The 1,153,433-nt window shown below is 43.7% G+C and overlaps 7 protein-coding genes and 1 pseudogene across 27 annotated transcripts in view; 4 read left to right on the forward strand and 4 right to left on the reverse strand.

Annotated features, from left to right (window-relative positions):
• Positions 1-59,173: 59,173 nt before the first annotated feature.
• On the reverse strand, positions 59,174-600,641 carry SPOCK1 (SPARC (osteonectin), cwcv and kazal like domains proteoglycan 1). Its single transcript, XM_066342163.1, has 11 exons — positions 600,320-600,641; positions 599,563-599,742; positions 372,663-372,708; positions 241,365-241,479; positions 218,196-218,322; positions 172,275-172,389; positions 77,339-77,455; positions 73,401-73,622; positions 68,165-68,227; positions 62,955-63,092; positions 59,174-62,448 (listed from the first exon to the last, which is right to left on the reverse strand). The coding sequence occupies exons 1-11, from the start codon at positions 600,626-600,628 to the stop codon at positions 62,258-62,260; spliced, it is 1,623 nt and encodes a 540-aa protein (XP_066198260.1). The 5' UTR covers positions 600,629-600,641; the 3' UTR covers positions 59,174-62,257.
• A 106,786-nt stretch (positions 600,642-707,427) lies between these two features.
• KLHL3 (kelch like family member 3) lies at positions 707,428-1,066,301 on the reverse strand. 13 transcript variants are annotated; one of them, XM_066344548.1, is made up of 20 exons: positions 1,066,103-1,066,301; positions 1,040,625-1,040,688; positions 1,038,317-1,038,430; positions 985,041-985,096; positions 947,663-947,821; positions 942,031-942,108; positions 837,661-837,780; positions 809,119-809,225; positions 797,366-797,487; positions 787,454-787,616; positions 765,263-765,372; positions 750,170-750,286; positions 745,709-745,858; positions 729,686-729,803; positions 729,092-729,289; positions 727,576-727,677; positions 723,500-723,628; positions 719,895-720,035; positions 717,088-717,231; positions 707,428-711,902 (listed from the first exon to the last, which is right to left on the reverse strand). In XM_066344548.1, the coding sequence occupies exons 7-20, from the start codon at positions 837,696-837,698 to the stop codon at positions 711,874-711,876; spliced, it is 1,668 nt and encodes a 555-aa protein (XP_066200645.1). In that variant the 5' UTR covers positions 837,699-837,780; positions 942,031-942,108; positions 947,663-947,821; positions 985,041-985,096; positions 1,038,317-1,038,430; positions 1,040,625-1,040,688; positions 1,066,103-1,066,301; the 3' UTR covers positions 707,428-711,873. The 13 variants fall into 13 exon arrangements, with proteins under 13 accessions (XP_066200645.1, XP_066200646.1, XP_066200650.1 ...); XM_066344549.1 differs by lacking the exon at positions 1,040,625-1,040,688; XM_066344553.1 differs by lacking the exon at positions 947,663-947,821.
• Positions 894,269-897,034, reverse strand: HNRNPA0 (heterogeneous nuclear ribonucleoprotein A0). Its single transcript, XM_066344564.1, has one exon. The coding sequence runs from the start codon at positions 896,718-896,720 to the stop codon at positions 895,812-895,814; it is 909 nt and encodes a 302-aa protein (XP_066200661.1). The 5' UTR covers positions 896,721-897,034; the 3' UTR covers positions 894,269-895,811.
• Positions 951,682-952,854, forward strand: LOC136407655 (neuropeptide Y receptor type 6-like). The gene is given in 2 exon segments (XM_066387931.1): positions 951,682-952,700; positions 952,703-952,854. Coding segments are annotated over 2 exon segments (1,113 nt in total). The 5' UTR covers positions 951,682-951,739.
• On the forward strand, positions 1,045,228-1,064,868 carry MYOT (myotilin). Of its 3 annotated transcripts, none has more exons than XM_066344561.1 (10): positions 1,045,228-1,045,312; positions 1,048,038-1,048,601; positions 1,053,588-1,053,762; positions 1,054,604-1,054,708; positions 1,058,731-1,058,780; positions 1,059,897-1,060,029; positions 1,061,175-1,061,382; positions 1,063,305-1,063,470; positions 1,063,898-1,064,031; positions 1,064,240-1,064,868. In XM_066344561.1, exons 2-10 carry the CDS (start codon positions 1,048,246-1,048,248, stop codon positions 1,064,410-1,064,412), a joined length of 1,500 nt encoding a protein of 499 aa, XP_066200658.1. In that variant the 5' UTR covers positions 1,045,228-1,045,312; positions 1,048,038-1,048,245; the 3' UTR covers positions 1,064,413-1,064,868. The 3 variants fall into 3 exon arrangements, with proteins under 3 accessions (XP_066200658.1, XP_066200660.1, XP_066200659.1); XM_066344563.1 differs by having other exon boundaries at positions 1,058,734-1,058,780; XM_066344562.1 differs by having other exon boundaries at positions 1,045,238-1,045,312; positions 1,048,043-1,048,601.
• On the forward strand, positions 1,066,300-1,118,535 carry PKD2L2 (polycystin 2 like 2, transient receptor potential cation channel). The gene is made up of 14 exons (XM_066343694.1): positions 1,066,300-1,066,478; positions 1,067,147-1,067,248; positions 1,078,234-1,078,367; positions 1,080,105-1,080,361; positions 1,083,128-1,083,349; positions 1,083,762-1,083,990; positions 1,085,181-1,085,351; positions 1,086,183-1,086,364; positions 1,098,160-1,098,280; positions 1,099,506-1,099,607; positions 1,101,978-1,102,030; positions 1,102,629-1,102,674; positions 1,115,251-1,115,363; positions 1,115,756-1,118,535. Exons 1-14 carry the CDS (start codon positions 1,066,448-1,066,450, stop codon positions 1,115,850-1,115,852), a joined length of 1,860 nt encoding a protein of 619 aa, XP_066199791.1. The 5' UTR covers positions 1,066,300-1,066,447; the 3' UTR covers positions 1,115,853-1,118,535.
• The window catches only part of FAM13B (family with sequence similarity 13 member B), a 97,938-nt gene continuing 61,666 nt past the window's right edge, over positions 1,117,162-1,153,433 (reverse strand). For 4 of the 7 annotated variants that reach the window (XM_066344546.1, XM_066344543.1, XM_066344542.1 and 1 more), the window contains 14 exons: positions 1,144,010-1,144,074; positions 1,141,153-1,141,201; positions 1,140,155-1,140,302; positions 1,136,083-1,136,148; positions 1,134,462-1,134,672; positions 1,133,716-1,133,845; positions 1,132,980-1,133,061; positions 1,130,832-1,131,061; positions 1,128,570-1,128,653; positions 1,128,339-1,128,434; positions 1,122,557-1,122,640; positions 1,122,306-1,122,469; positions 1,121,100-1,121,201; positions 1,117,162-1,119,476 (listed from right to left, as the gene is read on the reverse strand). In XM_066344546.1, the coding sequence (XP_066200643.1) occupies positions 1,119,353-1,119,476; positions 1,121,100-1,121,201; positions 1,122,306-1,122,469; positions 1,122,557-1,122,640; positions 1,128,339-1,128,434; positions 1,128,570-1,128,653; positions 1,130,832-1,131,061; positions 1,132,980-1,133,061; positions 1,133,716-1,133,845; positions 1,134,462-1,134,672; positions 1,136,083-1,136,148; positions 1,140,155-1,140,302; positions 1,141,153-1,141,201; positions 1,144,010-1,144,074 (1,635 nt within the window). In that variant the 3' untranslated portion in view covers positions 1,117,162-1,119,352. The remainder of the gene's footprint in view (positions 1,119,477-1,121,099; positions 1,121,202-1,122,305; positions 1,122,470-1,122,556; positions 1,122,641-1,128,338; positions 1,128,435-1,128,569; positions 1,128,654-1,130,831; positions 1,131,062-1,132,979; positions 1,133,062-1,133,715; positions 1,133,846-1,134,461; positions 1,134,673-1,136,082; positions 1,136,149-1,140,154; positions 1,140,303-1,141,152; positions 1,141,202-1,144,009; positions 1,144,075-1,153,433) is intronic. The other 3 variants (XM_066344545.1, XM_066344544.1, XM_066344541.1) reach the window with 1 other exon arrangement.
• LOC136377593 (small nuclear ribonucleoprotein G pseudogene) lies at positions 1,139,472-1,139,862 on the forward strand (annotated as a pseudogene).

Raw genomic sequence — 1,153,433 nt, forward strand, 5'->3', positions numbered from 1 at the left:
TCTTCTCTCTTCCATGTTCTCCCTTCTGCTATGTTCTCCTCTCTGCTATGTTCTCCTCTCTTCCATATTCTACTCTACCTTGTTCTCCTCTCTGCCATGTTCTCCTCTCTGCCATGTTCTCTTTTCTTCCACGATGTCGCCTCTTTCAAGGTTTCTTCTCCAACCTGCCCACCTCTCTGCCATGTTCTCCTGTCTGCCATGTTCTCCTCTCTTCCATGTTCTCCTCTCTTCCATGTTCTCCTCTCTTCGATGCTTTCCTTTCTGCCATGTCCTACTCTCTTCCATTTTCTCCTCTCTGCCATGTTCTCCTCTCTGTGATGCTCTCTATCTGCCATGCTGTCCTCTCCTCCATGCACTACTCTCTGCCATGTTGTCCTATCATCCATCTTCTACTCTCTGGCATGTTCTTATCTCAGCCATGTTCTTCTCTCTGCCATGTTCTCCTCTCTGCCATCCTCTCCTCTATGACATTTATCTCCTCTCTGACATGTTCTCCTTTGTTTCCTATTCTCCTCGCTGCCATGTTCTCCTCTCTGCAATGCTCTCCTCTCTGCCTTGCTCTCCTCTGTTCCATGCTCTGCTCTATGCCATGTTCTCCTCTTTGCCATGTTCTCCTCTCATCCATGTTCTCCTCTCTTCCATGTTCTCCTCTCTGCCATGTTCTCCTCTGCCATGTTCTCCTCTCTTCTATGTTCTCCTCTGTGCCATGTCATCCTCTCTGCCATGTTCTCCTCTCTGCCATGTTCTCCTATCTGCCATGTTCTCCTGTCTGCCATGTTCTCCTCACTTCCGAGTTCTCCTTTTGCCATGTTCTACTTTCTGCAATGTTCTGCTGTCTGCCATGATCTCATCACTGCCATGTTCTCCTTTTTGCCATATCCTCCTCTCTGCCATGTTCTCCTGTCTGTCTTGTTCTCCTGTCTTTCATGTTCTACTCTCTGTGATGCTCTCCCTTCTGCCATGTTCTCCTCTCTGCCATCTTCTCCTCTCTTCCATGTTCTCCTGTTCGCCATGTTCTTCTGTCTATGATGTTGTCATCACTTCCATGTTCTTCTCTCTGCCATGTTATACTTTCTGAGATGCTCTCCTATCTTCCATGTTCTCCTGTCTGCCATGTTCTTTTGTTTGCCATGTTCTCCTCTCTGCCATGTTCTCCTCTCTGCCATGTTCTCCTCTCTTCGATGTTCTCCTCTCTTCCATGTTCTCCTGTCTGCCATGTTCTCCTCTCCTCCATGTTCTTTTCTCTTCCATGTTGTCCTCTCTGCCATGTTCTTCTTTCTGCCATGTTCTCCTCTTTTCCATGTTTTCCGCTCTGCCATGTTCTCCTCTCTACCTTGTTCTCCTCTCTGCCTTGTTCTCCTCTCTTCCATGTTCTCCTGTATGCCATGTTCTCCTGTGAGCCATGTTCTCCTCTCCGCGATGTTCTCCTCTCTTCCATGTTCTCCTATCGTCCATGGTCTACTCTCTTCCATATTCCCTTCTCTGCCATGTTCCCCTCTCTTCCATGTTCTCTTTTCTTTCATGATGTCCTCTCTTTCATGTTTTCTTCTCTGCAATGCTCTCCTCTCTGCCATGTTCTCCTCTCTTTCATGTTGTCCTCTCTGCCATGTTCTCCTGTCTGCCATGTTCTGCTCTCTTCCATGTTCTCCTTTATTCCATGTTCTCCTCTCTGCCATGTTCTCCTCTCTTCGATGCTTTCCTCTCTGCCATGTCCTCCACTCGTCCATGTTCTCCTCTCTGCCATATTCTCCTCTCTACCATGCTCTCCTCTCTGCCATGCTCTCCTCTCCTCCATGCTCTACTCTATGCCATATTGTGCTCTCATCCATGTTCTCCTCTCTGGCCTGTTCTTATCACAGCCATGTTCTTCTCTCTTCCATGTTCTCCTCTCTGCCATGCTCTCCTCTATGTCATTTTTCTCCTCTATGACATGTTCTCCTTACTTTCATTTTCTCCTCTCTGCCAAGTACTCCTCTCTGCAATGCTCTCCTCTCTGCCTTGCTCTCCTCTTTTCCATGCTCTCCTGTATGCCATGTTCTCCTATTTGCCATGTTCTCCTCTTTGCCATGTTCTCCTCTCATCCATGTTCTCCTCTCTTCTATTTTCTTTTTTTTGCCATGTTCTCCTCTTTGCCATGTTCTCCTCTCTGCCATGTTCTCCAATCTGCCAAGTTCTCCTCTCTGCCATGTTCTCCTGTCTACCATATTCTCCTCACTTCCGAGTTCTCCTCTTTGTCATGTTTTCCTTTTTGCCATGTTCTACTGTCTGCCATGATATCCTCATGCCATGTTCTCCTGTCAGTCATGTTCTCCTCTCTTCCATGTTCTCCTGTCTGCCATGTTCTTCGCTCTTCCACGTTCTCGTCTCTTCCATGTTCTCCTCTTTACCATGTTCTACTTTCTGCCATGTTTTCCTCTCTTCCATGTTCTCTGCTCTGCCATGTTCTCCTCTCTGGCATGTTCTCCTCTTTGCCATGTTCTTCTTTCTGCCATGTTCTCCTCTCTTTCATGTTCTCTGCTCTGCCATGTTCTCCTCTCTTCCATGTTCTCCTCTCTTTCATGTTCTCCTCTCTTCGATGCTTTCCTTTCTGCCATGTCCTCCTCTCTTCCATGTTTTCCTCTCTGCCATGTTCTCCTCTCTGCTATGCTCTCCTATCTGCCATGCTCTCCTCTTCTCCATGCACTACTCTCTCCCATGTTGTCCTCTCATCCATGTTCTCATCTCTGGCATGTTCTCCTGTCTAACATGTTCTCCTCAATTCTGAGTTCTCCTCTTTCCCATGTTCTCCTTTTTCTCATATTCTGCTGTCTGCTCTGATATCTTCATGCCATGTTCTCCTTTCTGCCATGTCTTCCTCTCTGCCATGTTTTTCTGTCTGCCTTGTTCTTCTCTCTTTCAAGTTCTACTCACTGTGAGGCTCACCTCTCTGCCATGTTCTCCTCTCTGCCATCTACTCCTCTCTTCCATGTTCTCCTGTCGGCCATGTTTTCCTGTCTACCATGTTCTCATCTCTTCCATGTTCTTCTCTCTGCCATGTTCTCCTTTCTGAGATGCTCTGCTCTCTTCCATGTTCTTTTGTCTGTCATGTTATTTTGTCTGCCATGTTCTCCTCTCTTCCATGTTCTCTTCTCTGCCATGTTCTCCTCTCTTCCATGTTCTCTTCTCTTCCATGTTCTCCTGTCTGCCATGTTCTCCGCTCTTCCATGTTCTTCATTCTTCCATGTTGTCCTCTCTGCCATGTTCTTCTTTCTGCCAATGTATCTTCTTTTCCATGTTCTCCGCTCTGCCATGTTCTCCTCTCTGCCATGTTCTCCTCTCTGCCATGTTCTTCTCTCGTCCATGTTCTCCTGTATTCCATGTGCTCCTGTCTGCGATGATCTACTTTCTGCAATGTCCTCATGTCTGCCATGTCTTCTTCTTTGCCATGTTCTTTTTTCTGCCATATTCTCCTCTCTTCCATGTTCTCCTCTCTGCCACGATCTCCTTTCTTCCATGCTCTCCTGTCTGCCATGTTCTCATCTCTGCCATGTTCTGGTGTCTGCCATGTTCTCCTGTCTGCCGTGTTCTCATCTCTTCCATGTTCTCCTTTTATTAATGTTCTCCTCTATGCCATGCTCTCCTCTATTCCATGTTCTCCTTTATGCCATGTTGTCCTCTCATCCATGTTCTCCTGTCTGCCATGTTCCCTTGAATGCCATGTTCTCTTCTCTGCCAAGTTCTCCTCTCTTTAATGTTCTCCTGTCTGCCATGTTATCCTATCTGCCATATTATCCTCTCTGCCATGTTCTACTCACTTCCGAGTTCTCCTCTTTGCCATGTTCTACTTTCTGCCATGTACTGCTGTCTGCCATGATCTCCTCACTGCCATGTTCTGCTGTCTGTCATGTCCTCCTCTCTGCCATGTTCTCCTTTTTGCCTTGTTCTCCTCTCTTTCATGTTTTACTCTCTGTGATGCTCTCCTCTCTGAGAAGTTCTCCTCTCTGCCATCTTCTCCTCTTTCTATATTCTCCTGTTGGCCATATTCTCCTGTCTCCCATGTTCTCATTTCTTCCATGTTCTCCTCTCTTTCATGTTCTCCTTTCTGCCATGCTGTCCTCTCTGCCATGTTCTTCTTTATGCCATGTTATCATCTCTTCCATGTTTTCCTGTCAGTCATGTTCTCCTCTCTGTCATTTTCTCCTCTCTTCCATGTTCTCCTGTCTGCCATGTTCTTCGCTCTTCCACGTTCTCCTCTCTTCCATGTTCTCCTCTTTGCCATGTTCTTCTTTCTGCCATGTTCTCCTCTCTTCCATGTTCTCCGCTCTGCCATGTTCCCCTATCTGCCATGTTCTCCTCTCTGCCATGTTCTTTTTTCATCCATGTTCTTCTGTATGCCAAGTTCTCCTGTGTGCCATGTTATCCTGTCGGTGATCCTCTCCTCTCTGCCATGTTCTCCTCTCTGCGATGTTCTCCTCTAATCCATGTTCTCGTCTTTGCCATGTTCTCCTCTCATCCATATTCTCCTTTCTGCGATGCTCTCCTCTCAGATATGCTCTCGTCTCTTTCATGCTCTCCTCTATGCCATGTTATCCTCTCTGCCAAGTTCTTCTCTCAACCATGTTTTCCTCATTTCCGTATGCTCCTCACAGCCGTGTTCTACTCTCGTCCATGTTCTCCTCTCTTCCATGTTCTCCTCTCTTCCATATTCTCCTGTCTGCAATGTTCTCCTGTCTGCCATGTTCTACTCTCTTCCATGTTCTCCTCTCTGCCATGGTCTACTCACTTCCATGTTCTATTCTTCTATGTTTTCCTCTCTGCCATGTTCTTCTCTCTTCTATGTTCTCCCTTCTGCTATGTTCTCCTCTCTGCTATGTTCTCCTCTCTTCCATATTCTACTCTTCCTTGTTCTCCTCTCTGCCATGTTCTCCTCTCTGCCATGTTCTCTTTTCTTCCATGATGTCGCCTCTTTCATGGTTTCTTCTTCAACCTGCCCTCCTCTCTGCCATGTTCTCCTGTCTGCCATGTTCTCCTCTCTTCCATGTTCTCCTCTCTTCCATGTTCTCCTCTCTTCGATGCTTTCCTTTCTGCCATGTCCTACTCTCTTCCATTTTCTCCTCTCTGCCATGTTCTCCTCTCTGTGATGCTCTCTATCTGCCATGCTCTCCTCTCCTCCATGCACTACTCTCTGCCATGTTGTCCTATCATCCATGTTCTACTCTCTGGCATGTTCTTATCTCAGCCATGTTCTTCTCTCTGCCATGTTCTCCTCTCTGCCATCCTCTCCTCTATGACATTTATCTCCTCTCTGACATGTTCTCCTTTGTTTCCTATTCTGCTTGCTGCCATGTTCTCCTCTCTGCAATGCTCTCCTCTCTGCCTTGCTCTCCTCTGTTCCATGCTCTGCTCTATGCCATGTTCTCCTCTTTGCCATGTTCTCCTCTCATCCATGTTCTCCTCTCTTCCATGTTCTCCTCTCTGCCATGTTCTCCTCTGCCATGTTCTCCTCTCTTCTATGTTCTCCTCTGTGCCATGTCATCCTCTCTGCCATGTTCTCCTCTCTGCCATGTTCTCCAATCTGCCATGTTCTACTATCTGCCATGTTCTCCTGTCTGCCATGTTCTCCTCACTTCCGAGTTCTCCTTTTGCCATGTTCTACTTTCTGCAATGTTCTGCTGTCTGCCATGATCTCATCACTGCCATGTTCTCCTTTTTGCCATATCCTCCTCTCTGCCATGTTCTCCTGTCTGTCTTGTTCTCCTGTCTTTCATGTTCTACTCTCTGTGATGCTCTTCCTTCTGCCATGTTCTCCTCTCTGCCATCTTCTCCTCTCGTCCATGTTCTCCTGTTCGCCATGTTCTTCTGTCTATGATGTTGTCATCACTTCCATGTTCTTCTCTCTGCCATGTTATACTTTCTGAGATGCTCTCCTATCTTCCATGTTCTCCTGTCTGCCATGTTCTTTTGTTTGCCATGTTCTCCTCTCTGCCATGTTCTCCTCTCTGCCATGTTCTCCTCTCTTCCATGTTCTCCTCTCTTCCATGTTCTCCTGTCTGCCATGTTCTCCTCTCCTCCATGTTCTTTTCTCTTCCATGTTGTCCTCTCTGCCATGTTCTTCTTTCTGCCATGTTCTCCTCTTTTCCATGTTCTCCGCTCTGCCATGTTCTCCTCTCTACCTTGTTCTCCTCTCTGCCTTGTTCTCCTCTCTTCCATGTTCTCCTGTATGCCATGTTCTCCTGTGAGCCATGTTCTCCTCTCCGCGATGTTCTCCTCTCTTCCATGTTCTCCTATCGTCCATGGTCTACTCTCTTCCATATTCCCTTCTCTGCCATGTTCCCCTCTCTTCCATGTTCTCTTTTCTTCATGATGTCCTCTCTTTCATGTTTTCTTCTCTGCAATGCTCTCCTCTCTGCCATGTTCTCCTCTCTTTCATGTTGTCCTCTCTGCCATGTTCTCCTGTCTGCCATGTTCTGCTCTCTTCCATGTTCTCCTTTATTCCATGTTCTCCTCTCTGCCATGTTCTCCTCTCTTCGATGCTTTCCTCTCTGCCATGTCCTCCACTCGTCCATGTTCTCCTCTCTGCCATATTCTCCTCTCTACCATGCTCTCCTCTCTGCCATGCTCTCCTCTCCTCCATGCTCTACTCTATGCCATATTGTGCTCTCATCCATGTTCTCCTCTCTGGCCTGTTCTTATCACAGCCATGTTCTTCTCTCTTCCATGTTCTCCTCTCTGCCATGCTCTCCTCTATGTCATTTTTCTCCTCTATGACATGTTCTCCTTACTTTCATTTTCTCCTCTCTGCCAAGTACTCCTCTCTGCAATGCTCTCCTCTCTGCCTTGCTCTCCTCTTTTCCATGCTCTCCTGTATGCCATGTTCTCCTATTTGCCATGTTCTCCTCTTTGCCATGTTCTCCTCTCATCCATGTTCTCCTCCCTTCCATGTTCTCCTCTTTGCCATGTTCTCCTCTCTGCCATGTTCTCCAATCTGCCAAGTTCTCCTCTCTGCCATGTTCTCCTGTCTACCATATTCTCCTCACTTCCGAGTTCTCCTCTTTGCCATGTTTTCCTTTTTGCCATGTTCTACTGTCTGCCATGATATCCTCATGCCATGTTCTCCTGTCAGTCATGTTCTCCTCTCTTCCATGTTCTCCTGTCTGCCATGTTCTTCGCTCTTCCACGTTCTCGTCTCTTCCATGTTCTCCTCTTTGCCATGTTCTTCTTTCTGCCATGTTTTCCTCTCTTCCATGTTCTCCGCTCTGCCATGTTCTCCTCTCTGGCATGTTCTCCTCTTTGCCATGTTCTTCTTTCTGCCATGTTCTCCTCTCTTTCATGTTCTCTGCTCTGCCATGTTCTCCTCTCTTCCATGTTCTCCTCTCTTTCATGTTCTCCTCTCTTCGATGCTTTCCTTTCTGCCATGTCCTCCTCTCTTCCATGTTTTCCTCTCTGCCATGTTCTCCTCTCTGCTATGCTCTCCTATCTGCCATGCTCTCCTCTTCTCCATGCACTACTCTCTCCCATGTTGTCCTCTCATCCATGTTCTCATCTCTAGCATGTTCTCCTGTCTAACATGTTCTCCTCAATTCTGAGTTCTCCTCTTTCACATGTTCTCCTTTTTCTCATATTCTGCTGTCTGCTCTGATATCTTCATGCCATGTTCTCCTTTCTGCCATGTCTTCCTCTCTGCCATGTTTTCCTGTCTGCCTTGTTCTTCTCTCTTTCAAGTTCTACTCACTGTGAGGCTCACCTCTCTGCCATGTTCTCCTCTCTGCCATCTACTCCTCTCTTCCATGTTCTCCTGTCGGCCATGTTTTCCTGTCTACCATGTTCTCATCTCTTCCATGTTCTTCTCTCTGCCATGTTCTCCTTTCTGAGATGCTCTGCTCTCTTCCATGTTCTTTTGTCTGTCATGTTATTTTGTCTGCCATGTTCTCCGCTCTTCCATTTTCTTCCTTCTTCCATGTTGTCCTCTCTGCCATGTTCTTCTTTCTGCCAATGTCTCTTCTTTTCCATGTTCTCCGCTCTGCCATGTTCTCCTCTCTGACATGTTCTCCTCTCTGCCATGTTCTTCTCTCGTCCATGTTCTCCTGTATTCCATGTGCTCCTGTCTGAGATGATCTACTTTCTGCAATGTCCTCATGTCTGTCATGTCTTCTTCTTTGCCATGTTCTTTTTTCTGCCATATTCTCCTCTCTTCCATGTTCTCCTCTCTGCCACGATCTCCTTTCTTCCATGCTCTCCTGTCTGCCATGTTCTCATCTCTGCCATGTTCTGGTGTTTGCCATGTTCTCCTGTCTGCCGGGTTCTCATCTCTTCCATGTTCTCATTTTATTAATGTTCTCCTCTATGCCATGCTCTCCTCTATTCCATGTTCTCCTTTATGCCATGTTGTCCTCTCATCCATGTTCTCCTGTCTGCCATGTTCCCTTGAATGCCATGTTCTCTTCTCTGCCAAGTTCTCCTCTCTTTAATGTTCTCCTGTCTGCCATGTTCTTCGCTCTTCCATGTTCTCCTCTCTTCAATGTTCTCCTCTCTGCAATGTTCTTCTTTATACCATGTTCTCCTGTCTTCCATGTTCTCATCTCTTCCATGTTCTCCTCTAATTCACGTTCTCCTCTCTGCCATGCTCTCCTCTCTGCCATGTTCTCCTTTTTGCCATGTTCTCCTCTCTTCCATGTTCTCCTGTCTGCCATGTTCTCCTATCTGTCATGTTCTCCTGTCTTCCATTTGCTCCTGTTTGCCATGATGTCCTTTCCGCCATGTCCTCATGTCTGCCATGTCTTCTTCTTTTCCTTGTTCTTTTGTCTGCCATGTTCTCCTCTCTTCCATGTTCTCCTCTCTGCCATGATCTCCTCTCTTCCATGCTCTCCTGTCTGCCATGTTCTCCTCTCGTCCATGCTCTGGTGTCTGCCATGTTCACCTGTCTGCCATGTTCTCATCTCTTCCATGTTCTCCTCTCTTTTTGTTCTCCTCTCTGCCATGCTCTCCTCTCTGCCATGTTCTCCTTTATGACATGTACTCGTCTCTTCCATGTTCTACTCTCTACCATGTTCTCCTGTCCGCCATGTTCTCCTATCTGCCATGTTCTACTCTCTTCCATGTTCTCCTCTCTGCCATGTTCTACTCTCTGCCATGTTCTCCTCTCTTCCATGTTTTCCTCTCTGCCATGTTCTTCTTTTTTCCATGTTCCCCTCTCTGCTATGTTCAACTCTCTGCCATTTTCTCCTCTCTTCCATGTTCTACTCTCTGCCATGTTCTACTCTCTTCCATGTTCTCCTCTCTGCCATGTTCTACTCTCTGCCATGTTCTCCTCTCTTCCATGTTTTCCTCTCTGCCATGTTCTTCTTTTTTCCATGTTCCCCTCTCTGCTATGTTCAACTCTCTGCCATTTTCTCCTCTCTTCCATGTTCTACTCTCTTCCATGTTCTCCTCTCTGCCATGTTCTCCTCTCTACCATGTTCTTTTTACTACCATGATGTCGCCTCTTTCATGGTTTCTTCTCCGCCATGCCCTCCTCTCTGCCATGTTCTCTTTTCTTCCATGATGTCCTCTCTTTCATGTTTTCTTCTCTGCCATGTTCTCCTCTCTGCGATGTTCTCCTCTGTTCTATGCTTTCCTCTCTGCCATGTGCTACTCTCTTCCATGTTATCCTCTCTGCCATGTTCTTCTCTCTGCGATGCTCTCCTCTCTGCCATGCTCTCCTCTCCTCCATGCTCTACTCTATGCCATGTTGTTCTCTCATCCATGCTCTCCTATATGCCATGTTTTTCTTTTTGTTATGTCCTCCTCTCATCCATGTTCTCCTCTCTTTCATGTTCTCCTCTCTGACATGTTGTCCTCTGCCATGTTCTTCTATCTTCCATGTTCTCCTGTGTGCCATGTTCTCCTCTCTGCCATGTTCTCCTCTCTTCCATGATCTCCTCTCTTCCATTTTTTCTTCTCTGCCATTATCTCCTCAATGCCATGCTCTTTTCTCTTTCATGTTGTCCTCTCTGACAGTTCTCCTCTCTGCAATGTTCTCCTCTCTGCCATGTTCTCCTCTCTTCCATGTTCTCCTGTATGCCATGTCTTCCTCTCTGCCATGTTCTTCTTTCTATCATATTTTCCTCTTTTCCATGTTCTCCATTCTTCCATGTTCTCCTGGCTGCCATTTTTTCCTCTCTGCCATGTTCTACTCTCTTTCCTTGTACTCCTGTCCACCATGTTCTCCTGTCTGCCATGTTCTCATCTCTTCCATGTTCTCGTCTCTGCCATGTTCTCCTGTCTGCCATGTTCTCCTCCCTGCCGTTTTCTCCTCTCTGACAAGTTCTCTCTCTTCCATGTTCTCCTGTCTTCCATTTTCTTCTGTCTGTGATGCTCTCCTCTCTGCCATTTTCTCCTCTCTGCCATGATCTACTCTATTCCATGTTCTCCTCTCTTCTATGTTCTCCTCTGTGCCATGTTCTCCTCTCTGCCATGTTCTCCTCTCTGCCATGTTCTCCAATCTGCCATGTTCTCCTCTCTGGCAAGGTCTCCTGTCAGCCATTTTCTCCTCACTTCCGAGTACTCCTCTTTTCCATGTTCTCCTTTCTGCCATGTTCTGCAGTCTGCCATGATATCCTCATGCCATGTTCTCCTTTCTGCCCTGTCCTCCTCTCTGCCATGTTCTCCTGTCTGCCTTGTTCTTCTATCTTTCATGGTCTACTCTCTGTGAGGCTCTCCTTCCTGCCATGTTATCCTCTCTGCCATCTTCTCTCTTCCATGTTCTTCTCTCTGCCATGTTCTCTTTTCTGAGATGCTCTCCTCTTTTCCATGTTCTTCTGTCTGCCATGTTTTTTTGTCTGCAATGTTCTCCTCTCTTCCATGTTCTCCTGTCTGCCATGTTCTCCTCTCTTCCATGTTCTCCTCTCTGCCATGATCTACTCTCTCCATGTTCTATTCTTCCATGATCTCCTCTCTGCCATGTTCTTCTCTCATCCATGTTCTCCTTTCTGCTATGTTCTCCTCTCTGCCATGTTATCCTCTCTGCCATGTTCTCCTCTCTGCCTTGTTATCCTCTCTTCCATGTTCTCCTGTCTGCCATGTTCTCCTCTGAGCCATGTTCTCCTCTCCGCGATGTTCTTCTCACTTCCATGATCTCCTGTCTTCCATGTGCTCCTCTCTGCCATGGTCTCCTTTCTGCCATGTCCTCATGTCTGCCATGCCTTCTTCTTTGCCATGTTCTTTTTTCTGCCATGTTCTCCTCTCATCCATGTTCTCCTCTCTGCGATGTTCTTCTTTCTGCCATGTTCTCCTCTTTTCCATGTTCTCCGCTCTGCCATGTTCTCCTTCTGCCATGTTCTCCTCTCTGCCATGTTCTCCTCTATTCCATGTTCTCGTGTCTGCCATGTTCTCCTGTGTGCCATGTTCTCTTGTCCGCGATGTTCTCCTTCCTTCCATGTTCTACTGTCTGCCATGTTCTCCTCTCTGCCATGTTCTACTGTCTTCCATATTCTCCTCTCTTCCATGTTCTCCTCACGGCCATGTTCTCCTTTCTGCCATGTCCTCCTCTCTGCCATGTTCTCCTGTCTGCCTTTCTCTCCTCTCTTTTATGTTCTACTTTCTGTGAGGCTCTCCTCTCTGCCATGATCTACTCTCTGCCATCTTCTCCTCTCTTCCATGTTCTCCTGTCTGCCATGTTCTCCTGTCTACCCTGTTCTCCTCTCTGCCATGTTCTAATCTCTGCCATGTTCTCCTCTCTTCCATGTTCATCTGTCTTCCATGTGCTCCTGTCTGCCATGATCTCCTTTCTGCCATGTCCTCATGTCTCCCATGCCTACTTCTTTCCATGTTCTTTTGTCTGCCATGTTCTCCTCTTTTCCATGTTCTCCTCTCTGCCATGATCTCCTTTCTTCCATGCAATCCTGTCTGCCATTTTCTCCTCTCTGCCATGCTCTGGTGTCTGCCATGTTCTCCTTTATGCCATGTTCTCCTCTCTTTCATGTTCTTCTCTCTGCCATGTTCTCCTCTCTGCCATGTTCTCCTTTATGCCATGTCCTCGTCTCTTCCATGTTCTATTGTCTGCCATGTTCTCCTGTCTGACATGTTCTCCTATCTGCAATGTTCTCCTCTCTGCCATGTTCTCCTCTCTTCTATGTTCTCTGTCTGCCATGTTCTTCGCTCTTCCACGTTCTCCTCTCTTCCATTTTCTCCTCTATGCCATGTTCTAATTTCTGCCATGTTTTCCTCTCTTCCATGTTCTCTACTCAGCCATGTTCTCCTCTCTGCCATGTTCTCCTCTTTGTGATGTTCTCCTCTCATCCATGTTCTCCTCTCTACCATGTTTTCCTCTCATCCATGTTCTCTTCGTGATGCTCTCCTCTCTGCCATGCTCTCCTCTTTTCATGCTCTCCTTTATGCCATGTTCTCCTCTCTGCCATGTTCTCCTCTCAAAAATTTTTTCCTCTCTGCAATATTCTACTCACAGCCATGTTCTCCTCTCGTCCATGTCCACCTCTCTTCCATGTTCTCCTCTCTCCCATGGTCTACTCTCTTCCATATTCTCTTCTCTGCCATGTTGTGTTCTCTGCCATGTTCTCTTTTCTTCCATGATGTCCTCTCTTTCATGTATTCTTCTCTGCCATGCTCTCCTCTCTTCCATGCTCTACACTCTGCCATGTTCTCCTCTCTGCCATGTTCTCCTCTCAACTATGTTTTCCTCTCTTCCATGTTCTCCTCTTTGCCATGTTCTCCTCTCTGCCATGCTCTACTCTCTGCCATGTTCTCCTTTTTGCCATGTTCTCCTCTTCCATGTTCTCCTGTCTTCCATGTTCTCCTGTCTGTCATGTTCTCCTCTCTTCCATGTTCTCCTCTCTTCCATGTTCTCCTCTCTGTGATGTTATTCTTTCTGCCATGTTCTCCTCTTTTCCATGTTCTCCGCTCTGCCATGTTCTCCTCTCTGCCATGTTCTCCTCTATTTCATGTTCTCGTGTCTGCCATGTTCTCCTGTTTGCCATGTTCTCCTCTCCGCGATGTTCTCCTTCCTTCCATTTTCTACTGTCTGCCATGTTCTCCTGTCTCCCATGTGCTCCTGTCTGCCATGTTCTACTCTCTGCCATGTTCTCCTCTGTGCCATGTTCTACTGTCTGCCATATTCTACTCTCTTCCATGTTCTCCTCTTTGCCATGTTCTCCTGTCTGCCTTATTCCTCTCTTTCATGTTCTACTCTCTGTGAGGCTCTCCTCTCTGCCATGTTCTACTCTCTGCCATCTTCTCTTCTCTTCCATGTTCTCCTGTCTGCCATGTTCTCCTGTCTACCATGTTCTCCGCTCTGCCATGTTCTCCTCTCTGCCATGTTCTCCTCTCTTCCATGTTCTCCTGTCTTCTATGTGCTCCTGTCTGCCAGGATCTACTTTCTGCCATGTCCTCATGTCTGCCATGTCTTCTTCTTTCCATGTTCTTTTGTCTGCCATGTTCTCCTCTCTTCCATGTTCTCCTCTCTGCCATGATCTCCTTTCTTCCATGCTCTCCTGTCTGCCATGTTCTCTTCTCTTCCATGCTCTAGTGTCTGCCATGTTCTCCTGTCTGCCATGTTCTCATTTCTTCCATGTTCTCCTCTCTTTCATGTTCTCCTCTCTGCCATGCTCTACTCTCTGCCATGTCCTCGTCTCTTCCATGTTTTACTGTCTTCCATGTTCTCCTGTCTACCATGTTCTCCTATCTGCCATGTTCTCCTCTCTGCCATGTTCTCCTCTATTCTATGTTCTCCTGTCTGCCTTGTTCTTCGCTCTTCCACGTTCTCCTCTCTTCCATGTTCTCCTCTATGCCATGTTCTACTTTCTCCCATGTTATCCTCTCTTTCATGTTCTCTGCTCTGCCATGTTCTCCCCTGTGCCATGTTCTCCGCTCTGCCATGTTCTCCATTTTTTCATGTTCTCCTGTCTGCCAAGTTCTCCTGTGTGCCATGTTCTCTCTCCGTGATGCTCTCCTCTCTGCCATGTTCTCCTCTCTGCGATGTTCTCCTCTCATCCATGTTCTCCTTTCTGCCATGTTCTCCTCTCATCCATGTTCTCCGCTCTGCCATATTCTCCTCACAGCCATGTTCTCCTCTCGTCAATGTCCTCCTCTCTTCCATGTTCTCCACTCTTCCATGGTCTACTCTCTTCCATATTCCCTTCTCTGCCATGTTCCCCTCTCTGCCATGTTCTCTTTTCTTCCATGATGTCCTCTCTTTCATGTTTTTTCTCTGCAATGTTCTCCTCTCGGCCATGTTCTCTTTTCTTTCATGTTTTCGTCTCTGCCATGTTCTCCTGTCTGCCATGTTCTCCTCTCTTCCATGTTCTCCTTTCTTCCATGTTCTCCTCTCTGCCATGTTCTCCTCTCTTCGATGCTTTCCTCTCTGCCATGTCCACCACTCTTCCAAGTTCTCCTCTCTGCCATGTTCTCCTCTCTGCCATGCTTTCCTCTCTGCCATGCTTTCCTCTCCTCCATGCTCTACTCTATGCCATATTGTGCTCTCATCCATGTTCTCCTCTCTGGCCTGTTCTTATCACAGCCATATTCTTCTCTCTTCCATGTTCTCCTCTCTGCCATGCTCTCCTCTATGTCATTTTTCTCCTCAATGACATGTTCTCCTTTCTTTCATTTTCTACTCTCTGCCAAGTTCTCCTCTCTGCAATGCTCTCCTCTCTGCCTTGCTCTCCTCTGTTCCATGCTCTCCTCTATGCCATGATCTCCTCTTTGCCATGTTCTCCTCATTGCCATGTTCTCCTCTCATCCATGTTCTCCTCTTTTCTATGTTCTGCTTTGTGCCATGTTCTCCTCTGTGCCATGTTCTCCTCTCTGCCATATTCTCCAATCTGCCATGTTCTCCACTGTGCCATGTTCTTCTGTCTACCATGTTCTCCTCACTTCCGAGTTCTCCTCTTTGCCATGTTCTTTTTGCCATGTTCTGCTGTCTGCCATGTTATCCTCATGCCATGTTCTCCTTTCTGCCATGTCCTCCTGTCTGCCTTGTTCTTCTCTCTTTCAAGTTCTACTCTTTGTGAGGCTCACCTCTCTGCCATGTTCTTCTCTCTGCCATCTTGTCCTCTCTTCCATGTTCTCCTGTTGGCCATATTCTCCTGTCTACCATGTTCTCATCTCTTCCATGTTCTTCTCTCTGCCTTGTTCTCCTTTCTGAGATGCTCTGCTCTCTTCCATGTTCTTCTGTCTGCAATGTTATTTTGTCTGACATGTTCTTCTCTTTTCCATGTTCTCCTCTCTGCTATGTTCTCCTCTCTGCCATGTTCTTCTCTCTTCCATGTTCTACTCTCTTCCATGTGCTCCTCTCTGCCATGTTCTCATCTCTGCCATGTTCTCTTTTCTTCCATGATGTCCTCTCTTTCATGTTTTCTTCTCTTCCATGCTCTCCTCACTGCCATATTCTCCTCTTTCATGTTTTCCTCTCTGCAATGTTCTCCTGTCTGCCATGTTATCCTGTCTGCCATGTTATCCTATCTGCCATATTATCCTCTCTGCCATGTTCTACTCACTTCCGAGTTCTCCTCTTTGCCATGTTCTACTTTCTGCCATGTACTGCTGTCTGACATGATCTCCTCACTGCCATGTTCTGCTGTCTGTCATGTCCTCCTCTCTGCCATGTTCTCCTGTTTGCCTTGTTCTCCTCTCTTTCATGTTTTACTCTCTGTGATGCTCTCCTCTCTGACAAGTTCTCCTCTCTGCCATCTTCTCCTCTTTCCATATTCTCCTGTCGGCCATATTCTCCTGTCTCCCATGTTCTCATTTCTTCCATGTTCTCCTCTCTTTCATGTTCTCCTTTCTGCCATGTTCTCCTCTTTGCCATGTTCTTCTTTCTGCCATGTTCTCCTCTCTTCCATGTTCTCCGCTCTGCCATGTTCCCCTCTCTGCCATGTTCTCCTCTCTGCCATGTTCTTTTTTCATCCATGTTCTTCTGTATGCCAAGTTCTACTGTGTGCCATGTTATCCTGTCGGTGATCCTCTCCTCTCTGCCATGTTCTCCTCTCTGCGATGTTCTCCTCTAATCCATGTTCTCCTCTTTGCCATGTTCTCCTCTCATCCATGTTCTCCTTTCTGCGATGCTCTTCTCTCAGATATGCTCTCGTCTCTTTCATGCTCTCCTCTATGCCATGTTCTCCTCTCTGCCTTTTTCTTCTCTCAACCATGTTTTCCTCATTTCCGTATTCTCCTCACAGCCGTGTTCTACTCTCGTCCATGTTCTCCTCTCTTCCATGTTCTCCTCTCTTCCATATTCTCCTTTCTGCAATGTTCTCCTGTCTGCCATGTTCTACTCTCTTCCATGTTCTCCTCTCTGCCATGATCTACTCTCTTCCATGTTCTATTCTTCAATGTTTTCCTCTCTGCCGTGTTCTTCTCTCTTCCATGTTCTCCCTTCTGCTATGTTCTCCTCTCTGCTATGTTCTTTTCTCTTCCATGTTCTACTCTTCCATGTTCTACTCTCTGCCATGTTCTCCTCTCTGCCATGTTCTCTTTTCTTCCATGATGTCGCCTCTTTCATGGTTTCTTCTCCTACATGCCCTCCTCTCTGCCATGTTCTCCTCTCTTTCATGTTGTCCTCTCTGCCATGTTCTCCTGTCTGCCATGTTCTCCTCTCTTCCATGTTCTCCTCTATTCCATGTTCTCCTCTCTTCCATGTTCTCCTCTCTTCGATGCTTTCCTTTCTGCCATGTCCTCCTCTCTTCCATGTTCTCCTCTCTGCCATGTTCTCCTCTCTGTGATGCTCTTTTATCTGCCATGCTCTCCTCTCCTCCATGCACTACTCTCTGCCAGGTTGTCCTCTCATCCATGTTCTACTCTCTGGCATGTTCTTATCTCAGCCATGTTCTTTTCTCTGCCATGTTCTCCTCTCTGCCATCCTCTCCTCTATGCCATTTATCTCCTCTCTTCCATGTTCTCCTCTCTTCGATGCTTTCCTTTCTGCCATATCCTCCTCTCTTCCATGTTCTCCTCTCTGCCATGTTCTCCTCTCTGCAATGCTCTTTTCTATGCCTTGCTCTCCTCTGTTCCATGCTCTGCTCTATGCCATGTTCTCCTCTTTGCCATGTTCTCCTCTCATCCATGTTCTCCTCTCTGCCATGTTCTCCTCTCTGCCATGTTCTCCTCTGCCATGTTCTCCTCTCTTCTATGTTCTCCTCTGTGCCATGTCATCCTCTCTGCCATGTTCTCCTCTCTGCCATGTTCTCCAATCTGCCATGTTCTCCTATCTGCCAATTTCTCCTGTCTGCCATGTTCTCCTCACTTCCGTGTTCTCCTTTTCCCATGTTCTCCTTTCTGCAATGTTCTGCTGTCTGCCATGATCTCATCACTGCCATGTTCTCCTTTTTGCCATATCCTCCTCTCGGCCATGTTCTCCTGTCTGCCTTGTTCTCCTGTCTTTCATGTTCTACTCTCTGTGATGCTCTCCCTTCTGCCATGTTCTCCTCTCTGCCATCTTCTCCTCTTTTCCATGTTCTCTTGTTCGCCATGTTCTTCTGTCTATGATGTTGTCATCACTTCCATGTTCTTCTCTCTGCCATGTTATCCTTTCTGAGATGCTCTCCTATCTTCCATGTTCTCCTGTCTGCCATGTTCTTTTGTTTGCCATGTTCTCCTCTCTGCCATGTTCTACTCTCTTCCATGTTTTCCTGTCTACCATGCTCTCCTCTGTACTATGTTCTTCTCTCTTCCATGTTCTCCTCTCTGCCATATTCTCCTCTCTCCCATGTTCTCCTCTCTGCCATATTCTCCTCTCTCCCATGTTCTCATCTCTGCCATGATCTTCTGTCTGCCATGTTCTCCTCCCTGCCATATTCTCCTCTCTTTTATGTTCTTTTCTCTCCCATGTTCTCCTCTGTTCCATATTCTCCTCTCTGCCATGTTCTCCTCTGCCATGTTCTCCTCTCTTCCATGTTCTCCTCTCTGCCATGTCCTCCTCTCTTCCATGTTCTTCTCTCTGCCTTGTTCTCCTCTCTGCCATGTTCTCCTCTCATCCATGTTCTCCTCTCTGCCATGTTCTTCTTACAGCCCTGTTCTCCTCTCTTCCATATTCTCCTGTCTGCGTGTTCTCCTGTCTTCTGTGTTCTCCTCTCTTCCTTGGTGTCCTCTCTGCCATGTTCTCCTCTCTGCCATGTTCTCCTCTATGCCATACTCTTCTTCTCTGCCATACTCTCCTCTCTGTCATGTTTTCCTCTCTGCCATGTTCTCCTGTCTGCCATGTTCTCGTCTCTGCCATGTTCTCCTCTGTGCCCTGCTCTCCTCTCTGCCATGCTTTCCTCTCTGACATGTTCTCCTCTATGCCATGCTTTCCTCTCTGCCATGCTCTCCTCTCTGTCATGTTCTACTCTATGCCATGTTATCCTCTCTGCCATGTTCTCCTCTCTGCCATGTTCTCCTCTCTTCTACATTTTCCTCTCTTCCATATTTAACTTATTTTGCTGACCAGTCTACAGAATGGACATCACACACACACATGTGGGTGCCCCACATGTTCAAGGTTATATACGTGATCTCGTCTCAGATGTCCAGAGACTTCTGGCCTATCATTTAAGTTCCATTTATGCATTGAGGCCAGCCTGTGACAGTGAGAAGGGAACTCGAGTTTACTGTGGCCGGCAGGTACTAGATGTGTTTACATGTTCTGTGGGATCCCAGCCCCTCAATAATTCTGTGAGATGAATTCCCTGTGAAAATCTGGTGCAGAATGGAGGCATAGGTCCTTCTAGATTAGCCAACAGCATGAGCAAGGCTCGGCCTTGTCAAAGAGCAGGGTTTGTATGTAGGGGAGACTCAGGTATGGGTCTCAGTGAGGCCAGAGATGCCTTCGAAAAGGTGGAATTTGTGGGAAAGACATTTAATAAGAGCACAGACTAATCAAATTTCCACCATTCATTCATTTTGTTTACTTCTTGACCCTTTGTGCTATGTCAGGCTTTGGGACGCGGCTGTAGGACGCTGGGTGAGTGAGACGCAGCTCACATTGTGAGCTGTCCAGTGAGGCACTGAGTGATGGGGACAGTGGTCACACGCTGCGGGGGCTGGCGCAGCACCTGTGGGCTCTGTTTGCCATGGCTAACAGTGAGGGCAGAGGGTTACACTCAGAATGTCATTATTTCAGGTCCCATGTGGTTCTCATTTTTAAAGGGCACATAAGGAGATTATTTTTTTCTGATTTTTATTTTTAACTTATTGTGTTTACGTGGTTTCAAGTGTCCCACTCAATATAACACTATCTACACACTGTATTAGGAGATTTTTTTAAGAGATCTAATAATCTAATAGCCAAGGCTTTAGGTATTTTGGGGTGACCATCTACCCAAAACAGCAGCATGCTGAAAACACTAATCTATAGCACCAACTTCACATAATACTCCAAAAAAGTTGATGCTATACTATTGGGTATCAACTTTGGAATGCCATTCATATAGAATAAATCTCATTTTTAATAAAAACGTATCTTTAAGATATACACAACAATTACTGTAGAAATAGATTAGATTGTCTATTATATTGATATATACGCAATCTCGGAAATTTGTCTCTAGTGCCTGGTTTACTGTACACCAACAGGATTTAGAGCTCGATAAAAATGCTTTATGGCATTCAGGCGCTGCCGTTCCTATTTCTCACGCGGAAACATCGGTAATGTGGGCAGGGCTGTCATTCATCCCTGGCACTTAAGTGTTTTTCACAAATAGTTGCTGCCTCAAGAAAGCATCACCAAATAAAATGCTTTTATTTGGTTCTTTGGTGATGTGTCAATAGACATTAAAATGAAAACCTCCTTGTCCTGACTGGGGTGCCCTGTCCCCCCTTTGGAATGTTTTCAAGGGGAGCTGGAGGGTCTCTAAGGACATGCTGTGGGCATAAGGAAGCAAAACTGGGCTTGTTACCTCTTAACAAGGTGGCTCTGTCCATTGACTGCTTCACCTGTATTGGGATGAGGGACATAATCAAATTTTATTAAGATGTACCCTCACCTGTCCAGAGGAGGATATCATGTCCCTGAACCTCCTGTCTCTGCCAGAATGGGAGAGGACCTGCAGAGCACACGTGTGCCCCCTCTTCAGACACCAGCAGTGTGCAGGTGTCCCCCTCTTCATGCAAACTCAAGCCACATCTCTACCCACCGGACATGGCAGAGGAGGAGGAGGAGGAGGAGGAGGAGGAGGAGGAGAGGAAACATTGACTTCACAAAATTATCCATCTACAATCTATGAAATAAGGAGGACTGATAGGACATTGAAAATAGACTTGCATCCATAAATTAGAGTTGCCTGTTCAATTGTATTGCCTGGAGTGGGTCACATCAATATGATAATAATAGCGTTACTAAAAATAGCAGTAGCACTCCCCTCAGCCCCTTCCTTGCTTTAGCGTTCTCCACTGCACTGCTCACCTGATGACTGTTTCCCTCCTGCACTGGAATGTAAGCCCTGAACGAATGAGGGCTGTGTTGCCCTCACCTCCTGTGTCCTCAGTAGCTGGAACGTCTCTAGCTCAAAGCACATGCTCATTAAATATTTTTTGAATGAGTGAAAAAGCTAACCTTTATTAGGTCTTGATTATATATATCCTTTATCTCATTTAATTAGTATAATAATATGACTAATCATATTTATTATCACCCATTTTAACCTAATAAAGTGATAAATGAATGTACTTTTTATATAAAGCGTTAAAATTCCACTAGAGTCTAGATTGTGGGCTTAAAATGCCTTTTTCTGGTAACATGAACAAAGGCATCCTAAAGAAATGGCTGATCCCAGACTGGGGCTGGGAGTGCACAGGTGAGACGGCAACATCTTGTTACGCAGAATGCAAGGAAGTCATCAGAGACGACGTGAGCTGCATCATTAGGTTTGAGAGGGGCCCACTTGAAGGGGCTCCCACTGGCCAAAGATGGCCTCTGTAAGTGTGAGAAGAATAGCTGCAATCGATTGAAAACCTCAGAGTCTTAAAACCCATTAGTTCATAACAGTTGTTTTTTTTTTTTAATTAATTAATTAATTTATTTTTTACAGAGACAGAGAGTGAGTCAGAGAGAGGGATAGACAGACAGTAACAGAGAGAGATGAGAAGCATCAATCATTAGTTTTTCATTGCGTGTTGCAACACCTTAGTTGTTCATTGATTGCTTTCTCACATGTGCCTTGACCGCGGGCCTTCAGCAGACCGAGTAACCCCTTGCTGGAGCCAGCGACCTTGGGTCCAAGCTGGTGAGCCTCGCTCAAACCAGATGAGCCCGCACTCAAGCTGGCAACCTCGGGGTCTCGAACCTGGGTCCTTCCACATCCCAGTCCGATGCTCTATCCACTGCGCCACCACCAGGTCAGGCCATAACAGTTGTTTTTTAAAAAGCCTGATTGGTCATCTTTGGAAGAATCTAGGGAACCAACTCTTACCCCTGCGAGTGGCGAGCGAAAGGGCAGGGTAGTGTGGAGTGGGCGAGGGAGCAGCACCGCTCCACGCTTCCAGTAGAAAAACCACAGTGAGTGACTTTCCTTGAGGTTTCAGATAACTGAGGTCACAGGGCCACTAACCTGAAATCTGGTATCAAACACAAAATACACTGGACTATTAAGGAGATGATTTATTAGGACTATTGAATAATGAGAGCACTCCCAATTCAAAGATCAGTCTCAACTAAGTGGTTTTGCCGTAGACTTCCATGGGGGGTGGGCAGACAGGCAAGGGGGGTACAGGTGGAATTGTTTTGCAATCAGGAAGTCTCAGGTGAACGAGAAAGGGTTCTGAGTCTAGCTGGTTTCAGGGGGACAAACAGTTCTAACCTCAGCTATTCACTAATGAGAGAGAACAGGAAGTTGTTTAGGGGTGGAAGGGGAAGAGTCTGTACCTGGCTTTGAAGTGGACTCAGGCAAAAGGGGAAAAGTCTGTGTTTGGCCCTGTCACAGGTAAAAACAGGAGTCCTCTTGAGTCTTAAGTCGGTTGCGACAAAGAGTAGATGGCAAATTTTATCTGAGTCACAGGGCCAATAGTAAAGCACTTCCTGGAACACAAAACGGTGGCGGGATGTGAGACCCTGCTGTTTGATGGGAGCACAGGTGCAGGTTAATTTCAGCGTGGTCACTGGAGAGAGAGCTGCCTGTGGGTGTCTAACCACCTGCAGCTGCTTCCCTGGGAGGACTGCCAGACACCAGAGAAGTCCACAGGAGATTCAGGTAGCACCTTTCCATTCCTAAAGGCTGGGTCTAGGCTATGTTAAGAGTATAAACTGCAAACTCCTACAGGTGTGTTTCTCTTAGGAACCCCACCAGAAGTTCAGATCATGCTGGCTGAGGGAGGGAAACCGAAACGCCACTGGGACCTTTGTCCCTAAAGAACAAAAGCCTCCATCTTCAGATGGTCAGTGCCAAAAACTAGCCTTAAAGGCTGAAGGCAATCTACTACAGCTGGGCTTGGAGAAAGGCAAGAACAAGCTTTACCTCCCCCACCACCAAGGGCAAGGATCACGCAGGATGGGCGGGGCAAATCCTTGTGGGAGGCCATGCCCCCAGCCCCACGTGCACAGTGATTGCCCATAGACTGAGGCTCAAGTCAGAGGGTTACAGAACATTCTCTGGCCCCGCTTGTCCCACTATACACTAGTGTCAAGAAAAATAACAGGAAGACACAGGGAGAAGCGCAGAGATTTCTCTCTGGGAAAACCAAGTGCCAAGCAAGGAGGCCCAAAGTCAAGCAGGAAGTGGCTACAGAGAAAAGCCTACAACCCTAACAAGGTAGGATTTACTCAAAACAGAAAGAGATTTGTGGTTGGTCTTTCCTAAATCAGTAGAAAATATTTTTGTTTCATCTTCTTTTTGCCTCCAATCCTACTTCTTCATAGTTTAGCAATGAGCTTTCTTGTTGCTACTTGCCTCATGGTTTTTCCTCCCTTTATTGTCAACCTCCTTGGACCCTTTTGTTCCAGGCAGCTTCTGAGAGAAGCACGTGGCTGTTTTTGTTGTGTAGGTGTTTTATGGGCCCTTTGAGCCCCTCTGGAGATGTATCCTTTGGGGGTTTAGATAGAGCTTCACCCTGGCTAAAGCAGCTTGTTTGGCTTGATGACTTGTTAGAATACTCGCTTTAGCTCTCATGTTACCGCTTTTTATGCAGGCTCAACCTTTATTCTGTTTTCAAAACTTGCTCAACCTGCAACTCATTCTTGACAGGGGTTCCAGCAGAGGTGAGAAGCCCTTATGTTTGCCAAACATCCCAAAGTCATAAGCTAGTTTCTATCAGAAAGTTTGCTCTCTGGTCTTTGGCTAGTGGACAAGCTCTAGGACGCCCAGTGAGTTCTGCCATCTGGCCCATTTACCCCAGGCAGAGGACTTTATATTCTTGAGGAGGGCTTAGATTAGCGATGGCATTTCCTACTCCAGTGGTCCCCAACCCCTGAGCTGCGGACCGGTACCAGTCCGTGGGCCATTTGGTACTGGTCCGCAGAGAAAGAATAAATAACTTACATTATTTCCATTTTATTTATATTTAAGTCTGAATGATGTTTTATTTTTTAAAAATGATCAGATTCCCTCTGTTACATCCGTCTAAGACTCACTCTTGATGCTTGTCTCGGTCATGTGATACATTTATCTGTCCCACCCTAAAGGCCGGTCCATGAAAATATCTTCTGACATTAAACCAGTCCGTCCATGGCCCAAAAAAGTTGGGGACCACTGTCCTACTCTATAACCTCCAGTTTTACTTGTGAGGTTCTCAGTAGAAGTCTCTTAAGAAATCTAAGCAAGGTCCAGAGACTTCCCTAACCAAGGTAAAATGATGATGGGGCTCCCCTCCTTCTGGGGGGCAGGAGTCAGGGTGCTGCCCAGTGAGTGGTAAGGTGAGAGGAGACCGTGATATAGTTTCAGAGGAGCATAATGGGCTGGCCGAACAGTGCTGGTGGCCTCAGTCAGGAGTAAAGTACTGCATGAGACCCACAAGGTCAGGTACAAACCTAGATCTAGCTCAAGCAGAAGTCTCCAGATTTTGAAGCGATAGCTGTTGTCCTAAGAAAAGATGGATAAGCCTGAAAGGGCGGTAGCGCTGTGGATAGAGCGTCAGACTGGGATGCCGAGGACCCAGGTTTGAGACCCCGAGGTCACTAGCTTGAGCGTGGGCTCATCTGGTTTGAGCAAAGCTCACCAGCTTGGACCCAAGGTCGCTGGCTTGAGCAAGGGATTACTCGGTCTGCTATAGCCCTCTGGTCAAGGCACATATGAGAAAACAATCAATGAACAACTAAGGTGTCACAACGAAAAACTGATGATTGATGCTTCTCATCTCTCTTTGTTCCTGTCTGTCTGTCCCTATCTATTCCTTTCTCTGGCTCTCTGGCTCTGTTAAAAAAAAAAAAAAAAGAAAGAAAGAAAAGATGGAAAAGATGGATAAGCCTTTGTAGCTCGGTCAAAGATGAGGCTGTAATCAACACTGAGTTTTGGTGATTCCTGTGAGGCTGAGTTAAAACCCGAAGGGCTTGTCCAGAGTGCTCGTGCACTGATAGGGGAAACAGCCTTTGTAGTTAGGATGCCCAGGGAAGGAGGCTACTGAAAAGCCTCCTCCAGGTTACAGGTAGCCAGTTCCGTTTGAGCTCTCAGAGCGGAGCGGCTCTTACTGGGGACTTAGTTCATAAAGAGGCTGTTGCAATATCAGAAAATATTTGACACCCATTATCTGAAATATCCTGTTAAACCAAGAAGTCCTCTCAAATTGTCATCTGTGGGAACAGCCTTCAGTCTATCCAGAGAGAGTGCTTTCCCCCTTTAAGTCGGTCATGCCCTAAATAATAAACTGCTTGGCAGCATTTAAATCTGCCCTCTGAAACTATGTCCCTTTCTGCTCAGACTGAGAGAAAGTGAACAACGATATCCTTTTGCAGGCTTCCCTGCCCTCTGAACAAAGCGGGAGATCTTATTATATCAGGGCTGATTCACCGGGGATATACAATAGATCCTCTAGGTCAGGGGTCCCCAAACTACGGCCCGTGGGCCACATGCAGCCCCCTGAGGCCATTTATCCGGCCCCCACCACACTTCCGGAAGGGGCACCTCTTTTGTTGGTGGTCAGTGAGAGGATGCATCCTGTGCTCCTGGAGTACTGTATGTGGTGCCGCTCACGTACAATACTACTTACAGTGACGCGGGATGCACGCATCACGGCTCCAGAAGCATGTCTTATCACTTGATACGGCTAGCAGAGACAAATATGGAACCAGACATTGACCATCTCGTTAGCCAAAAGCAGGCCCATAGTTCCCATTGAAATACTGGTCATTTTGTTGATTTAAATTTATTCAATACTTGTTCTTTATTTTAAATATTGTATTTGTTCCCATTTTGTTTTTTTACTTTAAAATAAGATATGTGCAGTGTGCATAAAGATTTGTTCATAGTTTTTTTTATAGTTCAGCCCTCCAACAGTCTGAGGGACAGTGAACTGGCTCCCTGTGTAAAAAGTTTGGGGACCCCTGCTCTAGGTCTTGACTGAGGACCTGGGAAATGTAAGGTGAGCTTCAGTGAACCCTGGGGCATGACTGTCCATATGTACTGTTGCACTCCCCAGGCAAAGACAAAACGGTATTGTCGTTCTTGGTGTAGAGGCAGCCTGAGAAAGGGCAGAGCACAGGCCCATAACAGTGAAGTCACTCTGTACAGGATGGTCTTCGGGTCGGCGCTGCTGGGAGCAGGGGATGATGACTCTGTAGATCAGGGGTCCCCAGACTTTTTACACAGGGGGCCAGTTCACTGTCCCTCAGACCGTTGAAGGGCTGCCACATACAGTGCTCCTCTCACTGAGCACCAATGAAAGAGGTGCCCCTTCCGTAAGTGTGGCAGGAGACCGGATGAATGGCCTCAGGGGGCCACAGTTTGGGGACACCTGCTGTAGATTGTTGTGAGGTCTCGAACGAAAGGATATCCTCATCTACTTGGTCTCTTTACGACAGGAAGGTGGTGTTGCCAGAACTTGTGGAGATACGAGAGGGTATGAGAGGAAGACCCATGGGGAAGACCTTGGAAGGCTTCCAAGTAGATGTGCTTTCTCTTTTTTGTTTTTGGCTTCAAGGAATGCTGGGGGAGTTCCAGTACTGGTATATTAGGCTCTGCCTGAGCTTTTACAGGTTTCGTTCTAATTATTTTTGCTTATGTCAGTGAAATTTTTAGCCCATAGACTGTTACGTACAGTGTCAAGGTCCTTATGTGGGGTGTGCATTAAATATGCCAGGAAGCAAAGGTATATCCAAGCAGATGCCACTTGACTGTGAGTAGAAGAGTCCTCTAAAACCTCAAGAAATAGTCACTCTGGTAAGAATTTGATGTTACAATTCTAGTTGCAAAATTTTCTATTGATTAAATTTTCATGGCTGGTATCACAGATACCAGTTAAGGGCCTAAGCAGTAGGTTACGGGCTTGGGAGAGGGAAAATCCAGGGGTTATGTGAAGCATTTCCTACCTGTGTGGTCTGCGTCTCCTGAGCAAGTGGCCGAGCCAAGGTGGCAGGGTTTAATGCAAAGCAGCACTAGGACTTGATGAAGATGGCTGTTTATGGTCAACTCACCTGGAGCGTTTTGGGTCTGTGTTAGAGTTTAGTTAAACTACAGCATAATGTGACTGCCATGTCACCCATTTTGCCATGTGACCAAGTGGTCTGAAGGGTCCTTGGAATGACATTAACTCCTGGAGTGCACGCCCTAAGTAAGAGCCTGTAGGGTCACAGATAAATGTAAGTTCCTGACGTGCCTCCCCCAACAGCCCTTGTGATGCACAGACTCCCCTGCATGCTGGGCCTTCCCCCATGAACCCCTTAGATACGACACCCGTAGGGCTTACCAAACCCCACTCATTTGGGTTTTCATTGGCTAATCTGGCCTTAGCCCAGGAACCCCAAAGCACTCCAGCATGGACCCTGACAACAGCCTGTGTCCCAGGCCCTGCTGCTCTCTCTGCCTGCATCCTGACTGGACCTTCCAGCTGCGCTCCACCGCCAGGCATGCCATATATGTCCCCAGTGCCCCAGCGCTCCACGTAAAAATGTTAATTAACATAATCCCAACACTGTGGTAGAATATCGAGCACCTTTTCCTTCCCTGGAGCGCCCTCATGGATTCCGATTATGGGATTTTTCTCTGTCTTGGTTTCTCTTTGATGAGACAGTCTTCCCTCCGGTGTTCCACTGTTAACAATGTCACTGTGTCCTTGGCATTAGGTGGTTGGTGGGCCAGGTTACTTTAGATCTCCTCCAGTGTTTGCTCTAAAGCCCTAGCACAAATGCTCTGCCAGGTGTTATAGTTTAGGTAAAGGGGATATTTGCCACTAATTTCTGTTTTCAAATTCAGTCTCTGACTTCATGGTTAACTCCACTGACAAAATGAGATACAAGGGCTGTTTCTGCATTAGCAGCTCTAACTCTGAGTGTTGTGAGAAGTTTAGTCCACTCAGTCCTGAAAAATCTATAGTTTCATCTTGTTTGTTTACATGATTTGATTATGGTTCAGTCAGTTTTTTTATTTTTTGAAAATATTTCCTGTGTGGCTTTTAGCGGACATTGACCTACTTCCCCTCCCCCCACCTCTTCCCTCTCAGGTTTGTTGTGGAGAAAGGACCCTGCATGAATCTTTCCCAGCTCAAATCCAGTTAGCTTTTGGCATCCAAGACTTTGGTATCTGAGGTTTTGCCCGTCGTGTGTACAGGCTGGTACAGGTGAGGTAATCCTATAGGATTGTAGGTCATCCATACCCAAAGAATTCTGAGTTCTTCTATTAATGTTTGCTATTCTTGTGTGGGTTTACACAAATTTTTATTCTCTCTTAATTCAACTCGAGCCCAAGGCTTGAGTTCTGCAGTGGCCTATACCCCAGGGTCAGGGGAGGGTGGGTCCTCAAAGGCAAGTGGCATTTGGGGGTTTTAGGAAAGTGGTTGGAAGAAGACAGGGGTGTGGACATGGGGAGGTGGGGAAGAGGTGTGGAAGGAGAATGGTCCAAGGACAAGGGGAGAGGAGGGAGTCCGGATATAGAAACGCAACCGAGCAGAAGAGGGAGGATTTACTAGGGAACTGAGTCTCCTTTGTTCTTGCAAGTTTGCAGTTTTCTTAGCTTTGGCCGGAGAATCTTTTAGTGAAGCGATTGTCCATTCAGAATTTCAATTGGAGGCCCTTGTGTGACAATCAAAAAACGCTGCTTATTGGGCTTGTAAAATCTTACTGCCTTTATTTTCCAAGGCACTTTGCAAATGAACAGTTTTGTTTAAATGTTCTCAAAGGTAACCTTCGAAGGCCTAGATCACTCTTGGTAAAGTTAGGCCAGTTCAAAAGATATAGACACAAAAATTGGAGTGTTAGTCAGAGGCCATCTACAAAGCAAGGTTTCCAGGTGGAGGAGGAGTTTGGACCTGGACAGCCTGCGGGAGCTGGAGGCGCTGGGCAGGAGTGGAATGCTTATGCGCCCTATGGTTCATGTCCCCGACCTGAGAGTTGTCCCTCCTAATGTGGACTCAGCAGTCAGTGCTCCTGGCAAGTGGAAAAACAAAGAAAACACTCTAGATCAAAGCCAAGTTCTCAGGACACAAAATCGAAAGAAAACCTTACCTGGCTGTGTTGGTGGTTCACAGCAAAGCTTGTCCAGTGGAGGCTGATCTGGTGAGAACTGAAAACTCTGTGAGGCCGATTCAAACCACCTTCTAAGGCCTTTGCCTGCATTCTGTCTTAGAAGTCTCTTTCTTATGACAAACAACCCTTAGACACCACAACACAAAGAGACACAAACAATACCAAAGAGATGGGAAGGAATAACGTGATTCCACCAAGAATGCCAACAAATATGAGCCAGTAACAAAATTCATGTGCCAAACTGAGAATTCATAGCCCAGGAGTTCCACACGGAGAAGGCAGGGTGTGGGCCAGGTGCTGTGTGGGGGAGGGGACAGCAGCCTTTGTGGGCACCACACCTGATCGAAGCCTGGGGTCCATGTAGTGCATGGCGCAGATGGGGCTCAGTGAAAATAACTGGAAGTCACAAGAACCAGAAACTATTGATAGAACAAGCAGAGCTCACTCATTCAGCTCTTGCTGCAGCTGGGAGGCAGCCACCAGCACTCACGTTCTGGCAGACTCAGGTGGAGAGTGGGGAGCTTCCCAGTGGAGAAAGGGAGCCCTTGTGAGCCTGCCTGCAGGCTGTCCTGTGAGGAGGCAGCTGGGGCGGGCGGACCAGTGCGAGGCATCCTGTGTGATTGTTGGAGTATATATTTTGATTTCTGGTCCTAAATTGGAACAGAGGCAAAATTAGGGAAGCTGTAAGTTATCAAGGATTAATACTGTTTGACTTCCTCTGAGTCTGACTTAGAGAAAGCTGTCTGGCTTCCAAGGAGGGTTATTCTAGATACTAGGATGATTTCCTGGGCTGTTGCAACAGATCTTGGGGCAGGCTGGCCACTGTTCATCTGCATATTCAGTCTCTCATCGCAACCTGACTTTTATCTCTGTGTGGGTATCCGCCTGCGTTTCCTAGCAGATGCTGGAGTCTAACACGTGCCTTGCTGTTATCTCGCTCAACACTCTTCTCTCTCAAACTCCACCATCTGTCTCAGTTATTGTTCCCTCCCTCACTGCTCTCTCTCCATATTGGTTCTCACCCTCTGCAGAACTTCCATTGGGAACTTGTTGGTTTCTGGATCTTTCACATTTTTTAACCTACCTTTCATCCTTTTTATCTTACTGTCCCTTTGGCTGCATTCTGAAAGAATTCCTTGACTCAGTCTTCCAGCTCACCAGTTCCTCCTCAGTGTTTATTTGGCTATTCTGTCCAGCCAGTGAGAATTTCCCCCATCAATTACACTTTTCACTCCAAGAAGTTGATAAACAGTGTGCTTGTTTTGTAAAGGTTCTCTCTGGCCATATTAATCATCTTTTTTTAAAAAGTCCTCCTGAGTGCCATATCTATTCTTTTGTTCTCAGAGAGACATTTTGCCATTGGATGAGTTTGTTGCCTCTCTTAATATTGAATGATTTTCCTGAATTGCTTCCAATATTGGATGATTTTTGAGTGTGTGTTTATCCAGTTAACTTCCCTGCTAAACTCTCCATTGTCATTACCCTGTGAGACCATAGCTGGTGGTGTGGTTTGGAATGAACTGCGTGGTTAGAGTGGGCAAGGCTGGGCCCAGTGGCAGGTGCAGTGGTCGGTATTCTGTGCGCGGGCACCCCGTTCTCCCGGTGCTGGAAGTGCTGTCTCGCCCCTTAGCTGTCAGCGCCTCATGACCAACAGGGATCCAGATCCTCATGGATCCCTGAGGGGGAGCAGGAACGATGCACAAGGACTTTTCTGCCTGGACTGCCTCAGCTTCATTGGCACCGCCTCATTGGTTTTGGGTCACCTACAGGCTCTGGCCTCCCTGGTCCTCATGCACGAGACTTTTTTTTAAGGCCATTCCAATTGTTCATGCTAGAACTCTCCTTCAGTGAGCCCTCCAACCCCTCATGCACATACACCTAGTTTTTAAATGCAACCACACATTTTTATCTAATAAAATTTTCATAATTTATTTCAATTTGGTGTAAGAAGCAGAAGATGGACATGTGTTTAGTTTGCAGTCTGGAACCTGGAAGATTTTAGTCTAGTGTTTGTTAAAGTGTGGTCCGAGGATCCCTGGGGGACCCCAAGACCCTTCAGGGGGGCCCCAATGTCCTTTCTTTTTAGCTCTTATTTGTGTAAAAGTGAATTCTCTTCATGCAAAGCAGTGCCTTGCAACAGAGTAAATGCTAAAGCAGGTACAAGAATACAGCTGTCTTCTGTTAAATGCTGAATTTAACAGGAACAATGCTGCTCTTGTTAATTATTTTGTTTTGCAATATATATTATGTGTTGTAAAATTTGGTATTAATGTGCAATAGTTTTCTTATTGTTACTTCAGTTAATACATAGGAAATATTGATAGATGTAATGATCCACATAAACAATAGATCTGTGAGGTCCTTCATAATCTTTAAGGATTTTAAAGTGGTCTTGGGAACAAAAAATGAGAACTGCTATGTTAACCCTGTTTTCTATGTGAGACTCCTTCCCCGAGGGTCTCAGCTGTACTATGGGACCCCAAGCGCACACCCACAGAGAGTGCCTGTAGAGCCCGTGAACAAGACCATGTGCATGTTAGTTTTCTGTACTACTGTCATCTTCCTGTTATCTGAAGGTGAGCTTTTTCATGTTACTGACTCTATTACAGAGAAACTAAAAGTATTCTCATGCCAAAGCAGAGTGTTTATGTGTGTGTGTCTATTACCATTTTAAAGGGAATACAGATTGTTTATTCTTCTTATTGCATTCCCATATAGGATTTTGGAATTGGAACTTGATTGTACTACTAATGCCATATTTTCATAGATCCTATAGTCTCTCTCATGCTCTCTGCCTTTCCCCAGTAGCTTTCTATCCCAGTAGGCTGTTCTGTTTTTTAAATTTAAATATTGAATACATACAAAAGAATATACTGTAAGTGTAAAGTGTAAAGAAAAACAAGCTGGATGGTGGATAAAGAAGCACTGAAGACTGTTGGTCCCAAGTCTGTTTTCTGATCTTATGTCTTGCCTCCTGCCTCCTTGATGTAACTGCATCCTGAATAGACTATCTTCTTCTTCTTGGTTGGTTGAAGTATTGTCCTGAGGCATGGAGGTTGCTGGTTGGGTCCCCAGTTGGGGCACATGGAGGAACATTTCGATGTTCCTGTCTCTCAGTCTCTCTCCCTGAGGAGAGGGGAGGCAGGGAGACAGACTCCTGCTTGCACTTGGACCAGGATCCACCCCGCAAGACACTACCGGGTGATGCTTGGCTCATCTGGGGCTGCTGCTTTGTTGCTAGGCAACTGAGCTATTTTAGCACCTGAGGCCAACTTGCTTAAATCAATCTCCCATCCAAGTACTAACCAGGCCCGACCCTGCTTAGCTTCCGAGATCAGATGAGATCAGGCGCGTTCAGGGTGGTATGGCCGTAGACCAGGGGTCCCCAAACTACGGCCCGCGGGCCGTATGCGGCTCCCTGAGGCCATTTATCCGGCCCCCGCCGCACTTCCGGAAGGGGCACCTCTTTCATTGGTGGTCAGTGAGAGGAGCATAGTTCCCATTGAAATACTGGTCAGTTTGTTGATTTAAATTTACTTGTTCTTTATTTAAAATATTGTATTTATTCCCTTTCTGTTTTTTTTACTTTAAAATAAGATATGTGCAGTGTGCATAGGGATTTGTTCATAGTTTTCTTTATAGTCCGGCCCTCCAATGGTCTGAGGAACAGTGAACTGGCTCCCTGTGTAAAAAGTTTGGGGACCCCTGCCGTAGACGCTCAAATCAATCAAGCCATGGCTGCAGTAGTGGGAAGGGGGAAGGAAGAGGGGTGGAGAAGCAGATAGTTGCTTCTTCTGTTGCCCTGACTGGGAATGGAACCCAGGACTTCCACACGCCAGGCTGACACTCCCCCACTGAGCAAAGGGCCTCCCTGTCTCTCTCTAAAAAAATAATTAAAAACTTTACCATATACGTAGGCATCCTTAACCATAATATTTCTTTACATTTTTCCTGTTTATGACCATATATGGAATCATGTGACTTCTGCAAATATCTTGTTCCCACAATTTTTTTGAGATTAACTCATGTTGATGGTCATGTATAGTTTTCTGGTACATAAATACAGGTGGGCAAAAGTTTACGGTTCTGAGTATGCAAAGCAGTTTATTCCTGTTATTTATTATGCTAGTACTATTTATATAGAAACAACTGTGAATCTACTTTAGCCCCACTTTGTATATCATGATTTATTCACCCATTCTCCTGTCAAAATAACATCTAAATTTTATTCAGGGATTTTTTATTATTATTATTAAAACAGTTTTTCTATGAACATTTTCAAATCTTTTTATTTTGAGCTTATTGTACACTCACATGCAGTTGTAAGAAATAATGCAAAGAGATCTCCATGTCCTTCTCCCAGTTTCTCCCAGTTTCTCCCAGTGGGTAACATCTAGCATGACTGTAGTACAATATCACAGCTGGGAAACTCACCCTGACATACCCATTTTCCTTATTCAGACGTCACCAGTGTTCCTACACTCGTGTGTGCACATGCATGTGTGTGCGTTTGCTTCTCTGAAACTTCATCACACCTCCAAGACACAGAGAAGTTCTGTCGCAGTACCCCCTTATGCTGTTCTTCTAGTCACAGCCACTTCCCCCTTCTCCTTCTCTCACTCCGGTGGCTCCTGATCTCTTCTCTGTCGCTATAATTTTGTCATTTCAAATCTGCTATATAAATGGATCATACAGTGTGATTCCATTTAGAGTTGGCCTTTTTTGTCACCCATCATAATTCCCTTGAGGTCTATTCAAGGTGTTGCATGCACCAATAGCTCCTTCCTTCCTGGGTAGCAGTCCGAGGCATAGACGTACTGCCATTAAACCATTCACCTGTGAAGGACATTTGGGTTGTTACCAGTTTGGGGCTAGTTCGTAAACCTACTGTGAACATTTGAGTACAGGTTTTGTGTAAACATGTTTTTATTTCTGTGGGATAAATGCCCAAGTGTGTAATAGCTTGTGTGTGGTAAGCACATGGTTTGTAGGAAACGGCCAAACTATTTTCCAGAGTGGCTGCACCATTTTATATTCCCATCTGTGAACATTTTTATATGTTCTTTGATGTAGATACACAAGAGTGCCTCCCAGGTACACATTCAGGAGTGGATTTATAGTTGCTCTGTGGAGGCTGCACACTTCACCTTGCTAGATAACACGTTTTCCCGGCGTGCATGCAACAGTGTATTCTTCACTGTGTAAGAGCTGTTTCTCCTGTTTTAAGTGACACTTGATCATGTTTAACATTCTCATTTCTCAGTTTTCAGGAAGTACGGAATGCTATCTCGCAGGATTAATTCACACTTTCTTAAGCAATTTCCCAATGTTTATTGCCACTATTTTGCCTCTTTGGTGATGTTCTGTCCGACTCTCTTGTTATGTTTCTTTTGGGCTACTTGTCCTCTGCCTCCTGATTCTTATAGCCAGGGCACTAAAACTGTGTCAGATATAAATATTTCAAACATCTCATATTTGTGGTGTCTCCCAGTGGGTAATCTTTTCACAGATGAAAATTATTAATTTTAATATAGTCAAATGTAGCAACATTTTTTATGGTTAATGTTTCTATGTCTCTTCTCCTGTATTATATTCTAAAATTTTTATAGGCTCATCTTCTCTGTTGAATCCATTTGGAATTTATTTTAAATTTTTATTTATTTTTTTATTTATTCATTTTAGAGAGGAGAGAGAGAGGCAGACAGAGAGAGAGAGAAGAGGGAGAGGAGCTGGAAGCATCGACTCCCATATATGCCTTGACCAGGCAAGCCCAGGGTTTCGAACTGGCGACCTCAGCATTTCCAGGTCAACGCTTTATCCACTGCGCCACCACAGGTCAGCATTTGGAATTTATTTTAAAGCGTGGAGTGAAGTGGGACTTCAAATTCACTTTTGTCCAAATAGATACTCAGATTTTCTAATGGTCTGTTGCCTTCCATACTCCATTCCCAGTGATTTACAGGGTCTGTTTCATCACATGTCAAGTGTCCATTTAAGTGCGACTCCGCTTCAGGGCTCTGGGTCCTGTTAGCAAGCAGCATGTTAACTAGGCGGTACCTTCCTGACTATCACTATGTAATAACTTTAATCGCTGGATGCGTAAATCTACCCTCCTGCTGTGGCTTGGTTTTTCTTTCTCGGGAGTGTTTGTCCATTCTTGGCCTTTCCATGTACACATTTTGAAATGGCTTATCAAATTATATAAAAGCATGGAATGACTGGAATTACATTGAAGCTATATAAGGAGAAATGAATCTTGATCATAGTCTTCCAACCCATGAATAATGGTATCATGCTGTTGATTAGATCTGTGAATGTCTTTCAACAGAGTTTGCTAAATACTCCAAGATTTTCTTGTACATCTTTTAGTTACTGTTACATAGGTAACATAATTGGTTACTATTATAAATAACATTATTATTTATTACATTTTCTAAGAATTTGCTAGTACTTAGGAATTAGGTTGGTAAACTCTCTGTACATGTTGCCCCAGGACTTACCTTTTTCCTACTTCCGTCTTTCTCTGTCCCTGTCATTTCCTGATAACCTTTTTATATTTTGTATGTTTTCCATTACAAGAAGGTAAGCTAAATTGGGACAGGGATTTTGTCTGTTTTGTTTGGTACCCTATCTTCAGCACTGAGAATAGTGTTCTGCGTATAGTAGGTGTTCAATAACTATGTACTGAGTGAATAGATGAACTCTTATTAATTCTAATAAATTTTTTTAGATATTTGGGGGGCATTCTATGCAATTCAGTCACATTTATATGCAACTAATGACAGTTTAATTTCTTTCAAGTAATTTTTCTTTTTTTGTATAGTAGCTCAGGTTGCTTCCCTTTATATAACGTTAAATAGAACTGGTGATGGTATCCTTACCTTGCTACATATTTTTTAAGTAAAACTTCTAGCATTTTTGTCTTACATACAGTGTGTGTGTGAGAGTGTGTGTGTACACATGTATTTTTATGAGAGGGAAATTATCTTTATCAGTTTCAGAAAGTTTATTTTTATTTCTAGTTTGCTAATTTAAAAAAAGTATTTTAAAATAACTGGATATTAAATTATTTGGTATATTTTATCTGTATCTCTTGATAAGATCATATGGTTTTTCATTTTCAATTAAGTAGAGGGGTACAATGGATTAATGGCTTCTAATATTAAACCAACTTTGCATTACTGGGATGAACTTGACTTGGTTTTACTTGGGACAAATCTGACTTTTAATACTCAGTATTATATATATATATATATATATATATATATATATATGTGTGTGTGTATATATATATATGTTTTTAATGTCATATTTTTAAAGAATTTTACATTTATGTTGATGAGTAAGATTGGCCTACAGTTTTTTTATTTCCTATAATAGCCTTCCCTGTTTTGGTGTCAAGGTTATGCTAATTTCATAAACAGATTTGGGAAGTGTTTCCTCTTTTCTATTCTTGTTAGAGTTTGTATGACATTATAATTCATTTCATGTTTCATAGAATGGTTCTATAAAACCATCTGAGCCTGGGTATGCTTACAGGGAAGTTATTGTAAATTAGCTGCTTAATTTTTTAATAGTACTACATTTTTTCTTAATCCAACTATTATAGTTTATATTTTTTTGTGTGTTTTTTTTTGTTTGTTATTTTTTTCAGAGACAGAGTCAGAGAGAGGAATAGATAGGGACAGACAGACAGGAACAGAGAGAGATGAGAAGCATCAATCATTAGTTTTTCGTTGGGACACCTTAGTTGTTCATTAATTGCTTTCTCATATGTGCCTTGACAGGGGGGCTACAGCAGACCAAGTGACCCCTTGCTCGAGCCAGAGACCTTGGGCTCAAGCTGGTGAGCTTTGCTCAAACCAGATGAGCTCGTGCTCAAGCTGGCGAGCTCGGGGTCTCGAACCTGGGTCCTCCGTGTCCCAATCGGATGCTCTATCCACTGCGTCACCGCCTGGTCAGGCAGAGTTTATATTTTTTACAAGAAGTCTTCCATTTCATCTAGATTTTGAAATTAATTAGTATAATGTTCATAACTGTTATTGCTTTTAAATCTCTACTATATCGGTGGTTATGTCTCATTTGCATTTCTAATATATGGTTGGAATATATATATATATCATTATATATATATATTTCTTCTTTGTTCTTGGATAATTTGTCAGTTCCATATCCTTTTTTTTTTTTTTTTAAATAATTTTATTTTTTTAATGGAGCGACATCAATAAATCAGGATACATATATTCAAAGATAACAAGTCCAGGTTATCTTGTCGTTCAATTATGTTGCATACCCATCACCCAAAGTCAGATTGTCCTCTGTCACCTTCTATCTAGTTTTCTTTGTGCCCCTCCCCCTCCCCCTTTCCCTCTCCCTTTCCCCCCTCCCCCCCCCCCCCCCGTAACCACCACACTCTTATCAATGTCTCTTAGTTTCACTTTTATGTCCCACCTACGTATGGAATAATGCAGTTCCTGTTTTTTTCTGATTTACTTATTTCACTTCGTATAATGTTATCAAGATCCCACCATTTGGCTGTAAATGATCCGATGTCATCATTTCTTATGGCTGAGTAGTATTCCATAGTGTATATGTGCCACATCTTCTTTATCCAATCATCTATTGACGGGCTTTTTGGTTGTTTCCATGTCCTGGCCACTGTGAAAAATGCTGTAATAAACATGGGGCTGCATGTGTCTTTACATATCAATGTTTCTGAGTTTTGGGGGTATATACCCAGTAGAGGGATTGCTGGGTCATAAGGTAGTTCTATTCTCAGTTTTTTGAGGAACCACCATACTTTCTTCCATAATGGTTGTACTACTTTACATTCCCACCAACAGTGTATGAGGGTTCCTTTTGCTCCACAGCCTCTCCAACATTTGCTATTACCTGTCTTGTTAATAATAGCTAATCTAACAGGTGTGAGGTGGTATCTCATTGCAGTTTTGATTTGCATTTCTCTAATAGCTAAAGAAGATGAGCATCTTTTCATATATCTGTTAGCCATTTGTATTTCTTCCTGGGAGAAGTGTCTGTTCATATCCTCTTCCCATTTTTTTTATTGGATTGTTTGTTTGTTTGTTGTTGAGTTTTATGAGTTCTTTGTATATTTTGGATATTAGGCCCTTATCTGAGCTGTTGTTTGAAAATATCATTTCCCATTTAGTTGGCTTTCTGTTTATTTTGTTATCAGTTTCTCTTGCTGAGCAAAAACTTCTTAGTCTGATGTAGTCCCATTCATTAATTTTTGCCTTCACTTCTCTTGCCTGTGGAGTCAAATTCATAAAATGCTCTTTAAAACCCAGGTCCATGAGTTTAGTACCTATGTCTTCTTCTATGTACTTTATTGTTTCAGGTCTTATGTTTGGATCTTTGATCCATTTTGAGTTAACTTTAGTACAGGGGGACAAACTGTAGTCCAGTTTCATTCTTTTGCATGTGGCTTTCCAGTTTTCCCAGCACCATTTATTGAAGAGGCTTTCTTTTCTCCATTGTGTGATGTTGGCCCCTTTATCAAAAATTATTTGACTCTATATATGTGGTTTTATTTCTGGACTTTCTATTCTGTTCCATTGGTCTGAGTGTCTATTTTTCTGCCAATACCATGCTGTTTTGATTGTCATGGCCCTATAATAGAGTTTGAAGTCAGGTATTGTAATGCCCCCAGCTTCATTCTTTTTCTTTAGGATTGCTTTGGCTATTCGGGGTTTTTTATAGTTCCATATAAATCTGATTATTTTTTGCTCTATTTCTTTAAAAAATGTCATTGGAATTTTGATGGGAATTGCATTAAATTTGTATATTGCTTTGGGTAATATGGCCATCTTGATTATATTTATTCTTCCTAACCAAGAACAAGGTATATTCTTCCATCTCATTATATCTTTTTCGATATCCCTTAACAATGGTTTATAGTTTTTATTATATAAGTCCTTTACATTCTTTGTTATGTTTATTCCTAAGTATTTTTATTTTTTTGTTGCAATCATGAAGGGGATTATTCTTTTGAGTTCATTCTCAATTGTTTCATTGTTGGCATATAGAGGCTATTGACTTCTGTATGTTAATTTTGCATCCTGCGACCTTACTGTATTGGTTTATTGTTTCTAGTAGTCTTTTTGTGGATTCTTTGGGGTTTTCGATGTATAGTATCATATCATCTGCAAAAAGTGATACCTTTACTTCTTCTTTTCCGATATGGATGCCTTTTATTTCTTTGTCTTGTCTGATTGCTCTGGCTAGAACCTCTAGTACCACATTAAATAAGAGTGGAGAGAGTAGACAACCCTGTCTTGTTCCTGATTTAAGGGGGAAAGCCTTCAGTTTAGTGCCATTTAATATGATGTTAGCTGATGGTTTATCATATATGGCCTTTATCATGTTGAGATATTTTCCTTCTATACCCATTTTGTTGAGAGTTTTAAACATAAAATTGTGTTGTATTTTATCGAAAGCCTTTTCTGCATCTATTGATAAGATCATGTGGTTTTTGGTTTTTGTTTTGTTGATATGGTGTATTACGTTAACCGTTTTATGTATGTTGAACCATCCTTGAGATTCTGGGATGAATCCCACTTGATCATGATGTATTATTTTTTTAATATGTTGTTGTATTCGATTTGCTAGTATTTTGTTTAGTATTTTAGCATCTGTATTCATTAGAGATATTGGTCTGTAGTTTTCTTTTTATGTGCCATCCTTGCCTGGTTTTGGTATGAGGGTTATGTTGGCCTCATAAAATGTTTTTGGAAGTATTGCTTCTTCTTCAATATTTTGGAAGACTTTCAGTAGAATAGGAATCAAGTCTTTGAATGTTTGATAAAATTCGCTGGTATAGCCGTCAGGGCCTGGACTTTTATTTTGGGGGAGGTTTTTAATGGTTTTTTCTATTTCTTCTCTACTAATAGGTCTGTTTAGGCTTTCTACTTCTTCTTGACTCAGTCTAGGAAGGTTGTATTGTTCTAGGAATTTAACCATTTCTTCTAGGTTGTTGAATTTAGTGGCATAAAGTTTTTCATAGTATTCTACAATAATTCTTTGTATGTCTACGGTGTCCGTGGTGATTTCTCCTCTTTCATTTTGGATTTTGTTAATATGAGTTCTTTGTCTTTTTTTCTTGGTAAGTCTTGCCAAGGATTTGTCAATTTTGTTGATCTTTTCAAAGAACCAGCTCCTTGTTCTATTAATTTTTTCTATAGTTTTTCTGTTCTCTATTTCATTTATTTCTGCTCTGATTTTTATTATCTCCTTTTTTCGGCTGGTTTTGGGTTGTCTTTATTCTTCTTTTTCTAGTTCCTTAAGGTATGAAGTTAAGTGGTTCACTTGGGCTCTCTCTTGTTTGTTCATATATGCCTGAAGTGATATGAACTTCCCTCTTATCACTGCTTTTGCTGCATCCCATAGATTCTGATATGTCGTATTGTCATTTTCATTTGTCTGTATATATCTTTTGATCTCTGCACATATTTCTATTTGACTCATTCATTTTTTAAAAGTATGTTGTTTAGTTTCCACATTTTTGTGGGATTTTTTTCCTCTTTTTTGCAGTTGAATCCTAGTTTCAAGGCTTTATGATCAGAAAATATGCTTGGTGCAACTTCGATTTTTCTGAATTTGTTGATGTTGTTTTTGTGGCCCAACATATGGTCAATTCTTGAGAATGATCCATGTACACTGGAGAAAAATGTATACTCAGTCACTTTGGGATGAAATGTCCTGTAGATGTCTATCATATCCAGGTGCTCTAGTGTTTTGTTTAAGGCCACTATATCTTTATTGATTCTCTGTTTGGATGACCGATCTAGAGCCATCAGCGGTATATTGAGGTCTCCAAGTATGATTGTATTTTTGTCAGTTTTTGTTTTAAGATCAATAAGTAGCTGTCTTATATATTTTGGTGCTCCTTGGTTTGGTGCATATATATTAAGAATTGTTATGTCTTCTTGATTCAGTGTCCCCTTAGCCATTATGAAATGGCCATTTTTGTCTCTGAGTACTTTTGCTGTCTTGTAGTCAGCATTATCAGATATGAGTATTGCTATGCCTGCTTTTTTTGGATGTTATTTGCTTGGAGTATTGTTTTCCAGTCTTTCACTTTGAATTTGTTTTTATCCTTGTTACTTAGATGAGTTTACTGTAGGCAGCATACAGTTGGATTTTCTTTTTTATTCCATTCTGCTACTCTGTGCCTTTTTATTGGCACAGTTTAATCCGTTTACATTTAGTGTAATTATTGACACTTGTGAGTTCCCTATTGCCATTTTATATATTGCTTTCTGTTAGTTTTGTGTCTTGTTTGATCTTTCTCTTTTGTTTTTCTATCTTTTGTTTTTATTTGCTTGTATTCCATACATCTTTCCTCTGTTGCTATCTTTTTTATCTTATGTGCTTCTGTGGTGGTTTTTTCAATGGTGGTTACCTTTAAGTAATGAAAAGGGTTCCTACCCTGTTCATTGTAGCACACTATTTTGTGAGTACTTTTGCACTCCATAGTCCTTTGCTACTGTTAATCTTCATCCTCCCCCCCCCCTTTTCTTTTGTTGTTGTCACAGTTTAAATATGAGTTTATTGTGTTCTTCTTGGAGCTTTTACTTGTGGCTTTGTGGGGTTTTTTTGTTCTTTGTATCTGATTAGAGAACCCCCTTTAGTAATTTCTGGACTGGGGGTTTTCTGATGATAAATTCCCTCATCTTTTCTGTATCTGTGAATGTTTTTATTTCTCCTTCATATTTGAAGGATGGCTTTGATGGGTATAGTATTCATGGCTGAAAGTTCCTCTCTTTCAGGACTTTAAATATTGAGGTCCACTCTCTTCTAGCTTGTAGAGTTTCTGCTGAGAAATCTGATGATAATCTAATGGGCCTTCCTTTATATGTTGTATTCTTCTTTTCCCTGGCTGCCTTGAGAATTTTTTCTTTGCCGTTGGTTTGTGCCAATTTCATTATGATGTGCCTTGGAGTAGGTTTGTTGGGGTTAAGAAAACTCGGAGTTCTGTTTGCTTCTTGGACTTGAGGTTTTAGTTCTTTCCACAAGCTTGGGAAGTTCTCATCTATTAATTGTTTGAGTATGTTCTCCATTCCATTTTCTCTCTCTTCTCCCTCTGATATACCTATTATTCTTATGTTATTCTTTTTGATGGAGTCAGATAATTCTTGTAGGGCTATCTCATTTTTTTTAATTTTTGAGTCTCTTTCTTCTTCTCTCTGTTGTTCCTCAAGTTGCTTGTCTTCTATTTCAGTAATCCTCTCTTCTATCTGGCCTGTTCTATTAGTTAAGCTTGTTACCTCGTTTTTCAGCTCGTGAATTGAATTTTTCATCTCTGTTTGATTTGTTTTTATAGTTTCAATTTCCTTGGAAATATATTCTTTGTGTTCATTGAGTTGTTTTCTGAGCTCCCTAAATTGCCTTTCTGTGTTTTCTTGTATATCTTGGAGGATTTTTAGGATTTCTATCTTGAATTCTCTGTCATTTAGCTCCAAGGTTTCCAATATATTAAATTTTTTCTCCATAGATTTTTCCTCATCTAGCTGTGTTACCTCTCTTTCTTTTGTATCCATGATATTGGATTTTCTCTTCCTTAATGGCATCTGAGGGTGGTTTTGTTGATAGTATTAATGAGATTTAATAAAGAATAACAAGTTAAAAAAATAAAAAATGAAAAAAAGTTGTGTTTTTTTAAATTAATAATGAAATAAAGAAAAATAAAATAAAATAAAAATTTTAAAAAAGGAAATTATACCCCCCTCCTTTTTTCCTCTCCTCTCCTCTCCCCTCTTTCTTGAGAAAATCTTGTGGTGAACTGTGAATTATATTGTATGAAATAGAACAAACAATGCCTGTAATGGAGGGCCTGAATTGGGGAAAAGTAATAAAGGGGCAAAAAAAAAAAAAAAGAAAGAAAAAAAAAGGGGGTATGGACCCACAAAAAGCAAATAAGGAAAAAATTTGGGTCAAGAATAAAATGATTTGCTTTTAGGTGTTGGTTGACTAAGAGTTATGATGAGAGGAATAAGAGGAAAACAGGAAAATGGGGGGACAAATTAAAAAATTACTATTGTATTTAGTGGAACAAGAACTAGATAAAATGGAGAGCCAGGGATGGCAGCACTGCTAGTGAGTTAAAAAGGTGAAGTAAAATCCCCCAAAATGCCACAAACATAAGTTTGAGTCCCAGATAAGATAATTTGTTTGTTATTGAGGTTTGAATGAGAGGAGACGTAAAGGAGAAAGGAAGAAACTAATATAGAGGGAGAATAGAAAGAGAGAGAGAGAGAAAAAAGAGGGAACCACTAAAAGAAGAAAAAAGAAAAAAGAGGAGAGAGAGAGAGAGAGTTAAGGGTTTTGGAGTGCAACCCTCATAGAGAGAAAGGAAGAGGAAAGAAAAGATAATGGGAGATGTAACACTTATGCGTAGTGTAGTTCAAGGAGAGGAGAGAGTAAGACCAGCAGAGAGTTAAACGACCAAATTGGAGGATGAAAAAAAAATATCAAGAATGAAGATAAGAGAAACAAATGAACAAATATAATAAAATGGGATAGGTTATAAAGTCTGCAGATTATTCTTGATTTTGAAAGGTTATCTTCTTGCTTTTTCATTTCTCTCCCTCTTCCTGGTCGGTGACTCTGTACCCCGGGTTCTGCCCCTTTGGCACACTCAGGTAGAGGTTTGCAGTTGATAAGTCTCTATGGCAATGTCATGTATTGTGCTTTAGTCTCGTTGGCAATCGAGCCTCATTAGCATTTATAGGCTCCGACAGTGAGAGAGTCCGTGTTCCTGGAGCCTTTCTCCTAGTCTTTCCTTCCTCAATTGTAGCCTGATAATCCAGCTATGGGGTTGCTGCTGCCTCTGCCTGGATAGTAAGAGGCTCAAAGAGCTGGCAATTCCCCACTCTATTCCCACTCAGCACAGGGCTCTGGGTAAGGCTCAGTCAGTCAGAGCTGCTAGCATAATCAGGCGGGGCTTCTGCCCACTCAAAGACCTCTGGCTCTGCCACTCTGTCCGGTAACATGGGCGGGCGCCCACTCCCAGGGCACTTGGAGGAAACTGTCGCTCACTATCTGCGTGCACAGACCAGGATATCAGGCCGGAAGTCTCACCCTCTGAGTGAAACCCCCGCTTGCACGGAAAAGTACCAGCGTTGGAACTGGCTCTTGCTCCGTCCCCGTGCATGGCTTTTTTCAAGGTGCTGGGGCGGCCCGAGATTCCGCTTTTTGCCCACACAAAGGCCCCTGGCTCTGCCCCTCTGTGGGATAACACGGGCGCACACTGCCGAGGCACTCGGAGGAATCTCTCGCTCACTATCTGCGCGCGCAAACCTGGATATCATGCCGGCCGCCTCACCCTCTGAGTGAAACCCCCGCCCACACGGAAAAGTTCCAGCGTTGGAATTAGTTCTCGCTCCCTCCTTGTGCGTGGCTTTCCCAGGGCACTGGGGAAGTCCAGAGATTCTGCTTTCTGTCCACACAAAGGCCTCTGACTCTGCCTCTCTGTGGTATAACATGGGCGCCCACTCCCAGGGCTTTGGAAGGATTCTCTCGCCCACTATCTGCACGCGCAGACCAGGGGATTGGGGAAAATGGCTGCCCCACTTGTCTTTCTTTGTCTAGGTTTGGTGCCAGTGTTAGCTTGTATTGCCCGGGTTGCCACAGGAACAGTTTTTCCTCGGCTTGGATCTCCGTGCCACAGCCTGGTTTGGCCGTTTGTGCTGCGCCTGGATCTATTCACCCCCTTTGCCTGCCTTAGTTTCTATATTCTCAGTTCCCAGTGAAAGCCGCCCTGTTTAGGTTAGAGAGGAAGGCGGAGCATTTCTTACTCCCTATTTCCTTCGGGGTTTGGTTATATATTTAGCCAATTTTTCGCTCGACCAGACCTTCGGGTGTATTGCGAAACATCTGGAGGCTCCAAGGATAGGTTTTTCTGTTTCTGGTTGAAGATCTTGTTGAGTTTTGGGGGAGATTTATCGGTATCACTTCCTACCCCGCCATTACTCTGACGTCATCAGCACTCTTCCATATCCTTTAAAGCAGTAAATATTAATTGATATTTATTCAGTTTTACCTTTTCTATTGTATTATTTTTCTTATTTTATTAGTTATTCCTAAATTCAAGAAATATGGACATTTTTATATTTCCTCTTTAGTTATTGATTTCTAAGTTTGAGTTCAAAGAATGAGGTTGTGTGATATTTATTGCTTGAGATGTATTGAGCTCTCCTGTACAGCCTGGTACGTGTATGTGTTGTTTTCTCTTCTAGTGTTTAGTTTTATAGCTGTCTGTTCCACCCACCTGTCATCATGACATTCAGGTCTTTTGTCACCATACTCTTCCCCTCCACACTGTTTGATTTATCAGAGGTGTGTTTTTAAAAATCTCCGATTTTTATGGTGGATTTGTCAATTTTGCCTTGTAGTTCATTCAGTATTTTTCTATTTAGGGTTTGAAGTATGTTATTAGAGATATACAAACTTACAATTTTAAATTCACTTTTTGTGAATTTTTCTATTTTGTTTACGACTGTATCACTGATGTCTAAAATACGTGGTTAGCACATAGTGTACTCTAAAAAGTATTAATTGAGTGAATAAATTGAAATTTTTATTAATCTTAAGAAATTCTATACATCTCTCAGTAATTTCTTTTTTATAAATTGTATTTGGTCTAAAAGTAATGTAGTTATAATAACATTTTGGTTTGTGTTTGCTAGATATACTGTACTTTATCATTTTTCTTTCAACTTTTCATCTAAGCTAAAACTTTTCATGTTTTAGCTACATCTTGTATATAGCAGGGGCCTGAATCTTAATTTTTATCCAATCTGACAGCCTGTATTTTAACTAGAAAGTTTAGTCCATCTATACTTATTACTGATATATTTGGAGTCTTTTCTGTGGTCTAATTTTTTCTTGTTATAAGTTCCTTTGGATTATATTTTTTCTTTTTATCTCATTTCATAATTTCCCTTCAACTAATTTGGTGGTTACATATTGTATTGCTGTTCTTTTAGTGAGTGCACTGTAAAATTTTAATTTATATTTCATTTTATAAGTATAAACTTAATAAATATGTACTTTTTTCCTCAAATAAAATAAGAATCTTAGAATTTTTAAATCTTCCATTCCAATCTTGTATCCTTTTGTGTTTTTTATCAATTCTGAACTAATTTTTGTAGCCCTACAGATGAAAGAGTTATGTTTTTGTTTTGCACAATTAATTGCTGTTTAAATTTACACACATTTTACCATTTTCTGTCCTTTCATATTAGACCTTTTGGGATAAATTTTCCCTCATCATATTTTAGAAGTTATTTCAGTGAAAGGGTTTTGAACAAATTTTCAGTTTTTGTTCATCCAATAATACCTTTATTTTACACTTTTTCTTGAAAGATAGTTTTCCTGGGTACTGGAAACGGAGGGGACTTGCCTAAGGAATTCCGGGAGCTAGTGAAATGCTTAATCCCTGATGGTCGATTCTCTGACCAGCCTGTCCCCTTGGCACTGAGCCCAGGCTGCCTGGATCTGTGTCTGTCCCCTGCTCTGTCATGAAAGTCAGAATTCTTGGAGGGCAAGGTCTGATTTCTTCCTCATGCAGTGTTAAGTACCTGAAAGTTGATAAAAGTGAATTGATATAAGGTCTACCGGAAAGTTCTGTCCGTTTCTATCACAACAAGTTTCGACATGTAAGCACATTTATTTGGCGCATGTGTGCCTCTCTATTTTTATCACTTAATGTATACATACTGACGTAGCAAATTAACTAAAACAAAGTTGATTCATGTTAGTCTTATGTGTGAAGCCATAGTGTACCCATGGCTACTGATAAAGTTCATTTACGCCACTGTAATTTTTACGAATTTCAACAAGGAAGAAATGCTACAGAAGCATGTAGAAATTTATTGAAAGTGTTTGGTGAAGGAATAATACCGACTATCACTTGTTTTTGTCCTTACAAAATTTTTTGAAGGGCAAAAAATTCAAAAATGAAGAAGATATCAAACAATCACTGGTTCAATTTTTTGCATCAAAAGATAAAACATTTTTCAAAAATGGAATATACAAATTGCCCTCACGCTGGCAAGAAATCATTAATAATAATGGCAATTATATTATTTAATAAAGTTTATTGATGGTAAGAAAAATTTGTATTTTGTTTTATTCCAAAAACGGACAGAACTTCCCGGTAGACCTTATATATTTCCAGACCTATAAGAAAGGTTCAGGGTGACTGGTTGTTGTCTTTGTTATTCATGTTGTGTGAACATACCTTTTATTTTAGTTACCTCTATATATATGTTATTTTTAAGTCAGGGAACACAGCCATACATCATAGTACCTAAGAACCTAGGCTTTGGAGACAGACAGCCCACCCTGGGTTCAAATCCTCACTCTGCCATTTCCTACTTGTGTGGCTTTAGACAGGATGCTTAACCTCTCTGTAAAGTAGGAAGAGCTGCGGTGAGACTTCTTTGGAATAATGGAGACAGGTAAGCAGCTGTCACCCAGCCCTGGCGTCCAGTGCCCGTGCCCATACTCCCCGCATACTGCTCCCTCTCATACCAGTTCTCCTGTGACAAGCTGGAAGGGACAGAGGTTGGACTGTGCCATTTGGGACACATTTTCTAGCTCAATGTCACAGCTTTCTTCTCAGTGGGAGAAGACTGTGAATCACAGAGCAGACTTTGTCTCATGGTTTACTTTGCGAGAATTTTGATTAGTAGTACAGCTTTTTAAAATTAAGCTTAGATTTTTATTAGTTTGAATTTATACAAAATAAGTGGGAAGAAAACACTCTTCTGTATAGTCTCTTAAGCCCTTTAAAAAAGAAAGAAAGAAAGAAAAAGGGTGAGTAGTAAAACTAGGAATAGTAGGGTAGAATAATAAAACAACAGGAATATCAGGAGAAGAGAATGGCTCTCTGATTTTGGCAGCATTAGTTATCTGAAGACACACCATTAAAAAGAATTGCAAATCATTATTTGGCACCAAGCTTGCCATGTGAAATGTAACCTTCAAACTCATGAATAATAGAACTTGTTGACATGGTGCGTTTGTCAACGATAGTCCTACACAAAGCCTGTGTGTTATAGGATTCCATTTATTATGAAGTGTTCAGAAAACGCAAATCTATGGAGACAAATTTAAAGTAGTTTAGTGGTTGCCTGGGGCTTGGGATGAGAAAGGGAAAGGACTCTAGCTTGTGCATGAGGTTTCTTGTTTAATGTTGTAAAATTAGATGTGATGTGGTTGACAACTCTATCAATTTTATAAATGTCACACTTAAGGTGGGTGGATTTCATACTAAGTAAATTATACCTCAAAGCTGTTTAAAAAATTCAACCTGTGTGAATAGATGGAAAAATTCAACCTGTGTGAAGGTATTGATCAAATGTCATCCTTTTAGTGAGGTCTCTTTAAAGGAAAAAAAAATCCACTTTCCAGGCAGAATTTATTCATCAGTCTTTCTGTGCCTGTTACCGTTTCCTTCTACCCAATATTAAACACCAGATAGTAGCTGGCATTCATGTACTTGGGCACCAAGGAATGAGAAAGGGCGGGATAGAAGGGCATCTCTTTATTTTCTTTTTTTGCAATGGGAAATATACACAGCACAGAAGTTGCTATTGTAACCATTTCTAAGGGGACACACAGTTCAGAGGGATCGGGAACCTGAACAAGCTGGGCATCCCTTACTACCGTCCCCTCCAGGACGTCTTCAGCATTCCAAACTGAAACCCTGTGCCCAACCAATACTAACTCCCCCTTTGCCCCTTGACCCCAGCCCCTGCTAACCTCTGGACCATCTTCACCCCTGTAAATTGACTATTCTAGGTGCCTCATATACTGTATTTTTCGCTCCATAAGACGCACTTTTTTCTCTCAAAAGTGGAGGGGAAAATGTTCGTGCATCTTATGGAGTGAAAAATATGGTATTTTATTAAATATTTTAACACACCATTTGGTCCAGAATATTTTTTTTCTTATTTTCCTCCTTAAAACCCTAGGTGTATTTTATGGTCAGGTGCATCTTCTGGAGCAAAAAATACGGTAAGTGCCATCATGCAATATTTGTTCTTTTGTGTTTTGCTTATTTCATTTAGTATGATGTTTGCAAAGTTCATCTAAGTGTAGCATGTGTCAGAATTTCCACATTTCCTTCACCCATTCATCCACTAATGGACATTTGGGCTGTTACCTTCTGACTGTTGTGACTAACGCTGCTGTGGACAATGTTGTACACGCATCTGGTCAAGTTCCTGTTTTAAATTCTTTGGGAATTTTTACCCAGGAGTGAAATTGCTGGGTCGTCATAAGAAGAGGTAAGATGATGCCATTTGCGACAGCATGGATGCATCTTGAGAATGTCTAGCAAAGCGAAATAAATAGACCGAAAAAGTCGAGAACCATATGATTTCACTTGTGTGGGTTATAAAAGTGAAAACAACAAATGAGCAAACAAGACAAACAGAAATTCACAGACACAGACAACAGTATGGAGGTCGCCAGAGGGAAAGGGGTGGGGAGTAGTAAAGGGGGTTAAATACATGGTGATGGAAGGAGACTTGATGTTGGGTGCTAGACACACAATGCAATATACAGATGTGTATTGTAGAATTGACACTTGAAACCTGTATCATTTTATTAACCAATGTCACCCTAATTTATATATTTAATTTTTTAAATGACTGGGTCATATAGTAATTCTAAGTTTAACTTTCTGAGGAGCTGTCATACTGTCTTCCTCAATGGTTCTGACAGTTACATTCACACAAGGGTTTCCATTTATCTGTCTTTAGCAGTGCTGTTCTTTTTGCTTGTTTATACCAGCCATGCAAATGGCATGAAGTTGCATCCCATTGTGATGTTGATTAACACTGTCCCAGAGATGAGTGAGGTTGAGCACCTTTTCAGGTGCTCAGAGGTCAGATGGAAAATATCTATTCAAGTCCTTTGCTCATTTTTAATTGGGTTGTTCTTTTGTTGTGACATGTAGGCATTTTTTATGTATTCTGGATATTAACCTCTTGTCAGATATATGATTGTAAATATTTTCTCCCATTCCATGGTTTGCCTTTCACTCTGTTAATAGTGTCCTTTGATGCACAACATTTTAAAATTTCAGTGAAGTCCATTTACCTATTTTTTCTCTTGCTGCCTGTGTTTTTGGTGTCATATATAAGAAATCAATGCTAAATCCAATGTTATAACGTTTTCCTCTTATGTTTTCTGTCAGAGTTTTATAGTTTTAGTTCCTACATTAAGGCCTTTGATCTATTTTGAGTTAATATTTGTGGATTGTCAACTCTAAGGAGAGGGTGTAACTTCATTCTTTTGCATGTATGTGCCGTTTTCCCAGCGTCATTTGTTGAAAATACTGTCCTTCCATCGTTTAATATTTGGCACCCTCATTGAGAATCAGTTGACCAGGTTTTATTTCTGAGCCCCTGTTCTATCCCATTTGTCATTATATCTGTTTTTATGCAAGCACCCCATTGTTTTGATTACCATAGCTTCATGCTGAGGTTTGAAATCTGGAAGTGTAACTCCGACTCTGTTGTCTTTTTCAAGATTGTTTTCACTATCCAGGGTCTCTTGAGATTTCACATAAATTTTGGGATGGATTTTGATATTTCTGTAATATATATTGCAGGGACGTGAATAAGGATTGTCCTGAATCTGTAGCTAATTCAGGATAATAGTGATATCTTAACAATATTGATTCTTCCAATCTATGAACACCGATGACTTTCCATTTAAATAGTGATATCATCATTAATTTCTTTCAGCAACTTTGTGGTTTCCAGTCTACAAGTCTTTCACTTCCTCAAGTGTATTCCTGAATATTTTATTCATTTTAATGTTATAAATGGATTTTTTTAAATCCCTTTGAGATGGTTCACTGTTAGTGTATAGAAACACAGTTGATTTTTGATGATCCAGAAATTTTGCAGATTTAGCTTATTCTAAGTTTTGTATAATCTTTAAGATTTTCTGCATTTAAGAACATGCATCCACAGATAATTTGATGTCTTCCTTTCCTGTTTGGATGCCTTTAGTTTCTTTTTCTTGCCTAATTGCTCTGGCTGGTACTTCCTATATTATTTTGAATAGGAGAGGTAAAAGCAGATGTCCTTGTTTTATTCATGAACATAAAAGCAAAAAAAAAAAAATCTTTTGGGCTTTTATCACTAAGGCAGATGTTAGTTGTGTGGTTTTCACATATGGACTTTATTGTTGAGGTATATAGTTTCCTTCTGTTTCTAGTTTGAGTTTTTTAAATTAGTAAATGGTCTTGAATTTTGTCAAATGCTTTTTCTGCGTCTAGATGACCATGTGGGGTTTCTCTCCTTCATTCTGTTATTGTGGTATAGTACACTGATTTATTTTTTTGTATGTTGAACTATATTGCATTCAAGGAATAGTTGGTTTGGTCATTGTTTACAAACCTTTTAATATGTTTCTCAATTTGTTTTGCTAACGTTTTGTTAAGGATTTTTGCATGCATAGTCATAACAAACATTGGTCTAGAGCAGGGGTAGTCAATCCGGTCCCTACTGCCCGCTAGTGGGCGTTCCAACTTTCATGGTGGGCGGTAGCGGAGCAACCAAAGTATAAATAAAAAGATAGATTTAACTATAGTAATTTGTTTTATAAAGATTTATTCTGCCAAACTTAGCAAAAATCCAACATAAAGTACTTGGTGAGTAATTATTATTACATGCTTTAACTTGCTGTAACTCTGCTTTATAAATTTTATAAAGTCAAGTTACTTCCCTACTTTATAAATCATCATTACTGTGGAACCGGTGGGTGGTTAGAAAATTTTACTACTAACAGAGATACAAAAGTGGGCGGTAGGTATAAAAAGGTTGACTACCCTTGGTCTAGAGTTTTCTTGTTGTTGTTTGTCTGAGTTTGATATCAGACTAAGGCTGGCCTCATAGAGTATGTGAGGTAGTATTCCTTCCTCTTCAGAATTTTGGCAAGAGTTTGGCAAGATCTAGTGTTAGTTCTTCTTTAAATGTTTGGTAGAATTCGCCAATGGAGATCTGTGTTCCTGGGATTTTCTTCTTTAGGAGAGTTTTAATTACTGATTCAATCTCCTTACTACTTATAGATCTGTTCAGGTTTTCTATTTCTAGATAACTCATCTGAGTTATCCAAGTTGTATAATTGGACATATAATTCTTTCTATTTCTATAAAATCAGTAGTAATTTGCCCCACTTCCATTTCTAATTTTAGTAAATTGAGTCTTTTTTTATTTCTTAATCAATTTAGTTAAGTTTTATTAGTATTGTTAACCTTTTCACAAAAGCAACTTTTGGTTTTATTAACATTTTCTATTCTCTATTTTATTCATTTCTGTTCCAACTTTATTTTTTCCTTTCTCCTGCTAGCTTTGGTTTATTTGGTTCTTTTTCTAGTTACTTAAGGTGTAAAGTTATGTTGTTGGTTTGGGATTTTTTTTAACGTAAGAATTTACAGTTATAAATTTTCCTCTTAGCAGTGCTATTATTGCACCCTGTAAGTTTTGGTGTGTTGTGTTTTCATTCTCATTGTCTCAAATAGTAGTGATTTCTTTTTGACCCATTGGTTGTATTAATGGAAGTATTAATACCCACATATGTGTAAGTTTTCTGGGTTTGTTTTTGATACTGGTTTCTAGTTTCATTCTATTGTGATCAGAAGATATTATGTATCATTTCAATCATTTCAAATTTATACAATTTAGCCTGACTGGGTGGTGGTACAGTGGATAAAGCATCAACCTGAGGACCCAGGTTCAAAACCCTGAGGTTGCCACCTTGAGTGCGGAGATGCCGGCTTGAGCATGGAATCGTAGACATCACCCCATAGTCGCTGGCTTGAGCCCAAAGGTTACTTGCTTGAAGCCCAAGATCACTGGCTTGAGCCCAAGGTTGCTGGCTTGAGCAAAAGATCACTGGCTCGGCTGGAACCCACTGATCAAGGCACATATGAGAAGCAATCAATGAATAACTAAAGTGACACAAGTATGAGTTAATGCTTCTCATCTCCCTCCCTGTCTGTCTAAAAAAAATATATATATATATACAATTTAAACTCTTCAAACAATAAGACTAGTTTTTTGACCTAACATATAATCTATCCTGGAAAATGTTCATGTGCATTTAAGAAAAATGTACATATTGCTGTTGTTGGGTAGAATATTCTATATATGTCTGTTAGATTCAGTTGGGTTATAGTTGTTCTGGTTTTCTTTCTTTATTGATCTTCTTTCTGGTTCTCTCTATTGAAAGTGAGCTATTGATGTCTCCAATTATTATTGTAGAGCTGTCTATTTCTCCTTTCAAATTTTTCAACATTTTCTTCATATATTTTGGAACTATGATATTTGGGCATGTGTCTGTAACTATGTCTTTTGGGTGAATGGACTTTTTCTCATTATATAATGCCATTCTTTGTGTCTTATAAGAGTTATTGACCTAAGTCAATTTTGTCTGGTACTAGTATAGCAGTCATTGCTCTTTTTGGTTACTACTTTCAGAATACCTTTTTCCAGCCTTTCAATTTCAACATATTTTTGTCTTTATATCTAAAGTGAGTCTCTTGTTAATACAATATAGTTGGACCACATTTTATTGGCTGTTTTCATGCATTTTGCTAATCTGCACCTTTTACCTGAGGAGTTAATCCATTTATACTTAACTCCTCAGAGACTTAATTTTGGCATTTTATTATTTGTTTTTTGCATATACATTTTTTTGTCCTTCATTTCCTCATTTACTGTTTTCCTTTAGGTTTAGTTGACTTTTTTTGTGGTGACACAGCTTGATTCTCTTATTTTATTTTTTGAATATTCTATATTTTATTTGTAGTTACATAAGGATTCCATATAACATCTATTTTAAATTATAAAAGACTATTTTAAATTGATATCAACTTCAATTGCATACAAAAATTCTACTCATTTATTGCTCTGTCTCTTCCTTTTATGTTATAATGTCACAAATTACATCTTTATATATTATGGACCCATTAACATGATCCATATAACATCTATCTTAAATTATAAAAGTCCATTTAAAATTGATGTCAACTTCAATTGCATACAAAAATTCTACTCATTTATTGCTCTATCCCTTTTACGTTATAATGTCACAAATTATATCCTTATATATTGTGGATCCATTGACATGAATTTGTAATGACTGTAAACATTTTCCTTTTAAATCTTTTAGAAAATAAAGTGTTACAAACAGAAGTTACAATGCTATTTTTTATATTTGCTCCTTTATCATAGAATTTTAAATCTTCATATGGTTTTGAGTTACTGTCTAGCCTCCTATCATTTCAACTGGAAGGATTTCATTTAACATTTCTTATTGATGGGATTAGTGGTAATGAATTTACTCAGCTTTTGTTTATCTGAGAGTCTTAATTTCTCCCTCATTTTTGAAGGCCACTTTTACTAGTTACAGAATTCTTGGTTGACAGTTTTTTTCTTTTAACACTTTGAATAATTTTAGTTGGCTGCTTTCTGGCCTCCAAGGTTTCTGGTGATAATCTTACTGAGGATACTTTATAATGACTAGACACTTTTCTCTGGTTCCTTGCAAGATTTTCTGTTTGGCTTAGACTTCCATAGTTTCATTATGATGTGTCTTGGTGTGTGTCTCTTTGCAATTATCCAAATTCAAGTTCATAGAGTTTCTTAGATATGTAAATTTATGTCTTGCCTCAAATTTGGAACATTTCCAGCCTTTATTTCTTCAAATAATCTCTCTACACTTTTCTTTTCCTTCTGTGATCCTCAAAATGTTTATTTTACTCGACTTTATGGAGTTCTATAAGTCCCTTGGGCTCTGTTCACTTTCCTTAATTTGTTTTTCTTTCTGCTCCTCTGATAGGTAATTTTAAATGTCCTATTTTCAACCTCACTGATATTTTTCTGCCTGCTCAAATCTGCTAATAAATGCCTCTGGTGAAATTTTACATTTAGTTATTATATATTTTAGCTCTAGAATTTGTTTGGCTCTTTTCCATAATTTCTATCTCTTTTTTTATATTCAAATTTTGTTTATATATAATTTTTCTGATTTTATTAGTTCTCCCTTAGCTCTTTAAGCATATTTATGACAGTTATTTTAAAGTCTTTTTATAGTAAATCTATTGCCTGTTACTACTGCTTCAGGAATAATTTCTATCCCCCATATTTTCTTCCTTTGAATGGGTTGTGTTTCCCGATGGTTTATGTACCTTGTGATTTCTCTGATGAACAAACAGCATTTGGGAAAAAAAAAATATACACAGCCACTTCTCTTAGTCTTTGCAGACTAGCTCTGCTCCAGGGTAGTCCTTCGCTAATTGACTAGACATGTCTGAGGCTTAGAATCCACCCAAGGTATAAATCAGGGGTCCCCAATCTATGGCCCACGGGCCACATGCAGCCCCCTGAGGACATTTATCCAGCCCCCGCCACACTTCCGGAAGGGGCACCTCTTTCATTGGTGGTCAGTGAGAGGAGCATAGTTCCCATTGAAATACTGGTCAGTTTGTTGATTTAAATTTACTTGTTCTTTATTTTAGCTATTGTATTTGTTCCCGTTTTTTTTTTTTTTTTTTTTTTTTTTTTACTTTAAAATAAGATATGTGCAGTGTGCATAGGGATTTGTTCATAGTTTTTTTTTATAGTTCGGCCCTCCAACGGTCTGAGGGACAGTGAACTGGCCCCCTGTGTAAAAAGTTTGGGGACCCCTGGTGTAAATGTATGGTTTTCTCGTGCATCTTGCTGCAACATGCATCTTTTTTTTTTTTTTTTTTTTTTTTTTTTTTTTTTTTTTTTAGAGAAGAGAGAGAGAGAGAAAGAGAGTGAGAGAAGGGGGGAGGAGCAGGAAATATCAACTCCCATATGTGCCTTGACCCGGTAAGCCCAGGGTTTTGAACTGGTGACCTCAGTGTTCCAGGTCGACGCTTTATTCACTGCGCTACCATGGGTCAGGCCTGCAGCATGCATCTTGCCTGGCCTCTGGGGGCTCTTCCTCTTCACTTTTGAATATCTTAATTTCCCACATGGTCTCCCTTCAGCTTTTCTTCAGAGCCTTAGGTGGCCTGTTGCATGCCTTTACTTATAACCTCTTGTGCCAGGCACCTGCAGGTCTATAGTTTTCCTGAGCATACCTGCTCCTTCTCCCTGCCTGAGACTTAAGTTAGGTGACAGAGACCAGTCCTTTAGGCAGACTCCGGGCAGGTAAGAATATTGCCAAAAAGGTCTCTGTTTTTTCTGGTTTACAGGATAGAATTGGGAAGTGAGGTGCCACCCTCTCCAGATCAAAGCCATGTTGCACCAGGGAGAGAGTGGTCTAGGGCAAGTAGCAACACCATGAAAATTCCTACCATTTTGAACATGGCTTTTTGTTAATTGAGTGTCCACTTGGTCACTGTAGACTTTTAACTTTTACAGAACTCCTATAAGATTATTTTAGTTGTCTAATATTTCCATGGAAAATAGGGGTTTAGAGATTCCTAGTCTGCCATTTTGTTCCATCTCTTGCTTTAGAAGGGTTTCCACTTGATGAGAAAGTTGGACATGACAGTCACCAAGCACTGAGTGCTAGAGGAAAATACACAGAACTGGGAAGGGTTCCTAGAGGAGGAGTAACTGGGCTGAGTCCTGTAGGCATTCCAGGTAAAGGAACTACCAAGAACTCGGGCAGAGGCTTGAGAAGGGTGGAGTGCTTGGGAAAAATAATTAAATCTGAGAAGGAAGGAATACAAAGGAAAAGAGAGGGAAAAGGAATAAATGAAAAAAGAAGATTGTTTGCCAACTAAATAGTTTATATCCTGTCCTGAAAGTGATGTAAAACCTTGAAGATTAAGCATGGTGGTGACCTGATCGGATCTGCCTAGAGAATACATTACTCTGGCGGCGGCAGTGCATAGGACAGAGGGTAAAGCAGGGTCACTGCAGAAAGGTGATGGTGCCCAGAACCACGACAGTGGTGGAAGGACAGAGAGGAAGAGGTGTATTCAGAAAGATGAGTTGACAGCCTACAGGTTGGGAGCTGTGGAGAAAAGCATAGATGGTGGTGTGATTCCTGAAGTCAAGGAGTGTCAGGGCATTGAAGAAGCTGATAAACTATTCTTAAAATATTAGATTTTAAACCACATAAGACATTCTGGTGCATTGCCTTTGTGATTAAAAAAAAAAGTGAAACAGATGAGGCTGATATCCCTGTTGGCCACCGGGCCCAGTCCTTCCCTGAGTTGTCACCTGCTCCCAGCATGCCATGTGTCCTTTCAAGCATGCTCTGTGCACTGCCATCCTGGCCTGGGGAAACGGAGAGCACCGCCTTTAGCTACAGAACCTGATGACTAACAGCTGTCGCTTGGTTTTTCCCCTACAACTGAGATGTGAGAAGTCCCGCCCGGTCAGTGCAGATGCCATTCCTCCACTCTCCGACCACTGCACCGCAGTCGGGGACTGGAGGAACACACTGTGCCCAGTGATGGATTTTTAATTTTTTCCCAGAATGCTGCCATGAATATACTTCAACAACTTGGTAAATTAGTGTGATTTTTTCCCCCCTCCAGGAGTAGTTACTCAGAAGTCGAATTTCTGGGTCCTAGAGTATATACTATTATTTTGATAATTACCACAACCTGCCCTCCATGGCTGTTCCGACTGTACAGTGCACACGGGTGTTCTTTATACCACACTCTCACAGCTCGATGCGTTCAGGTGTTTTCTGAGTGAAGGCTGATAGACCATTGCTTTAATGTGTGTGTCCCTGATCGTGAGTACGGGCGGGCATGGTCTGTCTGCCATGAGTCACTTGTTTTTGTCTTTTCCTCATTAGCCTGTTAGATTATATTTTTCTTAGGGATTTGTAGGAGTTCAAAAAACTTTTATACCTAATGCTTTATCTTTTTTGTTACCAATGTGTTCGTTTCTTGCTTATGTTTTAAGTTTGTAAACGATGTGATATCAATTTTGACTGAGGGAAATTTATCAGTGTTTTGCCTTATGGCTCACATTTGTTAGGACTTGTATAGGAAAAGGCTCACTGACTCAGGTTGTCACACGTGTATTCACTCCTTGCTTCAGTCTGTCGTTTTGACTTCTTAAGGCTTGAAATTGAGGTGTCAGTGGGAAACCGGTAGAACTGTGTAAATGGCAGGTATTGTTTCAGAATGGAGTGGGGGTCAAAGGCAAGCCTGAGGTACAGTGTGGGGTTTCCAGAGAGCCAGAGGTGGGGGGAACCAGTGGCATGGCTGAGGCTGGCAGGAGAGAGCACGTGACGAGAAGTGGGCGGGACACAGACCAAGGAGCTTGACATTAACAGAAGTGGGTGAACCTACAAAGGATGGTCAGAGAGGTCAGAGGAAAACCAGGCAATGGTGGGTAAAAGGAACCAAGAAAGACCAGTTGTGACAGGGCTGCAGTGACCACGGGGGTCGAGGATGACATCCATCGACCTAGTAATTTGTCACAGCCATTTATTTGTCAGTTGTCTTCAAAGAGATCCCTTTACAGAACAGGCAGTGGGTTTTATCCCCATCGCACTCCCAGTACTGAACAGGCCGCCCACAGTGGCCTTCACCCACCTAACAGATATTAACCTGCAAGTCTACAGATCCGCTGAGGTCTGTAAGAGCCTGTTGAAGGAATTTTAAATCTGCCTTTCCCTGAACCAATTTGTCAAAGCAAATTTTACAACTGAGGAGGAGTTATAAGCAGGTACCGTGGCCTTTGTGTGCACATGCTCTATCCAAAACCGGAGCACTGCCTTCAGCAGACCCAGGTGGCACCTGAAGGCGCTGCTCGAGGGAAAACGGGCTGTTTGACCTGTGCGGCCCGCCGGGCTGGGCTGGGCGGGCTGCGGAATGTGCCCACACATGCCAGCCTCTCTTTAATGTATCTGCAACCACTGCAGAGGCTGCAGACGGGCTGCCACTCCCCTGATAGCAGTCAGCTGGTGGGCTCCTGGAGCACGTCCCCTTGAACTGTCAATCTGCATTGTTGGCATAGTCCCGTCCATGGGGGGAAGGAGCTGCATTATTCATGAGACAGTCTGTACCTCAGCCCATGATGAAATTACCCCCTCAGGGTATAATTAAGTCGTAGACACACTGGCCTAACTGTGCATCAAGGTGGAGAGGCAATAGCCCCTGTTCCCATCTGGGTGCTTTGACAAGCATCTTGTATGCTAATCCAGGAACTGAGGGGAGCTCGGAGTCCCCATGAAGGAGAGAGTACTTCTTCAGGGGTCCTGGAAAATGACTGACCGGGGAGAGAAGGGATCAGCAGAACTGGAAAAGCTTACAGTTGTGAGCAGGATGATGACAGGGAACTCTGGCAGGGAAGGACTGAGCAGCAAGGCTGAACCCCAAGAGAGGTGGAAGCAGCAGAAAGAGGGCTCAGGGGTGCGGGGCCAGACTGTGTGTGCCCAGGGCACGCGTGTGCCGGGTGTGCAGAGAGGGCCGGGCTGGGCCGCCCGCAGGTCGGCCTCCCCACCCTGTACAGACGCCTTGACAAAGGGCCCTCACTGGCTGTCCCCTCTGTCTGCCCGTGCCGCTCTCCAGAGGTCATGTGCGGACAGGGCCTGGTGATGTCACGTCCGAGCTGACAACACACAAACACTCAGATGTGCAGACAAATTAAAGTTTATTGAGACAGACAGAAATGCACCTACTCAGGACTACACTGAAGCAATTACTATTAACCAAGGAGTTGTGTTCACATTCCAGAGAAGTCTACGTGGAAAAGCATTCAGCATTTACTAGGTTCTTCTACGTCACTAGTTCATCTACAGTAGGGAGAACAAACTGACATTTAGGATTTGGTGGCTCTCACTACAGTGCTACACACTGATTAGGGACAAACATCAGTGACTGAGAAAAAGTTATCAAAAGACCAAAACTGCCCACTGTGGAAAGGGCTCGTGGATGTTGCTGTACAGTGTGGCCAAGGTCAAACCAAAGGTGAATGGCATCCTGGAAAGAGCAGAGGGGCAGACCTGGACAGACACATCATCATTCACTGCTGGGCCTGGGGACACTGACACAAAACCTCAGAGTCGGTATTAAGGTATCTCCATGCCCAGGATATCTGTGGAAACCAAAGGACAGTCACATGGCAGACAACCATGGCAGCAGGAAATCCTGGGAGCTGGATGCTCAGGAAACAGTATTAAATAAGAGAAGTATTTGTGGAATAGGAATAAACCTGTTCACCAAGGAGTCTGTCTCCAAAAGTGAGTAAGGATTCAATACCTGTCTCGTAAAGGGACTAGACTATCGCAGACGTGTTCTTATGTACACCTGTTACTAGCCGAAGGGCTCCTGCCAAAGAAAGAAAACAAAAATTCTACTTCTGAGAATAAAGTAACTAAAAGATCTAACCTTTAGTGTTTTTCACACGTGAAAAGCATTAAAGACCTTGGGAAAATGGAAGGCTGTCATGCCCAAGGGAGGCTGGGAAAGGGGTGTGAATGTGGCTCCGTTTCTGGGGACTCGTGGTAGGAGGATTTAATATTTTAATGAATCAAAATATCTTCTCGAAATATCTCTGCATATGAGCATCTCATTACCTTCCCGAGAGCCAACTACTGAGCACTCTTCTCCATCATTAAGTTAATGCTAAGGGTCTTTAAGTGTCATCTTAATTTGACACTTGTCTTAAGATAATTAGTTTCTCTAAGTGAAATCAATTTGTCAATTTTAATTCGTTCTCTTGTGTGTTTTTCCAAGCTCAGAGGAGACAGTAACGGTGGTTTTCTTTGAGGGTCTAAACTGAGATTATTTTTCTAATGTCTTGATTCTTTTATATACTCTATTGTAATTTAGCTGCAATTAAGCACCTGTTTTCTATATAAGGCTCTCAAAGTTTTGTGCAAGTTAGGGAAAAAAAACAAACATTAAACCAGAGGTGATGGAGCTGAGATCACCGTACAGAGCTGGCCTGGGGGCTGCCTACCCTGCGTGCTTGTCGGGCCTGAGGGCGGTGCTACATCACGTAAGCTCATTTTCCATCTGAGATCAACTCCCGAGATAATCCCACTTGGTCCCGCCAAGGCAAGGACTAGAAAATGCTAGTTTAAGGTGGGTGGGAAAACACAAAGAAATTGGTCACTTTGGGGTGCGGGCTTGTCCAGCTGCCAATGTGATCACGGTTAGGCTAAAGGCATCCTTTGCCTGAGCTGATGTGGTCTTCCTATGGACTGGCTGGAGCTTATGGGGAAGGGAAGGGAGAACAGTGTGGCCAGAGAGCCTCACTGGGCGGCTGGCAGGCACCAGGTGGAGACCAGGTGGGCAGGAGCTGTGGGGCCAGCACTGGACTGAACGGGCCACTCTGAAGACTACTCTTTGGTACTTGTCCCTGTAGCTGGGCCAGCCTGATAGGGAGAGAACTCCTAAGGACAACCCTACCAAATTCAGACTCTAAATAACGATTTAACTTAGAGAAAAAAATGCAACTGGTGAAGGACTTTCTTCATTAGTCTCTTGACACTTACATGGACAAGGGCATGGAGACAGGACTGGCTCTTAAATCCACCCCTAGCTTCCTTGTGCAATTATTAAGTCCTCCCCGGGCCTCTGCTGGGGACTCTACTGCTTTTTTACCCTCAGCATGATTTGTGGGCAGAAAGTGGGCAAAAGCAAAAACCTTGATAAGAATCCTGAATATTCTTCTAAGGAATACCGTGGTGCTGTCTTCCCGGTGAGCAGGGATGTGCGTGCATGCCTTAGAAAAAGCCCTTGAGTAGGTAGGGAAGGGAGGACCTGCAGCAGACGGGCCGCTGTAGACCAAGGGGGCTGTGAGCTGAAACGAAAGAGATGGCTTGTGAAGTTGCCCACATGGGAGTCGCATGGCTTGTGCAGGAAAAGTGACTTAGGCAGACAGGGGCTCGTCCAGATCCTCCGCCCACAGGCTGCAGTGCCAACTGTCGGTGCAAACAAGGACGTCGACACACGTTTCTTATTCCAGAAATGTGATCCAGGTCTGGACAAGCTGACAAATTTAGAACTGTGTTTCACGTGAGTTTTTAATAGATAGCCAAACAGCTCTTTCGAGCAGTGTACCTTACACACAGTGTCTTCTGTACATATGACGTACTTACGCACGTACAGGGAGGAACATCCAGACACCATTTTCTAACAAAGAAAATTAGTTCCCCCAAAGGATCAGTGACTCAATTAAGGCTGTTGTTTGTAGGAAGCCAGATAAGTGATGTGAAGAACTGATTTTTAATAATGAACACCAGGGGTGGTGGAGAGCAGGAGATAAAGGACAGTGTGGTGTGTTTCCACAACATCTACGAGACACAAGAGAAGCACTCAGACACCATTGGGCCGGGAACCATGCTGTGACTGCCCTGATACGGGCAGTCATGAAAGGGTCTTGGGCGTTCAGAGGGTGGGCTCCCTGCACTGTCAGATCCCACGAAAACCACATGCGCGGTGTGGAAGTCTCATGGCAGGGAAGGAGGCTCTCATTCAGCCGCCATTCCCCTGTCTAAAAACAACACACAACACAACACCTTTCTTCCCACACAACCGTGTACAAAACCAGAACACTCTGGGAACAAGGCGCTGCTGTCCAGACTTTAGGCCAGGGGTGGGGAGAGCAACAATGGAGAAGAGGCTTCAGTACTGTGAGTCTTAGATACAAATGCAGGAACAGGAGTGACTTGCAATTTTGTGCCAACCTTATGTCCTCTCCTGTGTGGGGACTACCATATGTAGCCGACCTCATCCTCTTTGTCATCGTCCTCATCCTCGTCATCCTCCGTCACCGCCCGGGTGTGCATCCACAGCTTCCCCAGTCTGTCCTTTGGTCCCGGCTCCCGTTCGTCCTCCAGGTCGTCCAGCAGGACCACGGAGCCGCCACTGCCAAAATCTCCTGAGGTTTCCTGCTCCTCCTCTTAAAGGTGAAGAAGGAAGACAGGAAGGAGGTTAGTTTCTGCTTGTAGTCATGACCCCACGTCAGGGGCTCCCTCGCATGCGGCTGAACTGCAGTACAGAACCCTGCACTTGACGCTCTGGACGTGGGACACTGCTGACCGGCGGGGTTAACCACAGGGCACAGACCCCAGCTCTGCTCTGGTGGGAGCCCCTGCACTCCTGAGATGCTGCTGCCTTCTCGGGAGGTTAACAATCCTAACTGACAAGCAAAGGCAATCGAAGTCGCTTGCGGCCTACGACAGTTCCTGACTGTCACGCTGTTCTCTAGCTCCTGACCACGGGGTACCGGCCACTGGAAGAGCTAGCTATGCATAATCTCAGGCAAGGTCAGGGTTCCACAGTGCCCACTGTGAACTCCCTCCCTCCCTGCAGACCGCAGCCACCCCTGAAATTCTTTTCAGACCCTAATACAGGAGGACTCCAGGTCCTAGAGGTCGTGTGGGCTGACCCAGAGGCCCGACTCACCACAGCTCACAGCGCCCTGCTTCCGGGAGCCGGCCAGCTCGTTCCCGTATTTGTCCACGCACCAGCACTGGCCTGTGCTGCCGTGGCACTGCGTGGCCTTGTAGTATCCCTCCTCGTTACACCGGGGAATGAATGTCCCTGGGGTCAGAAGGGAGAGATGCGCAGGCTTAGTGCCCCTACGCCACAGCAGGGAGTGCACGGGTCAGACACGGGATTGGCTGCCAGGGAGAACGGCGGGGGCGGGGTCGTCTGGATGACGGGTCCTGGGTCTTGCTCAGGGACACACGGGACTCCTCCTATTCCGCCTTTGATGTGTCCATATTTTCCCCTTTAAATCGCAGCTGAATGCTACTCTGATTAACTTTCATCTCTGATATTTTTCCAGTTTCATTGAGCTACAGTATAGTACTACCTCCGCATTAAGGTGCACCGCAGGGTGACCTGGTTACTTACACTGTACATGCCAGTTCATACCCATCATTTCATAGGTGCAACCAAGGGGAAGAGTTTTCCTCGTGACGAGAACTTAGACTTGACTCTCTTAACAACCCAGATATGTCTTACAGTGTGCTAACTACAGTCATCCTGGTGTACATCTTATCTCTAATACTTATCTGAAAACTGGAAATTTGTACTTTTTGACCCTCCCACCCTTGCTTATGGTGACCAAAGATCTTCTTCTAGGAACTTCTCAATGTTTCTTTTCTTTTTTTTAAGATTCCAATATAAGTGAGATCATACAGTATTTGTCTTTTTCTATCTGACTTATTTCACTGACCATAATGCCCTCAAGGTCCATCATGCTGTCATGGGTTGCAGGGTTTTCCTTGTTTTTATGGCTGAGTAATATGGCACTGGAGATATTATATATATATATATAAATATATATATATTTAGATATTATATATATTTATTAGATATATATATATTTAGATATTATATATATATAAATATATATATATATATTTTATATATATATATCCCAACGTTCTTACCTACTCTCACCTGCCAGTGGACACTTAGGCTGTTTCCACGTCTTGGCTGCAGTGAAACATGAGGGAGCAGACATTCTTTTGAGTTGGTGTTTTTGTTTTCTTTGGCTAATCCCTGAAGTGCACTGCTTTCCATGGGGGCCGCACCAGTTCACAACCCACCAGCAGGGCACAGGGTCCCCTTTTCTCTGTCTGCATCCTCCCAGTATTTGTCATCTTTTCAATGAAAGCCATTCTAACAGGCATGAGGCGATCTCATTGTGGTTTTGATTTGCATTTCCCTAATGATTAGAGATGTTGAGCACATTGTCATGTCCCTATTGGCCAAGATAGATACCTTGTGTGAAAAAGCATCTATTCAGGTCCTTTGCCCATATTTTAATTGGAATATGATGATGATGATGAATTTTGCTATTGAGTTGTATAAGTTCCATACATATTTCGGGTATTAAACCTTAATTCGATGGTTTGAGAATACTTCCCCCTTATGTGGGCTCTCTACTTTGTGGGTCAGTTCCTTTCTGTGCAAAGGCTTCTCAGTTTGATGGAGTCCCACTTGTTTGTTCTTTTTTTGCTTGTGCTTTTGATGTCATATCCTTTAAAGTCACTGCCAAGGCCAATATCAGGGAGCTTTTTCTGTTTTTTTCTAGGAGTTTCATGGTTTCAGGTCTTACATTTAAGTCGTTAGTCCATTTTGAGTTCATTTTTGAGAGTGGTATAAGAAAGGGTCTAGCTTTATTCCTTCACATGTAAATATCTCATTTTTTTTCCTGCACCCTTGATTGAACAGACTGTCTTTTCTCCATGAAGTATACTTGGGTCCCTTGTCAACTCATAGTTGACTGTATAAACTTGGGTTTATTTTTGGGCTCTTGATTCTGTTCTGTTCCATTTATCTATGTGGTTTTTATTATGCTATATGGTTTTGATAACTATAGCTTTTTAATATAACTTGAAATCAGAAGTGTGATGCTCACTGCTTTGCTCTTCTTTCTCAGGATTGCTTTGGCTACTCAGGGTCTTCGTGGTTTCATACAAATTTGGGGATTGTTTTTATACTGCAAAAAATGCCATTGGAATCTTGATAGAGATTGCATTGAATCTATAAATAGATGGCTTTGGAGAGTATTAATTCTTGTAACCTATGAACACAAGATGTCTTTTGATTTGTTTGTGTCTCTGACTTACATTGTCTCCTGGTTTTCAGTGTAGAGCTCTTTTCCCTCCTTGACTAAATTTATTCTTAAGTGTTTTATTGATTTTAACATTATCGTAAATGGGGTAATTTTGTTCCTTTTTCAGATAATTTGTTATTAGTGTATGGAAATACTACTGATTTTTGTGTGTTGGTTTTGTATCCTGCAAATTTACTGAATTGGTTGATTAGATCTAACAGTTTTTTGGTGGAGTGTTTAGGATTTTTTAAATATAATATTATGTCATCAGCATATATAGCTTTATTTTTTACAACTCTGATATTTTGTTTGTTTTGTTGTTTTTTATGTATTTTTTGAAGTTAGAACCGGGGAGGCTGTCAGACTCCCGCTTGCGCCTGACCAGGATCCACCCAGCATGCCTACCAGGGGGTGATGCTTGGCCCATCTGGGGCATTGCTCCGCTGCAGCCAGAGCCATTCAAGTGCCTGAGGTGAGGCCATGGAGCCATCCTCAGCACCAACTTTGCTCCAATGGAGCCGTGGCTGCAGGAGGGGAAGAGAGGGAGAGAAAGGAAAGGGGGAAGGGTAGAGAAGCAGATAGGTGATCCTCCTGTGTGCCCTGGCTGGGAATCAAACCCGGGACTTCTACATGCCAGGCCAACGCTCTACTGCTGAGCCAACTGGCCAGGGCCACAACTCTGATATACTTTATTTACTTATATATTTCTTTATGTAGCCTTATACAGTGTGTCCGTAAAGTCATGGTGCAGTTTTGACCGGTCACAGGAAAGCAACAAAAGATGATAGAAATGTGAAATCTGCACCAAATAAAAGAAAAACCCTCCCAGTTTCTGTAGGATGATGTGGCAGCATGTGTGCATGTGCAGAAGATGACGTAACACCGTGTATACAGCGGAGCAGCCCACAGCCATGCCAGTCGAGATGTGGACGGTACAGAGGAAAGTTCAGTGTGTTCTGTGGCTTGCTAAATTCGAATCCATGACCAAAGTGCAACATAAATATCAGCACATTTATAACAAAGCGCCACCACATAGGAATAACATTACTCGGTGGGATAAGCAGTTGAAGGAAACCGGCAGTTTGGTGGAGAAACCCCGTTCTGGTAGGCCATCAGTCAGTGATGAGTCTGTAGAGGCTATATGGGATAGCTACCTAAGGAACCCTAAAAAAATCTGTGTGTGAGCCCACATCGAACTGCACTGAATAGTATGAAACTGGGAGAGTTTTCCTTTTATTTGGTGCAGATTTCACGTTTCTATCGTCTTTTGTTGCTTTCCTGTGACTGGTCAAAAGTGCACCATGACTTTACGGACACACTGTAGTGTGTCCTAGTAGTAGGATCGATGGGAGGGGTGAGAGTGGGCACCCTTATTAGAGGAAAAGCTTTCAACTTTTTGCCACTGAGCATATTAGCTGTGGTCCTTATGTTGAGGTATATTCCTTCTATACCTAATTGTTGTTTTTATCATGAACAAATGCTGAATTTTGTCAAATGGTTTTTCTACATCTATTGAGATGGTAATATGTATGATTTTATCCTTTACTTTGTTAATGTGATGTACCACATTGGTTGATTTGTATATACTGACCCATCCTTACGTCACAGGGATAAAACCCACTTGCTCATAGTGTGTAATTCTTTTAATGTGCTGTTGAATTTGGTTGGCTAGTATTTTACTGGAAATTTTTGCATCTATATTCATCAGGGATATCAGCATACATTTTTCTTGTAGTGTCTTTCCTGGCTTTGACTGCTGGTCTTGTGAAATGAATTTGGGAGTGTTCCCTCTTCTTTGATTTTTTTGGAAGATTAGAGAAGGATCAGTTTTAATTCTTTAAATGTTTGGTAAAATTCACTAGTGAAGCTATCGGCTCTCTGGTCCTGGGCTTTTATTCTTCAGGAGATTCTGAGTCAATCTCCTTACTAGTACTCGGTCTGTTTATATTTTCTGTTTTCCCTGATTCAGTTACTTCGTTAAAGCTTATTTATTAGAAATTAAATTTAATGGGTGACATTGGTTGTAAGATCACAGGGGTTTCAGGTGTGCATCTCCGTGTCACGTGATCTGTACATTGCATTCAGTAACTTTATAAACACTTCATAAAACCATATGGTTGTTTTATCCTTTACATACATTTATATTTACCCTTTACTTTTTTTTTTTTTTTTTTGAATTTTTCTGAAGTTGGAAATGGGGAGGCAGTCAGACAGACTCCCGCATGTGCCCGACCGGGATCCACCCAGCACGCCCACCAGGGGGCGATGCTCTGTCCATCTGGGGCGTCGCTCTGTTGCAACCAGAGCCACTCTAGCGCCTGAGGCAGAGGCCATAGAGCCATCCTCAGCGCCCAGGTAAACTTTGCTCCAATGGAGCCTTGGCTGCGGGAGGGGAAGAGAGAGACAGAGAGGGGGAGGGGTGGAGAAGCACATGGGCGCTTCTCCTGTGTGCCCTGGCCGGGAATCGAACCTGGGACTCCTGCACGCCAGGCTGACGCTCTACCACTGAGCCAACCAGCCAGGGCCTATTTATCCCACAGCCAGCATCTGTCACCATGACCTCGGCCAGACTGGCACATCAGGGAGAACACTCACACCTTCCCACTCAGAGAGGGTTCGAGTGGTCTCCCACTCTCCTCCAGGGCTCATGTACGGGAAACGAGGAATATGTGTTAGGACACTCACATCCTGACTCCTGTCTGGGGGACGTAGGAGGGAGCATGGCTTGATCTGGAAATGTAGGAGATGCTGTAATTTACAGACCTCATAATCTGAGAGCCGCAGTCAGTAACTGTGCTCAGGAGCAGGAAAAGCACAGACCGGCTGGAGCCCAAGGCCGTGCGGGGGCTCCTCTCGCTGGTGCTCAACCGACCACCGTCCCCAGAGTATCCAGCTGGCTGCGAGAGACCCGTGTGGGGGAAAGGGAGGCATTTCTTCCATGATACACGGGTCCCTAATTAAATAACCATTGCCATGCTTGATGTTACATGAGACATGATGGTTTAATTAATCGTTTAAACACGTGGCAAGAACTTGCACTTACCCAGCAGGCTCTTCCCCTTGCTCAGCTTCTGAATCCTGCTCATCTCATTCTGGCAGGGGAGACCTGAAAAAGAGTTACAGATGTCAGTTTCCAGATGGTGCGGGACAGCTCTCTCATGATGGGCTCACTCCTGACGCAACACGGAGACAGTGACACACCTGGGATGAAATCAGTCCATCTGCTGTTACCAGGCAGCAGAACAAATTCAGGCCATTAGTGTTACTAATCAGAGAAGCAAAGACACATAGCATGAGGTACTGAAAATAGTATTTGGAGGCTACTTGCATTGTACAGGGGGTTTTTCTTCACACCACCAACCCAAGCAAATCCCAGAGATCCAACAGGTGATTTGCTAACAGACTTTTTATATGAGGAAGTCCCCAGATTATGAACAAGATAGGTAAAAGTAAATACTATGTTAAAACAAACATCTAAGTTGCATTTAATAGGTACCTGTTCCAACTTACATACAAGTTCAACTTAAGATCTTACAGAATTGACTTCATTTGTAATCTGAGGACTGCCTGTAATCAACCAAGATTGCCATGAGCTGAGGAACAAAGCTTACTGTGTGGGGCGGGTTGAACTGAATCCACAGACCAGCTAACCAGAGGGAAGGTGACGAGTACTTACTCCATCCCAGGTCTTGCTGTCAGAGGGTAAGGGGATTAGAATGGACCTCATGGCTTATGGCCCAGGCAAGTGAAACACTGTCCTCAAAGGACAGTTGTGAAGATCCACAAGCCATCTACCTTCAGCCCTGCCCCCTCCTTGCTGAGCACTTTGGGCACGTCTCTCTCTCCGAGCTCAGAACTGTCAGTTCTCGGTGAGAGGCTGATACAGTTGGAGCCACAGGGCTCAGTGGGGCATGTGAAAATGCATTGTACCCTTTTACCTCCCAAGAGAACTTACTTCCACACCAAGCAAAAAGAAAGGTGACCTCACTAGTTCTTGAGACTTACCAGGACTTGCCTTAGCATGGGCTCTGTTGTTTGAACATGGTCCCCCAGGCAGGGACTGGGCACTGACGCTACCTCTGTACCTGCGAGTGTGGGGCCTGGAGAATGTGTCTGAACCCCAGTGACATTTATCACCCTGTGGGGCTCACGGTGCCACCTGACATTGGTGCTTGTTCCTCGAGAGAAACTGGCTGTAAAATATATTTTCTTTACTCTAGGTTTAAGATACCAACTGAAAACAACAAAGAAGAGGGAAAGCAAACTCCATTTGTGATAACTAAAATTGTATTTACTATGATAAGTCATGAAAATATATTGTATTGAATTCTTAGAACGTACCAGTGTCCTACAACTTTACGTCAACCATACAGGGAGGTGGCAGTCTTACTCCTAGTTGGCAGTGGCCCTGCTCGCCCAGGACTGCGGGCAGCACTGCGGGCGTGGAGGAGCCAGCCCAAAGGGAAGAGCACAATCATCCACAGAAACGGGGTCCTGGGGCGCTTTCTACGAAACAGTTTTCTCTCTCACACTGTCCTACAGTAATTTCTAAAACTCTGAAAGGTAAGAAAAAATAAATTGGACCTGCTAAACAGGGAAAAGTCATTAGCGAGGAGTTCTCCAAGTCCGGGATTCTAACCAAGAGAGGCACAGACCTGGAGTCCAGTGCTCAGGTGCAAGGGGTCAAGGATGACAAGGACCTAGTCCTAGAGGATGACTGAGCAGCTAAAGAGAGTCTGCGTGTGGAGTCCGCACACTGCTGTGCAGCATCTGAGCTCCTGAGGGGAAATGAATCTACTGGGACAGAAAGTATTTCATTCTAGAGCTCAGGTGACACAGACTGAGGGGACTAAGGCGTGGCCCAGAACTCCTGCCCTTAAAGATAAAGGATCCTTTTGGCTTCCAGGCAAAGTGAAAGGGAACACAGTTTGTCCTCCCTCTCATTCGTAGTTACGCCCGGTGCTAGGAGAGCAAAAAAGAGATCAAGAAACTGTCACTCCAAGAAGTTTATACTTGGCATCTTTCTATTTGTATAAAGAAAACAAATGTTTGTTGGGGGAGAGGGGAGTAAAAAACTCAATCTTAGCAATAAAACTAAAGAGAGTAAGATCAAAACCAGTCAACAAATAATCTAGACCACGTGGAAAGTTTTTAAGTGTCCTCTAACAATCGTTTTTGGCCAAAGAGGAACTCAGAGCTTTAATTGGAAAATTATCTACAAATTAGCCATAATAAAAATACCAGATTTCAATACCACTGGTCTACAGCTAAGGAAATGCTTCGGAAAAAAGTCTAGCCTCAAGTGCAAACCTTACACAGGAAATCCTAGTGAAATACAGAAGTCAAACAAAAATCCCAGGGATGGAGCTGGTGGGAGTCTAACAAAAAACAAAGAAACTAACTTAAGAAAATGAGGAAACTACATAAAACGAGAAACAAACAAACAAGAACTACCACCAATCCCCTGGCTCACTCCTGCTGCTGCAGGTGCAGGCCCTGATCCCGTTACTGCTGCTGAATGGGAAGCCTGCCCAGAGCCCCCCACCACCACAGTCCAGGGGGAGTGTGTCAGCACTGCGGCTCCATTCAGACTCACCGAACCCTGGCTGCAGTCACGTGACTTTACAGGAACTCAAGCCAAATCTGTTAGTAGCTTGATGCTGAAGAGCTACAAGCATTTCTAATGAAGTAAAAAAACATGGCTATTATGTAACATCAATTTGGAGATTCTAGCAGATGTGATTAGAAAAAAGAAATGAGGAATAAAAATCGAAAAGGGAGACACAAAATCATCACTGTTTTCAGACGGCATGATTGCACACCTAAAAAGCCCAAGCAAACCAACCAGAATAACTAATTAAGCCAAATGAGAAATTAGCAAGGTGGCTGGTAACAAAATGAATATTGAAACAGCCACAGGGAGGAAATGCCATGGGGAAGAATGGATTTCCTTCACAATGGCAACACCAGTAAACACAGGGAAGTATCATGTTTGTGAGAACACAGCTTGTAACTCCCCTGGTTGACAGACAGATCCTGCTCTTGGGTAAAATGATTCTGTTCCTACTAGATTAATGTAATTTTGCCTGACTCTAAAAAAGAAACCAATAAGAATTTTTAACCAAATGAACTGATTCTGAAGCTCAAAAAGTTAACATATATAAGACTAGCCAGAATAATTCTGAAAAAAAGATGAATAGCAGGGGAGGTGGGCCCCATTAGATATTAAAACATAGTGTAAAACAACTAGTTTTAACAGTTTAGATGACAGAATACCCAGGAACAGACAGATACACATAGGTGGTTTATATATGATAGAGACAGCAGTTCAGACTGGAGTAGAGAGATGGGTCAGTCAGTAAATATCAGAAGAGCAACTGGACAACCATCTCTGGGTTGGGGGAAGGAGCTAGGACCCCACTTGACCATACACCAAAAAAACCTAAAGTGATACAGGATTTCAATAAGCACACACAAAAAGAATCCCAAAAAGGCACTGAAGGAAACATGAGAAATGCTTACTGTCTTGAAGTGGGAAATAGCTTTCTAAGCTTAATAATGTAAGCTTTATGGCTTCTTAAGAGACCATAAAATATGGTGAAATCTATCTCAAAATGTAAAATTTATCCCTAGCAACAATACAGTCCAAGTTGGGAAAAACTATCTGCAATACGTATGGCTAGAACAGTCCTAATGTCCTTGGAGAAAAGTCCTATTAAAAAAAAAAAAAAAACCCATAAGAACCTAATAGAAAAACTAGACATTTCAAGGAATGGGAAACTCAGCAGTGTTTCAGACAAACAAAGATGTTCAGCCTGAGTCATAATAAAAGAAATGGAATAAAGCCTAGAAGGAAATTTAATTTCTTGTTCCTCAATTTGAAAATGATCACAAAGTTTGGCAGGACCATGGAAAAATAGGTATTTCTGTGTTTTTCATGAGAGCAAAAACTGTTACCACCTTTTGCTATTTTTTTTTTCTGAAGTTGGAAACGGGGAGGCATTCAGACAGACTCCCGCATGTGCCTGACCGGGATCCACCCAGCACGCCCACCAGGAGGCGTTGCTCTGTTGCAACCAGAGCCATTCTAGCGCCTGAGGCAGAGGCCACAGAGCCATCCTCAGCGCCCGGGCCAACTTTGCTCCAATGGAGCCTTGGCTACGGGAGGGAAGAGAGAGACAGAGAGGAAGGAAAGGAGGAGAAGCAGATGGGTGCTTCTCCTGTGTGCCCTGGCCGGGAATCGAACCCGGGACTCCTGCACGCCAGGCTCTACCACTGAGCAAACCGGCCAGGGCCTATTACCACCTTTTGGAGGGCAAATTGGAAACAGTGATCAAACTTAAAAATGCACATGCCCCCCAACCAGCAATTCTGCTTTTGGGAAAGTATATTATATCCTATAAGCATACACATGTACTTTTCACTGAGTGATGCCTCCCTGCATTCTCTGCTGTGTGTGTTGTCTGAGCACACGAGCACACACACAATGCCAATGCTCTAATGTTAGTGCCCATGTTCCTTTCCTGGGGGTGGGTTCTGACAGCCATGCTTATAGTGTGTTACCCTGGAGACCTAACCTAGGCTGGACCAGATTTTTCTGGGGCTTGGGATTAGAAGCCAGTCTCTACAGGTCCATGAGCTGTGGACCACCACACGTGGGCACACCCCCAGGAAGCTGAGACAGGGAAATAAAGCCAGACCCCAAGACCCCCCAGGGAGTCTCAGCGCTCCTGCTGGATCCCTGAGCACCGGAGCAAGCGCAGGCTCACTCTCCTAACGGTATTACTGAGACACCCACCCCGTATTCTTTCCATGTATTCCTCAAACCTTGCCTTCTTTCTTTCTTCAGTTAGGTGGAGCTTATTTATAAGCAGATATTCTGTCTCAGACACTCAGTATAAACCCTGTATCCTAGAAGCTGAAAGCCCAGAAAGCCAGGGTGTGGCTTTCTCTCAGGGGACATGGAGAATTCACGTGACAGTGAGAATTATGATACTTGATATTTGCAGTGTTTCTCACAGTGGGTAGCAAAGGTTTCTATACCCATTTTACAGCTGAAAAGGCTGAGGCACAACACAGTTAAGAGATTTTCTAAAAGGAAGATTGAAATAACGGGCTCCTCTGTGCTAAAAAATAGAGAGAGAGGAGAGCCTTTTGGCTTTCCAGCAGCAGCTCTCTGGCTGTGCCCTCCTGCCTGCGGGTCCCTGCCTGCCTCCCCAGGGCATGGGCCCATCCCACACGGCTGCCCTGGGCTCTGCACCGCCTCCCTCCCACCTTACCACCAGGCTTCTGGAAGCAGTAGCACCACTCGTTGTTAGAGAGCTTGCCATCCTTGAAGGAATCACAGGAGTTGAAGAGAGGCTTGATACAGGGCTCGTATTTATCCAGGTAGATGGCGTTGATCTCTGAGTGGTCAAGCAGGAGGTCGTAGTTCATGTCCAACTTGTTGAACATCCAGCCCAGGGAGTCCTTGCAGATTGGCAGGATGCTGGTGTCGAACCCTGCCAAGGGAAAGGCCCACGTCAGCTGCCACTAAGCCTGACTGTTCCTCTCCATGGGCACAGTCTCAGTGGCGCTCTATTGGAATATGTTGGTGGCAGGGGTTTTAAATGAAACAGTTTAAAATGTACAAAAACAGAAGTCAGCATTTAAGGAAAACAGGTTTAACGGAAACAAATCTCCAATGCTAATTTATCTATAATGTAAGTATGGGTTTTCGTTTACTAGACTTGCACAAAACAGGGTGTGCCTGGCAGGACGCACCCAAACACGCAAGGAAGGGGACTGACTGAGAACACTGCAGACTACTACTCTTTGCGATTGAGGGAGAAATACTGTTTGAAAAACCAAAACAAACTGTTATACAGAGGATGGCAGTAAACCGCAACTACGTGGCAAGGTCAGGAGCGCTGAGCACATCCCCAGGACTGTTGGAGCCCAGCAGCCTGCGGTCAGCGGGACAGAGTGGCAGGCTCCCGCCTGGTCCCCACGCACCTCTTCTGCTGGCCCCTCCTGAGGTGCAGGAGGCGGAGTCCAAATGGACTCAGCGATGTGTTTCTTATTTCCCCAGGGGAGGCGATGTAGTTTTCTTACAGAATTATTTGTTGCCACAGTGGGAACTGCATGCACTTGAATATAACGCTTTGCTCAGCACTTGGGAGATGGAGTCTGCTGTGGCCAAACCCGGAGAAGACGTGCCTCGGGTCTGGGCTGGACCTTCTCTGAGTTGAGCACCATGGATCTCAGGTAACTCCACTAGCTAGGTTTCTGGGACTGGCTTTATTTTCCCAGAGAAAATTATGATAAAGGTTCACTTTTTGTCTTACTTAAGGCACTCTTCTAAGCACTCTAAATCTCTCAGAACCCTTGTACCTATGCAATGATGCTATATCCTCATCACTGGACACATCAAAAAAAAAAAAAAAAAAAAAAAAAAGCTCAAGGCTTAAGTTCCTGCCTTGTCCTGCCCCTCCTCTCCCAGGGCTGCTCGGCCTCGCAGGGTGCTGGCCCACCCATCCTGAGGACATCCAGTTGGTTAGGGGGCCCTGTTTGGAGGTGGGTGGGGGAACACAGTGGTGGCAGAGAGGGTCCTGGTGGTCGGGCTTCTCTGTACAGCCCAGGAGCCCCTGCTCAGTCAGGTGATAGAGGATAAGGCAGAGTTCACCCACGCATTTTATTTTATTTTATTTTATTTTATTATTATTATTTTTTTTGTATTTTTCTGAAGCTGGAAACTGGGAGAGACAGTCAGACAGACTCCTGCATGCGCCCGACCGGGATCCACCCAGCACGCCCACGAGGGGTGACGCTCTGCCCACCAGGGGGCGATGCTCTGTCCCTCCGGGGCGTTGCTCTGCCGCGACCAGAGCCACTCTAGCACCTGGGGTAGAGGCCAAGGAGCCATCCCCAGCACCCAGGCCATCTTTGCTCCAATGCGGGAAGGGAAGAGAGAGACAGAGAGAAAGGGGGGGGGGGTGGAGAAGCAAATGGGCGCTTCTCCTATGTGCCCTGGCCGGGAATCGAAGCCGGGTCCCCCGCATGCCAGGCCGACGCTCTACCGCTGAGCCAACCGGCCAGGGCCACCCACGCATTTTAAAGCACTGTTTTTATTTCAATGGCGTAAGCAGATGGGTGATAATTAGACTCTAAGCTCCCAGAGGGCAGTGCAGCCTGAGCCGCTGCAGGCTCACAGCACATGCTCGATGAAAGTGTTTGCTGACTGAGTTTTCTAGCTATTGCAAAGTTTATCCCTTCAAACAGGAAAATCTATTTTTACATTTATCCCTTTGGATATCAGAACATTCCCTTGTGCAGGAAGAGAGACCACAGGACATAATGTGGCCTCTCATTTGACCGAAGGTCAGGACTGAACAAGCCCTGTGATGCCGATGGCCTCAGCGTGCTAAGTAAAAGAAGACAGTTACTCTGACACTGGAGGGCTCCACACTTTTTGTATAGAGTATTTTATGCATCAGTTTCATAGGATATTAACATTTTAGTACCTGGGAAAAAGGAGCTTACTGCTGACCGACCACCACAAAGAAGTACAGAACCGGCTGGGTGGTAGTCTAAAGGTCAAGCCCATGTCACACCTAGTTGGAAGGTTCTAGAAAAGCACCTGCATTTGATATCCTGGGTGTGGGGGGCCCAGAGCAGCCCTTCTAATTGGCCCCAGGCCTGTGGAACTCCGGAGTTGCACGCTTTCCCCTTCCAACACTCCCTGCATGCCAGCTGCTCAGGACAGCAAGCCTAAGCCTGTCGGGGACTCAGCTCACTTCTGTCCACCAGCACGTGGTCTGACGGCCCCCCAGTCGTCTGCGGTGGGGCCTCTGGGGCCGGGTCTGCGAGGAGCCACTCCTCTGGTCAGTCTGCTCTCTGGAAGGTGCCTCAGGAAGCCTGGGCCAGCTGCTCTCTGGAGGAGCCCAGGGAGGTTTCTCTGGACCACCGTGAATTGTCCACAACTCCCAGGGAAGCCCCCAGCAGGAATAAAAATAAAGCATCTTACTTCCCTTTCCCCACAGATACAACCCCACTCTTTGGACAATTGAAGAGTCTGAGAAGCAAAGTGCTCTCTGTCCCTTAAGTAGAAAGTCTGAACTAATAGAAGAATTGCCTGTCCCCACGTCAGTATTCCCTACCACTATCTATGGCTGCGAGCCTCAGAGAATAACCTAAACTTCAGGGGACAATTCTTAGTTTGGCTGGAGATTGGAAGCTGGTTGAACTCTGGATCCCAACACTCACAAAACACCATGTGCTTGAGTAGTTGCGTTGCCGACTCGTGCACTCTGTGCAAACTGGCCACAGCGGGGGGGAGCCTATCCCTAACCACCTTTGAGATGAAGGAGCAGAGACTCCATCAAAGTACAACTCTAAGGACCTATATCCAGTTTTCTCCCCAGTTTATGAAGAGCTGAGTATGGGGTGAGGGACATCTGTGTAGAGTTTGTACAGAAAATAAAACGCAGTCTGACTAATGTTCACAAAGATTGATTATCAAAGATGTTTGCTACATAGAATGTTGTTTAAAATAGCTGAACATGAGGAACCACTTCAGGGCTCCAAAACAAAGGTCTGTCTACAGCAATTGTTATACCCATAATTTGGAATTCCGTGGGGCTCTTACAAAGCAGATTACTACTCAACAACACAGAACCAGAGGGTATCGCTAAATGGTGAAAGGAGGCCAGAACACAGTCTCCAAAGCGTGGCACGTATTTCTTTCTATATGACCTGGAAAAAGAAGTGTATACCACAACATGCTTAACAGTCGTTAAAATGGTAGGTTTATAGATTTTTTTGTGTGTACATATATATATTTAATATATGTCCCAAAATGTGTGTACTAAACATATGATAATTTTTTAGCCACACTTTAAGAAATACTGTGGATGCTTGAACAATAAGGGGGGGTCAGGGGCAATGACCACCCACACAGTTGAAAGTCTGCATGTCATTTAAGTTGGTCCTCTGCATACACGATTCCTAACTGTGGACCCGAAATATGTGTAAGTTGTGGTATTGTCTTGATTCTAAGGCATTTTCCCACCCTCTATATTTTAATCTTCAGAAATTGGGGCATATTTTAAGTCACTGTTTATATTTAATGTGATTCTTTGTTCACCCCAAAATGCTATTGCTAATTCAACAGTGTCTGATAACTGAGAAAACGTGGTATTTAAATGCAAATAAACAAGCAGGAGTAAAGTGGTCTTACTGCCTTGTGCTGTTTTGGAGCTGGTGGGCTTGATGACCCTGTTGGCATCCTCGTGCAGGGCTCTGAACCAGTCTTTCAGCCGGGAGGCGAGGTTCCGCAGCTCCTTGTCGGTGCAGGCTGGAGGAGAGTGGGGGGAAGGACTGGTGAGTGCATGGGCTGCCTCCCATTAGCGCTGTGCCCTCCCCAATGGTGCCATCAACAAAGCCATGCCAAAACAGGCCTCCTTCTTCAGCCACGACGTGACTCCTGTCCCTAACTTTGATTACCCTGGCCTCCCGCATATGTGCTATGGTCACAGGTAACATGGATGACGAACAGCCTACACTCCCAGCACAGGCTGCGGTTTTTGGAACTGAGCTTGGTGGCCCCCAAGCTGGTGAAGCAAGCTGTCCCAGGCTCACCGCTGTGCTCTGGCCTCAAAGACCAGCGCACATGCCTCTTGCTAATCCCATAAGACTTGTCCTTGCAGTTCGCCAGAGAAGATGACCTAGAATACACTCAGGAGTAGCCAACACTCTGAGGGAGCATCTGCCTGGGACACTGAAAGGCCCCAGGAACAGCAGACTCGATTTTGTGTTAGCCCAAGGGCTGGGTTGGGGACTGTGGGTTATTTTTCTAGATTTCTGACAGACTGACTTCCTTTCCCCTGTGGACACATGGATGCCTTTTCCACAGGGGAGTCCATTCTGTCTGCAGCTCACCTGTTACTGTCTAGCTCATCTTTTAGGTAGGACAGAGTAATGGGGGCCAAGGAATACTCTTTCTGAGAAGAAACTCTGGACAGGTGTGTGTGTGGGGGGGGGGGGTGCAGGCTACCTGAAGGCCAGGGAGTGCTGAAATAAAGCTTGAGGGATGAAATCCCAAAGGAGGGACCACAGTGCAGAGAATGGAGCTGACGTTCCCTAGCTCCCTGATTTTGCCTGGATTCTGGGCACTGAGAATCTTGGCAAAGGGTCCAGGCAGGGAGCTGCTCTCAAGACACAGAAAAGGCAGCAGTGGATTTAATGACATTTAGCCTCTAGAGGAACAGAAATTAGGAGGCCTGAGGGGCCAAAATCCCAATAAGTAAGAAGGGACAAAGAAGTAGACCCTACAACTGTCTTCAAATTCTAAAGCTCCAGGAGATAGCTGTGAAGAAGCCATGCAAAAACAGTGTTACAGGCATGGGGCAGTGGTGAGTGAGTGCGGGTTATCACTGAACTGAGGTGCTAGCTCTTTCTTCGAAAGAAAATATCATCCAACCCTCCCCTGCCTCTTAAGATCTCAGTCCACTCCCAGGCAAGCTTGCCCTTCCTCGCTGGGGCTGGGAGAGAACAGAGCTGGCTTCCAGAGCCCAGGCCAGGAAGGTTCCCCTCCAGCTGAGGGTGGGGAGCAGACCCAGCCCGGCACGCTGCAAGCCCAGACCAGCCTTCACTCCGGCCAGGACCCAGATCCTAACTGTGCAGGTCATGGAGTGACTGAGTGGCTCCACTGTTTAGACCTGAGTTAATGACCTCAAGACACGGCCTTGCTTTTGATAACCAGGACGTGAGTGTAGCTGAGACACCGGCCAGGGAACGGCACCAACAGCAGCCCGACCGGCAGGGGTGCGGCAGCTCTGGGCCGCCTGCCCTGGACGAAGACCAGAGGGTACCCTGCACTGGCTGGAACTCAAGCAGGTAACTTTACCCCTCAGTGGCTCAGTTTCCTTACCTGTAAACTCAGGACATCATTATGTGACAAATTAGACAAGGTATGTGAATTGCTTAGCAAACAAAGCACATGGTATGTACCAGTTACTCAGCAGGTGCCAGCTGTGATTTTATCAACACGACTATTATTATTTTGTCTTAAAATTGAGGATTGTTAGGTAAGCTTAGAGCAAACATTACACCATTCAGAAAACCAGTAATAGAAATGCACCTAAACAGAACTGGCTTTGGCCACATAGGATGTGGGCAGAAAAGGCCACCTGTGCTTGCCAACACAGTGGCCATTAGCCATATGGGCTATTCACAGTTAAATTAGTTAACATGAAATAAAAACAGACATTCAGTTCCTCACCTGCACCCACCCCACTCCAAGTGCTCCACAGGCACGTTGCTGGTGACTGCGTACGGGTTCACGTCGGGGCAGAATGTTGTATTGGACAGCACTGGATAAGATCAGCTACCACTTTGGGATTCCAACTTTCCGAGGCTCCCACGATATCCTGACATCCCAGGTTGTGCCTCCACTCCTTCCCCTCCATCTTTAAAGACAGGCTGGGGAAGGGCGAGAGCCTGCTCAAGCCAGGAAGCAGCACTTCCCACTAAGCCACGCCATAAATTGGGTGGAAGGCGTTTGTCCTGGCAGCTGCAACTCATGGCTTTGCCCGGGTGCCAGGACTGGCCTCAGGAGCAACAGGCTTATTGACCCCACTCAGAACCTCTGGGGGACAGAGCCCACCCTCCTGACTTGTCAGATGCTACACGGGTCACAGTAAGAGAGGATATGGTCTAGTTTTCTGAGGAAATAGGATGCGGACTCTGCAGCCAATCTCACATTTGAAAATGAAAAATTAATAGCACCCATCTCTTCACAGTTGCCATGTACATCTATTCTAAATGTTCTCTATGCAGAGAAAATTGCCAAGTCAACTTGCAAAGGAAATGAAGCCCCATCTCTGGGCATGGAATAAATTAGCCAGTCATGTTTAGCTACAGCCTGACACATGTGCAGGTAATCTGTATCTTTAGAGACTGCTGGGGTTCCCCCCGGCTTCCCCAAGTCTGGGCTCTGGCTGGCTGATGGAGTTAGTCAGGCATGGCAGTCTTGAGAGAGCAAATCTATCACTCGGGAAGAAGTCCACACACAGGATGCCACCGGCTTGGGCAGAGTGAGATCAGAAAGCCGAATGGTGGGGCCCTGTCCACGCGTGGTCAGCAGTCTCCAGTCGGCCTGGAGCGAGACACATCCCAGAGGGGAAAACAAAGATAGCAGCCTGCAGAGAGCTCCTTGCTCAGATCTGGTATTCTAGCCACAGCACAGACTGACAGTGGGAGAGATGTGCTTGCCTTTTAAGATGCCTAGCACATCCCCCGCTGAAGTATGCCCTGGGGATTAGTGCCCTCAGAAAGGGGACCCACATAGTACATCCCACATATATCCTACACACTCAGTTTCTTCCTGGGGAAGAGGAGTTTTGAGGAGAGAAAACCTTAACCATATCCACCAGCCATGCTTGCCTTCACCCCGAGGTGGGCCAGTCCTTGTGATTTCCAGAGAGGGGTGTCTGACGGTCTCTCCACGGCTCCTGTGATTTCCAGAGAGGGGTGTCCTGCGACAGAAGCGGGACTCAGGCCAGCAGCATCAGACCTCCGGAGGACAAGACAGGGCTTCTCGCGAGGGGAGCTGGTTCGCTCACGGAGGCTAGGACTACATCACCTTCCCCCCACTGCCATTTTCCAGTGCGTTCCCGCCTGACCTCCACCCTGGCCCCACCTTTCCTTGCTCTCATCCCCACCCCCAGTCCTCTCTACCTCGTGTCTGCCTCCCTGTCTAGATCCCACGACGTAAGACATGTCTGAGTCTGGCTCAGCCCCTGGGCCCAGCATCTTCCCAGGTTGATTTCTGCCAGGAAGGATGCTCTGGATGCAGACTCATTAGCAACTGAGTATAACAACCCCCTCATTGCCTTGTGCAAACTCTAATTTGGACATCTGCAGAATGGCACAGTAAAGCTCAGCTCCTAGCACAATGGCACGGAATAGAGAACGTCAATGAAACACAGCTCACGGCTACTGCCACATAACAGGGATTCCACACACTTATGTCCCCCTTCCCACAGCTTAAACGTCTGCATAAAATGTGAGAATTGTACTGTTACCCTTTTGTTTTAAACCTAAGGAGATGCTTGTGACGTAAAGAATGCCCTCTTCCCTGTACTTATGTTGTAGATGGGACAGTAGCAGTCCAGGGACTGCAGGGTGAAATGCCAGTCTGCCCTCTCCCGAGTGGAGAAGCTTGTGAAGGGGGTGGGGGGGCTGGCTGACCCTCCCCACCTGCGTTCTCGGCACTCACCATCAGGATGGATACACAGTACTGTTCAAAATACACGTGTTGAAAGAAAAGATAAAAGAAAGAACACCCGGGTTATAAACTCCCCCTGCCCAACAGCCATCACGTGGCAAAGGCAGGCTTTGGATCGGGCGGGCATCTTGCTGGGCCATCCCTGATGCTAGAATCTCTTCTCGCATAGAGTGGGCTTGTGGGGAGCCAGTACTGAGGCAATTAATATTCTGGGTTGATTGAAAAAAATAAAAAATCAAAACATCAGGCCCCCACATCTGAAGGCAGCTGTGCCAGTGACATGGTGAGGTGGCTAGTGGAGCATTAGAGGACAGACAGACGGAGGAAGGGAGCAAGTCAGGCCCCTGCCTTCATTAGCTATGGAATGAGCACAGTGGTCCTTCCGAAGGACCGTGCATAGCCTCTCCGTCCTGCAACTCTCAGAAGCACACGTCACATGTGCAGCCACTGGGACCTCATTAGGAAAAAGCAGAGAGCCACGCACATCACTCCCAAGTGCGCAAAAGCAGCTCCCTCCCCCAGAAAAGTGCAGCGCGAGGCCAGAGGAGGGCCCGGGTAATACAGGGCTCTCCCAGTGGACGCTTCCTGTCTGTTTGGAAAATATGAACAAAATGCCATAAGCAGGTGTGCATAAGGCCCATGCAGGCACCGTGGAAGGTGTGTAGATAGCCCTGGGAAGAAAGTGTGACTGCTTTTTCCCCCTGGGGACTCTCCCCTCCCCTCCGCCCATGGACCAGAGCTTTAAGGGGCTTTAAAGCCAGACTGGACTTAAATGCAGAGGAAGAAGGATGCACTGCTGTCAGTGCTGCAGGGCCGAAAAGCTGTCATAGGGCCACCGCAGTCCTGGTGGGGTTGGGAGAGAGGAAGTGACGGCTGCTCTCACCTATTAGCTTTGCTCATGGGGAAGTTAGCCAGCCTGGGTGTCAGCTATTGATGTAGAGGGAGGCTCGCTTCTTAGCCCAGTAAGCTTAGCCTGGTTCTGCCGCCCCCAGGGCCCCCATCACCCCATTTCCCTGGTCCCACTGTCTTCCTTCAGACAAGCCTAAGCTCGTGAAGGGCTTCTGAGGTGGTCATTTGGGAAGTGGAGAGGCAAGAGCTAGGAAATTCCAGCTTCTTTTAAAAGTGCTCCCGAGGGTGATGCCTAGGGTACCAAGCTGGTCTCTGATGACTCTGAGGGATCAATGACAGTCTACAAAGCCCTCTTAGAGGACCAGACAGAATGGGAGAGACAGGGACATAGAGGAGATGATACAAAAAGTGGAGGTGGGAACAGAGGCTAGAAATTCTTTATTCAAAGCTGTACTGTTATATCTAAGAGAGAGAGAGAGAGTAGGTGTGAGTGTGTGTGTGTATGTGTGTGTTTGTTGCACATCCAAAGTGAAACCACATTTGAACATCCAATCAAGGATGTTTGAAAATGGCAAATCTGACATGCAGACATGGGAAGGTATCTGTAAACCCCTGTTCGGGAACGAATTACTGGTGTTTTCTTGTTATTCATGGAACACCAGCTAAAGAGCTCAAGGAGATGGATGTGCCACCTGTCACACGGACCTCTCTCCCTCCCCCACCCTAGCCTCAGTAATGCTGAGCTCAGGGCTTTGGCAAAAGCCAACATGAGAACAATCAGAATTTAATTTAAACTTTCATGCCTTCGAAGGTAATTAAAGAGTTGGGCCAGACTGGAATTCTCTCTGGAGAGGCCAGGAGGCGCCCCAGAGGGGGAGGCCTGGGGCTGGCCTTCCCCAGCCCTCCTCGCTGCTGTTATGCATTATTACTTAACCAGGGCAACACTGGCCCAATGAACCCAGAGTGTCTGCAGTGTGCATCTCCTGCACGAGGTCAGAGAGATTAGAAGGCAGGCAGAGCCTGGACTGGAGCCAACAAGGATGCCCTCCTGAACCACCTCGCCAAGGGTGCAACGTCTTCCTTCTTCCACCCTCATGCTGCTGGCAGCCTCTGGACACGTGTGGGCTCCTCCTCCCAGTGGGGTCCCTCATGCTGTGGAGTATCTAGCACACAGCAGGTGCCCCAGCGTTGGGAATGTTGCAAGAAGGCTGAGGAGGCGGTGCCATACTCCCTGGGATCTTGAATGAGGGGAAACGATGGAAGCATATTCCCTTGGTAACCAAAGCTCTCGTGAACTGGAACTGAGCGAGGTGAAGGTGGAGTCTGCAAAGCGCAGTTCCGGGAGCAGTGACCAGGGTGACTCCACTCTGAAAAAAGCAGAGTAACCAGGCTCTGGAGAGGACAGAGCCAAGGTCAGGTGCAGCTGTGCCACCCGGCTGGGGCTGGACATCTCCAGTGTCCTCGTCTGCAGCCCTAGCTCACAGCACTGGAAGGGGGAGGGGCTGGACAGATGGGCCTAAACCCCCGGCACTCGTCCCTATGGGCTGGGATTGCTTGCGTTGCGGACAGAGAGGACAGAGGGCGGTGCCGAGGGAAAAAGCACTTAGTGACCCACTAAGGGGAAAAGCGTGGGAATCTAGGTCAAGCACATGGTATCTTCACAGGAACAGCTGCCTGAAGCGAGTCAGTGAGGGACAACACTTCTCTTGTTTTTCAGAGGGGGTTAGATGACATTTTCAAGGTCTACAATAGTAAGTGGAAAAACTTCACCCCCTATGTGAAGTTCACTGATCTGCACGTGCGCGCGCGCGCGCACACACACACACACACACACACACACACACACACACGTGCCTCACCTGCACTCCTCCCTCATCCCTGTATGCTGGGGTGTGGGGGTCAGAACCACGCCCCCCACCCCACTCACCCCCGGGTGCTGTGTCAGAGCTCAGACTGTGGGTCGCAGCCCAGGTTTGAATGCTGCTCCCAAGGGCACACGTTTCTCACATGAACCAGTGCTCTGCTCTAAGCCTCTTGTTTTTCATCTGTAAAGTGGGGATAATGACAGTATAAACCACACAGAGTTGCAGAGAGGATTTATTGTGAAGACTAAGCTTTCAAAAACCAACAGGCCCCTTTTCCTCTGAGGGGCCTCAGGGCCTGGGAGCACGGACTCCAGAGGCTAATGGGGACTAAGCTGCAGCCCTGAGCAGTGTTACTGGCAGACACTCAGGCTTCCTGAAGGTCACTCCTGCTCGAGTTAAATTGTTCCTGTAGGTAGTTTTGGTTTTTACTTTTTCAGTCCTAAATTGTCGATACATACGTATGTTCTCTTATCCTCAGAGAATGCATCATTTTATGTAAAAACAGGTGCAAGCAAAGGCATTAGGGCCCTTTTACTCAGAACACTTCCTAATGAAGTCCCTCTTAAAAAGGAATCTTTGAATGAGCTTAAAATATTGTCATTAAACTTGGAGGAAGATGAGTTAAATCAATTAATGGTACAACCTGCAAGCGAAGATGCACACATTTCCCTAGTAGACTCATTAAGATTATTCTTAGTAACCTGATTTGAGGAGACTTTAATGGTTCCCTTGATTGTAATGATAATCCTTCATTTGGAAAAAGAAATGCATTCAGAACCAGCACAACATTTCTAAACATGCATTAGTGAAGGAACACTTATGTGTCCCTGGAATAATCTAGAGCAAGAGGTTAGCTAGATGAAGTAAGTTATTACAGCTGCTGTTGAAATCCACAGCCTTTCAACACACCAGGGTAAAAAGAATTACTGAATATGCAAAATACTGGTTAGAAATGCACTCTCCAGCCTTGTGTTTCCGGGGCAGTGGGGAGGCGGTTCCCTGCGTGGGAAGCCTGGAATCATGAGCAGAGAAAACGTCGGCTTTACTGAAGCAGCTCCTGACCAGGCAGACTCAGCAGGCCCTCAGCTAATGCAGACTGAACCGGAGGCATGACGATCACTCTTCTCACCTACAGTTAGCATTGGTAGGCGCCTCAGGACAGGTGGGGGACTGATGAAATAGTAGCTATTATTACTTCTATTTCTAGAAACACTCTATAGTTGAGAACTGAATTGACTCATTGAGAAGGCATACTCTTAGTCAGGAAAAATCAACCTAGAATGGTCCATACTAAGGTCTTTCCTAAAAACCTATCCTTTTGGACCTGATCGGTTTCATAGAAACAGAATAGATGGACAGCACAGAGCAGCCATTTTAGCAGGAAGCCCTCTGCCCTCTGTCACTGTTGATGCAGTGGAACAGAGTGCTCTTGGACTGTGACGTGTACAAAGACAGACGGCTTCCTCCCCTTTCATCCACAGGACTCCCTTTTCAATGGGTAGGCCAGTAAAGTCTAACTTCTTACAGTAATATATTTTTTTAAGATGCTGGCACTTTGATTAATATATATTTATGAAGGAAAATATTGTGTGGCAAACTTACCACAGGACGCTCAGCAGAAAAATGAAAATGGTGAAAATGTGGACCAAGGATAACAGCCTGGATTAAAATGAAACAGTTGCATTTGAAGAAAGACAATAGTAATATATAAGGACGCAGAGAGGGAATGAAGAGACACTGGAGGAGATGGCTTGTGAGCTTGCTAATCCCAAGAAAGAAGTAAAACAAAGTAAAAAAAAAAAATCATCATTAAAATGAAGGCAAATTAGGAAAGCACCCTTCAGAACAGACACTGTGGAAAGCCCGGCAAGACAGAGGATGCTAGAAATGAGATGTGTGGGCAACATGAAGGGAAATAAAGAAAGAATTACAACGGATTAGGGAGTGAGTGACAGCTCCAGAAAAGAGGCAGAGGCCATCCTGCATGAGCATAACTGAAGAAACAAAAGGAAACAACTGAATAGGACATTTATTGAAATGTAATTCACTAGACCCTTGGTCGGCAAACCGCAGCTTACGAGCCACATGCGGCTCTTTGGCCCCTTGAGTGTTTAGCAAAGGCCAGCTTAGGAGTACCCTAATTCAGTTAATAACAATGTACCTACCTATATAATTTAAGTTTAAAGAATTTGGCTCTCAAAAGAAATTTCAATCGTTGTACTGTTGATATTTAGCTCTGTTGACTAATGAGTTTGCCGACCACTGCGCTAGACCATTCCTGAAGCAAAAGAAGAGTCAAATCGACATCCTGAGGTGGCGGGCGTTAGCCAGAGATGGCCCACATGGAGACCCATCGTAATGAAGTTACTGAATCTTAAAAGTAAAGAAATACTTGACAGAGGAACAGAAAAGACATCCATGTAATTTATGAGAGAAAAAAAGTAATCAGGCTGCCCTCAGATTTCAAAATAGCAATATTCAAATCCTAGTCAGGCTATATCTGTAAGGTAGCCAAGAAAAGGAAGTTGAACCCAAATTGCTGTATCCTCCTGAGTTACCTTTGAGGGATAAATAGTACGGGAAGTGGTTTTGAACACAGGGACTCGGGGGGGATTTTTCCTGGGAGCCCTGCAGAGGAACTACGGGAGGGCTCGTTGCAGCCAGCTGTGGAGACGACTTTGAAATGCATCTGTTTATGAACAACCAGAGGCAGCGATTATGGTGGCAGGTAAGAATGCAAATACCACATGCTCTGACAAGGAAGAAACGATACAGCTACCAAAAAAAAAAACAGAAAGGAGGGGAAGGGAAGATGCAGTTAGGACAGGTCTGCCAGCTGCCTTAGGTACAGGAGTTTGAGAGTTAGGTAAAAGCATGAAAAGGTAACAAATCAAATAACAGAAGAATGACTATATTTTATAGAACAAAGGTAGACCCTGAGATGGCAATTGTATTAAGTGATAGAAGATAGGGAGGGGAAATCGAAAAAGGGGAAGAGAAAGGGGAAGGAAAAGAATCATATCCATTTTAGCACTGTTTAAAGTGATAAACTCCCGGAATATGAAGAATTTCACACATGCACACACATACCCTCCTCTCCCCCTTACAAAAAAGCAGAACACACAGTGGGGAAATAACATAAAGGAAAACAACAGAAATAATAGAGCTGATAGGACCAAGCGCAATTTTTTTTACATCAATAAATCTCAATGGGTTGAAATTCAGCTCTTAAAAGAGTCAGATTTAATTTTCAGACGGGGTCACAGAGGAAGACCTAACTCCATGTAGACTGCAAGAGACATAACAATGGCAAAGTGACTCAGAAAGACTGTTCAGTATTTTGACTCCAAAATTATAATCTACAAATACACACATACATACATTAGAAGTAACATATATAAGTCCACTATTTGAAATAACAAAAGGCTGCACTAATTCAAATGTCCATAGTTAAATCAGTTATAGTACATCTACACAATGGAAAACTCTACAGCTATTTGTATGATTTGCCAGGATCACCAAGATATATTAAGTAAAAAAAGCAAAGCGCAGAACAGTGCATATCATGTGCTATTATCTGTATTAAGGGGCAGTGGGGGACAATAGCCTGTGTTTATATTCACTTCTTTGTGCAGCAAGAACCTCTCCAAGGAGCTACAGAAAGCTGCTAAAAATGGCTTCTGTCTTGCAGGAGGTGGGAGCTGAACAGAGAGATGGTGGACAAGGATGTGAGGAAAAATGCCTATGTTCCTGTTGGCACTTTTTGGCTGTAATATGAATGTAAACCTCTTTTAAAATTTAAGTGTGCCCTTGTGTGTCTCCCCACTAAACCACATGCTCCTTGAATATAGGGACCCTGTGTCTCACTCGCTCAGGTGTCCTCGGCACTGAACTCAGGGCCCAAATCACAGGCGGCCAGTTGTTTGTTAAATGAATCAGCAAAGGAACAAATGAAGCAACAGGTGCAGGGCAGGTCCTGCGAGGCCTGCAGGCTGGAGGCCGTCCGTGCCCTGGCCTCAGGAGACCTTTTGTCCTCCAACCCATCAGTTCTAATGCTACATGCTAATGCTTCGCTTTCTAAGCCAAAGGGGAAAAATAATCCCTAAACCTGGGACTTTTTAATCAATGCAGTCTATGTGCTGTTCTCCACCCTGCCCCGTGACCTTGGACAGGTCCAAGTCCAATTCCAGCGCTGAGTCAGACACTCTGGGAATGCAGAGGTGATTGAGACACAGACAGCCCTGGCCTGCTGCTCAGACTCTTGTCTCCTTCTTAGCAAAATGAGAACACCCCCCCACACACACACACACACACAATTCTAGGTAGTAGAATTTTAACAGTGAAGACCTGAGCTGTTTGCTCTTCCAGAATGCTCTTTCCTGGAGGACCAAGGTTCGGTTCAGATGTGTTCGTCTGTGGGCTCCTCTCAACACCTGCCCAGGAAGATTGGACTACCGCCTCCGAGGGTGTCCTAGGGCCCTCTATTTGCAGTCCCACTTTTCTGTGCTATGTCACACACAACCCGTTGTCCCTCTGGACTCTGGACTGATGCAACAAGAATTCAGCAGCGGTCACATCTGCACCTGCCCCCAGTTCCTGGCAGAGTGATGGTTCAAAGTAGGCACCGATATAGGCTTGCAGAGACACAAAGAAAATAATATGAATGCTTTGAGCTAAGTAAGAATGCAGTAAGCACACCAAGAATGGACATGGCAAACAGATCATGGAAGAGAGTGACCTTTGAGGATGGTAGAGTAGTGATCACCAGCACCCAGTATTGAGACAAATAACTTCCAGCCTTAAGACCAACCTTGGGTGGGGAAGAGGCAGGGACAAACACGTGTTGCCGACTCTGAAGCTGATTGTATAGACACATACTGTCTCAGAAGGCTCCGGGCGCCTGGCAGGTGACCCTGCTTTCTGCACTTCACATATGAGAACACCTGGGCAGGTTAGGGACCTCGCCCATTCTCGCCTCCAATTTAAATGCCACCTATGACATTTAAACCCCCCTCATACCAAGTGATTCCAGTCCATGCTCCTCCTGCCACCCGCGCTAAAGTGCTTATGGGAAGGATGGCCTAATTCTGGACAGACATCATGCTGAGCACCCCCCTCCCCCTGCCCAAGGAAGGGAATTACCAGAAGGCCTGGCAGCTCTGAGTTCAGGGTTCCAGGGCTGAGACCAGGCCCGTGGGGTGTACAGGCAGGCTCTAGCCTCCCTGCTAACTCCTCAGATCTCCTCCAGCCGCCACCTGGGATGTCATTTCCTGTTCTGTGCATATTGAGTGAGGGATGCTAGAACGACTCCGCACACCTGGCTTGTCTCAGCACTGGCTTCGCTGCTGTCTGGATGGTTACCAGTAAGTAATTTAGTTTATCTCTGTTTCCGTGAGCTTATTTGGAAACCATGGGCTGCTGCTTACAGAAAATTAAGCTTCATTTTCTTTTAGCATTCAGCCAATAGTGCAAGCAGGAGATGGTGATTTAGAGGTAACTGGCTTATGCATATGTAAACATGATGCATTTAGCAAATTATGTAGGCTTCACACTTCAGAGCATTGAAGAAAACAAAGGTGCCTTACCAGGAAACTTTAGTGAATAGAGACATTCTGAAAGGAATATAGAATTATTGGTTTGTAAGAATAGTTGGAGTCGAATACGAGTGGAGAATAATGGCTTACAACATGGAGCATGGGGTGGGCTGAGCAGGATTTGAACAGGTCTAATTTTAAGTGGTATTAAGGTGTCTCTAAGGACCTCAAAGAATAACAGCCCACTATGTGCCTTAAGAGTGAATTCATGGTGTAACCTCATTTCAAACTCAGCCCCACTGTGACTCCTCAACACTTCACACAATTTCCCGGCATACGTTTCTCTGCTTCAACCTCGAGGAGGAATTCTAGGTCTACCCTGAGCTCAAAAACACTACAATAGGTACAGCATCCCTATTATATCACCTGTTCCATGCTCCACTAAGACCTGCTGCCTCAGTCCCTTTCAATATCTCATCAGTAAGAAATTGACTGAAATGTAATTGTAAGTATCCCTCTCTCTGCCAAGGGCAACTGTACACACCAGCACTGTGGATGTTAGAACTCCCGGATGGGCCAGGTAAGAGTCCTGGGCGTGAGCTGCCAGGCCTTCTGGTAATTCCCTTCCTTGGGCAGGGGGAGGGGGGGGCTCAGCAGTCTCAGTCTGCAGACTAGCAAGAGGCGGTTCATTGGTCAGCAGGCGTGGCATCCAGGGGCCTCTCTCTGTGCAGGACGGCAGCTGCAGGCTGTGAGAGATGACAGGTGGCACCAGGGCAGCTCAGCTTGTGTTGTGGTCATCAGTACTGACACCAGTAGTGATACTATGCCCACGAGCTGCCAAATAGTGAGTACCTACGATTGCCAAGAAACATGTTAGCACTCTCCCTCCATTTCATCTGGGTGGTAGCTCATTCGGAGTCATTATTATTTCTATCTTAGTATGTGGAAACTGAAGTTAGAGGGGTTATGGGACTCTTCTCTGGATGCCACTGAGTGCATGTTATATGACAGGTGCCATACAAAAGCATGGGCTCACTGAGGTGTCACCCCAGCTCTCTGGGAGGCATGAGATTCACTAATGTCCACACCCCAGTTTGTGAGCCAGGATGAAGTTACAGCTCATGTGTAGGTCAAGATAATAAATGGTAGAGCTGGGATTCACATCCAGGTCATAGCCACAGCCATGTGTATCCTGCTGTGGCCTACAGTCTCACTGCGTGGCAAGCCATCCCCAAGGCCAGAGAATTCTCCACTCGCTGGAAAATGAGGCGGAGCCGGGGAGAGAGCATCTTGGGTGTGCAGAAGTCGTGCTGGTCTCTGGACCCAATATGTTCTTTCTCCTCCCTCCCTCTCTCCGTCCCTCCCTCCCAACACCCCCCACCCCACCCCACCCCACATACAGACACACACAATTCCGAGTTATAGATTTCTCAATCCTCACAACTCTGAGGCAGGAACTATTGTTATTCACTTTTAGAGCTGTGGAGACTGAGGCTTGGAGAATTTATGTCAACTACTCAAACTCAACAAAATATTCAGCAGCAGGGTTTGCACCAAGGCTATCTGACTCCAGCCTCTAAAACAGTCCACCTGGTAATTAGGAACATGGCACTGGTGACTCAGGAGCTGGCTCCACTTAAGATTCTGTCTTGGGACGAGGGGCGCACCCTGAAAATCATGGCCCTGTAGTAGAGTTTATATGAGACGGAAGAGGATCAAGTGCAGATGGCTGCAGAGATCCAGCTGCACTATTACTACAACAACTACAATGCTTATAACACTGAAAACAAACAAACAAACTTAGAAGCAAAAGTGATAGGGATTAAATTATGGTTCATAAATATGCCAGAAAACTGAGAAGCTATTAAAAAGTATGGCAAAGATAATATGACACACAGAATGTTTACAAGTGAACAGAACAGAATAGCAGAGAATCCATGGTTTGCTCTCTGTTTGTGACATGACGTGGGCCGTGCAGACAGGTGGGGAGAGACAGAGGCAGGGGACATGCAATAAAAGGTTCATAATGGCTCTGTGATACAGGAGAATCTTTGTCATTGATTCTTCTTTGGCCTGCTGATGCTGTCTAGTTGTCCGCAATAAGCAAGTAAGCAGGACAGAGGGAAGGAGAGACCCTCCGCGGTCTGCGTTCCGTCTGGAGACGGGCCTCTGTGTCAGACGCAGGAGTCTGACACCCATAACGGGCGACGTACGTGCATGCCTCAGACTCGCCAGTCCAATTTTCTATCTTAAGCAATAAAAGTCCTGAGAAGAACAAACTCTAAGAGGGTCAGAAAACATCATCTTTCATTAATTTTCCTTCTTTAATCCTGTGAAAACCCCCGTTTCCCTGATGGTAGCTATTCTGTGCGCAGTGAGAGTCTTGCCAAGAAAGCCGGCGGGGAGGACAAGGCCAGGTTCGTTTGCAGGTGACCTCCCCGTGATGGAGGAACATGACCCCATGAAATCAGACTGGGGCTGATTCAAAAAAGTCTCTGAGTGAAAGTCAATTCTGAAAGGCTCATTTTCCCACTTTCACCAAGAGGTGCTCACGCAGCTGCGGAAGAGTCCTGGGGAAGAGAGGTGGGTCTGCTTTGTAAAGCGCACAGCAGGGACGGGATGCCAGCGTCAGTAACGCTCAGGCTCAGGCTCCCACCCAGAAGAGTGGCCCCTCCCTTCCTGAAGGAGCCTGAAGGCCTGCTGGGGACAACACGCAGGGCCCTCGGAGGCCCTGGGTCTGATACCATCGCCCCTTTGCAAGGTCTCAGTGGGGAAGGAAAATGGGGTCTGTTTAAGTTGTTTGCAGATGCAAATGTAAGAGATCACAAATTATAGAAATGATCCCTGAAAGTATAGTCTTTGTAAGAGATCACAAACTATGGAAATGATACCTGAAAGTATAGTCTTTGTAAGAGATCATAAAGGGGCAAAGTCCCATCAACTCTCCGTGCTCACACACCAAGGAACAAATGGTTCTGGGCCATGTGTGTGGTTTGCACTCTGGAGCAAGGGGGAGAATGGACACAGACACACAATGACCCTGTTTCTCATGTCACTGGAGGGGAATGAGGGGACACTTCCATATCCTGGACCCAAGATTTAGAGTCTGAAGGATACTGTTATTGAAATGGCTGCAGTTAGTCTGACTAATGTCACCGCTGAGAGGGAGAGTGGATCTGGTGAGAAGGGTTATGGGATCTGGATACAGACTTCATGCAGCAGAGCCAGTCCGCTAAGAGAACACCTGGCACACCTGTCCAGGGGCCGCTGCGGATGTGAGCATCACTCACAGGCTACGCGCTCTCCTGGTGAGCTCTGAGATGTCCCCACATGGCTACTGGCAGAGCAGTACTGCCCACAGTCATGAGGTTAAGTGATGGTCAGGCAATGCCTCACACTTGAGCTCAGCACCACTGGGTTAAGTCCAGTAGTCCTCAGATACCCACCTCACTTAGCCTTACAAGTGAAGACTGAACAGACAATACCCTCATAAGCTCAAAGTCAAACAGTATTTCCAAAACAAGCAGGCTTAGAAATTGGTGGAAAATGAATTTATACAAAAAGCAGAACCAAGGTTAGAAGAATTTGGGTAAATTAGGTCAGCTTAATACCAACTGGTGTCTACACAGTTTTGACCACAGGGGTCTGGTATGCTTTTCTAGACTTCTGGAAAGAAGCCAACCTATCAACCTCAGGGTTCAAAGTCAGGCAAAGAAAACACTGCTCAGGCACCAAATGAGGCTGCCCAGGACCCAAACCAAAGGAGGACATCAGAATCAGAACAACCAGCCCAAGGTGGCCCCACGTAGGCAATACTGTGAGACTGCCTGAGAGTCCGTGATGGAATCTAGGAGATTTAGTGTGGGCACAGGTGCTGAACCAGTCCTGTGTCCAAGCACCTCTGGGATGTGACCTGGCAGGTCCACAAGGCCCTAAACCACATGGCACAGGGAGTTTTTCTCTCCTGCTCTGAGTGCAGGGCCAGGAAGGAGGAGCTCACACCCCAGTGCCCTGTATGCGCTAGCCTGTGACCGGTGCTCTCAGGCTCCTGTGTCAGGGCCGGCCCTCGGCACCTGGGCAGGGAGGGAAACAGCATGGACCAGAGGAGGAAGCACGTGCAACTTCCGGTTCTGCGGTGTCTCTCTACTAGACCACAGAGACCCAGCAGTTACAGATAGCATTATGTTTCTGTTTCTCTTCTGATGTTGTAGGGGCTTAATACAAAGCTGCTGCTGATGACCAATTCAGAGGCTGAGGCTGCCAATCTCAGTTCTTTTCTGAGCCAAATGCCAAGGGAAGCATTTAAATGATTTAAAAAGTCAGAAAGGAAAACTTGGATCTAGATACTATTTATTATTCCAAAAACCTAGCTCTGTGTGTGTGTGTGTGCGCGCGCGCGCGCGTGTAAAAATTATCTCTAAGGAGCCTCTTCATTCTAATAATTTTTAAAAATGCATAATAAGGCTCTGGCTGGTTGGCTCAGTGGATAGAGTGTTGGCCTGGTATATGGATGTCCTAGGTTTAATTCCCAGTTAGGGCACACAGCAGAACTGACCATCTGCTTATCTCCCCCTCCTTCTTCTCCTCCTTCTCTCCCTTTTCCCCTCCTGCAGCCAGTAGCTTGGCTGGTTCGAGTGGGTCAACCTCAGGTACTAAAAATAGCTTGGTTGATTCGAGCATTGGCCCCAGACAGGGGTTGCTGGGTGGATCTGATCAGGGTGCATGCAGCAGTCTGTCTCACTATCTTTCCTCCTTCCACTTAAAAAAAAGAGAAGAAAGCCTGAAAATATTATAAAAAATTTTAGACAGAATCAAGAAACAATATATGAGTGTGTGAAAGTTACAACTTAGCTAATGTATTACAGAACATCATAATGGAACTATTCAACCAATGGCCTCATTGCTTTTTACTTAAAAAGAAATAAGAAAAAGTTAAAGTCTCACCTCACAACACACATTAATTTAAGTTTCACATGGATTAAGGGCTTAAGGTAAGAACAATTAACAGGGCCAATTATTAGAATATGAATAAAGGAGGACTCTGCATACATCAAAGCAACAAAAGAAATAAAGTGCTAATAAAAGTGAGTAAAAAAATGAAAGGTATATGTTCATTAAAAGTCCTGCATACTATTAGTAAACCAGACCCAGCAATACATTAAGAAGATCATTTACCATGATCAAGTGGGATTTATTCTGGGAATACAAGGTTTGGTATAATTTTGCAAACCCATAAATATCACGTAAACAAAATGAAGGACAAAAATCACATGATCATATCAATAGACTCAGGAAAAGCACCTAAATCCAGCACCCATTTATGATAAAAACTCTTACCAAAGTGGAAATAGAGGGAACATACCTCAACATAATAAAGGCCATATAAGACAAACCTACATCAGACTCAATGTGCAAAAACTAAAAGCAGTCCCCTTAGGATCAGGAACAATACAGATATGTCTGTTTCTACCACTCTTGTTCAACTTCATACTTAAGGTCCTAGCCATAGCAATCAGACAAAAAGAAGAAATAAAAAGCATTCAAATTGGAAAGGGAGGAGTAAAACTTATTATTTGCAGATGACATGATACTGTATATTGAGAACCCTAAACATTCCACCCAAAAACTGCTAGAACTGATAAACGAATTCAGTAAAGTAGCAGGATACAAAATAAATATCCAGAAATCAGCTGCATTTTTATACACCAATAATGAACTATCAGAAAGGGAAGCCAAGAAAACAATTCCATTTATAATTGCATCAAGAAACATAACAACAACAACAACAAACAGGAATAAATTTAACCAAGGATGTAAAAGACCTACACTTAGAAAATTATAAGACACTGAAGACAGAAACTGAAGAAGAAGATACAAATAAGTGGAAGCATATACTATATTCATGGATAGGAAGGATGAACACTATTAAAATGTCTATACTACTCAAAGCAATTTATAAATTCAATGCAATTCCTAACAAGATACCAGTGGTGTATTTCAAAGAACTAGAACAAATATTCCAAAAACTTATATGGAACCACAGAGACCTCAAATGGTCACAGCAATCTTAAGAAGAACAAAGTTGGAGAAATCATGCCTCCTTATATCAAACTATACTACAAGATGATCCAAACAGCATGGTACTGGCATAAAAACAGAAACATAGATCAATGGAACAGAATAGAAAGTCCAGAAATAATCCCACACCTTTACACTCAATTACTATTCAACAAAGGAGGCAAGAACATACAATGGGGTAAAGAAAGTTTATTCCGGTGGTTTTTAACCTTTAAACACTGGGTGACCAGTAATAGGAGAATAACTTTGGGGACTGCTACAGCAGAAATCACCCTGAACATAGGCAAATTCAACTAAAATCACTGGGTCTATAATCCTCATACAACATCAGGTGGTTAACTCTTGCAGACTAGCACAAAATTTCTGGCATCCAGGTAGTTGATAAACACTGGTATATTCAATAAATGGTGCTGGAAAAATTGGACAGATACGTGCAAAATAAAAATGAAACTAGACCACTTCTTATACCATACACAAGAATAAACTCAAAATGGGTTAAAGACTTAAATGTAACACTCAAAACCATAAAAATTGTAGAAGAAAACATAAGCAGTAAAATCTTGGATATTTCTCACAGCACTATTATTTCTGATGTATCACCTCAGGCAAGGGAAACAAAAGAAAAAAATAAACAAATGGGACTACATCAAACTAAATCATTTGTGCGCAGCAAGGGAAACCATCAACAAAATGAAAAGACAACCACTGAATGGGAGAACATACTCGCCAATGATACATCTGGTAAGAGGTTAATATCCAAAATTCATAAAGAACTTATAAAACTCAACACCAAAAACACCCTCCAAACAATCCAATTAAAAAATGGGCAATGGACCTGAATAGACATTTCTCCAAAGAGGGCATTCAGGTGGCCAACAGACATGAAAAGATGCTCAATGTCACTAATCATCAAAAATATGTAAATTAAAACCACACTGAGATATAACTTCATACCTGTCAGAATGGCTACCATCAATAAATGAAAAAATAACAAGTGGCAAGGATGCAGAGAAAAGGGAACCCCTGTTGGTGGGAATGCAGATTGGTGCAGTCACTGTGGAAAACAGTATGAAGTTTCCTCAAAACTTAAAAAATGGAACTGTTTTATGACCCTGCAATTCCACTTCTGGGAATATATCCAAACACTGATTCAAAATAATACATGCCCTCGTAAGTTTATTGCAGCATTATTTACAATAGCCAAAATATGAAACACCCAAGTGCTCATCAGTAGATGAGCGGATAAAAAATCTGTGGTACATTTACACAGTGGAATACTACTCAGACATAAAAAAGAAGGAAACATTACCCTTTGTGACAGCATGGATGGATCTGGAGAGCATTATGCTAAGTGAAATAAGCCAGCCAGAGGAAGACAGATACCATATGATTTTACTTATTTGTGAAGTCTAATGAACAAAATTAAAAAATATAATAGAAACAGACTCATAGATACAGAGAACAGACTGGCAGCTGTCCAAGGGGTGGGGATTAGAGGCTGAGTATAAAAAGTGAAGGGATTAAGCAACAGAACAAAACAAAAAACCCTCCTAAATACATGAAATAAAAATAATAAATAAATAAAGACCTGTCATAGCCCCTTACTGTAGAAGAGAGAACTGTAGTCAGCCAGCCACAATCCCATCAAAGTTTCATCAAAACAAGCTGAACCTGAAGCTTCTGCAAATCACAACTCATCTCAAGGCCCCCAAAACCAGTAAATGAAACCTCTAGCTTTCACCGCACAGTGCCAAGCTTTAGCCTAGAACAGTAGTTCCCAACTAGAGGCATTTACCCAGGGACAGTGGGAAAGCCTGCGACGCTCTGGCTGTAACATCTGCAATGGCACTCCTAGCATCTAGTGGGCAGAGGCCAGGGATGCTGCTAATATCCTGCCTTGCCCGGGATAGTTCCCACGACAAAGAACCATCTGATCCAAAATGTCGGGATTGCCAAAGTGAAGAAACTCTGCCTGGAAGAGAAAAGAGTTACCCTGTGGTATTGAGGACTGCAGGGTGAAGACTGCTCAGGTGATGTAGAGGAAGAAATGGACACAGTCCAAACCTCAGGACTACCGGAGATGCCGGAAAGCTGCCCAGGTTAATTCTCACTATGAGCTGCAGAAATGCTTACCTTGCATAGAACTGTAACTCACCTTCATCACCTCTCAAGTTCACTCCCTCTAGTATATACCTTATTGTGATCCTCAATAATCATAATCCTGAGAAAGGTATAATGATAGCCTGTCACACACATAGAATAATGTATGGATCCAGGGAGGGGCAACTGCTGAGACAAATGACCCCCATCACCTCCTGTCAGTTAAAACTCTAAAGCAGGGATAGTCAACCTTTTTATACCTACTGCCCACTTTTGTATCTCTGTTAGCAGTAAAATTTTCTAACCGCCCACCAGTTCCACAGTAATGGTGATTTATAAAGTAGGGAAGTAACTTTACTTTATAAAATTTATAAATCAGAGTTACAACAAGTTAAAGCATATAATAATAATTACTTACCAAGTACTTTATGTCGGATTTTCGCTAAGTTTGGCAGAATAAATCTTTATAAAACAACTTACTATATTTAAATCTATCTTTTTATTTATACTTTGGTTGCTCCACTGCCACCCACCATGAAAGCTGGAACGCCCACTACTGGGAGATAGGGACCAGGTTGACTACCACTGGTCTAAAGTAACTTTTTAAAAAATTCAGGTGCCTAGCCTGACCAGGCAGTGGTGCAGTGGATAGAGCATTGGACTGGGATGTGGAGGATCCAGGTTCGAGACCCTGAGGTAGCCAGCTTGAGCATGGGTTCATCTGGTTTGAGCAAGGCTCACCAGCTTGAGCCCAAGGTTGCTGGCTCAAGCAAGGGGTCACTCGGTCTGCTGTAGCCCCCTGGTCCAGGCACATATGAGAAATCAATCAATGAACAACTAAGGAGCCACAATGAAGAATTGATGTTTCTCATCTCTCTCCTTTCCTGTCTGTCTGTCCCTATCTGTCCCTCTTTCTGACTCTCTCTGTCTCTGCCACACACACAAAAAAATTAAAATTAAATTAAAAAAAGCTCAGGTGCCTATACTTGTATATAAGGATTTCTGGTACCAAGAAGAACCAATCAGATGCAACCTTATTATGTGACATGACCAATAAGATGCAACTCTATTATATGACCTATATATTTACGGTTCAAGACAGGGCATTCACACCACATGGCTATTGCTGTATTGGCTATTGTCATTTTTTCCTTCTTTTCCAAGTAAGAGGAAAGGAGATTGAGAGACTGATTCCCACATGTGCCCCAACGGGAATCCACCTGGCAACCCTTGTCTGGGACTGATGCTTTGCCCATCTGGGGCCATGCTTACAACTGAGCTATTTTTAGTGCCTGAGGTGGAGGCTCCACAGAGCCATCCTCAGCAACAGGGGCCAATGTGCACCAACAAATCTATCCATGGCTTCAGGAGGAGAAGAGAGAAAAAGAGAAGGGGAGGGGTGGCGAAGCAGATGGTTGCTCCTCCTGTGTGCCCTGACTAGGAATCAAACCTGGGACATCCACACCCTGGGCCCACGCTCTATTACTCAGTCAACCAACCAGGTGTAGCTGTTGTCATTTTTTAAATTTGAAAATATGAAGGAAAAGAGATCAGTAGCCTTGACTAAATAGACAGGTATTGCATGTTTTAAAAATTCTTGCCGCACGCCGTTGGAAAATCGCTGCCCTAGAATGTTTCTGAGCAAAGTGAGCCTGCCTCAGGGCTGGTCCTGTTAGTGCCTTCTCCATTTCCCGGCCTACCTCCTTTGCACAGCCTCTTTTTTTGTGAGGAGGGCCTTTTTGCCACCCCTTCAAAGCCTCATTGCCCTCAAGGCTGTTGTGTATGGCCAACTTGCTTTTTTTTTTTTTTAATTTATTTATTAAATTTAATGCAGTGACATTGATAAATCAGGGTACATATGTTGAGATAAAACATCTCTAGATTATTTTGATATTTGATTGTGCTGTATACCCCTCCCCCAAAGTTAAATTGTCTCTGTCACCTTCTATCTGGTTTTCTTTGTGCCCCTCCCCTCCCCCAACCCCTCTCTCCTTCTTCACCCCATCCCCCCTCCCCCCACCCCCACCCCCCACCCCTGTTGCCATCACATTCTTGTTCATGTCTCTGAGTCTCATTTTTATGTCCCTTCTATGTATGGATTCATGTAGTTCTTAGTTTTTTTTCTGATTTACTTATTTCACTCCGTATAATGTTATCAAAGTCCATCCCTGTTATTGTAAAGGATCTGATGTCATCATTTCTTATGGCTGAGTAGTATTCCATAGTATATATGTACCAAAGCTTTTTAATCCACTCGTCCTCTGATGGACACTTGGGCTGTTTCCAGATCTTCGCTACTGTGAACAATGCTGCCACAAACATGGGGGTGCATTTCTCCTTTTCGAGCCGTTCTATGGTGTCCTTGGGGTATATTCCTAAAAGTGGGATAGCTGGGTCAAAAGGCAGTTCGATTTTCAGTTTTTGAGGAATCTCCATACTGTTTTCCACAGAGGCTGCACCAGTCTGCATTCCCACCAGCAGTGCAGGAGGGTTCCCTTTTCTCCACATCCTCGCCAGCACTTATTCTGTGTTGTTTTGTTGATGAGCGCCATTCTGACTGGTGTGAGGTGATATCTCATTGTGGTTTTAATTTGCATTTCTCTAATGATTAGTGATGTTGAACATTTTTTCATATGCCTGTTGGCCATCTGTATGTCCTCTTTGGAGAAGTGTCTATACATCTCTTTTGCCCATTTTTGGATTGGATTGTTTGTCTTCCTGGCGTTGAGATTTACGAGTTCTTTATAAATTTTGGTTATTAACCCCTTATCAGACGTATTGTCAAATATGTTCTCCCATTGTGTAGTTTGTCTTTTTATTCTGTTCTTGTTGTCTTTAGCTGTGCAAAACCTTTTTAGTTTGATATAGTCCCATTTGTTTATCCTGTCTTTTATTTCACTTCCCCATGGAGATAAATCAGCAAATATATTGCTCCAAGAGATGTCGGAGAGCTTACTGCCTATGTTTTCTTCTAAGATGCTTATGGTTTCACTGCCTACATTTAAGTCTTTTATCCATTTTGAGTTTATTTTTGAGAGTGGTGTAAGCTGGGGATCTAGTTTCATTTTTTTGCAGGTAGCTGTCCAATTTTCCCAACACCATTTGTTAAAGAGACTGTCTTTACTCCATTGTATTTCCTTGCCTCCTTTGTCAAATATCAGTTGTCCATAGAACCGTGGGTTTATTTCTGGGTTCTCTGTTCTGTTCCATTGATCTATATGCCTGTTCTTATGCCAGTACCAGGCTGTTTTGAGTACAATGGCCTTGTAGTATAACTTGATATCAGGAAGTGTGATACCTCTCACTTTATTCTTCTTTTTTAAGATTGCTGAGGCTATTCGTGTTCTCTTTTGGTTCCATATAAATTTTTGGAATATGTGTTCTATATCTTTGAAGTATGTCATTGGTATTTTAATTGGTATTGCATTGAATTTATAGATTGCTTTGGGTAATATAGACATTTTAATGATGTTTATTCTTCCTAACCATGAGCATGGTATATGCTTCCACTTGTTTGTATCTTCCTTGATTTCTTTTATCAATGCTTTGTAATTTTCCAAGTACAAGTCTTTAGTCTCCTTGGTTAAGTTTATTCCTAGGTACTTTATTTTTTTGGTTGTAATTGTGAAGGGGATTGTTTCCTTAATTTCTCTTTCTGACTGTTCATTGTTGGTGTATAAAAATGCCTCTGATTTCTGAGTATTGATTTTATATCCTGCCACTTTGCTGAATTCATTTATCAGGTCCAGTAGCTTTTTGACTGAGACTTTAGGGTTTTCTATATACAATATCATATCATCTGCAAATAATGATAGTTTTTACTTCTTCTTTTCCCACTTGAATTCCTTTTATTTCTTCTTCTTGTCTGATAGCTGTGGCTAGGACTTCCAGGATCATGTTAAATAAGAGTGGTGAAAGGGGACACCCCTGCCTTGTTCCTGATCTTAAGGCTATTGCTTTTAATTTTTGCCCATTGAGTATGATGTTGGCTGTGGGTTTCTCATAGATGGCTTTTATCATGTTGAGGTATGTTCCCTGTATTCCCACTTTGCTGAGAGTTTTGATCATGAATGGGTGCTGGATTTTATCAAATGCTTTTTCTGCATCTATTGAAATTATTATATGGTTTTTCTCCTTCTTTTTGTTTATGTGATGAATCACATTGATTGATTTACGAATATTGTACCATCCTTGACTCCCCAGAATAAATCCCACTTGATCATGGTGTATGATTTTTTCCATATATTGTTGGATCCGGTTTGCTAATATTTTGTTGAGGATTTTAGCATCTATATTCATCAGAGATATTGGCCTATAATTTTCCTTCTTTGTGTTGTCTTTACCTGGTTTTGGAATCAGAATTATGCTCGCCTCATAAAAGGAGCTTGGAAGTCTTTCTTCCTCTTGAATTTTTTGAAATAGTTTGAGAAGGATAGGAGTTAGTTCTTCTTTGAATATTTCGTAGAATTCTGTTGTGAAGCCATCGGGCCCTGGACTTTTCTTTGTTGGGAGTTTTTTGATAACTGTTTCGATCTCCTTTGTTGTAATCGGTCTGTTTAGGTTTTCTGACTCTTCCAGATTGATTTTTGGAAGATTGTATGTTTCAAGGACTTTGTCCATTTCATCTAGGTTGTCTAGTTTTTTGGCATACAGTTCTTCATAGTATTTTCTTACAATATTTTGTATTTCTGTTATGTCAGTTGTTATTTCTCCTCTCTCATTTCTAATTTTATTTATTTGAGTCCTCTCTCTCTTTTTCTTGGTGAGTCTAGTTAAAGGTTCATCAATCCTGTTTACCTTTTCAAAGAACCAGCTCCTAGTTTCATTGATCTTCTGTATTGTTTCTTTAGCCTCTATGTCATTTATTTCTGCTCTGATTTTTATTATTTCCTTCCTTCTACTACATTTGGGCTTTACTTGCTGTTCTTTTTCTAATTCTTTTAGATGCAGGGTTAAGTTGTTTATTTGAGCTTTTTCTAGCTTCTGAAAGTGTGCCTGTAGTGCTATGAACTTCCCTCTCAGCACTGCTTTCGCTGTGTCCCATAAATTTTGAGTTGTATGCTCATTGTCATTCGTTTCTAGGAATTTTTTTATTTCTTCTTTGATCTCATTCTTAATCCATTCATTATTTAACACCCTGCTATTTAGTTTCCATGTGTTTGAGAATTTTTGAGCTTTTCTGCTGTGATTCATTTCTAGTTTCATGCCATTGTGATCGGAGAAAGTGCTTGATATGATTTCAGTTTTCTTAAATTTGTTGAGAGCACTTTTGTGCCCTAACATGTGGTCTATCCTAGAGAATGTACCATGAGCACTTGAAAAGAATGTATATTCTGCTGCTTTAGGGTGAAAGGTTCTGAAGATATCTATTAAATCCAGTTGATCTAGTGTTTCCAATAAGTCTGCTGTTTCTTTGTTAATTTTCTTTCTTGAGGATCTATCTAATGATGTTAGTGGGGTATTGAAATCCCCTACTATTATAGTTTTGCTGTTGATCTCGCCCTTTAAATCCATCAAAGTCTGCTTTATATATTTAGGTGCTCCTATATTAGGTGCATAGATATTTATAATAGTTATATCTTCCTGTTGGATTACTCCCTTTATCATTATGTAGTGGCCTTCTTTATCTCTTACTATATCCTTTGTTTTAAAGTCCAATTTGTCTGATATAAGTATTGCTACCCCAGCTTTTTTTCCATTTCCGTTTGCATGAAATTTTTTTTTCCATCCTTTTACCTTCAATCTATGTGTGTCTTTTGTTCTAAGGTGTGTCTCTTGTAGACAACATATGTATGGGTCCTGTTTTCTTATCCACGCAGCTACCCTATGTCTTTTGATTGGATCATTTAATCCATTTACATTTAAGGTTATTATTGATATGTAGTTGTTTATTGCCATTTTCTTCTTTAAAGGTGTATTCCTTTTTCTTCTTTTTTTTTTTTTCTGTATTCTTTTCCCACTTTGATCTGTTTACACCAGACCCCTTAATATTTCCTGCAGCATTGGTTTGGTTGTAATGAATTCCTTGAGTTGCTTTTTGTCTGGGAAGCTTTTTATTTCTCCTTCGATTTTAAATGATAGCCTTGCTGGATAAAGTAGTCTTGGTTGTAGGTTCTTGTTCTGCATTACTTTGAATATTTCTTGCCATTCCCTTCTGGCCTCAAGTGTTTCTGTTGAGAAGTCAGATGTCATCCTTATGGGGGCTCCTTTGTAGGTGATAACTTTTTTTTCTCTTGCAGCTTTTAATATTTTCTCTTTATCACTTAGCTTTGGTATTTTAATTATGATGTGTCTTGGTGTAGGTTTCTTTGGGTTTCTCTTTAATGGAGTCCTCTGTGCTTCTTGGATTTGTGAGAGTTTCTCTTGCATTAATTTAGGGAAGTTTTCAGCTATGATATGATTGAACAAAGTCTCTATCCCTTGTTCTTTTTCTTCTTCTTCAGGAACCCCTATGATGCGGATGTTATTTCTCTTCATGTTGTCACAGAGCTCTCTAAGAGTTTCCTCTGACTTTTTGAGTCTTTTTTCTCTTTTCTTCTCTGCTTTCATGCCTTCATTCCAGTTTTCCTCTAACTCACTGATTCGATCCTCTGTTCTATCTATCCTGTTTTTAATTCCTTCCATTGTGATCTTTATTTCTGATATTGTATTTGTCGTCTCCATCTGATTCTTTTTTATACTTGCTATTTCTTTATTTAGGTTTTCAAACTGCCCCTCCATTGTTGTTCTAAGATCCCTAAGCATCCTTACAATCATTATTTTGAACTCCGCATCTGGAAGTTTGATTATTTCCATATCACTCAGTTCATCTCTCGAAGGTGTCTCTTGTGGTTTCATTTGGATTGCACTCCTTTGTCTTCTCATCCTCTTTTTTTGTTTGTTTTATTTGTAGAGTTGGTTGAGTCTAGGCTTGGTGTTGTCTGCCTCCAGTTTTCAGTTGTGTTATTTCTAGGTCTTCTTGGGTTGGTATCAGCTGTTATCTGTAATCCACTTTCGGATTTGGGCAGCTTTGAAGTCTTGATTTGTTTGTTTTCTTTACAGGTGATAGTCTTGTTTACTGATCTCAGCAGGGGGCTTCCTTGAAACTGTATCCAGGAATGCGGTGGGTGTAACCTGAAACTCTGAAGGCCTCTTTAGCCAGCTAGACTCTCTGGGGGCAGGGTGTTTTCTCAGCTTCAGTAGGGGGAGGTGTATCTCAGATCTCCATGGAGACCTGAGTTACTGCCCCTCCTCCCCACTTCTTGTTTTCAGCTGTGTCTTGTTGCGCTGATTGGAGCTGGAGAGATGTCCGGAGGTCTCTGATCCGGAAGCACTTCAGCTCTGTTTTGTGAAAGTTTCAGTCCCTCCCCCAGCTATGGCCTCCTCCAGCACGATGAGTCAGCCCTTTTAGCTCCTCTCCTGCATTCCTTATCCCCTCACAGTCTGTCCCTCTCCCTGTCCTCTCCACCTGGGAGATAAGCTGGTCCTTTCAATGTACCTCGCACCTCGCTCCCTGGTCGCCAGGCAAGTGGCTGTGAGCAGTAGTTTCTGCTCCCCTCCTTCCGAGATCCTCTCTGGGCTCTCAGCCCCACCCCCCCCCTCCGTTCTGGCAAGCAGAGGAGGTTCAGGGGCTCCCTACCAGGATTTCTGTGATTTCCTCTTTGCTTCCTGGTTTTTGAGAGCTGTTCTTGCAGTTCAGAGTTGGTTTTTCATGCTGATTTTTCCTAAATTGATTTGTATTCCAGTTTGGTGGTGAGAGCTGGGCGTCTGTGCATCCGCCTACTCCGCTGCCAAATTTTTCTCCTAGCCAACTTGTTATTTAAAGGGATAATAAGGAAGTATTCTCTTCAACTTAGAAATGTCTCATTTCCACCCGTTAAGTTTCACTTTAAATGTCACCTCCTGAGAAAGGCCTTCTGGGACCAATCAGTTGAAAATGGATCCTTCCCAGTTATTATTCTCCACCAAACCTCCCTGCATATGCCTTTCCTACTATTCACTATAACCTGTAATTGCATTTACTGACAAACCCTAGAGGCAGACAACACAGGTTCTAACCCCAGCCTTATAGTTTATTAGCTAAGGGGGTTTAGGCAGTTATTTAACTTTGTTCTTTTCAAAAAAATTTTTGCATCTTTAAAATAAGGAACTTACAAGATGGTTGAGGAGTAAAGGAGCTAATCTATATAAAGGACTGAGAACAGTGCTTCACACACATTAAGTCTGTAAAAATGAAAGCTATTATTAGTAGCCCTGTTTCCAGAACATAAAGTACACAAGAACAGAGGTCTTGTCTCTCTGTCTCATTATCAGAGTCCCAGCCCAAGCACATGGCCTGGCCCAGAGGAAATGTTTTGTTACCAATAGTTAATGTGGAAACCCAAACCTTGTTTTTCTCAAGAATTTCCAAAACCCCCATAATGGGAAATTTCTCAGTGGCCACTTTCTCCTTGTTCTGCCCACTGCCTCTGTAGCCAGGCCTTTCTCTCTCCCAGAACCCCTCTCTCCAGGGGCAAACCCACATACCTTTTCACTCTGCAAGATGGCTTTAGCTTTGGACTTCACCTTACACTGCTCAAGGCCGGTCTTTGCATATCCAAAAGTAAGCCTTTCGAGATGTTTTTTAATTGAATTCACTGGGGTGACATTGGTTAATCAATTAGAAAGATTTCAAGTGTACAGTTCTGCACGTCACCTGTATACTGTACTGTGTTCACCACCCCAACTCATGTCTCCTCTGTCACCACTAATCCCCCCTTGACCCCCTTCCACCTCCCTCCAGTCCTTTCCCACTTGTAACCCCCACCCTGTTGTCTGTGTCTGTGTTTCTTTTTTCTTTGCTTAATCCAGGAGTCTCAAACTCAACTCAGCATGTGGGCCGCAGAGCAAGATCACAGCCGTTCGGCGGGCCACACTAGGTCTACAAAAGGCAACTGTTACGCAACACTTTTCAGTGTCACAAAACGACCAGAAACTGTAGTTCGTGGATTAGTCTGCGGGCCGCACAAAATTGTTCGGCGGGCCGCATGCGGCCCGCGGGCCGCGAGTTTGAGACCCCTGGCTTGATCCCTTCACCTTTCACCCAGCCCGCCAGCTCACATCTCCTGTGACAGCTGTCTGTCTAGAGCAGGGGTAGTCAACCTTTTTATACCTACCGCCCACTTCTGTATCTCTGTTAATAGTAAAATTTTCTAACCGCCCACCGGTTCCACAGTAATGGTGATTTATAAAGTAGGGAAGTAACTTTACTTTATAAAATTTATAAAGTAGAGTTACAGCAACTTAAAGCATATAATAATAATTATTTACCAAGTACTTTATGTCGGATTTTCGCTAAGTTTGGCAGAATAAATCTTTATAAAACAACTTACTATAGTTAAATCTATCTTTTTATTTACACTTTGGTTACTCTGCTACTGCCCACCATAAAAGCTGGAATGCCCACTAGTGGGCAGTAGGGACCAGGTTGACTACTACTACTAAAGGAACACTCACCTCCTCTCCTTAGGTTTTTCTGTAGCTTCTTTTTAGAGGTGTATTTATCTACTTGTTCTCGCCTTGTCATCTGAATGTATATTAGAATCTTTCTGAGTATGGTGGTTCCTCAAAAAACTGAAAATAGAACTACCTTATGACCCAGCAATCCCTCTACTGGGTATATACCCCCAAAACTCAGAAACATTGATATGTAAAGACACATGCAGCCCCATGTTCATTGCAGCATTGTTCACAGTGGCCAAGACATGGAAACAACCAAAAAGCCCTTCAATAGAAGACTGGATAAAGAATATGTGGCACATATACACTATGGAATACTACTCAGCATAAGAAATGATGACATTGGATCATTTACAACAAAATGGTGGGATCTTGATAACATTATACAGAGTGAAATAAGTAAATCAGAAAAAAACAAGAACTACATGATTCCATACATTGGTGGGACATAAAAATGAGACTCAGAGACATGGACAAGAGTGTGGTGGTTATGGGGGGTGGTGCAGGAGGGGAGGAGGGAGAGGGGGAGGGGGAGGGGCACAAAGAAAACTAGATAGAGGGTGACGGAGGACAATCTGACTTTGGGTGATGGGTATGCAACATAATTGAATGACAAGATAACCTGGGCATGTTTTCTTTGAATATATGTACCCTGATTTATTGATGTCACCCCATTAACATTAATAAAAATTTATTTATAAAAAAAAAAAGAATCTTTCTGAATGGATATTTTGTTCTATTTTCCATTATTCTCTTCCCTTTTTTAAAAAATGTATACCTGAATCAGTTTTAAAATGAAATATTACAAATAGCCAAGTTACTTATAAATGCTGTTCAAAAGACTAGTTGGGAGACAGTTTGAAAAAAGGCAGAGTCAATATTCTTCATATATACAGAGTTATTTCAAATCAATAGGAAACCATAAAGAATGTAATTAAAAATTCAGCAAAGGACATGAACAAATGCTCTATGAAAGAAGACATGTAGATGGCCAATAAACACACCCCTCTAAAAATCAGTTGACTTCAATACTAATCAAAAAAATGTAAATGAAAATAATAATGAAATACTAGAATACAAAATTGGCAAACATTAAGAAGATAACTGCTACTCATGCACTGATGGGGTGGAAGGTGAGAGAAAATGATCCAATCTCCCTAAAAATCATTTTGATTATGGGTAATTTAAAAAACAAATAACTGAGTTCTATTTATAAATGCTACACTTGCTTTTGCAGAAAGCTAATAAAATACTGAGCAGTATAGAAATGAAAGAATTACCTAGCACTTCAACACTTGAGAAGCAAAACAGTTTTAGTTTTTTCTCTATTTTCCTAATTTTATCAGCTGTTTATTTTTTTTCTTCTTTTTTTCTAAGTGAGAGGAAGGGAGATAGACAGACTGCTGCATGTGCCCAGACCAGGATCCACTGAGCAACCCTTGTCTGGGGGCGATGCTCTGTGCACCTGGGGCCATACCTTCAACTGAACTACTTTTAGTACCCGAGGCAGAGACTCTAGAGAGCCACCCTCAGCGCCCAGGGCCGATGCACTCAAACCAATCAAGCCATAGCTGCAGGAGGGGAAGAGAGTAAGAAAGAGAGACACAGAGAGAACAAGGAGGTGTGGAGAAGCAGATGGACACTTCTCCTGTGTGCCTTGACCAGTAACTGAACCTGGAACTTCCACACGCCAGGCAACGCTCTACCGCTGAGTCAATCGACCAGGGCCTTAGCAGCGGTTTATATGAATGTGTGTACTGTATTGTACATGTAGTTTGGTATGTTTCTTTTTTTACTTACTATTATGTGTGATCCTGACCCTATGCTATCTTATAATCTTTAAAAACATGGTGATTTATGACTGTGTAATATGTCATATAGGTGTAATTGTATAATAAACCAACTCGCTTCTCTTGGACATGCAGGTTTCTTACTCTTTTCATGTCTGTCATAAACAATGCTATGAAAACATCATGTGACTCCTTACTTTCTGTATCTTCAATAACTGCTATTTGCCCAGGTTGTTCTTCGAATAAAAGAAAGACACTAGGAGACAAACAAAAACCAAGACAGTTTGCCATGCCGTTGACTCTCATGACAGGAATTCCCCAAGGACAGACTTCAGACAGAAGGGAAGTAGCTCCAGACAGAACTCTGGAAGTGAAATAGGCAGATAAAACTAAACACTAACTGTATAAAACGATGACGACGCCTTGGAAGTTAAATGAATAGAGAACTCAAACACAAACCACCCGCAGTGCGTGTGTTACAGCAAAAGTGCCCTGGTTCTTCCCTGTCGGCCTGGGAGGAGGGCACAGGCGCCACTCAGGCTCAGACTCTAAGGGTCAAAGTGTGCACGCCAAAACCTCTGCGTCCGTCACTAATAGAATAGCAATAGAGGGGCGAGCTTCAAACTGATGGACAAAAAATAAAATCAGAAAAAATAATTCCAAGAAGAAACAAAGGATAGAATAAGGAACAAGACAAAGGCAAAACAAATAAAAAGAAAATATTAATAAGAGGAGTGGAATTACCATAAATATATGTGGGTTGAATGCTTTAGTTAAGATCAAGATTGTAACACAATGAAAAACTAACCCCAGGTATTTGCTATTAACAGACAACTAAACTGAAAGATAAAGGTTGAATGCAAAAAGATTTTTAAAAACAATATATCTGGATCGCTCACTAAGAAAGCTGATGTAGCTATAGTATCAGAAATATTGGAACTTTAACATCAGAATTCTTAATTATCAAAATTTAAAGCATAAGAAATACTAAAATAAAGAGTCAAGGCACAACCACAAGAGTCCACCAGGACAGCAGTCCTCAACATGTATGCCCTGGTTAACACAAAGTCCATCCAGGTGTATCCTACACTTAAGCACAGAAACGGTATAAAAAGCATTCAGAAGCAACTATCAGACTGTATTTATGACTTCAAGGTAGGAAAGGATTTTTTAAGTAAGACCCAGAAGTGCCAACAATAGAAGTGTAATAAATTGGGCAGTATTAAATTAACAATCTCTACATAGTAAAAGGCACCACAGAGAGAGTAAAATACAGCATCCCACAGCCTGGGAGGGGACAGCTGGAACACCTAATAGAACAAAGGTTGTACCCAGAATAGAAGAATAATACTCCCATAAGTGAATAAGATAAAGATACCTCAATACAAAAACCAACAAAAGACTTGAACAAAAATTTAATGACCAAGAAAACCAGAATGACCAATACATATAAGAAAAGATGTTCCTAAATCCCAAAGAAAACCGCAATAAGACACTATTTAAAGTACACTGGGTTGGTTAAAGTTTAAAAAATCCACAGAGAAGAGGTGCCAGCCAGGATGTGAAAGAAGCAGAGCATTCACATACTGACGGTACAGTGACGGTACAGTGTAAACGGAACAATCACTGTGGAACGTAACTTGGCAATTCTAATAAAGTTGAAAGCAAGCATTTATTATTCCTCAGCAATTTCATTCCTACGTATAAGCCCTGGGAAAACGTTTGCCCATGTATTTCTGGAGACCTGCATAAGAATGTTAACACAGCATTGTTGATGATTTAGAAAGTGGAAAGAAGAAATGTCCATCAAACAGTAGGATGTTATTGCTTACAGTGTTGAACACTATACCACAGTGAATTGACTGATGTCCAGCTAGCAGAGATCAATCTTGAGACCACAGCAGTGAGTGCAAGACTGTAGTATGGTTCCAGCTACAAAAATGTTCTAAAACAAGCAAAACTAAACAAAATTTCACCAAGGATGCAAATATGTGCCAAACTATAAAGGAAATTAATGTCATAACAAATGCAGGAGTCTGGATTAATGGTTACCTCAAAGTGTGAGTAGGTGACTTCAAAGTTAATGGCAATAGTCAGTTGCTGATACCCTGGTGCTCTTTGTATTGTTTCTGTTCATCCCTTTTGTGTTTCATAGATGAAAATGATTATTTTAGTTTTATTCCCTTTTCCAAGTGAGAGGAGGGGAAACAGTGAGACAGACTCCCGCATGCACCCCAACCGGGATCTACTCAATAACCCCCGTCTGGGGCCAATGATCGAATCAACCAAGCTATTTTCAGTGCCTGAGGCTGATGCACTCGGTCCAATCAAGCCATCCTCAGCACCCAGGGCCTATGCTCAAACTAATCCAGCGGGATGGGAAGAGGGTAAGAAGGGGGAGAGGGTAGGGGAGAGAAGCAGATGGTCGCTTCTCTTTGGTGCCCTGACTGGGAATTGAACCCAGGATGTCCATTTGCCAGGCTGGTCCTTTATTCACTGAGGTATAAGCCCTGGGAAAATGTTTGCTGAAAATAGTTATTTTATACTAGATAAGAATAGTTCTAAAAAAATGCTAGTTGAAAATATTTATTTATTAGGGAAGGGCTGGCTCTAACCCTATTCACCACAATATAGGAACCACGAAGGAACGATGGCCCTCTGGGAACAAGAACCTACCAGAATGGAATATGATTCTACCACAAATTATTAAGCATCCCTGGAATTGAGCTGAAGTATTTATACTTGGCTTGGGATGCAGAAGAAAATAGTTTCAATTGGTTCGTATTGCTCAAGAGGCATACTTTTTTTTTTTTTTTTTTTTTGGTAGTCTCACTGAGAAAACAGCTTATATCCACAGTGAGTTTAAAGGGAAACATCTATGCTGATCGAAATGCCTGCTTTGAAACAGAAGTTTTAGTTCTAGGAGGGGAAAACATCTTAGAGAAGGCTATTGGGGAATCATACTTCCAAAAATGGGCAAAACACATTCTTCCTTGTAATAGGACCTTGACAGAACCCAGACCTTGTAATAGGACCTTGACAGAGGGAGGTGGAGTCTCTATTTCCCCTCCGTGAACTTAGAGCTCTGCGTCAACCAATCCACTATGGAAGAAAGGATGCCCTGTGGGTCTAGGTCGTAACAAGTGACACAGCCTTTCCCGCTCTCTCTCAACATTGCTCTTGGAATGTGGCTACCAGCTCTGAGGAAGCCCGAGAGACACACGGCTGTTCCAGCCGACAGCCCCCGTGGAGGTACTGACAGCCATCATCAGTGCCAAACACATCATGCCTTCAGTATGACTCCAGCCCTGGTACCATCTCAACTACAACCACGTGAAAGGCCTGGTGCACACCACCTAGCTGAGCCCAGTCAACCCCAGCAGCCTCGACAGGCAATAGCAGTGAGTGACTTGCTGTTATTTTATGCCACCAAAACTGGGATGGTTTGTTAGGCAGCAGCAGGTACCTGGAACAAGCTCCCTTAAAGCAAGCAAAGAAAAGATGATACAGAATGCTACACAGATGCCAGAAACCCTGATTTCAAAATGCAGCTTTGCCACTAACTAACTGCGTGCCTGGTTAACTGGTTAATTGAGCCTCAATTTCCCTAGATGAAAAATCGGGAATGGATATCAACTTACTGTCTCTCAAAGGGTTTCGAGCGAAGGACATGCTCTCACCATATTGGATCCTGTACACAGGAAACAATGAAGGCTAATAGTGTCAATATCGCTGTCAGGGCTGGCACCCAGCTGGCTCCCAGCCTCTCCCAGACCCCCTCTGTCCTCTCTGAGCCCTGGGTAGACCTCTCTACAGCTCACGGCTGAGAACGCAACGGCTGTGTCTCTACCTCTCATGTCAGGGACCAATTTTTATTTCAGAGTTTGCTTTTTCTCCCATTCCTTAAAATTGGCCATGGTTCACACAGCGAAGCCTAGCAGCTAAATCAGGGAGCACAGGGTACTGCGGAGCGCACAGACCCAGGGGCCCAGCGGCAAGTTCCAAGCACGGCTCTGCCTCATACTGGCTCTGAGATCATGGACAATGCCTCAATTTCTATATCTGAAGAATGGAATGAGTAAAAGTATCTACCACACAGGGGTATTATGAGAATGAAATTAAACGAATTCACATACATAGTGCTTAGAACCCTGACCGGCATGTAGCAAGTTCTTCAGAAGCACCATGAGCACTTGCTCACCGAGTTGGAGGGAAGGGACTTATTTCTGTAATGCAAAGAGTAGCACTCGGTAAAAACAGAAGGGGTGATTTCACTCCCAACCAGCCACCACCAGAGAGTGTGCCTCTGAGGGGCAGACTTTAAAGAATCTCCAGTAGCCACTGCTCGGCAGCCCCCCTAGGGAAGGATTTGAGGGCAGGATGTGACCCACTAGCCTAGCGGTTACTGCACTTTCAAAGTCTGCCACAGACAACGTGTAGGAGAAATAATTGACGTGGAAAGTGTGACTCATACACGAGACAATGCCTAGAAGAACAGTGTAGAAAACAAGCATCGAGCGTGCCCCGGAGGAGAGAAGGTGTAATGAGGAAGGTGCCGCGCCCAGACGGGTTCAATACCCTAATTACAGCACAGGAGAAAATGCCAATGCTCTGTCATCCCAAGGGGCGTTCACCCGGTCCGCTCACCCTTTCTGCTCTCACAGAGGTGAACGACAGCAGGGCTGACTGGGCTCTTCCACGAGACTGCTGCCCCCCAAAACACCAAGTATCGTCAGCAGGAACTGCTTCCATAGCATACTGCAAATAACGGTAGTAGGAGTCACACACCCACAGCAGGCGGCATGATGAAATTGGATCTAATTAGCAAGTGTCAATACGGTATTCCTTGTTAACATTAACGTTCGCATCCTCTGCGAGTACAAAAGTCTGCAAAAGATTCCATTTGTCAGAATCCTTCCTTAGTACAGCTTACACTTCCTGTTAAGTCACTTTATATTACTAACGTAGCTTTTCTCCGAAATTCAAGCACCAGTTTCTCAAATGACACGAAACCAAACTGTGGCTTTTGAGCAGCAAAATCCAGCAGAACAGCCTCCACTACCCGATAAGGCTGGCGCCGAGTAAGGGAGTGCGGCCGAGGGTGACAGCTATAATTAAAATTATGTTCGGCTGCTGATCTGCCAGACGGATAAATTCCATAAGCACTAAACTGCATCAGTGTACTGAAAGAAAGTTATAACTGACTGCTCACTTCTTGTTAAATACACCATTGATTTAAAGCTGGGATCCTGAAACTTCACTGTGATTAATGAAATCTCATCAGGTTTTTGGACCAGACTTTGGACCAATAGAAATGTTTAAGTATTAATGTAGATTATGGAAGAAAAGGCAGACTTACTGCTATCTTACCGCACTGTGACTCTACAATTTGGACATCCTAATCATGAAAACTAATTTCCTGTTGTAGTATAGAACAGTTCTAAGAAGCAGGCTACCTACATGTAAGTGAAGTAGGAAAACCAGAAAGCTAGGCAGAGGAAAGAAAAAAATTGAGTAGCCACTGACATCATGATGTGTCAATCATCTCGACACTGCAGGTGAGAAATGGCTGGAGGCGGCACAGGTGAGATCAAGCCTGGAAAGAGGACCTTAACAGCAAACCCAACAGTAGCAGAAAGGTAAGTAAGCTACGCTTAAAGTACAGCAGGTCCTCAAATAGCATCCTCTCCTCCAACATCATTTTGTTGTAACGTTGATGAAATGCTATAGATACCTTTATATCTATTATGGTAAACTTAGTTTCATTATACATCATTTTACTTAAAGTCACAGAACCTTTTGACAACAGTGAGGACTTCCTGCATTTGCTATATAGTAATATTCCTGCCTGTATCACCCCTTTCAACTCATTCATTCAATATTTAATTAACAAATATTTCATAAGCCTCTATTATATTCTAAGACAGGAGTCGGAAAACTTTTTGGCTGAAAGAGCCATGAACGCCACATATTTTAAAACGTAATTCCGTGAGAGCCATACAACGACCTGTGTACATTATGCATTATCTAATAAAAATTTGGTGTTGTCCCGGAGGACAGCTGTGATTGGCTCCAGCCACCCGCAACCATGCACATGAGCAGTAGAAAATGAATGGATTGTAATAGATGAGAATGTTTTATATTTTTGACATTATTTTTTTTTTTATTAAAGATTTGTCTGCGAGCCAGATGCAGCCATCAAAAGAGCCACATCTGGCTCACGAGTCATAGGTTCCTGACTCCTGTTCTAAGAGGACTGTTCTATTTGCATGGTGGTAAATCAATGTAATTCCTGTCTTCAAATACAAGAAGGACAGTCAAGAGGAAGTTATAAAACTGAGTAAGAACTGCTATAGAAGGTACCATGAGACAACTACACTGCTCACAAAAATTAGGGGATATTTCAAAATGAATATGAAGCAATAAAAAAATATTTGATTTTTTATTAAACAAGAACATCAGAAAAGCAAATAAGTCAAAGAAAGTTGTTCAATTATGCAAATGAGATGCAAAACCAACTTTTATTTCATTAATGAAAATGTACTATACAAAAGGCTGAAAGTACTGGAGTAGCTGCACGTTCCCTGATCCCCTAATTTTTGTGATAAGGTAGTATCCCATTTCACAGATGAGGAAACTAAGGTTCACAGAGGTCAGAGCTAGCCAGTGATAGAACCAAGGCTGAGATCCAAATCTGTCTGACTCCAAACCTGTGATATTTCCACTCCATCATGAGCTTCTTTCTAGCTGCAGGAAGAAGAAGAAACTACTAAAGGCAGCTGGAAAGATGGCATTCCTACACAGGACTAATGGCCAAGGAAAAGTGGGCTTAGGGAGTAACCCATAAAAAATAGGTAAGGAAGCTGGCCTGAATGGCAGAACAATTGCTAACTAGTGGGAAGACATGCAGAAGAACATTTACGAGAGGTGCATCCTGTGCGCCTAGGTCACCTGATCCCCATGTGGGACAGAAGAGCGCAGGACCAGTCTGGGTAAGGAACACATAAGGGAGGATGTCCACACTTGGCATGGTGAGCACCAGGAGAGAACAGCATCCCAACTTCTCCAAACAGGTGAGACCAAACTACTATGTGGTTAACTGTGTCAACTTGGTGAGGCCATGGCACCTAGGTATTTGGTCAAACATTATTTACATGTTTCTAGAAGGTATTTTTTTTAGATGAATTAACATTTAAATCAATAGACTCGGAGTAAAGAATATTATGCTCCACAATGTGGGTGGGCCTCATCTAATTAGTTGAAGGCCTGACAAGGAAAAAGGCTGATCTGATCTCCCATAAAAAAAGAGGAGGAATTCTGCCAGAATTCCTCTGTCTTTGGACTTAAACTGAAACATCAGCTCTTCATGGGTCTGCAGCCTGTTGGCTTACCCTCCAGGATTTAGACTTCTCAGCCTCCATAACTGCATAAGCCAAGTAGTTAAAATCAGTCAGCCAGTCTCTCTATACATAAACATGCACACACACACACATATATATTAATATGTATACATACACAGACACACATACACATACCAGGATGACAAAAGTAGGTTTACAGTTGTGAGTACGTGAAAGAGACTTTATTCTTGTGTTATTTCTTAATTTATTTATTATTATTAATCCACTTCTGCTCACTCCTGTATATGTACACACACACACACACACACGATTGGTTTCATTTCTCTAGAGAATGCCAATACCACTACAGTAAACTGTAGACCTAGGAAACCAGCTCCCGTGGCCCTGAGGTCCCACCACCTATAGAACAGGATGAATCCACACTGCCTCCCAGTTGCTGGTCTGAGTGCCCCCATAGGATTCACAGGAAGCCACGAGGAAGAGCAGACTCTGTGGCTGAGTGGGCTTTTTTAAGGGTGAAAAATTGATTCATCCATTTGTTAGACATCCACTGAGTGCCTACTATGTGCCATGCCCTATGTGAGGTGCTCAAAAGTCAGGGTTCTGTTTGGCACCCAGTAGGCCTTCAATAAATACCAACTGCGTGAATAAAATCTCCACTCTAAATAAAAATTAAACTCAGTTTTATGATTGTTACATTTTCTGAAGAACTCCCATGAGTAAATCTGGAACTCAGGTCCCAATCCCCGGAGGGCAGGGGTTGGGTAGGTGACAGTGGCAGAAATTTCTAATGAGAGATCTAGGGTTCTGGGACGCTGCTTGACAAACTGCAGCTTAGCTTTCTCCTCAAGACTTCTGTCTTTGGATCTGATTCTCTCATTAGTGGGAATGTTTGTGTCACAGATATCGTGTCTTCTGAGACCAAGAAGCCTCAATCTGCACAAATAACATAGTCACCAGAAGCTCTGAGTTCACCTCTGTATACACCCAATGCGGGGCCCCGAGGTGGAGTCTTTCGTACAGCAAATGATCAGTCCCTAGGGCGGTGTTGACAGAACCTTCTGTGGTGGTGGAAAGGTTCTGTAGCCAATGTAACTACACTGGCCAAGGGTGGCACTGGTCACTTGATATGTGGCTAGTGTAACCAAGGAATCAAACTTTTAGTTTCATCTCATTTTAATTAATTTTCATAGCAATATACAGCTAGTGGGTATCATATTGGACAGCACAGCTCCAGGTTGACCAAAATGGTATGGTCAAAGTCTTAACAGGGTACGTCTGTCCAGGCATGGGGACACTTCCATCAATCCTTCTGCAGGCAGATCAGCTCATCAGAGGTCTAACTGGCTGTGGTCTCCCATCCTGCTCCAGGACCCACGACCTCTCTGTGCCCCTCACTCTCCCTTGCACACGAGCAGGCAGGAGATAAACCTCAGGGAGACCCCGAGGCTGCCCAGCTGCAGAGACTGCTGGGCAGGGACCTGGCGAGGACGATGGGGTGGACCACAGGGTGGATGACAGGGAGGGGGTGTCTGAAGATGCATGAGCAGAATAAGCTCATCACCCTCAAACTCCAGGCTCCTCCAGACTGTAGGAAGCCCACTTCCCATTTCCCTCAGAAATCTATGGCTGAGTGGAGAGGACTTCTTGCCTTGGGGTGCCCATACCTCCTTTGCCACCCTCTTTCAGCCAGGGTAACTGACACATCAGAGGGCCCAGCTGTCAGAGGAGACTTGTCCCCACATCAGAGGTGTGACACTCCTCTGTGAAAGGTGAACCGCCTCAGGGCTGGATGGGAGGCAATTAGAGTGAGAGGATGCATGCTCTCGTCCATGCGCAGCAGTAGAAAAATCACCTCAGCTAGACTCTCACTGAGCAAAATGCGGGTCCCAGAGGGAGTGTAATTCATACCACTACCACTTGTTGACTCTAAATGACAGAATAGAGGACCTCGCTGAGAATGTTCACACACCCAGCATGGCACCAGGGGCTGGTGGCCTTTAGTGTGCTCACCAACAGGTTCGCTGTCACCCCTAAGCAGTGGGAGGACTTTGAGGCTGCTGCCAGCTCCGTGGGGACACTAGGAGATAATGTATGTGTCGGTTGGGATGTCACCCCTGGGGGTGGGTTTCATATCCCACATGACAGTTTCCAGCAGGAAGTTTGCAGCTCAGTCAGCGGGTGTACATATGCACCTCTCACCCACCCGCCCACAGGAGAGCTCTCTGGAAGTGAAACTGACCTCAGAGAGGTGAACAATGGAATAAATATGCAATTAGACACATCAAAACATTCTAGAGATTCAATTCTAGAATGAAAGACTTAGTGGTAATTAACAACTGGTTTAAAGACAACAGCACAGTCAGTGATGTGTCCATCAGAACAGGAAGTATCAGTATAGAACCAAGAAGAAATGAGTTTGAGAGGCCAGCTCAGGCACTGCCCATCAAAGCTCTCCCTGAAGGAGATGGGACCGTGGTCCACGGATGGTCACATGAGACCGATCCTATGAGAAGACTAGGTCTTCAAACCATCTTAGCTGGTGTAAGGGTGAAAAGGTTGGCTTCGTAGCTTCAACTAAGTCCCCTCCCTCAACTGCCCACTCACCCAACAATTACACAATTGTAGTCCGCCTCACACAGGGCTCTCCTAGGGGAAAGAAGGGCTGGCCTACTCTGCGAGGATCCCACTCTCCATCACTGGACAACAGCACAGCTTGATAAGGTATTCCGTTTTTGGTTTACACACTCATCTCTTGAGAACTTGGTTAATGTGCCTTCATAACTAAGCCATTCTCAGTGAGAGAATCAAATCAAGTTTCAGATCTGGGAAAGCAAGTACCAGCCAGAATCAGAATGCGGTAAGCTTGCTGAAGAAAAATCCAACTTCCACGACCTTTTGTCATCACCAACTGGCTGTACTTCAGTTATTATGATCACACCTCTTACTTAGTATCTGCTCTGCACCAGATCCCTTAACCCTTTGAGTAGTGAGATTTTTTCATGCTCGCTGACCCCCAGGAGTGAGTTGTTTTTTTTTTCAAAAAATGAAATTAGTTCAAGTTACAGTTTTATTAACTTAAAATCATGTTTGATAACCAATTTATGGAAACAAGAAGAACATACATTTGCCTTTTTTTTTAAAGTTGCCTTACACATTTTTAAAAGAATCAATCTTAATCTGGATGGTCAGGAGGCACGAGGACATAAATGAACATTCGTACTATTCAAAGGATTAAATCACCATCTTGACTGACCATTAAAACAACACCGCTGAGGTAACGTTTACTCCTCCATTTTCAATACTAAGGAGCTGAGACCCAGAGGAAATGAGTAATGAGCCCAATAACTGGGCTTAGGTTGCAGGTCTCCTGGCTCCACAGTCCTTGCACACCTGCTCTAGCAGTGATTTCTAAGCTTGGTTTGGCAGAGAGGTCAGTGATCATGCTAAGGGTCCAGGTGGAAGCCAAGAAGAAACCACATTTATTAGCTCTTATTTAAAGAGTTGCTAGAGGGTATTTTGTTTTGTTTCCTACAGGCTGATTTTGACCTGTCTGGTGCTGGAAGTCCCTGCAGAGGAAGCATGCAGGGAGAGAGGGGCACGCATGCTCAGAACGAGGTGCCCTGGAAGTGCTGCCAGGCCGTGGAGTGACATGCACTTTCTGTGGGTCAGGACGTGTCAAGAGCAAGGGGGGACTTGTGTTCTGAAGGGTCTCCTTTGGTGCTCTGGCAAAGGCACTATATTGTAAACACCTCTCCTTCCGATTACAGTTCTTGAGGGCAGGAACCAGGGCCTAAGACACAGCCCGGCACACTTAAGTATACTAGCAAGAGTGAGGCTGAATGAACAGATGAAGCAATTTCCTGCCTCCCCCTGGTCTGACAGCCATTAGCACTTGGGCCTGAGACCATCAGGCAACTTCGTTATGACTCATTTAGCATTTAGTCAGCAAACACGGGCTGCTGGACAAATGGCAATTTAAAGATGGGGTCCGAGATGATTCAGTGCAGTGTGATGACCATCATGACGACAACAGGTCACTGCAGGAGCAGTGAAGACGGCTGACATGACTTCTGAACACAATGGACCTGATAGCAATTCATGAAAGAAGATTGATCGCCACATAAAAAAGAAAAAGTGTTCGACCTCACTGGTGATCAACATAATACAAACTAAAGTAAGAATTTTTTGAGGGGATGACAGAGTGAGTTGGTGCAACATTTTGGGGTACACACATTGGCCATATGGACTCAAAGACCTAATCTTTGACTTAGTAATTTCATTATAACTATTTACCTGATTGAAGATGTGTATAAAATTTATGTATAATGACCTTTACAAGTAGACTAGCAAAAAAAAAGAGAAATGATTTAAACCGAGGAACTGATAAAATACACAATGTAACAATGCTATGCAGCCATCAAAATCCATATCTCAAAACAGTGTTTCTGCACTATTATCTCTATGTGAAAAAGAAGGGTTGCAAAGCACTACCCAGAAAATCATACAAGTTTTTTTTTTAACAAAATACATTTTCTGTATTTTTACCTGTATTTTCTTTTCTCGCCACTCAATAATTAATATAAAGTTAGTGCTCACTTAATGTTGTCAGTAAGCTCTGCGACTTTGATTGAAACCATGTTTACCAAAACCAATCTTACCATAGAGAACCTAGGCTAATTTAATGCTTGAAGTTCCTAGGCATCTCATCAATATTGCAACAGAAGGACCTGCTGTGTGTGTGTGTGTGTGTGTGTGTGTGTGTGTGTGTGTGTGTGTGTGTATTATGTTATAATTTTATTTTGACAATACTATAAGTCTAACAAATTAAACCAACAATGACCTCTGATACTCATTGCCCACAGAGGCCCTGGTCCCCGCACTCTCCAAGGCCCACAGAGGCCCTGGTCCCCGCACTCTCCAAGGCCCACAGAGGCCCTGGGCCCCGCACTCTCCACGGCCCACAGAGGCCCTGGGCCCCGTACTCTCCACTGCCCACAGAGGCCCTGGTCCCCGCACTCTCCACTGCCCACAGAGGCCCTGGTCCCCGCACTCTCCACGGCCCACAGAGGCCCTGGGCCCCGCACTCTCCACTGCCCACAGAGGCCCTGGTCCCCGCACTCTCCACTGCCCACAGAGGCCCTGGTCCCCGCACTCTCCACTGCCCACAGAGGCCCTGGTCCCCGCACTCTCCACTGCCCACAGAGGCCCTGGGCCCCGCACTCTCCACGGCCCACAGAGGCCCTGGGCCCCGCACTCTCCACTGCCTACAGAGTCCCTGGGCCCCGCACTCTCCACTGCCCACAGAGGCCCTGGTCCCCGCACTCTCCACTGCCCACAGAGCCCCTGGTCCCCGCACTCTCCACGGCCCACAGAGGCCCTGGTCCCCGCACTCTCCACTGCCCAGAGGCCCTGGTCCCCGCACTCTCCACTGCCCAGAGGCCCTGGTCCCCGCACTCTCCACTGCCCACAGAGGCCCTGGTCTCCCCACACTCTCCACTGCCCACAGAGGCCCTGGTCCCCACATTCTCCACTTCCCAGAGGCCCTGGTCCCCACACTCTCCACTGCCCAGAGGCCCTGGTCCCCGCACTCTCCACTGCCCACAGAGGCCCTGGTCTCCCCACACTCTCCACTGCCCACAGAGGCCCTGGTCCCCACACTCTCCACTGCCCACAGAGGCCCTGGTCCCCGCACTCTCCACTGCCCACAGAGTCCCTGGTCCCCACACTCTCCACTGCCCAGAGCCCCTGGTCCCCGCACTCTCCACTGCCCAGAGCCCCTGGTCCCCGCACTCTCCACTGCCCAGAGCCCCTGGTCCCCGCACTCTCCACTGCCCACAGAGGCCCTGGTCCCTGCACTCTCCACTGCCCACAGAGGCCCTGGTCCCCGCACTCTCCACGGCCCACAGAGCCCCTGGTCCCCGCACTCTCCACGGCCCACAGAGGCCCTGGTCCCCGCACTCTCCACTGCCCACAGAGGCCCTGGGCCCCGCACTCTCCACTGCCCACAGAGGCCCTGGTCCCCGCACTCTCCACTGCCCACAGAGCCCCTGGTCCCCGCACTCTCCACGGCCCACAGAGGCCCTGGTCCCCGCACTCTCCACTGCCCAGAGGCCCTGGTCCCCGCACTCTCCACTGCCCAGAGGCCCTGGTCCCCGCACTCTCCACTGCCCACAGAGGCCCTGGTCCCCGCACTCTCCACTGCCCAGAGTCCCTGGTCCCCGCACTCTCCACTGCCCAGAGGCCCTGGTCCCCACATTCTCCACTTCCCAGAGGCCCTGGTCCCCACACTCTCCACTGCCCAGAGGCCCTGGTCCCCACATTCTCCACTTCCCAGAGGCCCTGGTCCCCACACTCTCCACTGCCCAGAGGCCCTGGTCCCCGCACTCTCCACTGCCCACAGAGGCCCTGGTCTCCCCACACTCTCCACTGCCCACAGAGGCCCTGGTCCCCACACTCTCCACTGCCCACAGAGGCCCTGGTCCCCGCACTCTCCACTGCCCACAGAGTCCCTGGTCCCCACACTCTCCACTGCCCACAGAGGCCCTGGTCCCCGCACTCTCCACTACCCACAGAGGCCCTGGTCCCCGCACTCTCCACTGCCCAGAGCCCCTGGTCCCCTCACTCTCCACTGCCCACAGAGCCCCTGGTCCCCGCACTCTCCACTGCCCACAGAGTCCCTGGTCCCCGCACTCTCCACTGCCCACAGAGGCCCTGGTCCCCGCACTCTCCACTGCCCACAGAGCCCCTGGTCCCCGCACTCTCCACTGCCCAGAGGCCCTGGTCCCCGCACTCTCCACTGCCCACAGAGGCCCTGGTCCCCGCACTCTCCACTGCCCACAGAGGCCCTGGTCCCCGCACTCTCCACTGCCCACAGAGGCCCTGGGCCCCGTACTCTCCACTGCCCACAGAGGCCCTGGTCCCCGCACTCTCCACTGCCCACAGAGGCCCTGGTCCCCGCACTCTCCACTGCCCAGAGGCCCTGATCCCCACACTCTCCACTGCCCACAGAGCCCCTGGTCCCCGCACTCTCCACTGCCCAGAGGCCCTGGTCCCCGCACTCTCCACGGCCCACAGAGCCCCTGGTCCCCGCACTCTCCACTGCCCACAGAGTCCCTGGTCCCCGCACTCTCCACTGCCCACAGAGCCCCTGGTCCCCGCACTCTCCACTGCCCACAGAGTCCCTGGTCCCCACACTCTCCACTGCCCACAGAGTCCCTGGTCCCCGCACTCTCCACTGCCCAGAGGCCCTGGTCCCCACACTCTCCACTGCCCACAGAGTCCCTGGTCCCCGCACTCTCCACTGCCCAGAGCCCCTGGTCCCCGCACTCTCCACTGCCCAGAGCCCCTGGTCCCCGCACTCTCCACTGCCCACAGAGCCCCTGGTCCCCGCACTCTCCACGGCCCACAGAGGCCCTGGTCCCCGCACTCTCCACTGCCCACAGAGCCCCTGGTCCCCACACTCTCCACGGCCCACAGAGGCCCTGGTCCCCGCACTCTCCACGGCCCACAGAGCCCCTGGTCCCCGCACTCTCCACTGCCCACAGAGCCCCTGGTCCCCACACTCTCCACGGCCCACAGAGGCCCTGGTCCCCGCACTCTCCACTGCTCACAGAGGCCCTGGTTCCCGCACTCTCCACTGCCCACAGAGCCCCTGGTCCCCGCACTCTCCACTGCCCACAGAGCCCCTGGTCCCCGCACTCTCCACTGCCCACAGAGCCCCTGGTCCCCACACTCTCCACGGCCCACAGAGGCCCTGGTCCCCGCACTCTCCACTGCTCACAGAGGCCCTGGTCCCCGCACTCTCCACTGCCCACAGAGGCCCTGGTCCCCGCACTCTCCACTGCCCACAGAGGCCCTGGTCCCCGCACTCTCCACTGCCCAGAGGCCCTGGTCCCCACATTCTCCACTGCCCACAGAGGCCCTGGTCCCCACACTCTCCACTGCCCACAGAGGCCCTGGTCCCCGCACTCTCCACTGCCCAGAGGCCCTGGTCCCCACATTCTCCACTTCCCAGAGGCCCTGGTCCCCACACTCTCCACTGCCCAGAGGCCCTGGTCCCCGCACTCTCCACTGCCCACAGAGGCCCTGGTCCCCACACTCTCCACTGCCCAGAGGCCCTGGTCCCCACATTCTCCACTGCCCACAGAGGCCCTGGTCCCCACACTCTCCACTGCCCACAGAGGCCCTGGTCCCCGCACTCTCCACTGCCCAGAGGCCCTGGTCCCCACATTCTCCACTGCCCACAGAGGCCCTGGTCCCCACACTCTCCACTGCCCACAGAGGCCCTGGTCCCCGCACTCTCCACTGCCCACAGAGGCCCTGGTCCCCGCACTCTCCACTGCCCAGAGGCCCTGGTCCCCACATTCTCCACTGCCCACAGAGGCCCTGGTCCCCACACTCTCCACTGCCCACAGAGGCCCTGGTCCCCGCACTCTCCACTGCCCAGAGGCCCTGGTCCCCACATTCTCCACTTCCCAGAGGCCCTGGTCCCCACACTCTCCACTGCCCAGAGGCCCTGGTCCCCGCACTCTCCACTGCCCACAGAGGCCCTGGTCCCCACACTCTCCACTGCCCACAGAGGCCCTGGTCCCCGCACTCTCCACTGCCCACAGAGGCCCTGGTCCCCGCACTCTCCACTGCCCACAGAGGCCCTGGTCCCCGCACTCTCCACTGCCCACAGAGTCCCTGGTCCCCGCACTCTCCACTGCCCACAGAGTCCCTGGTCCCTGCACTCTCCACTGCCCAGAGCCCCTGGTCCCTGCACTCTCCACTGCCCACAGAGGCCCTGGTCCCCACACTCTCCACTGCCCACAGAGGCCCTGGTCCCCGCACTCTCCACGGCCCACAGAGTCCCTGGTCCCTGCACTCTCCACTGCCCAGAGGCCCTGGTCCCTGCACTCTCCACTGCCCACAGAGGCCCTGGTCCCCACACTCTCCACTGCCCACAGAGGCCCTGGTCCCCGCACTCTCCACTGCCTAGAGGCCCTGGTCCCCGCACTCTCCACGGCCCACAGAGCCCCTGGTCCCCGCACTCTCCACGGCCCACAGAGGCCCTGGTCCCCGCACTCTCCACGGCCCACAGAGCCCCTGGTCCCCGCACTCTCCACTGCCCAGAGGCCCTGGTCCCCGCACTCTCCACGGCCCACAGAGCCCCTGGTCCCCGCACTCTCCACGGCCCACAGAGGCCCTGGTCCCCGCACTCTCCACTGCCCAGAGCCCCTGGTCCCCGCACTCTCCACGGCCCACATTGTCCCTGGTTTGGAAAGAGGAAACTCAGTGTCCAAGTCTTTCTACTACTGAGCACCAGAAGCAGGCCTCTTCTCAGCTCCCTCCCTTCCCTTACACTAAAGCTGGATTGCCCAGCTATTAACAAGTACCAATTTCCAAAATTCATCAGATCACATAGTGGACTTCTCTGAGTTTATATAACACAACTGCCTTTGAAAATAGCAAATGTAATCATGCCATTTGTCTAGATGTAAATATTCTCCAATGAGAGAACTTGACAGCTACCATATGTTTTTTAATTTTAATTCTTCTCAAAGAATTTTTAAATTTATAATATGTACAGTAATGAAGAGTTATGTTGTGTAAGCGGTTTCCCCAGAATCATGAAAGCACATCCTCCTTGTAAATTATACATGGCATGATTACAAGACGGGCCATGCTTTGGGTCTTATTTCAAAGTAATTCTGCATTCCCTTTAATAAATGTAAAACACATACTTCACTGTGAAACTATCAGGAATTAGTGGATCCTATTTTTAAAGAGTAGATATGATACTATGGGAATGTGGGGTTTAATATCAAGTTCTCAAAGCCTCACTTTATTCCAGAAAAACACTTTTTTTTTTATTATAACCATAAGATCGGGAGTTGGGGTGGTTATGAAAATGACATGGTGAGAACCAGGAATAACTGTACAGAGTACAGGCTCACTGGTGGGTGAGCGGTCGGGGAGGTTAGACTATGTCATCATTCCTCCAGGGAAGGAATGGCTTCTCTGGCGTTCACTGCATCTGTCTGTCTCTCAAACACACTAAAAATTTCTGGATGGTCGGATACATGGTGAGAGCTCTTGGTAAATGTTTGGTTGGGTAGCTGTGAATACTATTGAGAAAGACACTCTCCCCTCACCTCCCAAAAATCTTTCATCCTAGAAGAGAAACCCTGTAGGCTATGGTGACAAAGGGTAGAGAGCAGGGGTCCCCAAACTTTTTACACAGGAGGCCAGTTCACTGTCCCTCAGACCATTGGAGGGCCACCACATACAGTGCTCCTCTCACTGACCACCAATGAAAGAGGTGCCCCTTCCGGGGGGGGGGTGCGGATAAATGGCCTCAGGGGCCGCATGCGCCTATGGGCTGGGCCATAGTTTGGGGACACCTGGTAGAGAGTATTCCAAGGCTTGGGAACAGCATAAGTAAGAGGCAGACCAAGTTCGGGAGAAAGTGAGTGAATGAGCCTGGTTATGCCCAAGGGAGGGACAGCTGTTCCCCAAGTGGTGGCTTTAAAAGACTAATCTGGACATGGGGCACCACAGGAGAGCCTGTGCAGCCTCTGCAGTGTGGGCGGGGGGAGGCAAGGGCCAGGGTGACATCAGCAGCAAAGTTGGAAGAGATGTCACCAATGAATAGACGTCATGGACCTGTCAAATGTGGGAACCTGATGGCACAAGTGAGAAAAGCAAGGAGAAATCAGCACAACCAGGTGGGGAAGCCCACTAAGGAGAAGGGAGAGGACTCTGCAGTGGATGAAAGCGGTCAGCATTCCCTGTTCCCATGCAAAGGTCCTGGACTAAGAAGACTGAGGATTCAGCATGCAGGACAGTTGCTGTGGGCCTGATGACCAGGTAAGTGGGGAGAAAGGGGCAGCAGTAGTGTAGTCTACAAAATGACTAAGAAACTCAATGGATACCAGTTGTCCAAGAAAGGGGACCCTCAGGGGTGTGAGGGCACAGGAACAAGTAGAGAGGGCGGGGCAAGAGGAAGACAGATGGTCGCTAGGGATGAAGGACTTCCCCTTCCTATTCCAGAGAAAAGGGGGAGGATGGGCACCCAGAGGCTGTGAATCTCAGAGCTCAACCCTTCCAGGCTTAGTGTGGCAATGTCAGGAGGAAGCCTGCCTGCTACAGGGAGGGGCGGTGAGCGGCAGGTCCCGACGGGCCGCTCCTCCTGCACACTGACTCAATCACCTTTCCTTCAGTCCTGGGCGCACTTGGCAAGCTGTCTTAGAGCCCCTCAAATGTGCCAAGGTGTCTCCCTCTGGAAGCCTCAATGGACACCTCTCTCAGACTCATTAACATCTCTTAACGCTTCCAACCTCAGGCTGGGTTTCTGCCAACTTCCTAATGGAAGTCTTCCTTCCCTGACCATACCCAACAAGGTCAAGACAAAGACAGAGAGAGGGACAGATAGGAAGGAGAGAGATGAGAAGCGTCAATTCTTTGCTGCAGCACTTTAGTTGTTCATTGATTGCTTTCTCATATGTGCCTTGGTGGGGGGGTGGCGGGAGGGAGGCTACAGCAGAGTGAGTGATCCCTTGCTCAGGCCAGCGACCTTAGGCTCAAGCTGGTGAGCCTTGTTCAAACCAGATGAGCTGGCAACCTCTGGGTTTCGAACCTGGGTCCTCCGTGTCCCAATGTGATGCTCTATCCACTGCGCCATTACCTGGTCAGGCCCAACAAGGTCAAGTTCTTTCACTCTTCTCTGTTGTGGAACCTTGGACTTGTTCTTCTGTGCTTACCATACTTGAACCAGGCAAGGTGCTTTACAGCTGTACCCTGACGGTCCTCCCTCACTCCCAACTGTGAGACTTTCTTAGTCACCGTCACACCCTAGCTCCCAGCCAGTGGCTGGCCCCGAGAGGGCGCCCAGGCAGTCCTTGTCAAATGAACAGGTGCCTGAGCTAGACTCTGTCATATGCGGGCTCGCCCACATGGTGTCTCTCAGGCACCTGTGATTGCTCCAGCCACCACCTGGCAGGTCCCCCAAGTGCCTGCTTGCTGATGAGCTGCCTGCTGACTGGATGCGGGAGTGAAACCCCCAAGGGCCTCAGTTCTCTATTTGGTAGCAGAGCAGCTAGGGACCAAGCTCCATGTCCCGGGGCTGGCAGGGACTGTGAGAACAGAGTTCTCAGGCAGGCTGAGCACCCACTGCTAAGGGCCAGGCCCCAAAGTGGGGGCAGTGAGGCTGAAAGATGAGCAGCTTGGCCTCCAAGGAGCTCTCTGCCTCTGGAGGGACATGGGCGGAAAGAAGGCCTTTCAGTCCGGGGGGAAGGTACTGTGAGAGTATGTAGAACACCGAGGGGGACCTCTACCACCACGGAGTCCTTGCTGGGCCCCAAACTCCAAGTAAGCACATCACAAAGATGGCCTCAGGTAACCCCTTACAACGCCTGAGTAAGCCATGAGGTGGAGTCCCCCATCCCATCCCTCTGTGCCCCCCAGAAAGGGGGAGAGAGGCCACGAATCCCTGTAGGCAGCTGTGGACAATAGTAACCACCACAGGTGGCATGACCCTAAATGACATGCCCCACAGAAATCACCTCAGGCTCTGTCGTGCCCCCATGGGCTGAGTGTGATCATGTCCATATTACCGCTGAGACCTGAGGCTGGCTCAAAGGGGTTTAGATGCTTTTGTGCAGGCGCAGCTCAGACGTACCAGACAGTGACCGAAGCCCAGGTTTGCAGGACCCAGAGCGAACTATTACCTACAGTTAAGGAAACATGCAGTGGTGATGACAGGGCGGTCGTTGAGAGAGGGCACTGCAGGTCTGCACCCGGGGCTGGGCTGGCAGGGACAGTGCACTGGCTGACAGCAGCTCTTTCCCAGCTATCGCTTGGGAGAAATCAGACAGCACAGAACAGAATTGCAGGTGGCCCGGATGGTGGCTGGCTGGGGTGGGGAAAGGCAGAGCCAGCAGCTGTGGGCTCGCATGCCCGAATCCCTCCACAGCCAGGCCCCCTTCCCTGAGAGTGAGGCCATACAGCAGCTCCTCAGACCGGCCTGGCGTGCTCAGGACTGCGCAAGTTAGCACCTGAATTTAGATCAGGCCAAACCAGTGCTGTTTCTGCAAGTGTCTGTGCTGAGACTTTTCTCTCTCCCTCTGCCTGAAGGAAAGAGAGAGGCTGAGCAGTGTGGCTGCCTCAGGACCAGAGTGCTGCCCCCATCCCAGGGTTCCCCCACCCAGGGCCCTGTCAGTCAGTCTCAACCACGGAGCCCCTGGGGAAGACTCGCATCTTCACGCCCTCCAGAGAGCCGTTTCTAAGCAGAGGTGCTGCTTCTGGGGCACAGTGGCAGACTGTTCTCTGCAAGGCAGCGGCTCTCCCAGAAGGAACGGGCAGATGGGGAGACTGATGGCAACCCTGTAGCAGGCGAATGGGGGCGGGGTAGTGAGCCACGATAGGGGCAGTGCTCACCTGGGGCTCTGTTCCGGGGGCCTCTTGCTGCTGCTCCTCATGGCCAGCCTGTCCTGTTTACTGTGTGCGTTGGATGGCTTGTCAAGGACTTAATGGGAGGAAAGTAGGGTTTTGAGGCTACCACGTGCCCACAGCGTTCCTCATCCCATGAATGAATCTTAACCAGGCCCTGCTGGGACCCTGCGTAACACATGCTGGGGCCCCAAGCATGCGGCATGCGTGTGTTGCAACTCCTCACTCAACGGTGCCCAGGTGACGACCCAATTCACGGCTCTCAGCCCAGCTGAAATGGGCAGGGGATGGGGGACATTTGGAGAGGAAAGACCCAGAGCCAGGATGGGAGCAGGGCTGTGTTTTCTGTCTGGATGTCCTCTGTGTGTTGCCCGATGCGCCATGCTGGGGACGAACCAGGAACAAGAAGGTGTGGGGCTGCCCCATCAAGCTCCCGCAGGGTAAGAGTGCAAAGCTGGGCAGGGTGGGCACCATAAGAACACACAGTGGGGGGGGGGGGGGCAAGAAAGCTGGGCTGATGTAAGCAATCGTCTGTATGCCTGAAACCAATATGGCATTGAATACCAACTATTCTTTAATTAAAAAGGAAGAAAGGGAGGAAGGGAGGGAGAAAAGAAAGAAAAAAGAAAAAGAAGATTGTGTCCCTGGCAGCAGAGAAGCAGAAGCAGCTGCCCAGAGCTATTCCCTTGAAGGGAAGGGACCTCATACCTGGGATGCCAGCTCTGTCCTACAGCATCTCATTCTCTGAATACCCCTTGTCCACCAGTAACCACGAGCAGGGGCTGATCATACAGTCCAAAGTAGCTCTGCCTTGCTAAGCCATGACCACTGGTGGTGGTGGTTGTGATTATTTTGCCACAGTCAGTGGTTCTAGAGACACGGAGAAGGAGTAGATGGCAATGAAATAGCTAGAAATCTGAAGACTCCCTGTCTCCCACCAGGGAGTCCGCTCCACTGGCTGTCCCATCCCGCTGGCTGTCCCATCCCACAGGCTGTCCCATCCCGCTGGCTGTCCCATCCCACTGGCTGTCCCATCCCGCTGGCTGTCCCATCCCACTGGCTGTCCCATCCCACTGGCTGTCCCATCCCGCTGGCTGTCCCATCCCACTGGCTGTCCCATCCCGCTGCCCGGGCTCCTTCTCTGGCTCCCTCCATCATGCCACCACTCAATGACCTCTTTGTCTCCCTCCAAATGGGGAGCTCTCTGAGGGCAGGGCTGTGTGCCCAGCATGGACCGCTGTGCTTGGAAAAGGTGCTGTGGACTGAATGGCTGAATGACTGAATGCTTCTGCAACTTCTTACCCTCTGACCCTGCTACCTGCTCAGAGAGCCAGGCCACTCTGTGAGATAGGCCACAGTAGGTGGCAGTGAGGCCCTTCCTGCTCCCAGCTGCCCTGAGCAACGCCCCAGGCTGAGGCCTTGGGGAGGCTGCTTCATAAACGCTTAGCAAGACATTTATAAAGCTATTGATTTCTCACACCAAAAGGAGAGGTGAGACAGTGACAGACGCAGTGAGCAGTGAGCAACAATGGGTCTGCCCACCCCCAGCCAGGGCTTACTTCCCCGTCAGATTCCCAGCAGCAGCCTGCAGAGAGAGATGCTGCACTCACCGAGGCGGAGGCGGAGGCGGAGGTGGGGCGGCACTGGAACTGGCAGGTGTTCTGACTCTGATAGTGGCAATTAGAGGCTTTGTCCTCCTTTTATATGAGACCATTAAAAAAATCAAGCCAATTTCCAATAGTGTACTTGCTTGCAAGGCACCTTTCTCTCCTACTTAGGAAGAAGACAGGAGGCCACACCTCTCCAGGAGCCAGGATCGGTAACCTCAGGATCAATGTCAGGCAATCACGGGCAACAGTTCCAAGCACTTACTAGCTGCTGGACATGATAGCAGAAACATGGTAGCAGGTAGCAGGGAGGGACATGCAGTGCATAAAAACATAGGCCTTGTCCTCTCGTGGTCAACGTGCGTAAGGGTACAGCACACGCTGGCTAAAGGAAGCGCCCTGGAATATCAGTTCCACGACAGCAAGCCTTCCTCTCTCCTGTGGGGTGGAGCCCGTTTGGGGATGTAAGGCTTGTGTCCCCGCTGCATCATATGCTGAAGCCCTAACCCCCACTGTGATGGTGTTGGGAGGTGGGGCTTACAGAAGGCATTAAGTGTAGATGATATCCGAGAGCAGAGCCTCCACTATGGGATGAGTACCTTTGTAGGAAGAGGAAGAGCCAGTCTCTCCACCACCACGTGAACATACAGCAAGAAGGAGGCGTCTGCAAGCCAGGGAGAGAGTCCTCACCAGGAACACACTCTGTCTCAGCCCCTTGACCTCAGACTTCCCAGACTCCATCCAGAACTGTGAGAAATGTATGTCTGTTGTTTAAAACACCCAGTCTGTGGTTATTTTGTTATAACAGCCCAAGCTAACACAGGGCCCACCAGTTAGCATAATGCCTGTGTAAGGCCAGTATCTACGGCCACCATCACAGCCGCCTGGCCTGTGCAGGTTTGCATCTGATTCAGACAGACAGTAATGAAACAATGGAGCCAAGACCTAGTGACCTTTAATCCTAGCTTGCACCTGGCAGGCAAGTAAAAACACACACGGGGCTCCAAAACCCACTCATTCAGTGCTCACAAAGCTACTGACTTACCCACGTTTCCTAGAATCAAAGGTTTCTAGCTCACCACCCTTTTCACCTGTTCCCCATCTTCTCTCTGCACGAACTCTGCACTAACTGGCTTCTCCCTCAGCACTCCACCATTTTGGCTGCTTCTCCTGGCCTCCTCCACGTGGCCTTCTCTGCTCTCCTCTCTAATGCTAATCTCAGGAACCAAGAGAGCACAAGCTCCCAGTCTGCCCCACTTTATAGTGTAGGAACCAAAACCTTTAATCCAATATACAAACAAGGATGTCTCTGATACAAAGTCACTTATCTGAGGCATAATAGGATTCCTCATGAGAGTCCACCACCCCACATCTAAAAGGGTGGGAAAGGCTTAGTCCCAAAACCAAGCTCCAGGCTACAAGGATCCTGCCTGCCCACAGTCTGCCCCCAAAACACATTAATATAATCATGCCCATCCTAAGCAAGAAGGGCAACTGATGCCATCACTTGGGCAACGGGCTTCCACGTGGGCAGCGCCATCTTTAACAAAGTGAGCATAATATAGTTTATCTGCCCAACAGCCTGTCTCATAGCAGGTGTTCAGTCAACATTCTTTGAGTTTCTGTTATTAGTTAGTGTAATGGTAGCTACTATAATGGGTAATCCCTAATATATGTGATTTAATATAAAAAGTATATAACCACTCACTGTCCCTTCCAAAGACAAAGGGGAACAAGATCATCAGGCAAACACTCTCGGCCTCACCTGCAGATTCTCTGGGGTGGGCTCTGACCATAGAAGTCCTAACCTAAATAAAAAGTATCCTGACATATAAATATGGCTTAGAAATAATAAATACAGAAGTTAAGTTTCAGAAATGCCAGTCACCTGTACCCAGTGTTTGAGGCCCAAGGCCCAGCTGAGCAGCAAGAGGAGGCCGGAGCCACTGGCCTCATTCAGGCCGGTGGAGTGCTGCCAGAGGCTGCATTTATATAAGTTAATGACCACATAAATGGAGGTTTGCAGCAGAGGCTACACTAGGTTATCAGGTTTGTGGAAGAACTGAAAATGCCTTTGGGAACAGCAGATCTTTCTACCTGCCTGCAAGGTAGAGCCATATCTCTTGTGGGTCTGTGTTGGGCAGATAAAATATATTATGCTCACTTTGTTAAAGATGGCACTTCCCACGTGGAGGCCCGTTGCCCAGGTAATGATATTGGTTGCCCTTCTTGCTTGGATGGGCGTGATTATATTAATGTGTGTTGGGGGCGGGCTGTGGGCAGGCAGGATCCTTATAGCCTAAGGCTTGGTTTTAAGACTAAGCCTTTCCCACCCTTTTTTTTTTTAATATTTTATTTATTGATTTTTTTTTAGAGAGAGGAGAAGTGAGAGAGAGAGACAGAGAGAGAGAGAAGGGGGAGGAGCAGGAAGCATCAACTCCCATATGTGCCTTGACCAGGCAAGCCCAAGGTTTCAAACCGGCGACCTCAGTGTTCCAGGTCGACGCTTTATCACACTGTGCCACCACAGGTCAGGCCTCCCACCCTTTTTGATGTAGGGTGGTGCACTCTCATGAGGAATCCCATTATCTTTATTATATGTGGCTTAAGTGTCTGTTTGTGGCCGATAGCTTATTGGTTGCTTGCGTAACTGTACTAGCCAATGGGGTGAAGTTGCCACGGCATTCAAATAGTCCTGCCTTCTGGCATGCCACCTCACAAATTGAGGTTAAAGATTGGAGCAATTATTATGCTGTTAAGAAATCTTAACACCAGAAGGGGTCTTTGCAATGGTACAAGGCTAGAGGTTCTCCAATTGAAAAATAATGTCATAATAGCTAAGTCTTTGACTGGCTCCTCTAAAGGTGAAATACATGTCATTCCAAGAATTGATTTGGCTCCATCTCAAACAGGGTTGCTGTTTCAATTGAGACGTAGACAATTTCCTGTAAAACTTGCCTTTGCTATGACCATCAATAAGTCTCAGGGCCAAATGCTTAAGCGTGTTGGCATTTTTTTACCTGAGCCTGCATTTGGACACGGTCAACTTTATGTTGCCTGTTCAAGAGTTCCTGAAAGAACGGACGTAAAATTAAAAATAATTGATGGTCCTCTGCAAGGCGAGCTTAAAAATGATGGAAAGATATACACAAGAAATGTTGTGTACAAAGAGATCTTCGACATGTGAATTAACATTTTATTATTTAAATCACCTTTATTTATTGAGCTAGCAGTGGCTCTTAAGAAATGTACTGCCAGTGGTTTCCTTCATTGCACTCTACTTTAAGCAATTAAGCAAGTAGAAAGGGGAAACCCCGTGGGGCAGTAAGCAAAGGGGCATCCTCGCCGCCTGCCGTGGGTAATTCAGTTTGAATTAGCAGACACCTTTGCACAAATCATTTTAATTACAATTTATAATATATAGAACAGCGGTCATTTTGTATGACCGCCGGGCTTTCTAGTGGTTCAGATAAGTGACTTTGTATCAGAGACTTCCTTGCTTGTATATTGGATTAAAGGTTTTGAATCTACACTATAAAGTGGGGCAGACCAGGAGCTTGCTCTCTCTCGTTTCCTGAGATTAGTATTAGAGGACAGAGCAGAGAAAGGCCACGTGGAGGAGGCCAGGAGAAGCAGCCAAGATGGTGGAGTGCTGAGGGAAAAGCCAGTTAGTGCAGAGTTCGTGCAGAGAGAAGGAGATGGGGAACAGAGGTGAAAAGGCTGGTGAGCTAGAAACCTTTGATTCTAGGAAACTCGGATAAGTCAGTAGCTTTGTGAGCACTGAATGAGTGGGTTTTGGAGCCCCGTGTGTGTTTTTACTTGCCTGCCAGGTGCAAGCTAGGATTAAAGCTAATGGCCCACCAGTTATTGGCTCCAGTGTTTCATTACTGTCTGTCCGAATCTAATGTGAACCTGCATGGGCCAGGTGGCTTGATCGTGGCCGTGGATACTGGCTTTATAGTCTGCTATTAAGGGGTGGACAGAAATCCTCAGAATGGGTTGAAGAAAGAACAGCCACTGAATTCTCCTCCTCCCTCTGACTTGCAGAGGGCGAGGCAAGAAAGGTGAAACAACTACTCGAGACCCACACTGGTGGTCACCAAGCTCAAGGGCTGCTGGAAGACCTGGCAGTCTGCCTCAGGCAAGCTCTGCATCTCTGAGGCCCCTGTGGAGCGCCCCTGGACATGGGACGCTGGCACAGGGCAGGGAAGAGGCAGGTGGGTGACAGCCCAAACGCAGGCCGGGGGAGGGGTGGGATCACACTGGGCACACCACCCCTCGCCTGCTCCCCTGGCAGAATCATGAGTGCTAGGGTCTCCACTGACCGGAAGGAGGGATGGCAGTAGGGGAGGTTTCAAGGGGCAGAGAAGGAGGAAGGCAGGAAAAGAGAAAGGGAGGACCTACTTGATGCCCAGACAGAAGGACAGGGAGGAGCACAGCAGTGGCTCTGGCCTGCTCTCTGTCCCCTCAGGCTGTTTCCACTTTGCAGGGACACAGGATTTTGTGATGGAGACTAACGGTGATATGAACCAGGGAAAGGCCTTGTGGGTCAGGGCCACTTGTGAACAGAAGAATTACCATTACACTGGCTTTCCTAGCACTGAAAAAACCTCATATGGCATTGGTTATCTTTATAATTACTGACATTTAATGAATGTATGAATTTTCACTCCTAGAAGGTGTAAGTTCTGTGAGAGCAGAATTTCTGCACGTGGTAGGAACTAGGAGGGTTTTCTCACTTTGATTTAATGCAAGGTGCTGATGACAGAGAATGAGGAGGATGTTGTTCAGTGGACCCTCCTATTACTGATAATAATGCAGATGACAATGATGATGTTGATGATGATGACAACATTGGTGTTACTAACATCATTTACATGACGCCCCATTCCAAGGGCTTTACTTTGATTATTCCTTTTAAACCTCAAAGTGGCTTAATGAGAAGGTATCATATTTTTATCTCCATTCCTCCAATAAAGACACGGATTCATATGGGTTACTGTATTTGACAAAAGTCACCACGCTAACAGGTTTCTGAACCAAACACAGCGCTTGTAAGGCCAGTGGTAGCCACGCAGGTTCTCACTGGGTTCAGGCCAATGGTAAGGGATCTGTGGAGCTCTGGCTCCACAGTCATCCTGTTTATTAAAGTCTCATAATAGCAGACAAGCAAACACGCAGGAAAGACCGCTTCCCTTTCTTTGATCTAAGGAGCCCACCAGCCTCCGTGCTCCCCAGCCAAACAAGCTGGTGGAAATCAGGGATCCCAAACCCTGACTGGGACGCCAGTTCCACAACCTGGACTTATTCTCCAGACTCAACCTTGGGAATCTCTCTCTCTCTCTCTCTCTCTCTCTCTCTCTCTCTCTCTGCCCCCTCTAGCCAAATGGGCTAGGGGGAACACCTTTTCTCCAGCAAACAATAGCAAAAAATTGTCCCTCTCAAGCAGGAAGGTAATCTGCAATTTGCAGTCTGCCGCCCTGAGAGCAAGCCCCACAGCCTTTCCATAGACTAGACACACATGGCCCTGCCCCAATACAAGCAGGTAAACTTAAAAAACACTCGTTTACCCAAAAGAGCTGTCTGACCCTGGAATCAGCACTTTTTGTCACCTTCCTTTATGCCTGCCACACCTTGCCGTCTGCACCAGGGACATGCTGCTCACGTCTGGGCCCCTGGGAGGACAGGGCTAACCCTGAGGCACGTGCAGACAAAAGAAATGATGGCTCTTGATCCTGGGGACTTCAATGTTTATGTCCATGCTGATGACCTGCTAGCAACTTGAACTTCAGTTACTATTATTCCTCAATATCTATTATTCCCACATGCTGCCTTTGCAGAAGACCTGAGGGAAGGGTGCAAATTCAGATCACGAACACTCATCCTTCACCCTCTGGCTCCCCCACAAACAGCATCCAGGTATCAGGCCCCTCAACCCACTGACAGTGCCCACACCTTCAGTGGGCAGGGCTTTGGTAGTGGTGGCCCAGAGGGAGGCACAGTCTGGCATCAGGGCCCTGAGTATGACTTAGCTGTCATACCCTGTGATACCGGCAGTTTGCACTGAGCCGCCCGTTGGGCTGACCTGCAGATGAACAGAGCGGCTCACTTAAAGGACATACCAGCTGGCCTCCAGGACACCAGGCAACACTGCCCGTTCACAGGTGCACAGCGGCTGATTCACCCTCTGAGCAACAGCTTCCCCCCCACGCCAACCTTCCTTGGTTAGGTGAGATCCAAATGCCTCCACAGGTAACACATTCGTCGCTCAGCTGCTGGCTGGGTCTGCCAGGGCTGCCATCCGGGCAGCGCTCTGACGGGAAACAGGGAGCTGTCCTGTGCAGCCAGACCTGCACTGGCACTGCGTCCTTCCTCCTGAACTTGTCTCCCACTCTGGCTCTGTCCAGCAGCTGCCCAGTGCCTGCTGGGCAGTGTGCCTGCAGAGACTGGGCTCCAAGCCCGGAGCAAAAGGGTGGTCAGTATAATTGACTTCCAGCTGACATGGCCCGCCTAGCAACCCAAAGAGACAGGAGGGACACAGGAACAGCAGGTCAGCACGTCACGAGGGCAGGACAACTGTTCTAATGCGTCCTGATGAGCTCCATCTGCTACCAGTTCACAATGGGCATATGTCTCCTCGCCCCAGCTCTGCATTTTGTCTGGAAAACAGATCACAAGCCTGTGTATGACTTGCAGAGAGGAGACAGAGGCTGGAGACTGTCTCCAGGCACGAGGAAAGGCTGGTGGGGAAGAGTACACGGCTAATATGGACCCAGAAAATACACAGGGACTGGATGCTTCCTGAGGCAGCACCAGCTCCGGATCGCCAGAGCACAGAAGTGACCCGTGACAGTCTCCAAACTGGCTGTAGCCTCAGCTGAAAATGGCTTTTCTTGTGCCTGTGCGGTGTGGTCAGTGCTCTAGTTCTCATTCAGGTCTGAGCTCCCATTTATCTCAATTCTCTATTTTTAGGCTGAGAACCATCAATTCCACAACCACTTCATATCTCTTCCCACTAGCAGTCTTTTCTAGGGATCAGTTTTCTTTTGGGAACCACAAGCATTTATCACCTCACAAGAGATGCCAAAACACACAAGCCCACTGAGGTGGCCAGGCCAGACCGGCTGTGGGACTTGCACTGGCCAGGGGAGTGGAAGCAGGTGCACTTGGAGAAATGATGGATTCTATGGCTGGGATAAGGAATATGCAAGACGAGCCTGCAGTGAATCAGCAAGCTGGGAAGTAAAAAAATAAGGACATAAAATAAACCTCAGAGTGAGTATATCAAAGGGATGCAGGAGCCAATAAATCAATGATAAACAAGGGCCTACTATGAGCTTGGCCAGCATGGATTACCCAGACAAAGGACTTGTCTGAGGCAAAAAATGGCTAGGGAGCAAATAGATTTCCTTTAAAAATATATTTTATATTACAAAATGTTTAAAGAGTATTTTAATACTGAAGAAGGAAAACAACGTATTAGTACTCACACTACCAGATTTCAAGACTTACTACAAGGCTAAATAATTAAGGTCACGTGGGTGTGGGGAAAAGAGCAACAGGCAAACAGGTCAGTGGAGCGGATCGAGGGCTGTGACAGAGACCCACACCGAGGCGACTGGTTTCTAAAAAAGAGAAAGGGAAATGGACTCAACTTAATGGACAAAGGATGGTCTTTTCAATGAATGGTGCGGGACTGAGACGCTCCAACACAAAGGAGTGGACGTTAGAGACAAAGACCTTATACCTCACATAAAAATTAACTCAGAATGGATGATAAGCCTAAATGTAAACTGTAAAACCATAAAACCTCTAGAAGAAAATAAGAATAAAATTGATATGACTTTGGGTTTAGTGATAAGTCTTCGGATATCACACCAAAAGCACAACCCATGAAAGGAAAAATAGGTAAGCTGGACCTGATTAAAATTTAAAATGCCTGCTCCATGAATGACACTGTTCAGAGAACCTAAACACAAGCCACAGCCTGGGAGACAATATGTGCCAAACGCATATCTGACAAAGGACTTGTCTCCAGAATTAAACAATCAACAATCAGCAGCAGGAAAACAAACAACTCAATTTAAAAATGTACAAAGATCTGAATAAATACTTCACCAAATAAGATGGAAGACAGCCACCTGAAAAATATCCTCAACATCACTTGTCAATAAAGAAATGCAAATCAAAACAACAATGACATATCGCCACATACCTATAGGAATGTCTGAAAACAAAACACAACCGAGGACATCAATTGCTGGTGTGTATGCAGAACAACAGAAACCCTCATTACTGCTGCTGGGAATACACAATGGTGTAGCCACTTTGGAAGACACTGTGACAATTTCTTATAAAGCTAAACATCTTACCATAGATCCAGTAATAACACCCTACTGATTTGATAACTATGGCAACACAAAAAGCTACATTCAAATGTGTATATCAGTTTTATTCATAATTGTCCAAACTGAAAGCAACCAAGATGTCCTTCAATAAGAGAACAGATAAACAAATTATGAAACATCCATACCATGCAATACTATTCGGAGATAAAAAAGAATAAAACATCAAGCTACAAAAAAGCATGGAGGAATCTTAGATGAATACTAGTAAGTGAAAAATGTCAGTATAAAAGGATATGTAAGCCCTGGCCGTGTTGCTCAGTTGGCTGGAATGTCATCCCGACACACCAAGGTTGTGGGTTCAATCCCTGGTTGGGGAACATAAGGAAATTAACCAGTGCATGCATGAATGGGTGAAACAATAAGTCAATGTTTCTTTCTCTCTCTCTCTCTCTCAAATTAGTAAGTAAAACATTTTTAAAAGGGAACATAACGCATGGTTCTATTTATATGCCATTTGGAAAAGGCAAAACTATAGTGACAGTGATCAGATCAGTGATCAGATCAGTGGTTCCCAGGGGGTCGGGGTGGGGGAGGAGGACTGGATGAAAAGGGGAAGCACAGGGAATATTTCAAAGTGGGGAGACTATTCTTTATGGCACTGTAACGGTAGATACAGGACATGGTGGATTTGTCAAAACCCATAGATCACAGCACAAACAGTGAAGCTTAGTGTATGCAAATTTTAAAAAATAATTTAGGAGATTGGGAGACCCTAGGATGCAGTGCAGAAGGTGATAAAAGAACTTTACTTGATTACAGAGGTGAGGACTGGAGAGGCTTTAGAAATGAGTACAGACTAAGAGGCGAAGGCAGAGGGCCTCACATAAGCTCTGTACTCCAGTGGACAAAGGTTTTTCCTACAGAGGCAGTAGGTAGGGGTTAGCAATTTTGACATGACTGTATGTACACACTGGAAACCAAGCATTAAGAAATGGGTAGCAGGTGCTGGAGCCAGGTTTCTCCCTATTGGAGTGTAAGGCTGCAGACAAGCAAGGGAGGAGGCCACAGTGACCGTGTGGTAATGGATTAGAGCTGGGGACACCAGCATGAACTCATTTAGCTTAATATAGACACAGATGGATACCTCTGGAAGAATGTGCATATTCTATATCCAGTAGTAATGGGCACATCTAGAGCTCAGATCTTGATTTCTAACACCATTCTCCATTAGAAGGAACCAGGTGCCCTTGGAGAAATGACAGATTCTATGGCTGAGATAAGGAATATACAAAACAAGCCTGCAGTGAATCAGCATGCTGGGAAGTAAAAAATAAGGACATAAAATAAACCTCAGAGTAAGTGTATCAAAGGGATGCAAGAGCCAATAGAAAGAGCTCCCACTGTGCAAAGCTGAAACAATTTGAACAATAAAATCCTTAGACTGGATTAATCCAATAGTTCTGGATTGAAACCTCAAGTACAAAATAAATGTCTATGAGTCTATAAATACATGACTGAATAAGTGAATAAATAGGGGAGAGAGACAAATCTCTGGTGCACAGAATTGATGTAGCTACTTCACCCTCGAGGATTAGATGAAGGGATGGCAGATGCTGGAGACAGTGGGGAGCATAAACTTCCCCCTCCCTAAGTGTGGGCTGTGCATGGTGCCTCCATCGAAAGCGTCCAGTGTGACAGAGGGAGAGAAGAATAAATTCACTGTGGAGAAGTTGGCAAACATCACCTCAGTCAGGTGATCAAGGTTCACATCACCAGCCCTGGCCAGGTAGCTCAGCTGGTTAGAGTATTGACCCAGTATGCCAAGGCTGTGGGTTCGATCCCCAGTCAGGGCCCATACAAGACTCAACCAATGAGTGTATAAATAAGTGGAACCACAAGTCAATGTCTCTCTCTCTCTCTCTCTCTCTCTCTCGCTCCCTCCCTCCGTCCCATCTGTTCTCTCTCAAATCAATAAATAAGGTAAAATTTCAAAAAAAAAAAAGTTCTCACCAACAGTGCTGAGTCATGTTGATATATATGCCCTGGATATGATGTAATTAATAACACTTTATCTCTGTGGCCTTCCTTCTAAAACCCCACAACCCAGTCTAATGAGAAAAATAAGCAACAAATCAAATAGAGGAACTTTCTAGAAAATAACTGACCAGTACACCTCAGAACTAAGTCATTCAAAACAAGAAAATCTGAGAAACTGTCCCAGCCATAGGAGCCTAAATGCAGTGTGGCTTCCTGGGGGCAATCCTGCAACACAAAAAAAGATACTAAGTAAGAACTCAGAAAATCTGAATAAAATATAGACTTCAAATGATTATAATGTATCACTGTTGGTTCATTAACTGTGACAAATGTGCCCTCCAATGGAAGATGTTAATAATAGGGGAGGTGGGTGCAGGACAAATGGGAAATCTGCATGCTATCTTTGTGCTACCTCTGTACATTTAGAACTCCTAAAATAAAGTTTATATAAAAAATGAACACTGAAGTAATGACTGAGGTTGGACAGCAGTCACTGGAAACCGGATGTGCACAGTGCTCTGGGCAGGAAGAATGACCACAGGCTGAGGAAGCCGATGGAGGGGCACAAGAGGAAGTCAGCAGGCCAGGCACACAGCACAGACTGGCAAAGGCCTGCCCAAGCCTGGGATACACATGTGCATCAGCAAAACTTAAAATGACCACAACATGGGGCCCTGGCCAGCCAGCTCAGTGGTAGAGCATCAGCTTGGAGTGTGGATGTCCCGGGTTCGATTCCCAGTCAGGGCACACAGGAGAAGCTACTATCTGCTTCTCTAACCTCCCCCTCCCCCTTCTCTCTCGCTTCCTCTCCCACAACCAAGGCTCAAATAGTTTGAGTGCATTGCACCAGGCGCTGAGGATGGCTCTGTGGAGCCTCAGGGTCAGGCACTAAAAAATAGCTAGGTTGTGAACATTGGCCCCAGATGGGGGTTGCTTGGTGGATCCAGGTTGGAACACATGTGGAAGTCTGTCTATCTCCCCTCCTCTCACTTGGTAAAATAAGAAGAAAAAAAAATGACCACAATATGGCCTCCTTAGTCAAACAATATTATTATTTATGCCATTCTAGGAGTTTCAGCCATAACATTAAATCACAGAAAAAGAAATGTAATCTACATATAAGTATAAAGTGTTTTGTTTTTTCTTTACACTTAGGAGTCTGGGTTCAAATCCCGGCCATTTGCAACTCGAATTCACAAAGGTCCTTTTCCTCCTTTTCAAAATAAAAGATAACAGCCCCTCCTATCACAAGGCTTTCGAGATTAAACGGAAATATAAATATGTCCAGCACTAGTATGCAATCAATAATGGCAGCTCTTTCTTAAAATTTACATTGGAGAGAGGAAGATAAGATACCCGCTGTCTGCAGATGAGACCGAAGATCCAAAACGATAAAATAACTATCAGGATGATTTCCTACTTGAAAGAAGTAATCACTGTAGCAAAGACAGAGAACAGATGTCACTCACAGAAAGCCATCACACACATGGCCTGTCTAGCCAGAGCTGCAGTGAGGAGGGGCCGTGGGAAAGCCACAGCATGTGCTTCCTGGGGAAGTGGGGGAGGCGGCCACGCTCCAGACGACCGGCTTCACCGCCCGGTCCTCAACTCTTGTCAGCTACTGTGTAGAGCCCGTCTAAATCTCACCTCAAAGTTTTCAAAATATTTTTAACATCATATGGGGGGATAGGTAAGAAGAGACATGAAAAAGAGGATTATGTTGTTAGATAAAAAGATGAATGACAGAGCAAAAGTGATTAAGAAAACGGACTATACAGGAAAAATTCCTACAGTTCCAGATCTCTTTGTACACCCGAGAATAAGGATTGGATTGATTGGTTAGAACAGCATTTTTTTTTCAACCCCTGGCCACAATCTGCGAGTGGGTCATGGACATAACTTTCTAAGTGTGAAGGGCAGGAGCAGAGAATGGAAAACGGCCTACAGGAAAGAATGAGGACTGTGCTGAAAGCTTTGAGTACCACTCACAGTACAAGCTATTTCTTCCCGTGTGAATGCCGCTGGCCTAATGCATCAAATGTGAAAAGTCGATCCCTGAAAGAACAAAAATGAAAACAGGGAACATTTTCACCTGGTCTCAGAGTGTGGAAGGGGTTTCTAAACATACATCAAAGCCAGAAACTCCAAGAGAAAAGGATAACAGTTCTGGAGAAAAACATCAAAATCTTAGTTTGTCAGAAAATATCATTAAAGGTAAATGAACAAAGTGAGGCAAAAGGTGAAATATATTTGACGGGTTCATATCCTTAATATGTAAAAGATCACCTCATAAATTATTGAGAAAAACCCCAACACCCTGAAAGGGAGAGTATAAGGTATATGAGGCAAGTCAGAAAGAATTTAAAACAGCCAATATATATAAAAAATTTAAAAAGTAAAACCTGCAATGTAATCAAAGAAGTAAAAAATCAAACTGTGACAAAATCAGGAAATCGCCTCCCAAGATCCATTACTTTGCTTTTCTTTGGTAATAAGAACCATGATTTTTAGCTGGTTCATTGCTTTTCAACTTAAAAGTCTACATTCTCCAGCATCTAGTCAGGTATGTGCAGCTAGGCTCATAACAAATTCAGACCAAATTGGCCATTGAGAAGAGAGCAGAACTGTATACAAGTTCACAGAGGTCTCTTTAAAAGAAAATAGTATGCTCTTCTTTGCTCTTCCCCTTTCCATGTTGTCTGGACTACAGATGGAATGGCAAGAGCTCCAGCAGAGATGTTGGACCGTGAGGTCGTATGCTAAGATTCTCAGAGCAACAAGAGGAAGAGGTCTTGAGGAGTGACATGCTCCATATCAGCCCTGGATTTCCTACCACTGGACTTAATTCATATTAAAAATGATGTACCCTCTTTTGCTTACTCTACTGTTATTTTAGCACTGGAGTATCAATTATGAACCACTGAACCAAATCCCAACTAATAAAAGTACCTTTTTCCTTAACCCCTACAAGTAGAAAATACTTTTAAAAATCATAGTATCCAGCCCTGGCCGGTTGGCTCAGTGGTAGAGTGTCGGCCTGGTGTGCAGGAGTCTCGGGTTCGATTCCCGGCCAGGGCACACAGGAGAAGCGCCCATCTGCTTCTCCACCCCTCCCCCTCTCCTTCCTCTCTGTCTCTCTCTTCCCCTCCCGCAGCCAAGGCTCCATTGGAGCAAAGTTGGCCTGGGCGCTGAGGACGGCTCCATGGCCTCTGCCTCAGGCGCTAGAATGGTTCTGGTTGCAACAGAGCATCGCCCCCTGGTGGGCGTGCCGGGTGGATCCTGGTCAGGCACATGCGGGAGTCTGTCTGACTGCCTACCCGTTTTCAACTTCAGGAAAATACAAAAAAAAAAAAATCAGAGTATCCAGCTTGACTGGTGGTGGCGCAGTGGATAAAGCATCAACCCAGCATGCTGAGGTTGCCCATTCAAAGCCCTGAGGTCTATGGCTTTGAAACTGGGCTCATCAGTGCAGGGTTGCTGGCTTGAGTAGGGGATTGTCCACACAATCCCAAAGCTCACCAGCTTGAGCCCAAAGGTCACTGGCATGAAAAGCCCAAGGTCACTGGCTTGAGCAAGAGGACACTGGCATGCCCTAGTCAAGGGACGTATGAGAAGCTCAATGTACAACTAAAGTGAAAGAAAGCAACTAGGATTAGGTGCTTCTCATTCTCTCTTCTTCCTCAGAAGCAACCAATGCATAACTGAAGTGAAACAACTACAGTCTGATGCTTCTCTTCCTCCCTTCCTGGCTCTCTCTCTCTCTCAAAAAGAAAAGAAATATGTTTTAAATTACAGTGTCCAAAGTTGCTGTGTCTTCTGACTAGGCATTCTCATGTATTGCTTATGGTATACATTCTCTGGAAGAAATTATGCCAGTAAGTAGCAAGAGAGTTACAAGATGCATATCCTTTTAACTGAGAAATCCTACCACTAATAATGCATCCTATGAAAATAATTGAGATGTATGTAAAATTAATATACAGTGATGCTCATAAAAGTGGTGTTTGTAATCAAGAAATTGAGAGAGAAGCTAACTGCTCAGTAGAGGACCAGCTATAAAAATTATAGCACATTTACAGAATCAGATATCATGCAGCCATTAAAAATCAAGTTTCAAAAGAATAGTTAATGATATAGGAATATTATTAAATACCATTAAGCTAATAACAAAGATTTTAAAGTAGTATATGATTATACTCAGTTTGGGAGACTGAGCAATTGTAAATGTCCTATAACAAACGTGTAACTCCTATAGCTTTTTATTTTTTTTAATTCAAGCTACAAATTTTCATGTGTCTACTCTCTTTCACCACATACCTCTTCTCCTGCTGGGGGTTCCTTCTGCTCAACTTCATACACAGCATGTTCTCGTCCAATGTGCCCAGCTAGTCTGTACCATGGAATACCCTTTCTGCTCCCTTATTGGTGGTCCTTGCCAAGGATAAGGAGAACTGCTACACACCCATGCTCTACTACCGGTCGATCCAAACCCCTGTGAGTGCACTACAGCTCCTAAGACACTCAGAGGCCATCTTGGGTCTGCCCTTCCCTGGATACCAAGATGCCACTGTCTCCGACTCCTTAGGAGCTCCTGACTCACGTCAACACTGTGTGTCTCTAAGCAGATGAACTTGAAAAGGATGTGCTCTATGTCAATTAGAAATTTTAGTTGAAAATAAGTGTTTAGCTGGAAATAACAAAAATCTATCCAGTGGATATGCAATGCTGATATAGCAAAGGGCCCAAAATGTAACAGTATGCCCATATTTTAAGTTAATGTCCTTGTCTCAACCACATGAGATAAAGTATAGCTTTTCTGACCATGAGAAGAAAGCAACAGTAGATCAAAATGATAACAATGTACTCATAAAACCAATAAAAAGCCCTTAGAATCCCAGATTGGTAAACCCAGCTCCAAAAAATGATGGAGAACAGCCCAGTTCTAGACAACTGTTGCCTTGGGACAGACGTGAGCTCCAAGTTCAAACATGTGAACAACAGATTATTGATTGATTTGACATCCACTTTGTGAAGAGACAGCATAGGACCAGGACATTGAATAGAAATTTAATACGGAAGGAAGAAAAGAAGGAAGGAAGAAGGAAGAAATAAAGGAGAAAGGAAGTAAAGAGGGAGGGAGGGAGAGAGAGAGAGGGAGGGAGGGAAGGAGGGAGGGAGGGAGGGAGGGAGGGAGGGAGGAATAAAAAAGGGAAGGAAGGAGGGAAAGAATAAGAGAAGGAAGGAGAGAATGAAGGTGGGAAGAAGGAGGGAGGAAGGGAGAAAGGAGGGAGGGAGGAATGGAGAAAGAGGAAGGGAAGGAAGGGAAGGGAAGGAAGGGAGGGAGGGAGGGAGGGAGGAAGAAAGAAGGAAAGAAGGAAGGAAGGAAGGAAGGAAGGAAGGAAGGAAGGAAGGAAGGAAGGAAGGAAGGAAGGGAGGGAGGGAGGAAGGAAAGGAGAGAGGGAGGGAGGGAGGGAGGGAGGGAAGGAGGGAGGGAGGGAGGGAAGGAGGGAGAGAGGGAGGGAGGGAGGGAGGAGGAAAGAAAGAAGGAAGGAAGGAAGGAAGGAAGGAAGGAAGGAAGGAAGGAAGGAAGGAAGGAAGGAAGGGAGGGAAGGAAGGAAGGAAGGATTATGTGTGTATAAAGGCATATTACTCACTATCTCCAGACTCAATCACTGCCCTCAGTTTTAGAAAACAAAACAACCGCCAGTGTTGCCTGATGCTAAATAGGGCTTAGAGGCCTTCAGAAGCAAGGTACATGAAGTCACAGATCATGTTATTTAGTTCACTATATTTTTCCTAAATAGGCCAGTGTCTTTTTTTTTTTAATAATTTTGTGTTTTTTTTTATTAAATTTAATGCAGTGACATTGATAAATCAGGGTACATATGTTGAGAGAAAATATCTCTAGATTATTTTGACATTTGATTGTGCTGTATACCCCTCCCCCAAAGTTAAATTGTCTTCTGTCACCTTCTATCTGGTTTTCTTTGTGCCCCTCCCCTCCCCTAACCCCTCTCTCCTTCTTCACCCCCTCCCTCCTCCCCCAACCTCCCGCCCCTGTTGCCATCACATTCTTGTTCATGTCTCTGAGTCTCATTTTTATGTCCCTTCTATGTATGGATTCATCTTAGTTTTTTTTTTTTTTTTCTGATTTACTTATTTCACTCCGTATAATGTTGTCAAGGTCCATCCATGTTATTGTAAATGATCCGATGTCATCATTTCTTATGGCTGAGTAGTATTCCATAGTATATATGTACCAAAGCTTTTTAATCCACTCGTCCTCTGACGGACACTTGGGCTGTTTCCAGATCTTCGCTATTGTGAACAATGCTGCCACAAACATGCGGGTGCATTTCTCCTTTTCGAGCCGTTCTATGGTGTCCTTGGGGTATATTCCTAAAAGTGGGATAGCTGGGTCAAAAGGCAGTTCGATTTTCAGATTTTTGAGGAATCTCCATACTGTTTTCCACAGTGGCTGCACCAGTCTGCATTCCCACCAGCAGTGCAGGAGGGTTCCCTTTTCTCCACATCCTCGCCAGCACTTATTCTGTGTTGTTTTGTTGATAAGCGCCATTCTGACTGGTGTGAGGTGATATCTCATTGTGGTTTTAATTTGCATTTCTCTAATGATTAGTGATGTTGAGCATTTTTTCATATGCCTATTGGCCATCTGTATGTCCTCTTTGGAGAAGTGTCTATTCATCTCTTTTGCCCATTTTTGGATTGGGTTGTTTGTCTTCCTGGTGTTGAGTTTTACAAGTTCTTTATAAATTTTGGTTATTAACCCCTTATCAGACGTATTGTCAAATATGTTCTCCCACTGTGTAGTTTGTCTTTTTATTCTGTTCTTGTTGTCTTTAGCTGTGCAAAAGCTTTTTAGTTTGATATAGTCCCATTTGTTTATCCTGTCTTTTATTTCACTTCCCCATGGAGATAAATCAGCAAATATATTGCTCCGAGAGATGTCCGAGAGCTTACTGCCTATGTTTTCTTCTAAGATGCTTATGGTTTCACGGCCTAGATTTAAGTCTTTTATCCATTTTGAGTTTATTTTTGTGAGTGGTGTAAGCTGGTAATCTAGTTTCATTTTTTTGCAGGTAGCTGTCCAATTTTCCCAACACCATTTGTTAAAGAGGCTGTCTTTACTCCATTGTATTTCCTTACCTCCTTTGTCAAATATCAGTTGTCCATAGAACTGTGGGTTTATTTCTGGGTTCTCTGTTCTGTTCCATTGATCTATATGCCTGTTCTTATGCCAGTACCAGGCTGTTTTGAGTACAACGGCCTTGTAGTATAACTTGATATCAGGAAGTGTGATACCTCCCACTTTATTCTTCTTTTTTAAGATTGCTGAGGCTATTCGTGTCCTCTTTTGGTTCCATATAAATTTTTGGAATATGTGTTCTATATCTTTGAAGTATGTCATTGGTATTTTAATTGGTATTGCGTTGAATTTATAGATTGCTTTGGGTAATATAGACATTTTAATGATGTTTATTCTTCCTAACCATGAGCATGGTATATGCTTCCACTTGTTTGTATCTTCCTTGATTTCTTTTATCAATGCTTTGTAATTTTCCGAGTACAAGTCTTTAGTCTCCTTGGTTAAGTTTACTCCTAGGTACTTTATTTTTTTGGTTGTAATTGTGAAGGGGATTGTTTCCTTAATTTCTCTTTCTGACTGTTCATTGTTGGTGTATAAAAATGCTTCTGATTTCTGAGTATTGATTTTATATCCTGCCACTTTGCTGAATTTATTTATCAGGTCCAGTAGTTTTTGACTGAGACTTTAGGGTTTTCTATATACAATATCATATCATCTGCAAATAATGATAGTTTTACTTCTTCTTTTCCAACTTGAATGCCTTTTATTTCTTCTTCTTGTCTGATTGCTGTGGCTAGAACTTCCAGGAATATGTTAAATAAGAGTGGTGAAAGGGGACACCCCTGCCTTGTTCCTGATCTTAAGGGTATTGCTTTTAATTTTTGCCCATTGAGTATGATGTTGGCTGTGGGTTTCTCATAGATGGCTTTTATCATGTTGAGGTATGTTCCTTGTATTCCCACTTTGCTGAGAGTTTTGATCATGAATGGGTGCTGGATTTTATCAAATGCTTTTTCTGCATCTATTGAAATTATCATATGGTTTTTCTCCTTCTTTTTGTTTATGTGATGAATCACATTGATTGATTTACGAATATTGTACCAGCCTTGCCTCCCCAGAATAAATCCCACTTGATCATGGTGTATGATTTTTTCCATATATTGTTGGATCCGGTTTGCTAATATTTTGTTGAGGATTTTAGCATCTATATTCATCAGAGATATTGGCCTATAATTTTCTTTCTTTGTGTTGTCTTTGCCTGGTTTTGGAATCAGAATTATGCTCGCCTCATAAAAGGAGCTTGGAAGTCTTCCTTCCTCTTGAATTTTTTGAAATAGTTTGAGAAGGATAGGAGTTAGTTCTTCTTTGAATATTTGGTAGAATTCCGTTGTGAAGCCATCGGGCCCTGGACTTTTCTTTGTTGGGAGTTTTTTGATAACTGTTTTGATCTCCTTTGTGGTAATCGGTCTGTTTAGGTTTTCTGATTCTTCCAGATTGATTTTTGGAAGATTGTATGTTTCAAGGAATTTTTCCATTTCATCAAGGTTGTCTAGTTTTTTGGCATACAATTCTTCATAGTATTTTCTTACAATATTTTGTATTTCTGTTGTGTCAGTTGTTATTTCTCCTCTCTCATTTCTAATTTTATTTATTTGAGTCCTCTCTCTCTTTTTCTTGGTGAGTCTACTTAAAGGTTCATCAATCTTGTTTACCTTTTCAAAGAACCAGCTCCTAGTTTCATTGATCCTCTGTATTGTTTCTTTAGCCTCTATGTCATTTATTTCTGCTCTGATCTTTATTATTTCCTTCCTTCTACTACATTTGGGCTTTACTTGCTATTCTTTTTCTAGTTCTTTTAGATGCAGGGTTAAGTTGTTTATTTGAGCTTTTTCTAGCTTCTGAAAGTGTGCCTGTAGTGCTATGAACTTCCCTCTCAGCACTGCTTTCGCTGTGTCCCATAAATTTTGAGTTGTTGTATGCTCATTGTCATTCGTTTCTAGGAATTTTTTTATTTCTTCTTTGATCTCATTCTTAATCCATTCATTATTTAACACCCTGCTATTTAGTTTCCATGTGTTTGAGAATTTTTGAGCTTTTCTGCTGTGATTCATTTCTAGTTTCATGCCGTTGTGATTGGAGAAAGTGCTTGATATGATTTCAGTTTTCTTAAATTTGTTGAGAGCACTTTTGTGCCCTAACATGTGGTCTATCCTAGAGAATGTACCATGAGCACTTGAAAAGAATGTATATTCTGCTGCTTTAGGGTGAAAGGATCTGAAGATATCTATTAAATCCAGTTGATCTAGTGTTTCCAATAAGTCTGCTGTTTCTTTGTTAATTTTCTTTCTTGAGGACATATCTAGTGATGTTAGTGGGGTATTGAAATCCCCTACTATTATAGTATTGCTGTTGATCTCGCCCTTTAAATCCATCAAAGTCTGTTTTATATATTTGGGTTCTCCTATATTAGGTGCATAGATATTTATAATAGTTATATCTTCCTGTTGGATTACTCCCTTTATCATTATGTAGTGGCCTTCTTTATCTCTTACTATATCCTTTGTTTTAAAGTCCAATTTGTCTGATATAAGTATTGCTACCCCAGCTTCTTTTCCATTTCCGTTTGCATGAAATGTTTTTTTCCATCCTTTTACCTTCAATCTATGTGTGTCTTTTGTTCTAAGGTGTGTCTCTTGTAGACAACATATGTATGGGTCCTGTTTTCTTATCCACGCAGCTACCCTATGTCTTTTGATTGGATCATTTAATCCATTTACATTTAAGGTTATTATTGATATGTAGTTGTTTATTGCCATTTTCTTCTTTAAAGGTGTATTCCTTTTTTTGCTATATTCTTTTCCAACTTTGATCTGTTTACAACAGGCCCCTTAACATTTCTTGCAGCGTTGGTTTGGTTGTAATGAATTCCTTGAGTTGTTTTTTGTCTGGGAAGCTTTTTATTTCTCCTTCAATTTTAAACGATAGCCTTGCTGGATAAAGTAGTCTTGGTTGTAGGTTCTTGTTCTGCGTTACTTTGAATATTTCTCGCCATTCCCTTCTGGCCTCAAGTGTTTCTGTTGAGAAGTCGGATGTCATCCTTATGGGGGCTCCTTTGTAGGTGATAACTTTTTTTTCTCTTGCAGCTTTTAATATTTTCTCTTTATCACTTAGCTTTGGTATTTTAATTATGATGTGTCTTGGTGTAGGTTTCTTTGGGTTTCTCTTTAATGGAGTTCTCTGTGCTTCTTGGACTTGTGAGAGTTTCTCTTGCATTAATTTAGGGAAGTTTTCAATTATGATATGATTGAACAAAGTCTCTATCCCTTGTTCTTTTTCTTCTTCTTCAGGAACCCCTATGATGCGGATGTTATTTCTCTTCATGTTGTTACAGAGCTCTCTAAGTGTTTTCTCTGACTTTTTGAGTCTCTTTTCTCTTTTCTTTTCTGCTTTCATTCCTTCATTCCAGTTGTCCTCCAACTCGCTGATTCGATCCTCAGCTGTATCCATCCTGTTTTTAATTCCTTCCATTGTGGTCTTCATTTCTGATATTGTATTTGTCATCTCTGACTGATTCTTTTTTAATATTTCAATATCCTTTTTTATACTTGTTATTTCTTTATTTAGGTTTTCAAACTGCCCCTCCATTGTTGTTCTAAGATCCCTAAGCATCCTTACAATCATTATTTTGAACTCTGCATCTGGAAGTTTGATTATTTCCATATCACTCAGCTCATCTCTCAAAGGTGTCTCTTGTGGTTTCATTTGGTTTGCACTCCTTTGTTTTCTCATAATGGTGTTTTATTTGTAGAGTTGGTTGAGTCTAGGCTTGGTGTTGTCTGCCTCCAGTTTTCAGTTGTGTTATTTCTAGGTCTTCTTGGGTTGGTATCAGCTATTATTTGTAATCCACTTTCGGATTTGGGCAGCTTTGAAGTCTTGATTTGTTTGTTTTCTTAACAGGTGATAGTCTTGTTAACTGATCTCAGCAGGGGGCTTCCTTGAAACTGTAACCAGGAATGCTGTGGGTGTAACCTGAGACGCTGAAGGTCTCTTCCACCAACTAATCTCACTGGGGGCAGGGGTTTTTCTCAGCTTCAGTAGGGGGAGGTGTATCTCAGATCTCCATGGAGACCTGAGTTACTGCCCCTCCTCCCCACTTCTTGTTTTCAGCTGTGTCTTGTTGCGCTGATTGGAGCTGGAGAGATATCCGGAGATCTCTGATCCGGAAGCACTTCAGCTCTGTTTTGTGAAAGGTTCAGTCCCTCCCCCAGCTATGGCCGCCTCCAGCACAAATGAGTCAGCATTTTTATTTCATTTCTTGCATTCCTTAGCCCCTCACAGTCTGCCCCTCTCCTTGTCCTTTCCACTTGGGAGATAAGCTGGTCTTTTCAACCCACCTTGCTCCCTGGTCGCCAGGTAAGTGGCTGTGAGCAGTAGTTTCTGCTCTTTTTCCTCTGTGAAATCCTCTCTGGGCTCTCAGCCTCACCCCCCCCCCTTCCGTTCCTGTAAGCAGAGGAGATTCAGGCACTCTTTACCAGGATTATTGTGGTTTCCTCTTTGCTCCTTGGTTTTTGAGAGCTGTTCTTGCAGTTCAGTGTTGGTTTTTCATGCTGATTTTTCCTGAATTGATTTGTATTCCAGTTTGGTGTTGAGAGCTGGGCGTCTGTGCGTCCGCCTACTCCGCTGCCATCTTCAAAAGCCCAGGCCAGTGTCTTATTGGGCACAGAGGTAATCAGTTTTTAAGCCAGCTGTCTCACAACATAGAAATGTACAATTCCTGTACCAGGCACTCTCAACCCTGACAGAGCAAACTTGCCAGTTCCCAGATACTCCCTCCTTTACCTGGACATTCTCTGTGATCTCATGAGAGCTGAGGAAGCACTAACAGAATGTTTCGTCCCAAAGGATACTACACTTCTGTCATCGAGGCAAAAGTGCTTGTTCCCTGGGACACGGGGCACCTCCCTCCTAAGTCAGGAGCTGGGATACAGGATGAGGGAAGACCTGCCAGGGCCGGTCTGGGCGACGCCACCTGATCCCTACCCAAAGGTACCAGAGACACTCACAGCAGTTATGTTCCAGCCTGAGGTCAAACCCCAGAGTGACTGATGCCAGGAAAGCCAAGGACAGGCATCTCTGAGCCCACTCAGCCTGCCTCTGCCACCCAGAGACCCTGTTCACCTTCAGTGCCCCACCTCGGCAAGGCTGTGACTGCCACAGCTCAAGGACATGAAAGTACTCTGAAAACTGTAAGAGCCATCAATTAACTCATTCTCCGAAGGATCAAAAACAGCCTAATCTATGCTGCACACTGGCCTGTGCACACGCTGGGCATGGTGCTCACAGCCGAGAGCAGTCCGGAGGGAAAGCTGGGCCAGAGACCAGGTGGAGAGCACGGACTGGCAGGGGCCTGGCAGGTGGGAAGGAGGGTGGAGGAGGGAGGTCTGGGGAAAGTGCAGACACCAGATCCTGAAGCCTGGGGAGAGCCAGCAGTGCCCCCAACCCTGAAAGAACCGAGCTGCTGCCTGGGATCCAGACAGATCAGACCAAGGGAATAAGGGGACCTGATTCTATCCCTCTAAGTTCTGAACACTCCCTGGGGCGTTAGCCTGGCTCAGGGCAGAGTCTCCTAAGATTTAAGATCTGGGGGGAGATGACGTCAGAGTAATGGCGGGGTAGGAAGCAATACCGATAAATCTCCCCCAAAACTCAACAAGATCTTCAACCAGAAACAGAAAAACCTATACTTGGAGCTTCCAGATGCTTCGCAATACACCCAAAGGTATGATTGAGTGAAAAATTGGCTAAATATATAACCAAACCCCGAAGGAAATAGGGAGTAAGAAATGCTCCGCCTTCCTCACTAACCTAAACAGGGCGCTTTCTCTGGTAACTGTGAATATAGAAACTGAGGAGGGCAAAGGGGGTGAATACATCCAGGCCGCGACACAAACGGCCGAACCAGGCTGTGGCACGGAGATCCAAGCCGAGGAAAATCTGATCCTGTGGCAACCCGGGCAATACAAACTAACACTCGCGCCAAACCCAAACAAAGAAAGACAAGCGGCGCGGACATTTTACCCGGTCTCCTGGTTGGTGCGCAGTTAGTGGGCGAGAGATTTCTTCCTAAGCCCCGGAAGTGGGTGCCCGTGTTGCCCCACGGAGAGGCAGGGTCAGAGGCCTTTCTGTGGGCCGAGGGCAGAGTCTCTGGGCAGCCCCAGCGCCCTGGGAAAGCCACGCATGGGAGGGAGTGAGAACTAATTCCAACGGTGGAGATTTTCCATACTGGAGGGTGTTTCACTCAGAGGGAAACGCGGCCGGCCTCATATCCTGGTTTGCGCGCGCAGATAAGGAGTGAGCGATTCCTCCGAGTGCCTCGGCAGTGCGCGCCCGTGTTATCGCACAGAGGGGCAGAGTCAGGGGCCTTTGTGTGGGCCAAAGCGGAATCTCGGGCCGCCCCAGCGCCTTGCAAAAGCCGCGCACGGGGACAGAGCGAGACTCAATTCCAACGCTGCAACTTTTCCCTGCGGTTGGGGGTTTCACTCAGAGCGTGAGACTGCTGGCCGGATATCCTGGTCTGCGCGCGCAGCCAGTGAGTGAGAGTTTCCTCCAAGCGCCCCGGAAGTGGGCGTCCGCTTGTGTTACCGGACAGAGTGGCAGAGCCAGAGGTCTTTGAATGGCCGGAAAGCCCGCCTGATTATGCTAGCAGCTCTGACTGACTAAGCCTTACCCAGAGCCCTGTGCTGAGTGGAAATAGAGTGGGGAGTTTCCAGCTCTTTGAGCCTCTCACTATCCAGGCAGAGGCAGCAGCAACCCCATAGCTGGATTATCAGGCTACTAATTGAGGAAGGAAAGACTAGGAGAAAGGCTCCAGGAACACGGACTCTCTCACTGTCGGAGCCTATAAATGCTAATAGCCTCGACTGCCAACGAGACTAAAGCACAATACATGACATTGCCATAGAGACTTATCAACTGCAAACCTCCACCTGAGCGTGGCAAAGGGGCAAAACCCGGGGTACAGAGTCACCGACCAGGAAGAGGGAGAGAAAAGAAAAAGCAAGAAGATAACCTCTCAAAATCAAGAATAATCTGCAGACTTTATAACCTATCCCATTTTATTATATTTGTTCGTTTGTTTCTCTTATCTTCATTCTTGATACTTTTTTTTTCCTCCTCCAATTTGGCCGATTAACTCTCTACCGGTCTTACTCTCTCCTCTCCTTGAACTACACTACCCATAAGTGTTACATCTCCCATTATCTTTTCTCTTCTCTTCCTTTCTCTCTATGAGGGTTGCACTCCAAAACCCTTAACTCTCTCTCTCTCTCTCTCTCTCCTTTCTTTTATCTTCTTTTAGTGGTTCCCTCTTTTCTCTCTCTCTCTCTCTCTTTCTTTTCTCCCTCTATATTAGTTTCTTCCTTTCTCCTTTACATCTCCTCTCATTCAAACCTCAATAACAAACAAATTATCTTATCTGGGACTCAAATTTATGTTTGTGGCATTTTGGGGGGTTTTTACTTCACCTTTTTAACTCACTAGCAGTGCTCCCATCCCTGGCTCTCCATATTATCTAGTTCTTGTTCCACTAAATACAATAGTAATTTTTTAATTTGTCCCCCCATTTTTCCATTTTCCTCTTAATCCTCTCATCATAACTCTTAGACAACCAACACCTAAAAGCAAATCATTTTATTCTTGACCCAAATTTTTTCCTTATTTGCTTTTTGTGGGTCCATACGCTCTTTTTTTTCTTCTTCTTCTTTTTTCTTTCTTTTTTTTTTTTTTTGCCCCTTTATTACTTTTCCCCAATTCAGGCCCTCCATCACAGGCATTGTTTGTTATAATTCACAGTCCACCACAAGATTTTATCAAGAAAGAGGGGAGAGGAGAGGAGAGGAAAAAAGGAGGGGGGGAATAATTTCCTTTTTTTTTTTTTTAATTTTTATTTTATTTTATTTTTCTTTATTTCATTATTAATTTTTTTTAAAAAAAACAACTCTTTTCGATTTTTTTTTATTATTTTTTTAAACTTTTTATTCTTTATTAAATCTCATTAATACTATCAACAAAACCACCCTCAGATGCCATTAAGGAAGAGAAAATCGAATATCATGGATACAAAAGAAAGAGAGGTAACACAGCTAGATGAGGAAAAATCTATGGAGAAAAAATTTAATATATTGGAAACCTTGGAGCTAAATGACAGAGAATTCAAGATAGAAATCCTAAAAATCCTCCGAGATATACAAGAAAACACAGAAAGGCAATTTAGGGAGCTCAGAAAACAACTCAATGAACACAAAGAATATATGTCCAAGGAAATTGAAACTATAAAAACAAATCAAACAGAGATGAAAAACTCAATTCACGAGCTGAAAAACGAAGTAACAAGCTTAGCTAATAGAACAGGTCAGATAGAAGAGAGGATTAGTGAAATAGAAGACAAGCAACTTGAGGCACAACAGAGAGAAGAAGAAAGAGACTCAAAAATTAAAAAAAATGAGATAGCCCTACAAGAATTATCTGACTCCATCAAAAAGAATAACATAAGAATAATAGGTATATCAGAGGGAGAAGAGAGAGAAAATGGAATGGAGAACATACTCAAACAAATAATAGATGAGAACTTCCCAAGCCTGTGGAAAGAACTAAAGCCTCAAGTTCAAGAAGCAAACAGAACTCCAAGTTTTCTTAACCCCAACAAACCTACTCCAAGGCATATCATAATGAAATTGACACAAACCAACAGCAAAGAAAAAATTCTCAAGGCAGCCAGGGAAAAGAAGAATACAACATATAAAGGAAGGCCCATTAGATTATCATCAAATTTCTCAGCAGAAACTCTACAAGCTAGAAGAGAGTGGACCCCAATATTTAAAGTCCTGAAAGAGAGGAACTTTCAGCCACGAATACTATACCCATCAAAGCTATCCTTCAAATATGAAGGAGAAATAAAAACATTCACAGATACAGAAAAGATGAGGGAATTTATCATCAGAAAACCCCCACTCCAGGAATTACTAAAGGGGGTTCTCCAATCAGATACAAAGAACAAAAAAAAACAGAGCCACAAGTAAAAGCTCCAAGAAGAACACAATAAAACCAAATTTAAACTGTGACAACAACAAAAAGAAAGAGGGGGAGAAGATGGAGTTTAACAGTAGCAAAGGACGATGGAGTGCAAAAGTACTCACAAAATAGTTCGCTACAATGAACAGGGTAGGGACCCTTTTCATTATTCAAAGGTAACCACCATTGAAAAAACCACCACAGAAGCACATGAGATAAAAAAGATAGCAACAGAGGAAAGATGTATGGAATACAACCAAATAAAAACAAAAGATAGAAAAACAAAAGAGAAGGATCAAACAAGACACAAAACTAACAGAAAGCAAGATATAAAATGGCAATAGGGAACCCACAAGTATCAATAATTACACTAAATGTAAACGGATTAAACTCACCAATAAAAAGGCACAGAGTAGCAGAATGGATTAAAAAAGAAAATCCAACTGTATGCTGCCTACAGGAAACTCATCTAAGTAACAAGGATAAAAACAAATTCAAAGTGAAAGGCTGGAAAACAATACTCCAAGCAAATAACATCCAAAAAAAGGCAGGTGTAGCAATACTCATATCGGATAATGCTGACTACAAGACAGGAAAAGTACTCAGAGACAAAAATGGCCATTTCATAATGTCTAAGGGGACACTGAATCAAGAAGACATAACAATTCTTAATATATATGCACCAAACCAAGGAGCACCAAAATATATAAGACAGCTACTTATTGATCTTAAAACAAAAACTGACAAAAATACAATCATACTTGGAGACCTCAATACACCGCTGACGGCTCTAGATCGGTCATCCAAACAGAGAATCAACAAAGACATAGTGGCCTTAAACAAAACACTAGAGCACCTGGATATGATAGACATCTACAGGACATTTCATCCCAAAGTGACTGAGTATACATTTTTCTCCAGTGTACATGGATCATTCTCAAGAATTGACCATATGTTGGGCCACAAAAACAACATCAGCAAATTCAGAAAAATTGAAGTTGTACCAAGCATATTTTCTGATCATAAAGCCTTGAAACTAGAATTCAACTGCAAAAAAGAGGAAAAAAATCCCACAAAAATGTGGAAACTAAACAACATACTTTTAAAAAATGAAAGGGTCAAAGAAGAAATAAGTGCAGAGATCAAAAGATATATACAGACTAATGAAAATGACAATACGACATATCAGAATCTATGGGATGCAGCAAAAGCAGTGATAAGAGGGAAGTTCATATCACTTCAGGCATATATGAACAAACAAGAGAGAGCCCAAGTGAACCACTTAACTTCCCACCTTAAGGAACTAGAAAAAGAAGAACAAAGACAACCCAAAACCAGCCGAAGAAAGGAGATAATAAAAATCAGAGCAGAAATAAATGAATTAGAGAACAGAAAAACTATAGAAAAAATTAATAGAACAAGGAGCTGGTTCTTTGAAAAGATCAACAAAATTGACAAACCCTTGGCAAGACTTACCAAGGAAAAAAGAGAAAGAACTCATATAAACAAAATCCAAAATGAAAGAGGAGAAATCACCACGGACACCGTAGATATACAAAGAATTATTGTAGAATACTATGAAAAACTTTATGCCACTAAATTCAACAACCTAGAAGAAATGGATAAATTCCTAGAAAAATACAACCTTCCTAGACTGAGTCAAGAAGAAGCAGAAAGCCTAAACAGACCTATCAGTAGAGAAGAAATAGAAAAAACCATTAAAAACCTCCCCAAAAATAAAAGTCCAGGCCCTGACGGCTATACCAGCAAATTTTATCAAACATTCAAAGAAGACTTGGTTCCTATTCTACTCAAAGTCTTCCAAAAAATTGAAGAAGAAGCAATACTTCCAAACACATTTTACGAAGCCAACATAACCCTCATACCAAAACCAGGCAAGGATGGCACAAAAAAAGAAAACTACAGACCAATATCTCTAATGAATACAGATGCTAAAATACTAAACAAAATACTAGCAAATCGAATACAAGAACATATTAAAAAAATAATACATCATGATCAAGTGGGATTCATCCCAGAATCTCAAGGATGGTTCAACATACGTAAAACGATTAATGTAATACACCATATCAACAAAACAAAGAACAAAAACCACATGATCTTATCAATAGATGCAGAAAAGGCTTTCGATAAAATACAACACAATTTTATGTTTAAGACTCTCAACAAAATGGGTATAGAAGGAAAATATCTCAACATGATAAAGGCCATATATGATAAACCATCAGCTAACATCATATTAAATGGCACTAAACTGAAGGCTTTCCCCCTTAAATCAGGAACAAGACAGGGTTGTCCACTCTCTCCACTCTTATTTAATGTGGTACTAGAGGTTCTAGCCAGAGCAATCAGACAAGACAAAGAAATAAAAGGCATCCATATCAGAAAAGAAGAAGTAAAGGTATCACTTTTTGCAGATGATATGATACTATACATCGAAAACCCCAAAGAATCCACAAAAAGACTACTAGAAACAATAAGCCAATACAGTAAGGTCGCAGGATACAAAATTAACATACAGAAGTCAATAGCCTTTCTATATGCCAACAATGAAACAACTGAGAAGGAACTCAAAAGAATAATCCCCTTCACGATTGCAACAAAAAAAATAAAATACTTAGGAATAAACATAACAAAGAATGTAAAGGACTTATATAATGAAAACTATAAACCATTGTTAAGGGAAATCGAAAAAGATATAATGAGATGGAAGAATATACCTTGTTCTTGGCTAGGAAGAATAAATATAATCAAGATGGCTATATTACCCAAAGCAATATACAAATTTAATGCAATTCCCATCAAACTTCCAATGACATTTTTAAAAGAAATAGAGCAAAAAATCATCAGATTTATATGGAACTATAAAAAACCCCGAATAGCCAAAGCAATCCTAAAGAAAAAGAATGAAGCTGGGGACATTTCAATACCTGACTTCAAACTCTATTATAGGGCCACGACAATCAAAACAGCATGGTATTGGCAGAAAAATAGACACTCAGAACAATGGAACAGAATAGAAAACCCAGAAATAAAACCACATATATATATATAGTCAAATAATTTTTGATAAAGGGGCCAACAACACACAATGGAGAAAAGAAAGCCTCTTCAATAAATGGTGCTGGGAAAACTGGAAAGCCACATGCAAAAGAATGAAACTGGACTACAGTCTCTCCCCCTGTACAAAAATTAACTCAAAATGGATCAAAGATCTAAACATAAGACCTGAAACAATCAAGTACATAGAAGAAGACATAGGTACTCAACTCAGGGACCTGGGTTTTAAAGAGCATTTTATGAATTTGACTCCAATGGCAAGAGAAGTGAAGGCAAAAATTAATGAATGGGACTACATCAGACTAAGAAGTTTTTGCTCAGCAAGAGAAACTGATAACAAAATAAACAGAAAGCCAACTAAATGGGAAATGATTTTTTCAAACGACAGCTCAGATAAGGGCCTAATATCCAAAATATACAAAGAACTCATAAAACTCAACAACAAACAAACAAACAATCCAATAAAAAAATGGGAAGAGGATATGAATAGACACTTCTCCCAGGAAGAAATACAAATGGCCAACAGATATATGAAAAGATGCTCATCTTCTTTAGCTATTAGAGAAATGCAAATCAAAACGGCAATGAGATACCACCTCACACCTGTTCGATTAGCTGTAATTAGCAAGTCAGGTAACAGCAAATGTTGAAGAGGCTGTGGAGAAAAAGGAACCCTCATACACTGTTGGTGGGAATGTAAAGTAGTACAACCATTATGGAAGAAAGTATGGTGGTTCCTCAAAAAACTGAAAATAGAACTACCTTATGACCCAGCAATCCCTCTACTGGGTATATATCCCAAAAACTCAGAAACATTGATACGTAAAGACACATGCAGCCCCATGTTTATTGCAGCATTGTTCACAGTGGCCAGGACATGGAAACAACCAAAAAGCCCATCAATAGATGACTGGATAAAGAAGATGTGGCACATATACACTATGGAATACTACTCAGCCATAAGAAATGATGACATCGGAACATTTACAGCAAAATGGTGGGATCTTGATAACATGATACGAAGCGAAATAAGTAAATCAGAAAAAAACAGGAACTGTATTATTCCATACGTAGGTGGGACATAATAGTGAAACTAAGAGACATTTATAAGAGTGTGGTGGTTACGGGGGGGAGGGGGAAATGGGAGAGGGATAGGAGGTGGGGAGGGGCACAAAGAAAACAAGATAGAAGGTGACAGAGGACAATCTGACTTTGGGTGGTGGGTATGCAACATAATTGAACGACAAGATAACCTGGACTTGTTATCTTTGAATATATGTATCCTGATTTATTGATGTCACCCCATTAAAAAAATAAAATTATATATAAAAAAAAAAAAAAAAAAAAAAGATTTAAGACCTGGAAAATGTGGGAACAGAATCCAGTCCTTTTCAGCCTCCATAATACCACTCAGGATTAGTAGTCCCCCAAAAAAGGCATTTAAAAAAAAAACTTGGTTTAAAGCAATTTTTTGAAAGTCATTTTTTGAAGTATTGCTTGGTCCTCTGCATTGGTGCATAATCAGAATTCTGATCAAACCCCCATCAGCACTCATTTTCTGGTCTTTGCCATTCAGCTTCTGAATTGGCTCCATGGCAGCCATGTCCCCTCTCTAGGGGAGTTCCAATGCTGGGGCTATACTCACACCCCTTGCTAGCGTGGGACCCAGTTCCTCTGATGTTAGCCTTGCTCCTCCCCTCCCCCAACCTGTGATGTGCTAAGAGCCATTTAGGGAACTCAAAGCTCAGAACAGCACAGCCAGGCCAAGCAGGCAGAATGAACAGATACTCTCTAGGCTACAGTGGGAGGAGACAGGCCTGGGTAAGTGTTTTCTTGGGGCGCCCAGGCCGACAGGGAGCAGGAGGGCTGCGCTGGTTCTTAAACAGGTCCTTCTGCATGGTGAATTCAATCAAGTAGGAAGGACATGCCCCCAACACAACCTGCTAGCACAGCACTGGGACACCGGGGGGCTGGGATTCTCCCATTCTGCATATCTCTATGGTCCCCTCCACCTCATGTCACCAGGCTTCATCTCCTACAGCTCCCCCTAAATTGTTCTGATGCTGGTCCTCCTTTTAGCTCATCCTAAGCCTTGAAATAATGAGACTCACAGCAGAACTCTTGTGTAAGCAGGTCTGCCTTCTCTGGCCACAAAGTCCCTCTTCACAAGCAGGAGGGGCCCTGGGGCGGGGACAGGAGCACAAGGCTTCACCCTCAGGACACCAGTGTGGTGTGGAACCTGTTCTCAGACCCTCAGACTGAAGAGATCTGGCTCATCGTTCCAGTTTGTTTTGGCTGCACTCTCCACGGATCTGAGTATTCAACCAACGGCCTCTTCTGAGCTTTATCTGGTATTGTTATGAAGTCCTCAAGTTAAATAATCGAAGTGGCATTCCTGTTTCCTTCCTGTCTAATCTTCACTTTTGGTTTTTAAACAGTTTCCGTTATCATCAAGATAAAACAGCTACATTTTTTTAAACTCTAATTTTATTTCTACAGTTAAAATTGAGCTCATTTAATTATGACCCTTTGTGCCTACCCCCCACCCTACTCCCTGCCATGGGCCCAGGCCCCAACAGCAACTTCTGGATCTAGGAAGGAGGATCACCAGTATTTTACGGAGCAGCTGGCTTTGTGGGGTGGCAGTCATTTGCTTTCTTTCAATTATAATTTCAATTTATTTTTTATTGTAATGCTGTCTTTTCTTTGCAATAGATAGCAGGGCAAAGGAAGAACAATCGACTTCAGGACAGATTACAAATGAATTTTTATCTTTGAGGAGCTAGGCTGGAAATGCCTGGCTATCAGCAGAGCATAATATGGTGGTGAGCGATGAGCCCACGCCAGTGTTTTGATAAACTTCAGAGAGCTGAGCGTACTTGTGGAGAGAAAGGAGAAAATGAGCAGGGACGTCTGCTCTCTCGCTGTAGAAAAAGCCCATCAGAGAGGGCCGTGTTATCAGTGAGGAGTGCATTCTGTGAGCACTGCAAAAATGGCAAAGATTAGCTTAAAATGTGTGACTGTACGTGTGTGTGTTGTTTCTTTTTCCAAAGGAAGCCTGCCCTTTCAATGGATGCACGATTTAGGTTAAGAACACAGTAGAATGTGAGGGTAACAGTACACAGGTGTTCTGGCTCTGTCATTTATTAGCTGAGTGGCCTTAGGCCAGGCACTGAAATGCTGCAAATCTCACATTTTCTCATCAGCAATACAGATGACATTCTTCAGTTGTTAGACTCATCAAACATATAATGAAGTGCGTAGCAGGCTACGTATTCTAACCACCTTATGCATATGGTCTCGACCTAATAAATCTTTTCTTTTCTTTTCTTTTCTTTTTTTTTTTTTTTTGGCCATTTTCAATGTCATAAACTCTGGTACATCTGTATAATGGATAACCCTTTAAAAAGAATGAGGTAGATTCATTCAACTTCTGACAATTATTCAGAAGTGAGACAAAACCTCCTCATTAACTTGCATTCTAAGTGGGTGAGACAGACAATAAACCAAATAAGTAACAAGTTACCGAGTAGATTAGGAGATGATAACTGGTAAGGAGAGAAAGAAGAAGGAAAGGGGGATGGGATAGGAGTGCTGGGGGGGGGGGGGGGTTCCGAGAAGGTCACAATTTGTGCAGAGACTCCAAGAGGGAGCGAGCCGTGCAGATATCTGGGTGGGCAGTCCAGGCTGAGGGGACTTCACTGCAAAGCCCAGAGGCAGGAGCGTGACTGACACATCCGAGGGACCCCACGGAGACCTGTGTGCCTGGAGCTGAGTGGGCAAGTGCTATAATACCAAAAGCTGGAGACAGAGACATACCAGGGGACGCCTTGCAGGTCACTTAAAGGATTTTAGCTTTTCCTCTGAAAAACAGATGGAAGTCACCGGTGTGTCTTAAATAGGGGATTACACAATCTGACTCACATTTTACAGAATTAGTGCACGCTGTTCAAAAGAGAAAGAAGGGGCCAGGAGATCAATGAGGAAGCTATTAAAATAAAAGATGAGGATGTCTTGGACCACAAGGGTTGTAATAGTGGAGGCCATAAGAAGAGGATATATTTGAAAATCAATTTGAAAGTGGAGTCAACATAATTATATGTGGCAGTTGAGAAAAAGAGGGGTTTTTGTATTTGTGTTTTACTCCAGCAAATCAAAATATAGAGCTGCCATTAATTAAGATGGTAAATACTGCAGGAGGAAGCAGATTTGGGGGAAGTCTGATTTCGGACATGTTAAGCTCAATATGCCTATGGGAGTCCGAATAGAAACACTGAGTAGTCATCACATTTTTAAGTGTGGCATTCAAGATAGCAGGGTGGGTAGGTTGGCCAGGAGATAGACAGACAGACAGACATAGATCTGCTGTACTTACATGAAAACATATCTCTGATATATAAGATCTGTCGTACTTACATGAAAACATATCTCTGATATATAAAAGAAGCAGGGTACATAGCATTATATAGAAAGAATATGAGTCTGAGTTTGAATGGGTAAAGCTTAGAAAGTACGTTAGTATTGTGCATATCAAAAATAATTGAAAGCAAATGCACTAAAAAGCTAATAGAACTGGGAATATGAGACATGTTAGCCTTAATATTTGGATTTTATATAAGAATGCATAAATTTATAAATTTAAAATAACAGCACAGAGGACTGGGCAAATATCAAAGCCATTCATTTCTAGCACAAATTTTTATTCCCTTCTCTGGACTCCAGTTATAACCATGGCCACCCCTACCTCAGTTTACCCTTCTCCTTCTTTTCACCTTTCACTTTTCGCCATCAGCTGGCATCAAGTAGATCTCAGAAGGACAAGGAGAGCCTATGGTCTGTCTGCTTCTGCAGAGAAGGGCTCACCTGAGCTCACAAAAGCAGAAGAATCTGAGTTCAAAGTCAAAAGTCCTGACAAGTAAAGCTTTCTTCCTTGACGCCGCTGCCAATTTAATTCTGCAGCCCTTTTTTCTCCTAAGTAATGACATTTAGAATAACAAGGCCCTAAAAATGAAATGTTCCTTTATATGTTTAATTTCTGACCATAATGTACTCCTGAATAATAAGTGAATGAAGCTGAATGGGCCTGGAAAGATTAATAGAAATTGCTTTTAAATGGCAAGTTTGCCAGCCCCAGGCCTTCACCCCGCTTCACAATAGACATTAAAGAAAAGCTGTTCTTCCCTGGATGCAAAGATAAGCCTCCGTTTTGCTGGGAGCCTCTGCCGTAGGATTCTTTCAGCATTTCTCCATTGAGACATTACAGCTGGGAGGAACTCTCATCCTGCCTCTTTGGCACCACCTCCTGTTCCCATTTAAGTGCATTTCCCAGCTCCACTTGTGATAACTAATGGAATTAGACAACCGGCTATCAGCCCGGGACTTGTTCCCCCAGGATCCAGCCCTCAGGTTGAAATCACCATTTGAGAAAAGAAAGTCAATGCAAACCATTTTTCTACTGTTCACATAGCTCAGCTGGCAGGAAGCTGTTATTCCTGGTTGGCAGGCCCTACTGGGAAGTTACAGCACCCCTTTATCCCCAGCCTCTACCTCGCCCAAAGGCCCCACTCTGCCCTGCCCCCAAGGCTGTCCACCTGGAAAGGTTACAGTCCCACAGCCTTGTCCAGGATGTGGGACCCACAGCCTCTCTCCAAAAGCTGTTCTGTGTCAGAAGAGACAAAGATGGAGCTGTCTTTGGAAGTCATACTGTTCTCTCCACTTCCTCCTCAGATGCTACTTGAAGCACTGCTGGTGTGGGGGAACACATGACAGTCTCCGCCTGGTGACTGATACTTCAAAATACAGGGGAGTGGCATCAGACCCTGAAGAAATACATCTGAGTCCACCAAACTCAGCTACAGACCCTCTACCACCTTCAGGCTGAAGGCTGCTGACCCTGACCTCAGGTGGGACACAGTGGGACAAAGGCACAAGGCTGGCAGTCCCAGCTCCACTTTAGTTGAGGTTCCTTCTCTCAATGGGTGTCCAGTTTCCTCCTCTGGTAAAAGAGGACTGAACAAGGATCACCAGGGTCTATCTAGCTCTTTTCCTGCAGATGCAGTCTAACACAGTAAAGCAGAAACTCAGAGTCACTGGGGGATGGAAGAGCTGGAGGCCCCACCCACTCGGCCTTCCCTGGTCCTGTAGGGAAAGCTGAGGATGCTGGAAGAACACAGTGGGCCCCCAACATAGCATATAAAAAGGTAAGTGAGATCTTTCCTAATCAGCTGTTCTACAAATGCACAATTCTCACCTCGCCAACAAGGGAGCTCCTGTCCCTCCTCCAGATGGAACAAGGCCAGGTAGGGGTGGTCTGTCTCTGTGACAAGGCCGGAGGCAGAGTGGTGTGAGACTCAGGTCCAGACAGGCAGAAGCTTTGGCTAGTTTAAAAAATGTATCTTATAGACTTCAATTATAAGAGACCTCGATTTTCTTTCTTTTTTCTTTTATTAAGTGGGAGGCAGGAAGGCAGGGAGGCATTGACAGACTCCCATATGCGCCCCGACCAGGATCCACCCAAGCAAACCCCCTACAGGGTGATATTCTGTCCATTTGAAGCCTCTACTCCATTGCTTGGCAACTAAGCTATTTTAGCTCCTGAGGCGAGGCCATGGAGCCATCCTCAGCGCCTGGGACCAAATTGCTCAAACCAATCGAGCCATAGCTGCAGAAGGGGAAGAGAGGGGGAGGGGGAGGGGTGGAGAAGCAGATGGACACTTCCCCTGTGTGCCCTGACCGGGAATCGAACCCAGGACATCCACAGGCTGGGCCGATGCTCTACTGCTGAGCCAACCGGCAAGGGCCGAGACCTCAATTTCCAAGCACTGTAAAGAAATGAGGAAACGAGCTCCTCAGAGAGCTCTCACACTCTTCAGCAATGACTGGAGACAGAGCGGCAGCAACACCGAGTTCAGGTGACAGGAGGCAGAGATGACTCCCCAAAGGGCAGGCTGGCGGGAACAAGGAAACACTGAGAGAATGGGGAGGGATCTTTAGACAAAGTACAGAAACCCAGACTTTACACTAGATTTCAACTTCATCTCCCTCTTTCTAACCATTTTTTAATTCTTTTTTTTTTTTTTTTTTTTTTGGACAATCATTGCTACTCTTGAGGCTGGACTGGTATCAGAGATGAGAAATGAAGCAATTCAGTTACGTGTCCCAGGTCGTGAGGTAACTTAGAGATGTGAGAGGGACTATTCAGGCACTAAAAGATGCCCACACCCTCATGTCTTCAGGGGCTGCATCAAAGGAGAGATGCAGAAAGAACAAAGAGAAGAAAAAAAGTCAATCACTTGGTTTTGACTTCCCAAAAATACTCTTGAAACTCAAGCTGAGACTAGACACTTCCAATGTGCAAGAGCTGGGTATGTTGTAATTCAAAAGGCCCAAGTCTGGACAAAGCTGGGCACCTATAAGATTTGAAAGGCATGAGTTAGACCTGCCCTCACACACCTTGGACACTTACATGCAATGTTTACCAAAGTCAGGGCTACAAGAGGTAACATTTTGGGAAGGAGAATAGGTAGAGGCAGGTGAGCCCCCGGGAAGGGTTCTGTTTATCACAGTTGTCCCTGTCTCCAACCCAGCTGCAGGTCCCAGGCAGGAAGGAGGTGCTAGTGAAGCCCCAGACAGGGGACAACCCTAGTGTCAAAGAGGACCTGCGCTTTGCTGCCAATATGAAATCCAATGTGAGGCAAGCTTGTAAGACTGTCCTGTGCATAGAATAGCAATGACTGCCCAGCAGGTCCAAGGAGAGAGGGCTGAATGGCAACCTCATCAGTCTTTCTTGACACTAGGTCACAGGAGGGCATCCTCAAGTTTTCTATGGCCGTGAGGAGGGGCTGGGAGGGGCTGTGTGAGGACTAGTCCACCTGGAAGAGCAGGACATAGGAGGAGGAGGACTCAGCATGACCTTAGTAGACATGGCGAGCAATGCCCTGGAGGGGACCACAAACGTCCCTGCCTGGTTGCAGTGAGGAAGAACCCTAAGGGCCCACTCACTGAAGAGGGCAGGAATGCCAACAAGGTAGAAGGCAGAGACAGACAGACAGATGACACCAGGAGCCACTCCCCCCTAGCATCACAGTTCATGAGCCCCACCTTTCTAGAATTCTGACACAACCCTGAATGGACAGAGCTGACCTGAAAGTGACAATGTTAGTGCTCTCTTTACCAGGCGAAACCAAGGTTCAAAACAGAAGGCTAAAAAAAAGCATCAACAATAATAACGATGCCATATTTTGACACACCTGCATTTGTGAGACTATGAGATGTCATTTCTGCAAGAGGCACAGAAACAAGATGGCTCCTAACACAGTCCAGAGCCATGGAATGGCTCACTGCGGCGGAGACAGCCATATCACTGCCTGCCATTCGGAGGCGCAGCCGGCGGGCAGGGGAGCTGGGCTGCATGCTCACCCCCTCACCACCCTACAACTACACTACCATAAACCCTGCCTTCACTTCACCTCTGACCTCCCCCTCACACCCACCCGGGCTTTTCACCCCCTCACACCCACCCAGGCCTTTCACCCCCTCACACCCACCCAGGTCTTTCACCCCCCTCACACCCACCCGGGCCTTTCACCCCCTCACGCCCACCCAGGCCTTTCACCCCCCTCACACCCACCCGGGCCTTTCACCCCCCTCACACCCACCCGGGCCTCTTCACCCTGCATGCCATGGCCTCAGCTTAGTGCTCACTGCCTGTCACAAACTGTCACAGGAGCTGCACAGAAGACCTGTCAAGGCGAAGGAAAAGGTCAGCCTTCCCTTGATTGATTTGTCTGGGTAAAATGTTATTAATTTAATCATTTCACAAATGACCCTCAGGATTTATCAGGGCCCTCTCTGCCCATAGTATGTCTTTATCCTCTAGGGAAACACCAATCAAATCCATACTAAAAAGGTAAGCATTATAGCCTGATAGGAGATTATACTCTCCTTCATTAGGATATTGTTGCCTGTGGAACAAATTAACCACAGTCGGTCAGTTTTTTCATCAACAGGCAGTTTCTGTTCCCTGCTCATGCTTACATAAAAGCTCTGCTGTAGACCACAGCCCAGAAAGTGGGTCTTTAACTGAGAAGGCCAGCCTCCGAGCTGCGTGGAAAGAACTGTCCTGAATCTAATTGATACCCCATGTGACAGACTCATTGTCACAGGCGTTCAAGTTGATATTTCTCAGACACGTGCCAGATGGTATCAGAGACTGAGTGCAAAGTTCCAGGACTCTTTCCAGAGGCAGGTGACTTCGTTAAGAGCAAACTGATGACCCAAGAGCCAGTGGGACAAGAAAGAGTCATAAAGGACTGAAGGACCGATGAGGGAAATACAACTTTGATAATTTATTCTGGTACAGTGTTGGTTAGCATTTTTTATTGTTTGCATTTCAGATAAGGTGCATGATGAAGTCCTTTTTCTTTCTTCCTGGTCTAGCTCTCACTACTATCTCTGTAGTGTGTGCTTTTACAAACATGGTATTCTTGTTGCCCCATGAGCTCTCAGAATCCAGGAACGGCACCATTCTCTGAGTCTTTTGACTTTTAACGGCAATGTAGTTAGTTATGTAGGCTCCATAAAGATTTGCTCCCGTTTTTACAAGGACACAGTCGAACAGATTGATGTAGAATCAAGGCCGTGCCTGAGTGTCATATGTCAGAGTGACTCTCATCTCATCAGGTATGACAAGCCCGCCCTTAAGAAATAAGGGCTGTGCTTCTGTTGGAGAACCTCACAGCCCCACCGGAAGATGGGTCTGCGCCTCATCCTGGCAAGTCAGGAGACCTCAGCCATGCTGGCCGCCCTCGGGGAGAGACGCACTCACCCCATTTATAGACACTACAGGCACAGTGGTGGGAAGACGGTTCTTGGTTTGGTTTTCATGCCTCACAATAGAAGAGTGAGTAAAAGCAATACACAACATACCTGGAGTAATAGAAGCTATTGAATCTTCCTTAGAAAATTCATAACAACCCTCCAGAAAGAAGTTAATTATCAGACCTCTGTAGTTACTTAACCACACAGGGCTTCAGGTTTCCTGTTCATTGGGAGGGGTGTGCGTATTAACCAGCACTTCTTACTACAGGTGTACGAGTGAACCGGATCACGCCCAATGAGGTCAGCTTTTTGGCAGTCAAGAGTCATCTATGGAGACTATTTGTGACCACAGTGCTTTATAGTTTACACTGTCCATCCACATTCTGAGTTAAACCTTCCAAAGAGCCCTTTAACACAGTATTTCTATAGTCGCCACCAGCTATGTGCCCTGGAAAAGACAATATGACTAAAAAAGAGGCAAATGGTTTGACACACACACCCTGTTGATCCTCCTTCTGAACAAATAGGAGACACTTTCGAAGACATGTACATGCGTGTGTGTGTGTGTGCGCGCACGCATGCATGTGTGGGCACACACACACACGAACACACACAGACATTCTCCATGGAGTAGACAGTGTAACTGAGAAAGCCCTGACCCTCAGAAGGCAACCTTCTCTCTGGGGTCTCATTAAGGAATCCACAAGAAAGAGCTGAGACCAGAGGAAGAACAACATTACTTTCTCCACTGTGGAAAAATCCAAAGAAGCCCAACCCTCCTGCCCGCCTCAGCCTGGAAGAGAAAGCTGTCCGCCCCGGGGATGCGTTCTTCTTTCATGTGCCCCTGGCTCTGTGCTGTCTTCCAAGCAGCATACATTAATGCAGAAATGCTTTTAGGGTGAAATGCTCTCCACCACCATGACATCTCTGCAGTCTCTGTTTTGAAATCTGGCCTTGAGAAGTTCAAAGGATTTAGAGATCAGAGTTCAAGGAAGACCAAGATGCACCCCAGGGCAGGCTCTGGACTCAGTTGCGGAAAAACCTGCCCTTTCCGCACCACAGCCGGTTTGACCTCTCAGAGAACCCAGTGCGTGTCCTGGACTAACAGAACTCATTTCAAAGACTCCCAGCTTTCCTTTTCCACAGTAGCTGAAGGCAGTTCTGGTGCAAGTCCCAACAAGCTGCAGTCCTTGTCGAGCAAGCCCCCTCCCCGTCCTGGGCTAGAACGGCTAGGATAAACGCCAGGCTGCTGGCACCTGGGCGGAACTTGGCCAGCCCTCCCAGACCACCCGGCCCTCCTTCAGGGATTCCCCTGAGATCCCCACTCACCATTCTTTTCTGCCTTGTGTTTCAGAGGCTCAGGCTCTGGGAGACATGGGCAGGGCCCGTCACACAGGGTGGTGAGGCTCTTGCCGGTAGAACAAGCGTGGAACTCCATCTTGCACTGCAAAGGAGAGACAGGACAGGCCTCAGGGATGCGGCCAAGCAAGCCCCCACCTGGCTCCCACAGGGCACAGCCGGTGCCTCGCCCACCACAGTGAGGTCTGCAGGAGCAAAGACGGAGAACGGGGTGTCCATCTTAGTTAAAGTCTGAATTACAGCACACTATATGAGAAATGTTTTTCCAAATGCATAGTATAACATCTAAAAATACTGCAGGAGCACTAGAAGGCTTCCTTTAATAAATGGTAAATGCGACTGTAACTGTTAATAAAAGTCTGAAACAACATCTTGGAATCCCACCCCCTGCCCCCACCCCAGCATAGGCAGCTTCTGCACGTTTCCTTGTCCACCCACCATGAGCATTCCTGGTCCCTCTCAGCTGCTCCCACTCTCTTCCTGGGGAGCAGCATCTTTCTTTAATTGACTATTCAGTAACTATCTGTCTAGTCTGGATGGCATGTGTGAAGCCCTGTGCTTCCCCTGAGGAATGAGAGGATTCAGTGCTTTTCTTCCAACCATCCAAAACCTTTTCCCACCGTCTCTCCTGGCAGAGGGTCCTGTGGTCATCTAACGAGCCTATGACTGGTGGAAGCATCCACCTGATTCTCAAATTCATGATCTAAGTCCCAAAGTCATCTGCCCACTTTCTGGTCCTTTCTCAGTAACAACGGCAGTATTCTGGCCACTTCCTGCCAGCAATTTGCTCCTCAGTCTGAACTGATTCAGAACACACGCAGGAAAGAAGGATGCTACTCACAACAGTGAACAACCTTTTTATTATTCCAACATTACAGAATAAGAAACTGAGGCTCAAAGAGGTTAAATAACGAAAGATCAGCCATGGCCAGATAGCTCAATTGGTTAGGGCAGCGAATCAAGACACTCATAAGGGGTGGGGTCAGGCTTCACAGGCCGGTCTGACGCCGTCCCTGTCTCTGCCATGTGGAGGCACTCGAGAGGACAGACAGAGGCTCGGGACTCTGGTTGCTACTGGCCTGGGTCTGAGTTGTCTGAGAGCTCACCCCCTTTTTTACTGTGAAATTCTCTAGATCAAGGCCTGTGAGTAATCAGTCTTCTGCAAAGGCCCATGGGTTCAAAGCCACATTTCTATCTGGCAGAGATTCAAAAGAAGAGGAGATAGGAAAATATTACCCCCTGTGTGTGCAGCTCTTATCAAGAGCCATGAGGAATCTTTTAAGAGAGAGAAAAGAGGAGATTACCACCCTTGCCCTTGGAATGCACTAATGCATATCTTGGAGAAGGCCTGAAACGTTTGCAGAACAGCACAAAGTGCAGACAAACACTGCTCACTGTGAGAGGGTGAGCTACTCGGTCTCCATGCCGATTACACAGCGAGGCACAGAAGACTTTAACCTGGCTCGAAGTACACCTGAGTCACTCTCCCGGAACTCCACCTGTCACCATGTAGCCGCCGCCCACCCTGTGGAGAGAGAGCGACAGCCAGGCCTCCAGGGTGCTGGCTTCCTCTTCATATAACACTCCCTTCTGTACACACTTGTTAGGTGTCCTGTATGAGCCCAGGGCAGTAGTAGCAGGAGGGGTGGGGGCTGTATAGAAAGCCATGGCCCAGACCTCACACAGCAACTGACTTAATGAGGAATCAAGAAAACTGTATGCCTCTGCAGCCATGTGGATGTGACCCTGAGGCTAGGCAGGACATCTTTGTCTATGTAGGGACCCGCAGGCACAGGCACACCTGTGGACTGTCCAGATGGACAGAAGGTAAGCCAAGAGGAACGCTGGAAGGTGGCAGGTGAGTCACCACTACAAGCTTCATTTCAGGTGCCCAGGGCCAGAGTGAAGGCTGTGGACAGCCCCTCTCCCTCCCTCTTCCTGGGCCAGCGCTCTGGAATAATTTTCACTTTCAGATGAGCAGTTCTTAAACTTTCTTGTCAAGAGCATCCCTAAAGCTAATTTAGGGGAAACTATTTTTTAAATAAAAATTTATTTTATAGAGTCAAATTATATTACATTTCCTGATCATAAAGCCTATCCATACTGTTAGTGTAATTGCCTGTTTCTACCTGTGATAAGTGACAATACTTCTCCACACGTCCTCCCACCTCCCTTAAGGGGCCCTGTGCCTCACAACACAGCACTGCCCCACAGGAAAGAGAATGCCCCTCCCCGGTGATGCCATGCTGGCCAGTGGACTGTGAATAGGAGTGACATGAGCCAGGTGTGAGCTGCTGTTTTACGACCCACTGCTTGGTGTCATCGCCTCTCTTGCTCTTCTCTCTACTGTGAAAATGACATGTGCCAGACCAGGGCTGCATCTGCCTGGGGCCCAGACAGCAGGGGACATGGCCAGAGCTGAAGCTGACCTACAGCAAACACACAACACGAACAGGACTTCATGGGTGTCCTTGCCAGCCACTGGTGTTCAGGGAAATGGCTACCACAGCATAATTTAGCAAAAGCTGGCTAACAAACAACTGACTTCCTACTGGACCATGAAGTGCTTGATGGCTGGGAAAGACCTTAGTCACTGTCTCGTCCCTGGCACAATGGGACACGCATGCACCCCAGCAGACGGCTGGTGTTCAGAAGTAGGGGCTGGAGGACAGAGGCAGAGGGAGAGGCGGCACTGTTCTCATGCTCTGAATCCATTCCAGCCGCCAGGAGCTCCCACCCACTGCACAAAGAATGCAGGTGCTGGAGGTCCTGGTGAACCATCTGGAGGTCCCGGAGAACCGTCCTGGACCGACACTGCTCTCTGATCTACTTCCTCTGAGCCCTGCATCCAGCACTCTGCTTGTCAGCCTCCTGTGCACCCCAGGAGACCCCTGGAGTCAGAGTCCAATCTGTCTGCCTCCTCGATGCCCACACCACCAGTTCCCTGGGGAGCCTGCCCAGGACCCCAGTGGACTGTCACTGTGGGTGCACGGCTCCCATGGCTGGCCCAGGAAGAAGCCACCAGAGGAAATCAGACCTATTTACACAAGCGACAATCATGTTTCAAGGGCACAGATATGCATTTCATCTTCTAGGACAGCATATGGCATTTAAATGAGGCCCAAAGGACTATAACTCCTTTTTTTTTATTATTATAAAGCTCAAAACATGCTATGTAGAGATACATATGTATGTGATAAAAGCTACTTTAAGGGGTGTGACAAATGCCATTACGACAGGTTCCCTGCAGAAAGGAGGCAGGAGGGTAGCCTCGGCCCACAGCACCACTTGGGTATGGCACACCTTACAAGGTGAGTGTTGGTTCTTGGGCTTTTGTTTTGTTACGAGCCTTGGCAACTGATATAAATAATACATGTGTGTATGTATCAAACACTTTATGACAAAATATAAAACAAAGTTGACAGGCTTTTATCAAAGTAATAACCAAGCTATAACCACCCTCCAGGGACACTCGTTACAAGGAGTGAGTGAGAGCCCATGTGGGTGCCTCTGGGAGGAGAGCACGCAGCTCGGACCCTGAGTTAGCACTGGGCACAGGTATCATGAGGACCTACAACTCAGACTTTGCCTGTATGTGCCCTTCCTACAGCATGTCCCAAGTCCCACCTGCAAATCACCCACCTGATCTCCTACCCACCTGGTCGGCAAACTGTGGCTACCAAGCCACAAGCGGTTCTTTGGCCCTTTGAGTGTGGCTCTCTCACAAAATACCACGTGCAGGCACTACCTCAATAAGAAATGTACTGGCCCTGGCTGGTTGGCTCAGTGGTAGAGCGTCGGCCTGGCGTGCAGGAGTCCCAGGTTCAATTCCCGGCCAGGGCACACAGGAGAAGCGCCCATCTGCTTCTTCACCCCTCCCCCTCTCCTTCCTCTCTGTCTCTCTCTTCCCCTCCCACAGCTGATGCTCCATTGGAGCAAAAGATGGCCCGGGCACTGAGGATGGCTTCTTGGCCTCTGCCCAGGTGCTAGAGTGGCTCTGGTCACGACAGAGCGAAGCCCCGGAGGGGCAGAGCATTGCCCCCTGGTGGGCAGAGCGTCGCCCCATGGTGGGCGTGCCGGGTGGATCCCGGTCGGGCGCATGCGGGAATCTGTCTGGCTGCCTCCCCGTTTCCAGCTTCAGAAAAATACCAAAAAAAAAAAAAAAAAAAAAAAAAAGAAATGTACAAAGAAATGTACCTACCTATATAGTTTAAGTTTAAAAATTTGGCTCTCAAAAGAAATTTCAATTGTTATACTGTTGATATTTGGCTTTGTTGACTAATGAGTTTGCCGACCAAGGTCCTACCTCCTCCTATCTCCCCCAGGGTCTTGCTAGGGAAGAACAAGATATAGAAGCTGGTCACCATACCATCTTTACCCAGAGCGGCCAGATAACTCTCAGAGTACAGGGCTGCTTGCTAGACTTGCTAGATAGGCCGCTCAGTGTGACGGGGACCTTTACTCCAAATGAATGCCTCACTCCAATCCAAGTAGCACCCTCTCCAGACCTGCGGGGAACAGCTGCTGGGGAAAGTCCTGGCCACTTACCCGTGAACCACAAGGCTGGGCATTGCAAATCAGTGCCCTGGCTGTGTGCACTCAGACTCTGAAGCACAAGGTAGACAAGCTGCCCTGAGTCTAGGGCCACCAGGATAACGGGAGCTCAGAGAAAAAGAGGTGGTCATGTTCCATTCCCATGCAGGGATTCTGCTCCTCTCGTGGCTACGCCCCTGACCTGAAACACTGGGCTCCCAGCAGCAGGATGCACACAGCCTTCCTCGGAAAAGAGGCAGTGGGGAGCAGAGTGAGAAAGTGAAAAAATTCCCCTCAAGGGATGTGAGGAAGGAGAAATACGTGTCCCCCCACACCACAAGGCCATCACGGTGTCCTTCCCCATTTCAGGACTCCCACCCACACCCTTCCCCTTACAGTGTGCTCCAAGCAGGAGTAAAAAAGTTGGTTTCTTGTCATAGGACTTGCTCAGAGAGCACCTGTCTGCCTCCTCCATGTCTGCCCTGCAGGCATGAGGACCCAGGTGGTCAGAGGAGCCCCTCTAGCTCTGCTGACTTGCTTCTGTCTGCACAGTGTCTGCAGAGCTCCAAGCGGGGCGGGGGCGGGGGCGTGATGCGGGGAGTGGGGGAAGTGGTGTGTGTGTGTGTGTGTGTGTGTGTGTGTGTGTGTGTGTGTGTGTGTGTGTGTGTGTGTGTTGTGAGCCTACCTCTTACAGTCTGAGCATACCTCTTAGAGTCTGCAGTCTACAACATGACATTCTTGGGAACTAATGAGGAACATCCATAAGTCGTCACTTTAGAGAAAAAATAACTTGGGGGATGTAAAAAAGGAGGAGTAAGCAGGTATAAACGTATTTTTGGATTTGGAGTGGAGAACCAGGCATTTACTTAAAGCTCACAGTAGTCAGAGCTAAAGGCACCCTGCAGCTCCTCCACAGAAAGGGAAAAGGCGGCCCCTGGAAGGTCGGTACTGCCTGGGGCGCCCTTTGGCCAACACCAGCAGAGGGTCTGAGTGGGGAGGAATCATTCCTGCTCCATCCCCCACTCTCTCGCTAGAGGGAAGAGCTTTGCACCTTGCATTTTACATCTCATGAAAGATATTTTGAAGTCCTAACCCCTGGTATTTCAGAGTGTGGATTTAAAACTAGGGTCTTCACAGAGATAATGAAGTTTAAAAGAGCTCATTAGGATGGGTCCTAATCCAATGTGTGCCTATATAAAAAGGGCAATCTTGGACACAGAGACAGCCACAGGCAGAGAGGGAAGGTGACAGTGTGAAGGGTCACAGGGAGAATTTTCTGGCCATGCCTGAGGCCACCAGGAGCTAGAGAGAGGCAGGAACAACCCTGCCCACACCTGGAGTTCAACCTTCTACCTCCAGGCTAGGAGACAACCAATGTCTGTTGTTTAAAACCCCTGTCTGAAGTTGGTTACAACAGCCCTAGCAAACTAATACAGCTTCCATCCAGATTTTTACAGAGACATCTCTAAGAAATGGGAACACCTTGTCATACTCAGGGTTGTGGAGCACAGATCTTCGTGCCAAGCTGGCTCAGTTCTCCTGGAAAGGAAGGACCACGGAGAGCAGCCTCAGGACACAGAGCAGTTTGGACAGAAAGAAATTGTGAAATGGTATCAGCTGAGACTAGTGCCCAGAAAAGAGGAAATATGAAAAATTCAAGGCTTTGTATTAACTATATGGTAAAGAAGTTAAATGAATACTTAGCCTGAGGATTTAGAAGAGGAGAGCTGAGAAAGTGGGAAGTCAGTTAAGGACTTCTAGGTATTGCCCTGGAACCCATTTGTACAAAGCAAATATAATTATCAATACAAACCCCGCCCCCCGAAGTGCCCAGACCCCTGACCTGCTGCAAGAGAAATGCCTTTGCCAGTCCTCCCAGAGACAGAGGAGGTGGAGAGAGCCAGAGATGTCCTGAGTGGGCAGAGACGTTCACAATGCAGACCTACTTCAGAATCAATGTGCCAGCATATTTCCCAACCGATTTCCCCTTCCGTTTTTGCATAACAGGCCAACAGGACAGAATGAGCGAATGTTCACATGCAGGTGGCTAGTAAATCTTTCTCTTCTGTGATTTGTAAAGTAAAACTAATCACCTCTGTCTGGTTCGCTGCTCACACAGGTCTCCACTGAGTACACTTCTCCACCGCTCCACACTCTTCGCTTTGCCTTGTGTGCTTTGGGTATTATTTTTAACACTTTATTTAAATTGCTTTCTCCACTGATTTTCATCAACCTGTCATCTATTTTTAAACCAGACTGTTGAGAGTTTGCAGTTGACAATTGTGTTCACAGTTGATGAATTCTGATTTGTTTTTATTCCCCTAAAATCATGTCAAAGAAGGGGGGGGTGGATAATCTCACAGCTCAGCTGGTTTTGGTAATTGGGTGTGAAGTGAGTAGCTGCTGACAGCACACATGGTCCCCGTGGTCCTGTTATCCCCATGGGGGGAAGAACAGCTATCTCAGTGGTCATCTGGGAGGAGCTGTGATGAGAAAGACTTTGGTCTCATTCAGAGCTTTACTGAACATGCATATGCATGTGTATTCCGTCTTTATTTATTGAGCACCTACTATAGTCCAGGCCCTATGCTAAGGCTCTGAGCCAACAACAGGACCTGTTCTCATGAAGTTTATATGGCCAGTGCTGATGAGGGTGGGGACAAACACACAGGTATACTTATTGTATGGGTGGTCGGGGAATCTTCTAGTAAGATGACATCTGAGAGAGATGTGAGAGGATAGAATAAAGTGAATCAGGCAGCTATGTGGGGAAGGGGCACCTGACTGCATTTGGGAAAGAGCAGGAAAGCCAGTGAGGCGGGGAGACCTGAGCAGGGAGCAGAGTGGGGTTGGTCTCAACTGCACTACTGATGGCCAGCCTTCTCCGGAGGCAGTGTGACTTGGGCTTAATCTTTACTTCTCTCTCTCTCTCTCTCTCTCTCTCTCTCTCTCTCTCTCTCTCACACACACACACACACACACACACACACACACACACACACACACACACACCAGTTAAGAGTTTAAAAAAAGACAAAACCTTAAACTTTAAAAGCAAGTTGTTAAAACTGTAAAACTGTTTTTACCAAAAAAAAAAAAGTCAGCTAAATAAATTTAGAAGGAATGCTAGAACTAGAAAATCATCATTTTGCAACTCCCCACATAATAACTGAGTCAGGAAAGAATCATTTGATGCTTAGTAAAAATAGAGAGTGACAGTTTTTTTTGGGGGGGGGACAGGACATGAGCACAGTCTGAAAGGGTCAGCCACAAAATACATAGTTATTCAAAGAGGAAAATGTACATTTGCATGTATATTAATAGATATGGAAGTTACACCTTACCAGTGGGTAAGGGGCCAGCTCAGTGCCTCTGCAGTGGTCACCACCTGGCGAGTACCTTCCGACGTGCTACAAATGGAAGAGCACACTAACATGTAGGAGACAGTGATGCCCAAAGCACTTAACCTGAAATCTATTATTCATTAGGCAAAAAAAAAAAAAAATCTAAAATTTAGGACATTTTATAAGAAAACTGCCTGAACACTCAAAAAATAAAACCAGCAGGTCATTGCTCTAGATTAGAAGAAATTAAATAAATAAAACAAATGCAGTAAATGAGACTTGATTGGATCTTGAAAAATATTATAGTAATTATACAAAGCTATGAAAGACATTCTGGGAAAAACTGTTGTGATTTTCATGTGTAGAGTATGTGAATCACTGCTCTCATAGATGTAACGACACCTACTAACATGGCTGTGGAGGAGAATGCCTGTCTCCTTTTCTTAGGGCTGAAATGTCCCGATGTCTGCAAATTATTTCTAAATGATTCAGGGGAAGAGTGTGTATGTGTGTTCAGAGAGAGAGAGAAATTGCAAGCATTGAAAAATGTGACTCTGGGTGATGGGCACTGTAAGGTTGGTGGATAATGGGGGATGGTCACATGGGGAACTCAGACCCGCGAACTTTGGCTGGGAACACCCACAACCAAGCATGCCAAAAGAAACTTCCCAGGAGCCCTTTGGAAAAAAGCGACTGACTGTAAGCCAGGGAGATTTCACCATGTCATGTTAGCCTGACTTCCCTAGAGGACCCCTTTAAATATCTCCCACACGGTTTAATCCTTGCGACTTCCCTGGCCTCCATCTTTCCTCAGGGCCAGGGAACCTCGCTGGGCAGGATGAGTGCTCTGTACTCAATAAAGCCTTTTGTTATTCCACACTTTGTGGCTCCTTGGCGGGGGGAAAAATACCTTATAGGCACACAACACAATCAACAGTCCAAATGCTACGGAGATGTTCACCTGAAACCTCTGTACTCTTATTAATTAATGTCACACTGTTAAACTTAATTTTCTAAATAAAATTTTAAAAAAGAACTGCCAAATCTCAGTGAATGGTAAACATGTATACATTATACCATTCTTTTCACTCTTCTATGTGTTTAATCATTATTAAACCAATAGTTAGAAAAACTAACTGGAACTTGCTTTGCCCAGTGGTGTGAGAAAAACTCTTCCCCGAAAACACTCCTCTTTCCTCCCCAAACTGTCCCTCTACAGTGCTCTGCCACCCGACGTGCTGCAGTGACTTCCTCCTGTGCCTGCCTGCGGGAGGAGGGTCCTGTTCACTCCTGACCTGGCCTAGAATTGTAAAGAGCTGGCCTCCACCAAGCATCTGCTAGACAGGTGGCTGAGGTCTCCCGAGCACACAGTCTGTTCAGGGACGTAGGCAGAGGCTACTCGCAGGCCCTCAGAACGGCACCGCCTCAGATCCTGCCACTCACTCTTTCATGCTGCGTGTGGGGAAACTGAGGCTGGAAGAAGACAGGCATCTTATCTCAGCTTATTCTCTTCAGTAACTTCTGATCTTGTTTATCTTGTCAACAACATAGCAAATCCCTTTGCAGTGAATGAGAAGGCACATTTCAGTCCCCACCTGCTCCCCCTTGTCTTCTTCAGGCCTCTGCTCAAATGTCACCTGCTCATTGAAGGCTTCGCTCTTCTTACCCCTTTTAAAATTATAACCAGCACACTGCTTCTCTTACACTATTTTCTGTGCCTTTTTAACATAAAACCTATCATCTGACACACGGTGTAAACCTGTTTTATTTGCTGCTCTCTATATGGCTAGAATGTGAGTTCCATGAGGACAGGGACCTTTGTTTCATTTGCTGCTACATCCAAAGTGCCTGGCCCATAGTAGGTGCTCAATAAAAACATGCTGCAAAGGGAGTGAGTGAAGAGAAGCAACGGGCTGTGTGCGGAGGTGAATCTCAGACCAGCACGTCCACCCTCCCTGGTGTCTGACTATGAATAAGAGCTCAGATCCTTGACAGTGTTGCCGGTGGAAGTGGGGTCCTTTCACAGAGTCACGAGAAAAGCATTTCTGGAGACCCACACACGGGAGGTTGAGCTGTTGTGGCAAGACTTACTGGGGTTGAAATGGAAGGCTGCCCCCAGGTTCCCGAGGTCTCTACTGAATGTGTCTCACTGCGGATCAAGTCCAGCCTTGTCTTCACTGGGCCTAGAACAAAGGCCAAGTTCCAAAGATTCTGTGCTGTTCCAAAGCTTAGTCCAGATTAGCCTTTGTCCCGCCCGGCTAGTACAGTCTCTGCTTTGGGCTGCGTTCCGGCTGGCGCTGTATTGCTACACCCCGGCTCCGCTCGGAGCTGCGCTCAGAGTGGCGTGGCTGCCAGACCCAGGTGCTGTTGAGCCTGTGCAGCAGCTACAGAGAGAGAACATGAACAAACAGGGCAATTGTGCTGCCAAGTGAGAGGGAGCAAGAGCTTTGTCAGGCTTGGATTAGATCATCTTTGGCGTGGGAAGGACCAGCTACTTCTTCAGACTGACCAATCAACTTCCCAGTCCTTCATGGCGTGTGTTGGGTCTTTCCCCCAACCAACCCATTTCCTAGATCTTCTGGGGTTCTGTGGCCCTTATCCAATCTGATCCTTCTCTCAGGTTAGGCTCTGCCCCTTCATGTCGCCATTTTGGCTTCTACTATGCATGCCAGGCAGTATAAGCACCTCCACCTGTGTCATCTGGACTTCTACTGCACATGCCCGAGAAGTCTACAGCATCATCTGGTTTCTATCGCGCATGTGCCAGCAGAGGAATTCCGTGTCCCAGTGCCCCCCTTCCCCATAATCCGGTACCAGGCCAGCAGGTCCCCAGTTCCTCAGCGAGATTTTTCCTGACCTCTTTGAGGATTAAGTTCCCTCAGTGGAGACTGTGTGGTCCCCTGGAATGTATGAATGAGTCTGTAAATGGTACTGCTTCCTAGTAAATCAAGCTTAATGGAATGCTGTAACTTCCTAATGAAGCAGGCCCAGTATCTGATTCAGCTTCCCAGTTTATTAAGCTTAATATCTGATTCCACTGGCTTCCTTCCTTTATGAATACTAACTAACTACGCTAACAACAGGACCCCAAGAAAGGCAAAACTCACAAGAAGATGGAGGTAAGGTTTCCTGGGGCACTGGCACTGTGGGAAAAGGGCTCAAAGCAGAAACGGCTGATTTACATAACAATGGAGAAGCACGCCACCTCAAGGATGCCTGCTGTGACACATGGAGACGGGGACCCGCCCACCCCCCTCCCCTGCCTGGCTCACTCCCTCCAGCTGGCCTCATGGGACCCTCTCTCTCACTGTGCTCACTATGCTGCACCCGCTGCCTGTTCACATACCTGCCTCCTGAAGGAAATACGCTTCTTCTAGACCCCCGTGAAGGGACCAAAATTCTGCCACCCTGAAGCTGCTTTGGGGATACTGATTTAAAGCTGTTTATTTAAGAAACAAAAGACTCAGAAAGAACCTCTGACCCTCCGCTCTTTCCTGCCCCAAAGATTCTGACAGAGAAACCTGCTTCAGGGAGGAGAGAGTTTAGGATGCTCCCCTTTAGCCTAATTTGAATTAAACATGGTAAACAAGAGGCCTCCCAGCAAGTGCCTGTTAGCTAGATACCCCAAGTCCCACTGCATTGCTCCCCTGCCTGTGAGTCGCTCACTTCTGGGATCTAAAACCATTTCCCGCCTGACCTGTGGTGGTGCAGTGGATAAAGCGTCGACCTGATGTCGCAGGTTCGAAACCCTGCACTGTGTGATCAAGGCATGCATAGGAGTTGAATTGATGCTTCCAGCTCCCCTCTCTCTCTTTCTCTCTCTCTCTCTCTCTCTCTCTCTCTCTCTCTCTCTCTCTCCCCTTCTCTCCCTCTATCCCTCTCTCCCCCCTTGTAAAATAAATAAATAATATCTGAAAAAAAATTAAAACCATTTCCCTTTCTGCTTCCTCCCTTTCTGCTTTGTCCAGAAATGTCTTATATACCCAACATTGTCTGTCTTTGAAATTTTCATGGACTTATCATATCTAGGTGAATTCCTCATGCATGTACATTATTATACTTTCATTTTCTCCTGTTAATCTGTCTCTGTGACATTTGGTTATTAGCCCAAACAGAACTTACAAAGTGGGAGGAAAAGTATTAATTTCTTTTAGCCCACACACTAGCATTCAGCAAGCACTTAATATGGGTCCACTGGCTTACGGGACATAAGTCGTACAACAGGAGGTGAGAGCTGGTGTTGGGAGGCATTATATAGATTGAGAAGCTGACTCCGCCCTGGAGAAAGCACGTGACAGCCTCAAGGACACAAGGCTAGTAAACCGCAGGTTTCATTGTGAATGCAGATCATTCTACTTCTCCCTAGTCCACTGCTGTGGGCCCTGACTGCAGACTCCTTAGGAGCAAGGAGTCTGGCCACGCCTCTCCAGGCACCACAGGGCAGCCAGGTGAAGGCACGGAGGAGAGGAAGGGAGAACTCCAGAGCTGGGGAAGTGAAAAGGGAGGGAGGCTCCTGCTGAGGCTGCATTGCGATGCTGAGCTATGCGGGGAAATGAAGCTGGCTGGCCACCTCCTAAATTATGGCACTAGTGATAATGATCTTATTCAGCAACACTTTAAGGTATTGTAGTTAGCTAAGATCGCTTTCAGAAGTCAAGCTGATTAGCCAACAGACTGGGCCAAGAGGACGCAGGCACCTTCGCTGTGCAGCCCGGATGGTGCTGGCCTTAGCGTCTCTGGAGGCCGAAAGGCCTATAGCCAGAGGCAGATTAAGGTCGGTTGAGGCCCCAGGCGCAGAAGAAAATATTGGGCCCCTTACATTAGAAAAACAGTGGAGAGTTGAGGTTTAGCGGGGCCCTTCAGAAGTCGGGGCCAGGGCGCACACCGGATGCATCCGCCGTCAAATCCGCCTCTGCCTGCTGCTCCTCCTGGCTGAGAGTAACTGTCCAGTGTCATATGGAGCTCTCTGGAACAAAGTGTTTTCAGAAGCTTACAGTCCAGAGTGGCCCTACCAGCGCCTCAAAAAAGAGCATCAGGCATCTGAGCTTCACACCCACCTAGCGAGAAGGTCCCCAAGAGTGAGAACCAGACGCCGTCCACACTCACGCCCCACACACAGAGTGGGAGGAAGGGGTTTGCTGAAATTAATTAACTAATCATCCTCCCAGCTACTTCAGGAAGCCAGGGACTTCCACTCCCATTTCACAGATGAGGAGGGTGGAGGGAGGCAGGGAAGGACACCAGAGTGACAGAGGGGAGAGGAAGAGCAGAAAGCAGCAGAGGAGGCAGGGCGGACAGAGAGAAGGGGAGAAAAGCAGGAACTACAGGGAAGGGAATGGCGGGCATGCTGAAGCATAGGCAGAGCAGACACCCTCCAGGGGAGACTCGGGCATGAGCAGCAGGTGGGTGGGAGCAGGTCCCCGCCACCCTCACAGTCTCTCGCGGGGAGAGACTGTGTGTGGCTGCTGTGTGGGCTCAGCAGAAATGAAGAGAATGTTCCTGAAATGCTGGCACCTGCTCAAAATAAAAACGTCTCAGTCGCTATAAACACCCTTGGGATCCTGTCTCTCCAGCTGTCCCTGCCTCCTCGGAGGGCCCTCCACCCCCGAGCAGAGACCTCTCCCCAGTGTCTGTCCCCCTACATGGCTGGGCCAGTCTCTCCTGCAGACAGGAAGCACAGGGGGTAGCAGGTGAGGAGAGGTGGTACCGAATGTCCATCGCGACTCTCCCCTCCGCCGTAGTGATGAGGGAAGGAGCGAGGCTTCTGCCCAGCCCCCATCAGCCTCTCTCACTGCAATCCTGGACGTGCATCTGACACGGGGCTCCACTGCTTACTGGAGGTGAGAACTGCACACTCTGCACAACGTGCCCAAGCCCTTTCCTTATCACTAAACACAGCCGACCCCCTCCCGCAGCCATCAGGAGCACAGAAAGGATGAGGAAGAAGCCCCTAGTGCCTGGCAGCTGGTCCTGGCACACGGGAGGCAGTGCATGTCAGTTTCTCCCTCCAGTCCTCCCCGATGCAGCCTTCATCCTTCCCTTCCGCTAACCACTCTCTACACCCTGAGTGAGCTCTGTACAATGCAAATCTGTGTGTGATACTCCACCCCAGCTCACACCACGCCTTGCTCCCTTCACCTGCAAATAAAGCTCCTAAGCTAGCAGAAAAGGTCCCTAGTGATCGATGGTCCCCCGTCCCTCCACCCTTTTGCCTTTGCTCCTCTGCAAACACAGGCCTACTCTGCTCCAGAGTACAGACCCCAGCACTGACACATGCTCCACCTCGGCCCATCCTGCCTGACACTTGCTTAGCTTGAGGCACCCCGGGAGCCTGCAGTGGGTGTCCCTGAGGGCTCCCAGCCTGGGCTCACCTCAACCCTGACACCTGCCCTGTATTGCAATGACTGTTGCCTCTCCTGTGAGCTCTACAAACATAATGCCTGAATATCCTGGCTTAGTCCATGCCTAGCTAAGTATCTAAGAACAGCAGGGACTAAACAAACACTGACAGACTCACAGAGGCATGGGCAGGTGAACTGACGGACACTGTCCCACCTGTTGCACTATCTGCTGAGCAAGTCCACATTGCTGTAGGGTCCCCCTCTCCAATCACCTTGCCCAATGAAATCATCCCACCATGCGATGCTGGGCTTCAACACACCTTGGCCCCATCAGTGGCGTCCCGATGCACTGTCCCCCAGATGCAAAGCTTGGACAGCGCCTCCGACTACCCTGTGGGATTCTCCCTGCTCTGGGGGAAGTCAGACCAAAGAGGCCTGGACGCTGCCGTTCTCCTTCCTGCCCGAATTCATGCTCCAGTCCTCATTTCTGAGCCCATCGCCTCTAGTCCTGGCTGTGTTTCTCCAACAACGTCTCCCCAACCCTTCCACAGCTACTGGCCGCCCTCCTCCGAGTCCTGCTTTATTCCCATGTTCCTCTTATCTGAAAGCCTTTCACTTTCCCTACCCCAGGTGTCCCCGCTCAGGCCAGGCCCCCAGGAGGACGCTCCTGACACTGGAGGCCACCTGGCTCCCCCTGACCTGCTCAGCTCCACGCCCTCTTCTCTCGTCCTCCCATCCCTAATGCTCCTTCATCTGTACAGAGCTGATGGACTTCGGGACACATCTGTATCCTCCATGGTGCTGGGAGGAATGGCTCATAAAGTCTTAATGATATACAAAATTAATTATATATGTGATTGTTTGCTACAAGTAGTCATCATGGCACCAAGCACTGTGTTGAAAGCTTTGCCTACACTTTCTGCTTTAATTTCCACCCCAGCTGGACTCCACACCATAAGGACCGTCATAACAGCCATCTTCCCTGGGAAGAAACTCGGCCTCAGGAACCTTACTTGCCCATGAAAGCAGCTCCGAGATGCAGAGCCAGGATTCAAGCCCAGGCGGCCTGACTCTGAAGCCTGTGTTCTTAAGAGGTTAACGCTATGGTCTAATGTCAAGATGTTTACTGCATTCAGACAAATAGTCCTCCTGGAAAGAAAGGCAAGTCACACAAGCTGTGGGGGCTTCTCTGTGAACTGCACTGAGGTTGCACGGCGTTAGGGTCCCATAGTTCTGCATCTGGAAAGGTGGAGAGGTGATGTCCCTCCCAGGTGGCCAGTGGGGCTGCTGTGATGGTCGGACTGGAACAAGGGCTCCATGAGGCCAGGGGTCTTGGTTTTTCATTCACCAATGCATCTTGGGCACCTAGAGCAGTGCCTGAGCATAGTAGGCATGCTTACTTGTCCCAGGGAAGAATAAATGAATGAGATCAGAAACAAGCCCCCAGAAGCCCTACCAGACCTATCACCAAAGACAGAGTGAGTTTCTTAGAGAAACAAGGGAAGAAAACAACACACATTCCAAGTGGCTACAGCGGAGACAGCCCTGCACAGCCACCAAGGTGGGGATGGGGTGGCCATGTCACCAGAGCAAACACACATCAAGTCCATGTCCCTGCATACAGCCTAGCAAAGGCCCCCTCTGTGCTTCACACTGATGTTCTCCTGGTTCTGAACTCCTGAGAATGCAGGCTTCCCAGGGACTTAGCTACCTGGAGCTTGGACGAGGTTTGGCCACCACTCTGTGCTGCCGCCTCAGCAGGAGGGCTGGCTGCCTCCTCCCCCAGAGCGGCTCTGAGGGGCGTGTGCTGGGTCCCCATCCCCATGCTGTCTGCATTTCTCTGTCATCACTAACCCGCTGCAGGGACAGGCTCCTGACTCCTGTCTTCTGAAGCAGTGACCCGGCTGGGAGCCTGGGCACAGAATCCCTTCCTTCCCTCCACACAGAAACTGCACAGACAGGGAGGAAGAAGCCAGAGAGAGGCAGAGGGGCAGCAGCTCTCCAGAGTGACAGGATCCATGTTGGTCCCCAGCAGCCCCTGACCTTCTGAAAAAGGACAAAACAGATGCCACCTAAGCATCTCCACCAACTCTTCTCCCAAAGCGAACACCTCGCAAGGTCAGAAAAAGCCATTAACATCTCACCAAGGCCTGGCGCAAGATAACCATCGCCAGCCAGCAGCCTGGCTCTGCGTCCGCGCCCAGTCTCCTCTCACCCCTCCACTCCCTGCGGAAAACAAACCTTTCCAATAAAGCCTGCACACAGTCATAAGAACCAATGAGAATAAAGCAATAGATAAAAGTGACCAAAAATGCCAGAGCAGACTTTTGACCAAATGCAACAAGACTCAGGTGATATTTTAAAAATGAAACAGTAATTTAAACTTTGAATTACTGCCTGATATCACTGCTTAGAGATGAAAAAAAAACCTGTCGTGCTGAACAAAAAAGCCATATAATTCAGAGAGGATTTTCTTTGGTTGGCAACGTCGCTGTTAAAAACACATTTAAGTAATAAAATGCCTTTCTAAGAGTTCATTCTCTGATGGAGCTGGGTCATGAAACTGGTCAGGGCTGGACAGAGCCCATCATTTTTCCTCCCTTTTGATTACAATGTTTTTCTCAAAACAGGTCTTTTCGCATTTCTCCTAGAACCGGATGAACTGTGAGCCAACTGGACCGGGTGCCCCATGAGGCTGACCTTGCGACCATTCTGCCCTGTGAGGCCAGTACGAGCTCATGGTCCCACTGCTCTTCCCATGGTCAGAAATGTCTCGGTCTCATCACTCATGGGAACACCTTGTCCTTTCGGACTTTCTCTTGAGGCCCAAACTAAAACCCCAGTGACCCTGAAATGACCATGACTTGATGAAGCTACAAAGCTTGTGAGGTTCCGCGTCTGATGCCAGAATGCAGGTACCTGGGTAACGTCGTAGCAAGTACAGAAAAAGGCAGATCTGAAACCAGGTCAGCCCTGGGGACACGGGAGCGCTTGTACAAAGCTCAGTCTTTTAATGAGATGCCAGGTCCCCAACCAGGTGAGCAGGGCTGGTTATGTAGATAGGTCATAGGGGTAAGCATTAGCATGGGGCCAGAATAGAGGGGCAAGAACAGGGACCCAGTTATAAGGCAGACAGGCATTTGGGGACAAGAAGCCCTAGAAGTCCTTGTGAATACTGCAGAGTCTGACGAGGTTAGGCGAGGTTACAAGACAGTGATCGAGCTACCAAGGAGATGGGACATAAGAGAAAATCCTGGTGCAGGTTTTCAAAGTCAGTTAGCCATTGATTCCCGCCCTACCCCACCCTCCGGCTGTGTGTCCTTGAGCATGGACTGGGGCCAGGAAGGCCCGGAGCCTGGCTGGGCCTCAGTCTACAGAGGTCTGGTCAAAGTGGTGCCACTTCAAAGATCCAATAGTTCATTACACATTCAGTCCTCAGATCCAAGATCCAAGCTCCACACAGCCTTTCCTTCCTTGAATTCAAAGCTGGAAACTTCAAACTGGCCCCCTTCTGCCCCTACCAAGTTTCCACTTGCATATTGTGAGGTCAACCCAGAACCTGTGTTAATCAGGCCGAAATTCATTAACGGAGCCCACTGTGATCTCCAGGAGGCTCGCTGCTCTCCCTCTAATACAATATGTGTTTCCTGCATCTGAGCGAGTTTTCAAACACTGCAACGCCAAACTTGGGGGGCGCCCCATAAATGGAGCGGTATGGCTTATGTCTCACGGTGCCTGTTGCCGCGTGCATGCCCCTCCCGCGCCGGGACTTCTGCGCAGCAAAGCAATAATGAGCGCTTATGTTATGGCGCCCTCATCATGTCACTGCCACAGATAATTAAGCTCATCAATTATCTCCTCCTCTTTGCTGTGTTAGGAGGTGCTTGTGAAGCTCACAGGGAAACCGATGTATCAGCCACTCCTATCCTTGGGACTGTCCACGGAGGTCCCAGGAGAGCAGAGTAGTTAGAGCGGAAGCTCCAGCATCGTCTGACCTGGGTGCAGACCCTCCCTAGCTCTCGATGTCCTAGCTATGGGGAAATTACTTAACCCTCCAGTGCCTTAGTTTCCTAGCCTCTGAAATGGGGCGGACTGATAACACGTGCTTCAGGGGGCTGTTGCACTCCAGTTATTGAACTCACATTTGCTGAGCACCTGCTATGTGCCAGGCAGTACTCTGGGAATGAGGCATGTAGAGGACAAACCAGGCAAGGCTTATGTCCTGGGGCAGCCAACCTCGTTCCAGTGCACTTCACATAACTGTGCTCACAAATGTTGCATTGTGCACAAATTCAAGGTAAGATCTTCCACCAGCAAAAAGATGATGACTTGCTTTATTGTGATACCTGCTTTACTGCGGTGGTCGGGAACCAAACCATCAATATCATGAGGTCTGCTTGTAGTAGGAAAAAGGAAAAATGTCAATATTAAATGAAATGATGTTTATCAAGCTCTTGGAACAGGGCCAGACAAATAGCAGGGCTCTGTGTGAGCTGGGACACAGGATATATCCCTGGGATACACATTGCCCCCACGCCTGCCCACGAAGGGGATGAAGATGAAAATGACACTTCTTCAGCCTTCCTCTTGGGGCACTTGAAGCTGGGCTTCCTCCCTCCAGTGTGACAGGAGTAAACAGTGATACAATAAGAATCCTCCTACTGGGGTCAGGAGTGAGGCAATGTCACAGAGAGGGAAGGCTTTGGAGGCAGACAAACCCAGACTCAAATCTCAATTCTTCCTTGCTTGCTCTATGACCTAAAGAAAGTCCCTTCATTCTCTGAGCCTGTTTCTGCATCTGTAAAATGAGAATGATAGTACCACCTGTGTCATTGAGTTGTGACGATTAGCCAGGATGACGGTTCAGGCTCAGCCCTGTGCCCAGGACATGGCAGGTGTTCCTTCCCCTCTGCTGACCCTACCTGCACCTCCGCCCCTGCTGACTCAGGGAGCTGCAGCTGCCATGATGCCTCCACTGCACTTCTGAGACTACGCCCAGTGTCTCTGCCACCAAGATTTCAATTTAGGGCCATTCCAACCACAGCTTCGAGGCATTTGAGAGGCAAGAGCAAGAGGCTGACATTTCTTCAAGCAGAGCTCACCCCAGTGGAGTGATCCCAGTCACCATCTGTGAGGGTGTCATGCTGCTGACGGGCCTTCCTTCCTGACTTGCCCACCCAGAAGAACGGAGGAGGCTGGTGATGGGGGGGGCGGCTGGGAGGAGATGGCCTTGGAGAAAGAGAGAGGCGTCCCGGTGGAGCCTCAGCACAGTTGTGCTCTCTGTACTGGGGGATGAAGGACCTTCCCATTCAAAGGGAATGAAGAAAGGTCAAGCTAGGTGCACCACCATTTTCTTTTGAAATGGGAAACCCCACTCCTGTTCACCAATACTGCAGTGAGTGCCCAGTTACGGTGACCATGGCAGAACTGAGGAGGAGGTAACTACTGAAAGTAGGGCTTTGTATCCATCAGCTCATGTGAGCCTCACAATCAGCCTCTAAGGCAGGCATGGCCAGCATCTGGCCCGCGTAATGACTTTACCCAGCCCGCGATTAAATTTTTAATATTCTCTGCACAACGCATTGTGGAAATGAAATAAGTGGTACTTTTAAATCGTTATACATAAACTATGATATCTAACCATTATACAACAATGAAAGTTAAAATCTCAGCTACACAGAAGTGGAAGTGTCTTTGATTTTTGGAAATCGAGATATTTAAGAAGATAGTAAAATGCAGAAAAGAATTCCGCATGTGACTAATCTAGGGTTAACTTCCAATAATTGGTCAAATGCATTCGCGATACGTCTTTATTTTTTTTTTTAAAAAATCCATTATAAAGATTTACAACTTTTGTACTCATCTGTGCAATTTTTAAAAGCAATTGAATAATGGAAAATATGGAAATTAAAAAAAAACTTGTCAAGGAATATTTAGTAATCTTCAGCTCAACTTATATTTGTGAACAAATTTTTTCTTTAATGAATCTAAATAAAAGTACAAGATCAAGATTGAATGATTTACATTTGGAGGCTGGGTTAAGAATAGCTACTACAAGTATAGAGCCAGATATTAAAAAAATAATAGGCGATGCAAAGCGCCTCAACACGTCATATTAGTTTTTTTGTTAATTTGTTTTACTAAATTACTTACATTTGTTCATAAACAAATTACATAATAAATTTTATTTACTTAAATGAATCGTTTTTGTATTTAACATTTTTTCATTTTAATATTTCGTCTGGCCCGTGAAAAAAGTTTTCTTTCTAATTTGGCCCGGGGGCAAAAACTGTTGGCCACGTCTGCTCTAAGGTGCACATGCTTGGTTCTTAAAATATTTGCCAATCAGATGGATGGAAAATTGCACATCACCACTGTTTGACCCAAGGTAAAACCCCTCCCTTCCTGCTCTCACAAGGCAGTGCCATCCAGAGAGGGGCAGGGGCAGTCAGACCTCAGCTGGGCCCCAGTCTCACCGCATACTAGTTGAGTCTGGTTATAACAGCCACTTCCAGGGCTGTTAACTCTATGGCACATGAGATTACAAATACTCATCCAAGCTTGCACAGGGACCCCCCCCCCCCAGATCTCTTCCCCTTTCATTAAGGAGGGCCCCGCCTCTTCCTGCCCACTCCCTACCTTGCTAACCTGTCGCCTGACTGCTGATGACACCTGAGCCCCACTAAGGACGGAGAGAACTTCTGCCTGGACTAACGGGTTCCTTCCCTCAGCTCCTCCCCACCATCTCTCTCCCCCAACCCACACTCTACCCAACCCCGTTTTTTTTTTTGTTCGGGACAAAATAAGCCACCCCAAGGGTAATAAGATGCTATGGGCTCACCTTCCCTTACCAGCCCCACCCGGGTACAGACACTGAACAAGGACAGTCACGGTGCCTCAGCCCTCGTTAACTTCATTTGATGAAGAAACTGAGACTCAGAGAAGTCACATGATGTGTTCGAGGTCACCAGGATGATGCGCAGTAAAGCTTAGACGTGACTAATGTTTCCTGGGTCCTAACTAACCAAGTGCTCTTATTATGTAACAAGCTGTCATTTCCCCAGCTGCTGGGAAAGTCCTTGCAGATACCAGTTGAAATGAATCAATATAATAAGGAAGAACCAGGAAAAGCCTCCTAAAGAGAAGTATAAATGGAGCAGGGCACAGGCTTTTTTTTCCCCTTAAGTGACCTCCTTCTTTGCTAAAGGTGAGGGCCACATCTGCAGGCTGCATCCGGAAGGGCTGATGGCTGCAGCTCTCCTCACCCCGGCCCTCTGCTCTTCCCAAGAGGCCTCCACAGGCCTGGGTGTGTGCCCAGCACGTGAACTCAGACAGGTCACTCCTCTGGGCTTCTGTGTCTCTCTGGAAGACAGGGGTACTGCCCTGGCACCTTCGGGCTACCCTAAGTGAGATGGCAGAGGGGGAACTGTTGGCATGGTGCAGCATTTCAACAGTACCTAGTTTACATTTATTATTATCATAATCAATGTTGTTATTTATGTCATCAGGATCATCCAAGAGAGTTATTTCCTCAAGATCTCTTACTCTCAAGAATCCTCCATCCGTGGGCCTCTGTGTGGCCTGGAGGGCAGAGCACTGCTTCTGTGTGAAGCAGGAGCCCACAGCATCTCTCCTGCTGGGTGGCACAAATGTGTGCCAGGGCAGGGAAGCTGGAGCGCTGTGACTGGGAGACATAGGCAAGGCTGGAGTCAGAAGCGCAGCATCAGCTCCCGGCGGCCAGGGAGGGTTCCCCAAACCCCACGGGAGGGAGAAGACTAAGGCGTCTCAGAAGGAGGTCAGGAAGCAGGCAGAAAATAAGAAAAAAAGGAAAGCATGTGACCCAGAGGAAATGCATGGCTGGCTCTACTCAACTGGAACCTCCCACCTGAGACTTCACGGCATGGGGCTGTGACATTGCTCCCTCTAAGCTCACTGGCGCCCTGAAGCGCCTTCCACCCTCCTGTGAAAAGCTCTTGGGTAGAAGTTGGGGGGCTCAGGTTCTTGTCTCTGCAATAACTTGAATCCTCCAGTCTCAGTTTCCACATTGCTGGGGGTTAGGGAGTGGGGACCAGGACAGGCCAGACTAGTTAGGTTCTAGGCTTCCCTCCATCTCAGATGCACTGTGGCTTCCTCAGCTGACAGAAAACCCTACCTCCAGACTGATCTGGGGTCCTCTCCAGGGAGGGCCACATCCCAGAAAGGGCCACATCCCAGGGACTGTGACTCAAGCCTTGGAGCAGCGTCACAGACCCCCAAGTCACATCTTGGCCTCATTACGTAAAGTTAACTTCTGACCCCATTGATTTTATGAATGTGAGTTGGTTGTATGGTTCTTGTTTGCTCAGCAATCTCTCACATATTTGAAAGATGAGCAGGATCTGTCACCCAAGTGGGCTTGTTTCTACTTCTGGATTCAAATTACCTGATCAATTTGCTGGAGGCACAGGAAGGAAGGAAGGAAGGAAGGAAGGAAGGAAGGAAGGAAGGGAGGGAGGGAGGGAGGGAGGGAGGGAGGGAGGGAGGGAGGGAGGAAGGAAGGAAGGAAGGAAGGAAGGAAGGAAGGAAGGAAGGAAGGAAGGAAGGAAGGAAGGAAGGAAGGAGAAGAAAGAAAGAAAGAAAAAGAAAGAGAGAGAGAGAGAGAGGGAGAGAGAGAGAGAGAGAGAGAGAGAGAGAGAGAGAGAAAGAAAGAAAGAAAGAAAGAAAGAAAGAAAGAAAGAAAGAAAGAAAGAAAGAAAGAAAGAAAGAAAGAAAGAGAAAGAAAGGGCAAAATGAGTGATATCAGGATGTAAAATCTCTACCTCTTAGTGACAGTTTGCTGATCTTCCTGCTCTTTGGCCATCACCCCTCCCCCTCCGGATGTCATTAGCTTTTCATGCCAATCACCTTTGTTTTGGTGGAGACTGTAAGCAAGTCATGGTCCTTGTCTCCAAAGATTTTTCAAGTAAATTGACCAATGGATCAACTGGCACATTGCGCTGACTGGCCGCAAGTATGTGTGGGACCATGGCAAGAACCTTAGCATCGCTGGGTTTGAGAGACTGGGGGGTGGGAGGGGGGCGGGAGGGGGGGTGTCTTCCGGGCAGCCTTGCAACTTGGTGCAAGGTCCTGAGGATTTGGCAGGAATGAGTCATGGGGGAGCCCAGGAGCAAAGACAGAGATAAGAAAAGAGGCTCAGAACCCAAGTGGGAGCCTGGTCTTGCTGTAACAGGCAAGAAGCGGCTGCTGCAGCGTCTCTGGCAGAGGAGGAGCCATCTGTGTGCTGGGAGGGAGGCCAGGAAGAGCATGGACACCTTGGCCGACCTAGGCTGACCGCGTGTTCCAGGGAACAGGTGAGGGACAGAACAGAGGGAGTTCCACAGAAATGTCAGCCCACCACCTTCCTGGCTTCCCCTCCTCCTCCTTGTCCAACCCTTGAGACCAAAGTCTTTGACACTCCTTCTGAATCAAATCAGAAGAAAACAAACCCAGAAAACTTCAAAGCCACCTTGTCTCCCATCCAACTACTAACCAGGCCCAACCCTGTTTAGTTTCCAAGATCAGACCAGATCGAACACATTAAGGGTGGTGTGGCCGTAGACTAAAGCCACCCTGTCTCAATGGCACCTTCTAATGTTCTGGTTAGAGCTGCTGGAGGGGGCAAGTGCAGATGCCCTCAGGGCCCCGGCAGAGCTGTGAGAGCTCCTGTCTCATAGGGAAATACGGAATGCACTGCCCCTAGTGGCTGACATGGTAACCTCGCCCTCATCCTCCCACACAGCCACAGTGACCACAGCCGGCCTTGGTGCCTGTGACCTGGAGGGCAGTGCACACCAACTAGGTGTGCTTCACACCCAGGACCTGCAGAGCAGTGCTGCTACCCCTTGGTGCCTCCTCAGCGACCTCGCCCAGCCACACTGTCGGCAACCAGGCCGGCTTTGGGAAGCCACGTGAAGCCGATGAGGAAATACAGCAACACTCGCCAATAACTCACATGGCCACTCAACGTCAACATCCTGTGAGATCCATCCTCCAATTCTGGGGCAAAACATCAAAATCTACACCCATCTGAGTCAAATAAATAAATATATAAGTATAGAACTTGAGAGCAAGCTTTTAGAAATTCAAGTTTCCAAACACGCCTTGTGAAGCCCCGAGTTTGGGGGCTTTGTAATGACAGAAGATGGCTCCGTGGTTTGAGCTGGAACAAGGAAAAGAAGGGCACCTTCTGAGGTCTCCCAGGAGGTGAGCCAGGACTGTGACAGGCCACCAGCAGGCTAGAGAACTTCCTCCCCAAACAACCAAGCTGGGTGTGAGCACAGGACATAATGCCTGGACCAGGCGTCTCCAAACTATGGCCCGCGGGCCGCATGCAGCCCCCTGAGGCCATTTATCTGGCCCCCCGCCGCACTTCTGGAAGGGGCACCTCTTTCATTGGTGGTCAGTGAGAGGAGCACTGTATGTGGTGGCCCTCCAACGGTCTGAGGGACAGTGAACTGGCCCCCTGTGTAAAACGTTTGGGGACCCCTGGTGGACACTGGACACTCTCTGCTCTCTGACTTGGGTGGGACTCCATGGAGAAATGGAGTCAGGCTGGAGATGGCCTACCATTTTACAACAGAAATGGAAGCGATCCTTTCTCTCACACAGCATGCAAATCCCATGTGAGACGAGCTGCTCATTGTAGGGTTCTATTTCAGTGGAAATGGGTTGAGCTAGCCTCAAGAACAAACAACGTTTTTGCAAAACAGCAATTTGAAGTTCAACCTCTTGTCAACAAAATTGCTGTATAATTTCTGAGCTTCTCACACAGAAGCAATTAGCCAAAAAAAGACATCCATCATCGTGACACAATGGTAGAAGGAGAAGAATCCCTGAGCAGTTCTCCACCCCAGAGCACCCTCTTCAGGAGAGAACTGCACCATCTGGGCTCTTGGGCTCTGCCTCTGGCCCTATCCAGGCCTCCCTCCCACTGTGCATGGCAGGTACGTGCCACGCGATACAGACTGCTTCAGGACACTTGAACTCCCAGTTCAGTGCAGCTCACTGTGCAGCCGGCAGAAATAAGTGACACCTAAGACTATCAGTTCCTCGAGGGCAAGTGCCCTGTTCAGCCTGGCTCCACACTCCCCAAGCCATAGCCAAGCTCGGGACCAGAATCAGGAAGTGCTTTTGCTGGTTGGTTGAAGTTTAGGAAAGAGCAGAACCAGTCAAGTTCGATGCTATGCAGAGTTTCATCTTGAAAGCATGAAACATCTCTCAAGTGCTCCATTGTCTCCGAGCTGGGAGAGAAAAAAAGGTCATGGCGCTAATCGAATAGGCAGATTTTGTAAAAGGAAAATCCCTTTGTTCTTCTGGGCTTTTAAGCAAGGGACTTTGACAAGATGCAACTTGATTCGCCTGAGACTCTCAAGCACCTGGAGTCATGAAGCAGTTTCTCTTCGTGACAGTGCTCTCTGACTCAGGTTCAATGCCAGCCTTCCTCCCCCATCTCCTTATAAACTTACCAGTTGCAGAACTGAACTAAGACCCAGGGGAAAAGGCAACACAAGAGCAATAAGAATCAGGCCACAGGTTCCCTCCCCACCCCTCTCTGTGTCCAGTGCCAAAGAGGAGGGGAGGGACACAACGAGAAAGCAAGGTGAACATGCCCAGCTGGGTGCCAAAATGAGAAATGAGCAAGCCTTATGGGTGTGGGGACTGTGCCCTCCAACTTGGCAGCCTGTGAGTCATTTCCTCCACCTTCCCAAGGATTCATTCTTCTCTATTCCAGCCCTTCCTTCCACCAAGATTTACTGAGCACCTGTTAGCTGCAAGGCACTAGCGGGTTCTATGGATACAAAGTAACAGTCTGGCAAAGCAGCACCATGCCAGAATGAGAAGACGCTGCCACGGGTTGTACACTAAACTGAAGGGACAAAACCCTCACTGTAGCAGAAGGAGGAAACAATTGCTCCATAAAAAGCCTCAATACCAGGCAACTCAGTGCCCTGAGCTGTACTTGAAAAGGGACTGTGAACACCTCTATTGAGAGACGTGCCCGCCAGCAACCTCTCCACTCAGGTCTTGGGTTCTGAGCAGGGACACATAAAAACAACATTCTTTGGCCAGCCACATTTAATTTAACTGAGCCTCCTTCCACCTCAGCAGTCCAAGCTTCCTCACTCTTGGAAAAATGAAGTTTCTTAACCCCTTTCTTTAGGACTGAGATCTCTTTGCATATGGGAGTTCATTTGACACGAAAGATTCTTTATTATATTTGCTCACAAAGCTATCGCATCCACCAAGACAAAAAAGAATCCCCAAAGTGCTCAGTCGTGCCAGTCCCTAGAGACACCATAAACTCAGTCTCATTATTTTCTTGTCAAGTTCCTAAACAGAACATTGAGAGACCTCCCCTGCCCCATCTCTCCCATGTCCCTAACCACTTACCGTCCAATATGTAAGTGGCTATTGATTCGTCTCTCTGTGCCAGTCATTGCACAAGCTGCTCTATGAGGAACGAAAAAGGAAGCACTGATGGACACAAGGCAACCATTGAGGGGCCAAGACATGACAGCAGTGTCATGAGAGATGGTGGTGATGAAAGGTCAAGTCAGGACACAGTGCTGAGGTAAAGACAGAAAGCCTTGGCCCTGGCTGGTTGGCTCAGTGGTAGAGCATTGGCCCAGTGTATGGATGTGCCAAGTTCGATCCCCAGTCAGGGTACAGAGGAGAAGTGACCATCTGCTTTTCCACCCCTTTCCCTCTCCGTTTCTCTCTATTTCTCTCTTCTCCTCCCAGAGCCATGGCTTAATTGGAGCAAGTTGGCCCCAGGCACTGAGGATGGCTCCATGGCCTCACTTCAGGTGCTAAAATAGCTCAGTTGCCAAGCAATGGAGCAAGAGCCCCAGATGGACAGAGCATTGCCCTGGTAGGGGGCTTGTAGGGAGGATCCTGGTCGGGGTGCATGTGGGAGTCTGTCTTTCTGCCTACCAGCTTCTCACTTGTGAAAAAAAAAAAGAGAGTCTTGTTAATGGGTTGGCTGGAGGGCATGAGAGAAAGTGAGAAGTCAAAGATGACCCCGAGGTGTTGGCCTGAGTCACTGGGTAGAGAGGAGAGTCGTGGTCAATCAGGGAGGCCCTGGGTGGTGAGGACAACCAGGAGCTCTGTTTGGCCACGACAAATGTGAGACGCCAATCAGACAGCTGAGTGAACAGTCCTAGCAGGCCATTCAGAAGCTGCTCTATAAATGTACCATGCTATTAAAACAGGAAAGTTCAATACTTTTTGACAAAAAAACAAAATTGCTTGTGCTCTGCTAAATCCAGGTTTGGATCCACCTCTGCCACTTAGAAAGGTAGGATACTAGGCAAGGAACAACCCCTTGTGTGAGTGTTAGTGTCTTCATCTGTAAAAATGAGACAGAACTGCTTCACCCCAGGGTTACTGGGAGAGGAGGGTGGCCAGCAGCCCGCACCCAGGACGGCACCGGCACAGTGCGGGCATGGTCATGCGCTGATAGGCCCCATTCCCAGGAGCCCGCCGGCCAAGAGCTGGGGAGAGTCAGCCGTGGCCTCCATTCTTACCCTTAGTCATTATTCTCCCTAGGTTGATGGAAACTTCATGAAGGAACAAAGCCCGAGAAACTCCAGAGCAATGCAGTAATACTGCTATGAGTGACTGAAATCGCAGGTCAGGAAAAATGACAGCTCCAGGGATAAAAATGTGGATCTATGAAACATGCAATCAGGGAAACCTGTGAGCTGTGAAAACCAAGTAACCTCGGGAACCTTACTCCCTCCCACAGCACCGTTCCCACAGCACGGGAGAACACGGGTGGGCAGTGGGTGGGCCGGGGGGATGGGAGTGCCCTATCGAGGAGGTGCGGTCACCTAGAAGAACAGACTCTGGGAGGCTGTCAGCACTGTTGGCACCCAGGGTGCGTGACAGGAGAGCTTTGTTTATAGAATACGAGAACGGGGTGGTGTGGACAGGGGCCCGCTCCAGGGCGCCCATGCCCGCCCCACGCACAGCCCCGCCTGTCTGCAGCGCCGAAACCGCTCAGTCGCACGCCTTACTCATTTGCCATGGCTCAGCGCTCCAGTCGTTCCATGCGGCTGTGATAAAACACAAAGCGCACCCAAGGTGGAAACAAAAACAGGTTTCCACGACAACCGTTCTGAGTGAGGTACCTGGCCGGTAGCACCACACAGAGGTAGTGCCAACAGGGTCAATTGTCACTTACAGAGAGTCGAGCCTGCTGTTTCATGCCACCGACACCTAGACACCCTGATCAGGGCTCCGTGAGAGGCCATGCAGAGCTGAGACTGGCGCCATCCACTCTCCAGCTTGGGAAAGAAAGGGTCCCTGAAGGGGAGGAATTATCACGGACTTAACACTAACTTCAGGAGGAACATTTCAACCAGTCGGGGACAGGCTGCTTGTGACACCTAGACACAAACCACCAGAGCAGCACAGCTGTAGCTGAGGAATCGATGAGCTGGCCCAAGCCATTACTGGCACCTGTGTGCCAAGCAGGATTAACAGACCCTCAGACTGCAGCCGCAGTGCTTCTTGAAAGTTAAGAAAAAATTAATTCTTTAAAATTATTTATTATTAAGTTCCAATTTTCTTGCCAATTCTACCTGAATGCAGCCCCCCCACCCCACCCCTGGTTAATCTGACCAGGCAGTTCCAGGACTGACTTCAGCAGTGTTGGGATTTGGACTGTGTGAACTCTGCAAGCCGTCGGGATGTCACGGTGGAGTCTGGGTCCTCCAGGTAGAAGAGGAGCCTCTCTTCATTAACTCAGAAAGATTTAACATGAGCACCCACTTTATAGATCAGTGCAAGAATTAGGGTCTTGTCATGTGATGTGCACAGTACAGCGGGTGGCGCAAGGTAAACACTCGGTGTGGTATTGGCACTGGGGTCGGTGTGCATCACATCCAACAGCGGCCAGCAGATGGGGTGGGGTGGGGTATAATGCCCAGTTCAGGAGATATAAAATTGGCCCTGGAAGAGGGACTCTGGAGCAAATCCTGTCTCTGGCCAGGTGATTAGAGGCACTGTTTTCCTGTTATCTGCTCCCTTTTCATACCTGGCGGACTTGGTCAGGGTCATATTTCTGTCCATCCCCCCCCCAGTCCAGGAATGGCCAGGCCAGCAACCAAAGCTGCTGATCTCTCAGTCCTCCACAATGGCCTTGTCTCCATGATGTGTGAACCTAGCTGAGAAACTCCAGAAAAATTTCTCCACACTCTCAAAGGGCAGTCCACTGAGTCCATCTGCCTTTAGCAGCCTGCTCATGGACCAAGCACGTCAAAGGGGCTCACAAGCATTTGATGAATGAGTGCAGAGCGGAGTGCGGGTGAGGTGATGTCAGGGTGAGTCAGGTAGAGGAGTGAGTGCTCAAAAGCATCCCACCTGCAGTGCTATGCAGGTCTGTATCCCTGTCCTGCACCTCCTCACAATCTCTGCAAGAGTGTTCTGAGCTCAGCCCACCTTGAGTTCACTAATAGGATCTCAGCCACAGGTATGAACTGCACGTTGGTGGACTGATTGAAACGAGTACCATTCCACACCAACAGTCTGAGCATATACCAGGCTGGGCGCTGCCACGGGATCAGGAACCAGTGAGTAGAGTCTTGCACCAGCCCGTGCCGGCTACAGGCCATGACCTCAACCAAAGGTGCCTGCTGTCATCACCATTGCCACCCCCATTGTGCAGAGCATGGAGCATCCACCTGCTTGGGAGGAGGCAGAAATGACCTCAGGAAGAACATGGAAGGTGTAATGTAAAAGCTGGGCCACTGGAGCCAGAGCGCAAACTGGTTTTCTAAACAAGGACCCTCAGACTTCCTGGGGAAGAAGGCAATCAATATTTACAGGTGGCTTTTCTATGTGCCAGTTGCTGTTCTAAGAATTATATAATCACTAATATAACTTTGGCAAAAACTCTCTGAGTTATGTAACATTATCCCAATTTGTAGACAAGAAAACTGGGGCACCAAGAGGCTTCATAACGTGTTCAAAATCACCTAGCTTACAGGCTGCAGTGGGATTTGAGGCTCTTCCCCCAGCCCCACTGGACAAGCCTTTAGCCATGACACTGATGTGGCAAACTTTCCTCTGTGGTCCCCTTGTCCATGCCTCTACCACACTCCTCTCCTGGCTCTGGGAAGCTAGCTATGTTTACATGTCTGTCTTCTCCAGAATTGGGGAACAACTTTGGACAGGACCAAGGTCTGGTATAGCCCTGGCATATGGTGGGTATGTCTGATGACACCGGAGGGCCACCACGGAAGAGGGTTCCAGGGCAGACCTGTAGGTCTGAGACGGGAATCAGCAAGTAGAGCTGACACTTGCAAAGTCAACAGGTGAAGCAGCCTCTCCCAACCGCATGGACTTTAGAGGCGACATCTCCTTTGTTTCTGTCAGCTATAAGACTAACGGTTTTTTCACATCAGTCCCAAGGGCCATATCAAACACGTCACTCTTCCCTCACCTGCACGAACCACTGATTTTTGTCTCCAGGCACTTACATACTTTGCACAGTGAACCCATCCATCCTCCCACCTAAGCAGCCTCTGAAAGGCCACCAAGTGCACAGGCTCTGCAGGCTACCTCAGGAGACCCCTGCCACCCCAGCCGCTCCCTGGGTGGCTCTCTGGGTGCTGCTCAGTCACCTGAGACCTCTGCTTCTCAAAGAGGGGCAGAAGGGCAATGCTAACAAATGAAAACTGGATCCTGTGCCCAAAGGGATGTTAAAGTCCAGGACGCAATCCAAGCACAGAGAAGTCTCAAGGAAAGGGACTCCATGGTGACTCAGTGTTCACAGAAACTCGCATTGTTATGTCTTTCAATGTTTCACAGAAAAAATCTTTGAAAAGTGTCAACTCAATTTTCTGACATTACTCAGCCTAGTTGAGGCTACAAAGTGGGATCTTCCTAACTGATGGAGGATACCAGCATCCACAAAGAGAACACTGGAGACAGATGTGGGTGATCGAAGAATGTGCTAACCTCGAGACATGCTACAGAGCTGGCCTTCTTTACAATTTTCTTTTTAAGTGAGAAAGAGAACAACAGACAGACAGACAGGAAGGGAGAGAGATGAGAAGCATTAATTTTTTGTTGCAGCTCCTTAGTTGTTCATTGATTTCTTTCTCATATGTGCCTTGACCGGGGGCTCCAGTTGAGCCAGTGACCCCTTGCTCAAGCCAGTGACCTTGGGTTCAAGCCAGTGACATTTGGGCTCAAGCTGGTGACCTCAAGGTTTCAAACCTGGATCCTTAGCGCCACAGGCTGAAGCTCTATCCACTGTGCCACTGCCTAGTCAGACTAAAAAGCTTTTTAAACAGCTGTATTGAGGTATATCTAGCATACAACAAACTATACATATGTAAAGGGTATAATTTGATGACACTTTGATAAATAGAAATATCCACACATTCATAAAACCATTATGTGGTTATAATGATTCATCAAATCATTATAATCCAGATAGCTAACATACCACCATCCCCGTAAGCTTCTTCATCTCCCTTTGCAACGCTGCCCTCCTACACACCCCCAGCCCCCTGGGCAAAGCACTGATCTGCTTTCTGTCACTAGAGATTAGTTGACACTTTTCTGAAGTTTTATATCAAGGTCATCAAATAGTATGTACTATTTTGTCTGGCTTTCTAGCATAATTCTTTTAATATCATTCATGTTGTAACATGCATAAGCAGTCCATTCCTTTATATTTGGGAGAGTATTCAGTTTTATGAATATACCACAGTTGTTCATTCATTCACTTGATGGCCATGTAGGCTGTCTGCAGTGTCAACAAATCAAGTTGCTGTGAGCATCTGTGAACAACTACTGCTATGGACATGGACTTTACTCCTCTTGGGTAAGGGGCTTAGAACTAGGAAGACTTGAACACGTGGTAATTTTAAAGAAACTTCTAAACTGCTTCCAGAGTGGCTGGCCCACCTGTATTCCCCACCAGCAGTGGATGAGAGGTCTTCCACATTTTCACCAGTACTTAACGTAGTCAGTCTTTTCAAATGTAGACGTTCTGTGTAGTGGTATCTCATGGTGGTTTCAGTCTGCATTTCCTCAGTGACAAATAATGTTGAACATTCTCTCGGCTAATTTACCATCCACATATTTTCCTTGGTGAAATGTCTGCTGAGACCTTTTGCCCACTTTTATTGTGTTGTTTACTTATTATTGAATTTAGAATGTTCTTATATATTCTGGACACAAGTACTATATTAGATATATGATTTTCAAATATTTTCTCCTAAGGCTTCATTTTTCATTCTCTTAAATAGTGTCTTTTGAGGGTAGAACTGAAAAAAAAAAAAGTATCTTTTTAATTTAATTTTATCCATCATATTTTTGGTGTTGAATCTAAGAAATACTTGCCTAACCCAAGGTCACAAAGATTTTCTGTTTTGTTTTTTTTTCTGGCTGTTTTATAGTTTTAGGTTTTATATTTTAGTCTATGTAGTATATATTTTTATGGTTTTAAGTAATTATAACTTTTGTTTTTTCTACAAATATAGCTTCCTTCTTTCTTTCCATTAATATTCTTTTTATGCATTCAATTATTTTAGATAAGATTAACAGGAAACAGTTACTCTCCTCAATAAGCATACATTTTTAATTCGGGAAAAAGTTTTGAATATACGTCGAAAGTAGAGACTTTAGTACAATGAATCTCTAACCTCAATTGAACAAGATTTTGCCAGACTTGCTTAATTGAACTCTTTTCCTCTTTACTAAATTATTTTAAAGCAAATTCTCTATGCTCTTCACAATATATCTCTTTAAGAATGTTTTGTTTTGTTTTTTTATTCAACTACAATACTATCATTATATTTAACTTCTAGTCCATAATCAAGTATCCTGAAAGTCCCCAAACACCTTTTTCCTTTTAAATTTTAGTTGGCTTCCAGTTGGGTTCAACCAGTGTTCACAAAACCCTTGGTAGCAATGTCTCCACCTATTTTCATGTAGAAAATGGGGCCGTTTTCTGGCCCCCCACAAATGTTCCTTTCTGAATTTATCTGTCTGCCTCTGTGTGGCCTCCTGTGACAGTTCTCTACCCCGGCCATTCTGTAAGCGGAAATTAGAGCTGTAGGCTTGACTATATTTAGGTTTAACTCCTTTGGGCAAAACTATTTCACGTACCTATGAAGCACATGAATTTCTGTGTGTTCCTACCACATGACACCAGAGGACAAACAAGGCCTGCTGCCTACTTAAGTGATTCTAAGATTCATCAGAGGGCTCCTAGTGCAACAGCCTGAAGTCCATCAACCTTTTGTCTAATGACTTCATCCACATGAGATTGTTGCCTCCAATGTCTACATTATTAGAGGCTGGAAAATGGTGATTTCCTAATTCTATCATTACTTCTGCATTTATCAGCTATACTCCTGTTAGAAATTTTCCTGAATGAATAGGGCTTTAAAGTTACCCAGAAATAGGGGTTGAATAAACAAAATATGTGGTTAATTACTTAATTTTAATTATGATATTTAGAATTAAAAGCTGGAGCCCTGATTTCTTTCCCGTGGTGAAGGAGCATATGATGTGTGTGTTTTCTCCATTAAATTCACTGTCAATTATTATATTCCTCACTTCAGAAGTTCCAGACTGATCTGATATTTTTGATAGTGTAACATTCATTCATTGCTTAAGTTTTAAACTGCCTTTTAAATAAACATTTTGAACATTTAAATTAATTTCATGATCTGTGCCAGAAAAACCCATCTCTCAAGTTCTTGGGGGTCTAACTCTGTTGCTTATGGTTGGTGCCGCCTCTTGCTCATGGTGGCTTATTTCCCCCTATGCGTTAAGGAATTAAGAGCCATTTTATGAGAGTTTTGAGGGAAACCTATGAAGCCTGAGTTAATTGTTGGGTCCTCCAAAGAGGACTGACACTTGCTTCTTCCAGGGACTCTGCTGCTTTCCCAGCCAGTCAGTTGACCACCCTGGAGTCAGTTAACCAGCCTCGGGTTTCCTGTGCCACACAAAGAACTTAAATCGGAACCACGTCATAGCACAGATCAACAGCTGCTACCTGTTCTGACTGATTTACGGCTGTGTCATTAACTGTTGTGTACCACCCTTGATGGGAAAGAGTGCAGGTTCTCTATTAAAACCCTTTATAGGTGACCTTTTCTCTCTCTAACCAGAGTCTGACCCGAAATTGACAAGGGTTCTTTTGTCTTTCTTTACTAACTGGCTGACTTTCTTTTCAAAAAAGTTAAGCCCACCCTGTAACTCAGGGTAAACACAATGAAGGTTTTGGATTTATGTATGGGGTCTCAGCTCCAACTGCCCACTTGCAAGGACTTACGGCACTGTTTCCAGCGTGCAGGTGGCTGTCACCTCAAAGCCTGCTGGTCAGATCAGCTAACTCTCTACCGCTCCAATTGCCAGGGCCGTGGTCAGTGTCCACTCTGGTTTTCCTTCTTCCCATGCCCACCCAGGGTTCTCCCTTACATCTCGCAAGCTCAGCTATTTAAAAGGCTGCTTATTATATCCAAGAGTTTTGTATCATAGAGTTTTCAGGATTCCTAGCCCACCATGTGGCTGGATATACACACTTACCTACAGATGATCTCAAGTGGTATATAATAAATGCTTCAGCAGAACTCCACAACCTGGTGCTATTGCTGCTAAGAAGAAAGAAATGGCCTAATTGGCACAAAGAGCTCATGGAGGCTTCATTGAGATGAGCCTTAAAGTTAAGAGCCCAGGAATACAGTTAATCCTTTTTGGCAGGGGGTGAGAGGGTGGGTGTGGGTAAGAGACTCAATCCACTCTATCTAGTCACGTGCATTAGAAAGCAAACAAAGCAATGTGTTCTCTCTACTCCACCTCTATCTATGCTTTGGTGCCAGGGATGGGTTGTGTGTTGGTGTGGTATAAAGAGAGGCCACAAAGCTGGTCTAGAGAGCTTTCAGCAGGGCATGGTGGAAGAAAACATGAGTGCTGTAGCAGCTCTTGTTCAGAACCACCTTCTGGGCAGCCCTCCCTGACTAAATACCATCTTTTGGTCTCTCTACTAGGAGACGAGGAAGCAAATAAACCCTGATGAGTTCCATCTGATCAAATCTGGTCAGGCTCCCAGGTTCCTACAGCTCCTGGTCTCTGTCTGCCTGCCACCATGTAGCCTGCCTTTGGGGGTATTTGGATTCCAAAGCAGTGGTCAGTGCCTTTGGATGAGAACTTGGGGAAAGTTGCTCTTTTGGACACAGAGTCTTCCCTGTTGCTGAAGGTCTGATGTTTTGAGCAACTCAGTGGACAGAGCCCAGCATCTCAGGAAGGCCACCCTTGGACAGAGGATGAGGTATTTCTATTCTGTGTAAAGATTCCAAAATGTTTCTTCTGGTTTATAAAGAGAAAATCCCTGACAACCTGCTCTGATAAAAACGAGAGGATCATTAAAGCCATTTCTCTCAGTACACGGGGTTATGGTGCCTATTCACGGTAAATTCTAACTCCACTAACAGTCCCTTGTTCCCTCACATAACATACAGGTCTTAGGCTAAGGCTTATAAAATGAGATCAGCTTCCTTGAGCATTATCCAAATCTGGTGATGCTAGGTCCTCTTGGAAAATGTCGTGAAGAAGTCTGACTGTACCCTTTTGAGAAATATGACAACAAGAGATATTTTGTTGGTTTCTTTTAAAGAAAAACAGAAGCAACATGAGCATGAACTTAATTAAAGTTGTTTGCAATGACTTAATTAGATTTTCAGCACCATGCATATTCATTCTGGCCAGGGACCTTTCTGTCTTCTAAAGGATTGGTTGGCAGAGATCCCAGGTGCTTTGCAGTTTTACCTAATCCTTAATTTCATCTCTTGATGAGGTGAGGATTAGCATAATTGTGTTCAGGTAATTGCTTTATCAAATGGTTTAATTGTGCATTCAAGAGAACTGACAGCAAGAAGGTTATTCTTCCTAATGTGTTTTTAACAAAAGCGCTAACTAATTGCATGGCATTCTACTCGGGGCATTTGAGAAAAAGAAATGAAAACCTATTCTTCAAATCTTGGTTAAACGCGTGTTTGCATATAGAACACAGAAATAAGTGGTAAAATAATTAGTTGAATGGCTTTTGTCTGCTCTAACTTCATAACTAATTTGCATGTTGAAGTAGTCTGCGTAAATTCTGGGAATGTGGTTTCACCATGGATGATGTTTGAACATCTGTGCTTTCTGAAAATGTCACAATAACCATTTTGCCTGGAAGTTTATCCTCAGGAGCAAAAAAGACTATGTTCCAAGAAGAAATAAATGCTTAATAGAACCGAGGACAGATGTGCCCCATGATTAGAAGGAAGTAATTCAGTATCAGCCTAAATGTTTTTTTTTTAATTCTGAATTAAAATGGTGCTGAATCTACTTTATTTTAGATGAACTTTCTCTTTAACTCTGTAACTAATATGTCTGTTATAAACTTGCCTTACATGTTCCTCTATGCCTGTCATTCCAAGAAATAGCACACCTTAATACATTCTGCAGGCTTAAGCTAATGTCATTTACCTTTAATGAGACTAATATACAGTATTTAATATTTTAGGTGATTACAATACTGTACTAGTTTTTAAGTTCTACTCAGTCAAGTAAATAATCATACACTCCCTCTTATTCTGGTAAAAAATACTACCCTTGATCATAGTGAAGTATAAGAGTTAAGAGGGTCATGTGACCATGGTCTTTGATTAAAGGACAGACACATAATTCAAAACGAGCCAACTGGAATCAATTCCTGGCACTGAAATGCAGACATTAGCATCTTCCTTTGGACTTTCTAGGTTAGGAGGAAATGAACCCTGGGCTATCAGAACCCATATTCCCCGCCAAGGGGAGAACGCCTCTCTGTAGAATGAAGACAAGCAGAGACAGGCGGAAATGAAAGACAGACGGAATGGAGTGTTGTCAACACTGAATTTCCCCTTCCTTCTTGAAAGCCTACCTTCCCCACTAGGCTTTCTGGCCTCATATGCCAGTAAACCTTCACTTGTAAGCTAAGTTTTTTCTGTGTGTGTGGTTTTTTTTTTTTTTGTATTTTTCTGAAGCTGGAAACGGGGAGAGACAGTCAGACAGACTCCCGCATGCGCCCGACCGGGATCCACCCGGCATGCCCACCAGGGGTGACGCTCTGCCCACCAGGGGGCGATGCTCTGCCCCTCCGGGGCGTTGCTCTGCCGCGACCAGAGCCGCTCTAGCACCTGGGGCAGAGGCCAAGGAGCCATCCCCAGCGCCCGGGCCATCCTTGCTCCAATGGAGCCTTGGCTGCGGGAGGGGAAGAGAGAGACAGAGAGGAGGGGGGGGTGGAGAAGCAAATGGGCGCTTCTCCTATGAGCCCTGGCCGGGAATCAAACCCAGGTCCCCCGCACACCAGGCCGACGCTCTACCGCTGAGCCAACCGGCCAGGGCCGAGTAAGCTAAGTTTTGAGTTATGTTTCTGTCACTTGAAATCGAAAGCACCCTGATGATGCTACATTCTCTTCAGATGGATTTCTCTCGTGGAAGTCAAGTCTGTGATTTCAGTCCCACAGACCCGGGGTCAAATAGCCAATCGGCTGCTCATGAGCCGCACTGCCCTTGGAGAAGTTTATATTGTCAGTGTTCTCCTCTTTAATAAGGACTAATAGCAGTACCTAGCTCCTAGCTCTGTTGTGAGAATTAGATGGAATAGAGGAAAGAAAATACTCAGTCACTGAGCACTGTGTCATATCACTTAATGTGTTCAGTAATTAATTACTACTATTTTGTTGTTATTATTATCATCAAAAAGTATTATTATGATAGGGACTGCTAGAGATCCCCAATACTCACTCTATCCTTCCTTTAATAATATAACTCTCAAATTTAGCTGGGCACATAGGTTCCCAGAATAAAAACTACATTTCCCAGCCTCCCTTGCAGCTCAGTGTAGCCTTGTGATTAAGCTGTAGCCAATCAGATGTGAGCAGAAATAACCATGGTGATTTCAGGATTGTGCCCCTTCCTTGCCTCCTTCCTACTGGCTGGAGAATGACAGCCATCTTGGACCAAGAGGCAGAGCTGAACAATTCCAATTGCTGAGAATGGCAGAGCTGAAAAGGACTGAGTCATTGATAGTCTAGAGGCAGCATTTATCAACTCTGGACTGCTTATCTTTGGAGTATTTACTTAATCCTATTTAAGCCTCTGTTTCATTTGGGTTTTTGTTATAGCAAACAGAACCTGTATCCTCACAAATACACAACATTTTATATATTATTTATACTTGTTCTTTCAAAAGCCCCATGAATAAAAATGGATGATAATAAAACTAGGGTAATAACTCTGTTTAAACTAATAGTCACAGGTTTTCCTAGTATGAATACCAGCTCTCATTATCCAATGATGTTTGGCCACCCCAGACTGAGGGAAGGAGGCTGACAATGAACAAGGCTTCCAGGAAGAGGCAAAGTTGGGCCACCTGCCATGAGGGATTTGTCCCCAGTCTCAAACTGTTTAATGTATAAAACAAAATTGCTTAAAGTTGGTTAGATGCCACTATTTCCCCAAAGTCATAATGCTGCTTTTGTTGGCTTTCTCTAAGCAACAGAAAATCAAAAGAATGAAATCATCTACCTGACTCCTCCATCTATGTGCTCTGTGGACACAGGACTCTTATTCTCCACCTACGGCCTGAGAGCACAGGGATGCGGCTGGGGATGTTCCCACTCCTGGACCCTCCACATGCCCAGGTGGGAGCATCAGTGGCTCCCCTCACTGCTCTCTCCCTCTTAACCTTGGTACTGTTACCACCGCCACTGCGTTCCACTCCCCCGTGCACAAAATACACAAAGGCAAGTCTTCCCCCTTCAGTTGCCAATCATTTTATTTTCAGAAGCAAGGCCTCCACCCATGAACCATTTGCAAGTGAAGATGATTCCCACCCAGCAAGTTCTATGGAGGCAGAGCTACCCACAAATAACACTGAAAATACTAACAGCCTCTACTCTGCCAAAAACAAGCAAAGTAGCCGCACACAGAACCGTCCCCAGCCTGCCATGGCCACAGGTCCCCAGGAGTCTAGGGGGAGGTAGAAGACATACCAAGCCTGAAGCTATTGCAGGAAATCTCACAAATCCATACCCAGGATCTGCTCTAATCACCAGAGCAGCCTGTTTGTGGGCAGTGCCGGCCAACAGACTCCATTTGCCAACTTCAAACATGACCTTTATTTGGTAGCAATTGTTGGAAACTATTAAGATGACTCTGAAAATAATATAATCCATAGCGACAATATGTTGAGAGAAATGCCAGCCATGTAAAGCATGCTCTCTTTCTCTCTCTCTCCCTCACCCTCCTATGTGCACACGCTCAAGAACAGAAGCATTTTCCTCCACAGCAGCTCTTAATTCTGCATCTCTCTTCTGTGTCTAGACATAAATGAGCCATTTGCTAATTGTTTAACAGCGATTAAGGAAGTAAATGTTGTGGGGAGGGGAGAGAGAAGATGCCTATTTGCAAGTTTGTTTTCCAATTATCAACGGCCAGGCTGATGCCAGAGAACAGGGCTGGTGCTCGGGGCTCCCAGCCTCCCTCTGAGAGGCCTCTCCTCAGAGGTCAGGCTGAGCACCCAGGGCTTCCAGGCATAAAGGAGCAGTCCTGCCTGACCCCCGTCTTTGGTCAGCTGGGTGCAAATGGAGAGAAGCCAATGAGGTCCTATGGAAAGAGGACTGGCAGTGAGAGACCAGCAGGGCCAGCCTGGAGCATTGGGGACCTCCACCCCACTACCTTCTGAGCTTCCAGGACCCCAGCACCACTCCTGATCTACTCACAACTTCCAGAAAAGCTTTCTCCTCTAGACAGAAAGCTAAGGTTGCCCATCTGAAGTCTGGGCTGGCCAGGTTCTAGTCAGCCACAGCAATTTCCACTTTCTACAGGCAAAACTAGAAGCTGGCAGCCAGGACCCCATAAGCCTTCATCTGCCTATGTCGATAACAGGAGAGACAGGAAAGGTGTTCGGAGATGGCAGGGTTCACACCAAGGCCACCAAGCTGGTGGCAGGAGGATTCTAAGTCTCCCCAGGAGTAGGATGGTGAAGAAGCCCTCTGCTGAGCTCAGAGCTGGAATAACATTTTATATTTGAAATCCAGTCACCAAGATCAACTGTGATTTCCTGAGTGCCTCTTTAGATGGTTTTCAACCCGTCTCTGCAATCATGACACAAATCTAGGCCTGGCTCCTGCCAGTAGGCTCCTCACAGTTACCCAGCTTCTGGTCCTGCCCCTGACCACTGCCACCATGCAGCCAGTATGGGCACATTCAAAAACATCAATCCTTAGGAGGATTCCTGAAACTCTTAAGGTAAAATCCAACCTCCTCACATGGCTTTCACGGCCCTGAAAAAAAGTGCCCCTGATTCCTTTCCCAGCCTCGTTTCTGCAGCTAGTCAACCCCCTGTGACCCAGCCACTGTGACAGTGTCATTGGCTCCTTCAAAGGGAGCAGCCTTTCTTTCATCTCTTTAACCTCTTTTCCCCCAATGAGCGAGCTGCTTGTGCCTTCTGCCCTGCTCCTGTCTGGTTGACTCCTTCTGGCCTCAAGATCCTTGTGGAGTCATCATGTCCTCTAAGAAGACCCCTCACACCTCCATTTGGGTTGTGGTGGCCCTGCTCCATGTCCTGTAGCACCCTGAACACCCCTTGTCTGAGCACCTATTCTAGTGAAAAGAATTCGACTTGCCCGCCTTTCTTGTAAGTTCCATGGAAACGGGGGCTTCGTCTCTTTTGCCTTTTGTCAAGCCCTCATACTTAGCACAATGCATGACACAGAACACAGAACTCTACGTTTCCTGAAGGTTTGGACTACATCATTTTTCCTGGCCAGGAGGATGTAACATCAAGGGCACTTAAGTGACAAGGGTGACCTTTACTGCCTAGAAGCAATGCTGAGGGACAGATCTGTCACTCTCTCAAGCCAGCCGCAGCCCCAGCCTTCCACTTGTCTATTCCCAGCAGAGGTTTTCTGTTCCTTATCTTTTATGGGTTATACTTTATAGAGTCTGAACAGATATTTATTGCCATGTAATGTCTTACATCCCTTCATCTCAGGACTGTGCATTCTTGTTCACGTTCTCTGGTCCTGGGGGAGTCACAGAGCTCTGAGTGGTGTCCCTGGTGCCAGGCCCCTGGAAGAACCCTGCTGCAGAGAGAGGGTCCTGAATGCATCTCCCCAGTCCTAGAGGCAGAAAGAAAGCTTGTTTGATGTGACCCGAGGACAAGCACTGGCATCAAGGACAGAGTGGATGTTTGGGCTCCTTCCTCCTGCTCCTGACAGCGCTCCCACCGCCTCGGATCCACCTGAGAAAAGCTAAACGCTCATCTGGAGAACTGTGAATATTTATTATGGGAAGCTGGGTTCTGTGATGATGGAACTGGAGCTGCCATATACTTCTGCCAACACTAATTTTTGTGCATTTGACTTATAATATCAAATAGTCATGTATCATGGTCTCATTTATCCCTTGTTTTCTGACCCCACTGACATACACAAAAAGACCATACAGCATAGGATAGAAAGTTACTTGTTCATTGATAGTTAACTCACTTTTTTAATTGACCATTGACTGGCGGGCCTCAGCTTTGTCTGTGAGATTAAAATGTCCTCTTAAACCTCAATAACCAGGTGGTTATGCATTTAGGGGCAATAACTAAAACACCAATAACCAACCCAACCAGACTGAGATACTCCCTCTCGGAAGGAAGCCTCACTGAATGCCATGAGGGTTTACAACCATCCTGGGCTTCAGGGTTCCTGAGCAGTCAGTGGATGTCTTCTTGGAAGCTGCTCCCCTTTTGAAGCTTCAGGATTCCTTGCAAAGGGCTCTCTCAAATTCTGATCCTGCCTCTTAAACAAGCTATTTCACAATATCTGTAAATGGGCAACCTTCTCTAACACAGAAAGCCAATTTCCCAGCCCAGACTGCGGGGGGCCCGACCAGCGTGCCTTTCCAAAGACACTCCCTGGGCAGCTGACAGCAGTTCAGACCACGTCTGACAGGTTACCACTGCTCCTTGTAGCTCGGGGGTCGTAAGGAGCTGGAATTTTAAGCTCCTTCGGTGAACGAGAGACAGAGGCGAGCAGGCAGTGTTTTGCTGGATTTGATGTGTGACACGCCACTCGCTCAAACAGCCCTCATCACTCACTGACATTTCATGGCATGTCTCCAACCGCAGGCTTGAGGATCAGACGGTTTACTCTGGAGCTGGAGGGAATAATTTGAGCAGCACAAACTGGATCTTCACAAGGAGGGAATCATTGCAAGGAGCCTCTGACTCCCTGCCAGAGCCCCCAGCTGGGTGCTGAGCTAAGCAACCTGGTCCATGGTGGGGATGGCTTCTTTTCCTCAATCATGAAGCTCTCGCCAACCCGATCACTCAAATCCTTGTTGGGTTACACAGACCAGACTCTCTCTATTCAGCTCATGTCCCTGGTGGCCCAGTCTTGTCCATGACTTTACTGAGCACCCACTGTGTGCTGTGTCCTATGCCTGGTGAAGCACCCACTCTGCACTGTGTTCTGTGCTGGTTTGAGGTGGTAACTGACATGGTAGGACCTCACCTTCTTAAGGCAGACGTAGACAAGGAGGCACTTAGAATAACAAGCGTCCCACTAGCCTGGCATTACCAAACTCTCTGCTCACTTTCCAGCTCTTAGACTGTCCTCAATATCCTCCTTGTCACCTCGTCTCAGGTGTCTCACTGTCAGTCACACAGGCTTCCTCTCAGCTCTTCAAACATATCATCCTGCTTGCGGGCCTTGGCCATGCAATTTTCTCTCTCTGGAACATTCTACCCCCAGCTTTGAGGACATGTCCCAGCAAGGCCCTCTGCACCATGCCCCCCAGACCCAGCCTCTCCTCCCTCTCTCACTGCCATGCTCATTTCCTTCTCAATACCTACTTGCTTGTTTGGTGACACAGCTACTTGTGTCCTCCCTACCAGACATTTGTCTTGCTCCCCACCACCCCTCCACACAACTGCACCATGCCCAAGACAACTCTAAGTGTCCACTGCGCAGCTGCTGGACAAAGGAAGGGAGGATTTTTTGACAATAGTGATTATGGAGTAGAAAGGCCACAGGCTCCGGGGGCCTTGTTAGTAATGACAAAGGGTCTGCGCTTAGTTCTAGCAGCAAGAAGACAGCTATCCAAGCATTTTAAAGGAGGAGACTGATAAACACTTTTATTACAGAATTACACCCCCTTCCATCATGTGGAAATGGATTTTGGGGGCAGGAGAAAGGGCAGAGCGGAGACAGAGCTATCAGGAGGCACCTGTGAAGATTGAGTCCTCGCTAAGCATTGTATCGATAGTTCCCGGATCAGCACCATGGACATCGCCCAGAACTGGAGAGGAATATGGACTCTCAGGCCCGGTACCAGACCTGCTACACTGGAATCTGCGTTTTAACAGGATCTCCAGGAGACTGTGCACCACCTACTAGAAGCTGGGCGCTGGGTGAAAGACAATGGCGGCCTGAGCAGTCTCTGGGCTGGGGGAACAGTGTTCATCAGCGCTCCCTGTAAATCCACCATTCCAGGAGTGTTCAGTGGGTCAGAAGCAAGCCCCTTTGCATATTTTTTCTAACTGCGATTCCATCAGGGGTCAGGGAGAGCAGGGGAAGGAGGAAGCGGGAGGGGGTGGGGAGCAATGCGGGCTGGGGCTATTGAGCCAGGAGGTACTGGTTGTGACCTTCGGCAGAGAAGCTGCAATTCTCAGGGCAGACTAGGAGGTAAGGATTACTGGTTCTGGCCATGAAGAAAAGCCAACGTTTTTATTTTCACTCTAAGTTTCCACAGCATCTGGTGTACAGCCTGGCATACAAGAATGTCTCAAATGATACTTGAAGGGAGGTGTGTATCAGCACAGTGTCAGCTGCGTCTCTGGCACATCCAGCCCGCACCAGGCCCCGGGGCTGCAGGGCTATCCGTTACTCTCTCAGGGAGCTGCAGGGGCTGGTGTCTAATGTGGAGGGCAGGTATGGGGACAAGCCACTGTAATTCAAACCTGTGAAAAGAAATGGTTTCATAGCAAAGGGGACTAGGGATCAGGCCGGGGCTATTGAGCCAGGATGTACTGGTTGTGACCTTCGGCAGAGAAGCTGCAATTCTCAGGGCAGACTAGGAGGTAAGGATTACTGGTTCTGGCCATGAAGAGAAGCCAACGTTTTTATTTTCACTCTAAGTTTCCACAGCATCTGGCGTACAGCCTGGCATACAAGAATGTCTCAAATGATACTTATTAAAATGTATTCCGTTTAGTTAGAAAAAAGTGGAAATCTGAGAGGCTAAATTTCTACTTTCAGGGAATGAAGTATAAGACCTGTGCAACACAGAATCAACAGGGAAGCGCAGCTCAGCCTGGAAACGACCCGACAAGCCTCAGAGGGCTGCGGGGGGGAGGGTGCGCCCAGGTCTGCAGAGTCTCCAAAACGCTGGGGTAGGACAGCGAGGGGGTCACAGAGAACAGAAGCTGTCCGCTGTGTGTGCACTGGGGTAGGAACAGAAGGGGATCCCACAGAGTGGCCTGAGTCCCTGAGCCCAAGAACCACATGGCGGAGCGGCCAGCAGTGACCAGGGTGTTTCTTACAGCGACTCTCTTTAGTCCTAGACTCTGTTCTGGAAGGGACCCCAACACAGGCAATGGGAGGAGGGATAAAAGCAGCAAGGCTGGAGCCAGAGGAGATGGGGGGGGGGGTTCAGAGCCAACCCTGGTTATAGAAAACTCCTGAGATACCGCACACCGACTCCCTCCTGCCCAGCACAGGGTTGGGCTCCGAGGGGGCGCTGACTTATATTTGTTGAATACGAGGATGAACAAGCAAACTTATCTATTCTGTGCTTTCCTTTAAACTCATTATCTCAGTGAGACTACCCATTCCCACACACAAAGGTATAGCCTCACCCCAAGAACAGAGTGTGAAGTTCCAAGAACAAATGATCAGCTCTTCCTCCTTTCTCCAGTCTGATGACCCAGCCTTCCTGCCCATAAAGCCCATTACTAGAACCCAATGATATGCCCTCTTCTGCAAAACTTCTCCCCGGCCTTCCAATAAGAACAAATAGACCTGCTTGATCCCTAGTCCCGTTTGCTATGAAACCATTTCTTTTCACAGGTTTGAATTACAGTGGCTTGTCCCCATACCTGCCCTCCACATTAGACACCAGCCCCTGCAGCTCCCTGAGAGAGTAATGGATGGCCCTGCAGCCCCGGGGCCTGGTGCGGGCTGGATGTGCCAGAGATGCAGCTGACACTGTGCTGACACACACCTCCCTTCACCGTGCCATTGTTAGGCAGCATCCTGGGCCTCCCTCCCATCTCCGCTCCCGTCAACCAGGCTGCATGACTCGGATCTTTGGAACAGCTTGCTACCTCACCTTCTCCAGGAAGCTTCCCTGGATTAACAGTGGGATCACATGCCTCTCTCAGAATCACCCTCTCCCCTCAGTGCTTGACTCCTTGGGACACAGGAAGTACTGTTTCCATCTCACTTCTCTCTCTGGCCAGAGAGCCTGCTCTTCCGGCGGTTTCTCCAGGCCACAGCCCCAAACCTCCTGGAGATCCACACAACGTGCCAGTCTGGGCCCCGAGCCTTGTCAGAACCAGCACATGGGGAGTGTTTCTGATGACAAAGAAGACAAAGGTGACTAACCTTGGATGTATAGGTGTGGCCATCGGAGCCGCAGACCATGGGCGACTGTGCTATGGGGCAGGGCTTGCACTTGACCAGGTTCGAAGGTCCAACCCAGTGTTTGTGGGCCACGCTCCCCTTCTTTTGCCTGAGGATGGAAAAAGAGGAGATGAGTTAACTAAAGCTCTCGTCCCCAAGGGTCTCTCTTCTAGGTACCTGGATAAAGGCCAAATAAATTGAAGGGCTGTCACACAGCCGGCACCCTCCTTTGCTCCAGAGCACTGAGACTGTCCCAAAAACCCAGGTTCAATCCACCAGATGGACTGGGAAAGCAATGTGGCCATTGAAAATGTAAAACATCACTTACTGATGTGAAAAGACATTCACAGTACACTGAAAAGAACAATGAAGGCGTGTGGTCCCTCCGCTCGCCCAGCCCCTTGGGGTGCAAGGGGTGGCATTTCACGTGTGCCCAGAACAGCACCCAGAGCCTCAGGCTCCTCAGGGCTGAGCAACAGCCTCCGAGTGGGATGACCCGCAGATGACGCCGTGAGCACCGCCGATAGAAACACATCTCCGAACATGGCCCGATGACTTTATCACAGCTGCAGAAAATGATCTCTGGATACATTTTTAAGCAATTTCAGTCCAGCTTCCAATTCGCCGTTTGATAAAGGCTCTGAGCTGATGTCACTTTCAACTGCTAAAATAATCAGAATTCTGTTCTTTCATTCCAACTTCAATTCTGCTGCCCCCCCATCCTCACCTTTGTCATTATGATAAATGGTGCTATTACGATGGCTTATGTCCATGGAAGGAACCCCATCCCTTGTGACAAACCACTGACAGAAAGCCCTGCAGTTACCGCCACCCTTTCTCACGAAGTTGAAGTAGCTTCCCCACCAAACTACTGGGAGTGACTCTCGTGGCCATGGGTTTGTGTCTGGACAGAGGAAGAGTGTCTTTGGACTGCCCTTGAATCAGCCAATGATTGTGCCCTTGAAGTGGTAGTCCTGCGTGTTATTAATGCTTGGGCTCTGGAGTCAGAAAACACAAGTTCAAATCTCAGCTCAGTGAGTCTGATCTTAGCAGGATTTTGTTAACCCTGTAAACCTCAGTTTCCTCATTGCAAAACGGGGACAATAGAACCTACTTCAAGCAGATGGTACAGGATTAAGTGGGCTGAGGTATGTAAAGTACTCAGTATAATGCCTGGAAAACGGGAAGCAATAAAAATGGTAGCCATTGTCATAATTATCATTTGCCTCAGTAGATGCGGGTATGAAATTACCACTGCCATAGAAGTGTGACTTAATTCTAAGGCCCGAGGTTGGAAATGGCATTGAATTCCCTGAAGAACTTATGGGGCTGCAAGAGGGAAATCTTTTCTACTAGGTATGAAATGAATGTCCAGCTCCTCGTAAATTAGGTTTGGCATCTGAAGTAGCCTACCCTCTTCCAAATGAAGATCAGCTAAGGAAGAGCACTCATCAACTCAGTCCCACCCTTCCCTCAAACCAGAGTGATTGGGGGAGGGGTAGGAAGAGGAGGTAGGCCTGTTAGAGGAACTACCTTTGAACGTGACATCCAGATGGATGTCATGTACCCATAGCACAATCCTTGGGACCCCAGGCAGGCGGGCCATAGGGCTGAGCCTGTCTGACCAACAGACCAGAAAAGGAAGTCCTCCATGGGCCATCTGAGATCAGCCAGTCCAGCTTACTCATTTCACTAATGGGGAAGCCCAATCTGGGGAAGAGTTGTGCCCGGAGTCAGGAAGGCAACTGGGGGCTGGGCCTACAAGGACAGTCTCACGGCTTAGAGTGTCCAGGGATGAGTCTCTCCTCTCCAGCCCATGTCAGTCTCACCTAGATTGCTAGCTTGAGAATTCCCTGGGGTCACTGCATGTTTGTCACTGGGGTCCTCTCTCCAATGCCTCCCTGCTTCCGTAGCAGCTGCCCACCTTACCCTTGCCTCTCTGTCTGGAATAAAAACATCAATTATTTGCATTTCTAAATCACATGGATATGAGGTTTCCTATTATCCTTCGCCAAACACAATATAGGTTTTCAGGATTTGTCCTGGACTACTGAAAAGGGACAGGGGTGATGGGACGCCATGCGGCAGATGCGCAGGCTGTCAGCACAGGCTGAACCTTGGAGTACATAATTCCCTCCGCAGAACGCCACACATTTATCATCATTCGCACAGCAGATTGTCTGACACTGATAATGAATCAGCAAACACAGGCACAAGTTCTGCTATCTTGCAGCCTCTCTCCTGGGTTAGTCCCTAGCTGCATGCTCATGGCTGAAGCAATTCTCATTGTGAGTGCCCAGGAAGGGGCTATTCAGGCCAAAGAGCAGCTGTCGGAGCAGACAGCGCCATGTGCAGTGAGGCCCCAGAATAAAGAAACCTGAGGAGCTTAGCCAAAGGCGGGGGGGGGGGGGGGGGTAGAGGACACGGAGCCAGCAGCTTGGAGAAAAAGATAGAACCAGCTGTTAATTACCAGTTAACAACAGGTCATTCCTTCTCTGTACCTGAATGTCGCCATTAAGTTTACTAAGTGGGGGGCTGAGAGGTGAGGCTGGCCAGTGCTCACCATTGGGCTACTCAATACATCCCTGTGCACTGACCCTGTGTGGCCACTCAGCAGTGAATCACCAAATCACAGACTGTCAGAACCGGAAAATAACTTAAAACTAACCCAGCACAACAACTGCATTTTATAAATGAGGAGAAATCAGGGATATAGCTTGTGAGTGATTTGCCCAGTGTCACACCGAAATATGGCCAAGTGACCTCCTAGATAGCTGTCAGACTGAGGTTATCCTGCAGATGACTGCTTCTTGGGACTGTTTCAGCTCCCTACTCCAGCACCTGTTCTTCCACCATCAGGGCTCCATGTTATAAATCATGCCCCTGACACCCCACCCCGGCCCCACCAGCAGAGCAGCAAGCTCCCATTGCCAGCATCCAATGGTCACGGATTACGCCCAGAAGTGTCCTGTCTGACTCCAACTAGGATGCCTTGGGCACTAGAAAATAAAGGCCAGGACATTCTAAATTTGCCCAATTTTAACAAAACAAGCATACTGTTATATCAGGGCAAAGGCAGGTGTTCCTTACCTTACTAGAACACCAGTAGGGATGGCCGCCAAACCTGTGGTCTCTGTCCACAGGCCAAGCTCTATAAAGTTAAGTGCAAGTACAGGTGAGCCTGTGGAGCATGACTTCCCTGGTTACTATGTATCTATTACAATCTCCACAATTCAGTGCAAACCATAAAAAACAACCAACCCAGTTGAGGCAAGGGGCTTTCTGACTCCAAGATATTTCAAACTTCTTGAGTCAATGAAGAATGAAATCCCATAAAGGTATCTAGATGGGATTGCTATTCCCAATGTCACAGACATTCATCAGCTGGGGTGACACAAGCAATTTAGTCTGGGAGGCAGGTTCTACCATCTCCTCCACTGGCAGGAAGCCCTGTGTGCCCCCCGCCTGGCTGGTGCCGAGGCAGTCACAGCCCCTACCCTGTGAAAGTGCTGTGCAGAAAACCCAGCCACATGTGCCACGAGGGAGAGAAGACAATCAGTGGGTCACCAGCATTCTTACTCTCTTTGGCTCAGCTGCTTAGTCGCAATCTTTTTCTTTTTCTTTTTCTTTTTCTTTCTTTTTTTTTTTTTTTTGGTCTACCAAAATAACCAGCATTCATGGCTTTGAAGTAGAGTGATGATTCTTAAGTACAAATCTGGTGATGTGACTCCCACGCTCATAACCTCCCTCTTCTCCCCACCTCCTGGAGCATACTCTAAACTCCTAATTTTGGTGTTAAACTGACTGAGCCTACCTCCACCAAGCCCATCAAGGACTGTTGGTGCCTCTGCACCATCATGTGGGTTTTTCCTGGCTCTGACATATTTCCTCTCCTATCCATATTTCTCCCCTCTCGCCTCCACTCCTCTCTGCCTCATGAGTCTTTATTCAAGGCTTGGCTCAATAGCGCCCTCCCCCAGGGAGTCTCCCGGGGCCCGTCCACAGGTAATGGGGCTGCACGCCACACCACTACAGTCCTGTGACTGCACGTGGTTCCGCTTCCTAACTGGTCTCCAACATGACCAAATAGTAAGAGGCTAGTATTGTTCCAGCAGCACCTGGGGCACACCCAGGCTTAGACCCTTGGGGCCCATGGCAGATGCTGCCTTCTCCTGTGCTCACCACCCCCTTCTTCACTCCAGTATGCCACATCAGCCACCTACATCACATAAATGTGCCAAGCAAATTCAGGTCTACACAACTTGGCAAACGCTTTCAATCGGCATAGCTGATGCCTGTCCCTTGTTCAAGTTGCAGATCAGTTGCCTTCCATGAGGTCTCTCCTGATCCTGTGAGCGTTATCACAAGTAGCATTAAACATGACATTGTTCAACAGTGCACCTCGTTCAGACCCAACTGTGACAGCCACTACAGCACAAAGCAGCTCTTTTCAAGTCTATCTCCATCAAAATATTGTCAACTCCTCAAGGGGGCAGCTGCGTCTTCATCGTTCTTATACTCCTGGTGCTTAGAAACAAGACTGACCCTCGAGACACACGGGTTTGCTCAGTGAAATAAGTGAATTTATTCATTTGGACCTTTAGAACTTTCTCCTTTTATTTCTACAGATCATTAGCACTGCCTAGAAAGCAAAAACAGCATGTTTTAAGTAACAAAAATTCAGCAGGCTCTTATTTCCAGAAATCTTTCTAATTTAGACCTAAAACAACCAACAATAATTAGAAAAAGTTTCTAATGACAACTGAGGAATGGCAGAGGGAGCCCCCCTGTGCATCTGAGGTGAAGGACCCCACACTCCAGAGTCAGACTGTCTCCAAGGCTGCAGGTTCAAACTGCCAACAGATACTAATTTTTTGGATTCAAGAATGAGAAATATGAATTCCTAGGAATTCTCAAGAATTATTGAAACAGTAAGTTTTTCTGTATTCTTCACAACACTGTGTGTGTATGTGTATGTATGTTTAACAAATAGCAAATAGTATTAAGTTTAGTAGCATTTTATAAAGAAATGTAGCCTAGGGTGAAAAGTCAAACTCCAGAAATTGTTAGCAAACATTATTAGGTAGTACTCAAATAATGTGACATTTGAATTTTCTAGCAAGGTAACAGCATTGCACAGAATCACATGTTGATGCTGTCAATCTAAAGATTTACTTTGTTCTTACACTGTTCTCTGGAACACCACACAGAGGATTGCTATAAAGTGTACTATGCAAATAAATGCATTAATATTCATTTTATTTATAGGAACAACTCACCACCACAGGCAGCAGACTGAACTACACACACACTCTAATAAGAGAGCAATAGCTACAAGCAAGACTGACCAGGTCATTACTGCTCCTTCCAAGGAGTTTCTGTCCTAGTTAATGGACTTGTCAACATCAACCTTCAATCCACATATGTGTTTCCTGCTCTTCCTTTCCACTGGGCCCCAATGCTCCTCACTCAGGGACCCCTACCCTCACCAACCCAGCCAAGTCCTATATCCCACCTCTTCCAAGCAAAAGTATTTTATGACATCAATTGTGACCCATGGGCAGAGTAGAACCACAGTCAGGGCCCACAATAAAACGATGGCAGGACAGAGATCTCAAGGTAATATTTTCAGTAATAAATACATATGCAGTTGTAGATTCTCTGACAACAACCCCACAGGATTAAATTTAACAATCAGTGTCAAAAAAATGTAATGACATGGTGGGGGTGGCGCTGCAAAGAGTATATCTAGTAGAATTGCTGACTTTCTTCCTTTAGTTATTGAAGAAGGGTCTTTCATTTAATTCAATGCATTGTGCATGCTAACATGTCCGTGTCACTGTAGATAGAACAGTTCTCTGTGTATGAACAGCTGGAGAAAGAGTAAAGCGATTCCAGGTGATGAATGAAGAAGAGCAGCAGTAGCCAGGCGTTCTGTGTGACCACCACATGGCAGTCTAAGTGCCCTACTCATCTCCCTGGTTCCTCACACACAGTGCTGGAATCATCCCCTTTTACAGGAGGGAAAGCTGTGGCTGGGCCCTTCATTCTCTCATCAGATCTCTAGAGCAGACCTGTCAGCTCAGAGGCACGGAGAACCCACCCAAGAAGAACTCTTTCTTATACTCGCAGTGAGGGCTGTTGGCAGCCAGCATTTTCTGCATTTTACTTTCCTGCTAGTATCAAATGACCCATTCATAAACAAGATTGAATTTGTCTGCAGAATCAGAAGTACCTGCTCTAAATCAAGAATGGAAGACACTTAGATAGTTGACATGGTGCCTCTTTTGAACTGGAGACAAAATAATGAATGTTAACCGAAATGAAAAACATGTTAACCATTGGCACAGTAAAATGATGCTATAATTCCTCTGTTGTTAGGGCTCTTTGAGTCATTATGCTAAGTCAGACAGTTACACAGAAAGAGCATAATGGCCTCTGTCATTTACAGAATCTGCTTTGATGAGAGAGACAGGCTCATACGTGGGCCATTCTCCATGCTGGTATCTACAGAGTCATGACTCTCCTTCCTTTTCCAAATGAAGGGCCCAGACATGAGATCCTGTCCAAAGAGTACAATTTTCCTAATAAACAGATGTTTACTAGAGAACTGTACAACTGGAAAAAGAGCAATCATTCTCCATGCATTACCTAGGGGGGTCCAAAGTGCTTCTGAGCACTCAGCTGGTACAAGACACACTGTCTAGAGAAGCTTGAAATTTCAAAGGATAAATGTGTAATAATAATAATAGCAGCTAAACTTTTACTGAGAACTCAACTATTCTGCTGATACTACTATTCCTACCATCAATAATAACAAATGTGTCCTGAGCTCTTACAATGTTTTAGGCACCGTTTTTAAGCCCTTTGCACTAACTGTCTCATCTACTCTGCCGGCAGCCCCAACAGGAAGAAAAGTTATGGTGGACCATGGGAAGCTGTGCTGGGGAGTGGGGTGAGAGACTTTACAGGCACAGCAGACCTATGTGGATGGAGAACTCACACTCACAAGGTTGGTCCCAGTCATCAGGGTGGAATTTTCGCTAATGCCCTGATTCAAGGTCACAAAATCAACCATAGGAAAGCCAGCCCCTCTATGTAGCTCCATCCCATCAGACTTGACCCAGGTAAGAAGGTGAGGCTCATGATGTATTGCAGGTTAAGGCTCAAACACATCAGAAGTGACCAGTAGGCCCCTGAATAAGCAGAGAGCCATCAGGTATGCTTCTAAATTCTAACCAACCCAGATTTTTAAAGCACCTTCTAACCTACAGGATAAGTGCTTATTGTTAAAGTTTTAGAGCAAAAGAATCAGGGCCACCAAAATGAAATGTTCCTGGTATGAACACAACCCCAAAAGTATGAACATCTCTCTGGGTGTATGTGAATGTCAACTTCTAGACCAGTGTTTCCAATGATTTCAGATCCAATGATTGCAAACTCTATAATCTCATACAACATCAGGGTAGTTAACTTTTCTGTGGACCAGCACAAAATTTCTGGTGGATGGGCATCAGTCAGTGAACTAGGGGCTGAAAACCACTGATCTAGATTATGATTCAGTCCTACTCAAGCCTCTGTGACTGCCTTTCACTGGAGCTGTGTAATGGCCAAGTCATCACATCTAATCTTGACAGATGAAAAGATTCAACAGCCAATGAGAGTTCCCAGAAACACTGCAGGTGCACGTGTAAATAAGCTGAAAACAATCCAGAAGGCACACACCATACATGGAAGACACCTCAGTGAGGAGGGAATGAGGCTAGGAAAAAGGTACCTTGTGCTTTGTGACGCTGTGTGTCTCTGTCATCTGACTCCCTTACCACCGTGTATTGCTGGTCTAATCGATTCCAAATCTGAACAAAGAAATGCATGCTGCAAAACCCACAGCTGCCTGCCAGCCCCCCATTTCTTCTGCAGTGTTTAAGAAGCTAAAGTGGTTGGAACAGAAGAGAGACCTCCTAGGCAGGAAGAAGGGCTGGAGAGAAGGGAGTGCACCCTCAAAGGTTTCCATGAAGACTGAGGGTTGAGATCAGTTGATTGGAACTAAATTTCCACACAACTATATTTTGAGGGTCTATTTAAGCGAAGCTATCAAATCAAAAAGTATAAATAATCCAAATGTGGTTTGGAATCTAGAGATAATCTTTTTTTAACAAACACTTGTTAAGTACCTGTTTATGTGGCAGAAATTGGGCAAAGAATTCAAAGAGAGCCAGCACATATAGTAAATGTACTTCCTGTAATATACATCACATGTAACAATTACTCCTAAGCATAGTGATCACATTACTCTGAGTGACTGAATTTATTCAGGCTAGATGTTATCAACTATTATTATTCTTTGTTTTTTTATTGATTGATTTTAGTGAGAGAGGAAGAGAGAGAAAGAGAGATAGGAACATCGATCTATTCCTGTATGTGCCCTGACCGGGGATCAAACCAGTAACCTCTGTGCTTTGGGACGATGCTTTAATCAACTGAGCTATCGGGCCAGGGATTATTTTTATTCTTACTCACATCTTGAGACACCAGAGAGTCTCACAGACTACCCAAGTATCCAAGAAAATCCCTACATGGCAAGAAAGTTGCTGTTAATTTCAGGACTTCCTACACACTTCTACACTGAAGAGTGCCCAAAGAATTTGTGTGGTCGATGGGCAAAGGAAAAAAGAACTTGCCAGAGCACAAACCCAGACCTCTGGTGTTGCCCATGTTTCTTAACATTACTTGAATCCAGGTGTCCTTATACTTGAAATGAAATATATATGTCCAGGGACCCTAATCACACCTACTTCTAGCCTAGCTCACAAAGCCCTCTGTGCCGCCTGGCCAGATCAGGAAGACTAGCGGGCTGAGGTGACTATGTAAATTCCACTGACGGGCTGGAGACTCTGCGTCTGCAGTCACCTTCCATTAAGAGAATGACAAAGCATGGCAAGTGGCACCAAGGGGCTCCCAAAGTTCAGCTAGTTAAATGAGAATGGCCACCGGAGCTACATGCAAAATTGTGCGTGTATGCTCAAATTCACATGCGCTCACACACACATACACACAAGAATTCTGCTCTGTTAAGGAAGAGCACCAAGCCAGCAGTGTAATAGCAAGCTTTTAGGAAAATGCAAGTGAACAGTTGAGCTTTCTTTATTCCCTTAGGATAACAGGAAGCAGTGTACTCTGTTTTAAAAATCCATTTCTTCCCTAAAGGGGCCAGAAAAGGCACTGTTACTATTGCCCACTGACCTTTGGCCTACCCATTTGACTTCTTATTTCATCTTTGCTTGTTGGCCCGAGAAAGAGAAGTCACTTTGTAGCCTTGGACCTTAGAGAAAATCTTTAGCAATGGACATGCTAATTGGGGAAGAAAAAAAAGTCAATGAAAATCAAGGAAATCCAAGCCCAAGACTTTCACCTGGCCTTCCTTCCTGAGCATTCGTAATCCTGCCTCTTCACAGGAGGGACCGGTAGACAGAGCGGTTTGCTAACATAGCTTCCAGCTAATTGTGTGTAAGCCCAGGTGTGCATGTGGTGGGGGAAGGCAAGCACATGGTTTTCAGGTGGCTCTGCTGCTATAATCCTACAAAAATAAGTGCTTGAATTCCTGGAAGTCGATCAATTATTATAGGATATGTGTATAAGAGAAAAAATGCCTATATTTGTTCCCTAGTCACCAGCAGCAAAGCACCCATTCTGGGAGGGCCGAGCATGATCTACTTGAGGAAGAACAAGTTAGCAACACGAAGCAGAAGTATGTAGATGGCATCGGGGACAAAGCTGTTTTCAGGACAGGCCCAGAGACAGGTGGGAAGCTGATAGGAACATGGTTTCCAAGGAGATCCAGCTGAAAACCAACATCCACAAACCATCCACCAGAAGCAATGCAGACGGCGGGTGCTGCCACAACAGCACCGCCACTTCTCCCCTGTGCTGAAGGCTTTCTGCACACTCGGCATTGGAGGAGAGAAGCCGCTGCACCCTTGCGGCCTTTGCTGGGGAGGAATTTCCCAGACAAGGCCAAGTACCAAGGCTAACTCCACTGCCTTGCATTTTTCCAACACTTACCTTCCCTGCCAGTACCCTCCCATCCTTTCCCAAGGGCCAGCTCCAATGCCACGCCTCTCGTGTACAGGCAAGATGATCAAGAAAGTGTTGCCTCTCGTGTACAGGCAAGATGATCAAGAAAGTGTTGCCACAGGGAAGAGTACACCAGCACATCCCAGTGCTATTCCAGAGCAGAACCTGGACAGATGTGCAGAAGGGAACCACAGGAAAGCTTCTGGCTCGAGATAAGGAAGACAGCTCACACAGCATTGCAGGAGCTCTGGCCTCAGTCCCCTAGAGCAGTGGTCCCCAACCCCCGGGCCGCGGACCGGTACTGGTCCACAGAGAAAGAATAAATAACTTACATTATTTCTGTTTTATTTATATTCAAGTCTGAACAATGTTTTATTTTTAAAAAATGACCAAATTCCCTCTTTTATATCCATCTAAGACTCACTCTTGACACTTCTCTTGGTCACATGATACATTTATCCGTCCCACTCTAAAGGCCGGTCTGTGAAAATATTTTCTGACATTAAACCGGTCTGTGGCCCAAAAAAGGTTGGGGACTACTGCCCTAGAGGAAGGCGACTATTGAAGGTACTGTGATCTGTGCGAGCATTCTTCCACAGATGAACACTGAGGGGGTTGTTTCCATTTCTTTAATAGTGTATGTCAGTGGTAGTCAACCTGGTCCCTACCACCCACTAGAGGGCATTCCAGCTTTCATGGTGGGCAGTAGTGAAGCAACCAAAGTATAAATAAAAAGATAGATTTAACTATAGTAAGTTGTTTTATAAAGATTTATTCTGCCAAACTTAGCAAAAATCTGACATAAAGTACTTGGTAAGTAGTTATTATTATATGCTTTAACTTGCTGTAACTCTGCTTTATAAATTTTATAAAGTAAAGTAACTTCCCTACTTTATAAATCACCATTACTGTGGAACCACTGGGCAGTTAGAAAATTTTACTACTAACAGAGATACAAAAGTGGGCGGTAGGTATAAAAAGGTTGACTACCCCTGGTGTATGTAATCAAGTGCACTGAGCATCCTGGGATATAAGTCTTTATGTGCATCTGTATCTACTTCCATAAGACAGATTCACCAAAATGGAGTCATGGAGCCAATGAGACCGAAATGCCCACCAGAAATATTGCACCAACTTATGCTCCCATCAACAGCACCTGCAGGGAGCGTTACTCCATGCCCCAGCCCTGCACTCTGCAGACTCTCCCAGGTATTGCCACGGGAGCTGCTCTGAAGCAGTGCTTGGATCTAGCACCGAAGGTCTGGAAGTAATCAACAGAGCCATTAAGAGCAACAACCAACTTTGCCCTATAACAGAAAGTGAAAAAAAGAAAAGGCACGGAGAGAAACCGCTCAAGTTGGAGAACAGGGAGACTAGCAGGAAATCAGATATCAGCCCCAGCATGTTCTGATGAGTTTGCAGGTATACTGAGGGTCACACCTGGGAGGGGGCAGCAGCTGTGAGCCCAAATCCCTTCCCAGGGTGTGTGCTCATCACCCCGCACCTCAGCCCCAGGCTTCTCCCCAGGACAGGGCAGCTGGGCCCGTGAGAACGTTGCCTGCTGCCTTCCCAGACTTCCTCTGGCTGAGTGGTCCCGTTTTGGGCTACAGGCAGTCCTGTATGTCTCACTCTGAAGGGCAGGACATCCAGCCCCGCAGGCCAAGGGATAGAGGAGGCAGAGTTCGGAGAGGAGGGCTGTGGAGGCTGCCGGCCTCCTGGATGGAGCGGGCAGGTGGACTGGCCCATGTGAGGGGCTCAGTGGACAGCTGCTTCTGATGCCACTGCAGAGTGGGCTCCCTGCCCGGGTGCCTTCCCTTTCTCCTTCCTGAGGGCAGATTCGAAGGCATTCTGAATAACATTCTGAACAACATAGACCCTCAGCTCTGAGAGACTCAAGGGGTCGATGAAACAAATGAAAACTGTCACCACCAAGGCCAAGCCTGTGGCCCCAGACAGCTGACCTGTGGGTGTGTCCAGTCGCTTAGTACAGAGAGAGGGCAGGCACAGAGACAAGGACCCACAGAATGAGGCCACCAGGTTGGGGCAGAGTCTGGAGTATGTTACTCTCTCCTGAAAACAGGGTCACTTTCCCACCAGGCTGACAAATTACCTCCATTTTCCCTGTGACATTTCACAGGCACTTTCTGGGCAGTTTCTGAGCATCCAGAAATGTGGTAGGTTTTCCACAAAAAACAAAGGGCATCAGGATACACCTCGCCCTCATGTGAACAACGCAGCCCCCACGCAGAGCCTCGCTTTGGGACCCAGTTGACTATCAGAGCCGAGTAGACCCGCTCGGCCCTGCAGCCCGGCCCCTTTCCTGGCTGAACTGACTCATTCATCCCAGATTGAAGGGAGAACCCACACTGTGCGGAAACCCACGCTCACACTCCCGGCGGCACCTGGACACGACAAGGAAGTGGATAAGCACACCGAGGGGGCAGTCTGCGCTCTGCACAGCGAACTTACTGGTCACGACAACAGGCACCACCCAGAACACAGCAAACTGCAGGGCCGTCCACACGTGAGCCCTGTGGGCCTGAGCAACTCTGCCCTGGTGAGGGCAGCTCCCCCAACTAACTGCTCCTCTGGGAAGTAGAAGCTCAAACAGGAGGCTAACTTTATTGTGCCAGCACTACACTTATCACTCTCCTTATCACAATCCCATAACGTGGTTTTTATAGTCATCCTTTGGAAAGAAAATGGAGATTTAGTGCAGGAAAGTATCTCAAGGGCATATGACTCTTACACAGAGGTGGGCTTCAGGGGCACCTTGCTCTGCACCCCCATCTCTACCCCACATGGCTGTGTGGTATGCAGCAAGTCACAGAGTGGCATCACGTGCTTTTAAACCACCACGACTACTAGTAAACACCACTAGTTAACACTGCCCCTTCTCTACCTCCCTCCCATGCCCTGGCCCTGGCTGCAGCTGGGAATGTTTGCTCTCTTCTTGAAGCTTTATATCATGGGATTTTTTCTTTTTTAGCTTAGAGTAATATGTTTGTGTCCCTAACCTCTTTCATTAGACTGTAAGCTTCAATGAGGAGATCTCCAGGATCTTCACGTGAGCTCATGACACACACACACACACACACACACACACACCTCTAACTTCTCTCACATAGCACACGATTTGGCTTAAAGAACAATTATTCAAGAAAATTCTTCCCTGGCCAGTTAGCTTAGTCGGTTGGAGCATCGTCCTGAAATGACAAGGTTATGGGTTTGATCCCCAATCAGGGTACATACGAGAAGCAACCAATGAATGTACAACCAAGTGGAACAACAAATGAATGCTTCCCTTCTCCCTCTCTTTCTCTCTCCGTTTCTCTAAAAAATCAATCAAGCAATAAATAATTAAGCCCTGGCTAGATGGTTTGGTTGGTAGAAACATCATCCTGAAGCACAGAGGTTGCCAGTTCAATCCACAGTCAGGGCACATATGGAAGCAGCTTCATATTCTTGTCTCTCTGTCTCTCTCTTCCTGCCTCTCTCTAATAATAATAATAATAATAATAATAATAAAATAAAGACAATTCAGTCCATCCTAAGGCACATAATTCTGTCTGTATCCTGCTTAAACCACATAAGATGTCCCTTTGTGACTGGCCTGAGAGGCAAACCTGAGCTAGGACCTTCAAGGCCCTGCAGGACCTGGCCCTGCCTCCCCCCGCCCACCTCCTGCAGCCACACCCTCTCGGTCACTGAGTCCCTGCAGCACAGGCCTCACCTCACTTCCTTCAGGACAGCAGGTCCCTACCTCTGCAAGGGCCGTTCAGTCCTCTGACGACACTCCCACTCTCAGCCCAGAGGGGACCTACCACCCCCAGCTCCCCACCGAGCCTCCCCCTTCAACTAACCTAAAGTGGCCCTCTCTTACAGCACCCCACTCTTATCCTTCCTACCTCTCATCGCAATATTAGATACTTCATTCCTTTTTATCTTTTTCCAACAAACTTTCATCTCCACAAGGATAGACCACACCCATTTGTCACCAAATTCCAAACATACAGCCGTATCTGGCGAATGGAAGGCAATCAATATGTGTGAAACAAAGAAATGATCAGAGTCCAACAGAGTGGGATGTGAGCTCATGAGCTTTAACCCATCACTGCGGGTGTAGGTGAGTTGTTTCCGGAGAACGAGGCCTGCCAAAATGATGACGGGAGGGACTCAAGCCCTAAAGCTCTTCATCATCATTGCAGTGTTCACCGATGGCCACCCCTGGCTTCCGCCAAGAGTGGACTCTGGTTCCAGGCCAGAGGGGAGCCCTGCCTCTCTGCCTTCCACTTGGGAACGCCTGATAGCCAGGGGAGGTTGGAGCCGGTCTCCTCCCTCCCGTCAGGTAGATGGGAGGCTGGACCTGCACTTCAGTGGGAAGCATGTCCCACTGTGGCGGGATCAGGGATCAGGGACCAGGCAGGCCAGAAGAGGGGCCGTCCCCCCAACCCCATAATGGAGCCACATCCCTTTCAGTGTGTGCCCAGGAGAAATACCATTAAGGAGAACACCTTGGAAAGGCACCAAAGTCCCCAAACTAATCAACTTTCATCTCGGCTGTCCCTCTGTGTATGGAAGGCCGTGCCCTCAGCCCACTCTCTCCATGAGGAACATTAAAGGCTGGACATTAGCCTGTGAACATTCCATTTAAAACTAAAGTACTCTAAAGATAGCCTTGGATGCCCGTCTAAATCATCCCGAGTCCATTTTCTGGCCCCAGAACCAGCCTGGCCAGTGCCCCAATGGGCCCTACTATGGTGCCTGATACCCATAAAGTGTGTCTTTCACAGTTCATTGGTTCAACTGATCTGATGTAAAATGTCCAAACTGAAACCCTGAGCGCCGGGATCTTAATAAGCTTAGAAAGAGCTGCAAGCAGCCCACAGTAGATTTATTAATAACAAAGGCCAAGGAAAGAGGTTTTAAAAAACCAAAACAGAAGTCAGTGAAAGGGGAAATTCCATCTGATCGCTTTTATAAGAGAAGACGATGTGTTCTGTGAATGGCCACGTGGGCCTAGCTCCACTTGGATACCTGACACCGTATAGGCACCGTAATGTCTTCAGGGAGCTGCGAGAGGGATGGACATGCTAACACAATGATGCTCACCTCTGTGCTATCCAGCCAGCCCCAAGCCCTTGGTGGAAATCACACCTAGTGATTATCTCTTCAAAACTAGCATGCCCACTTCAGCCTCCTCTTTCTAATCTACGGAACTCTGAGGCCTGAAACATGCTACTCTCACATGCTTTAATGTTCAAGACAGCGATAAACGGAACAGCAGTGGCCCTGTCGCTGGGCAGAACTGCATAGCAGGCCGTGCACATCATGCTTTCCAACAGAGATCTCGGGAGGAGACCAGAGTCAGCCCCGACCCTGTAAACAACCATCCCCAGCTTCAGGATGCTGGCTCTCTAGTGTCCAGTGCCCCGGTGTCTGGGCACATGTGCATTCTGGGAATTCCACCATAAAACAGCTCAATCTCCTACAGACGGAACATGGCTCAAAAAGGACAATGACCCAGTGCTGCGGTGTCCATTGGAAGTGGGAGCTGCCCCCTCTGGTGGGGGACTTCTTCAGCAGCACAGCCTGCGGGTGGGGGGGTGAGAGCCTGGAGGAGGGTGCTAGTAGGGGTTCTGACAGGGCAGAGGCACTGGCCCTTGCCAGCCACACCCAGAAACTGCCCACCCAGGCAGAAGGCCTTTAGACTTACTGGGAGACCTTGTCTGCATTTTTTTGTTTTTGCTTTTTTGAGGGCAAACAAGGAGAGGCAAGATATGGGTCTGGCCAATTTTACTGGTAGCCACGATTCTGAATATTTTAATGCATTTGTAAAGTTTGCCCAGTGAATCTGTCTTATGATTTAAGATCTGTCTCTGACTCTGCCCTCCCTGCTCCAAGGGACTAAAAATTCCACACAATTATCCTCATCTCTGTTATGAATTGCTTTTTACTCTCTGATGCTATTGTCATCAAGATTCTCTAATCAATACCCTCAGTTTCGAGGTGGAAAAAAGGAGCAGAGAAAATAACTGGCCTGCTTGGGTTAAGAAATTTCACGAGCCGAAGGCTGCAATGGCGGCTGGGTCCTCACTGGCACAGGCAGATAGCACTTCAGTTGTTTTAAAAATATAAACCTATAGTTGAAAGTAACTAAATATCTCTATGTTTAAGTGACACGTGGTTTGAATGATTGATTTTAAAAAACCCTCAAAGGGGGAATAATGAACCCAGAGTTATTGCTACTGGCACGCAGAGGAGGAAATGGGTTTACTACACAGGCCCCCACCAACGCTCTGTAAGGAGCTGGAGTTGGGACAGAAGGGCCCAGGCCTGTGTGTAGCGGTGCCTCCGGGACCAGCAGCAGACTGGCTGGTGGGCTTCAGCCATGCAGGGAAGAGGGAACCACTAGTGGGAGCTCACACCCACAGCTCCCGGAGTGGAGGAGACTGCATGGCATTTCTCCATTCTGGTTCCGATCTGCCCCATTACTGGCCCCGTGCAATCAAGGGAGTATTTTAAAAAACCTCAATACTCTCATCTGAAAAATGGGGATCATAACATAGACCTAGCTGACTGTTGTGAGAAGTCAGCACGATTTTTTCTGCCACGTGTGCCTAACATGGTGGGTGGTCAGTAAGCGGCATCTCTTGAATCAACTACTCTCCTTTTGTTTTCCACAGTGCCCAGCAGCAGGTATTTGTAAAACAGATTATGGTGATGGTTTTTTTGTGTATAAAAGTGACTGGTTTCAAAAGTGGGCTCAAACCCACAAAGCTCAACTTCCATACCTAGCCTGGAAATAGCACCAGACCCTCACTGGCACCCTGTCCAGACCAAAAGCACAGCAAATGAAGATTCCCCAAGGTTAAAGCAGAGCACAAGGTAATACATGAGCCCCTTGGAGAAAGGCCATGAGCTACATGAATATAAAACCTTACTAGGGGATGTGGGCATGATCGCACTTAGGTAATTACCCATGTCTTCAGTTGTGAAGCACCAGAAAACAACCGGGGCCCTAGGAATCACCCACCATCCACGTGACCATGTGTCTTCCAAACCGAGACAGACACATCAACCTGCTCTGAGCCCCTATAGCAGGAGGAGTGCTCTGTTGTAAAACAAAACTGAGATAAAATAACCATCCTCCTTTCAAATACCCTCTGAGAGTTTGGTATCTGAGGCGCGTTCTGTGATGTGCTTCTCTCTGACCTCAAACACTTGGATTCTTTTTTTCAAGTTCACATAAAAGAGAGAAAGGGCCCAAATTGGTCTACTGCACCACCAGCCTCCACTGGATGTGGATTCTTTGCTGGTGTGGAGATAATTAGGAAGTGGAGACAGAAAGCCATTGCATTGGAGAGGCCTGGCCCACTGAGACTCCAGCTCCTCATTTAAAAACAGGTTAGTTCCCACCGCTCCCAAAAGGCTTTTGAGGGTACACTCAGATATTGAAAGCCCATCCTGACATCCTTTCTTCCCATTCACAAGACACTTGCAGAATTTGAGAATATAGCTTGTCTGGAAAGCTTACAACAAATGCTTCAATTTTCCATTCTCCAAATAAAAATCAATGGCAACAAAGAGGTAAAATCAATGTCTAGTGCTCGGCAGGGAGAAGTCCCCCGTCCCCATCTCTTGCTCACCCAAAACAATAAATCAGACCAGCCATTCCGATGGCAGCAAATCCCTGAGAGCAAGCCTTCTGCAGGTCATATGGCTTTCTGTCCACCCTTCTGTCCCTTATTGAGGGCATTTTCTTTAAGAAGACCTAAATATTCTCACCTGATCTGTGGTGGTGCTGTGGATAAGGCATCAACCTGGAATGCTGAGGTTGCCAGTTCAAATCCCTGGGCTGGCCCAGTCAAGGCACATATGGTAAGCAACCACTATGAGTTGATGCTTCCTGCTCCTCCCCCACCTTTTCTCTCCTTCTTTCTCTCTCCCCTCAATAAATGAGTAAAAATAAAATCTTAAAAAAAGAAGAACAACACCTAAATACTCTCAAACAAATTAATTTGCCAGTGGGGTCTCTGGCATCTAAGACCAGAGTTTGACCTGTCTCCCTAACGATCCATTTTCCATTACCAAGCCTTGGAGAATGCTCAGGCACCTTGTGGGCCTACTCCTTCAGGCTTCCTGGCACCATAGATGAGCTGCATTCTCCAGGGTTTCTTGTAAATGCAAATCATATAATAGACACTCTTTTAAAAAATTGGTCTGTCTTCTTTCACTCAGCATACTTAAGAAATTCACTCATGCTGCTGCTGCATCATGAAGATCCTATTTCTCTTATTGCTGCATAGTATTCCATGACAGTGGATAGACCACAATCTGTTTATCCATTGTCTGCTGATGGATATTTGGGTTGTCTCCAACTTTTGGCTATAGCAACTGAAGCAGCTATGAAAGTCCCTGAGTAGGTCTTTGTGTGGACCTAAGCTTTCATTGCACATTTAGATACAAATCTTTCGTTGGATCTATGTTTTGCAAATACTTTCTCCCGGTGTGGCTTGCCTTTTTATTTTAATTTTGATGATACCCAATTTGTTGATTTTCTATTTATTTTAGCATTTATAGTTCATATTTTTTGTGTGTGTCTTGGTTAAGAAATTTTTGTCAGGCCCTGGCCGGTTGGCTTGGTGGTAGAGCATCGGCCTGGCATGCGGAAGTCCCGGGTTCGATTTCCGGCCAGGGCACACAGGAGAAGTGCCCGTCTGCTTCTCCACCCCTCCCCCTCTCCTTCCTCTCTGTCTCTCTCTTCCCCTCCCGCAGCCGAGGCTCGAGGCTCCATTGGAGCAAAAGATGGCCCGGGCACTGGGGATGGCTCCTTGGCCTCTGCCCCAGGCGCTAGAGTAGCTCTGGTCACGACAGAGTGACGCCCCAGATGGGCAGAGCATCGCCCCCTGGTGGGCGTGCTGGGTGGATCCCGGTCGGGCGCATGTGGGAGTCTGTCTGCCTCCCGGTTTCCAGCTTCAGAAAAAAAAAAAGAAAAAGAAAAGAAATTTTTGTCAAATCCAAGGTTACTACTCTTATTTTCTTCCGAAAGTTTTATTGTCTTGGCTCTTATATTTAGGATCCATTTCTAACTCTTTTTTTGTTTAGTGCGCTACACGATCACTAATATATATAACAGCAGAATCATAAAAATACTCATTTCTAAATATTAACCGAAGACAGTCCAATACGAAGTATAGGCCCACCGTGATAAACAAGTTTTGACAAAAACGAACCAATGGACAAAACCTGTGACTGGCAGAATGGAAGGAAATGTGCTGGGATGTTTTCATTCCTATTTTAAGATTATATGACCATGACCAATTTCCTCTTTCTTTCTACTTGTCCATGTTTTCTGTAACAAGCATCACCTATCATTACAAAAATAAATAAATAAATTGCAATATTGTGAAAGAGTCCTCTGAGAGAAGGCTTCCCGATTCCCAGCAGCCTTCACAGTGCTCTTTAGTGCATGAATGGCCCCTCTGGAGAACCAGAACGATGAACACACTACCAAGAATTCCCCTTTTCCCAAGATTAATAGCAGGAAAAGATGAAATCAAGAACTTCCAAAGAAAATTCTCCAGAGAGGATGTGAGTTTAGATGAAGCCTCTAAAAGAAAGCAAACACAGACCCAAATGCTACCCTAACAAAGAAAAAGAATTCCAGTAGAGGGAGGGCTGGTTGCCTGGCCCCACCCCCTCCCCCGATCCGCTAGCCTTGAACTCTGCAGTCACAGACCTCTGGGGCAAACCGCTAGCTGCTCCACTCACTCCATCTCTGGGAGCAGAGAAAGCTAATGGAAGTCTCTTGCAGATGGGCTCCCTGTCCTTCTGTCCCAATGTGCTTACAGAGACAGTCTCAGCCAGCCTCCCAATCAGCCCCCGGCTCCCAGCCGCCTCTCTGTGTGTGTGCACGGCTCCCCGTCTGGAAGGCAGGATTTGCCTCTTGAGCTGCTGCAGAGGCCAGACTGGCTGATGGAATTGCCTACAGATGTTTCAGAGAGAGAAAGATTACTTCCCTGATTGATGCATATATAAAGAGTTGTCAACATGGTCCCCCTGGTCAGAGGGGACCCCTAAAGTATAATGTGGAAAGACAGATGTTTCATTTGGGAAATAGCCCAAGACCCTGAGAAAGAGGCATGCATTTGGCTGATATGGCGGGCCGAGTAATTCAGGCTCTGTGAGGACAAGAGGGGGAGGGCTGGACCCACAGCCACAGCCAACACCACTGCAGGGCCTCCCCGGCTCAGGCCACCTCCCAAATCCTAAGAGGGGAGTGGCATGCCTCCTCAATCGGCCTCTTCTTTGGGCTGTTTTTCCAATGAACGAACAGATGCTGTTATTAAAAATGTAGTCATCTTCTCAGTCATCACCTGCTGTGATCACAAAAGGGGCCACAGAAATGACACTGGAATCCTTATGCTAAAAGTCACAGGCTTTCCAGGCAGGGATGGTGACACAGGAGCAATCAGATGGGGAAGGGCTAGGCACCTGGGTGGCCTCCTTTTTCTCAGAAGCATGCAACTTCGCAGTTTTCTAGCTGACCTTCCAGAACGAATCAGACAGTAACAACTATAATCATAACTGTTTTAGTAATTGGAAGACAGCTGTCATCATGTGACACTAGTTTGTGTACTTTATATACCTTTATCTATTGAACTCTCACGCAAACTTACATAGCAATACCCTACACAAGGATTAGTAATATTTACTACCTATAAATGCTCTCTGTGAGAATGGCTAGAGCATGAATTCCAGCAAATAGAAAAAAGAGGTAAATACTTTCAGTAAACCCATTTTACAAATGAGAAAGTGCAGATTCAAAAAGGTAATTAGCCAAGGTCGCAAGGCTATGAAGCCGTCAACCTCGGAATTTTAGCCCAGATTGGTCTCATTCCCAAGTCCATGCATCAATCACAGCAGCTTTGAGGTCACCAGGAGATACGGGAGATGAGGGTTACACTTTCAACTCACACAAAAAAGTGTTGGTGCTTCCAACAGAAAAACATGGCATGCCAGAAAAACACCTCTTACACCTGGAAAAGCCTGAATACCAATGAGATTGTTGCCCCTGACTCAAACAGATTTGAGCCTAAGACTAAAAATATCATATCTGGCACTTCCAGCAAGGGCTGTATGCTAGGTGGAAACAGGCAATGGACTCTCTACATTACACACACACACACACACACACACACGCACACACACGTATACATGCACACACATACACACACGCATACATGCACACACAGATGGCTGAACAACCTAGGGCACTATCCCAAAGGCTGTTTGGGTATTTGCAGCAAAAGAGGATAAATCAAGTATGGCAAGAGAATCTAGGATCATTTTCTCAGAGTATGTATGCCTTAAAAGGAATTTCTAATATCAAAAAATTATCCTTTACATCCCATTCCACAGTGATTTTCCTTCAGGGTGGGAAGTGGGTCTCCTGTTACTGCTCTAGCCTCAGTGCCTAACGTAACCCTGGCACACAATAGGTACTCAGAGCCTTTTTGTGGAAGAACAATGAATGAATGGACAGATAAGGACAGGCTGAATAAAGAGGCCACCATGTGGTAGTGATAAAAACCATAAGCCTTGGAGGGAGACAGTCCTGGATTTGAATCATGGCTGGCACTCACTAAATAGACAAGCAAACCACTCATGCCTCTCTGCCTCGGTTCCTCTCATCTTTAGAGTTGAGCCAAAAATAACCACCACTTGATGAAATGGCTGCGAGAATTCACAGATGTGGGTGCTGAGCACAGTATGGACACATGCTGGAGTTTTGGGAGCGAGATCTAGCTTTACTTCTTGAAGTAAAACAGCAGAGCAGACTGCAGCACCTTGCATGCCAGTCTCACAGAGACGAAGGCCAACTACTCCGAGGTGCGTGTGGAAGCCAGGTCCGCTACTGCAGGCACCATGTTTGCAGAGGCAGAGGGCGGTCGGCTGTGCTCGGTGCTGTCATGCCTGCTGGACCCTGCTGCAGAGGAGCTCCTCAGGCATGGTCAGAGGACACCAAGCGGGGGATCAGGGGAAAGTAAACATACTCTAAGAGGAGCAAAAGGGACCGCACTGCTGAGACCTCAAAAACTAAGGGGTGAGAGAGGACACGTTCTGTGTGGCTCTAGGACCAGAGTGAAACAAAGGAGCGAAAGTGATCGGGAGACAGATTTCAGTGGGAATCAAGTTCCGGAAAGGTGACTTTCTTTGCCTGAGGCCATGGGGCAGTGCAGGTGAATGGCAGAGCAAGCTGCCAATCCAGAATTGGGCGTCATGACGCCAACGCCCCGTCACTGCGCCTCTCCATTGAAGGCAGTACAGGGAGGTGGCAGCACAGGTCCTGGAATCTCCTCCCCTCCACCCAACCCCATTCTTAAAGAGAGCCTGCCTTCTGTGTTCCTGTCTGTTTTCTTGCCTTGAGTGCTTTTGCAGGACTGAAGACAGAATGAGCCTAAAATCAAAGGCTCTGTCATTTGTAAAAGCATAAGCTGGGGGGTGGGGGAGCAAAAGCTTTAAGGATCCTGAAGAACAGTGGGGAGGCCTCCCCGGGCTGCAGAAGAGAGAATACCGGAGGCCGTCCCAAGGAGAGAGAGCAAGACGTGTTCTCAGAAGGAATGTGGTGCGCTGGTCCTAAGGCGCTGGCCTCCACACCAGGGCCCAGCCAGGACAGACGCAGACAGTCCCTGGGCCTCAAGGGACTTCAAAGGGTTACTGTGCTGAGGGGCAACCAGGAGGCTAAAGGTTCACCCTTTTTCTTAGCTACCAGCTTCCTGGATCCTGGGGTCATCCCAGGAGAGGGCACAATGCCAATAAGATGAAGAAAGAATTTTCTCTTCTGCTGCTCATATAAAAGCTCAGAGTCAAAGTCGATTTAAAGGAAATAAAGATATTGACATCCTTTGAAAATCTGTGTCTGAGAATCACAGCAGGAGGGAGGCACCAAATACCGTATCAAACGGTGACACAGACCCCTGCTTGCCCTCTGCCCCCCCCCGCCGCCCCCTAATCAGAGGCGGGCACACCTGGGTCCGCCCCTGGAGAGCAATGCCCGGCCTCCTGCCTTACCTGGGGAGCAGGTGCTTGCGGCTGATGCACAGGGTGGTCTGGTAGTCCTGGGTCACACACACCTTGTGAGGGCTGCATTTCACCTTCAGGCAGGGGTCTTTGGTTGGGTCCAGGGCTGAGGCAAAAAAAAAGAAGAAGAAGAAGAAAAAGAAGAACAAAAACAGGGCGGTTAGAACCTCCAGGGAAAATTTAATTTCTATTTTGACTCAAACAGATGAGTGAGAAGTAGACTATCTGTTTGCACTCCATGCTGTTTCTTTAGGCTGGAGGGTACTGGAAAGACTCCCCCCACCCTGTCGGGAGTCTGTGTCTCTGGTGCGTGTTTTCCTTCTCATCAGGACAGTGATTCCTCTGGGCCACGAGGAGCTGTAGCATCTCCATCTTTGGCAGGAATTACTTATAAAATCCTTCAGAATCTTACATGCTCCAAGGACCAGGAGCCCCCTTTCCCTCTTCGGTTAGCTGTCTACTGCTTCTCACAGCTTCATCTGTGCCTAATTTTACTTATTTCCTGTAATATAAAAAATCCTTGAGGGCAGAGGTAGGTCTTTGTGTTTTGTTTTGTTTTTTTACTTCAGTTCAATCTACATAGACGATGTGCAGAAATAAGCCTATTATAAGTTTTTGTGAAGAACTTCCAGATGCACAAGACGTTTCTGTGCCACATGAAGTTACAACACAACAGGGAGGGGGAGGAGCGTACCCATAAATATTCATTGTGCAAGTGAGAATTAGATAAGGGCCATGACAGGCGTGTAGAGTGATAACAGAGCTGGAGAGGAAAACGGAGATCAATTTCTGGGGCAAGGATTAATGAAGCATTCATATGTGAGCTGGATTTTGAAGGATGGGCAGGGTTTTGAAAAGCCAAGAGAGAAAAGCACCCCAAGCCAGTAGCCTGCACACACCAATGAAGGGAGGCTTGTCTGGGCCATCAGAAGACATTCCATCTGACTAGTGAGTCTGTCTGTGTCTGGGAGTAATGAGAGTGGAAAGGTGATTCAACCCAGTCACTAGAGAAAGGGTCTCCAGGGACAGCAGGTCATATACTGTAGTGCGCTAGAACAGAGAGAGCCGCAGGCCCTTAGCTCACCCGCGCTATATATGCAGAGGTGGCTATGCTCATGGAGGCAGAGAAGTGACTGCAGGGGATTCTTTGCAAAACAGAAGCAATCATGCAGTCCCACGGCTCCAGGGCCCAAAGGCTGTGAGGCCATAAATCTTTCACAGCTGCTCTCTACATCCAGGCAGCTGATGCTTCGCCAGGTCCACCCCACGCCGACATTTGGTTCAACATATCAGCATCCAGAGCAGGAACAGAAAAACTCCTCCGAGAAATGCCATCTCCTCTCCACTATCGGGCCCCTCACCATCACAATCGCCCCACACTTATATGAAGTCACCATTCCTCCCTGCCCTCCCAGGTCCAGAATCTCAGCACCATTTTCCTCAGACAGCTTCTGGGAACGTCTCAAGGGACCGGAACACAAACGCCCACAGGCGTCTGTGCCGCTGGCACCTCTCAGGGCGGCATCCTCTATGACAGCAGCCTCGTGCTGTAAACACAAACCAGGCACATCTTAGGCCAGGCTGGTCAGCAATGAGACCCGGTCCTGGTCATCCCAGGGGAGTCACCTGGCAGAACCTGCTCCACAAGTGACCTGCCAGAGCCCCGGGAGCAGAGGACACACTCTGACCACACTCTGACCTCATGGCTGAGGGCTGCCTCTTGTCCTCTGAGGCTGGGCATCCCAACACCTGACTGGGAACTCCCTGGCCCCAGGTGCAACTCTCCTGGTCCTGGGGACTTCCACATGAGAAGCCAGGCTACTGGTGCATCTCAGGCCAGTGATCTTCCCCTTGTGTACTGTCCTCACTCAACCCCAGCTGGCAGTCCAACCAACTTTGATTTTCTTTCCAAGACTCGTACAAACTTGCACCAACAATGAAAACTGATTACCAGTCGGCAATTAATGATGACCATGCTGGTCTTCTGCTGCCTCTTCTCACACCTCCAACCACTGCAGGGTGAAGTAAGACAGTTATAGATCTCAAAAAGCTTCGGACCAGACCACCGGCAGCCCTGTCCGCAGGGTCCAGCCGACCCTGGTAGAACCCTCAGGATGTTTGTGGAGCACAGCTCATAGATGGAGACTGAAAGGCTGCCCTCAGGACAGGCACGAGATCCACAGTATCGCATGATGAGCTTCATGGCCGAGTGTGAGCGCCCGTTTGCTTCTGCAGGCAGCTTCACAAACGTGATGTCCACTCCGCCGCCTGGGTGGCCTCAACGGCCAGTGCAGTCTCGAGGCAAGCAAGTGAGCCTTGCAGGAGCCAGCACAGCCTCTCAGCCAGGCTTCCGGCTGGGACCACTGGCTCTACCACTCACCAGCGTTCCCCACCCCCTACAGCCTCTCCTCTTAAACTACTGTGTGTGGTTGCTATGAGGATTAAATGACAGTTAATATCTGTAAGTGCTTAGAAAGAACAGCCCTCTTAGGTGTTTATTAATTTTTTGTGTGTCTGTATTTTGTTGCCAGCATGAATAATAACAAGAACAACAGCTACTACTTACCCCAGGCTTTGGACACACGGGCAGTAAACTAAGCCCTCTAACTGGGTTACCATATTTAATTCTCACAGCCACCCACGGAGGCAGCTCTGTGTTCCTGTGCCCACCTTTCAAATAAAGGTCTTAAAGAGAAGTCCTTGGGGAGAGGTGCAGAGGGTGTTTGTCACCTGGGGGGTGACTCAAGAACCCAAAATCCTCACTACCACAGGCCGCAGCAGAAGAGTCAGCTAGGATCCCCTTTTACAAGTTGATTGTGGGCCCCACCTTACAAGAGAGAATCCAGAAGCACCATGTTCCTGAGAGGCCTTCCAGGGACGATGAGTTTTAAGGGGCAGCCAGAGGGCTGGGGGCTGGGTGGGCTGAGCCACACGGGACTGCCTCAAAGTGCCACAGTCTCAGTGCTCCCCAGAAGGAGGGGTGCCCAGCCCTGGGCAAGTGTGTCCTTGGCCTACTCCCTCTGAATGCAGCCAGCCCCCAATTGAGTCAACTGACCAGTGGTCTGGGCAACTTCCTTCCTGTAACCTTGCCATCTGTCCCCCTACCATTAGGCTAATACTATAGATCACCCCTCCTCCAAGGCTCAGAGCTAACATTACTAAAACAAACAAAAAACTGCAACCAAAAACACTAATAAGTAAAAAGTGTCAGTTATTTCACTCCCTATGCATACTTCCTTAACAATTTGCATATAAAAATCAAGTCGGCTAAAAATTAATTACCGGGACTGAATTCTTCAAACATGTATGTGAATTATTTAAATGAACTTCACAGAACAACAAAACAGTAACAAATCAAGCTGTTGGCATTTATTTAATCACCAGGATTCGTCTTGTTTTTGAAAAACAGCAACATTGGAATTAAAAATGGGTGTGCATGGTAAAAGGAATGTGTCCTTTCCATTTAAACTGCAGGCTCCCAAACAAGCTTTTTCCAGAAGCCCCAGGGCTCAGGTGGCACTCCTGAAAGGTGGCCCTTAGGGAAGGCACCCAGCACCTGTTTTGGACAGGGCCCTGTGGCTCCACTATCTAAGGAGAATGATAAGACATCAAACTAGTTAAATGGCATTTAAGAGGCTCTCTAATAAGGTGTGGGGAAGTGGTGCAGGTGAGGGAAGGGGGAGAGAGCTGAGTCAGTGATAACCTTGACCAGGCTACACACTTCATGTCAAGGTGCTAATGATTCCTGGAGACTGTGCTCCAAGCATTTCTCTCTGAGCACACGTTTGGTGTTGGCAAGCAGCAATTTCCGAGAGACAGCAAAGCCTCTTCTGTCTCGATCCCTGCAGAACGAATGTGGCCTTACCCACAGTAATGTGCCTAGCACAGAGCATGGGAGGTTAATTTCAGCTTTCCTGCTCATGCCCAGAAAATCAAGTGTCAACCAGCACATGATACGTGTCCAAGTAATTTTTAAATACTTTTTACAGAAAGTTTTTTCAGAGGAAAGAAAACAAGAATGAATTAATTTAAAGAGAGATTTGCTGAGCTGGAAAACATTGAATTCAAGAGCCAATTAATTACAGGTTACATGTAATTTTTAAAATTAATTTTATTTTCTAAGCTCACTGCTTGATCTCAATTATAGTAGTGATATTTTAATTATCTTAATTGTTTCCAAACTTGTTTTCAGTTCAAGTTATTTTTTAATTAGCTACATAGCTTTTTAAATCCTGAATCAAACCTTTTTGCTTTCCTTGGGCACATCCCATAAGCTCACAGGCAAAGGATTGTAACAGCTGTAACAGCCGAGTGGGTACCGCCTCAGAGACGCTGAGAGAAGAGGATGTGCCATTTTGTGGGTTGCCCGAAGGGTCCCTGAGAGTCCCCTGGGGGGTGACACATGCTTGTGTTTACTCCATTAATACGTGCAGAGCATCCGTGTGTGCAGCTGTGTCTGCTGGCTGGAGGCCAGCACCTCTGGAGTGAACAGGACGCCATTCCTGCCCTCAGGAACTCACAGCTCAGCAGAGGAGACAGGCAGGGGGGATAAGGGAGGTACCACATCCTGCCTTCCAGGTGGTCAGGTGAGACTTCCTGGAGAGACTGACATTGATGGAAAAGTGGGTTTAACCCACATAACAGATTGAGGAAGAACCTTCCAGATAAAAAAGAAGCTTCCTTTGCAGACCTAAGAGAAATCACAACAAGTCTGGGGAACTGCAGTGGTTTACCAGGCTGGGGCAGGTGGTGAGTGCGAAGACTGGAGAGGGGGCCTTAAAACCACAGTGAGGACTCAGGGCCCTGGCTTCCAGGCTCCACAGTGACCGACCACACACAGGGCTGAGCTTGGTGGTCTCTGGCACATCCTCCCGTGCCAGGCAGCTGTGAGCAACTGCTCTGTGGTAGAAGGTGAGAGAGTCCTTTACACACACTGTATGTGGAAAGTGGAGCTCTGCTAAGAACAGACATGCTGCACACCCTCACTCCCCAAATGTGGAGGCCCCAGGGGTCAGCTCTTAGAGCTCCTTTTCATCCTTTGAGGAACCACCATGCCCCCTTTCCCTGGGGATAACAGGATGCACAGAATTCTGGAAGGCAACAGGCCTACGTGGTAAGACCGATAAGCAAAGATTTAGTCTAAACAGCCATGTCAACTTGTGGTCCGCCTCGGTGTCTCCTAGAAATGCCCTCAAACAAAAGGCCACTTGATTTGCAAAAGCATTGACAAATCAATGCCTGTCTGTTTTCTCCTTATTGCTTTTAAGATTGCTCTCTGCCCGAATCAAGCTCATCCGAAGTTCATCTGAAGAGCAAGGACACTCCCAGTGATTCATTAGGAGTGACTTAATGGATGATTGACAACAAAATTACTCCAAACTGCTAAAACCTCATCAGGCTAAGATCCCAAACCTTTATTAGGGCTTGTCTGTCCGCATGGTAACATACGCATGCATTTTGCTTTCAACGTCCCCCCCCCACACACACACACATACACACCCTCCAGAGGGTCTTGTGTACTAGCTGACTTGACAGAGCCTCACAGAATACAAAATAGGAGAATCTGCCCATAGGATTTTGCTGCAGCCAGAGAAGAATGGCAGTGTGGAAGGCCTCCATCACCTCTCAGCTTTCAAGTTGAGGTGTGGGCCAAGTTCTCTGGGGCCGAACAAAGGGGTCTATTGACCATGCATCTAACTAGGACAGCTAAGTGATATCCATGGCTGTACATGTGCCCAAGGAGTGCTGAGGAAAGGTGAGGGACATGGGACAGACAAGGACAAAGGGGCAAAGGATAAAAGTATGCACTCTGAGAAGAGACCTTTTCTTTCCCTTCAAACAAAAGATCTAAGGACTCATTTCTTTTCAAATTAAGGACATTCTCTCTCTCTCTCTCACAATATTACAGGCAGTGTCTGTGTGTTTGGTGGGGTGATATCAACAATTAATAGCCTTTTGGAAGGGCAACTTTTCAACCTGCTTTTAAATGATAACAACTGTTAAACATAGTTGAATGGGCCTATGGGAGTTAATGATATTATTCCTTCAACTTTCTGGTATACACAAAATTTTAATAACAAAAGAAGGGAGAAAGAAATACCCTATGACCTAGAAAGTGAATACGTTAGGCAAAAATGTGCACCTTAATGGACTATAACAAGGAAAAGTCATAAACAACTTGAATGCCCATCTAGATGAGTCTGTTTCGGCTGCCACAACAAAGTGCCACAAGCTGGGGGGCTTGAACAACAGAAACTGATTTTCTCACAGTTTTGGAGGCTAGAAGCTGAGATTAGAGTGTTGGCATGGTCAGTTTCTGGTGAGAGCCCTCTTTCTGGCTTGCAGAGGGCCACCTTCTTGCTTCTGCTAGCACATGGCCTTTTCTAAGTGCAGTCACAGAGCAAATGAGCTCTTTGATTTCTCTTCCTAAGAGGACACTTATGCTACCAGCTTAGAGCCCCACCCTTATGACCTCATTTAACCTTAATGACTTCCTTAGAGAACCCATCTCCAAATACAGCCACAGTGAGGGTAAAAGCTGTAACACATTCAGTCCACACACCATCTATAGGGAAATGGCTACCTTAATTGAAGACATCCATTTATGAAATATTATCCAGCTATTATAAAGGAGAAAGTAGGGCTGTATATTCTAAAATGGGCAGATGTTTATGATACATGAAAGAGCAAGTTAGATGAGAAAACTGATTTGAAATGGCAAAATAACCTCCTGACACTATGCAGCTAATAAATGTCAAAACCAGTTCTCAAAACCGGGTCTGTTTATTTCCAAAGATGGCCTTCCCCTTTGCTACTGTACCAGCTCCAGCCTCCCCCCACTCACACACCAGCATCCTCAGTTTCTCTTGTTTTTTCTCTGTCCCCTGGGGCTACCCTTGCAATGCCCTGTGACTGAATTCAAACTCCCTACCCCCCATCACCACCAATACAAGTGCTGCCTGTTGCTGACGACTAGTCTAGAAACATCAGAGTCTCCTTCTGCTTCCTGTAAAATCTTGTCTGCCGCAGGGAGAGAATGACAAGGCATGACCATCAGCAGGATCAAGAGCAAGTGCCCCGCCCTGTGAGGTTTTGGCATTTGCCTCTGATGAGTTCGGGACACCCTAGGCCTGGTGGACAGGAAGGCAGTAGCTAGGAAGAGCTCTGTCCCTCTGCTCATGTGTAAAATAAGACATTATAAGCAACCACTGAGAAGTCCAACATGGCTAATTTGTATGTCCTGATCATTAGAAAAGAATGTGCTAAGCCAGGTTTATGAGAGTAGCTATGGGAATATGCTCCATAAAATGACAGGTCACAAAATTTTATTAGCTTGGCCAGCCAATCCCCGCTTCTCAAAGTGATCATCTCACACCAACCCTGTTCCCCAGCTGAAGACGAGGAGTCTCACTCCATGTTTACATCAAGAAACAAATTTCCCTTTCAAAATGGGATGGGGAGAGGAGGGAGAAGGACAGGAGGGCAGACGAACTAAGTGGAAAAATGGGGAAGGAAGGAACATCTTATCACATAATACATTATTTAATTAGGGGCTGACCAGGAGGAGAATGACATCCATCAACCTGTAGAATATAATATACTATTCTGACTTATCAATGAGGAAACTGGTTAGTTTATTATTAATTACCAAAAAGGAAACTGACACAGAGATGTTAAGTAACTTGTCTGTGGCCACACAGCTGCTAAATCTGGATTTCAGTCAGGGTAGAAGCTGATGCTCAGAGCCAATGGCCAGTCACGAAAACAGCATTATAAGGGGGGGGGGGGGGGGTTAAAGGGAGAACTATAGTGCCAAGCAGCAGCATACTGGGCTCCTCTGTCACCTCCCCAAAGAATCACATCACCCATACAATCCCAGAAATAACTTCTTACTGTGAAGAAAACATTGCACTATCCAAAATCAAAGCCAGATGTTGGATATTCGAATAAATTTATATGACTTTTCTAAAGAATACAAAAGTCAAAATTCTCTTCAAGACAATCCTGATACTTAGTGGACCTAGGTCCCTCTGTGACTTAAGAAACAACACCAGGTAACCATGCGGTGCCTTCTGTGAAGGCTGTTATGAGGTATGCGTACGCCACATCAGTGATGGGACATACGAATGCCCAGTTTTGGGCGGGACAGAGCAGTATGACCAGCAGGACCCAGGAACAGGCTCAATTCCCAGCAGAGGAGCAAGACACCACCTACAGGTAAGTCTGAACCTTTTCACTTATCAAAATGTCCAGGATTTATTTCAATGTTATAACAGCAAAGATACTTAGGTTCTATTTCATTGTAACTGACAGAAATTATTCATGACACTTATGAATAAAGGAGAGAGAGCATTACTTAAAATACCTAAGAACCAGTTCTATGACCTAGGTCAGAGGACTTTAAAAGCACAATAAAAATAAAAATAAAATATTTCCAGGAAAGAGGTATACTGAGGAGTATTGTAGCTCAAAAAGTCCATCTTTGGTACCTGGCTTCACCTTATTGCAGTGAAAATTACTATTCAACCCTGAGCTTTCCCAAACCAGGGGCATCCAGAGAACTAACTCCTCTGGTGCCGACGGGTGTGATTCTGTCATTATTTGGCACACACGGTTGCTGACCATGTAAGAATGGAGAAGCTCAGACACTCCACAAGTTAAAAAAAAAAAAAAAGTTAAGTGTACCTAGAAGAAATGGGTCCAGGAGGTCAGGGAGATGTGGTGTGAAAGAGGGGCACTGGGCCGCTCCCCGCCAGTGTGCTCCAGAGAGATTACTCAGCTCCCCGGGACTCCAGTGCAGACAAGGAGATCTACTTCACTAGACTACTGCAAGGATCTGATCAGATCGTGCATGCACATTGCCTCGCACGGGCCTGGCTCTGGTGTGTGTTCCATCATCATCCCCATCAATCTTACCGGCTATTTTTAGCTTGCCCTCCAAGTAGAGAAAGTGGAGGTACACAAAGGGCAAGAAACTCTGGACATTTCAGAGACTCGAGAGCCTGGAGCTGGGCTGCTAGCCAGCCTTTTCAGTTTCAAGTGGTAGACTCATCTCCAAAAGAGGAAACACTAAGGTTCATCTTGAACATCAAGCTCACGGTCCACTTTCCCCAGACAGTTCTCACTGACCCACTAGACTTACACCACTGCTGGAATGATCATGTGACAACTCAGAAGTTTATACATCTCCACTAAAGCCATGCTCTGCCTTGTCTTGTCTCAGATTATAAAGTCTGGGAATGGAGAATTAAACTCCCCACCCTACCCCCAAATTCTGCACAGTAAGAGCATAGAACAAAGTGTATCTACACACAAGCCTACAAGGTCATACTCTTTTTTATTTTTTGAGAAAAGGCCTTTAGGCTTTGAAAGGCCTCCCTTGGACAGTCATGGAGTGTGAGTATTAAAGGACCCTAAGGGCCTACCTTCAGGTACCACTGGTAAAAGTCTAAGAAAAAAGAAAGAACCATTAAGAGAAGAGAATATGGGCTCAGTGGTAGAGCATTGGCCCAGTGTGTGGAAGTCCCGGGTTTGATTCCTGGTCAGGGCACACAGGAGAGATGCCCATCTGCTTCTCCACCCTTCCCCCTCTCCTCTCTCTCTCTCTTCCCCTCCTGTAGCCAAGGCTCCATTGGAGTTGGCCCAGGCACTGAGGATGGTTCCATGGCCTCCGCCTCAGGCGCTAGAATGGCTCCAGTTGCAACAGAGTAATGCCCCAGATGAGCAGAGCACCACCCCCTAGTGAGCTGTCTGGGTGGATCCCAGTTGGGCACATGCGGGAGTCTGTTTCTCTGCCTCCTCACTTCTCGCTTCAGAAAAATACAAAAAAAAAAAAAGAAAAAAAAAAAAAGAATCTGGCAAAACTGTTGAGTACTGGGGAAGCTGTAATGTGGGGTGTATGGAGGACTAACGGGCAGGCGGGGCTCTGCAAGGCAGGTTTGGTGCACAAGGTTGGTGCTTTCCAATCCTCACCAGAGCCTGTCCATCTGCTTCCTGTTCTGTCCCACATGCCTGAAAGGGGCAGGGGTTGAGTGAAACGAGAATAATGCCATCTGCAGGGAAAGTCTGCCCGGACCAGAGAGAGGGACGCTCAGTGACCTCTCAGCATCTTGATTGAGGCTGTCACTTCCATAGTGTGGCATCTGCTGGTGTGGAACCTCAGTGAAGAACTCCAGTGAAGCATCATGGTGCTCATTACTGTCCACCTCCCTGACAAGTCAAAACCCAGTGAAAACGGGGATCTAGACAGTGCCACCACCGCCAGCCAGGTCCCCTTTACCACAGTCTCCCCTCATCCTCGCCTCTCAGACTGTGGTGCGCCAAGGGGAATGCATACCTACCATGGCTCTCCCTGGAGCATCTATTTACTGGAAGGTTGATAATTTTTAACTTCTATACGTTAAAGTATTCACTGGTCTACTATAGAATAAATAGCAGAACTCATATAAACTTGTCTAAAAGAGACTTCAAAACTGTATGTGTTCATAGTGGTTTCTGCCCCCGGACCTCAGAGTGGGTGTTTGTTCTTACTTGGCCTTAGGGGTCCTTTGGTAGAAAAGCTTGAGAAGTATTGAAAGTGTTTACCAAGTTTAAAGGGCCCTAGAACAGTGATTTTCAATCTTTTTCATTCCATGGCACACAAAATATGGTTACTAAAATTCTGCAGCACACCAAACAATACATTTTTTTAGCAAATCTGACAAAAATAGGTAAAATTTTATTGATTTACCAAAAAAAAAAAAAAAAAAAAAGTAATTACCTACCCTTTTTGCTCCAAAGTGACATTTTTAAAAACCAGGTGCCTATACTTGTATATAAGGATTTCTGGTACCAAGAATTAAACAGTCAGATGCAAACTTATTATGTGATGTGACCAGTAAGATGGAACACTATTATATGACATATTTATGGTTCAGACAGGGCATTCACACTGGACATCTATTGAATGTGTTGGCTGTTGTCACTTTTTATTTGACAATTTAAGGAAAAAGAAGTCAGTGACCCTGATTAAATAGTCAAGTATTGCATGTTCTAAAAATTCTTGTGGCACACAGGTTGAAAATCGCTGCCCTAGAATGCAGTAGAGAGCTCTCCAGGGTACTGATATCTAAAATGGAAAATCTATAGCAGTAAAAGTTCATACAAAGAAACTTCAGAAGCAAATTGTTCATTCTTGCGGGACCAGAATGCAGCTCCAGTTAAAGCTGGTTAATCAAAAATGTATCCGATACCCCTGGAACAGAATCCCCAGGCCATCCGTTCCCAAGGACCTCAGTCCCGCTAGTGAAAGAGCCCAGAGTTTTTCAGAAACTGACCTTGCACACTCCAGAGCTTTTTGAGAGCCTTCCCTGTGCCGAGCATCGGCGAGGTTTACAAATGAGCTACAGAGCATGTGCAGTTCCCTAGGTAGGAATACCAAAGTTAGAGCTGTTATTTCTTTCATCCCTACCACTGTTAATTTTTTGGAAACATGTGGCTCTGGATTTATAAATGGGCAATTGGAGACTATTCACTTCCAAGTCCTTTCTTTCTCCAATTAGGGCAGGTTCATTTCTGCTTCCTTGGGATGGTTCCCAAGGTTATTAAATTCCATTCCTTCACTGATAACATTACAGCAATCATGACAAAATTTGTGCTGATTGGACCTGGGGTTTCTTGGGGTATGTTCTAGCCAATAGAAACCACCTCAAGCTGAGAGAAGAATAGTTGTTTTCCCACTGTAGGGTTCAGTAAATGCTGTATCATTTAAGTCTTTGTGTTCTTGTTGTTCCTCTGGTATTTTTGTGTCCCAAACTATTCACACATTGCTAAAATACTTTACTACATACATCCAAATAAGCTGAGCAATTCACAGTTTTAACCTTGCCCACAACCAGCTCTTCCTGCCTGTCTCTTCACCAATGTGCCACTCATTGGCCAATTACCTTCCTTATTACTTTAAGATAAGGCCTAGAGTGCTAATATACAATATCAATCAGGTCTTAACTGTGCTTGGAAGACAGAGGCAACAATAAAGAATGGGCAAACAGTGATGAGGTTTCCTAACACAAATGGAGACTAAACACAAGGAGTAAAACCTTCCGTTGTCATTCCTCAGCGGTGAATACTCAGGTCCCTGCAGGGAAGATGGAGCAGAGAGATAATCATCTTTAAATGCCATAATGGCTGCAAAACTTTTTTTTTTCACTGAAGGTGAATTGATGTTCTTGTTTTTGTTAACGTTATGGCTTCTATTTGTTTTTTTAGAGAGCTACACTACTACCTCTTCCACAATCTGGCCTCAAACTTCCCTTCCAGGAGTTAGTTCCCTTTCCCAGCCTACGTTCTCCTGCTCCTCCAAATTCTTCCCCTGCTTTGGTCACATTTGACAAATCCCAACCCGCTAACATCTGCTATGCTTCCATGCCCCTAGAGCCTAGATGGCAGTGCCCAATACAAAGAACTATTCCATCCTTATAACCCCCGTATAAGGCCAACATTATCTCCACTTGAGAAATGAGGGGAAAAAATCAAAACTTATCAAAATTATGGAACTAATAAGTGGCCAAGCTGGGATGTGACTCCAAGTCTGTTGAAACCCAATAGAAGCTTCAGGTGACCCAGGACAGTCTGTGCTCCTCTCACTGTATGCACGTCACCTAAACAATGTCTGCAATATCACGGGGCTCAACAGCAATATAATGGGGCTTAGGCACAGCTGTTGAATGCATGTGAATGGCCCCAGGTCTATGGGCTTCCTCACTGTAATACCCCTCTCTGTGAGGCCAGGGACCAAGCGTGGCTCATCACTTCTGAACACCGAGTCCCCTGACATGTGTCTGCTCCGAGGGCTATGTTCACTTAATGCAGAATAAACTGTCTGTGCAAAGAGTATCTTTGGATGAATGTTTGAAGTTGGGATTTCTAGGTCACAAAGACACAGAGCTGGAAGGGTCCCTGGAGCATCTGCATCCAGAGCAACACATTCATATTTAACACAGGAAAGAATTTAACCCATCAAGTCAGCAAACATTTGTGAAACTAATTATATGCCAAGTAGTATTATAAATGCTGGGCTTTCAAGAGATGGGTAAGACAGAAAGAAGTCCTTGCTCTTAAGGAACTGCCATTCTAGTACAGTAGAGGGGATAACAAGAGAGGAAATAAAAGAGAGGGAGGGGAGAAAGGAGGAGGGGAGGAAGGTAGGAAGGAGAGGGGAAAAAAGAAATGAATAAGACATGAATAAGAGCTAGGCAGCTAATTTTAAAAGAATGGTGCAACAGAGAGCTCCTGAGTAGTCCGATTGGATTGAGTAGTCAGGGAACACCTCTCTGAGAAGGTGACATTTAAGCCATGATCGACAAGAAGGAAGATCTTTTTTTAATTTTTTTTTTTTTTTTTTTTTACAGAGACAGAGTCAGAGAGAGGGATAGACAGACAGGAACGGAGAGATGAGAAGCATCAATCATTAGTTTTTCATTGCGCGTTGCAACACCTTAATTGTTCATTGATTGCTTTCTTATACGTTCCTTGACCGCGGGCCTTCAGCAGACTGAGTAACCCCTTGCTCGAGCCAGCAACCTTGGGCTCAAGCTTGCTCAAACCAGATGAGCCCTCGCTCAAGCTGGTGACCTCAAGGTCTCGAACCTGGGTCTTCCGCATCCCAGTCTGAGGCTCTATCCACTGCACCAATGCCTGGTCAGGCAAGAAGGAAGATCTTTTAAAGATCAGTTGAGAAAACATTTCAGGACAGGTATTGCAAAGGCCCCAAGGTGGGAGCTAACCCTGGAGTACAGATAAAGGACAGGTCTCGACACATAGCATGGTTTTCCAACACACACAGCTAGTGGAAGACCAGGCCTTCTCTCCAGAAAGACTGGTTCTCAGAGGTGTATCCTCAAAGTGATGAGTCCCCAGATGTCTGAGTAACATGTTAAGGTCTAACTGAGGTGCGTCAGCAGCTACATGCTGGCCTTGTCCAGGCCTGGACTCACCCTCATGACTATCAGCATGCCATACTGGGCCAGCGGCTCTGCTTCAACCCAGTGGGCTTGACTAGCTATGGCTCAGGTTGCAGAAGCGAAAGGTAAACAGCTGGAAAGAACCAAGACCTCAGGCTTCTGAGCATTGTCTTTGCTCATAAAAGCAAGCCACCGATATGGGTGATGTGCATTATATGGAAAGGTCAAAGGAGCGGGAACTCTGAGCTCCAGACAACTCCACATCCACAGCCGTGACCTTCTGAGCAGTAAAGGGGAGTGCTAATACCTCCCTTACGTGGTGGTTAGGATGAGACGGTGTCACATGCTGGACACTAATCTTACTAAGTACTCAGTAAAAGTTAATTTTACTCTTTCCCACATGATTCCCCTTAAACATTCTTATAGTTGCCCCAGTCTAAACGGGGCCCCTTTTCTTCTCCAGATCTCTCTCCCAGGTCAGGTCTAAGCCAAGGCACAGCCTTGAAGTCATCTTACCCCTAATCTCTCCTTCCCCGAAGACCTGCAGTGATCCATCTCTGTGGCCAGCCTGGTCCTCCTGTTCTCTGCAGCAACCCCCTCCAGGGACTGTTCCCCATCAGCCCCACCCCAGTCAGCCTGGGCACTGCCGTCACCACACCCTGCATCAGAAACCTGCTTGCTCCTCTAAGCCTTCATCATCCCCCAGGCCACCAGCGCAGGGAGAGGTGCCTGGATGGTTCACCCCTCCATTCAGTGAAATCAGGCTAGAAACCGATTCCTGGAACTCCAACACGCACAGAGCAGAATGAAAGGAGAGGAAACGCAGGGCAGGAAAGCAGAGCCCATTCCCTAGGCACTGCTGCCCCAAGCAGATGTGCAACGGCAGCTTTTGGCACCAGAGCCCACGGGCTGGGACTATAGCAGCCAGCGGCCTTTTGTGATCCTGAAAAGCTAAAGAGGAGAAGTGTTTCTGTGTGATCCAAACAGTATCCGTTTCATGCCCAACAGTTTTCTAAATGGGCAACAAATCTCCCGGGTGTGTTCCTTCCTGCAACAAACAAAAACTCTGTCTGGTCTCTCTGTGGGCCCTGTCCAATCAACAAAGCAGGGGGCGGGGGCTTGATCCTTAATGCCAATTCAAAGCACCCATCACCCAGGCGACCCACTGGGCCATCTCGCTCCCTCCTAACAGGCTGTCCCCACTAGAAGCCAAGCCTAAATATCGGATTTTGAACTGAAACTGACAAGGCAGCTCACTAGTTTTTAACTCATTTTTAAATTGCAAGTTGACTACATTTTAGATGAAGTTCACTACTGTTTTGAGCAATGGCACTGACAGATGGCATATGACAGAGCTTCATCAGATAGGCTAGAAATGCCCAGAACCACAGAGTAAGGGACCCCAGAACTATATTCATGGGGGACAGAAGTGCCTATACACCCTGAGAAACAAGGAGGGCCTGTGGTAGAACAATGGCTATGTGTTGTTGCAAAAATGAAGTGACGTGTTGGATGGGGTCTCAGGGGCTCCCCTGGCATCTGCTCCTGTGGGCTTCCAGGGTCATCGATACCATCCCCACCCATCCTTCCCTCACCAACTGTCTACACATTGTTCTCCTAGGAGATACTTCTCTGTGGGAACCCATATCCTTAGCAACCCCTCCCCTGACTTCAAAAAGGAATTCAAGTGAAGAACAGAGCTTACTCTAAAGCAGTTTGACATCCAATAATTCATCTACTTTGTAAGCACAGACCCTGCCCAAGCCCGACTGCATGCCAGGCATGCCTTGGGTGCTGAACAGAGAGGGCCTATCCTCCTGTGTGTGTGACACAGGCTGTGAGAGCTGCCAGGGACCTGCCACCTCCGATCTCGTGGATGGACGCCTGACAGCAGCCCCAGGAGGTCAGGCTTACTCTGCAACCAAGATAACAGAGGCACTTGCGAGGACAGGACAAGGCATCTGTCCCGCATGTTGAGCTGAAGGGCCCTAGCAAGAATTCAGGCAGAAGCAGAACCAGGTTACTTTGCGCCAGAGGCCACAAGGCCCAGGCCCCATCATCCCACAGGTGTGCTGTGAGCAGCCCAGATGGTGCTTTTAACATTTTGAGCAACTTGCTAGCAATTTAAAAAGAGGGAGAAAATAGCACAGAGAAATCCAGTGGACATTTCTGGACTGTTTCTAACTGGAAGACGGGCCATGTGCGGGCTGTGTCCCACCAGGCAGCCTCCCTGGCTGTGCCCCGCCCCACCGTGCACGCTGCTCCGCCTTAGTCCCTTCCCTTCCCCCTCCCCCCTTTCTGCTGCATGAGCTGCCTGCCTGGTCCTGAGGGCACTCACTGGGGTCTGCACTGCCCTCAGCGCCACAGGAACACATTTTTCCTCCCCAAAATAAACAACTGCACCATTCAGATTCTGTACTTCCTTCACTTAGCAAAGACACCCAAGATGATTGGGACGGAATGTTCCAGAAGGGTTAGTTTTCTTTTGTTTAAAAAAAGTACGTTTTCACCCATGTTTGGCAAACAACATGGTAACTAGGGGTTTTTTTTTTAGCTTCAACAGGTTAATTATTCTTCCTCTGAATCTTCACACCTGTGTAATTAATTGGCCATCCTCTGCCCCGGAGAATTTCCCCTCTGCACAGACTCCGCGCTGCGTTTGTTTTTAGCGACCTGATGACTGTGCTGGACCTCAGTCCCAGTGCTGCCAGATCCCAGAGGTGACGCTAATGACAGGGAAAACACAGGGACCTCTTCCCCGATTTTCCCAGGGTGGGGCTGTTGCCCTCATGTATCCCAAAGTGGCTGAGGACATCTTCCACGTGGCTTCCTTCTGTGCAGAGGTTTCTGGTCATCGCCGGGTCTGCAATTCTTATCCTCTCAACATCACAGCCCACGGAAGACACGTTCCCTGGGCACTAACATCTGAAACCACATGAGTGAACAGAAATCCCTGTGGATGAAAGGCTGTTAACCAGGGTAAAAGGACAGGACTCAACAGGTCCGAAACCTACACCTACATTTTCATGTGCATTTTTGAAACACGAGGAACCCAGGGTAGATGTTTACCTTCCCTCCCACTTCCTGACAGCACCCTGCTTCCCTGCACAGACTCTTCTTTCCTCACTGGGCTCAGGCTAGACAGGATGGTGGCTCTACCTGCCCACTTCCCACTAAAAGCCAGCAATGACAGTGCCAGCTGATCCGTCCTCTCCCCACCCGGTTCATTCAATCCCGCTGACCTACATATGACTTCAAAGTGAAGGAGAGGACCCAGGGCAGAGGGGACATATCAGGCATTGTTAGCCGTGGTTCCTTCCATCTAGCTGGCCCCTGGCGCCCCCTCTTCCTCCCCCATTTCTAAGCTAGGGTTCCCACTCCAGCCTCTCACAGTCTCTGAGGGAGCCTTGGATAGCCTTCCTGTGACACTTGAGTCTGGCTCAGCTGCTACCATCCAGAGAACCCTTAATCAAGACAGACCCATGGTGTCTAGAGAATGTCACAGGGGTCTATAGTAGAAACTACACTTTTAAGATATTGAACAATCCTTGCTGGTTGAGACATGGCCACACCTGGAGAGTTAATGCACTAAGTCATCGTTGCCATGAAGGCTCAGAGTAACGGGGTAAGCAGATCCTCCTCAACATCACGGTCCACAGCAAACTGCTCCCTGGAGATGAAAAATACCCTGCCTAGTACAGGAATGTAGGTAGTGAGGTATATATTGAACACTTCCTGAAGGTTTGTGGGGTGGGATGTTACTATGCCGCATAAGGGCAGGGGTCCTCCATGGAGAGAGGACAGGATGAATTCTGAGAAGACTCCTAGGCAAACCTGATCCTCCTCTGGGCAGCCCTGTGATGACGTGGTCCTCGGGGGATCAGTGACTGGAACACCCAAGATCTAACTCAGAGAAGACAGACCACCAACTTCTCAAGCACCTTCACTGGGCTTCACAAGGGAGTGACAAGTTCACAGCCTCTTGGATTAACAGTCACAGCCCCAGTCACATAAACAGACTGACACGTCTTAGTCCTAAATCCAAACTCTCAGTCTAGAATCTGGTCCAGCTGGAATCAGCTGCCCACCTGGACCCAATCAACTATGGTCTGGGGGATGAAGTGTCTCAGAGAGCAAACATGGTAACTGGGAGCCCACCCATAGAACTGCCTTCTCCTCTTGATGGAGAGACACTATTCCTAAAGAATGAGGAGTTTTGATTGGGAAGGACACCTCAAAGGATATCAACCTCAGGTGTTATTATTAGACAAGAAAATAAGGGCCTCTTCAAATGAGGCCACTTCTGCTTTGAATAGTCGAAGCCACTGGAAGAAATACCTTAGAGGTGACACTTGATGTCAAGTGTGTGTTGTCTCAGCAGTCTCCAAATAGAGCTGATTAGGATCATGACTGACTTCCTAATGGCTTAGACAGGGTGTATCCTGTATTTCTGGAGCCTCTGAACTCTCCCCAGACAAGGCTGACCTCCTGTCCCACCGTCCTGAACTCACACTTCTCTATCTTTGGCCTCCAACAGCAGTTATTGCTCATGTTGTAAAGTCGTCATTGCTTCCATTGATAAATTTAGTTATGATTTACGTTTCCACCAGTTTTTGTCTTGTCTCACCTACCAAGTTGTGCGCTCCTGTCTGATAAATGTATTTGACTTCTCTCCAAACAGCAAGTATCACACTTTTGTTGACAAAATATTATCCAAAAGTTTATAATAAACATTGTTTATAATATCCTGGCACCACTGATAATGCTGTTTTCTCCCGACTGCTTTCGTATTCAAAAATCTCTAAGATGTGCCAACAACTGAGATGTAAGCACGATAGAAAACTTTAAAAACCTATCTTTTTCATCAAGTATTCAGTGCCACAGCTACCCAATTTTCCTGATGTTAAGAATAAGCTGTCACAGGCCGGGTGAGATCTAAGAGCCGCCATCCCTATTCCCGGCCTCAGTGATATATTATACATGGAATTATCTCCGTGTAAATCCAGGGCCCGGCACAATATTTGAGCTGGCTTTATTTTTTTACTTTCAAGCTGGTGAGAAAGTTGTTTTCTTTTTCTTTTCTGTTCCTTCATCCCTAGGGGGAGAAAGCCTCTGATCAAAATTTGCTATTCCCATTTCTCTTGTCCCCTGAGAAAGCCTTCTGTCTTCTTACGCAGCCATCTGAAGTGAGACGAGGGAACATGATGTACTCAGACCAGGGATATATGCCCCCACCTTCCAGGAGACATCTGGCAATGTCTGGAGACAATCTGCTGGTCACAACTGATGTGGAAAAGGGGGCAGGATGCTACTGGCATTAGTGGGCAGAGGTCAGGGCCGGTGTTGAACATCCTACAATCTATCTATAGGACAGCCCCATGTAATAAAGAATTATCTGGCCCAAAAGGGCAATAATTCTGTGGTTGACATACCCTAGATCAGCTGTCCAGGGCATATTGGGAGGAGCTACTATTTACAACATTCTCTGAGACTGCATTCACTTCTATATGGGGATGGGGTGCCAGTGCACCTGGCTGGACCTGGAGGCACAGGAAGAGGGAGGAGCAGAGTGGGCTTTGTCCCCAAAGAACCTCCAGAGAGCAAATCTAGCCCATGTCAGCATGGGATGGGTCCCCCAGAAATGACATAAACCAATTTCCTCATGGTATTCTTGAGGAGCAGAGAGGGAAGGCGAACTTGGCTAATGCTCCTAAGCAAACTAGCCGCCGAGCTGAAACCAGAACCCTGGACTCGTACCCCAGCTCAGTATCCCATCTACTCAGGCATGCTGGCCCAAACAAACGGAGAAAAGGAAACAGAGCCTCTAAACCACTGGCCTTTAATCCATTGAGAGAGACAGGAAGTTAGAAGAGACTGTTCCAGGAGGGAACCAGACACACAATCTGAAGATTAGGAGGCAGTAGATTTACTGGACAACAAACACGTCCTTAGCACCTACCATATGCCAAGTACTGGTTTCAGTGCCGGAAATATAGCGGCAAATAGGACAGTCAACATGTCCTCTGCCATGTGACTTACTTCCCAGTGACGTGTGCACGAGTGGCAGCCATAGCCACCAGGGAAAGGCAGAAGAGCTAAGGCCAAAGAGCACAAGAAGCTGAAGGTAAGTCTGGTACCCTAATATCTCCTGCAGGACTTTAGGACCTCTAAAAGGCGAACCCCTTCAGTATCTTTACAAAGCATGTTTTAGGAGGATGTGACATTTGACTCCAGGCTCTGAAACTTTCATAGGTCACTGTTTCATTACCTAGTAATTACCTAGCAATGCATTACTGGGTGATGCAATAGTAGTAATAACGGCTAACATTGCCTGGACACGGATATATGTGCGGGACATGCTAGGCCCTTTCCAAACAACATCTCATCAAATCATCATAACAGCCCTGTGAGTAGGCGTCAGACCCCCATTATAGACACAGAAACTTGGGTTCAACACAAAACAACTACTCCAAGGTCACACAGCTATAGGAACTCACACCCAGGTCTGGCTGCCTAAAACTCTATGTTCTTACTGACTGGCCTGGATGGCAGTAGGACTTTCTAAGCTTTCAGAGCTAAGGCCCATTGGTCAGCATGGTGGCCAATCCGCCAGTGTGTGACTCAGTTTTCCTACCATGACTCAAGTCTCTCCACCACGCCCAAAGAGCATGTCTGAAGTTTGTCCATAAGGTCTATATACCAAGCAACTCTCTTCATTTATATATGTTTTTCTGTTCATTGTGGCTTCTCAGGAAGTTTAAATTGTCGACAGCCCATATATTTCAAATTCATGTATTTCATACAGACCATAAGACGACACACTGGTGTGAGGACCACCTTGTTTGAAATGTTAATGTTTGTACACCACTCAACTCTGGAAAGCAGGGAGGATACATGAAGTCTTCATTTGCACTTGTGAACACCATCAGGCAAGACAGATTGCCTACTGCCCCATCAATTTTCACCACTAGATTCAGTTTTGTTAATGGGACCAAGAACATCCACAATAACCCATTTTACTATATGACTATTGGATCTAAGTCATTACTTCTCCATCAGATCAAGTTTACCATACATTTTTTAAAATGTTTTCAATAATCTCATCAATTGACTACCTGCTCAGGCACACAGCCACCGGGTCACAAAGGCCCATAAGAGTGGTACGATCAGAGCAGCCTGGGAGCAAGGACCACAAGTTGACCAACTCTGCTGGCCCTGTGAACTCTCCAGGAGTAAACGTGTGAGCATCTCACCCAGCCAGCATCTAGAGGACACCTGCTATGTGTCAGAAAACAGGCGCTTTTACATGGGGTGTCTCATTTAAACCTCGCCAGAAGTCTGGGGAGTAAGAGTTACTCCTCTCATCTCATGATCAGAAAACAGCTGAGGCCCAGGGAGGATGGACCACTGCCTGGGGAAACGCAGCTAGAACACAACCAGGCCAAGACCCAAATATGTTCTTTGTTTTAAATCCAAGTTCTCCATTCTTTCTTTCCTTTCACTGGTATTCCCATTTCACCACTCATTTAAGAGAGACAGCCACAAATAAAACATAGTCCTGGCCTTGAGGAGCTTAATAGTTTATAGAGAAAGAGATATATCCATGCAACCTCAGAAGTTAACATTTACAGAATACTCATGACATGCCACGCCCTTGACTAGGCTCTCTGCAAACGCTGTGTCCCTCTCCAAATTGATATGTTGAAGCCCTAACACCCACTTTGATGGTATTTGGAGATGGGGCCTCTGGAAGGTAATTAGAGTTAGGTGAGGTCATGAGAGTTGGGGCCTCACGATGGGATTAGCGCCCTTGTAAGAAGAGATGCCAGAGGACTCACCCGCTCGCGCTCTCCCCTGTGCGCACAGATGGTGCCGTGTGAGGACGGGGTGGGAGGCTGGCTGTCTCTAAGCTGGCAGCAGGGCTCCCACAGAACCTGACCATGCTTGTACCTTAATCTCTGACTTCCCGCCCCCAGAACTGCGAGGAAATAAATTTCTGTTGTTCAAGCCATTGAGTCTATAGTAGTTTATTATTGTAGCCCCAGTAATAGAGGTGCTATTACTATTATTTTAAAGGTAAGAAAACTGAAGTTCAGAGAGGCTTGGCAAGTCCCCTAAGTGCACAGTGGAATTATTTTGATTCAGACGTTCCTGTGGGTGGCGACACCACCTCACCACTAACTGTACACAGGGAACCAGCCATGAGACTGTCCCTGCAGGAGGGCTATAAACACAGGTATGCCAGTGGTTCAGGGGTGGAGAGTCCTGGGGGTGAACAGAGAGCCTCCAGTGACTCAAATATGAGCAGGCACCCTCGGACCCAGGGGCACCACCACCTGGGCATCACCAGCTATGCTCCAACACCCTGCCCTGCCCCTGGACAGGCCCACCTCCAGATTAAGTCTTATTTCTGGACAGCTTCCTATGGCCCACATCAATCCGCCATGCCTAGGGAGTCACACGGTCAAATACTGACCATTCTGCAAGTCTTTCTCCAGGACTGTGCTCCTCAGGGCAGAGAACAAGTCTGCCTCCACTGTGCCCGCTCCAGAGCTCACACTCAGCAAATGTTTGCTGAACGTCACTGTGGAACAACATCTTGAAACCACCACACGAAAGGCAGGCAGCATCCTAAAGCTGTGTGACGTGGAAGGTCAGAGCCTAGCTCATGACAGAGCTCTGTAAATGTTTACTGAAGGAAGGAAAATCCACTTGTTGGTTTTAGGCACCAGAGCTGTCCACATATACATCAAGCTTTAATTTACTCTCAGACAAAAACAGTTGTCAGGAAAAAATTACAGATGAGAAAATGTAAAAAAAAATTTTTAAATTAAGACAAGAAAAGAAAACTGCAGGCTGGCACACAGTAGGCATTCAGCAGTGGTCCTGACTAGCTAAACCCACCAGTGTGCACCTCCCAGCTGGGGTCTAACTGCTCTTCCTGTCTGAGAGGCAACGTGACACCCCGCACCTTCTGATAAATGTATGTTGTCGTGTGCCTCTCGATATAATTCCATGAAGAGTACCAGAGCAGCTGCTGGTGCACGGTGCAAGTGTCACATGTTAAATCACCCAGACAATGTGCCACCTGGCCAGCAAATGGCCTGAGCACCTGGTCCCTGCAGGGCGGGGCTTTGTGCTTCACTTCTGTGTGTTTTAACACAAAGCCTACCTTCTCACGGAATTCAATGGTGATTGCATTTCAACTCTTAGCACCAGCTAACGGAGTCCTGGCCTTCAACACCCACCCATGCTATTTCTAATTTTCCGATGGGTAAAAAACCAAAATAATACCTTACCAACTTCCAAAAAGATCATCAGTGTGGCTCTCAAACTTAGCTCATAGGTAGAGCCCCAACCATAAGCTGCCTTATGTGGAAATGCCCACCTTTGGTTGTGCCCTTCCATTCATGTTGATGGCTCCATGATGGCAGGATAACTAGGAGTTCGAAAACAAGACCCAACTAGGTCCATCCCTCCATTAACAGACAGGGCTAGACAGGGAGAGAGAGAGTAATAATACCTCCAAGCTATCTCAGTTGCCATGTAGAAAAACCAATTATCCAGAGGTCCCTCCCTCCCTAAGAGGATGAGCTCTCTGTGCATCAGTATTTCATGTGCTGTCCTGTGGGCATTACTTAATAAAGCAACAGAGGGGATGAGCTTAGTTTACTCTTCAACCTTTCCACCAAAGACCCAAGTCTATAGTACCCGATGCTGGAACTCAGCTGGCAATCACAGATGCAGGTGCCGATTGAGGCCAATGGGCTGTTTCTAGTCTTTACTACATAGTCCCAATGTCTAATACACATTCCTTCCCCCAGGGACACCCAATCCTCACCTATCTCTGCTGACGGAAGTGAACTCACTTCAGAATCCCATAAACAGTGATGCATTTGATCGCCAGATCAATAGACCCTTTACTGAGTGCCACACTAGGGTCACTGCCCTCTTGGAATGTAAGGGCCTCCTGCAGAGACAAGATAAAGACACACTGGCCCTGGCCGGTTGGCTCAGTGGTAAAGCATCAGCCTGGCGTGCAGGAGTCCTAGGTTCGATTCCCGGCCAGGGCACACAGGAGAACTGCCCATCTGCTTCTCCACCCCTCCCCCTCTCCTTCCTCTCCATCTCTCTCTTCCCCTCCTGCAGCCAAGGCTCCATTGGAGCAAAGTTGGCCCGGGCGCTGAGGATGGCTCTATGGCCTCTGCCTCAGGTGCTAGAATGGTTCTGGTTGCGACAGAGCAACGCCCCAGATAGGCAGAGCATCGCCCCCTGGTGGGCATGCCGGGTGGATCCCGGTCGGGCACATGCGGGAGTCTGTCTGACTGCCTCCCCATTTCCAACTTCAGAAAAATACAAAAAAAAAAAAAGATGAAGACACACTGACAAACAGTGGAGACTGCAAACCAGCTGACTACATGACCAACTATCATGCTGGTAGGCACAGGACCTGGCAGGGGAAAGGCATGATGGGTACCTGTCCTTCTGCGCAATATCGAACTCCCTTCCCCCTAGCACCCACTCTCCCATTTGTGTGGATTGTTAGTGGGAATGAGGTTTCCACTGATGCTTGCCTCTCACCCTATGGGTGAGGGGACCAGATACTTCTTTTTCCTGAGCACAGGGGCTTTAAGGAGTGACTCAGAAAATCCAAAGATTGAACTCACCACAGCCAAAGTGACAGCACATAAACTTGACCATTTGCAGTGTAAGACTCTCCACAGGGCCCTCAGTTTCTCCCCAGTGTCCACTCCCACCCCCATCCTTCTAATGAACCATCTCTTTCTTAAACTCTCCTCAGTCAACAGATTTGACTTCTGTTTCTTACAACCGTGACGCAGCCTGATCAAGCACTCAAGAACTGTTGATGGAGAGATCAAAGAGGCAATACAGTTGCTTCTCCATCTCCTCACTGGGGCTGGGCTATCCAACCAGCAGACTGGGCATGTGTTTAAGGTAACAACATTTTTTTCAAGACTGCAATATTAATTTAAAAAAAGAACAGCTTGACACCACCATCTCTTAGGAACTTGAGAGATCCTAAAAATCTAGTCTGGCTCTGTTTATTGAACTAATATCGCCACCTTTATCAAATCTCCTTAACCAGGAGGTGAAGGCTGAGATATTGCTTGTAAATATCTAGCTACCATGTAGCAGCATCCATGTCTTAGGAAGGCACTAAGTCCTGTGTACGCCCATTACCATTTAACACTCACAACAATGCCACAAACTGTGCATCACTATTACCATTTCATAGAAAAGGGGACAGAGGCCCAGAGGAGAGAAGTCCCTGGCCCTAATTTATACAGCTAGTAAAAGATGAAGATCTAAACCTACTCTAAGACATACAAGAGCTTCTGTGTCCAACCTGACCACCGAGTTAGGCCTCCTCATCATTACTCTCAAGCACATATTATGGTGCCTTTCAAATCTGATGACTGAGTCCTGGGGACAAAAAATAATAAAGAAAATAAACTCTAATGGAATGCAAGCCAGCTCCCAGTTTCTGCCTAAGCTTTCCCTCTGGAAAGGAGAAACCTTCCCCAGCTTTGACGTGAGCGCTTCCACAACCACTCAGTGGGCAGATAACAACGCACACTCAGCCAAAATCCTTCTCTTCAAGTTTAAACAAATCTCCTTCTCCCCATAGGGAAGGGACAAGATGACCTAACTCGGTGGTGTAATTGGCCCTCATATACTTCAAGACAATTACTAGGTCTCCCTGCAGGCTTCTTTTCCTGAGGCTACAATTCCTAATTATTTTTCATACATGTCCTAATTTCCAACTCCACAGTCAAATCGGCTGCTCTTATTTGAACCATGTCCTAGCTGTCCTTTGCAGTTAGCGGTCCCAACACAAGGGCCCTGAGGCCTGGTACCTGGTTTTGTCCATCCTCTTATGCCTGTTCCAAGTGTCTGTACCAGAGGGACAGAGGTGCAAAGGTTCAACCCAGAAGGTGGGCGACACCCTCCGCTCCAGGAGCATTCGCCTCGATCAGAGATTCTGTTCCAAAGCTGGTTCAATGGCAGGTTCAAATATCAGGAGACCACAGTAGACAGGAAGGAATACCATCCCGGCTTGGCATCAGGGAAGTGCTGGCCCTTTGCCAGGCCTGTATCCTCCAGTAAAGGACAGAGACAACCAGAAAGAAAAGTGGGGCCCGGCACATGTCCAGAGAGAGGAATAAAGGGGGAGGGCTGCCACGTGCCCCATCAAGAGGGCAGCACCCAAGGAGGGACACCTTGCCGGGGACAGGGCCACCACTGCCTTCTTACAAACGCTGAGTCTGAAACATGACAGGCTTTCCTCCACATCCCAACACACACGTGCACACATGCACACACACACACACATACACACGCACTCCTATGCAGATCTCACTGCTACTCATTCTGCCACTGTCTGCCATTCGTTAGTCCCTGACCTCAAGGAGCTTATAAGATTACAAAAAGAGAGGTGTCAGATGCCACAAGAGAGAAAGAAGAATGACAAACTACTGCAGAAACGAGAGTAAGAGGCACGGAGACACCTGGCAGAAACGCAGGCAGCAGACGGGGGCTGCTGGAGGTGGGCTCTGAACAGTGGCTGGCACCAGGCATCTAGAAATTGTGGGTAGGGAAACATGTGACCAGAGGACCAGAGGCGACAAGAAAATCACTAAAGCACTAGTAGGTTGGCTAGACAGGGGAAGCCGAGGCATTTTGGCAAAACTGTGATATGACTAAGGCAGTATATGATTTACCAGTACCATTAAAGGCAACATCCTCACAGGTGCAGGCATTTGATCCTGTGATTCCCAGGTGAGCTATCAAGCAGAGATGAGTTGTGGCAGGGAAAAGGGCACCAGGAGGTGGACAATTGAGTGTTTCAGTTTGGTCTACACATTACTGGGAATTGTGGGGTTTTCTATGAAGGATTATTGTCAGTCAATATAGCAGAGTGGTTAAGAGCTCAGTCTCCAGGTTCTAATCCCAGCTTCACCATTTACTAGCTGTGTGACCTTGCACAAACCACTTAACTTTTTTTGACCTTAGTTTCTTTGTCTTTGAAATGGAAAAATAATTACCACTAACTCATAGGGCTGTCAAATAATAAAGCAGGCAATCCATATAAAGTGCTCTGTGGAGCTCCTGGCCCTCATAATAACATTAAAATGTATCTGCAATAATACTAGAGGCAGGAGGCTTGCACTGCCCACATCTAAATGTACTGTCCTGGTGCTAATTCTAATGCCACAGGAAGGGACTCCTGGACCCGGATATCAACCCCAGGGGAATGCTGAGCACATTAAATCTTTATCCAGTACTTCCTAATGACCGATCTAAATCTAAGGCAACAAGCATTAAAACTGCCAACCTATCTTGCTTCATAAGCTCATAAAATGGGAAGTGCCCCATCAATGCCACCATGATGATTTACTAGTCTTTCAGGGAGGAGAATCCTGTGCTTTCCTCACAAAAATGGCCAGTATGTCCTCAGCTGTCTCAGGCATCTACCGTCCAGGTCATCTTGAACAGCTTCAGAGTGAGGGCTCTCCTGTGGTGCCCTGCATACTGGAGGAAGGAGACTGCTCCCCCCTCGGCAGTGGACACAATGACAAGTGTGGTGTGACACGGCTTGGCACAAGCCCTAGAGGTTGGGCAGACCCTTGCATGTCCTCACAAACATTTGGAGCCTGGTAACGTGAACTTGAAACGTTGCAACTAAAAGGCTCAGAATTTGACAGGCTTCCCGGTGATCACATAAATCTCCCTCACAATACTCTGTTGTGTGTTTGTGTGCACACACAGGGCAGGGCAAAAGCAGGCTTATAGTTGTGAGTTAGTGAAACAAAGAGTTCATTCTTGCATTGTTTTTTGTTAATTATTGTATCTTTTTCCATGTGAACAACCGTAAGCCTACATTTGCCCTACCCTGTATATATATACTCATTTGCATATATAAACACTTTTTTCATCACTAACTATAATTGACTATAGGAACCCATCACCCAAGCCTTCAGAAAGATGACTCCATCAGAAAAGGCAGTAACTCAAAATGATGCTCTCATCAATACAAACCAGCGACAGCAGAGGGACTAGCTGCCAGCTGGTGTGGCTGGAAGAGAAAAATGAGGCTAATATACTGCACACACAGCACTAATTAACTATGTGGGACTCATCAAATGCAGCACTAGTCGATGCAATGCCAACAGAACCCTAAGGACTCTGTGCCCCTTCTGACGACACCCTCCTCAGGTAGGCTCCTGGAGCCGAGGTGGTGGTGGCTGGGCCAGTGGTTGGGTATGATAATGAAATAGCACAGTCCTGGTTCCTTTCGTTTCCCTTCTCTGTAGGGTCAGATCATGTCCTCTGCAAGGATTTTTCAGTGGGACCCAAAGCTTTGATCTGCCCCCTTATAAAAAGGAGTAAACCCCCAGAGACTAGAGGAATTCTTCGACAGGTGGTTGTAAACAGGGTGCCCAGAGAGGGGGGGAGGGTGAATGAATGGCCTCATAAACCCACATCTGCCCCTCCATAATCGAATGTTGCGTGTGCATTTCTCTTAGTATCTGAAGAAATTCCTCCTAGAGAAAATCCACCATAAGGAGTTAAAGACCACATTTGCTTTCTTTGAAATCAGGGCAACTTGTGTCCGCAGGCAAAGCAGGTGTCCTGTGGTACAGGTGTGCCAGGGGCCATCTCTACACTATCAAAGGCATCTTCAAAGGAGTCCGGGTGGTGGGAGTCCAGGGCCCCTTCACTGGGAAACAGCCTTTGGCGGCTACTGGGCGAGGGAGCCCAGGGCGTTCAACTCTGGGAGAGAGAGAGAGAGAGAGGATAAGGGAGCCTGATGAGCAAGGGGGTTGGGGGAGGGGGGTGTCAGGAGGGAGCCACGGAGAGGAGAGGAGAAAGACAGATAAGGAAGCACAGACTGACACACTTAGGGAATGGAGCCTTAAGGAGGTTGGGGAGGGGAGAAGGGTAAGGGTTTGAGAAGGAGAGGAGCAAAAATGGAGTGCTTGTAAGATAAAGTTTAAAACTCCATTTCACACGAACGCATCTTTCAAAAGTTTCCACAAAAGTGCTGTCGAACTTCTAGATAAGAAGATGGGGAGCCCCAAGCACTTACTTTGAAGGGTCTTTTTTTTTAATGTCTTTGGTGTCAGCCAGCAGAGGGAAATGAGAAGGTGAGGGAGGGAACGAAGGTCTCCGTGGGAGGGGGTGACGGAGGGAACCAGGGAAGGGGAGAAGCACTCCAAACGCCTTCCAAATGGGGGGTTAAGGAAGAAAGCCAGGTGAAGCCTATGTGTGAGTCCTGTGGCCTCCTGTCCTACGTGAAGCCAGACAGGTGGGAAGAGGTGTAGCCATTCCACCAAAGATGGGGAAGGATCTCAAAGAGCACAGGTTGAGAGAGAAACACGCCTGCACCTGGCTCCCTCTGGAATCACCTCCACAGCCCACCTGGCAGGTGAGCAGAGAGAGAAAGCAGCAGCCGTGGAGAGAGAAATCTCTGTGCCATTCCCCCCACCCAGCCCTCAGAATGGTCAGCCCATCTCATTGCCTAATACACAGCTGGGACGCATCCTCCAAGAAGCCCCAACCGTTCAGCTGCTTTGATTCAACTGCCCAGAAATGGGCTCATCTGTTTGTTTGATTATTCACCATTGATCTCATACTAGAACATGAGTTCCACAAGAACAGGATTTTGTTTACCTATCAATCCCCTGTACTTAGCACACTGAAAACACACTTTGTGGAACAAGCAAAAGAGTTTCTCAACTGTTCCAATTTTTAGTCATGCAAGTAGCACTGGTGGCACCATCTTTGGGGGTGAGGGGAGGAACTGTCTTGATCGTGACATCTGGGATGCACCAAGTCAACCCCTCAACATCCCCCCGGGAAAGTGTCACTGTGCACATGGCACATCTCAGGAGACAAGGCTTAGAGTGGTCAAGGGCATTGACTTTTCTGCATAACTTAACAGCAAAGCAAGAGTCTAACTGAGAAGCCCAAGGTCCTTTCTCTACAGAGTCAAGTAGCAGCTCAACCAGCTTGCCTGGATCTAAGAGAACAGAGCGGGAACCATCCTCATATGGGTTCTCTGCCCTCAAGGTCCCCCACACCCTGTGGAAGCACAGGGTTGTTTAGGACCCACAGCAAGTATCATGGGACACTAGAGCTTTTGGGAGGGGACATGGGTGATACCTTAGTGCTTTATTGGTTAGAGAAGGGAAGAAAGGTGCCCTGCCTTTTGGGATTAGATGGGCTCCTGGAGGGCAGGGCTGACCTCTCCTGAGTGACCAACCGGATGACTGGCAGCTGACCTGACATCTCCCCTTGTCCGGTAGGAGCTCACACTTAACATTCAAATATAATTTTTTTTTATTAAGAGGTAGGGAGGCAGAGACAGACTCCCACATGCACCCCAACCAGGATCTACCTGGCAAACCCCCTACCAGGTGATGCTCTGCCTGTCTGGGCCACTGCTCCGTTGCTCGGCAATGGAGCTATTTTAGCACCCGAGGAGCCATCCTCAGCACCTGGGGCCAACTTGCTCAAACCATTCGAGCCATGGCTGCAGGAAAGGAAGAGAGAGAGATGGGGGGGAAGAGAAGCAGATGGGCACCTCTCCTGTGTGCTCTGACTGGGAATCAAACCCAGGACATCCACATGCTGGACCAATGCTCTACCACTGAACCAACCAGCCAAGGCCACATAATAATCTTAATTCTGCGAAACCTATTTTTCATCCAGTCCCCTCCATTTCAGTAAATGACAGCACGACCCACTTGGCCTTGAAGCCAGACTTCTGGAAGGTCACCTTGATTCCTCTTCCCCTCACCTCCCATGACCATATCATCTGCCAGTCTCAGCAGCCCTCCTCCTAAACACATCCTACACATGACCTCTTCTCTCCATCCTTATCGCCTCTCTGGGCCCCTGTGGCAGCCTCCTAACTGGATTTCCCTTGGATCCAGTGATCTACCTACCACATGTCAGCCAAAATCATGATTTAGAAATGGGAATCCCACTACACTCCATCCTGCTGGAAATCTCTCAGGTGACTTGAAAGCCTCTACCACAGCCTATCAAATCCTATACGACTTGGGTCCTGCCCCCTTCTCTGCCCTCATCTCTGGCCAGGGGTCACTCTGGTCTGGCCACAATGACCTGCCTTTCTTCAGCCCTGTGCCCGGAAGCTGGTTCTGGTGTCAGAGCCTTCGCCAAGCCTAGAAAGCTCTCCCTGGTCACCGCATAGCTGGCTCCTTCCTGTCATTCACACTCTCCCTGCCTCCTAAGGCCCCTCTTGCACATGCCTTCTAAAGAAGCCACCTCTGGCATGTCTTGCTGGCTCTGCTTGTAGCACTCAGCACAATTTGGAGTTTTCTAGTTTGTCTTTCTAAGTAGAAGGCACACCCTGGAGAGCAGTAACCTTTCCCGTGGTGTAAACCACTATATCCCAGTGCCTGGAATGTGGCAGGAACCCGGGGTCACCTTAACAAGGGGCTAAGTGCCCCGGGGATTGGCATGAGGCCAGGCCCAGAGGAGCAAGCGTGCAAAAAATGATGACACATTGGGCAGTGAGTGGTGACTTCTGGTTCCAGGCTGACCAGGGGGTGGCTGGCGGTGGAGCAGTCCCTAAGGCCAGCCGGGCGAGTTAAACTGTGGTGTGACTTTTCCTCCAATAGTTTTTTATTTTAAAAATGAGGCTGTAGAGAAAAGGCAGAATCCATCCCCCATCTGCTAAGAATGACATCCATTATGGGTTAAAAAACATTCTAAGGGACCAGTTTTCTATTCATACCCAGTGAAAAAAATAAGGTATCTGTCCCCTTTTCCCCATTTGATCTAAAAATAAAGCCTCGACTCTGACTCCCTGTGAGAGCACCTGAGCTAAGCTCTGATTCTGTCTCAGAAAAGGCACAGCCATTTGCTCCCTTTGCTAGGGCATAATGCCGCCACTTAGTTAACATACACATTGAAGTGGGCGCGCAAGGTGCATATGGGCTCCCAGGGCGGGCAGGCCTGCAGGGGTGTCCTGCTCTCTCTGTGCCTTCTTGGGGCATCCTAGAAGCCCTGGAACCAGCCCTCTCTTTAAGGGACAAACACCTTCTCATGACACCTACATTCCTAAGCACTATACAGCCCCGGATTCCTCCGAGGGCCTCATCTGCACAGCACTGTAACAGATGGTCTGCACGCCCTGTCCCCAGCGGAGACGGACCGAAGTCCATTCCCCGGATGGGTAGCAGGAGTGCAGGGCAGCAGATCTGCTCCAAGCCCCTGTGCAGCCGCCTGACCCTGTGAGTCAGGGCGCCCTGGCTCTGCGGGGCGGAGGGATCACCGGAACTGGCTCCACCTACTCCACACCGCTTTTGTTGGGGAGGGCCTCTCCTGCTTCTGGCCATGCCTCCTTCCTCCCCAGCCTCTCATCACAGGAACGGGCTCCTTCCAGCCTCACAAGGATGCTGCAAAGTGAACGCCAGCAGCTCAACTCTACAGGAAGGAAACCGAGGCTGAGAAGGCTATATTACTGGCCCAAGCTCCCACAGCCACCGGGTACCTTAGCTCTCGCCCTCCTGCACACGGGCCCAGCACCCCCGCACCAGCACACATGAGTACTCACAGAGAGGAGCATAGCATGCTCTGCAAAGCAAGCGAGAGATGCAAGTGTAAGATGCTGCTGTTCATTAATATGACCCTTTGTAATAAGTCTGCCCCGGGCCAATTTAAATATGAGGTGTGGAGAGAGAAGAGATATTTGACTCGAAAGTACTTTACCTGAATTATCATCTTATTCCTAAACTATGCTGGGTTAGACCGTGTGACTCTCATTTTATAGGAGACAACATCAAACTCAAAGAAATCTCCAGTTTCCTACGCCACCGGCTGATGCCTCCAGCTCTGGCCAACACTCCATTGTTTGGCTAAAAGAAAACCAGGTGAGCTAGAATATTCAGGTCAGACCTGTGAGGGACCTCTCCCCTTCCTCCTGCCTTCCTTCCTCTCACACTCTGATGAACACAGTCTCAAAACAGAAAGCCCCAGAGTGCAGGCACAGGGATAATGGAAAAATACAAAAAAGGCCATGAATGTGCTGCTCACGATCCTGCTCCTCCAAACAAAACACTGAAACAACACGTGATCATGCCAGTGGCATGGTCAGGTTGGGCTTGGGACAGAATCCAATCCTATATGCATGTGAGGTTGTGGGCTGGGCATTGGGGAAAGAGATGGGGATCAAGGTGACCTCAAGTTCATAGGCTCAAGGCTCTTCAACCGTCAAGTGTCAACTTCACAAACGACTCTAATGCAAGTCCCAAAACACCAAGTAGGGAACGTGGTGCCACTTTGCAGAAATGGGAAGGCTCAGTGGAGAGTTATGTTGGGCACTACAGAACATACGAGAGTTCTAGCAAGTAGAAATGAGGCATTCTCCTTAGAAGAAGCATGCTAGCATGATTAAACATGGGGAGGAGAGAAAATTGAAGATGTGGTGTGGAATGTTCTTGTCTGGATGTGAGTGAGGGTGGTCCAGTCCGGAATGAGAACAGAAAGACTGAACACAGCGCTGCTAAGTTTGGACTGTGTTCCATTCTCAGTGAGAGCAACTGTGTGGGGATGGGAGTGACGGCAAGGGATCTAATCTGTTCTGGAGTCCTTCACTCCATCAGCCGCTGGGATTGGGGTGTCTAGAAGCACCAAGCAGTAGGGGCTGTGGTTTGGCTCACAAACTGGGGCTCTCTCAAATTCCACCTTCAGAAATGAAAATTCTGGGCTGGTTCCAGAAAATGAGAGGAGCAGTCACAGGGCAACACTGAGAAGGACCTCAATGTTCCTGGCTTCCCAAACCCGGGAGATTCCAGCTTGCCAATGGCTTTGTATCTTTCTTCTGCTGCATTTGAATAAAACATTCAACAGAGCTGGGAGAACAGTCCCCACAGAGGCTGGAAACTTTGGAGTATTAGCTGACAAACAGGCTTGCCGCTCTGCGAACTCCCAGAGCAAATGCAAAGTGTGAGCTAACCCTGCCACCGTCGCCTGTTCTGCGAGCTGAGGATAACATATGATAATCTAAAGCAAACTGGCCGGATGCCTGCCTGGGAAATCTGATTAGGATTTGCCTGATGGCTCCCATTCCTCCTCCAGGAGACCGTGGGCCATGGCAAACCAGACCTGGTCGTGAAGTTGACATGCATCCAGCATCCTAATCCTTCTACCCCCACCCCGAGCACTCACCCACCAAACTACCATTGTTGGCTAAGAGGGTCCTGAGGACAATAATCTGTAAACAGTTTTGCAGGAGTGTGGTTATGGAAAGAGACCCACAGCTTGATTAACACAGAGCTAGAGTCCAGCGCCTCTCTGCATATAGACCATCTATAAACACGGGCTTAGTTACACCACTTCTTTGCTTAACATCTTCCATTGCATGCCATCAATTCTGGAGCCAAGTTTCAAGTGCTCAGGAGGGCACATCTCTCCCGCCAGCACCATCTGTGGCTCCCGCCACCTAAAACCTTGTGCCTTGGTAGTCGATGAGTTGCCTGCATCTCCCCTAGATGCTGCATGTGCCTCTGTCTTGGCTTGTGCTGTTCTCTCCACCTGAAGCGCCCTTCTTCTCCTGCCTAAATCTCACTTGTTCTTCAAAACACAGCTCAGAACCTGCTCTGGGAAGCTTTTCCTGAACAGTGTTCCAGCTTTTAGTCACTCAACAATGATCTGTCAGTGTTTATAGTGTGCATGCAATAAGTATTATTACAATCCCTGCTGTATAATGAGGGAGACTGGAGAGGTTACCTCGCTGGGTATTGGAGACACAATCTGGGTTTCGGAGCCCTTGTCTGAATGACCTCCCTGTGCACCCTTGACCTCGGCACCAGCACTTCTCTTCTGGGTCTGTGTTTCTCAACAGGCTGTGAAGTCCCTGAGGGCAGAGATGGCCTGACCTCCCATCCCTCTGTGCTGTGCAGGGATGCCAGCCTGCTACCGGGCTCAGTCAAGAGTCCCTAAGCTGAAGGTCTCCAGATGGCGAGTACAGCTGGCCAAGGCACCACCGGACTAAGCTCCTGAATTCCAGATGTTCTCTCTAGAGTCACATGGCCTAGATCCTGGCTAACAACCTTCCAGGCCCACATGATCAATTTTCATGGAGACTTAGCAAACAGATGTGAATGGCTTAATAAAGAGCCACTTCCACGATTTCAGAAACAACTAGTATATTTATTAAGTATAAGGTACTAGTGCTTGTGTTCTTGGTGTGAATGACATGAGAACCCGAATAAAATCCTCCATAATCTTGACAAGGAAAGAACTGGTAACTCCCTATATTAGGGGTCCCCAAACTACGGCCTACATGTGGCTCCCTGAGGCCATTTATCCAGCCCCCGCTGCACTTTGGAAAGGGCACCTCTTTCATTGGTGGTCAGTGAGACGCAAAGCGTGGCATCGCTCACGTACAGTACTACTTCCGTTTTGTTTTTTTACTTTAAAATAAGATATGTGCAGTGTGCATAGGGATTTGTTCACAGTTTTTTTATAGTCCGGCCCTCTAACGATCCGAGGGACAGTGAACTGGCCCCCTGTGTAAAAAGTTTTGGGACCCGATTCCCGGCCAGGGCACACAGGAGAAGCGCCCATTTGCTTCTCCACCCCTCCCCCTCTCCTTCCTCTCTGTCTCTCTCTTCCCCTCCCGCAGCAAGGCTCCATTGGAGCAAAGATGGCCCGGGCACTGGGGATGGCTCCTTGGCCTCTGCCCCAGGCGCTAGAGTGGCTCTGGTCGCAACAGAGCAATGCCCCGGAGGGGCAGAGCATCACCCCCTGGTGGGCAGAGTGTCGCCCCCTGGTGGGCGTGCTGGGTGGATCCCGGTTGGGCACATGCGGGAGTCTGACTGTCTCCCCCGTTTCCAGCTTCAGAAAAAAAAAAAAGTTTGGCGACCCCTGCCCTATATAAACACACCCCTTAGACATCTCTCAATCCCATCAGTGTCTATGTAGTATACACCATGTGGCAGAAACCAGGTATAAAAGATGAACAGGACCCAGCACCTGCCTTCAGTGCACATCTGCCAAGGGGAGTGAGCAGGTATGAAGGCCTACGCGTGTTATGACAGTGACATGCATGGGTCTCAAATAGAAGAACCAGCAATTCTACAAAGATGAGCGTAAGGAGGAGCGACATGGAGGACATCTTGGCCTGCAAACTATTATTCACGGTGTAAGTGCCTTGGTCCATGTTCTCAAACCTGACTGAACGACCACATGTGGATTCCTAGATTTCACTTCCAGAAATCCAAATCTTGGCAGCAAGGCCAAAGGGTCTGCACTCCTCAGTTCTCCAGGGGACTCCTCTGCGTTCTGCGTAGCACTGCTCTCAGGGTGGGGCCTGGGAACCACTGCTCCAGGATGCCAGGGACCTGCAGAACACCGAGGGGCCCGCAGGTAGCTCAGGGAAGGCTGAAAGCCTCAGGCTCTAAGTCCAGAGACTTGCATTTACATCCAGTCTCCAGCTCTTGCCAGCTGTGTAGACAAAGGCAAGTCCCTTAGCCCTCAGAAACCCCCGTCTTCACCAGCAGGCAGGAAGGCACCAAGGCTGAGAGTCAAACCACATGGATAAAAATCCCAGCTCTACGATTTCCCAGCGGGGTGACAGAGCAAGTCACTCATCCCTCTGTGTGCTTTAGCTTTCTGTATTTATAACATGAGCTATGAATATTATCTACCTTGGAAGAGATAAATCCATATAATGCCCTTAGCACAGCAGCCGACCCCTGGCATTCATTGAATGCTTACGTGCTATTATGACCACCATTACCATGGGATGGCAGTGTGGCCTTACGATTTAGTCCAGTGACCACCAACAGAGGTTTCCCCAGGATGGGAACAAACCCTATCAGTTTTAAAACAGCTTTACTTTCTTCAATTACTATGTAAAGTATGCATTCTCCAGTAAGTGTTCGTGGTTTAGCTTTCTCCCACGGGTACACAGGTATGGTTAGGAAGGTAGCCGATAAGCTCGTGGGGAGATAGGATTCAGATAGCCAACGTCAAAGCCCCGGAGGCAAGCACCGGCCAGGACAGGGACATCCGAGCCACTGTCCTTGACTGAGTCGTGTAGTCACAGAAAGCCCTTCTCTTTCCTGGCCCCACAGAAGTCACACCTGACTACACATGACACCCTCCCTTCCTTCCTTCCTTCCTTTAGAACATCCCCCAGGCCCTGCAGCTGTGCCCGCATGGCACCCCTGGGAGAAGGTAAAGAGCTCCCTCTGCAGCTGCAGGCTGGAGCCCTGCAAGGTGTCTAATGAAATCAACACCCATGTCTATAACCAGCGAAACCAAACCAAACAAGAGGCCTCTTGCCCTTTGTGAGCCAGCGTAAAAAGGATTAGGGTGGCCACATCCAAACCCAGCTCAGGCAAGTACAGAAGGCCAACGCCACCGAGGCAATGGGCTGCTTGGTGAGAATTGAGAAGTGAGCTTGTTGGCACCAGCCTCTCTCCCCAACCTGCTGCACCTCTCACCATCCCCTCCCTCCTCTTTGCCTTCAGTGCTTCTTTCGGTTCCCAGAGGATTCCAAGACCTTTCCTGCTTGGAGGCCTTGAGAATGCTGTTCCCTCCATCCCTGTCCCTGTTCCTGGAGATGTTCGCATGCCTGGCTCCTTCTCATCCCCTGGGCCTCATCACAAGGGTTCCATCCCAGAGATGCCACTCCGGGCTGACCTGTCTCTTTCATTCTCCATCACGGTCAACACAGCATACAGTAGTGCCCCCTTAGCTGCAGGAGACCCGTTCCAAGACCCCCAGTGGATGACTGAAGTCGTGGATAGTACCAAACCCTCTACAGAGTGTGTTTCTTCCTACACATACATACTTCTGAGAGATTTATAAATTAGGCACAATGAGAAATTAATAACTATAACTAATAATAAAATAGATTAGAATGATATACTAGAATAAGTGATATAAATGTGGTCTCTCTCTCTCTTGTGCCCCCAAAATATCTTGTTGTACTGTACAGACAGCAAGGATATGCCAGGCACAGGGGTGAGTCACGTCCTGGGCAGGACAGAGTGGGACAGTGTGAGGGTGCATCACACCCCTCCAAACAGCACTCAATTCAAAACTTATGAGTTGTTGATTCCTGGAATTCTCCATTTAGTATTTTCACACTGCAGATGACCGTGAGTAACTGAAGTGAGACTGGATAAGGGGGCGAGGCTACTTGACTCCCATCACAGAACTCGACCATGCTTGTGATCACAGGGGGTCCTCAGATTACGACAGTCTCTATATATGATGTTTCGAGTTTACGGCACTCCCATAAAACATTTTAAAAAATTGAGACGTGAGTGTTTCATTTTACGTGTAAGTATTGCACTTACAGACTATGTGGGTGAAATACTGAATAGTTTGGTTGTGCATGGCGGAAGAATACGCAGTAACATGGCTTATGAGTGAGAGGCAAATGAGGTGGTGTCCCTCAGTACGCTTACCTACGCCATCTGGACTGTTAAAAGCACAAGTGTTCCGTTTTGTGTTAAGCTAGCAGTGGTCAGCAAACTCATTAGTCAACAGAGTACTAAGATCAACAGTACAACGATTGAAATTTCTTTTGAGAGCCAAATTTTTTAAACTTAAACTATATAAGTAGGTACATTCCTTATCGAGGTAGCACCCGCATGTAATAGTTTGTGGAAGAGCCACACTCAAGGGGCCAAAAAGCCGCATGTGGCTTGCAAGCTGCAGTTTGCCGACCACTGGGCTAGGGTATGTTTCGACTTACACCAGAATTTAGGCTACGTCACTGTCGTAGGAACAGAACTGTGCTGTAACCTGAGGACCTCCTGCATTCTGTCTGGTTCTCTGCTTTGTGTGCATCTCCAGCACCCAGCAGAGCGGATGGCACAGAGTGAATGAACGGAAGGACCCAGGAGGGGGCAGGAAAGAGGAGGAAATGAAAGGCTCAGTTAGGAGGGGGGGGGGGGGGGAGAAGCAAGAGAGGCTGAAACAACAGAACAGAAGAGGAGCTACATTTCTCGCATCTCCACGGTCAGGGATATTTTTATTTCTTGTTTTCTTTGCCTTGCAGGCCTATGAAGACCTTACATAAGTTCCCCTCCACCCACTTCAAAATGTACCTGCTGCAGGGCCCGGCTCCCTCCTTTCAAGCCCTGCCCCTGTCTGCCCTGGGTCCAGCCGCCCTGGGAGGAAAGCTGTGTGTCCCCGAGCTGTGGCCAGACCCCCAAATTCCTCAAGCAGATGGCACCGGCTCCAGCACTGAACGAGTCTCGGCAATGATTCTAATTTGTTGAGCTTCTATTTTTGACTCTGGAAATAGAAGCAGACAAACAACCTACCCTGGTATGACTCTGATACCCGACAGCTTTGTAACAGTCATTTTTCGATCCAGGGCCCTTGGAAGATCCTAAGCCTTAACGAAATAAAGAAATAAATGAAATGTGGAGAAAGGAATGAGATGAGCTCAGTGAGGGTGGGAACTAGAGTGTGATTGGGTGATTAGGTGATGGGCCCCAGTGGTGCCAGGTTGCCCCAGGGAGGACATCTCACTAAGGGGACAGAAAATAGATGTGAGCCGGGCCAGCACCTTAGAAAGGCCCCGCAGGACAGCAGAGAAATACCACTGGGAAGACACCAGCTGTGTCCCTACCAGATAAGGCCTTTCAAGGTAGCTCCCGGTAATTGAAAACAAAATGAATGTGCTATTGCAATAAGACAGGCACTCACAAAGTACACTGCTCCCTTCTGATAAGTCATGAGACACAGAGTCTTTAAAGGGGCAAGAAGCAGGGGTGGCAGCATGTGGGAGCAAATTCCCTTTGAGGTCAAAGGTACCTGCACCACAGAACAAAGGCGATTGTTGGGGATACAAAGAGTCCTGTCCTCGCAGGCGCGGTGCCTCCTGAAGTCCAGCTCTACTTCAGGGCAGCTGAACAGGCTCAAGTCACCCCGTCTGGAACAAAGCGACTCTCGGACCGCATCGCCTCCGGTTGCTCTCCTCTCCCAGCCAACCTTCCTGAAGGAGTTTGGGGAGGAGTAAAACGGATGACCACACAGGAGAGGCCTGGTAAGTCAGGCAGTATACTTTCCCAGGCCACCCTTCCCCAGGCTCCTCCTGGGGGGAGCAGCGACACAGTGACTACCTCTGCGCCTGCTCCAGTGATCGGTTTTGTATTGTACCTGTTGTCACCAGCATTGTTCTGAAAGGACTCAATTCTTCTTGAAGAAAAAATCTTCGAAGGCCTGGACCAAACTGCACAAGATAACATCAGTAACTTTACTCCAGCCCACAAGACAGTGGGAAGCAACAGAAGGCCTGGAGTTTGGGAGGGGCCAAGGTTTTTATAAACATCGTGGAGGCTCATTTGCTGGGTCAAGGGCATACCTGACACACAGGGGCTCAACCAGCTGCCCTGTCTATGAGCCGAGTATTTCTACATTTCCTGCAGTTACCTCTGAGGGCCCAGGCATCTGAACCAGGTCCTCGTCTCCATCTGGTCTAGCCCTCCTGTCCCCTGCCTAGCCCCCCCATTTGGACTCCTTCTCCATCATGTCATCCCACGGAAGTTGTTCTTACCAGGAACCAGTGACCTCCAGGCCACTAACTCCAAAGACCACACCTGAGTCCTCATCTGGCTTGGCCCTGGACTCCCATTGGCCCCAACTGTGTCCACCTTCATTCTCGTTCAGTAGTCTCCACAATACGGTGACTCTGCCTGTCCCAGCCAACCTCCCACCTCGGCGACACCTTGGCTCCCTGTGAGCACTCCTCCTGCTTCCATTCCTTCATGTGGCCATTCTTGGGGTTCTCTCCTCACTCCATCCGCTCTCCGTGAAAGGGCACAGCAACACTCCACCCATCAAATACTCCCTTCATGCTGCTGGCTCCCAAACATTCTCCAGGCCCAGTCTCTCCACTGAGCTCCAGACCCATCTGTCTATGAGCCACCAAATCACTGACTGCCTTTAAAACGGGTTATTGGAGACGGTGGGGGTGTGGAGTTATCCAGGGAAAGTGGTCTCGAAAGTCCATGAGTCTTAAAACAGAGGTGCCTGGCCCTAGATAATCCCCAGTTTGTACCTTCACAACAAACGTGCCATCTGCTTTTATGGAAGAGATACAGGAAATGGGTAATCATGACGCGAGTAGTATGAAAAACGAGCTCAGTGAGACTTTGTCCCAGGGCTGCGTCCTGTGTGGAGGGACCGAGGGGAACGAGTGTTATAGGTGAGCCCAGCATGCATGAAACCCTGGCTAGGGCGTATACACCCAGCTCTCTAGACCCAAACAAAGCCCAGGGCAACAAAGTCCAATGTCATCCATTAGTCACCAGCAGCCCCTGCCAGACAGGAATGAAGGGAGGCTCAGAGTTAGCCTAACTTAGAGGATTTCTCTGCTTCCTGCTGTTGCCTCCTCTCCAGTGTCTGCCTGCATTGGGCTGCGCAGTCACCAAGGTGGGCACAGGCAAACGAGGCCACACAGCCTGGGACAGCCTCTTGGGGTACTAGAGGGTTGTAAGCAAGGCAAACAACTGTCTCATTTATGCTTTGAAAAGATGACTCAATACCCATCAACAGCAGGCTGGACAAATAGATTGGTTACCCAATAGACTAAGCTCAGCAGCTAAAGTGAGTGAGTTAGAACTACATGAATCACCATGGATAAACCTCAAAAATACGTTGAGATTTAAAAAAAAAAAGCACAGTGTGATACCATTTATATGAGGTTTAGAACATGCAAAACAGTACATATATTTCCTTATAGGGACATACATAACAAAAACATACACACGGGCATGAAAAACTCAGTGTAGTTACACCTCTGGAGAGGAAAAAGGGAATGAGCTCTGGGAAGGGCCTCCTGGGTCCCCATTAACATACCCACGTTGTTTTGTTTCTCTGAGTAAACAATCTGAAGCCAATATGGCTATTAAAGCTGGTAGGCAGATACAGAGGAGTATTTTAAAATGTATCAGCTCTTAAGAAGAAAGTGTCATCCTGATGCAGCACATGGGCTGGAGCGGGCAGGACAGGAAGTAGGCAAACCAATCAGGAGGTTCCCACCAGAGTTCAGACAAGAGATGGGAGAGAGGGGAGGCAGTGGAGACAATGAGAAGCGGACAGACTGTGTGGGTGTTGGAGGTGACCCAACAGGCCCCGGGTGTTGGTGGATGTTTAGGGGGGCGGAAGTTGATGGATGGGAGGAGGCACTTTGACGTCCCACTTCCTGGGTAGAGTAACTGAAGTAGCAGAGGGTAGTGGAGAACCATCTGGCCAACCAATGCAGGGACATCCAGAACCAACAACCCAGCACCACTCTCTAGCAAGTGAAGCGAGACTCGAACAGTTCCCCAGCTTCAAAATGGGTCGTCTGTGTGAAATATTGCCCCTGCCTGGTGCCTGCCTTTAAAAATGAAATAACCCAGTTAAGAAAGGATAAAGCTCAGAAAGGACACAGCTGAAGCCCTAAGTAGTAATGCAGCCCACACTTAATTCTGCTCCCAAACCTTTGGGTACAACCAGCAAGAAAAAAAGAGGGAGGGGAGGTCTAGATGGTGTAAATGTATACTTGATAGCTCAATATAGCTTTGAGGGTGCAAATGACTATGAAATATGAACAGCATCTGGCTGCCCTGAGAAGTCACATTAGTGGTAATAACACAGTGGCTATAGGTGCAGGATGCTGTAAATTCATTTCCCCTTTAAGGATGCGTTAGGAAAGGCAGATTTAATAGTGTGGAAATGAGAATGGGTGAAAGATGACACCGCAGTCATGCTGATAACCTTGGGCTCCCCGGCCCAAAACAGCACTGGCTCTGCCCTCGCCCACAGGCCACCTCGAGGCCCCTGGCAGCTCCCCTCCCCCACACAGGCACACCTGGGCAGAATGGGACATGTTCAGTCATTCATGGAATGCACAGGCTGCTTAGGGGCCCGGCCTCCAGTGTATCCGGTATGCTGACGTGCAGCTCCAGACTGGCCGTGCCCAGGAGGCAGGGTAAGGCCTGAGCCTGCCGCTCCATAGTCTCACCACGGACAGAGAAGCAGACAGATTCAACAGTGACTTCCTCTCCTTCGCGTACTAGAATCGATAACCCTTTTCCCATCACCAAAGGGAGAGAAACAGCATGGAGGCCTTGATTGTTCACATCACATTACTACCTGATGAGGTAGTAAGCACTGGCTATGCCTGGCACTGTGCCTGGCCTCAAGGTACAGGGGACAGAGAGACAAGTGAGCAGGCCACAGAGCAGGTCACAGCACACAGGGAACCTCCAGGTGTCTAGGGGAGTCTACAGCACAGCCGGGAAGGCTTCCCAAGGGAAGCAGAGGCACGGAAGACTGGAGTATACTAGCAATGAAGAGAGTGGAAGGGTGTTTCAGGCAGGGGGGAACGGCACATGCAAGGGCTCAGGAATAAGAGAACATGTAGCCTGTCGGTGGGACTAACAATTTAGTTTTGTGGAAGCAGAGAGTGCCAGGTGACACAGGCAGAGGTGAGGGTAGGAGTGGGTGAGGGCACCCATCCGCTCTCTCCAGACTAGGGGCTGTGTTGCCCTGACCCGGACAGAAGAGAACACTCTGCCCCCCTGAGAACTCACAGAGCAGAGCCAGGTCTGCTTCCCTCCATGTCCACACCCCCGGGGCCCTCCTCCCCAATCCGGGCTTCTCCAGGAGGGGACCCCTTGCCTTCTACCATAGGGCCTCTGTTGACGACTGTCCCTCCAGGTCTAGGAAAAGCAGGACTCAGTGAAAAGATGCATCCCTCCTGATCCATCCACAGTGGATCGCTCCCCATTATGGGTCGGAGAGCCCTGATAAGGCAGGCTCACATGGCACAGCAGCACAAAGGACCCGGTTCCTTCTGCTCAGGGTCAGTGGGTCGAGCCACAATGGAAACAAAATGCTAAGGGCAGCCGCGCTCCCTCCGGAGCAGTGCAGACTCCCTCCAGGCCCAGCAGGGGGCGCACAGGAGACAGAGCCGCTGTCAGCGCCCAGGCCCATGGGGATGAAATCCTCGTGCAGCAAAGGGGTCATCCATCACTTCCTTTGTTTTCTCCTCACTCTAACCATGTAAAATGAGCCTCTTAAGAAACTGGAGTAAGTAAGCTGATTCGGCCTCTCCCGTTAGTCCCCTTCACAGAAAGCACACCCACCTGGGCTCAGGTCCTCTCATCTGAGTGATAACTGTATTATCTTTCCAACTTGAATGACCCCCCACCCGTTTAGGTGGTTGGGGGTCCGGGGAAGCCTCTCTCACATCATCCTGCCAACTTGCCTTGATAGAGGCGACTGGCAATTTTTAAAATGGCTTTACCTGAGTCTCACAGATATTTACGAAGGGAACTTTGCAATGCTCTAACTTTGCCTAATATCAATTTTCTTTTAAAGATGTATCAACAAAGCACACAGGTGGCCATGAAATTAGCGGAGACTCATCCCTAACATGACTGTCACCCCTACCAGGCAGGCGGTAGAGGAAGATATGGAGCCATCGATGTAGGATGGGGCCTAGACAGAGTGGCTGACATGGGGGAGGCCCACAGTCCCAGATGTGTAATCTTTGTCGGTCATCCCCCAGACTGTCCACCCTCAGGAGATGACCCCACCTGGCCGAGTTCACTGCCCCCTACGGTTGGGAAGGAGAAGAGTTATGAGTATGTTTCGGTTGGGAGCACGGGGGGCTAGTGTCCCTCCAGGAATGGCTCGTGTAGGCTCCTCCACGTCAGGGGTGCAGATGTCAGCACTCAGGGTGTGGGGGGCACGAAATATGCAGACTCCTTGGTACTCCCTGTGACATTATGGTTTATAATAAAAAATGTAGATTTGGTCTTCAACTCTATGCCTGGCACAAAGCTCCTAAAACCCTCAGGATTTCCTGCATGATGGGAATGATAGAGGTATCTTTGGCTATATTACTGAGGTGACTTTTAAAGGACACCTGAGGGTGAAGGCTGGTCACCAGGAGAACCAACCATGTGATCAGAGGGCCAGAACTCAGTCTCACCCCTGACCTCTAGAAGAGGGGGAGGAGCTAGAGGCTGAATCGCTGATGGCCAGTGATTCAGTCACCCCTGCCCATGTAATGAGGCCTCTGCAAAGCCCCAAGGGGACAGGTTCAGAAAGCTTTCAGGTCACTGAACTCCTGGAGATGCAAGAACGATGGGCCGGAGGAGGCATGGGAGCACCGTGTCTCTTCCCACACACCTTTCCCTGGGCATCTTTTCCACCTGGCTGTTCCTTTTAGGAAAAAAACGGTGCCCAGAACAATGGTAACTTCCACGGAGGGTCCTGAGCAACAGGAGCCTCTGCAATGCTCCTTCACTAGCCATTATCTTACCACCAATCAGCACCTCAGTCTGCCCTGCCTCCCCACCTTGGGCCCGCCCACGCTGATCACAGTCTGACAGTCTCCCAACTGCAGACCCACACCCTTAGCCAACTGTCCTCTGCATGGCAGCCAGTAGGAACTTCCTCAAATACAAGGCTCTCATCTGATCCTCCACACCCACCTGAAAACCTTTGACAGGCTCCCACCGCTGCTAGAGCAACGACCACACGTCTGAAGGCACTCTGCGCAGCCCTGCGTGGTCTGGTGCCCGCGGGTCCCTCTGCCTCATCTCCACGGCGGCTGGGTTTGTTTCTTCATCACTGTGCATCCACCACACACAGTGAGCTTTCCTGAGGCAAAGAATCTTAGTCTCCAGGGGTTTGCAACAGCAAGTCTAGTTTATGAGACGATCCCCATCTAGCAAGAACACTTAGAGCCAGCAATGAAAACAACAGCCACCCATAGCAGTTGGAAGAACCCTGGTGATGAGGTTGACTCAAGCTTCCCTGTGACCTAAAGAGCAAATTTTGGGCAGGATACCTATGAGGGGACCGTCACCTTAATCTTTACAGCACAATTGAGATCGTGGCCCTTTGGACTATTGTGGGAAGCTCGCTGATTCTGCGAAGCCTTGGAACCCACTTAGGCAGAACTCTGATCAACTGCTCAACGAACACCTACTCCCGACCCTGTATGGAGGGAGCTCCAGGGGCCCTGAGCACCAGAATGAGCGACTGTCCTAAGAATACTGCTGACACCTGCTTGATTTTGCTCCATTAAAAAGATGTTGCGCAGAATGCAACATGGTACTCTGAAAGAAGAGGCAGGAGGGTACCTTCCTGGAAAGGAAGCAGAATGATTTTGCATCCCAGCTCTGCTGTGCATGCGATACGTGACCATGGACAACCATGGATGAGTCACTGTGCCATGTGGGTAGGTGTTCTCCTGGAAAAGGTGAGATAAGAGTCAGAGTACCTACCTTCCAAGACTGTTGTGAAGGTAAATAGGAGACTGTTGCATGACTGGCACATAGTAGATTCTCACAGTCCAGTCTCCACTGTAAGATAAAAAGCCTGATACTATTTCTTCCCCAAAATACATAAGCTTAAGGTCAAATTTAGAAACACACTGTATGCTTTAAAAAAAAAAAACGTTAAAGATTCTTTTCTGATTATCACAGTAATACATTTTCATTGAGAGCAATTTGGAGTAGTCCATCCCAATATGGAGTAAACGGATTCAAATCTAGCACCATTTCCTAACAGCTATCTGGCCTGGGCAAGCTCCTTACCATCCTAGGGTTCAGTCCCCACTTCCACAAAATAGAGGTGGTAGTTCCCAGTTTGTAGCCTCACTGTGGAAATTAGAGTTAATCATGTGAAATTCTTGATACAGCACCGGACACATTGTGAGGACTCAGCAAACACTATTTCAGTCATCTTCATCATTGCTACAGTGGAAACTTCTTAAAATTAGAAAGATATTGGCCCTGCCAGTTTGTTCAGTGGATAGAGCACTGGCCTGGTGGTGTGTGTCATGACCCTGGTTCGATCCCTGGTCAGGCACACAAGAGAAGCAACAATCTGCTTCTCTTCCCCTCCCTCTCCCCCTTCTCTATCTCTTCCCTCTCACAGTCAGTGGCTCAACTGGTGCAAGCATGGCCTCGGGCATTGAGAATAGCTTGGTTGATTTGAGCATCAGCCTCAGATGGGGGTTGCTGGGTGAATCCTGGTTGGGGTGCATGTGGGATCTGTCTCTCTATTTCCCTTCCTTTCACTTAAGAAAAAAAAAAGAGCTTTTAAAATTAGAAAGAAACAACAATAGGGAGGGAAAAATAATTTGTAATGCTATCATCCACAAATAACCATTTAAAATATTTTAGTGTTCTTTCCTAATAATTACACCAATATTTTTCTTTTATAAAAGATCATACTATATAAACTTTGTTGTATTCTGATGTTTTTACTTTTTTATGTCATAATTACTAAGAATCTGATGTCATATTTTATTATATAGCAGCGCCAAAATTAATCCATCATAATAATTGTTTCCTTACCAATGTTAGTCTTATAAATAATGCTGCAATAAATGTATTTCTGCATATGCCTTTGCTCTCATTTGAAATTATTCTTTAGGACAGATTTCTAAAAAATGAATTATTGTTTAACATAGCATATTAATTTTTTTTTAATTCTCAGTATATAACAGATTTCTTTCCAGAGTTTAATAAGGTACCTAACACAATACGTAACAGCTGGATAAAGAGGTGTCAAGGGGAAAAAAGCAAGCATTGTCTTTAAAAATATAGAAGAGAGACTAACTTAATAGAAGAAATATTATAGCTTCTTTTATTTTACATTTCTTCAAATGCTAATGAAGTTGAACATTTTAAAATCTTAATTATTTGTCTATATTTCTTTTATGAAATTTTGTACTCACGCCTTTGTCTAGTAAAGTTTTAGTATTTTATTAATTTATAAATGCTTTTTACATATTAAGGCTAGTATCTCTTTGACTTACTTGGGGCAATATATTTCTTAATTTGCTTTGTGTTTTGTTTTACTTTTGACTGAGATAATATTTTAATTTTAGTGTAGCCAAGCCTTCTAACTTTACTTACAAGAACCACTGTTCTTAGGGGTAGATGAAAATTCAACTAGGTCTTCTTCTAACTCTTGTGTGTTCTCATTTTTTTTATGCACGACTCTTTTCAATGAATACATAACAATAAATAAATTTATTTAAGGACTTGGCACAGGATAAAGGATTCTACAAAATCTCCCAGCATCATCTCTGGAATAATCCTCTTTCTGCTGTTGCTGTAACCATGTGCTAGCTTCCTACCAATGACTACCAGGATTTACTTCTGACTCATGCATTCTAGTCCATGGTTATATCATTCACACTGAGCTGTTGGGAGGAAATTATCTCCATCCTGAGTCACTGGATACTATCATACTGTAACCCTGAGGACAAGCAACACTGTTCCCTTCCTTCAAATGACAGCTCTGGTTGTAGAAGCAGACTAAGCATTAACATGAAGACTCCAGTGCTGAAGACATGGTGCCAACCTGAGACATGCCTTTGGTCTCATTAATAAACATCACTTAGGCCCAGCCCCTCACCTCACTGATACTCTTCCAAGCTACTGTGGTAGTTTTGTTCCCTGGTCAGTAGAGAGACTGCTCAGTTGCCTGAGTCACCAGAGAGCTAATTTGATGAACAAAAAGTAGATAATTCTCAAGGATGGTCCTCAGCTCTCTGTGGCCACTACCTAAAACTTGCTCTACCAGCTACATGTAAGCCAGCTGCCCTCTCCCTCTTCCTTGAACATGTCCTTTACCTGAATCCAGAACACCACACTCTTCTGGCTTCCCTCCTTCTTTCCAGAAATTTGATCTTAACTTCTTTTTGTGCTCCCTCCCCATTTTCCAAACTTCTGAACATTGGAGCTCTGAGTCACTAGTCTTAGCAGACCTCCTTGCTTTCCTGCCTGTACTCGTGCCTAAATTGAGCTCATCTGATCTGATGGTTCCAAACACCAAGTACAAGCTGCTGATGTTCAAAACTTTTACATGTGCAACATGGGTCCCTCCCCTGATAGACCAATATATCCAACAATCAAAAGTTGAATTTCTGCCTAACCAGGTGGTGGCACAGAGCATCGAACTGGGACCGGGAGGACCCAGGTTCGAAACCCCAAGGTCACCGGCTTGAGCGTGGGCTCACCTGGCTTTAGCATGAGGTCGCTGGTTTGAGTGTTGAGTATGGAATCATAGATATGACTCCATGGTCGCTGCCTTGAGCTCAAAGGTCACTGGCTTGAACCCAAGGTTACTGGGTGAGCAAGGAGTCACTTGCCCTGCTGTAGCCCTCGGTCAAGACACATATGAGAAAGCAATCAATTAACAACTAAAGAGCCACAACAAAGAACTGATGCTTCTCATCTCTCTCCCTTCCTGTCTGTGTGTCCCTATCTGTCCCTCTCTCTGTCTCTGTCACACACACATAGATAGATAGATAGATAGATAGATAGATAGATAGATAGATAGATAGAATTTCTAACATGTCCCAGAGTGAACTCCTTTCCTTCTCCCAGCAAAACAGCTCCTCCTGCAGACTTCCCCCATCAGGGTTTATCAGCAAATCCACCAAAATCAACCAGAGTTCAACTGCATCTTACCGCCATCACCACCATCCTGGTCCAAGCCACCATCATCATTAGTCTGTGCTAGGAACAAGTCTCCTAAGTGGCCCCCCTCTGTCTTTTGATCCTCTGCATAGTAAAGTTAAAGTCCTTTCTATGTGTGCATGTCCTGACACGTCTCTGTTCTCAATTCCTAATATCTGCCCCCATGGGTCCTTTCATGTGACTCCACACTTCCACCTGGGCCTTGCCCATGTCACTTTTCTGTGAGGCTTCCCTGGCCCTATCTAAGATGTCAGTATCCCCCAAATAAAGAAAAAATAAACTCGCCATTCTATATCCCCTTTTCCCTGGCTTGTTTATTCTCTTCGGCACTTACACTAACACACTCTAGATTTTACTTAGCTTGACCGCTAACTGTCTCCCTTACCAGAAACTAGACCCATGAAGGCAGGGATGCTTGTCTGTTTACTGTCGCATCTCTAGTATGAAAGCAGAGTTTAGCTCATAATAGGTACTTAGCTACTCACTGAATGAATGGATGCATAGATGGATGGATAAACAAACAAGAAGGCAGAGGCTTAGAGTAGTTAGAAAGCCTTCCAGGTTAGAATTTGAACCTGAAACTATTGTACTTCTGTTTATAACACTGTCAATATAAACTGCAGGGTAAAGATGTGACACTGTGTATAGAAATTGAATCTATTTAGTAAGCCCCACTCCGTTTTACGACATAGTGGACAAATTAGCCACTACTGTTTCCTTGGGATTAGGGGGAAACAATGTGGTCATCAAGGCAACTGTCCTCTGGAGTTAGCCCTGGAAGGGAGAAAGGCATCAGCAAGACAATGCCCAACACTGAGCGAGAGAGCAAGCATCTGATGGACAGAAAAGGAGAGGAATTAATTCCTCAGAACAGAAGCGAGCAGAAGGGCTGGACCAGCGGAGTAACACGATGCACAGGGAGGGCCCCATGGACGGAATGCTGATTAAAAAACAAAACAGTCCTAACAGGATTATAGCTGATAATGAATTCACTACAAAACTCTGGAACAACGTAAGGATTGTAATAAGCACCCCCCAAAGAGCATTCTGTCAATTTCACAAATGCCCATTCTCATCATTGAATTCTAATGGGGGGAGGAGAACCGCTCCACCTAGCTGTTTCTACGTTAACAATGTGCTTCATTCCTGTTATGCCTCAGAAACAAAGCCACCGTAACATTTCAAGCTGTTTGGGGGATAATTTTAATATTCTCACTGATAATATAAACAGAACCGTATTAACAAAGTCCCAGAGATGCCACATTTGGGTATAATCTAAGTCCCGGTGCCAACTCCAATGTAAACAGTTGAAATACTTCATGCTCACTTTGTTGGAACAAGTCAGGCAATATAAGTCTTCCCTGAGAAAATGGAAAGAAAACAGAAGGCAATTCTGTACCCCCATGAGAATGGCTAATCCTAATTTGGACAAAGATGACAGGGGGCAATAAATACATACTGTCTCTTCTTATTATTTTCATAACAACTCTCCCTCAGCTCTCAAGAATCTGTGTTAGAAATATAGCCAGTTCCATTCCACGGAGGGAAACATAAACAAGAGAAACCCATGTGACTTCTGTATAGACTGAAACTGCATTACAGCAGGCCACAGGGCCCCCAACCCGACTGAGGCCCCAGTGTGGCTCCTATGCCTTGGCATCCTGCCCAGTAGCTCAAGTCTGTGCCTGAACACACCATCGCACAGGGACACTCGTGGCTTCCAGGCACAATACGCTGCCAGTCGTGTGAGCAGAACAAGGATCCGTATCATGATGCTATCGTTCCCAAACAAACCTGATCCCATTCCTATGACTGAGCCTCCAATGGCAGCCCAGTCTCTTGTAGCTGGAGCAAATCCTCACGACTTCCAACCTAACACAAGAAAAACACTTTAAGTAACAGCATGGTGAAAAGGAGAAAATGAAATAAAGAAACCAGTCATGGGGGAAGGTATGGTTGTCTGATTGTACATCATCCAGACAAAAGACCTGTAATGTGAATATGTTGAAAATATGTGTTTATTTTATTTATTTATTTATTTTTTGTATTCTGCTGAAGTTGGAAATGGGGAGGCAGTCATACAGACTCCCGCATGCACCTGACCGGGATCCACCCAGCATGCCCACCAGGGGGTGATGCTCTGTCCATCTGGGGCGTTGCTCTGCTGCAACCAGAGCCCCTCTAGTGCCTGAGGCAGAGGCCATAGAGCCATCCTCATCGCCCGGGCCAACTTTGTTCCAATGGAGCCTTGGCTGTGGGAGGGGAAGAGAGAGACAGAGAAGAAGGAGAGGGGAGGGGTGGAGAAGCAGATGGGCGCTTCTCCTGTGTGCCCTGGCCGGGAATCGAACCCGGGACTCCTGCACGCCAAGCCAACACTCTACCACTGAGCCAACCAGCCAGGGCTATGTGTTTAATTTTTAATAATGTTCTTCTTGTAATGGAAATAAAAGGGGGAACCAGAAGGTATTGTGCAAGATGGCAAACCAGCATAGCTAAAGCTCAGAACAAGTTGGTCTTCGGCTACACTTGAGATCTACTTGTTTAAGTCCTGACAGAGCTGTGCACAAGCATGGACATACACAAATGCACATAGCTTGTCAATTTCTTGGTGTTTCCAGCATATGTAAATGCCTCCAGGAGAAGCAATGAGGAAGAATTGTGTGGAACAGCATTTAAAGGCTTTATTCCATTTGCAAATGAGCTAGATGTTCACAGGCTGAGACGTCTCCTTCATTGGAGGGGCTCAGAGTCTGAAAAGGAAAATAATAGCAAAGCATTCTCTTCCTGGATTTAAAAATCAGGTCACAGTAAATTCAAAAATAACTCTGTAAAGGCTAAAGATGGGAGTAGAAGAGTTAGTCTATAAATAATCACTAACATTCATATTCATTGGGAGCCTTCTGAAACCTGCTGGACAAGGAGCTTCAGAAAAGGGTCCACTGAGCGGAAGGCATTGCTTGGGGAACGCCATCCATATTCACATCCTGGATGTGCTCTCATCAACAAAGCACTTGACTCATTAGATGCTGATTGCTTGTTGCACAGGGTGAGAGTCAACCATCTTAGCCACGGTTTGAGTTCTTCTTAGAAACGATGATAGCTGAGCTTTTTCAAGCCATTTTAGGCCTAATGGGTACATTACCCTCAATGAAACTTCATTTTGGTTCATGATCACCTTGGTTTAACAAATCACTGATGCCATTCTGTCTTTTCATGCCCTAAATTTGGTAGCTGACACTTCAGGACATGGCTGATAAATTCTGAACCCTTTTCTGGGCTTGGCCCTTGACAGTCAAAAGATGACTGAATGTGTCTGCCCTGTGGTGGTGGCACAGTGGATAAAGAATCCACCTGGAACACTGAGGTCGCTGTTTCAAAACCCTGGGCTTGCCAGGTCCAGGCACATATGGGAATTGATGCCTCCTGCTCCTCTCCCTCCTCCTCCTCCTCTTCTCTCTCTATCTCTCTCTCCTCTCTTTAAAATGAATAAATAAATAATTTTTTTTAAAAAAAGATGACTGATAGCCACACCCCAAAAACGGCTGCACAGCCTCATGATGGAAGGACAGTGGTGACTGATCTGGTACTTTTGACAGTAGCTTATCACTGTTTGGGATGAGAACATTTCTCAAAGTCAACGTTAGCAAAGCTAAAGGTGTGAGGCCTATTTTCTTGAGGTAAAAAGGGCATCAAATAGATTCCAGACCTGAGCATCTTATCACCACCTCTCTAGGGAAGTCCACGAGCTGCTTCTAATTACTGATGCTCAGCGTACGATTTCCTTATCGTCACTGCTATTTACCCTTTTTTCCTTAGGATGACATTACTATGTTTACCTCAAGGGAGATGCACACTTCAGCTAAATGAGAGAAATCAATCTGTCTCTCTAATCCTTAAGAATTTCACATATGATGTTGCTTAAATGAATTTAAAGTATCTCACCAATTCAGTAACAGGAATTATTCACTCTACCTGGCTCACAACTTTTTTGATTTATAAGGTGCTTTTAACGTTGCACGTGTAAACCAGAGACTGCGTAGGTCGGGAGTATGTCACTCCTGCATAACTGTCTCTCCCTCAGAAATTAATCAGGCTGATAGGAAGGAAGTTATGAAGATCCCTCTTGAGTAATGTGGATTAATGATATGCTGACAGAGTTTGGGGGGTGGAAGGGAGCATACAATTCCTCTAAAACATGGAATCCAGGTAACATGGAACAGCTCTGGCTAGTGGCTAAGAGCTTAGGCTCTGAATTCTGACAGATCTGGACTTCAGTTTCATACTGTGCATTTGTTAGGTGGCATTGGGCTGGTTAATTAATAAACTCAAGCTTTGGCTTGCTCCTCTGTAAAATGAAATCACTACTGCTCACGCTTGGTTTGTAATAAGGTATCAATTAATATCATGCCTACAAGGTCTTCAGCACTGGCTTGATATTAGAAGCAAATACTACTTTTAATTATATTCTTACTATTTTTAATAATGTCTATCCAGTTGCAAAACAGTTTTCAGAAGAGCAGAGATATTTGTAAACTTGATCAAACAAAACATGAAGACTTGTGTGCATCCCCACACTGTCTGGGAGAAAGCTCCATCCCACCAGCAGCGGCTCGGCTCTGATGGGGAAGCCAGGGAAGCCTAAGGAAGGGAACCAGAGAAACTGGTTCCCCAGAGTCACCAATAAATGGCACCACCCCGACTTCATGGTCAAGGTGATCAAGGCAGAGTGCTAGGGGACATCCTTCATTTCACCCTTTTTCTCTCATCCCATTCATTCAACCCTACTCTCTACCAGGGGTTCTACGTTTAAAACTTATCCCAAATTCCCCACTCCCCTCTGTCCGCTGCCAGCACGCCAGCCCGGGCAGTCACCTGGCCACTCACCTGCAGCCGTGCAGCCAGCACGCCAGCCCAGGCAGTCACCTGGCCACTCACCTGCAGCCGTGCTGCCAGCACGCCAGCCCGGGCAGTCACCTGGCCACTCACCTGCAGCCGTGCAGCCAGCACGCCAGCCCGGGCAGTCACCTGGCCACTCACCTGCAGCCGTGCAGCCAGCACGCCAGCCCGGGCAGTCACCTGGCCACTCACCTGCAGCCGTGCAGCCAGCACGCCAACCCGGGCAGTCACCTGGCCACTCACCTGCAGCCGTGCAGCCAGCACGCCAGCCCAGGCAGTCACCTGGCCACTCACCTGCAGCCGTGCAGTCAGCACGGCTACTAGTCTCCCCACTTCTCACCTTTTGTCGCCCTCCAGCCCACCAGCTCCAGGTTCTGTCTAACAGCCTGACACATCTGCTTAAAGCCTTTAATGGCTCCCAATTGCCTTTGGAGTAAAATACAAAAACCAAACGGGCCTCTGCCAGCCCCTAGTGGGAGGGGACATCCTACCACTGTCCCCTCACTCGGCACACCAGGAGGAGCACCACCTCTGTTCCTCAAACATGCAGTTGTTCCCAGACCTGGGCCCATGAGGCAACAGGCAAGTCCCTCTCCCTCTCTTGGCTGGCTCCCTCCTTGGCTGCAGCACTTCCTCCAGAGAGGTGAGAATTCCAACAACTCCAAAAAGATGACTTATTCCCAGCCGTACACCCCGTCTGTTTCTTTACAACAGCTTCCTCCATTCTAATGCTACGGTGGCTGGTTTGCCCACATCTCTCCACTTCTCCACAGGCTTCACACGAGCAGCGGGGCCACCCCCCCCCACCCCACCCCGTCACTGTCTGCACTGAGCACACGGCAGTCACCTGGAAAAGGATCAGTTCCTCAAGTGCTGTCACGGGGCAAGAGAGGGTTGGAATCTACATGATTCAGGGTAAAGAGAAAATCACGAGTGGAAGCTGTGAGGCAGCCAACACATCTCAGTGACAGGCAGCCACCATTGTCTCAAAAGCACTGCCTGCCCTGTGAGTAGTGAGGTTCCCATCCCTGAGAGTGAGAAAATAAAAGAGTATATATTCATAGAGTTTGGGGCAAAACATCCTCGATATAAATCTCAACTCAATAAAGCATGAGGATAAGAATCACTGAAGCAATACGACATATGAAGGTGGCAGAATCCCTGAGTGTTCAAGAAGGGACTAGTCAACCGTTCACAAGGAACGACTGGACTGCACAACCTGGCAGGTGGCTTTCACCACCGTGACGCGACAGCCCAGGCCCCAGTGGCTCTCCCTGTGGCTGAGACTGCAAGTGTTCCAGCGTCATCGGATCACAACACTGGGCTTCCCGGTTTGAGAGGAGATGCACGACCAAGTCACACCACTGCTGAACCTACTCCCTTGCAACACCTCTCTGCTGCTCAGCAAAGACAGAGCAAGAGGTCCTGTGCCAGACCGGCCGAGGCCAGCCTTGGAAAGAGAAATAGTTCATTCAGTACGATAAAAACGGAACAGCTAACTAAGCTTTTCAGATCACCGACTTGGGCCTCGCATGGTTTTAAGCATATTGCATGTGTTCACTCATCCAGGCCACAACAGAGCCCAATGAGAGAAGTGTCATCACTGCTACCAATGAGTAGATGAGAATGTTAAGATGCTAAGAGAGGTCAATGCCAAGGTCAAACATTCTACAAATGGCAAAGCCGTGATACGGTCTGAGGAAGGCAGACCTGAACACAGAACCCTAACATTATCCTGCAGCACCGGAACTGCAAAAGCAAACTCCAGGAGGCATCGCCCTTTTCAATCCTCCTAGAAGTGGGGTTCCAAACCCACTGAACATCCTGGAAAGGCTGCCAGACTGGGCTGGATTCCGAGCAGCCAAGAGGACCCCTAAGTCCGAGTACACTGGAGGTCAGGTTATTGGAAGGGCTCCCGGGGCCACAGCCACAGAGCCAGGCAGCGGCCTGAGAACTCTTGCACTGGCCTCACAGACGACCCACGATGGGTTCACCCGCATGTCCCCCAAGGGCTTCCCAATTGCCCTAGCCTGCTAAGCACACCAAGAGACAGGTAAGAGTCCCTGCTCCCTGGAAAAGCCAAACAAGGACATATTATTCTAGAGAAGTGCCGAGAGAGCCGGAGAAGCCGGGCGGGCTGCGCAGTGGGTCCCTGGCCCTGCTGCTTGTCACCCGGGGCACGTGGAGGCGGAGCGAGCGACCTCCCTGCTGGGTCTCTGCTTCCTCAGCTGTCCCACCAACTGCTTCTTTGGGCTGTTAGGATATAAGTCAATAGATGTGTTTAGGAAACGCTAATATAATCTACAAATAAAGTTCTTTTAATATATTACAACTAGCGTAATCAATATAAGCAGGAGGCACTTCACATAAATATCACCATAGCTGACATTTATTAAGCATTAACTATGTGCCAGGCAACATCTTATGGAATACACTTGGGTTGTTTTATTTAATCCTCAAATGCCCCATGATGATAGGACAATTAACCCCATTTCACAAGTGAAGAAACCGAGGACCAGAGTGTCAAGAATTTGCCAAAGGGACACAGTGACTAGTAAGTGTAGAGCCCAGACGTGAACCCAGCTAGGTGACCCCAGGAGCCATATGCTAAATCACAGCCTCACCAACCTGTCGGGAATGTGAGAGTATGGATGCTGTCCCTGGATATATATATTTTTAAAGCACAGTCCTGTCCGAGGTGACACAGACTTCCTCAAATCTAGTCTCAGGTCTCGGAATCTCCTATTGTTCTCTGGTATCCAGCTTGGGGACCCTGAGTGGCCTTCCATGTCCGTCACAGGTCAGCACAGCTGTCATTCTGCTTGGGTCACTGACATCCCACAGTCCCCATGAAGGGCACCTGCAGGCCTGCAGCTGTCCCATTAGGTGAGAGCCTTTCCAATAGGGCTCTTCTATGTCAAAACCAAAACACCAGCACCAATATTGGCTTGATTGATTAGTACAATATATGTCAGGGATGATGAACAGATGATTTACAGACACACATATATTTCCTTCATGATCTTAACTGTCAGGAAAGAGGGGCTCTCATTGGAGCACTTGACTCCAGGCTGGCCCAGGAGCACCGGATTTACTCCCAGACTACAGCAGGTCACCTGGGTCCCTCCCCGCCCCGGTGACACGGTAAGTGGGAAACCCAGTGTACTGAGTTAAGAACAGCCTGCAGGAGGAGCAGGGGCAGAGGAGGCAGTGGCTACCCTGTGTTGTGACTTAGGGACCAAGAACAGTGTCAGGAATGAGATGGCCCCAGGCTAGATGCTTCCTAGGCTGAGGCTCCAGTGAGATAATGCAGGTGAAGGCCTCAGCGCTGGGTGGGCTACGCACACACTCCGCAAACACTGACTGTAGTTCCTGTGATTCACTGCCGTGATTATTATCCTTAATTATTATCACATCTTATGCATCCCAAATCCTACAGGGTTTAAAATCAGAGCATAGTTTATTCATTTAATATAAAACAATAAAAAAAGGGAATCTCATCCTTTAATGTCTCTGAAAGGCATTTTAAAAGATAAGTATAGACAGTTCCCGGTAACACTAATCAAAACCCCTACCCTTCTCCCTCATTCCCCCACCCACCACCCTCCCAGGGGCCAGCTTTGCCACATGCACCCCAATCCCTCATCCACTCAATATTCTAAGAATCTTTGTTTTTTGCCCCTAATTTTTATTTATTTATTTATTTATTTATTTATTTGTGTATTTCTGAAGTGAGAAGCAGGGAGGCAGAGAGACAGACTCCGGCATACGCCCAACCGAGATCTGCCCAGCATGCACACTAGGGGGTGATGCTCTGCCCATCTGGGGCATTGCTCCGCTGCAACCAGAGCCATTCTGAGATGGAGGCCATGGAGCCATCTTCAGCACCCGGGCCAACTTTGCTCCAATGAAGCCTTGGCTGTGGGAGGAGAAGAAAGAGACAGAGAGAAAGGAGAGGGGGAAGGGTGGAGAAGCAGATGGGCACTTCTGTATGCCCTGGCCGGGAATCAAATCCAGGACATCCACACACCGGGCCGACACTCTACCACTGAGCCAGCTGGCCAGGGCCTGCTCTTAGTTATTTTGACTGGATTAGCCTCCTTCTTAACCAGAAAAACATTTCCCCCTATCTTCAGGCAAAAGGAGAGAAAAACTGGGATCAGCAATCACAAGACTTTCTTTGGGGGCTGTCAGAGCAGGCTGCTCTATGGACATGTCCCTTAATCATTTTGTCCTAGCCTAGTATCCCCAATGTGGATGACTGAGTGAATTGGGGTACTGTCCCCATTTTCATAGAAGCAGAGACAAAGTCTCAGAGGGACTGAGAGAAGAGGAGGGCTGGGGAGGACAGAGAGGTCAGGAGATCAAGTGCATGGTGATAGAAGGAGTCTAGACTCCGGGTGCTGAGCACGCAATAAACAGTATCATTTTATCAAGTACACCAGAAACTTCTAGTTATTAACCAATGTTAGTCCAATAAATATAATTTTGAAAAGTAAAAACAAATAAAAAAAATAGTGCCCACGCCGCACTCACAGTCGGGAGAGACTCAGCCTTCCATAACTCCATTTTGCTTCTGTGAAAGGGGAAATAAAACTTCCCAGAATCCTACCTGCAGGTCAAAAAAGGAGCCTGGGCTGTGGGCGGAGCTTCACCAGAGTGGGAGACCCAGCTACACTCCTTCCCATCAGGACATTCATCAGCAGGCTTCCTGTCCTCTCCCACCTCCATCTCCTCATTAACAAACCTATGCTGAAAACACGGTTCAAAGGGTTGCTGTGAGAATTCAAAGAGCCCTTTCAATAAACGTTATTTCCTCCTTTCAACCTGATGAGCTGGCCTAAAATAAATAAATAAAAATTCCATACATAGACTCCTCAATGTGGCAGCAATAACTTTCTCTCCCTTTCAATATCAAATCCCACGCCATGGTAAGAGTTACTCGCAAAGAGTGTTTACATTTCCAACTTCCAAAATACGTACATTTTCCATTAGGTAATTCCAAGCTATGAAGGCTGCCAAAGCCCTAAATAGCCAGGCCACAGCAGAGCCTGCATTGCATGGCCCCCACGCTCAAAATGAATGGCTTCTAAATGTAAGTAGATACGGAGATATTTTGATTTTGCTCCGATATGACTCAAACTGATAGAAACACTGTAAATATTCTTCCCAAAGTTGGAAGCAGGCAACATTACCATTGGCAGCAAATGTGAAGCCATTTTCATAATAATTTGTTGAGCCAAGAACCACCAGAGTGGTTTGTGTGACAGATGAGAAGGCGCTGGGCTTGACTGAATCAGACTAACCACATACTGCTTTGCCTCCATTATGGGCCCCCTGAGAGTTCAGTCCCAGTGTCAGTCAAATCAGATACAAAACAAGAACCCAGCCCTCCAGCCCCAGAATGGCCAGGCTACAGTAGAAGGTAGAAAATTGATTCAAATAGTCAATTAGCATATGGTTATGGGGACTGAGTTTAAAAAGATGCACATAATACAATTTGTACACAAATATAAAACCATAAGAAATGCAGGAAATAAAAACTCTTTCAAACATTAAATGTAATAAATCCACATCGTATGTTCTTGGGCAGGCATTCAGACTCAAGAACTTTTACTGCCTTCTGTGTTCCACTGTAGTCTTTTCAAACTTGTGTTTGCCAACACAACTAGATTTGATATTGATTTTTTTGTTCCAAAGCTGAGAACTGAAAGAGCATGGAACCAAATATATGACCCACAGTAGCCCATTTTTGCCAAGCATTTCCAATTCTACAGAATTTGAGAGTGACACTTTCACCCTGTTAGACATCGAACAATTAAGCAAAGGGATGGGAGACAACAGCTTTGTGAGTTTCAGTTTCATTCTATGTTCTGTGAACATCCTTTATTCTTTTACGCAGACAATAGACACACACACACACACACACACACACACACACACACACACACACATTCATACACTAGCCAAAGAAACTGGGCCACAGTTTATACAAACTCATCTCAAAGAAATACCGAAAATGGAGTGGTCTGAAGAAGCAGAGCCCCCAGCTTGTTACTGCCCAGGCCAGAACTGAGTGAACTAATCAGGGGACTTCTGCAGCAACATCCCATCTTCCACTGAGCCAGGTGTACTTGTTTCTGAAATGCTTTCTAATGATCACTTTTGTTTAAGAGTCACAGAATTATATTTTTTAGAGCCTCCTAGCAACTCTGTTTGTTAACTCAAGGAGGCATGAGAGAGAACACAGAGGCTTGCCCAGGGTTCCATGTTATAGCATTCATCTTCTAATAATCTCATTTCTCTTCCCCAACCTGTTTTATACCAGATAGGGAAGAGAGATAGCATGACCCAGAGATAGCAAGTGCCAGTTGGCTTGGCCTGCATGATGTGACTGGCGTTTTGGGCCCACTCCCAAGGCTGTTCATTCCCACTGGTAGTCCGTCCACACCAGCAAGCTGTGGTTCTCACCAGTGAGCTGAAGCAATCTGGAAGCACAGCCTCCCCCCACCCCACCCCCCGCCCGGCAGCCAGAGACGAGCGTGGGTCAGTGCTCAGCCCGTGCACACCTGACTCCCAGAGAGAGAGCAGATCGAGCATGACAGCTCTGGAAGGGACCTTCCAAGCTCCACTCCGGTGTTATTTCTCTAAAGATGAGGAAACTGAGGCCCAGAGAGGTATGGGACTACAACCCGACACGAACTCCCATGACCCTGGGTCACACTTTAGCATGAGAGTTCAGAGCAAGATCTTCAAAGTTAAACGAATCTCAGCTCTACACCTCCACAAGCCCTGAGCTGCCTGAGCTGAAGCAGGTCACTAAGCATCTGAGGTTCAGGCCCCGCAGTGTGAATGAAGGGACTGACGGCACCTACTTCAATATGGGCATTGCTAAGGATCAGTGCCGATTCCCAGGAGGTGTTAGCACTGCCTGGCACATAAGTATGCCACACGTTGTAACTAACATAATGCTGATGGTATGGTTTCTCAGCACCCCTTCGAACAACAATCCTTTTAGGATTAAATTTCCTCTTCACTCAACAACTGCATACTGAATATATACACATTGTGCCAGGCACCGTGAATTCAGCAGTGGCTGTTCAGGCATCAGGAATCTCTCATCGGCCTTGGCCTGAATCGCTTGCACAGTGCCTGGTTAACAACTTCCTCTTGGTCAGGGAAGCAGCCCGTGGTTACCTGTTGAGTCTATAGAAGACTAGGAGGCCTGGGCCGGGGGCAAGGAGTCTAATGCTGTCGGGCTACATTTCCAAAATTTCTTGAATATGGATTTTGTGTGTTGCCATATTTGCTTGTGTTTCTGAGCTTTCTCGAAGTAGGCAAGGGCCGAGGCTCAGCTCCATGTGCACAGTAACAGCTCCCAGTGATGGGTTGGTCAGGACACTGTGCTGTCCACTGAAGGAGGAAGGGGCAGGGCACCTCCCCCAGGCTCCGCCGCCGGCCTGCCAGACTCTGGCTGCTGCATCCGGAGGTGAGCGCTGAGTGGGGCTGGAGTCAAGGCAGTGAGCCCTGGTTCCCATGCAGTGCCGCAGTCTCTGCACCCCATGGAGGGGCCTTTCAGGAGTGCGGGAGCCCGCTAAGGCAGCAGCTAGAAGTCACAAAAGCGCACGAGTCTGGGCACACAGCCATGGGTTTCACTCTTGGTAAGGAGGAAAGCATGGGGAGGAGGCAGAGCACGATCATCGACATCATCCTCGTCTCGGGATAACCAGCCCTTCCTGGGCACTTGCTCCTTGCACCACATGCACTAACTAGGGCTGTCCCCTTTCACTCATGAGGACTCTGAGCCTTGGCAAAAATAAGCAACTAAACTGAAGTCACACAATGAGCTGCAGAAACAGGCTTCCCACCCAGGAGTTCTCCCAGATTCCCCATGTCACCATACTGAAGACAGCACTAACAATGGCTTATGCCCAGACTTATAAGCCAAACTTGTGCAGAGTAATGATGTTCTCTCATTTCATCTCCATCAAACCTCTGTCAAGTATTTGCTAGATCCCTTTCTACAGGTAACAAAACTTCAGCTCAACTTATGTCACTCCAGTGGGTGGAAGCTGTGTCTGCCTCCAGACCCCGAGTTCCTAAGCACCATGCTCAGATTAAGAAGCAGGAGACCAGTGTCTAGTCCCCACTTCGCCACTCACTGACCACATGACTTCCACGAGTCCGTGATCTTGATGGGCCCTGGCTCCACAGCGGTGCAGCGGATGGCCATGCCTGCTTCCTAGAATGCCGGCAAGGCTCCAAGGAGAGGGTGTGACACACATACCTGGAAGAGAGGTCATTACTGCGATGACAATGACCTTCCTCCTGACGGGCTGCAGCTGCAGGCAGCAGGGTCTCAGACCCTCGTCTTACCCTCGTGTTATCATTTTAACTCATTCTCTTCCTAATGTAAGAGCAGTATTTATGTGCAAAAAGAATGGTAAATATGTGCAAAAAGCCACATATTTAAGATAATTTCATATATTATAACACATAACGTGAATTCACGCAAGTCTGCATCCAATTTATATCAGCACCAGGAAACAGAGACCAAAGAAAAATGCTCTTTGAGGGCAAGAAGCTCTGTTGCCATGTACACACATACCCCAATACTTAGCAGGACAGCCACCCAGAAATCTATCACATAAAAGCTCAAATATTTCTAAATAAAAGTAAACAGTTTAAAAATTACTATTATTTATTGCTTTGAACCAGGCACTGTGTTATCTCAATTAATTTCCCAACCTATGAAAGAGGAATTATTTTTGTTCCTATTTCACAAAAGGATAAAACTTCAAGCTTAGGGAGGAGAAACAAGTTGGCCAAGGTCATGACAGTGGAGCCAGAATTCCAACCCCAGTCTGTCTGAACCAAGCCCAGAGCCCTTCTCCAATGCTTCTGCCCCGGGCTGTGCAGACACCGGAAGTCAGTCACTCCCAGAGGACTGAGCACGGCTGCGGAGGGGCAATGGTTTCGTTTCTCGGAAAGGAGGGGTCATGCTCTCGGGTTTGCTGCTTCCCTATAGTCTGGCATGCTTCGCTCGCTCAGCAACAACTAAACGCCCCGTGCCTGACTGAACACGCATGTCTAGTTGGCTGCACCTATACCCTCAAACCAATTAGGAGGAGTAATAAAGACAAAGGCATAGAAAGATCAACAAACACAAACCTCACACACTGAGTGCAGGTCTCAGGACACAAGAGATAAGGGCAAATGGCAGTGGAGGGAGGGATGTTTGGGGCCTGAGGAGGAAACTATACCTGAGCTGAATTTTGAAGGAAGTCAGCATCTGAGTAAAAGATGATGGGAAGCAGAATTCACAGCACATTAAATCATGATCATTATGTTGTGGAAACATCCCATTGCAATGCAAATATATGTTTTAATTAGCACGTCCTATCCCAATTAAAACACACACACACACACACACACACACACACACACACACACACACACACACACACCCAAACTCAATGTTTCCATTCCAAGGGAAAAGAAATATTTATTCCTTAATAGGTGCAGACCAAAGGAATACCATGTACTAAGCATTAGCAAGCACTGTGACTCATGCAACTGAAAGATAAAGCCTTGTGTGCTAAAGGCGCTGAATGCATATGAGCATGTGGGGGGGAGGGTGTGCATGGTCTGTACCTTCAGTGAGAGAAAACATCTTTGAACATTTATTATGTGCAGAGAACCAAGCTTCACATACACTTTTCCCTCTGGGACCTATAGAAAACAGTTCTATTCCTCCCATCAATGGTCGAGTATCTGGTTTCCTCCTGGGCAAAGAGGTGAACTGCCTTCTAAGCAGTCTCTTCCCCTTATTGACCTCACCCTCCACCAAGGTCAGGCTTTTGAGCCGTTCTCTGCAGGCCCCCTGAGATCAGACTCCCCCGCTCACCTGGAGAAGGCCACATCAAACAAGCCCTTGGGGACCAGAGAGAAAGCCAGAGTACCACCGTTTCCCAAGAGCAATAGACATTAGAGCTGCGGTGATGAGAGCACCTTCCTGGAATGTAAATTTTCATGGTGGTAATTTTACAAATTTACATACCAAAATAAACACAGACATCTGTGGGTGGAACAGAATAGAGTTTAGAATAGGAAAAGAATTCAAAATATGTATGAATTTTTCAAGATGAAACCTGAGGCTTCAAAGGAATCTCAGGTTTGTGGAAGTTTGCTTCAGGCCACACCTTCACCTCCTACCAATATGGCTCGTACCCCTCTCACAGGCAGCGTTTGTGGTGGGATGTTCTGGGTTAGTCAAACTTTGCAGCTTTGGAAACAAAGAATCTCTGGGGTGACTGCACATTTCTGATCTGACACACGAGGGTTCATTTTGGAGGTGCATCCCCAGACACTAGGCTAGCTACAAGTTCTTGGGAACACCTAACTCGCTAGTCTACAAATAGAACCACCCAGATTTAAAGAGGTCAGCAGCTGGCGCAAGGTCAAAAACTGGCCGAGCAGGAGCTAATTCAAGTTCAAATTTAAAATGGGGCCCCTCTCTTACAGGAACAAATGACCCAAGTGGCACACTGAAGTGCACAATGAAAAGATGACTCAGCACAAAATGCTCCCTATAAAGTGATTTCTGGAGTGAGTGGTGAGCACAGGGCAATGCAAGGCATGGCTGGGGGATGGGGCACTGAAGTCGACCCTAGATGACAGGGAGGACTCAGACAGGTGAGTAGAATGGGTGATACCATTTGGCAGGGGAAGACCATGTTGGATAAAGGCTGGTCATCATTTGTGACTTTCATTCCCCATAAATAAGGAGTAGGGGATCTGAAATCTCACATCCTTACTCCATCACTTACTAACTAGCAGTGCCCTGCAGAAAACTTATTATCTCTGGCCTCAGGTTTCTCTGCTCTCAAATGGGAACCCTAATTGACACAAGGATCTCCAGGTAGTGAGATGGGATATTTGTAGATGGCCCAGTGGTAGCTATTAAGAGTTCATTCAGTTAGACATTCAAACATTTATTAAATACTTACTCCAGAACAGCCACCATACAAACGGTAGTGAATAAAGAATTGTATAGTATAGCATTATTTCCTTCAAGGATCACGTAATATAATAGTTAAAAACAAACCAACAGCCTGACCAGGTAGTAGCACAGTGGATAGAGCGCTGACCAGAGACATTGAGGATCCAGGTTTGAAATTCTGAGGTCTCCGGCTTGAGCATGGGATCGCAGACATGACCCCATCCATGGTCACTGGCTGGAGCCCAAGGTCTTTGGCTTAAGCAAAGGCTCACTGGCTCATCTGGGGCCCCCCACCCCCACGCCGGTCAAGGCACATATGAGAAGCAATCAATGAGCAACTCAAGTGATGCAACTACGAGTTGATGCTTCTCATCTCTCTCCCTTCCTGTCTGTCTGTTCCTGTCTCTCTCTCTCTCTCTCTCTCTCTCTCTCTCTCTCTCTTGCTAAAAACAAACAAACAATATATATATCATATATATGAAATGAGCATAGAGAGTAGATCAGATCAAAGCCCCCCCCCCCCCAGTTCTGCCCAGAGATGCTTGAAGTAACATTTGGGCTGCCTTTGGGGATCCACAGGAAATCATAAGGAAAGGAGTGGGGAAAGGGCCTTCCAAGGGGAGAGGAAGGCATGGGCAGAGGCCCAGCACCTGGAGCATGCAGCTCGGTAGGGCTGTACTGGGGGCATGGCAAGGGGAGGGGAGGGTGCAGAAGGGCACAAGGAGCCATGTTTTCAGCGGAAGCATGATGTGCTCGGATGTGTGTTTTCAAAACAGCATCAGGCAGGAGTTTGAGGGCTTAAGGGCAGGGAGAGGAAGTTCAGATGGCAGAAGGGGGGTTAGAAGGTGAGATTCTGAGGTGTCATTCTGCAGAAGAGTTGAGACTTGACACTAGGAAGAGACAAGACAGGAGGCCTGTGGGAAGCCACAGGGAAACAAGATAAACCGACAATGAAAATAAAACTCAGTTGACTGAAGCATTTCTTTCCGGTACTAGAGGCTCTTCTCAAACATAATGAATAAATAAATATGCTTCCAGTGACTACAAAGCAGCACATGGCTTCCCTTTAAATTGTCCCCCAGAGCCAGCAATGGTAAGAGCCCTGAGTGAGCACACAGAGGTGCCTCCTCCTCTCCTGCAGGGCTACAGAGCTGGGCATCGCCAAGCAGGGTAGAGAGACAGAGGGCAAGGACGTGCTAGAGTTTGATAACAGGACCCGCTTGGCCTCCACCTCACCCTGTGAGCTAGAACAAGATCCTCCCCACTCTGGAGGGGAAAGGTCTGGTTTATGTTCCTGTCTGAAAAACATGGCCTCTGGGATCCCTTCTACCTAGCTCATGTGTTCTGTGTGAAGATGGGATTTCCTTTCCAAGGGTGGCCATGACTCCTCCATACCGCTCTGCAGTGTTGGCCACACCCGCAACATGGACAGATCCTCCACAGTTTAGAAATAAAGATTGCCTGGCAGTCTGCCACTCTCACTGGAGGAAGTACTAGCCACGTTTCTTGCATTAGTAATAACAGACCAATTGCATTTTTATTGATCACCTACTGTGCAAAGCACTTTAAAATGCCTGACTCAAACCTCACAACATCCTTTTCCTTTTGTTGATGAGGAAATTGGAGCTTAGAGCTGATAAGTACTTTATCCAAGGTACCATAGCTAGTAAGGGGTGAAAATCCAGCCACATGGCTCTAACTGCACTCCTGTCCGCTATGCTGTACTCTCTCACTCGTATAATCCCTCCCGCCCCCCTACCCCACCCCCACGCCCGCTCTGATGCTACTACCTAGGGTGAGGATGTCAGAAGTAGAAGGGGCTCTAACATTACCTGGCTCAGGGATGCCACCACTCAACCTTTCCAGTTGGGCAGCAGACATGGCTAATCAATCACAGAGTATTTCCCCTCTGACTTAGGACCACAGATCTATTTCTAACTAATCCGAGTTCACCATGAAACCTGATCCTTTGTCTTCATCTTTGCCAGGAAAACCGAATCGAATCAGAGGGATGCGATTTGTTTAAATTAAGTAAACAAAGCTTGTGAGTATGAGCAGGAACTAACACCTCAGTCTCCTGACTCCCCAGTCTAGCAGGCTGACGGTGAGGACAAGGCATTTTCTAACAGCTCAGAGATAAACCGTAGAAGAGAGATACCTCAGATGACCACATGATCAAATTCCAGAAGGAGAATGTCCCAATTCTAGCCCTAACACCTGGTTCTCAGATATTACAAGTCATCTGACCAAAGGCTCACCATAGAACAGCATTTCTGCTTACTTCTAATTGAACTGAATCATTTGTAAAGCTAAAAATTTCACTTCTCTTTCAAGCTAACAAATATTTGAGCCAGAAATCCCAGAAAACTCATGAATTAAACAAAAGAATAATAACACTACTCATTTCATTCTTTCTGGAGGGAATAGGTTTTCTCCTTTATTTTTGACAAATTAGGCAGATCAGCTACATCAAAAGGTGAGGGGGGAGCCCTCAGAACCTCATCAGCAGTGGCAGTGGGGAAGCCTAGACAGCGCCTCCAGAAGTCAGGAGCAGGCACCCAGCTGCCGGGGGCCTGGGTGGAGGCCGGCACAGAGATACCCCAGATCACCGGCAAGGAAGGAAGCAGTACCCAGGCAGCTCCAAGGGGGCAGAAATGGGGCAGTCAGGAAAGCCAGAGTCCCTCCAAGGCACTCCTTCTGCCAGCCCTAGGTGAGGGGAACATCTGGGAGGCACGTCGGAAGGAACCTATAGGACACAAGGCTTCCTTCCCTGGAAGCTCGCCTGGACTCTCGCCAAAGTAGATGGCTGCTGACAAATCGGCCTCCGGGAAATGCTATCATCACCCTATCAATCTGCCCAGTGGCCTGTTTATACAAATTCACTGTGTTCTTTGTGTGGACAGGAATAATGATGCTAAGAGTATAAGAATCACTCATCCAAAATTATTTGCAGAGCGGTAAGCAAGCAGGCTTCTGGCAAGTGGACATCTCCAAGGTCCTTTCATTAAATATTAACTCTTACTAGTGAGAGCTCTAGCTCTCACTGATTTGGGGGAGGCAGAGACTGGAAAATGAAAGAGTATCTCCAACCTTCACAGGGCCTACCCCAGGGAGAGGCATATATATCCATGGCAAAGACGAGCCTAACGAGACAGGAATTGGCATTTGTAGAGATAAGTGTTTTTGGTTTTTTCTAGAAGGGGAATTCATCATTCCAGGAATCACATTTCTAAATTCATGAAGGTAAAACTTGCATCAATTAAGAATCCTGTCTTTTTGCCTGACCAGGCGGTGGCACAGTGGATAGAGCATCGGACTGGGATGTGGAGGACCCAGGTTCGAGACCCCGAGGTCGCCAGCTTGAGCGCAGGCTCATCTGGTTTGAGCAAAAGCTCACCAGCTTAGACTCAAGGTCACTGGCTCGAGCAAGGGGTTACTTGGTCTGCTGAAGGCCCGCGGTCAAGGCACATATGAGAAAGCAATCAATGAACAACTAAGGTGTCGCTACGTGCAACGAAAAACTAATGATTGAAGCTTCTCATCTCTCCGTTCCTGTATGTCTGTCCCTGTCGATCCCTCTCTCTCTGACTATCTCTCTCTGTAAAAAAAAAAAAAAAAAAAAAGAATCCTGTCTTTTCTTCTCCAAATGAATAGAAGCTCAAAATACTGCCAAACAAAATCCCAGGTCAAATTCCATCAGAAAATATCCCTTATTACCAGAAATACACACAGATGTGAAGAAACAATAACACAGCGCCTCTACTTAACGTTCTATACCTCATCATGAAGGAATTATTCATTCATCCATTCATCCATCCAACAAATGCCTGTCAATCTGTGCTGTCAATGCTCAGCTAGGAAGCTGAGGTCTCAGCCCTGGAGAAGATCTCTATTTAGAAGGTAACCTAGTGCAGCTTTTTCCTTGAGAGACAAGATGACTTTATAGGGTACCAATCCTATCTTCAAAGTTACTTTGCCTCCTACAACTGAGCAGGTCTTGAAGAAGCCACTGGGAAGAGCAAACCTTTACAGAGGCACAGCCTTGAAGACTCTTGGTGAAGATTGTCTTCCTGGGGCAGCACAGCCAGCCTTCTGTCTGCTTCAGCAGCAGCTTCTGGGAGAGTTTGAACTCCTGGTCCTCACTGAGTGAGGTCATTTGCATCTCTTGATCCTGGAGCTTGAGGTTGAGGTTGGGGTTGGTGTTGCTGGGCAAAGCAGTAAGAGCTAGTGTTGGGGGGACACGAAGAAGATGAGGGTACAAAGACAGAGCAGTGAAAAACAAAATCAAACACCTTGAAAATCATGTCTGCACATCCCACACTGACCTCCTCATTCACTGAAAGCACTATTCTGGTAAGTCTGTGGGGAAAGACAATGTGTTCTCCATCTTTTCTCTGTGGGCATGCAGTGGACCCTTTCATTTGAGTTGCCCTACCTGGTGGCATGTCCCTGCATGTGTGGTGAGTCATTCTCTACAGCACCTGTCTGTGCACCTAGCAAAGCATCCTCATCTGGGCATTGCCAGGTGCCAGGCACTATACTCTGCATGGTTTAAATTATTTAATCCTTGAGGAACTCTGTGATGTTGGTACTACTTTTAACCCCACTTTAAAGATGAACAAACTAAGTCTCAGTGGAATAAGTCATTTGGCTGAGGTCACTTAGGGCTGACACCTAAATCTAGTCTTCTAACCACAGTGACCTCCACTGCCGCCTAGGGTAACTAACAATTGGACTACACGACAGTCTCCATTCTACTGTGAGGACACTGAAGGCCAGGACTGAGTTCATGCACCTCTGCCCTGCCAGCACCTTGCAGAGACCAGCACACAGTAGGCACTTAGCAAATGGTCACCAAGAGCACATTCAAGCAAGTGAGCGACTGAGTGAACGCTGCTGGTCTCGATGCTGACTCAACCATCCAAGTCAGTCCCAGAGCAGAAAAACGTAACATCCAAATGAGATTCAAGGGGAAAATTCTCCCAACTTTGTTTATTAGTAAGATGTTTGACTTACAACCTATATTTTCAAAGCATTTTTTCCACTTATTCCATTTTAACATGACTCACTTAATACCCCACTCCAGTAAAACAGCAGCCAAAGAGATACTTAGACAGGTATGCCTCACTTGTAGAAAAATTGGGCTGTAAGTCCCAAAATCTATGTGGAAACATATATAGGGAGAGACACTCGATTATAAAAAGGAGTCACCATAAGTTTCCTCCAAATAGCCTGTTGCCTTGGAAATTTCCATTTTAAATGTCTGATTTCAACACTTTCCAATAAACACATCTTTTTAACTTCTGTCCATCCTAAGGACTATGGCCAATCAGCTACACAGGCATAGCTTGTTTTGCTGTGCTTTGCAGATATTGTGGGGGTTTTTTTACTGATAAATACATGAATTTACCAGGAATTACAACTGCCCTTTTGCTGTTCCACTTGGCTGCCTGATCCCACCCTTAATTACCGGACAATCGCCCCTGGGACAGAGGGGTTCCAGGAAGCTGGTCAATTGCCCCAAGGAGGAGTATTCAGAAAGCCGAACATACCAGCACACCCTTGCTCGAGGCTATCCCCAACCCTATAAAATTTTGCCTCAGTCTGTGTTTGGGGCCCTTCTTTCGGAGAAGTGCCCCAGCAGGTCTTTCTCTTCTAATAAAGCCTGCACACCTGGAGTTCAAGTGCTATCTCATTCTTACATCTGGTGCCAAAACCCGGGACAGGGTAGTGGCTGCCTGGATGATCCCCTTGCTGACTGAACTTACAACCAGGGAAGCAGTGGACAACGGCAGCTCATCCAGGCTAACTCCCTCCTTTTGTTCAGCTGTGTGAGCGACTGGAAGTCCGCCCCTGTCCTGAACCCCTGCCGGATCAGGAGGTAAAGACTTTCTCCCTCCCCTTCCCCAGTTGGCCTCCAAATTTTTCTCTAAAAACACCCCTTCCTGGTTGGACGGTTTTGACTTCGGACCCCATATCTACGAGTGGTCTGCCTCTACTCCTTTATGGACTTGTACGAAAGTCTAGGCGCACCTAGCCAGGCCCCCTCCTACGTCCCAGGATCTCAGCCTTGGGGTGATGAGCTCCTGTCTGAGACTCTCTTTCTATGGAGATTTTCTCTTCTCAGAACTGTGACTGGAGGCAGGGACGCCCCCTTCTCTCACCAGTCTCCTCTACTGTGGGCTCCTCCCAGTCCAAACCGTCCACCCAGGCTCCCCTCAAAACATGGACTCCTCCCAATCTCAGGCCTCAGAGACTACTCCTCTACTCCTTCGGGACTCCTCCACTCCTTCAGGATGCTCATTCTACTCTCTGGGGTTCACAGTTTGGGAGGTTTCTACTCCGAGCGGCTGGCTTCTATGGACTTCCTCGAAAGTCTAGGCACCTAGCTAGGTTGCTTTCTACTACCATTACAATATCCTAAGAGATCTTGACAACATTTGCCACTGGACGGGGAGGGCATCAGAGATTCCTTACGTGCAGGCTTTTCTTCTCCCTTCACTCCTGTCCTTAATTTCTGTGCTGCTTGTTCTACATGCAGGCCGTTTTTGGCCAAAGAAACCTCACCTAAAACCTCTGCTCCTAATCTTTCCTTCTCCATGGACTCCCAACTCTCTCCCCCTCCTGCCTGACCCCCGGGGGCACCCCTCTCTCAGGACCCCTCTTTGGTCCCTCTGCAAATCTCTTCCATTTGAGTCTCTTCCCTTCAGAAAGCCCCCTCCCTTCGCAGGATCCTGTTTCTCATTCACCTGCAAATACCAGTCTCTCTTTCTCCTCCCCTGCTGGCCAGGGGCCCCTCCCTTCTCCACAGTGTTCTTAAACCCCTCCTCCCTCCTTACAGATGGGCGGTTCTGTCTCTTTTTCTTCTTCAACCCATCCTTCTCCCTCCTCAGAGACTGACTATGCCTTTCACTACCCCTCGTCCTCTCCCCTCTCCTCAGAGCTCCAAATCTTCTTGACTCCTCTAACCACACGGCACCACCACCAGCACTTTAACCTCCTCCTTCTCCTCCTCCTCCTGCAGATTCTGACCCTCCTTCTTTCCATCCAGCTATTCACACTGTCCATCCGTCTGCTTTCTCTCTTCCTCCCCTCTATGCTGGCAAATCCCTGCCATCTCAAAAAATTTTAAAAAGCAGAATTGTATATTAAGCTATGTGAGTAAGTAATCCATCTTGTCTCTTTGTTTGTCAGAAAATATCTCTAGTATAATTTTTTTTTTTTTTTACAGAGACAGAGAGAGAGTCAGAGAGAGGGATAGATAGGGACAGACAGATGGGAACGGAGAGAGATGAGAAGCATCAATCATCAGTTTCTCGTTGTGAGACCTTAGTTGTTCACTGATTACTTTCTCATATGTGCCTTGGCCATGGGGCTATAGCAGACCAAGTAACCCCTTGCTCGAGCCAGCGACCTTGGGTCCAAGCATCCAAGCTGGTGAGCCCTGCTCAAACCAGATGAGCCCACGCTCAAGCTGGGGTCTCGAACCTGGGTCCTCCACATGTCAGTCTGACACTCCATCCACTGCACCACTGCCTGGTCAGGCTCTCTAGTATAATTTTAATTGAAACAAGTAAAACACATTCATTTAAATTCCTTAATTCATAATTTGTATATAAAATCTTTGTTTAATGTGTAACTGTTTCTGTTTCTAAGACCTTAAGCCAATAATGAGCCACCTCTTAAATCAAGGCTTACTCATCCCCACAAACTCTCCCTGCAATACCCCCATCCTTCCTATTCAAAAACCTTCAGGGGCTTATCACCTCGTACAAGACTTACATCTAATCAATGAGGAGGTAATTCCCCTCCATCCAGTAGTCCCTAATCTCTACATTTTATTGTCACACATTCCCTCAAACACCACTCACTTCATGGTCCTAGACCTCAAAAATACCTTCTTTACCATTCCTCTACACCCTGACTCTTACTTTCTGTTTATCTTTATTTAAACTGACCCAGACACTAATGCAGCCCAGCAATTTACATGGACTGTCTTACCCCAGGGGTTCAGAAACAGCCCACACCTGTTTCGGCAGGCACTAGCTCAGGACTTAAAAGCATGCAATCTCAAAACTAGTACTCTCTTACAATATGTAGATGACCTACTCCTCTGCAGCCCCTCCCTGCCTGCCTCAAGGAGACACACCACCACCCTTCTAAACTTCCTCACTGTAAAGGGATATCGTGTCTTCTCTGCTAAGGCTCAACTTCACTCTTAGTCCATAGTCTATCTGGGCATCACCTTAACCCCCACCACCTGAATTCTCACCCTAGATCAAACTCAGACCCTCTACAGTCTCCAACCACCTACCACCACAGATCAAATCCTTTCTTTCCTTGGTCTAATAGGCTTCTTTAAACACTGTATTCCCAATTTTGTTCTCTTAGTCAAACCCCTCAGTGAAATCTTCTGAGCATGGCTTTTAAGGTCTATAATGGCCAAGGAAGTAACAGAAAAGGCAAATAAGGCCCAAAAGAAGTCAGGAAATACCAGCTTTTGGCATACGCTCTTAAAGGCTCCAGCACCCTAAAGGGCTTCATAGGATTCCATCAGAGCCCTGCTCCAGAGTGGAAAGAAAGGTCATTGAACTGAAGCCTGCCAGGCTTCCTGGCCCCGCCGGTTTACATGTCTTTGCTGTGGAATGAGGGACATGAGAAGGTTAGCTGCCCCCTTGCTCCGTGGAGGGAGGGTTCAGTCTCTTCTCGCCCTGCTCCAGCTATCTGTGACCTGACCTTCCCCAGCATGCTGGGAATTGCCACTGAAGGCCCAAGGACATCGTTCACAAGCCTAAGGTATTTCTTCCAAGTAGCAGATAAGCTGATCTCATTTCTTGTAAACACAAGGGCCATCTACTATGCCTTGAATATTTTAGTTTTATTTATCCCTCAAAGATCTCTACTGTGGGTATTGACAATCTGAATTTGTTGCTTTATTTAATGTATAATATCTCCTTTATTCCTCTTGTCTCAATGCCCCATGCCTATTGTAGGCTGGGACCTGTTGCCAATTCCAGCTAGAAGCAGTGGTCACTAGGACTTAAACTCTAACTGCAAAGTGTAGAAATGTAACCACCCTTTCTCCAAGTACTTGCAGGATTTACAGGTCACTCAGCAAACTGTTCAAAGACTGTCCAAAAGGCGCTTCCAGCATTACATCACCCAAGGACTGACTTTCATGTGGACAGGTCCACACACCGTGATCCTGACAACTCCCACTGCTGCTAAAATAGAAAAACAGCATGCCTTACTCCAATCACAAACCTGAAGCTGGTTGGTCTACATATGGCAAATATATGAAAAACTCACTAAGGACTTCTTTTTATCAAATTTTGGGAAAAGGAAAACTAGGGTAAAAAGAAAGTCAACTTAACTATCACTAAAGGTTAAAATTTTTTAAATCAAAAGTTCTGACTAGAAAGGAATTGTATGGTTTTGATAATAGAAGGTATAAGGTATGGAAATACTTTTGAAAGGAAAAGAAAAAGCAAGTTGTTATGAAGGCCAGTTATTTCTGGATAAGAAAGTTTATGAAAGTTGAAGGTTTATGTAAGTTGTAGAAGGTTTGTGCAGGTTGTAGGTGGTTTGTACCGAGAAAAAAGAATTTGAACAGTTAGAAAACTGGTTTTCAAAGAAAGTTTAATCAGTCACCCTAGCTAACAATCCTCTACTCTCCCCACTTATTGGGATGACTCTTTCCTCCACCCTGACCATCTGGAGTTCAGAAACAGAGAAACAAAACCGACCCCTTGTCCTTCTATTCTCTATTCACCTCCCAACCTGCCTCACCCAATCAAAGGCTTTCTACTTGTGTGGGACCAACACCTATATGTGTCTCCCTACAAATTGGACAGAAACCTGTACCCTAATCTATCTCTCCCCAAATATCAACCTAATCCCACCCCATGAGCCTCTTCCAGTTCCTAATACACTACCCATCAATCTAAGGACCAAACAAGCTATACAGGTAATTCCTCTTCTTGTTGCTTTAGAAATCTCTACAGAAGCAGGTCTAGGGGCAGGGGGACTGGCCACTGCCCTGTCTTATTCCCACTCTCTCTCTCTCTCTCTCTCTCTCTCTCTGAAGCCCAGAAAAATCGTAAAAAACAAACTGAGTCATAGAATCAGTGGTTTCACACAAACTGGGTGTCTTGACTATTGCCTTTCATTGGTCCACTCACTCTCCAAAAGTTTTCTAACTTTTGGACCCTGCCTCTTACGTTTGTTCATTAATTTCTTACAGAACCACATGCAGACCTTTGCCAATCAAAAAATTGAAAAAATCTACCTAACCCTACGTACCAACCCTGAAACCTACCCTTGCGAAACAGGAAAATCTAAAACCCTATAAATACACCCCTACTCCTGACCTTTCTCACGGCTAGGACTCATCAAGCAGAGCATCCAAGTTCTCAAACCTCACTTTTGTATACAACAGTTCTCATTGCTTTCTCTGTGCTTTTTAAACAAGCCTCCCATCACTGTGGTTCCTTTACCCCACCCACTCAACATCACCAAAAATCCAGACTCTTTTTCTCTTTCTGGAGTTCCTCTCTTCCAAGACCCTACCTCAACCCTCTCAATTTACTACACTAATCGGCCTACCCATTATGTAATAAGACTATCCCAATCAAAACTTCTCTAACCAGCCCTAACAGAACTCATTTCTGGTGCAATGGAACCATTCTAAAAACCTTAAACACCTCTTCCCCCCTACCTTGTATCCCGGTAATAGTTGCGCCACAACTAACATATTATGGAGAGGAAGAATTTTCAAACCAGCTGAGAACAAACAGGAATAAACAGGCTGCCTTCCTCCCGATCCTCCTTGGCCTTACCCTTGCCACCTCTATAACAGGTATAGGGATAGGTGGGGCTGGCCTGGGCCATAGTATATGGACTACTAACCAACTAAAGGCAGACCTGGAACAGGCCCTTGATAATTCAGCTGCCTCTCTAGCCTCCCTCCAGAGACAACTGACCTCTTTAGCTCAGGTCGCCCTACAAAACTGAAGAGCTTTAGATCTACTAACAGCAGAGAAGGGCAGTACTTGCCTCTTTTTACAGGAACAGTGTTGCTACTACATTAATGAGTCTGGCCTGGTCGAGGAGAATATCAACTCTCTCCAAAAACTTCAAGGACGAATCCGCAGTAGCCAGGCCGGTACTGACCCCTACTCTGAACAATGGTGGAAAAACCCCTTGCTCTCCATGCTAGCACCAATTATAGGACCAATCCTAATTCTTTGCCTAATTTTAATGCCCTGTTGGGCAGATAAAATATATTATGCTCACTTTGTTAAAGATGGCGCTGCCCACATGGAAGCCGTCGCCCAAGTGATGTTAAAGTGTGTTGGGGGCAGGCTGTGGGCAGGCAGGATCCTTGTAGCCTGGGGCTTGGTTTTAGGACTAAGCCTTTCCCACCATTTTTGATGTGGGGTGGTACCATCCCATCATGCCTCAGATAAGTGACTTTGTATTAGAGACTTCCCTATTTTGTATATTGGATTAAAGGTTTTGATTTCTACATTATAAAATGAGGGCAGAATGGGAGCTTGCTCTCTTGGTTCCTGAGATCAGCATTAGAGAGCAGAGAAAGGCCATGTGGAGGAGGCCAGGAGAAGCAGCCAAGATGGCGAACTGTTGAGTGAGAAGTCAGTTTGTGCAGAGTTTGTGCAGGGAGAAGGAAGGAGATGGAGAATAGAGGTGAATAAGTCTGGTGAGCTAGAAACCTTTGATTCTAGGAAACTCGGATAAGTCAGTAGCTTTGTGAGCACTGAATGTGAGTGGGTTTTGGAGCCCAGTGTGTGTTTTTACTTGCCCGCCAGGTGTAAGCTAGGATGGCCCGTCAGTTTTTGGCTCCGTTGTTTCTTTACCGACTGTCTGAATCCAATGCGAACCTGCATGGGCCGGGCAGCTGTGATGGTGGCCCTGGATACTGGCTTTACCTGCCCCCTTTTTTATCAAGTTCCTATAGGGCCAGATGAGATAAATCTCTAGAATTACCTACAATCAAATGCTCCTACACTCCTATTCCCCAATACCCCAAGAAGAACTTCACGAGGGAAATATCAAATAGGTAGGGATGACAGCAGGAAGAAGCTGCCCCTCAACCAAGAAGTTCCCTCCTGAATGTTCTCCAAACCTCCTTCCTTTTAAACCACACATATTCAGTCCTTCTAAAAACTTACACCAACAAGTTCCCTGTCTCTAAAAATCTCCACATGTCCTCCCATTCATGAGACCAGCACGTCTCATGAAGCTCATCCAGGAGACCATGTATCACCATGTCACTCTGTCCACTCAGCACTCGCAGCAAGCAACTAACAATTATTACTTCGCAAGATAAGTAATCTTTTTTTACTTCCTCACTCAGGTTTTCGAAGACATCTCCTGGTTCAGACCTCACAGCACAGAAATTGATGACTTCCTTAACTGGATGAGGGACTTGGTTTGGCAAGGTTCTCTTCTTGAGTTCTCTCCAGAAAAAACAATAATTTTACAATTTTTTCTCCTCTTTTTCCTTGTCACCCCTCACCATATATTATAAAATTAATTACTACCTTTCTTTTATATGTAACCACAGAGTTGAGAAATGATAGACACATGAATTTAACAGAAATTACAACTGCCTTTTTGCTGTTTTGCTTGGCTGCCTGACCCCACCCTTAATTACCAGATAATCGCCCCTGGGACAGAGGGGTTCCAGGAAGTTGGTCAATTGCTCCAAGGAAGAGTATTCAGAAAGCCGAACATACCAGCACACCCTTGCTCGAGGCTATCCCCAACCCTATAAAATTTGCCTCAGTCTGTTTTTGGGGCTCTTCTTTCAGAGAAGTGCCCCGGCAGGTCTTTTTCTTCTAATAAAGCCTGCACACCTGGAGTTCGAGTGCCGTCTCATTCTTACATTTACAAATGGAGGTCTGCAGCAACCCTGCATCCAGCAAGCAAGCCTACCTGCACCATATTTGCAACAGGCTCAGATAATGGTGCACATATTTTAGCAGTCAAGTACTTTTTAATTAAGGTTTGTACATGGTTCTTTTAGACATAATGTTATTACATACTTAACAGACTAAGTATAGTAGAAATGTAACTTTTAAATTCACTGGGAAACCCAAAACGTTCATGTGATTGATACACTCATTGCAATATTTGCTTTATTGCTGCAGTCTAGAACCAAAGCCACCATATTACCAAGAAATGCCTGTGGTTACTAAGAATGTTATAAAGTAGTATACTTTAATCCCCGGGTTACATAGAGACACCAAGGCAGGATACAGAAGAAATTTTAGAAGGAGATTTATTAATAAGCTGGCTACATATGACTTACACGGGGTATAGCTAACCCAAATTGTGCAGCCTCAATCATAGTCCTGAGGCTGGTTATATAGACATGATCACATACTGGTTGGGGGGAAAATAAGGGGGAGCATGATACAAAAGTCATTTACTGATAAGCTTACAACATTTATCTATAGGATTTATTAAAAGGAAAAACATTCCCACATATTAAATCTATAAGATAACACAGTAGTGATAAATGTTTTACATACCTGAAACGGTAGCGGTAAATGTTGTTTTACATTTCAACTCAGTAGCATAGTGGTAAATGTTTTTACATATTAAAGACATTTCCAAATTTTCTAGGGTCTACCACCTATCCCTGTTGCCACAACAGCAGGAAATGAAATGTTTAGCTTAGGATAAGGAGAGAAGCTAAATGAAATTACCTTTGCTGAAAGTGTTGGAGCTAGCTTATTAGGATAAGCTAGTCCTGCTTGCTTAGTTTACAAGTTTTATACATACAAAGAATTTCAAAGGGGATGATTATTAAAAAGCATATAAAATGTTACAGAATGCAGGTTTTTCAAGCAAGGGAAGTGGGCTCGTGATCCCTTTGTCTAGAGGTATATGTCACTCTCATGAGTCCAGGAGGAGAGGAAGAGTTAATGGAATTTTTAATTAAGTTATGTAAACATTGTCTCCTAAATATTCTTAAGGAAGGGGAAGGGGAAGAGGAAGTTTTCAGAGAAGTTCTACCTTCTTTGCTCTGTCTAGCAAGTAGTGACCTCAGCCCTTCTTATAATTATAGTTAATTATAATTTAACTACTAACATCTTATAGTTAAATTATAATTAACTACTAACTAACTAAGGGCAAACCCTTTTAATAATCTCTTTCTCTTGGTTTTTTTTCTCCTCAGAAGGGATGGGTAAGGGGGGCCTGGCTCTTCTTTTTGAAATACCAGTATCAAGAGTTTTGCAGTTCCTTGACACCTTATCGCAAGAAGAGTATGTGGCTTCGTGTTATAAAAGTCCAGGCCAGTATCAGAAACCAACAGGTGCATCTGCTATGACAGAACTCTAGAAGATGTAACAACATCTCTAATCCCTCCAAAAAAGAGAATTACAAAGCAGTTCACATCATATAACACACTCAGGTCTCATTGCAAGGATTCTGCCCCAACAAAGCAAATTAAAAATTCAAAGCCTATTCACTCTCAGTCAACGACTGAGGTGACAAGAAATCCAAAATTTAGAAACTTAACATTATTATCATATTATAGCCAAAAGGGTCAGTCAGACTATCAGAATCATTCATCATGATATCTGCTTAGATTGTAATTAAATTCATTTTGACATGAATATTCATATTTTCTGTAATTGTTGGTATAAAAGCAAATGTGAATATCAATCCTCTCCCCCAAGGAAATTAGCATCTGAAATATTTCTATGGAGAACCCAAGAGACCTAAAATGATGCCTAAATGCTCCCCTTTCTGGGAATTCTCACAACACTGATTTCTCAACCAAGGTATCCCGAGGACAGTGGCGCCCACCCCTGCATGAGGCTGCAGGCACTGGGCTGTCTGTGTGTTGGGAGAGCCTTGGTCAGCCTCCAGTCTGACAGGGTCATCCTGGGCTCCGGCAGCTTAAAGGACACACACCAACTGGCTTGCTTCTAATAGGATTCCCATCACATAGCATGAAGCCTCCAGTTTTCTTGCTTTATTTAATGCAACAGAAATTGCTGACTTTTATTACACCATATACAGAGGCCACGAGGAAGAACAGAGAAGCTGCAGATTCTCAAGTGGTCTGAGAATATGCAAGGTGCCTGGGCAAATCCAGAGCATGCTAAGATTGGTTGAAGTGCCTCTGTGTGGCTCCTTCCCCGGCTCTGGAGCACATGGGAAAACCTCTATTAGGGTAAGGCCACTGTTGGGGCCTCTGTCACCAAACAGGTCAGTTTCAGCAGCACAGCTTAAATCGCCAGTTAAGTGGACTCAGTAAATCCGTGCAATGCCTTTTTGTTTATGCACTGATCATCAAGGATAACCATCTATAGGTCTAAATAAGACCCTCAATTAAGGCTTTCCTCCTCCTGGGTGATTTAAAAAAGAACGAGGATCTGATGCAACTGTGAGAAGGACTCTCTTTACACATTTGTTTGGCCTCTGTGGGAACAACAACATCACGGACAAACAAAAAATGGTGGCATTTTAGGGACAGACACTTGGGAGCTATTGTGGTGGAGCATCTGTTATGCTCTGAGTACCCTTGTTGGCATTAGGTCTAGATGTGCTATATGTATACCTGTGCATCCTCAAGGGGGCAGCACTGCTCCTCCAAGGCTGAACACTGGTTATTGCAGGATGAAAAAAATTCTTCCTCTTCTTGTGTATAAAGCACAGGTATACATATAGCACATAAATAAACATATGGTATGTTTGTAGTATTAAAATTTCAGGGAGGGGACAATTAGGAAAAATATGTCTAAAGTGTCTCTTTCCAAGAGGGATAATGGAGGAAAAAAAGTTGAGAAAACACTGGTCTAGACAAAAATTCTTACCCTCATGGAGCTGATATTCTACTGGTAGCAACAAGCGAAATACAAAGGTTAGTGATGAAGCACTTCAGAGGAAACGGAAGCTGGGTTAGGAAGTACAGACTGGCCAGAGGGGGACAGAGGATGGAGACAGGAGGAAGCCACCATTTCCACTAATGTCTCGGTTTTCCTCCCAATTATGGCTGCTTAAGGAAATCTGTGACCAATGTGAGAAAGAATGAAATTCTGCTGCCCAATTAAAAGGGCAGCCCTGTATAACCCAGGAGAGTTATGATATAGTGGGGGCAGGGAGAGTAAAAAGTGTAATGGTTACATCTATATATTATAAGGGAAGACGGGATGTCTGATCCCAAGTATTGAAAAATATCATGAATTACTAACAACACCATTTTAAAATACCACCTTTCATAGCGTTTTTTCAGCAATTCATATGTGCCCTTTAATTTTCTCTTTCCTCACAATTGAATACCCAGTTGACCATTTTAATTCCAATGTCCACCCATTTGAGACAAATCATTTGCTAGTTGGGGCGTGCTTAATGACTCCCAATGTTACCTCCACCATTATGAGCCCTAAGCCTCAACACCATTATTATTCTTATTTTACCACACATGTTTATGAAATAATGAGCAAAATAAAATGCACTCCAAGTTCAAATAATTGCTCAGATCTGAAAGGCTGTACAAGGAAAGGTAATGATTTGACCAAAAAGATGAACTTGTGGCTGGCAGGTCCTGTCAAAGCTCAGAAGGTCTGTCTGGCAGGGAATGGGTGAACAATGATGTAAAACCAGTGTGTGTCAGGACATAAGTGGGCGTCGATTCTTACTATGCTAAAGTGAGGTTTATGCAAAAGTTGAATCTGAAAATGCCCGACCCCCATAGAGAGCACCTGCCTATTGGGTAATAAGAGAAATGTCAAGAGTTACTTCATCAGGTTTACTCCAGAGATCGTTCTCCCTTAACTAATACTGCTACACAGTTTCCAACGTCCTTAACACTCCAACAGTTTTCCAGATGTAAAAGTTATCCTCCCAGGGAGCAGCTGATGATTTGAAAGGAAGAACAGCAGAGCTCAGCACTGTTCCTAGGCGAAGTTCTGACTCCCTGTGGCTTTGCTACTGCTTTTCTGTGGGGAAATTAACAAGAAAAGCTCTCGGCTTAATATATTATTGGAACTTGGATACAAGCTAATTGGGAAAGAGAAATCACAGGGAAATGCAGTTCGCTGCTGGATGTCTCCAGTACAAACCTGGGAAATGTCTAGTCAGTGGACGGAGAACTGGGTACCATGTAGGCAGATGGATGTGGCTTACTGTGCATGGAGCCAGATTCTTCCCTGGAGTAAGTGACATGCTTTCAAGGACTAGATTGCAAAATTGTGGTCCAAGGGGAGGAAAGAGCCAAATAAAAATCCTTAGACAATGTCCTCTGGGGAAGGAGGCTGGTGTAAAATCAAAAGGCCAGTTCCTGAGTCCTAGGGGACCCACCTACCTGGAGATGTAAGAGCCAGGGAGAAAAGTGGAAAAGCCTCACTCGCTGGTCACCCTGGAGGCAGCAAGGGAAGATTTGGAAAGTGTCTCTGCTGAGCCAAATAAAACAGCAACCTCACACACATGCCCTCATAAAGCCTTCTAAATCTCAGCCCAGGGATGTTTTTCCCCCCTTAAATAAAATAAAATCGTTACTGCTGCCAGTTTAATAGCAAGAGGAAACTCCACAGAGACGTGTGCTTGTCACATGAGACCCCGTCCCTCCTGAAGGATATTGCCACAGCAAGGGAAGCAATCAGCCAGCCTGTCCCAGCAGTTTAGCTCATGTTAATGAAGCACCCACATGCCCAGCCCAATATAATAGGCACTCATCCACACACAGTGCATTTCAAATGTAAAATAGTTCACTTCATTTTCTTGGGTCTTGGGCTTCTAAAGTTTTTTTTTTATTTTTAATATTTTATTTATTGCTTTTGGCCAGGGCATAAAGTATCAACTCATAGTTGTTTCACTTTAGTTGTTCATAGCTTGTTGTATGTGCTTTGACTGGGCAAGAGCAGGGTTTGGAACCGGCGACCTCAGCCTTCCGGGTCAATACTTTATCCACTGTGTCACCACAGGCCAGGCATAAAGTTACCCTTGAAAAGGAGATAACATGCCCAAAATCCCTTCACAGAGATCTATACTGCAACACGGCAACCAAACCAGCCCAAGCACCACACAGGAAAACTGGGTGTTTCTGAAAGTGGCTGTCCCTGGGACTGCAGGGGTGTGGGCCTAGCGAGAGGTGGGTTAGACCCCTGCTGGCCAGGTGTAGGCTTCAGGGACAGCACAGATCTGTGCTGAGGTGCCCTCTGTGCTACCTACTTCGGTGATCTTGAGCGAGTCACTCACTTGTTACAAGCCTTACTTTTACTCATCATAAAATAAGGATAGGAAGAGTAACTACATCCTAGGGGTCACTGTGAGAATAAAATGAGATAACGCACAGTTCTTGGCAGAGTAACTGGTGTACAGGACTTGCTCAATTAGCTACCATCAACATCACTATTAGGTACTAATAGGTATGACGGCCCCCCCTACCCAGGTGCTCCCTGTAGTTACTGCCCTGCACAGAATCTTCCCTAAATGGTTCGGCCATGTGCACCTGCTCAGACACAAACTCGGGTCTTCCACACGCTCGCCTGCTGCTAAGGCGTGGAGCAGACGTCCAGCACACACGGACTGGAGCAGGAGTCCCCAGGTTGGCCATGCATCAGAATCATCTGGAAGGCCTGTTAATACACAGGTCTCCAGGCCCTCCTCAGAGACACTCAATCAGGGTGTCAGAGGTGGGACTAAAGAATTTTGGGGTCTGATCTGCTGGTCCAAGGACCACACTTTGAGAACCATGGTGCGAAAGGAAAGAGAAACAGGAGACAAGCTTAAGAATTTAAAACAGGATATGTAGACACAAAAGCCACCTCAGAAAAGCACAGACCCAAAGGGAATCCAGCCCTTGATGAAACCAGGACCGGCCCCAAGTGAGCTCCACGATGCTCCACAGGGCGGCCTCCCCCACTCCAGGAACCTGGACTGTGGGAATGGCCCAAGGCCACAGCTGCACAGGGATATCCACTTGGGTTTCTGGAAACAAGCTCCCCAGTGGGCTGCACACCCTCCTGCTCAGTTGCCAGCCCCTCCTCCACACTAAACCAATGCTGATCCTGGCGTCCCTTCTCTGGGAGCCTGATGGGCACGTTTCATTAATTCTTCCTGGAATCGTGAAGCCCTTATTTCCCTCATGTCGAGAAGAAAATGATGGCAGACATTTCCACGGGAAATGCCACTGCATTCTTTATAACGTCATTCAGCTGCTGCCAGAATTAAACTATTGACCAAATTAATCTGTTTACCACATGCACTGTGGCTTGAGCTTCCCTCCCTGAGCGCTGAAGTGTCGTGCTGCAGAGACATCACATTCGTTCTCAGTAACAGATGCTGGGCCGCAAAATGCCTCGCACACGGGTGGGGTCTTTAAAGCGATGGAAGCAACATGGAGGGTCCTCTCCTACGAACCCCCTACTTTGCTCTTTCCAAGGGTTCTCACCGCCCTCAGGTTACATCCAACCACTCGAACATGTGAGCCCTGTGTCATCAGGCCCTCATGGACCTCCACAGCTTTCACGCCCTCTACCCCATGCTCCAGGCACCTGGACACAAGGACTCACTACTCGCCCATCTCTTAAACCTTAACACAGGCTGTTTCCTCTGCCGGGAACCCTGCCCCCTCTTGCCTTCTCTGTACGTTTAACTCTCACTCATCCCCTGGTAGCAGTTTAAGTATCACTACTGTCTGACCTCATGATGCCTGCTGTGGATGAGGTCATAAGGATGGGGCCCCAGGATAGGATTAGTGCTGAGGAGCAGACACCAGAGCTCTGTCTCTGCCATATGAGGACAGAGTAAGCTGAGAAAAGAGCTCTGCTGGGAATCAAATCTGCCACACCCTGACCTGGGACTTCCAGCCTCTGGGCCTGAGAAGCAAGCTTCTGTTGTTAATCTGCACAGTCTGTGCTATTTTGTTGGAGTAGCCTGAGCTGACTAACACTGTGCCCCCACACCTTCCTATCAAAGCATTCATGTTTCTGATCAGTATTTGTATCCAGATGGGAAGTTTTGAGAGGACAAGTCACACGTATTGCCCAGATTGTCTCCAGAACACTGTAAAGCTCTGAAGGACTGCTCAGGAAAAACTCATCCATTAATGAAGAAGGAGGAGAGGATGAGTGAACAGCTGACCCTGGGCAACTCCCCGCCTCTGTCAGAGCCTCCCTTTCTCCATCTGCTAAATGAGGCATTTAAATGAGGATTCCTTCCAAGATTTGTGAGCAGAGAACACAGCAGGGGCTCTGGAGCAGCAGCAAGAAATGAAGTCCCGAGCAAATGCAGGGGACCTGGAGGCCCTGCCGCAGGCCGGCTCGGTCCGTGAGCTGCTCAGACTGCAGCGTCCAACGCAGATGGACTCGGACCCAGCAGCTCTCACATAGGAACCCTGGAACTCCAGAGAAGGTGCCTCAGAACCTTTCATGGAATGCAAGAGGTAGGCTACCCTTAGAAATGCTGCTTTAGTCAGTTGTACATACTGGGTTCTAGTTGAGACTTCATTTGCGAGATTGTGCTGCTTACCAAAAATTACAAAAAAGAAACCTGCAAGTCGTGGTTGTGCTTTAAAGCGTTAGTCCCATCAGCTAGCCTCGTCTCAAGGAGAAGAGCCATCTAAGGACAGAGAGTTAACTGATTTACCATATTATGTGTTAAGCCAGGTTATGTCATAGGGGTCTTGAAATCCTGGTGACCCTTGGACTCTGGTATTATCAAAATAAAATAAGAATTTGGGGAAAATTGGCATCTGTTGCCCAACTTGGTAGCAGGTGTTGAGATCCACAAAGAAGCCTCAGGGCCTTCCAGTTGGGCTTAGGAAACACACCAGCACCTGCAGCAATGTCTGTTGAGGAGAACCGGGTGACAGTCCAGCCAGTAGCTACAGAGCAGAAAGAGTGTCAATTAGTTTCCTTAACAGAGCTGATGAGACAAAAATGCAATGGAAAACCAGCCTGTTCTCTTTTCATTCTCTCCCTTTCACTTAGCGGAAAGCAATGTGGGACTTTCTGACCAGTCAGTTGATGTGAGAAGACTCAATGACTCAAAGAAGCTTCAGGACTTTGAAAACTGGCACGCAGCCAGTACAGGTGTGGAGGGGGCTCTGGCCAACACCCCTGCCGGAGGAGGGCAGCTGGAGAGCGGGCTTCCCGGCCAGCGAGCCCTCAGCGCTCCCCGCACAGAAGACCCTCTCTAAGACCCCACCCAACACTTGACAGAAACATACCAATCATCTTCAGAATACACTTGCATGTTACTCAGGTGGAACTGAAGTACAAAACTGCAAATATTTAAAAAGTCACCTGTGTGGGGACTGCAGAATGGAGTGGGGGAGTCAGGAGGGGGTTTGGGGGTGACTGGTGACAGAGAAGATCTGACTTGGGATGGAGGCCGCATACAGGTGCTGTGTGGAACTGTGCACCTGAGACCTGTATAATTTTGTTAACCAGTCTCACACTGACAAATTCAATAAAAATTTTTATAAGAAACCACCTCTATAAACACTTTAAATATGTTTTTTGCTGAAGGGCAGAAAGCATATGCAAATATGATATTTTCAGTTTAATTACTATAAAGCCGCTTTTGCCCAGATAATGGGTTTCCCTCCAAGCAATGTCAGGATTTAGGAACAATCTAAATAGACCTCTGCAATCACTCAGCAGTCTGGGTGCATAAACTTGTTAGGGTTGAGCTGGGTGATGACATCCGTCCCCGTGACAACAAGAGAAGCTCACACACAGCAAGTAAAGGCACTGGGAGCTACCCAGGTGGCCCTGCTCCTGGCCTTTTAAGTTCTGATTAAGGGGGAGACCTGATGAGACTGCTCCCCAGAAGCCCCTGATCCCTGCCAGACACACAAATGGATCCCAAGCTGATCTTGTCTAGGACACAGCAGAAAATGTCAAGAACAAAATAAAATGAGGTGCTTATTGTGCCATTCCTCCTATAGCTAAGAACAATGAGGTGTAGGGGGATAAAGGAAGAGAAGAATGCACACCGATCTCTGGGAGACTGTGAATCAGGACCTGGGAACGCCTACAAAGAAAACTTGACATAGATTAGCTAAGCCAAGGCACACTTCTTACTGGTTCAGGTAAACCAACAGCTCAAAGAGTGGCTCGTCTTGAGGGTCACTGTTACCAGGGGCTGGTGCACCGCAAAGTAGTGGAAGCATGACCTCAGGGCCCTAGCGTCACCAACTAAATCACAAGGTTACAGAGGTGGGGAGGCTCATCTCCAGGGAGAGCAGGTGGCTACTGTTCTAAGACAGAATAGCAGAGGTCCAGGACAGAGAGCTCAGGGGACAGGCATGTTAGGCTGAGAACAGCTTGTCGCTGCTGTGGAGAGGCCACCAGTGAAGACAGCTTTTGGCTTCTGAAGGAAGGGCAATACAAGATGCCCTTGTGATCCACTCCTAAGAAGCAGGAGAGAAGCCCTAGTAACGAAAAGGGGGAAGTCAAAGACAGGACTGGGTGCTCTGGACTCTAAGCATCCCGTCTCTCTTTATATGCAAACGTCTGTTGGCACCCCTGGAGTGACCCCCTAACACCAGCTCAGGGCTGCTGAGGGCATGTACAAAGCCTACTGGGTTATGTCTTATAAGCAATTAGCTTTTATAATTTTGTGCAAGAGCTTAGTCTCAAACCAACAGCATCCCTGAAGAACGATAGGCCCAGTTCAGTTGGATTCTCCTTGGAAAGACAGGTCACCCCACCACTCACTGCAAAATGAACGAGAGGAGGAGCCAGTGAGTGGTCTACTAAAACGCAAACACACACAAGTAATGTGTACTTTATTCTTTGGGCTTATTTGGAAATTCTGAGTATAATGAACCTATAGTACTTTGTAAGTAGAAAAACAAAAGTTGCTTCATTTCAAAAATATATATATTTTGTGTATGTGTGGTTTTTTTTGTTGTTTTTTTTTTTCATTTTTCCAAAGCTGGAAATGGGGAGGCAGTCAGACAGACTCCCACATGCGCCCGACTGGGATCCACCCGGCATGCCCTCCAGGGGGTGATGTTCTGCCCTTCTGGGGCGTCTCTCTGTTGCATCCAGAGCCATTCTAGCACCTGAGGCAGAGGCCACAGAGCCATCCCCAGCGCCTGGGCCATCTTTGCTCCAATGGAGCCTCGGCTGCACTGCGGGAGGGGAATAGAGACAGAGAGGAAGGAGAGGGGGAGGGGTGGAGAAGCAGATGGGCGCTTCTCCTGTGTGCCCTGGCCGGGAATCGAACCCGGGACTCCTGCATGCCAGGCTGATGTTCTACCGCTGAGCCAACCGGCCAGGGCAAAAAAATATATTTTAAAAATACTGTTGTCTGATCATTATATCAGAACAAAGTTAATACATATTAATTTCTCTTAATCTATCAAACTTGGGATAGAAATTTGAGATGGAGTATGGCTCAATCCTTTTCTATATAATTTTCTGAAATGTCATAGTAGGCTCTTGCTTTTAGTGCTTTCAAAATATATTAAACCTGATTCCAATGCATTATGTATCTTTTCTCTTTGAAATTTTTATTGAAATCATTGTAGATTCACAAGCAGTTGTAAAGAATATTCCAGAGAGATCCTGTATGCTTTACCCAGCCTCACCTAATGGAACATCTTGCAAAATGACAGCACAAAAGCACAACTACCCCTTCACCTTGAGGCAATCCACCCATCTTATTTGGATTTTGCTTATACTATGTATGTGTGTGTGTGTGTGTGTGTGTGTTTAGTCCTGTGTTACTTCATCACAAGTAGGTTCATTATCTACTGAATACACAGTGAAAACAACTCCAATAGCACAAGGACCCCTGGATTTGCCATTTTATCACCACACTCTCCTCCTTCCTGACCCCTCCTCATCCCCCTACCAATTTTAACCACTGGCAACAAATAATCTTTCCTTCATTTCTAAAATTTTGGTACTTTGAAACACTATGTAAATGGAACCATACATTATATAACCTTTGGCATTGGCTTTTTTCATTCAGCAAAATTCCCTGCAAGTTCACCCAGATCACGGCATGGGCACTAGTGCATTCCTATGGCATTGCCAAGTACTCTCCCGAGGTGTGGCTGCAGCTCACGCTCATGCTCTGAGGGACCTCTGGGCGGCCTCCAGTTTGGAGCTGTTACAGAGCTGCTGCAAACATCCGAGTGCACACCTGAAACTCACACATGTCATATGTCAATCACATCTCAATAACACTGGGGAAAAAGAGAATACGAAAAATTGACAATTTATCTGGCCTTCTGGAAGCCAGTATATTTTTATGCATGTGAGCTGTATATTTTCATTGTGCTTACAAAGTCAGTGGTTACAAATTCATTTGACTTTGATTCTATCCTACATATTCTACCTCGGTCATTCACATAAAACTATGAAGTGATTTAGTTAGCACATCAATCCTAACCCACCCTACATGCACACACACACACACGCATGCACACACACATCAGGGGACTACTAAGCACAGAAGTTTGTCACTCTGGAAACTCCTAGGACTGGACAAGATGACTGAACATAATTTCAGAGCTAGCTTCAGCAAGCCAGACTTGGTCACTGGTAAGGCCCAGCATCCTCACGGGCCCAAACTGACTCCATTCAGATCTAATTACTCTAAGGTGACAGCCAACGCAGGTCTGAGAGGCACGTTATCGAAAACCTCTTTAGCCTGCTCTAGCTCACAGCCACGTTGCCCTTTATAACGACTTTACCCAATTAGTTTGCAAGCAGTCTGCCTTGTATAAATCAGGGATGCCGGTGAAATTAATTCTGCACCCAGAGGGAAGGACAATTGCATGGAAGTCATTAATTGCCTTGAGCCTTCTAGGTTAAGCGAATTATCATGATTTCCTCAGTTTGGTGGCACTGTGCAGAGAGGAGGTCAAGTGGGCAACCACCATGGTTTCACCTTCCTCCTGGCATTCGCTCATTCAAGGAAACTAATAAAGGCCCATCTGCCTGTCTGGGAGGCAGGGAACTGAGGCTGCTGGGCCCCTGCCCTCAGAGCCTGCCCCTCACCCCCAGTGACTCCCAGGAAGGAACAGCATGCACACAGGGCAAATGTAGAAAATATGCAAATCCGTGAACTGTTCACACTCCTAAAATGAAGTCTAAGTAGTTTGCTTAACACCTCTGCCTGGACAGAGGCTGCTCTGTTGACATTTCACAAGAGTGTTTAATTTTCACAAGTTTCACAGGGAGCTCAGCTCAGCAAATACTCCCTTTTGTGAACAAGCTGTAAGATGTTAAACAAACAATTAGCCTTTATTTCCAGAGCGTAAATGGAGGACATAAAAAACGCTGGCCCTTATTCACAGAGCCAGCAAGTTAACAACTCCCAGCATTTCGACCGCAGGGGCGGAGACTAGACTGCTGGTCTAGACGGTGGTCCTCAGACTTGAGTGTGGACCTGGGGATCACCCAGAGGCCTTATCAAGGCAGAGAGCTGGGCCTCTACCCTGGAATCACTCGGTCAGGACATTTGGGGCAGCTTGGGAATGTGCACTTCTAACAGATTCCCCAGTAGTGCAGAGGCCACTGCTTTAGGAAGGGGTGTTCTTCCTTCTGATTAACCACAACAACTCAAATTTATTTACAAATAATACAAAGTGTGGACTCTGGGGAGAAACAGCTCTAGGTTAGAAGTGTGACCCCTTCCCTTACTACCATGTTTCCCCCAAAATAAGACAGTTTCTTATATTAATTTTTGCTCCTAAAGACGTACTAGGTCTTATTTTCAGGGGATGTCTTATTTTTCCATGAACAAGAATTCACATTTATTGTTGAAAAAAAAATCAACATTTATTAATATACTGTAGTCATGTCATCACAAACATCAGCATAACCAGCCAAACTCTGAATTCTATCAAGAATTTCTTGTGACTCTATTTCCATGTACAACAATCAACCCTGTTTCCCAGAAAATAAGACAGTGTCTTATATTAATTTTTGTTCCTAAAGACGCGCTAGGTCTTATTTTCAGGGGAGGCCTTATATTTCTAAGCTTGAAAAAAATTGTACTAGGTCTTATTTTGGGGGGATGCCTTATTTTGGGGAAAACAGGGTAGCTGTGCAATCTAGGGCAAGTCATGTTCACTTCCTCAAAATCAGTTTTCTGTAAGTTAAAAGCAATTCCTTACAGTACTGTACAAAGGATTAAAATGGGCTAATATACATACAGCCAGTTGATTACATATTAAACTAATTAGTTTAACTTGTAACTAATGATTGTTCTTAGTTTTTGTTAATATGAATAAAAACATTAGTAAATTATTTTGCACACTCTATCTCCCCAGAGAAAAACCCTACCTTTGTTAATAATTTATATTTGTACCCAACATATATAAACATACTCTTAAGCAGTCCTTGAAACTATGTGCTGCTTTTAAGCCACCATGCTTCCTAAAATCTTGCCCATAGTGTGAATTTAGAAAATGCTCCTTCACACAAAAGTAAATGCAATCTTTTAAAAATAAGTGCAAAACCTCACAACTATCACGCATAAAAGAAAACCCAAGACCAGTCTCATTTATAAGTATCAATGCAAAAAAAAAATAGCACAGACTCAAGAAGCACAATAAAAGAATATTGCATAATGACCAAATGAGTTTAAGCAAAGAATGCAAAGATTGCCCAATATTAGTCAATCCATCAAACTAATTTATCATATTAACAGGGCTCAAGGGTAAAGTCATGTAACCATCCCATCCTGCGCAAGTATTGAGTAGACTGCAACAACCATTCTTAACAACAACAAAAATCACTCAAACAAGAATAGATGTCTACTTCTTTGACATGATAAAATATAGCCATCTCAACAACAAAGCTGGGATCGTACTTAGTAGGGCAACACTAAGACACAAGCCAGCAAGAATCAGGACCCAGACAAGGGTGCTCACCATCACCACTGTTATTTTACATGGTGTGAGGCAGACCCAGAGAAAGCTGAAAGTATAAAAACTGCAAAGGAGTGGATAAAACTAAGACTACTAAAAGACAAGCTGATTATACATTGGAAAACCCTCCAAAAATCAAATAAAAAACTATCATAAGCCACAAGACAACTCAGATACTCAGCAAGGTATGAAATTAACTTGAGGATATCCATAGTTTCCTTCTGTACAAACCTCCACCAACCAGGAGACCTACTCCAAGAAAAAAAAAATCGGACTAAATGAGAAATGTGTAAAATCTTTAAAACAAATCCATAAAATCCTTCTGAAGGACACAAAAGACACGAAGAAGGTAGAAGATACACCTGCTCCTGGTCAGGAAGACATGCTCACAGATGTGTGTATTTTTCTCTGGGTAATTTATAAATGTAACATTCTTTTAATGAAAACGTTTTTAGTTTGTGAATTACACAAGTTGATCCCTAAGTATATTAGAAAAGTATATAGTACTATCAAAAGAAGGTAAAAAAAAAACCCTGAAAAAGAAAAATAAGAAGGAAAGTCAGCTCCATCAGAGAATATGACATATTATAAAGCTTAATTGATTAAAATGGCGTGGTATGGCACTGGAATGTGACCATAAAGACAAATAGGTCAGAGTCCAGAGTCCAGAAATCAATCCTAATACAAACGGGGTTTCAGTAACACGTATCTCAGAGCAGGGCGGGCCAAGGTGGTCTATATCCAACAAGTGATATAAGGAAACTAGATAGCATCTGAAGAAAAAGCTGGTTCTATGTCTTATAGTAAATACCAACATAAATTCCCAATGTGTAAAAGAAGTAAAAGATGAAAGAGAAACATGAGAAATTCCTTGTTAAACCTGGAGTGGAAAAGCCCTTTAGAGTCATGCCTAAAAATTCAGAAGCCATAAAAGTCAAGGTCAACAAATATGCACACATGAAAATGAAACTTTTATGTGGCAATATACCACAAGCAAAGTCAAAAGGCAAACCCCACCAATGGGGTTTTCTTTAATGTGTTCAAGTTATAGGCAAAGGGATAATCTCTCTAATACATAAGAAGCTCCTAGACCAGGCTGCCAACATACAGCCTGCAGGCTGCATCCAGCCCACGTAATGAGTTTATGCGGCCCACAACTAAATTTTTTATATTCTCCGCATGACGCACTGTGGAAATGACATAAGTGATGCTTTTAAACCTTTATACATAAACTATGATATCTAACCAGTGTACAGCAATGAAAGTTAAAATCTCAGCTACTCAGAAGCGGAAGCGTCTTTGATTATTGGAAATCGAGATATTAAAAAAGATAGTGATACATGGAAAAGAATTTCGTGTGTGACTAATCTAGGGTTAACTTCCAATAATTGGTTGAATGGATTCGCGATATTTCTTTATTTCTTAAAAAATTTTCATTATAAAGATTTATAGGGGGGAAAGGGAGAGGCAAAGGGGGAGGGGGAGGGGCACAAAGAAAACTAGATAGAAGGTGACAGAGGACAATCTGACTTTGAGTGATGGGTATGCAACCTAATTGAACAACAAGATAACCTGGACTTGTTATCTTTGAATATATGTATCCTGATTTATTGATGTCGCCCCATTAAAAAAATAAAATTATTTAAAAAAAGATTTACAACTTTTGTACTCATCTGTGCAATTTTTATAAGCAATTGAATAATGGAAAATATAAAAATTTTAAAAAACTTGCCAAGGAATATTTAGTAATCTTCAGCTCAACTTATATTTATGAACAAACTTTTTCTTTTTTTTTTTATTCATTCATTTTTTTAGAAAGGAGAGAGAGAAAGGAGAGAAAGACAGAGAGAGAGAAGGGGGGAGGAGCTGGAAGCATCAACTCCCATATGTGCCTTGACCAGGCAAGCCCAGGGTTTTGAACTGGTGACCTCAGCATTTCCAGGTCTATGCTTTATCTACTGCACCACCACAGGTCAGGCCAAACTTTTTCTTTAATGAATCTAAATAAAAGTACAACAAGATCAAGATTGAATGATTCACATTTGAAGGCTGTGTTAAGAATAGCTACTACAAGTATAGAGCCAGATATTTAAAAAATAATAGGCGATGCAAAGCGCCTCAACACATCATATTAGTTTTTTGTTAATTTGTTGTACTAAATTACTTACATTTATTCATAAGCAAATTACATAATAAAATTTTGTTTACTTAAATGAATCGTTTTTGTATTTAACATTTTTCATTTTAATATTTCGTCTGGTCTGTGAAAAAAGTTCTTTCTAATCTGGCCTGGGGGCAAAAACTGTTGGCCACACCTGTCCTAGACCTTACCAAGTGAAAGCAAGAACCTACTAGAAAAATGGGTAAAGAACTTGGATAATTATACCAACAGGTATAATTTGAAAACAGTTATTCTCAAATACTTCCCACTGTGGAGGAGGGAGCAATTGGCAATAGTCATCAAAATTGTCAATCCACAAATCATATGATCCAGTAGTTCCTCTTTGGGAAATTTAGAAACTGAGGAACTTACACATGACATGTGAAATGACATTGAAATAGGGGTAATTCATTGGAGCACTGCTTATGATTGAACAATACTGGAAACAACTCAATGCCCAGTAGGAAATGGGTTAAATTATGGTACATACACTGGAATACCCGAAGGAGGGGGAAAGGGAGAAAGAGAAGGAGAGGAAGGAGAGGAAGGAGAGGAAGGAGAGGAAGGAGAGAAAGAGGGAAAGAGGAAGGGCAGAAAGATGGAAAGAGGAACGGGGGGGGGGGGAGAAAAGGAGAACAGGGGAGGGGGGGAAGGGGGAGGAGGGGGAGGAGGGTGGGGGAGGAGGGAGAAAAAGAAAAAAGGGAAGGGAAGGGAAGGGAAGGGAAGGGAAGGGAAGGGAAGGGAAGGGAAGGGAAGGAGGAAGGCAACAATGATCTTCATTGCACATATATGTAAATATTTCCAAGATATATTGAAACTTGTAAAAAGCTGGATACAGAACATCGCTTACAATATTCTTTTATGTTTTTTAAAAAAACACACAAGCACAAACAAATAAATGCTTAAAATATCTCTGAAAGGATCTACAAGAACCTAATTAACAGTGAGAAAAATGGGCACAAGGAGACTTTTCATGGTATTCTTTCCTACTTTAGAAATGTTATCCAAAGTGAGCCCCTGACATCCCCCTTGGCGCTCCCTGAGTCCATGTTCCCATTTTCACAAGAGCTAGCCCCTGGGGGAAGCATGTGGTGGGCTCAGGATATCACATAGCTGGCACTGGTTTTAACTCTCTCAAAATTACCCAATTGTCAAAGGCAGGCTGGTGTTTTATATTTTAAATGCAGCATGAGAGCATTTCTACTTCCTTTCATTTTTAGTCTCATTTTCCTAAGACCAAAGACATCACCAAGAAGGCAATATTCCAAAATTGGAACAAAAATGAATGTTCGTATCTAAACATGGATGGCCCCATTCATATGTGCAGACCAACTAGGACAAACTGGTTTGAAGTCTCTGAAATAATGGAAGCTTCATTCAGGGAGAAAACACCCTATCTCCCAGTATTACCAAAAGACCCCAAACGAACCTGCATAAGAAATGGTTCTGGCCAAATCTATTACATTTGCACAGAAATTCTGCAGGAAAATGCCATGCTTTAATGCACAGGTGGTGCTGCTGACCCAATGGCCACACACATAGCCACTGAGTGCCTTGTTCTGAATGAACATGGGGCCTCAGGTACGAGACCTCCAGTCCTCATCACTGCAGCCACCACAACTAATGATTTGGTTAATGACTGGAAACTGATGAACTAGCGGGCCAGCCTCACCCAGCACACTGCTCCGTGGACTGTGGTAACAGCAATGGTGAGGACAGCCAGAATCTGTGGGCAGCGAATGGGAATTAAAGGATTATCTAAGAAGATAAAAGCAATGGAGATGAAACCATTTCTAATGAGGTGAAGACAGCCCTCTCACCAAATACTGGCAGCAATGTCAGAAAGTATTCCAGAGAAGAGTGTTGCAGCTTATGTTATTATTGATGAAAGATATAACTCTAATAAAAATTCAATGAGTATAAAAAATGTCAGAGATGGTTTCATTTCATGTGTAATAAAGTAAGGCATATAAAAATAATATCTTGGCTATAGAGAGACTATACACCTTATTGCATTTGATACAGGGATACAAAAGTACAAAGCAAGGGACCTAAAGAGACCTCTAGTGACATAGGCACTTGCAGAAACTGAACCCCCAATTTCAAAGCACACAAAACTCAGACTGGGAGCAGGGGAGAGCACCCCAGGAAACAGGGTCCCTTGGTAACTGCAAGCCTGTAGCTCCCACTGTGGACTTTACCAAATGAAGGGTATGAGGAGGGGCAGCACGCACTTGAAAACAAAACTCTTTAAGGTTATTTTAATGGAATCAGCATAAATTCGAGCTGATTTCTGGGCGTCTTCCCAAAGCCATGGCACCAAAATTGAAAGATAGACTTCTGAGAAACCTATAAAAATATAGGGTGAGCAGTCTCAAGTTTAAAATCAAGAGCAGGTCAATTAAGTGGGTCTTAATTGAGGAGTGCCCTGCCCAAAGACAGAGCTGTACCTGACTGTGGTCGCCAAGGTTTTGTTACCTCCTCAGTGGAAGGCACTCACCCCCAGCAGGAAGGATCTGGACTGCGGGACCTGCATTTATGACTGCACATGATTCCACCGGGCACAGCTCTGTGCAACTGCTGGCAGCTGGGCAGGCTTGTCCCCACCAGGGATTCTGCCATGCCAGCAATGTCACCTCACCCTGGTACCCTTCAACATGGGAACCAAAGGTCAAGCCCTCTACTGGATGGAGGGGTCACATTCTTTCAAACAAAGACCTTTGACAAATTATTCAATAATTTTACAACTTACCCATGTCCAGGACAAAGTTTGCCTGCATCCAATAAGAGAAAATGGCTCATAAAAAAATGGATAATAATTTTAAAGGTACAATTTTAGACTCTGAGTAATATAAAATAATCCTCTAAGAATTTAAATAAAAGATAACTACTCCACCCCCAAAAACAAAAGTTGAGGAGATATTAATGACCACTTGTCCCCCCAGAACTACAAAATCAACTTGGCATTAAGTTAACAATTGAAAACCCATTGTGTTCCAATATGATATTCCTTGATGCTAGTATTTTTAAAAAGTCAATGATCTTTACAACTTAATAGCCAATCTGAAAAGCAATTTTAAAAAATAGTTTTAGAAATGGAAAAAACACATGTATATATCTTTCCATTACTTGCTGGAGTATAATGAGACCATTCCCAGGACTCATAAGGCATTTATAAGAAATAATTATACTTCAAATGATTATTATACCAATTGTTGGTTGTAATCAATAGTTAAGGACATAAGCAGAGGAGGGAATTAATTACACATTCAATATTGTTCCTTAAAAATAAAAGCAAAATCGAGGATAATACAGGCATCAAGAACTCGTGGAAATGAGAATGAGCACAGCTCCTGTCCCAAGCAGCCCGGGACAGCGGGATCAGCCTTTGCAATGGTACCAAATGGTTATAGAATCAAAATCTCGGCATCATCCACAACCTTGGGGGTTTGTGGGCAGATGGCCCAGCCATGAACTATCTGAAGCATAAACTCTCTCACAGGCACATTTATTAAAAAATAATGAAAGGTCTTCTAAGAAGCTTTAAAACTACCCTGTACTCTTCAAGAATGAAATTCACGCCTGACCTGTGGTGGTGCAGTGGATCAAGTGTTGACCCTGAACACTGAGGTCACTGGCTCTTGGTACAGGCTCATGAGTACAAGATAGATAGCTTGAGTGGGGGAATCATCCACACAATCCCAAAACTCGCCAGCTAAAGCCCAAGGAGACCCTGGCTCAGCCCTGGGCAAGGACCAAATGAGAAGCAATCAATACACAACTGAAGTGAAAGTGACTACGAGTTGGTGCTTCCAACCCTCCCTCCCCCCCCCCCACTAAAATGGAATTCACGATTAAGAAAAAAAAACTGTAGAAGAGAAAGGTAATGAGGAAGGACAGTCTGAGGATGAAAAGGCATAAACCAGGTCAGAGAAGAACCCGTGGAGGGAAGGGGACAGGGCAGGCAGAGGCGGAGCATGGCCGAGGCTGGGACCGAGGTTCTGGTAGGGTGCCAGTGGGGAATGGTGGCTCAGGGCACGGGGACTGGAAGCTGGGTGCCCAACCTAGCACCTGGCGTGGAGCAAGCTCAGTTCTGAAATGAAGGCCTGGCGGAGCCCCTGGCGGTCTTGTATTTCCCGTGCAGCCTCATGGCACACAGGCCAGGGCTACACTTGCCTTTGGTTCAGGCGCCACCAGCCATGCAGAAATTTTGGTTCTGCCCTGGTTAGGGCCACACCATCCTTTGGGTGTGAAATTAGTGTAAATGGCATCTCTTGTTCACTGTCTCCCTTCTGCTTGATTATCTACAACAATCCAAAGTGCAGGAAACATAACAGATACATCTCCTCTGGGCCCCAACTACATAACCAGTCACCCCCACAGCAAGGGAAGGGGTGCCGGGGAAAGGCGGGCGAGGGAGATGGAAGGATAAAGCAAAAAAAGATGAAAAAATAAAACTCATGGACACGGACAACAGTATGGTGATTGCGGGGTGGGGGGGGAGAAGGTGTGGGGGCATCAATGGTGACAAATAACCTGACCTGTGGTGGCGCAGTGGAAACAGCACCGACCTGGAACGCTGAGGTTGCCGGTTAGGATCCCTGGGCGTGCCCGGTCAGGGCACGTGTGGGAATTGATCCTTCCTGATCCTCCTCCCACTTTTTTCTCTCCCTCTCTCCCTCCCCTCTTTCTAAAATGAATAAACAAAATCTAAATAAATAAAGGGTGATGGACAAAGATGTGACTTGGGGGGTGAACACACAAGATGGTGTACAGAGACGTGTTGTAGGATTGGGCACCTGAAACCTGTATAATTATGTTAACCAGTGTCACCCTAGTCAATTTAAAAATAATAAAGGTTCACAAGACACATAAAAAATGTTTGCTTACTAGAAAAAGAGGAAAGGCTTTATATTAATTCACTGATTTTTCTACACATAACTTGGAGAATAAGAATTCGCTACCAAGCAAAGTTTTAACATACTAAAAACAAAATGTACTGTTCTTCTCTTGGTTTCATTGTAGCTGAGGAAGTACAGAGAAGTACCATGACTTCACTGAGTCCTTCCACCCTTAGAAACCTAGAGCATCTTAATCTGTACTTCAAATTACTTAGTACCTGACAACATAAAGTCTTAATGTGTTCTCTAATCCTTCTATTATGTATTTGTCTAATTCATCCAGTTAACGTTGGTTGAGCTCCCGTCTGTGCTAGGGTCACAGGTGTGATGTGTCATCCTGTCTAATGCACTCCGTCAAGGAGAAAAGCCCATTGCCATCATCAGCTACGGAGGAGGAGGCAGAAGCAACACCTGCTTCTGTGGGTGCCTTCATATCTACTGACTGGCGAACCTTCCTCATGCAGTACAGGACACATCCAAAATTTTAGATGACTAGTGATAGAAAATAGTGTACCTGGTGATCAAGAACGGGAGTCTTGCAGTCAGCACTGGGTTCAAAGCCTAGCCCTACTACTTACTTTGTGACTCTGGGGCCTCTCTCAGCCTCAGTTTCTTCATCTGAATAATGGGGATGAAAACAGTTCCAGCCTTCTAGGGTCACTATGCAGTCAAGGTGGTAATTCAGATAAAAGCCTTAGTACAGAAGCTGGAACAGAGTTAATACTCAAAATTATGATGTCAATTGATATATAAACTATTAACAATCCTCTTTCAGGCTTCAAGAAAAATTCATGGAGACTAACTACAGTTTTCATAAATCACTGTTGCCTCCCACTGTTGCCTCCCATTGGGCCAGGCCCCAAGCACATTTCTTATGTCTTTTTTAAAAAGGTGACTGTTCTTTAAATGAAAGTCAAAGATCATAACGAGACCTGGAACCCCAAACCTCACTGTCACCATGTATAAATTCTCTACCAACTCTTTTGAAGATGAAACATGACCTATTTCCTCACCCAACAACAACAAAAAAAATCAAGTAACTGGAAAAATTACGGGAGGCAGGATGGAATCCATTTTCCCACCAGAAATGCTGTTCTCAGTGGACTTTATTGGCCCCAGCAAATAACTTGTTTGAAATTTCATGAAAGAAAAACATTAATGCATCAAAAAATGCTCATCTCCTTTGATGCAGTGACTTTACTTCTCTGAACTTATCCTACAGAAATACTTACAGAAAAAGCATGATGCATTTACTTACAGTAACATTCAATGAACCACCTTTGGTAATAACTGCAAAAAAAGGAAATAACTCAAATCCCAAACTGCAAACATGGTTAAAGAAATAGCAGTACCTCAGGAGTACATATACAACATAATGCACACCCCTACTGAAAATACTGTATTCACAGATGCATTGATGAGGAGAGCTCTCTAAGATGGCTTACTTAGAAAGTAAGTGTACAGATAAAATGAGTAAGTCTGCACACACTACTGTGGTCACACAGTCCACTTCCAGAGGGACGCCCAGGAAGCTGTTAGCAGTGGTTATCTATGGAAAGTGTTACCGGATAAGAAGGAAAAAGGGAGCAAAAGGACTTTAAATTTTCTGCACTTTAAAAAGTGAATTTTTTCACCATGTGCATGTTCGTTTCACTTTTTAAAACTACATTTTCAAGCTGCCAATTCAAAAGCCAAACTGCCTCCCCCAATTATAATTAATACAGAGCTAAGAAGAACCAAGTTCAGAGAAAATATTTTTTTTTCTTGAAAAAGTTGACAAACATCATAATTAAGGCACATAGTACTTTTAGTACTAGGTACAAGTTTTGATTTTTTGGGTTATATTTAGAATAAGCAAGCTAATAATCAGTTATTTCCCCTTATTCTACACAGCATAATATAGTGGAGATTAAAACCTGGTTTGGGAACTCACCAGGATTGAAACCCTGACACAGGTGACTCTAACCCACGGGGGAACCTGTGGTTAAGAGGCCAAATCCAGGACCAATCTGGCCTGCCACGGGTTTTGATATGGACTGCAAGTGAACAATAGTTTTTATATATGTAAATGGATGAGAAATAAAACTAATATTTCATAACACATCAACATTTTAGAAACTCAAATGTCAGTGTCCATGAACCAAGTTTTATTAGAATACAACTACACCAACTCATTTACGTACGCTCAATGGCTGCTTCACACTGCAAGGCAGAAGTGAGTTGTAGTGAAAAAAACCATGTGGAGACTAAAGCCTAAAATATTGACTACCTGGCCCTTTAAAGAACAAATTTGGTGTCCTGCCCTATACAGTCGACTTAACTGCACCTCAGTTTCCTTACCTATAAAATAAGTACATCGACAGTCCCCATTTTAGGGGACAGTTATATGGATTAAATGTAATACTATGTGAACAGCGCTCAGCACTTCCTGTTTCTTATATTGTTTTTCACACTTCAACAAGAAATCAGGATTCTTTAAAATAATCATCTGTTAGTTTGAATAGGTTGGGTTTTTTTAATAGTACATAAAACATCTTCATTTAAATTTTTTATTTTCTTAATTACACTTAATATTTTATAGTTTAATTACATTTAATATCAATATATGGTTTCAGGTGTATAGCATAGTGGTCAGACAATCACATACGTTACAAACTGTCCCCCCCAATATTTCCAGTATTCTCCTGGTACCATACATGATGATCACACATTACTGACTATAATCCCTATGCAAAGCTCTACACTCCTATGGATATTCTGTAACTAACAATTTGTACTTCTTAAACCCTTCAGCTTTTCACCCAATAACCCAACACCACTCCCCTCTGGCTACCATTAGTCTATTCTCTGTACCTATGAGTTTGTTTCAATAAAAACTCTCAACAAAGTGGAAATAGAAGGAACATGCTGCTACATAATAAAGGCCATTTATGACAGACCCGCAGCTAACATCATATTCAAAGGGAAAAAACTAAAAGCATTTCCCGTAAGATCAGGTACAAGACAGAAATGCCCGTTTTCACCATGTTTATTCAACATAACACTAGAAGTTCCAGCCACAGCAATCAGACACGAAGAAGAAATAAAAGGCATACACATTGAAAAGGAAAAAGGAAAACTGTCATTATTTGCAGATGACACGATACTGTATATAGAGAAATGCAAAGATTTCGCCAAAAACAACTGGAACCAATTAATGAATTCAGTTAAGTGGTAGGATACAAAGTAAATATTCAGAAATTGGTTGCATTTTATTATTTATTTATTTATTTATTTATTTTTGTGACACAGACAGACAGGACGGGAGAGAGATGAGAAGCATTAATTTTCATTGCTGTACCTTAGTTGTTCATTGATTGCTTTCTCATATGTGCCTTGACCAGGGGGAGGGTGGGGCTACAGCAGACCAAATAACCCCTTGCTCAAGCTATTGAGCTATACTCAAACCAGATGAGCCCGCACTCAAGCCAGCGACCTCAGGGTTTTGAACCTGGGTCCTCTGCATCCGAGTCTGATGCTCTATCTACTACACCACTGCCTGGTTAGGCTGTTTGCTTTTTAATACCGTAATAATAAACTATCAGGAAAAAAACCTAAGAAAACAAATTGTTTTACAGTTACTTCAAAAAAATTATCTAGGAAGAAATTTAACCAAGGAGGTAAAAGATCTGTACTTGGAAAATTTAAGAAAGAAATTGAGGAAGATCCAAGTAAATTGAAATATATACCACACTCAAGGATAGGAAGAATTAACATCATTAAAATGTCCATACTACCCAAAATAATTTACAGATTCAACAAAATTTGTGTCAAAATACCAATGGTGTATTTCACAAAACTAGAACAAATGAACCAATAATATGGAACCACAAAAGACCTCAAACAGCCACAGGAATCTTGAAAAAAAAGAACAAAGTCAGAGATATCACATTACCTGATATCAGATCATACTACAAGGTCATAGTAATCAAAACAGCATGGCACTGGAATAAAAACAGACACATGAACATCAATAGAATGGAACAGAGAACCCAGAAATAAACCACATCTATATAAGAAATTAATATTTAACAAAGAAGTCAAGAATGTACAATGGTGTAAAGATAGTCTATTCAATAAATGGCGTGGAAAAAAATGGACAGATACATACAAAAAATAAATAAAACTAGACCACCTTCTTACACCAGATATAAGAATAAACTCAAAACAGATTAAAGACTTAAATGTAAGACTCGAAATCTTAAAACTCTTAGAAGAAAACAGAGGCAATAAAATAACTGACACTTCTCATAGCAACATTTTTTCTAATATTATCTCCTCATGCAAGGGAAACAAAAGATAATCAAATGGGACTACAACAAACTAAAAAGTTTGGTACAAAAAAGGAAAAGACCATCAATAAAAGCAAAAGACACTTATCAATGACATATACAATAAGAGGTTAATATTCAAAATGTACAAAGACCTGATACAACTCAATACCAAAATATATATGCATGTATGTATAAATTCTTAAAATGAGCAGAGGACCTGAATAGACACTTTTTCAAAGAAGATACACAGATGGCCAACAGACATGTGAAAAGATGCTCAACATCGCTAATCATCAGAGAAATGCAAATTAAAACCACAATGAGAGAATGGCTATCATCAATAAATCAACAAATAAGTGTTGGCAAGGGTGTGTAGAAAAGGGAACTCTCATGTACTGCTGGTGGGAATGCAGACTGGTGCAGCCACTAAGGAAAATAGTATGGAGGGTCTTCAAAACATTAAAGAAGAAACTGCCTTATGACCCAGAGAGTTTACTTCTGGGGATATATACAAAAAACACACAAAACACTAATTTGAAAAAATACATGCACATCTATGTTCACTGCAGCATTATTTGCAATAACCAGTATATGGAAGCAACCTAAGTGACCATCAATAGGTGAGTGGATATAAAAGTGGTTGTGTGTGTGTGTGTGTGTGTGTGTGTGTGTGTGTGTGTGTACACAATAGAATAGTACTTAACCATAAAAAAGAATAAAATCTTACCTTTCGGAACAGCATGGATGGACCTAGAGGGTATTATACTAAGTGAAATAAGTCAGAGAAAGGACAAATATCACATGATTTCACTTATGTGTGTAATCTAAAGAACAAAATAAACAAAATTGAAACAGACACAGATACAGAGAACAGACTGATGGTTGCCAAAGGGCTGGGTGGTTGAGGGGCAGGGTGAAAAGGGTGAAGGGATTAAGAGGGACAAATTGGTAATTACAGAATAGTCACAGAGCTCTTCAAGTGGAACATAAAGAAGATAGTCAATAATATTATAATAACAATGTATGGTGCCAGGTGGGTAAAGCAAATATTGGGAGGAGCATTTTGTGAAGTGTGTGATTGTGTGATCACTGTGCTGTATGCCTAAAAATAATCCAAGATAACAGTGAATGTAAACTGTAATACAAAATAAAAATATTTATTCTAAAAAAGGAAATCTGAATCTGCACTTTGGAGTATTCCTTTTTTGTATATGAAGCCCCTTTCAGAAGTCATGTAACTCTTTTCCATTCTGTAGGAGAAGATACTGAAGCATTGGCCTCAGAAATACCTAGCTTTAAGCCCTATTTCCATCACTGTGTGAACTTGACACATGACTTAACTTCTCTGAGCTTGTTTCCTCAGTGAGACAACACAGATAATAACTACTAGAATTGGTATAGTAAGTCACAGCACCAAATACATCCTGGGTATTTAGAAATAATAGCTATGATAATGGCTCATTCATTCAACAATATTGAAGAATCTTCTAAGAACCCAGCACTGTTTGATACACAGAGAACACAGCCAACTTCATGGAATCCTAGTCTTTGTGGAGATTGTAACCTTTTATATTGTTGGTATTCAGGTTGAGCAGGCTGGCAGGAATAGACAGGAGTTTGTTTCAAGATCATGGGTTGGCCTGACCTGTGGTGGCACAGTGGTTAAAGAGTATCTACCTGAGCCTGACCTGTGGTGGCGCAGTGGATAAAGTGTTGACCTGGAACACTGAGGTTGCCGGTTCAAAACCCTGGGCTTGCCTGGTCAAGGCACATATGGGAGCTGATGCTTCCTGCTCTTCCCTCCCCCTTCTCTCTCTCTCTCTCTCTCTCTCTCTTTCTCTCTCTCTCTCATTCTCTCTCCTCTCTAAAAATTAATAAAAGAAAAATAAAAAACAATTAAAGAAAAAGTATCTACCTGGAATGCTGAGATTGTTGGTTCAAAACCCGGGGCTTGCCTGGTCAAGGCACCTATGAGAAGAAACTACTACAAGTTGATACTTCCTGTTCCTCCCCATACCCCTCTTGACTCTAAACTCAATAAATAAAATAAATTAAAAAAGAGGTCCTCACCAGTAGCTCAGTGGATAGAGCATCGGCCTGGCATATGGATGTCCCAAGTTCAATTCTCAGTCAGGACGCACAGAAGAAGCAACCATCTACTTCTCCCCTTCTCTGTCTCCCCCTTATCTCCCTCTTCTCCTCCTGCAGCCAGTGGCTCAATTAGTTTGAACGTTGCCCCAGACACTGAAGATAGCTCTGTTGGAGCACATCAGCCATAGGCACTAAAATTGCTCAGTACTAAAGCATCAGCCCCAGATGGGGTTACCAGGTAGATCCCAGTATGGGTGCATGTTGTAGTCTGGCTTTGCAGGAACCTTTGTCCTTAGTGAGGCTGAGGGAAGCCCAGCCAGGGAGCCTTGCTGCAAAGATCTGAGACAGTGATCCATCCTCTAGGATCCGCCTGGATGCAGTGGGTGTGGACCTGCAGTGAGGCTGCTCAGTGCTTTTACAGTCTGAGCATCCATTTCCAGACTACACAAAGGACTTCTCAGGTGACCTGGAGGAGGCCATCTAGGTAAATCTCTGTTACGTAAATGAACCATCTCTATGGAGAGAAATAATGATGAGGCTTGTTAATTTACATTTGTAACAACACTGTGAAACCCCCGATGAAAGGATTTCTGCAGAGGCACAAAGGGCGAGGCAGGGTGTGGGGTCAGGCTCTCCCCTCCTGCGGAGGCAGAGAGGGAGCAGGCAAGCCTGAGGACACTGGGGGGGGGGGGGTGTGCTCTGGCACTTTATATTCAAACCAAGGTTCTAGAAAGCTCCCTGCTGTCAGTACACCGAGGGTTTAATCACGTGTGTAAGTTATTATTCTAATAATTATTTTCCTTCAACACTTCTCTCCCAAGTCTCATCTGTAGAGGGAATCTTGGGTGGGATTAGCCTGTGAGGTTTTCACTCCACAACACTTTAGTTTGTTACTTTTTACCTCACATGTGTGATACTCAGTTCCTCAATTGTCTCTGTTGCTGAGCTGACTGAGACCCAAAAGGGGTCATTTCTTCAATTCTAGGTGGATGTTTACAAGTTACACTGAGATTGGAATAAGCTCAGGAAGGAGAAAAGAGAGAAATTCAGCAAAAGCTGCCATTCTATGAGTTAATTATACACATTTATTGAAATGGTATTAATAGTTAAGAAATAATACCAATAGAATAGATCCTTTTCTTAGCATAATGATCTCCTTCAGCAAGGTAAATAGAGATTAAAAAATAAAACATTTAATGTAAAGTTATCAAGGCAAAAGTCAAGCTTAAAAAACAAAACAGGCAATCATCTTTTTCAATATGTTACATCAATTATACACCTGTGATTGTGCCCAGATGAGCATGTAGCTTTTCTATGTTTTTTTGTTTGTTTGTTTGTTTTGTTTTTGCATTTTTCTGAAGCTGGAAACGGGGAGGCAGCCAGACAGACTCCCGCATGTGCCCTACCGGGATCCACCCGGCATGCCCACCAGGGGGCGATGTTCTGCCCATACGGGGCGTCACTCTGTCGCGACCAGAGCCACTCTAGCACCTGGGGAAGAGGCCAAGGAGCCATCCCCAGCGCCCGGGCCATCTTTTGCTCCAATGGAGCCTCGGCTGCGGGAGGGGAAGAGAGAGACAGAGAGGAAGGAGAGGGGGAGGGGTGGAGAAGCAGATGGGCGCCTCTCCTGTGTGCCCTGGCCGGGAATCGAACCTGGGACTTCCGCACGCCAGGCCGACGCTCTACCACTGAGCCAATCGGCCAGGGCCTATGTTTTTCTTGATCTGGCAATTTGCTTAGTTTGGGAGGGAGGTGGGCAATAAACAATTTCATTACTTGTTCTCAGGAGCAGGAAGGATTTGCTGGCTTTGCTGTGCCTGGCTCTTCCTGAAAGGAGACTGAGCCCTTGACCCTTTCAGTGCACCCAGACGAGTCTCGAGAGCTCTTCTTCAGATCTTGATGTTTTCCTCGCATCTCTTTGGGAGTCTCTGACTGCTTTACCTCTGAAATCTCTTCCTCCTCTGCTGCTCAGAGGCCATGCGAAGTTGAGTTCTTTCCAGGTCCGGTCCTGCATGCTGTCAGTGAGCACACACCAGCTCATCTCTGGGTGCTTCCTGGACTGTACTCAAGACTCTGGTGAGACGAATACTCCACGTGGAACCACAGGGAGGGTGCCCACATCCAGCCGTACGACTCAGGGTTTCTTCCTGTCTTCTCATACATGAACTGTGTGAACGCAGGGGGGCCAGTCCACTCATCGGCCACTGAATGCTCTAGCTCAAATTTCCCCCTTTTGCGCCAAAGTTTTCTCAGCTTTTGAACTGATTATCTTAAGAGATGCCTATCACTTCATGATGACTGGAAAGATCAATGCAAAGTCCCTAGGAATGGATTTGTAAACTGGCCCTCTGACTCATCACCTTGACAATACAGTATTGAACATTTCAGCATAACAGAAAACAGGTGACTCACTACTCTGGGCCAGGCACCCTAACAGAGACTAAGGTACCATAAACAAAATGTTGGCCCTGGCAGATTGGCTCAGTGGTAGAGCGTCAGCCTGGTGTGTGGATGTCCTGGGTTTCATTACCGGTTAGGGCACACAGGAGAAGTGGCTATCTGCTTTTCCACCCTTCCCTTCCCCCCCCTCTTCTCTTCCCAGAGCCATGACTCAATTGATTCAAATAAGTTGGCCCAGGCAATGAGGATGGATTCCTGACCTCCACCCCACGTGATTAAAAAAAAAATGATCAATTGCTGAGCAACAGAGCAACAGCCCCAGATGAGCAAAGCATTACTCCCTAGTGGGGTGGATCCCTGTCAGGGTATATGTGGGAGTCTGTCTTTCTGACTCCCCTCCTCTCACTAAAAAAAAAAAAAAGAAAAGAAAAGAAAGAAAAAAATGTTTGGAATTTCAAAATAAGAGACTTCTTGATGATGGCAGGTTTTCCCTATCTTTTGGCAGGACACCTATGTATTCTGTGTGATTGGAAACAGCCCAAGGGTCCTGAAAGAAAGCAACTCAGGGCACCATTGCCACCACCCACTCAGCCAACAGCAAATACTTATTCAGCAACCACTGAGAGCAAAGCATATTACACTATATGTGCTAAGAAAACACATCTTTCTCTTCAAGGGCAGGCACACTTTAAAGGATGAATCCAAACAAATGGAAATACTCATTTGTCACTTATGACAGACATTGTGCTTATATGAGCACAATGCAAACAGACAGGTTCAAGGTATATAAAGGGGGCTCATTACAAGCTCTACAAATAGGCACATCTTTGCAACCAGCTACTGGTTCTGTAAACTGTCTCAGGGTCCCCTACATTTAAAAATGGCATGAAAACCCTCAGGGCCTGTGGAAAAGGAAATAGGGCACACCACTCGTTCAGAAGAGCATCTCAATGAGACACGGACCAGGCAGCATCTGTGTTCACGTCCAAGCTGCTAATCTGTTGACTGCTCTCATATGATATGCTGAGCACCTTCTCCTACGGCTCACCGGAAGTTCTCAGGGAGCAGTGCGGTCTGGTGTCAGGGCAGGGTTTGAGACAGGCAGACTTGGATTTGAGTCCAGCTTCACCACTGACTTACAGTCCTCTCTCTGCAGATGAGTGACTAAATCTTGCTCCCACTTCCCTATCTCTACAATGAAAATGATAGCACTGAGTCCACATAGTTGTTCAGGGAAAATGAGATCAAATGTAGAACAACATATGTGTAGAAAGCCTGAAAGGAGTAAAAGTATTCAAGAAACACGAGCAATTTCCCTCCCCTTGAATTAAATGTATGTGTCAGTGAATGAAGGACACAAGGACTTTCAGCAATTGTGATGTCTTTCTCCTATGAGCCGTGCATATTGCACTGAAGTTCACTTTAGTTCCATGGCAACATGCATTACCTCCTGTGTTATTTAATGCTGTAATCACACTGCACATTGGTTATACCTTTACTGACACTAGACATTGTCTCCCCAACTGAATGAAAGGTCCTTGGGCACAAGACTTTAGAATCTTTTGTACATGCCTGTTTAGAGTATATTTAAAGTGTTCCATATAGATATTTCTCTAATGACTAACCTGAATAACAAACAGGACACTGATCTGCTTGTTTGCAAGAGGTTCTGAAGGCAGGCACCACAGTGCACAGGCACTGACTACAGGTCCTGAGGGTGCGGGACGCTGTCTTTCCGCAGCAGTTCTTCCTGTCTTATTGGCCACTATGTCATGACCTGATGGCATTTTAGCATTCCTTGATGTAGCACGTGTCTTCTTGCACATAAAAATATTCTATATATGCCTGATGTATAAAAGAATGAATCATGTAAATATCGGTGAAATTGAAACACTTAGGTATAGAAGTGGATGTACATGTAGTCAAGGGGAGAATATGGTTACAGGTGATCTAAACAGCTCAGGCAATGTAGGTCTTATGGAGCTCTGTCAGCTTGTTGGTGGTGATGGGGGGGGGGGCTGACAATGATGCTGCGATGTCCCAGGGGAAGCTGGTCCCACATACTGCAGCATGATGAGCTGACTTTCAAAGGTCTAACAAGAAAATATGTGTAAACCTCTGATTATTCCACAGGATAAAAAGATGCTAAACTGTTGTTGGAAATTATTTTAGGATTTGCAAACTTGAAATAAATGTTTGTCATAGTGTTCACCAGCCATAGGTATCCTCAACTGAACTGGTCCCGCCTTGTAAACAAAGAGGGATTAGCCTCATGATTCATGAACATTTATAAAATTAGCTTTTCCTTCGAGTTCTATGAAAGTGAGGCTCCTCCAGTGAGGTGGTGGGAGGAGCGTTTTAGAATAAAAACAATTCCTTGAATTTGATTGTTCAATATTGTTCTCTAGGGGACATCAGGTAAACACGCACACACACCTGCTCTCTAAGAACTTAAAACCTAGTAGAGATTCAGAGATATACAACTAATTTGGTATAAAGTGGAATAAATGAAAGCCCTCCAAAAAAAATCTGAATGACTATGATCGACATATTACTTTACAAAAAGCAAAATTTACTGCTGCACTGTTCGCCTTGCATACTCTGATTCCTCACTCCTGCCTACTCAAAAAGACTATTAAACAGAGAGGTTTTAATGTCTCACAAAACACCTTCTCAAGTTCTGTATTGATGACGTTCATCACATCTATTACCTGAGCCTCTATTTTACCTAATATGTAACCCGCAGGTGGCTCATATTTGTCACATGCAGTAGTATTAAAGTCCTCAAGTTTCTAGTAAACAATGATCTTCTCTAACAACACAATGAATGATCCCAAAACTTGCCATTTTGGTCACCAGACCTTGCAGGATGCCTTGTGGCCTTTGTAGCACTGCTCAGAGGGCACTCCTCTTCGTCATCCCCAAAGGAGTCGGGAAGACAGACTGTCACTATTAAACAAACTGCTTGGGGACTTTTTAGAGGTCTCAGCTACCAGTCTTTCCTGATACTGCCCTTCCAAACGCCGCAGAGGAAATATTGAACCTGTGAAAGTAAATTATTTTCTGTTCCCCAGAGCTGACCTAGGGATGACTCTGTCTGCTGAACGCTGAGCAGATTCACCTCCACCAGATGGGATGGTGAATTTCCTCTGAGCACCAGACTTTGCAATATCATCGATCATTTGTGTTCCTTTCAAATGAAAGAAGAAAAGAAAATAGACCCAAGGAAGTCAATTGGCCAAGGTCACAGTGTTTAGAGTAATTAAAGAGTTTCTCTAGTTTTAGACTCCAGTTAATAGGAACAGAATGTAAATGTGATGTTAGTGTCCCCACAAAGACCCACCATTGCACCTTTCCTTGTTTTGTCCAAATGATGCTGGACCTGTGTCCATAGACAATTGGTCAGTGAAGAACGGAGTGGAGTTTAAGAAAGGAGGCACGTAGATCTGAGATGCCTGCGTTCAAACCCACATAATAACAACACAATGGCCTTTTTATTCAATGAAGGTTTGACAGCATCCCATACAATTTGTGGCAGCAAAACATGGATGCAGTATTGGCCTGGGATTTACAGTGTGAGTGTCTCCGTGGGTGATTGGATATGAACCAGGAAACTGCTTCCAGCGATCTACTTCTGCCAGTATCTGGGTGACCTCAGCCAAGTCGCTTATTTCTCCAAATCTCCCTTTTATCATCTGTGAAAGAGTCCGACATTCTCTAGGAGTTACAATTGCTCAAAATCCTATGACTGGGTTAGGGTTTCCTCTTTGCTACATGTTGGAAGTTTTACGTGCCCCTCAGTTGTCTGAAACAAAATGAAGTGATTTTAGAACTGAACCCTGAGCTCTAGGTACTACATCCCCCCTCCTCCCCAAAATTTAAAGGTGATTTGGCCTCTCCACTCAATACAGTATTAGAAATTTGTCAGGGCAAGAGTCCATATAGTCAAAAGAGGAAGAAGGTCTTCTGGTTGGGCTGCCAGTTTATGTAGAATCTGAAGGAGAGTGATTCCCAGATAACGTAGCAAGTGCCAGGATGGGCATCTGCCAATCAGACTGGTTTCCTCCAGAGACAGACCCAGGCCTTGGGCACACAGGCCAGCAGACAACAGGCTGTTACCTAGGCGATGCCCAGAATGGGCTGCCCTCTTCTTCCCCAAGCCCCAGTGGGAGCCAATGTGATGGTGATTTAGTAAAAACAAAGCAGGTAACAACCTTTTTGTAAGCCCTGGGGGAAAAAAAGGAATCTTTATAGGGGAAAAAAAGGTTTTTTTAAAGTTTTAAATATAAACATGCTCCCAGGTTTCAGCAGCCTTTCATTGGGTTTTGATGTTTGTATTGTCACCCTCCACCCCGTTTGAGACATTTAATCTCTAGGGTCAAGTACCTTCTGACAGCCATGATCTCAAATTGTAATAAAAGTCACATTTTTAATAAAGGGACTGGTCTAAGTCCCTCTCCACTCAACAAGTATAACATCTTTAGAAAACTACAGAAGTGCTCAAATGGTCCTCTCTAAAAAATAAAAGATCTAGTTATTTTCTTTTTCCACAGGTCTGCAACAAATTCATTTTTGAACCCCCCCCAAATGGGAAGAGGGGTTCCAGTTAGTGAAATTATACCAAGTTGTTTCTTATATTTGAAGAAGAAATAAATATGACAAATAGGCAATCAGCTTGGGGAGCAAACTTGCATAAAGTACTTGCTTTATGCTCCTCGCAGTTTTGGGGCTCATGACGATGCAAGACCACATGCATCCCCATCATCTCTGGTGTAGCGCCCACACCACCCTCCCACTCTTATAGATGTTTGAGGACCGTCAGAATAAACAATGTTTACTGACACCCGGATTCCAACATCACATGGCGAGGAGAGAAGAGATATATGGTAATCTATCTGTAACGTATAATGACATATCACACAAATACGTGATGCTGGTAGACACGGTTCTTTCTACCTTTGAGTGGTGGGGTAGGAGGAGAAGACATCCCGACTTGGGGATAAACATGACAATGAAGGGGGTTTAACTGGGACAAGGTGAGATGACCATGGATCTTCAAACATAAGCTATCCTGAATGTAGCTGGTGATCCCTTCCCAGATGCATACATCTGACTCATAATACCCTTAACTCAAACCCTTTAATTAAGAGAATTAGAAATTGCTCCAAGTTGGTTTAAATAATAGGTCATAGAAATGACCTACTGAGTTCCTACTGGTCACTGACCAGATGAGTTCCTAATATTAGAAACACTAACTCGTAGTAAGGAAGGAAAAGAAAGATAGTGGGGGTGGGGAGAGAAAAACAAAACAAGGTGAGAAGGAAGAACCCACCTTGGACTGTGATAGCCATGCTCTACTCACTGGGTTAGAGGTAGTTAGAGATGGACGAAACTTCCATGACGCTCAGCCTCTGCCCAGACTTGCCTAACATAGCAGGGTCTGGTGTGTCTTTTCCAGAAAAATATTCTATTAAGGTTTTCTGACATGGGACTCATCTGAAATCCAAAGAACTCAGTGGAATGAGGCTTTGTGATCTGGTTGAACCCACTGAGAGAAAATCACCTATGAGACTGTAGATGCCAACTGTCACCTCCTCTGTACTAATCAAAGGTGAGCACTTTGCTCTTTGAGTTTTTCTAGGGAAGGGACATTCCATTTATTACTAATCCACTCTGAGTTTTCATGAAAAGCTCTCAGGCCACCCGTCCATCGTTTGCACCTACGAAAAAGGACACACTGAAAATGAATATGGCAGGTTAGAATGTTTGTTGATTTTTCTGGAAAAGCAGAAAAGAAAAAAATCGAGATGAACTCTGATTTGCCATTCGGCAGCCCTCTCCTTCCTGCTGTTTAGCAGATGGGATGGGTGCAGCCCCTGGTCACCCACATAAATGAACAGTTGGATTTACAAGGTGATTAATGGGGTGGTGGTCTCTCTTATATTTTACAAATAATTAATGATACCATTTCTCTAAAGAAAAACCTGTCTTTTGCTTAAAACATTCAATGTACATAAACTAATGTACATCCCAACTCTCCAGGAACAGATTCATGGCACACACTATACTGACACATCACAAACCACCAGCTGCCAATGGCTTGTCTGTATATGCAGACAGCACCTGCACACACCACTTTATACAGACTGTCACCTCCAGCCAGATGTTAACTGCATAAAATGGTCAGGAAATGTGAAGAAAAACCAAATCTTTGGGGTCTGGAGAAGAGGCTTAATATGTCACTTTTTATGGCTATCTTACTCAAAATTTATTGCCATGCCCATTTTAATTCTAAAACAACATTGAAACTGTCCTTTGCTTCTGCTACTTGCAAATCAACTACTTAGTTCATTAATATTAATAATAACTACCATTTATTTAGTGTTTTGGCAGGCTCTCAGCTAATAATGAACACGTAATATCTAATAATGCTCACAGTAAGCCTGTGGTGTTGGTTATATTGTTACACATGAGGGCACTGAGGCAGAGAGACATTGTGTAATTTGCCCAGTGACATGCAGCAGTGAACAGTGAGCCTGGGAGTTTGGCTCCAGAACTCCCGTTTTAAACCGTCTTTTACTACCTGCCCACACCTGTTGATTTAATCACATTCCTCACTTTATCACTCAAAACTCTTCAAGCTTCACCTTAATTGACCTTTCTGGATTTATCTCTTATATTTCAAGACTTCTCTACACAGATCCCAGACTCTGGACACAAGGGGACTGGCCATTTCCCCACACATCCTGAGCTCTCTCCATTTCACAATTTTATTAACAGTATTTCCTCGATGTAAAATGCAGTCACTCCTTAAGAGCAAAGGGAGAAGTGAAAGCATTTAAAAATATATAGATACAATATATAATAATTATAAAGGCTAACATTTATTGATCAATTACTATGTGCCAGAAACTGTGTTAATCTATTTACATAATTACATTATGAATGCAATTATGTGTAACAATACATATAGGTATTGTTATCCTGATGTTACCAATGAGAAAATCAAAGTATCTTGTCTAAAACAACTAATAAGCAACAGAGTCACAATCTAAACTCCAACTGTCTGACTCCTAGGAGCAAGCTGTTAACCATACATTCTAGGCTACATCTGTCTCAAATTCTGTTAGCATTATATGTAGTTGTTGGAGAATAAGTTTTATATCTCCCTACTAAACTGTACCCTTCTTGGAACAAAGGTTAGATTTGGCATCTCTGAACATCACCCCACCCCTGCAACACACACACAGTTTTGTGTACAATGTGTGTGGAAATGACGTGCATAAAGGCAAGGAATTCTAAAGTAAAATGTCAATGTCAAGGCCTCTGGGAAGCCTTGAATCCCGGGGAGGAGCCCCATCCCCCGCTCCCTTGAAGCTCTGCCTACGGTACATGTACACTGTTGCTGCCCAGGGTAGACTTACAGGGAGCAGCCTTCAGAACGGGCCAGCGTGGCAGGTCCCCTCCTGCCGGCTCCGCCAGACCCCAGGTGGAAACGGCTCACAGCCCCTCACCTTGCTCTGAATGCTGTGTGGAAAGTGGGGTGGTCTGAAAGTCCCCAGGGACTAGAAAAATTAGGTAAAAATTTTAAAGGAGCATATTCCCTGGAAATTTTCTTGTATTCCCAGTTACACTGTCAGTAGTCAGTGAGAAATATGTACTTAAATTAGAGAAAGTTATTTAAACATACCAGAGCCAGAAGATATTGATAAATCTGATTTTGGTTCTAAGAATGCACCAAGATTCGAGTCAGCAAAATTTGAAACCACTCCTGATTTTATCTGACCCATTTGCTTACATGCTGCTTCTCAAGACACCACCAGTGCCTGTGGAGCCACAGAGGACTGCCCCCATGCAGGATGGGAAGAACACCAGATTCCAAGTCAGAGACACGATTCAAGGTCAGGACAGACCGTCATTTAAAAGCAGAGTAAGCGCAAGGGAGTTATCTGATCCCTACGAGCCTAATTTTCATGTGTAAAATGGAGATGGTCTGACCTATTGATTTTGTACTGTTAATACACAATCCCACATGAAATACTTTCCAATTTGTAAGGTCTGCAACAAAGAATGCGCTCATCAATGGAGAAAAATTGTAGCCACACATTTGATTGTAAGAGAGAACAGGGTTTTCTCTCTCCACTTCATCCTTTTCTTCCTACCTCTACTCAACCATTTAACAAATATTTACTAGGTGCCCAACATGTGCCAGACCCTGTATTAGGTGCTGAGACTACACTGGCACACTAGTCAGATTAGACCCCTTGTGGGGGAGGAAGAGGGAGATAATGGCTGTGGAAGTAAATGAAGGAACAATTTTATAGGAAGAGAAGGACTGCGAAGATAATGACCATGATTACAAAAGAACTTCTGAGGAGATAACAGGAAGGCTGCCGCCTGAATGGTCACCCAGGGTCTCTGGCACAGAACAGTGGGAACAGCACTGCAGAGAGACAACAGCAATAGCAAGTCCCTAAGACCAAAATGACCTGGATACATCCAAGACACAGAAATAAGGCCGCTGTAGAAGTAGCATAATGAACGAAGAGGAGGGGTTACAGGTGAGGTGGCAGGTAGGACGTATAGGAGGGCCTTGGAGATCGTGGTGAGCAATTTAGATTTTACTCTAAATTCCGTGGAAAGCCCTTGGATAGTTTTAAGTAGGAGAGTGACTAATCTAACTGCACCGTCAGAATCTTTGATAAGACCAAGTAAAGAAGCAGAGTCTTTGTGAACATTGTAACGTTGTCTTTTTCTTCTTAAGAGAGATAGGCAATATTTCGCTTTAAGAATGTTTCCACAGCGGAAACTGACAGAAGTCTCAGACTCAATATGGTCACAATTGAGATTTCTCTCCAGTATTCTTCCCTCTTTCTGAAATGGTCATTATAGGCTTCCAGCTCTCAGAACAAAACCCTGAAGGCATTTTTGATTCATCCAATTTGTCAGCAAAGCCCGAGCCTGTTTCTCACCTTCTTCATTGGCCAAGATTATCTAGGAGGTGAAGTGGCTGGGGAGGTGGGGTGGGGTGAACACTACCCTGTCCAGCTCTGAAGCTGGGTTTTGTTCATGGCACCCTCCATGTGGCTAGAGCAATAGTTTCAACCGGGAAGGTTTTCCCCCCGGGGACACTTGGCAAAGTCTATAGCTATTTTGGGGTTTCACACTGGGGGAGGGTGCTACTGGCATCTAATGGACTGAGGCTAGGGATGCGGCTGACACCCGCGCTGCGCTGGAAGGACGCTCCACTGCTGTCCAGCCCAGCATGTCTGCACGATGTGGCCAAGAGCCCTCCTCTGGACAGCCAGCCCTGACTGGACTCTGCAGGGCAGCCAGCCCTGCCTAGGCTGTGTCCACTGACTCAATGAATAAGTGGTAGCTATTTTGTAGAAGTCATTAGGATAAAAATAAGGAAATTTGAATTTGAATTACACCCACTAAATAGCCATTAAAAAAGCAAAACATTGGTATATCCAAACAATGAAATTCCTACCACAGTTGAGAAGATGAATTTCAGTAGAATGCTAAAAGAGGGAAAAGAGAAAGCCTTGTGTGTGTCTAGAGAATACATTTTGTGCACGAGGGCCAGGAAGGGCAAAGGCCTGTGGTGGGAGTAAGCGTGAGTGTTCCAGGAGCAGAGTAAGTGAGCAGGAAACTGGCAGGCAATGAGGGAAGAGAGGTAAGCGGGAGAGAAGTCATCAAGCCTCCCAGGACACTGCCAGGACCTTGACTTTGACTCTGAGATTAGAGGACATGAGGGGTTTTAGACCGAGAAAAATCATCTGAATTTTATTTTAACAGGCTCCCTCTGGCAGTTGTGTTGAAAATAGACAGCAAAGTGACAAGGCTGAGATGAGGGAGATAGTTAGGGGCCAGGGCAATGGTCCGGGCAGGGGGAAGACTTGGGCCATGGTAGTAGCAATCAATGGTATCTGAAATTAGAGGAAAGAATACTGAGCCTGTCACATGTTAGTTACCGAATACTGTGACTATAATTGTGACTGACCATTACCTTTACTGATAATTCTCCACACTTAGGTTATGGTCACCTGTCCCCAGGTCTTCTGCATGGACCCTGGGTTGGTTTCACTGCACAGCCCTCCTGGCTGCTCCCCTAGCCACATCTTCCCCCACCTCCAGCCCACATGGGCTTCCTGCTGCCGTGTACAGAGCTCCGGGAAGCTGAATCATCCAGAGGGCCACAGGGAGACACAGGGAATGGCCTCAACAGTCAGAAACAGGCTTTCTTAGTCAACAGGCAAAGGAGAACCAAAGCAGCCTCAGAAGCCCATCAGCAGAGGGAGTGGCGGTGATATTTATAGTCCAAGATCACAGCAAATGCAACCCCTTGATTATTTCATTAATATTGTGCAAGTCACACTCCCCTACATTAGCTCACTGGTTCTTCCAGCAAGTCTGCAGAGTACGTGTCACTACCCCATTCCACAGACAATGAAACTGAGGCCTAAGAAGTCATACGGCATATCCTAGGCCCCGGCTAATGGAAAGGCATCCCCAGAGAGCAAGGTCCCATCTCCTCTCCTTTTCACCAGTGGTTCTCACACCTGAGCACGCATCAGGATCACCCAGGGGGCAGTTTCTGGATGATGCAGGTTGCTAGGTCGCACACCCAGTCTCCCAGCCAGTAGGTCTGAGGTGAGCCTGGAGAGTGTGCATTTCTGAGCAGCTCCCAAGCGATGCCTGGCGCTGGTCTGGGGTCCCACCTGAGTACACTGAACTACACAAGGCCGAGTCACTGAGAAAGCAGAGTGCGCACTTCCCGCCCTTCTCCCCACCCCAGTTCCAGAAGCAGACCCTACTCAACCTTATCCATGCAGGGAGAAAACATTCTCATCTCTTCGCCCCTTGCCTTTAAGAAAAAGCTCACTCTTTTCTTCCCATTGTTGTCTGAACAGGGCTGAAGGCAGACCAGGAGCCAGGGGGCCTGTAGTCCAGCCTGGGGTAATTTGCGGCAAATTATTTCCCCTCTGAAGCCTCAGTTTCCCCTCTGTGAAGTGATAAGACCATATTAGATGACTCAGGAGTCGACCCAGCAAAACAAGGCTGATGCTCCAAATCTGGCCGAGCAGCCCCTGCCCCAGCTCACCATGAGTCCCTGCGGCTCTGAGAGGGTCCTGAGCAACACCTGGACCATGGTTCTGACAGTGGAGACCTAACCAAGCAGGTGGCGGCAGAGCAGTGTCCCTGACCGGCTCCTGTGTGCCCACATGACACCTGATTCCAGGTAGCAGATGAGCTTGTGAATCATTAAGGTGATGCTGGGGGAAATCCAGACACGCCCCCCCCCAGGAAGGCTCAGCTTCAGAGTGGGCTAAGGCGTACATGGGCTCCCCCTATCCCCAGCCTCCTCAGGACCTCTCTTGTGCAGTGATCACCTCCCTAAAGCCCCAGCAGTGTCATCTCTGTCTTTCAGAAGCTTTGGTTGGGGATAAAGCTGATACAGAATTTAAGGTTTGCGGTCACCACTGGGCACTGAAATTACACGGCCTTAGAGCAGGCTCTAGCCCACAGCCACGTGGGGCTGAGCTGGACACCAAGCCCACCAGAGTCCAGTCAGGGCTGGCTGTCCAGAGGAGGGCCCTCGGCCGCATCGTGCAGACATGCTGGGCTGGACAGCTGTGGAGCGTCCTTCCAGCGCAGTGCGGGGTGTCAGCTGCATCCCTGGCCTCAGTCCATTAGATGCCAGTAGCACCCTCCCCCAGTGTGAAACCCCAAAATTGCTACAGATTTTGCCAAGTGTCATCCAGGGGGCAGAACCTCCCCAGCAAAACTACTGTGCTAGCCACATGGAGGGTGTCATGAACAAAACCCAGGCCTCAGGGCTAGACTGGGGTTCAAATCCCCCCTGAGCCACCCACCACCTGGGTAATCTTGGGCAAAGCCTTGTCTTTCTTTTACTTTTTATCTAAAAAGAGAGGCTCACACTAAAAAATTTTAAATAACAACATAAAAATATTGCAAAATAAAAGTAAGAATTTCTCATGCCTCTCCCAGCCCATTCCTCAGAGATAAGTAAGTCGGCATTGATTCATATATTTTGTATGTAAATACAAATATTTATATACAAATATAAACACACTGTTTTACATAAAGAAAAATCATATTAGATGTACTACTTTGCTTTTTTATACCCGTATCAGGGACATTCTTCCAGATGACTGTATGAATATCCTGAACCCTTTAAAAAGCTGAACATTCTACAGTTGACAGCCAGACACAGTTCCCCAGTGGTCAAACAGGAGCACCCATGCTTTCTCTTCAGAGTTGTCAGGATTAACAAAGACCCTGTGTCCACACACATGCAGTTTTTAAAAGAGAAACAGACAGAACTGGCATACAGTAGGTGCACAGTAAATGGTAATTACGATTTTTCAATACCTAGTAACTTGGTAAATTCGTATCTAATCCCACACTGGCCCCTGGGAAACAGAAGAACACAAGACACACATAAGCATGCCCCTAAGCAGATCAGAGTTTTGCCAGGGAAACAAACAGTACAAGTTTTTAAAAAGTATTAAATTACAACTGTGCAGCAATGCAAAGCATAGACAGGAGACAGTGGCCTGATGTAGGCTAGGATCAAGAGAAGGTTTCTCGAGTGAGTGCCATAAACTGAGGCCCCAAAAAGGAGCTGGACTTGAAGGAGCCAGGAATACAGTAAGTGGAGGAAACAACCCAGCGCTAGCTACTTGCTAACTATTAGAACACTGCCGCAAGCTCCTCGGGGAATAGTCAGATAGCTAAGAGATGAGAAAACTCCAATCTGCTCTCTTAATTACAATTCTCCCATCTCCCTCCATACTGTCTGACAAGTTATACCACCTAACAACTTTCCGTTTTGTATAATCAAAGAATCAAACTCATATAGCACGGTTCTAAGAAAAATGGGAAACATACCAAGCAAAGAAGAAAAATGTGAGTAATAGAAGCGTAAACGCAGCAGCCACTGAGAATATTCTGTAGGAAGAAACTCTGACAGCATGACTAACCCAATGGCTGCCATGATCATTTCTGACCGAGATCCCATCCCGGTGACCTGACTGTTCAGCCTAAATGTCCTTGGAGGCAGGGATGGTCCCTCCTTTCTCTTCCTGGGCAGACCTGACATGACCATTAACCACACACCCTCCAAACACATAATAATCCCTCTTTATCTGACAGTTGCAGAGTCTTTTCTTTGGTGTGAGATAGCATGATGTCCTAATACATCCAGGGAGTCATTGATGTACCAACAAAACCACATTTAATCCTGCAGCACTCAGGTTTCCCCAGCAACGAAGCTGTTGATGACAGGAAGTTGTACAGCATCCCTGTGGGGCTCTGGTAGGGGAGCCGTGGACTTGGCCCGAGGCTTGGAAGCTGGACAAGAGCTCACAGGCGGGAAGGAACCGGCTTCCCCTGAGAGCAGAGGCCAGCCAGGTCTAGCCCGCGAAGCCCGCGGTGGCTTCCCGTAATGACCTTGGTTCCTGTGTCCTTCCTCACTCGCTGCCCTATACCCAAGCAGCTGCACATGAGGCGCAAACATTTCTCTCTCCATGAGGGACACCAGTCTCGTTACTTGAGTCTCACACTGGGGAGCTCGGGCCGGTATCGGCAGCCCTGGTATGAGACACACAGCGCCGGCCGGGGTCATTATTCCCCTGCCACTCTTGCCAAAGACAATGGAATCCACTCAGAGGAACAGGCTAGTTTCAAATGCATAAAACTAAAGCTGTAAACTGGCTTTACTTTCCAGTCATCTATCCACCCTTAGAAAAGCTCTCGGCTTGCTCTCTCTAAGGCTCTCCCTGACCCTTCCCCAGGAAAGGCCAACTGTCCCTCCACCCGAACCCTAGTCTACAAGGCTCTGCGGGGCTCCTCAAACACACCTTCTGGGTTATTTTCCTTTCTTTCTATCACTGTATTCTCTCAGCTACACAGACGATAAGCGCCTTAGGAAAGCGTGTCACATTCCTCTTCATAGTTCCTGCCTGCAACCAACTCCACACCTGCTAGGTCATCAGTAGGCACCTCACTGAATAACTCACTGGTCAGTTAGCTCACCCACGAATGGGGCAAGTGGACACATCAGAAACTTCATCCAAGATCCTTCCAAACCTGAAAATCCAAAGCAAAACTTTAATCCTCCACCTTTGACCCAAACTTTATTGCCTTCATCACATTCACTACAGCAAGACGGGATCAGGGGCTACATCAGGAGTTTCACAGGCCCCTCATGTCGTAGGTGAAATAAGTGTCATAATAGCTATTTTACAGATAAGGAAATCAAGGCTCAGAGAAGCTAAGCACTTGCCTAAATACACACAGCTGTTAAAGCGCAGAACTGGGAATGGAACCCAGGCTTTGAGACTGCAAAGCCAAACATGCGCGAGGCCTCCAGCAATGAGTTGCTGCATGACACAACTCAAGACCTTCAGAGAGAACCTTCTCAGCTCAGGCCCAAGAGCTCTGGGGCACCAGCGTTTCTGCAGCCTTTGAACAAGCAGCCATTGCGCTATTGTGAAAATGCTATAATCCACTCAACAGCCTCAAATGAGAGAAATTTAAACAGCATTATTGATTGACTTTAAAATTCAACCAACATTTTCCCCCCTATTGCGAATTTCCTCAAACTAAGGCTGTTTTGTTAGGACTCAAGACATACAACATAATTAATTCAGGGGCTGTTGTTCTAGCAGGTGGAAAAGCAGGAGGATTTTTCTTTTTTATAAAACTAACACCATATTTTATGTGCTGGGGGAAAGGTAATAAATATGTCTCCAAAATGGATTTGTTTGTGCCGAAAGAAACTCTTCGGCTCAGTAATGGAAGGCTGCGGTGCCCCATGATTGCAAGGAGAATTTTACTACACTTCACGATTTCCTATTATTCCATTCAAAGGGTGGAACACAACCCAGAACGGCTTTGCTCCTTGGTGACGGAGGCACTGGGAGCTCTTAGAGAGGCTGTGGGGGGGCGGGGAACATAACAAAAACATAGCCATCGGCACCCCACAAGAAGTGGAGCCCACCGTCAGACCTGACGGAGCTGACGGCGGGGAAGAGACTGAGGTCACTGAGCCCGAGCCACACCCCAACTCCTGCTTCACAAACTCCCTGTGGACAGACATCATTATCCCCTCTTACAGATGAGAAAATGGAGGCTAGAGAAGTCAGATTCCTCAAATGCATGCAGCATGTGAATGGGGAGCCAGGGTGGAGCCCTGTGCTGTCCTCCACACCGCGCAGTGCCCACGGGACTCTGTGAGGAGAGGAAGCACCTGTTACTTTGGCCTTTTCTGCTTTTGATCCTGATCCCCTGCCCCATTTCCGATAGTTAAAAGGCCCATTTAATTCCACTGTTTTTATTGAAGTTATATTCATACCTCACTGGTTAAACTATAACCTATAAAATAAAAGCAGCAGGCTTCAAATTTTTCATTGTTCCTTTTTTCACAAGGAAAACATAAACAGACTCCACATTGCCTGCAGGCATGATAGCTTAACTGTCACAGACAGGAGAGAACTCAGCAACCACCTACTTTACCCATTTGATTTCAGAGACGGGCAAACTGAAGTCAGGAAAGGCCACAGATTTGCCTGAAGATGCACATTTTAATAGCGGCAGAGTGATGGCCCGCCTCGACCCCCACTTGGGATACCACACTCTCCGAGCCATGTGGCTTGATGGAAAAATGTGTCACTGTTTTAGAAATGCGACCAAAGAGCAGCCCCAACAGCAAAACAAACAGAGACACAGAAATGTCCCCCAGTGAAGGAGTGAGGGGACCAATGGAGCATTACAATAGAAAGGGACTGACTAGATCTACAATTGTCAAAACCAAAACTGTCAAAAACAACTTTCAGTAAGATAAACACATAAGAGAAAAAAACATTCATTTCCATTGTAGGGCACGTGATGAAATGAATTGGTCGTAGACATACCCATATGACATGAAAACAGAATGCAGACAGAAGAGCATGTTGATGATATGGTCACCTCAAGGGAAAAGAAAATGGGAAAGAGGACCAAGGAGGGGCCCCCAAGGGATTTCAATATTATATCTAATGTTTTATTTCATTTTCAAAGGCAGCTAGAGATGACAGATAACACTTTCCACTCCATCTAACTTCCAAGAGGACAGACAGTTAAAGCAGGGGCACACCGCGTTTGCATTAATAGGTTTCTGCTCCTTTCCTGGCACAACTGATTTGGAACATTTAAAAGTCAGTACTCTAGAATTCTTTCCCATTATTATTTTATTGTCATAATCATGACAGAAGAAAAGAGGCTAGAGTGGGGTGTGGATGTCCAGGGCAGGAATAGAATGCATAAGAGGATCTGTTGCTATAGAGGCCAGACTCATCCTTAAATTATGCGGAAAGACAAAGGTGAGAGAGAGAGAACCCACCAGACCAAACATGACAGAACCAGGAGAACATCATTAAGATGCTTCCCATAAACCAGGCCAGCTGCTCTGAAAATCAACGGTTCAAGGCATCAGATACGGTGAACAGATCCTTAAACAACATCAACAACAAAATGATCAAGGCTGTGTGAATGCAAATTGGAGGCTCTTTCTGGGGTGTGTGGGGGGGTGAAACTCTATGTGAAGAAGAAAGCTATAGGGACTTAAGAGTCCTATTAAGTCTATCAAGTAAAACTTCAGATTAATCCAGAAGGGAAATATCTTTTTCTAAACAATTTTAAAAATAAACCATCTTGCCTCCCCCTTGAACCATTGAAAACTTCAACAAAATGTGAATGTTGGGCTAATCCACGGGACACTGGCTCCAGAAACAGCTGGAGCACGGAAGAACTCTCTCCCTTTGAGTTTTAGAATTGTCACCTCAAAGCAGTTTGGGGTCATGGTCAGGATTTGAGCTGATTGGGGTCTCGGTGTAACAGATTGCAAGTCAAAGGACAGGGTTTTTCTTCTCTTCCATTCAAGTGACCAGCGTGAGTGAAAGGAGCCCCAGTATTCTGAGCTTTATTTTTATCTGCAGGTAAGTTTCTACCAGCTCCTATTCTGCTCTGAAGATCACCAGCATCGGCTGCGGTTCAGTCAGAGCCGGCTGCTCTGGAAGAGAGATCAGTATTCACTCCAGAAAAGAAACAGTACCCTTAAAACCAGCAGCTACACACTTTACTTAGAATATTCACTTAGTCCATCCACATTAAAAGAACCCACTTGTAAAAAAAAAAAAAAAAAAGTTCCATGCTAAATCCTCCTTCAGTCATTCCTCCTAAAATAGTTTATCTCACCAAGTGGAACTTCATAGCCAAATAAATCAGTAGGTTCTTCCTTGAGTGAACCATAGCTAGGGAAAGAACCTAAATTAACTTGTGTTTCATTGCTTTGGGTAATCAGCATTTTATATTAAAGTGAAGGTTTGGTAATACAAATAAATTATCTTCCCAATCCCCCCCCCCCCAACACAAGAAGAAAACCTTTTATTTGGCTGACGCATTATGAATAATTTCAGTTTTCTTGTTCAAAGACTGGCCGTGGAGCTTTGAAACAATTTGTTAGCATTCACTTTGCGTCTTTTTTGCCCCCATTCCTTGAACCCCCAAGCAACACTTTTTATTTTTCTTTACCACAGTACTGTAGCTCAGTGAATTCTCTCTTCCTTCCCCCTCTGGGCCCTTGGATAACCTTCCCCAACAGCGCCCTCCACAGGAAAAGAGAACTCTGTCTCAGCACCTCCACCATCGCGCAGAAGGTGCTTGTTAGCGAGGGTTGCTGGCACCTCGACCCACAGAATGAGGCCAAGTTGTAGCAAAAACTGTTGCCTCACCGAAAACTGACCTATGTCACTTATGTGAACACTTGACACCTTATGGGTGTTCCAGTCTCCCAGCCAAACCCCCCTCGCCTCCCCGCTGGTTCCCGCTCCCACCACCCCATCACCCCCAGGACCATAGTCACCCCTCATCTGTGGTTTTGCTTCCCATGGTTTCAGTTACCCACAGTCAGTCAGCCAACGTCTGAAAATATTAAATAGAAACTTCTGGAAGTAAACAATTCATAAGTTTTAAATTGAATGCTGTTCTTGGTAGCATGGTGAGATACTGCGCCATCTCGCTCCGTCCGGCCCGGACATGAATCATCCCTTTGTCCAGTGTCTCCGTGCCATCTGTATACACGACCTGCCCATTAGTCACTTAGTACCTGTGTCGGTTATAGGATCAGTTATGACACAGAAAAAGAGAGAGAGGGGACTCTCACATAACTTTTATTACAGAATATTGTTATAATTGTTCTATTTTATTATTATTTGTTGTTAATTAGTTACTATGCCTAATTTATAACTTAAACTTTATCATAGGTATGTATGTATAGAAAATAATAGTGTATATAAGGTTTGGTACTATCTTCAATTTCAGGCATCCACTGGGAGTCTTGAAGTACTGTACTTATGCACACATGATGCCTGTGTAAGACCATAGATGACTTACGATCAATAACCTGGATTGTCCACGGAGAGGCCTTCCTTACTGTGGTCCCTCTTATCTAGCCCAGTAAGCTTCAACACTGAGCATTTGGTAACTTTATGGAATAAATGTAAGAACACATTAAGAGCCTGGCTCTCCTGAGCCCCCATAATGAGGATCTGAGGTGCATCATGGCAGGGACCTGTCTAAAATAAAACAGGCCCAGCTCCAACTTAGCCCTGAGCATTTCAGAGCGTTACAACTCTGAAGGCCCCCAGAAGGGAACAAAAGGAGAAAGAAAACTCTCAGTGGGAAGGGAGGGAAGCAACAGGGAGAGGCTGCTAAGTGGGAAGACGGAGAAGAAAAAAGATCAATGATTTGCTAAAAACAGCCCTTACTGAGCACTTCCTACATGCCAGACATCCTAACTCATTTAATCCTCTCAGCGCTTCTGTTGCTGCCATGTCCAGATGGGAAGGCTGAGAACCAGATGAGCAACTTGCCTGGAATCATGCAGCTCGTAACTGGCAGCATCAAGTTCTGGACGTGGAGAAGCTGCCTGCAAAGCCCAAGACCCCAAACTGCACTTATCCCAGTGTATCCCACAGAACACACGGCTTTCTCTGGGTACCTGATAGGTGTGGAGTCAAAAATCAAAACCGTGGTCAAAGGCAGATTTGGAAAATGGTCAGTTACCCTGGCTTTTTTACTAAAAGACTTCATAGAGCTTTTGAGTTGCTAATGAGCTTTGTGAAACTTCAAGGGATGAACAGAGTATGGGCATGTTCCAAACTTATTTGACCAGGGGCTTTTTCTCGGGGAAGCATCTTGCTGGGCCAGATGATACTTGGAGAAGCATAAACCTTGTATGTGCTCAACACCTACCTCCACTCCTCCTGTCTATATGAGACAGGAAACCACTCACATCTGCCTGTTGCCCTCTCAAACTTTGCAGCCTGCCCAACTCTCTCTGCAGGATGTCAGCCCTTGTGGGTTTCACAAAGAAAGATCTTGCCCGAGTTCACTGTTCCCTTCAATTCCAAACTCCTGTCTGTCCCTTCAGTGAGATCCAGCATTAAATCATTACAATCCAAAAGGATATCCTACTCTGCCCAAATCTCGGAAAGACTTCTTAGAAAGCCTGAGGTTGATGGCCATTATACGCTACTGGCAGAAACATTAATGATTTGCTTAAAGATAACAATGTAAAGACATTTTCGGTTTCATAGAAGTAGCCTGGCAGGTGAGGCATTTTCTGCTAACTGCCCTGACATCAATTACATGATAACTGCTTATTCTATGAAGCCCTGTTCTTCAAAGGTCAGTAAATACCCTTAAGCAGAGAGAGCAATTACAGGGAACTATTTCTATTTATATTAAATTTATTGGGGTGGCATTGATTTGTAAAATTATAGGGATTTCAAGTGTACAGTTCTATCACACATCATCTGTACACTGCATTGTGTGCCCACCACCCAAGTCAAATCTTCTTGAATACAGTGAGTGTCCTAACTATTTACACCAACACCTATGACAACCTGCAAACTGAATGGTAAGTCAGACCACCTTGGAATAAGCCAAATTCCAAAGTAATGAATGAGGCAGTGGAGAAGTTACCTAAGAGTCCTACAGGAGGGACATCATTTAGCAGGTGTGTCTTGGGCTCTTAATCATAGCTGTTGAGTCGCCAGACTGGGTCCTCTAAGATACTGCCCTCATCATGTCACTCCACTGCTCACAAACGTGCTATGGCTCCCCAGTACCAACAAAACAAAGTTCAGACTTAATAGCTTGGTACATTTTTCACACCCTGCCTCGACTCCACCTTTCTGGCTGCAGGGCACCGGATTTCCCCATGTGGTCCTCCTTGCCCTGCGCTTCCCTTTCACTTCAAGCCCAGTCCACACCCAGCTCCACCAATGAGGCCCCTTCCAACTCTGTCCCAGCCTGTATCTGTCCTGAAGCTCTGACATACTCTCCAACAAGTTCCATTTCTACAAACTGTAAGTTTTCTCCAACCAAAAGCCGCCGATTCCCTTTTGGATCAGGAGGGGAACGACCGCCCTGCAGCTGCCAGCTCCCACCAGAGTTCAGCAAGCTCCCATTTTCTGGAAGATGAACTGCTCCCATCTCCATGCCTGTGGCTTGTGTTTCAGCAAGTCGTGTTGGTGTTGATACAGAAACCTCCCACCTGGCCCTGCGCAGTTGGCTCAACGGTAGAGCGTTGGCCTGGCATATGGAAGTCCCAGGTTCGATTCCCGGTCAGGGCACACAGGAGAAAGCAACCATTTGCTTCTCCGCCCTTCCTCCTTCTCTCTCTCTCTTCTCCCTCAGCCATGGCTCAGGCGGTTTAAGGAGTTGGCCCCAGGTGCTGAGTATGGCTCCATGGCCTCCGCCTCAGACACTAAAATGGCTCAGTTGCGAGCAACAGAACAACAGCCCCAGATGGGCAGAGCATCGCCCCCTAGTGGGCTTGCCAGGTGGATACCGGTGTGGGTGCATGTGGGAGTCTGTCTCTCTGCCTCCCTGCCTCACATAAAAAAAAAGAAAAAGAAAAAGAAAGAAACCTCCCATTTTTATTGAGCAGCACACAGTGTAATTGATGACATCTGCTAGGGCTGATATTTTAAGTGAAGGATATTCTCAGATCCCCTCCTCTCCCCATGGCTTTGTATATAAATAGCCAACAGCAACCACACCTGAGATACAAAGTGGGGCTTCTCGGCTGAGGACCGCAATTATACCCCATTACATCGGGAGGTTTTCGTGGAGGATTTAGATAAGCAGATCTGGCTTCCGAGCCCACAATGCTAGGAAGAGGGAGCAGGGGTCAGGGCTCTGCTGGAAATAGGTGCTGTCATTCTTTGGTCTTTTGGGTTAAACAGATTTAAATACCATGTTCTTCTTGTAGCCCAGTTTCTATGTTAGACCTCCCATCAAGGGAAGCAATCATTCATATCCCCAAGGTCAAGTGCTGCCCAGCACCCCCCCCCCCCCAAGAGTACCTTTCCAATGTGTGGAAGTAACAGTAAACCATGTTCCCAGGGTCAAGTTTTCGTTTGCAAACCTTGAGGAAGTGTAAATCTTGTTGTTATCTGGCAATATTGATCCTTACAGAACAAGGACCCATTTCTGGTTCCAGGCTAGGAAGTCAATTCCCTGCCAATGTCAGCTCCGGCCCCTCTGTAAACTAAAGCCTGTAGGGGCGCTGACCAAGGGGTGTGCGTGTCAGACAGACAATGGGTTTCTCAGCCTCAGCATGCCCTTCCAAAGTGAAAGTGCATCCATTCAAAGGAAATCTTTGAAAATTTTGACCATTTTTGATGGAAAACTTATAAACTAAATTACAAATACCTTCATATGCTCTAATGTGATTTATTGTGATGATTCAGACGTGGCTCAAGTTGTGAAGAAGTGAGGCCACTGGAGGCGCTAAGATACGTACGACCCCAGACAGAGCATCCGAAAGAAAGTCTTCCTCTGCGTCCGCTCCCGACACTTGCGCACACACCAAGTCCCCCGCCTGCTAGGTGCTCCCCCACCTACCCTCATCGCAGCCCTAAGCAGCAGACCCTCCCCACGCGCTGCGTGAGTTGGCTGCCCACTCCGAGCTCCTCCGGGCGGGCCCCGCAGTTGTTTTGCTTTCTCCCCAGAGCCTGTCTTGGCGCTTTTGTGCACAGTAATACTTAAGTCAGGTTTGAGAATGAATGAATGCACATGTGTATGAGTGAATAAAATGTTGCTCTACTTTAAGGCATGAACTAAAATGCACACATGGAATTTTAATACCAATTTTGCTTATAAGAAAATCAGAGTCCAGAGAGAGAGAGAGAGATAATCAAAATGACAAAAGAGCAGGAAGAAAGGAGCGCCTTGCACCATGTAGCAAGTCAACACCTCTCTGGACTTCTTTGTGTCAAACTGACCATCAGAGTCGCAGAACTGAAACTCAAGCTACAGAACTGAAACTCAACTCATCCTCAGAAACGTGAACCTTGAGACTTGGTGGCCACATTTTGCTCCAAGTTTCAGGATTAATTGCATATATGTACTCAAAGTATAATCTACCATCCTCTTTGGCAAGCAGGGTCTGTGCCGGCAGCGGCCACACACAGAACAACAGGAACGGGTGCCTGTTCAAGGCAGTGCTCACCACAATGGTGATTCACAATGGCCATCGGATCGGGGACAGGCTTTATGGTGTGAGTGGGACAGCCCTTGAGGACCAGGCTTACGCCCAAGTGGCCAGCAAGCCAACTCAGAAACAAACTTCTCTTTAGAAACCACAATGAAGTTCTTTAACAAATAAAAATACTAGAGCCATCGAAAGCCTCCCAGAATTAACCTGTTTCTCGAGAGAAAGTCTCATTGTTATGGCTCACGTGGACTGGGCGACATCCTCGGGCACCGTCTCTCCCGTGAGTGACATCACCGGATTCAGCCCAGCAATGGTCCAGGTTAGTCTGATAACCATTTTACTTCTTTCTTTTTTTAACAAAAGCAACCAGTGGTTACTGTAGTCAATCCAATTACAGATTTTTTCTTAATCTGTTTTAGGCAATCTCAAACAAATAATCAATTTGGTAGAACAATTTCAATCACCCCCCAGTCAATTCCGTTCCCCAAGTCAATAAGAAAAAGACAGCTGGCCCGTGAGGGACCGTAACTCAGCATGTGGGGAAAAGAAAGTGAGTGTTTCCCACGAAACACACGGCAAGAAACAGTGTCAAATCCTTACCTTGGTCAAAGGGCTTGTTGGGATTCCAGTTTCGGAAATAATCATCCTATATAAGGGAAAAAATGGAAAACAAAGGTCAGGTTTCGGGAAGCTTCTCACGTAACTGCATAAAAGGCTACCTTTCTCCCCATCTCCCAAAACACAAAGGCAAACAATAAGACTTAGAAATCTTTCCCAAAACAGACGTTAACATGCAATCAACCATATCAATTCACTTTTCCAATTCTTGTCTTTCAAACTGTATGGATTAAATTAAACTGAGGGAGGAGTAAAAGCATTTCAGCCTCAGATGGAAGCAGCCATGCCCTCCTCACTGTGACAGATAAACCAGGACACCGTCCACAAGTGCCAGGAGTATTTGCTGTCAATTACACTGCAGTGAGGCCCTGCAGCTCTCACTGAAGACTAAGCCTCTTTGTAACATTTCTTTTACATGGAGGCATGTAACTTGTGGGGTACAGTTCCAGTTGTTCAACACTCACAAAACCTAAAAACAGAGGGCCGTTAAAATGCTATAACTAGCCAGAGGTGTACATATAGCTTAAGACCATTTGTTCTCAGCATGTAAAGGTTAAAACAAACAAACAGGCCCTGGCTGGTTAGGTCAGTGGTAGAGCATTGGTCCAGTGTATGGATGTCCTGGGTTTGAGTCCCAGTCAGGGAACACAGGAGAAGCACCATCTACTTCTCTATCCCTCTCCCTCTTGCTTTTTTTTCTCTCTCTCAATCTGTCTTCCCCTCCTATAGCCATGGCTTCACTGGGATGAGTTGGCCTGGGGTGCTGAGGATGGCTCCATGGCCTCTGCCTTAGGTGCTAAGAAGTGCTTGGTTGCTGAGCAACAGAGCAACACTCCAGATGGGGAGAGCATTGCCCCCTAGTGGGCTTGCTGGGTGGATCCTGGTTGGGGCATATGCAGGAGTCTGTCTCTCTGACTCCCCTCCTCTCACTGAATTAAACACACACACACACACACACACACACACACACACACACACAAATAACAAAGGCTCGCCAGTCTGGCTGACTCATAACCATGTCTTCCTTGCACTGCATCAGTGTAGGCGCGGAAGCTAGACACTTCATTGCTTTAAACTTGCAAGGGTCTGGGTCACTTGCTCCTTTATAGTTGCATTTAATCTCTTCTCCACTTCTAATAGCCCTTTCCTCCCACCCCACTGCTGCCTACTCTCCCCGTCCCGCCCCCAGCGCTCACCCACCCCACTGTGTCAGCAAAACTGAAATTTGGAAGGTGCAGAGCCTTCACCCACCTACATCGTCCTCACACCATTTTTAGGGCATTTGCCATATGTGTTTTTGGCAGGTACGCTGAATGCGGCAAACTGTTTCAGAAAGCTGTCCAAAATGAGGCCTAAATTTCTCTTCCTGAGAAGTTAATTCATATCCAAGTGCACAATTAGTTTAAATTACTGTCCATGCTGTCTCTTGCTGCAGTTGTTCTCTGACATGCTCTCCTGTGAATTTTATCCACCTCTGTGTTGTACAATTACCTGGTTTTATTAGATACTTGTTGAGTTCACCTAAGCCCTTAAATAGATTTTAGGAAACTGGGTTTAGAGTAAAATCAGAACATATTGCTTCATGGGCAGTGATTCCATTTTCCAGAGCATGAATAAACATGAGCTGGTTCCTCTGGACCCTGGTGGCTCACCACTAAATTATTTTTAACTCCAAGGAATTGGCCCCCTTTGCTCTGGCTTTGATTTTGTGGCATAACTGGCCCATGTCACCCATCTGGTTAGGAAGTCTCTCAGGCTGTACCCGGAAATATCACCGAGAAGCCTTAAAACGATCCCTCTGCCACCTCTCTCTCCATCTATGACTCCGAAGCTTTGGACCATGTGGTTTGAAGCTCAGCAGCCAGTGTTAAATGATTCTAAATTAAGGGCTGGATGGCAGGTGGAAAATTTAGCCTGCAATTTCACAGTTTGATGGCCAGTGTGCTCTAAGCCCTAGACATAAGCCTGGAGCCAACTATCCTGTTGTTAATATGGACAAGAGAAGGGACTACCCAAGATAAACTCATGCCACCACTGAAGGAAAAATTATAACAAAACGTCCACCTTTCCAATTGTGGTTCATCAGCGCCCCCTTCACATCCAGAGGACGGCATCACATCCGATGACAATGCGGAGTCTTGTGAAATGCCTGCCACCTGAATATGCAGTTCTAATACAAGGAAGTCCTTGGGAGCTTAGGATGTGTGTCCAAAATGTCACATTCTCTTTGATGTCAAAGAAAGGTTTGAAAATGTCTTGAGAACTGAATATTCCCTAATGACTGTACCACATGTTATAACTCGGGTAGAATTTGAACCATGCTCTGGAACCTGTCACTTTTCCAGGTTAACTATAATTGCCATTCTTACAAATTTCTTGGGGAAAATCATCGTTTAAATATAAAGCCCCTAAAAGCAGGCGTCTGCACTAGAACATTTGAAACCCAACTGAAATGTAATAACGCTGCCTAATTGCTGCCAGAATGTGAAAGTGCACCTCAAGTGAGCGTTTGCTACACAGAATGAGTCCTTCAACAGCCCCTGGCTCAGCAAGGCCAAGCAGAGAAAGAAAGGGACTCCGTGCATGCAACTGCTGTAACGCTGCTTTAGGAAAGGGCTTATCGAAGCAAAAACCAACGAGCCAGGAGCTGATAACACCTTCAGGGTAACTGCTTCAGCTACAGCTAAGATAGAAGTCCTCCTATCAGGGGCCATGATCATGAACTTTCAGGAAGCACTCTAGGTACCAGGGCACATTTGGGAGGACAGCTAATGAGCACGGGGGCAGGGGGCTTCGTAGTGGGCATTCTGCAGCAAGGTCTGAGTATGAGATGCCCAGACACGTGGCTCACCCTCCACATGGTACTAGCCATCAAATCACTCTACATGGTGGTGAGGTAGCATCCAAACCCATATGGGGAAAGCCAAAGAGAAAAGGATTCCTCTTCTAGAGCTTCACGTTCTGGGAATGTGCTCCCTCCTGAGTCCCACTTAACAACGGGATGCTCAGAGGACCTAAGGACAGCTGCGGTGGCCCCGAACCAACACTCTGTCAATATCAGTGCTGGGCATTTCTCCACTGCCCCAGCTTTTTTCTTATTTTCTATCTAAACAAAAATATATAGTGTATGTTTTTTTTTTTTTTTTTTTTGCATTTTTCTGAAGCTGGAAACAGGGAGAGACAGTCAGACAGACTCCCGCATGCGCCCGACCGGGATCCACCCGGCACGCCCACCAGGGGCGATGCTCTGTCCACCAGGGGGCGATGCTCTGCCCATCCTGGGCGTCGCCATGTTGCGACCAGAGCCACTCTAGCGCCTAGGGCAGAGGCCACAGAGCCATCCCCAGCGCCCGGGCCATCTTTGCTCCAATGGAGCCTCGGCTGCGGGAGGGGAAGAGAGAGACAGAGAGGAAGGCGCGGCGGAGGGGTGGAGAAGCAAATGGGCGCTTCTCCTATGTGCCCTGGCCGGGAATCGAACCCGGGTCCTCCGCACGCTAGGCCGACGCTCTACCGCTGAGCCAACCGGCCAGGGCCTATATAGTGTATGTTTTACATTATCATAAAACAGAGTCACGATTTCCCGTGCTGTTGACAGTTCTGTCAGTTTTCTAACAGGGACAAGCCCCATCCCAGGAAGTAGCATGTTGCCGGCACATCACCTCAGTGCTGCCTGGTGTCCAAGTGTGCTCCCGCTGTGTGGGCCCAAGCCTGCCCAGACCCCGGAGAGTGAGGACGTAAGGAGCCCTCGCCTCTCATCTCCCTCATCGCCCAATATAAGTAGCAGCCTATTAAAATTCAGGCAGTGCTAAAAAGCATGTCAGATGTGTTAGATCAAATTCGCCGGAGATGCGTATCTGGGTTGGCCTCTTAACTGGTAACTTTATTATCTACTGATGAAGCTTTTCAAAATGACTCACAAGGACCTCAGCAACAGTTCATTTTTAAAACATAAACCTAAACAGAAAGATGCGGGTCTAAATATAGTTACTTATTAAATTCAATTATTCCTGTTAGTGCATAACAGGGGCTGTGAAATAAAAGATGGCAGTGTTAGTGCACATGTGCACTTTAGGGGTTTCACTGCACGATGTAATTCTGTCAGGCCTCTGCCGGGCATGGCAGGAGCAGTCTGCCTTTAAATTCCTCTCAGATGAGGCCCTGGCCAGTTGGCTCAGTGGCAGAGTGTCGGCCCAGCATGTGGATGTATTGGGTTCAATTCCCGGTCAGGGCACACAGGAGAAGTGACCATTTGTTTCTCTACCTTTCTCCCTCTTGCTTCTCTCTTTCTCTCTCTCTCTCTTCCCCTCCTGCAGCCATGGCTCAATTGGTTCAAGTGCCATCAGCCCAGGCACTGAGGATGGATCCATGGAGCCTCTGCTTCAGGTGCTAAAAATAGTTCCTTTGAGAGCTTGGCCCAAGATAGGCAGAGCATTGGTCCCAGATGAGGGTTGCCAGTAGATCCTGGTCGGGGTGCATGCAGGCATCTATCTCCCCTCCTCTCACTTGAAAAAAATAAGGAAAAAAAAATTCCTCCCAGATGAGGAAAAGCTCGTTCCATCCACTCCACCACGCCACTTCATAAATGGAAAGTGCCCAACTTTGAAAATCTAGAACCTATCAATGTAAACAGTCTTAAATACGAGTGTATTGACTTAGGTCCGAAATCATGAGCTATCCCAGGGAAACATGAAGTCACAGTAAGAAGGCATAAAAAGCCCTGGCCGGTTGGCTCAGCGGTAGAGCGTCGGCCTGGCGTGCGGGGGACCTGGGTTCAATTCCCGGCCAGGGCACATAGGAGAAGCGCCCATTTGCTTCTCCCCCCCCTCCTTCCTCTCTGTCTCTCTCTTCCCCTCCTGCAGCAAGGCTCCATTGGAGCAAAGATGGCCCGGGCGCTGGGGATGGCTCCTTGGCCTCTCCCCCAGGCGCTAGAGTGGCTCTGGTCATGGCAGAGCGATGCCCCGGAGGGGCAGAGCATCGCCCCCTGGTGGGCAGAGTGTCACCCCTGTTGGGCGTGCCGGGTGGATCCCGGTCGGGTGCATGCGGGAGTCTGTCTGACTGTCTCTCCCCGTTTCCATCTTCAGAAAAATACAAAAAAAACCCCAAAAAACAAAGAAGGCATAAAAAATCAGCATAAAGATCACAGCTGGAAAGTGACAGGTCACGAGGTGGGTAGGAGGAGGATAAAGGAGGTGGTGCTGGTGGTGGAGGGAAAATGGCAGTCTGAGGCTGATCACGGGCCCAACGTTTTTGGTTACTCTTCCACAGCTGATCAGTGTAGATAAAACCACATTTCTCCATTTATCTCACCAATAAATATCTTACTAACATAATACCAGACCCTGTGAAAATTAGATACCCAGTAACTCTGGGTTTGCAGTTACTTTAGAGACAGCCATTTTGATAAGCATTCATGGAAAAGAAATCTGTTTAAAATATATACATATAGAACACATTGCTTATTACATATAATAGATATTAATAAAAATATTTATCAATCCATAATTTAATAAATATATGTACATATATATCCACGTATGCCAAAGAACATTCTGCTCTATAAAGCATCTTGCAAGAAAACCTTTAAGCCTCCCTGACATGAGAGGAGGCAAAAATATTCCTGCTATAATTTGAGTGATTAAATCCTTCATTGTGGGTGCTCATAACCAATTGGAAAGTCTATGGTTCCAACCCATTTTGTATTTTTTTTCCCCACTGTCCCACAGTCCCAAAATGGCTGATGCAATATAGCTCAAGCATTCCCAGGGATTTGCCTTTCGAGAGCTACTTATCGCAGCCCCAAAGACTGTTAGAGCAGACTCAGAGGAAGAGATGGGTGGCAGAACCAAATGGAAGCCTTGTTTGAAGTCCAGCTGCTTTATTCTTGCTTCTGAAGGTGATGTGATATACTGTCTACCTTACAGATTCAGATAGTACAAATCAGACACTGAGATCGCATGAAACAGATTGTTGCTCCTTCATAAATATCTTGGCTAAGTTTTTTGAAAACTGCAGTATTATCTGAAGATGACCTGAGATAATGCAAAATACCAGCCTAGAAGGTAAATGGGAGCCTCATTGTCTCGACCAGGAGTAATAAGCACACAGTACGTCCTGGCCAAAATGTATAAAATAGGACAAGTAATGTTTCAGCTTTAAGGCCACTGTATCCCTGAGAAATCCCTGTAACTGTTACTGTGTGTGTGTGAGTTAATACAGGTGGGTATATGTTTATACACACACTCCTGTATAGAGTGATTCTTTGATAAATTGGCCTGACATTTGGTAAAAGTCCTGCAGGCCTCACACAAACTGATTCAGAAAATTACAATGTCAGTTGCTCTGCTCTTTCAATAAATAACCCACCAGTAAAACACAGATAATAACTGACAATCATACTTGTACTGTAACTAATGAGAAAGATAAAGCAGCAAATGGACTGTTCATTTGCGTTTGATAAATTGCATCCCCCGGATACATCAATGAAAAATAAACACGTGCCGCGCTGGCTCACTGAACTAAAACAAATATTTACCACTGAGATTTAGGATTCAGAATGAAATTTACATTTTATTTGGCAACTATTTTGATGCTATGTCTACATACAGTTGAAAAGTCAAAAACCTACCTCAACTTCCTGAGTACGAAAGCATTATAAAATGAGAAAAAAAAATAAAAGAATCACATCAAACAATAGGAAGGAAAGTAAACATTTTTGATAATTGCATCAAATTATCATATCATCATAACATTAGAAAGGTCATAGGCAGTGATTTCCCCTTAAGTCACTGACCATCATTCCCTTGAAAAGGTTCCATTATTCCCTAAGTTCATGGGCAAGAGTATTAGTTTATAGCAGGGGTCTCAAACTCGCGGCCCGCAGGCCGCATGCGGCCCGCTGAACAATTTTGTGCGGCCCGCAGACTAATCCACGAAGTTCAAAATATTTTGGATAAAATTAAGTAAGCCTAGGGGCCTACTTGTATTTTTCATTTCTCTAGCATCCTAGCTAGATATTAGCTTAGTTAACAGCAGTTGTGATGCGAACTACAGTTTCTGGTCGTTTTGTGACACTGAGTAAACTGCATGTACGATTGTGCTTGTTGTACTGATATTTTTTTGTTTTCAACTGCAGTGAGAAAAGTGTTGCGTAACAGTTGCCTTTTGTAGACCTAGTGCGGCCCGCCGAATGGCTGTGATCTTGCTCTGCGGCCCACATGCTGAGTTGAGTTTGAGACCCCTGGTTTACAGGGTAGGATACCGGAAGTATGGAGGAGCCTGAGTATGCTCATGATCCATGACGTTACTATAAAATAGCTAATCAAAATTATGACTAAACCCAAGACTCAATTATGATTACTATCTATGAGAGTTTCCAATGAACAATTAACTGTGACATAGGGTGACATTCAATAAAAACTGAGATGACATCAGTGACCAGGAGTAATAGACCTTCTATGCTTCTGCAAAGAAGTTCCTTTGCCTTACACCCCAAATAGCTTGAGACATGGACTTATGGTTTCAGAAATATGTAAATGAATGAGACTATCATGGCACCTCCAGCCAATTAAAAGATTATAATCACTGCAGAAACCTAAAGAGCTCCCCATGTGGGACTTTGTCTGTCTCCGTCTGTCTGCAATGGTAGAGGCAGGGAGTGACCCACTGATTTGTTCTTTTCTCCAACAGAAAAACCGAGTCTTAGTTTTCTTCCTCAAAGTATGCTCTGCACGTGGCTTTTATACCTAGAAATATGAACAGGTATAAGATGCTCCATTTGCCCACTGATCCAAGACCAGGCGTGTCTCCCCAGACTAAAAGCCACACATACCCCTGACCTCATTAGCAAAATTATTGATATGTCTGTGCTAATCAGAAGCAGCCTTCCAGATATCCATGAGGAGAGAAGCAGCCGGTCCCATAGCATCCAAAGCACAGAAGCAGATGTGGGTTCAGTTTTGTATCCAGCACTCACCAGCTGTGGCCCCTGCAAGCCACCGAGGCTGCCTCTGCTGCCGTTCCCTTATCCGTGAAGCAAGCCCACCACACCTACCTTGAAGGACAGGTCACAACGATGTGATAATGTGGCAAAGTGCCTGGTATGTGATCAGAATTACTCAATAAATCAAAGATGCACACTTTTTTTTTTTTTTTAAATGAATTTTTATTAATGGTAATGGGATGACATTAATAAATCAGGGTACATATATTCAAAGAAAACATGTCTAGGTTATTTTGTCATTAGATTATGTTGCATACCCCTTGCCCAAAGTCAGATTGTCCTTCGCCATCCTCAATCTAGTTCTCTGTGCCCCTCCCCCTCCCCCTAACGCTCCCCCTGTCCTCCCTCCCCCCACCCCTGGTAACCACCACACTCTTGTCCATGTCTCTTAGTCTCATTTTTATGTTCCACCAATGTATGGAATCATGTAGTTCTTGTTTTTTTCTGATTTACTTATTTCACTTCTTATAATGTTATCAAGATCCCACCATTTTGCTGTAAATGATCTGATGTCATCATTTCTTATGGCTGAGTAGTATTCCATAGTGTATATGTGCCACATCTTCTTTATCCAGTCTTCTATTGAAGGGCTTTTTGGTTGTTTCCATGTCTTGGCCACTGTGAACAGTGCTGCAATGAACATGGGGCTACATGTGTCTTCACGTATCAATGTTTCTGAGGTTTTGGGGTATATACCCAGTAGAGGGATTGCTGGGTCATAAGGTAGTTCTATTTGCAGTTTTTTGAGGAACCACCATACTTTCCTCCATAATGGTTGTACTACTTTACAGTCCCACCAACAGTGAATGAGGGTTCCTTTTTCTCCACAGCCTCTCCAACATTTGCTATTACCCGTCTTGTTGATAATAGCTAATCTAACAGGGGTGAGGTGGTATCTCATTGTAGTTTTGATTTGCATTTCCCTAATAACTAATGAAGCTGAGCATCTTTTCATATATCTGTTGGCCATTTGTAGAAAGATGCACTTTTATGTCCATCTCCAGAGGATTACAGTACTGAGATGTCCCAGGAATACTGAAATAGGCTTTGTAGAAATAATGTGTTTAAAATTTCAATAATGTGACTTCTTGTGTGTTTGAACCTTATCGGGTAGGCCCAAGCAGAGGGCGACCAACTGCACTTGGGAAAAATAATTATGAAATATTTGCAATGCATACATTGTATTAGTCTCACATGTAAAGAGTGGCTTAAAAAAATTCAATGAAATATGAAAACGTGAGCTGCAGGCATGTCTTTGTTGAAAGGTTAGACTCCCACTCTATAAGACTTAGTGATCCTGTCTATTAAAAAAAAAGATAGTATTTATGCCACAGAGCTATTTTGAACATGCAGTGAGGTGTCCTGAACCACTGGTAGGTATTACATGTCATGCTATATGTTGATTATGACTAACTGTACCCTGATGAGGGCACTGGGCCTGCTCTGAGCAGGCAAAATTTCTGCATCATCATTAATTTACATGCAGAAAACAGATGGAGGAGCTCTGAAAGAGTCATCTCACTGCACACCAAACAAGACCCTTGCCATCTTGTAAACCTTTACCTTACAGAAAATACAGATTATACTGGCCCAAGGCCCAGCCTTACCCCAGTATCACAGACTCCAAATTAATTGGTTCTACCATATTTCCAAGAAGCCACTCCTGTCACCCGCGAGGCTGGCAGGCCTCCACAAACACCCAGATGCTACCTTTTAGAGCATAAACAGCAAGCAGCTCTGAGCTATCACCTCGCCTCTCCCTCCACACACCCTGCACAGGCAGTTGTGAGTTCAGGGACTGGGGAAAGCAATGGTCCTCATCCTCAGCTGGTCACCAGGGTCACTGGGGAGCTTTCCAAATACCAAGGTCCCACCCAGGAGATGCTGACCCTGTAGTCTGGGCTGTGGCCTCCACAGAGGGGCTTTTCAAAGCTCCCTTGATGACTCAACCATGCAGCCCCACTGGCTAATGGGAACCACACACCAATTCAGCCACAGTAATTGAGGTGACCAGGGGACAGTCAGACCCACCACAAGCAGCAAGTGGGTAAAGCCCATCAGACGCCTTCTCCCCCATTCCCACAGCTTTCCAGAGTTGTCTCCATCTCCCACTTTTGGTCTGCCCCCCAAGGCTTCCCAGCTCAGTCCACCCAGTTGCCCAGCAAGAACCCACGTCCCAGGCTGGAGTCCTCCCCATCCTTCCCGCTCCACTCAGACATGACCAAGTCCTCCCTCTCACGCCTGGGTCTCATGTCTCCCATGTGTTGGTATCTCGCAGCCTCTCCCTCAGTTCAGGCCTCTGCAGCATCCCTTCAGGTCACTGCCATGTGCCCTGGCCAGCCTCCGCCTCCCTCCAGCCCTGCCCAGGCTCTTCTCCACACTGCTCCTACGGTGACACTTTGGTCACATAGCACCCCCACCCCCCAAAGATGCTCGAGCAGTCCCCCAGCTCCCGGACTAAGGCCAAGCCCGGTAGCAGCAGCTCACAGCACCCTGTGAGGCCCCGTCTCTGCTGCGCCTCCCTGTCTCCCTGCGTCCACGTTCCCAGGAGGCATCCCAGCCATTCACGAACGTCTCCTCGGCCCTGCAGAGCCCATGCTCTCTTGGACCTGAAACCCTGTACATGCCGCTCCTTTGCTGCATGAATCAGCCTTCCCCACCCATCTTTGGGAAACATTCACTGCTCTACCAAATCCAAGTTTAGGCAATGGTTCTCCTGGGCAGCCCTCCCTGTCTGGGTCCCTGCACACCTGAGGTGGCTCTGCTATGCTGTCTACAGCACCCCCCCACCCCCAAGATGCCCCCTACAGAGCACTGACCCACCCACACCACACTCGGGGATGGCTACTCCTGCAGCCCAACCGCACAGAAGGCTGGGGCCTGGGCATCTTCACGTTTGCAACAGGTATTCTAAGCCAGTGTTTTGCAAATGCCAGTCCATGGATATGTGACAGTCTACCAGAAAATTTGAGCCAGTCCGTGAAAGAGTTAACCACGCTATGCCAACCGGTGGTTGAAAACCACTGCTCTAAGCATCTAGAACTGAATGAACAATGGAGACAATTCAATCTCTGCTGCTTTTTTATGCCTGTATCTTGGCTGCAACTCCTCAATCCTCAACTAATTCCCCTTCAACTCAAAACCACAGTTCTCTGTGACCTGGAGTTTTCTGAGGAAGGTAAAATGGACATCCCCCTTAGAATGACCCCGACTGGGTCAGGAACCAGAAGCCGGGACCAGAGGGGATGGTGTTGGAAGGTCTTGGAGGAATCCACCAAGCTGTGCAGGGCTGGTGGACTTCTGCCCAATATCCCTGCCCCACACCTAAGGCCCCTGGTTACTGTAAGCAGCAAGCAGACTTTATGACCTGGCTCACCATAGCTGAGTGGAAATCTGATGCAAGAGTCAAGACTTGCATCAAGGTGAAGGCCAATCAAGTAATCAAAGTAATAGTAACACTGATATTAATCACATGATAATAACAGTAGCAACCATTTTTTAATGCTGAGAACGTGCCAGGCGCTGTGCTGAGCCCGGCTGTGCTTCATTTCCTCGAACCCTTACAATGACCTTCTGAGACAGGCACACGCAGCACCCCTGGGATACAGCTGAGGAAACCGAAGATGAGAGAGAAGAAATTACCAGTGAGAAGGGGGTTGGGGGACTTGACCTCACTTTTGCCTGACACTAAAGATTGTGCTCTAACCACCACACACAACACCGCCTCAGTGGCACCACATTAAGGGAGGAGCAGGGAGGTACTAGAAGACTGAGGCCCCTGGAGAGAGGACACGGGGCTGGCTGCCTGTGATGGTCCCGGCAGGAGATGCCAAGGGGCAGGAGATGGGCACACAGACCAGAGGCCTCCTGAGAGGCCCTCTCCACTGCTGAGTGACGTGGGCCTCACCCCAGCTGTCATACCTGTGAAATGAGGGGTAGTGACACCTGCCTCACGAAGTCGAAGTCTTGGTGAGACTGCACAGCTGAGCTGTCTGTCTCGCGCCTAGCTCTAGAAAGCAGGCAGGACCCTGACTTTCTGATCCACCGGACCCCAGATGGCTTCCTGGGCTTCAGATCCATGACCATCAGCCCTGATGGCAGCCGCCTCAAGAGGCATCTGCCTTTGTGTGCTCTGGACTGAGCATCACCCCCGCCTGCCACCAGCACGCCCTGGGGCCCCATTCAAAGCGGAACATCCGACTCTGACATCAAGGCACGGCATGGAGGAAGTGGTGGCTTTGGTACCCGCCATCGCTCTGTGAAATCACAGCCACAGACTTTGCATGAAATTTTTATTAGCTGCACAGCCAGGCCTGCACAGTTCCTCCCAGCTCTGTCAGTCAGCCTCTTCCTCTGTGGGAACATCTAAAAGAGCAGCAATAAGGACCCACTTCACTATGTCCCCAGAAGTGTCCTAGCAGCCTCCCTGCCTGACCTGCTCTGCACCGGAGGCTCTGACCCTTGGACCACATACACAGCGGGTGCTCCTTACCAGAGTCTCAGAAATAAATGTGGTCAAGGTCTCTCATCCACATTATTAAGCCAATAGTATCACAGGATCCAAGAGCGCTCATTTGAAATTTGCAATTCCTTTTTTTTTAATGTTCATTTTATTGATTTTAGAGAGAGTGAAAGAGAGAGAGACAGAGAGAGGAACATCAATCTGTTTCTGCATGTGCCCTGACTGGGAATCGAGCCAGTAACCTCTGCACTTTGGGACAATGTTCTAACCAACCGAGCTATCCAGCCAGGGCAAAATCTGCCATTTCTGGAGTGACACTGCCCCCACTGAAAGAGGTAAGCAGGGTAGGAAACACTACCTAGCTACAATTTACCTTTCCAATCTCCAGCAAGGCTTCCATGGGGAAGAGTGGGTATCCCTACTCTGAGGTACAGCTGTGACTAAAACCAGGGTTCGTCACGAGAGCAGAACACTCCCAAGACTGACTGAAGATTCTCTGCAGGACCCACACTCCCAAAGCCTGCGGGGTCTGATGAACACTGGACCACGGAGACAAGCTACCTTTCTTCTCACTCCGCAAAGATTCGTGCAGCTCTGTGAGTGATGTAACATAGTCTCTCACTCCCTCACTCCCAGCACTGCCAAAACGATGCCTGGTAGACTCAGGAGACTTTGGGAGAGGTGACCACAAAGCACAGCACCAGGTTCCACCCTTGGGAGCTTGCTCACCCGGCTCCTTGGCCCACAGATGATGTGCTTACATCACGTGACAACACAAAGAGCCAAGAAGAGCAATAAGAGAACTGTGTTCACACTAGGAGCAATGTGCAGGAATCCTCTCACCCTTGCGCAGAGCCCCCTACCAGGGACCCGTGAACATCTGACTGTCCTCTCCCCTCCAAAGGAAGTTTTACAATTTGGCCATGGTCACTTAGGGCCTTGGGGCAACCATGAGAGCCCGAGGTTGAAGCTGCCAGGCGGCTGGAGGACCTCAATCCTCAGTGACTGACGACCACGTGGACTTCATAAGCACTGAGGAGTCCGGGGGGCTTACTTGGAAGTTGATACTGTCAAATTGGTATTTTCTAAAGCATTCCGGGCACTCTGAGTGTAGGACAGATTGGAGGAAGCCTATGTGAAGCCAAGGTCATTCTAATGTGCACAGTAATCACTGATAGAACGTCTGCTATATATCTGCCCTTGTGCTGGAAAAAGATACGGGTAACACCCAGCCCTTACTCGCTGGTGCCCACAGTCCAACAAGGGACAAGGGAGCCAGAATTACGAGCTGATGAAGCATATTACCTGCTAATGTGGTCATTACAAAAGAATAATATAAGTTACCGGAACACAGAGGAGAAAGCCACCAACTACTCCTGAAGACCAGGGCAGACAGGAAGCAAACTCCAGCTGGATCTGGGGGAACAGGGAGTTTTCCAGGCCAGGAACATGTGGAGGGGGACAGGGCACTGTGGGCGCAGGACCCAGCACACGCAGTGAGCATGAGCACAAGTCTGTGCTGCGACGGCCCTCAGCTCAAGCTAAAGCCACAGAGCCCGAGTGCAGGCACAGCCAGAGACAACAGAAGGCTCCTGCCGCTTGGGTCAGGCTCTTCCGAAACGCCATCACCGCAACGCTCAGTCTGCCCTTTGCTCTGGGACTGGGAGGCTCTGCAGCTGCTGTGGTTGCTCATTGGCATCATTACAATCTGTCTGCTTTAGCTGGAAGGCTGAGTAATGACACTATGTCTGGAAGAGCCACCCTGACCCATGTGTGACATCCCAGGGACAAGAGTCAGCTGACACCCTGGCCCTTCCAAACTCATCATCAAAAGTCACCGTGCCACCTATGAAGGACATGTGTGAGTCATTATGGACCATACGTGGAGTCAGCTAGTCTATGTGTCTGCCCCTCTCTCCATCCTGGAAAGATACACTGCCAGCTTGCTACACTTTTATTAAATAATTAAACACTTTGGAGGTGAGCTCACTAGGAACAAAGGCCATGCCATGTGACCACGCCCTGGGACCCAGGATCCTGGAGGTCCCCCTCCCACACCCTGTCAGGGATAACAGTTAACCTCCCCTCGTTCTTACTGAGCCTTTGGAAGGTTCCATCCTTATTTGCAAGGGACAAGGGTCGGGAAGGGAGGTGAACAACCAAGGTTCCCTGGTGCCCATCCTTTAAAATTAGAACTCCCCAGAGCAAAATTACCAGGTGACATCTTGTCCATGGTAACAGAACAGACATCAATAAAGATGCATTTATTTCTCACAGAGGAACACGCACCCAGAAGAAGCCATGTAATACTTTAATTGTCACATTTTATTTTCAATTATTATTTGGGGGAGTACCAGGGATGTTAATAATGATGCAAGTCCCTTCCAGCTCTAAAAGTCAATGACTTAAAATATGTCCAATAATAAATCAAATATGCCTGAGAGCTCTGTGTAAATAAAATAGGAGCAATTTTCACAGACTAGCAAGGACTGGAATGGAGTGGAGGAATCCAAGGTAGACAAAAGTCATAAGCTGTTTTTATTCTAAATGTAAGAATCTACTATGAATTCAAACAGTAATTATGTTCTAGATCTTTAAAGTCTCTGTCCTATTAAATAACTTACAAACATTACAGAAGGAGCCCAGTTGGGTTTTTTGACATGATGCCCAGAGTTACGAAGAGTAAATTTCTTGAAAAAAGTTCCTAAGATCAAATTCTTTAGCCAAATTACCTTCTAATGAGTGTCAAAGACTTCTGCAAGAAAGCTACATACAAGAACATGGGAAGCAAATAGGAAATGAAGAAGTATAGACCCTGGCCAGCAGCTCAGTGGGTAGAGTATTGGCCCGTGTGTGCATGTCCCAGGTTTGATTCCCAGTCAGGACACACACAGGAGAAGCAACCATCTGCTTCTACCCCCTCCCACACACACACACTCTCACACACTCTCCCCCTATTCTTTCTCTCTTCCCTTCCTGCAGCCAGTGGCTTGACTGGTTTGAGTGTCCGACCTGAGCGCTAAGGTTAGCTCCATTGGAGCACATCAGTCTCAGGTGCTAAAAATAGGTCGGTACTTGAGCATCGGCCCCAGATGGGGGTTGCCAGGTGGACCCTGGTCAGGGCACATGGAGGGGTCTATCTCCCTTCCTCTCACCTAAAAGAAATTAAAAAATAAGAAGAAAGAAAGAAAATGAAAAAGTTTAAACAGAACCAAAGATGCAGAAGTGACTGCTTCATTCACTCCATAACCACACTTCTCCGTGCTCAGAGCCATATCCTCAGAGGCCTCTGGAGAAAGGTGGAGCTGCCACAGCCACCAACATGCATGCAGTCGGAATAGTGTGGCTGAACAGACTGGGGGCAGGTCTCGTGCGTGAAAGTGAATCCAATTTAGTCAGCTATATGGTCACAATTTCTAGGGACCTCAACTATTTTTGAATATTGCACTTGACCCAACAATGTAAGAAGAAAAGAAAATACAGAAAAGGATTAGAGAAAAATCAAAATGTAACAACGGTTATTAACAGTTGGGGGAATGTGAAAAATATTCTTCCTGCTTCTGCTTCTCAATTTTTAAAATTTTTCAATCTTTAAAAATTAAACATGGATGACTTCATGTATTTGTCAGTTGTCTATTCACTTATCAATTTACTCATTCATACATTTGGTCATTCATCTGAAGTCCCATGAAATAGGAATAATGAAGACAGCATTGCCCTAACATTGTATCAGGGAAACACTAGACCAGAGAGGTAAAAATCCTTTTTACACAAATTCACACAGCACCAAAATCTGCAGTATGAGATTCATGTGCACCAAGAGCTTAGACAGAAGCAAGTGGGAAGTAAATAGGAAGAACTTCCTGCCATGACCTAGGACAATGACTAGAAATGTTTCCAGGTGGCTGAATGGAACCACATACCATTATTATTAACCTGTTCCTGGGCTAGCACACGGGGTCACCATTCATTTATTCCTTTTGTCCTGACATTTCTGCTACCCTATTAAGGAATGAAAGATCTGGAATAAGCAGGGGGCAACCCTCAGCTCACTCATCCACGCACAGCCATAGCCCCAGCCAGAAACATGTGGGGGAAGGGCCCAGAGCTCACAACACAAATCATACATCTCTCTCCGAGGCAGCGACAGCTCTGGCAGCAAACACAAATTGTGGCTCCATGTAATAAGGCATCTGATTTATCAGCAGGACACAAATCACAGCTAGAACTGGAGGCACCTTGTCAGGGCTGCCGGCTGGAGTTATCTGGGAAGGCACTGCACGAGGCACTTTGGTGTCGCCCGTCAAAGCCTCGTATGTCTGTTTCTCACACCTCTCTTTCCACAAAACTCTGCTCTTGGCCCTGGCTGGTTGGCTCAGTGGTAGAGCGTCGGCCTAGTGTGCAGGAGTCCCGGGTTCAATTCCCAGCCAGGGCACACAGGAGAAGCGCCCATCTGCTTCTCCACCCTTCCCCCTCTCCTTCCTCTCTGTCTCTCTCTTCCCCTCCCGCAGCCAGGGCTCCATTGGAGCAAAGTTGGCCCAGGCGCTGAGGATGGCTCTATGGCCTCTGCCTCAGGTGCTAGACTGGCTCTGGTTGCAACAGAGCAACGCCCCAGATGAGCAGAGTATCACCCCCTGTGGGCATCCCAGGTGGATCCCGGTCAGGCACATGCGGGAATCTGTCTGACTGCCTCCCCATTTCCAACTTCAGAAAAATACAAAAAAAAAAACAACAACAAAAAACTCTGCTCTTAACCCAGCTTGGAGCTGGAATCAGGGGCTCTGCTTCCTAATCTGAAACATAAAAACACATAAATACGTATGGCAGTTTTTTTAACTGGTCACTCTTGCCGCTTGCCCTTGCCATTGTCTAAGTGATTCTGGGCGGGCGAGTCAACTTTTGCGAGTTTCCGTTTCCTCCTCTGTAACATGTGGGCGATGGTATTTACTCTCCTGGCATTACTGGGAGGCATACTTGAGACGTATATGTAAAATGCCCAGCATAGAGTATGCACCAAAAATGGTAACTGCGTTTTTAAACTGACTTCAGTGTATCCCCTGCTCCAAGCTGGTAACAGAGTTTTAAAAACAGAAGAGTAGTTCCCCTGAATTAGTGTATTTGTGATGGTGCCATCCGGATTCTGAGACTTTTAAGAAATCAAACCTAGATGATAGCTGCATAGGAAAAGCAGCAGCCACTGCTCGGTGTGAATGTGTAAATAAAATGCCACTTAAGTAATCACATTACTCACAGCTGAATGCATATGATTCAGAGCTTCAAGCAAAAGCATGTGCGCGAAGGATTTCTCATTATCTGTTGCTTCCACCGCAGCCCACCCAACTCTCTGCAGGCGTCCTAGCCAGGAACGTCTGCATCCGCTCCTGCTGGGACCCACACTCCCGCTATCAGTGGGAACAGACTCAGCACAAACAGCCGATGCCTTCATAATCAGGTGATAATACAAACAGACGTTGCTTGGGGAAGAGCTGCCAGGTTCTAAGTCAGCCATTAAAGGTCCCCTCCTCACCTCACAGGGGTTCCCAAAGTATTTCGGGCCAGAGGAAATCTCTAGCTTATTCCTCGCAGTGCCTGACAGGTAGGGCGGTGCCTCCTCAGATGCGAATTACAGCCTCCTTTTGGCTCAGCAGTGCCGAGCGAGCGCCAGACCAAGCACTGAAGGCCACACTGCACTGAATCTGCCTCCTTCCTGGGCAGGGGCTGAAATCCCAGGAGTTTCCATGACTATAGGGCCACTCTAACAAGTGCCAAGAAGTAACAGGAGGATATTTTGGGTACCTGAACTATTTATGTTCTGGATAAATGCAGAACCTCCGGAAAAGCCACTTCAGAACTCAGCTACAAATGTTCTCTACAGATGTGGTACCTGCAGGGGCACAGGCTGGAACAACCCCAGGGAAGGTCCTGAGCGTCAGTCTTAACATTCTGTCTAGGTTCACCGAGGTACCTACTGCCTTTCCTTGGGCTCAGAGCTCCCTACACACGGGTAGCTCTGACTGAGGCAGGGCTATCCTCAGGGAGCTTGCCCTTCCTGCCACCCCTGCCCAGCGCAGCTACTGCGTCCTCACGGTCTCCTCTACGCTCGCTCATCAAAACTCGCACCCAGACCCTCCCTCCAGAGTCAGCTGAAGAGGACTGTTCCAGCTCCCAGGCCACTCACACTCAATAAGGGACATGAGCCTGAGGTGACCAAACCCTGCCAGGGGATCGGCCAACAGAAGGGTGAGAAATATTTGGGGAGAGTGTCTTGGCTGACCCCTGAATTGCATCCTAGGGCCAGATAAGGATGAAAGTTGAAGAGTATTAGGAACGAGGGGTAAGGGAGAATGGGAATGGAAAGAGTCTGCACGTAGTCCCTAAGGGAAAAGCTACAGCAACCGGGAAGACAAGCGTGGGCTGTGTGAGAACATCTCCTATTACAGACCCAAAATGGACCCGGTGCGCAGGAGGGAGCTGCTGGTACCCCATCATTTTCTAAGGGGAACTCAAGAGACAGCAATTCAAGCCCGTGTTCAACCTAAAATGGAAAGGATCGAATGTCTTTTGAACATCTACCACTGGCCAAGCCCACTGCTCTCAACTCTACATTGACCACCATGTATAAGCATCGCAATGACTTCGTGAGGGTGGAGATAACCTCTACAATTTACCGTGGAGGTGACTATGGTTCAGAGCTCCCCAAGGAGGAACTCTGCCTACCGGCTCAGACCTGAGCACCCAGCAGAGACCCAGAACAGCTACGAACTGAATCAGAGCTGGTATGTGAAGAAATTACAACCTCTCTTGTCAACTGGTAACTTAAACCTTTTGATGGAAAGTGCCCACCCTTGACAATGCCCAGGGAAGCTGAGCCTCCAGCGCTAAGCCGTGGGTAAAGCCAGAGTACGGAAAGAGAGGAGAAAAGACATGAAATCACAGGAGGAACATTCTATTGAACCAGACCTCTGCATGGTTATTGGGGTGGGGCTGGGCGGGGCTGGGTGGGGCTAGGGAGCAGCTGGGGGTGCTAAGGGGAGTTGAGGAGGCGGGTTGGGGCTGAGGAGGAGCAGGAGGGGGGTGGGGGGTGAAGCTGGTCTGGAGGGCAGAAGATGGAACAGGAGCCTGGAGGATGAGATGCACCACTTCAAACAGGCTCCAGGCGCAGGTGGGGGCGGCCCCCTCAGCCCTGTGTGTGAGCACACACTGTAACATGACTTGGGTCCCCGCCTGCCTTCTTGCTGGTGCTTGCATCCTTCCACACAACAATTACGCCTGCATGGTAGAACTGGAGAAAATACTGAATAAATTATGAACACAAACTTGACCACAGCTCCCCAGACCTTTTGTGCTTATTAACACTGTCTCTGCTCTCAGAGAACCACATTAGTCTTCAAGTTTCCGCAGCCACTGCCTACCTGGCAACATAAATCTTCCTCTTATAATATGATCCAGTCCCGTAACAACAGCAGCAGTCCATTACCAAGCCATTTTGGGTTACTTTTCTCTAAGAAAATAAATAACCGGTTTAAAGACTGTCAGAGAAAGGTCCCACCAACACTCAGCTAGGCACGCCTGTAGTAGCCATGAGCACGTGTGCTCCTCAGTGAGTTGTGTGCCGAAGGCGGGACAAAGACATGAGCACAGAGCTGCTGAGACTTCCATTCTGAACCAGTCCCCACTTGAGGCCCATGGTAGCCTCTGTGGCTGGCCTTGGTGATGGCATCAAGTGATCAGGCAGGGAAAAAACTAGGGGTCAGCAAATTTTTCTATAAAGGGCCAAAGACGGAATATTTTTGGCTTGTGAGCCACATAAGGACTGTCCTACATTCCCTCCCTTTAAAAACGTACAGACAAGACTATACTTTCAGGGATCATTTCTATAGTTTGTAAAAACATACAGAGTATTCTAGGTATTGACATCCTCTGGAGTTGGTCTGCAGGCTGAGGTTGTCTGTTTGCTCTAAGTACGCCACTTCTCTTCACACTCTCCACCGCTCCATGGGGCAGGCGCTGTCTGTGGTCCCAGAGCAACGACAGAGGGAATGAGGAGCTGCGACATCGAGGACCACACACAAAGCCCGGCCGGACCTGAGCCCAGGCCCACTGGTTTTCACAGATCACACATTCCAGCTATACCTCATGGCCTCAAAAACATTCTAAACTTAGCAACTGTCTTTTCAGCCAAGGGTGAATTTCCATTATGGGTAAGAAGGGATGCAGAAGGAATTAACATCTGTTGGATGTCTATTGTGTACTGAGCCCTGGCCGGGGATTTTACACTGAAAGTCCATGGGGCCGCCTTGGATGGTGGTACAGGCCGCTTCCCTGCACAAGAATGATGAAAGGGGTCAGGGCTAAAATGCTATGTGCACTGCACGCACCATCTACACCCTGGAGCAGGGCTGCGCCCACCAGAGGGGACTCTTCCCTCTACTTCTCATTAATTCCCAGAGCCCGCTGAAGCAGGCCTGCTGTGTACCTCCCAGGGGCAGGGCAGGATGCAGAAGGTGCAGTCTCACCAGAAGCCAGGTTAGCCTGAAGCCTGGAGCAGTGGAGAGAGACAAGTGAGCCGATGCACAGAGCAAGACAGTGGCAGGGAAGCCAATGACAGGAGCCCGGGCGCCAGGCCTCAGTCACTAAGGAAAAACCAAACTCGTCGTCACTTCCATGTCTCAGGTTGGAGTTTTGCAGTAAGGAGCAAGACCACTGTCTCACACACAGTATGAATTCAAGGGCTTCATTGTTCCAAAAGGTTATAACAGTGCAAGATACATATTTTAACTGGAGGATTTACCCAAGTTCTCTTCAGTTCAATGGACATTTATTGACTCTCACTTACCTAGGAGTTTATTAAAGGAAGCCAGAAGCAGTTGGGGAATTTCCCTAACATCTTAAAGTTTATATGGTATAGATTCTAGCCGCAATAAAAAGAGACTCTTAACCTGAAAGGAAAGGGTGAGGCCCAGTGCTCCTGCTCCGCAGGTGGTCCTGGGGCTCCTGGCTCCTGCGGCACAGAGCTTCTGACCAGGCCACAGTTCTCCTGACAGCTGCCTCCAAGGCCCTGGCCCCTCCCCTGCTGCCCAACCATCAGGAGACTTACAACGGTCTTGCACAGCTGTCGTGATGCAAACTGTTTCTGCCCAGTCTTCCCCAGCAGAAGACGCCTGGGACCCAGCCCAGAGACTGCCCGTGTGCTGTGCCCACCGTGCCACCTCCTGGGCCCAGACTCGGGGGCAGAACTGGCAGGAGGCCAGCTGAGCCACATGCTGTGGAAGGTCCTGCAGCACAGACACTGGCTCCTGCCCCAGTGCTCGGCGACACTTCCACGAGTGACAGTACTGGGCAAGAGGACCCATGAGATTTCCTTCCTCCTATATCCTATCCAACTGGGGGAAAAATACACTTATAATTGTCTTCCTAAGACTTCAGTGGGTAAAAACTTACCTAAATTATTAGAAATCAGTTAAGCAGTAAAACCACATTTTTTCCCCTTGTTTCGCCTCCAATTCTAAGGATAATATTTTTCTCAGATGCCCCTAAAAGATTCTGCACTTGTCTCTAGCCAGACTCCAGTGAGGAGAGAAAGCCAGTTGCTGTCCGCAATCACCAAGCCCGGAACCCCCGGAGCAGCCGATCTTCACACCGCCACTGCAGTAAGTCCACGGACGGCTGGCCCCGGTCAGGGCAAGCATCCCCAGGGCCTTTCATGGCTGCTAAATTGTTCAAAAGGCAATGTGGAAAATTACCCAGAAAACAGCTGTTTATGCTTCAGGCAGTTCGTACGTGGGGAGAGAAGCAATGGGTGGGTGGAAATCACAAGCCATAAAATTGAGAAAATACTATTTTTAAGTTAAATGTGAAGGGAAGTCCTTTTTGCAAGAGGTAATCAATAGTCAAGTGAAAGCACAGTAAGACAAGGCCCTCTAGTGAAGGAGAAAAGGGAAGTAGCAAGTCACCTCCAAATGACGAGTCACTGAGCTACAGCAGTCCTAGAAAGAATGAATGTCACCTCTGCCATGGTCCCTGGAGCAATGAAGATGCCTCCTTCACCCAGCAAGAGGGAGCCAGGCCCAGCCCATCTTCCATATGGCCTCCTCCTTCCATGAACACCGCCCCACAATGCCCAGCTGGCGTCTAAATCAGCTATACTGAATGTGCTACTCAAGGCACAGGTGTTGACATTTTGAAAGAACAGGTAATGACAGCTGTTACTCTCTTTCAGCCATAAAACAAGAATCTAAGAGACCTGGGTACCCCTGGACATACCCCTCTCTCATTTTGTCCCAAGCCTCGTCAGTAAGCTGCCCACAATATAAAGAGCCCAGAACGGGATCCTGAATCCTACTCAATGCTTTCCCTATAAGGGTCCCATCTCCCCAACCACAACCAACTCCCACCCTCATAGCTGTGAGGATTTGGCCAGTGGCCTGGAAAGGGTCTTCAACCAACGACCAGAGAGAAGACCAGGAAGCAAAGATTCTTGTCACCGCTCCCAGGTTCCTGAGATGGGACAGTCATTTGCCACTCAGCTTGGACATCAGGCTACACTGAAAAGGGAAACTTGGACACACAATAACTTTTAAAAAACAAAATTCTAGACCAAGTTGGCGCTAAGCATCGAAGTCATCATATTTTACCCAAAACTTCTAGGCCTTCCTGATGGCACCAGAGGAACAAGATGCAAGGCCTTCCAGAATGAGGAGTGACGGAACAACTTGAAAAGGAAACAGTCCACCTCACTTACTCACTTCTGAGATGGAGAACTGGGGAAGGAGAAGTTACCCAGTTTTTTCATCAGGACTGAATTGTTGGTAGGAGGAGGCCTGAAGCATGGTTAGGTGGGCTTGGTCCCCACAAAGAGCAAGAACGCGTCCTGGCCAGCATGGCAGCTGGATGGCATGCTGAGCTGTGGGTCCTGCAGAGCCCGCTTTCAATCTCAGCTCCAGCGTTTATCCACTATGTGGGCGTGGAGGTTCAGAACATCACTTTTCCAATCTATAAAACGCGGTTGTTAATGGGGCCAACTTCATAGACTTTACAAAGGCTAAATGAGGTGATCTATGAAAAGTGCTTAGCAAAAGGATTGATTAGTGTTCATAATGAGAAGCCATTATAAGTAGAATTATTGTTTAATAAATGATTCTCATTTATGTGCATTTTAACCCGCAATTCCTCTTTTTCAAAGCCTACCCATCATATTACCATTTTAGGAAAAAATAATTAAAGGGAATGCTTGATTGGCCTGTTGCTTTTATTTTTTCTTTTTAATTTTTCTTAAATGCAAAGCAGGGAGGCAGAGTGACAGACTCCTGAATGTGCCCTGATTGGGACCCATTTGGCAAGCCCCCAACTGGGTGATGCTTTGCCCATCTGGAGCTGTAGCTCCGTTGCTTGGCAACTGAGCTATATTAGCACCTGAGGTGAGGCCATGGAGCCATCCTCAGCACCTGGGGCCAACTTGCTCCAGCAGAGCCATGACTGCAGGAGGAGAAAAGAGAAAGAGAGAGAGAGAGTAAAGAGCGAGGGGGAGGGGTAAAAAAGCAGATGGGTGCTTCTCCTGTGTGCCCTGACCGGGAATTGAACCTGGGACGTCCATATGCTGGGCCAATGCTCTACCACTGAGCCAACTGGCATGGGCCTGTTTCTTTTCTTTAAAACACAGAATTCTCTGGCTCCACAGTCCAAAGAGTCAGTGATTAGAATCTTTTAAAAAGATAATAAAGAAAAAAAAACACAAAAAACTCTAACATGTAAGCCAGAGGCAAAGGCGAGGGAAGGAGCTCCGTTTTACCATGAAGAGAAAGCAGTTCAGGAGGAAAGCCCGCAGCTTCCCAGCGGGAGCTGTGTTGGCCAACGCAGGAACAAAGCCACAGAGAGCTGGACTCCGCTCAACAGCAGCAGGAAATCCTATTTTCTTGGATGTGGCTTTAAAATATGGAAGGAAGTGCAAAGATGGAAACTCATAAAGCATCTTCCTCGAAATAAAAAGCAAAACACTATAAGGAGAGTGGAAGAAACAAGCCAGAGAGAGAGAAGATACTGGCAACATTTAAAACCAACAAATGGCTTGCATCCAGAATGAAGACTGTATACAAATTGATACAAAGAAGACAGACAACCCAGGTAAAGGGGGCAAGAGAATTGAACAGTACTTCACAAAACAGAACACACCTAGGCCAAAATATACCAGAAGGGCTAACACAGTACTAAACGATGACCAGGCTCAGTGTAAGAAAAGTTGCGGAGGAACTGGTATTCCAATTTACAGTTCAACAGATACCCTATGACTCAAATACTTTACCCTCAGGAACAAACCCCACAGAAACGAGTACCAGTACATAAGAAAACATATACAACAATGTTCATAAGCAGCAACACTCAAAAGAACCCTCACTTGGAGCAACTCAAATATGCAACAATAGCAAAATGAGTACTTGGGGTCTGCTTAGCACAGAAGCACTGATCTGCTCTCTCCGCATAACTCTAATAAAGGACAGCCGGCTTGGAACGTCCCCAGAACGTCTTCCCAGTCACACAGGGAGACCATGTCTGAGAACAGAGCCAACACATCATGGTCCTGCAGCCAAGGGATGAAGACAGAGCGAGAGTGTTCCCCAGATGTGACCCTGCCTGACTTTCCGATTATGCAGAACACAACCCGGCTTTCTTTAAGCTGGTGAAGTGTGTTGCATTCCCTTGCAGCCAGAAGAGTCAACACAGCAGAGGTTTCTGAATAAAGGACCATGCTGGGATGTTTTCTGAAACATGTGAAGGCAACCGTGAGGGTGGGGGGTGAAGCCCAACAGCCTGAATTAACCCGTAAGGAGAGGTTCAAACGGGAACAATCAAACGCTAAGTCCCCAAACCCTTGCTCAGCTTCCCGGAAATGAAGACAGCATGTTTCCGTGAGAAAACTTTCTGCTGTCCCACTCACTGCTATAGTTAAAGGAAAGACAAAAACAGAAAGGTGGAGGGGACCAGACCAATATGCTGGGGCAGCTCCCAGGGGTGCAGACATGGCCTGAAACAACTGAGTCACTCATCACCTTCCCGAGCAAACAGCTGTTGGCACACAGCCCTTCCCTGGCAAAATGGAACGCACGGCCAGGCTTGGCGTCTGCAAATGAATCTCTGAGGCGTAATGAATGTTGACCCATCTTTAACGAGATTTTTCTGCAATTTTAATTCTGTGCAAGACTCAGCTGGTGAGAAAGAACAAAGTGGTATTTTACTACCTGTACATACACACCTTAACTTTTAAATTCATATCTTCAGATAGGAAGAGGAAATTAAATCCATAAATCCACTGATTTATCACCACACGCATGCACAGCAGGCACCGTGACAGTAAACTCTTCGCAGGCTGTATTTCCCCCAGAGTCGCCGCTGCAAACACAGAGGCAAATCCTGATTTGGAATGAGAAATAATTTCATTTTAATCTTGTTTATCTTCCTGGCCTAGTAATTCCCTGTGGCCACTGCCCATCTGGCGTGTTCCTGTAAGAAAACTGTGGCCCCTGTTGGTTAATTCAATTCTTTGATTGGTTTGTGGATTTTTTTTTTTAATGTCCACTACAGGCCTTTGGGTATTTGGCTTATTTTTTTGTAAATAAATCTAATAAGCCAACACAGAGTACTATTTATTTCAGGAATATGTTGAAAGTACAAAAAAAAAAATGGAGACAATTTTATGAGAATGCGTGAAATGCTATCAGGAGGGAGCTACCAGAGCCCAACAAATTAGTCTAATTTCAAGTGGACTAGTGGGAGGGGAATGGCTCACCAAAGCAATGTGCAATTAGTAATAACATTCTGCAATTCTGTAGCTCACATCATCGAAGGATCTTAGGGTGTTCAACACGCTTTAATTAATTCTAACACTGTCCTTCAGAGCCCCAAACTGCAAGCTTTCGCATTGGATTCCCAGAAGAAATGGCTTAAGAGAGATCCCTGGCCACGTCCTCAAAAATTCTGATTCAGGACCTCTGTCCCAGGGGCTTAGAAAACTCACCCATCTGCTCCCCAAAGTGACTATGATCCGATTACAGAGGTTCAAAGACAGCATTATGAAATGCCACCCTCCAGCACACTCGCGGACCCCAGCTCGGGAGAAGCAGGGTCTGCCTCAGTCGAGAGCAGCCCCGTCCAGAACTTTCAGTGATGACAGAAATGATGTGTGGTCTGCACTGCCCAGAGCAGCAGCCACATGTAGGTAATAAGCACTTGAAATATAACTAGTATGACTGAGGCATTAAATGTTTAATCTTATTTTATTTTAATTAATTTTAACTTCAATGGACACATGTGCCTATTGGTTAATTTATTGAACCATGCAGCTTTAGATGGAACAGTAGCATTTATAAAAGAAAAAAAAGAGCTGGAAGTTAATTGGATTAGATCACATTCCTTTCCACCTTTGGCTTTTCAGCAATTTTCTCCTCTTTCTCTCCCTTTGATGCCCCATCCCCCCACCTCCGCCAGATATACACGTCTGAGTGCCTACTCTTCTTTAAAATTCTATCAGGGCCCTGGCTGGTTGGCTCAGTGGTAGAGCATCAGCCTGGCGTGCAGGAGTCCCAGGTTCGATTCCCGGCAAGGGCACACAGGAGAAGCGCCCATCTGCTTCTCCACCCCTCCCCCTCTCCTTCCTCTCTGTCTCTCTTCCCCTCCTGCAGCCAAGGCTCCATTGGAGCAAAGTTGGCCCGGGCGCTGAAGATGGCTCTGTGGCCTCTGCCTCAGGCGCTAGAATGGCTCTGATTGCGGCAGAGTGACGCCCCAGATGGGCAGAGCATCGCCCCCTGGTGGGCATGCCGTGTGGATCCTGGTCGGGTGCATGCGGGAGTCTGTCTGACTGCCTCCCCATTTCCAACTTCAGAAAAAAAAAATTCTATCAAGTAAGTTTTACAGATGAGGAAACTGAGGCTCAAAGACACTAAATGATGTGCCCAAAGTCCAAGTCAATGGGTTGGATCTGACAGTCGAGATTTGAAACACATCCTACCATCCAAGTCCATGCTGTTTCCATTACAACATGCTGCCTCCACATACAAGCTTGACTTCAAACACAAAGAGGAGGTGACAGAATTATCACCTCCCCTATCCCAAACTCCTGAAATTTTAAATTCTTTTTTACTTATCAATTGGCATTCTTACACAGGGTTCTATAGACAAAGCATCACAGAGAAGGGCCAACCACACACTGCAGGACATGGCCCTCATTGCTACTCCTGCTCTCCAGCACCCCCTTGTGCTCACTCTGCTTCGGTCACTCTGGCCTTCTGCTACAGCAACATAGCAAACACTCTCCTTCTGCCTCAGGACCTTTGCACTAGCTGTTTTCTCACCTGAAATGTTCTTTTTTCAGATATTGACATGACGTACTCTCTCTTTCTTGAGATCTTTGCTCAGTTTATAAAAGACTTCACCCATCACTATCATCTTTTTAAAATTCTTCTTTTACTCCCACAAGCCACAACTCCTCGCACAGGTTGCCTCCCTTCATTTTTCTCTGTATGGTTTATGGTCTTCCTCTGCTTTAATGGGGATGTAGGCTGCATGAGAACAGGAATACTACCCTGTGTACTGATGTATCCTCACACCTGGCCCATAGGAAACATGCAGTAAAAATACTCCAAATAAATCCATAGACATACAGCAAAAGATTACCTGGATGGTTGTAATATAGGTGTTAATATTTTTGTGTTCTTCACACTTTTCTATATTTCCCCAATATTCTACAATAAACACCACTGTCCCCTGCAGTCAAAAATCAATGAATGATCTAAGCCATAAGCCCACTCAGTTGTCACTGCACTGCCCTAAAGGCACCATCTCCACAAAGTCTTATATCTGCCCCTGTCTACCCTTCCTCCTCTGAGCTCTACTAACAATAAAGAGCTAATACTCCTTTAAAAAGAGATGGTCACATATGTCTGTATTTCCTCAAACCTTCTGGATCCAAGGGACTCCACCACACGGCCAATCAATCATACCCAATTTCTTTCATTTAAGAACTATAACTCCATCATTCCTGACAATTTTACAATTGCATCAGAGGCTAAGAATTAAAGCTCTCTGTACTTGCCAAAGTAGCTACACACCCCCCCCCCAATAAAGGCCAACTGTTTATAATGCTGGCAGTAGGGAGATGGGGGTACACTCAACTTCACCAGCCAAGCATGCTTAGATAATGAATTTTTACTGAAAAAAATAAAATAAAACGTATTGTTGAATGCAGACACTGATTTATATCAATCAAATATCAGTGAAGTTACATCATATAAAAAACAATAAATGCACAATGGTGTCACTTCCTTTTATACTTCAGCAAAGTGGGTTTTATTTTTATTTCTGTTAAGAAGTTAAAGAAACTAGCCTGACCAGGTGGTGGTGCAGTGGATAGAGTGTTGGACTGGGATGCAGAGGACCCAGGTTCAAAAGCGTGAAGTTGCCAGCTTGAGCACAGGCTTATCTAACTTGAGTGTGGGCTCACTGGCTTGAGCCCAAAGGTTGCTGGCTTGAGTCCAAGGTCACTGGCTTGAGCAAGGGGTTACTCACTCTGCTGCAGCCCCTCACGTCCGGTCAAAGCACATATAAGAAAGCAATCACTAAACAATTAAGGTGCCGCAACAAAGAATTAATGCTTCTTGTATCCCTTCCTGTCTGTCTGTCCCTATCTGTCCCTCAGTCTCTCTGTCAACACACAAAAAAAGAAAAAATGTGAAAGAAACTAAAGCACAGAAAGACAATATGACTCCTCAATTGTCACAAGTCATGAAGCAGACAGACATCGAGCCAGAATTCAAATTCAGAGCCTAGGCTGAGTTAAAGGGTATAATCTCTATTTATGAGAGTTGTGAGCAGAGCAGCCAGGAATGGTATCCAGGCAACAGAAAAGTGCCATGGGCAGCTGGAATGTGGCGGCTGACTGGAGCATCCAGGCTGTGAAACTGTGCCTTGGCTCTGACTGTGAACGGTACTGTTCGACGAATGCTACCCGGTGAACTGGTAGGTGGAATGGCTTCCCACTGTCCTGACACTAATGCAGGCCTCCTAAATTAATAGCACTCATCTGTGACAAGCACAGATAAATCCCAGGATAGGGCTCTCCCCTGGGGGAGGTGCCTGGCACTCCTCTAGTGTGATTCAGCATCCCAGGGAGACAGGTTAAGAGGTGCGCTCGACACCACGCAGAAACCCGACAGTCTCGTATGGCAGGACTGGGCGCCCAGGGTGTGATGAAGCATGTAGACTGAAGAGCACAGTCCACCCCGCAGACTGACAGGAGGCTGCCTGAGCCTCCAGCAGAAGGGAGAGTGGCAGGGCTAACCCCAATGAACCTAAATATGTTTGCTTAAAGAACTCAGCTTGAGCAAACCTCAATGAAAGACCAAAGAAGAGACAAGAATATATACATACACACATATAACTTCTATAATAGATGACATATGCATATATACATAAGTACATGTGCATCCTTCTATATATACACATATCCAGCGTGGGCAATGGCAGGTTTGCAGTTGTGAGTACACAAAACACAGAGTTTATTCTTGTATTATTATTTATTCATCATTGAATTCTTTTCCATTCAAACAACTGTAAACCTACCGTTGCCCACCCTGTACATACATGGCATATACACATATCTTTGATTGAGGTGCGGAAGGGACTTTTCTGTGCATACTTACTATGAATAGAAACATAAAAACACCTGAAGTGAAGAAAGTACAGCTATAAAATACAAGAGTGAACAATGAGCAGATTTTCATCTGAAAAGACCACAGTTCGAACATCTCATCAGGAAATGGAGTGCAACCACACAAATACGGTGGAGAGACCATACTTTCCTGTGGTCTGGAGAAGGGCCTCTGGAGTCAGGCAGACCTGGCTCCAACTGAAGCTCTCCACCTCCCATCTGTGGAGCTTTGGGTAGTGAGTCCTAGCTCTCCCACAGGGACAGCTGTGAGGATGACAGGAGTCAGTGCATCTAAGGTACTTTGCAACACGGTGCTATGTGTGCAGGGAGAACCAGGTGAATGGCCTTGTCTTCTCATGTGATAGACTGACCAGACCCAACCCAGAGTGCATGACGTGTTGCTTTGTGCACCAGAATGGGGCCTTCCCAGAGCTCCTGCGGACTACAGACACAGCATGATTTAAATTCCATTTATTTGGGATTTTTTTAAACATTGATTCCTAATTCAATTCCATTGTGGTCAGAAAACAAACTCTAATATTTCTTTCTTTTTTTTAATTAATTTTAATTTATTTTGTTTACATGGATTCAAGTATCCCACTCCATATAACTCCCTCACCCCCACCCCCTTTTTCCCCAATCACACCCCCTTTGCCCGCCTCCCCCTAACTTCTTCCCCCCTTCCCTCTGGGATTTGCTGTCCTGTTATCTATATCTATGTGTTATGTATATATAATTTCACTAATCCCTTCACTTCTCTGATCCCATCCCCTCATCCTCCTTCCCTCTGACAACTGTCCCCTCTGTTCCCTGTGTCCCTGCCTCTTCCTCTATTCTATTCCTCAGTCCACTTTGTTCATTAGATTCCACATATAAGTGAGATCATATGATATTTGTCTTTCTCGCCTGGCTTATTTCACTTAGCATAATAGTCTCCAGGTCCATCCATGCCATCACAAAAGGTAAGATTTCCTTCTTTTTCACAGCTGTGTAGTATTCCATTGTGTATATGTACCCCAGCTTTTAATCCACTCGTCCACTGACGGACACTTGGGCTGTTTCCAGATCTTAGCTATTGTGAACAATGCTGCAATAAACATGGGGGTGTATATCTTCTTTTGAATCAGTAATTCGGTGTTCTTAGGATATATTTCTAAGATTTCAATCGTTTGAAATTTGAGTCTTACTTTATGACACAGGATGATCATTGTTGACAAACAACCATGTGCACCTGAAAAATAAACATATTTTGTTGGGTGAGTGGTCTGTAAAAATCAATCAGCTAGAGATAGCTGGTAGTGTTTTTCAAATCTTCTGTATTCTGACTTATTGTGTGATTGTTCCTGTAGTTACCAAGAGAGCAGTGTTAAGATTTCCAGCGACGATGAAGAATCTATTTCTCCCTTGTCTGTTTTTGTTCAACTGTATCAATGCTATGTTATCAGGCACAAACATATTCATGATTATTAGGTCTTCTGGGTGAATTGAGCCTTTTATAATAATTGGAATGTTTCTCTTTACCTCAGGTAATATTCCTGGTCCAGAGGTCTACTCTTACCTGGTATTAATATTTTCACATGCTTATTTTTAACATGAAATACCTTTCTCCGGGCTCTTATGTTCCGTTCTCCATCCCTCTATATTAAAGTGGGCCATGTGTACAAAACATTTAGTGCCCTGCCCTTTCCATCCAGCCTGACAGTCTCCACCTTTTACACAAACGTTGATTTACACTTTCTGTGATAATTGACACTGTTGGACTCAGGTCTGGCATTTTCCCCTTTGCGTTCTCTGTTTCATCTGTTCTGTGGTGCCCTCTTTCCACTTTCCTTCCTTCAAGTTAACTGAATTTTAGTATACCATTTTAATTCTCCTACTGGCTATTTTGACTATAAATTTTGCTTTACATCTTTTTCACTGATTGCTATAGCGGTTATAATATGTATTCTTAACTTATCCTTAATATTCTAGTTCATATGGTATCACTTAATGTAAGAAATAAGATAATTCCATTTACTCCATCCCCTATTTTATCCCTTTGGGCGATTGTTAATGTGGATATACTGGGGGGAGGGGGTGTCTTCTAGATACATTATAAACCAAATACAGTGGTTTACTTTTTGTTTTAAATAAGCATGTATCTTTTAAATAAACCGAGAAAACATGTATGTATGTGTACGTATATGTGTACATAACTTTACACATGTAAATTCAGCGGGTGCCACTTCTCTTCAGCTTGAAGAACTTCCTGTAGCCTATCATACAGCACAGTTATGCTGGTGACACATATTCTGCTTTTATATCTCTGAAAATATTTCACTTTCATGTTTTTATGTATATTATTGTTGGATACAGATGTAAGAGATGACCGACTTTTATTCGTGTTCTTTCAGTATTTTAGATATTGTTCTATTGTCATCTGGTCCCCATTATTTCTAATGAGTCAATCTTTTAGTATCATTACTCTCCCAACACGTAATATGTCATTTCACCCCTCTGGCTGCTTTCAAAAGTTCCTTTCTTTGGTTTGAAACACTTAAACTATGAACGTTCCGAAGGGCGGCTGTCTTTGTACTTATCCTGCTTCGGGGTTGCTGAGCTTACTGTCTCAGTGAGTTGGTTTTTTCCACCAATTTTAAGAATATTAGACCATTATTTATTCAAATAATTTTTTTCTGTACCAATCTTTCTCTCCTCTCTACTTCTTAGACTCTAATTAAATTTATTAGACCACTTTATATTGTTCCACTGCTCCCTGATGTTTCATTAATTTTTTTCTATCTTTTCCTGTTTTTCAGATTGGATGTATTTTTACTTGATCTAACCTTAGGTTCAGGGGCTCTTTCTTCTTCCATTTTTAATATACGGTTAACCCCATCTAATAAACTTTTAATTTCAGATACAGTACATTTTGCCACTGGAATGTTTGCTTTTTAAACACTTTTCATTTCTCTGTTTAGAGTCCTCAATCTGTTTATTCATTAAGACTGCTATGTCCTTCAAATTTTTGAAAATATTTAAAATGGTTGGACATAAAGGCTTTGAGGCCTTTATGTCCTAGTCCCAACATCTAGATCATCAGGGTCAGTTTGTTTAATTGCTTTCTCTTTTAGCCATAGCTTATACATTCCTGTTTCTTCTAGGAATTTTTATTATGTAGTGGATATTGTGTAGGATACATTAAAAGGGTCTAAATTCTTTTATCTTTTTTTTTAAATACTCATTTTTATGTTGTAGCAGGCAGTTAATTTAGCTAGACTCAAACTCCAAACTCAGTTTCCCCTGCCAAGGGTATCAGCTAAAATTCTCAGTTCCTTCCACCATCCAGCTGTTGCTCTTTGCTGGGAACCTTGCAGTCTCCCCCATTCAATGAGCTCAGAAGTCAGTGAATGATTTTCATGCCCCCTGTTCTGTGGTTGCCAACCTTTCTGAAAGTCCCTTCCCCACTTTGCAGTTCTTATGGCAACACTGAACTCTGCCTCTCCACTCCTCAACTCACTATTAGCATAGTTTGGGGTGTTTTTTTTTACTTGACTTCTAACCACCCCATGCTCCAGTAACTCGGGAGTTCCCTCGAGCAAAAAAAAGGTGATATACACAATTTTACAGAGTACACACTTATCTTCTTCATTCAAGATCCAATGCTGCACACCATCTCCTATAGCTAAGGACCAATTTCCTTAGAGTTTCTCCTGACACATCTATGCCAATAGGATTGTTTCCAGGAGAGAAGAGACCTGTTCAGGAGTCTAGTATAAGACTATGGGGTCTTAATAAAGGAAAGGGCTCATCCTCAGCCAAACAGAGAAGAAAGATAGTCATCTGTGAGAAGCTTCCAGTCCTTTAACTGACCTGTTCTCTTAACCATGCCTCCTCTGGACTCTCTTACCACCTTGGAACCCCCTCCTGGGAATGTGCACGGGAATTCACCTTCCTGCCCCCTCAACAAAGGGAAAGGATTCTTCTCTACCTACACCCTCAGGGTCTGCTGTTAGATACCTTATCGAAGAACATATCCCTAATGCTGTCCCTCATCCATTAGTGATAGTGTTAAAGAAACTTATGAACTAAGAGGCATCCATGACAATCCTACTGTGTACACCCGGGGCCGCCACAGAGGGTACTGTTTGGGGCAGAACTGTAAGTAGTGATGCTCTCTGCCAACACCAGTTTTGAGCACCTTCAGAAACAGGAGTAGCTCACAGGAGCCACCATCAGTTCTGCCAGGTCTATTCCGGAATAAAAGTAAATACTAGAGCAGTAGCTCCTCGTTTCCTTTTTCTTAGGTTTGAAGTCTGGTTGAGACCATTAGGGGCTCTATCAGCAAGCACACACAAGCACTTCATTGTTACTGCTCTAAGTGTGTTCCTGTTTTTGGCAAGGGCTACTCAGGACACAAAAGAAAGAAGGATCACAGTTTACTAAACTTACATTGGCAAGATCCAATGCTGCACACCATCTCCTATAGCTAAGAAAGACGATAGAGAATAAAAGAAATCAGTCTGATTTCAAGTCTGATTTTTTTTTTTTGAAGTTAGAAGCAGGGAGGCAATCAGACAGACTCCCGCATGCGCCTGGCCAGGATCCACCTGGCATGCCCACTAGGGGCGATGCTCTGCCCATCTGGGGCATTGCTCCATTGTGGCAGGAGCTATTCTAGTACCTGAGGCAGAGGCCATGGAGACATCCTCAGTGCCCGGGGCCAACTTTGCTCCAATAGAGCCTTGGCTGTGGGAGGGGAAGAGAGAGAGAGAGAGAGAGAGAGAGAGAGAGAGAGAGAGAGAGAGAGAAAGGAGAGGGAGAAGGATGGAGAATAGATGGGCGCTTCTCCTGTGTGCCCTGGCTGGGAATCGAACCTGGGACTTCCACACGCTGGGCCGATGCTCTACTGCTGAGCCAACTGTGCATTTTGACAAGCTCAGATTCACAAATTTTCTCTAACGAGTACTATTTCAGAGTCATGGGTAAATAATTTACATGCTGGGAGGACGGCAAGGGCTGAAAGTGTGGTGACTGACACCCACAAGCACACTGCACACTATAGCCCATAGTGCGGAGAGTCATGGTGTTTCTAAGACAATGTGTTTCCAACAGGTAGAAAATTGAGTTGGCTCTTGAAGAGGCATCTTACAAATCACCTGAACTCACAACTAGAAATGATCTATAAACAGACTAAAAAAAATTCAGGCTAGCCCTGCTTCATGTAATTCATGTAATTCATTCCAAAATGGGACATTTTAGAAGCAATATAAAGGCAAAGGGAAAAATTAAGTTAGATTTTTAAATAGTTTGGAATAAAATCATGCATAGTATAGAAGACCACTTCACTTTACAAAAGGAGTTAACCTTGAGGATCCTTTAAATCCATTCTAGATTTCATTGAAAATCTAATTAAACTATATGTTCTCTTTCCCCAAAAAAAGAAGCACATATCTACCCACATGTATTACAAATAGTTTTAAGGGTTTGGTGCATCCCCTGTGTGTCCATAAATGCTCACATCCATTACAGGGGTCTCAAACTCAACTCAGCATGTGGGCCGCAGAGCAAGATCACAGCCATTCGGCGGGCCGCACTAGGTCTACAAAAGGCAACTGTTACGCAACACTTTTCTCACTGCAGTTGAAAACAAAAAAAAAATCAGTACAACAAGCACAATCGTACATGCAGTTTACTCAGTGTCACAAAACAACCAGAAACTGTAGTTCGCATCACAACTGCTGTTAACTAAGCTAATATCTAGCTAGGATGCTAGAGAAATGAAAAATACAAGTAGGCCCCTAGGCTTACTTAATTTTATCCAAAATATTTTGAACTTCGTGGATTAGTCTGCGGGCTGCACAAAATTGTTCGGTGGGCCGCATGCGGCCCACGGGCCGCGAGTTTGAGACCCCTGCTTAGGAGTTCATGACTGAAGGTTAAGGAAATCAGAACATAAAATAGAGGAGTTAGAGGCTAGGATTGTTCCACACACCCTCCCTGCACTATCTTCAGAACAGACGTGGGCGGGTACAAAGTAGGTGCTCAATAAATACAGGTGCTGAAAATACTGTACTGAATTACGAAACAGGAATTTCAAACAAGACTAAAGAAAATAAAATGTAAATATTAAAAGCCTTTACCTACTGAAAATACAAAAGATAGCATTCTTGACAATAAACAAATTATTGAGGTATTTTTATCAATGAGAAAGTAGATTGTGGTGTTGAGACTTGAACCCACATCCAACACTGAAGGTAAGAGAGGAAGTGTTCTGTGGCTCGCTGCACAGCCCACCACGCCTCCCGTAGGCCCTGGCACACGGCAGGCTTGCCACAAACTCTCGGCAACAGCCGTGCACAAGCCCTGTGGCAGCTGCACTTCCTCTCAGGCTTCCAGCACTCTGGCCCCCTCAGCCTTCCAGGAGCTCATCCAAGGAAAGGCACATGCTTTGCCAAATTCGGCAGTTTTAAGAGTGCTGCAGAATATGTGGGACAGTCAAGAATAAGATTTTTAGTGGCAGGAAATGAGGACTGCTCCCCACTGGAAGGCACCATGGTGAGGTCTGGGATGCTGGGAACTAGCAAGCTGATGAGGGAAGCAGCTCCCAGCCTGATGGGTGAGCGGCCAGGTTATCTTGTTCACCAGGAGCAGTCCACATGCTGCTCCGGGCCAGGGACCCACTTGCTGCACCAATAACACCAGGATAGCCTCTGTCTAGAGAGGAGGGCAGAAACGCTGACCAGGCTCCACCATGACTGGCTGTGTGACCTCAGCAAGCAACATAAACTCAGCCCCCTCATCAGCCAGCGGGGACTAATCTCATCTAGCTCCTGGTGGTTGGGTGGTGGGTTCGTTTCCCAGGGCTGCTCTAACACAATACCACAAACTGGATGGATGGCTTAAAACAAGAGAAACTATTACCTCACTGTTTTGGAGGCTAGACCTGAAAAATCAAGGTATCAGCAGAGCCATGCTCCCCTGACACCTGCAGAGGACCCTTCCTTGCCTATTCTTATGCTTGAGGAAATCCCGGTATTCTGTGAGTGGTGGCTGCAGCCCCACAATCTCTGCCTCTGTCGTCATATAGTGTCCTCCCCTCGTATGTCTGTGTCTTTGTGTCTCTTCTGTTCTTATAAGGACACCAGCTATATTGAATTAGGGTCTGTCCCAATGACCTCATCTTAACTTAATGACAGCTACAAAAACACTTTCTAACTCGGGTCACACGCATAGATAACAGGGTTGAGGACTTCAACAGATCTTTCTGGAGGCCACAGTTTAACACACCACAGGGAGATTCACTGAGATGGGCTGCAGAAGCTCCTAGCACAGCACCCGGCCACAGGAAGTCCTCACATGTCAGCAGCTCGTTGACTGTTACCAGTGACATGGACAGGGCTCAGGATGGCCACTCCCATCCTAATCCACCTCACTGTCTGCACTGCTTACTGCTTAACCGTGACCTCACTATAAAAGCAGGGCTCCTCCCTGTAGGCTGCTCCCAGTCCCATCTCCTTAGTGCCCAGCTCAAATCCAATTACTCCATGACAACTTCAGCCCAGGCAGCCCAAGGGACCACAGCTCCCCCTAGGCTCAAGCAGATGGGCTGGGAAGGTAACAAGCCTTGGAGACCCTTCTGGAACATGTTCCTTCCAAGACCCTGGGATGGGCCTAGCAATGTGCTCACATGGCTATGCATTTGCATAAAATGTGCAAAACTAAGATCTTTTAACTTCAGTCAGCTAAGACTTCTGTCTCCTTCCATGCCACACACCCCTTGGAGTTAGTGGAGGCATATACCGAGAGGATTTACAGGAATGAATTGGGTAGTTTGGGAGTACTTCTATGTACAGGTGAAATCATCACCAGCCACTGTGATGATATAGGAATGGCTTTCAGGAGTGTTACCATGCATGCACCCAGGGTCATGGCAACACATAAGAATAGGACCAGAAGTTACATTGAGATAGAAACGTGTCCTTCTGTGCCCAGCACCAGAAGCACATAGATAGCAAAGAAACAAGGTCTGAAACACAGAGAGACAAACTTGAGGCCACAGAACAAGCCCCCAGTCATCAGACGCATTGGACAGCGCTTGTTAACGCCTGTTCAGATGGAGGCTCTGTCTCAACAGGGTCGTCCTCGAGAATACAGTGCACACAGTTACAGTTACAGTTACAGTTACAGACGTACATGCTTCGTTCCTTTACTTCTTGGTGGTAGTCACATGACCTGGAATTAATCAGATTCCCTGCACTTGAGGGGTACAACATTATAAAGAATGAGTAGCTTACATCTGTGTGAGAAGTGAGGTGCTCTGTTCACCTAATCATCAAAAACTAAAAAACAAATGTCATCAGCCATGTGAAAGGGAAGGCTGAATTATCTTTCTAATCTCTCTGTAGAAAGTATGAAATTAATGTCACATAAAGAGACAACCAAAGAGCATGCGGGCAGAAAGAAAACACATAGGGAAAGATTTATGACAGAGGTGTGCTGGGTAGTTAATTTACGTATACATCTGTTCTTTCCTGGAGTGAGTCATGTCGTCACGTATGTCAGCTTTTTTTTTTTAATTTGTAATTTTGTGATGATTTATTTTTTCAGCCTAAACAACAAATAATTCTACTTATAAGTTTGGATATACAATTTTGTGTTCATTTCCATAAACAGGGCCCACCACGTCCGGCTCTGCCCTCTGCTGCACTACTGTGAGTGGCAGAGTTGACCCTCTCTGAAAAACTGAGTAGTCTTGAAATGCAGTGGGCACATACCGTCTTTGGGCAGGACCCCTCACGTTTCAAGACTGACCATATCCTTATCCAGCTCTATCATTTGATGGTTATCTAACTTCTTTGAGCCTCCATTTTCTGCGCTGTAAAATGGGATTAGTTTACAGGGCAGTTTGTGTACTCAGTCCCGAGTAAATATTTGTTGCGTTTCCAGGTGTTGGGCTAGGAGCTATAGACGTAATTATGAGCAATATCTGACACAGACATGCTCCTTGTTGTCATGAGGGGAACGGACTGAAGGGCCAAGGGCCCATCCACTGAACCTCTGAAATCTTTTCCTCACAACCAAAAACACATTCACTTGAGCCCCAACTGTGCAGTTTTAATATGCATCTCTTTTCCCCCAGGAGCTACTTCTGCTCCCAGCCAGGGCCACCAGGGCCACCAGGGACACGGTGCACCACTGAGCCCCCAGCAGGTGGGCACTCGTCCATGCCACCTGGAACGATCCCGCCTCGCAAGGCATCTGCTCTGTTGTGCCCTCCTTTCCACCAGGGACTTTGTGCTGGTCAACGGTTTACTCCACTGTAGGCTTCACCGTAATGGTTAGCAAAGGGTGTACAACAAAGGAAGAATCTGGCCCATGAATATGAAATGCAAGTTCTACAAATGAAAGCTTCCAGGACACAGGAGTGAAAATGAGAGGGCCCTTCAGGACTCGTGACCACCTTGGTGACTAGGGAGGACATCATCCAAACCACAGCAGCCTGGGAAGACCAGCCAGGCCAGTGGGAAGCGGGGATGGAGCAGGCGCAGCTGGACGCCTGCCCCCACCCGGAGGCTGCACTGAGGCGGCTGCAGCGCCTGAGGACTGGACAGGGCGCTGCAGTGGCTCAGGCAGAGGCCGCACAGAGCGCTGATTCGGCAAGCGCGGACAGCCTCAGGGCACCGCCTGCGCTGCACACGTGTGCATTTACAGACTGACAGAATCTGATAAGTGTTAAAGAGAAACGGAAGGCTGCTCTCTGAGCACGATGATTATAAATGATAATGCACAGAAAGAGCTGAGCACGATGCCCGGCAGTTAGTAAATGCTCAACAAACAACAGCTCTCAGCATTCCTGTTATCCCCCTTCTGAATCCGACTACAGAGCCCGGATAATGGCCTAGGGTCTCTGTATTCCCAAAAGGACTTTCCCAGTGCAGGGCATACAATTGTGCTAAAAAGTGCTTGATTAATACTGCCAAGATCGTTCAGACACACACACACACAAAGTTCGGACTCGGTTACCCAATGCCCTTCTGTGCCAGTCATTTTCCTGTTTGATCTCAGAACACTCTCTTGCTCTTCCTCTGCTCTGTGTCAGCGGGAGACATTTCTCTACCTTCTGGCCTCTGGCTGCAGCGCGGCCTCTTTGCTCAATGGGAGGCACAGGTGAGATGCTGGAGGGCAGGGAACAGGAATCTGCCAGGGTACCACCCCCCTGGGGTGGCTGCCAGTGGCATCTCAGCAGAACTGTGTCTCCTGCATGACTCAGTTCCTAGGTGCAAACATCCCTGTGGTCCCAGCTCTGGCCCCTGACCTCTGGTCCCACCACTTCCTTCCACGTGCCCCTCACCCCAGGAGTGGAACAACTTTCTGCCCTTCTCACCTCTTCCAACTCCGGTATAACCCACTCTCTGTATTAAGTTTTTCCCACTGGAAACATCTAAAGGTGTTTCTATTTTCCTAACTAGACCCTCACCAATACACTAGCTAAAGAATTACTGTTATCCAACCACTCCATGGGACAGTCTGCAGCCATTCGAAACAACGGTAAGTGTCTCAATGTACTGACATATAAAGATGACTGACTGCGGGCTACGGTTAGGAGAACAAGCAGCCTGTGAAACAGGATCACCCTCAGCAGACCGGCAATAAGACATCTGTTCACACGCACACTAAACACTGACTGGAGAAAGACACATGAAATTTTCATGGGTTATCTCCAGGTGGTGAGATTATGGATTTATTTTATTTTATTTTACTTCTTTGTGCTTTTCTGAAGACTGTAATTATTCGTTTGTAATAAGCATGAATTACTTTTATATCAGAATACCAAAAAAAAAAAAAGTTCATTCCATTTGGGGAAAAATGTCATCTAAAAGGAAATGGGTCTTCAGGAAGCAGTGAGGGAACGCCCACTCCCCCGGCACCCAGCCGTCTCCTGCAGAACACAGTCCCATAAGGGAGAGGGCTTTCCCATCCTGCTCCTGCTCCTGGCACAAGGAACGGGAGAAGCAAGGAGCCCCGGGGAAGAGAAAGCCATGAGAAAGGATGGCAGAGTCGCCAGAATCCCCGCCCAGGGTAACAGGCGCCACGCACCCCTCTGCGGGCCTGCAGGGTCGCTCCAGACTGGTCCTGAGAGCTTTGTTATTATCAGCCACTTCTCCACCACCTCCCTGCAGATAGGAACCCAATCCAACGTCTCCTCCAGAAGGCTCCCGCTCCCACTTCTCAGCCCTTTGCTGTGTTCCCTCGTGTGTCTCTCCCGTTCTTCTTGGCACAAGCAGAAAGCACACCTAAGTGCCTGCTGCCATAGGTTGAGCACGCTATAGCATTATTCCCACTGACGGCAATTACTTGTTTACAAAAAGTCCATACATGGGTCCAAATCCTGGTTCTGCCACTTAAAATCTGTGTCCTCAAGCAGATGACTTTTTGCCACTGACCTGTGAGTTAAGGTTACTGACACTAACCACACAGGATCATCCTGAAGAGCCAGTGAGAAAACTCAGGAGGAGAATCCAGCATCACACTCGCCAAGTAGTAGGGACTCCGACAGTGGCTTCTCCCCACCATTCGTGGGTCCGGCCTTCGCTAGAGGCACTCCCACATTGAAGGGCTTCTGTGAACAGGTGCTATTTAATGTCCCTTTTTACACATAGATGCCACTGATCTAATCACCAAGGAACCCTTACATGAGAGCCCTGGCCTCCTTGCATAATAACCCCAGACCACAAACGCCTAGAAGGTGTAAGGACTTTGGACCAGGGTCCTGTGTTCTGAATCCTGGTTGCACCGCTCCCTGGCTCCATGCCTCAGGTAAGCTACTGACCCTCTCTGAGCCAGTTCCATACAACAGAGATGACACTGCTTCCTATAAAAGAGTCCACGCACAGATTAAATGAGAAAATGTATACAAAATGCTTAACACAGCTCTGGGCAAGGGAGGGCTCTACAAATATTAACTTTCATCCTCCCATTTAAATAAATGACATCAAATCTGCTCTCAGCTCAGGAAAAAGGCAAGCAGACCACACTGTAATTATAAACACCACAGCAGAATGGCACCCAGGTGGAACCACGCTAGTGTCATCTTCAGTTACGAATTTCATATTGCCTACTGAGTTATTAACCAGAAGAAGCAATTCCCCAGGCGAGGTTACAGTTGAAATAATTGTTTTGAAGAAAACAGGGTGGATCAACATGCCAGAATCATTAATCATCAAAACAGTAACATGCATTTGATGAGCTGGCCTCCGCGGAGCTTTCTCCCCGTGACGAAAGGAGAATTTGCACAAAAATCTATAGCTGTGTCATCCAACCATTCATCAGCATCCCCCCCTCCCCCACCGCCCCAGTGCTGGGAACTTGCGCCTGAGCATGACAGTTCCAATGGGGGAGGTGCCCCATCATTAATCATGGCAAAGCACCGAGAGTTTAATGGATTTATTAATGAAGTAATAATTTAGCAAAACAGTTAATGGCCATTTTCTGCCAAGTAATGCCCATGAAATACTGCAAAAGCGACCCAAGAAATGAGAGGCTGTGACACTGCCACATGAGAAGAAGCTGCCACCCTCAGAGGCAGGAAAGAGACAATGTTAAAAATCCAGCACTTATGGGAAGATAACGGGATTATTCTGTTTCCCAACACAGGCCCTCATCAGTGGCCAGGCCTCAGGGATTCCCTCTTCTCCTTCATGGGCAAACCTCCAGGCTGCTCTCACAAGCTATGTTTTCTTTTTCATCTTAAAAAGTACACGCTTTAAAATGGGTACTAATCTCTCAGGCCACAGACAGAGAACCCCTGGTGTCGGTGTAACAAATATAGCTAATCCAAAAGCGGCAAAATCAAAGTCATTTCTTTTTCCCACTGACTTAAGAATGTCGTGGTTTTATTGTAACCAGAAGTAAAACACTGATTTCAGAAAAAAAGATGGCTGACGGTTTTCCAAGCACTTACATGTTCAGCCTCACCCTAGGTTTCTGATTGTTGTTTGTTTGTTTTGGCCAATGTGGGGGGATGGGGAAAGGAAGAGGAGGAGGAAGACTCCCAACTGATGTCTGTTCCTGAGCCCCACGCTAATGACTGCTTTTCCATCATAGCTGCGTACTAAAGCTACCTGGGGAGTATCAAAATTGCTGGTGTCTTAGATTTTATACAAAGGACGTTCTCTTTTGGTAACAACAACCATCCCGTAGAAAAGATAAGGTTATTCCCACTCTGCTGAATCCGTAAGCATTAAATTGTTCGTCCAAATACTTTTAAAGAAGTTCAAAGTATCTACTCCTTTCCTCTTTTTCTCCACTCTAGTCTTCATGTACATACTTTTATTGCTGTTTCCCCCTATTATTTGAAAAATACCACATGCATACTGAAAGTAACAAATGTATAAACATAAGAAAAAAGTAACAATTACCTTCAAAGCACTGGTACCATTTGGATATCTGCCTTGTTGGTTTTTTTCTTTACTTTGTTTGAATTACAAGAAATAGGATAATTTCGCACCCACTCCTACAACCTGCGTTTTACACATAATAAAGCATGAACTTTCCCCATGTCATTGAAATAATCTGTGGCATCACTTTAGTGGCCACTATATGCCTGTGCCCTCATTTACTTAGTCTATCTGAATTAATTAGGTGTCACTGTCAGACAAAAGTTAGCCTCCCATTTCTACACTCAAACCGGAAGAAGCAGGTGATTAGTTATTTGGAAATGTGAAGCCTCTTTCACTGCTTGACACGTAACTGTATTCATATCCCAATGCCCTGGGGTACTTTTTTCCAAAGCTCACAGCTCATTTCAGACAATGCTTGGAAACCCTAGGATACAGCTCAGTACTCAGACTTGGCTCCTGAACTCTCTGGCCCCCGCCTATTTTCTGTGATAAAGCAGAAAATCACCAAGCCCCCCAGGAAAAACCATGCCATAAACATTCGAGGCCCTTGATCACCACACCAGTGAGGAAGGAGCTGGAGTTTGTTGTTTCCTTTTCCTTAACCCAAATCCAGAAACTACGTTATAAAGCAGACTATACCAAAAGTGCCCGCTCAGGAGCCTGTAGCCAGGACGGTTGGGAATCTGTGCTCTTTTGGATGTGACATGGCTGGGTATGGGAAAAAGCCAAGGGTTCTCCAGAGCTCGGAGTCATGAGGATTTGATAAGAAATGTTTTCTCTGCTCCCACATCTAGCCACATCAATCTTCCCCAACCCCGTCTGGTAAATATTCCAACAGGAGTTTCATCTGTGGTAAGAACCTTCTCTGAAGAACAAATACCCCTGGAGAAGAAATGTCCTTTTCAGAGTGGGATCTGAATGGCAGGACTCCTACCAGACAGCAGTAAAGCTGGACCAGGCCTGTTTGCTTTCAGCTAAATGAAAATCCCCATCCAGAGGACCCTGGGTACTGTCCTCCCCTGGGAGCACCTTGGATCGCAACCAAAGCTTGACACAGCGATGGAACAAAGTTCTAGCTACATGAGTAACAGAGGGCGGGGGCCTATGTGTCCTGGACCAAGACATGCCCCTTCCGTCCATTCTCAACAGTACCTGAAATTCCCCCAGTTGGAGTCTCTCCTAAGAAGTGTGTGTGTGTGTGTGTGTGTGTGTGTGTGTGTGTGTGTGTGTGTGTTCTTAAGTGAGAGGAGAAGAGGTAGAAAGACAGACTCTCACATGCATCCCAACAGGATCCACCCGGCAACCCCTGTCTGGGGCTGATGCTCAATCAACCGAGCTATCCTCAGCGCATGGGGCCAATGCTCAGACCAACCAAGCCAGTGGCTGCAGGAGAGGAAGAGAGAGAAGGGGGAGAGGAAGGAAAGAGAAGCAGATGGTAGCTTCTCATGTGTGCCCTGACCAGGAATTGAACCCTCCACATCTGCACACTGGGCCAACACTCTATTCACTGAGCCAACTGGCCATAGCCGTGTGTATGTTTTAATAAAGCATTATGCTTTTAGATAATTGAAGGTGTAACACATACACTAGTCCTGGATAACCAGTAATTCAGTTAGCCTACTGGTAGGACATGACAATCATCTCGTGGGAAGCAGGATGAGGTAAGGCCACACCAGAGGTGGCTTTGATGGGGGTGGGGAGTGGGGTGAAGTAAAAGAGAGGAAGAGCAGAGCCCAATGCAGCTTACTACTGAATAATCTGGGAATAATCAGAGAGCAGGCTGGGCATCTCAGGCACCCAAGCAACGGCATGGACATGCCCTCAAAATGAACCTGAGTCCGCTCCTCCAAGCTCCCAGAATACAGTGCCACAGTGCACAAGCACCGATCCTCTGGAAAAGAATCATTCAAACCTATCTAAGCTCCAGCCCAGCACTTGGCCAAGAGCCCACCCTGCCCTACAGGCTGCTCTCTGAGGTCCTCCCAGAGTTTCTGGGACCGAGGGGCTGTGTTCATAAAGCATGGGAAGAGGACCCATTTTCAAGCTGTTTTGAGTCATTTTCTGCAGGACTCGGTGGTTCCACACCCTGGGGGAAATGAAGAGCCCTTTGCGGATGTTTCCCAAGACGCAGCAGCAGATCTGGCAGAAGCTCCCACCAGCGAGACACGCAGCTGCAAGTCCTTCCAGACCAATTCTGCCCCCGACCCACCTGCAGACATCCAACCTCTCTCTCAGAGGGAGCTCCAGTCCCTGGGTCATCTCAATTCAGTCTGGTCTCAGGCTCTGAGCCCCACCCCACACACCTCCCTGCCATGGGGAGCCCCCTAAGGGCCTCTCCGCTCCCCACAGCCTCTGCAGCCAGGCAGCCCCACCTCATTCCCTCTGCTTGGCTTGTTTCCCCTACCGAGACCCCCAGTCCTGTCACTGCTCAGAGGTGACGAGGGCAAGGAAATGTCATTCCCTCTCGTGAGACTGGGATAATCCTAACTTCCCTGATGACACTTCAGAGAACTCCAAACTCTAGCCTTACCGACACTCCCACCATTGCACTGCACTGAACAACCACACCAGCACCCCCCCCCCCCCGGCTCGATTTAAAACCGACACACAGTATAACAACAGAAAGAAGACAAAACTTGCCGTCTGGCAAACCTGCCTTCGAATCCCAGCTCTGCCCCTCATGACCCCTCTGAGCCTCACTTTTCCTCAAATGTACCAGAGGGATAATAAAAGCTATTCTGGGGATTTAAAAAAATTAATTAGAAATGCCACATATAAAGTACTCAGTACAATACCTAGAACATACACACTATTCTCCATGATAGGTAGTCAGTGTAAATCTCTGTCACATGGCTGTTGTTAATCCCCAGATAGAATCTCTGGCTATTGATTTATAGCCTGGCTCAATGTAAAAGGACTTACAGGGACCCTGTCACACCTAACGTTTTAGAGCACATGGACCACATTTTTTGTTTTCTTCCCAACCCTGCCTCCCGCGAGCCCAGCACTGAGCAGCGCTCCGTAGATAAGGCTCACAGGACACCCCAGCCAGCTTCACTTCTTCACCTGGCTGCCTACCCATGTGCACCAGCTTGGTCTCAACACTCAGCCAAGGGGGCATCCTCGGGAACATCCGAGCCAGTCGCTGTGTGCACTGAGCCGGCTGCCTGCAAAACCCTGTCGCTTCTCTCAGGTCAGCACCCTCACTGTCTGCTCACCATGCCAAGTCCTCAGGCCCCCGCTCTCCTCGGCAGGAGTATATTGATGACCACATGCAGCTCTGAGGGGAACAAAGGGCCCCCAAACTAGAGCTGGAAGAGTGTCAGTGAAAAGGTGCACTGTCCAAGCTCAAAATCCACCTCCCTCCACTAGGAAGCTTTCCAGGATCCACCCTGGACAGAAACAAGTGCTAATCCTCAGTCTCCACACCTCCCCACAATTTCATATTCCATGGACTATAAATCCCTCTTCATCCCTTTGGTCATTCCCATGAGGCTGTGAGCTGTGGCCTGTCTTCAACTGCACACCAAGCACAGTTTGGGGTATAGATGCTCAGCAGACGTCTCTTGAATGGTAGTAGCCCGGTGCAGCAGACACTGCTTTCTCCCTGCATGCTGTATACAGGGACACAGAAGCTGGGAGAGTCTGAGCACTGGTACCTTCTGCTTCACACAGGAGGAAAAGGAGACCCTACACAAGGACACATACCACCAGAGCACACCAGGTGGCCGCCCACTGCCCTGACCGCTTGAAGCTTTCATAAACACACCTATGAGATCAGTTTATCTCACTTTGTGATCATTTATTTGCCTTCCTGTCTTCTGGACGGTGAGCTCCCTAAGACCGAGCACAGGGTCTGTCCCCTCCCGCTGTGCCTAGCACTTGCAGGGTGACTGGGCGCATTCCTAGAAAGTCTAGTTGCTAGCATGCAGATAGCTCAGCCATTCCTCAGCACCTCTCAGACTATTCTGTGCTTCGGAATCTGGGGGGGATCTGGTGAAAATACAGATTCCGACTCAGTAAGGCTAGAGCTGGGGTGGAGCCCCGAGAGTCAGCCCTTCTTACAAGCTCTCAGTGAAGCCATGGCTCTGAGAGGCGAGGCTCTGGTCCTTGGGGCTCGGCTGGCTGGAGCCAGTCTTCTTTTCAAAAAACGACTTCTGTTTTTCCCTCCTGGCACTTGGAGTGGTCCTTCCTTTTAACTATGTCACGAGACCTCCCTCTTCCTAGTCCTTGAGATCATGAGAATGTAGAGCAAAGCTTCAGTCCTGAAGAGCGGAGGGCCAGGGGATCCTGCAGGTTTAACCGGCTCTCCGCTCACTCCCAGGGCCACACCAGGACCAGGACTCACAGTTCATTACGAACTGGGCCATGGCCACAGGGGCATTAGCAGATGCCTCTGCTTTGAAATCCCTGGAATTCAGAACTATACTTGCCACACTTTATTCTAACTACTTTTTCCCCCTGCAGGTTCCGTTTCTCTCTCCTCTGCCCTCTGAATCTTTCATTCATCCCCAGGACAGAGTCTTAAATTTCAGGAAACCAGAATTCAGCAGATCAATTAGCCTAACTCACAATGTGTAGTTCTCCTCATTTAACAATTAGGATGACATGGTTTTTGTATTCAGCGTGGGTCTGCTGTGTCTGCTAAAGATCAAGGCTACTACCTGCCTTTGGTGGACCCATTAAAGAGCCAAAGTGCCACCCTCTGCCCAGTGCCACGTTGTGTGACACTGGATTCCTCTGAGGACTGCTCTTCTTTCCAAGTTGCTGAGGGCTTCGAATGGTCCCTCTGCCAGAAGACCAAGCAGCCCACATTTTTCAGAGGGCTCCAGGCATAACAGGACTGCTCCCTCTGTGTACTGCCCGGCTGAGGCAGAGGGGCATCTCTGTTGGCAGAGCTGGATGTTGATGTCCTAGCAATGGAGTCCCTGATCATCAATCGATAGCCCTTGTGTCCCTCCCCTGCTTCCACTGCAGCTACATAAACAGAAAGGGCTTTGTCAACATGTTAAAATGGGAAGCAGAAGAGGCCTGTGTTCCCAGATCCCACAATGAAACTGCTGGAACCCCTTGCCTCCTCGTCCCTCCTATCACGAGGGCAGCAAGAACTCATGGTCCCTCCCCTTTAGGGGCTCCCACGTGCCATCCCCGACCCACACAGCTGCTGCTCTGGTGCAGGACATTGAGTAAAATGTGGGCTTCCGCCTATCAGGAACGGGTGAGTTTCAAAAATGAATGGAAGGTGGTTTCCTGAAAGTCAGGTGAGAATGTTAAAAAAAATAAACAATTGAATGGTGTGACTGAACCCTCAGCAGAGTCAAACTGCCCTTGTGCAAAGAGTGTCTTGGAAACAGCCTGTGTCGGGAAGTGAAGGTCACTGCAGGACTCACCATCCTTCACCACACCTGGCCCACCAGCCCTACAGGTCGGCAGGTTGGAGAAAAGTCTGACACCCACAGAAATAAAACATCCCTGCAAAGGCCCCCACTTCCTCCAGAGTGTGATGCATTTATGACAAAAGGGGTAATTCGCCAGGATCTACAAATGAAACCAAGTTACAATAAGCACGTTTTTTCCTCTTACTCTGTCAGATGAAACTAGCCAAGAGCTGCAGAGCTCTACTAACCCCGCTCCCAACACCCCGCAATTTATATCTGTCCTCTTGACAGACACTTTATTTTTGAAAGTTAGACCCAGTTCTGTTTAGATAGCTCATCAGAACCTAGGGTAACAGATACTTTTCATTTGACTATTTTACAAGTTAATTTTTCAAATCACACAACACACAGAGGCACAATCGTATTCACCAGACATTTTACTAGCGAAGGTTAATAGTCACTTGGTGTAACTGTATGCATTACAAGCAGCCCTCCTGTCCTGCTACACTTTCAAAGGCCACATAAATATGCAATCCATTCCTCCCTCTTTCTATCATGACCTTCCCCCGGGGCGATCCGAGGGGCTGTTCCCGCTGCCTCCTCCGTGAAGAGCGGCACGGCCCCTGATGGGTACAGGACTGGGCTTGGGTGACAAGGGCTTCTGCAGCCATCCATAAACCTAGCACATTTAAATTGCTAGCTGTCAACTAGCTGGGAAGAAAGAAAAAGCTGTCTTTAAATAATAAAAAACTATGGATCTATTGTCTAGAATGCCAAGCAGAATTCCTAGGTCCAGGCAGCAACAGGGAGGGACCACCCGATCATCGTGAGGGGGTTTGTCTTCTCGGCTCTCTCTCCTGAGAACTGCTCTCTGAACCTTGAGAAGAGGTACGAGTGCTCAAGGTGGTTCTCTCTATAATTAGGTTTCTGGTGAGCAGTGAACCAGGTAATCATTTAGACGGCCAAGCAGACCTGAAGTGGGAAAAGAAACAGATTCGAGATGTCACTAAGAAAACCACCCTCTGACGATAAAGGAATTCAGAGATGAAACAAACACTGCCTTTTATTGAATGTTCTTCCTGTTACAAGTAGCATGCTTGCAGGAAAAGCTAGCACTCTAAAAACCAGAACACGCTTGGGAAAGCAGAGAGTAGGCCCATTTTGGACATTTCACCTGGTTGAGATAAAAAATTTTTTCTAAACCCCATGACATGCTGCCAGGGTCAGAGACACTCAATAATGTGGCTTTGTGGACCACTTTACCCGCTTCTCTGCAGGAAATAAAACTCCATTTATTTACCGACTTGATCAGTCACGTAAAAGGCGTTGTGTATACTAGTCTGCCCAGAGCATACAATTCACATTGTAGTTCCTGAAATGTGCCAGCCAATGCAGTTGGCCAAAAACATAGTAAGTCACTCTCCCCACTTCAGCAGTTCAAGTGTCTCCAATCTCTGCCTCAGAAAAGAAGGAAGTGCCCCAAGGCCGTGTGTCACAAAGGTTGTGGAGCCTATTTGAGACATCATGAAAACTACCCAGCTGAATGGTAAGCTGCCTCTCCCCCAGAGAACTGAGGATTCATGGATTCCCCAGGCAACGGCATTTGCAAGAAAATCTCTCTGTAAGGAAAAACCCAGAGAGAGTTCAATGATTGAGCTTTCCTTTGGCCTTTAATTGATTTGAAAGCAACACTATATGCCTGGCAATGGATAAAACCCCTATTAATGCAAAGCCATTCATTACCCCTTTCTTTCATGCAACACATTTTTCCAATATGTTTACTGCTAATTATAAGTAAATTGACATCCCTTGAAGAGAAAGTCTTTTTAAAACTTGTAAAATGGTTTCTTGGACAACATCAATTATGAAACTAGCTATAACACCACCCGAGTTACGCTGGGTTACAATTTTAGGACATTCCATAAAACGTTCCTTTGCGTTTGAGTGATATCAGCAGAACGGCAAAACAGGAAGCGCCTGACTTCATTTCCCCATAGAAATGCCAACTTAATATACAGTCCAGAAAGACTTTATGAAAAATCTAGATGTAAATTAGAAAGTCATAGTACTCCAGGTGAGCTGAAAGCCAAGAACAACCCCATTGAAACAGGTAAGAAAAGTCATTTCATTTCAACCATGTCAGGCCCTCCCCCTCAACCTGACACTGTTCACAATTAGGAGGAAATATGGCTTCTCCTCCGGGAGGGAAAGAGAAGAGTGGAGCATGCATCAATATCCTGGCTTTTCAGGGGGCTGCCCCTGGGATTGGTTTCTGACTCAGAGCACTGATGAGGAACAGCACACCTTGAGTGCCTAGGGGCTGCAGAGAACAAAAGAGAGCTCAGCAGCTTATGGAAACACCAGAGAACTTGTAATACTGCAGACAGAAACCGACACAGCTCATTGCAATTGGGAGAAAAGTGCCCAGCTTATGGCTTCTCCCTTGCAAAAAAAAAAAAAAATGCATCAAATATCCTATCTTTCAGAGGGCTGCCTGAGGTACTGGTTTCCATCACATATGACTCAAAGCACTGACAAAACTAACATACTTTGAGTACCTGGGAACCACAGAGAACAATAGAGAGCTCAGTGGCTTTTGGCAGCCCCAAAGAACCTGCAGTGCTACAGACAGACACCAGAGGAAATCAAGAGACAAGCTCCTCTTCTTTTAAAAGAAACTGGTAAACCTCTCTAATTGGGAAATTATATGCACAAACCTAGAGATTACCTATCTCCAGCAAAGATTAGAGAGGCTCCCAGAATCTCTAGTCCCACTGATTAAGTTCTTTCCCTGTTTCATGCAAGTCTGCAAAGACTGAGAGAAATGGCTGTTTATTTTTCAAATGTATAGACCTCAACACACAGTTTCAAGGCACACAAATAAAAAAGGAAACCTGGTCCAATTACAAGAACAGAATAAATCCCCAGAAACCAACCCTCATGAATTCAATATAATCCTCATGAAGATGCTCCACCGGCTCAGGAAAATGATGCATGAACAAAATGAGAACATCAGCAAAGAGGTAGAGAAGTTTAAGAAGAACCAAATAAAAATTCTGGAGATAAAGAACACAATAAATGAACTTTAAGAATCACTAGATGCGTTCAGCAGCAGAATTGATCAAGCAAAAGAAAGACTGAAAGAACTCAAGGAGAGGTCATTTAAAATTATCTAGATAGAGGGGGGGAAAAAAGCAATGAAAATTAATTTATTTTATTTTATTTTATTTTACAGAGACAGAGAGAGAGTCAGAGAGAGGGACTGACAAGAACAGAGAGATGAGAAGCATCAATCATCAGTCTTTCATTGCATGTTTTGACACCTTAGTTGTTCATTGATTGCCCTCTCATACGTGCCCTGACCGCGGGCCTTCAGCAGACCAAGTAACCCCTCGCTCAAGCTGGCGACCTCAGGGTCTCGAACCTGGGTCCTCCACATCCCAGTCCGACGCTCTATCCACTGCGCCACCGCCCGGTCAAGCAAAGCAATGAAAATTAGTAAAGAAGCCTAAATGATTTATGGGACACCGTGAAGAAAACTAATACTCACAATGTAGGATTTCCCAAAGAAGAAAGGAGAGAGAAATGAGCAGAAAGCTAATTTGAAGAGATAATGGCTGAAAAACATTCCCAAATCTGGGGAATAAAATAAACATCCAGATTTAATATGTCCAAGAGATTTCAACTAAGATGAATCCAAAGGAGTCCATATCAAGATACATTAGAATCAAATTTTCAAGTCACACAAAGAAAGAATTTTAAAAACATCAAAAGTGACTCATCATGTACAAGAGAACTACCATAAGACCATCAGTGGATTTATCCATAGAAAGCTTGCAGGCCAAATGACATTGGGATGATACACCCCGAGTGCCAAAACACAAACAACAACAACAAAAAAAAAAACCTGCCAACCAAAAGTACTATATCCAGCAGAACTGTCCTTCAAAATGAAGAAATAAAGACTCTCCCAGACAAACAAAAGCTGAAAAGTTTATCACCAATAGACCTGCGCTACAAGAAAAGCTAAAGGGAATCCTTTAAGTTGAAATACAAGAATACTAGACAGCAACACAAAAACATGTGAAAGTATAAAGCTCACCAGTAAAAGTAAATATGTACAAAAATACAGAATACTATAATACTGTAATCATAGTACATAAATCATGTTTAATTCTGATATAGGAGTGAAAAGACAAAAGTTCAAAAATAACTATAAAAATAAGTTAATGGATGTGCAATATATTGAATAAATATAATTTGTAACATCAATAATACAAAGTGCATGAGGGAGAATAAAAGAGTAGAGTTTTTGTATATGATTGAAGTTGTCATCAACTCAAAATAGAATGTTATAATTATGTTCTATTTAAGTCACATGGTAATCACAAAAAAATACCAATAGAAGATACACAAGAGAAAATGAGAATAGAATAAAAGCATGTCACTACAAAACAAACAAAAAAAATTAAAAATAAAATACAATAGAAATGAGACACAAAAGCTATAAGACAGACATAAAACAATTTTAAGTGCCAACATTAAGCCTTTCCATATGAATAATTACTTTAAATGTAAATTAATTAAACTCTCCACTCAACAGTTTCTAAATGTATTTCTTTAATCCAACAATATGGTGTCTAAAAGAGACTCACTTTAGATTTAAGAACACACATAGACTAAAAGTGAAAGGATGGAAAAGATATTCTATTCTATGCAAATTAGAACCATAAAAGTGCTGAGATGGTTGTACTTAGTCAAAAACTGTCACAAGAGACCAAGAAGAACATTATATAATAATAAAAGAGTAAATTCATCAAAGAAATAATTATAAATATATATGCATGCAACATCAGAGCAATCAAATAAATGAAGAGAATATTGGCAGAATTGAAGGGAGAAATAGCAACACAATAATAGTAAGAGATTTCAATTTAATACTCCAGTTTCAATAATATATAAACCATCCAGGACAAACATCAATAAGAAAACAGAGGAACTGAACAACACTATAAACAATAGGTACCTAATAGACATATACAGAATACCCCCTGCCCCAACAGCAATAGAAAAAAATCGCAAGAGTACACAGGATATTCTCAAGGATAGATCACATGTTAGGTCATAAAACAAGTCTTAACAAATTTAAGACATTTGAAATCATAGCAAGTATCTTTTCAACCACAATGGAATTAAACTAGAAATAGCAGAAAGAAAAATGGAAAAAATTTTAATATAAGAAAACTAAACATACTATTGAACAAACAATGGATCAAGAAGAAATCAAAAGGGAAATTAGAATATCTTGAGACAAAAAAAGTAAAAAAGTACAACAAAAGTTATGGGATTCAGTAAAAGCAGTACTAAGAGGGAAGTTTATAGCAGTAAATGCCAACACTTAAAAAAATAAAAGAGCTCAAATAAAAAAATCTAATATTATACCTCAAGGAACCAGAAAAAAAACAAACTAAGCTAGGAATTAGCAAAAGGAGGAAATAACTAGGAGCAGAAATAAAACTGAGAGGAGGAAAAACAATATAAAAAAATCCATGAAACTAAGAGTTGGGTTTTTTAAAAGATCAACAAACTTGAAAAACCTATAGCTAAACTAAGAAAAAGAAGAATCAATTCAGAAATGAAAGAGGGGACATTACCACTAATTTTATAGCAATAAAAATTATTACGGCCCTGGCTGGTTGGCTCAGTGGTAGAGCATTGGCCTGGCGTGCAGGAGTCCCATGTTCGATTCCCGGCCAGGGCACACAGGAGAGGCGCCCATCTGCTTCTCCACCCCTCCCCCTCTCCTTCCTCTCTGTTTCCCTCTTCCCCTCCTGCAGCCGAGGCTCCATTGGAGCAAAGTTGGCCCGGGCGCTGGGGATGGCTCCATGGCCTCTGCCTCAGGTGCTAGAGTGGCTCTGGTCATAACAGAGTGACACCCCGGATGGGCAGAGCATCGCCCCTGGTGGGCATGCCAGGTGGATCCCGGTCGGGCACATGCAGGAGTCTGTCTGACTGCCTCCCTGTTTCTGGCTTCGGAAAAATACAAAAAAAAAAAAAATGATTACAAGAAAGTACTGCAAATAATTGTAAGCCAACAAATTACATAACTTAGATGAAATGAACAAATTCCTAGAAAAACACAATGTACCAAGACTGAATCATGAAGAAATAGAAAACCTAAATTGAATCAGTAATCAAAAGCCTCCCAAAAAAGAAAACCCAGGAACAGACAGATGATTTCATTGGAGAATCCTATTTTTTTTTTTTTTGTATTTTTCTGGAGTTAGTAGCAGGAAGGCAGTCAGATAGACTCCTGCATATGTCCGACCAGGATCCACCTGGCATGCCCACCAGGGGGTCATGCTCTGCCCATCTGGAGTGGCCATCTGCTTCGTTGCGGCCAGAGACATTCTAGTGCCTGAGGTGGAGGCCATGGAGCCATCCTCAGCACCTGGGCCAACTTTGCTCCAGTGGAGCCTTGGCTGCAGGAGAGGGAGAGAGAGAGAGAGAGAGAGAGAGAGAGAGAGAGAGAGAGAGAGAGGAGAGAGGGAAGGGTGGAGAAGCAGATGGGCGCTTCTCCTGTGTGCCATGGCCAGGAATCAAACCCAGGACTTTCACAAGCCAGGCCGATGCTCTACTGCTGAGCCAATCAGCCAGGGCCGAGAATTATAAACATTTAAAGAATTAATTCCAATCCTTCTCAAACTCTTCCAAAATATTGAAGAGGAAATTTTCCAATCCTATTTTATGAGGCCAGCATTACCCTGATACCAAAGTCAGACAAAGATACCACAAGAAAAGAAAACTACAGGCCAACATCCACGATGAAAATAGATGCAAAAACCCTAAGCAAAATACTAGCAACCTGAATTGAACAGCACATTAAAGGGATTGTATACCAAGCGGAATTGATCCCTCACATGCAAGAATGGTTCAACTATTGAAAACTAACCAATGTCACTGACAGAATGAAGGATAAAAATCACACAACTATTTCAATTCTGGCAGAAAAAAACATCTGACTAAATTCAACACCCTTTTGTGATAAAAAAAAAAAAAACATACTACAAATCAGGAAGAAAAATTACCTCAACATAAGAAAGGCTATATATGACAAGTCCAGAACTACATACTAAATAGTAAAAAACTGAAAGCTTTTCCTCTAAGATCATAAACAAGATAAGGATTCCCACCCTCAGCACTGCCATTCAATATAGTACTGGAAGTCCTAGCCAGGGGAATTAGGCAAGAAAAAGCAATGAAAGGCATCCAAATTGGAGAGTACCACCATCACTAAGCCATAGAAAAGCTTGATGGCTCAGTGCTGAGAGCAACAGAACGGAGCAGCACTTGTCAAGGAAGCCTTCAGACCTTGTGTGACTCGTATGAATGTTAAGCACACAAAAGTATGTCACAAAATATGTATGGCACAGATACTAGTGCTGACTTTTGGGCAGGAAGATGGGGGCAGAGAGGCAACTGGGATAAGAGGTAGTAAAGATACTTTAGCCTTATGTGTAACATGAGAATCTTTTAAAATAAAAATGTTAAAAATTTATGTAATTTAAAATAGTGAAAAGAAAATGTCTTGATTAAAGACATTTTGTAGACCAGTTATGGTACTACCTCTCGATATACATCATTGGTATATAAAAACACACAAGCCCTCCCTTGCATGAAACCCTCTCTCAAGTCAGAAGAATTTCACCTTTCTGTCACAGACAAGCCACATGGTTTCTAGTACCTGGATTCATCATCCTTCATTCTTTGAAACCAGGACAAAGTACCCCACATGCTCCTTGTCAAGGAAGCCAGATCTCGTGTTCAGACACTTCCTTTAGAGCACCTAGATCACTGCTCTGACTAACAGCACATATGTGGTTCCTGACAGCTAACAGCCCAGCTATACGGAGTGTTTGCACAAACAGAGCTTCTAGTCAGTACCTTGTAATATATTACTCAACAATTAATTATCCATCACCCACTCTGCACCAGACACAGCTCTCCTCTTGGTACTGGGTATGGAGGAGTTGGGCACACAAATTCACACATGGGCATATAACAATACCAGGGAGTATAAAGGGCTATGGAGAAAACCAAGTGTAGTGAATAATCTATAGTGATGAGTGCTGCTAGTTTACATGAGATACTTAGGTATCACCTCTCTGAGAAAGTCACGTTTGGGTCAAGGGCTGAAATAAATGCCAAGTGCACCGGCCATGTAGACCAGTGTGAGTAAAGCAGGCCAGGTAGAGAAAAGAGCAAGTGCAAAGGCCGTGAGCTCTTCTTTGTCGATAGTTATCCACAGGTTGACCTCTGAAAGGGCCGTGCCAATTCATGCTTCCCAGCAGCATCTGGGAGTGCCTATTTTCCTACATTTCACCAGCATCTTGTTGATCCATATTTCCTTTTTCTATAAAAAATAACTACCATTGTGTTTTCTTCAAGCCCTTTGGATGGATAGACTCAGAGTCACAGATGGTGGGAGGGCATGGGAGGAAGGCAATTAATTCTATTCAATTCTTCCTGTGTCATGCACTACTGGGCTCCTTTCTTTATAGATGTTTCCATTCAGTCTCCAAACAGCCTTTTGGGAGAGGCCTTAGGGACCCACTTTTGCAAGCAAGGCCTAGAGACGTTAAGAAATCAGCCCAAGGGAATTCAACCATTAGGACATAACTGGAATGACCTCAGGTAAGCCTGACTCCAGAGGCTGGGCTCTTTTTCTCATGATGGGCCACCTCCTAGTCAGGGCATGGGAAAGCTCTGTTGGCAATTCCACACAATGGAAACGGGACCTATTCACTCTGAGCTCCTGCCTAGGTGGAGCTGGTTGTCCAGGGTAATCTCTTGCATATGCATTTCATTTTCCTTTCACTAGATTTTTTTCAACAGTATAAGCCAGTATTTCCCAATGCACCAGGAATTTATCTATAGCTGAAGTAAGTTAGTGTCAGAAAGATGTGGATATGAATAATTAAGCCCCTATTAAGCATGCACACATCTTGTAATAAATTTCAAATTAGAATGTGCCAAGATCTTGTTAAAGCTGCCAACACATATTCTTAAGTAAGGTGGGAATATCATTTGAAGCTTATCAGGAGATTCAACCTTTCATGAAAGTTGCTCTTTGACTGTTCAGAATTTTAATCCAGAGATTACTTGAATTCATCTCATCTATCATTCCATTGTGTTTTTGCCCATTGTACAAATCAACCAAGTAATTTCTCCTGGGATGTCCTCAAATGGGGTGCATTTTAATACATATTGCATTAAGCCTCGTTATTTTGGGTGAGATATTGTTCAAAAGAGCCTCACTCTGAATACACCTCACCCACATTCTAAAAAAATAATCATTTTCATTCATCATTGACTTAAATGGAACTTTTCAAAAAGCCCAAGTGCTACGCTCTCCGTTGAAGGAGGGACGGAGCACCACGGTTAAGAACACAAACTCCTGAGCCAGGGAGACTTCCTGTCCCCGCTCTGCCATCTTGCAATTGCAAAAGGAGAACCACAGTGAACCCAGCATACGGGTGCTTTACAGATTTCACTAGGATGCTAACATGGTACATGGCCCAGAGTACGTGCTTAGTAAGTGTCAGCTGCACTTATTAGTGTTTGGTCTATTTCCCCAATAATGCAATCTGATATTAGCTAAAGCCTGTAACTAAAGACTTCTAATAACCTTTGATTTTTCTAACATAAAAATATAGGTTTATTTTCATAATCTTATTAACAACCCCACAAAAATAAATCATAACTAGAACATAATGAAGTCTTGAATACCCCAAGACACTGGCAAAAGCCAACACAACCAGAACAAACTACTCCTTTTGCCAAGCAGAATTGAGATGCCACAAATTGCAAAACTTGTCCTCAACCTCCCAGAAAAGAGGAAGGAAGCACAGAGGAAGATGGTCAGCCTTCCACAAGTCTTTAAATGCTTCCTCAGGGGGTCCTATCCCAGTTACATCCTTCAAATAGAAGCCTGACTTTTACATATAAGCCATCTGACCTTGGGCAAAGCCAATAATTGGTCTGTGCCTCAATTCCCACACCTATAAGGTGGGGAAGAATAAAAAGGCATGATCCCCACCATTTCTAGGAAGATGATGAACTAAAATATCAGAGCAGACCAGTCCCGCCACACACACAGCCACTGGCCTTTTCTAGAGCAGGCATTCAAACCTCGGGAAATAGTCCAGACTCTCAAGCTAAAGAAACGAGGGAAATGCCTAGGGAAGAAAAGAAGAACACAAATGTATTGTTCCTGCAGAGATTTGTCAGATTCTTAAGATCACCACTTGGAATTAACCATCCATTGTTAATATCCACCTGAGATGCCATGTAAGGTGGAGACAGCAGCCCTGACATCCAACTGCAGCTGAACGCCTCTTTGCTGGTAACGAGAACAACTGTGAAACCTGGCTGAACTAACCAGTGAATATGAAGTTTTCCAGAATCTGTCAACCCAGCCCAGCCAGATGGCAAATGTGCTAGTGTCCCTGGGTCCGGGATCACCGTCCCCAGGTCATGTCATCACTAGGACCCTTGCTCTGGCCCCCATTCTCCTCTGCGCTCTGGGTGGAGGGATAGCAAGATGGGAGTGGGCCCAGGAACAGTCAGCCAAGGCCTTTCCAAAGATGACCTATGTCCTCCACCATAAGAATCAATCTCATCTCTTAACAATGACAGAAGAAAAAGCTCAGAAGAGAAAACATGATCCATGTGAGCTGTAGGGGAGAGGAGGGACCAGATACTAAGACCTGAACCTAGCTCTGAGCAGACAGGCTACAGGGTGTTCTTGCCGAGAAAGCATTTAGTAGCATACGAGGTACACAGTGCTCCCCCCATAAATGCCAACTGTAGCCATTACCCTCCTCCTCGATGCAGAACGCGGCTCTGACGACAGCCAGAGCGCCACAGACCACAGCGCCATGCTTTACATGTGTTATTGTATCTGCTTCTCAGCACACTAAGGAGCAGGTGCTATTATCAATGCGCTCTCAGCCGAAATAAATGGAGCCTAGAGAGGCCACGAGGCTTGCCAGGATCACATGATTAGTACACGGCAGAGCACATGGACACCACCTCAAGCCTCTGCCTCACTGCCTCTAAACCATGTCACCTCCATATACCACATGAGCTTTAAAAAAATTATTTTGCTGCTTGAAAATCTTTTGGAATTTGGAAATCATATATAAAGTCATAAATACCCTCTAAGCTGGCAGGCTGTCCCCAGATCAACCTTTGGATGCTGTGACAGTTCATTTTATATGTCAGTTTGACTGGACCTTGAGGTGTGCAGTCATTTGGCCAAGCATTAGTCTGGGTGTGTCTGTGAGGGAGCTGCTGGATAAAATTCACATCTGCACAGGTGGACTGAGTAAAGCAGACCGCCCTTAATCAGCTGCAGATCTGAACAGAACTAAGGGCTGAATAAGAAGGACCTCCTCCCTCCCGCACAACTAGGTGAGCTGGGATAGAAGTCTTTCCTGGCCTTTGTACATGAACTGAAAACGGGATCTTCTTGGATCCCAAGCCTGCCGGCTCTTGGACAGAAACTTATACCATCTATGCAGTGGTCGGCAAACTCATTAGTCAGCAGAGCCAAATATCAACAGTACAATGATTGAAATTTCTTTTGAGAGCCAAATTTTTTAAACTTAAACTATATAGGTAGGTACATTCCTTATCGAGGTAGCGCCTGCACGTGGTATTTTGCGGGAGAGCCACTTCAAGGGGCCAAAGAGCCACATGTGGTTGGACCAAGGAATTCTATACCATCAGCTCTCAGGCCTTCAGTGTCAGACAGGACTCCAGCATCAGCCCTCCTGGGTCTCCTACCTGCCAACTGCAGGCCTTGGGACTTCTTAGCCTATATAACTTTATGAGTCAGTTCTGTTCTTTATTTTATGGAGAGAGAGAGAGAGACAGACAGAGAGAGAGAGACAGAGACAGAGAGATCTCCATCCAACTGGTCCTGTTTCTCTGGGGAACCGCAACTGGTACAGCTGCCAGGGGTCACAGAGTCCAACTCAAGTCCTCACTGAGAGAGCAGCTTGTTGGAGGCTGTTTAGACATGAAGCATCAACAGCCAGTTTTTAAAACAAAACCCTAGGGAAATGTCTTACCTGAAGAAATGCTTCTTTGAAAATAAAAGGGGATCTGATTTGAAGTAGGGGACCCAGGGCTGAGGGGGTACCAGGCAGCGGTGCCCTCGGGCCCTGCGGCACCGTTCCCTGTGGGCTGTTTTGTTGGCTCTTCGATCTGACACAGCGCATCCCTCTGAGCACAAGCCTCACCCACAGTGCAAGTGAGAGGTCCTCCTCATGGCACCTGGTGTACGCCCCACAGCTCCCGCACCTCCGGGTCCACGGCAGGGTTGGAAGAGTCTGAACAAGCAGTAGGAGGACAAATCATTGTTGGGTCAGAACCTTCTTTGCAGTTCCTATCTCTCTCTCTCTCTCTCTCTCTCTCTCTCTCTCTCTCTCTCTCTCTCTCTCTCTCTGTTTAGCAAAGAGACTCCCCTGGCCCTCAGATAGGCTCAGTGGGGATGAATCTGTCATCGGGCTGGAGCAGATCAGACGTTATTGCATGTTGCATCGAAAGCAGGGCTGGGACGTCGCCCCTGCTCCGCGAGGCCTCCCACCAGGTTGCTGCTCCTGAGAATGAGGGCAGCTCTTTCATCACAGAGAGCTGCCTAAAGCACAGGAGTTAAGAGATGACCTAGCGGCCCGATTCATAAATTTATGTTCCTGCCACTTCCTTGCCCTCTGTCTCTGCTCCCAGTACGTTTGGCTGGTGGCTGGCCGGCAGACCCAGAGATCCCAGACGTTGCGGGATGGAAACTGTGATTGCACTTCCCAGTTGTGGGCAGTTTTTCAGATGCAAGCTGCCCACCTACAATCCTCCTGCATTTCCCAGGGCCTTCCAGCAGCTTCACCCAAAATGCCAGCTGGCACTACCTCTGAAGTCGGATTACGATAAAGCCAGTGAAACTCACTCCTACGTACACAGACACATTTTAAAGCCACTTCTCTCTCCCGGATGAACCTGCTCCAAATCTATCCTCAGATGAAAAATTCACAAGGAAACCTAGGAGCAACAGTAAAAAAATGAATGTAAATGCAGGGCTGGTGCTTGGGTATGCAGCCTGTTTTAAGTTCTTGATAGTAAAAGTATTCATCGATGTCACACTTCAACAAATACGTGTGGAATAACTGCCACATGCCAGGCACAGGCCATGGGGACACAGACGTGGAGAAGTGAGAGTTCACTGTCCACTAATGAACCCCACCAAACCGCTCAATTTGCAGAAAAAAGGTTCTGTAACTCTTTGCAGAGAGCTTCCTAGTATAACATTCACCCTGCCAATTCTGACCTTCATATAAAGGACCCTGGAGTCTCGCTCCAAGTCTAACACAGTCATACACACTGTCACCACTGCATGCACTGAGCACCAATTACGTCAGGCCCTGTGATAAGAACTAGGCACATTGTACCACTGAATTCACCTGACACCTTTGCAAGGTCGCTATTAGTACTATCATTTTACCACAACTGGTGAGGTCTAGAGGGGCTTGATGACTTGCTAAAACGTCACATAGCTCCCCATCTATCTGATGGCAAAGCTCTGGTCTTCCTGGGCCTCCACTCTGACCCCGGGGGTTCCAAGGAGGCCTACTCCTGGCTCAGCTGTATCATCACCTTCACACCATCATCTGCGAGGGTGAAAGCCTGCTTGCTCCTCTGCCTGAGAAAATGGAGCAGCTGATGAACAGCAGGGCTGCAGCTACAGGCCCCAGGGAACTGCTTCCTCTCCTGGCATCTCTCCGATGAGGGAGTTGGACAAGGGAACCAGAGGGTGTCTTCCACCCTCAGGATCCTCTGAATCCTGGCAGTTGGAGGACCTGCCACCGGGTGGCTGTGAGGTTCCAGCTCGTTCTCTGGGCACTCAGCACCACAGCCAGGCCTGGACAGGCAGCTCTACTGAGATGAGCTGGCTCAGCCACAGCCTGGTCAGACGTCCACCCACACCAAGCCCCTCACTGCCCTCTGCACCTCCCTGGTTCATCTTTTTTGTCAATATAGGGCTGCTTTGTATACATCAGAGTTTGACTTCACTCTGACCCTATTACGCCCCTGCACTAAAGGCCACATCCCTCCGCTTGCTGGTTATGGAAACTCCTGAGCATAGCCTCCCAGCCTCCAATCTCCCAGCCCCCCAACCCCCCTATCCCCTGGGCTCACTCTAGCCCAGGGGTTGGGAACCTATGGCTCACGAGCCAGATGTGGCTCTTTTGATGGCTGCATCTGGCTTGCAGACAAATCTTTAATAAAAAAAGATAATAACATTAAAAATGTAAAACATTCTCGTGTATTACAATCCATTCATTTCCTACGGCTCATGTTCATGGTTGCAGGTGGCTGGAGCCAATCACAGCTGTCCTCCGGGACAACAACAAATTTTTATTGGATAATGCGTAATATACATGGGTCATTGTATGGCTCTCACGGAATTACATTTTAAAATATGTGGCATTCATGGCTCTCTCAGCCAAAAAGGTTCCCGGCCCCTGCTCTAGCTTCTGCTCCCTCTCTGGCCTCACATGGCCAGCACACCCAGGCTCGCTCCTTCAACCTCACAGGTGCTCAGTCTTTCACTCAGTACCCAGGCTCGCTCCTTCAACCTTACAGGTGCTCAGTCTTTCACCCCCTTCCCTTCTCTGTCAGCAGCACACGTCCTCCCTCTCTCCACAGGACTGGCCCCATGCCCTTCAGACCCAGGCTTGCAGGTCTCCTCGTCCGGGGGGCCCTCCCACTGGGCAGTTGATATTTCCTCCTGTGCCTGGTCCTTCACAGAGGCTGCTACCATTAGTCATTTTCTACAGAGGTTCCTGGCTCATCTCCCTGCTGACTTGGCTTCATTTACACCTGCCCCCAGCAGAGCACCAAGCACAAAACCAGCACTTAGTGAAGACTCCCTGAATGTCTGAAAGAACACTGCTTGTCCTGGGGAGCCCTGCCCACTGGGGGCAGCAACTGGCCAGCCAACCCCGTGGTCCTTCTCAGCCACTGCAAGCTGGCCAGGTAGGTGGTAGGGGTGATGGTATCGAGACCTGCGCAGAGAGCAGGTCTGTGCTCTGTAGAAGCTAAGGAACCACATATAGTATCCCTGGACTATAAATGGTCATGCAAATAGAAGGTGGTCTTTTATGTACATATAACTGGTGTACAAACACTACAACAAACATTTAAACCACGGTCCAAGGCAGAGTATGCTAACTGCAGAGTGAGTATCACAAAAGACGAGCCCTACAGAAGCTGAGGTGAGAACATGCACGAGGGAGCAGGAGAGGTTACCCGGGGAAACAGGTCTCAGCCAGGCCCCCAAAATAGCACAGAATCGGAGATGTCCGCAGCCGAAGCAGCTGGTTTATGGCCCCTACCTGCCAGCATCAGTGATCATGGGCGGCGCTGGGTAAAAGCTCAGGTCCGTGGGCCTCACCCTGACCCATCAGCTTAAGCTCTGGGAGTCTGCACTTTCCGTCACATCCCCATGTGACTCTGAGGCAGCTAAATGGAAATCCACCAGGCAGTCACCACCAGCACCCTGCTGTGTTTGTAGGACAGTAACTTGGCAGAAGCTAGAATAAAGGGAATTAAAAGTTGGGTACAGGCCTAGCCTGTGGTGGTGCAGTGGATAAAGCATCGACCTGGAATGCTGAGGTCGCCAGTTCAAAACCCTGGGATTACCTGGTCAAGGCACATATGGGAGTTGATGCTTCCTGCTCCTCCCCTCTTCTCTCTCTCTCCTCTCTCTCTCTCTCTGTCTCTCTCTCTCTCTCTCTCTCCTCCTTCTCTCCTCTCTAAAATGAATAAATAAAGTCTTAAAAAATTTTTTTTAAAAGTTGGGTACATGGTAGGGCTAACAGTGGGGTGCTCTGAATGTCAGGTTCAAGGGTTAGCTCTGGATTCTACAAGGAAAGGACTTTGGGATGAACAGGTGACGTGGTAAATGCAATATTCCAGAAAGCGAGGACAACAGCTCGGGAGGATGAGGGAGAGAGCTGTTGATGAGAGCAGAGGGAGGTGGTCAGGACCACAGAAGCCTCCAGCAGACAGTGGGCTGGCAGAGGCCACCGTCTCTCAGGCCCAACGCGGGCCTCCACAGCAGTGGCCGCACGGGGCAGGCCTCTGCAGTCCCCTCACAGGCATCAGCTCCGGCCTTGCTGGTAGGTCCAGGCAGAGGGTGCTCTGACAAGAGGAACACGCAGAATCTCAGAGCACAAGTGAGAACACCTTATCCGTGGGCCAGGAGAGTAAAAGAACCTTCTGAATTCAGTGCACAAGAATGGGTACTGGCAGGGGTGCCAGGCACCAGAAGTGCCTGGAAGCAAATAAAGAGTAATCATAATCTGGCCAAAGCAGAGAACTTACCTGCTTTTCGGGGAAAGCCAGCACATGCATGTTGCATCTATAAATACACAGGTTTTTGTGGACACTAAGTATATGTGTGATATTTTCTCAACAGATGCGTCTGTTAGGAGATGAATCCCAATGGCCTCTATTATAAGATTAAAAAAGAAAGAAACCAGCCAACCGAGAGTGGGAGGATATATAAACATCACATCCAAAGCGTCATGATTAAAGAGTAGCATGGGGGGAGGGCATCTCTGTCCTGGTTGAGGACTGTCACTAAGGCCCCCGCAGAGCCCACTCCCTGGGTTCTCTGCCCAGGGAGCCGCCCCTCCCGCCCTCCAAGTCTACATGCCACTCACACCGAGCGTTATGTGAAGTTTCCTGTCTTCACAAGAACACACGGATTCTGAGAGATAGACTTGCTTCCAAACAATGTAGATACGTACCTTGGACTCCAAATGATAAACTGTATGAACATCCAAACAAACTTTTTTGTCTGCTGAGACAAATGGAATAGGTAACTTTTAGGAAGCTTCCCTCTTGAAATGCATGAACAAGGTTCCAGTCAAAAGAAACTACATCATTCCCACTCGTCTGTAGGCAGACAGGCTGTAATATAAACATTCCAGCAAGATTTGGGGGGAGTCCTCTAAGCTCCGTGTAAGAAAAGGAATGGTTTGAGAAAGCTCTCTCCAATTTGCTGAGTGCAAAGACCAAAACTGTCCAAATTCCAGGATGCGGGAAGATTTTTGTCACAGAACCAGGTCCCCATGCTCCTTCCCCCGCCTCCACACGTTCTCTCCAAAGCAGACAATGCTTTTCTGGCCCTTCTGGTCTCAAAGATAACCTTCACGGTGAAAATCAATAGCTATACACAGTCTTCGGTTCAGAATGAAGCAGTAAGCCCAGCCCCAATGTGATGCTGACACAGACACCTCACTTTCTCCTCTCGGTCATGTTAACATTTGTAATCGCTGCCTTCTTAGCACTTAGGCAAGAATCCCATACCATCCTGAAGATAGACACCTGTTCTGTCCTTCCTCTCTCTGGACAGAGAGATGCCTACAGCATTCACACTGCAGGGCCATTTAAACCAAACACCAGTACGAGACTGGCACTTCAGGGCTGTTCCCAACAGAACCCCCCTTGGAGATGGGGACACCATCATGGTGTCAGGGGAAAAGCCAGATACAAAAGACTGTGATGGTATGTGGTTGTTCATAAAAGACACATGACAGGGACAGGGACAGGGACAGAGACCAGGGTGGAAGTGGGGATGTGGAGACTTTAGGGAAGGGGGTGGGTGAAGGACGTGTCTCAAACTGAATTGTGGTGATAGTTGCACAACTCTAAAATTTTAGGGAAATTCACTGAATTGTACACTTAAAGTGGGCTTCTGTTATGATATGAAATTATACAGCAATAAAATAAAGTGTTTTCATTGTGTAGTTAATGATACTGGAAACTCAATAAATAAGTAGAAAAAAATGACAAAACAGAATATCAGCTATCAAATTATATGATCCTAATTGACTAAATCTCCATACTGGCCCACACAGGCCTAGGAGAAAAAAGAAAAGAACATGCTAAAATTTTCACAATGATTATTTTCTATATAATGAGATTGAGTGATTTTAATGTTCACCTTTATGCTCTGTGTGTTCCAAATTTTGATCATGAACATGTACTGCTTCATAATTAAGAAATGAGATGTTTTCAATAACTCATCTATGCAGTAACCGGCCGTGTCCATAACTGAAGAGCTCCCAGCAGTGTGGGGAGGAGGGCACAGCTGGCCTCAGGTCCTTAGCTCCCGGTGGGTGCAGAAGCTGGGGCCTCGGAGTCACTGCCCCCTTTTCCCAGTCAGCACAGCCCTCTGCTCAGTGGGTAAGCTGTGGGGGCTCCCAGAGGGGGTCCGCACAAGGAAAGCAAACGCTAATTAAGCCACAACTCACACACACATTCACCATCCCCCTCTTAATACCATGGAAGTCATTTCATTGTGCTCAATTCCACTCACTACAGGCGACAGGAGCTGGAATGCCAGCGGGAAACATGAGCCCTGGGGTGCCCATCCCCAGCCCATAGAAGACCAAATATTTGTACAAACACCTTTTTCGCTGGATGAGAAGGGTTGTTTGTTTTCTGGGAGTAGACAGTCCTACTGCTGCAGAGGGTTTACTGGCCCCAATTAATGATTTCCCATCCTTCAGAATTAACACCAGACATGGGATCTCAGGTGCTCTGCTGATCCAGTGTTTTCTAAAACAATAAATACCCCTCAGGATGCTAACACAGGAGCTTCCCTATCATGAGTGGTAAGGTTGAGGGCAGGGGTCAGTGGAGGCCGTTCCTCCAGTGGGATGGTTGAAAGAGGTGCCCTGGCCCTGGCCCGGCTGGTCAGCTGTTAGCAGTTCTCCATGAACTGCCCCTCTGGCCGTCTGCGGAGAGGCTCGGCAGCCTGGTCTGACTGCAGAACCCTCCATCCCCGTCAGACCATCGCTGCTGCACTGTGGGCAGATTCTGACCCAAGTATCCTCTCTCCAAACTTTACAATGGGGATTTGCACCAGTCCTTTGAGCCATGATCTGTAAATTCCAGAACTCTGAGGCAGTCATGCGTGTCCCGCCGGCTCAGCTGGGGAGGCAGGTAAAGCCAGGCTTAGGAGAGAGCAGGGTAAGAAGAAAAGCAAAAAACACATGTACGAGACAGAGGTCCTGGTGGGCAGCTCTCAGGCTATACAAACTACCCCTTGAGCCTCCTAATTATCTCTCCTTTTGGCTTAACTGAGCCTGAGGTTTTATGACTCACATTCGAAGGAGCCTAGGATTAAAAATCTACAGAAAATATCGCACTCTGAAAATAGGAACTACTTCCCTCAGCGTTCTGCCTGGAGGCAACAGCAAAGGGACACCAGAGCAATGAAAGGCTTTCTCCCCCAGGGCTGGAGGCCAAAATAGTTTCAGGTACAAGCTCCTAAGGACAGGGGCCCAGGGCAGACGCACAGGCTGGAAGCCCAGTGTAGCCTCCAGAGGGATCAATTCACTCTATGGATCAGGAGAGCTCACAAGGTTAGGGACTTGGTCCTTGATCACCACTGTATCCCATGCACCCAGAACACTATCTAGCCCACAGCAGGGACTCAACTAGTACCCACTGAATTAACTATTGAATTCCTAAATATTTGACGAGCATGCAGTTTTTGCTAAAATCCATTCCAGGCATGGCTTAAGAAGTTCCGTATAGAAAGATGGAAACAGGAAAGGGCAGGTTCTGTCCAGGGTGCAGGAAACAGCCCCATTTGGTACAAACGCCAAGTGCATCTGCAGAGCAGTAGGTGGCAAATATAAGAGAGAAAGCCTTGAGTATCAGGCTAGAGAAAGTCTGAAGTCATCTCCTCTGCTGGTCCAGGCACACTGCCACTCAAGTTCCTAGGCATCAGGCACATTGCCACCGACAGTCTGTTCCTTAAACCCACACTTCCTGCTCTGCATGGTCACTCTACCTCTAGGTGTTCCCACTGACCCAGATGGTTTTGTAGCATCTTCCCTTTCTGTCTCCTGTACCATGAAAATCCTCAGGACACTGAACCTGTGGTCCCAGACTCGCAGGCTCCTCCCAGCTCAAGTTACAGGGGTACAGGGGCGCAGGGGCCACCTCAGCTTCAGCAATCGTCCCACTAAAGGCAAAGAACAAGTGCCATTCACACCAAGACCAAGGGTTCGATTCTCACCACTTTTACAGCACGTTGGTACAAACACGTGTGCATACATCACACTCGCACACGTGCAGGTACAGACAACTCGGTTGATTACGATACTGAATCCTCACCATCCTGAAAGAAACACTTTCCTGCTGGCCTTAATAAAGACTCAATTATCTTTCAAATAAGTATGTCTACAGAAGGGGGTGAGTGAACTGGTGGCAAGAATACTACCCACTAATAACGTCTTGCTGGAGCCTCCCCACTAATTAAGGTAACTATGTGACTTTGCACAGCATCCCACCTCCCACAGTCTGTTTCTCCATCTGTAAACTTAATAATACTCCTGAAGAGTATGATTTCAAAAATTAAATCAGAGAATGCACATCAAGTTGTCTATGCATGTCCCACTGTGGGGGCTCAACAAACAGGAACTGGGGTGTTACTACTGATTTTAGTCGGTGTGAGCTGTCAGCTCAGTGTGAGGACATAGCCAGGGCACCACTACATAACTAGTTTGGGACCATAGTCAGGAGCTGTACACACATAACCCCAGACTACAGCCAGGGGTCAAAGAGACCTCGCAGGTCAACGGGGGCAGCGTTGACACCATAGCCTCCAGCATCCACCTCCCCTTCTTCATTGGGTTATTTTAGGGAACCATCTGTCTCAGACATTTATACTTGGCTTTGGGCCAAAATGCACCCCAGCTCCAGGATGGAACATGTGACCCAAATCTGAGCCAGTCAATACACTGCATTTTCCTGGCATGACAACTGGTGCGCGGATGGGCTTGTGATGCGCTTGTGATGCAGTCAGAGACAATGAAATGCAGTGAGATGTTTGCCAGGATAGCTGGAAGACATTTTTATTAAATGTAAATGGGGGGAGGGGGCTGGGAGCCTGGAGCTACTGGAACCGGCTCAGCCTCAGGAGGACATGGTCTGCCCAGGAACAGACTCGTGGGAGTGAGAGGACAGACCTCAGAGCTGGAAGTGGGAAGCCAGGCCCTGGGGACATCTATGAGCCCCTTACGGGGTATGCACCTAAAGCCAGAACTACCTCTGGAATTCTTGGTTGTGTCTTCAAGTTCATTTTTGTTTTCTTCAATGAATCTGAAAGAAGAATTTTCAGCCCTGGCTGGGTAGCTCGGTTGGTTGGAACATCAGCCAGACATGCCAAGGTTGTGGGTTCAGTCCCTGGTCAGGGCACATTAAAGAATCTACCAATGACAGCATGCATGAGTCAACAACAGCATGAATAAGTGGAACAAGTCAATGTTTCTCCCCCCCACCACTTCCTCTCTGTCTAAAAAATCAATTAAAAAAAGAAATAAGAATTTTGTCTCATGACCCCAGGAGAGTTCTGACAAATGGTGAGAGGGTTGGGCTGGTCAGAGTGGGGACGGAGCAGAGGTGCCCACGTTAGGCTTGCTGAGCCCTGATTCGCTCCGGCCTGTGAAGTACATGCCATGAAGATGACACTGGGCCGGATGCCCAGCAAGTCCCCGAGTACTGAGGTATGTGCCTCTCCCTGAGGGTGGCCCACTCTAACCTGCACCTGAGGCCTGCCCTGGGGTCCAGCTCGCATTCCATGTGCAAAGCATCCCTGTGTGAGGTACGTGTTGACCTCCTGCCTGTCGCAACCTCCCAGGCACGAGTGCCCTGACATTTACTAGGACCGCATTTTCCGCAGCTCACAGCGTAGAAGCGCCTTGTAAATTCCCTCTTACTGATGGATTTAAAGGAAGAAAACAACAATGCTTGGCTAAAACACACAGAGAGAAGGCAGACAGTTAAGGGACCTTCGATCCCCAGCTGTCATTGCTGAAAGAGATCTTATCCTGGGTCCTTACAACAGAAAAGAAGTTTGCAGCACTAGGGATGAAGTGCCCTCCCCCACCGCTGTCACTCCCCTGACATCACAGCACTGAACCCTTGATGACACTCCAGCCTGGCCTGCAGCTTCCCCTCTGGGCCTGGCCAGTCCATAGCCAGGGCAACGCAGGGGAGTGGGCAGGGCCAGGTTCTGGAGCTCTGGCACCTCTAGCACTGGATTCCGGACTCTGCTACATCCTGTGACCCCAAGCAGGTCATTTTACCTGAGTCTCAGGTTCCTCATGTGTAAAATACCATTAGCAAACTACCTTCTCACAGGTTGTTGTAAACGAGGAGTTGGATGGGTGGCAGGTCTTAAGGTCTTAACTTAGTTCTTCATGCAAGAAGACTGAGGCCAGAGGGGCTGAGTGACTTAGCCCAGGTCCCAGACCTAATAATTATAGGATTTGGGCATCCAGGTCTGACATCAGATTCTGCACCCGCCGCTCCTCCTCAGGACTGCCAGCCTGGCCCTGTGGCACCCAATGACTCTGACAGTCGGTGTGCATGGCCAGCTTTGTGATGTTTTCTTCACTGTCTTGATCATACACTTGCTGTGACATCTAGGCTCCTCGAGAGGACAACTTCAAGCACTGTGATCTGCACACACTTGGCAGAAACTTCGTGTTCCTCGAGGCAAGGTCTCAGAGACAAAAGCGAGTTCTAGCTTCTCCTAACCTGCGCACACTTGGGGTGCCTTGCAGGCATGTTACAGTGGAGCGGTATTTTAAGGTCTGCTCAGAATAAACAAAACCTGTTCCCAGAGCCTTTACTCTTCATAAGTGTCGGGATGCCCTGGCAATCAAACAGGTGCATCACCACAGAAAGGAATTTAGTATGTTGCCAAGAAAGAAGGCTTAGGCCTCAGGGATGCGATCCTTACATCTCAAGTTTGAAAAGCCATGGCAAAAAAAAAAAAAAAAGGAAACTGAAGTATGTCAACTCCCGGCCATGGCCAGTTGGCTCAGTGGCAGAGCATCAACCCAGTGTGTGGATGTCCTGGGTTCAATTCCCAGTCATGGCACACATGAGAAGCATGGATCTGTGGCCTCCACCTCAGGCTCTAAAAGAATGGCTCAGTTGCTGAGCAATGGAGCAATGGTCCCAGATGGGCAGAGCATCGCCCCCTAGTGGGCTTGCCATGTGGATCCCCGTTGGGGTGCATGTGGGAGTCTGTCTGTCTCCCCTTCTTTCACTAAAAAAAAAAAAAAAAAAAAAAGAAAGAAAGAAAGATGCCAACTCCCTGCTGGTTTTGGAGGTGAACTGTAAGAGTTTTACAGGACTTTCATGATTCTAAAGCAAACCTTCCATTCATTTGTCCCATAAATTTTCACCAAGCTCCTACGTACAAGGCCCTGTGGCAGGCCCTCCAACCCTGGCCACGCCAGGCATGGCCCTCGCGCTGCTCCAGGAAGAGACAGCACCTCCCAGCGCCCTCATGCCCTGCCAATGGCTCAAAGGGGTTTAAAAGCTCCACGTTCAGCCTGGTCTGTGGTGGCGCAGTGGATAAAGCATCAACCTGGAAACACTGAGGTTGCCGGTTCAAAACCCTGGGCTTGCCTGGTCAAGGCACATATGGGAGTTGATGCTTCTTGCTCCTCCCCCCTTTCTCTCTCTCTCTCTCTCCCCTCTCTATAATCTATAATGAATAAACAAAATCTTAAAAAAAAAAAAAAAAAAGCTCCACGTTCACAGTGATGTGGGTAACAGCGAATCCCAGGTGAAAAGTATGTCAGGAAGCAACATTTCCAAAAACTACTCCTTCTAAGACGGTGTCAAGGGAAGAAAACAAAAGGCTCTTGTGGCCAGATTAGTTGAGAATGACAGGTTTTAAAACTGGACCACCAGTTTCTTTACTGATGGCCTTCTCCCGTCCTCTGCCTTGCAAATGGCCTTGGTGACTCACCAAGGCAGAGCCAGGGCCATGAGGGGGCACCCATGGCCTGCCCAGGGCTGCGGGGTGACCAAAGGTTTGAGACACGGTATGTCTCTCCAGAGAACTGTCTGAGGGACAACACACTGCCCCCCACCTGCCTGTGCACGCCATGTCCCTGATTTGCCGATGGTGACTCCTGTGTCTCTCTCATAGCAAGAATTCCATTCATTAGAAGAAAATAGAGTTGAGAAGCTGAAAGGCGTTTTATTCCTCACGTCAGTATAAAATGTCTTGTCCTAGGCTCTTGTCAGCTCACCCCATGAAATGGCTCACCAGGAATAACTGAAAAGGTAAATAAAAAATTCATGTCGTGACCCAGCCAATCTCCGTCGAGACCTCCGAGTGTGGGAATGACTGGACAGCTCAAGAGGCACTTTTGTGGCCTCCTTCCTGCCCATTCAGGGGCAAATAAAGTGGATTCCCGAGAGAGCAATGCCCAGCAAAAGTTCTAGTTAACAGAGTAGGAGGCCCAGGAAGGGAGTGAGGAGCCTCATGGAGTATATAAGATAAAAAAACAGGGCTTGAGTTTCCAACTAGAAGAGAAGAGCAGGCTGAAGGGAAGAAACCTGGCTCTTCACAGACAAGCAGAACTGGGTTGAGGAGGGACTCGGAACCTCGCCCCTTGGCAACACTGGGCAGTGAAGCTTCTTTTATCAGCTCCAGTCTGCAAGTTACACACCCTTTCAGTTCCTCCTTTTTTATTCCACTCTTTGTTCTTATCTGACCCTCTCAGAAGTGCAGTATCTATATTCTCCTCTCTCAGAAAAATCTGATCTCAGGAAATGAGAACTTCATTCGTACAAAAGTGTAATCACTGAGACTAGATAAATGATTTGATGCCCGCCAAGTAATAAACTAAAAGGGCCATGCTCCCGACACAGGCTTTCAAGCATCAGAGAGCTGGTGGGTGAGCCTTCAATCAAGTCCAAGTACATCATGAAGAAGCTTATCCACCCCGCAGGTGGATAAGGAAGAAGCTGCAGGCGCACCAGCCACCACTGGGAGGGGGAAGGCTGGCTGTGTCTGGTCCGGCCACGATTCCATGCTCGTGCAAAGGTGGAGCCCAGTGTAGCTGTAGACCTGGGCGGGGGGGGGGGGGGGGGGGGGGGTTGAGGAGGGTAGAGTAGACTGAGCTTGGCAATCACACAGCATTTTCTTCCCCTCCCTACTCAGGACCTTCCTGTCTAGGCTCACCCAGAACAGAAGAGAGGCAAAGGCCACATTCCTTCTCTGCACAGAGCCGCACACCGTGCAGCTGGAAGGTCCAAGGATGTCCAAGCACAGCGTTCCCATTCAACAGTAGATGAAAGGAGGCCCAAAGGGTAGGGGCTTCCCCAGGGTCACACGGAGGGCTGGTGGAACAGCCTTAGGGAAATGACTTTGTTCTTTCCAACCCACTCAGCTGCCTCTATTCAACCCCCTCCCCATCAGAGCCACACAGGAGGTCCAGGCTCTCAGCCCTGTTGGGTGAAAGCCCACCTCAAACAGGAAGCCTACTCACACAAATCCTCTTTAGGATCAATCCCAACCCTCTGCTTTTAGAGAATAAGTTTGTTCCTTTTACAACACCCAATCATTCAGCCTGTGACAGGCTCCCTGCTGTCTGTCCACTGGCAAAACCCTCAGTCCCAGAATAAGAAGCCCAGAAGGCTCCTCCGGCCATGCTAGCCAGGGCACTGAGGTGCCCTGCCCGGTTAACTGACTGTCACTGGAGGTGTTAAGTCTAGTAGTCCCCTGGGGAGAGACCAACAGACCAACCTGTACAGAGCAGAGAACTCCTCTCCACCTGACAGACAGGCTTAGCCACATTCCTTTCACCAGACTCTGATCCACAGGCACGCCCGGTACTCTCTACCCACAGTGGCTCTCGTCTGCAACACTTCTCAAATATGGGTTTGCTGTACAGAAGCATATTTCACACAATAAACAGCTCTTTCCCACAAATGGAAAGGCTAAGAGAATTCAATTATTTCTAAGAGAAAAGAGGTTGCACTCCCCCCGCACTCCTCTGAGGCCCCCACGCACCAGCAGCGTGAAGCTGACACGTACACCAGAGGAAGGCATGTGGGGCAATCCGTGTGGGTGACCAGATGCCCCGACCAAGCGTGGGGAGTCAGTAACGCCAGCCCACCTTCATGATGCTCCTCTGACTCTTTAAAAACCAAAACAAACGTCATAAAGCCAAATGTTTATTCCACAAGTCAGAAGTCATTTTCAATTGCATTAATAACCTCCTGTGAAGACAGTTAACATATCTTAGCTTTTAGTGGCCCTGTGACATGTACTGCCATTGAAATGGGCCAGATGTCCATGGCATGCTTCAGAGCCATGGTGTTTAAGCAGGAGTAATTCTGCCCCGCCCCACCCCCATACATGCAGGGAGCACTGGCGATGTCTCGAGACGATTCTGATTGTCACAAATGGGGAGAGGCCAGTGAAACTGCTAACATCCTACACTGCATAGGACAGCCCCACAACAAGGAAGTTTCTAGTCCAAAACATCAATGGTGCCGAGGCTAAGAAACCCTGCTGTATTAAAAATAAAAAAAGACCCTACCGCATAGTTCTGTTGGTTAAGAGTGTTGTCCTGACATCCCGAGGTTGAGGGTTCAATTCCCAATCAGAGCACATTCAAGAATGAACCAATGACAGCATGAATAAATGGAACAACACATCAATGTTTCTTTGTCTCTCCTCTCCCTTCCTCTCTCTCTAAAAAAATCAACTAAAAAATTTTTTTAAAAAGAAACCCTGCTATAGGTTTTCAAATGACAACAAGCATAAGGTTTACATGAAGGCTTTACTATAAATACAGGTTTCTGGATCCCAGAACCAGAGATTCTGTTTCAGCTGGTCTAGAGTGGGAATTTGCTTAACCAAAAAAAAAGAAAAAAAAAAGAAAAGAAAAGAATAAAAAAACAAAGATCTGTCCCCCTTTTCTGTTTAAATGTAAGTTTTTGCTATTTCCTCAAAAGCATGGGCTTGCAATTCTGGGAGCTGTCACTAGGTTGCAGTGCTGTTGACTTGGGTAACAAATGCTACATATAAAGTTATTAGGCAGTGTCTCATGGCTACATATGCTGTATTTCCTCACAAAAATACAACCACAATTAAGTAGCAACATAGACTAAATATAGAAACTGTAGAGACTCACATAACACAGTGCAACATGTAAAAGGAATACACGCACCAGACACCGGAGGCACCCTGCTAACACACACTCAGCTCTGCCTAATTTCACTGGTGCGGAACCTCAGTCAAGTGATTTCCGAGCTGGGAGGGCTAACGTCATCTTTCCTGGAGCCTCATTTTAACAGCCAAGGACACGCAGCTGGTTTCTAGGATTTGTGACCTTGTCAGGCTGTGCCCACCCCACAGTCCCAGTTGTCAGCCCTTCAGGGCAGGCACTTCCTACCCACGACCTCTTCCCCTCTGCAGGCTGAAGCCGTCTGCCTTTAAAACATGTCCCCAGGTTGCAGGGCTGGGTGGGAAAGCTGAAGAGATTAAGCAAAAACAAAACAAAAGAAAAAAAAACCCTCATAAACCCAGACAACAGCATGGTGATTAGCAAGTGGGGAGAGGGCTGGGGGAGTTAGGAGAGGGTGCAGGGAGAATAAACAGTAAGGGAAGGAGTCTTGGGGAGGTGAACATGCAGTAAAATATACAAATGATGTGTTATGGAATTGTACATCGGAAACCTATATAATTTTATTAACCAATGTAACCCCAATAAATTCAATTAAAAATAAAATTTAAAAAAAACAACAACAAAACCCATGTCCCCAGCTGAAGCTTTTGCACTAAATACCACCACCCCACAGAGGTGGGTGTTCGCACAGCCCAGTGTTAGCTTTACCTGCTTCATCCTGGGGGTCGCCTGCGGCTTGGTAAGAACATCACCGCCCCCCAGACTCCCTCGCAGCAGTTCTGGAGCTGGGCTGAGAATTCACTGAGCAAACACCTAGGCTAAGTGGCTCTTTAGCCCTGGCTCCATCCCAAACTTTCCCAAAAATGTGGTCCCAATGAGAATCAGCTGAGAGCCATTAGAGGTCAGTTAGCCCCTGGAGGCTGAGCTCAGGGATGGAGACATTAACAAGCGCCTAGATGGCCCTGTCCCACACTGAGGCTGAGAACTCTCGCACTCCATCGGAACACAACTTCCAGCACAACATGCTCCCTCATCTGACAGAAACAGCCTGACGGAGGGTGGGGGTGCGGATGGACACAGGGGTGTCAGTGTCAGTGCGGGCACTCCACCAGTGGACGCCGCACACGTTAGCACCCCCCTCTGCCCACCTGTGGGAGAGAGACCGTCCCTGCCACTTCATCATGAGGAAACGGGCTTGGAGACGCTGAGCAGCTGCCTAAGGCCACGGGGCCAGGGAGTGGCAGAGCCAGGGTTCCAGCTCAGCTGGGTTCCACCCAGAGCCCCTTCCTTCCTTTAGACAGGCAAGAGGCAATTTTAGTAAGGCCTCAACTTTCCCTACTCCTGCACCAAATTATGTTGGGCTTCCTCTCCCGGGTCATAGCAGAGTAGACTCCAATGGATAAGCCCAGAGAGGCTGGGAGCTTGCATTTCCCTGTGGTCTCCTGCCTGGCACCCCAGTCACCTGGGAGCCTGTTCCCCTCCTCACTCAGCCTCTCCCGCCACCGTCCTTCTCCAGAAGGGCTCAGCCAAAAGGTCGACATTGATTGGACTCGGCTCGGCACTGTTCAGCCCCATCCTGCTTCCAGCTGCAACTCCCAGTCTAAAGGCCAAAGTCAGAGCAGCGCGGACAGAAAGACTGAGACAATCAGCCCTTGATTAACAGTGACCTGTGAACACAACCTTTTCTAAAGCTGTGCGGAGCGCTGGCAGGGGGACTGCAAATGAGACGGCGGCTATGAAAATGCTGCCTGACATGCACACCCCACACAAACAGGACTCACCGTTCAAATGAAAAACAAACCACCAGGGAAAGACTCTTTCAGCCAATTCTCCTCCAAGAACTGCCTTCAACCCAAGAAGGGCGAGTTCTTGGGAAAAGGGGGTCACAGCTCAAGAAGGGACCCCAGACAGCATTGAACTCCAGGCACTGTGCTCGGCACTGTGAGGAAAACAATAATGTGCAAGGCACGGCTCATCTTTAAGATGCCAACGACGTAGGACAGAAGAGAAGAAAGACCCTGGGCCCGCCCGGGAAGGGCCTGCTGGGATGGTCTACAGGAGGTGAGAGTCGGAAAAGCTTCCCAGACCCTGTGCTGGACCCCAGCAAACAGCTCCTCCTGGGGGGCTGCTCCCCTGACTCTTCCCTGCTCACCCTGGGCCCTTCCAGCCCTGCCTCCTAAGCCTTCCTCTCAGGCAGCCACTTACCTCTGTCTGTCTTGGCCACAGCCCGCCACCTGTGGCCTGCGTAGCTCCCACTCACACTGTACCGGCCCATCTCCCACTCTGCAGTGGAAGTGATTTGGCTGCAATCCAGCATGGTTTTAAATCCAAGCCCACTTAAATGCCCCAATGATGCCCTGTAACATTCTGGGGAAAGTTCAAGCTCCTTGTTTTGGGGCCTAAAGTCCTGCACAAGGTCACAGCTGCTCTTCGCTCAGCCTCTGGCTGGGCTCTGAGCTCCACCACAAAGACCAGCGTTCCTCCAGCAGGCCATAGTCGCTGCCTGCAGACTGTTAGCACACATGGGATCCGATGGCTGACACACCCACCATCTCTGCCTGGTGCACGCTGTGTCCTCCCATGTCAGCTGAAACCTTCCCTAAGCCCCTCCCATTCTAGCACAGGCATCACCCGCTCCACCCGCTTACAATGCCCACAAGTGAGCATTCATTACACTGTACTGTAATTACTCACTGAATGGGTATTTGATCTTCTGTGAGGATAGTCATCACCTGATGATCTTATTAAAACTGATTCAGTGGGTCTGGAGTGGGGATTGCACTGCTGAGTTTCTACCCGGCACTCAGGTGATGCTAACACCTCTGGGCCACAGTTGTCCATGACGGACCGCGGCAGCCATGCCCATCTGGCTCACCGTATGTCCCGAGCACCAAGCCCAAACCTAGCAAATGCTGGCACTCGGTAAGTTTTTACAGAATGAATAAGTGAGGAAGGTGGAGGGGATGGAGGTATGCACTCAAGAATTTGGGGTTCAGATAATAGTTTCATTAGGGCCACAGAAGATAATGACACTGGCAATGTCCACAAATTTAATACTGTCTCTTACAGATCAGACCTTCCTGACAAATACTTTAGAATCCATTTGTAAAGTTGATCGGATTTGCCTGAATCCAATCTGAAGAGCAAGTGCAAGACCAAAATAGAACATCTGAACTTGGTGATGTTGTGCCCTTTACCAAAGCTAAACAAATTGCTACTCGCTGCAGTCTCAGACAGGAAGCCAGAGCTAGGCTTAACTGTGAATTATTAATGGAAAGATTTGCATGTGCTTTTTATGATTATGGCTGACTTTGATGTCTTTGTGCCCTGTTTGGGGCTTTCATGCACAACTATAATTTCTTTGCCAAGAAAAAAAAAAAAGGAAGAAGAAACAATTTGCATAGACCAAGTATAGGAAATGCATTGAAGTAGTTTCAATATAAAATGAAACTGCAACAATTACATTGCTCCTCCATTGCCAAGGGTAATCCAGGTGCTCTGCAAGGACAGAGCACAGGAACTTGTTCAAATACCAGCAGGAGAAAAGTAGTACATCTCTTTGGAAACTCGACTCTTTCATTCTGCAGGCCAGTGATTTCAATATCATATCACTGAGTGGGAAAAACGGAGGTAAGCATTTGCAAAAGCTTCAATAACAGGCAAAGATCAATACAGCTCTAAAGCTGCCCTCCTCATCTGAAGCCTTACAAAGAGCTCAGCCCAAACTTGCAAAATTCCTTACAAAGATCACATTGCTTAACGTGGCACACTGGTTCAGGTCGTACACAATGAAGAAAAAACTGGTAAAAAGGGAACTTTTAGGCAACTCTCCCAAGTCCAAATCAATATTTCTCTGAAGAATAGGAAGGCAGGCAGGCTGCTGAGTCCTTATTTACATACATGTGGTTCTCAATATCTACCAGCCCCATGGCTCAAAGAACAATCAATAGTTTCTCTCAGGAAACCTGAAGTACAGAGGGACAGATGGCTATAAAAGATGTTTGCGGTTTGTAACTCTTTTTAATTTCAACTCCATGCATCCTCGAGGTAATAATATCTGTAATTGCCAAGAGACCTGCAATATTTGAGGGCATCTATTTAAACAGTCGATATTATTGAGCACCTACCCTCAAGTCAGCTAGGTTCCCGGGAGCTGAGAAATAAGGCTTCTTGAGTGAGTGCCAACATGAGGGAGCCATTCACTGAGAACGAGATCTAGGAGAGAGGACAAGTTTACAGTATGGATGGTGAGGGGACAGTGCATTGGTTTCCTTGGGCTGCTGTGACAAAGTAGCATGCACTGGGTGGCTCACACAACAGAAGTGCATGGCCTCACAGTCCTGGAGTCCAGAGCTCCAAGACCAAAGCTGGATCCACCCCCACCAAGGCGGGTCGGTTCCTGCTGGGGGCTGTGAGGGAAGCTCTGTCTGGGCCTCTCTCGTAGTGTCTGGGCGATGCTGCCATCTTCAGCACTCCTTGGCTTGTGGGCGCATCATCCCAATCTCCCTCTTCATCTTCATATGATGTTCTCCCTGTGTCTCTCTGCAGAGTCTTCCCTCTGTGCATATCTATCTCTGCATCCAAATTTCCTCTTTCCATAAGGACACTAGTGATATTGGATCAAAGGCCCACCCTAATTACCTGATTTTAACTTGATTATCTCTGTAAAGACCCTATTTCCAAATAAGGCCCCATTCTGAGTATGAGGGGTTAGAACTTCAATGTGTCTTTTTTGAGGGACGCAAGTCATCCTCTGACATGGAAGTGGGGGAAGATGTGAAGCCAGTGCTCAGCATGCTGAAGGTGCACTAGCTGTGCATGCAGGAGGCCTGAGGTCATAAGAAAAATTTGCACAAGAAATATAGAGTCAAGAGACAGCACGCTCATTTATTGGCTCAAACAGAAACACACTTGAAGGTCAGGTGCTGGGTAAGGACAGCAGAAATGAAGCCACAGACACCAATGAGACTGCCTCCAGAGAAGTGACTTCGGAGAGAGGGGGCACTGAGAAGAGAACCCTCAGGGGCCGACGGGGGAAGATGCACCCCAAAGAAGTCTAACAGGGGCTGCAGAGGAGGCACAAGAAGCCCCAGGAGGGTGACATTGCTGAGGCCAAGGAGAACGGCCTGAAGGGAAGGGTCACTGCTTCCGTGAAGGGATCCCAGGTATCTATTACTGCATAACAAGCTCCCCACACTTAGTGGTTTAAAACACCACTATCTGTCGTCTCCGACAGTTCCGTCGATGAGGAGTCTCAGCGAGACTGGGCTGAGCCACGCTTCTGCACCAACTGCAGCCACTGGGTAGAGTGCATCGCGGGGGGGCGGGTCATGGGGGCTGCAACACTGCTTCCTTCACAGGCCTGACAGTTGGGGGGCGGGGCGCCGGGGACTGGCTAGACTCGGTGGCAGCTGACAAGCAGAGTGGCCACACATGGTGTCTCCAGCACACTGTCTCGGGCAAACTGGAGGGGCAGCTCTATCTGCTTCCTGCCTCTCTATCCTCCTGGTCTTGGCAGAAGCGATTGTGAGGTGCAAAATGAGAATGTGGGCCCTCTGGCATGAAAAGCAGGAAACGGTTGTTATTAAAAGTAACAGAAATTCACGTAATATACAATTAAAATTTTGTTACGAGGATAGATTTCGTGTTGTGTTCTTACAGCAATTTTTTTAAAAAAAAGATTAAATGGAAAAAAAAGAAATCCAAGCAAAACGCTCAGCACAGAGTCTGGCACATATTAATCATCCATTATATGGGTCTGCGACTTAATCAGCTCTGCGAGGCTTGTTATGAAAAGCAATAGACACATCTATTTCCTTCTCCCCAGAGGCACGCCACCGCTATTTTTATAAACCAGCACTGTCCTACATCAGGGATGGGCTGGGCATAAAGGGAGTTAGGGAATAAGCTTGATCAAACTGAAAAATCATAAAGCTTTAAAAATGGACGCAAAAAAAATCCCTGAAGAAAATCTGCAATTCCCAAGCAAGAGCTCTTACTATGAGAAGCAGAGTTGCTATTGAGTGTATTAGAGGTAAGAAATTTAATTTATTTAGGCACGATTGTTATTCATAGCATCCACGTTATTTAAACATACTGGTTTAAAGTACTGTTTAGAACAATGCAGTTACATGCTTTATGTTGAACTATATTTGACATCAGTTTATGTTGTTAAATGTCAAATATTTTAAGAATAAAAAGTAAGAAAAAATAAAGCTTGGCATCAAAGTGGGCATGAAAGCACCAGTAGACTAAAAGCATGAAGTATGATCAATTTTCAAGACATTTGGCAGAAAAATAGGTTCCCCTTTTACCAAAATGCAAGCTTTCTTGAGTTCCACATGAAGAACAGGCTTCATTCTAAGTCAAGGCAGCCAATTCCATCAGGACCCAGTTAAGTTCAGAAGGTCATAATTCCAAACTAGGACTCTGTGGTAGACTCAGCAAGTGGCCACGTCTATGCCAGAAAACAGGTATAGAAACAACCCTGACCCACCCAAGACCACAGACTTGAGATGACCCAGAGGTCAGAAGAATCTGGATGAAGACGAGCATTTGAGAAGCACGATGTGGGGGTGGGAAGAGGGGGGCCACGAGCATTTGAGAAGCACGATGTGGGGGTGGAAAGAGGGGGTCCAGGAAAGGGTAGGGCCCCACCTCCCAGCAGCGCAGACGGGCCATGGAAAGAGCCCAGCCAGACCGCTGACACTGTCACGCACCAGCTGTGGGCTGGAGCAGGGCGCTCAGCCTCTCGGTCTCTGCAGTGACGCAATGGAAACACAATGTATTCTTCTCACTAGAAGGTTCTGACATCCAGGCTTGTTTGTAGAAATTGGCCTCTATGGGAGACATTCTTATTGTCGAGGTCATTTCATTTGACTCCTGTGGTCCTCCTTAAAACCACAATCCACTTGTTGTCCACTTCCTCCTGACAGGAGAACACAAGCTGGGCTAGAACCCTGCTTGAGAACTGTCACATCCACCACTCCCCGAGAGGAAGAAATTCTGGTATCTCACCTTCAACAACCTCCTGGTTCTGTTTCACCAGCAGCCATTTTCTTTGCAAAAACCCCTGACATCCAGAGGTGTGAACACACAGCCACGACTGTTTCAAGAGGTGGCCACATCAGAGTCAGCAAGTTCACAAACACTGCCAGAATCAAATAGAAATAAAATGTCTCCCCAATGCACCAAATGTCAGCAGCCTTCATGTCCAGGAAGCACAGAGTCCCAAACATGATGAACTCAAAGAGGCCCACACCAAGACACGTCATAATGAAAATGCAAAAGGTTAAAGACCAAGAGAGAATCTTTTTTTTTTTTTTAAGATTTTATTTATTCATTTCAGAGATGGGAGAGAGAGAGAGAAAGAGAAGGGGGAGGAGCCAGAAGTATCAACTCCCATATGTGCCTTGACCAGACAAGCTCAGGGTTTCCAGGTTGACGCTTTATCCACTGCGCCACCACTGGTCAGGCCCAAGAGAGAATCTTAAAAGCAGAAACAGAGAAGCAGGTTGTTACCTACACGGGAGCTCCCATAAGACTGTCTGCTGATGTCTCAGCAGAAAGTTTGTAGGCCAGAAGAGATTGGCAAGAAATAATCAAAGTGATGAAAAGGAAGAATCTACAACCAAGACTGCTCTACCCAGCAAAGCTATCATTTAGAATCAAAGGGCAGATAAAGAGCTTCCCAGACAAGAAACAGTTAAAGGAGTTCATCATCACCAAATCCAGTATTACAGGAAATATTAAAGAGTCTTAAGAAAAAAAATACATATAAATAAGAAAATGACAATAAATACATATCTATCAAAAATTGAATCTAAAAAACAATGAATGAACAAGCAGAACAGAAACAGACTCATAGATAGAGAACACTTTTTTTATAAATTAGTTTCTTTTTTAAAAAATATTTTATTTATTCATGTTAGACAGGCAAGAGAAAGAGAGAGAGAGAGAGAGAGAGAGAGAGAGAGAGAAGGAGGGAGGAACAGGAAGCATATCTGTCTTGACCAGGCAGGCCCAGAGTTTCCAACCTGCAACCTCAGCATTTCAGGTCAACGCTCTATCCACTGCACCACCACAAGCCAGGCTACAGAGAACATTTTGACAGTTGCTGGGTGGGAGGAGGATTGAGGGGATGAATGTAAAAGGTGGAGGGATTAAGAAGCACAACTTGGTGTTACCAATAGTCATGGGATGTCAAGTACCGCATAGGAAACATAGTCAATAATATTCTAATAACTAGGTTATGATGTCAGATGAGAACGAGATCTATCGGGGTGATTATTTAGTAATTTATATAATATGTATAATCACGGGGGTATGTACCTAAGACTAATACAATACTATATGTCAACCATAATTGAAAAATAAAAAAAAGATTTAAAAAAAACACAAAACCCCCCACAAATGTTGTCATGTAGATACACAGAATATCTACACAATCCTGATCGAAGTGGCCCCATCTAAATTGAAATTACATGACATCCACGGAGAAACATTAATCCTGACTCAGCCGCTAACCAGCCTTTTCCGACAGGCACACTGAGAACCTACCTGTAGGAAAGACTCTGGGAAGAGCTGATCAGTCAACAGCAAGGCCATGTGGAGAGACAGGAAGGGCTCAGGCTCTAGAATCAGAACAAGGTTGGAACCCTCTCGGCAATTTACTGGCTGTGTGGCCCGAAGTGAGTTTCTTAACTTCTCTGTTCCTACTCTCATGCATGTGCAAAATCCAGCCTCACCAGGTTGTTGAGAAGGTTTTGTATGGATAGGAGAAATGAAGATGCCAATTACTATTATTGTTATTATTGTGCCAGTAAGTAGTTTAATAGACTAGATTTTTTTCTTCAAGACACAGAACTAAATTTCATCTAAAAAGACCTCTCTGTTAATCACTCATTAACTATCCAGTGAGCTCCCAATATATTCGATATTGTGTGGGGAGAAAAACAAAACGCATGATGTCTCACCTGTAGGTGGTTATAACGTCATCACTGCTGATGATTTGGGAAGAATTTTCTATGTTTTTCCTCAAATTGTAACTAATCCTTTTATGTCTAGAACTGCGACCTCCATTGAAGAAAAAAACCGCTGCACGGACCAGACCACGTCTGTTACAGAGCTAGGACAGTGCCCAGCACAGCCCACACAGGAGCTCAGTGAGAAGCCATGGGGGTGGGGACACACGCAGGAAAGAAGGGGAGACATTCAAGTCAGAAACCCCCCAAGAAAAGCAGCCATACCACACACCAAGAGGCTGTAGCCAGGGAGAACTTGTCATTTCTTAGAAACACAAGAGAAATGAACTTTCCTAGTTCAAAACAAAGATAGAGAAAGGCAGAGGGGTGATTTTTCTCAGGTGGGCTGGAAGGGCAGGCCTCCTAGTGACCCATCTCTAGAGTCTTCTCTCTCCTCACAGCCGCACACACCCGCTGTTTTCTGTACTTGTACAGAGTCCTTTTGAAGGCTGTCTTCCAGCATTTACGCGGCAGGCAGCTTGTAGCTTTGGCTGTGTTGAGTCCTCTAGCAGTTCTGGTCAAGTGAGAGAAGACAGACTGACAGTGGGCAAACTGAAGTATGGAACACTTTCCCAAAAGGGACACAGGGTGAGACGTGAGCACATTGGCTTCCTCCCAGTAAAGCAGAAGGCAGCCTGATCACAGAGCCTTCTGCTGGCCCCACATCTGCCACCAAACCCCTCGGCAGTTGGGTTCTCTTTACACATCAGAAACATATGTTTCTGATCAGGTAACACAGCCCCTTTCACAGACACAAATTAGTCCATTAGAACTCGGCATCTACTGCTTGATCCTTCCTGGGAACTGCTTTATGATCTGACCAATAGGGGTGGAACCCAGCAAACTCAGCGAGCACAAGTTCATGCCCTACAACTCCTACCTAGGCCGGAGGTCTGGCAGGGGCAGCAGAAGCGACCCCTCTCCCGCTCTGTCCCAAGGCTCTCCGGGCAGATCGGCCACTCCCAGGTGGGTGGTGCCCAAGCAGTCGTGCCTTGCCCACAGTCCACTCCCCAGACATTTGCTGACCTCGCTGGCAGCACGTGGCAAAGGCTGAGCCCCATCTTCCCTCACATTCCACACGGCCAGCTCAACTTCTCCATGTCGCTGAAGTGTCCTAGGGTCCTCGCTGAGGACCTTCCCAACTCACTCACATTCTGTAAAAAGCCTGAAGGATGCTTTCTCCAAGGAGCTCCGTGTCTGCCCTTTTCTTCCCACTCTCACCCTCTTACCCCGAGTTCAGACTTCCACGAGCTCGAAATCAGGTCACTCTGACTCCAACACCCTCCTGCTTCCCAGCACTCTGCACACGCACCATGAAGCAGGTGTCCACTCCACTCTGTTCCGCAGGGAAGCCAGCGCTGCTCCTCACCCCTCCCCATTCTGAGCACACACCGGGCCCTGGGCCCCACCTGCCTCGTCTCCTGCACCCCGCTACTCACACCCTCACTCCAGCCAAACCATCCCTAATGCCGCCACGGTCTCCTGCCCCTGCGTGGCCCTGTCCTCACTGGTACTCTTCACACTGCCCAGGGCCACCTGAAGCTGACCTCCCCATGGGAGCCTGTCCGTGATTCCCTGCCCGGAGCCACCTCACTGAGTGCCCTACGTCGCCCCACAACTCCCAACTCCAGGCTCCTCAAAGGGAGCACTAAGTGTTATTCACCCTTGTGCATGCTGCTCATGGTGAGGACAGTCTGATGCACCACGGGCTTCTGTCTAATCAATCGATACAGAATCATGTCTAGAGCGAGGGCCTTGGCCGCTCTTATCAGGCACTTTATTTTGTGTCTCCACCACCAGAGGGCGACATTCCTGAGGACAGATCCCTGCACGCCTGGTCTCTGCCACAGGGCATCGCCCAGGAGAGGCTCTGTCTGGCCCCTAGGAGGTAGTTGCTGAATAGTTTAGTGATTGAACAATTTGTTTTCGGCTCTGCCACTTATTGTGTCATGTTGGGTAAAGGACTCATTCTACACCTTCATTCCCACCTCTGAAAAATGGGAGAACAGCACAGTTATCATCTCAAAGAGTTGTTATGCAGAGTGAGAGCTTGGGGTGGGTGGACATGATAAATGTCTATGATGACCATCCTGGCTGTGTGCTGGAGTCATCACTTCCTAGTTTGCTTTAAAGATCTGACCCTCTAATGAACCTTTAAACACTCTGACTATGCCCCCAGCATCTCCCATACTCATCTCTGTCAGTACCTCTCGCTCTCCTGTCCCTCCCTTCCCTCAGCTCAGCGCGGGCGCACACACACACACACACCAGGGGGAGTCCTCATGGAGAGGCTAGACACAACAGGCCAAACGGATCACCAGCCAGCCTCTGGGACCTCGCCCACCTACAACACAAAGTGCAGGGACCGTGAACTCCTCCTGGGAAAGTCACAGGCTCGGGGAGAGACTCGGTTCTCTGTAACTCCTCTACCCCTCCTGTGAGAGGAAAGCTGTGCCCTGCCATCCCCCGTCACTGGGCCAGCTGGGCCAGCCCGCTCTGACTCACAGGCGAGGCTGAGTCACACGCCTCAAACTCTGGGACCTCCCCTTCTTGCTGTACCTTGTCAACCAGGCCAACTGTCCCGTTCTCATCTCACCAACACCAGCTCAGCCACAAGGTAGCCTTTCAAGTCTACCACCATGAAATCCACCTAAACTGCCAAGCGAGGCCAATTTATATTGCAATTTACATCTGTCCTGCATAATGCATAAGATCTCATGTAATCCATTAATTCACCCACAAATTGCCTTCTGGACATATAGGACACTTGGTGGGGCACTGAAAAGGGCAGTGAGGATTGGCCCAGCATCACGTCAGAAAGCAAAGCCCCCACTCCAGTTGTTGCTGTTGTTTTATCTGCCAGGACCCTCAACAGATAGAGTCCATTCCCCTCCACCTGAAACTGCAAAGCCCTGTGCTATCCCTCCACTCCCCGGTCAGACCCTGAGCGTGCTCCACCTTCTCCACAGCCACAGGGCACCTCTATCATGGAGTGCATCTGCTCTCCCAAGATCCCCAAGGGAATCTTAGGGATTCCCAACTCCCAACAGCCTACTGCTGACTGGTGACGAGCAAAGACTATTATTCCTCTCTTCCTTCCCTTCGTGTCCATACTGACTTGCGCTCACCCATAGCTCAGTCTTCCTGATGGAGGCTTCCCTGGAAAGGGGATGAGAGCTTACCGTGGGGTCCAATGAGGGCCCATTCCTCGAGTCTGCCATCCAACACTCGTACATGCTTGTCATAGGCCACTGCCGAGTCGATCCATCCCACTGGTCATAACTGAACTTTGCTATGACCCACGTACTATACTATTTGCTGAGGACACAGAGGCTAAGAGAACACACACTCTGTGATTGGGAAGTTCACAGACCAGAGGGTAGGTGTTCACACAAACCAAGCCTTACACATCAGCCCTGATGCCGGCTTTGTGGTAGGCAAAGTCTGAGATGAGAACTGTATGTAACAAATGTATGTTCAAGGTCAGTGGGGACGCAAAGGAGTCTGTGATCCACCCGGCTCCAGGGGGAAAGAGTCAGGCAGGCTGCACAGAGAAAGAGATGCCTAAGCTGGGCATTGAAGAATGAGTAGGAGTTCGCGGGCAGACAAGGAGGAAGAGTATTATGCAAAGGGCCCCTGGCACATGACTGCATGCACACATGCAACATTCACAACTACGGTACAGAGCGTGGTGTGGCCCGAGGGCATTGCTGGGGCAGGCTGTCCATGTGCTGCCCCCTTGTAAGAAACCGGTGCCTTTCCACCTGTCTGCGACTAATGATTCTCACAGAATCTTTGTACAGTTGAAAGGAAATAGCATTTTTCTCATTCTTTCATAACAAAATAATTAGAATCCTTAAAGTCCCCTCTCCTTGTCCTTTGTTAATAATTCACCCTCCATCAGTGTGAAATATTATGACTCGAAGGCACCAGTCCACTTAAGCCTTATGGATCTTCCTGGGAACCAAGAAATCATTGTCAGACTCACTCCACCCTAACATACAAATGTGGAAAAGAAAGAACAGAACCTTCGCACTCTGACAGGGACTTCTGAAGCCCCGTTTCCTTCCTGAGGACTATACCCATCACTGCAAATCCTAAAGGTTTGTCCATGCAGAAGTCAGAGAGCGGCAAGTAACCCAAATAGGCCTGCTTAGTAGGGAGGAGTGGGGTGAAGGGGCTTTGTGGGTGCATGCTGTGTGTCCATGAGGGATATCACAAGGCAATGACCAAATAAGACCAGTCTCTTTCCCAAGGCAAGACATCTCCTACCTCCCTTCCTACCTGCCAAGTGCATCCAGCACAAGGCCCTGTGTCCCTGTGCCCAGGTAAGGTCCAGCCAACACCATTGTCCAACTGACAGAAAGGGACACAGCTGACCCAGGACATCACTCTTTTGGCCTTCACCTGTACAACACATTTAGCTCTGTTCTCGTTCATGAAACAAATGTGATAGGTAGGTAGGTAGGTGCCTTCTTTTTCCTCCAATAATATACCTCTCCAGCCATAACTTTCTACCAGCCATTATAAGAAATTTAATCTATACAAGCAATCTTCAACTGTTTCCTCCAAAACTTGAATGCTCCAGGTGTTGTGTGTTCAAGAGAAATTCTCTGTTGGTTGTTGATAAACTGTTCATATCCAAGTTTGCTATCCTTTGGTTAAACTCTTTCTGAGACGGTGTTCAAACAGATTAAACACTTAAAATTTTGAAGGGTTTCTCTATGCCTCCTGGGACAAAAATTCAAGACTTTCATGATCAAATCAAGAATGTAGATACTCCAGTTTAATAGAGACTTCCGGTGCACCGAGAGCATGCGCTCCTCACAGAGCCTGCAGTAAGGAAGAACAGAGGACAGCCTGTTAAGGTATCATTCTGGAATGGAAACTAAAAATTGTCCATCACAGCCAGTTATCCTCAGAGGAAGTCTAAATAAATCAAGCCCAGGAGGGAGCCAGTGGTATACGATAATAGCAGCAATCTTTTTGAGCATCATGTCCTTATGAAAAAAGAATTCTCTCTCAAACTGGGCCACAGGACCTTCTTAAGAATAAACCTTTAGATTACTTTACGGGAGTATTACTGTTTCTTAGAAAGCAATCTAGAATTGAACTGAAAAATCTGCATTTGAATGATACTCTCATTTGGTTATAAAATAGTTTTCGGACTTTTCATCTTTGGGACAGCCGCTGTCCCCAGGAAGGTGAGCCAGGCACAGGTGTGCACGCTCATGGACACCTCTGTCTCTGATTAAAGAACAAAACAGGTGTTCCAGAGCCTACAAAATCAATTAGGAGAGTTAATATGCAGAAAGCACTTTGGGCCCTGAATCAAAATGAGCTATTATTATTATATCAATAGAAATGATAGTTTCCACTTATCAAATACCTACTATAAGCCAGACAACAGGTCAAAGGCAAGGGCTCTCTAATTTAACCCTAACAGTAAACCCTACAGGGCAGTGACAACACCCATATTTTACCAATGAAGGTGAGGTAATGCAAATTTTGTTAGTTTCTGCCTTGCTTGCAGGCCTTTGTTAATGAAAAGTCATTTTTATAAGACACTACATTCCTTATTAAGGAGCAAATGCAGTCAGCATTTTTATATGCTTGCCCAACGTAGATAAAAATAAACAGCCGAGAAGAAATTCACAGACAGACACATTTTCCAGACCGGGTTCTGCCTTCCTCTGTGACAAACAATGTAGTACAGAGCTTTCTCCGCATCCCTTACACATCCACGGGGCGGCCCTGCCCACTGCGGGGCAGTGGCTCTGACCCACACATTCACCCTGCAACAGTTTCAGTCAGCCTCATGGTGACCGATACACCACTGACTAAGGACCCACAGGCTGTCCCCTGACCGATTCCATCCCCTGAACAGCCACAGAACAAAGCGGGCGACTTGCATTTCAATCACTCAGAGAGGATGTAAGGTAAACAGCAGCGGGAGCTGTTCCTCCCTGTGGCCTACGCACCAGGCTCGGGCCCAGCTCAGCCCTCAAACATAAATGAGCAAGATTCAATCTGCAATCAGTTTGCCACAACCGCCGTCCCTCGCACTGCGTTCCTCAGGGATAAACATGTGAAAACATACGCACACCAAAAGCAAGACAAAAAGCAATTGTGAGCTCGGGACTCTGGGAGAGGACTAGGTCTGAGTTTGCCCTTGCTGAAAATGCACGCAGCCTTCTCCATGTTAATCCAACAATCCTGCGGACCCACACGTGTCCTGATCACCTCTCAAGTCACCAACATGCAGGCTGAGGCCAGGATTTCTCAACAGTGCTGCAGAATCTTCTCAAAGCAAGGGCATCTCCCAATATAACCCACCCTAGGGTGTGCCCTTAAGTCCCTGTCCCCTTTACTCTCTTGGGGGTAAAAGGTCCTAACTCTGGTTTACAAGGAGGTCGCTGAGGCTGAAGGGGGTTCTCTGGGGAACACCGCCGGCCACGTCAGGAACCAGGTCCACATCTCCGAATGCGTCAGCCGCTTTCTCTCTGCAGCGCCCCTCCTTGTTTCTAGCGTGCCAAGGCTGGGAAGGCAGTCTCGATGATAACATAGCACAGCAGTATTCGGAGTTCCGGCACTAACAGTCACTACAAATTTCCTTTCCTTCCAGCCCATTCAAGTGGACATTTCTCAGAAGACTCTCTACCATTACAACAAGAACCTGTACATCAAGATTCCTTGCGCTTCCTTCGAAGAGGTGCCCACCAAGACTGGGATCAGCTTCCCCTGCAAGCCTACCATGGCAGTGACGGGTCCCTTCTCCATTAGTGTATCATAGTCTTTATTGCCCCCATCGTAAAGCAATAGCATAGGATGCTTGTTACACATGTAAAGTTGGTATTCCCCCAAAAGTCCGATGTTGAAGCCCTAACCCTAATGTGATGGCAGAAGGCGGCAGGCCCCTGGGAAGTAAGCAGGTTGCCGTGACTACAGGAGGGAGGAGCACCCATGATGAGATCAGTGTCCTTACAGGAGGGAGGAGGCAGCCGCGCTTCCTCACCCCACCACAGGAGGACACAGAGAACGGCCATCTGTAAGCCAAGAGAGCCTCACGGAAGCCCACATGCTGGCACCCTGATCTCAGACGTCCAGCCTCCATGATGATGAGAAAGTAATTGTTTAAGTCATCCAGTCTATGGTATTTTATCACAGCGGTCTAAGCTACGATAATGCTACCTTCTACTAGACTGTGATCGCTGCAAAGGGAGGGAAAGGCCAGGTGTGCTCACCACTGCATGCCTGTCACCTCGCACGAGGTCTGGGATGTGACAGGCTCTAAGCAGTTATGTTAGGTGGGTGGATGGATGGATGGATGAATGGACGGACGGATGGATGCACGGATGGCAAGTGCATGTGTGGGTAGGTGGGTGGGTGGGCGACAGGACACACGTGTGCACGCACAGATGAAAGTCATATGGTTTTGCAGTGCACTCAGTGTTCGAGGAAATGGTTAGGACAGAATAAGTGAAAGTGCAGGAAATAAAATTACATAAACAATGTGATTTCAATTACGTAAACATTTACACAATTAAGAATCTGGAAGGGAATATACTAAAAATGCTAATAATGGTTCTCTCTGGCGGTAAGATGAGGATTGATTGTTTCGGTTCTCTCTGCTTCCCATGTTTCCATAAATTCCATCTATTACATGTACAATCCAAAATGAGATTACATCTTTGAAAAGGAAATTACTAAGAAAAGAGAACCACCTCCATGTTTTAGGAGATTTTCTCCTATAAAAGCCAGGCACTAAAGGCTCGGGGTGGAGAAGCTGAGATGTGCGCAGATCTGGGTGCTCCAGGTGAACTCAGGTGCTCCGGTCACTCTCAGTTTTCTGGAAGCACAAAGCAGCCTCACACACAAGCTGCACTGTTATGCAGGCAGTTAGTCATACAGCGGGCTTCTCCAGGAAGCATTTCTTCCGCCCCAGCCATTCAGAAAGGAGAGCTACTCGGAGGTGGAGGTGGAAGAAGTACCACCTCTGGGGACAGACCAAAAACTCTGACAGGTCGAATTGTCAGGCCAGGACAAAAGGGCTGAGAAGGAGCTTGACCCAAATCTTGAGAGCCATGAAGATCAAAACTAAGGGAATCGCAAATGTGTTAACCATGCAACTAAAAAGTTCCTCCCGGGGCTCCAGAGAGCAGAGAAGGTCATGGCTCTAAAGGTGGCTTATTTAAGAAGCAGAAAGGGCTGAAGTTACAGGGAAACAACAACTGTGACGACTGCAGCTATCAACTGTTATGGGCCTGACACAGGGGACAAGGGACGGCCCACTTCTAGAGTAAAGGGCCACGTGGTAAAAATCCTCCGCTCTGAGGACTACAGTCTCTGTCACAGTCCTCAGTTCTGCTGTTGTGGTGGCAAAAGCAGTCACAGATAATACATAAAAGGATGAGCATTGCTGCGTTCAAACAAAACTCTATATACAAAGACAGGCAGCAGGCCAGATAGCCTGAGGGCAACAATTTGCCAACCCCTGACGGTCAATCTCTAATTGGATTCCCAGAGAGACTCAGAGAGATTAAGTCACTTGCGTGGGCTGTGTCATCAAGAGTGGCCAGGCTTGACTCAACCCCATGTCAGATTGACTCCAAAGGGCCCAGTATTTACCATGAGGTCACACAGAGCACCTCCCTGTGCCAGCATCAGGCTAGGCACAGGGACACACGATGAGGAAGACCCAGCCCTGACCTTCCAAAGCTCATAATATAAGACAGGCAGCAGCTCCGACACCAGTATGTCCCAGTGTAACAAAGCAGGTGTCTGGAATACTAACACCCACAGCACAGACACGCATCAAAGGTACTTCATTCCTTTACAAAAGGGCTTTACCCTCCAGACAGGATATACTATAAAGTGAGCTCACTACATCTACAAGTTACAAATGTGGAAGCAAACACACAAAAACAGAGCATGAGGGACCCCCACCAGAAACTCACTGTACTGGGTCATAGCTCAGCTTCATAGTCACAGCACAGGACAGATCTGGATGGGAGTCTGAGCTTTACCTGGCTAACACTCAGCTACCGCCCTGTGAACCCAGGTTAGGAATCCTTCTAATCTTGGGGCCGTTAGGAGACAATTTAGGGGACAGGAACTGTGTGTCAGTTGTCACATGGACAGCACCAGGTACATGGAAGGTACAAAACAATGAAGAGGACGTTAAATTAAAACAGAGACTTCTGAAATAACCTAAGTCAGCAGGAAACTAAGAGTTAACTTGTGAACAACTCTCCAGTAAGGAAGGCCGGCCTGGGAAGTCAGCAGGGCTGCCTTGCAAAGCCAGCGCGGCAGGGAGCCCCCCCCCCCCCCTGTCCCGCAGGCGCACAGCCCACCCTCTGAGAGAGCGGAGGCCCTGCTCTGATAAAGGCAGGTGCGCCCGGCAGGGAGAGAGTGAGCAGCCAGGTTCAGCACAGACTTGTTTACCTATCTCCGCGCACTGGCAGCCTGAGGCTCTGAGACCCGGCCCCAGCTCCGGCCACAGCGGCTCCTTTATTTCCCTAAGCCCCTCACCTCCTGCTCCCACTCAAGAATAGACTGACTTTATTAACTCCCAGCAAACAGGGGAGTGCATCCCAGCCTGCCCCTCCCCCACGCCACCTCCACAGTGGGCACCACCCACTGGGAAGAGGACAGGGGCTAAGCAGGAGGATTTGTAAGCATTTTCCCCAGTGCCTTAACCACCATCTGCATACCTGTGGCTGCTTCACCAGCACCAAGGCTGAGGGAGTAGGAAAGAGAAATAATATTTTTTGTACCTGTAGCGTGCCAGGGATCATGGTGCTAAATACTCAAATACTGTGATTTTAACCTTACGGCTACCTTGAGATGTGGGTGTTTTCATCCACATTTTTTAAAAGAGGGGTCTTTAGCTCAGAGGTTATGTCACCAGCCCACAATCACAAAGCCTGTAAGTGACAAATCCAGGTCCACCTAAACGCACTCACCTTCACCCAGTGTCCGAGCTTCGGGGGCCCAGTGCCCTCGCGTGTCCACCTGGCCCCCACTTTCCCTTTGTCCACTGCCTACCAGCCACAGTGGCCTCTTTTCTATTCCAAGAACCTTCTGTTACCCTTCCCTGGAATGTTCTTCCCCCTTCTCTTCACCTGGCTAACACCTATTCAACCTGTGGCTCTCAGCTCAGCTGTCACTGCTCAGAAAGATCTCCCTGGCCACCACCTTCACAAGAGTCTAGGCTGACCTCTACCTGCATCCCCTTCTCCTACTGTGGCCCTGGTCTTTCCTTCACAGCAACTGCAGTCCAGTAAGATGGACGATGACTCATTTATGGTTGATTTCCCAACCAGGACAGTGGGTCCCAGGGAGGCAATGACTATGTCTGTCTTTTACACTGCTACACCCAAGTGCTTCCCACAGAGCTCAACACGGAGCATGTGTCTGACTGTATCTGAGCAATGCTGAACAAATGAATGACCACCCCACAAACATACTCCCTGGACATTTCAGAAGGCCCAATCATCATCATCCTTGAGTTCAGCACAAGCATTAATTACATACACACACACGTGCATGCACACATACACACAATTATCACCATGTCAAGTTCTTGAAGAGCAAGAGTGCAACCACCCAATGCTACTGCCACTTCGGTGTTTCTGCCATTGCTACCAAAGTGACCTAATAAAAGGGCCCACAGAGCCTGACCTGTGGTGGCGCAGTGGATAAAGCATCAACCTGGAGCGCTGAAGTCGCTGGTTCAAAACCCTGGGCTTGCCTGGTCAAGGCACATATGGGAATTGATGCTTCCTGCTCCTCCCTTCTCTTTCTCTCTCTCTTTCTCTCTCTCTCCCTCTCTCCTCTCTAAAATGAATAAAGAAAGTCTTTAAAAAAAAAAAGGCCCACAGAAAACCAAGTACAGGTGGAGCCACTGTTATAAAGCACTGGAGTGAGGATGAACATGCATAGGCTGTAGAACTTAATTTTTTTTTAAACTTTTTCTTTTAATTTTTAAATTCATTTTAGAGAAGAGAGAGAGAAAAAACAGAATAAAGAGAGAGAAGAGAGAGAGAGAGAGAGAGGGAGGGAGGAGCAGGAAGCATCAACCCCCATATGTCCCTTGACCAGGCAAGCCCAGGGATTCGAATCAGTGACCTCAGCATTTCCAGGTTGACGCTTTATTCACTGCGCCACCCTAGGTCAGGCGATATCTTTTCTTTCTTTTTAGATTTCATTTATTGATTTTTGGAGAGAGGAGAGAGAGAAAGAGAGAAAGAGAGAGAGAGGGACAGTGAGGAAGAGGGGAGAGGAGCAGGAAGCATCAACTCCTGTATGTCCCTTGACCAGGCAAGTCCAGGGATTCAAACCGGCAACCTCAGCATTCCAGGTCAATGCTTTATCCACTGTGCCACCACAGGTCAGGCTAGGCTACAGAACTTCAAGAGTATTTATGCAAAGACCCCACAGCCCATGGGACACCAGACAAAGAGACAAGGAGGCAAAGTCACCCACACAGTCAAGCAACACCTACAGTGACGACATATAGAAAAGTAAAAATTTGGACCCCAAGGCCTATGTTGCTGGGACTGTGTCCAACACTTTTATACCTAGGACCAAGCAGAATTTAAGGGCCAAGACCTGAAGCTGGGCAGAGCTGGGTTCAAGGTATGGCTCCATCACCTACTGCTGGCCTGAGTCTCCTCACCTGGAAAATGAGGCTAATCCTGGTGCCTCCCTCAAAGATATGTCATTAGGATGAGGTGACCTAGATGCATGCAAGCTGCTCATTGGTGCTCACCACATGGTGACTGTTGTCTTGTCATCTATAGTAGTTCCCAATGGAACAAGAGTTCCTCACAGAGAAGGTGTGCAACTCCACTCAGAGTCCAGCGCCCCGCGCAGGTCCTGGCATGCAGTCAGGTGCAACCAGGCTTCCGATGAGGACACACCCCAGTCTGCAGGCTGCAGCCACCCCACACCCAGCGTTCAGCAGCTGCTCCCCTGCTCAGCCTCCCCTCTCCTGCTGGCTGCAGTCCTCAGCCCTGGGTCTCCGCTAAGCCCCTCCTAAGGGCAGTGCTGTGCTGGTGAGAAGGGAAGGAGAGCCTCAGCCTCTCCCTTCAGCAACACAAGTCTCTGACCAGCCTGGAGTCATCCACTTTCTTCCCAGCCCTCTGCATAGGTTCTGACCTCAACATTACTAATTGATGAAAGTTTGGGAGGAATTCTAGAATTCTACCTTGAAACTGGCAGAAGTAGGTAACCCCTCTTCCCTGAAAACAACAAGTTTCTCCTCTATAATAAGGGACCCTGATATATCTCCTTAAAAAAATACTAATATTAAGGAAAATCTCCTTTTGGAGGATCTTAGACAGTCAGCTAAACTCTTACTTTAAAAAAAAAAAAGCCAACTGTGGAGGAATCTGCCTCCTAATCCATTCATAAATCAGACATTCAAGTCTTAGAATAATTTTCCCATAATTCATGTTAATCATTCCAGTCTCATAACATGAATCAACTGTTTAATGGAAACTTTCACTACGAGGGGCAAGAGACACTGGATTGTGTTTTTAAATCTCTCCATAGCTCAGAAGTTTTTCTATTATTGACAGAAAAGTTAATGTACTTTTAGCAGGCACTTTAAATATTACTCATGCAATCAAAGCTGTTTTCTTAACTTACACAGTTTTCAAACATGGATTAGGGTTGACCTTATTAAATATTCTATAGTACCACTTACAACAGCACATGAAAGTGCAGTCCCCAAACTTCTGGCAATACTGGGAAACAGATATGGCCATAAATTGTCCCCAGGGAAGTGGCAAAGGCTCTGAGCAAGGCGTGGACTCACAGCTGATGCCACAAGAAGCAGAGACGATGGGCGGGTCCCCAGAAGAGCTCTGTGCACAGAGTTCTCAGGGCAGGAAAACAGATGAAGATTTGTATACTTCAATCAAGAATTCCACTGAATTCTCTCCAGGAATACTCTCCAAGTGCTCCAACGACAAGACAGCATTTGTCAATCCTATTAACATCCAGGAAGTCACCTGGATGGGTAATAGGACAATTCCAGTGTTTTCAAAATAGAAAACTTGGAACTGAATCTTCAATATCTACAAGCTAGAAAGTAATACCACAAACAACTACCACGTACAGGACACACTACTACCCGGTGTGGGGCTGCAGATAGAACATCGCCTTTAATCTTCACAGCCATCCTATGAGAGAGAAAAAGAAGTGTTAAACTTGCCCATGGCCACACCACCAGCAAGAGGCAGAGCCAGGCTGGGCGTGGGGCCTGCTGGCCTCCGACTGCCCTGCCCTAAATCCTGACACCAGACTGGCCTAGAAAGTCAGAGTAAGGCTTCTGCCTCACCTGCACCCCTCGTGTGTAGGACGACCTTCCACAACGGAGCCACTGCCATCTGCCGCCAGGCAACCGTTGGTCAAAACAGCATAGCGCCTTTGAACGGGCAGGTCTTGAGTAATGCTGAGACATAAACAGTTGCATCGGAGTTTGATTGGGAGCAGCTGGGCCAGTGGAGGCTGTCACAGCTTCCAGGGTAGCACCAGGGGAGAAGCAGAGGGGAAGCGTGGCTCTAAGGAAAAGTGCGAGGAAGGGAGATCCAGGCTCCAGCCACGGGTGGGCCTACTGTCAGCCAAACAAGAAGTCAGACCAACTAAGTGAGGAGAACAGCAAACAACTGTGGTTGCAATTTTTAAACACCAGCCCTTAGACTGCTTAAATTGCTGACCTGGGGGGAGGAGGGAGGGCGGGCGAGCCAGTGAACACACGAACTGTGATGACTTGAGTCGAATGGCAGGGATGCTGTGCTTCGAGCATTCTCGTTCGTTCTGTCTGTTCACCTATTTACAAGTGATTTAGGTCACACTTGGTATCAACCCTGGATACAGGTAAAGGGAGTTGGCCTGTGGTTCTCGGCCTGCCTCCCTTGTCCCCAGCAAGGCAATGCCCTTCTTTTGTTTCCCAAAGAGGACCGTGGACAGCCGCCAGACGGCAGCTCCTGGTGTGCAAGTCTGATGCAGAGGAGGACCTCTCCTGGACACCCTGCCCTGACGCCTCCAACGTCCCCTACAATTCACACCCAAGCCTGTGGTCAACGATCAGCTGGGAACCACGCTGCCATGGGGCACTCTGTGCGGGAGAGAACAGAGCTGAGGTTTAAAGAAATCACCTCCCTGGGTGCGTCCACGCAGCTCCAGGGGACCACCCCTGGACTAAGCACAGGGGAGACACTTTTGCTTAAAGGAGTACAGCTCAATGGAAAAATATAAACAACTTCACTCGAGTCGTACCTGGGACCACACATACCGCGAGGAGGACATCAGGAGCACCCACACACGTGGTCTGTGATGACCATTACTGTTAAGCTCCTCCTAGCTCCCACCATTTCCTGACCACAGGCCCTCATACCAACCTGCATAAACCGCACATCCCAACAAAGCTTCTCAGCACAAAATGTTTGGAAACCCCCTTTACATCCTCTTTCCTTTTACCGACCATCTGAACCACACCTGTTAGGCACCAACTCCCTGCCGGGAACTGTGTCGAGCTCCTGGGATGCTCCAATGAAGAGCCTGGCACGACCCTGCCCTCAAAGTCACAGACAGGTAGCAAAGAAGCTGTCGCTCTGGCAGCAGGGAAAGCGCTGTGACTGAGGTCTGGACAAAGGGGGGCAACAGCCCACCTCTGGTCAGGGACCACTCTGCCTTGTGCATCTTCCTAGCCACCCTGGAAGGGCATCTTCTCTGGCTCATGCCTGTCTCCTGAAAATACAGTTTGAACTGAGATGAACACCTGATGCTACAAAATACACTCAACAGCCTGGAACAATCCAACCCATGTCTCCCTCAAATATCTGTAGCTAATTGTCACAGAAATTGGAACCAGCTAGTGACGGGCTGATTTGGACCAGAAGGAGATGCCAAGTCAGGGCTAGGAGAACTGTAGTCATATACGAACACACTGACAAACAAGCAGAGAAATCCAGTTTACCTGCTGCACTAGGAGAATAAACTAAGCAAGCAAAAGGAATATGTTACACCTTCAGGTAAAATTACAACTCTGCCAAGTAACACAAAGGATGGGGACAGTGGGGCCCTGAGCGTGGACAATGGTTACTTGTGACCTACACTAGGGGTCTGCAAAGGCGTCCCCAAGATATAAGACCTGAAGGAAGAGCAGAAGCTACCCAGGCAAAGACGGGAGGGAGTGATCAAGGCAGGGAGAACAGCACGTGCGAAGGTCCTGCACACCTCAGATGAAGCCAGCCAGGCTGGGGAGCTGTGCTCAAGGGGATTCCCAGAGCACCGCACATACACCACAGGGCATGCTCACACTGCTGCACACTCAGGCTGGACCCTGCCATGTTGCCCCCTCCCAGGAAGCGTCCTGCGCCCACAGACCTCTGTCCCTGCTGCTGCTGCTCCTCCCCTTGAGTCTCGCTTTATAGCCGTGCACAGCACAGCATGTTCCGGAGGGGCTCTGCTCCCTTATTAATCTTGCTGTATCTTATTAAGCCAGCCTGGTGCCTGCCTGCTGGTCTCCCACACAGAGCAGCGGGGTTCGTGCAGCACGCGGCAGCTGGACTCACTGTATTTCACTTCTTTTGTGTCGGGGGAATGACCTAGATGCTGCTGTGTACGATAGAGCCACACTTGCAGGCTTTAACTCCCACCCTCCCATCCAGCCAGTGCAAAGGTGCAAGCAGAGGTTAGGACACCCATGACATGGTGTCAGCCAAACTGATAAGTGGTCTGAGTGGGCCCATGTGTGTGTGTGTAGGGGGGGGGGGGACATGAGACCCACTCAGGACTGTGCCAGATGACCAAGGCAATGCCCCCTGATGGGTGGGTATCTCTGAGGAGGTCAGTTGCAGTAGGGGAGACTTCTGCAGGGACACTTGTTCTCAGACATGAGTGAAAGGAGAAGATGAGTGACCTATGGTTCTCTCCATCCACCTCTTTCCTTAGTTGGTTTCCAGTCAAGCTGTCATACTCACTTATTCTTTCATTAATTCATTAATTCATTCATTCACTCTGCTGGTATCTCCTAAGTGTCTACTCTGCACAGGCTCTCTGAGGGACACAAAGATAAATGACAAGACTGTGAGAGAACTTCCCAAGGACGATACACATAAGCAAATCCCTCAGAGGTCACAAAGAACCAGGAAAACCACACAGCAGACCACCACCCCAACCGGCCTGGGCACTGACTGACGGAGGACTTGGGTAAGCTTCTCAGCATGGCAAAACAGAATTGGTAGCATTATCTCAGTCAGCTCAGGCTGCCGAACCCCAGACCAGGGGGCTTAAGCAACAGGAATATATTTCTCACAGTCTTGAAGGCTGGAAATCCAAGATCAAGATGGCAGTTGGTTCTGTCGCCAGTGAGGTTCTGCTTCCTGTCTTGTAGATGGCCACCTGCTTACTCTGTCCTCACAGGGCACAGAGAGAGACTTAGCAAGGTTTCTGGGGTCTCTTCCTAAAAGGGCATCATGAGGGCCCCACCTTCAAGACCTAATCTAAACCTAATCACCTCCCAAAGACCCCATCTCCAAATACCATCATATTGGTGGTTAGGGCTTCGAAGTATGACTTTTGGAGGGACACAATTCAATTCATAGCAACCAGCAACCTGGTAGGACTAATGTGGGAACTAACTGGGATCCCCTGGATGCAGCACTCAGCACAGAGCCTGGTGATGCCCTGCAATGGTGGCTCACTGCTCATTTGCTTGTTCTTATAGTAACTGGCACAGGTGTAGTGCCCGGTGAATGGCAGGTGGGATGTGTCTTCTGGGCCCCCGCCTGCCTCCCAGTTCACTAGGACCAACCCATTCTGCACCCCTGTCCAGCACCCAGCCTCCCCTGCAAGCCAAAGTGTGACTTGGAGTTGAACTTTCCCCTCCAGGCATACGAAAGGAATCTGAGAACACAAGAGATGTGATTAAGTGCTGAGCTGGTCATCATGCTACGATCCAGAAGTCACAAGTGAACCAGGTCCAGTTATTTTCTACCTCTTAATCACGTCCCTGCCAGATTTAAAATGCAATGAACATCAATGAGAACAAATGCTAATAAGGCTCTAACAGGCATCGGATGTCAAGAGGTGAGCAATGAGCCTTGCATATTTTGACTGAAAGGGGGTCAAAGAGGAAATAAATGGGATACTCAATAGAAATCTTTTATTCAAGAGGAACAGATCCCCTGAAAGGCAGCTGCTCCAATCAGTGACACTCGCTCATTAAAGAATTTGTCCCACTCAGTGTCCTGCAGCCGTGGCAGAAGCACCAGCTCCATGACATGTATCGTTCCTGGCATCTAGCTAACGTGGCAAAGCGACCAGGAAATCTACATCAGGCCTAAACGAAAGACGAGGTCCTTTCCTGACACACACCATCATTGGAGGTTTGGCTGTCGCGAAATTTCTCCAAGAAAACACTCTGACCTTGGAAATGTCACATCAAATGCCTCTGTTAAGCAGTTCTGGTAACGTTAATGCATTTGTCAAGTGTCTGTGACTGCATTTATGTCTACCTTTCCAGGATTTCAGGAAAGCCTTTCTAGTGGATGGACTTCAGGTCCATGGGAGAATCACAGAAAATTGCCTGGCTGAAATGACAAGACAGTGTGGGACAGCTCTGCATTGCTCTCCATGCTCGTCACGGGCCCTGGCTATCACCTGTCACTGGCCACCTTGCACCGTTCTCTGGTTCCAGAAGCCCAAGGATCCTAAGCTGCTTTCTGGGCTCTTGCTGCCTTCAGACTATGCCCTCTCCGGTTTCTCAGACATCCTGAAACGCCCCCTCTGCTGCTGCTCTAGGTTTCCTGATTGAGAGAGAGATTTGCTTTGAGTGCTAATGAGGCAGAATGAATAGTGTAACTTTACAACCAGGCAGCCCTGGATTCAAGACCCAGCACCCTCACTTCCCAGCCGTGGAACCTGGGCCACGACATTTCCACCCCCTCCACTCTGGTTTACTCCACCGCAAACCGGGGAGACCAGTGCTACAGAAGCCTATGGGCCAATGGCGGGGACGTCAGAAAGGTGAGCTATTATAACTGGTTTCATAAAAAATGGGGTTTTCACTCCATTGTAAAAGTCAAAGTAGCAGGGTAAATAAGGAAGCCTGGGGGTTCCACAGAGCCGTTTGCAAGAAGTGTTGTCTCTCTGGGTAACGGGCTAGAATGCGAGCTGTACAAGCTCCCGTTATCAAACGGCCGGGACGCGGAGAGAAGCAGGACTCCGTGACATGAGAGGGTCCTGGGATCCTACATCACCTCTCGGAAGGTTAGTTCACCTGGAAACCTCATCACAACTCTCCACACCCAAATTTTCTCCGTGTAGCCTAGATTTCCTCCCTTGATGAAGACGGCAATGGCTGTGGCAGCCTCTGAGACTCCGGAAGGCCTTGTACCCGCCAAGCTCACACTGAGCACTTCTCACCCACCTGCCTAATTACTCCTCACAGCACCTCGCCAAGGGGCCGTTTGCATCCTCCGTCCCTCACTGCTCAGGAAAGACAATTTAAACCACAAATGTGAGCCATGTCTGCCATGAAAATATTCTAGCAGTCACATTAAAAAGTAAAAAGAAACAGGTGGGATTTTAATATTTTATTTAAGCCAACATATCTAAAATATTATGTCAACATGTCATCAATATTTTAAACTGTTAATAGTCTATTTTACCTTTTTTTCCATACTAAAGCTTCAAAATCTGGTGTGTTTTACACTCACAGAACGTTTCAATTCAGACTAGCCTTACTTCGAGTGCGAGGAGCCTCGTGTGGCCGGTGGTCACCATATTGGACCACATGGGTCTAAGAACGGGAGGACACAACACGAAACCTGGCCAGGACCCCACACAGACCCAGCGGTCCGTCCAGAGCAGAGCTCTTCACTGCAATGCTATCCTGCCTCTCATTTGCTCAACCCACTAACCCTGCCTTCTGAAGCTTACCACCTGCCCTAAGAAACAGGGGCTCTGTCTCTCATGCCCAGGACTGCGGGTCCATGCCCCCAGTGTGCCGAGGAAGAGCGCAAGCAGATAGCTATGATTTCACTTCTTAAGAAAAGATCCTGGCCCTGGCCAGTTCGCTCAGTGGATAGAGTGTCGGCCCGGGATATGAACATACCAAGTTTGATTCCTAGCCATGGCACACAGCAGAAGCAACCATCTGCTTCTCCACCCCTCCCTCTCCTCTCCCTCACTCTCTATCTTCCCGTCCCACAGCCAGTGGCTCGATTGGTCCCAGTATCAGCCCTGGGCACTGAGGACAGCTTGTTGGTCTGAGTGGGTCAGCCTCAGGCAGGGGTCTCAAACTCGCGGCCCGCCCACCAATTTTGTGCAGCCCGCAGACTAATCAAACTTCATGGAGTAGTCTGCGGGCCGCACAAAATTGGTGGGCGGGCCGCATGCGGCCCGCAGGCCCGAGTTTGAGACCCCTGGCCTCAGGCATGCTAAAAAGAGCTCAGCTGATTGAGCATCCAGATGGGGTTGCCAGGTGGAAAAGAAAGAAAAAGGGAAAGAAAAGATCTTGACAAGGCACCATCTCTAAAACTTGCTAAAAACAACCCCAGACCTGGCCAGTGGTGGCGCAGTGGATAGAGCGTCGACCTGGGACACTGAGGACCCAGGTTCGAAACCCCAAGATCATCGGCTTGAGTGTGGGGTGACCAGCTTGAGCATGGGATTATAACATGACACCATGGTGGCTGCTTGAGCCCAAAGTCGCTGGCTTGAACAAGGGGTCACTGGCTGGGCTGGAGCCCCCCCCCCCCACCATCAAGGCACATATGAGAAGCAATCAATGAACAACTAAGGAGCTGCAACTATGAGTTGATGTTTCTCATCTCTCTCTCCCTTCCTGTCTGTCTTTCTCCCTCTCTTTCTAGCTCTCTCAAAACAAATAAATAAACAAAGAAAAAGAGGCCCAGGTTGAGAAAGCAGCAGCTAAGAAAAGAGAGAAGCACTTTTTAATAGTACCGCACTGATGTCAGAAGTGGTTTCAAAACTGTTGAAAAAAGAAAAAAGTCCAACTCTCTGTCAGGGATTCTCAAAAAGGGAAGAGAGTGTGCGTGTAAGAGATTAGTAACCACTGGGTAAGGATTCCATAGTAAAATACCAAAAAATTACAATGCTGAGCTCAGAAGAGGATGGAGGAGAAGAGATAAGAATACTTAGATGGGGATGGAGACAGGGCGGGGCGTGGGTGAGAGGCAGGCGAAGAGGCCACTCGACATCTGCATCTCACGTCAGAGGACCTTGAGTCGTTGCTGCCGCACAGATGTGGAGATCACTCAGGGCCGAAACTGCAGCTGTAATTTGTGGCCTAATGGCATAATGGCAACTACCTGCTGCCTCTTGTACTGGAGGAAAAGTGCATTCAAGAACCAATATGGCTTGAAAGGCCTTCATGATACTGACTTGATCAATGGAAAGCTTCCAGCCCAGCGACAGCAGCTGAGAGTAACCAGAGCGCTTACAGAGAAGGGGTGTGAGCCCCCGATTGGGCACTGCTATGTCTTGAACTGAGCACAAGACTGCTCCAATGTCCCATCAGACAAGTGTGGGTTTCACCTCTCACCCAGACCCCTTTAGCACCCCTCTAGAATGATCCAGTGCAGAAGTGTCTGCCCTGGACCTGCAGTACATGGGCAAGGGGCCAAGCTTGAAGCCCCTCAGCAGCCCTCCAACCTGCCAGGCCATCTGTGGGGAGCGAGGGCCTCGACCCACACAGGGGAGACTCCTGAATGACCCCTGCTGGTGGCAGGTGGCATGCCCTCCCTGAAGCATGCTGGGGTCATTCCCACAGGTATAAACAAATGCTGAGCTCAGAGTAACATCTCTCCACCCAACTCCAAACCTGGACCTCGGTGCTTTTGGGAGGGGCCTTCAACTCATTCAGAGGGACAGTTACCAGCAGGAGCTTTGGACCTGACAGCCCTGGTTCTTCCTCTTACCATTACGGTGACACTGTTGTGAGTTATTTAACTGCTCGGAGCCTCAGTTTCTTCTTCAATAGAGAGAATCATTTGTTCATTTAATAAATATTTATCGAGCCTGTACTAGTCCAGCTCCTGGGATACAACAATGAAGAAATGAAGAAAAAATTCCTCCCTCATGAAACTTAATTCTAGTTAGAGGAGGAGGTGCTCAGTGGGCAGATCAACATGTACAAACAACTATAACAATAGCATATACCTCGCAGGGCTGTCTGAAGAGTCGATTAAATAGCAGGTCTAATGCAGACTGTACACTAAGTAAATGTTAGCTATTGTTACTATGAACAGTAATAATAGTTACGTCTAATCCTTCTGGCTACATCTGGGACTGGGCCTGGCTCCAAAAGCACTATTTGGCCGGAAGCCAGGAGGGGAGACAAGCCTGGAAGGGCTCTATTTTTTCATCCCAATGTCTTTCTGGATTCGTGCCAAGAGGACATCCTGCCTCCAGAACAGAGCCCCACACGGTCTTCATTTAGCAACACCAACATTCCTACCAAGCCCGGGCACACGGCAGAAGGAGGGCCTGGGAGCTCAGCGCTGGGGAATTCAAATCCACTAGCTAGTGGTGTGCCAGCTCTCTGCCAGGCCCCATGAGATGCCATGTGCCAGAATGCTTGCAAAAGCGCCTCAGACATCGTCCGACATAGGAAAAGTGCCTCAGACATAGTCCAGCATGCCCTGGCGAAGCACCTCTCCACGGGGCTGGCGAGAAAGGCAGGGCTGCGGTCCGGCCACGGCAGTGGTCCCCAGGGAGTCCTGGGCCCTGACGATGGTGCCTATAGCGATGGCGGCAGCCCTCACCCACCACTTAGTGAGCGCTTGCTAAACATCAGCACTGTGAGCAATGCTGGCCTTGCTCTGTCTTGCTTACTGCTTTCAATAACCCTGTGATGGAAGCCCTCTTTCCTCAACGTCCGCTTTGTAGGTAAGAAAAAACTGAGGTTGAGGAATTTGTCCAAAGACACACGGCCAGGGGAAGCAGGCAGACAGTGCAACACTAACGGCGAGTGCCACCCCAGGGGGAAGGGAGGGCAGGAAGCCAGGCTCAAGGCCCCCAGCCCCCAACTTCACCGTAGCAGTTCATATTCGAACTATTTCCTATGGACAGGCGCCATATTAAAGTTCATTTGAAAAAAGGAAAAGTGCCTTTGATCATTTTTTTTTACATCACTGGAATAAATGTTGGCCATTATCAAAGGATAACTTATACGTCAAGCTTTAAAAAAATGTCAACAAGCCAAATGCCCATTGACAGTAAAAGAGAAATAAATTGTGGGAATAAATTCAAACATTGGAATATAATACAGCAATGAAAAAGAACTGCTTCTAGAAACAACATGGTAATTTCACAGAGATGACAAGCAAGAGAAGCCAGGTACAGAGGAATATACGCTGGATGAATTCCTTTTTAGGTCGAGTTCAAAAACAGGCAAAACTAATCGGTGGAAATGAGAGCACAAGGGAAGCTTTAGGAGTGCTGGAAATGTTATATATCTTAGGTGATGGAGGGATATTTAGAGGTAAACATTTATTGAGCTATACAATTAAGGTCTGTATACTTTTCCTGTATTCTACCACAATAAAAAATGTAAAATACAAGTTTAAGAAAATCTCAGGAGGTTATTTAATCCAGGATCCTGCCTGTAGGCAAGAATTTAACCCAGACTCATTTAAGAAAGAAGGCAATTGCCTGTCTTGGTTGTTAAAATAAAAATAAAAACAAAGATCTTTTTTAAACCCTAAAACAGAAATTCAGCCACAGCAATGGAACACTGTAGCAGTGGAATTAGCTAGCAGGAGCCCATGCTCCAGGTTTGCACAGATTAGACGTGACCTCCAGCTACCCCAGCCCTCCCTGCCGGGGAGATCCGCAATTCGATTTTAGAAAGACACGTCTGCGGAGAACAAAGCCCACAGCAGCCACTTCAAAGGGACTTAGAAGAATGTTCCCTTCCTCTGCTCCCCCGACCATGGGGCCTTTTCAGAAGTCACCACAAGAAACTCAAAAGCAATCTCCAAAGCACTGAATGCAATAAAACTGTCACGGGCCATCTCAGCAACCAGTACATGAGGAAAATTGGGCATACGTGACAAAGGGAACCAGTGGCCACCAGGCTTTCTCACACTCTGGGTACACCGGCCTCTAATTATTTCCAAGTCTGGGAACAAGCTGGGCTTGGAATAAAAGCCCAGGACCTGCCCAGTTAGGACTGGAAGGCAACCCAGAGCCCTGGGTATATTCCTGGTCCCAGATGACAGCACAAGCCTCCTCGGGTAGCCCACATGGCCATCGCATCTCCCTCCCGCGCCTTGCTTACTCAAGTGAGGCTGGATCCTATGGTAGTTCCCGTTCTAATCTTCATTTTTCAAGGAACCTCCATCCTGTTTTCCATCGTGGCTGTGCTAATTTATTATCCCACCCACGATGCACAAAGGTTCCCTTTTCTCCACATCCTTGCCAACACTGTGACAATATGGATGGATGGATGGATGGATGGATGGATGGATGGATGGATGGGCGGACAGATGGATCTTGAGAATGTTATGCTAAGTGAAAGAAGTCAAATGGAAAAGGACAAAAACTGTATGATTTCACTCATATGTGGGAAATAAAACAAAAAAAGTAACAAATGAACTAACAAAAACAAATGTATAGACACAGACAACAGAATGGTGCTAACCAGAGGAAAGGGAGCCAGGGGGAGGCAAAATGAAGGAGGGGGTCAAATACATGATAAGAGGAAAAAACTGGGTGGTGAGCACACTATAAAGTATACAGACACCGAATTATTGTGCACCTGAAATTTATGTAATGTTATTTACCAATGTTACCTCAATACATTTACTTTTCTTTAAAAAAAATAAATAAATAAAAAGCGAAGCTGGTCTGCCAAGAATCACAGATGGTCTGTGCTCAGCTTAGCTGCTATCGGCACAGTGGTTTTGATGCGAGAGGCAAAGGAGTAACGTGAATCGCTGGGTTTGATCACAATCACACTCTGATGTGAGTCGAGGTTCAGCAATTACAAGGTCCTCAGCCAGAAGAGCTCCACTGGGGTTTGGGGAGCAGGGGGTTTTGAAAAACTAATTAGACTCCCCAAACAGATTTCCCTTCCAAGCTCCTTAGAGAAGGGTCTTTTTTCACAGAACCCCCTTCTTGTGATGGGGAAGCAAATAAGCCTTCTGGGAAAAGTAACTCCCAGACTGATTATATTTTCATGCCCTTGTTTTTTCCTCATATCAGTTTCTGCTTTATAAAATACTGCTACGTCTTGGGTCTCCGTCCCCAGCCTCCCTGGTGCGCCTCCACGGAGGAGCACAGGGGGAAAGGTTAGGAAAGGTCAACAACAAAGTGTGAGCAGCCATGAAGCATGGGTAACAGAACCGTGGCTGACTGTGCCTTCTTTTCCTGTCCTGCTGCGTAAAAAGCGTCCATGATCAAGTATTGGATTGGTCTTCTGTTTGTTTTTGCTGCAGTATATTCATCAGCATGGCACCTCACTTCCCAAACCCACCAAGGAGAGACCCGGTTTCAACTTCCACAGATCTGGGTCCTCCTTGCTCCACAGAAGAGTAAATGTTATTGTTTATAGGTTTCAGAATGAGAGGGGAGGAACTAAAAGGCAGAGGACAAGCCCCACTCCAATTTCTGTGTTTCTGATTTCTTGGCCCAATAAGGAAAATGACCTCTAGGAACATCTCCAGAGGGTAAGAGGTGAGACATGCAGGCCCTGACCCGGGGATGGCCTCACACTGGCCGTAGGTTCATCGCACAGGATGAGCCCTGGAGGCCTCCAAGGCGGGAGCTTGACTCCTCTGGGCCACGGGGCCCTGGTGTGGGAGGAACCCATGTGGGATAGGCAGTGTGGGTCCCCGTGAGAGGGAAGCATTCGTGTCAGGGAACACAGGGCCCTCCTCCCTCCTGAAGTCTCTGGCAAGGGGCGGAGCCTTGAGAAATGCCTGACCCCAGGCCTCTCATCTATTTGAGGAAGTTGTGCTTAAAGTTGATTTAACTTTAAGAAAAAAAATTAATGTGAGATGTCTTGTTCTCCAGGCATTGAGAAACAATTTGTTCCTGTTACATTTTTTTTTAAGTCTCTACAAGAAACATGAATTACTTGTGGAATAATAAAATTTTTGGAACAAGGCAAGACATAAGCAATTAAATAAGCTGACAGATAAATCGTGGGAGGGGCTACTTCTTATGCTCCTGCATGACCACCAGCTGCAGCAGAATTCCAGTTTCTTCTAATCAGAAGAAACCTCTTGACAGTCTTGACAATGGACAGATTCCAGAGTTAGCAAACTAACCAAATCAGTGCTGAAATCAAGACCTTATCCTAAAGAGAAATCAGACAGGGTGGGACAGAAATCAGGCAAGACTAAGTGAGACTCAGGAGACAGAGTTGGAAGAAATAGAACACCATAACCTCTTCCCTCTGACTCCTTAGCTGTTCTGCATGGGGACTGCTGCCTGAGGGACACCCAGCCCTGGATGGTCACAGGCAGATGCTCAGGTGCCCGGGGCTCTGGGCTGGAGGAACCCAAAGGCCCTTCGTGTACGAGGTCAGAGTCCCCATCTGAGCCACAGAGGAGATGAAGATGCTGCCAACAGCTACATGCTGATGGCCTCCTTTCTGAGCAGAGGCCAGACAGGGCTCTGGGAATGCAGTCCACGTGTTTGCCCCCAGGCAGTCCTCCCGGCCTCAGCAAACCAGAGCTCAGTACCTGAGACAAAGGCTGTCCTCTACAGACTAGCCAGTGATCCGTGATCACTTAAGTAACTCAGGTTCCTCGTGGGGAATGTGAATGTGAGGCCTGAGGAAAGGCAGCACTGGGAGGAAGAATGAGAGGCTCCGAGGCGTGGCAAGGCACTGGGAAGACAACATGTCACACTCTGCGGGGGCCACAGAATCAGACCCTTGGGACCACTGCTGCATCTGCAGCCACCTCCCAGTTCTCCACAAGCTTGGCAGCCACCCTGCTTCCCTGCAGCCTGAGCCAGCCTCTGCTCACAACTTAAGAGAGTCCTCTGCCATCACCATCTACCCTTAGAGCCATGCCTCCCAGCTGGGGGAGCTGTGTATGGGGGTCAGCAAGGAGTACTTGCCTGCCCACTCCCTCTTCCTGGGACTGATGTCAGGATTATGTTCCAAAGCCGCTGGAGTGAAAACTCATTCTAGCTTTCTGTCACGACAAAGACAGACTAACCATTTGAAAAGAGTTTCATCATAATGAATCATTTTAATCTCCTTCAAACACAAGCGAGATCAAACATCTAGAGATTTATCTATACCGCAAAGGAACAGAAATTCTGGGTAATATGCAAATGTGTTTCTGTGCTGTATTGTGGTTTTAGCAAACAGAATAGGAGGGTTTAATGTTCAAAAAGCACTGTTCAAGTGATTAGGTCTCTTAATATGTTTTTCTGCTTCCCAAGCGAGCTGCAAATGCTCTGAGCAGCACCGCTGCCCACTGGAGGCCACGGGTACTGCTTAAAACCACGTAAGACCAGCCGATGATTTTTAACCGCTTGCTCTTTTCTTTGGCTTAATAGGCACAAATCATACATTAAGTCCACATCTGATATGATTGTGAAATTTTTCAACGGCACATCTGACGGTACTGTCACGGCTGGACATGACAACAGAAACTGTTGGGCGAGTGGGATTGAAGGCTATCTTTTCTTTCCAGAGTCCAAATAAACTCATCTCTCAGGTAATTCCGACCTCAGTGGTGGATCAATTCATGAGCCCCAATGGGAAGAACACTGAAACCAATTCCCGGCCCAGACTGAATCATCAGACTAAATATTGCCACTTTAACACTTAGTGAGCAAGAATTAGAATGTCAGGGAAGAGCTTTCCAAGCATTCATCATTCTCCTTTTTTCCTCTAAGATATTCACATAACAACTCCCTGAGACCCACACCAAATAAACTCAGCAAACAGAGAACCTGGTGGAGCAAATGTCATGTGCGTGAATCATGCTCCATCTGTGGTGTAATGTATCTACCCTACACCATAAGGACCCACTAAGGGCAGAGAGGAGGGACAGGGAAGATGGGGAAGGGAGGGAAGGGAAATGTGAGGGGAGGTCATGTGACAGGCTAGATAACACCCATTTCTAACAATGGATGCAACACAACAGAAAGTTCATTCATGTGATTGTTTTATTGGCTTAGACACCACAACAGCATTCGGGTTCATTTTCCTAAACTGGTAATCAAGTGGTCTGTGTGTATCTACGTAATATGTAAGTGTGAGCTTCTGGAAGCAGCTGTGACTTAGGAAGAGAGTGGGTAGCACTGCCCTGTGGGGGCGGGGAATAGCTTATACATGTTCACCTCGAAATGAAAGCACGTGAGGTGACGAGGTCTTGGCAGTTTGATTAACTTCTGGGCCAGGACTAGTTAAAACTGTAAAACAAGCAAAGGTGGTCCCCTTGTCTTTCTAGCCCCTTTCCACAAGCTCCACGCAGACCACCCACACTGCAGCCCCTCCCAGACAGCATGCTGTGTTCCAGAAGCAGTTCAAAGCGCGCCTTGGGGCCAGGAACACCCTGGGTTCCAGTCCCAGCATAGCCACTTACAGTGAGTCCTGGCTCAGTCACTTTTGCCCTCAAGCCTCCTATAAATGGGGATAGGAGAACATTGCAAAGAGCTGTTGTGTGTGATACTTAAGTTAAATAAAAATGTGCAAAAAAATTTTTAACCTTAGCACGTACCTGGCACAAGATAGGGCCCCACAATGACAGCTCCAATTGTCTTTCTTCCTCCCACTCTGGCCCACCGAGCCCTCAGTTTCCACAGCTGATTTGACTAATTAATTTTTCTGACAATATCAGCAGCTAATTGGTTGGCTGACTTTTAACTCCTCCTTTTCCCCCCAAGAAGAGGGATGGGAAAGGAGATTTGTGGGGAGCTTCTGTAAGTTCTCTAATCATGGTCCTCACTGCCATGAAGGCAGGGTGACTACTCCTTCCCTGGCCCTCTGGGGAACAGGGTCCAAGCCTGAAAAGGACAGTGGCACAGGCTCAGGTCACATGGGTCAGCCCCGCCTGAGAGGGAAACACCTTGATGGGGGACTCTGGGCCACAGTTAAAGTGTGAGGGCCCTGTGGCCCGACACCAAGTGCTTCTCGGTCCACCCTCGGCACCAGCAGCCAGGCAACCTGGGCCAGGTTCTCAGAGCTGCCGCGGGGGGAGGTCAGCCACCAGCTCCCTCTCAGGAAACAGTCTTTCAGGCACTGGGGTCTATTCCACCTCTCACCTCCCCAAGGAGCAATGAATCGGTAGCAATTCTAACATTCAAAGCATCCACTGAAACTCAGCGAATCGGTCCCTCTCCAGCTGAACCAAGCTCAGTTCCTTCAAGGACCACGAAAGGTGCGTGCTGTCCTCCCACCTCCCGGGCCAATCGGAGAAGCCGCTTTCTTGCGCCGTCTCTGGGGCCCGTGCTTCAGAAGGCTGAGCACGATCCAGGCCACACCTTCCAAGGCTGCCCTCTGTGTCCCCAGCTGGCATGAGCCACATGGGCGTGGTTCCATGTGCAAGGGCCATGGCCATGGGCTGTCAGCACAGCAGGGACATATGGCCCGGGAAGCTCCCTGTGGGGAAACAGGAGGCACAGAGGTACTTGCCTTTTGAGGCTGGAACGAGGCCCCTGAGAAATAGCCACAAATGCTCACTGGAACTGACACAAGAGTTGCCAGTGGGTGGGGCTCTGTCCCTGACAGTCTGCTAATCAGGTTACACCCCGCTGAGGCCAAACTCTGCCCAGCAGTCCAAGGCAGGACAGCCTGGGTCTGAATGCCAGCCCACCCCTCGCTGTGGTGCTGTCCTGGGCCACTAACTCCCCCTTCTCCCGGTGCAACAACAACTGGGCCTGCATTCGTTTCCCACGGCCGCTGTCACAAATCACCACAGACTTGGTGGCTTAAATTTATTTTTTCACTTCTCTGGAGGCCAAAAGTCTAAAATCAAGGTGTTGACAGGGCCATGCTCCCTCCAAAGCCTCCAGGGGAGAATTCTGCTTTTCCTGCTCCTGGAAGTGCCTGGCGTCCTCTGGCTTAGGGCAGCATCATTCCACCCTCTGCCTACATCTCCACGTGGCCCTCAGGGCCCTCGCTGCTGCTGTGTCAAATCCCCCTCCTCTCTCTTAAAAGGACACCAGTCATTGGATTTAGGGCCCACACTCAATCCAGGATGGTCTCATCTAAAGATCCTTAAATTACTTATATCTGCAAAGAGCCTACTTCCAAATAAGGACACATTCATAGGACCAGGAGTCAGGATTTAGACATATCTTTTGGGGGGACACAATTCAACCCTACAGTGTCTATCACACCAGGTTATTCAGATTAAAACAGACAATGTCAGCCCTGGCCGGTTGGCTCAGTGGTAGAGCATCAGCCCAGCGTATAGATGTCCTGGGTTCAATTCCTGGCCAGGGCACGCAGGAGAAGTGCCCATCTGCTTCTCCACCCTTCTCCCTCTCCTTTCTCTCTGTCTCTCTCTTCACCTCCCACAGCCAAGGCTCCATTGGAGCAAAGTTGACCCCGGGCGCTGAGGATGACTCTATGGCCTCTGCCTCAGGTGCTAGAATGGTTCCAATTGCAATAGAGCAATGCCCCAGATGGTCAGAGCATCGCCTCCTAGTGGGCATGCTGGGTGGATCCTGGTTGGGCGCATGTGGGAGTCTGTCTCTCTGCCTCCCCGCTTCTCACTTCAGAAAAATACAAAAAAATTTAAAAAATAAAATAAAACAGAGAATGTCTGTAACATGTCTCACCTGGTGTCAGGCACATGGGAAAACAATAAATATAACATGTTACTATTATCACAGCCATCTTTATCTTCTTCTCCAGGAACTCTTCCTCAGACCTCATACCAAAAAAAATTTTTTGAGACAATTCAGGTTCCCCATTTAGATTACAAATCCTGTAACAACAGGGAAGATGCTTGTTGCTATCCCAAGAACCCCTAAGCGTATAGGGGAACATGATGTCAGCAGCGACGGCATGGGCTCCCACAACAGACCAACCCGGGCCTCAGCTCTGCTGCTAGCTAATGATGTAAACTTGGACATGTGAATTAAAATCTGGCCCTCATTACTGTCATCTGAAGAATGGGAATATTACAGCTGTCAGGATGTTATAAAAACCTCGGACAACATATATACGGCAGAGTAACCAGCAAACAGTATTGAAATGTAGAAAAGAAAGGCTCTTAGCATGAGTAACTTTTGGCAGAACTTACTTTCTCTAAAACAAAGAGACTTTTAGCAGAACTTACTTTTTCTAAAAGACTCCTTACCCCTGGCTTTGAGGCTAGTTTCCCAGGTTGTGGCCTTGGATATTTCTGCAAGGTTGCAGATGTTCCCAGAATGTTTCTCCCTGAATTAATCTTCTAGATAAACATTGTAAAAGAGCTTGTTTCACTGCTTTGTTTTACTGTTAAGCTTCCCCTCCTTCCTATTCCCCAGTCGTTACAAAATCTTGTCTTTAAAAGCCAGCCCCAAACTGTGTTCAGGACCGCATGATTTGAATGACTTAGGTCTCCATGCCATTGCCAGCTTTAAAATAAAGATTCCTTAATTTGGCTACTTAATTGTGTGGCAAAACGTCTGTTTCTCGCTGTTCCAGTACAACAAGTATGTGCACCATAACTAGAATAATGATTCATTGCTGGTGCCCACATAACTAGAATAATGATTCATTGCTGGTGCCCAGCAACTGTTTGGTTCAATGAATACCAGATAACTAAATAAGTGGACACCGCCCACCCTTCCTCGTGGTGGTCCAATCGCCGCATCACACCCAGCCTCCCACACTCAGAGGTAGTGCCGGCTCAGAGCCCACGACCTTACCTCCTCACAGCCCTGGGAAGAACACCCCTCCCGCAGACTGCCAGACTGCTTCCTTCGTCCATCCTTCAGGCACTCACTGAACACACGCTGTGCCGACACCAACCTCGCACAAGCACCTCTTGGCTGCTCTTGAGCAGAGATCAGTAAACGCTGTCAAGGATCAGACAGCATACATTGTACGTCATGTGGATACTGTCACGACTACTCAGCTGCGTTACAGCAATGAAAGCTGCCCCGGACAACGCACATGTCGACAAATGAGCACGGCTGTGTCCCAGGACAATTTTATCTACAAAAACAGGTGTGGGATAGTTTGTGACCCTGGCTTTTGAGGACACACAAATGAGTAAGATGAAGAATCCGAGAATGATGGACAAAACTCCCACAGAGAGGATGGGACAAGCCAGGACCGCAGGCCAGCCCTCCGGTTCCCACCTCAGGCTGCTGAACGATGTCTTACCTCGTCCACCCAGGACCGACCAATAGAACACTTAAAACAAGGAGAAACATGGGAACAGTTAAACCAAAACTATTGTCAGTGGCATAGAGGAAATATTTATAAAATCCAGTCAACAAATAGGAAGTCTGTTCATGCACACATTCAGCCAGTATTTACTGAGTTCCTACCTTATGCTATGCCTCTTCTAAACAGTAGGGCTAGAGCACGGGACAGGCAGACCCAGTCCATCAGCAGCCCACAGCCTAGTGGGTGAGCTTCTCTCCCGGCTGGGAGCTATGCTGGATGCTGGCTGAAGGCCCACAAACTATACAAACCCATGGGACATGGAGAAACCCATCACACACTGACATCCTTTTCAAATGTTGAGCCAAGTTCCTCCTGTTTTGTTTTGGGTTTTTTTATGTAACCTCTGGGGTAGGAGATGTGGGGGAGGTAATGATGAATTCACAAAAGATTACAGACCCACTGATTATAGACTATAGCCCTTATACACCATCAGGGTGATTGACTCTTTCATAGATCGACACGAAATTTCTGATGGACTGGGTCTGCGGACCAGCGATTGAAAACCACTGCCACAGAGAAAAAGCCAGGTCACACAATCATACTCCTCAAAAACTATTATGTTTCCTGATACACTGCTAAATTCCCAGTGTTTATGGGCCTAACATGACCCACGTCATCTCCTGTCCTTGCCATCCACACAGTGAGACAGCATTTAGGGCTCCAGCCCTCTGGGCTCCCATGGGGGTCTACTCAGTGGCGTGAGGGCTGCCCTTGCCCTCCAGCTTACACAGACGTGGACCCAGCTTACAGATGCGGCGGCACTCACGCATCGCCCCGAGTCTGAGGTCCTCAGCTCCTCTGCCAGGCTGCAGAGCCCGTTCTGTAACATCCTCTGACTGCTAGGCAACCTCTCCAAAACAGTCCAAATTAACTTAGACAAACATTTAAGAGGATAAGAAAATCCTTCTGGAGGACTTGCCAATACTCACATATCATATCCAGTGCTTTGCCCAAATTGGCATAATGTAGGTAGGCAAGAAAATAGGCCAACTACAGCAAAATTCATAAGGCTCATTCCAAAAACCAATCAAGACAGGAAGTAAAAAGTACAGATAAAACAGACAGCACCCACTTCCTGCTCGATGGTTCATCACAGGCTTACAGATGCGAATCCAAGTAAAACAGGCAGCTCCAAGTATATCTGCCCGTTTTAAAACAGGATAACAGCGCTTGCAATTCCTCACAGGCTCCAGCATCACACATGAGAAGGACCTAGAGCTTTCTAGACTGCCAAGAATGCTTTGCCCAGGTCTTGTCTGCCCCTTGGAAGCATCTCACCTTCTCCTGTGTCAGGCGCTGCCTGCCTCTGTGGGTCCCACACGTTTCTATCCCTGTGCTCTATCTAGTACTGCCGTGACTTGTTTTAAGTTCTGACAGCACAATCAATGCACCACACCCTTATCAGGGTTCAGGTTGTCATGCTGAGGTAGTAAAGAAGCAGGAGGGATCCTTGGCTTTGAGGATTTAGCATGCCAGGTCCCAACAAGCAATCTCAAAGCTGGTGACAATGGCACAGGCCACCGTTCATAACAACTGCTATGCGCCAAGCTTGCACAGAGCAGTCAACGCCAGGCCTCAGCACAACAATGCCCCCACTTCCTAGACATGGAGCCACAAAACTGTGAGAGGCAGGGCTGGGGTAAATGCTCGTCTCGGAGATGCAGAAACTGCTGCTATGGAACGGATGCGACTCAAGTCCCCCAGGGCTGGAGTATGAAAGAAAAACCAGTTGACCACAACATCTTGGGCTCCACCTGGCTTATCTGTGTTGTCCTAATTGCCAAGAGCACCTGAATGCCTGTTAAGATTCAGATGAAGACATATAGGTTTCAGGCATGCTTGATGGCTCCCCGTGGAGGAAATACTAAGCTATAAATAGTACTAACAAGTGCTGGGATGTGAGGACGTCAGGGGCCCATTCAACATGAAAAACAGCCCCTGCCATGCTCCACCCTCCAGTGTCCTTCCACCCAGATCCATGTGTATGGGTCGGAGGACGTATCTACCTCCCCCAGCTTCACACAGGGGTCTGTGTTCTTCCTTGCTCTTACAGAAAGTCCACTATATTTGTCCCATGCTCTCCATTAGAGGAGACCCGTTCTCTTCATCTCTCTACAAGGGACACTGCAACCTGGGGGTACTTAGGATTTTCTATTTAATAAAAAGGGCAAATGCAAGACAAGCTGGCAGACAGAAATCCCCCATGGCCTGAAACAAGGTCACGAAGAAGTCAATGTGAGGAAATGATGCCTGCCTAGAAGCTGTGTGTATCTACGAGCAAATAAAGGACATCTGTCCTCGTGACTGCTAACACAATGACCCCTGGGACCCAAACAGCCTCCCAGCCTAACTCATATATTTTTAATGAAAAACTGCAAATTAGATTAGTTTAATTTGACCGCATCTGCCTTTTTAAACAAAGGAAATTACCATTTTAATAGGAACACCAGCTATTTGTCTGAAGGAAAATGATCCTGGTGAGGTCTACTTTGCCGATTCTATTTCCATTTGTAAAAGGAGAGAAAAGGAGGATTGATAGGCTGGGGGCAGCTGGTCAGGCTTGAAAACACACAGTGGTTCTCCTGGTGACGTGGCAGAGGCCGAGAGCACCAGAGAACTCAAACCTCCACAAATGTGATCAGCTGCCCGGCAAGGGTGGCCTCCCATGTGTTAGCACCACCATCTCCATGTCCTTAAGGAGAGCTGAGCTGAGCCCCTTTTGAGGGCACCAGGTGGTGCCAGGGACTCAGCACAGATCAAGGCCCTTTGCAGAGGACAAACACAGGAGAGAAGCCCAAAGTCAACTGTCTGAACAGAGGCCTGGAGTTAGGAAGGAGCAAACAGGGGTCAAAGGGGATCAGATACTTCAGGCAAAAGGAACAGATTGGGTGGGAGCATTGAGGGGGGGTGTGGCTGGCTGGCTGGGGCCCAAGAGCAGCTGGAACCCCAACAGGAAGGGCAGCCAGCACGCTCACCACCTTAAGGAGACCAGGCCTTGTCCTCGGGGCCAGGGAGATCGTCGGAGGTTTTCTCTCCAAAGGGCCCTCTGCCCGCTCTGGGAAGTGGTAACAGGGAAGTGTAAGCAAAGTGAAGACACAGTAGTGACGAATCTTCCCTGCCTCTGAATGAGGCTCCCCCCCCCAGCCCCACCCGCCTCAGATCCACTCGCTGTCCTTCCAGGTGCTGGCCCACCGCCCACCCCTCGCCCTTCCTGACCATCATCCTCCCTGTGTTTCTGCCCGAACCTGCTCCTGTAACTAGCCCCCTCTCAGGCATCCTTCACCGTCCCCAACTGTCTCCAGGTGACACCCAACTCTCTAACGCAGGGGATCCCTTGGCCTCGACACCCACTATGGTCCTGGCTGCCAAGAGCCCTAATCACAGGCTCTGAAGCTGACACAAGTGCTGTCCTCAGTCATTCTATTCTGTCCACGCGGCAGTGCGACCTGCTTCTGTTTCCACAGCTTCCCTGGACTTGTGCTTCTCAACACCCTCCCACCCCCATGTCGCCCGACACCCCCGCCGACCCCCGCCAACCCCCACTCCAACACCCTCGCTGTCGGACACCCTAGCCAAACCCTCCTTCAGGGACTTTATTTTCTCTTCCTAATTCCCACGTGAAAATGGCTGGAGGCTCCAGGCCCAGCCCTCCCTGCTCTCTGCGCTCCCTTTCCCTGGGTGGACCCCACACACCCGTGGCTTCCCCACTGCCTCTTTTGTAGCCCAGGGACAAGCAACTTCATCTCAACCTCAGCAACTTTAAAAACTCCGACACACAAAAAGCCTTTGCTCCAGGTTTCCTCCTGCTGTCAACAGTACTCCTTATGGGGTGCTCCAAGAGGCAGATTTAATGGCGGGTGCACCAGACGTGCACCCTGGGCCCCGACTTCCAAAGGGCCCCACAAAACCCCAACTTTACACTTTTTTTCTATTGACACCAAGTTTGGTTTCACATGTGCAGTTTTAACATTCATAGTACATAGTATTTTTTATTTATTTAAAAATATGGTTAGCATGTATTTTTATTTTCCATCTCTCTCTTTTGTTTAGGGGGCCCGATATTTTCTTCTGCGCCCAAGGCCTCAACCGACCTTACTCTGCCTCTGGAAGCTCTATTGTTTCCATCTCTTCTCTCCTTCCCTTTCCTCCCATAAACTGCTTCAGGTCTCATCAAATGTGTCTCAGCAGGAGCTGCGGCGACCAGGAGTGCGTCCTGGTGCTGCCTTGAGGGGCGCCGGCTCTGTCTGTGTAACTGTGGGGCCTCAAGCAGACGAGAGCCTCAGTTTCCTTGTCTATAAAAGGGGGTGACATGAGCACTGAGTTCAGAGGGTTACAGACAATAACACAAAGCATTTGGCATAGTCCCTGTTGGCACAAAATAAGAACTCAATCAAAGTTACAATTATTAGTTCAGTTGTCCTCGCCAATCCTTTCCTTTCCATGTCCTTTTCCCTCTAGACTCACACTTGGATTATTCAACACATGCCAGATGTCTCCATTTTTCCAGCCTGTATTCACCCAAATGCATGCCAAATATCACCTGTAGATTTACCTTTTGAGGCCCTGATTATATGGCATTCTACCCCAGTTCCCAACAGGTCGAGTCAACCTCTTCCTCTCGGCACACAATGCTCCGCACTCCCCGCTCCTGGCAGAGGGGCAGACCCGGTGCTATCTCCACGCCTCTGCCAAACAACACCCTGTGTCTACACCCCACCCATTTCAAGGCATACCATGGAATCCGGCCAGGAGCTAAGAAGGGAAATGGGCACAGCTGGCATTCAAGGCCCTAGTTCTTCTCCCCCCCTGTCTGCACAGCCTTGACCATGTCACTCTGTAGTTATCGCACAAACTGTCACTGGGCCCAGGCATGTGACTTGTTAGCAGACAGGACACAAGCAGAGGCAAATGACATTGCAGAAATGTCATTTCTGTTCCACCAGCCACCTCATCGCACTTCACCACGGTCCCCCCTTCTCCTTTTTTCCAGTGTGCACAGTGTAGCAGCTGCTTGCGGATCATCTATAGATGGGTGATTAGTGTGGTTACTAAACACTGACAGTTGGGAAGGAGTCACCAGGCACTGAGTGCCAGACCTGATGTTGGTGGGACGTGGGGAGATGCCTGGGCCTGGACGGAGTGCCCTCCTGTTTACCACTTTGCTTCCTGACCCAGACCTGCTCATCCTGGACCAATGAGTTGCATACTCAAGAGTTGCAGTTTCTGCTTCTGTAGTCATGAGAAGATACTGAGCTAGCTTCTGGGAGAGGAGTCACAGCTGAGGGCCATCCTGGATCACCTGACAGCCCAAGGACCCTCAGACATCAGACAGACCAGCCAAGAGGTGCCAACCCCAGCTACCTGAACACATCAATGCTTACTTCTGCCGGTGAGGCTCTGTGGTTGTTCAATAGGCAACAGATATCTGAGACATGTCTTAACCAACACAGAGAAAAATCCACAACACATTATGGAGGGAAACTGACTGGCAGTGAAGCGATAAATAGAGCAAAGTCCCAACCGAGAGAGAGAGAGAGAGAGAAAGAAAGAGAGAGAGAGAGAGAGAGAGAGAGAGAGAGAACACACTTGTCTGTGCATACTTATGTTCACAGAAAGTGACACAGCTACCATTACATACTCATACAAACGCCTCGCAGCCTAGAGGATCGTGTCCCGAGGAAGCACACGTACTTCGTTTAACATTAGAGCAGCGGTTCTCAACCTGTATATGTAATTTCCAATGGCTTTAGGCGACCCCTGTGTTTTGGTCGTTCGACCCCCGCTGGGGTCGCGACCCACAGGTTGAGAACCGCTGCATTAGAGACATAAGTGCCTAACTCAAGGCCAGTAATAGTTGAATACTCTGAATAAACACTGTTAAACAAATAAAGGAGTAGATTTCTGTGTGTGTGTGCATGCATCCAAAGGTCTAAAGGTTTTACACCAAACAATCCAAAGTGGTTATCTACAAGGGCTTAGATGATAGGTGGTATGTGTTTTAGGTTTGTTGTTTGTTTTCTTAATAAGTAGTCTTTTCTATTTTTCTACAATTTGCACAATGATTTCTAGAATAAAGTAACAGCAGTTGAGAAAAAATCCTTCAGGGTGAAGCTCCCGGGTTCGGTCAGCTGGCCCCGAGACAACGCCTCCTTCTCCAAACCCCCAGTGTGCACTGCCCCCCATTCTGACATTTTTATTTGCTTTTTTATTGGCAAATATCTTGTCTCTATGAGTAGGTTGCAAAACTCTTAATAGACACCAGGAGTTTTACAACTTAACTCCTTTATACACTATAGTCCCATAGCAGTTAATGATGATTGTTTTAAGTATTAATACAGGAGCATATCCTATACTCGTGATAATTCTGAGAGGTAGAAAGTCCTAGAATTACTGATCTTATTGTACATATGAAGAAGCTTAAACACAGTGGGTTGTCTAGGATCGCAAAGGATAAAATCAGAACTCATCACAAGGATAGAATCAGACTCAATCCTGACTCTCCAACAATCGTGCTTGTGACATAACAGCCTCCCTTAGAAGACTGGGTACATGGGGTACATTCTCATCCATCTTTGCACCCCTTATCTCCCTCTGGCCCAAAACCTCACATGCAAAAGGTACTCAATAAATGTTCGCTGTGCGGAACCAGGAACTGAGGAATTCAGCACTAAGAGCCAGTTCTCCTTGTCTCCTCCACCAGAGAAGTGTTATATAGTCAAGTGGGTTTTAAGATGGTCTTTAGAGCAGAGAAACTTCAGGGCTCAGTGGATCTGGGAGTCCTTAACCTGAGGCCCATGAATGGGGTTCGAGAGGTCCACCAATCGTTGGCATCATGTAAAAATATTTTTTGGGTGTGCCCATGTTTTCCAGGGAAAAGACAAAGCTTTTATCAGATATTCGAGTGGAGTCAATGAGCTAGCTAAGCTGAAGTCCAGTAAGATGAAATGACTTGTACCCAGTAGCAAATGGTGGTCAGTGGGCAGAGCTGGGGCCAGAACACAGACCTCCCTTTCTCATTTCTATCATAGAGTCTCCTCCTTTGTATAGACGGCCCTCCATATGGTATTGTTTATGGGGTCATGATATAGTCCCAGAACACTGTGTTTCTGCAGCTCAGAAGAATGGTCAGACAGCTTTACAGCCTTATTAGATTTTGCTTTCCTCAGACCACAATTTTTTGTAATGGTTAAATATTTCTGACGTGATCTGGACCCATTCCTTTAACTCATCCACAATCCATACGAACGTCAGGCGTGCCGCAGTAATGTCCTTTGAAATGATTTATCAGCCCTATGAACACAACTCATCCCATCCGATCTCTGGAATTAAAACCACATTTCTCTTCAGACAAGAATAAAAATGCCGCCTTCACAAGCAGGAAGCATGTTAATTGGTCCAGGATGAGCAGGTCTGGGTCAGGAAGCAAAGTGGTAAACAGGAGGGCACTCCATCCAGGCCCGGGCATCTCCCCACGTCCCACCAACATCAGGTCTGGCACTCAGTGCCTGGCGACTCCTTCCCAACTGTCAGTGTTTAGTAACCACACTAATCACCCATCTATAGATGATCCGCAAGCAGCTGCTACACTGTGCACACTGGAAAAAAGGAGAAGGGGGGACCGTGGTGAAGTGCGATGAGGTGGCTGGTGGAACAGAAATGACATTTCTGCAATGCAGCTCAGAATAGACGTGAGCTCAGCCCCGGCAAGGCCTGGGGAACACATGCCTGAGGGGAGACGGGTCAGCTGAGGGGCCAGTCCTGAACCACACTGCTAGCCTGGTGGGAGTCTGCCACTTACACCTGACAAAAGCCTGGCAGGAATCCCAGAAGGATCTCAGACCCTCTGATGCCAACATGATGGCCATGACTTCATGCTGGGGATGCCCACTCAGAGCTCTGAAAGTCTTTCCAACACACGTTACATTTCTTGGAAGCCTATAACACTCCGTGACTTTTTGCAGCTTTGCCACAGACTACCTCGATCAGACTTCTTGGTTCCACTATCTGGAGAGAGTTGGAGATTTCAAACCTCAAGACCCAATGCCAAACGGGATTAGGGGGTACCCCAGTGCAAGTCAACCAATTCTATTCCTCACACTTTCAATGTTCCCTCCACCCAGCAACCTCCAAAATGCCTCTAGTATTTCTCAGTGCAGAGTAATGGAGAAAACACTTCTAGCCATGAAGGTATGTCAAACAAATCCAATTAACACAGCATTTCTCAAAATAAAGTACATACATCACTGATTTTAGGGGATACACACATTTTTAATTTAGATAATTTATGTGTATTAAACCTGTGGTTTCACATGTATTATTACATAAGATTAAGTTAGAAGGAAAGGAGAATTGATTTAAAGACAAATATGGCCCTGGTTGGTTGGCTCAGTGGTAGAGCAACAGCCTGGCATGTGGATGTCCTGAGTTCAATTTCCATTAGGGCACAGGAGGAGAAGCAATCATCTGCTTCTCTACCCCTCCCCTTTCTCCCTCTCTTACCCTCTTGCAGCCATGGCTCAATTGGTTAGAGCAAGTTGGCCCCAGGCGGTGAAGATGGCTCTGTGGCCTCTGCCTCAGGAGCTAAAGAAATGGCTCCATTGCCAAGCAATGGAGTAACAACCCCAGATGGGCACAGCATCACCCTCTACTGGTCTTGCCAAGTGGATCCCAGTTGGGGCGCATGCAGGAGTCTGTCTCTCTGCCTTCTCTCCTCTCACTAAAATTAAAAAAAAAAAAAGGAAAGAAGAAAGAAAAATATTCTAAAAAATAAATTCACATAGGCCCTGGCCGGTTGGCTCAGCGGTAGAGCATCGGCCTGGCGTGCGGGGGACCCAGGTTCAATTCCCGGCCAGGGCACATAGGAGAAGCGCCCATTTGCTTCTCCACACCCCCACCCCCTCCTTCCTCTCTGTCTCTCTTTTCCCCTCCCGCAGCCAAGGCTCCATTGGAGCAAAGATGGCCCGGGCACTGGGGATGGCTTCTTGGCCTCTGCCCCAGGCGCTAGAGTGGCTCTGGTCTCAGCAGAGCGACGCCCTGGAGGGGCAGAGCATCGCCCCCTGGTGAGCAGAGCATCGCCCCTGGTGGGCGTGCCGGGTGGATCCTGGTCGGGCGCATGCGGGAGTCTGTCTGACTGTCTCTCCCCATTTCCAGCTTCAGAAAAATATTAAAAAAATAAAAAATAGAGTGACGTCACGGAAATGGCGCCGTGAGCAGCGCATCCGACAGATCTCCCCAAAATCACAACAAATTTATCAACTAGAAACAGAAAAATTTATCCTCAGAGCATTCCGGAGTTCCACACAAACTGAAAGCGAAAGGACTGTTATCACTTGAATCTGAGAGACGAGGGTGTGGAGGAAGCTAACTACCGCAGAGACCTTCATTCAAGCCGCGGAGGGATTGCGCCTGTGGTGAGTCGGCCCACACTCGGGAGCGGCGAGCAGCCGCCGGCGCGCGCCCGGTCTGGTTGCAGAGCGAGCACCGCTAACGTTCCCAGAGGCCGCGCACTGCAAGTGAGAGTCCCCAGCCACCGGTGCCCGGAGCACCCCATTCACGTGTGTGCCCTGGGCATCCTACGCGCCCAGAGCGCCCTACTAGCCTGCACACCCAGGGTGCCCCATTATCCTGCAGCCGGTGCGCCCCAGCCGCCAGCGGCGGGGCGAGCGGGAGAGGTGCCAGGGCGGTCTTCCCTACTTGGGAGATTCTCTCCGTGGGCGGGGCACCTCACCCAGCCATTCAAGCTAACAATCAAGCGTTGGGGGAGGGGCACGCTGGCAGCCTGAAATACCTTCGGGAGCACAGCTGCGGACCCAATCACTGAAATTAGCTTAACCCATGAAATCTGCGCACCCACGGGCTCTAATTGATAAGATCTCTCTCAGTTCAGCGATCCAAGACAAGAGGCGTGATATTTTTTAGTGCCTCTCGCTAAAGGGGCGGGGGCAACTTCTGATTGATAGAGCCTCCATATTCAGGGATAAACGCTAATAAGAGGGACTTGGCAGATAATAAGATCTATACTACAGTAGTCGCAAGCAGAGACTAGTACCTCTTCTTCCCAGCCAAAACAGGCTACAAAGTGTGGAAAGCCTGGGTTGAGTGGTCCAACTGAATGCTAGGCGCTGAACAGTCACCTTGACAACAATTGACTCCCACCCCCGCCTGATTACACTGGAGGCTCAGACTGCCAGAGCCTTTCCCAAAGCCTTGCACTGAGTGGGGATAGAGTGGGGATTTCCTAGCTCTTTGAGCCTCTTACTCCCCAGGCAGAAGCAGTAGCAGCCTTATAGCTGGATCACCAGGCTGCTAATTCAGGAAGGGGGGACTAGGAGAGAGACTCCAGGAAAGCAAACTCTCTCATCGTTGGACCCTGCAAACGCCAACAAACCTTGACTACTAGCAAGACTAAAGCCAATTATATGACATTGCCATAGAATCCCATCAACTGCAAATCCCTACCTAAGTGTGACACAGGGGCAGAGCCTGGGGTACAGAGTCACCGACCAGGAAGAGGGAGAGAAAAGAAAAAGGAAGAAGTTAACCTCTCAAAATCAAGAAAAATCCACAGACTTTACAACTTGTTCCACTAATTTTTTTTGTTGTTGTTGTTTGTTTCTTCTATCTTATTGCCTTTATTATTATTATTTCTATTTCCTCCACCTCGGTCCTTCTATTCTCTGCCCATCTTATGCTTCCCTTTTCTTGAACTACACTACCCATGAATGTTACATTTTATTTCTTTTCTTCATCCTACTCCAAAACACTTAACTCTCACTCTCTCCTCTTTTGTTTTTTTTTTTTGTTTTGCTTTATTTTGTTTTTTTTCTCTTCCTTTTTTTTTTCTTCCTCCGTTTTTCTCTTTTTCTTATTTTTTCCTTTCTATTCGTTTTTTCTTTTCTCGTTTTACTTTTCCTCCCATTTAATCCTCAATCACGAACAAATTAGTTAATTTGGGACTCAAGGGATTTTTTTTGGTTTTATTTTTCTTTTTCGCTTTTGTTTTTGTTTTTTGTTTGTTTGTTTGTTTATTTTTGTGGCATTTTGGGTACTTTTTACATTGCTTTTTAACTCACTAGCATTCCTCCCAACCCAAGGTCTCCATTGTATTTAGTCTTCGCTCCACTTAATACAACAGATTTTTACTTATTATTTTTATTTTTTTCTTCTTTATTATTCTTTTTTTTTCTCCTTTTTTCTGGTTCCCTCTTATCCCTCTCATTATATCTCTTAGTTGACCATCACTTACAAGCAAATCATCTTATGCTTGTCTAAGATTTTCTTCTTTTTTTTTTTTTTTTTTTTTTTGCATTTAGTAGGTCCCTACTCCCTTTTTTTGCCCCTTGAACTCTTCACCCCAAATCAGGCCCTCCATTATAGGCAGTTTTTGTTCCATTTAGCATAATATAATTCACAGGTCATCACGATATTTCCCTGAGGAGGGGAGAGGAGGGAAAGAGAAGAAAGAAAAAAGGGGGAAATAATAAATTATTACTGGTTTTTTTTGTGGGGTGTTTTACCTTTTTTTTTTTTTTCTCTTTACTCTTTATTAATTCTAATTAGTGCTATCAACAAGACCACCCTCAGATGCCAATAAGAAAGAGGAAATCGAATATTATGGATACAAAAGAAAGAGAGGTAACACAAATAGATGTGGAAAAATCTATGGAGAAAAGACTTAACATATTGGAAGCCTTGGAGCTAAATGACAGAGAATTTAAAATAGAAATCTTAAAAATACTCAGAGATATACAAGAAAACACAGAAAGGCAATTTAGGGAGATCAGAAAACAACTCAATGAACACAAAGAATATATTACCAAGGAAATTGAAACTATAAAAACAAATCAAACAGAAATGAAAAACTCAATTCACAAGCTGAAAAATGAGGTAACAAGCTTAGCTAACAGAACAGCCCAGATAGAAGATAGGATTAGTGAAATAGAAGACAAACAACTTGAGGCACAACAGAGAGAAGAAGAAAGAGACTCAAAAATAATAAAAAATGAGAAAGCTCTACAGGAATTGTCTGACTCCATCAGAAAGAATAACATAAGAATAATAGGTGTATCAGAGGGAGAAGAGAAAGAAAATGGAATGGAGAATATACTCAAACAAATAATAGACGAGAACTTCCCAAGCCTGTGGAAAGAACTAAAGCCTCAAATTCAAGAAGCAAACAGAACACCGAGTTTTCTTAACCACAACAAACCCACTCCAAGGCACATCATAATAAAGATGACACAAACCAATGACAAAGAAAAAATTCTCAAGGCAGCCAGGGAAAAAAAGAGTACAACATATAAAGGAAGGCCTATTAGATTATCATCAGATTTCTCAGCAGAAACTCTACAAGCTAGAAGAGAGTGGACCCCAATATTTAAAGCCCTGAAAGAGAGGAACTTTCAGCCAAGAATACTATACCCATCAAAGCTATCCTTCAAGTACGAAGGAGATATAAAAACATTCACAAATACAGAAAAGATGAGAGAATTTATCAGCAGAAAGCCCCCACTCCAGGAAATACTAAAGGGGGTTTTCCAACCAGATTCAAAGAACAAAAGAAAACAACACCACAAGTAACAGCTCCACCAAGAACACAATAAAACCAAACTTAAACTGTGACAACAAAGGAAAAAAAGGGGGGAGAGGATGGAGATTAACAGTAGCAAAGGATGATGAAGTGCAGAAATACTCATAAGATAGGGTACTACAATGAATATGGTAGGTACCCTTTTCATTACTTAACGGTAACCACCCTTGAAAAAAACACCACAAAAACACTTGACTTAAAAAAGGTAGCAACAGAGGAAAGAAGTATGGAACACAAACAAACAAAAACAAATGATAGAAAAACAAAAGAGAAGAATCAAACAAGATACAAAACTAACAGAAAGCCATTTATAAAATGGCAGTAAGGAACCCACAAGTATCAATAATTACACTAAATGTAAATGGATTAAACTTACCAATAAAAAGACACAGAGTAGCAGAATGGATTAAAAAAGAAAATCCAACTATATGCTGCCTACAAGAAACACATCTAAGCAACAAGGATAAAAACAAATTCAAAGTGAAAGGCTGGAAAACAATAATCCAAGCAAACAACACCCAAAAAAAAGCAGGTGTAGCAATACTCATATCTAATAATGCTGACTACAAGACAGAAAAAGTACTCAGAGACAAAAATGGTCATTTCATAATGATTAAGGGGAAGTTGAATCAAGAAGACATAACAATCCTTAATATATATGCACCAAACCAAGGAGCACCAAAATATATAAGACAGCTACTTATTGACCTTAAAACAAAAACTAACAAAAATACAATCATACTTGGAGACCTCAATACACCGCTGATGGCTCTAGATCGGTCATCCAAACGGAGAATCAATAAAGATATAGTGGCCTTAAACGAAATACTAGAACACTTGGATATGATAGACATCTATAGGACACTTCATCCCAAAGCGACAGAGTATACATTTTACTCTAGTGTACATGGCACATTTTCAAGAATTGACCATATGTTGGGCCACAAAGACAATATCAGCAAATTTAGAAAAATTGAAATTGTACCAAGCATATTTTCTGATCATAAAGCCTTGAAACTAGAATTCAACTGCAAAAAAGAGGGGGGAAAACCCACAAAAATGTGGAAACTAAACAACATACTTCTAAAAAATGAATGGGTCAAAGAAGAAATAAGCGCAGAGATCAAAAGATACATACAGACAAATGAAAATGAAAATACGACATATCAGAATCTCTGGGATGCAGCAAAAGCAGTAATAAGAGGAAAGTTCATATCACTTCAGGCCTATATGAACAAACAAGAGAGAGCCGAAGTAAACCACTTAACTTCACACCTTAAGGAACTAGAAAAAGAAGAACAAAGACAACCCAAAACCAGCCGAAGAAAGGAGATAATAAAAATCAGAGCAGAAATAAATGAAATAGAGAACAGAAAAACTATAGAAAAAATCAATAAAACAAGGAGCTGGTTCTTTGAAAAGATCAACAAAATTGACAAACCCTTGGCAAGACTCACCAAGGAAAAAAGGCACAGGACTCAAATAAATAAAATCCAAAATGAAAGAGGAGAGATCACCACAGACATCATAGATATACAAAGAATTATTGTAGAATACTATGAAAAATTATATGCCACCAAATACAACAATCTAGAAGAAATGGATAAATTCCTAGAACAATACAACCTTCCCAGACTGAGTCATGAAGAAGCGGAAAACCTAAACAGACCAATCAGCAGGGAGGAAATAGAAAAAACTATTAAAAACCTCCCCAAAAATAAAAGTCCAGGCCCAGACGGTTATACTAGTGAATTCTATCAAACATTCAAAGAAGACTTGGTTCTTATTCTACTCAAAGTCTTCCAAAAAATTGAAGAAGCAATACTTCCAAACACATTTTATGAGGCCAACATAACCCTCATACCAAAACCTGGCAAGGATGGCACAAAGAAAGAAAACTACAGACCAATATCTCTAATGAATACAGATGCTAAAATACTAAACAAAATACTGGCAAACCGAATACAACAACATATTAAAAAAATAATACATCATGATCAAATGGGATTCATCCCAGAATCTCAAGGATGGTTCAACATACGCAAAACGGTTAACGTAATACACCATATCAACAAAACAAAGAACAAAAACCACATGATCTTATCAGTAGACACAGAAAAGGCTTTTGATAAAATACAACACAATTTTATGTTTAAGACTCTCAACAAAATGGGTATAGAAGGAAAATATCTCAACATGATAAAGGCCATATATGATAAACCATCAGCCAACATCATTTTAAACGGCATAAAACTGAGGACTTTCTACCTTAAATCAGGAACAAGACAGGGTTGTCCACTCTCTCCACTCTTATTTAACGTGGTGCTAGAAGTTCTGGCCAGAGCAATCAGACAAGACAAAGAAATAAAAGGCATCCATATCGGAAAAGAAGAAGTAAAGGTATCACTTTTTGCTGATGATATGATCCTATACATCGAAAACCCGAAGGACTCCACAAAAAGATTATTAGAAACAATAAACCAATACAGTAAGGTCGCAGGATACAAAATTAACATACAGAAGTCCATAGCCTTTCTCTATGCCAACAATGAAATATTAGAAAACGAACTCAAAAAAATAATCCCCTTCACGATTGCAACAAAAAAAATAAAATACCTAGGAATAAACATAACAAAGAATGTAAAGGACCTATATAACAAAAACTACAAGGCATTATTAAGAGAAATAGAAAAAGACACAATGAGATGGAAAAATATTCCTTGTTCTTGGATAGGGAGAATAAATATAATTAAAATGGCCATATTACCCAAAGCAATATATAAATTTAATGCAATTCCCATCAAAATTCCTATGAGATTTTTTAAAGAAATGAAACAAAAAATCATCAGATTTATATGGAACTATAAAAAACCCCGAATAGCCAAAACAATCCTAAGGAAAAAGAATGAAGCTGGGGGCATTACAATACCTGACTTTAAACTATATTATAGGGCCACGATAATCAAAACAGCATGGTATTGGCAGAAAAATAGACACTCAGACCAACGGAACAGAATAGAAAGCCCAGAAATAAAACCACATATACATGGTCAAATAATCTTTGATAAAGGGGCCAACAACACACAATGGAGAAAAGAAAGCCTCTTCAACAAATGGTGTTGGGAAAACTGGAAAGCCACATGCAAAAGAATGAAACTCGACTACAGCCTGTCCCCGTGTACTAAAATTAATTCAAAATGGATCAAAGACCTAAATATAAGACCTGAAACAATAAAGTACATAGAAGAAGACATAGGTACTCAACTCATGGACCTGGGTTTTAAAGAACATTTTATGAACTTGCCTCCAATGGCAAGAGAAGTGAAGGCAAAGATAAATGAATGGGACTACATCAGAATAAAAAGTTTTTGCTCAGCAAGAGAAACTGATATCAAAATAAACAGACAGCCAACTAAATGGGAAATGATATTTTCAAACAACAGCTCAGATAAGGGCCTAATATCCAAAATTTACAAAGAACTCATAAAACTCAACAACAAACAAACAAACAATCCAATAAAAAAATGGGAAGAGGACATGAACAGACACTTCTCCCAGGAAGAGATACAAATGGCCAACAGATATATGAAAAGATGCTCAGCTTCATTAGTTATTAGAGAAATGCAAATCAAAACTACAATGAGATACCACCTCACCCCTGTTAGATTAGCTATTATCAACAAGACGGGTAATGGCAAATGTTGGAGAGGCTGCGGAGAAAAGGGAACTCTCATCCACTGTTGGTGCGACTGTAAAGTAGTACAACCATTATGGAGGAAAGTATGGTGGTTCCTCAAAAAACTGCAAATAGAACTACCTTATGACCCAGCAATCCCTCTACTGGGTATATACCCCAAAACCTCAGAAACATTGATACGTAGACACATGTAGCCCCATGTTCATTGCAGCACTATTCACAGTGGCCAAGACATGGAAACAACCAAAAAGCCCTTCAATAGAAGACTGGATAAAGAAGATGTGGCACATATACACTATGGAATACTACTCAGCCATAAGAAATGATGACATCAGATCATTTACAGCAAAATGATGGGATCTTGATAACATTATACGGAGTGAAATAAGTAAATCAGAAAAAAACAAGAACTACATGATTCCATACATTGGTGGAACATAAAAACGAGACTAAGAGACATGGACAAGAGTGTGGTGGTTACCAGGGGTGGGGGGAGGGAGGACATGGGAGGGAGGGAGGGAGAGAGTTAGGGGGAGGGGGAGGGGCACAGAGAACTAGATAGAGGGTGGCGGAGGACAATCTGACTTTGGGCGAAGGGTATGCAACATAATTTAATGACAAAATAACCTAGACATGTTTTCTTTGAATATATGTACCCTGATTTATTAATGTCATCCCATTACCATTAATAAAAATTTATTAAAAATAAATAAATAAATAAATAAATAAACAAAAAAAATAAAAAATAAATAAATAAATTCACATATTCGTCAATGTGACAGAAATCATGACAGTGGTGCCGATATGCCTGGGAGACAGGGAATTAGACAAGAGATCTGAGGCCCCACCTGCTGTACCACGGCCACCTGTGAGCACACACAGCCATGTCATGACAGGAGGGTGGTGGGTTTGCACGTGGACGACAGCTAACGTTGTCTGAGCACCTGCTCTGCTTTAGGAGACTGGCATGCACCATCTACTTTAATTTTCACAATGGCCCTGCAGGGTAGAACTCAGCCCCCTCACTGTATAGTCAGGGGAGAAACACTGAGAGGCTACGCAGTCATCCAAAGTAGCACACTTATTAACCCCATGTGTAAAGTTGCTCACTTGGCCTCAAAATGTGGCTGGACTAACTCAGTGCCACCCAAGAGAGGACATCTCAGTGGTGAGCTAATCCCTTCCACCCAGCAGAATGAGAAAGCACAACATTAAGAATGTACTCTGCAGAGTCTTGACCTTTTATATTTTGAGATTTTGAGAACAATTTATATCCATCCACATCTACTTACCTTAGGTAAGTATTACTTTCATTTGACATATAAAAAACACAGGCCCAGAGCTGCTAAACAAGTGTCAGTAAGGCGCAGTAGAGGCCAGATCAGACCTAAGGCTTTCAGACACTTGGTCCAGAACCTCAAAATCCTGCTCTGAGCAGCTCCCAGGATACCAGGTCAAAAGGCCAGAGCTTTTCCAAGGACTTCCAATGGGAAGTGGGATGCAGGGAGCTCTGTGGACATCTTGCAACCTTGAAAATAGCAGTTGGCATCCCACCCAGCAGGGGCTGGTCCAAGAATTGATGGAAGCCACACGCATCCCTTCTTCACATTTGAGAATGGTGCCCCCACAAGGTGCATGTGCTGATGCCAGAGATTATGGACAGCTCACGGCCATCTTCTGGAGACTGACATTTGGGCTGTACATACGGCTGTAGTCTCCTAGTTCTACCAACTAGAACTTTCCCAGCCTTATCTTTATAACTGGATTGTAAACTTCTTAAGGAATGGGATCTTCTTCTCGTCACCCCAAGCTCCCCTATTGTCACAAAGCCAGCCCTGATGGAGGTTAGGTTCATTCTTTGTCCTCTTGCACATGAAAGATGCCTCCTTCTGTTCCCGGGCAACACTGGGCCAAACTGTGGATCCTGCCTCCCTGTTCACTGTTCAGGCACAGCAACTGAGCAAATGGGCTCTAGAGACACTTCCTAACTTCACACACCAGTTCTTGACCTTGGGCAAGTTACTCTGAGATTCAGTTCCTCTTCCATCGAATGGGAATAACATTAAGACCTGACTAAAAAGGCTTAAAGTGAGTTAACTGATATGAGTCATTTCACCTGGCTCTCTTACATATTCTTTAAGACTCAGCTCAGGTACCACCTCCTCCAGGAAGCCTTCTTGGACACACCTACCTTCTTGTCCACAGAGGCTAGTACCATATCCAGCTCACAGGAAATGCTCACTAAACATTTATCAAGCAAATGTTGAATGAGAATTTTTCAAAGAAAAGAGAATCACCAGAACCTAAAAGTAGGAAGACAAACTATCAGAATGGCAATGGTAGGGGCAACCTTTGGTAGAACAGGGAGCCCACCCAGGAAAACCCTTGCCCTACCAGCTCGCATTACAGAGGTGGCTGCCTATATCCCCCATGCAGGGGCTCGTTCTGCCAGCTGACAAGACTTTCAACGAGGCCAGTCTGCCTGCCTGCAATTTCCGGGCATGTGCAAACCTCAGGGAGGCAGCATCGTTAACTGATGGGTTGCGACAAGGTAGCACCATGACAATAACTCCTGCCTTTGAAATAATTGGTCCCTGGAGAAAAAGTGTTTGGTCCAAGATAAAGTAGCATGAGGCAAGGTCCCCATCACCCCGGGGAGACGGGCAGAGCAACCTGAACTGTGATCCATCCTTGGCCCCCAAGAACAGCAGCACTTGCTGTGACTGTGTCTGGCCTCAGCAGTGGATCTGGCCTTGGGTCATTAACTTATACAGCTCACAAAAACACAGTAACAAATCTGAAATATTTGCCTAATTTATCTCTCTGCCCCATCCCTCCAAGCAGCTTCTGATAGGATATGCAGAACACATTCCTCTCTCAGGAAGACAGAAACAAATCTTTGGGGAAATTATGAGAGTAAATAAAGCAGGAGTCACCCCAAGACCACAGCTAAATAAATAAATACTCAACAAATCGGATGGATGCTCTAATTTGGGAATTTGGCAGATTAACAGGATTTAATGATGATTCTATGAGTAATATTTCCATAATTTCTTCCTAGTTAAGTGATCGATAAAATCTAATACCATCACACCTGTTTATTCCTGAAAATGAACAAGCAGCATGAAAAATGCTTCAAGGGAGGATCCAATGCACCAACCTGCCACAGCCTGGAGTCCACAGACGGGCAGAGAGGTTAGCCCGGCGGGCCTGTTGTGCACCGAGCCATTGGGTTTCCCAATAACTGCAGGCAGCTGACAGAACCGAAGAAGAGGGCCAGAGATTTTGGCCAGAGGAATCGGTGGGAGTGGGCCATCAGTGCACCAAGGACCCCATCCTAAACGTGCACTGTGGGAGGCAAACAAGATAGACGCAAACCACCCAAGACATGTGCCCTTCTCATTTACATTTGAGTCGGCTCTTTATTTTTCCTGAGAGTTCTATTTTTCTGCGTCACAGTAGCCCACGTAGGATGTTGAAAGGAACATCAGAAAATGTTTAAAACATACCAGGAGTGGCGACATCAAAGAAGGACTGCATAATGCAATCATGATAACTAACATGTATCGAAGGTGAGGCATTGTGTGTAGCAAGCTTTTGCCAGCGAGAGCTCATTTAATTCTAGCAAACCTACCAGGGAGCATCCAGAGCCCAGGTTCTTCACGGCTGGACTGTATCAAGAAACAAAAAAACAAAAACCTGTGACTTTGTCTCCATCATTGAAAATATTTATTCCCTGCAGAAGTCCACCACCACCACATTAGCTCCCAACCAAATGAGGTCTGGGGCAGAGAGCCAAGCATTTGCATTGTAAAGAGACGACATCACCAACAGCAGAGGGAGGCTCTGTCCAGGGATCAAAAAATCAGCCTTTTCAAACTGTAAATGGTTTTACTTTTTAAATGGTTTTTAATAAAGAATAACAAAAAGCCACGAGGCTTGCTAACTCTGGGAGTTCAACTTCTTTTCTGGACTATGTCTGAGGTCAACAATTCCTGCTAATTAACAGAATTATTTTCAATCTCTCAAAATGGTCTTTCCTAAAGCAAGTCTTGTCCACTAAACTACAAATAAGCCGACTTACCTGCAAAGGCCTGGCTTCCACACAGGGCTCCACATGACGTGAGTCTTCTTGCCCCCTGTGGCAGCCATGTATGGAAGAGAGCAGTGTTCCAAGTGCAGCCCCAATACGGCCAATTCTTGTTGCCTATCACCAAAGCTAGAGGCTGTCCCTACCCAGCCTACCATAACCCAGTCAGTCTACACAGACCTGCAGGCCCCACGACAAGTGTAAATGACTCAGGGGGGCACCTTCATTACTCCTAGAGCCCCCACTGAAAAGGGGCTCAGGCCAGCTCTGAACAGACAGACTCACAAATGGACAAGGAGACCAGAGAGGTCGGCAAGGAAACTATGCAGAGTCCCAACCCACATGAGAGATGTCCCAACAGGCCCAAGAGATGCCGGGTCCCAACTTGTTCACACTGTCCATCCAGTACAGCAAATCTGCCAGATACATGATGGAAAAGAGAGCCTTGGAATTACAACCCATTGCTCCTATTCTGAGGGATTAAGAGAAGGAACTTATAAAATAACGGGTCTTGAGAGTTTTACAGAGGGCGTGGTGGGGTGGTCACCAGAGCGGCCATCAAAGTGGCCCTTGCAGGGCCCTCAGCACAGTACTCAGAACTTCACAGAGGGCTCTCGAGAAGACTTGAGCCTGCTCTCAGCCAAAGAGCTGTGTGCCTCATGGGCAGACACTCAAACACTGATGGTCTGAAGAGCAGCGGGCAAGGAGTGAGGAAAAGGGTAGATCAAAGAGAAGACAGAAAGTCCAGCTGCAGACAGATCAGGGCTGCTTCCCACTGCCCGGAGGGATGCCGTTCCACACTCGCTTACAGACTTACCAGCGGAGTACCCACTGGAAAGCCCTCCGCAGCACACCCCCTGCTGGAGCCCCAGTCAGTGCACGGGTGTGGGAACAGAGCAGAGAGAGGGCCTGTCTCCCAACAGAGGCTGCAAAGCATCCTTACACCAAATCCAACATACAGGGGTCATCCCTGATGGTTCTGACAGACCGTCATCAGGGGAGATATGTACCAAGTCTCACTCATACACTACAGCCAGAGAAAATGCAGTCGTACCCAAGAAGTTTATATCTTTTCCAACAAGGATAAGGCACACTGTGATGCCTGGGGGTGGGGGAGAAACTTGGTAAAGATTTATTAAGAGCTAGCCATGTGCTGGCTTTACCTACATCATCCTGCTCACAAAAATTAGGGGATATTTTATTGCTTCATACTCATTTTGAAATATCCCCTAATGTTTGTGAGCAGTATATTTAGTCCTGAGAATGATCCTATACAGCAGATACCATTAACATTGTTCTCAACTTCAAGTTGAGAAATGCAGGCTCAGCGAGATTATGAAACTTGCTTAAGATCACATAGCTGGCACCAAGAAAAATCTGTTTGCGGACATGTGCACAAACTCTCCACACCCCTCTCCCCACACACTGCACTCCCACCTGCACTCCTCTCTGCAGTCCCTGCCTCTCTTCCTTTTAGGGGAAGGCAAAAGGGGTCTTCACTCGAGAAAGGCTTCAGCTCCACCTGAGATCTCAAGACTTCAGCCAGGTTTCTCCAGAAAGAAAGAGGCGCTCTGAGATGGGCATTCACTAGAGTTATTCCAGAAGCATCTCTAGCTCCCTCCAGGGAGTTCTGAGAAGCCCAACCTGTTCAGGAAGCTCTCACCTGGAGGCCAGCCCCGAGAAACCTAGGGCCAGCAGGTGACAAGTGCAATGCCGTTCGTGTCTAAGAGAAAATCGGCCAGTTGATTTCCATTCCCCTGAGTTAAAGGGGGTTTTCATTTGTTTCAATAGAAGCTCTCAGGTTTCTCTTGGAAAAGCTTTTAGGAAAATGTACAACCACTGCAGATATTCTAGTTTTGTGAGATTACTATGCTTACAGGCATTATAACCAAACAGACTTGCACATAGCCCCCGAAATGGATTTAAATTATGGAAGAAAGCATTTCACAGGTTTGAATTTAGTCAGCATTTCTAAATGTCACTTTTTATTGGCAACCGTCTGGACTGGGAATGAGGTGTGTTTACTGCCACTTGGCCATAGTGCTGGTCGGCCTGTGTGATTTCATAGTTGACAATAATTAATTTTCTATCAGCAAGGAGGAATGGAGGTGAAACACCGAGCAACTCCATTAGGCACCACAATGTGAATGCTGACCCCCCAAAAGCAGCCCCAGGAGGTCAGGACTCAGCCTGTCCCAAAGAGATGACATTAAAACTACGGCTGAGTCAGGTGGCACTTTGAACCATGCTGTAGTTCACTGAGTACTGGAGGGGAGCGGGGGGGGGGGGGGGTGTCTGAACTCCCAAAGGAATTTCTAGTGGAAATTTGAAAAATATGAAAGTGTTTTTAATCAATCCAGATTTAGGAAACAATTCTAAATCCTACAGCGCAGGTGAGAGGCACACATTCTTTTACCTGAAGGCTCTCCTACTAAATGTGAAATACAGTCGTGTGTACTGGGACCTTGTTAGAACTATTGATCAACAGCATAGAGAGCTGAGAAGGACCTCAGAGATGTTCTAAACCAGTGGTTTTCGACCTTTTTACACTTGGGAACCAGTAAAAATAGGAGAATTATTTCAGGGACTGCTAAGGCAGATATCACTGTGAGCATAAGCGAATTTGACTAAGATCCCTAGTTCTATCATCTTCATACAATATCAGAGGGTTAACTCTTTCACGGACCAGCATGAAATTTCTGGTGGACCAGTCCACAGACTGGCAGTTGAAAAACACTGACCTAAATAACAGGCCCATTTCACAGATGGCAACACTGACTCCCAGGTCACATAGCTAGATAATCTCTGAACTGGAACCACCTACATTTATGCCTTCTTCTCCCCCTCATCTTCATTTCCTCTTTGCTCTGCTGGATAAAATGCTGCCACCTTAATTTTCAATTACAGAGGAAGAGATAAAGAGCAAGAGGACCACAGAGGAAACAAGACCCTGGGGAAGGCTTCACAGCTCCGGCCCATTGGCACTCACACTGCCACTTCCTCGGGGAGCCTACCTTCTGGGTGGTGGATGCTCAGACAAAACAACTCCCAATTTCCATCATTCTAAGTATCAAGCACCTTAAAATTCTTGGAAAACATTCCATGATTCCAACAACAGACATTTACTCATGTCTACTGAGTGCCTGGCATTGTTCTAGATGCTTGGGATAAAACTGAACAAAGCAGAGATCCTTGTCATTGTCGAATTCATGTTCTAGCAGAGAGAAAAGACAAACAATAAATGTGATTTTAAAAGCATGCAATGTGTTGAAAGGAAATAAGCACTTCAAAAAAATGAAAATGTAGAATGGGGTGAGAGAGGATGAGAACGATAGAAAGGGGTGGGTAAGATGCAATACTAAGATGGTGAAGGGAGCCCTCCCTGATAAGTGAGATCTGAGCCATGACCTGTAGGAAGCAGATATCTGGAGGAGCTTCTGGGGAGCTTGGGCAAAGGCCCTGAGGTCTGGCATACGTGGAGAACAGCCTGTGTGACTGGAATGGAGTGAGTGAAGAGAAGGGGCCTAGCTCAGAGAGGCAAGGGGAAGCTGATCAGGACAGGCCTATGGGACGGTTCACGCTTTGGCTTTTCCTCTGTGGGAATCAAGGAGCCACAGCAAAGTTGTCAGCAGAGGCGTGAAATGACCTGACATGCTGGCTGGATCTGCCTTCTGCACTGAGGACAGACTGGGGGAAAGCAAAGCAGTGAGGATGCCCAGGTAGCCACAGCAGACCAGTGGGAAGGTGTCCGCACTAATCGGGTCAGAGATGTCTGCTCGAGCCAGCAAGGGTGGCACTCAGGTGATGAGCAGTAAATCACTGGTCCTGGAAGTAAATCGCTAGTCTGGTCCTGGAGTCACAAACTCCAATGCCAGATGGGGCCAAACTGATGAATTCAATGAACAAAGCTGATCGGTTTCAAACAGAAGCAAGCTAGACGGAGCGTGAACACATGCTCCATCGGAACAGCAAGCATCACGCAGCAACAACCAACAATCTCCATAAAGAACTGTGACCAGTAAGGCTGTGTCTAAGGACTTTCCAAGAAAAACAGAAAATCCAGATATACCGAGTTTTGGATGACATCTTCTAATTTTCTAATGTTAACGAATTCCAAAAGCATTTTTAACATACTGTCCAGGCCAATCAAAACACATGCGCAAGCTGAATTTAATCCACAGGTTTATCAACGCTGATACATCTATGCTAACAGTCCAATTAATCATTGCAAACTGGCCAGCTATCATCCGAAGAGTTACAGTGCATCAGCACTATCCACAGGTACATCTCCAGGTGCATATGGTTTATCTTCAAGAACACCCCATCACTCTGAATCTGGCTGCAAATGCCGCAAGCATTTAACAACAGGAGCCAGAAGGCTGAAGTCCTTCCAGCTGATGCTCTCAGTAAACATTTAATAATTAGGAAAGTAAAGCTAACAAACCCTATCAAAGACGTGGGGAGTCTGTGTCACCTGTGGTGCTAGAAAACGTCATCAGAAAGCCCACCTACAACAAGCTTGTTACAAAGTGAAAGATGCAGAGATCAGAAGTCCTCCTGAAGGGAAAGGAACTAGTATCTAAATCCATCTCTGTGTGGGTCAAGAATTCACAATCAACCTGGAATGGCTTTGCAAGCATGCAAGGGAATGAACAGGAAAATCCCCTCATCAATCCCCTCATATAATTACTGACAACTCGAATAATGAGCTTATCTTAGCTCCATAAATCAGCTGAAATACACGTTATTAAGAGTCTGAAAGGGCCCTGGCCGGTTGGCTCAGCGGTAGAGCGTCGGCCTGGCGTGCGGAAGTCCCGGGTTCGATTCCCAGCCAGGGCACACAGGAGAGGCGCCCATCTGCTTCTCCACCCCTCCCCCTCTCCTTCCTCTCTGTCTCTCTCTTCCCCTCCCACAGCTGAGGTTCCACTGGAGCAAAAGATGGCCCGGGCGCTGGGGATGGCTCCTTGGCCTCTGCCCCAGGCGCTAGAGTGGCTCTGGTCGCGACAGAGAGACGCCCGGATGGGCAAAGCATCGCCCCCTGGTGGGCGTGCTGGGTGGATCCCGGTCAGGCGCATGCGGGAGTCTGTCTGACTGCCTCCCCGTTTCCAGCTTCAGAAAAATACAAAAAAAAAAAAAAAAAAAGAGTCTGAAAGGGGAGAGAAGCTTGTGGGGCGCTTTGTGGGAGAAGGCCAGGCATGGGAGGTGGAGAGCAAAGACAGAACCGCCCTCCCGTGTCCCCTCCTCTGGGCAGAAAGGAGGGTGCTCTTGGGGCAGCAAAGGGGTGAGTCCAAGTCCCACCCCACTCACCACGGACAGGCCAAGGGCTGCCCTGATCCCCACTGGGCCAAAGGGGGCTCCTTCTGTTTCTCCCGCAGGGGCACTCTGAGGCTCCAAATTGCCACCTCTACCCAACCCCCCCAGATACCCAGGAAGAAGGACCGAGAGGAACAAGTCTGCGAACAAGACCCAGATTCCAGAGGGCAGAGGAAAGAAGGTTTTTTTTCCCAGTTTAGCCAAATACGTTTAAATTCCTAATTTGAGAGACCTGTCTTCACTCGTGGTTGGAAAGGAAGCAGGAGCCACACTGCGCTGCGGACCAGCCGTGCAGCCTCAGCACACATTTGGGATTCCAGACCCCACAGGCTTCCAGCAGCGGCCAAGCCCCAGCTCTCCCGGTTCACCAATCAGGCCCAGGCAACTGACAGGAGAGAGGAAACAGGAGCCTTTGTAGCCGGGCAGTCGCCTGGCACCATCAATGCTCAATTCAGTGCCCTAGGCAGGCTCTCCAGGCTCTTGTCCTGGTCCCGCTGAGACAATGTCCACAGCCTTGGAGGCAAAATAAGAAGCCACGGTCTCCCCACTCAGGGAGCCCAGCCCCCAAAAGGAGACTCGCCAGGGACAGAGACCGCCACCCAAAGGCCAAGCATCCTGCAAAGGCAGCCTCCTTTGGGGAGGGTCACAGTCAGGGACACAGGGAATTGGTGTCAGCTCCGGATACCTGTGCCAAAACCATGAGCACTAGAGACATCTGGAGGAAGGCATTAACTCTAGGGCTGCAGAGCCTGTCCGTGAGTGAGGACTCCCAACAGGAGCAGTTAGGCCATCCAGGAGTGGCCGCCATCCTGACGGCAGCGGTGTGACGGGGGGTCAGGGCGGGACAGTACTTTTCTGGAAGCTGTACCTTGTCAACACCGATAGGCTTAGCACATAATTCATGTTGAGCACAAGTGCCAAGGACTGTCACCATCAACAGGAGCCCATTGGATTCAAAGTTTCTGCCCTTCTACCTTAGAAGGCTTCCAAGGGGATGCTCCTTTGGAACTAGGGGAGCCGGGCGGGAAGGTCACAGGCTGTGGGCCTGTGATAAGGACAACGCATGCGGTTTGCCCCTGAAGTCTCTAAGGGAGGGCTCTGAGAGTCAGGCTTAGTGAGGTGCCAGGCGCATAACCCAGCCCTGCTCCTTCCCAGCCGCGTGACCTCAGACCCGTGAGAGAACTGTGCCTCAGTGCTGGTGCCTGTGACGTGGAAATAAAAGTGGCACTTGCCATGCAAGGCTGTTGAGAGGATTAAATGAATCATTCATTAAGTGCTTCAACAGCCCGAGTGCGGCTGTCACCACTGCTGCATCAGTCTCACGTGGAGGACAGTGAAGCTCACAGGAAGGAAGCAATTTATGTAAGGCCCAAAGCTACTAAGTGGTGGAGCTGGGCCTTGAATGGAGCCCCCACACACACTGTGAAGCATTCACAGCACCCCGGGATGTGACGGAAATGGGTTGGACATAAACTCACGGAGAATTAACAGCTTCATTATATCGGTGAAATATGTACTGGAGCAGGACACAATTTCATAGTCTGGAAAGAGATATAAGATTTTTACTTCAACTTCATAGCTGTCACTTTAAACCAGCTCCTGTCCAAGGACAACAGGCAATTTTAGTGCAATTGATCTTTTCTTTCTTTTCTTTTTGAGGGAAAGGTAACAAGACTGTGCTTTTTATACTTTAAGCGAAATTTCACAACTAGGGAGAAACTTAGGAAGAGACAGAGGACAGAGACAGGGCAAGGTGACAGGCTTAACCCAGAGGGCAGGACATTATAGTAAAACTACACCTGCCTTGACCCAGGACCCCAGGCTCTTGTAGTCACTTACTAGCTGGTGCCCCGGATAGGGGAAGTGGTGATTGTCAGCGAATTATTCAATAATAGTGCCCCAAGGATGCCTAGGTCCTATCTGGGCACATCCTCCCTTCTCCAGTGGGCCTCAGCAGGAGCAGTGAGGCCAGGCAGGAGTGGCCGCCAGCCCACGATCTGAAGGCAGTGGTGTGACTAAGGGTCACAGCAGAACACCACTTTTCTGGCAGCTGTACTTTGTCAAAGCCCATAGAGAAAAATCTATAACAAAAAAGCACAAACACTACTTTCTGAGTCCAAACCTCAACATAAAATACCAGTGATCAAGGCTAAACCACACAGAGAACTCTTATCACCCAGGATAACTCTCATCACTCGCCCCAACACAAAACTGCATTTCAAGGCCTTCCGCTCTGCAATTCACTGTCCACCTACCAGCATCGGGGAAAGCAGAGACAGAGACCGTGAGAATATTTGAAGCATATATCACACCCTACCCGAAAATCCATCACTGCCTTCCCCTGAGCAAGGACGGCATCCAGAGTCCTGCTGCGGCTCTGCGCCCACGCACCTCTTCACCCCTCTCCCTCACTGGCTCTGCTCCGGCCACACTGGCCTCCTTGCTGCCCTCTTGCTTACCTTGGAGGCTTTGCAAACGCCGCTTCATCTCCCAGGAAGGTTATTTCACTTCATCCTGATTTATGCCCCTCCCGGCACTTACCACTGTCTGAAACGTGTGATTTATTTGTTTTCTGGCTTACTGTCTATTTTCCCTGCTAGACCGTAAGTCCCATGAGGACACAAGCCTTGTCTGTGTCATTTGTTGCTGTGTCCCCGGCACTTGGCATGGAGTACAGGAGGCAGAGTGGCTAGGTCTCCCCACTCCACCACGACGGTCTGTTCTGGCTACCACATGGAAGGAAGAGAGTGAGGATGAGGAGAGGAGACAGACAGACAGGGATACACACTGATGGATGCCTGACCTTCCTCTCACATGGCTCAGTCAGGATCCTCAGCCCACTGATGTCAAAGAGGAAAGAGAGACCACACCCTCTGCTGTGACTATTCTCACCTTGTAAGTCCCACCTCTGGGATGCAATACTAACTAGTGTTGACCTTGAAACACATCACTCCTTGCTCTCTTCCTCAGGAATAGAAAGTTTGTCTTTTATTCCAACACACTGTTGAAAAATAGAAAGAAAAGAAAGAGGGGAAAGGCCTTATGCTCCCAGATGTGGTTCAATGTGTAAGAAACAGGTTTACGCCCTCAGACCCCACTTACTTTTTTAGACTGCATGACTTTTAAAGTCACTTGCAGCTCAGTCTCTGATTTTATGTCATGGTAAAGGACACCAGCCTCCAACAAAGACGGATTCCCCAAGAAAATAAAACAAGACATCAAGGAAAGAACATGCATTCTGGCATGAGACAGACTGGAGGACACGCCGGCACGACCACTTCCTAGCGGTGTGGCCTTGACCACGCTTCTTAGCCTCTCTGAGCCGGAAGGGTAATTCCACGCTCCACCCTGGGTGGTGGGAACACAGGTCCCAGAACTGTGACTGCCGCACAACTGATGTTCCATGAAGGTCAGTCTCATCTCCTTCCCAGCCCCGTTCCCAAACACACACGTTAGAACACAGGCAATCAGACTTCTGCACAGGAACTTCCAAGTCTGATGGAACTCTGGCCATCTGAAGGTCCCCAGAATCTCACGAGTGTTACAACAACCCACCCCAACTCCATCCAGGAAGTGCAAGACATGCTTGCCCACCTCCCCATGCCCCAAAAGGAGTTTTTCCTTTCTTCATTCAAAGCAAAGAGGTATGTTCACGTCCTGTTCGTTATGCTCATCATGGGAATTATGTGCTTCACAGCCCCAGGGAGAAAGGTGGACAGAGCCCTAGGTTCAGGGAGATCCTGGGTGCACGAGCAGTGTGCAGGTGGTGAGGGCCACCCCCAAGCCTGCGTGGGACTGGCTGATGGCCAGAGGTCATCTACAGGAGGCGGTCTCACCTAGTGATTCACAGCACGGCTGCACTCATGTCCCCTGTCCACCATGTCCTAGCTGTGTGAGCCTCTGTTTCCCTTTCTGTAAAATAGAACAGAACAGTATCCTCCTCATGTGGGTTGAGATAAAACATCTACAGCACTGAGCACACATTAAGTGCATCACAGCAGCTGCTCACGGAAGACTAGCTATTGGGTTAGCAATCACTGGGTTGGTGAAGTCAGTTGTGTGTTACTTTCTGATGGTCCTCCCTGCATCTCGAATCACGGCACCCAGGCCTTATTGCCTTTTCAAGTCTTCCCATCTTGCCCTCTTGTTACCATGCTCCTGCTATTCGGCATTCACGGGCACTTAATCAAGGTGCTCTGCTGGCTTATTACAACATCTTCCAGCCGATACATTTTCCCTTATCTGGGAGCTCCACCACAGCGCCTGTTAGTGTTTAAAAAGATCGTTACGAGGTATAGTTTCACTTATTCCGGATGATAATTAATTTTAAGAACTGATCAAGATGTGAGGAAGAACCAGCCTTTGGAAACTGATGGCCATGTGGGTTTACTGTGACACCTGGGCCTTTTTCAGACAGTGTGAGCAGCCCGGCTACAGGAAGCAGGGACAGGCTGCTTTTTGATAGCAGTCTCAGGGGCTGTGTGGATCACTGATGTAGGGTTCTGTCATTAGTTTCATTATTCCAAACAAGTTCCATGTTCTGCCCATTGGATAATTGGCCAAGAAGACATGTCTGCATTCTAACAGAGCCAACAGAATGAAAGAGAGACTGAGCCCCACAAGCCTAGCACACACCACAGACAGCAGGTGAGCAAGCTGGGCGTTGGTGGCGTTCACAGCCCCAAGCGCCACAGGGTGAAGGGGAGCACGTCACCAGCCCTCACGGCACCCCCCGGGGCACAGTCGGAGTTATCCTACACACCCAGGAGAGCAGTTTTCTCTCCTCAGAGGCAGGTGGAGACAGAGGCTACAATGAGGTGTACGGCTGGAGGTGGGAAGGCATGGGGGGTGCACATAGCGGGAACGGGCAGAAATGCCACCCTGAGAAGAATGCCAAGCTTCACAGATGAGAATACCAAGTTTGGGGACCCCAGAAAGGGATGTTTCCTAGAATCTTGCTTTGGATAATACCCAGAGTCAAGTCACAAATCCCTTTGCTCTTCAATACCAGTGACTGTGGATCCCTGGAGGAAGGTTTCTACCTGGTCCCGTTGTAAGGGCAACATACAGGGGCTGGGTCCTATGAGGATAAGAAAAGCAGGAGCACAGTCCCTGCCCTCAGAGCCCAGTGGGGGACACATACCAGCACAATGTAAGGGAAAGGGGGTGTTGTGTGAGCCACGAGAAGAGCTAGTCCACCCAGATCAGGAGTTAGCCACAGCTTTCCAGACAAAGAGGCCTCGGAGCCAGGGCCCGAAGGAGGGGTCCTGATTATCCACAGAGAGAGGGAGAAGCAGAGATGAGCATGCCCATGGGGCAGGAAGCAAGACAGAGCATGCTCTCCATGGCCAGAGCATGACCGTGAAAGCGGGAGAATGATCATGACAGGGACACACAGGGAGACAAGCACACTACCCAGGGGCCTTGGTTGCTTAAGAGTTTGGGTTTTACTCTAAAGGCAAAAAGGAGCCCTGAAGGACTTCTAGAAGAGGAAAGACATGATTAAATTGGCTTTTTAATACCATCCTTCTGGGTAACAAAGATGATGTTCTAGAACAGGGGTCCCCAAACTACAGCCCGCGGGCCACATGCGGCCCCCTGAGGCCATCTATCCGGCCCCCGCTGCACTTCCAGAAGGGGCACCTCTTTCATTGGTGGTCAGTGAGAGGAGCATAGTTCCCATTGAAATACTGGTCAGTTTGTTGATTTAAATTTACTTGGTCTTTATTTTAAATATTGTATTTGTTCCCGTTTTGTTTGTTTTTTTACTTTAAAATAAGATATGTGCAGTGTGCATAGGGATTTATTCATAGTTTTTTTTTATAGTCCAGCCCTCCAACGGTCTGAGGGACAGTGAACTGGCCCCCTGTGTAAAAAGTTTGGGGACCCCTGTTCTAGAATGTACCCTGGACTCAGGGCAAGAAGACTTGGGGCTTCTTCCCACTTTGCTACTCCCACTCTGAGTTCTGGATGACACACTTCCCCTCACAAGTTTTATTTTGTCATCCATAAAGGGGCCAACAACAACAGGGCCCTGTGGCTGTCACACAGGTGTTGGGAGGCTCTAGCCATGTACCTGAGAATGTCACAAACTGCAACAAGTTAAACAAATGCAACAGGTTCCAGAATACCAAAGTCTCACTTCTTCCCATGGCTTTAACCCTTTCAGGAAAGGAAAGGAAAGGAAAGAAAAGGGAAGGAAAGGAAAGACCTATTTGGACCTAAAAAACAAAAATGCTGACTATGAGTCTCCACTGCTTTCTCCAGCCCTCACCCCCACAGCAAAGTCTAGATATGGGGGGCAATGCAGCCTCCAAGGGGCAGCAACACAGGAAAGAGGCCCTCTAACTCCAGATGATCCCCAAGATACTCCACCCGTCCCCGCGACAGAGTTGGGAATCACACTGAGTCATGGAGATGGAGTGGGGGAGCCCCACAGAACAGCCACCTCATCTATTCCTTCCCTCACCAGACAGGCATCTCCTAGCACTGCGGAGCCCACTGTGCTCAGACACAGCTGCTAATTCATCAAAGTGCAGTCTGCATCCCGCAGGCCCATCCTGCCTGGGGCCCCTAACTCGCAGTTGGTGCAGAGCTGAGGCCGGTGCCCCATCCTGCCAGCTGGGGTGCTCTGCACCAAGTGAACATCTGGCGGTCCTACAGAAGCTGGGCCAGAGTGAAAAATTAGTGGGGCTTCCGTACCACAGTCGGTAAGTCTGAAAAAGGCAGCTCCTGGGAAATAGCTGAAGAAGGGGAACTACTTCCCCAACACGATTTGCCACTTGACATCAAGGGATCTGAGAACAATCGTGTGGCTGTCCACTTTATCTTAGGGGCAATCACAGGGGAAGCACAAGGTCCCTTCCTGGAAAATGTCCTTTGCAGAACAACAGAAAAAAAACCTATCGATTCCTTAAGATACAGAGAGAGGACAGACCGTCGCCAATTCCCCGCATCAGAGGGAGCCTGGGAGTGTCAGTGAGTCTCTTCCTGGGCCCACAACCCATGCAGATTTGTACGCAGCCTTTTCACAGGCCATAGCACAAGAAGTGGCAATGCCATCCCACCGAGCAGTGGGCAAGTGCACCAAGGTATCCGTGCAAGGATGTCCTCTGCTGCCCTGTGAGGGGAGACAGTGCAAAGGCCCTAAATTTCATTCAGCAGAAGACTTGGAAAATAAATCACAGTCTAAGTGTACTCTGGTCATTGGACTCTACCTGTATGTCCTAACAAGAGACTCTCAAAAATCTAGTTACTTATGAATACACTGATATCTGATTCTATTTTTATAAAATCTGAAGAGTTCACTTTTTCGGATACTACACCAAAACTTTAGAGTCGACGTCCTATTTAATTCTTTATGGGAGCACTAGCTACTCTTACCTCATTTTTTAACTGAGGACATTAGTTCAAAATTCTTTTCTCCTCAGACTAGTCTGCTCAGTACATAACTAGACTGCTTCTCATGGACCAGGGATAGCTCTCATCCACCTTGAGTCCTCTTTCCCCCAGGATGACTCTACATTCTAAACATGAAATCCCAATACAAATACTGAACTGCACCTAGGAACACTGATTCCCTTTGGCTTATAAATAAAAATAACAATAATAGCCTGACCTGTGGTGGCGCAGTGGATAAAGTGTCGACCTGGAAATGCTGAAGTTGCCGGTTCAAAACCCTGGGCTTGCCTGGTCAAGGCACATATGGGAGTTGATGCTTCCAGTTCCTCCCCCCCTTCTCTCTCTCTGTCTCTCCCTCGCCTCTCTAAAATGAATTAAAAAAAATTATAAAAAAAAAAAAAAAAATAACAATAATAATAAATAACAACCGAAAAAACAAGCATATACAACACAATGTATGATTGCACTAACTTATTTTAAAACTGTTTTGATATTGAACACTTTAAGTTGATAATTAATGGGTGAGTAGATACTTTTATATTTACTCACCTGGGTAGCTCCAGCTGATCTTGTCCTGTCTTCCTGAAGGTTCTTGTCTGCCACACCTGCTCATCTCCAGCCCCTTAAAGAAACTCCGTCCCTGAGCACAAACCATAGTCCTCCAACCAGAACCTCGGGTACAGGCTTGCTTCTCTGAAACCACGACCTTTGGAGGGAGCTGTATCAGACCCAGATTTACCATCCTGTGTGGGAACCTTCTGCCTCCAGACAGACGTTCCCTCACAATCCTGAAACACCAAACAACTCACACTGGGCCTATACCTGTTCCCACAGATGACTGGTCTGTCAATCACAAGAGTCCATCAAGTCTGCAGAAGACAAGAGGCTGTATTTACTGCTCTCTGTACCTACTTCTGCACTCCACTCACCTATTCTCCCTAAAATCCCGCCTCTAATTTGCCTGAAACCAAAATTTGAGCACCTGCACGTCCAATAGCCTGTCCCTACCTAGTGGACAAGGAAAAATCATCTGCAGGCAAGCTACGAGAAATGATTCCAAATGAGAAGGAAACACAGAATATGTTTTGTGCAACTCATAACAGTATGAACAAATTTAATATAGAAGGGGAAAAGTTAATTCTAAGGGGTCAGGCAGATTTGACTTCCTGCCTATCCCTATTCCATCCTCCAAGACAGTGCCTGCCCTCAAGCCCTGCTCCTCCCAGCAAGCCCACTGGCTGGGTGACAGGGCAGGCAGGCCAGTGTCTCTGCGTGGTGCAAGACAGTGACCAAACATGCCTGTCCTTTGTCACCAACCACCTTTCTCATTTCCCCTTCTGCTGAGCCATCTGCAGGAAAATGTCAACATGTGTGGCAGGGAGAAAATGTATTTGCTAATTTATGTGCTGGGTAAATTCACTTATTTGGTAGAATAATAAAAATGTGGCTGCTCACCACCCTTCCCTTTGAGAGTAAAGACATCTTTATTAATGATTTTAAAATCTGAAGGAACAGGAATGCTTGCTCTGTTTACATTTCCCTAGATTAAATGCAAGACATTCTCTTGCTGGTGGCAAAGCATTGAAAATATCCTTCAGGTCATGATTTAGTGCTGGAGAAATTTTATTAGATTGGGATGTGACCGTGTGTCTAGCTATCAATTACATCACTGGGGGAAAAACAACAACAGAGATTTACATTTTCAGTAATTCCTAAAATAAACAGTCCATATTCCTGGGAGGTGTTGGAAAATATTTTCCAAGACTTTATATTTAAAGCTGAAAATACTGCCTATGGAGTAAAAGGCGACCCTCCAGTGCCCCCTCCCCCACCACCACACTAATGGGAGGGTGTCCCATCCTGTCCCCGTCTGCCGTAGTTTTGTTGATCAAAGCCTGTTCTACCACAGGCCTCCTTGAGTCAGAATTTGGCCTGAATCCATAAATGAACATTCACTTAGGACCAGGAGAGCATTCAGCTTTGGGAACTAGCAGTTATAAGTAAACCAGAAGAGAGGACACACAGTGACATTTCTAAGTCCTAATTAGAGGAGAAGAGCCACTTTGGTGGTTAAATTTCAAATAGATCCATAAAAAAAAAGGTATTTTGGAATAAATATATAAATAGATGTATGGATAAGTCCTGGATTAGGAAAGAGGGTGGGATGAGTAGAGAAGGTCCCAAAGGTTTTGAGATTCCTAACATAAAAGCAAGTCCCTTCCTATTACAAGCACCCAGATACTTCTGAATTGATTCAGTGCTACTGGTAAACCTCTGTGCTGACTTTTTAATCATGATTTGTGAGAGAGGATGAGAAATCCAACTTGTGTGTTTGTGTAGCTGTTAAAAGCTACAAGTTGAGGGAGCACTGTGAACTCCACAGGCCCAGGGTGGAGCAACATACACCAAAAGTAGCAGGTAAAGGAACCTCACTGATGGAATCAGCTAGGTCTTGTCTTCTCCTGGGCAGTGGACACTACCTGGATCTCCATGATGGAACAAGTAACAATCATTCCTTGGTCTAGGCAAGTCTTTCACCATATCCCAGAAGCTCTACCCCAATGAGCACTGAGGCAGAAAGCCTCAAGCAGGAAATCTCTAACTGCTCAATTTCCCAAATGAATCAAAATTAAAATGAAGGCCCTCATTTTCTTAATCCAGAGTCTGGCAGAAAGCCCATCTTGCTTCTGGAAAAAATACAAACTTTTGCTGAAGCATATCCACTTCTCTGCTAATTCAACTGAATGAAAATACATTAGCTAGCACATGTAACTATTACTTTGGTAACCCTGAGAAATCACATATTCCTAAATATTCCAAAATCTCAGGTCATCTTGTTCACTCTCAAAAAACTAAGTAGATAGAAACTATTAACTCAGCTTCAGGGGGGAAAAAAAAAAAAACTTTTGCTGAACCACATCCACTTACTTCTCTGCTAATTCAACTGAATGAAAATACATTAGCTAAGACACATAACTGTTCTTTTGGTAATCCTGAGAAGTAACATATTTCTAAATATTCTAAAATCTCAGGTCATCTTGTTCACTCTCAAATATCTAAGCAGATAAAATCTATTGCTCACAGATCCAGGAACCACAATGAACTCCAAGCATAAGAAACATAAAACTTTGTGAAAACACATCATAATCAATTGCTCAGAATGGGTGGTAAAGAAGATATATTAAAAGTGGCTTAAGGAAAAATAAGTATGTTACACACAGAGAAAAATAAAAGGACAAATTTATTAATAAAAACAACACAAACAAGAAGACAAAGACACAACATCTTTAACGTACTGAAAGAAAAAACTGTCAACCCAGAATTCTATACCCAGCAAAAAGGTCTTTCAAATTTGAAATTGAATAAAGACTTTTTACACAAGTAAAAGCTGGGAGAATTCCTTACCAGCAGACCTAAACTACAAAAAATTGAAAGACAATACTTTGAGCAGAAGGGAAACTATGCCAGACAGAAATGCGTATCTACACAAAGACAAAACATTTTCTGGAAACGGTAATTACATGGGCTGTCAGAATCAACATTGTCATATATATTAATTATTTTCCTTATTGTAATTATCCTGTTAAAAATATTTTTAACTTTTTAACACTTGCCTATAAAGCACTGCTTTCTTTATTACCTTGGTAATGTCATTTATATATTTATATAGTTTTATATATTTTTTTATTTATTTTCTTAATGGGGTCTTTCAAAGAGTATAAGTTTTTAATTGTGACAAAGACCATTTTTTCCTTTATATGATAACTGCTTTTTGTGTTCTATCAAAAACATCTTTGCATATCTCAAGGTAGTAAAGATTTTCTCCTATGTTTTCTTCTAGAACTTTTATAGTTTTATACTTTATTTTTATGTTTACATGTATAATCTATTTCAAGTTTTTTTAATATTGTGTGAGGCATGGATTAAGGTTCATTTTTTTTCCCCATACAGATATCTGGCTGCTCCAGCACTGTTTGTTGAAAAGTCTGCCCTTATCCCAGTGAACTATATTAGCACTTTTGTTAAAAATAAATAAATCAATCAACTGATCATGTATGTGGGAGCCTATTTCTGAACTCTGTTCTGTTTCATTGATCTGTAAGTATTACTCAGCAATTTCATTCCTAAGTATCCAAGAAAAAGTAAAACAGATACAAAAGATTTGTACCTAAATGCTCATGGCAACCTTATCCATAATGGTCCCAAGCTGGAAATAAAACCAAAGTTCCAAAAACAGGTAAATGGGTAAACAAATTATGTTATATTCATACAACTTAATTTTAGTCAGCAATAAAAAATAACAGGCTTATGATACACACAATAACCTGAATAAATATTTTGTAAAAAATGTGCTAAGAGAAAGAAGCCAGGCACAAAGGAGTACACGCTATATGGTTTTATTTATATGGCAAAACTTAGTTACAGTGACAGAAAGTAGAACAGGTTGCCGGGGTTGGGAGACTGGTTGCAAAGGGACCAGAGGAAACTTATGGTAATAGAAACATTCTAAATCTTTACTGTGGTGGTATTTATATGGGTGTATATATTTTTTAAAACTGAAACTGTACACTTAAAATGAGTGCATTTTATTGCATGCAAATTATTCCCCAATAAAATTGATTTTTAAAAAGAAGTCTTCCCTGTTATTATAAAAGTTTACCAAAGGATCTGTTTACACTCATAAGAATGAAAGATCACACTTATAAAGATTCTCAGCTGCTCCTCATTTCTATTGACTATTTCTACAATGCTTCACAAGACTAATATTTTAAACTAACACTTAAGATGGGGCTTAGCACAATGAATGGCCTTACCTAGTGGAGACACATTTATTACTAATGTATTTATTGATCTTCCCTAGTTGTTTATTTTCCAGAGTCCATGAAGCCATTGGTATGGCAAAAGACTGGGATGCTGGAGACACAGCAGAAATAGCCAACACAGATAAATCCCACTGCGTAGCATCTTCAGCTCACGTGAGAATCTTCCGACCTGTATCACCATGCAAACATTCTTCCCAATCTGCCCTGCAAAAGAGAGCAACCTGGCACTCTGTGACCAAACTCACCTCCAAGAAAAGCAATATGGTTTGCCCTGTCTGAAGAAACAGCAACTTAAAGGTTGTTGATGAGTCATTATACAACACAGCACTACAGGGTACCAAGACTTGCCAGCCGCCCATACTCACACACACACCAGTTCCTGAAAGGCTGGGGACACATCTGTACCCTCTGGCTTAGCAAGCATGTATCCAAGCTTCTCAGGCTGGGGGCTGCTTACTCCGAGCAGGGCCCTCCATTTTGCCAGGGAGCATAGCCAACCGCAGGATAACACGGTGCGTCTTTTCCTGAAGCATCAATTTTACATGGAAATTTAGAAAGGAGAAAAGGTTTTTTATGGTAAAACAGTCACACTACATTCTGAAAGACTAGAAAGCAATATTCACGTAATTGGTTTAGATATTTTCAAGACATTTACTACTTGCAATAGCTCCTTCGTGTTAACCTCCCCAAGTCCTCAAACCCTTTTTAGGGTGCATCTTTCCTCTTCTACGTTGTTAAGGGTAATTTCCAGGGGGAAACGAGGCTGCCAGAAGAACCAGGGTCTGATTAGTACCCCTGAACTGATGGGGTCAGGAAATCTAGCTCCGGGCATGTTTCCAGTCTCCCACCAACGCATTCTAGCCCAGCGCTTACGCCGAAGTCAGGGACTAGAGCCAAAATCTGAGGCTCCATCCAGCTCTGCCTGGGCCACATCTCCACATTACCACCTCCAAACAATTACCACAGTTTCCTGCATCCACAAAATAGAAATGCCAACCGGACATAGCTTACCAAGTACTCTGCAGTTCCACTGCCTAACCAATATGAGTGATCAATAAATGTTAGCTGCCTGTCATCATTATTGTTGTTTTATTCTTTTTAATCTCTGTATACTATGGCATAACCTTTTTACATATCAAGTACAATACATTCCGTAACAGATTATTGACAATTCACTCCCAAATGCAGAGGCAGTTAATGAGAATTCTGGATCCCCACCCTTGATGCACAGCCTTTCCAGAACTCCTGTCAGACATGGTAGACACCCTGGAGAGCAACTGACATCTGCAAAATAAACACGGGCTTTTTATGGCTGAGCTTCAAAAAGTGACCTGATGCCAGCCCTGGTTCTCAATTTATAGCAGCGGTGGGCCCAGAAATAACTCAATCCTGCTGAGCAAGAGTGAGACTGATTTATAACTCAGGGTGTCCACTTATATATTCATATACAACAGGAACATCTATGATCAAGAGCTGGCCACCCACCATGGGGCCCCTTCGCAGTGAGTGGGTCCTCTCAGGAGACCAAAGCACTAATCAGAAGTTTGTCTTATGAGTGTGGAATGAGAGCCGAGACAATGACCTGAATGACTCCGGGAAGCCAAGCCTTCCCCTAACCCACTGAGTTTGGGGGATTTACCTCTTAGAGCATACAGCATTACCTTAACTAAAATACTGTTCACTGTTGGAGTGAAAGCCCTGTGGTGCCTGGGCATGTGATGTGCCCACAGATTTCCCAAGGTCTCTATGAAAACGAGGTTGAGTTTCTTCAGCTTCCTCTGGGAGAAACAGAGAAGCAGAACCAGGGTTGCAGGTGAGGGAGGGCCAAGAATGCAGGTGAGGGAGGGTTAAGAATGCAGTGAGGGAGGGCCAAGGATGCAGTGAGGGAGGGCCAAGGGTGCAGGTGAGGGAGGGCCAAGGGTGCAGTGAGGGAGGGTTAAGGATGCAGTGAGGGAGGGTTAAGGATGCAGTGAGGGAGGGCCAAGGATGCAGTGAGGGAGGGTTAAGGATGCAGTGAGGGAGGGCCAAGGGTGCAGTGAGGGAGGGTTAAGGATGCAGTGAGGGAGGGTTAAGGATGCAGTGAGGGAGGGCCAAGGATGCAGTGAGGGAGGGTTAAGGATGCAGTGAGGGAGGGCCAAGGGTGCAGTGAGGGAGGGCCAAGGGTGCAGTGAGGGAGGGTTAAGGATGCAGTGAGGGAGGGCCAAGGGTGCAGTGAGGGAGGGCCAAGGGTGCAGTGAGGGAGGGCCAAGGGTGCAGTGAGGGAGGGTTAAGGATGCAGTGAGGGAGGGCCAAGGGTGCAATGAGGGAGGGCCATGGGTGCAGTGAGGGAGGGCCATGCTCCCCTTGATCTCCCTTGTTTTCTCACAAAGGTCTATTCAGAGCTTGGCAGCCATGGACCCCAATGTGCAGTAAAGAGGCCCACCAGAACAAGGGGTCTCAGAACTATGCTCTCACTACTACCTCTAACTACCTCAGAACCAGAAACAACTGAAGCCACCATAAAAGGCAACTCTTAGGGATCCTTAAGCAAGTCATGTCACCCCAGCTAGAGTGCGGGTCCATGTTCTCAATCACTGCTGGGCTGGAGTGACAGCTCCACACTGTAGAGCCCGGAGTTTCCCACTTCTGTCCACTTCTGGGTTCTCCATGGATAAACCAAGCTACGACCTACCACAAGCTGCTCCCTCAGACCACCACCAGACACCCCAACCTCTCTACACCTGGGCTGGATTCAGCTAGGAAAAGGGTTAGCACACACGGGTGAGGGAGAAAGTGGGGAGGACTGTGGAAGAAGTGAAGCTGAGATGTCGGTTGGGTCCTTTAGATAACAGAGTGCCTTCAGAGGTGTTAAGCAAGAGGGTTCTAAGATACAATCACGTCTGTGTTCACAAAGAAAGTCATGTGGGAGGAAAGGCAGGCGGGGAGCCAGTTAGGAGAAGGGATGGCCATTGGGAACCAGTCCTTCCATGCAACCCTCTCAGGGTCCCTGGACTTAGTTAAGGTTCGCTGGCATTCCCGGGGTCTAAGACCAGGTTTGCACCATCCGCCCTCATTCTGCATCTTTCCCTGTAAAGTGTTGAGGCTGTCTTTTCATGGGATAGGAGTTCTGTTCTCCCTTAATCACATGAGAAATGAGGAGTAACCTGTCTGTCAGGTAGTAAGTCTCCCCCAGAGTCCTGCCCCAGCCCCGCAGCTCCCCTCCTGACCCTCCTCACTAGCCCCGAGTACCCCCAGACATGCCCTACCCCCACTTAGATGACCAATCAGAATCATAAGAACTGTCTCAATACCTCTTGATCCCCAAATCCCTCACTTTGAAGTAAAGCATCAAATCCTATGGAGTCTACCTCCTGACTCCCCCCCCCCTTTTACTTCTCTCCTTTTCTGTGATTGCCACAGGGTCCCCGCCAGGAGCAATGCCCATGGGGACAGACGAAATGCTCTTCCTCTCAGAGGCCGCACATTACTCTTGCCCCTTCCTCCACAAACTATTTTCTACACTGTGATGGGAATGAGCTTGCAAAAATGTACGTGTGATCAAGGCTCTCTTGACTCAAACCCTGGAATGGTTTCCTTTTACTCTTTGGGTGCACACAAAACCTCCATATGGTGTTCGCAAGGCTGTGAGGATCTAGTCCTACCTCCCCGCGGTCTCTCCGCACTTCTCCTCACTCATCCTGTTCCCACAGATCGGTCTCCTCCTTTCAGCTCCTGAAATGTCACAGAGTCTAACTTTCTCAGACCGGCTGTCTCTGGGAACAGTTTGTGACTGTGCCCCCCACCTCCACTGCCCCCGCCCCCGTCTAGTTCTCTCTTCGCTCCCACTCCCCTTTGTCCTTAAGGCACAGCTTTCTCAGGTCAGCCTTTCCGGCCACCCCCAGCCCCGCGCTGTTCTATCGGCTCCCTCATTACCTGCGATATACATTCATTCTATGGTGCTCTGAACACAACAGAAGGTCTGTAAATAGATGCTATGTAAGTAAATGTATTATATGTAGGTAAAATACATAAAATTTCACTATCCTGTCCTTTTCCTTTGCGGCACTCGGCACTCAATGGTAAGTCAATACTTATTTGGGTAAGTGCTGTGCAGTGGCTGCCTCTCTGCGAGCACGGAAGCCCCATGATGGCAGGACTGAGCTCAGCTTGTCCAGTGCCCAGCGCACCCCACGTGGCGGGCGCTCGGTGAGTCTGACGTGCCCTCGTCCACCAGCCTGCCCTGTAGTAGAGGAAGAAACTGAGGCCCTGAGAAGAGACCGGCTTTCCCAAAGTCTTGCCGTCTTTGTCAGAGCAGAGGTTTAACCTCTGGACTCTTAATCCAAGCTCAAGCCTCAGCCCATAATGACACCTAAGCCACTCTCCAACCATAATCCAAAGGAGAGAATAAAACCCAAACCACAGAGACCAAAGAGCTGTATTCAAATCCTGAATTTGCCACTTAAACTGCACAAGGTTGAAGTAGAAGTGAAATATGGCAACGTGTCTCCTGTGATGGGAGTAGGACCAGGAGCATGTGATCTCATTTGAGATGTCGCTGTTCCCAGGACAACTTGTGACATGTGTTCGATTCCTGTGTGCCCACCTCAATCAGGCCCAGGCCTCAGGAAGGCAGCAAAACACTGCATAATGAACAGTCACTGCTCCCCCAGCAGGAACAAACAGTGTTCGATAAAGGTGATAAACACACGATACTGATCTTACCACGTAGGCGTGTGTTCAACATCGGCACACAGAGACTCCTGGCAGGTGATCCATCCTAAAAAGGCAGCATTGCTAGCTAACTGATTTCTTCCAGCCACATATTTATGAGAAATTTAAATTGTGATTTGAATGTATTCATAGCATCACGTGAGCACACAATCCATCATCCCAGCTCATGCTCAGTCAATGCCCAGATTGCTGCAGCTCCATGCAGGGATGTCAGAGGTCCTGGAAGCTTTTCCACCAGCAGCATATGAAAAGGAGGTTTCAGCCAATGCCATAATCACCTACTGTATTTCCACATGTATAAGATGCTCCCATGTATAAGACGCACCTTAATTTTGGGGCCCAAAATTTGAAAAAAAAAATGTATTACATAAAGTTATTGAACTCAAGTGCTATTCATCATAAAATTCATAAAACTCCTCATCACTGTCAAAACTCCCATCCATTAGCTTGTCCTCATCTGTGTCTGATGACAAATCACTATCTTCAACAATGAGCACAAAAACAAGCGCAACAAAGTGGTAAATGCAAGTAAAAACATCTACAAACCACAGTGTAAGATGCACCCAGTTTTAAGACCCCACATTTTTCAGCAAAGGGTGCATCTTGTACGTGGGGAAATACGGTAGTGTTTGCCCGTGCCGTTGCCAGCCCCATCCTATGCCGTGGGAGTTCAGTAGTGATGAGATCCAGGCCCTGTCCACAAAGCTCCTTTATTCATCTTTCCTGGGATTTTTACTATTACTGTATATTCCTTCCTTAGTCTGAGAAGAATTTGATGTAAAATTTGTTTCCAGTTAAAATCAGACAGAGGCGCTTAATTACCCTCCTTTGGGCTTTAGAAGTCTAAGTAGGAGAGACAGATCTGGGTCCTTGAGCGGTGTGTGTGTGGCAGGCTGCGAGCGGCTGCCCAAAAGCCATTGCAAACTCCTTCCCCTTCCTACCTCCCAGGAAAGCCGAACAGTCAGCCACCTGCCAGCCTCCGTTTCACGGAGGGGGTCACTGTGCAACCTGGTTCCAGCCACACAACGTCTGGAGGAATTTGTTCCAGGGCTTCTAGGAAAGATTTTGCTTTGATTTAAAAAAAAAAAAAAAACAATCTCAGCCAGCCTGGCCCTGCTTTTTCTCACTGTCTTCACATCACATCCATGTGATGCTTGGAGCTGTAACGGCCATCTTGCCAACAGGCAGCAGTGAGCAAGTCGGAAGGGAAAGTCCCAGAGTCATTCTTGTTGACACTGTTGAACCACTGAGACAATGAGAGCAGCTACATCCCTTCAGACTTTTTGGTTGAGTTTTAGAGAGAGAGAGAAGCATTCATTTGCTGTTCCACTTAGTCATGCATTCATTGGTCACTTCCCGTATGTGCCCTGGTCATAGATGGAACCTGCAACCTTGGTGTTTTGTGACAACACTCTGACTGAGCTAGCTAGCCAGGGCCCAGACTATTAAGTAAGAAAAAGTAAGTCCTTCTATTTAAACCATTGTAGGAGAGGTTTTCTGTCACCTGCAGCCACACAATCCTAGAATACATAGCTCAGGGCATGATTGAGTACATGCCTCTGACCTAAGACACACCTAGGATTATGATCCAGCTCAGCCACTTAGAGCTACCTGAGTCCGGACAAGTTATTTCATTCCTCTGAGATGTCCTCACATTCCATGAAATGAAAACAACTACAACTGCTAGTAAGAACATAAAAAGGGTGCTGCCTCTATGGTGGTTCCTCGAAAGAAATTAAACATAAAATCATCATGTTATTCAGCAATTCCACGTCGGGATATACACCTGAAAGACCTGAAAGCAGGAGCTCAGAAAGATACCTGCACACCCATGTTCACAGCAGCGTGAGCCACAACAGACAGATGGGGAAGCAGCCAGTGTCCATCAACAGATGAATGGATAAATACAATGTGGCGGATTACAATGGAATGTTATTCAGTCTTATAAAGGAATGAAATTCTGATACACAGATGAACCTTGAAGACATTACGCTAAGTGAAATAAGCCAGTCACAAAAGGACAAGTAGCATATGATGCTATGCATATGAGGTACTTAGAGTAGTCAAATTTTCTGTAGAGACAGAAAGTAGAATGGTGGCTGTCAGGGGCTAGGGGGAGAAACAAATAGTGCTCCTGTTTCACAAGATAAAAAGTTCTGGAGATGAATGGTGATGATGGTTTCTTCTAATTTGACTATAATTAATGTCTCTAAACTGCATACTTTAAAATGGTAATTTTATGTTACACATATTTTAACACAATTTTTAAACAATTTTTTAAATTAATTAAAAAAGCAGTTTAAAAATAATGTTAGAAATAAGAAACTGGCCCTGGCTAGTTGGCTTACTGGTAGAGCACTAGCCCAGTGTGTGGCTGTCCCAGGTTCAATTCCCAGTCAGGGCACACAGGAGAAATAACCATCTGCTTCTCCACCCTTCCCTCCTCTCTATCTCTCTCTCTTCCCCTCCCGCAGCCATGGCTTGATTGGTTTGAGCTCATTGGCCTTGGGTGCTGAGGATGGCTCCATGGAGCCACTACCTCAGACACTGAAAATAGCTCGATTGTGAGCATGGCCCCAGATGGGCCAGAACATCAGCCCCAGAAGGGGGTTGCTGGCTGGGTCCCAGTCGAGGCACATGCAGGAGTCTGTCTCTCTCACTTAGAAAAGAAGAAAAATAGGTAAATAAATGAGAAACTACTTAATGAGCTCAGAGGTTGTCAAACTGCACACAGGCTGACTACCTCCCTGGGTCAATATTGCCATGCTTGCCTCACTGTGGTTTGTCCCAGATCAACATGTCTAACAGGCATTCATTCATGCAGCACAAGGGTATGATTGCCTGTCTGAGAAACCAAAGATGAGTTCAATGGCTTCCCACTCTGAGAAAGAAAAAAGATATCCACAAAGACCCACGCTGCAAGGTAGAAAGTAACACCTGCCCCAGAGAGAGGTAGAAACAACACAGGGACTTCAGAGGTCTTAGTCACTGTTCTTGGCTTTGCAATGGAAGAGATGGCACTGGAGCTGCACTTGAAGAATGAGGACATTCATTGCCGAAACACAAGGCATTTTAGAGATACTTCAGGCAACAGCCCTGAGAACCGAGGTGGCAGAACACCTCGCGGGGGGGGGGGGGGGGCATTGTGCATGGGATCAGCAGGAAAGATGATGGCCAGATGCAGCCCTATGCACCAGGCAAGGAGGGAGTATTTTTATTTCAAGAGGAGAGCAGGAGATAAAGATATGCTTGAATCCACAGCACCTAAGATTATTCTAAGCACAAGTTCTCAAAAACTGACAACTCACCAAGTGGCCAGCAGCATCTAAAGAGGTCTTCCACATGACAACACTGGTTATCAGTGGGCAGGTCCCACTCAGCTGGTCATCAGTGGGTGGGAAGGCCCCACTTAGCTGCCAGGACCACGTCCTACATGCTGCTACTACCTGAGCTACTTAAAGAACCACAACAAATGCCTCAAAAAGGCTTCAGTTACTGGTGGACGGCATAGGCCAGTCTCAGCCCCCCAAGAAGCCTTCATCATGCAGGCTCCCAGAGGGGTCACCCCCAGACAGAGCAGTACCTCCCTTCTACAGGAGCTCTGGCCCTCCTTCCTCCAAATCTGGTCACCTAGCTCCTTGAGAGCTTTGCCCGTGTCCTTCCCTTCACTGAAGGCAGTAAATTAGCACAAATAATTGGGGGTGGGGGGAGGGAGGATGGAGAAAAATGAATAGGAGGTCCAAAACAAAAAAAATTATTCAATTAAGTCTAATTTTAAGAAATTATTTCAAAGTTCTAATCACTATAAGTGACAAAACAATTCGTGACGGAAATTGCAATTACCAAAGAAATTATCTGTTCTGCAACAGCAATTTTACTGACACTTATAACGCACAAGAAATCATGACGCTTAATTATTTGAGTTTGCTGGGGCTATAGATGCCGTGCTGGAATCTAATTAAATAGATCCACCAAAACTGGCCATCTGAAGAAAAGCTGTCGAACCGTGCATTGGTTTTTAAAAGCAGTTCATGAACAGCCTCCAAATAGGCAGTGAGTGATGATCTATCTTTCTTCCTCAACTGTCATTTGAAAAAAAAGAGAGACATCTCTATATTGATCTTCAACCCTTCACAATAGAATTTACTTCAACTCCTAAAACACATCCCCCATTCCAATGATCCTCGATAGGTCTCCAGGATAAATGGAAACTCTTTCAGTCCTTACCTTTCAGGTCTTACAGCCAAACAATGTCAGACCTCAAGGAAGTAAGTACAAATTCTTAAGTGGTTGATAAAAAGATTACCTGCCTCCATTTCCTCAGAACGTTAACAAGTCAAATATTAATAGCCCAAGAATTCCTGAAATATCAATGAATTACTTATTTGAATACTAAGTATTTTATAATTAGAGGGCAGGGTTCTAATTATAAACCTAATAAATTCTCAAAGAAGAAAATATAGAAAACATAAAAGTACAAAAAAGAACAGAAAGTTAAAAAATTGCCAACAATCCCACTGACCACATATTACCACAATTAACATTCTGGTTTCTTTCCTTCTGATGTGTTTTCTAAGTATACATATCTTTTATCACAATGTGACTATATTATATTGTAGTTATAATCTTACATCTGTTTTATCATTAAACATTGCATCAAGCACATTGAATATAATTTCTTTAAACAACCCCTTATTTCTGAATTTATAGTTTGTTCCCAAGTTTAAAACTTCCATCAAAAAACTGACTCAAATCCTCATAGTTGAACCTACATCTGCATCTCTCATTAATTCCTTTGGAGGAATTCTGAGATAGAAACTCCAGGGACTTTGCTCATTGACGTTTTAAGGCTCCTAATAAGACCATCCAAATTGCTTTAATTCAAACTTATACCAATCTGCATTTCTACCAAAGGTGTAATAAATAGCCCAAATCAAGAGCTATTTTTTTCTTCCAACAGCACTATTAAATGTTCAGTGACTATCTTACCAATTATTTCTGTATATTTCTATTTGTTTTATAAATTTTGATATACTATTTTTCCTCTGTTTTCAATTAACATTACAATTAACATTAGGATCTTAAAGGTTCTTTAAATACAGGATACAGACCATCATACAAAATGTCTTTCTTTAAGTAAGAGGAGAGGTGTTGAAAGGTTGAATAATTTTTCATATTTATTAGGTACTTATTAGCTAATGAATTAGCTGTTAATTGCCGGGTTACATCCTTTGCCAATTTCCTTACTATGGTTTTAGTGGTCTTCTTATTTATTTACATATTAACAAAATTAACCCTTTGTTTGAGTGTTTTTATAGTTTTTTACCAGCATTTTACCTTTCTGGGGAAGTTTTCTGATGTCTGGAAATGTTCATTTCATACAATCAGTCCTTCTCCTACTTTGAAATTTTCTTTCTTTTGACTTCTCTAATATTGAGGCCATCTACAGTTTTTCCTAGTTTTTCTTTCTTATGATGATAATTTTTGCATTTAACCCTTTAATGCAACCAAAATTTATTTTGGTATATTATGTGAGGAAAGGCTGTAATCATACGTGTTTCAAGTAGATAACTTAGAATTTATTAAATAATTCACTCTTTCCCCTTAATTGTGCACAAAATCCTTTTTCATATTAAGCTCTTTTTCAAAACTATTCTGTTTCATTCACCAGTATGTTCCTGCACTAATAACTACATGGTCTTAATTAGCATAGTTTGAGTACATTTTATATCTGGAATGCAAATCTCCTCTGATTATACATCATTATAATCATTTTCTTGGCAATTCCAGCCAGCTTATTCTTCAAGAATTTGAGAATAATTTGACACATTCCCCCCCCAAAAAAATAAAGAGAAGAAAGAAAGAAAACCCCAGCTGAGATGTTGATTGCAATAGGGCGAAATGATAGATTATTTTGGAAAGAACTGACATCTCCAGCACACCGAGAGAAAGTGGCAGCATGCCTCTCCATTTATTCAAGTATTTTTTTATGTCAGTCGATATATTTTTGTGATTTTTCTTCATATGGATTCGGCAACAATTCTTATTATGTTATTCCTGTGTGTTTTATATATTTTTACTCCTATGTTAACTATACCAAGCAAGGAAGGTCTGAGATGATTTGCCCCAATTTCAACGCCACATCATGAAAGATTACGCAGGGCCAGACAGAGAGGCTCAACCTTTCATGGATGGGTGGGTGGGTGCATGGATAACAAATAGGTCCAAAAGCCTTGGTTCTAAAACGCTGGGTTGGCTAGAGCTAGACCCTGTAGCAGACTCATCATGATGGTTCTCTAGTGCTCAGTATCAACTTTGTATTTTCAAGAAAAATAAATCATCTTAAAATATTCAGACAACTACCTCTGGTAGTTCTGTCCATCATGGTATCCTCTTCCCATGACTCCTGACTCCTGATCTTCTACCACCTTCCAAGGGGTAGGCAAAACCAAGACAAGGTATTTCTAGGGAATTCAGTTTTAAGCAGAATGACAACTGGCCTTTGGAACTGAGTCAGAATGGTGTCAGCCTTGATGGCCATTAAAAGGTGGTTAGCAACAGAAGAGATTAACAATTGTATTGAGATGCCATCCACGTGCCATACAGTTCATCCCTTTGAGGTGCACAGTTCTTTAGCTTACAGCACACAAAGCAGTGTAAGGACCACCCCAAAGAGAAAACCTGTAGCCATTTTAAGATTTTTTTTTAAGTTCTGGCAAAATACACATAACATAAAATTTGTCATCGAAACTACTTTTAAGTGCACAGTTCAGTAGTGTTAAATACATTAACACTGTTGTGTAACTGATCTCTGGAACCGTTTTATCTTGTGAAACTAAAACTCTGTTCCCCCTCCCTTCCAGCCTCAGCAACCAGCACACTTCTCTCAGTCTCTGAACCTGACTGCTCTAGGTGCCTCCGGGAAGTGGAATCCCATAATGCCTGTCTTTTTGTGACTGGCTTATTCACTTAGCATAATGCCCTCAAGGTTTATCCATGTTGTCACATGTGTCAGGATTTCCTTCCTGTTTAAGGCTGACTTCATTATAAGCTTTTTTAAAGGAAGAGAAGGAGGGAGGGAGAGGGAGGGAAAGAATCCGAGAAGGAGGGAGGCAAGCAGCTGGGAGGCTCCTGCACCGGTCCCAGCAGGGGCCCACGGCGGCCTGCCCTGCAACAGTGATGGGGAGATGGAGAGCAGGAGGTTTGTCCAAAGTACATATTGGAGTAACAAACTGTATTTAAAGACAGAATGGCAAGACTGCTGATGGATTTGAATACTGCAGGATAAGACCCTGACTTCCTGAGATAGGGAGGACTACATAGGAAAGACAGGAGAAGGAAGGGAACTCAAGAGTCAAAAAGCCCCTCAGAGCTCCACCTAAATAACTCAAAGTGAGTTCCTATAGGTGACAAGAGAGGTCAGAATGACAGCTGTGCCCCAAGCCTGAAAGGAGACCAATCCAGAGTGGCCATGGTCCAAAGGCTCAGGAGAACATAATTGACGGAAATCCCAGATGCATGTGGATATCTTCACAGGAGATTTGTAGCTTGCAAAGATTCAGTGGTTAAATTAGCAATAAATATGTATAAAAGCAAGTAAATTTTAAAGGGCAATACAACCATTAGTACTAGAGAAGATAATAGTTGTGGAGGAAAAAAAAAGTAAATGTGGTTTGCTAGATGGTTAAACTATGGTATATTCTTAAGATGGGATATTGTGCACCTATTTATATTATAAGAGTAGGGACACTCCCATGTATCCATACAGAGATCCAAGATGTGTTGCAAAGGGCAAAAAAAAAGCAAGAGACAAAATAGAGTGTTATAATAGGTTAGCTTTTCTTTTTTAAAGTGGTGGGAAGTAAGAGACGCATTAGTTTTTGCTTTTCGTTCTTGAACTAGAACTCTGGAAGGATGGACACACATACATGTGCATGCATGCATGTGCACATACACACACATAAATAAAAATGGTTCCCTGGGAAGGTTACAGTAGAAATGGGATGGATAGGGGATGGGGTGGAAATTAGACTTTCCAGTTAGACTCTTTTTGAATGATGGGAATGCATTACCCAGTTCTAGAGGCTGTAAAGTCCTGGCTCACAGATGGGCTGCTTCTCACTGGGTACTCACGTGGCAGAGAGAAAAAGAGATCTCTCTTCCTCTTCTTTTAAGACCAGCAATGCTACTAAATTAAGACCCACCATTATGACTTCATTTCATTTCAATTACCTTCTAAAAGCCCTATCTCCAAATACAGTTGCATTGGGGTTAGGGATTCAACATGTGAAGTCTGGGGAGACACAATTCAGTCCATGTGGAGGGATGGAGGGAGGGAGGGACAGAGGGAGGCAGTTTACATGGTCCATGAGTATAACTACAGGGCCGATGTGCACACATACCATTAGAAGAGTGTTCCTCAAAGAGCAAAATCAAGACAGATAGGAATGACCAGGTAACTGGGACTCACGTGTAGAATCTTCTGATGTGTCAGGGGTTAACTTCTACCATTTGAACCTCATTGTTCTTTTAAATGCCCCTCCACCCTCCCTGTGTGCCATTCAGTGGGCCTAACTGCACCTTTCCTCATGAGCAGTCATCTCACAGAACTCAGAATTGAATTCCAAATCTCAACCTCATTATGGTGAAGTATAGCTATAAATGGAAATGGTGTAATGCTTTGGATCCCTGGAAGTCACAATTTATTTTTATACCTAAATATGATCCCAGCTTTATTCTTATAATCTTCCAATTTTTTCCCCAAAGCCTACAGCCCCAAAAGCAAATTCTAGGGAAAAAAACAAGCCTGTTTAATATGGAAAAAGAAAGATAAATGTCTAATGAAAATGATGTCTATTGACCCAGATCCTGCTGAGTGAGCCAGCGAATCCTCGGGTACAAATGAGGCACTTATTACTGCTATTCAAGACTCAGGAGGCTTCATGTATTACATGCTGTCGGAGGGCACTAATAGTTCTGTAATAACCTGAAGAGCAAGGGAGTTTTCTAACATGACAACTGATCCTCGTCCACTTGCCTGAAAGTGGTTACACATTTGTCACAACTATTCTGGGTAGAAATAAGTGAGGCAAAATCATAAGTTCAACATCAGAGTGTCTGAAAAGGAACCCACCCAATGTCCATCAGGAGACTGATGAGAGCTCTCCGGTATCTTTAGAATCTTCTTTTTCAGTTTCCTCGGCCAACAGGACAAGCCTTAGAGAATTTGCCACTGAGCTCTCTGAAGTGGCATGCAGAAGAACCCAGGGTACGAGGCAGGGGGCTGCCTTGGCTTTGACCTCTGAGTCTCCTCAAAGACACAGCTGAGGAAATTACCTCCTTGCTTCAGCCTTTCTCAGTTGCAAGATAAGGGGCTTGAATCAAGGTTCTTTTCAGCTCCCAAAGCCTGTGATTCCAACTTTCATCTAATCACACTACTTAGTAAGATAAATCCAATCGGCAGTCTTAGCCGCCTGCCGGGCTTAAACCACAGCTCTCCACAGGCCAGTGAGCAAATGTGTACTTGCAGGAAGACTCGTGTACAGGAAGGAAACAGGGAAGTGGCTAAAAGCCCAGCTTTGTCATCACTTCAGAGGTTCTGACCTCAGCTTCCAGCCACACAAGGCTGGCAGTTGTGTCTCATGCTTCATGGATGGCAATGCCAATCCACTGTGCATGGGCCATTGACTCCTGGATGATCATTAGCAAGAAAGCATAGAGCCACCCTGGTGACAAAAGAAAATCCATAAGCAAGAGGCCTCAAACAAAGGAAGTGCTCTGTCTGTGTTAAGACATTGGCCTTAAAAAGCTACTCACTCCAGATCTCTGGGGATGAGCAGTTACCTACTCATGACTAGGTAGGTGCAGAGTTTTCAGCAGAGCCAAAAAGCATGGTCCCTACAGCTGCTCCTACAGGTCATAAGTCATTCGATGTCATCACAATGTCCTGAGTCTCAGAAACAGCCTCATGTCACATTAAAAGCAGCAAAAGCACAAAGCTCTGTCAGTGATGGGTCTGGAGCACTCACTTCCTGATTATGCTACTGCACACTGTGATCCACTACTCCCCTGCTTCAGCTACTCCCCGGCTTCATCTACTCCCAGCTTCAGCTACCCCCCCACACACACACACACTTCAGCTAGTCCTCGGTTTCAGCTACTCCCCCACACACACACTTCAGCTACTCCCTTGCTTCATCTACTCCCGGCTTCAGCTATTCCCCCCACACACACACTTCAGCTACTCCCCCGCTTCAGCTACTCCCCACTGAATAGGAAGGACTCTGCACAAGGTGCTTTAATTCTTTGGAGTCACTCAACCAGTTACTTCTTAAATAGGGTGTTTAAGGACAATCACAGTTTACCACCCCTCTCCTCCAAGAAAAGAACAAATTCAGGGCAAAGAAGACTATAAGTGGATGCAATACCAGTGCACAGCAAATGAGGGAAGTTGTAGAGAATAACTGGGGATGGTCAGAGAAAGTTGGAGTCAAACCCCTCATTTGCCATTTATAATCCATGGATCTGGGGCAAGTTGCTAACTGCCTTCAAGTATAGTTTCTCCATCAGCAAAATGAAGATAATAATATTACCTAACTCACAGGGTTGTGCCAAGAGGTAAATAATATAATTCAGGCACCATATTCAAGTACATTACCTACATTACCCTGCATACAGTAAGTGCTCAGTAAATGTTAGACATGGTGAGCACCCACACTCATACAAACTAAGGACCCCCATAAACACTTCACAGTGCAGTGTGACAGTTCTAACACCAGGTCCTTAAGTAAAAGCTGATCCATCATGTGCACTCAGAGAAGAAAAAAATAAAGAGGCACTTGCCAACAAGGAAAAAAACAGAACTAATTATAGTAGGTCCTCTGTGTCTTCTGCCCAAGAGAAAATGAGTTTGTTGCTAGGCTCCTTTTCTGGCCACAACTCATAGTGCAATTAAATCACTGGCATTGTTTTCCATGTTCCATTTTCAACAGCCTCTTTATCCAGGTCTCCATTATGTGGCCTGCCCAGTGGGCCAGCCAAGAAAGAAGGTCAGCAGCACCCCTCAGGCTGGCACCTGCAGTGGCCAAGTTCCCCCAACTTGCATCTGCCCAAGTTGCTGAGGCCACCCGAAGGAGGAGGGTTTCCTGGACCCTGGAGCCTCCCTCTCTACTGCAATCACAGGGCCATGAGATAGAAAAGGACACGGCTTAGAAAAAAGGCAGATCTGCCACTCTGCCTGAATGGCTAACCTTGGACTTGTCTAAACTCTGAGCACAAAAATTGTGGCTAATGCTAGCGACCTGCAAGGCTGTTGAGGGTTTAAAGAGTCAGCTCCATGAAGTGCCTAGTATAGTACCTCAGTCACCCAAGACCTTAAATTAATGATAGCAGCTATTCTGGCCACACCCTTATATCTCCTCCTGCCTCTCCTGCTAGTCCTTCTCAGTGTCCTTTGTAGACTCTTTTCTTGCCTTCCCCTTAAACTCTGGAATCCTCACGATTAGTCTTTGATGACTTCCTCTTCTTCTTCTTCTTCCTCTTCTTCCTCCTTCTTCTTCTCCTTCTTCTTTCTTCCTTCTTCTTCTTCCTTCTTCTTCTTCTCCTCCTCCTCCTCCTCCTTCTTCTTCAATATGCTCCCTCCCTGGACAGTCACACCCACACTGATGGATTCAAAGACCACCCACAGCCTAATGCCTCATGTTCCCCTAACCATATGTCTAAAATCTCAATACCATCCCACTAAGCCTGTTCTTACTCAGTTACCCATAGCAGTCCCCAGTCATAGGTTCACAAAGTCCTATGGTGTGTATCTTCTTGCTAGTTTTCCCATTAATACTCTTCTTCTGTAATTTTGTTACCACTGCTTACTGAAGTTCATTATTATTCATGTTGCCTCCAGTCAAGCTCACTGACCCATCATACTGATCCATCCACTGCCTCCTGCATCATCTCCCTGACTAAAATCTCACCCTGTCACTCTGAAGATATCATTTATTATCAAACCTGGACACTTGTAGAGTGAAAGAGGGCCACTGCTCATAGCTACACCAAGCTATCAGGCACAGACTGGGACTGTCCCGGGCAAACTGAGAAGTCCAGTCACCCTACCTACAAAGGGTGAGCCTCAGCCAAGTTCACAGGGACCTTCATGATCTAGCCCCTGGCCATGAACAAATCTTACCTTTCATTCTCAAATACCACCAGCTCAAGCCTACAGACTTTCCCACCTCCTCAAGGGTGTCATCCTCCTCCCAACCTCACACGCCGTTGTTACCTTTGCTCACCCTGTCCACCGGCAAGTTCTAGAGCTGCCGCTCTGTGTTACTGTCTCTGTGATGCCCTCCCTGCCCCCTCAGACACACCAGCTCCTCCTGCCCACGCCCTCCAGTGCCTTCCACACACCTCTGTCTGGGCACTCATCACAAGGGCGCCACCCATGTCTTCCTACTGGACTCACGCATCCAGTGCAGAATACAGTGTGGGTATCTAAGCTCCATCAAATAAACGTGGAAGCATCCAACCAACAATCCCCTCTCTCAGTTCTGAATCCAGATGGAATGAGGGTTCTAAGCCATAGCAGAGGTGACAGACTGATCTGGGCACACTAGGACCAAGCCACTAAGCCTGGCCGCCAAGGAGATCTAACTTGGACCTCTCCAACAAGCTGCGAGAAGCAACCGGAAGCTAGCTTTTCTCCCTGAGGCCCCTCCATTCCTTAGCACTCCTAGGTGCAAATAGCAGAGTCTGCCTCACTCGACCCAGAGCTGAGCTGAGGAGAGGCTCTACTGCAGCCACAGGCGCTGCAGGGGGTGTGCAGGCAGGAATGTAACCTGGCCCCACGATGGGACTGGGCTGCAGGGATGGAACACCAATCTATTCTCATCGTTCTCCTCTCCTTCTGCTATCCATCCTCCTTCCTGCCTCCAGGCAGGTGTGAGATGTCCTCCTCTCAGCTCCCAAGCTCACAAAACAAAGATCCAGGGATCCAAGTTCCTCTTGCAGTTTCCAGTTCTGGTCAGTAGTCCATCCTAGGTTCAGTCACTTGTAGCTCTCAGTTAGGATGCTTCAGCACAGAGTGGCCACTGAGGAGCCCCTCCCACAAAGCGTGGGGAGTGAGGTGGTGTGGCAGTGCTGTGCTATGAGTTAGGTAAGCGTACAAAAGGGAAGCTTACTGCCCATCTCCACGCTGTACAGTTAGCTTTCTCCCTCATCTCTCTCTCTAGTCCCTTCCTCTTAAGAGGACTATTTTTCCTCTGTTAGAGCTGTCTTCATGAATTTTCTGCCCATTCTTCAGAACCAAGACCAAATCTTACCTCATCATGCAGTCTTGTGGGGTTAATTCTGTCTGGTTACAAAACACTATTCACATTGCCTAAGGAAGGTGCTTTTTATTTGTGATCATACTTTTCCATCAACCCTGAGAATGGTCTACTTAAACTCGTGCCACCAGACTTAGCAGGCCCCCTGCATGCTGGGCATGTGCGAGAGGCCGCAGGAGGACCTCGGGGAGCTTATAACCTTACAGGAAGCAACCTGCAAGGTCTCTAAAGAATATCACACACACTGGAATGAGTCAAGGGATGACTGAGAGAGGCAAGGGGATGTATGCATTATTCCCCAAGAATGGTTCATTCAAGGGTAAATTTTTTTTCACATTATAGAACTTTTTCGTTTTCAAAATGATGTAATCCAGCAGTCCTCTAAGATTGGAATCATTAAGTTCAAAAGTTGATTTCTACACATGGTATCAGAAGTATGTCTTCTGGGTAAAGGGGAGGGAACCTGCAGAGGACTGTAAATGCGGTGAATGGCCTCTTCTCACTGCTGACGGACTCCAATTGAAGCTGACAGACACTTTATGCTCTGACATGAAAGGCATTCGATAACTGGCATGAAATAGTTTTATAAATCCCAATAGGGGTACATCAAGGAAGGCAGGGAGCCCACAACACAAATTGGGGACCAAGGCCTGATAAAGGCCCCAAATTCCTCTGCTCTAATCGATGAGGAGGTTGAAATAAAAACTCTCAGAGATCCCTTCCAGATCTAAAATGCTAGGCTCGCCATTAAATTATGTACTCGCAGGCTCCACATTCTCCCTCTGGACTTAACTATTGCACCAAAAAGCAGTGCCAGGCATTTATTAGCAGTAAAAATTCAAATCGTGCAGAAAAATAGTTACATGTTTCCTTTTGGGGAAACAGAAGTACCCAAAGACTTTTCTTCTGCTGTACCTTGTATAAATTTATTAAGAGCCAAATCACTGCAATGAAATCAGGCTCTGTAATACACCTAATCAATGCAGCCGCAGGAAATGACCCAGTGTTTGGATCCCTGGAGAGGGCGGGGCCAGGAAGAAAGGCAGTGTGGGTGGTACTCGGTGATGAGGAGCAGAACCACAGGGGAGGCCCTGGGAGGAAGGCAGGCGTCCCTTTGATCTCTGTAGGGTGCCACAGGTGAGCCATCCCAAAGTCAGTCTAACCTGGGTTCTGAGGAATTCCCACAGGAGAAAGGCATGTGAGGTGCCCAGTGAGAGAACTCTGGGAATGTGCCAACATAAGGGAAGAGATGAAAGACAGGAACCGGGCAACATGGCTCAGAGACTTTTGAAAAAGGTGCTTTTTTTGGTTCATTGTGGTAAATAAAAAGAATAGAACATGTTTGCCATCTTAACTATTTTAAGTGCACAGTTCAGTCACGTTGCGTTAGGTACATTCACACTGAAGCTACAGATCTCCAGAACTCAGCATCTTCCAAAACTAAAAGTCTTTCCCCCACTAAACAATAGCCCCACTTCCCCTCCCCCTCCAGCTCTTCTACATCCTGTCCGTATGACTCTGACTATTCTAGGAACCTCATCCAAGCAGAATCATACAGTCCTTGTCTTTTCTGTGACCGGTCTTTTTCACTTAGCGCATTGTCCTCCGGTTTGTACCGTGCATTGGGATTCCCTTCCTTTTCAGGCTGAAGACTATTCTACCACACATACAGACCACATTTGGTTGATCCCTTCCTGTGCTGACGGACACCTGAGTAGCTCTCACCTCTTAGACGTTGTGATTAATCCTGGGTTGTACCCTGGATATATCATATAAATGTGGCAGCAATTCTTGTAAATAGATTCTCATAAATAGAATGCTTGTTTTGCACCAAAAGGTCAGCCCCATTTTTCTTAATGCTTCCCAATAAAAATTAGCACGTCTTCTTGACTCATGTAGAGAAGCGGAGGATCAGGGCTGAGAATACTGTCTGGCCTGAAGGACTGTCCCAGAGCTTACCCAGAATGCTGCCACACTCCCAGGCCAGACTACATCCCAGCAGCATGGGTGACAGCTCGCCCTAAACCAGTGGTCCTCTCATTCGTGCTTTCTGTTTGCTGGACAAGGAAACGCCTTTCAACATCAAAAAACATCTTTAAAAAGTACACAGTGACAAAGAACTACTAGAAATTCAGAGTTGTTTTTAAATAGATTGCTATTGTACTACATCAACAGCATCCACTAATATATATCAGTAATAAACAAAGCTCGGCAGGCATCTGGAGTCACAGACTTGAAATCACCCCACAGGTGGCACATACCACCATCACCTCAGCTACCACCTCACCAGGTACCAAAGGTCCATCCTTAAGGCCCATTCAGGCATCTGTGAACATATACCTGCTAGAGAAATGACAAGGATTCAATTGATGCCTGCAAATAATCCCTAAACTAACTTAACCCATGTGTATGAGGCCAGCCAGACATTAGCAGCTCTGAGGCACAGGAAGGGGTCTGGCTATGCTCAAAAGCCCAGGGGCCTGACACCAGGTTCTCCCTGATAGTCACACTCCGCCTCTAACATCAAGTAGACCTTATATGCTGGTATTGTCAATATAAGCATCTGAGGAAGAAGCACCCCTGCCCTCACGTTGGTGTGATGGAGAGGCACCCGGAGAGCAGGCAGTGCCCAGCCCCTTCCTCCCAAGTATCATCCGATCAGAAACCTGGCCATTTCTTCAGATTCCCCGGGAGAGAAAAACTGCTTGAAGAGTCCCACTGAAGTGCAAGCCCCAAGATGCCCAAACACGTACAGAGCCCCTGAAGATCCCTGTCCCTGTCTCTGGAGCCGGGACCCAGCAGACCCCTTTCCACCCCGCCCAGCCGCCGCACGGGATCCAAACACAGCTGGGCTCATGTGTGAGCAAAAGAATCAGGCTCGTTTTTAAATTTTACTAGTGAGATTTCCTTGAACTTTAAGTTTTCAAACAGCAGTACATTTAAAAACCTTATTTTTCCTATCACTCAGTTTGAACTGCTAATTTAGAATTAATTTAATGATAGGTTTCAGATTCCCAAATAATTAGGTTCTCTGTCGTTCTGACACCCATAGATTCAGCAGACACTTTGTGCAAACACCACCTGAGGTTGGCGGCTACCTACTTGCTATGCCCTCCCCAGCCTCCTCCTGTGGGTCAGGCAGGGTCCCCGTGCAGAAAAGCCAGGGCCCAGAGGGAAAGGTCTGATGTACAGCAGGAATCTGGCCTGGATCTGGTTTCTCCTGAGTCATCAGCTAGGTGCCCAGAGAGAGACAGGCTGACTTCGCTTCCACAACCTGCTCCCCTTGCCCCCAGGCCCTGCTCCGAGGCACTGGGGTGGCTCAGATGCCATGAAGGAGAATCTCAATCCAGGGTGTCTGGAGGACCAGTGGCCCCAGCACTCCCCCCAGCCTGCTGGCTGGTCCCAATCCACAAACTGGAAAATGATTTCTCAACTGACCCAAAGGCCCAAGAACTTCTGCGCCATGAGACAAAAGAGAGCCTGCCTCCTCCAGCGCGCACAGCCCCGCGGGCCGGTGTATGGAATGGGGCCATCTGAGCACAGTTTCAACCCCAGAACATTCAGCCCCTCCCTTCCTCTCCACTAGGCCCCGCGTCCCAAAAGCAGTCTGCTCCCTCAGCAGGTCGTTTTAATATTGGTTCTGCCACAACCTTGCTCCTGGTAGCCTGTGTTTCCGGGGCAGCAGAGGGCAGCGGACAGGGGGGTAAACTGCCGAAGGGAGCTGGCAGGGCCAGGCTCTCACCTCCCTAAAGCTCGGTGTTCTTATCTGGGAACTGAGGCAACAAGGCCCACATCAGAGGATGAAGTAAGGTGGCACTCATAACCACTCTCTAGAAGAGTGTATCTGACACAAACACGGTAGACATCAAAAAATAAAAAACAGTATCTTCTTCCTTCAATGCAAAAATGTCCAAGGAATCTTTTTATCATTATTATTAATATTCATTTTAGAGAGAAGAGAGAGAAGGAGGGAGGAGCAGGAAGCATCAACTCCCATATGTGCCTTGACCAGGCAAGTCCAGGATTTCGAACCAGCAACCTCAGCAGTCCAGGCCGACGCTTTATCCATTGCACAACCACAGGTCAGGTCCCGGGAAATCTTCAAGCAAGATGTTGGTGTTGGGGAGGGCAAAAGACTGGAAATCTAAAGTCTCTTCAGCTTTAATAGTTGTCATTCACATTTCAAGTGAGGCAAATATCCAAGGACTTCTGAGAAGTGACTCATGTTTCATAATGAGCTTATCACCAGTAATGAGGATAGAACAAGTTCAGTTCCCCTCGGAGTTGGCTGTGGTTTGTCCTCAGCCTTGGTGCTGACCCCATGGCCGCTGGCACTGGTGCAGGCCTGCTCCGCGGCTTTCCTCTGGCCTGCTCGATCAGGGACGACTTCATGAGTGAGCAGTCTGTGTGTTCAGATAGGGCCCCATGCTAAGAAGGTCCATTTTCTGCTGTCATCATCTTGTAAGTCTAAGTTTTTGAGTAGGCCTTGCAATTTAATTTTGCACTGGGCCCCACAAGTGACATAGACAGTCCTGCGCTCCACAACTTTCAGCTTTTCTCCCAAACCTACTCTCCCTGTTCCGTATGGCACCGCCACCTTCCCCATTACCTGGGGTTGTAATCACAGACCGTCTCCACTCACGAGCCCCTGCACTGAGAGCTGCCAGGCCCTGGCAGTACGATTCTGGCTGTGGGTCCGTATCTTCTTCCCCACTCACATTGTGCTGTTCTACCTCTCTTACCAAGGCTAATAAAATACCCTCCGGACTCCTCTCCCCTCCTCTGGGCTCTTCTATCACTCACCTACCCTACCTGCCCATGCCAGACTACTCTCACCAAGGCAAGAGTCGTTAGAGCATTCTCCTCTCAAAGCCCCTCAAAGGGCCTCACTACTCTGTCCCCGTGTAGCAGTCCCCCCATTGCTGTGAAGTCACTGATAACCCCCAACCCTAGCCCAGTCTAGGAACAGATCCACCCTGCCCAGGACTCTTAAACCTTTTAGGAAAGCCACAGGCCAGGGACATGGCCCCCTCTCCTTCCTTGTTCCTTACTCTACAATAGAACAGCACCCTCTTTCTGATATACATACCATTCTTATTATACATGAGCTCCCTGCAGTCAGACTCCATGCTGTGGTGCACTCCACCTCTGCCTGCCCCAGCACTCCAGCACAAGGCAGAATTTTTAAAAAGTGACTTCTCACAACACACATTTCCATTGTTTCCCCGAGCTCAAGTTTCAGCCTTAGCCGGGATGAACGCGGGGCTATCACATTACTTTTCACAATGTATCCAATTTTGCAGGACATCTGTCACCTCCTTTTCCCCTTCCTTTCTTTAGTGACAATAAACACAGAGGAATTACATTAAGCATAATCAGACTCTTGAATTCTACCTCAAAGTAATGTGAAAGAGCTTTACTAATCCTGCTAATGTGCTTTCCCGCCAACACGCTCTGAAATCTAGTTCTCATTTGAATATTTAACAAGCCTCATCTCGGTAAACCTCTTTCCCTTGATCTATGCAGAAATAAAACACGATTTAGCCCATTCAGACTGTGTTTGGTCCTGCGCACACGTTTTACGCCTCCATTGGAAATCCTAATCCTGTCGCTGCATGTTATTTCTAGCTTCGTACAAAATGCTGCCAGCAGAATCCATTGATTTGCTCCATCCATTTACATTAGTTTCCTTTGGAAAGTCCTCTAACTTTTTTGCTCAGTAAATATGCATGAATGTTTTCTAGTTCTAAAGATTACAATAACTTCAAATAATATGATAATTGCATATGTTAGACTGCTAACCAATGGAGAACCTTTAAAATGTGTTTTGTAAAAATAAACCAATATATACAATATAATGATGTACATTTGCAGTACATAATCTCACCACCATGTGCTAGCTATATGTTTTTATCACAATGGTATTCTCATGAGATGAGCTTTTTGCCAAGGAAATATATGTTTGTATCTCTTCTGCTGGTTTATTGCTGCACAGAAAAAATAAATAAAAATCGAATGTTTTGCCAAGTTATTATGAAGCTGTTAGTTTAGAAAGGTGTGCCTTAGTGAATCCCAAGTGGTTTAGCTATTCTTTCTCCCACTTGAGTTGGCTATCACCTGCTGCTGCTTGGGAACATAATAAAAGTGGATATGAGGTCAAGGTTCATAACATGATAGTTTTGGAAGATCACCTCCTTTTTAATTTGCATCTGTCTAGCAGACATCCTAATAATTGAGACTATCATACAAATGGGTGATATTCCCCATCCAATAATCATGTAATAATTCTCAGTTGATTAAAAAAAACAAAAACAGGCCCTAGCCAGTTGGCTCAGGGGATAGAGCGTCAGCCTGGTATGCAGACATCCTGGGTTAAATCCCTGGTCAGGGCACACTGGAGAAGTGACCATCTTCTTCTTCTCTCCCCTCCCCTACTCTCCCCCTTCTCCCTCTTTCCCCCTTGCAGCCAGTGGCTTGATTGGTTCCAGCATCAGCTCTGGGCACTGAGGATAGCTTAGCTGGTCCGAGCATTGGTCTCAGGTACTGAGGATAACTTGGTTGATTCAAGCATTGGCCCCAGATGGGGCTTGCCAGGTGGATCAGAGTCACGGCGCATGCAAGAGTCTTTCTATCTCCCCTCCTCTCACTTAAAAAAGAAAAAATCAAAATTCCCAGAATATAATTTTTACAGTAGTATTTAGGTTCTGACTAGCATTTCAGATGCAGCTGTATAGCTCCACTCTTTGCTTGTGTGGCATCCTTAGTACTTGGGCAATTATTTATTTACCCTATGTCTGTCTTCTCACACTGTTAGCTCCATGAGGACCTAGCTATGAATCAAAAATATATATAAAATTGGATATCACTTTAGATCCTGATGATGGTACCAAAGTAGGACAGCTATGTGGGTGGTAGAGAAAACCTTTTCTTGTTTTCTGAGAATATCTAGAATACTAGCAGCCTATGAACCCAGGATACCTTCAAACCCATGCATCTGAGTTTTAAAAAAAGAGAAGTTGAAAACATTGAATTTATTTTAAATCCTTTTCTACCTTACCATGTTTTTCACCTTCATTCAAACCAAAGACAAATATTAGAGGACTTGTGTTTTCCTCAAATGTCACAACTAGTTGATTTGCTTGGCAAAATAAGCCATGCTTTTGAAATAAAACTCAAAACTAAAGCTTATTTGGTCCTGCCAGAAAGTGATTATGGAATCCACTGTCAATGCAAACAGCACCAAAGCACATCCCAAACCCCCTGACTCCACTAAAAAGCAGTGCAGAGAATTCAGAATGAGAAGCCACTTCACATACACCTCTCATTAAAAATAATTGTCAATTCCCTGTGTGCTCTCTGTGATACTCTAGGGTAGCTACAAGAAAGGAAAAATGAAAACATGAGCTGTAGCTAGCAAAAACAGCCCAGAAGTGAGAAATTCTCCCAATATCTAAGACCAAGAGAAGTTGGGCCCAAAATATCAATGTACTGAAAGCTAAAACCATTATTTTACTCAAACCAAGAAAATAATTCTCAACTTGCTATTTCTTTCAGTATGGCAAAATCCAGCCATGGGAATCTAAAGCTTTAAGCTCAAGGAGCAAAAAGGTTTCATTCCATCTGAGGCTGTATTCCTGTTTAAGAATAGTTTTAGTATAAGCTTATTTCAGCACCATGGATAGCTCTGAATAGCAGTGCTGATATGTATTACTACTGCCCCATAGCCATCGGCATCACAACAGTGGTGCAATTGGGAGTTCAGAGATCAGGATGTCATTGCCTGTTTTATTTTGTCCTGTTTTGTTAGGAGAGGACACAATGGGGGAGGGGATAGAAAGTTAATAAAAAATCAAGGTTTCAGATCTATCTCTACTGTGACTGCACTAAATGCCCCTTTAACCAATGGATTTCACTTCTCCCAGATAAATGTCGCTGCCTGTGTATAGATTAACACTAACATAATGGTAAATATATGGTCACAAGCAAGATGAGAAGACAGATATTATTTGGGATCAGGGGTGCAGACAGGAGTAGATAAAACAAAATCTCTGAGTCCATACACTGTGTTCAAGAAAAGAGTAGGTGAGAACAACAAAGATCAGTCTTCTCGGGATAAGTAGAATCGCAGTGGTCTCTAGGAATATGGGGCCATTTGTTCCATTTAAGACTGGTTTGTCTGACAATCAAGCCCTGGCCCTGGGTGGGTGTTGATGAGAACTTGACCACAGATAGGAAGCCAGGCCTAAGAGGGCAGCTGTCCCTACACCAGCTCTGGCAACCACCATGGCAGGTTCCCATCCTCCAAAACATGTAGGAGAGTGCAAAACACATTCAGACGACTGTCGGCTGGCTGCTGAGATATGGCTCAACAGCAATCACATGCAAGAGCATTTACAATCTCTTTTACGTGACCATTAGACTCTGAAGCAAACGTCACATCCCTGAAATCCACACAAGCACCTCAAAGGCCTGCTGATGTAGGGGAGAGCTCCAAATTGCTGAGGTAATGAGATGAGTCCCTCAGAAAAATTCAAAATATTTTCTCCCAGCAATGTCCAAGAGCGGGTCACAGTGACAAACACTCTCACTCAAAAGCGAATACTGATTTCTCCATGAAAGGATTAATAAACACAAAAGTTACATGATTTGCATGGTGGGAATTCTGTTTTGGTAATGTACAATGAAGGCCCTTGAACAATAACCATAATTGGTGAACTACATACAGCAATAAGTGACTGATCTTGTGCATTCCCAGACCACGAATGCTGTCAGATCACAGACATGTGAAGAGTATGTTTCTTTGCCTTTAGAGATGAGCTTTTTGAAAAGCTGTCACACATGATTTAGAGCACTTAAGATAAAGCACAAATCTGTTCCTTTTTTTAACTCAGAGAAAATAATATACAAGAAAATGATCTCTTTTAAAATTAAATCTACCACCATACTAGACCTCCATTGTCTTAAAGGGCTTTCTCAGAAATCTGTTCAGTTCTCACATCTTTGAGTGACGTACTCATTCAGCCAGGATCTGAGCAGAAACAAAGGCACGCTTTGAAGCATTAACAGTAGCCTTGGCCCCTCCCACAGCAAATGCGCCCACTGTTCATCATGGCAACAGTGCCTCACTATCATCTTCCAGAACATCTTTCCTCCAAGATCTGGCATTTTGACAGTTACCACCTCACTTTAAGGACAGTACAGAACTTATTTTCTCCAAGTGAGATGGACATGAAGCCAGAAGAGGTGAGAGAACTTGCCCAGAGCCCCGCAGTAACTCATTAGGAAGGACCATTCCTTACAGATGGTTTTGTTTCCAGGGCTGCATCATACACACAAGGCTGCCTGACTCAAACTAAGTATCTGCTTTCAGAATGGTGAGTGTGTCTCCTAGGAGACGGGGGCCAAGCTGGCCTAACAGGATATGTGAGAGAGAGATGCTTTGTGGAGCCTTAATGGAGATAATACTAAAGAATGAGTGGCCAGGTCATTGCCCCGAGACAGCACGGAATGGCAGAGACCATTTCCACGATGTTGTGCTGATGTGGCCCACACAAGACTGTCCCTTGTCTCTAGCACCTGCAGCCCCAGAATCTGAGACACTTGGAAGATTTGTTCTTAAAATGGAACCACTACCAGCCACCAATTTTCTTCAGGACCTAGAATTCATGGTTTCCTTTATTTCCCAAGTCTAATTTAATACACCATACTGCTCACACTTGGGGCCATGGGCTAAGCCTCAGCAACCTCTGTAGCTGTCCATAGTCCCTGATCATGACTGTTCCCTGAGGCTCAGTGGTTCATCCTCCTGTTCAGACACTGGTGGTGATTCCTGCCCGATCCAGTGCACACGGTGACAGGAGAGGGGAATATGACTGTGTGGCACCATAAAACTAATATAATCAGTAACTCGGACATCACAATTCATGTAGTTGCTTGCACATCTTTTAATATTTACTAATATAACAAATTCTTCTCCGCTTCTGGTAAAGTGAGAGACAGGGTGCCCTTTATGCCTTCCCTCTGATTCTCCAACTACATTAAATGCTAAAGAATCTCAGTAACCCCTGACCCCATGGCCTCTCCCAATTTAACCACCCAAAGGTGTTCTGTCCCCCCAGCTTAAGACTTTTGATGTACTTATTCAATCAACAAATACTTACGAACAGAATTATGTTCTGACATAATTATCGCTGCTGGGAATATTCATTGGAAGACATTGTCCTTGACCTCAAGGAGATAATAGTGAATGACAAAGGCTAGAACCCACAACCAGTAAAATGATGATGTGTAGAAACCACAGCAGAAGTCTGCAATGGATGCCACAGTGAACCAAACAATAACTGGCCACCCAAAGCCAACGGGAAATTTGTATAAATTACATTGTATCTATGAAATCATAATAATAATACAAAACATGTTCCTTCCATATAAGATAGCTTGACATCTACAGAACAAATTCATTGTTAACATGCACTGCCACAACTGTGCATCTGCTAGTGAGTATATTAACCCTTGTTTCAAGAGACTATTCATTAAATATGAAATAAGTCTGCAAGTTGTTTAGTCACTAGTGTCTTCTAGTACTCCTCCCATTTAATGGTCTAGGGCTTCTCAGTTTGGCTGGATATCCAGGAGAGAGGAAATTGAAATTTCAGAGCAACTCAACTGATAGAGAAATCACTAGGTAAGATGAAGCTTCGCTATCAAGGAGTTTCATATGTGGCTGGTTCTGAGCAGAAACCCACACATAAGCAGAAACCCACACATAAGCAGATACCTGCAGAGGTCCTTATGAATTTTTCAGGGGAAGATCAAAGAGAAAATAGACATGAATGGGTTGGAGCAGAACGACGTGAAGTGGAAACAGTGCTGGCATGGATCAGAATTCAGATCAAGTCTGTCCATGCGGGAGGAGCAGGAGAAGCTGGAGCAAACACCACGTCCCCAGGCTTGAGGAGACAAGTGAGTCACATCAGTGTGGGACAGTGGAACAGTCTGAGCAGTTCCTGAACACCCCAACTCAGGGCCCCTCCAGGGACTGCTGAAACCATCCCACAAATCAAGAAGCAATTTAGGCATGACCAGGCAGTGGTGCAATGGATAGAGCATTGGATTGGGATGCAGAGGACCCAGGTTTAAAACCCCGAGGTCGCCAGCTTGAGCGCAGGCTACCAGCTTGAGCATGGGGTCACCGGCTTGAGTACGGGGTCGCCAACTTGAGCATAGGATCATAAACATGACCCCATGGTCACTGGGTTAAAGCCCAAGGTCACTGGCTTGAGCCCAAAGACATTGGCTTGAGTAAGGGGTCACTCACTCTGCTGTAGCCCCCCAGTCAAGGCACATATGAGAAAGCAGTCAATGAACAATTAAGGTGCCACAGCAAAGACTTGATGCTTCTCATCTCTCTCCCTTCCTGTCTGTCTGTCCCTATCTATCTCTCTCTCTCTCAAAAAAAAAAAAAAAAAAAAGCAATTCAGATCTCACCCCTGGAATGACTACTGCTTGTAGACAAGGCCACTGTGTTCAGCCACACAGGTAGGACAGTGTGTGTAAAAGGTGTCCCCAGATTACGTAGTATGACAGCTCTGTACCAAGGAAATAAGCCACCAAGTCTGCATTAGTGTTAAATTCAGCAATTCAATTAGCCTTGTTTGAGAACCTACTATGTGTTAAACAGTGTGAAAGACACTGGAGACACAAGGAGACAAAAGCACTTGAGTCCACACTCACAGAATCACTACATCCCCATTACTTCAACAAAAATGTGCTGGCTTTTCTACTTATCTCAGAGAAACAAAAAGAGGCATTTGTCCCTTGAACAAGATAAATCTGTTTCAGTTCTAAACAAAGAGGGACTGCATGTGGGGAATAAACCAAAGGACACAAGATGAGGAAATCCACAGAAATGACTCATTCCTGTTCAGTGGTTACTGAAAATAAAGAAAACAGGGTCATCAGGGCCACGGCAGGCAGGAAATACAAGCGATACTCAGGGAAGTGCTGAGATGTCTCCTGGGGAGAGTGTGTCTGGGGGGCGAGCAGCCCCATCCCAGAGACCCCCTCACCTCAGACCCGGCTGAACTCCCAGGGATGGGTCTGTCCGTGCATCGCAGAGGTAACAGGACATGAGGTTTCAAAGGACCTACGCCAACAGACACACTTTATTGTGATGTTCCAGACGACACACTGGGCCAGCATAATGCTCCCAAAGGAGCTACCAGCTTTGGTCATCATTTCCAAAAATGGCTCCAAGATTAGGGTTTCTCAATGAGCCCAGGGGAGTCTTGGAACAAAACCAAAAGTTGTCTCTGTTTTCTAAATTTTCCTATAATGAATATATATCACATTGTATTATGAGAAACTGTTGTTGTTGTTGTTTTAGTGGAAAACACTAAACATTGCCTAGGGCAGCATTCTTCAGACCTGGATGTCTTATATTGCGAAACAAGCCATTCTTCTTGAAAAAAGTCCCTGACTCTCAGCCTTCAGTCAAGTTTTCATGGTAAGAACTTAGAGTTCAGGAAACATTCTGTTCTTCAAGTATCTCATTTTCCTCCATCTAAATGTCTCCTGCAGTAAATGTTCCATTTCTTGGGGGGGGGGGGGGGGCTTGTTTGTTTGTTTAGTATTTACCAATAAAGACAGGATAACATCTAACATTCCTGACCATCTCATAATGTTCCTTGAGAAAATACATTCAATCCATAAATAGAAGGGAAGTTCTTGGCCACCAAACACAAATAGACCAATTAGCCATCCCCCTCCCAGATAATAAAAAATACTACATAAAAGCTTATGCGGCCCTGGCTGGTTGGCTCAGCGGTAGAGCGTCGGCCTGGCGTGCGGGGGACCCGGGTTCGATTCCCGGCCAGGGCACATAGGAGAAGCGCCCATTTGCTTCTCCACACCCCCCCTCCTTCCTCTCTGTCTCTCTCTTCCCCTCCCGCAGCCAGGGCTCCATTGGAGCAAAGATGGCCCGGGCGCTGGGGATGGCTCCTTGGCCTCTGCCCCAGGCGCTAGAGTGGCTCTGGTAGCAGCAGAGCGACGCCCCGGAGGGGCAGAGCATCGCCCCCTGGTGGGCAGAGCATCGCCCCTGGTGGGCGTGCCGGGTGGATCCCGGTCGGGCGCATGCGGGAGTCTGTCTGACTGTCTCTCCCCGTTTCCAGCTTCAGAAAAATACAAAAAAATAAAATAAATAAAAAATAAAAAAAAAGCTTATGCAAAAAATGAATATTGGACAAAGCTGATTTAGATGATTTTACTAACTTGAAGCCCAAAACGGTAGATCAGCAACGTGGCTGTGCTATGAAATAATGTCACCAGCAGAGAAACAGAATGCACACAGGGAGGAAGAGTGTGGAGCCCGCGTGCCTGGCCGTGTCTGCCATTTCTCAATAAAAGTGGGCAAGCAGCTGTGATAACAGGCGGCCAGGTCAAATGGCTGGATCGAGTGAGTGCGCCGGTGACAGCATGTTGAACAAGAAGGACCCCTCATCTTGCTCAAGATGAGTACGTGCAGGCACGTGTCATACTGTCTCCTAGGAACTGAAAACAAGACTCATTGATAAAATCCAGGGCAGGGAAAGCTCCCTAAGGTCTGAGTCAAGAACACTTATTAAATCAATGCCAGCAGCAACAAGACAGCCCCTGCAACCAGGCCCGACCATCTCTAGAACCAACCTTTCTCCTTAGACAAAAAGGACACCTCCAGCTCCAACCTTTGGGCCATTTTCCACAGTGGGTCCAAGAGCAAGATGCCCTTTGCCCTCTACAAAGGGACAGAAGCTACTTTAAGGCTAGGGGTAAGAGAAAACATCACTCGTCAGAGCTGGATTTCTAAGGAGATGTAGCAGCAACTGGCTCCCTTGGGAGATTATCTGGAGAGCTGACCAGTACTGCTGCTCCCTCTTTCCGGGCGGTTTCATCTGGAGTAGATGCCCAACCCGACCTGAAACAGCTGTGTGTGGCTTCCAGCTTGCCTACCCCTGATGATGTTGGCATCAGCATTGCCAATGAGGCTCCTGCCTCCCTCAGGAGCTGGTGGTGTATTGGGAGACACACAGGAAAAATACTACCTTGGGAGCTGTTACAACTGAGAACTGTAAGCACGTGAGTGGCTCAGAGGTATAGGAAGGATCTTCATGAACTAAAGCAATCAGAAAGGCTTCCTGGAGGGGTGGGTTTGGAAATTCAAGGTGCACCTGGGGTGTCAGGACAACCAAAAGGAGTGCTAAGAGAGGGGTGTGGGATACACAAGCCTGTGAGTCCAGAAAGTACACGCGGGACTTAGAGACAGTGAGGAAACAAGCCTGGGGCGGGAGCAGAGCTGCACAGTAGGGGGAGAAGAATGGGACAGCGACTAAAAGAAACTGTAGAGGGCCTTGGAGGCCAAGCTAAAAGGTGTGGACATAACTGTGGGCCGTCCTTGAAAGTCCCCAAGCAGGTCCATTGAAGGATGAAAGGGAAGATCAGTATGAAGCAGCCCGCAAGTTGGTCCGGGGTGGGGAAAGCCTGTGCTGGCGAACGGGAAGGCTCAGAAAGCTCCAGATGCCTGGCTCCTCCTGCATTGGCAGGACTGAGGAGGTGGCTGACCATGATTCCCCTGAACCTCTGCCCTGTTGGCTTTACCGTCTCCCTGTCCCATGAGCAAGGCCCTAGGATGCAAGCCCTCCGGGAAAACTCTTCCAAGTCAGGGACAAGGTAGGAATCAGTCCGTTTAAGCACTTAGGGCACTGAGAGGAGCCAAGGAGTAGGGCTCATTACTCCCTGTTCTTCCCCCATGTGCTCCGACCCTGCAGGAGACAAAGGCAGTTTGTCCAGTCAGCTGGCAGACCAAGGCTAGGACAGGCAGACCCTGCACACAGACAGGACTGTCTCCAGAGAGAGGCAAGTAACACAAGGGTCACAAAGACTCTGCAGGCAAGTTCATTCTGTGGGTTTCTACCTATCACACTTGAACTTGAAGAACAGAGAAGGTGATCTCTAATTTCAAACACAGTCTAATTCTTTATACTGGTGATAAGGCTCCATGTGATCTCCAAAGCCCTGCCTACCTATTCCACCACACTTCTGCCCACTTCCTATACTCCAGACATACAACTTTTTATTCCTCAAATGCCAAGTTCATTCCTACCTCTGGGTCTCCACACGTGCTGCTGCCTCTACCCAGAATTCCTTTCCCCGGAGTTAATTCAGTTGCCTCCCCTAACTTGCAGCCCTTCAGCAAGGCCTGCCTGACCACTCTTATTTAATTCTTGTGCCCACAGAAGAGGTGCACCCTACACTATCTTCTCAACTGCAGTTAGCTCTATCAGAAATTCTAATTTCCCTAAATGTGTGTTTTGTTGTCTGCATCCCTATAGAATTTAACACCCAGATGAGCAGGGACCTTTCCAGCCTTGTTTACCCTCTGTCCCTACAGCATCTTTAAAAATGTTTGATAAATGTGGATAAATATGAATGCTTGATAAATGTTTGTCAAATGAGTGAAATAATTAATCAATCCATGTCTCGGGAGAGCCATGAAATTTCACCTCCCTGAGTAGACAATCTGTTTAGCAGGATGTGAGGCTCAGGCAGATCTTAAAGAGTCTAGAGCTAGAGTTTCTAGTTCCTTTTAAACCATCTGCATCCAAAATGTTGGCAGCTGGGTATTGTATGTGTTCACATCAGATGGGGGAAAAGCAACAGGGAACTTGCTGAACACACAGTCAGTGAGAAAAGAAATTTCCAGAAATGTCTTCATTAACGAAGCAGCTTTTGGGCACAGTTGCTTGAAATACTGTCATCGTTGGTAATAAAAGTGCCCTAACTGTGGTGTGAAGGGCAGGGGAGAGAGAGCAGGGTCAGATCGCTGGGATCCCACTACGATTGAAATGAGAGCCGCTAGAAGGCTTAGGCCAGAAGCCATGGCCACACTCGGGCTCGTGCAGGGCTCTGCTCCTGCGTCCCGGTGCTAATGAGGCTTTCTGAAAAGCAGAGCTGCTTTTTGAGGAAATTTCAGCCTAACCTGGAAAAAGCAAAATGCAGCCAAGCCTCACTTACTGGGACTAACGAGATGAAGAGACAATAAAAGAAACGCTCAGATAATTCAAAAACATCTTCCAGCAAACCTGCCTGTGATCTCATACTCACAACCACCACCATTCCTGCAGCATCTGAGCCCTTACAAAGCGCTTTCTCATCCCACCATCGCTTGTGATTCTCCAAATCCCCTGAGGCCGGTGTTGGCATCATCAGCATCTTGCAGATGGAGAAACTGAGGCTCAGAGAGCCAGGAGACTTGTCAAGTCCCAGACAGGAGGCAGGATGAGAAGCGTGACCCTCTGCCTGCGAGGGCCCCGGCTCCCGCCTGGGCCTGCCCTCCTCACTCACTCACATCAGGGGCGAGGGTGCGGGAAGGTCCTGCAGGCCGGGCAGCGGGATTGCGCCTAGGCCACCGGGTCCTCGCAGATGCCTTTATTTAATTTATTTCACACTGGTGCAGCTTGTTTTATTGCTTCCTCCAATTGTTGCTGGCATGCTCATTTATCCTACACAACTAGGACACAGAAAGGCCCAGAAGGCAGCAGCTATGCCCACTGTGCCTGCTGGTCCCCTGGCAGCAGCCAGAGCCTGGCAACTGCAGCAGTCAGGTCATCGGGACACCTGCGGCTGAACACAGGCGAGGCTACAGCTCACACACGCAGGTGACAAAGGCCTCCTCAGGTCAGAACCTCCCCTGCGTGCCACAAACACTAGCAAGCTAGATGGTGTACTGGTCAAGGGGCCGACTCATGACCAGCCTGCCTAGCTCAGAACCCCAGCTCAGCCCTTCCCGGCAACTTACTGAGCCTGTGCCTCAGTTTTCTTATCTGAAAAATGAGAATTACAGTGGTCTGGACCTCGTGAGGTTACGGCGTGGATTACACAGGGAGACACCTGCCCAGCACTACTCAGCAGGGTTTTTAATACATGTTAGCTATCGCCACTAATTCCCCTATTTCAGACACAGTGTTCTTGAAAGGTTATGAGAGTCTGCAAAGGATGAGAGATAAGAAGAAATGTGTTCAACTTAAGTTAAAATGCAGTATGCTGCCTGACCAGGCGCTGACACAGTGGATAGAGTATTGGACTGGAATGCAGAAGACCCAGGTTCAAAACCCCGAGGTTACCAGCTTAAACACGGGCTCATCTGCCTTGAGCGTGTTCTCACCAGCTTGAGCACGGGGTCACTGGCTTGATCGTGGGATCATAGACATGACCCCAAAGGTCGCTGGCTTTGCAGAGCTACAACGAAGAATTGATGCTTCTCATCTCTCTCCCTTCCTGTCTGTCCCTACCTGTCTCTCTCTCTCTGTCTCTGTCACTAAAAAAATACATATATACGCAGTGTGCTTAGTATTTCATAGAGATGAACAAGCAGATTAGGACCAAATAAAAACCAATTAACTCACCAGAAGAAACAAAGAAAGCTTCATGGGAACATCAAGCTCATTCTCACTTCAAGATCCTTGCACATGCTGTTCCCTTAGTTTGGCAAGGTCTGTCCCTACATCCTCATGGCTAGCTCCGATGTCCCTCCCAAAAAGGGCTCCCTTGACCATGCCCTCTAAAGGAATCTCCCCCTCACATCACCCTGTGGAACTGTCTTCATGGGGTTCCTTACTCTCTGGAATAACCTCGAGTGTCCACTGGCTTACTGCCCCTCCACCACAATATGTGCCAGGAACTGGCCTATTTCATTCACTGTTGCTTCCTTGGCATCTAGAACAGGGTCTAACACATAGTAGGTGCACAGCAAGGTGGCTGAACCCATAACTGGACATTGAACAAAGCCATGAAGAATGAGTGGAATTTCCCAGATTGAGAAGGGACGTGTCAGGTAGGAAACAATAACAACAAATGTGTGTCTGGCCTGAAGTTCCACCCATGGCAGAAGTCCCAGAGAACTCTACAGTCAAGCTAGATGACCTCCCATGACATGCACCCCAGGGTGATACATCCCTGTTCAAGCCCTGCACGTCTCTCCATCTCCCCAGAGCCTAGCAATCAGAAAGGCCAGCCCGGTGATTCACAGCCCTCACCCCAACACCCCCATCAGAGCAGAGGGCGGAACTCTCCATCGGGGCTGCGGGGGGACACATCTGCCCTGTGAGCTGGGAAGGCCTGGGTTTTCACCCAGTTTCTTGAGGAAAAGAGTACACAGGTGCATGTGACAACCTCACCGTGTCATGGGCCGCCTCCAGTACACTGCCAACATCCCAGGGGACCCATGGTCTACAATGAAATCACTTCCCCAGACACAGCCTTTGTGAGGAAAATGCACTTGTAATGAAGAGCTGACACCAAAACATCTCAGTGAGGAGAAAAACTGTTTGAAAATGAAGACTTATGGGAGCAGAGGACTATGTATTGTATAATAACATATAATGACAAATTATATTTATAATGATAGATTAATAATAATAGCTAACATTTATGACACCCTGCTTAACAGTGCCAACATGTGTTGATTTTGTATCTGGGGAGAACTCTGAATCTATAATATAAAAATATATGCAAATGGAATCATTCATTCATTTAGCAAATATTTATTAGGTGTCTCCTCTGTCCCAGACACTGAGACATAGTCCTGAAGGAGCGTCGCAGTCTAGTATGACACAGGGAAAAGGTGACCCACTCTACATGAGCAGGTCAAAAACAAAAATTTTTAAATAGATCAAGCAACAATAATGATTCTAGCAACCAACATTTATTGAGCAATCACTATGTCCCAGATACTGTCCCAATGTACTTCTCTTCACACATTTACTCCTCACAACATGCATAAGAGGTAGAATTATTATATTATTACTTGCATTTTGTAGATGAGGAAATTGAGACACAGAACAGTCAGGTCACTTGCCCAGGTTACAGTGAGTCAGAAGCTACAGAGGCTGACTGTGCGTGACCTGGGAAAAAGTACAAAAGCTCTCCATGCAGTATGACCGTGTTTCTCACTCTCGGCACTACTGACACCAGGCCAGATAGCTCCTCACTGTGATGCTGCCTTGTGCACTGTAGGAAGCTCAGCAGTATCCCTGGTTTCCAGATGCCGGTAGCAACTCCCTCTCCCGCCCACTCCTGTTGTGACAACTAAAAATGTCTTCAGACATTTCTAAATGTCCCCTGGAGGAAAAAAAAAACCCTCCAGCTGAGAACAATTGGGTTAAAGGGAGAGCATGCCCATGGCACCGGCAGGCCATGGCATGTCCGGTCTGGGATGCTACGGGCAGCTTGATGCAGCGGTAGGCGCTGTGCAGCTCTGGGTGAGCAGGAGACAAATCTCAGAGGGCCTCACAGCCCACAGTAAGATCTGGACTTTATCTGGAGGACAGTGGGGCGCCACTGAAGCATGTTAGCAGGGACGTGACAAGACCATATTTGGGTTTCAGAAATACAGAGCTGGAAGCAAGCTGGCTTGAAGACGGCATGGCAAGAAAGGAGGGAGGGGCTAAATGAGGAGACGGACAGACAGGAAGTCAGGAAAGCAAAGACGGTGTGAGAGCACAGGAGGTCTAATGGACAGGCTCGGGATGGGGAAGCGAGATAGACCAGGGGGGACACCAGCCCACAGAGCTGGGTGACGGGATGGATGGCGATGCCGCTCACAGTGACAAGGAGGAGGGGAAGGGGCTCACTTCCACACACGCTGAGTTGGAACTGCCAATGAGGACAGGACAGCCAGGGGGAGATGTCCCTGGGCAACTGGGCAGTCAGTGTCAGGAGCCGCCACCCAGGGCTGGAGAGACGCAGTTCGAGTATGAGCATATAAGTGGTTGTAAAAGCTTTCATAGTAAATTAAATTATCCAGGAGAGATTAATGAAGTAAAAAGAAGCCTGAGGAAGGAACCCTGGGGAATCACCAAAATTTGAAGGTTGAGACGAAAAATAGGACCTAGACAAAAAGGCAGAGACGTCAATCAGGTCAGAAAGCCAAGAGAGAACAATACTGTGGAACCAATGGAAAACGGGGAGATACCAGGTAATACCAGAACCCAGGATCACGGCTGAATGGGAAGAAGTAACTAACAGGCACCGAGGTCACCCATTTTGGTTATATTCATAAACTACTGCCATAAAGAAAATGTAAGTTATGAATCTAAATGAACACAGTTCTCCAAATTTAGAAGCTGAAGAGACTACCAAATAACTCATTTAATTCACTTGTGATCTCACTGAGATCAGAAAACAACTCCAATGTCAAAAGGCTGCCAAAATCATGACAGCTGGAAACAAATTCAAATCATGAGAGCTGAACAGTGGGCACAGCAGAGCCTGAGAACGGAAGGCCCAAGTTCCATCCAAACCCTTTCCAACAGCATGAAGACCACTGTACAAGCTCATACATTTTAAAATTTTTTTATTTATTCATTTTAGAGAAGAGAGAGATGGAGGGGGGGAGCAGGAAGCAACAACCCCCATATGTGCCTTGACCGGGCAAGCCCAGGGTTCTGAACCGGGAACCTCAGCATTCCAGGTTGATGCTTGATCCACTGCGCCACCACAGGTCAGGAAGCTCATACTTTTTAAAAAATTTTTCCACTGATTTGAGAGAGAGAGAAAAGAAGGGGTAGAGGGAGATAAGAAAGGGAGAGAGTGAGAGAAGGTAGGAAGAAGAGAGGGAGAGATTGAGATCACCTCATTGTTACACTCAGCTGTTCCATTTAGCTGTGCACTCACTGGCTGCTTCTCATATGTGCTGTGCCTTGACCAGGGATTAAACCTGCAACCTCGGCACACAGGGAAAACTCTCTGTCCACTGAGCCACCCGGCCATGGCCTACAAACTTATATTTTAACAAATTGTAAACTCATCCTTTCATAAGAGCCCAAACTCGGTTCTTGTTTAGCTAGGAAAGTTCTGTTGAACAATCAGAGGCTTTTACTATCAGACACACAGGTACGCTTCCAGATCATAAGGTCTTATCTGAAGCAACATTTCAAGTAGTTTACACATTCGATATACGGTTTATCCCCAACACTTATTTGCAATCTGTGCGTGCCTGGTTCTTTGTTCATCACTCAAAGTGAATCTACATGAAGCAATTGTGATGCAACTCCAAAGTTCTCGAGAAGTTGGCAATAATCGATACTAAGGCCAGAGACACACAAGCACACCAGTGGACAGACAAATAGACAACAGAGGAGTTTCGATCTTCCAGAATGTCTCTGGAAAAACATATACAGGTGTGGGCACAAGCATGTTTACAGTTGTTAATATGGAAAATACAATAATTAATAAATAATAATACAAGAATAAACTGTGTTGCGTGTACTCACAAGTGTACACCTACTTTTGCCCACCCCTGCACACTAAACTTCTGTGCCAGGCACTGCACACGCAGCCCTTTTCCCCATCCTGGCTCTCCCAGAGTCCCCTGAGGGACGGGAGGCTCCAAGCTGGTAAGAGCCTTGCCAAGTGGAAGAGCTGATGAAAAGAAGGGGAGCTCCGATTTGGGTTGGACTGCAAACCTCCACTCTTGAGAATGCTGTGCTGATGATGACAGAAGCAAACCTCATGTGTTAACTGGATTGGCAGCCAGCAAGCTGACGGAAACTGGGATATTTTTCAGCCTCATTACACGAAGCCAGCATCTCTCTTTCCAGCGTCATAAAAATATGCTGATGTGTGCTTCTGTCAGATTATTACAGCGGTGCTTAGCTTCAGGTGCTGTCTGAGCTGACAAGGGGCACTCTGTCAAGAGGAGGATGCGCTGTCCCTTCAAGTGTGATCACTCCCTGGAGAGTCAGTGGGGGAATGGACCGTCACGGTCCAGCGGACAGTGACCGACTCTTGTGCAGAGCTGCTCTTCGGGGCGGGCGCAGGCTGACAGGTCTGTTCTGATATCCCAGCCAGTGGGCTGCACACCACCTGCCCCTGCCCCAATCACAGGTTACACCGAGGAATGTTACAAGAGCTGGAGGCACAATGCCTGTCTCCGAACTCCAAGTGGTCTGCAGTCTGTTCTCAAGCTAGACATCAGTGGGAAAGGTGTCTGGATTGGACCTCTCCCTAAACTGTCCACACAGGGATTTGCCAGTCCTACTTCAAAAACAAATTCCCTATTTAAAAAAAAAAAAAGAATTATAATTATAAAATATCTTTTTTGAAGATTAAGAAAATAAACAGAAGGATAAAAAATAAAGTGCCTATAATCTCATCAGCCAAAGACAGCTATATTGCTTTATGCCTTTATATACCTATATATATACTGCTGACAAAATGAGGGGATCAGGGACCATGCAGATACTCCAGCGCTTTCAGCCTTTTGTGTAGTGCATTTTCACCAATGAAATAAAAGTTGGTTTTGCATCTCAGTTGCATAATTGAACAACTTCCTTTGACCTGTCGTTTGCTTTTCTGATGTTCTTGCTTAATAAAAAAAATTCAAATGCTGCTTTTTTTATTCCTTCATATTCATTTTGAAATATTCCCTAATGTTGTTAGCAGTATATATCATTTTAAATAAAATTATGTCATGCAAATGCCCTTTCCACTTTAAATGCTACGTAAACATCTCCCTGTGTCATGGCACATCCTTGGACCACCTCTTCTGAGTATCCTATAATTTATTTCAATAGGCCTGTACTGTTTGTTCACTTGCATTGGGGATGTCTCCGGGTTTCCCCTGTTTTAGCGATGTGGCTATGAACATTTTTGGTAATTAAATCTTTCTTCATTCTTATAATTATTTCCTTAGGATCAATTTTAGAAAAAACTGTTGAATTGTCAGGAAACAAGAACATGCAAGACTGGAATACCTTTGACAAGTTTTGTTGAAGCACACACCTGCTCTCCCCCACTCAGCTGAGACCACAGTTTGCATACCAAAGACATCGGTAACACCTCCAGGAAAAGGTTAGGCCTCCCCCTGGATTCCTAAGTCCTCTCATTGACCTATTTCTTCCGCTTTCTAGGTTCCTATGTTTCTTCTAAAGATCAATGTTCACTTTTTATTAGCAGATAATACCTACTCATTGTTATTGTTATTGTTTTTGTTTTTGTTTTTGTTTTGCACGGGGGGGGGCAATAAGCATCAACTTACAGTTGCCACATTTCAGTTCTTTATTGATTACATTTCATACGTGCCTTTACTGGGGGGCTCCAGCCAAGCCAGCAACCTTGGGTTCAAGCCAGCAATCTTGGGTTCAAGCCATTGACCTTTAAGGCTCAAGCCACCGATCTTCAGACTCAACCTGGCGACCATACGATCGTGTCTATGATCCCATGTTCAATCTGGCAACTCCGTGCTCCAGCAGGATGAGCCTATGCTCGGACTGGCAACTTCATGGTTTTGACCCTGAGTCCTCAGCGTCCTGGGTCGATGCTCAATCCACTGCACCAACCAATAGTCTAAAATATTTCCAAATATTTTAGAAAGTACACAGGGAATACACTTCTTCCCACCTGCGTCCTTTCTACCCTGGTCTCTTCCCTGCTCCTCTTTGCTACCTGCCCCAGGTAACCACCGTTTCTGTTTTGTGTGTCCTTCCCAAGTCACGAGTGCACATACAAGCATACAAGCAAATAAAACTGTACAATTTGTCACCTCTTCCCCACTTTTTAAACCAAGGCAATATTAGATATACACCGATCTCTATCTTGCCTTTGTGATATAAAATATTCTGAAGAGACTTTTTAAAATATTAGGACATCAAAAACTTCATTCTTTATTTTTAAGACACTTTAGCTGCTACATTTCCTAACAACACTACATTTTAAATAATAAAATTATCAGACCCAAGAAATTTACCATTAATACAATAACACTATCAAGTCTACATTAAAATTTCTTCTACTTCCTAAAAAGATCATGTAAAGTGGCTTTTTTTTTTCATTCCAGGATCTAGCCAGATATTGAATAGTGCATTTGGGTGCCATGTCATCTTTTCTCTAGAAATAAAAGCACCTCTGCCTTTTTGGGGATGGGGATCGTTTAGGACAGGGGTCGGGAAACTTTTTGGCTGAGAGAGCCATGAACACCACATATTTTAAAATGTAATTCCATGAGAGCAATACAACAACCCATGTACGTTAGGCATTAGCCAATAAAAATTTGGTGTTGTCCCGGAGGACAGCTGTGATTGGCTCTAGCTACCCGCAACCATGAACATGAGCGGTAGGAAATGAATGGATTGTAATACATGAGAATGTTTTATATTTTTAATGTTATTATTTTTTTATTAAAGATTTGTCTGCGAGCCAGATGCAGCCATCAAAAGAGCCACATCTGGCTCATGAGCCATAGGTTCCCAACCCCTGGTTTAGGACATATTTGAAGAGTTGAGGCCACTTGTTCTAATGAATGTCCCACAATCTGTATTTGTCTGATTGCTTTTTCATGATTAGACATTTTGGCAAGAGGACTGGATGGGTGATATTATGTACTTCCCCATGTACCACATAAGGCATCTAATGCCAATTTGTTTCACTATTGGGCATGTTTAGTTTGATGACTTGGTTAAGGTGGAGTCTGTCAGATTCCTCATCACAAACGTACCTATGCCCTTTGTACTAGATAAATAATCCATGGGATAGAATTTTGAGACCATGTGAATATCCTATTCTTAACCTTTTGCCCAGTGAATGGTTTTGGTACCCATTGATGGTCCTTGCTTTTATCAATTGGGTATGGGAAAGTGATGATTTTCCAATTGTATACTTTCTATATTGTTTAGCTAGTGTTCTTCAGTAAAGAAGAGCTTCCTTAATCTCCCACCTTTTCAGGGACACTTCGGCACTGTGGACATATGGATTTTTAAAAATTCAGTCTGTCATCATTCAATGCGTTGTCATTGTTATCCCTCCTGATGCTCCTGTTGTTTCAAGTTTGGCTATGGGAATCCACTCAAGTTTGCTCTTACACCCTTATAGGCACGCTTTTGCTTTCTGGCATAAGGAAATGTCCTGGGTTATTCTGCACTTCTTCCCCACCCCCAGTCCCAGAACCTGACACTGATTCAGAGTCCTTGTTCCTTCTAATGAGAACTGGTATTTAGAAACTAAAGTCTAGGTGTTGGACATGCTTGTCACTACTGGGACATGTCATTACTTTTAGACTCTTTAAGCGCATGGAGGTAGGAATTATGTAAATTATGAGCTCATCCTGCTACCTTCAATTTAAATCTAATACTATACTGCTAGATGCCATAGAGCTCTCTATTTTACCCACAATAAGAATCCTGATGCCCAATTATATCAATACAATTACTCGTTAATTTTATTCTTCTATATACACAAGAGAATCTAGAAATTATAGCACCAATGTTACCACACACAACAAACCTACAAAGTAAAGTTCAAGATTTCTTTGCAGTTCATTTTCTCTTTAAACTATGTCCAGCAAGACTTTATAGTCAGAATAGTGTGTTCAATTTCTTGAACAAATTCTTATTTTCTAAGTGATTTTGTCCCCTTTTTAATATACATTTAGGTTTATTAGTGTTTATATTCAATTTTAGAGTTTGGTTTTTTTCATCATTTTAAAATTTACTTATTTTAAACTGTAAAATATTTAAATGTTCAAAATCAAAACTATATTAAAAAGTCTACATAGAAATCTTACTCCCTATTGCTCTTCTTTCCTCTGTTACCCCTACCTCCTATAGGTAACCATTTTCATTAGCTTCTAGTTTACCGCTGCTCTGTGTCTGTCTATAAAAAGTATGTGAGTGTATGTGCATGTGTGTGTGTTTCCTCTGCATGTGTGTATCATATGCACTTTTGTATCTGACTTTTTCCACTTAACAATATATCATCGAAAAAGTCCATAGCAGGCCTGACCTGTGGTGGCGCAGTGGGATAAAGCGTCGACCTGGGACGCTGAGGTTGCCTGTTCGATACCCTGGGCTTGCCTGGTCAAGGCACATATGGGAGTTGATGCTTCCTGCTCCTCCCCTTTCTCTCTCTCTCTCTCTCTCTCTCTCTCTCTCCTCTCTGAAAAATTGAATAAATAAAATCTTAAAAAAAAAAAGTTGTTAAAAAAAAAAAAAAGAAAAAGTCCATAGCAGATGATTAAGATCTTTCTTATTCTTTAGTACAGTGACAGAAGTTTCCCACCGTGTGTATTTATACTAGTTTATTTGCCTGATCTCCTGTGGATGGGTATTTAGCTTGTTTCAATATTTTCTGGCATATCATAAAGGTAACTGAACAGCTTTGTACATCTGTTGTTTTATATTTGTCAAGTTATATATTTGGGGTAAATTTCTAGAAGTGGGATTGCTGGGTCAGAGTAAAAGCATGCAGTTTTGTAAGATAGTATTAAATCCCCTTCCATGGGCTGAACCATTTGGCACTCCAACCAGCGACATATGACAGTCTGGCTTCCCCACAGCCTTGCTGACAGACTACGTGATGAAGCTTTCAAATTTCTGCAACTATGATAGGTAAGAAATGTTATCACAGTGTAGTTTTAATTTACATTTCTCTTATAACAAGTGAAGTTCAGCATCTCATATATTTTGTGTCTTTTCCCATGGTCTGTCTACAAATAGTGCCCATTTTTCTCTTGGGTCCTCATTCTTTTATTGCAAACAATCATTGAGAGAAGAGAAACAAGAAGAATGCAGAAAAGGGGGGCCTGCAATGTCTGGGATCTTACGCTCAAGCCTGTGACCTCAGTGTTCAGGACTGAGGGAGCAAGGGCAGACAGAAAAGTTTGAAAAATAATAAAGCACAGCTGTGGTCCCTGCTTGTTATCAGTTCCTTGAAATAAACTTGCAGTACCAGCAAGAAGAATGAGTTGTAGTCAAGGACAGACCCTCCAGCCTCCTCTCCTACCCCTTCCCCTCCCAGAGACACGAAAGTCACCTAGGTCTGCAAACAAAGAAGTCATGGAAATCAGGCATTTGTCACGTAAAGCTAAAGCTGCAAAGGTATAGACGATGTAAGAACTCTAACTTTGGGGAGTTTGTGTCTTTCGTGCTATCAGCCCCACATGCTTCGCCGGCTGTTAAAATCCTTTTTTCTCTATCAAGTTGTCTGGGCATCTTTGTCCTCTTTTGATTCCTGCTACACCATTGTCTGGATACACTTTATTTAGCTAGTCTTCTACGGGTGGAAATTGGAGTTGTTGCTGCTGTGTTTTGTTATTTGAAACAATACTCTAATGAATGATCTTATGGAAACTTCATTTCACTCATGTGTAGCTGTAGTTATAGGTTAAGTTTCAGAAGTGGGTTTGCTTGAGTATATGCAAAGGGTCTATGCACTGGTAGCATTAACAGTATTGCCAAATTACACTCCCCTCCCAGGGTTGCCCTGATTAATACTTCACCAGCAACGGGTATGGGTGCCTACTTCACTTCAGCTGGTGAGCGGACTGGGCTATCACCTTTTGGATTTTTGTCTTGACAGGTGAAACATGAAACCTCAGTGAGCTGTTCATTTGCACTGAGCATTTGTGTATACTTGAGAAGTTTGTACTATTTCTTTTCTCTGTGTTATCATCTCCTATATTCTTTTAAGGTTTGGGCCCCTTTTGTCCTGGCCTATCTCCCTTCTTTCTAGAAAATGTGGTGATGGGAGTATCAAAAGGGAACACAGGGACAGGAATAAGCCCCTGCCTGACCAGGAGCTCTGTTTCTGAAGGACTACAGCCCCAGACCAAACATTCCTGAATGCCCCATCCCTAAGGCCCACTCTGAATGCACTCAGTCTGCCAGCAGTGCCTGAGCACCCCCCACCCCCGCTTAGTATGCCAGGTATGTTCTCCCAGGAACTCGTAGCAGGAGTCCTCGGCAAGCTGCTCTATAGATGATTTCCTTAGTGGAGAGAGAGCCCGACTCCAGGATGGCGGCTTGCACCTTGAAGGACGTTTTCATCACTTCTCTCTGCTCACCCCATCAGCTGCTTGCTTCCCCTCCTGCCCAGTCCACCTGGACAAATCACTCTGGCCCATTATTTCCGCGCCTTTAAAGCCCGTGGATATGTGATTACCTCTGTGCTGATTGCCAAGCAGCAAGTTCCTTGATTCCCTGTTCCCAGCCTCCTATTTCCCTGCTGAGAGGTGGAGGGAGTACCGAGGCCCCTCCAGCTCTGAGGATGAGCCTTTTTCCCTCCTTGCAGCTGAAAAGCTGCTCTTCCCGGCTTGGCTGTCTTTTGCCCTGGGTCTCACCTACTGACTGCTGGTCCCCAGTTGGCCCCCAGGTGCCATGATTACTTGTGCTGGGTGGTGAAGGGACTGCTTCTGGGCTTTCACAAAAGCTACAGGGCCCTGCAGTCCCCAGCAATGCTTGTTAGCCACCCTGGGCAGCAGAAGCAGCAGTGGTGGACCTTCCTCCCAGCTGGCAAATACAATTACACAAATAGTAAGAGCAGCTACTCTTGCTTGAAAACTAAACCTTTGCAACAACAGAACAAACTCATGCTAATACCATTGGCATTTTTACAGCTGAGGAAGCTGCCCAAGTTCTTGCAGCTATTAAGTGGCAAAGCAAGAGAGTAAACAAGCCATTTGACTTTGGGGTGTATTATAATTTGGTGAGGAGGGCAGCAAAATTCACTGTTCTAATTAATGTGAAAATGGTTTTCCTTTTCTGAGCATGTATCATCTGAATAGATCAGTCTAGGTTCACTCCATGTGGCTGTAGAGATCTCAGCCTGGGTTGGAGGCTGAGCAGAGTTAAGGGGAGTGGTGATTGATAATGGCCAATGTTCAATGAGCATTTACTACGCGCCTAGTGCTGGGCTAAGCACATCAAGCCGTTATCACTTATGTTCTCACAACAACCTTATGAAAAAGGAATTATTTCAACTCAATTTACATATGAGGAGACTAAGGCTTAGGACGTTAACCAAACTGCCAAAGGACAGCTGGCTAATCTCTAGAGAGCCATGATTCAGACCTGGGTAGTCTGTCTCCAGACACCCACACTCCTGTCATGCTACACTGCCTCCCAAAAGGCTGGAGAAATTCCATCAGACTTCCAGGCAGCTCCCTCCAGGCACAGCCTTTCTTCAGGTACCAGAGGCAGGGAAGCCGGGTCTGCTGTTGTTCATTGTTGGTGATCTACTGGACCAATGCCTTGAATCAGGCAGATTTCTTTTCTGCCTCTGTCAAGCCTAGACCAACGTGGTCTCCAAACACTGCAGAGAGCATGGCTTCTTGGGCAGCAGGAGCCACCAGACTGGATTTGGCAAGTATTGACCCCCTATAATGGCCAGCTGGGGTCTTAGAGGTCCCACACCCAGCAGCCACCAGGTCAGCGGCCTTTCCCAGATGTGCCTATGGCCTCTTCAACCGCTGTTCAGGTCCGTCCCCCCCCCCCGCAGCAGGGGGACGGCCGTGTCTCCCGCACTGTACCCAGGGATAAGACAAACAGCATAGCTCTTATATCAGGAGGGATGCAGGCTGCTGGCCAAGCTTGGCTGACCTCTTTTCATAACAATACCTTGTATTTTTTCTTTAATTTTTTCTTGGTCAATCAGCAAAAATTTAAAAGCTTGTGTTCTGAGTGTCACAGGGCTGTACAGAGTCTCTGCCTTTGTGGAATGAACTGTTTAGTTGAGGATGTGCCCACAAACCCTTCCATAAAAAAGTGGTCAGAGAGAATGGAGGTGTAACAGGAATCACAGCAGCGTCATAAGGCAGAGCCCAGGTAAGGGCCAAGAACATCTTGCAGACCATCTGTGCTCCATGCACGGAGCAGGGAAAGGTCAGTGTGGTCTGGAATTTTCCTAAAGGGGGCAGGGCTTTCAACAGTGGAAGATAACTTGCAGAGAAGCACCATATGGAGGGTGGGGGGCAGTGTTCCAGGACACGGAAGGCATTCGCAGCCAGCCCCTGGTGTCGACTGCAGGAGCGGGTGGTACTGCTCTGAAAGCTCACCCAGCTGCACAGGGAGTCACGGAGCATGACTGGGCGGGGCGCCGCCCAGAGCTGCCGCCCGGACAAGTGCACTGTGCCAAGGGTGGCCAGCTCCGGGAAGGCATTTTCTGTCCATCCCCCATCACAGTGACTCAGGGCCACATTAGACCATCTGGGCCACCCAGAGCACCTGCTGAAGGAAAAAGGGAAGTGCACAACACCATCTTCCAGAGCGCACCACACAGACCTTAACGAGAACGATGCTTCCCTGGGGAAGCACTTCACATCCCATTAGATGCTCACAAGACCCATTCATTTTTTATAGGTTCTGAGAAGTCCTGTAGCAAAGAAACCGATTTAATTTTTCAATTCATTGTTTTCCAAACTTATTGATCATGAGACCTTCCAACTTCTTTTTCTATGATTCTTACTGATATCCAGCAGATCCAGTGTTTGTGGGGGTTTTTCCCTTGAAAAAAACTGTAAATGTTAAGATAGTATCTTTCTGAAAGATTCTACCTTAAAAGCACTTAACTGTGAAAGCTCCTGAATTTAACATTTTAGCCCCAATTCGCTGAGGACTGAATCACAAAAAAGTCATTCATCCTGGCAGGTTCTGGAGGTTTTATTATGCTTCTGTTTTTTGTGTTAAATTCCCTGAGGGGCAGCAATGGACCCTGACCCTCCTCGGTGCCATCCCCACAGCCAGCCCAGCACTGACCGTGTAGTAGCTACTCAAGCATCACTTGTTCACTTCTCGAGGGAAGATGTTTGCTAAGGGCTGCAGAGTTCATTTGTTGAAGCTGGAATCCAGTGCTTTCGACTCCAAGCCACAGGCGTCTTTTCCAGCCAACAAACTTGAAACTTAGGGGCTTCCAGGCTCCTGCAGTTTCCTAATGCTGCTGTAAAAGCTTGCCCCAAACTTTTGTGAAGTTGTTTTCCCCTGGTCCACTCTTCTCGACCCCCATTCCCCACATTCTCATGGATGGAGTGTTGATGTGGGTGATCAGACAACCTGTCCGAGGGGTTTTTGTGGGCAGCCCTGCTTCCTGTTTTCTCCCACGCCCCCTTCCTTCCCCAGGAAAGCATGCAACTTTGACCACCTCCGCCTTGTTCTGTCTGTGCCTTTGACCTTGGGATTCTACCCTGGTGTTAGGTCTGAGGGAAGTGGGGCTGGAGGTGTGCTGTTCCCAGAGCCGCTCACAGTGGACACTCGACTTTTGAATAAAATAAACATGTGTCCCCAACCCCCAAACTTTAATTGCAGCATTAGGTATGTATTCACTACCAGCCATGAAACAGGAGTAGTCACAGCATTGATAAAAGATGGTCCTTTGTCAATAGGGTTACAGTGACAGCCATTTATTGGAAGTGTCTTAGGCCAGATTGCGAACCTCTTTTCCTGTATAAATGTTATCGGGTGAAAGACATATTGAAATGTGTCCTTAGTGGTTGTCTGACACTTGAACCAGCAGCTTGCTGGCAAGCAAGAGAGGGCATTGAGCAGAATCTGAATGCCTTGGAGGAAAAGTTTTTATTTAAACCCCACTGGGCTGCATCTGTTTCTGAGTCTGTTCTCTAACCTTGGGAATCCACAGAAAAGCATCTTTATTCAGAGTGTTCCTGTGAACTTCTGCCATAGATCAGCATTCTCGTGTTCTCTTTAACTCCAGGAGTCATTTAGCAGCCTTATTTATGGGGGAAAAAAATGATTGAATTTAATGAAATAGAATGAGAAAGAGTCTTCATTGTTCTGAGTGCTTTTGGTTAGCAATAATTCATCAGAATGAAATCTGGTTTTGGTTAGGGGTACTGTGACCTATTACAGAAGCCTGGACATATTAAAATAACCTAAGCCCCCAATATATTGGAAGTTTGAGAGTCTGGAAGATTGAGACCAAAACGGGTTTAATTATCTGTTCGTATGGTGTTTGTTTGTAGATCACATCCAAATCATGAGAACCAGTATATCTGGATTGTTTTGTGAATTAAATTTAGTTTTGTGAATTAAATTTGAGAACAGGGGCCAATTAGAAACTTGCCAGTGTAATGCTGCCTGGACACAGTTCTGCCTCCACCTCTCCATTTACCGAGCCCACCACGTGCAGGGTATGTCCGATCTCACAGTGCAGTTCCTACATTCCGTTCCTTTGTGTCTGCCCTCTGTCCCACTTCCTAGCCCTGCCCTTCGCCTCGTTACTGCTGCCTTGTCCCTCAGTCAGCCTGGCTCCCCTCCTCTGGGAGGCCTTATGTGAATCCTGAGTGGATGACATTCTTCCTGCAATTTTACATGATGTACTTTTTCATCATAGCACCTGTCGCAACTTTAATTCAATAATAATTTGCCTTATTGCTTTAATGTCTGTTTCCCCTGCTAGATTATCAGCTTCATGAAAGCAAAGACATGTCTCTGTTCTTTAATGTGTTCTCAAGGCCTCTGTAGTGCTTGGCACAGAACAGGTACGGAACTATTGTTGAAAGAAGGAAAGGAAGAGTTGGAAGCTGTCGTGAAGACTTTGGTTTTTCAGACTATAATTGGCAGAGCTTAAAGAGGGTCCTCAACAATCGCCACCTCCTGGTATCCATGCCCTTGTGTAATCCTCTCCCCTTGAGTGTGGGCAGAACCTGGTGGCTCATTTCTAACAGAAAGAATATGGCAAATGTTTGGGATGTCACTTCTGAAAATAGATCACAAAGAGACTTTAGCTTCCATCTTGAATGCCCACTTTTGCTCTGTCTGCTTGCTCCAACAGAAGCCAGCTGCCCAGTGAGAGGACAGGCCATGCGCAAGGACCTCAGGGAGGCCCTGGTCACCAACCACTGAGGGGCTAAGGCTCTCGGCACTCCAGCCACGGAGGGCCTGGGTCCTGCCAACAACCACGTGAGTGGACTTGGAAGCCAGTCCTCCCTCAGTTGAGCCTTCAGCCGACACCCTGGGTGACACCCTGTTTGCAGCCTTGAGAAACCATGAGGCAGAGTCACTGAGCTAACTGTGCATGGATTCCTGATGCACAGAAACTGTGAGATAACAAATGCTTGTTGTTTTAAGACATTCAGTTTTGGGGTAATTTGCTATACAGTCATAGATAACTAATACACAGATTTTTTTCTCTATTAGCTTTTTAGATAATATTATTGATGATAATGGGAACTTAATATATGCCAGATCTTGTGCTAAACACTTAATATGTATACTCTTCTATTCCACACATTAACTCTGTGATGCAGGTTCTATTATTATCTCTAATTTGCAGATGAGAAAAGTAGGCAAAGAGGTTGAGTAACTTGTCCTAGGTCTTGGCAGAGCACTGGCAGTATGATCCTGGAGCCTGTGCTAATGGCAGAAAATAAGCAGGGATGGCTTTGGGCTCCTTCCTCACCTAAAGACCAGGACTCAATGCAATGGGATGTGACTGACTGTCCAATAGGACGGTTTGGGCAGTGGCTCAGATGGACCTTGTCTCTTTAAGGAGCTAGAACGAGCATCTTTAGGAGAGCCCCAGCTGTTGGCCATATTTAGGCGTGCCCTCTGAATGCCCTGTGAAATAGCATGCTTGGTGTGAAAGCCCACTCCTCTGGTGGCCAAGAATAAAGTCCAATCAGGAACACAAAAAAAATGGTGGCTTTTGGAATAAAATGAACAACATCCACCGTGATTACAGCTTGTTTTTCAACTTCTGCAAGATGAAAATAAATTGAGTAATTGTTTGCACATTTAACCACAACTCGGATCTGTCTGCGGCAGATTGTGGCATTGTGAGTATTTAAACCAGCAATAAAGCCTTTTAAGCTTATGTTCCATTTTATCTCATTTATCTATAGACCTAAAAATGCAACAGAACAGAATATCAGATATTTGGGGGAAGCGGCTAATGTTGTGTGAGACCACTATGCACTTAGGTTCTGAAGTCCCGAGGCCTGGGGCTGGGACCTGATTCTGGGTGCAGAATGACCCCGAGCCCTGGCTCCTGGAATACAGGGCAGGGCAAAAGTAGGTGTACAGTTGTGAGTATGTAAAACACAGTGTTTATTCTGGTATTATTATTTATTACTGTATTATTTTCCATACAAACAACTGTAAACCTACTTTTGCCTCACTCTGTACATACATGTTAAAGTTTGAGAAGCACTGATTTAAAGTTTCTAGTCTTTTATTTATTTATTTTCTTTCTTTTTTTTTTTTTTTTTTACAGAGAGAGAGAAAGTTAGAGAGAGGGACAGATAGGGACGGACAGACAGGAACGAAGAGAGATGAGAAGCATCAATCATCAGTTTTTCGTTGCAACACCTCAGTTGTTCATTGATTGATTTCTCATATGTACCTTGACTGTGGGCCTTCAGCAGACTGAGTAACCCCTTGCTCGAACCAGCGACCTTGGGTCCAAGCTGGTGAGCTTTGCTCAAACCAGATGAGCCCGCACTCAAGCTGATGACCTTGGGGTCTCGAACCTGGGTCCTCCACGTCCCAGTCCAACACTCTATCCACTGCACCACCACCTAGTCAGGCTAAAGTTTCTAGTCTTGAAAAGGGAAGCTTCCTTCCTCAAAAGGGGAGGCAGGAGAGGAACTGGCTAAGGCAGCCCCCAACTCTCCTGTTCCTTCAACCAATAAGCCAGCATCAATCAAGGTGGAACTGAAGCCATCAGAGAGGTGAAAGCATTTTACAGTCACAAGTGAACTGGTTTTTCCTTCTGCCGTTTCAGTAACTGCTCACTGAATGTCTGGTACTACTGTGTGTGGTTACACACCCGCAGGGGAGGGGGAGTAGCGCAGCGAAGAGGTGACAAGGCTACCTTAGGACAGTGCCAGGGACACACTAAATCTTACTCGATATCAGCTGTCACTATTGCTAGCACAGAATTTAGAGCTGGAGTCATCTCCCGACAGCTGAGAGAAACCACACATGAGGCCTGAGGCCTGGGCACCGGTGCCTGAACTGGCAGGCTCCGGGGGGTGAGACCGGTGCCCATATCACAGAAAGGCAATTTAAAAATTACCGCATCCAAGTCATAGCAGGGACATTCAGATTTGAAATCATCACTGGTTCCACTTTAAATGGAAGTTAAACTAAATGACCCAATAAAATGTTTGTTTTAAGAAATTAAACACACATTCTCGTGAGCCCGTAGTTAATTTGGACAGAAGAAGAAATCTGCATTTAGCAAAGGTTCCAGAGCTAGCCCACACAAGCTACAGGCAAGTCGAGAGGATTTTTAAATTAGAAGGTATTAGTAAGATTTCCTACTTATCAGTAAGCTGTTACACTATGTTGCCAAAGTAGAGTTAAGTTTAGGCCTAAGTGAGACTTATGTTGCCTCCCAAACTTGACTATGACCAAAGTTTGGCACCAAATTCTTATACATTGAAAAAAAAAAAAGGGTCAGGCAACAAGCTTCCAGATGTTAAAGAATGATTCTTATCTAGGATGCTTCATAAAGGAACAGAACTGACCCCCCACCTCCCCACAGGCTCTCACCCACTCCCCAACCCACGTAAGAAGAGGGTGAGAGAGGGGAGAAGGCGGTCTTCAGCCTTCTGGAACACGGAAGGTTCCCAGTGAGGTGTGAGTCCCTCTCAAGTGCAATTTAAGAGGGTGACAGAGGAGGACGCTTAACCACTGAGGCCACCTAGAAGAGGGAATATTCGTTCTCTCAGGCAGTGGGCCTGGCGACCTGTCCTTGACAAGCTACACGGAGAAGAGAGGACTCAGAGGACCAGCCACAGGAGAGAAGGGGCCCCCAGGGAGGCATCTCTCCCGCTGTTCCGTGGGGCAAGAAGTGCGGGTTTAGGAAACAAAGGAACGTAGAAGGCAACTGAACTGGAGTCATTTTGTGTGCAGCCCTCCACAGATCACCAGCCAGGCGAGAGGACCTTCTTAGCATCAGGCTGAGAGTGAGGATGTTCTTGGGGTGTTAGCAATGTTATTGGCCAACCACCACATGACTTCTCCTCCTCTCGAGTACATGGTAGGATCACCCTAACTGCCCCACTGATGTGGGGTCTGGCCATGTGACTTGCTTTGCTCCCAAAAAAGGTGTCCCGTTTAAGAAGATGCGCTGAGTTGCCAAGGCAAGGTTCTGCTGCATGCTCTTCCTCCCATCAGAGGGACTGTGAACACCTGGAAGTGGAGCCTTCATCAGCCTGTCGCCCTGGGGACAACCAGGATGAGAGCCCCGACCAACCCATACAAGGTACGTAGCATGAGGGAGAATAGCCTTCACTGTTTTAAGTCAAAGAGCTGCTCTCTGGAGTTGTTACCACAGCATAACCCAGCCTATCCTTACTGGTAAAAAGGGAATAGGGAGCAAGAGGTTAATATGGAGTCAAAGCACCACTTCAAGGAGTTATGTGTAGTCAGGTCCCCTGCCTGGCCCTCCAGAGAGCCCATCTGCCACCAACCCTGCTTGGACAGGGTTTCACAAACATCACACATTCAGCACCACACCACTCCTCAAGCCGCAAGTGTAGACCATGCAGGCGAAGAAGAAAACTCTGAATCTGATATGAGATGGAAATTTTAAACTCAATTGGACTTAGTTTTAAAGTTAAAACTGAAAAAAAGCTATGGAATCTGCCCAAATAGTTATTAAGGGAAAGCAGCAATTAAAAATAAACAAAATTGACTCATGTTTATTTCCCAAATTGAAACTTCTCAATAAGCTGGTTGCCCATACATGTTTGGTAAACAGGTACATATGTTTTTGACTGGTCTCAGAAAGCTGCAGCTGTTCACATTTGCTCTCCTTATAAAACACATACACAACTGAAATAATTCTCAAAAGACAGTCAATATCGCCCCACAACAATTGGTTCTAATCAGCCCCCCCAACCACAGCATACTAATCCTATTACATGGCCTCCTTTCTTCGTTCCAGAGACACAGTTGTTTTTCTCTGCACAAAGAGGGTACGTACAGCACGGAGAGATGATTAGGTATCTGAGCACACTGTGTCCAGAAGTGGATCAGTGCTCAAGGACCACCACGGAGAGGGGCGTGCACTGAAGAGCCAAAATGGGACCCTGGGTGTGACAGGAAGGTTCACTAACATGGAAAAGTGTCCAATCCTCCCAATCCATGTTACCCAGCTCCTCCCCTCTGAAAAACAATTCTGTCCTTTTCTAGCCTAGAGGCCAAGAGGTAGGAAGGCACCTAAGGAGCCAGAAGAGAATGGAAGGTCTTTGGCCAGAAGAAACTAAGTCAAGCTGCATAACAAATGGCTGGGAGAGGGGAAGGCAGGCAGTAACCGGAGTTTCACGGGGCCGTTCTATGAAAGACTCCTGAGCAACGCAGGGGCCACAAGAATGAGAACAGAGCTTTTTTGAGAAATGCAGTTGTGGGTTTTGAATTGGGTCTTCTCTACACACTTAGCCTTGGCAGGGTGGAGCCAGGGGTTTATTTGGGCAACAGATGCTTCTCCAGAAACTTCTCTGCTCACAGTGGTCTTCCTCTTGCCCTTTTCATCTGATCTTCCCAACAGGGCACAATGCCAAAGAGGTATCCTTCATCCTGCAGGCCTCCCTGACCTCTCCAATGGGACCCAGTGATCTTCGTGGGGGTTCCCACAGTGTTCTGTGCTCCCTGCATTAACTCACAACACCGTGTTGCAATTGTCTGTTTACTTATTTACCCAAGAAGAGCATCGGCTCCTGAGGGCCAAGACTTAGTCTTAAATCCCCACATTCTGGTCTGACCTGTGGTGGTGCAGTAGGTAAAGTGTTGACATGGGATGCTGAGGTCACTGGTTCAAAACCCTGGGTTTGTCTGGTCAAGGCACATATGGGAGTTGATGCTTCCTGTTCCTCCCCTCCTTCTCTCTCCTTTTCTTCCCTCCTCTCTCTCTCTCTCTCTCTCTCTCTCTCTCTCTCTCCTCTCTAAAATGAATAAATAAAATCTTTTTTGTTTTTAAGTGAGAGGCAGGGAGGCAGAGAGACCAACTCCCGCATGTGCCCCAACTGGGATCCACCTGGCAATCCCTGTCTGGGGCTGATGCTCTCTGCCCATCTGGGGCTGCTGCTTCATTGCTCAGCAACCAAGCTGTTTTAGCACCTGAGGCAAGGCATGGAGCCATCCTCAGTGCCTGAGGCCAACTTGATCAAACCATTTGATCCATGGCTTCAGGAGGAGATGAGAAGGAGAGGGACAGAGGAGATGGAGAGAGAAAGAGAAGGGGGAGAGGTGGAGAAGCAGATAGTTGCTTCTCCTGTGTGCCCTGACCAAAAATCGAACCCAGGACTTCCACATGCCAGGCCGATGCTCTACCACCAAGCCAAGCCAACCAGCCAGAGCCAATAAAATTCTTTTTTTAAAAATCCCCACATCCTGGTCCTGGCACCATGCCTAGCACACAGGTATGTAGTAATTAAGATGATCTAGTGTATTTCAAACTCAAAATTTTACTTGACCAAAACAACTGGAGGAGTAGTGACTCTCACCTGCTCCCCTTGTCTTTATGATACAAACTGAGTTTCCTGCCTGTGTGTCAACATCTGCTACTTCTGCAGAGCCTCTGCTACACAGCGGTCAGTTCCATGTGCTATAAAACCATCTCAAAGAAATGCTAACTTTGTGTAGGGGAGAGGAGAGCACAGAAGAGTGTGTCACATTTAAAAACTATGAAGAAAATTATCTAAAAATTACTGAAAAACATTTGTTTGGGTATCAAGGTTCCCTATTAGACAACCAGTAACAGAATGGCCAAGTCGGCTCCAGGGCTACAGAAACAGTTGTGGACAGAGGAGCCAAGGTGTGGCAACACTGGTTTCTTCTCTTTCCTTTACGCCCCCTAAAGTATGCCTAAGAACTCGGTGGGTCTTTTGATGTAACACAAGGCTAGAAAGGAGAAAGATACACTTTTAGCTTAGTGCCACAACAGAGTTCTGTTGGTGTGCAGTTAATCTTCAAAGTGGAAATGAGCTTTCAGACCAGACCAAAAAGAAGACCTTGTCTCTATACATATGCCCATGCCTAAGACATTCGACCTTCCCCAGGAGTGAGACCAGACAGGGCAGACAGCAACCCAGGCTGGCCATTAGAGACAGGAACTGATGGGGCTTGAAGAGGGTGCAGAATAAAGGAGAAAAAGAGGAGTGGTCTTTAAGTGGAGAAAGGGACACAGTGGAAATGCACAAGGGTGTTTCAATGGGGCACAGAGCACAATACACCCTGTAATCCTGAACTAAGGCTTCACACATCCATAAACAGATGCTAGAAACATCCAACTAGATAAGAGAGATAAATTACTCTCAAGAGAAATTACTCTCCCCGTCTCTACTACCATATGGATTCAGTGTGGGCCAGCAGACTGTGGGAACCAGAAGGAAAAGCTTGATCAATTACCCCCTGGAAGGCTAAATGGGCTCGATCACTTTCTTATGAGCTGTGTCCCCTTCCCCTTCCCCTTCCCAGGGAAAAGGGCTGCAATTAAGAGGAGAAGAGAGGAGGCTCCCAGTCCATCCTCAAGTGTGTGCTGAACACGTGGCCCCCTCACAGAGGCAGGAATGGAGGTGCTCGCAATCCAGGTGCGCCTCCAACACACAAAGCCAGTGCTCGGCGTGAGGAACAGGTCCCCGTATGGAGCTGTGTGGCACTGGCTGTCACCGCTACAGAATCAAGAGAGGTGCCTCATTAAAACTTGCTGTGCAGTATATGAAAAAGAAATGAGTTGTGAACAAGGATCGTCTTGTTGGAAATAATGGCTCCTACCCAGGAGACAGTGGGAAACAAGGGTCAAGGGAGAGGAACCAGTCCACCCACCTGGAGATTCAGTTCTTTCAGGAACAGAAATGATTTCTGCTGCATTTTCCCACCCCTCAGCCTCTCTGACCCACAATGTGGCCAAGTCACCGGGACTCGCAGGAAAATACACGTCTTACACCATAACTCCCTGTGGCTGTTTGTTGTGGGAAAGTAACAAAAATTATATGTTTTTTTACTGCAATAATAAATAATCTGATTGGCTGCAATAATGCATCAGATTTCCTGAGGGCTATAAAGATTAATTTATATATTTGCTTGATCTTGGCTCTGGAAAAGTCAAACGTCTAGAATGCAAGCTCCACGAGGGCAGAGAATTCTGCCTGTTTTTTTTGTGGTGGTGTTCAGCGTCTGTGGTGGCACCCTGCTTTTGTGACAGTGTCCAGTGTTTGTGGTGGTGCCTCGCTTTTGTGACAGGGTCCAGCATTTGTGGTGGTGTTCCGTGTTTGTGGCGGCGCCCCATGTTTGTGACGGTGCCCCACAGCTTAGGACAGTACTCACCACAATTATTCCTTAAATGAACAATGAAAAGAATGGCTCAGCATATGCCCCTAACTCTCAGTTTTATCACCCTGGACTACACCGTACACTAAAAGAGAGAGAGAGAGAGAGAGGGAGAGAGAGAGAGAGCAGCCATATCCCTAGGCCAGCATTTCCCCACCCTGGCACTGCTGACATTTGAGGAAGGGGAGAGAGGCTGTCCCGGGCATTCCAGGACCATTAGCCGCTTTCCTGGCCCTTACTTACTGGATGCCAGCAGCACTCCCACCCTCACTCCCAGTCCCAGCAACCCAAAATATCTCTAAACATGATCAATGGCCAATGGCCAATAGCCAATGCCCCCTGGGGGGCAAACACCACCAGTCCATGGGAACCATTGCTCTAGGCCTGTACAGAGCTCCCACCGAGCCGGCAGCCGCAGGGGAAGTCCTTCTCCGAGGTGAGCTGTTAGACAGGCCTGCGGTGGGCGCACAGGGAGGAAATACAGGGCAATGAAACCCAGGTAGATGTCTTGAACACAAATGAAGACAGAACTGCGGGCCCAGCCTTGTCTGTATTCGGCAGGAGAAACCACTTTACCACCGGTGTGGATGGAGCTGGTTTTTAATGATCTCCTCTCACCTCCTCTGCCACCAGGGCATTAAAGAATCTATACATTGTACAGGAGCCGTCAGTAGCAATTGGACTTGAAATCTGGCTCGGAGCATCTGCTTCTGCTCCTCATTATGAATGAGGCTGGGATTCATTAATATCTCCACAACGAGTTAAAAGGGATCTTCAGAGGGCAGGCGCTGGGAGTCATCCAGAAGGCCAGGTAAGGATGTGAGGCGGCTGCTGCTCCCCAACTCCGGGTGAGCTGTGCGTCTCTCACACCCACTTCCCCGACAGAATCAAGAGGGTTCAGAGAAAAACTCCCCGCCAGGGCACCTGCATGCAGCCTCCTCCTGTGCCGACTCGGTAACTGCATGGTGCTGCCATGTTCCTATCACACCTTTCTTACCAAAACCACCCCAGAGAGCCCATGCTGTGAGGGGTGCAGTGAGCGCACTGTATAGTTCCAGGGCAGGGGCAGTACAGCCTGGTAACACGACAGTGGTCTTCATAATGCCCATGCCAGTACCCCATGTTTCTACTTCTGGGACTATATTGTAAGGAAATAATTCTAACTCTACAGAGTCTTGTGTACCCACAACATTCATCATGTAATTATACGATATTTAGAATAAGGGAAAATGGAAACTGTCTATTGTCAGATATTTTAGTTTGGTATATCGTAGTACATACATTCACTGGACTAATATACACCATTAAAATGTCATTTACAAAGAAGAGCATCATGATATCGTAAAATGTTTATGCTCTGTCATTAAATGAAAAAAGAAAGACAGCACCCAATCATATCGGCAGCATGATGTCAACCATGAAAATAAAAACTGTGGCATTAAAAAGTCTTCTAGAAGCAAACAGACCCAAAAAAACAGTGTTAACAGTGATTGCATATGAAGGAAAGTGATTTATTTCTTTTTTTCTGTATCTTCTGAATTCTCTTTTTAAATCATCTATTCCTTAAAAGTGGAACAAGAACAATTTAAAGTCAAAAGAATAATGGTAACCCTACAGCTAAGGGCATGAATACATCTCCTCCATGTTCCCTTTATTCTGATCTCCATCCTATCCCCGACCCCCGTTTTAGTGACATGTAACTGACATATAACACTGTGTAAGTTTAAACTGTACAATGTGATAGCTTAATGCACATATATATTACCAAATGAGTATCAAGGGAAGGTTAACAAAGCCTTCACACCACACATGGTTACCATGTTGTTCTTGTTGTTATGTTGAGAACATTTAAGATTTAGCTTCTTAGCAACTTTCAAGTATGCAATACACTGTTCGCTATAGTCACCATATTGTACATTACATCCCCAGAACTTGTTCATCTTATAACTGGAAGTTTGTACACTTTGATCAAAATAACCTCATTTCCACCAAGCTAACCCCCCTCACATACACACACACACAAACACACAAGCAAACACCAGCCTACTCTGTTTCTATAAATTCATCTTTTTTAGATTCCACATATAAATGAGATTATACAGTAGAGGTCTTTGTCTGACTTATTTCATTTAGCATAATGCCCCCAAGGACCACCTATGTTGTTGCAAATGGCAGGGTTTCCTTCTTTTTATGACTGAATAGCATTCCATTGTGTGTGTGTGTGTGTGTGTGTGTGTGTGTGTGTGTGAACATTTTCTTCATCCATTCATCTGTCAAAGAATATTTAAGTTGTTGCCATGGCTTGGCTATTGTGAATAATGCTTCAATAAGCATTGCGTACAGATATCTTTTAGAGAAAGTGATGATTTCCTTTGGATATATACACAGAAGTGAGAAGTCTAGATCTCATGGTAGTTTTGATTTTCAATTTTTTGAGGAACCTTCACACTGTTTCCTATAGTGGCTAGACCAATGTATATTCCCACTATCAATAGTGCACAGCGGTTCCTCTTTCTCCATATCCTTCCCAGAATTTTTCTCTTGTCTTTTTGACAATAGCCATTCTAACAATATCTCATTGTGGTTTTGATTTGCGTTTCCCTGATTAGTGATACTGAGCATCTTTTTATGTGCCTATTACCCATTTGTGTACCTTTTTTGAAAAAATGCCATCCAGGTCCTTTGCCCATTTTTAAATGAAGTTATTTGGATTTTTTCTATTGAGTTATAAAAGTTCTTCATATATTTTGGATAATAACCACTTATCAGATATGGTTTGCCAGTATTTTCTCCCATTCCATAAGTTGCCTTTACATTTTATTGTTTCTTTTGCTTCACAGAAGCTTTTTAATTTAATACAGTCCCACTTGTTTATTTTTGTTTACATTGGTTATGCTGTTTGTATCAGGTCTTAAAAAAAAAAAAAAGAAATTGTTGCCAAGACCAATGTCAAGAAGCTTTTTCCTAATCTTTTCTTCTAGTAGTTTTATGGTTTCATGTCTTATATTAAAGTCCTTAAATCCATTTCAAATTAATTTTTGTGAGTGGCATAAGAAGGGGTCCAATTTCATCATTTTGTATGTGAATATCCAGTTTTCCCAACAGCACTTACTGAAGAGACTATCCTTTCCCCATCAAGTTAGCCTAGTATATTTCTGTCTATAGTACAACCAACTGTTGTTATCTTAATCTCTGTATTGTTTCTCTCCCCCAACTAGAACACAGGCTCCATAAGAGTAAGCAAGTTGTCTGATGTGTAACAGATGCTCAATACATTTTATTGAACTGAACGTACAAGTTAGACTGTAGGGAAGCAAAACAATAATGTTCCCAATGAAGTTTCACACACTAGTGGTGTGAGAGTAACTGGCACAGCCAATTGGTAGAACTATTTAGTCTCATCTTTAAAAGCTAAAGATTCTCCTATCTTATAGCCAATGGATTCTACAGCAAGGTATGTACTCAAGGAAAAAAATGCATACATAGGTCCACAAAAGACATGCCCAAAAAAGTGCTATTCTATAATGGTCAAAGCCTGGAGACCACCCAGATGTCCTTCCACAACAGAACAGGTAAACACACTGTGGAATACGCACAAGGCAATAAGAATGAACGAGCTACAGACATGCATCACAAATCTGATGTTGAGCAAAAGAAGCCAAGCCCCACCCCACTCCCCAAATCCTTATGATTCTATTATAGAAGTATATAAGCAGGCAAAAGTAATCTACAGCACTGTAAGCCAGGGGAGTTCCTATCTGGGAAGGGGATAAGGTAGTGCTACAAGGGACACTACCTTCTCAAATGCTGATTACATTCTGACACTTCAGACTTGATCTTAGCCAAAAGGCCGAGAAGCAATAAGGTTCTATCTCTGGACCTGGTTGTATGGGTGTGTTCACTCTGTGGAAGTGTACAAGCAGTACATTTGTGATTGGTACTCTTTGCTCTATGTAGGTTCTACGTCAATGAAATATACTCCCTACCCAGCCAGGGCTGCTGAAGACAGGAAATATTTTCTGTGATCCTCTCTCTGTTCACTACAAGCCTTGACCTAGACCTCTGATAAGGCTGAACTCACCATTCTCAGCGTTCATATTCAAGCCTTGTCTCATCTAAGCAGTGCTCCACCTCGATTACACAGCCCTGCACCCTTCTGTTGGCAGTGTCTGGGTGGGTCCCTAAACTCAGACATAATAACAGAGGTCACCATATATGTCAGTAATAGTTGAGGTAAGCTGAAGTAGCCTGCCCACCAGAGAGATTCAGAGATGAATGCTTATGCTGCTTCCCACAGAGATGTGGGTTGGGTCACAATGCCTCTGGATGTCCAGCCTGTGAGGACTGCTCTGGTTCCTTTGCAGAGGGACCCCCAGTAGGTCCCTGACCACCACACACTCTTTCTTCCTCACTTTGTCTCAGACAAAGTCTGTGGACTCCACAGGACATGAATCAGGTTGGTACTGTTCCCTGCTGCCTCCTAAGTGGCCGGCACAGTGCCCGGCACAGAGTGGCCTGGCACAGAGTAGCCTGGCCAACAAGTCTCTGTGGCATCAATATATGAAGACAGGAACAGACCAACTGAATCTGTGCACCAGGATCTGGAAACCACAAAGGCAAGGATCTTGGTCCAGGATGACCATGGAAACAAAAAAAGTGTTTTTTTAGCCCTGGGTTGTTGGCTTGGTGGTAGAATGTCAACCTGGCATATGGACATCCCAGGTTCAATTTCTGGTCAGGGCACACAGGAGAAGCAACCATCTACTTCTCCACTCCTCTGCTTCTTCCTTCTCTCTATTTATCTATCTTCCCATCCCACAGCCATTGCTCGGTTGAAGAAGTTGGACCTGGGCACTGAGAATGGCTCCCTGGCCTACCTCAGGTGCTAAAACATCTCAGTTGCTGAGCAATGAAGCAGTGGGCCCAGATGGGCAGAGCATCAGCCCCAGATGGGAATTGCAAGGTAGATCCCAGTCAGGGTGCATAGAGTATGTCTCTCTGCCTCCCCACTTCTCACTTAAGAAAAATAAAAAAATAATAATAAATAAATAAAAATATTTTTAAAACACAGAGGTACTTCTGAGGTAGAAAGAAATTTTAAATCACCAACTCTATCATATAAAAATCACACAACTTATATAAAACCAGTAAAAACAGCCTTATTTTATCTTTACCATAGATAGTATTTTTATTCTCTCATTCACTGAAGTGACATTTTTATTTGCCTCATTCAGGGTAACTGGTCAAAGATCATAGGCCAGGTCCAGAGTCATAGCAAGGTTAACTGACTCAGATGGGAAATGGTGTGTTGGCCAAATAAAAGTGTCGGACACCAACTAACCAAGCCCACCAAAGTCATAAAGGAGTCATCATGTTCAACAAGCATAGAAAGATGCAAAAACTACCTAATTGTCCCTTACTTAGCAATGGGGCTACGGGAAGACTCCAGATAGCCACACTAATCTGTTAAATACACTTGTTTCTCTTTCCCTCTTGGCAATGATTTTAACCATTTCAGATACCATCAATTAGAGGAAATTTGGCAAAATGAGGTGAAGCAAAGTTTGAGAGTTTGTCCAGTGGGCAATGGAATGGCTTTAGAACCAGAAATATTTCCTCTCGTATCAATCTCATTGAGCCTCAGAAACTTTCTACACTTGGATGAGACGACTTTGTGTGTGTGTGTGTGTGTATGTGTGTGTGTGTGTCCTCTATTCTGCCCTACCAAGCAAAAAGATTTACTACACCAAAAAGAGAGTTGCAGAGAGTGTCACTGTCCAGCCTGTAGCCCTCGGACTGTGTCTGCAGTCCATGCCCACGGACCGCCTCATCTGAGAGTAACAACCTGTGTCCCATCCCCCGGTCCTCACCCCTTCCATGTCCATGCTCTCAGAACCACATCAGCTTCAATAGCCATCTCTCTATAAACTAAAGCCAATGTCAGAATCAATTTCCTTCTGTTCATGTGCGCGCACACATATCAATTCTGCTAGAGGAGATGCAAAGTCAGACCAGACTCAGCTGGGTTCAGGCCCCTCTGAAGACAGGAAGATTTGGTGAGATGATCCCCTTGGACGTTGTCATGTAAAAGCTTCCACATCAATTCCACTGTGCTCAAGTGAACAAGTGCCCCTAATGCCCTGGAAGCCAGTCAAGAATCAAATGTTCTTCTACATCACGACAGTGATGACTGCTGAGACCTATGCAGATACACACTTTGGAAAGACCTTTCTTTCCATTGATGTCACCAGTGGTCCTGCTGACAGAGGGGAAGACAATGGACACAGTCATCGAATACTACAAGACAAAATGCTCATTTTATCTAAAATTTTATTATTCATTTGGAGCTAATGGTGCTGGATATTTGGGATGCATAACAATTCTCCAGGAATTCCTGAAAATACAGTCTGAGAACTACCTGTACCAGAATCACCTGAACAGGCTCCTGGGTGCCACCCTGGACCTATCAGAGACTATGCTCTATAGTAAGAGGCTGAAATCCATACTTCAAACAAGCCCCAGCAGTGACTTTTCAAGATTATAAAGATGTAAGTCTGAGAACCATGGCTCTAGCACCTCCCTCTGGGCATCTTCCCTTTTTGCCATGGCCACGGCTGCTCCTCTCTACTTGGCCAGGCCTTTTCCAGAACTGAGTTAGAGTAAGTCCATCTACATGGTGGGACAGCAAGGGTGGAGAGCAAATAGAGAGGTGGAGGCCTCAGCTCTCGGCACGCTTGTCTCCTCCGCTTGTTATCTGAGCGAGGATTGCCTGGGACGCCTGCAGGAAGCTCTGCTCCCTGCTCCAATCACGGGCACCGACAGACTGAATAAATCCTGCTCACCCAGCACGTAATTATGTTGGGAAATGTTGACAGTGCCTTCTGGAGTGTGGCGTGTTGAAGATCGCCCAGGAAGAGTTTGTAAATTACTACAAAGAGTTGTATAACGTGTCCTTCCTGCCTCCCTTCCCCATTGCGCCAAAGAAAAAAAGTTCATTTTAAAGTATCAAGAGAGTATCGAGGGAGTATGTCACCTAAGGTAATATTTGCATAGAATCATAAGAAAAGCAACCCAATCAAGTTAATTTGGACATAAGTGTTATCCCTCTAGGAGAAGCTCCAATAATTCACATCACTCGTCTGAACACACCTTCCTTTCTCCGCATAAAGAAACCGCTATCTTCATGCCTGTCACAGTCGCGTTGGGAGGACCCACGCCCAGGGGCTATGAAAGGTCACACACTGTTCAGCACTCTGACATAGTGTGAAGAAACTGCATGCATGCTGTCTCTCCCCCTAAACTGTGAGCCCGAGGATAGAAATGTTGCATTTCATCTTCAGCTTCCAAGCCTGGCACCCAGCTGGGTCTCAGCAAGGGTAGTGGTGGAAGGGGACAGGGAGGAGGGCAAGGAGCCACCTCTATGCACCAATCTCATAAACGTCATAAATCATCACTCTGCCCGAGAAACTCTACGCACCCTTATCTCTGAGCAGCACTGGGAATTGCAGGGGCTCTATAGCCCAGGACACTTGATCACAGAGGGAGGGAGAACTCAGGGGCTCCCATGGCGAGAGGGGTAGAAAGTATGTTTTGAAAGGGGAAGGTGAGGTGGGGGGTGTTTACACAGCAGGGAGGGCTGCAGAAGACGACACAGAAGCACAATGGAGGGCAGGGACAAGAGAACAGGCCACCCCTCCAAGTACTTCATTCAACTGTGTACCTCACCTGTCACAGGTGACTCGTTCCCCTACCCCCAAAATGTGGATTACATTGGAAATGCGTAGAGCGTGCTTTTCAAATGAACTGAGAAAGCTTGCTACTGAAGGGATTCCCAGAGCAAACATGTCTGATGGAAACACAGCAAGGTCTCCCCCACTCTAAGACTTTCACACCAACACGTCTGGCTCGCTGCCTAGGACACAAGCACCTCTTCCCCTCACCTGGCTCTCCTCACTTGGCTTGCCCTGTGGTCCAGTCAGTCCCTGCCTTTCCCAGGGAGGCAGTCCCTGACCAAAACGATCCCCTTCCTCTTCTCCTTCCCCTTCCCCTTCCCGTGAAACATCCTCTGAGCTTCTGACTCTCTACCAGGAGCGCTTTTCTCAACTGTCCCTCAAGGACTATTTGTGATTGCTTCTCTGTCTGCCATGCTGGACCATAAGCTCCGGGAGGATACATCCTGTATCCATCATCTGCGCCCAGCGCCTAGCAAAGACCTGGCACCTAGCTGGCATTTGGAGAACATTTTTGCACCAACAAACCACCATACCCTGAGTTGACTATTTGTCGCTGTTTGGGTTTTCCTAAACCAGGCTCACTGCTTTGGCTGCAGTGAATGATAGGTCTTCCAACAGCTTGTAATGAGATGGAACCCAAGAGCTGTACCTGTGATAGAAGGAACAAAGGCCTGGCCAGTCATCCTAGTATTTTCCTATTGATTCTAAAGCCTACAGGAAGCATTGGCCAGACCTGCAGGAGCCTCCCCACGGACAGTGACACAGAGGAGCCCTATCCCCCCAAAGCCAGCCTGGGACACTCTCCAGAACTAGATGAAGATTTTACCTTTTGAGATGACTGGAGGCAAGTGGATCGGAGCTGAACATTAAAAGGGAAACCTGCCTGACCTGTGGTGGCGCAGTGGGATAAAGCGTTGACCTGGAACACTGAGGTCACCTGTTCAATACCCTGGGCTTGCCTGGTCAAGGCACATATGGGAGTTGATGCTTCCTGCTCCTCCCCTTTCTCTCTCTCTCTCTCTCTCTCTCCTCTCTGAAATTGAATAAATAAAATCTTAAAAAAAAAAAAAGGGAAACCAATTAGGGCTTAGCTGGCATTAAAGGGCTCCCTGGGGAGCTCTTCAAGTAACTAGAATTTCAGGCACAGCTGGGCACCCCTCCTCTCAGATCCATCATGATGAGAGTTGCCAGCTTCAGGAGAGGTCCAGTGTAATGAGGAATACAAAGGAGAGCACCTCTGCCAGGAGCTGCAACTGGAGGTGATAGAGCCTGAGCCAGACGGGAGCTCACACGGCCTCCCAGACCGGCAGGCAGTAGACCCAGAACAGGCTCAAGGATAATGGAACAAACTTCCCCAGCATTTCTCTGAGATGCGAGACAGAGAGCACCTCTACAGCTGAGTGCCAACAGCTTACTCATGCTCCCAGAGCTGAAGGGAAGGGAAGCCGCCCTCAGAGGGCAAATCAGAACAGCAGGCCCATTGGCCACTGAAAGGCCATGAGCATCTACTTTGTGCATAAGCTCACTTACTCCTCACAACCCTACAGAGTAGAGGGGGTCACTCCAGTTTTACAGATGAGAACACTGAAGCTCTAGCCAAGACCCAAGCTTATACTTGGCGAGATTGGACTGTGAGCTCCAGCGAAGAGTGGGCTCTGCTCCGTGATGTGCCTCCACCTCAAGAGCTTTGAGTGTGTTTGGTTGAAATATATTTTATTGAGTAAATGGGTAAGAAATGACTTATTATGAAATACTCAATTACTAACATTACTTTGTTTCTCCAAGCAAGATTAAATAGTTCGGCTAATGATTAGGTCCCACCCCCTTGGGAAAGTATTACAGGTGCAGTAATCCATTTGGGACTATTTCTTGCTTTTAAAAACAATCTCATCAGCATATAGGGGAGTATTTATCCTCCTAGCAATCTAGTTCAGCTAAAGTACCATGGAGGCAGGGTTTGGGGGGGGCCAGGAGAAGCCCAGGGCTCAGCCTGGGAAGGTCACCTGGGACAAGAAGCTCTGCCATTCTCGCCGGAAAGACTAAGTCTTCTCGGTCAAGGGCAAACCGGAGGTAAGGACAGAGAACACAGATATGGTCTGAGGCCTATCAACTTTCCAAGTGTCCCTTTATAATGACTCCTGTGGAATAATTATTTCTATCGGTGGTTATCTCATACAGGGGATTTAAGAGAGTGGGTTCATTAAAGAGAGTCAGGATCACAAACTCATTCAAGTCTCCTTGAACCTGTTTAATCAAAATGATTTTCTGCTATTCTCTATTCCAAGCCGAGGTTCTGTGGTGACAGATTAATGACTGATCCACTAAGTCAGACCACCTCTCTGGTCACCTACCTCACCCACTGAGCCAGCCACCATTCTATCAATAAGCCCCACTTCTCATTGAAACTCACTACAACTGAGCTGTTAAGATCAAATGAGCAGACGAGACACTCACTGACACCCCAGCTCTGCTACAAAGACCACCAAACCCCACCGAGTAAGGAAAGAAGGCAGGCCTGCCCTTGTGGTCTCATTAGAATTACAAACTCAGGTCACTCCGGAGTAAGATAAATGCCAGCCAAAGCAACACTTCTGATTCTCTGGGCTGGCTAACGGTAATTATCCTGGAATTAAATGTCAGGGCTAGTTTTGTGTGTGCAAAAGAAAGAAAATGTCATGTTTGGTGTAAACAACAATATTATTTTAATCAAATCAGAAGCTCATCATTAGCAGAAGATAAGCCCTGGCATGACCCCTACAATAAGCTGTGTCCACCTGGCCTCCCATTCTACTTGGTCTCAGCCTGAGGTTCCTCACTGACTACCCTTCCACATAAAGCAGGAAAGACTTGCAATCTGCTGTCAGTGGCGGCTCACAGCCAAAGCCGCTCCACTTTGGTTTGGTTGCTGTGTACAGTGAGGGCTGAGAATCAGACTCCTGGTTCCAGCCCAGTCTCCTCTGCAGCCCATCTCTGTAACTCTGGGCAAAAGACTTAACCTCCCAGTAAATCAGGGATAATAACAGTATATCTCTCCTGGGATTGTTATGAATTACGTGCGGTAACATACATAAAGTACCTTAAACAATGACCTGTACGCTAAGTGCTCCGTTAATGTTAATTTATCTATTTCTGTAATATTTAAATTTTTATTATAACCAGCATGTATTACCTTAATAAGAAAAGCTTATTTAAAAAAAATAAAAAAAGAAAACATGATAAGACAAAAATGTGTGACAGTATAAGAGAAAGGGTTTCATCTGGCAGACAAGAGATTACCAGAGGGCAGGATCACATTATTGATCTTGCTCACCTATAGAGCCAATTACCCTAGCACATGGTAGACAGTCAAATATCTGTTAGAGTGAATGAATGTACAAATGAATAAGCATAAACAGAGGAAATGTTCCTTACAGGAATGGTTATGGAAAGCCAAATAAGATTCAGAAAATAAATCAGGACAATGGCTGTAGCATCTTGACTCTTCAACCTCAAACCACATAGAAGTTAGATGTGTGATGGTTGGAAGTGGGAAATCATTGTACAACTAAATACGAACATCTGTCCTTCTTCATCTTCTCCACCCTAAAACTGTGTCTGGGGGTCTCCATCTGGCTTCAACATCCCAACTGCTAGTCTTTATAAAAAGAATGATCAACTGTGTAACTGGAATATAAATTGCATTAATACAAAAAGAATGAGAACCAACCTAACAGACACCAACACATCTAAGGAGCATATGTCTCCTAACATCTGAATGGTATATTCCTCCTGGATCCATCAATCCAGGTAATAAGACATGGAGAAATCCTGACATTTTTACTTCTGGAAAGGAGACAGTGGTTATCTGAGTACAAGAGCAATAGGTCCACTTCAACGCGACAAGAACCAGCTATCAGGACATCTTTGGCAATGTCACAGCACATTCAACAGGTAGGGGAGCATGGAGCACACAGAGTGCCATCATTTCTATTTCGAAATTAGCCAATGACACCACCAATGGGTATTATAAGCTTTCTAAAGGAAGCCCTTAGTTTTCAGTTTCACAAGTTCAAAAATTACTTCCAACTATCTCTCCCCCAAGCGCAAGAAAGTGATCGGTCAGGCGAATAGCAACAAGTTTTCTTTCACAGAGATGTCCAAAAACTGACAAGAATCATAACAACAATCTCAGGGCAGTCTTTCAAAGTCATCGTGGCTTCAACAAAACAACTAAAACAATAATGGAGAAGCTACATCTTGTCAACCTCAAGCAAGGCCTGGCTCAGTAAAAACTATCAGACTGGCCGAGCAACTGCACTAGCTGGGGCTTCATCCATTGTCCACTGAACAGCTAGCTGGTTTCCATGGGAAGCAATCTTTCACTCCCTGGTCCCAGCAGGCTGAGGCTTTGTGGTTATTCCAAGTAAACAACCCAAACTAAGACACTTGGCCTTGGCCTAAAAGATTATCCAGTTTGAGTTTCACAACACTTTAAAGAGGTTAATGGCATTAAATTATGTCTGATCTATGACTGGCATCAGAAGACCCCATGCAGCAGTTAAAATGATTGATAAAGAAGTCTGGGGTTTTTAAAACATATTTAGATGTTTTTAATGTTATTAAGGATTAAATTATGATTTGAAAAGAATACATGCTGCCTAAAATACATATTAGCTTCACACCTAAAATAACTCCAGAAACAAAAAAGCAACATATTTGAACAAAGAAGCTTTTCTCTTTTTGCTACGTGCTGGATGGACATTTTTACAATATTTAAGGTGGTATTTCCTAAACATCATAAAAATTACCTTGAATGTTTGTTTAAAACACAGCTTTCTAGCAGTCGCCCAGAAATGTGGACTCAGAATCTCAGGGGAGAGAGCTGGCGCTATAATTTAACAAGCACCCCAGGTGAGCTTCATGAGCAGTCGGATTTGGAAACCACTGATCCGAGGATAAAAAAATATCACCATTTGCAAGAAGGATGAAAAATGAAGAAAAGAAAAAATTTTAAGTTAAAAATGTAAAGGTAAATGGGAAATAAGAACAATGTCATGCTTACGGTACACTGCGACTAGAAAACCCAGAACAGGCAGAAAGCACAGGAAAACCTCCCGCATCACTAAGGCCACAGTGGCTCTCCGCTGGCCCAGCTCCGTGCAAACCAAGCTGTAAAGGGCCCTTCTCCTCTACACCTGGCCCAAGTAGCCAAGTCTAGGACTAGAGTTAAGCATTTTCCTTCTTTCTCAACTCTTTCAAAAATGTAATGGTAAAAGAAACAAAAATGATTTCTACTCTGTGAGTCCATGAATGGAAGCTCCTTTGGGACACCTTTTTCAGCCACAGGCAAAGGTAGTCAGTGCAGGGCTCCTCGGGGCTGAACAGAAGAGACTGAAGACCAACCATTAACAGGTCAGGGACCAGGGGGAAGAACAGCAGGGATCTCATGGGCAAGTGGGAGGAGCCGGAAGAATATCTGTTGCAAAATTAAGAGCCCAGATAACTAGTGGCATATTGGAAGTGTTTGAAAGCCCCTTTCAAAGAGAAGCAGCCAGCAGTCAACTGGAGGGACTAGGAAAAAGAACAGCAAGAGGAGAGGGAAGCGCTCACTCAGGACTGAGTGCACCTGTTCCTCTGGAGAGGTGCTCTTTGGAAAGTAAAAGAAAACATTCATCGGAATCCTCAGATTCCCTCTCTGCAAAGAATGGGGATATCCAGGATGGGAACACCCGGGATGGGGCTCAGAGAAATCTACTGAAAGAGGGTAGCTCCCACACATCTCCCACCTCTAAAAGCCCTGGGCCCATTGACAAGAACAGAGGCTCTGGGCACACGTCTCTCTCAAGGGCAGGCATTCCTAATCTTAAGTATCACAAAACTTCTTCCCTAGGCATCTAGAAGTGCCCACCCCCAGCCACCTGGGCAGAATAGAAAGAGCTGGCAACAGCTCCCACAGCACAGTGGGGATGCCACCTGCTGCTGGACTGTGCTAGGTGCCTCTTGCCCCTGCATCCTCTGGGGCATATTTGGGGCACAGCAGGCAGCAGATGTGCCTCTGGGTGCCCAAGAATGACTTCCTCCCCTCCCAGAGTTCCCCAGAGGAGCAATCCTCTGCCACCCAGACTCCTCTTCAGGGCAGGGGACCAACTCCATGAGCTCCCTGCTCTCTTTCCTTTCCCCTAAAAAATGTTCAAGATCAAAACACCACATTCCCTTTCCCCCACCATTTTACCAGGCCCGTTGTCATGCCCCTCCAAACACCTGAAACACCTGGCTCTCTAACAAATGAGGGAGGCTCAGCCCAAACCTCACCTCTACAGCAGAGAATCTTCTGGCACACCCTAGAGATGGTCCAAATCACTGCTGCCCAGGGAGGTTCTCTAGGGGGCTTGACAAAGTCAACCATCAACGTTAGAATTCAGAAGCTTAGGGAGCGTCTCTCTGGGCAGCTGCGCACTGTTCATATCACCTTTACTTCAGTCACCTCCCCGTCCTACAAATACACGCACCTGGACCACAGGTAACAGGCAAAGAGAATTAAGCCTCCGAAGTTCTCTTTAAAGTTCTTAGGCAAGACGCAGCCCAAGAAGCAGGGACCAACAAGCTGCCGTGGGGGGGTCTGCACCAGTCCCCTCCCGACCCCGCTCCAGACAGCTATCAAGGAGGCTGCCCCGCCCGTAAGGCCGGGGGACGGCTGTACTCACGTCTCGAAAGCGGTTCCAATACTTGTCCCGGTCGTACTGGGAGACGGTGCTCAGCCACTGGTCATTGTCTAGGAAATTGCCGTTGGGGCCCGCGCCTCCCGCGAGCGCTTCCAGGTGCCGGCTGTCGACCTGGAGCAAGCAGCACGCCGCGGCCGCCGCGAGCACCGCGATCGCTGGCATCTGCGGGGCAGGGGGCACCGGGGCGGTGAACGGAGGGCAGGCGGTGGCGAGCACCGAGGACCGCGCGCCTCCACCGCCGACCCCGGGGCGGGGATCTCACCGCGGGGACAGGGTCGTCCCTCGCACACCTGGGGCGCCTGTCGGGGATCTAGAGACCTGGGGACCTCTCTCACGAATGGGGGCTGGGGGGAGGACTCGGTTACAAATGAAAAGGCTGCGTCACAAATTAGGAGCTGCTATCAAACTACAGAAGACCCCGTCAGCTATTTTCTGGGTGCCCCCGACACCATTACTCCCAGATGGGAGGCTTCAGTCCCCCTCCACAGAAACGGGCAGCCCCGGGTCCGCAAGACTCACTCCCCCAGACGGTGCCCAGAGCTCGGAGGGAAAGAGGGGGAGCACGGGCAGGCTCAGGCAGAACGGGGCGGGGGTGGGCACCGCAGCTGGGAGGGTCTCTCCTCGCCCACCCTACCGCTTCAGCAAGAGGGGCGCGCGGAGATGCCCCCAGATCCTAGGTGGCCGCGGGGAGGTCCCAACTACGCCAAGTTGGGGCGCGCGGGGTTCCGCGGGCACGTACCTTGGGGCTGGCCGGGGTCCCCGCGTCCGAGTTGCTCGAGCTCCTGTGGCGCGGGCGCTGAGAAGGCTGGTGGGCCTCTTGCTCCCTCGCGCTCCTGCCACCCGCCGCTACGCGTCCGGCCGCTTTGTGAGCCCGCAGCGCTCTGGCTCCGCTCGCTCTCTGGCTCGCTCGGGCGCGGCGTCCGCTGGCGGAGGAGCCAGAGCGTACGAGCCGAGGCCTCTGGCGACCCCTGGCGGCCGCACGCTGGTGTGCCGCCCGGCCGACAGCCCGGCGCCCCTGGTCTAGCACAGCCCGGGATGTTCTCCACATATTAATACGGGACTGAAACTAGCTTTCAGGCCCCAGCTGGCGAGAGAAGGCTGAGCGGTTTGAGGATACTAGGCCAAGAAGCCGGCGAGCACTGAGGCATTCTCACAGGGAAGGAAGGTCGTCGGGCCACCAAAGTCAGAATCGCCTTGGTGGGAGGAGAAAGGGGCTCCTAAAAATGGGGATTCCTGGCTCACTCCCCAGACTTGCTGAATCAACATTCCTTAGGAAGGTCTCCCTGGGGTGAGTGAATTTCTGCACTGCCCGTCCCAGGGCGTGCACCCACCCATGTCTCTGCACTCCATGCTTATACCATGCCCACTGCTGTCTGTCTTAGGACAGCCTTCTGGCCTCCGTTTCTATGATTTCTATCTACATCCTTGTGTTTACCTTGAAGTCCTTCTACACAGAGGCCCTTATCTGCTGAACCAGCCCTGTTGCATCAGCCCTGTTGGGTTTTCCCAGACCGGAGGGAGGGAAGGAAGGAGGGAAAAGAGGAAGACTAGACCAGGCTTCGGGGACAGACAGGACACAGAAGCAGGAGGCTGGTCTTACCCTCCAACCCCCATTCACTTTCCAAATTCTCAACCATGTCTGGTCAGATAGGGCTGGAAGGGAATTAATGTCCCCCATCTGCATACAGGTGACACCTGCCACCTTTCTCTTATACAACCATGCTCCATTCCCCAGACATCTAAGTGCTCTTTTAGAACAAATCTGACACACTCACCCCTCTCCCTTCAGCACATACTTAACACTCTTCATGTTGCTTTCCTGACAAAGACCAAACCCCTGGCAGGAGCGCCCAGGCCCTGCACATCTGGCCCCTGCCTGCCTCTGCTGCTGCCCCCTCACACCACTCCCTCCTCCTTCCCTGACTTCCTGACAGGCTGGCCTTGGTGTGGACCTCAGTGCAGGTGGGCACCTTCCAGCACTGGGCGTTCACTTCTGCCAGGCCACTGTCCACCCCCACCCCCAGCAGAGGCCTCATAAATCCCCCCTAGCTTATTTATCTGGACCTCTTCAGAGTGACCCCTGCAGAGCCTGTGGACTGGGACAGGGCACTGGCAGCACTGTCCTTCAGAGCACAGTGCTCTCCTGCTATAAGCTCACTGCACTTGAGATCACTCCACCTCTGTGCCCCTGCCTGGCTGCAGCTCTGTGAGGGCAGTGCCCATGTTTGGCACTGCTGCTCCCAGTATCCAGCCCCGAGCTCCACTCCTGATGCACAGCAAGTGCTCAGGAAGCACAGGAAGGAAGGGTGGAGGGAAGGAAGGAAGGAAGGAAGGAAGGAAGGAAGGAAGGAAGGAAGGAAGGTAGGAAGGAAGGAAGGAAGGAGCCCTATCATGGTCTGAAACCACACTCCTCAGCCAACATGCTCCAACATATGTGATACAGTCAGATGTAAGTTGTGCTGCAAATAATTTAGTTGTGTGAAGTCTAATGTGTAGAAGTTGGATTAAGATTTTCTCTAGAAGACATTGATAAGAGTGTGGTGGTTACGGGGGGAGGGAGGAGAGGGAGAGGGAAGGGGGAGGGGGAGGGGCACAAAGAGAACTAGATAGAGGGTGACAGGACAATCTGACTTTGGGTGATGGGTATGCAACATAATTGAACTTTAAGATAACCTGGACATGTTATCTTTGAATATATGTATCTTGATTTACTGATGTCACCCCATTAAAAAATAAATACAATAAAAAAAAAATAAAAAAAAAGATAACCTGGACTTGTTATCTTTGAATATATGTATCCTGATTTATTGATGTCACCCCATTAAAAAAATAAAATTATTATTAAAAAAAAAAAAAAAAAAAGAAAACTAGATAGAAGGTGACAGAGGACAATCTGATTTAGGGTGATGGGTATGCAACATAATTGAATGACAAGATACCCTGGACTTGTTATCTTTGAATATATGTATCCTGATTTATTGATGTCGCCCCATTAAAAAAATAAAATTATTTAAAAAAAAAAGATTTTCTCTAGAAAGTAGCAGATGCTTATCCCAACATTACTATGACTGATTTACATTCCTAGAAGCATTCCCGAAAGGGAGAAGAAGGAGTGGAGTCACAGCTATATATTGGGGACTGCGTGTCATCGTGGTTTATTGCATCATGGGAACATTTTAGGTATTTCAGTGTCATGTTCTGGGTATATGAGAGCAGGAGAGAGGTTTAGAAATGATGGAGAGAGTGTGTTTTACTTTCATGGAAACCCAGGAAGCAGCCACTTCTCCATTTCTCTGCCCAGTTTGATGGCAAAACTTCTCCAAAAAGTTGTCCCCAGATGTCCCTTCAGCCTCCTTAGCTCCAATTCATTCTTCCACCCATTCTAATCTGCCTTTCCGCCGCACTAACTGAAATGACTTGTCACCATCAGCAACCTCCTCTAAGTCTCCAAACCAAATGGGCAGCACTCAGCCCTCCCCTAAGTGGCCTCTGAGAAGTTGCCTTTGCTCCTGTGATGCCGTGCCTCCTGGCTTTCCTACTCCCACTGCTCATTCCCACCTGTATGCCAGAGCTTCTCGGGGCTCAGGCCTCGGCCCTCTGCTCCTTCTGTCAGAGCCCCTTCCCTGAGCACTCACATTCAGTCCTGTGCTGAGATCCTCCAGTTGTATTTCCAGTCCAGAGTGCCTGATGAGTTCCAGCAGTAGGTCCCAACTTCCTATTTAACATCTCCATAGGCCCCATGGATATGTCAGACCTCACCAGGTCAAAACACAGTCTGCATTTCCCTCCACAAACCTGTGCTCTGAGTCATTGCTATCACAGTAAATGTGTCTCCATCCATGTGGCTGTGAAAGCCAGAAACCCATGGGTTGTCCCCAGTCCCTCCGTTTCCCTTGCCCCTCCCTGCCAGCCCATCAGCAAGCCGATACAGCCCACCTCCCAACACCCCTTCACTCCACCTCCATGGCCCCAGCCACTGGGCCTTCATGTCTCACCTGGAGGGCTGCAGCAGCTTCCTGGTTGATGTCCTTGATTCTTTCCTTTCCCCTCCAACCCATGAACCACTCAGGGGTCACAGTAATCTTTTTAAAACAGAAATTACTCCCTTGCGTAAAACCTTTCAATGGCTCTTCGTGACACTAAAACAAAAATCCAAACTCCTTCCTATGACTGGACAAGCCCTGCACCATCTGGCCCCTCCTACCTCCCATCCATTCCCTGGACTCCAGCCACCCATGCCAAACATGCTCTCACCTCAGGTCTCTCCCAGCTCTTCACAGGTTAGCTCCTTCTTAACCATCAGATCTCAGCTCCAGTGACACCACCTCATGGAAGCCCTCCCTGACCACCCCATCTAAAATGGGCCCTCTACATTCCAGCCACATCTCTACTCTATGCTTGCACCTGGTTGTTCCGGTAGGAGTATTTTGTTCTTTTGTCTCGCTCTTCCCCAATTTGAATATTAATTCTAAGAGGGCAAACATATTGTCTTTTTTTACTCTAGTAGCCCCAGGCTTATCTCAGAGCCCAAAATTTAATGGGCAATCAATAAATATTCACCCAGTGACTGACTGAATGAATGAAACAAATTCCATAATCCTTAATGCACTCTAAAGTTTGAAAACTGTCTGGAGACATTTCCTTTGGTTGCTCTTAAGTCCCTTGTTCTACTGATGCCAGCTTTGCTGTTGTGGCCAGGCCTGTCCCCAGTTTAATCAGAGGGCATCTGCTCTTGGCCATGCTCCAACCTCACAACTGGAACCTTCCCTGTAACCACCTGCCGGGTGGTGGAGCAGCCAGAGCACATGGGCAGGTGTGAGGGAGCCGGGTCTGGCCAGAACAGAGGAAGGGTGTCACCTTGGAACAGGGGCAAGGAGGCTGGACCTGGAGACCTGCCATCAACTCAGCCAGCACTGGAGGGGAGAAATGTCAGATTTATTCGGCTGTGGGAAGCACTCGGGACCAAAATCAATACCGAGCCTTGGGGCTGTATTTCTGCTTTTCATTGGCTAATGCAGAACTATAACAACTCCTTGTTTTAACATAGTTCTTATTTCCAAAGAGCCCCACATGTTTTATTTTCGGTTTAATAGATCCTCAGACATGGATTGCTGGGTTGTCTGAAGCAGACATAACTATCCCCATTTTATGCTGAGGACAATGGAGCGCAGAGAGGTTAGATGAATTGCTGAAGGTCACAGAAAGAGAAAAAGATGAATCTAGTCACGGGAGTTCGAGGGGCAGCTCCCACCTCATGATGCTGTGCTGGCTAGAAAGTGATTCACCCATTGGGATCCAGCTGGTAAAAGAGGTGCCTCTAATCCTTACCTTGTCATCCACCCAGATTTATTTTGAGCTGCAAACTCATACATCTACCGGCTACCTGTCATCTCCATTGGGCTGTCTCGCTGGCACAGGGAATCCAGTGTCCAAACTGAATGTTTGAGCTGCATCCCTCCGCCAGAACTGCGCCCCTTCCCACGTCCCTACTCGGAAAGCCTCCACCACCACCACCACCCCAAATGCTAGTGTCACTCTGACCTCCTTCTCGGTCCGCGCTTTCAATGAATCGCTAATATGTCAAGACTATCTTTGCAATGTTTCCAGTTCCACTCACTCTTCCCCATCTCCAGAGTCCACTCCCCACCACCTTCCACCTACTCTGCACCCCTTACAGGGGTCTCTGCTTCCACAGGGGTTCTCTGTCGGTATTAATGTGATCACTTCTCTCTCCTCACTGCCCTGTGCTCTCAGGATGAAGGTCAGGTCCTCACCATGACTACCTGTCTACCCTGCAAAACCAGGGGCTACCAGCCCCCCTGTTCCACACGGCCCTCCTTGTCCCCCTCTGATCACCTGCACCCTACCCCCTCTACCTCAGGGCCTTTTGTGGGGGGCTCACTGTAGCCTGGAGGTTCTCCCCCTCCCTGCCCTTCTCTCCCCAGCCTCACTCACCCTTCAGGTCACAGCTTCACTCCGGGTCCTCAGAAAAGGCTCTCCTTCCCCCTGACAGCCCCATGGCACTCATCACAGCTGCATAAAGTCCATCTCCCACTAGACATTCAAGGGCACAAGGGCAGGGTCCACGTGTGTGTCTGTCTCATTTGCCACTGAACCCACAAAGCTGTAAAAAGCACCAGATACGTAGTAGGTACACAATAAATATTGACTGGAGCAGTGAATGCTCATGGCTCCGTGGGTTTATTCCCTTCCCTTCGGGGAAGCAAAGAAGCTTCCAGGTTTATGTTGATATCTTAACCTCAGAACACTGTGTGGCTGGAAAGGGGAGTGACAGGATCTCCCCACTCCCAGACTATCCTGCAGGGTTGAAGGTGATGTTGCCACAGATCCTGGCCCCACGGAGAGGAAAATGAAATGGATGCATTTCTTGACTCCACTGAAAACAGCTCACCCAGCAGGGCCTGTACTTTTATGAACACGTCGATTTCACCTATTGATCAGATATATGTATTCAGCGGCGCGCTCCATCTCCCCACAGCTCCCACGCCAGCCCCATCTCTCACACATTCCTTCCTGCTTTGGGAAGAATTGATTTTAAGCAAATAAATACTTCACAGATAGATAAAAATAACTACCAGAAAAGCCTAATGGCCAAGCAACTGCCCAGGGATGGAACAGATGGAGCTGAATTCCTGACCACAGAGAAAACACACAGGGGGCAACACCTGGATGTTTGCTGAAGTGCACAGAGCGCTTCCGGCGCGTCAGCTGCCGATGTCCTGTGTGCTACCTACTGTGGGTCTCCCCTAAGGAGGCTCTCTCATAGATGAAGACGCTGAGTCCCAGAGCTGTGTCACCAGGTGTCCAGGTTCCCTCAGGGAGTAAATGGGAGAGCCAGAACTGAACCCAGCACTTCCTGATGTCAAAGGTCCCACCGTGACCCACGCCACCACTCAGCTGGCAGCCGTCTCCCTCACTAACCTCTGTGTTTCCCTCACCTCCCACACTAAATCTACCAGTGGGAAGTGACCTTTGATGTAAATAAGTTGTTACTAGCTCATTTATTCACAGTATATGTTGCACTCATGAGGTTTAGTATGCACTCCTGTGGAATGTATGATCTAGTGGGCAGTATGTTAACTCACACTAATTATTTACCATTGTGACTGCAGATGCTTTAAAAGGCACTGACAACTGTGACTCGTTGAACATGGTACCAAAGGACTTAATATGGCCCCAGGTCCATGATGATGATGTAACCTCATCATCATGGACTGTAAAATAGTAGTACTTGGCTGTAGGGGCCACAGTTGATCGTCACTCAGGAAGACTGACACCTTCTCTACCTCTAATAGGGATGGCTGCTCACAAAATGTCTGGTAAAACAGGGTCTTGAGCCACCTCTGTGGTCTTCCAGGTAAAGGCTAGGCGGCCAGGCATCACAGGTAAGAGATTTCCAGGGACTGGCGTTTTTGTGAAAAGTCACTGGGGATGAAGAGGAAGGGCCGCGTGCTCTGGGGAGGGCAACCTCAGAATTTTCACTTCTCTACTGAGCAGTCACTACAGAGCAGGACCTTTGCGCCAGGCTAAACGATGCTGGGGACCCGGGGAATGGGACAGATCCAGCCTCTGCCCCCGTGGAGCTTATTCTAACAGGGAGGACAAGCTTGGCTGGCCCAGCAGGAAAGAATTCATCTTTGCTTCATTCCTCCTAAAGGTTCCTAAAGAACTCTGACATCCACCTGCCTGGAACGTCTTCCCAGTCCTCCGATAGCTAGAACAGCCCCTGGAGCTTGTGAGACCCCGTCTGTTGTCAGATGTGCCCCACTTCAGAGAAGTTAAAACAGCATGCACCTTAGAATCAATAGAACTGTGTATTGTCTACCACCTAGGGTAATCAAGGGGATTACACCAGTTTATAGCCGTAACATGCTTAGAATTGTGTTTTACACGTAATGATGCCATGCGAGTCCCTGTTTGCTCAATTACAAGTTCCCCGCCCCACCTAGGAACTAAATGCCTCGGCCCTCCCACTATGTGGTTAAGGAATCTGAGGTTGGGACAAGTTAAGCGGGTTGCCCAGGATCAAAGGGACCTGAACCCAGGCATCCCAGCTCCCGAGTCCACAACCACATCTCAATGCCAGGGCACCTCACGCTCTTCCCCTTAAAATATGGTCTGACATGGAAAACAGGAAGGGGTCTGATCTCTGCTGACTGGGTAACAAGCCCTCAGAGACTTGAAGACAATTTTCTTTTCCTCCCAGAAAAGCCATCCAAGCTTCTCTTCTTTTTTCATTACCTCTGTGTTCATTTAAAGAAGAGAAAAGCACCCATGTGTTGGCCTCAGCCCGCACACATACTGCAGAGATTGAAACAGGCTGGCAGGGGCCTCCTCCCCCTCGGGCCAACAGCAGACATCGGCCTGTAGAAGGGTTCCCCTCGGGAAGATGCTGGTCCATAGGCTGGGGAGATGGAGGCCAGGAATGCAGGGCAACAGAGGGCTCGGCTGGGCCTCCACGAGCATGGCTGCTGAGAAAGGCCCCACCTCAGCAAGAACCCCAAGACTGCGAGCAAAACGGATTTGCTCCTGGAGGAAGCTCGCCACGAGGTCCCAAGCTGAGATAGGGGCCAGAGCAAACTGGAGCTGGAGATGTCACCCGGAGCAGGTGAGCCCTGGAAACACACCCAGTGGGCCAGGTCGGTCGGCAAAGGCCACAGAAGAGCCCGAGTACAAGCAGTCTCCTGGAGCACGAACTCACTCAAAAGGATGTCTGAAACCAACCAGCAAATCAGCTTAAACCAAAACCGAACTTCCTGTAAATATTTCCCACCGAAACTCCCCAAACGGAGTACCAATGGATCAGTATGTCCTACACACGTAACGGAAGCAGCCCAAGCCCCCAGGAGTGAAAACCACCCTAGGAAGGCATCATCTCAAAGCAGTACAAACCTGGAGGGCCCTGACAGGTGGGGGGGAGACACAAGCTGCCACCACTGTGCTGACGGCACAGAGCGCCGGGGCTCCGCAGACCCTCGGTCCAAACACCAGCTCATCCTCTTACCAGCCATGGCTCTCAGGCTAGTTGATTAACCCCTCTACACCATTTTCTTGTATGTAAAATATGGATAACAATGATGTACCTTCTTCATAGGGCTGTGGGGAGGATTAAGGGATGTGTAACACTCACAGTGCCTCGTGTCTGCACCATAAGAAACACTAAAATTTGTGAGAGGACTGTGTCATTGGCATTCCTGTAAGATGCTTCACAATTTACCATGTGATTTCTTATTAAAGTCTCATATATGAGGTGCACATAAGCAGGTCAGTTCACCCATTTATAGCCTGAGAAATCTAGACTCAGAGAAAAAATTTAATCACTTACACACTCTTCTCCACTAGAGTTTTCTTAGAGTCAAAGTGTTAGAATTTGCCCAGCTGCACACACATTCGGGAATAATTTACAGATGCTACACCCATGAAAGACATCCTCAGATGATTTGCAAGTTAAATTTCTATCATTTCACTAAAATCATAAAGTAAAATGGGAGTTTTTGAGCCAGGGAGAATTGTAAGGAAGACAACAGGGGTCCCCAGAAATTCTCCCAAGATCTCCAGTGGGAGAATAGTAACCTCAACTCAGCATCTCCACAACAAAGGAGGTCATTAATGATGGCTATAAAACCCATGACACAATATGGAGAAACACAGAAGTAAAACAAAATGAGTTATAGAATTGGATGTACAGAATGTTCCAGTAGGAAGGAAGGAAGGGTGGAAGAAAACACAAGATTAGGAGTAGCTATGTGAGGGTAGAACTGTGGGAGATGTTCTTTTTCTTCTTCCAAAGATATCTCAGCATGGAAGTGTAACATAAACATGTCCTTTATTAAAAGAATTTATTCTGGAGTTCGAGAGAACCGGGTCTGGACCTCAGCTCTGTCATTTAATGCCTGTGTGCTTTCCATGAGTTTTTCACTCTGTTTACTTCAGTGTCCTTATTTCTAGGATGAAAGTAAACATAACACACACGCATCAAGATTTGGAGACAATAATACCATACACACACAGTGTTTTGAATCATATCTGGCACATACTATGTACTCAATTCATGTTAAATGAGTACCCTAAAGAAGATAAGGAGCCTCATTGCTCCTACTCAGTGGGGATTGGCCAACAGTGGCTATTCTGTTCATTCTTCCTTCTTGGTCATCACTTGGTGAAGGTGGTGGAGAGAGAATTAGACTGGGAGTCATGAGATCCAATTAATGCCATGTTTTCCCGGCTGTTCCCAGGACTCCATGTTTCCTCTCCTAAAATGAGGGGAGAGGGCTACAGCACCTCCACTCCAGCATTCTCCTCTGAGCAGGCAGACGGGGCCCTGGACAGTAACAATTAAGGCTCCATACACTTTGAATCAACTACAGAGAATTTAAGCAAATTAACGAGGGCAAGAATACAATAATAGGAAAATGGGCAAAGGCCTTGAACAAGTAATTCACCAAAGAAATACAAACAGCCAACCTGTATATGAGTCAGCTGCCTGGTAACCAAAATAAAGCACATTAAAATAATAAATCACCTATCAAATTTGCAAAGATTTTTTTAAAATTCATATAAGTAAACATCACTTGATTTGATGTTTTCTTAAATTTGTTGGGATGACATGGTTTAATAAAATTATATAGGTTTCAAGTGTACAATTCTATAATAAAAATATTTTTTTAAATCATTATTTTCTTGTTGTAGCAGATATGGAGAAAAATCACTCCCCTATATCATGTGTGGGCCGATAAACTGCCACAATCCTCCTGGAGGCCAAGTTCATGGTATTTATAATAAGAGCCAAAAAATGTTTGTGACCTTTGACTTTGCAACTTCACCCACAGGAATTTTTTTTTTTTTCCTGAAGTTGGAAACGGGGAGGCAAACAGACTCCCGCATGTGCCCGACCAGGATCCACCCGGCATGCCCACCAGGGGGCAGTGCTCTGCCCATCTGGGCCGTTGCTCTGTTGCAACCAGAGCCACTCTAGTGCCTGAGGCAGAGGCCATAGAGCGGTGTTTCCCAACGTGGGGCCCATGCCCCACAGGGGGGCAATTTGATAGTTAAGGGGGGCAATTTGAAAATGGACTCGACACAACTTTAACTCTTTCGCCCGGGGCCATTTAAATGCAATGCTAGATATCGGTGCCAAATTTAACAAAAAATGCAATTCTTAAATAATTGCGGTAAATAATTATTAAGTATAATTTCGTTTAACGAGACCAAAATATCAACTGGGTGATTGGCGTCGTCAAGTAAACTTAGTCCTGGGTTCACCATGGAGCGTGCCGTCTGCCGTGGGGAACCCCGGACATTTTAAAAACTCGTTAAACAATGCAGTTATTCTCACCTAATTGGCCCATCACAACTTCTGTAGTGTTTCACATCATTCAGTTGGTGTTAATTTGAAATAAGTGTCAGTCAAAACTGTTGTAAAAGCTCGTTGATTTAATAAATATACATATATATTGTATAGATATAATTGGTAAGTATTTGATTTTATTTTTATCAATATTAAATTCTTTATTAAGTACTTCTTGCATCGGGGCTAGAAAGCACTAATATTTTATAAATATTATTGGGGCTATAATAGTGCATGCACAACAATTTTAATTTTAGAAGCATAACTTTCCAGAAAATTTTGTCAAGTGGAAAAAATATAGATACCTTTTGATTTGTGGTGGTAGTGTAGTAAATGTGTTATATACATTTAAATAAATATGAATTTTTAGTATACGTTTACTCTATGTCACATTGAATATATTTTAACACATATTTTAATATTAATTTTTAATTGATCTTATTTTTATTTCTTATAGCCCATAGTAAAATGAGTGGTGCAAGCAAGAAAAAAACTTGTCAATATTCGGAGGAATATTTAAAATTTGGGTTCATACCCGCTGTTCACGATGAGCAGATTCCTTTTTGTCTTTTATGCCAGCAATGCTTGACCAACGAATCAATGAAATGAGGTCATCTTGAGGCGCATTTGAAGGCGAAACATAGTGCTCATATTAATTCAGATTTGAGTTACTTTAAAACTTTAAAGAAAAATTTTGAAAAAAGAACAACATTAAAGTCTCTATTTACTGCTCATACTTCAACTAATAATCGTGTTCTTGAGGCTAGTTATCAAATTTCTTTATTCATCGCTAAAACTGGAGAAAATCACACTATAGGAGAGAATTTAATAAAACCGTCAATATCAGCACTTCTTAAAACGGTTCTTGAAAAAGATGACAAAGATGTAAAAGCTATGCCACTCAGTGACAATACTGTTAGCAGAAGAATAGACGAAATCAGTGAGGATATTGAAAAACAACTTATTGAAAAGCTGAAAACAAGAAAATTCTCCTTGCAAATGGATGAATCAACTTTGAGAGACACAGTGAGGCAGTATTGATAACTTACGTAAGATATATTGATAAAGGACATTTTGCTGAAGAAATGTTGTTCTGTAAAAGATTAGAAAGCACCACTACCTCCAAAGATATATATAATAAGCTAAAAAACTACTTAGATGTCAATGATATACCAATGAAAAATATAACATCTTGTGCTGCAGATGGTGCTCCCAATAAGATGGGCAAGAAAAATGGCTGCTTAAAATTGATGAAAGATGCGAATCCAGAAATCATTCTTGTGCATTGTGTTATTCATAGGGAAAACTTGGTAGCTAAAAACATCTCGCCTGTTCTGAATGAAGTATTACATACAGTAATAAAGTGTGTTAATGCTATTAAAGCTAGTGCCAAATGTGAGCGTCTTTTCAAGCTATTTTGTGAAGAACAAAATTAAAACCATGTGAGACTTTTACTTCATACTGAAGTAAGATGGCTATCTAAAGGAAACTGTTTGAAAAGATTTATGGAACTGTTTGATACTCTTAGTGATTTTTTAAGCAACAAACCTGAAATGAAGTATCTGTTAACAATAGATGGTGAAGCATTTGTGAGTTATTTAGCCGATATCTTTGAAAAACTAAATATATTAAATAAGCAACTTCAAGGAACAAATAAAACTCTTGTCGATGCAAAAGCAAAGATATTTGGTTTCATTACCAATATTGAGTTATGTCAGAAACATATTAACAACAAAAACTTTAAACAGTTTCATTGGCTCCAAGTAACTGATGTAAGTGAAGTAACTGATACCGCTTTACTTGTTATTGTCAATCATTTGAATATTCTATCGGCTGATTTAAAAGAAAGATTTTCTGATTTAAAACAAATTGATTTCCCAACATGGATGATGCAGCCAATGTTAGTGGATTTGTCTGATATATCAAATATGCAGTATCAAGAAGAACTCGCAGAATTGCAAAATGATGAGTCAGTTAAAGCTTTATTTAATATCAAAGGAGCGATGGCATGGCTTTGTGAGGAAACAGAAATCAAATACCCAAATTCAACCAAATGTGCAAGAAAACTATTGCTACCGTTTCCATCTTCATTTTTAGCTGAATGTGGATTTAGTGCTGTAAATGATGTACTGGTAAAAAAAAGAAATCGGCTGGATATAACACAACGTGGAGACTTGAGACTAAAGCTAACCAAATTGGAACCTAATATAAAATCTCTGTGCAGCAAGCATCAAGCGCAAGGATCACACTAAATTAAAATAATAAATTAATATAGAAAAATCTGTATTAAAATTATTTGGAATTTAAATTTCTGTTTTTCATTATATGTTTTGAAATTTTACTTACTGTGTTTTGTTAACAATTTCATAGTGATTTCTTCCTAGAACCTATCATTTATGTTTATTAAGTGAACAAATCAATTTTTTAATGTTAAAAATTATGTGTGTTACATAGGGGGGGACATAAAAATTTTAGAAAGGTTAAGGTGGGGCATGGCACAAAAAAGGTTGGGAAACACTGCCATAGAGCCATCCTCAGTGCCCGGGCCAACATTGCTCCAATGGAGCCTTGGCTGCGGGAGGGGAAAAGAGAGACAGAGAGGAAGGAGAGGGGGGGGGTGGAGAAGCAGATGGGCGCTTCTCCTGTGTGCCCTGGCTGGGAATCGAACCCGGGACTCCTGCACGCCAGGCTGACACTCTACCACTGAGCCAACCAGCCAGGGCACCCACAGGAATTTAACCTGATAAGATAATTAAGAGTGTTTACAAAGATTTATCAACAATAAGTTTTTCTCAGCATTATACATATTAGTGAAAACTTGGACACAATCTGAATGTCTAGAAACAAAAGGGTAATTAAAGAAACAATATTTACATAATGGAACATTGTGTTGTCAGTAAATGTCAAGTTATGTGTAATATCTAACAGCCAGGAACAAGTGACATTAACTGAATAGAAATAATCAATTGGTAGTATCTGAGGCTCTTTCTCTAGGAGCAGCGCCTGAGCCAAGATTCTCGAGAAAGTGACTCACTGCAGAAGTACTGCGGGGAGAAGGGGCACAAAGGGAACAGGAATATGCAGAAGAGAGCCAAGCCTGGGCGGTCCCTGCAGCACAGCTTTGGCCTGGTCCCATGGGGAGCTCTAGAACACAGCGTTGGACCCCGGTGTTGGTGTCCCATGAGGGGCTAGTCTTTGTTTCCCTGTGGCATTGCCTGCTGACTGCTGGATGGTGGGTGGGGTGGTTATGAGGGTATATAGCCTCTCCAGATCTCTGCCAAGGGGTAGTCTCCTGAGAAGGGGCCCACTCATACCCACTTTCTCCTCATGTTAAGCTCATCCCATCCATCCACAGCTTCTTCAGGATTCTGATAGGTTTCACTCCCTGGGAAATCACATAAGATAAGGATTACTTTGTTGCTGCACTTGGTCTTGAAGTTATGATGGATGCCTGTCCCTCCTCTCCCTTTGGCTAGTACTCCTGACAGTGTGGGTGACTTGCCTGGTGAGGCTGCCCAGACCCTTATCTATAACGAGGCTGACCTCTGATCACCAGGGCACAGCTGCTGTACTTGCCCATTTACAGTTATGATTGAACATGGAAGTACCAAGAAATCTCAGGGGATTACCTGATGGAAACATATTTCTCCTTACGACTGTCACATAGCAGCACTCCTCCTTCCTTATGATGATGAGGGTCAGTGACTCCCTTCTGTATTTGCTGGCCTTCTGGTGAGAGACGAGGAGCCTAAAGTGGCAAGCCAGCAGCCATAGCTTAAGATTAGTGGAACCTCTTCTCTGTGCCCAAGTGGAAGCATCCCCCTCTGGGACCCAGGATCTCTACCTGTACAAACTAAAGGTGCAAACTGGAGGTGCCAATTCTCCAGATGGGTTACTGAGAGTGATGAGGAGCAGGGACGCTCCTTCTTACACTCTTTGATTCTTAGACCCATGTATTCTGTCTACTGGGGACACAGCACCATATAACGGCCATTGGTTTAAGATGTGTGCTCAGCCTAAAGGATGTTGCCCCATCTTTACAGGATATCATCTCTAAATTGATATCACAGCTACACCTTGAAGAGACTGCTCCAGTCCTTAATCAGGCCAGCAGCGTCCGGACGATGCAGTGTATAAAAGGAACAGTGGATCCCATGATTATGTGCTCATTACCATATCACCTTGGCCATGAAATGGGTCCCTGGTCCAAGGCAATGTTCTGTGGTATCCCATATTGGGACATCAAACACTGATTTGATCCCTACATTTGCTAGTGGTGTTGGCTGAGACACTGCCGGTAGCAAAGGCAAATCTGAATCCCGAATGTGTCAGTCCAGTAAGAGCAAAACACTGCCCATTCTAGGTGGGAAGATGTCGGATATATAAAGTGTTCAGCAATGATTTCTGTTTCTGGCGGGTCAAACGTTCAGCTGTAGCAGTAACTAAATCACCCTCAGGGAAAGGAAATCCATGCTGTTGGGGCTATGAATAGCCTTCCTCTTTGCCACCACAGCCATCCACTCTTCAGCCCATTGTGCAAGAAATGCAGATGTCTGTAAATGCGTGGGTTAGCACTCATCCTTGCATTTCCTAGCCCTGTCTACTGAGAGGATAGAAAATTTTTGGAAAGAAAATAAACAATCACTGGATTGAATTGAACTCATTCAATAAAATAAATATTCATGATTCCATACTGATCTGAATGAATGAATGAATGAATGAGAATGGACAATTCTTCTTTGAAGTAGAATTCCAATGACTAAATGTAGAAGGAAAGAGGGAGACAGAACATCATCATTAGTCAACACCACAGTAATCACTGTTGCAGATGAGATCTACCAACGGGCGGTAAAATGAGTAAGTCAAATGTTGGAGAGAAACAGGAGAGGACTAGTTTTGAAGTATCTCCCTCAAGGATATTTATTGGGTACAGAAGCAAGGTAATAACTGCACAGTGGAGAAACCTATCAGAAAACACGATAACCAAGTGAAGCAAGTCAACTTCAACAGTAACAAGACGCATTGACATCAGGGATCTCTTGATATGGTACACAAGAAAAACATAACTAAATTCTTTGGTATTCTTGCCCCAAAAAATGGAAAACCTTACTCCAAACATGAGAAAACAAACCCAAAGTGAGGACATTTTACAAAATAATAATCAGTATTCTTGAGAAAGTCATGATGAAATATAAGAGAAATATAATGAAAAATAAGAGAAAGTGAAGCATTGTTAAAAATTAGAGGAGACTGAAGATAAACAACAAATCAATGTGAGATTTTCGGACAAAAAAAGACATTGGTAGAAAATTAGTAAAGTTCAAATAAAGTCTGTAGCTAGGTTCATAGTATTGTACCAATGTTAGTTTCTTTGTTTCATACTATGGATATGTAGGATGATAACATTAAGATAAGCTGGGTAAAGGCTATAAGGAAATAATACTATTTTTGCAACTAGCCTATAAGTCTAAAATTAGTTCAAAATAAGAAGGTTAAAAAATTAACATTTGAAAAATAAAATATAATACACTTCACATTTTTTTTAAACCCAGGGGGAAAAAACAAAGTGTAGGCCCAGATAATGCAGTCTTTTTAGTGTTACCTGAGCCCAAGCAAAACAAATAACTCAAGTAGAAAAATAAAAAATCATGTCCACTCCCTAAACCAAACAAAAACTTTATTTAGAGTCTCCACGTGCCGTGTTCTTCCATTAGCATGGATAATTGGAAACTGACTGCCTTTGGAAACGATGCCCAGTTTCTCTCTGGGTACAACACAAGACAAATTCCCAGGGCAATGGTCTATGTTATTGAATCCAACAATAATTAAGTGAATGAATCCTATCTTGTGTGTAAAGGTGTAATTTAGGTGGTACAAATCCTTTATTGAACACAAATTCAATAGTCATGTATAATTCCCCTATTTGTTATATGTACAAAGGTTATAGGAAAATCATAAAAGGTGACACATTATAAGCATATTTATATGCAGATCAGGCGTTTTGCCTGACACAAGCCATTCATGGGGCAGGCACCCTTTCATTTGCACAGAGGGAAATGTTCAGGTGAGTAAACATCAGCGTATGATGGAGCAGAGGTTTTGCCTGCCCAATATTCTTTACTCTTTCTTCTGCTAAATATGTCCTGCTTTTCCTTCAAGGAAGCACCTGTTCCTGATTCAGGAGGGCAGGTGGCACACCCAAGGTCCTGAGATGAGCAAATGACCCCACCTAAGCAGACAGCACATACTCCCTTGACCATGGTGCAGTGAGTCAGGATGGGCACATGACTCAAGCCTGGCCAAACAAGCTCCATTCCGGGGCTTTTATAGAAATATTAGAAACAAGAGGGCTCCTCCTTTTATGGACAATATTAAGATGTTAGGAGGTAAGACCAGAGTCGGTGTGCCCGTGTGCCCATCTTGCTAGTCTCTTTGAAGAGACTCTGAATGAGGCCAACAAGGAGAAAAGTAGAGCTGAGGGAGAGGATGAGCAAGCAGACATGTCTGTCAACACGTCCTCTTTCTTTCTCTCCTTTCTCCTTTTTTCTTTCTTTTTTTTTTCTTTCTTTCTTTCTTTCCTTCTTTCTTTCAGTTGGCTTTAGTTGGGCTTCTAAAACTAATACAGCAAAAAAATTTTAAATAGAAATTATCAGGTCAAACTATATATTTCATTTGAAATCTCAGCACCTAGATCTGTCTCTAAATTGACCCATTATAAATAGCCCTATCCTTGTCATCTTTAGATTATTGTTGCTCTCAGTTTCTGGTCTTCCCTCTCACCATACACCTCAATGACATTTTACTCACTTGTCCCCAGAGCAATTCAGTTTCCCATCTGCCCCTTCCTCAAGTGTCGCACATTGGGAACCTCTATAATTCAGACTTTGAATTTTCTCTAAGCTTAAAATAAGTGGAGAGGGGGTGAGGAACAGAGAAAGACTTGCATGGTCATTCTGTGGTTAAACCTGGAGGGGTTATTCTAACAGGTGAGGCATCCATACTGGAAGCTGTCATGATTGTGTTTCCGCATGCCAGCCACCAGCCAGCTCAGCAATTTGGGGCAAGGCACCTGAGGACACAGACTCCAGCTATTAGAAACCAATTTTCCAACATACAAAGAAACTAGACCAACTTCCATTTCCTAAGACTGAATCCCAATGTTAGTATTCAACCTTAACAATTTAACAGCTTCCCCCATTAGCCAACCCCCATAGGGCAGAGACCATCTGCCTACAAAGAACACTGACAAACACTTTCTGTGCACCTACTGTGTGTCAGGACCTCTACCATATAGGCTCTATAGGAACTCCACTCTTCACTACAACCCTTTGAGGAAGGTCATTTTAGTCTCCTTTGCTAAACAAGATACCTGAAGTTAAAAGAGGTTGAGTAACTTGACTGAGATTCCAGAGCAGGGAAAATGTCAGCACCATTACTCTCATCCAGGTCTGTTTAGCCACCAAGCCCCTCCCCTTCCTCCACAGAAAGTCCTGCCCTTTTCCAACATCCAATCTGACCACAGAAGCCACAAGGAAGAGCGCCTGTGTTGTGCTGGTGTGACTGGAAGTATGCTGGGAGTGTGGGGCCCGCCAAATACAGAAAGACCCAGACAACTACCTCCACACTGTTCACCAAGCACTCCAGACAAAATAAAAGACTGTATCCCAGACAGTTTGTATTAACAAGTGTGAGTGAAAAGTAGACATTTCCAATGTGCAAACGGACTGTCACAATACTATAATGAAGAAAAAGTCTGGAAGCACCCACCTGCAGAATGGCTAAGCCAAGAGCCACAGAACACTAGGATGGAGATCACACCACCCTAGAGTGATAGTCACTCTTGTGTACATGAAACAAGATCAAGCTAAAAGAAAAGAAAAAGCAGAAACCAAAAGACTATCAATACTAACACAAAATAACTTTTTTGATTATATACTGTGCGCAGATACAGTGCTTAGCACATTACGTGGATTATCCCATGAAACCCTCAACTCTAACTCTGTGGAGTAGGTGGTTTTATTTACCCCCATTTTCAGATGAGGAAACTGAAGCTCAGGTTCAATGAAATGCCCACAATAATTAAACTGCAGGCCTTTTTATAGGCAAGGAAAATTTTTCTCCAGAGCCTTTTCTTTTTTGTTATTTTGTTTTACTGGTTATGTCTTTATTACTGAAATTTTCAGTTTAGTTACACTTCATCTATCTCCTTCATAATGGTCATGTTTTCTGATTGATTTGGAGGGTATTTCTTTAAAAAAAAATTTTCTTTATTGGGTTGATATAATTCGCCAAACTACAGTCGCCCCTCGCCATATCATGGTTCACTTTTGGCAGTATCACTGTACTGCAGATTTTTAAATTGTATATATCTAATTTGTATCACAGATTTTTCACTATATTGCAGGATTTTGCAAAATATAGGTATTTTTATATATTTATTATTATTATTATTTTGTGGTAAAATAAGCATTTTCTAGCCTAAAAATTTAAAAACAATATAAAAATGTTAATTAAGACATATTAAAAGAATATTAAATCATCTTCATCATTCAAGTTGGAGTATATTCACTGGTGAGTACCCATATATAATAGAATTTTATATGTTGTTAAAATTATGTAGGTTTGAGAGTGTAGAAAGTGTTTAAGAGCATAGGAAGTGTCAGAAAGGTGAATAACAGTGTGGGAAAGGTTTAGAAGAGTGTGGGAGGGTTTACCAAGCCTTTAAATATATATAAATAATAAAATAAATGTAAGGTTGCTACTTTGTGAGTTTTTGCCTATTGTGGGGGTTTTGGAACCTTACCCCCATGATAGACGAGGGACCACTGTATACATTTTTCAAGTGTACAACTCAATATAACACCATCTACATCCCGCATCATGGCCCCATGCACCCACCCCAAGCACAGTCTCTTTCCGCCCCTCTTCTTCCCCTTTGCCCTCCTCCCCTACCTCCACTCCCCCTCTCCTCTGGCTGTCACCACTCTGTTGTCTGTATCTGTGTGTCTATGCTTTTTGGCTAATCCCTTCACCTTCAGAGCCTTCTCTTTCAAGAGCTTATTGCTACTATGTGGAAATACTTTCCAGAACAACCACATAGGGATGCTTATGTGTGCTGAGCCCTTTTCCGGGTCTGAGACACAGAATTAACCAAACAGACAAGGTAATAGTTCTCACGGAGCTCACTCTTCAGTGGAGGTAGAAGACAGACAAATGTGATGATGGAGATAAGGACGATGAAGAAACTAGAGTAAGGTGAGAGGATGGGAAGAGACGGGGGCGAGGTACTGGTTTAAATGTTTAACTACAGTCATCAAGAGAGATATTTTTGAGAAGGTGACATTTGAGCCGAGTCAGAAAATGAGGAACAAAGCCACGAAGCCAAAGCTGGGGTTGGGTGGGTAGTGCATATGGGGCACCCCCAGGAGCAGGAGCATTCAGTGTAAAGGCGCTGAGGAAGGTCGCTATGTGCTCAGACAGCAGCAAGAACACTGAGGTGGTTATGGGAGGGCGTAGCGTAACGACGGCAGGGGAGTGAGTTCAGAACAGGGATGAGTTCCTGAAGGACCATGTGGGCCACTGCAAGGCCTTTGGATTTTCTGAAATGGGTGAAACCTTTGGAGAACTTGGAGCGAGAATTGATGTGATCCGGTTAGGTTCTAGAAAGGTTGTCTCGGTGCTATGGAGAGAACAGACTGGCAAGGCAGGCAAGTAGAAGTGGTAGGAAGTGGATAAGGATTCTGGATATATTCTGAGTACAGAGTTAGCACTGTCTCCTCATGTTTAGATGTTGGATATGGAAACAAAACACAAGTCATAGAGGATTCCAAAGGAAGATCTACTGATAAGGATGAAAAGGAAAGTTACAAAAAATTTCTTTAAGTAAGGAAAAGTTTTCCATAAAATATTTGAATATATAATGAATTATGTATCAGTAAAATTGAAGCAATATAAATTGAGTAAAAATTATATAGCTGGAAAACAGTGTGGCAGCTCCTAAAAAAAATTAAAAATAGCCTGAGGTGTGGTGGCGCAGTGGATCAAGCGTCGATCTAGAATGTTGAGGTTGCCAGTTCAAATCCCTGAGCTTGCCTGGTCTAGGCATATATGGGAGTTGATGCTTCCTGCTCCTCCCCTCCTTCTCTCTCTCTCTCTCTCTCTCTCTCTCTCTCTTTCTCTCTTCTCTAAAATGAATAAACAAATAAAAATAATTAAAAAAATAAAAATAGAATTGTCATATAACCCAAAAATTCCACTTCTGGTTCTGGGCATGTACCCAAAAAAGTGGAAGCAGGGACTCAAACAGATATTTGTATACCCGTGCTCATAGCTGCATTATTCACAATACCTAAAGGTGAAAGCAACCCAAGTTTCCACTGACAGTTGAGTGGATAAGCAAAATGTGGCCTATGCATACAATATTATTCAGCCTTAGACAGGAGGAACATTATGACATATGTTACAGCGTGGATGAAACTTGAGGACATGGTAAGTGAAGTGAACCAGTCACAAGAGACAAATACTATGTGATTGCACTTCTGTGAGGTACCCAGAATAGTCAGAACCATAGAGACAGAAAGTAGGATGGTGTTCGTCAGGGGGCTGGGGAGAGGTGTTCAATGGAATAGTTTCAGTTTTGCAAAATGAAAAGAATTATGGAGATGGATGGTGGTGATGGTGGCACAACAATACGAATGCACTTAATACCATTGAAATGTACACGTAAAAGTGGCTAAGTGGCAAGTATTACATTATCTGTGTTTTACTACAATAAAAAAGTATTTTAAGTAATCACCAAACAACCTCCCCCACCCCCCCAAAAATGGAAAGGAGCTGAGGGGTTATAAATCTCCCAGGCAGAGCCACTGTTCTGAGTCTTCTCACACTGACTGAATAGTCCCAGAAAACTCCAGGGGATTCGGGGGCAGGGGTATGAAACAAAGCTTAGAAGCCATGACTTCTTTCTAACTGTTTAGGTGTTACAGGGAAAATGTAACAGAGTGCTAATATAGGATGTGTTGTGCAAGGATCTATTAGAAGAATAACTGGTGGGTTCTATTCCAATTTAATGAAGCAGAGATCATCAAACACACATTTCAAGCTATGAAACATCCCTTCTCATTGCAGGCTCCCCATGGGAGGTTGCAAAATAGATGAGAGTTAATAGCTGAAGATTAAATAACACGATAGCAGATTTTGACATATTTGACCTACTTTGAGAAATGAACAAAGATTTTTTTTTTTTTACTCATCATATTTAATAAACAGTAGGTCAGTGTAAACCCACTTTAACGAGGATAGTGGGGAGGGGAGAAATAAAGGTGCAGATACCTATTTATTTCAAGGACCAGATGGAACACCCCAGAGAAGGCTGGCAAGACCCCAGCCAGGACCCCTGAGCACTCTGAGCTTCTCCCGTCAGGCCCACAGGAGAAGAAATGGCCTCCCATTTTGTTGTCACCCAACTGCAGAAGAAACTCAAAAAGTGAGCCAGAGGGTTCCATACAGACATCCTGCTTCCCAGGGGCCTAAGGGGAACGTGTAAGGATGAATTTCCAACTCAAAACAGCTGATGTCTGTGAGGTCCCTGAAGGGCACCACAGCCATCTAAAGATGGGCAAACTGGTCCCAAAGGTGACTGGCCCGAGGTCAGACAGCCAACATGTGTGAAAGAGCCAATTTCTCGGACTACCTGTGTGACTAAGCAATGTTTGAAATGGGTAGGAGTAAGGCACTGCACATCTCCTCAGGCACAAGGCCACTGGGGCTTCTCAATCTCAGTGTTCTTATGTATAAAATGGGAATAAGAGTTACCTCACAGCATTTCTTTTAAGAAAATAAGCCATGAACACTTACCTGGTGTGGTAATAGGTTACCGCTTACACTATAACGTGATCGCTCAGGTGGGGAACGTTTGCAACTTCCCAGCTGTCTGTAGGATAACATCTAATGATTGTTATCAAGATCGTATTATAAATACCACTGCTTACCTAACCCAACCACTCCCTCTCAGGTTGTTCTCGACCCCTTGGCCTCTCTATCCTATGTCCCTTCTTTCTTTACTTGATAGAACACATGCCTGACTTTCATATTCACCTGTCCTGCTCGCTGCTGTATCAAAGTTACTTGCAACCATTCCTGTTACATAGTGTCACAGTGTTGTCCTTTATAAGTCGTTGACCAAATTGGCTTAAAATTAAAGACTTTCTACAAGACCCTCTTGAGAATGAAATGATTCCCAAAGGACATTGTGACACCCCCTCTCCTATCTGGAAAGATTTGAATACAGTCTTGGCAGCGGTTAGAGAGTTGGAGCAGGAGACCTCTGAAGGTCCTTTCTAAGTTTTAGAATTGCTTAACCTCTCCCTATGTTTATTTGCCATGGGAAAATCTGTCATTTGACAGAAGAGACAATGAGCCAGCAACCCCTTCCACTTCCCTGCAAAGCCTTAAGCCCGTGCACAACTGTACAATCTGGTCACGCAGTTGAATTTCAATTCTTGGAAGGGAAGAAGGGAGAAAGCTTTTCATACTCAAGAGCTAAGACTAAAATATGTAAAGGAAAATAACAAGGCTGGCAGTAAGTATTGGCAGTTTCTCTGACAGCAAAATTCCATTTTAAAATAAATCAGGCAATTCTTCAAACTAGAGTTAGACTTCAGGAAATTTAGAGTTTGTGTTCAAGTGGGCACATTACGATTTTATAAAAATTCTTAGCTATTTCTCTGCTGTAGACTTAGAAAGATAATTATGTGCTCAATGTTTCTGACTAGCTTAATGGGCAAGTCAGGGACTATGAAATAACTGGAGAAGCAGAGGCTTAAAGGTATTTGGAAAGAAATAAACCAGTGGCCATCCTAAAAGACTTGTACAGAAGTTCACACCATGCCCTCACCTCACTCCTATTCTACTTTGGATCCTTTAAGTCAAATTCAACCAAAAAGGGACGGAAGATCCTAAGTCTATCTATAACAAGGATTGTTCTGTTGTCAAATAGATGGTGTCAAAAGAAGAAAACTCCCTGCTGTGTGACAAACATCATAATGGGTGGAAAGCAGCAAGGAGCCCTTTCTCTGAGAGCACAGGTCACTGTGCCTTCCTAACCAAGATTATTCCAAGTCAAAAAAAAAAAAAAAGAAGAAGAGTTTAACAAGAGAATTATGTTTCATCTCCTAGCAAAGAGACTCCATTATTTTAAGTCTAGATACCATGACTTCACAACACCCAGCATAAAGGAAATCAGATCCCATGAAATGAAAAGGTAGCTGGTAGGAAGCCATAGCCAACCCACTCTCATTTCCTACAAGAGGAAACCGAAGCTCCAAGACACTGAACGCCACGCCAACGGGGTTCATCAGAACTGAGACAAGATCCCAGGTCTCTCTACTCCCAAGGACAGTACCCAACCCCCCTGGATGCCCTGAACTGTACTCGTTTTAATACTACAAGGTCCTCATCTGACTTCTACTTTCTGGCATGTAAGGAGTTGGCAGTCATCACTCTGTCCTAACAACAAGTAAAAATACTGGACAAACTGAAAAATCAACAACTCTTCTTAGATCTCTCAGAAAAAGGAGGTCACAGGATAAAACACTGCCTCCCAAATTGGAGAGATAAACAGGCAGGTTCAGAAAATCACAGCTCCGTGGAGTAGAAGCCCACAGGAGAACCTCTGCCGGAACCGGGGCTGAAACAGGGAACTTGACAATAATTGCTGAATTACTGAAGATTCATTACGGATGAGTCTGAGAATTAAAAACTCCAGGGCGGGGGTGGGGGTGGGGGTGGGGGTGGGGGGTCAGTTCTGCCTTCAGGAACCCTACCAGGTTCTCACAATAAAGGTGGGAGAAAAATCCTGTCATCCTTCCAGCCAGAGTGGGGGGGGGGGTGGTTTAGGAAACAAACAAAAAGCAATTTAAAATACAACAGAGCACCTGACCAGGCGGTGGCTCAGTGGATAGAGCGTCAGATTGGGATGCGGAAGACCCAGGTTCGAGACCCCAAGGTCGCCAACTTGAGCCTGGGCTCATCTGGTTTGAGCAAAAGCTCACCAGCTTGGACCCAAGGTCGCTGGCTCAAGCAAGGGGTCTGCTGAAGGCCCGCGATCAAGGCACATATGAGAAAGCAATCAATGAACAACTAAGGTATTGCAACGCGCAACGAAAAACTAATGATTGGTGCTTCTCAGCTCTCCATTCCTGTCTGTCTGTCCCTGTCTATCCCTCTCTCTGACTCTCTCTGTCTCTGTAAAAAAAATAAATAAATACAACAGAGCATTCTGTTCTTTCTAAAAATGACTGCCCACAAGAGAAACTAATTTACCAGAGCTTAAACTATTGGGGTTTTATCAGAGCCCAAGTGACCTAAGAGAAGGAAAATATACAATTCAGTCTCCTCTAAACATCCTGTCCTACATAAGGGGGGGGGGGGGAATCCAAGAAACATTATGAAGTTCACAGTTCAAGGACATAGGTTCACTAAAAGATTGTGACCTACTCATAAGACTACAGGACTCCCACCTCACCTTCCCACCAAACCACTAAAGACCTATTTATCACAGTTTCCTTTACTCAGAACACCATGTACAGCTATAAAGAAAAAACTCTTCAAGGTATACTAAAATACAAAAATACAGTTTTGAAGAGACTGAACAAGCATCAGAACCAGAGTCAGATATGGCAGGAATGTTGGAATTATCAGATGAGAATTTTTTTTAAATTTTACAGGGTGACATTGATCAATAAGAGTACACAGGTTTCAGGTAAACATTTCTGTAGCATTTGAACTGTTATGTTGTATACCCATCACCCAATGTCAAATCATTTTCCGACACCTTATATTTGTCCCTCTTTACACCCTTCTCCCCACATCCTCCCCCTACCTCCTCCCCTACGTCCCCCTCCCCCTGGAAATCATTTCACTTTTATCTATGTCCATGACTTTTTTATATCCCACCTATATGTGAAATCATACAGTCCTTAACTTCTTCTGATTTACTTATTTCACTCAGTATAATGTTGTCAAGGTCCATCCATATTGTTGTAAATGGCACTATGTCATTATTTCTTATGGCTGAGTAGTGTCCCACTATATATACACCACATCTTATCTAATCCTCTATTGAGGGACACTGGTTGTTTCCATGTCTTGGCCACTGTGAATAATGCTGCAGTGAACATGAGGATGCATGTGTCTTTACGTATCAATGTTTTCGAGTTTGTACGTATATCTTTTGATCTCTGCTTTTATTTCTTCTTTGACCCAGTCAGTTTTTAGAAATATGTTGTTTAATTTCTACATTTATGTGGGCTTCTTTACTTCTTTTTTGCAGTTGATTTCTAATTCCAAAGCCTTATGATTAGAAAACATGCTTGGTATAATTTCAATTTTCCTGAATTTGTTGATGTTAATTTTGTGGACAACATATGGTCTATCCTTGAGAATGTTCCATGCACACTGGAGAAGAATGTATAATCTGATGTTTTGAGATGAAATGTCTTGTAAATGTCTATTATGTCCATTTAGTCTACTGTGTCATTTAAGGCCAATATTTCTTTAGTGATTTTCTGTTTGGGTGATCTATCTAAAGTCATCAATGGTGTATTGAGATTGTCAAGTACAATTGCTTTTTTATCTGCTTCTATTTTTAGATCCATTAGTAGATGTTGTATATATTTTGGTGCTCTCTGATTTGGTAAATATATGTTAAGGAATGTTATGTCTTCTTGATGTAATGTCCCCTTTATCATTATGAAATGTCCATCTTTGTCTCTTGTTACCTTTGTTGTCTTGAAGTCAGCATTGTCAGATATGAGTATGGCTACACCTGCTTTTCTTTGGATATTATTTGCTTGGAGAATCATTTTCCAACCTTTCATTTTGAGTCTATTTTTGTCCTTGCAGCTTAGATGTGTCTCTTTTTTAAAATTTTTATTTATTCATTTTAGAGAGAGGGTAGAAAGAGGGGGGGAGGGAGCAGGAAGCATCAACTCCCATATGTGCCTTGACCAGGCAAGCCCAGGGTTTCGAACCGGCAACCTCAGCATTCCAGGTCAACATTTTTATCTACAGCACCACCACAGGTCAGGCTTAGATGTGTCTCTTAAAGGCAGCATATGGTTGGGTTTTGCTTTTTGATCCAATCTGCTATTCTGTGCCTCTTTGTTGGTAAGTTCAGTACATTTACATTTAGGATCATTATTAACACTTGAGGGTTTCCTATAGCCATTTTATGTTTTGTTTTCTGGTAGCTCTGTGTCATCTTTGGCTCTTCTCTATTGTGTTTCTGTCCGTTGTTTTTGCTTTGTGGTATTCCATACTTCTTTCCCCTGTTTCTTCTTTTTTTAAGCTATTTGTTTCAGTAGTGGCTTTTTCATGGGTGGTTACCATTAGATTATGAAGAGAAAAATGTTCATATGTACAAGAGTCCTTTGTGTTATGAGTGCTTCTGCACTCCATCCTCCTTTGCTACTGCAGCTCTTTATCTTCTCCCCTTTTATGTTATTGTTGTCACAGATTATCCTTGTTTTTATTGTGACCTTGTTGGAGCTTTTACTTATAGTTTTGACTTGTTTTCTTTTCTGTGTTTGGCCGAATAATCCCTGTGAGTATTTCCTGCAGTGGGGGTTTTCTGGTGATAAACTCCCTCAGCTTTTGTATGTCTGCAAAAGTTTTTATTTCTCCTTCATATTTGAAGGATAGCTGTGATGGATGTAGTATTCTTGGCTAGTAATTCCTCTCTTTTAGTACTTTAAATGCTTGGATCCACTCTCTTCTGGCTTGTAGAGTTTCTGCCGAGAAGTCTGATGATAACCTAATGGGCTTTCCTTTATATGTTATGTTCTTCTTTTCCCTAGCTGCCTTGAGGATTCTTTCTTTGTCATTAATTTTTGACAATTTTATTATGATGTGCCTTGGCATGGGTCTGCTTGGGTTGAGATAACTTGACATTATATTTGCTTTTTGGATTTGAGGCTCTAACTCTTTCCATAGGCTTGGGAAATTCTCATCCATTATTTGTTTGAATAGGCTTTCCATTCCCTTCTCCCTCTCTTCTTCTTCTGATATAACCATATAAATATTGCTCTTTCTGATGGAGTCAGACCATTCTGGTAGAGTTCTCTCAGTTTGTTTTTTTGTTGTTGTTGTTGTTTATGAGTCTCTCTCCTCTTCTCTCTGTAGGATCTTTAGTTGCCTGTCTTTTTTGTCACTGATTATTTCCTCTATCTGGCTTATTTTATTAGCTAAACTTGCTACCTCAGTTTTCAATTCATGTGTTGAGTTCTTGATCTCTGTTTTTAAAGTTTCAGTCTCCTTGGTGAGGTATTCATTTTGTTTTCTGAACTCATTAAGTTGCCTATTTGTATTTTCTTGCATTTTATTGTGCTTTTTTAGAACTCAATTTTGAATTCTTTATCATTTAACTCCAAGGTTTTCATGTGATTAAAATTTTTTCTAAAGATTTTTCCTTTTCTTTCTGAACTATGTCTCTGTCTTGTGCAGCCATGGTATTCGATTTCTTCTTCCTTGATTGCATTTGAGAGTGATATTGTTAATAACCCTAACATAAGAAACAACTAAAAAATGAAAATTTAAAAATACAATAACATTTTTAAATTATGACAAGTAAAAAGAAAAACCACAGAAAACAAAGATCAAAAACAAAAAAATCAAATACAAAATACTCACAAAAAATAAGAATAAAAATTATAAAAATTAAAGGAAATGAAGTTCAAAAGAGAAAAAAGAATAAGAAGAAAAAAAAGAAAAAATTTTTAAAAGGAAAAATAAATTTTGGTTTTGAGAGGTTTCTTCCAATAGTTGTCACTGTATTATAAGTTTTAGCTCTGTGAAATTCCTGGGCTGTCCTCTATTGAGATGTTGCTGTCACAATGATGTAGGTGGGGCTGCAGCCGCATTGATGGGTGGGGGGTGTTGTGAGGGATTTATGCTTTGGCTTTATGGCTTTATGGCTCTAGCAATAGTGATTCCAGGCCTCCTCCCAGTGTCAACAGATTGGAGACCAGACACAGAGCATCTCTGTTCTTCAGGGGAGAGAGTGGCTCTGGAGAGCTAGCTGTGGGGTTTGCCTCCACCACTCCCTGTACCACCAGGTGAGGGACATGGGATCTGGGAGGCTTGGGGGCCACTTTTAGTTTCATCTATCTCTGCCAAGTGTGGGTTGCAGGCAGACTGCTGGAACACTGGCCATAACCCTGTTCTCTGGTCACTTTGGTTTAGTTTCTCCACCTTTATCTCACCACTCCCCCCAGCAGAAGGAGACCCAGTCACTCTGGATTTCCCTCTCTGTACCCCTCAGACAAAACCCAGATAACCCAAGCTTCCCTCTTCCCCATGGTCTGGCAGAGAGAAAAAAAAAACCCAGTCACTCCAGTTTTGTCTCCTCTCCAGAACCCACTGCAAATGTGTCTTATGTCCTGCCCCCTTTTCAACTTGTCCCACCTTTAGCCCATTTGGTGTGCGGATCTTTCAGGCACGTCTGCAAGCCCAGCTGCAGTTCCTTCACTGCATTATAGTTGTTCAATTTGTTGAAATTTCAATGGGAGACATCAGGAGTATCTCTCATGCCACCATTACTCTGACATCATTGAGAAATTTTTTACACGATGATTTATATGCTAAGGGTTCTAATAGAAAAAGACATGGAAGAAGAAATGGACACTGTAATAAGAGGGAAGAAAATTCTAAGAAAGAATTTTAAAAAGTGCTAGAGAACAAAAATACTGTAACAGGAAGGGAAAATCCCTTTCATGAGCTTTTTAGTAAATTGGATATGGCTAATGAAGGAATCTCAAAATTGAAGATATGTCAATGGAAACTTCCAAAATTGAAAAAGTAAGGACAAAAAAAAAACTGGGGGAAAAAACCAGATAGAATATCCATGAACTATAGAACAACTACAAAAAGTGTAAAACACATGCAACAGGGAATACCAAAAGGAAAAGAGAGAAATTAACAGAAGCAATATGTGAATCAATAATGACTGAGAATTTGCTTCCAACTGATGTCAGACACAAAACCACAAAACCAGGAAGCTCAGAGATCACCACGCATGGTAAGTACCCCAAAAACTATACCTATGTATATCATATTCAAAAATAAAGAAAAAATTTAAAAGAAATCAGAGTTTGGGGGGGAAATTCTTGGTTACTTATAAAGTAACCAAGAATTCCTTAGAGAGGACCCAAGAATTTTGTAGGATACAGAATTTTAGGTTGGTGGGGTTTTTTCCCCTCAACATTAAATACTTCACCCATTCTCTTCTTGTTTGAATGGTTTCTGACTTCTCCTCAAAAAGCATTCAAACAAGAGAATTGGGTGAAATATTTAGTGTTGAAGAAACAAAAATCAACCTAGAATTCTATATCCTACAAAATTATCCTTCAAAAGTGAAGAAGAAATAAAGACTTTCTCAAACAAACAAAAATTGAGAGAATTTACTACCAGTAGAACTTCCCTGTAAGAAATGTTAAAAAGAAGTTCCTCAGATAAAATGAAAATGATATAAGCCAAAACTCAAATCTACAGAAAGAAAGGAAGAGCATTAGAGAAGGAATAAGTGAAGGTAAAACATTTCCCATGCTATTATGTCTCCCATGCTTTGGGAACTATTGAGCTAAACCAACTTGGGCAAACAGAGTGAGTATTAGTGCCTTCTAAAAGATCTTCAGAATTATAGAGATCATAATTTTGTGTATAATGCTTTACATGATTACTGAGGTACACATACATCCCAGTAATATCTCTGTCTAACTTTACACTGTTGTCCCAGCATAGTCATTACTCACATCCACTTCTATACTCCAATGTGTCCTGATTTGGGACAATGCACACTATACTGTCACCAGGTTGATCGCTCACTCTGGACCTGGCTTTGTTATAATGACTGGAAATACAAAGTTGAGTAAGGTAGTTCCCAGCCCCCAGAGAATTCAGGAATGAAGGAACAGGGCGAGGAGGGAAAGGGAACCACTGAATGACAATACAAAGTGATGAGAGTCACACATGGGTCTGTGCCATATGCTGTTAGGATCACAGGGAAGCAGGACAGATGAATCAAAAGACACCACGGATTCCTCAGTGAAAAGAACAGAAACGGCAGCTAATTAGTGATATAAGAACCAATGAACCAGCTCCACAGAGGCGGGTAGGTCTTTCTCTTTTAAAACAATGTATTAATTTATTTCTACCTGTTCAGTGAACTGGCGTAGTAAGGATTCAAGTGGGAAAATACATACAGTTTCTGAATCATATTTTTTCAGTGGTTATGAGAAAACCTGCCCTGCTTGGTAAAACTTATAATATGTAGAGGTAGAAATGTTTGCAGAGGAAGGATATTCTCCACAATTTACTAGTTTTAAAACATAAATCAGATCATATTACTTCCTTGTTCAAAACTCTTCATGGAGTGATTATTGTTCTCAGAATAAAATCCACACTCCTTCCCTTGAAACTTTGGAAATAAATGGAAGCATACATCATGTTCATAGATAGGATGAATTACTATCATTAAAATGTCCATACTAGCCTGACCAGATAGTGGTGCAGTGGGTAGGGTATTAGACTGGGACACAGAGGACCCAGCTTCAAGACTCCAAAGTCACCAGCTTGAGTGCGGGTTCACCAGCTTGAGTGAGGGGTCGCTGGCTTGAGTGTGGGATCACAGACATGACCCCATTGTTGTTGCTGGCTTGAAGCCCAAGGTCGCTGGCTTGAGCCCCGGGTTGCTGGCTTGAGCAAGGAGTCACTCACTTTGCTGTAGCCCGCAGGTCAAGGCACATATGAGAAAGTAATCAATGAAGAACTAAGAAACTACAACAAAGACTTGATGCTTCTTATCTCTCTCCCTTCCAGCCTGTCTGTCCCTATCTGTCTCCTTTCTCTGTTTCTCTGTCTCTATCACACAAAAAAAGTCTATACTATCCAAAGTGATCTATAGATTCAGTGCAATCCATGTCAAAATACTAATGGCATATCTCACAGAACTAGAACAAATAAACCAAAATTTTATATGGAACAACAATACAACCTGAATAGCCACAGGAATATTGAGGAAGAAGAACAAAGTTAGGGTATCACACTACCTGATATCAAACTATACTAAAAGGCCATAGCAATCAAAACAGCATGGTACTGGCATAAAAACAGACATATAGATCAATGAACAGAAGAGAGAGTAGAGAGCCCAGAAATAAATCAACATCTATATGGTAAATTAATATTTGACAAAGGAGGCAAGAACATACAATGGGGTAAAGACAGTATATTCAATAAATGAAGCTAGGAAAACTAGACAGATAAAGGCAAAAAAATTGAAACTGGACCACTTCCTTATATGATATATAAGAATAAACTCAAAATGAATTAAAGACTTAAATGTAAAATTTGAAACCATAAAAATCTTAAAAGAAAATATAGGCAGTAAAGAACAAAAGCAAAAATAAACAAATAGGACTACGTACATCAAAATAAAAAGGTTTTGCACAACAAAGGAAACCATCAAAAATAATAGAAAGACAATCTATTAAATGGGAGAATATATTCACCAATGATCTGCTAAGGGGTTAATATCCAAAAGTTATATATAAATATATATAAAATTATACTACACAAAACACACCAAAAAATCCAGTTAAAAATACAGGCAGAGCCCTGGCCAGTTGGCTCAGTGGATGGAGCATTGGCTTGGAGTACAGACATCCCAGGTTTGATCCCTGGTCAGGGCACACATGAGAAACAACCATCTGTTTTCTCTTCCCTTCCCTCTCCCCCTTCTCTCTTTCTTCCCTTTTGCAGCCAGTGGCTTGAATAGTACAAGCCTCAGCCCCAGGTACTGAGGATAGCTCAGTTTCCAAGCATTGGCCTCAGGTGCTGAGGATAGTTCAGCTGATTCAAGCATTGGCCCCAGGCAGGGGTTGCCAGGAGGATCCCAGTAAAGGCACATGTGGGAGTCTGTCTATCTCTCCTCCTCTCATTTAAAAAAAAATGGGCAGAGGACACTTCTCCAAAGAGAACACACAGATGGCCAATAGACGTATGAAAAGATGCTCACTATCATTAATTGTCCAAGAAATGTAAATTAAAACTACAATGGGATATCATCTCACACCTTCATAATGGCTATCATCAATAAACCCACAAATGACAAGGGTTGGCAAGGATGTAGAGAAAAGGAACCCCCATGCACTGCTGGTGGGAATGCAGATTGGTGCAGCCACTGTGGAACAAGGTATGGAGGGTCTTTAAAAGATAAAAAATATGTGCCTGCCTTATGGCCCAGTGATACCAATTCTAGGGATTTATCCAAAGTAACCCAAAACACTAATTTGAAAGAATATATACACTATGTTCACTGTAGTGTTATTTATAATAGCCAAGCTATGGAAGCAACCCAAGTGCCTATCAATAGACAAGTGGATAAAAAAAGCTGTGGCACCTTTACAGTGAAATACTACTTGGCCATAAAAAATGAAATCTTACCTTTTGTGACAGCATGGATGAACCTAGAGGGTATTATGCTCAATGAAATAAGTCAGTCAGAAAAAGACAAATACCATACGATTTCACTTATATGTATAGTCTAAAGAACCAAAAAAACATGAACAAACAAAATTGAAATAGACTTGTAGATACAAAGAGAGAGCTGGTTGTTTGCCAGAGGGTCCGGGGGCTGGGGCACTGCATGAAAGAAGTGAAGGGACTAAGAAGCATAAATTGGTAGCTACAAAATGGTCATGGGGATGTAAGTACAGCATAGGAAATACAGTCAATAATATTGTGATAACTATGTATTGTGCCAGTTGGGGTACTAAAAACATAGAGGAAACACTATGTGAAGTATATGACTGTCTAACCACTCAGCACACACCTAAAAAAAACAATATTTTGTTTTTCTTGTTCTTTACTGATCTTACAGATAAAGCATGTTCAAAATAATAATAGCAACAATGCAGTCAATGACAATAATGATACAACAGAGGAGAGGGAGGATAGAGGGATATTTTGTTATTGGAAGGTACTAGCATTACTCATGAATCAGTAGAGGGTTATTTGAAAGTGGACTTGTATTAATTGTAAATATAGTATATGTTGCAAACTCTAGGGAAACCACTAAAAACAGTTTTTAAAAAAAGTATTATTGAATGCCCTGGCTGGTTGCCTCAGTGGATAAAGTGTTGGTCTGGTATGCAGATGTCCCAGCTTCTATCCCTGGTCAGGGCACACATGAGAAGTGACCATCTGCTTCTCTTCCACTCCTTCTCCCCACCCCCTCTTCTCCTTTTGAAGCCAGTGGATCAATTGGTTCGGGCATCAGCCACAGGCACTGAGGATAGCTTGGTTAATCTGAGTACATCAGGCTCAGGTGCTAAAAACAGCTCAGTGGATTTGAGCATCAGCCCAAGACAGGGGTTGCTAGGTGGATCCCAGTTGGAGCACATGTGGGAGTCTGTCTCTCAATCTCCCCTACTCTCACTTTTTAAAAAAAAGCATAATTGATATGTCTAAAAGATGAGAAAATGGAATCATGTAAAATGGTCAATTAAAACCACAAAAGGGCCCTGGCTGGTTGGTTCAGCGGTAGAGCGTCGGCCTGGCATACGGGGGACCTGGGTTCGATTCCCGGCCAGGGCTCATAGGAGAAGCGCCCATTTGCTTCTCCACCCCCCCTCCTTCCTCTCTGTCTCTCTCTTCCCCTCCCGCAGCCAAGGCTCCATTGGAACAAAGATGGCCCAGGCGCTGGGGATGGCTCCTTGGCCTCTGCCCCAGGCGCTAGAGTGGCTCTGGTCGCGGCAGAGCGACGCCCCAGAGGGGCAGAGCATCACCCCCTGGTGGGCAGAGCGTCGCCCCTGGTGGGCGTGCCGGGTGGATCCCAGTCGGGCGCATGCGGGAGTCTGTCTGACTGTCTCTCCCCGTTTCCAGCTTAACTAAAAAAAGAAAAGAAAAAAAAAAAAAGAAGAGATTTAAAAAAAAAAAACCCACAAAAGGCAGAAAAACAGAGTGGAAGGCAGAAACAGGAATGAAGAACAAAGGCAATAAATAGAAAACAGTAACAAATATGGTTACAATTGATATTAATCCAACTGTATCAATCATCATTTTTAATATCAATGGGAAACAAAATATTTGTGTAAGACACATCTGATAAATGACTATTATCCAAAATACAAAAGGAACTCTAAAAACTCAACAATAAGAAAACAACCCAATTTTTAAAATGGACAATGGGCTTAAACAGACATCTCACCAAAGATAGATAGATAGCATTTAAACCTATGAAAAGATGTTCCACATCTTATGTCTTTATGGGATTGTAAATTAAAACAATGAGATAGCACTACACACCTATTAGAATGTCTGAAATCTGAAACACTAACGATACCAAATGCTGACAAGAATGTGGAGAAACAGGAACTCTCACTCACTGCTATTGGGAATGCAAAATGACACAGCCTCTGCGGAAGACAGTTTGGCAGCTTCTTCAGTTTCTTCCAAAATTAAACATACTCTTACTACAACAATCCAACAGTTTGGCTCCTAGGTGTTTACTCTAATGAGTTGGAAACTGAGGTTCACACATACACACACACAAAACAGCACAGGGATGTCTATAGCAGTAAAGGCATCTTTGCAGATGTAACTGAGAGATGGATCTCTGGGTGAGATTAGCGTGGAATATTTAGGAGGCCCTAAATCCAATGACAGATGTCCTTCTAAGAAAAAGGCAGAGGGATATTTGAGAGAGAAGTCATGTGAAGATAGAGGCAGAGGTTGGAGTTATGCAGCCACTAGCCAAGGAATGCCTGGGCCACCCAAAAAGACAACAGATACTCCCCTGGAACCACAGAGGAAGGATGGCCCTGCCAATACCTTGATTTCAGACTCTGGCCTCCGGAACTGTGAGAAAAATCTGTTCTGGCTGTTTTATGGCACCCAGTGTGTGCTAATTTATTGTGGCAGCCACAGAAAACTCATACATCCCTCTATTGTCTAATCCAGCACCCAGAGGGTCCTTTTAAATCACAAGTCCGATCTGGTCACACCTGTGCTCCTGAGGGAGGTTCCCACAGTGGCTTCCCGCATCCCTCAGAGTAGAATCGAAGTCGCTACAAAAGCCCTGGATGACCTGCTCCCCACCTCTCCCAGCCCTTCCTTCTCTGACTTCACCCCAGCCACTCTCCCTCCTGCCCCTCTGCTCAGTCACACTGGCCTCCTTGCTCTTCCTTGAACACACCAAGGCCATCCCTGGCAAGGGACCTGACCCTCTGTGGAGGGTCACCTCCTTCTGGTCTCTCATTAAATTACCCTGCCTCAGTGAGACCTCTCCTAACCATCAATAAAATTGCAAGCCCAAGCTCCCAAATAGCCTTAGACTGCTCTGCTTTCATTTTCCCATTGCACTTATCACCTTCCAAAATATAATTGCATATATGTTATTATGTTTGCTATTCATCATTTGTCTCCACAAAAGACTATAAGCTCCTGGGTAAGTCTTTACTCCTTGTTCACTGATATAAGTGCCTTAATATGCCTGGCCCATGGTATCTACTCAGTACATGGAAGGAAGGAGTAAGGGAGGGAGGGAAGAAGGAAGGGAGAAATGGAAAGAAAGAAGGAAAGAGACAGAGGGAGGGAGGAACCACACTAAAACCATAGTAGCGTCAATACTCAAACCCAAGGCTGTTTGGCTCCAAGATCTTTACTGTTTCTGTTCCATGCCAACTTCCGGGATTTTCCTTACAATACTGCCCTTGAAATGCCTGCCTTCAGACCTCCTTGTAGGTAAAACTCTCCTAAGACAAAGCCTCTTGGAACTCCCCTTATAAACACACTTGGAGAGAGTCTGGGGTGGACTTCCTCAGCCGTAGCAAAGCTGCAGAGCCAGGTAAGACACAGGACCTGTGCACAAGGAGGGCGACGGTAAGGGGAGGGCAGAGTGACATGTTTGAAATATGTCAGAGAATAAACCCAGAAGCAATTTAAGTAATGCCACAAGACAGTAAGTCAAACACATCCAAAATTGGAAAGGGGTCAGGGCCACCTAAGTCCAAACACCCACTAATGCAGCACTGGTCTCTAAGTCAATCCTACCAAGAAGGTACTCAGCTCTTAACTTCAATCAACACCGAACTTTCCGTACTTTTATTGTATAAAAATGGACCTTCCTAAAGTGTTCACTATCACATTCTCCAATTAGACCATATTCTCAGGCAGTAGATCAGAGATCAGCACACTTTTGGGGGGAAAGGATCAAACAGTAAACAGTTTGAGGACTATATGGTCTCTCTGGGAACTATTCAACTATGTTATTGCAGCACAAAAACAGCCATAGATGATACATAAAGGAACGGGTGTGGCTGTTTCCAATAAAAAATTTGTTTACAAAATCATGCAGCAGACTTTAGTTTGGCAAGCCCTGCATCAGCCTACCCAGAACAAGCCAAGTCTCTTGTTCACAGGTTAGCCCCACAGATACTTTACGATAAATACAACAACCCTTCTATTCCTGGGATCAAAACGCTCTATTTCCTCCCTTCTCACTGGTGTGATCTCAAGTTCCTCCACTGGAACCCTCCTCTAAGCTCCGCCATCTGTCTGTGCAGTTCTCAGCGGGAGTCCTGTCCTGAGCAGGACACCCCAGCAGACCAGGTTGCAGTAAAGATGGCCGAGCATTCCAGCCCTCATGCCTTCAATAACACAGCCAAAGAAAAGAGTGCTTGCTTACCTGTATCCCACATCCCATTCACAATCAGCTAAAACCAAATTACAACCCCACAGGTCAAGTCGTTCTGTCCCACTCTGTTTATGATCTCTTTGTGTTTTAGGCATTACCTTTTCCCCTTAGCTGTTTGCCTTGTTAAGACTCTAGCCTTTGGCCTGACCAGGTGGTGGTGCAGTGGATAGAGTGTTGGATTGGGATGCGGAAGGACCCAAGTTCGAGACCCCGAGGTCGCCAGCTTGAGCGCGGGCTCATCTGGTTTGAGCAAAAAGCTCACCAGCTTGGACCCAAGGTTGCTGGCTCCAGCAAGGGGTTATTCAGTCTGCTGAAGGCCTGCAGTCAAGGCACATATGAGAAAGCAATCAATGAACAACTAAGAAGTCACAACGCACAATGAAAAACTAATGATTGATGCTTCTCATCTCTCTCCGTTCCTGTCTGTCCCTGTCTATCTCTGCCTCTGTAAAAAAATTAAATTAAATTAAATTAAAGTACTTTCTAAAAAAAAAAAAAAAAAAAGACTCTAGCCTTTGGCTACACGCAATTAAGACCTCCCTGACTCCTGAATTTGTCACTCAACATATTGGTTATCCCTCCCACCTCTGTCATTCACAATTGATGAGCAGACTCTCTCTCTCTCTATTCATCCAAGTCTTTGATAAGAAATCTCTCGGAGGACACGGCCATCTGCTCCCATGGTCCCTGGCTCTTCTACGCCCCAATGCAGTCCTTCTGTGATTCAGAATGACATCCAAAGTCAGATTCCCCTGGATGGATTCTTCCTTCTTCAGATGCTACATCACAGGGGCTATAACACAACACAGAACAAGACAGAACTGTGTGGAGCACAACCCCGTGTTGGGGGCATTCAGTGAAGGGAGGAGGGTCTGCTGGATTCTACGGCAAAGGATACAGCAGTTAAAACCAACACATGTAAAACGCAAAGATGTGCCCAGGCCCTCTTATTGGGATAAAGCATGGCTGCAGCAATCCCGCGTGAGCCTCCCTGACTGGGCACGGGATGGAGAGTGTCAGCTAGCAGTGGCTTCCCGCTCACCACCACTGAGTTCCTGAAAATGTAAGCTATTTCTAGTTTCTAGGCTGGCGAGGCACTTGAAAGATTGGGGATTTGTATTATTTTTTCTTTTTTGAAGTAGTTGTAAGTGAAAAACAAATAGTTTTTCGGTAGATGCTAAGCTGTTTCTACTCACTGCACTTCTTTCTGGCACCAGATACATGGGTTTTGTTCTCACACTGACCAATTCTCCAACTCTCCAGACACCAACTGGGTGTCATACAATTCAATTCAATTCTGACCCCAGCTACGTGCAGTTAGCAATGGATCCCACAAGCTGAAGGGCTCATCCCACAAGACTGCCTCCAATTCAGATGCCAGTCATATATGTCCCAGACCATCCATACTCCTGACCAACCGGCAACAAACTGGGGATTGTCATGACTCTCTTCTCGGTTTCGAAAATTCACTAGAACAATTCACAGAACCCAGGAAACTGCTTTATTTGCTATTACAGCTGATTATAAAGGTTACAACTAGGGAACAGCCAAACAGAGGGAAGCGTACAGTGAGGTCCAGGGGAAACAGGGGTGGAGCTTCTGTGCCCTGGCCCCGCCCACCACCCTCCCAGCACCTCACATCCTTCACCAATCTGTTGCTTGGGAGTTTTACAGTTTCAATAAGTAGACATGACTGATTAAATAATTGGTCACTGGTGTTGGAACTCAACTTCCAGCCCTTCTTCCCAACGTAAGGGTCAGGGGGTGGGTTAAAAGTTCCAACCCTCTTAATTACACGGTTGGTTCCCCTGGCAACTGGAAGTCACCTCACCAGCATGAACTCAGGTATGACAGAAGGGACTTGTTATGAATAACAAGGGCCTCTCCTATCATTCGGGAAGTTCCAAGTGTTTTAAGAGTTTCTGTGCTTGACCTAGAGATAAAGACCAAATATACATATCTTTTTTAATTTAGATTATTTCACAGATACAAATCATTGATTCCTTTTTTTACGTTTCAAACATCACATCTACTTGGGTCCCAAAGGAAAAGAAATTCAGAAGATATATTGATTTCTCCCTTGTCAGTATCAATCAAGAACTACCTTGGGTTTCGTACCACAACAGGAAATCTGATGCTCAAAGATCAGAGAGCGCAGAAAGAGCCAAACACACAAAAAACTTTACTGTGGCTCTAAGTAGCGAGGCTCAAATTCATCATAGCAGAGTGGGAAATGTCTCCTTGAACAGACAGAAACAGGCTCAGTGTGTGTGTGTGAGAGTGTGTGCTTCCAGCCAGTTACCCAGATAGAATTTGGTATTCATGAGTTTTATATTTGTCTGTTTAAGGATGCTCAGCTGTAAATGGATCTTTAATTACACAAGTCTAAATATAACTGTTAAGCCTAATTCGAAGGGACCCGTAACGTTAAAGACAGGAACAAGGTCCGTCTCAGTTATACATCAAAGCTTTACTGTCTAGCTTGGCCAAACTATGGTTACTCCGACAGAATTCTGAAGGAAAGCGCTCTGGCCCTTTGTTCTACCTAGTTTTTATAGTTTTGTAAGTGGGAAGTACATAAGCAAAAATTGCAATTAGGAGCCCCTTACCGCTATTGGTTATAGTCATATGTCCTTTAACGTGATAGGACCACGTTCAATTTGCAAGCCATACATTCTTTTTTTTTTTTTTTTTTTCTTTTTTTAAAATTAATTTTAATAAGGTGACATTAATCAATCAGGGTACATAGGTTCTGAGAAAACCTCTCCAGGTTATTTTGACATTTGATTATGTTGCATACCCATCACCCAAAGTCAGATTGTCCTCTGTCACCTTCTATCTGGTTTTCTTTGTGCGCCTCACCTCCCTCCACACCCTCCTTTCCCCTCCCCACCCCCGGTAACTACCACACTCTTGTCCATGTCCCTGAGTCTCATTTTTATGTCCCACCAATGTTCAGAACTTCATATAGTTCTGAAGTTTTTTCTGATTTATTTATTTCACTCAGTATAATGTTATCAAGGTCCATCCATGTTGTCGTAAATGATATTCTATCATTTCTTATAGCTGAGTAGTATTCCATAGTATATATGTACCATATCTTCTTTACCAGTCATCTATTGAAGGGCTTTTTGGTTGTTTCCATGTCTAAGCCATACATTCTTTTGGGGAAAACAAAGTTTACAAGCCAACACAATGGTAGAAAGATGTCTCTTTACATATTAAAAGGCATTCCTATATTATCTAGTGTTCATTTGCTATCTCTCTGTCCTGAGTCACACGTGTTAATCACACGCATTTACATAGGAGAGGTAGTTTTGGTGGGGACAAATGCCCGCAAATGGCTCATTGCTATGAGAAAAGGTTTATTTTGGCTTTTCTCTTCCTGTACCTGGCTAGCCATTCACCCTTTTCCCCACAGGCGTAGTGGAATGTCTGGGGATCCATGTTTTCCTCCACTTTGCATTTACAATACAATGCCAAGGGCCATCCTGGTTATGCCAATCACACAGTACAGAGACTATTCTCACAATTTCTCTGCACACCTTAACCCAAATTAATAAAATGTTCTCCAAGCCTCTTAAAATATTAATATTAATTCTGTAGCCTTTGGTACTTTACAACACCTGCGGGTGAAGTGGCTCAGTGGCTCCTCAATAACCCCATCTCTTGCACATGAATCCCACCTTTCACCAAATACATTGATTTGTTCCTACTAACATTTGCTCCTTCTGAGCTTTCAGAGAAAGGCCTAGGGTGAGTCAGGGAAAGGAAGACCCTTTCCCAACTAGGAAGCCCTCCCTCTTTCCTGTGAGTCATCCCCTTTCTAAGAAAAAGGAGTGTGAGGAGCCAGCAGCTGCCTAATTGCAGCCTGGCCTATCCATCCGCTATTTGTGACTATCAGTGTTTTTCAGGCTGAGCAGCTTTGCTTTAATGGGAAGTACAGAAAGGCTCCACTCTGCTGCCCTGCAGGGAGGGGGGAGGTGCCAACACCCAGGTGTGAGGTGGGGATCTCTGGGCAGAGGTAGGACCCACCCAGGAAAGTTTCTCTGCCTCTGGATTCCCAGCAGCCTGCTTGATGCACTGAGGCGTGTTCGTTTCCTTCAGTATTGACATCCTCCAGCTCCTTAGATCCCCGTTTGACTGTAGGGGAGGCTCGGCGCTGGTGGGGAGGCAGAGAAGGCTGCGGAGCAGAGGGATGGTGGGATGGGAGCTGGGTTGTAGGCAGAAGAGCCTGGCTGTGCTGTGTGTGCTCATTAGATTTGCTGTCACTGAGCCTCTTCCTGGAGTCACCCGAGGCGAGGCGCTCCTTCCTCCCTCCTTCACCCACTGCACCCACACAGAGAGCCCAGGCCACAGCCAGCTCCCAACCCCACACTTCTAAATTTTTCACTCAGGCCTTTGAACCCTTTCTTTGTGACCCTGCTTCCTTTTCTTCTTCGGAGATGTTCAGCTCACCCAGGGGAGTGAGGCGAGGCAGGATTCCAATTTATTTCCTTGAGCTTCAAACCTGAGACTTGTTCATCCCGAGAATCGAAGCTGTAATAGCTTGCGTGCTGTTACAACTGGCCCACACTGCAGCAGAAGCAATTTGTGTTTCAGAAGTAATAGAGAGGAAATTGCAGAGGAAATATTGTATGCAAATTAACCAAGCTTAACATTTTGATAAAGGGCTTTTTTAAAAATGAAGCAAGGAATCCAATACTCCATTGCAAGTTTAAAATTCCAATGAAACAACAAAAGAAAATTTTAAAAGTCTGAAATCTAAGTATGTGATAGCAAGAGACATTAACCACCCATAAGATGGAACACATGCCAAAGTACATAAAACTATTAGTTCAAAACAATATTTATGTGAGCTTATGGATTAAGGTATTTCAATAATTTAAATGATTCTCTCCGTGCTTTTGAGTGGATTCATCACTAAGCCAGAACATATTTGCTGTGGGATCAATGCTGCATTTGCAAGTGAGCTGGGAACCTGCTATCAAACAGAGGAGGGAGGAGGGGAAGAACGGGAGGCGCTCCCTGGGCACGAGCTGGAGGCCAGGCCCCGTGCCGGCGCTTCACCTGATACCTCCTTTAAAGAGGCCCACTCTGCATGGCATTCCCTGAGAGAGAGGAAATGACAAAGGGGCCAAGAAAGCTACAAGCTGATGGTTCTGGGTAAAGACTCTTCCATTTGGAAAGAAAATAGCTAAGAGTAGTATAACTGATGTCTTTTTCATATAATCCCAGGTCACTTGAATAAGATGTTCCTTCAAAATTGAAAAAGGTGAGTTGGAGACAAAAATTTCTTAAAGCCTACGAATATTCCCACTTAGCCCAAATTCGGGCTTCTCAGAAGCCCTAAGCTCCCATTCTCACAATTCCCAGCTAAGAGAGCTCAGAGGAAGCAGCAGGTTTCAGCACAAGCAAGAGGTCTGAGTCTCTGCTCCACCTACTAAGATGTGACTCCCAGTGGGGCTCCCAAACCTGGGGCCTTAAAGTTATTACAGGGGAATCAGGCATCCGCATGCACACCGTCTTTGTCTCCAGACAGGATACCTGTATGTGCTTCACAGACAGGCACGCTGTGTCTCAAGTGTATGGAGTGCTGGGGTGATTAATACAATGCAAATTCAAATTTAAAATAACTGAATTTGCAGATTTGGTCATTATATATTCTTCTTAAACCAGACTCTAAAAATATAATCACTATCATGTAGGGGTCCACAATGTTTTTTACCTTAAAAAGAGTTCTTCACAATACACTTGGAAAGCAATGACTTCGAAAGGGCTGGAACAAAGATCACCAAACTCATGTGCATTACTATGTAGAAAAATCTCATAGGCCCACACTAGTCTCTGTGACTCTCGTTTAATAAGAAATTGTAAGAAGCTTGATTACCACCTGACCAGGTGGTGGCAGAGTCCGTAGAGCATCAGCCAGGGATGCTGAGGACCCAGGTTTGAAACTCCGAGGTCGCTGCCTTTGGTGTGGGCTCACCTGGCTTGAGTGACAGCCAGGTTACTCATTTTAGCTTAAGCATGGGATCATAGATGAGGAGCCACTGAGCCATTTCACCTGCATTGTAAAGTACCAAAAGGCTACAGAATTAATATTAATATTTTAGGAGGCTTGGAGAACATTTTATTAATTTGGGTTAAGGTGTGCAGAGAAATTGTGAGAAATAGTCTCTGTACTGTGTGATTGGCATAACCAGGATGGCCCTTGGCATTGTATTGTAAATGCAAGGAGAGGAAAACATGGATTCCCAGACATTCCACCACACCTGTGGGGAAAGGGGTGAATGGCTAGCCAGGTGCAGGAAGAGAAAAGCCAAAATAAACCTTTTCTCATAGCAATGAGCCATTTGCGGGCATTTGTCCCCACCGAAACTACCTCTCCTATGTAAATGCGTGTGTGACTCTGGACAGAGAGATAGCAGATAAACACTAGATAATATAGGAAAGCCTTTAATATGTAAAGAGACATCTTTCTACCATTGTGTTGATTTGTTTTCTCCAAAAGGATGTATGGCTTGCAAATTGGTCCTATCACGTTAAAGGACATATGACTATAACCAATAGCAGTAAGGGGCTCCTAATTGCAATTTTTGCTTCTGTACTTCCCACTTTCAAAACTATAAAAACTAGGTAGAACAAAGGGCCAGCACGCTCTCTGTCAGATTTCTGTCAGAGTTCTCGCCGCTTGGCCAAGCTAGACAATAAAGCTTTGATGTGTAAACGATGGACCTTGTTCCTGTCTTCCATATTTCGGGTCCCTCCGAATTTGGATTAACAATAGACATGACCCCATGGTCGCTGGCTTGAGCCCAAAGGTCATTGACTTGACTCCAAGGTCTCTGGCTTGAGCAAGGGGTCACTGGCTTGGCTGGAGCCCCCCAGTCAAGGCACATATGAGAAAGCAATCAATAAGCAACTAAAGTGCCGCAACTATGAGTTGATGCTTCTTATCTCTCTCCCTTCCTGCCTGTCTGTCCCAGTCTCTGGCTGTCCTGCTAAAAAAAAAAAAAAAAAAAGCTTGATTACCCATCTTTCCAGAAATAATAGTTGCAAATTAGGAAGGTGGGAAAACATAAAGGAAGCATTCAATTGACTCGACCATAAAACTTTGAAAAAGTCCTATATGTCAAAAATTCTCTATAAAAATTAAAATCACAAACTGGGAAAAAGTATATGAAATAAACATAATCAAGAGTTAATAACCATATAAAAGTGTATATACAGCTTGGCGTGCAGTGGCACAGTGACTGGAGCGCTGACCTAGAATGCTGAGGTCGCCAGTTCGAAGCCCTGGGCTTGCCTGGTCAAGGCACATATGACAAACAAGCACTGAACAACTAAATTGAAGCAACTATGAGCTGATACTTCTTGCTGCCCACCCCTTCTGTAAAATCAATAAATAAAACCTTTTTTTAAAAAGTGTGTATATGTATAAGATACAATATATGTGTGTGAGTACACACACACATATGTATATAAAACAGAGCAGTGAGCCCCAAAGTAATAAAGGACATGAACCAAAAAATGCACAGAAGGAAAAATAACCAATAAACATGTTTTAAAGTTCAAACTCATCAGAAGTCAAACATGTATAAAATTAAACAACTAGGTATCGTTTATTTACCTAGCCAACTGGTCAGATATGCTTAAAATTTATAATACCTAATAGTGTCAAGAATCCAGTTAGAAGGGCATTTACATAATTTCGGTTGGAGTACTTGTACTGCCGTCCTAGAAAGAAATTTGGCCATATGTAACAAGGTCTTCAAAAAAATAGCTTTGCCCTGGCCGGTTGGCTCAGTGGTAGAGCGTCGGCCTGGTGTGCAGGGGACCCGGGTTTGATTCCCGGCCAGGGCACATAGGAGAGGTGCCCATTTGCTTCTCCACACCCCCCCCTCCTTCCTCTCTGTCTCTCTCTTCCCCTCCCGCAGCCAAGGCTCCATTGGAGCAAGGATGGCCCGGGCTCTGGGGATGGCTCCTTGGCCTCTGCCCCAGGTGCTAGAGTGGCTCTCATCGCAAAAGAGCGACGCCCCGGAGGGGCAGAGCATCGCCCCCTGGTGGGCAGAGCTTCGCCTGTGGTGGGCGTGCCGGGTGGATCCCAGTCGGGCGCATGCGGGAGTCTGTCTGACTGTCTCTCCCCGTTTCCAGCTTCAGAAAAATACAAAAAAAAACAAAAAAAAAAAAAATAGCTTTATCGAGGCATTATCGAGATACAATAAACTACATATATTCGAAGTGTACTATGAATAGACCTGTGAAACCATCACCATGCTCAAGATGGTGAACATAGACATCACTCTCCCAAAAGGTTCCTTGTGTCCCTTTGTAAACCCTCCCTGCCCCCCACCTCTTGTTCCCAGGCAACTGCTGATATGTTTTCTGTCACTACAGATTAGTTTGTACTTTTTAAGAATTTTATATAAATGGAATCAAACAGCATGAGCTCTTTCATTGGCTGGCTTCATTCAACATACTAATTTTAAGATTTATTTATGTTGTTGCAGGTACAAACAGTTTATTTTTATTGCTCAGTAGTATTTCATTGTATGGATATACCCCAATTTGTTTATCCATTTTCCAGTTGAAGGGATTTGGGTTATTTCTATATTTAGGCTACTGTAAATAAAGCTGCTATTAACATTCATGTACAAGTATTTGTATGGACATATATTGCCTTTTTTCTTGAGTAAACGCCTAGGAGTGTAATGGCCAGGTCATAGTGTAGGTGCGTGCTTAGCTTTTTAGGAAACTGCCAATCTATTTTCTAAAAGGGTTGTAGTGTTTTACCTTTGCAAAAGCAATATATGAGCTTTCTACCTCCTCCATCACAAACAAGTGGTATTGTCAAAGAAATGTGGCTTGAAAAAAGAGCTTAGGAAAAACAAAAGAAAAAAACTACAATCTGATCTATTAACCTCACACCTGAGAATTTATTCTTTAAATAATTAAAAATTAAGATAACTATAATCAAAACTTTCCACCATATAATTAATTCTAAAAAAGCAAATCATGTGATTATTAAATCATAAGAGACAGGGTAAGTTAAAATTTTACATCTTATGATAAAATACTATTCCATCATTTTGTAAAATATTTAATCATACTGAATCTAAATATGTACACATATGTATATATTCGGTAAAACTGGATCTTCAAACACACATGGATAGACAAGGAGGGAGGGCAGGAAGGAGAGAGGGAGGGAAGGAGGGAGGGAGGGAGGGAGGGAGGGAGGGAGGGAGGGAGGGCAGACAGGATAAAGAAAAAAGGTTTCTTCATACTGTTTGTATTTTCTTCTCATAGGTTTTGCATTTTCATAATTTCTACATAAATGTATTTATTACATAAGAAAAATATTAACATGTTTGTAAGAGTAAAAGAGGAAAAATTAGAAGTCAACGCATGAGAAGTGACAGCCACATGCCTACACATGAGAAGGGAGGCTGAGCAAGAGCGTCACAGGACTGAAGGCGTCTAGTCTAGCTCGACGGACGCAGATCTGAAGATGGGGGGATGTCTTGCAATAGGGTTCACAAGAGTCATTTTTCATCATCACATCGACACTCTGATTATAAAGGCAAGAACATTTATAATACAATTTGGAAAGATTTTCATCAAAAACATAGTTGAAGTAGACAGGCTTTGTCCCTGAAAGGAATACATCCCTTGATGATGTCAGGTTGCGGTACATGTGGAACCCATTACCACAAGAGGCGGCAGGTGACAAAGTGAAGAGACTGAAGGGAGAGTAGAAACCCTCACAGATGTACCAGGAGCTGTTCGCATGAGCACTCATTGTCCCCCAGCAGAGCAGGGTCCCATGGCAATGTGGGTGGGTGGGGGACCATCATCTTGCAGATGAAGAGGGCGGGGCAGGAGGAACTGCCCAGAGGTCTGGGAGGCAGGGTGAGAGCCCCGCCAGGCACTAGCCACCAAGTTCGTGTCACCAAAACAGAGATGTGTGACCTGGAGAAGGCGGTGAGCCCTGCAGCCAGCCCGTACATCATCTCTGGCCAAACAGCTTAAGAAATCTGCCCACATGTAACCAGTTTCCCCTCTTCTTATTCTTTCTTGAGGAGGATGGGAAGTGGTTACTAAAAATAATGGGAAAATGTGGACTATCCCACCACGTGGCGGGGGGGGGGAGGGGGGCTGCACTCATCTGAGTCCTTGGGAACTGGCCGCAGCACAAACAGAATCGGTGGTTTCAGAGCTGACCCGGCACGTTTGGAGACAAGCTTCACATAGAGTTCTAGGAAATGAATGACCCCTTCTCAGCAGAGGGCTTCCAGGCATTTCTACCTGCAGAGTCACATTCCAGGAGAACACCCACTCATCCCTGAGGAAGACTGGGAGGCAATGAAGCCCCAAAAGATGGGTCTGCGTCAGTGGGCACAGAGACTGGGAGGCTAATCCACAGTGACTCTCTGGCTTTTCCTGCCAGGACACAGCTCTGAGGTGTAGATACATAGAGAGAAGGGGAGAGGGGGAAGGAGGGAGAGCGAGAGAGAAAGAGAGCAATTCCCAAAGGACTGAAAAGCAAGAACAAGGAATAAAGTTATTAATGAGTCCCCAAACTCTTGGATTGAGTTTCCTGAATTTACCATTCAGGTGGGTGCTTTCATTATCCAGAAATCCCCTGGCCTCTCCAGCCTGTAGATGGAGATGAAGGCACATTGACCTCAAAAACCCAGGCTCCCCACTCTTGTCCCATCTGCTTACAAAAGTCCTCTAGTCCTTGGACATCCTCCCTCTCCTCCCAGTCCCCGAGGTGCACCCCTCACAGGCTCATAGGCCCATGTATCATCGGCAGCCACTGTGGAGGACCCACCATGTCCTCCTCTGCTTTATCAGCATCCTCCCCTCACCCGGCAACAAGAAAGCCCCACCCCTGTTGCTTCTGACAGTGCTCATCAGAACACACCAATCCATGCCAACATCTGTGCCCAAAGTGCTCTCTCCTGACGCCCCAGAGCTTACAGGGTCACCACCTTCCATATCCCCATGAAGTAAGCCCTTTCTAGGAGCCTGCATCACTCTGTCATGTGCGCACCAGAGCATCCTCCAGCACCACCATGCCTCATGGGGTCCTTTGTGAAAACAGCACCTTCAGCTTTCATCTCTAAAGCCATCAAATTAAGGGACTGGGTTGGAACACTAGCGAGTTCCTTCTCCCAACCGTGTCCTCCCCGTCTCGCTCTGCCTCAGATTTTCCCTCCAAGCAGAAGTCAGCTCCCTTCTTTGAGCCAAAATCCAAAGGGCCCCATAAATTATAACTCAGGCAAATAAAAAAGGAAGGGTGTCTAAAGTGTTCTATCTCTAAGACCTATATTTCCTGCTAGACATTTCCATTCACATGGCCCATCTCTCCCCAGACTCAATATAGATAACCTGAACCCTTCCTGCTAGCCTACTTCCTCCCCACCACTAGCCCCTTTCTGTGTCTGTTAGAAAAAATGTCATTCTCCCCAAAGGGAAACAGATCCTCCAAGTCCTCTTAACTCCTCTTCCTAATGTGTCTTTTCTACTTGCTCTGTCTTCCTCCAGCCCCAGCACTGCCAACCTAAGGCCTGGACAACGAGAAAGCTCCTATCTGGTCTTCCAGACTTCTTCTTTCCTCTTTCTTCTTCTGTTTCTTCTTTTTATTCTTCCTTCTTCTTCTTCTCCTTCTCCAACTCCTTCTGACTTCTCTATCTCCTTATCTCTCTCTCTCTCTCTTTCCTTCCTTCCCTCTCCATCCATGGGACCACCACTCCGTCAGAGCAGAGCAAGTCAATGAAAGCACATCTCTGGTGACAGCCCTTACACATGCACAGTGACGCTGGAATGGACAGTCACTCGTGAACAGAGAAAGGTCCTGCTCTATTACCTGTAATTATCAGTAGCAAGTGGCCATTTACTGCGCAATCAAGCCAGTTAGTTATATACGTTATTTACCAATCTTCACACCACCCCATGAGATAGGAGCTATTGTTCCACTTTACAGACAAGAAAAATGAGGTTCATGAACTTAAATTACTTTTCCTCCAAAATAGAAGTTCTAAAATTATTTGAGGTCTCATAACTTGTGAGAATCTGAAAAGAGCTATAAACCCCTAGACCAGAAAAATATACATACTTAAAAGTTATAATAGAATATAATATATATGCATATGTAATTTAATATATATAATATAGAGAGTATATGCACATAATGCAAAGCCCTATATACTATTTCAAGAGATCAGCAGAGAAGATGAAGGAATCCATATGTCCTCTATGGGTAGACCCCCAGTTAAGAACTCAAGCTTAAAAATATCTTTCACTCTCTGCAGAAGCAATCATCTAGAATTTTATTTTAGGTGAGAGGAGAAGAGATAGTGAGGCAGACTCTTACATGTGCCCAGACCAGGTTCTATCTGGTAACCCCATATGGGGCTGATGCTAGTACTGAGCTATTTTTAGTGCCTGAGGCTGATGCGCTCCAGTGGAACTATCCTCAGTGCCTGAGGCCACACTTGAACCAATCAAGCCAATGGCTGCAGAGGGGAAGAGGGAGAGAAGGTGAGAAGAAGCAGATGGTCATTCTTCTGTGTGCCCTAACTAGAAATTGAGCCTGGGACATCCATATGCCTCACTGATACTCTATCCACTGAGCTACTAACCAGGGCCTAGAATTTTAACTTTATTTGTCATGATCATGGAGGTTTTGGTTTTTCATCTTTGTTTTTCAGCTCATTCTGTACAAGTAGACTGTACATCTGGAACTAAGGCATCTATCTCATAACTTTAAGAAAAGACAAGAGGTGGAAGCCATTATGCCTGACACCACCCACAGATCCCCTGGAAAAAAATCAATTCCTGCTTCCCTAAACATGTAAGAGGCATTTCCCCTGGAAGGCCAATGTGGCTTTGGAAGAGAAGAGCAGAGGAGAGGATGTAACTTCATGGAAAGTAACCCAGAGGGTTAAGAAACCAAGGACTTTCCTTCAAGAAAGCAGAATTTAATCTGATTGGTGTCAGAAATACTTTCTTGTGGCACCAGGATTTAAACCTGTGACACCCAAAGAACAGCAGAAGACCAGTCAGATAATTGCTAAAATGCACTCACCGGCCCTGGGTTAACAGGCCGTCATTCAGAACACAGGTTTAGCCAGAAATGAACCACAGCAGTGACAAGACAAAACCTCTTACTCTCCTTCTCAGTCACTCATCCACCCATTCAGAATTTATTGGACACCTATTGGATGCTTGTGAATTCAGAAATGTCCCTGCTTTCAATGAGCTCACAGCCTACAGGGAGAGACAGGTGATTAAATGGATAATTACAGTGCCATATGAATGTGGATAAGTATACATCATAAGGGACAGGTTAAATTAATCATGAAATAGCCATTCAATAGAGTCTTATGTAGCCATTAAAAAGACTGATGTAGCACCATTTTCATTGGCATGGAAATATCTGCACAGTATATTAAATAAGGGGGAAAATCAGGTTGCAAAAAAAGTATTAGTTTTTACTCTCCGTAAAATCATATTTTACACTCACACAAATGTTGAAAGGAAGTTCACCAAATTATCTGATTAGCTTTATGTGGTATATTTTCAAGTGATTTTTCCTCTATCCTTCCTGCCTTTCTTTTTTTTTCTTCTTTTTCAAGTGAGAGGAGGGGAGATAGAGAGACAGACTCCTACATGTGCTGCAACCAGGATCCACCAGGCAACCCTGACAGAGGCTAATGCTCTGCCCACCTGGGGCCATGTTTACAACCAAGCTATTATTAGCACCTGAGGCAGAGGCTTGACAGAGCCATCCTCAGCACCTATATGGCTGTGGGAGAGGAAGGAGAGAGAGAGAAGGGAAGGGGGAGGGGTGGAGAAGCAGATGGGTGCTTCTCCTGTGTGCCCTGACCAGGAATCAAACTCAGGACATACACACATCAGGCCGAAGCTCTACCACTGAGCCAACCAGCCAGGGCCCCTTCATGCCTTTCTGTTTTGCTTCTACAATTTAATTTTCTCAACAGGAAATAAATGGATCTATAGGGTAAAAATGAGAGGCACTCACCGCATAAAATTCAATATGCTATCAGTAATGGAAATTCTCTCTCTCTCTCTCTCTCTCTCTCACACACACACACACACACACACACACACACACGACTCAGAATGCAAGCTTTTTAAAGATATTTGAAAAGTGAATTACTATGTCTAGAGTTTTCTCCCAGTTTTGGTTAGCTAGCTATTATGGACTGAGTTTTAAAAACTAAAAAGATTTTGGGAAGTAAGAAACAATACAAATGGCCCACAGGGCTCACTACCTTTAACAGAAGCATTTCCTCGTTCTGCAAAAGTGAGCTTCCCTTGACTGAACAAGGCCGTTTTCACTAGATTCTATAAGGATGGCAAACCCCCCACCCCACCACCATTCTGCCCGGCCCCTCACATACTTCAGCCCTCCAGACTATGTTTAAAAATGCATAGCAAATCCACTCAGCCATGACTCTGCCTGAACACCCCTTTCCTGCTCTTATACCCAAGCAAGCTTTGGACTTTAAGTTCATCTACTCAACACTTACTGAGCCTCCCTGTGTGCTTGACTTCCATTAGGAACTGAGTAATGGAGGTGAATGAGACAGGCACTATCTCCATCCTCATGGAACTCAGGATCTGGTGGGGGTCGGGGGGTAGGAAATGATACAAAGGTGGCTCTGGACTCAAACTCCCTGAGTTCAAGTCCTGGTGTGCCCCTGACTAGCTGGGTGGCCTGGGTATGTCGATTAACCCTTCTGGACTTCAGCAGCCCTGTCTGTAAAGGGGCATAATGAGCCTCTTAGGTTGTTATGGGGATTAAATGAGATGGTGCATGTGCATGGCTTGGTGCAGGGCCTGGCACAAGGTGGCCCCAGATGAAGGTCAATTAACGTTATGACAAGTATTTACACCGTTACGTATTGGAAAAGAAGAGAGTGTAGAGAACAAAGATGGGGAGCTCGCCACAGGGAAAGCACTGAGCATGTCCAGGGTCACTGCCCAGCTTTCCAGATAACAGTCATCCAATAGGAAGAAGGAGAGATATGAACGGACTTGGCACCATAAGTCTCTTTAATTAAAATCGCGGCCATCAAGGATCCATATAGCATTGATGCAATTTTCTAACCGCATGTTTCAACTTGGCAATACTGAGAGGAACGCGGAGGCAGAATGTTAATACTCCCCATTCTGGGAAAATAAATAGTAGGAGCCCCACCAGACTGACCTTTTCCTCACAGAATATTTTGATTAACTGGCCACGCTATTCCTCCCCTGCAGGTCTAGAGGGCTATAAACAGAGAGAGGAGACTGGTCAGCCAGTCACAGCTGGGGCGCCCTGAGAAGGTTAAGAGAGTGCAATAAAGCACCGTGACCGTGACCGTGACCGGAGGAGGAGAGGAACCACGGCTGCTTCGTGAAAGGGAAAGTTGAGAAGGTGGCGCTGCCCCAGCTTCACTTGGGTCCTGAGCCAGCCTCAGCCCTTCTGCTGGCCAGTTAATCCCAGGCACCAACATCTGCCTGAATCCTTCAAGGAAATTAGTACCACATGTTATCAACAGGAAGCTGATACCCGTGGGCACTTGGGATAATTGTTTCAACACTGGCATATCTCTGCTTACCATGAAAGGTCACTGCAGCCAGTATATTCCCATTACCTCCATCCCTCTCATTAAATGAAAACAAGGTGTCCCTTGTCACTGCAGTTATATTGGTTCATCGGTGCGGTGCTCAGGGTATCCATACAAAGGCCTCTTAGAGGTTAAGCATGCTCCGAGAGTTTGCAACAATTACTTACTGCAATTTTGTACATTGCCCAGTGTCACAATCCCCTAACACAGGAGCACTCAGAAGGAAACAGAATTGCATTAGATGATGGTGACCAAGAATGCTCAGGACTCCCCCACAAATTCTGGGAAGCTTCTCCAGGAAAGCGAAAGAAAAGGGGAAATCTTACAAAGTGTCCTTGTCAGTCCTGGGCCCACACCAGCCACCGGACTGAGCCATGTGGCCCCCACTAGAACCTCATCCTTTTTCCCTCTTCTCTTGTCCCTGGATTTGCCCTGCTAACTCATTCTTCTTTTCCAGGTTCCCCTGAGCATTTCCTCCAGGGGCCTTCCCTGAATCCTTCTGAATGAGGCCAGGTACTCCCACAGCCCTCGGTCTCTTCAACCGGTTTCAAGGACCGTTCCTACCCCTTTCCCCCAAAAGAGAGCCTGGTGAGAGCCGGGGTCCCCTCTGCCTTGTTCACCCCTCTACCTCTTGTGCCCAGCACAAAATTCAATAAATACTGACTCAGTATATTTTGAATGCATGCAGGGCATTGATGCTGTGCTGACAGGGTTTACACTCCAAAGAACAAGAAATTCAGCAGAATATTAGTCCCCAGGGAGGCACAATCAACAAATTTTTTATTCCAGAGCAAAGAGGAACAAGAAGAACCTTACAGTAAAAGCGAGTCACCCGTTAGCGGCCCCATCGCGAGTGTCCCAGCAGGCAGCGGCACCCTTCCCGGGGCAAGTCACACCCTCTTGGAAGGCTGATTGCACCCACAGGTGTGCGCCAGGTGCAGCAGCGAGAAATGAAGTACCGCCCCAGGCAGCCAGAGCTCATTCTTCGTTCTGTGTGCTCAGTCCACGGAGGTCTGTAATCAGGTTGGGAGAAAGGGAAGCACCCCTTGTGTAGACACGCCGCATCGGCTCCAGGTCACACTCCAAGTCACATCAGGCAACAGCCCCACCGGGTCAGGGCTGAGGTGCCTGCCCTTCACCTCCGTCAGGCTACCTCCAGCCGTCTCCCCAGACCTCTGGCCGCACAGACCCTCTCCACCTCCAGCCGTCTCCCCAGAGCTCTGGCCGCACAGACCCTCTCCACCTCCAGCCGTCTCCCCAGAGCTCTGACCGCACAGACCCTCTTCACCTCCAGCCGTCTCCCCAGAGCTCTGACCGCACAGACCCTCTCCACCTCCAGAAAGCACCCACACTGCTGACTCAGAGCCTTTCGGGTGGGATGATGCCTCTGCATGCTTCACAACTCCCGCAAAGCCCTTACCCTCCGTCTGGGTCACCACGCAGGGGGGGAGACTCCCCCACACACCACACTCCTCTCCTACACACACTGTTGGAAATTTACACCAAGAATGGGCTTACTTGATTAATGCCAATTCCCCCACTAGACTGTCAACATCTCAAGGGCAGAGCTGAGACGAGGTCTGCTCTCCCTCACCACTGTGTCCCCTGTGCCTGGCATGCAGGTGGCACACAACACAACTCTGTGGAGTGAAGAAATGACCTACCGACCTAGGTCAGCATTACCCAAACTATGTCTAAGAAATGTTAGCACATACTCAGTAAACAAAGGTTGGAGAACACTGTGTACTTTCACCTCACAATACATAGTAGCATTTTATTTTTAAAACTCTGAAGAGTCCTTCAAGAAAGAAACTTAAACTTTAATCCAATAATTCCCAATTTACCTGAGTATGAAATCCCTTTCTCATTCCTCTCAATATCCTAGGAACAGTAGTGTGCCTTCGAACATCAGTTTGGGAAACACTATCCTGGATAATGTTTCTGTTTTTAAATATTCTATTTAAACAAACTCGTGAACCCACAATTTTTCAGGATTGCATGAGCCATGCCAGCACAGTCAGGTGTGGAGGGACCTACTGGGTGCAGCCTCTGCTTCCTGCCCGCCCCGCCCCATCCACTGCCTCCCGTGGTCTGTGCCATGGCGGGTCTGGAAACCACGCTGGTGGATGGAGACAGAGAGCCCCAAGGTTCACACCCCTTGGGTGTAAGAACCAGGTTGGCACCTGGACAGGCATGCAGCAGACTGTCCTTTTCAAATCCACACCACATGCTGGCCACACAGCATAAGAACAGCAACTGGCAATTGCACGTCTCAGATCATGGTTACTCATGTTATGCTTTTTGTCTCACCAGAATCTTAGCAGGTAATTCAGGTATAATTTTCCTCATTTAAAAGAACAGAGAAACTGAGACCCATGGAGTTCAAGTGACTCATTCTAGGTCACCCAGTCCCAGCATGTAAACAAAAGTGCAGATCCTATGCCTCTCCACCTGAGGCTCTTCCCTCTACAGCAGTGGTCCCCAGCCCCCGGGCCACAAACCGGTATCGGTCGGTGGACCATTTGGTACCAGTCCACAGAGAAAGAATAACTTACATTATTTCTGTTTTATTTATATTTAAGTCTGAACAATGTTTTATTTTTAAAAAATGACCAGATTCCCTCTGTTACATCCATCTAAGACTCACTCTTGACGCTTGTCTCGTAAGTTTGACAATTATATTTAAAAATACCACAGTTTTTATGCCAGTCGCATAATTTTATTTTGTGCATTTATCCATCCCACCCTAAAGGCCGGTCCGTGAAAATATTTTCTGACATTAAACCGGTCCGTGGCCCAAAAAAGGTTGGGGACCACTGCTCTACAGGACAAGGTCACACTTTCAAATTAAAACTACCCCAAGAAGAAACAGTTGCTGACCAAGCAGGTCTGGGAGCACAGAGGAGAACTCCCTTATGCAGGGGGGCAACCGCAGCTTGTCCAGGGTCTGGAGAGCCTGACGATTCAGCCAGAGGCTACAGACTGGTAGCCTCTGGGCTGAATCGGATATAAGGGTTTTATTCCAGCCACACAGTAGGGCTGTTTTTAGCTGCCTACATTGTTTTTCATTTTTTGTTGATTGATTGATTCTAGAGTGAAGGGGGGTGGGGGAGACAGAGAGAGAAAGAGAAATATCAACATGTTGTTCCACTTATGGATTCATTGGTTGATTCTTGTATGTGCCCTGACTGGGGATCAAACCCCAACCGTGGCATATTGGGACAACACTCCAACAGAGCCACCTGGCCAGGGCTATTGCCTACATTTTTAAATCAAGAAATTTCACCTTAAAATCTGGATTCCAGCTTCTCTGGAAATCTCGGGAGCCCTGACCACCTGAGTCTGCATTCCTATGGCAACCATCTGCTGGCATGGCGGTCACATCCTATGGACAGGCACAGCCCCTGCAGGCCGTCCCAGGGCCCTGGCCTGCATCACTCGTTGATTTACCTGATGGGTCCCAGGGGCAGTGGAGTCCAACCCCCTGCTTTGTAGATGATGGCGCTTCTTTCTAAAACCATCAGACACGGGGAGCAGAATGGAGGGACAGAGGCACAGCAAAGGAAAGAGGGAGCGAGCCCCAAGAAGGACCCCTTCTGAAGTCCGGAATGACAACCTCCACCAAAACTTAAAGCAAGGTCCTGCTTTGTAGATGATGGCGCTTCTTTCTAAAACCATCAGACACGGGGAGCAGAATGGAGGGACAGAGGCACAGCAAAGGAAAGAGGGAGCGAGCCCCAAGAAGGACCCCTTCTGAAGTCCGGAATGACAACCTCCACCAAAACTTAAAGGAAGGGTCTGCAGCAAAGAGAATATGCACACATAAATTCCTTTTAACAAGCAGCCAAATGTTTTAATATTTATGCCTAGAGTTTCCCGGGCAAATTTAATTCACATTTGTACTTTTCCTATAGAAAATAGAAAGAGAGACAGGGGGTACAGAATGTGAAAAATATTCAAAATACCATCACTTAAGTGAAATTGAATCCTTTTCAAAACACTGTGTCCAGAGAAGCTGAGCCCGGGGAGGACCTTTGTCAGCCTGTGCGGCGCTCAGAACCTCCCGAGCTCTGTGAACGGCACCGGCCCGCTCAGCGGACTCCAGCTGTGTTTGCTCCAGGGCTGGATTCTAATGCAGCTCCTTTGCAGCAGGAGCAGAGCTGGTGGCAATAGCTGAGGACCTGCTCAGGCCTGTGACAGGTGAACCTGTTACATTTCAAAGCCACACACTGTTCAAAAAGAGGCCGTTCCATCGGGACCTGCAGCAGCCTCGATCCCGCTGTCCCGCTGGCCGGCAGCAGGGCAGCGTCCCGAGCCAGATAGCCAAGCACGCTTTGTCAAGTCCTTCAGAGTTCAATAGTTCAAGTCGGCTCTTCCTTCCAGCAAATGCACCTCATATCGGCTGTGCAAGTGGACGGCTGGACATGGTTCTGGCATGGCATTAATTTTTCCCCAAAGAGAACTCTCAATCAGCCCAGCTTCCGAGTGTACAGCTCTCCATCGTCTCCTTCCAGGAGCCCGCCAACCTCTCCCCAACCTCCCTCCTTTCACTTCCCTCCCAACTGCTGGAGTCCTTGGTCTTTTTAATACTTGATCTGTTGCCTTGAATTATTACTTATCCTTTTTACATGGCAGCTAAACCGGCTGGTCCCTTAGGGCAATGGGGCTGCTGTTTCTCTTTGTAAACAAACCCATGGTGGACACTCAGCGGAAAGGATCACCCTCATACAGCAGGCATTCTGAACATGACACTCGGGCTCCGAGTGCAGCAGAGAAACAGCAGGAGCACTGACTTGGGGAGAACGGGACTAGAAGGATGGGCATCTCAGTGGCCAGTGGCTAGGCCTTCCCAACCTCTTGGCACTGCCAGAGACCGTGCACCCGATGCCCTCCCAGGAGGAAAGACAGAGCCCAGGAATGACTGAGGTAGAGTGCTACCAGCCTAGTAGGATGGGGACTCAGAGTTACAGAAAAGATACTACACATCTGAGTTTGTGACCAGTGATTCCCACTGGCCTCAAATCCAGCCAACTGAATGACAGAGGGAACAGGAATGACGGGTAGGTCCTCAGCCCCACACAGGGTGGGGAGGGGGATTGAGAACACGAGGGAGGAGGAGAAACCAGGCTCTGGGAGGAACACGGGGGTGAGTGTATCCCCAGTCTGGGACTAGTGGGATAGGAACAACAGGGCTATTTGGATGCCATTTTTCTATTGGTCTCAGTAGGCACCTGGACCCATATTGTCACTCCCCTGGGACAAACCACTAAAGGCCACCCAAGGAAGCAGAGCAGCTCTGAGCAGAGAGTCCTGGCCTCAGGGAACACACTGGGATGCAAAGCTACTCCATGTCACACTGCAAGTGGCTATTTCCTCAAAAGCTCCTGGACATGAACCAAGGTTCCCAAATGCCCTTCACCAGCAAGAAACATGCCTGGCACATGGTTGAAAGAACAAATGAATGAGTGAGTCCATCGGTGAGCCCGCCGCTCCCATCCATTCACTCACTTGCCAAGAGACACAGCGAGGACCCAGGTGGATAGAGATAGACATGGTCCTTGCCTTCACAAAGCTTGCCCTCCAGTGGGGATAGAAGACCACCCAAACTGACAAATGAATCCTTCCAGGTAGGGTCCGGGGCAACCACAGAGAAATAAAGCAAGAGGAAAGAATGGAAAAGTGTTGGAAGAAAAAACATGTAGATGTTCACCAGCAGGAAAGGTGACATTTGAGCAGAGACAGCAGTGAAGATTTGGGGCAGCGTGGTCCTCGCATGGGGAACAGCAGGCGTGAAGGGCCCACAGCTGGAGTCAGTTGGGCCAGCAAGAGCAGGAAAAGCCCGTGTGGCTGACGTGGGGGAGGGCTGCAGCAGGACGACATCGTGTTTCCATTCGTCACCCACACGGGGCATGCGTGTCCTCAGGAGCAGACTGCCCATTACTTTTCTACCCCCCCCCCGGGCCTGGCCTGGGAGGGAAAGGTGAGGGGGAGCTCGTTTTGGCTGCTCCCACCCCTACCTGAGCCCCTAACACCACTAAGACTCACAAACCTTGCCCATAAGAGGAAGCCCAGGGAGCACCCACCCTTCAATGAGATAAAATGTAGTGTTTTTCAACCCAGAATTTTCTGAACATCCCCTCCGGGCCCAACATTTATGTTTGATACCAGCTCAAAAGAAATTTCTCTCTAAGCATCAGTTACATCTGTTCTGCTATTTTTGCACCAAGGGGAGAAGGAAGCCTAAACAGAGCTTCTGTTTAAAGAAGATTCTGGAGGTTTCTCTCTCCTCTGCTTGAATCATGAAAGTGATGCTGAGCTCACCAGATGGAAACATCAAGGAGGCAGAGAGATGAGAGGAAAACACTACTGAGTCCCAAATCGGGCCCTTGTGACCGGCCGAGGGGACAGCCTGTGCCTTGGCTAGAGACCTAGGGACCCGCCCCAGACAGAGAGGAAGAGAAAAGCTCACCAGTGTGGCCCTGTGTCCTCCTTAAATTTCAGCCCCTCTGCTCCTCCCCTAGGCTGCCCATTGCCTCTCCTGTGGGCCTTCAGCACAGCACCCCCTCCAGGCCATCCTGCAGTGAGGGGTCGCTGAAGTGCAGCCTTGACTTGGCTGCTCTCTGTTGAAAGCCCTTCACCCCCTCTCCGCCCCCACTGCCCTGGGGACAGAGCTCAAGCAACTCCCACAGCCCTGAGCAGCCTCCCGCTGCTACCCATGCCCTGCAGCCATTGCCCTGCGCCAGCGTCCCTCAGAAACCCGTGACTGTGCTCCCAGTAAGAAATACGATTTGCAGGAGGCAGCGCACACTCCCACGTAGGCTTGTGACACACGTTTCAAGAAACTGTGATCCTTATTATAACCGTGATCCCTGAAGTTTTCAATTCCATCTCATTCTACTTACTTTTAAAGCTGCTCGTGACACACTAAATTGGTTTCATGACCCACTAGCAAATCATGAAGTACAGTCTGTAAAACAATATGCTAGGCCGATTTCAACAGTCCCTCTGAATCACTGTCCCTCTAGTCCCGCGGAGATTTCATGCAGGCCCCTCTCTCGGGAATGTCCCTTCTCTTCCATAATTAAGTTGTTTTCAACCTTGGCTGCACATTAGAACCACACAGGCTGCCTGAAAAATATACCGATGCCTGGACGCCCCCCCCCCCCACTCCCCTAGATCTGGATTTAATTGGGCATGGTAGAGCCCCGGCTCCCAGGTGATGCTCACGTGCAGCCAGGGCTGAGAGGCACTGGACTCACTCCAACCCTATCTTCTAGTTCACCTGAAACATCCCCTCCGGGAAACAGGCAACAGCCTCTTCTCCTCCCACCCCCCACCACACACACACACACACACACACACACACACACACACACACACACACACACACACACCAGCTAGGCAACCTTCTCATAAGCTCTTAAAGCTCCCTGAACCAGTCTCTGGAGCACTTGCCTGTTATTGTATTTGGTGTTCTGTCCTATAGCTGGTGAGTGGCTTGAGGGCAGGGACCATGTCACATCTTATGTCTATAAACCCATGGTGCTGAGCACACAAAAGTTACTCAGGAAATATTTGCTGCATAAACCTGTGAGAATGGTCCTATCATTATCCCAGCTGACAAATAAGGTTAAACGAATGAGCCATGGTTGTACAGCTAGAAGTGGTAGAAGTGAGATTAGAACTCAGACCTGCCCAGTTCCAGGGTCAGAGCCTCCTAACCAGTACAGCAGCTTCCTGCCTCCGCCTGACAGGCAGCAGTCCCGATGAGTCTATAGACCACTCACAGCATTGCCAGTCCTCAAGGATGAAGAGCCAGGAGCAGCATCAGGCCTCACAACAGGACCGTTTCCCCCACACTCTTTTCCTGGGTTCACCTGGTATGCCCCAGGGACTTAGTCCCCACTCCTCTTATATTTCTACTTTGCTCTCTTGCCAAGAATGCCCCAGCCCAATCCCAGACTCCTAACACAGTTGGACACTTTCAAATAGACATTCTCTAACATTTCAAATAGACAGTCTCTAATGTGACTCCTCCCCAACTCATTCTCTCCTCCTCTCACAGCCCAAACTGTCTCACCTCTCCCCTTTCTCTTCATGCTTCCAGTTAACTAAGTTCAAAATCCCAACAACCCCCCAGGGCTGACCAGCGCCTCCTCCCCACCCCACCACCACCATCCTGCCTGGCACTTGGGCTCCTCTACTGATGCTGCCCACCCCGCACCCCTCGACCCCACAGCCAGCCCGTTCCCAGTGCATCCCCACTTTCCCCTGGACTGCCCGAGTGCTCTCCACACAGCTTTCTGCTTCCAGACCCTCCCCACCTAGCAGCCCCCACAAATGCAATGCCCGAGACAAATATTCCCAAGCCCAACTCTGTCCAGTTTTCTTCTTCACTCAGAATTCCTCGGTGAGCCCACACTAGCACGTCCTGGTAGATAAAACCCGGCGTCAAAGTCCGCTGCCACAAGCTGGTAGTGAGGGACCTGTTTAGCCACATCTCACCATGGCTCTGTCACATGTCACTGTACACCCAACTAATGGGTCTATCAGGCATGCCATTTCTCTGATATGCTTCCTAATCCCACCCTGACCCAGGTATCGTGACCACCCAATTGCAGGAGGAGGGGGGGAAATAACGCCATCAGGGCACCCAGCCCCAAAAGCCAGACGGATCAGGCATGACCCACCGCTCTCCATGTTAGGAACATGGCATCAAGTCGTAGCATGGGTTCATTTCTGAGCTGATAGCAGGGCCATCGGGTCACGGAACCCTAGTCATGTTAACTGTGAAGAGAGAAGGTAGGGATGGTAAAGGTTGCTAGAAGGATCGTGGGGCAGGCGGGTGGAGGTTAGGCAGCACAAAATTATGGGAGACAGGAGGGCTGGCAGCCTGGAAATCACACCAGGTCTTGGGACCTTGATAGGCCACAGGGGGAGGGGACACTGGCCCCTGAGATGCCCTCAAGTGAGTTACATTTTCACAGAGAAGGAATTTTTTTCTAGGCTGTCTGTCTGCTCTCTAGTAGATAAGACTCAGAAATCTTCAGGGAAACATTACTCAGAAACATCTTTCCCTGAGTCTCTCTCTTCCCTCCCAGAGCCTGGGAAGGTTAGGACCATCCTCCTTGCTCCCATCACAGATGAGAAAGACTTCTCCCTAGTTGTCCCATCTCATGACCAAAGCTGGATGCTCAGGCGTCCTCCACCCAGCCCCTGCCCACCCCGTGCCCTGTCCCTGTCTCAGGCTTGATGCTACCTTGTCTGGGTTGAGTTGATTGGGGTGCCTACTTTGGTATTCCAATGTCTAATTGGGAATAATTATAACTCTTAATTATACTTCAATCATTACATATCAATACTACAGCTGCTTTTAAGTTTTATTTTTCATTAAAGCAATGTTTTCAAGAGCTTATTTAAGAAGGAGGGAAAAAAACTACTGAATAATCATTCATAATTTAAAAGTTGATGAGAACAAATTATGTTCATGTTTGTGAAACAAAACACTATTCCAATCCAGTTAGTTATTAACCTAAAAATCTTGAGTCAGTTGGTGCTGTAGTCGCCTGCACCAAACTCGGTGACCCTGAATCTAAGAATCTGGGAACTGTTTCCAGGAGCCACAGATGCCAGGCTGTTTGGGGTCCGTAGCCCCAAAAGCTATGGAGTTGCCAGGAAAGGATGGCAATAAAAAGGCAGGCCGAAAGGATGGGTGTTCCAAAGCAGAAGACTCTGGTAGAAATAATAATAATTCCTTGCACTGACACATCACTTCCCATCTCAGATGTACATTCAAATGTACTTTTGCCTGGCTCCCAGTCTCACTTTCTTCGGTGGTTCTTAACCTTTTGAAGGTACAGCTATGAGAACTCTTCACCGTGTAAATGTACATTCAGCAAACATACCCAACATACCCAAGATTTTGCATTTTTGCATGCAATATCAAAAATTTACTGAGGCCCATTCACTAAGGTCCACAAATTCACTAAGACCATCCATGAATCCCGATGATTTATGATGAGCAAGGTTCCCATGTTCATTTGTTTGTTTCTAGTAAATGACTAAAGTATGAAGGCACTTTGCAAAGCATACACACTGTGAAAGTTTTAGGCATGGTTATGTATAGTTCATTCTATGAACACTGACTGGGAGCCCACTATGTGCCAGGCACTGGGCTAGTTGCCTAAAGAGAGCAAGAATGTGGTGATGGATCGAATAGGGGTCCCTTAAGGAACTCACAGCTCTGTGGGAGAGGCAAAGGGAGGACAGGTGAGGACGGAGGAGGAGAAAGCGCTGGAAGAATCCGGGTCCCTCTGTTACTGCCCTATGACAGCTGCTGCAGCTGGGAGAGGAGGACAGGGACATGCCTCAGCGCATGAGGACAAGCCCTTGAGCCTGACCCACGGGCCAGAGAATGTGGACATTTCATCAGTTCCAAGGATATTCTGAGTATCTTCTAGAGACCTTACACATACAGTCCAGACGTGGAAGTTCATGACAGCGACATCTGCTGGAAGAACGAGGATTAGTTAAGACCACTGGTGCTTGTTGGGGTTACTGCTCCCCTGTGACACATCAGCCCCCTAATTCAGAGCTGTTTCTGGTGTTTCCGACCTATTACTTTGCCAAGTGAGCATATGTTCGACTACCATCTACCAGCATGATCATTTCGTAAAAGAGAAGACATATTTCAACCTTATTTCACAATGACACTGAGGACAGCCTCAGAATAGAGGACATTCCGACCAAGAAAAAAGGGTTGAAATGACACGACGTGTGCAACCACAATACACACACGTGCATAGTGTACATTTCTTTGTTTTTCTAAGTTTTCTAAAGACTAGTAGAATTTCATCACAGCTCAGCACAAGCTCACAGAAGAGCATGTGGAAAAAAAAAAAAACAAACAAACAAGAAGGTTTGAAAAAGAACACATGAGCATAATATATGTGGAGCCACTGGCCCTGCCCAGGATGGAAGGCAGGCTTCCCTGTGGAGGAGCAATCCAGCTGGGCGCTGAGGGGTGAAGAGCCCCAGCTAGCGGGGTTGCTAGTACACGCAGACACGCTGGATGTTGGATGTGAAGGCAGCTATAAGGAGCCCAGTGCCGACCGCAGTTCTGAACTCCTGTACCTACCAACAGTCTGCAGTGTGCGCCTGTGCGAGTTTTGTACCTCACACATTGTTACCTCTAGGCTGTCCTTGTATTCCCAAGGTGAACTTTCCTAACTGAGAGACAAGCCCTTCAAACTGCTGCTGGGTGGCCTTTCTCCTCAAACAACAGTTCCGTCTTATTAACTTTACTATATCTTGTGTGTAGTTCCTTATTTTTACAAATAATTCAATATTCGATTATTGGGGGGAGGGGCAAACGCCTATTACTAAAAAGAAGTATATGAACTGTGCACATATTTAAAAGATGAGAATTCTCTGGTGAGCCAGAAGCAGTATGTCTTCAGTCCCAAAGGTATTCAATGGATGTGAGCCAACCAGCTATATGTTCAATTTTGAAAAAGGACAAAAAGTAAACAAGAGACTTCCAGTTCACTATGACCAATTAACCACAACCATTTATCTCTTCTCCCTCTGAAAATGGCACTAAATTAATTTTTAAGTATAATTACCCAAGAAAAAAGAGAATAAGAAAGGATGTTTAAGTGAATGAAAAATTTCCACAAATTTTGGGAAGACATAAAGTGGATGGGGGTTTGGTAACTTGCACAGCAGAGCAAAAATGCTACCACAATGTGCCTACAAAATGGAAATATCTATGATACATAAACAAGTCCCTTCCTCCCTTACCCCAACACAGAACCCCAAAAAGGCTCAGGATTTAAGGTGCTAGGTGCCATAACAGGTAGAGTTGGGGAGCATGAGGCACAAAGCTGAAAACAAGAGGACTTACTGAATGTCACAGCATAGAAGCATTGTGCCCTAAGATTCCCTCCGCAACCTCAAACAACCAGTTTACTAATTCCATGCACCCCATCCCCAAAAGTTTATTCTTTGGAGAAATTAATCGAGAATATCAGGCATATTACAGATAAAGGTAGGTTAACTTAAAGTCTGCAGATCCTATTCTCCCACCTCCCAGAAAACTGAAAACAAGGCATTCTCCTCCCAGGCTGAGGGTTTAAGCCCAGAGAAAAGCTGGCCAGATTATTAGATTCACCTGGTATCATTACAGTGAAACGTAATAATCGACCAATCACACACAGACACACACACACACACACACACACACACACACATGCCAAAAAGCTTCTTAAAAACCCTACTGTTAAATGTTAACAGCCAACTAAGATTATTTAACACTGGAGGAATTCCTGTGATACAAGAGACAAAACAAAGCAAACAGAAAAAAGGACAAAGCCAAGAAAACTGAGCTAATAGAGAAAAAAAAAACAATCAAAATTTTAATAAAAAATAAGATAATGCACCAAGAAACAAAATAGGATTCTTTCACTTTTAAGGGAACAGAGTTGAAGAAAGAACTTTATTTTTTTAGTATCAGTATTTTTATTGATTTGAGAGAGAGAGAAACATTATTTTGTTGTTTCACATATTTATGTATTCATTGGTTGATTCCTGAACATGCCCTCACCCAGGATCAACCCACAGCCTTGGTATATGGGAATGATACATCAACCAACTGAGCTAACCAGCCAGGGCAAAGAAAGAACTTTAAAACTGAAAGTAAGACAACCCAAATAAAAAATTCAATGGCAAGCCTGGAAAACAAATATAAAGAATTTACCCCAAAAGTAGTTTTTTCCCCTTAGTTTCTTCTTTTCTGAAAAGATAGATCAAAAAGAGGAAGAAATTGAATATGGGTCATAGAAAATAATTGAGCAATGCTTTTAAAAAGGTTTTTAACCTGATATTTTATAACCAGCTAAACTGTCATTGAGGTTGGATTAAATGAATTCATTTTCAGATTTGAAAGAACTCAAAACTAAGGTAGAGAATCTGAATCAGAAAAGCTATAGCATCCCTGTGTAATGCTGTACCACAGGACTGAATAACAGGCAATACAAATCAGAAGCAAGGAGATGGACTTTTTTAGAAAGGAAGACTTTAGGAGGAATATAACAACATAGAATTGATTGACTTAGAAAAAAATTTTGATGGAAGTGTAAAGAACGCTAATGAAAAAGAAATTAAAGTTGTCTTTATATAAAAAGACAACTCAACAATTAAAAAAATAAAAGATATCAACTCTAGGAAAAAGAAAAAATTCCCCCCTAAAAATTGAAAACAACTATGGTACTATACTTGGCTTAGCAATAAATTACATTTACATAATCATAATAATAGAACCCCAGACTTCTAATTCAACCACAATACATTACATTATTATACCGGAGGACTGGGGAAGTGGCAGTGAGGCTGGGAGTGGAAGGTGGGTAGAGGGTATGGGTAAGCATCGGAAAGCTACTTGTAGTACAATTAAGTAATTCGATAACATCCAAAATAAGTAAATAAAGAAATGGCAGTATTAACATACTATTTATTAATACAGAACTAAATGCCCAAGGAAATATAGAAGGTGTTGAAACTAATTGACTCAAGGACATAACTGAAAAGGGATGAGAGATGGGAAGTTATTCTTTTTCATTGTAAGCATTTAATGACTAGTGTATATAACTTTGATAAAAGTAAATTTTATTTTTTTAAATAACATGTGAATCATTATATATTATTTAAGAGTATGTTTAAATGGTAAGAGGTTTTAAGAACTGTTTTATTGTCCATTGTCTGAGAATAGATACACCCTTTTAACACATAAGTCTAATGTTTGACCTCCACCTATTCAATTCTGATTTTCACCTATTCTTCCAGGCAGGTGTTATAAACAAAAGCAGGGATCTGACAGTAAATATTTTCCTACCACTCCAAGCTAATGGTTCCCCAGGCCTCTGCAACTCTGAGTCCAGGCTAACACTAATAGTTTCATGGTTGGCCCAGCCTGTCTGGCCCACACGCTAGTGACCCCTTTCATTGTTTCCTAGGATAACAATAGGCTAAGCCATGATGTTCAACAGCTGGAGCCCTAAGCAGCCTGCTAGGCCAGGTAAATATCAATACACCTGTCTGCTCAGGAATCCACCTGGCCCTCAGCATGAGCCAGGAAGCTTCTCCTGCCAGCTTACTCCCCTGGCTCAACACTGAGTACCAAGTCCTCTCCCAATACAAACTCACTAGTAAGATGCTAAAGGTAATAGTTCCGTAATTATGACAATTAGTAATCTTCCTATAGTGAATGTCACATCTTCCCAAGAAGCCAGCAGCAATTAGGTTCCTATGATTTGTGAAGTCTCAGGGTAGTACCTGAGACTTCACCAGAACCCTCCTTTCTCAGGGGGGCCAGAGGCTCTTTTTCTGTCCCAGTCTGGACGCCAGCCTGTGTGATACAAGTGGGCCATTGAGTAGACTCTAAAGTGGGCCAGGCTTTACTTGGACAGTTTTAGCCCCAATCCAATCACATCCTAATCAGATTTAATTGAGATTAATAACCTCTCACAACGGGCTCTAGGTATTTCATCAACAGACAGCCTGCTAAGAAAACTGCTCTGCCAGCCTCCAATCTGGCCAAATAATTTCCACCTCCCTCTCTTCCCGCCTGGCTCCCAGCCCATCAGACTGCCCCACCCTACAGGAACAGAAAAAACACCAAGGACACTTTCAGGACTCAAAGAGGATGGGAGATACAAAACCAGAATTACTATCAAGTCAAAATATTGAAGCTTTGGCATGTGTCTCTTTGCCCACTTTGATAACCCCTATAGGGTAGATACAGGAAAGTTCTAGAAGCACTGTAGCCATCATTGTTTCTGGGATGGGCCAGCACTATGGCTAAATCTTCCTAGCTCTGCCCATCTTGGCTGCCATAGTGAACTATAAGTCAACATCAGTTATTCACTTCCTCAAAAGATATATTTTAAGCACCTACTATGTGTCAGGCACTGTGTTGGGCACTAGGATTTAGTAGAGACTATGAGGTATTTGCCCTCATAGTTTAGAGTCTGGACAGAGAGACTGACTAAGCCAATAATCTCACATGTAGATATGGCCCAACAAATTTTAATAAAGACTTTCATTTAAGTGAGAGTGTAGGGTAGATGGCAGAGTGAAGAGAGGGAGCCTGATTTAGATTTGGGGTCAGACATGACCTCCCTGTGGCCAGCAGAAGGATTAGTGAGAATTAGCTGAGCATGGAGGAACTGAACTTCACTTTGGAATGAGAATTCTGAAATTGTACCACGCAATCCTTTGCACGTGGACACACACGTTTCAATCTCAGTCTGAGGCAATCTGCTAAGGGGTGGTCCAGAGAGACAGTGCTGTAACAGTAAGGACGAGGGGAGACGGAGCTCTACTTGTTCAAATAAAAAGCAAGAAAATCCCCCATCTAGCTTACCTTGTCCCCACCAACTGAACCCTGCACACGGGCTATTCACAGAAGTACTGTAGATAGAGAATCAGAGCCGAACACTTTAAAAACCTTCCACACTGAAGACGCTTTATGATGGAGCATAGAAGGTAATAGGTTTAGTGCCAAGAGTCTGCATTCATGCCAACAGTCCATACTGAGCCTTTAAGGTGACCCAACTCTTAAGAACCACTTTTCCAAAAAATTGCAAATGAATCCCATCTTAACCATGAAGGCATGAATGCTGTGCCCATTACCAAACTGCCGGGTATGAAAGGAGAGGACGTGATGTGGTGTGACGGCCACAGTGAGAGCTGCAGTCATGGATGGTTTCGACTCACCTTTGTGCTGCCCCATCAGGGCTGCTTTTCAATCAAAGGGTTTTCCCAAACCTACTGAAACTCAAGCCCTAAACTGGGTTCCTGCCTGTCCTCAGTGCCCCAAATTCCTGTCCTAGCTCACCCTTCTTGTCTGAGGGCACTGGGTAGGGAGTCCCAAGCCTTAGCAAGCTTTCCTTTGGAAAATCGGGCCCCAGGAGCCTCTCTACACAGAGCAAGGGGTGAGAGCAGGTAGAGAAGTGTGAGCAAGGGGCCTCTGGCCGAAAGGAAGCAAGGACTACAATGAGGCTGTGATTCCAGAGCGCAAGAAGCTTATACATGTAAACACCAGCCAAGAAATCTATGCTACAAACTCCAGTCGTTCCCTCTTCTCACTCCTCTGCCTTTGCTCGGATTTAGGGACTGGCCATTGGCCTTCTGGACTACTGCAGCAATCTCCCCGCTCTAGCCGTGCCCTTCCAATCCAGCTCCCAGATTGGTGCCATACTCCTACCAGAGTGACTTCACTCAAACTCAGGCGTGACTGTCACTGCCACAGTAAACACTCCTCAACAACCACCCACTGCCTAGTAGAGAAAGTCCAACCAAGGCTCCCAAAGTAACATACACGACCTCTCGTGATCCATCTCCTGTGACCCCCTGCCTTGCACTCGCCCCACTCTTCTTTTCCCTCATGGTGCACATCCTTCCCGCGGAACAGAAACGCACAGCCAGTGACAACCCGTGGGCTGTACCACAGGTTGGCATGCCCGTGCCTTTGCATATGCCTTTTCTCTGCTTCTCTGCCTGGGATACTTTCTCCCTCTGCCGTATCCACTCATAAAACTTCTCTAAAAACAGCACTAATATAAATGTTTCCTCCCTCTGAAGCCTTCTCTGATCTTCTCTGTAACTGCTCTCCTCCGCCATTGCCCCGTTGGACCTGTAGCGCCAAATGGAAAATGTTGGTTTCCAGATTTGTCTGCCCTGGTGGACTGAGTTCCATGGAACACAGATTAAAATCTCATCCTCCTCCAGCCCCTTACCCAGAACCTAGAATGAAAGGCTCTTTTCATAATTAGGTAGAGTCATTCTTATTTTATAGTTGAGAAAACCGAGGCCTCAGAGAGGTGTCACAGTGCCAGCTGGCAGTAGATTTGGACCTAGAAATCAGTTTACCCAACTCCTACTCCAGAGTATTTCACCAGGGTTTCCTTCCCACATGGGGCTGAGCCAGCCTGTCCCTGCAAAAGGTGACATTATAAGTCCCATTCAGCCAGAGTCAAGTGATACAGGAGTCTCTGAGGTCTGGGTGTCAAAATCAAAACAGAGAGCACTTCCTGGGCACTGCCATGCCTCCTCACTGCCTTTGTCTCCCATTTCCAGGGTGCTCACTAGACCCCCTGGCAGGAGCTTAGCCCAGATTCCTAGACTCACCCAGGCTCCCGAGGCTCCTTGGATGGCCATATTCGAAGCACTGTTTGCTAAATATAAAGGTGGCCTAGCTGAGTGGCCTTGAACGGAGGGTCAAGGGGAAGGCATGGCCCAGGGACTAAGAACACCTATCTCCACATTGTCTTAACCTCCCAGAATTCTAAGCACAGAGAAGGCTATCGGGAGGGAGCCTTTAATTACCTGCAGGTGTCCCAATTAAGCAGCACTGCCTCCCCAATTAGCAGTCCCTTCTATTGGAAATCATTAGGCTTAATTCTATTTCCCAGGAAACATCTTAATCAAGCAAGCTCTGTCCCCAACTCCTGAGACAGCCAGGCTCCTGCTGACGTCAGCCTGGTCCTGCCTGGCCTAGATGGTGATGCTAAAATGGTCTCTGGGTCAATTTCCCAATTAAACATGTTCCTTTAATTACACTGTTTTCTAATGTTTAGCCACAGCAAGGGTCCGTGTTTCTTAAATTACTTACTAAAGGTAGAGCACATTCAAAGGCCCCTCCTTATACAAGGAGATAATAAGGGAGGAGATAAATTTGTATGCTTACTCCAAAAAAAATCTCTGTTATAAAAAAAAAAATCTGAAACACCCCTGGGTAAGAGCTACAAAGCACGGCCTGTTTTCAAGTCAGGAGACGAGAAAGCTACAAGTGCCTTCATCGTCAAAGCCAGAAGAGCCCCCCCTTTCTCTCCCTGCTTTTTTCCTTTGCTATTCCCCAAAATTATCAAATGGAAGGAGAGAATCTTAGGAGCGAAGAGATCCTTCAAGATGCAAATGCCATAGATGGCTTTTCAAGTCCTCAGTCTTTGAATCCAAATGTTTTAGTCAAAAGGTGAGGACAAAGGAGGGACGGAGGAAGAAGAAGATTCATAGTTGTCTTAACTTCCCAGAGCCGTAAGTACAGACTGTTCACGAAATTGTGGCCTCTTTCAAGTCAGCACTAAAATGAACTGCTGACCACCGGGTTTATAATTTGTCTAAGATTCTCCTTCTTGGCTGTGTCCAACTCTCCTGTCGCAAATTCAGAGCCCCATTATCATGCTGACAAAGGGTTCATTGTCGACAAAGAAGGGGCTCCATTCCCCCACTCCCGCTGGCCGGAACTCCTGCTCACGGCAGCGGCAGCGCTGCCAACCCTCCTCCCCGTCCTCCCCTGCTGTATCTCCTTCTTCCTTCTGCTTCGCTCTCAACAGACTTAAACCTCCAGGAAAGGGGAGGGGAGGGAGGAAAAGTACAGGATGGAATTGGTTCAATCACAATTTAGGGTCCCTGGAAACATCCACAAAAACCCTACAAATACATCTTAATTTTCACTCTGAAATAGACAATGAAGTTCAAATCAAATTCTGTTTCCTTTAACTTTTTTCATATCCATGTTAATCATATTCCTATGAAATTGAAGAGAGGAAAGTGCCCCTCTCCTTGATACTAAATTTAATAGGGAAATGATTAGAAGTGCATTTGTCATTGTTGCCTGGAGAGCTTTATTCATTAGCCCTCCAGAAATCAGATCAACACCTCACCATTCCTGCACCTCCCAGGTACTCACCGCAATGCTGGCCTCTGCAATAATTACCCTCTGTTGACTTTTTGCCAAATTATTTATTTTTTTAAATTTCACAATCAACTTATCTTAATTCATTACTATTCACTATTTAGGGACAAACTCCTAAACCCTAGTGGACACTGATTCTGTCTGCTAATAGGTTGTTTACGCATATATATAATTTGTCTTAAGTCAATTATTTTCTATTTACTTTTATCTTTTCTTCCTTTTCTTCCCCAAAGACAAAACTTTTTAGCTCTGACAAAGCATCTGGCCTGTTCGAGGCGCTTTCCTTTGTTTTTTTATGGAAAGCCTGATTAAAAATGTCGCTGCTTACATTTCCCAGGTGCAAGCCACAATTTGTCACTAGGTTCAGTTTCAAAGCCTTCTGGTTGAGGAAAACAGGACTCTTCAAAATTTCCTTAACAAGGTTTCAAGTCACCCCTGAAACTTCATATCACCTGTGTCCTATCCCTGGCAACCCCCACTGCCCGAACCTCTGTGCTAACTCCAGGGAGTAAGCCAGGTAAAAGCCTGTGATGATATTAGAGGCGGTCATAATACCAACACTAATAACAGTTCACCTCTGAGTCCTCACTATGATCCAGAAACAACTGAAAAGTGCTTCCCCTATAATATCTCACTTAGGAGATTAATGTTACTATTACCCACCTTTTGCAAAAGGGAAGCTGGAGTTTAGAAGTCAAGTAATTTCCTCAAGAACACACAGCTAGTAAGTTTCTGGTTCCAGGAGTCAAACCCAGTCTGGTCTATAGCCAAGTGGTCTGAAACCTCAGAGTAGACAAAGTACAGAATTAACGCTGAGTTGGAGTCACCATCTAGCATCTAATAGAGGGGTCCCCAAACTTTTTACACAGGGGGCCAGTTCACTGTCCCTCAGACCGTTGGAGGGTCAGACTATAAAAAAACTATGAACAAATCCCTATGCACACTACACATATCTTATTTTAAAGTAAAATAACAAAACGGGAACAAATACAATATTTAAAATAAAGAACAAGTAAATTTAAATCAACAAACTGACCAGTATTTCAATGGGAACTATGCTCCTCTCACTGACCACCAATGAAAGAGGTGCCCCTTCCAGAAGTGCGGTGGGGGCCGGATAAAACATCTCAGGGGGCCGCATGCGGCCCTCAGGCCATAGTTTGGGGACCCCTGATCTAATATATTAAACCTCGATTCCTGCTCTGCTTATGTGAATACACGTGAATTCATTATACCAGATCTGACCCTGGACTCAGGTCCTGATTGCAGGTGAATTACTTTCCCTCTGAGTCTTAATTTTCTCATCTATGCAATGAGAATATTAGACTAAGTAATCCCATAGGAAACTTCTAGCTCTTATAGTCTAGGATTTTAGGTAAATGTGATCTAGATAGTACTGTAGACAGACACTAAAAGTTGAAGAAGCCTTAGAGGTGATCTTATCTATGTATATTAAATACACAGCATATAGCTGCCTCTTTCCTATGCTGTGCCATGGCAGACATCACCAATGGATCACAATCCTCTCTCTTGATGAGCCTATTTGTAGCTTCAGAATCCTTTTCAATTCTATGGTGAGGAAACAATTGAGTAAGAAGACACGGTACATTGGATAAACCTATTTATTTATTTATTTATTTATTTTTTTTTTTTTTTGCATTTTTCTGAAGCTGGAAACAGAGAGAGACAGTCAGACTCCTGCATGCGCCCGACCAGGATCCACCCGGCACGCCCACCATGGGGTGACGCTCTGCCCACCAGGGGGTGATGCTCTGCCCATCCTGGGCGTCACCATGTTGCAACCAGAGCCACTCTAGCGCCTGAGGCAGAGGCCACAGAGCCATCCCCAGCGCCCGGGCCATCTTTGCTACAATGGAGCCTTGGCTGCGGGAGGGGAAGAGAGAGACAGAGAGGAAGGCGCGGCGGAGGGGTCGAGAAGCAAATGGGTGCTTCTCCTGTGTGCCCTGGCCGGGAATCGAACCCCGGTCCTCCGCACGCTAGGCCGACGCTCTACCGCTAAGCCAACCGGCCAGGGCTGGATAAACCTATTTATTAAACAGCCTTCCCAATTTACAAACGAGAAAACTTGAGATCCAGTAAACACCTGCTGAGCAATTAATATGTATCAAGCCTTGACTTAGACCCCACAGATAAAAAGATGAATAAGACCTAGTCTTATACTTTAATGGCTTCCACTGTAGTGAGAGATGTAAGCTGTTGGACAAGCAAAATAACAATACTGTGTCCTGAGTATTATTTGGCCACAGGGGAAGTCACCTAACCTAGATTAATATTCCTGGAAGACCTCCTGCAGTAAGAAGCACTTAAGCTGAGACTTGAATGGATATAGAAGTTTGTCAGATGACAAAGGGGTAAAAAGGACATTCTAAATAGAAAGAAGAATCCAACAGTGCAAGAAAGCTCAGACTACTCAAGTCACTAAGGATGGCTGGAGCCTTGAAGCATAAAATGCAATCAGTTAGGGAATGGTGAACAGAGCAGAGGCCAGCTGGGATCAGCCCATGAAGGGTCACATATGCCATGCTATAGAAGCCATTATTCACTCTGGTGGTAGTTTGAAGACATGGCTTCACTCTTCCCACTGAGAGATAGTGTCTATATTACCTCTTCTTAAAACCTATAACTTCTCAGTCAATACAGTACTTTGGAAATAAGGCTAAGCCATGAAACCATATAGCTTCCATCTTGTTCATTGGAATTCTCTCTCTTGTAGCCACATGTAAGAAGACCAACTACCCTAAGACCACCATGGTGGTGAGGCCAAAAATGTAGATGCTCAGCTGACAGTCTCAGCTAAACTCAGCCTTCCATCCCTCCCCACCAAAGTGCTAGATATGTGAGTGAAGTCTTCTTGGACTCTAGACCAGCCCATTACCAGCTGAATGCTACGAGCTGACTTCTGTTGACGCTCCATGGAGTGGACGAATCACTCAGCCAAGCCCTGCCTGAATTCCTGGGCTACAATTTATGAGATATAATAAAAGGGTTGTCATTTTAAGCCACTAATTTTTGGAGTCATATTTTTATGCAGTAATAGATAACCAGAACAGCAAAGAAGCATTGAAGAGTTTTAGGAAGGAGGGGGCCATGCTTAGATTTGTTCTGGAAGAAGCACCTGAGCTGCTGCATGGGGAATGGATTGGGGGTTGGGAGAAATGAAGCAGAACAACTCTGTGCCGCTGCAGCTGTTGAGGTAGGTGATGACCATGACAGTTCCAGCGAGATGAAGAGAAATGCCAAGCTGATCGGAGATACATGTAGCAGGTAGAGTCCGCAGAGTGCAGTGACTGGCTGGAGAGAGGAGAGTCAAGAAAGATTCCCAGTTTTCTAGCTCAGGTAATAGGTGAATGGCGGTACCGTGTGCTGAGATGGGGAAAGCCTGGAGGAGAGGCATGCATGGAAAGCCTAGGGAGAGGGGTGAGTCCATGTGAGACGTGGTGGTGAATGCAGGATGGTGAATAGCAGCCTGAGGACTGAAGAGATCAGTCAGGGTGAAAACCCGAATGGAGAGCCTCCCACCAAGGAATGGTGATGGAAGCCCTGGAGGGGAGGGGAGGACCAGGAATCTCACTGTGAGGCATGAAAAGAGGGAAAGAGAGGGCTGAACCCCAGGGAGTAGCAGAGCGGAGACTGATCACAGACAGAGCACTGCCTGGCCACCTGAAGCGACCCCTCCCAGGTGCCCCCCAAAGTTGCTTACCATATTCCCTTCCCTCCTGTCCCCTAGGACCCTTGGTGCTTGAACATGACAAACAGTGAGGCTGAGGGAACATGGGACCAGGCTCTGTCACCCCTCTGCTCATCAGAACTGCATATGCCGCCCCATGCCAACTTCTTTCATTATTGGCGCTCTGCCTTATCCTCCCCTGGCCATCACCTCCAGCCTGATTGTTTTCTTTTAAATGCTCCTCATTTCTTTTCCCTTTCATTTTCTTTCATCTGCAACCTGCTATTAAGGTTGTTTTCCCTACAGCTATTTTGACACCAAAGCAACATAATCTGTTCTCCTAATTAGCTGTGATACATACACAGACTCCAGCATCTCCTGCACCACAGCCTTCCACCGGGCAGCTCCCACAGCTCCCCACATGGGGCAGGTTTTCCCCTTCCCACTTCCCTCTTGCCTGCCTCCTACTCCCAGGGCTCCTCCAGCCGGATCTTCCTCTCAAGGAACCATTGCCGGACCAGTGACGACAGTAACCATTTTCAGAGCTATTCCATGGAGTGAGGCCAGGTCTCCGAAAGACCCTGTTAGAAGCACCATGAACATTAAGCCATATTAATGGTATGTCAGATAAGGTTTCTTTGGGAGTTAACAAATTCTGATGAAGTAAGGAAATCACTCATAGAGGAACTCAACTATGATGTTGAATGGAAGAACCAAACTCAAATCTGAATAAAGGAATATGTAAAGACGAACCTAGAGAGTGGATATCCAGTCTGGGGTGTGCAGTGGGGTAGAGCGTGTTAAAGCCAGTAGCTCAGAATTAAGACAGAGTTCTCCTGTCATTAGATATCTATGCCACATGGAGGCAGTACAGCAGCCTCACAGAATCTCATGGGCCTTGCTTCCTCACAACTGCCTTCTAAATACACACACACACACACACACACACACACACACACACACACACACACCCTGTTTACCCCAGAAAACATGGTACCAATAAAGCTCATTAACCTGAGCTGGCCAGACTGACTTCCCTTGGAATTTACAGCACTGGCAGGGGACAGCACCAGCACAAGACCGAAGAGTAAGAATCTGAAACAGACCAAAATCTCATGCTTCTCTTCACACCCCTCACTCTCTTGAACTTGTTGACAACTGACTTGACTACAAAACTCATTTTAGCTTCTTGGCAGTCCTGAGCATCTTTCTTGCCTTCAAGAGGTTTAGAGGCAACTCCTTGAAGGCTGGACAGTGTTGTAGCTCCCCCAATACTCCTAGGACTTCCCTCCAGCCTTGGCCAAGTCTCTGCGGACCACCCCATGAGGTGGATGCTATCATAGGATAACACACACAGAGGACTTCACACCACGTCTGACATGTTAGGTGCCCCCACGAATGGTTTCTATAACTTCAAATGCCACACTCTTTCCACAATTCTCCATAGTGTGCCAAAATGCAAGGCTTCTCACAGCACCAACCACAGTGTATTCTAGGGGTGTCACAGCACTGCCTAACATGTAATCCAGGTGTATCACATTGCCCATGACATAATCCAAAAGCTGCACCAGTGCCTCTTCTGAAAGTACCTACTTCCTTAATCCCAAGAACAGTCTCTGTGGCCTGAGCCCCCGTCCCCAGCTGCCTATAAAAAGAATGGCCAGCCCTTAAAAAAAGAACTCCATTATTATCTGACCTTCAAACCGTGTCTGTAAGCCCTCTGAACAATCTACAACCACTTGTGGTCTGCTTTTCTCTTTCTGAAGGTCACACTCCGCTATCTAGCCCCCAAATTCCCTCTAGAAGAATTACAGGAAACACTTCAATACACACCTCCCTGCTCCTTCCCTAAGGGAACTTGTGCTATTCCAAACTCTTTCCCCAAATATATATGGCTCCTTTCAATAAGGCTTATGAAACTCGGACTCCCAAAATTATTATAGGCAAGAATGTATTTATTCTAAGAAGCAATACTTTCTTAATCTGTCTTGTCCATTGCACTCCCAATACCTTCCCTAATTGAGTTATGACAACAGTGTATGTTAAATCATAACTAATACGATTAGAGCAGTGCCCAGGCCTACACTGTCCTTCTGCCCTGTTCTAGCAACAGTGTTGGACAAACATACACCTGTAGCTCCTGGAACATCCCGAGCCTCACTTCCGCAAGCAGAACCAGAGAGACCTGGGGGATGTGTTCTCGCCCTCAGAGGCAAAACATTTGCTGCAGGTGGATGATCTGGAGCCTATACAGAATCTCATGGGCCAAGAACCTGGGCTTCAGACTCCGTCGGGTTGCAATCAAAATTTCCTGGCTTGGGCACTTACCAGCTCCACGGCCCTGGGAAAAGTTATGAACTTTTTGAGCACATGTTCTTTTTAATCTGTAAAATGGAAATGACAACAGTACCTATCACAGAGGATTATAAGAGAGAACATTAGAATGCTCTGGGCACTTAGCATGGCTCAAGGGAAGCACTCAACAAGCAACAGTTACCATTTATAACTATAATGTATTAGACTGGGGATGCCTCTTCCCAGCATAATGCAGGGGCTGTGCTTGGGATGAGGGGATCAGACACCCACCAAAAGAGCTCTGGGTAGCATCTACGGCTCAGCTGCAGTCTCAGGACACCATCTTCGCGATGGGCTTCGCGACCAACCATCAGGCACCCCTCCACCTTGATTGCTAAAAGTGTCAGAGTCCTTTACACAGACTCTTGGTCTACCCTGAGCTCCAAAATTCCCATTTTGTTATGTTATTTCAGAGATAATTAGATGAAAATGGGCATCAGCAACCATCTAATATAAAACCCAAACCCCACATATGGAGAATAAGTCATTCAATTCGATAAACACCCTATCTCACTCATATCCCAGATTATTTCTTCATTCTAAATCATTCCCACTCATCCTCCAGAATGATAGTGCATTAATTGGGTCAGCAACAATGTAACAAAACCTACTCTGTGCAGAAGCATGCTAGGCAAGAGAGTAACTGCAATGAACGAAATGGGCATAAACTCTCTGACTCACAGAACTTACATTCTAGTCAGGGAAGACAGATAACAAACAAACAAACAAGTGAGGAATAGAGAAAAAATAAAGCAGGTTAGGAGGAGAGGGAGCAGACAAGATGGAGTCTTGCAGTTTATGTTGTCAGAGAAGGCCTTGTTCCCAAGGGCTTTGAGCAGAGATCTGGAAAGAGTGAGAGAGTGGTATCTGGGAAGAGCATTCCAGGAGCAGGAAACAAGAAATACAATGGCCCCAAGCAGAAGCAGAATGAGTCTGAGGTGTTGGAAGACCAGCAGGCAGATCAGAGTGGGTGCAGTGGTGCTATCAAGAGGTCAGAGAGTGGGGGCAGATCAGGTAGGAACTTGTGAACCATGATGACAACTTGGGCTTTCAATTATGGGAAGACAGGCAGTCGGTCTGGGCTGTGAGTAGAAGAGAGACACAAGACTACTTAAGCTTTTAAAGGGTCACTCTGGATGGTCTACTGAATATACAGTGTATTCGTAAAGTCATGGTGCACTTTTGACCGGTTACAGGAAAGCAACAAAAGACGATAGAAATGTGAAATCTGCACCAAATAAAAGGAAAACCCTCCCAGTTTCTGTAGGATGATGTGGCAGCATGTGCGCATGCGTAGATGATGACATAACACCGTGTATACAGCAGAGCAGCCCACGGCCATGCCAGTCGAAATGTGGACGGTACAGAGAAAAGTTCAGGGTGTTCTGTGGCTCGCTAAATTTGAACCCGTGACCAAAGTGCAGCGTGAATATCAGCGTGTTTATAACGAAGCGCCACCACATAGGAATAACATTACTCGGTGGGATAAACAGTTGAAGGAAACGGCAGTTTGGTGGAGAAACCCCGTTCTTGTAGGCCATCAGTCAGTGACGAGTCTGTAGAGGCTATACGGGATAGCTACCTAAGGAGCCCTAAAAAGTCTGTGCGTGAGCCCACATCGAACTGCACTGAATAGGAATGAAACTGGGAGAGTTTTCCTTTTATTTGGTGCAGATTTCACATTTCTATAGTCTTTTGTTGCTTTCCTGTGACAGGTCAAAAGTGCACCATGACTTTACGGACACACTGTAGACAGTATGGGCAGCAAGGCAGGAGCAGAAAGGACAGTTAAGAGGCACCTACATTATTCTAAGGAGAGATTACAGTGACTTGGACCAAGTCATGGCAGTGGAGGTGGGGAGAATATCACACAGACCTCAGTTGCCACAGGAAGCCTCATCCTCTCCCTTCCCTGGGCTTACAGCACCAGACGCTTTTGCTTTGTAGTGTGTGTGTGTGTGTGTGTGTGTGTGTGTGTGTGTGTGTGTGTGTGTGTGAGAGAGAGAGAGAGAGAGATACAGAGACAGAAAGACAGAGAGAAGGAAAGACGGACAGGAAGGGAGAGAGATGAGAGGCATCAATTCTTTGTGTGGCTCCTTAGTTGTTCATTGATTGCTTTCTCATATGTGCCTTGACCAGGGGGCTCCAGCAGAGTGAGTGACCCCTTGCTTGAGCCAGCGACCTTGGGTTCAAGCCAGCGACCATGGGGTCATGTCTATGATCCTACATTCAAGCCAGCAACCCCTCACGCAAGCTGGTGAGCCCGTGCACAAACCTGATGAGCCTGCGTTCAATCCAGCGACCTCAGGGTTTCGCATCTGGTTTCTCTGCGTCCCAGTCCGACACTATCCACTGCACCATCACCTGGTCAGGCTGCTCTGTGTTTTCATTGTCTCTCTACCTCCATCAACTCTGAGTTCCTTGAGATAAGGATCATATTTCATCTATTTCTATAACCTCAGCCCCTAATCCAGTGCCTAGCACAGGGTCACAGTCATAATAAATGAATAAGCATTGCTTTTGTCCTCCCACTACAGGCCAGGCACTATGGGATGACCCCCAGAGGTCCCCAGCCTTAGATAATATAGTAGTGGGTGTTTATGCTGTCAGGAGTGACCCTGAAGGCTCATGGCTTGTTGAGGCACAAATTTTTATTACTTGCTTAAAGACTGGTAAGAATACACACCTCAATTCAACTTAGTTTTTCTCTCCTTTTTTCTGCAGCGGTATTATGCAGGGAAGAGGGGATGGAGGTGAGTGTCATATAGTTCAGGATCCACAAACCATCCCTCTTGAAAGTCAATCTATTGTAAGATGCAGTCTCTATCTTCATCGGGCTCATATTCTAGGGGGAGACATGGCCTATAATAAAATATGTTATAATAAGGTGTAAAATATAGGAGAGACAAACGATATTTAACATCTGAAAATCAATGAATGTAATATATCATATCAATAGAATTTTTAAAAACCCATATTATTATTTCAACGATGCAAAAAAGGTATTTGATAAAATCTAACACCCTTTCATAAAAACAAACAAACAACAACAACAAAAAAACAAAATCCTCAACAAACTAGGAATAGAAGGGAATTTCCTCAACATGATAAAGTACATCTACAAAATACCCACAGTTACCATCATACTTAGTGGTACAAAAGCTGCATGCTTTCCTCTTAAGCTCAAGAACAACAGAGGGATGCCCACTGTGCCACTTTCCTAAACATTGTCCCAGATGTTCTAGCCAGGGCAATTAGGCAAGAAAGTAGAAAAATAAAAGAGACTCAGATTGAAAAGGAAGAAGTAAAACTATCTCTATTCACAGATGACCTGATTCTGTATATAGAAAAGCATAAGGAATCCACCAAAAATATATACTAGAACTAATAAATGAGTTTAACTAGGTTGAAGAATATAAGATCAATATACAAAAAAAATCAATGATATTTCTACACACTAGCAGTAAACATCTCGAAATTAAGAACACAATTTCATTTACAAGCATCAAAAAGAGTGAATTAATTATTTAGATATAAATTTAACAAAACTTACTATAAAGCTGCAGTAACCAGGACTATATAATACTGGCATAAGGATAAACATATAGATCAACAGATTAGATCAAGAGTCCTAAAGTAAATCTATACATTTATGGTTAATTCATTTTCAACAAGGATTCAAGACCATTAATGAAAGGAGAATGGTCTTTTCAACAAATGGTACCAGGACAATTGGACAGCCAATGCAAAAGAAGGAAGTTGAACCCTCATCTCACACTATATATAAAACTTACCTCAAAATAAATAAAAAAACCTATAAAACTCTTAAATGAAAATATGGAAGTAAATCTTCATGATCCTGGATTAAGCTATGGATTCTCAGATGTAACACCAAAAGCACAAGCAACAACAGATTAGTAGATGAATTAGACTTCATCAAAATTTAAGACATTGTTGCTTCAAAAGACACTATTGAGAAAGTAAGAAAACTCACAAAATGAGTAGAAAATAGTTGCATGCTATATATGACTATTGTTTATATCTAAAATATAAGAAAATACAATAATAAAAAGACAGGCAACTCAATTGTAAAATGATAAAAAAAAATCTGAATAGACATGTCTCCCAAGAAGATATATGAATGGTCAGTAAGCATGTTAAAAGATGCTTAACATTAATAAAGTATCAGGGAAGCGCAAATTGAAACCATGATGGGCTATCACTGCATATCCAGCTGAATGGCTGTAATCAAAGAGTCAGATAATAACAAGTGTTGGTGAGGATATAAAGAAACTGAAATTGGAATTCTCATATATTACTGCTGGGAATATAAAATGCCACAGTCACTTTGGAAAATAGTCTAGAAGTTTCTCAAGAAGTTATACATAGTCTTATCATTTGACCCAACAATTCCACTCCTAGGTATATACCCACGAAAAATGAAAACACATGTCCACACAAAAACTTGCACATGAGTGTTTGTAGCAGCATTATTCAAAATAGCCAGACAGTGGAAACAACCTAAATGTCCATCAATTGATGAATTCATATGCAAAATGTGGTATGTTTATGCAATTGAATATATTTGGTCATAAAAGAGAATGACCTATGGACATGCTAAACACGAATGAACCATGAAGACTTTAGGCTAAGTGAAAGAAGCCAGTCACAAAAGGTCATGTATTGTGTGATTTATCATTATAAAATGTCAGAGCAATCAAATATACTATGAAAGAAAATATATTAGTGTTTTTTTTATAATTGGGTAGTGTCCTAGTAAGTTCAGGCTTCTCCAACCAAAGTACCATACACTGGGTGGCTTTTAAATACACTGGGTGGCTTTTAAGCAACAGAAGTATTGCTCACCCTTCTGGAGGTTGGAGGCCTGAGATTGAGGTGCCAACACTATCAGGATCTGGCGAGTCCCCTTTCTGGGTTTCAGATGGCTGACTTATTGTATCTTCATATGCCTGAAAAAGAGTGAGCTAGCTCTTTGGCCTCACATTCATGAGGGTTTCACATTAATGATCTAATTACTACTTAAAGGCTCTACTTCCAAATACAAATCACATATGAATTTGGGGATGGGGGAACACAAACATTCAGTCCATAACTAGTGGAATGGGGTATTGGGACACACAGCTAAAGGGCATGGGCTTTCTTTTTGAGGTAGTTTAAAGTTCTAAAATTTATTTAGTAATGCTCTCACAATTCTGTGGACATACTAATAAATCACTGACTTAAGTCATTTAAATTGGTGAACTATATTTCAATAAAGCTGTTACTAAAACAAAGAGATGGGGGGAGGGATAGAATGAAAAGATTTAATAAGTTTAATCAGAGTTCCAGAAGAAGGAAAGAAGAGAAAATGGTCAGAGGCTAAATCTGGAGAGAATTTTCCAGAACATATATAACATATACAAGATACCAATCCACAGTGTCAAGAAGCCCAACAAATCACATGAAGGATAAGTAAAAAAAAATCACCTAATACATGGTATAAGTGAGACCACAGAATTCCAAAGATAAAGAGGTAAAAACCCATAAAGGCATTCAGAGGGAAATGGCACCGAGGAATGATAGAGTGACAGCTGACTTGCCATTGGCAACAATAGAAGCTGAAGATGAAGGGATTAATTATATGTAAAATGTCTAAGAGAAAATTACTAACAACATAGATTTGAGTAAAATAAAGACAAATTAAAACTGAAAGAATTAAACTCTAATGGAATAAGGTGACAGGGAGCTTTCTGAGAGATACCTGGTATAATTTTTGTGTGTAATAGAAGACTCTTACCACTGAAACCACAGGTCCTATTTAAATCCTGTTCCTGCTACTTTTGGGGAAAATAAAAGTTGGACAAGTCATAGAACCTCTTGATAACTCAGGTTTCTCCTCTGTATCACAGAAGCCCAATTGCCTCACAGAAACTTGAATACAATCATATTTCCTAAAGATCTTTGAAATCTGTAAAGAATGAGGCAACTTGGTTTGCACTAATATGAAACTACTTCCAATGCATTCTTTAAAAATGTAAGATATTATATAAAGTATACAATATGTTAACTTGTATTTAAGGGGAGAGAGTATAACAGGTATATACTGTACATTTATATGCGCGTAGTATCTCATGAAGGATTCACAAGAAATTAGTGACAATACTTGCCTTTGGGCAGGAAGAGTGCATGGCTGGGAGACAAGAAAGAGAGACTTACTTGAAATTTCCATAACATTTACAAAGATAAAGCTATAAAATGGCTTAACAAAATATATGGCCAAATACAGTTTTATAATTTTATAATCTTACAGTCAAAGGTTTTTTAATATATGACACAAAACCCAGATGCCATTATACAACAGATTGACATATTCAGATATCCAAAAGTTAAATGATCCTACATGACAGTGAAAATATCATATCTCCTTTATGTACCACCTACTCAAAATATAATTAAAACAATAATTAAATGTTTCTGAATCTCTGACATTACATAGTCCTCATGATATCCCTGTGCCTCTCTCTACTGCCCATACTAGGACCAGCTCCTCTGGGCAGTAAAGCAACTCAGCCTTTCCCCTCAACAGAGGGCCTCCCCTAATCTTGGGTGCCTGGGGAAAAGTTCTCTAGCCCATCGGATTCTCCCTTACTTTTGGGTGATGTTTTTGATATTTAGATTACTGCTCTCCCAGCTCTGTGACACTCTGTAAACTACATGGGCTAATGACAGCAAGAGAATGGCAGCCAATTTGCATGTCATTTGCATATCATTTTATGCTACTTATGAGAGCAAAATGTATACCAGTTTCCTACCCATTACTGCTATAAATGTTCAGATGTCTCCTGCTAGGCAGGCTGACCAAGACCCGCAGACAAACTACTCACTGCTCTTCACTAAGGAATGCACAGCCCAACTCCGGTCTCACAGCCTCTGGCCAAAGTCACCTCGGGGTGCTTCTTCCTTTTCAGTCTCATCAGGCGTCACCTCCTCCCTCCCTGCTCAAAGCTAAATAATTAACTTTCTGCAACAAATTTTGGCTGTGGCCAAAATAAAAATGGTATAACTTTCAGAACAACAGGGGACATGGTAGTCTACTTTCAGTTCTGTAGTTTATAAATGAATATATAAATTTTTTTCTACAACTTTCAATCCTGCCCTAAAATGATACTGTTAAATGTATTTTAATTTAAAAGAATGAGGAATATGGAGAAGTCGGCCATGTTGGTGCTGTCCATGGTCCTGATCCTGCTTGCCCAGATCATTTTTCTATCTAACCTGAGACAGTGGTAGTCACTGGCAGTCTCTTTCAAGATATTTTTTTTTAATATGAGGGAAAAGACAGTGGTGAGAGAGAAGGGAAAGGAGGAGAAGAGTGAGAGGGAGGAAAAAAGACAGAAAAAAACAAAGACCATTGCCAAGCAGAGACCACTGTGAAAGATCAGCCAATTGAAAAAGAAAGACTATTTTATTTCACCTTTTGAAGAATTGTAGTTACCAAGAAGCCATGAACAGCCATAACTGAAATATGAATTTCAAAATTACTGAAGCAAAGTAAGAAATTTATCAAGGGTACCAAGTGATGTCAAGATTGATAAAAGTAAATAAGGCTTGGGGATAGAAGAGAGCAGCAGGTAGGTAGAGATGGTATGATTGAGTTGCATTGTACCAAAGTTTTCATTGGTTTTATTTTACATCTTGATATAAACTGAGACTTGTGTGCTACAATTTGCATAACTTCTTTCGAGTTCTTGTGGAAGTCCTATCACATCTCCAAAAACTAAATTACTTTTCTCTCTGGGAGGTTGAGGGCACTCCCCGCTCAGTCCCCCTCTTCCCCTGCCCGTAACTCTCTGAGACCAGCCCTGGCAGCCCACACCACACCGAGTATGCTCAGTCACTCAGCCACTGGAAGTTGACAAACTGCCAGCTCTTTCAGCAGATAATAATTCTTCATAGCTTATTTTCAAAACACTTGAACTCTATAATGTATGCTTACTCTGCTACAAGGAATTACAGAAAATTGATACACTCCTCAATATCAAGAAGTGGAATCATTTTTCTTGGTCTAGTTTTTACATGCTGTCTGGACTTCGGGGTCCATGAAGAGAGACTGAAAATTGAGGGCAATGTTCAAGGGGCTTGGATGTGAGATGGCTGAGAACTGCTCAGTGTCTGGTGAGGACTTCCCTGCAAAGTAATCACAGGCACCAACACAGAGGGGTCACAGACAGAAATCAAGGCCAGCTGGAGCATTCCGCATAAGGGATAATTCTATTCTGTCCACAATGGTAGCCCTTTTATTCTCAGTATAATTTCTCCAGAATGTCAGAGATAAAAAGGAATTAAACAAATTCCATGTTTTCCAACATTCTGTTTTACAAGCAAACAACAATAAAGCCCTGAAACCCAGAGAGGTCAGATGACTTCCAAGGTTACAGAACTGGTGCATAACCGACGCTGGAGTCCAAGGCTCCAAGCCAGTGCAGGGCATCCTATCACACTGTGACTGCTCCGCCCCCACTCACTGTCTAGGTGTCTGTAAGTAAGCAATTACCTTCTCTGGGCCCCAATTTTCTCATCTGTTGAACCAGGACATAATTTGCACCTCTCTTTGCGTTCATATGAGGATCAAATGAGATAAATCATGGGGAGTGCCTAGCACAGAGTCTGGCTCATTGTAAATATTTAATAAATGAGAATTCTCATTAAAATTACTGGTGTCTCCCTGGCCAGTTGGCTCAGCGGTAGAGCGTCGGCCTGGCGTGCGGGGGACCCGGGTTCGATTCCCGGCCAGGGCACATAGGAGAAGTGCCCATTTGCTTCTCCACCCCCCCCCCTCTCCTTTCTCTCTGTCTCTCTCTTCCCCTCCCGCAGCCGGGGCTCCGTTGGAGCAAAGATGGCCCGGGTGCTGGGGATGGCTCCTTGGCCTCTGCCCCAGGCGCTAGAGTGGCTCTGGTCGCTGCAGAGCGATGCCCTGGAGGGGCAGAGCATCACCCCCTGGTGGGCAGAGCGTCGCCCCTGGTGGGCGTGCCGGGTGGATCCCGGTTGGGCGCATGTGGGAGTCTGTCTGACTGTCTCTCCCAGTTTCCAGCTTCAGAAAAATAAAAAAATTAAAAAAATAAAAAAAATAAAAATTTAAAATTACTGGTGTCATTAACATTTCCATCTTACATGTGAAGAAACTAAGTGTTAGAACCTCAAGAAGACTTGACAAGAGACCAAGATTTTTAAATAACTGCTTTTGAATTCTAGACCCTAACATGGACCCTGAGATGATTACTCAAAGCAGGGAAGTATGCACCTCCTGCAGCCCAGAGCCCCAGCGGCTGGGCTCAGAGCTCCAATAGCCAGCAAGAAAACCAAACCTGAATTGCCCTTCACTCTCACTGCCTCATTTTCAAAACCCAAGCTGGGCAATGCAGTTGTCAGCAGACCGAAACTGTTTTTCATCATTCTGATCAGCCTGTAACTTTAATTGCTCAAAATCCCAGTTTTTGTTAAGACTCTAACCTGATTAATGAAGCACAATAAAAGTTTGAGGATTGATGAACCCATTCATAAGAAAGAAGAGATGAATTTACCAAGGATGCCTGGAAGATATAAGCATGAAATCCGTTGCAGGAGAATTATTAAAAGATGTGATAAACGGTACATGAGCAAGACTCAATCACCACTGCTGTTCTTAAAAGGAACCTCATCACATGCATCAGGTTAAATTTCCCCCTTTTCCTGCAAATAAACCAGAGACTTGTCTCCACTGTGATGGAATCAACCTTTGGTTCTTATGAATCAAAACCAGATTTTTACCCAAGAAGTCTGCAATTCTCTTCAGCCAGTTCAGAAGGTGTTTATTCTTGGTTGTATAGATCATTGCCAGAATTAAAGTACAGGAAAGGAGGAAGAGCTTTCACACAAATCAGGGGAGAGGAAGAAGGAGAAACCTGCTTGCAGGAATCAATGAAACCAGCTCATGGCCTTTGCATATTCTGGGATACACTCAAAGGACCGGAATGAACTCTGATTCATACTCCCACGCATCACTCATTCCCTAAGAATGCATTCCTCTGGCAGAAAAATCCACCATAGGGCATACAAGAGACAACTCAGAGAAGAGGCCGGATGGTGGCGCTTTCTGCACTGTGTGCCACAGCCCACCCGCCTCCCTGCCTCTGCTCTCCACCCCACAGCAGGAGGCCACTGCCCTGGTGGGATGGTGCTGCTGGCTGAGTGGGCGTTTTGTACAGTGAGGCCCTGTAGCGTGCAAGATTCTACTTAGCTTCGCACCAGCCCTATGAGGTCAGTGAGGAGCCACTCCTGGGTTATAGATGAGGAAGCTGGGCTCCCAAGTAGTTCTGTGACTTGACCAAGTATTTTTTGGCAGGGGGCAGTTCCCAACAATAATAGCAAAGATTCAAATTCAGGTTTTATGTTTCTAGTATTAAAGCTCTTTGTTACACACATGCGCACACATAAATTATATATATTAGAAATCCCCCCAGAAAATTCCCTTTTACCTCAATTCAGTAAGAGAAATCTAGTGGAACATGAAGTGGCATGCACAAAGTCGAGGGAATTAAATTTGCTGAGCACCTGCTTGGCTTGTAAGCCAAGTACTATGCTGGGCCCACGGCGTACAGTGAATCCTCACACAAGCTCTACAAAGGAGATGTTACAGTCCCCATTTTACCGATGAGGAAACTGTGTCACAACAAAGCAAAATGATTTGCATAGGTTTTAGTTTCCTCACCTAAGAAACTGTAGGACTGAACTTGACCATCTCTAAGGTCTCTTCCATCCCTAAGAATCTGTGATTCTAAGAACAGCAAAGAAGCCACCTCAGCATGTAGCAGAGGGGAACACTTGAGTCTTGTCCACCACGCTCCCCTCACCAGCTCTCTCCTTGGTGTGTGGGGCCCAAGCCCCATTATCTGAAGCCTTTCCAGCCCAAAAAGGGAGAGGTGTCCTCCAAGAAGCAAGAAACCCAATGGAACTTTTTGTTCCTTTCAGGATGAAATCTCCCTGTGATTCTCAGCACACAGCCCAGACCCACTGGCCCGCGGGTTCCTGTGGAAATGTGGCTCCCAGCCAGGCAGCCTCGTATGCTGAGTGGGAGGCCCCATGCACAGAACCAACTTCCTAAGGGCCCCCGGAGCCCCCAGCTTTCTGCACTCCTGGCCCCAGTCCACCTGCCTAGGTTCTCCACCCCTCACAGCAGGAGGCCACCGCACTGGAGACCTGGCCACACTGAAGAGGGGACTCGGGTAAGTGTCCAGCCCAAGCGAAGTTAGCTTCCCTTTCCTGATACTAATGACAGCAGCAGCCGCCGCCATCTGCACACCCTTAGCTCGTGCCACACTCGGCCCCACGCGCTTTCTCCATCTGCTGCAGTCCTTTCCACGACTCTGCTGTCGGCACCACTGTTACCCCCATTTTACAAGTGAAAAAACCGAGGCCCAGAGGTTAAATAACTGGCCTATAGTCACAGTGCTAGGAATTGAAGGACTGGAGTCCAGTGGCACCCGGCTCCGGGACAGCGGCCCCGGCCCGCACCAGGGGTTGAAGTGAACAGAAGTAAGGTGGGCAGTACCTGGTGGTTACGTTATGTGACCTTCTCTGTTCCTGAGTGCCCATTCACTGTACAGTCAAAATTCACAAGTTTCAAAAATAAAGGGAATCATCTCCAGAGATGATTTTGAGGGAGAAAGGGATGTGGTCATCCCAATGCAGAGAAAAGGGAGAAATTTCCATTCATTCACTCAGCAGACAATCCTGAGTGCCTCCTGTGCACCAAACTATATGCAAGTCTGTCCTTGCATATATCCACAGTGAGAGACCCTGAACAGAGAGACTTCAGAACACATGGGATTCTGTGAGGGAGGTGCCAGAAAGAAAAAGTGAATTATCAGAATATTTAACAGAGCAATTCAATCTAGTTTGATGGGGTTGTGAAGGCTTAACTGAAGACATTTAAGCAGAAGCATGAAAGACAAACAGAAATTCATTACACCAGGGAAGAGTAGAAGAGGGGAAAGCATTACAGGATGAGGGAACAGCATATGCAAAACCCTGATGGCTGAGGAGCTAAAGGAAGGCTAGCGTGTAAAACTGAAGCAAGCAAGCAGTGCTGGGCCCTGGAGAGGCCAGCAGGGCCTCACACAGAGCTCTGCGGGCTGTGCTCAGGGTGTCATTACACTGCAAGCAAGCACCATGGGAAGTCACTAAGCTGGCAAGAGACAGGAGCAACTTCCCATTCTGGAAAAGCCACAGTAGCTGTTGCACAGAGGATAGACAGGGCCTTGGGGAGGCTGGAAGCAGAGATGAGTTATGAGACTAATGCTTCCATCCAGGTAACAGCAAAGTATGGCCCAGAGAGCGTGGCAGGCAGGTTGAGGCGGTGAGATGTGCTGAGTCAGGTGACATTTGGGCGGTGATCGGGACAGTGCAGTTACAAATAAAACTGGGAAGAGCTGGAACCCAATACCTTCCCACCTAGATCTTGCAGCAACTCAACAGTGAGTCCTAGGAATGGGGGTACCTGAGGCCTCAGCCTCTCCAAATCCTCTCCCCCATATTTGGGAAAACCAAGGGAAGCTGTGTGTACTGCTCCCCCACTTCCTCCCTTACGTGGGACCTCTCCTGCCAAGAGCTAAGTGTCAGTCCCTAACCAGGGCTCCTGGGGAGGGAAGGGAGGTGGCGCTGCCCAAGGGAAAGGGGGTGAAGAGCAAAGCATGCCCACCCCTCCCCCCACAGAGGGGAGGAGTCTGTCACCGATATGCCTCACCAAAAGGGGAAATTTAAAACATCAAGAGGCAGAAAACCCAACCAAACCCAGCCCAAACTCTAAATAAATGCTTTCTAATTAAAGAAAAATCCTGATACTATTGGAAATATATACCCAGTCATTTCTAAATGTCACTTTTGTTTCATCTCAACTTTCCTAGGGGGGATCAACAGACGTGTTTGCTCGTATCAAACACTTGAATCCAGGAAGAAGAGAGAATGTAAAGATTCCATCCAGAGAGGCACCATGCCAGGTGGAGGTGATGGCCAAGGGACAGGTGGCCCCCACGCCCTGAGCGCTCCACAAGCCTCTCCCAACTGAGAGCTCTGGAGCAGCTCCCTGTTCTCTCTCCCTCCACATTCACCATAGGGCTGCTGATTCCACTAGAATCTACTAGCGATAAAATAGCTACAAGTTATGGGACATCTATTGGGAACCAGATAGGTCATGTTATCCCAGGTACATAGGTGATGGATCTGAGACTCGGAAAGCTGAAACGATTCTAAGTGGCTTAGCTAGAACTCAAGCCCCAGGTCTGTTTGACTTCTGAGCCACCCTTAACTGCCTTGCTAAACCTCCTGCTGGACCCCCTCGCCTACCACCCAAGGAGCTTTTGCCTAAGTCGGCCCGGGCTCAAAGGATTGGAGGAAGGCCTGGCAGTGTCCTCTTCTGCAATGAGAATAAAAACAATAGCCCCTACTCTGCCATCTGTAAGGCAGCAAGCCCCTGTGGCCTGCTGGGCTGAAACAAGGACACAATCTCAGAGTGGAAAGCCAAGGACCTGGTCAGTGGGCAGCATGAGCCACTGGAGTTCAGATCTCAGAAAGAAACAGCCCTGGAACCCCAAATCCACTTCTGAGGCTGATGGCTCTCCCTGCCCCCTCTCTACCTGTTTCCAGAGCCAATGTCATTATCTCCTCTGGGCCTTTGGCAGTGAGGTCTAACCTGGTCACTACCTTCAGTGTCCTCCAAGGCTCAGAGGGACAGTGGAGCATGGTAGTCAAGAGTAGGGCCCTGGAGTCAGACCACGGAATTCCAATCTTAGAACCTTGAGAACATCACTGACCCTTTCTGAGCCACAGTGAAACCCATCTGCAGCATGAAAATGACGGTAATGGTATTCATTCCATGGCTGCTGCTAGAACTGGATGAGACGATGCAGGCTGCACCTGGCATACACTTTTTATGCCAAGAAAGGGCTCATTCATTTGGTGAGGATGACATTGACCTTGTTAGCACTGCCAAGAAGCCCTTCTGGATGTGGGTGTGTCCACATCCACATGGACAACAGGGGTAAGCAGCAGCCCTCTGCCTGACCAGCACAATCACCAGCCTGTTGGAGCTTCACCAGAGCCCTTTGCAATCACCCTTTCTATGCAACCCATGTGGAAATGGAGACTCAGAGAGGCAACATGACTTACTCCAGGCTACACAGCCAGTGAGTGCTGCTCCAGGAAGAACTGAACCCTGACCTGGTGCGTGCTCCATCGTTTTACACACTCCCTTTCTATCTTTCTGTGTAAAGCATGCCAGTGAGTATTTTACCATTCATTCATTGAGACCATATTCTGAGCTAGGCACCGTGCTAGGCTCTGCCCTCAAAGAAAAACATGCACTGCAAACAGGGGATTGCAACCCCAGGTGAGGGTGTCTGGCCCAATGTCTGCACATGGTCCCTTAGGATACTTAGAAGGTAGCCATCAGCCCAGTTGGGGAGAGGAGGACAGAAAGCAAAGGCTACTGGGAAGAGGGATGTCAATGCCAGAGAGACCCGGCATCAGACAGCTACTTCAAGGGTCTGAGCTTGACACAGCCATCTACCCTTTGCATCCCTGTCTCTCCGTGTCTGTGTGGTGACCTGGTACGATCGCCTATGATTGCCAGAAGCTGTCCCAGCTCTCTCCTCAGGCCCACTAGTACCCCCCAACCAGGAGGCACTGTCCCACAAAGTGCTGTCCTCTGGGAGGCCACAGTGATCCATGCGTGCTCAGCCGTTGACTCTGGCTGGAGAAGCCACCGGAGCTCAGGCAGCCTCAGTCACCGGTCCATGTGAAACCCTCCCCTTGTCTCTTCCTCCAGGGCTACTCCTGGGTGGGATCTGGGGACTGCATTGCCACCTGTGTTGGCAAGGGTGAGCTGAGTCACACCACCTGCCACCAAGGGGCCTTCTCCCAGCTCCCAGCCCTCCCCAGACTTAACAGGGCCAGCGCTGTCAGCTGCTTTGTTATCATCCACACCAGCTACCACTCTTTTTGATGCTTATTACATTCAAGCCAAAAATAAATAAATACCTACATACATAAGTAAATAAATAAAACTTCTTTTTTCATTAAAATGAACACTCTGCCCAGGCTCTGCAGCTCCTGGTAACACACGCTGCACAAGGAAGACAGCGGGCTGCCTCCTTGACAGGAGGAACCTTCAGCGCTCTGCAGGCCGATACCTTCCTTGGGCGTGATAAAGGAACCCAGCGCTTCTACTCCGGAAAGCACAGGTATTTCTGGATTATTTCAAGGAACAATGGTCTCTGTGGTAACGAGGTCCTTTCTCCCTCTCCGACTGTGAGCCTGTGGTAATGATTACATGACAGACAGGCCCGCTACTTGCCAGCAATCGGTAAAGACTGCGGCAATACACCCCCGAGTGTCCCCAGAGATAAGAGAATAAGATTAAGTAATTTGAAGATAATTTCTTCCATGGAAAGAATAACGTTGCCATCAAAACGAAAACCTTGTAATAAAACCAAATTACGCTGAGACCTTGGGAGCACTCTTCCTCTCTCCCGCCATTTTGAGACACTGTTTCTGAGCAAAGAAACCAGCGCTGGAACTGTCAGCACAGGGTTTGCGTGGGAGGCAGAGGCTGGGGGAATGGATTCCACACGCCCCGCCCCGCCGTCCGTCCGTCCGTTTCTTCCACGGGGTGACGCAGGGACCAGGTCTGCTAGTGAGTGCGGATGAGTGAGCACACAACAGAACAGAGAGAGCCTCACCAACACCAGGGAAGTCAAAACCAAGCTGTGTCAGGCCTCATGAGAAACAGTGGCCACTACTTTTTCCTTTCCATCTGTGTCCTATTGGACAGAAAGTTCCCATTTGGTTTGGAGTCCATGCATGGAGTGGGCCCAGAAGCAAATCTATGTATAATGGAACCCCAGTGGGCTGAGAGCAGAGAAAGGCCAGAGATGGGGCAGGTGGGCTAGGGGGGTGGGGGACTGCACACAGGGCGCCTCCAGGCTCGAATTCTGCTGGAACCGGGGGTTTGGGCGAATCATCTGCAAGGCTCCTGCAAAGGTTAGAGGAAAAGCAACTGCGCAGAGAACGTCTATCAGAACAGTACGGACGGACGGACATACTTGGGGTTGTGGGTTCAGTTCCTGCTGCTGCAATAAAGCCGAGTTGTAATCCTTGTGCTGCTGGAGGGATCTGCCTTCAATTTGTAAAAAACGTAACACCTGTGAACTGCAATAAAGCAAAGCACAAAACAACGAGGTCTGCCTGTAAAGAAAATTGTTTCTGTCTTAGCACAGCAAAAGGGCTGGAGATGTTTTTCATTCTATTTAGGGTACGTTTGAGACAGTGTGCCACTTTAAACAGTGGGACACACAAAAGTCACTTTGACAGCACCATGAGGATATTTTCAATATCTCTCTCTGCCGCCTCCTCCAAAGCAGTTGTAACCATCACAGCGAGCCCCGAGAGCAGAGAGGAAAGACAATGCGTGTGGTCTGGAGCTCCGGGAAGACCTGCTCCCCCAAGAAGAGGTCCTTTCCTCCTGTGCCCCTGCCTGCCCTTCCTACCCCAAACACACCACCCCAGCACAGCAGGCTTCCATGTGTACCGTGAATGTGACTTCCTGGAGTCAGGACTTCGTCATCTGGGAGTACCCAGAGTCCTGCAGGACTTAGCACACAGCTGGTGTTTAGGGAGGACTTGGTGACTGGGAAAACAACGGAGAAATCTCTAGGGCTGCAGTCTGCGAGGTTAACAGAAAGAGGCAAACTTAGCATTGCAGCTCCACCTCCTCCGTTTCCATTCCTCCCCAGCCCTATAGAATTTCGTGTGCCTCTCAATGCAGATCTCCTGGCAGGACCGGATGCCATCACTTACTTAGCTCTTGGGGCCATTTTCCCTGCCCTGGGACTCCTGCATTTTAAGCTGGATCCCTGGGATGAAAGGTACTGTCCCTACTGTCCCTATTTGAGGAATATCTAGCCTTTGCAGCCTTAATGGGAAGATAGGGAGGGAGGGGAGGGAGGGAGAGAGAGAGAGAGGTTGAAAAGTATTTGACTTAGTTTGAGTAAAAGGAAGAATGGCAAAGGGGCCTACAAGCCCCAAAACCAGGAAGACCATGTCCCCTAAGAGAGAAGCCAGGTAAAGGATTAGTTAGTTAAGTCTTCAATGCCAGACAGACCTGGATTCCAATCCTAAGTCTACCATTTCCTAGCTGTGCAATTTTGGACAAGTTTCTTGGCCACTCTGGGTCATTCCATCATCAGTGAAATGGGGATGCTAACACTAGGCGCTCAGGACTGTTGTGAGGAGTAATTAAACTAATGGGGATAAATCATTCAGGGGAGTGCCGGGCATGCACCAGATGTTTAACAGCTGGTAGCTGTTAAACTATTTGTATTTCTAAATCAAAGAGGGGCCTCTGGTGTGCAAAGAAGGTATTTTCTTAAGTTATGGGACAGAAGTGACTTCTAAAATCCTTGAAGTCCTCTTCACACTCAAAGGGAAAGCTTCTAAGATCTCTCCAAGATGTGGGCATAAGGCTGGAAGACAGCTTTCTAAGTGAAAAAAGTGCTTTGGGGAAGACACAGTTTGAGAGTAAGCCTCCCCCCCACATAACACTGCTTGTGACTTATGGTAATTTTTTAAAATTCTTACAACTTGAAAAACATTACAACTTGTTCTTGTTATGCACTTACATAGAAATATGTAGCCTATTTCTAAGACATCAGGACAATAATTGGGTTGCCCCAGGCAAAGGAACACAGGGCAAGTGCTTAAAAATGAGATGATACACCAGGTAGTTGCATCACTGGTGCCAACCCAGACTGATTAGCAGGGCCAGTGAGACAGTGTAATGATTGATAAGTGATGTCTGCCTTGGGCTCAGAATAGGATACCTAAGGGCTCTCCTGATGTGTTTTTGATATCACTAGATTCTATGCTAATTTTCCAACTACTTAGGAAGATTAAGAATAGTAACCAGATTCTGCTCAATGGTTGCTAAGGCTGGGGGGGCAGGGGGTGCTGAGGAGCAGGACTGCTCAGGAGGATGATGGTCCACTGCATAGTGCTTGGTGAAAATGTGCAGTTCACGAGGAAGCGGAAGAACCACGGTTGGACAATTGGGACAGGATGAGAGGTCTCTGGGATGGTTAACTTTATGTGTTAACTTCGATGCCCAGATAACTCATAAAACGGTATTTATGGGTGTGTCTGTGAGGGTGTCTCTGAAGAAATTAGCATTTTAATTGGTGGCTCAGTAAAGAATATCAGTCTCACCAATGTGGGTGGCTGTCATCCAATCCACTGAGGGCCTGAATCGAACAAAGAGGCCTGGGACAGGGGGAGGTAGTTGCTCTCTGTTTGAGATGAGATGTCCACCTTCTCCTGCCTTTGGACTTTGGCATTTGGGTTTTCAACTTCTGGACCCAGACTGGGGTTTACACCATAGGCCCTCTCATTTCTCATACTTTGGGACTAAGACTGCCTTACACCAGCAAATTGTGGGAATTCTCAGCGTCCACATTCCTATAAGCCAATTTCTATCACTGATAAATACTACATACATATATGTACATATGTCCTTTTGACTCTGTTTCTTTGGAGAATCGTAACACATCTTAATTAATTACCACTTTCATCACAGTCGTCCTTAGGAAAAAAAAAAATCTGCAAATGTGGCAACAGGTTGTACCCAAGAATATAAAGAGCCATTAGCTGACAAATTTGCCAAATTTCTGCCATTATTGTGGGAAAATTAAGACCAGATGGAGATGAAGAAGAGTAAAGACAGCCTCCTGTCAGCCTTCTCCAGGCCTGATAAGGACTTTGGTTTAATTTCCACACATTTGGGGGTTCCCTCCCCTGGGTACACTTGTTATTGATTTCCAACTTACTTCCATTGCAGTCAGAGAAGGTACTTTGTATGATTACAGTCCTTTTAAATTTACTGAGGCCTGTTGTATGGCCTGCACATGCTCTGTTTTGGCATACACATATATTGCAATAGATAGCAAAAAATGGCCCAACAAAAGGTGGAGTCTATCTCTCCACCCCTTGAGGCAGGGTTGGTCATGTGACTTGCTTTGGCCAATGGGACATTAGCAAATGTAATATAAACAAAGACTTGAGAGGTGTTTGCCACTTGGGGCTTGACCTCTTACTGTGCCTGAAACTCTGAGTCACCATGTGACCAAGCCTGAGATAACCTGCTGGGGGATAAGACATCCCCCAAACAACCTGCCAACTACCAAATATTTGAGTGATGCCATCCTAGGTCATCCAGCCACTAGCTGACCTGCCTGCTAACCACAGAATGCATAAACAATCCCAGAAGAAACCCATCAAATCACACCAGACGAGATGAACTTCCCAGGCAATACACAGAATGGTGAAAAATAACAAATGGTGATTGTTTTAACCCACTCAGTTTTGAAGTACACACCCCAATTATCTTTTTTCTTTCTCTTCTTCTTACTACTTTACATAGGCTTTAGTATATATTGTGGTCAACTGTTGGCGTAGGCTTCAGGTTATATGATATCAAGGCAGAATTGTCACTGAACAAGAAGAATAATGTCACCTAGAGATGTAGTGACTAGTGAAATTTGGGGCTTTCCCTTTAGGGGCATTTTAATTTTGCAGAGGACAGTGGCACTAGGTAACAAAGGAACGAGTTGTTGCCATGGTTGTTTAAACATATGGAAAGAAGGGTACATGTGAAATATTGATGAAGTCCACAATTTGTTTATAAATAAGATGCATTCTGATACCAAACTTTAATACAAACAAGTTGTCTAAGTATAAGCAAAAATTTGTATCCAAAAAAAAAAAAGGTTTAAAAATGAGAGCACTCTGTTCATTCAATTAATTATTTCCTGTAATGGAGAAAAATACCCTTGCTGAATGTCAGCAGTGGCATGGTGTCTTTGGTAGTTAGAAAGGGAATCTCTTACAAAAAAGGGAGGTCTTTGACAAACAATTTTAAATTTTCTTTTCTTTTTTTTTTTTTTTTCAGAGAGAGAGAGGGATAGACAGGGACAGACAGACAGGAATGGAGAGAGATGAGAAGCATCAATCATTAGTTTTTCATTGCGCATTGCAACACCTTAGTTGTTCATTGACTGCCCTCTCAGATGTGCCTTGACCATGGGCCTTCAAAAGACCGAGTAACCCCTTGCTGGAGCCAGCGACCTTGGGTTCAAGCTGGTGGGCCTTTTGCTCAAACCAGATGACCCCACATTCAAGCTGGCAACCTCGGGGTCTCGAACCCAGGTCCTCCGCATCCCAGTCCAATGCTCCATCCACTGCACCACCACCTGGTCAGGCGACAAACAATTTTGAACACTTTCTTTATGCTGTGTACTGGGTGCTAAGGATATGTTCAGACATGATCCCTACTTTCAAACCAATTCGTTTTTCAGGGGAAACAAATCTGTGAATGATTGAGCACAAAATAGCCTAGAATCAACAAAGAACATGGCTGTCAGCCTCTGATCGGCATGAGCTCACACTCCCGTCCAAATTTCCACTAGCTACCAAGACCCTGTGCGAGTTGTTTAACCTCTTTGAGCTTCAGTTCACTCATCTGAAAGGGGGATAATAATGCCTGCCCCTCAGGGTTGTCAGGAAGGTTACACACTACAGTAAAACTCCAAGCCACTCCCACCCTTAACGCTTTCTGCCATGGAGGCTGTGGTGTATAACCCAGATTCCAGGGCACACTCATTCCCCTGGCCTCCTAAAGTGCTTCTGCTAATGGCTCACAGCTGAGCCCCTGCCCAGAAATAGCTGTCTATCAAAAGGAGCTGTTTCACCCAAGGTTATATGACCCAGCGGGGTAGGATGTGGGGGCATGCAGACAAAATGATCTTTTTTGTTGAGTTATAACTCACATTCCATAAAAGCTCCCCTTTTAAAGAACAAGTCAGTGGAGTTTAATATATTCACAAAGATGTATAACCATCATCACTATCTAATTCCAGAACATTTCACCACCCCCAAAATCTATTCCAGATACCTCGAGCCCCTTCGCAGCCACTCCCTGTCCTCCTTCCCCCAACCTCTTGTAACCCCTAACCTACTTTGTCTCCATGGAATTGCCTATAAATGAGTTTCATATAAATAAAATCACAAATAATGTGGCCTTATGTGACTGGCTTCTTTCACTTTGCGTAATGTTTTCAACGTTTGCTCATGCTGTAGCATGTGTCAGAACTTCATTTTTTAAAAATGTTTATCCATTCATCAGCTAATGAACATTGAGAATTCTACTCTGGGGCTAGTAGTAATAATGCTGCTATGAACATTCATGCACAAGTGTTTGTGCAGATATGTTTTCAATTTTGGGGGGTATATACCAAGGAGTGAAATTGCTGGGTCATATGGTAACTCTATGTTTACCTTTTTGAAGAGCTACCAGACTGTTTTACAAAGAAGTTGTATCATTTTTACATTCCACAAACAATGTATGAGGGTCCCGATTTCTCCACATCTTGGCCAATATTTGTTATTGTCTTTTTAAATATAGTCATGTAGGTGGATGTGGAGTGGTCTCTCACTGTGGTTTTGATTTTCATTTCCCTGCTGGCTAATGCTGTTGAGCATCTTCTCATGTGCTTATTAGCCATGTGTATAACTTTTTGAAGAACTGTCTGTTCAAATATTTTGCCCATTTCTAAATTGGGTTATCTTTTTATTGTTCAGTTGTAAGAATGTTTTAGATATTAAGGATGATAGTTATCAGATATACAATTTGAAAATATTCTCTTCTATTCCGTGGGTGGTTGTTCACTTTTCTGATGGTGTTCTTTAAATTACAAAAGTTTTTAATTTTTAAGTTCAATTTATCTATTTTTTTTTTGTCAATGACTGATTTGACAGAAATACAAAAGTTAGTCCCCCTTTGTGTCAACTCAGGACAATACTGAAAAGCCACCCAGCTCCAGAGCTCCCAGGTGAGGGCTGTGGCCTCTGCTGTGGCTGCACTGCCTGGTAGCTCAGCGTCTCCCTCTGCCCCGCTCAGCTCCCTCCTCCGTGGCTATGATTGCCAAGAGCATTCGCCAATCACATTCTACAGGAATAGCTGAGCATCTCAGAGTATGGAGTGTGTGTGGGGGGGGGGGGTAGGGAATCCAACCTAAGGCTCTTCCAATGTTCTTACATGGACTTCAAGAAAGAGATATACCTCCTCGCCAATGCTTCAATCCTTGGTAACATGACTCCAGCACACCTCTCCAGCCTTATCTCTGAACACTGCCCTTATAGTCCAGGCCCAGCCATGCTGAACTTCCACCCAGTTCATACCCATCCGCCACTCAAAGCGGGGCCTTAGCTATCATCGCTTCCACCAGCATGCCTCCTTGGCCCCTTTGTATGCGTTCACTGGCCCCTTTACTTTCCCCATGCTTATGGTTACCATAGCATGTTATAATCCCGAGTTACTTTGTCTGCACAGCTCGGCATGATCCCCATGAGGACAGGGACCCTCTCACATCACCATATCTCTGAAGCTGATGCAGAGCCTGACGGCCAGAAAGAGCTCAGTAAATATGCACTGAATGAGGTGATATGCACTGAATCCATGCCAAGGACAGAAGCAGCCCGGAGGAGCCAGGGACTAACTGGGGACCGCCTAAGGTAGGCTCTTGCCGGCACTTCACTGTGTACAGCAGCCTGGGCAGAAGTCACGGGCACTAAGCCAGATTGTTCCTTAATCATTCACATAGGAAGTCAGGTCATGTTAAAATGATAGATCTGTGGCTGAAAAATACATTTGGAATGCCCTCTGTAGCCTCGGCCTTCCCCTCCCAGGCCCTCACCTCAGATGCAGGCTGTGGCTTGAAGGTGGAGGTCAGGCCCAGAACCAGAGTAGGCTCCTGAGAGGCCTCTGACCTCCCTGAGTATGCCGTCCCTCCCTGCTGTGCTGGCACGCCTGTGCTGACTGGGGCAGGGCCTGGCTTTATTACCAGGGTCGCACTGCCAGTAACCGGTGGGCAGGGGTTTAAACCCACACTGTCCAACTCAAAGCCTGAGTCTTAATTATGCTATATTGACAAACCATACCTTGAGAGCAGATCCTCCCGTTGGCTCTCCCTCAGCCCTCTCCCTGCTGCACACACCCTCCCCCGGCCCAGGAGGCCCAGGCCTCCCCAGCTCCGTGTCTCCCCTCCTGCCCCTCAGCCAGGGCTGCGATCCGAGCCTAGCCTGCTGAGAACAGACCTAGGACAGCCCTTTGGCAACCAGACTGTGCATATAATTTTTGTGACCTCCTTCAGCTCAGCCAGCCCAGACACCATTTGATGGGCCACCGTTAAATGTGAAGACATCTCAGAGGACAGGAGAACAAGAGGGTTGGGGAAATTGCCTCCAAAAGGCCAATGCCAAATCTCATCCTCCTCCGCCTCCTGGTTTGCGGCTCAGAAAGATTTACGGTGCTGCACACACAGGTCATTCTTGAGATAAAGGTTATAGATCTTGCAGCTGACAGGCCTCCTCAATCAGCGCTTCAGGAAAACATCCTTGGCTGATAAATGAGCTGTTCCTAAAGCCTCAAAGACAGGCTCCCGAAAGGCCTCCATTGCTTAGGATTTCTCACTCATCCTGCAAAAGGGACATCCACCCTTGGTGCCCATACAGGAAGAAAGATGGCTGAGTGAGGTCCTGAGAGGAAGCCTTCCCTGCCCGGCCCTCTCCCGGGACCCCCACTCTGTGCCCCCTCAGCAGATGCCCAGCACACAAGGAGCCTCATTAGCCCTCAAGGGCAAGGAGCCCCACAGACGGTCTGTGTCCAGCCAAAGTAACTGCAGGGGCATACGCGGGGTATGGACTCCAGATCCCAGAAGGCCAAGTCCAAGCTGACGGGTAGAGAGGAAGCAACATGGCACTCGGAGGCAGGAGGCTAACAGGAGCTGTGACTGACCGCCATTGCTAGGTGCCGACCCGAAGTCCATCCTCCCCTTCTCTCCCAGGAGAAACTCTTTTTGGAGCAGTAATGTGCCCAAAAAAGAATATCCACCTCTCCCAATTCCCTGCACCTGGGGAATGCTATGGGCTGAGTAAGCGGTCTCTCCTAGGGGTTTCTGGAAGGGCTTCACTTTCCTGACAGGCCCTGCCTCTTCCTCCTCCCCCGCCCTTCGTCTTCATGGCTTTTTGCAGATGTGCAGATGCTGTGGAGCATCTGACTTGCAACGTGCTAAGGATGGAGGAGCAGAAAGATAGGACCTGGGGTCCAGTGATATCAGGGAATGCTTTCCCAGCCCTGGAATATCTACCTCTGGACTTATGGTTACGTGGGCAAAATAACTCATTCTTTGGTTAAGCCACTATTGTCACTATGCTGTCACAGGAGCCAAACACAGTCCCCAGTGATAACAGCCAAGCTCTTACTGACTGGGAATCTGAGTGAATTGCTTAACCTGTTTCTAGCCTCAGTTTCCCCATCTGTATAAAGGGATTCCCCATTGCTACCACTAATAAATCACCATGTGCAGGCACCATGCAGTGTTTTGCATGCACTAACCATTGCATTGAGACAGTAACCATCACACATAATTAGCAGAGAAACACTGTACAAAACAGTACCTGCCTTGGTTACCTCACTGGGCTTGAGAATCGAATGAGACCATTTGAACAACAATTACACATAGGCCTACTGAATCCCACTTACCTGGAGTCAGTGGGGTTGAAGCCAGGAAGATGCCTGCTCTTAGAGCAGACAGTACCCTCCCAAGACATGCCCTCACCTCACCCAGAGGGAAGGAGAAAACAAGTGATTTGAACACAATTGTGCCAAAAAGAAAGCAGACAAGTAGCTGCCCGGTGAAATCAGGCCCCTTCCATGTTGGTTCGCTCTGGGACCTCCTTCAGAAACTAAATCCTAGGAGTATCCCGAGCCCAGACAAGATGCTGAGTCCTTCTTGTGTCTTTCTTCCCTCCACTCACACTCCTAGGTCGTGGAGTAAGACATTCCCAGCAATGACTGTCACTGCAGGAGACCAGCTCTCGCATTCTAGAGGTCGCATTGAACGGCCCAGGCTCCCTAGGTGTCTAGAGTGACTAAGTTTTAGGGTCTTCTCATGTAAGCTTCACAAGCTCACAAGCTGGCATACAGTGGACACTGCCACTGAAAGGGGAAGAGACCTGCTCACAGCCCTGGTCACACCTCAGTGCAGGTCACACTGAACCATCTCCTGCCCTGAAGCATGGGTCCTGAGGTCCCAGGATGACCAGTCTTCTGCCACCTTAAGAAATGATTCCGGCTCTCTCGCTCTGGTCCCTGCCTCTGTATTTCTGCACAAGGGGCATCTCTTTTCTGGCTGTGTGTCTGCACGTGTGTGCATGCGTGTACACGAGTGCATGTCTGTCTTTCTCATTATGTTCCCATATCTGTCTCTGTCTCAGTCTCTCTTCTTTGTGTGAAGCTCACAGCCTTTCTCCCAGGTCTCAGAGAGCCTGTCCCCCCCCCTTTCTGGGTGGGTAGGTCTCCCTCTCCTCCCCTCCCCAGCCCTACTAGCACACTGTACTGCACCTCCTGTTTACCAAGTGTGTCCCTTACAAAACTCTAACCTTCACGTGGACAGGGCTCCTCTGCTTTGTCAGCAACTGCGTCTCAAGTGCCCAGCACCATGGATGGTGCAGATGCAGAATGCTTTCTTGTTGCGTGAATAGCTGTTGAACACAAGGTGAAGAGAAAATGAAAGCTCTCGACCTGGGAAGGGCAGTGGGAGCTCAGAGGCAGCTGGGAGCTGGGAGCTGGGAGCTGGGAATGGGAAGGGAAGGCAAACAAAGCAAGCAAAAAGGTCTAAAACCAACTCTCCCAGTCCTCACAGTACTTAAAATGAGAGGATTTGTCAAATCATCTATAGCATGTGTGTTTACTGGGGCCCAGTGACTTAAGAGCTTAAAAATGTCCCTGGTTCAGATCCAGGTGCCCCCTCTGAAAAAAAAGAGCTTAAAAATGTGTGGCATAGTTGTCAGAAACTACTTCCACAGACGTATGTGCAGACCCCCCTTGCACTGTCGCTGGGCCTCAGCCTCATCTGCACACCAGTCGAGCGGGAGAGCGAGAGTTGGGCCTCATGTGTAGAGTAAATGCTCATAAGGACACAAGGGTCCTCAGTTTACAGATGAGGAACTGAGTCCAAGGAAGGAAGCGGTGCCCTGCAGGTCACACAGCTGTGAACAAGGCTTCCTGCACCTGAGGCACTGGAGGACTCCGACCCCTGAGGAGGAGTCGGGCCTCTAGCCATCCAGAGCCTGGAGCAGCCTTCAAAGTTGGACTGACCACGGGACAGGAGTCTCAGAGAGACTGGGCCTGCCATGGCAGGCCCACCCTCTTCTGTGTCCTACCCCAGAGGGGTCGTGGCTCTCAGGCCTGCAGTCACTGCCGTTCCTCAGCCCCAGAGCAACCCCAGGGGCGGCAGGCAGGCGGGAAGCCCTCCCTGGGCTCATGGGGAACCAGGCTCTCTTAGGCGCCAAGAGTCCGCTTAGAAATGGCTCATGAACAACAGCCAGCTGCCTTTCTGCAGCTCCAGGCCATCTTCCCATCTGCAAACACAGGGGCTAGACTGGACCCCAGCAAGGGACCCCTTCCCATGAGCCCTGCCATGGGGCATGATGGCCAAAGCCGCCTGGCAGGAAAAGACAGCCAGCAGGGAATGCAGAGTGCTCTGGGAAATCACGGGGGGGGGGGGGGGGGGGGGGACAGAAACAGGTGTTATATTCCAGTAAACTAGCGAGTTAGGGTAAAAGCTCCTATTTATAAACTAGAAAATTGTTAGTAGAAAAACTACCAAATATTGTTTCACTCTAACTTTTTCTGGGAAAAGGGAAACCAGGCCCAGAGGGTCAAGGGGAAGGAAAGGGCCTTTGCCAACAGCACTCACTAGTTCCTCAGTCCCCCAGGCACTCTGGGAGCTGGTAACAGGCCCCTGATAGGCGGCCTGCAGCCGGTTGGTGGCAGAGCATGCCTCCAGCCTAGCTCTGGGCTCTGCCCCACTGCTTGCCCCTGAGGGCCAGACATCACAACCCCCTCACTCTGGGATGCACCCATAAGGCACAGCCCTCTGGGATGTGAGGAGACACACTCAGCAAGCAGCTTCAACAGGAGGATGGGGCTGCACCTCTCATGGCTCTGTGACTTTGGGCCAGTTAATTAACCCCTGTGATCCTGTCAACTGGGCATAATCTGCCTCCAAGATGTACTGTGGGGGTTAACTGGAAGTAAAGCATTCGGCACAAGGCCTGGCACACAGTACACACACAACAAACGCTAGCTACTGTGTTTACTGAAACTGCCTCTTACAGCCCTCTTCTCAGGCTGATTCTCAAACTCAATTGTGCGTAAAAATTGCTGGTAGTTTCTATCTGGGTCTGCTCCACTGATCACTATGATAGACCCTGAGATAAGTGGATTCACTCTCTGGGCCTTCTCCATCCCTACAGGATGCAAATTCCTATCTGCCTGCAGCCTTCAGGGCGGTTGTGGGGCTCCCAGTCACAAAAAGGTTGTGTTCTGTAGATGCGGAGGGCAAGGCACCAGGCTCCCCACACACGGGGGAAAGAGGCGGCACAGCAGGAGGCCAGCCCAGGGCAGCAGGGAGTGGGGCACGGCGGTGGTCTCAGCACCTGGTCCTCCTTTTCATGCCTGTCTGCTTTCTCCTGGGCATTTCTGCCAAGTGTCCACATGCTGGGCACCAAGGATGCAGAGTATGCGAAGCAGGCTATGCCCTCTTGGAGCTAAAAACTTACTTTCCCAAATGTGGGGAGGGGTCTGGCCAAGAGGCCCCTTTCATCTTGTGGGAATCTTCAACTTAAAGCTGGACCTGACCCCTCGGTGCTGCCCATCTGTCATCTGGGATAGGGCGGCGACTGCCTTCCTGAAGGGGACCGGACCTGTCCAGTTTGTTAGAGCGTAGGAGCCCAGGACCCTGAGCAGGCAGATTTGACACGCTGCAGGTGAGCCGAGTCTTCTGAAGAAGCTCACCTCCCACACGGTGAGGCCCCGTTTAGATGGCCATCCTATGCCCCAGAGCCGGCTCCCTGTGACCACAGGTAAGCAAGAGGAGTGTGGAAAGAGGTGAGGCAGGGCAGCCAATAGGAAACACCCACCTCCAAAGGGGCGGTGCCACCTGCCTTGGAGGTTGTGGACTAAAGGCCAAGTTACAAAGCATTTAGCAGGGTGTCTGGCACAGAATAAGCAGTCAGTAGTGGCTACTGCTACTATCGTCATAGTAACAAATATGATTATTTACCAGCAATAAAAGATGGGGGCAGTTTTGGTCCAAGTGGCCTGAAAACTTGGGCGTCGGTGTTTTTCCTGAACCATGTTGGCACTTCCCAGGGGCCCCTGAGCCGACATCTCCTTGGCGCTCCTCGGGACGCCCTGTCCCCCTCACCTCCTCAAGGATGAAGGGACAGAGGACTAGGGGCCCAGACTCGAGTGGCTCCATCCTTCTGCAGCCAATGCTACCTTTGGCAAGTTGATTAACCTCTCTGAATTTCTTATCTTCATCTGTAAAATGAAGATAATAGTAACTCAGAAGACTGCGATGGGGATTAAATGCATTGATAATAAGTAAAGCACTTAGAAAGGTGTCTGGCACATAGTAAGTATTCCATAGATGTCAGCTATAACTATTATTTCATATATGTTGATATTTTATAAACCAACATAGTTAATAGTTGTGTGTGTGTGTGTATATATTATATATATATATAAAAGAAAATATAGTTAATATTTATATATTTAATAATGAAACATTAGAAAATACTTACAAAATCTCTAGGGGCATTAACAAACTTGTAAAAATCTTTACTTACAGCTGAATCTGTCTCCTCCTCCCCATGCCTGAACCAGCACACCCACCTCACATGACCAGCAGGCACTCGCCCGGGCCACTGAACACTGACTGGAGGGACTGGCTTCTCTAGGCCTCACAGAGGAGGTCTTTGTGGGTCTGACACTGTTCTTGGGCCAGAGAACAGGCCAATGGAACTCAGACCCTCTCCAGAAGTTCTTTTGTTTGTTTGTTTGTTTATTTAAAAGAGGTAGGGAGAAAGAGACAGGAACATTGAGCTGCTCCTGTATGTGCCCTGACCGAGGAATCGAACCAGCAACCTCCACACTCCAGGACGACTCTCAATCAACCTAAAGAGAAAAAAAATTATATCTGAAGACACGTAGGAATAAATGTTTTTTCACATCTGAGACATAGTGGAGAAGGTGGACTACAGAAATGAAATACTGAGAAAGGTTCTCACAGTTCAGCTTTTATTAAAATTAAAGTAACAAAGTATGGGAAACTAGAATATCATTCCTATTAAAATAATACATTTGAAGGACTGTTTCTTTAGCTAGCACTGTAACTGATCAAGCATGTGACAAGTGTTCTTTTATAAGATATATAGTCCTTAATGTCTGAGCAGAAAACACCAGATCAAGGACCTTACCTATGCAATGTGTTGTATGGGTGTCAGTGCCCAAGTCTGCCTGCCTATGGACAACCTCTCAGACAGGGTGCACCCACACAGACATACACATTCAGTGCCTTGAGTGTTCCTTCAAAGAAGGTATTTTACATATCATATACAAATTAAACAAGAAGTCTAGCAATGGTCCTTTATTGCCACTGAAAGGGGAAAAAATTAATTTGAAATTTCATAACCAAAGGCAAGAACATAGCAGGAGAGCAATTTGTTTCTCCAAATGCCACAGTCCCGTGCATTCCTGCCATGGCTGACCCACGAGTCACTGAGTCCCATGACAGAGGCTGCATAGGGGCTATGAGGCTGTGATCATCACCACAGAAGAAGCTTCTTCCATTCCCAAATGCTGGGACAGCTGCCAGTTCTGCTGCTTGGTCAGTAGATGTACAGCACAGCTGAACGTAAGGGGCTTAGGACTCTAAGCAGTGCAAACACACAAAAAATACATTCCACTCCCCTTGCTTCTCCAGGCAAACACTTAAAAACTCCAGCTAGCTGGAACATGAGTCTGTTCAACCTCCCACTTGACCCAACAAGGTGCAAATGGGAGCGCGGGGGCAATTCAAATGGCACCTGTCCCAATAATCAAAAAATAAAGTTTTTAAAAATGAGGCTAATGGAAGATAAATACACAGAAGAGAGCCCGGAGTGTAGACACTCAAAAAACAAGTAATTTTTAAGTGTTGTATACACATCTGTGAAGCACACGCTTGACACATTTTTAATGGGGATCATGAGAGTGACCCTCTTTTAAAGTTCACAGGCAGGAGGCTTCCAAAAGGGATATCCCCTGGCAGCAAAGGCTTTATGCGGTTGGAAGCTCCAGAATAAGGAGACGGAATAGAATGAGGACTGGCCTACTGGACATAGGACACTCCCGAGAGCATGTGCTGGAGGGCAAGCCGTGTTCTGGGGCTTCTCCGCGCCACAGCGGGCCAGGCTCAGTGCCAGGCAGGGAGAGCCGCCAGGAGATGGGCCAACCAGCCTCATAACTGCGAACTGCGGAGAGCAGATTCCAAAACAGCAGCCACAGATGGGTAAGTGCTGAGTCTAAGTCTGGCTTAACGTAGTCCCTAAGGGTTTCAAGAAACACGACTGATTGTGTTTTCTCTCTGGAGCCACTGAAAAATCAGTTTTGGGAACATAAGACACAAAGGGAAGACAGCTACAGGCATGGACTGCGTTTAAGAGTGAATGATGCATAGAACGTAACATTTCATTGTTGTGGACAATAAAAAGCAATTCAAATATCCTGAAAAATATTTTATAAAAATATCTACATTAAAATTTTAGCCTGAAAGCTGTAGCTTCAATTTTATAAAAAGGCAATCTTTGAAAGGATCTGGCTCAGGAATATACAAACATCACACAACAGATATCAAAGTAAGACAGCTTAAAAAGCATCTTAGGGAATGTTACAACTGGTTTGTCATGAAAGAGAATTAAGTATTCTTATTGCATAGCAGAAAATGAGGTCACTTTCATTTGCATAATACTGCAACTTTTTAGATGGAGAGATGCCACTGGGTACTTATGAGAAATAACTTTGGAATTCAGAACCTGACTTCTTTGTAGCCTAAATTGGTATCCAAATAGCTGCTTCTACCCTTGGGCTACATTTCCATTTCATCCCTGTGATCCTATTTCAGATACACCACTGACAAAGCTGCATTCACAAGGAGTTGTGGCCACCTGCATGGGGGCTGAGGGTTCATCTACCACGTAACCAGCACAGACCTGAAAATAAGTCTGTTGTGTCCACTGTGGAGAGAGAATAGTACCTGGTGATAAAGAGACATCCAGTTTCTGATGGCATCTGTGGGCAGTTAGAGCAGTTTGGCTTTTTGGTGATGACATACCAGTGTTCTGATCCCGGGAGAAAGGACACATGAGGATGAAATGAACATGGCCTCAGCAGTGCTACCAGTAGGGGCAGTGCTTCCTTGGAAGGGAGACATGAGGTGGAGTCGACAGCAAAAATCCAAAAGCAGAAAACATGGCTTGCTAGCTTTCAGGGAAGGGAATCTTCTGGGAAGAAGACACACAAACAAGCATGGAATCCACCTCCTCTGTGCTGGGAGAGGGGACAGGGAGTTCACCTTTCATCTGAAACCAGAAGCTGTGTGAAAAGCACAATCAGACCCCAATTTTACCTTTATCCCCAAAACACACCTGCACACCCACACCGACACACACCACAACTAAATCCCAACCCTTCCTTAGATCAGGAGGAAGAACATTTGAAACAAAAGGCTTACTCCATCAGCTTCCAATCCAGAGCCAGGCAGAGCTCGGACAACAGTCCCCTTCAGCGCTGGGTGAGGGCAGAGCACCCAACTGAAAGCTCGCCTTGATCCCTTTGGAGACATTTCTTCCAGGCCCAGCAAAGCTGGGTATTTTAGCCTCTTCCCAAGGCTACTAAAAATTCTGGGTGCCTTGATCCTCTCCGAAAGTCTTACTGAAATAACATCTGCTCAACACCAGAAGTTTCGTCTTCAAGAGAGTTCAGTGTTTAGTGCACAATAAATATACTGTAAATACAGAGTGGCCAGGCCAACTAGCTAGGGAAGATCCTGGATTTCTAACTGAGGGGGAGATAGGGGGAATGCCAGTCTCCTGTAATATCTTCTTGGAAGGAGTCCAGATGAATCAGAAGTCCAATATCAGGGTTCATCAAGCCCCTCTGTTCCTCATGGAAGGTAAACACCAGCGTAAGACTGTTCTCCAGACACAGGACCTCCCTCCTTATGCGAGAAATTCCAGCATAAGCAACTTGCTGGTTCAGGAACAGCACAGCCTTAAGGTTCCTTTTTAATGCACATGACCTTCAAATACCCCCTCCTCCAGATTCTTCAAGTTCTGTCATTAATCATTTGTCCTATAAATTAGCAAAGTTCTTATTAGTTCCTCTCTTAAAATGCAAGTGTCCCTGAGCGAGATCACACATGTAGGGCTATCACCATCTCCTGCCCCACAGGGGAGCCAGGAGGAGGGAGTGCTCTGAGGGCTGGAGAGGAAGAGAGCACAGGCCCTGGGACAGGGGGCGAGCACGAGGACAGGAAGACATGGATATCAGATTTGACCATAATCACAAAGTGCCGAGGACCCGCCCCTGCTGCTATACTCCTTTGAAGCCACCCATGTTCCCCTGAATAACACGTGACCCCACCCAACACAGGGACAAATCTATCCTTGAGTTTGGAGGTAGGGTGACCTTTTACTTATTCTCTGAATAAGTATACTTCTGAGGGTAAATGGGTTATTGTGAGTAATTACTCCTGGATAATAAGTACAATGGGGACCTCCACATCGTGAAAAAATTCAGAAGTAGGATTCTCTCCGAGACTATTAAGGGCAGGGACTGAAGCCTTTCCACTTTGGTTTCTTTGTTTTTCGTGTACATTTTTTCCTAATGTGTCTCCTCTGAAGAGCTAGTTTTCCCAGCTGAAGAGACACAAAATCTCCAAACCTGGAGTTCATCACATCAAAGACCAGTAGGCCAAAGATAGGAGAGCCTGAGGAACAAACAGCACCCAGCCGACGGGCCGGAGACCCACCTGTTCCTAGTCTACACACAGAGGACGCAGTACAGCTTTGAGAACACCTGCCTCTCCTGCAGGCAGGCCAGTAGTCAAGGCCAGTGTGTGGGCATGGGCAGAGCACTGCTTCTTTTTGCCGGTCACTGCTGGCCATCCCTATCCAACTGGACCTCAGGAGACAGCAGCTGAAGTAGTCTCAGAGTGCCCACGGGGCAAATCCAGAAGAGAGGTTTCTGTGATCTGATTTTTAGCACAGCGGAAGGATCAGTAGTACAGAAATCCAGTAGAATGTAACACCCCACCCCCAATTTAATGAGACATGATTTTCTAAACACATATATATTCTCTCTCTCTCTCTCTCTCTCTCTCTCTCTCTCACACACACACACACACACACACACACATACTCCCATACATATTGTCCCTGTAGAAACATACAAATGCCCAAACGATGTGGCCCGAAGCTATCAGGAACCCTGTGTTTGGGACAGAGGCCAAAGCCCCTCACAGGTGCAGGAGGTGGGTCCCCGTCTTCACTCTGACTCTACGCAGCCGAGTCGGAGGAGGTGCTCTCGCTCTGCTGCAGACTCTCCCAGCGAGTGGGATCCGGCCGTCATGGTCCCTCTGTTCTGAGCCCCAGGCAGCACCCCTCCCTTCCCCCACCTCCTGGCAGTAGGAGTTGGGGTCACAAGGGCTTGTGAATCACAGCAACACCTAAGATGAAAGGGGCAGAAAGTGATCATTTCAGCCTTCCCAAAGGTATTCAGAGCCCCAAGGAGTCCATGAATCCAAGACACCCTGCACCACAGCAAGGCAAAGGGCCCGTGGGCTCAGGCTGCCAGCGCCTGGCTGCTGCCCACTCGAACAGCCACGTTCCCACAGATATCTGAAGCCACGAGCACAGTCCCTCGACACCACAGACTAGTGGTCTCGCCCACGTCATCACACAAATTCAGCCCTTATAGTAATGATGCCCTTGCCCGACCCCAGCACTCAGCTTAACGATGCTCTCAGCACCCTCACTGGAAACCCAGAAGCCACTCCACAGCTTGAAGTGTGTATCACTTTAAGAGAAGTGATGAGTGATTCATGTCTACTTTTAAAAGGTACTGGAATGACCCAGAAAGAACAGACTGACTTCCTGGAAGTAAAAAATCCTGAACTGCAACCCTACCTCTGCCACCAGCTGCAGTGTAGCCTCCTTACCTTAAGACAGGTCTGCATGTGTTGCAGTTTCAGCCAAGCTGAACCCTATTCAACAGCTAACTTTGAAAATCCATGTATGACCCTGAAACCCCCCTGAACTGGACTGACGCCACGTGGCAGATACTGTAGGTTGATTCAGCCAACATTCCTCTTACTTACTGTCCTCTTCTATACCGACCAGTGAGTCTGAGCTCAGCTTCCCAGACTACCTTTCAGCTGGAAGTGCCATGTGATCCAGTCCTGGCCAACATGACTGTAAATGCAAGCCTGCCAGTGCTACAACTTCGGCTTTGTCCTTTGCCCTGCCTGGTGTGCTCATGCAAGCAAGGGGCATAAGAAGCTATTAATAAAGCTGGCAGAACAGAAAAGAGAGGAGACACCTGGTTCTTCAATGGCAGTCTGAGCCACCACACCCACCCTTAACTTCTTTATGCCTGAGACAAATAGTCTCCTTTCATATTTAAACAAGCATCTATGAATTTTTCTGTACCTGCATCTGGACAAAACACTACCTTACAGGCAGGGTCTACAGGTATGATGGTAACTGGACCCTTATTTCAATGTATTCCCATGACTACAAAATCTTCTGGTTGAAGATAAAATTAAGAGAGCATTGCTAAAAGAAACCCTAGGATATCCCAATGGTGAAATTCTGCTACAAAATTCATTTCATGTTCATTTATAGATAAAAGTACAGAAAAAAGCTTATTGGCAGCAGAAGCTGAGTCCTCAGACCCAGATGTGCTGCCTGACCTTGGGGACACCGTGCCTGACCTTGGGGACACCCTGCCTGCACATCAGGTTTACCTTTTGCCAGGTGGCTTTTTTTTAGAGCAGCCTCCTGCATTTTTTTAACTGATTTTTTAGAGATAGAGGAAGGGAGAGAACAAAAAGAGAGAAACATCGGCTTGTTAGACTTGTCGGTCCTCTTATTTCTGCCGTCATTGGTTGATTCTTATATGTGCCCTTATTGGGGATAGAACCTGCAACCTCAGCATGTTGGGATGATGCTCTAACCAACTGAGCTACCTGGCCAGCACCTGTAGTGTTTTAATATGAACTTTTCTTTTTATTATAAAAGTAAAATATTCCATTATGGGAAAACTTGAAAAATGCAGAGAAACAAAGTAAAAAAGAAAAAAAACCTTTCATCCCTTCATACAGAGAATCAACATTATCTTTTTGGAATATTTCCCAGCTTCTAATAATAATCACAATAAATTTCTGAGTGGTTTCAGTGTGCCCCAGAGGCGTGTGCTAAACCCTTTCCAACTACAATCACATTTCACTCTCATACCTGCCCTGAGAAGCTTGGTATAATTGTATTCTCACTTTACAAATGAGAAAGCAGAGGTTCAGTCAGATTGATTACCTTGCCCAGAGTCCCAGGGCTAGTGGCAGAGCTTTAGGATTCAAATTCAGATCTGACTCCAACATCCTTAAGCAGCAGCTATTCAATGCTCCATGATCCAGGACCACATGACTAAGCTCACATGGTACATACATTTGGCATCCTCCATTTTTAACCTAACAGTCTGTCAAAAACATTTTCTCATGGCATTAAAAATACTTTCACTCTATTAAATATTCCAGTTTTTTTTTAAGTGAGAGGAGGTGAGGAGATAGAAAGACAGATACCTGTATGCACCCTGACTGGGATCCACCAGCAACCCCCGTCCGGGGCCAATGCTTGAATCAACTGAGCTATCCTCAGTGCCTGAAGCCGGTGCTCGGACCAACTGAGCTATTCTCAGCACCCAGGGCTGATGATAGAACCAGTTGAGCCACTGGCTGTGAGAGGGGAAGAGAGAGAGAAGGGGGAGAAGGAAGGGGAGAGAAGCAGATGGTCGCTTCTCCTGTGTGCCCTGACTGAGGATTGAACCTGGGATGTCTGCACACCAGGCCAATGCTCTATCCACTGAACCAACCAGCCAGGGCAATATTCCAGTTTATTTAACTGTTTCCCTCACACTAAGTAGTTTCTCAGTTTTTTGCTATTATAAATAATGTTCCAATGATAATTTTGTCCATAAATCTTTGTGTTTCAGGACATTTTCTTTGATTTTAAGAAAACAGATTCACTCAGTCAGTGGGTTTGAAGATAAATCGCATGTTTGCATGTCTCCTTCCTAGAGTGAGCAGACAGGAAAGATGGACACGAAATACTCAGCGTGTGTATAAAATTCTAACCACTCACACCTCAGCTTTCCCCTCTCAGTAATGCAAGCAGGGAACCAAGGAGTGTCCCTCACAGGCCCCATGCCCTACTAGAGAATGCCCTGCTCCTTTCTTCAAAAAGAAAATGAAATTAACCATGAGAACAGAATCACTCTAGGACAAAAATTTCTCTAAAATCTTTTCTATTTAAAATTTTTTTTAATTTTTCCATTGATTTGAGAGAGAGAGAGAGAGAGAGAGAGAGAGAGAAGAAGAAGAAGAAGAAGAAGAAGAAGAAGAAGAAGAAGAAGAAGAAGAAGAAGAAGAAGAAGAAGGAGAGAGAGAAAAGGGGGAAGGGAAATAGAAAGGGAGATAGAGAAGCATCAACTAGTTCCACTTAGTTGTTCCTTTTCTCTAGTTGTGCACTCATTGGATGCTTCTCTCGCACGTGCCCTGACCAGGGAGCAAACCCACAACCTCGGCGTGCCGGGATGATGCTCTGTCCATTTAGCCACCCAGCCAGGAACTAAAATCTTTTCTACTTACTATTTTTATTTATTTATTCATTTCAGAGAAGAGAGAGAGAGAGAGAGAGAGAGAGAAAGAAAGAAAGGAAGAAAGAAAGAAAGAAAGAAAGAAAGAAAGAAAGAAAGAAAGAAAGAAAGAAAGAAAGAAAGAAAGAAAGAAAGAAAGAAAGAAAGAAAGAAAGAAAGAAAGAAAGGCGGGAGGAGCAGGAAGCATCAGCTCCCATATGTGCCTTGACCAGGCAAGCCCAGGGTTTTGTACCGGTGACCTCAGCGTTCCAGGTCTACGCTTGATCCACTGCGCCACCACAGGTCAGGCAAATCTTTTCTACTTAGTAGATAAAAATCATAAATGAAGGAGTAAAAGTAAAATAAGTTCACTGAAATTAAAGCCTCGTGTTAACAGACTGTGATGATGATACAAACCCCTTTGAGTCTGCGAGGCCCAATCTTCCTTTGCCCTAAAATCTAAACAAGGAAGGACTGACCTTTTTTAACACAAAATGGGAATAAGAGTACCATCAGAGCCATCCTTATGTAGATTAAGTGAGATAATGTAAAATACTTAGGATTATGCCTGGCACCTTGTATGTGCTCAAAAAATACATGTTAGCCCTAATTATCCCAGCTTCTGGAAGACCAGACACAGGGAGCTGGGCTGTATGATGGGGATGCATTTGTCTCCCAACAGCAGACGTATATATAAATGTATCTGTCTGACCTCAGCAGGACCCGCTCCACTCCTACGCTTGCACCTCACCAAGCCCACCCCACACATTCCCCAGGAACAGGCCTCGTGCCTCACTCTTCCCTCCAGCCTCTCGTGTGGAATTCTTTTCTCCCCAACCCTGAGCCAGGGTCACACGAAGGGCACGGGTTTAGGAGTCAGACCTGGGTCTGAATTCTGCCTACCAATTTGTTAGCTGTGTGCACTTGAGCGGATTATTCAAACTCTTTAAACCTCAGTTTCATCATCTGTAACATGGAAGGAAAACAGTCCCCTTCGACCAGAGGGATGTTGAAAACACGTGAGCAAATGCCTACACTGCACCTAACACACTGCACCACGGTCCAGGGAGGAGGAACAGCAAAGGGAAGCTTTCCCTTTCTGTGTGACTATGATTGCCCTGACAGGTTGATCAAGCCCATCTCCCCGGGAAGTGCCCCCTGGCTCTGCCCGCTCTCACCTGTCATGTCCTAAAGTCTGTACAGTGCATTGATTACATACAGAACATATGCGCGCATCATCCCGTAGTTCCTGTTTTGTGTAGGCAGGTCTTATCTCTCCAATTTAATTTCTGGAAAGCAAGAACTGTATCTTGCTCCACCTAGAAGACTGGCACAAAACAAACCAGGAATGGCAATAACATTCTAAAGCCTGTTATGACAACTGGCCCTGGCCGGTTGGTTCAGCGGTAGAGCGTCGGCCTGGCGTGCGGGGGACCCGGGTTCGATTCCCGGCCAGGGCACATAGGAGAAGCGCCCATTTGCTTCTCCACCCCCCCCCCTCCTTCCTCTCTGTCTCTCTCTTCCCCTCCCACAGCCAAGGCTCCATTGGAGCAAAGATGGCCCGGGCGCTGGGGATGGCTCCTTGGCCTCTGCGTCAGGTGCTAGAGTGGCTCTGGTCACAGCAGAGCGACGCCCCGGAGAGGCAGAGCATCGCCCCCTGGTGGGCGTGCCGGGTGGATCCCGGTTGGGCACATGCGGGAGTCTGTCTGACTGTCTCTCCCAGTTTCCAGCTTCAGAAAAATACAAAAAAATAAAAATAAAAAAATAAAGCCTGTTATGACAACTTAGATCACCTGGAAGAGGTCCCTGAAATACTGTGTTAGGACTTCTGAGGGTATAGTCAGGTTTGCTAGGGAAGCAAGTGCTAATTATGGGTGCCTGTGGTGAGCACAGAATGGAGGAGTGGTGACATGTGACAATTATCTGTCATCCCAAATGGAGCAAGCTCACCCCGCCCCACTCTGCGCCTAGTGTAGAGTGGGGTTGGGGTGGGGCCCCCTGACCTGCGTAGCTCCGCCCTGTGCTCATGTTGGTTGGCAGCAGTGTCCACTTGTCGGTGACGGGATTGTAGTACTCCACTGAAGCCAAGTTGCAGGATCCGTCATCCCCTCCAACCACATACAGGAGCCCGTTCACTGCACAGACCCCTGGGAATCAAGCAGAAGCCATGAGAAACAGAGAGCAGGAGCACCAAGGAACCGGGATGGGTAAGAGACAAATAAGTCTGGAGTACCCAGGAGGCCCTTTCTCTCCTTCGGGGTAGCACAGAATCTGCCCACAGGTCTGTTTGTTCAACAGCAGTACATACTGACACCAGCTACTGGGCTCTGAGGTCCCCCTTCCTAACACAGTGCCTCCTCTGACCCTGACCAGGGAGCTTTCCCTACCGCATGGTCTTCCGGCTGTTTCCTGCTGCCGACTCTATCATATGCAGAGTGATGGGAACAGGCCCCTTTCTATGGAGTGCTGGGCACCAGTGTGCGCAGACCTCACGCGCCCAGAGCTACAGAATGAGACAGTGCAGGGGATTTCATGCACACCGCTATCATTCTGCTTGTAAGTGTTTCTGCGATAAACCCTACTATATCCATAAAGTGGGGTGCTAATGGTAGTGTCTGCTACCCCTTCCCATAACTGTGGTCTAAATACACACATGGTTCCCAGCGATGTGGCACTCTGCCTACCTGGATCTCAGAGTGAGCTGTTTTGGGGGCAAGGTCTCATCAGCGGGAACTCATAAAAGAAAAATCTAATTCTTGCTCATCAAGTCTTTGAAAGGCCGTAGTCCAATATACTGTGTATCTTTTCAAAACTAGAGTAAGGGATTGATGATGCTCAAAAAGTAGTAATTATCAGTGGTGGCGAAGATACTCTCAAATACTGGTGAGAGTACGAAGTGCCCCAGGCTCCCGTACGATGTCAAGAGCACATGTGCTCCCTCTGCCCCCAAAATCCCACCTCCAGCCTTTTAGTTGAAAAAATAATTTAAATGTATGTATTGATCAACTATAAGGACCATTTATAGTAGCCAAAGTATCAGTTATATAAAAATGGAAATAACCTAGAATGTCTAATAATGGATTAGTTATTTAAATTATTACATAGGCATTTAAAATAATATGATGTAAATATATTCATTGTTATAATAAGATACACATGAAAGACTGTAAAGTAGATTAAAAAGGCAAGTTATCAAACAGTATTACAGAGTGATTCAATTTCTGTTATTAAAAGTAGAAATATCTCTATGTGAATGTGTGTACATACACACATTTATACCTAAATTCAATTCTCAGACTGTAGATAGACTAGCTGTCTTGAAGGTTCTGGAATTCCTCACTCATGTGGCTTAAGGCCAAATGACACATTATATTACAGCCCGCTTAGACGATGGAAAATTAATAAACTCTCCTCTGTGTACAGTTTCAACAAGTCAGTGACCACTGGGTTTTAGCAAACAGGTAACTGAGTACTGGAAAGGAAATAAATCTGCCTGAGAGTCACCTGTTTGTCTTTCCACCCTGGGAAGCTGGGCTAAGCCAACATTTTCACAGAGTGAAGAGGCTTACAGCACACATGCCAACACACGTCATGTCCCAGAGAGCGAAGTTCAAAGATAAAATAGTTTAATGAGGGTGTCAGGCTCTAGGAATAAAACCTTAGGGTCGTCAAACTTTTTATAAAAACCGCCCACGGCCCTGGCCGGTTGGCTCAGCGGTAGAGCGTCGACCTGGCGTGCGGGGGACCCGGGTTCGATTCCCGGCCAGGGCACGTAGGAGAGGCGCCCATTTGCTTCTCCACCCCCACCCCCCTCCTTCCTCTCTGTCTCTCTCTTCCCCTCCCGCAGCCAAAGCTCCATTGAAGCAAAGTTGGCCTGAGCGCTGAGGATGGCTCCATGGCCTCTGCCTCAAGCGCTAGAGTGGCTCTGGTTGCAACAGAGCAACGCCCCGGAGGTGCAGAGCATCGCCCTCTGGTGGGCAGAGCGTTGCCCCTGGTGGGCGTGCCGGATGGATCCCGGTCAGGCGCATGCGGGAGTCTGTCTGACTGTCTCTCCCCGTTTCCAGCTTCAGAAAAATACAAAAAAAAACACACACAAAAAAACCACCCACTTTTGCAGTACTGATAGACCTGGTCCCTACCGCCCACTAGTGGGCGTTCCAGCTTTCATGATGGGCCAATCGCAGCGCTGTTTGGTTGCACGGTAGGGACCAGGTTGACCAGCACTGCAAAAGTGGGCGGTTTTTATAAAAAGTTTGACGACCCCTGCAAGGTGAACCCTTCCTACGGAAAGAAAAAGGGTAGAGAAGAAGAGAATAAGGGAAGTGGTCTACTGGAGAACGAATCATAGATCCATTCACAGGGACCCCTGAAAGGAAGGAGACTGGTTTCAAGCGGGAAGTGAGAGGTTCTCACAGGCAGGTACTGGCAAGGAAAAGGTAAAGCCAAGTGCCATTGCCTGGCCATGTCCCCAGAGCCCTGTGTCCAACAAAGCCCCTGTGTATGGGCACTGATGGCAACCAGCGGGCTTTCCTATGGTTCTGTCCGTCTCTGTGCAGTGAAAGTCACCACCCTTCACTGAGAGGGAAGGAACCCTCTGCATCTAAGTGGCGGGCTCTGTGGCTAGCTTTTGGGTTCCAAGCTCTTTCGCCCCTAGCCCAGAGCCTACCAGCAAATGGACACTCCCTGTTCACGGTACAAGCCCGGCCCTAGGCCCTGGAAGTCCGTCCCTTCTGCCTGTCTTTTAGAGCTAGAGTTTGCAGGGAGGAAAACCCACAGCCCCCAGGCGAGGCAGAGAGAGCAGTCACATTACCTGCATTGCGCCGGCACATGTTCATGTCTGCCACCTGCTTCCACGTGTTTGTTCCAGGATCGTACACCTCAACGCTCTTCCGCACCAAGGGCCCGTCATGCCCACCTGTGGCATACAGCTGACCGCTGAGGACCCCAACGCCTAAAAGGCAGAGCATAGTGTCCCAGCCTCAGGCTGGCTATAGTGACCGGAAACCAGGGGGCCTGGCACCCAGTCTTGGACAGCCATCACCAGCAGGGTGACATGGGGGTGCTGTTTTGCTCCCTTAGACCTCACTGTCCTCATCTGGAAAATAAATATAATGATCCCCTGCCACCTCATATGATTGTCAGCCTGTGAACATCAGAATATAAAGCAAATATGACCCCACTTCTACTTAAAGAAACAAAAAAATATATTTTATATTTGTGCATATACATGATACGTGTGTGTAAATAAATGGGGGTGGGGGTTATATAAAGAAAAAAGGTGAAAAAGAACTGAAAGAACCCCATCTACAACATTGAAAGTAGTTATTCTAAGCAGTAAAACTATACTTCTCCTTTTGCCTTTCTAGATTGCCTAGTTTTCCTTTGCTGTTACATTACTTTTATTACTCAGCCTTTATCAGTTGAGCAGAAAGAGTCAGAGGTGGAAACTGGCCACCCAGCAGGTGTGCTGAGATCATCACTGTGAGACCTCCCTGCTTGGCCGAAAGCGTCTGTTCTTCCCACCCCTCCTTGCTCTCCTCCTAGCTGGCAGAGGGGCATTAGATCACTCACAGTGTTGCTAGGCCTCGTTGAGTGCCAGAATTGCATCATTTGCAAGTTCTAACATAAACTTAAAAAATCCTTTAATACAAGTCAAGAAAAAAGCCAGAAAGGAGGATGGTGGCACAGTACCCCAGAAACCTGGGTTCTGCCTGCCGTCTCTAACCTCCCCTCTGGGCCTCTATCTCCCACTGTACAGTGCGGGCTGCACTAGTCAGCAGCCCAGTGCGCCCAGTACTGCACAGACAGGCCTGTCCCAGACAGCAGGGAGCTCTTTGAGAACAGATTGCAGGACTTCACTCCCCAGTACTGGTCGGGAATGAGAAAGGGGACCTCACGTGATTGGGATGCGTAGCCAAATTTTAGACCCAAGAACTTTATTCCTAGAATATAAACTTCATATGGAAAAAGACCATGTGTGTATTATCACGTTTCACTGTGCCTGAAAAGTAGGTAGTAAGTAGGTTCTCAAATACTGTCTGAATGACAAAATATGTAAAATGTCATTCAGCAATTATGCTGGTTGGCTATAGCTTCCTCGCAGTTGCCCTACACCAACAGCAGATGGCGGTATTATATCAACAATGGCTATCTCATGGGCTTAGGATAATAAAATTCAGTGTTCCAAAGCTACCTGGCCTTCCACTCTGCCACACAGCAGGAATTAGCACACACTAGGACCCAGAAACGGCCTCTTTCTCCACAAGTATCTGCTGGCAGTTGCCCACACCCTGCTGCGGAAGCAAGCAGCCTTCCAGGCACTCGGGGCACCACTATCATTTTGTAGTGTCCACTGGAAACATCCACGCAGAGGTTTCCTGGATCTACAGCCTAGCCACAGGGGCTTCTCAGGCAATCAGAGGTCCGAGTCTCTGGGTCCTCACCCTCACGACCGCCCATTATCACACATAAGTGGGTTGCCAACTCCAGAGGTGAGGCTTCCCCAAACCTTACAAGTGTGAAACAGCAGTGATGAAAGGCTGACTGACCTTAAGAGCCTCAGGAAAGCCACCTCTGAGAGAAAGACCAGAGCCAAAGTCCCGGTCACTGTGCCTCCCTGGAACACAGGCAGTAGACCTGTGACTATCCAGGGCTTCCAGCCCAGGTGACAGGCAGGATCAGCTAGGGTGATCACCACCCAGCAGTAACCCCTGAACAGACAGGGCACTGGCAGACACAGAGCCATGTGGCCTCCACATGCAGCTCTGACCACGAGATGAGCCTGAACTTCCTAAGGCAGGTCTGTGCTCGTGGCTCTACACAGGGCTGCCCTTCTATACCTCCTCCTTAGACATTTCTAGAAGGAACCACAAGTTGCAGTATGTGCTGCTCCCCTCCTGCTGAGCTGTCCCTGAATCGCTGGGCTTCAAACACTTGTTCTTACACCTCAAGTCACACAGAGGATTTTTAAGAAGTACAAAGAAGACTCAACCAAGACTCCATAAACCAAAATTACCAAAAGAGCTCTCTGAAGGAAGAAGAACCATGTGATTGGTGAACTGAACTGGCTCCAAGGGAACCTCTACTGCAACCCACTCACTGCACATCTCAGGAACCAGAGGCCAGAAGGAGGGACCTGCCAAAGGCTCATGGCAAGTGCAAGCAAACCCAGCAGACAGCCCGGGCCTCCGGATTTTCACCACTTGCTGCATGTTCAGGAAGTGCCAACCCACCGGGATCAGCAGAAGCAAGCTCCCCAAAAACTACATTCTAAACAGAAAGCTCCAGAAGTGGAATCATATGGCTTTTTCTTTTCTAACAAGTGAACCCACAAAGGCTCTTGAAAAATATTAAAATGGCATGATTTTTAAGGAATACTGAGGAAGTAGTCATGTGTTTCGTACTGTAAAATAAGATGACAATTCAATCTTCAAATATACAAAAAAGAGAAAGGAATGACACTGGCAGGGTAAGCCCGGTTGTGGCTTCCCTTCCTGAAAGTCCAGGACCTTCCCACCAGGCCACGGTTGGTCAGCGGTCACCGCCCCCCACAGGAACTGGCACAGAGAGCCAGGGCCAGTCTCCAGGGCCTCTCAGACCCTTTCCTTCGGGCTTCTGAGATGATGGGGGAAGACAGAACAGGACGAAGGGAATGTTGGTCCACTTCCTGGAAAATCCCAAAGAACCACACAGCCGCTAGTCTTCCCAGAGGAAATGAGAGCGGAAGCCATGCTCTTCCCACGTGGGGAATGGGTTGAAGTGGGGAGAAGGAAGTGGGGGGCGATATACATTTACCTCCAAGTATGAACACCAATAGCTTCGCTTGCAACCCCCAGACAGAGACTCTACACAGGCAAGCTTTAGCTTTTCCACTGAAGACTGGATATCTGTGCTGCTCCTGCCACTTTATTAGAAAGAGACTAATAATTTGGAGGTCAAAAAAGCTAACTTCAAAGCAAGGCAGATCTGAGTGGAAATCCTGACTCTGCCAGCTACTAAGGATAAAAGCTTGAGCAAACTGCTCAGTCCCGGCTGACTTGCTTTCTTAATCTAAGTGAAATGAATACTGTGTCTACCTTGTAGGGCTGTGGTGAGGATAAAATAAATTGCCACAGAAAGTCCTTATCAAGACAGAGCATGATGAATATGTCAAGACTTTGTTTTCGACAGATGCAGACATCTCCACAGAAATGGAAGAGATGATGAAGAGAATATTATCTCGTCCATTTTCTAGCAAAGTGATCCCCAGGGAAAGGTTAACTTCTAAGTGCTTGTGTCGAGCTCCGAGGTACTACTAGTGGGGTTGGATATTGAAAGGAAAGAAGAGGGAGGTTAAGAAGGTAGAATGTTGTTGGTTCTCCAGACCCACCTGTGAGTAGATCAGACAGAGCCTGCACCCTGAGGCTCCCCCCGTACCTGCACCGCTGCGGCGGGTGCTCATGTCCGCCACGTACGTCCACTCATTGGTCGCTGGGTTATACTGCTCCACGGTGCTCAGGCACTGGCGGGAAGCCCCATCATAACCCCCAACAGCATATAGCTTTCCTGGAACAGACAAAGTAGCTGAGGGTGGTGCTGGGACACTGGCATGCAACCAGAGCATGACTGAAACCATCTGTAACCCGCTGGGCATTCGCGCCTGCATCAGAGCTCAGGGCCCCTTCCCTCCAGGGTGACCATCAATTTACTTCCCAACCAGAACAAGCATCCTTCACAGCTCAGACTTCCTGAGCTCCCTCTTCCTGAGCTTCTTGGAGCAGTACTGAGCCTCTTTCTAAATAAGCACCCCAAATGCCCACCACAAAGCTATGGCCCAGCACTGCTGGAGCTCAGCATGTTCTAACTAGTGACCTGTAGCTCTCCAAAAAAAGGCATCTAGAGATAGAAAACTAAAGGGCCCCAGCCACAGGCAGGCAGGCAGGCTTATTATCTAGCTTAAACTCTCACAGTAGCAGACAGAACAAATGTGGGGAAAGAGCCTTCAGTGCGAGCCCAACCCTGTCTTAGCTGTGGTCTGTGCTCTGTCCATGGCTCTCGCAGGTAGAGCATGTGACTAGAGGGCCCTGTGGGCACTCTGGCTGATGTGGCTGGAATTTATCTGCAGACTCCCTTGTGGTCTCTGAGCCATGCACAAGAGCCCTGAAGCACCATCACCTATTTGTAAAATAAAAATACCATAAGCTGTTATCTAAGAGCATTGTTTCTGCCTGGGGTTGAGGCTAAGGCTGGGAAAAGAGTCAGAAAATAGTTACTTGAGTTCTCCCAGAGCAGGAATTGGAGCATTTTGGGCTGAACATTAGAATGCAATATGTGTGCATTTGTGTGTGTGTACGTGCATGTGTGTGTGCGGTGGGAAAACCTACCTTACCCAGACCAGACACCTATGGGGGCCCATGGAGTTATAACAAAGAGCTTAAACACCAGTTATAGACTAAATAAATACTACCTGATGCAAATCTATTTAACAGAGTTACTTAAAATAGTTTTTGTCAATACCTGCTTTCTTAATAGAGAAATACCAATAGTACAACTAGTATGTGAAAATTTGCAATTATTTTATGTTAGATGGATTCTCAGGCCCGACTGGTGGTGGCACAGTGGATAGAACATCAGCCTGGGACACTAAGGGCCCCAGTTTGAAACCCTGAGGTCACTGGCTAGAGTGTGGGCTCCTTGGCTTGAGCGAGGGATCGCTGGCTTGAGTGTGGGATCATATACATGACCTCAAGGTGGTTGACTTGAGCCCAAAGTTGTTGGCTTGAAGCCCAAGGTCACTGGCTTGAGCAAGGGGTCACTGGCTCAACTTAAGCTTAAGCCCTGGTCAAGGCACACATGAGACACAATCAATCCAAAATAAGTAAATAAAGAATCTCAGGCCCCAAACAATGTTCTGGCAACAGGACTCCTGCTGTATCAGGACTCCACCACCAACCTGCCCTGTAGGGACTAAAATATGTACAATTATTTCTTTTTTGTCCTTGAAATTAGTTTTGTTCTCTGCCTCACCATCCTTTCACCTGGTTCTTCTAAAAAGAAGGAATAGCTCCTCCCCAGCTCTGCCCTCTCCTAAGCCAGAGAGAAAAATTCTCACTCAGCAGCTGCGCCAGGGGCAAGCCACTCTCACAGTGCATGCTGGCTCGGAGGCAACAACCCGCTTACCCAGCTGCCTACCACTGGTCAAAGCCTAGTCAAAGCCTCGGCTGCTCCTGCAGGAGGAAGGCCTGGGACATGGAGGAGACAGAGAGCTGGAGGGCAATCCCAGGAGCTTAGAAACCTTATTCTCCATATCACACGCTCTCCGTTCTGTTGGGAGCTTCTGCCTAATCTCGGAGTCTCACTGTCCTTCTTCCTAAGTAAGATTCTGCTAAGCAGTCAGTAGCGAATGTTCCTGATTTCCACTCTTTTTCCCTAGTGTCATTCAGACTTTGGCCACAGTTAGGAGATGATGAGTCATGTGGAGACAATGTGGAGAGCTGTATCTACAAGGCCACAGTAGGCAGAATCCACTTAGGATCTTCCCTTCAACATTCTCAGACTCTTTGCTGTGGCAGGATGACTCACAGCCGAAAGAGTTTCAAACTCTGGATGGACAAGATAAACCAATTCCCTGTCTGTCCTCCACGTCTACAGGGCATGCTACAAGACAACACTTCTTCCCCAAGACAGCGCATGTGCACAGAAGCCTTTGTCAAGGGGAACATTTCCAATTACTGCCATAAAGATACCCCCTCGAACTCCCATCGACCATTTCAACACTGTGTCAGCTGAAAAAGTACCCACTCAAGGTTTCTCCTTGAGTCTATGAACAGGAATATGCTATTTTAAACCCCAACTCTATTGTCTGATATCCCTGGCTAAAGAACAGGGGGAAAATGGGAAGGTGGCTGGACAGAGCACTTATATTTGGCAGACAAATCAATTTCTGTTCCACCAGGAGGATGAGATTGCAAGAAATAATTTATCGTCATAGGAGGACAAAACTCCTTGCACTCGATGAACTAAGATGACTTGTTCAGGATCTTAGAATAATAAGAAAATTTAAACCACACAATACTGGTACAGACTGAGAAATGCAATGAGAAACAAGAACCTTTCTACTGATGTCTAACTCACTACATATCACACCCTCCCCAGAGCACTAGTGTGTGTTCTTATGTGTGCCCATGAGCACACAAGAGAAGCGGCCATCTGCTTCTTCACCTCTGCCCCTCTTGCCTCTCTCTCTCTCTCTCTCTCTTCTCCTTTCTTCTTCTTCTTCTTCTTCTTCTTCTCCTTCTTTCTTCTTCTTCTTCTTCTTCTTCTTCTTCTTCTTCTTCTTCTTCTTCTTCTTCTTCTTCTTCTTCTTCCCCCTCTCTCCTCCTCCTCCTCCCCCTCCTCCCCCTCCTCCTCTCTCCTCCTCCTCCTCCCCCTCCTCCCCCTCCTCCTCCTCCTCCTCCTCCTTCTTCTTCTTCTTCTCCAGCAGCCACAGCTCAATTGGTTTGAGCACATCGACCCCGGATGCTGAGGATGGCTCCCTGGAGCCTTTACCCCAGATGCTAAAAATGGCTCAGTTGCAAGCATGGCCCCAGATGGGCGGAGTATCAGCCCCAAACAGGGGTTGCTGGGTGGATCCCAGTCAGGGCACATGCAGGAATCTGTCTCTCTATCTCCCCTCCTCTCACTTGAAAAACGAAGGGAAAAAAATCAGTGTTGTTCTGCAAAATATGCAACGTTTTAGTCCAAATAATACTCTGCTTTAATAAATTAAATTCACACATATTTATAAAACTTCTCCTATTAGCATTTTTCAAATGGTCTGCAGGAATGTAGCACAGTGGAAAGAGCATTGCATTAGACCTGGGTCAAGGACTGGCGGAGATATTAACTAACCTGTGGGACTCAGTCTACCCTTCTGGAGAATGGAGAAAATCTAAATCCTGCCTATCTCCTTCCGAAGAGTTTGGGGAACAACATGAGGGTGTGAAAGCCAGTTATAAACTATGGAGTACTGTCTAACTGGGCCGCTCCTCAACGCTCCCTGTCCCTCATGCCACAACATACCTTTCCTGACTCTACCACCAACCTGCCCTGCAGGGACTAATCAGACCTGGAAAGAGGTGCCCACATCACTTAGGGCTCTGATAATGTTCAACATATGAACATGAGGACAAAATTAATTAAACAATTAACTCTCAGCCCCTCTACATTATATTCCTGGGTTACATACTAACTCTGGGTTCCCCACCCTTCTCCCCTTTCCAACCCCTAAAAGAGCTATTAACAAGGAGCCAAAGTGACAAGCCAGTGGGTGTTTCCCTTCCAGGGTCTTCCTAATTCTTTTGCTTATTTGCCTTGGGCAAGTAGCTTCATCCCTGAGTCTTAACTTTCCTCAACTGTTAAATTAGGACACTAGTACCCAACTCAGAGCTGGCGATGAAAGGAATAAAGCCAGAGAACCAGGAGAAGGTCATAGCTGAGGCCGGGACAGGCCACCGCCCACTGCTGCTCCTTACCCTCCACGACACCCACACCCACACTGCTTCGCCGCGTGTTCATTGGAGCCACGAAGAACCACTCGTTGGTCTTATAGCTGTAGGCTTCCACCGATGCTAGGCCTGGGAGACAAGAGACTCGTGAGATTTCTGTGGCACCAGGCCTCACCTTGCTGTACTGAGAATCAGTGAGGATGAGGAAGAGTGTAGACCTGGGGGCTGGAAACCTGTGTGCATGGAACGGCACCACCTCCACTTCACTGCATGGCCCACGGCACCTGCCTGAAACACATCTGCACCGCATCTACTGAGGGGACCACTAAGACCTGACTCAGGGTGGGCTCTGAGATGACAGGGACTATAACTGAAGTACGTTAAATCTACAGAACGGGATAAATATCTGAAGTTGCCTCACTAGACATCTATTCTGATACTCTTTCACTTGTCTTCACCTACCTTAGAAGCTGAAAACGTGCCTTGCCAGACTCCTCTGCAGCGAGGGGTGACCAAGTCAATGTGACCCACCTGAAAGTCTGATAGGGATTTCTGAAATAGCCTTTGCTTTTCTGATACAGATGCCACCCCTTCCTGCTTTTTGTACCTGGAACACAAATGTGTTGGCTGGAACTGTAACAGCCATCTTGTGATCATGAGGATAAGGCTAAAAGATTCTCACAAAACTTGGCCCCAATATTTTTGAGCAACTGGACCAAGTCAGCAACTGCCAACCTCTAGACTTCTTGCTTCATGAGTAAAACAAAATCTCTCATTTTTTAAGCCACACCTTAGTCAGTTTTTCTAATTATAGCCAAAAGAAAATCCTAAGGGATTCTAAAAAGAAGCACTACTTTGGTTCTCTTTATTCCCAGACCCTGCTCCTAGAGGCAGCCCCCCGAGGGGCGAGAGGCCCTGCAGTTATATTATATGTAAGTGAGGCAAAGGGGCAAAGGTCACCAACTTGTAGACACAAATGAAAATTCAGAGAAGTGAAAAATATTGTTTTTATATCCCTGGGTGCCAAAGGATGTCTTTTAATTTAATAGAGTTATTGTCTGCAGAGACACCACCTAGAGATATGAGGAGAAATGAGGTCATCTCACCAAGTCCGTGTCCACTAATAGTTTCTGATTCTGACTTTTAAGGTCGATAAAGACCAGGAGCAGGAGGATGTTCCTGCAGCGGTGTACCCTTGCAAAGATTCAGTGGGGCAGTACAAAGGACAGTGGACAAAGACTGGGTGTCCTGAGACACCCTCCAGCTAAGCATGCTCTCTTTCTAAGTCGTATCTTTAGGATGAACGGGTTCCCAGCCACTGAAAAGGAGAAACAGTCCTTCCTGGAGCCACAGATATGACAGCACACGGGCAGTTACATATTCTTTGTGCAGCCAAGTGGGGAGAGAAGAAAGGGTGGGTATGTACTTGGGGAAGTAGTTATGGATGGACAAAAGGCTGGCCCAAGAACTGGCTGAGCAAACCAGTGTTGCCTGGAGGGTATATCCCAGGCTGGGACAGGTGGGGACCATGTCTAGGACCTACCAGTACTGCCATCAAAGCCCCCCACAGCGTAGAGCAGGTCATTGAGCACGGCTGCTCCCAGCGTGCTCCGGCGTTCCTGCATACTGGCAATGGATGTCCACTGGTCCTTCACACCGTCATACACGTCCACTGTCCGCACACGCAGCGAGCCGTTAAACCCGCCCACAGCATACACGTGGCCAGCCATGAACACCACACCTGTGGCACAGGAAACCAAGGACTCAGGGCAGCTCCAGCAGCTGATGACTCATGTTGATGAGTGATAATGGGAGAGCAAGGTAGTCACATGAATAACTCACCACAGAAGGTGATCTCCAACTTTAGATATTTGGAAGTCATTATGGGATTCATTAGATTTATTTTCCTATTTGCTTTTCTAATTTTGTTTGATTCAAGCAAATACTTGAATTTTAGCTTAAAGTCCCTAAGCACGTGAGAACTGCCCCCAGAAGATACATCTAGAAACTGGCCAGGTGGGGAAGGAAAAGGAGGAGTCTGTAATGCACAGATGTTCGGGGTAACAAGAGTGGAGTGTGACTTCTGGACCAAGCAGAGGCAAGCCGGGGAAGGCAGCCACGCCTGACTGCTGCTCACCTGCTCTGCATCTCCGGGAGGGAAGCTCAGCAATCTGGTCCCACCGGTCCTCCTCGAAGTCATAGCACTCCACACTGCGAATCGCCTTGGGCGCCTGGCCACCGACCACAATCATGACCTCCAGAAAAACAAGTGGACATTAACTGGGTCTCCCCGACATCCAATTCATGGGTGACCAATCCCTAGTATTTCCACATGCTAACTGCCCAGGAGCCATGGATGTCCTGAGATGCCAGTTTTCAGAGCTACATACATGAAGATGCTGCCCCTAAACACCAATAGGCATGAATATTCAAGGAAAGTCTAATGAGCATCTTTCCACAGACACACCAACACAAGGTTTATCAGGCAATGGCTTTCTGAATGCCATTGCCAGAGCTATGTTTAGGGTACGTGCAGACACTCATGGCCTCTTCTGCAATTTCAGTGCCCTCAAGGATTTGGGGCAGGGAGACTAAATTTTAGATCAAAACAAAATATTCCAAAAAATATATAAAAATTTTAGTCTATTTTAGAATAGAGTGCAGAATTTGAATGTGTTTTTAAGGTAAAATTATTTCAAAAATATTTCTGAATGCACAGACTACAGAAGGTATTGCAGTATAGAAAAAATTTGTAAAACACTCACTTGTGGTGGCTACCACAAAAAGGTATGCAACTGATGATGTTCTGGAAAACAGTGCTAACACTGCCACTTCCAAGTAACATAGCTACCACTGCCAGTCATTGTATATATAAAGTATGTTGTCATTTCTTCGTTACAACTTGTGAGGTAGATATTATCAACTCCATTAACAGAGGAGAAAAGCACAGCTCAGAGAACATAGGTAAATTGCCCAAGGTCACACAGCTAAGAGTGGCAGAACAGAGACTGAAAGCAAGTCTACCTGAGACAGAGGCAAGGCCAGCCCCATCATGCAAAGACAGCTCACTGTATCCATGCTTTTCAAACTGCAGGTCACATTCATTAGTGGGTCATGAGATCAACTTAAATGGATTGCAACCAGCATACTTTTAATACAATAGCACATAAAATACAGTAAGGATATTATTGCATGAAATATTCATTCTGGTTATACACACACATATATGTGTCCCCTGGATAGCAATTTACACATTTCTTAGTGTAGGGTATGGTATAAATAAATAAATAAATAAATGCCACGTTTCTGGCTACAGTAATAGGACTATGGTACTCAATTGCACTATCACTAGTTGTGACTTTTGTCATGTTATTAATAATAAAAATCAAGCTAACAAAGTTAACAATAGGTTATTTTAATAAACTTGTACAAATTCATGGCTGTCCCCAAAATGACATTGCTCTCACACACTAGGCCTTCCCAGATACTTTCTTACGTGGAGAGTAAAGGGTGGAAGACACAAGCAGTCAATTAATATGATATAAGTCACAGGATTTTCTCATCACCTGTAGCCTGTCTTATTTATTACAATGGTTCTCAAACCTCAGTGCACATCAGAATCCCCATGAGGGCTTTATAAAACACAAACTGCTGGGCCCTCCCAAGTTTTTCATTCAGTGGGTCTGCAGCGAGAAGAATCTGCATTCTAACAAGGTCCTGGTTGACACTGATGCTGCTGGTCCAGGATTAATACTTTGATAGCCACTGTTTTAACTCATGAGCCACAGGGATTTCCTGGTGATATGCCAGTAACAATTTTTGCCATTATGAGTTTCTGTAGTGTTTTTTACTTCCCCACAATGTATCATATTTTTGGGGAGAAATGTGATCATCAAAATCTGTGTGAGCTCACAGAAGTATACCCCTCAGATGAACATTTCTGCAATATGAGGAGACAGACAACCACTGCTCAAGATCTCAAGCATGTCAGCCCCAAGGTTCCAGATTCAGGCCCATGTGGGCCACCACTAGTCATAAGAGGTAGTTCACAGCTATCTGTGGCCAAATGGGTCACCAATGTTCAACAACTCAGAATTTAGTTCTGACTTCCGGAACATCCCAAAGGACCCCAGGACACGTGGTTCAGGCTTAAAGCGGCTGCTGCTTCTGGAAATGAACATTCTCCATTTGACTCCTCTTCATGCCTAGGCACAGAGGGGCCACTGCTCTGTGTCAAGAGCAGCCCTTTTTCAGAGGAAAGCTAAATTCTACACCACTTCCCACCAGAAATTCTTTGCTTAAATAGGCATCCAAGAACAGTTTAAGGGGGGTTCACGAACACAGCCTCTTGGCAAACTTCAGACAATGCTCAAGTCATTCAGGACCATGACTTCCCTAGCATTCATAAACAAACCTGGAACTTGCATTGTCCCTCTGGTTGTGTACTGGTAAAGCTGATATTAAATCAAGCTATTGTAAAGATTTTATTTGAAATCTTATTGGGGGGGCCCAGGGAGAATCAAAGCAAGGTTGAGGGGTTTTTTCTGCAGAGACCACAGGCACTCAACACCCCCACATATGCCGTTCTCTTTTCTTAAAATATTCCTCCCCCTTTCCGGTCCCTCTGCTTTACCACCTGCTTATCTTTCAGGTCTCAGCTTACATGTCACTTCCTCCAAGAAGACCTCTATGACCTCCAAATCTGAGTTACATGTCCCTTCTCTGAGCTCACACATGCCCTGTGTTCTCTCATTAAAACTGTCCAGTGTTGTATTTTAACTGTCTGGAGACTCTGTCTCCCCTCCTAGACCAAGTCCTGCCAGGGCAGAAATTTATCTGCCTCAATCACCAAGATAACCCTAGGGCCTTTATGGTGCTAGGTCAAAGTGAAGACTCAGTTGTTTATTTTAAAGAATGAATAAATAGTAAATAGCACATGCAATGAGTTAAATGAAAGAAATACACCATTAAATGGTAAAAAAAAAAAAAAAAAAAAATACACAGGCCACAAAGTAATTTTCTTGGGTTAAGACATATTGGACACCAGATTATAATTTTAGAAATGCAAAGGAGAAACAAGATGAAAAAAGAGAGATTTTTTCTATCTTTTGATTCAATTACCAGAAGAAAAGTTTCTTATTCTTTATACAAGCTGTCAGACTTCTTCTATAAATAAAAAAGGCAAAGCTTTCAGGAAAGCTGACCCCAGAAACCATGCTCCACCAGAGGTACCAGGTGGTACATTCACACTGGAGAAAATCCAGCATCCATCTACGAGAATTTTCATAACACAGAATTATAGAAATACAAAAATTTCAATGTTCAAGTAAAACATAAGTAGAAAGACAAAAATAATACAGACAAGATTTTCACAATAAACTTGCCTTTGAGTTCATAAAACCACTGGTAAGAGAAGACTTTTAATATTCAAAACTTGTGCAATGATCTGGGAAGAGTAATTATGAGGCTCTGTGGAATAGGACCATTGGTTTCTGAAAATGCAGAGGTAGCTTGAGGCCGAGGGAGAAGTATCTTTGTTTCTCTCCTAGGCATAAGAAATCCAATTTCTGTGGCAGTCCTTGCAAGAAGCCATCATACAAGGCACACTACATTCATCGTGACGCAATTGTGCAGAGTAAAAAGAATAAATTTCCAATCTTGAATACTAATGAAGGATTGTTTCCATGGATACCTGCTCTTAGCAACCAATTAGACAAAAATGAGTATTCCCCAAGGTCCACATGCATTACATCTCTGCAATGATAAACCTCTAGCCTATTTAAGAAGATGACAGGATGTCAGAGCAAGAAGAAACCTGAAGCATTTGCTCTTGCAAGCCCTCATTTTACATTTTCAGAAAAACTCAGGCCCAGGGAGCTCAATAGGCATATTTGTTTCTTTCCCCAACACCCTTAAATCCCAATTTACTAAAGATTTGTAATGCCTTTAATAGCAATTACTAAATCAAATCAGCTTATTTAATCATCACTACTTTTAACATTTATCCTTCAGTGTAACCCTGAGTAAGAACTACCAGTGGTTATATGGGAATCACAATAAACTAAAGAACAGGTCCAGATAACGATCATGCTAGACTGAACATGATTTAATCACTTTCAAGAACTGCAATGCACTTGGGCATCTTGCAGGTCACCTCAAGGTCCTACCCCCAAGTCTTAATTGACACTGTGTTGAAGGCTGCAGAAGTTCTGGTGAATGGAGAGTTCTGGTTGACAGAACATGGATGAGCCAGGCTCAACTGTACATCTGGTTATTGAACAACTCCCAAGAAAAACAAGCTTATTTTGGAAAGTCAAATGGCCATGTACTTTAGAGAGATCAGTGAGACAGACCATGGAAAGACTACCTCATTCTTTAGGGAGGAAATGTCATTCCCAGCATAACACAGTGGGTTTTAAATAAATATAAAATGCTCTTGTTCACATGGGTAATTCTGACTTTACTAGTATGACTATGGGAGTGAAGGCATATTGGTCCTTTGTCATGATATGACAACCACTCTGAGGTATCAGAGACTAGCCAGGGGAAGGAGCAGTAGGTAAACAGAGCAGAGCTTTCTGGCATACTGTGGACCAACACCCTAACCTTAAACCCATAAGTCATTAGACTCTCCACCAAGATGAGGAACAACCTGGGCTCTGCACACTTTTTTCATCAGGCAAGAGTAGAGGGGATGTCCAAACTCTCTTCCATGACCGGTGAGCTGGGCAGAAAGCAGGCCCAGCCAGTCGGTCCCTCGGGCCAGGGCAGGAAGTAAGATTCTCTCTTACCCTGGTGCGTGGGGCCGCAGGGCTAACACCAAGAGTTCATCCAAAGGAGCATGTTGAGGTTGAGGCAGAAGACTTGTCACAGCAGGTTCCTGAGCAACAGGTGCTCCAGGCAAGGGCTGACAGCCAAGGTGCAGAGAAGATGGGGGTTAGAGAACCAGCAATGTGAGAACAAGACCCGGAGAAGACAGGAGGGGGGAAAATGGGCTTTAGAGTCAGGCACACCTGGGGTCAAATATCAAGCCAATCACTAAATAGCTGTGTGACCGTGGGCAAGGCACTTACCCATGCTGAGCCTCACTTTCATTGCCTATAATATCAGGAAAATAGAATGTTTCTCAAATGGGTATCAGGAGGCTTAAATGGTATGAAATACTTAGCACAGAGCTTAGTAAACAGCACACACTAAATGTTAGCTTCTATTATTAGATCAACACCAGCACCATTGCCATTACTATTAAAGGAGTTGCTAAAAAACAGACTCCCAATAAATGGTAGGAAAGGACACATGATCTGTGAATGAGAAAGTGAGCACCACTACTAATTCTAGAGATGATGATGGGGTGTTTTCCAAATGTGGCCTGAGTCCATTTAAAAAGCCAAGATGAAAGAGGAGCAGTACTAACAACACAAGGGCCTGGCCCAGGTGAGAAGACATCCTACCCACCATGTCAACAGCCTTGTTTCCATTACCATCTACTGAAAGCAGGACAGCCCAAATCAAGAGAACATCACCACTTTCCACCCAAATGGCTTTCTGGTATCATTATCAGAGTTGAATAGAGATGTCAACTGAATTGAAATTACAGTGAATAGTGCCAGGCTCAGTACATCACCAAAGGATTCATTTGCACTTTCCTGGAACTTCATTTCTCTACTAAAAGCTGTGGAACAGGGCAACGTAGGAGTGTTTTGAGCAGCTGGGAGACAGCCCCTGGTTGTCCATGGCAACCAGCCTCAGGGAAAGTGCTAGGCGGTGAATGTGTGGGAGTCCAGATGATGCTATTAGCTGTTCCAGCTAGAATGTGTCAGTATGATCTGGGCATATATGGCTCAAAAAGACACAACCCACCCTTTTTAGTGTCTGCAGCTATCTCAAGGTAGAGCCTTATTTCTTTCAAGGAGAGGGCTTGGATGGCAAGCAAGTTCACTGTTGAGAATTGCTGAGAACAGAACAAGTCTTCCTCCCCCTCCTCGTTTCTCAAAGTTGGCTCTACCAGCAAGCCTACCCGAACTGAATTCATGAAAGCCCAACCTACTCTGCCTTTGGAATTCCTGTGGCCACTCTTCCAACTAGCCCAATTATCTCCTAACTCCTCTTTCTCTATTTATTTGGCTATTTATATATTTCTATCTTACTTTCTCAGAGGGATCTCTTAAAACTAAGTTCCCAGGGGGTAGGAATTGGGTTTCTTTCCACAAAGAACCCAGCTGAAATGCTTCTGTAAAATGTGGAGGTTGTATAATAGAACAGTTAAAGTACAGGGTCTGTAGTCCGTCATCCTTGGCTTAAATCACAGTTTGGCTATTTACTAATTGTGCTTTTCTTTAAAAATACATCATAATTTCTTTGATACCCCTCCACTCAAGACATGAAACTTAATTCCGCACCCATTCAGGTTGGCTAGACTTACTTGACTTGTATCTAACAAATAAAATACAGCAGAAGAGATGGGATATCACTTTGAGAACAGGTTACAAAGACTATGGCTGCTGCCTTAGGTATGCTCTCTTGTTCTCTTCCTGCAGTAGAATCACTTAGTATGGTGGAAGCCAGCTGCCATGTCATGAGGGCACTCAAGCAGCTTACTGAGAGGCCACAGGGTGAGAAATTAAGGCCTACAAGCAACCACGAGACTGACATGGAATCAGATCCTTTCCAAACCAGCCTTGAGGTGACTGCAGCCCTAACCAACAGCTACTGCAACTTTATAAGAGGTCCTTGTCCAGGACAACCCAGCTAAGCCACTCTGGAATTCTTACCCACAGAAACTGTGAGATAATAACATTTGCTGTGTTAAGCCACCAAAGTTAGGGTAATTTGTAATGCAGAAATTGGTAACTAATACATAATGAGTAGGTGACGTAACCCAAGACCCAATTTCCTCATGTGTAAAATGGGGATAATTACAATTTTGAAAATCCTGTGAGATAATAAATGTAAATCACTGAGCCCAATGTTTGGCATATGCTAAGTGCTCAGAAATTGAGATCAGCTATTGTCAGCATTGGGGGTTAATATATATTATGCAGCTCTATAAAGCATAAACTTCGAGTTGACCAGACCTAGATCCAAGCCCTTATGCAGCCACTTAGCTGGGCAAGTCATTCAATCTTACTGAATCTCACTTTTCTCCAACATTAGAACTTCCAGAGTTGTTATCAAGATGAGATCATGTATATAAAGTGCTTGTCTAAAGCACAAGGAAGCTATATTTAGACAATCCTGCTTGTATCATCACTAATGCCTTTGATGATAAGGACAATGATTCAAAAAAGCAACAAAGCACAGAACAAATTACTCTAAGGGCCATCAAATGCCGTGAGCCAGTTCTCCCTGCAGTCATCTACACCAGTTTCTGGATGTTCACTCTCAGTGAAAACCTGCATTTGACCTTGGAGACAGCTCAGGCTCAGCTTCTGCAGAGAGCTTTCCCTAGCCCCTTGCCCACTCCCTGTTCCTAGAGTGCCTTGCCCATACCTCCATGGGGCACTTATACAGTCCCTAGTAATTGTCCCTTATATCTAGCTCTCCTCTGCCCAGTCTGGAGTATCTTGAGGAAGGGATTGGCTCATATTAGACTTTGTGACTAACCCAGTGCCTGGAAATTAGTGACTCAATGGTAGTGTATAAATTACTGAGTTAATGCATGCATGGTAGTTTATGGTTTATTGCTGGATTTTTTTTAATCTAAGTGTTTTATAACCCATATAACCCCAGGAATGACAACTGAATTCATTCAATATTGGACTTATGGACTGAACTAAATGTTCTAGGGTCAATCTATACTAGTGATCAAAACAGGACATAAATCCTCACTACCACCATGAAAAACCAGAAGTATAAATGCTGAAAGCATTGGAAAACAACTAGGGGTAATAGAAACGCTCAGAAAATCTCCATTAGTTATTTCTTCTTTAAAAGTATCTCGTTCACTCATAAAAACTTTTACTATTGCTTACTCTGTGTCATACTAGAGTTTATATGCCAAGGACATAGATGAACACCTGAGATCTTGGAATTAGTTTAGTGAACATCTAATACTCTAGAAAACAACCCTAAATCCCTCCCTGAAGTGGCATTGGGGCTTTCAGTAATCTCCTGCCCATATTTTCCCAAAACAAATGAAGCCATCGTCATCCTGGCCTCACTTTACTAAGTAAGATTTCTCACCAATTATTTTTACATATTAGCAATAAACTATTAGAAACTGGAATTTTAAAATAAAACATTTATAGTAGTGCCAAAAACTATAAAATCCCTAGGGATAAACCTAACAAAAGACATGCAAGACCCATACACTGGAAACTATAAATCATTGCGAAGAGAAAGTAAAGGAAACCTAAATAAATGACAATATATACTGTGTTCATGAATCAAAAGACTTAGTATTACTAATAAATCAATTCCTCCTAATCTAAAAATCCAACACAATCCCTACCAAAGTCCCCACAAGCTTTTCTATAGAAATAGGCAATATGATTCTAAAACTTGTATGGACATACAAATAATTTAGAACAGCCAAAACAACACTGAAGAACAAAACTGGAGGACTCACACTGTCTGCTTTTGAGACTTACAATAAAGTTAGTAATCCAGGCAACACAGTATTAGTGTAAAGATAGACAAATAGATACAAACAACAGAATAGGGTACATAAATAGACCAATACATATACAGTCAATTATTTACAACCAAGGTGCCAACATAATTCAATGGAGAAAGGAAAATCTTTCCAATAAATGCTGTGGGAAAAACTGTATGTTCAAATGCAAAATAAATGAAGCTTGCTCCCTTACCTCATATACCATATATATTTTTTTAAATCTCAAAATGGATCACAGACCTAAATGTAAAACCTAAAACTAAAATTTTTAGAAAAAAGCATAGAAGAAAAATTATTGTGACCTTAGATTAAGCAATGATTTTTTAGATAAAACACAAAATACATAAATTGTAACAACAAAAAAAATGGGTAAAATTAAGAACTTCTCTCCCAAAGATACTGCTAAGAAAATGAAAAGACAAGTCATATATTTGCAAAATATATATCTGATAAAAAGACTTGTATCTCTAACATATAAAGAACTAGTACAATTCAAAAAGAATAACCCAAGTTTTTAAATGGAGAAAAAAATCTGAACAGATTTTACCAAAGAAGATATACAGATGACAAATAGCAGAAGAAGGATGCTCAACATCATTAGTGATTAAACAAATGCAAATTAGAACCACAATGAGATGTACTAGAATGGCCAACATTTTTAAAAATACATAATACAAGTAGTGGGGAGACTGTAAAGTGACGGAACTCTTGTTCATTGTTGATGGAAATGTATAATGGTACAATCATCTTGAATAAGTTTAGAATTTCTTATAAACATATACTTACCATATAACCCAGCAATCCTACTCCTGGGCATTTTCACAAGGAAAATTTAAAATATATGTCCACACAGAGATCTATAAAGTGCATCTGTAAGCATGAGTTCAAAGCAGCTTTATTTGTAATAGCCAAAAACTGGACACCCAAATTTCTATCAACTAGTGAAAGGATAAGTAAATTATAGTATATCCATACAGTGGAATATTACTTAGCAATAAAAAGGAACAGACTCCCAATACATGCAACAACGTGGATGAATCTCAAAAGCATTATGCTAAGAGAAAGCAAGCAAGCTCAAAAGCCTACACATGGCATGATTCCATTTATATGACAGTCAAGAAAATACAAAAGTATAAGGAGAGAAATCAGAAGTGGCTGCCACAGGTGGGGATGGCAGAAAGACTGACGACACAGCAGCACAAGGGAACTTCTTGTAGTGATTAAAATATTTTTATTATAATAGTGGTTATATGACGATGCATTTGTCAAAACACATCAAATTCTATCCCTAAAAGGAATTTTACCATGCATAAAATTATTATACTTCATAAGTCTGAATTTAAGAGAAAATAATCTGGGATGTTGGTTATAAGGGGAAGATGGGCAGGCATCAGGGCGGAGGTATAGGGGAGCTCTCCGTATCTTCCCCTCAATTTTGCTGTGAACCTAAAACTGCTCAAAAAATATCAAGTCTTAATTTTAAAAAAGAATATGTATTGGAAAAAGATTAATTTTAATTTTAAAAAAGATAAATGTATTGGAAATACATCTATCAATGAGGTGAATGGGACCCTATGTTTTAATTAAAGGAGATTTTGATAATTAAAAAGAAAAAAAGAGGAGAAAAAAGAATCCTTTTAATCTGCCACCAAAACCTGAAAACTTGTCCCTGGAAGACAGTCTGGTATAAGAAAAAGCAGTCACTGACTTTGGAGTAGAGAAGACTTGGGTTCAAACCCCAGCTCTGCAATTACTGGCTATGTAACTGACCAAGTGACTTAACCTAGATATGAACAGTACTGACCTATAATGATGATTTAATGAGATAAAGTACAATTTGATAATCCTCAAGTGATAAATTCCCTCACACACCCCATTCCTCAAACCCACAGAGGGGCTCCCCCTCATTAAATTTAGCTGCCCAAACAATGGGGACAGGAATAGAGTTTGAGAAGCAAGTTGAACAATAAGTCTAACCTTGAGTCATTCAAGGATTAAAGTCAGGGAACAATGAGGCAAAGAGCAGCAATGCCTTTTTTGTTGTTTTTTAAATTCCTTCAAATAGATTCAAATACATAGCAGAAGGCTATGTACCCAGGAATCTAAACATTTTCATTTTGAAAATAAATGGTTCCTAAGGAGTACAGGCCACAGGGGGGAAACTGGCCTCCTGAAACAAGAGGCAGGCTCTTCTCAACTACAGACAATAGCTGGGAAGGTTGGCAGGCAAGGAGAGGGGGTGTCTCAGCACACTTAGTCCAGGCTCAGACAAACTGGTTTTCACTTCTAAATCTGTCCTTCTGTAGGTATTGTAGCAAAGGCTAGGTGCGGACTCTAGAGAAGGAGAGGAGAGGTCACTAAGTACGGTCTCCACGCAAAGAAAGTGGGCCAGCTCTGCACCATTTCCTAAGCTCCAGAATATACTTCCCAGGAAAAGATGCCATTAACCTGATAACAAACAGTCTGAGTTTCCAAAGAGAAGAGTCACAAAGACATGCAACAAGCCTGCTGAAAACCCAGGATGGAAAAAGCCTCCTCCATAAAAAAACAACAGGGCACCACAGAATCAATAATCTCAAGACACAAAGCTTGAGGAAATTTATATCGTAATGAAGGTGGTATTCAAATTGATGGGAGAGAGGGAGATTATTTAATAAAATGACTTAGGGGCAACTTGCTCATGATTTGCAATACAAAGAAAGATGTATTGCTATCCTCACTCCATAAACCAAAATAAATTCTAAGTGCATTAAATACTTCCAGTGTGAACCAGAAAGCATAAAAGTACTTAACCCTTTGAGTAGTACGAATGTTCATGTACGTCCTTGTGCCTCCTGACCATCCAGAGTATGATCGATTTATCTCAAAATGTGTAAGGCGCCCGACCAGGTGGTGGCGCAGTGGATAGAGCGTAGGACTGGGATGTGGAGGACCCAGGTTTGAGACCTCAAGGTCGCCAGCTTTAGCGCGGGCTCATCTGGTTTGGGCAAAGCTCACCAGCTTGGACCCAAGGTCGCTGGCTTGGGCCAGGGGTTCTGCTGTGGCCCCACTGTCAAGGCACATGTGAGAGAGCAGTAAATGAACAACTAAGGTGTCGCAACAAAAAACTGATGATTGATGCTTCTCATCTCTCTCCGTTCCTGTCTGTCTGTCCCTATCTATCCCTCTCTCTGACTCTCTCTCTGTCTCTGTAAAAAAAAAAATGTGTAAGCAACATTAAAAAAAGGCAAATATATGTTCTTCTTGTTTTCATAAATTGGTTATCAAACAAACATGCTTTTAATGCAGCTTTTAAAACATGCAGTTAATAAAACTGTAACTGAAACTAATTTCATTTTTTGAAAAACAACTCCCTCCTGGGTGTCAGTGAACATGAAAAAACTCACTACTGAAAGGGTTAAAGAAAACATGGGAGTATTTTTTTTTTTTATCTCAGTAGGGAAAAGATTTCTAAGTATGATTCAAAACTTAAGCTACAAAGCAAAAATTAAATCAATCTTACTACTTAAAAACTGTTTTGGAGAATTCAAAAAAATTTGTAAGTTTAGAGACAAACTGCAAACTAAGAAGAAAATATTTTAAATACATTAAAAGGTCTATCCTGTTTAACATTTTTAAAAAGCCCTTAAAATCCTTTGGTAAAAAAACATACAATCCAATAGGTGGGAATGTAAAGTAGTACAACCACTATGGAAGAAAGTATAGTGGTTCCTCAAAAAATTAAAAATAGAACTACCATATGACCCAACAATCCCTCTACTGGGTATATACCCCAAAAACTCAAACTCACTGGTACATAAAGACACATGCAGCCCCATGTTCAATGCAGCATTGTTCACAGTGGCCAAGACATGGAAACAACCAAAACGCCCTTCAATAGATGACTGGATAAAGAAGATGTGGTACATATATACTATGGAATACTACTCAGCCATAAGAAATGATGACATCGGATCATTTACAACAACATGGATGGACCTTGATAACATTATATGGAGTGAAATAAGTAAATCAGAAAAAACTAAGAACTATATGATTCCATACATAGGTGGGACATAAAAATGAGACTCAGGGACATGGACAAGAGTGTGGTGGTTACAAGGGGTGGGGGTAGAAAGAGAGGGAGGGGGTGAGGGGAGGGGAGGGGCACAAAGAAAACCAGATAGAAGGTGACAGAAGACAATTTGACTTTGGGTGATGGGTATGCAACATAATCAAATGTCAAAATAATCTGGAGATGTTTTCTCTAAACCTATGTACCCTGATTGATCAATGTCACCCCATTAAAATTAATAAACAAAAACAAACAAAAAAATGGGAGGATTTTTTTTTTAATCTCAGAGTAGGGAAAACATTTCTAAGTATGATTCAAAACTTAAGCTACAAAGAAAAAATTCAATCAATCTTACTACTTAAAAACTGTTTTGGAGAATTCAAAAAAATTTGTAAGTTTAGAGACAAACTGCAAACTAAGAAAAAAAGTATTTTAAATACATTAAAAGGTCTATCCTATTTAACATTTTTAAAAAGCCCTTAAAATCCCTTGGTAAAAAGAATACAATCCAATAGGAAAATGGGCAAAGGACATAAACAGAATTCAAAAAAAAAAGAAAGAAAGAAAAATACAAATGCCAATAATCATATGAAACCAAGATTAATCTCACTAACAAAGACATGTAAACTAAAACAAGATGCAACTTTAAAGAGATGTCTGACAAAGAAATTTTTATAATATTAAACAAAGGAAATAACTGCAAACTCATCAACAGAGGACAGTTAAATAAATAATGACACATAAGTATAATTAAATACCATGTACCTAATTACAACTTAAATGCTGATTTTATCTATACTGGTAACATTTAAAGCAGTGTGTAGAATATGGTTAAGTAGAAGAAAAAATGATTTTCATCTATGTAGTAAGATTCCATTTACCTAAAAGTGTACAATTTAATCTATCTGTGAATAAGTGCACAGAGATGTCCCTGGGTAGAGTGATTTCAGGTGATTTTTAAAATTTACTTCAAAATCATAGTAACCTTTCAATAATCACATATTTTTATAATTAAAGGAAACTGAGTTATTTTCATTTTGAAAAATATGAAGTTTCAGTGTGGTATTTCAACAAAATAAAACAACAGACTGCCAACATGCAGTCTGTTGGCAAGTAGCCAGTCAGACCAAGACCCTTGCCTTGTGGCTGCCCCTTATGACCAGTATTGGACAATAGGAGGTCGACAGGGAGGTACTACTCTCAGATTTACAAAGGTGAAGCAAGGTGCAGATGACAGGGGTTCAGAAAACAGGTGTGCAGGGTGAGAAAGACTGAAGTCAAACACTGGTTCACCATATTAGCTATGTTGACTTTGACCAAATCACTTAATCTCTCTGGCCCTCAGTTTCCTCTTTGTAGAACTAGGATAACTGCCTTTACCTTATAGCAGTGGTTTTCAAAGTGTGTGCCCTAGAAGATTTCCAGGTGCGCCCTATGGTATTCTAGAGAAATATGTGCCTGTTGGGGACCAAAAAACCAACAGGGTTTTTGGAGTTTAGATTTTTGGGGGACAGAGGTGTGGGGAATTGGCTGGAAGCTGACAGTCTGCCCAACCCCCTCCCTCACTTGCCTGATTAGGTTGCAAAAGGCTGTTAAGCTGTGGTGCTGGATTGTTTACACTACACCCCAAGTTCCCCGGAAAGACTGGAGGCAAGTTTCTTCTAGCCTTTGTTTGGTGTCAAGTTAGATGATATGTATGGTGGGGGTTTTGGATTGATGATTAAACATAAGTAATTGTCTCTTGAAGCCTTTTGGATGTCTATAAAAGAAGAATATGTGGCAATATCTAAAAGAGCTTTGAATATTTTACTACAATTTTCAACATCCTATTTATGTGAATTAGGATTTTCTACACTCAACACAATTAAGAGTAAAAAGAGAGAAATTCTTCAATGTTCTGATGAGGAAATGAGAGTTTGCCTTTCAAATATATGCCCAAACATTGAAGAAATCGCTAGGACACGTCAGGCTCATGTTTCTCATAAACACAAGAATGGAAAAACTTAACACATTTGCGCCAGGACCTGCTGAATTTACTAAATCTTACTAAGAATGTATCTATATATATAAAAAGATAACTTTTTTGTTGTTTTTTATTTTTTAATCCCTCCTTTTTATAAATTCTAAAAAGCATAACTCAAAAAATGTAACATAAAAACGTTCTTTAATGTCAGAATAAATTTAATTTTGTCGTATTTATTTCGTTTAATTACTATAAAAGCACGCTTGGATTTTATATTTTTTCTTTAATATTTGACTTAATTATTATAACATATTTCTCAGAAATTTGTATATAGTGCACCTATAATTATTTGTAGGATTTTAAATGTGCCCCAACTTCAAAAAGTTTGAGAACCACTGCCTTACAGGGTTGTTGAGAGGATGAAATAAGATTGACACATGATACCTTCAGCTCACTGCTTGGCACATAATAAGCATTCAACAGACATCAGTGTTCTTGTTATTATTTGGGACATTTGTAACCTTTGTTCACATTACAGCCAACATATTTCCATCATCCAGGCTCACAGAGCAGAGTGGAGAGAGGAACCGAAAACCTTGGAGAATCCAAGAGAGCTGGTCTTAGACAACATACTCCTCTAGCCCTTGAAACCCTCCTGGGAAGCAGCAGGTGAGGAGAACAGCGGCCAGCCGGAAAGAAGAGGATGAAGCGAGGGCTAAATCATTCCCTGGTGCTGCTTACTAGGCAGTCGATGAGCCAACATGACTTACTCCTCTCCTCCCACCTCTCCTCCTGGGATGGCTGGAACCTTCCCTCACAGAGTCGTATGTTAGGATCCTAGGAAGGCTACTCAAATGCCAAGCCAGAAAGGATGTTAGAGGTAAGTGTAGCATCTTTCATTCAGCAGATGAGGGACCTGAGGACCAGAGAGAGGAGACTTGCAGGGAACCAAAGCGTCCAGTACCCTGCACAGACTCATGATCATGGGGTCCCCTCCTGTGCTCAGTCTTCCCTTCCCGAGGCTGCCCGCTCACCAGCTCTCATCTTCTCCCCCCCCACACACCCATTTTCTGTCAGACTGTTTGAGCCCCTTTTCTCTTCTGGCAGCCCTAATAGTCCTTTATGGCTCTGCGGGGAGGGGAGGAACCAGACTACAATTGTTCTGACTCAAACAATGGCCTAGATAGAGGACTGTTATGGCTATCACTAAGTCAAAACCCACATGGCCATTCTTCTTCCAAAAGCAATACAGCCCAAACCATGATGTGAAACAAGAGAAAGGTAAAGGGAAGAGCTCTGAGGTATCTCAACTCTCCCTGGTGATTTACCTTGAAACTCTTAAGAAAGGAAGAGCCCAGAAGAGAGGTACCAGCAGATTCAAGAGGAACCAGCAGACTCCATCTCTTAGGTCGTAATGCAACCAAGATGCAGGGCAGCCATGGGTGAGGGATGGCTTGGAGGCAGGAGAGAAAGGCCAGTTTTGCTGGACACAGTCCTAACTCTTGGCAGTGACTGGGCTGGGGCTTACCTTGGGTAAACTGATGGGAGTCCTGGGCTTGGTCCTTGGGTTCTTAATCAAGAGCCTCTGATCCAGAGGGAGCAGATGATATTTCATGGCTTCGATGAGGAAGTCCTTACAGGTATTATTATTCTTTATCAGAGCTTCTTCTTCAACTGTCTGGAGGTAATAACCCACAGGTGATCCACGAGCAGAGCCTGGCCACATTTTCCATGCTGTCATCCTGGGCTGAGTCATTCCGCACTCACACTCATTCATTCTCAAACCACATCATCTCAGACCTCAAGAGAAAGACCCACAGAGTTACAACCTGGGGTTACCTCCCGCATTCAAAGAGCACTGAGGAGTAAGTGATTAAGCTCAGGCAACAAACAGACAGGGTTACAAATCCAGCTCTACCACTTAACTCCTCTGACCATCAGTGTTCTCATCTGTAAAATGGGCATATTGAAGTTACCCACAACCTCACTGACTGTGTGTCTTCATTTTTTTGTTTTGAAGTTTAAATGAGATTATGTAAAACAGAGACAATTAGTTGTCCTGAAAACCTTTTTCCATATTCTGCCTGGTTTGAATGCATTATAATCTTTAAGGCAAATGGTCAGATATTTGAGAGGGGGGAAGCAAGGAAGAGGAGAACACAGGACCCATCAGCCAACTTTTGGAATAAAACAAGGTTACTATCAAGAAAAATTCATGTCCATATTTTTAAGTGAAATCCTCAGGGAGAAAACTGGCCAGTGAGGCACTCTCTAACAGAGTGGTGACATTAAAAAAAACTGTCCTGCGCAGAAGTCCCACCTACTGACCTTACCTTGGACCCATTTAAGCTGGGACAATTCCTTCTTCACCTCTTATTCCAGAGTTATAAACCAAAGCACGTGCTCAGCGGGGGTTAAGCCTAAATGTTTCCTGCCCAGGCCAAGGCTGAAACCATTCTGGTGCTCTCTCAAGCCTCTACCCTTCGTCCAGGTCAGACTGCCATGTGGCATACCTATAAGGGATAGTGTGGTCTTTGGAGACCACTTCATGTTTTCTTTGCTGAAGTGTTGGGAATCTGTTGGTAAAGGTCATTCCATTTAATAGCTAACTGAGTGAATGTTTCCCGCTGGGCAGCCCTGTGCTGAACCCCAGGGAGAAAATGATGAACAGACAAGGGTTCTGACCCTGAGGTGCTTGAGTCCACTCAGAGAATGAGAAGAGCCTCCCCACCTCCATTATCTCAGCCCTCAAGCTGATGACACACAGGCCTGACTAAGCCTCTGCTGGGTCCCCTCCTGTAACTAGGAATGAAAATACGGCCAGGAACATCACTGCTGGACAGCGCTGGGGCCTGCAGGGAAAGAAGGATGGGTAAGACAGGGCCTCTGTCACCCCTAGGCCCCAGAGACCATTCCCAAGAATATTTCCAAAAACACTCTGTCTTCCTGGAAGGTATTTTTTACCCTCACACTAAAAGACTGAGCCAGGTTGGGATAGATCATAAACTTTTAGGGTCAGTTAAAAAAAATTTTAAGTTTAGAGAGGATCTCTAAAAAAGTTTGGGAGGAAAGAGAAATGCATAAACAGCCACTTCTCCCAAAGAACTCATCCAGCTTGAATGAAAAGCTCTCCTAGAGAGTTAGTGCTTCATGGGTACAGAGTTTCAATGTGGGGTGATGAGAAAGTTGAAGAAGTGGATATGGCAGTGGTTGTATAGCATGGTGAATGTAATTGATACTACTAAATTATACTCTAAAAACAGTTAAAATGATGAATTCTGTTATATATTTTATCACAATAAAAAATTACTTTAGAGATAGAGCATGTTACATACTTGGTACAATATTTTTTAATATTTAATAAAAGCCTAATAAATGTTGACTAATGAAAGAAACCAAACAAGGAAACACCTCCCCAAGAAGTCAAGAGTACTAGCGCAGGTCTGCCTAGGGCTTTCCCTTCCTTCTCCTCCCCCTCCTCCTCCTCTTCTTCCTCCTCCTCCTCCTCTCCCTCCTCCTCCTCCTCTTCTTCCTCCTCCTCCTCTCCCTCCTCCTCCTCCTCCTCCTCCTTTTTTTCCTCCTCCTCCTCCTCTTCTTCCTCCTCCTCCTCCTCCTCTCCTCCTCCTCTCCTCCTCCTCCTCTCCCTCCTCCTCCTCCTTCTCTCCCTCCTCCTCCTCCTCCTATTCCTCTTCCTCCTCCTCCTCCTTTTTCTCCCTCCTCTTCTCCCTCCTCCTCCTCTCCCTCCTCCTCCTCCTCTTCTTCCTCCTCCTCTCCCTCCTCCTCCTCCTCTCCCTCCTCCTCCTTCTCTCCCTCCTCCTCCTCCTCTTCCTCCTCCTCCTCCTTTTCTTCTTCCTCCTCCTCTTCTCCCTCCTCCTCCTCCTCCTTTTCTTCCTCCTCCTCCTCTCCCTCCTCCTTCTCCTCCTCCTTTTCCTCCTCCTCTCCCTCCTCCTCCTCCTCCTCCTCTCCCTGCTCCTCCTCCTCTTCCTCCTCCTTCTCCTCCTCCTCCTCCTCTTCTTCCTCCTTCTCCTCCTCTTCCTCCTCCTCCTCCTCCTCCTCTTTTATCCCCAGTGGGTTATACTAGTTTGAAGTTTCAGGGCCAAATGAGTGTTAATGAAATATCCTCTTTTTCTAGAGCTGTTGTGAAAAAAGCCCTTCTTTTAAAAGAGTCTTATGCAACAGTTCTCATGACCACTGCCTCTGATTCCCTTCTTTTCCAGATCTAAATCCTCCTTTGCCATAATGACCCAGAAACTACTCCTTAAAGTCTCTGTTAGGTTTCCGTTGTGAAAACCTGATGGAGGTTGTGAGTGGGGCTTTCTACAGCCTCGTTAGCTTTCTCTGGCACCCAGATCTACAGGCTGCCTTTCCTCCCTGTGGAAACAAGGCTGTGCTGGAAGTCAAACATCCACTTCTACCTCTGGTAAGTTGCCACAGGACAGTGGGAGGGTTGACACTGACACTGGGAGCTCTGGCTGGTTCAGGGGACCTCTGCTAAGGGGACCTTTTCTACAGGAAGGATATGCTGCCACCAGGTGGCAGTGGTACCATTCAAAGTGCAAAATGCAGGGCTCAGCCCTTGAGAAGTGGACTGAGGCTCAGAGATTCAAGGATCACTGCCTTAGCCCCTTAGGCCTGCCTGTGAACTACAGCGTCATGAATTTCACAATTACTTGTGATGACACTGTCTCAGCTAGATTCACAGGACACTGTTGCAGCCTTTACATGGGTTATCTCATTCTATCCCCAAACAATCCTATACAGGCAGGTAAAATTTTTGCCAGATGAGAACACTGAGGTTTAGAAAGGCTGAGATAGCCAGTGTTAGCTGGCTGAGAAGTGGCAGAGTTAGGCTGCTGGGCTGCTGAGCCTCCTCTTATCTTTCCTTCACTCATTCCATTCCTTCCAGAGACTGTACGCGCTGGCTTACTGCCTTGGTGTTTTGTTTTGTTTATATATTTAAGTTTTAAACTCTGCCTGCTCGTAAGAGTATACGTCATTTACTGTGCAAAATAAGTCATATAACGGATAAACAGAAAGAAAGCATTAAAGACGGCAGCCTGCTCATTGCAAGGTGTGTGTGTGAGAGAGCCAGCCAGGCTTGCATCTGAATCGTGACCCTGCTTCTTACCAGCTGGAGACTCCAGATAAATCCCAATTTCCACAAGCATCAAGGCCCAAATTTATAAAAAGGGGTTATAATCCCTGCTCACAGGGTTATGATAAGGATTAAATGAGAAAACATGGCCTGACCTGCAGTAGCGCAGTGGATAAAGCATCCGACCTGGAATGCTGAGATCACGGGTTCAAAACCCTGGGCCTGCCTGGGCAAGGCACATACAGGGAGCAACTGCTGTGAGTTGGTGCTCTCCCCTTCTCCCCCCACCCTCCTCTCTCTAAACCTCAATAAGTAAAATCTAAAAGCAAGAGAAGAAGACATGTGGCACCATGTTTTCAGAGGAAGTAGATATAATATGTATTCCAGGTACCTGTGAGGAGTTGGTTTAAACAATCCCCAACTGGGCTCCAAATGGCCTAAAACTAAGGCAAAAAAGGGAACAAAGCAACATTATGGAAATTATCCTTTTTATCTGGTCCTCTACAATAAAAGCAGCTAACTTTTATTGACCATTTGTTTGGACCTGCTCCATGCTCAACACCTAACTTACATATTTACAGTTCCTTTGGTCCCCACAACAACCCTGCTGGACTCTATTGTAATTTCCCTTCTGTGAAGAAGAAATTGAGGCTTTAAGAGGTTAAATAAAAACTCCAAGCTAACAAGTACTAGAACAGGGCCTGAAACCTAAGTATCTTATTCTCAAGCCAATACTCTTAAGGCCTTACACTACCACACCTCACACGTACCCCAACGGGCTGATGACCTCAACCCATACAGAGGACCCAGAAATCTCCTCAAGCACTCCACTCAACCAGGGTTGCCCGCTGCTACTCCTAGAGGTGTGGGTAAGCAGGGACACACAGGACTCACCTGAACTAGATAATCCCTAGGTAGAAGAGGGAGACGGACATGTTCCATCAGCTTTGCCATGTGCTCTAAACGGGTTTCTTTCTCATAATTGATCCATGAAATCACAGCTTCAAATACCTATAAAGAAAATCAACAGGTAACTTTACCAAAAAGACAATGGCTTTCAAACAACTTCCTTAACCTGAAAAAAGAAAAAAAAAGTTAAAAGTCATTCACAAACATGTTTAAAATTCAATATTTAAAATAAAACAAAAATACAAAGTCCTTGTTTACAAACTGATGTGAGTGATCACACACACAAGTAAATTATGATAAACCTGCTATCCCAAATACAGAATCATCAAGGTTCACTGCAAAATAAAAGTCAGATCCAACAGTTATGTAAGAGTAGAAATACAGAGAGGAACTTCGAACCGAATCTTATAGACTGCTCGAGGACCAGAAACCCTGGGGGCACTGTCATCTCCGGCTCCGCACACCCTCTCCTCATTAACTTCCCAGGCTTAGTTAATGCAGAATAAAAACATAAGACTGCTCTCTGCCAAAAATTGGTGGTAATGGTGAATATGACACTGAATAAAGGGAATTTTTGACAATAAGTGGCAAAAATTTCTCCTTGGATTTAACCTCTCCTTTGAGGAGAGGTTTCATTTGGACACAAATCAAAACTGGGCTTAGAACCAGAAAGGAGGATCTCTGATTTGGGTGTTTGCCTTACTCAAGGATAAGTCCAAATTCAAACTCTGTACCACCACATACACATAGGCAGATAAAATTCAATGTTGGTAAGGCTGTGGGGAAACCAGCACTGTTTGTGGAAATTTAAATAACATGGCTTTTAAAGGGGAGGAAAGACTTTGGCAATATCCATCAAAAATTTAAATGTGCAGGCCCTGGCCAGTTGGCTCAGCAGTAGAGCATTGGCCCAGTGTGTGGAAGTCCCGGGTTCGATTCCTGGCCAGGGCACACAGGAGAAGCGACCATCTGCTTCTCCATCCTTCCCCTTCTCCTTCCTCTCTATCTCTCTCCCCCTCCTGCAGCCAAGACTCCATTGGAGCAAAGTTGGCCAGGGCACTGAGAACAGCTCCATGGCCTCTGCCTCAGGTGCTAGAACGGCTCCAGTTGCAGTGGAACAACGCCCCAGATGAGCAGAGCATTGCCCCCAAGTGCGCTTGCCGGATAGATTCCAGTTGGGCGCATGTAGGAGTTTGTCTCTCTGCTTCTCACTTCAGAAAAATAAAAAAATAAAATAAAATAAATTTTTAAAAAATTTAAATGTGTATACTCTTTGACCAAAGAAATAACACTTTGAAAGCTCTAGCCTATAGAAATACTCACAAAAGTGGTGGTGCAAGAATGTGTTCCAGGACTCTGCTGCACATTTTAAAGAAGGAAACAACCCAAAATGCACCACTGGAGAAATTACTAAAATATTATCTATACCATGGGATATATATTTCTCTAATGTTTACTTTATTGATTTTAGAGAGAAGAAAGAGAGCAAGAGAGACAGGAACACTGACCTGGGATCAAACTGGCACCTTCTGGGCTGCAGGACGATGCTCTAACCCAGTGGTACCCAACCTTTTTTGGGCCATGGACCGGTTTAATGTCAGAAAATATTTTCACAGACCAGCCTTTAGGGTGGGACGGATAAATGTATCACGTGACCAAGACAAGCATCAAGAGTGAGTCTTAGACGGATATAACAGAGGGACTCTGGTCATTTTTTAAAAATAAAACATCATTCAGACTTAAATGTAAATAAAACAGAAATAATGTAAGTTATTGATTCTTTCTCTGTGGACCGGTACCAAATGGCCCACAGACTGGTACCGCTCCACGGCCCGGGAGTTGGGACCACTGCTCTAACCAACAGAGCTATTCAGCCAGGGCCCATGGGATATTTTCAACTGTTAAAAAGAATAAAACAAAACACCATGTGCCAGAAAGTATGAACGTGCTAAAAAGGTTAAGGGGGAGACAACTGATGGACACAGAGTCGCCTAGATAGGCCTTTCACTGACAACATTTGGGGCAATTTAAACATAAAAGAGAATAATGAAGAAATCAGATCAGGCTGCTTGGGCAGGATGGGGGTTGGGGTAATAGATGACTGGGAATGGGTCAAAAGAAACTTTCTGTAGTAATGGATATGTTCTATATCTTGACAGGTTGGCAGTTACATGGGCATATGCATTTGTCAAAACTAATCAAATTGTACACTTAATATCTACACATTTCACTGTATATAAATCATATCTGAATTTAAAATATCCTTAATTAAAAGAAAATAGTAATAGATGATAACAAATTTTTAAAAATCCATGAGTCCATAAGAATACTTTTTTTAATGTGGGAAAGGTTCTTCACAGAAAAATGCCAGCTAATGAAAGCAGACAGAATGATAGAATAAGAAAAACGAACATAATTTTGTTACCACAAATGTAATATCTGATTCAGCAAAGATCACTCATGGATGCTGAATCACTCATTTTCACTGGGTAAAAAGTTGTTGGAAAACAAGATACAGTCACAGTTCTCAAAGTATCACCCTAAAGATGATTTCTTAATTACATGGGGGGGGGGGGGCAAAGAGAGCCTCACAGGGGGCGACCTGACAGATGCCACCTTAACAAGAGATCAAAGTTACCACTACCAACAGTAGGACAAACAAATTATATTCCTGATTGTGGTTTAAACGGAAGGACACAGTATCATCCCCTATGTAGTACTCTTTCATAAAATGTTTAACCTGAATCTTATTGCAAGAAAACAATCAGACAACTCCATATTTGGAGCATTATGTAAGACAGCTGGCCTGGATTCTTCAAAGCTGTTACTATCATGAAAGGAGGGACAGGGAAACAGTTCTAGATCCAGGGTATTTAGAGACGGGAGAACTAAATACAGTGCATGACCCTTGATTGGATCATGGATTTAAAAGAAACGGTCAAAAGGACTTTTTTGAGACCATTAGGAAATTTGAACAGCCACTATATATTAGATAATATTATGGTATCAATGTTAAGGTTCTTTAGTAAGGTAACAGTTTAATGGCTAGAAAAGAGAACTTCCTTGTTCTTAGGAGGTGCATGCTAAAATACTTAGGGGTAAGGTGTCACGATGTCTGCAATTTATTATCAAATGGTTCAGCAAAATAAAAGATTAAAGATGTAGAGAGAAAAAGAAAGCAAATGAAACAAAATGTTCAACTGATAAATCTAGGTAAAGAGCATAAAAAGTGGAAGGGAGAAGAAAAGAAATGCTATAAGGGAAAAGAAAAAATTTACAATGTGGCATAAAGTTTAAATGAAAATTAAATTTCCCTAGGGGTGAGGTGGCTCTAATTTTTCTTAACCTAACTATATTTTTTGTGTTTTGATATGTTAATGATTCTTTGCCTCTAAAATGCTTGGACCTATTTCCCAAATATACACTTAGGTCAAGCTGGGCATACTTGAATTGACCAAGGAATCCGAAAGGAAAGGGGGAAATAGAACAGAATGGAAAAGGTGCTGTATGTATGTAGAGTGTTCTCTCAGATCTGTATAAAATAACCTATGTGAGAACAAACATACAGATACATATCATGGAAATCCTCCTTGTCTAGTTCATTTATTAAAATGATGAAATCTCATAGAGCAATATTCCTCATCCCCACAGCATTATTTTATAAATAATTGTGTTTTTTCAACTAGCCCTTGATGGGGGGAAGGGGATGAGGAGGAGGCTAAAGGGGGGATAAATGGTGATGGATGAGGCTTAACTTGGTGGGGCTGGTGAACACACAATATGGAGTATACAGATGTGTTATAGGATTGGGCACCTGAGACCTGTAGAATTATGTCAACAGTGTTATCCCCAATACATTCAATTAAAAATAAAAAGATCTATGAGAACAGGGAACCTAGTCTTCTTTGCTGGCACATAACACACACAAATAGTTTCTAATAAATGAATGGGCAAATGAGTGCAGAATGTCAGGAGGCAGTGGAACCTGCCCAGGCTGGAACCCAGAGCAGGACCGGGGAGGTGGAGACTGGAACTTGTGAAGAGGGCGGAGCCAGGCCACAGACCAAAGGATGCTGGGGAAATCTGGCTTTGCTGGGTTGGGTGGGGGGCGGCCAGTCCCATTCCACCTTATGTTGGGGCTAGTCACACTTCCTTCTACACCCCTTGGATAGACTGTCAGCTCTTGCAGGATGAGAAGTGCACCTTCTCTGTCGCTGCACCTCCTGCCGTTCAGCATTCTGACAGGCACAGAGCAGCTGGCTGGTTAAGAAAGGTTTGTTGAAGAATGAACTGCAAGTCCTTGAGTAGGTGGCATTTACTGATCACGCTCTTCCCCCTCAACCAGCTCAGTCTTTGTTATAAAAGCTGAAAAGCCAGCTGAGTCTAATGAAGTCGATATTTAACCTTATCTTATTTTTGGCTTGAAGTGTCTGAGTGGCTCCACTTAGCTGCACTGTTTACCTATTCCGCTGTTAAAGCTACAGCACTAGGCAACACCAGTGACCTTGTCAGCAGCTGGAAAAGGCCATATATTGTTTTCATTAGACTTCATGCTTGAAAGCTAATGCTAGCTGGAAGTTTATTTGCTTGTTTATTTTTCAAGCAAATAAACTTCCAACTAGTATTAGCCCTCAATGTGCCTAAAATCATTCCCAATAGCCCCTCCCATCAAGGGACTGGCCAAGGCAAGGGAGCAACAAGTGCCAGCAGCTAATATTCACTAAGTGCCAAGCTCTGCACCCCATTCTTCAGAAATACCGTCTCCTAGACTCTCATGAGAGGCCCATGAACAGATACTCCTGCCCCTTATTATGTGACGTGCCCAAGTCCAGAGCCAGAAAGCACTAATACTGGGTCCGCGTGTACCCAACTCCAGTGCACAACCCGTTGTTCTCGGCTACCTCTCAAATGTCTACAGCAGTGGTTGGTAGACTAAAGCCCAGAGGCCACATTCAGCCTGCCATCCATTTTTGTAAATAAAATTTTACTGGAACACAGCCATACACATCCGTTTATGTACTGTCTATGGCTGCTTTCTCACTACAACAGCAGAGTTGGACTGAAACTCTGTGGCCCATAGAGCCTAAAATATTTACTATCTGGCCCTGTATAGGAAAAGTAGGTCAACCCCTGGTCTATAAAATCTAAGCAAAGACACTGTGGCTTCAAGTATGGAACAGGGTGATGTCTACTCGGATAAAAATACTTTCCATGGGCCCCATGATGAAATAATCAGCTGCCATAAGGTGCTTAGGGCTTCACTTTTTTTTTTAATGTGAGAGGAGGGGGCCGATGCTAGAATCAACCATACTATTTTTAGCACCTGAGGCTCATGTATTCAGACTAACTGAGCTATCCTCAGTGCCCAAGGCAATGCTTGAAACAATTAAGACCCAAGCTGCAGGAGGAGAAGAGGGAGAAAAGGGGGAGAGGAGTAGGAGAGAAGCAGATGGTCACTTCTCTTGTGTGCCCTGACTGGGAATCAAACCCAGAACGTGCATACATTGGGCCAACGCTTTATCCACTGAGATTACTGACCAGGGCCAGGCTTCACTTTTAAACAAAAAATAGCATCATTACCTCATTGCTTCTTATTCAAAACCACTTTATTAAGTACTACAAGATTGCTATGTGGGAAGAGATGGCAAAAATATTTTATCACCTCTGCTCACTACACTTCAAATGTAAGCACAGGCCTTGGCCAGAGAGCAGCAATTAACTGATCCTCCTGTCCCATCCCTCCAGTCATACAAGCAGCCGTGCTGGACCACACCTGCACCTGCAAGTAAAGTGGGGAGCTCTGGGGCACCTAACTCTGCTTCCAAAATGCATTCTGAGAATCAAGAAGGGGGGCTCAAGTTAAAATAGGCCGGGAATGAGTTGGCAAAGTTGAGTTGAAGGTGATTCTTAGCAAAACACAGGACAGGGGAAAAGCAGCTAATTTTGATAACATCAAGAAAAAACACTAGGTTCCCACACATGGACTTAATTAATTTGTTACTCAAGATTTGAGGAGGACTAACTTTATCATTAACAGGCACAGTGCTAGGCATCTTACATGCATGACCTCATTTAATCTTCCAAAAACTCAGTGCTCTACATATCATTGTTCACATTTTATAGATTAGGAAATAGCCTCAGAGAGGCTAACAGCTTGTCCAAGGTCACACTGCCAGGAAGCAGTGAATCAGGGATGTGAACTCACGTCTAAATCCAAAAATCCAAGTTCTAATGCTATGTAATATTGCATCTCTAAGGCACAATTAAATCCAAAAATCCAAGTTCTAATGCTATGTAATATTGCATCTCTAAGGCACAATTAGTTGAAAAACCTAGGCAGACTATTTGTTGAGTTGGGAAACTACATTCCTAAACCCACAATCTTAATCACACCTTTCATGCTCCTCCCCCAGGACATCCCCCCAGGTTACCTTTTTCATAGGAATTGAGCCAATAGCTTTTGCCAAATTCACAGCCATAATTTTAAATCAGTAAGACAGAGCTTCTAGATGCAAGAATGATTCTGTCACATTTCTGTTATTGTTTCTTAAACCAAAGGTTAAGAAGAGTTACATTAACTATACCCCCAGCACCCTGTCACACACAATACCGAGGACAGCTAGGAGCAGTGGTGTGCTGGGGCCGGAGCTCATCATGTGTGTTTCTTTCCAACCCAGCATTTAGTAACATCACACTGGTCGCTTAAAATCAGCCTTGGTAAAAATATTTACAACATGGAAATTAAAATTAGAAAATGAATCAACAAACGAATCAGGCTTTTAGAATTTTTCTGGAGAGGTCACGACCCACAGGTTGAGAACCGCTGGGCTAGGAGATTTCCTGGTCTGGAGGCTTCCAGACTCTAGAAAACCTACCTAAATTGCACTTATCTTCCTGACAGTAGCATCATCTTAAGGTTTTATAGGGCACTTAAAAGCTCTTTCCTGTGGTTGCTCTATTTCAGACTTACAGGGCCCTGTGCAGCAGGCAGAGGCATTCACAAAAGGGAGAAGTGAGGCAGACGGTGAGAAAGTGGTCTGCCCAGCGTCACCCGGCAGACTGGTGACAGGACAGCAGTTAGAACCGCTGGCTCTCAACCTACATGTTCACAGTACCTTGGATGTTTCTGTCCAAGCGCATTTCCCAGTTTGTAACTGTAAATCTGTCTCCCTCATGTGATTCTAAGTTCTATGATGAAGGGTTATCTGTTCACCAATGTCTCTCCTGTGACTAACACACTATCTGCCACATAGAAAGCATTCAATAAATATTTACAAAGAGATTGAATAAGTTAACCAAAGCAGGAATGACTGGGGGCATGGTTCCTTCCTACAACAGCACTCTGCCAAATATCTAACTTCATATAAACAACAAAAATGATGACAAAACAAAAACAGTAAAACTGCCTTGCCCTGAAATTGTCCCTCAGCCTTCCACTGCTGCCCACAGCCAGTACAAAGGTCTTCACTAGGATTCTGCAAAGGGTAAGGAAAGGGAAGCACAATGGTTTGATAGCGAAACGCCTGCAAGCTGAGAGATTTTACTCCAGTGGCACTAATCTTACAAACGTGACTGGAGCATGACTGGAGCATGACACAGGGATGGAGAATGCCTTCCAGTCAATAGGACAGACTGAGCTGTCTGAGACTTGGAAGGAATCCTCCCCAAAGCACCAAACACATGAAAATGACCTTATTACAAAAAAGTAAAGATTTAAGCCACAAACAAAAGCAAAAGAAAAATGCCCAAGTGCTTTAAATAAAAAGGAATTCAAGTCTGGGAGTTTAATTAGAGGCCAAAATGGCTCACAGGTCCATACAATGCAGATATGGGCTTTAAGTGTTCGAAATGAGTGTCCCGTCAGGCTGAGTGTCTGGGCCACAGGCTCCTCGCAGGCAGTGTTGCCCCAGCTGTAGAACTGGGACTAGATGAACTCCACCCACCTGCTATGGGGGTGGGTAAGGAAGCCTGGAGAGAAAAAGATTTCATCTTTAAGAAATCAGAATACCAGGCTCACGCCACACAATGTGGGGTTTGACCTGACATTATCCAGGGATACTCAATACAAAAAATAATCCAAAAAAATCCTGTTTCTAAACCAGTCAACCTGCCCTATAGGGGCACTTCCACAGCGCAGAGCAACCAAGTTAGATCTCATGCTCATAACACCCTCTGAAGATGGCCTCACAAATAAAATATTACAGATCAGTAATGAAACAAGCTGTCAAAAGGAAAATCAACAGCTGCAATAAATTGTAGAATACGGGCAACCAAGGAAAGGCGGCCTTCAGACTGTTCTCCTTACTGTGTCCCTGGGGATACCAGGGGCAGGGGACATTCTGTAGTAAAGGGGCCACAGAGCAAATGAGCCTGGGGAACACCTCTACACATACATGCACAGCCCCAATCCTCTTTAGAGATTACAAAGTTCATTAATATGTAAAAGCTCTGACAAAAATCTAAATACCTATCAACACCCCACAGCAATGTGGTTTTACGGCACACACTTGGGTCAACACTGACCTAGAGAAGAAAGTCCTCACTCCTAACCCTCTGCACAGACCCCTACTTCATTCTCAGCCTCATCTCCCAATACCCCCCCTCAAAGACCCTTGATTTTCATCACACAGCTTACTTTCCCCCAAGTACAATAAGTTATTGCAAACTTCTTACAGTTCCTCCAACCTGAATAGCTTTCCAAAATCCTGTTCTCATCCTCCAAGCTTTAGCTCAAATATTATCCTCTTGAAGTCCTTCCCCACACAACAATCTGCAATAAAATACTCCAGAGAGCTTTCCTGGAACTTCCATTACAGGCAACTACTTCTCTCAGCCACATAATGTGGATATATGTTTTAGGTCTGTCTGCCCACCAGACTCTTTTTTTTTTAATGTTTATTTTATTGATTTTAGCAAGCGGAAGAAAGAGAGTGAGAGACAGGAACATCAATCTCTTTCTGTACGTGCCCTGACCGGGGATTGAAACAGCAACCTCCGCACTTCGAGACGATAACTGAGCATCCAGCCAGGGCGTGCCCACCAGACTCTTAAATAGTAATGACTAAGTGTTACTCACCTCTGTCTCCCATTGGGGTGAGCATGCATTAATAAAGAGCTGGGGCCTAAGAGGCAGACACAATCAGCTTCAATCCATTCAATCTATTGTTAGCATGCCTCAGTTTCCTCCTCTGCAAAATGGAGACAATAATCTCTGCCTTGCAAGTTGTAAGAATCAGGAATGTTGTGCAAACAGAATGCTGGGCAAGAGAAGTCACCACAAAAACATACATACACCAATATTCCATTCACACAGAGTTCAGAAACTGGCAAAACTTGCCTGTAAGAAGTCAGAATAGTAGCTGTGCTTCTTGGTGTGGGGACAGCGACTGAACAGGAGTTCTAGATTCTGTTTCTTGGTCTGGGTGCTAGTTATGTGGCTGTCTCACTTTGTAAAAACTTGAGCTGAACACTTTTTATTTGTTCATGTCTCTGAACTTCAATACAAACATCACATTTTTTAAAATGCTGTGTGAAATATACCAGAACAGTGGGTATTCAAGGTAGACTTCTGGTCACAGTTTGTGGCATTCCACTCTGAGGTGCTTATTGAATTACACTCTCCCAAGGAGAAGAGTAAAAAGAGCAATGCTGAGGCAGGGACCCCCTGCCAGATCACTGTTTGCAGGCTGACGCTGGCACCTCTAATGCCAACCTCAGATAAAGGCAGGGCTGCCAACTACGCAGCCTGGGCCAAAGATGTACCTGCTTAGTCACGGGATAACATCTAGGCAGCAAGAGTTCAAGCCCCACCTACTACATGAGGAGCTCCAGGCTGTATCTCACACCTACCACTGACTAGAGAGGCTAGGTAGGAATTCAGGGAGGAGGGATGCAACGTTAATGATTCTGCAACATTAATGATTCTGGGAGACAGAGCCCAATCCCTTCCAGGAGATAAAATATCAGAGTTTGGCCCCTGATTAAAGTTTTAGGAGATAACAGCACAATGTGATCATGCAGAGAGAACCTATAGTTCTTGTTACACTACATACTTGACAATTTTCTAACTTTTTAATAGACCTAAGCAATCTCTTCCTGACCTGTATTTCAAATGTGGGCCATTTCCCCATTAGCACTCACTTGGAAAACCTCAATAATGTTCCTTCTTTCTTTTCCTTTTTTTGTTGGTGTTCTTATGTTTATATTTATTATTTTTATTTAGAAAATTAAATTTGATAAGTTGACATTGATCAATAAGAGTATATAGATTTCAGGTAAACATTTCTACAGCACTTGAACTCTTGATTGTATTGTGTGTCCATCACCCAAAGTCACAGCATTTTCCATCACCATATATTTGTCCCTCTGTACTTACTCTTGAGGAGCAGAAACCCATATACCAGGTAAGAAAGCAAAAATTTAGAAAAGTCCAATGACCAGCAATTCAGTGGCAAAACTGCACTAGAACTCAGAAGTCACCTCTCCTCTCCTTAGAGTGTGTTTGTCCCAGAAGGTTGATTACCCTGCCTGTGGGTTGCTAAGGCTGTCCATGGTGAGAATCTCAAAGGGGAAGACAAGAAACAAGCTATCTGTGCTCAGTCTTAGCTCTGACCCTTCGGAGACACCCCTGTGCAGCAGAATCAGGTGACCGGGAGGTGCTTGCTCCTCTGTCTTCCTCTATCTTGGAGTGGGGATGAGGGGGAAAGGTCTTACCCAAAGAACTAGTATAGTATTTTGTGACTCCTACCAGATCCTTTGGTCTTTTCTCAAATAAAAAGAATTGTAAAACAAAAACTACATGAAGGAAAAGAAGAAGAAAAAGGGGCAAAGATCTATGTTCTCTTCTGAACTCTATTTCCCACATTTTTCCCCATTCTCCAGGAAAATGTTAAAATTATCCCCATAACCTCAGCTGGCTCAAGGTGGAGTCCACCCCAATCTGCCCTTTCACTCCCTCAGAGATTGTCTGCTCAGCACCTCCAGGGATTCTGCATCAGGCTCTGTGAGTGACACAAAGATGGCTGAGGTACCCTTGCAGCCCTCAAGGAGTATAAGTACAGCAGAGGAGATAAGGCATGGGCAAAAACAAGTGTGATGCAGGAAGAACAGAATCGGGAAATCCCAAACAGGGCTGAGGGTGTTGGGTACACTGGGGACCGAGGCCACTGCCACTCTCTGCCCCCGCTGGGCACCAAGCCCCATATCACACAACCACCCAGATCACTATGGGCTCTGCGAAGAGCTTCCCCTTGAGAAAAGCCCCAGTCAACAGTCAGTAGTATAGTAGCAGCAGTACTACTAGTAGTAGTCATGGCAGTGAAAATCCTATCTTACAGTAGTGAGCACTTCCTATGTACTAAGAGTTTTTCATGTATTATTTTATTTCATCCTCAGACGAACTCGGTAAGATATATACTACACTATCGTTATTTCCCTTTTATAGGTGAGAAAACTGAGACTTAAAAAGGTTTTTCATCAACATTTCTTGGCTTTTGGCTAAGATCAAGTAAAGAGGTCTTTCATTCATTCGTTCATTCAAGAACATTTTTTTATGTGTATACCATGAACCCAATACCACTCTAGTAGTGATCTTAAAACAGACAAAAGCTATGACTATATTTGGTGCATACATTCTGGTGGGAGATAAATAATCTTTCCAAGGTCATTCAGCCTATCAAAGCAGTGGAGCCAGGATTCAAACTCAGCAACTCGGACTATAGAACCTATACTTTCAAACTCCCAATGAGCAAATCGCCTGGGCCCAGCCATTGTCATTTCTAACCATCATTAACACTAAAATACCCTATTTCCTCTATTTTAAGATGCATTTTATAATACATGTTAGAAAAAACCTGTATGCTGTAGGCAAAGAGGTAAGTCACAATATAGCTAATATTGCTGTTCAAGTGTGGATTTAGCTGAATTAATTACTGACACATTGGGTTTTGTGCAAATGTTAACATTAAATGCAGTTGAATTTCAGCTTAAATTAAGATCCTTGATGTTACTTCAAATACACTCCAATAAATTTACTAAAATGCAATATTAAAAGAAAAAGCTATATTGTGCATGCTGGAGATTGCTTACCATATGCAATGTAATTAAAGGGAGCAGAAATCACCAAATCTCCTGGAACAGATCACATATTTTTCAAAGCCTAAAAGGCTAGCATCCAAAGGGTAAACATCTAATTGTCAAAGCCTTCCAGACATTTTACTTCAGGAAACATGTGCTCAATTAAGATAAAATTAAACTATGGATCTCACCAAAGAGAAAATGCAGGTCAAACCCCACCATACTTTGATAAACCTCAAAGTCACACGGCCAACTGTAAAGTTACCAAAAGGACCAAGATCATGAATAATCTATTTGCTGAAAAGCAGCACACAACTCTGAAGTTACATAAAACTTCAGAACCAAATATGACACACAACTTTATTAATGTGAAAATTCTTACACTCCAAACTCTGATTATACAGAATGAGAAACTCATATGTAAGTATAGGAATAAATAAGAGCCACTATTGTCATTTTTCTTAATTTATTGATTTTTAAAAGAGAAGAAAGGAGAGGAGAGACAGAGGAACATCAATATGTTGTTCTATTTATTCATTCTGTCATTGGTTGATTTATGTACATGCCCTGACCAGGATCAAACCCTCAACCTTAGCATGTCAATATGATTCTCTAACCAACTAAGCTACTTGACCAGGGCCAACAAATTTTAAGTGTGAAGACTTAACACTATGCTTCTGTTTCTGGAAATATGCAATTAATTTCATGGCTATTTTATAATTATCAATGGCAAAATTGATACCATTACCATTATCAACGGTGCCTCAAAATTATGGTAATCACAATGACAAATGCCATTCATTAAGCACCTGCCAAACATTATATTTCCTATTTAATACCCATTATGTGTAATCCTCATAACAACTCTATAAGGGACGCATAAATAGTATTCCCATTTTACATGTAAGGAAACTAAGGTTCAAAGAGACCAGTGACTTCTCAAAATCAAAAAGCCAATAAGCATCAAACCAAGTATGAAACCAAGTCTGCCTGAGTCCAAAGCCCAAATTGCCTTTCTGTGCTAGCAACCCTGCCCTGGCACAGCAAGCACTGTACGTCCTCACCTAAAAAAAATTCCAGAGCAAGGTGGGCCAGCATGAAAGGGTCCCCACCTCTCAAAGCAAACATACTCACATTGATCCAAATTCTGCTGTTTTATGATTGCTTCTGTTTTTCCAAACTATACTTGAGGACATGCTCAAGTAGGTCCCAAACTAACCAACTGCCCCAACATTCACACAGCCTATCAACTGACTAGTTCATTTCTTCAGACTGTGTCCATTTGGTAGCACAATCCAGAGAAGACATCAAATGGGCTTGGCAAGAGAGAGCGTCTGATCCATAGCTGAGGCTGGGACAGGAAGGAGCCTTTGGCCTGGCCAGAGGGATTCTTTATCCCTGGAGGTGCTGTTTCACACCAGTTAATGGAAACAAAGGCCTTCCTGAGCCTGAGGAAGAGTCTAGATTATTGTGCCACTCATCTTCTAGAGAGTTCTCTGAAGCTTCAGGGCAGCTCACATTTCCAATAAACAACTACTCTTCTTGGTCAAACCTCAACAGGAGACTGGCACTGGCTTGTCATCTTCACCCCCACTCTCTGGACATATGCCTGTGGGCACAATCTTATCTCCAATATAAAATCCTTTTTGAGGGCTTTCCCTTAAATATTCCCTCAGGAAAGGACCTCAAGCTTAGACAGTAAGAGTGGACTAGGACAATTCGAGAAACACATACCAAGCATCTCTGAGGATACAGAAATGTATAAAATGTGGCACCTACCAACAAGGAACTCTCAGTTGAGTGAAGGAAGAAAGACCAGGTCAGAACTAACTACAGTAAAAAAGCAGAACAAAGTGAGTATCATCTTGGAATACAGACTAAAAAGAACTTAATTCCAGATGCAAAATCAATAACAAACTCAGCTAACACTGACTGAATTCCTGCTAGGCAACAGATATGATACCAGGCATTTTACAAATCTACCCTATTTAATTCCACCCCATGGAATACCTTCTAGTAGTATCTTCACTTTATAAATGAGGAAACAGAGAAGCGAAGTATCTTACCCAAGGTCACACAACTAATTTGTAAATACCAAAGATGAGATTTGGACCCGGCTGACCAACACCAAAGCTTATGTTATTTCCAGTTCAAAAGACTACATATCCTGGAGTAAAGAAATTCTTCCTGCTAATAGCAGAATCTGAACTGGTTTGGAATTCAACCAAGTGAAGACAAATGAGGAGAATACTCCACTCAGAGAGTCGGTGAGAGGGAAGGCATAGAAGGAAGAAAGATGAGCAGTCACAGTCAGCTAGAGCAGTGGGAAGAAGCCAAGCTTCCAACACAAAGGAAGTGTGTGGTCAGTGAGTTAGGGGGCTGGGTGTCAAGAGCCCTGGGTTCTAGTTCTTACATGACCACTGATTAACTGTGTGACCTTCACCAGCTCCTATCCTCTTTCTGGGCTTCAGTTTCATCATCAGTAAGAATTCCAAACCCCTAATGGAATAGATGTTCCCAAAAGATCTGGTCTGGCATCAAGGCTCAGTGATACTCACAAGAGGTCATATGGGACAGTGATTAAGACGAGGTGACAGGTAGACCCCAGTTGTGCAGTGACCAGCTGAGTGACCTTGGATAAGCTCATTAATGCCTCTGAGTCTCCTTTTCTCTCATCTGTGACGTGGGGACAATAGCAATGCCTGCTTTACAGGGCCACGGTGAAGGCTGAGCACAATGGAGAATGTAAAGCTCTTAGCAAAGTGCTCGACAAGCTAAATGTTCAGTAAGTGAAGGCAGCTTTGTTGCCACCATCATTACCACTGTTATTTCTTCTTTAAAGGATCCCAAAAGTTAGTGGTAAAGGATCAGGAGGACTTTTCTTTTTATTTTTATTTTAAAGGACAAAAAATAAGCTGTCAGAAAGGCCTCACTAAACCACAAGTCCCTCCCGTGAGGACCTCACACAGGAGGCTCTTGTTTCACCCTGGGGCTACATCATACCTTCTCTTCTGAAGAAACAGTCAGCTTGTCACTGGATATCAAGGTGCACACCTGGTCCAGACTTAGGCTAAGAAATTCTTCCCCCAGCATTACCTCTGGAAAGTGCTGTTCTGTTCAAAAAAAGAGCAGAGGTTCAGAAAACAAAGTTATAAAACACTTCTTCCCTTCTATGAACCAAGGCCATGACAATATGTGAGATTCAGAGTGGAATCCTAGGGGGTTGGGGGGAGATGAAAGGCAGAGAGCAAGTCAGAGAGGCAGAGAAAGACAGCACATCCTGGTTGGAGGGAAACTAGCCTTTTAATTAAGCAAAGAGAGTATCCTCCTGTGTAATCCTCTGACACAGACACAGATGAAAATGGGCACAAGGCTATATTTTCCCCTTACTCCATGAGATTAACACAGGGGTTGCAGAAAGGCCTCACTGGGACCTGCCTACTTAACTGAGTTAATTTTCCCTCAAGGTGCATGCTGGCAGAGTTGCAGACAGTGCCCACTGCAGCTCAGCCAAACAAAAGTGGGCCAGACAGCTATGTGGTTGGTGGTCTCTGAGATTCTGGTAGAAAGCCAACATTAGAAGGTTGGCAGGAGTCATCCTTTCTTGTTCAAAGTCAAGTCTCATAAAGTGAGCCTCTGGTTCATAAGGAGGCCCAACTAAGTATCTGTTCCACTGTGGTAGCGACACAGTCGGCCCCACTGCCACTAGGAACAGTCCACAACAGTCAGCCTGTGGAGGCCGTTGAAATGGAGGAAAATGTGGGGACAACTAGAACAAGACAAAACGAACAGGCCTAAGGTTCACACAAGGGAAATGTCGAGGACAACTTGCCCAAGTCACCATCCTGCTTACAGAGGCAGTGAAATGTCAGTGAAAGAGCACGCACCTCAGAAAGAAGGACCCTAGACCCAAATCCTGGCCTTGCCATTTGTGAACTGTTCCCTTGCGCCAGTGGTATCAACTCACTGTCCTCGTCTGTGAAATGGGGATAAAACCACTTTTCGGGCCTCCCTCCTGCACTCTGGTGGGAAAGGAACTGTGGGAGTGTTTTGTAAGCTATGCTAAGGTGAACCAGACTAAGGCTGACAGTTTCTGGTGTAGCCATCCTGAAGCTGACAAGATCTTCCGTCAATTGACCCAGGACTGGCTCCTTTTCCGTTCTCTCACAACCCTGCATCATCACCTCAAGATCAACTGTGCCCCTTGCCCTCCCGGCCCCTCTTCCTTCTTCAGTGGCTCCCTTCTGGCCTGGTTAGCTTCCACAGGACTCCACCTCCTAGTTCCCACTCAGGGCTACTCTGACTTGATCTGGCCAGATGCTCAGATGAGATTCAGAGTACCCCCTGCCCTTGAGAGACTGAACTATCCCCTCTGCTGTAGTGGCATAATGGAAAGGAAAATCAGAGCATGCTAAGCCTTCTCCCACATTCTTCAGCCTCTTACAACCCAAAGATTACAATCATTTCTTGCAAAAATCATTCTTAATGATTTTTATGTTAAAATAATTCTGACCCAAAGAATTCCTGCATACCCTTCATCCAGATTCCCTGAGTGTTATCTACCTCTCAAAGATCAGGTTATAAACAACCTTTTATATCTTCCGCTGGACTTGCAGCTTTCACTTGTTCCCTATAGCCTATGACGCCACTGAGCCCACAGCTAAAGCTTGTCTATCCGGAGGTCCGGGACTGTTTGCACAGAACAAAACGGATTCAAAAGTCAGACCCTTTACAAAGGGAAGCGACTGTCACAAAGCCAGAAGCTGGTCTGCTTCTCTGTGTGTTAACTGGAAAAAGCCTTTGAAGCTTAGATTTTAAGTGAGACATGCAAAAGGCTGCCCTAACTAAATATGAGGATTTTTAAGACTAAATAGTATTTTTTCTTGTGACAGAGACAGAGAAAGGGACAGATAGAGACAGAAAAAGGGAGAGAGATGAGAAGCATCAAGTCTTTGTTGTAGCACCTTAGAAGTTCATTGATTGCTTTCTCATATGTGCCTTGATGGCGGGGGAGGGGGGGGGGCTACAGCAGAGCGAGTGACCCCTTGCTTAAGCCAACAACCTTTGGGCTCAAGCCAGCGACCCCTTGCTCAAGCTGGTGAGCCTGCACTCAAGTTGGATGAGCCCGTGCTCAAGCTGGCAACCTCGGGGTTTTGAACCTGGATCCTCCGTGTCCCAGTCCAACACTCTATCCACTATACCACTGCCTGGTCAGACAAGACTAGGTAGTATTATTTTTAAAGTGTCCATTCCTAAAGATTATAAAATAAAAGCATTTGAACATCTTTGGATGGTGGGAATCCATTCTTGGCCTGGAGGCTGGAAAGGAGCAGGATTCTCTCTACCTACTCTTTCTGATCCAAGAAGCTTTTGGACTAGAATCCTTCACTGGTTGGCAATACCCAAGAAACAGTAGAGAGAAAAGCCATCACCACACCACAGTGAAGGGCAGGACATCAGGCCTCTGGACCAGGAAGGCTGTATTCAACAGGAGAGTCAGGTGAACCAGCACCAACCTCCCTGTGGTTCAGAGCCACACCCAGCCTTCCAGCCTCTACCTTTGGTTGACCCAAAACTTAAGAGTTGGAGAAGAAAAGAGTGAAGAGAATGGGAGTTGAGAAAATAAAATTCTGGGTTGTAAAAAAGTTCTCCTCGTAGCTCACAGAGCTGAACTAGAAGTAGATGGGCTGGATTTTGAAAAGGAAGAAAACACAAGAGCAGTGACACATATTCCAGATGGCTTGAACAAACCAGAAATTCTCAAAGATAAATCAAGGCAAAAAGTCGTCAAGCTCCACACCTTTCCATCTCCCGCCCTCTGAGACACTGCAGGATTTGAAACTAGGTTCCTTCTTTTTGACATGGAGCGCTGATTTGCCCATCTGGACCCTCCCACTGAAATCCCTACAGAGAGCTTCTCAGGAAGCAGGGCTTCACGGAGTGGGCGCAACATGGAGTTAATGCAAAGCAGCTTCTCATTCGGGGAAGGCACCCTAGAATCCAGGAGATTTGCAGGGCATGAGCAGGAAGAGAAAAAGAGAGGGAGCAAAGAAGAAAACTTCTCTTCCCCCTTCAATCTGAAGAGAAAGGGCTAAGCCCCCAGACTCGGGGGACTAGAGTCCTCTTTTTATTAGCAATGCTCAAGAAATAATGAGACAGAAAAAACAGAAGGATGCTCTGACCAACTCCATTTCCTGGGAAACAGGAGTTCCCCAGAAGACCTCGTGCTCAAGTCAGCCCTCTTCCTAGCTGTTTGCCAGAAAGAACTCACTCTGCTCCCAGAAGACACACCTCCCTAGGAATCAGCTTCTATCTTTAACATTTGCTGTTTGGTTGGTTGGTTTGAGGGTCTTCTGTTTGTTTTGCTCTGTTGTTAGTTTAGTAAGGGAGAATGCAGTGGAGGGCTCTGGTTAAAAGTCAGAGGCCTGGGTTCAAATCCTAGCTCTACAGCTTAGTCACCTCTTCCCAGGCTTTGGCTTCATCATCCATAAAATGGGACCATAATACCCAACCTAGGTCTCAAGGTTGTTTTGAAGTTCAAAGACAATATTATTAGCCCATTTTAGGATCTTTAAGAAACGCTTTGGAGCCCTGACCGGTTGGCTCAGCGGTAGAGCGTCGGCCTAGCGTGCGGAGGACCCGGGTTCGATTCCCGGCCAGGGCACATAGGAGAAGCGCCCATTTGCTTCTCCACCCCTCCGCCGTGCTTTCCTCTCTGTCTCTCTCTTCCCCTCCCGCAGCCAAGGCTCCATTGGAGCAAAGATGGCCCGGGCGCTGGGGATGGCTCTGTGGCCTCTGCCTCAGGCGCTACAGTGGCTCTGGTCGCAATATGGCGACGCCCAGGATGGGCAGAGCATCGCCCCCTGGTGGGCAGAGCATCGCCCCTGGTGGGCGTGCCGGGTGGATCCCGGTCGGGCGTATGCGGGAGTCTGTCTGACTGTCTCTCCCTGTTTCCAGCTTCAGAAAAATGAAAAAAAAAAAAAAAAAAAAGAAACGCTTTGGAAATGAAAGATAAATATTGTCAGACCATGTTCCTGCCTCACAAAGTCCAGAGCTCCAGCATATGCAATAGAGAGGCAGGTAGGCTAGATACTGGGGGATAGGTGGGGTGTGCGGGGCATAATATCTCCCAAGCACAGGCCAGTCCTTTGAAGGGAAACTCTCCAGTAATAAACTCTAAATTTTCTTGTCTTTTTCTTCTTTTTCCTTAAAGAGAAGTAGAAATAGAGGGGGGGCGGGGGGAGTCAGTTAAGAGTTCTGGTTAAGAATCCTAATTAACCAGGCTTTACTATAAGTAACAAATACTGTTCAAGTTCCAAGGTGGTTTTTTTTTTAATAATTTTATTTTTAATGGGGCGACATCAATAAATCAGGATACATATATTCAAAGATAACAACTCCAGGTTATCTTGTCGTTCATTTATGTTGCATACCCATCACCCAAAGTCAGATTGTCCTGTCACCTTCTATCTAGTTTTCTTTGTGCCCCTCCCCCTCCCCCTTTCCCTCTCCCTCTCCCCCCTCCCTCCATAACCACCACACTCTTATTAATGTCTCTTAGTTTCACTTTTATGTCCCACCTACGTATGGAATAATGCAATTCCTGTTTTTTTCTGATTTACTTATTTCACTTCGTATAATGTTATCAACATCCCACCATTTTGCTGTAAATGATCCGATGTCATCATTTCTTATGGCTGAGTAGTATTCCATAGTGTATATGTGCCACATCTTCTTTATCCAGTCATCTATTGATGGGCTTTTTGGTTGTTTCCATGTCCTGGCCACTGTGAACAATGCTGCAATGAACATGGGGCTGCATGTGTCTTTATGTACCAGTGAGTTTGAGTTTTTGGGGTATATACCCAGTAGAGGGATTGCCGGGTCATAAGGTAGTTCTATTTTCAGTTTTTTGAGGAACCACCATACTTTCTTCCATAATGGTTGTACTACTTTACATTCCCACCAACAGTGGATGAGGGTTCCTTTTTCTCCACAGCCTCTCCAACATTTGTCATTACCTGTCTTGTTAATAATAGCTAATCTAACAGGTGTGAGGTGGTATCTCATTGCAGTTTTGATTTGCATTTCTCTAATAACTAACGAAGATGAGCATCTTTTCATATATCTGTTGGCCATTTGTATTTCTTCCTGGGAGAAGTATCTGTTCATGTCCTCTTCCCATTTTTTTATTGGATTGTTTGTTTGTTTGTTGTTGAGTTTTATGAGTTCTTTGTATATTTTGGATATTAGGCCCTTATCTGAGCTGTTGTTTGAAAATATCATTTCCCATTTAGTTGGCTGTCTGTTTATTTTGTTATCAGTTTCTCTTGCTGAGCAAAAACTTCTTAGTCTGATGTAGTCCCATTCATTAATTTTTGCCTTCACTTCTCTTGCCATTGGAGTCAAATTCATAAAATGCTCTTTAAAACCCAGGTCCCTGAGTTTAGTACTTATGTCTTCTTCTATGCACTTAATTGTTTCAGGTCTTATGTTTAGATCTTTGATCCATTTTGAGTTAATTTTAGTACAGGGGGACAGACTGTAGTCCAGTTTCATTCTTTTGCATGTGGCTTTCCAGTTTTCCCAGCACCATTTATTGAAGAGGCTTCTTTTCTCCATTGTGTGTTCTTGGCCCCTTTATCAAAAATTATTTGACTATATATATGTGGTTTTATTTCTGGGTTTTCTATTCTGTTCCATTGGTCTGAGTGTCTATTTTTCTGCCAATACCATGCTGTTTTGATTGTCGTGGCCCTATAATAGAGTTGGAAGTCAGGTATTGTAATGCCCCCATCTTCATTCTTTTTCTTTAGGATTGCTTTGGCTATTCGGGGTTTTTTATAGTTCCATATAAATCTGATGATTTTTTGCTCCAATTCTTTAAAAAATGTCATTGGAATTTTGATGGGAATTGCATTAAATTTGTATATTGCTTTGGGTAATATGGCCATCTTGATTATATTTATTCTTCCTAACCAAGAACAAGGTATATTCTTCCATCTCATTATATCTTTTTCGATTTCCCTTAACAATGGTTTATAGTTTTCATTATATATGTCCTTTACATTCTTTGTTATGTTTATTCCTAAGTATTTTATTTTTTTTGTTGCAATCGTGAAGGGGATTGTTCTTTTGAGTTCGTTCTCAAATGTTTCATTGTTGGCATATAGAAAGGCTATTGACTTCTGTATGTTAATTTTGTATCCTGCGACCTTACTGTATTGGCTTATTGTTTCTAGTAGTCTTTTTGTGGATTCTTTGGGATTTTCGATGTATAGAATCATATCATCTGCAAAAAGTGATACCTTTACTTTTTCTTTTCCGATATGGATGCCTTTTATTTCTTTGTCTTGTCTGATTGCTCTGGCTAGAACTTCTAGTACCACATTAAATAAGAGTGGAGAGAGTGGATAACCCTGTCTTGTTCCTGATTTAAGGGGGAAAGCCTTCAGTTTAGTGCCATTTAATATGATGTTAGCTAATGGTTTATCATATGTGGCCTTTATCATGTTGAGATATTTTCCTTCTATACCCATTTTGTTGAGAGTCTTAAACATAAAATTGTGTTGTATTTTATCGAAAGCCTTTTCTGCGTCTATTGATAAGATCATGTGGTTTTTGTTCTTTGTTTCGTTGATATGGTGTATTACGTTAACCGTTTTACATATATTGAACCATCCTTGAGATTCTGAGATGAATCCCACTTAATCATGATGTATTATCTTTTTAGTATGTTGTTGTATTCGATTTGCTAGTAGTTTGTTTAGTACTTTAGCATCTGTATTCATTAGAGATATTGGTCTGTAGTTTTCTTTTTTTGTGCCATCCTTGCCTGGTTTTGGTATGAGGGTTATGTTGGCCTCATAAAATGTGTTTGGAAGTATTGCTTCTTCTTCAAATTTTTGGAAGACTTTCAGTAGAATAGGAACCAAGTCTTCTTTGAATGTTTGATAAAATTTGCTGGTATAGCCGTCAGGGCCTGGACTTTTATTTTTGGGGAGGTTTTTAATGGTTTTTTCTATTTCTTCTCTACTAATAGGCCTGTTTAGGCTTTCTGCTTCTTCTTGACTCAATCTAGGAAGGTTGTATTGTTCCAGGAATTTATCCATTTCTTCTAGGTTGTTGAATTTAGTGGCATAAAGTTTTTCATAGTATTCTACAATAATTCTTTGTATATCTACGGTGTCTGTGGTGATTTCTCCTCTTTCATTTTGGATTTTGTTTATATGAGTTCTTTCTCTTTTTTCCTTGGTAAGTCTTGCCAAGGGTTTGTCGATTTTGTTGATCTTTTCAAAGAACCAGCTCCTTGTTCTATTAATTTTTTCTATAGTTTTTCTGTTCTCTATTTCATTTATTTCTGCTCTGATTTTTATTATCTCCTTTCTTCGGCTGGTTTTGGGTTGTCTTTGTTCTTCTTTTTCTAGTTCCTTAAGGTGTGAAGTTAAGTGGTTCACTTGGGCTCTCTCTTGTTTGTTCATATATGCCTGAAGTGATGTGAACTTCCCTCTTATCACTGCTTTTGCTAAATCCCATAGATTCTGATATGTTGTATTGTCATTTTCATTTGTCTGTATATATCTTTTGATCTCTGCACTTATTTCTTCTTTGACCCATTCATTTTTTAAAAGTATGTTGTTTAGTTTCCACATTTTTGTGGGATTTTTTTCCTCTTTTTTGCAGTTGAATTCTAGTTTCAAGGCTTTATGATCAGAAAATATGCTTGGTACAACTTCAATTTTTCTGAATTTGCTGATGTTGTTTTTGTGGCCCAACATATGGTCAATTCTTGAGAATGATCCATGTACACTGGAGAAAAATGTATACTCAGTCACTTTGGGATGAAATGTCCTGTAGATGTCTATCATATCCAGGTGCTCTGGTGTTTTGTTTAAGGCCACTATATCTTTGTTGATTTTCTGTTTGGATGACCGATCTAGAGCCGTCAGCGGTGTATTGAGGTCTCCAAGTATGATTGTATTTTTGTCAGTTTTTGTTTTAAGGTCAATAAGTAGCTGTCTTATATATTTTGGTGCTCCTTGGTTTGGTGCATATATATTAAGAATTGTTATATCTTCTTGATTCAGTGTCCCCTTAGCCATTATGAAATGGCCATTTTTGTCTCTGAGTACTTTTGCTGTCTTGTAGTCAGCATTATCAGATATGAGTATTGCTACGCCTGCTTTTTTTTGGATGTTATTTGCTTGGAGTATTGTTTTCCAGCCTTTCACTTTGAATTTGTTTTTATCCTTGTTACTTAGATGAGTTTCCTGTAGGCAGCATACAGTTGGATTTTCTTTTTTAATCCATTCTGCTACTCTGTGCCTTTTTATTGGTGAGTTTAATCCGTTTACATTTAGTGTAATTATTGACACTTATGAGTTCCCTATTGCCATTTTATAGATTGCTTTCTGTTAGTTTTGTGTCTTGTTTGATCCTTCTCGTTCGTTTTTCTATCTTTTGTTTTTATTTGGTTGTATTCCATACATCTTTCCTCTGTTGCTATCTTTTTTATCTCATGTGCTTCTGTGGTGGTTTTTTCAATGGTGGTTACCTTTAAGTAATGAAAAGGATTCCTACCCTGTTCATTGTAGCGCACTATTTTGTGAGTACTTTTGCACTCCATCGTCCTTTGCTACTGTTAATCTCCATCCTCTCCCCCCTTTCTTTTTGTTGTTGTCACAGTTTAAATTTGGTTTTATTGTGTTCTTCTTGGAGCTTTTACTTGTGGCTTTGTTTTTTTTTTTGTTCTTTGTATCTGATTGGAGAACCCCCTTTAGTAATTCCTGGAGTGGGGGTTTTTGATGATAAATTCCCTCATCTTTTCTGTATCTGTGAATGTTTTTATTTGTCCTTCATATTTAAAGGATAGCTTTGATGGGTATAGTATTCGTGGCTGGAAGTTCCTCTCTTTCAGGACTTTAAATATTGAGGTCCACTCTCTTCTAGCTTGTAGAGTTTCTGCTGAGAAATCTGATGATAATCTAATGGGCCTTCCTTTATATGTTGTATTCTTCTTTTCCTTGGCTGCCTTGAGAATTTTTTCTTTGCCGTTGGTTTGTGCCAATTTCATTATGATATGCCTTGGAGTAGGTTTGTTGGGGTTAAGAAAACTCGGAGTTCTGTTTGCTTCTTGAATTTGAGGCTTTAGTTCTTTCCACAGGCTTGGGAAGTTCTCATCTATTTATTTATGTTCTCCATTCCATTTTCTCTCTCTTCTCCCTCTGATATACCTATTATTCTTATGTTATTCTTTTTGATGGAGTCAGATAATTCTTGTAGGGCTATCTCATTTTTTAAAATTTTTGAGTCTCTTTCTTCTTCTCTCTGTTGTGCCTCAAGTTGCTTGTCTTCTATTTCACTAACCCTCTCTTCTATCTGGCCTGTTCTATTAGCTAAGCTTGTTACCTCGTTTTTCAGCTCATGAATTGAGTTTTTCATCTCTGTTTGATTTGTTTTTATAGTTTCAATTTCCTTGGAAATGTATTCTTTGTGTTCGTCGAGTTGTTTTCTGAGCTCTCTAAATTGCCTTTCTATGTTTTCTTGTATATCTCGGAGGATTTGTTAGGATTTCTATCTTAAATTCTCTGTCATTTAGCTCCAAGGTATTGAATATATTAAATTTTTTCTCCATAGATTATTCCTCATCTAGCTGTGTTACCTCTCTTTCTTTTGTATCCATGATATTCGATTTTCTCTTCCTTAATGGCATCTGAGGGTGGTTTTGTTGATAGTATTAATGAGATCTAATAAAGAATAAAAAGTTAAAAAAAGAAAAAATCGAAGAGTTGTTATTTTTGTTTTTTTAATTAATAATGAAATAAAGAATAAAATAAAAATTTAAAAAAAAAAGAAATTATTCCCCCCCCCCCTACTTTTTTTCTCTCCTCTCCTCTCCCCTCTTTCTTGAGAAAATCTTGTGGTGAACTGTGAATTATATTGTATGAAATAGAACAAACAATGCCTGTATTGGAGGGCCTGAATTGGGGAGAAGTAATAAAGGGGCAAAAAAAAAAAAGAAAAAAAAGAAAAAAAAAGGGCGTATGGACCCACAAAAAGCAAATAAGAAAAAAAATTGGGTCAAGAATAAAATGATTTTCTTTTAGGTGTTGGTTGACTAAGAGTTATGATGAGAGGCATAAGAGGGAAACAGGAAAATGGGGGGACAAATTAAAAAATTACTATTTTATTTAGTGGAACAAGAACTAGATAAAATGGAGAGCCAGGGATGGGAGCACTGCTAGTGTGTTAAAAAGGTGAAGTAAAAACCCCCCAAAATGCCACAAACATAAGTTTGAGTCCCAGATAAGATATTGTTCGTTATTGAGGTTTGAATGAGAGGAGACGTAAAGGAGAAAGGAAGAAACTAATATAGAGGGAGAAAAGAAAGAGAGAGAGAGAGAGAAAAGAGGGAACCACTAAAAGAAGAAAAAAGAAAAAAGAGGAGAGAGAGAGAGTTAAGGGTTTTGGAGTGCAACTCTCATAGAGAGAAAGGAAGAGGAAAGAAAAGATAATGGGAGATGTAACACTTATGGGTAGTGTAGTTTAAGGAGAGGAAAGAGTAAGACCGGCAGAGAGTTAAATGACCAAATTGGAGGAGGAATAAAAAATATCAAGAATGAAGATAAGAGAAACAAACGAACAAATATAATAAAATGGGATAGGCTATAAAATCTGCGTATTATTCTTGATTTTGAGAGGTTATCTTCTTGCTTTTTTTTTTCTCTCCCTCTTCCTGGTCGGTGACTCTGTACCTCGGGTTCTGCCCCTTTGGCACGCTCAGGTAGAGGTTTACAGTTGATAAGTCTCTATGGCGATGCCGTGTATTGTGCTTCAGTGTCGTTGGCAGTCGAGGCTCATTAGCATTTATAGGCTCTGCCAGTGAGAGAGTCCGTATTCCTGGAGCCTTTCTCCTAGTCTTTCCTTCCTCAATTAGTAGCCTGATAATCCAGCTATGGGGTTGCTGCTGCCTCTGCCTGGATAGTAAGAGGCTCAAAGAGCTGGCAACTCCCCACTCTATTCCCACTCAGCACAGGGCTCTGGGTAAGGCTCAGTCAGTCAGAGCTGCTAGCATAATCAGGCAGGGCTTCCGCCCACTCAAAGACCTCTGGCTCTGCCACTCTGTGGGATAACACGGGCGCTCACTGCCGAGGCATTTGGAGGAATCTCTCGCCCACTATCTGCGCGTGCAGATCAGGTTATCAGGCCAGCAGTCTCACACTCTGAGTGAAATCCCCACCCGCACGGAAAAGTTCCAGCGTTGGAATTGGCTCTCGCTCTGTCCCCGAGCGTGGCCCTTTCAAGGCGCTGGGGCAGCCTGAGACTCCGCCCCTGGCCCACACAAAGGCCCCTGACTCTGCCCCTCTGTGGGATAACACAGGCGGGCACTGCCGAGGCACTCGGAGGAATCTCTCTCTCACTATCTGCGTGCACAGACCAGGATATCAGGCCAGCAGTCTCACCTGAGTGAAACCCCCACCCGCACAGAAAAGTTCCGGCGTTGGAATTGGCTCTCGCTCCGTCCCCGTGCGCGGCTTTCCCAGGGCGCTGGGGTGGCCCGGAGATTCTGCTTTCAGCCCACACAGAGGCCTCTGACTCTGCCCCTCTGTGGGACAACACGGGTGCACACTCTTGGGGCTTTGGAAGGAATCTCTCACCCACTATCTGCGTGCACCGACCAGGAGATCGGGGAAAATGGCTGCCCCGCTTGTCTTTCTTTGTCTGGGTTTGGCGCGAGTGTTAGCTTGTATTGCCCGGGTTGCCACAGGAACAATTTTTCCTCAGCTTGGATCTCCGTGCCACAGCCTGGTTCGGCCGTTTGTGCCGCAGCCTGGATCTATTCACCCTCTTTGCCCGCCTCAGTTTCTATATTCTCAGTTCCCAGTGAAAGCCGCCCTGTTTAGGTTAGTGAGGAAGGCGTAGCATTTCTTACTCCCTATTTCCTTTGGGGTTTGATTATATATTTAGCCAATTTTTCGCTCGACCATACCTTCGGGTGTATTGCGAAACATCTGGAGGCTCCAAGGATAGGTTTTTCTGTTTCTGGTTGAAGATCTTGTTGAGTTTTGGGGGAGATTTATCGGTATCGCTTCCTACCGCGCCATTACTCTGACATCATCTCAAGTTCCAAGTTTTGATTAATGAAACACAATGTGTCTGTTCCTATCCATTTGAATGAGAAATTATGCAGAAGTGGGGGGGGCCCCCCCACTGGACAACTTTAAGCTCTTTCCCTACCAAGTAACACATGTATCTTCCCAATGTTGAAAGGATGACAAAACTTAGGTGGTACATATTCCCATGAAACGACTTGCTCTAGAGGTAGGGTTGGGTCTTCTCAAGGAAGCAGGCCTCAGAAAAGTTGAGGGCTTTTCCCAATAGTAGCTAACATTGTACTATGCGTTTTACATGTATTGTGTCACTTCTCCAAAAAGCCCTGGTGAAGTGAATAGCACTATCCCCATTTTACAGATGGGGAAATGGAAGCTCAAAAGTTATTTAGTCATGTGCTTAGTTAGAATCACACAGCAGTAAGTGGTGGAGCCAGGTTTTGAAACCAAGGCTGTCTGATTACCATCACAAACATTCTGATGGGTATCTCAGTCCCCAAGATGAAAATAACTTAAGCGGGTCACTGGCATAAATTCAATATAGACATCAGAGTACCCTAAGGATCCCTCTGAGGGTGCTTCAGAGAGACAGAAAGAATGCATCTAATGACTTTACTTTAAAAAAAAACACAAAACTTAGAATAGTGGCATTCTAAATATTTTGGCATCAGTCTTAGACTGGGTTTAAATCTCAGACAGACCCCTGAATTGAGATCTTTCTCTAATCTCCCTGCCTGCCTGGCTATGTGAAGTGATATCTTTATTATATGCGGCTTAAGTGTCTATTTGTCGCCGATAGCTTATTGGTTGCTTGCGTAACTGTACTAGCCAATGGGGTGAAGTTGCCATGGCATTCAAATAGTCCCGCCTTCTGGCATGCCACCTCACAAATTGAGGTTAAAGATTGGAGCAATTATTATGCTGTTAAGAAATCTTAACACCAGAAGGGGTCTTTGCAATGGTACAAGACTAGAGGTTCTCCAATTGAAAAATAATGTCATAATAGCTAAGTCTTTGACTGGCTCCTCTAAAGGTGAAATACATGTCATTCCAAGAATTGATTTGGCTCCATCTCAAACAGGGTTGCCGTTTCAATTGAGACGTAGACAATTTCCTGTAAAACTTGCCTTTGCTATGACCATCAATAAGTCTCAGGGCCAAATGCTTAAGCATGTTGGCATTTTTTTACCTGAGCCTGCATTTGGACACGGTCAACTTTATGTTGCCTGTTCAAGAGTTCGTGAAAGAACGGACGTAAAATTAAAAATAATTGATGGTCCTCTGCAAGGCGAGCTTTAAAATGAAGGAAAGATCTACACAAGAAATGTTGTGTACAAAGAGATCTTTGACATGTGAATTAACATTTTATTATTTAAATCACCTTTATTTATTGAGCTAGCGGTGGTCTTAAGAAATGTACCGCCAGTGGTTTCCTTCATTGCACTCTACTTTAAGCAATTAAGCAAGTATTGTAGAAGGGGGAAACCCCGTGGGCAGTAAGCAAAGGGGCGTCCTCACCGCCTGCCCTGGGTAATTCAGTTTGAATTAGCAGACACCTTTGCACAAATCATTTTAATTACAATTTATAATATATAGAACAGCGGTCATTTCATATGACCGCCGGGCTTTCTAGTTATTCTATAATCTCAAATCCCCAAAATAGAAAACAAAAGTTATCATATCTCTACTCAACCTGTTTTATCATCTGAAGTGTTTCTCTCATACTGGGGCTTTGAGCCCCAGGAAGGTAGGGTCTGTCTCATTTGAACCAGGATCCTCGGTGCCCAGACTACCTTCAAATACTGAGCTCTAACATTTTCACTGCACTTCCTTCCACTCTTTAGGACCGCCTAGGACTCAGGTAACCTCCTGAAGTAATCCTAAATCCATTCCTCCCTCCTGAAAGGATAAAATCAATCTAAGCTTTTGATCAGGTTCACCTAAACCACAAGTCCAGAACAAGTGAAACTGAGACTTATTATGACTTCTTTGACCTGCAGAAATGAAATGAACCCTATTAGTGCAGAGCCCATGGCCCCAGGGAACAGGCACGAGGGCTCCAATTTAAACCACAGGTAATCCGCCTCAGCAAAGGCTGGCTGACATAGGTGAACACACAAACAGAATCAAATCACTTTAGCAAGGTAAAAAATAAAACAAAGCTGCTTTAAATCTCTCTCTCCTACCTCCTATTGCCTTATTTTTAGAGGGCAGGCTAAGCTTTCTTGAATCAGTATTTGGTTTTCAGGGACACAGTTTCCCAGGGGAGAAGGCTTAGCTCCCGCAGGAAAGTAACAGAGCCCTACCTTGACCTTTTCCCACAGGGGTAACGACCATCAGCCCTCCAACCCTAAATATTACTACTTCCACCCACCCTGGGGGTGGTGGGATGTGAGCTCTCTCCCTATGTTGACCTAATACCAGAAATACGTGTGTGTTCCCTCCTCCTTCCTCTGGAATGCGTGCATACTCACAGAGAGAGGGCAAAGGGCTGCGTCCAACTGCCTAGTTACCAGTGCTACTGATTCAACCAACACCAGAGTTCCCTGTCACCCAGAGAATGGGAGGATTAAGGGAAGCTTCCTAAACTCCCAACAAGGAGAACATCTAACAACAAAAACTACCTGCATCTGCTTTACTGCTTCATTTGCCACCTTCAAGTCAGAGCAGAAAATCAGGGAGAGCGGAGTGAGGAGACCACCAGGAGAGAGATGCTGCATTGGCCTGGGGGAAGAGCATGTAAGTAGTGGGCTCAGAGCACAGGATCTGGACTCAGACAGCCTCATCGTGGATCTCAACATTGCCGCTTACTACCTATATGATTTTAGGCAAGTTACTAAACATTTCTGGAGTTTCCATTTCTTCATCTATAAATTGAGAAAAATAATAACTACCTCTAAAAATTATGTAGCCAAAAGGAAGTGCCTATGAAGTGTACAGCATCAAGCCTGGAAACCTAGCAAGTGTTCAAAAATGGTAGAAACTCCTACCACTAGCATCATTGTCATTATTATTTTATGATGCCAAGTTGAAGGCAGCAATTTCATAAGACAACTTTCTTTTGTTTTCTTTTAAGTGAGAGGAAGGGAGATAGTGAGACAGACTCCCGCATGCACCCCAAACAGGATCCACCTGGCAACCCCCCCGCCCCGGGGCTGAAGCTCCAATCAATCAAGCTATCCTCAGTGCCTGAGGCTGACGCTTAGATCAACCTAGCTATCCCCAGTCCCCCCATCCTCCACCCCCCATCCCCTCCTCCCCTGGGCCAACGCTTGAACCAATCGAGCCACTGGCTGTGAGAGGGGATAGAAAGAGAGAGAGAGAGAGAGAGAGAGAGAGAGAGAGAAGGGGGAGAGGAAGGGGGAGAAAAGCAGATGGTCGCTTCTCATGTGTGCCCTGACCAGGGATCAAACTCGGGATATCCGTATGCCAGGCCAATGCTCTATTAACTCAGCCAACCCACCAGGGCCAGGACAACTTTCATTGAGTCAGAGGATTGTGTTTTTTAAATGATTTGTCAATGTTTTTTGCTGCCCTTAATCACTTCATTCCATGATCTCAAGGGACTCAATCGAAAAAAGGCCATTTCTTTCCACAAATGTGTTAAATCCGATGGCTTTTCCATCCCATGGTTGGAGGGTTTCAGCTCAGCTTGGGCAGACTGATGTAAACAACATATCCAAAGAATTTTAATTGCCATTTCATTAATGGGGTCTCATTAACATCCCTCCAAACCAGCTCTGCTGATGGCCCAGTGCATGGCTGTCTGATTACCAAACAACAAAGTCCCCATAAACCTTCCCTGGCTTCTGAGGTTAAAGATTAAGCTGTCCCTAGAAACAATAATGAGGCACAAGAAACAGGTTGTGCAAAATACCAGGGTCCCTTTCCCAGCGACTACCGACCCAAGAGGACGGTGCCACCACCAGCTGGGGGAAAGAATCTAAGTAGCCAGCTACTAAATATGGGCCCCAGCCTCCCCTACCCCAGAATAACAGATCACAGCAAAAACCTGGAGGCATAACCTTAAGGGGGAAACTGGACCCAAAGGAAGAAGGGGGGACTGCAACAGCAGGCAACGATAGGGTCGTCCTAGACGAGAAACCCAACAGACAGCTTGGGTGGAGAGAGGCGGTGCCCCGGCCTGGAGTCTCAATGTGTCTGCCTCTCCGCACCTTCACCAGGGACTGGCAACTTATCAGAAGGCAAGAGCTGACTTTTAAAATGGTTACATTTTTTTAGAGAGCAATTTGGCAATACCTATTAAATTTTTTTTTTAAACATACTCTCTTTGAGCTATTTTATGCTAGGATGATATCCTACAGGTACAATCTTACTATTACTTGCATACTAGCAAGTATACTCCAGAATATTAAGTAGAAAAATTATCACTCAACATTTTATATAAAAGAAAAACCAGGTAACATGAATGCCCGTTAATCAAGGACTGGGGTTAAATAAATTATAGTTCATACGCATGATACAAAAGATAAAAACAAAACAAAACAAAACAAAAAAATATATATATATAGCTATACACAGGGTCTGGAAAGAACTCCAAAAATTTTAAGTCAAGAAAAAGTACAATGAGTATAGAATGTTCTTATTTGTCTAAGTTAAAAAGCATTATATATATTAGGGATACCCAAGATAATCCCCCTACCCCCTTCAGAGAGAAGCCCTAGGAGAAAATTGACTTTGCATTTTATACCTTGTATACTATCTGAATTTCTGTATCACGGGTATAAATTGAACTTTATTGAATACATTCTCTAAAGTTTTAAAATAATGGCATAGCAATATTTCTGCTCACATGGAAGGATGTTCAGAATATACTGCTAAGTTTTTTTTAAGCTGGAAAACATACATATACAAAGAAAGACTGGGAACGCTATATTCCATGGGGCTGCCCATGGTTCTCTCCTGGTGGGACTGTGATGCTTTTCCTGCTCTCTCTGTCTATCTGCTCTTTCTGTAATATCTATGGTGATTTTGTACTAAGATAGCAATAACAACAGCAATAATAATTATAACAGCAAAAGTTATAGAAATGTTTACCTGAAACCTATATACTCTTACTGATCAATGTCACTCCATTAAATTTAATTTCTAAATTAAAAAATTATAACAGCAAAAGAAAGTTTCTCTTGGAGAAGAAAAAGAACAGAATTCAGAGGCAAACCTTGGGGCCTCAGACAAGTGAAGACAGAGGCCAGCTAGCCAGAGACTAGGCACGCTGGGAAAGCAGGGTGTGCCTGCCTGTGCATCTGGGTACAGAGAAACCAAACTCTGAAGCTCTCGCCCGGAGTGCATGCTGTCCACAGCAACAGCAGTGGCGGTGACACAAGGACTCCCATCTCTCTGCCAGGAGCCAGCTCTGAGGCTCTCGGTCTGCAGATGATGAGGCTGGCAGTGAAGCTCCAGAGCATGGCCCCTTCTGCGGAAGCTCTCCTCCCTGTCCTGCCTGATCCTCAAGCCATCCTGAAAACAGTGCAGAATGTATTGCCTCCATTGTAGAGAGGAAAAAGCAGGCCTAAGGGTCGCTCAGCTCCAGCATTGGCTGGTCTGACCCCTAGGGTTCTGATCTGAAGGACCTCCTTGTAGTTGGTTTGTTTAAAATACCCCCTGTCATGAACCAGCCCAACTCGTAATTTTGCAGGTCTCAGGTGGGAACGGTGGAAGATTAGAAAATAACACAGAAAGAAAAAGGATGGGATCGGAGGACCCACTGCCAAGCTGATGGCTTGTAAAAGTGAGTCTCTACCCCCAAAACGCTTTATTTATAGGGCAGAGAGCAAAGCCATTAGCAAATCAAAGAGATCTCTGATACAAAGTCACATTTCCAAAGCAAACCAAGAATTCTCCCAGTGCAGAAAACCCCCCACCATGTATAACATCTTAACTTCACAAAACAAAGGGTAAAAAGAAAACTGCCTTCAGTCTTTCGGAGGGACAAGGGAGATGGGAAAAGTAGAAACCTTCAGCATCACAGCTAACATGGGGCTGTGGGGAAGGACATGTAAATTGCCTTTACCAACTTAAACAATCAGAGGTTGTGGAGAAGAGCTTAGTCTTTAGCAACTTAATCAAGCAAGTGAGGTGGGGGGATGGGCAGCAAGGACCCTGTCAGCTTACTGCCAGCCCCCCACACCTCTGTCCCACAAATTTAAACTGCAAGGACTGTCAGCTTGCAGTCTCCCACAACCCCAATGTGAGACAGGGGGCCCGAGAAGCCTGTGACCACAAGGGCTGACACTGTCCCTTTTATCCAATTCTGCTGGGTGCCCGCACCCCCACACTTACCGTGGGCCAAGGCGGCAGCTCTGTGTCAGAGGCAGTGATGGCAGAGAGCGCCAGGCTTCATCCCCAGTCAGACAGTGCAAGACCAAAGAAACAAAGCAGGCCACACCAGTGGGGTGTGTAAATCCACTGCGCAAATGAATCATCAAAGATAATCATTTTATACTTCCTTCTCTAAACACTACAATTTACCTTCACACTGCTTCTTCTAATGTCTTTTCGTCATAGTCTTATCAACCTCTGCATTTCCATGACTTCCCTGCAAAGAAAGCTGTGACCAACAGATGGTCGCAGGCTGCACAGAAGGCCTGTGTAACAGGGAAGAGGTCAGTGAAGTCGCACCAACCGAGCCAGGGAAAATAGGAGGGCTCACCCAGGCAGTGAGGGGACAGCCTCCCAACAGGGAAGAGGAGACAGCCACATCTCGCCTCCCTACACTGAGGTGACTAAATAGCCATGTCTAGCAGAGACAGCTGGTTTTCTATCTACACTGTCTGGTGGTTGGCATCTGACCATGTGGCACAGGCTTCCAGGCTCACACTTCCAATGGAAAATGCCAACTCTAGCCACCAATACTCCTCAGTTACCAATTCACAGGGCTGCCACATGTCCAAATAGGGCCTGGAAGCCACAGTATGTAGTGGTTATAATCACTGTCTGGGTTTGAATCCTGCCTGTCTCCACCAGTTGTATAACTCCAGCAAATTACTTCACCTCTCTGTGCCTTAGTTTGCTTAGCTGTTGTATGTATTAAATAAGATGGCATACATAAAATGCTTAGCATAGGGTATGATCCAAAGTGAAATCTCAATATATACTAGCTAAAAATAATTCATTAGGATTTCCGTATACACACATGCACACCCACAATGCTGGCAGATCCCAGTCACTGTGACAACAGCAGGACCAGGGAGGACTACCACAACGATGTGCTCCCAAATGCATCCTCCCCGCTCTCCTGCAGGTGAGTGTCACCATCAGATAATCTTGGGGGCAAAGAGAGAAAACACTGATTTGGAAAGTGGGGAAAAGCCAGGCCAGAAGAACCTGGAAGTGAAACCTCAGGAGAACATGTCAGCAAACTATGCAGGATGGGAAATGTGCTGCATGTAGAAGGAGAGGTCTGGGAAGGAAGACTAGGAAGGGAGTCGGAGAACTCCAGGTATCTGAGCACTCTTCCTTTGTCACTGTACCTGAAGATGTTCCTGAGCTGACCTGGGCCTTGGCCAAGCTCTTGGCTCCTGCTGCAGCAAAGCCTGAACACATCCCTCAAGAAAGTGGCCTCTGCAAAGTCTGGGCTGGGAAGCCCTCTCCAGAGAAGGAAAAGGCTCCCAGGGAAAAAGCTGGAAGGGGCTGGGGGATACTTAGGGAAAAGAGAACACAGGAGGGATGAAACAGGAGAGTCAAGGTTCGAAGCCAGGAAGAGTCAGCAGAGTTCAGAATTAAGGCATCTGGGGAATGTCCTTCACAAAAATCATCAGTCAGGATCATCTTAACAACTGGTCCCACTTGTGTCTCAGAAAGAGACTTCAGGGAGAAATGAGAGTCTGTGTAGGTTCTTAGGGTCTGAGGCTTGATCAGAGGAGAAAAGAATGCCAAGAAACACAGCAAACACTTGTGGCCCCGTGGACCAAGGAGCTAACACAGCACAGGGAGTCGGCCGGCAGGCGGCCAGCAGGACCTCAGCTAATTTCCAGACATGGGCTGTACAGGAGACAAGGACAGAATACAGATGGTGTTTTTTGGGCAGAAGATGAGATGCTTTTGCAAGGGAAGGAGAGGTGTCTGCCTGAATCTATTGATTAAAACGACTAGACCTATTTCTAGACCACTTATGATCTTTGTCTTCAAGTTGAAGAAAATATAAGCAAAGATTTCTCTCCAGCTAAATATGGTGGACTAAACATTCACGTTCATCTCTACTCCTTCCCAAGAACCTATTAAAATAACAGGATTCCAAAATAACAGTATGACAAGCTCTAGCAGGGAGAATAGCTCTAAGAAAAACAAAAAGTCAACAGATTATCTAATGTACTGAGAAGGAGTGTACAATTTTATTATCTTACAAAAATTGGTGATACTGCCCTGGCCAGATAGATCAGTTGGTTAGAGCATCATCCCAATACAACAAAATAGTATTATAAACATATTGTTTAGATAAATGGATATAAATAGTAGATGAAGCAGCTTTAAGCTGAATAAGAACCTGCACAGAATTCAAAGTGAGTGGCTCTAGAGAGCGAGACTTGGGGTGGGAAGGCAGAGCAGGGGGCTCTTGCTTATCATTATAAGCCTTGAAGTAGTATTTGACTTTTAAAATCCTACTTAAAGAATATTTTAATCAAAATAGAAATTTTCTTTCATAATAACAAAAAAAGATTTATTTCAAACCTAGCTCAAATTACTCTTCTCTGGCCCTGGCCGGTTGGCTCAGTGGTAGAGCATTAGCCCAGCATGTGGATGTCCTGGGTTCAATTCCTGGTCAGGGCACACAGGAGAAGCGAGCATCTGCTTCTCCACCCCTCCTCTTCCCCCTTCTCTCTCTCTCTCTTCCCTTCCCTTCCTGCAGCCATGGCTCGATAGGTTTGAGTGCATTTGCCTCCGGTGCTAAGGATGGCACCCTGGAGCCTCTCCCTCAGGCACTAAAAATAGCTCAGTTGCAAACATAGCCCCAGATGGGCAGAGAATCAGCCCCAGATGGGGGGTGCTGGGTGGATCCCAGTTGAGGTGCATGCAGGAGTCTGTCTTTCTGTCTCCCCTCCTCTTACCTGGAAAAAGGAGAAAAAAACTACTCTTCTCTCACAGTATTCTCAGATCTCCTTCCTCTATTTTTTTTTTTTTTTTTGTGACAGAGACAGAGAGATGAGAAGCATTAATTCTTTTTTTTTTTTTCTGAAGTGAGAAATAGGGAGGCAGAGAGACAGACTCCTGCATGTGCCTGACCGGGATCTGTTTGGCATATCCACCAGGATCCATGCTCTGCCCATCTGGGCCACTGCTCAGAGCAGTGCTCAGAGCCATTCTAGTGTCTGAGGTGGAGGCCATGGAGCCATCCTCAGCACTTGGGCCAATTTTGCTCCAGTGGAGCCTTGGCTGCGGGAGGGGAAGAGAAAAACAGAGAGAAAGGAGAGGGGGAAGGGGGAAGCAGATGGATGCTTCTCCTGTGTGCCCTGGCCAAGAATCAAACCCAGGACTTCCACATGCTGGGCCGATGCTCTACTGCTTGAGCCAACCAGCCAGTGCCAAGAAACATCAATTCTTCGTTGCAGCGCCTTAGTTGTTCACTGATTGCTTTCTCATATGTGCCTTGCTGGGGGGCTACAGCAGAGCAAGTGACCCCTTGCTCAAGCCAGTGACCTTGGGCTCAAGCCAGCAACCTTGGGCTCAAGCCAGAGACCTTAGGCTCAAGCCAGCAACCTTGGGCTTCAAGACAGTGATCATGGGGTCATGTCTATGATCCTATGCTCAAGCCAGCAACCTCGGGATTTCAAACCTGGGATTTCTGTATCCCAGTCTGACACCCTATCCACTGCGCCACCGCCTGGTCAGGCTCCTTCCTCTTCTCTTGTGAAAATTACTGTCTGTACCTTCCACCTGGCAATTAATCATATCATACTTGGCAATGAGTTGAACTCTTCTATTGCTAACGATCTTTCCACCTGTGTTGTCTCCTCCGTGTCTTCAGAGCAGAGTGCACGTCTCACAATCTCTGAGGAGTCCATGGCAGGCCAGATTATTAAATCCACAAGTGTGGTGGAGGTGTGGCAGCCCAGCTTCCCATTACCTGCATAAGCATTGGCCTGCTGCAGAAGGTCGGTGCAGGTGTGCACATCTGCAAACGCACGGATACCCAGGCAATTGGTGGGATGCAACTGAGACTGAAGGAAGTCACAGCAGTTCTGCCGAACATCCATGAGCTGCAGCAAGCTAGCTGCTGGGAGCAGCACCTGGAGGAGAAGGTGACATTCTGAGACATTCTGATTCCTCTATCAGGACTTCATCTCCCTAGAGCACTGTTCTAATCATATAGTCCCATGCTTGAAGTATTTGCATGGCTCTGCACTGCCCGCCCAAGTCTATGCAATCCTCCTGTTGTGGCTGACTGGGCAGCCCAAGCCTTATTTCCCACTACTCTACCTCATGGACTCAAAGCACCAGCCTATTCTCTGTATCCCTATAGCCCACAGTAGTGCTTCCCACTAGTTACTGTATATATGAATTTCCTGGGATCTTATTAAAATGCAGATTCTGATTCAATAGGTCTAGGGTGGGACCTGCGTGCCTGCATTTCTAACCAGCGCCCTGATGAAATTGCAGCTGCTGGTTCATATACTGCACTTTGAGTATTAAGACCCTTATGAACTGAATGTTTGTGCCCTGCCCCCACAATTTCTATGTGGAAGTCCCAACCCCCAGTGTGACTATTTGGAGACAGGGTTTGCAAAGAAGTAACAATGGTTAATTGAGATAATAAAATTAAGGCCTTAAGGTGCCCTTACAAGAAGAGAAAGAGATATCAGTGTTCTCTCTGTCTCTCTCTCTACAATGTGAGGACACAGGGAAAAGGAGACCTTCTGCAAGTCAGGAAGAGGGTCTCACCAGAAACTGAATCAGATGGAACCTTAATCTTGGACTCCTAACTTCCAAAACTATGACACAACAAATTTCTGTTGTTTAAGACACCCAATCTGTGGTATTTTGCCATGGCATCTCAAGCAGACTAAGATAAATTGATTCTTCTACTTGGCTAAACATTAAAATCACCTAGAGAAACTTTTAAATACTGATGCCTGGGTCACTCCCAGAGATTCTAACTTAAGAGGAATGGGGGCCCTGGCCAGGTAGCTCAGTTGGTTAAAGCGTCGTCCCCATATACCAAGGTTGTAGATTCAATGCCCAGTCAGGGCACATACAAGAATCAACTAATAAATGCAGAACAACAAATCCATGTTTCTCTCTCTCTCTCAAATCAATAAATAAATGTTTTTTTTAAATAGAGAAATAGGGTGTGGCCTGGACAGTGCGATGCTTCTAAAGCGCCCAGGTACTTTCTGATGTGCAGCCAAGTGTGAGAAGCACTGCCCTACAGCCTTTAGCACGCTGTCTTCACACAAAAAAGGTATTTAACTGACTTGCTCACTAGCTGGCTCACCACTTACCATATTTTTTGCTCCATAAGATGTACTTTTTCTCCCCCAAAAGTGGAGGGGAAAATGCCCACACATCTTATGGAGCGAATGTTCATTTTTTTTAGCTGCTGCAGGTTCCTGGACAACTAGAAGAGTATTTGAACATTAAAGTCTCTTCTCATTTGTTAATAACAGTGCTATGGTTGTTAATACTGCTGTTGAGTTTACATTGTTGAAATATTATTGTGGTATATTTTATTAAATATTTTAACACCCCATTGGGTTCAGATTTTTTTTTTCTTATTTTCCTCCTTAAAACCCTAGCCTAGGTGCGTCTTATGGTCGGGTGCGTCTTATGGAGCAAAAAAATACAGTAATTACTGAATGTCCATGTCGTCAGGCACTGACTGGTCTAGGCGCTAGGATTCAGTGTTATGTAAGCAGCATAAAACCAGAGCCTTGCTCTAATGGAGCTCATAATCTGCAGGAGGAACAAGAGAGTCCATCCCGAATCCCTTAGCACTCAGATAAACACACTTTATTCTCCCATCCAACAGATAGAGAACACCTTCAGCTACATTCTCAGAAAAGGAAAGCTGAGTTTCCTTTTAAAATTCACAAGACAGATGAGTAGTCATACTGTTTCCTGGAAGACGGGACAATTTCCTTCTCAGATGTGTTTGCATGTGTTTTTCCTAAAAGCCAGGGAAGACTGGCTTGAGCAGGCCAGATGGGTACTCAGACTGCCCACCTGCCAAGTTCCCTCGGCCTTTCCCCCACTGCCGAGGCCTGCCCTCTGAAGCAAAACTCCAGGAGAAACAGCCAGAGTCCTACTTGACCCGCCCTCTACTTCTCCTCACCCCCACCCTGTGGAGGAGGTAAACAGTGTGAGTGTGACCTTCAGAAAAGAAGTTCAGGGGGAAAAAATTAAATGATAGAACAGAACAATTTGGTTTGAGGCTGCTTAGCTCAGTGTCCACAGCTTCCTTTTCACCCCTAGACTACTGCCATGTCCCGGGCCTGGCTCTCAGCTGCTCCCCTCTGTGTCCAGGCCGGCCAGATTCCAGCCGTTCCCATCCACCAGGGCGTGCCCAGGAACACATGGGCTGCAGGTGCTTTTGTTTTCTTGACTCAGGACACTACAAAAGTTGGGTTTTTTTAAGTGATTTAAATTCTGGACCCTGACCATCTCCCAAAACAGTTTTGAGCCTCAGCTCTGGGTCTCCTCACCAGCATGTGCTCAGGCCAGAAACTGCCCACTGCCCCTTCTTGGGGCTAGTCCCTCCAGTGGGGTAACTAACAAGTTGTCCAAGTTTGCTGAGGACTGAGAGCTTTCCCAGGCCACAAGACTTTCAATGCTAACCCTGGGACAGTGGGTCTCATCCCTGCCCACGTGTAGAAACCACCAACAGCCTCCACTCAGCAGTCCTGCTCCAAAGCTAAACGCTTGCTCTTGATGAAGAAAGCTCTTCCAATTACAAGCTTGCTAGTCGCTTTCATGATGGCTGAGTTCTACAAAACATGCCCCTCTTCCCTTTCCCCACTCTCTCTTGCACTCTCCTATGTCCCCAGCAAGATAGCAGTAAATCGGCATTGTGTGCTTAGTATTTTCCAAACCCTGATTAGTTACAGAGAAGGAAAAAGATAAAATCTCCCACTCTTGAGTTTTAGATCATAAGTGAACATAACCAGGCTCCAAATCTGACCACTTAAGCTCCATTCTCACCAGGCAGCCACTGTCCCCACTAAGCAGCCATAAACTGAGAAACTCAATTAGCTGTGAGCTTGCTGGGCCTAGCCAAACAGATTCCAGGACCAGATTAGTCTCTGCCCGCTAGTTAAGGGGAGAACCATTAACAGTTCTTGCTGAATACATACCAGGAATGGGAAGCTCTGCTCCAAACTCCCAAATGACCTACACGGTGCCACTCTACCAGCAACAGCTACAAACCCTACAGTTAGGGCCATGGGCTGACCAACCCTCCTGGTTTACTAAGACTGCCAATTTTAGCCCTGAATGTCTTATGTCGAAGGGTGAGGTGTTCACCCCAGAAGAGGAACTTCTAACCAGAAACCCTAAGCAGCCCTGGTGGGAAGGAGTAATCAAACATCCAGCACACACCCTACCCAGTAGCGTGGCAAGTCCCAAAAAGGTCAGGGGTGATAAGAGGCAGGAAAGGGACAGCAGCCCTTCCGCCCCACAGACAAGGACTTCTGAGAGGCCAATCTGCCCCCAGAAAGCATTCCCAACCAAACCAAGATGAGACCATGCCAAGGACATACATCCCCTTCTCCCTTGCCCTCTTCTTCACACGAGGACAGTGCACGATTTGGTGTATAAACTCTCAAGTTCATGACAACCAGCCAAAAAAATAAAATAATAAATTTTTCTTGAACACTCTCCCTAGGTTATAACTTTCAGTTTTTAAAACCTCCCTGGCTAGAGCTACCCACATAGCTTTCAACTTCCTTACTGTTCACAAAACCCACTTAGTAAGCAAAAATTGTAAGGCTTTTTTACTTCTCCACGCCACCCCCTTCCACACACACACTTCATCCTGTTTGGGTCCTCTTCTGCCCAAAAGCGTTCCCAAACTGGCTTCCTAAAATAAATGGGGCTGGTGGTTTCTCTAATCGCTCCTTCCCTCTCCTTTGATCTTACTGTGATTAGCTATGAGTCAAAGGCCCTTTTCTTCCCACTATTTGCTTAGTACAAGAAGGCATAAAGGAAGTCAGAATGCTGAGGGAGAAGCTTTGGAGGCTGGGAGATAATATCGCTACTTAAACTGTTGATTCTCAAGGAGAAACGGGGCCTGGTCCAGTGGAGTTCTGGGAGCAACACAGGAGAAAAACAAAATCCCCAGAGGTTGTGAAAGAAAAGAGAGCATACATCTGTGAGGGGCTGTCTGCACCTCCCTCTCCCACATCAACAAGAGCTTTCAGAGGATTTCCTCTTCTCTTATCTTGCCTGCAACTCAACTCCTTCAAGTGTCAGCAGTAACAAGATTGTGAACAAAAGGCCAAGCCTGGGTGCTTGGCTTCCAGACTGTCCTGATGGACTCACTAGGACAGTAGTGGTGGCCCCTGGATGGAGGAGGTTGGGACCAGAGAAGCAACAGATGGCCGGAACCACTCTCTCCACCTGAGGATTGTGGTTCTGGACAAACAGTCCCTGGAATGACCCTCAGCAGAGTCACAAGTTCCCCTCCAGCTTGCAAATGGCCTCCCCACCATCTTTCTCATGCAGGTCCTGTTTTGTTTTTTCTCTCCCTTGGTTAACATGAAAACACAGCAGAGGATATCCCTTCACAGAGTTTATTTCCTTTAACAAAAACAAAAGGAAATGTCCTGCCTCAGAAAGCACCTACTCCTGGAATCTCAGGGAGGCGGAGCCAGGCACAAAGGGAGGGCGCTGCCAGAGGCCAGGTGACAGGGCTGCCCACGGCCTCTGCTCCAGCCAGAGGTTCTGTCTCTGCCAGCACCAGGCATGAGACCTAGCAGAGAAACAGTGTTAAATTAAAAATCTGTTGATAAGAAGAAAAGAAGAGGAGGGGGATGGTAAGAGGGCAAGGGAAATAGGGAAGGGAGGGGGAGATATGTATGGGTGAACAGGAGAGCTGGCAGAACAGCACTGTGATTAAAAGTCTCGCTTAGATTTTGACTTCTCCACTTACCAGCTATGTGACTAAAGGCAAATTACTTAACCTCTCTGTCTCTGTCTCAACAGTAAAATGAAGATAATAAGGGTGCTGCTTTAAAGACTTGTTATGAGGATCAGCCTGACCGGTGGTGGTACAGTGGATAGAGCATCCACCTGGGATGTAGAGGACCCAGGTTCAAAGCTCTGAGGTCACCAACTTGAGTGCAGGCTCAACAGCTTGAGCATGGGATCATGGAAACAATCCCATGGTAACTGACTTGAGCCCAAGGTCACTGGCTTAAGCAAGGGGTCACTGGCTCAGCTGGAGCTCCCTGGTCAAGGCACATATGAGAAGCAATCAATGAACAACTAACATGATGCAACTATGAGTTGATTCTTCTCATCTCTCTCCCTTCCAGGAAGGGAGAAGAGAAGAGAAGAGAAGAGAAGAGAAGAGAAGAGAAGAGAAGAGAAGAGAAGAGAAGAGAAAGCAGTTAACACAGTGCTTGGTGCACAGGGAGTGCTCAGTTAAATTAGTTTTTATTATTATGAGCTGAAGTCAAGGTTCTGATGATTCATTTAACAAGAAACTCAAGTTCACCACATCAACAGAACATTGGATAGAGCCGGGCTGAAACCTCAACTCTATCCCTTACTAGCCATGTGACCATAGGCACTACCCATTTAACCTCTTTGAGCATCAGTTTCTTCAACTGTCAAAAGATCACAGACAAACATTCCATTGGTAGTTATGAGAATTAAATGAAATAATGCATGTGAAATGATCAACAATGCTTGGCTGACAGTGAGTATCAACGTGTCAGTTTTGATGATTGTTACCTCTACCGCAGTAGGACAGTATTTACAAAGTATGTGGGGCTGGTATTAAGGGCATAGCTCTCCCAGCCATTTAACCAAACCCCAAATCTCTGACCCTTGTTTCTAAAGCTTTCAGGAGCCCCAGTACCTCCACGCTTACCTTCTCAGTGCACCAAATTTTCAAATATTGACCTCATAGACAGTGTGTGATCAACTGCCTCAGAAGATATATATAGCATAAAGTAGAAGCCACATTTTGATCCAAACTTTCTCTTCTCAACGTTTTCTGTTTTGTATTCCCCCAAGGTTACCCCTGACCAAACCACAACTAAAAGTGAGGAGGAAAAAAGGAAAAGAGCATACTTCATTGATACTCAACAGTGCAGTTCCCTGAAGGTCCCACACAGTGTTTCCCAGTGGAGCCTTTGCATATGCTGGCCCTTCCCACCCTGCACACAAAGACGAACACAGCAGGCCCGTCAAAGGGCACATACACCAGTGAGGACATAGAGAGGTGGGCAGAGGAGGCAGGCCTGACTTCCCAATCTCCCTTCAAGATCTGGCCAAACAACACTTTCAGTGAGGCCTGTTCTGACCATCCTCATCAAGGTGGTGATAACCATTCCCTGCCAGGATTCGAAGGCACAGTCTAAGTCAGGGATCCCCAAACTACGGCCCGCGGGCCACATGCGGCCCCCTGAGGCCATTTATCCGGCCCCCACCGCACTTCCGGGAGGGGCACCTCTTTCATTGGTGGTCAGTGAGAGGAGCATAGTCCCCATTGAAATACTGGTCAGTTTGTTGATTTAAATTTACTTGTTCTTTATTTTAAATATTGTATTTGTTCCCATTTTGTTTTTTTACTTTAAAATAAGATATGTGCAGTGTGCATAGGGATTTGTTCATAGTTTTTTTTATAGTCCGGCCCTCCAATGGTCTGAGTGACAGTGAACTGGCCCCCTGTGTAAAAAGTTTGGGGACCCCTGATCTAAGTCATAAACACCCAGTAATATGGGTACTATTTTGATTCTTGTTTTACAGATAAGAAAACTGATCCTGAAGGCAGGATGTCACTGTGGACATCGGAGAATCTCTAGTAGGTGGAGAGAAAACAAATCAGAGGCTGGCTGAATAAGTGTCTTCTCCAGACAGAAGTCACTGTATCTCATGCCCTCACTTTATAGATGGGAAACATCATGCATGGGGGAAGGACTAGAATAAGAGTACTCAAGAATTAACAACAAAGCTGAGGCTCAGACCCAGTTCTCCCTTCACACTCACTCCTGCCTCATCTCTATTTTTGCATGTCCTCTGAACCTGCATATCTTCATCCCTGCTCCCACCCCTACAAAGTAGTTTTTTTAAAAGCAATGGTGAAGTCTTTTTCTCCAGAGTCCTCTAATTAGTCTATCTACTGCTACCTCCCCCTCAAGATAACTGGTGTTATTGAGACCACCAATGTGCTAGACCAAAGTTGCAAAGATAAACACTTAGCCAGGCAAAAAGGATGCAGAGTGAAACACCTTTTAATTCTGTAGTTTGTAAACACTTTCTACTTACAAATAAGAGAATTATTAAATAAATACATAATGAAGAGGAAAGGAAAAAAACTGGCTTTATTCATAACAATTCTACAACTTCCCCTACAAGTACTGTTTTTTGGGATTGTTTTTTGTTTTGTTTGAGTGGCTTAAAACAATACAAATTTATTTTCCTACAGTTCTAGAAGTCAGAAGTTCAAAATGGGCCTCATGAGGCTAAAATGAAGGTGTCAGCAGGGCTGAGTTCCCTCTGAAAGCTCTGAGGGAGAATGGTTCCTTGCTTTTCAAGTTTCTAGAGGCCACACATTCCTTGGCTCCTGAACCCCTATTTTCAAAGCCAGAAACATCTAGTTGAGTTCTTATTAGGTCAAATCTCTCTGGTTCGTCTTATTCTGCTCCCATGCAGGGGTCGTCAAACTTTTTATAAAAACCGCCCACTTTTGCAGTGCTGGTCAACCTGGTCCCAACCGTGCAACCAAACAGCGCTGCGATTGGCCCATCATGAAAACTGGAACGCCCACTAGTGGGCGGTAGGGACCAGGTCTACCTGCAAAAGTGGGCGGTTTTTATAAAAAGTTTGACAACCCCAAGGTCATCTCCCCATCGCATGTTCAGGTGACTAGCAACAGTCATTCTATCTGCAACGTTAAATTCTCTGACAGTTAACCTAACAGATTCTGGGGATTAGGATATGGACACTTTAGGGCCACTCTTTCTGCCCTACATGCTATATGATTAATTTAGTTACTGATATACCCTAACGTGAGAGTTCTAAAAATTCTTTATCCCCTGCATATTTTTAGGTTGACGTCTAGCCAGCATTTCTCATTAGAGTTGCAAAGAATGTAATTCCGTGTATTTTGTAAATCTCAGTATTACATCAAATATATAAATGAATTTAAATGTGATGGTAATTTGATACAACCATCATCCATTTAAAAACTTCTGTCAATACCTGCCCTATACTCATTTTACACTAAATTAGTTGCACTTACTGTTACTACATTCAGCTGTTTAAATTCTGCTGCTAGACCTAGGATGCAATCAATGCATTGCCCACTTCATTGGGAAAGACCAGAAACAAAATGGAACAGCCTTGCACTTTACTGTGTGTAAAATAAACCTCATTTAAAAAATAGTTGGGAAAGGATTAGACCAGATCACTATTCAACCCAAGAGTCAGTCCACTGCCCAGAGACAAAGGCACGCTTTACTGTGGGGCAGGCTCTCTCTCCCGCTGCTCCAAATGCAGTAGGCCTCAGACCCTTGGCTTGCCTGCACCCTGACCCGCTAGCCCACTCACAAGTACCCTGCACCACCAAGCTACTCCCACTCATTCCCCCGCCCCAGGATAAGTCTTCTCCCCTGAAAGAGCCCTTCCAGGCACTGTCCTCCACCTGCATTGAGTCCTCTTGACGTACTCTCTCACTGCATACTACGTTCCTTTCCTTCAAAGGACTTACCACAATTGTGCATAAATATTACTTGTGTGCTTATTTCATGAGCATCTATCTTCACCCCTAGACCACAAACTGCATGAAAGCAGGCACTGGAACTGCCACTGCTCACTGTTACAACCACCCCATCCAACAAAGTGCCTGGCACACACAGGCACTCAAACATTTGGGCAGAATTGAATGAATAAATGATTATCAATTTGGCCTCTCAAATACCTCAATCCTGGAAATGGAGGTGTGTTCTGGATAAGGATAGTCGATAATTTAGTCATTAGAGAGGCATCTGTCTCACAATAAATAAGGTGGAATTACGGTTTAAAAAAAAAAAAGTAAAAACTTTCATATCACATGAAATTTCTATCACTTTAATAGTAAGATCCTTAATCACAAGAAACAGTGTATCCTGTGTCTCTGCTTAGCCCAGTGGTGTGTAGGGTTACCAAGTGGGCCAAACCTCTGCCATCACCCCAGCAGAGGTGTGCTGCTCGTGCCTCACACGCTCACAGCAAAGACACACGCCTTTAGGTGAAGCAGCATCTTCGTGAACCTCACTTTTCAAGGCTGCGGATGGCTGAGGGTGAGGGCAGGGCAGTGAAAGCAGGAGAAAGCACAGACAATGCATTTCACAGAGGCACGGCCCACCGAGACTCGGGCCTGGTGCTGGCACCTCCGTGGGCTCAGAGGCACTCAGCTGACTAACATTGAAAGATGAAAACATTTTTAACAGCCTTACCATGCAATACTCAAAATCTCTGAGATGAGATGACGACTGGGGAGAAAGAAGTAAAGTCACCCAGGCTTTTAGTTCTTCCCTCACAAAGAGTTTGAACCCACATGAGTTAAAAGACATTCTACTCTGGAGCCCACACTCATCCTGAAGTCATATGGCCTAGTGGTGAAGAATATGGGTGCTGTGGTCAGACAGGTATGAGTCTGAGGGTCATTCGTCCCCCTACTGGCCTTGTGACCCAAGGCAAATCACCTAACCTCTTTACAACTTTAGTTTTCTCTCTAGTTACCAAGTTGTACTGAGAGTTAAATGACAGGACGCTTCAAAATTGCGGGCCCTGAGTGTGCGATAACTGAGCTATTAGCTGGGACAGAGTTTACCTGGACGTTTTCTTCAGTCACCTCAATTTCAGCCGTATAGATATAGTCAATCAGCTTACTCAGTGTCCGCCCATCCACATCTTTGATTTCAATCTTCTTCGCTTTACTCTCAGACATGTCACCTACAGTTCAAGGCAAAACAAAATGGACATGAACTTGGAACCGAGAGTATGCTCAACTTTCCCATGGCCTCCTGCCTTGTCTTCAGAACATGAAAGCACTGACTGCACTCTGGAAGGCAGCAGAAGGAATTCATTCAGTCATTCGGCTGATATTAGGTCACATCAACTTTGGGTCTGTGGTCCTCCACAAGCCCAATATTAAGCATTCCCCACTCTATATGTTGCCCATTTTCATTCTAAAGGCAGATCTATGTACAATTCAACCAATATTTACTGTAATGTTCTACACAGGTCAGAAAAAGATATGCACTGTCCTCAAAGAGCACATGGTCTAGTAGGGAAGATATATAAAAACACTTATAGAGGTGGTAAAACACTTATAGAGGTGGTAAGAGCTATAGAAGTATACGCAAAGTAAGCATAATAACAGAAAAAGTGACATTTATTGCTAACTATGAATAAGCACTGTCTTAAACACTTTAAAGTGTTGCCTTTTTTCACCGCTGAGGTTTATTAATATTACCCCCATTTTACAGATACAGAAACTGAGGCAAATCTAGGTAGGAGCCAGACTGGGATTGAAACCAAGGATTCTGACTCCAGAGCCTATACTTGTCATCAATACACTATACTGAATTCCAAGAATGCAGAAGATAGAGCAAGACACCGTGCCTGGGGAGTCCAGGAAGGCATCCTAGGAGGTCACTTCTGAGCTGGCAATTAGTGAACAGAACGTTGCACAGGCAGCAAAGATGAAAAAAAAGATGACTAGATGCAGCAACCTGAAGTGTAAAGAGAGGAAAGTGCCACAAGGATAAATTTTGAGAGCAACAGTGAGAGGCTGGTATGGCTGGTACTTGGGATGACAGCGAGGAAGGAAGCTGACAGAGGCCAGGACTTACAGAATCCTGTGAGCCACACAAATAAGTTTGGACTTTTTGCTAACAGTAGCACCACTGGAAGGTTTTAAAGAGAGGAATGACATCAATAAATGCGTGTTTTTAAATGAACTTTTGGATGTATGGTTGAAGCTGGACCAGAGGCAAGGAGAATAGTTGGAGATCCTGATAACAATCCAAGAAAGAAGGGGGACTAGGGGGCAGCCTGAGAACTAGGGGGCAGCAGCACATCTGCACAGTTCTGAGGCCTTTACTTTGCCTGCTCTCTCTGTACAGTGCAGAGGTCTGTCTAGTGCCAGGGCTGCTGGCTTCAGAAGTAAAAGACTGGCAAGACATGTGTCTTTACAGACTGAAATGCAGGACAACCTGACTGTAAGAATCAGGGATGCGGAAGCCCTCGTGTGAGTGTGAAAACAGAGCCTGGGAGGTGGTTTTCTCTCTGAAATTTGTGCACTGGAGCCAAGAAAATACTATAGTATGGTACTCGGGCTGCAGGCACCTGCCTCCAAGCTGCGTAGACTGCACATGATTCTTCCACCAATCCACAATGCCCACTCCGACAGAGTTCTAGATATGAATGACTCTGGGCCATGGCGGACGGGGAGGAAAACCATTCCTAACCCTGCCTGCTCCCTTCCCTGCCAGATCAGGTAGACCAAGAGACCTTCGACTTTGTTCTCTCTTCTCTAAGCACAGAAGCCAATAAAATGGCCTCAGCACCAAATGTCCTGAGGCAGGACAAAGAGGCAAAGAGAAAACAGAGAAAGATGATAGAATTCTCCTCTACCCATAAGATGGGCTCTCATAATCTCTCCTAAATTTACTTTAAGATACATACACAAAAACATACCCACAAGGAAATCAGAGTCCAGTTGGTAATTATGTCGCAAAAGAGCATCAAAGGGCCCTGGCCGGTTGGCTCAGCGGTAGAGCGTCGGCCTGGCGTGCAGTGGACCCGGGTTCGATTCCCGGCCAGGGCACATAGGAGAAGCGCCCATTTGCTTCTCCACCCCCCCTCCTTCCTCTCTGTCTCTCTCTTCCCCTCCCGCAGCCAAGGCTCCATTGGAGCAAAGATGGCCCGGGCGCTGAGGATGGCTCCTTGGCCTCTGCCCCAGGCGCTAGAGTGGCTCTGGTCACGGCAGAGCGACGGCCCAGAGGGGCAGAGCATCGCCCCCTGGTAGGCAGAGCGTCGCCCCTGGTGGGCGTGCCGGGTGGATCCCGGTTGGGCACATGCGGGAGTCTGTCTGACTGTCTCTCCCCGTTTCCAGCTTCAGAAAAATACAAAGAAAAAAAAAAAGTTTAAAAAAAAAAGAGCATCAAAGATAGCCAATTCTTAGTTTAAGAACTTGAACCTTAGATAAAAGGCAAAAGGCCCTGGCCACTTGGCTCAGTGGTAGAGTATCAGCCTAGAATGTGGGTGTCCTGGATTCAATTCCCAGTCAGGGCACATTGTAGAAGCACCCATCTACTTCTCCACCCCTCCCCTTCTCACTTCTCTCTCTCTCTCTCTCTATTTCTCTCCTGCAGCCATGGCTCGATTGGAGCAAGTTGGCCCTGGGTGCTGAGGATGGCTCCATGGCCTCCGCCTCAGGCACTAAGAAGAGCTCGGTTGCTGAGCAATGGAGCAACTCTCCAGATGGGCAGAGCATCTCCCACTAGTGGGCTTACCAGGTGGAGCATGGTCAGGGTGCATGCAGGAGTCTGTCTCTGCATCCCCTCCTCTCACTGAATAAAAGAAAGAGAGAAACAAAAAAAAGCAAGCTGACCAAAAGAAGCAAGAGATTCAAAAGTCTGTATATGAGTGTGAAACCAGAGTCTGGACTGATTACTTTCTCTCTCAGAAATTTGTGCTTGGGTCAAAGTTTTGTAACTTTGAGGTAAAAGAGTGGAAATTCTTGAAATTATATGAAAATATTTATATTAGTTAATTTTCTAGGGAAAATACAAATCATTTTTATCAGCTTCAAATGTCCAAAAAATATTAAGACACAGTTTTCTAGATGGTAAGGACTTTTACTTTTTTTCTGCTCCTTTAACATGACTCTTAAATTAATTTTCTACATGAAGTACTTAAAACTTCAATAAGCAAGGGGAAAAAACAGGAAAGAAAAACTAGAGCCTTGAAGACAATATTTATTTTCTAAGAAAGTTCTCTTAAGGGAACTGGAGACCTAGAGACCTGTGTAAGTCACAGACTTGTAAAATCCAGTCTTATCTCTTATGAACCAACAGAAATTACTACACCAAACCAAGACTTCAGCTTCAAAAGCCCCTGTGAATGGCTGTAATAATAGTTGCTACTATGTGCCAGGCCATCTGCAAAGAATTTATATACATTAATTTTTATACACAAATAATGTGTAATTTTTATACACATTTAATCTTTGTAACAACTTCAGGAGATAGGTTATATTACCTTAATTTTACAAATTATAGAATTGGCATTTCAAGAGCACATAGCTAGACAGAGGCAGGGCTGGGATTTGAATCTTGGCCTAACTCTAGCTTTCATGTCATTTCTAATAAATCCCCCTGTAATTTAAACCTAACCTTAACTAATGGCCTTGATAAAACTATTCCCATGCAAGAAAGCCCTTGGTTCAAATTCTGAGGACAACTTAGTAAAGTTAAAACCTAGCAAGCAAGAACCAAGAGGGATTGGATCTTATCAAGCTTATTTTTCAAGATATGTTCAACACCTAACAAAGTGTGTGACGTATAACCGGCACTTAAAAAATATTTGTTGGACCTGACCTGTGGTGGTGCAGTGAATAGTGTTGACCTGGAATGCTGAGGTTGCCAGTTCGAAACCCCAGCCTTGCCAAGTGAAGGCACATACAAGAAGCAATCAATGAATAATTAAAGTGAAGTAACTATGAGTGGATACTTCTCATTCCTCCCCTGCCTCATGTATAAAAATCAATGAAAATATAAATAAATAATATTTGTTGGAACACACTCTGCCCTAGGACCTTGCACCTAGACGTCTCTGAGAACAACAGAGTGCCCAGGAGAACAAACAATCCCACACCTCTATCAGGTACAAGTATGCAAGTCATAGTTCTCGATCCTAGCAAGCATACCATGTGCACAACTGAGCTCTTTTTAGGGGGAAGACATGGAAAGGGTAGCATGAGGGAGGAGATGCGACTTGAGCAGCAAGGGGAAAAACTTTCACTATTACAGGAGACTCAGAGGGTCTAGAAAATCACTGGCTCTTCTTCTAGGCCATTAGTATATATAAACCTCACAGTATTATTCAGCAAAAAGAAGCCTCAAGAATGGGAAAGGAATGGTAGAGTGGCTGGCAGGTCTCTGAAGAACCAGTGCTAAACCACCAACCACCCCTACAAAGTTATATGTCAAAGGGAAGATAAAAGTGTATTCAGGAGTCCTTGTTATAGAAGTCTTCCCTGTTCCTAACTTGAATCCTTACTGCTGCAATTTAGTTTTGTTTTGAGTAGAAAGAAAACAGAAGATCCTTATCTTTTGCAAAATGATCCTCCATGGCTGTTAAGATGGTTATTAAACGTTCTTTCCCCTAATTCTCATATGTCTAAATCCTAATATCTGGTTTGCCAACTCATCTAGCTAGAGCTAAGGCCTATGTCACACATAAACCTCACATAAGAAAACAAAATACCCTGCCACCTCCCTGAATCCCAGCCAATCCTCCTGAAGGTATGTGGTCTGGGCCATTTAACTGCAAAAGGCTGACCTCTGTGTCCTATGAAATAAGGACGTTCACTGTCCTTCCTTTATCCCAAGGCTATATGACAATCAAAGGAGACCATGATAGTGTGGATTATGACAGCAAGATTCAACAGAGCTGCAGTGATGCGTATCACCCCATCACAAACCCTCCTCTGAACCTCACACGTTCTCTACTTGGAAAGCTCTTTCTGCTCAGCTAGAGGCACATGGAGCTCCAGGTGAGGAAGAAAATGCCTGTGTAGCCACACAGACATTTCAAATCAACCCCAACCACCATCAGGGTGGCTAATACGAGAGCCACCCCTCACATCCACAGGAGCCTTGTAAACTATAATGTGCTCAACAAATAACAAGTAAACTTCAAGTACCTATTCTGTACTGGGTGACTTAGTCTCATTATGTACATTTGTTCCCTGGTATGGTTATTATTCTAGTCTCACGGGTAAGAAAACTGGATCACAGAGGTTAAGTGAATTCCCCACAAACCTATTAGGTGCCAAAGTCAAGACTGAAATCCAGGTCATTAGGGCTCCAAACCCCTTCCTAAGATACTACACTATCTCCCAGTACAAGGTGGCATCACCACCCTGTGTTTAATCCTTAGCAAAGAGGCCTCCGCATCAATAGCAACTCCTCTATGAACATTCATGAACCATTCCTTACTAATGATTTTCTCCAATGATGAACTGAATTTTAAGGTTGAGCTACTCTAAGTATTAAAAGTCAACCCCAGACCATCTTGGTCAAACCAGCTACACCTTCATGAAGGGAGCTGGCAGGTGTCTGAATAGCAGTCTCTCTTCCTAGGTACTGAATGAACTATGTTGAACTACAGCCAAATCAATTCTTTAAAAAATTCACCATTTCTGCATCAAAAGAAACATATTTTTAGACAAGACTACTATACCCTTCATCCTCAAAAATGGGTCTTCTAAGCCAGAAAAGGATCCCTGACTTGGATGTGATTTGTTAGGGACAAGAAAAAGAAACCCTATGTCACTGTAAGCTTCAGCCCAGAGGTAACTGACTCTGAAAGACAAATCACATGAAAGATAAGGCCATTCCTCCTTAATCCTAAACAGCCTCGGATGCTCGCAATAGTTTTTTCTGAACCATGCTACGCAATCCCTGACTCCTCAGGGGCAAAAATCCTCAGGAGCCAGACTCTGTCTACTACTGCTACTCCCAGGCCTCCCTCTAGGCTTCTTTATCCAAGGAGTGGATTCAGTTCCCTAGTGCTCCCTTCTTCCCGGCCCCACTGTCTTGGATTAAGTCCTCCTGAGCTGCATGTTACTGTGAAGATCTTCAAAGTCATCAGTACATCACGCAAAAAGTCAGATCACAGACAAGGGTCAGGGCCAGGCAGAGTCTGGCACGAAGAAAGGGTGGAAACAAAGGTTCTATGGAATGCGTGCATGCCTGGGAGGTGCGTGAGAGAGCCAGGCCTTCACTGTTCCACTCTGTGCATGATTTGTGTCCACTCAAATTCTAAACCCCTTTCCTCTTATCCCAGTATATCCCTATTTCTACTCACCATATGTTCAAAGACACCAGCTAAACAACAGCAGACATCTAATAAAACCTGGACAGCAACTCGTCTTTAAAAATAAAAAATAATCTAATCAGCCTCTACATATAGAACCAGAAAGTCAGAACAGCCTGCTCCAGGAGCTTCTTTTGGGATGGGAGCCCAAATGTCTTGTAGTCGTGAAGATGGGTGTAAGACCCTGAGCCCACATATTCTTTAGAACTCAGTTCCTTTAATACCACTAATTCCAAATTATGGTGAGCAGGACATGCTCAAGGAGCAGAGTTGGTATTTGGAACCACCACAGGACATTTGGGCAATATAAACTCAGAGGACAAAAAATAAAAACACTCTAAACCTGAGTAAAAGATTGTAATCACATTAGTCAACTCAGAAGAAAGTCACGTGTATTTTGTTTTCCTTTTGGCCTTAAACATGCTGACAGAAATAGACTTTGCATGAGGCAGCTGGGCCTTTTCATTACTAACTTTATGCATTTTAAAGCTGAACCTAATAATTAGAACCAAATTTTGCCATGTTACTTTTTTCTTGTATCTGTTTACCAAGGTTTAAGAAAAGCCAAGAGGCCTCAAAAATATACAAACCTCACATCTTGCTGATGGAAGCAGAAGCTGGTACAACTGTCCCAGAGTTGTGGAGTTGCAGCGCCTGCCTTATAAGTCTTCAAAATGTGCATCCCCTTAAACCAAACATTTCTTATTCTAGGGAAGCTAGTCTAAGGAAATAATCAGGAATGTAAATAAAGACTGAGACACAAGGATGCTTACGATCCTATTATTTACAGCAGCAAAATATTAGAAAGAATTGTAATTTCCACCAATAAGGAAATGCATTTTCAACTAGGATACATACGATGGAATCTTCAGAGGCCATTAAAATTATTATATAGATGTGATTTAATTGACATGAAAAGATATTCACAATATACTGTTAAGTTCAATTAAGCAAATTTTCACTGAGCACCTACCATATGGAAGACCATACTACGCAGTGGGGACATAGCAGTATATTAAAAAGGTACAGTTCCTTCCCTCATAAAGGTTATGACTAACCTGGGCAGTCAGATATTGAGGAAATAATGAGATAAGTAGTAATACTAAAGAGAAGCATAGGGTACCATGAGAGTAAATAGCAAAGGGATTTAACCTAATCCAAGGGGGTCTGAGGAAATGATACTTAAGTAGTAATAAAAGATGAATTAAGCCCTGGCCGGTTGGCTCAGTGGTAGAGCGTCGGCCTGGCGTGCAGAAGTCACGGATTCGATTCCCCGCCAGGGCACACAGGAGAAGCGCCCATTTGTTTCTCCACCCCTCCCCCTCTCCTTCCTCTCTGTCTCTCTCTTCCCCTCCCGCAGACGAGGCTCCATTGGAGCAAAGATGGCCCGGGCGCTGGGGATGGCTCCTTGACCTCTGCCCCAGGCGTTGGAGTGGCTCTGGTCGCGGCAGAGCGACGCCCCGGAGGAGCAGAGCATCGCCCCCTGGTGGGCAGAACGTCGCCCCTGGTGGGCGTGCTGGGTGGATCCCGGTTGGGCGCATGCGGGAGTCTGTCTGACTGTCTCTCCCCGTTTCCAGCTTCAGAAAAATACAAAAAAAAAAAAAAAAAAAGATGAATTGGAGTTAGGCAGGTAAACAGGCAAGGAGGAAGAACATTTCAGGAAGATGAACAGCAACTTAAGTACACACCTCAAAAAAAAGCTAGCCTGACCTGTGGTGACGCAGTGGATAAAGCATCAACCTGGAACACTGAGGTCACCAGTCCGAAACCCTGGGCTTGCCTGGTCAAAGCACATATGCGAGTTGATGCTTCCTGCTCATCACCCCCTTCATTATCTCCCTCTATCTCTCTCTCCTACCAAAAATGAATAAATAAAATCTAAAGAAAAAAAAAGCTATTTGGCCCTGGCCGGTTGGCTCAGTGGTAGAGCGTCGGCCTGGCGTGCAGGAGTCCCAGGTTCGATTCCTGGCCAGGGCACACAAGAGAAGCGCCCATCTGCTTCTCCACCCCTCCCCCTCTCCTTCCTCTCTCTCTCTCTTCCCCTCCCACAGCCAAGGCTCCATTGAAGCAAAGTTGGCCCGGGCGCTGAGGATGGCTCTGTGGCCTCTGCCTCAGGCGCTAGAATGGCTCTGGTTGCAACAGAGCGGCACCCCAGATGGGCAGAGCATCGCCCCCTGGTGGGCGTGCCGGGTGGATCCCGGTCGGGCACATGCAGGAGTCTGTCTGACTGCCTCCCCTTTCCAACTTCAGAAAAATACAAAAAAAAAAAGAAAAGAAGCTATTTAACTGTGTTTATGTAAAATAAACTCATTAATGTTAAAAATATATTTTGTATCTATATATTTATGAATACATATGATTACATGTATATATTATAAGTACAAAATCTGAAAGAATATAAATTATAATCAATTATAATCTCATCTAGACATTGTATTACATGTAATTTTTAATATTTTTGCTTGCCCACATTTTCTAACTTGTTTTCTGAGTGAATATGTATGAATTAATGGGAGAGTGGGTGGATGGACAGGTGGATAGACAGTAACCAGATTCAACGAAAGGCTTTGGCTGGGCATCACATTAGATTGTTTTCTTCTCTTGATTTTCTCTGCCCTTCAATTACTAGAATCCTGCCCCCAAAGCCTCTTTCCTCTCCATTTCTTTTTTTTTTTTCTTCATTTTTCCGAAGCTGGAACGGGGAGGCAGTCAGACAGACTCCCGCATGCGCCTGACCGGGATCCACCCAGCACGCCCACCACGGGGCGATGCTCTGCCCATCCGGGGTGTCGCTCTGTTGCGTCCAGAGCCATTCTAGCACCTGAGGCAGAGGCCACAGAGCCATCCCCAGCGCCCGGGCCATCTTTGCTCCAATGGAGCCTCGCTGCGGGAGAGGAAGAGAGAGACAGAGAGGAAGGAGAGGGGGATGAGTGGAGAAGCAAATGGGCGCCTCTCCTGTGTGCCCTGGCCAGGAATCGAACCTGGGACTCCTGCACGCCAGGCCGACGCTCTACCACTGAGCCAACCGGCCAGGGCCTCCTCCATTTCTAAAATCATTTTTGTTTTGCTTAGGCATGTCTACTACCCAACAGGCAAGTTCATTAGCAAAAAGTGGAACCAACATTACAAGTTATTGTAATTCCAAACAGATTCTTATCACAACACTGGACTTTCCAAACCATGCACACAAAGAGAATGACTGACAGAAACGTTTACTGAAACTTTTGCTAATTATATATTGCAGACAAAATGAATTATATTTTTAAAAAGAGAAGGATGAAGGAGAGGGGAAAAAATAATAACATCACTATTAAGGTTTGAGATTACTCCAAAAAGAATGCAGCTCAAAATTAACAGGTAGTGAAATTACCTGGCTTTGCAAAGCTACACTGTGAAATTCGTGGCCGAAGGTTCAAGGTGAGGTAAGAGTGGCTAGGTCCACTTAGAAGAGACATAGCTCTGAGTTGAAACCAGCTCCTTCACATGATAAGCCAAGGTGGACACACATGGGAGCCCCTCTCAGAACGTAAGTGTCAAGTCTCCCCCAAAAGAAAGCACTCTTGCCCAGCAGAGGCTGTGCACTATATTAGGAAAAGGGAGCATGTGCCTGCACTCATCCATTCTTAGCAAACCAATGGCCATTCTTTCAAACTTTACTTATTAACTAGGTCATAAATAAGAGGTCCTATGTGGGCAATGAGGATTCAACAGTGACAAGACATGGTCCCCAAGTGCTCAAAGCTTACAATCAAGTGTGAGAGACATTTCATTCATTCATTTAAAAAATACAAGTTCTATTGTATACCAAGTACTGAGGATATAGTAACAAGTCTAACAAGATCTTTGACTTCATGGAGCTTCTATTCTAGTAAGGAGAAACAGGTAAAAAACATATAACCAACCAACCACTATTTATCAGATGGTGAGAAATGTTGTAAAAAAATATATAGTCAAGTTATAGGATAGAAAAGAGACTCAATGAGGAACTATGGCTCAGGCAGTAAAAGATGTCTAGGACAGGGGTCCCCAAACTTTTTACACGGGGGCCAGTTCACTGTCCCTCAGACCATTGGAGGGCTGGACTATAAAAAAAACTATGAACAAATCCCTATGCATACTGTACATATCTTATTTTAAAGTAAAAAAAAAAACAGGAACAAATACAATATTTAAAATAAAGAACAAGTAAATTTAAGTCAACAAACTGACCAGTATTTCAATGGGAACTATGCTCCTCTCACTGACCACCAATGAAAGAGGTGCCCCTTCCGGAAGTGCGGCGGGGGCCAGATAAGGGGGCCGCATGCGGCCTGCGGGCCATAGTTTGGGGTCCACTGGTCTAGGAAGTGGAAACAGTCGAGCTGTAAACTGCAGATGAGGAGCAGCCAAAGTATGAGACGTCAGGACATGGGCACTGCAGACACCAGGAAACAGACAAGAAAGCACAGTCACAGTGACCACACTCAGAAGAAGCACAGTGTACTTGGCTAGCATGTGGAAGGTACACCTGATCTAGTCCATGGTCTCACCCAGCCCATGTACCTAGTTCAGGGAAGGTGCTGTGAGGCACTACAGACTGGAAGCTCGGCCCATGCATTTCAAGAAATTCAGCTTCATAAGTAACACATATGAGGCCCTGCCTGGGTACTCAGTGGTTAAAGCATCAACCCAATATGCCAAGGTTGCAGGTTAGACTCCCGGTCAAGGCACAAAAGAGAAGCAACCAATGAATGCACAAGTAAATGGAACAACAAATCGATGTTTCTCTCTCTTTCTTCCCACTTCTTCTCTCTAAAGTAAATTTTTTAAACTTAAAGAAGTAACACATGTCAAATAGTTGGACAAGGCTATTTGGCCTGTTCAGGGAACAGGCACTCCCTGGAAAATTGGCAAAAATGCTGAAAAGAAATGACTGATAGCAAATATTCCTACGTCTTACTCTCCCCAACCCTAGGCCCCACTATCACCTCTCCCACGGTCTTGTAAAGGTCAGAGGAGGCCCACAACCCCTGCCTCCCTCTTAAGGAAGGGCTAGGGCGGGATAAGGTGTGGGCCAGCCAGTGGAGCCCTGGGCCAGCCATCAGGAAGCCAAGTTCCCTCATTCTCTTTGTAACCCTTGGCAAGTCCCTTCCCTTCTTTCCACTTCAGGTCTACCAACTGCAAAATTAGATATCAGAAGGCCCGGGGATGAGCCCAAAGTTTATATTTTTCATAAGCCCCCCTCCATGATTATGATGCATCCCAAAGCTGGAGAACTAATGGACTATAGAATGCTACCTCTTTTTGCTTTGTTCTGGACAAGGGGCTGCGTGCCAAATTGGCCTGGTGCAAAGCATAGTACCTGATACAAAGGAGCTCTTCACGGTGGGTGTCATAGCCTTCTCTTTCTTCTCTCCCCTCATGCCACCACCCTCAGTATTCTCCCAGGGGAGATACAGCCTCAGAACTGTGGGTTGCTGTGTCCCCTCACCATACCTGTGAACATTGCACAGAAGTAGGGGCTGCAGGCTGCCAGGACCACACGGTGGGCTTCTATCTCGACATCTTCTGCCACAATCATCACGTCACACAACAGCTGCTTACTGTAAGACACCAGTGAGAGGACAATATGGGTCACAGCATCAACACTCAGCCCAGCCATTCAAGGTCATTTTTCCTCCCACCCAGATTCCACATTATCACTATTCAAGGTTGTCACAGAGACCTGCCCTATCCTGAGTTAAGCAGGAGGATGGACCCTCGACATCTGCAAGTCCCTGACAAGCCTGAAATTCATGCTTCCCTATGGCACACAAAGTGACCCAGCTAGTCTGTGGCTGCAAATTCTGAGTTCCTTCATTGGTCTACACCTCCGCCCCCCATGGCATCAGCTCTACCTGGTACAGGACTATGGCCGCTCAGGGAGCAGGGGAAACGCCGGGGCTGCTAGTCAAGTGACTGAATGAATGCTGAGGGGATGGGCATGCCACTGAAGTGTGCCACTAATGAGAACAAGTATTAACAATTCCCCAAGAGATCCACTGCCTATGCAATACTGGGAAGACACAGCCAGGGCTGGAGGACTCACGTATTTGTCCTCCACCCAGGTTCAACACTATCACCAAGAAGATTCTGCCTGCACATTATGCTCCCTAAGGGCCCCGCAAAACTCTAATCATTGCAATTATAAAGAATACTTTAACTACCTTTTAACTTGTCTGTCACACCCAGTACACTGTGAACTCTGAAAAGGGACTTGTCTTAGTTACTGTTATATCCTCCTAGATACCTGGCTGCATGCCTAGCCCATAGTAGGACCTGAATTTTTACTAAATAAGTGAATGAATTTTGAAATGGGATCAATCCACACTCATAGATAGAAGGGATATTTGACTACTTTGGAGACTGAAAGGGTGCTGCAAGATCCTGTCAACCCAAGATTATTTTCCTCTACCAGCCTTCCAATTTTTTTATGCCTATTACTAATATAATGGTTAACATTAATTGCATTGTATGTTCTAAGGCACTGTTCTAAGCACTTTTTTATATGTATAGCTTCATTTAATCCTCTCTACAACCTTATGAGGTAGGGCTATTGTTATGTCTCATATTACAAACAAGAGAATTGAGGCCTGAGAAGGTAGTTAACTTTCCTAAGGTCACAGAAAAAAGCACTGGAGACGGGATTTGAATGCAGGCAGCTGAGCTCCAGAGCCCATGCTCCTAACTTCTATGGCAGTGTTTTTCAACCAGTGTGCCGTGAGACATGGTCAGGTGTGCCATGGGGAAATTAAACATGGGTCCCCAAACTACAGCCCACGTGCCAGATACAGCCCGCCGCCAGCTGCCTCCATCCGAACATAAACATTCCCCTCACAATCCCTCCAGCTATCAGCAACAGGAAAAGTGGAGGCACAGGGAATGCTCACTGACCAATCACCTTCTAGGATTCATCCCGACCACTAGCGATGAACCAATAGTAGGCCGCCTCTCAGCGAGTAGTTGAAGCTGCTACTCCTCCCCATGGTCCGATTTCTAATCCTGGTCAGGATTGGAGGTAAATGTTGCCACCACTAGATGAAGCCTCAGCCTCAGCTGGTTATGTCTATCCTGATGGTGTATATAGACATTTGACCTTTTTCTTTTTAAAAGAGGCCCCCGCAGAGGGTGATATACAATGCATCACAATGTTATCTAACTTTAAAGCTAAAGTTTGCTGATCTTCCTTTGGACAGTTTTTGGTTATCTGTTGCCAAGGAGTTCCCCATTCTGGCCAACAAAGCTATTTTGACATTGCTCCCGTTTTCAAGCACATATCTATGTGAGCTGAGCTTCTCAAGCTTGACTGCGATAAAAACTAAAAACAGGGAGAGACTGAGAACTGTTGAGGAAGAGCTTCGTGTGTGTCTTTCTACCATTCCTGCCAGGATATCCCTTTTGTGTTCATCGAAACAGGCCCAGGTTTCACACTAAGTGAGTATAAATACATTTAGAAACTATATTATTAACTATATGTATAATATGTACTGTGTTAGAGTGTCATTTTGTGTCATTTTGGTAGGTGGTGTGCCCCAGGATTTTGTAAATGTAAAAAATGTGCCACGGCTCAAAAAAGGTTGAAAATCACTGTTCTATGGTATCCTGTCACCACTAGTCCCTTCTTTACACTGAAGAACTATAGGTGGAGGGGAAGACCAGAAGGACAGACACATTTTAACGGTGTGGAAGTAGTTACTCAGAACATTATAATGGATTGAGAAGTCTAAGGTCATGACTGGCTTCCCTGTCAGAGTGAAGAATGTAACGAGTCTGTCATGGCTGATAGATGGAAGAGAAGCTACATAATTTGCTATCCCTGGTGTATCATATTAAACCATTGCCATTAGTCTAGGTTCACTTATCAGAGAAACAGATAGAATCATAAAGCCTGAAAAGTTTGGTGGTTGTTTTCTTTTAATGAGAGACAGACAGACAGACAGAGACAGATAGACAGAAAGGTAGAGAGATGAGAAGCATCAATTGTTCGTTATGGCACCTTGGCTGTTCATTGATTGCTTTCTTATATGTGCCTTGACCAGGGGGCTTCAGCCAAGCCAGTGATCCCTTGCTCAAGCCACCGACCTTGGACTTCATGCCAGCGACCTTTGGGCTCAAGCCAGTGACCATGGGGTCATGTACATGATCCCACGCTCAAGCAAGATGAGCCAGTGCTCAAGTCAGTGACCTTGGGGTTTCGTACTTGGGTCCTCAGCCTTGCAGGCCGCTGTTCAATCCACTGAGCCAATGCCTGGTCAGGTAAGCCTGAAAAGTTTGGAGCTACAAATGCACTTAGTGATTATCTGGTCTATGAAGCTCAGAGAAGTGGCCTAAACCTACCGAAGCCTCATTCTTGAATTCAGATACAGTATCAGAACAGTGCCTCATGATTGGTGACACTTACATGGATAAAGACAGAAAACTGGTTAACTGCAATAGGGAAAGGTAGTCAGAAAAGGTTTAACATATAAAATAAAGTATCAATGAGGGGGCTTCTGGGAAGGGTAATACCTCTGAGCACCAAGAGGCAAAACTGGAGGAGGAGAGGACCTTGCCGTGCAGTGGCCAGCAGATCCTACACACAAACTTTATCAGAATAAGGCAACCCCACTGGGAACATAACTGGCTCGTCCCTTAACTGGCTATGAGAACAGGGACAAGTGGCCTCACCACAGTTTCTCATCTTCCTTAGCTATGTTGGGACATACATCATGGGAACCAAATGAATAACAAATGCCATCTGTGAATAGACGGGGTTTGGGGGGCTTTTTTGAGAGAAAGAGACAGGAAGGGAGAAAGATGAGAAGCATCAATTCATAGTTGCGTCACTTTAGTTGCTCATGGACTACTTCTCAGATGTGCCTTGACAAGGGGGCTCAAACCAAGCAAGTGACCCCTTGCTCAAGCCAGAGACCTTGGGCTTAAGCCAGCAACCTTGGGATTCAACCCAGTGACCTTTGGGCTCAAACCAGGAACCTTTGGATCATGTCAATGACCCCATGCTCAAGCTGGCGACCCTGCACTCAAGCTGGTGAGCCAACACTCAAGCAATCTCAAGGTTTCAAATCTGGGACCTTAGCATCCCAAGTTGATGCTCTATCCAGTGCGCCACTACCGGTCAGGCCAGACTGATTTTTAATATGGACAAAATTTATTGTAAAAATGTATTCCTAACGTGAATAGACTCATCTTGGACATTATCACTTCTACTAAAGATCGGAGAGACCTGGACAGTTAAATCAGTAGGCTAGAGAGTCATCCTGAAACACCAAGGTTGTGCATTCAATCCCCAGTCAGGGCACCTAGGGGAAGAGACCAATGAGTGCACAACTAAGGGAAACGACAAATGAATGCTTCTTTCTCCTTCACCCCCTCCCTCCTGCCCTTCACTCTCTCTAAAACCAAACAATAAATTTTTTTAGTTTTAAAAGATTTTAGGAAAAAAATGATATTATAACTGCTATTTAAAAGTACGAGTAATTTGACATAGATGGGTCAGAAATACTGAGCAAATTTTCAGTACTAGGTGCTGAACAGCCATGTTAGTGAGAAATATCTTGCACAGACGCAGACAAGCTGACAATTCATGAACAAATGAGAGAGACAAGAAAGAATGAGGAATAAAGATGGAGTATACAGTTAAGCAAATAAATGACAGCAGTTCTGATAGGAGAGAAGTCTATCTCAATGCCAAAAAAACTCAAACTGCAAAAGTGACAAAAAGAAAAACTTGTTGCCTGACCAGGCAGTGGCACAGTGGATAGTACATTGGCCTGGGACGCTGAGGACCCAGGTTTGAAATCCCAAGGTCGATTGATGGCTTGAGCTTGGGATCATAGATGTGACTCCATGGTCCCTGGCTTGAACCCAAGGTCACCACCTTGAGCAAGGGGTCACTGGCTTGGCTGGAGTCCCCAGTTAAGGCACACATGAGAAAGCAATCAATGAACAATTAAGGTGCCACAACTTATGAGCTGATGCTTCTCATTTCACTCCCTTTCTGTCTGTATCTCTCTCTCAAAAAAAAAAAAAAAAGAAGGAAGGAAGGAACGGAGGGAGGAAGGGAGGAAGGGAGGGAGGGAGGGAGGGAGGGAGGGAGGGAGAGAGGGAGGGAGGGAGGAAGAAAGACTTGCCAAAAACTCAAGGTAGGCTTTCCTTGGGGTGGGAAACCCATCTGCACTCTGGAGCCATCTCTATGTATCCACTCTGCACGGAAAGGGTGACAGGCAGCCTTGAAGCACTGCTAATTCCATTTACCAGAGACCTATGGGATCCTTTAGTCTGAGCTATTACACTACTCCTAAAGACAATCCTGAGGAGAGAGAACTAGAGCTCGGTACTCTGTGATTTATGGAGTTACAGCATAGCTGTTAGCGAGGAGCTAAGACCCTGGAATCAAACTGACCAGGGTTCATGTCCCCTGAGTATCAGATTGAAATGTATTATAACCAAGATAATGAATAGTGATAATAGAAAACACTCAGTAAATGTTAACATCTCTTTTCTTCTTTTTCCACAAACTACTTCACTTAAGATTAAAGGTTAAGTTTTGGACATGTTAAGTTTGAACTGCCTATTGGACATCTAAATAGGATTGTCAAGCAGACAAGTGGATCCATAAGCCTGGAGTTCAGATGTAGAAGGTGTTTAAGACGTTGGGTGGGATAGGAAAAACCAGCAAAAAAAGATGAGACAGCAGCAAATGAGACAGAAGAAAAACCAAAACAAAGCGGTATCCAATAAGCCAAGTGAAAAGAGGGCTTCAAGAAGAAAGGAATGAACAACTGTATCATATACATACTTGCTTACAAGTAAGATAAAATTAGGGTAGCTAGATAGGACAATTAGGCAAAACTATAATAAAGAACATTCAAATTAGAAAGAAATAAAACTGTGTCTATTTGCAGAAAACATAATTTGTATAGAGAAAATTCTAAGGAATTCAGTAAAAACTGTTAGAAAAAATAAATGTGTTCAAGAAGGTTGCAGAATACAAGATCAATATAAAAAAATCAATTATAGCCTGACCTGTGCAAGCTGACCCCAGGCACTAAAAATAGCTTGGTTGCCAAGCAACAAAGTAGTGGCCCCAATGAAGCAGAGCATCGCCCAGTAGGGGACTTGCCTAGTGGATACTGGTTGGAGGGCATGTGAGAGTTTGTCTCTCTGCCTCCCCGTCTCTCATTTAACAAAAAATAAATAGACAAATAAAATAATTTCATTTCCAATGCACCAAAAAAAATAAAATTCTTAGAAATAAATTTAACAAAAGAAGTGCAAATCCTATGCTCTGAAACTATAAAACACAGTTGAAAAAAATTAAAGACCTAAATAAATGGGAAATATCCAGTTATGAATTGAAAAAATTAGTATTGTTACAATGGCAATATTCTCCCAAATTGTTCTACAGATTCAATAGAATTTCTGTGTGTGTGTGTGTGTGTGTGTGTGTGTGTGTGTGTGTGTGTGTCAGAGACAGAAAGAGAGACAGAGAGAGGGACAGATAGAAACAGTCAGTCAGGAAGGGAGAGAGATGAGAAACATCAATTCTTCATTGCAGCTCCTTAGTTGTTCATTGATTGCTTTCTCATATGTGCCCTGACTCGGAGGTGGGGGCAACAGCAAAGCGAGTGACCCTTGGCTCAAGCCAGCGACCTTGGGCTCAAGCCAGAGGCCATGGGGTCATGTCTATGATCCCATGCTCAAGCTGGTGAGCCCATGCTCAAGCTGGATGAGACTGCACTCAAGCCGGATAAGCCTGCAGTCAAGCCAGAAACTTTGGGGTTTCGAACCTGGGTCCTCTGCATCCCAGTCTGATACTCTATCCATTGTGCCACTGCCTGGTCAAGCTCAACAGAATTCCTATCAAAATCCCAGCTGGCTTCTTCACATAAATTGACAAGTGAACCTAAAATTCATATGAAAATGCAAGAGACCCAGAATAGCCAAAACAATCTTGAAAAAAAAAACACATATAGTTGAAGAACTCACACGTACTAATTTCAAGACTTACTACAGCAAAAGACAGTGCAGTATGTATAGATAGATAGATAGACGGACCAACAGAATTGAGAGTCAAGAAATAAACATATTTACATTTAGTTAATTTTTTTTACTTTAATTCATTTTTTATTTTTTAATAAAATAAAAACAGTTGACATACAATATTGTATTAGTTTCAAGTATACAATCCGGTGATTAGACATTATATAACTTTCTAAGTGATCATCCTGATAAATCTCACACCCATCTGACACCATATATAGTTATGAGAATATTGACTATATTCTCAATGCTATACTTTTACATCCCTGTGACTATTAACTGCCAATTTGTACTTCCTAATCCCTTCATTTTTTTCACCTATCTCCCCAACCACCCTCCCTCTGGCAACTGTCAAAATGTTCTCTGTATCTATAAGTTTGTTTCTGATCTGCTTGCTCATTTATTGTTTTTAAATTGTTGTTAAGATATGTATTTATTGCCATTTTATTGTTCATAGTTTTCATCTTTTTTTCTCCTAGTTTTTAAAGAAGACCCTCTAACATTTCGTGTAATACTGCTTTGGTGGTATAATGAACTCCTTTAGCTTCTTCTTGTCTGGGAAGCTCTTTATTTGTCCTTCTGTCCTAAATTATAGCTTTGCTGGGTAGAGAAATCTTGGTTGTAGGTCCTTGCTTTTCATCACTTTGAATATTTCTTGCCAATCCCTTCTCATCTACAAAGTTTCTGTTGAGAAATCAGCTGACAGTCTTATAGGAACTCTCTGGCAGGTAACTAACAGCTTTTCTCTTGCTGCTTTTAAGAATCTCTTTGTCTTTAACATTTTGCATTTTAATTATGATGTGTCTTCCTGTGGGTCTCTTTGGGTTCATCTTGTTTGGGACTCTGCACTTCCTGAACTTGCATGTCTGTGTCCTTCACCAAGTTAGGAAAGCTTCCTGTCATTATTTTTTCAAATAACTTTTCAATTTCTTGTTCTCTCTCCTTTCCTGGCACCCACATGATGCAAATGTTGATATGCTTGAAGGTGTCCCAATGCTCCTTGTATTATTCTAATTGTTTAAAAATTCTTTCTTCTTTTTGCTGTTCTGATTGAGTGTTGTTTTTTTCTTCCTTATATTCCAAATCGCTTATTTATTCTCAGCTTCATCTATTCTACTGCTGATTCTCTATAAACTATTCTTCATTTCAGTTAGTGTATCCTTCATTTCTGACTGGTTCTTTTTAATGGTTTCCATGTCATTTTTTATGCTGTTGAAATTCTCACTAAGTTAGTTCATCTATTCTTCCCTAAGTTCACTGAGCATCCTTATAACCAGTGTTTTGAACTCTGCATATAGTAGATAGCTTATATCCATCCTGCACAGCTCTTTTTCTGAAGTTTTGTTCTGTTCCTTCATTTGGGACATGTTTGTCTCCTCACTTCGGCAGTTTCTATGCATTAGGTAGAGCTGCTACATCTCCCAGTCTTGGTAGAGTGGCCTAATGCAATAGGTGTCCTGTAAGGTCCACTAGCACAGCCTCCCCACTCACCCGAGGTAGCCCTCCAAGTGCACCCCACATATGGAGCTGTGTACACCCTTCTGTTGTAGTTGCGCCTTAATTGCTGTTGGCACATCAATGGGAGGGATTTACCCTGAGGCCCATCAGCTGCAAGGACTGGCTGCAACCTCCAAGGAGAATCAGCAGTGCAGGGGTCCAACCCATGGAGGACTTCCTTCAGCAGGGCTCTGGTGCTGCTGAGTCTGCCTTTTGAGTGTGTCACTTTTAGAAGTGGTTGGGAGGTACTTTAATGTGACCTGGAGCTTCCCACTGAATTCACTGGCTCTTGGGGCCTCTCAGAAGATGCAGGCCAAGGTCAGCCGCCTCCTGTATTTTGCCTACAGCCACCCAGCATGAGCTACAAAGTGGTCTACACATGGCTGCTACTTGTGCTGGGCTTGGAGGTGCCCAGGAAAGGCCAAGCGGCGAACCAAGGCCAGCTCCCACTAGTGCCGAGTTGGGACACTCAGCAAGAGGTATGGTGTATGGTGAGGCCAGATGCTGCTTGTTTGAGAGATTTTAGGAGAGTCTGAAGCATAAACTATGAATAGCCACTGGAAACAGCTTGGGTGGGCCTGAAAGTTGGGTGAGGCAGGGTCTCAGAGAATCACCAGGGTGGGGCAAACAGAGCCAGGTTAATGGGAGTCTCAGATATGGTGCCTGCCTGCTGGTTCTGTTGGGGAGAAGGTCAGAAAAGGAACAATGGCCTCTGCCAAAACTTCTATCTGAAAGGAAGCTCCCTCTCCAGCTCTCACTCTGATGCCAGATAATTCAGTTCCTCCCTAAATGTCCCTGGTGACTTCTGAGCTGCTGCCCCAGCACTGGACCACAGAGGGAGTGAGTCCGAGTAAGTACATGTATGGGCCCTTTAAGAGGAACTTCCTGGGATTCCAGTAACCCTCCGTCTCACTCAGCCACAATCCCCACTAGTTTTAACAGCTATAAATTATGGAGACTTCTCTTCCTGGCACTGGAACCCTGGGCTGAAGAGCCTGATGTGGGGCTGGGGCCCCTCGCTTCCCAGGAGAGACGTCTGCAGCCAAGATATGCCTCCCAATTTTTCTCCACTACACCTGGTTGTGGTACCAGCCCATTCCATGTCCCCGCCCCTACTACCAGTCTCAATATGGCTTCTTCTTTACATCCTTAGCTGTAAGACTTCTGTTCAGCTAGATTTCAGGCAGTTCTAAATAATGATTATTCTGTAGTTTAGTTCTATTGATGTGACTATGGAAGGATATGAGTTCTGTGTTTACCTATGTCACCACTTGACTGGAAGCCTATAGTCATCTGATTTTTAACAAGAGTAACAAGACCATTCAACTAAGAAAGAATAGTCTTTTCAACAAATGGTGCTAGGACAACTGGACATCCACATGCAAAAGAATGAAGTTCAACCCCTACTCATACCATATGTAAATTAAATATATAATAGATCAAAGATCTAAATTTAAGAGCCAAAACTATAAAACTCTTAGAAGAAAACATAGGCGTAAATCTTCATGACTTGGAGAAGACAATGGTTTGTTAGATATGACACCAAAAGCACAAAGAAAAAAGTCAGATAAATTAGACATCAAAATTTACAACTTTCATGTTTCAAAGGACACAATTATTAAGACATCAGGAAAGTAAAAAGACCACCACAGAATGAAAGAAAAAATTTTCAGATCACATATCTGATAAGAGGCTTGTATATAAAATATATGAAGGACTTGAACACTACAACTCAATAATTAATAGACATATAATACAATTTTAAAATTGTATATGGATTAAAGAGACATTTATCCAAATAAGATATAGAAATGTCAATGGTCACATGAAAAGATGCTCAATAGCATTAGTCATCAGATAAATGCAAATCAAAACCACAATGAATACCACCTCACACATACTAAGATGGCTATAATCAAAATCATAGAAAATTAAGTGTTGGTGAGGACATGGAAAATTTGGAACTTTCATACACTGCTAGTAGAAATGTAAAATGGTGCAGCTGCTTTGGAAAATAGTATGACAGTTCCTCAAAGGTTATACATAGAGTTATAGGATGCAGAAACCCCACTCCTAGGTACATACTCAAGAGCGATGAAAACATGCATCCACACAAAAATCTGTATATGAATGTTTTTAGCAATATTATTCTTAAGAGCCAAAAGCCAAATGCAGTATATCCACAAACCAAATCTTATTCATCAATAAAAAGGAATGAACTACAAAGACATGCTACAACAAGATGAACCATACTAAGTAAAGGTTAGTCACCAAAACCGCATATTGGATGATTCCAAAAGAGGCAAATCTATAGCAACAGAAAGTAGATCAGTGATTGTCTAAGGCATGGGGTGGGGCAGGGTGGATACAAAAAATAGAGGGTTACTGTTAGAGTATACAGAATTTGGGGGGGAGTAATGAAAATGTTCTAACATTGATTATTGGTTGCATAACTGTGAGGAAACTAAAAGCCATTCAATTCTACACTTTAAATGTGTGAATTGTATAGCATATGAATATCTTGATAAAGCTGGTACCAAAAAAGAAATCATAATGCTAAGATGGTTATTACAAGTATAAAGGCATAGTGGCACACCATCAAAAAAAGGAAAAACAAAAAGATGAGGACAGAGAACTATTTGCAATGGTGAAATGAGGGGTGAGAACTGTCAATATGACCTAAAAAAGACTCTTTCCATTTTAGACCTGTTCAAGATGCACCATTCCAAAAAGGACTCTTGCTGGCTGGATGGTCAGGAGCCAAAGAGCCATGAGTGCTCTGCTGCCTAGACACAGCTGCTGGTCTGCCCAGAACAGAGCTATGAATTTCAAAAGGAGAAAGAAGACTGGGTGGTTACCATGCCAACAGTCCATTCTTCACTACAGAAGTAAAAAGAATAGGAAACTCATGAGCTGTGTGATTCATAAATGGCAAAATACATGTGTGCTTGAACTAAAATAGCTTAAAATTGGGGGAGGGGGATGTGAAAACAATTTAAGAATAACTCGAATGTCCCACCATATACACAACATTTTCTTATTCAGAGTCAAATTTGGTTTAGAGGTGGATGGGCTAGGTTTTCTGGGTTCACAATATGCCCTTTTCCTTACGATGTTTTTGTAGGTAATCCACTTTTCATCCCCAGTTATCATCCAGTTCAGGAAGGGCTCGATTTTGTTCCAAGCAAGCAGAGATGTGCATATAACGACTCAATCATCCAAATTCTTCTGACTTAATTCATGTGGCACCCATCTTGAATATTTCCACACCAATCCTATCTTCCGAATATGGTCCGAAATGGTTTGCTGAGCTGAATGAAGCCTTTCTGCGATCTCCGATGTTGTCAGAAAAGGATCTTGCTCCAACATGGTCTTAACAACATCGTCATCGATCAAAGATGGTTGCCCAGAACGTGGCTTATCAGAAAGGTCAAAATCACCTGTTTCAAATTTTTCAAACCACCTTCTGCATGTCCTATCAGAAACTGTACCTTCACCAAACACTTTCAATAAATTTCTACATGCTTCTGTAGCATTTCTTCCTTGTTGAAATTCGTAAAAATTACAGTGGCGTAAATGAACTTTATCAGTAGCCATGGGTACACTATCGCTTCACACATAAGACTAACGTAAATCAACTTTGTTTTAGTTAATTTGCTACGTCAGTATGTATACATTAAGTGATAAAAATAGAGAGGCACACATGTGCCAAATAAACATGTGCTTAGGTGTTGAAACTTGTTGTGATAGAAACGGACAGAACTTTCCGGTAGACCTGATATGTCTCTTTCCAGTTCCCATTAAACTCAAACAATAAAGTCTATTCAGGCCCTTCTTTCACTGTCTCACCCATTCCACTCTAGTTTTTAAAATGAGCCATTCAAACACCTTAGAATTTGATGTAATCTTTGAACACCACTAAAATGCAAACTTTGATAAGGTCAAGACTTTAATTCACTTATCTACTGCCATATTCCTATAACTAAGCACAATGCTTAGCAAAACATCATCATCATCATCACATAATAGCTAACACTTACTAGAATTTTCACTATGTGCTAGGGATTCATAATAATATCTAGGAATAGGTATTATTATTATTATTATTATTCTACATGCTGTTGAAATTGGCAAATCTACTTCTGGGAATTAATTCAACATTAATAATCATGAGTGTGCACAAATGTTTAACAGTAATATATGTGCTATCACTGTTCTAGGCACTTTACTTATTAATCATCTTAACAAGCCAGCTAAACTAGATCTATTATAAGCCTTATTTTATGGTAGACAAAAATGAGGTCAGCAAAATTAATTAACTTGTCCAGTGTCACACAGCCAATAACTATTAGAATCAAAATTTGAAACCAAGCTGTCTGGCTCTAGAGTCTATGCTTGTGACCACTATGCTATACTGCTCTAAACACAATGACTGCCAGGTGTTATTTTCATGAAGTATTGGAAAACCTAGACATCCACAACAGGAAACTTTAAAAAAATAAACCAAAGATAGAATATCATTCATCCACTTAAAATAACATTGTAGAACAGTTAGTGATATAGAAAAATAGCATTAAGAGAAAAAAATCTAGTTGAGACATATATTTTAAAGGTGAAAAAATAAGATATTCTCCAAAGTGTTAATAATCATTGCCACTGTATATTAAAATTATAGATGTGCCCTGGCCTGGTAACTCAGTTGGTTAGAGTGTTGTCCCAACACGCCAAGGTGCAGGCTCAATCCCCAGTCAGGGCACAAAAAAGAATCAACCAATGAATGCATTAATAAGTAGAACAACAAACTGGTGGGTATCTTTTCTCTCTCTCTAAAAATTACTTTAAAAAATTTTTAAATTACAGATGACGTTTTGCTCACCTGTATTTTCTAAATGTCTATAAGTACATTCCTTTTTGCCAAAAAAGTAAATTAATTAAAATTAGAAATCAAAAGAAAAATAAACTAAACCTGAACTAAAATTTTCTCAGCCAAAACAATATATAGAGAGTGTGGTCCATTTGAAAAAAAAAAAAAAAAGAGAGGAAGAATAAGATTGTGGTGGTTAATTTTATTTGTCAACCTAATTGGGCTAAGGGATACTCAGATGGCTGGTAAAACATTATTTCTGGGCATGTCTACAAAAGTTTCTCCAGAAAATATTAGCATTTAAATTGGTAGACTGAGGCCCTGGCCGGTTGGCTCAGTGGTAGAGCATCGGCCTGGCGTGCGGAAGTCCCGGGTTTGATTCCCGGCCAGGTCACACAGGAGAGGCGCCCATCTGCCTCTCCACCTGTCCCCCTCTCCTTCCTCTCTGTCTCTCTCTTCCCCTCCCGCAGCCAAAGCTCCATTAGAGCAAAAGATGGCCCGGGCGCTGGGGATGGCTCCTTGGCCTCTGCCCCAGGCGTTAGAGTGGCTCTGGTCGCGACAGAGCTACGCCCCGGATGGGCAGAGCATCGCCCCCTGGTGGGCATGCCGGGTGGATACCGGTCGGGCACATGCGGGAGTCTGTCTGACTGCCTCCCTGTTTCCAGCTTCAGAAAAATACAAAAATAAAAAAATAAATAAATTGGTAGACTGAGAAAAGACTGCCTTCACCAATGCAGGTGGGCGTCACCCACTCCACAGAAGGCCTGAATAGAAGAGAAAGGTAGAGGAAGTTTCTCTTCTTGAGCTGGACTGTCCATTTTCTCTGCCCTCCTCTGACATCAGAGCTGCTGATTCTCAGGCCTTCAGACTCGGACTGAGTTACACCACTGGCTTTCCTGGGCCTCCAGATTGCAGACAGCAGATTGTGGGAATTCTCAGCCTCCATAACCATGTGAGCCTATTTCTATACTAAATCTCCTCATATACCAGTATATATATAGTAATGGTTCTGTTTTTCTAGAAAACCCTGACTAGTACAAGACTATTCACTTAAATATCAACAAAGCACCAGAGTTCTCCAAAAAAAAATTCACAAAAACAATTGGTAAGTAATAACAACCAAAAAGGGTTCTGTAGGAAAAATACATGAGAGAACCCCTCAGTTAAAAGTTTATTGCAGAACTTCTCATAGCTTTTAATATGCTTATATGCACTACAAATCTCAGGGTGTGGAACAGCAGTTTTGTCTATCAGTTTTCAAACTCATTTGGGCCCTAACCTCTTTATTCCCCACAAAGAACCTTGCGGAAATATTCCTCAAAACATAAATGCCAATTCATACAAAAGAGAAAGAATAAGACTGTTAGAGGAGGTTAGATCCAAGCTTTTGGGGAAGGATGCAAAAAAATGTGACAATTTGAGAGTGACATCAGAGAAATGGCTCCGTGAAGAGTGCTCCCAATACTTCTCCCTGAAACTTCAACAAATTCAACTAGAGACAGAAAAACAATCTCAGGGGTATCTGAAATACACATATATCAAACAAAGGTATGACAGGGTGAAAAGGTGGCTGAATATATAATCCACTCTGAGGGAAATAAGACGGAGAACGGAGTATTCCGCTTTCCTCACTGACCTGAGCAAGGGCTGCTTTCATTTGGAACTGAGAAAAAGCAAGGGCTGGGGCACAGAAAAAGCTGGGCGAGGGCAGAGACAGTCAAGCCGAGGACAGAGTGTGCCCTCGGCTCAGCCCACGCAGAGCTAAGGCCAACAACAGACCCCGGCAGAGGAGGGCGAGCAGTTGCCTTGTTTACTCCCAGTATCCTGGTCGGTGAGCGTGGGCAGTGTGCGAGTGGATCAACATGGCACTTCGGGCATGGGTGCCTGCGTTCCCTGATGGAGGGGCTCGGTCAGAGACTGTCAGTAGTGACCCTCTGTGTGGGCTGTGACCAGAGTTTCTGAATAATCCCGGCTTCCCAAACAATACCACAAGGGAAGTGCACAAAAGCCAGCTTCCCTACATCCAGACTTGTCTGGGCACGGCACCTCCACCAGCCATACAGGCTAACAAAGCACACTGTTGGGGAAGAGAACTGCAGAAGTGGTGAGGGGAAGGGCACGCAGGCAGCTTGCAAACAGCCTCTGGAGAGCAGTCCTGCGGTGCGGAGTGCTGAGGCATACTAGACATGCCCAGAGGCTCATTAAAAGATGCCTGAAAGGCAATCGGCTCCCAGCCCTGCCTGATTACACTGGCGGCTCTGGGTGGCAAAGCCTTACCCAGAACCCTGCATTGAGTGGGGATAGAGGGGGGATTTGGCAGCTCTTAGAGCAGGGGCCGGGAACCTTTTTGGCTGAGAGAGCCATGAACACCACATATTTTGAAAAGTAATTCCAAGAGAGCCATACAATGACCCGGCACGTTACGCATTATCCAATAAAAATTTGGAGCTGTCCCAGGTGACAGCTGTGATTGGCTCAAGCCAGCTGCAACCCTGAACATGAGCGGTAGGAAATGAATGGATTGTAATACATGGAATGTTTTATATTTTTAACGTTATTTTTTTTTTCTTAAAGATTTGTCTGCGAGCCAGATGCAGACATCAAAAGAACCACATCTGGCTCATGAGCCATAGGTTCCCGATGCCCGTCTTAGAGCCTCTTGCTCACCAAGCAGTGGCTGGGGCAACTTCACAGCTGGGTCCCCAGGCTGCTGGTTCAGGAAGGAGAGATTTGGGGAGAGGCTCCAGGAAAATGAACTCTCCCGTTGTCGGAGCCTGCAAATGCTAACAAGCCCCGTCTACCAACAAGACTGAGGCCTAGTTTATGTCATCACCATAGCAACCCAACAGCAAATCTCTGTCTAAGAGTGCACAGGGGTATAACCTGGGATACAGTGCCACCGGCCAAAAAGAGAGAGAAGAAAGAAAATGAAAGAAGATAACTTTTCAAAACCAGGAGAAATCCACAGTCTTTATAACATTTTCCATTTTTTTCTTGTATTTTTTATCTTTTTCTTTTATTTTTTCCTTCTACTTTGGTCATTTTATCCTCTTTCCATTTTATTCTTTCCTTTTCATTTTGAACTGTATTACCCATAAGTGTTACATTTTCCATTGTTTTTTTTTCCTGAGTGTTACATTCCAAAACATTTAACTTAATTTTTTTCTCTCTCTTTTTCTTTCTTCTTTTCTCTTTCACTTTTTCTCTCATTCGAATCTCACTGACAAACAAATTATTTTATTCTGAACTCAAATTGTTTCATTGTCACATTTTGTGTGCTTTTTACTTCGATTTTTATCTCTTTAGTATTTCCCCCAACTCCAGCTCTCCATTCTATAGTTTTTGTGCCACTTACTACAACAGAATTTTCATTTTTCACTGTATTTTTTTCCTTTTTCTCTTTTCTCTTTCCTCTTACACTATTTCTCTCATTCGACCATCATTTACAAACAAATTATTTTATTCTTATTTTTTTTTTGTATTTTCCCAAAGCTGGAAACAGAGAGACAGTCAGACAGACTCCCGCATGCGCCCGACTGGGATCCACCCAGCATGCCCACCAGGGGGCGATGCTCTGCACACCCTGGGGCATCACTCTGACGCAATCAGAGCCATTCCACCGCCTGAGGCAGAGGCCACAGAGCCATCCTCAGCGCCCGGGAAAACTTTGCTCCAGTGGAGCCTTGGCTGCGGGAAGGGAAAAGAGACACAGAGAGGAAGGAGAGGGGGAGGGATGGAGAAGCAGATGGGCACTTCTCCTGTGTGCCCTGGCCGGGAATCGAACCCGGGACTCCTGCACGCCAGGCCAACACTCTATCACTGAGCCAACCGGCCAGGGCCTATTTTATTCTTGATCCAAATTTTTTCCTTGTGGCATTTTTTAGGTTCTTGCCTCATTTTTTTGCCTCTTTCTCACTCCCCACCAACCCAGGCTCTCTGTCTATGTATTTTTGTTCCACTTAGCACAATAAAATTTTCAGTTTTTCACTGCATTTTCTCAAAAAAAAATTTTTTTTATCAACTTATTAGTGTTATTAATAATACCACTCTCAAATGCCATTAAAGAAAAAGAAATTGAATATCATGGATACAAAAAAAAGTGATGTAGCTTAGATAGATGAGAAAAAAATCTATAGAAAAAAATTTTACTAGCTTAAAAACCTCAGAGTTAAATGACAGAGAATTTAAAACTGAAGTCCTAAAAATACTCAGGGATATACAAGAAAGCACAGAAAGACAATTTAGGGAGCTCATAAAACAATTCAATAAACAGAAAGAATACTTCAACAAGGAAACTGAAACAATGAAAATGAATCAAACAGAGATGAAAAACTCAATTTGTGAACTGAAAAATGAGGTAACAAACTTAGCCAATAGAACAGGCCAGATAGAGGAGAGAATTAGTGACATAGAAGACAGGCAAATAGAGGTATTACAGAGAGAAGACGAGAGAGACTCACAAATTAAAAAAAAAATGAGCTAGCCCTACAGGAATAGTCTGACTCCATCAGAAAGAGCAACATAAGAATAATGGGTATACAGAAGGAGAAGAGAGAGAAAATGGAATGGAGAACATAAACAAACAAATAATAGACGAGAAGTTTCCAAGCTCGTGGAAAGAACTAAAGCCTCGAATTCAAGAAGCAAACAGAACACTGAGTTATCTTAACCCTAACAAACCTACTCCAAGGCACATCATAATGAAATTGACACAAACGGATGACAAAGAAAAAATTCTCAAGGCAGCCAGCGAAAAGAAGAATACAACATATAAAGGCAGGCCCATTAGATTATCAACAGATTTCTCAGTAGAAACTCTAAAAGCTAGAAGAGAATAGACCCCAATATTTAAAGTTCTGAAAGAGAGGAACTTCCAGCTAAGAATACTATACCTATCAAAGCTATCCTTCAAATACAAAGGAGAAATAAAAACATTCACAGATACAGAAAAGATGAGGAAATTTATCACCAGAAAACCCCCACTTCAGGAAATACTAAAGGGAGTTTTCCAATGTGATACAAAGAACAAAACAAAACAAAACTACAAGTAAAAGCTCCATCAAGATCGCAATAAAAACAAGATTAATCTGTGACAAAGAAACAAAAAAGGGGAAAGGACAAAGATTAACAGTAGCAAAGGAGGATGGAGTGCAGAAGCACTCATGAGATAATGTACTAAAATGAACATGATATGTATCCTTTCTGTTACTTAATGGTAACCGCCCCTGAGAAAACACACAGAAGTACATGGCTTGAAAAAAGAAGTAACAGAGAAAAGAAGTATGGATTACAACCAAACAAAAATAAATGATAGAAAAATAAAAGAGAAGAACCAAACAAGATACAAAACTATCATAAAGCAATATATAAAATGGTAATAGGAAACCCTCAAATGTCAATAATTATACTAAACATAAATGGATTGAACTCACCAATAAAAAGACACAGTAGCAGAATGGATTAAAAAAGAAAATCCAACTCTATGCTGCCTACAAGAAACACATCTAAGCTATAAGGATAAAAACAAATTCAAAGTAAAAGGTTGGAAAACAATTCTCCAAGCAAATAACATCCAAAAATAAAAGCAAGTGTAGCAATATTCATATCTAACAATGCTGACTACAAGACAGCAAAGGTAATCAGAGGCCCTGGCCGGTTGGTTCAGTGGTAGAGCATCGGCCTGGCATGCAGGAGTCCCGGGTTCGATTCCCAGCCAGGGCACACAGGAGAAGTGCCCATTTGCTCTCCACCCCTCCCCCTCTCCTTCCTCTCTGTCTCTCTCTTCCCCTCCCGCAGCCAAGGCTCCATTGGAGCAAAGATGGCCCGGGCGCTGGGGATGGCTCTGTGGCCTCTGCCTCAGGCGGTGGAATGGCTCTGATTGCGGCAGAGTGATGCCCCAGGGTGCGCAGAGCATTGCCCCCTGGTGGGCATGCCGGGTGGATCCCGGTCGGGTGCATGTGGGAGTCTGTCTGACTGTCTCCCCGTTTCCAACTTCTTTGGAAAAATGAAAAAAAAAAAAAAGGTAATCAGAGACAAATACGGTCATTTGATAATGGTAAATGGGACATTGAATCAAGAGACATAACACTTCTTAATATATGTGTGTGTGTATATATATATATATATATATATATATATATATATATATATATATATGCACCAAACCAAGGAGCACCAAAATATATAAGACAGCTACTGACTGACCTAAAGACAAAAATACAATCATACTTGGAGACCTCAATACACCGCTGATGGCTCTAGATCGTTCATCCAAACAGAAAATCAATAAAGAAATATTGGCCTTAATGAAACACTAGCACAATTAAATATGATAGACATCTACAGGATATTTCATCCCAAAGTGCCAGAGTATACATTTTTCTCTAGAGTACATGGAACATTCTCAAGAATTGATCATATGTTGGGCCACAAAAATAACATCAAGAAATTCAGAAAGGTTGAAATTATACTGAGCATATTTTCTGATCATAAAACCTTGAAACTAGAATTCAACTGCAAAAAAGAGGGAAAAATCCCACAAAAATGTGGAAACTAAACAACATACTTTTAAAAAATGAGTGGGTCAAATCAGAAATAAGTGCAGAGATCAAAAGATACATACAGGCAAACGAAAATACCAATACAACATATCAGAATCTCTGGGATGCAGCAAAAGCAGTAGTAAGAGGGAAGTTCATATCACTACAGGCCTATATGAACAAACAAGAGACAGCCCAAGTGAACCACTTAACTTTGCATCTAAAAGAACTAGAAAAAGAAGAACAAAGACAACCCAAAACCAGCAGAAGAAATGAAATAATAAAAGAGCAGAAATAAATGAAATAGAGAACAGAAAAACTATAGAAAAAATTAATAGAACAAGGAGCTGGTTCTTTGAAAAGATCAACAAAATTGACAAACCCTTGGCAAGAATCACCAAGGAAAAAAGAGAAAGAACTCATATAAACAAAATCCAAAATAAAAGAGGAGAAATCACCACAGATATCATAGATATACAAAAGAATTATTGTAGAATACTATGAAAAACTATGCCACCAAATTTAACAATCTAGAATGGATAAATTCCTAGAACAATACAATCTTCCTAGACTGAGTCATGAAGAAGCAGAAAGCCTAAACAGACCCATAAGTAGGGAGGAAATAGAAACAACTATTAAAAACCTCCCCAAAAATAAAAGTCCAGGGTCAGACGGCTATACTAGTGAATTCTATCAAACATTCAAAGACTTGGTTCCTATTCTACTCAACGTTTTCCAAAAAATTGAAGAAGAAGCAATACTGCCAAACACATTTTATGAGGTCAACATAACCCTCATACCAAAACCTGGCAAGGACAACACACACAAAAAAAACTACAGACCAATATCTCTAATGAATACAGATACAAAAATCCTAAACAAAATACTAGCAAGTTAAATACAACAACACATTAAAAATATAATTCATCATGATCAAGTGGGATTCATCCCAGAATCACAAGGATGGTTCAACATACGTAAAATGGTTAATGTAATACACCATATCAATAAAACAAAGAACAAAAACCATATGATCTTATCAATAGATGCAGAAAGGGCATTTCATAAAATACAACACAATTTTCTGTTTAAAACACTGAACAAAATGGGTATAGAAGAAAAATATCTCAACATAATAAAGGCCATCTATGATAAACCATCAGCTAACATCATATTAAATGGCATAAAACTGAGAACTTTTCCCCTAAAATTAGGAACAAGACAAGGTTGTCCACTCTCTCTGCTCTTATTCAATGTAGTGCTGGAAGTTCTAGCCTGAGCAATCAGACAAGAAAAAGAAATAAAAGGTATTCATATTGGGAAAGAAGAAGTAAAGGTTTTACTTTTTGCAGATGATATGATCCTGTACATTGAAAACCCCAAAGACTTCATAAAAAGACTACTAGAAACAATAAACCAATAAAGTAAGGTCGCAGGATACAAAATTTATATACAAAAGTCCATAGCCTTCCTATATGCCAACAATGAAACATCAGAAAATGAGCTAAAAAAATGGTCCCCTTTATGGTTGAAACAACAAAAAAAATACCTAGGAATAAACATAACAAAGAATGTAAAGGACCTATATAATGAAAACTACAAAGCATTGTTAAAGGAAATTTAAAAAGATACAATGAAATGAAAAATTATTCCTTGTTCTTGAATAGGAAAAATAAATATAGTCAAAATGACTATATTACCCAAAGCGATATACAAATTTAATGCAATTCCCATCAAAATTCCAATGTCATTTTTTAAAGAAATGGAACAAAAAATCATCAGGTTTATATGGAACTATAAAAAACCCTGAATACCAGAGCAATCCTAAGGAAAAAGAACGACGCTGGGGGCATTACAATACCTGACTTCAAATTATATTATAGAGCCACGATAATCAAAACAGCATGGTATTGGCAGAAAAATAGACACTCAGACCAATGAAACAGAATAGAAAGCCCAGAAATAAAACTACATGTATATGGTCAAATAATTTTTGATAAAGGGGCCAACAACACACAATGGAGAAAAGAAAGCCTCTTCAACAAATGGTGCTGGGTAAACTGGAAAGCCACATGCAAAAGAATGAAACTCGACTACAGTTTGTGCCCTTGTACTAAAATTAATTCAAAATGGATCAAAGACCTAAATATAAGACCTGAAACAATGAATTACATAGATAAAACATAGGTACTAAACTCATGGACCTTGAAGGGAAATGAAGGCAAAGATAAATGAATGGGACTACATCAGACTAAGAAGCTTTTGCTCAGCAAAAGAAACTGACAACAACACAAACAGACAGCCAACTAAATGGGAGATATTTTCAAACAGCACAGATACGGGCCTAATATCCAAAATATACAAAGAACTCATAAGACTCAACAACAAACAAGCAAACAATCCAATAAAAAAATGGGAAGAGGACATGAACAGACACTTCTCACAGGAAGAAATACAAATGGCCAACAGATATATGAAAAGATGCTCATCTTCTTTAGCTATTAGAGAAATGCAAATCAAAACTACAATGAGATACCACCTCACACCTGTTAGATTAGCTATTACCAACAAGACAGGTAATAGCAAGTGTTGGAGAGGCTGTGGAGAAAAAGGAAGCCTCATCCACTGTTGGTGGGAATGTAAAGTAGTACAACCACTATGGAAGAAAGTATGGTGGTTCCTCAAAAAACTGAAAATAGAACTACCATATGACCCAGCAATCCCTCTACTGAGAATATACCCCCATAACTCAAAAACACTGGTACATAAAGACACATGCAGCCCCATGTTCATTGCAGCATTGTTCACAGTGGCCAAGACATGGAAACAACCAAAAAGCCTTTCAATAGATGATTGGATAAAGAAGATGTGGTGCATATATACTATGGAATACTACTCAGCCATAAGAAATGATGACATCGGATCATTTACAACATGGATGGACCCTGATAACATTATACTGAGTGAAATAAGTAAATCAGAAAAAACTAAGAACTATATGATTCCATATATAGGTGGGACATAAAAATGAGACTCAGGGACATGGACAAGAGTGTGGTGGTTACCAGGGGTGGGGGAGAGGTGGGGCACAAAGAAAACCAGATAGAAGGTGATGGAAGACTATATGACTTTGGGTGATGGGTATACAACATAATCAAAGTCAAAATAACCTGGAGATGTTTTCTCTGAACCTATGTAACCTGATTGATTAATGTCAGGTTAATTAATTAATTTTTAAAAATGTGACAATTTATAAAAGAAGAGGTAAGAACATAGCAGGATGCCTTTCTTTTTTAAGTTATTTAATAAAAAGTAAAGATGCTAGTAAAGGAAAAGGCGGGGGATTTTGTGTGCATATCTATCACCTGGACTCTCCCTTTCACCAGTTGGTAGAGTTAGCTACATCTGGCAAAATAAGGTCTGATGAGAAACCTGTAATCTTTTTTTTTTAGTTTTATTGAGACCTAAGTGACACATAACACTGTATAAGTTTAAGATCTACAATGTAATGATTTGATATACACATGCATTGTGAAATGATTATCACAGGTTAGTAAACACATCTATAGCTCATACAGTTACCACTTTTTTTGTGGTAAGAACACTTAAGATCTACTTTCTAAGCAACTTTCAAGTATGCAATACAGTATTGCTGACTATAGCCATTATGCTGTATATTAAGTACTCAGAACTCATTTATCTTATAACTGGAAGTTTGTACCTGTTGACCATCTCCCCATTTCCCACAGCACCCCCCACCAGGACCCTGACAACCACCAATCTATTCTCTGTCTCTATGAGTTCCCCTTGTTTAGATTCTACATATAAGTGAGGTCATACAGTATTTCTTTCTGTGTCTGACTTATTTCACTTAGCATATGCCCTCAAACATTGCCATGTTGTTGCAAATGGCAGAATTTCCTTTTTGTTTCTTCAGATATATACCTAGAAGTAGGATTGCTAGATTAAATGATAGTTAAATTTTTTACTTTTTGAGGAACCTGCATACTGATTTCGTTAGCGGCTATACCAATTTACATTCTCATCAGCAATGCACAAAGGGTTCCCTTTCCACATCCTTGCCAGCATTGATCTCCTCTTATCTTTTTGATAATAGCCATTCTAACAGGTATAAGACGATATCTCATTGTGGTTTTGATTTGCATTTCTCTGATGATTAATGATGTTGAGCCCCTTTTCACGTATCTGTTGACTGTCTGGATGTCCTCTTTAAAAAAAAAATGTCTATTCAGGTCCTTTGGCTACTTAGTAGTCAGATTATTTAGGTTTTTTGCTACTGAGTTGTATAAGTTCCTTATATATTTTGGCTATTAATCAAATATATGATTTGCCAGTGTTTTCTCCCATTCTATAGCTTGAGTTTTCATTTGTTGTTTTCCTTTGCTGTGCAGAAGCTTTTTAGTTTGATGTAGTCCCACTTGTTTATTTTTGCTTTTGTTGCTTGTGCTTTTGGTGTCATTTTCAAAAACTCACTGCCACCTGGAATACTGAGGTCACCAGTGTGAAACCACGGGCTTGCCCGTACTAGTTGAGAAACAACTAGTACGAGTTGATGCTTCCTACTCCTGCCCACCTTTCGCTCTATATATTCTCTCTAAAATCAATAAATAAAATCTTAAAAAAAAAGACACTAAAAAAAAAAAATGACAAAGAGCTTTTTCCCTGTTTTCTTCTTTTACGGTTTCCGGTCTTAACATTTAAGTCTTTAATCCATTTTGAGTTAATTTGTGTAAGGGGGGGTCCAATTTCACTCTTTTTCATAGGACTGTCCAGTTTTCCTAACATCATTTATTGAAGAGACTATCCTTTACTCATCAAGTATTCTTGGCTCCCTTGTCAAAAATTAGTGGACCAGGTATACATGGGTTAATTTCTGGGCTCTCAATTCCATTCCATTGCTCTATACCATCCTGTTCTGATTACTATAGCACAGTAATATAGTTTAAAATCAGGAAGTATGATATTTCCAGCTTTTTCTTTTACGAGATTGCTTTGGCTATTCAGGGTCTTTGTGGTTCCATACAAATTTTAGAATTATTTTTTTCTATTTCTGTGAAAAATGCCATCAGATTTTTGATAGGGATTACATTGAATCCATAGATGGTTTTGGATAGCATAGGCATTTTAACAATACTAATTCTTCCAACCATAAATACAGAATATCCTTCCATTTTTATGTGTCTTCTTTGATCTTTTTCATCAATGTCTTATAGTTTTCAGTATACAGATCATTCACCTCCTCGGTTAAATTTATTCCTAAGTATTTTATTTTCTAATGCTATTGTAAATGGGACTGTTTTCTTTATTTCTTTCTTAGTTTGTTGTTAGTGTATAGAAATGCAACTGACTTTTGTATATTGACTTTGTACCCTGCAACTTCACCAAATTTGTTTATTATTTCTAACACTTTTTGGGGGATCTTCACGGTATTTTATTTTCAGACATGTCATCTACAAACAGACAATTTTACTTCTTCCTTTATGATTTGAATACCTTTTATTTCTTTTTCTTGCCTATAGTTCTGGTTAAGACTGCCAGTACTATGTTCAATAGAACAGTGAGAGTGGGCACTCTTCCTTGTTCCTGACCTCAAAAGAAAAGTTTTCAACCACTGAGTATGATATTAGCAGCAGGTTTATCATATATGGCTATTATTTATATATATTAAGAAATATTCCTTCTATACCCAATTTGTTGGGATTTCTTCTTATCATAAAAGGGTGTTGAAGCACTTTTTATGCATCTATTGAGAGGATCATATAAATTTTCTATTAATTTGGTTTACCACATGTATTGACTTGCAGATCTTAAACCATCCTTGCATCTTAAGAATAAATCCCAGTTGATCATGATATATGAACTTTTTAATGTGCTATTGAGTTCAATTTGCTAGTATTTTGTTGAGAATTTTTGCATCACTTTCATCAGGGATATTGATTTGTTGGCTTATTTCTTGTACTGTCCTTATCTGGCTTTGGTATCAGTAAATCCTGGCCTTATTAAAATGAATTTGAAAGTGTTCCTCCACTTCAAGTTTTGGGGAAAGTGTGAGAAGGACTGGCATTAATTCTTCATTGAATGTTGGTAAAATGCACCAGTGAAATCACCTAGTTTTGGCTTTTCTTTATTAGGATATTTTTATTGTTGTTGATTCAATCTCCTTGATCATGAATGTTCAGTTCAGATTTTCTATTTCTTTTTTATTCAATCTTGAAATGTTGTATGTTTCAAGAATTTACCCATTTCTTCTAGGTTATCCAATTTGTTGGTACTAATTGTTCTTCGTGGCCTCTTATAATCATTTGTATTTTTCTGTTATCAGTTGTAATGTCTCTCCTTTCATTTATAATTTTGAGTCCTCTATTTTCTTGGTAAGTCTAGCTAAAGGTTCGTTCACTTTGTTTATCTTTTTTTTGTGTGTGTATTTTTCTGAAGCTGGAAATGGGGAGGCAGTCAGACAAACTCCCGCATGAGCCCAACAGGGATCCACCTGGCACACCCACCAGGGGGCGATGCTCTGCCCATCCGGGGCCTTGCTCTGTTGCAACCAGAGCCACTCTAGCGCCTGAGGCAGAGGCCATGGAGCCATCCCCAGCGCCTGGGGCAACTTTGCTCCAATGGAGCCTTGGCTGTGGGAGGGGAAGAGAGAGACAGAGAGGAAGGAGAGGGGGAGGGGTGGAGAAGCAGATGAGCACTTCTCCTGTGTGCCCTGGCCGGGAATTGAACCTGGGACTTCCGCATGCCAGGCCGACACTCTACCACTGAGCCAACCGGCCAGGGCCCACTTTGTTTATCTTTAAAAAAAAACTCTTAGTTTTATTACTGATTTTTTCTACTGTCTTTATTTATCTCTACTTTTGTCTTATTTCCTTACTTCTGCTAATTTAAGACTTAGTTATTTTCTTCTTTTTCTAATTCCATGAGGTGTCAAGTTAGATTGTTTACTTGAAAACTTGGTGTCTTATATTAGACAAAGGACACAAGCAATACTGACAGGAACTGCATAACGCACTTCAATAAAATCTAGGGAATGTAACACAAATTCTTTAGTGACAAGAGAACCAAGAGCGTCGGCCTAGCGTGCGGAGGACCTGGGTTCGATTCCTGGCCAGGGCACACAGGAGAAGCGCCCATTTGCTTCTCCACCCCTCCGCTGCGCTTTCCTCTCTGTCTCTCTCTTCCCCTCCCACAGCCAAGGCTCCATTGGAGCAAGGATGGCCCGGGCGCTGGGGATGGCTCTGTGGCCTCTGCCTCAGGCACTAGAGTGGCTCTGGTCGCAACATGGCGACGCCCAGGATGGGCAGAGCATTGCCCCCTGGTGGGCAGAGCATAGCCCCATGGTGGGCGTGCCGGGTGGATCCTGGTCGGGCGCATGCAGGAGTCTGTCTGACTGTCTCTCCCTGTTTCCAGCTTCAGAAAAATGAAAAAAAAAAAAAAAGAGAGAACCATACCACCACCACCCCCCCAAAAAAGAGAAAACCATACTCATAGGCATGAACATCATCAGCACTGCCCACTGCCTAGCTTCCAGGAAAGTTGGCAGAAGGCCTAATAAAAATTGAGCAGTAGAGCAAAAGATAAATTTAACTTGGTTTCTATGTCAAAGACTGGTCCCATCAAAAGGAGAAATGAGGAAACAAATATAGGATCAGATAGAACTTGTTTAAAAGTAGTTCAGCCCCCTACTCAACAAACACATCTCCAGCTATGTATGCTTTTGCTCATGCCATTTTCTCTCCCTGAAAGACCTCTCTAACCACTTTTCTTTCTTTAACTCTTAGTTGTCCTTCAAAATTTACCTCAAGATCATCCACTTTAGGAAGTGTTCTCCAAAGGTGCAATTTGACATAATTGCTTCCACAGCACCCTCTAAGAAACAAATAATTATTACACCCTACCACCTGTCAGGTACCTAACACATTCCTGTTTGATAAAACACCTATTTGTACCACAGAACATAATTTAAACTGACCTATTTATACTTTTTACCTTTTACTCCCACACTCACTCATCCCAGAGCCTAGCCAGTGCCTCTGTTCCTATGAAGTACTAGGTCCTAGAGATCAAAATGATTCAGAAGTTTGCCACTTCCCCCTAGAAACTCATGAGCTACATGGAAACAATTACAGCTCTGACCCTGGCTGGGTATCTCAGTTGGCTCAAGCATTATCCTGAAACACCAAGGTTGTGGGCTCGATCCCCAGTCAGGGCACATACAAGAAGCAACCAATAAATGTACTACTAAGTGGAACAACAAATTAATGGTTTCTCTCTCTCTCTCTCTCTCTCTCTCTCTCTCTCTCCCCCTTCCCCCCCCCCCTAAAGTCAATAATTAATTAATTTTAAAAATTAGAGCTCACAATAATGGTGTGGGGAAAAGAAGCTTCTGAGTTCTCTAGAAAGGAAGAGATGTGTATACAAGCTTTGTATAGAGAAGCATGTTCAGTGCCCTGAACTGCCTTGCAACAAGCTCATCAAACAAGCACATTGGCCTTACAAATAGCCTGCACACTCATCATTGTTTAGCTCAGTGAGGATGAGTGAATATGCATGTCATTTCTTTCTTTACACAGTTAAACTGCATTTTAGAAGCTAGGTATTCTTCCATTCATGTGGCTGTTTTAACAAACTAAGTTCAAACCAAGGAATGAGAGGGAGGCCAAAAGAAAATGCATGGCATCCACAATCTTTAATCTGCAACTGTGTGTAGGTGTTGCAATCATTCTATTATTGGACTTCAAGCAGCTGGTTCAATTGGAAATCAAGTTCATGAACAGAATTTCTGTAACCATAAAGGATTTTCCCCCTGTGATTAAGTAATACCTGTTACTACAATAATAGGTGTTAAATATAAAGGAAAGAGATTTCTAAAAGATATCTGTCTCAATCAGAGTTTGAAAGAGAAAGCCAAGTGACTGAGAGTGGGCGGGGAAGAGTCAGAATTCACCAGGAGGGGATGTCCTGATTTATTAGAACCTGATGACGCTCACCCAGCAAGTTCCTTCCAAAAGGGCACAGGCAAAATAGGAAAAGTACCTCCGCAGTTCGTTCATAACCTTGAACGCCTTCCCCATGTGGGCAGGGTTGACAGTGACCGTCCTCTGGTTTTTCTCATCATCCCCAGCCTGTATCCGAGGCTGAGAACTCAGCTTGATGCTGTGAACAGGAGAGGAGTGGGAGGCAAAAAAGAGGATCACATGTTGGTAAACCCATTCACCCAATTGCTACAAGTCCATGCATTGGCCCACCCACCAGGGGCATCTCTGTCTGCCTGATCTCTTAACCAGCAGTGAAAGACTGCACTGGGTCAGGTATTTCTGCAGAATCCTCTAATACAAAGTGCATTCCTCTGATGGAAGCCAAGTCCTGGCTCAGCCTCTTTCCAGGTCCTAGCACAAGCACTTTGTGACTTTGTGGGAGTCCTTAACCTCCATGTCTCCATCCCCTGTATGGGTAGGGAGTGAGGGGAGACTAAACACTATACCACTCAATTCACACAGATGTTTGTTCTTTCAACAGAACATCTAATAGAGCCAACTGTGTGCCAGGAACTGTATCTAAATTTAAGGGGAACACAACAATAAAAAAGACACAGACTCTGCTCTCATAAAACTTCAAGATCAGTGGAGGAGAAAGTTAAGTATGATTTGATAAGAGTTACAGAAGCATAAATGATAGGCAGCTATTCCAATTAAGACCTGGAGAAAAAGAGTCAAATGTATTCAAAGTACTGAAGTTCAGAAAAACTAGAAGAGAGTATCAAGAGAAAAGGCTAGAAGACTGAACAGTCCTGTGACATAAAAGCAAATCTAAGGAGTTTGGACTTTATTCTAAAACCATCAGAAATCATCAAAGGGTTTTAAGCAGAGAAGTAGAACAGGAAGAATGTGAACACATTTGTGCTTCAGAAAGATCACACTGGCTACAGTATAGAAAACAGTGACACAAAAATGAAAGTTTTTGGGAAACCAAAAGACAAGAGATTGTAATTTGTTATAAAAAGAAAGGCAGCCCTGGCCTATTGGCTCAGCGGTAGAGCATCAGCCCGGCGTGTGGAAGTCCCGGGTTCGATTCCTGGCCAGGGCACACAGGAAAAGAGCCCATCTGCTTCTCCATCCTCCCCCTCTCCTTCCTCTCTTATCTCTCTCTTCCCCTCCCACAGCCAAGGCTCCATTGGAGAAAAAAGTTGGCCCGAGCACTGAGGATGGCTCCATGGCCTCCACCTCAGGTGCTAGAATGACTCCAGCTGCAACAGAGCAACACCCCAGATGGGCAGAGCATCGTCCCCTGGTGGGCATGCCAGATGGATCCTGGTCAGGTGCATACAAGAGTCTGTCTGACTGCCTCCCTGCTTCTAACTTTGGAAAAATACAAAAAAAAAAAAAAAAAGAAAGAAAGAAAGAAAGAAAAAGAAAAGAAAGGCCATCTATGTGAGCTAAATGCGCAGGTGGTGACTAGTGAAAGTCACTGATAATCTAAAAGTCCTCTGTACCAAAGACAAAACACTCAAATCTTTATAGGATGCCACCCAGAATCCCAACTACTCCTAAGTAACATGTCTAAACTTTATGGGAAGTGGGGGGGAAATCAAAATCAGCAGGGGGAAAAAAATTAAAAAGAAGGGCAAGGAAAGGACTTTCTGCCCAGATTGATGAAACTATTCAGTTCCACGACCAAGTCTGGATCCTTGGAGTTACCTCTGTTTGGACAAGGTTAAGTTTTGCTTTGCTAGTAAAAAAAGGGAACTTTCTCCACTTGTGTAGATAAGGGGACCCAGAGTTCATCCAACTCTAAGCCAATATGAGTAGTTCCTTTGCCTTTCCCTTTTGTCTCTGTCCATGCTATTACCTAACTTTGAAAACTGGCCTCAGAAAAGGGATGCTGTAGTTAAGAAAAAGTTCCAGAGACTTCCAAGTTTCTATAGATCTCACACTGGGATTTGTAACATTCAAATACAGTCAAGTAGGCCAGACTCACAGCTTCTCTGACCATGACAGACTCCTCCTCTGGCTTCCTTCCCCACTTTCAGTTCAGCATGCAGGTATAAGCTATAGACATCTGAACTGTCAGGCTGTTCGGATTCCGAGTGCAAAGAAGTTAACTGAGCACAGGACAATAAATATAAAGAGATGCACAGCCTGGCCTACGGTGGTGCAGTGGATAAACGTTCGGCCTGGAATGCCGAGGTTGCCAGTTCTAAACCCTCAGCTTCCCTGGTCAAGGCACATACAGCAAGCAAGCAATGAACAACTAACATGAAGCAACTATGAGTTGTTACTTCCCATTCCATGCTCCCCTTTCTCTCCTGTCTCTGTAAAATCAATAAATAAAGTATTTTTTTTAAAAAAGAGAGATACCCAAAGGCAGACGATTAAAATCATGTGTTTAAGGAGATAAAGAAAATCTCAAAACTGAAAATGTGATCAGAAAGAGGGAGTACCCAGTAAAGATGAAAAACTTCATGTAAGGAATCCCACAAGCATAATTTGTTTTATAGTTAAGTGTCCTCCATTCCTACTCCAAGACCAGAAAGATATTTTTTCTACTAATATTTTTGCTTTTGATATTTAATCCCTTATTTTATCTAATGTTGATTCTTGTGTCATGATATGAAATAGGGGATCTAATTTTTCCCCATAAGTTCCACTTATTAAACACTTATTTTTCCCACTCACCTATCATACCACCTTAGGTCACATATCAGAGTTCCAAATATACTGGGATCTCTGAACACTCTAACCCAGTGGTAGTCAAACTGCTCCCTACCGCCCACTATTAGGCGTTCCTGCTTTCATGGTGGGTGGTAGCAGAGCAACCAAAGTATAAATAAAAACATAGATTTAACTATAATAAGTTGTTTTATAAAGATTTATTCTGCCAAACAGTGAAAATCCAACATAAAGCACTTGGTAAGTAATTATTAGTATATGCGTTAACTTGCTGTGACTCTGCTTTATAAATTTTATAAAGTTACTTCCCTACTTTATAAATCACCATTACTGTGGAACTGGTGGGCGGTTAGAAAATTTTACTACTAAGAGAGATACAAAAGTGGGCGGTAGGTACAAAAAGGTTGACTACCCCTGATCTAACCTATTCCATTGGTCAGTTTATATGTCTTTGTACCAGCAACACATCATTTCTATAGCTTCATAATAAGGCCTAAGATCTGACAGAACAAGTCCCCAGTCCTATTATTATGCTTCAGATGGGTTGACTGTTTCAGTCTCTCTACTCTTTCATATAAATTTTACATCAGCCTGTCAAGTTCCATGCAAGACTGATGAATATATAGATCAATTTAAATAGAACTGACATATTTCTGATATTGTCTTTCTCTCCATGAACATGAAATATTTCTCCGTTTATTAGGCCCTCTTTAATACCATTCAGACTTTTATATTTTTCTATATAAGGACCTTACACACATATGATTAAATTTATTCTTAAGTGCTTTATGGTTCTGTTGCTTTTTATAATGGAAATGGTGCCTTTTTAAGTTATATTTTCTGGTTATTATGGTTGATAAAATGCTACTAATTTTTGCAAACTGATCTTATATTCAGCCACATTACAAATGTTCCTATTATTTCTATTTGTTTGAAGATCTAATTAGGTGTTCTATAAAATAATTATATTACCTGCATATAACCAAGAGGTTTTTTTCTTTTTTCCAATTCTTAGCGCTCTAATTTCTTTTCCTTTTTTTTAATTTTTTATTTATTCATTTTAGAGAGGAGAGGGAGAGACAGAGAGAGAGAGAGAGGAGAGACAGAGAGAGAGAAGGAGGGGAGGCGCTGGAAGCATCAACTCCCATATGTGCCTTGACCAGGCAAGCCCAGGGTTTCGAACCGGTGACCGCAGCATTTCCAGGTCGACACTTTATCCACTGTGCCACCACAGGTCAGGCTCTAATTTCTTTATGAAAGAAATCCAGCACTGGCTAGGATGGCCACACAATGTTAAACAGAAAGTGTGCTAATAAATATTCTTGTTATCTTCTTGATTTTAAAGATGTTTTTAATGTTTCCCCATAGTGTATGCTTACTGTAGGATTTCTATATAGATACCCTTTCTTAATCAAATTAAGAAAATTCTCTTGTATATTATTGTTTTTTAATCATAAAGTTATAAACTTTATCAAATTTTTTTTACTATGGTAAGATGATCATATGGATTTTCCCTTTTATTCTTTTAATGTAGTAAAATGGTACTAATATATTTTCTAGTACTGAACAATACAGGCATTCATGAGATGAATCTGGAAACTATAAAACACTGCACATTCATTACAAATGCTGTCTTCAAATTGTAGAGAGACTTAAAAGCCAGGAAGAGAAAATATAATTTGGTTCGATCAAGGAACCACTAAAGGTTTTTAACAGGGAACTAATAAGATGAGAATTCATAAAATCCCAGTGAACAAACATTATTAGTTTCATTTTACATACATGGAATAGATGCAGACTGAATAGTCATTTTGGAAGCACTGACACCTCCAGTGGGACTAGTGGCCTCAAAGGTTTGCTCTTCCATGTTTTGTTGCTTTTTACACTTTCCAGCCTTCCAGAATGACCCAATAATTATAACTCCCTGTTAATATAAAGTTGTGTTTACTAAAAGGTCTCAAACATAGATTGCCTATAATCAAAGGATTAAACTTCAACAAAATGCAATTTACACTAAAGCCTCCCTGAAAGAACAACTTGATGACCATAGGGATGTAAAGGGAAAGGACAACCAGTTTCCCTATACTATCCAGAGCCCTTTCCACTCTCAATGCAAAGGTGAGGCTTAACATCAGAAGACACCCAAGGTCTATATCATCCCTTGCTCTGCTTTGCTGTGAAGACACAAGAAATATGGAGTGGAGTCTCTCTTGTTACTGGTACATACAAGCTTCTCGGCTACTCATTGGTCTTCCAGGGAGCAAGAATTTAAGAAAATAAAGGATTTGAGGGCTTAGAGAAGTTAAGAATCTTGTACAAGGTCACAGATAATAAGTGGCAGAGATGGGATCTGAACTCAGGTGTCCTTGACTTGAATCAGCCCAAGTTATCTGCATATATATGCATTTGTGTATGCATATATGTATGTACTATATTGCCTCAATATATATACATATATGCATACACAAATGCATATATATGCCTAAACCTAGGGTTACATGTGCAGACAAAGTTGCTAGATCCCACAATTCCCTCCCCTACACCTTTTTCCCTTCATTCATACCAGATCTAAATTAGTTAAACTGCAAGAGATAGCCCAATCCCACTCTCTCAAGGCCCAATCCCCAGCATGCTCAGTTCTTGATACCAGACAAGACTGGTAGATTACCCTCCCCACCTGTGAAACAGACTATACTGAGGTATATATTCTCCTCTTTTGACCAAATTCAAGTTCTAGGACCATACTATTCACCCTACCCAGATCCAGCCAAAATCACACACACACACACACACACACACACACACACACACACACACCTCTAAGCAGACTCAGGTACAATGTGTTTTCTGCTGAAAAGTGTTTATCATTATATTCCCTTACTCTAAACACAAAGTGGTTGATTTCTCCAAGGGCAAAGAACTTGCTCCAGTTTCAACCTACCTTTAAGCCTCAAGCAAACCAGGCTTCAAGAATTCCCACCCAGCCCAACTGAGGTGACTTAATCTTCAGGGTTTCATGATCTTGCAAGACGTATGAAGCCTATCAAACTTTCTGCATAGTCAATGTTAATTTATACGTGGGTCTTCCACCAGATCTGAAGCTCTAGCTGCTGAACAGAGCCTTCATCTGTGCTCAGATGTCTAGAGTTGCAGTAATATTCAAGTTGAACCACAATTAAGATTCAAATAGGTCACCATTAATGAATGTGGTGAGAAAGTATGAGCCAGCCAGAATCCTTATTCTTTCCTATAGCATTATACAGAAATAATTATCAAAGAAATTTCCCCCATCTACTACAGCAGAATCAGAAAACATCAAACTAGTCAATTTTGCCAAACTACCCTATATCTGGCCCACAAGTTTCATTAATTTCACACACTGTCCTGTTATTATTAAACATACTTATATGAACCACCACTGGTGCCATGATGAACCCAGTGTGGTGAATAATTCTTCTAGTTTAGCAGGTAAAAATGCCAGCAACCCCTTCAACACCCCACAGAAAAAAATACTGAAAGTTGGCTCAGACATAATTCACACTCTGATGCCATTCAAGAAGTCTTACATATGAGACAGTCAAGACACAGAGCCCTAAGAACAATGAATGTAACTGACCCTTCCTTCCTACGCTCTCTGCTTCTCTTTTCCCTTGGCCTAGACCAGGACAGTGGCCTTTCACCTGCTGTTCTCCATTCCAGATCCCTCCAAATGCTTCCTGTACACCATTGACAAACTGATCCTTCTAACAAGTCACTCTGATTACATCTTTCAGTTTCTCACTGCCCATATGTCTCTTCAGGGGCCACGGCAGTTATGAACTAGAGGCTCAGTCACAACTCTCTGCTTCCATTTGTTCTACATATTGCATGTCCATTTAAGACATCCTTTCAAAGGACTCTGGACCTAAAAAAAAAAAAGCTGAAAAATCATCAGCCTACAAGATAAAAAATTTATTCTTGCCTAGTTTCCAAGGCCCTCCTTGGCCTGGACTGAATACAAATGCTGGCCTTTCCCCTCACTTATTTAAATATTTACCAAGTACCTATCATCCTGTATGTACTGAGCAGATGAACTATCTACTACAGACAGATTACGCCTGCCTTTCCTGTATCATACTCTAAATATTGGTTCTTCTAAGACCAGTTAAGCTTTGCCTCCTCTGTGAAGTCCTCTAAATACTTCAGACCTAAGTGATCTCTGCCTTTCCTAAATTCTTACAGTATTTCTGGCCTATAACTCAAGTGGCACTGCCCTGTATTTACCTTTTCATGGCACCCCTCTAATCATCCATTCCCCTCATACTAGGTTTGATATTCCTGGTGGGCAAAGACCATGTATTCGATAACTCTTTGTATGGCCTAGCCTGTTCAGCATAAAGCCATGCCCACTGCAGGCCCTCATATATATTGTTATCAATGAACTCTAACCTAAAAACCTTTCAATTGTCCTAACAAGTGATAGTAGAGCAGAGTGGGATAGTCTACCCCAACCACTGCCTCCAACCCTAACAACAACAATGAAAAGTAGGGTTGGCCTTCAGAGTTAACTTACAAATCAATACACATAAAATATTAATTATAGAATTTACAAATAAAAATATATAAGCTCTAAACATTAGGACCTGCTCTCATAGAATAGCACAGCACACCATCTTCCACCACCTCTTCTCCTGCCCTACCCATCCTCTAAATTCCAGATCCACATATCCAAGGTCAACTCCCCCACTTAGCTTTTGCACCATAACTTACATTCAGCATATCCAAAACTGATACTTCCCACCCTCAAGCCTACTCTTGTTTCTGTATTCTCTATGTCCAAAGCATAACCAACCATCTACTCAGCTATCCAAGGCAGAAAATGAGATGTCATCCTTGATACCTTCTTCCCTCTCACACACACACCCCTCACATACAGCCATAAAGTCCTATCAGACCTATGTCCTTTAGTATCTCTCCACTCCATTCCCTTCTCACAGTCACTGCTAACACAACCTCAGTCCAAGCCATCACGATCCCTTATCTGGATTACTGATAACCTCCTCCCAGACTCCAGTTATCTTCACAGAATGTCAGTGTGAGCATGGCATGTTCTAAGTGAAACCTCTCACTGGCTCCTCCCTGCACTCAAAATAAATCTCAGAGACCTAGCCTTGCCCTTCATAACCCCATCATTTCTCTGAAGATTTCTTGTTACTACAGTACTAAAATATTTGCAATTGTCTAAATACACCAGGCTCTTTTGCCCTATCCTCACCCATTATCCCCAATGTCTAGCTCATTCCTATCAGCCCCTCAAGCCTCTTGCTGGAAGTCTTCCCTATCATCCTCCACTACCCACTAAATTAATATTCCTTCTTCTACGTTCCCACATTATTCTATGCTTCCCTCTGTATAATGATATAATTACCTCTTACTTCTCTATTTCCCCCACACAGTGTGTGCTTGTAAATGTTTAACAGTTGGTTACAAGAAGGGGAGCCCTGATTTTTCACATTTTCCAATTTCCAGCACAGCATATTTCAAGCTACCAATGCAATGTCACTGAGTATGTGGAATTGGGAAGAAATGTGTAGCAGCAAAGCAGTATATCACCATATTATATTTCCAAATACAAGAGACATAATCTAGGACACATATTTCATAGTAAAATAACTAGAAAGTGATGAGTTTTGAGTATTTATTACATTTGTGTGTTTTTTTAACTTTTTTTATTTTTATTTTTTATTTATTCATTTTAGAGAGGAGAGGGAGAGACAGAGAGAGAGAAGGGGGGAGGAGCTGGAAGCATCAACTCCCATATGTGCCTTGACCAGGCAAGCCCAGGGCTTTGAACCGGCAACCTCAGCATTTCCAAGTCGATGCTTTATCCACTGCGCCACCACAGGTCAGGCTATTACATTTGTTTTTAATATTAATAAATTACATAATTTAATTTTTAGGGCTGTATTTAAACACTAACTCACAAAATTCCTAAAAATTTAATAAGCAGCTCTTGCAAGTGGGTGATGGCTCCAGCATACCGCTGCCCACCCTAGACTTTGAGTTCCGTGAGAAACAGGATGGTGTCTTATTTCTCTCTTTATTCTTAGCCTCTGGCACATGACAGGTGCTCAATAAATGATTATTGAGTAAATGGATGGATGGTAAGTAAATGAGGCATAACTACCAACTACTCCATCTTTCTTCATTTCTCCTTATTAAAATAATTATGATTTTGTCCCTCTCGATTTGCCATCTTCCTTCCCCATCGGCGATTTAGGGAATTCTGTCTTAAGATAGTTTAGTTTCCTGCACCGATACAGAAACAGGAGAATGGGACCAGAAAACGCCAGCATCAACTAGAGAAGAGGGAAGCAGCAAGAAAGGTTGCTGTTGCTGCCTACTGTGGCAGTTCTTAGTCTCTTCCCATCGTTGAGGAAAATTCAGGCAATAATGGGAAAAAAAGTCTCTTGAAAGCATGTCAGCAAAGTAGGAAACAGAAAAGTCTCTGAGTAGGCTGACAGCGCAGAGCGTCTGGGGATCTGTCAGATGCGGAGCACCAGAGCATCCAGGGTGTATGAGAAAGAGGAGAGAAACGGGGGTCAGAAATGCTGCTGAGGGCTATGAACTATATCACTTCTAAAAGGCTTCAAGAGATGCAAATCAAATTCAGGCAGGGTAAGCTGCTACTGGGCAACAGACAACAGAGCCCAGGCACATTATGCTCAAGCTATGGATGAGAGAGAAGAAAGGCAGTCTCCTAAATGAAAGGGGGGAAAAATCCTCAGAATAAAATTATGCCAAGTGCATTAAAATTCCTCATCAAAATAGTATCTTTTAAAAGGGGAGACTGAAAAACAAAAATCAGAGAGAAAAAGCCCTTGGTCCCACTCATCCCACACTATCCAAGAAAGAAAATGATTTAATTATCGGACTAATCCGACATAGTCCTTTGGTTCAGTCTCAGGTCAGATCCATGTTGTGAAGCTTGAAGCCTCTAAATACTTAAATGCTATAACTCAGTGCCTCATTTACGATGCAGCCTTTGATCAACTTAGTAACCTCCTCTGTGGTTCACTGTCAGAAAGCAAGAAAGTGGTAGCAGGCCTCAGAAACATCTTGCCGGTACTATTGTAGTTTTCATGGCAAATTAACAAACTGCCACTGTGTTGTGCTTCAGGTTCTCATGAGTTCATTAGCTTGACTCTGCTTCCCCAAGTCAGGGCAGCAATAGGATCTGGAACCTACAGGGCTCTGGGCAAACTGCAGGTCTAGCATGTACCCCGTTTCCTCCAGTACCAGGCTAAAATGGCCTAATTTAGATTTCTCCTTCTGGATTAATGAAGGACCTGGCACTTGAGATGTCCAAGCAGCAGGATTCAGGACTTAGTGTAGCAATCCTGTCTTCAGGAAATACCACCTACACATGGGCTGCTATACAGCCCCATATGTCAGTGGTGCCCCCACAGTTCACAGCATCAGGCTGATTTCCTACAATAGCCGCACAAGAACACAAGGAACACATGCAACAGGAAGCAACAGCTCCTGGGTAGCAGTTAATAATAACTGTTCGTAATAACTGAGGCCAGTGATATGTTAAAGAACTTTACCTCCTCCATTATCTCATTTTATCTTCCAAACAACCCTACAAGTAAGGTGCTATTATTTCCTGAGATATAACTTACCCAAAAGTCCCACGTAACTACTAAGTGGAGAATGGACACACTCCAGCCCAGGTCCATCTGACCACAGGGCCCATGCTTTCAATAGGCATGTCCACTGACTTGGGATAATAAACACAGCCTATCTTATCTGGCCAAGGGGGCTCATTTCTTAAATTCTACTCTGAGATTCTTCACAGTGCAGCCAAAGCAGGCCAAATGAAAAAAGACTGCATCCTCTAGGACCTGTGACACAGCATGACTTCACTCCACTGACTGGGAACCTGCAGCACTTACTTACTGGAGTCAATATTACTCAGTGTATTGAATTTGGAATTTTCACACAAGCCCATCATGATTCATCAAAGCTGACCAGTAGCTGCTGCCATTCTTATAATGTGCTCCTTCATAAATAAGCTCAAGAACAAATATGCTACTAATCACATTCCTAAGAATCCAATTCACAGACTGCTTCCTTCAAAACCCAGGGGAAAAAAATCTCTTAAGTGGGCTGTGTTAAAATATAAAACAACCTGACCTGTGGTGGCGCAGTGGATCAAGCATCAACCTGAAATGCTGAGGTCGCCGGTTCAAAACCCTAGGACTGCCCGGTCAAGGCACATATGGGAGTTGATGCTTCTTGCTCCTCCCCACCTTCTCTCTCTGTCTCTCTATCTATCTATCTCTATCTCTTTCTCTGTCTCTCTTCTCTAAAATAAATAAAATAAAAATAATTTAAAAATATATATATATAACATAAGAGAAATGCTTGAGTTCTGACAAAATTAGACAAGGAGAAAGATTAAAAGAAAACACACTTCTTTGTTATGTGGTATTTTGGAAGTCAAGCATCTATTTGTTTTGAATAGGAACACTGAGCTTTTCTATGTATGTGGTTTTGATGGAAGCTACAAAAGACTTTCATAAGTTTTTTTTTAAAAAAACGTCCAGGAAAATTGTGCTAAGACTCTAAAAATCCTTATAAGTTATAAAAAGTTACAGATATGTAGCTTGAGAACCACTGAACCTATAATAGGGGGAAAAAATCTGAGAACAAAGCATATTCAAGTTACTTTTTATATACTTTATTAATGTTCTTTTCAGCCTAACCTAGTTTTAGGGGTCATCTAGCAAGTGAAAAAAAATTAGGTCAGTTCTACAATGGCAAATTTCATCAAATAAGGAACTTGCTTTAGAAAACTTATCCGAAAATGTTCTTGTCTGGATCTGGAATAACTGTCTAAAACCTAGCAAGCGAGATCCTAAAAACCCAAATCTGGTAGGGGGAAATTAAGTGGTTTCTCTCACTGACTTTGTTTTTCTACAGTTGAAAACCTTACTTCGCCGTAAAGTATTTCCAAAATGGAAAATTTGATTTCAATTATCATGGATGAAATGCACATCTGCTTCAGGCAGCAGTGATGCCCAAAAATTTCTAAAAAGGGCCTGACTAGGCGGTGGCACAGTGGATAAAGTGTCAGACTGGGATGCAGAGGACCTAGGTTCAAAACCCTGAGGTCCCCAGCTTGAGCGCAGGCGGGCTCATCTGGTGTGAGCACAGCTTACCAGCTTGGACCCAAGGTTGCTGGCTCAAGCAAGGAGTTACTTGGTCTGCTAAAGGCCCCTGGTCAAGGCACATATGAGAAAGCAATCAGTGAACAACTAAGGTGTCTCAACGAAGAATTGATGCTTCTCATCTCTCTCCCTTCCTCCCTCCCTCTCTCTCTCTCTCTCTCTCTCTCTGTCACTAAATAAATAAAAATTTTAAAAATAAATAAAAATTTAAAAAAAAATTTTCTAAAAAGGTTTCTCCCCTGACTGCTGGGGTGGGAGAGGACTCAGCGATGTGCTGAGGGAAGAGAGAAAAGGCTACAGTGCCGCCCTCGACACTTGCTCTTCCCTGGGTCTTGCCAGCGTCTTACCTGGCATTGCAAACTCAGCATTCAGAGAGCATCAGCTCTCTAAGTCGCGTCTTCCCAGAAAATACGATCTATCTGTTCCTGGATCAAAGGCGAAAAGATAAGCCTCTTCCAGTTCCAAAGCTCCCCAAGGTCCAGAGCAGTCCTTACTCTCCTCAGTGAGGCCAAACCGTTCTCCCTCTGAGGACTGTTCACACAAATTCACAGCATAATTTTGGGTGAATGGGGCCCACCTCAAGCAGGGACATCCTGATGCTTCTGATGACGGAAACCACAATTTTAAGAAAAATGGACAGCCAACTTCCCCTTGTTATGAGCTTCTTCCAAAAGTTGTGGTCCTCTTCAACTCTAGCAGATATGCCAGAACTAGGCCTTGAAATTTTTTTTTAATTGTGGCAAAATATATGGAACATGAGATTTACTATTTTAACCATCTTTAAGTGTACATTTCAGCAGCAGTAAGTACATTTATATTGTTGTGCCACCATCACCACCATCCATCTCCAGCATGTTTTCATTTTCCCAAAATGAAACTCCGCACCCATTAAACAATAACTCCCCACTGCTCCCTCTACCCAGCCACTGGCAACCACCACTCTACTTTATGTCTATATGAACTTGACTGCTCTAGGCACTTCATTTAGATTAGAAATTTATTTTAATCCATCCACAAGTCCTATTTCCAGAACAGAAATAAAATTCCAGTAGCAAGGGCAACTGCCATATTCAATGTCTCGCTGCTCTAGGCACACATGCACACACACACAATGACTATAGTAACTGAGAGCCTCTTCCTTTACAAAATAGAAGACAGAGTCATCTTCCTCTGACTGACCAAGCCACAGTGATTCTTCACACAGAGAGATGGGAAAGATCTTCAAAGGTTCCGCAGAGCTAGAGCTTGCAGGATACAACAAAGGTGAGTGAGTGCAAATTCACAGATTCTTCTTAAGATGTTGGCCTGAACAAAGGTGTATCCAGCTCACGGTTCCAAACCAGTAAGGCATTCAGATGCCTCAGGGTGTCTGTAATAAAAGAGGGAGGAGGTAGGTCTTGGTGAAACCTAGAGGAGGAAATGCCAAGCCTTGTATCTTATTATGAGGAGGTAATTTACGTAGAAGCAAGATGCTGCCCTGATAAGCTCTTCCTAATTTTCTCATGGGAATGGTCCACATACTATAGGAAGGCCCTAAAATAAGCTATGTTAGTATCCCCAGCAGAGTCATAGGGTGCAAAAGGGCAATAAATGAATACAAATGATAACAACTACTACCATTTTCTGAGTACTTACTCTATGCCAGAAAAACTTACTGTCTCATTTGATCTTCACAACTCTATGAGGTATAGATACTATTACTCCCTTTGCTCCAAAAAGAAAAATCATTTCTGAAAAATACGTGACACACTCAAGGTCACACAATTTATGAAGTACATTCACTGTAAGGTTTCTGTTACTCCAAAGCCCATACTTTCAATTAATAGCATTTCAAGGTAGAAGTTATTTTCACACCCTCATGGCCAAGAAAAAAAATTGTTCATTAAAAATCTATTGGCTGGGCCCTGGCCGGTTGGCTCAGTGGTAGAGCGTCGGCCTAGCGTGCAAGGGGTCCCTGGTTCGATTCCTGGCCAGGGCACACAGGAGAAGCGCCCATCTGCTTCTCCACCCCTCCCCCTCTCCTTCCTCTCTGCCTCTCTCTTCCCCTCCCGCAGCGAGGCTCCATTGGAGCAAAGATGGCCTGGGCACTGGGGATGGCTCCTTGGCCTCTGCCCCAGGCTCTGGAGTGGCTCAGGTTGCAACAGAGCGACGCCCCAGAGAGGCAGAGCGTCGCCCCCTGGTGGGCGGAGCGTTGCCCCTGGTGGGCGTGCCGGGTGGATCCCTGTCGGGCGCATGCGGGAGTCTGTCTGTCTCTCCCCGTTTCCAGCTTCGGAAAAATACAAAAAAAAAAAAAATCTATTGGCTGAAAATGTTTAATGCTTAAAAACAGCCCCAATTAAGCTTCATCAGGTTAAGTGCGGAACAAGCCCCAGTTGCAGGGCTCCTCCAGTCTCTGAAGGTTTGAGATGTGACCCTAGACCAGTCACTCCGTTTCTCTGACGCCAAGTTTCCCAGGAACTTGTAAAACAAGACTACCTCCCGCCTTCTCACCCTGCTCCGAAGCATTCCATAGGGTCAGTTACCCAGACTGAGATAATAAGGGTGATAGCCAAGGATGGACCTATTGGCCAAGGGTTCCAATCTCCTCTCTAACCAACTTTCTTCTTAATTATCAGAGCTTCCCACAAAAGTTATCAACTAGTCAACAAATAATTATCCAGGACCTATTATGCATGCAGCCACAGAGTAGTCAATGAGGACTATTCAGAGGTATAGGCAACATTCTTGCCTTCCAACACCTGTCTTCAAGTTTGGGGGCTTACAATGAGATAGAAAACCCCCCTTTTACTAAGAGGCTTAAAAGGCATTTTATGATTTAGACCAAGCGTTCAGAGAGATTTTATAAATACAATTCTTATACTTGTGATTTACACCAGCTCAAGATGGCCAATCATATTCCTGCTCAGGAAGAGCTATTATATTGTAAATGGTGAGGTTTTCATACTAGAAGGTTCTGAAAGGAAGGAGGAAAGAGAGGTAGGACCCCCTCCCTTCCCCACACCTGTGAGGAAGAAGGTAAACAGCCAGGAATGCGGGAGGGGGAAGGGAGACTTGAGTAGCCCTTTCCTCTCCCCTTTCTTTCTCCTTAATGGGAGATTTACAAACACTTATCCTCTGGTATCATGTAAGCCCCCTCCCATCCTGAAATCGTGTGACTGACCTATGCACCTCTAGACAAAGGAATTACAAGACCCATGTATATAAACTTGTGTTCTGTAAAGGGTATATAAGATGTAAGAAATCTAATTTCAGAAGCACGTGTCTTTGAAGCCACAGACCTCACGTGCTTCACCAGCTTCAATAAATTCTCTTTTCCTCTTATAGTTATCTGAGTGTCAATCCTCCATTGAGTTGCTTTCCTGCTACAAGACATGAAACAAAGGCAAAAAAAATGGTGGGTGTCCTATTATTCAGTATCCAACATGAGATACAACTAAAGGTACTGGAATTCAGAACATCAGCTAAGACTAGAAAAGCTGAGGTCTCCCAGATAAAGTGGAATTTTAAAACTTTTTAGAAAAAAGAAGGGAAAGGCATTCCAGGCAAAAGGAACTCTGAAAAATAAGGATCTGAGGCTGGATGGAATAGTGTACAGCAGTGGTCCCCAACTCCCGGGCCACAGACTGGTACCGGTCCGCAGAGAAAGGATAAATAACTTACATTATTTCCGTCTTATTTATATTTAAGTCTGAACAATGTTTTATTTTTTTTAAATGACCAGATTCCCTCTGTTACATCCGTCTAAGACTCACTCTTGATGCTTGTCTTGGTCATGAGATACATTTATCCATCCCACCCTAAAGGCCGGTCCGTGAAAATATTTTCTGACATTAAACCGGTCCGTGGCCCAAAAAAGGTTGGGGACCACTGGTGTACAGGATGAGTGATCACAAAAGAGACCAATATCTCCCTTGGTGGGGGTATGGATAGGCAGAAGAAATGGAGACTACACACAGATTTTAGAAGACAAATGCCTGGCATGGTAAGCTGGATGTGGAATAGAAACAAAATGTAGTGAGCTGGGTGACCTAGTGAATGTTGGAAGCTACTCAGTTTGGATTTCTTACCTACTCTGCCTCCAATAAGGAAAAAGCAAAAGGACACATGCAAAAACCAGGTGTCATAAGCAAAAGACATCAGCCACTCCAGCTGAAAGGCACCCGAGTACTGAAGACAAGAGCACTCTTGAGGGTATGGACTCACTACATTTCTGAATACAGTACTGGGAACACATTAAGTGCCCAAAAATGCTTTGGAAGCAGAACTTTGATCTGCTGCTGCTAGTCTCATATGGATCTTTCAGCCACATTATACGATGGGTTAAGAAAATAGGCCTGGTCAGAATCTCTAAAGCTCTATTCACATCACGGCTGCCCTTCTGCTAGATACCACATTAATAGGAAAGGTAAGGACACTGCGCAACTTTGCCCCAAGTCTAGGAAATGGGCCACATGGAATCCAACACTAAGCTCCCGCTGCAAAGAGCATCCAGGGAGAGGATCTACCAGCAGCACTCTCCATCTAAAAAGTCCCAGACTCTTCCTGTGGTAGTCACATCAAGAAACACAGCCCCGGCCCTGGCTAGGTAGCTCAGTTGGTGAGAGCATGAACCCAATATGCTAAGGTTCAGGTGGTTGTTCAGGTTGATCTGTGGCCAGGGCACATACAAGAATCAACCAATGAATGCATAAATAAGTGGAACAACAAACCAATGTTTCCGTTCCTCCCTGTCTCTCTCTCTCTCTCTCTCTCCTATTTTTTCTCACTCTCTCTCTCTTTCTCCCCCCTCCCTCCCTTCTTCTCTCTCCTTAAAATCAACCAATACATAGAATTAAGAAAGAAAAAAAAAAAACATAGTCCCTGGGGCCTGTTCCAAGGAGAGGACACCCAACATCATGCTAATTCTGATGGGGTTTAGAGACGTTTAATGACATTATTCTTCACCATGAGTTGTACGAGTTGGTACAATCTGTGCAATGGAAAGTGTTTATTGAAGTCCTCTCCAGACAGTGTTGATAGAGAAACCTGTTAGCATTTAACCAGCCAGTTACCATCTACATCAAACGGGCAACTCAAAGCAGCAGCCCTTCCCTCAGTGGTGCACTTTCATGGCCTGAACCCTCCCTGCTGTCTTTTCACCTAGAGGAAAATGGCAAGCCTTGTTCTCTAACAGCCACATATCCACAAAATGAAGAACATGAGATGTTCTAGCACGCAGAGGAATAACCCACCCCTGCACTGCGCTGCGCTGAGTACCTTCACAATGAAAGAATCAGATCCTCAGATAATAGTTTAAAATTTATATGCATGTCCCCCCTGCCAGGAATAAACCCTTGCTAGTTAGATCCAGCTTGATAGAAATACTTAAATTCCCTTCTGCTGATTCCTAGTTCATAAGAAACCCCTGGTAGAAGAATCAAGAGTTCCTATTACGCACATACCTTCCAGTGCCATTTATAAACTTTTCAATGCAAATGAAAGTCCAATCAGAACAAGTGTCATCTGATAGGTTTCTCTCCTTACTTGAACTTGTGTGCCTATACAAGCACGTATGTACATGCTCTCTCTCTCTTTCTCTCTCTCTCTCTCTCTCTCTCTCACACACACACACACACACACACACACACACACACACACACATACACACACATTTAGGGAAGACATCATTGCATGGCTGCTGAAGATTTGAGCACGTCAGTGTGAAAATGCAATCACTCTGTGCCAGGCCAGCCCTGCTATGACATCAAAAAACCCCTCACCAAAGAAAAAACACCCCAGAAAAGCGAAACAAACCCAGACCTGCCTTTGCGGAAGCTAAATCTCTGGAGAGAGGGGCTTCCAGGCTCTATTCGGCCTCCCGCTGGGATCCATCAGTGGCCAGGTCTTCAAATCCTGCCTAGCTAACACAAACACAAAAGCTGGTGCCTGCCGCGCACAAGCACACATTCACTTACACACACACACACACACACACACACACACACACATACACACACACACACGCACGCTTGTACATACATACCTTTCACCCTCCATTGTGTGAGGCCCAGCGTGGGTGGCAGCTGAACTGTGCACGCACCCAGAGATCCTAGCTCTGTTCTCAGTTCTCGTAGCCAACCAACAGGAGATCTGATCAGCAACAGTGATTCAGCATGGCTGCAAATGAAGCCTCCTCCCTCTCGATCCTCCTTCCTCTGACTTACTAGCGGCAGCTTCTACCGCAGAAGCAGCAGCAGCAGCAGCAGAGCAGCAGAAAATGTCTTACCCAGAGCTCCCTGCAGCCCTTTCAGCTGCTAACAGCAGCAACCCACTTGCTCCCCCTCCCCCGCAGGCTTGCTGCTCCTCCGTCTCCTAGGAACAGCGCAGCTCCAGCGACCCAAGTGCAGTGCCACCTTTCCAGCTGCCTCCACATCTGCCCAGGCATCCCCAGCCCAGACTACTAGCTCATCCCAAGGGCTCCTGTCTCCTCTGCCTAGACTGCAAAGGCTCGGCAGTTCCTCACTAGCCCAAGAAATACTGGCCCCTACCTTCTTCCCTGCCCCCATAGGCTATGAGTGTGTCAGCCTGGCCAGATTGCTGGAATAAGGAGGCCCCTCCCTCTGTGGCTTGCAGTGGAGTTTATCCACCTGGGGAAATTGACTGTAGGTCACAGCTCTTGTTCCAATTCCTCCTCCCAAAATCTACAGTAGCTCTGAGAGTGATAGATAGAGAGTCGTTAGAGGGAAAGAGCCTGATAGAACTGAGAAGAATGCAAAGAGAAATTAGAAAAGGAAACTCGTAGAAATAGGTGAAACTGAAGCAAACCCTGTTACTGCAAGAGGCCAAATTTCATAGCACAAATCTAAAATGTCTTCCTAAAGATTCTCATATTGAAATTTGACTAAGCTGTGGCTTAACTACCAAGTCTCCCACTGACTCCCCATCTCCAGCCTAAGTATGGTACACCCTATTATCTCCAGCTGTTGAGATTCAATTTAAACTAACATCTCTAAAACATAATCTTGGGGAAGTCAAGAGCCCAGTCTGTTTTCTAGCCACAGCTAAAAGGCTTAGAAGTAATTGAGGCCACTGATGATTGATTAGGCATACAAATGGGTTTAGAAGCTTCCCTGATGCCTCAGTAAATCATACATGGGCATCTCTATTCTACCACCCTCAATGTCACACCTGTGCTTATCAGATTCCAAATTACCACTAGCTATCTGAGTGATCTTTCAGCAAGACTTTTTCTCACCCTGGAACCTGTCTCTCATACATAAGACAGGATGAGGCCAATCTCGAGTCCTTTCCAGCTCTAAAATCAAATATCTAAAAATGTCTTAATGATCCATTTTCCTTCTCATTAGAGTAATCCATCAGACTGTTTAAGAAGAAAATTTTACTGGACTATAGTCTTTTGTATAGGGCTTCAAGGAAAGTATGAGAGATGTTCAATAAATCTATTATTGTTATAATTGTGGCATGTTGAGTTTCTTCCCTGCTACAGAGCCCTGAAACCAAGGCGGGAAGGAGGGACACTGAAGTAATATAAACTAAAAGTAACTTAAATCTCACATAGACTGGCCAAGATGTTATTCTCAATGATTATCTCCTGAGACCTCAGTGTCCCCTTAGATTAGGCCATTACCCAGGTTTACTCTTTCTCCTGTGAAAAGAGGCGTGGGTAGTCTTATTTATATGCTACATCCCTATATCACCACTTCTTCCTTTCACAACAACACTGCTCACATCTCTCACCCTCCGTCTCTTCCTCCTCTAATAAGTCTTATGGCTCTACTCCAGATATTTCCTCTTGAGGTAAATCACACAGACCAGGAGTAGCTGAAAATCACAAATAAGGAAACTGAATCCTAGAATCCATGCCAAAGTGCAGACGTCCACCAGGAAGACAACTGGGTGATTCATAAAAAGGATGTAAAAATGAGTCTCTCTTTTACAATGTCATACCCTCATTCACAACTTCACCATTCAGGAAATGAGAGAAATGTCACATCTAACAAACCAGAGAAAAGGAAAAAGGAAGAAGAAAAAAAGGCCAGGAAAGAAAATACACAAGGGCTGAACATACCGAGATTTCAGTATACAACAACTGAGAGGCAGTTTAAAATTTTACATAATTTTCTTTGCAATCTGCTTTTGTCATGCTAAACATCACTACAATGTATATTTTGAAACCATCCCATACTACTACTACCTGCACACTTTATTCAACACTCACTCTATCCACAAGAAGTATGCAGACCAGAGGCAACTCAGAGGTTACCAAGAAAAAGCAATCTAGTAAAACCAGGGCCAAATCTGAGCCAAGAATTAAAGTCTCCAAACTGCTGGCACAAAGTTCTCACCCTAATTTCCCTAGTTTGAGCTACATTTTCTACCTTATTATCCAAATGTTCTGTTTGCTCTAGGGCAGGGGTCCCCAAACTACGGCCCTGCTGGCCACATGCGGCCCCCTGAGGCCATTTATCTGCCCCGCCGCACTTCCGGAAGGGGCATAGCACATTGACCATCTCATTAGCCAAAAGCAGGTCCATAGTTCCCATTGAAATACTGGTCAGTTTGTTGATTTAAATTTACTTGTTCTTTATTTTAAATATTGTATTTGTTCCTGGTTTTTTGTTTTGTTTTTTTTTTTACTTTAAAATAAGATATGTGCAGTATGCATAGGGATTTGTTCATAATTTTTTTTATAGTCCGGCCCTCCAACGGTCTGAGGGACAGTGAACTGGCCCCCTGTGTAAAAAGTTTGGGGACTCCTGCTCTAGGGCAACCTTCCTGAATGAATTTCAGATTAAGAAGAACTGCTACTGAATTCCTGCAATAGGGGAAATCAAAGAAACCAAAGTAGTGTCTGCCTGTCCAAGGAAGAGGTCCCATCCTTGGAAGCCCAGCAGGTGTCATACCCCCTTCCTAATTCTTCCCATAGGCAAGGCTCCTCCCACAGCTTACCAACAGTACCTAACGGCCCCACCTCTCTATCCCAAAGCAATTTACCCAGCTATCAATACCAACTTTGTTCAGAATCCTTCGGCTCTATGCCGCTCAGGAAGAAAACATGTTAGTAGAAACTTTGGTGTTAAGTGGATATGGTCTAAAAAGTTCTCCTCTACACAAATAGCCAGTAAAGCATAGCTTATCTGGAGTTAGAAAACCATTCTTCCTTTTTTTAAAATTGAATTTATTGGGGTGACATTGGTTAATAAAATTATATAGGTTTCAAGGGTACAATTCTATAATACACCATCTTATATTGTGTTGTATTCAACCACCCAAAGTCAAGTCTATTTCCATCACCACTTATCCCTCTTTAAGCTCTCCTTCCTCCCCCCCACACCCTTTGCCCCTCTAGTAATCACCATACTGTTGTCCATGTGTATGAGATTTTCTTTTCTTATTTTGCTTAATCCCTTCATCTTTTTAACCTAGTCCCCTTATCCACTCCCCTCTGACAGCTGTCAATCTGTTCTCCATTATCTGAGTCTGTTTCTATTTTGTTTGTTAGTTTATTTTCTTCACTAGATTCCACAAATGAGTGAAATCGCATGGTAGCTGTCTTTTTCTGATTGGGTTATTTCACATAATACTCTCTAGGTCTCATTCTTCTTTTTAAGTGTCTTTTTTTCTTCTTCTCTTGCTTTCCTCTTCCTTCTTCAGAACCTCAGTTCCCCATATCTGCAGGCACCTTAACTGTGCAGTAGAACAATCTTCCCTGCTGATAAGTACTTGGGCATCAGGGGATCAAAAGGCACAAGACACTCTTTAGGATTATGGAAATGTTTCATATCTTGACTGTGGCAATTCACAATTGTATACAACTATTACATTTCATCAAACTAGACACTCAAAATGGATGAATTTTATGTAAATTATACCTCAATAAATCTGGGAAAATAAAGAACACTACAGAGCCAGCCTCTGCCTCACACCTATCAAGTTAAAACCCAAGGAGCATAATTTTAATAAACTTCATAGGTTTATTAAATAATAAACAGCTAAATGCAAAGACCACTTGGAACAATGAAAAGATCTCACATCATTAGAATCATATAGACCAGGGACCAAAAATATTGATATTTACCAGAAACATAACCCTAGGCAAGTTACATTACAAGTCTCAATTTTCTCATCTGTTACAGGAAGATAATAATTACCGTATTTTTCACTCCATAAGACACACGGGCATTTTCCCCTCCACTTTTTTTGGGGGGGAGTGCATCTTATGGAGCAAGAAATACGGTATACCTACCTGCCAGGGTTGTTAGGTTTCAATGTGAAAAAGTACATAAAACATGTAGCAGAGAGCCTGGCCAATAATAAACATTCAGTAACCATTAGCAGCTATTATTTGCATTGCCTATGCCAATGTGAATTCTTGTTCTGAGGTCAGGAAGAAAGTCAGCCAGGGTACCTTATGCCTGGAAGCACAGCCATGGGCCTCTCCTAAAGGCATTTCCAGTAATGTCTATTAAAAACAGGTCACCAAGGATGAGGCAAAACCAGAGCTAAATTAAGGCCCACCCACATCTGTACTACCAAAACTTCCCCTCAGACCTGGACCACTTTATGAGTAGACCTTCCCTATAGCTGCTTAGAGTCCCTAGCCCAGGAAGCCAGGCAGAAACTGAAAATGAACTTGAAGCCCCAAAATGTCAAAAGGTTAAAGGAATAGCATCTTATCCAGAGTCATACCTGGCTTTCCTCAAGACTTCTTCTGAGAGTAGAAGAAACCATTCCCTGAGTAGATATAAGGAAATAATCACCCATAGCATTTGTGTTGCACTTTAACACTTACAGAGTGTTTCATGTCCCTTATCTCCTTTAAGATAACACTTCCTGAATGGTAATATGAGCTCCCATAACTTGTCTATCTCTGGGCAGATTCACTACCCAAAAACTATACCTGTATCCCTCCCATTTAATGCTCATTATTGAGGGAACTATTATCCCAGTTCTAAATATGAGGTGTACAGAAACATAATAGATTTTTATGTGTTGATTTTGTATTGTGCAACTTTACAGAACTTGTTTATTAGTTTCAACAGTTTTTTGACAGTGTCTTTAAGGTTTTCTATATATAATATGTTATCTGCAAATAGTGATAGTTTTACCTCTTCCTTTCTAGTTTAGATGACTTTTAATTCTTTTTCTTGCCCAATTGCTTGGGCCAGGAATTCCAATACTATATTGAATAAAAGTGGTGAAAGTGAGTATCTTTGTCTTGTTGCTGATCTTAGAGAAAAAGCTTTCAACTTCTCACCATTTAGTCTGATGTTAGCCGTGGGCTTGACATGTGTTGAGGAACATCTCCTCTATACCTACTTTAATGAGAGTTTTTATCATAAATAAAACATTTGGTTTTGTCAAATGATTTTTTTGCATCTATTAAAATGATCCTATGGTTTTTATTCTTCATCTTGTTAATGTAGTGTATTACATTCATTGATTTACATGTGTTGAATCACCCTTGCATCCAAAAGATAAATACCACTTAGTCATGGTGAACGATCCTTTTAATGTGCTGCTGAATTTGGTTTGCTAGGATTTAGTTGAGGATTTTTGCATCTATATTTATCAGGGATATTTCCTTTCCTTGTGTTGTCCTGTCTGGTTTTGGTATCAGGGTACCACTGACCTCATAAAATGAGTTTGGAAGACTTCCTTCCTTTGTTAGAGCTAATAAATTCAATAAAGTTGCAAAATATAAAATCAACATGCAAAAATCTATTGTTTCTATACCCTAATAAAAAACTATCATAAAAAGAAATAAACTATCCCATTTACAATTGCATTAAAAAAATACCTAGGAATGCTCACATTGGCAGTACATACACTAAAAAAATATTAGGAATAAATTTAACCAAGGAGGTGAAAGACCTATATATTGAAAACTGCAAGACACAGGTGAAAAAAAAAACACAAAACACAAATAAATGGCAAGATATTACATGCTCATGATTGAAAGAACCAATAGTTAAAATGCCCGTACTCAAAGCAATGCATGGATTCAATGTGATCCCTATCAAATTTTCTATGGCAGTTTTCAAAGAAATAAAAACAAATCATCCTAAAATTTGTATGAATCTACAAATATAAATTTAAAAAGTCTAAGAGCCATGGGAGAGAGATAGCTGGTGATGAAGGGAGACTTGACTTCAGGTGGTTAACACACACCTGTACAGATGATGTATTATAGAACTGTACATGATGTATTTATCTGATAAAAACATCCTCTTATTTTGTTTTAAGATTGAATCATGGCTTCTTTGAGTAGGTGTAAATGTAAGATAGTCCTGACACCTTCTGTTATATATGTGGCTGTTACACACTTCAATGTTAAAGGCGCAATATTTCATCATTTGTGATACATGCATATATTGCCTATTTTCAAGTTCCCCTTGGCGATCAAGACAAGAATTGGGCTCCTCATAATGTGTGTCATAATTGTGAGGAAATGCTTCGTGACTGGACAAAAGGAAAATGCAAAGGAATGCCTTTTGGTATTCCATGGTTTCACATGAACCTAAGGACCACAGTGAGTGTTATTTCTGTCTGATCCGTAAAAAGGGCATCGGCAAGAAAAAACAGCATATGATTGCATATTCTTCAGCAATATTCCTTCAGCAATACAACCTATCCCAGACTCTGAGACACCCCCGGTTCCAGTTTTCAATGGTTTTATTTCTTCTAAGGACGAAGAAAGTGAACACGGTGATCAAGTATATTTTGATAAAGATGCATGAGGAGCCTGACCGGGTGGTGGCGCAGTGGATAGAATGTCAGACTGGGATGCAGAGAACCCAGGTTCAAGGCCCCGAGGTCACCAGCTTTAGCAAGGGCTCATCTGGTTTGAGCAAAACTCACCAGCTTGAGCCCAAGGTCGCTGGCTTGAGCAAGGGGTTACTCGGTCTGCTGAAGGCCCGCGGTCAAGGCATGTATGAGAAGGCAATCAATGAACAACTAAGGTGTTGCAATGTGCAACGAAAAACTAATGATTGATGCTTCTCATCTTTCCATTCTTGTCTGTCTGTCCCTGTCTATCCCTCTCTCTGACTATCTCTCTCTGTGTCTGTAAAAAAATTAAAAAAAAAAAAGATGCATGAGGAAATGATTGTGGAATCTGAAGGGTCTTCTTCTGATGCTAAGCAGTCATTAACCCCTCAGCAGTTTAGCCAACCCAAATTGAATGACTTAATAAGAATGACATAAAAATTGTCCTCGACTTTCTGAAGTATGAAAAGCATAACTGGATCATTTGTGTGGGTCTTTTTTTTTTTTTCTTTACAGAGACAGAGAGAGAGTCAGAGAGAGAGATAGACAGGGACAGACAGACAGGAACGGAGAGATGAGAAGCATCAATCATTAGTTTTTCGTTGCATGTTGGAACACCTTAGTTTTCACTGATTGCTTTCTCATATGTGCCTTGAACACAGGCCTTCAGTAGACCAAGTAACCCTTAGCTCGAGCCAGCGACCTTGGGCTCAAGCTGGTGAGCTTTTGCTCAAACCAGATGAGCCCGTGCTCAAGCTGGTGACCTCGTGGTCTCGAACCTGGGTCCTCTGCATCCCAGTCCGACGCTCTATCCACTGTACCACCGCCTGATCAGGCTGTGTGGATCTTAAAATGGTAAATTTCCTTCTAGGACAACAGAGAGGTTTCACGAAGTATCCTTGCTTTCTGTGTTTGTGGGACAGCCGAGCTCGGGAGAAACACTGGACACAGAAGGAGTGGCCGAAACGTGAAGCTCTGGAAGTAGGGATGCAAAATACTGTGAATGAGGCCTGACCTGTGGTGGCGCAGTGGATAAAGCGTCAACCTGGAAACGCTGAGGTTGCCGGTTCAAAACCTTGGGCTTGCCTGGACAAGGCACATATGGGAGTTGATACTTCCTGCTCCTCGCCCCTTCTCTCTCTCTCTCTCTCTCCTCTCTATAATGAATAAATAAAAAAATAAAAAAAAAAAATACTGTGAATGAACCTGTAGTTAATCAAGACAGGATCATTTCCCCCCCACTTCACATCAAACTTGGCTTAATGAAGCAGTTTGTTCAGGCTTTGAATAGAGAAAGTGAATGCTTTCAACATATTCTTTCTGCTTTTCCTGCCTTGTCTTTCGAGAAGATAAAAGCAGGTGTATTCAATGGACCTCAAATTCTAACCCTCATACGTGATGAAGAATTTGCCAAGAAGGTGAATAAGGAGGAGAAAGAGGCATGGCAGTCTTTTTTGGCAGTTACAAAGAACTTCCTTGGCAACAAAAAAGCAGAAAACTGTGAATTTCTGGTTCAAAGGATGCTGTTGGCTCTCCGCAACATTGGATGTAACATGAGTGTTAAGATTCACTTCCTGAACAGTCATCTTGATAAGTTTCCCAAAAATCTTGGAGTTGTTAATGATGAGCAGACTACTGCTAGAGCATCAAACAAGATTGTCCTCAACAAGTACATAAATGCAAGAGCTACAAATGCATTTTTTTTAAAGACTTTATTTAATTCATAGAGAGGAGAGAGAGAGAGAGGCAAGGAGAGAGAGAGAGAAGGAGGGAGGAGCAGGAAGCATCAACTCCCATATGTGCCTTGACCAGGCAAGCCCAGGGTTTTGAACCAGCAACCTCGGTGTTCCAGGTCAATGCTTTATCCCACTGTGCCACCACAGGTCAGACTACAAAAGCAAATTTTTGCCTGAATAGAATTTGAATAAGTTTTGCACAAATTTTATGATTAAAATAAGTGTTTTAATATGTTCTACTTCAAAATTATAGACAAATTCTGATGCAATCATATCTTTTAGTGTATTATTGTATTTAGTGCATTATATAAATTATTATATTTTCACAAAGATGATGCCCAAGAAGACATTCTACTTCATTATGTTAAACTAAATGTTAAAAATTTTACAATAAGATGAAAACCTAAAATCCTGCACTGCAAAAAAACTGTAGCTTACAGAGAAAAACTAATGTCAGATTTGAGATCAGCATACTCAAATTAGGTAAGAACAAGTGTTTTTGTGGATGCAAAAAAAATTTTGTTCCCCAGTGTTATAGAACTGTACACCTAAAACCTATATAATTTTATTAATCAATATCATCTCCAATAAATTCAATTAAAAAATCTTTAAAAGGAAGTCAAAGAGCCATGGCAATTTTGAGAAATAATAAACCTGGAGGCACCATGCTCCCTGATTTCAAACTATATTACTAAGCCATAGTAATCAAAAGAGTACAGTATTGGCATAAAAACAAACACACAGATCAGAGTCCAGAAATAAACCCACACATATATGGTCAATTAATTTATGATGAAGGAGCCAAGAATATACAATAGGAAAAGGACAGTCTCTTCAATAAATGATGCCGGGGCCTGACTAATGGTGGCACAATACATAGAGCTTTGACCCGGAATGCTGAGGTCCCTGGTTTAAAACCCCAAGGTTGCCAGCTTGAGCACATGGTCACCAGCTTAAGCCGAAGGTCACTGGCTTAAGCCCAACATTGCTGGCTTGAGCAAGGGGTCACTGGCTCAGCTTGAGCTCCCTGGTCAAGGCACGTATGAGAATCAATCAATGAACAACTAAAGTGAAGCAACTATAAGCTGATGTTTCTATCTCTCCTCCCCCACCTTTCAAAAAAAGTGCTGGGAAAACAGGAAAGCTACATGCAAAAGAATGAAACTGAAACACTATAATACACCTTACATAAAAATTAACTCAAAATAGATTAAAATTTTGAACGTTAAATCTAAAACATAAAACTCCTAGAAGAAAACATAGGTTGTGGCCTGACCTGTGGTGGCGCAGTGGATAAAGCATCAACCTGGAACACTGAGGTCGCCGGTTCAAAACCCTGCACTTATCTGGGCAAGGCACATATGGGAGTTGATGCTTCCTGCTCCTCCCCCTTTTCTCTCTTTCTCTCACTCTCTCTCTTTCCTCTCTAAAATGAATTTAAAAAATAAAAAAAAAACATAGGTTGTAAGCTCCTTGACATAGGTCTTGGCAATGACTTTTTTAATCTGATACCAAAAGCAAAAGCAAAAAAAAAACAAAGAAATAGGACTACATCTATACTAAAAAGCTTCTACACAATAAAATGCAAAGGCAATCTATTAAATGGGAGAAAAATATCTTCAAATCATATATCTGATAAGGGGTTAATATCCAAAATACATAAAGAATTCATACAACTTGCCTGATCAGGCAGTGGCACAATGGAGCGTCAGATTGGGACACAAAGGACCCAGGTTCAAAACCCAGAGGCTGCTGGCTTGAGCACAGGTTCATCCCCTTAAGTGCGGACTCACCAGCTTGAATGCAGGGTCACCGGTTTGAGCATGGGATCATAGACATGACCCCATAGTCGCTGGCTTGAGGCTCAAGGTTGCTGGCTTGAGCAAAGGGTCACTCACTCTGCTGTAGCCCCCTGGTCAAGGCACATATGAGAAAGCAGTCAATGAACAACTAAGGAGCTACAATAAAGAATCGATGCTTCTCATCTCTCTCTCTCTCTCCCTTCCTATCTGTCTGTCCTTATCTGTCCCTCTCTCTATCTCTATCATAAAAAAAAAATCATACAACTCAATAGTGAGAATGCTAATAATACAACTAAGAAATGAACAAACCCTGACTGGTGGTGGTACAGTGGATAAGGCATCAACCTGGGACGCTAAGGTTCCAGGTTTGAAACCTCAGGGTGAGCAGCTTGAGCATGAGCTCATCCGGCTTGAGCACAGGTTCTCCAGCTTGAGCATGGGGTCACCAGCTTGAGCCTGGGCTCATCAACATAATCCCAAAGTCATTGGCTTGAGCAAGGGGTCACTACCTCAGCGTGAGGCCCCCAGTTCAAGGCAGGTATGAGAAGCAATCAATGAACAACTAAAGTGATGCAACTATGAGTTGATGCTTCTCATTTCTCTCCCTTCCTGTCTCTAGGAAGAAAGAGAAGAAAAAGAAAAACATGGGCAAAGACCTGAATAGACATTTTTCCAAAAAAGATATTCAGAGGGCCAACAGGTACATAAAAAGATGCTCAACACCATTACTCATCAGGGAAATGCAAATCAAAACTACAAAGATATCGCCTCACACCTATCAGAATGGCTATTATCAAAAAGGCAAGAAATAACAAGTGTTAACAAGAATATAGATGGTTGGTGGGAATGTAAATTGGTGTAGACATTGTGGAAACATTATGAAGGTTCCTCGAAATATTAAAAATAGAACTACCATATGATCCAGCAATTCCACTTCTGGGTATTTATCCCCCCAAAATGAAAAGACTAACTTGAAAAGATAGATGCACTCCCAAGATTTTGCAGTATTTACAATAGCCAAGATATGAAAACAACATAAGTGTCCACTGATGAATTAAAGGATAAAGAAATTCACACACACACACACACACACACACACACGCGCGCGCGTGCACAATATCATATTATTCAGCCATAAAGAATGAAATCTTGCCATTTGCAACAATATAGATAGAACTATTTTAGGGCATTATGCTAAGTGAAATAAGCCAGACAGAGAAAAGACAAATACCGTATGATCGCTCTTAAATGTATAATCTAAAAAATAAAATGTGTTAAATTAGCCCTGGCCGGATAGCCTCAGTTGGTTATAGAACATCGTCCCAAGGCACAGGGGTTGCTGGTTCACATACCAGGCACATACAGAAACAAATTGATATTCTTGTCTCTCTCTCTCTCTCTCTCTCTCTCTCTCTCTCGCTCACTCCCTTCCTCTCTCTAAAATAAATAAATGTATGTTGACATGTTTTAAATTTATACACACACACACACACACACACACAAGCATATAGACATAGAGAACAGATTGGTGGTTGCCTGAAGCAGGGGGTTGAGAGAGAATGGGTGATTGGGGTCAACAGTTAAAAAAAATTGGCCCTGGTTGGCTGGCTCAGTGGTTGAGTGTCAGCCCTGCATGTGGAAGTCCTGGGTTCAATTTCCAGCCAGGGCACACAGGAGAAGCGCCCATCTGCTTCTCCACCCTTCCCCCTCTCCTTTCTCTCTTACTCTTTTCCCCTTCCACAGCCAAGGCTCCACTGGAGCAAAGTTGGCATGGGCACTGTGGATGGTTCCATGGCCTCCACCTCAGGCGCTAGAATGGCTCCGGTTACAATGGAGCAACAGCCCAGATGGGCAGAGCATCGCCCCCTGGTGTACATGATGGGTGGTCCCGGTTGGGCACATGCAGGAGTCTGTCTCTCTGCCTCCCTGCTTCTCACTCCAGGAAAAAAAAAAAAAAGTTGGTCCCAAATAATCCAATATATATAAGCTCCATCAGAACAAAATAAGTGTGAGAAAACTAAGGTTCTTAGGAGTTAAATGACTCGACCATAGTCCCATAGGTTTGAATTCAGGTCCACCTGACCTCTGAGCCCACTATTAACTACTATGCAGGGCAGGCACTATCTCTTATCTTACTACCTTCATTTTTTTTTTTTAATAATTTTATTTTTTTAATGGGGTGACATCAATAAATCAGGATACATATATTCAAAGATAACAAGTCCAGGTTATCTTGTCGTTCAATTATGTTGCATACCCACCACCCAAAGTCAGATTGTCCTCTGTCACCTTCTATCTAGTTTTCTTTGTGCCCCTCCCCGCCCCCTATCCCTCTCCCATTCCCCCCTCCCCCCCGTAACCACCACACTCTTATCAATGTCTCTTAGTTTCACTATTATGTCCCACCTACGTATGGAATAATACAGTTCCTGTTTTTTTCTGATTTACTTATTTCGCTTCGTATCATGTTATCAGGATCCCACCATTTTGCTGTAAATGTTCCGATGTCATCATTTCTTATGGCTGAGTAGTATTCCATAGTGTATATGTGCCACATCTTCTTTATCCAGTCATCTATTGATGGGCTTTTTGGTTGTTTCCATGTCCTGGCCACTGTGAACAATGCTGCAATAAACATGGGGCTGCATGTGTCTTTACGTATCAATGTTTCTGAGTTTTTGGGATATATACCCAGTAGAGGGATTGCTGGGTCATAAGGTAGTTCTATTTTCAGTTTTTTGAGGAACCACCATACTTTCTTCCATAATGGTTGTACTACTTTACATTCCCACCAACAGTGAATGAGGGTTCCTTTTTCTCCACAGCCTCTCCAACATTTGCTATTACCTGACTTGCTAATAACAGCTAATCGAACAGGTGTGAGGTGGTATCTCATTGCCGTTTTGATTTGCATTTCTCTAATAGCTAAAGAAGATGAGCATCTTTTCATATATCTGTTGGCCATTTGTATTTCTTCCTGGGAGAAGTGTCTATTCATATCCTCTTCCCATTTTTTTATTGGATTGTTTGTTTGTTTGTTGTTGAGTTTTATGAGTTCTTTGTATATTTTGGATATTAGGCCCTTATCTGAGCTGTTGTTTGAAAAAATCATTTCCCATTTAGTTGGCCTTCTGTTTATTTTGTTATCAGTTTCTCTTGCTGAGCAAAAACTTCTTAGTCTGATGTAGTCCCATTCATTAATTTTTGCCTTCACTTCTCTTGCCATTGGAGTCAAATTCATAAAATGCTCTTTAAAACCCAGGTCCCTGAGTTGAGTACCTATGTCTTCTTCTATGTACTTAATTGTTTCAGGTCTTATGTTTAGATCTTTGATCCATTTTGAGTTAATTTTTGTACAGGGGGAGAGACTGTAGTCCAGTTTCATTCTTTTGCATGTGGCTTTCCAGTTTTCCCAGCACCATTTATTGAAGAGGCTTTCTTTTCTCCATTGTGTGTTGTTGGCCCCTTTATCAAAAATTATTTGACTATATATATGTGGTTTTATTTCTGGGTTTTCTATTCTGTTCCATTGGTCTGAGTGTCTATTTTTCTGCCAATACCATGCTGTTTTGATTGTCGTGGCCCTATAATAGAGTTGGAAGTCAGGTATTGAAATGCCCCCAGCTTCATTCTTTTTCTTTAGGATTGCTTTGGCTATTCGGGGTTTTTTATAGTTCCATATAAATCTGATGATTTTTTGCTCTATTTCTTTAAAAAATGTCATTGGAAGTTTGATGGGAATTGCATTAAATTTGTATATTGCTTTGGGTAATATAGCCATCTTGATTATATTTATTCTTCCTAGCCAAGAACAAGGTATATTCTTCCATCTCATTATATCTTTTTTGATTTCCCTTAACAATGGTTTATAGTTTTCATTATATAAGTCCTTTACATTCTTTGTTATGTTTATTCCTAAGTATTTTATTTTTTTTGTTGCAATCGTGAAGGCGATTATTCTTTTGAGTTCCTTCTCAGTTGTTTCATTGTTGGCATATAGAAAGGCTATTGACTTCTGTATGTTAATTTTGTATCCTGCGACCTTACTGTATTGGCTTATTGTTTCTAGTAGTCTTTTTGTGGATTCTTTGGGGTTTTCGATGTATAGTATCATATCATCTGCAAAAAGTGATACCTTTACTTCTTCTTTTCCGATATGGATGCCTTTTATTTCTTTGTATTGTCTGATTGCTCTGGCTAGAACCTCTAGTACCACATTAAATAAGAGTGGAGAGAGTGGACAACCCTGTCTTGTTCCTGATTTAAAGGGGAAAGCCTTCAGTTTAGTGCCATTTAATATGATGTTAGCTAATGGTTTATCATATGTGGCCTTTATCATGTTGAGATATTTTCCTTCTATACCCATTTTGTTGAGAGTCTTAAACATAAAATTGTGTTGTATTTTATCGAAAGCCTTTTCTGCGTCTATTGATAAGATCATGTGGTTTTTGTTCTTTGTTTTGTTGATATAGTGTATTACGTTAACCGTTTTACGTATGTTGAACCATCCTTGAGATTCTGGGATGAATCCCACTTGATCGTGATGTATTATTTTTTTAATATGTTGTTGTATTCGATTTGCTAGTATTTTGTTTAGTATTTTAGCATCTGTATTCATTAGAGATATTGGTCTGTAGTTTTCTTTCTTTGTGCCATCCTTGCCTGGTTTTGGTATGAGGGTTATGTTGGCCTCATAAAATGTGTTTGGAAGTATTGCTTCTTCTTCAATTTTTTGGAAGACTTTGAGTAGAATAGGAACCAAGTCTTCTTTGAATGTTTGATAAAATTCTCTGGTATAGGCGTCAGGGCCTGGACTTTTATTTTTGGGGAGGTTTTTAATGGTTTTTTCTATTTCTTCTCTACTGATAGGTCTGTTTAGGCTTTCTGCTTCTTCTTGACTCAGTCTAGGAAGGTTGTATTTTTCTAGGAATTTATCCATTTCTTCTAGGTTGTTGAATTTAGTAGCATAAAGTTTTTCATAGTATTCTACAATAATTCTTTGTATATCTACGGTGTCCGTGGTGATTTCTCCTCTTTCATTTTGGATTTTGTTTATATGAGTTCTTTCTCTTTTTTCCTTGGTAAGTCTTGCCAAGGGTTTGTCAATTTTGTTGATCTTTTCAAAGAACCAGCTCCTTGTTCTATTAATTTTTTCTATAGTTTTTCTGTTCTCTAATTCATTTATTTCTGCTCTGATTTTTATTATCTCCTTTCTTCGGCTGGTTTTGGGTTGTCTTTGTTCTTCTTTTTCTAGTTCCTTAAGGTGGGAAGTTAAGTGGTTCACATGGGCTCTCTCTTGTTTGTTCATATATGCCTGAAGTGATATGAACTTCCCTCTTATCACTGCTTTTGCTGCATCCCATAGATTCTGATATGTCGTATTGTCATTTTCATTAGTCTGTATATATCTTTTGATCTCTGCACTTATTTCTTCTTTGACCCATTCATTTTTTAAAAGTATGTTGTTTAGTTTCCACATTTTTGTGGGATTTTTTTCCTCTTTTTTGCAGTTGAATTCTAGTTTCAAGGCTTTATGATCAGAAAATATGCTTGGTACAACTTCAATTTTTCTGAATTTGCTGATGTTGTTTTTGTGGCCCAACATATGGTCAATTCTTGAGAATGATCCATGTACACTGGAGAAAAATGTATACTCAGTCACTTTGGGATGAAATGTCCTGTAGATGTCTATCATATCCAGGTGCTCTAGTGTTTTGTTTAAGGCCACTATGTCTTTCTTGATTCTCTGTTTGGATGACAGATCTAGAGCCGTCAGCGGTGTACTGGGTCTCCAAGTATGATTGTATTTTTGTCAGTTTTTGTTTTAAGATCAATAAGTAGCTGTCTTATATATTTTGATGCTCCTTGGTTTGGTGCATATATATTAAGAATTGTTATGTCTTCTTGATTCAGTGTCCCCTTAGCCATTATGAAATGGCCATTTTTGTCTCTGAGTACTTTTCCTGTCTTGTAGTCAGCATTATCCGATATGAGTATTGCTACACCTGCTTTTTTTTGGATGTTATTTGCTTGGAGTATTGTTTTCCAGCCTTTCACTTTGAATTTGTTTTTATCCTTGTTACTTAGATGAGTTTCCTGTAGGCAGCATACAGTTGGATTTTCTTTTTTAATCCATTCTGCTACTCTGTGCCTTTTTATTGGTGAGTTTAATCCGTTTACATTTAGTGTAATTATTGATACTTGTGAGTTCCCTATTGCCATTTTATATCTTGCTTTCTGTTAGTTTTGTGTCTTGTTTGATCCCTCTCTTTTGTTTTTCTATCTTTTGTTTTTATTTGGTTGTATTCCATACATCTTTCCTCTGTTGCTATCTTTTTTATCTCATGTGCTTCTGTGGTGGTTTTTTCAATGGTGGTTACCTTTGAGTAATGAAAAGGGTCCCTACCCTGTTCATTGTAGCGAACTATTTTGTGAGTACTTTTGCACTCCATCGTCCTTTGCTACTGTTAATCTCCATCTTCTCCCCCTCTTTCTTTTTGTTGTTGTCACAGTTTAAATTTGGTTTTATTGTGTTCTTCTTGGAGCTTTTACTTGTGGCTCTGTTTTTTTTTGTTCTTTGTATCTGATTGGAGAACCCCCTTTAGTAATTCCTGGAGTGGGGGTTTTCTGATGATAAATTCCCTCATCTTTTCTGTATCTGTGAATGTTTTTATTTCTCCTTCATATTTGAAGGATAGCTTTGATGGGTATAGTATTCGTGGCTGAAAGTTCCTCTCTTTCAGGACTTTAAATATTGGGGTCCACTCTCTTCTAGCTTGTAGAGTTTCTGCTGAGAAATCTGATGATAATCTAATGGGCCTTCCTTTATATGTTGTATTCTTCTTTTCCCTGGCTGCCTTGAGAATTTTTTCTTTGCTGTTGGTTTGTGTCAATTTCATTATGATATGCCTTGGAGTAGGTTTGTTGGGGTTAAGAAAACTTGGAGTTCTGTTTGCTTCTTGAACTTGAGGCTTTAGTTCTTTCCACAGGCTTGGGAAGTTCTCATCTATTATTTGTTTGAGTATGTTCTCCATTCCATTTTCTCTCTCTTCTCCCTCAGATATACCTATTATTCTTATGTTATTCTTTTTGATGGAGTCAGATAATTCTTGTAGGGCTATCTCATTTTTTTTAATTTTTGAGTCTCTTTCTTCTTCTCTCTGTTGTGCCTCAAGTTGCTTGTCTTCTATTTCACTAATCCTCTCTTCTATCTGACCTGTTCTATTAGCTAAGCTTGTTACTTCGTTTTTCAGCTCGTGAATTGAGTTTTTCATCTCTGTTTGATTTGTTTTTATAGTTTCAATTTCCTTGGACATAAATTCTTTGTGTTCATTGAGTTGTTTTCTGAGCTCCCTAAATTGCCTTTCTGTGTTTTCTTGTATATCTTGGAGGATTTTTAGGATTTCTATCTTGAATTCTCTGTCATTTAGCTCCAAGGTTTCCAATATATTAAATTTTTTCTCCATAGATTTTTCCTCATCTAGCTGTGTTACCTCTCTTTCTTTTGTATCCATGATATTCGATTTTCTCTTCCTTAATGGCATCTGAGGGTGGTTTTGTTGATAGTATTAATGAGATTTAATAAAGAATAAAAAGTTTAAAAAAATAATAAAATAAATAAAAAATCGAAAAGAGTTGTTTTTTTAAAAAAAATTAATAATGAAATAAAGAAAAATAAAATAAAATAAAAATTAAAAAAAAAAAAGGAAATTATTCCCCCCCTCCTTTTTTCCTCTCCTCTTCTCTCCCCTCTTTCTTGATAAAATCTTGTGGTGGACTGTGAATTATAACAAACAATGCCTGTGATGGAGGGCCTGAATTGGGGAAAAGTAATAAAGGGGCAAAAAAAAAAAAAAAAGAAGAAAAAAGAAAAAAAAAAGAGCGTATGGACCCACAAAAAGCAAATAAGGAAAAAATTTGGGTCAAGAATAAAATGATTTGCTTTTAGGTGTTGGTTGTCTAAGAGTTATGATGAGAGGATTAAGAGGAAAATGGAAAAATGGGGGGACAAATTAAAAAATTACTATTGTATTTAGTGGAACAAGAACTAGATAATATGGAGATCCAGGGATGGGAGCACTGCTAGTGAGTTAAAAAGGTGAAGTAAAAACCCCCCAAAATGCCACAAACATAAGTTTGAGTCCCAGATAAGATAATTTGTTTGTTATTGAGGTTTGAATGAGAGGAGATGTAAAGGAGAAAGGAAGAAACTAATATAGAGGGAGAAAAGAAAGAGAGAGAGAGAAAAAAAGAGGGAATCACTAAAAGAAGAAAAAAGAAAGGAGAGAGAGAGAGAGAGAGAGAGTTAAGGGTTTTGGAGTGCAACCCTCATAGAGAGAAAGGAAGAGAAGAGAAAAGATAATGGGAGATGTAACACTTATGGGTAGTGTAGTTCAAGGAGAGGAGAGAGTAAGACCGGTAGAGAGTTAATCGGCCAAATTGGAGGAGGAAAAAAACAGTATCAAGAATGAAGATAAGAGAAACAAACGAACAAATATAATAAAATGGGATAGGTTATAAAGTCTGCAGATTATTCTTGATTTTGAGAGGTTATCTTCTTGCTTTTTCTTTTCTCTCCCTCTTCCTGGTCGGTGACTCTGTACCCCGGGTTTTGCCCCTTTGGCACGCTCAGGTGGAGGTTTGCAGTTGATAAGTCTCTATGGCAATGTCATGTATTGTGCTTTAGTCTCGTTGGCAGTCGAAGCTCATTAGCATTTATAGGCTCCGACAGTTAGAGAGTCCGTGTTCCTGGAGCCTTTCTCCTAGTCTTTCCTTCCTCAATTAGTAGCCTGATAATCCAACTATGGGGTTGCTGCTGCCTCTGCCTGGATAGTAAGAGGCTCAAAGAGCTGGCAACTGCCCACTCTATTTCCACTCAGCACAGGGCTCTGGGTAAGGCTCAGTCAGTCAGAGCTGCTAGCATAATCAGGCGGGCTTTCCGCCCACTCAAAGACCTCTGGCTCTGTCTGCCACTCTGTCCGGTAACACAGGCGGGCACCCACTTCCGGGGCGCTTGGAGGAAACTCTCACTCACTGGCTGCGCGCGCAGACCAGGATATCCGGCCAGCAGTCTCACGCTCTGAGTGAAACCCCCAACCGCAGGGAAAAGTTGCAGCGTTGGAATTGAGTCTCGCTCCGTCCCCGTGCGCGGCTTTTGCAAGGCGCTGGGGCGGCCCGAGATTCTGCTTTGGCCCACACAAAGGCCCCTGACTCTGCCCCTCTGTGCGATAACACGGGCACACACTGCCGAGGCACTCGGAGGAATCGCTCACTTCTTATCTGCGCGCGCAAACCAGGATATGAGGCCAGCCGCGTTTCCCTCTGAGTGAAACACCCTCCAGCACGGAAAATCTCCACCGTTGGAATTAGTTCTCACTCCCTCCCGTGCGTGGCTCTCCCAGGGCGCTGGGGCTGCCCAGAGACTCTGCCCTCGGCCCACAGAAAGGCCTCTGACCCTGCCTCTCCATGGGGCAACACGGGCACCCACTCTCGGGGCCTAGGAAGAAATTCTCGCCCACTAACTGTGCACCGACCAGGAGACCGGGTAAAATGGCCGCGCCGCTTGTCTTTCTTTGTTTGGGTTTGGCGCGAGTGTTAGCTTGTATTGCCCGGGTTGCCACAGGATCAGATTTTCCTCGGCTTGGATCTCCGTGCCACAGCCTGGTTCGGCCGTTTGTGTCGCGGCCTGGATGTATTCACCCCCTTTGCCCGCCTCAGTTTCCATATTCACAGTTACCAGAGAAAGCCGCCCTGCCTAGGTTAGTGAGGAAGGCGGAGCATTTCTTACTCCCCATTTCCTTCGGGGTTTGGTTATATATTTAGCCAATTTTTCACTCAATCATACCTTTGGGTGTATTGCGATGCATCTGGAAGCTCCAAGTATAGGTTTTTCTGTTTCTGGTTGAAGATCTTGTTGAGTTTTGGGGGAGATTTATCGGTATCGCTTCCTACCCCGCCATTACTCTGACGTCATCCACTACCTTCATTTTAAAGATAAGCCAATGAGGATGAAAGAGAGAGAGGTCAATTGGCTCAGTATCACCGAGTGAAGCTGGGGGGGCCAATCAGGTTATACAACCAGATGCTCAGATGCCTAACCTAGTGTTCTTCCCACCTCACCTGTAGATGGAGAACTGTTAACAGCACGTGAACTCTTTAAAATATTTATACAGGTTGTCATCCAAGGCTTCTAAACACCTATTATAAAGTTCTTCCCCCTGGTTTCCTCTGCTTACCTGGTCCCTTAGCTTACCAACCAGGCCTAGCCACAGAATGCTCTTAAGAGAAAGCCAGATGCACACCACTGGGCCCTAAGTGAGTCAAAGAAAAGCCTGACCAACTATAGTGGCAAGCAGGTGCTTTACACAGGCCAATACATTGCAAAGACTGCCCTTTCAAGGTCTTCCGAAGATTCCCTTCCTTTCTCGAATCTTCAACCTACAACTGGTGCCCTCTGCTGGTAAATATGCACATATCTTCATAACAAAAGCAAAATCTAATTACATCAATCGCTTAGGAAGGGGCAAACATCACCTTCCTTCACAGAATATTCTACTCAGAATGAGCATTAATTCCTACTTAGAAAATTTTCATAAGTACCTGCAACTTTAAATTGACTGCATTGGTCCTCCACCTACTAGCCCTGCCTCACCTCTCTAGTTCTTTCCTTTCTGTATACAAAAAAGGGGGGCTATTTTATATAAAAAGGTAAAAAATACATGAGACAGAGCCCCAAAGTCAAGAACACAATGATGTGTATGCAGATGAGATCAAGTCTGCACATATAGCAGATACAGAGAATTGAGGCAGGCACATAATTAATGTAAAACCCATGAGCAAGTATGTTCAAACATTTTGGTCACTCTCTACCTTCATACAATTGCATGCTTACAATTCAGTCTCAATGAATATTGTACTCTTACGTAATGGGCTGGGCCAGAGAACTACAATATACCATATTTCCCCATGTATATGATGCTCCCATGTATAAGACGTACCTTAATTTGGGGGCCTGAAATTTGAAAAAAAATGTATTACATAAAATTATTGAACTCAAGTTTTATTCATCATAAAATTCATACAACTCCTCATCACTATCAAAACTCCCATCCATTAGCCTGACCTGTGGTGGTTCAGTGGATAAAGCATTGATCTGGAATGCTTAAGTTGCTGGTTCAAGACCCTGGGCTTGCCTGGTCAAAGCACATATGGGAGTTGATGCTTCCTGCTCCTCCCCCCTTCTCTCTCTCTCCTCTCTCTAAAATAAATAAAATTAAAAACAAAAAACTCCCATCCATTAGCTTGTTCTCATCTGTGTCTGATGATGAATCACTGTCTTCTTATATTGCCTCATTCTCAGTTCCATCTATGGCATTTGAAATGCCACAACCACTGTATAAGACGCACCCAGCCCTGGCTGGATAGCTCAATTGGTTAGAGCATCATCCTGAAGCACAGAGGTTGCTGGTTCAATCCCTGGTCAGGGCACATACCGGAACAGATCTATGTTCCTCTCTCACTCTCTCTGTCCCTTTCTCTCTCACTAAAATTGATAAATAAAAAAAAAAAAAAAAAAAAAAAAAAAGACGCACCCAATTTTTAGACTTCAAATTTTTTGAAAAATGGTGCATCTTATACATGGGGAAATATGATACATCCTACATGAATAGAATGTCAAAGAGCTTACAAACTAGTTGGAGAAATTACACAGGGACACATATAAATAACAGTTTTTAAAAAGTCTCAAAAGAAGTGCAGCAAAATATTACAGAAACCAAATGAAGGGAGAGACAACTTTCAGTATGGAGAAAAAGGGAATAGGACACAAGGAATAAAAATAAAGTTGTAAATTTGGTGAATAATTCTGTGAAACTTTAAAAATGGTATTCTTAATTATTATAAATAGTTGTAACCAGGTCATTTCAATTTCTCATGACTTCATTTAAAATTTAAAAAATAATTTAAGACTTGTTTAACCCCACTACTTTAATAAACCTACATATTCTATTATATTTAATAATACATATTATATATAATTTTTATTATGGTAAACTATACATGAAATTTACCATTTTAACTATTTTTAAGTGCACAGTGAAGTGGCAATAAGTACAATAATTCACAACGTTGTGCACCATCATCATATCCAGAACTTTTCATCATCTCCAAAGAAACTCTGTACCCATTCAATAGTAACTTTACATTCTCCCCTCCTCCAAGTCCCTGATAACCTCTAACTGTACCTTCTGCCTCTATGAATTGCTTATTCTAACCACCTTATGTAAGTACAGTCATACAGTATGTCATTTTGTTTTTTACTGGCTTATTTTACTTGGAATAATGTTTTTAAGGTTAATCCATGTTGTGGCATGTATCAGAATTTCATTCCGTTTTTTTGGCTGAATAATATTCCATTGCATGTATATACCATATTTTTTAACCAGCTATCTATTGATGAAAAATGGGTTTTTATGTTTCACCTTTTCACAGAACACAATTTAGTAAACATTTCCCTAGTGTTTGATATTTTCAGTTCCCCATCTCTTTCTATAGATTATGTTTAATGATCGTCTTTGTGCAGACTGTTTTCCTTTCATTCCATTGTTTTCTTGGGTTAAATTTCTGGTATTAAAGTCCTAGAGTCAAAGGATATGAATATGTTCATGGTTCCTACTAAATAAATCCATATTTATCCTCCTCATTCTTCATCTATTCCAGGCTGGTGGTAAAGTTACTATCTGTAATTTCAGTTATAAAGTACAAAACTGTGATTAAAACCAATTGGATGGTACAAATAGTCCCACCAATTGAAAATAAAAGCTTTCAAGTTCATAAATATATAGATCCAGAGATTTGAGGGGAACTGACTGTGATTCTGATGTCAGGAATAAAGTAAATCTCAAAAGAGATGTATTCAAATTGGCATTTTAGCCAGAGTCACCCTTCTGTGACCCAAGTCTCATCTTCTCTGTACCTAAATCTTATTAGAGCCCGACCTGGAGGTGGTGCAGTGGATAGCGCATTGGACTGGGACCTGGATGACCCAGGTTTGAAACCCCAAGGTTGCCGGCTTGAGTGCAGGCTCATCCGGCTTGAGCACAGACTCACCAGCTTGAGTGCGGGGTTGCTGGCTTAAGCATGGGATCATAAACATGACCCCATGGTCACTGGCTTAAGCCCAAAGGTTGCTAGCTTGAAGCCCAAGGTCGCTGACTTGAGCATGGGTTCACTCACTCTGCTGTAGCCCCCCAGTCAAGAAACACATGAGAAAGCAATCAGTGAAGGTGCCGCAACGAAGATTTTATGCTTCTCATCTCTCTCCTGTTCTGTCTGTCTGTCCCTATCTGTCCCTCTCTCTGACTCTATCTCTGTCAAAAAAAAAAAAAAATCCTATTAGATCAGGACAGAATAATTTCCTTCTTAGGGAAGTGATATGAAGTCGTTAAATCAGACAAGCCTGCTACACACTTCACTGCAGAGTTTGCAAGCAAACAAAATATGATCTTTCTAACATACTGACATACCTACACCTGTGGTAAAATGAAGCAGTTATACTTCCTTTCTCTCCAGGGAATTATGATGCTTATGTCAACAATTGCCTTCACTTAGATCATTTTAAAGACCTACACGAGGCAGTCCTTTTCATAAGCTTACTTACAAAGGATTTACATGACAGCAGTATAGCTCCCCAGGCTCAAAACTGCAAGAAGGGCCCTGGCCGGTTGGCTCAGTGGTAGAGCATTGGCCCAGTGTGTGGAAGTCCCGGGTTTGATTCCCAGTCAAGGCACACAGGAGAAGCATCCATCTGCTTCTCCACCCCTCCCCCTCTTGCTTCTCTCTCTTTCTCACTGTCTCTCTTTTCCCTTCCTGCAGCCATGGCTTGATTGGAGCAAGTTGGCCCCGGGCGCTGAGGATGACTCCATGGCTTCTGCCTCAAGCACTAAAGAAGAGCTTGGTTAAAGAAAAAAAAAAAGAAGAGCTTGGTTGCTGAGCAATATAGCTATGCCCCAGATGGGCAGAGCATCGTCCCCTAGTGGGCTTTCCAGGTGGAACCCGGTCAGGGCACTAGAAGCTGCCCAAAACTACTAGGAGCTGTAATAATAAAAAGGCTTAGAGCTTCTGGGCCCTGGCCGGTTGGCTCAGTGGTAGAGCATCGGCCTGGCGTGCAGAAGTCCCGGGTTCGATTCCTGGCCAGGGCACACAGGAGAAGCGCCCATCTGCTTCTCCACCCCTCCCCCTCTCCTTCCTCTCTGTCTCTCTCTTCCCCTCCCACAGCCAAGGCTCCATTGGAGCAAAGATGGCCCGGGCGCTGGGGATGGCTCCATGGCCTCTGCCTCAGGTGCTAGACTGGCTCTGGTCGCAACAGAGCGATGCCCCAGATGGACAGAGCATCGCCCCCTGGTGGGTGGGCCAGGTGGATTCTGGTCAGGCACATGTGGGAGTCTGTCTGACTGCTTCCCTGTTTCCAGCTTCAAAGGAATTTCCAAAAAAAAAAAAAAAAAGGCTTAGAGCTTCTGAAGAAATGAATTAATAAAAGCAGAAATGCTCAGAAAAGCTCTCCTCTAGACACAGAGCTAGCTGACCTATGTGAAAGGTTTTCCAAAATGGCATCTTTATACACAATTCAATGTTTTCCACTTAATTTGGTTAAAATAAATATATATATATATATATATACTGGCTGTGTCAGAGATCCCCAAGACCAACCCCACATTTGAGATTAGCTAGAAGAACTCACAGAACTCAGCACTATTAAGAGTTGTATTCATAACTAAAGTTTATTATAACCACAAAGTAAAAATAGATCATACAGGAAAAGCATACGAAGGCCTCTTGATACTCTCTCTTTACCATGGGTGGGGGGGAGGGTCACACAAAATACACTTGTGTATAATGTTTCTGCCCAAGAACTCAGTACTTAAGGTTTTATAGGCACCCGCTGCCTAACATATACCAAAATTCCAGACTCCCAGAAGAAACTGCTTGTACAGTCTAGACATAGTGAACCACCCTTATCAGTTAAGGAACAGTAGAAACACTCCCTTAATTCAAGTGCCCAGACAAGGGCCAATCTTGCAAGTAGGCACCTCTAAATATAGTACACCACCAATGAAAGATTTACTTCAGTCAAAAGGAATAATCTCTCTGAAAAAAAAAAAAAAAAAAAAAAAAAGCATACACCTATATAGATAGAATTAAAGAAATTGGGCTCTTTTACACCTTAATCCAAGTTTTACTGCTTGCTTCCCTCATAAACCGTCATTAAAAGCAACTATACTGAAGGAATAAAAATTTTGTTCTAAGAGGAAAACTAGAGAGAATCCTTGAAAGTTCAAGGCAGATCATGACATACTTCTGCTCAAAACCCTGAAATGGTTTATCATTCATGTAGTAAAAGCCAAAATCCTTACAATAGTTTATAAATCCCTACATAATCTGGCCCCTAATCCTAACCAAAACAGCATAGTACTGGCATAAAACTGACATTTAGATAAATGGAACAGAATAGAGAGTCCAGAAATAACCCTACGCCTTTATGGTCAATTAGGCATAGACAAAGGAGGCAAGAACACACAAAGGGATAAAGACAGCTTATTCAATAAATAAGGTTGGGAAAATTGGACAGATACATGAAAAAAAATTAAACCACCTTTTTACACCATACACAATAACATACTCAAAATGGATTAAAGAGGCCCTGGCCAGTTGGCTCAGTGGTGGAGCGTCGGCCTGGTGTGCAGAAGTCCTGGGTTCGATTCCCGGCCAGGGCACACAGGAGAAGCGCCCATCTGCTTCTCCACCCCTCCCCCTCTCCTTCCTCTCTGTCTCTCTCTTCCCCTCCCGCAGCCAAGGCTCCATTGGAGCAAAGATGGCCCGGGCGCTGGGGATGGCTCCTTGGCCTCTGCCCCAGGCGCTGGAGTGGCTCTGGTCGCGTCAGAGCGACGCCCCGGAGGGGCAGAGCATCGCCCCCTGGTGGGCAGAGCATCGCCCCCTGGTGGGCGTGCCAGGTGGATCCCGGTCGGGCACATGCGGGAGTCTGTCTGACTGTCTCTCCTCGTTTCTAGCTTCAGAAAAATACAAAAAAAAAATGGATTAAAGACTTAAATGTTATACACAAAACCATAGAAATCCTAGAAGAAAACATAGGCAGTAAAATCTCATACATTTCTCACAGCAATATTTCTTCTGATATATCTCCTCAGGCAAGAGAAACAAAAGAAAAAACAAACAAATGGGACTACATCAAACTAAAAAGTTTTTGCACAGCAAAGAAAACCATCAACAAAATAGATAGACAGCCCACCAAATGAACATGTTAGCCAATGATATATCTGATAAGGGTTTTTTGGTTGTTTTTTTTTAAACAGAAGGCACAGTATTTTTTTTTTTTAATTTATTCATTTTAGAGAGGAGAGAGAGACAGGGGGAGGAGCTGGAAGCATCAACTCCCATATGTGCCTTGACCAGGCAAGCCCAGGTTTTCCAACCGGCGACCTCAGCATTTCCAGGTCGACGCTTTATCCACTGCGCCACCACAGGTCAGGCTGATAAGGGTTTAATACCCAAAATTTATAAAGAACTCCTACACCTCAACACCTAAAAAATCAAACCCAGTTAAAAAATGGGCAATGAACCTGAACAGAAACTTTTCTAACGAAGACATACAGATGGCCAACAGACACCTAAAAAGATGCCCAACATCACTAATCATCAGAGAAATGCAAATTAAGGCCATAATGAGATATCACCTCACACCTGTCACAATGGCTGTCATTAGTAAATCAACATAAGTGTTGGCGAGGATGTGAAGTAAAGGGAACCCTTATGTACTATTGGTGGGAACACAGACTGGTGCAGCCACTGTGAAAAACAGTATGGAGTTTCCTCAAAAATTTTAAAATAGAACTGCCTTATGACTCACCGATTCCACTTCTGGGAATATACCCAAAGAAATCTGAAACACGAATTTGAAAGAATATATGCATCCCTGTTTATTACAGTGTTCTTTATATAGCCAAGATTTGAAAGCAGTGTCTATCAATAGATGAGTGAAAAAGCTGTGGTACATTTACACAAGGCCTACTACTCAACTGTAAAAATGGAAACCTTAGCCCTGGCCGGTTGGCTCAGCGGTAGAGCGTCGGCCTAGCGTGCGGAGGACCCGGGTTCGATTCCCGGCCAGGGCATACAGGAGAAGCACCCATTTGCTTCTCCACCCCTCTGCCGCGCTTTCCTCTCTGTCTCTCTCTTCCCCTCCCGCAGCCAAGGCTCCATTGGAGCAAAGATGGCCCGGGCGCTGGGGATGGCTTTGTGGCCTCTGCCTCAGGCGCTAGAGTGGCACTGGTCGCAACATGGCGACGCCCAGGATGGGCAGAGCATCGCCCCCTGGTGGGCAGAGCGTCGCCCCTGGTGGGCATGCCGGGTGGATCCCAGTCGGGCGCATGCGGGAGTCTGTCTGACTGTCTCTCCCTGTTTCCAGCTTCAGAAAAATGAAAAAAAAAAAAAAATGGAAACCTTACCTTTTGCGGCAGCATGGACTGGAGATTATTATGCTAAGTGAAATAAGCCAGTCAAAGAAAGACAAATACCCTATGATTTCAATTATATGTAGAATCTAATGAACAATATAAAGAATCAGTCTGACCAGTGGTCACACAGTGGGTAGAACGTGAACCTAAAACACTGAGGACCCAGGTTCGAAACCCCAAGGTCATCAGCTTGAGAGAAGGCTCATCCAGCTTGAGCACAAACTCACCAGCTTGAGTGTGGGGCTGCTGGCTTGAGTGTGGGATCATAGATATGGCCCCATGGCCGCTGGCTTTAAGCCCAAGGTTGCTGGCTTGAGCAAGGAAGGGTTCACTGGCTCAACTGGAGCCCCCAGGCCAAGGGGAGAAGCAATGAATGAACAACTAACGTGATTCAACTACAAGTTAATGCTGCTCATCACTCTCCCTTCCTTCCTGTCTCTATCACTTAAAACAAACAAACAAACAAACAAACAAACAAAATAGAAACAGACTCATAGATTACAAAGAACAGACCAACAGCTGTCAGAGTGAAGGGGGGCTTGGAGGGCTCAGTGAAAAAGGTAAAGGTTGATTAAGCCAAAAAAAAAAAATCTCACACACAGACAACAGTATGGTAATTACCAGAGAATAAGGGGGTGGGGGAGGTAGAGAAGGGTAAAGGGCAGATAAACAGTATCAGAAAGAGACTTCACTTTGGGTGGTGAACACACACTATACAGATGATATATTATAGAATTGTACACTTGACACCTGTATGATTTATTAACCAATGCCACTTTAATAAATTTAATAATAAATTAATAAGCTCTATTGAAAGCCAAGGACTTTAGTCTCCTGTTCACTGCTCTATTTCCAGTTGCATCACCAAGTAGAAGTCATAAATTTAACCTGACATCATAAAAAAAGAGAGTAACTGAATTTCAAACAATGTGGGAAAGGGTGGAGAGGGTAATCTATTGCAAATATCTAGGTCTTCTCCAAGTAGGGTGGTGGCCAAGATATCAAGTTATTAGAAAATGTGGTGGGGGTAAAATTTTTTTTTACTAAAGAGGTAACAACTAATGGCACATTCAAACAGGGTTACTGAAATTTCAAATAAAGTGGCTATTTACAAGAGTGTGGGCACAGTTGTAAAACTCAACAAGGTTTATAGAACCATCTTGGGGCTAGCAACAGGGAGGCTGAAGCAGCTCTAGGAGGGAGTAGTTACCAGAAGCCAGAAAAGACCTAGTGCTGTAAGAGCAAACAAGCCATTGGAGCAGAGCTGTGACCACTGGATAAACCCTGCCAGTCTCTCCCACTGTCCAGACCCAACATGAAGCCCAAGAAAAGTATGCAGTTCTATAACACAGAGCAAGGAAAAGTAAGGTAGAGTGGCTCAAGAAGAAAAAAGAAAATACTCAACACAGTAACCACTTTGTAAAGCTATCTGCAGAAGAAACAATGCTTTGATGTACTTACCAGCATCTTCAACTATTATATTGATATGTCCAAACTCTCCTTCTAAATCTCTTCCCATTTCCAGTGGCATCACCATTCTCCTACTTACAGTTATTCTGATTCAACTATCCCGCTTCCTTATTCCCCACGTATCCCATCATTTTTCAGTTATACATAACTTTCCTCAAATTTCCTTCAGTCTATTTCCAGGGACTTCCTGGTACATGCTTTCATTTCCTTACCTGGTTAACTAACATCAGTTGTTAGTTAACTTAGCAGGCTTGCCACCAACAATGTCATTCAAATGCCATCTATTTTATCATTCAATGCTTCTGGATTAATCTTTCTAAATCAGTCTCATTACCACTATTGTTGATCAAAAAACTTTAGTGACTTCTACTGCCTGAAACATAAAAGTCCAAACTCCTTAGCATACTACTCAAAGACCTCAGTATGCAGTTGCACTTTTCCCAATTTATTTCCCATAACTCTTCTCTATCCTTAGTACAAATTAGTCACTTGTATTTGGAAGCAAATGAAGGTTAGTTGAAAGTGTATGACCAACGCAAAAGTAAAATGTGGATTCAATTCCCAGCTCAATCACTGCACCAGCTGAGTATTCTTGGCATTTACATCACCTTTCTGAGATAAACTTCAGCTACTTTATCCTTTATCTATAAGGTGGATTATTGAATGGACCCAATGATAACATTTCTAAATGTACTTAGTACACTATGTAGCACACAGCATACTTCTCTTTATATGCTCCATGTCTCTGCCTATGTGTCCCTCTACCTAAAATTACCTCCCCCATTCTTCTTGTGACCAATTTTTTAGGTCAAATGCTATATCCTCCACAGCACTTTTTAAAATCTTACCTGGAAGTCACCTCTCCTTAATATTAAGATTACTTATATCTCCTCTATAGTTATAAGTACTTAAACACTTACAGATAGCTAACATGGTTAATATTTATACTAGAGTTGAAGCAGCAGAGGTATGAGAGTTCCCACATCCAAGTTCAGCCAGCAAGTCAAGAGCCTAGGTTAAAAACCAAATCTCAGGCCTGACCAGGTGGTGGCACAGTGGATAGAGTGCTGGACTAGGACATGGAGGACCCAGGTTCAAAACCCTGAGCTCGTAGCTTGAGTGCGGGCTCACCAGCTTGAGCATGGGATCATAGACATGACCCCATGGTGGCTGGCTTGAAGCCCAAGGTCGCTTGCTTGAGCAAGAGGTCACTCACTCTGCTGTAGCTACCCAGTCAAGGCACATATGAGAAAGCAATCAATGAACAACTGAAGAGACTAAAGAGCCAAAAAGAATCGATGCTTCCTATCTCTCTCCCTTCCTGCCTGTCTCTCTCTCTGTGTCTCTGCCACAAAGAACAAAAAAATCCCAAATCTCAGTTACTAGGACTACATATGCTTACATCACTACTCTTTCCAAGTTATTCAACTGTGAAAATACCATGTGGTTGGGATGGGGATGAAATAAAGATATACCTTTTCCTAGTGCATCACACCTCTTAAGAGATTCTAATACTATCATTACTATTCACCTTTATAAGCATTCTTTCACTAAATTTGTTCAACCCTGTGACACAGGCAATACTAGTAGTCTCTCCTTTTTAAAGAAAAGAAAACTGAGGTTCAGGCTAATTTGTCCAAGGTCAGGAATGGAACCTGGTCTATTAGATGCTAAAATTTATGTCGTTAAGGACTATAAAATATTAAAACAGATGCCTACTCTAAAGCAAATTACTTTGCAATATAAGCATCAAAGAAAAAAATGCACCTTCATATGGTATGCAAACAAGTAATCAATGAAGTTCAAGTGAAGCTTTAATTTTAATCTGAGAACGGACATGAAATGACAATGAGACTAACTCCAAATTGTTTGTATATGAACAATCTGAGATGGTGCCACAACACTGAAAATGGGTACATCATTTCTTTTTTTTCTTCTTCTTCTTTGTTTTTTTTTTTTTTGTATTTTTCTGAAGTTGGAAATAGGGAGGCAGTCAGATTCCCGCATGTGCCCGACCGGGATCCACCCAGCATGCCCACCAGGGGGCGATGCTCTGCCCATCTGGGGCATTGCATCCAGAGCCATTCTAGCGCCTGAGGCAGAGGCCTCAGTGCCCAGGCCAACTTTGCTCCAGTGGAGCCTTGGCTGCAGGAGGGGAAGAGAGAGACAGAGAGGAAGGAGAGGGGGAGCGGTGGAGAGCAGATGGGCACTTCTCCTGTGTGGCCTGGCCGGAAATCGAACCTGGGACTCCTACACACCAGGCCCACGCTCTACCACTGAGCCAACTGGCCAGGGCCACATCATTTCAAAAGAAAGAGAATTCCAACCAGAATGCAAGTTATTTGAAGACAGGAACCATATTTTGACTCACTGCTGTGTTATCTCCAGATCCTAGACGTTTTGCACAAAGAAGGTAATCAATACCTGATGAAATTAATAGCACACACTGGGAAATATGCATACTTTTAAATGGTAAAAGTTCACATCATACCCTGGCCAGTTCGCTCAATTAGCACTGGCTCGGCATACAGAGGTGCTGGGTTTGATCCCCAGTCGAGGTACACATGAAGTAACCACCTGCTTCTCTTTTCTTCCTTTCCCCTTTCTCCTTTTCTCTCTCTTCCCCTCTTGCAGCCAGTGGTTTGATTGGTTTGAGCATCAGACTCAGGCGTTGAGGATAGCTCAGTTGGTTCCAGTATCAGCCCCAGACAGGGGTTGCCCAGCAGATGCTGACTGGGGTGCATGAGAGTCTATCTCCCCTCCTCCATTAAAAAAAAAAAAAAAAAAGGTTCCTGTTTCTACCGGACCTGTTACCAGACCTGTGGTGGCACAGTGAATCAAGTGTTGACCTGGAATGCTGAGGTCGCCAGTTTTAAACCCCAGGCTTGCCTGGTCAAGGCACATATGAAAAGTAATTACTGCCTAACCAGGCAGTGGCGCAGTAGATAGAGCATCAACTGGGACACGGAGGACCCAAATTTGAAACTCCAAAGTCGCAAGCTTGAGCGTAGGCTCATTCGGCTCGAGCACAGACTCAACAGCTTGAACGCAAGGTTGCTGGCTTGAGCGTGGGATCAAAGCCATGACCCTGTGGTCGCTAGCTTGAGCCCAAAGGTCACTGGTTTGAAACCCAAGGTCACTGGCTTGAGCAAGGGGTCACTTGCTCTGCTGTAGCCTGCCCACCCCCGCCCTCTCCTCAAGGCACATATGAGAAAGCAGTCAATGAAAAACTAAGACACCACAATGAAGAACTGATACTTACCTCTCTCTCTTCCTGTCCCTATCTGTTCCTTTGTCAAAAAACAAACAAACATGAAAGTACTAAGTTGATGCTTCCCACTCCATCTCCTTTCTCTCTCTCCTCTAAAACAAAAATTTTAAAGACACTTGTTTCTTGTTTCTCAGTAGCTATATGATCTTAAGCAAATTACTTACCACATTTCCCCATATATAAGACGTATCCTTTTCCAAAAAATTTGAGGTCTAAAAACTGGGTGTGTCTTATACAGTGGTTGTAGTTTTTTTACTTCCATTTCCCACTTTTTTGTGTGGATGAGGAATTGTATGAATTTTATGAATAAAATTTGAGTTCAATAACTTCATGTAATCCATTTTTTTTTCAAATTTCGGGCCCCAAAATTACAGTGCATCTTATACATGGGAGCGTTTTATACATGGGGAAATACAGTGTGTCCGTAAAGTCATGATGCACTTTTCACCAGTCACAGGAAAGCAACAAAAGACAATAGAAATGTGAAATCTGCACCAAATAAAAGGAAAACCCTCCCAGTTTCAGTAGGATGATGTGGCGGCATGTGCGCATGCGCAGATGATGATGTAACACCCTGTATACGGCAGAGCAGCCCACGGCCATGCCATTCGAGATGTGGACGGTACAGTGGAAAGTTCAGTGTGGTCTGTGGCTTGCTAAATTCGAATCCATGACCAAAGTGCAACATGAATATCGGTGCGTGTATAACGAATCGCCACCACATAGGAATAACATTACTCGGTGGGATAAGCAGTTGAAGGAAACCAGCAGTTTGGTGGAGAAACCCCGTTCTGGTAGGCCATCAGTCAGTGACGAGTCTGTAGAGGCTATATGGGATAGCTACCTAAGGAGCTCTAAAAAATCTGTGTGTGAGCCCACATTGAACTGCACTGAATAGGTATGAAACTGAGAGTTTTCTTTTTATTTGGTGCAGATTTCACATTTCTATCGTCTTTTGTTGCTTTCCTGTGACTGGTCAAAAGTGCACCATGACTTTACGGACACACTGTATATTAGGTAAGCCTGTAGCTAATATGCAACATAGATATTAGGATCTCCTCATAGAATTATTATGAAAACTAAAATAAATGATGCATACAAAGTGCTTAACAGTGCAAGGCATAAAACAAACACAATAATTGGTAATTTTTTCCACCTTATTTCTTCAGGCAGTAAAGTTATCTAAGTGATATATGTAGATATCATATGGAAAACTGGCAAATATCTCTGCAGTAAAACTACTAGGAAAAACAAAAGGGGAAGACTAACCATTAACTGTTTTATTATATACAATCTAGCTTTGACTATTTTCAGTAAAATGTTTTAGTTGAATTAACCCTAAGGGTTTAAAAAGCCAACAATGGCCTGATCAGTGGTGGTGCAATGAGCATCAAGCTGGGCCACTGAGGTCCAGGTTCAAAACCCCGAAGTCTCCAGTTTGAGCACGGGATCATCCAGCTTGAGCACAGGCTCACCAGCTTGAACACAGGGTCACAGGCTTGAGCGAGGGATCATCGACATGATCCCATTGTCACTGGCTTGAAGCCCAAGATCACTGGCATGAGCCCAAGGTTGCTGGCTTGAGCAAAGGATCACTGGCTCAGCTGGAGCCTCCTGGTCAAGGCACGTTTGAGAAGCAATCAATAAACAACTAAAGTGAGGCACTACAAGTTGATTCTTCTCATCTCTCTCCCTATCTCTCTTTCTAACTATTAATAAAACAAAAAACCACCAATGATTTTTTAAAAAACCACCAGAGTACAAACCTTTCTCTGAAAACTGAAAAACACCAGAAAACTGCTGAATTATCTAGCACATATTAACTCGACAGTAGCCATCTCATCAACTAAGTGTATATCTGACAAGTAAAAACATTAGCAAGGATAATAATCACTGATTTATTCTTAACAGTAATAAATGGAGAGTGCCTGGTCAGTGGTGGCAAGGTAGATAAAGCATCAACCTGGAATGCTGAGGTCACAAGTTTGAAATCCTAGGCTTGCCTGGGCAAGGCACATACGACAATCAACGAACAGCTAAAGTGAAGTACCTATGAGTTGATAATTCTCGTCTCCCGCTTCTCTCCTCTGTAAAATCAACTTTTTAAAAAACTAACAATACTTATTTAAAAAATAAGTAAATGGAGGAAAACTAACATTCATCAACAAATTAATGTTTTAAGTTATGGTACAGCTGTACTATGAAATATAGACATTAAAAAGAATGATTTATCTTGCTATGTAAGAATGCTAATATAAATTGCAAAACTATAATTTTTTTGTGACAGAGAATAAGAGAGGGACAGACAGGAAGGGAAGCATCAATTCTTTGTTGCAGCTCCTTAGTTGTTCATTGATTGCTTTGTCATATGTGCCTTGACTGGGGAGCTACAGCAGAGCAAGTGACCCGTTGCACAAGCCAGCAACCTTGGCCTCAAGTCACGATATGATCCCACGACCCTGCACTCAATCTGGCAACTTTGGAATTTCAAATTTGGGTCCTCTGCATCCCAGTGTGATGCTCTATCCTCTGCACCACTGCCTGGTCAGGCTGTAGTCTTTTTTTTTTTTAAATTAACGTTAAGTGCATACAAAAAAGGTCTAGATCAGGAGTCGGGAATATGGCTTGCGAGCCAGATGTGGCTCTTTTGATGGCTGTATCTGGCTCACAAATCTTTAATTAAAAAAATGTTAAAAATATAAAACATTCTCATGTATTACAATCCATTCATTTCCTACCGCTCATGTTCATGATTGTGGGTGGCTAGAGCCAATCACAGCTGTCCTCCAGGACAACACAAAACTTTTATTGGATAATGCGTAATGTACACGGGTCGTTCATTGTATGGCTCTTACCGAATTAATTTTTTTTTTTTGTATTTTTCTGAAGCTGGAAACAGGGAGGCAGTCAGACAGACTCCCACATGCGCCCGACCAGGGGGCAATGCTCTGCCCATCCAGGGCGTGGCTCTGTTGCGACCAGAGCCATTCTAGCGCCTGAGGCAGAGGCCATGAAGCCAACCCTAGCACCCGGGCTATCTTTGCTCCAATGGAGCATTGGCTACAGGAGGGGAAGAGAGAGACAGAGAGGAAGGAGAGGGGGAGGGGTGGAGAAGCAGATAGACGCCTCTCCTCTGTGCCCTGGCCAGTAATCGAACCCGGGACTTCTGCACGCCAGGCCGATGCTCTACCACTCACTGATCTAACCGGCCAGGGCCTCTCACGGAATTAATTTTAAAATATGTGGCGTCATGGCTCTCTCAGCCAAAAAGGTTCCTGACCCCTGGTCTAGATGAATACATACCTATTAAAGATTATCCTTGAGAAGGGTGTTTGATCACATAGGTAGGACTTTTACTAACTTTTTTTTTTTTTTTTTTTTCATTTTTCTGAAGCTGGAAACAGGGAGAGACAGTCAGACAGACTCCCGCATGCGCCCGACCGGGATCCACCCGGCACGCCCACCATGGGGCGGCGCTCTGCCCACCAGGGGGCGATGCTCTGCCCATCCTGGGCGTCGCCATATTGCGACCAGAGCCACTCTAGCGCCTGGGGCAGAGGCCGAGGAGCCATCCCCAGCGCCCGGGCCATCCTTGCTCCAATGGAGCCTTGGCTGCGGGAGGGGAAGAGAGAGACAGAGAGGAAAGCGCGGCGGAGGGGTGGAGAAGCAAATGGGCGCTTCTCCTGTGTGCCCTGGCCGGGAATCGAACCCGGGTCCTCCGCACGCTAGGCCGACGCTCTACCGCTGAGCCAACCGGCCAGGGCCTTACTAACTTTTTTTAGTTCAGTTTATAAGTACTTGTTTAGTTCTAATAATTACTTTTTAAAATACATTAACCCCAAAAAGATTCAGTAAGATTTCTGAATTTTCTATTTCCCTGTAATACCAGTATCATCTATGACTTTAAGTACAATCCAAATATTTATGCAATACTATAATTTTCCAAGTAACATATAGTGCAAAGTATGTTAAGTTCTTTGGCTTTATTTCTTCAAGAAACTTTTAATTGGAAAATCTTTTACAATGTAAATTCACTTTCAATAGAAAGCATTAGACAAAGGCACATTAAATTAGCACGAAGACACTAGGAAAAAGCACTGTCCTCCATTAGTTTGGAGGTGGTCTTTATTGCCCTATTTCAGAAGGAAACAAAATAGGGCCTTCTGAAATAGGTAGAAGGAATTTTCCCCAGTGATCAAAATCTTCACTGACTCAGAAAGTTAGTTAAAATGGAAAAGACTTACCCTCAGTGAAAATGTTGTCCTTTTGAGCAAAATCCCTACGTCTAGATGCCTTTCTGCTCAGGTCAATCCAACATCCAAACACCCATTTTCAATCAGCAAAGACACAGGCATACAATATTTAATATTAAACACAAATTCTCTAACGAGAAAATTAAGCACCCTTAATAGGTAAATAAAGTACAAACCAAGTAAGTCACTTCTGGTCTTGAGGGAAATAATTATAATTGCCAAATTCTCAAGCATCCTCAATCCTTTAACCTTGTTTAAAAACAAAAATTCATTGTGAAGTATATTTAAATAGGAAGCACCCATGTTATCAATTGATTTGTTACCACTATAAATAACCACTCGCAAGCTTAATATCCAAAAATACTACCAATTTTTAAATACCTCTTAAATCACTTTTAACTAATGAGTACCACTGAATTTATAATAAAAATACAGTAATTGCATGTTCTTCACAATAGACAAAAAAAACAGGCTTTTACTTTGCTAAACTTTCAAGTTAAAGCATAGCACAAAAATTGTTTGCAATACTTACTAGATTCTGTATCACCTACTTCCATGAGTTTTGTTCGGTGGTTTTTTTTTTGGACAGAGTCACAGAGAGGGCCAGACAGACAGGAAGGGAGAAGAAAAGCATCAATTCTTCGTTGCATCACCTTATTCACTGATTGCTTTCTCATATGTGCCTTGACCAGAGGACTTCAACAAACAAAGCAAGTGACCCCTTGCTCAAGCCAGCGACCTTGGGCTTCAAGCCAGTGACCATGGGGTTACGTCTATGATCTCACACTCAAGCCAGTGACCCCGCGCTCAAGCCAGATGAGCTCGCACTCAAGCTGGCAACCTCAGGGTTTCGAACCCAAATCCTCTGCTTCCCAATCCAACGCTCTATCCACTGTGCCACTGCCTGGTCAGGGTTCCATGAGTTCTTAAATTTGAACATCGTTAAAAAGAAAAATAAATTTGAATAACATTTAGATAGTTCCCATAGATGAAAGAAATCAAAGCCTACCAACTGGTTGCTTACCTCCCCTAAACAAATCCCACAAGCCAAAAATGTTTGCATAAGTTGATAAGAGTAATTATGGAAAGACTAAATCCCATTATGCTTTTTGCCTTCCTAAATACCAATCCAAATTACAGAAATCTGTAAAGACAGATATATGACAATGACTAGGAACAGAACACCAACTCAATTTTCTAGCAAACAGGAAATACTTTTACGTTATTCATTTAAACTTTTAAAAATCACTGTTGTAATCCAAAATGACAAGGTTATCACTTTTAAAGCTCTCCAAAAGGTGATCTATTCCAAATGACCCTGAAAAAAAATAGATCGTCCCACTAAAACTAAGTAAAAGGCAAGCAGAGTAACAATTACAACAAAACATTTAACCATATCAGTCTGTCTCCCAGCGGCCCTCAAAACGTTGGAACAAATTACCAAATGAAGTTCACATGTAGTGTTTCACTAAAAGTGAAAAATAAAACAAATATAAGGAAACTGTAAAACCATTCGAGAGCAAGATTTGACTGTTTATTCAAAATGCAAAAACATCTATCCCATTTATCACAGTAGACATATATTTATACCAAGCATCAGCTACCCTTTGTCAAAGTGACAACAGAGCAGCCATGATCTAGCCTAGCAATCTTGACCTTTCTTCCTCTTGAAAGTAGAGCCCTGGCAATTAAGAAAAAAATTTTTGGCAAAGAATTAAATCTTAAAAAAAAAAAAATTTAAATATATATATATGAGAAATAAAAAAGAGGTCAATGGTAAAATATTCTTTAAGCCAATAATCTCCCCTTCAGAAAGCTTAATATGACTACCAACTGCAAGATTCAAGCCAAATATCTTAGAACATTAAATGTACTACGTAATAGGTACTCTGAACCCACCCACCGCGTTATACATACTCTCACTCAATCATGTAAAGAACTGAATTCTTTATTTGTGATATCCATAAACGTTGCTATTCTATATTTCATCCACGAAGGAAATTTTCTCCTGTATCAGTTTTTTGTTTTTTTTATAAACAACTTGAAATTCATTGCGTGAAAGGGCCACAAATATACATTTTGTTAACCAAGCAGAATACAGATATTTTGCTTTACAACTTGCACCTAAGGTACCAGTACAGTAGCTGGTTCATTAGTTGTCATAGCAATTTGAGGCCATTGCCCAACCTATGCGTAGCAATTTACATTTCCAAATCTCATGTAAAAAGGAAATCTGTGATATGGACTGTTAACTACATTCCTGTAAAGCCCACCTTAGTTACAAGTAAATGTGTAACCAAAGTCTGCACATATTTTTGATGGCAAAACTTCTAAATCTGATGATGAAATTGTCCTAAACAATTTTTTTAACAAATTGTTTTGCACATATACTGCCATTCTGCCAGTAGATGGCGCTATAAACGTTAGGGGGAAGGACTTCCATGAGGACAGCAGCTATAGGAAAAAATGCTGAAACCTGCTCTGAAAATACAAAAATGCATTTAATATTAGGGTAAAATACAACCCTCATTGTAACCATTCGTTACAGACACACCAATAATAGGGATGAAACTAGGCCATCTGAAAATTTTTAAACAGTTTCTATGAATGAAAACACATGCTTAACACAAAATATTTTAGAATTACACAGTACATACTTTAAAATAAATTCTCATAGAAGGAAGTAACCAATGTCAAGATGATAAGCAAATACTTTTCAGTACAAGGGATGGATGCACAGAAACTTTAAAGATATGAAAAGGCCACATCCACCATTTCAAAAGTTTTGCCTGTAAAGGGATAAAATTCAACGTCACTAGCAGGACAAATGGGGGTGGGGAGTGGGGGGGACAGAACCTTTTAAAAGTTTCTCTAAGTACACATTAAAATTAAGAATTTACACGAAAAAAATTCAATATCCCTTTAAAAGGGTATGGAATGGATCCTAGAAAAAAAATGTTAGACATGTATGGTCAAACACAATGATTTATTAAAAATAAAACGTAAAAATGATTTTTGTACATATGCTTCCAAATTTCAGGCATGGGATCCAAGTGGATTTCATAGAAAACGCCGTAGCCAGATATCAAGTCCTTACAACAAAGTAAACTAAACCCCCACCCCAACCCCCACCCAGGTTTTGCTACAGAATCAGCAAGTTCAATCCAATCCCCCCCCCAAAAAAAAAACACAAATTAAAACAAGACATTTTGCTAGTATAAAAACGACCAAGGTCCAAGTAATAATAAAAAAATAGAGTCCATCAATAACTGTAACACAAAAATGTGTATGTGGGGCAGTCCATCTTCGGAGGGAGACGAGAGGTGGCAGGCAAATAGGGCAACACCCCCAAGGGTAAGCAGCCTTAGAAGCGGCTCCCCCAAGGGCAAAACAGGGAAGGCGGTGGGAGGGGAACTGACTCAAGTTGGGTCCCTGAAAAGGGCTGCCCCTATATCCACTCCCGGGAACTTAAATTTTAGAAGGAACTGCCTCCATAACCACCCCCACCGCCATAGCCACCTCTGTAAGGTCCACTGTTACTGCGACCGCCCCAGCTGCTGCCTCCGCCGCCGCCGCCGCCGCTCTTCATGGGCCCATAGGACGACTGGTGCTGACTATAACTGCCGAAGCCGCCGAAGCCGTTACCGTAGTCGCTCCCACCGTAGGACGAACCGCCGCCGCCGCCTCCATAGGTATTGTAGCTGCCGCCGCCGCCGCCGTAACCACCGTAGCTGTTGTAACCACCGCCACCTCCCTTAGACAGGCCGTTCTGGTCACGACCACCGCCGCGACCCCGGCCGCCTCGGCCGCCTCGCGAGGACCGGGAGCCACCACCCCCGCCGGAGTGAATATCCTCCTTGGGGACAGCCTTCTTCACCTCCACGCGATGGCCCTGGATCGGGTGGAACTTGACCACCGCGGCCTTGTCTGCTGCGTCGTGATTCTGAAAATACACAAAGCCGAAGCCGCGCTTCTTGCCCGACTGCTTGTCGGCAATAATCTCGGCCTTTTCCACGGTGCCAAACTGCGAGAAGTGCTCAATCAGGTCGCCCTCAGCCACGTCTCCTTTAAGGCCCCCAACAAAGAGCTTCTTAACCTTGGCATGGGCACCGGGCCGCGCCGAATCCTCCCGGGACACCGCCCGCTTCAGCTCCACGGTGTTGCCGTCCACAGCATGGGGTGAAGCGGCCATGGCGGCATCGGCCTCCTCCACATTAGAATAGGTCACGAAGCCGAAACAACGGGAGCGTTTGGTCTGGGGGTTCACCACCACCACGCAGTCCGTCAGAGTCCCAAAGGCCTCAAAGTGGCCGCGCAGGCCCGACTCACTCGTCTGCACATTGAGGCCGCCAATGAACAGCTTACACAACTGCGAATTCTCCATCTCCAAGGCCCGGGCCTTCCCCCCGCCCTGCGAGCTCCGAGGTTTCGCCGTCGCCGTTACCGTTGGCTAAGGCCTCTTCACAACCTGGGCCCAGCCGTTGCTGGAGCCGCTACCGCCGGTCACCGGCAGGGAAGGGAAGAAGGGAAGGGAAGGGAAGGAGGAAAAAAGGAAGGGGGAGGGAAGGGGAGAGGTGCCGGTTAGAGGACGAGCCGAGGAGCCTGGAAGACAACCAAGGCCGCTGTACCGCCACAGCCACCACCACCTCCGCTCCCTTAGCTGGGCACCACACAAAGAGGCCGCTGAACGCGCGCGCACCCTCCCCGAGGCGTACGTCACCGCCGACGTACGGCAGCCCAGGGCTGCTCGCCAATCCCCACCTTGCTCCTTTAGTCCCGCCTACCGAGCCGCAGCGCCGCTCTCGAGCACGGACTCCCCGCCCTCCGAGGTATATTCAAGCACTCGTTCCGCTCTGTTTCTGCCGTGCCTCTTCCCACCCTCTTCACCCGCGAGCTCTGCAGTGTACCCTGACAAGGGACTCCCCCTACCCTCCACGCACCTCCGCGTTTTATTTTCCCCAGCACCGCGGCTGTTCCTAATGAATTTACCCCTCCCCTTGCGTATCCCTCGCCCAATTCCGCAGTGGCGTTCGCGCCAGCCCCGTGAGAGACATGTCACTTCAGCCAATCACCGCGACCCGCTCACACCCACTTCCGTTTTCCTCAGCCGCTGGACGGGCGCGCTCACCGGAGCGCACTGGCCTCAACGCCCTCTGTGTGCGGGGTTGGCCTACGAACTGCTCTAGCCCTGGGCTTGGCCGAGAGGTTGGAAGGACCGATGAGCGGCGGCGCTCTGAGGGCTGTTTCCAACCGGTGCGGCCAGGGACGCCATGCGCGGTGCTTTTGAAAACTTAACTGTTGGGCTTGTGGGCCTGGATTTACCCGCCGCATTTCGACCGGACCGCTACGCCTGGCGTTCTCGCCCCTCCCGTCAGCACAAAGATGGAGGGTGGAAAGCGGTTATTAGCCGTTTACAGTGGGTTCGACGCGCGATTAAAGACATTGGCACGTGGCCCTGCGCAAAAGAGAGCCCGAGGCGATGTAAAGGACAGGAATGTGCCAAAATCGCTTCGTACATTGCAACCGAGGCTACCCTTTGGCGGTCCATGAAGCCCTCTGCGCGCCCGTCTCAGCCTCCCTTCGCGCACTCCCACAAGCAGACATTTTCATTTTACTTCAGTGAACACATTTTATACATTTAGTTTACGTTATTATACTTGCTTTCTTCGCACCTAAATTGTTAGCTTTTTACAGGTTTTTAATACCAGGGCCCTGGCCGGTTGGCTCAGCGGTAGGGCGTCGGCCTGGCGTGCGGGCGACCCGGGTTCGATTCCTGGCCAGGGCACACAGGAGAAGCGCCCATTTGCTTCTCCACCCCCCCCCCCTCCTTCCTCTCTGTCTCTCTCTTCCCCTCCCGCAGCCAAGGCTCCATTGGAGCAAAGATGGCCCGGGCGCTGGGGATGGCTCCTTGGCCTCTGCCCCAGGCGCTAGAGTGGCTCTGGTCGCGGCAGAGCGACGCCCCCTAGTGGGCAGAGCTGCGGGTGGATCCCGGTCTGGCGCATGCGGGAGTCTATCTGACTGTCTCTCCCCGTTTCCAGCTTCAGAAAAATACAAAAAAAAAAAAAAAAAAAATACCAGCCTGGGAGCTGACTGAGCACCCAAGGCCTTACCCTCAAATGACAATGCAAGAAAATTAATATAATGGCTTCCATTTACTGAACCTTTCTGTGCCAAGCAAGATACATGGAGTGGTACCCAGGATGAGACATTTGTGACCAAGAGACCCCAAAACCATGTGGTAAATACTGAAGAAGAGGAATGACCTGTGAAAGGAGGAAGTTGCACTGAATTTCAGAGTCAAAGGCTAATTAAGATGTCTGTAGGGTGAATATACCTGGTGTCCTTGTAAGAGGAAGATGACTCGGCCTGACCACACAGTGGCACAGTGGATAGAGCGTCGGACTGGGATGCAGAGGACCCAGGTTCGAGACCCCAAGGTCGCCAGCTTGAGTGCGGGCTCATCTGGTTTGATCAAAAGCTCACCAGCTTGGACCCAAGGTCGCTGGCTCAAGCAAAGGGTTACTCGGTCTGCTGAAGGCCCACGGTCAAGGCACATATAAGAACACAATCAATGAACAACTAAGGTGTCTCAACGAAAAACTGATGATTGATGCTTCTCCTTTCTCTCCGTTCCTGTCTGTCTGTTCCTCTCTCTGCCTCTCTCTCTCTGTCTCTGTTAAAAAAAAAAAAAAAAAAAAAAAGGGGAGGATGACTCTAGAACAAAATAATACTGAATGTCAACTGAATTTAAAAAAAATTTTTTAATGAATTCCACGTAAAAGAAAAAAAGAAGAGATGAGACACCAGGGCTACATGTGCACAGAGATATGACCATGAGAAGAGACAACAAGTGGTGGCATTTTCAAGCCAAGGACAGGTCTCAGAAGAATCCAGTTCTGCTGGCACATTGATCCTGAACTTCAAACCTCCAGAACTGCGAGAAAATTAATTTCTGTTTAATCCACCAGTCTGTGGTACATCGTTTATGACAGTCATAGCAAACTAGTACATCAACCTAGAAAAGGAGTATTTTCAGTGTCCATGTTCAGAGGTATGAGACCTCAGTGCATTTGTACCTGCAAAGCTGGCCATACACATCTTGCCTTGATTTCTCTAGGCAAGCTTACACCAGTTTTAGTGATTTTACCTATGAATTCATTAACAGGGTCACAGAATTACATTCCTTAAAATTACATAAATTAACTTGGTTTTGAATTTTATGGCTTTTATTTATACTAACTTTAAAAGTTTATATGTTATTAGAGCATTGTTTTTACTTAGTGCAGTAAGAACTTCAAACTTTTTTGAGTATTTCTTTCAGCAAATCAATGTGAAAATCAAGTTTTTAATCATACCTGTTAAGTCCATTTTCAACTTACTGTTTCAGCCTGTAGTTTAACTGGAAATGTGGATAACAATTTTAAAAGCTTCCCTTCCTTACTTTAAACAGAAAAGGGAAATAATTCACATTATTTGAGATCAAATTTCCATCAACCAAAAAAATGGCAACTCATTATAAGATTTGTGAAGCGTTCTAGTCTCAGACCTGTGAGGGAAGCAACATTCATACCACCATATACATTTTGAGTCCTCAGGAATCTAGTCCTTCCACATTTCTAAGTATACACTGAACAAAGCAAAGAACAGGTTAATCTACTCTGCAAGCTGCAAGAGTAGTATTTAGGTGTAGTTGTTCAATGAATTCAGATTATGTATAAAGCCTTTCTGAATCATCCAGGATCTAAACATTTTTAAGTAATATCTATTATAATTTTGGCACATTATCATTAGAGAAAAATTATACACCTTTTTTTTCCCAACTAAAAGCAGTAAAAAATAAAAACAATTAGTCAAGATTTATATGAGCAACAGTGGGATGATGAAATCAGCAGCTATGAAACCAACAATCATATGCTCCTTGAGAAACCTATTCCATATGATAATCACTGGCTGAAAAGTCTCAGTGTATATAGCAGTGATTTGTTTGGGATTGGCTATGTGTACACCCTAAATTTACCTGAAATCTATTTTACTTTGCTGCCCAGGATTCTAAATATGGTCTATTTTCCAGCTTCTGAAATAACATATGAAGCACTTTTATTCATCAGTATCAATTAAAGGGGTTTCTTTCTAGAATTAAAACTATATAATTATGTTCAAATTCTAATAAATTGATAATTCTCATCATTGGTTTGGGAGGATTTATTTTTCTCCAAGCTCTGATATGATTGTCTACTGCGTCCAACCAAAATATACACATTTTATAAGTTCCATCACAAGGTTTTGTGCATGGTTTTGATAAATCAGCATTAAAATCTTACTGGCACATTCAAAAGTTCCACCAAAAATAAGTTCCATTATATCTAAGCATTTACTGTAGATAAGGCTCTTTATCACCTTGTATTTCAACATTTAAAAAATCTTCTTATTCTACATTCTAGAATCATAAGAAGAATAGAGCACAGAAGGACCCATTATTGGTCATCCAATCCAAAACTTCATGTAACATATGTGGCCTAGGGAGTTGAAATGATATGCCTAGGGTCACACAGACAGTGACAGAGTCACAGTTTCTAATCTATGGTCAATTGGCTATTTCACACATGACTTAGCTCATAACACTCTTGCTTATATAGTTTCTGTATGAACTTTCTTTTTAGGAAATAAAAACATTGTTAAAGCAGGAGTTGGGTCATCATTCTATTCTTCTAGTCATCATTTATCCAAAGGAAGTCTTGGGGCTAAGTTTCTCCTGGTTCAAACTACATGGCACAAACAAGAATCAACCAATGAATGCATAAATAAGTAGAACAACAAATTGATGTTTCTATCCTTCCTAAAACTCAATTAAAATTAAATTTGTGATATACTTAGCCATACAAATATATATATATATGAGGTTTGGGTATTTGAATGGTATTTTGCATCTAGAAGATCAAACTGCAAGAAAACTGGAATTAAACTGGTATTCATCCTACACCTGCTCCCATTCCCAAGTCAGCTCAGGGAGCACTGGATGGAAAAGGGGAGAGAACAGAAAGATACCTGTGTCTACCAAATGTCAGACTGGCTTGTATCCTTCCTTTCCACCACTTTAGCTTCTGGGTAAGGGAGAATAATAAAAACCCAAGCTGGTTGAGGCATCCTGAATTCATCTGTCATTAATATCTGGAGGCACAATTTGACTTTGGGTGATGGGTATACAACATAATCATTGTCAAAATAACCTGGAGATGTTTTCTCTGAATCTATGTGCCTTAATTAATCAATGCCACCCCATTGAAATTAAAAAAAAAGGGAAAAAATATCTGAATATCTGGAGGCATATATCAAACTGAAATATCTCAATTCTCTCAAAGAAAAGGTACAATAAAAGACTTATGCTGCCTGGCCTATGGTGGCGCAGTGAGTCAAGTGTTGACCTGGAATGCTGAGGTTGCCGATTCAAAACCCTCGGTTTGCCCAGTGAAGGCATATACAGCAAGCAATAAACAACTGAAAAGAAGCAACTATGAGTTGATACTTATGGCTCGAACCCCTCACCCATATCTCCTTTCTCTGTAAAATCAATAAATAAAAATCTTTTTTAAAAAAGACTTATGATTAATTTTTCTGGAAAAAACCCAAATTTTTTTGTCTATAATTTCTTCCAAATCTTGAGAGCTTTAAATGTATATGGTGAGTATGAAAGTTACTTTTTAAGTATGAAGGAAATGTCATATTTTTCAATTATAAAATTAAGTCTCATCTTAAGCCGCCTCTCCTCAGGGTGATGAAAATTTAACCTCAAATTCTATCCCTCAGGCAGATGTCAGGTTTTACATTATCCAGAATACTTAAGAACAGCCCTCTGATCTTTGGTCCAATTTGTCACTGCTGATAGGCTCTTTGTCAAAGACCACCTAGTCTCTTGCAGGAAAGTGGCTCTGATACCTCCTGAAACTTGCCTCCCAGCTTGAGCTGGGGCTCTTTACCATGGCTATAAACGCCAACACCAAAGTTTCAGGTTCTCACTGTATACAAAGCCATTCCACAGGGGACAAACCGTAGCCTCAGGTGGTTGCAAAAGAGGTTCACAGAGGGACTAGATTCTAGTTCCTGCTAACTTCATGGAGCCCTCCCTCTCCAAATAAATCACTCTTTGAGGTCTCCATAGTTGACACTCCCTCCTGGGCTCTTGCCTCTTTCCTCTCTCCTCCAGGACCACCTTGCATAAACCCTTCAATGAGTTCAGGCTTTAAAACACAAAAGGCAGTTGTACTTCTGATTTGGCGTGGCTGAACAAAAGCTCAGAGAAAGAAAGCAGAAAAACATTCTTGGAATAGGGGAGGAAAACTGGGAGCAAAAGGCAAATTAATATTTCAATAAGTTATTCTATTGCATGTATCTTTTGTAAGGTGGTCCTTTTTGCTAAATTATTTGAAAACAAATATGACAAGAGTCTACATTCTCCATTCCTCTTCATATTTCTGAGAAATACCTCCTACAAGCACAAATTTAGGGCAATTTCTGATTAAACTCAGGTCAAGAAGCATCCTCAGGCAGTTTCTAAACAAAGGGTTGTCCATACCAGTTTGGGGGCATCCTTGCTAATGTGCTGTTGGGTTATCAGTATCAGGGCCACTGAAGTGAATTATCTTATGTTCCTATGTCAGTGAACCATCCAGCTGAGGTTGTTAGATGTCCTTTCCCTTGACAGCTGTCACACACACACACACACACGCCAATTCCACACTTTCTAGACATGCAGAATTGCTAGTAATTCTCCTAAAAGTCATGATTTCTGAGCTCCAGGCCTTCACATATGTGACTCCCTCTGCCTAAAATGTTTCATAGCCTTTTTTATATCATGGTGGAAACAAAAAATATTTATTCAACACAAAGGATAAACTGGAAAGAATTTAAGGTACTATATGAGACATGCTGAAAAAATTTCAGTAGAGAAGATATTTTATAAGATACTAAAACATTTTAATAAGAAATTTCAAGCTTGCTCATTTAAACATAACTTTTTTCTTTTTCTTTTGAAATAATTCCAAACTTATTGAAGAGTTGCAACAATAATCTCTTTTCCTGAAAGAGTTGAAGATAAATTGCCAACATATGTCCCAGTGCCCACGTTAAAACTTTATAACTGCTATAAGCAAGGACATAACCATAATACAACCATCACAATAAGGAAATTAATATTGATCCTTTGCTGTCAACTAATCCACCTATTCAAGTTTCAACAACTGTCCTAATAATGCAAAAGGATGTATAGTCCAGGATCACTTGTTACATTTAGTTGTCATATCTCATTATCTCCTTCAATCTATAATAGTACACTAATATTTCCTTAATTTTGATACACTTGACTCTTTGGAAGATTATAAAACTGGATATTTTGTATAATATCCCTCAATTTGTATGTCTGATATTTCCTCATTAGATTACGATTATGTGCTTTTGGCAGGAATGTCTCTGAAGTGACAGTGAATCCTATCAGATGATATAGATGTGTATTTGTCTCATTACTGGTGTTATTCATTTTAGTCCCTCAAATGAGGTGCTTTCTGCCAGATTTCTTCACTGTAAAGTTGTTCTTTCCCCTTTTGTAACTACTATTTTTGGGGGACATATTTTGAGACTACATAATATCTCTTTCCTCATCAATATTTCATCCACTGGTTTTTAGTATTCACTGATGCTTCTTGGCTGAATTAATTATTACTATGATGTTTTTAAATGGTAATTTTCTAACTCAGGTCATTCCTTCTACCTTTATTAATTCTCTTTCCCCCAATTATTTGTCCATTTGTTTGTATCAGTATGGACTCATGGATCCCTATTTTATTTAGAGGGTTGTAATTTGCAATTACTATTATTTTGATGCTCTAATTATCCTAGATTTGGTCACTGGGAATCCATTCAAGCTAACTTCTCTGTTCTTTTGATATGTCCCATAATTCATTAAGCACTTTTTACTTGCTGGCCTAACAAGATATTTCAGGTTCATCTTGGACATTCCCTGTCCTGGAATAATCTGTTTCCCCAAGGAGTCTTGGTTCCTTTTAGTGAAAAATGGTACTTATAAACCAAGATGCCCTGGCTAGTTGGGTCAGTGGTAGAGCATCAGCACAGCATGTGGATGTCCCAGGTTTGATTCCCAGTCAGGGTACACAGAAGAAGCACCCATCTGCTTCTCCACCCCTCCCCCCTCTCACTTCTTTCTCTCCCTCTCTCTCTATCCCCCTCCCTCTCCTGCAGCCACAGCTCAAATAGAGCTAGCTGGCCCAGGTGCTAAGGATGGCTCCATGGCTTCCACCTCAGATGCTAAGAAGAGCTCAGTTGCTGAGCAACGGAGCAACGCTTCAGATGAGTGAAGCATTGCCCCCTAGTGGGCTTGCCACATGGATCGTAGTCATGGTGCATTGTGCATGCAGAAGTCTGTCTCTGCCTCCCCTCCTCTCACTGAATGAATAAATGAATGAATAAATAAATAAATAAAATGAAAAAATAAAAAGAACCAAGATATGAGCACTAGATATTTGTCACTGCTACCAGAGATAGAGAATATATATATATATGAACACATATACATTATATTATGTATTCACATACATTGCATATATATAATCAATGCATTTATATCTACATTTATTTCTACATCTATCCATCTACCTATCAATCAATCAATCAAAAACCATGGGTTCACACCACTACCTCCAATTCCAATCCAATACCACAGAGTTCATTCTAATTTTTTCCTTTTCCATATTTGTAACTCTTTTCTCTGACAGGGAAAAACCTGGTCCCATTATTTTCAATATATTTACTTATTAGCTTAATCCTACCTATGTATTAATCAATTTTCCGCCCTACCCACTACCTTCTCACAAAGATGTCCTCCTTACCCTGCTCAGACTCAATTACACTGCTGGGCTGTCACTGCTGCCAGAGGTCCCTTTCATGTAGCTGCCCTCCTCATCCTGCTGGGTTTCAATACCCCATGCCAAACCAATACCACCCTTATGTAGAGATTCCCTTCCCACCTCAATCAAGTTCTGACACATGGGGCCAAGCCAGCAAGAACCCTCCTCACTCCTCTTAGGCTCCAACATTTATCATTGAGCTAGCACTCCACCCTCAACTTAAACACCCTCTTCACTTCACTCATTTTCCAACAACCCTGTGCCATGCTGCTACTGTCATCACCATGTTGTACAGAAAACCTCCTCACTTCTCTCAAGCTCCCAACAACCATACAGGCTATTACCACCCTCCCCTGGTACAGACCTTCTCACTCCACTCAGGCTCTGATACCCCATATCAGGTAGTTTTGTCACTTCCATTCTCCACCCTCCAATGCAGATGCCTACCCTGCTCAGCCTACCTAATGGTTTTTTTTTTAATGTTTATTTTATTGACTTTAGAGAGAGGAAGAGAGAGAGCAAGAGAGAGACAGGAATATAGATCTGTTCCTGTATGTGCCCTGACTAGGGATCAAACTGGCAACCTCTGCACTTCAGAAGATGCACTAGTCAACCAAGCTATCCCGCCAGGGCCCTAATGGTTTTTGATTGCATTATTTTGGGAAAGAGGGAAGGAGGGAGGATAGGAATCCACTGTATAATTAAAATGGCCACATACAATTCCTAATCAAGATTTTTACTGATAATCTCTTCAATTTTTAACATCCATCAGCCTCAAGAAATGTTATTCATGGTTAGTAGATAAAAATTTTAAGTATTTTTATAATCATTTTTAAAATAAACCACAATTGAATTTATACTTTAAAAATATCCCTCTGACCTCAGAGTGGATAGAATGTGGACCTGGAATGCTGAGGACGCAGGTTCAAACCCCCGAGGTCACCAGCTAGAGCGCGGGCTCATCCAGCTTGAGTGCTGGCTCATGGGCTTGAGCACGGGGTTGCCAGCTTGAAGTCCAAGGTCACTGGCTTGAGCAAGGGGTCACTGGCTTGGCTGGCTGGAGCCCCCCAGTCAAGGCACATATGAGAAAGCAATCAGTGAAGAACTAAAGTGCCTCAACTACGAGTTGACACTTCTCATCTCTCTCCCTTCCTGTTCTGTCTGTCCCTTTCTCTTTCTCTCTCACTCTCTGTAAGATTATATATATATATCATATATATATATATATATCATATATATATATATATATCATATCATATATTCTTTTATTGGTAATTGAAAGTGTTCTAGGCAGAGAGAACAGCTAGTGTAAAGCTTCCAAGGAGAAAGAAGTTCAGTGGGTGGATATCACTGCGAGGAGAGAGGTGGAGGAAGGTTCTTGAGCTAATGCAGAAAGATTTCAAATTCAATCAAATTTTTAATTATCAAGAATTTTAAAATATTGAAGAGGCTCTTTTTTACACTCTGTACTATAATAGTTACCTTCAGTTACTCTTACATCCCACCAAAAGTGTATCTAAGCTGCAGAGACAGAAGCACCTGATACACAATAATTCAGGTCTATCACATAAGATGTGTCCACCAGGAACCCCTGCCAGCCTCTCTGCTTCATCTTCCAGACCAGGTATACACTGTATTAACGATACTCCTGGATCATTATGTGTTCCGTTGATTCCACTCTCGTTCAATAAGAATCAGCTGGCACCTGAAACAGATGCCCAGCTGGTAGATGCCTTAATTGGGCTGCACTCAGCACCTTGCATCAGAGCAGCAAATGCCAGCTTTCCTTTAAAATAGTTGCTATTTACAGGGATGATGAGACTTGCAGTCTCACATTGCTCTGTAACGAATGCCCTCTGAGGAGTTCAGCAAAGGGATGGATAGATGCTCCTGGTGCTGTTCCTTGTGTATATCAAGGGCTAAGGAGATTAACATCTCCTGCATAACTATAATCTATTTGAAACACACTAATTGGATAATTCTGGCTCCTTTTTCTCCCCCTCTTTGTCTAGATAAGTCTTATCCTGATTCAGAATTCAGTTTGGAATTGAGTACAAAATCATTCATTCTTCAACAAATATACTGCTCACAAAAATTAGGAAATATTTTCAAAATGAATATGAAGCTATAAAATATCCCCTAATTTTTGTGAGTTTATTTAGAAAGAGAAATTTCAAAAATCCCATTTACAATTGCACCAAAAAGAATAAATACCTATGAATAAATTTTGCAAAGGAGATTAAAGACCTGTATACTGAAAACCATAAGCTGAAAGAAACTGATGAAAGAAACTGAAGAAGACACAAATAAATGCAAAGATATTCTATGTTCATGATTGGAAGAATAGTTAAAATGCCCATTCTATCCAAGCAATCTACAGATTAAATGCAATCTCTATCAAAATTCCAATGGTACTTTTTACAAAAGTAAAATAAACAATCCTAAAATGTGTATAAAACCAAAAAAGACCCTGAATAACCAAAGCAATCTTAAGAAAGAAGAACAAAGCTTGAAGCATCATAATTCCTGATTTCAAACTATATCACAAATTTATAGTGATCAAAACAGTATGGTACTGGCCTAAAATAAAAGACACATAGATCAATGGAATAGAATAGAGAGCCCAGAAATAAATTTATGCACATATGGTCAATTAAGTTACAACAAAGGAGCCAAAAATATATAATAGGGAAAAGACAATATCTTCAATAAGTGAGATTGAGGAAAATGGATAGCTACAAACAAACAAACAAACAAACAAATGAAACTGGACCTAAATGCCTCCTGAAACTTGAAGTATTATATGACTATATGGTACAATAAACATGTATTTGAAAATTAAAAAAAAAAAGACAAAAGAAAGAAACTGGACTACTACCTTACATCATTCACAAAAATTAATTCAAAATGAATTAGTAATGTGATTGTAAAACCTGAAACCATAGAGCTCCTAGGAGAAAGTATAGCGGGTAAGCTCCTTGACACCCATCTTGACAATGATTTTTTAAAATTTGACATCAAAATAAACAAGTACAATTGCACTCTGCACAGCAAAGGAAACCATCAACAAAATGAAAAGTAATGGGAGAAAACACTGGAAAATCGTATATCTTATGAGGGATTAATGTTGAAAATACATAAAATATTTTACAACTCAATAGAAAAAAAATTAATTAAAAAAATGTGTATGAGTTTTTTGAGCCAAACTGATGACATATGCCAGGAAGCAAGATATCAAATGCTCCCATGATCCAATTTTTAAATGAGCAGAGGATCTGCATAGACATATAGATGGCTAACAGGTACATGAAAAGGTGCCCAACCACTAATCACCAGGGAAATGCAAATCAAAACCATCCCTGTTACAATGTCTATTATCAAAAAGACAAGAAATAACAAGTATTGGTGAGAATGTAGAGAAAAAAGAACCCCTGTGCACTGTTGGTGAGAATGTAAAATGGTGCAACCATTATGGAAAACAAATTAACTGTCAATTGATGGACGGATAATGGATAAAAGAAATGTTATATATATATAAATGGTGGAATATTTTTGTTATTAAAAAGAAGGAAGTTGTGCCATTTGAGACAACACAAATGAAACTTGAGGGCATTATGTTAAGTGAAATAAGTCAGCCAGAAAAAAATACCTTATAATCTCACTTATATGTACAATCTAAGAAAAAAACTGAACGCTTTAGATATAGAGAACAAATCAGCAGTTGCCAGATACAAGTCAGCAAAATAGATGAAGGTGGTCAAAAGGTACAAACTGCCAGTTATAGAATAAATAAGTCCTGGGAACGTCATGTACAGATGGCTACTATAGTTAAAGATACTGTATTGTATACTTTAAAGTTGCTAAGAGATCAGATCTTAAAACTTCTCATCACACACACAAAAAAATTGTAATTATGTGTGGTGATACCCAGATGTTAACTAAACTTACTGTGGTAATTATTTTGCAACATACACATATATCAAATCATTATGTTATATACCTATAATTAATCAAATGTTATATGTCAATTATATCTCAACTTAAAAAAACAATTTCTTAAAATATCAAGTATTTGAAGAGTGTATAACAGTTATCATGTTAAGTTCTAGAAATACAGTCATGAGCAAAATAGATAAAGTCTTGATCATAAGGATTGTAGTGGAGTGAGTGTTGGGAGAGCAAAAAATAAACAAACACACACCAAAAAAAATTAGCGATGATAAGTGTTAAAAGATGAATGATGAGAAGAAGCCAGCCATGTGAAAATCCAGGGGAAGAACACTCCATTCAAAGGAAAAGGCTAGTATAAAGGTTTCAAGAAAGAAAGAAGGTCAGTGAGCTGGATATTCCTGACAGAGGAAAAGAGTGGTAAGAAATGAGGGCAGAGATCTGACAAGAGCTGGTTGTGCAAGGTCTTCTAGACCAGGCAAACAAATTTCAATTTCAAGAGCGATATAGCCATTGGACGACTTTATTTATCTATTTATTTTTATTTTTATTTATTTATTTTTTCTAAGTGCGAGAAAGGAAGATAGAGAGGCAGATTCCCACATGCACCCTGACCAGATCCATGCAGCAAGCCCCATCTGGGGCCGATGCTCGAATCAACCAAGCTATCCTCAGCACATGGAGCTGATGCTCAAACCAATTGAGCCACTGGCTGTGAGAGAAGAGAGAGAGAAGGGGGAGAGGAAGGGGGAAAGAAAGGGGGAAAAGAAGGAGGAGGAAGAGGGGAGAGAGAAGCAGATGGTTGCTTCTCATGTGTGCCCTGAATGCGGATTGAATCCTGGACATCTGCACACTGGGCTGATGCTCTACCCACTTAGCAACCGGCCAGGGCCCCACTGGAGGATTTTAAACAAGGAAGTAACATAATATGATGCCTTAAAATGTAAAATATGACTACTGCTATATGAATTATGGACTATAGAACAGAATCAGGTAAACCAGTAGGGGGTCTACCTTAGCAGAACCAGGAGGAGATAATGTCTAAGACTTGGCTGATAGTAGAAAACAGGAAAGAACTGGATGAATTCAAATACACCAAGGTGAAAGAGTCAAAAGTAACTTGCTAATAGACAACACAGTGTGTAAGAAAACAAAAATCATCAGAATGGCTCAGGCTTCTGGCTTAAACAACTTGTTGGACAGCAATTCTATTAACTAATTTAGAAGATTAGGAGGTGAGGAAAGTCTGTGGGTGAAAATCATGAGTTCTGTTTTGTACATGTTAAGTCTGAAATCCCTATTAGGTACCTAAAAAAGTTGTTAAGTAAGCAATTGGATATACGGGTCTGGAGATCAGGGAAGTATCAGGGCTAACGATAAAATGTGTAAATAATATGCACACATCGGAAGACATGAGACAAAATCACATAGCATGAGTGTGTAAACAAAGAATTATCTCAAGACAGAACCCTAGGGTACTCCAACATTTAGAAGTTTAGTGGGAGAAAAGGAAAATAAAGAGGAAGAAGATGAAGTATACACACAAATGAGGCTGTGAAAGAGCTGTGAGTGAGATAGGGGAAAAATAGGAGAGAATGATGTCTTGGAAGATAAAACAAAAAAGTATTTCAAGAATGAGGGCTACTTTAACAGAATACCACAGACTAGATGACTTGAGCACTAAGTATCACTAACTGTTCTGAATGATAGAAGTCAAAGATCAGAGGACCAGTATGGTTGGTACTTGGTGAGTTTGAGGGCCTTCTTCCTGGTGTACCACCTTATCCCTATATCCTCACATAGCTGAAACAGAAAACTCTGATCTCTTCATCCTCTTATCTGGAAACTAATTCCATCATGGGGGCTCTGCTCTCATGATCTATATAACTCTAATTACCTCCCAAAGGTCCTACTTCTAAATACCATTACATCAGGAATCAGAGTTTCCACATATGAATATGGGAGAGGACAAAAAAATTCAGTTTATAGCAAATTGATATAAGCATAATAGATAAGCAATAACAAGTGTTAGTGATGATGTGGATAAATTGTAACCTTCATACATTGCCAGTGGGAATATAAAATGGTGCAGCCACTTTGGAAAACAGTCTAGGGAGTTTCTTAAAAAGTTAATCATAGAGTTACCACATGACCCAGAAATCCCATCCCTAGCTATAAATCCAAGAGAAATGAAAATATAAGTCAACACAAAAACTTGAACACAAATGTTCAGAGTAACATTATCATAAGAACCCAAAAATAGAAACAACCTAAATGTCTATCATCCAATGAATAGATAAATACAATTCCAACTATCCAGACAATGGGATATTATTTGGCAATAAAAAGTAAAAAAGTACTGATGATACATGGTACAACATGGATGAAATGTGAAAACATTTTGCAAAGTAAAAGAAGTCAGAGACAAAAGACCACATATTATATGATTGCATTTATATGAAATGTACAGAATAGACTGATGGTTGCCTATACCTGAGACAGAGAAGGAGGGAGAAATGACTGGCTGTTGATGAGTACACAGTTTCTTTCAGGAGAGGACAAAAATGTTCTAACATTAGATTGTGGTGATGTTACACAACCCTGTGAATATACTAAAAACAGTAAGTTGTACAATTAAAATAGGTGAATAGCCTGGTATGTAAATTATACATTACTTAAAGCTATTTTAAAAAATAAGGAACAGAAATAGTTATCAAAAAACTACCAGCAGCCTGACCAGTGATAGCAGAGTAGATAGAGCATTGACCTGGGACACTGAGGTCCCAGGTTTGAAACCCTAGGCTCGCAGGCTTGAGCATGGGCTCATCCCAGCAAAAAAGAATCCTAGACCAAATGGCTTCACAAGTGAATTCTACCAAACATTCAAAGAACTAACACCTATCCTTTCCAAACTTTTCCAAATAATTCAAGAGAAGGAAAAACTCCCTAGCTCACTTTATGAGGCCAGCATTATCCTACTTCCAAAACCAGATAAAGACAGGAAAAAGAAAGAAAATTATAGGCCAATATCCCTGGTAAAGATAGATGTTAAAACCCTCAACAAAATATTAGCAAATCAGATACAGCAATATATTTAAAAGGTCATACACTATGATCAAATGGAATTTATGTAAGGTTGGTACATATGCAAACCAATTAATGTGATAAACCACATAAACAAAAGATAAAAACCACATGATCAAATCAATAGAAGCAGAAAAAAATTTTGATAAAATCCAGAACCACTTATGATAAAAACTCTCAGCAGAGTGGGAATAGAGGAAACATACTTCAATGTAATAAAGGCTGTATATGACAACAAGCCCACAGCCAGCGTCATACTCAATGGGCAAAAACTACAAGCATTTCCCTTAAGATCAGACAGGAGACAGGGAGATCTGCTCTCATCACTCCTATTCACCATAGTACTGGCAGTCTTAGCCACAGCAATCAGACAAGAAGAAATAAAAGGAATCCAAATTGGAAAAGAAGTAAAGCTGTAATTATTTGCAGATAACATAATATTGTTTATAGAGAATCCTATAGCCTCCCCCTTAAAACTACTAGAACTAATAAATTAAATCAGTAAAGTAGCAGGAGACAAAATAAATATCCAGAAATGGGTTGCATTTTTATATACCAATAATGAAGTATCAGAAAGGGAAACTAAAAAATAATCCCATTCAAAATTGCTTCAAAAAGAGTAAAATACATAGGAATAAATTTAACCAAAGGTGTAAAAAACATGTACTGGAAAAATTATATTTCTTCACTAATGAAGAAATTGAAGAAGATACAAATAAGTGGAAGCATATACCATATTCTTGGATAGGAAGAATTAATATCAATAAAATGTCCATGCTACCCAAAGCAATCTATAGTTTCAATGCAATTCCTATCAAGATACCAATGCGTATTCCACAGAACTAGAATGTGTAAAATTTCAAAAATTTATATGGAACCTCAAAATACCCCAAAGAGCAGCAATCTTGAGAAAGAACAAAGTTGAAGGAATCACACTACCTGATATTAAACTATATTACAAGGCTACAGTAATCAAAACAGCATGGTACTGGCATAAAAACAGACACATAGATCAATGGAACAGGATCAAGAAACCGGAAACAACCCCACACCTTTATGATCAATTAATATTTAACAAAGGAGGCAAGAACATAAAATGGGGTAAAAGCCATTTATTCAATAAACAGTGTTAGAAAAATTGGACAGATAGGTGCAAAAAAAAAAAAAAAAAATGAAACTGGATGACCTTCCACCACACACAAGAATAAACTCAAAATGAATTAAAGACTTAAATGTTAGACTCGAAACCCAAAAAATTCTAGAAGAAAACATAGGCAGTTAAATCTCAGACATGTCTCATAGCAGTATTTTTTCTGATATATCACCTCAGGCAAGGGGGAAAAAAAAGAAAGAAAGAAATGTAACTACATCAAACTAAAAGGATTTTCCATAGGAAAGGAAAACATCAACAAAATGAAAAGACAACCTGCCAGACCTGTGGTGGCACAGTGAATGAGCCGTCAACCTGGAACACTGAGGTCACTGGTTTGAGGCCCTGGCCTTGCCTGGTCAAGGCACATATGGGAGTTGATGCTTCCTGCTCCTCCTCCCCTTCTCTCTCTCTCTCTTTCTGTCTCTCTCTCTTCCTCTTCTCTCTAAAATCAATAAATTTTTAAAAACCTTAAAAAAAAAAAAGGACAACCTACTAAGTGGAAGAACGTATTTGCCAATATATCTGATAAGAGTTTAATATTCAAAATTTACCAAGAACTTATAAAACTCAACACCAAAAAAAAAAAAAAATCCAATTAAGAAATGAGTGAAGGATCTGAATAGACACTTCTTCAAAGAAGACATATAGATGGCCAATAGACATATGAAAAGATGTTCAATGACACTAATCAGAGAAAAGCAAATCAAAACCACAATGAGATAACACCTCACAGCTGTCAGAATGGCTATCATAAATAAATCAACAAACAAGTGTTGGCGAGGATGTGGAGAAAAGGGAACCCTTGTGCACTGTTGGTGGGAATGCAGATTGATACAGCCACTGTAGAAAGTAGTATGGAGTTACCTCAAAAAATTAAAAGTAGAACTGCCTTATGACCCAACAATTCCATTTCTGGGAATATATCCAAAGAAACCTGAAATGCTAATCTGAATGAACAGCATTACAGCATTATGAACATCTGAATGTTCATTACAGCATTATTTAAAATAGCCAAGATTTGGAAGCAGCCCAAGCATCAGTAGATAAGAGGATAAAAAAGCTGTGATACATTTACATAATGGAATACTACTCAGCCATAAAAAAGAAGAAAATTTTACCTTTTGCAACTGCATGGAGGGACCTGGAGATTATGTTAAGTGAAAGAAGCCAGTCAGAGAAAGACAAGTACCATATGATTTCACTTATATGTGGAATCTAATGAACAAACTAAATAGAATCAGACTCATAGGTACAGAGAACAAACTGCAGCTGTTAGAGGGGATGGGGGTCAGAGGTCTGGGTGAAAAAAGTGAAGGGATTAAGAAAAGAAAAAATGTATAGACACAGACAACAGTTTGAGGATTGCAGGGGGAAACGTGGGTGGGGGGAGGTGAACATAGAGGGGAAACATGGTGATGGAAGGAGACTTGATTTTCGGAGGTGAGCACACAGCAATATACAGACAATGGATTGTAGAATTGTGAACCTGAAACCTGTGTGACTTTATTCACCAGTATCACCCCAATAAATTCAATAAAAATTTTTTTAAATAAGGGAAAGGTCAACAAAAGCAAATACTGCTGAGAGATCAGCTAACATTAAAATAGAGACCACTGAATTGGGTAAAATAAAGTTCATTTGTGACCTTGACAAACAAATTTTTTGTGACGTGATGGAGACAGAAGGCAAATAGAATGGACTGAGAGGGAATGAGAAGTGAGGAAGTAGAGTCAAAGTTATAACTTTGTTACAAAAGGTTGCAGAGAAATGGGGTAATGGCTACTGAGAAACATAGAATAAAGAGACCTTTTTAAAAAATAAAATTGTATATAATAGAATATGGTTTTTTGGGGGGGGGTTGTTTGTTTTTTGTTTTTTGTATTTTTTCTGAAGTTGGAAACGGGGAGGCAGTCAGACAGACTCCCGCATGTGCCCGACCGGGATCCACCCGGCATGCCCACCAGGGGGCGATGCTCTGCCCATCTGGGGCACCGCTCTGTTGCAACCAGAGCCATTCTAGCACCTGAGGCGGAGGCCATGGAGCCATCCTCAGTGCCTGGGCCAACTTTGCTCCAATGGAGCCTTAGCTGTGGGAGGGGAAGAGAGAGACAGAGAGGAAGGAGAGGGGGAGGGGTGGAGAAGCAGATGGGCACTTCTCCTGTGTGCCCTGGCCAGGAATCAAACCTGGGACTCCTGCACGCCAGGCCGATGCTCTACCACTGAGCAAACCAGCCAGGACCTAGAATATGTTTTTTTGTTTTGTTTTGTTTTTATTTTAGGTTTTAATTATTCATTTTAGAGAGAGGAGACAGAGAGAGAGAAGGGGGGAGGAGCAGAAAGCATCAACTCCCATATGTGCCTTGACCAAGGAAGCCCAGGGTTTCAAACCGGTAACCTCAGCATTGCAAGCTGATGCTCTACCCACTGTGCCACTGCAGGTCAGGCTGTTTTGTTTTGTTTTTTTAGCAAGAGATAGAGAGAGAGAAGAACAGACAGGAAGGGAGAGAAATGAGTAGCATCAATTCTTCATTGTGGCACCTTAGTTATTCATTAATTGCTTTCCCATATGGGTCTTGACCAGGGGGCTCCAGCCTAGGCAGTGACCCCTTGCTCAAGCCAGCAACGATTGGGCTCAAGCCAGTGACCATGGGGTCATGTCTATGATCCCACACTCCAGCCAGCAACCCCACGCTCAAGCTGGGGAGCCACTGCTCAAGCCGGATGAGCCCGTGCTCAAGTCAGCAACCTTGGGGTTTCAAACCTGGGTCCTCAGCATCCCAGGCCGACGCTCTATCCACTGCGCCACCACCTGTCAGGCAGAATCTGTTTCTTGATCATGATAAATCAATACAGAGGGGGAAATTGATAAGAGACAATGTTTGTTATTGAATCGAAGTCCTTGAAAAAATGATTAAAAAGCACAAATGAAAAGGCTGACATGCATTCATCTCAACAAGGAGAAGGCAGAAAGCGAAGGCATAAATGTTGGTATACTGTAGATCAGGGGTCCCCAAACTTTTTACACAGGGGGCCAGTTCACTGTCCCTCAGACCGTTGGAGGGCCGGACTATAAAAAAACTATGAACAAATCCCTAAGCACACTGCACATATCTTATTTTAAAGTAAAAAAACAAAACAGGAACAAATACAATATTTAAAATAAAGAACAGGTAAATTTAAATCAACAAACTGACCAGTATTTCAATGGGAACTATGGGCCTGCTTTTGGCTAATGAGATGGTCAGTGTCTGGTTCCATATTTGTCAATGCTAGCCGTAACAAGTGATATGATGCGTTTCTGGAGCCCTGACGCGTGCGTCCCGCATCGCTGCGCTTTGTGGCGCCACCACATACAGCACACAGGATGCATCCTGTGCTCTCTCACTGACCACCAATGAAAGAGGTGCCCCTTCTGGAAGTGCGGCGGGGGCCGGATAAATGGCCTCAGGGGGCTGCATGTGGCCCTCGGGCCCATAGTTTGGGGACCCCTGCTGTAGATAGTGTTTGGAAGGTGAGACAGATGCTGTTCTTTTTTTCCGTGAGGCCTGAAGCAGGTGAGCAACTTAGGGCAAGGACAAAAAAAGTATATTGCTGTATTAGAAAGTTACCTCCAAACTTCAGAGCTCATTAAATCATGTTTTCTTCAGTTTCCTAGATTTGATCTCTGCCCAAAAGCCAGGTTTTTTTTTTTTATTGTTTTATTGATTTTAGAGAGGAAGAGAGAGAGAGAGAGAGAGAGAGAGAGAGAGAGAGAGAGATGGGAAGATCCATCTGCTCCTATATGTGCAATGACCAGGGATCTAACTGGCAACCTCTGCACTTTGGGATGCTGCTCTAAGCAACCAAGCTATCCGGGCAGGGCCAGAAGCCAGTTCTTTCATTTTGCATCATTTGCTCTTTGGAGATGCTGGAAATTTTTAAGACCAATAAACCCTGTTTCGGTTGTGTTTAATCCTCTTTCCTTTAACATTTCTCCTCTCAATATTTTAGTATTAACAGCAAGAAGAAAGCAGGCGGCATCTTCCACACTCTGCTCGGAAACTTCCTTAGCGAAATCACCTAGTGCTTCATGTACATTTGCTACTTTCCACATTAATACAGCTGACAACTCTGTTAAACTTTCTGCCTCTACATCGAAAAGACCCCCTCTCCTTCAGTTCCACTGATATCTAGTTCTCTCACTTCCCTTTAAGCCTTCACCACAGTCTCCTGAAAGGCCATGAGGCTTCTAACGGACTCTTCAAGACTTCAACTTTAAATTCTCCTCAAAATCTTAATCTTTTAAATTCTCCTCAAAATCCTTCCAGCTTCTACTCACAGCTTGGTTCCAAAATCATTCCCATATTTTTAGGTCTTTGTTATAGAGGAACCCCACTTGTAAGTACCAAGATCTGTTAGATGCGTAAGACAATCTTAGCAGCTTAAAACAACAAATATTACCTCACAGTTTCTGTGAGTCAGGAATCTGCAAAGCACTTAGGTGACTGTAGTTCAGAATCTCACCATACATTGTCATTAAGATGTCAGCCAGGGCCAGAGGATCTGCTTCCAACATAGTTCATTAACATGGCTTCTGGCATTTTGCCTCCTATCCTTGCCACATGGCCCTCTCCACAGAGATGCACTGAAATGGCAGTTGGCTTCCTCCAGAGTGAGTGATCCAAGAGAGAGGAGAGAAAGGGAAGCCCCAGAGCTTTTTTTTTTTTTTTTTTTTTTTTTTTAAGTAAGAGAGAGAAAGAGAGGCAGACAGACAGGAAGGGAGAGAGATGAGAAACATCAACTCATAGTTACATGACTTTATTCGTTCATTGATTGCATCTCATACCTGCCTTGATGGGGAGGCTCAAACCGAGCCAGTGACCCCTTGCTCAAGCCGGAGACCTTAGGCTTAAGCCAGCAATGTTGGAATTATCTCTATGATCTCATGCTCAAGCCAGCAACCCTATGCTCAAGCTGGTGAGTCTATGCTCAACCTGGATGAGCCCATGTTCAAGCCAGCAATCTCGGGGTTTTGAACCTGGTTCCTCAGCATCCCAGGACCACACTATCCACTGCGCCACCACTGGTCAGGTCCAAATGTTTTTTAATACCTATTCTCAGAAGTCATACAAAGGTCACTCTTTTTGTTTGTTTCACTGTGGTATAACTGACAAATAATATAAAATGTACATGCTGATTTGACATATGTATACACATATGCGGTCACTTCTGCCATATTAATCTGTTTGAAATGAGTCACTAGGTCTGCCCATATTCAAGGGGAGGGGGATGAAACTCCACCTCATGAGAGGAAGGTTATCAAAGAATTTGTGGGCAAATTTTAAACCACCATAAGAAGGAATGGAGAAGGCTTGTGAAAAAAGATGAGAAATACCTATTTCTAAAAGTGGGAGAATGAATACAAGATTGCTGGGAAACTTAGCAGGATTTCTGGGACACTCTGAATTCCCATGTAAGATCTGTGGTAATGAACTTAAAGGCTCAGTCAACCTCCTGAAATTTGTTGGCAAGGTTAGGTGCCTCTATCACATACTCTTAATAGGGGCATCCTATGGTTACCCGTTATTGCTTTTATCACGTAGATCTGCAGTATTTGTTTTCTTGTCTGTTTTCCCTACTAAATGATGAACCTTTCAATGTCATAGACTGTGAATGATTTCTCATATTATAGGCATCCAATGAATTTTTATAGTATAATTTAATCAGTTCCAAATTCCTACCCTTTGGGCAGGAAAAGAGGAAGAAAAAGGTGAGAAAGGGAAGGCACAATACATACCCTGGAAAAAAGAAGAGGGTGAAAATAAATGGGTGGATGGGCACTGGAACAATCACAACATAACCTGGAAAGAGGAGCAACATAAAACTTGCCAAAGAAACTAGTTCATTAGCACCCTACCTCCAGTTCTGTAGGTTTTCCACTAGCCCAAATTCAAGCCAGTTCTGCACGCCTCCAATCCAGGCTTCTAGATTCAGTTCTAACCAAAACATAAGGCCCTGGCCGGTTGGCTCAGCGGTAGAGCGTTGGCCTGGCGTGCGGGGGACCCGGGTTCGATTCCCGGCCAGGGAACACAGGAGAAGTGCCCATTTGCTTCTCCCCCCCCCTTCCTTCCTCTCTGTCTCTCTCTTCCCCTCCTGCAGCAAGGCTCCATTGGAGCAAAGATGGCCCGGGTGCTGGGGATGGCTCCTTGGCCTCTGCCCCAGGTGCTAGAGTGGCTCTGGTCGTGGCAGAGCGACGCCCCGGAGGGGCAGAGCATCGCCCCCTGGTGGGCAGAGCGTCGCCCCTGGTGGAAGTGCCGGGTGGATCCCAGTCGGGCGCATGCGGGAGTCTGTCTGACTGTCTCTCCCCATTTCCAGCTTCAGAAAAATACAAAAAAAACAAACAAACAAAAAAAAAAAACATAAGGTGGAGGCTTGTATTCGTTTTTGATCATTGCCATAACAAATTACCTCAAACCACACAGATGTATTATCTTATAGTTCTGTAGGTGACAAGTCTACACCTGTTTCATTGGGCTAATTCTCTTCTAGAAGCTCTAGAGGAGAATCTGTTTTCTTCTAGAGGCCACTCATATTCCTTGGCTCATGGCCCCCTTCCTCTGTCTTCAAAGTCAGCAATGGTGTCCAGTTTCACCAACACATCAAATTTCTCCTGCTCCTTCTCTCATTATCCTATCTTCTTTCTCTCTCTTTCTATCTCTATTTCTCAGTCTCTTTCTCTTCCTCTGCCTGCAACCAGGAAAGAGCGTGGCTCATATATAGATTGTACCCAACTAGATAATCCAAAATAGTCTCCCTACCTCAAGGTCCTTAACATTCTTAATATCTATAAAGTATATTTTACCCTCTAAGGTAATACATTCACAGGTCCAGGTATTAGGACATGGACACCTATGGGGGCTCTGCCTACCACAAAATAAAAGGAGAATGGCCCAGGTGGGAGCTAAAGGAAAAGATACATTCATACAGGTCATAAAGCCAACACTGATATAATCAAGAGAAGTCCTGAAAAAAATTTCAACTTTGCTTACTCAGTTTAGGTAGCACTACATATGTGAGATTGAAAATGCCAGATTTTTTTGAAGCAGGCAAGGTAGGTAAGAGAATGGGTGAGAATCCAGAAAATACCACAGACAGAAAAGCAAATAATGCCTCTGCCTCATTCTTTCTTTCCTTTCCTTATGTAACTACAATTAAATGAATGATGAGTCCCCTTATTCTGTGTCCTAAAACGATTGCTGTGGTTTGGTGGTTTCAAAGTTTGGAGCCAAACACACACAACTATATGCTGCTTCTTTTTAGTAAGTTACATATTCAGAAGAGCTCAAATTTCTTATTCTACCTTCAAATGCACTGTTCCACTTACATGCCACAAGATGGCAGAGAAGAGCAGAGAACAAATTCCTAAATATCAAAAAACAAAACAACACCTTTTCTTATACTTGAAGAAGTCCAGTCCTCTCGATAGAGGGCAAATCCAAACATCTTAGAAAAACACCTCATTATTAAAGGCTTCCAAAAACATAAATTTCACAATTTTTCTCCAATATTTGGGAAACCTGTTAAAAATGTGTATCATGACAATATAGCCAAGATGAGCTCAAAATAGGTAAGCAAATTCACAAGTTCAGAAAGAACCAAGAATAACTTTAGCTTTAAAACTATCCAAAAAGTTAAAAAAAAACAAAACCCAATGCCTTGGCCCTGACCTCTCTGAGGAAACGTAGTGGCTGCCTACTGGTCGTTCCCACCTGGCTGCCCCTCAAATACCTCAAATCCAACTTGTTTCACACTAACTCAAGGTCCAACACACTTTCTCCTCCTTGTGTTCCTGTTTCAGTTAAAAATATTATCATCAACCTGGTTGCCAAATCCAGAAACCCTCAACTTGTAACGAATCCCTTTTCCTTCATCATTGTTGCTGTTAGGAAGTCAATTATTAATCAACAGTTCCTCCTTTGAAAGTAATTTACTCTTTTCCTCTGGTGCTTCTGAGACTTTTTTTCTTTGCCTAAATATTGCTGTAGTTTCTGTGATGTGTCTTGGGTGGATTTCTTTTTATTTATCCTATTTGAGATTGCTGAGCTTCTTTAATTCATTCTAAAATATTTTTGTCATTAAATGCCTCTGCCCCATTCTTTCTCTCTTTTCCTTATGTAATCACAATTAAATGAATGATTAGTCCCTCTTTCATATTTTCCATCTGTCTCTCTTCAAACAATTCTGGTTATCTTCTGATCTATCCTCTAGTTCATTAATATATATATATATATATATATATATATATATATATATATATATATTTTGTATTTTTCTGAAGTGAGAAGCAGGGAGGCAGAGAGACAGACTCCCGCATGCGCCTGACTGGAATCCACCCAGCATGCCCACTAGGGGGTGATGCTCTGCCCATCTGGGAAGTTGCTCCATTGCAACCAGAGCTGTTCTAGTGCCTGAGGCAGAGACCACAGAGCCATTCTCAACACCTGGGCCAACTTTGCTCCAATGGAGCCTTGGCTGCGGAAGGGGAAGAGAGAGATAGAGAGAAAGGAGAGGGGGAAGGTTGGAGAAGCAGATGGACGCTTCTCCTGTGTGCCCTGTCTGGGAATCAAACTCAGGACTTCCACACACCAGGCCAACGCTCTACCACTGAGCCAATCAGCCAGGACCTAGTTCACTAACTTTCTTTAGCATTGCTGACTCTTCTATCAAACCCTTCAACTGAGTTGTTTTTTTTTGTTTGTTTGTTTTTGTTTTGTTTTGTTTTAAGTGAGAGGAAGGGAAAAAGAGAGACTCCTACACACAACACAACCAGGATCCACTCAGCAATCTCTGTTTGGGGCCAATGCTCGAATCAACCGAGCTATCCTCAGCACCCGGGGCCAATGCTTCAACCAGTTGAGCCACTGGCTGCAAGAGGGGAAGTGAGAGGGAAGAGGGAGAGGAAGAGGAAAAGAAGCAGATGGTCACTTCTCATGTGTGCCCTGACCAGGGATCTAACCCAGGAGGTCCGCACGCCAGGCCAACGTTCTATCCACTGAGCCAAAAGTCCAGGTCCTCAACTGAGTTTTTATTAAGTTATTTATTCATCATTTCAAGAAGTTCTATTTGGTTCTTTTTCAAATATTTTTTGTTCCTTTTTATAATTCCCTATTTCTTTCTACATTTTAGGCTTGTATTTAATCTCTTTAAACATTGTATTACTTGTATTAGTCATGGAAGTTTAGGTCATATGGCTATAATAAATGACTCCAAAATCCCAATGGCTTATAACCATGAATATTTGTTTTTTGCTTTCTCTCATGTGCACCGTGGGTCAGCTGCAGTACTGACCCACATCTTCTTTGCTATCAGACCAATACCTACAGCTAAGCCATTATCTGAAACATTAATGCTTACCACGGGAGAAAAAAAAGAGTATAGCCAAGCATATACTGACTCTTAAATCTTCTACCAGGGCCTGACCAGGCAGTGGCACAGTTGGTGAAAGCATCTACCTGCGATGCTGAGGACCCAGGTTCGAAACCCCTGAGGACCTTGAGTCACTGGTTTTAGCGCACACTCATCAGCTTGAGTGCGGGGTCTCCAGCCTGAGTGTGGGATCATAGACATGATGTTGTGGTCACTGGCTTCAGCCCAAAGGTCACTGGCTTGAGCAAGAGGTCATTGGGTCATCTGGAGCCCCCCGGTCAAGGCACATATGAGAAGCAATCAATGAACAACTGAAGTGCCACAACTACAAGTTGATGCTTCTCATCTCTCTCCCTGTCTGTCCGTGTCTCTCTGTCTGTCTTTTGCAAAAAAAAAAAAATTAACTAAATATTCTACTAGGAAGTGATAGATGTCACTTCTCACATTTCAAGTACAATCTTCTTGAAAGGAAGAATACCACATTTCATGATAATAATAAAAGTCTATCACAGTCCACCCTTCTTATTAAATATATATTTAGTTCCTATCCCCCTATTACATACAAGTATACTTACCTCCTCCTCAAGAGAGAAAACTCAAAAGTCCCAGAAAATTATTGCTTTTAGCACAAAGTCCAAGATCTCTGAATGATATATGTTCATCTCTACATCAGGTCTAGATGAGGTTCATTTTTTTTAAGTGAAAGGAGGGGACATAATGAGGCAGACTCCCACATGGGCCCCAACCAGGATCCACAGGGGAGCACCTATCTGGGGCTGATGCTCGAGTACCAAGCTATTTTTAGCACCTGAAGCTGACACTTGAACCAACCAAGCTATCCTCAGCGCCTGGAGCCACGCTCAAACCAATTGAGCCACTGGCTGGAGGAAGGGAAGAGTGTAGGGGGAGGAAGGGTGGGAGAAGCAGATGGTTGCTTCTCCTGTGTGCCCTGACCGAGAATCAAACATAGGATGTCCATACACCAGGTGGATACTCTATTCACTGAGCCACTGGCCAGGGCCTATTCATTTTATTTTATAAGCTCCCTAAACTAATAGCCATACCCACAGTTCTTTTCAAGACCATCTTTCCTTCATTAGGGTTCATTCATATACATGAGCCTATCAAGATTCTGTCGGCATAGATAAATCCTTATTCTCTTTTCCTTGGTTATTTTGTCCAACTAAAAGGACTTAATAAATATCACTTTAACCCATTCATAGGTTTTTTAAAATAAGTGTAGGTTCAGCCTGACCAGGCAGTGGCGCAGTGGATAGAAGAACATCAGCCCTGGGATGCAGAGGACCCAGGTTTGAAACTCTGAGGTTGGTAGCTTGAGCACAGGCTCATCCAGCTTGAGCATGGGCTCACCAGCTTCAGTGTAGGGTCGCTGGCTTGAGTACGATATCATCCAGCTTGAGCATGGGCCCACCAACTTGAGTGCAGGGTCTCTGGCTTGCTGGCTTGAGCCAAGGTTGCTGGCTTGAGCAAGGGGTCACTGGCTCAGTTGGAGCCCCCTGGTCAAGGCACATATGAGAAAGAAATCAATGAATAACTAAGGTGCTGCAACTATGAGTTGATGCTTCTTATCTCTCTCCCTTCCTGTCTGTCTCTCTCCCTCCCTCTCTCACTCTAAAACAATAAAATAAAAAGTAAAAATAAGTATATATTCAAATCCTTGATATGATCCTTGCTTTAGAAGGCTAAGCATTTTCAATCAGAGGCCTTCGTTTTATCTTTTACCAGGTGGAGATAAGAATCACTTGCATCTTCCAAACCTGCTAGTTCTAAATTTCTGTGCTCTCTTAATTTTCTTTCATACTAAGGAATTAAATTCTTTCTCCTTTCTAATCACCCAATTCTTTTTTTAGTCCATTTCTTTCTTGTCATATCTTATCTGTTAAATGCAGCCAACTGTAAATAACTCACATTCTATTTTTCCCACAAATAAAACATAGGCCCAGATGACTTCACCATCAGGTTATACAAACATTCAAAGAAAAAAATAAGACTAATACTATCCAGATTCTTTCAGAGAATGAAAAAAGGAATATTTTCTCCAACTAATTTTATAGGCTACCATAACTCTGATACCAAAATCCACTAAGGACAGTTAGAAAAGGAGTATTTACAGGTAAGCTCATTGAAGAACACAAATGCAAACTTCCTAAACAAAATATTAGCAAACAGAAAAAATGTAATATGTAAAAAGGATAATGTATGATTATTTTTTGTTTAAATAATGCAACGTCAATTTAGCAACAGAGTATCACTTAATATTATTAACCACAATAACAAAATAGAGGAGAAAAAATGATCATCCTAATAATGACAGAAAATGCATTTTATAAAAGTCAATATCTATTCAAGATATTTTTAAAAATAAATCTTAGCCCTGCCCAGTTGGCTCAGCAGTAGAGCGTTGGCCTTGTGTGTGGAAGTCCTGGGTTCAATTCCCAGTCAGGGCACACAGGAGAAGTGACCATCTCTTCTCCACCTCTCTTCCCGTCCGACAGCCATGTTCACCCCACGAGCTAAGGATGGCTCCATGGCCTCACCTCAGGTGCTAAAAATAGCTCGGTTGCCAAGCAATGAAGCAGCAGGCCCAAATGGGCAGGACATTAGCCCCAGATGGGGGCTGCAAGGTGGACCTGGTTGGGGCACATGCAGGAGTCTGGATCCCGATTGGGGCACATGCAGGAGTCTGGATCCCGATTGGGGCACATGCAGGAGTCTGTCTCTCCACCTCCCTGCCTCTCACTTGATAAAAAATAAATCAATATAAATAAATAAATCTTAGCGAACTGAGAATTTTCTTAGCCTGATGCTTACAAAAAATTTGTAGTAAACAGCAGACTTAATGATAAAACATTTAAAATTTTGTCTTTAAAGAATGTATGTTGAAACCACTTTTTACTCAACATTGTACCAGAGGCCTAAGCCAGCCCAGTAGGGTAAGAATATGAAATAAAAGAATAGGGATGCATTCTGATCAGCCGATTGGTTAGAGCAGTGGTCGGCAAACTCATTAGTCAACAGAGCCAAATATCAACAGTACAACGATTGAAATTTCTTTTGAGAGCCAATTTTTTTTTAACTTAAACTCTATAGGTAGGTACATTCCTTATCGAGGTAGTGCCCACAGGTGGTGGCTAGAGCCACATATGGTTGTGGAAGAGCCACACTCAAGGGGCCAAAGAGTCGCATGTGGCTCACGAGCCACAGTTTGCCGACCAGGGGGTTAAGCATCGTCCCAATAGCCAAGGTTGCAGGTTTGATCCCCAGTCAGGGCACATACAAGAATGTATAAATAAGGAAAACAACAAATTGATGTTTCTCTCTCTCTCTCCTCCATACCTCCCTTCTCTCTGAAAATCAATAACAAAGAGAATGGGGATGTAAAGAGAGAAAGACAACTATCATTATTTGCAGATGATAAAGTCACAAATGGGAAATAAAAGAATATTTAAAGACAGCCCTGCACTTTTTACATTGCTTTTTAACTCACTAGCATTCCTCCCAACCCAAAGTCTCCATTGTATTTAGTCTTCGCTCCACTTAATACAACAGATTTTTACTTATTATTTTTATTTTTATTTTTTTCTTCTTTAATTATTGTTTTTCCTGTCCTTTTTTCTGTTTCCCTCTTATCCCTCTCATTATATCTCTTAGTCGACCATCACTTACAAGCAAATCATTTTATGCTTGTCTAAGATTTTCTCCTTTTTTTTTTTTTTTTGTATTTAGTAGGTCCCTACTCCCTTTTTTGCCCCTTGAACTCTTCACCCCAAATCAGGCCCTCCATTATAGGCAGTTTTTGTTCCATTTAGCATAATATAATTCACAGGTCATCATGATATTTCCCTAAGGATGTGAGAGGAGGGGAAGAGAAGAAAGAAAAAAAGGGGAAATAATAAATTATTACTTTTTTTTTTTGTGGAGTGTTTTCCTTTTTTCTTTTTTTTTTTCCTTTTTATTTTTTATTAATTCTAATTAACACTATCATCAAGACCACCTTCAGATGCCAATAAGAAAAAGGAAATTGAACATTATGGATACAAAAGACAGAGAGGTAACACAAATAGATGTGGAAAAATCTATGGAGAAAAGATTTAACATATTGGAAGCCTTGGAGCCAAATGACAGAGAATTTAAAATAGAAATCTTAAAAATACTCAGAGATATACAAGAAAACACAGAAAGGCAATTTAGGGAAATCAGAAAACAACTCAACGATCACAAAGAATATATTACCAAGGAAATTGAAACTATAAAAACAAATCAAACAGAAATGAAAAACTCAATTCAAGAGCTGAAAAACGAGGTAACAAGCTTAGCTAATAGAACAGCCCAGATAGAAGATAGGATTAGTGAAATAGAAGACAAGCAACTTGAGGCACAACAGAGAGAAGAAGAAAGAGACTCAAAAATAATAAAAAACGAGAAAGCCCTACAGGAATTGTCTGACTCCATCAGAAAGAATAACATAAGAATAATAGGTATATCAGAGGGAGAAGAGAAAGAAAATGGAATGGAGAATATACTCAAACAAATAATAGATGAGAACTTCCCAAGCCTGTGGAAAGAACTAAAGCCTCAAATTCAAGAAGCAAACAGAACACCGAGTTTTCTTAACCACAACAAACCCACTCCAAGGCACATCATAATGAAGATGACACAAACCAACGGCAAAGAAAAAATTCTCAAGGCAGCCAGGGAAAAGAAGAATACAACATATAAAGGAAGGCCTATTAGATTATCATCAGATTTCTCAGCAGAAACTCTACAAGCTAGAAGAGAGTGGATCCCAATATTTAAAGCCCTGAAAGAGAGGAACTTTCAGCCAAGAATATTATACCCATCAAAGCTATCCTTCAAGTACAAAGGAGATATAAAAATATTCACAAATACAGAAAAGATGAGAGAATTTATCATCAGAAAGCCCCCACTCCAGGAAATACTAAAGGGGGTTTTCTAACCAGATTCAAAGAACAAAAGAAAACATAACCACAAGTAACAGCTCCACCAAGAAAACAATAAAACCAAACTTAAACTGTGACAACAAAAGAAAAAAAAGGGGAGAAAGGATGAAGATTAACAGTAGCAAAGGACGATGAAGCGCAGAAATACTCATAAGAAAGGGTACTATAATGAATATGGTAGGTACCCTTTTCATTACTTAATGGTAACCACCCTTGAAAAAACCACCACAAAAACACTTGACTTAAAAAAGGTAGCAACAGAGGAAAGAAGTATGGAATACAAACAAACAAAAACAAACGATAGAAAACAAAAGAGAAGAATCAAACAAGATACAAAACTAACAGAAAGCAATTTATAAAATAGCAATAGGGAACCCACAAGTGTCAATAATTACACTAAATGTAAATGGATTAAACTTACCAATAAAAAGACACAGAGTAGCAGAATGGATTAAAAAAGAAAATCCAACTATATGCTGCCTACAAGAAACTCATCTAAGCAACAAGGATAAAAACAAATTCAAAGTGAAAGGCTGGAAAACAATACTCCAAGCAAACAACACCCCAAAAAAAGCAGGTGTAGCAATACTCATATCTAATAATGCTGACTACAAGACAGAAAAAGTACTCAGAGACAAAAATGGTCATTTCATAATGATTAAGGGGACAGTGAATCAAGAAGACATAACAATCCTAAATATATATGCACCAAACCAAGGAGCACCAAAATATATAAGACAGCTACTTATTGACCTTAAAACAAAAACTGACAAAAATACAATCATACTTGGAGACCTCAATACACCGCTGACGGCTCTAGATCGGTCATCCAAACAGAGAATCAATAAAGATATAGTGGCCTTAAATGAAATACTAGAACACCTGGATATGATAGACATCTACAGGACACTTCATCCCAAAGCGACAGAGTATACATTTTTCTCTAGTGTACATGGAACATTCTCAAGAATTGACCATATGTTGGGCCACAAAGACAATATCAGCAAATTTAGAAAAATTGAAATTGTGCCAAGCATATTCTCTGATCATAAAGCCTTGAAACTAGAATTCAACTGTAAAAAAGAGGGGGAAAAACCCACAAAATTGTGGAAACTAAACAACATACTTCTAAAAAATGAATGGGTCAAATAAGAAATAAGCGCAGAGATCAAAAGATATATACAGACAAATGAAAATGAAAATACGACATATCAGAATCTCTGGGATGCAGCAAAAGCAGTAATAAGAGGAAAGTTCATATCACTTCAGGCCTATATGAACAAACAAGAGAGAGCCGAAGTAAACCACTTAACTTCACACCTTAAGGAACTAGAAAAAGAAGAACAAAGACAACCCAAAACCAGCCGAAGAAAGGAGATAATAAAAATCAGAGCAGAAATAAATGAAATAGAGGACAGAAAAACTATAGAAAAAAATCAATAAAACAAGGAGCTGGTTCTTTGAAAAGATCAACAAAATCGACAAACCCTTGGCAAGACTCACCAAGGAAAAAAGACAGGACTCAAATAAATAAAGTCCAAAATGAAAGAGGAGAGATCACCACAGACATCATAGATATACAAAGAATTATTGTAGAATACTATGAAAAACTATATGCCACCAAATACAACAATCTAGAAGAAATGGATAAATTCCTAGAACAATACAACCTTCCTAAACTGAGTCATGAAGAAGCAGAAAGCCTAAACAGACCAATCAGCAGGGAGGAAATAGAAAAAACTATTAAAAACCTCCCCAAAAATAAAAGTCCAGGCCCAGACGGTTATACTAGTGAATTCTATCAAACATTCAAAGAAGACTTGGTTCCTATTCTACTCAAAGTCTTCCAAAAAATTGAAGAAGAAGCAATACTTCCAAACACATTTTATGAGGCCAACATAACCCTCATACCAAAACCTGGCAAGGATGGCACAAAGAAAGAAAACTACAGACCAATATCTCTAATGAATACAGATGCTAAAATACTAAACAAAATACTGGCAAATCGAATACAACAACATATTAAAAAAATAATACATCATGATCAAGTGGGATTCATCCCAGAATCTCAAGGATGGTTCAACATACACAAAACGGTTAACGTAATACACCATATCAACAAAACAAAGAACAAAAACCACATGATCTTATCAATAGACGCAGAAAAGGCTTTCGATAAAATACAACACAATTTTATGTTTAAGACTCTCAACAAAATGGGTATAGAAGGAAAATATCTCAACATGATAAAGGCCATATATGATAAACCATCAGCCAACATCATATTAAGTGGCGTAAAACTGAGGACTTTCCACCTTAAATCAGGAACACGACAGGGGTGTCCACTCTCTCCACTCTTATTTAACGTGGTGCTAGAAGTTCTGGCCAGAGCAATCAGACAAGACAAAGAAATAAAAGGCATCCATATCGGAAAAGAAGAAGTAAAGGTATCACTTTTTGCTGATGATATGATCCTATACATCGAAAACCCAAAGGACTCCACAAAAAGATTACTAGAAACAATAAACCAATACAGTAAGGTCGCAGGATACAAAATTAACATACAGAAGTCCATAGCCTTTCTATATGCCAACAATGAAATATTAGAAAACGAACTCAAAAAAATAATCCCCTTCACGATTGCAACAAAAAAAATAAAATACCTAGGAATAAACATAACAAAGAATGTAAAGGACCTATATAAAGAAAACTACAAGGCATTGCTAAGAGAAATAGAAAAAGACACAATGAGATGGAAAAATATTCCTTGTTCTTGGATAGGAAGAATAAATATAATTAAAATGGCCATATTACCCAAAGTAATATATAAATTTAATGCAATTCCCATCAAAATTCCTATGCCATTTTTTAAAGAAATGGAACAAAAAATCATAAGATTTATATGGAACTATAAAAAACCCCGAATAGCCAAAGCAATCCTAAGGAAAAAGAATGAAGCTGGGGGCATTACAATACCTGACTTTAAACTATATTATAGGGCCACAATAATCAAAACTGCATGGTATTGGCAGAAAAATAGACACTCAGACCAATGGAACAGAATAGAAAGCCCAGAAATAAAACCACATATATATGGTCAAATAATCTTTGATAAAGGGGCCAACAACACAAAATGGAGAAAAGAAAGCCTCTTCAACAAATGGTGTTGGGAAAACTGGAAAGCCACATGCAAAAGAATGAAACTCGACTACAGCCTGTCCCCGTGTACTAAAATTAATTCAAAATGGATCAAAGACCTAAATATAAGATCTGAAACAATAAAGTACATAGAAGAAGACATAGGTACTAAATTCATGGATCTGGGTTTTAAAGAACATTTTATGAACTTGACTCCAATGGCAAGAGAAGTGAAGGCAAAAATAAATGAATGGGACTACATCAGAATAAAAAGTTTTTGCTCAGCAAGAGAAACTGATATCAAAATAAACAGACAGCCAACTAAATGGGAACTGATATTTTCAAACAACAGCTCAGATAAGGGCCTAATATCCAAAATTTACAAAGAACTCATAAAACTCAACAACAAACAAACAAACAATCCAATAAAAAATGGGAAGAGGACATGAACAGACACTTCTCCCAGGAAGAAATACAAATGGCCAACAGATATATGAAAAGATGCTCAGCTTCATTAGTTATTAGAGAAATGCAAATCAAAACTACAATGAGATACCACCTCACCCCTGTTAGATTAGCTATTATCAACAAGACGGGTAATAACAAATGTTGGAGAGGCTGTGGAGAAAAAGGAACCCTCATACACTGTTGGTGGGAATGTAAAGTAGTACAACCACTATGGAGGAAAGTATGGTGGTTCCTCAAAAAACTGCAAATAGAACTACCTTATGACCCAGCAATCCCTCTACTGGGTATATACCCCAAAACCTCAGAATCATTGATACGTAAAGACACATGTAGCCTCATGTTCATAGCAGCACTGTTCACAGTGGCCAAGACATGGAAACAACCAAAAAGCCCTTCAATAGAAGATTGGATAAAGAAGATGTGGCACATATACACTATGGAATACTACTCAGCCATAAGAAATGATGACATTAGATCATTTACAGCAAAATGGTGGGATCTTGATAACATTATACGGAGTGAAATAAGTAAATCAGAAAAAAACAAGAACTACATGATTCCATACATTGGTGGAACATAAAAACGAGACTAAGAGACATGGACAAGAGTGTGGTGGTTACCAGGGGTGGGGGGAGGGAGGATGCAGAAGGGAGGGAGGGAGAGAGTTAGGGGGAGGGGGAGGGGCACAGAGAAAACTAGATAGAGGGTGACGGAGGACAATCTGACTCTGGGCGAGGGGTATGCAACATAATTTAATGACAAGATAACCTAGACATGTTTTCTTTGAATATATGTACCCTGAATTATTAATGTCATCCCATTAACATTAATAAAAATTTATAAAAAAAAAAAAAAGACAGCCCTGGCCGGATGGCTCAGTTGGTTAGAGCATCGTCCTCAAGCACATATGTTGCCGGTTCAATCCCTGGTCAGGGCACATACAGTAGCAGATCGATGATCCTATCTCTCTCTCTCTCTCTCTCCTCTCTCTCAAATTAATACAATAAACATTTAAGAAAAGAATATTTAAAGACAAATTATTAAATTAAGGTAAGCATTTGAGATCATGCTTCCCAACATGTCACCCATTTAGCTCAAATAAACTCTTAAAAAATTACTAAGACATTTTAGCAATATGGCTGAAGACAAAACTTGCAAAAATCAATTTATTTCCTATACATCAGTAACAATTTTAAAATGAAAGAAAATTTAAATACCAACTATACCAGGATAGCATATATGAAATATCTAAGGATAAATCTTTAAAGATATGCCAAACTCTATATGGAAAATATAAAATATATTGAGAGAGTTTGCACACCCAAATACATAGGGAGATATATCATATCTATGGAATTAAAATAAAACTCAACATTGGAAACATTTCAACCCTCTCACAATGACTCACAGATTTAGTCCAATCCCAGGAAAAATCATGAGCAGTTTATCTATGAATTGCTGCTGATGCTAAAAGAAACACAAAGGATCGAGAATGACCTTGATAGGAACTCTCTCTCTTAGGAGCACACCTTTCCCTTCCCTCTCTTCTTCCCCCAGGCACGTTACCTTGCCTCTCTCTCCTAAGCTCCCAGGGCCCTTCTGCTACCTCTGTAACTTTCTAAATAAACTTTTCCTTATAATCTAAAAAAAAAAAAAAAAAAAAAAAAAAAGCCATAATAGCTTTTCAGCTTTCAGCTCAGAAGAGGCTTAAGTGCAACTTCCTTCAGTCACCCCAAATCCAGGTTCATCCGACACCAGCCGCCTCCACCATGCCAACAAAGTTTCACCCCAATGAGATAAAAGTAGTGCACCTGAGGTGCAATGGGGAGGAAGTCAGTGCATGTCTTCCCTGGGTCCCAATACCAGGCCTCTGGGTCTGTCTCTAAACATGTTTGGTGATGACATCACTAAAGAAACTGGTAATTAGAATGAATACTATGAAACCGACCATTCAGAACAAAGAGCCCCAGATTGAAGTAGTACCTTCTGCCTCTCCTGTGATCATCAAAGCCCACAAAGAACCACCAAGAGACAAAAAGAAGCAAAAACAATATTAAGCACAGTAGAAATATTAGGGTTTTTTTCAGCAAGAGAAACAGAAAGTCAGACAGAAAGGAAGAGAAATGAGAAGCATCAACTCATAGTTGCATGATTTTAGTTGTTCATTAATTGCTTCTCATATGTAAAAATAAATAACCATGATACTTTTTAAATTTTTATTTATTGATTTTAGAGAAGAAGGGAGAGAGAGAGAAAATATAGATTTGTTCCACTTACTTATGCATTCATGGGTTGATTCTTTTTTTTTTAATTTATTTTATTTTTTTTTTATTTTTTACAGATACAGAGAGTGAGTCAGAGAGAGAGATAGACAGGGACAGACAGACAGGAACAGAGAGAGATGAGAAGCATCAATCATTAGTTTTTTTCATTGCGCGTTGCAACACCTTAGTTGTTCATTGATTGCTTTCTCATATGTGCCTTGACCGCAGGCCTTCAGCAGACCGAGTAGCCCCTTGCTGGAGCCAGCGACCTTGGGTTCAAGCTGGTGGGCTTTGCTCAAACCAGATGAGCCCTCGCTCAAGCTGGCAACCTCGGGGTCTTGAACCTGGGTCCTCTGCATCCCAGTCCGACGCTTTATCCACTGCGCCACCTCCTGGTCAGGCATCATTGGTTGATTCTTGTATGTGCCCTGACTGGGGATGGAAACCACAACCTTGGCGTGTTGGGACAACGCTCTAACCAACTGAGCTACCTAGCCGGGGCACCATGATATTCTTGAAAAAGAAAGAACAAGTTGGAAAGGTTTATTCTGTACTATCAAGACTAATAAAATATAGTAATTAATATAGCATGATATTGACACGAGTGGTCAAAAAGACACAGAGAACAAAATAGCCAGAAATAGACGTATACATATACAAACTTGATAAATGACAGAGATGGCACTGCAAAAAATAAAAAAAATAAGGGGAAACACTGTCTTTTTAAAAAATAGTTCTGGGTCTGACCAGGTGGTGGCACAATGGATAGAGCGTCGGACTGGGATGCTGAGGACCCAGGTTCGAGACCCTGAGGTCTCCAGCTTGAGCACGGGCTCATCTGGTTTGAGCAAAAGCTCACCAGCTCAGACCCAAGGTCACTGGCTCGAGCAAGGGGTTACTCGGTCTGTTGAAGGCCCAAAGTCAAGGCACATATGAGAAAGCAATCAATGAACAACTAAGGTGTCGCAATGCGCAACGAAAAACTAATGATTGATGCTTCTCATCTCTCTGTTCCTGTCTGTCTGTCCCTGTCGATCCCTTTCTCTGATTCTCTCTCTCTCTCTGTAAAAAAATTAAATTAAATTAAATTAAATTAAATTAAAAATAAAAAAAAAAGTAGTTCTGGGCCAATCAAATACATCTGAGAACAAATGAAATTGTACTTCTACCTTATACCATTATTAGATTATAAACCTAAATGTGAAAGTCAAACTGAAAAGCTTTTAGAATATCTTCAAGACCTCAGGGGAAGATACAAGATAGTGGAATGGAAGAAGATATTCTGCCAAAGATATATCCGATTAGGTATTAATATCAAAATTTATAAAATATTCATTCAGCTCAATAGAAAAGAAATCAAACAATCCCCAAAAAAGGCAAAGGACTTGAAGAGACATCTCTCCAAAAAGGACATACTGAAGACCAATAAATATACGAAAAGAGGGGGGGTGCTGGGTGAAGGGAGGATGGAAGGATTGAGCAAAAAAAAAAAAAGACAAAAAAGAGAGAGAGGAGAAAATCTCATGGACACGGACAACAGTGTGGTGATTGCTAGGATGTGGGGGACAGACGGACTGAGGGTACCGGGGAGGGGTATGAATAGTGATGAGCAAAGACTCAACTTCGGGGGGAAGGAGGTGAACACACAATACAGTGTACAGAGATGTGTGTTGTACAACTGGGCACCTGAAACCTGTATAATTGTGTTAATCAGTGTCACCCAATCAATTTAATTAAAAAAATACAAAAGGATGCTTAACTTTAGAGAAATAAATGCAAATTAAAACCAAATGAGATATCTCCTTACATCTGTCAGAATGGTTATCATCAATAAGTCAATGAACAACAAGTGTTGGTGATGATAGGGAGAAAAGGAAACCCTTATGCACTGTTGGTGGGAATGCAGACTGGTGCAGCCACTGTGGAAAACAGTATGGAGTTACTTCAAAAATTAAAAATGAAACTGCTTTATGACCCAATGATTCCGCTTCTGGATATATATCTGAAGAAACCCAAAACACTAATTTGAAAGACTATATGCAACCCTATGTTTACTGAAACATTATTTACAATAGCCAAGATATGGAAGCAACCCAAATGTCCATCAATAGACAAGCAGATTAAAAAAAAAAAAAACTGGTACATATATACAATGAAACATTACCCCATCATAAAAAGGAATGAAATTTTACCATTCACAACAGCATGGATGGACCTAGATGGTATTATGCTAAGTAAAATAAGTCAGACAGAGAAAGACAAATACCATATGATTTCATTTATATGTGGGAATCTAAAGAGAAAAATAAACAAACAATATAGAAACAGACTCATAAATCAGAAATCAAACTGATGGTTGCCAGAGGGGAGAAAATTTGTAGGCTGAGTGACAAAGGTGAAGGTATTAAGAAGTACAAACCGCCCTGACCAGGCGGTGGCGCAGTGGATAGAGTGTTAGACTGGGATGCGGAGGACCCAGGTTCGAGACCCCGATGTCGCCAGCTTGAGCATGGGCTCATTTGGTTTGAGCAAAGCTCACCAGCTTGGACCCAAGGTCGCTGGCTTGAGCAAGGGGTTACTCGGTCTGCTGTAGCTCCCCAGTCAAGGCACATATGAGAAAGCAATCAATGAACAACTAAAGTGCCACAACGAAAAACTGATGATTGATGCTTCTCATCTCTCTGTTCCTGTCTGTCTGTCCCTATCTATCCCTCTCTCTGACTCTCCCTCTGTCTCTGTAAAAAAAAAAAAAAGTACAAACTGGAAGTCACAAAATAGCCACAAGGATGTAAAAGTACAGCATAAGAAATATAGTCAATAATATAATAGGCATGGTGCCAGGTGGTTACTTGAAATATCAGGGGGACCACTTTTTTTTTTTCCCTGTATTTTTCTGAAGCTGGAAACGGGGAGAGACAGTCAGACAGACTCCTGCATGCGGCCGACCGGGATCCACCCGGCACGCCCACCAGGGGGCGACGCTCTGCCCACCAGGGGGCGATGCTCTGCCCCTCCGGGGCATCGCTCTGCAGGCCATCTTTGCTCCAGTGGAGCCTTGGCTGCAGGAGGGGAAGAGAGAGACAGAGAGGAAGGAGAGGGGGAGGGGTGGAGAAGCAGATGGGCACTTCTCCTGTGTGCCCTGGCCGGGAATCGAACCCGGGACTTCTGCACGCCAGGCCGACACTCTACCACTGAGCCAACCGGCCAGGGCCGGGACCACTTTTTAAAGCACATGATTTTATGCCGTATGCCTGAAACTATTGTAATACAAAATAATATTGAATGTAAATTGTAGTTGAAAAAAATTGTTAAAGTACAAATTGGCATTTTAAAAATAGTTATGGGGGTATAAAGTATAGCTTAAGGCATATAGTCTTTTTTTATTTAGAAAATTAAATTTAACAGGGTGACATTGATCAATAAGAGTACACAGGTTTCAGGTAAACATTTCTATAGCATTTGAACTGTTGATTATGTTGTGTACCCATCACTTAAAGTCAAATCATCTTTCGTCACCTTATATTTGTCCCTCTTTACACCCTTCCCCCACCCACTCCCGGAATATAGTCTTTAATATTATAATAACTATGTATGGTTTTAGATGGATACTAGGTTTATCAGGGTGATCACTTTGTAAGTTGGGTACTACGTTTATAAGAGTGATCCCTTCATAAGTTATATAAATGTCCAATCACTATGTTATACACCAGAAACTAACATAATATTTTATGTCAACTGTAACTGAAAAAAATATATTTTAAAGAAGACTTCAGGATAAGGAAGAATTACTTAAGTAAGATGCAAAAAAGCACTAATGATTGATAAACTACGTTAATCTTTGTTGAAGATTAGGGGTTAGAGAGAAGATAATAAACTGGATCAGAAAATGAGAGTAAAGTAAAGTTTAAAGGGGTACACCCAAATAGACCAGAATGCCACAATGTTGGAAAACAAGTGGTCTGGAATGGCAATGGGGATCTAGAAATAAGTAGATAAATAGAGAGAGCTAACTCTCATTATTTGTGGTAGCTGTGTTCTATAAAGTTCCCAGAAACACTGAATCAGTGACTATAGAAGCACTGATCCTAATGAGAAATACAGGTTTAGGTTCCTATGAGCCTCTAGTCAAATTTTCATCAACCTATCAATATATCACCTTGTTCTGACTGTTTCTGTAACAACAGTATATGTAACTCATGCCTTCTTGCACTTAACACTAGATAGGACGGGCTACCTCTGCTGAAGAACTGGGCTGCGGAGTTGGAGGGGTTGCAGCCGGTGGGGTGGGGGAGAAGAGGGTTCATGCTCCAAAATCTCGCTGAGTGAAGGCCCCTGAAAGAGTGGGGTGCTGGGAACCATGATTGATTGTGGTCACTGAAACACTCAGAGACAGCAAAGGAAAGGGCTGGTACAGAGAACAGAGCACCGGCTTTTTCACAAACATTGTGTTTGTGTACAAGGAAATTATAAAAAAAACTTCAATATCCTTGGAAAAGACCTTTCAAAAACTATAGTAACTGACAACTCGCCTTTGCATATCAGGTGTGAAGAAGGTTGCTAAACAAACTCAGATAAAAAATACAGTAAGGGCACTGGCCAGTTGGCTCAGTGGACCGAGTGTTGGCCTGATATATGAACTTCCTGGATTCAGTTCCTGGTCAGGGCTCACAAAAGAAGTGACCATCTGCTTCTCTCCCCTTCCCTCTCCCCCTTCTCTCTCTCTTCCTCTCCCTCAGCCAGTGACTCAATTGGTTCGAGTGTTGGCCCCTGGCACTGAGGATAGCTTGGTTGGTCTGAGCATCAGCCTCAGACAGGCGCTGCCAGGTGGGTCCTGGTCGGGTGCATGCAGGAGTCTGTCTCACTATCTCTCCTCCTCTCACTTAAAAAAAGAAAGATATATATGGAGAGAGAGAGAGAGAGAGAGAGAGAGAGAGAGAATGAGGACAAATGCTGCCAAACAATATGACGGAAGAACAACAGGGTTTTCACTGGTGGAATTTCCCTATTTAGTGCCACCTTTAAGAATTAGGAGTGCTAAATTGATATATTCTTTGTAAAAAAATTTCTTTTAAATAAAACATAAGATAAAGAAAAATCTGAGTAGTAAATCTGAATAAGAAGAAAATTATAAAATATATGTCAAGGCACATATGACAGGCAATCAATCAGTGAACAACTAAAGTGAAGCAACTACGAGTTGATACTTCTCACTCCCCATCCCTCTCTCACCCCTCTCTGTAAAGTCAATAAATAAAATATTAACATTTATGTCATTTAAATAGCATTCTTACAGTTGTTACATTCCTAATTCAATCATAAACATGTTTGAGAATTACAAATAGTTTATAATTTTTTATTTTTTAAAAGATTGTATTTATTGATTTTACAGAGAGGAGAGAAAGAGAGAGAGGCAAGGGGGGAAGAGCAGGAAGCATCGGTTGCTTCTTGTATGTGCTTTGACCAGGCAAGCCCAGGATTTCAAACCGGCGACCTCAGGTCGGTGTTCCAGGTCAATGCTTTATTATTTATTTATTTTTTTTTTAATTTTTCTGAAGTTGGAAACGGGGAGGCAGTCAGACAGACTCCTGCATGCACCCGACCAGGATCCACCCGGCACACCCACCAGGGGGCGATGCTCTGCCCATCCGGAGCGTCGCTCTGTTGCAACCAGAGCCATTCTAGCACCTGAGGCAGAGGCCAAGGAGCCATCCTCAGCACCCGGGCCATCTTTGCTCCAATGGAGCCTCAGCTGCGGGAGGGGAAGAAAGAGACAGAGAGGAAGGAGAGGGGGAGGTGTGGAGAAGCAGATGGGCGCTTCTCCTGTGTGCCCTGGCCTCCCTCGAACCCGGGACTCCCGCAAGCCAGGCCGACGCTCTACCACTGGGCCAACCGGCCAGGGCCAAGGTCAATGCTTTATACACTGCGCCACCATAAGTCAGGCACTACAAATATTGTAGTTTAACAGTATTCTTCTGGTCTGTGTGATTTGACATTCTAAAATATTTTCTAAGACTTTTGTCAATGTTTGTAGTCTGTCAATTCTTTGGAAATATCACTACTACTAGAAATTAGCCATCCTTAAGATATATTGTAAATATGAATGTGTTTATGCCATATATTTGCCTGAGATTTGCTTCACAATAAATCAGTGCAAAATAGGGATGGTGGAAAGTGGGTTGGGTACAGATGAAACAAGATTTGCCTCTAACTTCTGTATGTATTTCAAAATTTTGATAATAAAAAGTAAAAAAAAAAGGGGAGGGTGAACTGCATATGACACTGAAATGTGTTTTATTTAGGTCACTTTTATTTGCATGCATTTTAAAAAATGTTTGTAAGAATTTCATCTTGGGAGTGCTTATTAGGGCGTGCCCATCTTCCATGTCATTGAGATATATTAATTTACCCTAATAAATCTTGCCACTACATTAAAAAATATAATAATTTCATCTTGATTTGTAGAAAAATCATTTCAATTATTGTTCACCTCAAACACAAAGTTCAGCCTAAATATTAAGATAATTTATCCTAGAGATATTGTACTAAAAATAAATAAATAAATAAACACTAGACACCTAGCTCCACAAGAGGGACTTTTTCTTTTCTTTTTTCTTCACCCCCTTCTTTTTTTTTTTTAGCAAGGGAGAGGAGGGGAAGAGAGAGAGGTAGGGACAGACAGAAACAGACAGACAGGAAGGGAGAGACAAGTAGCATCAACTGATAGTTACGGCACCTTAGTTGTTCACTGACTGCTTTCTCATATGTGCCTTGAAAGGGGGACTCCAGCCGAACCAGTGACCCCTTGCTCGAGCCAGCAACCCTGACTCAAGCCAGTGACCATAGCGTCACATCTATGATCCCACACTTAAGCCAGTGAGCCTACACTCAAGCTGGTGAGCCGGCGTTCAAGCCAGTGACCCCTGAGCTTTGAACCTGGGTCCTCAGAGTCCCAGGCCAACGCTGTATCCACTGCCCCACCACCTGGTCAGGCTCTTTTCTTTCTTTTTTTTTTTAGAGAAAGAGGAAGAGAGAGAGAGAGAGAGAGAGAGAGACGGAAACATCAATCTGTTCCTGTATGTGCCCTGACCAGGGATTGAACCTGTAACCTCTGTACTTCAGCAGGATGCTCTAACCAATTGAGGCATCTGGCTAGAGCAGGGGACAATTTTAAATAGTGAACTGGCCTGGTAGCTCATTTGGTTAGAGCAAGGGTAGTCAACCTTTTTATACCTACTGTCCACTTTTGTATCTCTGTTAGTAGTAAAATTTTTTAACTGCCCACCGGTTCCACAGTAATGGTGATTTATAAAGTACGGAAGTAACTTTACTTTATAAAATTTATAAAGCAGAGTTACAGCAAGTTAAAGTATATAGTAATAATTACTTACCAAGTACTTTATGTCAGATTTTTGCTAAGTTTGGTAGAATAAATCTTTATAAAACAACTTGCTATAGTTAAATCTATCTTTTTATTTATACTTTGGTTGCTCGGCTACCACCCACCATGAAAGCTGGAGTGCCCACTAGTGGTCGGTAGGGACCAGGTTGACCACCACTGGGTTAGATTATCATTTGGATACACCAAGGATGCAGGTTCCATTCCCCATCAGGGCACATATAATAATCAACCAATGAAAGCATAAATAAGTGGAACAACAAATCAATGTTTCTCTGTCTTCCTTCCTCTCTCTAAAATCAGTAAATTTAAAAAACTATAAAAGCACCATCAAAAAGCACAAAAATGTAAAAAATATAGCACTAAACAGACCACACAAAGGACATCTGTTTACATTATGAGAGCTGAAACAAGAAGACAAAACAGTTGCCTTATTTGACCTCAACTGGAAACATTCTCATTGGATGTCTCAAAATTTTCATCACTTTCTGAGTGTCTTCAAATGACCATGATCACATTGAATATTGATTTGAAGGTTACAAATAAATTTTTATGAGTAGGTGAATTCATAAATATGGAATCCTTGACTGAAGATTGACTAAAATATGTATGTTCTCTAAGAAGCATGAAGTGACTCTCTAAAAAAAATGGGCAGGAGGGGTACATTGCCCGCACCCTATCTCTAAAAATTTGAAATTTATAAAGTAATGAAATAAAATGTTTAATCTGTATCACTAGACAAAATAAAAAAATATGTGTAAAGCTTTAATTTTTTTATATGAATAAAAGTTGACAAATATATAATAAAGACAATTGAACTTAAGTATTATTGTACACATTTGAATATAATGTTGATGAGCTGGCAATGTATGGATGAATAATAAAATAGAGATATGCATAATTCATAAATTACAATATATTCCATAAAATTAATTTTCTTACCTTAATTTCAGTAAAACCACTAGTTATGTTGTTATAAACAAGTTTTCCTCATTATTTGTATCATATGCCAGTAAGGATCTAAAGGATTAAAAATAAAATATAATTTATTCAAAGTATATAAAATTTGAAGATATGATCACAGAAAACAGGTTAAATATGAAAAGTCCAAAATTATTTTTGTATTTTGTTTTCAAACACTACCTTTTTTCCTAAACTTCCAAGAATTATAAAATTAGAAATCAATAAACATACAGGTTGATAGTTACAAAATAGTCATGGCAATGTAAAGCACAGCATAGGAAATACAGTCAATAATATTGTAATAACTATGTAAGGTGTCAGTTGGAGACTGGAAATATCAGGGGACCACTTTGTAAAGTATATGATTGTCCAACCACTATGCTGTAACCTGAAACTAATAAAAAATAAAATTGAATATAAACTGTAATTGAAAATTTTTTTAACATTTTGCAAAACAGAAAAGTTACATACTAATTATAAATAATATAAAATATTAAGTTAAGTTATAATAAAGATTAAAATCATTCAATTTTTTCAAATAACTAATTAAATACTATTGTGTAGTTTTACAAAAATAGAACTGTGTACAATTCTAGGGTTCAAGGCTCATCCATTGCTTATGTCAACAACTGACATCACATTTCTTGTCTGGACCGTCACATATAAAATTTAAGAGTAACATAAATTGTTTAATATTGTAAAATATTTCTCAGCTGCCCTGGACCACTGTTACAAACATCACCCTAATTTCTGAGCACAACAATAAATTGAAATACAAAGAAAAACAAGAAAATAGTCAGCAGTACTGGAAAATGATAATTCATTATGAAAAGCTCTATTGCATTTATGTTAATTAGTTTTTCTCTTACCTAAGAACTTCTGCCACTCAACTCCTCCCCATACTCCAAAGCAGTATCCATAACCAACACCAACAGCCCATAACCTTTATGACATTCAGACAGAATCCCCTTTTGTTTCAAGGGAGAAGGGTAAGTGGTGGAGAGAAGTGTATCTGGAGCCTGAATGGTGTTACGGTAAATATTTGGATTACAAACTGTCGTCTGCCAGTGCTAAGTGCTGAATCCCAAATTATACTTTTTTAAAGAAACATTTGTGATAAATGGGCCCTCTAAGTACAAGATCAAGGGCAGGTCTTTTATTTTATTTTATTTATTCGTTTTCAGAGAGAGGAAAAGGGAGAGAGAAGTATCAACTTATAGTTGCTTCACTTTAGTTGTTCATTGTTGCTTGTCATAAGTGCCTTGACCAGGCGAGCCCAGAGTCTTCAACCAGCGACCTCAGCATTCCAGATGAATACTCAACCCACTGCACCACCACAGGCCAAGCCAAGGGCAGGTCTTAAGGTGACACTCTAGGCTTATTAAGTAATAGGTCATCTAGGATCTAATGAAATCTAAGAGAAAAACATTTCAAGAGGGTTAATCATAATAGCTTTTTATTTTTTAAATGTATATAATGAGAGAGATGTCTACAAAGTCGAGTACCTGAGAGAGGTCAAGACAGCTGTAGCAGGGTGAGAAAAAAAATAGGAAGTTTTTCTTTAACAAGCTTCTAGTATAATCTATCAACTGAAACACGATGACTGAGACTTTAAGTTTAGGTACTCTATTATGTACTTATATTTTTCAAGATGCTACTCAATCTTATTAATTTTCCCTAAATTAGTAAAAGTATGGGTTCAGAAAATCATTTAATGTTTTAGTTTACACTCATAAAGGTATATCATATTAAAGACAAAATGTGGTTTATAACTAAAAAATATATACTGTATAACTTAGAGAATATAATATAATGAGAGAAGAGAATATCAAATCTGTAAGGACTCCAGAGAAATATGAGCAATCAGAGATTTAGTTCTTTCTTTGGATACTTTTATCAATTATACTGCCTGCTGTTCAAGGCCTATAAACTAACTTTTGCAACTAAAACAGTGAATTTTAATAAAAACAAAACCCTCATGTTCATTCAATTTTATCACCAATGAGTACAACACAGGATTACACCAAACATCCTCTCAAAAATTAAAAAACGACTCTGATTATACCATTTCTCAATTTCTCATACTCATTCTAAACTTTCTTTGGGAAGGAATGAGGAATAGAAAACAATTAAGTCTGCTTTTAACCTGTGTCATATTCTTCTACTAAGGGAAATCCTTAAAAAAACAATAATAACCACTACTTATTAAATATCAACTACATTTTTGCTATCATAAACCTTCAAAATAATCCTGCCAGAAAAAAATAATACAATAATTAATAAATAATAATACAAGAATAAAAAAATAAAATAAAAGGGAAAATGAATCTTGAATTTACTCAAGATCTTGTTGACATCTCTTAAGCAGTCAACCCTGGCACCGTAAATTTAAAAACAAAAAAAAATCCTGCCAGAAAGATGGCAATCAACACCTTATTTTAAAAAAGAATAAAAAGCTCTAGAGAGAAACTCAAGGTGATTTAGCTAGGTAATATAGGAGAATCCGGGTTCAGAGCCATCTCTGTTCAATTTAAGCTGCTTTTCAAAATATTCACCAATATTGGAAACCACTATGATCTTAGTATCCACCAACCACTGTTAGTGTTTGCCAGTATTTCATGTATGGAATAATTTGTTTTTCAATAAGCCTGACAGTTTCCCAAAGTTTGCTACTCTCTATACTTCAAGTATAAACAGGTAAGTAGGTAATGATGATACCAGTAAAAGGTGACTGGATTAAGAAGAGGTATGGCCCCTGAACTTCATTGATCACATTTGCTCTGCAAGTTGCTACAGAGAAGACTGGCAGCCACTCCTGCAGTGCACACACCCCCTTCGACTTTGCTACCTATTCCACTCAGCTTAGCCAGGGTCTGTAAAAACACTGATACACAATTTCAATGTTGTTGACTGCCTAGGAACATTGAGTTTTTATTAGTTATTTTGGTGCATTGGGTGGGGAAAGAGAATTGGTTTGCAAGGCTTAGTTCTAAAATTTACGGCTCTATCACTGAATCCTTGGATAAGGAAATATTTCTAAATGTTGCTACTCAATCTAGTAAGCAATGCCAAAAACCCCACTTGATATTCAACAACCTGTTTCTCAAAGCTTTCACTCTCACTATAAGGAAATGTTTTTTATACAAAGTGGGGCAAAAGTAGGTTTATAGTTGTGAGTATATAAAACAATTTATTCTTGTATTATTATTTATTATTATTGTATTATTTTCCACACAAACACTGTAAACCTATTTTTGCCCCACCCTGTTTGTAATCTAATTTTCACTTTTTCAGTCTTTCATAACAATGAATAGGCCCCTTTTTGTAATAATTTTTTTAAATACAGAAGAGGGCTTTTCCTCCCCTACTTTTATTTAAGCAGCTCAGTGTGTCAATTCAAAGTGGCTGATAAAAATACTTTCCTGGCCTGACCTGTGGTGGCGCAGTGGATAAAGCACCGACCTGGAATGCTGAGGTTGCCGGTTTGAAACTCTGGGCTTGCCTGGTCAAGGCAGATATGGGAGTTGATGCTTCCTGTCCTCCCCATCCCTTCTCTATGCTCTCTAAAATTAGTAAATAAAATCTTTTAAAAATACTTTCCTGAGGAACTTGGGGTTAACTTTAAACTTTTAAAATTAATTTTAATTTTAAAAGCATTTTATTAATCTCATAAATTATAGCAAAAACAAGAATAAAACCTGTCTCTTAACAGACAGTAAATTCTCTAAGAGCAATCACTAACATTTAGTAATAATTTTCAAGGAATTAATTCAAATGTCTGATTTTTGGTAAAGCTGTTTTTTTTAAGTACAAATACACATATGTCAGAAAATGCCACAGATTTTCAAAATGCTCTTATTATCATCTCTGCAAGATGATTGAAAATGACATTTTGAACACATCTTTTAAGCAGCTCCATCGAATACCACTGGCCTGAGATTCTGGCTCCTCCCTTCTGGCTTCATTGGCTTCCCACCTTACCAGATCCAGAGCTCCATCTGATCATTTCCACTGTGAGGAGCAGCTTTTGAAATGGAGCTACATGTTGTTTTGTGGACAGATAAGCCAAAAATGAAAAGGGGGAGGTTGTGACTAGGAGAGACAGCAAACGTCATCTTTTGACAGAGAAATAAAGTTAGAAAAATAATCATGGAAATGAAAACATGTAGAAGATGAAAGAGATAGCAATACAGCTAGAAACCTCCAACAGGTAAGAAACTGGGAAACAAACCTCTATAATGCTAAAGAAAAATCTTGCTGTTATGTTTTTCAAATGTTTATTTCATATTAAAATAATTCCATTTTAAAATATGTGAAGATTATTAAAAATTATAACTGTTGTGCTTTCAGGCCTACTTATACCAGCTGTCTTCTTGTTTATGTGATCTGAAAAACAACCCCATAGTTTAAGAAGGCACTGTTGTGAGAAAATTATCAAAAGAAATCACCAAATGCTAGTATTGGCACAAAGGGGTTTTAATTACTTTATTTGTTTGTAAATAAACTTAAAAATTTGGTATACTTATTTTTATTGGTGGAGTTTAGCTCTCTTTTCTTGATACACTTAATGTGTTATTTTAAAGAATTTAAAACCTCAATCCTATAATGACAAGTTGTCATTAACCCTCACAGAAAATTAAAGACAATTCAGACAATCTGTGCTGACCTGATTTTAAAAGTAACTATTAGACTTTGGAAGATGAAATATGTACCTTTTTCAGTAACACATATGGACTTAGGCAATTGTCAATTTCAAGAAAAACTGATAAACCATCTCCAGCAGAGAAAATCAAAGCACATGTAATAAAAAAACAGATGAGTCAAATGTTATTCCCAAATCTCAAGTATGCAGCAAACACTTCTGCAATGGATAGACATGAAATTGCCTTTTTTGGAATAGGTCAGTAGTTGAACAGGGTAAGGAGTCTGCATAGTGTAGAATAACCAAGACAATTACACTTTTCAAAAAGACTGTAAGAGAGTGGGCGTTTGTTTCTTGATATTTCTTGTAATTTATTAATATAATATTTCATTCTTAGGGAAAGCTCTAAGATGGGTCTTTACAGAGACTTTAGTTCTATTTGCTTTCATGGAGAACAAAGAGATTAATTTAATTGATTTTTTATTGCTTTGCATATGGTTTAGAAAGTCTTATTCCTGCCTCTGCTAATAACTATAAAACCATGAGAAAGTTGCTGCATCTTAGTTGCCAGTTATTTAGTTGTCTATTTTAGATAGAATTCAAGTATCGTTCCTATCTAAAGTACAGGACTGCTGTATAGATCAAGTGAGATAACCCACCTTGTCTGCACTTAAATTCTTGAGTGAATTAATGAATAGAGTAGTACTTTAAAAATCAGTAAGTCCTGAACGAGTGTGTAATGTTATTTGTACCAACACAAAGAATCTGTATTGCTAGAGATTTAAAGAAAAGGAGAGAGAATTATGTTGGGGGGATGCTTGCTGCGTGGTCCTGCCCTATTTTAGGATGCTCACATACATATTTGAGGAGTGGGGAGGGTGCAAAATTTCACTTTGAACAAAGCCACAGACTCCCTGAAGTCACATAAAGAATTTTTAATATAAAAGAAGCAGAAAATGTTCTACTTACCTGTTTGCAATATTAAGAGCAAGAAATACAGAAATTTCTTTAAGAAATACAAAACAGGAGGCAGCAAAAAGAATGGAAAGAGCATGGAACCCTCTGAGAGCCAGAAGACTTGAGTTCTGATCCCTGTTCTGCCAGTAATTAACTGCAATGCCACAACATCTGTCAAATGAGAGGGGTATATTAGAACACTTGTAGAGTCTCTTCCAGGACAAAACACAATAGCACCAAATGAAATATAACACATAATCTAAAATATACTTTAGTTTTTCTTGGTATGGACAATTAAGAGAAAGGGGAAAACAGAACAGAATGAGACAGGAAGAAAGAGAGGAAAACAATGAGACATAAAGAAAAAAACACAGAGAAACTAAAGAACATATACGAACTCTACCCTTAACCCCCTCCAAGAAAAGAGTTCTTGGGGCCCTGGCCGGTTGGCTCAGTGGTAGAGCGTTGGCCTGGCATGTAGAAGTCCTGGGTTCGATTCCCGGCCAGGGCACACAGGAGAAGCGCCCATTTGCTTCTCCACCCCTCTCCCTCTCCTTCCTCTCTGTCTCTCTCTTCCCCTCCCACAGCCGAGGCTCCATTGGAGCAAAGATGGCCCGGGCGCTGGGGATGGCTCCTTGGCCTCTGCCCCAGGCGCTAGAGTGGCTCTGGTCTCGGCAGAGCATTGCCCCCTGGTGGGCAGAGCCTCGCCCCCTGGTGGGCGTGCCGGGTGGATCCCGGTCGGGCGCATGCGGGAGTCTGTCTGTCTCTCCTGGTTTCTAGCTTCAGAAAAATACACACACACAAAAAAAGAAAGAGTTCTTGGAATAGAAACAGAAAAGGGCACACACTAACAAAGAGAAATTCAGATAACAAAAATAAATATGCATATAGAGACTTTGGCAGAGTAATGCTCTTACTTTGTTTACCTTGCAAACTTTTAAACACAAAACTACCCCAAAATTGTGTAATATTGTACTTTTACATTAAAGGCATAAATGGAGCCAGTTCAAGGCATCTGCCTCATGAGCTAGATACAGTGAAGATGAAGGTTGAAGAATACCAACCTCTACCATATGCTAAACTTATATGGGGGCAAAATATCACTTGGTAATTTGAGATCTCACATCCCTGGTCATTTCCAACCTAATAAGCCAGAGATGAACTTTCCTAAAATAGAATTTTTTTTTTTTTTTTAAAGAATTTTTTTTTTTTTATTCATTTTAGAGAGGAGAGAGAAAGGGAGAGAGAGAGACCGAGAGGGAGAGAGAGAGAAGGTGAGGAGGAGCTGGAAGCATCAACTCCCATATGTGCCTTGACCAGGCAAACCCAGGGTTTCAAACTGGCGACCTCAGCATTTCCAGGTCGACGCTTTATCCACTGCGCCACCACAGGTCAGGCCCTAAAATAGAATTTTTTAATGAATCAAGGCTTAGCATTATTTTGCTTCCAGATAGGCCATATTTAATATTTTAACTTGTTATCAAATATGTAAAGTGTAAATCCCACATTGCCATTTAAAGTCCATGTTGGGGATTTTCCTGTTAATCTTCTCTGTTGTGTAGGGGGTACTGGATAATGCAAACCCCAGTACTTCCGGTTGATTCCCTCTCAGACAAGGTATCAGACCTTCTTCTGACTTTTCTGAGCTTCAAGCCTCTATAGGAACTTATCGACTGGGAAGCTAATTTATACTTTGTCACTAAACAACACAGAGAGTAAAGAGGTCTCTGAAGTCGCAGACCTCAGCCCAGACAACCTTGATGAACAAAATTGGGCAACACGGGGTTCCTAATGTTTATTCCCAACTCTATTACCAGTGTGCTAGAAACTGTAAAGTTGTATGAATTTCCACTTTGTAGAGAGAAATCTGTCATTCAGATCTTTCTTTGCAGGACTGATAGGAAGGATTTCTTTCTTGTAGACAATAAGGGCTGAGAAGGAAAAAAAGCAGACTTTGCTGCTTTTGTTTGGCTTTAACTAAACTCTTGGACCTTTCTGTACTTTGGTTTCTATCTATGAAATGGATAAAAAGCAATCCCATCTCTTTCCAGCAACTTGATGTTGGAGAAAGAAATGGTACAGCATGTACGAAAGAACTCATAGCTCTCCGGAGGATTCAACAAGGATAGTAACAACACTAATAAGCATTTGAATATGCAGTATTTAACCATTTATAGATTGTTTTAAATATATTATTTCATTGGTCCTTATACCAATGAAAAATAGGGAGGCCATTAATAAAATTTCATTTGACAGATGAAGAAATTGAGACCCAGAGAAGAGAACGGCTTGCCCCAAATCAAAACAGCTAGTTAGCAGCAGCAGCACTGACCGAAAGTCTAGTGCTCACTCCAGCCTACCAACCTTTACATGCAGTTATTGCTTCTTTCCTTTTCATTCCTATCTTCCTCCAAGCAAAGCCTGCTTGGTAGAAAGTCTCTAAGATACCAAAGTTTTCTATTTCTCATTTATATTTCTTGTCCACTGATTATCAAAAAGAGCTTAAATCTGTCCTGACATCTCCCCTTCAGCCAATACCTGTAAATTCTAGATGGACTGAACCCCTGAATCATCCAAGCCCTAAACCTTCATTTCAAAAACCACTGTTTTTTAAATTTTGCCATTTCTACTTATCACTGTATCACCTCTAAGCCATAGACCAGTTCCTTGGGCTTTTCTTTATAAAATATACTGTCTTTATCAACAGTTTCTATTCATCTGTATGGTATTTTTATGGTGCTCCTCATTGTAATATGTGTTGTTAAAACCACGACAGACATAACAGGTATTCTTACAGTGATTTCTTTCCAATAAGAATCTGCTAAACCTTTGAACTAAGAGAGAATGTGAGAGCAAGCCAAGTTAATTTCAAACAGCAAATGAAAGTTCATTCTGTTTCATTCCTATTGCTCAGCTTCCTTTATCAATGTTATTTATGTTTTTCTCAAATTCCTAAAGAATAAAGCTAAATAAGGGGTATTTTATTCCGCTTTACCATCTTTCAATGTTTCCTCTTTGGGCCAGAAATCTCAGCATTTAAAATGGCAGGGGTATTACCATGCTTGTTGTATATCCTGGTATGAATAATTCCACTGATAAGCCCACCCTAAGCCATACTGAGCCACCAGGGTCCCCTTTCCTCTGGAAGTCAGAAGAAGGGACTCAGAGTGAGGGAGAATTGGGGAATGCTTTCTAAATGAAGTTAATTCTGAAAATTAGCTTATTAGGCACTGGCTTACCCCTTTGCCTTGACCTCCAGAATCTGAACAGTACACCTAGGAACTGCTTGTGCAGAGTACATCAGCTCCAGAGAGTGGGAGAAATACAAAAAGGAGGAGTCATGTGCTATTCCATACCAGGCTAAAGGCTATAGACTAGCTCAGGGCAGGGAAGCTAACAAATGATATTCAACACACATACACTGAACACCTATGATGTGCTCTACATTGGGGCTGAGGGATGAATTCAGTTGCATGATCTCATTTAATCCTTTCAACAACTCAAATAGACATTTTTATCCCAATGGTACAGACTAGAAAACTGAGCAGAAAGGTTAATTTATGCCAAAGTCATATGGACACCCAGCTATGATGCTCCAATAGGAACTCAACTCCAAACATTACTTCTGGCCTCCACAGCACACATACAAGACAGAAGGTGACAGGGATGGAAATGTATGTTTGGGCTGCCCTTATATACGTAACAGAAAGCAGTCACATTTCCTTACCCAGCTCTAAAGACTATGCTGTTGGGGAAAAAACAAGCACTCTGAGATGAGATGAGTGCAAGGATACAGAGGGACCCTCTGTCTATCTCTCTATGTCCTCTGAGGGACTGTTCCACCTATAGAACTGCCCAGGTTATTAAGAACTTACATTAATACTCTACGTTAATTTTTTAGGATTTCAGGAGCATACGGAAGTCATTTATGCATTTCCATGAAGCACAGACAAGATCAAGGAAGATTAAATCCTACTAATTACTACTCCCTGGAAGCCTCAGAGCAAAGTACTTCCCAAGAATTGGTGATCAAAATATTTACCCATAATACAAGTAAACTTAGAAAAGCTTTCTCATAACTCTGACAAAATGGAACTTTCCTTAAACCATCCTGCACCTAATAAAACCATTGGAAAGAGCAACAACTCTGCATTTTCCTACTTTGAGTCTTGTCGACCCCCTTTTCTAGCCTTGCTCCTATTACTCATAGCCTATACTGTGGTCTTAATCGTGGGCCTTTTTGGAAACCTCTCTCTCATCATTATCATCTTCAAGAAGCAGAGAGAAGCTCAGAATGTTACCAGTATACTGATTGCCAATCTCTCTCTCTCTGACATCTTAGTATGTGTCATGTGCATCCCTTTTACTGTCATCTACACTCTGATGGACCATTGGATATTTGGGGATACCATGTGCAAACTCACCTCCTATGTGCAGAGTGTCTCCATTTCTGTGTCCATATTCTCACTTGTGTTAATTGCTGTTGAAAGGTATCAACTGATTGTGAACCCCCGTGGCTGGAAGCCCAATGTATCTTATGCCTACTGGGGTATCACATTGACTTGGCTTTTTTCCCTTCTGTTGTCTATTCCTTTATTTTTGCGCTACCACCTCACTGAAGAACCCTTCCACAACCTCTCTCTCCCCACTGACTTCTACACCCACCAAGTGGCCTGTGTAGAGAACTGGCCCTCCAAAATGAACCAGCTCCTCTTTACAACCTCCCTATTTATGCTCCAATATTGTGTCCCTCTGAGCTTCATCCTCATCTGCCACCTGAAGATTGTTATTTGCCTCCATAGGAGAAATGGAAAGGTGAACAGGAAGAGAGAACATGACAGCCGGCTCAGTGAGAACAAAAGAATCAACACGATGTTGATCTCCATTGTGGTGACCTTTGCAGCCTGCTGGTTGCCCTTGAACATCTTCAATGTCATCTTTGACTGGTACCATGAGTTGTTGATGAGCTGCCACCATGACCTGGTATTTATAGTTTGCCACTTGGTTGCTATGGTTTCTACATGTATAAATCCTCTCTTTTATGGCTTTCTCAAAAAAATTTCCAGAAGGACCTGTTGGTGCTTATTCACCACTGCTGGTGCTTTACACCTCAGGAAAGATATGAAAATATTGCCATCTCCACTATGTACACAGATGAATCCAAAGGATCGTTAAGATTGGCTCCAATATCAACAGGTATATAAAAATTATTAACACAATACTGAAGCCCTTCTTGAATGGGAGATAGAGAGGTAATGGCTGGGGATAGGGCAAGATTCATAAAGAAGCAGCCAGAACCAAAACAAAAAAAGAGCAACTTTATACTATCCAGTTTTTCTTTAGGCCAAATCTGTCTGTGTCATCTCTCTCTCTTTCCCTCTCTCTCTCTCTCACCCTCACAAACACACACACACAACCACCACCACCTCTTTTGTCTTAGAAGAAATAACTTAGATGCAGTTGTTTGTGAGAAAGCAAGAGAGGTAAAGCAGCACTCATGCTGGGGTCATTACTAATGATACACCTAGTACAAACAATTCTTTACTTCCTTAATGTTGAAGCAAATTCACTTGCAAATATGGAAATTGTAACTTTCAACCATGTAACTATTCAATTAATTAGCAAACTCAGAAAGCCTCATCATAATTAATTAATTAGCTAACAAAATAAGTTTTGATTGAAAGTTAAAGAAATGGTTTTAACTTAATATTTAAACTAATCATTGTAATTAATTCCAATGCCGAAATCAGACTCTAGTTCATAATAACAACAGCTTTTCTTCACTAACAATGCTATTAGCACAACTAGAACTGGTCACAAACTCTTTCACACTTCAATTATTTTAAATATCATATTAACTAATTTATTAATAACCAATGTAGATAGAACCTTACATTTCAGAATGGCTTTTTATCCTTAATTCTTTATGTATATTAAGTGGAGGAAGGTCACCAGTAGCACTTTTATAATTAGCTCCAGATCTTCAAAACCTGTTGTAAATCTTATGACAAACATTTTTTAAACTCATTCAACCTACAGAGTCACTTATATAGGAGAATAAGCTAAATTGTCTTTTTTTTTTTTGTATTTTTCTGAAGTTGGAAATGGGGAGGCAGTCAGACAGACTCCCGCATGAGCCCGACCAGGATCCACCCAGTATGCCCACCAGGGGGCAATGCTCCGTCCATCTGGGGCTTTGCTCTGTTGCAACCAGAGCCATTCTAGCACCTGAGGCAGAGGCCATAGAGCCATCCTCAGCGCCTGGGCCAACTTTGTTCCAATGGAGCCTCAGGAGGGGAAGAGAGAGACAAAGAGGAAGAAGAGGGGGAGGGGCGGAGAAGCAGATGGGCACTTCTCCTGTGTGCCCTGGCCGGGAATCGTACCCAGGACTCCTGCACGCCAGGCCAACACTCTACCACTGAGCCAACCGGCCAGGTCAGCTAGATTGTACTTTTTAAATAGCTAAGCTATATGTTCAAGTAGCCATTGTTAGCTCAGTGACTTCTACTAAATTATAATATTTTCTCTTTTGAAAAATATTCCTTACACTACATTTGAGCTGAAGCTTACTTGTATGTTTAAAATGCAACTGTTTTAGGCCCTGGCCGGTTGGCTCAGCGGTAGAGCATCGGCCTGGTGTGCGGGGGACCCGGGTTCGATTCCCGGCCAGGGCACATAGGAGAGGCACCCATCTGCTTCTCCACCCCCCCCCCCTCCTTCCTCTCTGTCTCTCTCTTCCCCTCCCGCAGCCAAGGCTCCATTGGAGCAAAGATGGCCCGGGCGCTGGGGATGGCTCCTTGGCCTCTGCCCCACGCGCTAGAGTGGCTCTGGTCGCAACAGAGCGACGCCCCGGAGGGACAGAGCAACGCCCCCTGGTGGGCAGAGCGTAGCCCCTGGTGGGCGTGCCGGGTGGATCCCGGTCGGGCGCATGCGGGAGTCTGTCTGCCTGTCTCTCCCCGTTTCCAGCTTCAGAAAAATACAAAAAAGAAAAAAAAATAAATAAGTAAAATAAAATGCAACTGTTTTATTCTTTCTTTTGAATAAAAAGTAATGTTTGACTGAATACCTGTGATTTTTCTATTGTGTTTTTTTCTTGCACATTAGCCTTCATGTTTTCCCCTCTTGAGAGATCTCTTTCTCTCCTTCTTTTTACTCCCCTGTCCTCCCTCCCTACCTCTCTCTGTCTTTTCCTTCTCTTCAGAATTTCTATTCTGTTATACCATTTTGGGAAAAATTATCAACAAAAGCACCACAGGACATTAAAATAAAATAAAATGTAAGTCTTACAGAGTTAGCTGCAAATAAAAACTCATATCTAAAAACCAACTTCAAATGGTACCCGCTTAACCCAGAAAGCAGTCAACTCTCCCTAGTTTTCTACCTCTTGTGACAGATAGTGATTACTACTATAATTAAGACTAATGTAATATTTTACTTCCTTGATAAAGATATATTGACTCTAGTTTCCATTACCAAAATGATTCTGATCAAGCCACTAAAAGCAGGAAAGGGCTTTCATCAAATTCTGATACTACCCCTTCCGTCCCCCTAAACCAGGGGTCCCTAAACTTTTTACACAGGGGGCCAGTTCACTGTCCCTCAGACCGTTGGAGGGCCGGACTATTAAAAAAACTATGAATAAATCCCTATGCACACTGCACATATCTTATTTTAAAGTAAAAAAACAAAATGGGAACAAATACAATATTTAAATAAAGAACAAGTAAATTTAAATCAACAAACTGACCAGTATTTCGATGGGAACTATGCTTCTCTCACTGACCACCAATGAAAGAAGTGCCCCTTCGAGAAGTGCGGCGGGGGCCGGATAAATGGCCTCAGGGGGCCGCATGTGGCCCGCGGGCTGTAGTTTGGGGACTCCTGCCCTAAACATTTATACCCAGGCTCCTCTAACCCCGGTTCCCATCCTCAACATTCAGAAGTGATCTGCAATCTATGATTAGATACTATGATGTTCTTTCTGGCCCCATGATAACAGCTATTTCCTTCTCCTATAAAACTGTTTTATCTTTTCTTCTAAACTTTTCTTGAACTTTAATGAAACAAAAGTCACAAATGATATAGCTATCAATAATAGTTTTTCTTGTGTTCATTTGTACCTCAAAAAAGCAATGAATTCAATCTGCTTTTTAATGAATGTCTTTAACCTTACAGGGCTTAACTCTGACAGGCAGCTGAACACAGGCTGATAGCTATTTGAGAAGGTATAATGGAAATATAAACCAAGTGTTGTGAGGGCCCAGTGGAGGTAAAAACTCTTTTTTTTTTTTTTTTAGAGAGAGAGAGGAGACACAGAGAGAAGAAAGAGATAGAAAGAACAGAGGGAGGAACAGGAAGCATCAATTCCCATATGTGCCTTGACCAGGCAAGCCTGGGGTTTCGAACCGGCGACCTTAGCGTTCCAGGTTGATGCTTTCACCCACTGTGCCACCACAGGTCAGGCTAAAACTCATTTTTGAGAGAAAACAAGGCAAGATTTCAGGAAAGTCAACCTTATTTACTGTTTTTGCATTATTTGTGGATGGTTCACACCAATTGGGTCTACTGTCGAGCCACTTGGTAAATGAAATAATGTCTTATTTTCTCACTTGCCTCTCCCCAGCTGTCACATGGAACCTGTATTCTCCTTTCTAGGACTCCCTCTGAGATTGGAACTTCATGATGTTTGACAGATAGCACTAAAAATAGTTTCCTCTAGTCAGTGTTTCAATAATCTGTTCCTCTATCACCTCACCTCAAATCATTTTGGATTGAGAGCAGTACATCATATCTTTCAAAGTTTCCAGAAAAGACAACTATTAGTGGATGAACTTAGTAAATTATTCCAAATGTGTTACAGAAATGAATGAGAAAACGGTAAAAACATTCTTGCTATAAGTCCCTTAAGTTTCCTCTCTGCCTATTTCCACGGATTATCCAGGAGTGATACCCAACAATTTCTTTTCTTATTTATTTACTTATTTGTTTTTAGAGAGAGGAAGAGAAAGAAATATCAATTTGTTGTTCACTTATTTATGCATTCAATGGTTGATTTTTGTATATGCCCTGACCAGGAATTGACCTTGCAACCTTGGCATATGGGGACAACATTCTAACCACTTAGTTACCCAGCCAGGAGAACATGCAACAATTTCTAACAGACAGAATCAACAACATAACTGATTCAAAATAAAGAATACCTAAATGTAGTTTGAATGTGTATGGTTCATTTTAAATGTGTATGGAAATGAGATGTTCTGAAAAAGGCATAAATAACTTGACAGATCAATATGCATAAGGCTTCAACTCAAAGAAGTTGCTCCCCTCTCTATGCTGAACATGAACAGCATAGTCCATCGGCCTAATGAAAAGAGTCAATCTCTCTTTCTATAAGCTTTGTTTTTTTGTAGAATAAAAAAAAATCAAACCCTGGCCAAATAACTCATTTGGTTAAAGCATCGTTCCAAAGTGCAGAGCACATACAGGAGCAGATCGATGTTCCTGTCTCTCTCTTTCTTCCGCTCTCACTAAAATAAATAAATAATTTTTTTTAAATCAAGAAAATATATTAAGTTCTTACTATGTACTTAGCACTGAAAAAGTATAAGACACAGTCTTTTTTTTTTAAGATTTTATTTATTCATTTTAGAGAGAGTAGAGAGAGAAAGAAGGGGGGAGGAACAGGAAGCATCAACTCCCATATGTGCCTTGACCAGGCAAGCCCAGGGTTTCGAACTGGCATCCTCAGCATCCCAAATTGACGCTTTATCCACTGCACCACCACAGTTCAGGCAAGAAGACACAGTCTTACAGAGCTTACAATCTAGTTGAGGGTTTAAAGAGTTTACAATACAACAGGGGGATAATCCAATGTCTTGATTTTGAATGCTTTCCTTCTGGTTAGGTTGAAAGCTGCCTAAAGGAAAGTTGAGAATAACTGAAGGCAAAGCTAATATTAAAGGAGAACTCAATTTATCTTTATACCCATAAGTGAGAATATACTGAGAAGAGAAGGGGAAATATACTAGATTAAGGGGCAAGGTAGAGTATTTCAAGTATAGTGTGATGAGGAATTCCTAAAATCCTCCCTGAAGTCACTTATGCAATAGATGTGCTCATTCAATAAACTGGAGAAAGAAGACAATGAGTATTTCCAGTGGGCCAAGGAAGGCAAAGCCGGTCTCTTATCTCCTGGGACCGTGCCCTAATCAAACTCCTTGTTGAAGCAGAGATAGTGGTTCCCCCAGGAAAAGTGAAAAGATGCACAGTGCTGGTGACAAGAAAATATGCATCTTACATCTGGTCATTGACTGTTTCCTGCTATTCTCTATTTTAGACAGATAAATCTGTTCTTCTCAAACAGACTGTGAACTTTCAAAGACCCCGATCTACATCTTTTATTTCTTATATCAGCACCTCACTAACCCCTTAGAATATTTAGGACAGGACTAGGCAAGGAAAAAGCATTTAACACATAGAGATTTTAGTTATTTCTTTTTTCTTATTTTTTTTTTAACAAGAAAGAGAGGGTGGGGCAGACAGGGACAGATGGACAAGAAGCATCAACTTGTTGTTGCAGCACTTTAGTAGTTTGATGATTGCTTTCTCAAATGTGCCTTGATGGGAGGGGGGTGCTCCAGCCAAACCAATGATCCTTTGCTCTAGCCAGAAACCTTGGGCTTAAGCCAGCAACCATGGGTTCATGTCTATAATTCCACATTCAAGCCGGTGACCTCAGGGTTTTCAACCTGGGTCCTCGGTGTCCAGGTCAACACTCAATCCACTGCGCCATCACCTGGTCAGACTTAAAAGATTGTTTTGTGTGTGTCTTTTTTGGTTTTGGTTTTTTTTTAGGTGAGATGAGGGAAGATAGTAAGGCAGACTCCGCATGCACCCTGACAGGTATCCACCTGGCAACCATATCTGGGACCAATACTCAAGTACTGAGTGCTTTTTAGTGCTTGAGGCTGATGTGCTCCAAGTAAGCTACCCTCAGCGCCCAGGGACACAATCAAATCAATTGAGCCACTAGCTGCAGGAGGAGAAGAGAGAGAGAAGGGGGAAAGAAAGAGGGAAAGAAGCAGATGGTTGCTTCCCCTGTGTACCCTGACCAGGAATTGAACCTGGGATGTCCATACACCAGGCTGACCCTCTATCCACTGAGCCACCAGCCAGGGCTAAAAGTTATTTCTTAAAAAACAAGCTAGACAGTAATTAATTACTCAGTGAATGCCTTAATATTTTTTGTTCTGTTTTTGTTTATTTAGGAGATTATATAAATTATATATATTTAACAAGGTAACATTGATTAGTAAGACTACATAGGTTTCAGGTAAACATCTCTATAGCATTTGAACTGTTGATTGTGTTGTGTACCCATCACCCAAAGTCAAATCACTCTCCATCACCACATACCTGCCCATCTTGACTCCTCTCCCCACCATCCCCTCCCTGTAACCACTTCATTTTTATCTATGTCCATGAGTCTCAGTTTTATATCCCACCTATGTGTGAAATCATACAGTTCTTAGCTTTTTCTTATTTACTTATTTCACTCAGTATAATGTTCTCAAGGTTCATCCATGTTGTCATAAATGACAGTATGTCATCATTCCTTATGGCTGAATAGTATTCCATTGTTTATATGTGCCACATCTTCTTTATCCAGTCATCTATCAAAGGACACTTTGGTTGTTTCCATGTCTTGGCCACTGTGAATAATAGTGCTACAATGAACATAGGGGTTCATGTGTCTCTATGTACTAATATTTTTTAGTTTTTTGGGTAGGTACTCAGTAGAGGTATTGCTCAGTCATATTAGTTTTTTGAGGAACCACCATACTTTCTCCCATAATGGCTGTACCAGTTTACATTCCCATCAGCAGTGAATGAGGGTTCCTTTTTCTCCACAGCCTCTCCAACACTAGTTAATACCTGTCTTGTTGATAATAGCTAATCTTACGGGTACGAGGTGGTATCTCATTGTAGTTTTGATTTGCATTTCTCTAATAGCTAGTGAAGGTGAGCATATTTTCATGTATCTGTTGGCCATTTGTATGTCTTCTTGAGAGAACTGTCTGTTCAGGTCCTCTCCCCATTTTTTAAATTGGATTGTTTGCTTGTTTGTTGCTAAGCTTTGTGAGTTCTTTATATATTTTGGATATTAACCCCTTATTGGAGCTGTTGTTTGTAATAATATCATCTCCCATTTGGTTGACTGCCTTTTTGTTTTGTTTCAGTTTCTTTTGTGTGCAGAAGCTTTTTTGTTTGATATAGTCCCATTCATTTACTGTTGCCTTTACTTCCCTTGCCTTTGGAATCAAATTCATAAATTGTTCTCTACAGCCAAGGTTCATGAGTTTAGTACCTATGTTTTCTTCTATGTAATTTATTGTTTCAGATCTTATATTTAGGACTTTCATCCACTTTGAGTTTTGTGCAGGGGGACAAGATGTAGTCAAGCTTCATTCTTTTGCATGAGGTTTTCCAATTTTCCCAGCACCATTTATTGATGAGGCTTTCTTTTCTCCATTGTGTTTTTGACTACTTTGCTGAAGATTATTTGTCCATATATATGTGGTGTCCATATATATATGATATAATATATATATTTATATAATATAATATATATATTTCTGTCCATATATAATATATATATATTTATATAATATAATATATATATTTATATAATATAATATATATATATTTCTGGGCTCTCAATTCTGTTCCATTGGTCTGTATGTCTGTTTTTCTGCCTACACCATGCTTTTTGGATTATCATGACTGTAGTATACTTTGAAGTCAAGTAGTGTGGTACCTCTGGCTTCATTATTTTTTCTCAAGATTCTTTTGGCCATTCAGGGTTTTTTTATGTTTTCATACAAAACTGGTGATTGTTTTGTTTTGTTTCTTTAAAAAATGACATCGAGATTTTAATGGGCATTGCATTAAATTTATAAATTGCTTTGGGTAATATAGCCATTTTAACTATGTTGATTCCTCCGATCCATGAACATGGAATGTTTTTACATTTCATTATGTCTTTTTTAATTTCTTTCAATAACGCTTTGCAGTTTTCAGTATATAGGTCCTTCATACCCTTGTTAAGTTTATTCCTAGGCATTTTATTTTTGGTGTTGTTGTTGCAATTACAAAAAGAACTGTTTTTCTTTTTAAAATTCATTTTCTGAGGTTTCATCATTTGCATATAGGAAAGCAATAGATTTTTGTATATTGATTTTGTATTTTGTGAATTTACTGTATTGGTTTATTGTTTCTAATAGTTTTTCAGTGGAGTCTTTGGGTTTCCTATATACAGGATCATGTCATCTGCAAAAAGTGAAACCTTTATTTCCTGATTTGGATGCCTTTTAGTTCTTTCTCTTGCCTGATTATGCTGGCTAAAACTTCCAGAACTATGCTGAATAGGAGTGGAGAGAGTGGGCAGATTTGTCTTGTTCCTGATTTTAGAGGAAAAGACTTCATTTTTTTCCACAACTTATTATGATATTAGCTGATGGTTTGTCATATATGGCCTTTATTATGCTGAGGTACTTACTTTATTATGCTTGGTACTTTCCTTCTATACCCATTTTGTTGAGTGCTTTAAACATAAAGGGATATTGTACCTTATCAAATGCCTTTTCTGCATCTATTGATAGAATCATATGATTTTTGTTCTTTGTTTTGTTGATGTGATGTATTATGTTGATCAATTTATGTATGTTGAACCATTCTTGTGCTGCTGGAATGAATTCCACTTGATCATGATGTATTATTTTTTAATATGTTGTTGTATTCAATTTGGTAGTATTTTATTTAGGATTTTTGCAACTGTATTCATTAGAGATATTGGTCTGTAGTTTTCTTTGTGTTGTCCTTGCCAGGTTTCGTTATCAGGGTTATGTTGGCCTCATAAAATGTGTTAGGGAGTACTGCTTATTCTGTTTTGGAAGACTTTGAGAAGGAGAGGTACCAAATCTTCTTTGAATATTTGGTAGAATTCACTAGTGTAGCCATCTAATCCTGGACTTTTATTTTGGGGGAAGTTTTTTGATAGACCCTGCTTGTGGGTCTATTTAGGATTTCTACTTCTTCATGACTCACTCTAGGAAGATTGTATAGTTCTAGGAACTTATCCATTTCTTCTAGATTGTTAAATTTGGTGGCATATAATCTTTCATAGAATTCTAGTATGATCCTTTGTATGTCTATGATGTCTGATAATATCTACTCTTTCATTTCAGATTTTGTTTATGAGTCTTTTCTCTTTTTTTCCTTAGTGAGTCTAGCCAGGGCTTTGTCAGTTTTACTGATCTTTTCAAAGAACCAGCTCTTTGTTGTATTAATTTTTTTCTATAGTTTTTTGTTCTCTATTTCACTTAGTTCTGCTCGAATTTTACTATTTCCTTTCTTCTACTGCCTTTGGTTTGCCTTTGTTCTTCTTTATCTAGTTTTTAAGATGTGATAGTAGGTTATTTATTTGAGATCTCTCTTGTTTTTTGATATAAGCCTGTAATGACATAAACTTCTCTTTTATTACTGCTTTCGCTGCATCCCAAAATTTTGATATCTTGTGTTGTCATTCTCCTTTGTATATATCTTTTGGGGGTTTGTTTGTTTAGCAAGAGAGACAGAAAGGGAGAGTGATGAGAAGCATCAATTCATAGTTGGGGCACCTTAGTTGTTCACTTATGGTTTTCTCATATGTGCCTTAACAGGGGGGCTCCAGCTGAGCCAGTAACCCCTTGCTCAAGCCTGTGACTTTGGGCTTTAAGCCAGGGACTATGGGGTCATATGTATGATTCCACGCTCAAGCCAGTGACCCCACACTCAAGCTGGTGAGACCGTGCTCAAGCTAGTGACCTCAGGGCTCCAAAATTGGGTCCTCAGCATCCCAGGCCAACAGTCTATCCACTGCACCACCACTTGGTCAGGCTGTCTATATGTATCTTTTAATCTCTGCTTTTATTTATTCTTTGACCCAGTCATTTTTTAGACATATGCTGTTTAATTTCCACATTTTTGTGGGTTTCTTTACTTCCTTTTTACAGTTGAATTGTAATTTCATAGCCTTATGGTCAAAAAGTGTTTGGTATCATTTCAATCTTCCTAAATATGTTTATGTTAGTTTTGTGGCCCAATATATAGTCTATCCTTGCGAATGTTCCATGCAGACCAGAAAAGAATGTATAATCTGATATTCTGGGATGAAATGTCCTATAGATGTCTAATATGTCCATTTGGTCTAGTGTGGCATTTAAGGATGATATTTCTTATTTTTTATTTATATATTTTCTTCTTTTTCCAAGTGAGAAGAGGAGAGATAGAGAAACAGACTCCTGCATGTTCCCTTAATGGGATCCATCTGGCAAGCTCCATCTGGGGCTATGTTCGCAACTGAGCTATTTTTACCACCTGAGGCAGAGGCTCCACAGAGACATCCTCAGCACCTGGGGCCAGTGCACTCAAATCAATCAAGCCATAGCTGAGGGAGTGGGTAAAGAGAGCAAGAAAGAAGGGGGAGGGAGAGGAGTGGAGAAGCAGATGGCCACTTCTGTATGCCCTGACCAGGAATCAAACTCAGTACATCCACACACCAGGCTATACCACTGAGCAAACTGGCCAGGACAAGGCTATTTCTTTATTGATTTTCTGTTTGGAAGATCAATCTAAAGCCATCAATGGTATGTTGAAATCTCTAAGTATAATTGTGTGTTTGTCTGTTTCTATTTTTTAGATCAGTTAGTAGTGTCTTATATATTTTGGTGCTCCCTGATTTGGTGCATATATTAATATATTATGTCATCTTGATATAATGTCCCCTTTATCATTATAAAACATCCATCTTTGTCTCTGATTACCTTTGTAGTCTTGAAGTCAGAATTGTCAGATATTAGTATGGCTACACCTACTTTTCTTTGGGTATTATTTGCTTGGAGATTCATTATCCAATCTTTCACTTTGAGTCTACTTTTGTCCTTGCAGATTAGATGTATCTCAAGGCACTATATAGTTAGGTGTGCTTTTTTATCCAATCTGATACTCTGTGCCTCTTTATTGGTGAGTCAGTCCATTTAAATTTAGGATACTTTTTGACACTTGAGGATTTCTTATAGCCATTTTATGTTTTGTTTTCTGGTAGCTCTGTGGCTCATTTGTTTCTTCTGTGTTTCTGCCAGCTGTTTTTGCTTGGTGGTATTCCATACTTCTTTCCTGTTTCATCCTTTTTTAGGCTGTTACTTTTTTTTTTTTTTTTTTTTTCCACTTTTCCGAAGCTGGAAATGAGGAGGCAGTCAGACAGACTCCTGCATACGCCCGACCGGGATCCACCCGGCATGCCCACCAGGGAGCAATGCTCTGTCCCTCTGGGGCGTCGCTCTGTTGCATCTAGAGCCATTCTAGTGCCTGAGGCAGAGGCCACAGAGCCATCCTCAGCGCCCGGGCCATCTTTGCTCCAATGGAGCCTTGGTTGCGGGAGGGGAAGAGAGAGACAGAGAGGAAGGAGAGGGGAAGGGGTGGAGAAGCAGATGGGCACTTCTCCTGTGTGCCCTGGCCGGGAATCGAACCTGGGACTCCTGCACGCCAGGCTGATGCTCTACCACTGAGCCAACCAGCCAGGGCCTAGGCTGTTTGTTTCTGTAGTGACTTTTTCATGGGTGGTTAACATTAGGTTATTAAGAGAAAAATGTTCATATGTACAAGAGTCCTTTGTCTTATGAGTACTTCTGCACTCTACCTTCCTTTGCTACTGCAAATCTTTATATCCTCTCCCCTTTTATAATACTGTTGTCACAAATTACTGTATTTCCCTATGTACAAGATGCTCCCATGTATAAGATGCACCTTAATTTTGGGGCCCAGAATTTAAAAAAAAAATGTATTACATAAAGTTATTAAACTTGTTTTATTAATCATAAAATTCATACAAGCAAAACAAAACCCAGGAAATGCAAGTAAAAAAAAATCTACAACCACTGTATAAGACACACTCAGTTTTTAGATGCCAAAGTTTTCCAAAAAAAGTGCATCTTATACACAGGAAAATACAGTATTCTTATTTTTATTGTGACCTTGTTGGAGCTTTTACTTATAGTTTTGAATTGTTTTGTTGTGTCTGGTCAAATAATCCCCTTGAGTATTTCTTGCAGTGGGAATTTTCTGGTGATAAATTCCCTCAGGTTCTGTATGTCTGCAAAAGTTTTTATTCCTCCTTCATATCTGAAGGATAGCTTTGATGGATACAGTATTCTTGGCTGGCAATTCCTCTCTTTGAATGTTTGGGTCCACTCTCTTCTGGCTTTCTGCTGAGAAGTCTGATGATAACCTAATGTCCTGCTTTTATATGTTATGTTCTTTTCCATAGCCGATTTGATTCTTTGTCACTGATTTTTGACAACTTTATTACAATGTGACTTGGAGAAGGTCTCTTTGGGTTTAGGTAACTCAGTGTTATGTTTGCTTCCTGGATTTGAGGATCTAACTCTTTCCATAGGTTTAGGAAGTTCTCATAAATTATTTATTTGAATAGGCTTTCCATTCCCTTCACCCTCTCTTTTTCTTCTAATATGCCCATTATTCTTATATTGCTCTTTCTGATGAAGTCAGAGAATTCTTGTAGAGCTCTCTTATTTTTTTAAATTCATGAGTCTCTCTCTTCTTTGTTCTATAGCATTTCTAGTTGCCCGTCTTCAATGTCACTGATTCTCTCCTCTATTTGGCCTGTTCTATTAGCTAAATTTGCTACCTCAATTTTCAATTCATTTACTGAGTTCTTCATCTGTTTTAAATGTTTCAATCTCCTTGGTGAGGTATTCATTTTGTTTTCTGAACTCATTAAGTTGCCTATTGGTGTTTTCTCACATCTCATTGTGTGTGTGTGTGTGTGTGTGTGTGTGTGTGTGTGTGTGTGTGTGTGTGTATTTTTTGTATTTTTCTGAAGCCAGAAACAGGGAGGCAGTCAGACAGACTCCCGCATGCACCCAACCAGGATCCACCTGGCATGCCCACCAGGGGGCGATGCTCTGCCCATCTGGGGCATCGTTTGGTCACAACCAGAGCCATTCTAGCGCCTGAGGCAGAGGCCACAGAGCCATCCTCAACACCCAGTCAACTCTGCTCCAATGGAGCCTTGGCTGCAGGAGGGGAAGAGAGAGACAGAGAGGAAGGAGAGGGGGAGGGGTGGAGAAGCAGATGGGTGCTTCTCCTGTGTACCCTGGCCAGGAATTGAACCTGGGACTCCTGCATGCCAGGCCGATGCTCTACCACTGAGCCAACCAGCCAGGGCCTCATTGTATATTTTCAAACTTCAATTTTGAATTCTCTATTGTTGAACTCCAAGGTTTCAATATGATTGAGATTTTTTTCTGGAGAGTTTTCATTTTCTTTCTGAACTATGTCTCTGTCTTGTGTAGCCATGATATTTGATTTATTCTGCCTTGAGAACATTTGAGAGTGGTATTGTTAAGAACTATAACAAAAAAAAAACCTAAAAAATTAAAATTATAAAATACAATGAAAAATATAAAATTTTAAAAAATGACAAGTAAAGAAGAAAAGCAACAGAAAAAACAGAGCAAAAAAAATCAAAAATAAAAACAGCCACAAAATAAGAATAAAATATATATAAATTAAAGGAAATGAATTTCAAAAGAGAAAAGAAGAAAATTATTTCAGTTTTGAGAGGTTATTCTATTCTCTTCCAGTAGGTGGTACTGTATTACAAGTTTTAACTCTGTGAAATTCCTTGGCTGACCTCCACTGAGATGTTGCTCTTGCAATGATGTAGGCAAGGCTGCAGTCACATTGGTGGGTCAGGCATGTTTTGAGGGCTGTAAAGCTTTATCACTTTAGCAATGGTGATCTCAGGCCTTCGGGTGTTCCTCTCCATGTCTCAACAGACCAGAAGATCAGACATGGAGCACCTCTGTTCTTCAGGGGAGAGAGTGGCTCTGGAGAGCTAGCTGTGGCGTCTGCCTCTGCCACTCTTCTTTGAACCCCACAGGTAAGAGAAGCAGGATCTCAGAACCTGGAAGGCCACACTTTGGTTTTCTCTGTCTCTGTGCCCAATGTGGGCTGCAGGTAGACCATGGAAATACTGGCCATGACCCTTTGTTCTGCCACCACTTTGGTGTAGTATCCCCCCTCCTCAATCTCTCCACTCCTCCTGACAGAAAGAGACCCAATCATTCCAGGTTTCTCCCCTCTCCATAGCCCCAACAGAAAAAAAAACCCAGTCACTCTGGGCTTCCCACCCCTCCAGAGCTCCAGTAGACAGTCTGGGTCTCTCTCTTCTCTGGAGCCAACTGCGAGTGTGTTTTATCTTCTGCTTGCCATATCAACCCTTCCCACCTTTAGTCCATTTGGTGCACGAATCTTTTAGGCACGTCTGTGAATCCAGCTGGGGTTGCTTCACTGCATTATAGTTGTTCAAGTTGTTGAAATTTCAAGGGGAGAGATTATCTCTCATGCCACCATTACTCTGGCATCCCTGAATGTTTTCAAACCTGTGTTTTATTAATTATCCAATGAGAGCATGAAAACACAATCCTAAATACACAGAGATTATAGTCATTTCAAAAGCTGCAAAATCCTGAGTCCTTGGGACTAAGTATAAATGCTTCTTAACAACCTCCTCTGATCCCCATAGGCTGTTAGGACCCCCTAGTCATTGCTTTCATACCGCCCTGTGTATACCTACCACATAGAACCATGAAGGCCCATTAAGATATACGTCTGCTTCACAAAACATGAGCTTCCTTGAAGGCAGAGACTAGATCATACTCACTGTAGTGGCTCTGGTGCCAAATATAGCATTTAGCACAATGTGGGGGGTCAATCAACATTTTCAAGCTGTAGATGTAAAATAAATATGGAGATAACAAATCTTTGCTTGGAAGTGGTATGTGGATCTGAACAGTAACTGGGGTCTGAACTCCCTGGACTCAGTACCTGAAGCAGTAGAATGCCAAATTTTATCTGAAATATAAGAGCCAGTGCTGAGAAAATCTGCACTGGCAGGAATTCCGACAAATACAAATACAAATACACACTGGTTCCAGGGGAAGCTCAAAGGCAAAGTATACTTTTACGGCTCAAATGTTATTTGCTAATAAGACTCAGCTAACTGGGCAAGTCCTGAGAATGGAAGAAAATGCTATATTAATTTCCCATTACCTAAGTTGACAGGTTTTTGGAGCAAACAGCTTTTAGAAATGAAAAGGCAGCCTTCCAGGGCAACCAGCATCCAGGAGAGCAGGCCCCATTATGATTCTATTAGAAGAAACACCAAACTCTCCATAATAGGCCAAGGCAGAGATTGTTTTTTCAGTGAGTCAAATTCTTCTCCACTTAGGGAACATAAAACCTAAAAGCAAAAGTTGGTTTTTGATTTGGAGTTAGTTTTCTTCATCCTATGATCCCAGAAGAAGCCCTCTGCTTTTTTTTTTTTTTTTTTTTTTTTTTACCATGACAGTTGTCCCTGACTCCAGTTTTACACCTTTCTATTTCCTGCAATTTAAAAACAAAGACAAATGTATGTGTGTGCACATATGTTTGTGTATAGCACCTAAAAAGCTTTCTGAATGGAAATATTTCAAAATGTTAACAGTGTTTATCCCCAGGTGATAAGACTTTTGAATGACTTACCTCTTTCTTTTTTCTTTGCTCCATATTGCCTTCTAACTTCCCAACCACCCCCATATTTTTTTAACCTATTTGTTTATCTTCATTTTCTAAATATTCTACTAGGAATATGTATTATTTGTATAATTTTTTTGAATGGGTAAAAAAACGATTTTAAAAGAAAAGAAAACTAAGAATCCAAAGTGTGTGTCCACAAGGTAGCTATGATATATGAAATCAGGTCTGTCTTGGAATTTGGGCAAATCTATTATCCTTACTCCGCTTCCAGTTCTTCATATGTAAAATGCATCACTCATTCAATAAATATCTTAAGCATCGACTATGTGATTACATACAATAGTGAGCAAGGTTGACATAATTCTCTGCCCTCATGGAGTTTACAGCCCATCAGAGATCATACTATTTCAAAAAAGTAAATTGTGACAAATGCTATAATAAATAATACAATATTATGAAGGCACTTAGCAGAAAGAACTAACCTCATCTCGGAGAATAGGGACAGGAAGTAGAAAGGGAATCTTCCTAGAAAAAATAAATTTTAAACTAAAATCCTAAAGATGGTTAGAATTTAGTCAGGTAGAGATGAGGCTGGTTCTTTTCTTAACTTTTTAATTCTGTGACTCTGTGTCCTAAGCTGTGTTACTGAACCACAGAGTCCAAAGGGCCACCTGCCACTTCTCTTGTCCCTCCACTCATTAACTCACTTAACCCTACACATATTCTTGTAGGCAGATAATGTTACTCTAATTTACAAATGAGGAAACTGGTATAAAGCAAGTTGCCTAAAATCACACAATGGTAAATCCTAATCTGTCTATTTTAAATCCCGTCTTATTTCACTCACCATTCAACTATCATTAATTATCTGCCGAGTTCTTCACTAGACATTAGAAATAAAAAGAATAGTAAGACTGGGTCCCTGCTCTTGAGGAATGTATTGTTTGAGGGGGGACTGTAGGTAATCCAGACAACCACAGCATGAGTAAGTGTTCAGAAAGAGGCAGAGTGGGACTACGCCTTTTTATCAGAATCAAATTCCCTGGCTTCCCCAGGAAACCCAGGGAGTACCTGATCAATAATAAAGACTATACAGATTAGTAAATAAAAAGACAACATAGTAAACAAACTAAAGGACTAAGAATTGGTAGATCTGGGTTCTAGGCCTAGATCTAACACTAGCTAGTTATATGGCCTTTGGCAAGTCACTTCACTTCTCTAAGTCTGTTTTCTTATCTGGAAAATGGAACCATCCAGGCTTATAAAGATTTTTTAGGAATGAAAATTTATAAAGTATTCTTTAGCAGATGGCTGGAATAATTGAATATCCATTTGCAAAAGAACTTTGTTCATACCTCACAGACCTAAATATAAAAATTTTAAGTTACTAAACTTAAAAAACACAGAGAAAAAAAGAACATTGTGATCTTGAGTTAGACAAAGATTTCTTAGATACAACACCAAAAGTATTCATTAAAGAACAAATAGATAAACTAGACCTCATCAAAATGTAATGCTTCTACTTGTGAATAACTGATAGAGAATGAAAAGACAAACCAGACTGGGGGATAATATTTGCAAAACATGGATCTGCTCTACCTGAGTCATTACCAGCTAGATGCAGCGGTCACTAGGACTTGGACGTGAGCTGCAAAGTATAGAATTGTGACAATTCCAGTGCCATGCGGACTTTTCCTGGATGTGGACTTTTCCTGGACTCCTGCTCCTTGTGACAGCTCATAACAGACTGAACTGGGGTTGGGTTGCATTTTTCAGAAATTTGGCATGGTGTTGGGGCCAACTTGGACTTGGTGAACATGTTAAGGACACTACTCTTTTATGGATTCTTGCTGTATTGGCCAAGAGTTTGCTTAAAGGCTTTAATCACTGTAAAAAAAAAACATAGAAGACTGGATAAAGAAGATGTGGCACACCATGGTATACTATTCAGCCATAAGAAGTGATGACATCGGATCACTTACAACAAAATGGTGGGATCTTGATAACATTGTACGGAGTGAAATGAGTGAATCAGAGAAAAACAAGAACTGCAGAATTCCATGCATTGGTGGGACATAAAGACGAGACTAAGAGACATGGACGGGAGTGTGGTGGTTATGGGAGGTGGGGGGAGGAAAGGAGGGAGAGGGGGAGGGGAGGGGAAGGGGCACAAAGAAAACTGGATAGAGGGTGATGGAGGACAGTCAGACTTTGGGTGAGGGGTATGCAGCAGAATTGAGTGACAAGATAACCTGGACATGTTTTCTTTGAATATATGTACCCTGATTTATTGATGTCACCCCATTAAAATTAATAAAAATTTATTTATTAAAAAAAACCATGGATCTGCTATAAGACTGTGTCCAAATATATAAAGAATCTCAAAAAATAATCAGAAAATAAACAACCCTGCTTGACCAGGCAGTGGCACAGTACATACATATTAGTTTCTGGTATAATTCTTAATCCTTTCACCTTTTTCACCCATCCCAACTCTCCTCCCATCTGGTAACTGTCAAAGTGTTCTCTGTAATTATGAATTTGTTTCTGTTCTGTTTACTTAATTTTTTAGATTCAGTTGTTGATAGACATGTATTTATTGCCATTTATTGTTCAAATTTTTTATCTTATTTATTTCTTGTTCTTAAAGAAGACCATTTAATACTTGATATAATACTGGTTTGGTGGTGATGAACTCCTTTAGCATTTTTTTTGTCTGGGAAGCTCATTATCTGCCATTAGAGTCTAAAGGATAGCTTTGCTGGGTAGACTAATCTGTACCAAATAAAAGGAACCCCCCCCCCCAGTTTCTGTAGGATGATGTGGCAGCATGTGCGCATGCTCAGATGATGACGTAACACTGTATACAGCAGAGCAGCCCACAGCCATGCCAGTCAAGATGTGGACGGTACAGAGGAAAGTTCAGTGTGTTCTGTGGCTCACTAAATTCGAATCCGTGACCAAAGTGCAACGTGAATATTGGTGCACTTATAACAAAGCGCCACCACATAGAAATAGCATTACTCGGTGCAATAAGCAGTTGAAGGAAACCAGCAGTTTGGTGGAGAAACCCCGTTCTGGTAGGCCATCAGTCAGTGGCAAGTCTGTAGAGGCAATACGGGATAGCTACCTAAGGAGCCCTAAAAAAATCTGTGCGTGAGCCCACATTCAACTGCACTGAATAGGTATGAAACTGAGAGAGTTTTCCTTATATTTGGTGCAAATTTCACATTTCTATCGTCTTTTGTTGCTTTCCTGTGACTGGTCAAAAGTGCACCATGACTTTACAGACACACTGTATTTCTTTCACCAGGTTAGATAAGTTTTTGTCATTATTTTTTCAAATAAGTTTTCAGTTTCTTGTTCTCTTGTCTCCTTTTGGTGCCCACGTGATGTGAATGTTGGTGTGATTGAAATGGTCCCAGATGCTCCTTACACTATCCTCATTGTTTTGGATTCTTTTTTCTTTTTGCTGTACTGATGGGGTGTTTCCTTATATTACAAATCGTTAATTTGAATCTTGACTTCATCTACTTTACTGTTGATTCCCATAAACTATTCATTTCAGCTAGTGTATCCTTAATTTCTGACTGACTCTTTATGATTTTCATGTCATTTTTTATGCTGTTGAAGTTCTAAGTTCACTGAGCAAACTTATAACCAATGTTTTGAGCTCTGCATCTAGTAGGTTGCTTGTCTTTATTTTGTTTATTTCTTTTTCTGGAGTTTTGTTCTCTTCTTTCATTTGGGACATGTTTCTTTGTCTCCTCATTTGGGGAACCTCTCTGTGTTTGTTTCTATATATTCGGCAGAGCTGCCACATTTCCCAGGTTTGGTAGCGTGGCCTAATGCTGTAGGTGTTATGTAAGATCCAGTGGCTCAGCCTCTCTGATCCCCCAAGCTGGGCACTCGAGTTGCATCTGCCCCCCCCCCCATGTTAGCTGTGTATACCCTCTTCTTGTATTTGAGCCTTGATTGTTATTGGTACAATAATGGGAGGATTTATTCCCAGGCCAATCAACTGCAAAGATTGAATGTGGCCACTGACCACCAACGTCTGACCACCATGGAGGATCACCTGTGCAGAGGCCCACCCCACAGAACAGGACTCACTTCAGTGGGGCTCTGGTGTCTGCTGAGTTCACCACTTGAGTGTGTGTCACTTGTGGAGGTGGTTGGTGGTGGTGCTTTGATGTGGTCTGAAGCTGTTCACTGGGAGTGCTGGCTCTAGGACCTCCTGGGATGTGCAGGCCAAGGTCAGCCACTGCCTATGTTCTGCCCAGGGCTACCTAACATGAGCTACCAAGTGATCTGCAAATGGTTGCTACTTGTGTTGGGCTTGGAAGTGCCCCAGGAGAGACCAAGCTGTGAACTAAGGCTGGGTGCTGCTAGTGCTGGGCCTGGAGTAAGAGGTACGAGGCATGCTGAGGCCTAACGCTGCTTATTTGAGAGAACTTAAGAAAATCTGAAGCATGAGTTGCTATAGGCTATTTGTATAGAAAAACCATTGGAGACAATTTGTGTGGGCCTAAAAGTGGGGGGAGGGGAAGGCAGATAGTGTTAGCCAGGTTGATGGAGTCTCAGATATGGAATCTGCCTGCAGGCTCTGTGGTGGGAAGGGCTCATCAAAAGAGCTGTGGATAAAGTGTCAACCTGGAATGCTGAGGTCACCGGTTCAAAACCCTGGGCTAGCCCGGTCAAGGCACATATGGGAGTTGATGCTTCCTGCTCCGCCCCTCTTCTCCCCCCCCCCCCCGCCCTGTCTCCTTAAAAAATGATAAATAAATAAAACATGATTTTAAAAAACTTAAAAAAAAAAAAAGAGCTGTGGCCTCTGCTAGCATTTCTGTCTGGGAGAAAACTGCCCCCCCCAGCCTGATCCTGGTGCCAGACAATTCAGTACAAGTTGGTTATTGCAGAATGGTCATTGGGACATAAAGTACAGCATAGGAAATACAGTCGGTAATATTGTAATAACTATGTATGGGGTCAGGTGGGTACAAGATTTATCAGGATGCATTGTTTATAATAGCCAAGATCTGGAACAGCCCAAGTGCCCATCAGTGGATGAGTAGATTAAAAAGCTGTGGTACATATATACAATGGAATACTATGGGGCCATAAAAAAGAAGGAAATCTTACCTTTTGCGACAACATGGATGGACCTGGAAACTATTATGCTAAGTGAAATAAGCCAGGCAGAGAAAGGAAAATATCATATGACCTCACTCATTTGAGGAATCCAATGATCAATGTGAACTGAGGAACGGAATAGAGACAGAGGCAGGATCAAAGGGACCAGAGGGAAAGTGGACAGGGAAAAAGGGGAAGACAGGATGGGATCAGAGAAGGGAAAGAGATTGGTAAAATTATATACACATAACACAGCGTTATAGAGAGCAGAAAAGCTAATCCTGGAGGGAAAGGGGGAGGGCGTTGAGGGGAGGGGGCAAAGGGGATGTGGAGGAGAACACGGAGGGGGGGTGCATTCGGGGGGACACTAGAATCTATGTAAACACAATAAATTTTAAAAAAAGATTTATCAGGATGATCACTTAGTAAGTTATGTAATGTCTATCACTGGGATGTATACCTGAAACTAATATAATAATGTATGTCAACTGTAATTGAAAAATAAAAATATTTTTAAGTTAAAAATAAATAAATAAATAGAATCCCCTATGGTAAACATTTTTGAAGGCAGGAAAAATAGGAAGAAATAGTTGAAAAAGCAGACTCTACTATCAGACTGCCTAGATTAAAATGCCAGTTCTATCACTTGCTAGCTATGTAGACATATACAAATTACTGCATCCTTCTGAGACAACATATATATAAAGGACAGGATCTCGCACATAGTGAGGGCGCCATAAATTTTAATCATAATTATTACCTTTTAATTTTATTTTTTTTAGCTGAGGGGAGGGAAGATAGTGAGGGAGACTCCCACTCGTGCCCTGACCAGATCCACCCAGCAACCCCATCTGGGGCCAATGCTCCAGCACCGAGCTATCCTCAGCACCCTGAGGCTGACACTCCAGACCAACCAAGCTATCCTCAGTGACCAGGACCATGCTCAAACCAATTGAGCCACTGGCTGCAGGAGGAGAAAAGGGAGAGAAGGGCGGGGGTGGTGGTGGTGGGGGTGGTAATGTAGGGAGGGAGGAATCAAACCCAGGATGTCCATATGCTGGGTCAACGCTCTAATCCACTGAACCACCAGCCAGGGCCTATTATTACCTTTAGATTACCAAAAAGATGAATCTGTAATTCAAAAAGCCAATAATTACCCTAAAAAAAGAACAAATATAAAACAAATGACAAAATAATACTCCTGTAACTGAATCAGAAGCAGGTTCAATTTTTGTGAATACTATTTACACCAGTGTGTAATTAATTACAGAAGAATAAAAATAAATACCACTTTATTGAGTGCCTATTCTCTTTATATTGTCTCATTTAATCCTCAAAATAACACTATATGGTGGTAGTAATAACAATACCATCCTTTCCAAGTGCTTATTTTATGTGTCATGCATGGTTCTAGGTAATAACATTAATCACTATAAAACCTATGAAGTAGGGCTTTAAATTTTACTAGTATCCTCATTTTACAGATGATATAATCGAGGTACACAAAGGTTAAGTAATTTGTTCAAGGCTCCATAGTTAATAAGGTAGATATTATTATAACCATTTTACAGACTGAGACTTATGAAAATTGACCATAAAAGGTAAGTAATTGGAGCAGGATTTGAATCAATATCTGTTGAACTCTCGAGTCCACATTCTTTTATTCTACCACTCTGCCTCCTTTATGTGGATTCTCTGTATAGACCCCTTGTACAAAATAGCAAATGTTTAAGGCTGGCTTCCCTCATCCTTGCCTTCTTCTGTTATAAACCAGGATATACTGAGAATGACTTCATTTTAACCTGTGCCTCTGGGAATATAATTGGGACGGCAAGCCTAACACAAAAGCTCATCTACTGAAAGGTATCCTCTGAAACAATTTTTTCTCTCTCCTGGGGCATTACCGGTTGCAATTCTTCTAGGATGCATACCTGAGAATGCCTAAGGCCTTCTTTTCAGATACTTAGGGATTCCTAATCAGGTGCTGCTGGCAAGGCTTCTTCAAAAGATTTTTCCAATGTATGCTACTACTCCTATTTCCCTCTGCCTTGGAAAGCCCTAAAAATTCTCACTACCAGGAGAAACAAAGCTGCTTCAAGCTTCCAGAAACACCTTGAAAATACTCATATTTTCAAAGGGACGGAATCCACAGGAAGAAACCTGGATTGAAGTCTTAACTTTTGAATGAACTATTTAATCTTGGACAAATTATTTCTATGTACTTCAGTTCCCTCTTCTATAAAATAAGCAGCTAGATTAGATGGTTTTCCAGGCCCAGTAGAGCTCTCATTCAAGTATAAAAATGGAAGTGAGCCTGGAGTTTATAGCAGTTAAATCCCAGGAGGGCAATAGTTGTGTGAGAGCCGAAAGCCCAGAACAGGTTTGTAACCATAATTGAAACCGGCTGGTTTAACTTCAACAGTGAGGAAGTGCTCTGGAATTCGATTTAAGAATGTGAATTTTGTGAGAAATTATTTAACACAGAGTTGAAGGATTTGATGGAGAAATGTAGGTAGTGGTGAGGAGTAAGTCCTCTTCACCTTTACAGAATAGAGCAAAGCAGCATTTTTTTCCTACACTAAAAACAATAGCAAAGATAGGATCCTGCTGCCATCTTGTGGCATACGGAGCAACTTAGAGAGAAGTGTTTACTTCACCTGGGTCCCCCAGTCTAAATCTCCCTCAGGAGACCACATCCTGACCTATGCCCTTACAATAACACAGAGCTTGAAAATTCAAAAAATAACTTTCAACCCCATTATACCATTTCATTCTACCAGCAATGCTGTGGAGTGGCAGGAAGGAGGTATAACTACCTACCTTATCACAGAAGAAACCATTGCTCATACAATGTAATTTGCCTAAGGTCACACAGTTAGTAATTGGCATTTGGGGGTTGAACCCACATCTCCTGACTCTAAATCAGACAACTCATTCATTCTACTGTGTAGGGATTGGGATGAAACAGGTTTAGGAATGTTCTCAGCCTGGAAATTTGAGTGGGAGGTTTAGGAAGAGGAATACTCAATTTCTTCTGCAGACACACCTGGCCACAGACCACAATCAGGCCACATGTCTATAGAACAAGGCATCTGGATAAGCCTAGATTCCTATCTTAGTTCCTGGTTTGCACATTTTTGGTTAACATCTATAGGTCTCTCCTGTTGGGGACCGAATAAATAAACAGGGTATTTTTGCAATCTGGACAGAGGTGCTGGGCCCAAATCCCACCTCATTTGCCTAGTTAACAAAGATTCTCATTTGTCTCACTCATGTTCTACAGAGGAGGCTGGAAGCTAGTTTCTTATTAGTGTAAAGTACAGATATTGATCGACTTATGACCTATGCAACTTATGACCATTCGACTTTACGACCACAATCTCTAGCCACGACTGCTCTGAGTCTGGCAGCGCAAGTGTTGCCCGGCTGGGTGTATGACAGTGCGGACCAGTTTCTGGCAGCACTACCATCTCTGCGTGCATCATTTCAACTGTTATCCCAGACTCGATACAGCAATTTGTGTTTTGTGTCTTGGATATTTTTCATCAAGCCCCTCCCAAGATGTCTACCAAGAGGAATTTGTCTTTGTCTACACCTCAGCCTGCCAAGAAGGAAAGAAAGGCCATCGATCTGACACAAAAATGAGTGTGGGCTCATCTGACTTGAGCGTGGGTTCACCAGCTTGAGTACAGGGACACTGGCTTGAACATGGGATCATAGACATGACCTCATGGTAGCTGGTTTGAGCCCAAGGTCACTGGCTTGAGCAAGGGGCCACTCGCTCTGCTGTAACCCCCCTGGTCAAGGCACATATGAGAAAGCAATCAATGAACAAGTACGAAGGAGGAGAGAAAGTGAATGTGATCGCACATGTTTATGAAAAAACCAACTCCGGTAACCCCAACTGCTGCCTCAGATGACAACATCAATGATCCAAGCACCAGCAGCCAATAAAATGTTTCGTACATGTTTATATATTTTGATATGTTTTGCAATTGGGAAAATGTTTCCTATGGTATTTTTTACACCTGTATTTTGTATTTTTGTATGCACCTGTATTTTATAATTTTGTATGTTCTGCAAATATTAAACCAGTTGTACTGGTAATGCAGTGTTTTACTTAAACCTGACAAATATAAAAATAAGAAACAAAATGGCAATAAAATGAACCATTTTAAGATGATAAAAATGGCATAAAATGAACAAAGAAAATTATGATATATAACAATAATGAAAGAAAATTATGATAAAATATGACTTAAAGATTTTTATAACATCATTTCACAGTACTGTACATATAGCCTACTCAACTTACGACCAAATCATGTTACGACCAGTCTGTAGGAACTAATTGTGGTTGTAAGTCAAGCACTAACTGTAGATTTGGATGGTATGGTGGGGGTTGTCTTTGAGTTGCCTTGGAAACTTAATTGAATTGCTGATAGATCACATTTTTTCTATGAATAAAAGTGGCTGTGCTTCTGGGAGCATGGACATCACTGCTAAGGAACAGTAGAAACTGTTTGCCTTGGCGTACTCCTGAACCCATCTGTATGTATATATCTTTAAGTCCCTGTCTATCATTTATTTCAATTCCATACCTTTTCTCATTCGAAGACCCTGTAATAGACTCATTGTGGCTGGACCATGACAATTGACGCCCATATGTGTGGCCATCGAAAAAGGGAAAGAGGAGCCTGACCAGGAGGTGGTGCAGTGGATAGAGCGTCAGACTGGATGCATAGGACCCAGGTTCGAGACCCCAAGGTCACCAGCTTGAGTGCGGGCTCATCTGGTTTGAGCAAAAAGCTCACTAGCTTGGACCCAAGGTCACTGGCTCGAGCAAGGGGTTACTCGGTCTGCTGAAGGCCCACAGTCAAGGCACATATGAGAAAGCAATCAATGAACAACTAAGGTCTCGCAACGAAAAACTGATGATTGATGCTTCTCATCTCTCTCTGTTCCTGTCTGTCTGTCCCTGTCTATCCCTCTCTCTGACTCTCTCTCTCTGTCCCTGTAAAAAAACAAAAGGGAAATAGGAGAGGTGATGGAACTCCCCAGAAGTGTGCACATGAAGTAAGTATAAAGCTTCTAGAGAGTGAAGCTTTTAAGTAGAGTTTGGGGAAAAAGTATAATAATAAAGTGTGTGAGCCCACATCGAACTGCACTGAATAGGTATGAAACTGGGAGAGTTTTCCTTTAATTTGGTGAAGATTTCACATTTCTATCATCTTTTGTTGCTTTCCTGTGACTGGTCAAAAGTGCACCATGACCTTACGAACACACTGTATATCTTTAAGTCCCTGTCTATCATTTATTTCAATTCCATACCTTTTCTGGTTTGAAGACCCCATAATAGACTCATTGTGGCTGGACCGTGACACTCTCCAGTTGCTCTCCTTCCTCTGTTCCCCAACACCAGCCTACCTTTCAGTCTCAAGACATTTATAGCTAAATGCTGACCAAACGGATCTCAGGCAAGAGAGCCACAATACCCAGAACAAAGAAAGAACTATTGAGATCACTGCTTTGTCCCTGGGTTAGAGCTCATAGTATCTATGGTCAGCCCAAATTTTCCTATAAAGTTTTGATGAGAAGACCAGTGCCATAATGATGTCATACTCACTGAAACCAGAGGGGCAATGCTGGGGTTATATAATTTACCAACTGGCATATAGGAAGGATCTAAAATTAACCTGAGAATTTCTACTTTCTAAGGCAACCATAACTTTCTTCATATAGAACTGCAAAACCTAGTGTCTACTACCATAGGTATTCCTTTAGTTTCATTCATTCATTTATTCACTAAGAGAGTAGACGTTTGCTCAATGAGTAAGTGCACTATGATAATCCCTTCAATGAAAACTTTGTTGCCTAGTGGTGAACAGAGGAAAACAAGGAAAAAAACAATTATTAGTGCATGTGAGATATAAATAAAAGTGTTTGGAGTTTAAGAGAAAAAAAAATTCCTCTGGTTTAGGGGTTTGGAAACTAGGGAAAGTGGATGAAGAATGATTTCACAGATACATAACATAAAACCTCTCGTAGTCTGGCCTTTTCAAATCTTCCCTGCCTTTTCTCCTCTTACTATGTTACTCTCACCTTATTATATTCTGAACAGAAATTTTCTTCAGTAAATATTTAAGAGTTTAGGTTTTAGAATTAGATAGATCTTGGTTCTAATCCCAACTCTGACACATTAGACAATCTTGGGTAAATTATGGAACTTCCCCAAGCTTCAGTTTCTTGATCTGTAAAGTGGATATTATAGTAATACTTATTTTTAAAGGTTTTTATGAGAGTTAAGTGATATAATGTATACAGATCACCTAGCTTTATACCTGACACATGGAAAAGACTTAGTAAATAGCAACTGATATTGTTAGTTATTCATCACTGTGCCTTTTATTTTTTATTTTTTATTTTTTTTGCATTTTTCTGAAGCTGGAAACAGGGAGAGACAGTCAGACAGACTCCCGCATGCGCCCGACCGGGATCCACCCGGCACGCCCACCATGGGGCGACGCTCTGCCCACCAGGGGGCGATGCTCTGCCCATCCTGGGCGTCGCCATATTGCGACCAGAGCCACTCTAGCGCCTGGGGCAGAGGCCACAGAGCCATCCCCAGCGCCCGGGCCATCTTTGCTCCAATGGAGCCTTGGCTGCGGGAGGGGAAGAGAGAGACAGAGAGGAAGGCGCGGCGGAGGGGTGGAGAAGCAAATGGACGCTTCTCCTATGTGCCCTGGCCGGGAATCAAACCCGGGTCCTCCGCACGCTAGGCCGACGCTCTACCACTGAGCCAATCGGCCAGGGCTACTGTGCCTTTTATCATGATCTTTTCTTTGCCTGAAATTCCCTTTACCTTCTCAAAGTGTTTTACCACTATTCTCTTTTACAGCCATCACAAAGACCTTTCTTTTTTTTTTTAACTGATTTTACAGAGAGAGGATGGAAAGCAGGAAGCATCAACTCATAGTTTCTTCACTTTAGTTGTTCATTGATTTCTTGTCATATGTGCCTGGACCTGGCAAGCCTGAGGTTTCGAACCGGTGACCTCAGCGTTCCAGGTCAACACTCAATCCACTGTACCACCACAGGCCAGGCTTAGATCTTTTTTCTTGAGTACTCCAGGTCCTGCTAGCTGTTCCCCACTGAGTGCTTAGAATATTTATTTGTTCACCCCTCCTTTACTGTATTTACGTGATACCACCTGTAATTTATACCCCAAATAAATTAATGTATCTAGATCTATAAGACTCAGCAGGGCAGGAACTAGGTCTTACTCATTCTGCCCTAGCATTTAGCCCAGTATATGACTCATGGTACTAATAGAGAAATTACTATTGAATAAATAAGACTATAGTTGAGATGTAACTCAAGTAAACAGAAATTAAAGCATACATCTAGATGGTCTTTAAATGTGAACATTAACTTATTAATGATGTATATTAAACCATTCAAACCCACTAGAAGTTATTACCAAAGACTAGCTTTAAGATGGGTTGACAGGACCAAAGTGGGTCAAAGTTTGATTAGAGGAATCTGGGCTTGAATGCATGGATAAATGGAAATAGCCTGGAGCCCAGGCAGCAGCTCAGTAAACCAGTGCAGGGCTTCCTTGGGTTGCCAGGGGCACTTTGGGGGTATTCAGTATTATAATAACTGTTTAAGTATCTTTGTATACTAATTCTATGACCTCCATTTCTGGATTCCGTTTCTAATAACTGAATTTTCTTCACGTACTAATGGTATGATCCTGTTTCTCTGCATGACCAGTATCTTTCATTGGATACCGTAGGTTATGTAATTTCCCTTCCTTTAGGGCTGTGAGACCTGTTTTCCAATATCTGAAAACTGTTGTTTTCTCTATCTTAATTGGGCTTTTTAGCTGTTTAAGGTAAGAGAATAAATTCTCTTCTTGACATGCCATCATGGCTGGAAATGAAAGGCCTTGCAACCCCAAATAAATTAATGTATCTAGGCATTAAGTATCAATGATTGCTAACATCACAGAAAGAAAGTTAGCTAGGCATTATGTGCCTCCTGATGATATAACGTTATCAATGAAGTAGTCATGCAAAAAAGTATAAATCAAACCTGAGTCTTAACAAGCCTTTCAATATACAAAGGACAGGAACACTGAAAACTACATCAAAGGGATAAAAATCAACAAAATCAAGAAGACTTGATTTGGGGTGACAAATGTGCTATGCAGTGTACAGATGATGTATTATGTAATGGTATACCCCTGAAACTTATGTAATTTTATTAACCAGTGTCACCACAATAAATTTAATTTAAAAAAATTTTTTTCAGAAAACTATAGGACAAAGAACTACTAGTTTTTTCAACAAGTTAAATTATAGGACTATTTAAAGAGGGAAGAAAAGCTATAAATTAAAAAAGATATATCAACGTATTATAATGTGTGGACCTGATCTGTATCCTGATTCAAGCAAACAAACTCTAAGAAAAAATTATGACACTTATAAGACAATTGGAAATTTAAACTCAGACCAGATATGGATGATATTAAGGAACTGTTATTAATTTAGGTATGATAATAGTATTACGATTTTTTAAAAAGAGTCATCTTCTAGAGAAACATTCTGGTCTATTTATAGCTGAAATAACAATGTTTAGTATTTGTTTAAAATTAATATGATGTGGGCAGCTGGGTGGGAGTATAGATGAAATAAGGTCATGAATAGATAATTATAGAAGCTTAGTGATATATCTGTTTAAAATTTCCATTATAAAAATAATTTAAAATTTTTAAAGAGTCATGAAATTCAGATGTGCTCTAAACCTGGCTCTGATATCATTCTGCTCTGTACCTATGGACCAATCACTTCTCTCCAAGCTTCAACTTTCTGCATAAAATATAAAATCTATTCCAATAATATACTTTCTTTATATTCACTTATGATCTATGTGACATGGGAAAGTTACTAAGTTTTTTTAAGCCTCAGTTTCCTCACCTGTGAAAGGTCATGTAAACAGTAGTTAATTCTCAGAACTACTGAATGGGTTAAATTTGGTATTGCATATTAAAGCCCTTATTACAGTACCTGGCACAAAGTAAGCATTCAATAAATACTGTATTATTTGTCGTTATTATCTCTTGCTGCATCTAAAAAATACCAACGGATGAATTCTGTACAATTTTTTTAAATGAAAAGACTTTTTAGTTTATTATTCCCTAACCAATTCCTTCTCCATATCGCCTTTCTTTAGGACAAAGGCAGGAAAATCTGAAACTTCCTCTCTAAAAGCCTGTAGAACAATGTACCAAACAACACAAGGCAGGAGAGAAGGAGCCTGGCGCTCCGTCCCAGTGAGAGTCATTGCTGTGGATCTGGAAAAAACGGGGGTACTTCTTTCATCATTTCAGAATATAGTATGCAGCTGTTCTTTCCTGGTATGTCACATATCCTGAAGTTGCTACCAAGAGCTAAAAACAGAGCTCAGGCAATCAAGACCAGGGTAGCCAAGATCATTCTTTTTCAAGGTGGCCCCATTAGAGATAAAATGGGCACTTTGTCCTCCTTTTCTAACCAAGAGTTGTTCTTCCCCACAGGCCTTGAGGGCAAAACCTGTGTCTAGTTCATCTTGATAGTTTATGCTCCTAGAAAAGCATCTGGGAAAGAGCAGGTACTCAATAAATATTTGTTGGATGAAGGAATTGTTTATTCTTTTGTTTTATTTAGAGTTGGGCAGAAATAAGAAAAAAACATCAATAGGCATACAAAGAACCAAATATTGGAGGCATCTTTGAACAGTTTTTGTTGGGGAGTATGAATTTGTTCAAATCTTCCAGTTCATTTCTTATTTTCCACTACTTATCTTTATTTTTTAACTTTCCTACACTCCCCTGAACTACTATGGTCCCCAAATAAACCCTAAATAGTCTTCCTTCTGAACCTGTGCTTCTACTATTCCTTTCATTTGTTAATCTCAATATCTCTCTTTTTCTCTCTCTCAATATATGCATCCCTCAAAACTTGGCTCCAACCTTGGCCAGCTGGCTCAGTGGTAGAGCATGGCCCGGTGTGGATGTTCTGGGTTCGATTCCGGCCAGGGCACACAGAAGAAGCACCCATTTGCTTCTCCACCCTTCCCCCCTTCTCTCTCTCTCTCTCTTTCTCTCTTTTCCCTTCTTGCAGCCAAGACTCCATTGAAGCAAAGTTGGCCCAGGCGCTGAGGATGGCTCCATGGCCTCGACCTCAGGCACTAGAATGGCACACTTGCAAAGGAGCAACACCCCAGATGGGCAGAGCATCGCCCCCTGGTGGACATACCGGTGGATCCTGGTTAGGCACATGCAGGAGTGTGTCTCTCTGCTTCCCTGCTTACTTCAGAAAAATACAAAACAAACAAACAAACAAACAAAAAAACTAAGCTCCTCTTCCATGAAGATTTTTCTCAACCATTATAGTTAAAAGGGATATGTTCTTTATCTCCTATAACTCTTTAGATTTAGCTTGAAGCATTCATAATAGTCTAGTATATGTTGTGATTAGTTGTATAGGTTTAATTATTTTTAAAAGATTGAGGGTAAGGGTCATCTTTGATTTTCTCAGGTATCCAACATAGTGTCTTGTACATACGAATCATCTGATGGGTATGCTAAATTTTGTGGAATAAGAAATATAATCATTCAACCCAATTTAAAGTATAAAACAAGTGAGCCATAAATAGTGTTTTATTCATAAGATCATTTTCCTTAAAAAGTTGATATGTTTTGAACGTTTTTGCCACCCCATTATTGTATTATTAGACAAAACCTTTCATTTCTTGAAACCTAAAAAAAACTTTCATGAGGCGTGTTTGTTTGTTTTAATTTTTCCATTGATTTGAGAAATGAGAGAGGAAGGGGGAGGGAGGAAAGGGTTAGACAGAGAGAGAGAGAAGCATCAACTCATTTCACTATGCTGTTCCATTTAGTTGTGTACTCATTGATTGCTTCTCATATGCCCTGACCAAGGATAGAACCATGACCTCTAGTGCACTGGGTTCGTGCTTTATCCACTTAGCCACCCAGCCAGCATTGGCATATGTTTTATTTTATTTTTTTTTGTGACAGAGGCAGAAAGATGGACAGATAGGGACAGACAGACAGGAAGGGAGATGAGAAGCATCAATTCTTCGTTGCAGCTCCTTAGTTGTTCATTGATTGCTTTCTCATATGTGCCTTGAGCAGGGAGCTACAGCAGAGCGAGTGACCCCTTGCTCAAGCCAGAGACCTTGGGCTCAAGCCAGCAACCATGAGGTCATGTCTATGATCCCATGCTCAAGCCAGTGATCCTGCACTCAAGCCGGTAAGCCCACGCTCAAGCTGGATAAGCCCAGACTCAAGCTGGATGAGCCCAGACTCAAGCTGGCAACCTCGAGGTTTCAAATCTGAAAGCTGCCTGACCAGGTGGTGGCGCAGTGGATAAAGTGTCGACCTGGAATGCTGAGGTTGCCAGTTTGAAACCCTGGGCTTGCCTTGTCAAAGCACATATGGGAGTTGATGCTTTTTGCTCCTCCCCCCTTCTCTCTCTCTCTCTCCCCTCTCTCTAAAATGAATAAATAAAATCTTTTAAAAAAAAATAAACCAATGACATTCTCTTACCAGGAAGCAGTTCACTGTGGTCTTCTTGGTGTCATTTCCTTTTTTTTTTCTTCCATCTATTTGAGAGAGAGAGGAAGGTGGAGAGGGGGAGAGAAAGGGGAAAAACAGGAGGGGGAAAGGAAGGACAGAGAAAAAGAAAAGAAGAAGAGAGAAGAGGAGGGGGAGAAGGAGAGACAGAGAGAAGTATCAAATTGCTCTTCCACTTAGTTGTGCACTCACTAATTGCTTCTCATACCCATCCTGACCAGGGATTGAGCCCCACCCCCATCCCGACCTCAATGCACTGAAAAGACACTCTATCCACTGAACTACCCCGGCCAGGGCCTCAGAGTTATTTCTTCAAGTTTATTGTTGGAGTACATTTTTTTTTTTTTTTGTATTTTTCTGAAGTGAGAAGCAGGGAGACAGACTCCTGCATGCGTCCGACCGGGATCCACCTGGCATGCCCACTAGGGGGCGATGCTCTGCCCATCTGGGGTGTTGTTCTGTTGCAACGGGAGCCATTCTAGTGCCTGAGGCGGAGGCCATGGAGCCATCCTCAGAGCCTGTGCCAACTTTGCTCCAATGGAGACTTGGCTGCAGGAGGGGAAGAGAGAGATAAAGAGAAAGGAGAGGTGGAAGAGTGAAAAAGCAGATGGGCTCTTCTCCTGTGTGTCCTGGCCAGGAATCAAAGCCGGGACTTTCACACGCTAGGCCAATGCTCTACCACTGAGTCAGGTGGCCAGCTGGCCTGGGCTTGGAGCATATTTTTTATCATCTCACCCAACTTTTTCCATTTTACACATGAGTCTAAAGTCTAGAGAGAATATATTATTTGATCAAGGTCACTCAGCTAGTGTCAGGTCCCATAATAGAATCTCATTTCTTAACTCCTAGTTCTCAACATTACACCCAACAAATGTCTGGGCACACATATGGCCATTAATAAATTTTCGTGAACTGAAATGACTCCTTCTTTGTTTAACTAAACTATCTACCATCCTGGAGAATGTAGAAAAAAAGAGGTGAAAGTGCTATTCTGAATACTAGGTTTAAAAGGCAGTTTGGTACATTCCAGAACAGGCTGCCTGAGTTCTGATGTGGTCTCTTCCACTGCCCATCTGTATGACCATAGGAAAATTGCTTTACATTTTTTAGCCTCAGCTTCCTCATTTGTAAAGTAAACATAATAACAGAAACTACATCATTTGGTTGTTTACTCATTCAATAACATTTGTTGAACACCTGCTCTGCAGCACGTACTGTATTAGATGCTGGGGATACAACAATGGACAAGAAAAACAAGACCCTACCCTTAGGAGCTAACGCTCAGCTACTATTAAAGGATATAATCTATATAACACACCTAGTAGAGAGTCTGGCACCTAATAAATGTTCAATAAATATTAGCTGCTGTTATTATTATTTAAAATGTACTACATATCCACATTTGAAAAGCAAATAAGCAAAAAAATTTTACAAAGAGACAGCTCCAACCAATATTTTAGGGCATAAAGCAGTTCACATAGCAGTATTTCACAAGGACAGATATTATCACCATGGCAACATTTTCCTGAGTTCCTTAAGAGCACTTGCTTGATCGTGTGGAAGGTTCAGGCATGGTCTGTGAAAGCACCTTGCAAAGAGTGTCATGCAGGGAGCTCTCCAGTTTATGTTCAAAAATAACTTTCTCTAGAGAATTATTTAATAAAACAATGTATAAAATCTTAAATTAAGAAACATAAATTAGAGAATAACTACTTGTATTATAGTGGGAGTCATCAAAGATTGCCTTTCAACAGCCAGCTTCTCTAGCATATTCAAAATATGATGTACTGTTCAAAACAACACACGATTAAAAGGTACATGAAAAGATACTCAACATTCTTAGTCATTAGGGAAATGCAAATCAAAACCACAATGAGATGCCACTTCACACCCACTAGGGTGGATATAGTTTTTAAAGTGGAAAATAACTAGGGCTGGCAAAGAGGTGGAGAAATTGGAACCCTTGACATTGCTAGTGGAAATGTAAAATTAGTTCAGTCTCTATGGGAAGCAATTTGGCAATATCTCAAAAAGTTAAACATGAGAATTCCCATATGATATTGCAATTCCATTCCTAGATATATAACCAAAAGAACTGTATGTACATGCATGTTCATAGCAACACTATTTACAAAAGCCAAAAAGTAGAAACAGCACAAATGTTCATCAACAGATGAACAAATAAATAAATTGTGGTATATACATACAATGAAATATTACTCAAACATAGAAAGAAATGGACTGCTGATACATATAACAGCATGGATAGTTCTCCAAGGTATTATGCTAAGTGAAAGAAACCAGATACAAAAGGTCACATGTTAGCACTGACCAGTTGGTTCAATGGACTGAGCATCGTCCCCATGTCTGGACATCCCGGGTTCAATTCCTGGTCAGGGCACACAAAAGAAATGACCATCTTCTTCTTTGCCCCTCTCTTTCCCTCTACTCTCTCTCTTCCCCTCTCGCAGCCAGTGGTTTGATTGGCTCAAGAGTCAGCATCAGGTGCTGAGGATAGCTCGGTTGGTCCAAGCGTCAGCCTCAGGTGCTACAAATTGCTCAGTTGATTTGAGCATTTGCTCCAGACAGGGGTTGCCAGGTGCATCCTGGTCAGGATGCATGTGGGAGTCTGTCTCACTATCTCCCCTCCTCTCACTTAAAAAAAATAATAATAAGGTCACATATTATGTGATGACTTGTATATGAAATATCCAGAATAAATTCATAGACACAGAACGCAGGTTGGTGGTTGCCAGGGGTTATGGGGAGGGAGAAATACAGAGAAACTGCTCAATAGATAAGAGGTTTTACTTTGGAATGATGGAAATGTTTTGAAATTAAGCAGAGGTTATAAAGCATTGTGAACGGACTAAATGCCTCTGAATTGTCTCTTAAATGGTTAGTTTATAACAAATACCCTTTTTAAAAAGGGTTAATTTTATGTTACATAAAATTCATTTCAATAAATTATTTTTTAAGATGTTATCCACATGGCCTAAAAACATAAAATGTAAAAAAAAAAAATTACAAGTGACTGCTTAGCCATCTCAGAAACTCATAGGACCTATATCTACTCAGAGTAAAGGAAGGAACAGAGAGCCCTTAGTAAAATCCTGGCTTCTTCCTGTTAAAAGATTATTTTCAAGGTGTAATTATGACTGTCATACAAATACAAAATGAACATAGGTCAAAGGTTTTTATTTAACTCATTAATTAATTCAGAACCAGTAAGATGTTAAAAACTAGTTTAAGAGGTAACCAGAAATACTGAAATGAATTCATTAATAGATGCACAACTAGTTTCTGTGTGTGTGTATGACAAATAACTTCTCTCCTTTGGAATTCACATCCTTGTCAGATTAAAAAAATAAAAAACTTGGTCCAGGCTGAGTAGCTCAGTTGGTTAGACTAGAACAGGGGTCCCCAAACTACGGCCCGTGGGCCACATGCGGCCCCCTGAGGCCATTTATCCGGCCCCTGCCGCACTTCTGGAAGGGTACCTCTTTCATTGGTGGTCAGTGAGAGGAGCATAGTTCCCATTGAAATATTGGTCAGTTTGTTGATTTAAATTTACTTGTTCTTTATTTTAAATATTGTATTTGTTCCTGTTTTGTTTTTTTTTACTTTAAAATAAGATATGTGCAGGCATAGGAATTTGTTCATAGTTTTTTTTTATAGTCCGGCCCTCCAATGGTCTGAGAGACAGTGAACTGGCCCCCTGTGTAAAAAGTTTGGGGACCCCTGGACTAGAACATCATCCAGATGCATCAAGGTTGTGGGTTCAATCCCACCTGGGAACATACAAGAATCCACCAATGAATACATAAATGGAACAACAGATAGATATTTCTTTCTCTATCCCTCTTCGTCTCTCTCTAACACACACACACACACACACACACACACACAAACCAATTATTAAAAAATTTAAGGAGTCGGCTTAGATAACCTGCACCTTGCCTTGATCTTTGACAGCCTGGTAAGAACCAGCATCCAGGGGCCAGGTGCTGAGTCATGGATTCCTACAGGTAACAGAGCCCTTTCAGCCATCTGCACTCATGATCATATCACATAAATTACTTCTCTTCTGATGAAACATGCCATGCCTTGATGAGGGAGACCTTCTTTCTAATGAATCATTCCAGGACAATTTACCTTTTTACACTGCTAGTAGAAATAGGATTATCCTGAATTTCCCCAGCTTCTGTCATGACCAACAACATCGTTTAATTGTTAACTCACTGAAACTAGAGAGTAGTAGTCTAGAGCTATGAAACAAAATGAAATAAAATAGTTGGTCTACAAAAGATGCTAAAAAAAATACTGGTTGAGTTGAATGGCTTTCGAAATTTTTATAATGTGGGGGGTGATCAACTCACTCAGTTTACTGTATTATAGTAATCCTCTACACTTAGGGATTACTTACTCAGGGAAACTAAGAATTACTAAGGATTGCATTTGGGATATATTTGGTTTACTGTAAATGTAGATGTAGGATGACATTTATGTTTCTTCCTTTTATTAGAGTTTTCACAGTACTCTTCAGATGTTCAGTACTGGGCACACAGTAAATCTTCAATCAACACTTGCTGTTTAGGCCCTGGCTGGGTGCTCAGCTGGTTAGAACAAAGTCCCAATAAGCCAAGGTTTCAGGTTCGATTCCCAGTCAGGGCACATAGAATGCATTAATAAGTGGAACAACAAAGCCATCTCTCTCTCTCTCTCTCTCTCTCTCTCTTTCTCTAATCAATAAAAAATTAAAAAAAATTTTAAAGCTTGCTGTTTAATCATATAATTTGTTACAGAGAGGGAAAGGCTACACTGTCACAAATTTTCAGTTTATTCATGCTAACAGGAAGATTATTTATTAGACCTAAATTCTCTTATTGTATTTAAGGTATACTGATCAAACCAGGACATTCAAAAGCACATCCACCAAGTGTGTTCAGCAAAAGGCTTAAGCTTTCAAGAAAAGTGCTATTCCGCACACATCTCCATAAAGATCTACAACCCTGCATAGGTTCTCCACCAAAGCCAATGCCAAGGTTAACATCAGATGAAATCAGATAAGTTGTAATCCTGACCCAAGCAATTGTAGCTATCTCCTATCTTCTGTACTGAAAGAGTAGTCTAAATTTCATTGAAATGCCTATACACAAATTCTTTACCTTCCAGCTAAAAATGCTTTGATTACCATGAGACTTTGGTTTCTGCCCTGCCTTTTATCTCCTTGTTTTCATTTAGATTTGATGTATACTTATTAGGAACTAAAAGTCACATCTTTTTGTCTTTCCGTGTGGTTAACTGAAAGCTGGGGCTGCACTGGAGTGGAAAGGAGTGGAATCAGGAGAGCCTTCCCCATTCCTTCCAGCTGATACCCTAGCCTATCTGCACACAGCTGCCATTCCAGTTTATGCCCCTCCTTGCCAAGGAGCAGGGATCTACCTCAAACAAACCCACCCTTGAGGGGCTCCTTCTGTGGAGACAACAGAAGCAGAAAAGCAGACTGACAACGTGGAGGCTGACCTTTTAAATCAAGGCTGCTGGTTGACCGGGTTTTGTCATCACAGTGATCCTACAAATGAGAACAATCAAATATTCCTATTCCTTGGGCACAAGACAGAGAATACAGTCCTGATGCTTTTAATTTATAAGTAGCTAGTGGCTTCCCACTTTTACTCCTCTCAGGACTAAATATATTTACTCATTTACTCACTCATTCATCAATAAACTCTTAGCTAATGCCTACTATTAAAGTACTAAACAAAATGCAGTAGGGGATTCAAAGATACTGTGACTCAGTATCTCCTGGTTCCAAACATCTGGAGCTGCTAAAGACTCTGCACTTCCCAGCACTCCTCTCTCTGGTCAGACAAGCCTTCTGAGTGCCAAGCTGGGTGTGTGGGAGACTAGAGAAAAAGCAGCCCTTTCATTCTCTTCAATGTTATCTGGGCCCTTGATTCTCTACACTGGGGAAGCCAGGCAGAATTTGAAGATCTGCAAAAGAGTTGCTGGTTACTTTAAGACTGGAAATGAGAGGGAAACATAAAGAGAAATTGTATTAATATTGCCAGAAGGAAAAGAAAAAGGATTTGTGAGGAAAAAGAGAAGAGTCATGAAAAGAATAGTAAACAGCTGATCTCTACCAGAGATGACATTGGGATTTTGACTCACCATGTAGATAGAACTCAGCTCAGAAGGTCAATACCTACCTGTGATGGAACCCTGAGAGCTGGATTAAAACATTCATTATGTACATTGTATGGTACTAAATGCAGGGAAATAGGTGGAAACAGAATAAGCAGTACTGAATCCTTTTTTGATCTTTCCTTCTATCACACAGATTCAGTCAAAAATTGAAGGAAATCTAAGAAAATTGTTCTTGAGTTTGGATCTTTGGTTAATTCATTTTTCTTTCACTTTTCTGTAATATGTCCAAGTTTTCTATAATGAAAATGCATTTGTATAGAAACATTTAAATAAATTATTTTATAAAATTTTTAAAAGCCCTCCAGAGTTGGAGAGAGACTAGACATTGCTGCGTGACCGAAAAATCCCAGTTCCCAGGGCTCTAAACACTAATTGCTGCCAAGGTCTCAATCCATTGGCTTTTCTAACAGATAACAAAGGAATAATAACATCAGCCTTCCTTACAGAGTTGTCTAAAGGTCACAAGAGAAATATGTAAAAGTGTTTTGTGAGTATCAAGCACTTAATCAGTGTAAAATACACTGCTCACAAACATTAGGGGGTCAGAGAACGTGCAAATACTTCAGCACTTTTAGTCTTTTGTACAGTGCATTTTCACCAATGAAATAAAACTTGGTTTTGCATCTCATTTGCATAACCAAACAACTTTCTTTGACTTGTCGTTTGCTTTTCTGATGTTCTTATTTAATTTAAAAAATCAAATGCTTCTTTTTTAATTGCTTCATATTCACTTTGAAATATCCCCTAATTTTTGTGAGCAGTATAGTATTATTTAAGTTAAAGGCAACTAACTTCCTATAAAACTGAAAGAGGGTAGGTATAGATATAAATAAGGTAGGGATTTAGATAGATTTCCTCTCCATTTAAGTGCATATGAAAATCATAGGTTAAGTCTGACTGGCAAAGGCTCTCTGCACAGGACATCTACACCAATGGAAATAGAAATTCAGCAATAAAAATCTTTACTCCATGTCAGGTGACTTGGATCACTGAAATCTTCAGGTCCTAGAACAGACTTCCTGAGAGCTCTTCCCACCTTTCCAACTCTGGTTGAATCTGACTCTTTGGGGAAAACAATAAAACCCAACTAACATGAAGAGTCCTAGCAAAAATATATTTGAACTAGAAGAGATCACATGCTTTCCCCTGAGACTGGCCTGAGTTTGGTTTTGAGTTCTCATCTTGATGTATTTAGCTATGTCCTGGGACTTGGAGGGACTAATTAACTGAGCTGGACAAGAAGAAACAATAAATGTATCAGGACAGGGCTACAAACTTTTACTGACCCTAGTCCATGGCCAAATCTGATTCTCATCCTGGCTTTTATCTGCACAGTGCATTAGGAGAATAGATGATGTCAATACCAGCCAAGAAGATAGTTATCTCAATACTCAACCCCTGGCAGGAGAATCTGTGCCCTGATTTATTTTTAGTACTTTTCTACCTTAGTAATCCAGTCATCTGAAGAAAAGCCAGCAACCTGATGTTCTCTGAGCTCACCGTCCTTATTTATACCTTAGCAATTACCAAGACATTTAGTTACCTGGGGGGTTGGGAAGTGAAGGGAATTTACTAGGAGTTTGGGAGGTCCTATCATTTGCAAACTTTCAGAGGCCACACAGGATTATTATCCCAACCTAAGTAGAAGTGTGGGCCTCACTATTTTATTGATAGTAACCTTTTATTTAAGGGAGAAAGACAAAGAAAGAAAGGTTGCTAACAAAAACAGGTATGTATTGCCTATCATTTTTATCAGCAGGGTGAAGGATGGGGTGAAAAACAAGAATTCTGCTTTACCTTTTATAAAATGATAGACCTTAAATTAGGGCATAAATTCTATTCATCTTAAGCATCAAAATGGACTATTGCCAAGAGTTCACAATGAATAGTGAGTGCCTTTTCACCAAGATGCAGAAAGTAAAATAGCAAAAGGTTAATCAGTCATTTCCACATTTTTGCATTTGGATTTAACTCCAAATATTTAATTTTATTTCAATCTCATACAGCTTGTGAGGACAGATTTATCCAACACCAGCTGTCTTCATATTTGAAAGCTGCACCACAAAGACAAAATTAGAATCAAGTGAGGATCATATTCCTCAGCAACAATTCTGCTCTATGTCCAACTGATGCCGAGCCACCACTGACAAATCAAATACTAGCATTATTATGGTTTCCTTAGACATTTCCTAAGCAGCCACAATGTGGTAGAAACTGCATAGATCACACACACACACAAAAAGGCATGAGCCCTAAACTCATAGAATTATACCTCTTGGTACAAATTTATTTCCAAGATTGTTTTGACAGAGGAGGGAGTGAGGACGTCAGCTATCACAATCTTACCCAATTTCTTTTTAGAGTTTTCCACTTCACGAATTTTCCAAACTTGTATGAGGCACAAATTAGACTGAATTATGGGTAAGGTACAACTGTCCATTATATTAAACAGGTAAGATCAAATGTCATTGTCTTGATGTTAGATATTTCATGTGATAATACATTATGCAAAAAAAACAAAGGATAATCTCAAAATCCTAAAGCTCAAAGTTATTTGTTAATATTCACATTGAATAGAGTCTAAGTGTAGAAAAGTAGCTGTAAAAATACATTGTAATGTTCTATGTTCTATATTTCAGTTTGGAAAATCATATTTTTCACCATGCACTTTTCAAGAGAAGAAAGCAAAACTAACCAATAAACACACAAAAGATGCGCCTCATTTAAAAACATGCAAATCTACAAAACTATAAGCTACTGTATTACAAGGATTATAAGGAAGTTATTTCAAATAACTACTAAGAATGTACCATTTAAGTAAAGGAAATTAGGTGATTACTACTAAAACTTAAAATGCATGTGCTTCCACCCTTCCGAGATTCCAGTGCTATAGATATACTTATAAAAGTGTACAAAGTGCCTGACCAGGTGGTGGCACAGTGGACAGAGCGTCAACATGGGATGCTGAGGTCCCAGGTTCAAAACCCCAAGATCACCAGCTTGAGCATGGGATTACAGTCATGACGCCATGGTCGCTTGCTTGAGCCCAAAGGTCGCTGGCTTGAAGCACAAGGCTGCTGGCTTAAGCAAGGGGTCACTGGCTTGGCAGAAGTCCCCTGGTCAAGGCACGTATGAGCAGCATCCAATGAACAATTAAAATGCTGCACAAGTTGATGCTTCTAATCTCTCTCCTTTCCTGTTTGTCTCGGTCTCTGTCTCTCTCTATTAAAAAAAAAAAAAAAGAAGTCTACATTGGTCTATTTGTAAAGATACTCACTTATGTATTTTTTTTAGCACCTTACATGTTTTTTAGCAGGGAACTGATTATATAAACTATTATAAACCATATAAAAATTCTATGTAGGTGTTTAAAAGAATAAATTAGATTTTTGTGTGCTGTTATCAAATGATTACTCAGATGCAGTAACTGGAAAAGCAAGGTATATAATATTATATATAGCATGGTTGCGTTTATGAAAAAACAAAGTCATATACATGATTTTATGTGTGTGTAATTCTGTATCTGGAAGGATATTAAGAAACTGTTAATAGTAGAAATTGGAGACTGAAAAGGGTCAAGTTTTACTTTTTACTTTATACCTGCTGTACTCTGAATTTTTAGAATTTTTACCCTAAGCATATACTACTTTTATTTTTTTTAAATTTTTGGCACTCATAAATTTGTTTCAATTTTCTGAAAAATTCATTTGCATGGAACATCTGAAATCCCTAAAAGTACCTTATGAAACAAAATAATTAAATTATACTCAGAGTAATTTTATTACTAACTATATTTACTGTCTTTAGTTTGGTAGAATTGGCCAGAATTCCATTTATTTCCTAGGATGGATAACGAAAAGGGAACAGTTTTTATTTATTGCTTTTATTTTGAAAATGGATTTGGATTTGACCTTCCAGGATATATTTCTTCATACTTTAGTGTCATTTTAATGACTAGAAAATGTTTAATGTCATAATATTTAATGCAAGAATAATATTAAATATGACAATATTCTGAAAATATTAAATTCATTATGAACTGTGACTTCAAGGTTAAGAATCCAAGAATATAACTCTGAATAAATGGCAAGCAAGCATGTTCTGATTTGGTAAAGCACTCTATAAATTATTAAATGGAACAGAAATTCAAATAGAATATTAGTATATTTGGTTGGCACTACTGCCTTACCTGATCTCACCAAGCCTCAGGCTAGACATAAGATTATCTGCATTTTGATATACTCTACAGAAAAGCCATCCACAAATAAATGCTAAGGTGGCAATTTTAATTTTCTTCTCTCAGTTTTGGCAGACACTGTAGATAGGATGGATTCTCCATGATGTTACTTTTTTTGTGTGGCAGAGAGAGAGAGAGTCAGAGAGAGGAACAGATAGGGACAGACAGAAAGGAAGAGAGATGAGAAACATCAATTCTTCGTTGCAGTTCCTTAGTTGTTCATTGATTTCTCATATGTGCCTTGACCAGGGGGCTACAGCAGACCAAGTGACCCCTTGCTTGAGCCAGTGACCTTGGGCTCAAGCTGGTGAGCCTTGCTCAAACCAGATGAGCCCATGCTCAAGCTGGCGATCTCGGGGTCTCGAACCTGGGTCCTCCACATCCCAGTCCAATGCTCTATCTACTGCACCACCGCCTGGTCAGGCATAATGTTACTTTTGAGTACATAATGTGTGTGTAGTAGTTTGTTTTTTAAATGTACTCAAAAGTAAACATATATAATAATTCATATTTTGAAGTGAATTATAAATTAATATTCATTCCATTCTTCTACTTTATTTACTGTTTTATTGTCTTGTTTATTTTTAATAATATAACAAATCCTATAAAGTGATTAGGATCCAAGAACTAGAATAATACCAATAATTTTTGTTATCTATGTGCTCCCCACTCATTGTTCTTTCAGTCTTACCTCACCTTAATCACTATCCTTTATTTTGTATTTATTATGTCCTTGCTTTTAAAATAAGTCCTACTAAGGGTATATTATTGAATCCTAAGTTAAAATAGGACAGTTAACACCGAATGAATTCCTTTATTCATCCATTAGCATTACAATTAATTTAATGAAGGGCAGGACCCTGCATTGAACACTTTGGGAGATATACAGATACCTGAGATAGCAAAGCACTAAACCTGACACTCAATACATTTTTGTTGAATTAGATTCAGCAGAAAAATTTATCAAGTACAAAGTTTAGGGTTACATCCTTAACAAACAAGAGACTGGCATACATCTCTCGGAATTTGGGCAGATAAAGAGATTTATGACCCAAACAACTTCCCAGCTCCCCTCCACCCAGGGCCGGTCTGTAAAGCAGGTAACTTCCTTGTTGCCAGTCCCCTCCTCTCTCCTTTCTGCAGATTGTATCATTTGGCATTAAGGGCCAGTAGTTGAGTCTCTGCTACTTGATACCTAACATGAAACTTCTACCCCATCTGTCCTATGCATGATGACAGATAAATCTCCCTTAAGTACAGATTCTATCATGTCATGTATAACCAGCACAGAAACCTGCAATGATTCCTTAACACATAATATCATCTAAATCCTTACTCTGGTACTAAAGACTCTTTGAGATCTGATCCTATCAAATCTTTTCAACCTCCTCTCCCCTGTCAAACTGACTTACTTGCTATTCCTTATGCATGTCTCACATTTTAACAACGTTAGGACTTTGCTCATGCTATTTGTCAAAGTGTGCTCTGTGAACTAGCAGCATGTTTCATCTGGGAGCCAACACAAAACTACTAAATCAGACTGTACTTTTTAACAAGATTTTCAGGTGTGTATATGGACATTAAATTTTGAGAACCATTGTAAAACTATCAAATTCTTTTCCATGTTGCTTGAGGGTCTACTATTATCATTAATTTATCTCCCTACAGAATATGTGAGCACCTAGAAAGCAAAGAGCTATCCAAATTATGTGCCTAAAATATACTGCCCAGCCCTCAGAAACAAAGGAAACAATGAGTGAATACTCAAAAATCTATAGATTGACTAAGCTGGTATCAGTTCCGCAGCTAAAAAAGTAACTAAAATCACCACCCTTCACTCTGACAAACCAAGCCCAACACAGACATCATACCCACAAATACAGACAGACAGACATTCATACCCAGTGTTTTATGGACAGGATTTTTAACAGGAAACAAAATTGCAAAAGTGATGGTAAAGCCTGACATGAATATCAAAACTGTGTCTGAAGTAACTAAACAATCATTCTTAGTTCCCTTTAAACTAAAACTGAGGGGCTAGGTTTACTTGAAGGGTTCAGGTCATTTTAGGGCTCTAATATTCAAAGATTTTGTGATTCTAGGTGACATCTCTTCGGCACTGTCCTTCAATGACTGTAGGAACCAGGGACAGCCCTGGGATGAAGTCTGAAGCTGCAAAGCCTGACTTCCTCTCTGAGTTCTCTCTAAACCCCAACTTCTCTATAACGTCCCTGAAAAGTTCCTGCTCTGCATGTGTCTACTATCATTACACCTCCCCCGCGATCTCCTGGCACCTGAAACTGCCCCTTGCCTTCATGAGCCTGTCATTGTCATACTTCTCTCCCCAGTATACTATGGACTCAGCTTCTCAATCTCTCACACAGTTCAACACTGCTAAGGTGACAATAAGATAAACTAAACTATGTTAAAAGAAGACAGTTAGAAAAGAAAGATGTCCTGCTAACCTGTCCTAATCACCATCTTCCTCTCCTTGTATATAATTCCTTAGTAATTTTCTTGAGAGAACTGAAGTGGACAATCATCACATCATATTCTATGGTGAGGGCACTGGACCTAGTGAGAATTTGCTCTAGGGGTCTCAAATATTTTATTTATTAAACACACTTTCTGGTCTGCCTCTGCCAAGACCTCTGATGTAGGTCTTTGGGGCTTTGACCTAGAGCTATTTCACATCTCAAAACAGAGTTGATACAGTTACTACACATCTCTCTCACATTTTATTTTCCTGAAGTTGGAAACGGGGAGGCAAACAGACTCCTGCATGTGCCCGACCGGGATCCACCTGGCATGCCCACCAGGGGGCAATGCTCTGCCCATCTTGGGGCGTCACTCTGCCGCAATCAGAGCCAATCTAGCGCCTGAGGCAGAGGCCACAGAGCCATCCTTAGTGCCGGGCAAACTTTGCTCCAATGGAGCCTTGGCTGCGGGAGGGGAAGAGAGAGACAGAGAGGAAGGAGAGAGGAAGGGGTGGAGAAGCAGATGGGCGCTTCTCCTGTGTGCCCTGGCTGGGAATCAAACCCGGGACTCCCACAAGCCAGGCTGACGCTCAACCACTGAGCCAACCAGCCAGGGCCTCTCTCACATTTTGCAAAAGCTTTTTATACAACATCCAGTTCTATTTACCTCCCACCACATATATTTTCTTATATACCTATGAAATGGCAAAGAGCATTGTCAGAGTTAAGTTTCTGAACCAGTGTCCTGTTTATGAGATTATGGGTGGAGATTTCTGTTCATATCCTTATAAGGCCCCTCCTAAACTGAAAGGCTAGTTATGAAGTAGAATTTTTCCTTAGAACCCAGGTCCTCTTTCCCCTCAATTCCCAAGAGGTACACAGGTCAAGGAAGTATATTTCTTTCTTTTTAATTAAAGGGTTTTGTTGTTGTTGTTGTTGATTTTAGAGACAGAGGAAGGAAAGAGCAAGACAAAGACAGGAACATCACCTGTTCCTGTATTTGCCCTGACCGGGAATCAAACCAGCAACCTCTGAGCTTCTAATAAACTAAGCCACCTGACTAGGGCAGAAGTATATGTTGTATAGCAGAGGTCAAGAACTCTCTGCTCTAGAGATGGATTGTGTGGATTTATTTCTGGCTCCACCACTTTTTTTTTTAATCAAGTGAGAGGCAGGGAGGCAGAGAGACAGACTCTCGCATGTGCCCCAACTGGGATCCACCCAGCAACCCCCGTCTGTGGCTGATGTTCTGCCCATCTGGGGCCGCTGCTCCATTGCTCGGCAACTGACCTATTTTAGCACCTGAGGTGAGGACATGGAGCCATCCTCAGCACCTGGGGCCAACTGCTATTCGAGCCATGGTTGCAGGAGGGTAGGAGGGGCAGGGATAAAGAAGCATATGGTCACTTCTTCTGTGTGTCCTAACCAGGAATCAAACCCAGGACTTCCACATGGCTGGACCTATGCTCTACCGCTGAGACAACTGGCCAAGGCTGTTTCCACCACTTAATAGCTATGTGACTTTGGGCAATCTGTGTAACTTCTCTAAGTTTATGTTTCCTTATTTGTAAAAGAATAATAATATTATCTTTACATCTTGGGTTTTTCTGAAGGATGAATGAGAAAATAAAGTGGTTAGTACAGTGCATGGGTAATTAATCTCATATTTAGAATTGCAAAAAATCAAGCTCAGAAAGAATTATGCATGGCATTTTATTTTATTTTTAATTTGTAAAACCGAAATGGCGCCGTGAGGAGCGCAACCGACAAATCTCCCCAAAATTTCAACAAGTTCATCAATCAGAGACAGAAAAATCTATCCTTGAAGCGTCCGAGAGTTCCACACACTGAAGGCGAAGTGCTATCAACAAGACCACCCTCAGATGCCATTAAGAAAAAGGAAATCGAATATCATGGATACAAAAGATAGAGAAGTAGCACAGATAGATGTGGAAAAATCTATGGAGAAAAAATTTAATATATTGGAAACCTTGGAGCTAAATGACAGAGAATTTAAAATAGAAATCCTAAAAATACTCAGAGATATACAAGAAAACACAGAAAGGCAATTTAGGGAGCTCAGAAAACAACTCAACGAACACAAAGAATATATTACCAAGGAAATTGAAACTATAAAAACAAATCAAACAGAGATGAAAAACTCAATTCATGAACTGAAAAATGAGATAACAAGCTTAGCTAATAGAACAGGTCAGATAGAAGGTAGGATTAGTGACATAGAAGACAAGCAACTTCAGGCACAACAGAGAGAAAAAGAGAGAGACTCAAAAATTTTAAAAAATGAGAAAGCCCTACAGGAATTGTCTGACTCCATCAAAAAGAATAACATAAGAATAATAGGTATATCAGAGGGAGAAGAGAGAGAAAATGGAATGGAGAATATATTCAAACAAATAATAGACGAGAACTTCCCAAGCCTGTGGAAAGAACTAAATCCTCAAATTCAAGAAGCAAACAGAACACCGAGTTTTCTTAACCACAACAAACCTACTCCAAGGCACATCATAATGAAAATGGCACAAACCAACGACAAAGAAAAAATTCTCAAGGCAGCCAGCGAAAAGAAGAATACAACATATAAAGGAAGGCCTATTAGATTATCATCAGATTTCTCAGCAGAAACTCTACAAGCTAGAAGAGAGTGGACCCCAATATTTAAAGCCCTGAAAGAGAGGAACTTTCAGCCAAGAAAACTATACCCATCAAAGCTATCCTTCAAATATGAAGGAGCAATAAAAACATTCACAAATACAGAAAAGATGAGGGAATTTATCATCAGAAAACCCCCACTCCAGGAAACACTAAAGGGGGTTTTCCAACCAGATTCAAAGAACAAAACAAAACAAAACCACAAGTAAAAACTCCACCAAGAACACAATAAAACCAAATTTAAACTGTGACAACAAAAGCAAAAAAAAGGGGAGAGGACGGAGATTAACAGTAGCAAAGGACGATGAAGTGCAGAAACACTCATAAGATAGGGTACTACAATGAATATGGTAGGTACCCTTTTCATTACTTAATTGTAACCACCCTTAAAAAAACCACCACAGAAGCACATGACTTAAAAAAGATAACAACAGAGGAAAGAAGTATGGAATACAAACAAACAAAAACAAATGATAGAAAAACAAAAGAGAAGAATCAAACAAGACACAAAACTAACAGAAAGCAATTTATAAAATGGCAATAGGGAACCCACAAGTGTCAATAATTACAATAAATGTAAATGGATTAAAAAGATACAGAGTAGCAGAATGAATTAAAAAAGAAAATCCAACTGTATGCTGCCTGCAAGAAACACATCTAAGCAACAAGGATAAAAACAAATTCAAAGTGAAAGGCTGGAAAACAATACTCCAAGCAAATAACATCCAAAAAAAAGCAGGTGTAGCAATACTTATATCTAATAATGCTGACTACAAGACAGAAAAGTACCCAGAGACAAAAATGGTCATTTCATAATGATTAAGGGGACACTGAATCAAGAAGACATAACAATCCTTAATATATATGCACCAAATCAAGGAGAGCCAAAATATATAAGACAGCTACTTATTGACCTAAAAACAAAAACCGACAAAAATACAATCATACTTGGAGACCTCAATACACTGCTGACGGCTATAAATCGGTCATCCAAACCGAGAATCAATAAAGATATATTGGCCTTAAATGAAACACTAGAGCACCTGGATATGATAGACATCTACAGGACACTTCATCCCAAAGCGACAGAGTATACATTTTTCTCTAGTGTACATGGAACATTCTCAAGAATTGACCATATGTTGGGCCACAAAAATAACATCAGCAAATTCAGAAAAATTAAAATTGTACCAAGCATATTTTCTGATCATAAAGCCTTGAAACTAGAATTCAAGTTCAACTAGAATGCAAAAAAGAGGAAAAAATCCCCACAAAAATGTGGAAACTGAACAACATACTTTTAAAAAATGATTGAGTCAAAGAAGAAATAAGCGCAGAGATCAAAAGATATATACAGACAAATGAAAATGACAATACGACATATCAGAATCTCTGGGATGCAGCAAAAGCAGTGATAAGAGGGAAGTTCATATCACTTCAGGCCTATATGAACAAACAAGAGAGAGCCCAAGTGAACCACTTAACTTCACACCTTATGGAACTAGAAAAAAAAGAACAAAGACAACCCAAAACCAGCCGAAAAAAGGAAATAATAAAAATCAGAGCAGAAATACATGAAATAGAGAACAGAAAAATTATAGAAAAAATTAATAAGCCTGACCAGGCGGTGGCACAGTGGATAGAGCATCAGACTGGGATGCAGAGGACCCAGGTTTGAGGCCCTGAGGTCACCAGCTTGAGCGCAGGCTCATCTGGTTTGAGCAAGAAGCCCACTAGCTTGAACCCAAGGTCGCTGGCTCCAGCAAGGGGTTACTCGGTCTGCTGAAGGCCCGCAATCAAGGCACATATGAAAAAGCAATCAATGAACAAGTAAGGTGTTGCAACGCGCAATGAAAAACTAATGATTGATGCTTCTGATCTCTCTCCGTTCCTGTCTGTCTGTCCCTGTCTATCCCTCTCTCTGACTCACTCTCTGTCTCTGTAAAAAATAAATTAAAAAAAAATTAATAAAACAAGGAGCTGGTTCTTCGAAAAGATCAACAAAATTGACAAACCCTTGGCAAGACTCACCAAGGAAAAAAGAGAAAGGACTCATATAAACAAAATCCAAAATGAAAGAGGAGAAATCACCATAGACATCATAGATATACAAAGAATTATTATAGAATACTATGAAAAACTATATGCCACCAAATTTAACAATCTAGAAGAAATGGATAAATTCCTAGAACAATACAACCTTCCTAGACTGAGTCATGAAGAAGCAGAAAGCCTAAACAGACCAATTAGCAAGGAGGCAATAGAAAAAAACTATTAAAAACCTCCCAAAGGCCCTGGCCGGTTGGCTCAGTGGTAGAGCGTCGGCCTGGCGTGCAGGGGTCCCGGGTTCGATTCCCGGCCAGGGCACACAGGAGAAGTGCCCATCTGCTTCTCCACCCCTCCCTGTCTCCTTCCTCTCTGTCTCTCTCTTCCCCTCCCACAGCCAAGGCTCCATTGGAGCAAAGATGGCCTGGGCGCTGGGGATGGCTCCTTGGCCTCTGCCCCAGGCGCTAGAGTGGCTCTGGTCGCGGCAGAGCGACACCCCGGAGGGGCAGAGCATCCCTCCTGGTGGGCAGAGTGTCGCCCCTGGTGGGCATGCCGGGTGGATCCTGGTCGGGCGCATGTGGGAGTCTGTCTGACTGTCTCTCCCCATTTCCAGCTTCAGAAAAATAAAAAATAAAAAAATAAAAAACCCCTCCCAAAAATAAAAGTCCAGGCCCAGACGGCTACACTAGTGAATTCTATCAAACATTCAAAAAGACTTGGTTCCTAGTCTACTCAAAGTCTTCCAAAAAATTGAAGAAGAAGCAATACTGCCAAACACATTTTATGAGGCCAACATAACCCTCATACCGAGACCTGGCAAGGATGGCACAAAAAAAGAAAACTGCAGACCAATATCTCTAATGAATATAGATGCTAAAATACTAAACAAAATACTAGCAAATCAAATACAACAACATATTAAAAAAATAATTCATCATGATCAAGTGGGATTCATCCCAGAATCTCAAGAATGGTTCAACATACGTAAAACGGTTAACGTAATACACCATATCAACAAAACAAAGAACAAAAACCACATGATCTTATCAATAGATGCAGAAAAGGCATTCGATAAAATACAACACAACTTTATGTTTAAGACACTCAATAAAATGGGTATAGAAGGAAAATATCTCAACATGATAAAGGCCATATATGATAAACCATCAGTCAACATCATATTAAATGGCATAAACTGAGGACTTTCCACCTTAAATCAGGAACAAGACAGGGTTGTCCACTCTCTCCACTCTTATTTAATGTGGTGCTAGAAGTTCTGGCCAGAGCAATCAGACAAGAGTAAGAAATAAAATGCATCCATATCAGAAAAGAAGAAGTAAAGGTATCACTTTTTGCAGATGATATGCTCCTATACATCGAAAACCTCAAAGACACCACAAAAAGATTACTAGAAACAATAAACCAATACAGTAAGGTTGCAGGATACAAAATTAACATACAGAAGTCCATAGCCTTTCTATATGCCAACAATGAAATATTAGAAAACGAACTCAAAAAATTAATCCCCTTCACGATTGCAACAAAAAAAATAAAATACCTAGGAATAAACATAACAAAGAATGTAAAGGACCTATATAATGAAAACTACAAAGCATTGTTAAAGGAAATCGAAAAAGATACAATGAAATGGAAAAATATTCCTTGTTCTTGGATAGGAAGAATAAATATAATCAAAATGGCCATATTACCCAAAGCAATTTATAAATTTAATGCAATTCCCATCAAAATTCCTATGACATTTTTTAAAGAAATGGAACAAAAAATCATCAGGTTTATATGAAACTATAAAAAACCCCGAATAGCCAAAGCAATCCTAAAGAAAAAGAATGAAGCTGGGGGCATTACAATACCTGATTTCAAACTATATTATAGGGCCACGACAATCAAAACAGCATGGTATTGGCAGAAAAATAGACACTCAGACCAATGGAACAGAATAGAAAGTCCAGAAATAAAACCACATATATATGGTCAAATAATTTTCGATAAAGGGGCCAACAACACACAATGGAGAAAAGAAAGCCTCTTCAACAAATGGTGCTGGGAAAACTGGAAAGCCACATGCAAAAGAATGAAACTCGATTACAGCTTGTCCCCTTGTATTAAAATTAATTCAAAATGGATCAAAGACCTAAATATAAGACCTGAAACAATAAAGTACATAGAAGAAGACATAGGTACTAAACTCATGGACCTGGGTTTTAAAGAGCATTTTATGAATTTGACTCCAAAGGCAAGAGAAATGAAAGCAAAGATAAATGAATGGGACTACATCAGACTAAAAAGTTTTTGCTCAGCAAGAGAAACTGACAACAAAATAAACAGACAGCCAACTAAATGGGAAATGATATTTTCAAACAACAGCTCAGATAAGGGCCTAATATCCAAAATATACAAAGAACTCATAAAACTCAACAACAAACAAACAAACAATCCAATAAAAAAAAGGGAAGAGGAAATGAACAGACACTTCTCCCAGGAAGAAATACAAATGGCCGACCCTGGCCGGTTAGCTCAGTGGTAGAGCGTTGGCCTGGCATGCGGGAGTCCCGGGTTCGATTCCTGGCCAGGGCACACAGGAGAAGCGCCCATCTGCTTCTCCACCCCTCCCCCTCTCCTTCCTCTCTGTCTCTCTCTTCCCCTCCCGCAGCCAAGGCTCCATTGGAGCAAAGTTTGCCGGGGCACTAAGGATGGCTCTGTGGCCTCTGCTTCAGGCGCTAGAATAGCTCTGATTGTGGCAGAGCACGCCCCAGATGGGCAGAGCATCGCTCCCTGGTGAGCATGCCGGGTGGATCCCGGTCGGGCGCATGCAGGAGTCTGTTTGACTGCCTCCCCATTTCCAACTTAAGAAAAAAAAAAAAAAAAAGAAATACAAATGACCAACAGATATATGAAAAGATGTTCATCTTCATTAGTTATTAGAGAAATGCAAATCAAAACTACAATGAGATACCACCTCACACCTGTTAGATTAGCTATTATCAACAAGACGGGTAATAACAAATATTGGAGAGGCTGTGGAGAAAAAGGAACCCTCATTCACTGTTGGTGGGAATGTAAAGTAGTACAACCATTATGGAAGAAAGTATGGTGGTTCCTCAAAAAACTGAAAATAGAACTACCTTATGACCCAGCAATCCCCCTACTGGGTATATACCTCAAACTCAGAAACATTGATACATAAAGACACATGTAGCCTCATGTTCATTGCAGCATTGTCCACAGTGGCCAAGACATGGAAACAACCAAAAAGCCCTTCAATAGAAGACTGGATAAAGAATATGTGGCACATATACACTATGGAATACTACTCAGCCATAAGAAATGATAACATTGGATCATTTACAACAAAATGGTGGTATCTTTTGTTTTGTTTTGTTTTTTTCCTTTCATTTTTCTGAAGCTGGAAACAGGGAGAGACAGTCAGACAGACTCCCGCATGCGCCCGACCGGGATCCACCCGGCACGCCCATCAGGGCCGACTCTCTGCCCACCAGGGGGCGATGCTCTGCCCATCCTGGGCGTCGCCATGTTGCGACCAGAGCCACTCTAGCGCCTGAGGCAGAGGCCACAGAGCCAACCCCAGCGCCCGGGCCATCTTTGCTCCAATGGAGCCTTGGCTGCGGGAGGGGAAGAGAGAGACAGAGAGGAAAGCGCGGCGGAGGGGTGGAGAAGCAAATGGGCGCTTCTCCTGTGTGCCCTGGCCGGAAATCGAACCCGGGTCCTCCGCACGCTAGGCCGACGCTCTACCGCTGAGCCAACCGGCCAGGGCCAAAATGGTGGTATCTTGATAACATTATACGAAGTGAAATAAGTAAATCAGAAAAAAACAAGAACTACATGATTCCATACATTGGTGGGACATAAAAACGAGACTAAGAGACATGGACAAGAGTGTGGTGGTTACCTGGGGTGGGGGGAGGGGGGTGCAGGAGGGAACGAGGAAGGGGGAGGGGGAGGGGCACAAAGAAAACTAGATAGAGGGTGACGGAGGACAATCTGACTTTGGGTGATGGGTATGCAACATAACTGAATGACAAGATAACCTGGACATGGTTTCTTTGAATATATGTACTTCTTGATGTCACCCCATTAACATTAATAAAAATTTATTTATAAAAAAAAATCCAGGCCCTGGCCAGTTGGCTCAATGGTAGAGCGTCGGCCTGGCGTGCAGGGGTCCCGGGTTCGATTCCCAGCCAGGGCACACAGGGGAAGCACCCATCTGCTTCTCCACCCCTCCCCCTCTCCTTCCTCTCTGTCTCTCTCTTCCCCTCCCGCAGCGAGGCTCCATTGGAGCAAGGATGGCCCGGGTGCTGGGGATGGCTCCTTGGCCTCTGCCCCAGGTGCTAGAGTGGCTCTGGTCGCGGCAGAGCGATGCCCCGGAGGGGCAGAGCATCGCCCCCTGGTGGGCAGAGCGTCGCCCCTGGTGGGCGTGCCGGGTAGATCCCGGTCGGGCGCATGCGGGAGTCTGTCTGACTGTCTCTCCCGTTTCCAGCTTCAGAAAAATACACAAAAAAAAAAGAGAGAGATTGAAAAAGACACAATAAAATGGAAAGATATTCTATGTTCATGAATTGTTAAGAATCAACATAGTTAAAATGTCCATATTACTCAAAGCAATATACAGATTGAATGCAATCCCCATCAAAATCCCCATGACATTTTTTAAAGAAATAAAAAAATAATCAAATTTGGCCTGACTGGTAGTGGCTCAATGGATAAGGTGTCAACTTGGGATGCTGAGGTCCTAAATTCAAGCCTTGAGGTCACCAGCTTGAGCATGGACTCATCTGGCTTGAGTGCAGGCTCACCAGCTTGAGCACAAGATCACTGGCTTGAAGCCCAAGGTCACTAGCTTGAGCCCAAGGTCGCTGGCTTGAGCAAGGGGTCACTGACTAGGCTGAAGCCCCCCAGTCAAAGCACATATGAAAAGCAATCAATGAATAGCTAAAGTAACACAACTATAAGTTAATTCTTTTCATCTCTCTTCTTTCCTGTTTTTCTGTCTCTGTCTCTGTGTGTCTATCATCAAATTTGTATGAACCACAAAAGACCCTAAATAGCCAAGCAATCCTCCGGAAAAAAACCACGAAGCTGGAGGTATCACTAACTGACTTAAAATTATAATACAGAGCAATGATAATCAAAACAGCATGGAATTGGCAAAAAAACAGACACACACACCAATGGAACAGAATTAAGAGCTCAGAAATAAACCCACACATATATGGGCAAATAATTTTTGATAAAGGAACCAAAAACATACAATGGAGGAAAGAAAGCCTCTTCAATAAATGGTGCTGGGAAAATTGGAAAGCCACATGCAAAAGAATGACACTAGATTACAGTTTGTCCCCATGTACAAAAATTAATTCAAAATGGATCAAAGACCTAAATTAAGATCTGAAATAATAAATTACATAGAAAAACAGATAGGTACTAAATTTATGGGCGTTGATCCCTGCCTTTATCTTTTTCTCTCTCTAAAAAATAAAAAACATAAGAGACATGACTTGCCTGGCCTGTGGTGGCGCAGTGGATAATGTGTCAACCTAGAATGCTGAGATCACTAGTTCAAAACCCTGGGCTTGCCTGGTCAAGGCACATTCAACAAGCAATCAATGGACAACTAAAGTGAAGCAACTATGAGCTGATACTTCTCACTCCCCGCCACCCCTCCTCTCCTTCCTCTCTGTAAAATCAATAAATAAAATTTTTTAAATTAAAAAAAAAGAGACATGATTCTTAGAACACTTGCTCTTAGCACCCTCAGCCTCCATGTGAGAAAGCCAACTGCCCTGAGGTCACCATGCTGTGAAAAGTCTAAGCCACATAGAGAGATCTTGGAAGATTAGACACCACATGGAGAGACAGACACACAGACAGAAAGGCACCAAGTAACACCAAGGTGCCAGACATGTGACTGAAGATACCACCTTCAAAAAATGCATCTAGGCCCAGATGCCCCCATGGCCAATACATGGATCAGAGATGAACAACCCAGCTAATGCTGCTCAAGTTCCTGGCCTAAAACATCAAGTCATAAAAAAAGACTGTATGCTCCCAAAATGCCCCTCAGTGAGCAAGAATTTAAAGATATGTCCCGGTTGTTTCCAAGCCTACTAAGTTCCAAGCATCAGAGGGAGAAAGTAGTGTCATTTCCTAATTCATGACCAGGCATCATATATCCTTTGATGGACAAGCAGTCTGAGAAAGGCCATGAACAATGTGGACCTTTACAACAGGAAAATAGGTGCAATAAGGGTTGAGCCACATAGATATCCAACAGAAAACTCTATGGTAGTTAGCGTAGTAGTTAACTTTTAAAATACCCTCATAAAGTAAGTGGACCTCAAAACATCATTTAGCTATCGGAGGAATAGTGAGAACCAGGACACTGTACTCATGTTAGTATATATTATACTCTAACATGAAGAAACATGATTGATGTTCAGCACAGATCTCCTCCTTGGCACTATGTAAAATCAAGAAATTTGACAAAACACTAATTATAAAGAGGCAAACATTAAGCATGATCAAGTAAAATTTATAGTTATCTAGAAAACAATAGCTTATCCTTGAGATAAGTTTAATGCATTGAAAAAAGGTGATTTTCTGAAAAGAGCAAAAGAGCCAAACGTAAAGGCAGTACGGAAAAAAAAAAAGACATTAAAAAATAAAAAACTACTGTTGCTCAAAAATGGTATAAACTGGGGAAGAGGCCCTGGCCGGTTGCTCAGTGGATAGTGTCATCTCAGTGCGCCGAGGTCGCAGGTACAATCTCCAGTCAAGGCACACATGAGAAGCAATCAATGAGTGCACAACTAAATGGAACAACTAAGTGGAACAACAAGTTAATGCTTCTCTCTCTCTCAAATCAATGGGGGGAAAACTGGGAGAGAAATGGTGAGGTGCATGTTTAGAATTCCCATGTACGAAAATTTCCTTAAGAACTTTTCAAAACCACATCCTCAAAATACTCAGTTGATGGCAAATATCATCTACTTTTCAAACAGCTTGAATTTGTTCTAAGTTAAATCCATTAATTTTTGCAGGGACTGATACCCCTGCCACAGAGAGCAGAAGCTCTGGATTTACTCAAAAGTGTTGAAAATGATCTTACATACACACAACTCATAACTCCTTTTCTGACTTAAGTCATGTACCTCTTTCCTCAAGTATATTTTCTCCCTCCTCTTGCTCTGTTAGGTGTAATACAAAATAAAAAACAAATGTCTTCCATAATACCTATTGCTTTGTGGACACTTCAAATTAATTATCTTTTTCTGTGAATGAAGGTTATGTAGTATAGCATTTGTTAACAAATAATAGATAAAGAAATATTTTAAGTAAAACTAATAGACAAAATCACATGACATTTTAAAACATTTCAAATGTATGTTGTTAATCTGCCTTACCTCACTTCTTTCTCCAGTTTTTGCCTAATGTAGCTTCTATCAGACTCTTCAGTTGTTTTCAAAAGATCAAATGTTTTTTGCCTGACCAGGCGGTGGCGCAGTGGATAGAGCATTGGACTGGGATGTGGAGGACCCAGGTTCGAGACCTCGAGGTCACCAGCTTGAGCATGTGCTCATCTGGTTTGAGCTAAGCTCACCAGCTTGGACCCAAGGTCGCTGGCTCGAGCAAGGGGTTACTCGGTTTGCTGAAGGCCTGCGGTCAAGGCACATGTGAGAGAGCAATCAATGAACAACTAAGGTGTCTCAACGAAAAACTGATGATTGATGCGTCTCATCTCTCTCCTTTCCTGTCTGTCTGTCCTTATCTATCCCTCTCTCTGACTCTCTCTCTCTCTATCTCAAAAAAAAAAAAAAAATCAAATGTTTTATTTTTCAGACCACTGAACCTACACTATATCCATTAAGCTAGCATAATTCTGCAGACATCCTGGCTATTCAAGCAATGTTATAAGGGCATCATCATTGTTCATTTGTATGATCTCTATGTATCCTGTCATCTTTCCAGGGTAAGATTACCAAGGTCCTGGACTCTTCATTTGGTGGAGTCTAATTCTGTTCCCTCTACAAAGAGCTAGGGTTTCACTCTGCAAAGGTTACCATTTACGTGAAACATGAAGCCTGCTAGCATAACTCATCACCAAAGTAAAATCCCTAGCTATTTTTTCTCTCAAGGACATAACCAGCGCTACCTAAAAATCAAGTAGGAATACTTCAGGACAGGTCACAGTAGAACCCACATTTATTCTGAATCCATATTTTCATTTTAATACTCTAGAGTACAGTATTATTATATACAATCAAGCAAAGGAGTATTTTTCTTTTTATTTATTTAAATGTTTTGGATTCATTTATTTTTAGATTTATTAATTTTAGGGAGAGGAAAGAGAAAGAGAGAAGGGAGGAGCAGGAAGCATCAACTCCCATATGTTCCTTGACCAGGCAAGCCTGGGGCCTCAAACCTGCAACCTTAGCGTTCCAGGTTGACGTTTTATCCACTGCGGCACCACAGGTCAGATGGGTCTTTTTCTTTTTAAAACATCCTTTTCAAAACCTTAGAGGAAAACACATGAGAATCCAATGTAAAGACTACAGTGGCTTGCCTGACCTGTGGTGGTGCAGTGGATAAAGAGTCGAACTGGAAATGCTGAAGTCACCAGTTCGAAACCCTGGGCTTGCCTGGTCAAGGCACATATGGGAGATGATGCTTCCAGCTCCTCCCCACCTTTCTCTCTCTGTCTCTCTCTCCTCTCTCTCTCCCGCTCTGTCTCTCTCTCTCTCCCTTTCTCTCTCCTCTCTAAAATGAATAAATAAAATTAAAAAAAAAAAAACAACTGAAACTGAAATGAAAAATTTTTAAAAAAATAAAAAAAAGAAAGAAAAAAAAGACTACAGTGGCTTTAGCAAGAGAACTCAATATTTAAGAGGGAGCTTTCTTTTATAAAGTATTCCTTTTTTGGAAGGGGGGAGTGGTTCTCATGTTTGGTTTTCTTTTACCACTTGCCCAATGATTTCTGAAAGTTTTTTTTTCTTAAATAAATAACATTTTAAATTGTTTAAATAATTCTAAAGCTCAGGTAATCTTTCACACCTCAGCATTCTTTTTTTTTCTTTTCCTTTTTTTTTTTTTTTTTTTTTTTGTATTTTTTCCAAAGTTAGCAGCAGGGAGGCAGTCAGACAGACTTCCACATGCACCAAACTGGGATCCACCCAGCATGCCCACCAGGGCACAATGCTCTGCCCATCTGGGGTGTTGCTCTGCTGCAATCAGAGCCATTCTAGCGGTCGAGGCAGAAGCTATGGAGCCATCCCAGCACCTGGGCCAACTTTACTCCAATGGGGCCTTGGCTGCAGGAGGGAAAGAAGAGAGCTAGAGAGAAAGAAGAGGGGGAAGGGTGGAGAAGTAGATGGGCGATTCTTCTGTGTGCCCTGACTGGAAATTGAACCCAGGACTTCCATAAGCTGGGCTGATGCTCTACCTCTGAGCCAACCAGCCAGGGCCTCACACCTCAGCATTCTTGAGTGGCAGTCTAAGCCACAGCCCTAAGTGCTAACTGCTTTGCCTTTTAGCCCAATGTTCATCTTAACCTTTCATGGAATTTCACCTATTGCGGTAATTATATAAATCAAAGATTTTAAAGCATGATCAGACTCTAAAGTTTAAAAGTATTTAAAAAGAGCAAACAGCTTGACCAGGCGATGGCGCAGTGGATAGTGTCAGCCTGGGACACTAAGGACCCAGGTTTGAAACCTCAAGGTCGCCAGCTAGAGCATGGGATCACAGACATGACCTCATGGTCACTGCCTGAGCCCAAAGGTCACTGGCTTAAACCCATTGTCACTGGCTTGAGTCCAATGTCACTGGCTTGAGCAAGGGGTCACTGGCTGGGCTGATGTCCCCTGGTCAAGGCACATATGAGAAAGCAATCAACGAACAATTAAGGTGCCACAACTATGAATTAATGCTTCTGATCTCTCTCCCTTCTCCCTTCCTATCTGTCCCTCTCTCTCTTTCTCGCTAAAAAAAATTAAAAATTTTTTAAATTAAAAATAAATAAAAAGAGCAAACAGACCTAGAAGAAACCTTAGGGGCCATCCACTTCTCACTTCTCACTAGGTATGAGATTTCTAAGATCCCAAAGTCTCTTGCTGGAGGTCATATAACTAATTAATGACATATCTAGAACCAAAATGCAGATTTCCTCAATCCTGAATTGATATTCTATCTCCCACACTTCCTGGCCTTTCTAAATTTTTATCCATTTCAATATAATCTTCAGACATAGATCGTTTAATTCATGCTAACCAGTGGTATATGCTAAAGTAAAATTCAGAGCATTTCTTGGTTCCGTTAGTTGTCACTAACTCCTTTTACTGGCTGGAAGATCAGGTTCAGGAGACAGTAAGTCCTGCCTGTCCTTCCCATCCATGGATTAAATTAGGGGTAGTCAACCTTTTTGTACCTACCACCCACTTTTGTATCTCTGTTAGTAGTAAAATTTTCTAACTGCCCACTGGTTGCCCAGTAATGGTGATTTATAAAGTAGGGAAGTAACTTTACTTTATAAAATTTATAAAGCAGAGTTATAGCAAGTTAAAGCATATAATAATTACTTACCAAATACTTTTATGTCAGGTTTTCGCTAAGTTTGGCAGAATAAATCTTTATAAAACAACTTACTATAGTTAAATCTATCTTTTTATTTATACTTTGGTTGCTCCGCTACTGCCCACCATGAAAGCTGGAACACCCACTAGTGGGCAGTAGGGACCAGGTTGACTACCACTGGATTAAATGATAGCATGAACTGTCTGGTGCCTTGCCTATGAAGTTTGACTGATCATGCTTAGAACAGAAAGCATCTGGAATGTTAGGAGGTCCCAGTATAACCTTACCTTTATAAATTTGAATTTTCTCTTTTTGTTCTCATTAACCTGGGGACAGGGAACAATTTCAAGGTGGGCAAAAACCTGAATTTCATCCACCACGAAACTATTCTGCTGATGTTTTCTAGCTTCTCCTTTGAGACATGCCAAGGGACTTAAAGAAAGTCTAGCCTCTTGAACCAACTGGCCTTGTATTTATTTGTAAGTTAGGTTTCTTCCAAGAAGTTTCCAAAGTCTCATACATACTCTCTAACTTAATCCTTTTCTTTCCATGAGGGGAAGCATTACATTTTTATCTTCCTGCCACAGCCAGAATTTCCCTTCTGCTTCCAGAGTTTCTCTCCAGGGTCTAATACAGGGGTCCCCAAACTACAGCCCATGGGCTGCATGCAGCCCCCTGTGCCATGTATCTGGCCCCCGCTGCACTTCTGGAAGGATCCTGTGCTCCTGGAGTACTGTGTGTGGCGGCACCGCAAAACGCAGAGTCACTCACCTACAGTACTACTTCCAGTGACGCAGGATGCACGCGTCACAGCTCCGGAAGTGCATCATATCACTTGTTACGGCTAGCAGTGACAAATATGGAACCAGACATTGACCATCTCATTAGCCAAAAGCAGGCCCATAGTTCCCATTAAAATACTGGTCAGTTTGTTGATTTAAATTTACTTGTTCTTTATTTTAAATATTGTATTTGTTCCCATTTTGTTTTTTTACTTTAAAATAAGATATGTGCAGTGTGCATAAGAATTTGTTCATAGTTTTTTTTTTATTTATTCTTTTTTTTTTTAGAGAGGAGAGAGAGAGACAGAAAGGGAGAGAGAGGAGAGAGAGACCAAGAGAGAGAAGGGGGGAGGAGCTGGAAGCATCAACTCCCATATGTGCTTTGACCAGGCAAGCCCAGGGTTTTGAACCGGCGACCTCAGCATTTCCAGGTCGACGCTTTATCCACTGTGCCACCACAGGTCAGGCCATAGTTTTGTTTGTTTGTTTTTTTGTTTTGTATTTTTCTGAAGCTGGAAATGGGGAGAGACAGTCAGACAGACTCCCGCATGTGCCCGACCGGGATCCACCCGGCGCGCCCACCAGGGGCGATGCTCTGCCCACCAGAGGGCGATGCTCTGCCCCTCCGGGGTGTCGCTCTGCCACAACCAGAGCCACTCTAGCGCCTGGGGCAGAGGCCAAGGAGCCATCTCCAACGCCTGGGCCATCTTTGCTCCAATGGAGCCTCCGCTGCGGGAGGGGAAGAGAGAGACAGAGAGGAAGGGGGGGGTGGAGAAGCAAATGGGCGCTTCTCCTATGTGCCCTGGCCAGGAATCGAACCCGGGTCCCCCGCACGCCAGGCCGACGCTCTACCGCTGAGCCAACCGGCCAGGGCAGTTTTTTTTTTATAGTCTAGCCCTCCAATGGTCTGAGGGACAGTGAACTGGCCCCCTGTGTAAAAAGTTTGGGGACCCTTGGTCTAATACTTAAAGGTTAGAATCTCTAGAAGCCAAAAATATTCTCCACTGAAATCTTAGACCATATTGCCAATAAAGCAAGTCAATTCATTCAACAGCTATCTATTGAGCATCTTCTATAAGGCTGGCACTATTCTAGGCACTATGGAAATGAATAAAACAATGTCTCTGCCCTCACGGAGCTTACAATACAAAGTAAAGAACTGTTCCATTACACAGCAAATCAGAACCATAAGTATATACTACACTGGTAAAAGAAAAAAAAAACTATAGTCTCAACCATTCAGACTAATTATTTTAATTACTAAAATTTAAATTTATCTAGTAATATAGAGTCCACTTGCTAGAGGTCTACATTGATTGCACTAGAAGAAAGGAGATTTGGATTCTAATCCTGACACTTCTACCAGTAGAGTGCATGACCTTGAGCAAATAATATAACCTCTCTGTCTCTTAGTTTTGTTGTCCAAAGATATCAGACAAGATTCCCTATATCCTCCCTTGGTCTGCAATGCCACAATTGCTTAACTTTACCTAAGATGGCCAGTGTGGTGTGAGGACTTACTGCCAGGGTCAGAGAAAAGGAATCTTTTTTCTTTTTTAAAACAGAACAACATTCATTAACAATTTCTAAACATTTTATTTATTGATTATTAAAAAAAAGAGGGGAAGAGGGAGAGAAAAGGAGTAGAGGGAAAGGGAGAGAGAAAAAGAGAAAGAAAAAAACATTGATTTGTTGTTCCACTTTTTAATTTTTTTTTTAAACAATTTTTTTTTATTTTTTTTTTTATTTATTCATTTTTAGAGAGGACAGAGAGAGGGAGAGAGAGACAGAGAGAGAGAAGGGGGGAAGAGCTGGAAGCATCAACTCCCATATGTGCCTTGACCAGGCAAGCCCAGGGTTTTGAACCGGCGACCTCACCATTTCCAGGTCGACGCTTTATCCACTGTGCCACCACAGGTCAGGCACTTTTTAATTTTTTTAAGTGAGAAGAGGGGAGATAGAGAGACAAGACTCCCACATGTGCCCCCACCAGGATCTACACAGTGACCCCTGTCTGGGGCCAATGCTCTGACCATCTAGGGCCCATGCTCACAACCGAGCTATTTTTTAGCACCTGAGGTAGAGGCTCCATGAAACCATTCTCAGCGCCCAGGGCCAAGGCACTCAAACCAATTGACCCATGGCTGCGGGAAGCAGAGAGAAAGAGAGAAAGAAGAGGGAAGGGTTGGGGAGGAGAAGCAGATGGTCACATCTCCTGTGTGCCCTGACTGGGAATCGAACCTGGGATATCCACAACCAGGTTGACACTCTATCCACTGAGCCAACTGGCCAGGGCCTGTTGTTCCACTTATTTATGCATTCATTGGTTGATTCTTGTATGTGCTCTGACCAGGAATCAAAACCGCAACCTTGGGATATAGGGACAATGCTCCAACCAAATGAGTTATCCAGCCAGAGTCAAATAGAAATCTTTCTATATTAGTTTATTTTATTTGTAGGATGGGGTTGAGGAAAACAGCACAAATCAATACACATATCCTAGGACTATTAATAGTATCTCCCTATGCAATAATCTATAAATATTAATCAACTCCACAACTACTATGTGTTCAAACCTGGACTAAACACTATGTGGATGGGAGACATATGATAAGATCCCCAACCTTAGAGAGTTCCCAATGAAAGTACATGATATAAACAGCAAAAACCAAAAGTGTACTGTAGAATTTACAGATTCACAAAAGAAGAAAATCAGAGAGAGCTAGATTAGAAACCTCTGAGGATAGGTGGAACTTCACCTGGATCTAAATATAGCATCCACCATCAAAATAATAATAGCAGCTGATAGTTATTGAGTGCTTGATATGTGGTACAGGTATGGGTTAAGTGCTTTTGTAGACTAACTCATTTAATCCTCAAAACAACCCTAGAAATAAACACTATGTATATTGCACCTATTTTACAGATCAAGAAACTGAGGATTAGAATGATGCTTAATATACTAATAAATGGTAAATCCAGGCAATCAGATCCCAGAATGTTCCACACCACTGAATGGTTACAGAATGCTTTCTCCATAGACAAGACAAAGGGATAGCATGTAAATAGCACTCCATAAATGTCCCTTACTTCCTTTTTCTAGCCAAACCCCACCACTGTTCACCCCCTAACTCCCATCCCCAACTGACACACACACCTCATCTTTTCCAATTTTAATATTTGTCAAAGTTCAATTGAAGGTCCACCCTGAGCAGGAAGTATTCCGAGAACAGACTAGCTTCTGTCTCCTTTGAAGTCATAGCACCTGCTTCCAATAGCCTGTAGGGTAATTACATGCTGTCTCATGATATCACTGGGCACTATTTAATATCTTAGGATATTAATGTTTCTGATGTCTTAGACATTATTTAAGATGATAGCTATATTATTATTATGCATATTTTGCACTATTGAGCTTTCTGTATAGTTCTGTTGTATCAGCTAACTCCAAAGTCCTTTGTGTTGCTGCTGGGGTCCTGGTATAGAACACATCAAGAAATATTCACACAAATTCAAGAGTTTGAGTTTTGAGTGAAACAGGGAAGGGTCAGGGAGATCCAAGATGGCAAGTGTAAAGCCAGTAGTCACAGCCACCAACACAGCCGCCTGGCCCATGCAGGTTCGCATTTGATTCGGACAGTTGGTAATGAAACAATGAAGCCAAGAACTGGTGGGCCATTAGCTTTAATCCTAGCTTGCACCCAGCTGGCAAGTAATACACACAGTGGGAAGACACTTCCCTTTCCATTCAGGGCTCCCAAAGCCACTGGTTATCCGAGTTTCCTAGAATCAAAGGTTTCTAGCTCACCAGTCTTATTCACCTCTGTTCCCCATCTCCTGCTCTCTGCACAAACTCTGTACAAACTGGTTTTTCCCTCAGCACTCCACCATCTTGGCTGCTTCTCCTGGCCTCCTCCACGTGGCCTTCCTCTGCTCTCCTTTCTCTGCTCTCTCCTCTAATGCTAATCTCAGGAACCAAGAGAGAGCAAGCTCTTGGTCTGCCCCACTTTATAGTATAGAAATCAAAACCTTTAATCCAATATACAAACAAGGAAGTCTCTGATACAAAGTCACTTATCTGAGGCATAATGGGATTCCTCATGAGAGTGCACTACCCTACATCAAAAAGGGTGGGAAAGGCTTAGTCTTAAAACTAAGCCTTAGGCTATAAGAATCCTGCCTGCTTACAGCCTGTCCCCCCACATCCAATGCAAACTATAAGCGAGCAAACATATATATCATTATTTACAAACTTATTTGACCAACAGCAAGAGAGTAGGTGGGAGCTACACTCACCTCCTCCTAGGACCAAATTGGAATTATAACTAAATTATAGAAACAATCATCCTGAATAACCAACTTAAGATTAGTTGAAAAGAAGTCTTATAACCTAGGTTTTATAGAGAAGCCACATCAAGATGAGTAGGAAGAGTAGAAATGTGAAACAGGCTGGCCCTACTCCCAGAGGTGGCAGCTGAGGTTCTGGAGAAATAGATCAGCTACAAAGGTTTCCCCTGAGAAGAATGGGGTCTTACCCTCTCTGGGCTCCCGAGCCCAGAGCACCAGAGCAGGGAAGAGGCACCCACATAACATCTGGCTGTGAAAAGCAGTAGGAATTCTGTTCACCAGGGAGAGACATGAGTCCACTAGACACAGATGCCCTCTTAAAGGGCCAAAACACAAAATTTCATTCACAGCCACTCACCCTGGATTCTAACAGAGAGAAGGCGAATGAACTAGAGTAGAATGAGGAGAAACAGATTTGTGGCTCTGGGGAGAAAGCTGAAGGATCAGCTGCCAGGATCCCCACACTGCAGACACCATCTTTCTTGGGTGGAGCTCTGCCCACCTTATGGCATCAGCCTTGGGAAAGCAACAACCCCACTCTAAACTTCCTCTTGCCCTACCCTATGGAGATTATGACGTGCTGAGGACTACAGATAGAGGCTCTTTCAGTGACAACCTAACAAACATCTGGCAGGCAGATACAGATCTCAGGGCACCTTAGGAACTTTGCCGACCTATCCCCGGGCCTGGTGCTGGTAAAAGCCAGCCTTGGTGCATAGTTTGGTCCTGCCTGTGCACACCCAGGCCCAGCAGCAACAGCACAAACTGTCTATAGCTTCTACTCCAAACAGGTTGACGAGAGCCAGTCTCAAGCAACATCTTACATTGGCCTGCACCAGAGTCCCTACTAAGAAGCCAAGAACCAATACACCCAGTGGCCAGCTTCAGACAACATCAGAGCAGGATCCAATAAGCTTCAAAGTAGCATATCCAAAAGGAGATCTCAGCAGGCATCAAATCCTGCAGAGGTGAATTATCCTTCATGTGGTCAGCACCTGTATAGCAGCTCACACACCATGATAAGGATTGAGCCTCACAGCCAGCCTGAGGGTCAATCCCATGCATGAATGGGCCAATAGCAATCAAGACTCAATTACAATAGGAGAGCCCACATAACCCACACAAGGGGCATTCCTGGAACACCCAGCTCAGGTGATCAGAGACTGCTCCACTGTACCCCATAGAACACTTACTACATGAAGTTGTCCACAAAGACTGGAAGTCATAGCCAAATTATCTAATACATAGAAACCACCACAAAGAGGCAGCAAAATGGGAACACAAAGAAACAGACCTCAAATAAAAGAACAGGGAAAACCTCCAGAAAAAAAGGTAAATGAAATAAGAGGCAAGCAATTTATCAGATAGAGTTCAAGGTAATGATATGATAAGGTGCCAAGAAACTATAAAACTTAGAATTAGCAATGCTATTTTAAAGAGAGAAAGTCAGGCCTCTTAACCCCTCCTTCCTGTGAAGAAAGGAAAGAGAAGAATGTAGGAGGAAGGGCTTGTAAGGGCTTATAAGGGCAACTGGGTCAGCTAAGTCAGAATTTAACTACAGAGCAAAGAAGATAGAATTTATCTGAAAACCCCTTCCTCTTCTCTTTTCTTAAAAGCCTTTAGAGCCTGACCTGTGGTGGCGCAGTGGATAAAGCGTCAACCTGGAAACACTGAGGTTGCTGGTTCAAAACCCTGGCTTGCCTGGTCAAGGCACATATGGGAGTTGATGCTTCCTGCTCCTCCCCCTTCTCTCTCTCTCTCTCTCTCTCTCTCTCCCTCTCTCCCCCCTTCTCTAAAAAAAATGAATAAATAAATAAAAAAGCCTTTAGAAAAGAATGTTTATCCACCTTAATGAAGAATTCCTACACTCTGACTCACCCTCCCATCCTAAAGTCATGAGAGTGACCTATACCTCTAGACAAAGGGATCACAAACCCCTCCTTACCCACCCCAACCAGTATGTGATTTTGTCTTTAAAAGCAGGCTCAGAACTGTATTGGGGCTTACACGATTTGGGATTGTGCCCCATGTAGCTAGTCGGCTAATAAACTCCTCTTCTGAAATTTTCCTGTAACTTGGATGTTTTTGTGGAACTCAGTAGTCACTTTACAACAATGGTTATAAGGACACTCAACAGCATGAAAAAGAACACGGAAACCATAAAAAAGGACCAGTTAGATATGAAGAAATAAAGAATACAATAGAAGGAATAAACTGTAGGTTGAATGAAGCAGAGGATCAAATTGGCGATTTGGAAGACATAATACAAAAAAATCACCCAATAACTGCAACAAAAAGAAAAAAGAATTTTAAAAAATGAGAACAGCTTAAGGAATTTTAAGAGAACATGTAGCATAACTGTTACCATAAAGGGGACCTGGCCATTCAGGTCTGCCTAGGGCCAGCTGGTAGTGTGTGGGTTCTTGACTTAGTGCAGGAAAAATTTCACAACACAAGTCCAGGTGACTCTGAAAGTTCATTAAACCTAGGGACAGTGAAACAAGGAAGGGCCTAAACTAGAAGAAACCTTATGGGAATGAGCCTACACTAGAAAATCAGGGAAATAGGGGGCCTTGGAGACAGGGATTGCTGGGTGGATCCTAGTCAGGGAACATGGAGGAGTTTGTCTTACTATCTTCCCTCCTCTCACTTAAAAAAAAACACATAGGGTAGCTAAATGAATAAGAAAACAAAACATATATATATATGCTGTCTACATACACCCACCTCAGAATGAAAGATACACATAGACTAAAAGTAAACAGATGGAAAAAGATATTCTATGGAAATGGAAGTGGAAAAAGAAGCTGTGGTAGCAAAACTTTTATCTGAAAAATAGATTTTAAAACAAAGGCTATAGTACGAGACAAAGAAGGACACTACACAATAATATACAGAGCAATCCAACAGAAGTTCTAACCCTTGTAAACATTTATGCACCTAATATAAAAGCATCTAAATATGGAAAGCTAATCCTGATGGATATAAAGAGAGAGATCAACAGAAATACAGTCATAGTAGAGGATTTTAATACCCTATTAACATCGATGAATAGATCTTCCATACAGAAAATGAACAAGGAAACGGCAGCCATAGATTTGATTGATATCTTCAGTGCATGTCACCCAAAGCAGTAGAATATACATTCTTTCAAGTGCACATGGAACATTATCTAAAATAGACCACATGTAAGGACATAAAACAAGTCTCAATAAATTTAAAAAGACTGAAATCATATCAAGCATCTTCTCTTACCATAATGGTATGAAACTAGCAATCAATCACAAGAAAAAAAACTGAAAAACACACAAAGATATGGAGGCTAAATAACATGTTACTAAACAATGACTAGAATAATAATAAGATCAAAAAAGAAATCGAATGATACCTTAAAACAAAGGTAAATGAGAACACAAAAACCCAAAATATATGGGACACAGCAAAAGCAGTCCTAAAAGGGGAATTCATAGCACTATAGATCTATCTCAAGAATAAAGAAAAATCTCAAATAAACAATTTAACTTTACACTTAAAGGAACTTGAAAAAAGAACAAAGCCCAAAGGGAGTAAAAGGAAGGAAGTTGTGGACAAATCCTGCCGGGGGTGAGGATGATGGAGACGCAAAGACCCGACTCCAGGGACCAGGTTCAGTGATGCAGATCCATTTTATTCAGGAAGTAAGCTAGGTTATATATGTGGGTTCAGCCTATAGCGTGTTACAATGTGTCCTTCATAGCCAATGGCTGAGAAGATTAGGGAGCTAAGTCACTTCCTTATAATGGGCGAGCATCCTTCCTGGGTATGCCCAGGAGGCTTCTGGGAGCTGGAGTATTCTCATAGCATTGCATCAGCCGCAGCTGCTAGGAATGTGCTCTGCGCTCCACCCACAGAAGTAATAAAGATTACTGCAGAATAAACAAAATAGAGTCTGACACAATAATATTAAAAAAACAAGAAAACGAAAAGCTGGTTCCTTGAAAAGATAAACAAGATTGACAAATCCTTAAACAGACTCATCTAAAAAAAAAAAGACAATGGGGTAAAGACAGTTTATTCAACAAATGGTGTTGGGAAAACTGGACAGAATTTTATGTGCCAAAAAATGAAAATAGGACGTCAGAGAAATGGTACCGTGAGGAGTGCTCCCAATACCTCTCCCTGAAACTTCAACAAATTTAACGACTAGAGATAGAAAAACAATCTCAGGAGCATCTAAAATATACATACATCAAACAAAAGTACTATTGGGCCAAAAGGTAGCTGAATATATAATCCAATCTGAAGAAAATAAGACGGAGAACGGAGTATTCCACTTTCCTCACTGACCTGAGCAAGGGCTGCTTTCACTTGGAACTGAGAGAAAGCGAGGGCTGGGGGCACAGAAAAAGTTGGGCTAGGGCAGAAACGTTCAAGCTGAGGAGAGAGTGTGCCCGCGGCTCAGCCAACGCAGAGCTAACGCCAGCGGCAGACCCTGGCAGAGGTGGGCGAACAGTTGCCTTGTTTACTCCTAGTATCCCGGTCAGCAAGCTAAGGCAGTGTGTGAGTGGATCCACATGGCACTTAGGGCGTGGGTGCTTGCAGTCCCAGATGGAGGGACTGGGTCGGAGACTGTCAGTAGTGACCCTCTGTGTGGACTGTGACCAGAGTTTCTGAATAATCCCAGCTTCCCAAACAGCGCACAGGAAGTGCACAAAAGCCAGCTTCCCTATACCCGCACCTGTCTGGGCACAGTGCCTCCACCAGCCATACAGGCTAACAAAGCACACTGCTGGGGAAGAGAACTGCGGAAGTGGTGGGGGGAAGGGCTCACAGGCAGATTGCAGATAGCCTCTGGAGAGCAAACCTGCAGAGTGCTGAGGCATACTAGACATGCCCGGAGGCTCAAAGAAAGACACCTGAAAGGCTATCGGCTCCCAGCCCTGTCTAATTACGCTGGCGGCTCTGGCTGGCAAAGCCTTACCCAGAACCCTGCATTGTGTAGGGATAGAGGGGGGATTTGGCAGCTCTTAGAGCCTCTTGCTCTCGAGGCAGTGGCTGGGGCAACTACACAGCTGGGTCCCCAAGCTGCTGATTCAGGAAGGAGAGATTTGGGGAGAGGCTCCGGGAAAACGAACTCTCACATTGTCGGAGCCTGCAAACGCTAACAAGCCCCGCCTACCAACAGGACTGAGGCCTAGTTTATGTCATCACCATAGCGACACAACAGCAAATCTTTGTCTAAGAGTGCACAGGGGCAGAACCTGAGGTATAGTGCCACCAGCCAAAAAGAGAGAGAAGAAAGAAAAAGGAAGACGATAACTTCTCAAAACCAGGAAATATCCAGTCTTTATAACTTTTCTATTTTTTTTTCTTGTATTTTTTCTTTTTCTTTTTCCTTTCACCTTGGTCATTTTATCCTCTTTCTGTTTTATTCTTTTCTTTTCATTTTGAACAGTATTACCCATAGGTGTTACATTTGCCATTCTTTTTTTTTCTATGAGTGTTACATTCCAAAAAACTTAACTCAATATTTTTCTCTCTCTCTTTTTGTTTCTTCTTTTCTCTCTCACTTTTTCTCTCATTCGATCTCACTGACAAATTATTTTATTCTGAATTCAAATTTTTTGTGGCATTTTGTGTGCTTTTTACTTCACTTTTTATCTCTTAGCATTTCTCCCAATTCTGGCTCTCTCCATTCTATAGTTTTTGTGCCACTTAATACAATAGAATTTTCATTTTTCACTATATTCTTTTTCTTTTTCTCTTTTTTTTCTTTTCTCTTATACTATTTCTCTCATTCAACCATCATTTACAAACAAATTATTTTATTCCTGATCCAAATTTTTTCCTTGTGGCATTTTGTGGGTTCTTGCCTCATTTTTTGCCTCTGTATCACTCCCCCCAACCCAGGCCCTCCATTCTATGTATTTTTGTTCCACTTAGCAGAATAGAGTTTTCAGTTTTTCACTGCATTTTCTCAAAAAAAATTTTTTATCAACTCTTATTAGTGTTATTAACAATACCACTCTCAAATGCCATTAAAGAAAAAGAAATAGAATATTATGGATACAAAAGACAGTGATGTAGCTCAGATAGATGAGGAAAATCTATAGAAAACAATTTCAAAAGCTTAAAAACCTTGTAGTTAAATGACAGAGAATTTAAAATTGAAGTCCTAAAAATACTCAGGGATATACAAGAAAGCACAAATAGGCAATTTAGGGAGCTCAAAAAACAACTCAATGACCAGAAAGAATACTTCACTAAAGAAATTGAAACAATGAAAATAAATCAAACAGAATTGAAAAACTCAATTCATGAACTGAAAAACAAGGTAACAAGCATAGCCAATAGAACAGGCCACACAGAGGAGAGGATTAGTGACATAGAAGACAGGCAACTAGAGGTACTACAGAGAGGAGAGAGACTCACGAATTAAATAAAATGAGATAGCCCTACAGGAATTGTCTGACTCCATCAGAAAGAACAACATAAGAATAATGGGTATATCAGAAGGAGAAGACAGAGAAAATGGAATGGAGGACATATTCAAACAAATAATAGATGAGAACTTCCCAAGCCTGTGAAAAGAACTAAAGCCTCAAATTCAAGAAGCAAACAAAACTCTGAGTTATCTTAACCACAACAAACCTACTCCAAGGCATATCATAATGAAATTGGCACAAACCAATGACAAAGAAAAAATTCTCAAGGCAGCCAGCGAAAAGAAGAATACAACATATAAAGGAAGGCCCATTAGATTATCAACAGATTTCTCAGCAGAAACTCTACAAGCTAGAAGAGAGTGGGCCCCAATTATTTAAAGTTTTGAAAGAGAGGAACTTCCAGCCAAGAATACTATACCCATCAAAGTTATCCTTGAAATATGAAGGAGAAATAAAAACATTCACAGATACAGAAAAGATGAGGGAATTTATCACCAGAAAACCCCCACTTCAGGAAATACTAAAGGGAGTTTTCCAATGTGATACAAAGAACAAAACAAAACAAAACTACAAGTAAAAGCTCCATCAAGATCGCAATAAAAACAAGATTAATCTGTGACAAAGAAACAAAAAAGGGGAGAGGACAAAGCTTAACAGTAGCAAAGGAGGATGGAGTGCAGAAGCACTCATGAGATAATGTACTACAATGAACATGATATGTATGCTTTCCATTACTTAATGGTAACCGCCCCTGAAAAAACTAACACAGAAGTACATGGCTTGAAAAAAGAAGTAACAGAGAAAAGAAGTATAGATTACAACCAAACAAAAACAAATGACAGAAAAATAAAAGAGAAAAACCAAACAAGATACAATACTATCAGAAAGCAATATATAAAATGGCAATAGGAAACCCTCAAATGTCAATAATTACATTAAACATAAATGGATTGAGCTCACCAATAAAAAGACACAGAGTAGCAGAATGGACTAAAAAAGAAAATCCAACTCTATGCTGCCTACAAGAAACACATCTAAGATACAAGGATAAAAACAAATTTGAAGTGAAAGGTTGGAAAACCAATACTCCAAGCAAATAATATCCAAAAAAAAGCAGGTGTAGCCATACTCATATCTAACAATGCTGACTACAAGACAGCAAAGGTAATCAGAGACAAATACGGTCATTTCATAATGGTAAAGGGGACACTGAATCAAGAAAACATAACACTTCTTAATATATATGCACCAAACCAAGGAGCACCAAAATATAAAAGACAGCTACTGACTAACCTAAAGACAAAAATACAATCATACTTGGAGACCTCAATACACCGCTGACGGCTATAGATCGGTCATCCAAACAGAAAATCAATAAAGAAATATTGGCCTTAAATGAAACACTAGAACAATTGAATATGATAGACATATACAGGACATTTCATCCCAAATGCCAGAGCATACATTTTTCTCTAGTGTACATGGAACATTCTCAAGAATTGACCATATGTTGGGCCACAAAAATAACATCAAGAAATTCAGAAAGATTGAAATTATAACAAGAATACTTTCTGATCATAAAGCCTTGAAACTAGAATTCAGCTGCAAAAAAGAGGAAAAAAACCCCACAAAAATGTGGAAACTAAACAACATACTTTTAAAAAATGAGTGGGTCAAAGAAGAAATAAGCACCAAGATCAAGAGATACATAGAGGCAAACAAAAATAACAATACAACATATCAGAATCTTTGGGATGCAGCAAAAGCAGTAATAAGAGGGAAGTTCATATCACTACAGGCCTATATGAACAAACAAGAGAGAGCCCAATTAAACCACTTAACTTCATATCTTTTTTTTTTTTTTTTTTTGTATTTTTCTGAAGCTGGAAACGGGGAGGCAGTCAGACAGACTCCTCCATGTGCCCGAACGGGATCCACCCAGCACGCCCACCAGGGGGCAATGCTCTGCCCATCCGGGGCGTCACTCTGTTGTGACCAGAGCCACTCTAGAGCCTGGGGCAGAGGCCAGGGAGCCATCCCCAGCGCCTGGGCCATCTTTGCTCCAATGGAGCCTTGGCTGCAGGAGGGGAAGAGAGAGACAGAGAGGAAGGAGAGGGGGAGGGGTGGAGAAGCAGATGGGGTGCCTCTCCTGTGTGCCGTGGCCGGGAATCAAACCCGGGACTTCTGTACGCCAGGCCAACGCTCTACTACTGAGCCAACCGGCCAGGGCCTTAACTTCACATCTTAAGGAACTAGAAAAAGAAGAATAAAGACAACCCAAAACCAGCAGAAGAAAGGAAATAATAAAAATCAGAGCAGAAATAAATGAAAAAGAAAACAGAAAAATTATAGAAAAAAATTAATAAAACAAGGAGCCAGTTCTTTGAAAAGATCAACAAAATTGACAAACCCTTGGCAAGACTCACCAAGGAAAAAAGAGAAACAAAATAAAATCAAACAAAATCCAAATGAAAGAGGAGAAATCATCATAGATATCATACATATACAAAGAATTATTGTAGAATACTATGAAAAACTATATGCCACCAAATTTAACAATCTAGAAGAAATGGATAAATTCCTAGAACAATACAATCTTCCTAGACTGAGTCATGAAGATGCAGAAAGCCTAACAGACCAATTAGCAGGGAGGCAATAGAAACAACTATTAAAAACCTCCCAAAAATAAAAGTCCAGGCCCAGACGGCTATACTAGTGAATTCTATCAAACATTCAAAAAGACTTGGTTCCTATTCTACTCAAAGTCTTCCAAAAAATTGAAGAAGAAGCAATACTGCCAAACACATTTTATGAGGCCAACATAACCCTCATACCGAAACCTGGCAAAGACGGCACAAAAAAAGAAAACTACAGACCAATGTCTCTAATAAATGCAGATGCTAAAATACTAAACAAAATACTAGCAAATTGAATACAACAACATATTAAAAAAATAATTCATCATGATTAAGTGCGATTCATCCCAGAATCACAAGGATGGTTCAACATACGTAAAACAGTTAACGTAATACACCATATCAACAAAACAAAGAACAAAAACCATATGATCTTATCAATAGATGCAGAAAAGGCATTCAGTAAAATACAACATCATTTTATGTTTAAAACACTTAACAAAATGGGTATAGAAGGAAAATATCTCAACATAATAAAGGCCATCTATGATAAACCATCAGCTAACATCATATTAAATGGCATAAAACTGAGGATTTTTCCCCTAAAATCAGGAGCAAGACAAGGTTGTCCACTCTCTCCACTCTTATTCAACATAGTGCTGGAAGTTCTAGCCAGAGCAATCAGACAAGAGAAAGAAATAAAAGGCATTCATACTGGGAAAGAAGAAGTAATGGTTTCACTTTTTGCAGATGATATGATCCTGTACATTGAAAACCTCAAAGACTCCACAAAAGGACTACTAGAAAAAATAAAACAATACAGTAAGGTCGCGGGATATAAAATTAATATACAAAAGTCCACTGCCTTCCTATATACCAACAATGAAACATCAGAAAACAAGCTCAAAAAAAAAAATCCCCTTCATGCTTGCAACAAAAAAAAAAAAAAATACCTAGAAATAAACATAACAAAGAATGTAAAGGACCTATATAATGAAAACTATAAAGCATTGTTAAGGGAAATTGAAAAAGATATAATGAAATGGAAAAATATTCCTTGTTCTTGGATAGGAAGAATAAATATAGTCAAAATGACTATATTACCCAAAGCGATATACAAATTTAATGCAATTCCTATCAAAATTCCAATGTCACTTTTTAAAAGAAATGGAACAAAAAATCATCAGGTTTATATGGAATAGCCATATAAACCATATAGCCATATAAATCATCAGGTTTATATGGAACCCCCGAATAGCCAGAGCAATCCTAAGGAAAAAGAACGACGGTGGGGGCATTACAATACCTGACTTCAAATTATATTATAGAGCCACAATAATCAAAACAGCATGGTATTGGCAGAAAAATAGACAATCAGACCAGTGGAACAGAATAGAAATCCCAGAAATAAAACCACATGTATATGGTCAAATAATTTTCGATAAAGGGGCCAACAACACACAATGGAGAAAAGAAAGCCTCTTCAAAAAGTGGTGCTGGGAAAACTGGAAAGCCACATGCAAAAGAATGAAACTCGACTACAGCTTGTCCCCTTGTACTAAAATTAATTCAAAATGGATCAAAGACCTAAATATAAGACCTGAAACAATAAATTACATAGAAGAAAACATAGGTACTAAACTCATGGACCTTGGTTACAAAAAGCACTTTATGAATTTGACTCCAAAAGCAAGGGAAGTGAAAGCAAAGATAAATAATGAATGGGACTACATCAGACTAAGAAGCTTTTGCACAGCAAAAGAAACTGACAACAATGGGAGATGATATTTTCAAACAACAACATAGATAAGGGCCTAATATCCAAAATATACAAAGAACTCATAAAACTCAACAACAAACAAGCAAACAATCCAATAAAAAAATGGGAAGAGGACATGAACAGACACTTCTCACAGGAAGAAATACAAATGGCCAACAGATATATGAAAAGATGCTCATCTTCATTAGTTATTAGAGAAATGCAAATCAAAACTACCATGAGATACCACCTCACACCTGTTACATTAGCTATTATGAACAAGACAGGTAACAACAAGTGTTGGAGAGGCTGTGGAGAAAAAGGAACCCTAATCCACTGTTGGTGGGAAGGTAAATTAGTACAACCATTATGGAAGAAAGTATGGTGATTCCTCAAAAAACTAAAAATAGAACTACCATGTGACCCAGCAATCCCTCTACTGGGAATATACCCCCATAACTCAAAAACATTGGTACGTAAAGACACATGCAGCTCCATGTTCATTGCAGCATTGTTCACAGTGGCCAAGACATGGAAACAACCAAAAAGCCCTTCAATAGATGATTGGATAAAGAAGATATGGTGCATATATACTATGGAATACTACTCAGCCATAAGAAATGATGACATCGGATCATTTACAACAACATGGATGGATCTTGATAACATTATACTGAGTGAAATAAGTAAATCAGAAAAAACTAAGAACTATATGATTCCATACATAGGTGGGACATAAAAATGAGGCTCAGGGACATGGACAAGAGTGTGGTGGTTACCAGGAGTGGGGAGGGGAAGGGAGGTGGTGGGGGGAAAGAAGGGGCACAAAGAAAACCAGATAGAAGGTGATGGAAGACTATATGACTTTGGGTGATGGGAATGCAACATAATCAAAGTCAAAATAACCTGGAAATGTTTTCTCTCAACATATGTACCCTGATTGATTAATGTCACCTCATTAATGAAACTAGACCACCTTCTTACACCATACACAGGAATAAACTCAAAATGGATTAAAGACTTAAATGTTATATTTGAAACATAAAAATAAGAAAGTAGACATAAAATCTCAGACATTTCTCCTAGCAATATTGTTTTCTAATATACCTCCTCAGGCAAGGAAACAAAAGAAAAAATTTAAAAATGGGACTAAATCAAACTGAAAAGTTTTTGCACAGCAAAGAAAACCATCAACAAAATGAAAAGACAACCCACTGAATGGGAGAACATATTTGCCAATACATCTGATAAGGGGTTAATATCCAAAATTAATACAGAATTTATACAACTCAACACCAAAAATACAAATAATCCAATTAAAAAATGGACAAAGGATCTGAATGGACACTTTCCTAATAACATACAGACGGCCAATAGACATGAAAAAATGCTCAATGTCACTAATCATTAGAGAAATGCAAATTAAAATCACAATGAGATAGCACCTCGTAACAGTCAACAGGGCTATCATCAATAAATCAACAAATAACAAGTGCGGACAGGGTCATAGAGAAAAGGGAACCCTTGTGCACTGTTGGTGGGACTGCAGACTGGTGCAACCACTGTGGAAAACGGTATGGAGTTACCTCAAAAAATTCAAAATCGCCTGACCTTTGGTGGCACAGTGGATCGAGTGTTGACCTGGAATGTTGAAATCACCAGTTCAAAGCCCCAGGCTTGCCTAGTCCAAGGCACATGTAAGAAGCAACTATGAGTTGAAGCTCCCCACTCCCCACCCTTTCTCTCTCTCTCCTCTAAAATCAATAAATAACATCTTTTTTAAAGAAAATTTAAAATGGGCCATGGGCACTTGGCTCAGCAGTTGAGTGGCAGCCCGGCATGTGGAAGTCCTGGGTTTGATTCCCAGTCAAGGCACACAGGAGAAGCAACCATCTGCTTCTCCCCACTCTCCCCAATCTATTTCTCTCTCTCTCTCTCTCTCTCTCTCTCTCTCTCTCTCTCTCTTCTCCTCCTGCACTCATGGCTCAACTGATTTGAACACATTGGTCCCAGGTGCTGAAGATGGCTCCACAGCCTCACCTCCGGCACTAAAATAGCTCGGTTGCTAAGCAGCATAGCAACAACCCAGATGGGCAGAGCATTGCCTGGTAGGGACTTGCAGGGTGAATCCTGGTCAAGGCGCATGCAGGAGTCTGTCTATGCCTCCCTGTCTCTCACTTAGTTTAAAAAAAAAATAAGAAAGAAAATTAAAAATGTAACTGCTTTATGACTCAGCAATTCCACTTCCGGGAACTTATCTGAAGAAACATAAAACATTAATTCGAAAGAATGTTCATTGCAGTGGTATCTGTAATAGCCATGATTTGGAAGAAGCCCAAGTGCGCATCAGCAGATAAGTAGACAGAAAAGCTGTGGTACATTTACACAGTGGAATACTACTCAGCCATAAAAACAAAAGGAAATCTTACCTTTTGTGACAGCATGAATGGACTTGGACAGCATTATGCTAAGTAAAATAAGCCAGTCAGCAAAAGACAAGTACTATATGATTTCACTCATATGTAAAATCAAATGAACTAAAAAACAAAATAGAGACTCATAGACAGAGACCATGCTGGCAGCTGTTGTAGGGGACTGGAAGGGGTGGAGGGATTGAGTAAAAATAAAAAAGAAAATAACCTCACTTACATAGACAACAGTGTGGTGACTGTCAGGGTGAGTGTGGGGGTTGGGAGATGTGGAGGAGGGGATGGGGGGATAAATGATAATGGATAGAGTGGTGAACACACAATACAGTGTACAGGTGATGTACTACAGAATTGTGCACCTGAAGCCTGTAAAATTTTGTTAACCAGTGTCACACCCAATAAATGTATTAAAAAAGTGTTTTTGAGTTTTGGCGAAGTTTTCATTCAGTAGAAAAATGATCCAAGTCAAATAAATACAGCCAGCACTTCAAGGTTTGATTCTATCCTGTTTAGAAAGTCTGTAAGTACAAACTCAATGTTCAATTTTGGATATAAAAGTAATCTGTGAATGTCTGTTATCCCTTTAGCACACATACACTCACAGAACTGAACCTATCTTCTGAACTACCAAGGAATAACTCTATCTGTTCTCTGAAAATGAAAAAACCACCAATTAACTTTTTTAAAAATAAAAAGTAGGTCCAGTTCACAGACTAATTTTAATAATTAATTTTAATAGTATTTATTATAAAATATACATAGAAAGGACAATATATAACATATAGGGACTGTTTAGTAATATAACATATAGGGACTGTTTAACAAATAATAAAATGTACACTCCGCAGCCACTACCCACCTTAGGAAATGAAACATGTATTAGTAAATCTTTTACATCACCAAAATTTTAATCTAACGTAAATTAAGGTTATAAGACCTCAGAATGATAAAGGAGTTTATAAGACTGAAAAAAGCCACGACATATCACAGGACTACATATTGAGAATAGAAGGAAAGTGTAGCTAAATCTAGTCCTAATGATGATATCAAACACTATATGTAAAAGACTTTAAGTGGTAACTAATTCTTTTTTTAATTGAAGCACTGTAGTATAAAGTGAATTTATAGCCTAGATTTTCTGAAATAGTTACAGTTTCAAACCTTCTATTTCCATAATAGTGGCTTTTTCTAAATTATAATATTTTGTTATTCAGGCCAGTCTGTATCTTCCTATCTACCTCTTCTATCTGAAAATAACAAAAGTTCTCTGTGGGGTCATGTGATCTAAATGTTGGGTTGGGTAAATAAACCATCTTACATATAGCAAAAACAAACATATCTGGCTATAAATATAGGAGATCCTAACTCTAATCTCTGTTGAATTATTGGATGTAAACTGAGCTATATCTAGATTTTCAAGTAGCTAACACAGAAGGATATACAACCAATATTAAGGTTCTCAATATCTCTGAGAAAAAACTAAACTAGTTGTACAGGAGAGCCCAATTATTCATGAGAATGAGATATATCTTTCTACTAAATCCTGATAGAGATAATGCACACATTAACAACATTCTTCCTTATAGTAAACACAGCAATTTGTTTGATTTTATATTTATTTATTTATTTTACAGAAACAGAGCAAGAGTCAGAGAGAGGGACAGATAGGGACAGACAGGAAGGGAGAGAGATGAGAAGCATCAAAGTATCAGTTCTTCATTGCAGCTCCTTAGTTCATGGATTGCTTTCTCATATGTGCCTTGACCAGGGGGATACAGCAGAGCAAGTGACCCCTTGCTCAAGCTGGTGAGCCTTCACTCAAGCTGAGTGAGCCCGCGTTCATGCTGGCAATCTCAGGGTTTCGAACCTGAGTCCTCCATGTCCAGTCCGACGCTCTATCTACTGCATCACCACCTGGTCAGGTTGTTTGATTAGATTTCTTCTTATAAAAAATATTGTGAAGACCTCAGACCAAAAGACAAATTCACAGACACTAACATATGCCCTCTGAAATGATGTTTTTGGGAAATAACTCAGTATCTCTTCTGGGTGCAAGTGCTATAGTTTTGTAAAGGTAAAACAGATTTTTTAAACTGAGAATATTAAAGTAGTTCCATCTGAGTCAAGAAAGTGGATGTTCTGGATTGACCTGACATCTGCAACTAACCAATATGCTGGTCCTAGTGTGAATACAATCAGTTGAACTAAATTTTATTAAATGCTAGTGAATGGAGACAGAATTCCTTTTATCTCTTTCTTGTAAGTACCTAGGGAATAAAACATTTCTCTCTGGTATTGTGTTTGAAATATGCTACAGAAATGTCAGAGTAAAAGTGCAAAAGGTACATATGAATGTGTATTTGTTGCATATAAATATATGGGGAAATTCCACTTTAAAAAAAAATACACTGCCTGGGCCAGATACCTCAGATGAATAGAACATCATCCTGAAGCGCAGACGTTGCCAGTTCGATCCCCAGTCAGGGCACATACAGGAACAGATCAATGTTCCTGTCACTCCTTCCCTTTCTCCCTTCCTTTCTCTCTAAAATCAATATAACAAACATTAAAAAAATAATAATACACCAAAAAAATCCCAAACTTTGAAGTTCTTATTTGCTTTATAAGTTATCCCTTGTGCATAATTTAAGTGTTTTGTAACAGCCCACTGACTACTAGACTAAGACAAAGGAAGTTTCAAGTGAAATTATTAGGAGATATAATCCCCTAATAATTGGTCAAAAAGAAAAAAAGCTGAAATTATTATGCAAATCGGAAGAAATATAAGGCCTGACCAGATGGTGGCACAGTGGATAGAGAGCATTGCCTTGGGACGCAGAGGACCCAAGTTCAAAACCTCAAGGTCACCAGCTTGAGCGTGGGCTCATCCAGCTTGAGCACAGGGTCACTGGCTTGAGCGTGGGATCACAGACATGACCCCATGGTCACTGGCTTGACCCCAAAGGTCGCTGGCTTGAGCCCAAGGTCACTGCCTAGAGCAAGGGGTCACTGGCTCAACTGCAGTACACCCAGTAAAGGCACATATGAGAAAGCAATCAATGAACAACTAAGGTACCACAACAAAGAATTGATGCTTCTCATCTCTCTCTTCCTGTCTGTCCTTATCTGTTCCTTTCTCTGTCTCTGTCTCTCTCGCTAAAAAAAAAAAGAAAAAGAAAAAGAAGAAAAATAAGGATTATAGGTTAGAAATATGATACATTCAAATGTATACTGTTAGGCATTTCTTTCACACCACCTCTAATCTTTCTTTCACTGGATTGTGTTTGGTTTTGTTTCCTCCACAGGATAAAGAAGAAAATCACTCGTGTTTCTCTGAGTATCAGTTCCCAGGTTAATGAAACCTCCAGTATCAGATCAAGTTATTCTACCTTAATTCAACCATTGTGTATTGATCTCTAGAGGGTAGGTTTGGTTTTAAAAGCCTTCTGAGGGGTCCTGGTAATGGAGACACAGGCCCAGAGGAGAAGTTGCAAAAAGTAATAGACATGAGGAGAGCCTCAAGCTACCTAACCTCAGTAAAGACAACAAAGAAATCTCCATGGGTCTCAGAAATAACTCCATGGTAGTTCTGTGGGTTGATCATTTGTCTGTGTGCCAGACCAAAAAGGACAGTTGGTTTCTAGGAGCTCAGTCCCATAAAAAGTATTCCAACTATCTAAGGAATGAATTCCCTATTTAAAAATGGGAGTGGAGGGAGATGCTTTTTCAAAAACCTAAAAGATATAAGAGCAACTGTATGAAGGAGGGAAAAAAACCTAGTCAGTAAAATTTAAAACCTTTAATATATAGTCTCTAAATAATTGCCAATACTCATTTTTCAAATGCAGTTGCCCAGTGTTCTATTTTACCATCTCAGCTGATGGAATGCTGGAGGGAAAAGAAAAAAAAAAAGACAGCATTCAAAGCAGACATCTAAATTAGGGGCATCATCCTTTTCGAAAAGGAAACTTAGGGTGTGACTGTAGCAGCTAAAACTAATCCAGTTTGTTCCTGGCTACCATGCAACTATGTTTCAGAGCTTTGACAATATGGATAATAGTGTCTCTTCTATTTCTCGAATCAGATGCAGAGTCCCTGCAGCAGCCTGTCAGGATCCACTTGTGTTGTGGTCCATGTTTAACTAGGTAACCGATTCATACTTCATGACAGAGTCTGGATTTTACAGATAAATTGTAGGCTTTATCAAAGGGATAAAAAGGAGCAAAGGGGAAACCAGAAAGGACCTCAGAGATTATTATTTTATATATTATAAGAAAACTGAGTTCCAGAAAGAGAGAAATGTCACAGAGCGATTCATGGTTTATCCAATGCTCTTCAGACTTTTGCTCCTCATCAATCCTCCACCTCTGGAAGGCAACCCTCAGACTGTCCTCTCCAAGTAAACTCTGCTCTGCCTTGACTTCAAGGCTTATCAGGTTTTCCTAACAAGCTATAAGATGACTTTATGAAGAAGTCAATGCACAAGTCAATATCTACTGCCTGCTCTGGTCACAGTCAGGTATCAGGATTGAGAAGACTCCTGTATCACCCACAGGAAACAGCAAAATTTAATTAGCTAGGTCAAAGCAAACTAAGGTTGAAATCCTCTGGGCTCTCTGTCTTCCGGTTTCCAAACCTGACAGAACTGGAACTACTGCCCATTGCTTGCCCAAGGTATGAGAAGCATGGTAAGGAACTTACCTATACCACACACAAGATGAGAGGCATAGGAAACAATGTCATTAAGAGTAAGAAGCACTCCTATCAATTCTGGAAGCTCACTTGCAGCAGATGCTGTCAGGCACATGTGCCAATTATTTCCACAAGTCTTTTCTCCTGCTGCATTCCTTCCTTATGATATGTAGTCCTGGGCTTCAAGCCTCAAGAGCAGGCTGATGGTTATTATGTCTAAACTAGGTCTCACTGACAGGAGGACTTCAGATACTCCCTCTCTGGTCTCAGGACCAAGTCATAATCTGAAATGTAATTCTAGAAGTCTCTGGGGTTGGAAATAGGAGAGAGGGGAAATGAGAACTTAAGAAGGAAATTTACCACAAATGCCACCCACTCATGGATGCACTGTGAGATTAAATTGCTACTGTCAATAAACATTCTTAATATATCAATATAATTCTTCATTCTTTAAAGAAAGTTTTCAGATTATTTGTCAGAAATAAGTCTCAAAATCTCAAGGCAGCCTTAACATATTGCTAACCCTATTTCACAGAGAAAACCTGAGTTCCACAGAGATTAAGCCTCTTCCGAATCCCTATGATCAGCTTCAACCAGATAGTAGCAAAGTTGAGATTTTGGCTCAAGTCCTCTAAGTCATGATTTAGAATCCTTAACAAATTACAATACTGCCAGTGCTACTTGACCAATAATAAAGATTAAATCTGTGATTATATATGTTCTCATACATATTACATATATACATATATATGTACTCATACATAATACAATGAAGTAAGACTTTTAAACTAATCTGTTTTCTATTTTAAAAAGTGGCTCTTGCCTGACCAGTGCTGGCATATTGCGTATGGCATCAACCTGGAATAATGAGGTTGCTGGTTTGAAACCCTGGGTTTGCTTGGTCAAGGCACATACAAGAAGCAACTACTACGAGCTGATGCTTCCTGTTCCTCCCAGCCCTTTCTCTCTCTCCTCTCTCTAAAAATCAATAAATAAAATATTTTAAAAAATTAAAATAGCCTGACTGGTAGTGGCGTAGTAGATAGAGCATCAACATGGGACACTCAGGTCCTAGTTTTAAAACCCCAAGTATAGGAGCATCAACATGATCTCACAGTTGCTGGCTTGAGCAAAGGGTCACTGGCTTAGCTGAACTCCCCCCATCCTGGTCAAGACACATATGAGAAGCAATCAGTAAACAACTAAAATGACAACTATGAGTTGATGTTTTTCATTTCTCTCCCTTCCTGGCTGTCTGTCTCTCACTCATTTGCTAAAAAAATAAATAAAAATTTTAATTTTAATTTTAAAAAGTGATTCTTGAAGAGTGAATGACAACTTCCTCATTAAAACAACTCTATGAAATTAAGATAGGCCCTGGCCGGTTGTTTCAGTGGTAGAGCGTCGGGCCAGCGTGTGGAAGTACTGGTTTCAATTCCCAGTCAGGGCACACAGGAAAAGGGCCCATCTGCTTCTCCACCCCTCCTCCTTCTCTCTCTCTCTCTCTCTCTCTCTCTCTCTCTCTCTCTCTGTCTCCTCTCTCTCTCTCTTTCCCTCCTGCAGCCATGGCTCAAATGATTTGAGCAAGTTGGCCCCAGGTGCTGAGGATGGCTCCATGGCCTCACCTCAGGTGCTAAAATAGCTCGGTTGCTGAACAATGAAGCAGCAGCGCCAGATGGGCACAGCATCACCCAGTAGGAGGTTTTCTGGGTGGATCCCAGTTGGGGTGCATGCGGGAATCTGTCTCTGCCTCCCTGCCTCTCACATAATAAAAAAAAAGAAAGAAAGAAGAAAAAATGAAATTAAGATAAAAATAATTTATATCTGACTGTGAAGCACACTATAAAGCACAAAAGAATGCCCAGCAACTCCCTGTTTTAATTAAGGTATAATCGGTTGTCAAATTATGATGAAAAGGCATGCAAACTTACTGCATTTGGCATCCCAAATCATTGTATATAGTGAAAGTTTCTTCCATTCTGTTAATTCTGTTTGTTCTTTAGCATCTTCAAGATCAGATGCCACAAATTCACTGTACAAATTCACTGGTACAGAGAGAAAAAGCAGATAGCAAACTCAGATGACTTTCAGATTCTGAGGAAAAGTATCATGATAAGATTTTTAATTTCCTTTTTATTCCAATTAACCTTGAATCCTAACTCATGTTTAACATTTTGATATCTAATTTGTTACAAAGATTTCTATTGTTATTTTTAAATTCAAATGATTCTTCAACAGAAACAAGAACCACCAAAAGATTTTGTTTTGATGTAACAATAGTTTTAATAGCCATGAAAGGCTTATTTTCATAAATTAATCTTAACTGTCTTCCCAATGAGTTCTTGACATACAAACAAGAACAAAATGTGACACTAAACATATATTTTTTAAAAGAGCAAAAGAAATAAAAACTGATATATACATTTCTAAATAAATACTCTGTTGTGTAAGTGTCCTACAGAATAATTAATTTAGGGAAGGGTAAAAAACATAATAATATCTTTCATGCTAAACACTAAGTTTATATTTTATAAACAATTTCTCATTTAATTCTCACATCAACATTTTGAGGTATGTGCTATTACCTCCACTTGATAAGAAAAAAACTAACATCAGAAATGCGGAACACCTTCTCCAAAGTCACAAAGTTAGTAAATGCTACAGCCAGGGTTCAAGTCCAAGATAGCTCCTGAGCCGAGTGAAGAAAATAAATTCATATAAATGGTAATTCAGCCTGACCAGGGAGTGGCGCAGTGGATAGAGCATAGGCCTGGTATGCTGAGGACCCAGTTTTGAAACCACGAGGTCACCGGCTTAAGCACAGGCTCACCACCTTGAGCACAGGGTTGCTGGCTTGAGAGTGAGATTATAGACATGACTCCATGGTCGTTGGCTTGAGCCTAAAGGTCTCTAGCTTGAAGCCCAAGGTCACTGGCTTAAAGCCCAAGGTCTCTGGCTTGAGCCCAAGGTCACTGGCTTGAGCAAGGGGTCACTGGCTCAGCTGGAGCCCCCTGGTCAAGGCACATATGAGAAAGCAATCAATGAACAACTAAGGTGCCACATCTATGAGCTGATGCTTCTCATCTCTTTCCCTTCCTGTCTGTCTGTCCCTGTCAGTCTGCCTAACCCCTCTCCCTAGCAAAATAAATAAATAAAAAGGATACATACAGAATTGTCTGTATTGCATTCAGAGAACAAATACATAAATGGAAAGATAATATAGTAAGTGAATTTGCCAGTCAGGCTATGTTTAAAACAACATAATCAACCATTATCACCACCACTCAAACACAAACCTCAAACCAAAATATTGATTAAAAAACAACCTAAAAATGGATACTGAAAAGTCGCATAAAATTTTTTCTTTTAACAGTATCTAACATACTTCACTAAATATGTTACCAGTCTAAAATTACCTTTAGGTTAAATTCAGGTTAAATACCTTTAGTATAACTTAAAGAGCATTCTTGACTAGTTACCTAACACAACTAAAGGTAGCCTATTAATTACAAAATAAAAACGTATAAGAATACCTTTCAGCCTAACCAGGTGGTGGCGCAGTGGATAGAGCGTCAGACTGGGATGCGGAAGGACCCAGGTTCGAGACCCCGAGGTCGCCAGCTTGAGCGTGGGCTCATCTGGCTTGAGCAAAGAGCTCACCAGCTTAGACCCAAGGTCGCTGGCTCCAGCAGGGGGTTACTCAGTCTGCTGAAGGCCCGCGGTCAAGGCACATGTGAGAAAGCAATCAATGAACAACTAAGAAGTCACAACGCGCAACAAGAAACTGATGATTGATGCTTCTCATCTCTCTCCGTTCCTGTCTGTCTGTCCCTGTCTATCTCTGCCTCTGTTAAAAAAAAAGAATATTAAAAAAGAATACCTTTCAAAACAAAATGTCTTGGGTAATATTTGAGTCTAATAAGTGAGAGAGCCTGACCTGTGGTGGTGCAATGGATAAAGCGTCGACCTGGAAATGCTGAGGTCGCCGGTTCGAAACCCTGGGCTTGCCTGGTCAAGGCACATATGGGAGTTGATGCTTCCAGCTCCTCCCCCCTGTCTCTCTCACTCTGTCTCTCTCTCTCCCTCTCTCTCTCCTCTCTAAAATGAATAAAATAAAAAATTAAAAATTAAAAAAAATAAGTGAGAGAAATATATCACATTAGAGATGGAAGGAATCAAAGGTCATCTACATGAAGTTCCTCATTCTACAAATAACTAAAATAAAGGTGATTGGCTCACATTGTTGAGAGGGTTGGTTCTTCATGCTTCCATGACCTTGGGATAGGTACTTCTCCAAGGGTGTCTAGCAATGAAGAGAGTGAGAGAAAGAGTTAGAGACTAACAGACCTGGAACAATGTATGTGAAGTATATAATAGGAATTCAATAAATAGAAGCTATTATTTCACTGCATGGCTTTTTATCAGTATCAGTGTATCTCCAATAATAGTTTATGACTGATTTCCATTGGTCTCCTGGACTTCTTAATATTCTGGGATCTCTAATTGCCTAAATAGTAGCTATCCCTATAGATTTCTCATGGGGCCAAACAAGAATGGGTGTGTGCGGCAGTAAATAAGACTGGCATTTATTCAATAAACATTTATTAAACATATTCTGTGTGTTTATCAGTTTCTGTGCTAGAATTGCCTTGGGAAGATGTCCAGTACTGATATGTAAAACTTTTCTTCATGAGTACCAGTGTATACTTTTCTTCATGAGTACCAGAGTAGCAGTGAGCCTTTAGGATTTAGAAAGACTGTGAATTTATAATATATTATATATCTTTCACAAGAGATTATCATCTTCATCATTAACAAAATCTTTTGTGGGAAAATTATTGGGTAAAAGTTCCGTAAAAGTTAACAAGATTTTACAGAATGTCTATCATGAGCTACATGGTCATCAGCAAGATAAATAAATTATAAACAGTCCCTCCCTCAGAAAAAAAGTTAACCTAATGTAGGAGATATGCCACCTAATAGTCCATTGTATGATTTCCTGTTTGAGTCTCTCAGCAACCTCTGATTTAGGTTAGTATAACAGATACTATCTTTGTCTTTCAGTTAATTATTAAAGCTCAGGGAGTTTAAGCAGCTTGTCTAAGATTACACAGTAAGTATGTGGTAGAGTGGACACTAATACTTGGGTCTCCAAACTAAAAAAGTTAATGTGTCTAGAATGGATATTTCAAATTACAAGTGCTATAGTGGGATTCCCTTTCACTATATGTTTGTGCTGAATTCAGTAATCACAGTGAATTCTGTATAACTTGAAAATAAATAGAGCATTCTTCACTCTTTTTTTTGGCAAGAGGGGCAGGGAGGGAGAGAGATGAGAAGCATCAACTTGTAGTTCTGGTATTTCAGAACTGTTCATTGATTGCTTCTCACACATGCCTTGACCAGGGGAGCTCTAGCTGAGCCAATGAACCCTTGCTCAAGCCAGTGACCTTGGGCTCAACCCAGCAACCATGGGATCATGTCTATGATGCCACGCTCAAGCCAGTAACCCCGCACTCAAGCTGATCAGCCTGCACTCAAGCTGGTGAATGTGGGATTTCAAACCTGGGACCTCAGTGTCCCAGGTGGACACCATCCACTGTGCCACAACTGGCCAGGCTACCGTTTTTTTTTTTAATTACTCCTTGATACAGCAGAAATTAGCTTCATCACACACTTCTGACCTCTGACTTTAGAAGCTCTCACAGAACCATTTTTACAATAGCATATATACTTCACATATGAAAAAACAAGAACTATACACGAAGAAGGGATGAATGAATGACAGTTACCTTTCCACTGATAAGACAAGTAATTCTCTTAACATGCAGCAGGAAATAACAGGAAGTCATATACATTGTGTGAGGCATTAGAACAATTTACTAGAGACCCTTACTGATAATTTAGAGAAAGAAACAGAAAAATGTTGTCTTTGGGGGCAGGTTGGAATATCGTTCACCCACCTGACCTCTTAATGATTCTTTCTATTTTTCTGTTTATTATTCATTTTATGATTTTTCTCAAATAAGCAACTAAACCATTCAAACAGCCATATTTGTGAGGAAACAAAACATTCAAAAAAGCAAACCCAACATTAAAAAGTAGAAAAATAGATTCATAATAATTATTAAATTCAGAATTTCAATTTCTGAGAATGGTATCATAAAAAGTGACCTTACTTATCTTTCCCAAATCATCGCTTGAACCCCTTATTGTAGTGAGAACCTTAGCCTAGATGTACCATGGAGGTACTACTACCTTGTAACACCTGTTAGACCTTATCAACGCAGAGGGAAAGGAAGAGTCAGCACTTAAAAGATAGAGTAAATGGATATAGGAAGCATTTTTCTCAGTCTATTGAGATCTTGTTTCTAAGAAATCCTCTGTTAAATTCAAATAATATTTTGTAATTCTAATAAAAAGAGAGTGGCCTTGGCCAGTTTGCTCAGTGGTAGAGCATCAGCCCTGCATGTGGATGTCCTGGGTTTGATTCCTGGTCAGAACACAGGAGAGCGACCATCTGCTTCTCTACCCCTCTCCCTTCCCTCTCTCTCTCTCTCTCTCTCTCTCTCTCTCCTCCCACAGCCATGGCTCCAATAGTTTGAACAAAGTTGGCCCCGGGCACTGAGGATGGCCCCATGGCCTCACCTCAGGTGCTAAAACGGCTTGGTTGCCAAGCAATGGAGCAGTGGACCCAGATGGGCATACCATCACCCTGATAGGGGCCTTGCTGGGTGGATTCCAATTGGGACGCAAGTGTGAGTCTGTCTTTCTGCCTCTGTGCCTCTCACTTAATAAAAAAAAAAAAGTAAATGGAAGTAAAATTCTGCCTCACCTATGGTACATTTACAATTTAATAGTTTATCCTGCACATCTTCCTTACTTGGCTGTTAGAATATATCATATCTCAAACTTTTAGGTACTAAGAAACCTTAAATCTAGTATTTCCTCTTCCTTGCCTCAAACCCTGTTCTCAGGAAGAACCAAATGTCAGTCATATGCCACATTTAAAGTACTTAGAATAGTACCTTACTCATAGAAAATGCTACACATGTTGGTTATTTTCATCTTTACTGTCACTTATTTACATTTTAAGTCTTTCTAATCTGGATGAAAAGGCTTTTCCCTTTTAACGGAATTTGAAATATCAGTAAGCAGATATGGAGAAATACTTTGGAGATTCCTGAAATAAGACTTTGTAGACAAACACCTACTCATCAAATCTAGCGTACTTTTTCTACTACGTAATGGTTGCATGCCCAGACAGCAATTACTAAACTTTCTCTGAAATCGAAAGAAACACACACCTACATGTTCAGCTGCAAAAAATTTTATATGGTTCACATGTGCTCAGACATCTATTTGTTGGACCCTAATGTACATGGCAATTAAGTCAAGTTTAAAATAACCATGAGGGAGGAGAATATAACAGATATGCTTTAAACAGCAGAACCATGTCAAAACTGAAGTCATTTAAATGGGTATAATTCCACTAGATTGGCCTGAACCTCTGCCACCCAATCCTCTCCCCACCTCTATTGTGGATTTGAAGGTTTCTTCCTCTGTAATTATTTACTTCTCTGCACAAAAATAGAAACCTAAATATCAAGATGGTCTCCTTGGTGAAAAAGGAAAGAAAACTATTAGGAATAAGGAAGATGAAGGAAAGAGAGCTGACAGTACAAAGCCCTAATTTAATAGACCGCATCTTTGTTTGATCATTTATCTTTTTTCAGGAAAAGAGTGAGAAACAAACACATAGGCAGGGAGAGAGATGAGAAGCATCAATTTGTAGTTGTGTCACTTTAGTTGTTCACTAACTGCTTCTCATATGTGCCTTGATCAGGGGGCTCCAGCCAAGTCAGTGATCCCTTGCTCATGTCAGTGACCTTGGGCTCAAGCCAGTACCCTGGGGCTTCAAACCAGTGACCTCTGGGCTAAAGCCAGCAGTCATGGGATTATGTCAATAATCCCATGCTCAAGATGGTAACCTTGTGCTCAAACCAGATGAGCCTGCACTCAAGCCGGTGACCTCAGGGTTTCAAACCCTGGTCTTCAGCATCTCGGGTCAATGCTCTATACACTGCACCACCACCGGTCAGGCTGTTTGGTAATTAAGTGTTTCAATACTTTTACCCCATTACATTTAATTTCTAAAAAAAAAGTTTTTAGAATATAAATACAAGGTCAAGGAGGCATATACGATAGATTCAGAAAACTTGCTAAAGAAACTATATCATGTTTTCATGTTTTTCTACCTCCCCCTCCCCAATGACATGCCACCATCTCCTGTTCTCCTGCCTTTACCAAGACCACACCCCCTTTCTTAAAAAAAAAAAAACCTGCTTGAACCCTACTCCCCCTTACTCCCATTTGGCAAAAAAAAAGTCTTCAGATGAACCACTATCCAATACAAATCAATTTGAAGCATATCCATCACTGACCTTATTTCTGGAGAAGTCTTTACAAGACAGAATGCCAGTATTGTATATGAAGAAGAAATTTAGTCTTTCTTTCAACAGGGAATATTCACAAAGCCCCCAGAACAATGAAGAAATTGAGTTTTCGATATACTTTTTACCATTTCCAATTCATTGCTCTTCCCTCAACATGAACTTGCTAAAGCTTATAGTCAAAATTCACATCTAAAAAAAAGAGGCCTGAAAGAGAAGCTCATGTAATCCCACTCCTTAAATATCACTACGACATCTGAGATATTGTTTAGATTGTGGACTCTTACTTTGACATGCCAGCATAGGTAGATGGACAGGCAAGCACATCAGATGTCACTGCTTGGCAGCTGATAAAAGTCAGTGGTGCTATAATACTACGCACAGAGCCACTAGATTAGTCTGTGAGGAAAGAGGATGCCTCTTCCTTCCCTTCAATAGTGGGTTAAAACCAGCTGGCACCCTCCAGAACTGTGGGTAAGTCCCTTCTTTATTACTGCTGTAGTTTGGAGTTTTGTTTTTGTTTTTTGTCCAAATCAGAGGCATATGTGCAGAGGTGATCTTCAGATAAAAAGTTAGAAAGCCACAACATCATAACAGTACTATACAAAGATTTGAAGAGAAAGTGCTCTATTCATTCCACTGAAACTGGAAGGCATTAAAGAAAGGATAAAAAAAAAGACAGTTATGTGTTATTATTTTTATTCATCATTTTTCCTTGAAAGGAGACACTTCATCTAACTTTAATTGTGTTGATATTCTACAGCTGCAAAATATCTTCAGTCCTTTTTTGTGCAAGTCTGTGCTGTGTTGGAGATAGGGAAAAAATGTTAAGATGTTTAAATAGGAGGTTGACTAGTATTTTATTTATAAAATTTTTGATATTTATTTAATATAATTTAGAATGAAATTATACTGTCATGTAATAGAATCTATTCTAGAATTGTTGAACAGTAACTACAAACATGAAGAAAAGCCTCTCAGAGTTACCTGTGGGAACATCTGTATAAAATTTAGTGAAATATGAACAAAATAAAAATTTTGAAAGAACATTTTTAATTGAGCTTTAAAAAATAACAGTAAATTTTAACAAAATAGCTGACATTACAGAAATATACGTAAAGAAAAATAGGGAACTTTTTGAAAAATATCTACTAGCTATTAGTTCAACAGTTTATTCCTTGCTATTGGAAATAAATCTGAATCATATGCCTGCCCAAAAAGGAATTTAGGAACCAAAGTTGATTAAATTTAGCAATGGAATGAATAAACCAATAACTACAAAACTACTTGCCTTGAAATACTTTTTTTTTTTTTTTTTTTGAGAAAAGCTAATTAAAGCCTCCTCTGGATGTGTTTCCCCAACAATTTAAAGGCCTTATACAGTTAGTTACTAAAATGGACTCTAGTTGAATGTGCTTGTGTTCACAAACTTGAAGGAATATATGACTTTTCAAGTCTTTTCAATAGAATTTTTCTCTTGGCTGCTTAGTTGCATTTTTGTTCTTTCCTAAACTTGTTAATTTTAATTTAAACTATATGCACAATTAGGATGAAGTTGTCTGGAAATACTTCATTAAAAATGGTACTTTTTTCAAGATAAGAAATTAAATAATTTTAAGATTTTGTTTCAATTAATGACAGTCTGGCTAATTTTATCGACTAAAAATTTGATTTAGCATTATCTCAGTGTTGGTTTAAACTATGTGATACGAACTAAATGCATTTTGTACTAAATTTTCTGATATTCTGAAAAAAGACAATGCTACAATTTATAGGGCTAGTCTTTGTGTGTAATGTCTGTATATGGTCCTGCTTAGATTTACCATATTAATAGAAGAAATCAGAGGCAGATATAATCCCTTAAGGAGATTTTGGTGACAAATGATTCATCTAAGGAAAAATGGGGATCTATGTGTAAGTCAGGTGAACCAGAGTAGAGCTAAGAGCAATGGCACCCATCTCTGCTTGGTAAGGAATAGACTAGCTTCACGGCTGCCTTACTTCCTTCTGTTTGCCAATTCAAAAGAAAAAAATGAGAGGAGCTAAAATAATATTTAAATTAGTCTAATATACATATTAAACAGGTAAAAATAATAAAAAGTAAAACTAAATAACTAAGAGAACATCAAGACCAATAACTAGATAGTATCATATAATCTAAGAATAATAGGAAAAAATTACAAATGGCTCTGGAACACAGTCACTAACATATTACATATACATAGAGAGAAAAATAAACAGTCACTTCTTAATTATTGTCTAGTTTGGTAGTATGGTTAATTTGGAATCAAGGGAAGAAAAGAGGCAAGTGAATTGTAAGGTAAAAAAATCCACTTAAAGTTGACAACAGTGAATTATAGATGTTCATTCTACTTTGTGAAACTGTGAAGGGTGAAGAAGTAAATATGGACATTAAAGTAACATTTTATTACACAAGAAGTATACTGTTCCCCTAGATTTACCATGATATCATTCATCACAGATCACAAGGACATGAATTACTGATGTATCAAAAGAGCTGTTCATTGGTTTTGTGGAACAATGGGAAGGATTCAAACTGAATGGAAGTTGACTTGTTACATATTTAACTACTAATTATTTTAAATCATTAAATCTCTCTGGTTAATGAAACAGTAACATCTGGGCAAAAGCTAATGATGAGACCATAGAATTATCACACTGAGCAATATCACAGAATTTCCTTTCATAAATAACCACTTGGCAAACTCAAACTTTCCTACCCCTGGGTATACCTAAGAATCACCCAAAGGTGCCTGTGTGGTGGCACAGTGGATAGAGCATCGACTTGGAAAGCTGAGGTCTTCTCTTTGAAACCCTGGGTTTGCCCAGTCAGGGCACATACAAGAAGCAACCTGGAGTTGATGGTTCACGCTCCTCCCCCTGCCTCTGCCTTTCTCTTTCGCTCACCCTCCTCTCTCTAAAATCAATAAATAAAATCCTTAAAGTAAAATCACCGAAAGGCAAACAAACACTAATGAATCCTTTTTTCTTATTCTCATGGGGAAAGTGTTGGTGTAAAGACAAAGATAAAGGAAGGGGAAGTGTAGAAACCAAGCAAGTTCCCCTTTAAGATGATCTTGAAAGCTCCTAAGCTCAAAAAAGAATACAGTACTAAAGATGTTAAATAAACAGTACTGTTTTACACAAATATTGTAACAATCATTTTCTCCTTGTGAAGGACAGATATTCTTCAAGAGAAGGCAACTCCATCAAAGCCAAGGAGCACCGTATTCCCAGGATCTCAAGAAGAGGCAGAACAAGGTTGCCTGGGATTCCTTGGGATCTTATATAATTCCAGCCTTGCGGTCCCAAATTCAGGACCCCAACCCTCCAGGAGCAAATCATTACAGTAAAAAACTGCCTACATCTCCATATACCAGCTAAGTATGTTTAACTACGAACGGCCAAAACACTTCATCCAATCCCAAAATCCATGTGGCTCCAGACTGCAACCTCCTGGACCAGAAACCTCCAGCTATTCTAGCCAGACCAAACAGTCTTCCATTATCATCCAGCCCCGTCAGTGCACAGAACAAAGATTTTCTGCTTCCTCAACAATGAGCTCTCACATCACCATGTCCTCCTCTGCTTTTCCTGCTTCTTCCCAGCAGCTTGCTGGCTCCAACCCAGGCCAAAAGGTTACAGCCACCTATAACCAGTCACCAGCCAGCTTCCTAAGCTCCATATTACCATCACAAGCTGACTACAGCAGCAACAAAATCCCTTCCACTGTGGACTCCAAGTAAGTGAGTTTTAAAATATGTGTATATGGATATATATTGCATATGCAGTATCTGAGGATGACAGAGGTGGGGAAGGTAATGCTGTACCTCATTCCTATCTAAAAAGTCAACATGACCCCATAATTCTCCTAGAACACCTTGAACCAAGGTACTGGTAAATAGAGTTCATCTGACCCAGTCTCTAGTGTCCTGGCTGAGCTGAACTCAAATCATCTATTACCCCATACAATTACTTACCCATTATTTTCCATCTCCAAAAAAAGAAGATTTCTAACATACCTAAGAACAGCAAACCATTCCCCCAGTCTAAGCTAAATTCCTCATGCTGTAAATGTAATTGCTTTGGTTCTGGGCTCAGCTGAGATAAAGAACACCTGCCTGCTCATCTTCAGCTAGTATTTCCTCTCACATAAGCAGAGGCTATTAAATTTCTTCTCAGTTCAGTCTTTTCTTCCTATCCATTTCACCTTTGATCTTGAATATCCACTTGGCTAAAAAGAAAATGTGGGATTTAGACATTAAACTGTATAGATTTTCCTTACTATGATCAGAAAAAATACTTGAACAGATAAAGATTTATGACCTCAAGGTTTCCTTTGGTAAATAAAACCACACTTTGTTCAAATTGGCTAGACTGATCTAAATAAAGGGAAGAATACCTGCAGCCTTATGCAAGCATGTACTATTTTCACAGTCCTAAAACTGTCCTAGGAGAACCTGATACAAAGGACATAGTGGTTGTGCTTTTTTTAAAACATGAACTGAATACTTTGTGCTTATGCAAAAGTTACAGCTATCAGTTTTCCCGTTCCTTGACTAGCTAGAACATCAGAGAATTAAATCAGAAGCATGTGAAAAAAATTGTCCAAGAGAATATTTTGTTTGTTGTAGGCTTATTGACAGACTTGCTGAAGTTCTTGCTAATTTCTCTTCTTTAAAGGCTACTTTTTTCTAGAGATTCCTATTTTTAGTGACAATTCTGGAAACCTAGTAAACTGACTATAGCAATTCAACCTGCAAAGAAAACTTTTCAATATTTTTAAGAATAAAACCCAGGACCGCTGGCCAGATAGCTCAGTTGACTGGAGCATCGTCTCAAAGCACAGAAGTTGCTGGTTTGATCCCCAGTCAGGGCACGTATAGAAAGAGATCAATGTTCCTGTCTCTCTTTCTCTCCCCCTTCCTCACTCTCTAAAATAAATAAATAAAAAATTTAAATAAACACTAAGGAAACCCAAAATATTTGTTAAAATCCTAGATACTCGGCTAAACTGTTTGAAATGGCATTTCATATGTTTGACCTGACCTAATATTTTTAAAAGATGCATTTAAGAATTAAGAGCCCTATCTTTCTTTTCCCTCCCAAATTCCCACTATACCCATTATCACACATTGTAAATTTTTCTTGGTAACATTTTACCCAGACAATCTTATTCCATCTACCTTTCAATTATTTCCATATTTCCTAAACGAGCATTTTTAAATCTAAAATAACCTTTTCTGACTAAAATATTTTTAAGTCAATCCCACTCCAAATTCCCACCTAGAAAAGAAAGTCATCAAATAAATATTACTAAGCTGCAACCATATACCTAGCTCTGTGCACAGAACTAAGAAGAGATAAAGAAAGGCAAAAATGGAGCGGATAAGAAATAAAACATAGGAGGTCCCCAAACCAAAGATCAAAGATCCAGCTTTAGCTGTTCCATTTTCAGCAACCATAGATAACCCTTTTAATCTTCCCACAGCCACTTGATACCATTCTGTGTACAGCCACACAGGGTGCAAAGCTCTGCCCCTTTGAACATTTGTGCACAACTCCCCCATTGTTACAATGAGCTTAAATTTGCCACGTCTTCAACAATAATCCCTTGGATTCTGACCTAGAGAAGTTTGAAAGCTTTACTTAGCTTTTCCTCAGGAGGAAAACTTTAAGCAAAGGTTCTACTCAGTTGAGCACAAAACAGACTAGCAACTGAGAGAAACTCTTTAATTCCAATTATTCCTTTCAAAAAACCTTGCTATGATATTCAGCAACTTTAACTTAACTGCTCAGTGATTCAGTTTCTGAACTGTTATCAAAATTAAGAATTTGGATGATTAACAATAGAAAAAAAAGACCTGCACAGCAGTGTGCAGGTATTAGTTTATAAATATGAGCAGATCAAGACCTAACACCTAAGGTATCTAAACTGTTAATACTGGGTTTATCAGTGAATAGTGACTGAGGTTACATACACATCAGTGATTCTTGGGCTTGGCTTTTTCATATATATATATATACACAAACACACACACACACATATATTATTGATTGATTTTAGAGAAAGAATAAGGGGGAAGAGGGGAGAGAGGGAGAGGGAGAGAGAAAGAGAAAGAGAAAGAAAGAGAGAGAGAGAGAAACATCAATTTGTTATTCCTCTTATTTATACATTCACTGGTTGGTTCTTGTATGTACCCTGACCAGGGATTGAATTAGCAACCTTGGTGTATTGGGGTTATGCTCTAACCCAACTGAGTGCTCAGCCAGGACTCAGGCTTGGTTTTGAAACAAGATTTCTCAGAGATATTACATTATATTATGACAGTCTAAAAAAATATTTAATGCTAATTCACTTTAACAAATGTGTGACTTTTATAAAGAAGGTAGGCTAACATCTTTTTAAAATATGCTGTTTTAACTTCATACAGTTGGAGAAACAGATCTGTAAGATCAAAGGAATTTTACCAGTTTGACCTGGAGATTCAATTGTAAAACAAACAAATGAACAACAAAAAAAGAAAGAAAAAAAAACCCTCACTATTTATTTAAACACTTGGTTTGGCTATCTATTTAACTTAACAAATCAGACTAAGGATTAACATTGACAATGCTCAAGATCTGAAATGTAAGGAGAGAAAATGTAAATCACCAACTTTCATTAGAGCATCTTAAATACAATGAAAAACCATGACTTCAGCTAACAGTATCACCTATACCAGGGGTTCCCAAACTACGGCCCGCGGGCCACATGCGGCCCCCTGAGGCCATTTATCCTGCCCCGCCGCACTTCCGGAAGGGCCACTTCTTTCATTGGTGGTCAGTGAGAGGAGCACATTGACCATCTCATTAGCCAAAAGCAGGTCCATAGTTCCCATTGAAATACTGGTCAGTTTGTTGATTTAAATTTACTTGTTCTTTATTTTAAATATTGTATTTGTTCCTGTTTTTGTTTTTGTTTTTTTTTTTTTACTTTAAAATAAGATATGTGCAGTATGCATAGGGATTTGTTCCTAGTTTTTTCTATAGTCCTGCCCTCCAACGGTCTGAGGGACAGTGAACTGGCCCCATGTAAAAAGTTTGGGGACCCCTGACCTATACCCTACCTCTGTTACTGGATATAAATGATACAATGATGAGTAGTTATAAGGTTTTTTTTCCATAATCTAGAGATTACTAACCAAGTCCCCAAAACCTACAAAAATTAAAATTCTGGCTCCACTCAGAGGAGATACATTTCCATTTATATTAAAAGTTCTTTTAAAGACCCTTGAGAATATTTGAACAGGAAGAAGTCGCAGAACAGACCATGTCTGCCTTATCTAGATAACTGGAGAATGTTTATATAATAATGGTAAAAATACTCATTGAAGATAGTGGCCAGTTTCCCCACATTAAATAGATGTAAACTAGCACCTCTATGGCCCTAAACAAATAAACTATTCAATACATTAACTATGAACAAAGCACTGTGAAATCTGTACCCAAGAAATCTAATAATATAGGAGTCCCTAAATATTCACCTCTGCCCTCTATCAGAATCAACAAGGTAACTCTGGGAGGGGCAAGAACATCTTAGAAGAAAATTTAGCATCAGAACTTGAAATAAAGATTTAAACCAACTCTTCAACTGCTATTCAATTTTTTTCTTCCAAACTTTCCCTTTTTTTTAGTTTACAGTTCTTTCTTCTTCCTCCCATAGTCATTCCTTTCTTTTTCCATAAATCACTTTAGCAACATTAAAGAAACTATTATTACAAGTTATTTTATTTATATAGTTCCATACTTGCATTTTCTAGAATAAGAAATTAAAATTGGTAATTAATGGAAAAATCAACTATTTATTTAACTGTTTATTTATGTAAACTATAGGCTCCACTCAAAACAACAGAAGTCACTAAATACCAGTGGTAATACTGGTAAACGTTTAACAATCAGTTGGAGAAAGGAGCCATGATTTGTGGTATTGACCAAGATCTTCAAAGGACATCCTCCTTATATCTAATCTAAATTGTTCCTCCTGATACTTAATTTTTACTTGCCAAAACGAACAGAAACAAAAATGCTGGTAACAACTCATAAAATCCTTCTTGACTGTTACTAGGAAAATTGGTGGGTTTTTTGTTTTTGTATTTTTTCTGAAGTTGGAAATGGGGAGGCAGTCAGACAGACGCCCACATGTACCCGACCGAGATCCACCTGGCATGCCCACCAGGGGGCAATGCTCTGCCCATCCGGGGCATTGCTCTGTTGCAACCAGAGCCATTCCAGCACCTGAGGCAGAAGCCACAGAGCCATCCTCAGCACCCGGGCCAACTCTGCTCCAATGGAGCCTTGGCTGTGGAGGGGAAGAGAGAGACCGAGAGGGGAAAATTGGTGTTTTTAACACTAATAATACTAAGTGGTAGATATAGCCTATCTAAAGGTGACTGACAAAATAAGGCCAAGTTTCCTTAATTTTTTAAGATAGTATTTATTGATTTTACAGAGAGAGGAGGGTGTGGGGAGTGAGAAGTATCGACACATAGTTGCTTCACTTTAATTATTCATTGCTTGCTGGTCGTTATGTGCCTTGACCAGGCAAGCCCATGGTTTCAAAATGGCAACCTCAGCAGCCCAGGTCAACACTCTATCCACTGTGCCACCACTGGCCAAGCTGGCCAAGTCTCTTTTACATACACATTGTAAAGATCTTCTTTATTAAAAATCTTTTTTCTTTTTAAAGCTATCAACAACCCTCAGTTGGCCAACCTGTAAATGCTAAGCCATCCCAAAGTGCAAATGCTAAGCCCACACCAAGGACTTCTGACCATGAAATACAAGGATCAAAAGAAGCTCTGATTCAAGATTTGGAAAGAAAGTTCAAATGCAAGAACAGCCTTCTTCAGAATGGAAATCAAGTGAGCAAGCTGTCTATTTCATACAAAAAGCAATTAAACTACAAAATCTAATGCCAATAAGAAAGTTGGTCTATTTCACAGAGCTATGACCATATAATGAGCAAGGAATAATCTTTTCAAACAGGAAAATTTGGGCCCTATTTCATATTTTTCTGCATGAAATCTCCTTAGTTTTGAGTAGTAAAAAAATAAAGCAAACAAAAAACCTGAATGATTTAATATTTTAAGGATTACCCTCATAAAATGTCTAATGACCAAATAACTAATAGGAAATACTGTCAACTTGACTTCTTCATGTACTTTGGTATCTATTTTTTGGTATGTATAATTGATGGACAAATAGCCTTAATTTTTATTATGTAACTTACTGTACACATTGTATTAGTCATCTATCTTTGAAACAGTACTATATGCCTTTAATTCACTTACATATCAGTTGCACTGCTCTCAGCCAGAAGTTAGTAAGTCAAATATTCAGTGTTCACTTAAAGGTTATTTCTGAATGTGAGAACATGCAGTACTATATTCGAAGACAGAACTGATTGGAACATACACAGCAAGAAGGGAAAGATTTTCCCTTTACGTGGGAGAGCTTTATTTAAAGGTGATTTGCCTGCCTTTCCAAGGGGCAAAAAGAAAAGTGAGTATTACAGATGAGGGACCTGGCACTAGAATGGAAGGAAATGCTTTGAATAAAAGAAAATGATTTTTAAAGCATAGCATCTACCTACAATTCAAAAGACAGAACTATACTTCTTTGGTAAAATTCCTGGTGGTATTAAGTTAAACCATTTGTATTAAATCTCATTACCACTCTTCTTAACAACCTATTTCTTTAAAGCGGCTAACATATGAGGAAAAGATGGCACGCAGATTGCTAGGACCACAGAATGCAGCTGCTGTGTTTCAAGCTCAAAATGACAGTGATGCACAAGATTCACCAAAGGTAATTTAAATAATCTTTATCTAACTGGAGCTCTTTTTGTGTCCATTCTCGTTAAAAGTCTGCTTTTGTAATGTTTATAAATAGCATTTGAAACAAAAGTCAATCACTTCCATAGAAGAGGCCATGATGGGCTTAAATATAAAGTTTAACTTTTACCCCATTTCCAGTGGTTCTAGTATCTGCCTAAGAAATGTCACAAGCCCTGGCAGGTTAGCTCAATGGTAGAGCATCAGCCCAGCATATGGAAGTCCCAGGTTCAACTCCTGGTCGGGGCACACAGAAGTGACCATCTGCTTCTCCCCAACCTGCCCCCTTCTCTCCCTTCCCCTCCCACAGCCATGGCTCAACTGGTTTGAATGCATTGGCTCTGGGGCACTGAGGATGATGGCTCTATGGAGCCTCCCCGTCAGGCGCTAAAAAAAGCTCAGTTGTGGGCATGGCCCCAGATGGGCAGAGCATCAGCCCCGAAAGGGGTTGCTGAGTGGATCCTGGTGGGGGTACATGTGGGAGTCTATCTCCCCTCCTCTCAATTTGGAAAAAGAAGGGAGAGAAGGGAGGGGAGGGGAGGGGAGGGGAGGGGAGGGGAGGGGAGGGGAGGAGAGGAGAGGAGGAGAAGGGGAGGGGAGGGGAGGGGTGGAGAGGGGAGGAGAGGGAGAGAGAGAGAGAAAGAGGGAGAGAGAGAAATAAAGAGAGAAGGCCCTGGCTGGTTGGCTCAGCGGTAGAGCGTCGGCCTGGCGTGCGGGGGACCTGGGTTCGATTCCCGGCCAGGGCACATAGGAGAAGCCCCCATTTGCTTCTCCACCCCCCTCCTCTCCTTCCTCTCTGTCTCTCTCCTTCCCTCCCGCAGCCAAGGCTCCATTGGAGCAAAGATGGCCCGGGCGCTGGGGATGGCTCCTTGGCCTCTGCCCCAGGCGCTAGAGTGGCTATGGTCGCGGCAGAGCGACACCCCGGAGGGGCAGAGCATCGCCCCCTGGTAGGCAGAGCGTCGCCCCTGGTGGGCGTGCCGGGTGGATCCCGGTCAGGCGCATGTGGGAGTCTGTCTGTCTCTCCCTGTTTCCAGCTTCAGAAAAATACCAAAAAAAAAAAAAAAAAAAAAAAAGAGAGAGAAGGAAAGAAAGGGAGGGAGGGAAAGAAAAGTCACAAAGTCAAAAACACAAGAAGGCGAATGGGGTCACTTTTCATCTGGACGTTTATGGGTCAGTTAGATCTAAGTCTCTTTCTTACAATGTCTATGTGGACAGAGTTGTTATAAGTTATGAGTTGTAAATATTCAGTAGAACAGAAATGAAAATTCTAAACCAAAGTAATCAAACTTTTCTCACAAGCTGTTTATCATTTCAATGTTTTAAAATATCCTCATAGTACTAATGAAACACCCAATTCCTTCTGTTCCTGTTCACAAAAGTTTCTTACTGAAACAAAAACAAACAATAAACAAACAGAATTTTGCCTCATAAGGATTAACAAAAGCATCCTTTTCAAAAAGGGATAAACTTTTGGACAGCTTATAAAGTGAATATCCATCCCACAGGCTGTACGGGACCAACCTCATTTTAACAAATGAGTTAAACCTGAATAGAAATGTATAGTTCGAAAGGCAGACTGAACTGTGATTGCTGTCGTCCTTCTGTAGTTACCTTTCATTCCTTCCCAAAGTCAACAAGAAACTGGGAGCCAAAGGGATGAAATTAAGCACTCAAGAATTCCAAGCTTTTACGTATAGGAAGCTGAAAATAAAATTTTTGTTTCTGTTAAATACAACTAGTTCTACTAAGAATGGAGCAGTGTCTAACAGAACAAGTAACTAGAAACTGAAAATAGAACTTTATTCTCTTTTTGGCTACTGAACAATTCATACATTAATTCAACTAATTTATATGAAGCACTTACTGTGGTGGTACAGGAGATGACAGCATGAATAAGATACAAATCTATCTCTATTAGTAGAAATAACTCAAAGCAACAATATATTGATGATAGTTTACCTTAAAAATTCACAGGGCACCTGCGCAGTGGTGGCACAGTGGATAGAGTGGCAACCTGGGACGCTGAGGTTCCAGGTTCAAAACACCGAGGGTTCTGGCTTAAGTGCTGGCTCATCTGGCTTGAGCATGGGATCATCAACATGATCCCATGGTCACTGGCTTAAGAAAGGGGTCACTGGCTCAGCTGGAACCCCTTACCCCCCATCCAGGCACATGAGAAGCAATCTATGAACAACTAAGGTGTCACAACTATGACTTGATGCCTCTCATCTCTCTCCCTTCCTGTCTCTCTCCATCCCCTCTGTCTTTCCCCTGCCCCACAAAAAATTCACAGGGCAAGGATGTATTTTTCTTATTCATTCTTTAAAAAATTTAAAATAAAGGTGACGGTAACAGAAAAAGAGATAGCAAATATAAATCATTAGAAAATCAGATATCTCACATTTTTTTTGTACACTTCAAACAAAATATCATCAAATTACATATAAATGAACATTATACGTAATTGCATCTACAAATACAAATATATATAATATATATTATATATATATACACACACTCAAACCATTTTAAAGGGGAAAACGTAAATAACTTACTTTGGATATTTTAATTGGATTATTTTTATTTTTTAATAAAATATTAGTTGATATTTTGATCACTATAATTAACATTTTTCTTAGGAAATCTTTTTTAGATTTTTGTTTATTCATTTTAGAGAGGTTAAGAAAGAGAGAGAGAAGGGGAAAGGAGCAGGAAGTATCAACTCTCATATGTGCCTTGACCAGGCAAACCTGGGGTTTTGAATCGATGACCTAAGCATTCCAGCTCAATGCTTTATCCACTGCACCACCACAGGTCAGGCCTAGAAAATCTTAAGGCTTGTCAAAAATTATAACAGTTCTAAGAATTTGGTTTTAAAATGACAAAATACTTTAAATATATTCATCCAAAAGTAAATTATTTCTAATAATTTGCTGTTGCTATACAGATCTTTTTCAGCTATTTAGGTAGAAATTATATTTTCTACTTCCTTTATATTTCTCACTATGCCAAGCACAATGAAATACACAAAATAGCCTGTCCAGGTGGTAGTACAGTGGATACAGAATCGACTTGGGATGCTGAGAGCCCAAGTTTGAAAACCCAAGTTTGTCAGTGTAAGCGCAGGGTCACCAGCTTGAGCATGAGATCATAGACATAACCCCATGGTCACTGGCTTGAGCAAAGGGTCACTGGTTCAACTAAAGCCCCTCACCCAACCCCAGTCAAGGCACGTTTGAGAAAGTAATCAATGAACTGAAGTGCCACAACTACAAGTTGATGCTTCTCATCTCCCTTCCTGTCTCTCTCTTAAAAAAAAAAAAAAAAAGAAAAAATGCACAAAATAGGCACTAAATGTTTAATCAATTTATTAATTCTATTATAATTTCCATCAAGTCCTGATTTTATTCTCAAATAATTTTCTAGTGCTCAGATAGAAGTTCTAAAAGCTATTTGATTAAAATATACATTAGCAGGAAGTAATTAATGTTGTTTTTCATAGCTCTACACATATCTTCATGGTGTCCATCATGAACTAAAAAGAGAAGTATTTTCCAGTCTATTATGTGTTTACTGTGGCTGGTGCCACTTTTAAGCAGCAGGCATAATACCCCATATCCACTGCCAATACAAGTGACTTCATGCCTATTCCTGTTTTACTAAAGGACAATCTGTACTATGCGCTCCCATTTCAAATACATCAGGGAGACACATCATCCTTTGTCATAAAAGTCATCTGAAAAATGAACTACTACCAAGTCAAAGTCTATCTAATTTTCATAAATCATGTCTGTGAAAGTCTTATTAATTCTGGGATTTCTTGCTGGACTATTAGGATAGTGCAATACATTTTAAATGTCTAAAAGTTGAACAACTAGAACCGTAACTGTAAAAATACAGCCAATAGAGAAACATTCCTTTCAACTACAAATACTTAGTTCTGCTTCATTTCAAGGTAACACTGCATATTAACATTATCACTGTTTTCATTTCAAGCAGCACAATTCAGAACATACACAGCTGCAAGTTCCTACGTCACAAGTAAGGTAAAAAATTTTAATTTTTAAATACATATTTTGCTATCTAAAATGTTTTCAGATTAAAAATGTAATATTGGGCCCTAGCCAGTTGGCTCAATGGTAGAGCATTGGTCTGGCATGTGAATGTCCCAGGTTCAATTACTGATCCACAGGAAAACACCCATCTGCTTCTCCACCCCTCCCTCTTGCTTCTCTCTCTCTCTTCTCCCCTCCTGCAGCCATGGCTCAGTTGGAGCAAGGGCCTCAGATGGGCAGAGCATCGCCCCCGAGAGGACTTGCTTTGTGGATTCGGATCAGGACACATGCAGGAATCTGTCTAGTGGATCCCGATCGGGGCACATACGGGAGTGTGTCTCTGCCTTTCCTCCTCTTGCAAAAAAAAAATTTTTTTAATGTAATATTTTCCTTGGCCCAGCTGTTCAGTGTTTAGAGCATCATCCTGTTGTGCCAAAGTCACAGGTTCGATCCCAGGTCAGGGCACATAGGAGAAGCAACCAACTAAATGAAACTAAGAGGAACAATTAATTGGTGCTTGCTTCCTTCTCTTTCTCTCTCTCTCTCTCTCCCTCCCTCTTTCTACCTCAAATCAACAGAAAATTTAAAATAAAATAAAAATGTAATATTTATAAAGCCCTCCAGTTTCCTCATATACTTTCTATAAAAACAATGTGAATTTTCTAATGTCAGAGATAATGATCAAAATCTTATCTGTCAATTCTTAGACTATCTTAGAGAAAGTTTTTTAAAATGTTTTGGTCAAATAAGCCAGGACCACACTTCCATGTGAAACAACTCTGTCATAATGGAAAGCCAGTTCTAACAATTCTTGTATGTGATAAAAATTGTCCATGTGGTACTTCGCATTTTAATAGATCAGTTTCTTCATCAATTCTTGGCACTGTAAAAAAGATGTGCAATGTACCGGATGTTTCTAAACTAGTATGTCTAACAGTTATCAAATAAACCACAGCCTAATAGAGGCCTAATGGCCTCTCCATTGTTATTACATTATCAAACAGCATAGATTCTGGGGTTCCAAATTTGCTGGCTAAACTATATTTGTGTGAAAGGAAGAACAATGACAATTTCTCTGCATAGTGGTTACTAAGATACTTTTCGTAGAAGTAGATCATCTTCAAGAGGAGGTGTGAATGATGAAGATGCAATCCAGGAGAAATTTTACCCGCCTCGTTTCATTCAAGTGCCAGAGAACACGTCAGTTGAAGAAGGAAGATTCTGCAGAATGGACTTCAAAGTAAGAGAAGAGTTTTTAAATACTGGGGGAAAATTAACAATGGGATACTAAATTTTGAAAAATGTCTTCTTCCTCTTCATAGCTTGCTACAACTTGAGAAAAAGTAGTCTAGTGGATAAGAAAACAAATGCTGGAGCCAAGCTTACCTGGATTTGAATCCTGGCTCTGCCACTTTTCAGCTGTGTAACCTCAGACAAATCACTTAACCTCTCTGTGCTTCTGTCTCATCCGTAAAATGAGAATAACAAATGTACCTACTTCATAAAGTTGTCTGAGAATTAACTGAATATATAGGTATAAAGTAGTCACAATAATGCCTACCACCTAATAGTCTATGTGAAGCTATCACATTCAAACAGCTCTGACTAAGTAGGTCAGTGGATAGAGCATTGTCCCAATGTGCTGAGGTTTTGAGTTCAACCTCGCATCAGGGCACACATGAGAAACAAACAATGAGTACAAAACAAAGTGGAGTAAAGAGTTGATGCTTCTTGTGTTCTTTCTCCCTTCCTCTTCCCTCTCTCAAATCAATAAAAAAAAAGTTTTTTAAAAAATCCAAGCAATCCTGCTTTCTCTCAGCCTAGAAGAGTTCTTCAAGGTAGAATAGTTTTTTAGAAAGGCCTACAATTTCATTATCTTTGTGCTGAATAATTTTTTCTTATGTTTTCCTAGATTACTTATGAGAGTCAGTATATGGCTTTAATTATTAAGGCTTACATAAGAACACTTAACAAACTGCCACTTATACATCAAAACTAGAGCTCAAGAACAGTTGGAAAGGTTATTCATGAGATCAATAAGCCTTGCATAAATGTGCTTCTGGGATGGCATCTGCCATCACCATTAGCCAGAAAAGCCACGACTTCCATATTCCTTAATTAAAAGATCTTAAAGAGCTTGAGTTTGTGTATGAAAGAGCTGAATGTGCTTTAAGATAATCTGTAAATATTATACTAACTGCAAGAGTTTTAATTTGTACTGTTTTGTTAAAAATTATTGAAAGCAAATACTTTTTCAAGCTCTTTGCATTTTTTATCACAAACCCACTTGGGTACTGGAATTGTTAAAATTCATGGACAAACGGGTTCCAGTGATACTATAATTGAAAATTCTATCATGTCATCTCCTTGTGTTTTCATTTCTAGGTGAGCGGACTGCCAGCTGCTGATGTGTCATGGTATCTAAATGGAAGACCCGTTCAATCAGATGATCTTCACAAAATGATAGTGTCTGAGAAGGGTTTTCATTCACTCATCTTTGAAGTGGTTAGAGTTTCAGATGCAGGGGCTTATGTATGTGTTGCCAAGAATAGAGCAGGAGAAGCCACCTTTACTGTGCAGCTGGACGTCCTGGGTAAGCCTTCCAAGAGATCATAAAATATCTTTAATCCTGTAGTATTAAAAAAGAAAGTATTAAAAAAGAAAACACCAGAGAACTTTATACTTAAGGTTAATGCCTACACTATACAACCCAGTAGAACCCCAGTTTTTCCACAAAAGCAACGAATGGGGCTGGAGAATGAAAGGGGGTCGACAGTCTTGAGGGAAACAATGAAACTAGAATGGCAGCTTCACCACCAAAGCTTTTCTGGAAAGGAAATACAAAAATGATACAATTTAAGACAAACCAAATAAGGTAACAGAATTATTTCTATAGATGTAACTGGTCTTAAAGTTAAAAAAAAAAATAAAGTTAGGCTCTGGTCTACAGTCTAAAACAATCACTCTAACTCACGTTTTCACAGAATTGTCATAATCATGCATAGTTTAAAAAGGAAATGTCAGCTTTTAGCCTTAGACTGTGTTCCTTTCACTAGGAAACTTGTCTGTAATTACAACAAAAACATGCCTACTTGCTTTAGAAAACAGGTATGGCAAAACTCATGTCTCAAATTTTCTCTGTAAAGCAGTTCTCATAAAATAGATGTTCTCTTTTAAAATATTACAATTTAAGTGCTTTAAATATATCACAGTTTTAATGGTTTAAACTATGATGTATCATATAAGAAAGGGTTTAATATAATGCATTGTTTGTTATATAAAAGCTTGATTAAGTTGGAAATTTTTCTTGAGTTTGTATTGTATCCAGACCACTAAAAAAAATCTTTAAGATTATTCTATAGAATAAGGAGTCTCATGCTAAGTGAAAAACTAATGATCTAGAAATCAAAGAACAAAAACAATTCAAGTGATTAAGCTTTGGGCAAATCCTTCCTGTGCTCCAAAAATACAGTAATTTTAGAGCTAAGAGAGACCTTGGCAGACATTTGTCCAATCTCCTCATTTCTCCTTCAGAAAAGCTAGGGTTATGGTATTCTAGTATCATTTCCTCTTTTCACTCAGGTATCTGAAGAAAAGTAAAGACATAATAATTACTGATATTTATATGTTATCTTACAGTTTACAAAATGCTTCTTCATTCATTATCTCATCTGATTCTCACAATAATTTTGTATGGTAGGCACAGCAGTCACTATTACTTGGGTATTGTATTATTTTACAGTAGATAAAACTGAGCCTCAGAGAAACTAAACAAATTTTCCCCAATATGGCACGACAAATGTAGCAAATAAGAGAATTTGAAACCAAGTTGTCTGGTACTCTTTCCACCACTCATGATGCCTCCCTATAGATGACATGATAAATGAGAATGATTTACAGTAAATTCTTTCAATGAAATACATTGAATTTATAAATTCAATGCATCATTATCCTGTTTTAGAACTCTAAATGGGGTAATAATATTATACAATAGTATTGTACATTTTAGCTAAAGCTTCCAGTCCTGTTATTACTGTTAAAAACTTTATCAACATACAAATTTCAGCCTGACCAGGTGGTGGTACAGTAGATAGAGCATCAAACTGGGACACGGAGGACTCAGGTTCGAAAACCCAAGGTTGCCAGCTTGAGTGCAGGCTCATTCAGCTTAAGTATGGGATCAACAGCTTGAGCGTGGGGTCACTGGCTTGAGCATGGGATCCTAGACATGATCCCATGGTTGCTAGCTTGAGCCCAAAGATCGCGGGCTTGAGCAAGGGATCACTGGCTCTGTTGTAGTCCCCCGTCAAGGCACATATGAGAAAGCAATGAATGAACTAGGTGCTACAAGGAAGAATTGATGCTTATCTCTCTCCCTTCCTGTCTGTCTGTCCCTATCTGTCCCTCTCACTGACTGTCAAAAAAAAAAAACAACATACAAATTTCATACTTTAGTTTGACTTAATATCCTTTTAGTAATATTTCAAATACTTGATTTTTTTCATTAATATGTAGCAAAAGAACATAGAAGAGCACCAATGTTTATCTATAAACCACAGAGCAAAAAAGTTTTTGAGGGAGACTCAGTGAAGCTAGAATGCCAAATCTCAGCTATACCTCCACCAAAACTTTTCTGGAAAAGAAATAATGAAATGGTACAATTCAACACTGATCGAATAAGGTAGGATAAGTATTTCTAGACTTAACTATAATTTACTTTGGTGAATTCATTATATTTTTAATGCATTATAAATGGCATGCATTTGCGATCCAAATTTGTCATTTTTAAAACAGATACAGAAATATAATAAACCTCATTAAGCCAGAATCTACTAATCAGAAATGTAAAACATAAAGTAGGCTAACATTTACCTTATTACTAACAATAAACGAAGATGGCTCAAGGAAATAGATGATTTAAACAAGATTTGGTGGGAGATGTCTAACTTAAGAAAACCAATAGCTATTTGGCAATGACTAAACATAACCTCAGAATTTTCAAATGTTCCTTTTTCTTATTAGTCTGACTGTAGACCAGGGATATCATAAATAAACTTTAACAGGAAAATTAATGCCTATACTTTAATTTTTCAATTGTTTCTTTTCAGCTTATATCATGATAACTCTGGAAGAGTTACCTTACTGATAAAAGATGTAAACAAGAAAGATGCTGGGTGGTATACCGTGTCTGCAGTTAATGAAGCTGGAGTGACCACATGTAACACAAGATTAGATGTCACAGGTATGTCACACTGTTATCAAGTGTTAAGTCAAGTGTTACAAAGGACTTAACCAGAAAGACTTAATAAGAAACACAAATCCCAGCATTGCACAAAATGTGAGGGATTTCCCCCATACATAATCAATTTTGATTTTTTTTTCTTTTCCTGTTGATAGTATAAACCATTTGTTTAGGTTTTCTGAATTAACTTTTATTTAATCTATTTCAGCTCGTCCAAACCAAACTCTGCCAGCTCCTAAGCAGTTACGTGTTCGGCCAACCTTCAGCAAATATTTAGCACTTAATGGAAAAGGTTTAGATGTGAAACAAGCTTTTAACCCTGAAGGGGAGTTTCAGCGTCTGGCAGCTCAATCTGGACTCTATGAAAGTGAAGAACTTTAATAACTTTACCATCACTGGAAAACACAACTACACTATTAGTAATATATTCAATTAAATTCCTGAAATAAATCCATAGCTGTATTAACAGATTATGGCTTTCATTAGGTAATATAACTAATATATATTTATAATACTATTTATCCTTCGACTATTGCACATTCTATCTACTTCTCTGGTTTGTGAAGCCAACAGAAAGTCTGGGTACATAAGTTTGTAATTGTAGATTATCTTAAAATCTGGGATTTTAACACTGAAGTCACACACATTGAACAGTTACAGGTTATGAACTAATATCAACTTTTTGGACACATCTAATGCTTGTAATAAGATGTACTGGTACTGCTTTCTAAATACTGTTTTACCCATTTTCTCTTATAGGAATACTAACATGGTAGACATTATCTGAGTGTTCCACAGTTTTATGTCAAAAGAATAAAGTTTCAATTATTTAAAACAGTCTCCTCTTCACAAAAGTTTATGTATTTAATATAAAACTTCTGATTTTTACTTATCGAACAATTAGCAAACCCTATGAATAACAAATTCCAAAAGAGCAATAATATTATATTATATTCTAGAACAGTGTGTCTGTCTTCTTGGTAGAACTCCCAGCTCAATTACTCCTCAAATTGAGCTAGATTTTCTAAGGTTTGCACTGCAAAGGCATAAGGAAATCTCTCCTGAGATATTGATTTTGTTTTAACCAAATAGGTCGTTAATTCTTCAAGTTTTTTGAGACCACTGAGCTCAATGGAATAAGAATCCTTTGTAGAGTCATCTGCATAATTCTTACACTTAACGTAAATCAGAATAGCTATATTTGGGGGGTTTTCCTTCTACATTTCAAGTTCAGATAACCTGTTACATTAAAAAGCATAATTTTGTAAGCATGTGAGAGTCTTAGTACAGGAAAGGGCAAATCCTTTTTATTAAACTATGTTTAAGCTAGGTCAGTAGCCTTCCCTTTTCCCCAGGCCCCCTGCCCACTGACCGTCAGCCTTTTCCTAGGCCTTCCCTGTTCCTTTTATCATCGGTAGCCTCTGACCCTCCCTACAGTGTGGCCTAGTTTTGCTTTTTATTTGCCCATAAAACATCATTTATCAACATCAGATTACATCTCTTTCAGGGAAGTAACAAAAGTGGCTTTATTTTTTCCTTTCAAAACAGCTTGATTGGTTTTCTTTGCTGGCTGTTCTGGGGCCTTTCGACTGCTTTCCGTTTTATTTTCCACTTACCAACATGAGAATCCCTTCTGTCTCATATGCTGGTGGCTTTAAATGCATTAATTCACAGCCCAATTCGTTTGGCCCTTTCTATAGCTGGTTTACAAACCGCTTGTCACCTCCGCAGCTTCGGCGCCAGACGTGCGTCTGCGCTCCCAAGGACTACGGCCCTGGCCTACCTTTTTACATAATCACTGCAGAGCGGGATCTTTTTTATTTTATTTTTTTACCTATTTTAACGCTCCCTTCACTCATCCTGGGTGGAAAAAGGGAGGGAGCTATTACTAGCAACCTCTCTCGGTCAACAGCCAGTTCCACCAGAGCAGCGGCACCGGGCAGCCCTGGCACGGCGTTCGGGCCCTGGCGGCCGGCGCACCTAGCCCCAAAAAGCCGTAAACTTGGGTAATTTGTTTACCCTTTCTGCACCCTCAATTTTTTCAGAACTAAAAGGACGACAAAACACCTACCTTTCAAGAAGGAGGGTGTGAAGACCAAACAAGCCAATAAATATTAAAGGTATTCAAGAAAGAGTAGCCCGTTATAATTAATTACTATTTTTATGATTAACCTCAGGCCCAAAGCCAGGTATGCCCTAGAAGTCGACCCTCCGCAGGAGACGAACGCCGCAATCTATAGCCCCGCCTCGGGCGAAAACCTTCCAGAATGTCGTCGGTGCGCGTGCGCACTTGCAACTTGTAGTGCAGCTAGCATCCCTCGAGGAGCTGGAGGCTCGCGCAGGCGCATGACCTAGGCGGCTTGCGCAGGCGCGGTAGGCCTGGGGAGGTTGAACAGGCGTCTCTTCCAGGTCCGCCATGCCTGTGGCATCCCGTTGGCACCAAGGCGGTGAGGCGTCCGCCAGTGAATGGGTGGGACAGGGTGGAACTGGCAATTCCTAATACCCTGGAGAGAAGTCTGTTAGCCCCATAGCTGCTCATGTGAAGATGTGACCTCCAGCACGTTTAGCCCTCACGGCCTCCCTTTAATCGGCGAGGGGACGTGAACCCATTTTACAGACTGAAAAACTGAAGCCCTGCGGAGACTTGGAACTTCCCCTTGCCCGAGGCTTGAGCCGAACGCTGGCATTTGCTGTACAGTGATCGTAGTTAGACCAGTCTTCCTAAGTCCTTTGTTGTCGTGACCTTGACCGAACCCCAGGCCATATTCTCTTCCCCCTACAGGCTTGCCAAGAAATCAGTATTGACCTGGTGGTGAAAACAAGGACGGATTTGGAGTTTTAATTTTGTGTTTTACTTTTTCATTTTAAGACTGGTATTGTCCTATATATACATGTTATGTTATAAAATTACAATAGTTAGTATACAGTCACAAAATTACTGCCCATTTACCCCCATGGGAAAATGGTAGTAAATATTCCTCCCTCATGAAAGTGAGAATAAACAATCAGAAGCTGTCCTTCACACAGCGTAGCACTAAAAGATGTTTTTCTAGCATTGTTATTTATATACATTATGAATTAGATAATAATATAAGTTTTGTTTTATATCTAACAGGGATTCCAAAACCTAAGCGGCATGTCAGAGAGGAAGTAGAAAATACAATCACACTCCAGGAGTTATTATTCTACTTTATTTTTTTAATAGACCTATGTATATGTAAGTACATAGCTGTAGATTAAAATGCTGTTTACACTAAAATTATGTAGAGATGAGAAATAAAATGTGGGATTTATAAAACTATAGGTTTTCAGAGTACTAAAACCTCAAAAACTAGTGACACATTTCAGACATTATCCTACATTTATTTTGATTGAGGCACTGTCTGGGTATCTCAGTTGATTAGAGCATCATCTCAGTGCACCAAGGTTGTGGTTTCAATCCCTTTCTTCTCTCTCTCTCTCCCTCCCTTCCTCTCTCTGAATCAATAAATTTTAAAAATTCATTTAGCTTGACACTATTTCCATTTCTTAAGAGACAAAACTTGAGATTACAGATAAAGCTTTCATAGTCACCATTGATTGAATTAATTGTTCCTTTCTGTTGGCAGTTTTATCTTGAATATAAATTATTCCCTTGACTTGGTAATTCTAACTTGATTTCTTTTAGAGCCATATATTTCATAAGTCATTGCTCAATTTCATAAGTCAAACTACAAATGAGGCTAAAGAAGTTAATCTTAATGTCTGCTTATTCTTCTTCCTGTTCCTTTGCACAATTAATAGTTAAATATGCTTGTGCTGAGTCACAGAATGAATGAATCAATGCAGATCTCTTAAGGAAGACTAGAAAAACTTCTCAGCCTGAATGCCGCCCGTTTTGGGGTCAATAACTTTGACTTAATCAATATTAAAGAGCACTTTATCTTTAGAATGTCCAACATAGGGTAGATGTAAGCTCACTCGCCACATTTACCTCTTTTTGTATGGACTGCATACTGGCAATCATATATCAATAATTGGTTTGTAGGAGTTACCTTGAGTTGGATCTTGATTAAAAAGACAACTATAAGGCCCTGGTCAGTTGGCTCAGCGGTAGAGCATCAGGCATGTGGAAGTCCTGGGTTGGATTCCCGGTCAGGGCACACAGGAGAAGCACCCATCTGCTTCTCCATCCTTCCCCCTCTCCTTCCTTTCTCTCTCTCTCTTCCCCTCTGGAAGCCAAGGCTCCATTGGAGTAAAGTTGGCCCAGGCGCTGAGGATGACTCCATGGCCTCCTTCTCAGGTGCTAGAATGGCTCTGGCCCCAACGGAGCAACGCCCCAGATGGGCAGAGCATCACCCCCTGGTGGGCATGCCCGGTGGATCCCGGTGGGACGCATGCAGGAGTCTCTGACTGCCTCCCCACTTCTAACTTCAGAAAAATACAAAAAAAAAATGACAATTATAGCCAGTCTTATAAATTAGGACAGGGGTCCCCAAACTTTTTACACAGGGGGCCAGTTCACTGTCCCTCAGACCGTTGGAGGGCCAGACTATAAAAAAAAACTATGAACAAATCCCTATGCACACTGCACATATCTTATTTTAAAGTACAAAAACAAAACGGGAACAAATACAATATTTAAAATAAAGAACAAGTAAAATTAAATCAACAAACTGACCAGTATTTCAATGGGAACTATGCTCCTCTCACTGACCACCAATGAAAGAGGTGCTCCTTCCGGAAGTGCAGCGGGGGCCGGATAAATGGCCTCAGGGGGCCGCATGTGGCCTGTGGGCCATAGTTTGGGGACCCCTGAATTAGGATATCTTAGACTGGTTTTTAAATGCCTACAGAACATTTAGGGACTGGAAAAATATAAAATCATAATCCCATTATTCAGAGATCAAAAACATCTTTTTATAATTTGAAAGCAACTTAAATCTCCATCAACAATTTGTTTAACATTATGTACAGTGAAATAATGCAACAATAAAAAATGTCATAGACTCGTGTGTGCCATGGAATGATGTTGAAGATACATGGTTTCTAAAAATTAGAGGGCTTCTAGCAAAAAATAATAGTACATATTTAGGCCACACTCCACTCTAAAACCTATTCACCCACCCCTAGAAAGAGAAAGTAAGAAAGAATACTAGTTAATACTTGTTAAAATTCTGGCTCTGGACAGTTGGCTCAGTGATAGAGCATCGGCCTAGTGTGTGCATGTCCCAGGTTCAATTCCCAGTCTGGGCATATAGGAGAAGCAACCATCTACTTCTCCCCACTCCTCTTACCACTTCTCCTCCCACCCCCATAGCCACGGCTTGATTGGTTTGAGCACATTAGCCCCAGGTGCTGAGGAAGGCTCCATGGAGCCTCCACCTCAGGTGCTAAAAATAACTTGGTTGTGAACATGGCCCAAGATGGGCAGATCATCAGCCCCAGATGGGGACTGCCAGGTGGATTCCAGATGGGGCATATGAAGGAGTCTATCTCCCCTCCTCTCACTTGGAAAAGAAGAAAAAAAAATACTTGTTAAAACTTTTACCATGTGCCATAACAAGTTTTAAATGTTCCACATGCCTTACCTCACTTCTCATACCAAAACTATTAGGTAAGAGATATTATTCCTATGATAGGACTCAAATTGTTATCTGTCTGAATAGCCTTGACTATTCAACATTGTATATTGCCTACTTTTCAATATGGAAAAAGCCAATTTGCAGAGTATTATGTACAATGTCATCTCATTTTTGTAAAAATAATTATTTTTTTTATAATTTTATTTTTTTAATGGGGTGACATCAATAAACAGGATACATATATTCAAAGATAACATATCCAGGTTATCTTGTCGTTCAATTATGTTGCATACCCATCACCCAAAGTCAGATTGTCCTCTGTCACCTTCTACCTTATTTTCTTTGTGCCCCTCCCCCTCCCCCTTTCCCTTTCCCTCTCCCCCTCCCCCCGTAACCACCACACTCTTATCAATGTCTCTTAGTCTCACTTTTATGTCCCACCTACGTATGGAATAATGCAGTTCCATAATAATGCAGATCTTGATAATGTTATCAAGATCCCATCATTTTGCTGTAAATGATCCGATGTCATCATTTCTTATGGCTGAGTAGTATTCCATAGTGTATATGTGCCACATCTTCTTTATCCAGTCATCTATTGATGGGCTTTTTGGTTGTTTCCATGTCCTGGCCACTGTGAACAATGCTGCAATGAACATGGGGCTGCATGTGTCTTTGCGTATCAATGTTTCTGAGTTTTTGGGGTATATACGCAGTAGAGGGATTGCCGGGTCATAAGGTAGTTCTATTTTCAGTTTTTTGAGGAACCACCATACTTTCTTCCATAATGGTTGTACTACTTTACATTCCCACTAACAGTGTATGAGGGTTCCTTTTTCTCCACAGCCTCTCCAACATTTGCTATTACCTGTCTTGTTAATAATAGCTAATCTAACAGGTGTGAGGTGGTATCTCATTGCAGTTTTGATTTGCATTTCTCTAATAACTAACGAAGATGAGCATCTTTTCATATATCTGTTGGCCATTTGTATTTCTTCCTGGGAGAAGTGTCTGTTCATGTCCTCTTCCCATTTTTTTATTGGATTGTTTGTTTGTTTGTTGTTGAGTTTTATGAGTTCTTTGTATATTTTGGATATTAGGCCCTTATCTGAGCTGTTGTTTGAAAATATCATTTCCCATTTAGTTGGCTGTCTGTTTATTTTGTTATCAGTTTCTCTTGCTGAGCAAAAACTTCTTAGTCTGATGTAGTCCCATTCATTAATTTTTGCCTTCACTTCTCTTGCCATTGGAGTCAAATTCATAAAATGCTCTTTAAAACCCAGGTCCATGAGTTTAGTACCTATGTCTTCTTCTATGCACTTAATTGTTTCAGGTCTTATGTTTAGATCTTTGATCCATTTTGAGTTAATTTTAGTACAGGGGGACAAACTGTAGTCCGGTTTCATTTTTTGCATGTGGCTTTCCAGTTTTCCCAGCACCATTTATTGAAGAGGCTTTCTTTTCTCCATTGTGTGTTGTTGGCCCCTTTATCAAAAATTATTTGACTATATATATATATGGTTTTATTTCTGGGTTTTCTATTCTGTTCCATTGGTCTGAGTGTCTATTTTTCTGCCAATACCATGCTGTTTTGATTGTCGTGGCCCTATAATATAGTTTGAAGTCAGGTATTGTAATGCCCCCAGCTTCATTCTTTTTCTTTAGGATTGCTTTGGCTATTCGGGGTTTTTTATAATTCCATATAAATCTGATGATTTTTTGCTCAATTTCTTTAAAAAATGTCATTGGAATTTTGATGGGAATTGCATTAAATTTGTATATTGCTTTGGGTAATATGGCCATCTTGATTATATTTATTCTTCCTAACCAAGAACAAGGAATATTCTTCCATCTCATTATATCTTTTTTTATTTCCCTTAACAATGGTTTATAGTTTTCATTATATAAGTCCTTTACATTCTTTGTTATGTTTATTCCTAGGTATTTTTTTGTTGTTGTTGCAATCGTGAAGGGGATTATTCTTTTGAGTTCGTTCTCAAATGTTTCATTGTTGGTATATAGAAAGGCTATTGACTTCTGTATGTTAATTTTGTATCCTGCGACCTTACTATATTGGCTTATTGTTTCTAGTAGTCTTTTTGTGGATTCTTTGGGGGTTTCGATGTATAGGATCATGTCATCTGCAAAAAGTGATACCTTTACTTCTTTTCTGATATGGATGCCTTTTATTTCTTTGTCTTGTTGATTGCTCTGGCTAGAACCTCTAGTACCACATTAAATAAGAGTGGAGAGAGTGGACAACCCTGTCTTGTTCCTGATTTAAGGGGGAACGCCTTCAGTTTTGTGCCATTTAATATGATGTTAGCTGATGATTTATCATATATGGCCTTTCTCATGTTGAGATATTTTCCTTCTATACCCATTTTGTTGAGAGTCTTAATCATAAAATTGTGTTGTATTTTATCGAAAGCCTTTTCTGCGTCTATTGATAAGATCATGTGGTTTTTGTTCTTTATTTTGTTGATATGGTGTATTACGTACGTTAACCGTTTTATGTATGTTGAACCATCCTTGAGATTCTGGGATGAATCCCACTTGATCATGATGTATTATTTTTTTAATATGTTGTTGTATTCGATTTGCTAGTATTTTTTTTAGTATTTTAGCATCTGTATTCATTAGAGATATTGGTCTGTAGTTTTCTTTTTTTGTGCCATCCTTGCCTGGTTTTGGTATGAGGGTTATGTTGGCCTCATAAAATGTGTTTGGAAGTATTGCTTCTTCTTCAATTTTTTGGAAGACTTTCAGTAGAATAGGAACCAAGTCTTCTTTGAATGTTTGATAAAATTCGCTGGTATAGCCATCTGGGCCTGGACTTTTATTTTTGGGGAGGTTTTTAATGGTTTTATCTATTTCTTCTCTACTAATAGGTTTGTTTAGGCTTTCTGCTTCTTCTTGACTCAGTCTAGGAAGGTTGTATTGTTCTAAGAATTTATCCATTTCTTCTAGGTTGTTGAATTTAGTCGCATAAAGTTTTTCATAGTATTCTACAATAATTCTTTGTATATCTATGGTGTCCGTGGTGATTTCTCTTCTTTCATTTTGGATTTTGTTTATATGAGTTCTTTCTCTTTTTTCCTTGGTAAGTTTTGCCAAGGGTTTGTCAATTTTGTTGATCTTTTCAAAGAACCAGCTCCTGTTTTATTGATTTTTTCTATAGTTTTTCTGTTCTCTATTTCATTTATTTCTGCTCTGATTTTTATTATCTCCTTTCTTCGGCTGGTTTTGGGTTGTCTTTGTTCTTCTTTTTCTAGTTCCTTAAGGTGTGAAGTTAAGCGGTTCACTTGGGCTCTCTCTTGTTTGTTCATATATGCCTGAAGTGATGTGAACTTCCCTCTTATCACTGCTTTTGCTGCATCCCATAGATTCTGATATGTCGTATTGTCATTTTCATTTGTCTGTATATATCTTTTGATCTCTGCACTTATTTCTTCTTTGACCCATTCATTTTTTAAAAGTACAATATGTTGTTTAGTTTCCACATTTTTGTGGGATTTTTTTCCTCCTTTTTGCTGTTGAATTCTAGTTTCAAGGCTTTATGATCAGAAAATATGCTTGGTACAACTTCAATTTTTCTGAATTTACTGATGTTGTTTTTGTGGCCCAACATATGGTCAGTTCTTGAGAATGATCCATGTACACTGGAAAAAATGTATACTCAGTCACTTTGGGATGAAATGTCCTGTAGATGTCTATCATATCCAGGTGCTCTAGTGTTTTGTTTAAGGCCACTATATCTTTGTTGATTCTCTGTTTGGATGACCAGTCTAGAGCCGTCAGCGATGTATTGAGGTCTCAAAGTATGATTGTATTTTTGTCAGTTTTTGTTTTAAGGTCAATAAGTATCTGTCTTATATATTTTGGTGCTCCTTGGTTTGGTGCATATATATTAAGAATTGTTATGTCTTCTTGATTCAGTGTCCCCTTAGCCATTATGAAATGGCCATTTTTGTCACTGAGTACTTTTGCTGTCTTGTAGTCAGCATTATCAGATATGAGTATTGCTACGCCTGTTTTTTTTTTATGTTATTTGCTTGGAGTATTGTTTCCAGCCTTTCACTTTGAATTTGTTTTTATCCTTGTTACTTAGATGAGTTTCTTGTAGGCAGCATACAGTTGGATTTTCTTTTTTAATCCATTCTGCTACTCTGTGCCTTTTTATTGGTGAGTTTAATCCGTTTACATTTAGTGTAATTATTGACACTTGTGAGTTCCCTATTGCCATTTTATAGATTGCTTTCTGTTAGTTTTGTGTCTTGTTTGATCCTTCTCTTTCATCTTTCTATCTTTTGTTTTTATTTGGTTGTATTCCATACATCTTTCCTCTGTTGCTATCTTTTTTAAATCATGTGCTTCTGTGGTGGTTTTTTCAATGGTGGTTACCTTTAAGTAATGAAAAGGGTTCCTACCCTGTTCATTGTAGTGCACTATTTTGTGAGTACTGTTGCACTCCATTGTCCTTTGCTACTGTTAATCTCCATCCTCTCCTCCCCCTTTCTTTTTGTTGTTGTCACAGTTTAAATTTGGTTTTATTGTGTTCTTCTTGGAGCTTTTACTTGTGGCTTTGTTTTTTTTTTTTTTTGTTCTTTGTATCTGATTGGATAACCCCCTTTAGTAATTCCTGGAGTGGGGGTTTTCTGATGATAAATTCCCTCATCTTTTCTGTATCTGTAAATGTTTTTATTTCTCCTTCATATTTGAAGGATAGCTTTGATGGGTATAGTATTCGTGGCTGAAAGTTCCTCTCTTTCAGGACTTTAAATATTGGGGTCCACTCTCTTCTAGCTTGTAGAGTTTCTGTTGAGAAATCTGATGATAATCTAATGGGCCTTCCTTTATATGTTGTATTCTTCTTTTCCCTGGCTGCCTTGAGAATTTTTTCTTTGCCGTTGGTTTGTGCCGATTTCATTATGATGTGCCTTGGAGTAGGTTTGTTGGGGTTAAGAAAACTCGGAGTTCTGTTTGCTTCTTGAATTTGAGGCTTTAGTTCTTTCCACAGGCTTGGGAAGTTCTCATCTATTATTTGTTTATGTTCTCCATTCCATTTTCTCTCTCTTCTCCCTCTGATATACCTATTATTCTTATGTTATTCTTTTTGATGGAGTCAGATAATTCCTGTAGGGCTATCTCATTTTTTTTCATTTTTGAGTCTCTTTCTTCTTCTCTCTGTTGTGCCTCAAGTTGCTTGTCTTCTATTTCACTAATCCTACCTTCTATCTGGCCTGTTCTATTAGCTAAGCTTGTTACCTCGTTTTTCAGCTCGTGAATTGAGTTTTTCATCTCTGTTTGATTTGTTTTTATAGTTTCAATTTCCTTGGAAATATATTCTTTGTGTTTATTGAGTTGTTTTCTGAGCTCCCTAAATTGCCTTTCTGTGTTTTCTTGTATATCTCTGAGTATTTTTAGGATTTCTATTTTAAATTCTCTGTCGTTTAACTCCAAGGTTTCCAATATATTAAATTTTTTCTTCATAGATTTTTTCCTCATCTAACTGTGTTACCTCTCTTTCTTTTGTATCCATGATATTCAATTTTCTCTTCCTTAATGGCATCTGAGGGTGGTTTTGCTGATAGTATTAATGAGATTTAATAAAGAATAAAAAGTTAAAAAAATAAAAATAAAAAATTGAAAAGTTTTTTTTAAAAAAATAATTAAATAAAGAAAAATAAAATAATTTTTTTAAAAAGGAAATTATTCCCCCCTCCTTTTTTCCTCTCCTCTCCTCTCCCCTCTTTCTTGAGAAAATCTTGTGGTGAACTGTGAATTATATTGTACGAAATAGAACAAACAATGCCTGTATTGGAGGGCCTGAATTGGGGAGAAGTTATAAAGGGGCAAAAAAAAACAAAACCAGAAAAAAAGGGGGTATGGACCCACAAAAAGCAAATAAGGAAAAAATTTGGGTCAAGAATAAAATGATTTGCTTATAGGTGTTGATTGACTAAGAGTTATGATGAGAGGAATAAGAGGGAAACAGGAAAATGGGGGCACAAATTAAAAAATTACTATTGTATTTAGTGGAACAAGAACTAGATAAAATGGAGAGCCAGGGATGGGAGCACTGCTAGTGAGTTAAAAAGGTGAAGTAAAAAACCCCCAAAATGCCACAAACATAAGTTTGAGTCCCAGATAAGATAATTTGTTCGTTATTGAGGTTTGAATGAGAGGAGACATAAAGGAGAAAGGAAGAAACTAATATAGAGGGAGAAAAGAAAGAGAGAGAGAGAAAAAAAAGAGGGAACCACTAAAAGAAGAAAAAAGAAAAAAGAGGAGAGAGAGAGAGAGAGTTAAGGGTTTTGGAGTGCAACCCTCATAGAGAGAAAGGAAGAGGAAAGAAAAGATAATGGGAAGGCCCTGCCGGTTGGCTCAGCGGTAGAGCGTCGGCCTGGCATGCGGGGACCCGGGTTCGATTCCCGGCCAGGGCACATAGGAGAAGCACCCATTTGCTTCTCCACCCCCCCTCCTTCCTCTCTGTCTCTCTCTTCCCCTCCTGCAGCCAAGGCTCCATTGGAACAAAGATGGCCCGAGCGCTGGGGATGGCTCCTTGGCCTCTGCCCCAGGCGCTAGAGTGGCTCTGGTCGTGGCAAAGCAACGCCCCGGAGGGGCAGAGCATCGCCCCCTGGTGAGCAGAGCGTCGTCCCTGGTGGGCGTGCCGGGTGGATCCCAGTCGGGCGCATGCAGGAGTCTGTCTGACTGTCTCTCCCCGTTTCCAGCTTCAGAAAAATACAAAAAAAAAAAAAAAAAGAATGGGAGATGTAACACTTATGGGTAGTGTAGTTCAAGGAGAGGAGAGAGTAAGACTGGCAGAGAGTTAAACGACCAAATTGGAGGAGGAAAAAAAAAATCAAGAATGAAGATAAGAGAAACAAATGAACAAATATAATAAAATGGGATAGGTTATAAAGTCTGCAGATTATTGTTGATTTTGAGAGGTTATCTTCTTGCTTTTTCTTTTCTCTCCCTCTTCCTGGTCGGTGACTCTGTATCCCGGGTTCTGCCCCTTTGGCACACTCAGGTAGAGGTTTGCAGTTGATAAGTCTCTAGGGCGATGTCATGTATTGTGCTTCAGTCTCGTTGGCAGTCGAGGCTCAAAGAATTTATAGGTTCCGCCAGTGAGAGAGTCCGTGTTCCTGGAGCCTCTCTCCTAGTCTTTCCTTCCTCAATTAGTAGCCTGATAATCCAGCTATGGGGTTTCTGCTGCTTCTGCCTGGATAGTTAGAGGCTCAAAGAGCTGGCCACTCCCCACTCTATTTCCACTCAGCACAGGGCTCTGGGTAAGGCTCAGTCAGTCAGAGTTGCTAGCATAATCAGGCGGGGCTTCCGCCCACTCAAAGACCTCTGGCTCTGCCACTCTGTCCGGTAACACGGGTGGGCACCCACTCCTGGGGCGCTTGGAGGAAACTCTCGCTCACTATCTGTGCGCAGACCAGGATATCAGGCTGGAAGTCTCACCCTCTGAGTGAAACCCCCTCCCGCACAGAAAAGTTGCAGCGTTGGAATTGGCTCTCGCTCCCTCCCTGTACGCGGCTCCCTCAGGGTGCTGGGGCAGCTCGAGATTCCGCTTTTGGCCCACACAAAGGCCCCTGACTCTGCCCCTCTGTGGGATAACACGGGTGCCCACTCCTGAGGTGCTGGGAGGAATCTCTTGCCCTCTCTCCGTGCGCCCCGACCAGGATATCAGGCCAGCCGCCTCCCCTCTGAGTGAAACCCCCGCCTGCACAGAAAAGTTGCAGCGTTGGAATTGGCTCTCGCTCCCTCCCCGTGCGCGGCTCCCTCAGGGCGCTGGGGCAGCCCAGAGATTCCGCTTTTGGCCCACACAAAGGCCCCTGATTCTGCCTCTCTGTGGGATAGCACGGGCACCCACTCCCGGGGCTTTGGAAGGAATCTCTCTCCCACTATCTGCCCGCGCCGACCAGGGGATCGGGGAAAATGGCTGCCCCACTTGTCTTTCTTTGTCTGCGTTTGGCACGAGTCTTAGCTTGTATTGACTGGGTTGCCGCAGGCACAGTTTTTCCTCGGCTTGGATCTCCGTGCTACAGCCTGGTTCGGCCGTTTGTGCCACGGCCTGGATCTATTCACCCCCTTTGCCCGCCTCAGTTTCTATATTCTCAGTTCCCAGTGAAAGTCACCCTGTTAAGGTTAGTGAGGAAAGAGGAGCATTTCTTACTCCCTATTTCCTTCGGGGTTTGATTATATATTTAGCCAATTTTTCGCTCAACCATACCTTCGGGTGTATTGCGAAACATCTGGAGGCTCCAAGGATAGGTTTTTTTCTGTTTCTGGTTGAAGATCTTGTTGAGTATTGGGGAAGATTTATCGGTATCGCTTCCTACCGTGCCATTACGCTGACATCCAAAATAGTTATTTTCTTTATGAATGTGTATGCATATAGAAAAATCTGGAGAGTATATACCAAATCTAACTCTAGCAGTGAAGTTATAGGAATCTTCTTCCTGTTTTGTATATTTCTATTTAAAGATTTTTTATTATTTTATAATTATACAAGAATTAAAATTGAATTTCAAAACAAAATTGGAAACAAACTTGTAAGTAAATATTTAATTATAATAAACTCCATTTTTAAACAAATTTTTAAACAGAAAATTCTTCTTCTTAGTGACTTTTGGGATGGTAAACCCACATATGTATTACTTAAACAAAGTTATGTCATCTCTGTTTTTGGACACTTCTGTGCCTGGTGAAGAAAAAACCAACTTTAAGTCGATTCACAGGATTATTGATTTTTGGAAGGTAAGGTATCATGTGATTGGATAAAGTAGCTGTAGGTATTGCATAAACCCTGGCACATGTAGTAGGCACTTGATACATATTTGTTGAAGAAATAAGTAAAAATGAATGTCATTTCTTTATATTAGAAGCAACCAACCAGTAAGTATTTATTGAGGATTTGCATTCTCAGTGTGATAGAGTTCTTATAACTTTAAAAAGCTAATCATTATTTATTGCATTTGGAAAATAGGAAACTTGCTTCTTATGTGGAGGTTAGGATCCAAAGACAGTCTTTAATTGTGTACAGCATAAATCATTCTTTAAAAAATCCTTAAATTGGGCTCTGGCTGGTTGGCTCAGCGGTAGAGCGTCGTGACGCCTGGCGTGTGGGGGAGCCGGGTTTGATTCCCAGCCAGGGCACATAGGAGAGGCGCCCATTTGCTTCTCCACCCCCCCCCCCTTCCTCTCTGTCTCTCTCTTCCCCTCCCACAGCCAAGGTTCCATTGGAGCAAAGATGGCCCGGGCGCTGGGGATGGCTCCTTGGCCTCTGCCCCAGGCGCTAGAGTGGTTCTGGTCACCGCAGAGCGACACCCCGTAGGGGCAGAGCATCGTCCCCTGGTGGGCAGAGCATCGCCCCTGGTGGGTGTGCCGGGTGTATCCCGGTCGGGCGCATGCGGGAGTCTGTCTGACTATCTCTCCCCGTTTCCAGCTTCAGAAAAATACACACACACACACAAAAAAAAATCCTTAAATTGCCCATGAAGTAAAATATATGTGATTTGAGTATATTATACAACCCTGTACTGTGTGTGTGTTACAATAATGTACAATATATAGTAAAGAGTACATATACAAAACATAATTTTATAGTGTTTTTAATTGTATAAGAGAATCATTACTTCAACATTGGAGCAGACTTGTTTTTTAACACTTAGCAAGATGCTTACATTATGAGGAAAGAACAGTTAAGGAAATGGCAGTTTTGGGTATCCCATGTCACAACCATTGAAACATAACGTAGAGGAGGTAGGAAAGGCTTTCCTGAGGTGATGACAATTCAGTTGAGTTCTAAAGGATGAGTAAGGGAAGGGCATTCTAGGAAGAATAAAGAATATGCTGCATAAGTAATATGGACCTATGTTTGACATTACCTGTATAGACATATAGAAGATGAGGTAGAAACAGCCAAACTATGACTTACCATATTTCCCCATGTATAAGACGCACCCTTTTAAAAAAAATGTGAGGTCTAAAACCTGGGTGCATCTTATATAGTAGTTGTAGATTTTTTTACTTGCATTTCCCTCTTTTTCGTGCTTGTTTTTGCGCTCATTGTTGAAGACAGTGATTCATCATCAGACACAGATGAGGACAAGCTAATGGATAGGGGTTTTGACAGTGATGAGGAGTCGTATGAATTTTATGATGAATAAAACTTGAGTTCAATAACTTTATGTAATACATTTTTTTCAAATTTTGGGCCCCCAAATTAAGGTTCATCTTATGCATGGGAGCGTCTTATACATGGGGAAATACAGTAGGTCAAATCATAAATGCCATGCTAGGAATTTGGAACCTATCAAGGAGACAAGGTCATTATCATCATCATCATTAATATTAATGTTGTCTTGAATAATTTTATTTTCATACTCATCCTCAAATTCACTGATTTTTATACTCCTATGAATAACATGTAGATTCCATTATACAGTTGACATTAAAATATTTTTCCCATAACATTTATCTTTCTATGTGAAGTTTATGGAAGGACCTCTTTTGGATGGTCTGTACTGGGACTCATGGTACAATAAAAACAATTTGTATGATTTAAAGAACAGCAGTCGCATCTACTACGAGAACATACTTTTAGGAGTTCCCAGAGTTCGTCAACTAAAAGTCCGAAACAACACGTGCAAGGTCTATTCATCCTTTCAGTCTTTGATGAAAGAATGTTATGACAAATATACTCCTGAAAATGAAGATATATCTGACTTTGGCCTTAAAGATGATACTGAGTAAGTAGTGTTACATTACACGTAACTTTTTCTAGCAGTTTACCACTGTATCTTTAAACAATTGTGAAAATATGTGTATTTTCCAAATAATACCAACAGGGGTCTTATTCCAATAATAGTAGCAAAGGACAATTCAGAGACACAGTGTTTAGAAAAGGAAGAGTGAACCTGTTATTTTTTGTTTACCTAAATTATATAAAGTGTTTTCATTTTCTCTAGTATATTAAGGGCTAACTCATTGGACACAAGGCAGAGCATCCATTTTTTATCTTTCAATACTCTGGCCAGATTCACCTCAAACACATCCCAAATGCTTCTTGGAATCCATAAGAAGTATCCTAGGTGTCTTAGGCAATTTTTCTCCTTTCTCACTCTGTCTGACTTACTTTAGTGATATCTCTCTTCTTGCCAGTATTCAAAAGTGGCAATTATGCTCTAGGCACTGTATCTGATGATGCCTGCCAAAGATGTTATGGCCATTGTTCTCCAAAATGGCTGAGGCTACTGCTGGTGTGGACTCCTGTCTACACTTTATATTAAAAATGGGAAAGCCCAGTGCCACAGGCTCTATCTCCCCTTAGCACAGCAGCTGTTGGCATCACTGCTTTTCGGGTCCTACGAAAATCTTTAGGGGCAGATAATAAATCTTTTCAAAAATTAAATATTCACCAAAGAACTAAAAATATTTACAAAGGTCCCACCTTTCCTACTCCAGAAGCAGCCACTTTTAGCTCTTTTAGTTGTTTCTTCTGGTATATACTTCTTATTTCTAAATAACATGCTTATACTTCTATCACTTGATTTACAGTTTTATGTATCACCTCTATCATGGAAGGTGTCTGTCATGTATCCCTTTTATACCACTCCCTCTATACACATTCTTTTCATTCCTCTTAGTTGATAATTATGCCATAATTTTTGTTAATCATTAGTCAATGTTTCTATTATAAATAGTAACAATGATTACGTCTCCTTTCTTGAACAACCTCCTCAGTAACCCCAGAATTATGCCCACATTGCTTTGTGGTTTTGGTTGCCTTATTTTTTCTTTTCATTTTTGAATGTTCTTCAGTAAAATGAAGTGCTTGTATAATTCTTACAAATCTAACAAATTCATAAACATGTTGACATTATCTTAAACACTGCAGTACTATGCACTCTTTCCCTTTCAATGACAAGTTACCAGATAAATCAGTTATTTTTTATTTTATTTATTCATTTTAGAAAGGAGAGAGAGAGGGAGAGAGAGAGAGAGAGAAACAGAGAGAGAGAAGGGGGAGGAGCAGGAAGCATCAACTCCCATATGTGCTTTGACTAGGCAAGCCCAGGGTTTCGAACCGGCGACCTCAGCATTTCCAGGTCGACACTTTATCCACTGCGCCACCACAGGTCAGGCTAAATCAGTTATTTATATACACATTTTACCTGACCAGGCTGTGTACAGTGGATAGAGCATCGGCCTAGGATGCTAAGGACCCAGGTTCAAAACCCCGAGGTCACCAGCTTGAGCACAGGCTCATCCGACTTGAGCGCGGGATCATAGACATGACCCCATGGTTCCTGGCTTCAGCCCAAAGATCGCTGGCTTGAAGCAAGGTCACTGGCTTGAGCACAGGGACGCTGGCTCAGCTGGAGCCCCAGGGTCAAGGCACATATGAGAAAGCAATCAATGAACAACTAAAGTGTCACAAAAACAAGTTGATGCTTCTCATCTCTCTTTCTTCCTGACTGTCCCTCTCTCCTGCTTAAAAAAAAAAAAATACACATTTTAAATTAGAATTTCAAGACTAATCTGTTAGGTATTCAACATTCCAAATCCTCATAACAATTAAGATCATTTAAATGCCAAAATTTATACTATGAATTTGGAATTGTAATAACTTTCATTCCCTAACAACCAAAATAAGAATCAATTTGTCCTTGTTTGTCTAGCTAAAATGTAACATTCATTGAAAGTAGGAGAGTGTCAGTGTAACAATTTTTTTTTTTTTTTTTTTACAGAGACAGAGAGAGAGAGAGGGATAGATAGGGACAGACAGACAGGAATGGAGAGATGAGAAGCATCAATCATTAGTTTTTCATTGTGCACTGTGACACCTTAGTTGTTCATTGATTGCTTTCTCATATGTGCCTTGACCGCAGGCCTTCAGCAGACTGAGTAACCCCTTGCTCAAGCCAGCAACCTTGGGCTCAAGCTGGTGAGCTTTTGCTCAAACCAGATGAGCCTGCGCTCAAGCTGGTGACCTCAGGGTCTTGAACCTGGGTCCTTGGCATCCCAGTCCGATGTTCTATCCACTGTGCCACCACCTGGTCTGGCGTAACAATTTTCTTTTAAGAGAGAGGAAGGCAAGGAAGAGAGATGAGAAGCATCAACTTGTAGTTGAGTCACTTTAGTTGTTCATTGATTGGTTTTCCTACGTGCCTTGATGGGGGCATCCAGCCAAGCCACATGACCCCTTGCTCAAGCTAGTGACCTTGTGCTCAAGCCAGTGACCTTGGATTTCAAGCCAGTGACCATAAGATCATGTTGATGATCCCACGCTCAAGCCAGCAACCCTACACTCAAGCCAGTGACCTCGGGGTTTTGAACAAGGGACCTAAGTATCCCAGGTCAATGTTCCATCTGTTTGCACCACCACCAGTCAGGCTCCTTTTTTTCTTTTTTTTTTTTAAACTACCACTTTTTAACCAAAGGTTAGCTGAAATTCTTGAAATACTTGTTGGTCAGGTTTCTCAACTCTCCGAAATTCCTTTTATATCTAACAGATGGAAGTACTCTCCGCCTAGTACCAAATTCCCTTGGCACTGGGGATTGGTTGGTGTTTACCGAAATGGAGGATATATTTTCACTTTATCAAAATCAAAATCTGAAACCAAATACAAGTTCATCAAGCTTCAACTGAACAACTGGATCACAAGAGGAACTAGAGTTATTTTTATTGACTTTTCATTATACAATGCTAATGTAAATCTGTTCTGCATCATCAGGTGAGTGACTCAAAACCTCTTTATTAATATATCAAATTTTAAAAGCATCCAGAGCCCTCATTAGGGTTTCCAGTTTTTACATGTCTATGCTGAGATCAAAATTATAAGCTTCAAAATAAATATAGTTCTGCTAATAATGAAAAAGAAGGTAAAGCAACATTATATTCAGTTTTATTATTTCAAATTCTATTCAAGAACATGGAAAAGTATTAATTTTATATTACTAGTTTCATAAAGGCACATACAGGAAGCAACTACTACAAATTGATGCTTCCCGCTCCCCCCCAACCTGTCCCTCTTTCTATCCTCTCTCTAAAACCAATAAATAAAATCTAGAGATTTCACATTGAATTACACACTGAAATACAAATGCTTGAAATGTACAATTACTTTCACAAATCTAATTTTACAGATTGGTGGCAGAATTCCCCGCAACTGGAGGAGTACTTACTTCGTGGCAATTTTACTCTGTGAAGCTCCTCACATTTGTTAGCTACTATGATTATTTTATTGCTTCCTGTGAGATCACATTTTTAATTTTTCTTATTGTCTACACAATACAAGAAGGCAAAAAAATAAAAGAATTTAAGTCTGTCTATTTCAAAAGTCTTTGGAACTGGTTAGAATTACTAATTGTGGTGGTAAGTATATATCCCCATGTATGGCTGCAGGAACTCATATGAACCCATCAGTAAGAGAAGTATATAAAAAGCAGAGGTTTCTATTCATTGGGATTCACTTTAAAAGCTGCAAGTATTATAAAATGAACTTTCATGGCACATACTAACGATTGCCCAGAGGAAAAGGTAATCCCATAGGTATTATGATTTCATGTGCACAGAGGGTCTCACTTTCCCCACTCAGAAATGTCTTCCCTACAGGGCTTCATGTTGAAAATCATGGATCTTTTGGGACAAGGTTCTTTAAAATGTACTCTTCTCTGTTGCCTAAATCTGCTTTCCTCCTCACACTGAATTTTGAAAGAACAGCCAAAAGACAAGCCTATGGAAAATCCTGAAGGGGGAGGAGGTTTGAGCAGCCAGAGGGTAGCTTGTGGTCACAGAGGACACCAGCATGGGGAAATAGTCCCTGAAAGAAACTCCCAAGACTCCCAGTCCTGGTCACAAGAACATACTAAAATAAAGATAGAGATGTAGGCAGGGCAGGACAAATGTAAGAACAAACATTTTTGGCTGATTCAGTCTGATCTTTCACCCCTATTGGCCAATTTAAGATCTAAGTGTTGCTTCCCAAAACCAGATTAAAAGTTTATCAAAGTTAGAAAACGCTCCATCTATATTTCTGGTATCCCCAATAGTGTTTAACATATGGCAGGCATAATGTTAAATATTTAACGAGTATTTCAGGCAAGGGAAATTAAAATAAAATTTTCGTGAGTCATAAAGAAGTTGTTAAAGGACTCTAAAAGAGTTTGTTTATTTATTTATTTATTTATTTGAAACGGTAAAATTTTTTCCTTGTAGTGTTACATGGTGGAAATATTAAACTTTTAGGTATCATGTGGTTACATGGAGCAGAAACCCTTACAGCTTAGTCAGAATTATATAATCATTTTATACATTTGTGCTTTATGACTCAAAGAAATAGACATAGATTAGATAGCCAGATGATTGATATTCTTCTACCTTTATGATTGTTACCTTAAACTTCTATAATCTGAGGTTTACTGCCATTTTCTAAAAGCCTATATTTTATCTCTCCCTCCCTTTGTTGAACTTTTAATGAACATTTTCATTTGCTTCTTCATAGGCTGCAGGAGATTTAGATGTAGAAATAACTTCTAATCTAACCCTCTTTTATTCCCATATAGTGGTGTTTTGTGGCCGTTTTCTTCAACTCCTACTGTATTATACAGAATTTTCTCTTATTTAAACAGCTGTTAAAAAGTATTAGAAAATATTCAGACTTCTATTTTCTTGCATACTGGAACATTTATTACAACAATATAATTGCTATTACTTTCTTCTTTGCATGGATAAAGGTATTTATATTTTATTACATTAGATACAACAGAATAGATATAATAGTTTTATATTAGATATCAAAATGGGAATTTAAACTACAAAGTCATGAAACAAAAGGATATATATATATATATTTGTATTTTTCTGAAGCTGGAAACGGGGAGAGACAGTCAGACAGACTCCCGCATGCGCGCGACCGGGATCCACCCAGCACGCCCACCAGGGGCGATGCTCTGCCCCTCCGGGGCATCGCTCTGACGCGACCAGAGCCACTCTAGCGCCTGGGGCAGAGGCCAAGGAGCCATCCCCAGCGCCTGGGCCATCTTTGCTCCAATGGAGCCTTGGCTGCGGGAGGAGAAGAGAAGAGACAGAGAGGAAGGAGGGGGGGAGGGGTGGAGAAGCAAATGGGCGCTTCTCCTATGTGCCCTGGCCGGGAATCGAACCCGGGTCCCCCGCACACCAGGCCGACGCTCTACCACTGAGCCAACCGGCCAGGGTCAACAAAAGGATATTTTTAATGATAAAGTAATTTTTAAAAAGATTTTACTTATTGATTTTAGAGAGGCTTCTCATATGTGCCTTGACCAGGCAAGCCTGGGGTTTCAAACCAGCAATCTAAGCATTCCAGGTCAATGCTTTATCCACTGTATCATCACAGGTCAGATACCACAAAGTAACTTATAAAGTACTTTGGTCTTGGAATGATTGCTGGCAAATCCTCAAATACCCCTGATTATTATTAAACACCTGCTTTAATTTGAAGCAGATTTCTTCTGAAGTTAATTTAACTTATTTTAAGTAATTATCATCTTTAATATTCTATTTCAATTAACTTTGTTCTTTTTCAGATAATCAAATTCATAGGCTTTAATAAGACAATGTTTCAGCTGTCATCAACCTTGTCCCGCTGTATCAAAGACATAGCAGGATTTGCCATCATGTTTTTTATAATATTCTTTGCTTATGCACAGTTAGGATTTCTTGTGTTTGGATCACAGGTTGAAGACTTTTCCACTTTTCAAACTTCCATGTAAGCTCTTAGTATAAATATGATTATATTTTCCAGTTTGTAACCAGAAAAAAACCATGGAAATATCTATAATAAGTAGTAATATAAGCTTTAATAACTTTAAAATTGGTTTGGTATTTTTACTGATGGCTATACCAGTGATCTCTCGTCTATCACAGGGGTTAGGTGCCAGAACCCTCCACAATAGGTGAAAATATGCAAAGTAGCACCTTATATTTATTTTACTACTTATATATATTTTTAAGGCTCTATTAACCCTCCCCACACTCATAAACCTTTCGCACACTATTAACCTTTCCCACATTCTTCTAAACACTTCCCATGTTCTTAAACATTTTCTACACTCTTAAACCTATGTAATTTTAACAACATACAAAATTCTATATGGGTACTTATTAGTGAATACTAATGTTTTAATATTTTTATATTGTTTTCAATTTTTTAGGCTAGAAAATGCTTATTTTATCACAAAAATAATTAAAATAATAAATATATAAAAATACTTATATACTGCAAAATCCCATGATAGAGCGAAAAATCCACAATACAAAATACAAAATTAGATATAGATGGCCCTGGCCATTGGCTCAGCAGTAGAGCATTGGCCCAGCATGTGGATGTCCCGGGTTCGATTCCTGGCCAAGACACACAGTAGAAGCACCCATCTACTTCTCCACTCTCCCCACGCCCCAGCTCCTTTCTCTCTATCTCTCTCTTCCCCTCTCGCAGCTAAGGCTCCATTGGAGCAAAATTGGCCTGGGCACTGAGGATGGCATCATGGCCTCTGCCTCAGGCCGCAGTGGAGCAATGGCCCAGATGGGCAGAGCATCGCCCCCTGGTGGGCATGCCAGGTGGATCCCGGTTGGGCACATGTGGAGTCTCTCTCTGCCTCCCCGCTTCTCACTTCAGAAAAAAAAATAGATATATACAATTTTAAAATCCGTGATACAGTGAGACCACAAAAAGTGAACCATGATATGGCGAGGGACAACTTATACACAAAGTACGGATTGGGCACTGAAAGATCCAAATGAATGGTGGTGTCAGTTTTTTAAGAGTTACTATGTAAAGCTGGAAAAATAACTTTCATTTCTCACTAGAAGTAAAAATTGTACCTAAGATTAAAAAAACTGCCCATGTCCCTGTAATATTTATTCTCTGGGAAAAAGAAATCTTAAGTATTTTATGTAGAAAGCTCCGCATCTTTAGAATCCTTTTATTGATACTGACCTTGTTATCCTTTACTAATCTGACAAAACTATGTTTTAAAAATAGCTTTATATACATAAGGCAATCAGCAGGCAATAAACTTATAAAACTAACTGGAGTCACTAGAAAAGTGTTCAGGCTTTTTAAAAATTTATTTTAATTGATTTTTTTTAGAGACATACACACACAGAAGCATTCATTTGTTGTTCCACTTAGTTGTTCATTCATTGGTTGCTTTCCATATATGCCCTGACCAGGGATCAAACCCGCAACCTTGGTGTTTCCAGGTGATGCTCTAACCAATTGAGCTAACCAGTTAGGGCCAGGCTTTTATTTAAAAGTGCATAATTTACTCCCCTTTTTGGGTAGATAAAGCAGGTTCTGTCTAAGAAAATTATGATAGTCTAAAATATCAATTCTCAAAACATATTCTGTGGAATCTAGACCAAGGTTGTCTGGAGAAAAATGGCTCTATATTTCAGTAAGTTTGGGAAATTTTGCAGTGCATAGTAACAAATGGTTCTGAAGGAAAAAACACAGTAACTTTCTTAACTTTAGTTAAGAATTCTTCAAACTTATTTGTCCATGACCTTTTTTGTTGATTTTGGGGGAACTTGGGTCTAAAGAAATGTCTTAGGTTGCCTTCTTTTCACCATTCACATGTAAATAATTGAAGTACCAATTGTAAAAATTTACATTTTTCTGAAATAACCCTTTACGAAATCAGTAGTGGGAAGTAGACTAGGAACCTAGAGGATTTAACTTTACTTTTCCAATTCTACCATTTTCTATTTAACATTTCTAGACCCTAATTTCTTTATTATTTTCTAAAGATTTTATTTATTGATTTTAGAGAGAGAGTGAAGGGGGAGGAAGGAACAGGAAGCATCAACTCATAGTAGTTGCTTCTCAGAAGTGTCTTGACTGTGCAAGCTGGGAGTTTCACACCAGTGACCTCAGCATTCCAGGTTGATGCTTTATCCACTGTGTCATCACAGGTCAGACTAGACCCTAATTTTTATTTTTATTTTTTTTATTTTTTTGTGAGAGAGACAGAGAGAGGGACAGATAGGAACAGACAGGAAGGGAGAGAGAGGAGGAGCATCAATTCTTCGTTGTGGCACCTTAGTTCACTGATTGCTTTCTCATATGTGCCTTGACCAGGAGGCTACAGTGGACCAAGTGACCCCTTGCTCAAGCCAGCGACCTTGGGCTCAAGCTGGTGAGCCTTGCTCAAACCAGATTAGTCCGCACTCAAGCTGGTGACCTCAGGGTTTTGAACCTGGGTCTTCCACGTCCCAGTCCGACTGTGCCACCGCCTAGTCAGGCTAGATCCTAATTTTTAAATCTGTAAATGAAGGAGCTGAACTAAATCACTCCCAAAGGTCCTCCCCAACTTCAAAGAACCTAAAATTAAGAAGTCTAATTAGCTTATCCTGAGTGAATTATGTTTGTAGTTCCAACATCATCTTGCTCATTTCCTAGGATCTTAATTCAAGTGTTACTTAAAACTTAGTGGTATTGAATATTGAATATAAATTTAGTAATTTAGAGAAACCTGAAAATATGTCTTAGCTTGCTTAGAGTGGGAAAAGGAGGTATATGGCATAGAATAAACAGAGAACTCTGGAATGGATTGAGGGGATTTTTGTGCTTGGTAATGATGTACCAGGTTATTCAAATTAACCTCCTCTTCAGGACAATTGAAAAAGCTAGAAAACACTGAAATTCTATAGAACTAACAAAAAAGTGAGTAATAACTAGGGCACAATCAGAAGGCAAGGATCCAAAGCCCCAGAACCCAATGCTACTTTTGCCCTAAGGCTTTTTTTTAAAGTCACTAAGAATTTTTTTATTGTGGTAAAATACACATAAATTTACCATCTTAACCATTTTTAAGTATACAGTTCAGTGACAGTAAGTACCCTCATATTGTGCAACCATCACCACCATTCATCTCCAGAACTCTTTTTATCTTTCAAAACTGAAACGGTACAACCATTAAAAAAGAACTCTCCATTTCCCTGCTCACCCTAGACCCTGGCAAAACCATTCTACTTTTTGCCCCTATGATTTTGATTACTCTAGGTACCTAGAGAATCATACAGTATGTCTTTTTGTGACTGACTTGCCGTATTTCCCCATGTATAAGACGCACCTTAATTTTGGGGCCTGAAATTTGAAAAAAAGACAAGCGTGAAAAAGCATGAAATGCAAGTAAAAGAATCTACAATGAGCACAAAAACAAGCATGAAAAAGTGGAAAATGCAAGTAAAAGAAACTACAACCACTGTATAAGACGCACCCACTTTTTAGACCCCAAATTTTTCATAAAAGGGTGCATCTTTTACATGGGGAAATATGGTATTCCACTTTAGCATGTTTTCAAGATTTAAAAATGTTGTAGAATGTCAGAATTTCCTTCCTTTTTGAGATTGAACAATATTTCATTGTATGTCGCTACCACATTTTGCTCATTTATTCATTTGTCAACAGACACTTAGGTTGTTTCTATATTTCAGCTATTGAAACATGGGTGTACAAATATCTCTGAGACTTTCACTTCTTTTGAGTATATACACATAGATGGGATTGCTAGATCATATAGTAACTGTTTTGAATTTTTTGAAGGACTGACAAACTTTTCCACAGTAGCCATATGCTACTTTTGCATTCCCACTAACAATGACAAGGGTTTTAACTTCTCCACATCTTTGTCAATAGTTTTTACATTCTGGGTTTTTTTTTTCCTCCTATTAGTAGCTATACTAATGGATTGTGAAGTATCTCACTGTGGTTTTGCCTTGCACTTCCCCTAATGATTAGTGATAGTGAGAGCATCTTTTCACGGGCTTATGTATATGTCAGTCCACTTGATGGTATCCCAAGGCCCCTTAGCTTTGTTTACCTTTCTTCAATCTTTTTCCTTTCTAGTCCTCAGACTGGATAATTTCCATTGTTTTATCTTCAAAGTTCACTGACTTTTTCTTCTGCTTATTCAAATCTGCCTTAGAATCTCTCTAGTGAATTTTCATTTGTTATTGTACTTTTTAGATCTAGAATTTTTTAGGTTTTCTCTTTATTGATATTGCCATTTTATTCATACATCATTTTCTTGACTTTCTCCATGTGTTCTTAGTTCTTTGAACATCTTTAGGGTGGTTGTTTTAAAGTCCTTGTCTAGTAGGCCTGCCATCTGGTCTTTGTCAGGGATAATTTCTGTTGGTTTATTTTTTCCCTTTTAATGGGCTATAATCCTCTGCATTTTTTTTTTTCCGAAGCTGGAAACGGGGAGAGACAGTCAGACAGACTCCCACATGCGCCCGACCAGGATCCACCCGGCACGCCCACCAGGGGGTGATGCTCTGCCCCTCCGGGGTGTCGCTCTGTTGCGACCAGAGCCACTCCAGCGCCTGAGGCAGAGGCCAAGGAGCCATCCCCAGCGCCCGGGCTATCTTTGCTCCAATGGAGCCTCCGATGCAGGAGGGGAAGAGAGAGACAGAGAAGAAGGAGAGGGGGAGGGGTGGAGAAGCAGATGGGCGCTTCTCCTGTGTGCCCTGGCCAGGAATCGAACCCGGGACTTCCACACGCCAGGCCGACGCTCTACCACTGAGCCAACCGGCCAGGGCCAATCCTCTGCATTTTTGTATTTCTTGTCATTTTTGTTGTTATTGAAAACTGGACATTTAAATGTAATGTAATGATTCTGGAAATTAGATTCTTTCCCTTCCCCAGGGTTTGCTGTGTTTGCTGTTGTTGTTGTAGACTGTCTCCATACTGAGTATCAGCTTAACATATAAACTTAGTCTCCTTAGATCTTTTCTGAGCCTGCATCTTTCCTTGGGAATGCATGGTGACTTTCTAATTTTCTCCATATATGTAGTTGCTTTTGAATACCACCCTAGTCTTTAATATCTCCCAAAAGGGAAAAAAGGGAAAAATGAAGGAGGAGAGAAGGGCATTGGCCCTTTAAATCTCAAAGACACTGTTTCAGCAGGGGATAGAGGGACTTGCCAAAAAGGTGAGGAGCACACCCACCTCTGTGCCTGCGCCTCTGTGATCAGAAGCAGTAATCAGAACACAAACCTCTGAAATTTGGAGAACAGGGTCCTGATTGCCCATTCTGGCCCCCACAAGCTGTGTGCAAACTATTCCAAGCTAACATGCACCACTGTCTGCCATGGGATGGAGGGTAGGAAATGGGTAGCTTCTGACAAACTAAAAACTGAAATTGAGTAAAATTGTCTGAGCCTTGTCTTGGAAGTTTCCACCATTCCAAAATAATTAGATCAGACAGCTGTCAATGTGATTGTTGTCTAGGTGGGGAGACAGATTCCTAGTGTTTCCTACTTCACCATTTTTCCCAAAATCTCCAACTGAAGGCATTTTTGCTGATCTAGAAAAAATAGTTGAGAAACTGTTTCTGACCACCTCAGGGAGGAGACAAAAAACAAAGCCCAAGCACTGCATGTGTGTTTGTGTTAAGGGGTGGGGGGCAAAGGTGGATTTTCTGATAACCTCTCTACAAATCAAGCAGGAAGTCTGTTGTGCTAGAGCCTCAAGTTAAAAGAAAATCCCTTATAATGACTTGAACCTTGGGTTTAATCACCTAGGTGTCCAAGGAATCTCATGTTTTAAACTTGAATTAAGATGACCCAGGCTAGAATGCCTGCATGAACTGCAGACCCAAACAAAAACCTCTCTGAAGAAATGTCTTCAACCTAAGCCTCAAATTACTAATACGAGTAATTTTTCAAATATAATTTACTGTTAATAATCCAAGATAACTTGGTACACAATGGAAAAAATCATTAGCAAGAACCAGCGGATATAACAGACAATAGAAACAGACTCAAATATTTTAGTAATTGGAATAACCAAGCAATACTTATGATAATTAGATAAATAAAACACATCAGTATCTTCAGAAAATAAGGTAGTGATATATTTGAAAAAGTATCAAATAGGATTCTAGAACTGATAATTATAGCAACTGAAATTAAAAACCCAGTTGACAAGTTTGACAGCAAATAAGACAAAGAGAGAAGAAATGAAGTAAAAAATAGCTCAGAAAAATATAAAAAATATAACACAGAGAGAAAAATGCTAGGAAAGGATATGAGATATAAAGGATGGCATGAGAAGGCCTAATATATATTATATATATATTTAACCTGAGTTATATAAGATAGAGTGTAATAGAGGCAATATTTAAAGAATGCATAAGAATAACTACCACCAATCATGCCTCCAAATGAGAGACTGGGAAGTCATGTTAACCACAAATGGTGTATTATTATAAAACAGTCTGTTAGCTATTTTATTTATTTATTTGTTTGTTTGTTTGTTTGTTTTAGTGAGAGAGAGAAAGAGAGACCAACGGACAGAGACAGGAAGGGACAGAGATGAGAAGCATCAACTTGTAGTTGTGGCACTTTTAGTTGTTTACTGATTGCTTCTCATATGTGCATTGACTGGGGGGCTCCAGCAGAGCCAGTGACCCCTTGCTTAAGACAACAACCTTTGGCTCAAGCCAGTGATCATCAGGTCATGTCTATGAGCCCACACTCAAGCTGGCGACCCCTCACTCAAGCTCGATTTGCCTGCACTCAAGCCAGCAACCTCAGGGTTTTCAACCTGGGACCTCAGCATCAGGCGGTTAGCTATTTTAATTCTCTAAGAGATAACTTTAAAAAGCAGGGATATCAGGAAGTTACAAAATAATATTTTCATTCAATATAACCTGTATGTTGAGAAGTCATGGTGTTTCTTTGAGCTTGAAAAATGATAAAGGATTAACTAAACTGCAATTAAGAGAGGAAAAGTGATAATTACATTGTACTTGGAGTCTCCAGTTCCTATGTGATTATAATTATTCAGTAAATTGCTCAGGTTTCTGTTATTCACATTATTACTTACACAGCTGAGGTATCTGGAAATTTTCCTGATAGAAAAAGGCTAAGTGGAAGCTTTAATGAATTTCTAGAAAAGAGAAATGATGTCTTTCACTTATCTTTTCTTATATAAACACAACTCAAAGATAAAAGATCAAGTTAGAAATACTAATACAGGCCCTAGCTAGTTAGTCCAGTTAGTTAGGTTGTCCTGAAACACCACAATTGCAGGGTCAATTTCCGGTCAGGGCACATACGAAAAGCAACCAATGAATGAATGCACAACTAAGTGGAACAACAAATAAATACTTCTCTCTCTTTCCCTTCCTTTCTGTCTCTCCAAAATCAATCAATACATTAAAAAATATAAAACAAAAAAAGTACTAAAACAGAACCTCTAATTCTCCTATCCCAAAGAGGAAAAAACATCTCATTTGGTGTGAAATTTTGGTCTCCTTGCAATTCAGCATTTCTTTTTATCTTGTGCAGAAGAGCATTACAGACCAGAATTAAAAGCCGAATAAATACTTTAAGATTTAATAACATCCTAGGTACTGGGGGTGAAATTCCAGATAACTCTGACTCCTATGTCATCTAAGTAGTCGATTCTCTGGAAACATTTTCTTCATTGTATAATAGCTCTATGCCCCCTCTGTGTGATTGGCTAAAGCAACAATGAACAAGCATTCTCCCTTTTGACTGGCCAATCATGCAAAGTATCTACATACTTTTAAAAATTCCTCCGCAAACTTACCCTTAAAATAAAAAAACTCCCATACATAACTTATAACTTATACTGTGTGTGTCTGGCAATGCCACTGCAAATTAATGATGACAAAATGAGGCATCGAGTTAAGAAATTCTAATTCTACCTCTACTATAACTATGCTCATTCGAAGCCTTAATTTAATTTTCCTTCTTTAAAATTAAGAAAATGAAGATTTTTAATTACTATTTCATGTCAAAACCAAGCGTTTATAGTTATAGAAAAGAATAAAATAAACCTCAGTATCATGTTAGAGGAACATTACCAGTATTAGCAAGTGACAAATTATTGGCATCCTTATTTTGAAAGAAGAGGAGCGAGATGACGTCAGAGTAATGGCAGTGTGAGAGATACACTTGATCTCTCCCCTTGAAATTTCAACAACTGAACAGCTATAACTCAGAGAAGGAATCCCAGCTGGGCTCGCAGGCACGCCTGAAAAGATCATGCATTAAATCAACTAAAGGTGGGAAGGGTAAAAACAGAAAACAGAGAATAAGAAGCACCCAGTAGTGCTCTGGAGAGCAGAGAGGCCTGGAGGATCAGGGTTTTTGCATACCAGGGCTTGGAAGAGGGGAGAAAGCTGTAGTGACTGGGTTTTCTTCAGCTGGGAGGTGCGAAGAGATTGGAGGACATTTGGAGACACTAAACCTAAGAGGCAGCAGAGCAAGGAGTCACTGCCAGTGTTCCCGCAGTCCGCAGCAGCCCACAGGACAAAGACAGAGATATACAAAGTGCAGTACCCCCAGCCTCCCAGATCCCACCTCCCTCCCCTCCCTCATGGGGAGAGTGGCAAAGTCATACTCCACAGCTAGTTCTACGGGGCCACTCTTTACCCTGAAGAACAGAGGTGCTCTGCCTGAGACTGCCATTAGCTAAAGGTGTAAACTTTACAGCACATTCCTCCCATCATTAAGACTGAGTCACACCCCCATCATCGCAACAGTAGCTTAAGGGAGGCTGGACTGGGGATTTCACAGAACTAAAACTTGTAATCTATCGCCATCTACTGGAAAATAATAGAATAACCTCTCCTTTTTCTATTTGAGTTCTTTTTTGGGTACTTTCTTTTGGTTGTTTTATTTTTGATTATTGTTTTTTGTTTCTGTTCTTTTTGTAATTTTTCTCTCATTTTTAATATTAAATTTTTACTTTTAATTTTTTGGTTTTTTTTTGTATTTTTTCTAAAGTAAGAAGCAGGGAGGCAGAGAGACAGACTCCTGCATGCATCCAACTGGGATCCACCTGGCATACCCACCAGGGGGCGATGCTCTGCCCATCTGGGCCGTTACTCTATTGCAAACGGAGCCATTCTAGTGCCTAAGGTGAAGCCCATGGAGCCATCCTTAGTGCCTGGGCCAACTTTGCTCCAACGGAGCCTTGGCTGCAGAAGGGGAAGAGAGAGAGAGAGAGAATAGGGAGAAGGGTGGAGAAGCAGATGGGTGCTTCTCCTGTGTGCCCTGGCCAGGAATCAAACCTGGAACTTCCATACACGGGGCTGATGCTCTTCCGCTGAGCCAACTGGCCAGGGCCAAAATTTATTTATTTATTTATTTATTTTGTTTTTTATTTTATTTCTTAACAATACTACTCTCGTATGCCATCAAGGCAGAAAAAAATGAATACCATGAATACCTAAGAAAGAGACTCAATTCAGAAAGAAAGTGGAAAATCTCCAGAAAGCTATCTCAATTCCATGGATATCATGGACTTAAACAATAGAAAATTCAAAATTGAAGTTCAAAAAATACTCAACAAGATGCGAGAAAACACTAATAGGCAATTTAAGGAGCTCAGAAAACAAAATGAGTACTTCACCAAGGAGACTGAAACTTTAAAAATAGAGATGAACTCAATATATGAATTGAAAAAGGAGCTAGCAAGTTTAGCTAATAGAACAGGCCAGACAGAGCACAGAATCTGTGTCACACTACCTGACTTCAAATTATACTACAGAGCCATAATAATCAAAACAGCATGATACTGGCAGAAAAACAGATCAATGGAACAGAATCAAGAGCCCAGAAATAAAACCACATATATATGGATACATCTTTGACAAAGAAGCCAAAAACACATAATGGAGAAAAGAAAGCCTCTTCAATAAATGGTTCTGGTAAAATTGGAAAACAACATGCAAAAGAATGAAACCTGACTACAGTTTGTCCCCTTATACAAAAATTAATTCAAAATGGACCAAAGACCTAAATATAAGATATGAAACAATAAATTACATAGAAGTAAACATAGGTACTAAACTTATGGATCTTAATTATAGAAAACATTTTATGAATTTGACCCCAAAAGCAAGGGAAGTAAAGGCAAAAATAAATAAATGGGACTATATTAAACTAAAAAGCTTCTACCCAGCAAAAGAAACCATCAGCAACAAAAACAAAAAAAAAAAACAGCCAACCAAATGAAAATTTATATTCACCAACAACCGCTCTGACAAAGTATTAAAATCCAAAATAGGCCTGACCTGTGTGGCGCAGTGGATAAAGCGTTGACCTGGAATGTTGGGGTCACCAGTTCAAAACCTGGGCTTGCCTGGTTAAGGCACATATGGGAGTTGATGTTTCCTGCTCCTCTCTCTTTCTCTCTCTCCTCTCTAAAATGAATAAATTTTTTAAAAATCCAAAATATATAATGAAGTCAAAGCTCAACAAGCAAACAATCCAGTTAAAAAATGGGAAGAGGACCTAAACTGACACTTCTCTCATGAAGACATACAAACAATAGATATATGAAAAGATGTTCATCTTTGTTAGCTATTAAGAGAAATGTAAATCAAAACTACAGTGAGATACCACCTCACATCTGTTAGTTTGGCTGTTATCAACAAGACAAGTAATAACAAGTGTTGGAGAGTCTGTGGAGAAAGAAACACTCATTCACTGGTGGTGGGAATATAAACTGGTACAGTCATTATGGAAGACAGTATGGTGGTTCCTCAAAAAAATTAAGACTAGAACTACCATATAACCCAGCAATCCGCCTACTGGGTATCTACCTGAAACACTTGACCACATTGCTACACAAAGACACAGAACCCTCATGTTCATCGCAGCATTATTCACGGTAGCCAAACATGGAAACAACCAAGATGTCCCTAGATAGATTGGATAAAGAAGATGTGGTACATATATACAATGGAATACTACTCAGCCGTAAGAAATTATATTGGCCATTTACGACAACATGGATGGACCTTGAGAACATTATATAAAGTGAAAAAGAAATAAGACTCATGGACATAGATGAAAGAGAAGTGGTTACCATGTGGAAGGGGTGATGGGATGGGAGTAAAGAGGGACAAATATATGGTGACGGAGAATGATTTCTTTGACTTTGGGAGATGGGCATACAACATAACCAACAGTTCAAATGCTATTGAAATGTTTACCTGAAACCTATGTACTCTTATTAATGTCACCCATTAAATTTAATTTCTAAGTAAAACATTTTTAATTTCAAAAAAAGAGGAGCAAAAATAAAATATATCATTAATATTTGAAGAAATTTTAGGGTTCTTGAGTCTAGGTACAAGTTGAAAATCATTTATTTTCAAGACAAAGGCGAAGTATTCCAAGCTTTAGAAGGGCATAGGAATAGATAAGATCAGTTGTTAAAAAGGTATCTAAAGGTTCAAGTCTTGTAGGTAAACACTGAGTTCACAATGGTTAAATAAATTGAAGCTCAACATTTCCTGGACTACCTGTTCAGCTATTGAGATGCCTCAAGACTTGCCTTTAGGGAAATTTTCTACATCCGGTTTTATAGAACTTTATGCTAACATAACTAAAGCTAGAGAACATATGAAATACACGGCTAACACTTTCCTAGACATAATTGTAACCCTATCAGTTGTCAGTATGTATGAAGGGATATAATATTGTCTAATGTTTTCCTTTCTTCCCATAAAGACTTACACAGTTTCGAATTATTCTTGGGGATTTTAATTTTGCTGGTATTCAGCAAGCCAATCGTATCTTGGGACCCATTTACTTCATCACCTTCATCTTTTTCGTGTTCTTTGTCCTGTTGGTAAGAATAACCAAATATGTTCCCTTTTTTGATTATATACTATAGAATAAAAAATGAAATGAACAATTTAGAAGAAATTACAGTATCACTGCTTAGCTGTCAGAACACTTTACATTTATTAAGAATAATGTGTGACTTGTGGTGGCGCAGAGGATAAAGCATCGACCTGGAAATGCTGAGGTCGCCGGTTCAAACCCCTGGGCTTGCCTGGTCAAGGCACATATGGGAGTTGATGCTTCCAGCTCCTCCCCCCTTCTCTCTGTCTCTCCTCTCCCTCTCTCCCTCTCCTCTCTAAAATGAATAAATAGATAAATAAATAATTTTTAAAAATGTGAATTCCTAGTAATCCAGGTTCTTTAGTTCAGTGTCTAAATATTTTCAAATTGTCCAATGGAGAATGTGATCACAATAGTTACCATCTGGGAATTCATTGTGTGCCACAAATGTGCTAAATCTTTTACAAATATAATTTGAATGTCCCTGGTCCCTCTAGCCTCAGACATTCCATACCAGAAAATATAATTAGGCTACTGATATTCTGCCCATATTGCAACGGCTGTTGGCCCTCACAGCTACAAGATCACACCCTTGTGATTTTTAGAAGTCCCCAGAATGGGTCTCATATGTGCTCAAGACTAATCTATTTGGTCTTCCTAATGAAGACACCTTGCCTTGCTAGTCAAGGCACTGCTACTATCCTCCATGAAACCATTTTGTTGTTGTTATGCATAGCAGTTATCCGGTCCAGAAAGCTGGAGGGGTGTGCTGGGGGTAAGAAAACCAACTCCACAATTGTGTTACCTCTCATAAAAGCCTTAATAAGATTGTGCATTTAAACAGCTTTATAGGTTTTAAAAAAAACACAACCCACCCTTATGAACATATAATTACATTTTCTTCTGATATGTAATATTCATAAATTAATGTATATACAAGTAAGTTCACCTGCACTATTTTAATTATGCTTATTTTCCATAAACATATCCACCCAGTCCACACTTTATGTATTATTATCCATTCTATTATAGTCTTCATTACCATTTCTCTATTACTGACCACAAATTACTTTTAAAAGTAAAATCTAATTTTATAAATTCTAGCACTTGTCAAGGTCACTAACAATTTTAGACTTGATGTGCTACCTACTGCACTAATGAGACACCTAAAGTCACTAACATTTAAACTAATTTTTTATTGAAATAATTATTTGACTATTTCTCCCCAGAACATGTTCTTGGCAATAATTAATTATACCTATTCTGAAGTGAAAGCTGGTTACTCAATAAGCAGCGGGCCAAAATTTGAACTTGGTAAAATGATTCAAAAGGTATGTCCGATTCCTTTCCTAATTAGAATTCTAAGACAAATCTTTTCAGTTTATATGTTTGTAGTTTGAGTAAAACTCAAACCCCAAGTGGTAGTGAGTTTTGTTTTTGCTTTCTTTTGGAGGGAGTGTTTTTGTTTGTTTTAGCCCAGGTTTATTCATATTTTATTATTTCACTATTAGGGAAGCGAGATAAACTCTCTGGCTTTTTAAAACAGCGTGGCCAAAATTATTTCAGAGTTTAATGTATCAAATAGTAATTAAGCTATCTATTAAATACAAAGAACTGAATAAAAGTATCTTTTCCCTCCAAAAATTTTCAATTTAGATGCTAGCAAATTTCTATAATCTAAACCCAGAACTCCATGTGCCTTCCTCACTTGCCTATTTCTATTAATAACAGCACTATTTCCTCCTTCACCCCCAGCACAAAAAACCTTGGACTTCTTTGTCCCTTATACAATGTTGCCAAAGCTTGTATGTAAAATTCATCTGTAGTTTTGTTTTTTTGTTTTTTTTTGTATTTTTCTTTTTTTTTCTTCTTCTTTTTCTGAAGCTGGAAATGGGGAGAGACAGTCAGACAGACCCCCGCATGCGCCCGACCGGGATCCACCCAGCACGCCCACCAGGGGGCAATGCTCTGCCCTTCTGGGGCTTCGCTCTGTCGCGACCAGAGCCACTCCAGCGCCTGGGGCAGAGGCCAAGGAGCCATCCCCAGCGCCCGAGCCATCTTTGCTCCAATGGAGCCTCGCTGTGGGAGGGGAAGAGAGAGACAGAGAGGAAGGAGAAGGGGAGCGGTGGAGAAGCAGATGGGCGCTTCCCCTGTGTACCCTGGCCGGGAATCGAACCCGGGACTTCTGCACGCCAGGCCGACGCTCTACCACTGAGCCAACCGGCCAGGGCCTTCATCTGTAGTTTTTGCTCACATTTGTGGAACTCAAAGACACTGAATTCTAACCGCTACCACTTCGCTAGCTCCCTCAGTACTTTTCACCCTGACTTCTGCATTTTTTTTTTTTTGTCAGAGCCACTCTAGCGCCTGGGGCAGAGGCCAAGGAGCCATCCCCAGCGCCCGAGCCATCTTTGCTCCAATGGAGCCTTGGCTGCGGAAGGGGAAGAGAGAGACAGAGAAGAAGGGGGGGGTGGAGAAGCAAATGGGCGCTTCTCCTATGTGCCCTGGCCGGGAATCGAACCCGGGTCCCCCGCACGCCAGGCCGATGCTCTACCGCTGAGCCAACCAGCCTGGGCCTGACTTCTGCATTCTTAACATCTTGGTTTATTTTGTTTTAGAGAAACAGGGAGAGGGTGAAAAGCATCAACTCCAATTTGCTTTCACTTTAGTTCATTGATTGCTTCTCATAGGTGCCTTGACCAGGGCCAAGCCACTGTCCCCTTGTTCAAGCCAGTGACCCTGCGCTGATGAGCCTGTGGTCAGAGCTGGTGGACTCAGGGCTTCGAACCAGTGACCTCAGCGTTCTGGGTCGACACCTTATCCACTGCACCACCACAGGTTAGGCTCATTAATCTTACCTGTTTTAGCCTCTTTCCTGTGCCAGGCCAGATCTAAGCATATCAGTTCTCTGCTCAAAAGCCTTCAAAGTTTCCCTGGGCCTATCAAAAGAAGTCCAAATTTTTCAAACACTCAGGGCCCTTCTAAAATCTCACAGCACCAAACTATATTCACTATCATCTAGTTACAGACTTTCTAACTCCTATGCCTCCATTTACAGCACTGTATGTTCCAGCCAGTGTTTTACGCACAGCGCTATTTTCCATGCTTGCTCCATTCTCTCCTCTGCTCATGTCATTCTCTGACCCCAAGTATATTCCTTCTGCTCTCTCACTGACATTCTGTTCTCCCTGGCAGAGTGGAATCTTCTCTGTTCTTGACACTTACCTCACCTTGGACTGTAGTAGCATCATGTGTGTACCATCTTGCCCACAGCTTCAACTATAGCACTTAACATGGAAAGGGTCCTAATAGCTGTGCGGTTAGTGGGGCTCAGATATTCTGTCCAAGAACTTATCTGTAAAAGAAAACTATTAATATGTCTCTCAGTGGGCTTCTTTATGGCTTGTTTCATCTTTTGATTATATTGGTTATGTGCATTAAAGTGTTACAATCTTGAATGCAGTAAGTGCTAATAATACTTTTTAAATGATTTTTTTTCAAGTTCAGATGTGATGGCCACAGGAGAACCTCTTTTTCTTTCCACCAGCAGGCAGACACCAGTGCTGACACACTGAAAGGAGTCGCAGAGCATTGCTTCCACCTTTCTTTAGTGTAGCAGTCCCTAAACACAAGCATTCCATATTTCCTTTACCTGAACCAAAAATTAACAATACAGGATATATTTTTTATTTATTTACAAGGCTCTTGAAACACTCAAACTAAAGAAACCTCAAAAGGATGAAGACAATAAAAGGTAAGATGACTTTAAATTTTTAATTTACTATTTTAAAGCTCTATATTGTATGAGAAACTTACAATGAGTAAGGTTTTGATTGCAAAACTGCCACTACCCAAAGTGCTGGACTTTAAATATATTAATACATTCAGTAGTGCCTCCTAAATTTTGAGAGTGTCTTGAAACTCTAAGCTAATTTAAAAGTAACATAAGGTACGCCATGCCACTAATAAAATTTAACAAAAGTTGGACAAGAGAGTGAAGTTCCTCTAAAAAGGATAAAAAACTAATCTACATAAAGTGCATTTATTTAGCTAATAAAAACATTTTTACACAAAATATTAAGAATACACTTACTTTTATTGAATCGTTTTGTATGCTTCCCAAACCCACACCTCTGACAATGGGATATAATATAAACATTTTTCATAGCTAGCAATGTGATTCTCTGGGGAACTTATAATGATCATCACATATACTAAATTATTAGTGTTATCAGAAAGAACAGAAATGCAATTCAGATCCTTTCTGTAAATCTGACTGTATTCTATGCTGGCTTTTCACTTTTTACTGACATATGCCTCTATTTTTTATTTTGTATTCTCCATATGAAAAGCAGAGATTTGGCTGAACAAGCCAGAAGAAAAGGCTTTGATGAAAAGGTAAGATTTTAATTCTTTCATAAAGTTATAGCTTTACTAGAAATAGACTTAAAAAAAAGCTCTGATTTCCTTTTCAGAGCAATAATTCCCACTTCTAAATATTCTTCCCAGAATCTAAATCCTTGTTTAGGACAAGTCATTTGGATTCTGGGCGCTCTCTCTTTCTTATTGGTGCTCTCAGCCAGATACCCTGGTCCTACAGCTGTACACTCACTGCGGGATAATCACACAGGGTTTAGTGAGCATATTCTGTTGAGATGATTATTTTTCTCTTGTAATCATTAATGTGATAAATCACTTCAATGATTCTTTATATTTCAAGATGATAATATATCCAACAAATGACTCAGTATATATGTGTTTACAAAATTATATTTAAAAAATAATTATAAAGCACACACTATATGCAAAAAAATAAAATGTAAGCCAAGGATTTTTATATCTAGAAAAGCTGTACTTCAAGGGTTTTTTTTTTTGTATTTTTCTGAAGCTGGAAACCGGGGAGAGACAGACAGACTCCCGCATGCGCCCGACCGGGATCCACCCAGCACGCCCACCAGGGGCGACGCTCTGCCCACCAGGGGGCGATGCTCTGCCCCTCGGGGGGGGCCGCTCTGCCGAGACCAGAGCCACTCTAGCGCCTGGGGCAGAGGCCAAGGAAGGAGCCATCCCAGCGCTCGGGCCATCCTTGCTCCAATGGAGCCTTGGCTGCGGGAGAGGAAGAGAGAGACAGAGAGGAAGGGGGGGGGGGTGGAAAAGCAAATGGGCGCTTCTCCTATGTGCCCTGGCCGGAAATCGAACCCGGGTCCCCCGCACGCCAGGCAGACGCTCTACCGCTGAGCCAACCGGCCAGGGCCTGTACTTCAAGGTTTTGAACATTGAAGAACTCAGGTAATACTGTTGTATCAGATTCAGCCAACTGTGAGATGACTGGATAAATTCTGGAAAAAGGAAGGAGGGAGAGAGGAGGTATAAAGGAGAAAAAGATGACTGGTTCATATATAATAACTAAAAAAAATTTAAAGTTATCATTTAGAGTTAATAACCAAGAAGAAATTTTAGCATATTTAAGAGTACAATAGTAAATGATTGTTTTAATGATTTTAAAACTTTTTCACATTTTAACATCTCTGAAATCAAGATGTGTCTTACTTTAGCAACAATTTTGATAGTGGTACATAAAATGATGGTGCATGTTACAATAGACACAAGGATATACAGTAACATAGTTAAAATATAATTGGGTAGTAGAGGGGAAGAAGATAAAGAGGAAGAAAGTACACACTAAATTTTTTCTTGAACTTGCTTGGTTCCTGGTTGAGGGAACCAAAGCAAGAAAGGGAGGACTTTAGTATATAAAAAGATACATGAATAAAACAAAAATACCTAAAGGACAGAAGTACCAAAACAAAAAAGAGAACAGAAAATATAACACATGGTAAAAGACTTAAAATATAACCATAAGACAATATAACTGTGATCATATATATCTGACATATCAGTAATGGCAAAAATTATAATATACTTAAAAAGAAAAAAAATGTTTTCAGATTGAATCACAAAGCAACACCCAAGTCTATGCTATATCCTAAAATATATACCTAAAACAGAGTGATTTGGAAAAGTTAAATATGAAAGCATGAGCTAAGGTATAACAGGCAAGCAAAAGATATCAGGGGACAAAACTTAATATAACTCATGGTGGAATTCAAGACAAAAAGCTCTAATTGAGATGAAGAGCACTTGCCTGACCTGTGGTGGTGCAGTGGATAAAGCATCGACCTGGAACCCTGAGGTCACCGGTTCAAAACCTCAGGCTTGCCTGGTCAAGGCACATATGGGAGTTGATGCTTCCTGCTCCTCCCCCTTCTCTCTCTTTTTCTCTCTTGCACTCTCTTTCTCTCCCCTTTCTAAAATGAATAAAGTCTTTAAAAAGAGAGAGAGAGAGAGAGAGAGAGAGAGATAAAGAACACTTTATAAGGCTAAGATCAACTCTAATAGTTAAGACTATCCATGTACCAAATAACATGTCATCAACTTCCATAAAGACTACTGGACTTATATAAGGAGTTATAGATAGAAACACAAAAAATAAAGAACGGGTCAAGAAAAATTAAAGGAAAAAAAGAAACCAAAACAATATAATGAACAGACAATCTTACAGTTATGTATTAAACTCTGTACTCTCAGAAGATATACCTGCTTTTTGAAGACCCATTCATTAAAACTGATCATACATGGGACCACAAAGGAAAACTTCAATAAATTCCAAAAAGGAATTAATATAGAAAAAGTCTCTGAAAATGACATAAAAATATATTAATAAAATTAGAAAATAAAAAAAAAATCTTTAACCAAGAAAATTTAAAACAATTGTTCTGATCAGGAAACTCAGTTGGTTAGAACACTGTCCCAAAACGCTAAGGTTGTGGGTTAAACCCCTGGTCAGTGCACATAAAAGAATCAACCAGTGAATGCATAAATAAATGGAACAACAAATCAATTTTTCTGTCTCCCTTCCTCTCTCTAAAATCAATCAATAAATAAAATTTTAAAATTTAAATTATTAAACAACTCTCGAATCAAAGAGAAAATACAAAATGAAATTGCAGAATTCCAAGAAAGCAAAATTATAAAAACACTATTTAGTGCCTAACCTGTGGTGGCGCAGTGGATAAAGCGTCGACCTGGAACGCTGAGGTCATCGGTTTGAAACCCTGCACTTGTCCGGTCAAGGCACATATGGGAGTTGATGCTTCCTGCTCCTCCCCTCCTCTCTCTCTCTGTCTTTATCTTACTCTCTCTCCTCTCTAAAAAAAACTATGGTCCTGGCCGGTTGGCTCAGCAGTAGAGCGTCGGCCTGGCGTGCGGGGGACCCGGGTTCGATTCCCGGCCAGGGCACATAGGAGAAGCGCCCATTTGCTTCTCCACCCCCCCTCCTTCCTCTCTGTCTCTCTCTTCCCCTTCCGCAGCCAAGGCTCCATTGGAGCAAAGATGGCCCGGGCGCTGGGGATGGCTCCTTGGCCTCTGCCCCAGGCGCTAGAGTGGCTCTGGTCCTGGCAGAGCGACGCCCCGGAGGGGCAGAGCATCGCCCCTGGTGGGCGTGCTGGGTGGATCCCGGTCGGGCGCATGCGGGAGTCTGTCTGACTGTCTCTCCCCGTTTCCAGCTTCAGAAAAATACTAAATAAATAAATAAATAAATAAATAAATAAATAAATAAATAAATAAATAATTAAAAAAAACTATATAGCAAAATGCAGGAGATAAAAGTCAAATACCCAAAGGGAAAATTAGTAGCCTTAAACTTATCAGTAAAAATCAAAGCCTTAAAACATATTAATCTTAGAATGTGATTCAAAAAGTTAGAAAATGCATAGAAAATAAAAATAAAAGCAGACAAGTTACAAATAAAAGTGAGTATAAATAAATTTAAAAAGCTGGTTCTTTCAAAAGATCAGAAAATAAACTACTAGTAAACAAATGGAATGAGGGAGAAAGCATAAACATACAAAGTAAAAAATTACAATGGGGGAAATAATCAAGAAACAAAAGAAATTTTAAAATCACTAAAAGAAATTGAAGACAACACAAACAAATGGAAAGACATTTTGTGCTCATGGATAGGAAGAATTAATATTGATACACTGTCCATACCACTTGAATCAATATAACAATTCAATGTAACCCATAACAAAATTCCAATGGCACTTAACACAGGAATAGAAAAAATTTAAATCTTTACAAAAGCACTAAAGACCAGACCCTGAATAACTAAAACAACCTGGAGAAAGAACAACAAAGCTGGAGGAATCAATATCTCTGGTTTCAAACTATATTACAAAGCTACAGTATGGTATTGGCATCAAGACAAAGAGATCAATAGATCAGAAATGAGAGCCCACAAATAAATCCATGTAGGATGAATGTGGAGATTATTATACTAAGTGAGATAAGCCAGGCAGAGTAAGACAAATAGCATGTGTTCTTAATTATATGTAGAATCTAATGAACACAATAAACTGAGGAACAAAATAGAAACAGAGGTAGGATCACAGGGAACAGATGGACAGCTGTCAGAGGGAAGGCGGGAGATGGGACGGGATCAAAGAAGGTGAAGGGATTAGCCAAAATCATATATACATAACATATAGACAAAAACAATAGGGTAGCAATTCCAAGAGGGAAAGGGGGGATGGGGGCAGGGGGCAAAGAGGGGTAAAATGGGGGTGGAAAGAGATTTTGCATAGGCCATGGGGGGGTCACAATGCAGTAGGTAGAGGGTGTTATACTGAGTGGGACACTTGAAACCATGTCAACACAATAAATTAAAAAGAAAAATTAAAAAGAAAAGAATAAAGAAACCCATGCATATATGATCAATTAATTTATGACAGGAGAGCCAAAAATACATAATGGGGAAAGGAAAGTCTCTTAAATAAACCATTTCACTCCTAGAAATAAAACACAGGCAGTAAGCATTCTAACATCAATCTTGGGTCATGATTTCTTGGATTTGACAACAAAAGCAAAGGCAACAAACTCAAACACAAACAATTTAAAGTACATCAAACCAAAAGCTTCTGCACAGCGAAGGAAACCAACAAAATACAAAGGCAAGCCATGGCATTGAGAAAATCTCTGCAAATCATATATCTGGAAAGGGGTTAATATCCAAAATATATACAGAACTCATAAAACTCAATAACAATCAATAAATGGGTAGAAGACCTGAACAGACATTTTTCCAAAGAAGACATATAAGTGGTCATCAGTAGATACATAATAAAGGCATTCAACATCATTAATCACTAGGAAATGTAAATCAAAACCACAGCAAGGCCTGACCAGGCAGTGGCGCAGTGGATAGAGCGTCGGACTGGGATGCAGAGGACCCAGGTTTGAGACCCCAAGGTTGCCAGCTTGAGCACGGGCTCATCTGGTTTGAGCAAAAGCCCACCAGCTTGAACCCAAGGTTGCTGGCTCCAGCAAGGGGTTACTCCGTCTGCTGAAGGCCTGTGGTCAAGGCACATATGAGAAAGCAATCAATGAACAACTAAGGTTTGCAACTAAGCAACGCACAATGAAAAACTAATGATTGATGCTTCTCATCTCTCTCCATTCCTGTCTGTCTGTCCCTGTCTATCCCTCTCTCTGACTCACTGTCTCTGTAAAAAATAAATTAATTTAAAAAAAAAACCACCACAGCATTGGTAAGGATGTGGAGAAAAGGGAACCCTTGTACACCAATAGGTGGGAATGTAAATTGGTACAGCTACTATGGAAAACAGTATAGAGGTTCCTCAAAAAATTAAAAATAGAACTACCATATGATCCAGCAACTCTACTTCTGGGAATTTATCTGAAGGAAACAAAAATACTAACTCAAAGAGATATCTGCACCCCAAAGTTCACTGCAGCATTATTTACAATAGCCAATATATCAGTAAAGTATATATCACTTAATAAGTAAATGTGGTCATTACAGACAGTGGAATATTATTCTCAGCCATAAAAAAGGAAACCCTGCCTGACCTGTGGTGGCACAGTGGATAGAGTGCCAACCTGGAAGGCTGAGGTCGCCGGTTCGAAACCCTGGGATTGCCTGGTCAAGGCACATACAACAAGCAATTAATGAACAAGTAAGGTGAAGCAACTATATGTTGATATTTCTCAAACCCCATTCCACCCCCTCCTCTCTGTAAAATCAATAAAATAAAAACTTAAAAAAATGAAATCCTGCCATCTGTGACAACACGGATAGACCTTGAGAGTATTATGTTTATGTGATATAAGTCAGATAGAGAAAGATAAATACTGTATGGCTTTGTTTATATGTGGACTCATAAAAATAGAAGTTTCCCAGATACAGGGAACAGATCTGTGGCTGCCAGATGTGGGGGTGGGGTCAGCAAAAATGATTAATCAAAAGGTACAAACTTTCAGTTTTAAAATAAGACATGGAGATGTAATGTACAGTGTGGTGACTATAGTTAATAATACTGTGCTGTATATTTGAAAGCTGCTAGAGAGTAGATCTTAAAAGTTCTTATCACAAGAAAATAACCGTATGTTGATGAATGTTAACTAAACTTGTTATCATTACACAATATATACAAAATAAGGCAAAAGTAGGCTTACAGTTGTGAGTACATGAAACAGTTTATTCTTGGATCATATTTTCTATACAAACAACTATAAACCTACTTTTGCCTCATCCTGTATGTGTATCAAATCATTATGTTGTACACCTGAAAAAAAAATCATCCTTTTTGTATAACTCAATGCAAATAACATTTGAAAAACTGAATGGACTGGGTTTTTTTGTATTTTTCTGAGGCTGGAAACGAGGAGGCAGTCAGACTCCCGCATGCGCCCAACCGGGATCCACCCGGCACGCCCACCAGGGGGCAACGCTCTGCGGCAATCAGAGCCATTCTAACGCCTGAGGCAGAGGCCACAGAGCCATGCTTAGCACCCGGGCAAACCCTGCTCCAATGGAGCCCTGGCTGCGGGAGGGGAAGAGAGAGACAGAGAGGAAGGAGAGGGGGAGGGGTGGAGAAGCAAATGGGCGCCTCTCCTGTGTGCCCCGGCCGGAAATCAAACCCAGGACTCCCGCATGCCAGGCCGACACTCTACCACTGAGCCAACCGGCCAGAGCCATGGACTGTTCTTTTAAAAAAATTTATTACTTGATTTTAGCAAGAGAGGAAGGGAGGGACAGATAGAGACAGGAACACTGAGCTGTTCCTGTATGTGCCTTTACCGGGGATTGAACTGGCAACCTCTGCGTTTCAGGACGATGCTCTAAACCAACTGAGCTATCAACCCAGGGCAGATTTTTCTACAAATATAAAATCTATCAAAACTAAGCACAGGAGAGATTTTTAAAAGCCTCAACAAATCTGTACTGTAGAAAAAATAAAGTCATTAAAGAGCTATCTTCAAAAGAAATCAGGCCCAGTTGGTTTCACAAGAGAATTTTACCAGATTTTTAAGGCACATTAAAATAATTTCAAGCTATTTAAGCTGTTCCAGAGCAAATGAAAAATTTCGCCAATTTTTACAAGGTGAATATACAATGACTCTAAAACCTGGCAAAGTTTGTAGCAAAAATAAATAAAAACAAGAATGAAAAAGAAAGTATCACATAAATCTAGAAGCAAAAATCTTAAATAACATATTTGCAAACAATCTAACAGAACAAATTAATATATCACTGTTCAGATAGGGTTTATTCTAAGAATGGAAACATGGTTCAAAATTGGGTAATCAGCTATGAATTATGAATGAATCATAATTCATTCTAATAATAGGCCCAAAAAGGAAAATTGCATGATCATTTTCTGTAGATGCTGGGTATTTGGTAAGCTTCACCTTTCAATGGGGGGGGGGGGGGGGGGGAGCAAAACAGCAATCAATGAATAATTCCTTGATATGATAAAAACATACTTATCTTACCCCTCATCTAGCACCTTAGTTAATAAAAAGAAGCACTGCACATGTCAGAAACAAGTCAAGGATGTACTGGAGGGATGAGCCAAAACAATTTAGAGAGTTAAATTAGGAGAATAAGAATTAAAAAGAAAATGGTAAAGGCAACCTCTATCATTCCCATAAGTTTTCTAAGTATACAACGAACTGAAAATTTATGGCAAAGAATTCAGTAAAGTAGTAGAAAAATAATTTACGTACATTCAATAATGTCATATATGCAAACATCAACAAGTTTGTTAAATATTTTAATAGAAGCAAAAATGTAGAAAATTACCAGGAATTACTAAAAATGTTTAAAACCAAGATAATAAAAAATTTAAACATTCCTTAAAGACATAAAAATTCACTTGACCAAATGAAAATTTTTATTGACTACATGTAACAGTCAGGACCTAGTCAGGAAAATGGAAATCACATTATATGGTTATGTAAGTACTGGAAGACAGAAAAAGTAAAAACGCTGAGGCAACTCATAACCATTGTAGGATGATGCTACCACTCCCAGGGCTAAGGGACAAAAGGTAGTTATTAGAAACTACTATCCTAGAGAAGGGCCCGTAGAACTGTTGCTCAAACCCCTGAGGCAGTCCCCAGCCTACCCGTGCTCTTGCTGATACTTCTGAGGGATTATGAGTGTGGTTCTGGGTATGCCAAAAAATGCTAGCCCACTGTAGCCTGGGGCCAACCATTGTTGCTAGGGATAACTTCCGTTTGCAGAAGAAAGGCTGCTAGAAAACAAAAACCAAAAAACCCTACTTGCCCTGGCCAGTTGGCTCAGCGGTAGAGCGTCGGCCTAGCGTGCGGAGGACCCGGGTTCGATTCCCAGCCAGGGCACACAGGAGAAGCGCCCATTTGCTTCTCCACCCCTCCGCCGCGCTTTCCTCTCTGTCTCTCTCTTCCCCTCCCACAGCCAAGGCTCCATTGGAGCAAAGATGGCCCGGGCGCTGGGGATGGCTCTGTGGCCTCTGCCTCAGGTGCTAGAGTGGCTCTGGTCGCAATATGGCGACGCCCAGGATGGGCAGAGCATCTCCCCCTGGTGGGCAGAGCTTCGCCCCTGGTGGGCATGCCAGGTGGATCCCGGTCGGGCGCATGCGGGAGTCTGTCTGACTGTCTCTCCCTGTTTCCAGCTTCAGAAAAATGAAAAAAACAAAACAAACAAAAAAAAAAACCCTACTTCCCTACATCCTCCAATAAGGCAGAACCTAACAAATCCAGTAGCCAGAATCTGGGGAATGAATTTTCAAAGCCTCAGACCTAGCATCACAGAATATATAAATTTTGAGTTAAGAGACATTAGCTAAATAGTTGGCCAATTCACCCTTTTGGCTATTCAGTACACACATTTGAACTTTCATAAAATGACACTATTTCTAACTTCCATCTAATAAGATACAACTATCCTTTATACAAATGAAGGTACTCTCATCCTCTTCCCCAAAAGGGAGAAGCAAAGTCTCACTAGTAATTGCATCCATCCTCTGGGTGACTTTAAGTCCCTTTTCTACTCAAAGTAAAATTCCTGAAGAACTTAATGTTTAAACTACAAGGCTCATTTTTGGACATGGAATATTAAAAGCGTACCCGGGCTCCCCCCCCCCCAAAAAAATTCCCGGGCTCCAAACATAACCCTCTCTGCACTCATTTTGTAGCTGCAACCAATTACCCCTTGATAATTAGGCTCTATCATCTCAGTTAGTTGAATCTTTGCCTACTGGGTTCAGTAGTCTGAGGGATCCCAAATGGCCAGATGTTAGTCTCAAATTTTTTTTTCCCAAGTGGGAAACAGGTAGGGAGAGAGGGGGAGGAGATAGATAAGCATGAACTCATAGTTGCTCACTTTAGTTGTTGTTCCTTGATTGCTTCTCATACATGCCTTGACCAGGGAAGCTCAAGCCCAGCCAGTGACCCCTTGCTCAAGCCAGCAACCCTGTGCTCAGGCTGATGAGCCCACAATCAAGCCAGAAATGGGGTACTCAGTGTTCCAGGTTGATGGTCTATCTACAGGAACCACCACAGGTCAGGTTCAAATTAAGTCAACTCTGTCCCTTGGTGGAAGCATGTTATTTATGAGTCTGTTCTTTTGGATCTCCCCTGCCACCAAGTACTCATCCGTTAGGGTCCAATCAGACAAACAGAAGCACAGTAGGTGGTTCAAAAGATCTATTCAGAGAATTCATTTCTGAGGTATTAGAGGACTGGAAGAGCTCATGTAGAACACTAATACGGAAAGAACTGTAAAAGGCAACTGCCACCTACAGGGAAGAGGTGGAATGACTAGAATTTAGGTGCTTGGAGGAAATGCTCCCAAATAGTTGCTGCTCAGCCTGTTATCTTCCTATGAATGGCAAGGAAGGTTTCACAGAAAAAAGTGATGGTTGAGATTGTTTTTTTGAAAGATGAGTCAAGTTTATCAGGTATAGTCTACTCAACCTAAATTACTAACGCTTCCATATCCTTTTTTTTTTAAGTGAGAGGAGGGGAGGTAGTGAGGCAGACTCCCACATGTGCCCGAATGGGATCCACCTGGCAAACCCTATCTGGGGCTGATGCCAAGTACTAAACTATTTTTAGAGCCTGAGGCTGATGCACTCAGACCAAGTGAGCTATATCCTCAGGGCCCACGGCCATGCTCAAACCAACTGAGCCACTGGCTGCAGGAGGGAAAGAGGGAGAGGTGGAGGAGGGGAGAAACAGATGGTCAGTTCTCCTGTGTGCCCTGACTGGGAATCAAACCTGGGATGTTCATACACCGGGCTGACGCTGAATCCACTGAGCCACTGGCCAGGGCCTGCTTCAACATTCTAATAGGCCTGGTCATTGAGAAATAGTTGTAGGGCCTACCACTTTTAAAATACCGTATTAAAAATGTTAGTAAACATGCCAAAACGTGGGTGTTGTTATATGGCCAAAATGAAAGATTGAAAGCCATCCTTTCCTACTTCAAATATGTTGGTTTTAAAACACTGTCTGATAAAATAGTTTCTCTGACCAGAACAGCATACATTTATCAGGTAAACAGTGTAAAACTTAGGCATCACTATCTTGTCTAAGAAAGATCAGAACATTTTCACAGGGATCCACTGTGCTACGTGGTGGAGCAGGGTAAATCACACTCATTTACTGAGAAGTATCTGAATCACATCTGGGTGCACTTTCCTCTTTCCCTCTTTTTCTAGAGCTGTCCTTATTTTCTACCATGTACAAGGCAGTTTTTTCTAAGGTTGGGAAAAAGGTATTTGGACACTAAAAGGAAAGTGGGTGGTAGCAAGGACAAAGCACAGGAAGGACTCATTAGGATCAGAGAAAGATGTAGCAGCAAGAATTTACTGGTACAAGAAGCTAATTTGGGCCCTGGCCAGTTGGCTCAGCAGTAGAGCGTCGGCCTGGCGTGCGGGGTACCCGGGTTCGATTCCCGGCCAGGGCACATAGGAGAAGCGCCCATTTGCTTCTCCACCCCCCCCCCTCCTTCCTCTCTGTCTCTCTCTTCCCCTCCTGCAGCCAAGGCTCCATTGGAGCAAAGATGGCCCGGGCGCTGGGGATGGCTCCTTGGCCTCTGCCCCAGGCGCTAGAGTGGCTCTGGTCGCGGCAAAGCAACGCTCCGGAGGGGCAGAGCATCGCCCCCTGGTGGGCAGAGCGTCGCCCCTGGTGGGCGTGCCAGGTGGATCCCGGTCAGTCGGGCGCATGCGGGAGTCTGTCTGACTGTCTCTCCCCGTTTCCAGCTTCAGAAAAATACAAAAACAAACAAACAAAAAAGAAGCTAATTTGGGGGTATACGAACAGACTGGAGTGCACAGATTGATGCAGTAAATATAAGGTCTACTGGAAAGTTCTGTCCGTTTTTGGAATAAAACAAAATACAAATTTTTATTACCGTCAATAAACTTTATTAAATAATATATTTCCACACCAATCCTATCTTCCGAATATGGTCCGAAATGGTTTGCTGGGCTGAATTAAGCCTTTCTGCGATCTCCGATGTTGTCAGAAAAGGATCTAGCTCCAACATGGTCTTAACAACATCGTCATTGATCAAAGATGGTCGCCCAGAACGTGGCTTATCAGAAAGGTCGAAATCACCTGTTTCGAATTTTTCGAACCATCTTCTGCATGTCCTATCAGAAACTGTATCTTCACCAAACACTTTCAATAAATTTCTACATGCTTCTGTAGCATTTCTTCCTTGTTGAAATTTGTATACAATACAGTGGCGTATATGAACTTTATCAGTAGCCATGGGTACACTATCGCTTCACACATAAGACTAACGTGAATCGACTTTGTTTTAGTTAATTTGCTACGGCAGTATGTATACATTAAGTGATGAAAATAGAGAGGCACTCATGCGCCAAATAAACGTGCTTACGTGTCGAAACTTGTTGTGATAGAAACGGACAGAACTTTCCGGTAGACCTTTATATAAAGAGGGAATTGAGATGGTTAGGTTAGACTGCAAGAGTCTGGCTGAGAAGCAGCTGGACAGGCAAAGAATACCCACAAGTGCACTTTGAAGTACATTTGCTTCATTAAAGAACAGAGCAACAGGAATATCTCAGTTCTGGTCAAGTGCAGAGGTAAAGAGGCAATCAAATGAAAATAAGCTGGTATTTGTAATTTTAAAATTCCCCAACTTTGCCAACAGTTCTAATACCAGGTCCTCTGAAATTGACTTTGCTGATATATAGAACTAAAAATTGGCAAGGCAAAAAGCCAGTGGGGCTCAAATCAAAGCCCTGGAGAGTAGAGTTTAAGACTCACAGCCCTGCCTGACCTGTGGTGGCACAGTGGATAAAGCGTCGACCTGGAATGCTGAGGTCGCAGGTTCAAAACCCTGGGATTACCTGGTCAAGGCACATATGGGAGTTGATGCTTCCTGCTCCTCCCCTCTTCTCTCTCTCTCTCTCTCCTCCTCCTCTCCTCTCTAAAATGAATAAATAAAGTCTTTAAAAAAAAAAAAAAAGAAGCCTCAACTCTTAGTTGCAGCATCTTTAAAAGACTCACAGCCCTGTGATGCTTGGATGGTAAACACCTGAAATAGAGAAAAAGTTAAAGACTGCAGCCTAGGCTCTTCCTCTAACTTGACAGGAGATTCAAAGTGCAGAGCAGATGAAAAAATGGAAAGAGAGGCTTGAGAAAAAGTATTATTCTACAGAAATTCAAGATGACTACCAGCCTGTCACTCAACAAGAATTTCAAGAGTAAGTATTCTCACTAGGGTACTACGGGATTATTGTGACATGGGGGTTGGGGACATGAGTTACACACATCGTTTTCCTGAACTCAAAACCTCTTCTGCTAAGATGCCACTTTTTTCAATTTTACCCAAATTTAAATGGAAAGCACGAGGTTTCATTTGTTTTCATGTTAAGAGAGACCAACTGCTTTTATCCTTACATCTCTAAATAGGAACTGCCATTTATACGTGATATGCATAGCAGATACTGTTCTCCCACAGTACCAGGCCTATTTTAGAAGCTTAAACATTACCTTTCCATTCAAAGTATTTCAAAATAGACACTCATAATCTGCTTCTCTTTATGCACAAAAATGTTACTGACTCATTCTCTACTTTTTTCAAATTATCCTGTAGCCTCTTTTTATATGCTGTGGAGCTGGAGAAAGAATTACACTACATCAGTTCAAAACTAAACCGAGTGATGAGAAAGGTTTCAGCTCTACCCTACTGAGTGGAGGTGAGAATCTGTGGTCATTGTCCATTTCTAACAAAGATTTATTCCTGTATTGACTTATTTCCTAAACTCCTCCCCATTTCTGATATATTTTAAAAGCACTAAACCACCCATCATCAAACTATATTGCCAATGATAATCATCATATGGTTTCAGGGACTGAGATACCCCTGAATGGGACCCACTGTACAATCTATGCATATTACATGCCTCCAAAGTATATACACACAGGTTCACACAGAAGATTTTACAATAATTAAGTTCTAAGAATGTGATGGGAAAGTACAAAATGCTGCTGCTTATAGTTTATGCAGCAGGTCTCTAATTAATGGCTCGGTAAATAGGTAAAGACAATTTTCTCAATGTTCCACAGAGTATAAGAACAGTCAGTGCCCTCACCATCAACCACGCTCCAAATTCCTCTAACCAGATAATATAAATACAGAGGAATCTGAAAAGCCATCATACAATGGCTCAAGTAAAATAATCTCATCTCCATTCCTTCCAATTTGAAGTCTTAAAAAGTCTATAAAAAGCCAAAGTGTTAAAGAACAAACTTATCAACCACCTACAAAAATTTTACTAATATTTTCAAACTGAAAAATCATCTCAGTAGTTTCTAAAGTAATACAGCTAAAGTTTCCCAAAAGTGCTTCTTCAACTACTTTAAAAGCAAAATACACTTTACAAAAATAAAGAGCAACATAGGAGTATCAGAGTTATAAAAATTCAAGCTGTTTGAAAAGTGTAAATGAGAGTACTGCAAAAGCCCTGTCTGGGTGGTTGGAAAGTTATGTGGCTGGCATTTTGGAAATTGAAAGGAAACTCTTCTTTTTTTAGATTACATAAGCCCTCCAAGAACCTTTTGTTCTCTTAACCCAAGCAATAGCATTTGACCATAGTATTCAACTTCCACATTGCTGCTCAATAGTTCTGGATCTAAAAACTTGCATTAACGAAGTTTTAAATCTACCCACCTTCCCCAGGCCTACCTCTTCTCTTAGAGACTGTACATCAAGTTTTCTTAACAGGATAAATCACTGCAGTAAGAAATGCTGACTATTCTCTCTCCATCTTCTCTCTACATTTCCACCAGGGAATCACAAACATGGCCTTTCTGTCTTACTACTCCCCAGAGCTATAGGCAGCCAGGTGGTTTACTAATCCTGTTGTTCCCCCCATATGGTCTGGGTGGGATAACTCAAACAAAGCCTGAGAACATTAAGTAACACAAAGGAATATTTGAAGTCTCTCTTTTTTCCTTTTTCAATATCTAGTGGAAAAAAACAAAAGCAAACATTTACAATTACTTAGAACATTGAAGTTCTTTTATTACAAAAGTCTATACAATGAAGTGCCAGACAGAGCAATGCAATTATACTGGTGGTCATATATATCTATATATTGTTTGTATATAGATATACACTTGTTACTTGTACCAAAGTAAAACTATCACAAACTGCCTAATTCTACCACCTACTGCTCCACTATGACACACAATACTGTCAGAGAGCATAAGTGCTGCCATGCCACTTTTATCTATTCTATTTGCAGCCAAACATTAACAGTGATAACCAACATCATGAAGCAGCTATTAATTTTAAAATGAAACCAGTCAGGCCAATGACTTATAAAAATATGGTACTCATATAGATTTAGCATTATAAAGAAGGAATATATTATTTAAAACATTTAAATAGTGCATATGGACATTTTTGCATGTGGTATATAAAATAAAACATTCATATAAAATATACAGTGCACATTAGATGTTTAGATATACTCCTGTCTGGAGACTGATAGAAATGTACACTGCATGATGGATTCAAATAAAAATGATCTTTTGGCATTTTCAATTTTTCTAGGTATGCATTATGAATAACCTAGCTATATCAAAAGGAAACCACACAAAAAGGGCTGGATTTAGTGCTTTATTCCCCAACTATATGTTCACTACCAATGAATATTCCCTCCCACAAAAAAGGCAGTGCACACACAGGTGAAATGAGAAGTACCAGAAATGCTATCTATTATCAAGCTACTTCATGTGCTTACTATGTAATAGTGCCAGAAATCTGAGGTTCATGCTTTCCTCAGCTTATAAAAAGATGTTGCAAAAGTCCATTTTGTATGGAACAAACTGTTAGTATTAGCTAGTTAAGAAAACCATGCATGAGTCACTGCATGCAAAACATAGGCACAAAGTGAGACACTCATCAATCCAAAAAAGCACCAGGAAAAAAATTAACACTTAGATTAAGCCTGACCAGAATATGCTATTAATGACTGTTATATTGTTAGCACAAATAAAGTCATCATTCTGTGAAAATGATTAGCACAATGATATCAGCAGAGTACCTAAAAAAAGGCCATGCAAAGCCAAAAAAATATGCTTAAGAGTATATGACAAGGGGTATACCACTACACATCTTGTGACCAGCTGTTTTAAACAGCATGTGACTGAGCAAAAGGTGGTCCCTTTAAAAGATGTTTTCTTTATGGATTTTGCTGATTAAGAGGAAAAAACGATGCAAACTCTTAAAGGTACATGTAAACATGCAGTGGTATAGCCCTTGTTAAGAACAGATTTACTTCAGGCATAAAGATTCTTTTGCCAGTTTAGGCCCATTTGATTGAACATACAAATCTGAGTACCATCAGAGTTCCTACATACTGACATGGATATTTTCTCACATTATCTGGAGGTGGGTAGGAAAAAAAAACTGGACGATTGAATCCAGACAAATCACATCATCACCAGCTGATAACAGTAACTAAGGAAACAAACAGTAACTTAAGTCCCATAGGCAGTATGTTCTGTGTGTCATGTGTGGTGTGTGTTTTCATACTAATAAGCAAGGTCACTTTTTGGTCTATCTGCTGTTACCTTGATCCAGGAGCTGTGTGACCACTGAATTGCAAAATTCTGCTAACATACTACCTGTGGAAAAGTGTCACTTTGAGAATTAAACAGAAATGTGTCCCACAGTAGGACTTGAAGTTTCAGTTGATTTTGGTTTTCTAAGAAAACAGAATATAATAGTTGCATATGTGCACATTTATAGGCTTCTTTCACATTTTCAGTCATTCTGTAAGAAAAAGGCAACTGAAGAATTCAATGTGAAGATTTTCTTCTAATTTTCTCCAATAATGAAAAAAATAAAATAAAGTCGGCAATAACAAAAAGCTTGTACTTCCAAAGTTCTTGAAGTTGAAAGGATAAAATACTAGTCTTTTGCTAACAGGATGTGTCTGTAGTACAAAACAAGGAAGAAAACTGAATGCTTGTTAAAGATGGAGGGGACAGTCTGTGGTTAATATGCTCCCCAGAGAAGGTCTGCTTACCCACCCATCATCATTTCTCTAGTGGCACCACAACCAAATTACAAAATGAGACTCTGAGTGCCTGACAAAATGAACTCAAGTACCAGCCAAGTACACACGATGACAGCTTCAGGGAATACAACTGATTTTATGATGTTTTCAAGGAGCTTATTTTATATAGATTTTGAAGAATCTTGTTTGCTGATGAGAACTTCAAGAAGCCTAAGCTTGGCTTTAATTTTCTTATACTCCCTGTACTCCTCAAGCACGGGAACACGATCCTCTTTCTGGACATTCCTAGGGGTGAAAACAAAACATGTAATATTCTAGAGATCACCTGGAAAATAAAAAGTCACAGAAGCTGACCTAATGTGAGATAATGTTACCAAATATAAATTCAAATAAAAAATTGCTCTGTAAGAAAAAAGTATTATTGGACTAATGCCCCCCTACCCCAAGGAACATTCCTGAGATACATCTACTTTTCCCCCCTTCTTTTCCAAGTGAGAGGAGGGGAGATAGACTCCTGCATGCACCCCAACTGGGATCCACCCAGCAACCCCCATCAGGGGCCAATGCTCTGCCCATCTGGGGCCATGCTCACAACTGAGCTATTTTAGCACCTGAGGCAGAGGCTCCAGAGCCATCCTCAGTGGCTAGGGCCAATGCACTTGAACCAACTGAGCCATGGCTGTGGGAGAGGAAGAGAAAGGAAGAACGAGAGAGAGAGAGAGAGAGAGAGAGAGAGAGAGAGAGAGAGAGAAGGGGGAGGGGGAAGGCGTATAGTAGCAGATGGTTGGTTCTCCAGTGTGCCCTGACCAGGAATCAAACCCGGACATCCACACACTGGGCTGATGCTCTACCACTGAGCCAACTGACCAGGGCTTATAATTTTGATGGATTTCTCTACTGATAGATTAAATACTGTACTTATCAGTGATAAATGTAGATAACTAGAGATAATATTTTAATAAGACATACACTGTGAGACTGTCCGATCTGAGGTCTATTAAGTGCTAGAGGACTACAGTCATGTCATACATGAACTGTGGCTTCAGTGAGCTGAGGTGTAAAACATCTTACCCACAGTAGCAACCAATTTAATCACTAGGTAAAGCATCAGACCATCCTATATATAATTATAAGCAAAGTTTTCTTCCAATAAGACAAAAAAATTAGAAGGTACTTGGAAAATTCATTCTTGTACTTAAGACTATTTTTTTAAACCATTTTTACCAACCTATATAGAGGACTCGCAAATTAAACACATTTTAGAATTTGTAATATAGTCATTGGCTGGTAAAACCATCCAGTTACATAGAAAAACTTAAGACACCTGAGATAGCCCTCAGTTTTGGCTACATCTAATAGAATGTATTTCTCTTACTTTAAAATACAGAGTCTCACTGGGTTATCTGTGCATAACACAGTTAGATAAAGGCAACTTGTCATATTTTATCACAGGAGCCACATAGCTGCCACTTGTTACACACCTTGAAAATGGGCAGCCTGAAATGAAGAACGTGCAGCCTAAACAATGATGGGCTCCGTGTAAGAACCCAAACTAACTGAAGAGACTGCTCATGTTATGGAACCCTTTCTAAAATGAGAAACATCTCGTTTCACAAACACTTTCAAAAGGATGAGAGTCTAGTATAAAAGAACATAAAATAGCTGCCACTCAACCAAGCCTCCTTAGGACAACCTTAGAATATTTTATCAGATGTTGTTTACTATAGCTCTGACTTTTTCTTACTATTAATAGCAGGGCTTCAATGCATAAAGGAATGTTTTTTACTTGTATTCAATACTAATATCCTTATAGGCACAATTTATTTCTTTTCCTATATATTTATTTTAACATGGGGGAACTTGTGAGTTTAACGGGAAAGAGGACTCATTTTGTAATGTTCAACTAACCTCCCATTCTGTTGGTAAAATGCTTCCTCAAATTCTCGTAATGTTTTGCGTAGTTTCTTTTTTTCAGCTCTAGCTTTCCAAAGTTGTTCCAGTAATTCGGGCCTAAAAGTGAAACAGGAAGAAAACGTTATTGAAAGGGCAGTGTTGACTCACTATGTTCTTAACAATGGTTTGAATTCCGGCTGCAAATAAAAGTAGGCTGGGGACCTTTTAAAATATACCAATGCCTAAGGTCCCCACGACCAACTAAATAAGAATAGCGGTTCTGCAGAATTCCTTTTTTAAAAAATATTCCCATATGATCCTAAAGTAAAGCCAGAGCTGAGAACCAGTCAGATACCAGGTCAGGTAGGAAGCTGATAGAGAACCTAACTAACAGACAATGCTCAGTTGGTTCCTGCACTGTTATACAACAAATGTAGAATTTTAGTTTTTAAAATTTTCAAAAACACTATTTTTTTTCTTCTTTTCCAAGTGAGAGGAGGGTAGAGAGACAGACTCTCGCATGCATTGGTACCAGGATTCACCTGGCAACCCCTGTTAAGTGGCCAATGCTCTGCCCATCTTGGGCCATGCTCACAACCAAACTACTTTTAGTGCCTGAGGTAGAGGCTCCATGGAGGCATCCTCAACGCTCAGGGCTGATGGACTCAACCAATCGAGCTATGGCTGCAGGAAAGGAAGAGAGAAAGAAGGGGGAGGGGAGGAAAAGCAGATGGTCACTTCCCCTCTGTGCCTTGACCAGGAATTGAACCTGGGACATCCACATGCTGGGCTCTACCACTGAGTAACTAACTGGCCACAGCCAAAAACACATTAATATTTAATTTTAAAAATGTGAATTGGACATGTATTTATAAATTACATTTTTTTAAAAAAAGGGTGTATCTCCTTTTTAAAACTTTGTTTCTTGATATTAGACAGAGACAGAAAAAGTAGGAGAGAGAGGGATAAACACAGATTTGTTGTTCCACTTATTTATGCATTCATTGGTTGATGCTTGTATGTACACTGACTGGGGATCGAACCCAAAACCTTGGTGTATTGGGACAACCCTCTAACCAAGTGAGCTACCTGGCCAGGGATAAAAGAGTATATCCCTTGAGCACTGTATTCCCTCCAAGTGTTGAATTATTTAACGTTAAATTTCTTGGCACATAAATTTTGTTAAACAAATAGGCTAAAATCACAAACTAGCCTACGTACATAGATGCTGCTCGAGTACTTGACAATCGGAGATCCAGAGCCAGTTTTTCTTGGTTTTCCTCAACATCAGATTCTAAGTTTTCTAAAGAAGACTGTGCCTGTACAGCAGTTTTCAAGATACCAGTTAACTCAGGGGATAGACTAACACCATCTTCTTCTTCTTCCTAAAAAGATATTCAAGCAAAGAAACAGACCATGACTTCAACTTTTCCTTTAGGAAAGAGGTCAGAGAATATTCTCTTAAGAATTACCTTGATTTCTTCAAAAAAATGTGCAGTTTCTCCTTCTATGATTGGCTGTAACATCTGACCCCTTCGCTTGGTGGATGGAGATCCCTGTAACAATCAACATACAGATTGTTTACATTTTAAGTAAAGTGTTCAATGAAGCTTTGCTTCACTGGCATTAAACTTTATTTTCAAAATCCTAATAATTTACGCTTTTAATTATTTATAAATTCCTTAATAAAAAAACTTTTTTGCTTATATGTATTTTCAAGTTATGTGTGCACAAAGTGATTAATAATACTGTCTAGATAATTCTAAAAGAGCTCAATCGTAAATATTTTTTAAATTCTAAATAAAAGAAAGCATGACATAATTTAATTGGAAGCATTTTTCTTTTTTTTTTTTTACAGAGACAACAGAGAGTCAGAGAGAGGGATAGGCAGGGACAGACAGATAGGAACGAAGAGATGAGAAGCATCAATCATTAGTTTTTCATTGCGCATTGCAACACCTTAGTTGTTCATTGATTGCCTTCTCGTATGTGCCTTGACCGTGGGGCTACAGCAGACCCCTTGCTCGAGCCAGCGACCTTGGGTCCAAGCTGGTGAGCTTTTGCTCAAACCAGATGAACCCACACTAAAGCTGGCGACCTCGGGATCTCAAACCTGGGTCCTCCGCATCCCAGTCCGACGCTCTATCCACTACGCCACCACCTGGTCAGGCGCATTTTTCTTTTTCTTTCTTTTTTTTTTTTTTTTTGGTATAATTATATTTTTCTGAAGTTGGAAACGGGGAGGCAGTCAGACAGATTCCCACATGCACCCGACAGGGATCCACCTGGCACGCCCACCAGGGGGCGATGCTCTGCCCATCTGGGGCGTTGCTCTGTTGCAACCAGAGCTATTCTAGCGCCTGAGGCAGAGGCCACAGAGCCATCCTCAACGCCCGGGCCATCTTTGCTCCAATGGAGCCTCGGCTGCGGAAGGGGGAGAGAGAGACTGAGAGGAAGGAGAGGGGGGAGGGGTGGAGAAGCAGATGGGCGCTTCTCCTGTGTGCCCTGGCCAGGAATCGAACCTGGGACTCCTGCATACCAGGCCAATGCTCTATCACTGAGCCAACCGGCCAGGGCCCTCATTTTTCTTTTTAACAATAGCTATCAACCCCTGTTGGTCTAGAGCAGTAGCCCCCAACCTTTTTTGGGCCACGGACCGGTTTAATGTCAGAAAATATTTTCACGGACCGGCCTTTAGGGTGGGATGTATAAATGTATCACGTGACTGAGACCAAGCATCAAGAGTGAGTCTTAGACAGATGTAACAGAGGGAATCTGGTCATTTTTTAAAAATAAAACATCGTTCAGACTTAAATATAAATAAAATGAAAATAATGTAAGTTATTTATTCTTTCTCTGCGGACTGCTACCGGTCCGCGGCCCGGGGGTTGGGGACCACCGGTCTAGAGAACCACTTTATACTTCTGTTTTATTTTAATTTAGAAAATTATATTTAACAAAGTGACATTGACCCATAAGAGTAGATAGGTTTCAGCCTGACCAGGTGGTGGCGAAATGGATAAAGCAGAGGACCCAGGTTTGAAACTCCAAGGTTGCCAGCTTAAGCACTGGCTCATCCAGCTTGAGCACAGGCTCACTAGCGTGCACGCGGGGTTGCTGACTTGAGCGTGGGTTCATAGTCATGACCCCATGGTTGCCGGCTTGAGCCCAAAGGTTGCTGGCTTGAGCCCAAGGTCGCTGGCTTAAGCAAGGAGTCACTCGCTCTGCTGTAGCCCCCTGGTCAAGGCACATATGAGAAAGCAATCACTGAACAACTAAGGTGCTGCAACAAAAAATTGATGCTTCTCATCCCTTGCCCTTCTTGTCTATCTGTCCCTCTCTGACTTTCTGTCAAAAAAAAAAAAAAAAAGAGTATATAGGTTTCAGATAAACATTTGAACTGTTGCTTATGTTATATACCCATCACCCAAAGTCAAATTATTTTCCATCACCTTATATTTGTCCCTCTTTACACCCTTACTCCCACCCATCCCCCTATACTCCTTTTTAAAAAATAGTAATTTAACTGAGATATAATTCACATAACAAAATTCACTTTTTAAAAATATACAATTTAGTGAGTTTTAGTAAAGTCACCAATATCCATTCCAGAACATTTCATCTCCACGCCCCCTCCCAAACCTATACTCATCAGTTGTTATGTATGTGCCCTCTTTCCCCAGCCCTTGGCAAACACTAACTTAATTGCTTTATCTATGGGCTAGTGTATTCTTACATATTTCATATAAATGGAATCATACAATATGTGGCTTTCTGTGTTTGGCTTCTTTCATTTTGGATAAATATTTTCAAGGTTCATTCATGTTGTTGTAGCATGTATGAGTACTTCATTCCTTTTTACAGCTGAATAATATTCCACCAGATGCATACACTACTTTTGTTTATCCATTAGTTGCTGGACATTTGGGTTGTTTCTACATTTTGGCTGTTATGAATAATGCAGCTATAAACATTTGCATACAAATTTTTGTACAGGCATATGTTTTCAGTTCTCTGGGGCATATACCTTGGAGAATTGCTAGGTTATATGGTAACTCTATATTTAACCTTTTGAAAAATGACCAAACTGTTTTTCAAAGTGGCTGCACCACTTTATATTATTAGCACCAGCAGTGAGTAAGCATTCCAATTTCTCCATATCCTTGCCAACACTGTTATCTTTTTTATTATATTACTGGGTATAAAGTAGTATCTGCATATGGTTTTTATTCACATTTCCTAATGACAAATAATGCTGAACATCTTTTTATGTGCTTAATGGCCATTTATATATTTTTTCTTTCTTTTTTTAAAGATTTTCTTCATTGATTTTAGAGGGTGAGAAAGTGAAAGAGAGAGAGGAAGAGAGAAAGAGAGAACGTGTGGTGTAGAGGAGCGGGAAGCATCAACTAATAGTTGCTTCTCATATGTGCCTCAACCAGGCAAGCCCAGGGTTTCAAACCGGCGACCTCAGCATTTCTGATCAACACTTTATCCGCTGCACCACCACAGGTCAGGCATGTATCTTTTCTGGAGAAATGGCTATTCAAATCCTTTACCCCATTTTTTCAAGTGAATTATCTTTTACTTATTGAATTATAAGACTTCTTTATATATTCTGTATACAGTCCTTTATCATATTTGCAAATTACTGCCATTGTGGGTTGCCTTTTCTCTTTAAGTATCATTTGATGCACAAAAGTTTTTAATTTTCATAAAGTCCAATTTATTTTTTCTTTTGCCACTATGTTTTTGGAGTCATATCCAAGAAAACATCGTCTGATCCAAGGTCAAATAGATTTTCCTCTATTTCCTATGAGTTTTACAGTTTCAGCACTTATATTGAGGTCTACAATCCATTTAGATAAATTTTGTGTGAGGTTAAGAGTCTCACTTCATCTTTTCTTTTTCTTTGCATGTGAATATCCAGCTATCTAAGCACCATTTGTTGAAAAAAAACTTTTCTTTCCTACTGAATTTAGTTTAAATTTTACACTGCAAATTTCTATTTATGACAGCCATATTTTTTTTTTCATTTTTTTTTTTTTTTCATTTTTCTGAAGCTGGAAACGGGGAGAGACAGTCAGACAGACTCCCGCCTGCGCCCGACCGGGATCCACCCGGCACGCCCACCATGGGGCGACGCTCTGCCCACCAGGGGGCGATGCTCTGCCCATCCTGGGCGTCGCCATATTGCGACCAGAGCCACTCTAGCGCCTGGGGCAGAGGCCACAGAGCCATCCCCAGCGCCCGGGCCATCTTTGCTCCAATGGAGCCTTGGCTGCGGGAGGGGAAGAGAGAGACAGAGAGGAAAGTGCGGCGGAGGGGTGGAGAAGCAAATGGGCGCTTCTCCTGTGTGCCCTGGCCGGGAATCGAACCCGGGTCCTCCGCACGCTAGGCCGACGCTCTACCGCTGAGCCAACCGGCCAGGGCGACAGCCATATTTAAGAGTCCTTAAAATCTAGCCTGACCAGGTGGTGGCACCGTGGACAGAGTGTTGGACTGGGATGCAGAGGACCCAGGGTCAAAACTCCAAGGTTGCCAGCTTGAGTGCGGGCTCATCTGGCTTGAGCACAGGCCACCAGCTTGGGCGTGGGGTTGCTGGTTTGAGCGTGGGATCAGAGACATGACCCCATGCTCACTGGCTTGAGAAAGGGGTCACTCGCTCTGCTGAAGCCCCCCACCATCAAGGCACATGTGAGAAAGCAATCAGTGAACAGCTAAGGTACTGCAACGAAGAATAGATGCTTGTCATTTCTCTCCCTTCCTGTCTGTCTGTCCCTATCTGTCCTTCTCTCTGTCTCTGTCAAATAAAAAGTCCTTAAAATCTAGAAATGACAGTTTTTCGAAACAAACTTGTGGAATTCTAAAATCATTTTTATAAAGAAATTCAAAGAGTAAATACTATTATGGAATTATGAAAATGTCAGTGAAAAACAAAAATACCCTGTAATCAAAGGATAAAATCTGTATTAAATAAACTTTTATGTGCCAAGAATATAAACTATATAGGCTTTTCTTTCTTGTTCAAATAAAATCAACTCTCTCTAAATGAAAGTGTTGAATAACTAGTTAAAGAAATAAGACAATTAAAAAAGAATCAGTTTAGCCTGACCAGTGGTGGCACAGTGGATAGAGCATCAATCTGGGATGCTGAGGTCCCAGCTTCAAGACCTCGAGGTCACCAACTTGAGCACAGGCTCACCAGCTTGAATGTGGGATCTCCAGCTTGAGCATGGGATCATCAACATGATCCCAGGGTTGCTGGCTTTGAGCCCAAATGTACACTGGCTTGAATAAGGGGCCACTGGCTTGGCTGGAGTGTCCAGGTCAAGGCATATAGGAGAAGCAATCAATGAACCTCAAAAGTCCTGCAACTATGTGTTGATGCTTCTCATCTTTCTCCCTTTCTGCCTTTTTCTTTCTCTTAAAAACAAACAAACAAAAGAATCCATTTACATGAGGTCTAAATAAAAAATGCTCAGAAGGCCAATATGAACCTAGTTCTAATGAGTAGTCAGGTGGAAGGAAACTCCCATGCAAGTGGCTAGCAACATAAAAATGGCCTACAAGCCTGTAAGTTCTAGTAAATTAATTCCTATAAGATGATGCAAAATGGGCTATATACTGTTTTCTACTTGAGCCTGAGAGAAATCTAGAGCAATAGTATCTAATGGTTAATTTGCACATAAGTATTAGAGTTTCATTTTTCTCTAAAAGTGTACATGAATATGAATAAGCATTATTTAAACAAACTTTTTAATTTAAAAAAGATAAACCTGGGAAAAAAAAAGATAAACCTGAAAAAAATTCAGTTGATATTACTTTGTATATTAATAGGTAAACATAATCGAACAGCCATCATAAAATTAATGTAATTTCAAAGACATGAAGTTAAATGGAAAGAAACTAGGTAAGAGTTTGAAATGGAGGTTTTGAAAATTCCACAAAGTAGTATCTCCTGAGCCTGAGTTGCATCATCTGTGAAATGAGGCTATGAGGCTATCTTCTGTTACCTGTTGTAACTTAACTTATTAGGATATAATGACTTAAACATATATAAAAATGCATTATAAGAATGACTGGGAGATAACAGCAGGCACTTATTATCAATTTCTTATTCTTTTTAAAGCAGTAACTTCACCTTACATAAACAATTTGTGCTACCATACCTGTGTCTTTCTCCCATATACCACCATAATTTTTAAAAGAGGTCTTGGTAAAATTAACTAGATAATTGCATGTTTTACTTACAAGGACAGGAGTGATGCTAGCTCTTGTCAACATCTGTTTCACAAGTCTGTATCTATCATAGAGAGGTTTAACAATGTGTCTTTCTTCCCTGGTCACCTGAAGCAAAAACAATGGAAATTACCTAGTCATCAGAAATCCAAAATGTTCAAAACATTAAGTAATAAAATTTTCCCCTCCAAAATTTTAATACATTATTTTAAAAATCTTTTTTCTTAAAAAAAGAGACATTACCGGCCTTCCATGTTGACTTTCATAGTAAAGAAGACTTTTCTGGAGAGAACTTTTCTCTTCTACCAAATGATCTTTTGTCATTTTCTAGGAGAGGGAAGAAAAACCAACATCTCATTGGCACCATCATTACTGCCCTCACCCCCACAATGTAAATAATTAGGTTGAAAGGGTAGCCCATCCCCACTCTAACCTAGGCTAATAGGAACACATCTCTGCTTGCAGATTTGCAGACAGAACTTCAGTCACCTGTGGAATCAGGTCTTCTAAAATTTAGGTAGCAATTCTCTTTGGTGGTCTGATTTATATTTTATCTGAATAAGTTATGAATATCAGCCTAGTGACCTCTTTTTGTTCACCAAGTTACTTAACTCTTTTTGGTCAATATCCTAATCTATAAATGAGGAAACTTCACCCTATTTCATAGGGCTCTACTGAACCAGTATGTTGTAAAGGCATTTAAAACAGTGCCTACCTGGTATACATAAATGCCTATTGTTTTATAATTTTACATAGAACCTTTTATTGGCTTTATAATTATATACATGTGGACCAACAACACACAATAGCACATATGCGTATATAGGCCTTCCAATATTTCTCCTAAAACATTAACAAAATCTGGCAGCAGTACAGTGGAAAGAATATGAAAAAAAAAACACACCATAAATGTCAATTTGTGAGCTTAGACTTCATCTGGCACTACAATACTCTTGTTACAACTTTCAGTATTCTCAGTGATACTAGAATAAGCAGGACACCTCAAGTTTATGTGCCTAGAGAACCTTCCCACTTTGTTCCATAGGACCTTTTAACATCTACAGCTCAGTGAACAGTGTTCCACAGATTACCCTTTAACACTACACCAAATAAACACTCTACTTAATCTCAAGACTAGATAATACTGTGTATACCATTTCTCATCCGAGTCAAGTTAGAAGTAAAAAAATTTTCACTAGATAATACCTTCCTCTAACAAATACCATTTTAGATTATATATGCTCAGTAGAACTCAACTGGGTGCTGACTCTGTAAAACATTGTGATTTCAACCTCAAACTTGAATCTTAAACCTAAGATAATAAGTGTGAATGAAACTAATCTGAACAAAATTATTTAAAGGAAGGGAGGAGGTTGGTCTAACACAAAATTGAAAAACAGGAAAAGCTGGAGGAAAAGAGCAATTAGAATTTCTAATCCAGCTCTGTTCAAAGGAAAGACTCCAATATTTAGATCATGAGACAGACAGATGTGTGCTCTGTTGACAAGACAGAAATTTATATCAGGACCATCACTGCCTTGACAAAAGTTCACTTGAGACCATCTACCTCTCTACTCTCCTAGCAAATCTCATCTGATAAATGATTTGCACTGCCAAGTACTTTGACCAGGACTCCCCTAGGCATGGGCTTTAATGAGTAACAGTTCTTTTAAAACATTCCTTCATTTAATCCTGCTAACAACCATATTGTGTTAGTATTTTAATGGACATAATCATATCCATATAAGTCATAGGGCTGACAAAGGAACTCAGTGGAAGAATGCACATACTATAACCAGTCAGGGCCAGGCATAAGCTAAGAATTCAATATATATAAATATTAAGATACACATTTGCCCTGGCCGGCTGGCTCAGTGGTAGAGTGTCAGTCTGGCATGCAGGAGTCCTGGGTTCAATTCCCGGCCAAGGCACACAGGAGAGGCGCCCATCTGCTTCTCCACCCCTCCCCCTCTCCTTCCTCTCTGTCTCTTTCTTCCCCTCCCACAGCCAAGGCTCCATCGGAGCAAAGTTGGCCCGAGCACTGAGGATGGCTCCATTGCCTCTGCCTCAGGTGCTAGAATGGCTCTGGTTGCAACAGAGCAACGCCCCGGATAGGCGGAGCATCACCTCCTGGTGGGCATGCCAGGTGGATCCCGGTCAGGCGCATGCAGGAGTCTGTCTGTCTGACTGCCTCCCCATTTCCAACTTCAGAAAAATACAAAAAATAAATAAATAAATAAAAAAAGATACACATTCATCTTGCCATCTGCCTCCAATATAAATGAATAGATCAGCACTCTAGCTTTTGAAGTCTTACTATTGTGACTCAGTTCCTGGATGACTGGGCACTACTGGTGTGCTGATAAAAACATTTCTGTATCTGCTACCTTGGAAAGCAGACTCAGTTCAGTCCGATGACCGAGACATCTCTATGCCACTGTGGTAACTACTTTGTTTCAGAGATTCTAAAGGCTAGTGTGGGCAAACATCATAGCTCAAGATTACTTTGATATCTTCTGGAAGACACCTCTCAACACGTTTTTCCTTCAGTCTTTTCAGAATAAGTTCAAGTGTTGCTTCCTTAGATGGCTTCTTTTCCTTGTGAATGACCCTGGATTCATCTTCATTCTCTTCATCTTCATGATCTAGAGAAGAGCCAAAGCTTTTTGGAAGAGTGTTACTACGTGGACGTGTCTGAGTTACAAATTCTCCATCAGAGCTTCTGTGTTTTGCATCTACATTTCAGAACCAAGAGGAGAGATTAGTGGTTTCAGTTACAATGCAACTCCAGGTCAAAAGAGTAAAGCAGTAAACAAGATATACAACAGGAAAATATATATTAATAGCATACAGGCTCAGATATTTCAATTAAATATTGAAATATTTAAATGATATATATAGCAGGAGAGCTCTACTATTCAGCTTTTTAACCAATAATCAGAGAAAGCTGCCTATATAATGTAAGATAATTTGATAAGCACTGGAGAAACAGATATGGTCCCTATTTTCATGAAGCATAGAATTCAGGGAAGAAAAACAAAAACCAAGTAATCAAATTCATAAAATAATTTCAGAGTGCTAAGTGCTACAAAGAAGATAAAACAGGATGGTATCACAGTGCTGAAAAGAAGAGAGCTATTTTGTGGAAGGGCTACTATACTGGATAGGACTGACAATACAGGACTTTCTAAATTGGTGACATTCTAATTGAACAGGGAATAAAAAGATAACCTATTATAGAAGATTTAGGGGAAGAGCACTGCTCCCCAACTGAGGCAATAGCCAATGCGTAAGCTCTAAAGCGTAGCATATTTAAAGAAGAGAAAATGAGAAAGGGAAGTAAGTGATAAAATGAGCTAAGAGCAGAGTATGCAAGGTCTTGAAAGTCATGGCAAGAAATTTGGACTTTATTCTAACTGGGAGGGGGTGCCCACAGAAGGGCTGTGAACAAGGTAGTAACAAGTTTTTAAAAAATAACTCTGCTACTAAGAGAATGGACTATATATAGGACAATAAAAGTGGGAGAAATTGAAAAATTACTTGAAAACTAATTTTTCTTGTTTAATGACAATTTGGTTGGAAACTGGGATTTTAAAGAAGAGATAAGAGATCTTAATGTAAACTTAATAAACATAGAAACACTGTCTACAGTACCATATTTAAAGATACTAAAAATTTGATTGATTTCAAATGAATAAACCAAAAGATGATGCTCAGATTATAAACCCATACTTGGCCCAGACAACTTTTTAATATATGTATTCATGGGCCTAACCTGTGGTGGCGCAGTGGATAAAGCATCGACCTGGAAATGCTGAGGTCGCCGGTTCGAAACCCTGGGCTTGCCTGGTCAAGGCACATATGGGAGTTGATGCTTCCAGCTCCTCCCTCCTTCTCTCTCTCTGTCTCTCTCTCCTCTCTCTCCCTCTCTGTCTCTCTCTCTCCCTCTCTCTCTCCTCTCTAAAAATGAATAAATAAAATAAAAAAAAGAAAGTTATTAAAAAATATATATATGTATTCATTATTTTAAAACATATTCACTAAACACATACAAAATAATTATACTTCAGCAACTGCTATATGGGTTTAACACCCAGTAACACAATACCTAGTTTTTGATTCAAGAAGACTTATTATTTAGTCTTTGTAGTATAAACAGCTCATTATGAGTAGATATTCTAAGATGAAACACCTAGCAAAACCCAATACTGCTTAACATTTGAAATATATCTCAAATTTAAAAATTTTTATTTTTTACTGATTTTAGAGAGAAAGGAGAGAAAAAGAGAGAAAGAGAGAGAGAGAGAGAGAGAAACATCAACTTGTTGTTCCACTTATTTATGCATTCTCTGGTTGATTCTTGTATGTGCCCTGACCAGCAATCGAACCTACAGCCTTGGTGTTTCAGGATGATGCTCTAACCAACTGTGCTACCTTGGCCAAGGCTTGAAATATATTTCAGATAAACTTTATAATATAGTATCACCTGCGAATATACAATCTAAGGAATCTGACCATAACTAATAAGGAAACTTTTACTTAGGCAAACAATGTCCAAGATTTAAAATGATAAAATTTATAACTATAATTTTCAGACATTATGAAGAATATTTTTAAAATAAAAATATATTACAACAATGGCACATTTTATACCTTTAATTTGCTTCCGCAGTTTGGTAAGCTCTGTCATCCATTTTAATACCTTTGGGTTCGCTGCAATATCAGTGTAGGAAGGCTGAAAATTCAAGGAACAGAATCAACTTAACAACTCTGTGATAAGCAATAGTTGCATTAATTTATGGCCAAGTAATAGTTTACAGTTTCCACAGCAGAGATTTCACTCAGTCCTCATTTTATCTTACTTTACAGGCAGATATTAAGGCAGAATATTAAGCTCTCAAAGCAGAGGTTAGCACCTAACAGAAGCCAGATTTAAATACAGGTCTTCTGATTCCCTGTATAGGACGCTTCCCACTTCACATTCTAATTATTAAATTATTAAATTTAAGTTATTTATTAGTGTTATTACATTTTAAATACATTATTTATTCTATTTATTCAATATCATTTATTATTTAAAATTATTCAACTCTTTCTCCACCTCCTACCCTGGGTACTTGTTTTGGGGGGAGAGTAGAAGCAGCATTAAGTGATTTGTCAACTTTAAAAATTCTACAAGCTGTTCTGCCTAGGGAAATACAAAGATACACCCAACAAGAACACCAGCACGGAAACCTGGAGGCTGAGGATCTGTATCATCTCCGACCTGTATGCTCTCTGGGCATCTCAGGTTTGTTCTCTCTCAGGAAAGACACAGACTAATGCTCTCCAAAGAACCTCCTCCCAGTTCCAATAGATCTACCTCAGGCTAGCAATGCTACAAACTTACTTTGCTATTTCTTTCCCTTTCAAACTGTTCTTCAAATTGTCTAATTTTTTTCTGAAGTTTCTTGACCAACTGATACGGTGTTTTGTCTTCTCTTTTTTCATCTTTTGAACTAAAGGATGATCTTCGAATCCTGAATTAAAACAAGAGGCAAACACTATGTGTTAATTTTCAAGTTATCAACACCATTATCTCTTATTTCCCTGATATAACATGATACTATGGCCAAGAGGTATAGCCCTAACACTAGAAGATAGTAAGAAAAAGAAACTTATGCTACAGTGTTACAGGCCACAAAATTAGCTAACTGCAAGTGTTGATAAAAAACAACTTGGAATCATTCAAAAGTTGTTTGGGCAAAGACAAAGAAACAAAGATACCTAGGTAGCTCAGAGCTCTCTTTGTGTTCAAACTGCAATGAAAAAGTTCTGATATTAAGAATCAATTTAATACAGTTTTGGCAAGAAAAGCATTAGGGATTGGTGAGCTCCACTTGCTGCTTCCCTTCCACAGTTCTGTACTTCAATCATGAATGAATAAATACACCATGAGAAAACTTCTATTAGAGAGCAAATCCCACACTTCAATGAACCCAGACTTTAGGGATCCAAAAAATTCAAGTTACAAAAAGGTGCTTCATGAAAGAAGGGGAAAAGCTTTGAACTGCAGGTCTAGTGAATTAAATCTCTCAAAGTACATGGGTTTATAACAGGAATCATCTCTCTTAAGTATATAAAAAAATAATATACCTAGCAAAAGAAAGTGCTTTAGATGAGGAAGCCAATGTTTCTGGATCATGTAGGAACCGCTGGCTTTGCCCAAAATCTAAACTACGGTGTGATAATATGGGAGGACAGTCCTCTTCCAACGGGTGATGATTCATTCTTCCAGCTTGTGGAGAGAGCTGAGCTTCTCCAGACTCAGTGTCTTCCTGCCAAGACTTAAAAGCAGGAAATGGCTCTGTAAAACAAACACAAAGAATAGTACCATGGATCTCTTGGCTCCACATGGAAAACAAATCACATATACCAGCTATATGTTCTTTAAATCATATCATTGTGTGGTGATTCATATAATATTTATGATACTTTAAATGGGGGGGGGGGGGAGATACCAGGATCTTCATAAAGTCTACTCTAGTTTAAAATTGCCTGAGTTTCATTTTTTAGCCCAGAGTTCTATTTTCTAATAAGGAGTTATACTTTAAATTTATGAACCCAGTAACAAAGCAAGAAAGGACACTGTCAAGCTCTTGAAAATTTTATCAAATGTTATTTCTCAAGTAGTCTTTAGTTAGGAATTTAACTTAGCCAAATGCTGCCAGGTGAATAAACAGTCCCTCACTGTCAAGTGGCTAAGAAATGGAAGCTATTCCCCAAGCTATACAGAGCACTCAACAAAAGGAGCTCTCTGACTCCAAAAGAATTCTAACACTTCCAAACGATTAGCTAACTTACCTAACAGGACTTAGCCTCTAACACTAAACTGCAGTGGTTATTTTCTGTTACAGAATTCCTGTGCATAATATATATTTTAATAATTAAACACCCAAAAGTATTATCAAGACACAATTTAAGAGCACTAGTCTTTCTTAAGTGCATTTATTTTATTGGTTATCCTGTATGTTCTCAAATAAAACCATGTTGATATATTTAATATCTTTGCACATAAGGTTTAATTACATAAATCATATAGAAATAACCACAGAGTCCACAAATATACTCCAAATATAAAATTAACTTCAAGTATCACTGGAGTCTGTAGGGGAAGGGAGACACTTTTTTCACTTTTGGATCTACACATTAACTTTATTTATAACTACAATTTAAAGCTTTGATGCCATGGCTAATAACAATAACAAAAATTAGTTCTTTAAAGTATTTTTGAATGCAAAGATGGCTTGACAGTGTCAAAAATCAAGAACGATGTTTTCTTTTTCTTCACATAATAGTTAAGGATTACTACATTAGTAATTTAGTTTTTTACTTTATAAATTAGCAATTTAAAGCATTATATTTTTTCAGGGTAATGAAAACATAATTTAGTTAGTTTTTAAAGCCAAGATCAACATGATAACTAAAAATTGGGTACAAAGCGTGCAATCCCACAATAAACCCAGCAATAAAGTGATTTTCAAAGCAACCCTTGTACCTGCTTCCCAGCAAATATATAACTGGTAACAAACATTTTATGAGAAATCTCCTATTTTAAGAAAAGACAGAAGTAACAGAAACAATTTTTCCTGGGTACCATTTTTAACCCAGATCAGTTTTCCTACTATATGGGGACAGCAGGAGAAGGGCTAATAAACAAGGCAAAGTGAACCATAAAAAGGCAAAATAAAACTAAACTATGGTGAACCATACTTACCCTCCCCATCTCTCTGCAGATGCATTGTATTGAAATCAATGAGGGGAAAAGTGATAAGGCATGATGCTAATAAAATGGAAAAAAAATGGCAAAAAATACTAAAGTGAACACACAGCACAGTCAGAACAAACCATACACATAACCAACACAAAGCCAAAGATACCAAAAATGTTTCCCTAAGACGAGTTAGGCACTCAGCTCAAAAACTTTATTAAAAAGAAATTACTAACCAATCTTTTAAAACAAACATAAATATACATTTCCATTTCAGCAAGCAAGGCAAAAAAATCAAAGTAGTACTGTTTTATTAAAATTCAAACATAAAATAAAGAAATGGAAATTTTAACCAGGTACTCTTTGAAGCTATATTTCAGTATAATTGATTAGACAGAAAAATATCTCCCTTTGGTTGCTCTTTGAAAACATCCTACTGTTTCCAATTCAAGCGTTAGCAGGAGAATCTGAAGGGAAAATGTTGTCCACTTCCATTAAAAGCCAAGAGCTTTTGAACAGCTGCTACAAATTCATACTGGTGGTAAATATGTGCTACCTGCTTGCTAACTGCATTCTGTTGACTGTACTTTGATCAATTAAAAAAAACAAAACAAAAAAAACCAACACATGAGGAACAGGTATGCCTCTATCTGGAGTCATCCTACTTCTCTATTAAGAGACACATTCAGGCCCTGGCCAGTTGGCTCAGCAGGAAAACATCAGCCCAGCGTGTATGGATGTCCTGGGTTCGATTCCCTGTCAGGGCACACAGGAGAAGCGACCATCTGCTTCTCTACCTCTCCTCCTCCCCTTCTCTCTCTTTATCTCTTTCTTCTCCTCCCATGGCCATGGCTCAGTTGGAGCAAGTTGGACCCAGGTGCTGAGGATGGTTCCACTGGCCTCACCTTAGGCACTAAAACAGCTTGGTTGCCAAGCAACAGAGCAACGGCCCCAGATGGGCAGAGCATTGCCCCATAAACGGCTTGCTGGGTGGATCCCGATGGGGGTGTACATGGGAGTCTGTCTCTCTGCCTCCCTGCTTCTCACTTAAGAAAAAAAAAGTCACATTCAAACAAGGTATGTTGCTGATTCCAAGGTATCTAGGGGCTAATGTAATTTGGCCTCTTAAGAAAGACTTTTATTTAGAATATCCTAACTAGTTGTAGAAAATCAATCTTTGTATTGGTGGCAAGCTGGAAGGACAACATGGTCTGCTAACAGCCACTCTCCCAAGCACATACAGGGTTCATAGCCAAGAAGTTCATGCAGATGTCTACCACCCTTTGTTTTCTGAGCTATTGAGCCAGATAAATAACAGGGCAGCTCAGGCACTGAAAAGTAGGAATCAGTAGTACACAGTTACCTCCCTTCCATACCAGAGCTGTAAGAGGTAGATTCTGACAGAGAAACAAAAGAGATCCAAGCATTAGGTTCTCTTTGGGGAAGTCTCCAGAAAGCTGAAGCTAGGCAGACAGTGTCCTATCTTCTCAAACAATAAAAAAGTTGTTCTTTTATGCTTAAAACTTAAGATAAGGACATTCAGTATTGTAAAAGGCTACATTCTCCAAGAGAAAAAAGCGTAAATCCTTTGTCAGATACCAGCCTCATCTTTCAGAGACTCCTTTCCCTGCTGCAGCTCCTTTCCTTTTCAGTGACTATGCCAGGATAAATAACTAAGGGACATTTGATCTTCACTGCACCAGGATGCTAACATATCCCCTAACTTGAAGGAACATCTTCATAAATTCTAACATCCTGAATAACCCAGAACAAAGCAAATGAAAGATAAATGCCTGATTTGTGTATTAGTCTAAGTTAAGACACATAATCTGCCACTGGGCATGCCAAACAAAAAATTAGGGGGGGAGGGGAGACAGCAGTGCAGGCTGGCACAGACAATTACTTGGTTGGGACTTTAAATTGGTTATATCTTAAAAATAAATACATAAAACACTCCAACTGTAATCAGGTGAGTAGACTTGAGGTGGCAATAGGAGTCCATGGTATTGGCATTGCAATTCCTCTTGTTATTTCCACTGTGCGTTATTAGCTAACTTGCCAAAGGTGACATAACCAAAGGATCTTCATCCAAGTGAACCAATACATAATTTTATTAAAATTCCTGAGTTGTCTCATTGTCTCTTTCTCAAGGAAGGTATATGATCCAAAAGGACTCCTAGATCCTATCTGTTACATGCTTCCACTTGCCATGTCAAAATTTTATTTAAAAGTTTACAAATATACAGCGAAGTTTCAAGAATTTTAAAGTGAGAATCCATGTATCAATTTCAGGGGTCCCCAAACTACGGCCCGAGGGCCGCATGCGGCCCTCTGAAGCCATTTATCCGGCCCCCGCCACACTTCCGGAAGGGGCACCTCTTTCATTAGTTGTCAGTGAGACGTCGCAAAGTGCGTCATCGCTCACGTACAGTACTACTTCCGGTGACGCAGGATGCACACGTCACAGCCCTGGAAGCACGTCATATCACTTGTTACGGCTAGCAGTGACCAATATGGAACCGGAAATTGACCATCTCATTAGCCAAAAGCAGGCCCATAGTTCCCATTGAAATACTGGTCAGTTTGTTGATTTAAATTTACTTGTTCTTTATTTTAAATATTGTATTTGTTCTCGTTTTGTTTTTTTACTTTAAAATAAGATATGTGCAGTGTGCATAGGGATTTGTTCATAGTATTTTTTATAGTCCGGCCCTCCAACAGTCTGAGGGACAGTGAACTGGCCCCCTGTGTAAAAAGTTTGGGGACCCCCGATCTAGATTCTACCATTAACATTTGACTATACTACCTGCTTTATAACAGTGGTTTTCAACCACCAGTCTGTGAAAGTGTTAACCACCCTGATGTTGTATGAAGATCACACAGTCTATAATCATTGGGTCTTTATCATAGTTATCAATCCCTTTAACCATCTAATTTTTTTATGAATTTTAAAGTAAAATGCAGATACTGACATACTTCCTTATAACCATGTCAGCATGCAAATCAATCACTGGAGTTCAGTATTTATTTAGTTTTTGCTTCTTTTGATAAAAAAGAAAACCATATATATAATGAAATCCAAATATAAGTATATACATTTGCTGGGTTTTGATAAATACATACACCCATGTGTCTTGCTTTTAAATTTAAATTCAAACTTCTCTCCTTTGTAAAAATTGCTAGGACCCTGCTTGCAAACTTCATAACCTAATCTAATACAGGTTTATAGTAAAGGATTTGCATAAAGTATTCCTGATGATCGTAAAGAAGAAGGAGCTACCTATAAGCCCCCTCTTTAAAGTGGTGAGATCCTCAAGCTCTAACCTACTAGACTTTCAAAGACTGGTCAATATCACCTAGTTAAACAATTAACAAAAGTGTAATCCTGGGTTTGAGGTTATCTTTGAGCTCGCTGATTAGGCACCATGAAAAGCTCACCCTCCCGAGTTAAAAAAATTTATGGACAAGAAGTTATCATTGAAATTAAATGGTGGCAGACATGTCCAAGGAATATTGCGGGGGTATGACCCCTTTATGAATCTTGTGATAGATGAATGTGTGGAGATGGCAACTACTGGGCAACAGAACAGTATTGGAATGGTGGTGATACGAGGAAATAGTATCATCATGTTAGAAGCCCTGGAACGAGTATAAGGAATGGCTGTTTACCAGAGAAATTAACTGCTTCTACGTGTCCCTCTTCACAGCACCTGTTTACTACTACACTATAAAAAGTGAATCATGTACATTTTTCACATTGAACTTTTGTTAAATAAACTTTTGTACTGGTCAAAAAAAATGTATCCTGGTGATTGTATTTTTTTTAAATCAGTTCTAGCATCTATCTTCAAAGCTAATAAATCAGATAAGAACTTCTAGTTCATAAAGAGATAGTTGCCTCATAATCTCATTGGTGCTTTTGAGTAAAAACATTCACTCATTCTTATATGAAAACTAGAACAGAAAATCAAAATGGGTAAGGTTGTCCAGAAAAAAAGGCAGTAATCTCATTATTGCTTTGGGTAATTTCAGTTACAAAGAATATTATTAGGAAAATAATATATGTGAGTAAAATTACCTTCCCATTTATCATCATCAGAAACATTCTTCAGATCTAAATGTGGAATTTGGACACATGCCACTTCTCCTTGAACACCAACACTTTGATCTCCTGGCACTTCTGATTCGGTGTTGGCATTCAAATCACATATCTTGCTATGAGAATCCTGTATTTTAAAATAAAGAATAATATTTCACAACCAGGAAGCTTTTCATAACCAGCTAAAAAACAGCCAGAATATTCCTTGTGTAGTCTTCATTAATTTACTATGCCTATATAGTCAGCTATCCTACTCCCACCGATACAAACTATTTTCAAATATAAATGTGCAGTTTTACAACATGTCTTACTAAGAGACAAAGTTTGGATCCCAAATTCAGCAAAGTGTTTTCCTAAGCAAGTTTCTTTTTATTTTATTTACTGATTTTAGAGAGAAAGGAAAGAGAGAGACAGAAACACCAATCTGTTCCTGTTGTGTGCTCTGACCAGGGATCAAACCAGCAACCTCTGCATATTGGGATGACGCTCTAACCAACTTAGCTATCTGGCCAGGGCCTAAGTAAGTTTCTTGAAACCAAAAGTAGTAAATTGCTACTTTAACTGTACAACATTTGGTAAGACTAGCTGTACTTAAACTTTCTTGAAACTTATACAACCCAAGAGTTAAAAGCCAGATATAATAATTGGCAGAGTAAGCCTAGTCAAATTTTTAAGAACCACAGAGAAAAATTCTCGAGAGCCTGTATGGAGGTTCTAGCAGGGGAACATAGCTACTCATACACCACTGACCAAAGAACAATCCTCTCTATCAGGGAAGGTCGTCCTCCCTGAGCATGCAGCTCAGGAGGAACTGCACACAGAGCACTGAGGGAGGAAAGCGACACCCGCCTCCGCCTAGCCAGCCCGATCAGCCAAATCAACCCTGGTGATCAAAGGGGTGAATCAACCCTGGTGATCAATGGAGTGACAGATGTCGCAGCCAGATTGCCCTCATATCCAAGAAAAATAACTCTTACCAGAATCAAGTGTGACAATTTATCACTGTCACACGACAAACATTCTTTCCTAAAAATACAAACAAAGTTGTTAGTCTTTTACAAATAAATAGGTTACTATCATTGCATATTTCTTACGTAGCTAGATTCCTCTCCTCCCCACATAGCGAGCTAGCCCTTACAATGTGAGGGAAGAATGACAACTAGACATGTGCCCATTCTTTGGAGCCCTATATCTGAAAATCACACACTACTGAAAGGATCCACAGAATCACTTCAGGTTAGAAAAATTAACTAACACTGACCACCCTCCCACACAAGCATACCAAAATAAATTAATTAATTAAAAAATAAAATAAAATCCAGCCTGACCTGTGGTGGCACAGTAGATAAACTGTTGACCTGGAATGCTGAGGTCACTGGTTCAAAACCCCAAGCTTGCCAAGTCAGGGCTCATATGAGAAGCAACTACTACGAGTTGATGCTTCCCGCTATTCCCGCTCCTTTCTCTCTCTCTTCTCTCTCTAAAATCAGTAAATAAAATCTTTTAAAAAATGTTTTTAAAAAAGAGAAAATGCATAATAAATAGAAACGAAAAGGACTGAATATATAATGAAAAAGATTTTGAAAAATAAATATTAGTTTTAACCATATAGCTTTGTACTCCTCCACTCTGGGATTTTTCTTTCAAGATGATTTTTAAAAAATTTATTTATTGATCTGAGAGAGAAAGAGACAGAAACATCAATCTATTCCTGTAGGTGCGCTGACCAGGGATCGCACCCACAACCTTTGTGTGTCGGTATGATATGCTCTACCAACTGAGCTGTCCAGCCAGGGAAAGATGATTTTTGAAAGGTATAGCTATATCCTATATTTTAACTCTGACTGTGTTCGATCATAATCAAAACAAGGTTACTACTTCTAAACCTCTCCTTCCTCAAAACATAATGATAACATGTAAACAAAAAATTTTTAAAAAATTCAATTTACCTCTTACTTCCCCATAAAAACCACCCCTATTTAGCAAGCTGTCACAAAAGGTCTCTACCTATATGATGAGTCAACTGAGCACGTAGTAACATAGTAGGTTATTAATATGCCTAATGTGAGAAAGTTCTTCTCCCCAAAGACACTATGGCAATTTACAATGATACCCACAGGTGCTACTTCTACCTTGCCATGACAGTGTGCACTCAGAAGACAAGGTCTTACTTTAAATACAGCAAGTCATCTCATATACCTAATTACCTTATTCTTGCCGAGTATGAAAATAACTAAACTCCCTGGCAAGCTCAAAGGCCTTCCTCTGGTTTGAGTGGGAACAAATAGGGGGATGAGCTAAATTCTATCCTAACAGACTAAAAGACCTACTCACCTAAATCTGAGAAACATGAGTGTTAAACATACAAAATGTAAAATCCACCTAATCAAGAAACTCTTTGGATCTAAAAAACAAATTTGCTAACCTATACACAAGTTGAAGAGAAAAGAGCTTTTTCCAAAAAGACTGAGTCCTCACTAAATGGATCCTTATTGTTCTACCAAATCCAGATGTCATCATTCTGGGGATGCCTGTTAATGCTGTTAATCTTATATCTTCAGCCCATATCTCCAATACTCCCTGGGCTGGAAGAGGATCATTCCTGCCTTCTGAAAGGAAGCACAAGAACTGCTGTAAGCAGGAAATCTGTGGACCTTCAGAGTATGAGGACGCTCCAGAGACACGGCTCCAAAGAATTTACTTACCCTAGGGAACAGGTTTCCTATCACAATGAAGAGACAATGGCATTAATGTAAGTTCGTCCTTGTCAACAGGCTATCACCAAATAATGCTGTTTGGATTTTTTCAGTATTTACAAAATAGTCCACAACTTTATTACTAAATTGTTTTCAGACTATCAATTATCTTTCCTAAAAAAAATTATAATATACTTCTTACCAATACCTTAAAGAATCACAAGAAGGGTAACAAAATCCAAAACCTACATGGTGACTTAAAACATTCTATAAAGCTTCTTTCTGTTCAGAGACTCTAGCTACTCTATGGAGACTATATCTGGCTGAAATAGTCTCTGCCCCAAGGAATCCCCTTCTCATTACTGCTGGCCAAAAAGGTGAACAAGTACCAACTGTGAGAGGTGATTATGCTAAGTGAAATAAGTCAAACAAAAATGACAAAACTAGATGATTTCACTCATATGTGGTACATAAAACAAAAAGTAACAAACAAACTGACAAAACAAACTAAAACAAACTCAGAGACAGACTACAGATGGTGGTTACCAGAGGGAAATGAGGGGTACAAGAGAGGGTCAAATACTGGTAACAAAAGGGAAATAGACTTTGGTGAGCAGGCAACAGAATATACAAATATCAATTTATAATGCTGTACACCTGAAACTTATATAATCTTATTAATCAATGTTACCTCAATAAATCTAATTAAAAAAAAAAAGGTCCTGAGACACACCAAAGAAAAGAACAACAAAAAAATCCTATACATATTTGTTGAACCAAATACACTACAATTTCTCAGTTAGTCACCCATAGTTTCAAGTCTATGATACACTGAAAAGTGTATTCAGAGTATCAATAAAATCCCAATTGTTCTACATATCAACTGAAAGTTTAAAGTGTCTCCAAGGCAGCTGTGTTCATCCCTCTGAACGTTTTCCAAATTATAACAAATGTGTGTCTGAACCCGCACCCCTTTGAATTTAATATGCTTTATGCTTACCATTAAAACAAGAAGCTTAGTTCTTTACATTATCTAAAACATGTTATACTAGAGTCATCTAGAAATTTTACCCCAAAAATAAAAGCTCCAAATATCAAAATGATTAATTAGCAGTAACAAGAGAAAATGCTTACTTACCTCTCAAGACAGCCATCTTCACTATCACCATGATCACCACATGGTTCTAACATTATACCTACAGACTGACAAAAAAAAAACACCACCACTGTGTTAATGGAGCTCCCAAAACTCATATATGAGAGGAAGTTTCCAATCGAAATTAGGAAAGTAGATTACAAGTTAGTCAAATGTCCCTCTTTACTATTTGTAATAGTCTTTAGGTGTTGGCACCTATACAGAGAGCACTTTATCTTCCTTAAAACCTGAGTCATGTGTATGTAAAATGAGGACCCTGGATTTCTCACTACCCTATTAGGTAACTACTACTATCACATTCCTTTTCCTTCCTTAGAATTCTCTCCTCTAAAAATGATGATCACGTGGTCCCATTTGCCAATTGCTGTTTCTCCTCCTCAGATACAAACACAGAGGTTGGTAACCCTTAGCAGGTAACAGAGGAGTTGTATAGTTCACCACATTTCCTTATTGTATATATTTGAAATAAAAACTGTGAACCTCAAAAACATATGAGAACACTGCTTTATTTCTTAATGGGCTTAGATGACACCATAATATCCCTATTTCTCCACAAAACAAATACAGTGGTACCTTGAGATACAAGTTTAATTCGTTCTGTAACTGAGCTTGTAAGTCAGTCAACTCATGTATCAAACAAATTTCTCCCATTTAAAGTAACTGAAATAGATTTAATCCATTCCAGCCCTGTGAAACATCCCCAAACCGTACAAAATTATTTAAAAAGACATGTTTTTAATTAAGAAACACACATGTACACTTTACCAATGCATAACAAAATATATGAAATAAAAGAAAAAAGTGTTATTTAGTACTGTATTCTTACCTTGGAGACAGACGAGTGCAGCTAATGGAGGTGAATGGCGGAGGAGGAGGGAGGGAGGAAGGGATGCAGGCACTGTAGACACATAAACTAAAACTGCACTTTCTTAACACTAAATGTAAACTAAAACTGCATTTTCTTTAAACAAAACTAAAACTGCACTTTCTTTACTTAAAATGAAACCACAAAAATTTAATTGTAAAAAAAATGTACTTTCTTAACTTTAAACTTAACCTAAGCTTAACATTACATATTTTTCATTTAATCATCACCTGTGTTTGCCTTTTTGGCTGCATTCTCAGCACTTTCACTTAGCAGGACTTTTGAATAAAAACACTGGGAAACAAAATTTTTGTTGCATCCACAGAAACACTTGTTCTTACCTAATTCGAGTGTGCTGATCTCAAATCTGACATTAGTTCTTCTCTGTGAGCTACAGTTTTTTTGCAATTCAAGATTTTAGGTTTTCATCATATTGAAAAATTTTCAACATGTTTAACACATGTTTAACACTGTTTAACACAGTGGTAGCCAACCTGGTCCCTACCGCCCACTAGTGGGAATTCCAGCTTTCATGGTGGGTGGTAGCGAAGCAACCAAAGTATAAATAAAAAGATTTAACTATAGTAAGTTGTTTTATAAAGATTTATTCTGCCAAACTTAGCGAAAATCTGACATAAAATACTTGGTAAGTAATTATTATTATATGCTTTAACTTGCTATAACTCTGCTTTATAAATTTTATAAAGTAAAGTTATTTCCTTACTTTATAAATCACCATTACTGTGGAACCGGTAGGCAGTTAGAAAATTTTACTACTAACAGAGATACAAAAGTGAGCAGTAGGTATAAAAAGGTTGACTACCCCTGGTTTAACATAATGAAATAGAATGTCTTCTTGGGCATCATCCTTGTGAAAATATAATTTATATAATGCAGTAAATACACTAATACACTAAAAGATATGATTGCAGCAGAATTTGTCTACAATTTCTAAATAGAACATATTAAAACACTTATTTTAATCATAAAATTTGCGCAAAACTTATTCAAATTCTATTCAGGCAAAAATTTGCGTTTGTAGCTCTTGCGTTTGTGCACTTGTTGAGGACAATCTCGTTTGATGCTCCACCAGTAGTCTGCTCATCACTAACAGCTCCAAGATTTTCGGGAAACTGATCAAGGTGACTGTTCAGGAAGTGGATCTTTTTTTTTTTTTTTAAATATTTTATTTATTTATTGATTTTTAGAGAGAGGAGAGAGAGAGAGAGAGAGAGAAGGGGGGAGGAGCAGGAAGCATCAACTCCCATATGTGCCTTGACCAGGCAAGCCCAAGGTTTCGAACCGGTGACCTCAGTGTCCCAGGTCGACCTTTATCCCACTGTGCCACCACAGGTCAGGCCAGGAAGTGGATCTTAAAGCTCATGTTACATCCAATGTTGCAGAAAGCCAACAGCATCCTTTGAACCAGAAATTCAGTTTTCTGCTTTTTTGTTGCCAAGGAAGTTCTTTGTAACTGCCACAGAAGACTACCATGCTGCTTCCTCCTTCTATTCATCTTCCTGGCAAATTCTTCGTCACGTATGAGGGTTCAAATTTGAGGTCCATTGAATACACCTGCTTTTATCTTCTCGAAAGACAAGGCAGGAAAAGCAGAAATAATATGTTGAAAGCACTCACTTTCTCTATTCAGAGCCTGAACAAACTGCTTCATTAAGCCAAGTTTGATGTGAAGTGGGGGGAAAATGATCCTGTCTCAATTAACTACAGGTTCATTTACAATATTTTGCATCCCTACTTCCAGAGCTTCACGTTTCACCCACTTCCTCTGTGTCCAGTATTTCTCCCGAGCTCGGCTGTCCCACAAATACAGAAAGCAAGGATACTTCGTGGAACCTCGCTGTTGTTCTAGCAGGAAATTGTAACATTTTAAGATTCACACAAATGATCCAGTTATGCTCCTCATACTTCAGAAAGTCGAGAACAATTTTTATGTCATTCTTACTAAGTCATTCAATTTGGGTTGGCTAAACTGCTGAGGGGTTAATGACTGCTTGGAATCAGAAGAAGACCCTTCAGATTCTACAACCATTTCCTCATGCATCTTATCAAAATATACTTGATCACCATGTTCACTTTCTTCATCCTTAGAAGAAATAAAACCATTGAAAACTAGAACCAGGGATGTCTCAGAGTGTGGGATAGGTCGTATTGCTGAAGGAATATTAGGATATGCGATCATATGCCGTTTTTTCTTGCCAATGCCCTTTGTATGGATCAGACAGAAATAACACTCACTGCTGTGGTCCTGAGGTTTACACCAAACCATGGGAATACCAAAAGGCATTCCTTCATGTTTTCCTTCTGTCCAGTCATGAAGCATTTCCTCACAATTATGACACACAATAAGAGGAGCCCAATTCTTGTCTTGATCACCAAGGGGAACTTGTAAATAGGCAATATATGCCCGTGTCACAAATGATGAAATATTGTGCCTTTGACGTTGAAATGTGTAACAGCCACATACATAACAGAAGGTGTCAGGACTACCTTACATTTACACCTATTTGAAGAAGCCATGATTCAATCTTAAAACAAAATAAGAGGATGTTTTTATCAGATAATAATTTTTTACACTTAAAAACAACTACAATTATGTAAAAGTGGTGTTTGTAAAACATTAATTGCCTTGTGGTTATGTTTAATCCAAGAGTCGTTGCCCTTTAACTCCAATTTTAAAACCAATGCATGCCATTAACTGTAACAAAAAGAAATTAAAATTGCATAAAAACTAGAGCATGCACCAAAAAATGAATTTCAGATTTGGAATCAGTGATGCAGAAAGATATAGAAACAATTCTAAAACCTCATGCAACAGAAATTGAAAAAAAAATTGTTCCCCAGTGAAATCCATCCAAAGAGGTTTGCTTCTGCCTGCCCTTTAAAATGTTACGGAAATGTGACAAACAAGTGTCATTAAAAGTGCTGAAGTACAACCAGTTGAAACTTTTTCTGGGTGTTTCTTTTCAATGAAACTTGAAAGGTTCTCCCACATTGCCAGCATGTCTTTAATTTCACTTGTAGAAATCACTCCAACTCTGTCTGCTCCTCACTACTAATCTCTTGCAAAAGCTCCGTATGTTGCATTATCTGTAGCTCCTTCAACTCCTCAGTTGAGAGTTCTTCATGTTCCTCCACGAGCTCGTTTACGTCACCCTCATCTACCTCCAGACCCATCGACTTTCCAAAGGACACAGTCTCCTCCAATGCTTCTACCTCGGTCTTGGTCTCTGGTTCGAATCCTTTGAAGTCCTTGTCTGCAACATCAGGCCATAACTTTTTCTATGCCGAGTTCAAGGTTCTTCTTGTAACCTCTTGCCAAGCCAAGTCAATAATGCGTAAACATATCACGATGTTGTAGTGATCTTTCCAAAACTCTCGAAGGGTTAGATTTGTATTCTCAGTCACCTCACAGCAATGGCGGAACAAGTGCTTTGTGTAAAGCTTTTTAAAGTTGGAAATGTCCTGCTGATCCATAGGTTGCAAGATTGAAGTCACGCTGGGTGGGAGGTAGAGGACTTTCACGAATTTGAACTCATCAAGAATGTCATCTTCAAGATTCGGTGGGTGGGCTGGAGCACTTTCAAGGCTTAGTAATGCTATCTTCGGGAGTTTATTTTCTTGAAGATATTTCTTTACTGCAGGACCAAAGACGAGATTTACCCATTCAATAAAAAACTGCCACGTAACCCATGCCCTAGCATTGGCGCGCAACATAACCTGCAGTTTTTCTTTAAGAATCTTACCAGTCTTAAAGGCTCGAGGATTTTCAGAATGATATACTAGCAGTGGCTTTACTTTACAGTCACTGCTAGCATTTGCACACAATACAAGGGTCAGACGGTCCTTCATGGGTTTATAGCCTGGCAGCTTCTTCTCCTTTGTGGTGATGAAAGTCCTCCTGGGCATTTTTTCCCAAAACAATCCTGTTTCATCACAGTTGAACACTTGTTGGGGGATGTAGCCTTCTTTAGCAATAAGCGCAGCAAACGTGCCTTAACGTCAGCACTCACAGCTTCACCATGCCTCACCACCCAGTGGATGCCAGATCTCTTCTTGAAATTTTCAAACCAGCCGTGACTTGCCTTAAGTGTATCTTCTGCTGCCTCTTTTGAGGTTGATGGTTCTTTCTTCTTCAAGTCGCTGTAAATAATACCTGCCTTTTCACATATTACAGTCTCCATCACTGTATCTCCTGCCAGCTCTTTCTCTTTCACCCACACCAGCAGAAGCTTCTCCATTTCTTCATGGATATTTGTCCTTTATAGTTCCTTTTGCTGGCTTTGTGCTTTTGATGGCATCCTTTTGTTTAAGGATGGTACAAATTGTAGATGTATTGCGGTCATACAGCCTTGCCAGTTCAATCACTCATACACCATGCTCATGTTTCTCTATTATTTCTTGCTTTACTTCTATCGACATCATTCTCTTCTTCTCACCACTGTTCTTTACACTCACTTTCTTCGGCTCCATGATAGCACACAAAAAACGTTAATAAAAAATGCAAAAATGATGCAAGAATGAGTACAGCGCACGAGATTCAACTTGATTCTGCAGGTAACACGTGAGAAAAAACAAGATGCTGGTGTTGTGCTGCTGATATTGCACCCATGCGCCAACGTGCCAACTAGCGGCAGATTCCCAAATCAGGACTCGTATCTCTGAATTTCGCTCGAATCTCAAACAAAATACAGACTGAGTCGCAGCTCGTATCTTAAAAAAAATCTTATGTTGTTCTGCTCATATCTCAAGGTACCACTGTACCTACCAAATCTAACTCAAGTCCTGTCCATTATTACAAATTATATAAACTTTTTATAGTGTTTTTGATTACCACTTCTGAAATCAACAAAAGGTTTCTTTTTTTTCCCTTTTAAGTGAGTAGGGGAAATACAGAGACAGACGTTCGCATGCACCCCGACTGAGATCCACCCAGCAACCCCCATCAGGTGCCGACACTCTGCCCATCTGAGGCCACTTGCAACTGAGCTATTTTTAGCACCTGAGGCAGAGGCTTGTCGGAGTCATCCTCAGCTCCTGGGTCCAACATGCTCGAATCAATCAAGCCATTGCTTCAGGAAAGAAAGAGAGAGAAAAAGAAAGAGAGAGCAGGGGAAGGAAGAGGGGAGTAAAGCAGATGATCATCTCTCCTGTGGGCCCTGACCAGGATCTGAACATGGGACTTCCATGCCAGGTTGATGCTCAACTGCTGAGCCAACTGGCCAGGGCCAAAAGGTTCAATTCTTAAGAATTCTTAGAGTGTTAAGAAACTACCACTAGTCTAGTTTTGTTTAATATGAAAAACAGTCAATAATGATCTGAAAAAGCTATTAAAATACTTCTCCCCTTTTCTGTAAGGCTAAACTGTCTTCTAACACTTTAAACGTTTAGAACCTATAACAACAACCATGCCACTCTTCACAATAAATTTTAAATAACTGCCTTAAAAAAAAAAGCAACCTTATTGGGTCTGGCCTGTGGTGGCACAGTGGATAAAGAGTCAACTTGGAACTCTGAGGTCGCCGGTTCGAACCCTTAGGCTTGCCTGGTCAAGGCACATATGGGAGTTGATGCTTCCTGCTCCTCCCCCCCTTCTCTCTCCCTTCTTTCTCTCTCTCTCTCTAAAAAAAAAGAAAAAAAATGACTAAAATTCTTAAAAAAAAAAAAAGGCAACCTTATTTATGTCACCTTGAATGAGTTAAACATTTTTTAAATGTTTAAAAAACTATTTTGGCCTGACCAGGTGGTGGCGCAGTGGATAGAGTGCTGAACTGGGATGCGGAGGAATCAGGTTCAAGATCCCGAGGTCGCCAGCTTGAGCACGGGCTCATCTGGTTTGAGTAAAGCTCACCAGCTTGGACCCAAGGTCGCTGGCTCGAGCAAGGGGTTACTTGGTCTGCTAAAGGCCCACAGTCAACGCATATATGAGAAAGCAATCAATGAACTAAAGTGTTGCAACGAAAAACTAATGATTGATGCTTCTCATCTCTCTCCATTACTGTCTGTCTGTCCCTATCTATCCCTCTGACTCTCTGTCTCTGTAAATAAATAGGTAAATTACATTGATTAAAAAAAAATATTTTGTAGCCTGACTCTGTTTAAAAATACATATATATATTTTTTGATAAATAGTACATATTGATAAATAGACCTATATAAACAATAGCTTTATAGGAGCCTCAGTAACTTTTAAGAGTATAAAGAGGTTCTGAAATCCAGTGTGAGAACCACTGATCTGAAAACAGACTTTAGCAAATTTCATGTTCTGGAATATGGTAACTTTATTCTTCTATGTGAAGGTTTCTGGGTATATGAAATAACTATCACCCAGAACCAATATTTAAAATGAGCCTTGGCCGGTTGGCTCAGTGGGAGAGCATTGGCCCTGTGAGTGGATGTCTCAGATTTGATTCCCAATCAAGGCACATAGGAGAAGTGAGCATCTGCTTCTCTATCCCTCCCCCACCCTATTCTCTCTTTCTCTCTCTCTCTCTCTCTCTTCCCCCACTGCAGCCATGGCTCAATTTGTTTGAGCACATCAGCCCCAGACATGAGGATGACTCTGTGGAGCCTCCTCTTCAGGCACTAAAAATAGCTCAGTTGCGGGCATGGCCCCAGATGGGGAGAACACTGGTCCCAGAAGGGACTGCTGGGTGGATCCTAGTTGGGGTGCATGCAGGAGTCTATTTTCCCTCCTCTCACTTGGAAAAAGAAGGAAAAAAACAAAACAAAAACTAAAACAAAAAAAAAAAACAAAGTAGATCATAGATATTAAATTTAAAATGTAAAACTAGAAAACTCCTAGGAGAAAACCTAGATGACCTTGAGTATCTGAGAATTTTTTAGATACATCACCAAAGACATGATCCATTAAAGAAATAAGTGATGAGCAGGACTTCATTAAAATTGAACGCTTCTGCTTTGTGGAATTTAATGTAAGGTATGCCACAAACTGGGAGAAAATATTGGCAAAAGACACATCTAAGAAAGGACTGGTATAGCCTGACCAGGCGGTGGCGCAGTGGATAGAGCGTCGGACTGGGATGCAGAAGACCCAGGTTTGAGACCCCAAGGTCACCAGCTTGAGCGCAGGCTCATCTGGTTTGAGCAAAAGCCCACCAGCGTGAACCCAAGGTCGCTGGCTCCAGCAAGGGGTTACTTGGTCTGCTGAAGGCCCGCGGTCAAGGCACATATGAGAAAGCAATCAATGAACAACTAAGGTGTTGCAATGCGCTATGAAAAACTAATGATTGATGCTTCTCATCTCTCTCCATTCCTGTCTGTCTATCCCTGTCTATCTCTCTCTCTGACTCACTCTGTCTCTGTAAAAAATAAATAAAATTTAAAAAAAAGAAGGACTGCTATATAAAATATACAAAAAACTCTTAAAATTCAACAGTAAGAAAACAATCTATCTGACTAAAAAAATGGGCCAAAGACCTTAACAACTCAAATAAATGTGAGAAAGAAATCAAGAATGGCTCAAGATTTTTGGCCTGTACATATAGAAGGAAAAATTGCCTTTTAATGTTAAACAAGATTTTAAAGACAAAAGGAGCAGATGTGCCAAGATAATAAATTTAATTCATTCACTTTTTTTTTAAGATTCTCATTCTTTAAAAAAAATTTTTTTAATTTTTATTTTATTCATTTTTAGAGAGAAAAAGGGACAGAGCAAGAGACAGGAACACCTGTTCCTGTATGTTCCCTGACAGGGGATCAAACCAGCAACCACAGCATTTCAGGATGATGCTTTAACCAACCGAGCTATCTGGCCAGGGCTGTACATGTTAAGTTTAAGATACTTACAAAATACTCAGCCAGACCTTGTAAGATACTTACAAAATATTCAGTGGCACAGTGGACAGAGCACTGACCTGGAACGCTGAGGTCGCTGGTTTGAAATCTTGGGCTTACCCAGTTAAGGCACATATGACAAGCAACCACTGAACAGCTAGAGTGAAACCACTACTTCTTGTCCCCCCCACCCCTCCATAAAATCAACAAATAAAATCTTTTAAAAAAATAAAAAAGATGCTTATAAAATACTCAAATGAAATGTTGAGTAAAACAGCTGGATTTAGGAATCTAAAATTTAAGAGAGAGGTCTATACTGGAGATATAAATTTGGAAATCTTTAGCATATATATGTTATCTGACTAGACTCAGTGAGATTAACAAAGAATTGAAAGGAATGAAAATAATCTGAGACTTGGCCTCGGGGCTATTCCAAATTTCAGAGGTTCAGAACATGAAAACCAACCAACAAAGCGATAGTGCAGCCAGTTACATAGAAAAAAACCCTAGAGAGTGAGATATCCTAAAAGTCAAGTGAAGAAAATGTACCAAGATTGTGGAAGAAATTAACTGAAATAAACGGTGCTATCAGGTCAAGTAAAAGCTGCAACAGACATCATTGGTGACTTGCAAGAGCAGTTTCAGAGGAAGGTATGGGCAAAAGGTTGCCTGGAGTGGGTTCAAGAAAGACTGAGAAGAGAGAATAAGGAAGACAGAGACAATTCA

The sequence above is a fragment of the Saccopteryx leptura genome, chromosome 6 (genome assembly GCF_036850995.1).
Source record: "Saccopteryx leptura isolate mSacLep1 chromosome 6, mSacLep1_pri_phased_curated, whole genome shotgun sequence".
Lineage (NCBI taxonomy): Eukaryota > Metazoa > Chordata > Mammalia > Chiroptera > Emballonuridae > Saccopteryx > Saccopteryx leptura.

Bases quoted from the DNA above. Each gene is read 5' to 3' on its own strand.
- SPOCK1 (XM_066342163.1), bottom strand. From the start codon at position 600,628: ATGTGGAGAACATCCCGGGCTGTGCTAGACCAGGGGCGCCGGGCTGTC. The intron at 218,323-241,364 runs GTAAGGCAGGAG...TTCCATCCTCAG, and splicing joins CGCAAGCACCTGCTCCCCAG to GCAAAAGAAGGGGAGCGTGG. The intron at 172,390-218,195 runs GTTAGTCACCTT...TCTCCTTTGCAG, and splicing joins GCCACACCTATACATCCAAG to TGCAAGATGGAGTTCCACGC.
- KLHL3 (XM_066344547.1), bottom strand. The intron at 750,287-765,262 runs GTATGATGTAGC...TTTTCTTTATAG, and splicing joins CTGTTTCTTCAGAAGAGAAG to GTATTTGAAGCTGTGATTTC. The intron at 720,036-723,499 runs GTACGGGGGGAG...TCTGCCTTTTAG, and splicing joins CACCCGCCGCAGCGGTGCAG to GCGTTGGGGTCCTCAGCGGT.
- HNRNPA0 (XM_066344564.1), bottom strand. From the start codon at position 896,720: ATGGAGAATTCGCAGTTGTGTAAGCTGTTCATTGGCGGCCTCAATGTG.
- MYOT (XM_066344561.1), top strand. From the start codon at position 1,048,246: ATGTTTAACTACGAACGGCCAAAACACTTCATCCAATCCCAAAATCCA. The intron at 1,053,763-1,054,603 runs GTGAGCAAGCTG...ATTTCTTTAAAG, and splicing joins TTCTTCAGAATGGAAATCAA to CGGCTAACATATGAGGAAAA. The intron at 1,054,709-1,058,730 runs GTAATTTAAATA...TTTCATTTCAAG, and splicing joins ATGCACAAGATTCACCAAAG to CAGCACAATTCAGAACATAC.
- PKD2L2 (XM_066343694.1), top strand. From the start codon at position 1,066,448: ATGCCTGTGGCATCCCGTTGGCACCAAGGCG. The intron at 1,086,365-1,098,159 runs GTAAGCTCTTAG...CTTCCCATAAAG, and splicing joins TCCACTTTTCAAACTTCCAT to ACTTACACAGTTTCGAATTA. The intron at 1,099,608-1,101,977 runs GTATGTCCGATT...TTTATTTACAAG, and splicing joins TTGGTAAAATGATTCAAAAG to GCTCTTGAAACACTCAAACT.